The 1,153,433-nt window shown below is 39.4% G+C and overlaps 6 protein-coding genes, 1 non-coding gene and 11 pseudogenes across 36 annotated transcripts; 9 read left to right on the top strand and 9 right to left on the bottom strand.

The window, feature by feature from the left end:
• Positions 1-137,647: 137,647 nt before the first annotated feature.
• LOC118614247 lies at positions 137,648-137,766 on the bottom strand (annotated as a pseudogene).
• A 6,021-nt stretch (positions 137,767-143,787) lies between these two features.
• LOC118614681 lies at positions 143,788-143,906 on the top strand (annotated as a pseudogene).
• A 154,686-nt stretch (positions 143,907-298,592) lies between these two features.
• Positions 298,593-620,165, top strand: MGAT5 (alpha-1,6-mannosylglycoprotein 6-beta-N-acetylglucosaminyltransferase). Of its 14 annotated transcripts, none has more exons than XM_016163995.2 (19): positions 298,644-298,697; positions 341,525-341,574; positions 403,602-403,659; positions 418,639-419,009; positions 434,059-434,223; positions 480,712-480,788; positions 481,748-481,837; positions 496,188-496,259; positions 497,847-498,008; positions 501,353-501,522; positions 504,669-504,803; positions 517,346-517,479; positions 536,442-536,575; positions 579,528-579,677; positions 588,982-589,128; positions 596,109-596,225; positions 600,358-600,432; positions 608,315-608,472; positions 614,351-620,165. In XM_016163995.2, the coding sequence occupies exons 4-19, from the start codon at positions 418,769-418,771 to the stop codon at positions 614,547-614,549; spliced, it is 2,226 nt and encodes a 741-aa protein (XP_016019481.1). In that variant the 5' UTR covers positions 298,644-298,697; positions 341,525-341,574; positions 403,602-403,659; positions 418,639-418,768; the 3' UTR covers positions 614,550-620,165. The 14 variants fall into 14 exon arrangements, with proteins under 14 accessions (XP_016019496.1, XP_016019481.1, XP_016019493.1 ...); XM_016163994.2 differs by lacking the exon at positions 298,644-298,697 and adding an exon at positions 298,704-299,044; XM_016163996.2 differs by lacking the exon at positions 298,644-298,697 and adding an exon at positions 324,918-332,021.
• Positions 306,362-306,477, bottom strand: LOC118614030 (annotated as a pseudogene).
• On the bottom strand, positions 615,882-958,711 carry TMEM163 (transmembrane protein 163). 7 transcript variants are annotated; one of them, XM_036237865.1, is made up of 13 exons: positions 955,405-958,711; positions 951,757-951,793; positions 951,628-951,670; positions 950,386-950,432; positions 946,638-946,672; positions 834,953-835,021; positions 818,217-818,336; positions 701,981-702,024; positions 700,488-700,579; positions 665,101-665,197; positions 640,522-640,633; positions 632,218-632,359; positions 615,882-622,313 (listed from the first exon to the last, which is right to left on the bottom strand). In XM_036237865.1, exons 2-13 carry the CDS (start codon positions 951,765-951,767, stop codon positions 622,253-622,255), a joined length of 873 nt encoding a protein of 290 aa, XP_036093758.1. In that variant the 5' UTR covers positions 951,768-951,793; positions 955,405-958,711; the 3' UTR covers positions 615,882-622,252. The 7 variants fall into 7 exon arrangements, with proteins under 7 accessions (XP_036093758.1, XP_036093759.1, XP_016019507.2 ...); XM_036237866.1 differs by lacking the exons at positions 950,386-950,432; positions 951,757-951,793; positions 955,405-958,711 and adding exons at positions 843,854-849,146; positions 889,611-889,735 and having other exon boundaries at positions 951,628-951,739; XM_016164021.2 differs by lacking the exons at positions 950,386-950,432; positions 951,757-951,793; positions 955,405-958,711 and adding exons at positions 849,004-849,146; positions 889,611-889,735 and having other exon boundaries at positions 951,628-951,739.
• LOC118613924 lies at positions 741,936-742,050 on the top strand (annotated as a pseudogene).
• LOC118613918 lies at positions 743,753-743,871 on the top strand (annotated as a pseudogene).
• Positions 819,545-819,663, top strand: LOC118614070 (annotated as a pseudogene).
• On the top strand, positions 830,810-830,925 carry LOC118614282 (annotated as a pseudogene).
• On the bottom strand, positions 840,898-841,016 carry LOC118614565. Its single transcript, XR_004956123.1, has one exon. It is a non-coding gene; the product is annotated as a 5S ribosomal RNA (ribosomal RNA).
• On the top strand, positions 916,063-950,778 carry ACMSD (aminocarboxymuconate semialdehyde decarboxylase). The gene is made up of 7 exons (XM_036237868.1): positions 916,063-916,137; positions 921,550-921,786; positions 925,124-925,217; positions 927,608-927,727; positions 928,828-929,000; positions 948,325-948,408; positions 950,716-950,778. The coding sequence occupies exons 1-7, from the start codon at positions 916,063-916,065 to the stop codon at positions 950,776-950,778; spliced, it is 846 nt and encodes a 281-aa protein (XP_036093761.1).
• Positions 937,257-950,418, bottom strand: LOC107520338 (annotated as a pseudogene).
• On the top strand, positions 958,695-999,080 carry CCNT2 (cyclin T2). 9 transcript variants are annotated; one of them, XR_001599297.2, is made up of 10 exons: positions 958,695-959,419; positions 960,205-960,286; positions 979,636-979,764; positions 981,485-981,545; positions 983,498-983,560; positions 986,434-986,520; positions 986,645-987,009; positions 988,273-988,436; positions 991,849-991,919; positions 992,355-999,080. XR_001599297.2 is itself a non-coding variant. In XM_016164019.2 (10 exons), the coding sequence occupies exons 7-10, from the start codon at positions 986,677-986,679 to the stop codon at positions 993,777-993,779; spliced, it is 1,674 nt and encodes a 557-aa protein (XP_016019505.2). In that variant the 5' UTR covers positions 959,229-959,419; positions 960,205-960,286; positions 979,636-979,764; positions 981,485-981,545; positions 983,498-983,560; positions 986,434-986,520; positions 986,645-986,676; the 3' UTR covers positions 993,780-999,080. The 9 variants fall into 9 exon arrangements, 7 of the variants coding, with proteins under 7 accessions (XP_036093755.1, XP_016019505.2, XP_016019502.2 ...); XM_016164019.2 differs by having other exon boundaries at positions 959,229-959,419; positions 986,645-986,690; XM_016164016.2 differs by having other exon boundaries at positions 959,229-959,419; positions 986,434-986,527; positions 986,645-986,690.
• Positions 999,081-1,002,108: 3,028 nt separating this feature from the next.
• MAP3K19 (mitogen-activated protein kinase kinase kinase 19) lies at positions 1,002,109-1,051,981 on the bottom strand. 2 transcript variants are annotated; one of them, XM_016163993.2, is made up of 14 exons: positions 1,051,722-1,051,981; positions 1,046,756-1,046,951; positions 1,038,294-1,038,482; positions 1,036,147-1,036,301; positions 1,034,201-1,034,316; positions 1,031,958-1,032,070; positions 1,026,373-1,026,469; positions 1,021,504-1,021,582; positions 1,020,409-1,020,665; positions 1,015,519-1,015,562; positions 1,011,800-1,014,238; positions 1,009,415-1,009,555; positions 1,007,783-1,008,480; positions 1,002,109-1,002,947 (listed from the first exon to the last, which is right to left on the bottom strand). In XM_016163993.2, the coding sequence occupies exons 2-14, from the start codon at positions 1,046,936-1,046,938 to the stop codon at positions 1,002,881-1,002,883; spliced, it is 4,578 nt and encodes a 1,525-aa protein (XP_016019479.2). In that variant the 5' UTR covers positions 1,046,939-1,046,951; positions 1,051,722-1,051,981; the 3' UTR covers positions 1,002,109-1,002,880. The 2 variants fall into 2 exon arrangements, with proteins under 2 accessions (XP_016019479.2, XP_036093752.1); XM_036237859.1 differs by having other exon boundaries at positions 1,013,924-1,014,238.
• Positions 1,051,982-1,065,640: 13,659 nt separating this feature from the next.
• LOC118614305 lies at positions 1,065,641-1,065,758 on the bottom strand (annotated as a pseudogene).
• An 8,864-nt stretch (positions 1,065,759-1,074,622) lies between these two features.
• On the top strand, positions 1,074,623-1,151,594 carry RAB3GAP1 (RAB3 GTPase activating protein catalytic subunit 1). Of its 2 annotated transcripts, XM_016164024.2 has the most exons (25): positions 1,074,623-1,074,680; positions 1,074,778-1,074,833; positions 1,077,264-1,077,339; positions 1,092,475-1,092,607; positions 1,095,251-1,095,329; positions 1,105,491-1,105,610; positions 1,106,485-1,106,650; positions 1,109,344-1,109,443; positions 1,112,000-1,112,081; positions 1,115,786-1,115,854; positions 1,117,160-1,117,233; positions 1,119,369-1,119,461; positions 1,119,919-1,120,088; positions 1,121,881-1,121,970; positions 1,122,839-1,123,011; positions 1,124,211-1,124,265; positions 1,124,494-1,124,865; positions 1,132,916-1,133,053; positions 1,136,290-1,136,517; positions 1,144,609-1,144,705; positions 1,144,803-1,144,906; positions 1,145,031-1,145,146; positions 1,146,456-1,146,558; positions 1,149,015-1,149,035; positions 1,149,850-1,151,594. In XM_016164024.2, exons 1-25 carry the CDS (start codon positions 1,074,663-1,074,665, stop codon positions 1,150,084-1,150,086), a joined length of 2,970 nt encoding a protein of 989 aa, XP_016019510.2. In that variant the 5' UTR covers positions 1,074,623-1,074,662; the 3' UTR covers positions 1,150,087-1,151,594. The 2 variants fall into 2 exon arrangements, with proteins under 2 accessions (XP_016019510.2, XP_016019511.2); XM_016164025.2 differs by lacking the exon at positions 1,149,015-1,149,035.
• Positions 1,103,849-1,103,967, bottom strand: LOC118614607 (annotated as a pseudogene).
• On the bottom strand, positions 1,132,207-1,132,325 carry LOC118614379 (annotated as a pseudogene).
• Positions 1,151,595-1,153,433: the final 1,839 nt, after the last annotated feature.

The following is a 1,153,433-nucleotide window of genomic DNA, read 5'->3' as shown; positions in this document are numbered from 1 at the left end:
TGCCATGTTCTAGCATAAAACTCCAGACTCTGAAATTCTAAACATGAACCCGGTCTTCCTATTTTGTTAGAGTATGAAGTTAGAATATATTTTCTTTAACAGTTTTCTAGCTTGAAACACACACACCCATATATGCAATTTATACATATATGTGCACAAGGGATATATACGTAGTGCGTACACACAAATGCACACAGATGCATAGACATCCATATACATATAAATATCCATACATACACATTCCTTGGAACAAAAAGGATAACAACTGATTCTGTGGTCATCCTCTAGTCTCAGGATTAATAGAGGATTTGACCCTTGGTCAACATTACCTCAGGGAATCATTAGAAGAATGACTATACTGGGTCCAAGATGAATGAGAATCCAGCAGAAGATCGTCTACCATTCCAAGCACCTGTAACTCATTATTGAGACTATTGAGAACTGAGGAACCGGTATTGATGAGCTACAGCTGCAGCAGAGAAGGGGCGCTACTCACAAACCCCTGAGGGTCCCTGAGTGGGTCAGGGAAGCAGACTCTGAAAAAGAGATCTCCATGCAGAAAGTTTCTGGAATATAATTCTAGGGATCCACACCTATGAAGAAGTGAAGGAAAAGGGATTGGATAAGGGGAGAAAGTGAATTGAGATTTATTTGCAAAAGAGGATTCAGCTGATCTCCTGGGAAGGGGAAAGGGATGGTCCTTCAGATATTTCCTATATTAGGGTGACTCCTGAAAGAGACTCAGCTGTAAATCTGTAAACCATCAGCAGCCAAAACCTCTGGGGCATATGGGGAAGGGGGAAAACAGATGAGGATCTGGGCAGAGCCCCTCATAATCTACCAGAAGGAATATGTGACTAGCTACTTATAAAGCTAAAGAGACCCCAAAGTTTGCAGTTTTTCTGTAGCTGAGGTGGTCAGTAACCTCACAGGCCTATCTCTTGTGACACACACATCACACTGTCTTTGACATCCATAAAGACAATTGGGGATTTTAAGTTTAAACATCAGTCTAAACCCAAGGCCATATGTACTGGTCCACCCGCAGGAACATCTAAGGACTTTATTTGTACCCATGCTCTAGGTTCAGAGAGGTCAGTGCAGGCCTGGACAGCAAAACATACAATAAGGCCAGTGTTACCATGCAAGCATAGTACAGGTCTCTTCGAGGAGGTTGTGATGAGAAATGTTATATTAAAAGATTTCTTAAATAGGTCACAAAAAATATTGACTGTAGAAGGAAAAGTTGTTAAATTTGCCTTCAGAACTTCTGTTTATCAAAAGACACTATTAAAAGAGTGAAGAGAAGTTATGGACCAGAAGATATAGGAAACACATGTGCCTAACAAAAAACTCATATCCAAAATATGTAAAGAACATCTGTAAATCAATAAGAAAAAGATAAGCAATCAAAAAAAAAAAAGGCAGAAAACTTGATTTGTACTTCACCAAAGAGTCTATTTAAATGGCTAATAAGCATATGAAAAGTTGCTCAGAATTACTAGTTATAAGAAAAATACATATTAAAATCATGATGAGACCTGGCTATACACCCACCAGAATAACAAAGTTAAAAGTTAATACCAAATGCTGACAAGGATGTAAAGCAATGAGAGTTCTCATACACTGCTGGTGGGAGGGTAAACTGGTATAACCACTTTTGAACAACGATTTGGCAATATCTATTACAGCTAAACATATCTCTATCCTACGGTCCAATAATTCTACTCCTGGACATATACCCAAGGTTGTCCACAGCAGTGTCAATCATAAAAACCCAAAACTAGAACCAAATATCCTTCTGTAAAAAATGAATAAATGAACCCTAACATGTTCACACAATGGAAAACTACATTGCAATACAACAAACTCCTGGTATAGTGACGATGTGCACAGATCTCATAGATATTATGTTGAGCAGAAGAGGCAGACACAAAGCAGTATACACTGTTTGACTGCATTTATACAAAGTTCAAGAACAAGTACAAGTGGTCCATGCTGATATTCAGAATACTTTGTAACCCCTGGGAAGGGTCAGATATTGACAAAAGAGCACCAGGGAGCCTTCTGGGGGCCTGAAAATGCTTTATATCTTGATCTGGGTGGTTGTTTTATGGGTACATACATATGCAAAAAATGCATCATCCTGTGTACATAAAACTTGGGCGCTTTAGTGTCTGATGTTATATCTCAAAAAAAGTGAATTGCTCTTAATAATAATAATAAATAATAATATGAAGGGAGAGAAGGAGGAGGAGGAAAAGGGAGAATAAAATGAAAAAGAAAACCACCAGCTATGAGACCACCAGGAAAATTTCAGGCAGAGAAAACAGAGTGTCAAGTTCCTGAAGCAATAATGAGCTAGGAATAGATGGTGACGTGCAGCCTTCACCAGCTTGTAATAGGCAAGGAAGGGAATAGCACCTCATCACACCAAGAGAAGAGACTGGGCCGCTCAAGTACATCCTTATGATTATGGGAGAGTCTGGATTTTAACATGAGGTCAATGAGAAACAACTGGCCAGTTTTAAGTAGCTGGGAAGGGATCTCATTATCTGGTTTACAAGCTTTTTCTAAAATCACCTCGGCTGCTAGGGTGAAAAAGGATGGTGTTGTAAGGGGCAACAGTACATGCAAGCAAGGAGATTGTTCATGAGACTATTGAAATTAATGGCAAGAAAGCCTGTTAGAGGCAGACGTGCTAGCAAGGATCAAAAGAAGTTTTGATCGTTTTTCATTTGCCACTCAGGACCCTCTCTCACCCTTCTCACTCTGTCCTACGGTAGTGCCTATATGGACACCTTTACTAAGCCCCTTTCCCCCTGACTACTGGTTGGCTCAGCAGATCAGAGGGCAGGAGGAAAATAAGGTGGATGTTAATTCCCCCGACCCCCTTCCCAATGCGTTACCACAGGATGGCCAAAGACAGCAGCTCCTGTCAGGTAGCCCTTTCCTGCAGTTATGCAATCTAGGTTCTGGGCTCCCTCTCTCACCCCCACAGACCCGCCCACACCTTTGTAATGATTCACTTTACTTAATTATCCCCAATTACCCCATTCGGGTGTGTCATTTGTTTTCTGCTGAGTATGAATTCCATACAGTATTAAAATATGACCATTGTTGGATGCATCAGGATGACCCAAGAGGTCAAGAAAAGGATAACATATATCTCATGTGCCCCTGCTAAAGTATGGAAGTTTCTAATGTATTTTCAAAGGGTTTCCATCCAAAATAGTGTTGTGTTTAAAGAGGCCAGATTCAGTTATCTGGAAAATTTTTCGTATGCAACATTTTATTCTGAGACAAGACTGAATAAATAAGTATGTTTATACACTTTAAAGTCCTCTTACATTTCTCCCCAGTAGCAAATCTCACAACTGAAATTAATTATTTATATTTTTTATACCCATCTTCCTTATTAGATTCTAAGCTCCATGGAGATGGCCTGTGGAAATGGCCCGGGACAAGGTCCATCTTATTGTTCACTGTATGTCCAAGACCTAGAATGATACTTGACAGAGAATTGAATAAATACATATTGTTGAAGAATGGAACTGAAAGAGGAGGATGAGAGGAGACTTAGTATCAGAAGATGAGGATAGAGATCCCAAGTCCCCCAGTTTCCATTCACTATGTATTCATAAGCATCTAAGTTCTCAGGGCTTCCATTTCTATATGTGTAGGTATATCAATTAAGCTAAGAACTCCTTCTCTATCTAATATTTGTGAAGATCAAATGAGATAGTACTTATAAAAGTAAATGAAGCACTAAATGAAGCAGCTGTAAAATAGGAGATGTTGTTATTATAATAAAAGCGCATCAGTAACATGGGGCCGGGCCTGGTTTTTATGCAGCACACAACAGCTTTTGTGGGCAGGGAAAGATATTATAGTTTTTACAGTTTTCATTTAAGAACAATTCGACTCAAGTTGCTGCAAACCTTGGAATCTGGTAACGTGCATCTAGGTATTAAGGAATTCAGATAGCCGTGTACAAAACATGACAAGATAACATGTGCCTTATTCTCCCTGGCTCCTGAAGCAGTAAAGTAAAGCGAAAGGCCAATAGATATAATCATTTCAGGCAGCTTCAGGAGCATGGCACACAATCAATGCACCTTAACTCCATCACATCCAAACACCATTGCTGGAGCAGGGCCGGGTAAGAAGGGGGATTGAAAAACCTGAGAAGCAGTGAGTTAAATCTTTGCTGAAGGACTCCCAAACTAATAGTATGTTTGATATTGTATATGACCATAATTCATATCTAAGTAGTAGTAAGTCCTCTTAATTTATATAAACTCTTAAATATGAAATATGAAAAATGGAGGGGGAGAGAGAGAGAGACATTAATTGATTTTAAGGAATGCAATTATGGAAGCCAGGGACTCCCAAATCTGCTGGATGGGCTGAGGACCAGGTAAGGGCCGAGTTATAGTTCAATTCTGTGAGCACATCCCATGCTACTACACCTATTTTCTAATGCTATCTGCTCTTGCTTGGATGTTCTTTATTCTTCCAGTGATCAAAATTCTGTTCATTCTTTAAGGTTCTAAACTGTTATTTTCTAGTGATGCTTTCCCTAACAAGCACCGATTCTCTCTTTCCCTTTCCCTCATCAGAATTAATCACTTCCACCTTCGGGCTTTCAGGCACTATTCATAATTTCCTGTCGCAAGGTCTGAATATGATCTGACTTATTTTGTAGTTTGCCATGTACTTGTTTCTCTTGCCATCCATTCTCTACAAATCATAAATTCTTTGAGAATAGGGACTAGAATTCCCTCTTTTTTATCCCCAGTAACAGTGTCTACTATAGAATAAGTACACTTATTTGGCATTTATTTTGTGCATTTATTTCTCATGCAATAGGACACATTTATTTGACATATAATATAGGTGCATCTATTTAGCACCAACTTGGAGTGAGACACTATACTAATTATATATGCAATATCTCTAATTGTGACAAAAGCCTAAGAATTCGATATTATCCCCATAATACAGACAAAGAAACTGAGGCTCAAAGAGGTTAATTGCCTAAGACTACATAGTAGCCTAAATTTCAGCCCAAATCAATCTGGTTTCACTGCAAGGCAATCAAATGCCTTATTCATGACCAGCACAGAGCATCTCTAAAACGAAGGAGAGTACACTCACAGGCAGAAAAGCATTTGCTATTTATCACTTTACTGTACAATCTTTGGGAATGAAAATAATCATTCTCCCTTCCACACCAAAACAAGCACAAATACATGATACGAATTTGCTTTAAAAATTACACTAGTAGCAAAAATATCACATATTCTCATTTTGTGTTGTTGAATAGGATATGTTTTATGGATTAATGGAATTGAGGGATGAGTAGCTACTAAATCTAGCCATAAAAGGAGACATTCTGGATCATAAAGCATATTTTATTCATTTTGACAGTGTAGCTTAATTTTAAGTATTTATGATATTACTTCATAGTAAATATGTCTAATTCATGAAAGCTAGGTAATATGATCCTCAACTTTGGAAATTTGCTCAAGTTTTTGCCATTAAAGCTATGTGTAAATGGATTTTGTGCTAAGAATTATGGGTTTTATGTAGTAATGATGTGAAAATTATCCATATTCCACTCTACTTTAAAGGCACTATTCTATGACTACTACCATTACTATTACCAAGACAACTACACTTGATTTTGTGGAAGTAAATCAACTTATATATCTCTATTATATATCATTTGAATGACTATGAAAAATGCAGTGAGGAATTATTGGTGTATAAAATTTTTTACCATTTGAGCTCACTTTAAAAAATCATCGCATGGTATAAGCTTTGCAACCTACAGAATTACACATTGTTATGTCGACAAAGTTTTTACTTTTAAAAGAAATAGTTGATTCCTATAGAAAATCTTTTTTTGATATTGTACAACTTTATGTTTGAGGCTAAAGAGCAATGGGATTTTAAGTGATTTAAATCTTAATAAAGACCACAGCTGTGACTCTAGCACCAGCTGAGAGGGGACCTGGTCTATGGGTCCAATGTACTATGACATATTTACAAAAGAAAGCAGAGAACATAACCTTTGGCTTCTCTGAAAATCCTGACATGAAGATTGGGCTGTGATTTAGGGCGATGCTGCGAGGAATCATCATGGGAGTTTCTGGCCTTGTTCATATTTATGAGGAGTTGTTGGCCATATAAACCCTCTGAGACCCTCCAATGTTACCTATAATTCACATCTTGGATACCAAGAGGAGAGCCTTGAAGCAGGCAGGAGAAAACTCTGCTTTTGAAAACATAATCAAAGTTAAAATGAGAGAAGCCTTGAGATTGTGTTTCTGCTCTGTCAAAGAGTAGAAGACAAGGGATAAGAACGAGGGTACAGGTTGTCCCAGTCCTCAAGATCTCATGTGAGAGCTTTTCTGCTCTAAAGAGCCTTAGAATTCCCAATCAGTCTCTCCATCAATACCTTAGGAGAGCACTAAGAGGCTTTTCTTAGTATTTGATCATTGATTTGTGGTACAGACAAATCTTATATCTGGGCCCCAGGGACTAGGGCGGTAAAGAGATTTTCGCTATCATAGGAAGGCCCTGGAGGCGGCTGGAGACTGTGGATTAAACTCTGTCCCAATGTGAAACCCTAATCTGATAGGACATGGAAAGAATGGGCAGAGGGCAAGTGTGTGTGTTTGATGTGCCCCACCCAAACCACAAAGCAGGCTCCAAAACATTCTCAGCAGATAACTTCTCAAATTTAAAAAAAAAAAAAAAAAAAAAAAAACACTGTAGTGTGTAGCTTTGCCAGAAGAACCACTTGGGCTAGGCTTTGCATTCTCTAGAGACTTTCCAATTTCCTTTAAAAGAGCTTATACACGTAGTTACAGAGATATGCCGACAAGATTGGAAAATGAAGATGAGCAACACATACCTTTAATTTTTGTCCACTAGCTGAACCACACCAGCCAACATTAGTGAACAATGAATTGATATATAAAATAAATCCCATGATTATCTTTTGGGTTTATATATTTGTTCGAATATTTGTTTTTAATTTTAAAACTTAAAAAATATACTATTTTTAATATTAGTGTCTTAAAGTCCTCAAAAATTCAAAAGGTGAGCGTCGACAGAGCACAAAAGACCAAGAATGAGAGACAAAGAAAGGAAGTCACTTGCATGTCTGCTCAGACCCTTTCCATAGCATAGTGTCTTTACCCTGTCTCGATGCCACAAACCCTGCTTAACCTTCATATTATCCTGCCTGGCTCTGAGGCACAACCAACCTCTCCCATCCCAGGAGGCCCATAACACTTCAGTACCCCTTTATTTTGGCACTTAGCTATTTTGATCTTTCAATCAAGTCGAAAAGTACGTTGACTTCTATGTTCATTCCCTCTTTTCTTGGCTAAGTCATACTCAGGCTTTAATATAACTCAGGCATCACCTCTCCCAAGAATTCTTCTAATACTCACCTCCCTTTGCCCCACCTTCCTATTCATTGTCACCCAATGTGCTCCTTTAGCATCTTGGACACCCCTGTATCTCTGCCCTTGCCACAGCAAAAAGATAATCTATTTACATGTCAGTCTTACTGGGTTGTAATCTGCTCTGAATCAGGGATTCTGCCTTAGGTATATTTCTCTCCCCAGCAGCTAGAATAGTGCATGGTGCAGAGCTGGAACTCAGTAAATGTTTGTTGGACTTCATGAACTACTTTGAATTAGTTACTCCCATTTCAGTCTTATCTCCCTTATCAGTTTCTCTGCTCCACAAGGTGGGTAAGATGCATATCTGATCTCATGAATATCTCTAACATTTGGTGCATAACAGGACTTAATAAATATTTGTTGAATGAGTGAACGAAAGTGTCTTGACCTTAGCCTCCCACGACAAATTGCAATGTGCAGAAAAAATGAGAACATAAAAATTCCATCTGTGGAAGAATTTTCTTATTTGCAACAGTATTTTATTTCTAAATTCACTATCAAGAGGATACTGTATATTTCCTTTTTTTTTGTTTTTTGCCAGAAGAGAACATCTGCTGAAGCCTAAAAGGAAACTCTACCTGTGGTTAAGAGTAGGGCAGGAATTCAAGAGTTTTCCAGATGTCTTCAAAAAACCACTGATTTTGAAGTGTCTAGGGAAAGTCATCAATGAGACATAGCCCAGGTAGAATAAAAAACTTTGCCAGTGTTTATTCATTTACGCAGTATGTCAAGAAGCATTTATTGAGCACCTTCTCTGGGCCAGATGAGGCTCTGTGCCAGATGTCAGGGAAACGAAGATGGGTAACAGATGAACAAGGCTTCAGAGTCTAGTGGGAAATTCACAATTAAACTAGCAACTCTTGTTCTCTGTGGTAACTGCTGTATTAGCAGTAAATACCCAGTGTGAATGAAGCAAAGGTTAGACAATTTTTTCTGGAAACTCCTCTTTATTCCCTGAATTGGCAGAGCCAAGTGTGAAATTGTGGGCACCAATGGCCTTGTGAGGCTGGTGATTACCTTGACTGAGAAGCTGATGGCACTAGGATGACCCTGGGACAGGAGCGAAATGGCTACAGAGAGTTGTCTGCATTCGGATTTTGCTTTTCCATTTATTGAGTGTAGCCCGGGACTGCTCACATTTTCATGTGCATACTAATCATTTGAGAAGACTGTTAAGAATGCATGTTCTCTATCACTTGTATTGAGGGAAGAAGCTTGAGATCCTGCGTTTCGAACAAGGTCCAAGGTGGTGCCAAAGCTGCTGGTTCATGGACCACACTTTGAGTTGTAAAACTACAGTAGAAAAAGCACTGGCTTTCGAAGGCTAACAGACTTGGACATCAGATCCCAATTCTAACACTGACTATCTGTGTAGCTTTTGGTAAATTAATGCTGTTTCCTGATCCCCATTGTGTAGCATTTATAAAAATAAAAAATAATAATAATAAAGTCCACAAAATAAGGTTGCGGTGAGGATTAAATGAGTGTGTTCAGAATAGATGCTCAATAATTACCAGCTCTTACTAGAAGGACTTCTATTCTTTCTTCAAATGTGTTTGGAAATTATCAGAAAAAATTCTAAGCCTTCCATACTCAGATAGATTCTTACTCTTGGTCAGCATTCTCTATTTTTCTTCATGTGGGACCATTTGGGATTTCTTTTTTATTCCCAACACCTATCAACTTAATATCAGATGCTATTCATGAACTAGATGGCTTGTTTATCTGAGTTATTAATGAAGTTGTTAAGTGGGACTGGAGGGGAAAGCCAGAGCATTCTGCTCTCTGCCTCCCCATAAATCACTACTCTGAGCTGAGATGGCTTCTGCCACTTGTCAGTTCCTATCATCCCACTCATCTCAATGAATCTGAATGAATTTCATGATTAAAGTTTCATGAGATGCCACATCGAACATTCTCTAAACCCCAAGTTCTAACACTTCAACAGTACTTGCCTTTGTCTTCCTATCCTCCAGTTTTATCACAAAAAAGAAAAAAGAAAAAGAAAAAAAGCATGCAGGTGCACCTTGCAGGATAAATTTTTTTCCTTTAAACACCCCCACTGCTAATTTCCCCATAAAACTGTTATCTCTTCAGTATTGGGCAGCTTGCTTTCAGCCTCAGCTCTCCACCTGACAGGTGACCAGATGGCTCTGTGCATAATCTATGCCTTTTACCTTGGTAATAAATCTGGTGGCCATACACCTGACAGCTTGCCTGTGGCTCCAGTCACCTGCATATTTGTGCTGCTGAACCCAGGCTGGCATTGCCCCATCTTCCTGTCACACACAAATAACCTCCTCCACATATAGCCATTTGCTCCCAGAACCACAAGAACAACTTTGCTATGATTATGACTGGCTTGGGTTCACATGTTCCACAACAGAGAAATACGCCTGTTTTCTACTGAAAATGGGAACAAAGGTTTCCTGGCCTGGAATCTACAGGGCTTTCTGCCATCAAATCCATCTGCACTTAAACATCATCAAACGAGTATTCCTTAGGCTTCTCTGAACAGTTCTGTATCAAATGAGTTAACAGCCACGACCTCAAACTTGAAACACTAATAGGACCCTACAGAAAAGATTAAAGAGATTTCAGAATCCACATCCAGAATATCATACACTGGCATCTTCTCTACTTGTTTCTTAGAGGAAGCTCATCATTATCTCCAGAAGGCAGAAACTAATACAGAGTTTGCAAGTTTGCTACAGCCTTTTTGAAAAAGAGATATGTGGTATGCAGTAAAAAGGTAGAGTCTGCAGAATTAAAGCAAAGATGCAGTTTAAATGCTTGTGAAGGAAGGGCTATTAACTAGCAGACTGGTTCTTTCTCAGTTGCCAAAAAAGCATTCGACTTTTTGTCTAAAATTTCTCTTTTTCCTATTCACGAATTGCAAGACGCAAATTGGAGTTTTTCTAAAATTTGACAATTTCTAACAGAAAGCATTTGCTTAGGCCTTTTGCATTCTTTCATCTTTTGTCTTTCTCTCAGTACCCACACCTGCACACACATACACACACACTCACACCCCTCTGCTGTTTCACCATCATCTATAGCTCTGCTGTTCAATACAATAACCAAAAGTATCTCTTTGAACACAAATTAGTTAAAATTTAAAAATTTTTTATTTTGGTTCTTTGATCAACAAACCATATTTCAATAGCCACATGTGACTAGTTGCTGCTGCATTTAACAGTATAGATATAGAATGTTTCCAGCATTGCAGGAAGTTCTGTTGACCAATATTGACCTATACAGTACATAGCATATGATAAACACTCAAGAAATAGATTATTAATTGGCTAAATGAATGTGTACTATAATTTTTCCAAATAGGTTTCCTCTTTTTTCCCTTCAACTTCACTAAAATTTGCCCATTTATTTAAGGGTAAATGAATTTGAATTCTCCACCTCACATCATACTACTCATCGAGCCATCTTATTTGTCATACAGGTCAATATTTACAAAAACAAAAACTACTAAAAAGAAATATAGGAGAAGAATTACATAAACTTGAGATGGGGAAGAACTTTCTAATCCGGAGAGGAAAAGATTCACAGATTTGTCTGTGTATAAATTTCAAATTTCTAAAAACAAGTTAAATTAAAAGATCAACAAACATATGGGAACTATTTAACATATGTGATTGCTAAGGGGTTAAATTCTTAATATACACAAATTTTAAAAATCAATTTAAAAACATTCTAGTAGAAAATGGACAAAAGATAAGAAAAGCCAATGAACAAAAGACAACAAATAGTCATTTTACCATTAAAAAAGCTGAACCTTTCAACTAATCAAATAAATACAATAACAGCAACAAGAAGACTTTTTAAAATTAATTTAGTTATTTTTATGGTGACATTGGTTAATGAAATCCAGTAAGTTTCAGCTATGCATTTTAATAGTAAGGCATATATATATTTATATTGTGTGTTCACCTCCCATAGTTAGATTTCTTTCTGTTACCACACATTGACCGCCTTTACACTCACCTCCCTCCCTTCTCCCCACTACCCTCTGGTAAACAATAAAATTTTCATTTTCACCTACCAGTCTTGTAGATATTAAAAAATACTCTCATAGTTAATACTGGCAGCATTGTAAGAAAATAGGTACATTCATTCTTGATGTTCTGAATTGTAAATTGATGTAGGCTTTGGGGAGGGCACTTTGACAGTTTCAACAAAAATTTTAAATTTGCCTACATCTTTATTAGCAATTCCATTTCTAGAAGTTTATCCTACAGTAGTACTTGAACAAACACATAGAGATTTATGTACCTAGAAGTTTTTGACGGCATTGTTTATAAGAGTGATAAATAGAGACATCTGAAAGTCTACTAACAATTACATCTATGCAATGAAATATTGTTTAATTGTCTTATAAAAGAACTTAATAGTAAAATAATATACTGTTAAGTCAAAAATACAAGATGTAAAATAATTGTATATTATCACCTCCATGTGTATTAAACATATGTGTATGCATAGAGAGCTAGAGATAGAGATAGAATATTTATTGAGGATTTATCTTGGCTGATCTCTGTTCTAACTGTTTTATATATTAATTCATGTCATCTTCATATAAACCTATAGTGTAGGTAGTATTTTTATCTCTATTTTACAAATAAGGAAATTGATCACTAGCATAAAAATCACTTAGCTAATAAATGGTGAAATTAGAATTTAAATTCTGGGAATCTAGGTTCAGAGTCTGCCCACTTAATACTGCCAAGTAGCGTGAGTGTTGGGGGTCAGTGAGAGGATAGAGCAAGAGATGAAGTGATAGATTTCCAATGTTTAATTTTGGCTATATCTGGTCAGTGGAATTAGGTTTAGAGGTGATTGTATGAGAAAGAATGTGAAAGAAAAATTATTTTTTAAAAAAAAGCCAGAAAAAAAGTGAGAAATTTTCACTTATTTCAATTTTATAATGCTTAAATTTTTATAATAAGCATTATTACTTTTACCATAAAAATTCAAATCTGGAAAAACATATTCTATCTCATTTTCTCCAAAAAGTTTAGAAACAATGTTTTTATTTTAAAAAGACAAAGAATGTAAATGAGATCACAGACAGCTTGGAAATTTCAAACACATCTAGGAAACGGGAGAAAAATCACTCATTTCCTGGCAAAGTTTGAAGCTGAGTGGAGTCCTCTGGTTTCAGAAGAGACTTGCAACGCCCAAGAGCACACTGGCCAAGAACCAAGCTCCAGAGTCAGCTGCCTGCGCTGCAAGCCTGGCTTGGCCACACGTGTCTTTTTTCCCCTGGGTCTCAACTTGAGCATACTAAGCTTTGGTTTCCTTCACCTGCATAGAGGGTATAATGATTGGTCCTCCCCCTAGGCTTGTGGTGAGTAGTATAAGAGGTCAGAGTTGCACATTTTGTGCAATACCTAATGCATTGTTAGTCTCAATCAACATTGGCTACTGTGGTCATCATTGCCACATTGAACTTTCCTCACTCCTCCAGGCAATAAGGAATCAAAATTAGACTGAGTCATGAGAGCAGCCAAGAAACCAGGGTAACTTTGGGGTTGGAGGAAGAAAATTTTCTCTACCCTCTGAGGTTCTTTGGTCTAATAATTTAATCTACATGAAAAGATTAGATTAGCAAGAGAAAACAACAAAAGTTCATTACATATGTATGTATAGGAATCCTACATACATGAGAAAGTCAGAGACCTCACATACATAAGAGCTTCAGAAACAGAAAGTTAAGGTGAGGTACATAGACACTCTGAGCTAAGGATAAGATAAGGCACCTTGGAGTTTCAGAGGACAGAAGCATCATTTGCAGGATGATAAGAAAAGCAGATATTCAGTAATTAGAAGTTTGCCCAGCCATGTAGATAGGTCAAAAGATATTATCTTCTATAATAACTTAATATGGGCAAGGCCCCTAGTTTAAATTCTTCTAGGTAGTTAATGGGGTAGGCAGAAGTTTCTCTTGAGCCCACAGGGTCTCGATTGCCTTTAGCTCAAAATAATCCACATACAACAGTGGTACATCTTGGGGTGACTTGTTCTGAACTCCTTCACAACTAACTTGGCAAGCTAAGTAGGGGGTATAAGTATAAATAAGAGACTATGGCCACATAACTATTGATAAAAGCTGTAAGAAAGCCTGACATATGAATGCAATAATCAGCCCCTGAATGAGGTACTGCAGGCAATTAAGTTTTGGAAATCCAACCTACGTGTATCACCTCTCAGAGTAAGGGGACAATTTTGTTCAGAGAGATGGTATCTGCCTTTGCTCTCCTGTTTGCTCCTTAAGGATGAAAATCTCCAATAACCTTATAAATGCTTCTTATTTCCAAAGCTCTTGCTCTTGGTTTAAAGCTCCTATGTTTTACTTATAAGGAAAGAATATGTATTTAGGAGGTGCACATGCAAACCCTTTATGAAAAAATAGAAGACCAAAAGAAAAACTACCAGAAACTCCTTTTAAACACAAGGGCTCAGAAAGTACCCCATCTAGAATTTAATTGCCATATGATTGAAATGTAGTTTCGAGAATGGCTATGTCAACAAACCACACCTTCTGCCTCAATGTCCAACCTGCTCCACATCGCACATACATATTTGCACAGACACAGATACATACACACACATGTACATGCATGCAAACACACATGCATATACACACACATGGCTTGTCTTCCACATATTCAAATACTATTTTGAAATAAAAAGCACAGCCAGGTTAATAAAACAGACTTGAGGCTGTGTTCTGTTTGTTCATTAAACTATAAAGCATTTTAAACCTGCAATTAATTTTAAGTAAATTAAAGACATGACTCAGCTATGACACTATTGCAAGAGCATTTGTGCTAATATCTTACTTTTTTTTATACCAAATCACTCTGCTGAAAAGTTTAACAACCATTTGTATTTATAACTGCTTTCTAGATTTTTTTTTTTTTTTTTTGGCCTACCTCAGTTGTCAAAGCATTAATGAATCTGGCTGTTGGGAAGAATTCCAATTCAGAGTTATTTTTCCATGAGGTACTTAAGACTCCACACAGCAGCTCATGATTATGTTGGCAGTGGCTTTGCATAACTGTTGGTTTCCTGTAGTATAAATAAGTGAACAGCTAAGAATGCTAATGTTTTGCTTTGACCAAGAAAAATCTCTCAATAAATGACAAGGAATTACCCTCATCAGACTACTTAAATTATTTTTTCTTTAAAGGGGTAAGTTAAACCAAAGTAATGGAGAAGAGTGATCATATAATATATGGTACCACTTTGAGATCAGTCTTCAAGTTAAAAAAAATGTTCAAATTGTTTAATTACCAAAGTTCTTTCTGGTTGACAACCTCAACTGGAAAAAGGCCACAAAGGTCATTGGTGAACACCAACACAGACAGGATCCATCTGTGGCTGAATGCAATACGAAAAAAGTCAGAGCCTTAGCTCTCTTGAGATTTAGATTGAAAAGAAAGGAAAAGTAGGCTTGGCTAGGAGAGAGGACAGACCAGGACATTAGGAAGAAAAGACGGCAGAGGAGAAAGCTTGGCAAGAAGGGGCAGCCGAAATTCTGAGGGACAGCTCCTGAGAGAGGCTTTGCTTCACATCAGCTGTCACCATCAAGAGCAGTAAAAGAATTCTGTGGAATGAGATGTTAAGGGCTTTGCACAGAGCAGTGTACCTTTCGCTTCTTCCTCATCCTCCAGAACACTTAGAACAAAATGTTCCCCAACTAGTCTTATTTCTCTTCACTCTTCCCCTAACACACAATGATCCAGCCATATTGAGTAAACTCAAGGTAAATGTCCTTCCAGAGCTCCTTGTTGTTATTACTGCCCTCCCACCTTCTCTCCTTCTCCCCAGCACTTTCACCTACTGAAATCTCAGTTTTCCAGCCAGAGTATCTCTTCTCTCAGAGGACAGGTTGACTGCACTTCCTTGGCATCATGGCCCACATCTCATGTGGCTGTTAGTTGGCTGATCTATGATTTTTACTTGCCTATCTGCCTCATTAGAAAACACATTTCTCCAGAGTAGGACATGACTTAAACCAGGGGCCCCCAACCCCTGGGCCACAGAGCGGTAGTGGTCCGTGGCCGGTTAGAAACCAACTGCACAACAGGAGTGGAGCAGCAGGCCAGCGAGCAAAGCTTCATCTGTATTTGCAGCCGCTCCCTAGTGCCTCAGCTCCAACTCAGATCATTAGGCATTAGATTCTCACGGGAGCCTGAACCCTGCTGTGAAGTGAGTATGTAAGGGATTTAGGTTGCGTGCTCCTTATGAGAATCTAATGCCTGATGATCTGAGGTGGCGGTGAGGTGGTGATGTTAGTTCTGGGGAGTGGCTGCAAATACAGATTAATATTAGCAAAGAGGTTTGACTGCTCATAGATTATAATAAATTAATTGCTTGCAGACTCATATCAAAACCCTATCAGTGAGTGGCAAATGACAATTAATCTACATCTGGTGGCATGCTTTATGGTGGCAAGGGAGTTGATATACTTCAATTGTACAGCTGGATCTGGTGGCAGGCTTTAAGTCAGAATTTGACACTTATTTCGGTCCACATGTGGCCCGCTCATTATTTTATTACCACTTCCATCCATGCCTCTTCCCCATACTGCACACTTGTCTGTCACAATTTTGGTAAGCCCACAAACTAACCCTAGCCAAAATGAGTAAAAAACAAACATTATTGGAGAGCTTCTTTAAAAAAGAGGAAATACCCAATGATGAGACAGCAAAAGATTCTAAGACTACCAACAAAAAGAAAGCCACATTAAAAAAAAAAAATACCGAGTCCTACTTAAATTAAGGGTTCATTGCAATAGGTAATTCACATTCTCCAAGCCTGCTTTGTATAATATGTGCTGACCAGCTACCCAATGAAGCCATGAAAACTTCAAAACTACTTTGCTACGTGGAGACCAAGCACCCTGCATTAAAGGACAAGCCTTTAGAGTGTTTCAAAAGACAGAAAAATAAAAAAAAAAAGCAATTATCGAAGGCCACTACTTCATCAAATGTGTCTGTATGAACAGCATCATTCTTAGTGGCTAACTGCATTGCTAAAGCTCAGAAGCCCTTTACTATAGGTGAAGAGTTGATCCTGCCTCTTGATAAGGACTTTTGTTGTGATCTTTTAGGAAAGGCTGTAGTTCAAAAGGTGGCATGTGTTCCTTTTTCCCTAGTGTCATAACTAGATGAATTGATAAAACAGCAGAGGATACTGAGGCACAATTGTTAGAAAGGATTAATGAGTCACCGTGGTACGCAATCCAAGCTGATGAGTCTACCAATGTTGACAAGGCAACAATGCTGGATTTTGTGCAATATATTTTTCAGGAGGATGTGCATGAGGATATGTTATGTGCATGAGGATATGTTATGTGCATGAGGATATGTTATGTGCGCTTAACAGCACAGCTGAAGAACTTTTCAAGTCTTTGAATGTACATATCAGGAAAACTGAGTTGGTCATTTTGTGCCAGTATATGTATGGATGGAGCAGCTACCATAACTGGACAGCTTTCTGGTTTCGTTACTTGCATCAAAGAGGTCACTTCTGAATATGAGTCTACATATGCACTGTGTCATTCATAGAGAAATGTGGGCTAGCTGAAAAATGTCACCTGAACTTAACAACATTTTTCAGGATGTGATTAAAATTATAAACTGAATTAAAGTACATGCCCTTAATACATCTGTTTGTGCAGCTCTGTGAGGAGATGGATGCAGAGCACACACATCTTCTCTTATACACAGAAGTGAGAAGGCTTTCTAAAAGATAGATCACTGGGCAGAGTTTTTGCGTTACGAGAACCACTCCAGAGATTTCTTTTAGAAAAACAGTCACCACTGGCAGTACATTTTGGTGACACAGAATGTGTTACAAAACTTGCTTACTTGTGTGACATAGTTAACCTGTTTAACCAACTCAGTCTGTCACTTCAGAAGAGAATGACACTATACTCAGGTCGGCAGATAAAGTGTCTGCATTCAAAGCCAAACTGAAATTATGAGGGCAACAAGTGAATTGGGATTTTTGACATGTTTCAAACAGCAGATATTTTGAAAGAGACTGAGCCAATGCGTTCTTTCTCCCAACTTGTACCTGATCACCTGTCTCAGCTTTCAAAAGAGTTTGAGCATTACTTCCCAAACACAAAAGAACCCGAACTGGGAAGGAATCAACTTTGTCTATGCTAGAAGAGAATCAACTACTTGAGATCACAAATGACTGTGGCCTTAAAAGTATGTCTGAGACAACTTCAAATCTCCATACATTCTGGATTAAAATCAAAGCAGAATATTCTGAGATTGCCACAAAAACAATGAAAAGCCTGCTTCCATTTCCAACACCCTCTCTTTGTGAAGCAGCGTTTTCTGCAGCAACAACAACCAAAATGAGATTACAGAGTAGACTGGACATAAGCAACACACTTCAGGCATCACTGTCTCCCATCGCTCCCAGATGGGACTATCTAGTTGCAGGAAAACAAGCTCGGGGCTCCCACTGATTCTGCATTATGGTGAGTTGTATAATTACTTTATTATATAGTACAATGTAATAATAGTAGAAATCAAGCGTACAGTAAATGTAATGCACTTTAATCATCCTGAAACCATCCCTGCCTCCCCTTGTCTGTGGAAAAATTGTCTTCCACAGAACTGGTCCCTGGTACCAAAAAGGTTGGGGACCACTGACTGTGATGTTTTTTATTCTTAGAGCCTAGCCTAATGCTGGCACACAGTTGACTCTCAAGAAAGATTTTAGAAAAAAAAATTAACTAATGGGATTTGTGTTTCTATGATTTTAACTGCCCTTATTTATGCTACATTAAGCTAATCATTTTAACTACTTATTTAAATATTTTTAAATCGCTTGAGATGCTAGTGATTAATTGGATAATCTCTATATAGTCTAACATAATGTTATAATATAAATAACATTATACATAAAATATTATTTACTTATATAGTATAGGTTCACATAAATAAGTTTCACAATGAATGATTGATAGTCACATGTCACCCTCTCTATCTGCCATTAAAAGCACTAGTTGAACAAACATTGTTCTCTTTGGCAAGCTAGTCATTTAAAAATAAATTTTTTTATGATGGACCTGTTAGTCATACACAAAATAGAGGCAACAGTATAATGAAGCTCATGAATTCATCACCCAATAATTTCATCTCACAACGTTTTTTTCATCTATATCCTCACCTAACTCTCTGCCCTATATTCCATTAAATCAAATCCAAGACATTGTATCATTTCACCTATAAATATCTCAATATCTCTAAAAGGACTCTTTTAAAATATAATATCAATATTACTCCTAAAATTAATAATTCCTTGATATCAAATATCTAGTTCACATTCAAATTACTAATTGAAAAATAAATGTTGATCATTTATTATAGTTTGTTTATAGAATCAGGATGCAAATAAAATCCATACCTTATGACTCGTTGATAAATTTCTTAACTTTCTTTCAATCCCTAGGTTCCCCCCTTCATTTCCTTCTCTTTCTTACAATTTGTGTGTTGAAGGAACTAGGTCATTTATCTTGTAGCTACCCAGTCTGGGTTTTGCCAACTGCATTCATGTGGTGTCTTTTAATGTGATCTATCGTCCTCTGCTTTTCCTGTAAATTGATAGTTGTATCTAGTGGCTTGATCAGATTCAAGTTTCAACCATCGGCAAACTACTTACTTCAAAGGTGGTGGTGTGTTCTTTGGAGGCACTAATGTGTGGTTGTCTCATTTTTCTCTTTTCGTGATATTAGTAGCCACTCATGCTTAATGTCCAGATGCACTAATTTATTAGTGGTGATATTTCAATGCTATCATCTTTTCTTCGCTTATTAACTGGATATTTCTATAAATATAAATTTCCTATTATTGTTATTTGTTTACTCAATGGTAGAGTTTGTATAGGAAAGACAAATTAAGTATTATATTCTTTCCCTTTAGTGTTCATAATAATGCGTAAGTTCTCTAGCATCCTTCAGTGTAAGCAATTAAGGTTTTTTTCCCCAATGTAGATTTGAACTCATTAATTTAATTATATTTGATGAATATCAATCCACTACAGTAAAATGGCCTTATTTGAGCCTCAAATTCATCTCCGACCAGTGGATTTTGGTTAAAATTGGCTCCTGAGTCATTTTTATTTGACCCTAGTAGTCCATGACAGTCATTTTAAGACAAATTATAACATCCACAGAATAAAAGAGAATTTTCATATAGCTAAGCAGCTCTCCTCTTTCCCAGATGGCAGCATGCCTAACAAAATGCCATGCTACCCACTGAACTGTGCTTGGTTCACAGCTCCCCTGAGAAGTGCTCCAGGGAAAATACTGGAACTCAGGGGTAGGACCATGTTCTTTTATCTTGCAGATTATTCTTTAAGCACTCAAGGTATTCTAGGATTTTGTATTAACTCTCATGAGGTTTACATTATAGTTTCCTTAAGACCACAAAGTTCCATTTGACTTGATAATTACTTTGCAAGAGTATATAATTGCAGCAGTCAATTTCATAGTGATTCCCTCTAGAAGTTAAAACTAAATATAATGTAGGTAACGCCCAAGCTCCAAATAGCAAACGAGATTAGTCAAAATGATCCTTTGGGTTTGGCCTCTCTTTGCCTCCTTCCATCTAGCAGTGGGCAGCCTTCCCATTTCAGGGGTGTGGCTCAGATATAAGGGGTTCAGCAATGAGACAGCCAGCCACAAGAGGACCAGGAAGGGGCCAGGCTGCCACTGTTAAGTGTATAATATCCATTTCTGAAAATGTTCACTAACTATGAAATGAAATATTTCCCTTGAATTACTTAGGGTAGGTTACATTTGACCTAACAGAGTGGGTAGATTAATCTGGATATTTCTTCCAACTAATGTGGGACTAATGTTGTCTGGCCAGTTATGCAGAAAGCACAAATATATGATCATTCTGCTTCCTATCAGTCACTAAGTTTTTCCATTACCTCATTCTCACCCTCCTTCTCTCACTATTGTTTCTGCATTCATTCATTCATTTATGCAATAACTTATTGAACAACTTCTATATGCCAGAACCTGGGGATACACTGTGATAAACAGAATAGGCAAGATCTTTGTTTTCAAGGAGCCTTCTTTCTGGTTGGAGGAAATAGTCAAAATAGAAGTAAATAACTCAACAAGAGAGTTTAAATAGTGACATTAACTATGAAGAAAATTAAACAGAATGAAATGATAGCCACCATGGAGCTACCTAAAATGGCTAATGGAAAAGGGTTGCAGATAAACTAAAATAGGGATCAGTAATTATTTCTACAAATTGCCAGATGTTAAGTATTAGAGACTTTGTGGGCCATAATTGCAGCTCCTGAATTCTGCCATTGCAGCATGAAAGCACCATAGACAATATTAAATGAATGGGGGTGTTTGAGTTCCAACAAAACTTTATTTACCAATAAGTGGATTTGGCCTGTGGCCCATAGTTAGCTGATCCCTGAATGAGAAATTTATTTCATCGATAGCTTGATGGTCCTACTTATGCGGCCCAGTCATCTTTCTAGAACGGCTTTTGTAGACACACCAAGACAACCTTATTATTCTAACCTTCTTGCAAGAGAAAGTTAGAGGTCTTAAACTCCACAGTCTTACTTGGCTTTAGTCTCACTACCCAAGTGTATAATAACTGAGGATTTAAGATAGTATCCTTAGGGGAAAAATAAGTACAGCTTGATTTGAGCTCTTTATTGCAATGATTGAAGAGTACCCCTTTAGGAAGTCTAGAGGTACCACCCAATGTGTGGTCTATTCAGTAATACCTTGTCCAAAGTCTTTTGGAAACCCTAATAGTTCTTGTTTGCTGTCTTATAACCCTCTACTTTCCTTGTTATCTCCTTCATTTTCTCTCTCTTTTTTTTTTCTCACCACATTTGTCAAGCAAGATTTACCCTTTATGAAACCACAATGGCTAGCTTTTGTCAGTTCATCTTTCTCCAGATGTTTTGTGATCTCATTCCTCTTAATGTCTCTCAGATCTGCCTACCTCTGAGGTTAGGCTGGATGGCCTGTAATTTCTCATCCCCTGCCACTCTAAATGGGTCCCTGGCTAAGCAACAGCCTCCTTCAGTGAGGTCAGCCAGAGAAAGTCATACATATCGTAAACATGCCGCGAGCTATTCAGCAATAACATTCAGTGGAGTTAGCTTTAGTTCAGAGGCCAAGGGGATTTGGAGGGGAAAAAAATACACAAAAGGCTGTTCTACTGGAGTAAGCTTGACAAAGTCCACCGCTAAAGAAAACTAGAGCCAGACTTTTGGCATCTAGAAAGGGACGAAAAGATATTCTTCCCATCTAGCTCTTTGAGGTCCCCAGAATAAGAAAACAGATATTACATGTGGTTGCTTGTGCTTTCCTTATGACTTCACTCTTCTTACTATCAAAGCACAGTGTCAAATCTAAATTCATCAGTGAACTGACCCAGAAGTATGGGTTTACCTGCTGGAAGCATAACCTGCCCCAGTCTTAGTGACTGGATCTGCCCCATGTACACAAATGCTGATGGAAAGCTGCAAAATCCACTGATGATGGAATATACTATGCTTAGGAGTTGTGCCACCTGCGTATTCCTGCTCAATGTTCCATTTTTGCTTTATCTCCTCTGACATACTAACCCAGCCTGATAATATGCAATGGATTCTAAAACTTGCTTCAGATCTCCTTGCTCTTACAGCATCATCCTGACCTTTACCCTCTGACCCTAAATGAAGCAGTTGTAAGTAAGGGGTTCTCTCATCGTTAAGTGTAAGAGTCCTCTCATTTTTCAATACAACCCCAATGTAGCTGGGTCAGCTAAGTCAGCACCACCCAGTCTCCTTTGTAGAGATTAGGGACGTGGGAAAATCAGTTACCAGAAGTTCAAATACAGGAGCACACCCTTGTGATTGAAAGCATAGGGATGAGTGGAAAAGTAAGACAATAAGTGAAGCTATTCTAGAAGGTCACATCAGGGCCAGACCTGACTTCTCCTATGGTTTCAAAGGACATCAGTGAAAATGAGCTGGAAGTCTGCTTCTGGGAGGTGGTCTAGGGCGGATAAAACCCAAAGAAATTAGATATGATTGCTGAGAAACCAACCACAGGGACATGGCAACAGCAAAGTCAGAAAGAATCCTCAGCAGAACTGAGAACAGACCAAGGCAGAGCTGCCGGAATGAGGCTCCTTGCATTGACCTGATCCACAGCCACATGGAGATCCTCAAGTGTGCAATGCAGCAGGGAACAAATTGGAGCCTTCTATTCAAATAATCGCAAATCTTGTTTCAGCTGCAGGGAAGGATTTAAAGTAGAGGGATTTTTGTTCCTCCTTGAGCCAAAGCATTCAAGAGGAAGTAGCACCACCTCCTGGGCCTGCCCCAGCTGAAGCTGGTAAGGAGGTGGAGGGCGGGGGGAGGGGAGCACAGTAGAGGCAACCTCTCAGCTGCTTCTAGACCATCTAAGTTTTCTCCGTAAGGAAGAAAGCATTTCCTTCCCAGTGTGGGAGGAATGTGGGGTGGAGATTCTCTGTCAGGGGAGCGTGCGAAATAAATGACTTCACCCATGGAGACAAAGAGTTTGTCCTGAGTCATTAGCATTCTGGTCCCATGTACACCTTGTGGTGTTGCAAGCTGGCTGGTTGGGATTGAAAGGATGGGCCGCAGTCATTCATGAAAACACTGTTGATCTATTTACACTAAAATTGAACCCACAAATGCCTACCCACACCATTAAGCAAAGTTGACTAAAGGTAGCTTTTTGAATGTGGCCCCCACTCCATAATCTAAAGTAGAATGACTATCCACATATTCTAAGGGGGCATTCTGGCACTGGCAAAAATCAGGTTGTTTATTTTCAGCAGTGAATAGAGAGGAGAGGATTCTTAGAACAAGGCCCAGCCATGTAAATCAAAAGCATAATTCTCTAATTAGCAATTAGGTTTTCTCACGTAATGGAGATGAGCCACATGCAGCTTATTAACAGCACAGAACTGAGATAAAACAAATCATCCTGTAGTAGGATACGGGCAAGTGGAAGTGGCTCAGGACCCGTCACACCTCTCTCTATAAGGAGGAGATGATTCTCTGGGTGTCTGTTCTGGGTACCTTTGCCTGAAACTCTGGAAGGCTGGAGGGTGAAGCTAACCCAACCTAGCAGTACCTCAAGGTAGGAGATACAGAGGAAGGCTTCCCATCTCATCTTCCCACAGGAAATGTTTCCATCTTTGCACAGCCCTTCAGCGACTGAAGCCAAAAATTGCCAAGTGGAAGATGGAAGATACTCATAGGCCTTTTCAAACACGACAATTAGAATGATGTAAAATCCTGGATTTGGAACCACACAACCTGGTTTCAGAGAATGGATGGTGTTCCATGTGGTTTTGAGCAAATTACTTCTCTTTAAGCCTATTGTTCCTCTTTCCTCAACACCATGCCGTTTTTCTTCTTCATAACAACATTTTATTGGGCACCTTCTCTCTACTAAGTTCATGAGCAAACTGAGGAAAATAATAACTATTTGACAGAATTGTTTTGAGAATTAAGTTAGAGACTATACATAAAGCATTTAGTCCCACACCTGGCACAGAAGGAGCACTAAGGAAATGAAAGTTCTCTGTGTAAGAACAGCCTCAGTCAGCTGAATTAAATACTCAAAGAGTTCAAGACAGAACTTAACTGTTTGTATTAGACCTTGGTGGTCAGACAACTTTCTCTTCATAGAGGTAACTTGAATATCCTTAGCACAAATGAGTGTTCTCTATATCTGAAGGAGCAAAAGGAAGCTAAGAGGGCTGAGTTTTCACAGGTTGGCCAGGAGAGCAAGAACTTAACCCATGTATTGTCATTTGGAAGACCCTCCCTCTATGTTCAAAAGTCTACATTTTAAGAACAGTCCTGAAAGTCAGACTTGAGAATTCCAGAGTTGATGATTTCTTTAAAATCACCATCCACAACATTCTAAAGACTCCTTTAGAAGTTATTTATCAACAGAATTTCCAACAGCGGGAAAGTCAAGAATTTAATTTAAAAATATTTAGAACTCAAAAGGACTGTAAGGATAACCGAGATCAGATATTCAGCATATTAAAAGACTGGAGGGAGGGGGAGGAGTGGGAGGGGGTAGTGGACTAGTCCAGTGTCTTCCATCCAGATCAGATATTTGGAATATAAAGAGACTTGGCACAGGGTGAGGGGTGGGGAGGAGGGGGGTAGGGCAGAGGATTAGTCCAGTGTCTACCGACCAGTTACTGAAAAAGTAGGAAATGAAAAGCAGGTCTCAGACACTCAGATTTCATGATATCCAGCTGGCTTCTGCATTTTTCCTGGGGATTTGGGGGTGGAGGTGGGGGGCAATCCTGGGTTTCCTCACAAAAGAAGGGAGATTAGCATGGCAGAAAGAGTATAGGCCTAAAAATTCCACCTATGGAGTCTCAGCCCCAACTCTGGCCACCAAGCTAGGTGATTTGGTCCAGGTAATATCACCCACCTCCACATTTGTGATCAGAAGACTCTTGGGTAGCTGCCGTGAGCTCTGGATCCCTTCCCTAGCTCCAGATATTACAGGCATGCGACTCTCCCCAAAAGAGCAATAGAACACCCAGGGTGTGCTTGGCTCACAGACTCACTTCGAGTTCTTTTCCTTGCTCTGTCCAAATAAAGGCAACCGCTCTCTACCCATCCTTTGTCAATAGCATTTTTGTGCAGTCATCTCCGGGGTCACTGGTTGTTTGTTCTTGGACTGCTTTCTGCAAAGCTTTTTTACTGCCACGCTGAGCCTCTGCAAGGAGCTTAGAAGAACTTCAATCACGCAGGATGTCTCACAGAAAAAGAAATGAAAGGAAAGAAGGGAGGTGGGGGGTGGGGAGGAATTGCAATATTCAGCTGCCCTATTCTAAACTGCATAGTGGCAAACCTGGACAAATAGAGTTGTGGCTTCCTTTGGCTCAGAAGAGCAGCTCAAAAGCTCTAATCTTCATTGGCTGAGACAAGAGAGTGAAGCTTTGGATTTAAACTCCCCTCTTTTTCACCATAAATTCTACTCAGCCACTATGCAATGAGTGACTAAAAGCTAAGCTTAGTATTGTGTTAGCGACTACCTTCTTTAGGGGCTAAAACGGAGACAAAGGGGGGGAATTTCCATCCATGCCTTCAAGGAAATTGTGGTCTGTTGAGACAGAAAGTAGATGAGAACAGGATAGCAACCTAATATTCATAACACCAAACAGCATCTAAGTTATTCATTTTGTCATTCGCACATTCTTTCATTCTATAGATACATGTTGGAGAATCCACAATGTTGCAGGAAAAAATGCTTAGCGCTTGGAGTTAAAAATATATATAACCCAGAATCCCAGCCTTCTAGAAATTCATGGTCCCATTGAGGATATGTGTATGTCTAGTGCCTCATTATGAGGTGATTAGGCCAGCTTCCAAAGCAGAGGTGACATTTAAGGGAAGGCTTTTATATTTTCTGTCCCAGACATGAAATCAGCCATATCTCCAAGGACATCTAAAAGCAGAGGTATAGAAGAAAGGTGGCCCAAGTGAATCCATAGCATGAACAACAGCACAGAGGTTGGAAAATAAGAGACAGGCTAGGGGGTCAGTTTGGCTGGTACATGGCAGAGAACTCTGGTTGGAATAGGCTGAAAAGCATATCTGGAATGCCGGCTGATGGACCTGATTAATCAGGGAAGCCAGTGAAATAGCTACATGGAAGCAGAACATGACTAGTTCTGGAATTCAAGGATTCAGCGGCAAAAATTCAGCACAGTTGTAAATTATATAGGAATCAGAAGCAAGTGGGTCAAGTTTGCTATAACCATTGAGAGTAAAAGTAATGGAAAACACTAGTACCCACACTGTGGTCTTGAAATACATTTCCCTCTACGATAAACCAGGAGTACTTAAGATGTAGCTCGCTCCAACTCTGGGACAGGAGATCTGTACAAGATGGATCTGGAGTATCTTGTTATATGATATAACAGAAAAGCTATCAAAGACTACTAGGTTGTGTAAAAAGAACTCGAAGACAAGTTGGAGAAGCTACAACAAGCCAAACATGGAGCAATTTGAGTGTCAAATCAGTATTATAACTGAAGGGGATTGAAATACATCACATAGATTAAACCTACGATTTCATAATGATATTTAAAAGAAAAAAACATTAATTGATTACTATTGGAAGATGCTGGGAAACTAACTGGTAAGTAAGGGAAAGAATAATAATTTATCTTTCCTTTTCTACATGAAGTGGACCACTGGGAACCCATACATTAAATGAAAGGAAGTTTATCTTCATAGAAATATTCCTGCTGATAAATGAATAAGGAATGACAGAATATCACTATTTTGCCACTTCTTATAAATAAATGGTTCTAAGCACCAGCGACAGTTAAAAGAGAGGCAAGCAGATGTTACATGCCCCCTATACCACTATGAGATATTCTTGCCAAAGAAAAGTCTAATCTGTAAATCAAATCTGTAGATGTTTCAATTTATAGGAAATGCAAGGGACAGACTAATATAACTAATGACATCACAAAGATACAATTAGCAAGATCCAAACTGTGGGAACCTCCAAGGACAAAAGACTTTGTTTCTTCAAAAGATTCCAAAGGAAAGAGGGGGAAAAAAGAGGAGGATGAATGGAGAACCTATATATTAAAACACATTTTAGTCTATGTTATTGACCAATCACAAATGTGGACTTTATATGGGTCTTGGTAAAAAATAAAAATAAACTGTGAAAAATAAAATCACTTATAAGATTTAAGTATATTATAACATGAAGAAACTTTTTCTGATTTCTTTTTTTAAGCTATACATAATATATTATGGTTACATTTCTTAAAAAATTCTTATCTTTTGAGAATGTTTGTAGATAAAATGATACAATTTGTGAGACTTGCTTCAATATACTAGAGATGGGAAGGAACTAGGACAGGGTATAGAGTTGATTACTGTTGAAACTGCAATGGGTACGTGGGAGTTTATTACAGTGTCTACTTTTGTATGGGTTTTAAAAGTTTCATAATAGTAAGTCAATAGTGAAATCAAAATAATAATGAGGCAATAGAGAATTGACTAAGAAACAAAGGAAAGAGAGAAAAAGACAAATGCCAGAGACATATTTATGTCAGCCTGCAGGGAAACCTGGCTGCTGGCAGAGTGTGCTGGGGAGATACTCATGTCCTGACACCTCTTGGCCATTTCTTTTCTCTTGTGTTGGCTCAAACTCATTTGTTTGGATTTTCTTACCTCTTCTTAAAAATCTTCTCATGTGTAACATTCCGGCCAAGCTTTACCTCTTCCTTGTAGCCTTTTCTAAGTGTCCCCACTCGCCAAGCATTTTGGGCACTCCCTACTCTGAGCCTTGTCCACACTTGCCAAACTCTTTCACCAAGTCTGTCTCTCCCTGGAATTTAAACCCAAGGACTGTGTCAGATGCATGTTGCATTTTCCATGCCTAGCACAATGTTTGTCACACAATAGACCTTGAAATAGTTGAACGAACAATGAGTGGATGTTTCTGAACTTTGGGTGACCGGGGAAAGAATGGTGCCATTTATAGAAGTAATGAGATGTGAGAAGTGAGATTGAAAAGTGGATGATGTATTTAATTTCAGACATATTGATTCTAAAAACTCAAAGGGATTTAACTCAGAAACTTGGAGTCAGAATTACATAAGGGAAGCCCCATTCACAGAGATGAGAATTTCAGCCATTGAAGAGGATAGACTTGTAAAGAGACAAGAACATTCAGTGAGAAAGCTGTTGAGAACAGACTTGGAAACTAAGAGGATACAACAAAGAAGAGATATGTTAAAAAAAAAAATTTTTTTAATGGATGATCCAAATGTTTTTAAAAGGTGAGGTGTGTTCAGCAAGGTGAAGCCCTGCAGACCAACAGCTGTGTCAGAAGAGGAGGTCCTCGGTGCCCTACAAGGAAGGGACCCCGACAAGGGAGCCAGTGCCAGCTGGCAGGGGGCTCAAAGCCAAACTTGACAGTTGATGGAGCCAGAAATTTCTGAAAAGGAAAAGCTGTTGAAACTTTGTGACTCCCTTTTTATGAAGCTGATGATAAAAGGAAAGGAACAGGTAGTGGCAGCATAGAAGCACGTTTTTTTTCTGTCACTGCAAGAGAAAGTTTGAGCCAACACAAGAGTAAAACATTTCTGGGAGAGACATGGGGAGAATGAGGAAATCCTGACTTCAAACATCTAAATATGTTTGTTCTTTCATTTCACTCTTGTGTCTGATGGAGATAGTAAAATGCTATTACTGCTGTTTCTTAGATCTATGAGCAAAATCATACAAAAATATTTAACGTATATGTAGCAATTGCTACGTGCCAGGTGGTTCTAAGTGTTTTACGCACATCAGTTCATCAAACCCTCCCAACCCAACCCTGAGGGCATAGTGTTGGTGTTATTATCCCATTTCATAGATGAAAAAACCAAGGCACCAAGAGGTGAGGTAACTTGAGCAAGGTCAGCATTTGAAAGGGAGATCTGAAACTTGAACCTGACGATTTGGCTTCAGAATCTGCGTTCTTCACCACCACACCCTAGGGCTTCTTATGTGAGGTGAGGTAAGTTTTATTAAAACCATTTTACAGAGAGAAAATCAGTTCAGTGAAGACAAGTAACTTGCCAACCAGTCAGAAGTAGAGCCAAGGCTCTGTTCCACATCTGCTCACGCCAAGTCTAGGATTGTTTCCATTACCTACTATTACTTCTTGGTTGAGTAGACAAGATGTTATCTATGAAAAGTGAGAGTAGGTTCCAGGGGTACCTGTAGAGAATTTTTGAAAAAGAAGAAAAAATCTTGAAGAGTTTTTGTGAATAATGTGGTAATGAGTCAATAATAGGTACAATCTCAATGCATGTGCTATAGCCAAAAAGCAAATTCCAACAGAAAGGAAGAATTATCAAGGAATATTTGTTGAAGAAATGTATGAAGCCGATGGAGATTCCTTCTCCAGCCATTGGCCTTCAAAAATATTACCTGAATTAAACTATATCAGTAAAAATGACAGCTAGCATTTATTGAAGCTTATCATGTTTCCAGCACCATGCCAAGCATGCTACATGCACAATCTCATTCTATTTTTGTGACAATGCTATCAAATTATTATTACATTATTTGTCCTTCAACTCTAAATGATAAATTTGCTGGATAAATTTTTTTTTATTATATATCCTGGGTCTTCATCCTTTCGAATATTTTTTGCCAAGCCTTCTGTCCTGCATAGTTTCTTTTGAGAAATCAGCTGCCAGTCTTATGGGTGTTTCCTTATAAGTAATTATCTGTTTTTCTCTTGTTGCTTTTAATATCCTTCTTTATATTTAACCTTTGGCATTTTAATTATGATGTGTCTTGGTGTGTGCCTCTTTGGATCCCTGATTTTTGGAATTCTCTGAGCTTCTTGAAGTTTTATGTCCATTTCCTTCACCAAGTTAGGAAAGCTTTCCATCATAATTTCTTCAAACAACTGTTCAACATCTTGATTTTCTTCAGTTACACTAATTAGACAAATATTTGGAGGCTTAATAGTGTCCCATTTCCTCCTTAAATTATTTTTATAGTCTTGGCATCTTTTTTCTTGCCATTCTGATTAAGTGTCCTGATTGGCTTTCCTGTCCTCTAGATAGGGCATTTGATCCTCTTCTTTATTCACTTTATTTATTCCTTTATTTATTCCATTTAATATACTTCTCATCCCAGAGAATGTGTTCCTCATTTCAGACTGGTTCCTTTTTATAACTTCCATTTCCATTTTTATGTTTTTTAGCTCTTTGTTGAAGTTCTCTACGCTTCCCAAAAGTTCATTGAGCACCTTTATAACTAGTGTTTTGAACTCTGCATCTGTTAGATTGCTTGCCTCCATTATATCTGCAGGCCAAACTTAGCCCAAGACTCTGCCCCTCCAGGGCAATCTGTGGATTGTTTGCTAAGATTCAGCAAGCAATCCACAGATGCTGTGTTTATAGTTGCCTCAAACAGTCACACCAGAAACGGAGACCAGCTAACTCCAGTGTGAGTCTGCTCAGCAAGGAGCATCTGACTAGCTGAGGATATACCAGGATGTAGCTTGGGTGGAGCTGCGAGTTGGGAAAGGCGGGGTTTCAAGGAACCTTCTGGGCGGGGCAACCTCTGTTATCCAGTTTGAAGACATCTAGGCTATGGCGTCCCTTGTCCGTGCACTGGGAAGGGAGAAGACTCAACAGGGAACAATAGATACCACTGGCACTTCTGTATAAAGTGAGTGTCGCTCATCCCTCACTCTAACAATGTCTCCCTTTAAGTCCCTCGTGCCCCCTTTATGTAGCCAAATCAGCACTGGTGCTCAGAGTGAGCAGATCTGTCACCGTGAAAATCCACTCCTTTAAGAGGCATCTGCCACTGCCGTAGCCTCCATCTCACTCAGCTGCTCAGGACAGGGCAGCCCCACATTCCTGCCCTATCCTACTTTCTGCCATTGCAGGATGCTTTCTTGAACTTCTCCCTAGTCGTATGGCTTGCTTGTTCCTCTAGATTCCAGATGATTTTTCCTTGTGCTGCTCCTTGTTTCTGTCACAACTTTGGTCACCAGAAAGATGAACTGAGCCTCTTCATCCATGTCATTTTTTTCTCTCTCCCAGAGTCTGTATTCTTAATTACTAAAGATGTTGGTTTATATTTTCCATATTCAAGAATTCCAGAACACTTGGCCAAAACCTTAGATATTCATGCTTCAGTGTGCTTTTGGGAACTGTCTAATCCGAGCCCCTAACAATGGCTGATGGCTGGAAAATGAGCATTTAATCAAAGTGTTGTTCCACTAGAGGCTGACCACCTACCTATAATTTGATGTAAAAGGATGAGCTGGATCAATCAAATTTCTCTTGTGGAAGTTTAGAATTGGGTAAGCAAAGCACTAAACAGTTAGGAAAAAGAAATAAAGTTATATGAATACGAGTATGAATATGAGTAAGGTTGGATGAGAGAACACTTGTAGGACCATATGTAAGCCAACTGATGGAATAAGGAGAAGTCAATGAGTAAAACTAGAAAAGAATGAAATAGATGTACATAAATTATCTGCATTACCATGAGGAAAAGACCTAACAACTAAAGTAATCAATAAAAAGATAAGTTTGCTACTTCGTAGTCTTCCTGTTCTAGTTCCAGTGAGGTCTGGATGTTGTACAATTCATTTCTGTGGTAGCCAGTCTTCCAGATGACACCCAATGAGCCCCATCTCCTGGGATTCACACCTTTGTAGAGCCTCTTTACACAGGGTTGGTATGTATGGTAAATAGAATATGGTAGAAGTGATGGTACCTCGCTTCTGTGATTAGATTTTAAAAGACTGTTAGGTTTTAAGACTGAGTGTAGGTTATAAAATACTGACTTCTGTCTCAGCTCTCTATTTTGGATCACTCTGGGGCAGGAAGAGGAGGCAGCAACCATATTATGAGGACATTCAAGCAGCCTATGAAAAGGCTGGCCTGGAAGAACAGAGGTTTTCAGCCAACAGTTAGTGAGGAACGAAGGCCTGCCAACAACCACGTGAGTCAGCTTGGAAGCAAATCCTCTGGGCAGCAACTTTATGAGAGTCTTTGAGCCAGTACTACCCCATTTGGCTGCCCTTTGATTTCTGACCCACAAATACTGTGAGATATAAATATGTGTTGTTTTTAACTATTACATTTTAGAGTAACTGATTATATAGCAATAGATAAAATTAACACACTTTTCTTAGCTCCTGGGAGATCTCTATTCCATTTATTGCCCTGTGAGCTTCCATTCAAAAAGCATCCACTTCCTTAAAATAGTTTGACTATGGCTTTGTTTCTTCTGGCTGAAGAACAGGATTTGAACCCAAGCCGGAGCACTCAGTCCTTAGAGACAACTTGCCTTGGAGCCCCCAAAACTCACTTTAATTTCTGATCCTATTCTCATCCCGTCTGTTCTGTTCAAGTAACTGCCTGGGTTTGAATTCATCTTGTTCTTTTTCTTATATCTGCATTGACATGGTTCCAGCCCAGTTTCTCAACTTTAACCTACCAACAGGCTATGCACTTGACTTCTGAGCCCCAGCTAGGCCGCCCATCTAGGTGTTCCCCAGCCTTGCTGGATCCAAGGCCCACCTAACCCACTGGTCTTGTTTTTGAATTGGACAGTACAAACTTCAAATATGTCTCCTCTTTCCACCATTGCAAAAGTCTCAGCCTTGAGACAGACTGATACTTTTGTTTTTCACAGTGACTTTCAAAAATTCACTGTCATGGCCACTGTTAAACAAATCTTCAGCGGTACCTATAATATGGTGGACGTTGTGCTAGTCACTGATGCTACAGAGATGAAACAAGGCACAGCTCTGGTCATCAAAGGATTTTCAATCTAATTAGAGAAACACAAATAAATAATTTAATGTGATCTAAATATTTCCATGGTAGTGGTAACATTTGAGCTATTATAAAAAGCTAACTAGGAATTCTTCAATAAAAGAACGTAAGAGATTCTAGGCAAAGAGAACAGCAAAAGAAAATTTTGCATTATCAACAAAAATGGCAGACTCCTTAGAGTTTGCAATGATTAGTTACTTGGAGAGTAGCTATTTCATATGCATATAGTTCGATCAAATAATCTCAATAATTTTATTTTACAGACATTTCAGAGCCTAATGAGAAATTTATTTTATGGATAAATTCAAAATGTACCCGAATACATAAATAGACAGATATCATTGAAACTGTTTTTATTAGAGAAAAGATGAATGCAATCTAAATGCCCATTATTATTAGACTAGTAGAAATAAATTATGTACATTCCTGCAACGGAATACTAGACAACTGTTAATAGAATGAAGCACCTCTATAGGTATAGCTATAAAACATATTAAATGAAAAAACAAGGTGCCGAGCTGTGTATATGGTACACTACCAATTGTGTGTAATTCCATTCCTTCATATTCATTTATTCATTCAACAAACATTTACTGAGCTCCTTCTATATAATAGGCTCTAGCTGGAGGTACAGTAGTAAACAAAACAAAATGTAAGACCCTGAACTTACATTCTAATGGACTTTATATCCACATGCTATCTTTCAATGACAATAAAGAAACAGGTAAGAATTGCCGCCTGAGGCAGGTACACCACAGGATTGGGAGTCAGGAGTGTGACCTTCACTTTCAATCTGTATATATTTGCACTGTTTGAAGTTTTCATCATGTTCAAGACTTGTCTAGCCCCCAAAAAAATTTAATTAGAAAAAGACAATAACTATTTCATATAATTAACCCACTTGCAGTAAGTCAGATTTAATGCTGCTTCAAAGCACTCTCATTCTACATTCTCAGTCATTCAATTCTTTCTATAAAGATAAACTCACGCCAAGAAATGATCCTGGAAATATCTTTCAAACTAATGGTTTCTGGTCTGAGTTTATCTCTAGACTAGAGAAGGGTCAACTATAATCAAAAAGTGATTTTTAAAGAAGAAATTCCATCCTAAAGTCGCAGAGAGAAATAAATTGATTTTTGTGATAGACTCTGAGTTGGTTACTAACACACAGTCCCTCGTGTGAAAGAAATAACAGAGTTGGACATGATGAGTATCATTCTAGTACATTGCTACAGCATAACTTCACAAACGATTCCCAGCAACAAAGCAGAAAGAATGTGCCAAGATTCCAGTAGCAGCCCTAATGCCAGGTTTCACAATGGTTCGGGCAGGGGGTGGGGGCACTTACTGAAATATTAGGACATTCATTCAGGTCCCATGGGAACACCCAGTGCTCCCTCCGCAGGCTGACTAGCCTGCTAACAATATATTACCCTCATCACAAACCAACATAATTCACTAATAACATTGCAGGTTGAGCACTGAGTTTAGACATGTATTTGGATTAGGTGTGATCTGTGATGACAAAGGTTTCAGATGAAGCACAAGTAACAAGGATGGATTTGTGCAGGCCAGGATGCTCATGCGGTTATTTATCACAATTACATCATTTTGCTTTGGGGCGGGGAAAGAAAGAATAAGAAGCTTGTGAAATGAGCCTCTGGACACCTCGGATTGGTTCCAGCCAGCACAGAGGAAAGCACTGTTTGAGTGACCCCCCTGTTCTTGTCAGGGCTCTCCTGACATCCTACATCATCCTGGCTGGTCCTGTCAGACATCTGTCTTTAAAACAGAGGCTGCCATTCAGACCTGGTCAGATGCAAGTCTTGTGATACCTATCTGAGTCTCTCCAGAGCAAAATGAGGTCACTAAGTACCTGAGAGTGTCATTTCTGTGATTGGAGGCAACAACCTGACCTGAGATTCCAGAATTTGAGCCTCTATCGGCCAGACTCCATCGAAACTCCCCCTGAGTTATACTGACTTCAATGTCTCTTTTTGTTCTTTTCAACTGAGTTTTATGGCAGTGGGTTCCCCTCCCTCCTGGATATGAGGTGTTGTGGCCTCCCTGCGCCAAAAACGACTCCTGGTCCAGAAGGCTCATACTTGGCTTTCAGACAATCCTGGCAGACACTGCCCACAATTTGGCTCGGGGCCTGCTCTACAGACTTTTTAAAGCAAAGGAACCAAAATAAGGAGACATGAAAATGCAGTGGCCAAACATTGCAAGTTAGGTTCACCTAGTTTAAAGTATATTAGAAATATTCCACTCAGCGCCAAATATATGACATCTACATGTAATGTACGATTGCATTAAAGGTCTGCGTTTCAAAATCTTTGACATATTCCCTATAGTTTCACACAGTGTTTGAAGCATCCACAAAAGCGCCATCACTGTAAGATGGATCTTAGTACGAGGGAGGAGAGACTAGTTGTACTTGGATAAGTCTGCCGACCTTTAAAGCACAACCAGACCCAGGCTCTGTGTCAGGCACTCTTAGATGATGCTGGCACAGCCATGATTTTGTGCACCATCTTATCCCTCACCATAACTCTCGGTGAACAGAGTATGGAAAATGTCACTGTATTTTTTACAGGAGTAAAGACTAAGAAGAAGAGAAGATCATTAGTTTACTCCAAGGCGCAAAAGCAGGATTTGGATGCTGTCATACATAACCTTAGAGGAAATTCTCATCCCAATAGCCTCTATGGCTCCAGCATTTATAGAGCAGTTGAGTGCATTTCTTTTACACAGACATGTGCCCAGGAAACAGGCACAATAACACAAACCCGTGCATTGAGTCTTCAATTTCCTCAGAAGTTGCTGATCCATTTGTTATCCCCCCTCTACCAAGAAAAACCCAAGAAGGAAAATAAAGGAAGTTAGAAAAAAAGGGAACTCAAAATAACTAATGTACCAAAAAGTTAAGGAAACTAGGCTAGTTTAATCCCGAAATCAAAAAGGTTATGGTCATATAATAAATAATTTTTAATTAAAGAGTCAAGTCATATCTCACCTAAGGGTGATTGTGTAGAAGAAATGAGAGACGCCAAAAGTTTCCTCCACTCCAACTCTCTCCCTTCAGGAATCTGCCACGTGTGCCTAAAAATCCCATTTTCTGGAGCCTGTGAGTGGCATTCATTTGTCTCGCTTTATTAACCTTTAATATCTTGTCACAGATTAAAATCCACCATTCACATAAAAGCATGGCTCTGCATAGAGCAAGACCATGTGGGACTAGGAGGCCGGCGTGATTTGTTTTAGACAGAAAAGGGCTAAGCCTGCGGGACTGAGAGCAGCTAGAGCAAGCAGGTGGGCAGTAAGGGGGTGATGGGATCTGTGGCACTTGTGGCAGTAGAACGTGATGGTGATGCCACCAGTGGGGGCAGCAGCAAAAAAAAATGTGTTCTTCTGAGGCCAGCGTAAGCACCCTGGAGCACGCGCATCAGCATAAGTAGTGTGCAAGATGGGCATACATGTGGAACTTTATGTCTTAATTTTTATGTATTTATTTTCTTGTATATTAGAAAATTATCACTGGTACAGCAAGCCCGTCAGTTCACAGATGTTAGTGATTACAACAAAGCTAGGTTTTAGCAGCAATTTGATTGAAAATCAATTTGATGAAAAATCCCAAATTAAATTACAACAAGTCCTCAATATGGCGAAAAATTGTGATGGTGGCATCAAAATAACTACAGTTTTGAAAACCCTGATTTAGATGCTCACATGTTCTCAGCAAACATTGAGCCCCTTTTTTGAGCCAAGTATTGCACCAGGCCTTGGGGGTACCTGAGGAGTTCAGAGTCCAGGGGCAGTGAGACAAGTGAGGCATTACAAAAGAATGTGTCATGGCCACTGCAGGCACGTGGAGGCAAAGGACCCAACCAGAGATATTGTCTAGAAGAGAGAATGTGGAAACTGAGTCCAGGAGCATTTGGAGGTGTCGGACAAGCATGGGAAGAAGAGTGTGTCCCAGGCAGAACACATCTGCACTGAGCCCTGAGCATCTGGAAGCAGCTCTTGTTTCTGTCCTCCTCTCCCTCTGTGAGCCTCCACCTCCATGAAAAGTGGTCGGTGGGGGTGGCAGGTAGGCAGGAAGGCAAAAGCAGAATACACTTAACAGCCAAGGGGACCAGGTCCAGCAGATCGCTCTCTCTCAGGTAATCTGGTTTCAGGTACCCACGCTGCTCCAGCCCTTGGGCCTGGGCTGTGAACTTCCTGAGGTGTTCCGAGGAGCTTGCAGAGATCCTGACCCCCTTCTTGTTATTCAGATTGTTTCCCCAGAATCATCAATTCCAACATTCTCAACACTCTCAAAGCCTGCTTTAGATCGCTTGTGTGTTTGATTATTCAACTTTTTGTTTTTTGACTTTGGACTACACTAAAACTCTAATAACCCTCCCTGACTATGGCTCAGAGTAAGGGCCAGATTCCTTCCCTTCTCATCTCCTAAAACTAGAATGCATCTGACCCACAGATTTAAACCATGTGGACCTGAACAGATGGTGGTTGGCTTTCCCTTTCCAAATCTAGTGCCCTTCATTTTGGAAACATTGAAAACTTGCATGATTGAAAAGTGAAATTAATTAGAACACTTAAAATCCACCAGCGGCCACGTTCAAAACAGCAGACAAATGTAAAGCAGCAGTTACCACCTCCGCCACCTCTGATGGCTTCACTGGGCATTGCCAGCTTAAAGCGAAAGGCACCCAGATAGTACCCAGGAGACCAATAAAGGATCATATGCAGGCTTGAGATGCTGTAGGAAGCATCCTGCAATTATGGGTTGGTTCATGGGGCAATGATGTAAGTGGATATCTTTAATGAACACGCAAATACACTTCTTAAAAAAATTTTACAGTCATGCCTTTCTTACAATAATTTTTTTCATATTTCTCCACTCCTCAAAAGGAAAAATGATAAAAAAGAAAACAAAGTAATCATGCAATAATAAAATTGTCAAAGAGCTTATTCAAGGATCTTTGCTTCTCTTTTTCTTTTTGGTGGAAGAAAAGGGCCTCGAACTCTCCATAATAAGTACTTAATAAATAAAAGTTTTATAAGATTTTGGATCCAAAAAACATGCAAATTCAACAACACTTGATCCAATGCTATGATGAGTATTTTTCTATTGATGTTGTTAGGAGCCATATCAATGAAGATGTTGTTAATATCTGCCACGGTTCTTTATAAATATCATATTTATCTTTGTTTTCCATCATCTTCTTCACTCTGACTCTCTAAAAAATCCTGTCCTATACTTTATTGCAAGTAGTAATTGTGACTCAACAACCCTTCCTCAATTGTGTAGAGACACTTCACACTTATTTCCTAAATGGGAACAATGCAGACAGGAAAGGATTTAATTAAAAAAAAAAAATTACCTTGAATCTCGATTCTAAGGAAACTGCATTTTACAAAGAGCCACTGAGCACTCAACCAACAACTCAATCTTGAATGAGTGCTCCTATGTGAAAGGCATCGTGCTTTTCAGAAGAGAGGGTGAGGTGGGAGGAGTAAGAGCCGAAAATCAAAACTCTTTTGAGATTTCCTCAATGCTAAGCAATACTCCTAATTCTAAAGGTGAATTGGTATGTTCAAAGACAGTTAGTTTTCACCCTAAAGTTAGAATTTATTGTGGAGACTCAGAAATTTCAATAGGACAGCCCTCCCCATCTGCTCTTCCCTTCATAACTATCTTTAGAGGTGCCATGCTTTTTCCCCAATACACAAAAAAATTCCTCCTAGACTTCACCAAACCATGTCTCTCTCTTTCATTTTACAAAACTTGAAATCCATTCATACTGTGAAACTTTGCCTCGTTAAACCTGTTTCCTTTTAATCAGGTTAATATGCAGCCTACCAGCCATAGGCATACTCTATACTTTGCCCTAAAAAAATTGATGCTTTGCTTTCGTATATCTTATTAAATTAGTTCTTGTAGATGGTGATGATTTATTTCTCTCTTTAGATTTTAAATTCTAAAGGCCAAAATCAAATTCATCCTTTCTTGTGTCTGCTTTCTTATTTCTGTGCTCCAAAATGTCTAATTTATTTGGATGTTGTTGATTCATTTCTCTTCCTCGTTCACACATGCGCTCTCGCGCTCTCTCTCTCTCTCTCTCTCTCTCTCTCTCTCTCTCTCTCTCTCTCTCTCTCTCTCTCTCTCTCTCTCTCCCCCAATCTCTTATACTCTTTCTCTATTATTGTGATTATATTCTCACCTAAACACAATTTTATCTGGCAACCATCAAAATCACAATTCAATAAATAATTCCCATGTTCAAGATAAATTTCATTTAAAATAGTGATAATACTTTAACCTCACTTTATAATTTACGAATTACTTTCACATGTGTGATCTCCTTTCACAAATTCCAGGTGTTCTCTCTAACTAAAATTTCTATCCCCAAAAGGGAAACCATGAAGAAAAGTATCTTTAATTGCTTAATTCATTCCAGCTATTTAGGTATTAATCTAATCCACATCATTCATTGATATAATTTAATAGTCATTTAAAAAATAAGTTCAAAGTTTCATTTGTCCAGATGGGAAGACTATATTTCAGGATTAAAAGGGGGAAGGAGTGTAGGCTAAGAAAATGATTGCTGCTTCATTAAGAGAACTAATGCGACAACTTCACTCTTTTCAGAGGAATTTCACCAATTTTCTGCTTGCTGGCTAATTATCTTACTGGGAATTAAGAAAACACACATAAAAAAGATTTAAATTGTTACATTCACCAACTGTTCCTAAAAGTTCTTAATTTAATCCTGGGAGGTACCTTTTCACGCCAAGTGATCCTGTTGCGATCCTTCTTCATTTATTTTGTGAGCTGCTTTCATTCTTCTAAACCAGCAATGAAGAATTTAAAACTAGAGCCACAGCGCTATCTAGTGGTACAAATGGGTGGGCCAGGAGCTTTGAATCAGATCACTCACTCCCAATTGGTTTTTGAGACTTGTTTACAGCTCAGCCTGGAAGCAAAACACTTAGCTGTCTTCTTCCATTGAGATATACAACATTGTTAGGACATCTACTGTGCAGCAAATTCTTAATGACAAGAGTCTCTCCCATCTGTCCACACCCTAGTAAGGCTTTCTCTCCAGTTATGGAGATGAGCCCTAATGGCATAGATTTGGAGTTGCTTAGGAACAGGCAAATAAGAATGAAAGAAGAAACTAGGCCCTCACAATATGATGTGGTAAGTTCATGAACAAAAAACAACTTATAAACAAAAAACAATATTGACCTTTTTAAGTCCTACATCCATGTTTATAGATTTAGAGTGATGATGATAATGATGGTGATGATGGTAGTAGTGGTGACTATCATGGTGATACCTAATGTTTATCAAGTGCTTATCATGGGTCAGGTTTTAAGTACTCATAATAATTAATTAAATCCACCCAAAGACCTTCTAAGTTCCACTTCACTGATGAGGAAACTGAGGCAGAGAGTGACTAAGTTTTTTTCCAAGGCCTTACAGATAATGAGAAGCAGATATGGGATTTAATGATGTTAATAATAATGTTCAAGAAAAGTGCTAATTTTTCAAATTTTAAAAAATAAAGTTACTTTCTAAAGTAACATACCATCTCCAAAGTTAAAACAGAGAAGAGCAGACAGCAGCATTCAGGAGCACACAGTCATGCACCACATAACATTTCAGTCAATGACAAACCACATATATGATAGTGGTTCCATGAGATTAGAATGGAGCTGAAAACTCCTATCACCTAATGACATCATAGCTATTGTGAGGTAGTAGTGCAAGGCATTGTTTTATACTGGTCTCAGCCTTTCGGTAGTGATGATATCTAGTAGCAATGCCTGGAGGCACTCACCTAAGCCCCTGTGAGCTTCCCGCAGACATCTCCTCTTTCCAAACTAATGGTACAACTTGACTGACTCTTGGGGTTCTTATTACAGTTACAAGACACCCTTCAGTAATGACTATTAAAAACCTTTGTCAAACATAATTTATTACTTACAGATCCTGGAGCATACAAGGCATTTCAGGTGACACACAGCAAAGTTTCAGGTAGAGACCCTGGGAGCCCACAAGAGCTCAGGAGAGAGCTCTTGAGAGAGAAAGAGACAGAGACAGAGACAGAGACAGAGAGACAGAGACAGAGATGGAGACAGAGATGGAGATAGGGACAGGAATGGGACCAGGGATGAGTTCGGGGCCACAGACACAGACACAGATACAGACATAGACACACACCCAGAGAGAAACAGGCTGGGGGTTTTTATTGAGGTTGAGAGTGGGGGCCTAGAGTTTTGGAGCTCACTTTTTATTGGTGAATTTAAAACATTAGAGCAAGAATTTAAAGTGTAGGCAGAGGATAAAAATCAGGTAGCCCAAATAGTCAGTTGTGGAAATCAAGACCTCCAAAACAGAAGCCTGGCTCTTTGTTCTAGTCATGTGGCTGACAATGTGTTTATTTGAGATTGTCGCTCTTGAAATGGATGCCTTGGCAATCAAAGCTTAAGTCAGGCATGTGCATTACAAAAATAAAAGTCAACCTTAAGGGCTTACACTACAATTACTCATGTGTTTGTGGTGATCCTGGTGTAAACAAACCTGCTGCACTGCCAGTCTTATAAAAGTACACACATACGATTACAGTAGTAGACTACAGCATCTAGATTTGTGTAAGTGCACTCCTGAACTTGAACTTCCTATGAGATCACTACCTCAGTACACAAACACCCCTTTACTTGAACCAACCTGAATGTCTACTATGTTCCAAGTAATGTACTAGGCACTGAAAATAGGGGTGAACAAAACAGACAAGGTCCCTACCCTCAGGAGACTAACATCTTGTGGGTTGCTGGTGGCAAAACAGTGTGGAACAAAGGAGGTAAAACATGTGAAATGTCCTTGACAGGACAAAAGCGAAATTAAAAAAAAAAAAAAAAAAAAAAAAAAAGTCTTAGGATCAGCAGCATCTCTAAAAAAATGTGCATGGATACTAAAAATATTTTATAAAAAATGAGAATAGGATACTTAAAAGCCTCAAAGTAAGTATAAGATACTTACCAATTGAAAAGGGAAAAATGATCATTTTATAATAGGGAAACCTAGAAGTCAGCACCTTACCCAAATGAGCAAAGTCAGCGTCACTATGCCAGGACATAGACATTATGTGCTTCCTGGTCTTGATACACTTGACACACCATTGCTTCTGTGGTGGTCTGGCCAAAAATGTAAAATCTGACTCTAATCACGAAGAAACATTAGAAACAAACTGAAATATATTCTATAAATGTGATACTAAATTGGATCCTGCATGAGAAGAAAAATTTTTTCTGTTTAATAAAAGGGTACTTGGGACACTTAAGGATGAAGAAAATAGGACCTAGGATACTTATGTAAAGATATACTATGTAAAGACATAGAACCAGACCACAGATGATCGGCTTCTCAAGTCTATGAACTTTTCAGTCTATCATACTATCTCCCAATAACTCCAAGATTTGTTTCTGCTTATATTATTATTACTATATTATTGTCAGCTCACTCAAAGATGGGGTTTATCAGTAGCAATAGAATCTCAGCAATGACTCTTCCTCTGGCCTCAGGGCTTCTATGCCCGGAGAAAATTATGTGCTGATAAACATACCTACTAAGTGACAACGTATCACAGAATTAAACCCTGTGAGTTGGATGAATTTCCCATTTCAGTTCAAATCCATTATCTGATGATGTTTCAAAAATAAACACCAAGAAAATCAATGGTTGCATTGTGACAATGTCAGTTCCAGCTGAAAAGTCCATATTTTTGGATTTAACTGTATTTCAGGGGGCAATCATGTTTTAAAAACTCAGGAAAGCTGGGGAAGAAATCTTAGACAACAAGTGTCTACCCAGTGACTAAATATAAAGCACAGATAGATGGCTTAGGTTTGGTGCCCAGTAAAGATAAAGGAATAAAAGGAAAACATTTAGCTTGCATTAAGCTTTATGGTGGGCTGCTGAAGTGTAATCGAGGCACAATGAGTCATACAAAAATGTATGTTACATAAAAGAAGTTTAATAGGATTTACCAATGAGAGAGGAAAAATAAATTAAAGCAACATTTTGTACTGACAGACTTACTGATTTTCAGAGCTTTCGAATTTTGTCCAAGGTAAAAATATGTTTGATTCTTGGTTTTGCTCCTTTGTTTTAAGTGGATGTCTATTAAGTATGAGTGTTTCTTCCTCCATCACATATTCCCAAATTTAAATATTAGAATGTCTTCAATTTCTGGACATTTCATTTTACTCTGTGTTTTTCAGTTAATTATTTTCCACTTACTGGAAGTACTTTTCCACTTGATGAAGTAGCAGACATGTATAGTAAAACATAGTTCTGATGAACATGTTCATTTTTGACCTGGAAGGTGAGAATAAAAATCATGTCTACTGAACACAGAGGGAATACCAAATGCAGCGGGATGCTCTAAAATGCTCAACTCAAAACCAATCTGAAAAAAATGAACTCTGGTTGGTAAGAAGTCACTTTAAGTAACACATTAAAGGAAGAAATCGAAAAATATAAAGTGAACATTACTATATTGTCAAAATGGAACTAAGATGAATCTTGAATAACAATACTAACAGTGCGTCCCGTTGAACAATTCTAAGCAGTATATTTATGTTTGTACACAAATGTGCATATATATTAGCATATGTAAACTAAGTAATATATGTAAACTAAGTTAATCCTCACAAAAATCCTTTGAGGTAGACACTTGAAAAATTGAGTAATTTGGAAATGTTCTCACAGATAGCATCAGAGCTGGGACTTAAACTCAAACAATCTGGCACAGAGTCCGTGTTCTGGATCACAGTTAATCAGCCAGCAAATATTTCATGAATATTTAATGAGTACTGAGTTTTCAGTACCACTTAGACTGTATTAGTCAGTTTGCACTGGAGGAACAGGCAACTCCCATTTAATAAATGTTTATTTCTTGCCCACATTATATAAAGGCTGTGGGTCGACTATGACTCTGATCAGCTCTGCTGAGCTTGACTTGGCTCTACTTGTTTCAGAAATGTGTGTCTTCTCCTTATAGAACCAGGATGAAGAAAGAGCTCCTCTCTGGGACATGCAATACACAGGAATTTTAGAATAGTAAAGGCAAGTCGAGCAGAGCATACATTTACTACCACTGATTGAATATAGCAAATGTCCAGTCTGCTCACATTCCACTGGACAAAGCAAGTCACATGGCCAAGTTCAAAGTCAATTCAGTAAAGTTCTACATCTCCCATGGATGGCATTGGCTACTCACACAGGAGTGAATGGTTGTCGAGCAATAATCCAATAGCTCAAGATCTCTTCACCTTACCTAAGTGATTTCGCAATTAATTTAAGAAAATGAGACTAGCTTAAAGATAATTAGAGAACCATACAAGATACAGGACGACCTCACTTTGCATGGTACTATGTTAAGTGAAACAAAACATAGGAATCATGTTCTTGCTTTAGAAGATTCTATGGTAAATGAGATTTGATAATGCAGTACCATGGAAAGCAAGGACTGCCTATGCTTGATAAAAATATTTAAAGTAAATGCTCTGTTGTGAAATGGGAACTTAGTGCAAGTTCTCCTCGGGGCATTTGAAATGAAATCCAAACCATACTTGCAAGGCCCTTAATCTTTCAGATTGTTCCCACCTTCAAACCTCATCTTCGCTGCCCCCCTTTTTCACTATACTAGCACATGTTCTTCTCTCTGCCTAGAATACTCTCCCTGCAGATCTGCACAAGGCTGGCTCCTTTTAGGCATTGAAATCTCACCTATAAGTTGACCTCTTCGGAGAGACTTCCCTTGACCAGTTGACCTAAGTTATCCTTTACCACCCTATCACTCTCAGGTCCACCGTCCTGATTTATTTTCTACACAGGCCTTATCACTGTTCAAGACTATCTTTATCGATATGTGTTTACACGTTAATAGTTTGTCTCTTCATGGGAATGTAAGCTCCAAAGAGCAAAACTCTTAGCTGACTTGTCATCATTCTATCCTTATTTCCAAGGTCATTGGTTGGCACATATTGGATGTACAATAAATTATTACTGAATGAATGAATAAATGTGGATAGGGGCCAGGCCATCTAAAGACTTGTAGCCATGGTTTGATTTTATTCCTAATATGCTGGGTAGCACTTACACAAATCAATAATAAATAATCATACATGATTTCTCTAACTGTAGCTTGTGCTTTCTTAACCTGATTGTGTCATTTCTATGACAGGGATCACAATCCCAAACAATAATCCTCAACCTTGATTACATTTGGAATCAGCTTGGAGTATGGGTGTCAACTTTTTAAAAATCCTGCTGTTTGAGTCTGACCCCTAGGAATTCTAATTTAATGTGTCTAGGCTGAGACCTAAACACGAGAGCTTTAATGACCCCCAGTGATTCCAATATTCAGCCAAACTTAAAAACCACTGGTCCCAGTGGTACTCGAAGTACAGCATGGATTCAGAAAATGCTTTTGGATTCATGGAGTGTAGCTGATTCAATCATTTGGCTTCATATTGATAGTGTCCAACACATAATAGGTGCTCAATCGAGCTTTGTTCATTGGCTTTCTAGTAAATATTTGATAAATGAATTAATAAAATGAATAATAGAATATTTTTACTAAAGCTTATAGGAAATGAGGAGGCAAAGGTCAGTGTGAACAGAAGTAGTTAAATGAAACTCTATAACAGGCAGTGAGCATGAACCAGCCCTAATGTTCACTTCCTTTTGTTATAAACTGTTCTAGAAAGCCTGGAACTTCTAGGTTGGAATGGGCCGTGGAGACCATCCAATAGAGTGGTTCATACTATTGTTTGGGTGACAGAGCTCTCAAAATTTGATGAAATATTTAGATACTCTCTTCCCACCCCGAGAAAATACATCTATTATTTGTATCCAACTTGAATGGGTTCAGCAAACTCCTAGACAGTGGTTGTCCAAGCTAAATCCTAAGGCTGAGCTCGAAGTCCCCTCTGATAGAAATGAAACTGAGTCCCAGTGAGGGCAAGTGAACTTCTAGAAGCACAAGCCATGAGAGGGGCAGAAGCTGGACCACAACCTGGTTCTCACAACACTGAATATTACATACCTGTTGAGGACAAAGTTGAGAGGATGAATTTGTAACTATTTTGTATTTCTTCCTCCCTTCTCTAGACTTTTCAAACTTTACCTGCCATAAAATTCTGATAGCTAATCTAACTCTGCAGCTGTGCACTTCATTGAAATGTGGAAATTGAAATTCTAGAGTGACCAAGTCTTCCAAATGTACCATATTTTCACATCAACCTCTGGGAATAGAGTGATCAAAAATGACCTCTAATGAAGTAGAGTAACCCTGAAATGAGGACCAGCCAGTGGCCACTCCTTAGAGCAGCCATCTCAATCAGTTCACATGCATAAACATACATAGCTGAGGGACAAAAGCTGAAGTCCATCACTGCAGATATTAGGATAAGTAACAAGAATAGTCATGGCATAGAGCTGGTTACAAGTGTTCTGAAAAAGTGTTAGGTCAGAAAGCAACAGGAAAAAATGAAATCAAAGGAATCACGGATTTTAGCAGGAGGAGAAGGGCCTGGTCCCTCCATGCCCTGGCTGGGAGCAATCTTCAAAGCTCTCACTTGAAGTATATTTGAATTATACAGAGCACAACGGTTTATGGACGGCTGCCTGAGTCAGGGGAAGGTTTACTGAGGCTTGCCTTAAAAAAAATGAAGCTCATTTCTATTTTGGAAAAGGACGTGGATGCAACACACTGTTAGTATTTCCAAGGATCCAGAAGTAATCATCTGAGATCTATTTCTTTCTCCTCCTCCTCTCTTCTTCTGTTCTTCTAGGGAATCACACTTGTTACCAATATTTCTCCCACGGGCAAGGAAAAGAACTAAACTCAAATCAATCACTAGGTTATTTGTGAGAATCATGGGGGAAAAAACCTGACATTTTTGTCCAAAATGGTACTTGAGAATGTAACATACATATGTATTCTTCTAGTTACCAATGTATCTTAACTTGTTGGGTACAGCATTAAGACTCAAATTATAAAATAAAATTGTCAGACCTATGGTTCATCATGCTCAGTAAAGAATCAATAAGTGAAGGAACATGGAAGATGTTCCATTTACAACCTTTTCCTCCTGAATGCCCTAGACAACTTTGTGATGCCGCGAGTCAATCATCTAGGATCTCTATTTACTATCTTCACGCCTTGTTTAAATTTTTCTCTTTTCAGCAAATTATTTTTAGTATGTGTACCTTTTAAATAATTAATTCCACAGATTTGTTTCCTTATCTCACTTTTTTAATCACATGAAACTTGGGATTGGACTAATTAATAGTGCATAGGTCTTAATGCACTAGTGAAACCCAATACATTAGTTACTGTAGCCACTTCACAGAGTAGACTATGTGTCTCAGCTTGCAACTAAATATACCATTCATTCAATATAGCTGAGCTCTTAAACATGGCACTTAGACAAAATGTGTAATTTGTCATGAATCTTAAATATGAAAACTGTTTCTGTCAACTTATTGAGGTACTGTGACCAAATAGTTCCATCCCCTCTGAGTATCGAAAGGTTATGCAAAGATTCATGAGTGATGCATGGTAAAGTGGAAAACCAGCAAATGTGAATTGCAACCCACACTTTATCTCCCTGTATCAAAACCTTGACCCATAACTTGGCAAATAAATGGCACCTTTATTAGGAGGTATTAAATAGTGAACTTCCACTGGTCGAGACCCAGGATCCTGACATTTTTAAGGCACCCCAGGCAAATTCCTGCTTTATAAAGCTTAGCAGGGCTATGGGGCCAAAGCTCATAAGCTGATAAGCTGCTTAGACACTTGAAGCATGAGGAGGGGTAGGTTCACCCAGACAGAGGCAGAAGCAGGACACAGCAATACCCTCCAGGCCTCACCCCAGTCCTTTTTCTGCTTTCCAAGGGTAACTACAACAGAATACACCCAAGAAAACATTTGCTGATGAGAGTAAATCTCAAAGGTTCTCATCACAAGAAAAAATAAATTTGTAATTATGCATGATGATGGGTGCTAACTAGACTAATTGTGGTGACTGTTTGGCAATATATACAAATATCAAATCATTATGTTGTATACCTGAAACTAATATGTTATATGTCAATTAAACCTCAATTCAAAAAGTCTTGCCCCTCATTTTTTCATGTAGGTTTTCTTTCTTCCTCCACCTTCTCATAAAAGTTCTTGCCCTCATATACATCCCTGAGCATGCACTTTATCTTTAACCCACGCAGAGCCCCTCTGCATGATGGAGTTTCTGGAAATGGGTAGTTACCTATAGAGACATTTCGTATAAAGGCTCGTGGTAGTGACCTGAAAATTAATGAAATTCAGTTCCCTCCAAACATGACTAGTAACTGAGCTTTTTAACCAACTTTCCTAAAATTGGAGTAATGCAGTGCTTCCTGAGAACTAATTGCTTTACAAGTACAGTCAAGTCATGATCCTTCCAGAAGGCATAAAAGGAAAAAAACAAATCAGAAAACTAACCACAATCATAGATTTTTCAAATCCCTACAAATTGATATCTGGCCTTCAGGCTGAGAAACATTCTGCAGAAAACAGCCATTCTTATAAATCTTCTTGCATAAAGAGTCCACACATTATAACAGGCAGGCATTTTCAGTTTAATCTTCTCATTCATTGGAGACAATTACAAAATCCTCCTTTACTAAAGAGTTTCCCCCTGATATTTATCTCATGCAAATATTAGGAATAGACTAATTAGTGTAGTTATCTCAAGGAGATCTCAAGGGGCAAAATTATGGGAAATGTCTGATGCTTCTGTTGGCTACCCTGCCTGATAAGGATGCCAAGAGTTCTGTTAGTGGCAGGCATCATTAGACATCATTTTCATTCAGACACAGAGACAGGACCTTTCAGAAGGACAGACTACTGATTCTCTGTAATTTAAAGGAGAGAGAGACACATTATGCAGCTCTCTCATTTGAATTACACAAGACTCGGAGATAAGCATTTCCTCTCTGCGATAAGAGTGGATGCCCATAACAGCCACAGAACTATTTTAATGAAAGAGCTCTCATTTACACACTGAGCAGCTGCTAGGAAAAATGTGAGCAGTCACTGGGGTCTAAAGTGAGCTGGACTCCCAAGTGTAAAGGAAAGATTTGGAAACAGGACCACTGGGGAAGCTGGCCACTGATTAGAGACCAGCATTAACTATGCTGCTAGTCTCCAGCGTTAGACCCATTAGTTCTAAGATCATGCTGAGATCCAAATGAAGCTAGAATGGAAGCATTCTTAAGTATGCAGTCTGAAAGGAAGAGTCACAAACATCACTTCAAAAACAGAGCAGCCAGTGGAAAGAAAATTACTTTGTAATGATATCAGGTATGTACAGACTTTTGACTTGGAAGCCGAGTAGCTTCCTCACTTGTATGTCCATCCAAGATGTCAGCGGTACCTGTGTGCTCAGGTACACAGGGCCCTAAGAGAGCTCGAGGTTATGAGGGACTTGGTACACCCAGAATCACAGTGGCATCATTACCAAGAGGCCGAGTGAGCAAATGTTCTGTTTTCTTCCTTTTCCTCCAGTCTGTCTTCTACTAGGAAAGAGGCAGAATAGATCCTGCCAAATAAAAAGGGCAGGTATGGGTATTCAAAGAATGAGGACACTACCAAAATACTGGCTAGCAGGGCACTGATCAGAGATTGGCCCACAGGAAATAAATATGAAATGGACAGTGAGCAAGGAAACCAGAGGATGACTAGGAACCAAATCCATGGACTGTGTAGATAGTCGCAAAGGGGGTAAGCTGACATCAGTCACAATGCACAAAGAGCAAGAGCAAGCAGGAACTCAAGGACAGAACATGGGGTTTAAACCAAAAAGAAAACCTGAGGAGGAAACACCAACTTAAACAGAAGCAGGAGAGAGACCAAGGCAATCAGGTGGGGCATGAGGGGTTGAAGTTCTTGTGATTTAGGGTGCACTGGGCTATCCTTTGCATGCAGGATATGAGAAGGTAGTACGAGACGGAGCCAAAAAAAAAAAATTACACACAAAGATATGATTGTGTGAAAACACCTAAAATCCCTAAAACATATCAATGGGAAAAGTTTGGAATTATAAAAAAGTAGTTGTTCATTATTCTGAAGTCATTTAAAACCTATAGGTAAGTACTTATTTAGGAATAAGGGAAGTGGTGGTGTCATCACAGAAGGAAGGAAGCGCCTGTCCTTAAGACAGAAAAGGAGAACATGAAGCCCTCATCGCCTTCAAAAAGAATTTTAAAAGAACATCCTCACTCCCTCACAAAAATGCTGGGTTTGTAATCCAGTAATCTGGAGTCAGTAACCTACCTCCGGAGTTAATTAGCCATGTGTTGGCAATTTGTCTGTGAGCCTCAGCTTCCTCATCTTTACAACGCAGCTAACACTCTGCCTGCCATTAGACTATAACAGAAATTAACTGAGATAAAACATATAAACCTTGGAACAAAGTAAACAGTCAGAAAAAGGTAGTTTAAAAAAAACTCTTATTCTATTCACTATGCTCTACGATAACACTTATTATCAAGGAGTGCATTATAAATGTTCTTAATGATGATCCTGGGATATCAAGAAAGAGTTACGCTTACAAAATTTGCACTTGAAGTCATCAGCAGTTTTCCAGAAAACTTATTTATTAGAAGGTTCTTTAAATGACCTCAAACTCTCTGACAGCCGTCTTACCAAGAGTTAGGATCTATGATCCCCTCTCCTATGTCTTTACAGGTTTATAACTCCTTCAACAAATAGGATACGGTAGAAGTGGTGCTTAAGACTTCTGAAACTGGACACCAAAGGCCATGCAGCCTACACCTATGTCTCTTGGGATTCTTGCTCTGGAGGAAGCTGGCCACCATGCAAGAAATTCAACTGTCCTGAAACCACCATCTGGAGAGGTCACATAGCTGACTAGCCCACAGCCAGTATTAAATATTTCTCCACCATGTAATTGAGCCACCTTGGGTGCCCAACTTAGTTGAGCCTACAGATTACAGCAGCCCCAGCCAACCTCTGACCATGACCACATGAGAGGTCCTAAGTGAGGACTTCTCAGCCAAGAATATCTTGAATTTCTGGCTGACAATTGGTGAGCAAAATAAAATGGTAGCCAGTTTACATCCATAAGTTTTGAGATAATTTTTAGACAGCAATAGTAATAGGAATACTTGTGCTGAATACTTACTTCATAAGTCTCTAATGAAGAATAAACTCGATGTGACAGTATTTCCAGGAGACCATCATAAAAACTGACCAGTAAGTTTAAGAACCTCATGAACACAGTATTTCCAGATTGTTCCCATTTTTCTCAAATGCTTATTCGGTCAGTGAATTCAAAACTCTGAAAAACTAAAATTAAAAAACCTCTCATCCCCATTTCTGCCACTTGTTGGATCATTTTGACACTGATGAACAATAATTCTGTGCTTCTTATGTTCCTCCAAGAGTGACGAGTGGCTCTCATCCTTCAAACCAGGACAGAGCACCTGTGTCCACTGCAGGAAGAACTACAGTTAGTGGGAAACCCAACAACTGGCAGTCACAGCCCTCTCTTCATCAGCATGGCAGCCCCTCTGTCAGCATCCTTCTGTGTGGAAAATAGACCATTGTTGGTGAAATTTGTAAGCCATCAGTTTGTCAATAGTTATACCTTTGAAGGGAGGATGATGGGGGTGGAGAGAAGAAATACAAAGCCTATTTTTTAATCTTCTGGGGTTTAATATCTGTTTCACTGCTGTTAAGATCTTTGAGAGATAGAACAGGCCTGAGAAAAATACTATGGAAAAGGGAGAACAGTACAAATTGATTCCCATAGCAACTTCTCAGATGAGAGTATTGGTTCTACCCAGCCTAGAGGGAAACATAGTAAGACTAAAATATGCTCAAAATAAACACTTTCATGACTTTATTTTTTCCTTAAGTATTTAATTTTGTGCAACTTTCTTGTTGCACATATTAAAACTCTTACCATGGGTAAGCATTTCCCCATGATTCCCTGCTTCTCAGGAACTCACGAGATGCAGAACTACACTCTGATGTATAATGATATCCTATGCCCTATTAAAAGATTAGAGCATAAAATTTATGAAGTATGCAGATCTTAGAGAGTCTAGCCCCAAGACCTAAAGTGACTTGCCCAATGTCATTCTTGACTGAATACATGATAGTTTACTTTATGTTACCTTTACTTTCCTAAAAATGGGTCTGTGGACTTCTTCCTACTTCACAGGCCTGTTGTGAAGATTAATTGAGACAAAGTATATAAAAATTTTTGTGCAAAGCTAAAATACTGAAGTAGTAGTGATGGCAGCAGCAGCATTGGTAATAGTAGTAGTAATAGTAATATCATTATTAATATTGGCAGAACTATAATCTGAGTCTCTTGAATTGATCGCTACCACTATTTTGTTTTGTTTTGTTTTGTTTTGTTTTGTTTTGTTTTTGTTATCATCCTCCCAATATTGGAACCAGAGCATCTCCATGAAAATTTAATGGCACAGACTCCATCCAAACAAAAACATGATCACATCACAGTCAGATCCAGTCAGGGCTTAGATAATGTAACAAAATATAGAAGAATCAAAGTATAGAGAGGTGTCTCCCACATCTCTTGCCATTTATTGGTTCTCAGAGTATCCTATTGTTACCAGAACTTTCCTCTACCCATAAGGCATTTTAAACTCCACAGCTGTTATGCCCCATGAAATGCTAAATGGATTGGAGGAGGGGTGGGACGAGAGACAAGGTGAATTCAATTAGGAAGAACAAGAATTTAAGAAAGCATAATTTCAGCCAACATTGAAGACCTAAACTTTATATTTAAAAATAGAATATATAATAAAATATATAAATATAAATATTTATATATATAAAATAAAAATATAGAGAGATGATTATGTGAAAATATATAATATACATGGTTTCATTTTTTGTTTTAGGTTATCCTACTAGAATCAAAACAGTATTGAATTTCAAAGTAATCACCATGGGTGGCTGTGGTTGGAGGCTCAAATGTTTTAATGGTGCTATTTTAAAACTGACTTGAAAACTAGAAATTAAATTCTATTACTTTTGAATTTAAAACTGTTACTGACCAAAATCGTGTTCTCTCTCCTATTCCCCAAATCATTCACCAAATGTGACTTTGAATTACTTTTGGTTATTTCTAGAAATCACACTCACCATCAAAGAATAAAGCGTCACCACTACTGAAGAGAAGTAAGAGCATGTGCTCTGAATGCAGTTAATTCTACAGAATCTTGAAACTTCCCTGGGTAATAAAGATATTGCAAGAACAAATCCAAAGTGATTACTTTGAAGTAAAGAAAAATATGGATATAAAAGTCCTAACATAACTGCTTTCAAAAATTAATTATACTACTTTTTAGTTAGAACTTGACTCATTCACTTCTCATCAATTTGTGTAATCAACAAATACTAATGTTCACCCATACTGTATATGTGGTAGAATATTAAGCTAAATATAAGACAGTCTAATCAATATGATAATGATTTCCAAACTTGTATCTCCAGCCCCAAACCCTCATTATGTTTTAGGCCAATATTTCTGCCTTCTGAAGCCTCACATTGATATTCCATAGATACTTCAGACTTTGTATATAAAATTTTATGTCTGGCTACATCAACTACAAGACAAAAAAAAAGCTTCTTTTTTTTTCCAGTTAATCACTGGACCAATATTTACTATGATTCTTTGAGATCTCAGAGCCTTTTTCAGACCCCAGGGGTCAATGTGACTTTCAAATGCCAAGTTGAGAAAGAATTGCAAGGTTTGATTTGCCCATTGCCACCATCCTCACAAATACAGTTACAGAGTGAACACTGGTCCCACACAGATTGGGGGCAATTTGCTTCAAGTCATGTTTTTGGACACACAGACTATGTTCTATGCACCAAAGTGATGCCCTTAACTTAGGTTAGGGTGACAGTTTGCTTTGCTATATCGTCCCACAATCAACAAGTTTCTAAGGCATGACACGACCCCAGCATGGCCTGTCAAGGTCTATTAAACGAAGCCACACACTGGTTTCCACTCATGTAAACTTTTAGATGGCCAGATTCCTCTTTTATTCTGGTGTTTCTCTCCGCTCTGCAGTCACCGTGTCCTTTACCATTCTCTTGCCTTTGTATTAGAAGAACATCTTAAAAATGCTAGTATGTCAATGCTCTAGCCTACACATTTCATCACTTCACTCATAAATAAGGATTTTAAGTATCTGCTATGTAGCAGACACAATTACTGTATAAATAAAGTCTAATCCATACTATTAGGAAACAAGAGTTTTGAGGACACTACTGACAACCAGAACAATAAATATGCAAGGAGCTTCAGTAAATTAAGTGCTATGAGAACCAGAGAAGGGATGTCTACAGGATTTCAACTACGTCAAAATTTTCTAGAGGCCTGACTTTATATGCTCTTCTTTGGGTTCAATTCTTCAGGTTTGTGGTCTTTGAAGCAGGCAACTTTAGGATAATGAAGTGATATATCAAAACCATTTGTCTAAACCTCAAACTTATAAGAATTTCTGTAGTGTTCCAGAAAGAAAAAGCAGCTGCTATGACCTTGTTTTCCCCTTTCCCAGAGCCTTCAATGTTCTCATCCCTAGTTCTTTTCTTTCCCCTGTGAAATAATTTAATCCTATGTGGGCAAAACGGCTTGTCAAAAACATAGCACGTGTAGGGTCAATAGCTCCTGTGAAGAATTATACATGAGCAGAGGAGCTGCTAGTTGTTCAATGTGAGCAGATTAAAATTTCTACAGCCGTAAGCAGTCTCCAAATTAGGAAATTCTGAATTATCAGCTGTCAGGTGGTAGAATGCTGGGGCACCCTTGACTTGGATGAGCAAGAACATCTGCAAAATAAATCTGATTCAAATGGATACCAAATCTGATACCATTTTAGAAAGAAACAGACTAATTGCTGAGAAGGGCACATGGAAAAATAATTAAATTTGGATTAAGAAATGAAGACACTTTGTCTGCGAAATTTCTAGTGCAGGGAAACATATAACCCAATTGTATAGACTATATATTGCCATGGTTTAGAATATCAAATTACTGAGCCAGTTATCCAGCAAGCCCTTGAAGAAACAATGAAACATACAGGTAAACTTTCACAATAAGAAATAGATAGGCGAGAAAAAAAAACATGGTGAACAGACAGAGAAGTAATCCTAGGTGAGCCGGCTCTCATTCAGTCACTTATTCATACAATAAACATTTATTGATGTTTTACCATGTTCCATGCACTGTGAATGGGAATGTGGAGATTAACAAAGCTCTCATGAAAGAGGTGTGTGTGTGTGTGTGTGTGTGTGTGTGTGTGTGTGTGTATGTGTGTGTGTGACCGTGTAGGGGGAGGTAGAAGAGTCATTAATTACAATGTAAAAAATACCCTAATGTTAGAATACAGCAAGAACGAAGTTATCAAAGATGAAGAAACAATGAATTCTTCCTTGAGAAGAGGAAATGAGCACAGATCTGAGAAAGTTATAGAGAGAAAAGGTGATTTAAGTACTGTAAAATTAGAGGCAATGGACTGCGTGAACCAAACTCACATCCCAATCAAGGGAGGGTCCCTTGATGTGAACCCCAAACCAACCCCCTGCACAAAATCTTTTGTTCTTAACAGATTTTAAGTCAGAAATACATTTTCCAGCCCCTACTATAGTGTTCAAAGCTCAACCCTCCAGCCACAGAGCGACAGAAAACCTCAGACTGACTGAGGATGGAGAAGCATCAGGGGGAAAAGCAGTGCAATGGCCATGGAAGCTGCCTGGCCATCTGCTCGTGAAACAGAAGATGAGTCACAGCAGAAGCATTTATAAGCTAGCTACTTTCCATTGGTCTTTTCGTATTTACACCACCCGCCCCCGCCCCCACACTCTGCACCAGACTCTGGGCTCCAGGGGCTGATTTTGTAAACCACATCAACAGCTCTTTTGACTTCTGATTCCACTGGGTTTGATCAACTGGGAGATTAGGGCAGGAGACCAGAGCCTTTCCTCAGGTTGCTTGAGTCCCTCTTCCAAAGGCCATACTTCTGTCAAGTAGCCCTCTTCAAGTAGTTATCCTTTAGGATCTGAGAGTGGCTCCCTCCCCTTGTCCCTTCATATGTAAAAGCAGTGTAGCTGTTGCTCATCCCACATTATACCTTGTTTATCCCCTTCAGCCCTGTCCATGTCTCTGTAAACAGTGTGTCTTCATTTAAACTCTCAACACATTACCCAGCTTAAAGTTCTAAGTGTCTCCTGCTGGAACACCGACTGACAGAGCTGAGCTGGTTCTTCTGTGATATAGAGAAAGATGATCTTCCTTCTTGGTCCAGGATTCACTTATTCCACAAATCCTAAGAGCCTATTGAGGACTGCACTGGGATCTGGTAGTGAATGAAACAGCAAAATGCCTTGTATTTGTGGGTTTTGCATCTAATGGGGTGGGGTAGGGGTGAGACAGGAAAGTAAAAGATATACCATGTTATGGAGGTAAGTGCCATAGAGAAAGAAATAGGAAAGAAAGGAATGGGGGCCAAGGGTTTCATTCGATATACTGCGGCTGAGAACAGACTGGTATTTATGCAGAATATGATTATCAAGATATGCAGGAAATTGAAAATCTCAACTTTTAAACATGTGAGAAAACTACTTGTGAGAAAATTTTAACTAACTAGTTGAAGGCAGCAAGCAGGGATTTAACATGCCATTATATTTAAAGGGAACCAAGATAAAACAATACCAAAATTAACAAAGAAATGTTTTAATAAATTTTTAAAGTACTTTAAGAACTTTACTTGTCTGACTTTGTATCCCACTCAAAATACCACTTTACCTGGTAAGATTTGGGGAATAACAGGAAAATGCTGTTATTTCAAAATGATAATATTTGATGTTATTGCAAGAGATAGTTTAGGGCAAAATGGATTTTTTTCCTAATTTTTCTTTTCTCCTGACAAACTCTTCCACTCCTCTCCATTTAAGAGGATATAATCTGTCCTGGGTACATAGCTTCAAGGGCAATAATATGCCAAGAAGGAAGTGTTAAGTGGATCTTGAAAGATTTGGATCATAAACAAGATGCTTTTGAGACACATTAATAAAGAGAACAGCCTCTCTTCCTCTAATGCATCCAAGCAACCAGACAAGTAAGAGAATGAATGAAAAAGAGCAGGGAGAACTGGACAGTTAGGCTCCTTTAGGGATCAAATAATACTCAGTTGCATCTAATCATTTAGAAATAAGGACCCAGCATGACTTGATCCTCCATTTTTCAAGAGCAGCCAAAAAGCTGAATCATAATATAAAATTTCCTGATTAAAAGTTTGTGTATAACACTGGGCCAGCCAAATGGTATGTCTGTGGACTGCCTTTGTTTTCTGCACAGATTTAGCTTGTTGGCTATAAATTTGCCACCTCTGCTTTAGGGAGAGATGAAACTCAAACAGCAGCATGGAGATATAACCCCTCATTGACCCCAATCCATCCGTACAGTCTGCTACCAACAGAAACACTGTGCCAGAGAGGTTTGAAGAAGGAAGCCAGGAAAGTGAGTGCTATTCCACATGCAAGATGCTGTGATTCAGACTAGAGAGGAAGTGTAGGACCATAAGAAGATCTGTCTTTTGAACTACATGGCAGGCCCAGGAGCTCAGAGTCCACTGGGAAACACAATGCAACCATCTCACCTAAAATCTGTAGAGATGTGGGCTCCTCACTACATGATAAATGAAGTTCAAGCCAATTTGATTTGAATACAATGATGGGATAACCACCTAATAACTGGATTATTTAAAAAAAAAATGAGGGCACTGTGCTCAGAGAGCTGCAGTGACCTGCTGCTGTGTCTATACACATAGAAAGTAGTGGAATCAGGAAAAAGAAAAGAGATGTTTTTTCAATAACACTACTATGAATTCCATAGTTATCAGAGGTCATATATTGAGAAAGATGAAGAAGATGAATATGAAGAAAAAGGAGGAGGAGGAGAAATAAAAAGATGGAGAACAGAGAAAGAAAACATGGCAGTGAGAGACGTCCCCAGATATCTCCCCTTGAAACAACAATAAACTGAACATCTAAAACTGAACAAAAAACACCCAAACTGCACACCAGCACGTCTGAGTGTGGGATCTGCACATAAGAGCTACCACAGGTCAGAATCCTGGGTGTTGGGCAGTGGACTGGGAGAAATTAAGAAGCTTCCTGTCATAGCCACTGGAGTTCCCTGTAGGGGAGGGGGAGAGGAGAAGGTGCAGTGAGTTCCTTGAACAGCTGTCCCTGGGAGAGTTTGTGAGTTCCATGCAGCCAGCGGCAGGGCCCAGTCAACAATGCAGAAAGCAGAGAAGCAGATGGCAGATAAACAACAGTGGATTTTTACTGGCTGGGGTTGCAAAACTGAGGCTGAACCACAGCTCCCAACCCACAACCCAGAGAGCCCCTCCCTGCATACCCTCCAAGACCGATCTTCAAGAAACCCCAGGGGAATCCGAGTAAATGCTACTGAAACTGTTACTAACACTGACAGGAACTGAAACTGAGAGTAGTGAGTATGATGAAATATCTACAAGAAAATAAAGGCATAATGCAAAGGTATTATTAAGGTTTTATAAAAAACGATACCACCTGCTGGAAACCAAAAGCACCTTCTTTGCAGCAGGTTAAAGAGAGACCTATACTTCAATAAATCTTCTTTCTGGAAAAAAAAAAGCAGAATATATTTGCATTAATGCTGAAGCAGAGATATAGTCCATTAAATAAAATGAACAACTAAAGTGACAAGACATTTCAGAAAAAAAGAGAAAAATCTCCAGAAAATAAGCTTACAGACATAGAAATATGCGACTTAAATGACAGAGATTTCAGGATGATACTTCTGAAAAAACTCAATAATTTCTGAAACAAGTCATATCAACAACTTCAGGAATTGAAAAAGCAACTAGATGAGCATAGCAAGGAGATTGAAATCCTCAAAAAGAACAAAATAGAACTCCTGGAGATAAAACACACACACACATACACACGCGCACACACACACACACACACTACAAGAGCTGAAAAATGAAATAGCAAGCTTGGGAAATAGAGTCGACCAAATGGAGGAAAGGATATCGAAGACAGAAATCTAGAAATAAATCAGAAGGAAGAAGAGAGAAACCAAAGAATGAAATATAATGAAAGAGAAACAAGAACTAACTGATACCATCAAGAGAGGAAACATAAGAATAATGGGGATTATCAAAGGTGAGGAAAAGGAGTAGGAACTGGAAAGCATTTTTAAATAATTGACAAGAATTTCTCAAATCTAAGAAATGAGCTAGAGCTTGGAATTCAATAAGTCAACAGAACACCCAATTACCTCAACCCAAAAAGGCCTTCACCAAGACACATTGTATTAAAATTATCAAAAGTCAACGACAGAATTGTCAGGGCAACCAGAAAGAAGAAAACGGTAACTTATAAAGGAAAACCCATTAGATTAGCCTCAGACTTCTCAGCACAGACTTTACAAGCCAGAAAGGGATGGAAACAAATAGTTAAACTATTAAGTAAAAGAAACTATCACCTAAGCTCTCCTTTAGATATGAAGGAGAAATTAAAACCTTTCCAGACATAAAAAAATTGAGGGAATTCTCCACTATGAAGCCTGCACTACAGGAAATACTAAAAGGGATCAGCTCACCTAAAACAAAATAACAACAAAAACAACAACAAAAACACAATTAGGAGTAAAGTGACTATCAGGCAAATAGAAGCAGAGGAATACAATCCTTACTAAGAACAAGGCATTATAAGCTTAAATAATAAGAAGAGAATTGCTACAGCAAGATAGTTATGAACATTCAGCATACATAGGGACAAATTGAGATAATAATGATTGAAAAGGAGAGGATTCAAATTTGCAAAGGGAAATAGAGATAAGGCACATGCAGAAGAAAATAGATGATATATATATAAACATCCTTTACACATTCGTAATGGTAACCACACACCAAAGATTCAGAACTGAAGTATATAACATAAAACAAGAAGAACCAGAGGCAAAAACCACAAATGTCAATCAAGATAAAGAAGACAGAAACGCAAGGACAAGGAAGCAATGGAAACATTGAGCTACCAAAAAGCGAAAGATAAAATGGCTATAAGAAGACCTCATACTTCAATAATCACCCTACGTGTAAATGGATTGAACTCACCAATAAAAAGGCACAGAGTTTCAGAATGAATCAAAAAATAAAACCCAACCATATGCTGCCTCCAGGAGACACATCTCGGCTCCAAAGACAAATATAGACTAACAGTGAAAGGGTGGAAAATGATATTTCAAGCAAATGGCATTCTGAGAAAGGCAGGAGTAGTGATACTAATATCAGATGAAACAGACTTCAAAATAAAAATAGGTAAAGAAAGATACTGAGGGACATTTCATAATGATAAAGGGAATCATGCATCAAGAAGACATGACACTTATTAATATCTATGCTCCCTATCAGGGAGCCCCGAATATGTAAAGCAATTACTAACAGAACTAAAGAGAGAAAGAGACCAAAACACTACTGTAGTAGGGGACCTAAATCCCCCACTATCAGATATAGACAGATCATCCAAACAGAAAATCAATAAGGAAATAACATCTTTAAATGACACATTAAATCGACTGGACATAATTGACATTTACAGAGCCTTCCAACCCCAAACAGCTGATTATACATTCTTCTCTAGTGCACATGGAACATTCTCAAGAATCGACCACATACTGGGACACAGAGATGGCCTCAACAAATATAAGAGGTTTGAAATCATACCAACCATATTCTCTGATCATAATGCTTAGGAACTAGAGAGCAACTACAAAAAGAAATCAGGAAGAATCACAAATACATGGAGATTAAACAACATACTACTTAAGAATAACTGGGTCAGAGAAGAAATAAAAAGAGAGATCAAGAGTCATATAGAAACTAATGATAATGATAGTACAACATATCAAAACTTTTGGGACTTGGCAAAAGTAGTCATAAGAGAAAAGGTCTTATCATTACAGGCCTAACTCCAAAAACAAGAACAAGCTCAAATAAATAACCTAATACTTCAACTTAAAAAACTAGAAAAGGAAGAACAAATGAAGCCTAAAATCAGCAGAAGGAAAGAAATCATCAGAATTAGAGCAGAAATAAATGAAATCGAAAACAAAACGAAAAAAAATAGTAGAGAAAATAAATGCAACTAAGAGCTGGTTCTTTGAGAAGGTTAATAAAAATTGACAAACCCCTGGGTAGGCTCACCAAAGAAAAAAGAGAAAGGACACAAATAAACACAATCAAGAATGGAAGAGGGTAAATTATGACTGACATCACAGAAATACAAAGGAGCATAAAAGAATACTATGAAAAAGTATATAATCCCAAATTTAATAACTTAGAAAAATGGACCAGTACTTAGAAAAATACAATCTTGCTAGACTGAATCCAGAAGAACTGGAAAATCTAAATAGACTAATCAGCAGTATGGAAATTGAAGCAATCATCAAAAACCTACCAAAAAGTAAAAGTCCAGGACCAGATGACTTTACCAGTAAATACTAACAAACATTCAAAGAAGATTTAATAACTATTCTCCTGAAACTCTATCAAAAATTGAAGAGGAGGCAATACTTCCCAACTCATTTTATGAGGCCAATATCACCCTGATATCAAATCCTGGTAACGATAACACAAAAAGGGAAAACTACAGACCAATATCTTTCATGAACACAGATGAAAAAATCCTAAATAAGATACTAGCGAACCAAATACAGCAATATATTAAAAATATTATACACAAGGATCCAGTGGGCTTCATCCCAGGGGCACAGGGATTGTTCAACATATGCAGATCGATTAATGTGATACACCACATAAACAAATTAAAAAGTAAGAATCATATGATCATATCAATAGATACAGAAAAAGCCTTTGACAAGATACAGCATCCATTTATGATCAAAACACTTAATGAAATTGGTATAGAAGAAAAGTACCTTAACATAATAAAGGCCATATATGACAAACTCTCAGCCAACATTATACTTAATGGTAAAAAAATAAGAACCTCTCCTCTAAGATCAGGAACAAGGCAAGGCTGCCCACTATCGCTACTGTTATTCAATATTGGAGATCCTAGCGAGTGCAATCAGACAAGAGAAAGATATAAAGGCATCCAAGTAGGAAAAGAAGAAATCAAACTGTCGCTATTTGCGGACGACATGGAAAACCCTATATGAAAAACACTAACGACTCCAAAAGAACACTTCTAGAAGCAATAAGCAAAAATAGTAAAGTCTCCGGATGCAAAATCAATATTCAAAAATCCATAGTGTTCCTATATTCTAATAATGAAGTGTTAGAAAAATAAGTGGAAAAAATAATTCATTTTGCAAATGCACCAAAAAGAATAAAATACCTAGGAATAAATTTAATGAAACATGTGAAGGACCTATATCATGAAAACCACAAGACCCTATTAAAAGAAATTGAAGAGGATACAAAGAAATGGAAAGATATTCTGTGTTCTTGGATTGGAAGAATTAACATAGTTAAAATGACAATATTACCTAAAGCATTACACAAATTTAATGCAGTCCCCATAAAAATCCTATTGACTTTTTTTTTTAAAGAAATAGAACAAAAATCATATTTGTATGGCCGCATGAAAGACCCCAAATTGCCAAAGCCATCCTGAGAAAAAAGAGCAAGCCTGGAGGCATCACTCTGCCTGACTTCAAATTATACTACAAAGCAACAGTAATCAAAATGGTATGGTATTGGCAGCAAAACAGACAAATGGACCAGTGGAACAGAATTGAGAGTCCAGAAATAAACCCATGTTTATATGGGCACTTGATTTTTAACAACAACAACAAAAAGCCAAAAACATACGGTGGAGAAAGGTAAGCCTCTTCAATAAATGGTGCTGAGAAAACTGGAAAGCCATTTGCAAAAGAATATTGTCTATCAACACACCAAAATTAACTCAAAATGGATTAAGGACCTGAATATAAGACCTGAAACAATAAAATGCATAGAAGATAACATAGAAGCTAAACTCATGAACCTTGAACTTAAAGAGGATTTCATGAATTTGACCTCAAAAGCAAGAGAAGTAAAATCTAAAATAAATTAATGAGACTACATCAAACTAAAAAGCTTCTGCTCAGGAAAAGAAACCGTCAACAAGGTAAAGAGACAACCATCCAAATAGGAAAATATATTTGCAAGCAACACCTCCGTTAAGGGCCTAATATCCAAAATATGCAAAGAACTCATACAACTCAACAACAACAAAAAAACAAATGATCCAATAAAAAAAAATGGGCAGAGGACCTGAACAGACACTTCTCCCTAGAGGACATACAAATGACCAACAAATATTTGAAAAGATGCTCAACATCACTAGCTATTATGGAAATGCAAATCAAAACCACAATGAAATACCATCTCACACCTGTCAGAAAGTAAAAGTGGAAGCAACACAAGGGAGGCATAGTAGGGAAGACAAGGAAGCAAGAGAAGAAAAAAAGAAGCAAGAAAAAGGAAACCAGAAAGAAAAATAAATAAGAGAATAAAGAAAGCTAGAAAAGGAATAAAAAACAGGGAAATGAGAAAAAGGGAAGTGATGCAGCAAACAAGAAAGAGAATAAAATAGGGAAGTAGGGAAGGGAAATTTAAAAAAGAAAGAAAGAATAGTAAAAAAAAGTGACAGTGTGAAAAGGGAGGCAAGAAATGGAAGAGAGAAAAACAACAACAACAACAAAAGAAAATAAGGAGATATGGAAAAAGAGCAAGAGAAGGGAAGCAAAAAAGAGAAAAAGAAGAAAAGGCAAGGGAAGCAAAATTTAGAAACAAAGGAAGGGAAGCAAAATAGAGAAGTAGAAAGGGAAGTGCAAAGGTGAAAGAAAAAAAGAGAAGTGAACTAGAAAGAGAAATCAGACAGCAATACAAGTGATGCACAGTAGGGAAGTAAGAAAGCCAGCAAAAAAGAAGAAAGAAGGAGAAAAAGAAGGAAAGGAAGAAAGAAAAAAGGGAAGGAAGGAAGAAGGAAGGAAGGAAGGAAGGAAGGAAGGAAGGAAGGAAGGAAGGAAGGAAGGAAGGAAGGAAGGAAGGAAGGAAGGAAGGAAATTTTCTCATACACATTAGAAAAGTAAGAGATGGCCACCATTTACATACTCAGTTCTAAATGCAGGTTCTCCCCAGCATCACAGTTTATTTCAGCTGAAGCTCAACTCCACAAGAATCAGACAAATCAGAGAGGAAGGGAGAACACAAGGGAAAACAAGGGTTTTGCCTTCTGTGCTTAGGGCAGTTGTAAGGAATGGGCTGCAGCTGCCTGAGGCCAAAGGAGAATCCCATTCCAGAAAGAGTTTTTGTAGAGAGTAGATGTAGCAACTCCATTCATTGAAATCTTTGTTATTCAAAGCACAAAAGAATGAAGAAATGAACTATATTCATTCATGTTCTGATTGCCGGCCTCTTCCTCAGAGGATGTCCGGGGCCCAGTTCTGCTGGGCAAGCTCTTAGAGAAAAATTTTTGTTATTTACTTCAAAGCTGCTGCAGTGACTCATAGAGTTTTAAGGTATTTCTCGGGATGTGAAAAATAAGTTTGGCGTTATTTTTATCCTAGTATTAAGCACTCGGCCACCCTCTTCCGATAGTATTTGCGTGAAAAATACTTGAAAAATACTTTTGCATAGTGCTAGGTTCTTAGCAGATGCCCCAAATGTGCCACTAAGTTGGATGGAATGTTACTCTCTAATTTTAAGGTCCTATGTTATCAAGGGATTCCAGCCGTGGTTTCTGGTAGTCTCTGGAATGTTCTTCCTCATTGCTTTCTGAATCTGGGAAGTCAGATACTATCTATTCTACTGGAGGATGAACACAAACGCACTGTCATCTGTTTACAAAAGAAATGGGAAAGGGTGCATGAAAATCATCATTTCTTAAGAACCACCGGAGAATTTTAATGACTTTATCCTTATAAATAAACGAGCATCTTGTACTCCCTTAACAATACATATCACCTAGCCAGAATCTGTGGGTTATAGTCATCTGCTCAGAACTGAAGCAGTGTGGTATATAGGAAAGAGCTCTGGACTGGGTAAAAGTAACTCAACAGGCAAGTTACTGGATAACACTGGTTGTCAATTTCTTCATTTGTAAAATTAATGAATTGATTTAGTTTAGAGGCTCCAGACTGCTAGCCCTCAAGCTGAATCTGGCTAGCAGACCTTCTCTGTGTGGCAGGCACCACATCATACCAGACCTGCCTGGCTCCTGCCTGGGCTATTCCATCTCCCCACTTAGGCAGTCTGAAGGTCCTTAAAGTAACAATGCAGCATTTCTTCTCCCAAGCAAAAAAACAAATGGAATAGCATCATGCCACTCTCCTTTCCATCTCTATGACCTGCTTTCCTAGTCTTCTTTGGGGACTTTTCTTCTGTCCGTCTCTTAAACATTGGAGTTCCTTGGGGTCCTCTTCATCCCAGTCTACACAATACATTCTGAATTCTTGCTCCAACTCCCGATGCACCTAGGTTGAGTGGTCATGACTCTCCAGCCTACATTTGTACCCAAATCAGCTACTTAGCAGCAGACATAAATTTCCTTAATTTTTTTCCCAAGCATCTCTACATGGATGCTCCAAAAACATGTCAATCTCAAATGTCCCAAACGTAACCCACATTTTTCTCTCTTCTCCTCTCTACCACTCCATACCTACTTGCTCTCAATTATCACTCTCCTTCCAACCTTTAAACTTTGCTTGGAATAATCACTTTCATCTATCTCTTTGCCTGATAAACTCCTTCTTATCCTTCAAATACCAATTTATTCCTCAAAGAGACTCTCTCTGACCACCAAGATAGTACTACTTGTACTCTCACAACACCCTGGATTTTTCCCTCTCTCATAACACCTGTCATATCTGGGCAGTCACAACTTATTCATTCATCTATCTTTTGTCACCTCCTTAAAACAGGTTCAGTGTTGTGGTCACTGTTGCTTCTGTGTCCTGGCCTAGTAAATAACTGTTGAATGAGAAGCCAAATTAAAGACAGACACTTGTTCATTGTTTCTAAAAATGTATAACCGACCTCTAAGAATCATTTTCTGTATTTCCTTCTTCTAAACTAAGCTCATATTAATCAATGACCTGCCATGATTCAAGGATGTAATTTGTGCACTGGAGCAAGAACCTTTGTCTGTGTGGATCCTCCTGCATTTAAGTCACTGCTTCTGTGATAGCAGGATGACCACTAAAAAATAAATGTTTTCCTAGAAGTGAATGAAAGTTTACCATTTAAGTCAACACCGAGCAGATCTGGTAGAATTGAATTACAAAGGAAACTAGACCTCCCTTGCCAGGAAGGCCTTTCCGTACCCAGTTAACATGCGACATGTATCTGGTGTTCTGGGGAGTCAGGCCATCTTACACTTTCACAGAGGTGAATTTCTATCTCTCATCTCTAGCTTCTAACCCCTTAACACTCATTGCCACTTCAAGCAGCACTGGCATGGGGACCGTGTTTTGTGAGCATGATGACATATTTGCAATTCACCTGCATCTTTAAGAAGACTAGGTGGCTGAGGTGAAGATCGATGAGACAATTATTTTTACAAGGAACATAAACAGCCTTACTTGGCTGTGTTAACAGCAGCCATGACATTTGTTGCTCCTCGGCATCGAGATTTTGCTCCTTGAATTCTGAGCAGAGGAAAGTCAATGCAAAGTGTTCTTTGAGGTGATCCCTTACAATGGTGAAAAGCAAATTAAGATACGGCTTGATATCATTACAGCAAACACCATTAACATTGAAGTGTCTTGAAGAAGAGAAGAGTAGAGTATAAAAACCTCAGAATAAGGTCTTACCACCACTGCTTGCTAGCTCTGGTGAATGTACGAGCACTTTAAAAGACTCGGAGCCTCAGTTTCCTCATCTTCAAAGTGAAAATAACTCTTCATGAAAAGGAAAGGAAAAGTCAGTATTTAATGTAAAAACCAGCTGTGACCACTTTTATGTAATTAAGAATTCAAATCTAGAGAGATAGCTCTTCATCTAGGAAAATACCTTAATCCTCTTCTTTGAGAATAAAGGGTGAGAACTTCCAGAGCATAGTCTGAAAGAGAAGGCTTTAAAAAATGGAGAAAGGAATTGTTCTGCAAAACAAAGTAAGGGAAAATTTAAGCCCAAGATACAGAGGTAGATGGTCATCACAAGTCAAAGTAAGGAATGATGGAGACCATGTAAACAACAAGAAGCCTCCTACAATATGGCAGCAGATGAATAAGAAATTTCCTGTGGTGAAAAGTGCTTAGTAGAATTCTATGAACAAGAACATCTGAATGGAATTTAAGTGCTTTTTCTACCTGTGGTGTAATCACCTCCCATTTTTCCCACAATGTCAGTGAAGTTTGCAACACAGAACAATCTGGTATGAGTGATGAATTGTCAGGGTAAAGAAAGGCTGCCGATGGGGCAACAGGGAGGGGAGGTATAGTAAGGCTGTGAATCAGGCAGCATCCAGAACCAGACAGCAGCAGTGTAGTCTGACCACAGGGCTGTAAACCTCCCTCGCAAGGGCCCTGAGAAGAACTCAACATCTTCCTAACCCAGCCCCAAACTTGTCTCTCCTGGAAATTTATGGAGCCATTGGAAGTGGGCCTGCTTGCACCACACAGAAGGGAGACCGGAGCCATCTTCTTTGGATATTCAAGTGAAAGGTGACCTCAAAAGATTGGAAGACCCAGACACATCTGAGTTTTGTAGCTACCCTGACTACCTCTAAGGGATGCAGTAAAGACCATGTGAATTAATCGAGGTGACAGTAGTTACCAAACTTTACAATAACATACAAGTAGGGTACCGATATATTAACAATTGAACTATTAGATCTCAGTCTGTGACCCACTTCTTCCCTTCCAAACAAATGTAAAGCAACAAGATTTGTAGCTCACCACACTCATTAATGTAAATCACATCTTACAGTTGTTATAATATTCAGATAACCCTATGTATGGCTTTCAAGCATATTTTATTAATCAAATAATCAGTGGGCATTTATTGAGCATTACATGAGAAGTATTATGGTGGTACTTTTTTTAAGTACTAGTACATGGTCACCTAGCACAGAGATTATAATAAAGAATTAGAACAGAAAGCTAGAAAATAAGAAGAGTCTATCAAATCTGAGTCTGAAGGACAACCCAGCAACTAATCATAACCTTGAACAAATCATTTAGCCTCTTTGAGTTTCTTGTTCTCAGCTGATAAATAACAATAAATATGTCTGCTCTGTCCTATCTAACTCCCAGCACTGTTAAAAGGATAGAATGAGATAATTCACATGAGACCTTTTAAAAACTATAAAATATTCTGAAAAAAAAGGCATCACTGTAAAGAAGTCTTATTTGAGTGTTCATTTCATTGTCCATTTTGTATCTGTTCAGTGTTAAGTGAACTCTGCATTAGGCTGCTCATGCTGTGTAAAATGTCTGAACTCTTTAAAAATACTCAGTGAGAAATCATTCACCCAGCGTCCTCTGAGGGGGTTGGCTCCGCTTCCCTCCCATATGCTGGAGAACAGAAGGGCAGAGAGCAGCCTAGAGGGAGAAGTGATTCAGTTCAGGATCACCCTCTGATTGTTTTTATGTGAGTAAGAACTGAAAGAGAATACAAAATACCAGAAAATAATACCTTCGTGGGTTAGCATAGTGAAAGTCCAGGTCCCTTTTTTATGTCTTCAATGTCTCCTTTTTTTATGGCTGTAAAGCTCTTGTGCAATAAATAAAAATAAGGGGAAAAAAATCCTGAAATCTATCTTGCAACACTTCGAAGTTTATGGAGCATCTCCACAAATAGCAATTTTATTCTTACTACTTCTCTGTGAAGTCTAAAGCAGCGGTCCCCAACCTTTTTGGAATCAGGGACCGGTGCTCCTTTGAGACTGTAAGGCCTAATGATCTGAGGTGGAGCTGAGGCAGTGATGCTAGCGCTGGGGAGTGGCTGCAAATGCAGATGAAGCTTTGCTCACTGGCCCGCCGCTTGCCTCCTGCAGTGTGGCCCGGTTCTTAACAGGCCATGGACAGGTGGCCCGGTTCCTAACAGGCCATGGACTGGTACCAGTATGCAGCCCAAGGGTTTGGGACCCCTAGTCTAAAGGGTACTGCTATTGACCCTATTTTACAACTGAGAAAACTGAGTCTCACAGAGATCCCACAGGCTGCAGAATCAATATATTATTTCCATTACGGGGCTCTACCTCACAGAAGAAAAGGAGATGCTGCTCTTGAGAGGAACTAAGAGGAGAGGTATGGTCAAGTAAAGGATTCCTTGGGAGACTGTTCTAGAAAGAATCAAGATAAGGCTGTGACTCAAGACTCAAGTTGAGACTGCTTCAGGCTCTGAAAGCAGTGAAGAAGATGGAAGAGACACGTAGATGATGCTGTTCTTACCTGTGAGAAGCAATCTTTGTATATTCATGATGCAAATGGGCGAAGAAGCCATCCCTCCTCCCTTAAGAAGGATTCATGCCCCAGTGCTAACAGTCATGGTCCGGGAGACATGGCTTTCCCAGATAAATATTCCTGAGAGTCACGATTTTTCATTGTAATGTGATAACTTTAAAATTGGTCAATATTTTGTACAAGAGAGATTTGTCCCAGAAAAGTTATTTTGAGCCAACAATATTCACAAGGGGTGTCTTCGGGGCAGCAGATCTGAATGGCAGCGAGTATCTCATATCCAGGCTCCTAGTGGGTCAGGGATGGAAGACACAGAAAGGCCAAGAAGCAAGATATGGGCTATTGGGGCTTCCTAGAGCTTTCATTGTAGTCGACAGTATTATTTGAATATGGATTAGTTGTCAACATTTTAATATTGTAGAATTTAACCCAAAAATCTAGGTTTCTAGCTTCTCTTGCAATTGTCAAATGGACTCCACGATTCATACATAGAGGCAGTTGGCTGAATCCTTCAAGTGTATCTACATTCTGCTCCTCACCAGGCATGCCCAGCATGTACTTTATGTGGATGGACCCTGTATGCAGTTGAGTTTGAGACCCCTACTGTGGTGCTAAAGCAAAGATTTGGAAGGCAAGCTCATACAGGCATAAAGTACCTCCAAGAACCCAGGATAATGACAGCCGGGAAACCAGTGTGTGTTGTTCAGACTCTGGTTTCTTGGTTCCTTCCTGGCCCTCCTGCCTGATATGCCAAGACCTAAAGGTTGATTTTCTCCCTCTCTGAGGAGAAGCAGGGCCGGGGCTGAACACTGACACAAGAAGCCATTTGGAATGAATGGTTACCAAGCAGAATAGATGGGCATTCAGGGTTAAAGCCATCGGGAACAAACAGACAAGAAGTAGCTGTGGAGGCTCAGCTGGGGAAGATCTGGAGTAAATCCCCTCAACTTGGGTGCTTCACACCAGAAACCTTTTTGAAGGCTCTACATCCGCACTCGTATCAGGGAGCTTTCATCCCTAAGATCAAAAGTTGAAGTCTCTGCATCCAGTGCTTATAGTCGAGAAGGGGGCAGGAGAGGGTCAGGTCCCTGACTTCCCGCTGCCTCCATCAGACTCCATGCCGAACACACTGAAGACCCTCAATCAGAGTTATTTAAGAAATTAACGATTCAATCAAGCCCACAGTTAACAGACTGCTGGTGGAAGTGCACATTGGTACAGCCTCTAGGGAGGGCAACTGGACCACGGCTCACAAAACGATCAAAGAATAGATGCTTTGTTCCATTGACCTGTTTCTTGGAATTTATTTTACAGATATAACTACACAAGTACAATATGCTATGTACACACGTTTATTTATTTCAGTTTTGTTTATACCAGAAGAAGATTGGAAACAATCTAATGTTTCCCAAGAGAAGACTAGTTAAATAGTTTATGGAGCAGCCAAAGAATGAAATATTACCCAGCTGTTTTTTAAAAGAAAAATGTGGTGTTCTTTATAAACTAATATGGAGACATTTTCAAAAAATGAAGTGAAAAAAAGGAAAGTACAGAATAGTATATATAGTATATTACCTTTTCTATGTGAAAGCAAGAAAGATAAAAATCTATATTTATATTTGCTCCATTTGCTTTTTAAACTCCCCACACACACTGAAACAGAATAAAATGGTTACCTATTTGAGGCAGGATGAGGTAGATGGGGGACAGAGGCCAAGTGCGTGAAAGCCTTTTCACTTTCACTTTTACTGTTTTACATTTTGAACATGTGGATGTGTTGCTATTTAAAACACAATACATTTGTTTACAGCCATGCCACCCTAAACATGCCCGATCTCGTCTGATCTTGGAAGCTAAGCAGGGTTTGGGCCTGGTTAGTGCTTGGATGGGCATACCATCCAAGAAATACCACCAAGTGCTGTAGGTGTTTTAAAAAAAAATTCATGTTAAAACACGATACATTTGTTCTTAAACATCAAGTAGAGAAGAAGGCACCAGAGGTCTTGGGCCCAGGAACAGCATGGGTAGAGGTGGGGGAGCACTGTAGCCTGACAGTACAGCACTGTACTGTCCTCTTGAGACCTCACAGTCTTCCACATAAGAGTCACGGAAGGTGCCTGCTCTGATACACATCAATCAATTGACTTGGAGGTAACCAAGGGACAGATGAAGGTCCAGAGGCAAATTTTACAAACTCCTTTAGGACATCCCCATTACTCAAGATTTGGAATATTATAGTTACAGAATGTGACATTCTTATAGTTATTAAAATATAACTAATTATTTATGTATACTGATAATTGTTAACAGTCACACAAATGATTTCATAGAATTCAAGGGAACCAAAAGAGATGACATTGAAGGTGCCACGTGTTTGTGCATAAATACAGTGTGGGTATGTGGAGGTTTTTTAAAGAGAATTTTAAATATATTTTTCACTCCATGACTCTCTTTGTCTCTGGGGCTTCTATGCCATGGGTCTCGGTGCTTCAAGGAAAGGTTGGCTCCAAAAAAAGTAAAGTCATGACAAATTTTGTTGTGACAAGAATTCTGAAAGCCCAACATTATTCAGAAAGAAGAGGACCTAGATTTGTTTTTAGCCTTGTTAGGAATGAAAACTAAAAGACCCAGATGACAGAATTTCTTCAGTGGTTGTGGAAGGAAAGGACAGAGAGAGACAAGAATAGTGATGTCTTCATTTTTCTTGTCCTTCTCTGGAAGATGTAAGCAGTTTAGAAACACCGAGATAGGTATGAAAGAGGCGGGGAACAAGACATGGCAGTCAATGAGAGTTCCTACAGCAAGGCAAAAGTAAGACAGGCAGCATATACATCAAAGAAACAAAATTACCTAGGTAGACTGTTCAAACTATCGCCTCAGGCTAAGACTGACAGATTAAACTAAAGGAAGTCTCTTCTGGGCCTCCCCACTTCCCATAGGAAGGGGCCTCATAAGGGAAAACATTTCAGTTATAGGTAAAATAAGGAAATCACCTTTTTCTGCACATCTGGGTATGATAAGAGTGATCTATAACTCATTAAATGTCTTTATGAGTACATACATACATATGTAAGTATATATACCTGTATTTTCTAAAAGACCATCTGGTGCCTTACAACTGAGTGCTCCATTCAAAAAAAGAATTGAATGTTGCCTAATTTTTAGAAAAAATTTCTCTCTAATTAAGACTTGCCCAGGGAAGCCTCTGATAGTACTTTTCTGTCTATTTTCAAAACATTTACCACCTGGTCATGTCTCCTGATAAAATATAGCCCTATGATATGCTCACCCTTTCAACCTGGTAAAGCTGTTCCTCTCATCTCCATGAACCTTCTTCCCACACCTTCACAGTGTAAAATTTCCCATCCTTGGGGCCAACAATACCCATATACTCAAAGACAAATGAATAGGATCATTCAACTTACTATTTACCTTTTCCACAAAACGCTACACTATTGCTGGACATAGATATGGTGGCTCACCAAATCTCATTGCAGATCAATAATAACAGAGAAGAAAACAGGATGGATAGACAGCTTAGATCACCCTGTTGTCATTTTGGGGGGACGGTGGTGCAGGAAGTTTGCTTTTTCAAAGTAAGTGCATGTGTTGTATAGCTGAGAAGCAATTCACAACAAAACAAAGCAGAGATGTCTTTTTAAAATAGGCTTTTGTCAATATTAAGCAATCAATAAGTATTTATGGGTCTCTCTACCAAATAGAGGAGGCAGACAACCCCAAAACCCCAGACAGGATCTACCCATGGTTCAGACCTCAGGAGGGCTCATGTGTTCACCCTCAAGAGACCAATTATCAGGAAGCACAGTGGGTAACTCACAAGGTAATGAAAACTAGAGGTAGGTCCTAACCTGGAAACTGAATGGGCGGGTCAAAGCCGGGAGATCTTAATAGAAGAAACAGGATGATGGAGAGAGAAAATAGTAAGTGGAGATAAAGGTGAAGGGGGGAGGGGCAAGGGTACAGAGCAGGTCAAGGAGAGTTTGGGATGAACTTCACAAATATTGGCCATGGTCTTTTTGCTTCATTTTTGCCTGGGCCAGTTCTCCTCCCTGTGTTGGGACAGGAATTGCCATGAACCTGATGGTGCCACACTTTTACAGATTAGGAAGATACAGATATTGACCTACAGGGTAAAAGCTAGCTATGCAGGGCAGCACATGCACAGTATCATAAAGGGGCACAGATGACTACTTCCCAGAAGGAAGGAGCATTGCCTAGGGAGTCCAGGAGAGGCTTTGTGACTGTGAGACTTGAGCGAGGCTGGAAAGATGGGAGCCAGTGGGCATGCTGCAACACTGCTTCTCATGACCTAGAGAAAACCAGATGCTGGTCTATGTAACCTCAGCCAAATTCAGACTACCTTTGTCCTCTGATATCCCTCCCACAGAGTGGTCCAAACGAACCTGCTCTGTCCAATACGGTAGCTACTGGCCGCATATGCTATTAAAATTAAAATTGAAATATATGGTGACGGAAGGAAAATTAACTTTGGGTGGTGTACACGCAATGCAATAGACATATTACATATTATTGAATTGCACACTTGAAACTTATATAATTTTATTAACCATTGTCACCCAAATAAATTTAACAAAAATTTTTAAAAACCTAAATAAGTATATAAATAAATAAATAAATAAATAAATAAATAAATAAATAAATAGATAAAATGAAATAAGATTTAAAATCTAATTCCACATGTGGCTAGTTGCTACAGATAACACAGAGAATAGACATTTCCATAATCACAGAAAGTTCTGTTGGACAGTGCTTGTCCAAAAGAATATCCAGCTATCAATGACAATCCAGTAATATAAGTTTGGGCTCAGAGAATATGGAAACTTTGGGTTGAGGATATATAAAAGTAATTTTAATATAAAAATTATAAAATAAATGATTTAAATTGCTGAATAATTAACCTAAAAGATTGTCCCAACAAGTTTCAAGTCCAAAACTCATGTGTTAGCAAATTCAAGTAGTACCTAAGATTCCTTCAAAAAATAAAAAAGATTTTATTAATTTTTCTTCATTCTTTCCTACTAATGTATATGACAAATATGGGTGGGGTGGGGGAGGGAAGCATTCTCTGAACGGTTTGCAGGACTCACAAAAATAACAGCCCACTCACCATAGAAATTTTGAAAATTTATGCTTTTTTGCCTCTGCCCACATAGTCTTTGGATGGTGAATACAGTTGCTAATTTGTAAATGGTTTATGGTGTTTGGGTGACCTCTGGGGTGGTCTGTATGCATTGCCCCTATTAGTAATCATAAATGTTTGGATAGAGATCTGTATGGGTTTATGCTTAAAGCAGACAGGGCCATACTATGGCCTCAAGTAAAGACCTAGAATGTACTTGTCACGTTTTGCATTCATAAATCTGCCAAAAAGGTTGCAACACTTTCACCTTGAAGTTGGCACAACATGAGGAGAATAATAAATGGTCACGTGACTGCTTAGAAAGCCACCTGAAGCTCATCAACAACATCAGAAACCCACCCTTCAAAGGACAGCCCCATTGATCTCAGCAAAGAAGAAACAGCAGAGGAAAATAAAATAAACATATCTTTCACTCCATTGCTTGCTGACTTCTTTTATTAAAAAAAAAAGTAATAATTTACCCAGTGACATGGTGGCAATACATTATGTCCTCAGTTTCCCTGTAGGACTCTCCTTCAGTCACTCAATCATTAGATCTCTGACTAGCGTGTGTTTCTTCCATGAATGAAAGATTTACCTTTTTGAATATGGTTCTCCCTCCTTGCCATGAAGATACAGAATAGTGATTGATTTTGAACTCTGGAGTCTGAGTGGCTGGTTCTCTTTTTGTCATAGATCCCCAGTGGGAGGTGGAGTGGGGGGAGGAAACAGTAAAAAATGGAGACATTCATTTGGATTTTTCCACAGGAAGATGGTTATTATTACTAACACTTTTTAATTGTTTACCATGTGCCTGGCACTATACTCAGCACTATGCATGTGTGTTATTTGAGCTTCATGACAATTCTATGAGGGGATCCACTATTACTCACATTTGGGAAAGAAGGAAACTGAGGCACAAAGGAGTGGAATGCCCAAAGTCATCCACATGACAGAGCTAAGACTCAAACCAGGTCTGTAGGATGCCACGTCACACCTGGGCTCTTACCTGCCAAATTGTACTGATCTCAGTGAAGATGGGAGATATTCTCCTCCTAGAGAAGAGGAGAGGAAGAGAAGAAAAACAATGTAAGCCAAGATAGATGCTCTCAAGGAGGTATCTGAGAAGGAGACTGGAGAATTGAGACCAGCACTCTTTACATGTCAGTAGAGCTTTGGGAGGTTTCCTATAATCATGTAACTTATCAGTAGTTCACCTTTTGTTTAACCTTTTATCTGTTACTCTACTGTATAGAGAACCAAAAGGGAAATTTTTAATATGTTTTTCAGTTACAGTTGACATACAATTTTATATTAGTTTCAGGTATAAAACACAGTGATTAGACATTTATGTAACTTATGAAGTGATCACCCTAACAAATTCAAAAGGGATTTTGTATTGTTTTGAAGGTAATAGGATGGGAGAAGGAAAATAGGCTGCATTTTCTACTGGGATTTTATAAAGGGAAGGTGAGCCATGAGCCAGGAGCCTGCAGGTAAAGAAGGACTGGACCCCTCAGAAAGTTCTAAGAGAACAGAGAAGCTGTGTAGACTCTACTTCCCCAGGATATATGTCTGAGTCGAGTGGGTTTACAATAGAGCCATATCAAGTTAACTTTGGTTAATTGGTTAATCTCCTTACCTAACTTGTTGATACCTGAAATGCCACTGTTAAGGCTTGGCAGTTAGTTTAAGACTTTACTTCCTATTAAAATGAACATGCGGCAGGTGGAGTAATAAGAGTTTAGGCCAGGAACAGTAAAAAGAATACCTGGTAAGCAGTCTGTCAGTAAAGAGGAAGATCTAGGTTAAAATGTTGACTCTGCTGTTTAACCAATTTCTAATTTGGTGAAGATTGTTTAGTCTTTCAGGGCTTGATGCTCTCATCTGTAGCTAGGATTCTATCCATACTTGATCATTTTACCATGAGAATCAATGATCTAACATATTGAAACTGCCTCGTCTATAGTAGATGCTCATATTGTTTGGGCAAGAGAAGAAATATGCATCAATTGAAAACTCTGCTATGTGCTGTATCCTCTCACAGAAGTTTGTGTTTTTTTTTCCTTTAATTTTCACAACAACCCATTTTACCTGGAAGGATGAAGGATTAGAGAGGTTGAATAATTTGCGTAGGATCATATAGTTCATCGGCGGTAGAATCAAAATTCAAACCCATATTTTGACATTTACTTGAGTGCTCCTTCCATGTTAGCATATAATCTCTCAAAAAGGGTAAAGGTCTATGCCATTGATCTTATCACACTACGCCACTGAGGCAGTCATCTTTCCTACCTAAGTGGAGAAGAGATTCTACTTCAGAAAACTCAGATGAATTCCCTTGTCATACAGACTAGATGACCTCTTGAGTTTCTCTTCATCTCAGAAAACCTCTGCTCCATGCCAAGCAGGCCTTTCGTATTGATTATGTTATTATAAGATAATAAGCAGATCCATGAAGCAAACACCAGAACTAATTGGGCCTGGTCTGCTATAGATTCAAGTTTTCTGGCTGAACAACTTGTGAATTGAATTAAAGCAAAGCTATGTGACATTTCTGGCTTCTTTGGGTTTTTAGACATTGGTGTGTTCTTTGAGATCCTTCTCTGGACATTCTGAGTCATCAACCAAATTGCTAAAATGCCCAGTATGCATTGCAATGACCTTTTCTATTGACACAAAGGGGAGAATGGAAGGGTGGGGAGCACTAATAGGGTAAAGAGGGAGGGAGAAGGAAATTAATATTCATTTGATCCCAACCATATGCTAGGTACTGCATTAGGCACTTTATATTTTTTATTTTATGGTACCATCTGCGGCAACTTTTATTATAGCCTTTATACACAGTGAGCAAGTTAGAAATAGGTATTTCAAATTTAGCCTTTGCTCTTGTCGAATGAGTCCACTTTTGTCAATACTTTATGACATAGAGGATGGCGTAGGAGCTCAGACTGACTTTTAGCTGGAATTCAGACAGATTTGACAACCTGGAAAGTGAGGATAGCTGGAGCCTTTTTATAATAAGTCTGAGGAGCAACCCTGGTAGAGAGCTAACACTAAGTGAGTTGAGGGAACACAAGTCACATGAACACTGAGTAGCTCAGATTCGTTCCGCACCTCTTTCTTATTAAAAGAACCCACATATGTTCGTGGGTGTACCAGTATGTCTAGCTGAACATTTGAGTCCCTTGAAAGTGGGAGTACACACATTACTGAGTTATGAACAGGAAGACAAATATGCACAGACATTCAGGGAGCTTCCACTTTCCAAATAAAAGGGGAGGGATGGAGGTGGTATCGCCCTTTTTTGTGCCATCTTCATTCTGCTCTAAATATGAATATGATGTCTGATCTTATAACCATATGGCAACAGTATGGAGGAAGAAGACCAAGCAGGACCAAGGGGATGGCAGAAAAGATGGCCTGACATTACTGCTCTCCTCATCTGCACCAACAACTAACTACCTCCAGACTTTTGTTACATGACAATATTGCATTCCTATTATTGGGGTTTTCTCTCATCTAAGGCCAAGCACATTACGAATTTATATACCCAGGAATAAAGCCTTCCTTCAATGGAGAGGGAAGTTCTTATATAATATTGGTCTGATGCTCTGACTTGTCACCCTTTCCACACTGGACCATTGACAAAGTACTGAGAAAAACAGGGGACATGTGGACATAGTAAAAGTTAGCAGAGCTTCCCTGCAAACACTGCACTCCTCTAACTAACTTGAAAGAAGGAGAATGTGGCATGAGTTAGAGCTCTTTAGGTTCAAAGTGATAGGAAATGTACACGAACTGGTTTGAGCAAAACGAGGAACCAATTGGCTCACATAATTGTCAATCCAGGGTGTGGTCAGGCTGTAGGCGCACTGAATTCAGGGGCTCGAACCATGTTATCAGGCCTGGATTTGTCTGGATTTCTCTACTTTGCTCTACTTTTCTCTTTTTGGCATTGTTCTGGGAAAGATTTGTTCTTCATTGCAGCCTACATTCTTACATTCTCAAAACTCAAAATCTAGTAAACAGAAATATGCCTTTTCTGGTCACACCAAAAAGAGTTGGGTTTCATTTGCCTGCACCTGAGTCATGTGCTCACCTCTGGAACTGGGGCAGGAAGTGGGAGAATCTGGTCTACCCAAACTACATGGACTGATAATGGGCATGGATTGGTTTCCCAAGGAAAATCTCTTCCCAAAAGCATAAGGGAGTCTTGGCAGGCAAAAGGAATACTGTCACTACTGAGATGCTCTTCCCAGCCCTATTATTTGACATTAAAAAGGCTGAACACCAGGAAACCCCATAATTCAGCTATGGTAGGAACAGTGATGCTCCCTGAATATAGAAACACCAGAAAATTTAAGACAGATATGTCAGACAGTAGTAGTGTCAGAAATAGAGCTTCTAGGACATTTGGGACATTACCAAGGGATGTTACCACAGTCCGATGTCTTTTATCTGTAGAGTTTAAAGCCTGTGCTGTTTTCTTTTATTGTCATTCATTTGTCCCCAAAGGCTAGTAAGAGCAATGAATTAGACCATCACCCAACAACTAAGTGACTCCACCATAAATAGGTTAGTAGTAGGTTAGGTAAAGACAAAGACTAAGACATACCAGCCCTCAAAATTTTACAGATATATTTATTTGAACATAATAAAAACACAAAGCAGAATATGCAGAAAACTGGTACTAGTTGTACAAATAAAGAAATATTAATGAAGGTTGAGCATGTCAAGGAAGAATTCACACACAAAAAATAAATATTTAAGATATGAAAAAAGATATTCCCTTGCTGTGAAAAGAATATCCCTCTTCAAATCAAGAGTTTCTCTTAAAACTTCTACTTTTGCAATATTTCCTAGCCAGTAGTGCGAAGGCCATGTTTGACTTTCCCAAATTTACCTGTTCCTCAGTACTAAGTGGAGGGAAGACAGGTGGGAGTGGTCTAGGAGGACTCTACGGAAACAGAGCCATCACGGTGGGTGGGGTGAGATGGTCCCTCCAAGCAGGTACAAAGGACAGAGGTCACTCAGGGAGCACACACAGAGCCAGTCCACAGGCCATCGCTCTCTCATCTGGCTTGATCAAATAAATGGCAGCTGTGGGAGAGAGAGGTGGGCCTTGCTCACAGTGCACACGGAGTCAAAGAGAGGGGGCTTTGTTTTCTTAAGATAGTGGAGACTCTAGCACGTTTCATTCTGAGGGATAGAATTCACTTGAGAGGGAAGCATATGCACACAAGAGTGATAACTGATTAGAGCAGCATTCCTGAGGAAGAAACTCACTTAAACAAAAAAAAAAAAAAAAAAAGCAGTTCAGGTTGGCCCAGCCTGGGAATCAATGGTAAAGAGCATGAGTTCTGAGGTCAAACAGAGCTGCGCTCAAATCTCAGGTCACCACTTCTAAGCTGGGTAACCACGAGCTCCATTTCTTCAACCAAAAAATAAGAATAATATACTTACATCGGAAAATTGTCTTAATGATTATGTGAAATAATACATATAAAAAGCTTACCCTAATAGGGAAAGGTCTAATGTAAACCCTAAGATATGTATATTGTGTCATATTCAGTAACAATGAAAAAGAATGAAGTAGGGTATTACATGTAAGTACAAAAAGATCTGCAAGGAATACTTCTGAATTCTATAAACAAGAAATTACAAAGTAAAACATAAAGTAGGATAACATCTACATCTAAAAATCCTTATAACAGCAGTGGATTGAAAAACAATATACAGATAAATCTCTGAGTTCATCATGGTATTAAAAGACATCCAATAAGATTAGAAAAATTTCAAGGATATTATGGCACCAACTCATTTTGAAAATAAGTAAATATAGGATAAAATCAAATATTTCTTCAAATTCCCTACACAAACGGTATTCCAGGTAACCAAGGAGTTGTTTTGGGGGTGTTTCTCAGAATATTCCAGCCAATAGAAGAGAAATAATGGAATTTGAATATCACCATTTGGCAACACACAATTAATTAATGTATCTGAGTTCTGAGTATGAATGGGTGTCAATATCACAAAGAGATAAACAACCAGAAATTAGACACCTGCTAATGGAAGACACACCCCTCTTATGCAGGAGTCTTTCCAGAAAAACAAATCTGAATCTGATCGCACCTATGGAGGCAATTATCAATTACAGGGAAATCAAGTACAGAAGAACACAGTGAATAACACCAAGGGAATGCTAGTATTCGCATTTGAACTGAAAAACCTCAAGACAAGTAGCCTGGTTTTTCAAAACAAAACAAAACAACAGCAGCAGCAGCAGCAAAAACTGCAATGGGGGGAAAAAGGAAGAGAACCTAAGGATTACAAGGGATTAGAAAAGTTGACCCTTTGATATGTGCGAACCATATTTGGATCCTGATGCAAATAAATGAACTATTAAAAGAAATAATGAGATGCTGGAGAAATTTTACTACAAACTGAATATATAAAATATTTAAGGAGTATTAATTTTTTAGGTGGCCTGTCTGAGGTTAGGGTCCCTGGAGACAAGAATTTACCTGCCATTGCTTTATTAAGGAAGTGCCCTCAGGAAAACCTGATAAGGGAGTTAAGAAAGGAAGATAGAGAAGGAAAAGAAATGAGGCAGGAGTGTAATTTGTGGTTAAGTCTCGGCCTCAGCCTGATTCTGTAGAGAGTTCTGGAGTAGATATTACACTATAGTCTGTCACACTGTCATACAAGGGAGCTGGGCACCAGTCACTAGCTGTGGGAAGAGAGTGGGGTAGGAGGTACCTCCTGGCTCTTGGTGGGTCTGAGATGGCGACATATTCTACACCACCCCTTTCGCACATTCTTATCTTATTTTTATTTATTTATTTTTATTTATTTAATTATTTTATGGTAACATTGGTTAATTAAATCCAGTAAGTTTCATCTGTACACTTTAACAGTAAGGCATATATATAGTTACACTGTGTATTCACCTCCAATAGTTAGATTTCTTTCTGTCAGCACACATTTGACTCCCTCTACCCCGGTTACCTCCCTCCTCCCCCAATCTCCTAACCTCTGGTAACCACCAGTCTATAGTCTCTGTCCATGCGTCTCTTTTTTTGTCCTGTTAATTTGTTGCTTTTAGGTTTACATTCTACATATAAGTGATATCATGTGATTTTCAACTTTTTCTCTCTGGATTATTTCACTTAGCATGATTATCTCAAGGTCCACCCATGCTGTCACAAATGGCAGGGGACCACACATTCTTACTTTAAACATGAAAAGGCCTGACAGCAATTTCCCCAAAGCCTAAGGCCTTTATGCAAATCAGCCCCTGGAGCATACCAAGAGAGTTCCAAGCTCCCTGAAGCACTTATGCAAATATGTAGCTAAAAATGACATTTCTTTAAGCATTTTTAATGGCAATCTTTCTAACATGTATCACATTATAGAACTAAAGTCAGTGAAGAAAGCTACTGACTCTAATTCAAACTTTTCTAAATGACTTAAGGTGACCTAAAATATGTTCTATAGAACATAAATTCCAAAGAATGCTGTCAGAGCCACACAGAGAGGGTTCTCTGACAGAGTAAGTCTGCGAGAAGAGAACTCACTCAAAGTTAAGCAGGTGTCTTTACTACAGGACTTCTCCCAAAGGCAAGGATTTCCCAAACCAATAAAATACGTCACCAATTATAAGATAAATGTGGGTTTTTTTGTTTTTGCTTTTTTTCCCATTTTAACATCTCTGAAATCCAGATGCACCTTATAGTGGATCTTATAAAATAGAGATGAGTAACTATAAAACTAAGTTTTCAGTGTACAGCCCAGCTACTCATGCCCCAAGTCTAAGTCCATCTCAAGTAAGTTCAATGGGAACAGAAAGGAACTGTGTGCCCACAGAAGGCCTACTATATGCCTGGCATAGTGATAATTTTTCAAAATAGCTTCTGCCAGACATAGAGGGCCTATATCTCCACCATAAGGAATTTGAAATTTTATCTGATCTATCGGTGACAGATATGGGATGAAAGTCTAAGCTCCGTGCCCACCTTAGTCCTGTGCACTACCACCTGCCTAGATAACAAGCATCTCCTTCCCTGAAGCTCCTGCCAGAACAGACCTCTCAGTCTTCACTGACTGGCAGGCTTATACTGACAGCCCATCCATGCGACTCCAGGTGGGTATACATAATACCAAATTTTTTGGTGGTCTTGACCTCTGCTACCTCATCACCTCTTCCTTTTCCTTCTGGATAACTTTTGCTTTGCTTTATAATTCACCATTTTCATCTACTGTAGGCTGAGTCAGATAACCAAAGCTGCTAGAATAGAACATAAACTGTAAAGCAATAAGTTCTGAATAAAGGTCCAAGGTCATGATGAGGGTTATAGACTTGCCTGTGCCTCATAGAGAGGCCACTGGGAAGGGGAAGGCTGGGTTGGTGCAGCAGGGGATGGGAGAGTGATCTCACTTTCAGGCTAGACTCTAAGGAGGTAGCCATTAGCAGTCACCCCAAAGAGTGTCATGAAGTTGGTCTTGGTCAGGCAGATGCTCCTCTATGAGGAGCTCCTGCCTAGGGCGTAGGGCTCTTTGGTAAGATAATCCAGTAAGGAGGGAATTTCTGGGGTCTTCCGGGGAAGAGCAGCAGGTTCCATGTGATCAGGACCTCAGAGTCCACCCATAGTCAGAGAGCAAGATGGAGAGCGATCCTCCCTCAGGCTGGAGACAGGAACAAAGAACTGGACCCTGCAGGGTGATGGGGTCTAAACAGAAGAGACAGAGACCACATCCTGTGGTTTGGGCCAAACTCAGTGAGAGTCACACGAGATTCAGGATCTCCTCCACATGAAGGCAGCTATTCCAAAGGCCTGCAGGAGCTAGGCAAGCCCCATGGGAACCAGGCAATTAATCACATGACAGGAAATGACTGAGAGAGTGAGGGCAACTCCCATACTTACCTCCAAGTTAGCCCAGTTTGAATTTTTAGAACACATTGTGCCAGACAAACACAACCCTTCGGGAGAGGGGGCAGATTCCAGATATCTGGGGGCGGGAGGTGGGGTCAGATTCCAGATTGCTCACCCCAGGTGGGCCCACGTGACAGGATGTCTGACAGAAAACCTCAGCCACACAACAGAGAGCCACAGCCCTCACACAACTTCTTCTTTCTCACTTCCAGAGCCTTGGCTTTGTCCAAATTGCCAGCTCAATGCTGACTTCAGTGACAGGGCAACAAGCCTGCTTAAAGGGATTCACCCTCTCCTTTGCTTAAAGCCTGACCTGAGCACAAGGACACAACTGTCCCCCTAAATGAGAAGGGTAATAATAACTGCAAGGCCCCATCACTTTCCAATCAGTCTCACATGGGATGTCAGGAGGCCAACCCCGCGACTCTGATCTCACCTGAACTTCTAGTTTCAAGTTTCTTTGGGAATCATCTTCCTGAAGTGATACTGGAGTCGAAGTGACAAGGAGGGAGATAAGATGAGACAGACATTTGATCAAGTCATTTGACCCTCATAGGACTGGCAGAACTCCCTTCAAAGAAACTCTGTATTAAATCTTCCTCTTTTATGCCCTTCTGCTCCACTGAAAGAAAGCTGCAGAAGTGTCCTCATCCGCTCCTCCTCTCTCTGTGCAGCTAGCCACACAGAGACGCCCTTTCTAGCATCCTGTACTTGAATTGTACAGGGACCCTTAACTTATGGGCCCTCTCCTCTAATCTTACTTCCTGTATGGTTCTTACACTCCCATCCTCTTCAGGATTAGGAGCCAACTCTCCAGTGAGGATATACCCAGTACATAGGCAAACTGGGTCAGAATTAATCTATTTAGGTACACTGTGCTTACCCTGTACCAGGCACTGGTCTAAGAACTTTACAAATACCTACGCATTTAATTTTCATAATAACTCTATGAAGTGGGTGCTATTATTGTTGTTCCTATATTACAGATGAGGAAACTGAGGTACACAGAAGTAAAGTGATTTACCCAAATTTTCCCAGAAGCCAAAACTTGCCTGCTATAGGTCCTCATTAATTATTGACCAAATTTAAATCTGTGTGTGTGTGTGTGTGTGTGTGTCTGTGTCTGTGTGTGTCTGTGTGTGTGTCTGTGTTTGTGTTGAGAGAAAGAGAACTCACATGTGGGGTGCATATAACTGCTCCTACATTACTACAAGCAGAATTTAGGTTGTACATAGAGTTTCTCATTAGAAAACAAAGCGCAAATGAATCCCCATATATCTTCTCGGGTTCTTGCCTCTTTAAAGACGGGTCCCTAAGGCTCAAGTAGGGGTTTTCTTAAGGCAAAAGACAGACTAGGTGACATCTTGAAGACTCTCTGAAAAAGACGTATATTGAAAGCACACTGTGTGCCAAACATCGTCCTGAGCACTTCCCTTCATTACTTCATTCAAATCCTTAACAATACAGTGATGCAAGAGTTTTTATTGAGCCCATTTTAGAGTCGAAGAAACATAGAAATTATGGTGACTTTCCCAGGGTCATATGCACATGGTCTTTCTGACTGCAGACCTCAAGTTCTTAGCCTTTAATGTTAGATGGTGATGTGGTAGAGAATAGAGGTTTACTAGAAGTGAGAATAGGGGTTTATTGCCCTTATTGGTAAATATATTAATGTACTTATCAAGTTACCCAAGATGAAAAATAATAATAATTCTTAACTGTTAAGGAGGGTTTGGGGAAATAGTTACTCAAATGCATTTTGGACAAGAGTAAGTTGGTACACATTTTTCTGGAGTGCAATTCAACACAAAAGCCTTTAAATAATGACTATGCTTTGATTCTGTAATCTCATTTCTAGGCATTTTGCCTAAGAATATAATTGGACAATTATACAGACATATGTGCAAAGCTGTTTATTATAGAAGTTAACTACAATAGCAAAAATCTGGGGAAATTAACCAACAATAGAAAATTGGTTGAACAATGTAAGGCATAGATACTTATGTATCCACGGAAAGTGCTGCTGTGAGCCAATTTTCTTACAAGAAATAACAAATGTGATTTTGTTTTTTAGGTTGAAATATGCAGGTTACAGACAAAAAATATTTTTTTCATAAAAACGTCTGGAAAACAACTCAACCAAAATTGTTAGGAATTGTTATTTCTGATGAGTGAGATTTTAAATATTTTTTCCTTGATTAGCTATATTTTCATTATAAAATAATAATTGTGTGACTTTCTTAAAAATATGTATTTTAAAGGGAGGAGCATAAAAGAGGAAGTAACTGACGTGGTCTTGAGAAGTAAGCTGCAAGGCCTTGTGTCCTGAGTGCTACCAGGAAATCCCACAGCCCAAAGCAGCTAATTATCACCAAGACCAGTCTTGGCCTGGAAGGAAGGAAGGAAGGAAGGAAGGAAGGAAGGAAGGAAGGAAGGAAGGAAGGAGGGAGGGAGGGAGGGAGGGAGGGAGAAGAGAAGAGAAGAGAAGAGAAGAGAGGAGAGAGAAGAGAAGAGAGAGAGAGGAGAGAGGAAGAGAGAAAGAGAAAGAGAAAGAGAAAGAGAGAAAGAGAGAGAAAAGTCGACCCTGGAGCCATAAAATCCTTGAGATTCAACTAATCATGAAAGCGAATGTAGCAAAAGTCATCTGAGAGGGAGCTTCTCTCCCCTCCCACCATAAATTTATTCTAAATCAGTAACTGGGATGCTCAGCCATAGGGGAAGAGGACCATAAAAAAAATGGCATCTGGGTACCTCAGGTCAGAGAACAAGTGCCCCACTGTGGGCCCACCAGTGGGAGGATCCTGCCTCCACCAGTCGGCCTGGGGCTTAGGTGGTTTTGACATCTGTGAGCTGCCAGCAGCCCCACCCCAGCCTCCTGGGAGCTTTACATTCTTAGCAGCAGAGAATGTTCATCCCCTGGGATGCTGGAGGATTAGACTCCTAAAATGCCGAGATCCCTAGGGAGCACAGAGAAAGGGTCACTTCATATCTTGCTGGTGGAAATGTGAACTGTGACAGCCTTTTTGTAAAGCTATCTGGAAACACCTATCAGAATTAACTGCATATGTATCCCCCAGCCCAGCAGTTATACTCCTGGAATCTATTCCATAGAAATAAGAGCACCAGTTCGGGAAAATGCATATCAGTGGGTCAAGTGCGGTGTTTGAAGTATACACTATAGTCATTTTCCTAATATCCAGATGTTCTTCATCCTGGAATAACTAATAAGGTGACGATTAAAAAAAAAAAAAAAAAGACAAAGCAGAGGTAGAGAGCGAGTTCCAAGCTGAAATTCAGGAAGGATGGTGTGTTCAAGGAACATGATTTAATCTCAGTCTAGGGGTAGCTCATGTTTTAAAAATGTAACCCAGATTTTGTTTTAATCAGGTATTAAAAGAGTCACAGACAGTTATTTCCAAAAGAAGTTTTTATATCCATAGTTCTCTAGAAATAAGAGTCACAGTACACCATGCAAGGCCACATAGGGGAGCAGCAGGGTTAGTCAGGAGACAGAGGGAGTGAGGAGAAAATGTGGGCAAGACTCCTCATTGTGGTTGCCATGGAAAGGAATCAATGAGGTAGTGTGAACAGCCTACGACTGGCCAGTTTGAATATTTTCAGTGGGCTCTGGAGCACAGTCTGTTCCCAGTTGTCCAGTACCTGGCTCTGATGTGATTAGAGTAGGGGAACAGTGGCCCAAATGTAAAAGCTTGGCAGAGGAGGCGGTGGGGTATGGGCCCTAGACTGGTGGGTTTGCAGATGAAAGGTTACTCCAAGATGGGTTATTCACTGTTTCTAGAAATTGGCTAACCCTGGGAAGGGCAGTCTCTCGAGCAAGATATCTGACGTCAAAACATCAGAATAAGACCATATGCTTAATTACAGCTGACTAGGCCCTAGGCATCCAATCGTTCAGATTATCCCACCAAGGTTCAGACAAGTGAATGGGCAAAACAATCTAGCTGCAGAGACAGAATTATGGCAAGCTCCCAACCCTGCAGGGGCTGACATGGTAAGCGGGGAGAAAACCAGATGTGATTGCCTGCTGACTACTGGAGTATCAACTTGCACTTGAGAAACTCCAGGGACACACAGAGGACACTCAGCCTGTCTATAGGGGACCTAAATTCTAGATTTGGAATTCTGACCTAATTTCAAGGGTCACATGCCAGGCAGAGGCTCCATATGACATACTGCCATTTTCCCTCAGAGTTATATTTCTCTCTAGGTTATATCCTGCAGATAGGCACTGGGCCTGGTGAGTAACTGAGGCCCCAGATTCTCTTCCTTCTCCTTGCACCAAGACTAAGTTCCAAGGACTTGGGCGGCCTTGGTCACTCAGGGGTAAGTGAGGAAACTAAGCATACTCTGAATAGGAAGTCTGATGTCTAATGATGCATGTATGAGGAAGAAACAGGTTATTGCTTCCACCCAATCCAGGGGGACCGTGCCTTCTGGTGGGCAGCACTGCCTCCCTCACTCCCATACTTCCTAAACAGTAGAAATTAATATTGCTCTTATTTAAAAATAAGAAAAACCAGATCAGAGAGATTATATCCATTGTACTAGTCTGAGAATTTAATAAAGAGAAGTTTGTTTTCACCAAAAAAAAAAATAGGTTTTTTTCACCAAAAGCTAGATCCTACTTGAAAGTGCTTATAATTCTTGCATTGAGATAGATATTGATCTGCCTCTGCTATGTGACTGACATTTGTGATAGTCAGGAAAAGAATGGGTATGGCCTTTTTGGGCCACCAATATCCTTCATTAATGGGTACAACAATCTCTCAACCGTGAGGGCTGTGCGCTTGCATGCAGTCTCCATCAGCCACCGAACCCAGTCAGCCAAATTGTCTGACTTAGCACAAAGTCCCTGGGAACAGCCCTGGGCATAGTCAGAGGAAACACCTGGAGCCCCCTGGCCATGGGAAATCCCTGATATCCCTAGATTTTGCCTGAAAAGGCTGGATGTTCCCAGCTCAAACTGCCCACCCTACTCTCACTTAAGCAAATGTCTTATGTTTCCGGGTGGTCTTTGGCTGCCTAAGTTAATTGGTCTGTGCTGACATCCCATTGTTTTCTTGCCCTTTCCTGCCCTGCTTCCTCCAGGACACTCTGCAATCATGACTTGCTCATCAGAAGAGCTATCTTTTTCTCTATGCCGCTAATTCATACCTCTTACCCTGAAATGTCACAGTTATGTAGCCCCTGCCTGTTATTATCTATGAAATGTGCTAAAGCCCACCAACTGGTCCCTTGTCTCTCTTCAAATGGGACAATAGGATGGGAAACAAAGTTCTTGATGATTAATAATAATGTACCCGGCCTGGGAGGCAGGGCCTGCCCTGAGGGATGTGGTTCTCCTCTCCCTTTTGGACTGCCACCTTTAAAAAGGGTCTCACAGGGCTGCATTTCTCAGACTCTAAAGAATACAAATCCTGGAGATCTTGTTAACATGCAGATTCTGATGCAGTATTTCTGGGTTGAGGACCCAAATAGTGCACATCTAACAAGCTCCCTGGTAATGTTCATGCTGCTGTTTCATGGAACACACTGTAAGTAGCAAGGGCACAGGGAATATATAGCTCTGAGCTTCAGACGTGCATATACACACACTGAGGCTTGTGAGGGTAGACAACTAAAGCTTAACAGGGACACTATAAAATGGTCTGTTTCCGAAGTGGACTGCTTTAATGACCTCTAAGTCTCCATTTGGCTTCCAGCTTTATCATTTTGATAACAGTTATAAACACATCCAAAAAAAACATCTTGCACCTATGCTAAATTAAAATATATTCAATAGGGAGAAATAGAAATGCTCAAGGGAGGGAGACTTAGCTGTGGGCCTCTGGGTAAATCCCTAGTGACTCAAGGACCCAGGTGAAAGCACTGATTTTTGAGTGTGGAAATTGAACCTGAAAAGGATCCAGAAATAAAGGCAGGTGGTTGACATCACCTAACAGCTTGGGGAAGCCCAGAATTCATGGTAACACAAGCCCTGTCTTGTCTGCCTATGGCTGGCTGCTCTCAGTTTGGTGACAGGAAGGACTACCAGTGAGACACCACCTACATTTTTGCTAACTGCAATTTTAGAGGACAAACCTCAATGTAACTTGACCAAAAAAAAAAAAGATTGTTTTAGTGTCGGGTGCTTTTTTCTTGGTTTTATTATTTTTTCCCAGTTTTGCTTCAAGAAGAGCAAGTATCACTTGGAGGTGATAGCTGTTCCTTGTCCTATGGCTTCTGTAGGCCCTAGACACTCTACTCCTCTGTATAGACTAAATATTTGGATAGCATCTTGATGAGATCACTGGAGAGATTTCACGAAGGAGTCCACATTCTGATAGAATGAAGTCAATTGTTTTGTTGTTTCTTTCCAACTTCTCAGCAGCCAGCCTCTCCCTTTTCAGAAGCCAGCCTCACCTGTAAAATGTCTGTTCCCTTCTCTCTCATGTCATGAACCAACTTGCTTCTTGGAGAGCTGCATGTCTCAGCCACCTCAGAACCATCCCCAGAGGTCCCTGAAGTAATGAAGAATGCTTTAACGCTGGTGGTGTGCCCCATCTCTACTGAGATTCCTTCCCTCTGACATGCTATCACTGGGTTCACTTTAATCCAGTATAGCACTTTCAGAAACTGATTCTAGGCTATCTGGTGCCACCTTCTGGAAAACTGCAAACATGGCAGATAGGCAGATTTCCGATACGAGTTCCATTGAAGAAGAGTTTATTTCACCAGATCATTTGAATTCTCCCCAATCCCAACTTCTTCCTATTTACACTGAAGAGGTTAGTAGTTTGTTAAGAGGATTAAAATTAGGAGTTAACTCAAACTCTGGTCAGCCACCCTGTACATCCTAGGGCAAGTTGCTCACCCATTAAACTTTAGTGTCCTGAGTAGTAAAAGGGTGAGGTTTGTTACATGGATTAAACGTGTTAATGAGTGTAGAGCTCCTAGATGAAGTTGGCCTCAAAGTGGAATAAGTTTTTATTTCTATGACTGTCATTTGTGATTTTATTATATTCTATCTAAAATCTGGTTATTATGATGTTTGCACCACCTCAAAAGGTAAGTTTTATCCCTATACACGTAGATCATTTTCTTTTTCTACCCTAAAATTATATCTTTACACTATAAGGGGCCTTCATCCCACCTATATTCCAATCCAAATCTATGATTATAGTAAAGATAGATAATGGCTCAGTGGTTCCTAGAATGATCTATTTTGAATTTATCCAGAGGATGGGAAGTAAAAAGCACCCATGGACATTTTTTATTCTTGCATCATATCTTAGGGGCATAAATGTCTTACTGGCCTCTTGGAGATCATATGGTTCTAGAAAGAACCTTTAGTGGTCCTGGAGCCATCCACTTAGATGCTCAGTGAGCTGGCTATATATAGGAGTTTGAGCTCCCAGATGATGTATGGTAAGAGTCATGAGGGGCCCAAAGACACGGTTTCCAGCTCTTGCCACTATCTGGCTAGATAACTTGACCTCTGAGCCTTTTAAGCATTCATTGATCCACATTGTGTAGGCAGCTACGACCCTTCCTCCTCCTTCTCCAGGTCTACCCCCACTCCAAGAGTTGCCAGTGTGACTATATAACCTGGAAACAATACAACCTGGAAACAATATACCAAGTTCAAAGATCAGTGCAGACTCATGTCCCTTTAGTCATGATGGTAAATATCCCTCTCCCAAAAACACAACTAATTTTGTCAGTCACCTTTGCTTTTAGGGGTGAATATGTGACACAAATTTGACCAATGAGAAACAAAAGGAAGTTAATAGGTGAGAATGCTGGAAAGCACCATTAAAAGGAAGTTGACTCAGTCGACATGTTCTTTTCACCCCTTGCCCATTCTCTTCTGACAGAATTGCAAGTGGGATGGCTAGAAGATGGCAGCCATTTTGTGGCCATGAGGCAAGAATGCACTAAGGATGATGGAGCATAAAGAGAGTGGGAGCATGGGTCTCTGATGATGTTATGGAGCTCCCCTTCCAGTCCTGCTATTATTATATCCAGACTTCACATTATGTGATAAAAATAAAACCCTTCATTAGAATAAGCCACTATTTTTAAATATCTGATATTTGCAGCTGAATGTAAGTCCTAAGTGGTTAAAGATGGTTATTGTTGACTAACTGCCCAGTCAGTACTGGACGCAGGAAATTGTTTTTCTCATATTCTCTATTGCAGGTACTCAGTAAGAGTGTTTAGCACTAAGTAGGGACTCAGTTTTTGCTTACCAATTCTAAACCTACCCAGAAGAGTTCATGAGTTGTTTGGCTAATGCCTAAATTTTATTTCCTGGTTGCGATTTCGACCTCGCAGTTCCTAAGTCTGAATCTTAATGATTGATTGAGATGAAATATGTAAAAAGCTTGGCACAATACGGGGCACATAGCATTTAACATTATACCATTAACACTGTACCACATAGCATTTAATGTTGTAAATGCACAATAAAATCTGGAGGTCTAAATCTGTGCAGTAAGGAGACATTATATGATAGTCCCAGTGAAAATGTGTTTCTGAAATCCCAACTTATTACAGTAGACCCTTGAACATCGCAGGTTTGAACTGCTAAAGTCCACTTATTACACCAATTTTTTTTCAGTAAGTACCTGTACTATTTATGATCTGCGATTGAGAGTCCACGGATAAAGAAAGCCAACTGTTTGCATTGATCTATGTCACTTTATACAAAGAACTTGGCCATCCATGGACTTTGGGATACACAGGGCACCCTGGAACCAAGTTTTGGGGGAGTCAAAGTTATACATGAATTTTCAATTGCATGAGGGGTCAGTGCCTTGTTGTTCAAGAATCAACTGTATAAGAACTATGGGTTTACTTGATGATTTAAACTATAATACAAATAATAAACAGATTTATAAAACTTATGTATTATTAAATGCACACTAATAAAAGAAAATGAAATTCAGAAAGTTATGTATTTATCTGGGAACTACACAGCCCCGACATGGCAAATGCGGCCACATAGGAAGAAAAAGAGTTGGCTGTCATTTTGATAGAAAATCATGGGGGCTCAGCTTAGACTCTGCCAATGCACTAAAGATGATCCCCAGAAAGAGTGAAGCTGTTCCCAGTGACTTTATACTCTAGCACTTGCTTTTTCGTTCCTCGGGAGTTCTTTTCTCAATATGGGCTCAGTGGCACATACTTCCAATAAAGGTCAGGTTTATCCACAGTGAAGACAAACTGGGAAGGTGGATGCCAGGCCTGTGGAGTCCTTGGAGTGCTGGGGAATCCAAACACAGCTTACTGGTCAACAACGTCTCCCTCCCTGACCCTGTTACACTGTGTGGGTTGCTACAGTATTCGAATCTGTCAAACCAACTGGGTTTGGCTACAGATATTGTTGTTTATGGTCCTTTTCTTTGTTTTAAGAGGTGGTTGAAAAGGCCCTCTCCTTTTTCCTTTATAAAGAGCTGCTTATAGAATATGATGCTTCAGGGCTGTCATAGTGATTGCCATTGCTAGGTCTAGAGAACAGTGTTGCACGTCTTTTAAGATCCAACTTGATCCTTCGCCTGTGTTTCTTTGGGGCACAGTAAACTATGTCTAAACTGCGGATTAAAATGCTTTATTAGAACACAAAATAAATGGCAGAAAGAGAAGCTACAGAGGAATTAACAACCTTCTTTGTGGAATAAACTCAACTTAAGAGAGTGAATGTGGAGGGCTCATTGGCATAGAGAGTTTGCATTATAGGGCGCCAATTCTCATTGCTTAAGAATGTATAGAACAGTTTCTACTCCCTTTTTTTGAGTGAAACTATACATGAGCACATTGGGGAAAATATGTAATAGTAAGCTACAAAAGATTTTTTATACATACATGCATACATTCATCTTTTTGTTAGGTCAATAAGTTCAGAGAAAAAATAACATAAAAATGTATATTTCGTTAAATGGAATATATATGTCCTGACTCCAAAAAATTATTCATTCCTCTGCCTTCCTAACAAATAAACACTATATATTTTCTTTTGGAGACGTTTGACGAAGTTTTGCCTTATGCCAAGCCTGGCATTAGAAACTAGAACTAAAAGATGAGTAAAACATAAAGGGTACCCCTAATGGGTAATGGTGTGGCATGGTGATTAAGCATCTGGAGCCAGACTGCCTTCATGAACTAGCTTGTCCACTTATGAGATCTGTGGTCATGGGCCTTTGCAAAACCTTTCTGTGACTCAATTTTCTCATCTGCAAAATGGGCACAATATTAACACCTACCTCACAGTGTCATTATGAAGATTAAATGAGGAGAGTAACAGCATCAATATGACAAAATAAAGTTTTCTACGGCCTTCCTCACAAAGAACACTGATTTTGACAATTATCCACAGATAAGAGGATCTTTATGGAAGTCTGGAATACTAGTAGAAAGGTCCAGCACATTGAAAAGGATAAGAGAAACAGTTTCACTTTACCTGTGTTACCCTCCCCCCGAAAGGTGGCATAGCTCAGTGGCAAGGGTGACCTTCTCAGCCTGTGAATCCTTCTATGGGGAAAAGTGAGAGCATGTCACCCAGCTTTTCAGCTGTGTGGGTCACTGTCAAAAAGATGTATTTGTCCCTCATCCCACTCAGAATATTGAATGATAAACTGTATGACTGGGGCTTGGTGGGCATTTGGGAGAACAGTAACCAGGACTCAGAAAAGAAAACTATCAAATAGACACAGATCCTACTAACAATATCAGAGATTCCATTGAAAGGTCTGCCCATGAGCCACTGGGGACACCTCATCTGTGAATGTGCCCAATTGGCCCATGGGTACTTCCCAACACTTTGCATACCTCACCCACAAACCCCCTACCACAAGGCTTGCTCCCTGCACATGCCCTGGATGGTGGCAAGAATAATCCTGACTCTGTAGGACTGAGAGAAAGCACATGAACCTGATATTTTAGCATCTTCCTAGGGAAAAGAAACAAAGGGAGCCTATCAATACCTAATCTGGCTTTGCAGACATACAATCTTAAGAATTACCCCTCAAGAGGGACCAAGGAGTTTGGAGAAAGCATATCATATAAAGCCTCAGAATCCATAACAGAGCTGAAGGAAGATGTTTCTCTCCTTAAGCCAGTCAGTAAAACTAGAAGAAGTGACTCCTTTTTCAAATGCAAAGAGAACAATGCAAAACTTCAAGGAACACGAAAAATCAAGGACAAAATTAGACCACCAAAGAAACAATAATTTTTCAGTACTAACTCCAAAGGAATAGAGATCTGTAATTTGCCTGATTAAGAATTCAAAATAGTTGTTTTAAGGAAACTAAATAAGCTATAAAAACAAACAAAAACAGAAAGACAATTTAACAAAATCAGGAGAACAATATATGGACAAAATGAGAACTGTAATAATGAGATAGAAATCATAAAACAGAACTAAACAAATTCTAGATCTGAAGAATGCAATGAATAAAATTTTATTATAATCAAGCCCACATATGACAAACCCATAGTTATACTCAATGGTGAAAAGCTGAAAGTTTTTTTCTAAGATCAGAAAAACGACAAAGATTACTACTCTCACCACTTTTATTTAACATAGTACTAGAAGTCCTAGCCAGAGAAGTTAGGCAAGAAAAATAAATAAAGTCATCTAAATTGTAAAGGAAGACATAAAACTGTCAGTATTTGTGGATAATATGATTTTATATATAGAAACCCCTAAAGACTTCGCCAAAAAATTATTAGGACTAATAAAAAAATTCAGTAAAGTTGCAGGATACAAAATCAATATATAAAAATCTGTGTTTCTATACACCAAAAAAAAAACTATAAAAGAAATTAATAAAAGCAAATCCCACTTACAACTGCATCAAAAATAATAAAATATCTAAGAACAAATTTAACCAAGGCGGTTAAAGACCTGTACATTGAAAACTATAAGACATTGATGAAAGAAATTAAAGAAGATACGAATAAATGAAAAGATATTCCATGCTCATAGATTAGAAGAATTAATATTGTTAAATATCCATACTACCCAAAGAAATCTACAGATTTGATGCAATCCATATCAAAATTCCAACAGCATTTTTCACAGAAATATAACAAACGATTCAAAAATTTGTACGGAACCACAAAAGATTTCAAACATCCAAAGCAATCTTGAGAAAGGAGAATAAAGCTGGAGGCATCACACTCTTTGATTTCAAACTATATTATAAAGCCAAAAACAGTTACTCAAAAAATTAAAAATAGAACTACCATATGATTCAGTAGAATTGCCGAATCAATTCTACTTCTGGTTATATATTCGAAGGAATTGAAACCACTGATTCAAAGAGATATCTGTACCCCATATTCACTGCAGCATTATTCACAATAACTGAAACATAGAGACAAAGTGACTGACAACAGATAAATAGGTAATGAAGATGTGGTACACACACACACACACACACACGCACACACACACAATGGAATATTCGACTATGAGAAAGAAGGAAACCTGCTTTCCTGCTTTTTGCAACAACATGGATGCACCTTGAGGGAATTATGCCGGGTGAAATAAGTGACAGAGAAAGACAAATTCTGAATGACCTCATTTAGAAGGAATCTAAGAAATCCAAACTCATAGAAATATAGATTGGTGGTTGATAAGGGCTGGGGGGCGGGAAAAATGGGAAGATGTTTGTCAAAGGGCACAAACTTTCTGTTAGCAATTGAGTAAGTTTGGGGATCCAAACACGCAGCATGGTGACTATATATGCTGTATGGTATATATAAAGGTTGCTAAGAGAAAAATCTTAAAAATTCTCAGCACAGAAAAAAGGTAATTATGTGAGGTTATGGAGATTTTAAGTAACCTTATTTTGGTAATTATTTTGCAATATATGGTATATCAAATCATCATGTCGTACACTTAAACTTACAGAATGTTATATGTTGACTATATCTCACAGCTGAAAAAAAAAAACAATAACAAGAAACAAGGATAAAAGAAGTTAAGCACTCAGAAGAGTTAAGACATGTTTAGTGTTCTTAAATAAGTAAAACGAAAAGGCATATGGTTCGCAGGCAAAAACGGACATGTAAACAGCTAATTCAAGCAATGTTAAAAATGCTGGAATTGAGATGTGTTCTGAAAGCTCAAAGAGGAAAGACACCAGCCCTAATGGGGAGGTCAGGAAAGCTTTCTCAGAGAAGACGGGGAAATGCTCCTGAAACTCAATCTACAGCATCAAGAGTCAGTCCTCCAGGGAGACAAGGCAGGACGCAGGGACCCTGTAATGTCCAGGCATCTAAGTTGGCCTTGCTAGTTAGTCTGCTGTCTCCCCTTCTCATAGGTCTTCACCTCCCAGGCCACATGGGAAGAAACAAGCCCCAAAGCAAGAAGCGACCTTGGCTGGGCTTTAAAATAAAGTGCTCAGAAGCTTTGCTTTCAAAACCTCATTCCTTATTCGTCTGAGTCCTTGGACGATTGGTTAGCAGGCTCCTAACTGCTATCACGTTTCACGGGTAACCAGTGTGATCAGGCCATTGTCCGTCAGGAGTGTGCTGCACTGGAGATTCCCCCATGGCAATATCACAACAGTTGTGTTTTCTCTGTCTTGAGGGTCCCCCACTGGAGGGAGGAAGGGAAGGGCAGCATCTGCAGTAGGGGGAAGAAAGGCAGTTCTCGCTGGATCCCAGCCTTTCTCGGCTGTCTCTAAAGGAGCTTCCTCCCAAAGAATGCAAGTATGGGATAGAAGAAACCTGAAACCTCACCTCTCATGTCATCCTCTTAGACTGTGTGAAGAGAACTTTCAAGAACAAGCAACAAAAGCAGGATCTCCCTCATGAAATGCATGTTGTAAAGCCTCACAGGTAAGAGGACTTCAGTTTTCTTCCTTTAAGTCTGAATTTTCAAACAAGAACTCTTGTGGGCAACTTCCATTCCATTCCCTACTCCTGGTCTGACTCTTCCACCTACCGCCTTTTCCTTTTATGCCAAGTGGCTACTTCTGTAACAATCCCTACACCAATTAATTGATGTCCCAAAGGAAATATAGGGGCAAGGATGGGTAAGTGAAAAAATGAAATAAAATAAAGCCTGATTATCATTGCTTGGCTTCATCTCTGAAAGACTAATTCCCAGAGCTCAATAGCTGACATTCGTCGGAAAGAAATGACGCCACGTGAATTATGGTGTATTCATCTGGAATTCAGTAATTACCTAGCTACAAGTTGGCACCTGCTGACTGTACTTATGGAGCATTTTACCTCAGGCACCATGGATTTACAGGATTCCCCCACAAGTTGAGGGCTTGTTTTGTAGCCAACCTCATTCACGGAGTTCCCCATATATGTGCACAGTGTTAACTCAGTTCCTATAGCAGTAGGACTCTCTGTGTAGCCCTGGGATATCCACTCATTTTATTGTTTAACCAAGTCAAAGGGTCATAGAAAAAGAGGCACCTGAAGCCCCTTTTTCCTCCACCAGGTTCTGGAAGTTAGAGAACAACCTCAAGCACAGATGGTGCCCATTCTGCCCATTAGAATTTGTCTCATCAGTACACGTTGCCAGTTATAATCCCTAGTCCTGTGGTTCTCAAGATGTGGTCCCTAGACCAACAACATCAGCTCCAACTGAGCGAAACTTCACAGAAATACAGATCCATGGGCCCCACCCCACACCTAATAAATTAGAAACTCTGAGGTAGGGCCCAGAAATCTCTATTTTAATAAGTCCACCAGGTGATTCTAAAATGCAAGCTCAAGTTTGAGAACCACTATTCTAGATTTTGTTGTAAAGGATCAAATCATATAAATGTTAGGCTTAGCCTGCCATATGTCCCTGTCACAACTACTCAACTTTGCTATTGTACTGTGAAAACAGCCATAAGCATTATGTAAGATGAATGAGCTTGACTGTGCTTTAAAGAAACTTTATTTACAAAAACAAGCAGGAGGCCAGATCTGCTCCCAGAGAGGTAGTTTGCCAACCCCTGAGAGTTTTACACGGTGTTTCTTTTCATAAGTCAGAATTTTGATTTCAGCCATGTGTCTGATTCTGGCTTCTACAGAAGTCTATATCATTTGTGAGGGCTTTTAGAAATTATATTTGCCCACAATAAAAAAAGAAAAACTATACAGAAAAGTACAAAGCATTGTACCTTTTCCAAAGGCCTGGGAAGCATGCAATAGCTTCATTTCACAACGAGGAAACAGGTACAGATAGGACACCATCCATGCCTGCCACGCTGTACAATCCATATTATATTCCTTGAGCACAGAAGGCCCCATTTCCATAAAACAAAGCAGAAACAGTGTCTCCTGAAGTTGTGTGACGGCGACCCAGGGCATATAATTAGATTCAAATGCAGTACTGATCCCAACTGAGCTTGCACTATGCTGCCACCCACTTGGGACCACTCAATCTAGGAACAATAAAAATGGACAATGATTTCTTATCAAAGTAGTTAATATTCGCTCATGTGTATCTCTAGAGTTATCAATAAGCGGTCCATCTGGAGATTCTATTCCGTTCACAGAGCTTTTGGTCCTTTTTCCCCACCTTGAGTTCAGTATGAATGTTTTTTGACAGGGTGGGGATAGTTTTGGTCTGACCAGGCTGGCATCAGATCTCATTTTGAAGAGTTTTGACAATTTGATTCCTCCAAAATGGGCCAGGTGGAGGCTCATTACAGAGAAAATTATAAACTGAGGTACCTGGGCTACTATACTAAAGGTGCAATTGGAGTGCTATGTATAAACAAATAATGATGAAAAAGTATGAAAAGACTTGCAGTGTTTTTTGTATTCACTGATTTTTGTATCCAGATGAGCAAGGTTCTTACAGTCACAAACAGCTCCCAAACTTCAGTGGCTTAATGCAACAAAAAATTTGGGATGATGCAAATTCTTCTTTAAGGCAGCTTTCCTCACGTTGCCGCTCAGTGGTCTAGGTTGCCTTAATCTTTTCAGGTAAGCCCCTAAAATAAAGCCTTCTGCAAGATCATAGGCCCTAGGAAAGACAGAGAGAGAGAGAGATGTGTGGGTTTTCCATTGCCTCTGCTCACAAACAACCCAGAACTAGGCACCAAACCCTGCCCAGTTGCAAGGAACCTGACTTCCAGATGCTTGGATGGGAAAGAGAATTGGATGTGATACTATGAACTGGAATTTATAATGTCCACTGCTTCATGTGGTGTATCTTTCCACAGCCCCAAAGGAAGGTTAGCTAATACAAAAGCCAACCAAAGCTTAGAAGAAGATTGAACACAAGTGTTTTTTAATAGCCCTGACATATCATGGGAATATAATAAACAATGTCATTTCCTGACACCTGTTAAACACAGCTTCCCGATGTCATGGTTCCCAGCACAGGCCTATTCAGGTTTTACTGTCATTGACTACACATTGCTGGAGTCAGATTGCAGATGGATAGATAGAAAGGGTGAAAGTGGGTAGAGGGTGAATTAACACCACAAAAAAACAAACGCAAATGGAAACAAAGATCAGATAAGCAGAGAAGTGGCTGCTGAGACCGCCCTCTCTACTGCCCTTGGCTCTGTCCCCTCTAGAGTCTCTTGCTTTATCTCACTTCAATTTCTCATGCTGAGAGATGACATTGGGTAAAATCCTGAAAGATAAGGGTCTCAAAACTCCTCTGTCTGTGCTTACCCTCTGCCTGCTCACTCCTTATCTGTCCAGCACATGGTTCTTCCACTAATAAATACCATTACCTGATCACCTATTATATGCCAGGTGTGGTCATAGGAGCTTTATATGTACTACCTTACTTAATACCACAACAGGCCTATGAAGAAGATACTATTGTACCCAATTTGCAGATTTAAAAACTGAGAATGAGTTAGGTTAAATAATTCCTATAGGTTACAAATGGCAAAATTGGCACCTGCATTCAGGCCTGATGACTCTGAAAGAAGACCATGCTACCTCTGTTGTGCCGTTTTGTTCCTAATCATTGCTTTTGTTTTCATTTATCAAACATTCAGAAAGTGCCAACAATGTGTCCTGCACTTTCTTAAGGATAAACAATGTAGAAAGATACACCCTCTACTTGCCACAAAGATATGCACACAGTCGCAAGGATGAAAAATGTAATTTACCTGGAGAGGATGGAGAAGACTTCAGAGAGGAGGTAACATGAACTAACTAAGGAAGAAAGCTTGGTAGCTTGGCGGTGCGGTGAGTGAGAAAATTTTAAATAGGGGCCTTTTTGTGCCTTTCGAACATCAGGATCCCAATGGGACAATGTGGAGTTGGTGGATGACAGTTCCCTAGTGAGGGAACACCACCACACCACACTTTGAACAGCCCTTGGTTTCATGCCAGCATATCCAGGTGTTGAGACCTAACTTTTCACATGAGCGCACAGAATTGGGATGCAACCAAGGCTGCTGAGAGAGGATTAAAACAGGTGCTGGGACACGGGCCAGGCGTTTTTCCAATCTCCCAGGTGAAATTCATCTGTAAGAGTTTTCCCCTCAAGCAGAGGAAAGCAGGCTCTAGAGGAATAATGTAGTGCAGTGGTCTCAAGGTATGGTACCCAGACCAGCAGCAGCACCTTGAAATTTGAAAGAAATACAAATTCTTAGGCACCACGCCAGACCTACTGAATCAGAAACTCTGTTCAGTTTTTTATCTGTGGAGAAATTCTACTCTTGAAATTCTATTTCTCTTCCCAAAAGATGGTTGTGAACTTGAGAAGCCTACTAGAGTTGGTCATGGGCCACCTCTTGAGAATCACAAATTCTCAGTGCCTTCAGGGAGGCCAATCACATGGCACAGAACAAATTGAGAGAGAGCAAAAGAACTGTTGGATATATTGACATGCGGAGTAATGGTGGTTCAAGCGTTGCAGGGAGTACATGAGTGAGCACTGGATCTTGAAAGGAGAGGGAGAAAGAAGGGGTATCTTGGAACAGAGACTAGAAGACTACTTATGAACAATGCCACAAGAGCACATCACGCTCTGAGCATTGTCCTAGATACCAAGAGGAGAAGTAGAAAATGAAAATATAGGAACTCACCCCCACACAAACAAGCAGTTATACAACAGAGCACTTTGATTTAGCACGCTGCTTACTGAGCGTCTACTCTGTGCCAGTCACCATGAAAGCAAAGAGACAATACAGAGGAATGGCAGGAATTTGGAGCCTGCAACCAGAGTGCCTGAATTTGAATCCCTACCTAGGGTGATGCTCAGCCTGTGGTACTCGTATAGCCAGATCAGCTTTGTGTACAGGTAGCATCTGTTTGAGTAGTCACAGCTTTGCCTTTAGTTGGTCAGTGCCTGGTACATTCTAATTGTTGTATCTTTTGACTATCACACATGTTGTCGCAGAGTGAAGTTAACAAGTTATTAAGCCTCTCCACACTTCTATTTTCTTACCTGTGAAATTCGAACAATAACAATACCCACCGCAAGTGCTATGAAGATTATAAGAGTTGATATAAGTACTATGCGTAGAATGGTGCCTGGTGCATAATAAGTTCTTAATAAATATTAGCTATGATCATTTTTTCTCTCCCAAAGCATGAATGTTGCCTGAGCAAAGGCCAGCTTCCCAGAGTTAAGATGTCCAAACAGAGTGGCCTGCGCTGCTAAAGTCACTGCTTCCCACAGTGACTTAATTCCAGGGCTTGACACTCACCATCCTCTCAGAGCAGCAGGAGGCAGTTGGATGGCTACAGCTAGTAGGGTGGGAACGATGACACCATTGCATGTCTCTGGCCAAAACAAAGCCATAGCACACACAGACGACCTTGTTTTCCTCCAGAACATGCAGATATTCTGGCACAAGTGCTGGGACAGGCCCTTGGAGCCCATTCAAATGTGAAGAAATATTTATGTCCAATCAAAACCACTTCATATTTTTGGCTCTTATTTTAGATAAGCAAGATAATTGAACTTGGCCTAAACAAGAACTGGTAATGCTCTTTTTTTTCTTCTTCTGTCTAATTCTTCAAAGTCGAGTGATTCAAGTCTAAATGTCTCATGGAGAATGTCTGAAAGATTTCATCTCATAGTAGACCATTAGAAACTGAAGATGGGTGAGGATGGGTAGTTTGTGTTGAGGCTCATGGAGAACTCTGGGGGGAAAATGGCATGAAACCATTACTCTAGATAGGTACAACCCTTCCTATTCGCTGACCAGTTGGAGCCCTCTTTCAGCAAACTACTTTCACAAACACTCGCCCACGTGCACAGGCACACATCAACAACTGTATTTGGCAAGGAACAGAATGACACATCTCAGCAAGGATTGCAGACCCCTGATCATTCAGCTATCACCACCACCTCCTTTCAGCACAAACCATTGAAAATTGGTTCTACTTACATCTTCATACCTTCTAGACACAAAAGAGAGTTAGTCACGTATTTCTGCCTCCTAAAATAGGCATTTGGCAACATGGCAGAATGAAATATTTTTGAAAATTTAAAAGAACTGCATCTCTATAGAGAGATGATAAACTTCGTTAAAATGAAAATGAAATCGATGTAGTAACTTACAGCTTTTCAAACAGACCTGGACAAGAAGACATCTCTTGCACCATGGAGAAACAGAGTGATACAAGATAGCCTATATCATACCACAGGTGCAAATGTGCAAATATATTCCATTTATTTTGAGGCTCCAAACTGTCAAATTAAGCTCCATATCCTTACAAAAATGAATGAATGAATGAATGAATGAATGAATGAATGAATGAATAAAATAAACCTTTCTGTCACAAAAAATCACGAAATTGGCTGAAAGTCACCAAAATATTTTTATCATGTAACACTCTTCTATATTTAGGCCCAATAGGCACTATCACAACTTTGTTAGTCAGATGATGATTTCATGAGAAGTGTCTAATATGGATGTTTTCATATTTGTGTTAGGCACTGGAGGCAGGGAGGGAAGGACCCAAACAATGATATAGCACAGTGCCCCTCCAAGAGCAGTCTAATCGTCATCCCAATTGTGGCGCATGATAATAATATGAGAACAAGGAGGATGGTCAAGGACCATCAATTTTTCCTTCCAAATAAGTCTAATACCTTTTTGGTGTTCTGATACCGCCTAGAACCCTAATCCAACCCTCCATTATCTACTCCTCCTGTCCTGTTCGGCCTTCACGCTTTCCCCTTTGGTTCCCTTGAATGGACCTTGGCCAAATTAATTTTCCTAGATGAGACATGTGCGGACTAGGAGTGGCTGCCAAGCTTCTCAGCCACAGGGAACCTACATGCTCTGGCCCCGCTGCCCCTCAGCCACAACAACCATCGCTCCCTAGGCTAATCTGCCAGTACAGCCAGAACAGCTTTGACATTACCCGCTCTGTCCACCTTATTCCACATGAGAATACCTTAACCCACTTCCTCACCTTTTCCAAGTGCTTCAAAATCTAAGTCAAATCTTATTGCTTCCACAAGGTTTTGCTTGGCTCTTCTAGTCTGAAGGGTTCTCTTTCCAAAATTTTAACATCAGTAGAATTTGCCATGGCTCTATTTGCAACCATGTGAAGAAAAAACATGACAAGGGAGTAAAGCCACTCTGCGGAGAGAAGCTGAGATAGGCATATTTTATGTATAAGTATTAGAATCTTTTGATCCTTTCTGAAATTAGGCGATGGGTAAGTAAATCAATTTTTATATAATTCTCCAACTAGAATGGCCAAAATAATTTTTTTTTAAAAAAAAAGAGTTTTAAAAAAAGTCAAAACCAATGTTGGCAAGAGTATTAAGTAAATGAAACTCTCATGTTATGCTAGTAGGAGTGTAAATTGTTCAATAATTTTGGGAAAACACCAGTAACTACTACAATTTAGCATAAGCTTACTTCATAAGCCAGCAATTTCAACAAAACAAGTGCACATATGCAGCAGGAGAGATACTCTGGAATGTTCACAGTTGCATTAATTGTAATAGCCAAATACTAGCAATAAGCCAAATGTTCATTAACTATAGAAGGAATAAATAACCAAAATGAATAAATATAATTACTTCAAAGATAGCAGTGTAAATGAATGATTCAGCTGCATGTAACAACATGGATAAATCTCACAAGGATAATTGAATGACAGAAGCCAATCACAAAAGAAATAAGGTAATGGTTAGAAAGAAACGCAAAGATGCTTTTGAGATGTTGGTAATGTTGCTGGTTGATCTGGAGGCTGGTTACATGAATGTTAATTTTGTGAAAATCAATCAAGCTGTGTACTTTTGATAAGTACAATTTCTCTTATACAGGTTATACATAAATTACCTTTAAGGTGTGTTTGTGTGTGTATGTAGGAGAGAGAGAGAGAGAGAAAGAGAGAGAGACAGAGACAGAGACAGAGATAGAGACACAGAGACAGAGAGAGATTAAGAGAGATTGAGAGAAATTCCCAACTGGAGAACAGGCAGAGAAGAAAATTGACCAGAAACCATAAATAATATCCACAGCACAGGGGGCTGGCTTCATGGGTATGAGAGCTGCGCAGCTGCACACAGCCCTGCCCGGATAGGGTCCCAAATGTGAATCAATGTTCTGTTGTCACTGTCTTGAAATTCTTAAGAATTTTTAAACCTACATTTTTCTTTTTCTCTGGACCCTGTGAATCACATAGCTAATCCTGAGTACAGGGTATTGCCAGCCCACAGTATCCAGAATCCAAAATTCTTCCAGTAGACCCAAGAGCAGGCCACTAAATTAAATAGACTCAACCTCAGAAAGATTTTTAGATGCCTTTTCAAGGAAACTAGAACCCCAGCTTCCTTCCTCACCACAGAGTCCAGAAAAGCCAGTCGATTTCAAAGCTCATAGTAGAGCAACAAGGTACTGGGGAGGGGAAGAGTGGAGAGAGCTTCTGCCTGCTGAGTCCTAAGTCAGCTCCTGAATGAATCAGAAAAACCGCTTGGTGCAGCCAGGTACTCGAGGAGAGTGTTTCCCCACTCTGCTGGTTACTATGTGCCTACCTCAACAACCCCTTCTCTCCTCTAGGGAGTGAGCTGCCCTTGGGGAGCAGGTGATGTCTAGTACTACTCCAAATGAGGGCCTTTCTAAATGTTGGTGGGTGGTGACAGAGAAGTGTGCCCAATTCTGGGGGCCCTAACAGACATAAAGCCATGCCCTCCATTCTGGCTTTACTGGTAGTAATGGTAACATTTGGCTTCTACTTGCTTCCCATTTGTTCTTAGTTCTCAAATCATTTAGAACCAAGGCAGGGAAAGGGGAGCCAATCAGGTTTTTGACCTACTAGAAAATTCTGTGTTTTGCTTTCTCTTTAAAAATGGCAGCCCAACTCTGTGTAAGAGCCACCAACAAAGTGGTGGCTACATCCACAAAATGAAAGCCAGCCTCCAAGCTAACTTCTGCATGGTCGGCATCTAGGCAGGAGGCCATGCATCCCAGATAAAACAACCTTCTCCACCCTCTGAACACTAAGGAGCTTGCTCCTGCTCCCTCTTCCTTCTCCCCACTCCCACTGCTGGATGCTTTTGGAGAGAGGAACCCAGCTTGCACGTCACTGGAGCAGCCAAATGGCCAAGGTCACTGACTCTCCTTCAATCCTGGGAGTCCAACTAGGTGGGGTCTTCACCCTGAAAATCATTTTCTGCTGAATTAAATCCAATTTCACACCCTGGATCGAAAGTTGATAACACGCCCTGACCATTGCCTCTATTTTCTGCCTGAATTTTACTCTGCTGAAGGCCCAGGAGATTTTCCAGGGTTATTTCACATGAAAGAAAGACTGCTCTGGTTTTCAATTGAGAATAGATAAGATTCCCAAGGTACACCTCAGTCAAACAACTGCTCCAGCTGACTCCGGGAAACCAGGCTGTGGCTGCACTCAATTTCAATTAGCCCCAAGGAAACCTTTTCTTCTCATGTGACAGCAGGAATAATAACATTTTTTCTTTATCTGCTATCAACCTACAGAATTTCAAATATGAGCCCTGCTTTTTTGTGACTCACTTATCTTTGGGCACCTGTCCCTCAGTGACTAATTCTATCCATTGGATCTTTCGCCTGAATAACTTCATATCACCTTGCATTCATTTATTCATTCATTTATTCATTAGCTACTTATTCATTGAGCAACACAGCACTAAGTAAACATTCATTCCCCCTGCCCTAGTATTCCTCCAAATAATTTTTTTATTTTCTTTCTGTCACCACAAATTTGACCCCTTTTGACCCATCTACCTCTCCCGTACCCTCTAGTAACCACTAGTCTATTTTCCATGTCCATGAGTCTCTGTTTGTCCTGTTCATGTGTTGCTTTAGGTTTATATCCCACATATAAGCGATATCATGTGATTTTCAACTTTTTCTGTCTGCCTTATTTCACTTAGCATGATTATCTCGAGGTCCATCCACGTTGTCACCAATGGCAGTATTTCATCTCTTTTTGTGGCTGAGTAATATTCCATTGTATATATATATATATACAATAGCCTCTTTGTCCAATCATCTATTGTAGGACACTTCAGTTGTTTCCATGTCCTGACCACTGTGAATAATGCTGCTATGAACATTGGTGTGCAAATATCTTTTCGGATATACGTTTTCAAGTCTTTGAGATAAATACCCAGTAGAGGGATTGCTGGATCATATGGTAGATCAATTCTTAGTTTTTTGAGAAACCACAACATTGTTTTCCATAGTGGCTCTACCAGTGTGTAGTCCCACCAGCAGTGTATGAGGGCTTCTTTTACTCTGCATTTTCCCCAGCATTTGTTATTACTTGTCCTATTGATAATAGCTATTCTAACAGGTATGAGATGGTATCTCATTGTGGTTTTGATTTGCATTTATCTAATAGCTAGCAATGGTAAGCATCTTTTCATATGTTTGTTGGCCATTTGTATGTCTTCTTGGGAGAAGTGTCTGTTCAAGTCTTCTGCCCACTGTTTGATTGGATTGTTTGTTTTTTTGTTGTTTTTGAGTCATATGAGTTCTTTGTATGCTCTTTGTATATTTTGGATATTAGGCCCTTATCGGAGGCATTGCTTGCAAATATCTTTTCCCATTCAGATGCTTGTCTCTTTACCTTGTTAACAGTTTCTTTTGCTGTGCAGAAACTTTTTGTATAGAAACATGAAAGATTCCAAATTGCCAAAGTCATCCTGAGGAAAAAGAACGAGGCTGGAGGCATCACTCTGCTCAAATTCAAATTATACTACAAAGCAACAATAATCAAAATGGCATGGTATTGGCACCAAAACAGACACAGAGACCAGTGGAACAGAATTGAGCATACAGAAATAAACCCATGTTTATATGGGCAAATAATTTTTGACAAAAATACCAAAAACATACAGTGGAGAAAGGAAAGCCTCTTCAATAAATGGTGCTGGGAAAATTGGAAAGTTACCTGTAAAAAAATGAAACTGGACTCTTGTCTATCACCACACACCAAAATGACCTCAAAATGGATTAAGGACCTGAATATAAGACCTGAAACAAGAAGGAAACATAGGAACTAAATTCAGGGACCTTGGACTTAAAGAGGATTTTATGAATTTGACCCCAAAGGCAAGGGAAGTAAAAGCAAAAATTAATGAATGGACTACATTGGACAAAGAATTTTCTTTATATTCTTCAATGCCTTGTTTACAGTGCCTCTCCCAAAAAATCTTCCTTGATTAAGTCCATCCAACTCCAATCATTCCTCTTTGATCTAATCAATTTCTTCTCAGTAGTAACCGCTTAGTCTGCTTAGTACTGTACTAACCCCCAGAGTTCCACACACACACATATCTTAAGCTTTAATCAATTTTTGGATGAAGTGGAGGATTGGCAATGAATTAGAGTCTAAAAGGATGATACTTAAGAGTCTTTTGTACTTCATAAAAAGCATATTCAATGTCACACTCTATTTCAAATGATGAATACTTGTATCGATGTTTGTAATACAAGTTATATACAGTATAGGTTGGTAAAATATCCCTGACCTGGGAGGAATACAAAGAATATATAATGATTATCAATGGAACTTGTTCTGTAGGGATGACTCTGAGCTGGAAGAAGACAAGTTTTTCCTGTCAGTCTGCCTAGATTAATCTCTACCCCTAGAACGAGACCTATGTTTCACAAGACTTTGTCCAAATTCTTTCCCTTCATGGAATGCCCTTCCCTCACTTCTGTGAAATCACACTTGTTTTCAATTGCAAGTATCACTTTATATTTAAGACCTTCCTGGTTCTACCAACTTTAAGTGGCCTTCTTCTAAATACCCAATAAGATGGTTCGCCCATGGGACTAATTGCACTGTGGAAAATATTAACACATTTTTATTTATCCACTCTCCTGACAGGAAGCTCCCTGAGGATAGAAACCATGTACAACAATTATAACCTTCACTCTAGAACACTACGATGCATCAAAGATCACTTCATTCTTTCTCTGAGCCAAATCATATTGGTTTTAAGCCCTACCAGCTGGGGAAATATTGATTTCCAGCCACTAGAGGGCTCCCTACTCATACGTGCCCTCCCATCACCACCATGAGACTCTACAATATGAGATCTACAGGGCACCAGGTAATGTGGGCAGGAGTCTCCTCCCTTGAGTAGGGTGGTGTCAGCTTTGGTGCTCACTGTCCAAGCCCACATGTCCAAGTTGAAGTAGGTAGTTCCACCACCTCATACCCATCTCCAAAGTGGACTCTAAAGTCTCTCTCAATGAGACCTTCCCTACCTTACCACCAGAACAGATCTTTATCTTTTCTGAATCCTTTCTCTTTACTCCCGATTTTGTGTTGACTTCATTCTAGCATCTGCCCTGGCATTATTTTGGGCACATTTACCCCTCCAGTTAGCCCTAACCCCAGTTTTAAAGGAAGAAATAATCTCAATCACATTTGTATCTCCTACTTGTAGTTAATACAGCGCCTCAAATACTAAGATATTAAATGAACAGTTAATTATCTTCTATTCTTTTCTCTTTAATCCCAAGAGATATTTTCTGGGACATAGTACCCATCCTATAGAGCTCAGCCCAAATATTCCTTCACCAGAGAAGCTGTCACCTGTCAACACTATCATAGCACCCAGTAAATTTCTTTACTGTTGTCACAGCTATTTCGTGTCATTATGTAACCATGTTTGTCTGTACCACTAGACTACAAGCTCCATCTACTTTTGCTTAATCTTTATATTCCCTGCCTAGAGGCCTGATACCCAGTAGCCATTCAAATAAGAATTGACTTAAGTAATAAAGAGCCCCTCCCCTACCGTCAAGCTGCTTATCTTCCAGCTGGGCTTGTATTTTCTGCAGTAGTAAGATATGTTCAAAGCTGTGGGGTAATAGTTATCCCCTAAGGTAAAAGCAGAAGTTTCTACCCCATTATGATCTCCCTTGAGAAGCAGAGAGTGAGAATCAAGATTCTCATCCACCTCTAAGCCTCTTTCCATCTCCTTCACCTCACTTTTATGCCTCTGCTTCTATTAGAAAAAATCCTTACCCCTTTCAACTTTAACTTCTTCGCAAACGAGATCCATGAAAACCTGAGCAGAAATTTAAATTCCCTCAAATATCCAAATAAAATCCCTTTATAGACTAGTCAGGCCATCCTTAAACACTATTTTCTACCCTAGAATGTGTAGCAATAGGGACTTTAACATGTTTGTTTGAAAGTAGCAAAGAATTCAGTTAATATAATATGCCGGGGACTCAAGAACTAACTACAGTATTAAGTGAGAACGACATGGTGACATTATAGACTAGCCTAGTGAGCTGTGAGGAACTTGGTTCTCACTGCTGATGAAAGAGATCATACTTAGCTATTTAAAGTTTAAATAGGTCTCTTCTAGTAGGGTCTGGATCTGGACTTTTTCATACAATAAATACTGGCCACCTGTGGCTATTTAAATTTAAATTTGATTAAAAATTAAGTTTCTCAGTCTCACTAGTCACATTTCAAGTGCTCAATAGGCACATGTGGCTGGTGGCTACCATATTGAACAGTACCATATCACATTTCTATCACTACAGAAAGTTTTGTGGAACAGTACAACTGACCTTAGAGGTCTTGGACATACCCCAAGTTGAAAATCATCTCAGTAACAGGACTTGCACTTAAATAGGAAATGTTCAATAAACAACCACTTACATGCCAGATTCTGTTGTACCTGCTTTACATACAGCATATCATTAAATCTTCACAACTTGAGATAAATGTAACATATTATTAACCCCAGACTAGTTTGCTATTGCTTCCATTGGAAAATATCACAGACTTGCTGGCTGTATTTGATAGAAAATGGAAGGCCGGTAATATGAGTCAGATGAATGAATCTACTTACCCACTTCCTTTTTATTTATTTTTGCCCTCCTGATCATTGGGCATAAACATCTCATGATGGGATGAGTTATAACTCCAAACCCAGAGAGATGGTTAAGAACCATTTCTGAGAGGGCAGACCCCCAGGCAGGGAATGAGCAGCCATCTCACTGATCAGGTCAATTCAGTACAGCATATAGCTTAGACTAAAAGAATTCAGGAATGCCATTATCGCTCAGTGGGATTTTTGCTTTGAAATATGCTAATTTCCAAACCAGGATGATGGGCAGGGAGTCAAAATCAGCAATTCTCCTCCTCAGCCTATTCTCTATTAATCATAGAAACTGAAACAATGAGCTCATAGGCAATTGGAATTCACGAATAATTCCAAAGCTTTTCTCTGGCAAGTGACAGCAAGTGAGCTCATTTTGAGAGGCTTCAAAGCCAATTCTAATGTAATAAATAGAGAAATTGTGTGAACACAACACACACATAGAGCTTGACTTGGGAGGAACCAATGGGAATCAGCCCAGATATCTATTCAGGCTTGACATGCTCCTGCTGAGCCCTTAGACTATGTGTTCATAAACTCACCACTCATTTAGAACCTTTGGGCTTAATGCAAATTAATTAAACTGCCATGCAGCTCATTTGACCATTATTGAGGTTTTAAAATAATTAAGAGTGAAAGCAACTCATTAAAGCCTTTCCAGGCTGCTGTAGCAATTTATGAATTATATAAGTTCCATATTAATATGACTCCTCTGTGACTGCAGATTAGCTAGGGGATATTCATTAAGATGGAATAAAAAGGCAACAGTAGCTATAATATTCTTTTGTTTCATATTCCCTGACAGCTTTCCAGGGCACTCGTTGTGAAGACATAAAAATAGTATGCCATATTTCTATAGCATTTTAAAAATAAGATAATATTGTTCATTCCACTTGATCTTCCCACTAATCCTATGAGCTTGGCAAAGCTGATGTTATTTTCTTTGTTTTACATAAAAAGAAAAAACTAAAACTCAAAGAAGGGCCTTACACAGATAATAAGAGAGGGAATGTAGTCAGATACCCAGGCCTGCTAACTTCCAATCCAGTGTTCTTCCAAGATGCTGTAGTGCCACTCTTTCTAAAGAACCATACTTCTCCAAAACTAGCTCTTCCAGTCTTCTATCCTAGTATCTGAAATTTCTGAAGAGACATAATCATTACTTTGGCTTAAAGCAAGTATTCCCATATCAAAATAGAGCAGAAGGATTTTCACTGAGAGATGGAAGACTAGAAATATTTTTCTTGCACTCTTCCCTTACAACTCCATTACAACTATTAAGAAACGAAAGACAGTAAAATAATACCATTTTAAATAAAGGATAAACAAACACCCAAAGGATGAACATGAAGCCTGCCTGCCAGATGCTATAAGATGTGAGTCTATTTGACTTCATGGAAAAGGCAGATTTTCCCAAAAGCAAGTGTCGCTAAGAAAGAAATGACATCAGTCTTCTATAAACACTCCTCTCTCTCTCTCTCTCTCTCTCTCTCTCTCTCTCTCTCTCTCTCTCTCTCTCTCTCTCATTTTATGAGGCCACTGTAACCTTGTTACCAAAACCTGATAAGAGACATAACAAGAAGGGAAAATTATGTACCAAACTTACTCATTACCAGAATTCAAAAATATTAAACAAAATATTATAAAAAAAGAACCCAGCAATGTATGAAAAAGATAATGCATTGTGAAACTTTTGAGTTAATTGTAGAAATTCAAGGGTGGTTTATCTTGAAGCTCAAAGAGATTTGTTCCATATACAGAAAAAGAAAAATTACATGATTTCATTTAATAGGTTTAGAAAAGGTGATAAAATTCTATACTCACTCATAATAAATTTTTAACAAAGAATAGAAGTGAACTTCCTAATCTGATAAATAGGATCTCCAATAATCCAAAAGCACATACCAGACTTAATGATTAAATGTTGGAAGCTTTCTCTCTAAAATTGGGAATAAAACTAGAATGGAAAATATTAACTCTTCAAAGCTTTACTGGAAATCTTGTCTAGCCTAAAAAACAAGAAAAAAAAGATTAGAAGAAAGGGAAACCACCATTATTTGCAAAAGATATAATTGTGTGCATAGAAACACAAAATATAGATAAATTATTGTATTAATAAGTGAGCATAGCAATTATGGACAAAAGGTGAATATACAAAAACAAATATATATATTTCTACATACTAGGAACAAAGAACTAGAAAATGAAATGTCTTTATTAGACTATTTATAACAATATAAAAAAATCAAATGCTTAGAAAATAAATCTGACATGTGTAAGATCTCTACACAGAAACCTTTAAGCATTAATGAGAAAACTTAAATATGACAGAAATAAATTGATACATATATACAATGTTTCTGAATCAGAATTTTCAATGTTGCAAATATGTTAGTTATCCTCCAAACTGATCTATAGGTTTAACAAAATCTCAGTCAACATCTCAGAAGCATGTGTGTCTGTGCATTTTGGTAAACTTGTTCTGAAATTGATTTGGCAGTACAAAGTACCAAGAATATTCTAGAGAAATTCGAAGAAAAACAAAAAGGAAATATTGGCTTTAAAAGATTCCAGGACATATAGTAAAGCTATAATAATTAAATGAGTGTGGTATTAGTGCAAGAAAACACAAATAGATCAATGGAACAAAATAAAAATTCCAGAAAGAGACCCATGCAGCATGAACACTTGTTATGACAAGTGTGGCATTGGACATGTGAAAAAGGACAGTCTGGTTATTAAGCATTGCTAATCAATTAGATATCCACATATAGAGAAAGAAAACCCAATCCTGACCTCATTCCATGCAAAATAATCAATTCCAGATGAATTGTGTATCTAAATGTGAAAAATAAAATAACAAATCTTCTAAAATATAATAAATAATAGGATTCATGCATGACCTTAAAGTAGGCAAAGATTTTTGAAAACAAACCCACAAAATCTACTAGCCATAAAGTAAAAGATGATAATTTAGATTAAATTCAAAATAAAAACTTCTATGATTTTCAGTCCAGATGGTGGAGTAAGTAAGCGCTATGCTTGCCTCCTCTCACAGCCACATCAAAGTTGCAACTAAACTATAGAACACCCATTATTTGGAGTTGCCCGAAGTCTAGCTGAACAGAAGTCCTATTCCTAGGGACACACAAAAGAGGCTATTTTGAGACAGGAAGGAGTGGTGGAGATGCAAAATGGGCTGATCCCATACTGCATGTGGCATTTGAGAATCAAGAGAGATATCTTGGCTGCAGAGGTCTCCACTGAGGAGTGAGGGGTCCCAGCCCTACATCAGGCTTCCTAGCCCAGTGTTCCAGTGATGGGAAGAAAGCCAGCAGAGATTGTGGCTCAGTGAGATGAAGGGCCTCTAAAGTAGCAGATGTTCTTCTTAAAGGGCCAACATGCAGACTTACTTGGTGATGGACTCACTCGCTCTGAATTCCAGTGCTGGGGTAGCAAATTGAAAGGCTCTAGGGACATATAAGGAGGAACTCTGTTGTCAGGCTTCTGGGTGAGAGCTGGACAGGCAATTTTCTCCCAGACAAAAGTGCTGGCAGAGGGAATTATTCCTTTGTTGAATTCTCCCATTCCCGGCTTGCAAACCCAGGCAGGTGCCATATATGAATCTCCATCAACCTGGCTAACACGGGCCACCCACCCTGGTGATTCCCCGAGGCTCCAATCCTCCCAATTTACAGGCCTACCCAAGCTGCTTCCAGTGGATTTTCCATATAAACAGCCTATCTTGCCTCATGCTGCAGACTTTCTTAAAATCTCTCAAAGGTTCACAAAACTTAAACGAGTGGCATCTGGTCTCAGTGTGCCCCACACTTCTTGCTGAGCATCCCCTAGCCCCGCACTAGCAGCAGCTGGCCTTGGTTTGTGACTTGGCCTCTTGAGGCACTAACAAGCCCAATATGGGTGGCAACCATCTGCAGATTGCTTGGTGGCTCATGCCAGGTGATGCCGAGCAGGGCACAGGCTACAGCTGAACTTGACCTGCAGCCAAGGCCCTCCCAGGAGTCCCTGACATACATGCCCAGCGGCTGGCTTCAGTCTGAGCTGGAACACTACTAGGGTCATATTTGAGGATGACACCCAAAGGGCAGACAGGACAGGCCCTAGAGCCTTGCTAAAGTAATTTCTGCTCCGTAAGGTCAGACCTATTCAACAACTCCTCCACTGGCCATGCCAGTCATCACAACCAATGAGCCTGAGGGTCAATCCCTCCCACTGACAAACAAACAGCAACCAAGGTTCAAGTACAACAGGAGGGCACACACGACACATACAACGGACACACCTGGAGCACCCAGCTCAGGTGACCTGGGAAAACTGTGCCACTGGGCCCTGCAGCACAGCTACTACGTAAGGCCACTCTACTAAGACTGGGAGACATGGCAGCCCTACCTACTACATAGAAACAAACAAAAGTGGGCAGCCAAAATAGGAAGACAGAGAAACATGACTCAAATGAAAGAACAGAAGAAAACTCCAGAAAAAGAACTAAACAAAATGAAGACAATCTACCAGATAGAGTTTAAATCACTTGTTATAAAAATGCTCAAAGAACTTAGTGGAAGAGTGAATTAACTCAGTGATAACTTTAACAAAGAGATACTAAAAAAAAAAAAAAAAAAAAAAAACATGAAAATGGAGGTAGAAAATATAAAAGAGAACCAGGCAGAAACAAAGAATAAAATAACTGAAATGAAGAATGCTTTCAGAGGAATTAATAGCAGATTAAATAAAGTAGAGGATCGAATCAGCAATTTAGAAGATAAGGTAGCATAAAACACCCAATCAGAAGAGCAACAAGAAAAAAGAATCCAAAAAAAATGAGATTAGTGTAAGGGACCTCTGGGACAGCATCAAGCATATCAACATTCACACTATAGTAATATCAGAAGGAAAAAGAGAGCAAGGAATTGAAAACCTTTTTCAAGAAATAATGACTGACAACTTCCCTTACCTGGTAAAGGAAATAGACATTCAAGCCCAAGAAGCACAGAGAATCACAAATAAAATGAACCCAAAGAGGCCCACACCAAGACACATAATAATAACAATGCCAAAGAATCTTAAAAGCAACAAGAGAAAAGTAGTTATTTACCTACAAGGGAGCTCCCATAAGACTGTCAGCTTATTTCTCAACAAAAGCATTGCAGGCCAGAAGAGATTAGCAGGAAATATTCAAAGTAATGAAAAGCAAGGATCTATAACCAAGATTACTCTGCCTAGCAAAGCTATTATTTAGAATTGAACAACAGATAAAGAGCTTCTCAGACAAGAAAAAGCTAAAGGAGTTCATCACCATCAAGCCAGTATTACAGAAAATGTTAGAGGGACTTCTTTAGGAAAAAGAAAAAAAAAAGATTTAAAAATATGAGTAATAAAATGGCAATAACTACATATCTAACAACAATTACTTTAAATGGATTAAATGTTCCAATCAAAAAAGATAAGGTGGCTGAATGGATAATAAAACAAGAGCCTTACATATGCTGCCTACAAGAGACTCACTTCAGATCGACAGACACACATAGACTGTAAGTAAAGGGATGAAAAAAGATGGTTTGTGAAAATGGAAACAAAACAAACAAAAGAGCTGGGGTAGCAATACTTACACACGATGAAGTAGACTTTAAAACAAAGGGTATAACAAGAGACAAAGACGGATCCAGTAATTCCACTTCTATTTATCAAAGAAACCCAAAAGAGTATTTCTAAGGGACATGTGAATACATATGTTCATTGCAGCATTCTTCACAATAGCCAAGATATGGAGGTCACCTAGGTGTTCATCAATAGATGAATAAATACAGAAGAGGCTGTACATATATACAATGGAATATTATTCAACTAAAAAAAATAGAATGAAATATTGCTGAATGGAGTAAGACAGCGAAAGGCAAATGTCATATGTGGAATCTAGAGAATGGGATAAACAAAAAAACAACAGAAACAAGCTCATTGAAACAGAGAGCATTTTGATGGTTGTCAGATTAGGAGGTAGGGGGATATGTGACAGGGGCAGGAAATTAAGAGGTACAAATTGATAGTTACAAAATGTCATAGGTATGTAGAGTACAGCATGGGGAATATAGTAGTACTATAATAACTATGCGTAGTGTCAGATGGGTACTGGATTTATCGCGGTGATTGCTTCATAAGTTATATAAATGTCTAATCACTGTGTTGCGTACTTGAAATTAATAAATTATTTTATGTCGATGATAATTGAAAAAATACATATATGAATTAAAGAGAACAAAGAAATAAAAAATGAGAATTTCTATTCATCGAAACATTCCATGATGAGTGTGAAAAGGCAAGCCGCAAAATGGGAGATTCTAACAATACATATAACCGAAAAAGACAGATATCCAAACTATATAAAGAATTCCTACTAGTAACTAAGAGAAAGACAACCTAATATAGAAATAGGCAAGATATTTGAATGCGCACTTCACAAAATGAATATCAAAATGGCCAACAAACATGAAAATGTGCTCATTTGTATCTTCTTTGTATATGAAAAGATGCTCAACATTACTAGTCATCAAGTAAATGCAAATCTAAACTACAATGAGCTATTACAATGACTATTATAAAAAAGATAAAAGATAAAAGTTACAGGTAGGGAAATTGCAGCACTTGGACACTTCTGGTGGGAATGTACGATGGTGCAGCCATTTCAAAAAACAATATTGAGCTTCCTCAGAAAACTGAAAATGGAACTACCATATGATTCAGCAATTCCACTCCTGTGTATTTATCCAAAAAATTAAAATCAGGATCTCAAAGGACATCTGCATTCCCATGTTTACTGCAGCATTATCCATGATAGCCAAGGTGTGAAAAAAACATGTCCATCAACAGATGAGTAGATAAAGAAAATGTGGCATATACATATAATAGAATATTATTCAATGTTTAGAAAGAAGGAAATATATCATATGTGATAAGATGGGTAAACGTTGGAGTCATTATGCTAAGTGGAAAAAGCCAATCACAGGAAAAATACTACACGCTTCCGCTTTTATATCTAAAAATAGCTAAACTCCTAGAAGCAAAGTGTACAATGGTGGTTGCCAGCTTTTTCTGGGGGGTGGGGGGGAGCGGGGAGAGAATGAGGAGTCGCTGCTTAATGGGTATAAAGTTTCTATTATAAAAGGTGAATAAGTGCTAGAGACCTTTTATACAATCTTGTGCCTATAGTTAACAGTACTGTATTGTATATTTATAAAATTAAGAGTGTAGACTCATGTTGAGTATTCTTACCACACTAAAAAAAGAGAAAAGAAAAAGAAAAAGAAAATGTGCCCAGACTCATTAAGGGAAATGCATATTAAAACTATAGTAAGATACCATTGTATAACCTTCAATATGGTTAAAATTTAAAAACCCAGCAAAACCAAGTATAAAAACAATGTAAAGCAAATGAAACTCTTATATGCTGCTGATAGGAGTATAAATTTATACAAATACTTTAGAAAATTGTTTGGCAACATTGACTAAATTTAAATATACACACTCAATGACCTAGGAATTCCTACATACGTACCCAACAACAAAAAAATATTTAATCTTTAAAATAATTTTAAAGTTAAAATTTAAAAGTAGAAATGCATGTGCATGTGCACCAAAAGTTGTATACAGGAAAATTTACAGCATCATTATTAATAATAGCCCCCAAAATGGAAATAAGCAATATGTTCATCAAAAGCAGAAAAAAAATTTTAACTCTTTTGTGGTATATGTGAACATCGACTTCAATATAGAAAAAATCTTTAACTACAGCTGCATAAAAAAAAACATAGAGGAATCTTACATATATGATATTCAAAAGAAGTCAGAAAAAAAAGAATACATAATATATGATTCCATTTATAAAAATAAAAATTGGGTAAAACTAAACTTTGGTGTTAGAAGTCAGGATGGTACGGAGAAGGGTTGTTAAATGGGCAGATACAGAAAGGATACATTTAGGATGCTTTTAGGGTACTAGAAATATTACTTTCCTTGATCTGATTAATGACTAAATATGTGTGTTCATTTGTATACATAGGTTTGGTATACTTTTCTAAGTGTGTTGTACTTCAATAAAAAAAATGCATTTCATTACAAAAAGTTATAGTCAATGATCGTTACATGAAAGACAATTATCCTTCTATTAAAGATCTAGGGTCAAAGACAGTCATAGAATAGGTAAAGGAGGTCTCTATTAAGACAGAATTTAATTCTTCTGAAGGGCTAGGAGAGGGAAATCTAAAAGAGAAACCCCAACAATAAACTTCTAATGTAAATTATTTACAAAGATGTAATTGATATGCCCATAAAATTCACTCTTTTAAAGTACACAACTCAGTTGATTTCGATATGTTCATAAAATTGTGCAACTATCACTACTATCTCATTCCAGAATATTTTCATCACCCCAAAAAGAAAACCTATGCCCATTATCAGTCACACTCTACTACCCCACCTCCTAGCCTTTGACAACTATTAATCTAACTTCTGTCTCTGTTCTGGAAATTTCATATACATAGAGCCATACGTTATATGACCTTTTATGACTTACACTTAGTGTACTGTTTTCAAGGCTTATCCATGTTATAGCATGAATCAGTACTTGATTTTTTTTTTTTTTTTTACAATTGAATAGTATTTCATTGTATGGATGTGCTTTATTTTTTAAAATCTATTCTCTGGATGACAGACATCTGAGTTGTTTCTACATTTTAACTATTATGTATGGTGCTACCATGAATATTCATGTGCAGCTTTTATGTGGGTATATGTTTTTAATTCTCTTGGGTATAGACTTAGGAGTGTAAATGCTGTGTTATATGACAACTCTATATTTAATGTTTTGAGGAACTGCCAAGCTGCCCTTGAAGGAGACTGCACCATGTACATTCTCACCAGCAATGTACAAGTGTTCAAATTTCTCCGCATCCTTACCAACATGTGTTAGTGACTGTTTTTTTTTTTTATTTTAGCCATCCTAGTCGTGTGTGTAATGATATCATATTGTAGTTACACTTATATTTCCCTAATGACTAATGATCTTCAATATCTTTTCATGTATTTATTAGACATTTGTATAACTTTTGTGAAGAAATGTTTATTCAAATCCTTTGCCCATTTTTAATTATGTTATTTGTCTTTTTATTGTTGAGTTGTAAGAGTCTTTTATATCTTCCAGATGTAAACCCATTGTCAGATGTATGATTTGCAAACATGTTCTCCCACTCTGTGTTTACACTTTCTTGATGGAGTCTTTTGAAACACAAAAACTTTTAATTTTGATGAAGTCCCATTTATTTATTTACCTTGTTACTTGTGCTTTGTGTCATATCTAAGAAACCACTACTTGATCCAAGCTCACAAAGAGTCACTCTTGTATTTTCTTCAAAGAATTTTATAGTTTTAGCTCCTACGTTTAGGACTGTGATCCATTTTGAGTTAAATGGATCAGAGTGTTATAGTATTAAATGAGGGTCCAAATTTATTCTTTTGCATGGATAGCCAGTTGTCCCATCATCGTTTGTTGAAAAGACTATTCTTTCCTTTTAAACTTGTCTTAACAACTTTGTCGAAAATCAATTAACCATAAATGCAAGATTTTATTTTTGGACTCTCAATTTTATTACATTGATGTACATGTCTACCTTATGCCAGTAAGGCAAAGTCTTCTAACTTTTTTTCTAAATTGTTTTGGCTATTCTGAGTCCCTCGCATTTCCACATGAATCTCGTCAATTTCTGGGGGGGAAAAAGTCAGTTGGAATTCATTGAATCTATAGATCAGTTTGGGGTGTATAGTCAATTTAACAACATTACATCTTCCAATTTATAAGGCATAAGATGTCTTTCTATTTACTTACATTCTTTATTTCAATAAAATTTTGTAGTTTTCAGTGTATAATGTTTACATTTCTTTTGTTAAATTTATCCCTAGGTATTTTACTCTGAAGTTATAATAAATGGAATTTTTTTTTAAATCTTATTCTGGAATTGTGCATTACCAATGTGTAGAATTACAATTGACTTTTAATATTAATCATCTACCCTGCAACCCTGCAGAATTTATTTATTAGCTCTAATAATTTTGGGTGTGAATTCCTGAAGATTTTATATATAAAAATCATGTCATCTGCAAAAGAGATTTTTTTTCTTTTCCAATCTGGATGCCTTGTGTTTATTTTTCTTGCCTAATCACCCTGGTTAGAACCTTTAGTACAATGTCTTGCTCTTTATCTCAGGGGAATAACTTCAGTTTTTAAATAGTAAGTATGATGCTTTTCATAGATGCCCTTTTTCAGATTGAGAAAGTTCTCTTCTATTTCTAGTTTCTTGAGTATTTTTAACATAAAGGAGTGTTGAATTTTGTCAAATAGATACTTTTTCTGTATCTATTGAGATGGTTGTGTAGTTCTGTCCTTTAGTCTATTAATATTGTGTTGCATTGATTAATTTTTATATCTTAGACAAATCTTGCTCTTCTGGAAAAAAATCTCAGTTAGTTATGGTATGTAATATTTTTTATATTGCTGGATTGATTTGTTAGTACTTTATGGAAGGTTTTTATTCTATATTCACAAGGGATATTAGTCTATTGTTTTCTTATGTTGTCTTTGTCTTGTTTTAGAATGAGTTGGAGGTATTTTTTATTCTTCTATTTTTGGAAAGACTTTGTGAGAAATTGGTGTTCCTTCTCATTTAAATACATGGTAGAATTCACCAGTAAGGCCATTTGGTCTTGGACTTTTCTTTGGGAAAATTTTTTTATTACTAATTCGGTCTCATTATTTGTTATAGACCTATTCAGATGTTCTATTTCTTCTTGAGTCAGTTTTGGTAGGGTTTTTTTTCCCTAGAAATGTGTCCATTTCATTATAATTTTCTAATATATTGGCATGTAATTGTTCATGGTCTTACAATTTTTCTTCATGTCTGTAAGGTCAGCAGTGAAGTCCCCTCTTTCATTTCTGATTTTATTATTTTGAGTCTCCTCTCTTTTTTTTCTTCATCTGTCTAGCTAAAATTTTGTCAATTTTTTTTTTTTATCTTTTCAAAGAACCACTGGGGTAAACAAGATGGAAAATTTATTTACTCACATTGCAAGATTCTCAATATAGAGAGGGTAGGGGTGATTCAGCAGCTGCAATGTCATGGGAGATCCAGGCCACTTCCATGTATCTGCTCTGTGATTCTCATATTGCTTGGCCCTTACTTGTCCTTCCTTAGCTGCCACATCTGTAGGCGTCCATGCAAATGTGATAGTGTCCAGTAGAAGAAGAATAAAAACACAATTTTTGAGACTCTCCTGAAGACTATTCCTCATATTTCATTGCCAGAATTGAGTCAAATGCTCTCCCTTAATTCTGTCTCTAACAAGGTGACTGGAACAATTATGATGAGCATAAATTACAGTTAACCCTTGAACAACACAAGTTTGAACTGTGCAGGTCCACTTATTCATAGATTATTTTTTTTCAACTGACATACGTAGTTCAATTGACTCATGCTGTTTAGCTGACCCTCAGTTCAAACTTGCATTTTTTTTTCAAGGGCCAACTGTATTTTCCGTCTAGTTGAGAATCCATGGATGCGAACAGCCAATTTAAATTACACTGGATTTTGACTACACAGGCAGTCAACACTTTAATCCCCACATTGTTCAAAAATCAACTGTAATTAGGACACACAGAAAAGGGTGATACCAGAACAAAATTATAACAAGAAAAAAGAGACTCAGTACATACTGCCTAAATTTGAAACAGCTATTTAAACAAATGTACTGATTCTAATTCTTGACAATTTTTCATAATTTTCTTTATGAATTTTAGGTTTTTTTAAAGAAATATATCTCTTATGCTATAAGAAACATTAACTAAATTCAACAATTATTTGAGATCCTTTTACTTTATTCTTAGCAGTAATAATACTTCTATTTTAGTAGTATGCATAATATAATCCCAAGTTGTTTTTTTAAAAAACAACTCATAAATGGTAGCTATTTTTACTAAAACATAAATAACCAAGAAGTTACATTACTTAAATATAAACTGCTTATAATTATTTATGTCATTATCAGCCATTGATACATTTATCAAAAATATCCCAGATTAGTTTATCTGTCATGCTTAAAAGCCAATTGGAGCACTGTTTGTGAGGAAAGAGTTCGGAAAATTTATGGAACTGAAAGGGATATTATGGGTTTCGGGGAGATGTGGGAGATCCTGAACAGCTCTCAGAAAGCACTCAGTCATATGGAAGGGACACGTGAGGGCTGGACAGATGGTTTTTCTGTATCTCTCCCTGCTAATACACGTGAAGTCTCCTGCCAAACACTCGAGGTTGGAACCACAGTGTCTATTTAATATTGACAATCTGGCCTTGGGCCAGAAGTTGATTGATACAAAGATAAAAATGACTCAGCTCCTGCCCTCAAACACTCACAGTCTAATGGAAAAAATGAACTCATAAAAACTAATTTTCAGTGCACCAATGGAGGCACAATGGTATGAGCTACTGCAACTGCCCAGAGTAGGGAGTGATTAATTCAGTTTGGAAAAGCAGAGACAGCTCTATAGAGAAAAAAATAAAAATAAAAAGATACATTTGAGTTCACCAACTGTATAGCAGAGAAAGGACTTTCCAAAAACTGAGAACAGAGGTTTGAAGCAATGCGGCCTCCTTGAGAAATTACAAGACAACTGATGTTGGTGCAGTGTGGCTGCAGAGGGAAATTAGGCCAGAGTGAGGACATAGCAAGTGGACCACAGAGCACCTTCCTTGCCTTGGAGGGGAGAGTGAAGCTTATCCTGTGGGTCATGGGAGCCACAGAAAGTTTTTAAGTAAAGAAATATCCCAGTATGCATTTGTAAAAAAGAGATCTTAGTGGTTCTGTAGAAAACATATTGGGGCAAGTCAAGATGGAAGGCAAAAGACCAATTAGTAGGCTGATGTAGATAATAGCTGTTGGATCTTGAACTAAGGAAGTGACAATAAGAAGAGATAGAAGTAAGAACATAGTCATTCGCTGTCTGTGAGGGTCGATGGGGAGAAAGCCATAAAACATGATGGCCAGGTCTCTGGCATGAGAAACTGGGCAGGTGCATGCAGGAAGTAAATTCAGTCCAGGTCATGCTCAACTTGAGGTGCCAGTGGGACAACCAAGTGAGGATGCACATTTGGGAGCTGGGCATAGGTCTCACACAGAAATACGGACTTAGGAGGCTCGAGGTGGCATCTCCTGAAACTATAGGGGAAGATCTAATTGCCCAAAGAGAGAAGAGAGCTGGAAGGGAAAATAGAGGGGCTTTCTGCATGACCCAATTAGGAATGAATAGTCAGTCTCCTGTGAGGTTGAGCAGGAACAATCAGAGGGGTAGGAGGGAGGAAAAAAAAAAAAAAAACTCAGAGCATCTGCATCTAAAGGATAAGAAAAGTATCCTTAGAAGAGAATATTTCATTTCTGTAAAAACAAAATAAAGAAGAGGAAGAAGAAGAGAGAGAAGAAGGAGGAGCAGGAGGAGAAAGGAAAAGAAAGAGAAACACACTCGTACATCATCAGCAGAGAATGACTTTCGAGTGTCCCAGAACTCTGCTGCTCATTTCCCTGTCTTTTTTTTCCCCCCAGGGAAGCGTAGGTTTGGTCGGTTGAGGTCCTTGTATCCAGGGTCCTGGAGGAGAGAGCAGCAGAAGCCTGTGTTACTCCTAGCGACCCTTCCTCCCCTGCTCCTCTGTCTAGAAAGGTGGACAAATACAATTTCAAATGGAAGTTCCTGGCAATAAATATTAGGGACTTTTCAACCCATTAATGTTTCTGCCTCATGAATAGTCCCTTTTCATCTGACATCATGAGAGGGGAACAACCTGGAACCCTCCCAGAAGCAACTTGAAAAGAAGCCCAAGCAATGACATTCACTTTGATTTTTGATTTCACTAGACCTGGGCTGTGAACTGAAGATGGAAGATTCCTGCAGCCTGAAACCCAGCCTCTTACCTTGCTCCCACTGCAGTCGAAGTTGGACAAGTCTGTTGAGAGATACGCACACTTCCTATAAATACAATGAGGACATCATCCCAATCAACTCTCTGGGAAACAAGGGAAAAACAAACTTTTACCAAGAGCCATCTTGATGCCAGGTGCCAATGAGAGCTATAGACCTGTGAGCTCACTAGGCAGCTCCTGACATACAAGGTTTCAAGCCCATTGAAGAAACGCAAATGTGCATTTTCTCTAAGACCACTTAATTATTAGTAAATGTCAGAGACAGAATTTGGTACCATGTCTGCATGATCCAAATTCCAGGATTCTCCCCTATATCAAAAGTCAGTTTCTGTTAAATTTGTATTTTAATGGCTCCTGATTCTTCAGATTCTAATTTGTAGATGAGCTTTAGGTAAGAAAGATATATGTCCCTGTAATGTTGTATACAAACTGAGTTTTTGTAATGCAGATCATATTTCAGGTATCTTAAATTTCATAACAAATCCCTTCTCTACATCAAAGAATCTTTTCATAGAGCAAAGAGTCATTCCCCCAAATTATCTCCAGTTTCGGGTGTCAAGTTTCTTTAAACTGGAGCTCACTTCTGCCACTAAAGAAATTGTACACACAAAACAAGATAATAAAAATAATTTTAAAAAAGGAACCATATACCCTGAAAAATTGCCAAATCTAATATCGCACTTGGTTTTCAGTGAGAACAAAGAGACAGAGCCACAGGAGAGCCCCTAGAGGGAGACTCCAGTGTTCCTTACTGGGAAGTGGTGGGACCCCAGGCCCTCTTCCTGGGCCCACTCTGTCAGGTCGGTAGAGACTTCTGTTTCTACACATTCTTGGAACTTCTAGGGGAGCCATGCAGAGCCTGGATCATCACAGAGTTGCCCCTCTTCCTGGTCACCTGACCCTCTCAAGCAGAAATAGGCTGGTAGAAGCTCAGAGCATCCCTGGAACATATGTGCCTGAGAAACTCTTGCCTCACTGCCCCTTCTTAATTTCGTAAGTCTATAGACAGGTTTCTCCTTCCTTTATCCCACCACACTGCCTAGGAATTTAATAGGTCAATTTGAGGTCAAGCACAAGCAGCTACTTATGTGCCCTCTTTCTGCATCTGTCCTGAATTTATAAAGAAGTTTGTACATATCCCTATAAACTGAAATGGGCTGAGCTCAGGGATGAGATGTTGTCCCCTTAGCTTGGACTTAAACTCTATAGCAGGCTCATCTTTTGTGCTGGTCATCTGTGTCATCTACCAAATGTTTCCAGGTCTTCTCCTGGACATAGGTATGATTGCACTTCCCCAGCCTCTTTAGAGTTAGGCATGGGTATATGACTTGTTTTGGTCAATAAAATGTAAGAAGAAGTGCTGTGTGTCATTTCTAAGTGGAAGTTTTAAGAGCCAGTGTGACAATGGAAGCAAGCATTGAGATTAACCTGCTATGAACCTCTGTCCCTAAAAGATGATATTGAACAGAGCCACCTGCCAAACTCCATTGGACACAAAGCAAAAATAAACCCGGGATATCAGGGGATTCCTTAGGAAAATTCCTTGGGGAGGGGAGGCTGGTGAGAGAAGACTTCCCAGAAGAGGTTGTGCTGATGTTGGATAGGAGTGGAGAATGAGCAGGTGATAACAAGGCAATGGGGCTGGTGGTATGGAGTAGGGAAGGAGGCGCTACAGGGGGAGGATGCATGTTCAAAGGCCTAGAGGAGCAACAGCCCGAGAGAGGGGGGGTGGTAAAGTGAAAAGGAGGAAAGAAGAGAGGAAGGGGTAGGGAAAAGAGTCATCAGCAGTGGTCACACATCATCTAACGCCTCACTTACCTAAGAACTCCTTCTTTCCCAGTAAACTTTGGTATCACCCCAACTCCAACCAGAGAAAAGAATGAGAGAAGAAAAAGGATGGGGGAGGAGAATGAGAAAAACAGAGAAATGAATTTAAGGAAAAGAAGACTAGAAGAGAACGGGAAGCCCAGAAAACGCAGACTAAGGGAGAAAATAAGAAACAAGGTGCCATGGGTAGAAAAATGGCCCCAAAATGTCAAGCCCTCATCTCTGGAATTTGTAAATGTGACCTTCGTTGGAAAAAGGGTCTCTACAGATGTTCTTAGAGTAAGAGTTTTGAGGTGAGGAGATTGCTCTAGATTATCTGATGGTCTCTATATGCCATCACAAGTATCCTTACAAGAAAGGCAAAAAGAAGCCTTCAAAGAGGAAAAAGCCATGTAACCACAGAGATGGAGATTGGAATAATGTGGCCTCAAGCCAAGGAACCCTGCTGTCACTAGAAGCTGGAAGAGGCAAGGAATGGATTCTCCCCTAGACATTCTGGAGGAAACACAGACCTGCTGACTCCTTGATTCAGGCTTCTAGCTTCCAGAAGCATGAGAGAATACATTTCTGTTCTAGGCCTCCTAGGTTCTTTGTTGCAGCAGCCACAGGAAAGCCACAGGAAGATGTCAGAGAATGACTCCCCACTTCCCTTACAGCTTCCTGTGTAGCCTCCTGTGTTAGCAAATACTTTCCTTCCTCAGTGTTTGCTAACACTACCCACTCTTTTCTTTCCTTCCATCAGGCCAGGCCCACTCCAGTGCTCACTCCCCTCTCCCAGCCTCCATGCCAGACAGAGCTACCATGTTGTTGGCTGTGTTTCTCCTCTCAGAAGGATTCTAAGCTCTTGAGTCAAAGAACCTATAACTGTCCTCAAGTATTTTGTTCAGTACCAGACTCGACACACAGATTTGGAGGCATAAATAGCTAAACTGATAATTTTTACTTGGTTATTATTACTATAACAACCATTTATGAAGTGCCTGTTAAGTTTTAAGAACTGAATAATAAGAATAATAGTAATAATGGTCATTATAACTAATGAGCCGTTATCGTGTGCCAGCTACTGCTATAAACACTAGAAATGTATTATTTTATTTAATCTGCACCACCATATTATTATGATCTCCTTTATATAGGTGAGTAAGCCAGGCCAAGAGAGGTTAAATAATTTGCTCAGTGTCACCCAGCTTCTAAGCCTCAGAGCCAGAGTTGAAGTTCAAACATGACAGGCTCTCAAAACTATGCTCTAAGTAGTCTTTTGAAAACCATCCAAACTGTTCCAGATGGCCATTTCTTCGGCCAGTGTCCTAAGGTGCCTCAGCTTCCAAATGTTCAGTGTTCCTTACGCGATGTGAGTCCCGGTTTACCAGCAAGACGTCTGAATCTCAGTTCCAGGACTTGAAATTAACCCATTTGGACACTAGATGGCACCAAAAAAGTGCGTCTGAGAGACAAAAGGCAGCTAGACAGGGCAGTTTCCAGCTCTAACATGTTCCTAGAGGTGATCTGTGCCCAGAGGCAAAGACGCCCACAAGGAAGTAAACCAATGGTCAAAGAGACAGATTGAAAAACATGTTTTCGCAAATGTCGAATGCTGATAGTAAGAGAAAGCAGCAAATTCACGCGCTTGTGTTTGAGTGAAAAATCATAATCCTGAGACATGCAGACTACTTAATTATGTCTGTTTACGAGAAGCACACAGAAACTCCCGTGAGTGATCCTAGAAAAGAAAAATCATAGGCATAATCACTGAGGACGTCCAAACACCTTAACAAGTCCTTGTTGAAATGGCAGCCCCTAAATAATTCGACTGCCTCTTAGCCGGAATGCATAGCAACATCCATAAATATACTATAATTAACATCACACGCAGTACAAAGAAAATTTTGAAAATATTTCATTAAGCATCTCAAAGGAATCATAGACATTCTTCTCCATGAATGAGGACATTGTGAAATTATTTATCTGGTGCCAGCTGTGCAGTCTCTGAGTTTCGAAATACCTAGAGATTGATTGCTACGTGTTCAGCAGTGCCACATGCTTAACCTCAGAACCCCCTCCTGGAGTCCAGGCAACAAGTGCAAGTGCCGTGTCCTGCACTACTCTGCCAATCTGAGTGCAGTCCGCAGAGCGCTGCCCATCTGCTACCAGTCCATGAGGAGATAAGTACAGAAAGTGAAAGCGAGCATAAGAAACTTGTAGAGCAATTTCGTCTTGCCATGACATTCGGGACTTTGATAGGTTCAACAGAGTTGGACCTATAGGGATGTTCCAAACTTGCTGGTGAGTCATTCGTGGCAATAAATGTGATCTAATGCTTCATAGGAAACCTACTTATTGATCTGAACAGGTTAGAAATGAGCTGGCTCCCCACCATTGGTAGTTTGAGAAGCACTGTCCTAAGGCCAATTTTCAACCCTGTCCACCCAGTGCCCCAGCCTTGAGAGGCAAAGAGTCTGGCAATTAAAGGTCCAGTGGACTTTGGATTCAGGGAGAAGGAGATCTAGTCTCCTCTATTAATTACCAGCATTGTGGCATTAGGCACCTTACCCAACCCTTTGTATTTTTAGGTTCCTTAGTACCAAGCTGGAGCTAATAATATATGTTTTAGAGTGGTTGTGATTATGATCTAAAACAAAATAGATGAGGCGAGGTTATGAACACTCAGCACTCAAATGGTTTTCATGCCTTTTTCTCAATCTCTCTCCCTCTTTCTCCCCTCTCCCTTCCTCTCTCCCTCCCTTCCTCCCTTACTCACTCTGTCCCTCCTTCTCTGTTTCTCTTTCTTTGCAAATAAAATATTCTTATCCTGTCTGCAAATCGGTACAGCCACTATGGAAAACAGTATGGAGGTTCCTCAAAAAACTAAGAATCCCTCTATTGGGAATTTTCCCCAAAGACCTGGAAATTCATATCCGAAAAGATATTTGCACACCGATGTTCATAGCAGCATTATTCACAGTGGCCAAGACATGGAAGCAACTGAAGTGTCCTTCGATAGATGACTGGCTAAAGAAGCGTGGTACTTATATACAATGGAATATTACTCAGCCATAAGAAGAGATGAAATACTGCCTTTTGCAACAATATAGGTGGACCTTGAGATAATCATGCTAAGCAAAATAAACCAGATAGAAAAATTTGAAAATCACATGATATCATTTATCAAACAAACAGAGACTCATGGACAAGGACAATAGACTAGTGGTTACCAAAGAGTAGAGGGTGGGGGAGGAGAGGAAGGTAAATGGGGTAAAGTGGTCAAATGTAGGGGATAGGGGGAGGGTGAAGTGGGTAAAGGGGATCAAATAGATGGTAGCTGAAAGAAACTGGACTTTGGGTGAAAATAAACAATAGAATATACAGATGTCAAATTATAATGTACACCTAAAAATTATGTAATTGTATTAACCAATGTTACCCCAATAAACTTAATTGTTAAAAAGTTAAAACAAACAAACAAACAAACAAAAAATCCTCCCTAACATGCTTAGAGAGTTTTTCAAGATGAAGCCTTCTCAGTCCTCAAGAAAATAATGTTATCAATACCATTCTGGGGGTTTTTAAGGACCAAGTCTCTAGATTTAATCAGCTATCAAGCTTTCTCACGAAGGGAGGAGAGAATTGTAGATTAACAAACAGAAGAAAGAAAGGAGGGGGTGAGGAGTGGAGTGAAAAGGGAAGGAAAGATTCTCTTTGACAAGAGGAACGGGAGTCTTGAGCCACAAAAGAGGAAGTGAATGTTAGAGAGGGCTAGTAAATAAGAACTACATGCTGATTCTGGAAGAGTTTCCAGAAGAGAGGACTCACTTTCCCAGAAGATCAGAAAGAGTGCACCAGGCCTAGAGTGCCTAGGATCACCTGGTGGAGCTCTCGAAACCCCTGGTGAGCTCACTGCCCCTCACTCACCTGGGGTTGTGCCAATATTCCCGCCACCACCCCCACCCCACCCCCACCCCTGCCTTTTCCCAAGAAAGCCTTGATTTTATCAGCATCCAGCACCTCATCCAGTAGCCACTCGGACACATGAAGCCCATCCAGGACACATCACCTTGCTGTCTCCATCTTATCTTATCATCCAACAAATAATATTTGAACACCTGCTATGTGCCAGGTGCTGTTCTAACACTGGAGACTCAGCAGTCAACACGACACAGTCCCTGCAGCCCCAAGCTCATCTTCCACACGTGGTGGGAGGAAGACTAAGAAATATCAGATAAATGACAATTCCGCCTTTGTGGAACAGTGGTATATCAAAACTCGCTTCAGTGTATACAGTGTTCCCTACAAGTCCGTAACTTTACACTCCAGGGCAGGGCTTCTCATGCTGAGATTCACAGATGGAATTCAGGGGAGTTCATAAAGTTGGATGTGGGGAGGAAAATCACATCTTTATTTTCACTAACCTTAACTAAAATTTGGTATTTCCTTTCAACGTGAATGCAGACAACCATAAAGTTTCTATGACTTTGTAACCAGTAAAAATTACGAATATTTACATTTCTCATTATAACTATTGCAACTAGTTTGAAATACATCACTATTTCAGAAATTATGATAGTTTTGAGACCCACCACCAGACCTTAACATTTAACACCTTAATAAAGGAGCACATATATTATTACATCACCTATATTGGTTTTTGATAACTACTTCAATATAATTGTTTTTCTCCATTTGTAAACATTATTGGCAAATATTACTCTGGGAAAGGATCTGTGGGTTTTGTTAGCCCTCCAAAGGGGTCCAAGGCACAGAAAAGATTAGAGCCTCTGTCTGTTAACATTTGAAGGGCCCTCATCAGGAATCCACCTTCCAGGGACTGTTAGAAAAACCCCAATTAGGCATGCATAACCCAGAACTCTGTGGCAACTCTCTCAATCTGGCTATTTTGATAGGGTTAGAGGGCTTATAAATTATCATCAGGGATATTAAAAGCAACTTTTCATTAGTGAAATAAGTGGTGTTCAATATGTGCAGAAAGAATGTAAACATTGCACAGGCGTGTCTGCCTTGCAGAAATATGAACAGAAGAATTTAGTGAGCCCAGCTGCCTAAACCCTCCTAAGTGGGACACAAGGCCTGGGACTCCCATTTGATCCTGTGTTCAGATACTGAGAAGGGGATTTCAAGAGGATAGTTAAGCTATCTTGCCTCTCTTGTCAAGAATATTATCTCATCTACCTCCAGCTGAAGCTTCATGCCAGGTTTGTGTAAGTGCCTGGGCAACTGAGGGCTGGGGTTTCCACAAGCCTACAGAACAAGTTCATGTGACTGTGTTTGTGCTTGCTTGCTACTCAGTATTTGCATGTGTGGCAAAAGTCCTGAGGCCTGCTTTCCTGTAGCATGCTACCTGGTAGCAAGGTGGTAGGAAAGAGACTGGAAGTAAATGCAGACTACCCAAGTGAGAACACACAGAGGCTACTCATTCAGAGCTTGCTCTAGCAAGGGGGTCAGCCACCTTCACTTGCATTAGGCAGAGACTCAAAGACAGGCAGAGGATTGGGAAAGCTGTATAGTGGGGAAGAGGGAAGGCCCCGGATATGTTGTGATTGCAGTTTGTTGGCATGGAGGAAGCTGTAGGTAGGCCAACTAGAAGCTGAGAATCTCATGTGATTAGTCTGAGGCACATATTTGGCTTTCTTTGGCTGGTTCTGAATTGGAAGAAGAGGCAAAAAAAAAAGAGAGAGAGAGAGGGAGAGAGAAGAGAAGAGAAGAAAGGAAAAGGGGAAAGGAAAGGAAAGGAAAGGAAAGGAAAGGAAAGGAAAGGAAAGGAAAGGAAAGGAAAGGAAAGAAATAAATAAAAGAAAAAAAAGAAAAAAGGAAAGGAAAGAGAGAAAAGAAAAGAAAAGAAAAGAAAAAAGAAAAAAGAAAAAAGTCAGCCATCATTGACCAAATCTTGATCATTCTGGACTGGTTGCTGCAGAGGTCTTGAATTGTATTGTCATACATGGCCTGGCTTTGTTGCATTCTGTATTCTGTCTATCAGCTTAGCTACCTCTGGCAGTGCAATGTTAGGGATACCTGCCAAAAAAAATCTCAAGACTGGGAAAGACCCAACTGGTTTATGTCTATTTGCCACAGGTACATATGCACATGGACATCTCCAGGCCAATAAAGGTCTTGGATACCTCCTCGGGTAATGTTGAGCCAACTCCTCATACTTTTACCTAGAGCAGCTATCGCTCTGAGCTGCTGTGGTGGTTACCGACACCTAATCCCTAGCAGAAGCTCTGGACACAGTGCCTGATGCATAATAAGCACTCAGGAAACAGATTTTTTTTTTTAAGTGGTAGCATTTTCCCAAGGAAGTAGGCTCTATGCTGGGAGCAATTTTGCTCCCCAAGAAACATTTCACAATGACCGGAGACATTTCTGATTATCACAATGGGAGTAGGGGTGCTACTAGCATCTAGTGGGTGGAGGCCACGGTTGCTGCCAAACATCCTACAAATACACAGGACAGACCCATGACAGCATTATCCAGACAAAATGTCAGTCATGCTGCTGTTGCCTACCTATAGCAAGAAACGGTGGAAGTGCAAATCACAGAGGGTGTTCTGATGGCAGAACAGTGATCAAGAGAGTGGACTTTGCATTAAGAGCACAGCTTAAATCCTGATTCTACCACTTTCTGGTGACCATGGACAAGTTGTTTGACTCCTCTAACTATAGGACCTCCCTCACAGGATTTACTGTAAACTGACCTGACCCAATTTCATCTCACACATTTCTTAGGTTTCTTTAAGGTAAATTAAGAATGTTGAGGAGGGGGAGAGCTGGCCTACTTTTTCTCTACAAGCTAGCCACCAGGTTAAAATGGAAGAAAATTTTCAAAATCCTGCCACACATGTAGAGATTTACCAGCAAGCAAATCCAAGAGTATTCATAGTGCCTGTCTGTAAGCTCCATGAAGATCCAGCCCTTAGCCCCTTGATGCTCTGACCTCCATTTTGCAAGGAATATTCCCGAAAGGCAGACACATTGTAAATGCTGAGACAAGAGTCCATTTAAGTTATAACTGGAATCAGGCACCAGAATCTTCCTCTTTGCTCATGACTGGACCAGACAAATTAGGGATTTAGTTCTCCTGAATTATTTCTAAGGATTCGGGCTGTAGGTCTCTGTGGATCTTTAGACCCAACTCATGCAAAGGCAGAGAACATTTCTAAAAGATTCTATCCAGCCCGAATACCTTGAAGATCTTTATTTCCCCATTGAAACCCATTTCTAACAATTAGCAAGCCACTAATTTCACCAATAAGGAAACATTTCTGACATTCCCTAAGCTAATAAGCAAAGCATCTGATCTTGATGGAGATGCACAGAGAAGCAGCCTGCATTAGCCCTCTGGAGAGGCTTCCTGATTAGAGTGCTAGCTGACTACTTCTGTTTGTTCAGCCCACATTAGAATGCCAGTTGCACCTGGACAATTGCTTAACCACAGTCGCACACACAAGAATGTTTGTCGGGTTCAAATGCTTAAAGTAAATCACAGACAACAAAAGAGAGCTCAAAGAGATCATGTGTGCAGTGTTTAGCGCTCTTCCAAGAATGTTATAAATATGCAATATATGTTTGCTATTAGTGTAACCATTTTTAAAAGACTTCCTCCAGCTCCTTGAAATAAGGGAGGAGAGTTTTAATATCTAAGGGTGGCACAGGAAAGGCAGGTCATGACATTTGTTGAGCAACAACTGGGTGCCAGGCACTTAATGTGCTTTGTGGCATTTAACTGGCACAACCACCTGGACAGGTGATTTGATTATCACCAGTTCCCATGTGAATAAGCTGAAGTCACTCAACCAGCAGGTGCCAGAGCCAATACCAAAACTCTCTTGGGTGAGAAAGTTTGATAGAGCGTCAGGTGCTCCTAAGAATTGCACTTTGAACTCCCCTTGATAGGGAGGTATTAAAACTCAGAAGTCTCAGAAAAATAAAGCCAAAGGAGTATAAGACAGGTGGAAATCACACAGACTCACTGCTAGAGGCTGCCAGCCAGCTCTCCACAGGGTCGAGGGCACATGGTCTGACGAACAGAGGGTTAACTGGATATTAGCCACCTGGGGGTTGTCATGGGGTTGGTTCTCCCAAAAGCAAAACTTGAACCAAAGATATGATACAAGTGACAAAACACCAGTGAGAGAGTGGGGCCAGGCAGCAGGATTGGGAAGAGGAGGAGGTGGACTTTTGTACAACCATACCAGTAAGCTGGCGCTGTCTTGGGACACAGGCAAGCCTTAAGCTCTTCAGGCTCTTTCAGTTTTACCTGAGGTGCAACACCTGCAGCAAGCTTGGACAGTCCTCTGAAAGCACACAGAAGCTGGGGGACAAACACAGAGCAAGTAAAAGGAGTCCCAGAGGCCCTGGTCAGGGCACCAGCAGCGTGTACTATGGCTGTTATCACCAGCATCCAAAGGGTTCATCCTTGAAAATCCAGCAAATTCCAAGTTGTTCTGGCCCAATGGACTTCTGCCTGACTCTGCCCAACTGTGTAATTCAGTCTTCCCCCTCTTGCCTCCACAGTTCTGCTCCAGCCACACAGGCCTCCCCGTTGTCCTTCAGAGACGCCGAGCACACCCAAGCCTTGGGCCATGGCAATCGATAGTCTCTCTGCTTGGGTCCTCTTCCCTGGAGAGTGACCTCATGCCCTCCACGCCTTGCCCCAGATGACATCTGCTCCAAGAGACCGATCATCCTTTTTTATAAAGTAGTGCCTCTTTACTTTACCCTACATTCCGTTAAATCCCCATCGCCACCTGACACTAAATGGTGTGTATTTCTCTGTTAACTTGTTTATTGTTTGCCTAACGACAGAAAAATAAATATAAGCATCCTGAGCACAGGGACTTCTGTTTTGATCACTGTTCATTCTTCGGAGTCTAGAACAGTGCTTGGTACAGGGCAGAGGTCACTTAATGCTTGCTGAATGAATGATTGGATGAATGAATAACTGAACAAATGAAAATATGAATTCGGAATGCATTCCTTAAGGTGGCATTACTGGAAGTCGGTCCAAGGACCTCCTTGGTCAGAATTCCTTGGGGAAATTTATTATAACCGTAGATTCCTGAGTGGTTGCCTGACTGGGAAGGAGAAAAATTCTGAAGCTTCCCTCAGCAGTGCTGACCCTCACACAGCTCTGCAGAGGCCTCCAGAAGAACTTGCCAGGTGGGGTGGAGGGAATAACTACTTGGCCATGCTGAGAGGCTGGGCCCTTGGCAGAGTTCCCCAGCCCTCCTCACCCCGAACCCCCAGGTTCCCAGACCCCAAGCCCAGCCAGGAAGCAGCAGAGTTGTCAGATTCAAGGGATACCTGTGAATTTAGAAAATGTAGCTCCCAGGGGCACCAATAGCAGATAGGATAGAGGGCCCTCACCTCTTCTCAGACACTGTCTAGGCCTTCTTGATTCTGTGGCCTCTGGGGAGGAAAGCATCTCCAGTACTGACTGGGATTGATAAGAGTAAGATTATTTTTTAATAAATAAATGAGAAACAGCAACTTGATGTTCTAGTAATTTTGACAGCTTATTATTAAGCGGACAATTAACTATGTCTATATCATTTTAATCTTTTTTACCACATGTATCCTTGAATCATCAGCAGTTTTAATAATATCTAATATTATTCGATATTAAATTTAAATTATATTCAAAAATATTAAATAATACTTCTAAAACTCATATTAACACATGTATTTGAATTAAAAGATCAAGTCAGATTATTTCTGTTACCAGCATCAGATTTTATTTGACCTAGAGAAAACTGATGGAGTGTCTTTTAAAATGCATATTCCTGGGCTTTGTCCCTGGTCTTTGTCCCAGGCCCATTGAATTAGTCTCTTTAGGGCTCTGGAATTTGCATTCTTACCAGGCTCTGCACAGAATTCTGGTACCTTCTTTGAAGCTTGGGAATCCTTGTGATATCTGCCCTCAGGGTGAGGGGGAATGTTAGAATAAGCAGAGAGGAAGGGGTAAGAGCTAGACCCCTGCCACCCACGTGCTCCAGGGACAATGTAATTAAAAGCCCGCCTCCCTTTCTCTTAGACATAGAAATGGCTGTGTTCCCTTCTGGCCAAGAGGAGCCTGCCCCTAGACACCTGCTGAGGTGGTTCAGCAGCTAAGTAAACAAAGTGAAGGGAAGCAGTCTTAATAAGGAAAGAAGGGTAGAAAGGAAATGGGAGGAAATAAGAGGATTATCAAATCAAGAAAATTAATGTTAACTAAGAACGATGTCACTCAAGGTTTCTTTAAAACATACTGAACTAAAGAAAAAAGAGAGTTTTATTTGAAAGCAGGCAGCACAAGAGCCAGGTCCAGAGAACATCCCTGTGGCTTAAGGGGAAGAGTACATGACTGTAATGGAGACCCCTTGGGATGGAGCCCTGGCTCAGCCACTCATTTGCTGTTTTTCTGGGAGATCATCTCACTACGCTGTGCCTAGGGTTCCTCATTAATAAAGGGTGTGTCATAATCCCTGCCCTTCCCCTTGACATTTGGAAGGGTGGACTGGTGGAGTCCACTATCTCAGAGAAAATTCTCACTATGGACCATCATGCCCATACTTGTACTCTCAAGGAGTACAGCTCTGCCCTCAGGGTCCAGCCTCACAGTCCACTTCCCATTGCTTGACTACAGCAGGTGCACAGCCACCATGACTTTGAACTTTCTCTTCTTTCTGGATCCGTCTTTCTCTGCACCTCCGTGTTGACTTGCAGTTCTTTTTCTTTTTCTTTTCTTTCTTTCTTTCTTTCTTTCTTTCTTTCTTTCTTTCTTTCTTTCTTTCTTTCTTTCTTTATTTATTTATTTTTTTAGATGAGGCAACCTTTGGTTGATCTCATAGATTGCAAGGATCTTGTCAGTTTACAATCCCTTATTTTTTAAATTTTTACACCTACAGCACCTGGTCTTCCTAGGTGGTCTCCCATCCAAGTACTAACTAGGCCTGACTCTGCTTAGCTTCCGAGATCAGATGAGATCGGGCTTATTCAAGGTAGTATGGCCATAGACTTGCAGTTCTTTTTCACCTGGCGAAAAAAATTTTTTTTTCATCTCCACTTGCTACCTTCTCACCATTCAGATCTCAGCTTAAGTATCATCTCTTCAGAGACACCTTCCCAGGCTGTCTTAACCATTACTGCTCCTCCCCCACTGTCACCCCCAGACACTCCCCTTTACATTATCCTCTTTTATCTTTGTCTTAGAATTTTCACTGTCTAAAATCATCTCATTTGTCCATTTGTTCACCAGTCTATTGTCCAAGCCTTCACTGTCATGTGAGTTCCTGAAGGGCAGGAACTCTTTTTCCCCATGAACACATTCCCTGAGATATATTAGGTGCCCATAAGTATCCATAGAATGAATGAAAGAATTTACTTGTCTCTCTCTCGCGCCTCTCAGTCCACCTCCTTCCGGTTCCACTCTTGGTTCTCCCTTGTCTCTTTCGGTCTTTTTACTATGTCGTTCCCCCAGCTCCCACCTCTTCCTCTAGGCAGCTGACTCAGACTGTAACAGCTTCTGCTGAATGACACTGGAGAAGAAGGTTTTAGCCTTTTCATTTCTTCTGAAGGCTGTAGGGTTGAAATCATCCAGCCTCAGCGGGAATCATTGAAATTAATCAACCTTTTTTTAGCTCATGTTGCTAAAAATATAGCTCTGATGCATTATTATGCCCACATTTTTTCTTTCTCATCTAAGATGGTCTTCTGGCCACTCAATTCAGAAAGGAAACAAATGGGGAGGGACGGAGGGAGAAAACTTCATCCTGCCACATTATCCAACATGCATTGGTGGTGATAAGCGGGAGCCCAAAGTGAAAAGCCCTCCAAGGAACTGAAAAAGGAAAATAAGATTTCCTTCACACAGGCAAACAGGAAAGCAACCAATCTTGGATCAGGACTGCGAGCTGGGGTAAACCTCAGGTGGAGGCACCACCATATCTAAAGGAAGAAATCTCTCCCCTGACATTAGAGTAAATGTTTACTTAGCCTCATTACTTTCCAAACACTTTGCTGAGAGATATCCTTGCATTACTTCCTGCAATCTTCCTAATAGTACTTTTCTTTACTACTATTGGTCTTATCATTAAAAGTTCCCATGGGAATGGGAACCATGTCTTTGGTTTCTCATAATTCTTTTGCTTAACATTTTGTCTAAACATCACAGCACAGAACACAATACTGGGAGGAACAACCAACACTGGCTTATTGATTAGTTCCTCTAAGCGAGGGGTTTTCCTCCCTTCTGAAAAAGTCTCCTTCCTCAGCTTCTAATCTATGATAGCTACATTGCCTATTTCTTGCCTTTAACCTTAGATTCTCCTTTTCCCTCTGTGAAGAACATCTCTTTCACCTCTCTGTGACAGACATCATTTATTCTCAAGCAATGTAGCTCGGTGTTTGGGCAAATGGACTTTTGAAAATAAGAGACCCAGGCCTGAATTCAAATGTAGTGTGTGGCATTGGACAAGTTAATATTTTGTGTCCGTTTCCTTTTAATCAAGAATTACTGTACGTGTTATTGCAAAGAGTAGAAACGTAAAGAGCTAATTCTTGGAAAGAGTTAAGATGTAACTAAAGACAAAGCACAATACCTGGAAGGGAAGTCAGGCTAGAGAAGATAGTATGTGCTGACCAAGTGATAGCTGCTAAGTTTTTTCTTTTTATTTTTTTATTTTTTTTATTTTTTATTTTTGGTTGTAAACAAAAGAAATTGCGTGTGGCTAGCTTAAGAAAATAAAGAAAAGAAAAAAAATTCATAAAGATACTGAGCACTAACTAGCTCAAAAGGCAATCAGAATGACCAGCCTCAGGAATGGTGAGTCTATAGGGATCTCAGCTGTCGAAATTCATCTAAGAGCCTTATTCTGGGTATTGCACTGAGCTGGCTTAGGTCCACTCACCTTCCATTCTGCTCCTGGCCTGAGTTCACCTAAAATTCAAATTCCATGATAGGAAATCTAAGTCATGTCTTCTTGGGGCGTGGGGGGAGTGGGGTAAACATGGTGATCGATATTCACAGATAGAATGGGGCATGGTTGAAATCTTTATGTCTCCTGTTGCTGCTGTAACAAACTGCTACATACTTCCTAGCTTAACATTAACACACATTCATTATGTTACATTTCTGAAGGTTAGAAGTCCGAAATGCATCTCAGTGGACTAAAATCAAGGCATCAGCAGCTGCATCCTGCCATCTGCTATGACAGTCTTACATAAGATAATCATTTTTGCCTTATAAAGTAACCTAATCAATGAAGCGATGGTTCATCATATTCACAGGTCCTGCCCACATTCAGAGGGAGAGGATTATATACACTATCTGTGTGTCTGAAATGTACCTTTTAATAAGATGAGCCATAGACACGTAAATGGATTGCAGTATACCACAGGAGGTATTGGTACAAAAAGGTGTCTGCCACCTTATGGGCAATTATGAGTAAAAGTGTCTGGAAAAGGAGGAGAGGAAATGGGGTTCAGGAAGAAAGTGAATCTGAGCTGTGTTAATTGATGTGGTCCCTAATACAAACTGCACCTGAAGACTAAGGGGGAACCAAATTCAGGTTTCTAGGTAAAAGACTAATGCTTTAATCAAACCACAGCTGAATTCAGAAAACGCTAGAAATTAAATCCAGGCAGAATTAATCATTTAATCACCCAGTCAGGACACCTGACTTGCTTTGGCTATTTAAGGGGGCTTAGACAATGCAGCTGGATCCCATTTCTAAAGCTTGGTGCATTTTGCAGTTCTTTTGATTTTAGGATTACTAGTGAATTTTCAGAATCTTTTTGCTAAAAAATGCCATAAAGGAGCAGACATATGTGGAGTGCAGGGAGAAAGAAAGTCGTAATATTGGTTAGATAGTAAAGTAGTTGAATTCGCCAACCGGCCAGTTGCCCTGGGCTTATTAGTTTCTTTTTAATCTTACACTGCAAAATAGAGCTGCAGGACAGCGTGAAATGTGAAAAAGAAAAAAGAGGGAGGGAGGGAAGATTATTAAAGCGAGCACAAAATTGAAAAGAAGAAAGTAGAAAGAAGTACATGCAGTTCCAGCTGGCTAGCACTGCTTGATCACAGCTCCATTTGCTGTTAGAGTTGGGGGAGGGGGAGTCCTTATTTCCTAGACTTTTTTTTCCCATCAGTTTTAGGGTTGGCCCAGCCTAGAGTTAACCAAGCCTAAGAATTTAGAGTATTCAAATTTTTTTTGTATTTAAAAATTTTTTAATTCAAGTAGTAGTACATGCACAAATTTTTCATTAAAGAATCGAGTTTTACAGAGGGATTTGTAATAAAAGGCAGACAGCAGTCTCTGCCCCATGTTCCCCCACCCCTATTTTCAGTTGTTTAAATAGTTCCTGCCCTACCTACAATGGATTTATGTCAGTCTTGCTTGTGTCCTAATTTAAGAGATCTCCTGACTCTGTATAAATGAAGATTTATCTCACCTGTACCATCATACCAATCTCCAGCTTCCATAAAGTTTGATCGCTATTCATACTTCCTCTATTGATTATTTTTATCACTCTCAATGATACTCTACAACCTTTATTTCTTGTTACATGTCTGTAAACAACAGTACCTCTTGACTTTCTCCCTTGCTTTGAAACTGTTTTAACAGGCATGTTGACAGGCGAAAATGGTTATGCAGGATGTTAAATAGATAGGCCATAAAAAAAGGTGTTTCATATATAAATAAGTTGAAATCCTGGGTTAAATAAATAGAACAAGTTTCTCTATAATGGATTATCTCAGAAGCTTTGATGTGTAAATATGTGCTGTGATGCTTCAAAGGGGCATGTGATGTGTAGCATTTCCCAAACATTTTATCATAAAAACTTTTTTTTCCACAGGACATCTACAGATATATCAGGAAAATGTTGCGAAAAGGTAGAGGAGACAATCTCCTGTTTAATGTAAGGGAAGGAGCACCTAAGTCTCCTTTTAGCAAAGTGGGAGTGATGTGCTTGCACTGAGCTCTTGCTAATGATGATGCTACACTGACTGCCGGCACACAGCAGCTCATGAGCTCTGTACTAATACCATCTCCCCTTTACAAAGAGGGCAGCTGAGGTGTAGAAATGGTAGTTTGTCCAGTGGTCCACAGCTAGTTAAGTGGTGAGTCAGGATTCAAACTAAAGCCTTAGGTTTAGAATTCCCCAACTACACCACACTATCTCCAGCATGGGCTGCTACCCTGCTAGAAATGAAAGCAGCACAAAATGACTTTAAAAAGAGCTTCAGTATTTAAACTCGATTTGTTACTATTGGATTGATTAGAGTTCCGGTCACACGCACATCTCTAGGTCCTTTTCACTTCCGAAGAAATGAATTTCAACTCAGTGAATGTGAGAAATATTCATTTATTAAAAGCACATTATGGGGTAGAGGACAGGTCAAGCCTAAAACTAGCTAACCATGGAAAATAAGGTTACGTATCTCTGAGGGGGTAAGGGTATGGGTTACAGCCAGGGAAGATGGAGAGCTGTAACCCCTGGGGAAGGAGAGGTCTGCGTTATATTTGGGGCTACAATGGTAGTTACAAAGGTGTTCTTAGGTGATTGGCAAATGAGGTCATTTTGATTGACACTTGGCTTTATAACTCATAGCCTATATAACTCATTGTGCATGTGCTTACCCACAATAAGGTCTGTTATAATTAGATTTATGAACATCCAGGCATAAACCTAGTATTATAATGAAGCTTAAATTGAGGGTGGTACCTCCAGATTTAGAAATAAAACATAGGAGTCCCAGTTACATTAGCATTTTAAAGAATGGCTAATTCTTATAAGTATGTCCCATGCAATATTTAAGACATCCTAAAACATTACCTATTGCTTATCTGTAATTTTTATCTGCTTTTTTTATTTGGCAGCCTTACAAGTGAGAACAGAACTCAAAACAGAGGATTCAGTGAGAGAAGGGCAGTGCAAGCTGAGGGACCAGAAGCACTGTGAGAGTATACTCTGTCTCTGAGCTTCCTTGACCAGTGTATGTCAGTGGTTTAAGGTGGATGCTGAGATACTGATTTCTCAGCCTTCTGCTTATCCGTAGAACCCTGGAGTAGCAAAAATGCAAGGCCTGGCACAGCATTCTCTTTCGGGGTCCTTGAAGGGTAACCCAAGTGTGGTGAGGTTTAACGGTGGACCCAAGGTTCTCTCAGGTGGCATACAAAATAGCTCCATCTGGACCTCCACATTAGCAACCAGCTGCAAAGCACTCAGCTGCCCATCATGGTCAAGGGACCCATGGACCCACTAGAGTTAATTTTCCAAATGCCTACAGAGGAGGGCTCACAGCCCAAGGTGCGACTTGTTGGGGTGAAGGTAATTAGGGACGGTTTGCAGGCACAAGTCCAGGCTTTGTAGCCCTAAACCTCTATTTCACAGATATCAGATTAGTGTTGCTTTGTGGATATGTACTCTTTCTAGCTATCCAGCTAGCATCCCGTGACTGCTTTGCCACACATGTTCTATAAATTGGAGCTTCGTTGTTATTTTCAAATACCTGACATGTGATAGTTTGCATTTGAACTCTGCATTGTTATAAAATAAAATTTAACATACCATTTGTCAATAAAAGAACTATTAAAGTCTTTAAATACAACTTTAACTCTTGTAAATGTTGAATGGTCATAAAAAATGGTTTCAAATTTTTATCACCTCTGCGCGAAACTCTGTTTTCAATGGTGATAATGAGAATTTGAACAGAGCACATGAAAAAGTCAATTAGGATTTGCTTGTAAACATTTTAACCTAAAACTTAATAGAAAAAGCTATGTTGACTTCCACTTCCACTTGGGATGTAAAAGTCACAAAAGAACATTGCTCCCACCTTAACAACAACAACAAGCCAGATAATCTACAAAATAATTTATTAAAGACTGTACGAGCATGCAGGTTGTAAAGAAACCTAATGAATCAAAATCCAAAAAGTGTCAGTGACCTCCTACGAGAGCTGCTTTCATCCTTGGCAGCACAGCAAATGGAAGAGGAAGCTGATTAGAAAAATAATAATAACAAAATAAGCTGAGTCTACGACCATGCTATCCTGAACCAGCCCAATCCAGTCTGATCTCGGAAACTAAGCAGGGTCGGGCCTGGTTAGTACTTGGATGGGAGACCACCTAGGAAGACCAGGTGCTGTAGGCATAAAAAATTTAAAAAAATAAGGATCATAAGCTGACAAGGTCCTTGCAATCTATGAGGTCAACCAAGGGTTGCCATGCTTAAAAATAATAATAATAATTAAAATAATAATAATAATAATAATAATAATAATAATAAGCTGATCCTTTAGTGTAATTTTAAGGGATTTAGAATCCCCAGGAGCTCTGACACAGGGTAGTCTGCATCTACCCACTGACTCTTTTCCACTGGCCTCCAGTGATTTCTCACAGGACAGCTTGGGGTAGGATAAGAGCTGAGAGACCCTGATGCACAGGTGTGCAGAGCCTGCTGCAATCTGACCAGAACTGAGGGAATCCCCAGCACTCAGGTGATGGCACTGATTATGAGGCAGCAGCTCTCTACCCCTGGGGTAGGATCTGGAGAGCTAAGAAAAATGCTTCCTCTTTTTCCCCAGGTGCAGGTGAGCTGAGCCTGCTCAAGTCTTAAGGAGAACTAAGAGAAATTCCACAAACACTTATTGGCCTCATCTTACTAGATTAGGTCCTTCTCCTAATGGGGAATGGGCTGGTCAACTGAGGAAGACACCTAATCCCAAACACAAGGACATGAGGCCTGTTGAAGCCCGAGGGCCAAACAGGGAAATTGAGAGAAAATCTCAAACTTTTCACTAAGTACAATGCAGAGGCTATGGGCAGTCGGGAGAGGGCGAGCAGGCAGATACAGGAATGAATGAGGCAAAGGCAAATGGGGCTAAATGGGGCTGCTGAAGTTGAAGTCAGGGGAAAAAAACTGACAAAATCCCCCCAGGTGCTCATATCCCAAATCCTGCTAAAGGGAAGGTCCTGATTCATCCATCAGAAAATGTGAATCTTAAGATAAAGTGAATCTAACTAAAGCAACAAAACTTTCAGGCCTAGACCAGCTACAGCCTGGATTGTCTCAAACCTGCTCATTAATGGCCTACCAGGCAAAAAAGGTCTATCCTTTTCTAGATGTGATTATTATTTTCTTCAGACTTTACTATTCATTTATAGTTTATGAGGCCTGAATTCAGTGAAAATCAAATTACAAGACACATGGAAAAGTGAGAAAATAGTAAATAGAACCAGACCTATGAAATAGAATTGTTAGGATTATCAGACAGGCATTTTTAAATAATAATAATAAATGTACAAAATGATGAATTGGGAAAAGTGAACAACATGTTGCAACAGATGGACAATTTCATAGCCAAATAGAAATGTTAGAAATGAAAAATATATCAGAGATAAGGAATATTTTCAATGAGTTTTTTAGGAGACTAAACATAGCAGAGGAAGGAATCACTGAAATTGAGAACATCCAATAATTTGTTTTTAAATTCTATTTTTATTCAAGATATCTGGTTGATATATATACATTTAGTATTCAAATAAACACATAATTTGAGTCCCAGGAGAAATATTTGAATGGTCTAGAATTTTCTAAAACATATGAAAGATATCAACTTAAGATTCAATAAACTCAGCAAAACCAAAGGAGGATAAATATAAAGAAATATCAATAAACACACCCTTACATACATCATATTAAACTGCTGAAAACCAAACAATGAGATTTTAAAAGCTTTAAAATAAGACACATTACATAATAGGGAACAACAATAGAAATTTCACCTCACTGGAAACAATGGAGACCAGAAGACAGTGGAATGATACATTGAAAGCATAGAAAAGAAAAAAATATCAATCTGGAATTCTAGGTTTAGTGGAATTATTTTCCAAAAATAAGGGCAGGTAAAAATATTTTCGAAAAGGCAAAAGTGAAACAAATTGCCTCAAAAGGCTCTCTATATAAAGAATACTAAAATAAATTATTTTACTTTATTAGATAGGGACCCAGTTCTTCAGGAAGAAATAAAGAAGACTAGAAATAGAAACATGTCAGTAAATATAAGGGATAAAGAACATTAACACACAAACACACTCACACATTTTAAAGACTACTGACCTTTTGAAGTAAAAATAATAACAACGTAATACAAGGTTCTGGCATATTTAGAAGTAAAATATATGACAAGAACACAAAGTATGAGAGAGTGGTAATTAAAATATGTTATTTTAAAATTCTTAAATAAAAATAGTAGAGTAAGTTTTTTATTACAGATGTGACAAGCTAGAGATGCATGTTGTAATCTCTAGATCAACCACTAAAAATAACATAAATTTTTTCACCAAGCTTTATCTAAATACTCCAGAATGCTCCACTGTTTTTTTTTTTTTTTTCAGTGTGCCATGCAAATGATACACCTTTCCATGTGTGCAACAATATGGAAGTTCTGGAAAGCACTGCTCTACGTGGAATTGAAGCCGGAAGTGGTACTGGGGAGAAGCAGGAGACACAAAACTGTGAAGGGATACCTCTGTCATAGGGCTGTTATAAGGACTAACAAGACATGGAGTCCATGAAAGTCAAATGAGATCATGCATCTAATGTTCTTAGCACAATTCCTGGTTCCATAGCAGGTGCTCAATAAATATTATTTCCTCTCTCTTCTTGGACACTATTGTTTTGGTGAGGTGTGGATTTTCTTTCCCTATATGGAAAGCTACAGGTTATATTTGGGGAAATGCTTTTTTAATATCTTTATTTCCTATAAAAGAAGGTTGAAATAGTCAACATACCCAGTTTGGGCTGCTCTTCATAAATAAGCTACCTTATGAAAAAGAATAATTTTGAGTCTTCATACTTATGACCTTAAACTCTATGCAAGCAAGGAATTCAGAATTCATTAATTGATCTTTGTGCATTCATGTGAGTTGTGAAAGGATAATATTCCTACAAAACTAGTTTGTCATAATTAAGATGTCAGTAGGGAGCTTTTCAGAAATATAAAAAAACTTTTTTTCTAGACAATAGCCAAATAATTTAGAATACCAAAGTTAAAAATTCATTTATTAACTGAGATGCCAAATATCGAAGAAGAATTTTGTTTGTTTCTTTAATCCTTAATACTTATATCTCAAATTAATTTAGTATGTCACTATTTTATGAAAATGTCTCCCAAGGCAGTTTTAAGCCAGTAAAATCTAAATAAAGAGTCACTTTTTAAATGGTACTACTGTTTTAGATTTTAGATACTTATCAAAACATTCCCCAGGGTGTTATTTCATGCTTTGAACAGGAGGCCTGGAAAGCTAGGTTTCTTTTTGGATGTGACATATTCTGTGTCTCCAACATTTAACTTTTAAATTATTTTTCAATTTTTGAACGTATTTATAGAATATCCACAATACATCATGTCACACACACATTTCTGCATTTACTTTTCACAGCCCTGCTCCTATTTTACAGACTGTGGAGTCAAGAGAGCAACCTTGGGTGGTCAATTTACTTATCCAGGATCCACACCTGATAGAAAACTGAGCTGGGATTTAAGTGTAATGCTCTGCCTAATTCTCCATGGTTTCCAACATCCCATGCTGCTCCTGTTCACCCCATTCTCCACGAGGAAATCCGAAGGAGAGACGTCACCATGATGGTGAGACACCTCAGCCTACAAGAGCACATGACAGGAACAGCAATGTGACCACGGCACATACTCGAATCAGGAGTCTCCTGGGTGGTCTCTGCCCACCCCTACAACAGGGTTTTTGTGATGTTTTGGTTTTTCCCACCTGTGTGCACTTAAAAGAATTTCTGTTCTAGAATCCGCATTCTCCACTGCATATAACACCCTGCACCACCGCCTCCCCAGACACCAACTTCAGACAACCACATGTTTCTCTGCCTGCCAAGGAGTGTGTGGAGGAGGATTGGCCACTTGGGTGTAAGCATAAGCAGTCCCCAACCACCCTGATATGATTCAAGCAGCACAAAAGGCACGCTTGAGAAAAAACATCACACTCAACAGTCTGTTGCAAAGCCGTGAAACACCCACCATTTTATCCCCCACTCAAAGGCTTTCTGGAACCATTTCTATTTTAACTAGTTTAAATCATTTTTCTTAGCAAAGTCTAATGTCTCAGCTAACTCAGGAATTGGTGAACTTGGTTACCATGACTCCTGAGGAAGGCAGGAGACCAACGGCTTTTGCTTTTCTTTCTTAGAGCTGACATTTTGACTGTCCATCCATGTCCCAGATGAATCTCACATCTTTCCTAACTTGTAGCTTTCATTTGACCCTGATATTAGTTTTACAAAATGGGGATTTGGAAGCAACTCCCCACATAGAACAATATTATTGACATTAGGACTACTTCTCTGTACTTTTTAACAGAATGCAATTTATCTACAATTATCTGAGACTTAGTTATAGAAGCCTCTAGGACACACTTGACTTTGGCATTACCATTTATTGTCGGACACTTTACATACATCTATATTACGCTATAATATGGATATTATTTTCCCATGTGACCAATAAGGAGACAAAAACTCAAAGAAGTTAAATAATAATGAAATCAACAATAAAAGGAGAGTTAACATTCCGTAAGCATCTTCTAGGTAACAAGTACTATACAATATACTGTGTGTATACTTTATAAACAGTATCACTTAATTTCCTCCTCTCAACGATCCAACAAGATTGATACTATTACATTATCCCCATTTCACAGGTGGAAAAGAGACATCAGAGAGGACAAGTAACTTGCCCACGGTTACATAATTGATGAGTGCAAAGCTAAAACTCGAACGCGGGTCAGACTGACTCCAAAGTCCACATTCAACCATTCCACTCGACAGGCTGTGCTCTCTGGAGTTTGAATTTCAGGCCTAATCTGTCTAACTCCAAAGAAATGCCAGTCACGGTGAGTCACTCACACGAATGGTTTGAACAGCTCAACTAATTCGGTCTGGCCTGTAATAACCCCATCTGGACAAAACCCTTCAGTGTTGAGAGTACACGCTTGGAGTTTGTCAAACACATTTCTATTTATTTGTTTGTTTGTTTGTTTATTAGGTGAGGCAACCCTTGGTTGATCTCACAGATTGCAAAGATCTTGTCAGCTTACAATCCCTTATTTTTTTATTTATTTGTTATGCCTACAGCACCTGGTCTTTCTAGGTGGTCTCCTATCCAAGTACTAACCAGGACCGACCCTGCTTAGCTTCCGAGATCAGACAGGATCAGTTTCAGACACATTTTTACACTGCTTCTTATTGGCTGAGTGACCTTTTAGATGTTACTCAACCTCTCTGAGCCTCCATTCCTGATTCCTTAAATGGGGAAATGATAGTAGCCACCTTGGAAGATTGTCGTAAGAATTAGATGAGGAAATGTTAGAAAAGTCTTGGTTTTGGTAGATGATTATAAACAATAGCTATTATTATAAAACATTACATATACAATAAATATATGATATGCCAAAATGCATATTTAGGAACAAAATATCAATAATGTTTTCAAACATAAATTTCCCATTACCTAGCCAGGTGGCTGACCTTGGATAAGTTACATAAGTTCTCTAGACCTCGGATTATTTATGGAAAAGATAAAAACAAAGGATCAGATAATTTTTAAGTCCCTTTCAAATACAAATATTTGTTACTTCTATGAACATGTATGATTGCTTTGTAATTTATAAATTACTATAAAATGTACTGTGTTATTACTACTGTGATCGCTTTCTTTATCATGAAATTGGGAAACAGAAGGACAGAACCTATTGACAGGCGCTGACTAACTTCTTTATGTATATTATTCCATTTCTTCCTCACATTCCTCCTAAGTCAGCGGTCCCCAACCTTCTTTGCACCAGGGACCAGTGCTCCTATGAGAATATAATACCTGATGATCTGAGCTGGAGCTGAGGCGGTGATGCTAGTGTTGAGGAACGGCTGCAAGTACAGGTGAAGCTTCGCTCACTGCCCCACCACTCACCTCCTGCTGTATGACAGTCTGGCTCCTAACAGGCCACAGACCAGTACCAGTCTGTGGCCTGGGAGTTGGGAACTCCTATCCTAAGGGGCTGATATTCTGAAACAAATATAACTGGGGAATCTGAAGTTCAGAGGAGGAAAATGACTTGCTTAAGTTTGGACATTTAGATGAGAGGAGATAGCTTTCAAATTCACATCTGTCTGTCTAAACCCATATTCAGCCTTGGAAGTGGCCTCTCACGATTCACCAAGCTCACCAGAGACTTCAGGAAACAAGAGGAAGTATATGTGTGTACCTTAACAGGCTCCTCACCATGAGTAGGGATTTTCACACCTCATGCCTTTCCATGTGTCTCAGCCACAGGAGCTAAGGAATCCACTGTGGAAGGAAAAAAACAGAAATTATGAGGCACCTCCACCTATGACTAGATAACTAAAATGTAGACCCCAAACTCCAGCAAGTAAGACCACCCATAAATATTCTTGGAAAGAATTTGCTATTTCCCCCCAAAAAGCAGGGACATTGTCATGTAGGGAAAATATTTTTAAAGTTAATTTACAATTTATACTACTTCGGTTTTTAATTTTATTTGAGGGATGCCATAATTTTTAAATGTATAATTTTAATAATATACAGAGGTGGGACACTGTAAACTTTTAAAAAATAGATTTTATTCTTTAAACCAGATTTAGATTCACAACAAAATTGAGTAGAAGGTACGGAGAGTTCCCAGGTACTCTTTGCCCCAACACATGCACAGACTTGTCCATTATCAAAATTAGGTATCAGCAAAGTAAGCCAGACAGAAAAAGTTGAAAACAACATGATATCACTTATATGTGAAATATAAATCTAAAAGCAACAAGTAAACAGGACAGACAAACAGACTCATGGGCATGGACAATAGACCAGTAGTTACCAGAGGGGAGGGGGTGGGGAAAGGAGGGAGGTAGATGGGGTAAAGGGGGTCAAATATGTGATGACATTAAAGAATTAAAAATAAAAATAAATTAAAAATTAAAAAATTAGGGATCACTCTTGGTGTTGTACATTCTGTGGGTTTGGACAAAAATAGGACATGTATCCACCATTATAGTATCACGCAGGATAGTTTCACTTCTCTAAAACTCCTCCATGCTCCACTTATTCATCCCTCCCTCTACCCCTCAAACCCCTAGCAGCCACTGATCTTTTTACTGTCTCCTTAGTTCTGCCTTTTGCAAAATGTCATATAGTGGGGATCATATATCTTGTAGCCCTTACAGACTGGCTTCCCTAGTTTAGCAATATACATTTAAGGCCCCTCAATGTCTTTTTGTAGCTTCATAGCTCATATCTTTTCAGCCCTGAATAATATTCTATTGTCTGGATATACCACAGTTTATCCAATCACCTACTGAAGAACATCTTGGTTGCTTTGAATTCTTAGTAATTATGAATAATTGCTATAAACATTTGTGTGTGAGTTTTGGTGTGGACATAAGTTTTCAGCTCCTTTGGGAAGACACCAAGGAGAGTGATTGCTGGATCATACGTTAACATTATGTTTAGTTTTATAAGAAACTGCCAAACTATCTTCCAAAGTAGCTGTATCATTTTGTATTCTCATTAGCAATGAATGAGAGTTCCCGTTGCTCCATGTCCTCAACAGCATTTGGTGTCAGTGTTCTGGATTTGGGCCATTCTAATAGGTGTGTAGCAGTATCTTATTATTGTTTTAATTTGCATTTCCCTAATGACACATAATGTGGAGCATCCTTTCATATGCTTATTTTCCATCTGCATATCATCTTTGGTGAAGTGACTGTTCAGGTCTTTTGCTTATTTTTTCACTAAGTTGTTTATTTTCTTATTGTTGAGATTGAAGAGGTTTTGGTGTACTTTGAATAACAGTACTTTATCAGATGTGTCTTTAGCAAATATTTGCTCCCATTCTGTTGCTTATCTTCTCATTCTTTTGACACTATAAAATTTTCCATTTTTAAAGCCTTTAAGGTCACAGTCCAGGCTCAACACCATCTCCACTTTGTCTGACTGAGGCTGGGAAACTGCAAGGACTATATTGCTAACACTGACGCCTCCAGCTCCCAGATACCAAAAGTGTTAGCAAGAAAAATCACCTGGAATTTATATTCTGTGCCAATATCTACCAAATGTTAATAACCCACACAGATAACCACAACCACCTTATCTCAAATGTGCTTGTAAAAGAGCCTTGGGAACACTCTAAGAGCAGCTACTGACTCAGCAAAGCACAGAATCCTGCTATAGAATTACCACCACATTATATCAGGGAATTAATCTGAGCCCTAGGTCTGGCAGTAGCTGTTCCTAGAATTACTGGTTAGGAGACTCTGAAGATCAAGTCTGTTGGGTAAATAGGTCTTAACTATTCTTTTATCCTAACATTTTAGGTGACCATTATAGTTATGACACAAATGAGTTATAAAGACATAAATTTCTCAAGCTAATTATAATTTTATAGGTGCCATATAACATGTATATAAATAAAAATTGCCTTTCTGTTGAGAGAGGCAATAAATCTTGAGAATCACTGTAGTTTACTGTATTATAAAATATCTTAGATTAGGGAGAGGACTTAAAGTTTATCTCACCTAATCTTTCTCCCAATAAAAAAATCAGAAAAGCCTAGATAGTAATTCTGATTCCAAATTAATTGGCTTTGTGACCATAATCAAGTTATTTGATGTCTCTAGCACTTTGCCTTCTCACCTATAAAATGAGACTTCTGGTTAAACACAGCTAATAGAACACACCTGTTTGTTTTCATTCTCTCTTAAAACCCTTTTAAAATTACATCAAAAACTTTTGTACCCATAAGCAACCAGAGAACGGAAGAGGAAAGAATCATGGGTTAAAATGCTTGTAAACAGAAAGAAGCTAACTCCTTTCAGGCACCAAACCTGGAAACCAGCCAGTTCACAGCACAGAACCTCGGAGAGTTGAGGGAAACATGGCACTCCTAAGGGTGGGTGAGTAGGATGAAACAGAAAACAAAAGAATTGGTAAAAAAAAAAAAAAAAAAAAAAGTAGATAAACGTCTGATTCTCTCTCCAGCCATGTGGAGTCAGACTATTGTGTCCCTTCACAAAAGCAGAAGATTAAAGGGGAAATTGAACCAAAGGCCTCAGAGATGCCAGAAATTGCAGAAGAGGGGCTGCTGCACAGAACATCACCAAAAGAAGGGGATTGAGCAAAAGTCTACTTATTGGGTGATGAGGCCCCAAGCCCTGTGTATTATGCAAAATAAATATCTCCCCCCCCCCCAAAAAAAAATGACCACATTCTAATCCTCAGAACCTGTGAATGTGTTACATTACAAGGGAAAAGGAAAATTAAGGTGCCAGATTGATTTCTGGGTAAGCATATGCATAGCAGGCAAAGCGTTATATAGCAGCCAACTGTCAGTCAAGGTGACCTCACATATGGATCATCTAGGATCTCCCATCATGGCCCAAATATGAACAGACCTTCTCATTTCTGCAATGTCGTGGCTCTCCTGGCTGGAAACCCACCCCTCCCTTTGGGGTGTACTATCTTATCTCTTCACCTCCCAAATTCCACGGGGCTGCAGCCTCCCCTAGCATGGCCCATCTCCTTCTAAAATGTACTTTTAATAAATCTTAGTTTTTCTAATCTCATCAACCTGTAATTCTTTTCTGCTTTGGCGGGGAAGAACTGAGGGACAGCACACAATGCCACAGTCCTCCTCCTCTTCCCCCATGCCACTAAGGCGACTTTGGATTGCACATCACCCCAGTGGTGACAAACTGACCTTATAATAGGAAGATTATGCAGGATAATTTTGTAGCCCAATGTAATCATGAAGGTTCCTAAAGATCAAAGAGGGAGGCAGAGTCATTCAAGGAAGTGTGACTACAGAAGAAAAGCACAATGATACCAATTTGCTGGCTTTGAAAATGAGTAAAAGGAGCCATGAGCCAAGAAACGTGGATGGCCTTTAGAAGCTAGAAAAGACTAGGAAATGGGTTCGGCTCTAGGGCACCCAGGAACAAACACAGCACACAGCTGATACCTTGATTGTAGCCTGTGTCATCTGTCTGTCCTTCAGACGTGTCTCCTATGGAATTGTAAGAGAGCAAGTCTGTTTTGCTTAAAGCACCAAGTTTGTGGTAATTTGTTACCGAAGCAACAGGAAACAAAAAGATCCCCTTTAAAAGCAATAACATAGTGCAAGCATGTTATTTAGAAATACAGAATAAATTCCAGAAGAAATAGCTAGACCTGGACATGGGGAGAGGGAATTGGTGGTGAGACAGACAGATAAGGGGTCTGCACTTTTTTGTTATAAGTCCTGTAACAGCATGTAACTTTTAAAACTACGTTGCAATATTATAGTAAAAGAGATACAACTAAAAAAATTTTAAGCTTCCCAAAAGATTTTTATATCATCAGCTTGGTCTACCACAGGTGGTGGGAACCATGGTCTGACCAATTGAAGTAACCAGTTACTGCCCACTCATCCTTCAACAAACAAATTTGCTCAATGTGACACTCTTTCATGATGTGTTTATTTTTCATATTTTTAAACCTCTTATAATTTAAATATTTAATTTTATGTGCTTAAAGTATAAATATTTTGCATCGTCATATTTATGAAAATATAAAAAATACGATGTTTATGTGAGTGTAACAGTAGGTTCCTAGTGGGACGCCCTGTGTTCTCTTGGTTCCTGCCATGTTCAGCCCATACGATCACGATGAAGAGTGGTCTTTGGAACAAATCTTAGCATTCTGAAGATTTCTGATATAAAAGATGGATGCTTAGAGGAAAGCTTAAACCATACCGAAGTATTTCTTGTAAATTATTGAAACTCTAATAAAATATCCAGAACAGAAATAAAGTGTATTTCTCTTTTTTCTATTATTTTTTATTATGAAAATAATTTGCTATTGGGACTCAAAAGAAGCCATTCCAGAAAAACACTAAATCTGGAAGTGTGGTTATCTCAGTAAGGTCAGAGTAAGGGAGAAAGGAGGGGCATACAGGAGACCCCAATGTATTGACTATACAGCTATTCATTTGCTATATATTTCATATTGTCTGAAACATTTTTAAGAGGTTACTTCCTCATTCATTTCTATTGTACACTTAAAAAGTAACTCGTACGGAATAAATTTAAGTGCCGACATGCCATCTTGCTTAACACATCTTATGGTAAAATAAACATCCTGCCTTCATCTGATTGCTTTCTAAGACAGTGCCCACTTTGGGAGAAGCAATATTCAACTGCCTGCAAACATGTATCATCCACACATATTGTGAACACATATCACAGCACATCTGTGATGACTTGCTTCACTTGTGTTAAGAAAACATCTTAAAATGCTCTTGAGGTCATTAGTTTCTATGTAAGGTCATATTATATGGTCAATTTATTTAGTGCAGTCAATTATAAAGGCACCGAACTGAGTTTCAACTATAAAATCTTTTAGTTTGAGAAATACAATATGGTTTTACAAAAAAATTCTATTTCTATTTTAACCCATGTAAAGGGTTAAAACTAGGAAAAGTTGATTATTTTGAATATTACCAGTCTGTAGGGAGTTGGAAACAGACTTAATATCATGCCGTGACTAAAGCATAATTAAAGTATTTTTCCTTTAGCTGATATAAATACTAGCATTTGTCCTAAGTATTAATTTTGAAAAGAAATTTTACAAATTGCAATAACATTTCCCTTCTGTATAAATGTGAATGACTAATTTACCTTGATTTCATTTTCACTTTGATTTCAAATCCTTCTCACATACTTTCATTAAATAACATAATTTTATCCAAATGAGAACTAGTCCTTCTAACTCTGTCTTTGTATCCCTCATAAGCATGTGTTCCTTTGTTCGGCTGACTCAACCACCTGGTGCTGAATATTTAATTTAAAGAGAATCTCCAGCATCTGGTATTGACTGTCAGTCTCTCTGCATCTGGTTTAGCTGTGATATTTGTATATTTATGTTTAGTCTTTTCACTGACATATTATAAAGAAAGAGAATGTGGGACAAACTAGGAAAAGAGAATGGATAAAAGTAAAGCAACAATAATATCATGTAGCTGAATTTTTATAGTATCTAGTAAAAAAAAAAAAGCAAAATTAGACAGATGGTTGTACAAAGTATATTTTAGAATTTAGTGTGATAAATAAAATTTTTTACTTTATAAAGAGTATTGTAGGTTGGGCTAATTATCAAATTTGGTTTATCTTTCAAAATAAATGATCCATTCAGTCTGATGTTAAGCAGACTCTTTAGTGGTGGTTTTTATCATCTTTATAGAGCAGATAATAGTAATGATTTGGGGATGATGAGCAACAGTAAAATAGAGTAACTGTCCTACCCACCTGTGAAAGATAAAGTAGTTGAGCTTCAGAGCTAACAAATATTAAGACAATGAAAGTCAGTTTTCCTACTGTATAATAAATGAAAGGATACAATCTACTGTGTTCCGAAAAACAATATAGGGACAAATATAACTGAATTAATTATATGAAAATAAAAATGGTATAGCTTGTACTTATTTGAAAATCTGATAGGTCCACCACTTGCTGAAATATTTGTTAACTTAAAATATGCCGTGAAATGGTAAAATAACAAATACTTATGACAAAGATTGAAACTAACCATAGCATAATTCCACAAATTATTTTTTGCATTTTAAAATTACCAAAATATTGCCTTCATGCACAATAATTGGTAAAATTTTTACATGGATATGAAATACCCATTTTGCATGATCATTATGAAGATTAAATGAGTAAATTTATATAAACATATGTCAAGCATAGTTTCACACGTTAAAGGCCTTAAATAAATTATAGCTATTAGTTGCTACATAGACTTAGAGCCAGAGCATGAGAGGCTCTATACTTCTTGGCTTTGCCCCCTTGGAAATATACCCAATATCTGTGAGTCTCAGTTTCCTGAGAGGCAAAATAGGAATGATGATTAATTCTGATTTCAAATGGTTGTAATGAAAAAGAATCAAGTTAATGTATAGAGAAGTCCTTTATGAGCTAGAAGGCACAGAACACATGGCACACTGTTTTGGTGACTATCATATAGGTTTCCCATCTATAACTAGGTTATCAACCCAACTTCATCAGTGAACCCTCCCACACACACACACACACATCTATTTATATTCTGTTTTATAAACTTTTTAATAAAATGTACTATACATGCAAAAGGTATACAAATCTTCACAGTTTGATGAATTTTTATAAAGTTTATAAGCAGCCACCCAGGTCGATTCATAAAATATTACCAGCAACTCAGAAGCTTCAGCCTTAGTAAGTAACCCACTAAACCCAAAGCTAGCCACCATTCTGACTTCCATAACCAAAGATTAGTTTTGCCTATATTTTTGTGCTTAATATAAATGGAATCACACAATGTTAACTCTTATGTGAATTCAGGCTTACTTTATAGATTCAGTGTGGAGATTTGCTCTTTATTGCATGTAGCAATGGGTCATTATTTTCTTTGCTCTATAGTATTTATCATATGAATATAATGAAAATTACCTATCTATTTTACTGTTGATGAATATATATTATTCTAGTTTGGAGCTATTTCAAATAATATAATTAACAATTTTGTACATTTTGGGAATACAATATGTATGTATTTCTGTTGGCGAATACTTAGAAGTGAAATCACCATCTAATAGGATATGCATATGTTCAGCATCAGTAGAAAGTGCCAAACATTTTTCCAAAGCAGTTGTGCCTATTACACTCAATTTGCCAACAACAAATTGGTGTTCATTGGATCAACTCTCTCACCAAGCTTTGATTTTGTCCTTCTTTGTTTCAACTATTCCAGTGAATATATGGTGCTATATCTTTGCGACTTTTATTTGCATTCCCTGATAATTGATGAGGCTAAATATGTTTTCATATGTTCATTGGCCATTTGGATAAACTCTTTGATCCAATGACAATTTAAGTCATATGCCTGTATACATATTGGATTAACTATTTCTTAATTTTTTAGTTTTTTGCATATTCTGGATATGAGTCTTTTTATATGTATTTCCAATATATTCCATTTTGTTTGGCTTGGATTTTTATTCTCTTAATGGTGTCTTTTGATGATAGGAACTTCCTAATTTGATGATTAGTATGTTTTGTACACAATTTAAGAAAATTTTGTGTTCCTAAGATATAAACTTATCCTCTGATTTCTTTCTGAAAGCTTTACGTTTGATTAACCTTTGCATATATAAATCTACAATCCATCTGAAATTGCTCTATGAAAGGTAAGGACAAAGGTTAAATTTTCCCATGTGAATATCCAAATAAGCCAAGCCATTTTTTCTCTCACTTTTTTTAGATGAGTCTTGCTGGAGTTCTATAAAATTAATTCGTCTTTTTCAAGCAAACATTTGATTTTGTTAATTTTTTTATTGTATTTTTTTCTATTTATTTATAAAAATAATGTTTATAATATACTTTTATAAAGTGTTATTTCCTTTCTTTGGATTAATGTATTGTGTGTAGTATTTTGTTTTGTTTTAAGATGGAAATGAATTATTTATGTGTACATTTTATTTTCTTTGTAATATATACATTTAAGAATATAAATCTTCCTTCAAGCACTGCATGAATTATCTTAGTTTTTAGTAATCTGAAGTTATGTTTATCTCATCTTTATAATCAAAGAACATTTTTCAATGATTATAGCATTCTAGGTTGGTCATTATTTCCTTCATCACTATTTAGCTGTTTTGATATGTCATATCTTAAGTACCATTTAATTCAAAATATTTTCTAATTTCCACTGTGCTTCCTTCTTTCATTTGTGGGTTACTTTAAATTTTATCTCTTAATTTTAAAGCAATTGGTGCTTTCCTAGTTAGCTTTTGTTATTAGTTTTGAGAAGTTTCACTATACTCAGAGAGCATACTCTGAATAATTTCAATCCTTTAAAATATATTGCACGTTGCTTTATGACACAACATATGGTAAATCTAGTAAACGTTTCATGTGCATTCAAAAATGCTGTGTATTCTGTCATTGTTGAAAATAGTGTTTCAAGTTAGATTTTTTTGTGTGATTATAATGATACAATATACATCTTACTGTATATATCTTTTCCTTCTTATTGAATTATTTCCTTGGGCTAAATTCTCAAGAGTGGCAGTACTAGGATAAAGCTTTAAGAACATCTGTATGGCTCTATTTATACAATATTGCTTACTAAAAGCATGTCTAATTACAATATCTGTTATGATGCATAAAATCACCAAATTTTCCACAATGTTGGGTGTTGTAATTGTTTTGTTAATAAAGTGAATACTAAATTGTAACTCAAAAGCGCAATAATTTTTATGTCTTTGGTAACTAGAGAAGATGAATGCCTTTCTAAGTGTTCATTTACTATTTCAATTTCCTCTCATATAAATTGCTATTCACCTGTTTTACAATCTACTGGGATCTTGATACTCTAAGAATAAATTTGAATGAGTAATTTTATAATATTGGCAATTCGCCCTTGATTTACATATTTGATGCAAATGTTTTCCCAATCTGTTCTCTTCATGATTTTAGCTTTGCTGTTTTTCACCATACAATCATGTTTAATTTGTGCATGTGAAGTAATTGCTCCTAACACTTCAAAACTGTAACAATGCTTGATCCTTTCACAACTCTTTTTTTTCTTTCTCCTTTTTTATTCTCCTAAATTTTTGATTAATGTATGGTATAGAGCAGCACTGTTCAATAGGAATACAATGCAAGATGTATACATGATTTAAAGTTTTCTATTAGCCACATTTAGAAAGTAAAATAACAAGTGTAATTCATTTTAATCATATATTATATTTAACCCAATATTCAAAATATGAGAAATTTTGTTGTGCATGGTTCTAATATGCATGAATTTCAGTTACCACTGCTTAAATAATGTTATATTCAATATATTATTCAATATTCAATAACACGATTCAAATTTCAGTTACTATGGTAAAATAACTGTGAGTAATTTCATAAAGTATAAACTTTGCTGCTAGGGTTCCAGGCTAGGGTTCCAGTGACTACTCAAACAACAGATGTGCATCATTATCAATGACCAGTCATATAATTTCTTTCAAAGTCTATCGGTGATTGGTCACTGCACATTTGTGATTCAGTTCATGCATAGAAAACAAAATGTATAGCTGTACTGACTCCTTGTCTCTCAGTGGTAAATCTATGCAACATTTTACAAAAATGAATAATCTGAAGAGAGAATTGGCCATAAAGGTGAAAGGGTAGCAAAGAAACAAAACCAATATTGTTGGAAATGAAAGTGGCTATGAGCAAAACACAGATGACTGGGAAGTTGACACTTCCACTGTTCTAGAGCCTCTAGTTTTTCAGCCAGAGGAACTTAGTGAAAACAAACTTATGAAGTAAATGAGGAACATGATTGTGACAAAAAGGATGCAGATGTCCCAGAGGAAATGACACGAATAAAAGACTTCACATTGAAGAAACGTTAAGAGCTATTTCATCGCCTTGGGAAAGCAAAGGATAAAATGTTGGGGGCTGATCTCACACAGGAGTATAACAATTTACCAAGGCTTAGAAAAGATGTTCACTCCATATGTATGTTATACAAGAAGATAACAAGCACTGTTCAAACTAGTCTTAGTAATTTTATTGCAAAGAAAAAAAAAACACTTCAATTCTCAAATTTTCTAATAATATAAATGTCTGTGTACCTTATAAATTACTTTTACTACTCTTTTCATTTATGTATACACTTATAACTGACAGTAAGAAGTTATAATATTTTGACAAAAAAAATTCAAAGGTCACATAACAATCATAATTTAATTTCCCCCACTGATGATTACAATCATTTGTCTGCCTTTAGCTTGCAGTCACTTTTGTGGTTCTGCACCATCTTGCAATGCAAGGACTGCCTATATTATTTCAACACATCATAAACATAAAACTTTGAGACATACTACATTCTTTTTTTTTTTTCATGCTAAGTCTTCAAAATATGATGCACATTTTTCACTTTCAAGACCACTCTGTTCAAGTGCTCAGTAGCCACACAGATTAGTGGCTACAGTACTTGACAGCACACGTTTAGAGTATTCCTTCTTTTTAAGCCAGAGTCTAAGAGTGTTGGCATTGGTGGGAATGCAAGTAACTGCATAGAAACTTACAGTCCAAATAAATCAAAGTCTGGTATGGAGAAAAATACAGAGATACACTCTTCCTCGGTGGTAATGAATGTCCTGACAATACTTCAGCTCCCGCTAGAAGAGAGGCCGAGGAAATAAGCCTTGAATTATTCTCATCAACTCGTTAGAGTCAGGTTTGTTGGAACAATAAGGGAAAAGAAGAAATAGTCTTCTGGGGAAAACACTGGCTCTATATTCTCGCCTGTTAGTTGAGGCAGTTTGGCCAATCTTAGCCTCGGGGTGATTTGTAATAGCTTTTGAGTTAACGCATTTTCTCTGAAATATCAGAGAGAGTCTGAGGGCCTCTGAAGAGTGAGTTTGAAAACACTTTTGCAAGTTAGTAGAGTCAGCAAACTATTTGTTTGATTTCCTCCTCGGTCTCACGTTCTGGAAATTCCTAGCAGCCTGATAGAAATGGCAACAACACCTGTTTGTGCTGTCTGTTTGCAGGTGTGTTTCATCCTAATATTCTCCAAATGATCATCCTGCCTATTGCCCTGAAATCTCTGGATTTTTCTTGGGTGAACAAGATTATAATAACTATTTCGCTCATTTATCTTAGCTCTGCTTGACAATTGGTCTATAAATATTTATACACAGTTAACATCTGAAGTTAGATAAGATGCGTGTATATGCACATGCTCATGCTACTATGCTTTCTAACAAATTCCTCATTTATTAGGGGAAAAAAGTGAAGTGGATAAAAGTATGATCTTTGAAGGCAAACAAAATTCAAATTTCAACACTGTCACTTACTAGCTATGTAATCTTGAACATACAATATTTAATTTTTGTGCCTCTTTTTCCTCATCTATGAAATGGTAATAATGACACTACTGACTTCATACAGTTGATATAAGAACTAAATGACATAATGGGTGTAAAGTGCTTGGTCAATGTCTGTCACATCATAAATACTAAAATAATAGCCATTCTTCAGTATTGGTGTTATTATTACTAACATTATTTTGCTGTTATTGTTATTATAAATGTTAAAACTTTTGCCTGAAAAGAGCAAAGCAAAACAAAAACATTTAATGAGAGAAAAAGGATCCAACTTCAAAAGTGGTGTTAGATGGTAGTTTCCTTGGTCAGAGGATATCATGGCAAAACTTCTCAAAAATCTTCCTCACCAATGTGTCTTCTAAGAGTCCTCCCATCATAACAAACTCCTTCTGCCTCTCCACAAAACCATAGGCAACAAATATGCGCGCACGTATGCGCACGCGCACACACACACACACACACACACACACTTTTTAAGACCTTGCGTCTTGCTTCTTTATTTAATAAAACTTGGGGATTGTACTAGACTAGTACCTAAAAGCTGCCTCATTTTCTGTTAACAGCTTCATTGTTTTCCACTGGATAGATAAGCCATAATTTATTTATCTAATCCCCTATAGATAGAGACTTAATTTGTTTGAATATTTTGTTATAAATAAAGCTGTAATAAGTAACTTTGTTCATATATCACCTTACACATCTGTAAGATAAATTCCTGGAAATGTAATCATTGGGTAGAAAGGTAAGTGCATTTTAAAGTTTTGTAGATTTGGCCAATTATTTTTCATGTAAGTTTTGCTAATTTATACTCCTACTAGTAATGTAAGAGAGTGTTAGTTTTTCCACACACTCAGCCCACATAGGTTATTTTAAATTGTATGACTTTTTCCATGCTTTTTCTTAGGCAGAGTAATCTCAACTTATTTAATACTGACTCTCTAGCAATATATCCTGATTAAAAAAAAAAAAATGTTTTGTCTCTTCTACATGTCCTTCCAGTAGAATCTCTGCAGTCTACCTGTGACATCCATGCTGTTGTCTATCCTAACCCCAGACCCTCAACCTTCCTTCTCCTTCTCTTTGCTTGTGGGGCTTGCATTGTCTGAGTCATCCCTCATAGGGCTGGTAAACTTCTAAGTGACCAGGAAGAAAGTATCTAAGATCAGAATGGATTTCCAACCACCCTCCCAAGAGTTTGAAGGTCTGCTAAGAAAGGTAGATGATGTCCTTCCACAAATCCATTTTTTTTTTTTTTTTTTGGTGAGTTAGCCAGGTACCATTGACTAAATCATGGCATATTTATACATGGGAATACAGTCATCCTGAAAAATGAACTACTGCATGTATCAACATGGATGGATCTTGGGAACATGTGCTAGGCACAAAAGCAAGTCACGGGAAATACATAAAGCATAATACTGTGTATGTTTAGTAATAAATGAGTAAATCAAATGATGTAATGTTTATCGATATATACATGCATAGTAAAACTATAAAAATTATAAAAGAATGGTAAATGCAAAAGTCAAATCATGGTATCTTGGGGGTAAGGAGATGATCCAATCAGCGCTTCCATGTCCTGGGTGATTGATGTTCTGTTAAGTTGCACTGTGGGTTCCTGGGTGTTCATTTTATTTCTCTTCTTAATAACTTCTTTGCTACTCATATTCATACACACACACACATATACACACACACACATATATACACACACACACATACATATTTATATATATAAACTTATACATGTAAATATTTCATAATAATTTTGAGTGGAAAGCTACAGAAGATGTATAAACTAGAAAGAAGGAAAAACAGATAACAAAACGGTAGTACATTATGATGTTACCTCACAAAGAACACACACACACACACACACCAAAATTGTAGACAAGTAGTGAGCAAAATGATAATAATGGGTGTCTGGGTCGTGCAATTGTAAATTGTTTTTAAAAGCGTATCTTATTTTTCTGATATGTATTTTCCAATTTTTCAACAATAAACTTTTTTCGATTGTAATGAGAAAATATTTTGAAATACTTAAAAATTCATATAATGTGCAAAGTACCTCTACCAATGAGTTAATAATAGCTAACACTCTCTGAGCTTACTCTATACCAGTTTCTGCGTCAAGTGCATTACAAACGTTTCCTTATTCTATCTTTACAAAAAGTCTGTGTAATTGGCAGTATTGTCTCCATTCCACAGAGAAACCAGAAGGCCTGGGAGGTTAGGTAATTTGCTCACAGTCGCATAGATAGTCAGTGGGCAGAGCCAGGACTTAGCTCAATCTGTTTTCCAGTCAAGCGTGTGTCCCTAGCAAGCTGCCATGCAACAATCACTGGCCTAGGGAAGCCCAAAGAAGCTCTACAGTTCAGCTAGTGTTATGGGTCTGGTAGTTCTCCCTACTGTTCAAGCTAATAATCTAGCCTGTTACATTTTCATGGATATTGGCAGAAGACACAAGACTCCTTGGTCGGAGACAAAGGTTTTTAGTAGTCACAGACAGTAAAGCATGAGCATGCTGTTGGTTTGTGTCTATTCCTCATGCCACCCAAGTCCCATGGGGCAACATAGGTGGGCCTAGATGAATGACTACACATATGGTGGGTGGTGTTTCAAGAAGGAAACACTTAACTTGGGGGATCCACCACATTACAGCAAGTGGAAGCAAACCTGCTCTTTGTGAGAGAAGTTAACCTCATCCCTCAAGTTGATCAGTGCAAATAATCCTGAGAAATGTCTCAAGCAAAGATCAGCCAGGGCCTTGAATTCTTGACATTTCAGAAAGAATATGCAGGGCACATGGCAGATTTCTACCCAACATATAGTCAATATTCTTTAAGCTGCAAATTATGGAAATCCAGCTTAAATATAATTAAACAAAACAGAACAGAACAAAGGAAGGATGAAGAAAAACGTATTGACTCACAAAACTCCTCCCTCCCTCCCTCTCCTCTCTCCCTCTCTTTCTCTCCGCTCGCTCTCGCTCTCTCTCTCTCTCTCTCTCTCTCTCTCTCTCTCTCTCTCTCTCTCTCTCCCTCTCATCTTCTTTCCTCTGTCTCTGCTTACTGAAAGGCATACATGCCGCTCATGACCTTAAGAAGGCTACCTGTAGCACCAACCCTAAAAAAGGGCATGACTTTCTCCAATCCTTTTAACAGAAGGCATGGAATCAAGTCTCAATAGCTATGTTTGGCTCGGATTGGGTCTTATGTTCATCCTAAACCAATCGCTAGGACCAGGTGATGCAGTGCTCTGATTGCCCACACATAGGTCTCATGCCCCCTTCCAGAGCCAGGAGTGGGATCAGTCCCACTCCAATCAGGTGGACCGAAAATGGGATTTTTCCCCTCAGAAAATCAGAGTCTCTTAACAGAAAACAAGGGAGAGAATGCTCAGCAAGTAAAATACACACTGTGCCCAGAAGTGGATTACCTCTAAAACACCGCACATATCAAGAAGTAGCTAGTTGGGCTGACAAGATGAAATGTGAAGTATTCCAATGAGATTTACAAAGTTCCACAGATCTCAGTGGTGCTTCTGCAGAAATGGTGCTCAACTGCTGGTGCTCCCTGTGTCTTCCGACATTAGAGGCAGCTATTAGAAGTTTGTAGCAGCTTGACTGCACCTAAATGCAGTGTGCATGGGGATTTGCCTATACAGAAAGAGGAACAAGAGAAAAAAACGAGGACCATGTTCCAAGCTAATCAGTTTGTAATTGATTTTGGTGCCTTTCTTCAATCTGATGCATCACTTCTTCTGAATTCTCCTAAAATTAAGAACCAGAAATAATGTTCCAATATGATCTTACCCAAGGGAAAAGTCAGTCTGCAGGGAAATTACCTAGGTGCCCTCAGTTGCTTTCATCAAAACACAGTATTTTAGATGAGAAGGAAGTACACTTTTATAATGGCTAGGGATCCTTGCTAAAGATAACAGAATCAAAAAGATTCTCAATATTTGGGCTGAGTGAAAGCTTTTCTGGAGAAATGAAAGTTGTCCCATTTCTCCCGCATAACCATCTCCTCCACTACCACCACTTCTTTCCATTTTCAATGCAGTAGTGCCTAAATTTGTTATGGCTGGAATGATAGCAGATGAGAATCACTGGCTCAGAGCTCCCCACCTCCCAGAAGGGATGAAGACTAAGAATGTCACTCATAGGCACAGTTCCTCCTAGCAAATATGTCCTCAATAAAGAGCTATTCAGTAGAGGCAGGAAAGAGCATGTATGAGTATGTGAGACAGAGTGGACACCACAAAAATAGTCGTCGATTTGAGCTAAATGCAATAGCAGAACAGCCCTGCTCTTGCATCTCTACCATATGATGCTACTTCTCCAAGTTTTGCCAGCCCCCTAAATGAAAGTGCAAATATTGCCATCTCAAGAAAATAAACCTTTGCAATTAAAGAAAATGTGTAGCTAGAGGAAACCTATCACAGTCCTCAAAAGCCATTATTGCCTGTCCAGCATTCTGAGTCTCCCTTCTTTACCTTCTCACCACTTGAAACCTAATTAACAGTATCCATGCCTCTATGCCCAGCTCTCCAATCCTTTTTATTATGGTTGCTCTTTCCAAAGAAATTATCATCCGAGAGCAAGAGTTCCTGGAGGTCAAGGATCATGTACTAGTTATTTAATGCTTTATAGTTAATAGTCCCCAAATTTAGCAATTTAAAATAAAATTATCATCTTGTAGTCTCTGAGGGTCAGAAATCCAGGTGGCTTAGCTGCATGTCTCTGGCTCAGGGTCTCTCCTAAGGCTGCAATCAAGGCATCAACCAGGGCTGAGTCATCTGAAGGTCCACCAGGGAAAGATGCAAAGCTCCCCTACATGGCTATTGGTCATGGCCTCACTGGGAGTTGGCCAGAGATATCATGGACCTATTCATTGTGCACCTCACAACATAGCAGCAGGTTTCTCTCAAAACAAGCCAGAAGAGAACATGATGAAGAGGGAGTAGGATGGAAGTCACAGTTTTATTGTAGCCTAATTTTGGAAGTCACGTCTCATTACTTTTGCCACATTCTGTTTGTTAAAAGTGAGTCATAGGTCTGGCCCATACCCAAATACAGAGGATTCACAAGGCCATGAATACTAAGAGGTGGGAATTTCTGGGACTGTCAGAGAGGCTTCCTACCACTAACCATCTCTCAGTCACATGGATGTGCCCCACACCTAATTAAGGGCCAAGCAAATGGTAATCTCAGTAATACATGTTGCACTACAATTAATTTTTCCCAAAGCACTCATACCAAGTAGAGTAGGATACATACAAAGAATAAACAAAGAATGGTGTAGTGGGTATGAATTTTACTCTACCAATTCAAGTGTGCCAGAATTACAAAGTTTTCTATAACTCCGCTTAATTTTTATTTGAGCCCTTATCCTGTCAGAATAACAAAAATGTTACCTAATGTTTATTTAGGGTAGTTGTGAATCAAAAGAGATTACTTAGTGCCAAGAAAATGGATCTAGGGAGAAGGAAGAGCACCTCCTGGTTTTTAAGTCCCAGGTGTTGGCTGAAATATGCCTTACCCATTCGCTTCTCAGTCGCCTGTTCATATCTTGAGATTCCTGTCCATGTGACCCTTTTGGGGCCACACTTCTCTGTTTCATTTATGATCCATTGTGAAGATCTCAGCCAGAATGGGACACAAGATTCTTGGCCCACTCTCTGTAGTTCATCTTGCAAGATGCCTGCTCAGACATAACCCATCTCGGACTATGGCTGAGGAGGAAGGTTGCTGAACCCCTCCGCTCCCCAGCCACTCCAAATTCTCTGCAGCTCATGGGCTCCCAGTTCCTACCTTGGAAGCTGGGTGCACAACAACCTTCTCTGCTCTCATTGTCACCATTCTACTTCTCTCCTCTTTCCTTTGCATCTCACTCTCAGCCCAGAGGACACTTTCCTAGTCTGGGGGTAGGAAAATAGGGAGAAAAATCTCTTCTCTGTTATTCTTGGGCATTTTCTCTCCGAGGCATTCCCTCTATTTCCACACTTTCCTATTATCCCTCCACCCTACGCAGGGCACCTCACCTTCTACCCCTCATGGGTCAGGCTTCTGAAATATGAAGCCAGTAATTGGCAGGCTACCCTGCCCTTTCAAACCCCTCCCTGAGACAATGAACACAGAATGGAATCTGGCTTGCAAAAAAGAGAGGGAAAGAGAAAACAACGGAAAATTAGAAGAAATTTTTTCTATTGGTTAATCTTTCTTTTAAAAAAAAATACTTTCTACAAACACTAATAGTTTGCACCAAGCCAGAGGCCTAGAAAATGTTAGTTAACACTGAAAAAGAAAGATGACACAGGAAGCCAAAGAGCACATGAAGATGAAAGCAATGTTAGTTCCATGAACAGGTAAGAAATGGGTAGCGGCAGAGGGGTGAGGGGGCACGGGGGAGGAGAGGGGGGATTGCTATGGCTCATGTCTCTAGCAAATGACTTCTTCTCACTCTCTCCCAGCTGTCTTGGTCTCACTTCACATGGGCCTCTGGCTCTCTGCCCTTGGCCATTTCTGCCATTAGAAAGAAGCTCATAGACCCATACCTCTCTGGAAGTAGGTGGCCCTCTAGAAGAGTCTGGGAATCTGATGATATGGCAGATATGTTATCATAACTGCAAAAATAGTACACTAATAAAAAATAATACTTAAATTATTAAATTACCTTACAGTCTTCAAGTTTCTCCTTAATTCTCACATCCAAAAGTTAACTATTACTAATTCTGTAACTGATAAACTGAGACTAGCAAAACAGAGATTTGAAAATTGAGCTCAGATATTCTTATGCCAAAAGCAGTGATCTTTTCCATTCAAATATGGCAAAATGGATGTTTCCAAGTAAAGGAGGTTACAAAATTGAACAATTCTCTGTACTGGCATAAGCCATCAATGTACTTCATTTTTCCTTCAATAGAGCTTCTTGACTGGAAAAAAAAGACAATTTTTCATTCACTTTGTTTCGAATATACAGAAAGGTGGTAGCAGCAGGAAAGATTAGAATGTTCTCATGAGATTTCTGTTTACTTGTTCTCTATTTTTATAAAGACTGGTAATTGGAGGTGTCAGAGAAAAAAATTAAGGTATTTTTGTGGCTGATTTGTTCATGTGAGCATTATTGCTAATTAGCTCAATTGTTAGAGCATCCTGGGAGCAAGGACTCCAAAAGCAAGTGAGGCAATCAGCATGGTCAGCCTGAGATAGCGGGAGCAGCGGCTAAATATGGGATTTCCTTCCCCCACAAGAAAATCAACTCATTGCAAGCGTTGGGTTGGTTGTGGGCTAATTAGAATTGTTATTTAGTCTCAGGGACCAGTCCTGGCCAGGGCTCCTTCTTCTGTGGCTCAGGCATTCTGAATAGAAAGATATAACTGCTACATAAGAAGGACTTTCTGCTGATCAGAGGTTCTTGATGTGGGAGGCAACAACGTTTTATTCAAATGGTGCAACAGCCCCATAAATACACTATGCTTTGGCTAAGGCAGAGTATTTAACATTTCTCCACATTATGCTTTATGGTTTCTCAATTATATGTATATGCTGTTACGAACTGATAAAAAATAAATTTATGTAAAAACAGTTTTGAATTCATAATAGTTTTTGTTCTTGTGTAGCTAGGCAATAAAAGATTACTATTAATAGAAAAGTACAATTTTTATCTTTTGGGGAGTCAACACAATGTTTTGCATTATAAAGGGATCTTGATGCTCAAAACTGTTGGAAATCATTAATGCAAGTTGCTCAGATGACCCACGCTTACAACATTTTGGAAGCAAAAAAGTTCAAAGTGATCCTGGAATACACCTCAAACTGATCTCCAGGTTAATGCAATCTCCATCAAAATCCAAGCTGGCCTTTTTTGCATGAATTGAAAGATTATCCTAAAATTCATGTGGAAACCCAAGGAATCCAAAATAGACAAAACAATCTTGAAAAGGAAGAACAAAGAGGATTCACACTTCTCAATTACAAAACCTATTACAAAACTTCAGTAATCAAGAGAGTGTGATACTGGCATGAGGATAGACATATAATAGATCAATGAAAAGAAAATTGAGAATCAAGAAATAAATCCTCATGCTTACAGTTGATTTTTCAACAAGGTGTAAAGACAATTCAATGAGAAAGAATTGTCTTTTCAACAAATGATGCCACATGAAAAGAATGGAGTTGAACTCCAACCTCTCACTATGTATAAAAATTAACTCAAAATGGATGATAGATCTAAATGTGAAAGTTGAAACTATAACATTCTTATAAAAAAAAAACATGGGAGTAAATCTTTGAAACATTGGATTAAACGATGATTTCTTATATATGGCACCAAAAGCACAAATGACAAAAGAAGAAAATAAATGGGACAGCATCAAAATTAAAAACTTTTTTTTTTACTTCCAAGGATATCATCAAGAAAGTGAAAAGGCAACCCACAGAATTGGAGAACATATTTGCAAGTTATATATCTGATAAGAGACTAGAATTCAGGATATGTGAGGAACTCTTACAACTCAATAATAAACAACTCAAATTTAAAAATAGGCAAAGATGTGATAAGCATGTCCCCAAAGGAAATGTACGAATGTCCCATAAGCACAAAAAAAGATCAACATCATGCTTCATGAGGAAAATGCAATGAAGATACTACTTCACACTCACTGGGATGACTAGAATCAAAAAGACAGACAAGAACATTTGTTTACCAGAATGTGGAGACTTTGGAAACTTCATATATTGTTGCTGGAATTGTAAACTAGAGCAGCTGCTTTATATCACAGTTTGCCAGTTCTTCAAAATGTTAAGCATATAATTATCATGTGACTCAGCAATTCCATGCCTAGGTATACACCCAAGAAGATTGAAAATGCATGTCCACTTAAACCTATACATAAATGTTCATAGCAGCATTACCTATGATAGTCAGAAAGTGGAAGTAATCAAAATATCCATCAATTGATGACTAAACAAAATGTGGTATATGAACACACAGTGAAATATTATTTAGCGATAAAAAGAAATGAAGTACCAATACATGCTACAACATGGATGAACTTTGAAAACAGTATGTTAAGTGAAAGAAGCTGATAATAAAAGGCCACATATTGCATTATTCCATTTATATGAAATGTTAGGAATAGGTAAATCCATAGAGATAGATAGTAGATTAGTGGTTCCTAGGGGTCAGGAGGCTGGCTGCTAATGGATAGAAAGTTTCTCATGGGATGATAAAAGTGCTCTAACATTTGATAGTCGTGATGGTTGCATAATTCCATAAATCACTGAATTGTACAAATGTGGACAAACATTTTCTGCAAAGGGCCAAATAGTAACCATTGTAGGCTCTGTGGGCCCTACAATCTTTGTTATAACTACTCAGCTCTGCTATTGTAGAACAAAATCATCCATAGGCCAGATGTAGATGAATGGGCATGATTGTCTTCTAATAAAACTTCATTTACAAAACAGGCAGCATTCTTCAACCCATAGATGTAGTTTGCCAACCATTACTCGGGACAGTGAGGTCTTTGAGGCAAAGGCTGTGCTTTATTGATATCTATGTCCCTTGAAGACCTGGCCAGTGGGGAGGGGGGGACTCAATATATACTTACTTGAATGAACAGAAATGCCCTTGCACCACCATCTTCCTTCCATGGACAAAGGGAGCTACTACCATTTCTCTTCACTCTTAGCCTCTGGCAGGACATGAGATGTAGTGACAAGCTACCCTCTGGTTGGCTATGGAAAGAAGTCCTGCAACCTGCAGACAGGTGGGCCTGAGACTGAAATGAAAGAGATGGAGCTAGGAAAAGAGCAAATACTAACCAAGTGATGAACTGAAGTGATTAAAACATGAAACCGATTTAACACTTAAGTTGCTTCACCCAGGGCATTCCTGGGAGAGCAGCACTGCTTAGAGGAAAGAGCTCTGGCCTCGATATCTCAGGCACCACCTCACCTAGAACTGAAGGCTTTGTGCAGACCCGCACATCTCAAACACATCTATCACAGCAAGTGGAAATAGAGCCTGTGGTTCTATTGTTCTAAATCTAGTTAAGGTTCTATTACAGTCTTTACCTAGGAAACCCACTTGAAATATTTATACAACTTCTCCATGGAGGAAGGGTAGATGCATTACAGTGTTTGCCATCTTGTCTTAATGGAGTTGCTTCAAATTGTGCATGTCCCAAAGCAATTTGCTCTAGCACAGGCTAAGAAGAGAGATCAAGCAATGAGACTGTGTTCCATTAAGGGTAGTGAGAGAAAAGAGGGTACATTTTCCCTCTCTGGTTTGATGAATGAAGGGGATGCATCATTGATCTTTTCTGTTCACAGGTCTCAACTCTTTCCAAATAACTCAGCCTTGCTGTCGTCTCTTTGGGAAGACACCACAGAGAGAGCAATAAGGACAAGCTTTAAGCGGTCTCTCAGTGGTGAAAATGGATGAGTCATACCCACCCTCTGACCTATTTAGAGCTTAGTGACCTGAGTACAATGGCTTATTATAGACACAGTTGGAGCTAAAGACAATTAGAGACAAAGAACTACTAATTTCTATAACAGCATCTTATGGTTGTTTGATACCCAAGTAGATAATGTGCTAGGGAAACATTAGGCAATATATTAAAAAGTTTTCAATGTAGCAAAAAGTATCAGATAAAAATGGTAGTATAAGCTGTGCTTCTATTTTTATACAAGGTTAATTCATGTGTTTGTTATGCAAAAACAAAAACAAAAAAATGGAATATATTTGAAAGATAGTTATTCAACATATCGACATGTGTGTTTTATTGTCTTTTTTAAGTTTCAGAAACCAGAGGAAAAAGACAGCAGGTCTGTTAGGCATTGAACTAGAAGGTACATGAACAGTTACTATATCTGGTGTCCTTCTCAAAGCTTCTTGGGAGCAAGGATAAATGAGATTGACCACTTCGGTCACAAGGTAACAATTGGAACAAAAATGTCTTAGTTTAGGATGAGTGCACATAACCCATAATAATTCCACATGGTTCTGATGCTCTAAAATTACCAGCCTGGCTCCTTGCTGCATCCCAGTAGCAGACATTTCAGAAATTGGTACTGAGGGAATCAGGTCAGGAGAAGGTGTGGAAACAAGGATAGACCCTCTCCATTGAAGACATGAAGTGATTTACAAGCATTTTTACTTGCAGAATTTCCAGCTTGCAAAAAAACCTATGTCATGATGTGAATTTTTTATGACCTCCATAAATTAAAAACAAAACAAAACACAAGCCTATGTTGTTAGGACACTTTCAACCACAAGAAACTGAACTTAATAAGTTAAGTTATTAGGTCGCATAAAAGGAAGACCAGAGGTAGGAAGAGGAGCAGGTATGTAGCATTAGAGTTCCAGCCACATATCTCCACAACTTCTTTCTCCTATTCCTCCTGTGGTGGCTTCATTGACAAACTTGTAAAAAGGTGGTTGTAACTGGTCAAGGCATGTGAACTGTGACAATGTTAAAAGGAAAAAGAGTTTATCTTACAGCCCTTTGTTAGAATCAAGAAACGATAGATGCCCCCAAGCAGGATCATCCTAGACCAAAACTGAGTCACATGCTCTTTCCCAAATCAGTTACTAGTTTAGAATAATCAGGATCTACCCTGAGGTTGCTTTTCTACAAATCACCTAGAGTAGGGATGTACACCCAAACAGAAATATGTTAGGAAAAGGAAGAAAAAATAATAGACAACCAATACCACTACTATAAACACAGCTATCCCTGAATTATGCCTGGCTCAATTCTTCAGCATTTGAACTCCCACTGCTAGAGTGATTTGATATACCCGCAGGCTCAGTTGTCTTCCTTCACCTTTACTCCCACCTCACCAGCTTTAGGGCAATTCTGGCCTGAGAAGGGAACTCTGTAAGTAGAAGGCCACCTGTTTCAGTTGTCCGTTATTGCATAACTTCCCCCAAACTTAACAGCCTAAAGAAACAATCATATTATTTGCTCACAATGCTATGAGTCAGGACTTTGGGTGGATACAATAGAGAAGACTCATTTTTGCTTCATTACAACTGGGGCTTTAATTGGGGGACTGGCCAAGACTGCTCAGTCAGAGCTATATACCTGAGATCTGAAATTTGGTTCTTGGCTGGGCTCCTTGGTTGCCCTCCACATGGAGAGTTCACATGGCTGCCTTGATCCTCCTTGCAATATGGTGATCTCAGAGTTCAAAGAGGGAGGATATAGGTTGCAAGTGCTTATCAGACCTCTATTGTATTACATTTGCTGATATGTTATTAGCCAAAGCAAGTTAACTGGCTGAGCCTAGAGTCAACATGGAGAGACTATACAAGTGTGTGAATACTGAGAGACATGGCTCACTGGGGACTAATGTAATAATTACTACATCAACGATCTGGCTCATCCTTGAGTCCTGTTCGGCCCTAATCCTGAGCCCCATTTCTGATCATTGGACTCCTGCTATCTTCAGTGAATTGGTACCTTTAGCACCTTTCTCTATACCCACAACCTAAGCCACAGATAACCTATAGAAAGTAGTTACACCTATCTCCTTTCCAGCTCAAGAATTTTTCCAGACTCTATCCCTTTTGTTCCTCTTTGAAGCTCTTCTTTCTTATCTGCTTGTCCTTCTTTCTACCTATAAATGCTACCATATCCACCCTCTCTGCCTAGCCTCTTTCAAATGCAAACTACTACTTAGGACAAGCTATTTGACTTTTATTATTCGGTTTCAACCCAGATTCTGCTCTTTAGACTCCCTCCTTATTTCTACACACCAGTAAGTGATGCCCGCCACAGTGCTCCACCTGAGCTTGTCCATCCAACACCTTTGATTCTGTTTGACTGAGGTTAACATTCAGATATCTACATTTGTCTCATGGTCCTGAGTCCTTGGAACTCATTTAGGACCTCAGTTCCTCTAGGACTGTCAGCTCCCCTTCCTCTTTCCAAAGGACTGGAGTCCCATCCTGAAGCCCAATCCATAAGCAAAGACCAACACACTTCCATGGTACAAATAGCTACCTGTCTTCTAAGGTACATGACATCTCCAGATCCAAGATCTCTATCACTTTGCACTGTCTGCCTGGAAGGACATTCCTCCTGCTTCAGGAATGAACAGGACACTTGCACCAGCTTAAACAGAAAATAGAGTTATGAGGTACATAATCAAACCATGAAAAGGTGGAACTGGCCTCAGAAATAATGATGCCTAGACTGGAACATAGTCATGACCTGCTTTCCAGTCCTACCTCTCACCACTGCTGTCTTTAAATGTTGGCTTTATCTTCATCCTATAAAAACACTTTTCTCTAATGGCAGGAACCATGGCTACCAGCAGCCCTGGAATCTCTAGTGGGTATCAATTTCAACACCTAAATTAAAATGCCTTGACTTTCTCCCAGAGCAGATGGTTTTATGCCAGAGCTAGTTAGCAATAAGAGAGAAGGACAGAGGTTTATAGCTCTTCTTCAAGCATTTATTTTTGCTTCTCTTCCCACCTTATTTTGACCTGTAGAGGAAAGGGAGACTAAAAGCAGGAAGATGGAGAAGCCGGTTGAGCACATAGGACCCCTGGGTCCTAGGAGTCCCCACAATGCTATTCACACGGTCCCCAGGTGGTCCCATGAAGTTGCCTCACATAGGCTAGCTTGGGAGGGGATTTTACACACTTGGTTGGGAATATAAATCCAAAACCCTTCCCCAAGGCCTTTGGAGTCAGATAAGTTTTAAAACTTTCCTGATTTTAGAGTATATACTGTGGATTATTTATGACTCTCAGTAAGGTGTGGAGCAGCACTCCATAGTCAAACTTATTAACGTGCTTTATGATAAAATGTATGAATGAATGTTCACACTTTTAGGATAAATTACATAGATCTTATTAGCACATGTCAGGTTAGATTTTGTCACTAAATGTATAACCTTTTCAGAGTTTGAGAATTTCAGAATAAGAGATAAAAGAATGTGTATCTATAGCAAGGATGTAGAAGTGATCACTAAAACCTGAACTATCGGTCCCAGTGTTACAGACCATCTTTGACAGGAGCTGGGGTCTGTGATTTGTTGGAACCATTTAAAAGGGTTTGAGTTACTCCTCTTTGTTTCCCTCTCTCTCCTACTAATACTACTTGGACAACACTTGATTTCAGTATTTACATTAATGAAACCTCCAAACCATTACCTCTCAATTTCTTGGTCTTCTCATCTCCACTTATTTTGTCCACCCACCTCTGCTCACCCTCACCTTATTCTTTGTCATTACCATTTACCGCACCCTTCCACAATCTGTATTTCGAATATCCCATTCTCCAAACACAGCCTTTCATCTCCCAAGCATACTCCCTCTGTACTCCAATACCACTGATTCTCAGACCACAGGGGATCTTTAACCCTCTCATTGTTTCACTGTCTACATGTAACCTAACATCCCTCACTAGATTCCATGTTCCATTATTATTTCATTCCTTCATAGATATAATGGACTCCTTTGCTCCTTTCTTCCTCTATCATACTTAACTGGCAGAGAACACAGTCCTGGTTAAATCCAACTTTCCACCTGCTCTATATACACACAACTGAAAGTGGTCAGAGAAAAAAAGCATGTAGCTAAATGATTTCTCTCAAGTTAGTCACTTCATTGAGCCTATTTGTCACTTCTACCATATTTCCTTAGTCTATTCACTATCTCACTCAGTGATGAGTAATTTATACCTTTTTCTCTCTTCTCAAGTTGCTCCCCCTTCCCATTTCTACCCTGAGATGAAGACCTTGCCTTTATTCACCAAAAAAATAGAAATAATCAAAGAGAATTTTCATATGCCTCTATATGCTTTTCTTACCCTCTCATGCTCATTACTAATTTTTCCTTCATTTTATGCAGTTGTTCATTTCAGCTTTTCTCTAGGCGTCTAATTCAGTCTCTTCCTTCAGAAGATCATAATCCCATCTCACTTTTTCACTACCATGAGTTCTACTAGTCACCTCAGAATGGTAATCTCAGCCCCCAAAACCACCTGACTTGTTTTTCAGGGTTTCAACTCCAAATTCCCAGTATAAAAAACCTGACTGGCCTAGCTCAGGTTAGGTGTTCACCTCCAGTCCTATCATTTGTGGCCATGGAAGAGGAGTTACATTGTACATGAGACTTTCATAAAAAAAAAAAAAAAAAAAAGACCGTGCTCTGAGAAGGGGATAGAAAATATAGGACAGAAAAAAAGCCAAAACCAAATGAACAAAATAGAAATTCTCTCCAAAATCCTGCCTTCCACTGTAAGAAAAAAAAAAAAAAACATGAATACAAAGGGGTATTTAAAAATTCAAAGAGCAAAGTTCCAGAAACTACTGAGAAAAAGGATGAAATCATTATAAGAAGAATCTGAGGAAAATTCAGCTATAGTGGAACATGTATTTTAATCTGCATCCCATAGACTCTAAGTGTCCCAGAGCCCAGAACTGCCCCTACTGATCTTTATAATGCAGTATATGTATCATAGTACTTAGCATTCAATATTTGCTGGATTAAATAGAATCCCTTAGAATATAATGGGGAAAAATGACAGGGTGGCGAGCACTGAAATTCTCCTAATTTATAGATAGGCAGAATTCAAGTTTTCCTGGAGAGCCAAATTTCCCCCTAGCACTGACTATTGTAAGGAACTGTGAAGAGAAATCTTTATTTGGTTACATTTGGTCATGTAACAGATAATGGCCGCATTTAAGGCTTTGCAAAAGAGTCAGAAATGTCCTTAAACTCTCTCTAATATTATCTATCTCTAAAGCCTAGGGCATCACTGCTACAGCATGACTCTGGAATGGCATTTCCATGGAGAGATGAGCTAATCTGACAGAGCGGGCTGCTTTTTGACCAAATGCAGGAATAGAGCTGAGAAAACATGGAGATGTGGCTCCCGGCCATGGGTAGAGGACTAGTGGCAAAGAGGTATAAATATAAACCCACATTCTAATATTACCTGGGCCCCTGAGAGTGGGGGTAAGGAGTAATCAGATAGGATACTGGCACATATATTTTTTAAAACTATAGCTCCCTTTCCCTTCCTCTTCTCCTCCTTTCTTAAATACCAATGACCTAGAAAGATGCATCTGTATTTGATATATCTTTCTCAAATATCAGTATACATTTATGTATGCATATATGTATGCATTTATATGCCATCTCATTCCAGAAAGGATAACAGATGGCTTACAAGGATACATAAAATACCAAAAATGAGCATAAAAATAGAAACAAAATGCCAAAGAGGAAAAAAAGTTGGAAATGTAAATGCAAGTAGCCCTAAGTGTACTTTCACAAAGTTCATCTGGCTTAAATTTAAGAGAGGCTGAGCTCACAGAGAGACATGAGAACTGAATGTGAGCTGGACATTCGGGGGCACATGAGCCTTAGACACTGTACCATCTGCTAGAGAAGCTGATAATCTGTTACCAAGATGAAGACCCCCCAACTCCTGAGTTCTCACAAAAATGGAAGCAATCTCACTTGAAAGGGAGGTGGAACACAAACATCCCATTTTACAAAACTGAGGGTGTTTCAGGGTGCCCATGAGAAAGACTGAGCAGGAGAGCACTTGGAATTTAAGGAATTAACAAGCTAAATAAAGGATTATTATTGTCTTATTATTGCCTCTCCTACCCAGAGATACATCACAAGTTGAGGCATCTGAAATTCAACCTTTTATACTCAGATTCCATCTTGACTAGTGGCTGACCTATAGATGAGATGTCTAGGATTCTTAATCCTGCTTCTATTTCATTAATTCTGTCTTCTTACACATACAATAAATATATACTTGGAATATAACCAGGCATTTATATAAGATCCTATGACAGAACTGAAAACATTAAAATGTTTTCATATTAATTAAAACATTCCTCAACACAATAAAGGCCATATATGACAAATCCACAGCTAACATAATACTTGATGGTGAAAAGCTAAAATCATTTTCCTTAAGATCAAGAACTTAAGGGGTGGCACTTTTAGGTGGAGAAGGGAAGAAGGTCAACTAATTACACCCTTGGATAATAATAACAATAGCTAATGTTATCAAGAACTTTTTAAATGCTTGATGCTTTATATGCATTATTTATTCATTTCAATGACTGCCTTAGGAGTACTCTTATCACCAGCCTCACTGTATAAATGAGGGAATGGAGGCTCAAAGAGATTAAATGTCCTACTGAGTATAGTTCTGCTCTTAAGTTGTTGAAACAAGAATCAAACTCAGCAATCAGCCTGGTCAAGCAAGACCACAGAGAGGAAGTGAAAGCTGATGTGTAGTCTATAGTCGCAAAACCCAGGTTGAAAAACAACTTGGCCTTGAGCTATTTTCTGAAGCTCAGTGGACTCAGCTTTTTTGGACCAGTGGAAAAGGAGACATTTTGGGGAAAATGTTGTTCTAATTCCCCTTTCAAATACTGAGTCCTCAGTATGCAAAAGAAGAATTTCTGCTAATAATTTAGCAGTCATTCTGCTTTGTCTAGGCCAGTGTGGAGGGTCAAGGGGATAGGGGCAGGACAAACAAGACAGCATTTTTAGGGTAATGAGAACCATACAATCTAGTCCAGAACTTTACAATAGTTTTTTTTTTTTTTAATCCAAACCACCCTTTGGTGAAAATTTTCATCATCACCCTAAGTGTTATTGATATGTACGAGAGTCTGTATCCTTTGACATATCTCTCCCAGAAAAGATTTTACTTAGCTTTACTTTTTCTAGTTAAAATTACAAAAAAAAAAAAAAATTGTTTAAAATTTCCAAATATAAATGTTATTATAATTTGCTTATTTTAATTTAAATGTTTTCCAATTATAGTTGGCATTCAATATTATATAAGTTTCAGGTGTATGGTGTAGTAGTTAGATATTTATATAACTTACAAAGTAATTCTACCCTTTCCCCCCTCCAAGTAAGTCTAATGTCCACCTGGCATAGTTATTACAATATTATTGACTATATTCCCTATGCTCTACTTTACATCCCAGTGATTTTTGTAACTGCCAGTTTGTAATTCTTACTCCCTTCATCTTTTCCATGCAACCCTCCAACACCCCTCCCATCTGATGACCATCAGTTTGTTCTCTGTATCTATGAGTCTGTTTCTGTTTTGTTTGTTCATTTATTTTGATTTTTAGATTCTATATGCAAGTGAAATTATATGATATTTGTCTTTGTCTGACTGACTTATTTCACTTAGCATAATACATGCCTGGTCCATCCATGTTGTCACGATTCTTTTTCATGGCCCAGTATTCTATTGCATTTGTTTATCCAGACATATAGTAATTGACATTTAGGTTGCTTCCATATCTTGGTTATTGTAAATAATGCTGCAATAAACATAGAGATGCATAAATCTTTTCAAATTAGTGTTTTTGATTTCTTTGTATAAATACCCAGAAATGGAATTTTGGGGTAATAAGATAGTTCTATTTTTAATGCTTTGAAGAATCTCTGTACCTTTTTTCATAGCCGCTGCACCAATTTGCAATTTCACCAACAGTGCATGAGGTTCCCTTTTCTCCTCATCCTCACCAAAACTCGTTTTTTAATTTATTGATGACAGCCTTTCTGACAGACATGGGGTACCACCTCACTGTGGTTTTGATTTGTATTTCTCTAAAGATTAGCGATGTTGAGCATCTTTTCATATGTCTATTGGCTATCTCTGTCTTCTTTGAAAAAAAAATGTCTGTTCAGGTCCTCTGCCTATTTTTTCATAAACTTTTTTTGGTTTTTGTGATATTAAGTTGTATGTTTCTTTATAAATTTTGGATATTTACCTCTTATAGTATGTATTATTAGTGAATATCTCCTCCCATTTGGTAGATTTCTGAATATTAATTTTGTATCCTGCTTATTTTATTTTACTAAATTCATTGATCAGTTCTAATAGTTTTCAGTGGAATCATTAGAGTTCTCTATGTATAGTATGCAAATAATGATAGTTTTACTTCTTTCTACCCAATTTAGGTGAATTTTATTTCTTTTTCTTATCTCTTTGACGTGGCTCGGACTTCCAACACTATGGTGAATAAAAGTGGTTAAATTGGACAACTTAGTCTTGTTCTTGATTTTAAGGAAAATGATTTTAGCTTTCCACCATCAAGTATGATGTTAGCTGTGGATTTGTCATATATGGCCTTTATTGTGTTGAGATATGTTTCTTCTCTTCTCACTTTGCTAAAAAGCTAAAGAAGTTCATCACCTCCAAACCAGTAATACAAAAACATGTTAAAAGGACTTCTTTAAAAAGAAAGGGAAAAGAGAAACATAAATATGAATAATAAAATGGCAATAACTTTTTTCTATCAATAATCACATTAAATGTAAGTGTATTAAATGCTCTAATCAAAAGACATAGAGTAGCTGAGTGGACAAGAAAATAAGATCCACTTCAGACTGAAAGACACAGAGACTAAAAGTAAAAGAATGGAAAAAGATATTTCATCCAAATGGAAATGTTTAAAAAGCTGAGGTAGCGATACTTATATCATACAAAATAGACTATAAAACAAAGGCTATAATAAGAAACAAAGAAGAACATTACATAATGACAAATGGCTCAATCTTACAAGAGGCTATAATAACCCTTGTAAGCATCTGTGCATCCTACATAGGAGCACCTAAATATATAAAGCAAATATTGATGGGAGTAAAGGGAGAGATTGACTGTAATACAGTCATAGTGGGGGACTTTAATACACCACTGATATCTACAGACAGATTTTCCAGACAGAAAATCAACAAGGAAATAGCAGCCTAAAATGACACGTTAGACCAGATGGATTTAATTGATATTTTATAAGTATTTTACCCCATTTAAAGCTGAAAGAGAGATAAAGAGCTTTTTCCTTCAATTTTCAATGATGACCTTTCTGAGTAGAGTAGTCTTAATTATGGGTTCTTGTTTTTCATCGCTGAGTATTTTATGCCAATCTCTTCTGTTGAGAAATCAGATGATAGTCTTATGGGAGGTCCCTTGCAGGTAACTAACTGCTTTTCTCTTGCTGCTTTTAATATTCTTTCTTCGTTTTTAATCTTTGGCATTTTAATTATAATGTGTCTTGGCATGGGCCTCTTGGGATTCATCTTGTTTGGGACTCCCTGCACTTCCTGGACTTGTATGTCTATTTTCTTCACCAAATTAAGGAAGTTTTCAATCATTATTTCCTCAAATAGGTTCTTAATTCCTTGCTTTCTCTCTTCTTCTATGCAAATGTTGTTACACATGATGTCCCAGAGGTCCTTTAAACTATTTTTCTTTTTGCTGTTTCAGTTAGATGTGTTCTGCTATCCTGTCTTCCAGATAACTGCTTTGATTCTCTACTTTATCTAATCTGTTCTTGATTCCCTAGTGTATTCTTTATTTCAGTTATTGTGTTCTTTATTTCCTCCTGGTTCTTTTTATAGCTTCTATTTCTTTTTTATTGCTATCTCTTTTCAAAGTTCTCACTGTATTCATTTGTTCTTCCCCAAAATTCACTGAGCATTTTTATAACCAGTGTTTTGAACTCTACATCTGGTAGATTGTTTGCCTTCATTCATTTAGTTCTTTTTCTGGAGCTTCTTCCTGTTCTTTTATTTGTAAAGTGTCTATTTGTCTCCTCATTTGACTACCTCTCTGTGTTTGCTTCTATGTATTATGTATATCTGCTAAGTCTCCCAGTCTTGGCAGGTGCCATTATGTAGTAGGGGTCCTGTAGGATCCAGTAGCACTGCCTCCCTGATCAGTTGAGCCAGGTACACCAGGAGTGTTCCTTGTGTTGGTTTTGTATGCCCTCCCATTGTAGTTAAGGCTTGATTGCTATTGATACCTTAGTGGGTGGGGTGACCCTCAGGCTAATTGGCTGGTGAGAATTGATTACGACCACAGAAAACAAGCTGCTGTGTGGGGGCTTGACCCCACAGAGTAGGATTCACCCCAGTGGTGCTCTCATACCTGCTGAGACCATGATTTGGGTGTGCTATTTGTGGAGCTAATCAAGTGGTACTCTGTTGTGGTCTAAAGCTGGCCAATAGGTGTGTTGATTCTGGGGCCTCAGGAGGGGTTCCAGTGCAGGCCACGGCCACCCACTGCCTGTGTCAAGCCTGGAGTCACATGGTAAGAGCTATGAAGTGATCTGAGGTTAATAGTTGCAAGTGTTTGGCCTGGAGGCATGTGGGAGAGGCCATGCTGCAAACCGAGGTGGGCTGCCACAAGTACCAGACCTGGGGCCACTCAGCAAAAGGCACAGGGCACCCCGAGACCAGACTCTACCTGATAGCTGCCCATAAGGCACAGCTGCTAAAAGAACCTCAGGCAGTATGAGAGTTGGGTGAGGAGGGACCTCAGGGAGTTGCCAGAATGAGGTAAATTATGTTCACTAGGTTAATACAGATTCATATTTGGTTCCAGTGTTGAGCCTGGGTGGAGCCTATCAGCAAGAGACACAGTGCACAACCAGGGCAGTCCTGGCCACCTGGGGCCTATGGATCTGTGAGAGTTTTTAGAAATGACTGGAGTGAGGTGGACTCCCTCTCTCTGAAAGAGTCTCTAGCAGTGCTTGAGTTAAGTGGGCCAGAGTGTCTAGGAGTCTTCAGGGTGGGGCAAGTGGTGTTCACCAGGTTAATGCAGATTCATATTTGGCACCTGCCTGCTTCTGCAGGCTTTGTGGGAGGAGGTCTCAATACAGGGACAATGGTAGCTGACTCTCCAGCCCTAGTCTTGAAGACAATTAACTCTCTCTATATATGTCTCTGGTGCCTCCCTGGACCAGAGATGCTGTCCCTTCACCAGAGCACAGGCTCTTTAAGAGGATGCCTGGGTTTCCCTCTGTCTCACTCAGACAGACGTGATCTTCACTGATTTTTCACAGTCAGATGTTTTAGGGGTTCCTCTTCCTGTCACTGGTGCTCTGGGCTGGTGAGTGTGGGTTGGGACTCCTCATTCCTCAGTGGGGATCTCTACAGCTGAGATATCCCTCCTGATTCTCAACCACTACATGTAGGCGTGGGACCAGCCCACTTCACATCTCTGCCCTTCCTATCAGTCTTAACCTGGCTTCTGCTTTATGTTCTTAGTTATAGGACTTCTGTTCAGCTAATCTTCAGATGATTCTCCAGGTTGATCGTTCTATAATTTACTTGTAACTTTGATGTAGTCATGGAAGGAGGCAAGCACAGAATTTACTGTGGTGTCATCTTGACCGGAAGCCAGCCTAAATATTGTTACACTTTAAATATGAGTTTCAAACCATTTATTCAAACCCTTTCAGAGACCCCACCTTATTACTGCCTTTGAAAAATCCTGAGATGGTCCTTACTGCTGGGAGATTTTTTCTGAACATATTTTCTCTGACATTCTGCCTAGAGTTCACTTGCCTCTGAAGAGTAAATAAGATTGCAATTTGGAGGAGTCAGAAAATGTCTTGTTTCTTCCACATACCCGGCTCTAAAAATCCCTATGTGCCTTACTAAAGTAGCAAAATCATCTAATCTTTTGGGGTTTGGATGCACTGTTCCTATTATTGTTTTAAAAATTATATTTCCAGATATTTTCCTAGTGTTTTTTCACTCTATGTGATTCACAAGATTATAGCATATGTTCCATGTGCTTATATAGGGTTTTATCTGATATTTGGGCCACATAAACATGACAAGTAGCTAGTCTCTTAGGCTTCTAAGTCGAGTGTGTGATGTGTGTGTGCACACACACCCTGATCTCAGGCCACCGAAGATTTTTTTTTTTTTTTTTTTTGCCAAGGTCTTGCATTCACAATTAAACTGGGTAGAATGATATTTCTGTCAAAGCTTTCAACATTTTGGCTTTTCAACTACAAGTTTCAGTTCCCTGCAAGTTAAATTGGTTACTCCCTAAGTAGCTAAAGATTTTCTCTAAATATACAGTTGGATTCTGAAAAATCTCTGTTTGATTAACCTTGCAGCCCTTAGTCCAGAGCAACTGCTGCAGTAGAACTTTAAGAAATGCCTTTCCTAATGATAGAGAAAAAGATATTTAAGAATGAGTACAGACTTTGGAGTCAGGAGATTTGCTTTCGTTTTATATAGCATTTTATTTCGAAAGAGTAAGTTGCAAAAAAAATACAGATTGTTCCCATGGACCTTTCACCAAGCTACCCCCAATGATAATATATTACATAACCACATTACACTGAGGAAACCTGCTTTCAATAGCAAATACTTACTGAGCACATGCACAATATGCCAGGAACTGTTTTGAGGGTTTTAATGGATTAATTCCTTTAAATGGATTAATCCCATGGCAAACATTTGGGTTAGAAATAATAGCCCCAATTTTAGAATTGAGGAAGCAAAATTTACAATTTAGGCAGAAAAGGATTCAGTAGATTACCCTTAACCAGAATTCAAACCCCAAAAGTCTGACTCTAGGACATGTGCTTTGAAGTACTACACCACTCTGGATTTTTCATCTATGTGACCTTAGCCAAGTTACTTGTACTATCTCCTGTTTATCACAATTGGGTCATTTTTAAGATTTTTTAAAATTAGGCAAGACAGTACCACATACAAGGTCCAGGACTCAGGGACTGTCATTTTCCTTCTTCGCCCGCACCTATGCCCCATATTCATTGGATGACTATTGAAAACAGGTCTTCTAAGCACTAGAAAATACACTGCAAATAGAAGTCTGTGAATGTAGCAAATTATTCCCTGGTCAAGCAGCATTTGCATCAAGGTTTGCACAGAACAAACCAATCATAAATATGTTTTAATATTCCAGGAACAGTACCTTCTGGTTCTCTCTGTGATTTCAGATCCTTCAGATTATTTTCTTAAGGAACAGCATATGAGTATAAAAGGTATGATTTTCTGATTACACAAAATTCGGCATAAATAGGGAGAAATTGACAAGTGAAAAGCAAAAAAAAAAAAGTTCTCAAAAGTATTCAAGCAAAGATTAAAATAGATTTTTTCTCTCATGGTTAGGTATGATGATAAAAATAAATACCAACTATTTATTACATGCCTACTATGTGCCAAGATTTTTAAAATCTCTCTGATCCTCACAACTTTCATGAAGTGTAGCCCTTTTGAAGAGAAAAGAAAACCTGAAGATTGAGCTGGATTTTCAACCAAAAAAAGAGGAACTAGTGACAATAGCATTCTTTCCCAATTCTGTCATCTACTTACCTCAATACTAAAATCCAAGAATAAGATGACAATGTGAAGATAAGCCAATTAAGGGAAACTTAACTGCCTTGCTAGTTAGGAGGTATGCCTTACCGATCTCTTGAGGACCCTATAAAATGTATAGATCCCTGTGGGGACCTTCTACCCCAGCATCCTTGATGAGTTTTGTGATTACTCTTTTCTGTCAGTCAGATATTACAGTGTGAACTATGATCAAATTGTGATTTCTAAATACAATGGGGATGACAGGATTATAGGTTTGCAGGGGCCAAGTAACAGCAAAACCAAAGCAGTTATCAAAATAGTCTGACTCAGAGAAATTTTTGGCATTGGCTAATTGATTATGTTGTTCCTAGACCTAAAATATTTAGGGAGTATATTAAAGTCTTAATTTATTGAATAAACAGAAAAGCTCTAAGTTTAGTAAACAGAAGTCTGGCTTCAGTCACCAAACTAGAGAGTCACAGCTTCTCAGTCAATTCCCAGACCTGAGCCTGGTCACCAACCTAGAGCCAGTGGGGCCTTAAAGAAGAAGCCTACTACACTGTATAAAATGTATACTGTTTATCTCCCTCTTTGCTTCTCCAAAAGGACCTGTGACTATTTATCATGGTGACCGTGTATTGGGAAAGAAGAAATAATCAGACTTTTCAGGAATTATGGGACATGAGATCTGAACTGGCACTAATTATTGAAAATCTAAAATGTCACTGCGCTCCACCAGAGTAGGGGGATATAAAAGTCAAATGACTAGTTAAGTTTTGGTTCAATTCCATCTCATAGGGCCTCAGTGGGCCCCAGAAACCATCCTGTGATTATTTCCTCAGTTCTGGATTGTCATAGTTGAAAAAGACATACTTGGCAGAATCTTTTATCTTTAGAGTAAGAACTATTATAGTAGGGAAAGCCAAGGGAAGCCATGAACACTTTATATACCTTGGGAAATAATAAACCAAAGACAATACCACATTTCTGGAGAGATTGCAGAAATTAGTGTCACCATCAAGGACTTGAAAGATACAAGAATGATGATTACTACTACATTCCCATACAACTAGCCTATAATAGTTCACCTGTGTAGAAAACAGATGGAGCCTGAATTACCTTAAACTTAATCAAGTGGTGACTTCAACTGTAGCTGCTGTTCCAGATATGATTTTGTTATTGGAATCAAATCAACACATCCCCTGGTACCTGGTATGCAAGTATCTATCTGTCAAATGCCCTTTACTCTATAACTATTCATAAAACCACAAAAATTCATTTTCTTTCAGCTAGCAAGGTCAACCAATACACCTTCACTGTTTTACTTCAGAGCTATAGAAACTCTTCAGTCCAATCCCATAATCTAGGCCACTAGGACATGACCATCCTTCCATATCCTATAAGATATTGCTCTGGTCCATTATATTGATGGTATTATACTAACTGGACCTGAGGAGCAACTACTTTAGGCACATTGAGATTACATTTGAGTAAGGTAAATGGAAATAAATCCCACAAAAACCTTAATAAAATTTTACTGTCTGGGGCATGTTGAGATATCTATTTTAACATGAAAAACAAATTGCTATATCCAGTCCATCCTGCATAATGGATCTCTGGATTTTAGAAGCAACATATACCCATTTACCAAGTGACTCAAAAAGTTGTCAGTTCGTGATGGTTATCAGAACAAGAGAAGGCTTTGAAGCAGTTCTAGACTGCCATGCAAGCTGCTCTGCCATTTGGACCAAATAACCCACTGATCTAATCATACCTGAAGTGTCACTAGTTAATAGGCACAATGCTTGGAAACTTCAGTAATGGTTTACAGATGGTTTTTCATCTGAAAGCAGATGGCTGTAGCACTACAGTCCCACACTAGAATGGGCTAGAAATAGATCTAAACTGTTTTATGGGCTTTAACTATGCTTGGGGAAGAGGTACTCTCTAAATGGGAATGGAGTATGAAGATATTAGTGCTTCTTGCACAAATGCTCACTACAAGATGAGCATTTCTCATTAGAGGAGAAATTTTATAATCACGTGGATAGGATGACCCATTCTGTGGATGCCAGTTAGCCTCTTTTCCCAACCACTTCTGTTATTGGCTATGGATTCATAAACACTGTGGTCCTGTGGCTCAGAAAAATGAACTCTTCAGCAAGGCTGATGTGGTATTTAGTCATCCAACAACAAAAAACAAAACTGAACAGCTTATAGGGCACCATTCCTCAGAAGGACCGTGTGGCAGGTTAATTACCTTGGATCACTTCCATTATGGAAGTATCTTGTTCTTAGCCACTTATTTTAGATATGCATTTTCCTTCCCTGCCTGCAATTCTTCTATCAAAACTACCATCTATGGGCTTACAGAATAGCTTATCCACCTTCATGATATTCCAGATAGCCTCACTTCTAATCAAAGAATTCACTTCATAGAAAATGAAGTGCAAAAATAGGCCTATATTCATCAAATTCATAGAATTCACTAGTCCTGTGATGTTACCCCATTATCCTGAGCAGATATTTTGGCAGAATGGTGGAATGACCTTTTAAAGACTCAGTTATAGCCCTATGTGCATGGCAAAATATTAAAGTAATAGGGCAATCTCCTCCAAGGTGCAATATATTTCTTCTACAGCTAAGATTCATAGGTTTGGGTATCAGGAATGGGAAATGAGAGTGGCACCACTCACTATGATCCCTAGTGATCTCCTAGTAAAATTTTACTTTCTTTCCCTCAATTTTAGATTCTACTGGGCCAGATGTATTAGTTCCAAAAAAGAAATGCTTTCACTAGTAGCACAACAATGATTCTATCAAACTGAAGATTGAGACAGCCATCTGGTCAATTTGGCTCCTTATACCAGTGAATCAGCAAGCAAGAAAGAGGAAGTTCCTGTACATGTTGAGGAAAGTGATCCTCTTGTCAAGTTGCTACTATACAAGAAGGGTAAGGAGGAGTATTCTGGAATGTGGAAGATTCCCTTGCCCTGAGATTAAATTCGACAACCCAATTGAGACAGGACTACTAATGGTCTAGATCCTTCAGCAATGAAGGTTTTGGTCACCCACTAGGCAAGGAACCATGACAAGCTGAGGTGCTTGTTGTAGGCAAAGAAAATATGAAATGGGTAGTGAAAAAAAGTGGTTATAAAAACCAGCTACAACTCTGTGACCAGTCTTGTGAAGGACTATAACAATTATGAATATTTCTCATTTTTGTATGCATATTACTGAATATTTTTCTTTCTCTTTCTCTTCTCCTTATCATCTTACATCAGATGTGTTAAAGATATTAACTTCATATTTCAGAATTCAAGATAGAGGATATAAAAGGGAGAGTATGAATCTCTTAGGGGAAGAATGAACATTACCCAAAGACAAAATAAAAAAGGACTTATATCCTCTTTCAGAAAAAAAGGTTAATGTTTCTGTTGGTGCACTGAGTGTTTTATTATGTTAAGTGGGAACATAACTTTGTTATTATCTTTATTTGGAGATTAAGTATGGTTTTAAGAGTATGTATGTGTATCAAGTAGTCAAGAAGAGGACAACAGTGACTTTGTGATATATTACCTTGGCTAGGCTGGACTACATTTGCTTGAATTCCCTTTCCTGTATGCTTCAGGTTAGGGTGAGCTATAAGAGATATTCTTAAGGAAGTTTTTTGGGGGGAGGGGAAGCAAGAAGTATTTTATAACTCACACATGTTCACTTATCTGCTGGTTCATCTCATTGGTGCAAGGGAGCAGTAGGGCCTACAACTGCTCTCCCTTCCCCTAGATACTTCTACAACTTATGCAGCTCCTGGGCCAGGTATGTATTTCACTTTTTGATGAAAGGCCTTAACTTCTACAGGCTGTCCAAACCACCAAGGCCGGAGGCAATGAGAACTGACGTGGATTTCAGTTCATCCTTGTGGTCCCACTGTGCTGTGGGTCCCAGCTTGCCTTTGCTTTCCTCCTCTTTACGTTCACATAAATACATAGATAGTGTTACAGGGATTTGACCTTGCCAATAAATAGTAGGAACTGTCTCTCTCTATAAATACATAACACAATATAATATAATAATATTATTAACCAATCGTGTGTGTGTGTATATGTGTGTGTGTAATTTGCTGCAGGGATTTGACCTTACCAATAGTAAGAACTTTTCTATGTAAATATATAATATAATAACATTATATTATATGTAATATAAATATATAATTTGTTGCAAAGATTTGGCATATATATAGATAGATTTGGTATATCTATCTATCATCTATAGATATCTATATATACATATATATGTTTGTGTGTATACACACACACACACACACACATACAGAGAGAGAGAGAGAGAATGATTCTGTTTATTTGATTGAATCTGGACCAATGCATAGCTCAAAGGATTAGAGACTTGTGACCACCAAGCACACATCCATGAGACTTTGAAGACTTGCTCATTCTGGACAACAGCTATTACAGAACTCCCAGTTCTGTGTCTGAAGAAGGCTTTACACTTTCATAATTTCTTCTTTTCCTTCTAGGTGCATCCTTTTCTCTACTGCACCATCTCAGGGAAGGGTTTATGATAGAAAGGATCCCAGAGCAAGATATGCTTGAGGAAATGAGAGATGACTGCTGAGATCCTTGAACCATGTCCCAAGCCTGGAATATTTGTCCATCAGCTGTGCTCCTCAAGGACCCAAGATTCCTTCCTTATCTCTGTGCATCTTGGGAGAATGTGATTTCCTGCTCATTTCTAGTGAACTGTGAACCTCCTTCAATCTTTCACCAAGAAGCACATATTCCTGTCATGTGAAATTTAACATTTTCCTGTTCTCTTCCAAGGAATGCCTATGAGCTCCCATTCCAATTCATCCCAGCCATCCATTGTCTCTAGAGCTTTCTTTTTGAATCCCGCCCCTTCTGCACACTAGCAGCTGACCTGACCTTTTTAGGAGGGCCAATGACATCATCCTCCACCTTTAATCATCGTGATAACTTCGGATATCCCCTATCCCAAAGCTAGTGTAGCTCAAGAGCAGAGATGGAGATGGAAGACTTCCACTTCAGGGGGCAAAGGGGGAAGCAGGCCTTACTCCCCTAAACCCTTAATTTTGCATATTTACAGAGATGGATGATTAACAACAACAAAAAAATACCCTCTCCCTCAGGACATTTCTGCTCCTCTGAATTTCTCAAAAGGTCTCCTTCTTCTAGGAAAATGCCACCCTGCATCATAACCAGGGGAACTTGGGGCTCAGTGATCCAGACTACAGACTGTACTCAGCCCCAAAGGGACTTGAGAGACTGGTGGAAGTAATGAGTAAAGTCAGGAATCAAAATCAGACCAAAGTTGAGAGTCCTATTTGGAAGCTAAATCCTTTACACCGACTTGCTAGGCAAATGCAAGAGCCATTAAAGATACTTTTACTCCTATAGACAAGTATATATTAGGATGTTCACCTCGGCACTCTTGAGAATAATAAAAATGCCAAACAATGTGAATGTTCAATAATAGAATATTGAGGAGCTATGAAAAATCATGTTTTCACTAAAAAAAGGAGATATTACCATAAAATGCTAATTTTTTAAGAGCAAATGGAAGAATAATATAAACCCCATTCGTTTATTTAAATTTTAAATTACTAACTATGCCCAGGAAAAAAAAAAAAAAACAAGCCTCAGCTTTTAGTGGTAATTTCTTTTGGGAAGTGGATTTAGAAAAGAGAAAACTTATCTTTCCTACTATATATAATTCTGAATCCTTGGGTTTACTTATAATAATTAGTATTTTTGTGATTAAAAAATACTGATTAAAAATGATGTTCTTAAAGATTCATGAATAATGAAAAAATGTTTATAATTCAAGGTTAATTTTAAAAAGCAAGACTCGTAATATGTACAGACTACAACTCCATAAAATATCACACAAAAAGAAAGAGGGAGAGAAAGATACTGAAAGTAAGAAAATAATTCAACACACAAATGTAGATAATTTGTGGGTATTAAAATTATGGGTAACTTATGTCCTTCAAGATACTTTTTGTATTCTCAAAACTTCTAAAATATGAGCTAATTTTTTTAATCAGAAAAAAATAGACATTATTTTTTGTTATAGTCAGCCTTTATATTAACATCCTATGAATTTCTAGGCCAGGGGAGCTGTGTAGGGCTCATGCTTCCTTATTTTTTTCCCCAAACCAAAATTCTCTGGGGAGAATTTTTCTCATGGATGCTTCAGTAGCTGCGTTCCAGTAGAGTAAGTGAAAGAACGAAACTTGGAACAATCCTGCCCAAGAAACAGCTCCTCAGACCACCCAGGCCCTTGGCTGTCACTCATCTACTCCAGGTGTCATTGACAGCTACTGCATCCACCTTATTAATTAACCTTCCTCCTAGACAGACTTTTTTTGTACTCAATTTCCACATTCATATCTGCTGTCAAGCACCATTTCCTTCATCCCACCAACAGTAGGAATTGAGCAGAGAATATTTAACTCACTGCCAAAAAAACCCAATTCAATAGTAGGGCCAGAACCAGATGTTCAACTCAGTCATTTTTGCATTTATTCAAGCTCCTAGTATGTGCCAGTCATCGTTGACACTAAGGACATAAAAACCACATTGGCATAATACTCGCCCTTTCGTTGCTCATAACAAGCAGATTGGAGAAGGAAAGGGTGCAAGGGAGGAGCAAGAAACAGGTTTAAAACTAATAAGACTCACCAGTAGTGATGCTAATGAGCAAAGGAAAACCTTAGTCATTGCCATAGAGACAGGGAGAAAATGTAAGGTAGTTGCAGTGGAGGAAAGCAAGGCCTAAGCTTGATCATTTCCTGAGAGTGTGATTCTCCTGGTGGGGTTCTCAGACCAGCACCATCAATATCCCCTGAGCCTTATTAAACATGCACATTTTCGGGTCCCACTTCAGACCTCCTGGGAATGAGAAACTCTGGACGCGAGGCTCAGCCATCTGAATTTTGACCCATCCTCCTTACCCACTCTTTCTCCCCACCTCAGTCCCACCCCCACCTCCACTACCTGCGATTCTGACATGTGTTGAGGTTGAAGACCACTGATCTAAAAGTTCAATGAGTGACAGATTCTAAATAACCCAGGAACACAAACACAGCAGAAAGCCTGGCATTAATGAGTCACCTGCACCTCCTGGTAAGACTGGAAAAGGTGCCCCTGACAGATGCTCTTCCAAAGATAAGCCTCCAAAATGCCTTGTTCTGCTTGCAAATTGAAATCTGGGAGTGTTTATGACATGCTAGTTCAAAAGTAAGTTTAATATCTATTTGAAAAACTCAGAAAGAACTCTCTCACCATTTTATATTTCAGCCATTCCCAGGAGTGCTGAGTAAGAGAAAATCATCTAACAGTCAAATTCCATGAATCTAGAGAATCATGTAAATTCAAACCTGCACAGGTGGTAGGAAGTGATAAATGCTTTATTAGAAATTTGAACACAATGCCACAGAGCACACAGGAAGCAATCACTGCTGACTGGAGATAGTTAAAATAAGGCTTCCTGAATAAACATCTAATGTGGAGCTTGAATAACTAACAGAATTTTACCAGATAGAGAAAAGAACAGAAACAAAATTTGGGGGGTCATAAAGGCCTCCTAGGAGAGAAAGATGTGAAGGTAAATTACAAAGAACTCCAATGCGAGGCCGAGCATTTTCCTGTCGTAAGTGGGGACCCTTGGAAGGTTGCAGAGTAATGGTGGATGAAATAGACAAATAGAAAGATCATTAGTGTGGGTGAAAAGAACAGATTGCAGAGGGAGCCAGTTAAATTAGATTATTGGTAATTTTTATTTTTTTCCTTTGTACTTTTTCTACCATGGATGTATTTTCTCACCACCTTTGTTGGAATTAAGATGTGTGATCCTGAAGAGAAGAAGCAGCTCAGGATAAGGGCACCTTGGAGATACAGATTTAAGAGACAAGAAGAGCAGGGATCAAGGCCACAAGCAAAAGCGTTAGCGCTAGGAAAAGAAGGGGCCATTTTTCCTTTGAGAGCAGAAAGAGGCTACAAATGCATGAAATATATATAAGTTTTTAAATGGAAGACAGGCCTCTACTAATGAAGATAGCAACAGCATTGCCTAGGAATACAGGATCAAGGCTAGGGGTGGGAACTTGAGGAGCCCTACAAGAGTTCAAAACACATGACAGCTAATACCCTTATAGTGTGTGCTGTGTCAGGCACAGTCCTTAATATTTTACATGTGTTGACTCATTTAATCCTCACAACAACACCAGAAGATAGACATGATTATTATCACACTTATGTTACAGAAGAGAAAACTAAAGCACAAGGAGACTGCAGTCACAGAGGTGATAAGTGGCAAATCCAAGATTTAAACTGAGGCAGTCACCAAGCTATGTCAAGATTTAGAAAGGAATACCCCCAGAATGACTGAAAGATCATAAAGTAGTATGGAAATCTCCACTGAGTTTTGAAACCATGTATTTGCCACAGAGTCAGTCAGAAGCTCTGCTTTGGCCTGCTCCTGCAAGAGAGCCTTAGAAGAACTATCATATGTTCAGTGAAGAAAAGACTTATAGGGCCACCCTCAAAACGTTGCCACGAGTTGCATTCACATCATGGTGAGAAAGCGTTGATTGTAGGATTCCCATGTAGAAGCCAACTGTGGGTAAGTGGATGCCTGCTGAGCCTAAAGCCATCCATGTCTCAGAAATATAACTGGTTTTTCCTTAAATTCTGGTAAATTTGTGTTTTAAATATATATCTATGTCTCGGAAGATCAGGGAAACTTCAGTGGTAAGAGGATTGCTTTCCAGCCACTGCTCCTTTGCCTCATCCACTGTGGACCTGGAAATTCTTCAAATATTTGGGGAAACAGCAGCTGCCAACTAAGTTAAATCAAAGGATCTAAAAATAGTTCAAGAAAACACTAAGACAGAATGTGAAAATCAGATTATCTGAGAAGCGAAGCCAAACTTAGAAAAACTACAAGATGGGTGGAGAGCAAGAAAATAGAACTGCAGCCTTTCCCAGCAATAATTACATCCCTGATCATTGTCTGTTTGCTATGCAGAGCTCTCTCTGCCGTTCCTTCCTAGTAAAAATATTCTCAGGCCACCTTCACTGAATATCAAAGCCTTCTGATCAGATAAGCAAAACGCCTTGTCTAGTAATTGCTCATGTCAGACATAATCCCAGGGCAGTGAGAGGGGCCCTACAATGTTCCTTTCCATCAGTGAGATCAACCTGCCTTAGGGACAATGGAAATAAACTGCAAAACCTTAAGTGTCTCCAAAAATTGCTGCCCACACACACACCTCCGGTCCTTACTTATGACTTTTTGAGATGCCCAGAGGAGGCTCAGCCAAGATTTCGGTAGTTAGGATGCATTTGGCTGCCACATCGGAAAATCCTTCTGATAGTGACTTTAGCCATAAGGGAATGTGTGTGTGTGTGTGTGTGTGTGTGTGTGTGTGTGTGTGTGTGTGTGTAAATAATAATACACACACACACACACATTTAATGCAACAGCACCACTGGGGAAAGGTAGTTCAGCAGCTCCATATTGTCAGTGCAATGGGAGCAGGGTGTGGGGGCATCCTCAGTGTCTGCCACTCAAGTTATATAGAAAGAGGCCTGTTATCTCCCCTACTCAGGGCATGGTAACACACTTCCGGATAGGACCTCTACTAATCTCTCTTGTCTTTTCTATCTTCTGAAGGCCACCTGCATTCCTTGGCTCACAACCCCTTCATCCATCTTCAAAGCACATCACAGCAACCTCTTCTACCACCATCACGTCTCCTGCCCTCTCCTCAGACCCTCCTGACTACCCTTTCTAAAGACCTTTGTGGATACTTTGGACCCACTTGGACCTTCCAGGACAATTCCCCACCTCAAGACCCCTAACCTAATCACATACACTAGGTCTCTTTTTTCAGGTAAGGTAACATATTCATGGGTTCTGAGGATCAGAATGTGAACATCTTTGGGGACCACTATTCAGCCTACCACAGAGCCTCAAAGACATATCTCTTCGACTATGTCTTCCATGCTCTAGCTCACTCTAAGGAAACAAGCCACTCTTCCTAAAGACTTATATCAAATAATTCTGGAAGCTTCCACGTATCCCTCAGGTAGTGCTTTTGGCTACCTGACAGCATGACTTTTTAATTTGGGTCACCATGGTGATGCTTCTTGACAGTGTGACAGAGATTCTCTAGAGCAACAGAACAAAATATGTGTGTGTGTGTGTGTGTGTGTCTGATTTATTATTAAGAATTGGCTCACACAGTCATGAAGACCGACAATTCTAAAATCTGCGGCACCCATGTTGCAGCTTGAGTCCAAAACTAGAAGCTGCTGCAGAACCAGGAAGAGCCAATGACCCAGTTTTAAAGGCATCAAGAAGGAAAATCCTCTCTTAGTAGGGTAGAGTCAGACCTTTTGTTTTATTCAGGCCTGCTTACTCAGTCTGCCAATTTAAATGTTAATCTCATGCCAAAACACCCTCAATCATACCTAGAATGATGTTTGACCAACTATCTGGACATCCTATGGCCCAGGCAAATTGACATCTAAAAGTAACCATCACGCAGTGCTGGTGGCGGAAGTGGCAGCTGCACTGCTCATGTGCAGCTGAGCCCTGTTTGGACAAGTGTCACCAGGTACTGCCATGGTCGGTGGCACCCACTAGTCTGTACTTGGGGTGCCTAGAGGCCACAAGCACCATCACCTACCATTGAACAGTCAGCACACCACCTGAAACAGTGGGGCTGATACTCGGCAGCCTGAAGGTCCCACAAAGAAGGGAGGAAAATTACTCGTATGGTTTGTACCAAATCCCTAATCGCAGCTGCCTCTTCCTGAGGGAGGCATGCAACATGTTCCAGCTCACCTTCGTCCCACACGCTATCCTCTGAGCCAAACCTATGTACTTTAACTTTTTCTTACCTGGAGCATTTTCTACAAAGATTCCTTGATTTTTCGTTTAAGTAAACTCCCAGTCTCTCATGCCTCACCCTCCACCATTAGCTCTCCACATGATCAGGCCAGCCTGGACCCTAAGATAAACATAATTCGAAATTTAAACCCAGGTTGGGAAATCTACTGAAGATCTCGAAATCTTCAAAACAAAAAGAATGAGTCTTTCATGTCGCCAATGTCTTGAGTATCTGGGAACAGAGAACAAGTAGGAGTTTATGAGCACTGGCACAGGATAGGGGGCCTCAAGTTATACCGGGTAGGCCCTGTTCTGTCTCTTGGCTGAGTGTTTTTCCAGAGAATAATCGATTTACCTGCTGCCACTTGCAGTACCTGTACTTGGCCAGCCTTTCTGATCATGTGCTGTCCTTGAAACTTGAGGATGCCCTATCAAAAACTCCTCTCCTGTTCCCCTTGGTGAAGGTCAAAGCAGCTAAATAAAAGAGTGACTCTTCCCGGCCTGAATTGTCAATCAGCCCAGCTGATCTAGACAGACACAGACTTCCCAAGACTGTAGGAAAAAGCATACATATTTCATGGAAACCTAATCTACTTGAGCATATGGAGGTTGGAGGGAAATAAAGCCTTAAAGGGTGTTCCCATCCCCTGCTGGGCAGGCAGGACCAGCATGGTGCAGGTGGTGTGCTGGAAGCTGAGAGCTCAAAGGCCCCGGGAGGGAGGATGACTTCTTAAGCCCAACCTGCAGAGTCAGGGGTGCAACAGAGCTACCTCTCAGGGTCCTTGACAGGAACATTTCAGCCAGGTCACGAAAAAGACCAAATTCAGTTCTGCCCTAAACAGGCATACGTAACAGCTTGTTTCACTCTTGGCTCACAGTACTACAGGACAGCAGCTAAGAACGCAGGTTTGGAATCACATAGTCCTGAGGCTAAGTTCATGCTCGGCTCTTCTTAGGAAGAAGAAGTAAAGCCAGTTACTTTATTTCTCAGAGTTATGATTCTTTATCCATAATGAACTATCTCATGTGAGATTTAGTAACAGCATCACTAACAGCTCCATGATGTAATTAGGAAACCAGATTTCTCTTTCTACTTGGTCTCTCTAGTATGTGGCTTTCAATCTCAAAGTCACCTAATGGTCCAAGATGGTCATGGAGCTTCCAAATTGCAGGCTGCAAGGAGGGAAAAAGTCAAAATGGCAATAAAAAATAAAAAAGGAGACCTCTTCAGTCTTCCTGTTTAATTAGCTACTTGTCTTTCCCACATGACATGCATTTATGCTTCCCTTTCAAGGAGGAGAGCTTGGTCTTAAGATCAAGCTCCATGGTATAAGGTCACCTGAGAAATATTCTTTTATGTGCTTTTATTAAACTAGGCTCATTGCTCACCATTCCGAAGAAAATTGGGCTCCTATTACTAAGAAGGGAAGAGAGGTGGATGTTGGGGGAGGCAATGAGCACTTGCCCCAAATACCCCCCCTAAGCTCCCTTCTACTTTATTCTATCATAGGCATCCTGCTCATAGTCTCCTCTCAGTAAAGACCAGAGTGAGGCACCCAGAGAGCAGGACTGAAGCTAGGGCATGAAATTTAAGGAGGCCCTCACTCTTGTGTTTGTGTAAGTGCCTATGCTGTACTTGCGTAAACCCGAAAGTGAGAACCTTCTTAAATTTTCATCATGGACACCTTGCTGGCCCCATCCTAGTCCTAGCTCTTTGTACTGTGGGGTGAAAACACCCACCCTTTTTTCCCCCTCATCACATTATACAGGGCAATTTCTTCCTATTACACCTGATTTTCTAAAATGGGCAAAACCTTCTCTGTGAGCTTCAGCATTAAGATCAGTTTTGGGTTCTCAGAGACCTCAGACTTCTTGAGACCCTCTAGAAAACAAAAGCCACACCCTCAAGGTCAGATATCCATACCCCTCGGACAGCAAGCATACATGTGCGGATGGCCAAGCTGGGTGCCACTTCACCAGGAAGGGCAAAGCCCATGGAGTAACTTTTCATTGCTCTGGATTTCACAACTGCTGCAGGAGGCCTGGCACTGTTCCCACCCCCACCCCCACTTCTGCTTTGAGTTCTTCCAAGAACACACTAACCATGCTAACACTAGCAACTCGCAAAACAGCTGGCCTAAAACAAGCTTGGATATGTTGTGGGTTCCTGGCACAATAGGTTAAATTCCAGTCCAATTATAATAATGGTGATAATTGGCCACATTTAAGGAACTGGCAATCACCACTATTTTTAAGCTGCATCACTAAGGCAAATGGTTTTATGTACAGCTGGTTCCAAGAGAGCTGAGTTTTCTCAAGCTGAGAAAATCATGTACCAGAGCCACTGCCCATCCCTCTTTCTCTGATGTTCTTCTTCTGGTATGGCATCACCTACAAATTCCAGGCTCATGGGACCATCAACCTGTTTCTTCCTTCTTGCCTTTCCTTCCCGGCTGACTCTCGAACCAGCAATAATCAGATTTATCCTATTTCCATCTATAGATACCCAGTGGCTCTTGGACTCTGAGCCCCACTCAGGGCCACTGTCTGTATCACAGATTCCCAAAGAAAACATGTGTCCCTGGCTTTATTGTGACAACACACTTTCTGAACCCTGGCTCGGGCTTCCTGGTATTTTTCTGACATCACCGTGGGCCTGACCTCCTCTCTCACAACCTTTGCCAAGAGAAAGGAGGTGTTGGCAGGACACCAAGAGGACCACCCATACTGAGAAGAAGGAGGGAGGGAATAGGGCAAAGGAAACACTCCACAGCTTTCATCTCTTGCCCCATGGATAGGAGGTCTGGAGTATTCCTTGCAAAAGGCCTGGAAGGGTTCCAGGGCAGAGGAAAAAAAAAAAAAAAAAAACCTGGGGGAGCATTACCTCTGCTTTGTGCTCTTTTTCTGTGGAATTATGACTCTCGCTTATCCCCCTTCAATACCATGTACTCTGTAAAGGCAGCACTGGTTCAATTTCTGTTTTCACCCAACATACTTCTGATATTTTCAATGTCTAGTATTTTTTAAATAAACGGATAGCACTGGGCATGTTCTGGATATATTCAAATCTCACCAGCCAGGCATTCAAATAAATTCAAATCAATACCATTCATATGTTATGTATGTCATATCAAAAGATGCCTATAGAAATTTGTTCTCTGTGTTCACCATTGAGTTGTTATGAATGGATAAATATGAGGCCAGAACTGAGGTGAGGAGAGGAAGGTATTCAAAGCAGGTGCAAAATGTAAAAGAGCACCCTCAAAAAAAAACTCAGTAATCTAGATAAATAATATTTTCATGTAATTGTGTTCATTTCCTAGGGCTGCCATAGCAAAGCACCACAAACTTTGATAACTCGAAGTAACAGAAATTTATTTCGTCACAGTATTGGATGCTAGAAGTCAAAAACCAAGGTGTCAGGTGGGCCACGCTCCCTCCAAAGGCTCTAGACATCTTTCCTTGCCACTTCCAGCTCCTGGTGGCTGCAGCAATCTTTGGTACTACTCGACCCTTACCTGCACCACTCATATCTCTGCTTCTGTCTTCGCATGGTTGTCTTTCCTTGTGTTTCTGAGGATTAACATGGCATTCTTATAAGGACACCAGTCATTGGACTTAGAGTCCATCCTAATCCAATGTGACCTTAACTAATTACATTTGCAAAGACTCTATTTACAGATAAGGTCAAAGTCTGAAGTTCTAAATTTTACAGGAACACTATTCAACCCAATAGGGCAATATTTTTTAAATCAAAATTAAAGGAAAAAAATCCATGAAGAACAAAATTTTAAAATTCTAAGTAAGCACAGGATGCTCCTTATTCATTCATCTCCCCCTAGGCCCAGCCCTGAGGAGATGACCTCTGTAAAAAGAGCCACAAACAGTGTCAGGGAGCTAGAAAGAAACAACTGATTTCTTCTACCATTTTGCTCTATACATGTTCTCATGAGGAACTCATCTCTTTCTGGGATTTGACCTCTCAGGTGTCAAGGAGCACAGCACTGTTGAAAACATTACTTCTCCTTCTTGCACCAGCCATCCATACTGACATGACTCCATTCTTAATGAAAGAGAGGCATGTAGGAGAGAGGCAGAGTCCATGCCATGAGCCAGGTGAAATCTAGTTATTGCCGGTGAGTGTCTAGGAGGAGAAGCACCAAAGGAACACCTAGAACCCTCCCCAAGGCTCCAGTCCTGTGCGGAATCCTGGAGAAACAGACCGAAGTTTGCATGCAGCTTTTCTGTATCATTCTGTAACTTATGCCACACACTTGGAAAAGTTTCCAGAATTTCCAGAGGAACCTACCCAGCTCTTTGCAGAAAAACACACAATCTCCGCTTGTACATTGGTTTCTTAGCAAGGAAACATAGGAAAAAGCACAGGCTAGGCTGCAGTGATTCAAAAAGTAGGTCATAAATACCCCTGAATCAAATTACTGGGGATAACGGCTGGCAGTGGACACCACGGCAAGCAAGTTCTAAGTGGTTTATTTTTCTTTCCTTTCCAGAGTCGCAGAGGCAAAAGTGCTGAAATCTTTCTCTGCCTCCAAAAAAAGAAATAGCAGAGAATTCAGTATTTTTAATATCTATAAATATTCTAGTACATACAAAATTCTATGCAGTTTCTATATGTAGTTTCGATGAAATCAAACTGATAAGGCTGGTACTGAATCATCCTTGTTTTCAAGTGAGAAAAGTCTCAGCAAGACACAGCTGACTTCCTCAATGTGCCCCAGGCCATAAGTGTGATGCTAGGATTTGAACCCACGACACAGGCATTTCTTCAAATACTGGAATTCTCCATCTAGTTCACAAACTATATGCCAAGTAGCAATTCTGGTAGGTTTTTGACCCTTACAATGACTGTTTTTCTGGAGAATTCAAAGACTGAAAACAAAATTGCTCTACATTGCAAGCCTTTGAAATGGGCACACCATCCCCAAGCAATTCCACTTCTGGGAACTTGCCCAAAGGACACAATCAATAATATACCCAAAATTTTATCTATAAGGTTGCTTATAGCAGTATTGTGAATGATAGTGGGAAATAGGGATAAAAAATACCCCAAATAAGGGGACGGTTAAATCAATTATAATACACTTAGGGTTAGAGTGTCCCGGGTTTTCCATCTCTGTGTAGTTACCCTGTTATTTAATGCTCAAGTAAAGTAACTGTACTTTCCATTCTTTTTGACAAAGGGAATCCTGAAGGTTTCTAACAATTCACAGAGAGTAGCTATAGTGGTTGTTGGTAGCTATCAGCTCTTGACTTCTAATATCTTTTGGACATATTTTTATCCTTTCTTCACTTTACTGCAGACATGAAAACGGCCCCCTTCATTTCTCTAGGCATCACTTGGGTGGATAACTGTGCAGTAGTCTTTACTGAAACGATCATAAAAAAAATACAGACAGAACAAAACTTCAATCTCAAAGTCGGAATCAGTATTCATAAGTCCATTACTGGTGCTTCAATGCAATGAACTCCCTGCTGACCATCTCATCTCTTTGCCCTGGGCCACTTCCCCCTGCCGGAGTCCACTCTTACTTACACCTACATCCTTGTCTATTTGATGGATTCGAGACCTACAACCCCTGGCTCCGGACCCCCAAAGGAAGCCAAAACTCTGCCACCATCTGAACCACTCAGGAAGGCAACGTTTTCATTGCCATTTACCTCCTCCATGTCTTAAAGTTAGACTCCAAAGAAGGCATTAGTTCTTGCCTTTGTATAATCAAAAGGCCCATTTAAATGTTTCTTTTATCCCAATTTTTATTTATTTATTTTTATTTTTTAAAAAGTTTATTGAGGTAACATTGGTTAATACAATTATATAATTTTCAGGTATATCTTATAATTTGACATCTATATATTCTATTGTGTGATTAACGCTTTTATCCTAATTTTTTTAAAAAAGAAAACAATTTCTCCCTCAAACGAATTTTGCTACCACACCCTAAAGAAACCAAGACAACCTGCCAATAGCTTTTAAAATAGCAATTTATTTCCTTCTCACCACACATTTAATTGAATTCCTCAGAGCCATTAAAAGTCATGTGGTAGAAAAGTATTTAATGACATGGAAACACTGTTCATGGCATATGGAAAAGTGACAAAAAAAAAAAAGACCCATCACAAAGTATGTGCGGTAGAATTCAAATTATATGAAAGTTGTGTGTATATTTAATTATAAAAAGAGGGTAAGATTTGGAAACATATCGTTGTGTTTTTCTATTTTGCCTTCCTACATCCATCTGCCTCCGGGTGAGACATTATTACAGATGCCAAGAGAAAGAATTACTGTCTAGTTTTTGCCATTTTAAATAGAATTTTACACCTGAGATGGGCTTGAAAGCTGGAACTGGTAAAAGAGCCATTCAACATATCAGTGGCTTTGCATAAAGGATTGGAATGAAGAGAAATGGAGAAAAAGCTGGGGAAATGGTCAGGGAGAAGAAGTTATGTCCCATGATCTCAAGGACAAGGGGCAAACAGGACTTTACCTTAGCCTCATTTTGGAACTTGGAGCAGAGACCACTGTGCAAGGCAAGCTCATGGGGCATAACTAATAAAGCAGAGAGATAGCTAAGCAGAGAGAGCATCCCCTCAGACAAGCACTTTGAGTAAAGGCGTGGACAGGTGACAGCACAAGTGGACCAAGCCAGTCAAGAATAAATAGAAAATGTGGTAGAAACTCAAGGGTCTACAGTACCCACAGGAGCCATGGAAAGACCTAGATAACAGAAGGAGGTGTCTGGCCCCCAAACAAACTGAGAACGAATAGGACTCATGTCATCAGATGTCAGGGGCAAATGCCAACAGAATATCCAAAGATGAGACCAGGCCAGCTATCGCACAGTACATGGGGGACATCAACACAAGGCCAAGAGTCCCTCTGGCCATGATGCAGACGTGGAAGCTAAGCCCTGTGTTCCCAAATGCCATTTTGAAAGGAGCTGAATGAGGCCAGCAGTGAAAGAATCTGAAAGACTGAGCAATTGTCCTCAAAAGATGAAGTAAAACCTAAAGGGATTGCATAAATTTTTGGCTTAGACTAAGTTTAAAGGCTGGTGAGCTAAACTGAGAATCTAACAATCCTGTTTAGCAGATGGGCTAAGGGTCAGAATAAGGCAGTGGATCCGAGAATCAGATTAGTTATAGAGCAGTAGTTCTCAGATTTTAGTGCACATTAGAATCTCCTAGAAGGTTGGTTAGATCATAGATCGCAGGGGCTACACCCAAAGTTTCTGATTTCTAAGAGGTCTGAGGTGGGGCCTGAGAATGTGCATTTCTAAGAAGTTCCAAAATGATGTAGATGCTGCTAGTCCAGGAATGATACATTGAGAAAAACTCTTCTAGAGAGTTAAGGAACTCCATTGTCTTGGCACAGCTAAATGTAGTGACATCAAGGCTTATCTATTATCTATCTATCTACCTATCTATCTATGACCAGAAGTACATATACCAAATGGTAGGTGTGGTTATAACTAGGTTATAGAATTATGAGTGATTTGTACTTTTTACTTTGTGCATTCTGAACTTTCTAATTGCCTAAAGTGAGCAAGTATTACTTTTGAAATCTGAAAAAAAATCAAAGTGTTATTCAAAAGATAAGGAGACTTGCTGGTGGGGATCCATCTAAAACAGTACAAGAAAATGAGCCTGACCAAAGGGTCAGGCTCTCATTCTTCCTCCAGGCCTAAGCTTATCCTTCCCTGGACCCAATGTCATAGATACTTTATAGCAAAGACTAGTCTCTTTTATAGATAATGAAGGTGTAGCTTGAAGGGTAAAGCAAATCCCACAGACCATTAAATATGTCCCTTGCCCACCTACTATGGTACCAGAAATTTCCCAGTAGACTAACCCTAAAGAACCTTTGAAGATGTGTATTGTCATGGACTCAGCCTCCGTGTTACCTGGTAGGGATCATCGTTCACTTTCCAACCAGGGAAGCTGTAATATACAACACCTGGATTGACCTCCGGTCACTAGGAGGCGGCATTAGTCTAAGGGGAGGAAACAAGTGACATTGATTTTGCTGACAGGTTCAGTAGCAAAAGTTCCAAAGAACATGACCCAGGATGAAGGAAACAGTGGGCAGCTGTTGACATCCATGCGGCAGCCCAAGAAAGGGACCAGGAGAGAGAGAGCTCAGGCCGACTTGCACCAAGACTGAGAAGCTCCTGGTTCCAGCCTGGTAACAGGGCTGCCTGGGATGCGCTGCAGTTCTTAGCTAGACTCACCCTGCCTCAGGACAGCTAACATGCACAGAGACTTGGTTGGGGCCTGCTGCAAAGTCCAGAAGGCCAATAAGCTGGAAATAGTACATTTTACACATGATTAAGTTTTAAAAGCAGTTGGCCTGCTTATGGAAAATTGTCCTTCGAATGTCTTAGAACATCTTATTTTGCAAAGGCAAAATTGTCTGAACAAGAGTGCCGGAGGCTCAACTCTTGGTCATAATGAAAATTACAGAACGCATGGTGATTCTTTATAAAAAGAAATCTTCATTCTTACAGAGGCCCAGCTTGCCTCCTGCAAGCACCACTGCCTCAACAATCATGAATGATTTTATCGTTTCCTATCTACTGCCTTGTTTCTAAAAATGGTTCAAATATAGATTTCGTAAACTCTGCTTCAGGAGTGACCCAGGTTTAGAGTCTGAGTGGGATGGCTTACAGTTTTAAGCAAACTAAAAAGATCTATTTATTTAAGGAATTAAAATCCATCTTTGACTGTAATACTCTGTCGATGTTATCCACCTTCCAGCTCAGGAAACAAATCCTTCAGCAGGAAACATTAATGAGCCATAGAGTGGTTCTTTTGAATTCTACCACAGGCTTGACAAGCCATGGCCTCTCTACACAAGGTGACAAATACATTGAACACACGGGCAGAGGTCACCAGTTAACCAAACACTATTTGTCCATTGCTTTGTTACTCTTCTTACTTGGCTATGAGCTGCTTGAGGACAGAAATCATGTCTGAATCATCAATGTAACCATGAATGCTTAGCATTGTACCTGGTGCATGGTAGGATCATTCATGTTTGTTGAAGGAGTGAATGAATGAATGAACAATTTAATAAACACATAATCATTGTAATGACCCCCCACAGAGAGAACATTTACTATGTATCCCACGGTATGCTAAACAACTCAGATTTTACAATTGCAATGAATTCTGTAAAGATTATTTTATGAATAAGAAACAGGTAGAGAGAATGAGAATAAATGGGAGAAGATTAAAAAAAAAAAAAACAGGAAAGGAGAATGAAGGCAAGGAAGGCAGGGCTGAAGGAAAGAAAAAGAATGAGAAGAGAGAGTGAATAAAAAGAGAAGGGAAAGAACAGAGGACAAATTAGAATGGAGAGGGAAAGAATAGGATGAGAAGGGGAGTGGTAAGGAGAGATGAAAAGGGGAGAAAGAGAGAGGGAGTGAGTAAGGAAGAAAAGAAGAGAGGGAGAGGTTTAGAGAGAGACCAGCTGGCACCTACAAGTAGCCTTGTCCTAAACGAAGCCCGGGTCCAGTGGAAGGTACTGGGAGGGGCTCAGCTGAGCCAGCAGAGCCCATCGTCTGGAGGGATTAACCAGAGACGCCTGATGAAACGCCAAGACAACAGTCAGCACCAAGAATCTGACGAGAATGACCTACTGGACGGCAGTCCCTGGCAAAAGGACTTTCCCTGAAGGCCAGATTTGAAAATCAAGGAGCCAGACTTCATAAAAGTCTGTCAGCAAGTAGTGAAGCCAGAGATGCTGCATTAGAAATCGGAGACTGAATTCTGACCCAAGGTTACAAAGAGAGACAGGCCCAGAGTACAAGGCAAGAATCTAGTTAGAGCAGAAGCACAGGGGAGACTAAACAAGATGGCTTAGATCAGACTGAAGGAAAATGTTGTAATATATCAAAGTGTTGGCATATTTGTTTGCTTTTCAAGTAGGACTTAATTGTTTTAGGGGAAAGTATGTGGTCATTATAAAATAAAATTAAACCATACAAAGAGAAGGAAACTCATTAAACTACATTACCTAAGAATAAACTTGTTACTGAGATAGATTTTATTTCAGATAACTCTCCAAGCATATACACACAGAGAAACATAGATAAATAAGTAGATGGACAAACAAGTGGGCATTTGAACAGACAGGTAGATATTTATTAAATGTTATTTTAAAAGTACTAGAATTTGGGGGTGGCTCTATAGTGTAGTGGTTAGCACTCTGCTTTACACCCAGAAGGTCCTGGGTCCTCCCCAGGTGGGTACCCCCATCCACACCCCACCTTCACCGCTGCTCATGTGGGAAGAGACACTCCACCTTCAGAGATCCAATTCTTAAGGGGAAATGGCAACATCCATAGGTCAGGGGTAGCAGTTGAAGGGGCGGGGGGACGGGGATTAAAGAGAGGGAAAGAAATAAAAGTATTAGAATTCATTTCACTTGATTCTACTTATTAAGTTTATATTTTATTCAAATTGGCAACCCAAATTTATACTTCTACAGGTTTGAAAAACCTCAAGCCAAAAATATAATTTCAAAGCAACCTAGACAGCGATAACACAGAGCAGAAGCAAATGCACCTTCATCTCAGGCCTCTGGAAATTCCTACAGATGAAATTCCAAGAAAAGTAAGAAGCCTAGCATTTAATGTCCAAAACATATAAGGAAACTGGGTGCCACGACTAAGAGTAAGCCAAAGCGAGAGAGGGCTGAAGCAATATGAAAAAATTCAGACAGTAGAATTATCAGACATATACTTTAAAATTATGTTTAACTTGCTTAAAGAAATAGAGAGACACTTGAAAATGAGCAAAGTGCTTGAAATATAAAGTATACTTAAACAGATCTCAATAAGAACCAAACAGAATTCCCAAAAATTTTTTTAATAATTGAAATTAAACTTCAAAGACTGGCTACATAGCAGATTAGTCACAGCTGAAAAGAAACGTAAAGAACTAGAAGTGAGATCTGAAGGGATTATCCAAAATTAAGCACAAAGAGATGAAAAAATTCCAAAAAAAAAAAAAATGTTAAAAAGCATGAAGGATGGATTAGGAAGATACAGCATATGTATAGTTAGAATTCCAGAAAGAGAAGGAGAATGAGGCAGAAGCAATCTTTGAAGAAATAAGAGTGAAACATTTTATAAAAGTGATAAATTATTCTTTATCTATAGATTTAAAAAATAAGAAAGAGGACAAGTTAAAAGAAATACATGCTGAGATATACTGTAATCAAACTGAAAAATATCCCCAAACAAAAAGCAGATCATAAAAGTGGCAAGGAAGGAAAAACAAAATAATTTAAAGGAACAAAAGTTAAAATGCAAGTGTCTTCTCAACATAAACCAGAACACTCTGGTAGCTTCAAATAATAGAAATGAACACTTATATGGTAATCTTAATGTGCCTAGAAATATTCTAAGGTTTTTACTTGCACTAATTTCCTTAATCTTTGAAATCACAATGAGGTAGGAAGGCACTACTATTATTCTCATTCACATACAAGAAACTGAAGGAGAATGTTTAAATAATTTCTCCACATTCACACACTAAGTGTCAGCATTAGAGTTCAAATCAGATTAACCTTGTCTGAGGCTATGATCTGGACCACTCTAATTTGTTTTCTGTGCTGAGACAAAAATCATCAGCCTGAATTTTTTTTACCTGTGAAAGTGTCTTTCTATAATGAGGCCTCAGGTAGTTTTCTCTTTGAGTAATGGCAGACTACATAACTCAATTAAAACTTTGAATCTGTAATTAAAATCCTCCCACAAGGAAAACCTCAGGGCCAGACGGCCTCCCTAAAAAAATTCTATCAAATATTTAATAAAAAATAAAGCCAATCTCACACAAATTCTACAAAAGTAAACAAACGACATCTCAGATCCATTTTTTGAGGCAAATGTAATCCCAATACCCAAACCTGCAAAAACATGACAAAAAAATAAAAAATAAATTACAAGTTAATCTTTCTCATGAACATAGATATAAAAAAAATCTTAACCAAAATATTAGCAAGCCAAATCCACCACATCAATTTGAAAAAATCTGTTTAATTAAAAATGCATATATCCTGACCTGACGATCACAATTCTTGGAATTTGTTCTCCAGCTTTAATTGCCCTCCTATAAAATGACGGTGTTAACTACAATATAAAGTATCCATTGCATCATTGTTTGTATTAGAAAAGGATTGGAGACAATCCAATTTTCTAACAATAAAGGCCTCAATAAATAAATTACTGTACATCCATATGGTGGAATTTTGTGCAGTATTATAAAAATGAATAATGAAAATCTCTGTGTATTGATATTAAAGATTTCTAAGATATACTGTTAAATTTAAAAAATCAAAATAAAATACAAAGAACAGTGTTTATAGAATGCTGGCTGTTGTATAAGTAGGTAAATAACAATAAGAATTTCTATTCATAGCTTTTTGTATGAATACTGAGAAACACCAGAGACTACAAAAATCTGTGTGGGGAAGTGTGTGAGGAGGTGGGTTATAGTCAGTGATAAGAGAAAGAATTTTTGATTGAATTTCCCCTTTTATATTGTCTTTTGATTTTTTGAAACATGGGACATTTATATATTATAAAAATCAAAAAATAAATAAATAAATATCAAACAATGATAACCCCTTATGAGGAGAAAGTAAAATAAGATTACAGTGGAAATATATGCCAAAAACAACGTACGAGGAAAGAAGGCCATGATTAGAATTGACATTCATTATCTGAGATTCGAGCAACCACATTGGTTAACTTTAAAATGGAAACAGTTAAGCATTAATGTTATGATTTCTAGACTAATTACTAAAAGAATAGGAATAGTAATGTGTAACTTCTGAAACCATAAAATAAAAAATTAAATAAGAAAAAATATTCATTCTCTCCTAAAGAAGAGTGAAAACCACAATGGAAAAGGCACAACAAACAGAACACACAACATAAGATGGTGTCAACAAATCTAAATACATAAGTAATAATAATATATATAAATAATTGTCTGCTTATTAATATTCATAGACTGTCAGAATTTTCTTAAAATCTAATGATAAAGCATGTAAATAAATAAATAAATAAGGATATAAAAATCTAATGATAAAGCATGTGAATAAAATAAATAAATAAATAAATAAATAAATAAATAAGGATATAAAAATGTTGAAAAACATAAAAATTGTAGAATGGAAAAGCTATACCTGGTAAATATTAACCAAAATAAAACTATTGAAGTTATATTAGTACCAGAAAAATCTATTTAAAGCCTAAAGCCTTTCTGGAAATAAAGTTTAACTTATATAACACTTGATATAAGATTGATTTAATTGGCATGATATGCATCTTATAGCATAGACTCAAAAAATGTAAAGCAAAATTTGTCAGACTCCTGAGACATATAAATATACATTTCAAAATCATAATGGGAGATTTTAACATACCTTTCTCAGAAGTGTATGGTTTCAAGCAGAAAACAATAAATAAGGGTACAGAAGATCCAAACAACATTATAAACAATCCTGACCTAATAGCAATGTAATATATAACTTTGGACCCAATATTAAGAAAGAGCTTTTGAAGCACCCATAATCATTTGTAAGAATTGACTGTAAGATGCATATTTTTAAAATTATTAGAGAAGGAAAAAGATAGCATTCTCAGTAAATTCCAAATAACTGGTATCATCAACTATGCTTTCTTACTACGAGGCTATTACTATAGAAATTCACAAGTAAAAATTCATATTACATTATAATGTTTAAGGAAAATTAATTTCAATCTTGCTCAAACTATTGAAAGATTCTAAAATAAAAATAATACACTCTAACTTATGAGGCAAACATAATCTTAACTAGAAAACATTACAAGGATATTATGAGAAAGTAACATTACAGTCCAACCTCACTTGTAAACATAATGCAAAAGCTCTACACTCAACATTATACCCTTTCTATGGGCAGAGCAAGAAAGGGATGGAAATAAAAATGGGAGAGCTACTGAGGCTAGAATAAGAGGTGGCACAAAGGCCACAGTGGTCGGAGGAAGAAGGTTTCCATAGCTTCTGCTCATCCCTGGAGGACTTCAGCAAGAGTTCTGGAGCTAAGCATCAAAGCCAACCCACATATGTGTGTTGGGGAGCATAGAGGGAGTGGAAGAGAGTTCTCACTTTTCTAATATAAAGTCAAAATGGCTATAAAATCCTCGAGTCACACTTTCTCAAAACTTTGCAGGTATGATTTCACTGTGTTCTTGCATGTATTATTCTACTAGTTCCCTCCCCGCCCCATGGTCTCTCCATTTGTCTCTTGGTCTACTGGATTTTATCACAAACTATTTGATTTATTTGCTTGCAGAATGGCTCATATATACATATTCTCTAATTATTTAATGTTTGTTAATTGCTGATATGTATTTTTTGTGTTATACTGTCCCTTGTATGATTGTACACATTGATTGCTCTATTGAATATTGCTATGGGAAATCTAAAGATAACTCGATCCTCGTTTAAGAGACCAAGGGTTCTGCACAGCAACCTATAGAATGCTATCTTTTTCCTTCTCCAATTAATTTAAAAGTATGCATCTCAGAGTCTACTATCCAGACCAAGTTTTTCTATAACATAGCTTGTCTTTTACATCAAACTGAGGTATTCCTTTCAGGTAAATTTTTCTTCTATTGAATCATTTAATAATTGTTCTATTCCATTTGTTAGGTCCTCTACTTCACATTTATCAATATTTGATTAGCGTATTCTCTTTTTCATAGCTGTTATCTTCTCTTTCTTTAATTCCTTTAATCTCTTTCTAAATCACTTAAATCTATTAAAATTATCACTAGCTTTTCCTGGATTTCAATGATTACATTTTCATCCATTATTATTCTATTTCTTCCTATTTCTGATTTCCTTATTAACTTCTTTGGTAACAGTGCTTATTATTTATATTCATTCATTAGCTTTGCATCCTCCATTTCCATCTCATTTAAATGTTTTATCATCTAATTTTTAAACTCTTTTAAAATCAAATTCAAATTCTTGTTAAATTCTTATATAGATTGAAGTATTTGCAGAGTATTTTCTTCTGTTTCCTAGATTATGTTTCCACGGAATGGATTTTTCAGCAGTCTACTGAATTCTATGTTCCTTTTACTTATTTTGATTTTTCTATTATTACTAATATTTTTGGTTGCTATAATACATTGACCTAAGTGCCACACAGTTTCTTTTGATCTTGCTCATGCTTAACAGGAAAGCTTTATCCAATGATGGAAGGTGAATGAACTCTTTTTGACCCCCTTCCCACTTGAAATCTGTTTCCCATTGCTTCATACTTCAACTGGAGAGTTGAGTATGAAATTCTATCTGCTTGAAGCTAGAGGAAGTGATAGACTTGGGCTCTGTATAATCTTCATTAGAAAACTTGGCTCTGACCTTTCTCATGTGAGATTCAGTTAAATGTCCCATAAAAGAGTTCATAGATACGTATTTAATAAAGTAGTCAACATCGCTCATATACTTCAGCTTTGGATTATACTCTTCATTCAGTGTGACTCCCTGGAGACTGTATGTCATATGAGACTGCCAGTTCCAGTTGTTTACTTCTTTTCACCCATCTCTTCCCAGCAGCTGTTTTTACTTCCTCAGAAAAAATCCAGAACTTTATGTTCGATTCTTATTCTTTTTCTTTTCCAAGTAGAGGATATTTGCAAAAATTCTCAGGACTTTTTTGGTTAATCTTCTTTTTTAATATGATTCTTCTAGGAGCTTGAAAGAGAAGGGTATTTTTTCTTGACCATCATCTCAGAAGATTATGAGGGAATATGGTTCTCTGTGTGGTTGCTGTTGGGTTTTTTTTCTTTTTTTGAATTTGTTTTTGTTTGGTCTGTTGCTTTTACTTTATTAGACATAGAGAGAAATAAAGTCTATGCTCCAACTTCATTACACTGCATTTATCTGGATAGATGCATACTGATGTAGAGAGATAAATTATTGAATAAAAAAAACAGTTATGAAACAGCTATAGATGTATGTATAGATATAGATATATGTCTATCCATATAATATATAAATATAGATGCATATGTAACTATAATGTATAAATGTATTATATACATTTTATATAAAAATATGTACTGTTTTATATAAATTCTTTATACAAGAATATGCACCAAAATTTTACTACTGGTATTCTCTAGATGGATAGTTTTTCTTCTTTATACCTGTCTACATTTCATAAAATTTCTATAATATATATGTATTGCTTTATTTTAAAAGCATGTTATCATTTTATTTTTTTTCTTGGTTTTATTTATAGCCTGCCTCTTTCCAAAATGCATTTGACGTGGTTTTCAGAAGAAGAAATATGCAATAGGATTAATAGAAATAGAAAATCAAGACCAAGGGAAAAATAAAGAAAACAAATAAGGAAAGGAGAGAGGAGCAAAGGAGCTGTAAAGATGGGCTGGTTCCATCATGAAATAAGTTTTTGCCATATTCAGCTTGGAAGAAGCCTTGGTCCTGTTAGGAGAGTCAGTGGGACCCAGTTAGGAAAAGAGGAGTCATATGAGGAAACAAAGCAGAGACTAGACCTACACCTGCCCTTGAGCTGAGAGATTATTTTCTCACATATGCCCGCAGAGAGTAGAATACATAGCCATGTCATAAATAAAGACTCTGCTCTTATACACAGAGCCAGCCCAGCTGATACCATCAAGAAACATGTATGAATGTGCTTACAGGGTGTTTTAAACCAATCAACATTGGAACATTAAATGAAACATTAAAATTGAAAGCTAACATGAGAACAATTCAGAAATTAGCTCTTTGTTCTCCTCTGCAGGAATAACATCTTTACATGACTATAATGTTTGAGGTAGGTGGATTGGGCACGCCACTCAGCTGCCCTTCCTACCTCTACACATAACTAGACTGTTCTTTTGTTTGATGTTACCTCATTTTTCTTAAGCATGGCAGAGTCCATTTTATCACTCACCACCTACCTAGCTCCAATCCTAATGCCTCCACACTGTCTACAAGATAAAATACATCTTTCACAAAATGATATTCACAAAACTCTCAACAATCAGTCACACCCTGTCCATGTAAAAAAATTCCAGCTCAAATTAGCAAAGACTTACTCAGCTTAAATGATGGGGGTATAGAACCACATAACTTTCTCCCCAAAATCTAATCACCTAACAGGAGAGATAGATATAGAAACAAGTACCAATAATAAAATGTAATGATGGAGTAATTCATTCTTCTGTGTAGAGTAAAGTGACTGTTAGAAAAATCTAAAATGGCTAGAAGTCCTCTGTGCTAGGTTTTGGAGTAGGAAGGAGAATGTTATCCAGGGTGAAGCTAAGGAAGGGTTTTCTAGGTAAAATGAGAAAAGAGTCCACAAATGTGACTGTACTTTCTCTTTAAGGGAAAAGAGAGTAATCCAGAGATGTTAAAAAATAACCAGGCTATTTTACTACAAAATTCAAGTGATACTACATTCCATAGGATGCCATTTATATAGAAACACCATATGAATGGTGTCCCATGAAGCTGTGCAACATCAGTGGCCGCCAAACATCTAAGTAGGAAAGACTGACTGCACATGTGACTAGAAAGATAAGTTTAGGGTAGATTACGAAGGACTTTGAATTCTAAATAATTTATACTTTGTTCTGTGGAAATTAAGAGAGGTGTCAGGAATTTGTAAGTCTTGAAGTGACTCGATCATACTTGACTATTGAAAAAGATATTTAATTTACAAGATCACTCTTAGAAAGATAATGTGTGTGGGAGGGTAAGTGGTGGGGAGAGAGAGAAACCAAGTTAAGTTAAGAGCAATTACAATGGTTTTGACAGTGACTATGAATGCCTTGAGTAGAGCAGTGACAGAAAATGGGATATGTGAGAATTTTAGAGACAGACTCCAGTGAAATTAGTAGCCCATTAATATGGTGGTGAGAGAGCAGGAAGAATCGAAAAGTCCAAGGTCACCAGGTGAGTGGAAATGGTATTTCTAAAGGCAAGAACTACCAGGTAGGAGCTGGTTTGCAGGGAAAGATGGTGATTTCCATGTAAGACATGTAAATTTAAGAAGTTTATGGTGTGGTGACAGAAAGAAATCTATGGGTGGCAAACTCACAATGACTGAATATGACTGAATTGTACACTTGAAACTTATTGGATTTTGTTAATCAATGTCACCTACTATAATTTTTTTAAAAAGAAGTTTATGGAACATTAGGATAACAACAGATGAAGGTCTGGGGTTCATTAACAAAGTCTTAACTCATCAAAATAGAGAACTGAGAATTGTCAATATGTTGATAGTAATTGAAAATCACAAAACTAGGTTTCTAGCTTTGGGTTCTGATGTAAACAATTGTAATAGACCATCATACTCACTGTAACAGCTAGTAAAAAAGCAGATAAGCTTTTTTTTTTTTTAATATACATTTTTAAATGATCTCAGAGAGTGGTGAGAGCAAATTCTAAAGGAACAAAGTGCCAGGAAAGGACAGGACTTCCTCCCTGGGTGAGAAGAGATCAGGAGCTGCTTTTTTTCCTGGAAATGTTAGACTGGGGGAAACATGGCAGAGTGAGAGATGTCCTCAGATCTCTCCCCTTGAAACAACAATAAGCTGAACATCTAAAACTGAACAAAAAACACCCAAACTTCACACAAGCATGTCTGAGTGTGGGATCTGTGCATAAGAGCTACCACAGGTCAGAGCCCCAGGTGTCGGACAATGGACTGGGAGAAATAAAGAAGCTGCCTCTCGCATTCTCCAGAGCTCCCTGCAGGAGGAAGGGGAGGGGTGAAGGTACAGCAAGTTCCCTGAACAACCCTGCCTGGGAAAGTTATGAGCTCCCCGTGGTCAGCAGCAATGCCCAGTCATCAGGGCAGAAAGCAGAGAAGCAGGATGGGACCATAGAGGAACAACAGTTGATTTTTACTGACCCCAGTTGCAAAACTGAAGCTGAGCTGCAGCCCCCAACTCCCAACTCAGAGGGCCCCTCCCCCTATAACCTCTGAGTCGGAATACCGCAGAGCCCCAGGGGAATCTGAGCAAATGCTACCGAAACGGTTGCTAACAATGACAGGGACTGAAACTGAGAGTAGTAAGCATAGTTAAATATCTGCAAGAAAATTTAAAAAGGCATTATTTAGGCTTTATATAAAGCAGGGATCCAGGAGGCTGAGATGCCACTTACTTGAAACCAAAAGAAAAGCTCTTTTGCAGCAGGCTAAAGAGAGACCTTTATATAATAAATCTTCTTTCTGGAAACAACAGCAGAATATACTTTCATTGATAGTGAGGCAGAGAAATAGTCCATTAAACACCATGAACAACCAAGATGACAAAGCATCTCAGAAAGAGAGAAAAATCTTTAGAAAATAAGCTTACAGACATAAGAATATGCGACTTAAATGACAGAGAATTCAGGATGGTACTTCTAAAAAAACTCAGTGAGTCCCGAAATGAGTCATATCAACAATTTCAGGAACGGAAAAAACAATTAGATGAGCAGAATAAGGAGATTGAAACTTTCAAAGAGAATAGAATAGATCTTCTGGAGATAAAAACACACACTACAAGAGTTTAAAAATGAAATAGCAAGCTTGGGGAATTGAGTCGACCAAATGGAGGAAAGAATCAGTGATATCGAAAACAGAAAACTAAAAATAAATCAGAAGGAAAAAGAGAGAAACCGAAGAATGAAAAATAATGAAAGAGAAATACAAGAACTAGCTGATATCATCAGGAGAGGAAACATAAGAATAATGGGCATTATCGAAGGCGAGGAAAAGGAGCAAGGACTAGAAAGCATTTTCAGACAAATAGTTGACAAAAATTCCCCAAATCTAAGGAATGAGCTGGAGTTTGGAATTCAAGAAGTCAACAGAACACCCAATGATCTCAACCCAAAAAGGCCTTCACCAAGACACATTGTATTAAAATTATCAAAAGTCAATGACAAAGATAGAATTCTCAGGGCAGCCAGGGAAAAGCAAATGGTAACTTATAAAGAAAAACCCATTAGATTATCATCAGAATTCTCAGCACAGACCTTAGAAGCTGGAAAAGAACAGAATCAAATATTTAAACTATTAAGTGAAAAGAACTACCAGCCTAGAATAATGTATCCAGCTAAGCTCTCCTTTAGATATGAAGGAGAAATTAAGACCTTTCCGGACATACAAAAATTGAGGGAATTCTCCACTACAAGGCCTGCACTACAGGAAATACTGAAAGGGGTCAGCTCACCTAAAACAAAATGACAAAAACAAAAAACAAACAAACAAACAAAAAACATAATTAGGAGTAAAATGACTATCAGGCAAATAGAAACAGAGGGGTGCAATCCTTACTAAGAACAGAGCATTATAAGGGTAAATAATAAGAGAATTGCTACAGCAAGATAACAATGAACATTCAGCATACATATGGACAAATTAAGATAACAATGACTGAAAGGGGGAGGATTCAAAAATCTTCCCTGGAGATATCTGCTAAGTCTTGACATGTGCCTGCAGAGAATTCAGCCTGTAGTAGACAGAGGAACTACACATTGTCAAGGAGAGACAGGGGGAGCTTGAAACAACTTTGTGAGCAGGCAAAGATATTGGAATGTGTAAGAGCTTTAAATGAAGAACTAGTTATCTTTGCCCACTAATTCTCCTCATACAGTATTTACTGGGTGTGTAGTCACAGCTGGGGCTGAGCTGGAAACCAGAGACAGATATCCACAGCCATGCAGTGCCTGGCGTACAGCATCCTGCTAGAGGCAAGAGCCTGACATACGCAGGACAGCACTTTGACCCTTGTTTCTCACTGTATACAAAAATTAATTTGAGATGGATATGTAAAATGTGAAAGCTGAAATTAAATTTTTAATTGATAAATTGGAGTTGGTCAAAATGAAAAATGTTTATAACAAGATACCATTAAAAGTATTAAAACATAAGCCATAGACTGGGAGAAAATATTCACTTATATATACATCTGACATAACTTGTATTTCGAATATGTAAAAACTCCCAGAAATCAATAAGAAAAGCCAAACTACCCAGTGGGAAAAAAATAAGCAAAAGACTTAAGAAAGCATTTCACAAATGAAGATATCCAAATGATCAAAAGTCATGGGAAAAGGCATTTAAAATATTTAGCCATCAGGGAAATGCAAATGAAAACCACAAAGAGATACTGTTGCAATCACCAGAATGAGCTAAAATGAAAAAATGACAACTATAAGCATTAGTGAGGATATGAAGAAATTATAATTCTCATAAACAGCAGGTATGAGTGAAATATAGTAGAATCATTTTGGAAAACTATTTAGCACTTTCTAAAAAATGTATGCATAAGCTTTCTCTATGGCCCAGCAATTCTACACTAAATTAATTACCCAAGAAATATAAAACTATATATCTACAAAAGCTTATAAAAAGTTCTTCATAATAATTTTATTCATAATAGCACCAAACTGAAAACATTCCCCATCAACAGGAAAATGGATAAACAAATTGTGGTATATTCACACAATGGAATACTAAATGACAATGAAAAAAAGTAAACTACTAATATACATAACATAAAAGAATCTCAAAAAATTATGTTAACTTTAACTTAATTTAACATAATTGTGTTAAATTATGTTAAAGAGTACAAACTGCATAATTCCATTAATATGCAATCCAAGAACATGAAAAACTAGTATATAGAGATTAAAAAAAATAATGGCTCCTTTGAGGATGGGGGTAGGAATGGGCATTAACTGGAAAGAAGCACAAGAAAATTTCTTGAGTGGACAGAAATATTCTAGATTTTTACCTTGTTGGTTATATGGGTATATCAATATGCAAAAACATTATCAAGCTACAAACATGATTCTTATATTTTTCAGCATGTAAATTATCTCTAGATGTAAGGCCCTAAAAAGACTATAATATCACCTACATAGTATTCTGGCAGAGAATGCATAACCTCAATCTAATCAAAGAAATATCAAATAAACACAAAATGAGGAACTTTCTATTTCACAATAACAAAAAAAAATGTTAATGTCATAAAATACAAAGAAAGGTTGTGAAAAAGTTCCAGATTAAAGAGGATATGAAAACATGACAATTAAATACAATAGCTGATCCCGGATTGACTCCTATGTTGGAAGGAAAGAATGCTATCTATAAAGGACATTATTAAGATAACTGACAAAACTAAACTGTAGACAGTAGGTTAGATGTAAATGTTGTATCAAAATAAATTTATGAAGCTGATAACTATATTGTAGTGATATAAGAGAATACCCCTGTTCTTAGAATATATATGCTAAAAAATTTAGAGGTAAAATGCCATAATATATACAACTTGCCTTCAAATAATTCGAAGAGAAAGAGCAAATGATAAAACAAATGGGATAAAATAAATCTAGGTAGATTTTCTTCTAATGGTACTGTTTTAATTTTTCAAATTTTTGTACATTTGAAATTATTTCCAAATAAAGAGTTTTTAAAAATAAAAACATTTTAAAAGATGCCCACAGCGAGGAAATAGTAGGTTATAGAATATCGTATATTGGATGACCGTCCCAAATTGATAACAATGGTTGTTCATGGAGAATGGGATTACGTGGAGATAGGGGATGAACATTAACTTTTTTCTGTATTATTTGAAACTTTCATACTTTTATTATATTCAGAAAAAAAGTCATTTCAATTTTTAAAAAGTACAAAATGAAAATTGAAATGCGATTTGACTCATTTTCTTTGGTAGCTCAGACTCAGAGCAAAAGCCAAAATTTAAAACATCTAAATCCTTTTCATCTTTTAAGAGTCAGCTCAAATTTCACCTCCTTTGAAAAGCCTTCAGTTTTAGAAGGGATTCTTTTATTTGCAAGTGACACAAACCCAACCCTAACTAATGAATACTAGTGGTGAATATGTTTGTTGGCTATTGATATACGAGGGGAGCTTGAACAAACAACACACACACAAAAGGGAGAAATTACAGCTGGACTGCAGGAACTACCAGAACCATGGCATTAAAGGCCAGCAGACTCTATCTCCTGAACCTCTCTTCTTTTAGGCTCCATTCTCTCTCACTATGACCTGTTTTTCTCCAGAAGGCAAAAAAGCATGCTTCCTGCAGCTTCTTCCCTAAAACTTTCTCTCCTAAAATGTATGCTCTTAGAAAGAAATAGAAACTCTCAATTTTAGTATGAAATATTCTAGAGAAGGAAGCAGATTGGCCAAGCTTGGTCAGGTCCCTTCCCTAGACCAATCGACAACGACCAGGGAGGCGTAGATCAGCTTGGGTGAAGAGCCACCATTGAACCAAGCGTCGAAATTATATATGGACATAGAAATTCCATCAGAAAGAAGTAATGCTATATTCTTCCACAATTCTTAGTTTCTAGATCTCATATCATCTTCTACTCGTGTTATGGCTATTTATGTGCTTGCCATAACTCATCAGCAGACAGTAAGTTCCTTAGGGATAAGAACCATGTCCTTTTCACCATAGATATTCTCTAAATTGATGGACAATGTTTTCTACACAATAGGTGAATTATAAGCTCCAAGAAGAGAAAAACATTATTCACTATTTTTACTGAGACTTGAATCATGCTTGGCACATGGTAGACAGAAACTCGTAAATAATTGTTGAACAAAGAAATAATGTATGCTCAATCTATATAGAATAAATGAATAAATGGATGGATGGGTGGAAGGACAGATGAATACGTAGCTTTTCCTCTAGCAAAACTAAATTTGTCCTCTAAGGATACCAAAGTATGCTTTCTGGACCTGGATTGGTATTGCTGACTGGTAATCGTGCAAGCACAGTTAATTAACGCTTGGAATGTTCAGATTCTGGCCTTGATTTAATTACCTGCAACCTGTGCATTCCGGCCTTAGGACTGTGGGTGAACTAGAGGCTAATTCGGTCTTCTAAAGCTCTCTCTAAAAGATGGCAAGATATCTGAAAACCCAGCTTAGAAGCATTGATGTCCATATGAATTCAATTAGCAAATGTTTGGATTCCTACTGTGGACCAGACGCTATTCAAAATTTGAAGGCCTAGTAGAAAGCAAGACAGAAATAAATGTGCTAGTGCTGTGAAAGAAAAGTACAAGTTGCTACTAAGATTTATAACAGGGAGATCTAACCTAGCCTTGGAATCAGAAAACCTCCCTGGAGGAATTGATATTTTAAGCTCAGACTTGAAGGAATAAGTAGAAGTTAAGTTGAGAGCCTGGAGAGAGGGAAAATGTTTCAGGTAGAGCAGTGGTCCCCAACCTTTTTGTCACCAGAGACCGGTGCTCTTATGAGAATCTAACACCTAATGATCTGAGGTGGAGGTGAGGCAGTGATGCTAGCACATGGGGAGCAGCTGCAAATACAGATGAAGCTCATTCACTTGCCCACCACTCACCTCCTGCTGTGCGACAGTCTGGTTCCTAACAGGCCATGGACCAGTCACTGGCCAGGGGATAGGGAACTCCTGAGATAGAAGATATAAAAGCCTACAGCTTAGAACTTAAGAAGAACTGAAAAAGAAAAAAATAATAAGTATATGGATCAAGACTTACCTATACGGATGATCACAGTATTATTAATGAGAATGGGAAATGATACCAACTCAAATGTCCAATTACAGGGGAATGATTAAATAAGCTCTTCTACAGAGAATTTTTAGGTCAGTAAAAAAAAAAAAAAAAAAAAAAAAACTCTGTATGAGATTATAATGATGGATAGATGTCATTATACATTTGTCCAAATCCATAGAAAGTAAGAGTCAATCCTAATGTAAAATATGGGCTTTGAGCGATTATGATGTATCAGTATATGTTCATCAATTATAACAAATGTCTCACTCCTGTGGGGGATGTTGATAATGGGGAGGGTGTGCATGTGAAGGTCAGCGGGTACATGAGATATCTCTCTACCTTCTACTCGATTTTGCTGTTAACCTGAAACTGCTCTAAGAAATGTTTCAAAATAAATGAATAAGCTATGCCATCCATGCAATAGAATCCAACAAACCATAAAAAATAATGCTACAGATGACAATGCTCAAGATATATTATTTAAGTTCGAAAGTAAAAAAAGAGCTATACAATCAATATGATCCAAATTTTGCTCTATCTATATTTTAGTGTATATACACATTGCATATCCAGGACGATTATCTCACAATTTTACCTGTAGTCATACCTTGGTAGTGAAATACAGGCGATAATTTTCTACTTTGTGCTTTTCAGCACTTTTTTTTTAAATGCATATGCACTTCTTTTGTTGTGGAAAAAACATTCAAAGAAGAATCAGGCTTGCTTTTTCAGTCCCTCTTTCAGTGTGTTCTCCCATGTGAAAAGCATGGATGAGTCCAACAAAGGCTCAGCTAGCAGCTCCACTGAGCAGGCCTCAGGCTGTGCTGCTCAGCAATTCCACCTCCCTTGAGTGGGGCTGGTGCCACATTCCACAGGAGGCCCCATATCAGAGCTACCTGGGCTTGTGACATTCCTGGTGCCACATTCCACAGGAGGAAGGTCAGTAAAGGCACTTTCCTCCCTCACAAGGGTTTGTTTTACCTCTGTTGCACAAGTGCTCCTCCTCTGAAAGTGACCTCACTGTCTATGAAAGGAGCTTTATTAAGTGCCTGACTGCATGAAGAACACTGGAGATGGAGCCAAGATGCTCTTAGCAAGTAGTTTGGGAACAGTTGCTCACCCCCGTGGTCACGGCACCAGGAATGGGCGTGCCTGAGTCTCTGCTGAGGGATAAGGGGCTGCTGCTTTTCTGCTACTCATTGCCACCTCCCCACCCAATGTGGAAGCAGTCCCATCTGCCCCAAAACTGTGGGCTCCTTCCAAGGTGAGAAGATTCCAGAGTGAGGCAGGAAGGAAGGGAGGGGGTTCTGAATGGGAGTGCATGAATGTCTCGGTTTCAAGCACTTGGTTTCGGACTTGGCCCCACATTGAAATCCCTTGGAGAGCTTTCAAAAATACTGATGCCTAATGGCCACACCCAGAAGTCCTGATTTAATCTGTATGAGGTGTGAACTGGGCATTCAGATCATTCTTCCTTCCACACTTTATTCTTGCATTGCATTTTCCCCCTTGAGCTCTTCCCTAAGTGAGGATCCCCTTCGCACGCCACCAGCCTGCCAGGCTCTTTCTTCTTTCCATCTTTTAAGCCAATTCTGAAATCCTGTTTCCTGGAAGAACTTCCAGTTCTGCTATTAAAGCTGTGCGGTTTTTTAAGGCAAGTCTCTTAACCCCTGGGAACCTCATTTCTTCACTCAGATGGAACTGGTTTACAGTTTTTCTAACACTTGGTAGAAGAGCCTAATGGCGTCCCCTCCTTGACACGCCAGCCGCAGCCAGACCGCAAAACCTTCCTCCAAACTTCTAGTGTTAATAATTCCAACTCCTTTTCTTTGTTCCCCTTGGTCTAGAGGCAGAAGCTGCCTCCTACAATTGCTACCTTCTTGATACATTGATGCTCAACAGGGTTCAGCAAACTTTTGAGGCAAAAGGTTGGATGGGAATCATTTTAGGCCTTGCATACCCTTAATAATCTCTGTTAAGACTATTTAACTCGGTCATTACAGAAAAAGCAGCCATAAACACTATGTAAATTAATGAGCATGGCTGTGTTCCAATAAAACTTTATTTGCAAAAACAAGCAGCAAGCCAGATTTGGCCCACAGGTCATTTTCAGACCCCTGACTTTATCCTCATTTTACCCTCTCAGTCACCTGATTGTCTATGCTCAAAGACCTGTTGTTATTTTTGCCTTTGAACTAGACTCAGCCTGATACAACTTCCCTGATTTCTTTTTTTATTTAGGTGGGTGAAAATTTTTAAAGTATTCTCTTCAACTCTATTGTATTGTTTGAATTTTTTATAAGCATATACTTTTTTGGGAAAAATTTGACCTAAAAATGTGTTCTTTAATAAACTTAGTGCTGTCTTTCCTGTGCTTTAGCAGCAAAGGAAGATTATTGATATGTTAAATATTTCATTTCATTTAAATTTTTCCTCTGAGGATGGATTAGTTGTACTCTTCTTAGAAATATCGCTGGTAGTTCCTTAAATTTTTGCTCTGACTCTGGCAAATTTTTGTTTTAAATATATATTTTTAGAAGAAGCAACAAAATAATAGCTGCACCACCAGTCCCAAGGTGGATGTGAAAAACAGATTAGACAATGGATGGAAAAAATGCTTTGAGAAGTTAAAAGTGCTGTGCAGATATGAAAAATCACAAAACCCTTTCAGCCTTCCTAAGAAAAGCTCTTAATATACCTTAGAGAAATATTTAATTACTTATTTCCTGGTTTTTCTCTTATAAGTGGATATTCATTATATGTTCTTGCTAGTCACCTGCATCGTGTGTATGCAAGATGACAGGCACAGGCCACGCCCTATCCTAGCAGGGCAGAGCCAACAGTCACTGAGCTATTGGTAAATGCCTTGGAGTTAAGTCTTGGCTGGAGACTGGGCCCCCATTCTGCTTATCTTTGATGTCTCCTAAGAGAATCCACTCACAAAGAAGCATTTCATCCCAAGGTCATCTTTTCTAGAGACTGCCGAGGGAAGGAGGAAATTTACATTACACCTTAGAGCAGGGTTCTTAATTTAAGATCTATAAACCTGGCTGTTCAAAAATACTGAAGTTAAGTATTGCCTTCCATTATAAATGTAGGCAACAGTGCTAGCAGTATCTGATTTCTAACTAACAGAAATCAAAGGCATTTTCATATCACAATATAGTTGTTGTATCTAAAAATATGTTGTCTATGCTCACCACTACTTCAAAATCTATGGAGGTTATTAGACCCACTGCTAGATATTTTATGTAGAGAATTGATAACAAAGTATATATATTACATATCTCAAATTTGTTTTTAAATTTTGAGAATTATATTTCAATATAATTAGTTTCCTTTATAATCCTATAGATTGTATTTTATGCATTTAATGAAATTAATAGGCTTTGTCCAACTGCCAATGGGTAGATGGCACATAGAAGGTTAAGAATCCTCTCTTTAGGATAATAGATATGTTCACCAAAGATATTTTGTTCTTATTTTTATCAGTCTATATCTTGCTCCTCACTGGTTCTTCTCTCTTAATTCTCAGATTTTTATACACACTTCCTCCAACTTCAAATTTCTCACCCAACTCAACTATACAGAGCAATTCATCTTGGAAACCTTGTCAGGGTACTCAGAAAAATTAGGGCTTCTCCAGCTACAAAACTCACCTTCCTTTGAAGGCAGTTTATAGATTATGTTTTTTCCCTTGAAGAAGACCTTGGAGTCTTAGCCACTACATCATGGACTTATTAAACTGCTCTGCTTACAAGTAACGTTAGTGAATTATGGTAGAAAATAAAACCTCAGACTCCAGGCTTTGAAGAAGATTTTATTATTTGCCCAAAAGCCTCATACAGGAAGAAGTGAGGCAAACACACACAACACGAAGTTTCTACAAAACTCTCCCTCAGTTCCTTCCCTGATCTTTTTAGTCATACGATTCAAATCTACAAAGAAACAGTGGATTCTTTTAGGTACATTAAATTAAATTAAAAAGCAAGATGATAATAACAAAAATAGTCCAGTGGGGCAAGATATTCTTCACAATTCGTTTAAAGTAGAGCCTGGGTTAGCAGTTTCTAAAGAGCCATTATAAAGCATACTTATAACCGACTTTTAAAAGGGGTCACAGTATTTGTTCAAGAGAACTAAAACATAAGGTTCTTGTTTTCTAGGGTCTAAACCAGCAGTCTCTGTGACATGCAGCTTTATTGTTGCGGGGCAAAGAGGGAAGGAAGATTTTTTCTGCAGAATGATGTCTTTCCATCTTACTAAACCAAGTTTACAGTGCTATCTACGAATGACACAGGGAAGTATTAAATGTAACTATCAGGTCAAGAAATGACAGAGTACGGAGAGAACGTATTTTCCTGGCAAGTAGTAACAAACTCCAAAAGCAAAGACTTGAGAATCACACAGGCCATATTAAAAGCCATATGGGCCTCTCGACCCATGATATGAGACCTGGGATATTTGGCCTGAATCTTGGTACACTTCAGTGAAACATTCTTACAATCTTCACTACATCAGTAATGAATGCCAGAAAATAATACTTCTTGATTTTGCCCTCATATTTGAAAGATATTTTCACCTAGTACAGAGCTCTAAGATGGCAGTGTTTTCTTTAACCACAATGACAATGTGGTTTTCTGGCATCTATGTTTTCCATCGAGAGTAGGTGTCAGTCTAACGGTAACTCCTTTGGTGGTGATCTGTCTCTTATCTTGGCCTGCCCGTAAGATATTCTCTTTGCCATTGGTTTTCTTACTTGGGATGTCTTGTACTTCTTGAATCTGTGAATTGGTAACTTTAAACAGTTGGGCAATATTCTCAAAAAAATATACATATATATATTTATATTTATATATATATATATATATATATATATAATCTTATAACACTGCCTCTATCCCACTCTCCATGCGCCCTATTTCTAAAAGTCCATTTACATGTATGTCAGAACTTCTCATTCTATTCTCCACGTCTCTTAATTGCTTTTTTCATATTTTTCACCCCTCTGTTTCTCCACGCTGCACTCTGTAGTTTTCTCTCACTTAGATTTTGGCCTGAAAATTATTTACACCCTTGTCAGCTTTCCAATGCTTTTAGAATATTTTAAAACTACATTTTGTGCAGCATTTCTGGTAGTATCCATTATATGGTTATTTTACTTAGTCCATCATATTCTCAGGAGCCGATGTCTGTGGTTGGAATTTGATGATTAAGACTATTCTTACACGTTGGAAAATTTGTAACATTAAATGAGAAGCTTGGCCTACATGATTTGTGGGGATCCTAAAATATATAAATATTTTTTACCATATGCATGGGTTTATTTCTTGGCTCTCTGTTCTATTTTATTGATTTATGTGTCTGTTTTTGTGCCAGTACTATTCTGGGGCTAAGCATCCAAACCAACTCACATACGTGTGTTGGGGAGCATGGAAGGAGCGGAGGAATGTTCTCACCTTTCTACTATAAAGTCAAAATGGCTACAAAATCCTCCAGTCACATTTTGTCAAAACTTCCTAGGTTTTTTGTAGTATAGTTTGAAATTAGGAAGTGTGATGCCTCCAGCTTTGTTCTTTCTCAAGATTGCTTCAGCAATTTGGGGGCTTTTGTAGTTCTATATGAATTTTAAGAATTGTTTTTTGTACTTCTCTGAAAAATGCCATTGTAATTTTGATAGGAACTGCAGTGAATCTGTGGATTGCTTTGTATAGCCTGGATATTTAACAATATTAATTCTTCCAGTCCATGAGCATGGCATATCTTTTCGATTATTTTTTATCTTCTTCAATTCCTTTCATCAATATCTTATAGTTTCAATTACAGATCTCTCACCTCCTTGGTTAAATTTATTCCTAAGTATTTAATTGTTTTTGATGCTCTTGTAAATAGAATTGTTTTCTTTATTTCTTTATCAGATATTTTATTATTAATGTATAGAAATGCAACTAATTTTTGTATATTAATTTTGTATCATGCAACTTTACTGGATTCATTTATTCTATCAGGTATTTTTGGTGGAGTCTTTAAGATTACCTATATATAAGATCATGTCATCTGCAAACAAAGGCAATTTTAATTCTCTTCTAATTTGAATGCATTTTATCTCTTTTTCTTGCATAAGTGCTCTGGCTAGGACTTCAAGAGTGCCATGTAATGTTAGCTATAGACTTGTTTTATAGACCTTTGTTATGTTGAAGTACATTCCTTCTATACCAAATTAGTTGAGATTTTTCTTATCATGAAGGGGCATTGTATTTTGTCAAATACTTTTTCCGTATCAATTAAGAGGATAATATGAGTTTTACCCTTTATTCTATTAATGTGGTATATCACATTTATTGATATGTGTATGTTAAACTATCCTTGCATCCCAAGAATAAATCCCAATTGATTATGGTGTATGATCCTTTTAATATGGTATTAAATTCGGTTTGCTAAAATTTTATTGAGAATTTTTGCTTCTATATTCATCAGGGATATTGGCCTGTCATTTTCTTTGTTTATAGTATCCTTATCTAGACTAGTTTCATTAGGTAAATCCTTCTCTCTGTTTCCCAGGCTGTTGGGCTTACCTCTGGGTATGCAGTCATGTTGGGTTGGAGCCAGATATAGGGCTGTGGCTGGGTCTGCAGTCGACCAATTAGTTACCAGGAGCTCGGGTAAGCATGGATCCTGTCTGGTCCCTAGGTAGATGAAACTATTTTCAGTACCTTTTTCAGTAGGGTGGCACTGGAACAAAGGTTCACAATAGGGTCCTCAGTCAGCAGACTATTACCAACTGTATGATGGTTGTGGCTCCCATCAGGGTCCTAGCTGCTGTGTGGTCACTAGATGGGTTTCTGGGTGGGCAGGACTGGCCATATACCATTGGCTAGGAAGGGCTGGAACCAAGTCCCTGGGCTGCCTCATGTTCCACAGCCATGATTTAGTCTACAGACCTGGCTATAAAGGCATAAATGGATGTAACTCCCCAGGTCCCTGGGTGGGTAAGTCTGATGGAAGACTATAACTGTGATGGAGTTGGAGGCAAGCACAGGGCACTACAGGATCTCTGAAGACACAGACAGTAAAGTCTCCTGCTGGGTCCCTGAGTTGGCAGTACTGTTTATAGGTGGGGCTGGAGCAGAGTATAGGGCCCTTTGGGAATCTCCAGGTTTGCAGAGGGAGTGTGTCTGGACCCTCCTGAGCGTAGAGCCCTTTCATGGTCCCCAGAGGCGCAGATGGCAGTGTCTCCTATTGGTTCTCTGTGTCAGCTGACTGTGTGAACCGTATCTGGGACAGGCTAGTTACAGGGCTCTTTTCAGATATACAATCTGAGTTTGGTAAGTTTGTTTCCAGGGACTGCCAGCCACTTTAGTGTCCATAGCTAGAACTGAGGTCTGTATGTCTATTATCCAATGCACAGATGGGCATGACTCCTCCCAGTTCCCTTGGTATATTGTGCTCTGACAGGACCAAGTCAAGCAGAACTAAAGCCAAGTCCTCAGGAGTACAGAGTTCTTTCTGCATTTATGGTGCAGGTATCAAGTCAGTACCTAGTTGCAAGTCTGCCTTATTAAAGTGACTCTTCTTGAGCTTAGACTACACTAAGTTTTTACAATCTCTAACCTGGATCCAAAGCTCCCCCAAAGGTACTTTTTTTCTGTGGATGAATGCCAAATTATTGTTGTTGAGGGGGGGGAGGATGCATATGAGAGGTGTCTTATTCAGCCACCTTGCTGACAACTCTTTGCATTAGACCTAATACATACTCCTCACTTAATAAATATTATTGAATGAATAAATTTCAAAGTCATTTATCATCCAATATTCTGTGTTGGTTTTTAAAGTACTAATCTGATGTTCAGTTTAGTCTCATTGTTTCCATTTCTTTTTCAATTAGGTGTTGACATTCTAGCAGGTTCTTATAAGAGGATAGCTTTGGGAAAAAAAATAGCACAGATGATAGAGGCTCTGTTCATTGCTCTGGTGACAAATTCAAAGTTATGACAGAAACAAGGAGCAAACAGCAAGGAAAATTGCCTGAGATCTAGATGAATAAGCCATACAACTAGAGAGAGAGTACAAGCCATGCAATGAGAGGAGGTAGGATGGGGCAAGGACACGGAGCTACCTGGTCCTGAGCAGCTGAGTGAGATAGAGGCCATAGGAGCAGGAACTGGCAGCTGCAGATGTTTCTTAAAGGAGCCATTTCCGCAAGCGGACTTTCGCAGTGACGAACCTGCTCGCTCTGAGCACCAGCACTAGGTCAGTTGATCAGGGGCACCAAAGACTTACAGAGGGACACTGAGTTGTTGTAGTGAGGGCTGAGCAAAGACTCACTCAGTACAGAAGTGCCAGCCATATACCGTGTTCCTGTATTGAGCCCTACCCGCTCTCAGAGTGCAGACTCAGTGATGCCATAGCTGAGATGCCACCAAACTGGGTAACAGAGGTCGCTCCACCCAGAGGATTCCCTGAAACTCTGCCTTCCCTGACTCATGGCCCCATCCAAGCCACATCCAAATGTATCCTCAGCAAGTCAGGTGCTGCTTACTGACCAGTACCTAGACTCACACTGGTGACAGATGACCATGGTTTCTGGCATGGACTTTTGAAGCAAATATAATCACAGCATCTGTGGATTGCTTGCTGAATCTTAACAGGTGGCCCTGGAGGGGCACAGGTTGGGGCTATATTTTGCCTGAAGCTGAACCCCTCTCAGGACTGTGCCACTGGACACCTATTTCACAAATCCACACTAGTAAGATCTGGAGACTTAAGAGCTTTGCTTACTACATAGAAACAGACACAGCAAGGCAGCCAAAATAGGCAGACAAAGAAGTAGAAACCATATAAGAGAACAGAATAGAGATCTGGAAATAATGGAGTCAAGCAATCTAACAGATGCAGAGTTCAAAACACTGGTTCTAAGAATGCTCAATGAACTTATGGGAAATGTAGATGAATTCAGGCAGAAGTTTAACAAAGAGATAAAAAACATAAAAATGGAAATGAAAATTCTAAAAGGGAACTAGTCAGAAATTAAGAACACATTATCCGAGATGAAGAGTATATCAGAGCGAATCAACAGAGTGAATAAAGAAGATCGAGTCACCGATATAGAGGATGGGAAAGCCAAGGAAACTAAATCAGAATGGCAAGAAAAAGAAGCCAAGAGTATAAGAATAATCTAGGGAACCTATGGGACACTATTAAATGTAAAAATATCCATGTCATAGGGATACTAGAAGAAAAAAACAAGATGTTAAAGAGCTATTTGAAGAAATAATGATGGAAAACTTCCCTCACCTGGTGAAGGAAATAGACATACAACCCCAGGAAGATCAGAGAGTCTCAAAAACCAGGAACCCAAAGAAGCCCACACCAAAACACATCATAATTAAAATACTGAAGGTTAAAGACAAAGAGAGAATCTTAAAAGCAGCAAGAGAAAAAACAGTTAGTTACCTATAAGGGAGTACCCATAAGAATGGCAACTGATTTCTCAAAAGAAGCTATGCAGGACAGAAGGACTTGGCACAAATATTTGATGTGATAAAAACCTAGGATCTACAACCAAGAATACTTTATCCAGTAAAGCTATCATTTAGAGTGGAAGGATAGATAAAGAGTTTCCTAGACAAATTTAAGCTAAAGGAATTTATCAACATCAAGCCAGTATTACAGGAAATGTTGGCGGGACTTCTTTAAGAAGAAAAAGACAGCTATCAAAAGCAGAAATAAAGAATAGTAAGAACTACATTCCTATCAACAAGTACCTCAAATGGAAAAGAATTAAGTCCTCCAACCAAAAGATAGAATGGCTGAATGGATAAGAAAATAAGACCCCTACATATGCTGCCTACAAGAGACTCACTTCAGATTAAAAGACACACACAGACTAAAAGGAAGGGGATGGAAAAAGATATCACTTTGATGGACCTAGAGGGTATTGCGCTGAATAAAATGGGTCACTTAGAGAAAGACAAGTATCTCATGTTTTCACATACATGTGGAATCTAAAGAACAAAATCAACAATGACAACAACAATAAAAGTGGAAATAAATTCACAGATACAGAGAATATTTTGAGGGTTACTAGATAGGAAGGGTATTAGGGGGATAAAAAAATGCAAAGGGATTAAGAAGTACAAATGGATAGTTGCAGAATAGACATGGAGATGCAGAATATAGATTGGGGAAGGTAGTTAATAATATTGTAATAAATTCGTAAGGGGGAAAAAGGGTCCTAGATTTAGTGGGGTGATTACTTTGCGAGTTATGTGATTTCTGATCACTATGCTAATGACTGAAACTGATATATTATTGTATGCCAACTATAATTGAAAACAACTCATTGAATTGTACAATGTAAATACAAGCAACTAATTGTCTATTATACTTCAATAAAGACGGAAAAAATATAAAAAGAAAAAAGAAAACAAGAAACGTTTTCTTTTTTTCCAACTTCATGTAGGTTTAGTTGACAATTAACATTATATATAATTAAGGTGTACAAATCGATGTTTTGATATAAATAAACATTATGAGATATTCACCACAATCAAGCTAATTGTTAAAAACTAATAATAAAAAAAGAATTTCGACTACTAGTATTTTCTTAGTGGCAGTATTCAGCTAGTAGAGTAGGGTATAAATCAGTTGTGTCACACCACTTTAAGAGACATGTAGAAAGTTATGTAAAAGAGTTTTATTTAGCATCTCTGGGCCATGTGCAATGATTAAATGCATGGTTATAGCTGAAGATTCATAAGCACAGATCTGGATAAGCAAACCAACTGTGCTTTTTATTATTCAGTTACTAGTAATATTAGAGCTTACATGCTTTTATATATTCAATTAAATATTTACTTTATTGAATCCCTATCTAATATTAGAACTTTTTATATTATCTTTATATCTTTTTGAACAAGGTATAGGTCTTCCTCTTACAACAATCAATAAATATCCCCTTATATAAAAAAATATATCACATATTATTATACCAAAATTTACAATATATAAATCTAAGTCATTCTTCCAATTAGTGTTAAATTTGACCAACATCAATAAAATCTTTACTTTTTTCTTAGGAGATTTTAAGGAAAATCTCTACATTCTTAGAATTCTATATGATTACCAAGTAAGGATACATGTAAATACAAGTTTTATGATTATGCATGAGCATTATTTCATACAGTGTATGTGTTATTAGAAATCTTAACTAAAAACAATTCTAGTATAAAATGTCAATTTCTGAGAGCCCTTTATATAAATACAAATGTTCATTATTCTAATATATAAATTCAACTTCTAAAAGCAAATTAAGAATACTAGAAAATAGAACAAACATTGCTAAAATTTGTATGGAACCACAAAGACACTGAATAGCTAAAGCAATCAGGAGAAAGAGCAAAGCTGGAGGCATTACCCTACCTGGTTTTAAACTATGTTACAAAGCTATATTAACCATAACAGTATGGTAGTGGCATAAAAACAGACACGTAGATCAATGGAACAGGATAGAGATTCCAGAAATAAACCCACGTATATGTGGTCAATTAATTTATGAAAAAGGAGCCAAGAATATACAATGGAGAAAGGACAATCTTTTCAATAAATAGTACCAGTAAAACTAGATCACCATTTTACACCATACACAAAAATTAACTCAAAATGGATAAAGACTTGAAAATGAGACCTGAAACCATAAAATCCCTAGAAAAACATAGGTGGTAAGCTCCTTGACATTGGTCTTGGCAATGATATTTTTGGATCTGACACTAAAATCAAAGGGAACAAAAGCAAAAATAAGGAAGTGAGACTACATCAAAATATAACTTGTCTGCATTGCAAAGGAAACCAACAACAAAAAGAAAAGACGACCTACCTACCAAATGGGAGAAAATACTTGCAAATCTCATATTTCTTGAGGGGTTAAACTTGATGGCAAAAAAAAAAAAAAATCAAACCTAAAAATGTCCAGAGGATTTAAATAGACTTTTTTCCCAAAAAAGACATGCAGATAGCCAACAGAAAAGGTACTCAACTTCACTAATCACCAGGGAAATGCAAATCAAAATGACAATGAGATATCACTTCACACCTGTTAGAATGGCTATTAACAAAAAGATAAGACATAAATATTGGTGAAGATATGGAGAAAAGAGAACGCTTGGGTACTATCGGTGGGAATGTAAACAATGCAGCCACCATGGAATATACGGTATGGAGGTTCCTCAAGACATAACGGAGGTTCTCAAGAACTGCCATGTGATCCAGCAATCTACTTCTGGGTATTTGTCTGAAAGAAACAAAAACATTAACCTGAAAAAACATACGCACCCCTACGTTTATTGCAGCATTATTTACAATAGCCAACATATAAAAGCAACCTAATTGTCCATCAACAAATGAATGGATAAAGAAAATGTAACATATATATACATATACAATAAAATATTATTTGACCATAAAAAAAAAAAATGTCTTCTCATTTGCAATAACATGGGTGGAACTTGAAGGCATTAGGCTAAGTGAAATAAGTCAGACAGAGAAAGACAAATTCTATATGATCCCACTTATATATAGATTCTAAAAATAAAACAATAACTAAAAAACCAAGCTCATAAATAAGAGAACAGATAGGTGTTTGCCAGAAGCAGTGGGTGGGGAATGGAAGAAATAGGTGAAGGGGGTTAAAAGGTACAAACTTCCAGGTATCAAATAAATAAGTCAAGGAGATACAATGTACAGTGTGGTGACTATTGTTAATACTGTCTTGCACATTTACAAGTTGCTCAGAGAATAGACATTAAAAGTTCTCATCACAAGAAAAGAAAATTTTGTAACTATGTATGGTGACCTGATGTTTAACCTGACTTATTGTGGTGATTATTTTGCAATATATACAATGTTGTACATCTTAAACAAATATAATGATATTTGTCAATTATATATAGATTTTAAAAAAGAATTCTAGAATACATAAACAAGTTGAACAAGATAAAATACATGTGTAATAGGAAAATGTGACAGATATTACACTTTAAAATTTTACTCAGAACAAGAGAAAGAACAAAATACTAACAAACCAGTTGTTTTAATAGGAAATGAACAAAACTTTAAAAACATTCCTGAAGGACACAACAGAAAAATCTTGGAAATAAGCAGGGCCCAGCAATAAGAGATCAATTGAATAGACTGTGATAAAGTGACACAATAGAGCACTCCACAGCTGGAAAAAAGAACGCAGAGTCTTTTTATGTACAACAAAGAAAGAGCTGCAGGTTATATAGCAAGTGAAAAAAGCAAATTTCCTGACAGTGTCTTTATAATGCTACTTTATTAAGCTATGAGAGAAAGCAAGAAAACAAGAATAAATATTCTTATGTGTTTTTACTTGCAAAAACAAACACAAAGATGATAAACAGGTAATTAATACAAATGGTTATCTATGGGAAACAAGATCAATGGAGTAAATAGAAAAAAGAGTGAGAGTAAACATTTTAGTGCACACTTTTTTGGATTGTTTTGATTTTATTGAACCATGAAACTATATTACCTATTCAATAAAATAATATTATCCAAAATGTTCAGGTGGAAACATTTCTCTAGATGCATTTTTTTTTTAGATTTCACTAAGGTTTTACTAGCGCCAATTCACAAAAGATGCCATTTTTTAAAATTATAACTATTAAAATGCAATTACAATGCATTTCAACTGAAAGCCCACATATATTACATTTACATAAAGCAATTGCATTTTTCTCTATGGAGTAAAACAAATCACATTCTTAATATTAAAGTAAAATGTTAAATTTTTCTTTTTCATTATATAAATGTTTTTAACCACCTTTTGAAGTTTAAAGAGTTATTATATAAAGGTATCTCTACTTAAAAAACATGTTTTAGAAAACCAAGATCCACAAAAGACTTTTAAAACCAAAAAATCACCTCTATACATTTGCTCTTTCTAGAATCAGGACTTTTTATTCCTTTGCTTGTGTTCTCTAATTAACAGATCAAAATTTTTCGAGCTAAAGACTATGGTAGAAAAATAGAATTCTTGCTTTTTAAATCAGCTTAATTCGTAATTTTCAGTTGTACACAAATAAATTCACGCACTTTTCCTGGCTATAAAAATACACAAATTTCAGGAAAATGTCTGAACAGATGTACTTGTAGTTTTATCAATAAAAATTTCATATTTTCAATCAAGCATTTTTAAATTGTTTGCTTGGAAAGAGTGTTCCAAGTTGTTAGCCATTCTTCAGACTCTACAATCACAAAACACTGTATTTGCTCATTACTCAAATTATTCGTGTTTGTTTTGCTGAATGTTTGTGTCTTGGTGAATTTGCTATGACCTAATATGCTTCATTAGTTGCCAGTTATAGGAGATTGTGAGGCTGCACTTTTATCACTGGGCTAATGATTGACTGTGTCACTCTTGTGAAGCTTGTAGGGCCTGTATGTGACCATAATGAACAGTATGCAACCTCTTGTCTGGCACTGTTCCAACTCTAGTCTATCTGGAAGTCTTTATTCAACCCATGGAATTGTTTTAAAACAAAATATGTGTAGTAAAACTGTGAAGAGAAGACTCACAGTCAAGGGGGCCATACACACGAACCCAAGACTGACTTATTTTCCTAGTGCAGCTGCTGAGTTTAGAGAACTGGTTACTAAACCTTTTGCTAAGGTATCAGGAATGGATGATACAGATGAGTAAGAGATCAGAGACACTGAGAGATGAGGGGTATGACAAGAGGGCAAAGGGAAAGCTCTTTCTAGCAAACTTAGCCAACTACAATGATAAGCAACATAAACGTGGTTAACGATCCTATGGAAATTTAGCATTTTCCTGTCCATGTCTCAAGTCATAAACTCTACATCTCCAAAGAGTTCTTTATTACTCCCTTGCAGGCTTTACATGGTCTTCATTCAGTGGTTGATTTTCCCTCCAGAGTAGGGATCAGCAAATGTCTTCTGTAAAGGACCAGATAGTAAATATTTAGGCTCTATGGGTCATACCATCTCTGTTACAACTTCTCAACTTTGCTGCAGACAAAACAAAAACAGTGGACACAGCCGTGTGCCAATAAAACTTTATGGACAATGAAATTTGAACTTCATATAATATTCAAATTTAATGAAACAGTCATCTTTCTTTTTCTTTCAACCACTTAAAAATCTAAAAATCATTCTTAGCTAGTAGGCCATATAAAAGCAGGTGGCAGACCAGATTTGGCCTGTGGGCCACAATTTGCCAACTGCTGTTCCAGGTGTTAGAGGAAAACAGCTGGAATGTAAGTTGGAACCATCATACACCATCCTGCCCAATATCATACAGGCTGCGCTCTCTGGCTGTAGTTCTGCAGTCGTTATAACTCATATCTCGAGCCATTTAAGATCTTCATTGAAATGCCTATTTAAATCTTGCTTAATGTATAATTTTTGCTCTTTATCTTGTCAGAGTTTTCAAGCTTATGGGTTCTATAGTTAGAATTTAATGTTTAGGGCTTTACATAAAAATTGGAAAACTTATCCCAGAAAATTAGAAACTTAATCTGAGTCTATGTTTAGGAATATATTTTTAGAATATTGGCAAAGTATAATGTCTGCTTTCCTCTAGGGCAATAGTTCTCAAAGTGTGGTCACCAGATGGATAGCATCAGCATCACCTGGGAACTTATTAAAATGCAGATTCTTAGGCTGTTCTACAGACTTACTAAACAAGAAACTGGAGGTATGGCCCAGAAATACACATTTAACAAGCCCTCCAACTGGTCCTCATGCACACTCAAACTTGTAAACAAATCTCATAGGGAAAATCTTGGACCCTCCAGAAAATAAGCACATTATAACTAGAACTTGGAGTTACCAGTTGGTAGGAAAAGGTCAATACATTTAATTTGCTAGTGGTTGAAAGGCATTCAATTACTGGTCAAGCCCTGGATGGCTCCTGGGCCAGCTTCCTTACACTGCAAGCAGAGAGCACACGCAATGACAAACTGCTGTATTATATAATCCAGGCATACACAGGCAGTTCTGATTTGTTCTGTTCCCTCTATTTTCCCATGTGTCCCCTCCTACTGACATATTGGCTGGTAGAAGGAACATAGGAGTTATGGAATGACTATATGGATGTAAATAGTTTGTAAACAGGGTAAAGGAGGCAAAATGCTGTTTTCCTGATGACCTTTTTCTAATCAGGGGCCTCGTTCTTTAAGTCATATAGTTGTTTTATGGTTGGCAGGTGGCAAGAAGAAATAGGTGATCCTTGAGAAAAGCGGCTTTAGTGGTTGCAATAGCTCAAGCAATTCTCCAACTAACCCCATCTGTGTAATTAATGTGGGCTATTGGCCATGGTAGAAAAGACAAGAGGTATTGGGAATGGGAGTACACTGAGGAGGAAAAATAATGCAGTGGCCAGGTAAAACTACAGAGCCCTAAACTGGGACACTGGAGAGGATGGTATTAAAATTAAGAACTACAGGATGAGCAGGACTGATATTCATTAAGGCTGCATAGATTCTCAACAAAGTAGTACACTTGTCTGTAATCAGAGTTAAATTCCATGACATTTTCACTAAGTGTCTAGAAGTATGCAGACTCGGGGCCAGACCTAAGACACTGTGTTCAAAGAGGCTACTAATGAAGGGCTTATTTTGAACACAAGTGTTGGAGCATCAAATGGCCACATAGGCAACTTGACTTTTGTTTTAGCAGGAGGCTCCCTAAGCTAATTCCCCAACTCATTAGGGTAGATGCCCACAAACATATGGAACTTCTTCAGGGGTCAAATCCAAACTGGAACAGGGATTATGACTTAGTCATTGTTAGTTTTCCACTGAATTTTGTCCAGATAGGAAGATCTGGTCCATATATACTATAGTCAATGTACAGTACATCCTTAATTTACAAAGTAAATCTCAATTCAATATCAACAGGCCAAGGAGGAAGGTATGTTCTTTCACGAAGGGTTCAGGGATGGTTTGAAGTCATTTAGTAAGATCATGGCTGATTACTTTGCTTCAGTTCTTATACCAATAATCATCCAACCAGATAGTGGACAGAATAAACAAATGACAATATTGACTAAGTAGCTCAAGTGCAAGAAAACTATGTTTCTGTCTGTGATGGGTTGTAGAATTGGTAGGTAAAAGTGGGGAAAGTGTTGCTAGGAATGGTTGAGGCAGTCCAACAGGACATCCTGTCTTGTTTAAATATAGGGCAATGCGTGGAAGTTTTAGAGGTTTCCTATGATGTTGATTTTTTTTTCCAATGCTCTGGATTTTAAAATAGTAGCAATTCACTGGATAAAGTTTAGAGAAAACTTGCCTTTAAGGTACAATGTTATAAACCATTGCTCTTGTGAACTTTTAACTTGGAAGAGCTTAAAATGAGCTTTCTCCCTTTCTTTCGGTGGTAAGGTTGGTGTGTATGTTCTTGGAAGACAATTAGGGTAACCAAACTAATTTGCTAAAATCCGTCCTGCTTTTAGCACTGAAAGTCCCATGCCCTGGGAAACCTTTATCAAAAGCCCCACTTTTCCATCTTACATCGAAAGATTAAAGGAAAAGTACAAAATCCATATGATAGCCCCCAAACAGGGGCTGAAAGTAACAGTTTTTACTGTCCCAATGGACACAATATAGATTACACATCTTTCATAATCCTGGTCACTGATTTGTCTCCTGATCAGAAAGAGGGAGAGAGAGAGCGAGAGAGAGAGAGAGAGAGAGAGAGAGAGAGAGAGAGACAGAGACAGAGAGACAAAGACAGAGACAGAGAGACACAGAGAGACTTTCATGAAGTAACTATAAGAACCTTAAAGACATTTGTCTGACTTCTATTTATACTCCATTCATTTTTCAACAATTATCTCTAATATAAAACTAATGGGTTTACTTTCTTTATGTCAAGTATTAATTCTTTTCTATTGCAAGCTAGTCTATCACATAGCTGAACATTTGCCAGTTATATTCAGGGCCTTCCCCCCAGGGAATCTCCCACATAGCCCTCTGTAGTCTCTTATTGACAGACAACAGAGTTACCGCTGGTATTTTGTGCCTCAGGGGGTGCAAGAGAACAATGTCTAGATTCAGCCCATCTCTGTATCGCTGCAGTGCCCCCAAGTCCACTCATTTTGTGGACCCAGGTACACACCTCAAGTGAGTACACAGGGCTATCTACTTGTTTCCAATCACTTTCTTAAACTATAAGGACATTCTTCTGATAAGCACCAACATGGCCTAGTTTAATGCTCCTCTCAAGTTTCCATAGGGCCATAGCCCATATAGGCACACCCTTAGTAGGCCAGGCTTCCATGACTGTCCTGCTTTACATTATGGCCAGGCCATTGACCACTGCCCATGAGTCAGTAAAAACCCAAATGTAGAAGCTCTTACCACTGCTCAATTCTTCTATCATAGCTAGGAAAACGGCATGCAATTCAGCACACTGAGCCAATTTATTCTTACCTTCTTCAGTCAGAGTCTTACCATCCATTGGTCTATTCTTTTCTCTATCTTTTTTTTTTTTTTAGGCTACTTTTAAAAATAATTATATATTCTTCAGTTACAGTTGACATACAATATTATATTCATTTCAGGTATACAACACAGTGATTAGGCATTTACATAACTTATGAAATGATCACCCTGTTAAATCCAATACCCATCTAATGTCATACATATTTATTATAATATTATTGACTATTTTCTTCATGCTATGTTTTTCACCCCATAACTATTTTGTAACCACCAACTTGTACTTCTTAATCTCTTCCCCTTTTTCATCCAATCTCAATCACCTTCCCATCTGGCAATCATCAAAATATTCTCTGTATCTATGAATCTGTTTCTATTATGTTTGTTCATTTATCCTGTTTTTCAGATTCCACATGTAAGTGAAATCATATGACATTGTCTACCTCTGCCTGACTTACTCCATTCAGCATAGTACCTCCTAGGTCCATCTATGTAGTTTCAGGTGACGAGATTTCATTCTGTCTTACAGCTGAGTAATATTCCATTGCATATAATACCGCCTCCTTTTTATTCTTTCGTCCACTGATGGATATTCAAGTTTCTTCCATATCTTGGCTATTGTAAATAATGCTGTAATGAACATATGGGTGTACTTGTCACTTCAAAGTAGTGTTTTGGGTTTCTTCAGAGATTACTGGGATTTTCTTTGTCTCTTGTTATAGGCTTTGTTTTAAAGTCTGTTTTGTCTTGTATAAGTATTGCTACTCTGGCTTTTTTTTTTTTTTTTTTTTTTTGCATTTGCATGAAAATCCATGTCTTTACTTTCAGTCTATGTGTCTTTAAATCTAAAACGAGTCTCTCATAGGCAGCATATGTAAGAGTTTTTGTTTTCTTATGCATTCAGCCGTGCTACCCTTTGAATGGAGCATTTAATCCATTTATATTTAAAGTAATTGCTGATAGATTTTAGTTATTGCCCTTTTATTATTCATATTTTTTATCTTATTCTTTTCTTCTTCTTCTGAAAGAAGTCCCTTTAACATTTCTTATAACACTGGTTTGGTAGTGATGAATTCCTTTAGCTTTTTCTTGTCTGGGAAACTTTTTATTTGTCCTTTGAGTTTAAATAACAGCTTTGCTGGGTAGAGTAATCTTGATTGTAGGTTCTTACTCTCCATCACTTTGAATATTTCATGCCAAGCCCTTTTGGCCTGCAAATTTTTTGTTGAGAAATTAGCCAATGTCTTATGAGAGCTCCCATGTACATAACTAACTACTTTTGCTGCTTTTAAGATTCTCTCTTTGCCATTAAACTTTGGCATTTTATTTATGATGTGTCTTGTGGGCATGTGGGCCTTTTGGGGTTCATCTTGTTTGAGACTCTGTGCTTCCTGGGCTTCTATGCCCATGTCCTTTGCCAGGCTAGGGAAGTTTTCCATCATTATTTCTTCACATAGGTTTTCAATTTCTCGCTCTCTCTCTTCTCCTTCCAGTACCTTTATGATGTGAATGTTAATATGCTTGAGGTTGTCTCAGAGGCCCCTTAAACTGCCCCTCTTTTTGGATTCTTTTTCATTTTGCTGTTCTGATTGTTTTCTGCTGCTTTATCTTCCTACTTTATCTTCCAAATCACAGATTCAAAACCCTGCTTCATCTAATCTGCTGTTGATTCTCTCTAATGTAGTCTTCATTTCAGTAATTGTATTCTTCATTTCTGACTGTTTCTTTTTATGTTTTCTATCTCTATTTTTTTTTTTACATTTTCTATCTCTTTATCAAAGTTCTCACTGATATCATTGAGCAACCTTATAATAAGTGTTTTGAACTCTGCATTTGGTAGGTTGCTTGTCTCCATTTTGTTTAGCTCTTTATCTGGAGCTTTGTTCTATTCTTTAATCTGGGACATGTTTATTTGCCTCCCCATTTGGGTTGCCTCCCTGCATCTGTTTCTATGTATTAAGCAGAGCTGCTTTGTTTCCTAGTCTTAGTAGAGTGGCCTTATGTAGTAGCTGTTGTGGGGCCCAGTGGCACAATCTCCCTAGTCACCTGAGCTAGGTGCTTTGGGTGTGTCTCTTGTGTAGATTGTGTGCCCTCCTATTGTAGTTGAGCCTTGGTTGCTTTTGTTGCACATCAATGGGTGAGATTGGCTTTTGAGATAATTGATTGTGAGGACTGGCCATGATCATATTGGAGAAATATGTTGTGCAGGGGCTGACCTTACAGAGCAGAATTTGCTTTAGCAGGGCTCTGGTGCCTGCCCACTCTTCCCTTTCAATGTGTCTTTTGTGGAGCTGGTTGGGTGGTGCTCTTGAGTGCTCTGAATCTAGCCAACAGGTGTGTTGGTTCTAGGGCCTCTGTTGCAGCCCAAGGTCAGCTTGTACTCTTTCCAGAACCACTTGGTATGAGCTACAAAGTGATCTTCCACTTGTGCTTGGCTTGGAGGTGCTTCAGAGAGGCTAAGCTATGAACTGAGGCCAGCTGCCACTAGTGCTAGGCTTGGAGCTACTTAGCAAGAAGTATGGGACATGCTAAGACCAGAAGCTGCTTGTTTGGGGTTTGTGAACCTTTAAGAGATTTTTGGAAAGTTCACAGCAAGAGCCAAGACAAGCTGTTTGTATAGCTTGGGTGAGTCCACAAGTTGGGTGGAGTAGAGGTCTCAGGGAATCACCAGGATGAGGCCAATGGTACTGGCTAAGTTGACAGAGACTCTGATATGGTGCCTGCCTTGGTGTACAGACTGGATTGGGGGGCAGCTCAACAAAGGAACAATGTCCTCTGTCAACACTTAAATCTGGGAGAAAAATACCCCTCCAGTCCTTATCCCGAAGCCAGACAATCCACCTACTGTTTGAATATCTCTGGCACCTTTTGAGCCACTGCCCCAGTGCTGCAGCTCAGAGTGAGTGAGTCCGTCAATGAGTAAGTCTGAGTCAATGAGTAAAGACAAACACCTGGAACTCTGGCTGCCTCCATTTCACTCAGCCACAATCTTGCTAGTTTTTACAACCAAAAGCTGTGGAGTCTTCTCTTCTCAGCACTGGAACCCTAAGCTGGGAACTGGGTGTGGGGCTGGGATCTCTTGCTCCTCAGGTAGGAGCTCTGCTGCCAAGATATCCATCTCAATTTTTAATCTCCACTCATAGAGTGGACCAGCCCCTTCTGTGTCCCCATCTCTCCTAGCAGTCTTGATATGGATTTTTCTGTATATCCCTAGCTGTAGTACTTATGTTAAGCTAGTCTTCAGGTGATTCTCAATGATGGTTGTTATGTAGTTTACTTGTAATTTTGTGGTCATGAGAGGAGGCAAGCACAGCATTTACCAGCTCCACCATCTTGATCAAAACTCTGCCATCCACTGGTTTGAATGCAGTTTTCCAAAGGTGATATGGTTCATTTATCTTGGAACTGCCATCTATAAAACCAGCAGCTTCTTATTGTTCAGTCAAGAACTGTTCATAGGGCATTATCAACAGGGTAATCAGTTCTGGTATCTCCTCATGTGGCTCTGAAGTTGGTTCTAGTGGAAAAGAGGCTATCTGCTAGTGTATATAGTGGATGTCTCCTGGTCTTAGATAGTTAGGTAGGTGTGAGTGACAGGAGCAAAGGCCTAGCTCTGTAATCATAGAAACCCCCCTTAAAGACCGCCCAAAAACACACGTTTTTATGATTAATTATCCCAAATCCTAAGGCACAAAGCTGCTGACCAAACTAGCCACCAATGTGTGTGCAGAAAATACTACGCTAACCTTTCCATAACCTCAGCCTCATTATACCATCACAATAATATCATAGCTATATCTGAAGTTCATGAATTTAATTATAACAGACTGAATTCTGGGTAAGCCATGCATAGTAGGCAAAGTGTTATATAGCAGCCAACTCTCAGTCAAAGTGATCTTATACGCTAATCATCTAGTACCAACCTTGTACCCTCCCATCACAGCCGCATTTCTGAGCTCTTACAGCTGTCTTCACAGAAAACCTGCTCCCCAACTTGGAGCATACTCTGTCTTTTATCTTTTATCTTTTTATCTCCCAAATTCCACAGTCCTGCAGCCTTATTTAGCATGGTCAATCTCCTTCTAAAATGTATTTTCAATAAATCTTACTTTTTCTAAATTTCGCTGACCTATAATTTTTAATGCATTGGTAGGGAAGAACTAATGACCCCCTCCTGGTGGGGTGATGCCAGATTTCATATCACTCAGTGGGAACATTTACATTCCCCTGGCAGCACACTCCAGTTTAAACCATTTCCATTTTATTATGGAACTCTTATGAGCACTGCCTTCCTCATTAAAGCATTTTTCTAACATTGCCCAAGACATTATGTGTATCTCAGGTTTCATGACAATTTTATGTTCTTCAGTCAATGAGGCAGCCTCAATTAATGCTCAATAGTAGGTTAATAATTGTTTCTCAAATGGTATGTTCCATGTAGCAGCATCTGAGAATGTTTTGGTCCAAAATCCCAAGAGTTAATGCTGGGTGGGGCTCGTGGGATTTTGCCATAAGCTCCAGGTCTACATGAGTAAAGGCAGCAGGCACTTCCAAAATTATATCTGAGTGGGGCCCATAATGATCCAAAGGTGCTGAGACAGCTGCCACTTTTTGTAATTCAGACACGACTTACTTTTGTTCAGGTCCCTAATCAAATACAGAGTTCTTTGGAGTAGTCTTATCATATTCCCAGATGTGGAATATTCATTCTCCAAAATCCAAATAAACCAATTGAGCTTCTTGTTTGGTCCTAGGGGTGGGTAGTGATGGTAGTTTATTTTTAGTTGCCCACGGAATATCCGGAATGCCTCCTGCCCAGCTTATTCCTCAGAATTTCACCGTTTGGGCCACCCCTTGGACCATTGCTGGATTTATTAGCCAGCCCAGGTAGGTCATGTGCATCAACAATGCATTCAAATCAGTCTTAACCTCATCTTCAATTTCTGATATTATTACAATGTAATCACCACCTGTGTTGGTTCGGGCAGTTCCAGTGGTTCCCATTTAGCATGACCAATTAAAACTGGCCTGTGAATGGATTTACATGCCTTCTGTTTTACAAGACTAGGTGGGGGAAAGGTTCCCCAGTAAGACATAATATCCATCCCAATAATACATTCAGGTAGAGGAGATACAATGACCTCAAACAAAACCTGTTCAAAAACCCCAATTTTCATCCAAACTTTCATCTTAATCCCATCAACTGTTGCATCTCCTTATCCTCCTAATATAATCACTTAGATTAGAAGGATTAGATTAGAATCTAAAGGATTAGAAGGATAATTAGGCCCCCATTAAGGCTTCACCAACAGGTTTTGGAATTACAGTGTAACAGGAATCCGTATCAAGGAGTCCCAGAAAAGTTTCTTCTCCACCTGGCCATTTTACCCACACGTGTGCATATGGCCTTAAGTCCCCAGATGAGGGGGTGCTAGGAGACCCTGGCTTCTAGGTCAAACTTTATTTCAATTAACTTGCCTAACTATCACTCCAGCGAATTCTTTGTCAGATTTCTCATCATAATTTTTGCCTTCCAGCTTTACTCCATACTGGGAAAAATAGAGTGGACTTATTTGAGACCCTTTAGAGTTGGGGGACAACAAGAGAGTCTCATTGGCCTATTCTGTCTCTGGTAGTGCTATATCAACACCTTTGTTCGACTCATCAATGTCTACTTTATTCATCCCATTTTTTAATAACCATCTGAAGACTTCCATTCTGCTGGATGTAGTCCCTTGGCTCCCCTCTCCGTTTCTCACCATTTTTACAATTACTTTAATGGCCTTGGTATCAGTAAGACTCATACAAGAAAGCTAAAAGAAACTCTGATGAGGCTTATCAAACTGTTGTTCAATTCTGTAGCAGAAAAGTTACATGGAGTACCCATGCAATAGGGATCCCCTTAATCATAAGACTTACCATTCCTACCTAAGTAATGACATACTTAGTGGGTGACTATTTCAGTCATCATAAAGCCAGTCCTAAATGGCTTGCTTATGAAGCATATCAGCTTCTTCATCAGGTGCATTCACAGGAAGAGATGGACAGTCCCCCTTCTCAGGGTAAATAGACCTTACGGCGGCTTTAATTCAATCCATCAGGCTAGGTGTTCCTCAGGAATAATTTCCTGAATGTCTTGATCACATACAGCCATCTGGGATTGTTTGGTAGTGAGCTACAGGTCCTGCATTAACCCAAACATGCTCTTCTACTATTCGGCATTCAAAACCAAAGGCACACCCAAATTATTTACTCTCACCATTCATGTCCATAAAAGTTCTTCAGGAAACTGGCAATGCTGAGCCACATAATGAGCCAGTTGCCTCACACCATAGCCTCTGGTTTCAGTCATTTCTTGGTTTTGCCCTACCCTTACATTAACTACCTTTTTGGTGAACAAAGTGGTCTTAGAGCTACTTTCTTTTGCTTTGAGGTTAGTGGCTGAAGCTCAGATTGACCCAAATTTAAGTTTGGTTCAGCATTAAGGCCTGATCCAGTACTTACTTTTACTTTCATTTTGGCTATTACAGATAATAATCACCAGGGAATCATATATTTAGCATTTTTCTTACTGTTTTTTATTCTTATATAGCCAATGAGCCAACTTCTTGGGAGTTAGGTCTACTACTACCATTTCTAAATTCCATTGGTAACTCTGGCCTTTAGTAACTGATGAAGCACAGATGCAATTTCATACTATGGGTGGCTAGGTGACCAGTAAGGATCAAAGGTTCCTCAATCTCCACACCTTTATCCCTTCTCTTCAAAATCACGTTCCCTTGAGCCAGGACCTTTCAAGCAAACTCGCATCACTGATATCAACTGAATCAATGCTCTGAGACCCAAATTCCCATGGTGAGAGTGAGTTCACTCCACGCCAATGAACAATTCTCAGAAACCAGCAGAGTGTCCGAGAATTAAATTTAATTGTGACACTATCTACCAAGAGATAGCATCAGATTCCACAGGTTAAGGGTTCGGCTCTACAGAACTGCCCACCCCCACCACACACACACACACACACACACACACACACACACACACACAGACTCCACACATTCATATACACATATATCACAAACTTCACATAGGTGTATTCTTCAGACAAGTGAAAGTCATTCTTTTCCATTCCAAAACTCTTTTTTTCCAACTTTAAGAGAACTATTTTTAAATGTTATTGCACATATTTCTTCTCCTAAAACATTGACTGAATAATTAAACTCAAACATTTACTTAGGGCTTTTAAACTCACAGAGGACTTTCTCGGTATATTATCTTGTCTTCACAAGAACCCCGTAGCAGGGTATATCACCCCTATTTGATCAGTATGAAACCAGGATTCTGAGAGGAACAGTGTTGCTAAAGTGGTAGAATTGGGGTTGATCCCCAGGTCTTCTGAGTCAATCTCTTTCTTTCTGCTTATGTCCTCTGCTGCCTTCTCACAGTTAACATCCCCTTGAGAATTTAGGACCTCTTTCTGCCCATGAGTTGCTTACAGTTTGTTTTATGCAGGGTCCAGTGGGCTACAAAGCCATGGAGAGTGGTTATGTCCTGAATTGGCTCCAGGTGCCATATTTTCTGTGCACATGCATTTATTATGTATAACGTCTTGATTTTTTCTTCCCTTACTGTCTTATAGTCAGTATACTTATCTTTAGCGCCTCTCCTCATACACATGCCTTGTAATGGTCAGGTTTCTCCAGAGAAACAGAGCCAATAGGGTATCAATGGGAAGAGATTTATTACAGGGAATTGGCTCACACGATCATGGAGGCTGAGAAGTCCCACGATCTGCCTTCTGCAAGCTGGAGGCCCAGGAAAGTCTTATTTCGGTCTGAGTCTAAAAGCCTGAGAAGCAGAGGAACAAATGATGTAAATTCCAGTCTAGGGGCAAAAGACCAATGTCCCAGCTCAGCAGGCAGCCAGGAAGCAAAGGGGCAATTTCTTCTTCCTCCACCTTTTGTTCTATTCAGACTTTGAACAGATTGGATGAGGCCCACCCACACAGGGGAGGGCCATCTACTTTACTAAATCTACCCATTTAAATGCTAATCTCACCTGAAAACACCCTTACAGACACAAGAATAATGTTACACTGAGCACACCTTGGCCAGTAGAATTGATACACAAAATTAATCATCCCTTCTAATTTGATATTTTTAATCTCCTTCAAGATAGAAAGCCATCTGCTTGGACCGATCAATATCATACCTAATATAAGAATTAGCAAGCTCTGAGTGAAGTCTTCAAAAATGGTCTTTTGAGTAAGGAGTTGTTATGCCCCGACTCGTATCTCCATGAACCACCAACGAGCCGACACCGATCCAAGAGCAAGAGGGAGTTTATTTCAGACTCGAGTCCAGACCGCAGTCCGCACACCGACGCAGCAGTGAGTAGGAGGCGGTCCCGAACATGGGACTTCAGGGGTATTTGAAGGGAAAAATTGTAAGCGTGGGGAGCGATGTCTTGGCGTTACAGGATTGGTACAACGAGCTTGTCGCTTAGCAGGATTGGCTGGGTGATGGCGCCAAGGAACAAGGCGGGGGATTTGGAGAGTTACTTTCCATAGTTGCTCTGATTGGCTGAGTCTAGGGTGGGGTGATCGTCTTGCGATCTGCAGCTTTTCCGGGAACTGGCCTGTGCTTAAGATGGAGTCTTACACCTAAGATGGAGTCACTTTGGTTGTTCGGAGTAAGCTTTCATGCCTGGTCTTGGGTTAGCTGTCACATAGCTGAATGTGCAGGATGAATATAGCAAACTCAGTAACCTACAAGCTATGTCAACAGGTCAGTGCCACCAGTGATGGAGCTGGGTAGAGTTTCATGGGTTGGCCACCAGGAAACAGGCAGCTAAACAACTTGTAGCCTGAGGTTTCTACAAATGACAGAATTAGACTCAGAGATGGGAAATTTTCAGACCAACTCTCAAGTCTCAGTGAAAGGTTTACCCAGGAAATGCTCACTGCAGCCTTGGGCAGCCATGAGAGCAGGGCTTCATTTCAGCCCTGCTTCAATAGAACCTGGGACTTCTGCTACATTACACATGACAGTGCCCTTAGGCTGTCCAGATTTAAAAAGACTTCTCCCTACCTGTCAAGCTTCCTTCTTCCCCAACAATGTGCTTCCGGTGGAGGCAAAGGTTTCCCTAAGAAGAATCTGTATAGACTCCAGATAGTCCAGGGCTTAGGTTTGAATGACTGCGTGCTGACTATAACTACAGATTTTATGGAAGTATGCACATGAAGTGCTTAATACCATCCTGGGACATCCAACAAATGCTGCCTTTACTGTTTTACTATTTACTATTTCAAAAACAACAGCCTATTAAATCCATGTCAATAACTCCATAGCTTTTTGAAAGCTTCTTGGTAGAATGTATGGTCTATTTCATTTTTCTCAACAATGTTGTAAATAGGTAGAATATCTGGATAAGTGATGTGTATATAATAAAATATAACTAATGCATGAGCGTTGTGTGTTTCCTATGTACCGGGCACTTTTAAATGCTTTCCATGAGTTAATTCATTTAATCCTCACATTACTAAGAGGCAGATAATATTACTATCCCCATTCACAGATGAGGAAATGGAGGCATAAGTTCACTCAGTAATTGATGCAGTCAGGATCATACTTACTGTTTCATTTTCCTGAAACATCTTCCTTTTAACCCACACTCTCTCCCCCTTATCCCCTATTCACAGTTGAAATCTCATTGAGATTCTAAGGCAGATTTCAGACCACACTGTTCTCCCAAGCAAACTTTTTTTATCTTTCTGACTAGACATGTTCCCTTCCTCTTGTGAATCCATCTGCCTTGTGTCCCAAATCTGACTCTGCCTTGTAAAGTGGCAATTTGTGGTCTTGTCTATATTCTACAGTATATCATGCCAAAGCACAAGTGTGAAACCAACCAGTATACTGAAATGAGTTACTGGGTCTTAATCAGCATTTTCAAAAATAAGCGAATAGAATAGAATAGAATAGAATAGAATAAAAGAAAATATCAGTATGTCCCATGTAGTAAGAGCAAGCATTATTTTGTGAGACTTTTGTATCACTAGGGTGTATGAGTGCATGTGTTCACATGTGCCCATGCTGGGTTGCAACATGAACGATACTTCCTGTAGGGGGTTAATATTTAATGGATATAGAGTTTCAGCTTCGCAAGATAAAAAGAGTTCTGGAGTTCCGTTACACAACATTGTGAAGAATAATAGTCCCCCCCTACTCAGGGTTTTGTTTTCTATGGTTTCTATTATCCACATTCAACCATAGTATGAAAATATTAAAAGGAAAATTCCAGCAACAAAAAATTCATGTTTTAAATTGCATACCATTCTGAAAAGTGTGATGAAATTTTGTGCCATCCCACTGTATCCTTCCTGGGATGTGAACCGTCCCTTTGTCCAGCGTCCATGCTGTGTGCACTACATGTACCTTAATCATTTAGTAGCCATCTTAGTCTCAGATTGATTGGCACAGTATCACAATGCTTGTGTTCAAGTAATCCTTATTTTATTTAATAATGGCCCCAAAGTGCAAGAGTAGTGATTTTGGCTGACAACTCGAATATGCCAAGGAGAAGCCGTAAAGTGTATGTACGTATAGGAAACAACATAGTATACACAGGGTTCGGTATTATCCATGGTTTCAGGCATCCATAGGGATCTTGGATGTATCCCCGGTGGATAAGGGGGGGTGACTACTGTACTTAACACTACTGAATTGTATACTTAAAAATAGTGACAATGGCAAATTTGATATTATGTGTATTTAACCACAATTAAATATAATTTTTAAAGGTATTTCTTACTGTGATCAGAGCCAAAAAGTTTGACCTTGTATGATTCTTCTTTTTATTCTAAGCAGCACACACCTAGCACAGCAGCACCAACTCCAAGTTAACTCATTAAATGTCCTTGAATTGAATTCAGTAAGTCCTCAATGTCATCGATAGGTTCTTGGAAATCGAAACCTTAAGTTAAATTACATATAACACAACCAATTTTACCATAGGTTAATTGATATCGACAAGAGTTAAGTTCCTGTGGCATATTTCTAGTGACAAAAAAATCACCAAATTTCTAAATAAAGACCCAAACCACTTCTAATATTAAACACTTAAATGAATGTGAGCTTTATATCCATTTAAGAAAGATTAATACAAACAAGATTATTTTCCAAACTGCTTGCAGTTCAGGGTCACAAGTGGCTGTCGCCTATCTGGGCAGCTCAGGGTGCAAGGCAGGAACACTCCCACACACCCACACTCACTCAGCCTGGGATAACTTAGACACACCAGTCATCTCGCATGCACATCTTTGGAATGAGGAAACTATAGTCTCTCTAGAAAACCCATGCAGACATAGGGAGAATATGCAAGCTCCATACAGACAGTGGCCCTGGTCAAGAATTGATTTTATTTTTTTTTCTCTTCAACATTATAGAAAGGATGTTGAAGAAAATGACGTTATTTGAAGATCTGCTGTACATCAGTCAACTGCGGTCCAAAAACAATTAAAAGGAAAATTCATAACGAACAAGCCTCAGTGGCTCATCATGCTCCCTCCCTCTCCACAGTTACAGCCGCTGTGAGCTTCACAGGAGTATGTACTGTTTCTGACAGGAGCAAGCCTTGGCTTCCCCTGGGAGCTATAAGGGTACAACTTCCTGAAGGTACACACCTTAATTCCTCCCAGGGCAGTCCAATGGTGACTGCATTCCTGCCTGCAGAGCTGAGAATGGGCAGAAAGGCTGTGCCTAGTAGTTGCTTGGAGGTTCTCATGGGAACTCCAACCACCAATGAAACCAGAGAACGAATGTGCCTCCCTACCTAAAGAAGTCGTATTCTTTGACATGCTGCCAATGGGTAGTGCTCTGTGACTGACACTATTCCTTCACACAGGCCCAGACAGGCCTGAAAGAAGAGTTAAGGTGGGGTGGGTGTTGTGACATTATTATGCATGACATAAGAAAAGAATTCCCCATGGTGAGAGGTCAGTGCATAGATAATTGTGCTATGTAGGAAAACATTTTATTTTATTAATATGAACTAAAGTGATTGTACTATCCGAGACAATTTGCGTATGTCTTTGGGAGTTCAGTCAATAGTTACCCCAGTTCAACAGAAAGAATAATCTATGTAAATAAACCTCACCTGGGTAGGAAGAGCTCAAAAGAGACCCAATTCAAATGCCAAGGAAAAGCTCTCCTGCTATGGCTGGTACTAGGAATGACTGTCTCCAGAGGGCTAAGAGAGCTGGAAGATGGAGGATGGAGGGTGGGAACTTGGAAAGACCAGCCCTTTGGGGCCAGAGAGTGGACTTTCCTGAAACCAAGGAGATTTAAAGATTTTCTTCAGAGCTGCTACACTACACAGCTCAAGGGGGCACCATTTCCACCACTCTGAGTAAACAGTACCTCTTGGAGTTAGATGGTGAATGCACATGGTAGCCCCTGATTCTCTTTCAAAGGAGGTTGATCTGAGGGGAGGAAACAAGGCTAGGAACTGGGGCATGTCACCTCTGTGAAGGGCTAACTAGGCTTTTCTCTCAGTTACCAGGGATGGTAACATAAAGTACAAAATGTAAAATGTATCCCTCCTATGAACTATTCCTTTTTCTTACCCCTCCCCACCCATCACTGAAATCAGACTCTCCATACAGCCTTAGGAGAGATGGGTGTGAGAAATAGAGGAATGGTGGCGTGAGAAAGGTGCTTTGCCTAAACTGTGGCTTCGTGGTGGAGGGCGTGGCACTGATGGCAGTAGGGAGGGAGAGTCCAGGGCTACCAGAGCTGACACTTGGTAGAGAAGAGGCCTGGGCTGTGCCGGGTGGAAAGGAAAGGATCCTGCTTCACAGAGGAACACCTCAGGGGGGCACCTTTGAAACAAGTTTCTTCCTCTCCAGATATTCCAGAGGAAGGTACCCTTAAAGGGAGAGGCGGACACTTGGGTTGCACATGCCTTTTGGGACTAGGGGGATTGAATGTACCATTCTCACTTGTATAGAACTGTGAAAAATTCTGTATGTCATCTGACTTGAAGAACCTTTTACTTTTTTCACTTTTTTTTCCTTTAAAGAGAAAGGCATTTATTTTTTAAAAAGCTGTAATCTTCTAAGTTAGAGGAAAAACCACTTTACCAGCTATTTTATTTTGGAAACTAACTTACTTCTCGTTCATATTTTGTTCCTTCGCTCTTTCATTCACGTATTCTTTGAAGAAGATTCTTACGAACTGACCCCTTGCGAGGCCTGCTAAGTGCTGGATACCGATGGCTGACCAGGTCCCTACACGGGAATTGCTGATAATCCACCCAGTAAGGGCCAAATAAAAGCACACATTTCAAAAGCAGCCATGGCATAGGGCAGTCCCATGAGCTAAATCTGTCTCCCTTGCAGCAATTTTCTCCATGGAGAGAAGGAACAGTGATTCAGAATCTCAGCTGGGGCAGGGACCAGGGAATTCTGATATGCCCACCTACCCTCACCCCCAACTCCAGTACTGAAAGAGCCCCAATCCCAATCCTTTGGAGAAAGTAACATTTTAGAAGTCTTAAAAGGTGCAGTAGATGGCAAGGAAAGGTGGCCCACACAAAGGGACCAGCATATACAAAGAGAGAGAAAGACACTTGGAAAAATATGAAGATGTTGGAAATTTCTAGAGGTCAATTCGACTGGAGGTATCCAGGTGAGACGTAGATGGGAGAGACTGAGCAGACAGGGACAGGTAGGATGCAGACTAGAGAACTTAAGGAGTCCCTTTGGATCTAAAGTAGCTCCCATGTATTTACAGCAAGCTAATTTTTCCATTTGGACAATATTAAGCATTTGGATGAGAGAGAAGAAGGCGGGGAGAACTTTCAACAAGGCTAAAAGAAACTTACACCTTGACAGTTCACTCTGCTATCTGAAGAGCACTAAATTAATTTCCATTATAATGCATTATGTGGAGATAAGACACAGAAACAGGAATTACAAAAGACACATCCTGCTTTTATTAAATTTCTAAGGAATATAGTGCACCCATTAGTCTAAAGCCCGGAAGCCTAACACAAGAGAGATTTGTTGGGAGCAGCTCTATAAAGATGGATTAAGGGGAGAAATAGGTTTGGTTCTGGAGCTGATGTTTTCTTTCCCTCTGTGAATGCGAAAAGATAAGACACATTTCTTACAAAATGTAACCGTTTCTGGCATACATTCCCCCTGATTCCCACCCCCACCCTAAGTGCTACCAAGCGCAGAGACTGGCTCTCAGCATGAACCTGGGGAGCTCATTACCCAGCCACTTGGGCCTCTCTGACCCACTAGCAACCCTTGCAGATGAATTGTGCAAATACGGTAGAAAATACCAGTCTCCAATGTGTGCAAATGCAGGAGAAAATGCCAGCCTCAATCCTCTCAGGTCTGGCTCTGTGCTCTGTCAATCCAGCTTTCGATGATGAATTGATGAATTTCCCATGTGGAAGGCACCGAGGCACCATCGCCGCCAGGCCTAAACCTAATGCATTTTTAACCTTCCCCTTTTTAACCAGACGCCAAGGAGTAAAAGACTGACTTGAAAAAATTCCCTGGACAGGCTCACAGGAAGCCAGAAGGATAAGTGCCAGTTTCTTTGAGAGGCCGAAGGCACTGGGAGTAGAGGAGTTGTTAGAAAGTAACAACATGGATTCAGGCCCCCTAGGGACAGCATGTGGCCTGCCTGGTCCTCTCTATGCTCTTGTGGAGAGTTCGAAGGTGCATAGCATGTGAGTTGTCCTGTTCTGGAAGCAATGGAGGCAAGGACAAGTGTTTGGTCTGCTATGACCTTGCTGTATGACCTTGAGCATCACTGAACCCTGCATTTTCTTACCCAGTTCAATGAAGAGGTTGAGTTGCATGATCTCTTGTATCCCTCTACATGTCCCATTATTCCTATTATTCTTTGAATTAAAAGCTTTTGCATTGTGGCAGACCCTGTAATGAACCTCTCAGATGACCTTCAATGAAAACCTTATTGCCCAGCTGCTGAGAGTGTCACTGGGAAGAATTACCTAAAGGTACAGAGAGCTGCCTCACCAGGGCCCCGGCTCATCCTGGGACAGCCCACACTGATGGATGCGGAGTAAAACGCCTGGCTCTTTCACCCCTGACACTCTTCCGAAGGGCCCGTTAGCTCCAGAGCTCTCCCCGCGGTTTGTCGAGGCTTTCATTGGGCCTCAGCTTCTCCTTCTGCCCAGTGAGCTTCATCTTCTTCCTTCCACAGTGTTGCTCCCACAGCTCCTCCTCAACAAGCAACCTGTGTGCTAACCCCCATCTCAGCTTCCTAGGGAACCCCACCTGCCAATGCCTAATCCTATAGACACATGCAATTCGAAACTCTGACTGCACCCCCACGTAGTCTTCCTCCCTCATTTTCAAATGAGGAAATGAAGGCTCGGAGAGCGACTTACTGCGTTCACTCTGTCAGCAGAACCAGGGCTAAACCTTCAGCTTCTGAAGTCTCAGCCACATCCTCTTTCTATCACACCTCAGTGCCTTCCCTAACTTATTTCATTTTCCTTTGCATGGTGGAGAGAGATGTGGAGGCAGAGAGATAAATCGATTCATCCATCCATCTCCACTGCAAGGAAGAATAATAAGCAAATGCATGAATTCATGAGTTATTCACTGTCTCTACTTTAAATAAATAAACCATCGGTTTTCGTTTGGGGATTTTTTTTTAACATCCTGTGAAGCTGGATCATGTAAAGACACAACAAACTCTGGATTAGGAACCAGGGAGAGTTTTAGTCTAAACTCCTCACTTTTGCATTGCAAATATGTCACCGTTTGATATTAGGCTTTCAGATTCCAAGACTGATGAGGGGTGGGGTTAACAGTCGGGAAGGAGGTTACTCTTGTAAAATAATAGCCAGTGGTGATAGTTATGTAAAATTTTGTCTTGGGGCGAAGCTGGGTGAAGGGTACACAGGAAATTTCTGTTATTTTTGTAATTTTTATAGTTAGAATTATTGCAAAAGAAAAAAATTAAAAATATCCAAAAGGTGGTTTCATTTATCCTTACAAGGAAGGGAAGCCTTGAGGTAGGGTGAAGGGAAAGGAATGGGCAGGTTACAGAACATACTCAGAGTACCTACCTACTTGCAAGGCTAGTGTATTCTAAATGTCACTCAGTGAGATGGAGACTGAAGATTGTTGCACCGGGTATGTATTTTTAAAAGCATGTCCTTTATGACTAAGAAAAAACTTAAGGACTGACATTCTTTGAGCCAAAGCCTTGAAAAATGTTTGCTACAGCACCTGCTTTCCTGTTTGGGCTAAATCTCTCCAGTGAGTTTCACATATCTTGATATCTCTTATCCACTATGTCTGACCATTTTACAGGTGAAAAACTGAAGCCCTGAAAGATAAACGGTTTGTGCAGGTTTTCCAAGGAGAGGCTAATTTTACATATAATAAAAGCAAACGGTTCCGAGTTATAAACAGACACTTGGCCAGTGGTTTGTAGAGCATTTGCCCTGTTTCAAGAGCCTGAGTCAAGAGAGTCAGAAGTCACATGCATGTGGCATAACAGATAAAATGTTCGGTTTCTCTGACTCTATCTTAATTCAAGCCTGCTATTTCCCATGTCTTTCAGGCTAAAAGCTCCTGCTATAGATATGCTAATCATTAGAGGAATTCTGCTTGAGGCTTGAGTTTTTGGAAGAACTGTGTCTTGCCAGAAGGTACCTTTCCTGAAAAGGTGGGGAAATATGTACAAAATATTGACTGTTTATCAGAGATTTGCAGGAGCCTCAAATACGGGGCTCAAATCAACAGGGGTCAACAAACCAGTAACAAAGAGATTTGGAGACTTTGAGCTCTTCCTCCGATCCCTGTGGGTGCCCAGATATCAGTCACCTCTTGCCCCTCCCATTTTTCCTTCCCCTTGATTTAAAAGAAGCCTGAACGTTGAGCTTGGGGAAGATGGATTTGAGAAACCTCTAAGGCCCCATCATCTTGATTGGGTACTGTCTTGATCAATAAACTTTTCCTTACTTGAAATTCCGAAGTTTTGAGTATTGTCTTTTTGAAGCATCAGGCACACAAAATTTGGACGGGTGACACAGGGACCCCTGCCCTGTGCAGTGGTATCATGGACTGCCCCCTTAGAGCCTGCAAGCCGCTAGTAGTAATATCAGATGGGCTGCCCAGGGGGGTCCCACGAGAAAGGATCCTGACAGTAGGAGCCATCCACAAATCATTCGAAAATTGAGTTTGTTGAAATTAAACTGCTTTCCACAGTACTGTCAACAATAAATGAAATATCACTGTAAACAAAAAATAATCAACTAAATGGAGACAGCTGCTCCCTCTTACAAGGTCATGTGATTAAAGGTCTATTTGTTCTCTAAGTTCTAATTTTCTCCTAGGATAAGCGAATGTTTTTGCAGTTACAAGATGCAAATACTAACCCAAACTACTGTTGATTCAGAATGTATGTTATCTTAGTGGTGTTTAATGTCTAACAAAATAACAATGACCTCTATTACATGCTTCAAAGTCCAAACTTATAAGAACAACCATTTGAGGTTTTATCCACGGACATTTTGAAGGCATATTTTTAATTGAAGTATACTTTTATACACAATCAAGTGTATAAAACTTATTACTTTTATACATTATATACCTGTTAACCACCACCTTGACCAAGAGAGAGAACATTTCCAGCACCTCTGAAGGTTTCTAGAGTGCGTAGATATTTAAATAACTCTTAAATATTATGCAGATTGAAGGTTCTACAGCTCGCTTCACCAGGGACCAGATGCTCCCAGACTTGGGATAGATCCCCGTAGGTAGCCAGCTGAGATGAAAGAAATTTATCCTCAAGGCAGGCACCAGATATCCAGGCACACAATTCCAGAATTCTCCAACTGCCTTCTCAAAACAGGTCCATGCCCTTGAGGACAGTTTCTTGACAAAAAGAACCCTTAAGGTAAGAAAAAAGGGCATGAGGGTTGGGTGAAGATGGCAATGAACTTGAAGTTTAAGGAAAATCCAGACCTGGGAGACAAGGAAAAGTTAACAGTGAAATCTGAGAGGCTTGACTCATAAGTTATTGTTTTTCATTAAAGAAAAACAACTTTGTTTCATGGGCGTTCCGTGGTAGAAATATTGGTCTTAGGGCTAACGAAAGATGCTCCTGGTGCTTTTAAATCCCTAAACTGATGTTTGTAGGGAGCTGCCTTTTCTCTCTTCTTAATTGTCGTTATCTATTTTTTTCTAATGGGAAATTCCTTTCAACTCTAAAGTCAGGATTTCAGAACCTGTAAAGCTGCTGGCAACCCAGGATTTTGGATTTGACTTCGGCAACCTTCTTCATTCTAGGACACATTTTAAAACCTTTCCTACTGAAGTCTCCTACTCAGAAGGTTTCCTCTATGAGGGGTATAACTGAAACCTACCTATGAGGCAGGATAGTTAGCCTAGAAAAGACAGCCCCTTCGGGATGCAGCTCTGGAATTTTTCCTTAGTCCTTTACTCAATCCTTGGCCCTGCAGCTCTGGAATTTCTCCTTGTCCCTTATTTAGCCCTCTCCCTGTTTTTGGTTTCAAGTGTGAAACCCCAGCATGAGAGACAAGTCAAGGCCAGGAGATAAGATAGTTAGCCTTGGGCCACCTCCTCCCCTTCAAGGTGGCATAGAAAATAGGCCAAGACCTGGAGGCAGGCCAGATAGCCTTGGGACAACTGCCATCCCCAAGAAAACAAAAGCTTGTGATTCAGACAGTTGAGGCAGACTCTCTGAGCTGCTCGCACTTTTCTCCAAAGTGTGCACGTTCTCTTTAATAAAATTTGCATTTTCTTGCTTGCTGTTTGTTGCTCTCTTCAAAAATTTAATTCCTAGTTCTAAAAATGGGTTCTATGCCTCCCTCCGACCCCCAAAAGCACAGCCCCAGGTCCTTCCCACTGTCCTATCCAGGGCCAGGTAGGCCGACAAATTTTCAAAACTTTATTGAGACACCGCAGACTGAATGAAGTCCTGTAGAATCAGATGGGGTTAGGACCCCATGTAGTTACCTTTGACCAATGGAGGAAAGAAGATAAATAGAAGGTATCGTTTCTCAGGAGATTCAACTCAACCTTTGTAATCTATAAACCCACTTAACTCCCCTCATTATCTAGCATAAGTGAGAATTTTGAGGAAATACCAAATACCTATGAGCTTAGCACTCACTTCTTTTCTTACAAGTTGGGTTTAGATTATTTGGCCTTCAACAAGGTTGGAAGGGTGTGTGTGTATATAGCAGGAGAACTCAGGCTTCTGGCTGCATCTTTCTCTGCTCTGGATTCACATCACCTTCTCCTTTATGTGTCTGTGTCATCTCCTTTTCTGTCTGTCTCAAATTTTCCTCTTCCTCATTCTTAAAAGGACACTACCCATTGGATTTTGAGCCTACTCAGATAATCCAGGATAATCTCATCTCAAAATCCTTAATTTAATCACATCTGCAAAGATCCTTTTTCCAAATAAAAAAATATTCATTGGTTCTATAAATTTGACATGGATCTCTTGAGAGGGAGCATTTTTTGGCATAGCATAGACACCTGATAAATTCTGTGGAATGAACTTCAGAATTGTCCACCTGAGGGAAGGATGAACCACACAGAAGCTAAGAAGGTCAAGGTAGGCCTACATCATTGGTATTGCTGTTGAAACTTGTTCTTTCTTTTTTAGTTTCTTGTTTAGTACATAGGAGTCTGAATCAAATTCCTGGAAAAGTATGCTTTGGACCTATTTTCAGAAAGGAGTTTTGATACATGCTACGACGTAAATGAACCGTGAGGACATTATGCTAAATGAAATATTCCAGTCATGAAAGGACAAATATCGTATGATTCTACTTATATGAAGTACCTAGAGTAGTCAAATTTATAGACAGAAAGTAAAATGGTGGTTGCCAAGGGTTGGAGGGAGAAAAAAATGGGGAGTTATTATTTAATGGGTATGAAGTTTCAGCTGGAAAAATGAAAAAAGTTCTAGAAATGAATGGTGATGATTGTTGCACAACAAGATGAATATACTTAATGCTACTAAACTGTACACTTAAGATGGTTAAGATGGTAAATTCTAAGTTATGTGTATTTTACCACAATTTAAAAACATTTTTTAAATAAATTTTTTTAAAGGTAGACTGAAAAGATGTGAGGCGGAGCACAAGAGGTATCCGATATCTTTATAATGACCTGAGTTATGTCTTTCCATTTCGTTTCTCAATATTAATAGAATCTTATAAAGACTAAATTCCGAAACTCCTTTACATGTATATATATACTAAAACACATGGGGGGGGGGGTTACGTTGCTGTATAATAATAGGATCAAATTTCATGTACATTTCTACATCTTTTATTTGCAACCCAAATCCCTCCAACTCATCTTCAACAGTTCTAATTCATCCTTTCTAATGTCTGCGTATTATTTCACAATATAGCTATATCACAATTTTTCAACCAACTGCTTCTTTTGATGAGAAATCAGTTTATTTTCAGTTCTTCAACACTAAAACACATCTAAAGTACACATTCAACACCTAGTGTTGAACTCTGTGGAGAGAGGGGTTCAAAGCCGAAAGTCTTAGAATTCGTGAGACTAGAGATAGACAATGATACTTCAGGACCTCAGTGATAAGATACAAGAGCTCACCATAGACCACTCTGCCGCCTTGTCATCTGAGGACACAGGCGGCCCCAGCATTCAAGGAATGGTGCGCCAAGAGGAGTGCATTCTCAGAGGACACCAGTGATAGAGACAGGACGTGAGCAGGTGAGGCACTCCCTGGAGACTCCCAGAAATTAGTGGGGAGATTGTGCCTAAGCTTCGAGTTTCCATAGTCACCCCACAATCATTTGTCCTATCAGGTTGTTACAGTTTGGGGACATCTGGATTAAACAGAGAAGGCTTCTTTTCAAGGTAACCATAATACAAATGTTTGCTCTGAGAAATTCAAGGGATTTGGACTCTTGAAATCATCACAGGAGTTCTACATTTTGCAGATCAAGCTAGAGAATTGCTTAAGCAGCTTTATTTCTCTTCGACAGTAAGAGTAAAATAAATCTGGCAGGAGAGGACACTGAGGATACAAATGGCAAGGGTCAGAATGATAAAAGATTCCATAAGGTATGTGGTATGAATAAGAGAGAGAAAAATTTGGAGACTTTATCCATTTTTCCTCCCTCTCACTGACTCTTAATTCTCCCCTTTATTGTCATCCATTGAAAATTAAATTCTCCAAGAGGGACTTCCAGTGGAGGAACTACATCCAGATGACCCTACCCAGGGACCTACTCCACCCAAGTGCATCAATTGCTTGGATTTATTCTTAAACTCACAATATACTTAAGTAGCCAGAAGAATGGTTAAGTGCTCACTCTGGGAACACCGTCCGCTTACCGCTAAGTCATTTACATAAAAATATCCACAGTTCTGTATGCCCTTTCCACCTGATTCTACTCTTCTTGTGCATTCAGACATAATTACAACATTTTATATACCTTTAAATTCAGAAGGTGGAGAAAAAGACAAGGTAGAGTGAGAGAGAGAAAAATAATTAATTACTGAAATGACCACAGATTTCCTGCCCCACCATCTGCTCTGCTATCTTTATTGTGTTCTCCTTTTAACTTGAAGCTTGCATCTGATCCCCAGGGCTCTGTGATGCATAATAGGATAAAGTTCAGTCTCTCCTGCCAAGATTCCAAGCCCAGCCCCAAGCTCACCCTCCAGTTGGACTTCCTGCTGTCTCCACCTCCAAGCACAGACTCCCCAAGTCTCCTCTCATTATTTTGCACTGTGAGTGCTTCCTGTGTCTGTTTTATACTTGCCGTCTTCCTTGGGATGTTGTCTTCTCTCTGCCAATTAAGGTTCCCCTTCCTTTAAGATTCAGCTCAAGCCCCACCTCCAAGAATGTAAGCTCCCTATGGAGAGGACTTTTTCATCTATTTTTTTCCAATTATGTATCTCTTGGTGTCTGACACATAATAGCTGCTAAATAAATATTTGCTAAAAAATGAAAAGCTAAGTCTACCCTACCACTTGCCAACTATGAGGACATCTGTCGCTCTTATTACCTGCACTTAGATCCTTTGTCATATAATGTCTCATCTGATCAGGCGACTGTTGCACATTTTGTCATCTTGTCTTCCTAGAAGGATCCTAGAGAGGATCTGGTCCAACTCGTTTTTCCTTTGAGCTGTCATTCACTGTCACACCACTGAGTTTTACTGTTAGCTGTGTACTTTAGTTTTAAATTCTGCAGCATCAACATTGTAATAAATATATATGTTAATTTTCATCTTCTACCACCCCCAGGGACAGGGGTGGGTTAGTTTGAAATCTCTAATCAAGCATCCACACGCCCGTGAGCCTTCAACCACCATTATATCCAATCAACACTAGAGGGTTTCCTGAGAGCTTAAGGGATGCTAGAAAGTGGTTTTTATCACTGAAATGCAGAATGTTCATAGTATGTGGATTGCCTACAGATATTGTTCAAGCATATCGGCCATTGCCTCAACGGAGCACCAGTATCTCTCTCGGAACACTACAATAGTTTCCTAACTCAGTTCCTTGAACTCCACTCTCCTGTGTAGTTGTCAAGGAGACTGTCTAACTCTAATCTAGTGTTCACCATGCTAGATGCTATTTCTAAAACATGAAGCTAACTGTTTTTCACATACTCTCTTCAAACTCTTTGGTGGCCTCTGTGCAGTGCACAGCACAACATCCACTCTCCACTTCACCTACCCAACTGCACACACCATTTTATCCCACATACATTTAGACAGCTCACAGTGTTGGTGACCCAAGTCTGGGGACTTGAACAAATGCAATTTCCCACTTTATCTGCATCTGCTGACAGAAATAATGAGTTGTGTCAAAAACTCTCTGCAAGGCCCTTCATCTATAAAACAGAAATAATTTTATCACTGCTAATTCTTCCCTGCAGAAATTTCAATGAATCCATGGAGGATTATATAGTTTTCATTTCTAAAAGTTGGAAAATAAGATGACTAGGAAAAAAAAAATACCATTGAGCCAAGAGAAAAGGCTAAGGACTAAGTCTGTGTATCTTTGTTTCCGTGTAAATTCATTTCAGTCTTGGGATGCAGAATAACATGCTAGTCAGGAGATGAGCTCTGAAGCTATATTGTTTGAAGTCAAGGCCTACTTCTTTGCATGCTTGCTGTGAAAACTTGAGCAAGTTTTTTAATCTTTCAATGATTCGGTTTCCAACTCTGTTAAATGACAGCAATAACAGCATTTACTTCTCTGGATTTTTGTGAGAATTAAATAAATTAATACCTGTAAAGTACTTAGCATAATGCCCAGAACACAATGAGGACTCAATAAAGCATTTATTATTATAGCCACCCAATTTATAATGCAATGATCACAATATTGTTGCCTTGATGGTATGTGCATGGGCGGAGGTGAAAGACTGTGGTTGAAAAAGCACTGTCTTAAGAGACCTGGTTTCCAGTCTCAACTCTGCCACTTGCTGATTGTGTGACATTTGTTTAGCCTCTTCCTAATTCTGGTACTAATTTTAGCAATGGGAGTGTTGAATGAAACATTGCTATTCAAATTTAAGCAATGGAACCCTCTTTCTAATGATAAATTTTATGTAGCTACCAATATAGAAGACAGATAAAAAATGACGTTGCTTCCTCCTGACTATCTGTGCCCAAATTCTCTGAGATACCTTGGGCCACCCTAAGACTCCTGGGCGAGATCACTAGATAATACAACTTCTATGGGTCTTTGATTTATGCATGATTTTCCCTTCAAAAGCACATTCAAAAATTCTGGCCACATAATAAACATTTAAGAGGTACTATTATTATCGTAATTATTATTGATGGTGATGATGGAAGCACTACTGTGCTTGACATCCTATCTGGCCATTTCATCCATGCATGCATTCAACAAATATTTTTCTGGAGAACCTACTACATGCTAGGTGCTGGGCTAGTGCCAGGTCATTTGAAGAATGTCATCATTCTAACACAGAGACAATGAATTCTCTCCATGGTCCAGTTGCAGTCCTAAATTGGTAATGAGACTCACTCAGTGACAGGCATCTATGGAAACCAATCTCAGTTCCAGGCTCATCTTTACTACCTGTTCTAAAGCAAAACCGGTCTCTGCTAACTAGTTGTTTCCTTTTTCAAGAAAAGCATTGTAAGAGGTAACAAATACTGAGTAAATGCCCTGGGTTATCAACCAAAGAACCTCCCAGATGACTCATTCTGAGAATAAGTGTACTCTGGGTGTCCACGAAAGTATAAAGAAATACCCGCTCCTGGGTAAATAATTACATCTGGTTGCTTGTACAGATCAAGGAACTGAGAAAAGAAAGTCAATGGCACCTTTGGGAGGGGAATTCTTAAGGGGAAACAGAAATATCATGGTGTTTGTCATTAGCAGGGAGAGACTTCTGGAGAGAGGGATAAATCTTTGGGCCCCAATTCTCAGCCATCCCTGCACACTCAGAGTTTCTCTCTTCACTTCCAACTTTATAAGGTTGGATGGGGGCAGGGATATTAAGAAAGCCAGTGGGATTTCCTTAGATATGCTCTTCTTCACTAGAATGTCACCCTGTGTACTTCCCACAATGACTGTGTACTTTTTACCTATTTCTACATTGGTCTGTGCCCTTTCTATCATTGTTCTTCAAAGAACTGGTCCATGGAGAGGCGGGTAGGGCAAGGGTGTTGGCAGGCTGCCTTCCACGGAGAAGCAGCAGACTGCGCTCTCTCTGAGATTCACTTTTAGGAGATTGCTAAATTCATATATTCACATTGCCTAAGTTCATACTTGAAGCCCTAAACTCCAGTGTGACTATATTTGGAAACAGAATCTTTAGGAGGCAGTTAAGGTTAGATGAAATCATCAATGTGGGGCCCTGATCTAATAGGATAGAAGAAAAGACATCGCAGAGTTTGCTCGCTTGGTCTCTCCTCACGCACACTCAGAAGAAAGGCCATGTGAGCACACAGCAAGAAAGCTTCAAGGCGGGAGGAGAGGTCTCTCCAGAAACCAAACCCTGCTGGCATCTTGGTCTTGGACTTTTCAGCCTCCAGAACTGTGAGAAGATAAATTTTAAATCACAGAGTTCATGGTATTTTGTTATGGCAACTCCAGCTGACTAAGACAGAGATGTTTGTGTGGTTTAAGGGTGTCTCACATGGAGCTCTGGCCTGCTGAGCTGGCTGAGGAAATGTATCGGGACATTTTATCATCCCCCACACAGAAACTTTATGCTGGCAATCAGAACTAACTCCGTTCCACTTTTTATAACTCTCTGGAAGCATTTGAATTCTCTCTGGCAATGTATTTGTTCCTTTACAATGCGGTAAATGGAGCTTTGAAAGCCTCTGTGAGACCAGGCTTTTGAAAACCTGGCTTAGGGTATAAACGACTCTCAGGGAGGGTTTCTACTCTGCTCCTGCTAACCAACTGAGAGCCTGTCCCAGGCTCCTCTACGCTGCAGGGGTCCATGCCAGGAGGGTGGTCATAGAAATGCAACTTTCAGTCCAAAACAAACCACATTTAAAATATATAGTAATGCATACATATAAATAATCTGGTTGCAATGGTAATATATGCTTATTATAGAAAAATTGAAAAATTTATTTAGGTATACAGAAGAAACTTTAAATTACCTGTAATTCTACTGCCTACGTGAATTTTCTTCCAACTTGTGTGTGTGTAATTTTTTAAAAGAAGGTAGAATCATACCATACATAGTCATATATCCTTCTTTGTCTTTTACATTATGTGTTATAGACATTTTGTCAAATCATAGTCTTCTTCAAAAAAAATAAAATGTTATTTTAGTGGAATTTTAAATGTAATTTTTACCTATCTACAATTTATTAATATAAAAATGCTGACTAAAAAGGAAAAATAGGACGATTGTAACTTCATTTCTTCGTGTTCTGTATTCCTTTTAGTACATCCTTTTAGGATGGGCTACAAAAAGGAACTACAGTATCTTTTTTCCTTTAGAAGAATCTGAGAACAGAAGAGTCCTGCCCAGCTGTGGTTGCTTCAGCAGGTGCTGAAGTAACAGGTCAGTTTGATTTTTAACAAAATCAAGCATGCTGGTTTGGGGTCATACTTAGTCACTTTAGTTTTCTGCTCTTTTCCTCACCCTGTTGTCCAGACACAGCAGACACAGCCTTAGAAGGATGCTGACAAGCAGACAGATGCAGGTCCCTGCAGGCTGGTACCTGGTAAAAAATTCTAAGTTGTTGAGTCCAGCTCTTTCCATTTCCTGGGTTAGGCAGCAAAGGCTTAAAAAGCTGAGGATGAGAGACAACACTGAAAACTCAGGCCCTGCCCCTGGTGTTGCTCTCTGTCCTTTCCGGCAGCTATAACAAAATACGATGGACTGGGCGGCTTATACACACCAAGCATTTATTTCTCATAGTTCTGGAAGCTAGGAAGTCCAAGCTCCGGACACTGGCAGATTTGGTGTCTGGCAAGGACCCACCTCCTTGTGCATAGGCACGTCTTCTGGCTGTGTCCTCCCATGACCTCTCCAAAGGAGCTCCCTGGAGTCTCATTCATATGATCACTAATCCCATGCATGATGGCTTCACCTTCATGATCTAATCTCCTCCCAAAGACCCCACCTCCTTATACCATCACATTAGGGGTTAGGTTTTAACATGGGCCAAGTTCCACCTGTAGCCTGTGCACTGCCTGGAACCACCAGGCAAGTGACTCTTTGTCTTTTTGATGGTTAAATTTAAAATGTCGTGGATGTTAAAATTAGTCTGAAACATTTGACTAATTGCCTGGATCTGGAATATTTTCTTTTTCGCTTTTGTCTCTGAAGTTTTAAAAAAATAGCTATTTTTTAAGAGAACGCTCTAGCAGACTTCAAGCAATACTGTCAAGTAATATTTATTCATTTGAAGTTCTACCTTCTCTTTCAGTCTTTAGGACTCTCAAAAAATTAAACATTTATCCTTCCAATTTGATATGCTTTAACAAGTGCTAAGATGTTTTTGCCCTGAATTTTGAGTTTTTAATGAAGCTGAAATTAAAACTTCTGTCTTGACCCAACTACAAGGCTCTTCCTTTACATAACGGCCTTCACCTACATCGAGCTTGTGAATTGAGCTTGTTTGCCAACCATCCGCCACAGAAAATGAAACTCTCTAAATCTCAGTGAAACAATGTTTGCCTTTTGCTCTTCTTAAGGAAGACAGTGAAAGATTTAGACACAAAGAAAACAAATCGTTGAAATCTGGGCTCCATTCTTCCCCAGAATGTGCTTGCTCCAAAGTAGGTCAACTGTGTTGCTATAAATCTTAACAATTCTCCTGAATTCTTTCACTGGCTACATTTGAGGGCTTGTAGGGAGGGGAACTCATCCAATTAATTAAAGAAAAATCACAGAAGAAAGAGAAAATCTCCTGAAGTACTGATGACCCCCACCTCCAACCCCAATGAGTTCATCAACATGAAAATTATTAAAAAATTAGTGCTGGTGAAGCAATTACTATACAATGGATGCTTCAGTAGCTGCCATGGGTGATCACAAACATTTAGTCTCCCTCCTGGTGTCTAAGAAGGAGGCTGACACAGCTCCAGAGAGAGGCCACAACTGAGCTCCAGGATGGGGAACCTGGAATGAAGCTCACCACTCTGAGCTTAACATCTCTTCCCTGAAACCCCAGAGAGGGGCTTTAAAAACTGAGGATTCAGCAGAAACTTGCTAGAAGGCATAGAATTAGATGGAGATGAATGTGAGTGATATGAATATACTAAAATTTTTCATAATCTCTGTGTGCATATTTTTCCTGAATTTAATTTTTTTCTTTTCTTTGGCCTCTAACTTATACTGCTACTTTAACCACAGAGTGGTACAGTTGTTCCCAAGAGCAATCTGGCCAGAAAACAAATAGTACAATTTTGCCACTTAATAAAAATGTTTCCAGTTAAAAAAAAAATTTAATGATGTATTTGTGACTTCAAAAACTTTTAAACCACTTTTCTAAATCATCACAGGCCAGCAAAATCCACAAGATTTTAAGGGATTTTAAAAGGACCTCTAGCTTATTCTCTCCCCACATCTGAGCCTGTAGGAAATTATTCTAGAAAAATGACTTTATTAAGCTATCCCAGAAAAAAAGGAAATGTCCAGTGTTCTCCAATTAACCAATCTAGGATGACACAACTACCATCAACAAATCTTTTCTCTATATCTAAAAGATAGAGGTCTTTTAGTCTTCTCTGGGAGGGGGTAACGTTCTTGTATTATTATATTTATGTCTCTAAAGTTTCTTTTTTAAAAGTATTCATCAGCTATTGCCAAAAATATGCTGCCTAAAAATACCAATCCTAAACAACTCCAAAACTCAGTGGCATAACAAAAGTATTTATTTCCCGCTCAAGCATTTGTAGGTTTTTAGAGATTTGACTCATCTAGGCTGACCTTGCCGAGGTTGATATCAGGCTGTGGTGGGTCAGAAGTAGGACTACTCTATATATCTCTCCTTCTCCGCAGATCGACAGTGTCTCTCGAGCTGTGGACCTCCCATGGGGAAAAGCCAGAGCACAAAGAACAAGCCCAACTCTGCTGACGGGTTTAATGTCTATCATCACTTCCCATCCACTGACTGACATTCCTTTGGCCAAAGCAAATCACAAGCCAAACCCAACATCGGTGGAGCCAAAAAATAAACTCTACCTCTCCCAGTAGGAGTTGCAAACTCCCGGGACGAAGGGTGTGGATCAGAGGACAAGTGGGAAAAATATGACTTGTCACCCAGTCTTTTCTATTTTAAATTAAAGCTGTAACCTATAACCCTTTTAGGAGCCATGGAAGATCCCATAGAGAATCTGATAAACTTTCTGGATTTAAATGTTGGCTTTTCCACTTACTGACTGGGTAAACTTGGGGAGATTATTCAACTTTTCCAGGCTCCAGTTCCTGAATCTGTAAAAAAGGACAGCGAATTTACTTTATATGACTGTTGGATGACTAAATTTAGTTCTTCTACTTTGTCAATGTAAGCTTTCATGACATCTTCCTTGGAAGTCCCTTTGAGCTTATTCTAGGCATCCCACTTGACCTTGCGTTTATGGCCCAGTATCACTGTCTGTATTTGTCGCCCATCATCACTAGTTTGTAGTAGCTATAAATGAACAGCACCTCATCATCTGCTGCCTTGATCTTTTTATTTTTTTTATTTATTTTTTTTACCCCATCTACTTCCCCCTTCTCCTGCCTTGATTTTCAGGTGCCTAACATCCTCAGCAGCTTTGTCAAACTCAGCCTGAGACACGCCAATAGGTTTGTAAGGATTCCAGGCAGCCTGTGGAGGCAGCGAGGAGCAGGAAGCAGTATAAAGCTTAGCATAATGCAACGCCCATAGTAAAATGCGCTCAATAAAGAGTTGCTGTTGATATTGAGTCATTCATTCAACAGACATTTTTAGAGAATTTACTACATGCCAGGCGTTTTGTTAGGCCATGGCGATACAAAGATAAATGATATAGTCCCCAAAACTGATGAGTATTCACTATGCTTGAAACAAGTAACAGTCACTAGGGGTTTGTGGGAAAGGGACACCTTACCCATCCTAAGCATCAGGAAAGTCTCCTGGCAAAGAATATACTTACATAGAATCTTAGAAAATAAATGGGAATTTGCCATATAGGTGGGGAAGGGAGTACAGGGTGGGAGGCCTTCTAGACTAAGGAATAGCCAGAAGAATCTGATGTGCTCAGAGGATGGAATCATTTTTTTAGTAGGTGTGCAGGGAAGACGGAGAGAAAGTGGAATGTGATTGGAACAAGGGGCAAGTGCAATTATTAGGTGTTTGCTTAACCGAAAAGTTAGATTGTATCCCAAAGTCCATTAACTCTCCAATAATGATCAGATTGGAAGCTTTCATTAAATGGCCTCTTTTCCAATTTGCATTAATGCTACATGGTCTCATTTAAAAGCCCGTGACCTGGTACAGAAAGAGGTCTGTAGTCTGCTGGAGGAGGTATCTTTAGCCACTGTTCTTGAGTGAACAGAACTTTGGCGGCACCTTCAATCCCATGCAGAGCAGCAAGGATTTAATGAAGTGTCCTTCTGTGCCCAGGACTCTACTTGGCACTTGAGACGAAGGGTTAGATTGGAGTGAAAAATATGAACAGACAGGAGCTCTGGCTTCTAGAGGTTCCAAGCCTAAGGGTTGGGTTCCAGTCAAAGGGAACCCAAAGAGTGTCCCATAGAACTGCTGTAGCTGTCACATGTGCCTGATTCTTCCACCCCCCAAACTGCTTCATCTCAGGCCATACCCATTTTGGGGTTAGGCTTCCTAGTCAGTAAATGGGGATCACCTCCACTGAGAACTGGCAAGAAACGCTTTTCGGAGTTGCATCAATGCTGCTCTTCCTCTCCTCTTCTCACTGCTCACTGTCTTCTTGGGGAAAGAAGATGAATCAGCTGGAGGAGGGTTGAGAAATGAAGTGAGGCTTGGACTCATTTTGTGTTGCCTTTCCTTTGAGAGAGAAATAAACAGCTTGTGAAGCTCAATTCTCTACCTCCTGAGCATTAAAGATAGGGATTTTAAAAAGCGGAATGTAGGAATGAATTAGTAATGAGTTTCTGATGAATTTTTAAAAGTTGTACTTGTCACACTATTCAGTGGTCATTAAGCCTTTCTGATGAATCCACAAGGTTTAGTTTTATAATTTGCAGGAAATTTAGAGCTTAGTATTGTGTGCTAGTGAATCCCTCAGGCCAAGGCTGTTCTTTCTAACAGTGGATGAGCACCTCCTCATCTAAATGCTCCAGTTCCTGGGGACCCCTCATGTTGCAGCATGCTCTTTCTGGATTCCATCTCTCTAGATCCTTCTAACCTTTAGGCCAAAGCCTACTCTGCTTCTGCCACTTGGGTTCATGCAGTTCTTTCTAATCATATCCAACTCCAACACTTAATACCTGGACCTCTACGCAAATGCTTCTGTTATCTCCTCTTATGAGGTTTGGGGAACACTTTATTTCATCTCTCCCTAAGACATTAGGAGCCCAAGGTCAGAGACTCCCTCCCAGACCTCCTTGCTGCCCCAGCTAAGAGCCAGTGGGTGGGATTCAGCCTCTTTTGTGGATGATGCCGATGGAACTGACCCCTCCAGGAAGGCTTTGAAGGTGGACTCTGGCTTGACCTGGGCCAAGCAAGATCTGATTCTCTAGTTTTATTTATCTCCTGTTGCCACTGTAAGAACTCACAACAAACTTGGTGGTTGAAAACAGCCCAAATGAATTATTTTACAGTTCTATAGATCAGAAGATTTAAGTGGATCTCATTGAGCTAGGGTCAAGATGTCAGCAAGGCTGCATTTTTTGCTGGAGGTTTTAGGGGAGAATCCTTCTCCTTGCCTTTTCCAGCTCCCAAAGGCTGCCTGCAGCCCTTGGCTGGTGGACTCTTCCTCCATCTTTAAAGGCAGCCCTCGCTGGTTGAGCCCTTCTCACTCTGCATCACCCTGAGACTGTGTGCTGCCTCTGTCTTCCCCATTTAAGGGCATTGTGATTACACTGGACCACCTGGGATAACCCTGGACCATCTCCTTTTCTTCATGTCAGCTGATCAACAACCTTGATAACATCTGCTCCCTTAATCCCCCTTGCCATGTAACTTGCCATCGTCATAGGTTCCTGGGATTAGGACAGGGACATGTTCAGGGGACCATGACTGTGCCACCAATCAACATGAGGATGCACGAGACAAACATTCCCAAGCTTGCTTAGTGGGGTACACATAACAAGAGATAGCCACTGGGCAGGGTGCTTCCAAGTAGGAAAAGCAGAGGAAATAGTGTGAAGCAGAGTTTCACTTCCCGACTCATCTTCTTTTATCCTCTCAGTGTTTCAAGTTGCCAGAGAGCGGGGGCCTTTCCCTTTGTTTATGGATGTTGCTCTGACACGTTAATGACAGAGAACTTCTCTAGACTTGAAAGAGTGGGAAGGACAGATGAGATGGAAGATAAAGCCTGCCTTTCTCCCATCTGCCACAGGCCTGTCAGAGCTGTCATTTAACCTTGTTCAGTGGGGGTTTCCCTCATATATTCCACAAGGATAAGGCCATCTGCTCCCTTATCTGTAATTAGGTGCACACTTGTGCTTCTGCTGCTGTTGTACTATGTTATTATGTTTGGGTTTTTTGTAAGTATATGTGCCTGTCTTATTTGAATCAAGACTTCTTCTACATGTTTTCAGTTTGATTTTTACCCTCTGCTGCACCAGAGCCAGAGAGAGGGCACTGTGCTTACTAGCCGCTCAGGTGGATGTGGAGTCGGCTGTTTAAGAAATCTCTAGGGATGTGTGGAGTCCTTGAGTGACAATGAGGCTTCTTACCTCTTGGGAAGGATGAGTTGCAATAAATAGGAAATCATCTGCCATCAATTATCAAAGCCTTGTGAAAGCTGCTTGGCATTTTAAATAAGGACAATGCGGAAGGGTTGCATCTGGAGGAGAGAGACTAGAAGGGAAAAAGAAGTCATGAGGTGAGTGTTGGTAATTCTCACCATTTTGTCCTCAAAGAGGAAAATGCTGGTGGCGGGAGCCACGCAGAGGAACTACGAGGTTTTACCCTTAGGGATGGATAGTGATGAAGAAGTCACTGCGGGTGTCGCAGATGCGCACTTGGTTACAGATGAGAGAATGAACAGGTGAAAAATAAACAGCGACTCCCTTTGCCAAGTTTATTTAGCGTCACATGCTCTTGTTAAGATTTTTTACATTACAGTACTAATGACTAGCACATTGATAAATCACCTGGTGGAAAAAAAACACTAAGAGGGTTTTTCTTTTAGAGAATGTGCTCCCCTGAGCGCTCGTCTCAGCCTCATCTTTACTTCTGAGAACTGGAGGCCAGCGGAGAGTCAGACCATGTGGCCTGGGGAGGCTCCAGATGAACATCCTCTTGCGGTGCCAGAAGCCGCACGTCCTGCAAAGACGGGCATCTTGTCTGGACATACCTGAGTGGGAGAGCTAACATAGGAGCTACCCCTAATCCCCTGCCAGGATCCTGCAGCCCTGCCACTTTTTGGTGGAAAAGCAAAGGAAACCCAAACTGAGTATTCTGAATGCATCTGTATCATTAGACTTTAGCAAAAGTAGACACTGGGGGTGGTCATAGTTTCTATAAGTGAAACAGTTTATTTTTTAATAAGTAACATAGTCACATGCTGTAAAATTTAAAAGGAAAACAAAGGGCACACAGTAAAATTTTTTTCTTACCCCTGACTCCAGGCTCCTATTTACTTTTCTGGAAACAACTAATGTCATTGATTTCCTCTGGATCCTGCCAGAAATATTTAGTGCATATATAAGCAATCATGTATAAGTATTCTCTCCCTCACTTTTTAAATTGTATTTTAAGATTAAAAATTTTTTAATAGACTTTATTTTTAGAGCAATTTTATTCTCAAAGCAAAATTGAGAGGGAGGTACAGAGTTGTCCCATACATGCCCTGTCCTTTTCATGTATAGCCTCTTCCATTATTAACATCCCCCAACAGAGTGGTACATTTCTTACTTGATGAAACTACATTGATACATTGTAATCAACTCACAGACAGATGTATAGTGACATGTACCCATCTTTATAGTACGGAGTAGTTTCACTGCCCTAAAAATCCCCCGTGGTCCCCCTACTCATCACTCTCTCCACACTGACCCTTGTATAATCACTGATCTTTTAAATGCCTCCACAGTTTTACTTTTTCAGAATGTCATATAGAGGGAATCATATAGTATACAGCCTTTCAAACTGGCTTCCTTCACTTAGTAATATGCATTTAGGTTTTCTCCATGCCTTATTGTAGTCTGACAGCTCAATTCTTTTTAGTGCTGAATAATATTCCATTGTCGATAGGTGAATGAATAAATAAATTAGTTGCTCTCAAGTTTTGGCAATTGTGAATAAAGCTGCCATAAACGTCCATGTGAAGGTTCTTCTGTGAACATGCAGTTTTAGCTCATTTGGGTATATACAGAGGAGCAAAGTCACTGGACTGAGTGATATCACTTGCCTTTTTATCCAAAAGATAGCATTCTGTATCCAATATTCTGCCTCTTGCTTTTTACATCTATATTTTGGAAATGACTCCATATCAGTTCCAGTGAATTCTAATTGGAAGGTTTTTTTTAATGCATGGAAAGGATCATGCATCTGAGCCTATGACAACCAGGACACTTTTTCCTTCAGTAGCCTTCTTATGAGACCTCGCCATGGAAGAAGAAAACTCCTATTGAGGAAAAAAAACATGGCATAAGTAGTTCATCAACCTTACACAATTGGGGTAGGTTACTTTCTGAAAGCAGAGACACCATCACTAGGCACACAGATAGTCACAGGATCTGGTAACAAGAACCAAGGATCTGAAGTCAGAAGCTGGTTCACACTCTGGCTCCCCCTCTTATCACTGCGGCCTTACGCCAGTCATTCATGGCTCAGGATTCCCAGTTTCCTGATCTATGAGGTAAAGCCAATAAAAATGGTTATCTCATGGGTTTTTTGAAAGAAACAAATGAGATAATGAGTGAGAGAGGGCTTTGTAAATGTTTGTTTGTTTGTTTGTTTGTTTGTTTTTTAGTTTAATGTGGTTTTTTAAATTAAATTTTTGAGATGACATGGTTAATAAAATCATATAGGTTTCAGATGTACAATTCAATAATATGTCATATAAATATTGCATTGTATGTTTATCACCCAAAATTAAATTTCCTTTTGCCACCTTATATTTTGCCCCCTTTACCCATATCTGTCCCCTACTCTCCCCCTTTCCTCTGGTAACCACTAATCCACTATCTGTGTCTATGAGTCTTGTAAAACGTTAAGTGCTAGATGGCTGTGTTCATTCTCTCAGTAATACTTGCCAGATGCCTTCTGTGCATCACACAGAGTTCCAAGAACTGAGATGCGGGGTGGAAAGATGACACATTTCCTCACACCGATGGAACTTATGTTCTTACGGTATGGGGAGAATGACCAAACAAGCAATCAAAAGATTTGGTGATGTAGTGTTATGAAGGACATAAAACATGGGGACGTGATAGTGAGTGGTTGGATGGGGTGCCCAAGGGAGATGAGAGGTCAGAAAAGTGGCTTCCTCAAGGGCTCCCCACTCATGCAACTAAGGAAGAGTGTCAAGGCTGTGTATAAAGTCTCTGTCAAGAGAATGCCAGGTAGAGGGACAGGTTGTTTTCTCTGTTTTCAAACTGCAAGTCCTCCCTCCGGTGCTTTTTCTGCCATGAGGCACATCAGGACAGCATAGTCTGGGGGCCTGTGTGACACGACTCTCATCTGTGCACAGATCTGGAACAGACCAGGGGGAGAGCCCATCCAGCCACTGCCTTCATGTCATGCTGCCTCTGCAGCTGAGCCAAGCTGCTTGTTTGTTTGTTTATTCAGATTGTAGAATTTTTTTTTTTTTTTTTTTTGCTAACACTACAAAGCAGTGTGTTTGTGTATATGCATGTGTTTGTTAGGTGATGTGTATTTGAAATGGAGGAAACCAACTTTTATATAAACGTATACATTTATACGGCTGTATTTCTAAGCTCTTGCTGCACTTCTAAATACAACTAGAGCAAAACAGCTTTTCAGATTCATCCTCCATTCAAAAGAGAAACTGGAGCAGCCCCAGGGAAGGGAAGTGGGGGCCTGGTGCATCTTAAGCTGCAGAAGCTAACCAACGGGCACTGCCTGGACTCCTACCCCCAAATACCCCAGAGGTCACTGAGAGACTAGCAGCACAATTCCAAGTTATTCCCAGTCAATCTTGTGGATGATAGTAGTAATAACCATTTTCTATTGAAGACACACCATGTGCAAAGTACTCAGGCTAAGTATGTTCCACGTATCTCTAATCCTTATAACAAAACTGCAAGGTGGGTTCTTCTGAGGTGGGTCTCAGAAACTAGTAGGCAGGGAGGAAATCAAAAGAAGGATCAGTACCATTCTCCAAGGAAGACTTGAGTTAAATAAAGTATGTGACTTGACTGAAGATACAAGCTAGTCGGTAGCAGAGCTGAGATCCCAACACAGGTATACCTCATTCCAGACCCAGCATCTCTCAGACTGGTAGTACTCCATTCAGTCCTCTGTTTCCCCTGCTAAAGGCACCCGAATCCTCAGGTTTCTGGGCCACTGCTCAGCGACCTCACTAAAGACCACCAGGCAGACCCAGTTTCCTAAGCAGTGTCTGAGTTCTGGCTACTTATGGAGACAAGTTCCAAGTAGCCCTGACTAGTGCTTGTAGTATGCAGACAGCCTGGCGCTATCTCTATGGCCAGAGCATTTGGATTCCTGCCTCTCTCCTCCCTCCAGTGACGAGGCTGAGCAAGAAGGACAACTTGAATAGAAATCTATTCTGATCTCGTCTTCTTCACTAACCACATGTCAGAACTTATCTATCCTAAAAGTAGATTAGTATTTGTCTGGGGCTGAGTAAGCAAGACCAATGGAGAGTGAGCACAAATGGGTACAGGTTTATTTATGAAGTGATGAAAATCTTCTGAAATTAGATAGTGATGATAGCTATACAGCACTGTGATTGCACTAAAACCCGCTGAATTGTACACCTTAAATTGGTAAATTGTATGGTATGTCAAATATACCACAAGTAACATATTAAGAACAAAATCTACCTGTCTCATTCCCTTTCACTTCATGGCAATTTGGTGATTAGCTGTGGTGAATTTTCACTGTGTCTACACATCTTTAATGTTTTCATTCAAAAGATGGAGCTTAATTACTCTCCCCCTGAGTATGGGCTAGCCTAAGTAACTTTATCTCAGAGAATGGCGTGTGCCAGAAGGAAGCAATCGCAACTTTTGAGACTGGGGCATAAAAGTCACCCGAGGGAAGCCAGCGGCCATGTTGTAAGGATACTCAGACAGCCCCGTGGAGAGGCACAGATGGTAAGGAACTGCCACCTGCCAAGAGCCACGTGAATAAGCCATGTAGGAAGCATTCAAGACTTCAGATAACCGCAGCCCCAACATCTTAACCACATCCTCATGAGGTCCTGAGCTAGAACCACCAGCTAAGCCCCTCCCAAATTCCTGACCCACAGAAACTGTAATGTAATACATTTTTACTGTCTTGAACTACTAAGTTTTGGGATAATCTGTTATACAGAAAGAGATAATATTAGGTATAATGGAATACATTATTAGATAATTTACTAGATTATGTTGGCTAAAAATGAGCCATTCTGAGCTAAAATTTAGACAAACACTGGTGGGTTAATGATATTTCCTTCCAAAATAACACCTTTCTATTTTAGCAGAGGAACCCTGGAGACACAGTGCCCCAATTCAAAAGCACCGTGACAATGGTGAGCATCTCAGGCTTGGTGGCAGGCCTATAGGGAGGTTATTTTTGGTCCAGGGTTGGGGAATTTATGTGACTTTCTAATCATGCCATGTAGCCAGCTGCCTGTTCTTCCTGGGAGTGTCTCTAACCATTCATCAGGGGGCCCAGAGAGACAATTCCTGTCAGAGGCAACATGGGCAGGAACTCAATAATGTCACTACAGTCCCAGTGACAGGAAAATGCTCCTTTCTCTCCAGGGCTCTTGTTGCTTTTCTTTTCATTGCACTTTTAGGATATCTCAGTATCCCATGAATAAAGGTCAGTCATTCTCACTCCTTTATTTCCTTCACCAAGGGGATTTTCCATTCCAGGTAAGTTGTGTCTTTGCTGCCTGCTGACTTTTTCTCTTTTTTAAATTTCTTCTGTCTCTTTTGACATTTGTCGCTGCTCCAGTCCTTTGGAAATCCTGGAATTCCACTAAAGATTTACCATGGGCTGGGGATTGGAGTATAAGAAGCCTAGAGCCCAGAGCAATTACTTCAGAGTGTTTTTATGCTTGGCTGAAACAGAAAAGAAAGGCATGCACACACACACAGAGCACACTATCACCAGCACAGCAAAACAGCCGGTGTAATGGCTCACCAGGGTACACCTCACCATAGACAGGCCTGGGAGGAGGATGGGTAATTTAACTCTACATCTTTCTTCTTCCCACCCAGGCTGCAGATTATTACTAGGTAACAAAACCAAAACCATTCATAAGGGATTAATAATAATCTCTCAAGCACACAGTATCTCCTTTGCTATAATCTTTACTTTCCAGTGTTTCATTTCTCCATCTGCTGTGCATATGTTCAAGAATTTTTTCTTTCACTAAGAGTATAAGCAATTGATTAGCACCCCCAGAGCCTAACGCCAAGTTTTAGTTTTGTACTTCTTTTAGAAACCATGAACTGTATCGTGGCCCCAGGATTTCCATATTGGGTTCTGGTGTGCCTCTAGGAACTCTAGAGAACTCACAGGGGAACCCAGCATATTTTACATTTTTTGAGAAAAAATGCAGCAACATTGAGGAACACTAGCCTGAGAGAGTTCTCAGTTCAGCATTAGACACACCTGAATTCTTTTTGATAACTTCATGTCTTTGCAAAGTTGGGTGTTTGGTGGTCATGATGACACAGAGGAAATATCATCTAAAATTCAATGTGCAGCAGAAAATGAAGATGGCAGTGTCCAGTCCGATTCCGAGGTTCCAGAGATTGTACAGTATCCAACAGATACATACATCCTATTCGTAAGTAATCGCGACCCTGTAAAATTAAATAATAGTTTTTCTTTTGATTTGTGTGTATTTTTTTTTTTTCAAATGCCAGTAATGGTTAGGACATAAATACCTAGTCAGCTGTTCGGATTCAACTACTTGATACATAGAGCTGTTAGGTATTTCTTTTGGCCTCAGGGTATCATGAAAAAATAACTGACATGCTAATATAGCAACTGAAAAACTAAGAAAATTTGGAAGCTCTGTTGTAGCGCATTGTGACGTGGCCTCTCCCCATTCATCTCTAGCATCTCCCCGTTCCCTCATCCTATGATTTTCCATAGTGCCTTGGGTGCTACTTCCCAAACTTACCATACTTCCTCGCCTCTAAGACCTCGCACATGCTCTTCTTTCTGCTGGGATTGGCCCTCTCTTCTCTCCTCTCTTCAATGTTTGCGCTCACACCACCTGTATTTGTAACAGCACCCATCGCATCTTATTGCATTTACTTGCATCTATATTTGTTTGTCCACTAGACAGTAGCTTCTTGAGAGCAAGGAACAGATCTTGCTCACCTTGGTGTACCCAGCATTGGTTAATTGAAGGAAAAGCGTCAAGGATGTTACTGGAAGTTTTGTTGAGAAGTCTTCTGGCTAGATGCTGCCACTTCCTCTTTCCTCCAAAGACAGTCCTATGATCTCTAAGCACAGCTGCATCATCTGTATTGCAAGTACAGAAATCAACCATGAATTGATTGACCTCCCTTCCCCCTGAATGCATTCTTGTGATAGAAGTTTATCAATGGACTGGGATACGGAGATTTTGCTTAGGATATGCTGGCCTCCTTTTAAGAAGGAGGGTTCTAGGGTGGAGAACCAGAACAAACACACCTAGTTGCAAGCAACAGAGATTCTAGGTTCCTGAAGGAAGAAAGAAAGGTGTTGTTATTGTTGTTATTGTTGCCATTGTTGTTGTTTGGTTTGGGTAGGGGTTGGTTGTTTGTTTGGAATTACAGCCTATGCTTGTTCTTATGCTACGTCAGAAGCAGCATCAGTGCCAGGATCTTGGGACAACTAGGCTCAAGATTTGTTTTGAATCCAAAGCAAAACCAGTGCCCATGTCGTGGTAAACCTCACCCAGGACTCCATTGTCAGCATGACAAAATGTCTTTCTCCTCCCTCCAAGTCCCTCTCTACTGTGCTCACAATACCAACTAACTACCTTTCTCTTTTTAGCTACAGTTCAAAGTCCAAAGAGACAGAATCTGATTGGTCCAGCTGACCAGTGAAGTTCGAACAGAGATTTTTGCAGAGCCTTTGACCTGGCTGTGCTTGGGTCAGGCGTCTACTTCTTGTCTAATCTGCTTCAGTTAAGAGAAGAGGCTTGGAGGGCACCAGCATGATTATTCGCTGGAAGAAAGTTCACAAAGAGCTATAAGTATAGCAATAGCCTGAGAATTTGTCTCTCTGGTCCATGTGGTCTTTCCAGTTATGTAGCACTAACTAGCCATTTTCCAACAACATTGCCTATTTTCTTTCAGAATCCTTATTTATCATTCTGAAATTGTCAGTTATGGTTAATGCTCTGATAATTCTCAGACATCCAGTTATGGAGCCATCTGTATCAAGCGCATCATTTAACATGTAACATGCTAACAACGGGACTCTCTTTGTTTCCTTGAGCAGATCTCTTTCTCTCTTGGGAGCTCAGGTGAATTACCTGTGAAGATGAGCATAAATATGTCTTACCTTCCCTAATTGGGATAGAAGACCAGTTCACCTGTTAAGGTATTCCCTCACAACAGGAGTCCAGGATTTTACAGCAATTTATGAACTTAGAGTTTCCAAGCCACTGAAGCAGGATCTGTGGGCAGGATAAATGAGGTGGAAAAGAACTTCTTAATTTGAGCAATGAAACTCATTAAATAAGGAAAACTCTTTTAATTGGTATGTCCAAATAATTGAGGACTCAGTTCTTTGTCCTTGGCCTAACTCAGTAGGTATTTTCCATGGTGTAGATCAGGCCGGAATCTTCATTGAGATCCTCCCACAATCCAAGCACATCCTCAAAGCTGACTTGGAAATGAATAATGAACTTTTTACCATCTCTTTTCACGAGACTGTGGTCTAAACTGCACCATGGTCTCTGTCAATTCATTCTTTGATGTTTCAGATTATTTACTCACAAATTTCACTTACTTCTAAACTACGCTCTCCTAGACCTTCTTCTTCTCTTTTTTACAGCCCTGCCCTAACTGGTTTTGTTTGTTTTGTTTTGTTTGTTTGTTTTTGCCTAGATTTGTACATATATTTAAGCTTCAACCAAAAATTAAATCAACTTTAGACCCTGAACGTTCCTCTAACCCTCTCTCCATCCCTTGCACCCAAACTTCAGGAAAGAATAGTCTGCACTCAGAGTCTCCATTTACCCAATCCCCCATCTCCTACCTGAGATAGGACTGCTTCCGATGCCCGCACACCCCTGACCTTGCTTCAACCAGGGTTACCAGGAGTCTCCTAATCTCCATCTAGAACACACTCTCTTTAGATCTGATGTGTCTAACCCTATCCATAGCCTCTGACCTCAATCTCATCTTCTTCCCTCCTGTCTGGTACCAGTGGTTCTCAAATTTCCCTGGGAGATTTGTATGAAGATTGTTGGGCTCCACCTCTGAGTTGTAGATCTTGCTTGGAGCTCTAGAACATGCCTTTCTAACAACTTTCATGCCAAAGTTGCTGGTCTTTAGGACACACATTTAGAAACATTACTAGAGATGATTTTGCCTCCCCCACTACCACTCCCAACCCTTGAACATTTGGCAATGTCTTGAGACATTTTTAGTTGTTACAACCTAGGGGTGCAGAGTTGTGATATGTAAATCTAGTGAGTAAAGCCCCAGGATGATGCTAAACATCCTAAACATCCTAAAATGTATGGGACACCTCTCCCCTCAACAAAGAATTATCTGGCCCAAAGTATCAACAGTGTTGAAGAATCCTCGAGGAACTCTGTTCTAGAGACTTTCTCTTTGGCTCACTAGTCTCTGATCACTGCCTCTCTACTGTCTTTGCCTTTTCATTTCCACTGTCCTTCCTTATTTCAGATTCTTCACCTTCCATGTGGATTACTTGCTGGTGTCTTCTTAAATGGACTTTTTGACAATGGGTATTATCCCTCTCAAACCAACATGAACTTAAAGCATATGGTTTCCCCTGTTAAAAGCCATTAGTACTTCCCCCATCACATTCAGTGCCTCTCTGAGAAGACCTCGAATGCCTGCCTGAACACACAAGGCTCCTGTGACTGCCTCCTGCCAGCCTCACCAGTCTTATCTGCCCCACTGCTCCCTTCCCATAACCCATGCTTCTGCCCTACAAAGATAAATACAATTGCCCAAAGGTGCCACCAGCTGTCTTATCTCTGGACACATATTCTGTTTCCTCTATCTAAAAAGCCTCTTTCTCGATCTCTGCTTGACTAATTCTTTTCCAATTTTTAAGATGCAGCTCAGGCACCACCTCCTCCAAAGAGCCTTATCTGACTCTCCTCATCTGCTAAGTCAGGTGTTATATTTGTGACTATCTATCTGAATATTTATCACACTAAAGGGGCAAAGTAACATAGTGTTAAACACTATGATTCTGAACTGTAATTCTGGCATTTGGATCTCAGTTCTGATGTCTACTACCTCTGTGACCTTTAATAATCTATGTAATTATCTTTGCCCCAGTTTCCTTATCTGTAAAGTGAGGTTGGTATGGTATCTATCTCATAAGGTTGTTGTGAGAATCAGATGGGCTACTGAACCTGTAAAGCATTTAGAACAGGACTTAGCAATTAATGGACTATTCCATAGCATTGGACATTGTTATTAGTATTTACTTGCCTATAAACTCGATGAGGACAGCAATATGTCTTCGAATTGAGGCTTTGGACCTCAAATAAGGACAATAGAGTCTATTACTCTTCTCTGTCACCATAATCTAAAGCCATTATGAGATAATGAGTTTATGGAAAGTGTAGAGCAATTATCAAATATAAAACATTTATTTTTCTAACACACTTTGTTTACAATGAATCTGGAACAAGAGGCACAAGTCTGACCTATGACTATTTACATACTGCTCTTCAAAGAAAAGTTAGCGAAAATTTTCAGTGAGAAGGAAATTTGCTGAGGCAGTGAGGAGTTAGCAAGCCATGGGGAAATCTTCATCTTACAGAATCATGCTGGTTAGTGATCAGCATTTTCCAAAGAGTGTTTCAAATAATACTTGTTACAGTTAATGGTAACAAATGACTTTTTAGGGCTGTGGGGAGGGGAGTGGGTCAATAGTCAAATAAATTTGGGAAATATGGGATTGACAAATCTAAACAAGTTTCTTTATGGTAGGACTTTTTCAGAGTCTTTAATATTTAATAAGTACCATGAATCTCTGAGAGAATCTCATACGCATTGAGGCAACAGGATTTCCCCAAGTTATTTGACTTCAGAATCCTTTTTAATCAAGTATCTTGGGCAACAATTATTTCATGATACATACTTTGGAAACACACAGTAGAAAACATTGGTCCAGCTCATCTCTTTTATTTTCAGACGTTGAATGTAAGGTACAGAGAAACTAAACAACTTGCCCCAAATCACAGTCAATGGAAGAGACTGACTACTGGACCAGGGTTTTTAAAAAACAATTATACTAATGCTATCTCCTTCCAAATTCTCAGAAAATAGAGGCTTGAGGCTTCTGATTTGGTTTCAAAGTGGTTTTCAGCTTCAAATTCCAGAATTGCAAGCAATTTCAAAGCAAAGTTTCTGAACAAAATAAATGAAAGTGGATTTCATCTCCCTTACAGTCAGATATTGAAAGACCTCCTAAATTCTCTGAAGTTCTAAATCCAACCTACCCCTCGAAACCTCTTCTTTCCATTCCTAGCATATGAGAGGAACTTAATTAACATTCCTTGGGCATTGAATGTTCCATTATTTCTCCTATCAGTGGGGAATCATCACCCTCCTTCTTAACACATTTTCAGCACTATTCAAAGGCAATTTTCATAATCTCCCTTATAGCCGTTTACACACATTCTTTCTAGCACTAGATTATAAAATCCTGAAAGAAAGGGTCTGTGTCTAATTCATTCCTATAAATTGATATCAAAACTTGATCCCAGGGAAAGTGACTATAATCATTTAAAGCTTACTGTAAACAAATGTACATTGTTTTTTGTGCCATATTAACCCAGGCAGATTAGGTTTATGCTGCAGTAACAAACAGCTCAGTGATTTAACCCAATAAAAGTTTCTCACATGTTATAGATCTCTCATGGGCCACAGAGAACTCTACTTCATACAGTCCCTCAAGACCCAGGCTCATGGAGGCTTAACCAGGGGCTTCCTCAGTGGCTGCAGCTAGCAAAAAGAGTGCTGGAAGTCTCTAATTGGATGCCTCATGCCTCAGCCCAGAAGGGACATGAGTTACTTCTGCTTGAAGTCCACTGGCTAGAACTAATTTTGTGGTCCTTCCCAATTGCAGAGCGCAGACAAGTCTGATCATCTCACGTGACCAGAAGGAAGGGAAGGGAAACCTGGCATAGGTGAGCCCTAGAAGTCTCTATCACACTATGAGTTTATAAAAAGTAAGCTTATTTCTAATAGTAGAATAAAAGGCAATGTGCTGTTAATCAATGCTTAAAGTAACTTTTGGTTGATGACTAGATCAAAAGTTAGTGGTGTTTCAAAGAACAAGAAGAATTGAATGACTAAAGCCCAACATTGAAATTCTACACCAATTTTGTCTCTACTCTCTGACTTTGAGCAAGTTTGATCACCATTTTGGACTTTAGTGTTTTTAACTGTAAAAAAAGCAGTTGGATGCTATAACTTCTATGGTCCCCTCTTGATCAAATATTCTAATATTCTATGGTATGGTAGGGGGCATTCATCCCAAGAGTTACTCTCTTTTGCTCTATAAAAGAGATCTTGTTGACAAAGGCCTGACATTCTCAGTAGAATTATCCCTTTAATACCAGCTGGGTTTTTTTGTTCTAAATAAATGGAGAAACTGCAGAGGAGAGAACAGTGCATCCAGAAATAGCCTTTTCTTTCAAGCCAGAGTGAAGCAGGAGCCTTGAGCAGACTGGAGATGTCCACTTCGCTTTTGGGAGATGCCAAAATTGTCTCATGAATCAAAGAGGATTTTAAAAGGAGCACAAAAATTCTCTGAGCTGCTCTCTGGCCTGGGCCCAGGAAACACTATTATTGTAACTGAGATGTTGGGGCATTTGGCAGTGTTATGTTCTTGTTTGGCTGGGTACATCTCTTTATTTATTAAAGCCTCCAGGCTCCTCAGGCCATGGTTCAGTGTATTAATTTATATAGCTTGCCTCCCTAGAGAGAAAGCCATTTGAATATCCCCAGCCTCACTACGACCCAGCTTACCATCGAGATATTAACTCTGAAGATTTTCTTTTCCTCTTTTTTCTTAATATGTCTGTAAAAGGTATTTGGGGCCCACACTAGGCAGAAGGTCAAGATCCCATACCTCACACCTCCCCTTTCAAATGCCCCTCTCTTCCTTCACTATGAAGAATTGGACCCTTTTAATTCAAGCAGTTGTAAGTTAATTCGACAAACCCAAGGTTAGCTGAGTGCTGATTATATGTAAGCCATATACTAGCATGAATTAAATAAGACCCAGTTTCTGTCTTTAAGGGGCTAGAAATGTACTGGGGAGACAGACACAGAAACAAACCTCTCCAGGAGAGTATGCCAGGCGCAGAATTAGAAGTAAGTACAGGAGGGTTGTGGAGGAGGGAGTGGGCATCCCTACCCAAGAGGCATGGGATGGGGAAAGATTTCTGGAGATGAGTGCTTGACTTGAGTTCTGAAAGATGGACAGAAGTTTGCCAGATGTAGATAAATGTGTGTCCTAGCCTGAATCTAAACATAATGAGGTAAAATAACATTCCATGCTTGAGGAACTTCAAATAATTTCATTGGCTCAAGCATGGAATGAGTGAAAAGAAGTGTAGAGGTGAGAAGAACAGAGGTGAGAACAGGGCCAGATCATGGTTAACCTTGTTCTTTGAAAATAATATGAAAAACACTAGGAACTCAATAAGCCAGGTACAAGGACAGTTTTTCCAAGAGAGCTTAGTAAGCATCGGGTCTATAAAGTCAACCTTTGTTTCTTAAGAGTGTTTGGTCATATCTGATTAAATGAGCATCATTCTCAAATATGACATTCCAGGCAAGGCCATAATTTATGTTTCCAATGTACTGCTAACAAGAAAGACCAATCATATTTGAACCTATTCACATGACTCTATTGTCATGCAAAGAGAACGGTTAATGGTTACTGATTTCTAGAGGGGTCAGGCAGGGAGAAATGGATAAAATGTGTCATTTATGTTTATAAAAGCATAATCTAATAAATTGTTATGAATTTTAGACATCTTAAGAGAAAAGATATCTTAAAGGGTTCCTTATATCCAGAAAATAGAACATAAAATATCAACAATATTCCTAACACAAGCCACAATCATCCTTCAATTTCTACTCCTATGTAATTATTCTTATTCTGTTCCATCTTTGGTTGGCAATCTCACCAACTCATTTGTTTTTTGACTATTGGTCTGGAGATCCTGACTCCATCCACTTTCCTCTTAGTTGTCTAAGTGAGGCCTTCAGAAGCCTGTGGGGACTTGGTAGAGTCCCTTTCCATAGAAAGGCAAAATGGTCGTGGTTAATTTCTCATTATTTTCAAAAGTGAAAGATCTAATGAAAGATTATTATGAGAATGATGTAGCTGACAAAAAATTTGGATATTTCTATGGTGTGCAAAACAAATAAAATTAATTTAAAATGAGTTTTAGATAAAGTATTTATAAACACAATGATTAATCCTATTTTCAAATAAGAGAGGACAGTGCATCTAATTTTTTAAAATAGATGAACATAATCTCTACAAAGAAAATTATCTTCAGATCTAACACATAATAATCTTGACACATAGTCTACCTTGACTATGAAGCACACAGTTGGAATAAATCAGGAATATACTAAGAACATTAAGTCAAGAGAGTCAGAATATCTGGAGTAGGCCCTAATGCCCGTGTGTTAATAAAATCCCATAAGTTAAATCCTGTGCATCCAGTGGTTACTGGCCTGGGTGCTAAATTCAAATTAAAGAAGTAAAGTTGTGGCCAAGTTAACATTTTAAAAAATGAACGGAATTATGACTAATAACACTATGCTGTTGTTTTCTATTATCAGGCAAAGCAGCAATAGGAGTTAAATCAATAGAAACATCACGGACAGCTAGGGCACTGACAATTCTCCCGTAACTTCCCATATAGCATATCATTTCAAAATATGTATGTTAATGTTTTACCCATACAAGTTTAACCTGCAAGAGGTTAAGTATTTTTTCTGATTCAATAATGTTTTCCCATGCTACTCATCAGTAGTAACATATTAAATAAACCTAATTATTTCCTGCACCTCTCTTTTTAGAAGGTGAAAAAACAAATTACTTGTGATTTTCTGGGGACCCTCTAGAAAAATCTTAAAGACAGACTTAAAAGATTTCATTTAGAATTCAGTTTAGGGGAGGCAAAATATTAAAAATTGTCAGATTTTCTAGACGACTGGTTAAGATAGGATCATGAGTTACTGAGAATAATATTTGGTTATCGACGTAATTAAAGTGACAATAACAGATTTTAAAAGCAAGCATAGGAGGTAGCATGATGGCAAAAAATTTTTAATTTAGAAAGCAAAAAGACTTTGTTCTCCTAAATAATCAAGGGTATGACAAAGTCAACATAAAGCACAAAAAATTATTCTTAGAACATACAGAAAGTTTGTTATCTAGACAGATTGTACAGAAGATAAGAATCACCTTTTATAGCCTCTTATCAAGAGCAGACAAGTAATCTCAGAATTTTTTGTCATTTTAGTTGAGAACCAAACTCTACTTTTGCATCATTTCAGTTGACACTAGAAGTTTTTTTGAAAATTTTATAAAGAAATCAAAACCCTTAACCAGCGCTGACTGTCAAGTAAAATCGCATTTCTGCAAACTTTTTGTGACTTTTTATACGTTTTTATTGAAATTTTGTCATAAACTCTAACATTTGACTTCAGGACAAAACTACTCTCTTTTTTTCTTAACAAAAACATATCCCCTTTAGTACAATTTCTCAAAATGGCAACAAAGGAACAAATTTATTTACAGACCCAAAGCTACAACCTCTCTGTGTCACAAGGGAACTTCAGGAACATTTGGTTTATGTAAGTATTTATCTCTAAGCCAATCAGGATAGAGCTCTTTTAAGAGATTTTATAATCTATTTTGGAAATACCACCTGCACTAGGAATGTATTTTAAGCTAACAGACACATAAACATACAGTTACAGATAGAGGGCTTATAGTTTCAATTTTAAAATTGCAGCCATGGGTCAAGCATAAACACAGAAATACCAGACTCACTGGTTCATGTCAAAGAACTGTTCGGTTCTCATTGTGCACAAATTCTTAATTGATTTGAGCTCAATAGAAAAACTGACCAACAAACAGAAAAGAGTAACAAGCCAGATTATCTATCACCTCTCACCTACCAGAGACAAGGTCTTTCTAAGCTATCAATCCATTTACAGACATCACAAATGATCAGGCCATAAAATGAAAAGATGCTCACTCTCGAAATCAAGAGTACTCTGAAAGAATCAAAATCAAATCCTTACCATACTATCAGTGGACCGAAGTCTGGAACATCGGACCAGGAGTCATCATCACTGTTGCGTCCTCTGCGGCCAGTCGGGAAAGGAACACAGAAGGCTAAGGTCTCATTACTTGGGTAAAGTAAGCAAGGATTAGAAGAGGCCCAATGCCAACCAAGTCATGGTACCAAACTGCCAAAGACAAAATGCACTGGACAATTAAAGAGATGATTTTATTTAGGTGACTGCAATAAGGAGAACATTCATTAATGAGGAATCATGAATAAAAGGAAGAACATCTGGAGTTTATAGAATTAGGTAAACAAGGTAATTTTGAGGTTAAAGAAAAAGTGGATGTGGGTCTGATTTAAGTAAGTCGTATTGGGAAGAGGGCTGGGAGTTCTTTGCCTTAAGCTGTTTTCTGGAACACAAAAGGGTAGGGGAGTTCAGAAAACAAAAGGATGGGAGGATTTATTAACCGATGTTGCATCTTGAAATACAGGGCTCAGGGAAAGTTTAATATTGTGAGGGCTTATGAGGCAACCAAATGTAAGCTATGGTTGTTATTATTTTAGTGGCTTTTGACTTTGGTGTTATATGACAATGACCATTGTAATCCATTATAAAATGCATCATAATTTTTTTACTATATATAAATTAAATACTAGTATTTAAAATATAAATATTTGGTAATGGGAGGATATTTAACTTTAAGTAGTGAACACACAATGCAATATACATATGATGCATTATTGAACTGTACACTTGAAAACTATATTTTATTAACCAATGTCACTCCAATAATTTTAACTAAAAAAATAAAAACATAACTTCAGATATAGTCAGTGACATTCCTGACCACTTAATGGGAGGAAATAGCTTATGCAAAAGTATTTACAAATGGTACTGCAACTTTAGGTCCCTGAGAATTAGTAAATGTGAAGAAAGTGTGAAATGAGGCTAGAGAGATAGCCAAGGACAGGGTGAGAAGGGCTCCTGGGGCCTCTCTTATAAGTTAGAACCCAATCTAGAGGGTGATATGAAGAGTTTGGAATTAGAGGTACAATGCCACCTTGCTAAGAGCCTGAGCCTTAGGGCCAAACTCTCTGGCTTCAGATCCAGGTATTGTCACTTGATTCTGAGCAAGTTACTTAATCTGTTTTCTTCAGTTGTAAAATGAGGTTTATAGCATATGTTTGAGAGTGATTTTGTAATTTAATACAAGCAAAGCACCCAGAATTATGTCTGGCTTGTAGCATTAGCTATGACGACTACTAGAACTTCAATCATTGTCACCTTTTTGTGCTTTTATTGGTTAAGTATTGCTCTCTGACAGCACTTACACAAGTGGGCCTCCAACGTTCTCCGATAAGAATGACTCAATGGGACCATTCTTGTGGGGCCGGGTAAGGACTTGACTTGATATTGCATCTGTATAGCTATATAGGCAAGAATGACTGGAGTCAATGATCGAACCAAATAATAAGGTTTGAGAGATTAGAGTGTGAGTTAGGTAGACGTGAGTAATGGAGGAATAGAGGAATGAAGGCCTCTCCCAAAAATCTCTCTTAGGATCTTCCTGGAATACCCATTTTATGGTTATAAATTACCTCTGCATCCTGAAAAGACAAAGAAGTAGAGAGCCAAACACTAGCGACTGGTTTAATCCAGCTGCAAGCTGTGCACAATCAGACCTACACTAACCTCTCTGCGACCTAGCTTCACTATACTCTCATTATAATAGCATATCTATGCCCAGAAGTTTATGAATCTAATTATAACAGACTGAATTCTGGGTAACCATACACGCAACAGGCAAAGGGTTTTACAACAGACAAATGTCAGTCAAATGACCTCACACTCCAATTATCTAGCACTACTTTCCTAACCTCCCATCATGGCCTCAATATAATGCCGACCTCCTCACTTTTGCAGGGTTACAGCCCTCCTTGCTGTAACCCGCTCCTCCTTTGGAGCATACTTTAATCATACCTTTTGTTTCCATGCAGCCACAACACTCTTTGGTGTAATCTGTTTCTCCCTTGAAACGTAGTTCAATAAATCTTACTTTTTCTAAGTCTCGCTAATCTGTAGTTCCTTGCTGCATAGCAAAAAGAATCAAGGACCCCTCAGTACTACTGGGCAACGATGGATTTTAGATTGCCCCAATGGTAACATGTCAATGCCACCTTATTGTGTGGGGGTGGGGCTGGGGCAGGAAATGAGCTTGATTAAGGGCTATTGCAATGGTTTGCACTTCATAAAAAAGGTTCGTTTTATATCAGTATCTACTCAGGCCCCTATTTAAATCCAGTGAAGTAGGAAACTCAAGTAAAATGGGCAGGGGGAGGTTCCAAAGACCTAAATATGTCTGAAGCTCGGAATACACAGAAAGTCATAAAGCAGGAGCAAAATGTTGAGTATGTTTGTCAAAACAGATGATGTGTTTCATCAATATACTGGTAATTCAAAGAAGAGCAGCATCTCATCTTCCTCATAAGGACAAACATACAAAAGTAGATTTTACGATTCTTGTCTGACACAGAGATTGTTCCAAATGTTCATTAGCAATGCCAACTTGATTTACTTCTAGTGGTGAATTATTCTGGAGCATGAGTTCTCTAAAATTGCTGTGCAAGTGCCTACTAACTGCAGACAGGGGCTACCAACATGGTTCAAAGCCAATTTTTTCCCCAAACTCTCTTAAAAATGCCACTGTTGAGGGATATCGCATGGTTTGAGAGAAGGTGGCAGGTCACCACTACCATCTCTTGAAGTCATACAAGCAAAATACCCATTCTTTTCATAATTGACATAAATTTTAACCATAAATTTATTGACATAAATGGCAATTCATAGTTTGAAACATTAGGGTGAAATATCTACACACACCTTACCCCTCAACTTCTGTAGTTGGATAGAGGACAAAGGAAAACACAGAAACCTAAACACTCATGGTAGAAACATTCATAGAAAAATGCCTATTTCTGTATTAATTTGGGTAGTATCACCATTTGCTTTGCTGCTATGTCAGGCCTTATTTCCAGGGGCAGAAATGTTTTACACCAAATGAATTGTTAGTGCTGTGGGGAGTTGAAGTTTACTCAATCACCATGAGAGCCATGGCTTTCAGAGCTTTTGACCATGACCCAGTGTAAGAAATACACTTTCTATTATGACCCAGCGCACATCTCGATAACTGAACCACGATTTCTGCAGTATAAATACCCCAGCATGGCTCATTACTGGCTCTCAACCCAATGCCACTGAACCACTGAACATGGAGCAGGGAAGAGATGCACGTAATTGGCTGTTGGCACAAACCACCACACACACACACACACACACATCAGCAACAACAAAACAACATCAATTAAGGCTGCCAAACTAGTGTTGCAAAGAACACTTTGAGAAACCCTTTCCAATTTGCAAAATTTGTAAAACAACAACAACAAAAAAGAGCCAATGTGCAATTCCTGAAGGTGTTCTTTACAGAATGTTCAGGCCTTTTGTAAGCCTCTTTCAGTGCACACCCTCTTTTGTACTTCAGCCTGTTGGAGATTTTCCAAGACAGGTGGTCCCTCTAGTTTAAATCACTGCCTTCTCTGATTTTACTCTGATTCTTCTTTGCTTCAGCCCAGATGACATTTTTTTTTTTTAGCGGTTTTTACAAAGCACTAAAACATTAAGTCCGATACACTATAAAAATGGTGTGTGTGTGTGTGTTAAAATTCACATGCCTCTAGGTATTCTAAACAATTGGATGGACATTGGTAGCTTTCCCTCAGGCCTTAAAGTTTTCATGAAAATAAAGGAATTATGACGCTGCATAACGAACCACCCTAAAAGTCAGTGACATTCAACAGTAAGCATTTATTTCTTATATCGAGGTTTAGCTGTGAAGACTGCTCTGAAGTGGGCTTACTCTTTTGCCTGCGGAGCAACTGGAGGTTCCACTCTAAAATGGATTTGAGTGGGGCTGCTCTGCCTCACACATCCCTCATCTACCTTGTGGGACCGCTGGAGTTGGAATGATGGATGCATTTCTTCTCATGGCAATGCCAACAACTTGAAAGAGAAGAGGAACTTGGATGTAGGATGGATGTAAATCTTTCGGGGTCAGAAGGCAGACTGTGGTAAGCTGAATAAAGATCCTCCAAAAATATTCACGATCCCTGAAATCTGTGAATGTTACTGTGTATGACCAAAGGGACTCTGCACCTATGATTGTTAATGATCTTTAGATTAAGATAACATCCTGGATTATCTAGTTGGGTCCTAGGTATTATCTTTATAAAACAGAAGTAAGAAGGTCAAAACAGAGAGAGGCGACGTGGTGAGAGAAGCAAAGAACAGAGCGATGTGACCGGGGCAAGGAGTGTGGAGCCTCCAGAACCTGAAGAGACAAGAAACAGGTTCTCTCTTTGACTCTGCAGAAGAAACCAGCTCTGCTGACACCTTGATTTTAACCCCTTAAGACTCACTTCTGACCTCCATAACTGTAAGGTAATACATTCCTATTATTTTAACCCATTAAGTTTGCAGTAATTTGTTACGGCAGCAAGTGAAAACCAATATAGGGCTATCGGTACAATCTTATGTGGGAATAAATCTAGCTCCCTCTTTTTACATATAATGTCATCTTAAGCATTATAATTATTTTTAAATGTATGTTACTATTTTTAAGATATGCTGTTTGTGAACATTTGCATTCTCAAATGTGATTTGGCCACATATTAGGACCAACTTGTCTTCCAAAAGAAGTCATCTTTACTTTAAAAATGAAAGTCAGTAAGGAATAGGATCTGGAATAAAGAAATGTCCATTAGAAGTAACTGTAAGTACAGTTTTAAAAATTATGGATAAAAATTACATATGATGGGGCAACAATGGTTAAGCCGGAGAGTTGGGAGTCACCAGGGGGAATTTTGCAGTTACAAGTGCCTCCTCCTCCCTTCTCATTTCTGCTGGTTAAAAGCCAGGAAGTCTACATTAATGAAAAAAAAAATGGAGAAAATGAAAGAAAAGGAAGAGAGCTGGAGTCCTATGGAGCAAGAAGCTCTGGAGTAGCTGTGTGGTGTGATCAAAGTAGACAGAGAGAGAAAAGGGATTTAAAAAAAAAACGTATTACTGTAAATTATACGAACGTATTTGAATTCTCTTTAAATTTTTCAAGAAATATAAGGTAAGGATATAAGTGATTGGGGATTTTTTTCTGGTTGTTGGAACATACACAGTACATATCTATGATGTTATTTTGAATTTTTCCTCAAGGGTTACTTTATCATTTAGGAATGCTTTAGTTTGCAGGTGTTAGAAAAGTGGACCAATAATACCTTAACAAGTAGGGATTTGTTTTTCTCATATAACAAGAAGCCTGGAGGTACATAGTTGTGGGAATGGTTCCTTAAGGAGCCAGGCTCTTTTCATCTTTATATACCGATTATCTAAAAGGCTTTTAAGCTTAGGCTTATACCTTATATTTGAATGATGGCTGCTGCAGCTTCAGGCATCATGACCTCATTCAAAGGCAGGAAGGAAGGAGTGGCCAAGGTAAGAAACTATCTCCTCCTACATCTCTATCGAAAGAAAACAAATGCTCTTTCCCAGAATCTCTCAGCAGAATTCCCCTTAGAACTCGCTGGCCAGAACTGGGTCATATGCGGCTCCATCCCCTAGTACTTGCAGAGTAGAAGTGGAGAAAGCAAGAATCTGGCTTTCCAGACTCTGATGTTAGATGTAGCAAAGAGAATGGGACTGGGAATAGCTTTTGGGTGGCTTTCCAATGGTGTACTGCAAGTGTCCAGTCTCCCTTTTATTTAAGGGTCTCCAGGTTGGTGGGCAGCAGATTTGGTAACTGAGAGAGGGCTACAATTCTTTGTCATGAGGTCTGGCTTTCAGAGAAAAGCCACTGCCGTAAGCTTCAAAAATACTGGCATTCCCCTCCCACAATGGACTTCTCAGTGCTGAGGCAAATACGTATGTGCTGGGCCATCCTTGGGGACACGGTATCTGAATGGTTGAGTAGGTCACACTTAATAAATCTATTAGATTATTTCCCTAAATTCTTGGATTTCTTCTTCTACATAATATCAAAGTATTTCTGGTAGCTCACCTTCAAAAGAAGGCTTAAAAGTAAATTCTGGAACCAGGCTGATTTGAATCTCAGCTTTACTACTTACAAGCTATACATGTGGGGAATTGTCAAACCTCTAAATGCCTCAGTTTCCTTTTTTATAAGTGGGGATTAAAATACATATATGATAGGCTTATTTTTAGGATTAAATAACTTAATATATGAAAATATTTTAAACAGTTCTTGACACCCACTAAGAGTCCATGAGTGCTAGCCAGCATTATTATGTATACTGGCCTCCATAAGTCCAGATTTTGGTCACCAACTGAGCAGATGATTAATATTACTCTCAAGTGCTCAAGTGAGCACACTGAGTAGCGGATTTTGGTAACTTCCTCCGTATCACTAGAGTCAGCCTAATCTAAAGCTACGCTCTTCCTTCTCTGGTCTAGAACTCTCAGACTCGCTCATCACATGGATTCCCCAGATCTTTGCTTTTACAAATTACCAGAATCTCACAACTTTTGTCATGAGTAAGTCTTCTTCTTCAGGGTTTGTCTTTCCACTTCGTCTCTAGAGGTGTTCTAGAATCACAATCATTGCCTTCACTTGTCAAGGGAAGCCAACGCAGGGCTGGAAATGTGAGGAGTGTATTACATTATCCGAAGTCTCTCAGGTCCCTCAATTCAGTCCTCAGGGTCCTACTCTGTTCAAATCAATGCCCTTGATTTCAAATAAGACAGTGTCCAGGCTGTGAATGTGAGTGACTTTGTAATTCGGCAACTCACAAGATTAAAGTTTGTTTTTAGTTTTCATCTATCTTGGCCTCTAGTTGCTAGAAAAAAAAATGTTGATATTGTTGTTTGTTTTAGAAGTTGTAGAAAATCTCTGCTATCTATGTGCTTTGAGCTGAGAATTTAGGAATTTGAGCCTAGAAATTAGGAATCAGTGCTCATTATTCGCCTTCTTTAAGCTGTCCAACTCTATAAACAATAACAACAAAAATATCTGACTTCCACAATCCTTATATTTTTCAGCTGCTACTTGGTCTTTCAAAAGCTTGACTTCAGTGTGTACTTTATTCTTGATGAGTACATTTGATGATTTAATAAACTGTTTTGCTACTACATGCCACTGGCCATCTGCATCAAAACCCTTTAAAGCAGTGGATTTTCAACCCTCAGCCTTAATCAGACTAGATGAACCATCTCTGATTTCTTCTGTTTCCCTGATAGTTTATGCCTCTTCCTTCTAATGTCTGTATCAGTCAGGATACTTATTTATAAGCAACAGAAACTTATTCTGGCAGATTTAATGAGAAAAGGAGTTTTTTTAAAAGGAAAAGGGAGTCAGGCACAGAGGCATGTACATCTAGAAACAACTCCTAAAATCATGTCTTAGAACTCATAAGGTGAAGATACTGCTCCCTCTACCATTATATATTAGATATCTCAGCTTACATTATCAACACCATGGCATCGGTTCCTAGGGACTACTGCTAGAAATTTCCCCCAAACTTGATCGACTACCTTTGCCATCAGAGGCTTTCCCTCTTGCTAAGATTACATAGTGAATAATTCCCAGGCCATGAAAGACAGACATTTCAGGACCTAGGCAGGAAAAAAACAATTCATTGATTTCACAGAGGTCTGCTCCAAGATTGAATCACATTGGGCACAGATTTATAAAATTTATGTATACAATTATTATTTTGTTGCTTATAATTTTCATACAACTCGAATAGGTCAAGAAATGTGGTTTATGTATAAGGACCTTAAATATCTCCTTTGGTTCTTGGTGTACTCTTCAAGTGGTTTCTGGGGAGTGGGCAGCATAGTGTAGCAGAAAGAATCTAGGCTTTGGAGTCAAAACTTTGGAGTCAATCTTGACTTTGACCCTACTTAATAGTGATTATGTGTGGGCATATTATCTGTTTAAAGTCCTGGCTTCTTCTTTAAAATGGGTATAGTAAACTGTGTTCCATGAGTTGTTATGAGGGTGAATACAATTCACAAAGATCTTAGTAAGAGATGCTGAGAAATAATTGATTTGACTCTGTGGACAGAGTTGTGTTTTCTACATTTATAACTGAACAATTATTTAAAGTATGGCATGTGGAATAAACATACGCAAAGAAATGGAGCAGACTTAGCAATATCAACAGACACCGTTACCTTGCTGTGTAGTAACCCCAAATATCTTTGTTTGAAAGGGGTGGAAGGGATGAAAATGAATCACTATTCACCAGGTAAGCATGACCTTGACCATCACTACCAGAGCTTTCACTATTGAAATCTCACTGAGTTATTTTCTTCCTCTCTAAGTTGGTAATGAATTTTCTCTTGAGAAGAAATGATGAAATATACAACTCTATCCTAGTAAGCTTTTTCTGTGTACAAGCATTGCCTTTTAGCAATTATTACTATAAAACTTTACTCTGTAAGAAAAACAATTGAGATATATTAATTTCCCTCAAAGGCATTGCAAATATATTATAAATAGAATATATATAATGCAAACAAATTTGTATTATATAAGATATGAATAATGTGTGTACCTATGAATATGATATCCTCACACTTTCTCTGTATACACATATACATTTGTAAAAATAATCCTGAAGTAATAGCCATCTGTAATATCCTCTATAGCAGTGGGTTCACAAAGTTTAAATGATTGATGTCTTTCAGAAATCTAAGTAATCAGGCAGTACAATTGTTAACCACCCTGGGGAACTGGGCTTCAAAGAGAATCAATTAGGATTAGAATCTGTACCATTTGTATACAAAGCTCAGAAAGTCTTAACCACCAGATGTCACCATTCTTCTACTTCCCTCCCAGTGCCCGAAGAGAGCTTGAGAGCTTTTTTTCTTCCAAGGGACTAAGAGAAATACATGTCTCCCAACATTCCTGGAATTTTGCCAAAAGATGTTATTAAGAGGAATTGTCCTGCCCATACAGATTTCCTAGTAGTTCCTGAGCATCGCCTGGACAGTTTTTGACAGCTGAGGATCCAAGTGGCTGATATCTTGACACCCATCTAGTCAGAAAGTGTTAAAGACATTCATTTCCTCCAGCTTTAAGTTAAAGTTAGGACTGACCTAATATGCATAGAGCTTAAAGCTAGCTCAATGCAAGAGAGGCCAAGGGGTGTGTTCTGTGAAGATCCTGGAGTCAGGAGACCTCCCTAACCAGCAGGGTGGCTCAGAGAGCTCCCTTACAAAAAGAGTGAGTTGGACTAAGTCATTTCTGGGGTCCAAGAGTTTTTTGATCACCAGGCTTTTAAATGCCTTTACTGGGGAAAGTGGGTAGCAGAGTGAGGTGATCTAAGTTCAAGAAAGAAGACCCCAGCAAGAACAGTGAAATGGGGATGGAGAAATCCTACAGGGAACAAAAGGGAAAGTTGAACATAAACCCTAATACAATAACATGACATAGTGACTGGTTATGGGCCCTAAACTTGCTGGGGTTATGAATCTTGTCATTCTCACCCCTAGGAAACCCACTAGGTCACTCTCCTTGCATTCCAAATATTATTTAACAGCGATCTATAATGCTTACTGATGTAGGGGCTTGACTGAATTTAATATGCCATGTCAGTCAATGTTCTCTGTGGTACCTTCAGGGCATGGGATGTATTTTATTCCTTTTTCAATTTACACCAGTAGAATGTTCAGCCAGCTTGTCTACGGTGTTCATAAAATCCGAAAGTGTAAGGCAGAAAGAGAAAGAAATGCAATTTCTTTATTGAGCACCTACTATATGCCAGGTATTGCTAAGTACGTATATTTCATTTCATCCTCAAAATAGTCACAAAGCAGCATTTATTGTGCTCATAGATAAAGAAGTCAAACTCACATAATTAACAGGCTTGCTCAAGGTCATAAAAACCAAGTGGCAGACACTCATACTGCTTCATATAATCCATTCTACGAGGGTGGAAACTGAGGCGCAGGGCATTTGTTAAAGCTGCTTGCACCGGTAGATGATTGAGCCCCCAGTCTTCCCTCACAGGGTTTCACCGCTGAAAGAGCCTTGGTGCTTAGAAGCTTGAACTGCACCACTCTGCAGGATGCAGTGTCATATCAGCATTTGCACACTGCCCCGGACCTTGCTAGAGTGTTATTCATGTCTCCCTCACTCCTTTCTCCCTTTGGGCTGCGGAATTGAGAGGGGACAAGTCCTCTCCGACAGGGTTGAAAATTTGCAGACGGTCCCTTAGAGGCTGGGGCGTTCCGAATTGGCTGAGCGCTCCGCCGGGAAGGGCGGGGAGTTTGCTGAATGTTCCTGGCTGGAATCCCTGCCTTCCAGAGTCGCGAGACGAGAAGCGGTGAGAAGTTGGAGAGGTCGGGTAAGGGAGGGTTGGAAGAAATTGCGGACAGACCCCTAACCGTGGTCAGCTGAGCACCCGAGGAGTGTCTCTGCCGTGTCCGGGCCGAGTGTGGACGCGCCGCGCGCGGCCCCGCCAGAGCTGGGAGTTTGCAGACCGTCCCTGCCGCGGCCAGCTCGGCGGCGGCCCTGCGGCTCCCGCGGCAGCCGCGGCGGCCCCGGGCGCGATCCAGCCCAGGTAGCCGCGCCGCAGGCTCGGGGCGCCGCGATTCTGTGTCCCGCTACGCCGTGGGCCCCGCGGGGACGGTGGCTGGAGGGCACTCCTGGCTGCTGCTGCCCAACAAGGAGGTGAGAGCCACTGAGTCGGAGCGATCGGGTCGAAGCTCGCCCTCTGGGCGGGAAGATGCACGGAGAGCAGACCACGGTGGGCTCAGGGAGCTAAGCGCGGTCGGGGAGAGCCAGCACCTAGAGCGGCGCAGCCAGGGGCTTCCGCCCGCCGCCCCTCTGCCCCTCCGCGTGGGTGCCCCGGCCGCAGCAGCTTTGCAGGACCTGGGAGTGCAGCGGAGGACGCGCCTTAAGGCGCCCACCTGCCTGGGGCAGCCCCTGCCCAGGGGAGGCTGCAGGCCCCCTGGACTTGTGGGGAGAGGGCTCGGGGGCTTTTCAAGGAACTGTCCGGAAGAGGCTTTGGTTATGCGGGCTAGAGGCGAGCGGCCAGGGATGGAAGATGGGTGCTCAGACCGCGGAGGAGTCTTGATGGGATCACGTTGCGGGTGTGGGCCAGACCCGGGCTCTCCCCGACCTGGGCGCACAGAATGGGCTCAGCCACCGGCCAGTGGGGAGGAAAATGAAGGGAGACGGTGGCCTCGGACCCCTGGGGAAGAGGGATGCGGCGAGCGGGCGCTCTGGTCCAGGGGACCAGGGAAGTCCAGCGGTGTCCCCCACCTCTGGGGGATGGCCGGCGGCCCGCGATCCCGCCACCAAGCTCTGCCAAGCTGCCTGGCGGGAGAGGCTGCGGGGAGCGCAGAGCCCACAGCCCACACCCGCGCACACACTCCCCAAGAGCATGCTCAGTGCGGCCCTGGGAACTTCCTGCCGAGTCGCGAGCCTCCAGGCCCCCTCCCCGCCCGGGGCTCGCAAAGTTGGGGGTGGCGGGGCGCGCGAGTAGGAGGCGCGGCCCCCGCCTGTCGCCCATTGGTGTCCCCGTCCTTGTTCCCTGCCTTGCCTTTGCTCGACCCCAGAAGCTTCTCTCGCCGGCAGCCTCCACGACTGGGAACTAAGGCGTGGATGTCATTTCCCGCTCCCCAAGGCCAGGTCCGAGGGTGGCCGGAGGCCTGGCGGTGCGGCTGCCTGCGGGATGTACCTGCTTGCCGTGCGCTTGCCAGGCGCGCAGACCCCGCGCGGTGAGCAGACTGGGCGGAAGGGGGTGTGTGAGCGCGAGGACGTTGGCGCACACACTCGCTGTCACACACAAAGCCCGTGTTTTCGTAGCTACCGCGCGGTAGAGGGAAGAGGTGGCGCTTTTCATTGTCCAGCTTCATTTGGAGTGCCGACAGGGTGGTTGGATGCCTAGGGGATGCTAGAACCAGGCGATGCTTTGGTTTTAAGAAATGCCCGAGGCCAGGTCTAGGGCTGGGTACTCCTGGCACTTACTGCCAGGCGCGGCCCAGGTCCGACGCCGGTGTCTGCCCCTGGCTCTTGCAGTCCAGTTAGGAAAGGTTGGGCACTTACGAGGCTGTGATATTGGGGAAGAAAAAGCTGAGATTTGTGTGGGATTCTGGTGGGATGGAAACACTGCACTTGTAAACACTCAAATTTAAGTGTTGGAGGCAGGATCTCATTCTAGAGGCAAGTGCTAAGATGATGCTCCCCACCCGGTTCGTTGTCAGGACCTTAGCCACTTGGATGGTTTTACTACGAGCTCCGGCACCCCCTCCCCGCCCCCCATTTAGCCACTGTGTCACTCATGTCCTAAGCCTGACCCATGATCAGAACTCCTTTGTTTTTGATTCGAGAAAAATCAAAACCATCACAGATCTGTCTTGATAAATGCATTTTCATCCCCACGTCCTCTTTCCCTACAAACTCTTTTTGTTGTTATTATTCAGGACCGAGTTAAGTACCATCTAATTTTTTGGCTCTAAGTTACGATTAGAGCAAAGCTCTCTCTAGAGGCCTTTTGAGTTTTCTCCAGTTATCAAGTTGATGTCTGAAGTGGAGAGGCCCTGAAAAACGTGGTGATGGAAGAGGGGGAAGGGGTTTGCCCCTTTTAGGGACTGGGAGAAGAGGGGAAGAAGGCCCCTCTGCCTGACACCAGACTCTGACAGAGCTGGGTGTCTGGACATAAGGTTTGAGCTTTTCTTTTCATCTCCTTTGTTCTAGCCTGCCTTCCTGGGTCTGGGATACTTGGGTCTGGGATACTTGTGACTGGAGGCACTAGGAGAAAGGAGTCTGCAGTCCTGGTTTGGGGCTTTGCAAGACTGACAGCTACACAAGTGGTGCCAGTTGGTGTTAAAACAGACTGCAGTGGCAGCAGGCCTAGGGGGCTCACCCAGATCTGCCAGTGGCATCTGTGTGTTCCAGCTAATGCTGCAAAGCAGCTCATGGACTTTTGCATCTCCTCAGCAGTGCGCACTTCAAGTGCTTTGTGCTTGGAAGTGTGAATACAGTACACATTTATATATAGTCACACATCCATATAGGTTTTTATAAAGAAGCATGGGCATATGTATGTGCATATGCTGTGTTCTTTGGTAGCATCTTGGAGCTGGAAGGGACCTCAGGAGATCAGAGGAATTCAATTTTTTTCCCTTTTCATTCAGTTTTGTCAGTTTAAAAATAACCAACCAGCCTTCTGCCCAACTGGCCTCCTAAAACATTGAAATGCCAAAGTCGCCTGGCTCCTCCCCTGAGAAGTGTGGCTCTTCTGGATCTCTTCTAGATGTCACCCTGACATTTGGCATGACTTTTCCTAGTGCTCTACATGGCTTGGGGTCTAAGTCACTACGTAGTTACTCTCAGGTTGATTTTGGCAGTGAGCAGTCTTACCTACAGAGGTGTCTAGAGAATTGCGAAGAACAGTCATTCATACGACTTAGGTCATCCAGGCAGGTAGTTGCTCTGCTCCTTCCTAGTAGCAGTGGGGACTCATTTTTTTTTTCTTCCTCATGTGTCTTCTTGGCCTCCTGGCTCTAGGGAGGTGGGGCAGTGGTTGGGGATGGCATTCTATGTTGATATGGTTATAGTAGGTCTCAGGAGAGCATGTACTTTCAGGAGAATTGTCTCTGGGGGTCTGTTATGGTGGATGTCGAAGTTTGGGGAAGAATCCTGGTGTCAGGTGAATAGTTAACAGATAGTTTTGGCTAAATAAAGGTATATATATATGTGTTTCAGAATCCAGGTACTTAAAGAGCGAGGAAATAACTTTATATTTGGGGGAGAGTGCCATGTGGGTGACAGTTGAGAGGTTTGGTCAGAAATAAATTGGTACTTGTCAGTGCAAGTTTTACTAGGTTGCCTTTAAAGTTCGTAATTGCTTTTGAAGTCCCTCTTAATAGCCAGAAGAGGGCCATACTTTTAAGTTTCTGTTTGAAATTAAAGATGTCCCCAACCTCATCCTCTTAAAGGTTTTAATCTAAGCCATGTCCCTGTACTCTCTTGCATCCTGTGTCACCATCAAAAATCTGAGCACAGTTGTGGTGACCCCTGTGCCAGCTGCAGGTATACTTATGGAGTATTTATTGGGGAGCCACCATGAGCCACACTCTGTGCTGGTGGTGGGTATAAAGATGTCCTTCAAAATTACCTTCTCACTTTTAATTTATCTGACCTTCTCTTTCAGTGTGTTAATGCAAACTAATAGCTCTTGGAAAGCTGCCAAGGTGGGTCCCAGGGGCCTGAGTACTGTAACCATGTTTTCAGCTGGAAGAGTTTGGACTTGAGCTATGTTTGCCCACTTGAGCTGTTTTATTTATTTGTTTTTTTTTCATTGCCACAATGTACTTCCCAAACTCTGACACATTTGAAGATTGTATGTTTGTGTGGGAGGGGTTACATAAATCACTTTGTTTCTTCAGAATCCCACAGCTCTCTTGTCTGATCACTGTAACCTGCTGGAAAGAAAATGCCTTCCTCTTGAGCCCTTTGTCCTTGACAACAATTGGGAAAGGATAGAGAGAGAAGCTCATGGCTGGATTTGGTGGGAGCCATTCGCCCTGTAAACTGGCACTCTCACTGCCAAACCTGCCTTTGTTTATGCCTGCTGGATCTTGGCCCCACCTAGGATGGCTAAGCAGTATATCTCCACTCTGTTGTCCATGAACTCAGGAATGGGATTATCCACTTACTTGGCACTTATAAGAGTTAAGTACTGGTATTTGCAATTTAATTACTTAAAAAAAAAAAAAAAAGAGCCCTTCAAGGTTATCCCTGGAATAATGACAGCCTTATTTGCATCCCTCTGAGATTTTTGTGGCTGGCCTTTGAGGAAATGTGTGCGGCCCACCTGCTCCTGTCTAAGCACCACTCCTTAGTGTTGTACTTCTTAGCAGCGATGGCTTATAAGTCTTGTTCTGCTGGTAAGATGCTTTTTATAAGTATCCTACACAGTACAGTCTTCCGCTATAATAGTTTTGGATCTCTTTCATGTCTCAGTCTACCCATGGGTTTGTGTTGTGTTGGTTGTCAATGTAAAGATAACATGTCTTGGTGGAGAAATGTTAACAAATGGGCAAAAAAATAGGAGAGATGGTGATATGAAAAACATATCTTGTAATTGACATGATTGCAAATGTTTCTTTTTCATTTCATACGCTCCTCACTGCAACACCGAGGTGTAGATAGTAATGAGACTTTAGGAGTTTATGAAACCTCGCTAAGGTCACACACAGCAAGCAGGTGGCAGGGTGAGGATTCAAACCCAAGTGGTCCAGGTCTAGGGCCCATGTTAAGTGAAATATGCTTGTTTGTTAAGGCTCGGAACCTCACCCTGTACTAGCCAGCACCTTCTTTCCAACCAAAGAAGAGTCTTAGATCCTGCCGGTTCCCTGCTTTTTTTTTTTTTTTTTTTTTTTTTTTGCTGAGGTCAAGAAGGTACAGAGGTAGAAGGACTTGCTCCAAGTCTGACCAGCAGGCAACAGTGACAGAGCTGGGCCTTAATTCTGACCTTTAGTTCTGTAAGAACAATTGATAACAACTGATAACAGATGTGTGCCTGCTTTGTTTATAGAGATGATCCAAGATGAGAATGTGATGGTCAGTTGGCATCGTCCCCCCCACTCCTAGAACCTTGTGTGTGGTCACACCTACCTTAACCTTGGAATCTAGTGGGGAGCAAGCAGGTGTGTCCAGATTTTTTTCATGCTCGCAAAGTGGGAGAATCTAAGCAACTCATGTACCTTTAAGTGAGGTGTTCCCTTTCTCAATTCACCTTTTAAGTTTGACATCTTAAGAATGCAGTCTTGGATCTTTACGTTTCACTTTGAAATTCTCATATAAATTCTCCCTTAGTCCCTTCTTCCTTCCTTCTCTATATGTCTTAGAGCTCAAGCTCAAGGTCCCCTTTCAGCATTGATTTTCACTCTTTAGGAGCATGGGGTGGGCAAGGTATTACCTGGCAGAGGCATCAGTTCTATTAACAGTTCCAATAAAGGGCTGATGAAGACATTTCCTCGGGATCTGTAGATCCTAGGAAAATTGCTGAGGCTCTGCAAATATTTACCTGACCACCGGGATCATTGTACTTAAATGGAATTTTCCTATTGGACGGATGGACAACAAACACCATTTCCTTTCATTTTATTCCTTTCATATAACTAGGATTGCATCAGGTCCATCAGTGCTCTCACCTATTCCTGATTCTGAAAGTTTCTGGTTAATAAGTAGTCCTTAGCTGCTCAAGAAGCTTCAAGCTGAGGCCTGGTCAGGGCCCACACCGAGGAGTCAAGTTCAATCATAAGGCAATAGGCAAATGAAGAACACATTCATTCAGCTCATATGACTGCTGTGGGCTTCAGTTCTTATGTTGTAAAGTAAGGAGGGATTGAATGAGCTCCAGAGCTCTGCTCAGTTCTAACACTGTTTAATCCTTTTATGTGGCAAAGGAGGTGTAAAATAAGGAAATAAAATTCCCTTATTGAAAAAAGAAAAAATATTGAAGAAAAACTCAAGTTGTTTTTGCCTTTGCCGGCAGACTCTCTTTAGTGGACAATTGAAATGCGTATCTATAAAGATCTAGTCCTCTATTGTCACAGTTGTCGGGGATGTTTATTTTTGTATATTTAGGAATAAAAAGACTTACTTCTCAGCCCAGAAATAACCTGCTTCCCTTAGTGAAGCTGTTTTTTCTTTTCCCTTGGGAAATTGAAATTCTAAGCAGAAGATGACCAGGCTCCCGAAGTGCTGTGGTTACCTGGGGAAAGTGGCTAAGGATTTGCACTTCCAGAAGCTGTGCCGCCTTCTGTTTACGTACCTCCAGCTTCACTGTGGAACGACTACTTCGAAAGCACAAGGAGACCGACATCAACCTGCTTGCAGCTGCTTTTGTTTTTTTTTTTTTGTTTTTTTTTTTTTTGTGTAACGATCTGTTATTTTCAGCACTGACCTTTTTTTATTTACTGGTGTCCATGCCAATGAGGAGTTTCCTAAATGACCAATTCTTTCTCTCATGCATCTCGTTCAGGAAAGCACTGTCTCTGCCTCATACTGAGTATGATCTTTCTGTTTTTCTGTTACTTTTCTTAGTATTTCTGTTTGATATACTTCCCTTACCCCCTGTCTTGCAATCTTTCAGAGCCACCAAGGTTAGAGTCAGCACCAAGTGGGGATTTGGAGGGAAAGTCACTTTTTCTCTATCCCCCTTTCCAATAATGTTCCTCATGTGTGGAGTCCCCAGTGTTGTTCTGTGAGACCTTTGCCCACGCAGCTTCCAGCTCTACTATCTATCAGGATGCCCTTCTCTCTTTGAGAAAGTTTTCAGCCCTAGTGACTGAAAAATGGTACATTTTCTCCTCCTTCCCTTATGTGATTTCTTATTATTTTGCTTGTTAAGAATAAAGGTGACACTGTTCTATGGATAACCTTTCACTGTACAGTATTTAGTATGCATAAATATAATTCTCTTGGTAAATGTCATCAGCTTTATTCTAAAGGTTCACCATTTCTTATTTGCTATTCTGATGGCCAGTGATTTCCAGAAAGGGAAAGTTTTTTTCCCAGGTTGGTTAAAAAAATACATCTGGCCCCCAGGGTTTCTCAGAAAGGAGTATGGAGCTCTAGTAGGCACAACTGGAAGCTCCAGTTGCCTTGTACGGGGCCTGACACCGAGTCACAAGATCAGCCGGGCATTGTGTCATCATGCCTAAACTCTGACTATGCCAGGTAAGGCTGCTCTGCAGTTAGTTGGCTGTGTTCATGTAGGTCAGTTCAGTGCTCTGTGATTCCAGTTTCTCCTCTGTCAGAGGAGGCATCTTAGCTTCTCCTCCATCTGTGGGATTCTACTAGTGTATCTTCTTAGCTGCGCTAAGCATACTCATCAACTCTAGTTTCTTTGATCTGTCCCCTTAAGAGTATTCTTAGGTGTGTTCCTAGTTTTGAGGTCCTGTTTAGTTTTGTCTGTTCAGAGTTCTGTTATTTTTATTATTTATTTATTTTATTATTTATTATTATTTATACCTACAGCACCTGGTCTTCCTAGGTGGTCTCCCATCCAAGTACTAACCAGGCTCGACCCTGCTTAGCTACCAAGATCAGACATTGGGCTTGTTCAGGGTGGCATGGCCATAGACCATGGACCGTGGCACCACCTGGGCGTGAACCCAATACCTTCTGCATGTAAAGCAGATGTCCTAACCGCTAGACTATGGAACCACATCCTGTTTTTTTTAAATCAATGGACCTTTTGTAAACATTTTTTCTCCCTCACCATGCACATAATTCATGAGATTATAAAGCTCAACAAATTGGGACTTTGTGTGTATTAGTGAATGAATGTGTATGTGTGTGTGTGTCCATTTTCACACACAGTGAGGGCTTATTACCTTTCATTTTATCTATAAAAAGGAGTGGGAGTGATCAGAGATGGAGCTGTAGATCTGGAGTAGTCATCAGTTAAATTAAGTCTCTAGAAAGGTGTCTGTGGAACGGTTTTGTTAATATGGCTTTTCCTCTAGTACGTGCTTGGAGAGTGTATGGATAATGATTTCATTGTACTTTCCTATAGACTACACTAAAGGTTTTCCATGATAATAAGTTGCTCATTCCGTCATAATGCCTTTTCTCTAATTGCCTCTATAAACGCAATCAGGTACAGCTTTCCGTTTTTCATGCCATGCCTGGTTCATGTCCTCCAAGTTTTAGACTTTCAGTCTGGTGGCTTCAAGACAGACTTTTATTTCCTCATTGTCAGCTTTTAGTATAAAGGTATAAGATACAAGATTACCTGGTACTTCTGTTATTGCTGTAACAAGTAACTGCAGACTTAGTGGCTTCAAACAACACAAAATTGAAAAAAGTAATTTTGTACGTCAGAGGTCCAACGTAGGTCTCACTGGCTAAGATCAAGGTGTCCATTCCTTTTGGAATCTCTAGGGGAAAATCCATTTCCTTGCCTTTCCAACTTTTAGAGGCCACCCACATTCACAGGCTGTGCCCTCTTCCTCCAGTGTCAAAAGCAGCAATGTTGAGCTGAGTTCTTGTCCCTCTGCATTAGGCTGACTCTAACCACAACTGGGAAAGGTTCTCTGATTTTAAGGATTATGTGATTAGTTTGGGCCCACCCAGATAATCCAGGATAATCTCATCTCAAGGTCCTTAAACTTAATCACACCTGTCCTGTAAGGTAACATATTCACAGGTTCCAAAGATTAGAAAGTGAACATCTTTGGGGGCCATTTATCTACCTACTGCAGTCCTCAGAACTTTTTGTAAAGAAATGGTATTTTTTTAAAACTCTTTATGTATAGGAACATTTTCTTTCTGTTGAGAAAGTTTACTGTCATAGGAAATTTGCCTGTTTCCTTCTTTTTGATATTTTTGAATACAGTTGTCCCTTGGTGTCCACAAGGGCATTGGTTCCGGGACTCCCATTGGATAGAAGCTCAAGTCCTTTCTCTAAAATGGTGAAGTGTTTCCATATAACCCCTATAGACTACAGCAGGGTATGCCCATATGTCACTTCATTCGTGTGGATTCAGTGTAGTGCTCGGTGTGTGGCAAATTCTAGTTTTGCTTTTTTGGAACTTTAGGGGGTTTAAAAAAATATATTTTTGATCTTTGGTTGGTTGAATCCGTGGATGTAAAATCAGTGGCTGTAGAGGGACTAGTGAATATTCAAATCATAGTAATTGCAAAACACAGTATTTAAGATTTGAGTTTTGCTGTGGCTAGACATTGAGCTACGCATGTTTACATGTTCCAGCTTATGAAATTGCTGGTGGCCCTGCTATCACAGTAGGGAAACTGAGGTCCAGAGGAAACTTGCTCAGGGTCATGGAGCCAGAAGTGGTGGAGTCAAGGTACAAAAGTGGATCTCATTGATTCCAAAGCCTGTGTTCTTTTCACTCTGCCTTCCTGCCTCAGAAGTGATAATGGAAAAACAAAATGAGAAATGATAATGGGAAAACTAAGACTAATGTTAAATCTCTCCACTTCTGCTGAGGCGACATCAAATAATAAATATTGTCTATGGCGGATGGCTTGCATCAGTGGCCCTGATTAGTGGCCTCCCTGTATCCACACTCTTTGCCTTGTAACACTGTAGACCCCAACCTTTCCCTCCCCAACCAATGATATTGGCCATGTGACCAACTTTGGCAAGTGGGGTGTTAGCAAATGCCTTATAAATAGTTTAGAGGAGCCTACATGTTTGCCTTTTATACAGCTGGGCTTGCTCTCTCAGATCCCTGCCACCTCCATGAGAACATGCCTGGACTAGCCTAATGGAGAGGACTAGAATCTTGGGGAGGAGCCAGGTTATATCAGCTGAAGACATTTGAGACCTGCCAGCCCCCAGCCGAACTGTCCGCTGCATGAAGTCTCCTGAACATTTATTGCCAAGGTCAGTTAAGCCTGTCATAGATCACTAGAACCACCTAGCTTACCTGTAGAGTCATGCAAATAATTAATGGTTGTTTTAAGCCACCTAGTTTTGGGGAGATATGTTACATGGCCATTGCTAACTGATACATAGCTCATGTCAGATATTCGAATAGCATAAGAAATATGTGTAGTGTCCCTTTGAAGACCACTCTGAACTACTTATAACTAAATATTACTTTTTAAAAAGTTAATATATTTTTTAATATTCTCTCAAGATTATACTATAGGCTCAAGAACTTGCCTGTTATATCTACTTCCCTATTTTTTTCTTAACATGAAAGTCTTCTAAATTCTTATCAATTTCAGTCAGAAGCGGACTTGTTTTTTCTTCTCAAACTATGTATTATTTTTAATATGGCAGCTTTTGACCTGCAGTAGGGAATTGACTCAGAACTCACATATACATAATGTATAGATCAGCAAGAAAAGTTCATGAAACAGTGCCTGCTCTTCTACCTTTAATGTCCTCTGATGTTTTCTATTCTATTTCATTTACTTAAAAAATGCTGGTCAGGAGTCAGCACTATATCTGCTGCCCATTTTGTAAATGAACTTTTATCACAATACAGCTACTTGTTCCCGTTTGTTCATGTATTGTTTATGGCTGCTTTCAGGTTATAGTGGCAGAGTTGAGCAGTTGTGACAGAGATTACCTGGTTTACACGCAGCCTAAAGCACTTACTATCTGGCCTTTGAAGAAAGTTTTCTGACCCTTGCACTGAATTGATTTCATAACCCATCATTTAGTTGCGACCCTCCATTTAGAAGACACTGTTCACGTGACCTTTAATTCGCCTGATACTCCAGAGGAAATGATACCAAACAAACCTGTCAGATGTGAAAACCAGCCCTTTTTCTGTGTGAGACTCAAGCTTTGTTTTCTGTTTACTTTAATTCCACCGTTAAGTTTTTGTTATTTAATGTTATACCTGTTTGGCTTATATAGGAAACTTTTCAAGCAGTTCTAAAATGTTCTATTACAAGTATTATTATGCCCCCCTCCTCTTTTTCTAATTTAAATGAGGTTCTCTTGTGGAAACTAAGTGGAATTAATATGGACACAAATTCCATTCAAGTGCTAGTTATTTATTCATTAGATTCCAGCAGTGCCTTTTTTTGTGTTATAATGGAGTCCATTAGTGGAAGAGGTAGAGAGACAGTGAGCGAGGCTTCCTTTAGAACACCTTCTGGCAACCGGTCCCTATTGCCACCTTTCTGAATTACAGTGGCATTATTTCTGAGCATAATAAGATTTAGGGACATTAAATCATGGACTTCAGGGGTTGGAAGGACTTCGGGGAAAAAATTATTTTTTTACTCAGACCTAATTGGGCCCTCAAAGGCCAAATTTCTCTGATACTTAAAATTTCCAAGCCTGTCAAGACAGGATGACATCGTTATTTATGTGTTGTGGATAATGAGATTGATGAGAAGGAGCTGAGGCAGAAAAGGCTTCAGAATGATCTGGATATGTCTTTCTAGAATCTGAAATGCCAGGTGAAGAATGGTCACTGGCCCATTTATTTATTGGCAGTGAGAACAGAATCAAAATAAATGGGTGTCGGGTACACCATGAAGAGCTTAGGTAAAGTCTGAGAAATTTTCCCCAAATAAGGTGGGTTCTTTGACATTAGAATAGGCTCTCCTGAGCTTTTTATTTTTATTTTGAAAGGCTTTATTACACACACAAGGGTTGGGGCTCAGTCCTTGGCTCCTACCGTCCTCATGGCTGCAAAGACGTTGCTCAGCTCCTCTCTCTTCCTCTTGGCGCGATGTGTGTCCCCACCCTTTTCTTGATGAACTTCAGGGTCCGCTTGTCCTAGAGACCTTGGTGGCTCCATGGCTTGCTGCTCTCAGGGGGCAAAGCCGCACACCACACTCATCACGTCCCGCGCGAACTTGGTGCGCTTGGGGAGGCGCCCGCCGCAGTTGTGCCCGCGCTCTTGCTCATGCTCTTGCTCACGCTCTTGGTCACCTCGTGATCCTCGCTGAGACCCATGGCCATGGGGTAGCGGAGAGCCACGGCTGCTGTTCTTCAGTGGCCGCCGCCACTGAAGGTGACCCCTGGGCATTTCGATGTTAACTGCCCCGCTTATTTTACGTGGGCGGCCGTCCCTGCAGGTGGTTGGACACGTGTAATTAATAAAGATTCTTCTGGATGCTAGCAACAGAAACCTGCTGGAGCTTGCTTCAACAAAAGGTGAGAATTCACATTAGAGAGCTACAGGAGCAGGAGCCAGGAGCTGTCTGCAGCCTGGGCTTGAGATTCTGGGAACCCCAGCAAACCCCTTTGTTACTCGTCTCCTTATGCCTGGCTGCTGCATTCCCCTCTGTGCCTCCTTCTGCCTTTTTTTTTTTTTTTTTTTTGTCCCTAACGGCAGAACTCTGAGGAAGGGCACTTGTTCCTGGGGAAGCCACCCAGGAAGAGTGATCTTGCTCTTGTAATGCCACTTCCAGTTAGTTTCCTGGGGAGTGTTCCCTCAGTGTCCCAGCTTGATATCACCCAGAGGTGGGCAGAGTTAGAGAACTGCAAAGTGGATTTTGGCTAGCTCTAGGAGTCTTAAGATGGCAGTTTAGAAATTTATGGAGCAGTGGTGGTGGTCAGTGATTTAGGGCTGCTACTCGCATTTATTGGGTGAGGACCAGGGATGCTAATTATCTATGATAGGCAGAACAGTCTTACACCCCAGTATGTATACTGTGTTTTACTGTGAGATGATGGTGGATGAAAAAACAAAACCTGTTTATCACTTGAGCCTAGAGACCTAACTTACACATAAAGATTATTTTGGACATTTGAAGTAAGCATTGACTTTATCAGTCGATGAAGAAAGATTGTGCTTTGTTTTGGAAAATTTGTCAGAGGTGTTTGTCATTTTGAAAAATCACACCACCCATGGCATCATCGTATCATTTATCAGTCTACATTTGTACCTGCTCCATTTTTTTGATTTTATATTAAAGTACAAGCACCTAATCATCCCATTATATCTTCTAGATTAGCCTTGCCCAATGAAATTCATATTGAAATGCATGTTAAGTATATAATAAATATATATATATATATTTTATTCTTATGTCTATTACTTTTAGGGCAATAAATATATATGTTTGAAATTGTGCTTAGGAAAGTTATCCAAGAATTTGATTTCAGATGGTAAAGGAATATTAGAAGTTTGCTGTAAGCTTCGGGCTTTGGGGCTCGTAGAATTTAGAACACAGTGCTAGGGGGAATGACTTAAAGTAATTTTCCCCCAGCCTAATAATTCAACTGATTTAAAAACTCTTAACACTACACATTTAAAAACAAAAACAAAAACTATAGCTCATGCAGCTGACAGAGAACAAACGAACAGAGATATTGGCTTCATGCTACATACCCTTCCCCCTCCCATATATGTGTTTTATGGCTCCTGCTGGACCAAGGCCAGGTTGTGGGTCTCCTCATTCTGGAAAAGCCTTAGCAGTGGGCGATGAAATCAGATTATCACACAAGTTTTATATGTACCGCTTTGTAGGGCTTTAAGGGAATCTGTGAGCTTGCATGAGAAAATATTATATCTGAGTTTCACTGACCTCTAACCAAAAATGAGCAATTCCGTAACTTGTGAATGTTGGCCATACTATAGTAAGGTTCGTGTGTTTGTAATTGTTACCTGTCACTTTGTCACCAGTGTCAGTACTCATTATGATTTTGAGATTATGGTGGTAATTATACCTGCTGCTAGATAGTGTTATTTAATGTACTAATAAATAAGCATATGTATTATTATATTATAATTTAAAAAATATTTTGATAAAACCATATTTAAATATAAATGGCTTCCTCTAATCCTACGTATTTCATTTACGCATCTAAAAAATCCTGAGAAGGGGTCCATAAGCCTCACCAATCTGTTCCGGTATTGGTTCTGCAGAAATCGTAGAGTAGAATTTTGGAGTGCTCTGGGCACTACTCACCCCACCGCTGCCCTTTCTCTTGTATTTATTGGGAGTTGACTTCCTCCTGTCTTGGCCTTTCCCCAAGACTGCAGATAAGGGTGTGGGCTTATCTCCAATTGTCTTATTTTCTTCTTAGACCTGATGAAAGAATCGAGCTTGATTCACCCCTTGGTTCATTCTTTTATTGTACATGAGGAGGCAAGTTTGCCAGAACGTTCCTCCGGGAAGGCTATATTGATCAGAACAAGGTACATGATGCATTTAAAGGCAATATGTAGTGATTATCTGAATCTCAAACAGAAGTGTGATTTCCAGTTAAATTTTTCAAGTGGAGAAAAACCACAGACATTCTGAAGGAAAATTCCCCATATACAAACCAACTTTTCTGTTTTCTTCTTCGTATGCTTCAAAGTTACATATTCACTACACAACTCTAAGAAGTACCCATTGCCCAAGAAATATGTTGCTCAAATGGCTGTAGGGGTTGGGGTGTATTTTCCTGCTACCATATGGCTTCGGGGAGGGGCATTTCCTAGAAATTAGGGTTTGGGTGGAAGTAGACAGCTCCATAGGTACATACTTGATCCTGGTGGCTGCCTTGCCCCCCAGTGAGTCCATCTAGAGAGTGTAGTGCCGCCGCTATAACTGGATTTCTGGGAATGGCGTTAGCCTTTTTCTGTGTCTGGAATTTCTGTTGATAGGAAATGAGTTTGCCAAAGAAGAGCCCACTGCACACTGTTCCTTGCTGTCCTCCAGACAGTCATTGTTGTGCTGCCATGCGCATCTTTTTCCTCTCATAGCTTCTAAGTCTATATTTAGAAGCTGGAAATGATGAACATTTCCTTTTTAATTCTTTAGTAGTTGAGCATGGAGAGGGATCTTCATGCATTCAACTCTTATACCTTGCACAACTGTATCAATAATATTGGGAATAATATTTTTTCACTTTTTTTGTTTCAAAAGCTATGCTGAAGATTGCAATTGAATAGGTTCAAAATTTTAACCTTCATTTTTTTGTGGGTTTTGTTATTGATCAAATTCCTCAATGAGTAAAAGCTACTCCCTTAAGTTTGTAGAAGCAGCTCTATTACATGATCTTGTTACTGCTCATGTCAGACCGAAGAGAACATACATGTGTTTAACAAGCTTATCAGTGAAGTGACAGCATCTTCCTCTTTTGTAAAAGGGAGCAGCAAAATTATGTTGCTTCCTGAGCTGCTGATCGTTATTACTGATTCACTTGCAAGACTGTAGGTACTGTTCAGCCTAATTTTTAAAATGCAATACCTCACAACCTTTTATGGAGAAACTGTCCTATTGTTGGATCCGTAAGGCTAGTTCTTTTGGCCTGAGAAAATAAGAAATTCACAAATCCATTGCTGAAGGGTGACGTTTTCACTCAGTTAGAAGGCTATCCTCCCCCAACCCCTATTCTGAGCCATATTCACTTTGACCTACTTTTTGTAGAGGTTTGTTTGGTGTGAATTTTGATCTTAATCCTGCCTTTGTGGAGAGAGGAAATAAAGTCCAGAAGATCTAGAATATAGGCATTTAAACATCCACAAGTTATTCATTTCCTTGTCAGATGGATGGCAATTAATTGCGTAGCTGCTGGACACAGATCCCATTACTGTTTATTGACTTCATCTCAATGGAAGGTGATACAGGTCCTATCTTCAAACTGATAGTTAAAGGTGAGGCCCTCGCACACAGAGTAATGCTTTTTCAAGAAAGTGGACCTCTTGAGTACATAGCTAATGTCCAGGGGAGTACTGGACACTCCTGGGAGCCAAGCCTTGGGTACATGGTCTAATTCCATGCTAACGATAACCCTCTAAATTAGGTTCCTTTGTTTGTACTGAACAAATGTGAAATTGAGTTATGGAGAAGTTAAATGTCTTGTCTGCAGTGACTCATATAATTTTAAGGTGACCATATAATTCAGTCCAATCCTGAATTGAGAGCCAAAGCAGTAGAAATGATTATGCCAGGATAACAGGCATAAATGGGGATGTATAGTCCCCCTACTAATAAGGTGTAGATTTGGGGGTTAATTCAGGCCTCTAATTCCAAAGGCTGCCTGTTCTTCTAGGTGCATTAGATTGGGCTGCCTCATCCACAAATGAATTGGTAAGGCACATATTGAATAAACTTTTGAAGATGGGTTCTGTGCGTAGGTATAGAGCTAAAGGAAATTCTTCCAAGGCTAGGTAGAAGTTTCCTTTGGCAAGAGAAACATCTACTAGAGATTTTCTTTCACATAAAAATGTGGAAAGGGTTTCGTTGGGAAAGCAGATGGTTTTTGTCTTCCTAAAAATGGTTGTCCATTTTTTGTTTAAAAGAATGAGTCTGCTTTAGCATTTACAAGGAAGATAAAGTGAGATTCATAAAATCTTGTATCTAGGGCAAACATCTTCATAGCTAGTTACTATACGGAGTGACATAATAAATTCTTCAACAATAAAGGATGTAGGTGCAATTTTCTACCTCCGTTTTTAGCACTCTGTCCATGACTATGATTATCAAGGCCGATTTGTGTAACATAATCATTACTATGAGATGTTAAGTTGAAATCCCAGCACGGCCGATTTGTGTAACATAATCATTACTATGAGATGTTAAGTTGAAATCCCAGCACGTGAATATGTTGGACTCCCAGTACTAGACACTCTGGCTTGCGAGGAGCCTCAGACGCCATATGCGAACATGCTCAGTAGAGGTGCAGACACACAGAGATAGATGAAGCTCAAGGTACTTATAACCAATATTACAGCCCAACTGTGAAAAGTAATAAAGATCATCACAGAGCACTCACGCCAGGATTTATCTGTTCACTGTGTCATGTTCTCTTGCCAATTTCTAGGTCAGTCGAGGTGTGAAAGCAAAGGTTTTCTAACAGAGCAGTTCTGTAAATACCATACCTCTAAAAAAGGCCTGCTGGATTGCCATTCATCATCAAGTCAGCAGTGACAATGATGTGCCATTCATAGGCCATCGTTGGAAACCTACGGCCAGCAGGTCATGGGTGAAAATTACATGTTTGGTTGGAAATTAGGGATCTGGCTTTTAATTGAGAGCTGTTACTTGGCTTTCATTCTATACCCAGGTTCCTGTGGGATCTGCCCTCTGAACCTTGGAGCATCCAGAAAAGACTGAATCCAAGACTAGGTAAATGAACTTTTCCAGTGCTGAAGAAGAATCTTTCCCCTACCAGGAGTGACTGGTGGGGCCTGGAGAGGGACCGGGTGGCTCAGGGATTGCACCTGCCCCTGTGATCTGTTTGAGCTGCCCGCAGAAGAAGACAGAACTCTCTGGTTGTCTTTTTGAAGGGCCAGATTTTCCCCTGGAAATAAGAAAACCAGAGGTTACGAGACAGAGAAAGAGACGGAAGAAAACAGGGTTGGAGAAGCAGGGGCATAAAAGAGTAACTGTGCTGCCTTGGGAACAGAAGTCTTGGAATAGGGCAGGAAATATCAGCTGGGAAGTCAGGAGATCTGGGGGCTGGTGCTGGCTCTGCCATTAACCAGCTTTGTGAGCCTTTGCTCTGCAAAAGTGGGTGAGTTGGGTCAGATGTTATCCAGTGTGACTTCTAGCTCTAAAAGACTTTGATGCTGAGCCACTGACCCTTTCTAGGGCTCATCACTGTGGCCCAGAAAACATTTGTTGAGTACTTACACTGCGAGGCATAGAGACACAAAGGTGAATGCAACGCCTGATCCCATATCTAGAGTGGGGCCCTGTCATAAAAGCTCCCATAGTAAAAGTAGTTAACTCTTGTAAAGCATTTATTATGTGCCAGGCAGTGTTACAGATACTTCTTGATTTACATTTATTAGCTCTCTAATTCTCTCAACAACCCTATGAGGTAGGTACAACTGTTCTAATTTTAGAGATGAAGGAACTGAAGCACAGAGAAGTGATTCGTCCTAAGTTTCACGGCTAACAAGTGGTAGAGGCAGGATTTGAACATGGAGCCTGGCTGTAGGGGCCACACTGTAGCTTCTGTGCCGGGGGTGGCTGTCACACATGTTCTTGTTGTCTCCATTGGTAGATTGCCAGCTCTCTAAGGACAGCAGCCTTATCTGACCTGGTCCAATGTAGGCTCTCAGGGCATTTTCGTTGAATGATTAGATGGATGGATAGATGAGATAAACAGTGTCTTCAGGGAACTTACAGTCTAAAGAGGAAGATAGATCCATAAACACTTAGTATGAATGAATGGTGCTTAATCCATCAGGGAAGCGTTCCTTGAGAAGGTGATTCCTCTGAGATTTGAAAGGTGTGCAGAATTTGGGAGCATCAGGTGGGGAAGGCAGGCCAAGCAGAGGGCCATGGGGATTAACTCTACCATTGCCTCCCAGTCAGCTATCTCCAGAGCACAGAGGGCAAGGCAGAGTCTGTTGGAGCTAAGGCCAGGTCAGGCAGAGAATTCCCTAGGAAGGCATTTGGGCTTCTTCCTGAGAACAGAGGAAAGGTTTAAGCAGGGAAGTGACATGTGCACTTCAGATTTCAGATGGGGTGTTCTGGTATATTGTGAAGGGCGGAACAGATAGGAACGATATTGGGGCAGTGGAGAGGCTCTTGCAGTGGTCCCCGCAAGAGATCATGGCAACCTGAAGTGGTGGGGGTGGGGAGAGATGGCTAAGGGGTAGGAGAGGAGGGTGACCCTTAACTAAGGCATGTTGATTTCACGGTGCCCCAGGGCTGCTGATGTGCCGTACAGGAACTCCTATGTGAGTGTAAGGACCAGGGTCTGTGTGGGTTTTGATATTGCCTGCCTTAGGTGGAGGTGAAAGCCAGGAGAGTGGATGCTATTACCCCGATGCCTCAGGTAATGGATCACAAGCACTGGAGGAGGAGTAGGTAGCCCGAGGGAAGAAATAAGGAAGGGCAGAGCTGTTGCCAGAAGTTGGGCTAGGGTGGGGGCGGGAGGGTCTTGTGTGATCCCATGGGTAGGAAAAATCCAGAATAGGTAAATTTACAGAGACAGAGAGCAGGTTACTGGTTGCCTGGGGCTGGGAGAAGCAGGTGAATGTGGAAGACTGCTTAATGGTTCTGGGTTTCTTTTGGGGGTGATAAAAATGTTTTGGAACTAGACAGAGGTGCTGGTTGCACAACTTGTGAATGTTCTAAATGTCACCAAATGGTATACTTTTACAGGTTAATTCAATGTTATATAAATTTTACCTCAATAAAAAAAAGTTGGAAGGAGAAGTGAGCAGGAAGCAAAGTCAGACACATCCAATGACCAAAATTTTCTGTCCTCTGCTTGCTCCTTATGTAATGGGTTTGTTTTTATCGTCTCCCAACCTGATGTTGTTTTGTCTACGAGGATGTAAGCGCTGTGAGATTGAATCCTGTCTCTCTGGTCCTGGCATGTCATCTGGCACATAGTGGGTGCTCAGTAAATGTTGCAATGAATGAGTGGTTGAGTGGATGGATGCAGTTGACAATCAGGCAGGCTCCCACAAGCAGAATGGGAAGGGGGTACTGATTTGGAATCGCTAGCTGAGGACAGCTGAACTGCCTGAGTGCAGAAGAGAAGGTAGACTGTGAGTCTGAGTTTGTTGTTATAAGTTAGGAGTGTTGCTAGGTGATGGCAGTGGAAAGATGGGGATTTGAGAGAAAAAGAGGTCATTGGTAATAACTGGTTTATGGAGGTAAAGGAATATGGTAGGCTATGGACCCGGAGAAAATGGAAAAAAAAGACAGGACTCTGAAGCATGAAGAGCAGACCAGTTTTGAATGGGGAGACTGGGACAGCTGATCTGGAAAAGACATCAGAGATGTAGCTCAGTTGGAATAAAGATGAAGGTCATTGGGCTCCAGGTGGGTACTGTGTTGCAAGCTCAGGTCAGTGATTTCCAAAATTTGGTCCTTAGGATAACTCTTTGGAGTATGGGAAGAAAATATGAAAACTTTAACTTATGGAATTTTTTTTCTCTTAAAAATTAAAGATGTAGGTTTTAGTAATATTTACATGTTTATTATTTTAAAATAAATGAACATATATTATGGGTGCATGCTCACTTACTAATGGGATGTGTGCCATAGTATTTGTGAAGGCTACTTTTGGGAGGTAGGACAGGTCCTCGGATGACATCCTTGGGGGTGATGTCATGTGGGAGAGACCAGGTTCAGGCTCGCTGAAACAGAGGCCCTTTGTTTCCTGTGTCTCTGTCTCCTGGTTGACCAACTAAGGGTATCTTCCAGAAAGGGTATAAGACTGGCTCTTTGCAAATGAATTATGTGTTGCAGATCACCCTTTTTAAGTGATCACAGACCATCTGTTGAATAGGCCTTGTAGAACTTGGCTACTCACCAAGGTCAGTAGTTTTGGAATCCATCACCACCCCCGTGTGTGTGTGTGTGTGTGTGTGTGTGTGTGTGTGTGTGTGTGTGTGTGTTTAAATCAGGCCTTTTTTCTCTTCTGACTTCTGGGTGTTCATTGATGTTCTCCCCCCACCCCTCACCCCCAAGAGATTATGACTTAGAAAAGTTTTTTTAGGAACCTGGATACCATTTTCCTGAACCTGGAAATTTGAGCTGAAAATAATTTAAGATCTGAGGAGTGAGAGGCAGCAAAAAGAGCGTGGTCCTGAACTAAGGTGACCTGGCTTCCAATTCTGACTGTTATGAGCTGTGTGCTCTGGACGAATTGCTTAACCTCTCTAATATCTGGTTTCATTTAAAATTAGAGAGGTGATTATCTACCTGATAGGGTTATGGAAAAAATTAAAGGATTTAAAGATGCATGTGAAAGTCCCTTAAATTTGCTAAGAATAAAGGCCAGTTCTTTTTCCTCCTTGACACCCCCAAGCCTACCCCCAGGATCCTCTTATGTTCACCTCTTCTGCATTTCCACCCTGGTGGAAGACAGATAAGAACAAAGTCTCAGTCCCACCGGACTTCCTGTTGGGCTGGTTTAAAGATGTCCATGATGGCTAGCCCACTCTTTTGTGGGTTCATTTCCCCCATTTTTATTCTGTTTTAAGTAGTTTGGGACATCCTAAGTTATGTTATGGTGTTTGGTTAATGTTGAAACAAATACTTAATTATGAGCCTCCCCCACCCCCATTAAATGCCTTCATGAGGAACTGATTTCGTAGAAAGCAGAAAACAAAATAATGCCAACACCCTGCCCCCAACCTCATTTCAGATATTGAGTCAAAGGAAATGAGTTCGGAGAACATTTTGAATCAAAATATTTGAGTAGGATCATTTCAAAAGCCCTCTTGTAGTTACGGAATGGGGACCTTCCTTTTTGAAGATGATGATGATGTTGGAGTCAGGGGACCCTCCCCAACCTACCTGCGACATTATATAGGCCAGGCTTCCAGGATCGCTGGATGTCTGTCTCTATAGCTGGGTTTCTCTCACTTCTGGGGACTGGCCACTGCTTCTTTGACAGCCATATGCCTGCATGCCGGGTCTGACTCTGCTATTCTGCTGCATTTAATCAGAGTGTTGTAACACTCTACAAATGGAAGTTTAAAAAGTCATTCTGGAGTCTTTAGAAAAGTGTGGCTGTGAATGAAAATAGGGCCTTGAGTTACTTAGTTCAGTCTGGTGGTAGGATAAGTGGGTGTGATGGTCCCTCCTCATTCCAGGAAAATATTTTATTGTTTAGCTAAAAATAACTACAGGCACACCTCAGAGATATTGAGGGTTTGCTTCCAGACTACTGTAATAAAGTGAACACAGGCACACATCACAGATAGTGTGGGTTTGGTTCCAGACACTGTAATAAAGCGATATCACAATAGTCTTAATCTTTTTGTTGGTGGACGGGTCTTGCCTTTAGTTTGTGAAAAAGGAAAATCTGTGGAGCACAGCAAAGCAAAGCACAGTAAAATGAGTATACCTGTGCTTTTAATTTATAACTAGAATTTCAGCACAGACGTGAATGTACTTTTGGCTTTCTTTTCCGGCCCACCCCCTTCCCCGCCCAAAGTGATTTTATAACATCAGGCTCTGTTTTGAAGTTCCTGATCATTTTATTTCTGCATTAGTATAGCATGGATGTGAGCTTTAGAGCTAATTCAGGAATTAGGATTAAAATTCTAGAGCCTAGTGCTGAGCCTGAAGTATAATAGCTACTTGATACATGGTAAATGCTATTTTAAATTCAGTTTTGAGAAAAGAATCATTCAGGTTCTATGCAGGCAGAGTAGCACTATATGAAAAGGAACCTATTGATTAAGCACTTAGAAAGTTTCAAAAGACCTCCTTTTAAATCCCAAGATATTGGCACTCATGTGATGGATGTCTTGAGTCAGATAAAACAGCCGAGTCTTTTTAGTGGAAGAAACAGGGATCCTTTCACATGAAATGGCACTTGAAAAATATTGCTGTAATTAAGATACACAGGGTAGTTGGTTTTCAGGAAATGTAAATTTTTCATGTCTTGAAAGAGCCTTACAGAGTTACTTTAAAGAAAAGCCAGGCTCTACTGGAGATTTGCCGCGTTGAGGTTGAAGTGTTTTTCCTTCTCCTGTTGGAGCTCTTATACCTACTGATGTTGGCATGAGTGAACCCTGGGACTCTAAGCTCTAACAGCACCTTCTTCCCATTCCTCTGTACCTGGGTATCTGTCACCTTGAATGGGAAAAAAATTCCATCTTTATGTACAATGAATTCTAAGCATTTTCTTCCATTAGGAATGTAGGCAACAGATCAGAGTAATATTAGAAGTATCCTGACATTGTTACCAATAAATCCATCTCGTTAGAGTTTTTCCAGTCTTCAAATATTATTTACATACATCCTTACTTCAAAGTGATAGTAGATAACAGCTGCTTTTAAATCTTGTCACTTGGTGTATTAATAAAGAGGCACTTATATTGCCATATCACAGTTTAACAATATTGTGATAACTAAATCTAAGTATAATTTGTTTGCTTTGAAATGATTTATGTCTTATTTTATGCATTTCAAAACAGTATTTGGAAGAGACGTCCAAGGGCTTCACTTTATTGTCAGTGGGGTCTACAGCATACAAAAGCTTAAGACCCTCCTCTTCACCCTCAGTTTAAATTTTATCCTAACAGAGTAGTACTAGCAGAGTGGCTCTTAACCCTGGCTGCCCAGGAGAGTCACCTGGGGGAGTTTGAAGATTCCAGTGCCCAGGCCATACTCAGACCACTTAAATTGGAATATCCGGGACTGGGACCTTGGTGATTACAGGGGATCCCAGTGTGTAGCTGAGGTTGAGAACCATTGACCTATATGTTCAGATAAATTAGCCCACTTCCTTCTTTTCTTCCTTTCTGATTTTTAAAATAAGAAATTAAGTTTCATGCTCATGGTACAAAACTCAAAGTGTACTGAAGAACATAGCTCACTCACTTTTCTAGAGATAAGTAGTGCTGATAACTTGTGTATAAACGATCGTTATAAATACACACATCCACACATCCATCCATAATGGTATTATACTGTACATGCTACGCCATACAGACATACTATACATGTTTTTTTCACTTATAGCATTAAGAGCTTTCCTAATCAATTTCTGAACTAGGTTGGTCCTTGAGATTAAAATTCTCTCAGGTGTTTTTATTTGCCTAAAACTTGGGAGCCTGATCGCTCTCAGCCCAGTTCAGGAGTAATTTGGAAACCATGAATCCTTATTTCCCTCTTTTAAGAACTAGCACAATAGAGAAGAAAGAACAGCATCGGGGTCAGTCCCATCTGAGGTGTGGGACTGGGGCAAGTTGCTTATCTGTGTAAATTTCTTTGAATCTGTTCACTCATTTGTCAGAGAGAGAGACATGGAATGCTTCCTTACAGGGCTGCTGTGAAATGTGTACAAGGTCGGTGACAAGTAGCTATTATTCTCCTTGCAGATTGTATTCCCCAAAGGAGCTCGAAATGTTCTTTGGGCCCCTCAGTGTTCTTTTTCTTATTAATATGCAGGTACCAGAAAGAACAGGATGAGTAAAATAAAAAATCCCTGTGCACCTACTGCAGAATCTAGAGGCCCTGAACCCATACTTAGGGATTGCTATTCTTTGGTTGGATTAGGAGTTGGGTTCAAGGCCACACCGATGATGAATTAGCCTTATCAACCCTTCTCAGCCTAGTACTTATACCAGGTTAATTCTTAGAAATGCCCCCACATGCTTATTGACCCACATCTTTGCATTTCATCTCACTTGCAAAAGCAATTATGTTTAGAGTTGAGAGCCAGTATCAGAGCTCCTGGCAGGAAACAGAATTCACCCTGGATGGTTTGAATGAAGACTAATGGAAGGAACAGTTACAGAGGTGCTGGCCAGGTACCATGGGGCACTAAGGGACCTACAACAATGGGAAATTAATATCACTGCTAGGGTTGAAGGGCAAGGGGAAGAAGTAGAGTTATTGGAGCCCAGTGGGATCTGGAGCTGGGGAGGGGCTGCTCAGCAGGAGCTATAGCCAAGAAGAATGGTGTCCAAAGACGTGGCATCCGAGGAGAGAGGGAGCTGAGAAGAAGTCCCTAGACCTTCCTCTTTTCTCCAGCCTCCTGATGGGCCACTGGTGGACCAGTGGGATGCCAGAAGGCAGTAGAGGCAAGGTGATCTACTCTCAGGAGTCAGTTGATTAGGACAGAATAGGACCCAAAATAAACAGGAGTGAGGCAAACCAGTCAACCAGCACAGAGGCTGTCAGATGTCAGAACTATGTGTACTGCCTGATAGAGTGCTGAGCACTTAGATGGTGCACAGTAAATGTCTCCTTCCCCTTGCCTTCTAGGGTTTGGATGTCTTAAAAGAGCATCAGCGAAGCCATTGAGGCAGAGAGAAGGAGGAAGAGCACCTACTAAAAGAGCAGACCCTTGAATCAGGATCTGCCTGACCTCTGGCCCTCTTGGTGTCTCTGCAGAGAAGCTCTCTATATAAATTGTTCCCTAGTTCATGGTTACCACTGGGCAGGCAACACACCAAAGACATGGAGGTCCAATCAGAGAGATTTTAATTTGGAAAATCTTTTTCTTGTTTCTCCTGACACCCATGCCTAGAGATTCCCAGTACTCATCTCTAGAAGCTAGAGACCACACTGGTATTGGGAGTAGCTCACCTGCTACTTGGCAGACTGGTCTCTTAGAGCTCAAGAGAAGACCGGGCTGCATCCATAGTTTGAGACTTCCACTATATTTATGTATATTAGGTTTAGAAACACCATAGGGAATTGTTAATGTTTATATGGGAAAACTGAACTTTTTTTTAATACAAAGAAACATAATACAACCTAATCGTACTTTTCACACAATAATTATAGGCATTACAGAAATATGGAGACACAGCACACTATAGGTGATGTGGTCTGGTAATATGGTATCAGTTCAAAGTTATATGATGAATGTCTCCTGTCACTGTTGTACCTCTGTGAGGCTCTGTGACTCCATTGAGAGAAAGTATCAGAAGTCTGGATCTAAGGCAGTTGTGAATTAGGGTCTTGCCAGATCTGTACCCGACCCCTCCATCTTCTGTACACTTTGATTTTTGTTGTCTCTATTCTTTCTCAGACCCAGGTTTGGACAGATTCAAAATTGGACAATGTCTGCATTTCGCAGTTATCAGGCTGATCAAGCAAGAGTGAGTGAGACTCGCAGGAACATATTGTTGAGCAGAGTGGTCCAGCTCACTGCTGTGGTTGACAGCTCTTCTGTCTCCAGATGTTGACATTTTTAGATTACTGCTAGTTCAGAAGTGTCATTGAAGAAAGAGAAAGTAAATGTAAAATTGATATCTTCTTTAAAATTTTTTTTAAAAAACAATGAACTGTCCATTGAAAGATTTGGGGGCTGTAGACTTGACCGATGCACATAGTAAAATGTGTTTTATCTCCAAGTTACATGCAGATGTGATTGAGACTATCTTAGTTTTAAAAGTGTGAATTGTTCTGTGCCTTCAACTGTATATCAGCAGTGCATTAATATAGGGCTGAGGTTTACCAATTTTGGTTGTACAAGAGGGACTGAAGGAGCTTGTTAAAAAGGCAGATCAAATGCTCTCCTTTCTTGATGCCTGGAGTCTACCTTTTTAGCCAACACCCAGGTGGTTCAAGAAACGTAACTTAGGAAACACTGCAAAATGGGATGTTGACCCCCTTAAGCCTTTTTAACATGTTGACAATCAGGAGATTTTGTTTTTGGTTTTTTTTGTTTTTTTTTTGTTTGTTGTTTGTTTTTGTTTTTTATATCAGAATTGTAAAATTCCTCTGGACCTTCTTCTAGACTGTACTTTTTTGTTTGGTTTTGACTCTTGTACTTCAGGCAACCTGTCATTGGTAGGACAGATGCACAAGAAGTAATTTCCCTGGAGAAGGATCCTGCTGTCACATGGTAGGAGACGCTATCTTGTTTAAAAACAAAGAAAACCTTCCATCCAACTCGGTGGTCTCCCTGAAGAGGTCGGAAAAGTAATCCAGTGGTGTCTGTTTGTTTCATGCCCGTGTTGTTATTAATCCTGTTACTTATGATAATGCTTTCCATTTACAGGCTTGCTGCCTCAGAGGAGTTTTATGTATCGTGTACTAGGCCCTGCTGGGTGATTAAGCCACTCAGTCGGCATCTTACAGGCCACTCGAGGACTGTTTGCTTATGGCAGACGACTACTGCACTTCTCAAAGAGCTCACTGTGCGGTGCATTAGCTGTTGCCGATGGTTCCTTAGGAAGCGGGTGGTAGGGGTTGGGGGTACTCAGGACCTAATGCTTTGGGGGTTGAGGCCCACAGAGATGGAGTTCTCCTTCCAATCCTATCCCTTTATCTTTCGTATATTATTAGAAGCTTTTTGACCCCTTTGAGTGGGGTGAGTGTGGGGCAGCTCTTTCTTTGTAAGGTTCATTATCCTCTAGGGAAAACAATATGAGTAGTTAATTTAATAATTTTGTAAATAAGAGAAAGACATAGCATATTTCACTCATCAGGTTTTAAAATTTCAGTTTAGAATACAGAAACTTGGTGGCTAATCAAGGCAGTGACCGTCAGGAAGGAGACTGGTGGGGAAATGGACAGTTATGCAAGTGAGAGCTTCAGAGGGCAGTCTGCCCACTTCTATAGCATTTCAACACAAAACCCTTTAAAACTCAAATCCATGTGGCCTTTTCACAACTGTAGTAAGGAAGGCTGTGACTGATTTACATATGTTAATGATACTCTCACTGCCCACCTTTCCTCCACCCTCTCCTCCAGAGGCACACCAGACTCCACATCTGGCCTGTCCATGCTGCGTCCGGACATGCGTGTCATAGGACAAAATCAAGGCTCATCTGGGGGGGGGGGGCAAAGGCCTGGTGGTACCCGATTTGACTTGTCATGGGAGACAGAAAGCTCCCTGGCTCCATTGGCTGGTCAGCATGTCCCCACTGCTCACATAGACCTGTGTCATTGACTTTGATTCTCAATCTCTGTGGGCTGACTGAGGTGAAACCTCCATACCTTGCTCCTTTTTATTTAAAGCCAGGTAACACTGACCACACCCACAGACTCTAACAAAGGAAATGGTCAAATACCAGGCTTCTCCAAGACCCAAACCATTTCTACCAAGTTATTAGGCGGGACTTTACTGGAAAAGCAAGCCACCCTGATGAACATGCTGTCATTCTCTCCATAATGAACTACAACACAGTTAAAGTCATTAAAAGAAACACTGCTTGTTAAAGTGTGAGCGAGAAGCCTCTTTTTACCTCTCAGTTTGAGTCTGACCATTATTTATGCAGATATTACTCTGTGAGTTTTCTTGGCCATTTGTGACCTTTCCTGCTGGTCAACAACGTCCGTTCTAAACAAAGAACAGACTTATTCCTCAAAATGCTGAAGTTTAAGAATAATCGCAGTTCTGATTGAAGAGGCCAAGGGCTGATGTTTCTGTCACCATGGCAGCCCTGTGTTTTGGGACAAGGAGCTCTCTTTGCAGCTCTTATTCTGATTCTCTGAGGGAAGGTGCAGGGGGTGGGGAGGGGTGCACCCACTTCATTCAGGAGTTTTGGAACTTGTTAAACAGCCTGGGAGAGTCTATTCTTTCTTTGCTATCTGGACATTTCTATTGCTTGGACAGCTCTGCTGCCACCACCTTGGCCCAGGCCACTGCTCTTTCTGCCCGGGCAATGTAATGGCTTCTGCTTCTGTTTCCCTTTCCCTATCTACATGGGATCCATTATAAGCTTTTGAAAATGCAGACCAGATCTTTTGCCAAGAGGCAGTGTGGTGAGGTAGTCGAGAGCCTGGTTCTGAAGCTGGTCTGCTTGATTCAGTCTAGCTAGGTTAACTAGCTAGGTGACCTGGGGCAACTTAGTTAACTTCTGTCCTCATCTATAAAATGAAGATGATGATGATAATGGAAACTACTTATGTTCAGGATTACATATGTTACAATGAGGAAGACTTAGGTCAGTGCTGGATAAATGTTATTATGTTTATTGTCATTATTCTATCTAAAAGTTATAAACATCCTCGTAAGTTTATATTCCAAAACAGACTCGTGACCAGGCCCGTGAAGGACAGCATGGTCCAAGGTCAGGTAATTTCTCCAGCTTCATCTCTCAGTTCACCTGCCTCATTCTCTGCTTTCTGCCCACACTGGCTTTGTTCAGCATCTCCAAAGCTCCAAGCTGTCTCCTGCTCCAGGGCCTTTGCACAACCTTTTCCCTGCTGAGAGTGTTTACCTGCTTCCCTCTGCCAGCTCCTGCTCCTTCATATCCTAGCCTAATTGTCCCTTCCCCAGGGAGACCTCCCATACCACTGTGGTGAAAAGAAAGCCCCATCATTCTCTGCTGTGGCACTCCCATTCTCTTCTTTCTTAGTGTTTGCCACAGTTTATCATTTTATATTCATTTGACAATTTTCTGGATCGATACCTGCAAGCTCTTCTACACTTTAAGTCCCATATAGCTAAAGAAGGGCCTCTAGCATGTAGCACAGGCCTGGCCTGTACTGCTCCCTAACTATGTGATGAAAGAACATGCCGCCCCACCTGAGCTTTTGAGTGGCTTTCTTGAGCCCACAGTCAGTGTGTGGCAATGTTTATTTTTGAGACAGAGAGCTTTCTGAAACATTCTCGGTCGCGGGTCAGCAATGGGGTGGGGAAAATACATGGCTTAGAGGTTCTCAAACTGTAGCACGAATCAGAAACACCTGAAGGGCTTGTTAAACCTTAGAGTGTTGGGCCCACCCCCAAAGTTTCTTATTCTGTAGATCTGGGATAGGACCTGAGAATTTGCATGTCTAAGTTCCCAGATGATGCCAGTGCTGGTTTGGGGTCCACTCTGAGAACCAATGATAGAGATATGGGCAAAGCTCATGTTTATTGTGCTTTATTTAATTGCGCTTCACACGTTACTTTTTTTTCGAAATTACAACTTGCTTTATTGCAGTGGTCTGGAACCAAACCTGTAATACCTCCGTTGTCTGCCTGTGCATAGGTAGCAAAATAGTTACCATAACAGGGCCAGAGGCCTGCTGAATCATGGAATGCCACAAAGGGAATAAAAGCTAGGAGAAAAGGGATCACGGTGTCTTGTTATGGGCCATCCCATAGGTGAATTTGTCCTAGTTCTTGTGTGACTTGCTGTATATAATTTTGTGTGAGGTTGGTAACCACCTCACAGTGGAAACAGCTTGTCTTCCTACTTCTTTTGTTGCTCAGGTGGTAAAATCTAGGGGCTAGAAAGGTTTGAGGTACAAAATCTCCCAGAAGAGTGTTTTAAAGGAGCTTATTAAAATCGCGTTGTAAAGGCCCGAAAGCGTGGATCCTGGCTGTTTGATTGAAGCTGGGTTTAGGGTAGTTATTGATGGCAGTGCTTCCTGCCACATGTTCGATAGAAATGCTCCTTCTAAACAACTCTGTGATGGGCGCTCTTGGGTTTCTCTTCACTGACAGAGCCACAGGAAAGCTCTTAGGTTTATTAGTGGCCTTAGAATGAGTTAGGCAGTTTCCAGAGGCATGATCTCCTCCTTTCCCGTCACAATCACCATGATATTTTCATGGGTTTCAGGCACTTTTCATGTTCCCGAGTGGTCAGTCATTGCTTCGTGTCAGGAAAGGAAATGGTGTTGCTGGCCTTCAAAGTCAGATACATCCACGTTTGATGCTGTTCCTGGTAACTAGCTCCTCACTGGTTTTCCTGTCCAGTAAGATGCGGATGATATCTAGGGAAGCTTATGGTGTAGAGGCCAAGCAGAGGAATCGAGTATAAAAGACTTGCCAGTCTTCATTGTTGTAACCATGAACAAGTGATTGAGTCTTACTAAGCCTCAGCATCCTCCTCCGTCATGTGGGGATTAGAGTGGTACCTACCTCATAAGGTTCTTGGGAATATAAAAACCTGTGAAAACTGGTGGAATCCAGTAAAGTCTCTAGTTAATAGTATTGTGCAGTTGTTAATTTCTTGGTTTTGACGAAGTTGTGTAAGATGTTAGCATTGAGGAAGATGATTGAATGGTATATGGGGACTCTACTATCTGCAGCTTTTCGGTAAATCTAAAGTAATTCCAGAATGAACAAAGTGCATCTTTAAAAAGTTTGTGAGTAGTTAGTAGGATGCTTGAGGTTTAATAAGCCCTCAGTAAGTGGGGGCCACTACCATCATTGCTAATACTATAAGTACAGTACCACTGATACCTTAAAGTGTCATCATAATCAATGTGTATGTATTAGTATCCTGTGGCTGCCGTAACAAATTGCTATAAACTTCATGGCTTAACACAAATTTGTTACAGTTTTGGAGATCAGAAGTGCAAAGTAGGTCTCATTGGGTAAAACTCAAGGCGTGAGCAAAATTGATTTTTTTGGGGGGTCGTAGGGGAAGACTGTCTCCTTGCCTTTTCCAGCCGCTAGAGGTGGCCATGTGCTCCTTGGCTCGTGGCCCCCCTCCATCTTCAAAGCAGATGATTAAAACACTGACTTCTGCTTCCGTGATGACATCTGCTTCTCTAACTCTGACCCTCCTCCGTCTGTTTTATAAGGACGCTTATGATTACAGTGGGCTCACCTGGATTATCTACAATGCTCTCCCGTCTTGAGATCCTTAACATAATAACATCAGCAAAGTCCTTTTTGCCATATTTACCGGTTCTGAGAGTTGGGATAAGATATCGTTGGGTGAGGGCATTATTCTGTCCGCCGCAAGTGGTAAACTGTCTTCCTTCACTTTTTTTTATCATCATCTGCCTATGTCCCATATACCCTACCCAGCACTGAGTGAGAGGGCAGTATTGTTTAATTTCGTTGGGTGAAGCTTTGCTCTCCAGCTGTACCTGTTGGAAGCCTGGGCTCTGTGTGGGTGGGTGCTGAGGATGCAGACCGCTGCTTGGTGTCTACTAGATACTAATATGTGTGATGTACAACTGGGCACCGTGTTACTGAGTGTCCATATGGTAATGGACTCTCATTCTTCATTTGTGGGCCTGGTACTTTTTGGCACAAAAATGGTCACACCAGTTATCTCTTTGTTAACAAATAGTGCTAACATACTGTGTTTAGTCCGAAGGCCGATTATCCCTAACTCCTTATGAACACAGATTGTGTGTGGATCATGGATGACCCTGGATGTCATACTCCCTTAGTTCTCTGTTCAAGACCTTAATCTCACTCCTTCTCTTCTTATCTCTGTCTAAATCTGGACTGTGGAACATGGTAGCCACTAGCCACGTGTAGCTGTTGAGCAATTGAAATGCAGCTAATTGGAATTGAGATATACTGTAAATGTAAAATACACACTGAAATTTGGAGGCTTAGTGTGAAGAACAAAAGATTTTATTAATAATGTTTAGAGGCCAGTATTACGTGTTTTACAATAATATTTTAGATACATTGGGTTAAACTACATTATTAAAATTATTTTTACCTGTCTCTTTTTACTTTTTAATGTGGCTACTAGAATAGTTAAAATTACAAATGTGGCTTGCCTTATTTTCCTTTTGGAGAGTGCTAGTGTAAATCCTACTCATAATCTGTGTGTGTGAGGGGCCTGTTATTCCTATCACAGCGGCTAAAAGGCTTCCCCAGTACTTCTCTTTCCTTCTCTCCTTCCTGTCTGTCTTTTTGTTTCTCTCCTCACTCCTTTCTCTTCACTTGCAACAAACCTGCTAAATGAACCTCTGGAGGTAGGAATGTTAAGTCATTTGAATCATAATGAGGTGGCTCAGGAAAAAAGGTGGCTAGGGATTTATACTGGCCCACAAAGTTAGGAAATTAGTCACAACTTCTATCTCCTCTCCCTGCTCCTTACACCCCAGAAGATTCTGGGTTTGTTTGTTTTGTTTTTGTTGGGGGGTGGGGACATATCTTTTTAAAAGCTCCTGAAGGGATCCTGACATCTGTTTTCCAATTCTGCCTTGAAAATTGTGGCTCTGGAGAAGGGCAGGGGTCCAGTGGTTCTGAGATGGCATCAGGATCACCTGCGGTGAAAAATGCAGATTCCTGGGCTCTGCATGTTGGATTTTGCCGGGAATGAGGGTAGAGTCACACCGAACAAATCAAACACATTTACCTGACTGGTGTGGCAGCACAGCCCGGCCTACATGGTGAGGTTCAGTTTCCACTTCTGCGGCTCGGGAGCGGCGCTGATGAAGAAGGTGGGTGCAGCTGTCGGTGTAGGCCAGGTGGACACAGCTGGTCATCCCCTGCCCCAGCACCTGATGGTGGTTTTTTGGGCCTAAGAGGTCATTCTTTCCTCCAGCACTCTAAGAAAAGGACAGTGAAAGGTCAAGAGCGGTTGGAAGGTACATGGCCAGTACAAAAGTTACAAGTGAGGGCTCTGTGGTTAGTCAGGGTTCACATCCTGGCTTCACCACCTGTCAGCTGTGTGACTTGGTACGGGTTACTTTAACACTGCAAATGATAGTAGCTCTTTCATCTACAAAGGATAGTAGCTCCTAAAATGGCTTGTTGTAAAAGTTATCGATACTAGAGCATCTGGCTTGTCGGTGAGCATTCAGTATTGTTAGCTGAGGCTATGCTCTGATTAGTGGTATATGATGCTTCTGGTGAACTTCAGGCTATCATTAGCCAGGAGGAGGCAGCTGACTTAAAAGTTTTAGCAAGGAACATCTGTGAGCCCTGAGGCTTGTTGGGTGAGGAAAAATGAGGACAGCTGGAGATCGTGGTATAAGAGTGAGGAAGCTCAGAGGCAGAGAGCTGCACGGATACTTTGGGATAGTCAGTGAGTTTGCAGCTCTTTAGAGAAATTTAGACTTTTGTGAACCATAGGTCACACACCTTGGATTCGGACGAGCGTTCCTCAACCTGCATCAGAGGGAGTGACTGATTTTGCATCTTTGCATCAGCCAACGAGGTGGGACTGAGGTAAGAGCCTGCGTGCCTGAGCAAGCTGTGTGCGGAGGGTGCTGCTGAGCTCTGAGCTGGGCCTGGGAGAGCAGAAAGGAAGTAAAGCCAGTTTTCAGCTTTGTGTGGTAAGACTATCACTGAGAAGGCACATATTTCTGGTGGGAACCTGGGTTACCTAGTAACTTATATAACTTCTGACAACCGGCTTCTTGCCCTTCCTCTCCCCTCCAGCAGTTGGGGGACCTGAGCCAAAGATTGGCCCCTTGGGCCTTCTGGGCCCCTGGACTCTGATCCTGAGCCCGTAGGAGGGGGAAGCCAGGAAGCACATGGCCCCTAGGAGGAGAGAATGAGAGCACCAGGCCTTTCTTTGTTCTCATGTCCTCTCTGAGTTTTCAGAAACTTGCAAATTGATCTTCAAGAGTAGAGTTTATTTTTCTTCCCAGTAAGGATGTGATCCTGGCTAGAGACTGCCTTTTGTGGGGTTGCAAGGTTTCATCCACTTGTTTGAATATTCATTTCAAATCTGGATTTTTCTCTCTCAGTATTTTGGGTTCTTCTTTTGTTAGAGTGGTTTCAATCCTAGACTCGTTTTTTTAAAACGTAACCAATAGTATTAGAGTATCTTCCTTTTGGGAATGATATTACTAGTGTTATGTGTAAATACGAGTAGATATGAATATTTGGAATTTGGCAAAGCGATAAAAATGAGGATGCACATATTTGCCTTACAGAAATCGGTCTCCTTCCAGCTTTCAATGTAATTTTCTTACATTCACTCTTGGAGACCGTGGCTGAAGACTCTCAGAGGTTGTAGGGTCTGTTTTATGAACTTAAAGTGGCTGAAAAGAGATGACAGTGATGTGAGGAATGCACAGGTTTTTTTTTTTTTTCCATTTTCAGTTGTGTTTTGACTGAATCATAACATGTAGTAAAATATAACTGGGTTGCTGTGTACTTGGCAACTTTTCCCTTATTTAATTCTTAGACTAACTCTTTGAGGTTGATTATTAATTCCATTATACAGATAAAAATGCTGAAGCTGAGTGGTAGAATAATTTCCCTAAGGCCCCAGAGCTAGGATCAGAACAGAGTTGGGATTTGAACACAGGTCAGTTTTATTCCCCTAACCATGTTGTTTCTACTATGATGCTACATGTGCCCTTAAGGAGGTGTAATAGGAGAAAAAGAGATAGGGGTAACATTTGTTGAAGGCCTACTGTGTGTTAGGCACTATGCTCAGTACTTTGTCCCTATCTGATGCTCAACAACCCTGGTGGGGGTGGGGGTTAGTAATTACTTTCGATGCACAGAAGATGAAAGGAGGCTTAGCGATGTTAAGTACTTTGCTGGATAAATAAATGGCAGAGCTGGAATTCACAAGGCAGCTGGGGTCAGAGCCTGGTCTCCATCCCTCGGCACAGAGCCTTCAGAGGCTCCTGGTGTGCAGACAATACATTAAGAGATCTTACGGTCTGAGACATCCATCCACTGTTGGAACAATGAACTTGCAAGCATGGATAGTGAGTTATCATTGGATTATCAAATACTTGCAGAGTGTTGATTTTGTGTATTGTTGTGGGTCTAAAATGCTACTCAGAGATGCCAGGAATGTCAGACATGTCCTGCTCTTGAGTTGACACTATGGTTATTGGGTGTTACCTTACCATACACAGAAGGGAGCGGGCACGTCAGGTTTGGAAGAGTTTCTCAGAGTAGATGTAGAATATACAGGCATACTTTGGAGATACTGCGAATTTGGGTCCAGATGGATTAAGACCATCACTGAGAAGGCACATATTTCTGGTGGGAACCTGGTTTACCTAGTAATATATAAAAAAACTTCTGACAACTGGCTTCTTGCTCTTCCTCTCCCCTCCAGCAGTTGAGGGATCTGAGCCAAAGATTGGCCTCTTGGGCCTCCTGGGCCCCTGGACTTTGAGTTGATGATGCCAAAGCCACCTTACAGGAGCAGAAAGGCCCTGCCTTCAGGGCATTTCCCAAGGTCTGTCTGGCAGCTAGTCAGACATGGATTGGGAGTGGGGTGGAGGTGGGGAGGATGAGGCTGGAGAAAGATCTACCAGGTTACAAAGTTATTGTTGTGAGCTACTGGGCTGGAAATGGTTAATGCTGGGACTCTCATTAGGGTTAGTGTTTCAGCTGGCTGTCTGTGGTCCTTAAGCAAAGGTGAATAACTTTGGGAAAAGGTAGAAATCGATCTTGCCGATGTGACTGAGTTGGAACTCAGGAAAGAGGAACACTTGTGCGGGATTAGATGACTTTCATAGGCTCTAGGGGAGGAATATTTTAGTTTATTACCTGCTGCCCCCAAGATGAATTGATTTGCATATTTATTAGAAAACTCTCCACTTTAATTTCTTGTCCTAGCTTTACAAAGTTCTCGTGTGTTACTTTATCATTGCGGTGCAAGAGACCTAGGTCTGAACTGTGTACCAATTTGAATCTGACACCATGGGGGTTTCCTAAAATTACCTAAAGGGGTTTGCAGTGGGGGGGGGGGGTTGGGTGAGGGACATTCAGACTTAAATCCACCACCGTATAGACCAGTATCGACAGCTATGAGGGCTGGCTTGTCTTGGGCATAGAGTTCAACCTCGGGCCTGGTGCATAGACAATGGGGAGGGAAGAAGAGAAAAGCAAAGAAGAACTGAAGGGAGAGAAGAAATGCACGTTTAGGGTACTTGCAGGTTGTAAGTTGAAGGTCAGATCATTGACCTTGCCTGTTTATCACTATATGTCCAACCTGGGGCTGTTCTAATCCAGCACTAACCAACACTGTATTTTAGGCTCCTCCCCCACATAGGAGCGATACCCAGAGCTTCTCAAGACTTTAATTCCTGGAAATCTTTTAAGTAACCCTCCAGGTCAGGTATCACTGAGGGGACTAAGGCTCTCTTGTCTAGCCTCCTGTCACACTGTCACTGTCATGAGAGCTTATCTCATTGCTAATTTTCCAACTTTTATTGAAGCAATTAAGTGAGAATGATTGGTATGAAATACCGTGATTCAAAAGGTGGTTTCTTTGTATTGATTTCCTTTAATAATTAGAAACGAGAGACCAAATTTGAGGACCATGACTTGCCAAGGAGAAATAGCAAAGACTAACTCACCGCTAGAGAGCTTGGTGAGGATTTGCCTCAGGGATGGCCCTGTGTGGGTGGCCCTGCGTATGTGTGTGGCTGCTCCTGGTTATTCCTGAATGGAAGGGCTTATAATGATAGTTTCTTCTGATGCTTTCTGTTCTACGTGGTGGCTCAGCTTTTATAAGTTTATCAAGTGACCTAACATCTCAAGGCATGCTCTTTCTTAAAAGGTGATAGCTAAAGACACAGGTATGCCACAGTTGGTCTGATGAAGCCCGTAACTAATTTTGTAGTGAAGAGGCTCTGTCCTCCTGCACAGTTGTTGGTAGGATATGAAATAAAAATGTGCTCTCCTGAAATGTCTCTACAGCAGTGCTAGCCAGTAGAACTTTCTGCCCTGAAGGAGCTGTTCTGTATTTGTGCTGTCTACCTTAATAGCCACTAGCCCCATGTAGCTGTTGAACATGTATGTCACTAGTATGTCTGGGGAACTGAATTTTTAAAAAAAATTTAATGTAAATAGCTACATTTAAGTTAAATGTGGTAGGAGCTGTCATACTGAAGAACACTGCTCTAGACAATGGCCAGAGGTAACTGATGGCTGCATTTAGGACTTGGATATTGGTCTTAGTTGAGTGGACTTGTTTGTGAGGGGAGATTTATTTAGACACAGGATATTCTAGTGGACATTCGAAAATCTAATAGCATAGAATTGGGAAATTGTATTTAAATGTTGGAATTTAAAGACTTGAGTCAGTTGGAGCTGGAGTAGGCAGGGAAGCTTTTTATAGGAAAAGGGTGTGCGTGAGGCTTTCGGGTCTTCTGGAATAATGTCTAGGCAGCTGTAAATGGACTGTTTACTCATGTTCCTAGAGAAGTGGTGTGGTATGGGAGCCTGACAAGGCCCTGTGAAGATGGGGGTCACCTACAGGAGATATTTAGCTTTCTGAGCTTCAGGTTTTTATCTGCAAAATATGTCTAATAGTACTACCTCAAAGAGCTATTGTTATGTTAGATAACATAGAGCTCCTAGCATCTTGGCACCTAGCAGTTTCTCAATTAACAGCGGCCTTATTATCAAAATAGGATTAACATATATACACCAAGGTCCCTGGCTGTCTAAAACTACGTAATGAAACTGAATTCATGCTCCTTTTCTTCATATACTCTGATGAGGGAGACCTGTCTCTTCACCCGTGGTTAGCCTAGGAGTCCTGAGATTGGCACAGAGAGTCAAGAGAAGACAAGGGTGTAAAGAGGCTGAGTAATACACAGAGGGACCCTTGGAAAATCGAGACTTAAATGTAGTATGATAAATAAATTCAATTGTTCAATGTTAAGGGCATGAGTTTATCAGTGCGTATTGCGGTCTTCAGAATTCCAGCTTTCATTCTTCTCTCGTCCCAAAAGAGTGTCAACTGGAATTTTCAGCTTAAACGCTTCCTGGGGTTCTGGGCATTTATTTGCATGACACCTTGGACACCACCTAGAGATACTTCCATTACTATTTGTCTTGGTTCTGTTTGCTTGAACACGTGAGGTTGATTTAATATCTTACAAGAACTGAACATTGTCTTCCAGACGTCATTAATCTCACCTTTCTTACCCAGTTTAAGAATGAAATTCATCAAAAAGGAAAGGGAAATTAATAATGTTAGTATTCACAATTCAGGTTGTTTCACAGCAAGTATGAAATTAACTTCTTTGAATTAATATACACTACAACAAATAAAAGGTATAGAAAAGGATTATTTAAGAAATGTACCTTAATGCTTCTTGCTTTGATAATTAGATGATGGGTAGTGTCTGTTGATAAGACCATTCAGTATCGTGAGGTCATCTTAGGACCCATAGCAAGTATTAAATCAACTTTCTTGTTTTCATGTTTCACTGAGATAATTGAGTTAAAGCCAGATAGTTAATGTATACTTGTTTCCTGTCAACTGAAAAAGGTTTGCCTAAACACTTACATTTTTGATTTCTATTTACAATAAACTAAATTTGACCCTGGGTGTTGTGTTTCTTTGTTATGACATGTGGTATGATCAGTTTCAAAGGATACGTTATTATGAACACATGGAAAAGAATGGAGCGTTATAATTATAACACTATTATGGCTTTTGCCGAGGTTGATAAAGGACAGGCTTTTGTTACTGAATTGTGCCTGTAATTAAATCAGAAATAACAGGCAGCAGTCATCTTCCATTAGGGGTGAAAGAGAAGAAGCCTTACCGTTAAAGAGATCACATAAGGCGCTGAATGAATCATCCTCAGCCTCATCATGAGGATTTAAAAATAGAAAGGAACAGTTGACATCACCCTATAGAAGATTTTTAAGGAACAGAAAAATGCCAGATAGGTTTTTAAGGAAAAGAGCTATCTGAAGTGATGTCCCAGCCCACGTGTTAATAGCCTGTTGACAGTAGTTCTAAACTTGAGCATGCTTGCGAATCTTCTGGAGGACTTGTTCAGATTGCCCGGATGGGCTGGGTTGCTAATTCAGTAGGCATGTGAGGCACTGAGTTTGTGTTCCAACTTCCCAGATGATCACGTTAACTGTTCAGGGCCTCCCTACACTACAGCTAAGGGGCAGAACCAGGTGTCACTTGGGGATGGTTCCAGAACCAGTTTTAAGATTAATTCCCTAGCACCTGTTAAAATAATTTTGATGAAAATACTAAATTTTGTTTGGGGTGGTGTGCAAGTTTTGTAAAGGGGATGTGCTCTTCATAACATCGTAGATGAACATTAAAAATAGTTGCAAACCTAGATAAGTGGTCTCCTGGACTGCTGTCATCATGTCTTGGTACAATCTTGGATAAACTTTGTTGGTTACAAATATTATCTCTCTAATCCAAGTTAGTGATGAATTCAGATGTCACAAAGTTTGAATATATTTTCTCATTTGTAAATCAAATACACTTTACCTAGGGACCATATGTAGAACAAAGGGTATTCTAGGCCCCAGGGCACTAAATCGTTGTCACAGTCACAGCTGCCCGACAAAAGGGCTGTCAGCAAAATGAAAATGTGACACGTCAGATACCACTGGTGGCTGTGGTTCCAGGCTTCTGGCTGTTTCTAGAGCCGCTCTTTTATTATCTTCTTTATTATCCTTTTACAGCAATAGCAACCACAGTAATAATTGCTAATGTTAGTAGAATGCTTTCTGCCTCTCTGACGTGACAGCTGTATTTTGCTCCTGTAGTGTTTGTGAATCCCCGCCATTATTTCTGGCTGAGGCACTGTGACTCCTGATTGAAATAAGACAGAGGCTTGGAGAGGCACTCAGTTGCCCTCACACCGTTTATGAGGGTTGGATCTCTGTGTTGGAGTCCGGGCAGTTTGAGCAATGTGGAGCACATTTAGATTTGATTATACTTTGGGAGGCTTTAATGAAATGGAAAGATCCTAGAAAGTTCGTTGAAGTGTGATGAAACCAAACATTTAAGGGCAAGACTTCATAAAGTCTAATGTCCAGGACCACTCTAGATCTTTGTAACTGGGGAAAATTTAAATTTACCTGCTCTGCCCAACATAAGGTGCAAGCCATGTGAAGCCAGTATTATAATTATGGAGTCTTTGTTTATGTGACCATCTGATGTTTGATAAGGAAGATTGAATGACTTAAAGCTTATAAACATAGTCATGATTTGTTTCTAGTGTATACCACTGGATGGTCTTATCGTTTGAAATCTTTTCCCTAGACATGAAGATATTTTAGGCAGAGCCATAAACTCCCTTCAGCTGTTTTCTCTGGTTTCTCAGTGAGCCACTTTTGCCTTTTAGGCTGTGGCAAAGGAGAGAGGGAAAGCCTGCTTTGAGTTATGCCCATGGTCGTTTTTGCATCAAGATTCATGATTCTCTGAAGAGACATTGTACATAGGGAACAAGAGGATGAAAAGCTCGGATGTAAAATCGAAAAGGGATCAACCAGATGGATTCCAGTGCTGAAGGGCATGAAGGGGGTGGAGAGGTGTGAGACCACAGCTCTAGAATTGGCTGCTATTGTGTCTTCAGATCCAAAGTAAACACTATAGAGGTGGTCCGTGAACCTGTTTGCTTTATCATGGCCCATCTTTGGGATGCTTTAAATGAGGGTGGGAGGTGTAGCCGAGAAACTCAAATGCAGATCTCTAATAGCCTGCCGCCCTAGAGTGCAGAGCTGATCCAAGTAGATTATTTTGTTTGCGGGCCATCTGCAATATCTTTTATGCAAAATGTAAAATGAAAGCGGTAAATGTTGGTTGGAAATAGGATTCCAGTTTTTTCTAGCTACTCTTTTACTGTCTGTCCCCTGGAATTGCTGCCTTATTCTTTCTAGATTGAATTGCATTCCCATGATCTCTGTTTATAAATGCTTTCTCAGTTTTGGTATAATTAAGAAAGGAATATCAAAACATAAGCCCAAGAAGGGATTGAGGAGCCTGTTAATCCCCAGAAAAGATACCTTTGGGTGAAATCTTGAAAGCTGTGGAGTGGTGCTGTTTTGAAAATTAGGAAGGAAAAGGGATTTCCTTCAATGTTTTCTTTATCTACAGACACAGTTGAAACTGCTATAAACTTTTCGTTTATATCCTTGGCTCCTCAGGAAATGATATTTAAGGTTAGTGGAACATTAAAGTTTTGCTGAGAATAGAAGTGGATGGCCTTTTGGTTTCTTGATAATTATGAATTTTGGTAATGTATACAGCCAAAGATAATGCAATAGTTTTCATATAATTCTGGGAGTAGCTTATCTGATTCTCAAGGTAAAATCAAGATTGAGTTCTTAATTAGTGTATTATTAAAGAAAAACAAATCCAAATTTGAGAGCATTGGGGGAGGTAAAGGGTAATGAATTTTTTTTTTTTTTTTTGGCATGTTGTGAATGTTTTTTTGAATCTTAAATTGTTACTACTGGTATGATAAGCCACCTACTTGATCGCAATACTCATAAAGAAAACTGTCATATAACTACTGAGTGAGATGTTTATGAAAACATATGGAAAGAAGTAAAAGCACTGAAGTTGACAATATTTAGGTCTGAGGCACATGGGTTTTTATTTTATTAGTTTATACCACTCCACGTGAATGAGGTGTTTTTGATGTTGACCAAAATGCATAGAATTGTTTTCTCAAAATATATCTTGATGATGGACTTACTGGAGTTAGCAGCTTTTTCTGTATGATGATGATCAAGTTTCAAAAACCATCCTTCACCTCAAAGCTATCTCAAACAGAAGACGGTATAAAAAGTGGCCACATGGTTACTGGTATTGATTCAGTTCCTTCCAACACTCCATGCTTCTAATTTAGTAAGCATTTGAGGCAGCTGTTTCATAGAGACAGTGGATTTGGAATGGCTGCAGGTTGAGCCTACTCTCCCGGTGCCCTCTGGTATTGCTCAGATTGTTGACAAAGACAAAAACGTTAATGCTGTGAATGGTAGTTATATGCTGCAGACCATATAAAGAAGGAATTGGTTTCTTTGGATTAAAAATAAAACTTTCTCAGATTTTCCAGCAGAAAATAGTACATGTTCTTCTATGAGGTCCATAAGTGGAAGGCAGACCAGTTGGTTAGTCTTAGAAAATCAGTGGGCAGTCAACTTGAAGTTGTATCTGTGCAACGTGGTCTTTATTTTTTTTCTCCTTCCTCCTCTCCCCCTCTCTCCTTGCCTCCTTATCGAGCTCTTTCAGTTTTGTAATTCTCTGCTGATAAATTCCACAAATACTGGAAATGTACTGTACATATCTGTTAAAAAACACATTTACATTTCTCCCCCCTTTTTAAAAAAGATGTTTTATAGAGGGAAAATGTTAACTATATAGAAGCACATAGTAGATTTCTAAAATGTCTTTTCATTGTTTTATTCAAAGTGAAGCAACTCTAAGTAATCTGTTGTATTTGAATGAAGAGACATGTAATCCAGTTGGCTTGATCTTATTGCAAACTCCCAGTTTTTTTTTTTTTTTTAAATAGAGCTATCTGTTTTTAAAATTCTGCGTATACATATACTTGGGACTTTATGTGTATATTAATGTGGTGGAGTCCAGAAAGCATTAGGATTGTTAAAAGCTTTAGTTTAATTCCTCCTGAGACTTGGAGTAAAGAGCAGTTTTGTACAGATGCTCTGTCTTTGCCAAATGCAGCCTTACTCCTGCTGAACTAATAATGGATGGATTTGGATCCTAACAAGTGAGATTATACAATTTTTTAGATGAATGCTACTGGATTTTGAAGTGATAGGGCCTCCCATCTAGCTATTTTTAAGTATCCTTTTTTTTTTTTTCTGGCGGGAGGGAGACTATCTTAAAAGTCACCCGGGTTCTAAAATGGGAGAAGCAAAGTTCACAGAAGATTTCGTCAGCCTGTTTGCAGTGTATTAAGTCATCAAAGAGGAGAAACTTAAAAATGTCTCTGTCCTTGTGATTTCAGGAGTGATTACTGTTCCAAGGTGGACATTGACAGAGGATCCATTAGGTCATGTAAGTATTGTAGTAAGCAAATATTTACCCGGCTAAGCACAGATCAGGATGTTTGCCCTTGGGAAGGAGAGGACCATATAGTTGAGTCAGATGTTAGTGTTCGTAACCATCAAAATACACCATAGTCCCAAGGGGCCAAGCAGGGGCCTTACCAGTGCCAGCTGATAATTGAGGGGACATCTCTGGCTATCCGTTTAAGGCCTGGTGGACTTGATTTTTTAGGAAAGTTGGGCAAGGATATTTCATCTGTCTAGAATTAGTAAAGTGACTAGGGTAGAAGACCATTTACTTATTTGATTTTTATCAAATATAGATTTATTGAGCTTCATTATGGCTAGTGACTCTTACACAGAAGGGCTGGTCTCTTCAGAGCAGCTTAGCCCAGACTGGACATGGAGTGAACATAAAAAAGGCAATGAATGGAAGTGTGACTCATAAAGATTGCACAGTCCCTGAATTGTGTCTTATTGAGGAACCATTGCTTAAGGACTACCGTCTTCTCAGTCCTCAGTTATGAACACAGTTTATGGAGGAAGCAATTCGTTAAATACGTTTTTATTTACTATTTCTGTCTGAATAGTCTGTAGTGCTTGAAACCACTGTCCAGGCCACACTTGAGAGTTACCTTGGTAGTCAGACATTCAACTTGGAAGCAGAATATTTGGATTTCACAGGCCGACAGGATTTGGGTGTCAAGGATATGGGGCCAACAGAATGAAACATTAAACATTCCTAGTTCTTGTTTCTTTTATATACGTGAGTCTTTGAAAAACCCTTGTTTCTAGCAACATCACAGGAGAAAAAACTCCCCAGCAGCTCACAAGCAGACAAATGTCTGATGTGAATAAAAGCCTTAATGTTAGAGCTAGAAGATCATGTGACCATGTGACTTGTATCAGAGGCTTCTCTCTGGTGTCACCTTGAGAGTTTATTCCCCTGGGAGAAACCAGAGAAACAGGAAGTGTCTCCTTCAGAACCTCAAAGGGATTTTGAATCTCTAAAGATGTGAAATTTATCTGAGATGCAAGAAGCATATTTAATTCAACCCTCCTCCCCTCCCTACATGTACACATCACACACATCATTCAATGGAAATGAGACTTCATTTCAGATACTGGTTAACTGAACAGTCTCTCTTCAAGGGTCTGTTCTGAAATTAGTGTTGGCAGATAGGGAAGTTCGTTCACCACTCTCCGTAAGTTGCCAGGCATGGCAGATGGGGACAGCAGGCTGGCATCATGGAGACTTGGAGTTGGGTCCCTGGTCCCTGATACCTAGTTGCTGTGGCTTATGCTGTGGGAAGGATCTTTCTGCCTTTCCTGTGCTGTGATTTTTGTTGTTGTTATGCAGTGTCTGCACCTCCCTCTTGCTCTCAGCTCTGCACTGTGTGTGGTTGACAGCCTTCATGGAGCAGACAGACATGTTGGCGTCGTGTGGCACTCCTGAGCTGTGTCTGTCTGTCACCAAATATGTTGTCACCATCCCCCCTCAGCATGTCATACCTGGCTGCCTTTGGAGAGGCCTCTTGGCTCCTTTAGGAATAACTACTGAAAGAGCAGCTGTCTGTCAGCCTCCTCCAGAGCCTTTGAATTGGGTTGTTGTCAACCTGTTGTTGGAGGAGTTCCCAACGCAGCAGACTTGGCTGTCATTGATATTTATAACTTGAAAGCCATATCACAGATGAGTTCGCGTTTCCTATAATCCTTAAATAGCCTTCAGAATATAAAGTACATGACCTCTGCACGCTTAGGCAACCTCCAGGAATGTGGAAATATACTTGGGCATTCCAGAAGGTGGAGAAGCAGCTCTCTATTCTCCCATATTGTAAAATCATCTCTCTTCTAATTTAGATAGGAAGAAGTTGTCCTGGCTTCATGCTTGGTTTTATGTAGAACTATGAGTCAGTTTAGATCAGGAAGATTTCTGGCCTCTAAGAACAAATGACTTTAATTCTGACTACCATAGAGCCTTTGGCAAGAGAGGGTATTACTGGGAAACTGATGTTAGAAGACATTTCTCATATGGCTAGGTAGATCCTGTACCTGGTTTTCTTATGCCTTAATTTCTGAAAGAACCAATTTTTGAGCCTTATTTCTTCACATATGAAAGTGAAAGATGTAGTGTTCATGGTAAAAAAAAAAAAAAAACTAAAACCAAAGCCACTCCCATAGGTCATGTGAACACATATTGCCAAAGAAAGTAGAGAAAAGGCAGAATGAAATTAGACTGTGTTTTACATACTGTGGGTCTTTGTAGACTGTAAATTTCTTGGCCCTATTGCTCTTCATACCACCAGTGGCTAACGCGGAACCTAGCATGTGGCAGCATGAAGAGCTGAACTAATGAATGTAAAGACAAGATTTAGGTAGAACAATTTTGTCTTGCGTTGCTTTACAAGGAGGACATGTTCCGAGAAACGTTGTCATTCGGTGATCTCATCATGGAAACATCAGAGTGCACTACACACACAGACAGTACGGCCTATTACACACCTAGGCTATGCAGTGTAGCCTATTTCTCCTAGGCTGTAGCATGGTACTGTACGAAACAGCACGAGACTAAATCAAGCACAGGAGGAAAAGACCTAATCAAGAGATGCAGTGAATAGGAGCTGTGTGAGGCCACTGCCAGCATAACACAGCGTACTGTTTTACAACAAGCATTTTTATAAGTAGAAGGGAAGGCGTACACTCTAAAATAACGATAAAAGGTACAGTAACTACATAAGCCAGTAACATGGTCATCTGTCATTATCGAGTGTCATGTACCTTATGTAGCTGTGTGTGCTGTACTGTTATACACCTGGCTGTGCTGTAGGTTTATAACACCAAAACCACAGGCACATTGTGTTATGATATACCGGCTACCATGCCGGTAGGTGATAGGAATTCTTCAGCTCCGTTATAATCTTAGTGGAACATCATCATATGTGTGATCCGTTGTTGACCGAAATGTCATCATGCAGCACATGACTGTTTTTATCTTGGTGTTGCAGACATTGAAATACATTAATCAACAATACTAGGTTATGGGATTTAAAATTAACGACGTTTCCCTGTCGGCATCAAAGATGAGTAATCTTGGAAGCTGCATAGCGGGAGATTCAGACAGCAGGCCTTAGAAGCAATTAAAATCATATACCTTGGCTGCCTGTCTTAGCCTCAGTCCATAACCCCGTCTGTCTGTGTGCGGTACAGCTAAGTCGAGTGCATAGCGTGCCAGGCAGCAGGGGTGCAGCAACAGGCTCTTGAGCCAGGTCGATGGTGGCCGTAGGCTTTGGAAAGATTGTCAGCTGAGGGAATGTTTGTCTCCTTCCTGGCCCTTTGTGGTGCATGTCGGTACTCCACTCAGCCTTCTTTCTCAGAGCCCAAGAAGTGCCTTGGAGGCTGTAAGACTGCATTACAGACGGCCACTGCCCTTTACTGCTAGAGGAGCACGGTGGAGGAAACCCTGCTATTCTCCAGGCCTGAAGGAAAGGTGGGGCTGCAGAGGCCGAGGTCAGGGCTGTGGGCAGCCACTTGTCACCAGGCTAAACGTGGAGCAGCAGAGCAGTTGTCTTCATAAAGCGTGTCTGGTTTTGACCGGATCTCATCAGAATTCCCAGTTCATGGCAAGAGGATTTAAAACATCATCCTGTGTACGTTCTCTGACTTTGCTTGAAAACATTATTTAAAATTTTTTCAACTATCCAAAGAAGCACAGAAACTTACTAGACTACTCACTAATATACTTCCCCCTAGGTTCCCTGCCTTTCTGATCTCGCTGATGACAAATAACTATGAAAGATGCTTAGGTGCGCTATGTGCGCTTATGTGAAGGTCACTGTCCTTTCATTCCTGGAAGTTCTAAAAAAATGTGTTCTGCCTGGAGCCCAGATCTACACCCAGCCCTCGCATATCCATGCTCTGAGGAAGGTTGGTGCTACCTGGGTCTTCTCTTGTACCTCCAGTTTCCTTTGTTCATTCTGTTATGTCATTGCCATCTGTTTTTCTCCTCATTCAGTTTCAAGGAGGTGTGTGTGTGTTTAAGTCCTTTTCTCCAGCTAGTTCAGGACTCCCTTGTCATGGACGATTCAGCAGGTCCTGCTTGGCAGAGCCAATGCTATCTTCCCATCCCATTCCCTTCACATAATACTTCATCATACTTGATGCCACACACAGACGATTTGCTTTGTAAGTAACCTTTCGTTTCTCCCCAAACCAGTATGGGATTTTACCATGTATGTCCATCTCCTTGGAGGAGAGAGGCGAAGGCCATTTCACTTTGCCTTTCAGGTTTAGGATGATGGATAGACAGCCTCTGTCAGGTTAATTAAGGTGAGCAAGACCCATTGACAGGTTTGTAGTCATTTTCACTGTGACCATTTTCTGGGACCACAGCCCATGTTATTTTAGCTGTGTTGATGGATGACTGATAGTTCACTTAACTCTTCGATTGGACCTGAGCCTCAAGACAGCTTACAGGAATCAGGAGCCACAGCTCATGCATAGGAGTGGCTTGTGGGGAGTTCATCACCACCCCTTTAATGAGACACCACCTGGGAAAGAAGGGTAGAACGAATTGCTGAGCCAGGAGGATTGAGAGTCCAGGGGAGGGTGAGGCAGGAAGGACTAGGGGAGGGGGTGCATTAGCCTTGGGAATTTGGCTGAAGAATCTGGGGACATGGGGTGCTCTGAGAAATGGAATAGTTTTTCAAAAATCTAAGCCATCATGATCTGGTATAATAAAAATCAATTACTAGAAAAATGAAATAAAAGAACAAGGAAGTCCAAAATAACAAGACTTCAATTTTATTATTAGAGTCAAAAACATTAAATTACCCTATCAAATTACTATAAAAGTTCCCAGAACACTTACCCTCAATTTTGTTACTTATCTGTTCACAGACCAGAAACACTTTGTGGACTGGCTCACACTGTGGACCAGCCCCACTTCCCCTTTGAGTAGCTCTGACATACAAGATGTGGGTCTCAGCTCTGTTTCTGCCCTAGTATGCTGGGAGGCCCACCTCGCCCTCTCTGAGTCATGGTTTTTATGCTACAGAGAGGTGGTTGGTCAGCGTGGCGCTATTCTCGCTGACAGGAGATGTGGAACCAGGAACAGGTGCTTATTCCTGAGCCCCTTACCCCAGTGGGGCTCCTTTTCCAGATCCTACTGGAAGGAGTATGCTGGGGATTATTACATATATCTACTTGGCCAGCTCTTTTGAAAGGGGCATGTCCTGCATAGTGACCTATTGTAATAAATGAATCTCTCTCGCCGTGTGTGTGTGTAGTTATTTTTTACCCAGTATGCGTTTTTTGAGTTTATGGTTTTAGGCTGGTTGTGGGTGGGGGGAAATGACTTCTTTTAAGAAGTCATTTAGCGACCGAGGCTTAATAGCCCCTGACTGTATTGAACACAGGCCCTCCAGGATTACCTTTCAATAATGTTCAGTACAGCCACTGGAAGTGGGGAACAGATGGAGGAGCCAGCGTGGGAGGATATTTTTGGCTGGGCCAGGCAGTAGTTAGTGGTCAGTAAGCTAGCCACACCTTGCTGGGAAAAGTGGTCTAGCTGTGCCTCCAGGGAGAAGAAGAGAACATGGGTTCGCTGAGCAGCACGATTCCTCTTGGTCCCCCCTTCTGCTTCTTTGATTCATTTATCAGAATCTTGTTCACTGTTGTGTTTTTTCCAAAGGAACTCGTTTATTCCTCTTTTATGCTTGCAGGTGCTTATGGTCAGTCATTACGTTTTTATGCACTGGGGTAAGAAGCAATGAAAAAAAAAAAAGAATGGAAGTTGTCTCAGGATTAATGGATAGTGATTACAACAGGTCATTGTCAGCAGCCAGGAGTGACTGGTGCCGACTGTGAGAGTAAATAGTATATGTGCCAAATTGGCTGCATTTTTTTTTTTTTTTAAATCAAGGTATTTGAGTTGAGAGTAATGCTTAATCTTTAAAAAAGAAATAACAGTTAACGGGAGGGACCATTTGTTTAGGGGTAGCCAGTAGCCCATGTGAAAAGATGGCAGAAGGTATTTAACGATAAAAAGCTGAAGTAGCTCTAATATCTTTGTAAGTGCTTTTATTTTGTTGCAGCAGTGAATTAAAACAAAACATCAAAACCCCTTTATTTCCTCTCAATTCAGAGAAGCTAGAGTCAGAAAGTGAGAGCTAAGATGTGTGGGAGGGACAGGGGCGTGTGTGATGGGAAGGAGCATAATGGCAGAAGAATTGCAGGGAATTGCAGGGCGTAACATCCTTTTTGAGCCGGTGTTTACTTAGTAGGATGTCAGAAGAACTGGATGAGCCATTTTGGACAAAGGTCTTATTATAGAAAAGTGGGTGCATAGGTGATAAAAGAGATGAGACACCAAACAGTGTGTGGAAACCCAGAGATTTGCAGCAGCCAGAAGGTAGCCTACCCTTAGGGCTGCAAGGGGGAATGGGAGGTAGTGTTGTTATCAGACCTGGAAAACGAGGTCCTCTGGGAAGAGCTGCACCCATGAAGGACATGGCCCTGGGCAAATGGGAACAGGGTGACAGATCTGGCTTCTTCCTTGGGCCTGCCCTCCCAGCTTTTATTAGTGTCTCCCACAGGCCAACCCAACATGGAAACCATTTGGCAAGGGAGTTTGGGAAATGTTATCTTTGATGCCTTGCAAAAAGGGCAAGGTGTATGGAGAATGGCTTTGAGGGAAAAAATTGTGGATGACTGGCACGAGGAGTGTAACTTTTTGGTGAAAAGAAAGGAAGATGAACAGATTGAGAAATTGCTTTAGAGAAGAAATTTTAGGAATTTTGATTTTTGATTTTCGTGCCATAGTCCCACCTCTGTGGTTTTTTTTTTTGTTACCGCCTATGTGTTTTTTCCCATAAGTTTGTTATGCTTTTTACATCATATAGTATTTTATTGACATATTTGTCTCCTGAATAATAACTAACATTAGCTGAGTGACCTGATAGAATATAACATTACCGTGTGCTAGGAAGGGAGTGCTCTTAGTGTTTTATCTGTACAGGCATACCTTATTTTATAGTACTTTGTAGATATTGCATTTCTATCAATATTGGGGCAAGACCCTCCACCAGCAAAGATTATGACTTGCTATAGGCTCGGATGATGGTTAGCATTTCTTAGCAGTAAAGTATTTTTCAATCAAGGTATGTACATTGTTTCTTAGACATAATCCTTTTGCACGCTTAATAGAATACAGCATAACATAAACATAACTTTATATGCACTCAAAAACAAAAAAATTTATGTGACAGGCTTTATTGTAGTATTCACCTTACTGTGGTGATCTGGAACTGAGCCTGCCATGTCTCTGAGGTGTGCCTGTGTTAATTCACTAAATCTTTAGAGCTACTCTCAGGGAGGCATAGTCGATCTTTGTTGTTTGTGGATCTTGCATTTGGAAATTTACCTACTTGTTAATATTTATTTGTAATGCTAAAGTCAGTCATTTTTAAATTTTCGTGACCACTTGCAAGACATACAGAGTGGAGGAAGGACGGAGTTGCCACATTCCCAGCTGAGGTTGAACAAAGTAATGCTTTGCCTTGTTACAGTTCTACTGTAAATAAGTATCTTCTTTATGGTTTAATTAGTACTACTTCGAGGGCATTTTTGAGCTTTATTCTCTTTTTTATTTTATTTTTTAGTAATTTCATCATTTAAGTGACTCCTAAACATAGCGCTAAAGTGGCGTCTGAAGTTCCTAAGTGCGAGAAGGCTGTCCAATATGCCTTGCAGAGAAAATACACGTGTTAGATAAGTCTGTTTCTTTGAGCATGAGTTATAGTGTTATGGCCGTGAGTTCTATGTTAACAAATCAACAGTATGTATTAAATAAGTTGTCTTAACACAGAAACACACATGAAATATGCATACGTAGTGGTTAGTTGACAGAAATGTAACCAGAGGCTTGCAGGAACCTAATCCTATATTTTCCTAGGAGCATTGGTTCAGTAATTGTTAATTCAGTGTTTGTGGTGACCTGATAGAATAGGACTACTGTGAATAATAAGAATTAACTGCTACTATTATCTCCAGTTTATAGAGACTGAAGGATGTAGGAGTCAAGAAATTTGTCCAGTGTCACCCACTGGGATCAGAACCTGAGCCATTTGGCTCCCCACCTTCACTCTTGACCATTCTGCTCTATTGCCTTTTGTATCTGTTTCATACTCTTCCCCCACCTCGTATTTACATTGTACAATTCAGTGAGTCTTCTTCAATTATAGTTGGCATACAATAATTACCAGTTTCAGTTGTACAGCATAGTGATCACCCCACTAAATCTAATACCTCTCTTCCCCCTTACATATTTATTACTACATCATTAACCATCCTCCCCATGCTACCTTCTACATCTCCAAGTCTGCAACTATCCATTTGTACTTCTAACCCCTTTGCCTATTTTTGCTACCCCCCCCATCTAGTAGCCCTCAAAATATTCTCTGTATCTATGAATTTATTTCCACTTTTACTTTTTTTAGATTCTACGTGAAATCAAATATTTGTCTATCTGAACCATTTCATTCAGTGCAATGCCCTCTAGGTCGATCAAAGCAAAATCTTTTTCCATCCCCTTCCTTTTAGTCTCTGTGTGTCTTTTAATCTGACGTGAGTCTCTTGAAGGCAGCATATGTAGGAGTCTTGTTTTCTTATTCATTTAGACACTCTGTGTTTTGGTTGGAGCACTTAATTTTAATTCTTTCCATTTGAAGTAACCGTTGATAGTAATGTAGTTATTATCATTCTTTATTCCTGGTTTTGATACATGTTTTTTCTTCTTAAAGAAGTCCCTGCAACATTTTCTATAATAGTGGCTTGGTGCTGATAAATTCCTTTGGCTAAGGAAGCTCTTTATCTGTCCTAACACTCTAAATGATAGCTTTACTGGATAAAATATTCTTGGTTGTAGTTCTTGGGTTTTCATCACGTTGAATATTTTGCGCCAAATCCTTCTGTCTGTCCTGGATAGTTTCTTTTGAGAAATCAGCCGCCATTCTTATGGGCGCTCCCTTGTGTGTAACTACTTTTCTCTTGCTGCTTTTAAGATTCTTTGTGTTTAAGCTTTGACATTTTATTATGATGTGTCTTGGTGTGGGCCTCTTTGGGTTCCTGGTTTTTGGGAATCTCTGAACTTCCTGGGGTTTCTATGTCTATTTCCTTCACCAGGTGAGGGAAGTTTTCCATCATTATTTCTTCAAATAGCTCTTCAACATCTTGTTTTTTTCTTCTGGTACCCCTATGACATGGATATTTTTACATTTAATAGTGTTCCATAGGCTCCTTAAATTATTATTATACTCTTGGCTTCTTTTTACTTGCCATGTCCTTGGCTTCCCCATGCTCTATATTGGTGGTTCGATGCTCTTCTTTATCCGCTCTGTTGATTGCCTCTAATATACTCATCTCAGATAATGTGTTCTCCATTTCTGACTGGTTCCCTTTTAGAATTTCCATTTCCATTTTTATGTTTTATATTCTTGTTAAAGTTCTTACTGATTTCATCTACATTTCCCCTAAGTTCATTGAGCATCTTTATAACCAGTTCTTTGAACTCTGTCTGTTAGATTGCTTGACTCCATTATTCCTGGATCTCTGTTCTCTCATTTGGTTTCTGCTTCTTTGTCTTCCCATTTTAACTGCCTTTCTGTGTCTGTTTCTATGTACTTAGTAAAGCTCCTAAGTCTCCCGGTCTTATTAGTGTGACTTTGTATAGTAGGTGTCCAGTGCCACAGTCCTGAGAGGGGTTCTGCTGCAGGCCAAACTTAGTCCAAGCCTCTGCCCCTCCGGGCCACCTGTTAAGATTCAGCGAGCAATCCACAGATGCTGTGCTTATAGTTGCCTCAAGAACCCACACCAGAAACCGAGGCCAGCTGCCTCCAGTGTGAGTCTTGGTGCTGCTCAGCAGGAAGCACTTGACTCACCGAGCACACACCTGTATATAGCTTGGGTTGGGGGAGGAGAAGTTTCAGGGAATCCTCTGGGCAGAGCGACCTCTGTCATCCAGTTTGATATGTCAGCTATGGCGGTGCTGCGTCCGCACAGTGTGTGGGGCGGGAAGAGCTCAAAGAGGAACGATGGATACCGCTGGCACTTCTGCCCGTGAGAGAGCCTCGCTTCCTCACGCAGTGTACCCCTCTAAGTTCGTGGTGCGCCCTGTGCAGCCAACTTAGCACTGGCGCTCAGAGCAAGCAGGTCCATCACCACAAAAGTCTGCACGTTGACATGGCCTCTTTAAGAGGTGTCTGCGGCTGCCGTGGCCTCTGTCCGGCTCAGCCACTCATGCTGGGCAGCCTCACATCTTTGTCCTCTCCTACTTTCTCCCATTGCAGGTTGATTATTTCTCTCCCTAGTTGTAGTGCATCTGTTCATCTAAATCTCAGGTACCATAAAGCCATTGCCCATAAGGCGATCACTGTGTCTGATTTCTTTTGTACAGCATGTTCTCGAATATCCTCAAATAACATCTTTTAGTTCAGTGTTATAATGTTAACTAGAGATACTGTAGGAACTTAACTCTTGTTTATATCAATTAACCTATGGTAAAATTGATTTCATTATACATTTTGCTTAAAGTCTCAGAATCTATTAACAACATTGAGGACTTACTGTACTTTTCCAGAGGTGTTCTGACCTCTACCCCAGTGATTTTCAACTGGTGCTAATTCGCTTCCCTGGGAACTTTTGCCACATCTTGGGTGGAGGGTAGGTAGTGGCTAGAGCCCAGGGATGCTGCAAAACATCCTATAATGCACAGGACAAACTCACAACAAAGGATTATCCGGCCCAAATAGTAGCGTTGAGGTTGAAAAAACCCTGCTCTCCCCTCAGTATTAACTGAAGGGCTGTCTCAGTGCATGAAACACAAAAGTTTTGTGTCTGAACTTTAGCATTTATTCTGTGTCTCCGGAAGCCTTGTGTTTGCATGGTTTCTTTGCTTTTGATTGAGCCGCAGCTTCTGTGGTGGGGCGATGGGAGTGGTCCTCTCCAGGTGCAGCTACAAGATGGTACGTGTCTGTTGAGACTGAAAACTGACTTCATCCTATCTGCGATTTTGTTATCACAGTGTGTAGGCAATTCTACACAAAACCAGTGATAAAATACTTCCTGGAAAAAACTCTTCTTTGTCTAAGTTCTAAATACTTGCTGCTAGTTAATAATTACATAAATATATGTAAATATATACTTACATACACTCAGAGTGTTTTTGCTTATCCTTTAATAAACATTGTATTCTAAGTGGAGATTTGAAGAACTTTCTGTCACACGTGTACTGAGTTGTACATGTCACTTCGGCAGTAAGTTGCTAGCAGTTAAGAATTGTTGGAGCTTGCTTAAGGTTCGCTTCATGCCTCTAACTCTTATGGTACATTTTCCTGTGTCTAAATAAAGCTTTGCAATGAAAAGCAATAGTACAGTTTAACATAAAGAAATGGAATTGACATTTCTTAAATTCTGTCACTCTGTGTAACCATTAGGAGTTTTCATGTGTGATTAAAATTTAAAACAATGAAAGAGTAGAACTCCTAAGTGTAACGTTTGGTAAGTGCATATTTTAGTACATAGAAATATTTTACTGAATTTTAGAAAATGGACATTCTTTATAAATGGCTCTTTTAGAATGAAAGAATAATTCAAGAATAATGGTGATTGATTAATGTATGACCATTGATAGAAATAATTTTGTCATAAGGAGGAGGTAATGTTAAATAGTGATCTGCCATGGGTGTACCCTATGCTAGGTACACCACTGTTAGGATACTTGAGGTACATAAAAAAAATGAGTGAAAGAGGATGAAAGCAGGCCCAGTAAAACAGTTCATTATTTTTTTTAAAACCTGGTTTTTTGTCCATGTGAAATTGGTGCTCTTTCAGATGCCACGTAGGAGTGGGGTTCTGACCTGTTATGGTCTTTCAGAGAGTAGCCAAATTTTGCCCTGTACCCTAATGTTTTAACACGTTGTTGATTTACTTACCCATGAAGAACAGTGTGCACATTGTTAGCATATGGCATGATGAATTGTCACAGCCAAACATACCTGTGTAAATATACCCAGATTAAGAAACAAAACACTACCCGGAAGCTGCTTGGTAAAGCTTTCCAGTCACTTCTGCCCCAAGCATAATCCTTGACCTGACTTCCGATAGCACAGGTCAGTTTTGCTTGTTTTTGGATATTACATAAATTGAGTTAATTATACAGTACATAAAGGGAAGACTAATTTTTAACTCACCTCTGGATTTTGACTCTGACAGAGACATTTGTGATAGTCCACAATGTAGCAGTTAAACAACTTGGCAACTTTCAGTGGTAGATTAACAAAAATTCCCAGTCTATTTCATGTGTGGCTTCATTGATAGAATTGGCCTTCAAGGTAGTAACATTTAATATGCTTACTTCTGTAATGAAAAATACAACCAACCTAATTATATTACTTTCGGGGCTTTAGAATTTTGTTTGGAAGGCAGATAATTGTACAGAAATTAAATTGGAGTTTGTGTATGTATTGAAGCAATCAAGTTCATTTGGATCTAGAGTAGCTTATAGGCTTAAAGTACGGTCAATGAGCCAGATATACCATATAGAAGTTTATAATTGGATTTGGGTTGAAAATTGTAACATTGCAGTGTAATCTTACTGCATCAGTGTATTATATTCAGAAAACTATTCTCTGAGTAGTCAGCGTATCTTGTCTTTAGGGACGGAATGAATGGGAGGTTTGAAAGTCGAAGTTTGGGCCACGGGACTCTGAAATTGCCCTCCATGTTATTGGGAAATTCAGTACTCAGTTTGAAGGCCTTTGGGAATGTTGAGCTGCTAAATTAATGTAAAAATGTTGTTTAGAAAAAATAGCCTTCTCTGCATCCATCATCCACGGTGAGAATATGTACTCTCACTCCTTCCTGGATCTGTCACAGGCTGGCTCATTCACCAAGAGCCAAGGCAGCCAAGTTGGGACGTTGGTGTGTCTCCCACTGAGGTGTTATGTGGCAGCAGGCCACACGAGATGTGAAAATTGTTTGCCACACAACCTCTGTTGGTTCCAGCAGAGATGAAAACTAACAGTTCTAGCAGAATCATTAATTCATGGAAGTTTATCTTTGGGAAGCTGTTCTTTGCTCACTTAATTTTTTGGTTGTGAAAAATATTGTCTTCTTTCCCCCTTAGTGGTTTTTAGCCATCTTCTCTAATTAAAACAGGGAAGAATCTACCTGTTTTTTGTTTTGTTTGTTTTTGTATTTTCAAGCCTCTGATGCAAGAGAGGCAATACTCGCAAATGAAAGCTGTTTGGGAAATTTGAGATGGGAATTTGCTCACATCACTCCTGGGTTTCAGGCTCTTCAAAGTTACTCTTCAACTATAGGGGAGCCCTAAGTCCTGCTGTGGCATTAAAGATCCCTGGTCACCTTGTCTTGCCACCAAGACTAGCCTTGCTGGCTTGTATATTACAGGCATGCAGAGGAACAGTGTCCTTGAGTGGGATCATTTTCCGGTGCCTCTGCTCCAGGCTCCTTCACTGCTGGGGAGGCCTTCTTCCACCATCTCTTTTCATCTTTCAGAATCCTTCCAGGGTTTTCTTCCTTGATCCTCCTGGGTAGGATGGAGTGGCATTTCTTCTGTGTTCTTCTGATACCTATGGCTATCATGTACTTTTGTATGTGTACACTGGTGTGTGCCCAGTTTCCAGAACAGTGCCTTGCACATAGTAGGTGCTCAGCTAACACTTGTCAAACCAATAGATGGAGTCCATTTTTATATCTAATAATCTATGGTTGTGTCTGCTTTCCCGGTATAGTTTGAGGGCAGGAATCATGCCTAGTCATCGTTATATGCTCAGTGCCTGACCAAGTTTCTCAAAAACATTTGAATGGAAAACAGGCAAGTCTGGCCAGTGGGGTGAGCATTTTAGAAGCAAGGGAGAGTTTTCCTTACATTGCAGTCATTTGTAGTCTTGAGTGTATGGGCAGGACCTCTCCTGTGGTTTTATGATAAGGTGGAATGGAATCCCAGAATGCCGAGGGGTAAGAACTGTGCCCTAATACTCCCCCATCCCCACCTCCTTATTTTGGAAACGGGAATGCCTCTTATATGACAAAGTGTTGATGAAAGCATTCATCTCTCAGAGAAAATGCCTGACAGTGATGTTGATTACCCTGCTGATTGCTGATGCAGAAAAACATCAGTTTTTTTAAAGTGGGTTATGTAAAGGCAATATTAATTATCATCCTTTAAAGGAAATAACTGTCATTTTTTCATGATTACTATACAGCCCAATAAAGCCTCTGTGTGTTGCATGTCTTATTTCATTTTTGTAATAATTTCGGTAGAGTGCTTGCTTGAATTTAGGTACTCAGCTCCTAGAATCGGATCATAGTGGTGTGTTTTCAGTTCCCAGAAAAAGAAATTAAGTGATGGGATAGAGCTTTCCTAAATTTGAGTCTTTCTTTCTCTAACCTGCTCAGATCTTTGCAAATTACTTATTTGCCAGTGAGTGCCCAGCAGGTGGTAAAATGAGTAACCAAGGAAAAAACAAATTCAGTAGGAGAGCAGAGAGTTGTGACTTTTTAGTATTTTCTGCATTTTCTGGATGCCAGGGCCTCTGCCCACAACACATGTCCTGTCCTCCCAGTTGGATTGTATCTGGCTCAGAAGAAAGGGTTCCATGTTGCGGGGTGCCCCAGTATCCTGGGAGCTTCTGATGTTAGGAGCTCTGCTGCCCTCAAAAGTCTGAGGACCCCCAGATTACAAACAGAGGCACGTTCTCTGAGGCCCATGGCTCTCATGATGTGGCTTCTTGCTCTCAACCTGGGGGAGAGGAAATGAGGGAGAAGACTGATCCCAAAACACATTCCTTAACCTTGCCTTTCTCCAGATGAGAGAATTAAGCAGATCAGTGTTGGATGGTCCAGGTAAACCACTGGCATGCTTGGGCCTTTTGTGGAGTGGTTTGTTACTCTGAATGGAATACCCTCCAATAGCCTGGGGGCAAGGGAGATTTGCTCAGTCTTATTGGCAGAAAGGACACGTGAAGACTGAACAGCCATAGGACAGTGAAGTCCCTCAAAGTTTCATCTGTCTGAAAAGCTCTTATCTATATATGAAGAGCCTGCCAATCTTGGTTATGCTGTGACAATGCCACCTCAGAAGGGCATTCCCTTTTCCAGGCTGGAGGTTTTAGTAGGCTCGGTTAGTCACTATGAGCCTGTCCTCAGTGCTACTACCCTTGCCCAGAGAAAAGAAGAAAAATTGGCTTTGACCACCCTGAAAATAACTATTAAAGGCAGCTTTAGGGGTGAGATTTTGGGGTAAGGGCGAGGCTCTTGTCTCCCTCTCCTCTTCCCCATTAATGGTGAGCTCTCCACATTCCATTCTGGCCTGAATTCCACACAGAGCTGAGTATGCTGCTGCCAGGTCAGAAGACCTTTCAGTCACTGATACCTCACACTAAGGCGAAGGGACTGACATGTTTCCCATGACAGTGGCTTTTGAAAAGACAAATCACAAAGCTTATAAGTGGTGGGTTGAAAGATGATGGCCAGTCTTGTCTGTCTCCCCTGTAAGAAGCCCTGATGTGGCTGCCTGTTGGGGCTTATTGTGTTCTCAGGGCCTGTAGTCACCACGTAGGCAGAGTTCAGTGAGTTGTGACTGAGTCTACAATAAAGGGGGGCACTGGACACATTTTCTACCTGTTTGTAAATTGTTTATTCGTGGAAAGAATTTGAACTGGCAGGTTTACTTCATAGTTTGGGTAAATTTATCAACCAAGAAGTGCTTTGTGCCTTTTTTTGGTGTGTAAATGTTGGATTGTTAGATGATTTTGTAGGAGTCCTTGTCTTAGGATCAGAATTACAGGGTATGTTAATTGGAGCAGTTGGCTCAGATGGAGGAAAGATGTTGCCCTCTGAACCCCAAGGTGGGTTGTCCCTGGACAGGTGGTGTTGGGTACCTTTGGTGCACAGGATCATGGATCATAAGTATGATGCCATCATTAAAGTCATTTATTTATTCATTTGACATGTATTGGGCTTCTGCTCTGTGCCCAACACCATGCTAGGCACTGAATATACAACGGTGAATAAAGACAGGAAATGTGGAAATAAGTAAATCATATGTTTGGTGCAGATGAGGTGAAGAAGAATCAATAGGGCAAGGAACAGTGTGCATGTTGGGTGCTGTGTTAGATGCAGGAGGCTGCTCTAGAGAGCGATGTTTGCAGAGACCTGAATGACCGCAGAGTCAGGGGTGTTTCCAGACTGAAAAGAGCTCTAGAAGGAAAAAACAGCACATGTAGGTGCCTGAGGCAGGAACAGGCTTGACGTCACATGAGGGCTGTGTGAGCAGGGCGAAGGGTACAAGGAGCTGAGTTGGCAGTAAAAGTATTGCTGGAACAGAGACAGCCTTGCTGGACAGAGTGCAGAGTTTGGGTGGGTTTTATTCTGATTGTGATGAATATGTTCAGAATTTTAAGCAGGGGCAAGGTGACCTGATCTGATTCATATTTTATAAAGGTTATTTAGCTTTCGTGAAGAACTGACTGTAGGGAATAAGGGCGGAAGCATAGATATCAGATAGGATATCAGGTAGGAATGACGGCTGTTCTGTGTAAGGTGTTGGTAGCATAGACTCAGGTGAGGGGAGGGAGCTGGTGTTCAGGGTTGTCCGCCTCGCTTCACAACGATCTGGCCCCTCTCTGTCTTCATCTCCTGTTTCCTTTCCCACAATTGATTTCATTCCAGCCACACACATCTTTTTGTACTTACCCCGCATGTACTCAATTTTTTTTTTAATGTCACTTATTTCCTAAAATTATACACTTATGCACATGTGTACATAAACACACATACTCACTTTTCACTGCTTCGGCTTGCTTTCCTGTTGACATCTGAGTGCCCCAATGACAGACAGGAACATTCTCATATTTATTGCTGAATACCGAGTGCCCATAATGGTCAAAATATTTACTGAAGGAGTGCATGAAATGGAAGAACAACTAGCTGATGTCCTGATTATGTAATCTCTATTTGAAAAATTGCCACCATGACTGCCTTAGGTCTTAATCACAGTGCTGAACACACTGAAAACATCAAACTGTAATACCAATTTAATAAAAGTAAAGAATTACTTAACACGTTTGAGTTTAAATAATAGGGAAAAACGAGGGGAGAGGGGATTTGTGTCAACCCTCGAGAGGTTCTGCTTGTGGTAAGGGAGATGATAATGAAAAAGAATAACTTTGAGTATTCATTTGTTGCAGCGAAATTCTAAAGACAGAATGGGAGCAGGGTGGGGGAATGCAGGAAAGCTGGTGACCTGTGGGCCCTCAGAGAGATGGGTGGCCAGCAGTCATGGCTCTTCCTTTAGACATGTGTCTAGAGACAGAGGAGCTTGTTTTCTGTCTTGACACCTCTACAATATGACCTTGGGCAAGTTCCTTAACCTTTCTGTGGCTCAATGATCTCATCTATAAAATGGGGATAATAACAGTAGGTACCCTGTGAGGTTGCTATGAGGATTGGTTGGCTTAATACATATAGAAGATCTTAGAACAATGTCTGAGATAGCAGTTACTTAAATATTTCAGCTAATGAATGGGGTAAATTTTGTAGTCATTAGTGGTTGATGTAAATTTTAGCAGATAAAAGTTATATTATTGGACTTGGGTATTGGACCAGTGTACAGAACTTGGGTCAGCTAGAAATACAGGGGGAGAGGAGTATTCTGATATCAGGTGGTGTGCTGCAGTACAGTTCTGATGTTAACCACCTGGAGTTGGTGCAGATCCCATAATTTAAAGGGTGTGGGCCCCAACAGGACTACCCCCACTTCAGATGTCAGCTGCAAGGGGGATCTTCAGGCCTCTTTGGTCAGTCCTGACCAACTAGCTACAAATCCAAGGGGTTCTCATGATCCCCTCAGGTTCGATAACTCACTAGAATGACTCAGAACGCAGGAGGGCATTATGATTATAGTTTTAAAGAATATAAATCCAGGACCATCCATGTGAAGAGACCAAGAGGGTGAGGTCTGAGAGGATTCTGAGTGCTGAGCTTCTATACCCATTTCCTGTGGGATTTGGGTGTCACCTACCTTGAACCTCAATGTATTCACCAACCAGGAAGTTCCACTGAGCTGGCTTGTTACTGGGTTTTCATTATGTAGGCATGATTGAATCATTGAATTTACCCATATGGCCAGTCTCCAGCCACCTCCTCCCCCCAAGAATGGGCTGGCTCATAGCCCCAGCCCACAAATCACATGATTGGTCTTGTGCTCAGTCCCTAATCTGTGTCGTCTTATCTCTTAGCATAAACTCAGGTGTGATCTAAGGGGCTCTTGAATAACAAAGTCACTCTTGTTACATGAGAAATTCCAAGGATTTAGAGCCTCCGTTTCAGGCTCCAGGGATAAAGACCAGTCAGATTTTTTTTTTATTCTACAATAAAGGATTATATTTGGAATAGCAGGATACAAGATGGTGGCCTGGGACGGGAGCCCAGCTCTTGTTTTGGTGTTGTGGCTCTAATCTGGTGTCAGGTTGGGTTTATGATTAGGCAGGAACATGTGATCAATCTTGATAGCTCTAGCTTTTCTTCCCTTCGAACAACTTTATATAGTCTCATGCTGATTAAGCTGTCTTTTGGGATTTTTAGAGTGACCTTTTATTAAACAAGTCAGAAAGACAGCAATTCTGAATGAGTTTTTCAAAAATGTGGCTTTGAAACTGATCTGTGATGCTGTGTGAATACTGTGAGTTACCGACTGGACTTCCTGACTCCCAGAGGTACCCATCTTGATATGTGCACACTGACTCTGGATGGACATGGGGTGCTGGGTTGTGGATGGGCAGTCTTTCTGCTTCCTGCGTCCTGGACCCTTGGAGTCCTGCGGTCTTGTGATCTGCAGACTTGTGGTATGACCTTTACTGTGTTTGTTTTTGCTGTTTGCAGTAGTCATTAGTGAATGCTTATCTGATTTTCCCATTTATTCTTTGATTCCTGAAGCAAGTGTGGTTTTCGTCGTCCATCTCTTTGTTTCTCTGTATTCCAGGCTGCTCACTTATGTGAACATCACAGTACAAGTTGTTCCCTGCAAGTAAAGATTGAGTGTTTCCAGAGGCTGTTTCACCTTTTCCTAAGCATTTGTATCCCGCCTCCTTCTCCAACTTCTGTTGGGTAGCATTACCCAAAAGGGCTTAACCGATCAGAGCTTATGTGGCTGAAGCCCCCTAATTGGACACAAAGGTCATAGTAGGCCCTTTGCTTCTAAATCTCTTTTTATTGTGGTGAAATATATATAACAACATTGATCATTTTAAGTGGGCAGTTCAGTGGCATTAAGTGCATTCACACTGCTGTGTGACCATCTCCACAACTTTTTCATTTTCCCAGCTAAAACTTGTCTCATCCCCCTGGCCCCTGCCCCCATCCCCTGGCAACCACCTTTCTTTTTGTCTCCGTGACTTTGCCTATTCCTGGCACCTCACGTAAGTGGAATCATGCAATATTTCTTTTTGTGTCTGGCTTCTTTAACTTAGCATAATGTGTTTGAGGTTCATCCATGTGGTAGCGTGTGACAGAATTTGCTTCCCTTCAAGGCTGAGTAATATTCATTTGTATGGATACACTACATTTTGCTTGCCTGTTCATCTGTTGGTGGACACTGGGGTCACTTTCACCTTTTATTTATTGTGAATAATGTTGTTATGAACTTGGGTGTTCAAGTATGTTTCAGACCTTACTTTGAATTCTTTGAGGTACATACCCAGAAATGGAATTGCTGGACCCTCAATCCTTTTTACACAAGAAAACAAACACGCCCTTTTATGTGATTAGTGTGACCAGGCAAATAGTTACATGCTAAAGTAATAAATATAGGTCCCTTTTTGATATGTGGGCCAATGGGAAGTTAATAGTCTACTTTCAGATTTGTTTTGTTAGAACAGAGGACCGTGCCCAGCACTAACGGGATTACCCTGTAAATGGTGACATTGAAGATGCGAATAAAGGTTGGAGTGTGATTGGCAGGATATAGTTCCAGTGATCCCTCCATCAGATGTTAATCTTACCCGTTTCTTTCGTTCTTCCATATAGTTCCCCACGTGGTTGTATAGTGTAGTGGTTGAAAGCTTGGATTCTGAAACCGGACTACCTGAGTTCAGACTGGAGCTGCTCCAGTGACCAGGTGGGCAAATTGCCTCACCTTCTTGCGCCTCATTTCCCTAGCATACAATGGAGTTAAAAATATAGCACCACTTCTAACATGTAAATCACTTAGAACAGTCCCTAGCACATAGTACCAAGTAAATGTGTGGTTGTGTGTGTGTGTGTGTGTGTGTGTGTGTGTGTGTGTGTGTGTTTCCCAGCAGTAGTCATTTGTACCTGATTGGCAAATAATTTTTTCAGTGACAATAAAATAAAACCTTAGTGAGAGTGTAGGGTGTATGGGCATTCTTACATCTTGCTGGTTGGGAGTGTAAATTGGTATAAGTTTTCTAAAAGAAAATATGGGACTAGTACTATGTCAAAAGCCTAAAAATCCTCTATGTGATCTGGTAATACATTCTAAGGAAATATCTGAAATTGCAAAGGTAGGAATGAAAGACAGTTTATTGTTACTTTTTAATGGAGATAAATTGGGGCAAAAATGCCTGATATGGTGGGATTATTTAAGTTAAAAAAAAATGTATGCAGTGGCGTACTATTTATCTCTTAAATTGTGGTAAAAAAATCTTTTCATAGGGAAATGTTTAAAATGTGTTAAGATACAAAGGCAGGCTATAAGAAAGCAAATAAATGATTGTGATCGATATCTATGTGTGTATGTATAAACACCCTGTGTGTGTATATGTGTATAATATACCAAAATCTTACCAGTACATATTTGCAAATGATGGAATGCTAAATGATTTTTTAAAAATTTTTTGTGATTTTTTTTAGTTATTTGGCACTGGGTAAATTTTTGGCATTGAGCAAGTATTATATTTGTTAGAGAAAAAGACAGTAACTTGGGAAAAGGAGATTCTGGTTGGTGGGCCTGTCTTACAGGGGTTTCAGCACCCAGTAATTGGCTGACCTTGTGCCCAGGCTGTGGTGCCCTTGTCCCCAGATGCTTTCTGCTGGGTTAGATCCCAGAGTCCTAGCTTGAATGTGGACCCCGCAAGTCTTTTGGCATCAGTGGGTACAGGACAATCTCTCTTCTTTTCCTGCCCAAAGTCTTGGTGGCTTCTTAAAGAGTTTCTAGCTGAGACTCTGAGGGGTTTACCAGCATTCCTGAACATCATGGGAAGGGTGTTGTTTAATCAAGTGAGATGAAAGCTGACTTCTGCTGGATCCCATTTTTGGATCTCATTTTCTAGTTTTGTTAAAGTCTCCCTGGAGTGCCTAATGCAGACATTTATGTCCTTGTAGTTTTGTGCATAACATTTTAAAAGGGTAAAAATAAACTTGCTGTTCAAAATTGATCCTAAGCAATATATCTTCCACTGGACATGGGTGCCAGATGGCATTGTACCTCCTGCTGGGTTAATGAATAGGTATTTGCTGAAAACCTTGAGTTGCTCTTGAATGGAATCATTCTGTGCACCTTCAACAGGAAACTGTGCCGGTGGCAATTTGCATTTGTTTCTTTTTCATCCCCCATTTTGATTTTAGGGAGGAGAAAGAGGTGACATGGTCTCTGTGGAATAATTTCCTATGGGTTGAATTACTTTTCTTGCTGCTGTTATGTAGATATTTCTCCCTAAGTAGACATATGTTATGCCAACTGTTGGGAAAAGTCAGTTTCTCTTCAGAGCTGTCTTTAATGGTAGCTTTAAAATTAGTTCTACTAACGTCTTAGGTGGAACAGGACACATGTAGGTATTAATGTGAATGGGGCCAGAAAAAAATGGTGCTCGTGGCTGTGATACCACTTCTGATACCATGTTCTGCGTGTACGCTGGTCACTCATTCTTGCTACAACCTTGAGCGGTGACGTGGAGGCAGGTAGAATATTAAGTCCACTCAGTCCGCTCAGCAGCTTGAAGATAAAATGTCTGGGTGCTATGAAGTAATAATGTTTGAATCAATCTCATCAATTTATTTCACAAGCTGTGAACTAGATGATGACGATGATGATAATGATGTGGTGCGTGTGTGTGTTTAGAATTCAAGAGTTTTAGTCCTGCCGATATAAATTCTTTCCTTCTCTCTGGAGGTGTAGATTCCTCATGCTACATGTGGAGAAAACAGTTTTTGCTGTAATCATTTAGGTGGGTTCTGAAGTCCTGCCTTCTTCAGCAGGCCTTTCTAGAGGTAGTGTTCCTCAATTCTGCACTGGTTAAAGCCAGTGGAATATCTTGTATGAGCATTTATGCCTCTCCAAGATATTAGTATTTTGTGGTTCAGATGGTCCATGTTACCACAAGAACCTAACTTCAGAAAGTCAATAAGGAGTTGAAGGTGGGCTGTTTTATCAGTATCTGGAAGTCTTTTCTCTGTGATCCAAGCGGGTTGCTCAGGCTCAGATGGTCCAGCAGTATTTTATTAGTGACTGTGGCTATGAAGGTCACATATCTATTTTATGTTCATGGTCTCTGATCTCACATGTCCCGATAACACAGTTGGCATTGGTGTCATGGATAATGGAGGCTGTCCACCTCCAGGACTGAAACACCCTTTGGACTATTCCTGTCAGTGGTTTGGATTTCTTCAGGTTCTCAAACCAGTGGTTCATTTCTCACTCACCCAAGAGGGTGACTTGAATCTGAATTAGCAGATGTTGTACTAGAATTGAATCCTTGTTCGTCTTTAACAAATATAATACCCTCAACGTTTTTAAACTTGGAAAGTTTCAAGTATGACTTTCCTGTTTTGGAGAAGGGTTTATCTTAAAGGTTCTGAAATAGTCATTTGGTTTTGGTCTGGGCATTGTGTAAAATTTCTTTTTTATCCACTTATGTTAGAGTATAATTTTCTAGATGTTAGCTTAGAAATTAGAAAGGAGAACAATCCAAACATTTTAATCATGGAGTCCGAAATGTTCCATGTTAACCTATTATCTCCAATATGGGTTGTAACACATGGTTTTATAATTTACATACATAGGCTCTATGTTCCCTTCACTCATAGTGAGCTTGGAATGGGCTTCCTTTAGCCTCATTCATTTTCGAACTCTTAGTACTTGTTGCTTTAGGTAAATCCCATTGTAAAGTTTGCCTATAGCCTTTTTATCGTCTGTAATCTTTGTTGTATTTGAGGCGGTGGGTGGGTGGGTGGGTGTGTGTGTGTTTGGGAAGAGCTTCTGGGCTAGATGATCTCCTTTCCAGAGTTGGTTGTATTCTTCTTGTAGCTTGTAATAAGGAGCAGCCTTTATTCTCTGTGCTGTGCTGGCCATGACCATGGGTTAGATCTTTGAGGACTGGGAGTCTAGGCTTTGCTGTGCCTGTAACTAACTGATTTGTTTTCTCTAGTAAGTCACTTTATGTGTCTGGGCAACTAGAACAAATTGTCTTGAAGGCCCCTCCACCTGTAAACTGCTATGTTTCTGAAGAGTAAAAATGACTTTATTTGGGGGAAACTCCAGGGTTAATGGTTAAGATGATTCTCATGGAGTTAAAAAAAATTTTTTCCCCCAGTTTATCATTTGAGGTAGCTCCCCTTAGGTTCCTGGACATGGTCTTCTTTGATAGTTGAATTTTCTCATTTCTCTATATCGTTTTTTAAATTTTTGTTGGGGCTTTTGTTTAGTCCTTGTGCCAAGCTATAAGCAAGTAGAAATGGGAATGTTCTCTTTAGCATAGATATGGTCTAGATTGACTTTGTGCTTAGAATATGACTCATGACCTATCCTGGATATTTGAAAGAATATGTTTTCCCTTATTTTTGAAAAGAGAAGATTTTAGGTTGTTGCTTCTGGCGCTCAGCTACTAGCCTGGGATGTGTATGTATAATTTTTTTCTTCAGATCTTAAGGTTTAAAAAAATCTTCATAGCGTCTAAGGGAGTTTCTTAAAACATTGTTTTTTTTTTTTTGGTGCGTTTTAATTCAATGTGGGATCTGTTTTCAAAGCAAAATGATCGTTTAAAAATATGACAGCTCAGATTTCTTAGTGCTCTAGCTAATTGTTTTTCTAATAGGTACAAAATTATTTTTCCATTAAGTGTAACTCCTAAGAAACAATAGTTGATTCTCATAAGTGTTATGGATCTTTAGCTGCACCTTTATTCTTTAGAAGCTGTGTCCTATCTTAACAGACTAAGATGTAATCATTTAAGAGGAATACTTGTGTTTATTGGATTTACAAGATTTCTTTAAGCCATAGCCTTGTTTGAATTTTCAGTTGTTTAAAAGAAATTACTCTCAAGATAACATGGTTAATTCAACAATTTCATTCATTAGTTTACCAAACAGTAACTGCGTTCCTACTGTGCCGGTACTGAGAGGCATGCAATGAAGGGCAGTGGGGGATTAGGGATTTGAAGGTGAAAAAAGCAGTTTTTTCCATCAAGAACTGAGCCAATTCAAGGGTTAACAGGCATATATATTATAATACATAACTTCTATCCATTTTTAAAAGTCCTTCAATCTCTTATGAGTTGGGAAATCTTTGCATTTTAATGTGGCTATGATATTGAGGGATTTTCTAGGTCAGGAAGGGCCTTCCAGGCAGAGGGAATGGTGTTAGCATTGGTGAAGTGATGCTAGACTTGTTTCAGAAATTGTGAATTATTTACATGGTAATTATTGGTGACAATTCACTCAAAAAGGTAGACTGAGACATTGATGGGCCAAAAGAAAAAAGCTTGTATTTTCGGGTGAGTCTAGCACTTAAAATCTGAGGTTTGAGATTAAAGAGAGAATTTTGAGTCTCCTGGTAAAACTTACTTTCTTTGAAGTTGTAGATGAAAATGCCTGCCATATTGTTGGGCTGAGGAGGAAAAGAAAGTATGAAGGGATTGCTTCTTGATCAGTAGTCCTTAGCATATTTCATGTCGGAAAGAAAACTCTGGTATTAGGATTCAAATGCAACTGCCCTAACAGAAACCCAAAATTATAGTGGCTTAAACAAAATAGAGTTCATTTTCTTATATGTTAAAGTTAACTAGATGGTACTTATGTTCTGCTAACATCTCAGAGGCTCAGGCTTCTTCGTGGGGTCACCCTTCCGTCTCCAGTGTTGCTCTCCTTTTTCCATAGCCCAAGATAAGGGAGGGAACATGGTGGGAGGAAGCGCAAGGGGAGATGATGACCTAGGAGTGCATGTGTTTCTCCTACTTATACTCTACTGGGTAGAGTTCGATCATATTGCTACCTACTGCAGGAGGTGCTTGTACTCTGCTCAATTTCTGATTCTGTGGAAGAAGGGGAAAATGGCCTTGGGGGAACAAAAGTAGTCCAACACGGCCCTCTTTGGACCTTGTCATCTGTAGCAGAAGCTTTGGTAACTGGAAATAAAAGGTTCTTTAAACCCTGAATAACTAAGAAGGGTAGGCACAGACTACTTTTTCCAAGTTCTTTGCATCAAAGCACAAAACAGATGTTATCTGTGTGCCTCTTCAGACTCTGAACCCATTGGCCGGTCTCAAGCTGTCCTTACTGAACTTCACCATCATGGACAATACACATGCACTACTGGACATTTACCCTTCTTGCTCTTAATGTCTGCCCAGCTCTAAATATGTCCAGTGTTCTGACCCAGCATTCCTCAGTACTGCCGAGCAAGTGGTCGCAGTGCCCAGGAAGTTTGCTGGAGGCTTCCTTTAGCTCTTGGATCTGACTGAATATGAGGCTTGGCTTTCTTGGGCCATCTGGACTCATTCCAAGGCAGTTGGGTTACTAAGATCTCGTGGGTAGTTCAGTACAAAGTGCCTATGGACCTGGAGTTCCATTGATGTAGGTGAGCACGGTCCACCCACCCTTGCCATGCTTCTCAGAGCCTCTGCTCCCAAACCTGCTTCGTAATCTACATCACCTGGAAGAGGGGCTGATTAAATTTGTAGGTTCTTGCTATCCACCGCAGCAGCCAATTAGAGCAGGTTCTCAAGGGGTGGTGCCCAGGAATTGATGGTTGTGGAATAGCACTCCTATGTGGGTTTGGTGGGCTAGTTTTGGGAACCACTGCTTTGTAATCTTTCTCCTTCTAAACAACTCTTGGTAACTGCATCACATTCCGCCTTCCACTGAAGGATTTATGTTACAGCTTAACTTGTAAATGCTAGGCACTGGGCTGTTTCAGATACTCAGTAAGTATGAGAGAGACAGAAGTTTATTTTTTGAATGAAGTATTTGTGCGAAGCTCTTGGACTCCCTTGAAATGTATTCTCATGGCATATTAAGTTGTCTTAAAACATTTTGGTTAACAGAGGTAAAAATTAGCACACCAGGAAATGTTGCATGTGTATCATCTTGGAGACATTAAATACTTTATCTTCCAAAATTGGTGATAGATTTAAAGGTAAGCATTAAATTCCATCCTGGAGTTTATGTGCTAAGGCAGTGTTTCTTAGGGAAATCTTTTGCACATAATTCGACTAAATTCTAAGAGTATTGAATTCCCAACCTTTCTTAACGGCACTTCTTTGCCTCCCATCCTCCAGCTCTCATGGGGCAGAAGTGTATTTTCCTCTTTCCTGATAGGACACGGAGACTTGTATATCCCATAAGACAAAATCTCGCAGGATGGGGCTGGAGTCTTGGAACTAGTCAGGGCACACAGGGAAAAGCTGTGGGACCAGCTGTTGACTGCGATCCACTCTTTTTTTTTTTTTTTGCCACCTGTGGACGGCGGGATGTTCTTTGGTGGAAGCTGGCGATTCGGGGCTGGCTGCTGGCTGCAGCTGTATTTTCTTTGCTTGCTTGATTTTCTTTTTCTAAAAACAGTAGCTTGTACCTTGTTCTGCCATTCACTCTGTGGGGATGGAACATTAAATTTCTGTTTAGAAAAATGTAATAATTTTACTCTGTTCTGTCTGCTGTTCCAACAACTCTTTGACGTCAGTGTTCTGTGACTTTCTCCCCAACTGTTTGATCACTCAAATATTCATTCTGTGGTTTTGTTCCACTAGTCACTTAGGATTTTCTTCTTAGGGCTGACTCAGAACCTTTGCCTTTTTCTTCTCCCTTATTATTTCAACCATTGACTTTGGGAAAGTTACCCCTTTGCTTGGGAAATGCCTCTGCATAACGGCTCATCTCCATTGTTGCTCATCAGTCCTGTTGGTGTTTGAGGGAAGCAGGTGTGGATTGGGTGCTGACCAGGTACTCTGTATGCGGAAGTGGAGCAGGTGGTAGGATTGACCGTGGTCCTTGCTTGCGGGGAACTTCAGTGGTCTGACAAATATAACACCTCATGCTCAGTTAGACTCTTAAAGGCACTAACTAGAAGAAATATGTTGTAGAGTACCTGAGGACTTCTTTTTTGTCTCAGGTCTGCTTTTAAAATTAAGAATTGATTACATAGTCCTTTGCAGAAAGCAGTGTCTTTTATTTGGACAACGATGATTGTTTTAGCTGACTCCCCCATCCCCCCATAAAGCCTGAGAAAGTCATGACTTTGGGGGAGTATTCCAGAAATATGCGGATGACTGACCTTGGTAAGGACACTGCTAACAGTCATACTTGAAGGGTTTCAACAGATTTTCTGCAAGGGAAAGTAGCCTTCAGCATGAATGCTTCAGACAGAGCTGTTTGGAGTCCCCTGACATCGTCTTCCTTTGTGAGTTCCTCTGGAAATTTCTCTTGTCTCTGCAGTAATGCTGTCTTTTCAGGGACACAGCCCTTCTTCGTGGAGCATGGCAGTCGTCACCAGTTAGTGGTGCCGCTGGCCTCTTTTTCTTCTTTTCTCTGTTTAGCCCCTCTTTGTCCTTCGCCCCTAGATGTAATCAGATAAACCCAATTTGGTACAAGTCAAGCGTCTTTCAGTGTCAACTCTGTTAGCCTTTCTCCATTTATCCATTCATACAAGGAATAGTTGAGCACTTAACTGTGTACTAAGCACTATTCTCATCTCCAAGGATGCAGCGGTGAACAAACCAGGTGAGTTCTCTGCGCTCTTGGAGCTTATATTTGGTGAACAAAATAAACAGTACTTTCTGATAGTTATGTGCCTACGAAGCAAAGGGAAAGGTAAAGAGGAGCATGCATTTCATAAAATGACTGGAGACAACTCAATTCCCTACATTGGAATTATGAGTCGAAGAATGAGGAGTCAGCCGTGGAAGAATTTCCCAGGCAGGGGAGAAAGCGTGCACAAAGGTCTTGTGAAGGCATTTTTGGTGGGGAGGAGAGTGGGATGAAATGAGGTTGGTGAGGTAGCAGATGGCCAGAATGTGATAGTCTACATGTAACCGGAGTAAGGAGTTTTGCATTTCTTTTAAGTGTAATGGGAAGTCATTGGAGTACAGAGGACAACCGTAGTAAGTCTTTCCTCTGTGTAAATGGCCCCATATTTCTGTCGGTGTCGATATTCCGGATTGCCTCCTCATATGTGGACGCTACGGGTCCAAGGGCCAGGTTATAAATTTTATTTCCTTCCTAAAAGTGACATGCCATTTTAGGAAGGAAATGCCTTAACAGATTCATCCCTCCACTGCCTTATCCCACACAATTGCGACCTTTATTGTTGTGGTGCCACCCATGGAGCCAATTGAGATGAACTGTGAGCCTTTATGAGCCTGCTAGGCGACTGACTCTCCACCACGCAGGGTTAGAGGAGATCAGTCCTGAGCTTCCAAAGGAGGTAGCTTATAAAGCCTAAAACCACATCAAACAAGCAAGCAGGTTTACCGAAGCAGAAGTTGGCCATTAGCATATCTTTGCACAGGACATCTCCTAGAACCACATCCTGGTTACAAGCAGATTACAGAAGCAGAAGTTGGCCGTTTGAAAAATTTCCACCCTTAACATTATCTGTCACAGCAGCAGCTTACTTTGTGGGGATCTTCACTCATGGAGGTGCTCGGAAGGAAAGGTTGGGCCATTCTGCCAGCCCTTTCTGTTCCTGTGTCTCTGTTAACTAATGTTCCTTCTTGACTCCTACTGGTATAGTGAGAGGAAAGGGAAATTGAATGAAGTATGCCTAGAGCAAATCACTGTAATCCTATTCCCAGTGCTATGGCTTTCTGTGTGTCCCCTCCTCTCCCTTTTCCTTCACCATCTGCTGCTGCGCTTAGAGTTTTCTTTCTTCTCCCCTACTGTTCCTGTAAATTATTATCAGGGTTCATAAAGACTTAAAGGTCACCTGTTATATAGCATAATCAAATGCACATCCGTGGACTAAATTTTTCTGTAAGTTCCTTTGGATTTCAAACACAAATGAAACAAGTGAATTTACACTTCAGTTTTGGGGAGCTTATCTGTTGTTTATTCATTCAACTACGGTTGTTATTAAAGACCTGCTTTGTGCCTGGTCTTATTCCTTCCTGGTGCTGTTTCTTAAAGAGGAGGCTGTTTTAGCTCTCTTGGGGCCTATGTAATCTGGTTGAGGCAGGTCGACCTGTGAACCAGCAGGTATAGTAAAGTATTAAGTAAAGGTAGGTCCAGAGGTCAGCGGGAGCACAGAGATGTGTCTTTTGGGAGCATCAAAGGGGGTTGTCTGCTCTCTTTGAGATGGTGGAATGGGGGGCGGGTGGGATATTGTAATCCTCTCTTAGGCTTTGACCAATAATAAGCAAATTATTTTTCTGTCTCTTCTATTTGAAAAGTCTCTTTTCATATTTTATGTTCGGGAACCAGCAGATAGGAGAAAAGATGAGATGATGGGGAGGGAGGAAGGGAAGAGTATAGACAGTCAGATGCCCCCTTGAAGCCTCTGGAGCCTCCTCGAAAAGAAGTCACCATCTTCTGCCATGCCCAGTCAACCTCTGACAACTCCAGGCATGTTGAAATGGTTTTGATGATTTGACTTTGAATCCTTTTCTCCTTCCACCTTCAGGATGACCTGTGCCAGTCAGATCCCCGAGGGTGCAGGTATTGTCAGTGAGGTAACAGCTGCTCAATGCTAATGAGAAAACAGTGGTTTTCTAAGATGGCCTTGGTGGCCTCTGATCCAGCATCCTTATCTGCCTGACACACTGCTCAAGAGGCCATACCAAGTGCTTGTTTCTCCTTCCTCCTTCCCCTTCCTCATCATCGTCATTATTGTTGTTGTTATTTATTAATGGAATAGCTTTGAAACCACCTAACCCAAGAGCTTGCACTTGCCAGTAGCTCAGTAGCTTGAATCTATATCTGTTTTCCTCTACTCTGCCCTCTCTTGCCTCTTGCCCCAGTAACCAACCACCAGCCAGAATTTTGTTTATTATTCCCTTGTTGGGCCTCCACCTTGTGGCTGGCCCAGGGCTCAGCGTTCGGACAGAAGTGCTGCTGTAGACATGGCCTTTAGCTTCGAGCCTCTAAAGCCCAGCTAATTCCCGCCTCCCCCACCCCCGCCTTTTCCTTTTTTGTATGTGGGTGAGTGGCTGGGAAATGTCTTTAGGGATCTTTCCTACTGGTGAAGATTAGCAGAATCTTAGAGTCCTTTTAGCTGGTATCTTTTGTAGTCAAATTTAATTTTGTAAGGCCCATTATCTTCTTTTATAATGATTGTTTTGTAATGCTCTTTGTCATCCTGAATTCAAGTTATAGATAATATAACTGACCAATGACACGATTTCCAAAAAAAAAAAATCATTTCCTAATTAATGTAAAAGAAATGAACTGAATGCATAATCAAACAGATATTTCATTATCTAAATGCTTGGGCCCAACTATACTAAGAGGACAAAATGTAGTAGTCAATCACTGCATCTATTGGTAAAATCATGTATACATGTAACAACTCCAATTACAGTGCTGATTTGGCGATTCATATTCCAGAAGTGGCTTTGTCATCAGTGATGTTTGTTCGTTTGTTTGTTTGTTTTTTAAATAGTTAATAGCTTGGGGAAAAGTTCAGAACAAAACAAAGTATGTTCTTGGCTTATTGTACATGATAGGTACATTCAGGGAAAATTTAGGATATGTTAAAACTGTTAAAAGTAGTTTGTCCTCATATGTGCTCCTGACTCACTTATCACACAGCAGGTCTGACTCCACTGGGGTGCTCTTTTTAAATGCAGATTTCTGGCTTCTACTCCTGCTGGTTCAGCGGGCATCAGGTGAGCTCTGGAATTTGCATTTTTAATGAGCATCCTGGGTCTTTCCAATGTAGTTCCGCGGGTAACCCTCCACCACCTTTGAGATATACTATTTGAAATTCAGTCTTTATTCACCTTGAATGCTCTTTAAGGGGTGTTCTAGGAATAGGAAGAACCCAGAACCTGCTTCCTATTAATGTTTTAATGTTTCTTTTAATGTTTGCTAAGAATAGTTAGTCTTCCAAGTGAGCTGAGGATCAGTCACAGGAGCAACGATCAGATTTTTGGTGAGTCCTATAGAGAACATTTCTAGCTTCCTGATTCTTGCATTTAAAAAATGCACTTTCAAAAGGGTCAGGTGATGGATCCATTCTGAAACTCTTTATCTTGCCCCACTAATTTACCACCATGGATTTCACGTAAAGAGATACCCTGGGTTTTATGAGGCATGACCGTGTGAGAAGCCGAGGGGTCTGGAAAAGGGTAGGGGCTGATCTGGAATCTTAATCTGTCAGCTCTTGGCTGCTTGTGACCTTGGGCAAGTCATTGCACCTCTTAAGACCCACTTTATGACTCTTGAGGATCCAAGGCACTTTGGGTTTAGTAGACCCCTTCCTCCATTAAAAAAATATTAAAAATTATATTTTATGACTGCATCCAGGGTGGGGTATATTCATTTTCCCGTCTGATTTTAAAAGAATGAAAGCATTTTTATGGCCCCTAAAAGTTTCACGGGCTCTAGACACTGTGTGCCATGCTTCGTGGATAAGTCGGTCACGTGCCTTTCTGAACATACATTTCTTCACCTGAAAAATGAGAGGGTAGTTATTTTGCAGGTATGTTGTGGATATTTGGCCTGATATGAACAAAACCCCTCAGACATGTTTACTACCTGGCATAAGTTGGAGTAGTTGCACTTGGGCCAAGAGGGAGCATCCCATTTAAGATCCAGCCTTGGTACAGGCGCTTAAAGGATCAGACTTCTCTTTTCACCGCATAATTTTTCTTAATCATGTTGTTTACATTGAGATTCTTCTCCCTCCTAATGTATGTTTTTATTCATGCCAACACTCATTTCAATTGTCTCCAGGATTCCCACCATCTGTTGGGTTTGACACCCCTCCCACCCTTTTGGGAGGATCTCGTGATCACGTGCTCATCTTTTAAAGGAGAATGGAGATGCATTTGTTCTTTCTATTGTTGGGAGGATTAGAGATTCTAATTTTCACCTGAGCTCTCTTGTTTTATGCTATGTCCCCTTCTTCCTAGGCCAATTAAGAGATAAATTGATTGTTAGCAAGTGGCGTGATGGCCTGGGGTTAAGTGACAGCCTTGGCTAGCTAGAGCTCTGTGAAGGAGTAGAAATAATGCTAATGGAAGGTTAGGGAGCTGGCTAGCTGGTAGAAAGGAGAGAATGGGCCATACAGAGAGCAAAGAAGCCAGGAGAGGGAATGAGAACGATATGCAGGACCCCAGGATGGAGATCTTGTAAGCTTTTCTATTTGTTGGTGGAAGAGCACCCAGCCTATAAAAAAGTTTTACAAGAGTTTGAGCCAAAATTTCAAGGACGTGCTTGGAAGCAAAATCTCAACAGACTGAGAAAATGCTCTGGAGAAAGTTAGTTTTGCAGCTCACTTTACATATTATTGTTACCTAAAGAGGCAATTTGAACTCTGGTGCTTCTCTGGCAACTTGCGATTCCCGGTTCTTTTTGCTGACACAGAGATAATGCCAGCGTAGAGAGTTATGAGAGATACGATTTATTAAAGGTATGTTTTGAGGGAGAAACAGGTCACGCCTCAACTAGCTGTGTAGAAACAAAAATATGCTCCATGTGAGGAGCAGGTTACGGCAAAGAGGGCTGTGACAACACAGATGTGGGAAGGTCTACTTATATTTGGGCTGTAATGGGAGGTCCTAGATCTGCATGTGAGGTCACCTTGACTGACAGTTGGCCATATACCTTTTGCCTACTGCATATGCGCTTACCCAGAATTCACTCTGTAATAATTAGATTCATGAACTTCCAGGCATAGGCATGATATTATTGATGGTACATATATATAATGAGGCTGAGGTTATAGACAGGTCGGAGTAGTACTTTCTGTGCAAGCATCTGTGGCATGTTTAGCCAGCAGCTTTTATGGCCTTTGTGTTCTAGAATTTGGGGTAATATGTAACTCTAAAGGGGGAGGTGTTTCTGGGAGGTCCTTAAGGAAGGTCTTCAAGAGAGGTTTCTATGGTTACAGAGCTGGTCCTTTGCTCCTGTCGCTCATGTCTGCCTAACTACCTAACATCAAAGGAGAAGATGTAAGGAAGGTTACACGAATCTATTGGTGGTAAATTAGGGGGGCTAGATAAAGTAAAGTGGGAGAAGTCTCTAGGATTAGATAAAAAGCAAAATGGAAAAACATTTCTTTTATACTGATAGGTACAGGATAGTTAATACTTTACATTTACAGTACATAGTGATAGTTCACAGGCAACAAAATAACAGTGAGGGGGTCTGAGGTGTGGTGGGTCTGGTGTCCTTGTGCTGTGCTGCCCGCACTTGTGCCTTTGAGAGGTCTGGAAAAGAAAATTACTCTGACATTTCAAAGGTTATACTAGATGCATAAAGATAACAGGTGTCAAGGAAGCTACAGGCCTAGGGTATGACTACTCACTGTGACCTGCTTAGGTAGGAAGTTTTATATCCAGACCATCCTGTGTGGTTACTTTCGGCCACTTAGTTTATAAGGCCTGCCATGTGCCTTGCCCCCAAGCTTGTCAGGTTTAATGTATGGCTCCTTTCTAGTACACATGTTGAAACCTGGGAAATCACTATTCTTTAAAACCAAAAAGACTGACTGTCAAGATAATTTGATATTGCCCCTGGATTGTAAAGCCAGTCAGCAGCTTGTGACCAAGTATTTACTTAGCTCCCGGTGTGTGCCAGACACTGGGGATACATAGTGAGCAGTCCTGGAAGGGAATCACACACCACATCAGCAAACAATTAAGAGTGTTTCAGGTATTCCTGAGTGTTCTGGAAAAGAGTGGGGTAGTATTAAAGCATGTGATTGAAGGGTTGCTTTCACTAGGGCTGGGTGACAACTTAAACATTTGGGGTAGGGCCTCAGGGAGGGCTGAGGGTAAGACTTCATGGAAGGAAGAGGACAAGCATTTATAGATCTGGAAGAAGATTATTCACAGCAAAAGGGACAGCAAGTACAAAGGCCCTGAATTGGGAACAAGCCTAGGCACATTACAGGAGAGGACAGAAGGCCAACGCATGTGCATGCCGCTGTCAACAAAAGTTAGCTGCCACCAATCTAATGCCAACAGGAATCCTCAATGTGGGGTGCAGAAAAAAGGAGAAACTTCATTCAGGTGAACAGTTTGCAAACCAAGGAAATGCAAAGTATGCTCCATCTTTTCTAGAGAAAGTTCCCACCCAGGTTCTCAATTTGTTTATTTTTAAGCAAATGAGGAATCCAAATTGCACTGTCCTGACTGGTCTGCTTTACATGTTCCAATTGGTTAGTATAGGTGCAAATAAGAATATAGCTGTGTAGTTCTGATTGAACAGAGCAGGTCTCAGCCCATTGGTAGAAATAAGATTCCAGGAACTCCTTTATAAGGGTAGGCTCAGATGGCAGGAACATAGTGCAGTTAGCAGCTTAGTCTGGGGCTTTTTCCTTGATAGGCAGTGCGCATGAGAGGCATCTGTCAGTAATGGCTGCTACACTCTTTTAAGAATTTGGAGCCAGTTAACCCCAAAGAGTCCTTAATGGCCAGTGTATTACTTCTCAGAGTTTACATAAGTAAATAAGGAAGAGAAAGAGTAGAGGCTGAGGCCCAGGCAGTAGCCAGGTCATTTAGTTCATGGTGAAGTGTGGAGTTTGACTATAGCTGGAAGCCCCTGGATAGTTTACACATGGGAATGACACCTGATTTCTCCTTTAGAGAGGTGACTAACTGCCCTGTGGAGGGTGAAGGTTGATTGGAGGTGAGGGTGAGGAGACAGGAAGGTAAGAGTAGCTTGGATTGGGGTGGAAGTACTGAAGAAGGTGAAAAATTGCTAGATTTGGGGTAAGTATTGGAGGCAGAGCTGATAGAATTACTGATTGAATGAGAAAGGTAGGAGGGCAGGAAGAGAATGTGCTAGTGAAGGCTGTAGGTTTTGCTTGTGTACAGTGTGGATGACGATGCCCGTTACTAAGCTGATGTGTGTCTCTGAAATCAGCAGCTCTGTTTTGGGCTGGCTAAGGGGAATACTTCCTAAACATTCCTGTGTCAGCACTGGGATTTTTGGATCTGGTGCTCGCTCACGTAAGGGTGCAAGGCTGGATGTATGGTTTTGAAATCATGGGCCAGGGTGTAGTCACTAAGAGATTACAGAGAGAAGAGGGCCAAGGACACAGCTTTAGGGGTGTCCCATGGTGGTGACTTCTGGGAGAGAAGTCCTTCAGGGAATTTTTGTGGTGTCCTGAAGTCACGTCAGCAAAAAGAGCAGTTCTATTAATAGAAATCCCCAAAGAGATGACAGAAAACCAACTATATGACATGCCCTGAAAAAGAATAGTGATTAAGAGGTTCTTAAAAGTGTGATATTCTGCCTCTTGAATGCTAAGAAAGCCACCTGAGGAGGCTGTTCCTAATTGAGCGATATGGCCTTTTAGGGTCTTAACATTGTCTTATGTTTGTGTTAGAGATTATTGGCTTTGTGAGCAAAGCCTTTGACATTTGTGGATGGAGTGTACTCATTATTAAGAGGAATTGTCTGAAACGAATGTCAGTTCATTTTTTCCCCTAAGCTTTGTTTTTTACAAATTACCATAAAGTTTATTTTAGAAACTTGTAATAGGTAAGAGGAAGGAGATAAGTGATTTCTGAAACTTCTAATGGCCACTTACTGAATCTTGGCATTCTTTCACATCTCCTGGAGGAAGAGGGATATCATTTTTAGATACAAAGGATCCCCAGGGTGCTGATATAAATAATTTAGATGAGCCAGCTCCTTCCTCTCACCCAGGCTGGGACATGGTGTATTAGTTTCTTATTGCTGGTGTAACAAATTACCACACTTCACGTCTTAAAACAAGACAAATTTATTATGTTATAGTTCTGGAAGTCAGAAGTCTGAAGTGAGTCTGTAGTGGGTTTAACGATGCCCTCCAAAGATTTCAGGCTTTAACTCCCAGATGCTGTAAATGTTACCATATATGGAAAAAGAGACTTTGCAGATGCGAGTAAATGAAGCAAGCATCTTGAGATGGGGAGACTATCCTGGATTGTCAAGATGGACCCTAAATCACAAATGTCTTTTTAAGAGAAGCAGAGGAAGAATACGCAGAGACAAAAGGCAGTGTGACAATGGAGGCAGAGATTGGAGTGATGGAGTCACCAGCTAAGGAATGCTTATAGCAACCATAAGCAGGAAAAGCAGGGAAAGAATTGTCCCCTATGCCCTTTGGTGGGAGCATAACCCTGCTGAACTATAGAACTGTGAGAGAATAAATTTCCATTGTTTTAAGCCACTGGGTTTGCGGTAATTTGTTATAGCAACAATAAAAAAATTAATGCAGAGCCTCACTAGGCTAAAATCAAGTGTTGCCAGGGCTGTGTTTATTTTCTGGAGGCTCTAGTGGGGAATGTTAGTTTGCCTTTTCTATCCTCTGGAAGCTGCCCACTTTCCTTACCTCATGGGCCCCTACCATCTTCAAAGCCAATTTGTCCTGACACTTTTAGACATTGACTCATGTGTCTCCCTTGTCCATATGTAAGGACCCTGGTAATTATGTTGGATCCACCCAAATAATCTACTATTACCTTAAAGTCATCTGATTAGCCACCTAATTCCCTGTGCAACTTTAATTCCCTTTTGCCATGTAAGGCAACATATTTTGGTGATTAGAACAGGGACGTTTTTAGAGGCTTTTATTCTGCCTACCACAGGGGCTGTTTTTTAAAGAATATCATATCAGGTGAAGAAATAGGTCTCTCTGAGAAATTGAACTTGCCCATCTGAGGTTATCGTGACATTGTTACCTTCTCACTGAGTGGGCCACCCAGACTTCCATGTTTTAGCCTCCAAATCAAGCTTTTTTCTTTAAGGCACATGGCAAACCCCATGATGATACAATTGCTTACCAGAGATATAGATCATTTGCATCAGCTGTGTTCAAACATGATTTTAAGAGCCTAGTAATGAATCATGACCTTGGTAAGTCCTGCCTTCCTGGGAACCTTGTTCGTGGTTGTCATTGAGATCAGACACCAGGCTGCACGATGTATGTTGCTTGTACTCTGTCGTCTGCTGCCTCCTGCCTACTCCCAGGCAGACCTCTGGAGGTCGGAGCCTGAAGGCTCGACAAAATGACTTTCTAGTACTCAGGGAAGCTTTAAGGAGAGGGGTTCCCATTTTCTCTTTCCTTGTTGGTTTGTGTGTCAAAACTCAATAAAAGTTCACGAGTCTCAGCTGTATGGTGGCCACACCTTATTCGAAGGCGGAAAGCCCTTATATTTCCAAAAGGTTTCACATTCGGCATACTGTCCTAACCTTATCAGCTTTGTTGGTATCATTCCAGCGAGGCCTGACAGGGGAAGATAGGTGAAGGATCTCCAAGGACACACCGCAGTAAGTCAGCTTTTAGAACCAGAGCTTCTGAATCTTGGCAGGACTTTTTTCTTTTCTTTTCTTTTTTTTAAAGCACACCAGTATTTTCCAAACTTCACACATAGTTTTTACTGTATACATGTTATATAACATACTTGTCTTCGCAGTTTTTTCTAAGTCAATTCATTTATTTTAATTTGATCATATCCTGATTAACAATATATACAAACTTATGGATTTGGTGTGCATATGCATGTTAAAATACTTAACTATTAGAACAAAAATAGTGTGTCTGTATATTATGTTTACAGTATAAATGTACTACATTCAGAAAAATTAGATCATGCCAACATTCCCAGAGACTCTGTGCCCAAGGGAGATAGTCTTTGGTGATCAAGTCATCAGCCAGACTTCTGTTGTCTTAAGCAGCTAAGAAGGTGGCTGGTTAGCTATTTAGTTATTCTATTTACAGTATTCCTATCTTGCTTGTCTTTATTCCCAGCAAGCAAAGGGTGGATTTGCTTTAGTATTTGTAATATAAATGACATAGACATATACAGTCATGTATACCAAAAACCTTCATCCATATCTTATTTGTGATAGAAGCTAAAGAAGAACTTCCATTACTTTTATATGAACTGTCTAAGGAAACAGGGCCTTCACCAGAGCCATGAAGCTCAATATCCAAGGGAAGCAAGAATTTAATAAACATAACTGTATTTGGCCTTTCTTGGCTGGGCTTTTTTTTTTTTTTTTTAATAAGTTTTTATACCATATTCTTTGTTTTAATAAATCTTTTACTCTCAGCCTCTGAGGAAAACAAAAGAGATAATAGAGAGAATAATTAGGGAAAGACCCCATCGTTGTGCTCAGTGTTATCTTCTCCAGGTGGTCTCTGCCATCAGCGTTAAGGAGACCATGCTCATGGAGAGACCAAGACCTGTCCTGCTACCCTGTGCTGCCAGCAGCAGTCACTTATCCTCCTCTTTCTCTCTGGTCTTTGCTGGAGTCAGAAGGGCTGTGTATGGGACTGACTTCCTTTTACAACATAAAAACTACTTAAAATGATTAACCGAATTCCTGGGTCTCTTCTTCCCCAGCTATGAGAGAATGTAAGATCAGAGTTCTCTGGAAATTTGGAGCCTCTCCAACATCCTCAAAAATTAAGGACCTAGTTTTACATGGAAAATCATGGCAAGATGGGTTTCCTCAATGCTTGTGGTCTGTTCCTCTCTGCTACATTGTCTACTCCAGGAATACTCCTTTTATTCATTTGTGATATATCAAACTGTAATTTCCAGGGAGTGAGGAAATGTCGATGAGATCTTGAGACTTGCGTGTGTCTCGAGTCATGGTGGTAAATGAACCAGCCTGAATGCTGAGCTCTGCTTGGCGGAGAAGGGTGATTTGCTGAAGTCCATGCATGCGCAATGTTGGACTTACCTTCTTCTTGACATTGACATACTATTTTGCTCATTGGAAGAGCCCTGTGTGGACAGGTCTTTTGAATATTTGCATTTTATTTCCGGAGTTGCTCCAGAGTTCCAGAGTCACTTACTTGGGTAAATGTATCACTTCGCATACCCCCTTACCTCATTTTCTAGAGGAAAGAAAAGCAACCAAGTGACAGGCTGGCAGCAAATTAAGCTATTGGGCAAAAAATTGCATGTGAATAAATAGGTGGAAAGGTGGCAAAGTACCATTCTGTCTAACCAGCTATTGGGCTGACTTCGAAGACATTAAAACATCCAGGTAGTGAGACTTAGGCATCTCTACATTAAGATCTTACACTTTAAAATGAAGAGGGTCAGAGTCAGATGTTCTCTCAGGTCCCATTTGGGCCCTAAACCTAATCCTGCTGACTTCTGCCTATGATTCTGATCCATATCATGAAGGCCAAGAATGAAGGAAATAAAGGAGGAGAGCGAGCTTAGAATCTTTAAGAATTAAGAGTTTTGAGGAAACCTGAGCCAACAGTTTGTTAAATCTTTTTAGTGAGGTTAGGCAATGGGCGAAAGAATGTTCCCCAGGCATACAACCCCTAGTGCCTAAGCTAACTGGCAACCTTTTCAAAAGTAGTCATCATCAGGAACCTTAGATCCATCTTACATCCCAACAACGTTTTGATAGTTACTGACGCAAGCTGTGGCTTAACAAGGAAACCAGGACCCTTGATTTTATATTTAAAATTTTTATTGACATGTAATAATATACATGCAGACAAGTACACATTTGACAAATATACAGCTTAATGAATTTTCACAAAGTGCACATAGTCACTTGACAACCCAAATAAACAGAACATTGCCAAGCACATTAGAAACCCCTCCATCCTCCCTTCTGGTAGCTTCTTGCACTGCCCCCGCCACCTGCACTGCCCCCGCCCCCGTCCCCCACGCTACCTGCAGCCACTGTCCTGATCTTTAACAGCACAGATTGTTCTGTTTTTGTATACACTATAAATGAACTCATGCAGTATGTACTAGTTTGTGTTTCGCTTCTTTTGGCTAATATTGTGCTTGTGAAATTCATCCACATTGTGTGTGTTTAGTTGTACACTATTCATTCTCATTGCTGTAGAGCAGGGGTTCCCAACCTTTTTGGCAGCAGGAACTGGTGCTCCTGTGAGAATCTAATACCCGATGATCTGAGGTGGAGCTGAGGCGGTGGTGTTAGTGTGGGGGAGCAGCTGCAAATCCAGATGAAGCTTTGCTCACTTGACCCCACTCACCTTCTGTGTGGCTGGTTCCTAACAGGCCACTGATCGGTACTTTCTGGGGTCTTGGGGTTGGGGATCCCTGCTGCAGAGTATTCCACTGTGTGAATGTGCCACCTTTTATTGGTCTGTTCTACCATAGATGGGCATTTGAGTTTTCAGTCTTTGGCTTTTATGAATAGTGTGTTTGGAAATGTTCTAGGATATGGCTCTTGATGAACATGGGTCCACATTACAGTTGAGTTTATACTCAAGTGGAATTTGAGTCCTAGGGGCTATGTATGTTCAGCTTTGAGATACTGCCACTTTTCCTAAGTTATAGCAATGTATGCTTTTACCAGTGTGGGAGAGCTTCTCTCCCTCACATTCTCAGTATACTTAGTCTTTCCCATTCTTTTTACCTTAGCCATTCTGGTGGGCATGTAATGGTATTTGTTGTGATTTCTCACTCTTTATATTTGATTCTGAAATACTTGGTTATGTGCTTATCATAGACTTCGTAATCTTCACTGTTTTCAGATAGTGACCTTAGAAAGGCATTATTATTTTAAGTTTTCAAAGAGACTGACGTGTTCTAACAGACTCCCTCATCTTTCAGCTGTTCTGCAAGAGAGGAGCTTATGGAGTTGCTGTGTTGCACTAAATAACATTCTGCTCTTGCCATATGTTTGGTTTTTGCAGTGAGATCAGCAGAAATAAGAACAAGGTCCAAATCAAGCCAGCTTAATTTGGTCTAGCTGAATTTATTAGCAGCAAACCTGGACATTTATATTTCTATATAGGGGAGTCGGCAGGTGAAAGATGGATAAGTCTGAAGCTTGTTCACATGGAGGGTCCTGTGAGACCAAAATGATTCTCAGGTTTGGAGTGGGATATTCCCCTCCGGCAGTCCAGTAAGTACCCTGCCGGGATAGAGGGATTGCAAAGAAGAAAAATGAAGAAGTAGCTCAGAACCACTTGACAGCCAAAAGCACAACCATAGTGTTACTTCTTAGGATGGAGTCCAGGTTTTTCTCTGGGTTGAGGCAATTTCATGATCTGAAAAATTTACTCTGAAGATCCTGAAGGAAAATTTAAGCTCGACTAGGAAATAGTGCTGGTGTGTGAAGCATGTGAGAGAGACCCAGTTCTTATGTAAGTGGAAACTGGCGATATGATTCATTCTCCAGCTATTTTCCTGAGAGTTCACACCCAGCATGGGAAGGTGATTAATGAAGAAAGATTTGGCATCATTGTTTATGCTACTACTTTTGCCATTTCTGCTCTTTGAGGGCCCATGTCAGGTGCTCAGTGAATGAGGGAGATGAGGTGGGGTGAGGTCTCTAGAGCCTGAGGTGCGATTCCTGTGGTCCACAGGTGAGGACCAGCTGAATAGATTGGAGCCCTAGTCTTTAGTGATGGGAGTCTTGCTTAGCATAGGGTTGCTGTTGCCAGAAAATGAAGCCACTATGGGCTTTGCAAAGAACCAACTTTATTAGGATGACAAGATGCTGTTTCCTAGGACTCCAATGGCTTTTTTTCTCATTAGCCACCCTTTGGATTGTGTAAGGTAGGTTGTTGGTATCCCTTTTAGGAAAAGTCTCCAGAGGTTGGTAGGGTCCTCAGGGGCCCATTCTCGATTATTGTGTTGGATAAAAGTTGAATGTATGTCTATGTTTCGGGAATATGACTTTCAGGACTTTATGCTATTACTGTTATTACAGATGTGCCATTATATTGGGCAGAAGGAGATGAGAGTGGCCTGAAGGAGAGTGTGTGCTTATGCATGTGTGTGTTGTGTAGTATAGCAAGTGTGTTTTTGTAGCTGAAAGGAAGGAAAGAAGTCTTTTTGAGCACTGATAAGAGTGCGGGTCTGGACTTTTATCTCATTCAATCTCATTTGATTCTTCATTTTGTATATGTGAAACAGTCTTGCAGGGCTTGATAATTTTTAGACTAGTTACCTGGGAGAGTGTAAGGAAAGGTAGATGTTGGTAGCTGAAAACTAAAACGAAAGCCACCCTCAAGAGGAAATATATCATAGAAAGACATGCTTCGGCCACCAATCGAGCAGTTACCCTCAGCAAGGACATTAGTTGAAGTATTTAAGAAATATGGTTGCATTTAGGGCCTTCCTACAATACCACTGTGCCAAACAAAGCAGGTTTGGTTACTAGGACTTTTTTTTTTCCTTTTGGAAGGCAAGCCCCTGGGGCTCAATACCTGCTGTGGACTTCTGACTTTTATAGTCAGAAAGAATAAGGCTGGGCTCTTATCTAGCTGCTTGCTGAGAAGAGGGCCTTTTAGCTGCACCAGACTGAGTTCCCTGAGAGCAGAAGCCATGTCTTTTGTATCCTCAGTGCTGAGCACAAAACTAAGTGTTTCTTCGACTGAAGGGGGAAAACATGAAGAATTTAGGGGAAAAAATGGGTTATAATTTTGGAAAATGTTTTAAGCCTTGCCCTTTCCCCAAAGGATTTGACATCATTTCCAGAAATTGCCATTTAGAGTCATTGAGAGCTGGCTTACAGGCAGGCGATGTCCATTGAGCAGCAGCCCCCAACCTTTTTGGCACCAGGGATTGGTTTCGTGAAAGACAATTTTTCCATGCACCACGGTTGGGGGTGTGGGGAAGGGATAATTTCGAGATGATTCCAGTGCATAACATTTATTTTGTACTTTGTTTCTATTATTATTACAATGTAATGTATAATGAAGTAATTATACAACTCACCGTAATGCAGAATCAGTGGGAGCTCTAAGCTTGTTTTCCTGTAACTAGATGGCCCCATCTGGGAGTGATGGGAGACAGTGACGCCCGAAGTGTGTTGCTTATGTCCAGTCTACTCTGTAATCTTGTTTTGGTTGCTGTCCCTGCAGAAAACTCTACTTCACAAAGATAGGGTGTTGAAAATGGAAGCAGGCTCTTCACTGCTTATGTGGCAATCTCAGGATATTCCTCTTTGACTTTAATCTAGAACATATGGAGATTTGAAGTTGTCTCAAACATACGTTTAAGGCCACTGTCATTTGCGATCTCTCATATGCTCAGTTTACAATAGAGCTTGCACTTCTGTGAGAATCTGATGCCAGGTGATCTGAGGTGGAGCTGAGGCGGTGATGCTAGCGCTGGAGAGCGGCTGCAAATCCAGATGAAGCTTAGCTTGCTCACCCACATCTTAGCTGCTGTGCAGCACTGTTCCTAACAGGCCCTGGACCACTACCAGTGTGTGGTCCGGGTGTTGGGGACCCCTGCCATAGAGAGTAGATAAGATCAATATCAATAAATGCTTCCTGTTACTATTATTATTGGTTACCAGGATGTATAATAGGAAATGAGTTCTTGGTCTTACTTTTCCACTTCCTTTCCTCCTCAAAGGAAGCTCATTATCAAAATGCACAGATGGTGGTGATTGTGAGTCAACACCGACTGCAAAAAAATCCATTGTAAAATTCAGAAGTACTTTGTTCAGATACCTTACAGCAGATCATGATGTGCCTTCTAACATGTTGCCACACTGTGCATGAGGAACTGTGGCTCTGTGGTGCAGAAGAAAACTCACAGCCTCTGCCTTCTGTGGACATCACTGCCACAAACAGACTGTTCATTCATCGTCAGTTTGCAATTGTCACTGCATGACAAGCTACCTCAACATTTAGTGGCTTGAAACAGTAAGTTTTTTTTTTTTTTTTGGCATTTAAGGGACCGCAGGTCAGTTGGGTGGTTCTTCGGTTCTCACATGTGTTCACTTATGCAACCTGGGGTTCAGCCTGCTGGGCTTTCTTATGTGTTTGGGCGTTGGCAGGCTGAGTCTGGTCTCTGACAATGATAGCTGGGCTCCTTTCCTCAAGGTCTGCCTTCTTTTTTGTTAAAATTTTATCTAGTTTCAAGTATATAGTACATTGGTTAGACATTTGTATAATTTATTAAACTATCCCCCTGATTACTCTATCTTCTCCCTGGCTCTACACACAGCCATTACATAACCACCAACTGCATTCCCTCTGCCATGCTCCCCATCCCCGGGACCATCAATCAACTACTAATTGGTACTTGTTCAACCCTTCACCCCTTCTTCCCAGCTTCCCAACTCGCCTCCCCTCTGGCCGTCATCACCAGATTGTCTGCTGTTTTTGTGAGTCTGTTTTTGATTAGTTTGTCCTTTCTGTTCCTTAACTTCCACACATAAGTCTGTGCTCTTGCAGCAGGCTAGCCCAGGTTATTTATGTGGTCCTAAGCCGAAGTATGCAATGAATGCTTTTTGAGGTCCAGGTTCAGAACTGGCCCACTGTGACATCTGCATTTTATCAGCCAGAGCAAGGTGTGAGACTAGTTGGGATCCAAAGAGTAAGGATAGAGGTTCTTGGTGGGAGTTGCTGCAGAATCTCATTGCATGGGGCATGGAGACAGGAGACCGTTAATTGGGGCCATCGATGCAGCCAATCTATCTCACTCATTCTTTTGTTCATTCATTGTGTAATCCTTCTTGTGCCCCCTTGAACTATCCTTTATTCTCTTCTTGCACTCTGTATTAATTAAAACTCAGGAAAGACTGGACTTTTACTGTGCATAGTCTCTGAGGAAGCCAACACGATGAATAAGATACCAGCCTCGCCCTACAGAAGTTCATAACCAAAGGGGTGGAGGAGATGGACAGGAAGGCGGCCAAGAATGAGGGAACTGGAATGGAGCCCAAAGAAGTTTGTGTACAAAGTGGGCTGTAAACCCAGAGTAAGGATGAACCAAGCTTTTGGGTTGGGGCGGCTTTCTCAGAAGAGGAATTATGTCACCCAGGAACTGGGAGCAGGCAATGACTAGAGAGCAGGGTGAGAAGAGAGGGTGTGCAGCAGGTGAAGTGCCCGAGGGGGCAAAAGGACCTCAGTAGTTTGTTCCTGAGTGCTTGATTTAATTTAAGGGTGGGAATGGGGTCGGAAAAAGTGTACTTGGGCTGGGTAGAAAAGCCTGTGAGGGTTCAGCATCTCAGACATCATTAATGGCCAAAAGGGAGTTGTTAGCAGGTTTTTTTTTTCTTTCACATTCAAGTGACTCATGCACTTTGAGGAACAGACTGTGATTGTTGCACCCTGATGCCTTTGCCTCATCAGGAAGAGGAAGACGGGAATGTTCTGTGGATTCCAGACTGTGTTGAGGTGCCCTGGGGTGCCACAGGATAGTCACGAGGGGGTCAGAGGATATTATAAAATTTTTAAAAAGCAAAACAAAAACAAAACACACAGCTACGTCTGCCAGATACCACTTAACTACTGCTATTAACTTGTTTGGACCTAACTACAGTTGACCCTTGAACAATGTGGGGGATAGGGATGCCAATTTCCTTATATAGTCAGAAATATGTGTATAACTTTTGACTCCCCCAAAACCTAACTACTTATTAGCTACTGTTGACTGGAAGCCTTACTGATAACATAAACAGTCGATTATCACGTATATATTATATTATACACTGTATTCTCACAATACAGTCTGCTAGGAAAAAGGATATTATTAAGATCACAAGGAAGAGAAAATGCTTTTACTATATTCTAAAAAATCCTTGTGTAAGCAGACTCTTGCGGTTCAAACCTGTGTTGTTCAAAGATCTGTTGTACTTAGTAAATGGAGCTTGTAGTAGTTACTCCCTTTGGCCTGAGGGCACCCTGAAAAAGCTACTGAATCACAAACAGTGCAGTAAAGTTGGAAGGCTTGAGTGTGGGAATGTATGGGCAACTTAAGAGTACTGGGTTCAAATCCTGCCCCTGCTTACAATTAGAGGTGTGACCTTGGGCAAGTGAGTTACTTTTCTCTGACTTTGTAAAGTGGAGATAATACCTTCCTCCCTATGGTTATTGAGAGGAACAAATGAGTTTGTAAAAGGAAAGGGCTTTAAATAGAGCCTGTCACATGTAAGCGCTAATATTGGATGCTCCCTTAGTACCATTATTAATTTAGTAATGTCACCATCTCCGGCTGTCGCTAGCTCAGTTGTCTTTCTGTAATGGCCACAGAAGCGCAGCATGGGTACCTGGGTCGGGGGAAAGAAGGCCTGCAGAGACGTTCAGGAGCCTTCGAGCAGCAAACGGGACATTATACGCTGTGCGAAATTGCAGGCTGAAATGGGCGCTGCTGTACATCTTTATGCTTATCCATAAAATCCTAGTTCTCCACTGGCCTCTCATTTCAAGAAACTTACTTTCCAAATGCTGCTCAGGTTTCAAAGTGAGGTGCTCGGGCTCATTCATTCATTCATTCATTCATTCATTCATTCATATTGTCTCTTTCCAATGTACTGCAACCCCTGCCCCCAGAAGTGAAATAACCTGTCTCTACAATAAATGGCTCAGATGAAAGGAACATAGGATGGTGTCTCTGCCTTGTCGTTTCCGGCATTAATGGAAAGGAGCAGGACGGGGAAGTGCTTGTGCAAGTGCCAGCAGGTGCTCTCCGCACACCGGGTAGGCTTTTATTTGTAATCACAAGCTGATTTGTGATGGCTTAGGCAGAGCATTGTTCCCCATCTCCCATTGGTCTCCTCTTTTTCTGAAGAGGGCATCAGATTGCATTGGTTAGATTCTCTGTAGTCCTGAGAGGGAGAGAGGGACAGAGAGAGAGAGAGAGAGATAAAGGAAGATGCTGTATTTTGTGTTACGAAGCAGGGATCTGCCCGCTTTTCTTCTCAGTCCTCTCCTTCAGTCCAGTGCCTTTGCTCCAGGGAAGAGAAAGTCCCCTTTTGTCCAGGGAACTTTTTCTTTTCTTCGTCTCCACAAATGTCACCCTGACTCCTTCTCTCTCTGACTTGTAACTGGGAGTTGGCCGTGGCCTCATTTCTCATTCTGATCTTATTCTTCTTGGATTCTGCCAAATCTCTTTTGCATTGGTTTTTCACCTCAGCACTCTATTCTGTCAGCAGTTCAGTGAGCCCTTTCCAAGCTAATTTTTCCCCATTTGCTTTTTAATTAGTTTTCCTCTCCTTGCTTCCACCCCTCTGTCCTGCTGTCTTTCAGTGGGTAACCAGTACTAGTCCCAGGATTTCTTGCATGCTTTTAAGAAAATGTGGGTTGGAGCAGTGCCAATCATGGTTATTGTTTCCAGGGTTGTGACTTTGCCTTGAAATTTTCAGATTTATTCTTTCGTCATCTCACTCTATAATAAGACATGCGACTGTTTGCAGGCAGTTCATGATTTGTGTTAAGTTTTCAGAGGCAGGGACTTGGTACATTGTATAAAATATTTGTTGGAAAGGATTCATATTTTAAAAATAAAGTGCTCTGAGTAAGTTAACCTGTATCTTTAAGTCCTCACGAAGACAGGAAGCAGATTTCCTTTCATAAGATTTAGACATAGTCGGTGAACCCCCTGATGTGTTAACCTTTGGTGTCTCTGTATTTTGGGGTTAAGAGTGTTCATAGCCTTTATGAGATTCCTAAAAGAGTGTATAGCCCCAAGTGTTAGGAATCCCTGCCCATTTAGAAAGCCTAAAGAGATTTGAAATTACAGTCTGCAGTCTGGAAGAAAAAGGATAGAGGCTGCAGGAGCACACAGAAATCTGTTCCACTGTTTCAGGTGAGGATAAAACCCTTATCAGGAGGTGCACGAGTCCAGGTATACACAACTATGGCATCTAAACAAGGGGTGGTAACAAAGGAACTTGAGATTTGTTTTTAAGTGCTCCCCCAGCCCGTGTACTAATTCTTACCTCTTTGAGTTGACTGATGATAGAGTGTTAGACCTTGAATGGAATAAAAGAAAAAAGTCATTGCCTTAGGAATTTCCAACCTAAAGCATACCACATCAAGTTCTGTCCTCTGTGGTGAGTTAGCTCAGCTCCTTAGAGCCTGCTGTAGTCAGCAAAGCACAAAGGGGTTATGGGTCCCTGCTGAAGCTCCTAGATCTTTACTGCTCAAAGTGGGGTTAACAAACTGGCAGCAGCATCAACATCTGGGAGCTGTTTGGAAATGCAGATTCTTGAAGGCCCCCTGACTCAGAATTTGCAATGTAGTTAAATTCCCAGGTGATTCACAGGCTCAGGAACATTGGAGGAGCAAATTCTAGGCTCATCCTGTTTCATGGACAATGGCCACATCTCTCAGAGGCATTGTCATGGGCACGGCTCCTCAGTGTTTTAGATTGTTCTGATTTCCTATCATTTTTATGACACATTCTAATACGAAGTGATTTAGATGCAGGTCTGTCTGCTTATATGTGATTGGTTTAGTACCGTTCTGTATTCGCAGGCAAATGTGTAGATTGGAAAAATAATCCTTGACTATCTGCTTGAGGTCTGGGGATGGGAAGATACCATTATGCTCACCATATGCAATCACCATAGAAGGGGCCGGAAATTCAATCAGTAAGACACTGGTTCTTTGAGAAGTCTGGTCTGGGGAGATGAACATATAAAAGGGTAATTCATCTCTTACTGTGCCTTGTGATGGCTTCAGGGACCAGAGAAAAGAGTGGGTAGTTTTTTGCCCTACTGCTGGGGTGTTGCTAACATCGGTATATATTGATAGGTGGACAACCCAATATGATGAAGACATTTTTAGAGCTTTACCAGACTTCTGACCTCTTCAGGGAGCTGCCCTAATTCCTCTTCTCACTGTGAATGTATAGCAGCACCTTTGTGTTTGCAAGTAGTTTAAGTGCTCATTCGTTTAGTTACTGGCCTGCTGGTGGGTGGCCTGCTGGTGTGTAGCAGGAGAGAGAAAGTTTGTTGTGGAGTGCTTGTTCTGCTCTGCCCTGGGGCTGAGAACCCCTGCTGCCCATTAAGTGGAATGACTTCCTGCTATGCCTTTTGGTCTTTGTGATCTCAGATTGAAGGCATGTAATATTTAAATTTATTGCTTTTCTTTCAGAATTGCCTGGCTGAAGCATGGTCACTAATCCCCATAGCAGAATTAACCCCATTTGAAAATTTAGGAAGTGGATTTTGACTCTCTTGATGAAAGATTTCTAAGAGTTTTGCAGAATAAAGAAGCAACGACCCTGTAATATTTGTAACTTTCTGTTAACAGGTATGGAACAAAAATTATATGGGAAACCAGAGAGTGTCTGCAATCAGCCTATTGCCTTCTTTATATTTATTTTTTAACTAGAAGCCCTTTTCTATACCCTGACGTTTTCATCCTCCTTTGCTTGGCGTCAAATAAATTTGAGATCATATTCTCTAATCACTTAGCTGGGCAAGCTTTACAAGCATGGTTAGCTGATTCTTTGAACCTCATGTATAAAGTGGGGAGAAAATATTTCAAAAGGATAATTAAGAATGAAGTGAGATGGTGTATATAGAGGGTCTAGTAGAGTTCATGCAGTTTTTTTTTTTTTTAATTGAGCACCTAGCATCTAGCAGGTGCAGTTGCTGGGAACTGTGTGTTAGGCACTGTATTGAAATATGCTATGAATAAAGATAACAGATAAGACTTCATTGAAGCTTACAGTCTTTTAGTATATGACCAAACTAAAATGCTAATAAGCAGGTAGCTAACACAGATACATAGAGCAGCCTACAAAAGTTCCATGCTCAAGGGGCCATGCTCCACTACTCCATTCCTGCCAAAGTCCCCTCACAGGACAGGGTTCAGTGTTAACCAGATAGTCCTATTTTTTTTTTTTTCCTTCAGGAGATACCAGACACTCAGATTTTTATGCGAGGTCTCCCTGTTTTTTAAATATTGGTAACCAATTAAAAACGTCCTGACCCAATTTCTGGTATAGCTTCAGATAATAAGGGTGTATCCTCATCAACAAATATAATTGTGATGTTTTTCCCTCTTTGGCCTACCTCTTCACCACAAAGCAGAGCTGTGATCCTCCACCCATCTCCTTACCTACAGGACACATTTCTGGGGTCTGTATTCCAGGACATGTCTACTCACTCCTCCTTGTGAGTTGTGGGCCACAACAGTGATAAACTTGACCTTGGAATGGCCACTTGTCTGTGAAATAAAACAACTTAAAAAGGCCATACTGGATTGAGCTCTGGGTATAGTGTTTTGTTTGTTTGGTTTACTACTCTATTCTGATTGCTGCTTCCACTTGAACAGAAAAATGAAAACCTAAAATATTGAGTTTTAGAGACTAGCTATTCTTGGCAGGACTTGCACTTTTATATTCATTCTCTATACAGGTTAGCATTTATGAGCACTTAAATTCTGATTTATGAATTTTGCCAAAAACAAACTAACAAACAAAATGGTACCTCTCAAAAGACATTGGCACCAACCTCTTTGTTAGTATGGCTTTTTTATAGGTTGTCATCTGGAACAGCTGCACTCTTATCTACATAAACCGTTGAATGGTATTGTATGGTTACTGGGAGTGAACGTGGCCGGTAAGGCTTCCTCAAGGAGACAAGGTGTTGGTTTCCTCTAGGATCCTATTTAACTATCATTTTCTTCAGCCCCCTGTGCTTTGGAGTGGCAGTGGCTGGTGCTAACAGGTTATCTTGCCAATGGCTGTGGAGCATGACAGGTGGGAATGCTTCACATTTCTTTTACCTGGACTAGGGCCCAGATTTCGAGCTTTTCACTCACCTGTCATCTGTCAGAGAGACAAAACAGTCTGATTTAACGGCTCAAAGCAGGGAAGAATTGGATCCATAAAATACCGGGCTTAGGGTGGTGATTTCCAAGTGAGAATATTAGCATAAAATTGGAAGGACTTATGTGGTAGGAGTAGTTTAAACAGCACAGAATTAGTGTAAGATCTTTCCCAGCAGTATTGCCTGTTCTTACAACATGATGTATTTGTGAGGGGTGCATGCATGTGTTTTAGGAGGGCAGGAAAAGAACAAGAGTGAAATGGAAGATAAGAAGGGTGTTCCTTAGATGGGAAAGGTGAGAATTCACAGGAAAGTTGAGAAGAATTCTTGGCATTTATAGATGTATAAACACTTAGGGTTGCCCCAATGCAAATTACGGAGTAAGAAAAGCCCCAGTTAAAATTTTTGTTTCGCTTTTGGTGAAAGTTGCCTAAAGTCTTCCAGTCAGAGAATACTACACAAGTGTCTTCCCCCAGATATATATCTGGAATTTCCCAAATGTACTTGACTGTACTAAATGTGCCATTAATGATTTATGGCCTGTTAACTCCAAATTTGTCCCTTTTGCCTGCTCTGTGAAACTGGATCTGGGCCCCTCTTTGCAGTTGGCACAATTTCAAGCTTTGTCAGCAGAGGGCGGTAGAGAGGCACTCAGGGAGGAAAGGATTTTATTTCCCCATTCTGTGTGTTCTCTGGGAGGGCTCTTCCAGAGCATGCGTCTTCTCCAGTGTCCTGCTCCTGTGGGATCTTGTAGTCAAGAGCATCAATGGCCAGCAGTGTCCTCTGGCACCCCTTTGGGTGATTTTGTAGTAGAGTGCCTCCAGTGAGATACCTCCCTGTGGACCGCTTTCCCTGGCACCTTAGAGCAGTGGTCCCCAACCTTTTTGGAACCAGGGACCAATGTTCCTATGAGAATCTAATGCCTTATGGTCTGAGGTGGAGCTGAGGCAGTGATGCCAGCGTTGGGGAGTGGCTACAAACACAGGTGAAGCTTCCCTGGCTGGCCTGCCACTCACCTCCTGCTGTGTGGCCCAGTTCCTAACAGGCCATGGACCAGTACCTGAGGTTGGAGTTCCCAGGCTTAGGGGACACATTTTCAGCAAATCTGGCCAATTGGCACCACAGTGGCTTCTGTGCCTTCTCCAGCACAATCAGGATCTCTGCCTTGGGGTGGGTACCTTTTCCTTAGGTGTTCTGTCTCTATCCCAAGAGTAGCTGCTGCTCCTCACAGCTGGTCTTCCTATATGTTTGGAGTTCTTTGTATTACTTCTTACTAATCAATCACCTGTTATGCCAGTCTCTAGTTGTGGTTAATAATTGTTTATATTAAGCTTCTGTTCAAATTACCATGTGATTTCCATTTTTTGATTGGATTCTGATTGATATAAGACCTTTAAGTATTGTCAAGAAAAATTGTGAAAGACTGAAATAGGCAGAAGAGATAACTTAGTATCAAGTGCACCCTCCTGGGTTATCTGTGCCTTTCATTTTCTTTGAATTGTTTTACATTTTGGCTAGTTATAGAAAAATGATAGTAGTGGAAATGATTCTTGTTCATAGAAATGCAAATTAATTTTATCCAGTTGAGGTACTATTGATCCCTCTCAAGAAACCAGTATTTTAATATGTTACATTTATTTCAGCATTCCCGATTGCCTACATATGTGTTTGTTCTTTGTACTTTTGAATCTGTAATATCCTTCTGGTTCCCTCTTTAATTAATGAGCTAAATAAAATTTTTGCTTTCTGTTCATTTTATATTTGTAAGAGTCATGGTTTTATCTTTAAAATATAACAGTATGATGCATTAAGGAGCTCAAGAGATAGGTCCACTTAGATTTTAAAATACTATAGAATAAGGTATGATATGAATTGCTAGGAAAAAAATGATTTAAAAGCATTTTTAATACTTTATAGCTGGGCAGAAATAGAGAAATAAAATCATTTTATTTGTAAAGAGCAAATAAAAGTGTTTTGAAGATAGAAGACTCATACCAACAGAATTGGAAAAATATTTACAAGTTATATGTCTGATAAGGAATTTATATTTAGAATATATTAAAAACTCTTACAACTCAATAATAAAGATAACCAATTTTTTGGAATAAGGGCAAATAATCTGAACAGGTAATTCCCCCAAAAGAAACACAGATAAGCCAATAAACACATGAAAAGATTCTCACAGTCGTTAGTCATCAGGGAAACGCAAATCAAAATCACAGTAAGAAACCACTTTATACTCACTAGGATGACTATAATAGAAAAGACAGATAATAACTAGTGTTGGCGAGATGTGGAAAAATTAGAACCTTCATACACTGCTGGTTGGAGTGCAGAGTGGTACAGCCACTGTAGAAACCATTTTAACAGTTCTTCAAAATGTTAAACGTGGAGTTTAGCAAAATGTTAAATATAGAATTGTGTGACCCAAGAATTCCACTCCTAGGTATAAATAGAAATGAAAAAAATGTCTACACAAAAAATTGGATGTGAATGTTTATATAGCAGCTTTATTCATAAGTCATCAGTTGATGAATAGGTAAAATTTGATCTATCCATATAGTGGAATTTTATTTGGCCATAAACAGAATGAAGTACCGATTCATGCTACAAGAATGAACCTTGAAAACATTGTGCTAAGTGAAAGAAGCTGGTCACAAAAAATCACATATTACACGACTTTATATGAAACATTGAAAGTAGGTACAGCTATAGAAATAGGAATCAGCCTTGTGCTGGGATTGAGGATGGAGGATTAGGAGGTGATAACTAAAGGGTACGGGTTTCTTTTGGGGGAGATGGAAATGTTCTAAAATGGATTGTTGTAATAGTTGTGCAACTCTGTGAATATACTAAAAACTGTTGAATTGTATGCTTTCAATGGGTGAAGTGTGTGGTGTGTATTATAGGTTAATAAAGCTGTTACCAAAAAACCTAACCTAGGCAAATAAACATCAAATAAAGCACATTCCTCAGTGGTGGGTACTAAATGCTACCAGTGCGTGAATGTACAGAGCCACCGTTCACATGTCAGAAGGTCTTCATGGGCTCTTTTTCGATGTCCTCTCATACATTACTTTTTAATTTGGAACACCGTTTCCTTAAGGAAGATTATTGCAAAATGAAATGAACAGCTGCATTATTTTTTAATGGGTATTCCTCCCCACCCCCACCCACATGAGAAGCAGTTTAGAGAAACCGATGCTTTATCTGAACCTTTATTTCTCCTGTTTTTCTATCACTAAAGTATTTTAAGGTCTTATTTTACATCTTTTTCTCTTAGGATCTTGTGATAGTGGCTGCTGAAGGAATCTGTAAATTGGTAAATTAACTAATTGACAAATGGTACAGAGCCAAAATAATTTCTAGAGTTTCAATTGACAGAAGCAATTCAGAGAAAAACCAAATGGGATAGAACAGTGAACCAAAAGTAATAGTATAAGCTGTATTAGGAATAAATACAAAGTCTTGCACACAGGTTCAAAACAATTATACCAGCCCAAAATGGAGAAGACCTGGCTTCATGGCAGTTCCAGTGGTAAATGAAGCCGTGGTGAGTTTAACTGGGGTATAGTGGGGAGGAAGGCTGAATAAGAGCCAAAGATTGTTGTGGCCTCCAGAAAACTTAGCTCTGTTCATACCGCAGGTCAAACACTTAGTAACAGAACGGCCAGAGCAGCCACCTAAACACACTTCATCTCAATTTCCTCACATGTGAGATGTGGATAATAGTCTACCTTATTAACTGTTGTGAAGATCAGCCATGCTCACATCTGTGATGCCTTAAAGCTGTACTTGACACGCAGTGGTCATGATACGATAATGATGCAGATGATAGAAAATAGTGTTGGAAGTAGGGAGTCCAGATTAAGGGTGATGACAGCGCCAGTACTGGGCAAGAATCAGATCCTATGGGGAACACTGGGACCTAGTTAGTAGAATTGACTTAAGGGGAGTGCAGGCGGAAGGTCGCCCCAGTGGGGGAGGGGCTGGGAGATGTGAATGCAGTTTCAGCAAAAAATAATTATTGTGAGTATCTTTTGTGGGAAAACGTCTGGGTTAGTTGCTGTGGTGATAAAAACCTCATATCATGTACATAATGTGGCATAAACTAGGGCTTGGCAGTAAGGGCAGCCTGGGTTAGGTTAGTACAGAGTAGTAAGGGGTCTCTGCACTTTCCTGGTATCTCTATTTTGGGTTCCTCATCTGTAAAATGGATACAGTATTAACTGAGTATTAGTTAAGATTCCCATGAAACACCTAGCTGGTGCATAGCAAGCAGTCAAGAAATAGTACTTGTCATATAACTTAATATCAAGGGAAAGAGATATATACAAAAATAACTAGGGTACAGACATTTAATGTAAGTCAAAAAAGAGAGGGCTCTGGGATTTGAAGAAGGGAGGGATCTTATGTGTTTAGGGCCTGACAAGTCAGTGTTTCATTTGAAAACAGTCTTTTAGTGGATGGAGATTGGGGTGGAGGTTGGAAGATGATGTGAAGAGACAAATTTCTGATGCTCAGCGATAGAAGGGATTCTTTTAGGTATAGAGAAAGTGATAGAAGGTAAACTGTTTTTGCGGTCTCTTCCAGCTTTTATTATTCTTGGTAGTTTAGAAATGTTTATTTTGTTGAAGGGGTTCCTGGAGTTTTAATGCTCTACCTCAAGCAAATGCCTTTCTAAGTGAAACCTGAGGAGCTGTGACAGTCTGCCCAGGAAATATTTGTGCAGGGGCCCTCTTCCTATTCTCGAATAACCTGTACTTCTACAAGTAAGAAAAACGTGAGAACATTTGTTGACCAAAAAAATTAAGTCAGATTTCCTGTGGCATTTGCTTTTATAGGAACGCTGGAATCCGGGCACTCTCTCCTGTGGGACACATCTCAGTTGGGTGGACCTTTTCGAAGAGTAGGTATAGGGTCAAATGACTGGGTGTGTGGCTGCGCATGAGAATGATCTGATCCGACAAGGATCATGTGGGTGGTGTGGATGAGCAATGGCCACCCCTTATCAACCTGCGAGAAAGTTGTCCATCTCCCTGCACTCTATGCCCCATCAGATAAGGAAAAGGATATTTTCCCAGTAGAGGAAGAAAACCGTTCTGTCGGCAATATGTGCTACAATAACACTGTTGCCCTGTATAACCTTTAGGTAACCTTCTTCATCCTCCCTCACAGACCAGCTTCTCCATTTTCCTGTCTTGGTGGAGGACGCACATTTCCTTGGCCACCCAAGCTAAAAGTCTAGCAGTCATGTGAGATTCCTTCTCCACCATTACTTCCAGTTAGTCTACGCCATTGTTGGCTGATGAGATCTCTTAGATGTTTCTGGTTCTTGCTCTCTACCTACCATGACTGCTGGCACCCTGCAGAGGCCTTTATGTGACTCATGGCTCACTCGGAGTTGCATGAACTGCCTCACTGGTCTCCGGTCATGTCCTCTTCAATTCCTCTACACAATAGCAAAGAGCAAATATGGCAGTCTCTCCACTCTTAAAAGTCTCCAGTGATTTACATTGTTTGGGGTGGTGGTTCCCATTGAGCAGGAGAGTTTTTTCAGAATCTGTTGACCCTTTTCTGAGTATTGAGGTATGGGTCCCATCCTGCATGCATAAGTAAAACGGGGGCACGGGGGAAGGGTTTGGGGCTACCTTACCATGAAAAACCTCTTTTTAAGTAATTTTAAAAAATAACTCTTTGTTTTGAAATAGTTATTTCCCAGGAGGCTGAGAGAAGAGTACAGAAAGGCCCACAACACAGCTTCCCCCAGTGGTATCATCTTACACACTCTAGGTCAATATCAAAACCAGGAGATCGATGATGCTACATTGCTGATAAGTAAACTGCATACCTGAGTAATGCTTTTTAATGCCCATTCTCTTGCCAGGGTAGAATGTAGCATGGCTTGTTTCGTGAACAGCTGGGTTGTTTCTTGTCATCACTGGGACATGTTTTAATTTGGGAATGGCATGGACATTCTTGACTCTGGGAGTGATGGTGGTGTTTGTTATGTGTAAATGTAAAATGTTAATAGCTACTAGTTTATTATAAAGTAGATTATATTCCCACAGAGCTTGCCAAAGATAGATTTGATCAATGTAATTCTATCTAGTGACCTAAGGTCATCACTTTCTTTTGTAAAAAGTCAGAACTCCCATGGTCGGTTTTATGCTAGAAGAACAGTGCAGACGTTTATTCTTCTTGAATCTTAAGATACAGTTGATTTACAATTATGTCAGTGTGAATTGTTTCCCAGACATGTGTAAATCTTGCTTTGATTTATCTTATTTAGATTGTAAAACATAAGGGTACAGGCTTGTTTTATTGGGCTTGTTTTATTGTTGTTTTTTGGTCTTGTTTTCGTCGTAATTCTAAAATACAGCATCTACTAGGGAATGGCTCCATGCAGTGAATCATAAAGTGTAGTTTTGCTCTGAGAGATGGAATATAATGCTGGGTTATAACGAATTCAGGGGGATGGATTTCAGACTTATAGATGCTGACTGAGGACATTCTTTGAAGTGGCGATCTTTTACTGGGACTGGGGATTGGGTTTTGTGACTGAGAGCTGCTTGGCTTCCTCATCAAAACTGATGGACAAGGTAGAAAAATCCTTTGCATCAGTTGTGGTGACATTTCGCTGATGCTTGTCTGTGTTTCGGACAGATTTGCTTACATCTTTTGGGAAGGGGAACTGAATAGCGCTAAGAAAACAACTATCTGCTTCAGGATAAAACTAGGTCAGAGAAGGCTGATCTTAAGTTCTAAAATCAAGCAATGGTGAGTCCTCCCACCCGACTGGGGCTCCTTAGAGGAGTCACGAGACTACTACTTCACTCTCATCAAGGGCCAGGCACTGGGCTAGGCCCTTTGCAGATTAAATCTCTACCAGGTGGATGTTTTACAGATGAGGAAACTAGATTTCCATTTCTGTAACTTTCCAAAAGGGACACAGGGCCAAGTCATGTCAGTGCTGAGATTCGAAACTGGGACTAATCCTCGTGTCTTTCTACCATACCAGATTTTCTCTCCAGCCATGCAAGACACTCGGGTTCAGCTCTGACCCTGTTGAATAATTCCAAAGCAGGCTTCCGAGAGAACGAGAGAACGCCACAAAGGCTGACTTCTTGCATAGCTAAGAAGCTGCCTTCTGAGGCGTATCTCTGCGTGGAGAATTCAGAACACACTAGATGCCATGTCCCTTGATCATGGGTAATAACCTCGCTAGAGTAGGAAGGAGACTTTGCGGCCCAAGGACAGAAAGAAGCAGCCAACCTAAAGTTATTCATCTGATTCATTTCTTTATGTTTCTTATACTTTCCAGCAAAATGATGAAGCGGTTACTGGGGGCTGGGAAGGAGGCTCGGCTGAATGGTCTAGACTTTCAGGTTCTTCAGAGAGATTCCTAGAGCAGTGACACCTGTATTTTCCAAGGACAACATCAGCAGGCTCTGATTTATCTTATTTAGATTGTAAAACATAAGGAGACTTAGTGTTAACACCAGGACAAATTTGTTGCCCTACAACCAACAGCGTTTGTGGTCCTGGACAGGTCACTTAGACTTTCTGGAGCCTGGGGCCTGCGTCTCTCTCTCTCTTTCTCTCTCTAGATGATTTTTAAATTCCCTTCCAGTTTCTTAGGATTGGCAACTAGGTGTGAATGAGTCACAAGCTTGTATTGCGTATCACATGTGGGCTGGGAGCTAGTGTGCTGAAGCCTTTCATGGTGATCAGAAGTTGGCATTTGAGAACAATACCGGCTACTATTTAGAAAGTTAAGAATGGTTGGACGATTTTAGGACCAAGTCACATATAACCTATAATGAACTGAACTGAGCAGGTAAACAAGATAGTAATTTCCTTTGAACTTTGGTCCACTCATAATCTTTTTTTTAAAATCTAAATGAGTGCCACAATTTACAAAAACACAGGGATTTGACCCACAGCTCTAGGTTGCTGGCTTTTCTGGAAAGATTGGAAGATCTGGCCCCTCCAGATTGTCTTCCTTCAAATTGTCTTGTAGTTGGAGCTGCGAAGTGGCAGCCAATCCTAAGTGGGGCAGACGGTCACTGATTCATCACTGCTCCACCTGTCCCCCTTCCCCCTCAGACTTGCCCCTTCCACTTTTCTCCTCACTTCGATTATCTGACTGTTAAGGTGGACACTTTCACTCGGTAGTTCTCAACCCTGGCTGCACCTTAGAATGTTCGGGAGTGCTTAAAATTCTATTGCTTTCCTGGCCCTACCTAGACCAATCAAATCATAATCTCGGGGGTGGGGTGGGCCAATATTTGTAAAGTTTCCCCAGGCAATTCTGATGTACAGTGATGGTTGAGAACCAGTGCCTTAGTTTGATCGTGGGGTGGGTTTTGATGGAGAGAATCACCGTGGAGCAGAGGAAACGGGGAAACAGTTTACCTGATCTTATTGATTGGAGCAGTCACAATGTGAATTAAATGTTAACTGAACTCACTGGGAAAAATCGGGGAACTTTTAAAAAGCAAACATCCCCATGGCATATTCACGGCACGTGTACCAAGGTTTTAATAAACTCTCCTCAGATCCTGTTATACTGCTGTAGGCATTTAAATCATTATAATAATGTTCATAGGTTTTTTTGCATGGAGTGATTATAAAAGTACTTTCAATGGGCTTATAAATCTAGTGGTCATGAGAAGCAAGTGATATGATTTAGTGTATTTGAGACAAAGGATAAAATGGAGGGGGCACAGTTTTGCATAATGGCTTCATTCATCCATAATTCTCAAACTGTAAATCAATTTCTATCATCTCTTGCCCACTCTCCCACCTCCTCTGCCAGGATCGCATTCTAGGTTATGAGTGTGCTCATCCTGAATTATTAAACATTTCAAATAGCTGTTTAATGAAAATCTGTTCTCATTTGAAACTTAAAATGGAAGGGATTTGGACCTCCTATTTCTGCTGCTTAATTTTTAAGGGCAGACAAAACTAGGGTTTTGAGATGTGAAGTGACTGGCTCCAAGTTCTGCCCCTCGTCCTGGAACTCTGTGTGATGGTTCCCTCCCTCCAGTGTAGAGCTGTTTCCCCAGGTCCCCGTGACTGTGGAGAAACTGGGTAGCTCCGATGCTCTCTGTCCCTTGCCTTCAGCTCGAAGCTTGCAGTTAGTCACTTTAGTTTCAGAACATTTTACTGACTTTTTGTCCTCCGATGTCTAGTCTAGGACTTAGCATAAGTTGGAACTCAAAAAGTGAGGGACGATGAAGGACAGAGACCCAGTTCAGGTCTCAAGGTCTTCTTATAAAACCTCCTGAGATTCTTTCCAGCCCCTAAGTCTTTGGGACACACAGGTGATGTGCCCTCAGCAGTGCCCCTGAGTTAATAGTGTTGTGGCTTGCTCTGCGTGAGTGCTGGGGGAGCGGGGTCTGTCTCTAAGGGTAGGAACATCTTTTGAACCTTTGGTATTTTCTCCACAACATGTAGGACCATGGAGAGCACACAGTGAGCCTCTTCCCAAAATGTTTGTCTGATGGAGTCTTGGCCAATAGGTTGGCCTCTGATTGTCCTTTCGTCTCAATTTTGTCTTATGAACAAAAATCTAAAATGGCACGCTGATGTCACTTTGATAGAATTGCAAGAGAAAAATAGTAAAATTGACATCTCTTTCTAAACTGACAATGTGTTAGTAATCCCTTTTCCTCAGGTGTGTGTGCGTGTCACACTCTTGTTGTATACCTGACCACCTAATGCGAATAGCACAGTTATTCTGCTCACTGCTTAAATTTTACTTGTGCCTCCTTGTGTCTATGAAATCAAGTCCCCACCATGCATTTCCACACTCAACCCAGTCTGGGTTCTACACTCCGTGTCATGGGGCCCAGGACATCAGAGCAGAGATGCTTTGCTGGCCGGTCTGGTGGACAGTATGAACAGGTGTTTGTATCACCTGGGAAGTTTCCTTTTAAAACCCCCGATAGAAGCTTTGTGCAGAATGATAAAAACAATTTGGAGAAGAGGATGAGGGAGGGCTCTGCTCAGGGCTATATTTTTTTGAAAAATATCCAGGTGATTATTATATACCTTCCAGGTTCCTCATTTAAAAATAGTTGGCTTACGGGGTTTTTTTTTTTTTTTTTTTTGGATCAAAGTGGGGGGAAAACCAACACTCAGTGGAAAGCAACTCATATTTATCGAGTGTGTACTAATTATTATTATATGCCTGATTGATTTAATTCCCTCCTCCCTTTTTCTCAAACTCGCTTCATTTATTCATTTCATAACTTTGGATACATTCTAGGTGTCAGGCTCTCTGAAAGGTGCTGAGGCATCTTAGAGCAGTGGTAAAGAAGCCAGATGGCCAAGGTCTCTAACAGCTCTACCACCTGGTAGCTGTGTGACCTAAAACAGATTGCTTAGTAGTTCATGCCTCAGTTTCCCCCACTCCAAATGGGGACAGTCATAGCATCTACCTCATAGGCTGAGAGGACTTGCGTTAAGGTGATCACTACCAGTTCTTACTGCAGTGATGATTAGGATGCTTCTACCATTAGAGAACAGAGAATTTGGTGGTTTCTGGGGTCCAGAGGCAAAGAAGCACTGTGGTCAGCATATATGACATATGCCATTTGTTCCTATCTGTGTTTTTTGTGTCTTTGCATACAATCTTCCCTCCTGCATTCCCCTCCCACATTTATCTATCATTGTTATTTAGGAGCTCAGCTCTATGAATATTTCTAGGAACATCCCAGAAGTCTGTATTGCATCCTGTCAATGAATGATGCCATTATTGTGAAAATTGGGTTCCGTTGGAACCCTGGAGAGATGCTGTCAGGCACTCCTGAGACACCTGAGGCTGCTCTGCCCTTATGCTAAAATGGCTTGAAACTATTGTCCTTTTATGCACTGTGTGTGTGCGCGTGCTGTTACCTTTATTAGGGAGCTACCTCACTTCTAAAATTTCTAATCCGTTACTACTAGGGTAGAAAGAAACAAAGGTTATCTGGATTTCTTAAATCGTTGGTCTTAGTTTTATGGAAATGACTCAGTAAATAGTTTGAGAGTTCTTGAGGAGAGACTGCGGTGTCCTTCTACCCTCTGTCTCCCCTTGCTACTTTTAAGGACCCTGTGATTACGTGGAGCCGGCCGGGATAATCCAGGATCGCCTCCCTATTTCAAGGTCAGTTGATTAGCAATCTCAATTCCATTTGATACCTTAGTTTCCCTTTGCCATATAATGTAACAGGTTCTGGAATGAGAACTGGGACTTATTTGGAGGGCCACTATCTACCTGCCACAGCTGTTTTGTGCCTTTTTTTTTACTTATCACGATATGTTCCAAAAAGGATTAAAACATATAATACAGGTAGATAAAAAACATTTAAGATTAAGGGGTAAAAATGAGGCAAGAAGATAATAAGAATAGGAAAACAAGAGTCAAGAATGAGGTTTAAACTCAAAATAGATATGTTTACTCCCTGGAAGCCAACAGTGATTTCGGTGCTTTTCCTAGCAGCTCTCTTGAAGAAGGAAGCGGTGTCTGTTGCATCGCACTGTGCCATTGAGTAAGATCCGGCCAGGTGGTCAGATGCCCAGATGAATGTCCTCGATACTGTAAAACGAAAGAGAACGTTCTTCTCTAGGTCCTCCTGGATACATTAAGTCTAATGAACAAAACCTTTGCCTGGTTTATGGTAAATCCAGAGATTTGGTTCACCTTGCCATTTTCTTTTTTTCTTTAAACTGCTTTCTGTATTAGGTCACACATACATTGCTTTCAAGATTTCTTCCAAGACATGCAGCCCAGGGCCAGCCCAAATCCAGGGGTTTGAAATATCTAGAGCAGAGACTCCCATCTGGTTGTTCTCAAGCTCTGGGGATTGAGGGTGCCCTGAGCTTTTATTCTGAAAGATAGCAATGTCCGTCCTATCATTTCTATCTCTAGGGTCATTAAGTAGATGTATTTACATATACAATCTCTGATCGCCCTTTAAGATGGGAGACTTTGAAAGCCTACCAGCAGTTATCAAGAGCTTAGATTGTGGTCAGTGACAGTCAGAAGAGCGCTCTGCACTAGCAGCCCGTGAGGTTTTTTAAAGTGATGTTATAATAAAAAATATTTATTTATATCCTTAATGGACTGTTGGTTAAAGACAGGATGCATTAGAACACTCAGGTCAAAGTATAATTATTGAGCATTATGCTGATAATTCTGCCATTTCCCTCCAGATTATTTTCCTTCTAGCCACAGTTGCATTCATCTGATCAGAATTATTTTGGCATATCTTACAATATTTTTTAAAAAAATCAATATTTAGAAAGAAAACATTATGATTGTTATAGTCATCTTGTCTTTTAGTTTATTAGGATTAAAGATTCGTGCACCTGCAATGTGTTATTTGTGGAGAAATGCTTTCAAATAGCTGCCACAAACCACCTGTCTTATCCTGATATTTAGAAACAAAACAAAAAAATATAAAAATAAACTTTTGGGATTTGGAGATGCCAATTAATCACACCCTTCCTCCCTTCTGGGTTCTGAACTAGAGGAAATAGAAGAAGCCAGATGAAGATTAAAGTACAGCACCGGTTTTATCAAAACTGAGTTGGAAGACGTGTTCTATGCAGGGCTTTTTGATCCCCCTAGGTGGAATTCCTACATCTGTCCATGGGGCAGCTGGCCGGTGTGGGTGCCCTCTGTTGAGTAGTGAAGCCCTGTCACGTTAACCTGTGGGGAGAGAGAAGACAACCCCCAGGGCAGGACATCTACCAGCCCACCCACAAGCTTAGAGGAGAAGACCTGCACGTGCTCTCATGCAGGAACAGGAAAAGTCCCCTCTGTGGTTCCTTTCTGTGACGTTCTACGTGAAAATGTGTCCAGTGGGGAAGTAAGGAGTAGGCCCTTTATAAACCTTTTGGTTCATTTTCAAATTCAGATGCAAGAGATCCAAATATCAGGCAGTTTCTTGTCTGTCTAGCTTTGACGCCAGGGCCAATGATTACGTTGCTATCTGGTTTTGAAAATGCGTTTGGTCCCCTGCCAGTTTTATAGTAATAAGATGTAATTGTGGAATTGATTTTGTTGACAAATTATATTTATTTGTTACAGAATTCAATTAAATGCTGAGTTACAGGCTAAATGGGCAAAAGGTAATGTTTCACTAATTTGAACATTTAGCAAAGATGGTATCAAAATGAATGAACTTCATAAACTTTAATATCTTGTTTCAAAAAAGAAAGATAATTTTACCTTAATAATCCATCTTTATCATATATGTGCAAAAATTAAATGATTAAAAAGTTCCTAACAGTGTGTATGTCTGTGTGTATGTGTGCATGAGAAAGAGAGAGAGAGATTGAGATTGAGAGAGAGAGGGAGAGAGGCAGTTAAAGGAGCTCGTTTGTCACAAAAGGCTGGACAAGGTCAATGTAAACAGTGGGTGGATTGTGTATCCCTTAAGTCATCTTTCAAATATAGTTTCTTTCAGCAAAGCTTTGAAAAGCTTTCAGTGGCCTTAAAGTCAGTTGTGTGCTCTGGAAAATATCAAAATTAGAGGTATTTCCAGAAACTTCAAATATTGGTTGACGTCATCTCATACAAAATTAAGACACCTAAGGAGGATGCTTAACCTCGGTTGAAGGCTGTTCCACTTTAAAGTCGACTGAGAAGGTATTGGGGATTGGTAAGCAGGTGTCCTAAAGTGAGCATTTCAGCAATTATAAAACAGCAGAAACTCAGTAAACCCCCCCATGAGATCTGTCTTTGAGCTGTGCAAGGTATATGTTGGGAAGCTGCATAGGGTAATTTGCTGTATAGAGTTATTTGCTATATTACAGTTAAAAGTTGGAAGACATGTATCCAAACTGTGTCTTTGATTTTAGCTTAATGGTTCAAAACCCTGCAACTAGAAAGCCTGACAAGTAGTCTTAGACGCACTCCTAGTTCACTATGATAAAACCACACCATTTGCATATCTAATTCTCACCTCAGCTGGATGTGTCTTACAGTAACTAGGAGTGTCTATAAGACAACTGGTCTTACTGACATGAATCCAGCTTGTACAAAAGAAATAGCAAATCATTAAGTTCTGTGCACATTATGAAAGGAAGAGGGATTTTGCCATATTCTCTGTCATCTGTCATTGGAAATTAGTATCTGATTTCCCCTCCTTACTGTCCTGGGTGAGATAAAAAGCGATGTGGCTCAAGCTTTAATGTGCAACAGATACCTGGGGATCTTGTTATAAACACCAGTTCTGATTCGTTTGGTCTGGGAGTGGGCCTGAGATTCTGCATTTCTAACAATTTACCAGGTCAGCTCAGTGCTTCAGGTTCACAGGTCAGACTCGGAGTACCAAGGTCGAAGAGGTGCTGGTTACTAGAAGGATTGGTAGACATTGAGGTCATTTGGTTAGCTGCAAATAATTTCTCATTTATTTGGAGCCAAATATCAAGGAGAGGTTAATAAAAGCTTTAATAGTCCAGCACTATACTCCACAAGTATGGCAATGGATACTCATGGCATGGTGGTGATCTATCAGGGCTTCGTAGCAGACAACCTCTTCCTGAAAAGCTGCTTCCTTGGGCCAGGGTGCCTGGCCATTGGGATGAGAAGACCAGCTTGTGATTCTTAAAAATAAATAAATAAAACAGTGTACCTTGCAGATAGATTGCCTAGTAAGCCAGTGGACCTACATTTGTGGAGAACAGAAAGGTTATCTTGTAAAATATTTGAATAGATTTTAGGTCCCACTAGATAGGATCCATAGAGTTGATAAAAGGAACATTTTTCTAAGGATTTAATTGTTCTCACGTCTGTCTGTGTATTTAAATCACCTAGGCAGCTTAAAAATAAAAATGCACCTGCCCGGGCCATACCTCGGATGAAGTGAATCAGAATCTTTGGGCTTATGAGACCTGGGGATCTATGCTTTTTTAAAAAAGGAATCCAGGTGATTCCAAAGTGAAGCAGGGTTGAGAGGCTCTGGTTTGGGCACTCCTTAACTCAGAGGACAGGAAACTCTCCTGAGATGCTCCATGTTATCTTGAGTTAATTCATCATTCGTGTAATCCAAGGGCTCGCAACTAGATCCTAGTCAAGTTGACCCAAGATATTTGCAGTATTTGGGAGAGTTGACCTGGTTTATAAATTGGGGGACAAGTAAACTTATCAACCAGCATGTGGTGGTCGTGGTCTTCCCTAAGAAAGTTCAGGCCTGAGGCATTTATGACCTAGAATCTGTCAAAGCTTGGAGCCTTGTGCTCCATCTGGATTTACTATAACTCCATTTTAGAAACAATGGGGAATCCATTATAAGCTTTAAATTTCATAAGCCTCTGAGTGGATACCTCAGATTGTGTGTCTATACACGCATGTTTTTTGTTTTTTGTTTTGTTTTAAATTTTAACCTGGTGGTCTTTATCAAATCAAGTACTTGGAGGGCTGTCTCATTCCTGCAGAAAGTGCAGCCAGAGAGAGCACTTATGGGGTAGACCAGCATCCAGCCTGTGTCTCTTTCTAGGTGGAAGAGAGGGGTACTAAGGGTGGGGTGATTGGCTTGTAAGCTTCGAGGAATACTTGTTGACTAATGGGCATTCCCCACTTTTTGGGAATAACTTTGACGATTTTTCTGACTTTTTAAATTTTTTAAAATTATTATTACTGAGGCCATTTTGGGCCTGTTGTCATTCCGTGAGTGTTTTCGAGACGGAAGTGCCAGAAGTCTGATCCTCAGAGAAAAAAAGTACATTTTCTGCTTACCGTAAAATTCCTTTGTGGCTTTACAGTCTTTTAGCTCTGAGTGAAAGCAAATCTTTTGAGCATTTCCATTCGACATTGAGGAGCTCTACCTAACAAATTTACACACTGTGTGATCTTTTCACAGACTATTCCTTTTCTTCTTAGAGAGTCATTATCGACCTGTCATAATGCATGTTCATGGTTTCCTGGGCTGGAAGCCAAATGACAATCCGTTTCTTTTTAAGATGGCCTGATGTAGCATCATCCAGATTTTGTCTTCTCAAGCCTTCTTTCTTGTGCCTGTTGATTTATAGAGTAGGATCTTTGAGTAGAGACCTAGTGCTGTATACTAATTAGTAAATGGGGGCACAGCCAGCCTAAGAATAAGTTCCTCTGCTGGTGTTGAAAAAGTGTTGTCACTGAAGGATGTGGTAGAAATTGAGAGTCATTTCAGTCAGCTCGGGGCAGTATCAGGAATGGGCCTTCCTCTCATCTCTCTGTGGCCTCTAGTCTCAGCATGGGGCTCTGTGCCTGCTCATCTCCAGGGTTTTGATTGACTTGAGTTCCCTTCCTTGTTCTGCAGTCTGGTTCTAAGGGCTGACCTCTGAACCTCTTTCTGTAGGTTGGGTCAGGTCCTGCAGATTGGTAAAGGCAATGATTCTTAAGTGGGAGGCTTTTATCCTTTAGGGGACATTTGGCAATGTCAGTCTTTTAATCATCACAGTGGGGAATGGCGCGTTCTTAGGGCATCTAGTGACTAGAGGACGGGGACGCTGCTGAACACCCTGCAGGACAGGCCTGTCACTGAGAGTTATCTGGCTTCAGATGTCATTTGTGCCAAGGACTGAGAAACCCTGGATTAAATGAGTTTATTTCATTTTTCAGAGAGCAATGCTTTTTGTTTTAGTACATATTTTCAGAATTCGTAGAATTGCTGTGCTTTCATTTTTTGTTGATGGGAAATTCTGTCAACTGTGAATAACCTATGGGCCTGGTAAGTGAAACTCACAGAACACATGAAGATCTTATCTATCCAGCAGTGACAGCTTCCTTCTCACTCCTTTGTCCTCGCTCTGCTTTGTACACTTGCCAGTAATGTGCACACCCAAGAGGCGAAGGCAATAAAATCATCAAAGGTTCCTTTCCAGCTGTTTTCCCTTCCCCTCTGCGCCCTCTAGTGGAGATGGCCATATGCGAAGTCACCAGGAGATGGTTGGGAGTGAGGACAGGGCAGGAAAGAGGGCCTGTTCTGGATATGGAGTTATTAGCCTTTTTACAGTGTTTGAAACTTTATTTTGCTGTTGACATGTGATATGGAGCCCTAAATTACATTCAGTGGACAGTGTAACTGTGAGGCAAATACCTACTTCAGGGAGCTAGGGTTGGAGGTGTCCTTGCCCTGCCCACAGGTGATAAAGACCACCAGGTTAATTAAAAAAAAAAAGTATGTACAAAGGCACATGCAAATGCAACATAATAAGTGAACATTCTGAGCACAGAGCAGTCTTGGTTTGAACACTTCAAAAATAAAAGGGACCAGGCCTTTTAAAACTCCAGACATTAAGAAGGCCTCCCCAGGAATACTGAAGGGGTGTTGTTTTAGCGGGTGTCTTTCAGCTAATGACTCAAAATAAAACTGTTTAGCTAGTTCTTAAGAAAACAGGCTTTTTTCACTTAGGATGTGCTTTTCCTGTTTAGAAAGAAGAGTGCTAGAATTTGTCACGAAAGGGGAGGAGAAGAGAAGAAGGGCCCCAGTGCATACCCGTTCCTGGGCTCCACTTGACTCCTGGGCTCCTTCACCTCCTAGGATAGGAGGAGGGTTCGTGCGTTGGTTGTCACAGCTGTCAAGGATTCACACTTCAGATTGGGGGCTTCTGCCAGGCGGGCCCTGTGATTGGTTTCAAGTTGGTGGCACCAGGTCTGTGCATCCAGGCAGCCAGGGGCGTGAATAACCAAACTCAGGGCCTTCCCAGGAATTTGGACTTATTTTGGAGAAAAAGCTGCTTTGTTTGTCCTTCCTTTCTCCTCGGCTTTCCCTTTTAACAACAGAAGACAACTGTATTTCGAGCAAGAATCTCCCCCCAGACCATCTGTCTTTCTCATACCAGTAATTCTGTCCATGTGTATTTTTCTTTGATGATTCTCTCAACCCCTTGAGGTAAGTGGGATGTTGAATTAGATGCACAGCTCCTTAAAGTCACCAGACTGGTTTCTGGCTTGTGTTTTGTATCAATAAGTCTCTTTCATTTTGAGTTTCTGCAGATGGCTAGTAGATGAAGGTTGGTTTGGTGGAGATCATATTAGGAAGCAGGACTGGGGCTTGAGCAGACTTGTGTACTGGTTCGATTCTGACTCTAATGACTGGAAAACCAAACGTTTTCTGGGCCTTGGTGTCCTTTGTAAATTGAGGGTTTGTACTGGCTTATTTTTCTAAGTAAGATCTAACACAGTCTTCAAGTTTGTATAACTCTGTATTTAAAAAATGAGGCATTTTAATCCATCATATTTCCTTTCAAAGCCATTCATTAGGCAAGTGAGCAGCTCTGATGAGTACAGAATACGGAGTTCGGTCAGATGGTGTGCAATCATTTCAAGGTTAGCGTCCAGTAGAGGTTCAGATTCACCCTGATTGCACATGGTAATGACTACTATTTTTTAAAACAATTTTCAAGCACTCTAAGTTGCTCTTAATGTAAATTGATACAGAGGCTGGAAAGAGAAGTAGTCGGAAATTGTTTCAGAGTTAAATTAAAACCGAGAGCAACCGAGTCCTGGGCTTGTGCTGCCTGTGCTGCTCAGCCAAAAGACTGACACAGGAGTTGTCTATTTAGAACAAGCATTTATTAGAGAGTTGCAAGTCTCGGAGACACAGGCATACTATCGCTCAAAGGCCTGGCTCCCCGAGTATCTTGGAAGCACAGACTATATAGGGAAAAATCAGTTGTCATGGAAACTAAGGGAGTTGGTGTCATGGGTGCTGCTGATTGGACAACTAAAAGGAGTTGAGGTAGTTGATCATCGTGTCCGGTTCTGGAATCAGCCTTGGCGCCTTCCTGTGTGATCCTGTGACCTCTGCCTCAATAGGGCTTGGGGATGAAACAGCTAAAGTTAAGATGTTATCCTTAGTCTAAAGTCCAATGGAAACCTATTATCCTCATGACTATAATAGACCTGAGGCTCAGTTAATCTTATGTCCACAGGAATGGGTCCCAACCCAGCCGTTAGGACCTGTTATGTCCGTGACCTGTTAGGCACAGCAGGAGGTGAGTGGCGGGTGAGCGAGTGAAGCTTCATCTGTATTTGCAGCCGCTCCCCAGCACTAACATCACCACCTCATCTCCACCTCAGATAGTCAGGCATTGGATTCTCATAGGAGCACTGGTCCCTGGTGCCAAAAAGGTTGAGGACAATTGTCCTAAGGGTTAATGATTAAAGGAGCAGACATAAAGAAGGTAAAGGTAAGGGAAAAAGGCAAGTGAGTCACAGTGCCATTATCTAGGCAAAATCAATTTGAATCAGAGGGGAAAAATACTTAAGGCAATGAAGTTTGTGGTTACAAGCTATAGAGAAAGAAAAGGTGAAGCCGAGGATACCATGAGGTCCATAATATGGAGGTCCATGTATCAGATCCTTCTTCAGAATCATTAACATTATCCAAAACCGTTGTAGCTTCTTACAGTAAGGAAGTCAAACGAGAAGCCTCTGAAACTTATAATTTGTGACCGACTCTCATCTAACAGTTAATTACTTATAGTGTTCTCTGTCACACAATTTTACATGAGTAGATATATGGACCTGGGTTTAATAAAACAACCAACAAGACCACCGCTGAGCATTAATTTCCTGACCAAATAACATAGAAATCCAGAGTTCAACTTGCACATACAGGGGTAGCTAGGGAAATTTTGTTCTGAATCTCTAGAGAGTAAATTGTTGCATATATTGATTGTCCCTGGTATCCTAAAATTTGGTATTCAAAAGATTTTCTTTTTTCAAAAGTTTGTTCTTTGTTAGAAAGAACAAAATTTAAACAAAAGCAAAAATCAAATTAAAATATTTGCAAAACCTCTGAAACAATTCTGAGAAGCCTGAAGTCCTTTGGAACACAATTTGAAAACCAGTGACTAGGATCGTTCACCCTCTGCTCACCCAGCTCTCTCGGGGTTCTGTGGTTCTGCAACTTTCCACATTTTATACGTGCAGAAACTTAGATTTGTCTGTGATCACAGTGCCAATGGGTACAATAGCTGTAGATCAAAGGTTTCCAGGCCTTGGGTGCAGGGGTTCTTCTCACTCCTCCTCACCATCCCTTCCAGTGCCTTCTCTGACCATCTTGGGTAATCAGTGATGAAACAGGCAGGCTCCATTGTAGGTTTCCCCCACTTGTTTCCCCTCCTCTGTCTTGGACATTTTTGTTCCCTCAATCCCTGCTCCTTCTAGAATTATTTTTTCCTGGAGCTTTTTGCTCCTCTTTCCCTTTTCATACCTATCTACCACTGTAACCACTTACAGTTATGTCCAGTCTTTTCAAGGGGACGATGATTTTTCACTGCTCTGTGGCAAGATCTTAGTGTAAACACTCCTAACAGGGTACAAATACAGTGTCAGAGTGCTGGGTTCATCGTGATTCACACTAGAAGGAGGTCTTGGGAGGTCATTGCTCATTTGTGATCTTCATCTCATTTCCACCGTCCTGTCCTTTTATCCAGCATACACCTAATGACTATGCACTGTGTGTAGGGCAAGGCCATTCCTGGCAGTTCCTGTCTTTGGGGGAGCTTACAGATCCCACGGAAGAGACAAAAGGAAGGATCGTCCTACAGAGCAGTTTGAAAGGAGCATAAACTGCTATGAGTGTCCAAGGAAGATGAGTGCTCCTCTAGCTGGGAAGCCAGGGGCTACAGAGCAGTTTGAAAGGAGCATAAACTGCTATGAGTGTCCAAGGAAGATGAGTGCTCCTCTAGCTGGGAAGCCAGGGGAGGCGTGATGCAGGAATGCAGGAAGTGAGGTAAGGGTGGGGTTTCCCAAGGTAACATGGATGAGCACAGCCGACTTAGGATTTCTTGAATGTTACTGCACAGGATGAGGCTAAAAGTAGGCACTAATAGCCATCGTTAGAAGATAGATACATAGTATTTCAGGTGGTGCCCTGGTTAGGATAGAAGAGGTATGGTAAGTTAGAGCAGTGCTGTCTCATAGGAAAGTTGGACCAGCAAGCTGTGATGGGATTGTCCTGTGGAGCTGTTGGAAAAGGTCACATCAATGTGGTCAGGGCTGGCATCAGTCATGAAAGGACCGGCGCGTCTCATTTCATTTATCCTCTGAAGATACAGGTCCTGACGTAAGCACTGGGGCATTCGATGAGCACCTGAAGGAACTGCTTCATCAGTCTGGTTTTCACTCCATTGGATCTGGGCTGTTTTTCAGGGTATTGTCAGGCTGTTTGAAAAATTGGCATCTGCTTAGCAAACCAGGCCAGGAGCCGTCTGCTGGGCAGCCTGTTAGGTGGTTCTGGAGCTTGTAAGAGTGGCCATATCTATTGAGCTGGTGACAGATTTCTGTGTAGTTTCCTTCTGTTGCTAGGCCTGTGGTCAGTCCTTAGTAATGGTACAGCCTGGTTCTGAGTGTGCTGTGGGGAGTGAGGGGAGGGGTGGGTACTCTCTGAACCTGCAGTGGGTCCAGGAGGCTTCTCTGCTCGTCTGCAAATACAGCTCCTTCTCTACCCCTGACTTTGGAGGTGGGCTTTCTCTCTCTTTTTTGGTAACCATTTTATTGAGAGATGAGTCACCACCTATCATACAGTTCTCCCATTCAAAGTGTGTAATTCAGTGGCTTTTAAAATATCCACAGAATTGTGCAACCATCACCGCAAATTTTATAACATTTTCTTTATCCTCTCAGATTAACCCTTCGTGCCTTAGTTGTCACCTCCCAATACCCCATTTCCTTGAACTCTAAGCAACTACTATTGTACTTGGTGCCTCTATAGGTTTGCTTATTCTAGACATTTTGTATAAATGGAGTCATTGTGGTTTTTTGTAACTGCCTTTTTTCACTTCATAATGTTTTCAGGAATCATCCATTTGTCAGTTAATGAGCATTTGGCTGTTCTTTTTTTTGTGTGTGTGTCTATAATGAATAGTGCTGCTATGAACATTTCTGTATAAGTTTTTTCGTTTGGACATATGTTTTCATTTCTCTTGGGAGAATTCTTAAGCAGGGTTGGCTGGGTCATTTGGTAACTCTGTGCTTAATCATTTGAGGAACTGCCAGACTCTTTCCACACCAGCTGCACCATTATACATTCCCACCAGCAATATATAAGGGTTCCGATTTCTCTACATCCTCACCAACACTTGTTCTTATGTCTTTTTTGATTATAGCCATGCTAATGAGTGAATTGGCATATCACTGTGGTTTTGATTTGTGTTTTCCTAATAGCTGTTGATATTGAGCATCTGTGTGTGTGTGTGTGTGTGTTTTAAGAGAACTGACACATTTCCTTGCCAGGGATCTTTGACCACATTTGGAAAGGTGGAAGCCAGATATTGATACGTCGAAGAGTGAATGAGAGAAAAGGAAGTGAATGCTGCTCTTTTAGCAAGTACAGAAATAAAGGAAATGCATATTAGGGTGATGAGTGGCAGGGACTGGGCTAGAAGCTTAACTCACTGCAAACAGACTTGGTGCAACTTCTTTCCGGAGGAGGACAGATAAAGTTGTGGCCCTGGGCTGTCATCACTCTCCTTGACAACAAGGCCTTCTGAGATATACTGCCCTTTTTGTGCCTATCAGGCCGGCTTTGCTAGAGAATTCTGCTGTTAAGGTGGTCTGGAGGCAGGCAAGTTCTTGGCCTGACCAACAACTTTTTGATCACTATTGTTCTGTGGCTTCTTCATTAATTGTGTGACCATTACTAATGATCATCATTAGGCCCTTTTAAGACACCAAGACCCCCTTGTAAGGATTGGTATCCTCTTATTCTCCTATGATTGTGAAACATAGGAGAGTCTCGAATAATAATTCGGAAAAGTCTTTTAAAATTTTTTCTCCTTAAAAGGAATTGTTGAGATTCATTCTAATTTAATTTTCTCTGTATACTGTTTGTGTGCTGATATAGTGCTGTGATTCCAAACTGAATTCCACTGGAGAAAAGAATATTCCTGGCAGGTCTATAGTCACTTAAAATCTGGGCCCTTAATAATCAGAACTGTGCTCTGAACTTCTTAGAGTTAGGGATTGTCACTCCAAATTTGTATGATTCTGAGCTAGAATAATTTAACCTTGGCCAGGTTTCTCTTGACCATCTTTTAGCCCCTCGAATGCGCCACGTGGGTGGTTCAGACTCTCTCCAAGTCCAAGGCAGAGAAGCATGCGACCTTCCACTAAAGTCCTTGTTCGGTCCTCGTCCTTTGCCTGTCTTTTGCTTAAACTGCAACCTCGAGCAGTTTCTTCAGAGGATTAATTGAGGAAGCGAGAGAGTGGCTTCCCATCTGAATGTTGACAGGTAATTCCTATCAGCATTTGGAGTTCTCTCCTAAAATAGTAAAAGAAAATTGCCAGAAGCCTATCTTTCTTGATATAGCATCTAGTGTACTCACTCGGGGAAAATCCCTTTAGCCCTGAGGTAGAATTGAATTAAATAATGTGGGTTATGAAAAAGAAAGCATACCCACTTCCTGAAGAACTGGAGCCAGCACCCAGTTAGAGGAATGGTCTCTAGACCTCAGCCCTGTGAGGGTGGGAGCCCTGGGTGAGGCCATATTCATTGTTCAGTCCTAGAGCTGGATGGCAGCAGTGCTCAGGATACACTGGTAGAGCAAATGGAGGAAGGAAAGAGGACAGGTGCTGGGCACATTGAGAGGGGTCGAATGAAGTGCCACAGTGCTCAGATGACTAGTTCACTTAGTCAACAGGTATATTATTATGCCCCTAGGGTCAGTGTCTTTCTTTGAGAAAGGCATGCAAGGGAGTCCCTTAGAGCAGCAGTCCCCAACCTTTTTTTTGGACCAGGGACCGGTGCTCCTATGCAAATCTAATGCCTGATGATCTGAGGTGGAGCTGAGGCGGTGATGCTAATGCTGGGGAGGGACTGCAAATACAGATGAAGCTTTCCTAGCTTGCCCGCTGGTCACTTCCTGCTGTGCAGCCTGGTTCCTAACAGGCCACAGACCGGTACTGGTCCACAGTCCCGGGAGTTGGGGACCCGTGCCTTAGAGGATATCTTGGGATCCTACACAGAAAGTAGTAGAACATCCAAGATAGGCAGACAGTGTTTTAAAACTGCAGACTAGGCAGGAGCATCATAGGCTGGAGCAGTGGGGAAAGTGGTCAGAAGCAGGCGGGACTGTAGCTGGGGCTCAGATTGTCAGCCTGATAGGGACAGGGCCAGCCAGGCATGGGGAGCAGCCCAAGTGGAGACAGACCCTGAAGAAGGATTGGCAAGGTTATGGTGAAAGCAGGCCAGCAGGTGCGGAGGGTGTGGGTGACACAGAGGAACTTAGTTGATAAAGTAATGTGATATGGAGCCCAAGCCGCCTTGTGCCGGCAGTGTGGTGGCATGGCTTAGTGATGGCGGCCATCTGCCTGAGTCAGACTCTCTGACTTGACCGGGCATCAAAATTGCTACCAGGCTTGTTGAAGCACAGGTTGCTCTCTCCTTCACCCCTGGCCCCCGGAGTTGCTGATTCAGTATGTATGGGGTGGAGCCTGAAGATCTGTGTTTCTCACTTTTATTCCTGCTGCTGCTGAGGTAGGGGCCCCACTTTGAGAACCACTGGCCAAGAATTTTCTGTTAAGGCCCAATAATAAATGTTTCAGGCTTTTGAGCCACATGGGATTCCTGTCACATTATTATTCTTTGATGCTTTTCACAACCCTTTTTGCGTATGCAAATCATTCTTGGCTGTAGGTAAGCAGTCTGGTGGGGAAAGAGGAGTGGTACAGGGAAGGTCAGGTGTGGTTTAATGACTCCTGGGCTGTTCCTAGATTACCTGTCTTCTGCCATATAGCTAGCTGACCTTTCTTTTTATCTCTAAAACAAACATAATAATAATAATTCTTACTACATAGGACTCTTAATATGAGTTCAATGAACTAAGACATAAAACACATTTATCACAGCGTCTGGGACATATCTAGAATTTATCATTTACTATTAATAGTAGTGGTACTACGGACTACCGATGACTGTTGATAGGTGAGGGAAAGACTGAAAGAGGAAGACCCACACACACCTGCTGCACTGCAGACTCTGAAGCTAATAGTTATAAGATCCTGTTATCATTTCTTCTCAGCCTGTTTAGGAAGGAGAACGCTCTGAACTGAAACATGCAGATTCTGAGTATATCCCCTGTAGGAGATCCTTGCTCAGCCTTTCTTTTGGCACAAATGGTGTCATTTGTAAGCTGTCTGGTTCTTGGGCCCAGGACTCTGGCTGAAGGCCTGGGCATTTTGGCCTACTCGTAACTCCTTTACAACCTACCCATTTGTTGGGAAGCCTTGATAAGGGCTCTCAACCCTGTCTGTGCTGATACCAGATAAGATCTGTTTGCATTATATCGAAACTATACCTTTTTAAAAAAATTATAGTTGACATATAATATTATATTTGTTTCAGGTGTACAACATAGTGATTTGGTATACCTCATACGATGAGATGAGTAAAGGAAACTATGCCCTTTAACCCCATTAAAAAGTGAATGAAATAGGGAAACACAGAACAGGCAGTCATGTGTGCCACGTTTCCTGTGCCAAAGCGTACAAGGGAGAAGTGAGGTTCAGCTTTCACTCACGGTGGCCAGAAAAGACTGGTGGGTACCCCTGCGTAGCCTGTTTGTGCTGGTGCCCCGAGAGACTCAGCTGGTCTCTGGACACTGCTAATGAAAGCTGGCCATGCTTAAGCAATATGGAGGCGCTCTCTCCCTTCCTTGTCTGATTATCCCTGAGGGGGCATCCACTTTCTTGCTCACCTCTCCAGCTGCAGGCTCTAATCCTTGCCGGAGCACATAATAATGACTTTGGAAGCTCATATTACAGATGCACAAAAGTGCCCGGTGGGTGGTGTGGCTCCACCCTCCACTTGAGTTTCTGCTGACATTCAGTGAAATATCCTTCCATCTCCTCCACCTTGCAAAACAGACTTCCTGTTTTGAACTTCGTCCATACTGGAACAGCCCGGCTACACCTGTTAACACGCTCAGACACACATTTCCTCCTTCATATTTGTACAGCTTTTTGTCGCCTAGCCAGATTTCCCCTCTTAGCTTACAGATCCTAATCATAACAGAAGATATTGAACCAGCAAATTCAGAAAAAAAGGAAGTTCACATTTTAGAACCATTTGAGTGAAAATAGGGCTTCTGGTTTATTTTACTGAGGTTTGCTATGACCACTGCTAACTTTCCTCCTCCTTCACAGCAAAATGAAAGCGAGGAAAGGAAATTGGCTGACACAGGAACCGGAGTGAGACCGACAAACCCACCATGAACTCGTGTCTCCTCCCTTCTGCGCTGTAAAGGCCAACGTCAGGTGAAATTGCCGGAGAGCAATGGCTCTCTTTACTCCGTGGAAGTTATCCTCTCAGAAGCTGGGCTTTTTCCTCGTGACTTTTGGCTTTATTTGGGGCGTGATGCTCCTGCATTTTACCATCCAGCAGCGAACTCAGCCTGAGAGCAGCTCCATGCTGCGTGAACAGATCCTGGACCTCAGCAAGAGGTACATCAAGGCGCTGGCAGAAGAAAACAGAAATGTGGTGGATGGGCCGTACGCCGGTGTCATGACAGCTTATGGTAAGTGCTGTGCTTCTGGGGCTTCTCGATTGAGTGTTGCCTGTGGCTTTGCCTCGAAAGGACCCCAGAGGCTCTCAGACTTGGTTTTGTCACAGATCGAGTGTTTCCCTTGCCACTGCCTTCGTGGCAGTGAATTGCACACAGAGGGACACTTTTGGGAAGGTAAAGCAATGCCCTCTGGGAGAGTCTCAGCTCTTACACACTGACACTTAGCCCCAGGAACAATGGAGCAGAACGGTTAGCACTCTCTTGCTTGTATTTGCAGCCAGCTCCTCCTTCCTCAATACCCTCTGGATTGCATGATCTCATTTGGGAGTATGATCAGAAAATATACGAAAATATTCTCATTATCTTTCCCTAAACAAAACTTAATTAGGACTGGTGGATTGAGGTAAGGAGGCTGGGGAGGACTGTTTTGTGGATGCCAAGAAACTCAGAGCCAAAATGTGTGCCTCCTTCCAGCTACTAAGCAGGACATTAAGGCAATGTGCTGGCTAATAGCTTTAACCTTTGGCTTAAGAGCTTCTTGCTCTTGTTTCTTACCCTTATCTGTAAGTGTGTGGCTTTGAGAGAAAGTTTTTTGTATTCGTTGCTTTTTTTGTTGGGTGCCTTACATCCTTTCTGAAATGAAATCATGTAAAGAAATATATACATATGGAATATTTTCTTTTGGCAAAAGTTATACTTAATATAGAAAAGGTTGGATGCTGCAGACAAGCAAAAGATAGGAAGAAAAAATAAAATCACATCTACTATAGGAAATAACCGCAATTAATATTTCAGTGTATCTTTCTGATACTCTATATATGCGCACACACACACACACATATACATGCAGGTATAGAAGACACAAAGTACTTATAAAAACGTGTACATAAATACGAAACAAAAATTGCAGATGAAGTGTGAATTATACTGTGTTTTTGAGAATCCAGTTCTCATCTCTCCTGTGGTCACTGAGTATTGGAAAGGACTTGATCTGTGGGATGACTTTCCGTTATGGACAAGTCTGGTCATTGAATGGAGACTTCACTGGCCTCAGGATTTAGGACCCCGAGTATAATTTAAATGAGATACAAGAATGGAATCTGATGAGGAAGAAATAGTGTTCCATCTTGGGACCCAATCAAGGAGTGTCCCCTGAAGTATGTGGATTTCAAATGATGACTCCTGAAAATATACAGCAACAGGTTGAGGCATGAGTTCAAACACAGGAAACCATACTCAATTTTACATATATATGTTTTTCTTTTTTAAAAGGATCCGGAAAACTTGGTTATTTTATGTATGTATATTGCGGGAGGGGGAATGTAAGGAGAAAATGGTTGCTTTTAATGTACAATGTGGAAATTCTTTTTCAGTGCGTACTATTTGAATGATTACACTGTATGCTTTTATTCTGTTCCTAAAAGATTTGGCAGTGTGTGCAGGCATTGGCTTGAATGTCTAAATAAAATGTCACCTTCTTTGATTTGGTGAATTAGTAAAAGGAGATGTCATTTTGAAAGCCTATGTTGGAAAACAACTAGGTTGTTTTTTGGGTTTTTTTTTTTTTTTTGAGGGTACGTTTTTAAGTTAACTTCTATCTTCTTTAATTTTGCCTGAATATTGTAAGTAAAACACCAGAAAAAAATAGAGCAAATGCTCACCATTGGTATTAAAAATCTATAATAAGTAAATGTAACAAGTAAAACAGATGCCGTTTTCAAGTTTCTGGTTCACTGCATTCCATGTTATGGGGAGGGTGTCGGGAAAGAGAGTAGTCCAATAGTAATTTCCTCAGTCTATCAAATGTTTTCCATGAGAAGGAAGAAGCTACATGAATGGGAAATTTATAAACTTTCTGTTTCTCTAGTGTTGATTTTTCATTTCATCTTAAACATGTCCTAGGGTAGATTTCTTCCACGTTCTAAATGACCACGATCTGTTCTTAGCCCTTTAGCCTCACAGATGTTATGTTTTTAGGAAGTTACCAACCCCCCAGAATAGTCTTTTAGAATTTCAGCCACCTCATATGCTTATAATCATAGGACTCAAACAAACTGCAGAAACTATTCCTCTTTCTCCCTTTACAGATGACCCTTAGCAAAGTAATTCTTTTTCTCAAAATAACAAAGAAACAGCCACACAGGCACCCTCAACAAGTCTAACTCACACTATTTAACTTTCATCTAATCAACTCGACACGTCAGTCAAAATGATTTTTGGAGCTGAGTTTCTGGAATTTAATTGGACCATGCATGTGTGCCTGAGGCATTGGGATCATCACGTAGTGAAATCCTGCTAAGACAGGTTTCTTACTTCGGCATCATTGACATTTTTGGTCACATAACTCTTTGCTGTGGGGAGGGCTGTTTGTGCCTCGCAGGATGTTTAACAGTATCTCTGGTGTCTCTACCCACTGGATACCAGTAGCATTTCCCTAGCCGTGACAATCAAAAACATCTCCAGATATAGGGGCCCAAATTATTCTTCTCCCCACCTTGGAAAACCACTGCATTACCAGTGCAAACAGAAAACACTATCTAACAACACCATCTTCTTGACATTCTCAAGCAGATAACTGTTTTTTGTTGTTATTGTTATTTAAAATGTGATGACCTATCTTTCTCCCTAGTTCTTGGCTCCGGGCATCATAATGGACTGAACAAGATGGTATAGTGCACACCAAGTGCTGGAAAGCTGGAGAGCCGTTTCCATGACATTACTTCCCTGTGATCCATCAGTACTGCTCATGGGCGTATCACTAGGCAGGCGGGTCTGGCAGTTGATGTCAGATGGAGATGCAGAGACTGAGATGGTTCGGTGGTTTAACTGGGTTGGCGGGGTGGAGAAGAGGATCCTTGAGTCATGGGTTTGCAGTCTCTTTTTCTGCCACAAACACAGCCTGTATGTAGAGCACTGCCTACATGTCAGCTCTGAAAGAGTGAAGATCTGATCCTATATGGCAGGGATCTGTGTATGGTTTGAATGAATCCAGTTAACAGACGAGAAAAAAAAAAAAGGTTCTTCCCTTTCTCTATCACCAGATTGGTATTATCAGAGGCTCATAGTATGTTATAAATGTGTTTTTACACTGTGGTAGGTGTTTCGAGACCCATAATAGCTGATTTTAGATTGTTACTGATGTTAGTATCCTTGACTTGAGATCCTAGAGCAGCAGGGGTCAGCACACTGTGACCTATGTGTCCAATTCTGACTTCTGGCTGTTCTGTTAAAAAAAAAAAAAAAAAGTTCTTTTGAAATACAGCTATTCTTATCTGTTTATAACAATTTTATAACAGAGATCCATGGTAATACTAGTATTTATTTCACACATCTAAAACAGTGGCCTCCAACCTTTGTGGCACCACCAACCGGCGGTCCTATGAGAATTTAGTGCCTGATGATCTGAAGTGGAGCTGAGGCGGTGATGCTAGTGCTGGGGAGCAGCTACAAATACAGATGAAGCTTCACTTGCTCGCCTGCCGCTCGCCTCCTGTTGTGCGGCCCGGTTCCTAACAGGCCAGGGCCCGGGGCACGGGGACCCCTGATCTAAATCATGCTGACTTCATCTTTCAGCAGTGACCATAGTTCATTCTAAAAACACTCATCTAATCATGTTCCTCCTTGATTCGACAATTTCCTAGGATTCCTATAGTTTAAGGCACGATCAGCAAACTGCGGCCCCCTTTTTTTTTTGCATGGGAAGTGCCTTGGAACCCAGTGTACCCGTCTGTTTATGTGTTTGTTGTTTCATGCTGCCTTTTTTGCTATAGCAGCAGAGCTGAGTAGTTGCCCCTGAGCCTGCAAAGCCTGAAATGTTTATTGTCTTCTCCTTTGCCAAAAACGTCAGCCTCTGGTCTAGATATTTTCTGGATCAGTCTTTCTACCTATGGGATATTTTTTGGTGTCCCAAGACTCTTTCACCTTTGCATTTGAATTCATTCAAGATGCCCACATGTGACGTTTCTTGGTCATTTGGAAATGCTTCTTCTCAGCGGCAGGTTGAGAGTTGAGTGGTTAGGAGCACAGACTTCGGAACCCTCTGGTTTGGCTTTACCACATCCTGGCTGTGTGGCCAGAGCCCTGGAGGCACAAACTTCTTTTAGGATGGGGTATCATTCCTTGTCTGGCCAGTGAGTGTGAAGCACCTGACAAACGGTTGCTGTGCATTGTTATCTAGTCCTCAAGCAACAGAACTTTCAAATAGTTTCTTGCCTTCCCCCATCCTTGTTTGGTGATTCGAAAAGAGACTTTTGAACTTCTTTTGGGATTGATAATTCAGAAGTGGTGCCTGGAAGATGTCCCGGGCAGCCTGTGTGGAACAGTTGGAGCATTCATTCTTGGGGTGTGGCAGGCATTTCTGTGGGCTGCAGTCACTCCCAAGAGGGGCTTGCACAGCCAGAGCCCTCTCCAGTTCAGCCTCAACTACCTCTTCTAGGCTGGCGCAGCAGGGCCATGCCTGTCAGTGACTGCGTGGGATTTGTGTCATGAATGGTGTCACTCGCCCGAGTCAGTGCCGTTTTTGTTTGAGGTGAATTGATCTGTCTCTGATGGCCTGACCCAAATTCCGAGCCCCAGTGATCACCTGTTTCTTACTAGGAGAGGCCCGGTACACTTTTGTTCTCTAAGTTAAAGGAATGGAAACCTGGGGTGATGAGAGAGACCCCTCTTTAGTCCACCCATACTTTATGAACCCTGACCTTTCTCAGCTGCTTGCTTCTCCCGGCTCCGGGACACTCTGCTCTAGCCCGGTACTAGCTCACGCAGAAGCAGATGTGGGCCCTCTCTTCACCAACCCTTCCCACCGACATGTCTTTCTCTTGCTGCCTGGTTCCCCTTCACTTCCAGGTCTCTATGCCTGCTCTTCCTCACCTGCCTGCCTGCCCCGTTCTGTTTTCTGGTTCCCTGAATTTCTTGGGCCTAGACTGTCCCCTTGATTGGTTTTCATCCTTCAAGCCTAGCGCTTTTGGAAATGTCAGTGCCGTCTAGGCTTTATGCATACAGCTGGAAAAAGGTGGACGAGCTCCCTGCTCTTGTGGAGACTGTGTTCATTTCGGAGGGGAGAAATAATAGTGTCAGATGGTAATAAATTCCAAGAAGAAAAATGACACAGGGAGATATGAGTTTTCAAAAAGTACCTGAGGAGCTACTTTGGATGAGGAGGTCAGTAAAGTCCTCTCCCAGGAGGTCTCTTTGAGCTCCAATGACACCAAGGAGCAGTTGGGTGGGATGGGAAGCTAAACAGGCCGAGGAAGGCCGGATGTGTGCCAGGCCCCGAGAGCTGCGTGTGCATGGAACAGAGTAAGCAAAAGGAACCCTGTGGGAGGTGGTGGTATTTGAGAAGCAGGCAGAGGGCAGTGTGTAGGGTGGCCCTGTGGCTGTGGGTCTCAGTGTGATGGGAGGGGGACAGGTGAGGGAGATGAGTGTTCTTGTGAATGAGCCTGGCCTGGCCAAGGGCAGGCCTTGGCCCCTGCGCTATTATCCACCATCACCTCCACAGTGGGGCGTGGGGAGGAGGGCAGGTAAGGAGGAAGGAAGTTCTTCTGTTCCCTTAAGGTGGGAGTGAAGAACTAGGGTAGGGCTTTTTGTTGCTGGCCAGGAGCAGCGGAGCAGTAGCCACTTTGGGCTTCAGGTGGCCCTTGTTGGCCTGGGGAGGGGGATGCCTATTTCTAAGACATTAATACCATTTCTGGTTCTGCTCGAAAGCGGGTGGGAGGTCCCCTCCGTGATACTGGCATGGCGGCCTGAGGTTGCTCTGGAATGGTAGCCCCTGCCCCGAGTTGAAGACTTAGGTAAAGTTCCGAGAGTCAGACAAGGACTTTTACATGTTTCATTCCACCTTAAGTTGGATTTCATTAGACCTATAAACCTGTAAAGGGTTTTTTTGTTTTCGTTTTTTTTTTTTTTTTAAGTTTCTTTTTGCCTCTGTTTCTACAAATATGATCAAGGGACTGTTCTTTTGGAAGGCTGGGGTGATGTGGAAAACCACCATCACAGAAGCAGAAATTCCCTTCCCTAAGGGAAATACATTGTTCCTGAAGTGAAACTGGTAGGGAAAAAAGAGCCGGGCTGTTCGGTGTGTCTGAGAAAGCCTTGGTTACTCCACGGTGACGTGGCTGGTGTGGTTAAGGGAAAGGCTTTCTGCTTTTCAGAAGCTTGGAACCTAAAAACAGGCCTCTTTGGGGCCTGGAGCTTTTCCAGTGATTCTGTGGTAGAAATCCAACCCGCCCAACATCCCCCTCCAAGCCAGGCCAAGTTCACAAGCACACCCAGTCAAGCCTCAAAGTTGTAGTCAAGGAGGGCCTTGGAGTGTTTGCCGGGATCACAGTCAGAATATGGAGTCTGGGAGGAGCTGGAGGCTCGTTCCTCTACTCCCTCTGTCAACAGACCTTTTATTTTATGCCTCATCACTTTAAGTGTGCTTCAAGTGCTGACTTGAAAAGAAATGCACGTGTGAGGGGTCCCTGAAGGACAGTTCCTCACCTGGCTCGGTGGCCCTAGCTCGCCCTTCCTCCCAGCTCTGTCTTGATGTTTCTTCTATCAGAACTGCTGGGGCAGACCTCTTGCCACTGCGGCCACCCTGCAGAGCTGTTCACCCTTCCGAGGACTGCCTTGGCACCACAGCTGTCTTCTAACACCAGCTGTAGGGTGATGGTGAGCATTTTCCTGTCCCCAGGTCTCCGCATTGGCTCTTTCCTCCACCTACATGCCTTCTCTCCAGATGGCTCGCTCCCTGCTCTCCTTCTGTTCTCTCTTTTAGAAGTAGGGCCAACACCTACACCACATTCTCATTCTTCACAGCACTTAAACTACCCCACATCACATTTATTGTGTTTGTTTATCATCTCTCTCCCTCAGAATGTAAACGCCCAGAGAGCAGGGATTTTTGTCTATTCACCAAGGCTTAGCACAAGCCTGGCACATAGTAGGAGCTACGAGTGAATAGCAGCACAACGCTCCCCTCCCCCCTCCCCCACCCAGTGCGGCGCGGTTACAGCTGGGGCTGCTTTGAAAACAAGAGTAATGTTTTTAGTGAGACAGGAAACGAGACAACATTCCCTGCAGAGTCCATGTCCAGGAGGCTCCAAGTAGCTGTTGTGCATGATCCTGACATGGGAACCACTGTTTATTCTGGAAGGCGGTTACAGCGTGTTATATGTGGCTTGTGGAAGGGCTCCTTCCTAGATGTGTGACCTTGGGCAAGTCACTGATCTTTTAAGAGCCTGCTTCCTCTTTCATAAAATAGAGCAGCAGCCCCCAACCTTTTTGGCACCAGGCACCGGTGCTCCCATGAGAATTTAAGGTCTGATGATCTGATGTGGAGCTGAAGTGGTGATGCTAGCTCTGAGGAGTAGCTGCAAATAACAGATCAAGCTTCTGGCACTGGCCTACCACTCACCTCCAGTTCGTGGCCCGGGGGTTGGGGGACCCCTGAAATAGAAGCTATAATATGGTTAATCTCCAAGTTGTTGTAAGGATTCCATGTGACAAAGCTTATTATTAGAGCACTTAGATTAGTAAAGAACATGTATTTATGTGAGTTATCACTAACTTTGGCGTGCATATATCTGCATCCGTTACCACCCAACCAAAATCGCCTGTGTAACCCTGACATTGTTTATTTGTTTGAATGTCGGGCTTTGGGAACCTGCTTATATAGCTGTCCTTAGCATTTCTGGGTATGAGGCCCAACCAGACATAAGAAATAAGTTCTGCTCCAGAGGAAGGCAGGCTTGCCACCTGCTCCTGGACAGGACCAGGCTAGGCTTGTCCTGGAATCATCTGAGGCAGACTTGAGACAAGCCATGCCTGGCTCCACTCTGGCCAGAGTTGTGAGAACTGCTGCTCGGGATGCTAGGAAGAAGCTGTTGGGCTCCTCACTGGGTCCCTTTCGAAAAGTGTGTTAGTTCTACAAAGTGACTTTGGTATTTTGGAAACAGGACGTGATTGTCATTGCTCTGTTCAAAAGAGAAGGCTTTCCTCTGTGAACCCATTTGGTCTCTGAAGGTGGCACGTTAGGGGGACGTTTTCTGATACGGGTGTTGAGCTAGGCACCGTCATGTGTGTTATGGCTGCCATTTCCTGACAGGGAAGATACTCTAGATTCCGGCTGGGGACCCTGGGTGACAATGGGCTTGATCCCTCAGAGCCTGAGTCTTTTTCTGTATAAAGGGCTAAAACACTTGACTCCTGTTCCACGCAGCTGCCTAGAGGTTAGGAAAATTGAGAGGATGGCCCAAGAACTCCATTTTGGATATTTACAGATTGCACTTATCGTCAACAGGCCTAGATATGCTCTTTTCTGAAGATTCTGCTGCCTAGAAAATTCCTTGAAATAGTAGCGACAGCTTCCCTACAGCCCCTCAGGAACAACATTCGCAGCTAGGTACAAAGCTTAAATCCATACTTCCAACCGAGGAGAGAACATCAGTCAGCGATACTGAGCATCTGAGCTCCTCTGTCACTTTGCGTTGATTATGCAACTCCCTTTTGTGCCCTGGTTCGGCTATCTGCAACAGCCGCAGGGTGACGGCAGTGAGTTCAGGTGGAGGACCCAAGCGACTTAGCCACTGTGTAGCCTTAAGAATTCAAATGAGACAAGGCATTTGAGTCAGAGACTGAGATGTTTCTGGGGGGCGGTATCTGCTTATTTGACATTAGGGCACTTGTAACTAGTATCTTTGAGTTCTGAGGGTGGAATCAACTGTACCAGATACATTTTAAAACAGCATTGAATGCCTTTGTGATTGTGGGAGTAATGTGAATGCTTACATAAAATTGAGAGCACGTGGAATAGAAGGCTATCAAAAGCCTTGGACTCCCTAGGCACATCACTGGGGTAGGCATGTTTTCTCTCCCAGTATGAAAGGGGAAAAATTCATAACTTAAGCAGCCAGTTGAATCATCATTTCAAGACAGTCCAAAACAAGAAAAAGATACTGTCAATAAAACACACAAAGGTGAAGTGATGCCACGCCCATCTTTATAGTCTACAAATAAAGACAAATAAAAAGCAATATACTCCATACCCTCAAATCTGGATAAGAAGAATAAAAGAATAAAGAAGAAAAGAGTAAAGTACTCCTCACCTTCAAATCCAGATAGATTTTGTTTTCCCCCCAGTCCTTTTATAAAATGCAGATATATACGTGTATGCTCGTTTTTAAAAATGAGTATTTTATATACAGCTTTTTAAATTTATCTTTGTTTTTTTTCATGCCATTAGATATTTTTAATGACCATACACTTTTCCTTTTTAATCATTCATTCAATACATATTTATTGAGCTCCTGATGTTAGTAGCTAGTGGTGATAAACAGATGACAAGAGACCTCCTTTCAGCCCCCTCTAGTTTCCAGTCTAGCGGCTTATTTCATCTTAGGAAGGAAGGGACATAATGTAATTTAATCATTTCGTTGGGTATTTGGGAAATTTTCCGCTCTTATCTATAATAAATGACACTTTTCTCTTTTATCACTAGCTCTGCTTTGAATGTTCTTGTACATAATGAATGGTGTGTATTTTGGTCATTACTATAACTATTTTAGCTTTCTATAGAAAGATCACTTCAAAATTAATTTTAAAACATATAACTTATGAAATTTGACATTCCTGGCAGTTGATGGGAATGAGAGGTTGGGGTTAATTCTTTTTTCATTAGCAACTTCCTTTCTCATTAACACCCTGTCTTTGCTGGTTTCTCTGGAGCCTCAAATGAAGCCTCTCTGCTGTTCACATTCTCTCTCTTGGGGGCCCCCATGGTGAAGAGGGATTTGCGTTAGGAACAAATACAGATACAAATAATTTTTGGCAGTTCAGATGTAAGTCCTTGCTCACTGTACAGTTGGTGTTGTGCCAGTGAATTGTCATAGCTGCACCTTAAACATAGTTCTCAACCATAGCTGTGCCCAGAATCCTTGACATGTGGGTTCTGCACATTCTCACCGAGTGCATGGAGGATGGGGCTTGGGAACTGAGACTCCACAGGTGAGCCTGAGGGACAGCAGGCTGGAGAACCACTGCCTTAGGATCATGTCCCAGGGGAGTGGGGCAGGGACAGCATAGACCCCAAGCACAGCCTTTCTTGATAATCCCTCAAATATTGATTGACTTGATAATCTGGGCATTCAGGGTTCACCACCCAGCCTCACAGCTTTAGCCGATAGGCCTGTAAACCTTTTTCCACCAGCAAGACCCCTCTTTCTACTGAGATCCTGTCCTCTTGGACTCCAGCTGTGAAGGAGAGACTAGCTGGCAGTGTATCTCCTTGGCTGCCCTGTTCAAGGATGTGACAACATCTTCCAGCCCATTCTTACCCCCTAATGTCATGGCTTCCTGGAAAGAAAAACTTCGAGTTGTCAGAGCACCTGCTGTGAGATTTCATTCATCTCACCCTTTATCAGAGAACTTCCAGCATGATAGAAACCAAAGCTTACTTTCCCCAGAGGGACATTTTAGATGTTTCAACTACTTCGATCTCATCTTTATCATGTACAGTAAGTTTTAGGAACACAGAGTTAAGGTAGTAATGTTGGGATTAAATTTTTATTGCTAAGGCTTTGAAGCACAAACAAAATATTAAAAGCTTGTTACCAATTGAAAATTGTTATCTTGCCGAGGACACATTTTACTGCTATAATAAGTATAAAACATAGTGATGAATATAAAAAATTATACTAGAATTTGGAAGAATATTTTCACCCTCCTTTTTTAAAACTCTATAGAAATTATTCTTGGGTGTATAGTCTTCTTGGATTAATAGGTTGTCATTAAGACTAAAAGCACAAAAATACTCTGGTATTAGTTTAAAATTACAATAAAACTCAATTTTTGTAAGTTGAGCTATAAAATTCAAAGGCAAGAAATAATTTTATTACCCAGAAAGGTATAATTTCTATAGCCTTATTTGTGGGGAGGCTGTAATTCATTTATTTGTTGGTTCATTCATTCATTCACTTATGTAAGACAAACTTAGGGAATACTATAATGTGCCAGCTCCGTGCACATTGATGAGGATGCACAGATGGGCTTGGCATCATTTGCCCTTGCGTGTTATATGGATAGTATCTTTTGTCTTCTGTCAGACTGCCTTGAAATAGCTACTCTAATGCCTTCATATTGGGAGAGAAAAAATGCCTACCCAGGTGATGTGTCTAGAGAATCTAAGGTTTTTGGTAACTTTATATTCCATTTTCATTTTAAGGCAGAAGGCATGCACACACACACGTGTTTATATATATTTATATATATATTTATATATTTATATATTTATTTATATATATTTATATATTTATATAATATTTATATATATTTATATTTTAGTGCTGGAATTTCTTGCAGAACAGCGGCATCGGAAGTGTTGAGGGTGGTTGGAATAGGATTTAACATGGCAGATGCCCAGAGGTTAATCCCTGGTAAGAAGCAGCAGGTCAGAGATGCTTGCTGGCTGACAGGTCCGTGGTGGTTTTCTAGAGGCATTGCAGCATGGCGGATAGGAGCCATTGGCTCTGGAACCAGACTGCAGGTGTGAACCCTGGATCTGCAGTCACCTGGAGAAAATTTCTTAACCTCCTTGTGCTGCGGTTCACTCTTCTGTAAAATGGGAGTGGAAACAACAGTGTATTTGTCCTACTGTCTTGGCAGGAGTCAGTGAGTTAATCCATGAGAAGTACTTAGGACAGCAGCCAGCACCTAGAAAGAGCTCACAAATGGTGGCAATGGCGGTGGTAGCAGTAGTTAGTAGTATTGGGGTAGTAATTGTGGTGGCGACTGTCAGTATCCTTCCTTGTCATTATGAATTCCCTTATTTATACCATGTCAGAGTCACAAAAGGTCAAGCTCTGCCAGGTGGGGTCAACAAGATAGGTCACACTTATTAATGGAATGTATTTTAAGAATTGATGGAGACTGTCTTAATGCTGATGTGACGACTTTATATCCTATGTAAGGTGTACTCCACCAATAACTGTGGGTTGGGGACTCTGTCCAGTGGTCCTGTTGCCTTTTAACATTGTTGCAAAAGGTTAGGAGCCCTCCAGAGACCATCAGCACAGGCGAGGCTTCTGTCAACTCTTCCACAGGAAGGAAGGCTGACTTCTGTCATGTGCTTCCCGTTGTATTTGTAGCAGTGCCTCCAGTGCCTCAGCAAATGGAAGTCACACATCATGCAAGTTTGCCGAGTGGCTATTTGCACTTCCATTTTCTATCCCATAACCCCTCTGTCAGAGTTCTTTTGATATCTATACAGAGGGGCAGTGGGGAAGACAGAGGCTGAGAGAATGTGCCTAAGTCAGTGGTTCTGAAATGAGGGATAATTGTGTCCTCCTCCTGGGATACCGACAATGTCTGGGAACATTTTTGCTTGTCACAATGGAGGTATTGCTACCATCATGTAGTGGCTAGAGAGCAGAGATGCTGCTAAACACCCTACAATGCACAGGACAGTCCCCCACAGCAAAGAATTATTTAGCCTAAAGTGTCAATAGAGTTGAAGTTAAGAAACCCTGAGTTAACCCAAACACAGCCCAGCTTCTGTGCCTGGCTAACTAGCAGGTAATAGTTAAATACCATTTTTACACAGAACTCCCTGGCTTATGATTCGAGCTCCAGGCACAGAGGCTGAAGTTAGGGGACATTGTACCCTTTGTCTGAGGAGTAGTTTTTCTGTTCTGAATACAGCCCCCTCTCAGTGACACCATTGCCCCCATCTGTGTGGCTGGCCTCTGGCAATTTTCAGAACTCTAGAGAACCAGTCAGTGCCTTAGATTTAGTGTAAGAGCAGAGCCGGTGGCTGACTCCCGCTGTCCATGCCAGCTAATGATGTGCCAGGGACAGACTATGAGTCATACCAACTGTGGGACTTGCAGCCCCCGGAGGAGAGTGATCTCATGACTCTGGATAAAGGGGTGAAGCTTTGCATTACCCAGGGGGAGGTTTCTTTAGGATGGATGAGAGCACATTCTAGAAGATGGTTTTATTTTTTATTTGTATATTTAACAAGCACTTATATATTGCCTATTATGTACCAGGCAGTGTTTAAAGCAGTTTATAAATGGTAACTCATTAGACCCTTATGACCACCCCAAAGAAGCAGGCTTGTTATTATCACTCTTTTACAGATAAGGGAACAGGAATGGAGAGCAAGGACTCAAACCTAGGAAGTTTGGCTTTCAGGTCTGGGTGCTTAACCACTGTGCTGTGGATGAAAGGCACTGAATTTCATACACGATTTCTTTTTTCTACTTTGGCTCTTGACTTCTGACTGGTCCCAGTGAGGCATCAGGGAATTACGCAGACCCAAGTCAAGCTCCTGTTCTGATTTATTCTCTCTGTAACCACAAACACATAATTTCATGTCTGTGAGCCTCAGTTTTCTCATCCGTGAAATGAAGTTACACCTACCTCACGGAGAATGTGGAAATTATATATAGGATTTCTTATATATGTGTGGCACATAAAAGATATTCAGGAAATGTTAGATCCCTTCTTCCCTTCTTTGTTATATTTTTGGCCCTGTTGCTCTAATGCCATGGCCAGCTTGTCTTACTGCTTATAGGTGAGATATACACTGAAGCAAAAAATAGGCCTCATCAGGTGTTTGTTAGAATCAATGAATGAATGAACTGTTACAGATCTTAACATCTTGAAGAAATCTGCTGTGTGGGGGGGGGGGCTGATGAGATGATGCCAAGCACGTCAAACCAGACTTTCAGGATAATGACGTGGGCTCTGTTTCTGCTTATAGTTTTTAATCAGCTCCAGTGAAGCTGTCTGTAAACCTCTGGGAACACAAACTTCCGTGTTAATTATACATCCGCGTTTCTGTTCCGAGTTTCTCTCTTGACCTGGCTGTGCAGGGCAGCCTGAGTGTCGCTTGGCTGAAGTTGGTCGGCTGTGCCCTGGGGATGATAAATTAACCAGGTGTGTGTTTCTTTCCTGGCCGGATCAGAGTACTTGCTCAGAGCAAGTTTGCTGTTCCCAGCAGAATGGAAGGTAGCAACTTTCCATTCTTTTTCATTTTCTTTACAGATCTGAAGAAAACCCTTGCTGTGTTGCTGCCTTAATTCAGGACTTTACTACATCCTGCTACCCACACTGTGCACTGCTGCTCTGGCCCACTCCCAGTTCATAAATGAGTCTGGATTCTGTTTGTATGCATAGCTATCCTGTTGTCCTGCTGCCTTTCCCACATGTACAGATCTGTGTATCTTGCTTTGATTATGAGTTTCCAGAGGAGAAGGGCTAAATTAATCTCTTTGTGTGCATGTGGAATATCTCATATACAAACTTAGTAAATGCTTACGTACGTGCAAGGATGTTATTTGTCCAGAGGGAAGTGTACTACCCTTTTACTCACGGTCAGATGTATAAAAAGAGAATCAACTCTTAAATCTAAGCACCAGGAGGGAATCTCCACAGCATCTAGAGCAGTGCCTGGCACGTAGTAGTTGTTTGATAAATATTTCTTGAACAGTGAATGACTCTGGTCTTGCAGTGGTTTTCTAAATCTGATTATAGTTAACCGGTTTATCCAGCATGCTTAGAAATCTGGAACTGTAGCTTTTATTATTACCATATGTAACCACAGAAATAAAGACTGTACAAGATGCTTGGGATATACTAGAGTACACAGCACAGAAAATAAAAATGAACTTGACCTAGAATCTATTTCAGGACTTTGCTGCACTTCGGGGTTATCATTCTGCGTGTCTGTCAGTAGCCATCATGCTATAAGGAGGAAGAACTGAATAGAGTGCTTTGGTGGGATGCTAAGTAACAAGGAGTTTTCTCTATCCGCCTAGTAGCTAGAAATAATTGTATGTCACCTACTGCCCAACTTGCATCCCAGAAGAGACCAATTTGGTGTTTTCTGGGCCACTTGAAGACGGCCCCTGTCATCTTCGAGATGGGGTTTGTTAGGATGGGTCTTGGGGCAGTACTTTTTGACAGTGCCATTTTTTATTCTTAGTGTCAGAGAGAGGAAAAAGAGAGTGTGTGCACTGAACAGCTGTGCAGTGGCCAAAGGATTTTTAAACCATCTGCATTTTTTTTTTTTTTTTTACAGATCTGAAGAAAACTCTTGCTGTGTTGTTGGATAATATATTGCAGCGCATTGGCAAGTTAGAATCGAAGGTGGACAATCTTGTAGTCAATGGCACAGGAGCAAACTCAACCAACTCCACTACAGCTGTTCCCAGCTTGGTAGCACTTGAGAAAATTAATGTGGCAGGTAAGAAAGGCAATTCTATGCCCTGACATGGAATTGAATTTTGATTTGAACTGAGAAAAGAATAAAGAAGTTCAGTGGTCCTTAGTGGTATAAGATACATCCCATAAACTTGGTATGGCCCCTGTAAATCTAAGTTTAAATTTATTTTTGAATAACAGATGTTGAAACGCTTTTATAGTCTCATCATGATGTGTGATATGTGGTAGTTTCTTTGACATATTTCACATGATGAGCTTCTGGAATTCACTTTTAATGAGAAGATTCATAGCATGGATAATTGAAATATAGAGGTTATCTGGGAAGCTTACGCTAGTGAGGGTTCCTTCCTCCTCCCCATTTTTATCAGGCACTTTGAAAAGTCTATTACATATAATAGATTCTCTCCTCCCGGTTGTTAAAGAAGAGCTACCATTGCAGAAAATGCCTCCTGTGTGTATATGGAGAAATATAAATTCTGGAAATGGCACTTAGGAATTAAATGGCCCTTGCCTGATCTTGGGCTGATTCTGTAGCTGCTCACAGATGCCACCATGCACTTCGCACTGGGATTCGTTTTGTCTGGCCCCTTCTTGAAGCCGGAATTTTGTGTGAGAGAAGAGAAGTAGATTAAAAGCAAAGCCCAAATCATACACAGCATATATTATCCACAGCTCACATTGGACCCCTGTCACATTGCCCTTAGGTTGACCTCTGGGTCTTTGTGATTAAGCCAGACCTTGCTCTTCTTAGGCGGGCCACTGTCATTTCCTAAGGACCCAGGACAAAGCCAAGAGCTGGAGGATTAGGGTTAGATGCTTTGGGTAGATAGTTGTGAATCCTATACTCCTGGTAGGTGGTATCCAAACTCTTGTTAATGTATAAAATAAGTAACTGGGTTACTTTTGAAATTTTTAAAACCTAGTTTATAATGCTTGTTGGCTTGTTTCTCCTCCTTTCTTATAGAAATTCTCAAATCAAGAGAGATTCCTCCGGTGTCAAAACATTTAATTGTTTCATGTTATGCAAGCTTGTTGTAGTACCTGTTTGTTATGTTCTTTGCCCTTTAGCAAGTTTTAAATTTCTAATAATCCAAAGTATCTAACCAAAGATATTTAAAGTAACTTTTAATTACAACACAGAGGCAGTGTCATCTAGGCCATAAATCCTGTCTTTCCTGCGGTTTCCAACGGTTTCTGTAATTAGATAAGAAAACCTCCCACAGGGTTGAGCTGCTTATTAATAAACAGAACCCATGTCTCTCCAGTCTCCACTCCTTGACCCCATCCCCATTAGGAAGTGCTATTGACAAGGTCCTGATTTCATGGCAGTTCTGCATTCTCACAGATCCGGAGGTAGAGTAGAACACTCTGCCTCTGACTTTGTTGCCTCCCACACCTCTGTCATGTAGGAACCATGTAAACACGTCTGCTGTCGTTCTCTTCCCCGATAAGGGGTCTTGGCGCCTCTGGCTGTCCTGTTCATGAGCCAGGCTCTTGGGCAGACTTTCCCCCAATGGGCCTCCAAGTCTCAAGGTACAGAATGGTGGGTAGACCTCCAGAATGACATAGAGAGTGTTGGTGGCTACTTTCAAATGAGATCTCAGCCCCATTATTAAGCTAGTTTACTCAGTTCACAAATCTCTCTCGAGCATATTTTCTAAGTCATTGCTTCTGAGTGGAGCTCCTTTAGATATGGCACTGTTCCAATGGTCCTGTGTTTATACTAATACTTAAAGGACTCAGTATTTTGGTTTTTTCCCCCCCTTGGGGGAAGTGGGAAAAAATTTAGAGTTATGCCTTTAATAATTAACCTTATTCTCGCTGCTTTGTATCTTTCATGTGCTTGTGTGTGTGTGTGTATATGTGTGTGTGTGTGAGAGAGAGAGGGAGGGAGAGGGAAAGGTAGAGGGAGGGGGAGAGAGAGAGAGAGAGACACTGAGACACTTCATGCCTTTGAGATTTTTACTAGCCAATTAGAAAAATAATGCATATGCATAAAATAACACAAACTGTGGTCACTGTAAGCAGAAGAGACTATGGAAGGCTTCTCACAGGAAGGTAAACTCGAGTTTCCTAGAGAGCTGATAGTTTTCTGGGATACTTAATAACTTGTTTCATAAGGATGGATTATTTCTTTCTTCTTTCTTTCTTTTTTTTTTAATGTCTGTGGGTCTTTTCCTTTGGTTGACCTATGTATTTGAAAAAAGAAGCAGAAGCTCGTCCCTTTGTGTGCGTGTGTGCATAATGCACCCCTTTCCTAGACGCTGTATTGGCCACAGTGGATACAGATGTGAAATGAAGAATAAAGGCAACCTCCTTTATTTCCCTCAGAGACTGGAGGATCCTTTACATTTTTTTAACTGGCATATATTATTGGTTTGTCACGCCTGTATGTAAGGAAGCCAAAAGGAAGGATGAGAAGTTAAGCGTGTAGTCCTAGTTCATTATCAGCCCTCGCTGTTTCGTGCCCTCTCTCTGATCCATGGCCATGCACGTGGTCCTCACACCCCGCTTGTCATAGCAGGAATGGCTCTTGAGCTGTGAGAGTTCATTTCCATAGGGTTGCATTCCTGTTCGAGTGAAGTTTTTCATTCTCCCTTTTTGCATTAAGACATGTGGTAATTGCTCAGAAATGTTCTCCCTGGCGTGTCTTTACTGCTTACTCTGGTGTCTTATTGCTTGCGATGTTTCTGATTGCTTACTGTTGTGTCTTATTGCTTGTTGATATATCTTCTGGTTAGCTGTAAACTGCCTCTAAATTGGGTACCACAGCAGTTGAAGAAGGGCTTCCTAAATTTATTTTCTTTATAGGGGCACTGTGCGTATGTGTGTGTGTCCCCTTTCCTTTCTCTGTTTAGCTATGTTCTGTGTGGCTATTTTCCAAAGTGGTTTTTCTTTCCAAATTTATCACTCTTGGGCTTTTTTATTATGTGAAAGTGAATGTTCCCCTAGAGAAATTTAGGTGGAAATGAACTTTATTAAAGTCAGGAATCAGATGAAACTGCATTTTTGAGCTCTGTCGGTCTTATTGAAGAGGGAAGGTGAAGCAAAGAAATGAAAAAACACATTTTTAAGAATCCCCGTCCTTCAACCAATCACCATTTCTCCAGGTTTACTTCCTGAAAGGACTTGAGTGCTCCTTTGTCAAAATAATTTACTTTCAGAATGATACTTTGGTTTTTTCGGATAGACCATTTCTGCATTTCTCCAGATTTGTAATCTTAGATTATGAAGTAGAGCAAATAGAATTGGGTCTGTGGCTCTTTGCCATGTATTAACATATAGGAGAAAGGTAAAAATTATGGATGTGTGATAATAAAAAGGCTTGTCTTCTGAGGACTGAAAGTGTCCCCTTTTATCCTTGTTTTGTCCAGTGTCTTGTTCAAAGCCGACCTGTCGTTGGTACTTAGTAAATCCTGCCCACGTGGATTGGATTATGCTGGAGGGGGAGAGCATTTGGTTTCACTGCAGCAAGGGGTTTCTTCTTAGAGTTTCTCATCTCCATTTATACTTGCGGGGATTTGCTTAGAAGCAGAACTTGGTATCTCATTTCCCTTTCTCAGACCTCAGCAGACACCACCGAAGCTGCAGGGCTCTATTTTTGTCAGTCATGTCTGAGCTTCCCATAGGTGATTCTCCACAGTGGAGACTTTATAGAATGGGATGGTTACAACTCTAGATTGTAACATTTTAGGGCATGGGGACACCTTGCACAGCTCTCTGCTGCGCGGGAGAGGGGAAAGGAGGAGTGTGGGCATGTGCGTGCGCTTACACTTATTTATACTTGCAAAAACCAGTTGTAATTCAATAGCTAAATAACCCACCGACATTGTTGGTTCCCTAAAAAGCAAAACATAATGATAGCATCCCCTTTGTGTTATTACTGCATATACTTGCAAAGCCAACAGGGAAACACAATCACAAAATCGAAGGTGCTGGCACAATTCAAATGGCTGTTTTCTGATATTTAATCCAAATTGAACATTAGGCAGCTCTGCATTTCCCAAACATCAGTTGCAACATATTCTAGTATTTTGGATTTCAAGTGCAGTGTATTTGAACTTGGAAGCTGTTCTCAATAAAAAGAACTGTAATTATTGTTCATACCATTTGAAAATTGAAAATGAAAAATGTCCCTGCTGAATTCCAGGGGTTGCATTTGGAAGTGTAGCGCCCCCCACATACCTTTGTGCTGCCAATGGACCTTGAAATTAAGTTGCACCTGTGCTGCTTCCTTGTTTGTGCACCCACCTTATCAGCTGTGTTAAGAGTAGCATCTGAAGACACCATGTCCGCCCCCCACCCCCAACCAGGCAGTGACTCAGCAGGTGGCTTTCTCGGGATCAGGTATTGGCCAGACAGCGGTACCCCAGATGCTGCTGACAGGAGAGAGATGAGATTGCAGAGTGCTTTCTTATTAATTGGAGCAAGAAACAAATGTGTTCCTCCTATATACCTGTCACTTTCTGTTCCATTCTTTGCAAGGGCAGCAATAAACACTTGGCTACTTGTCAGAAACAATTCTTTTGGTACCTTCACAGAAAAATGTCTGTCAATATTGGTGGTGTTTTCACTTTGTGTGGTCAAGGGCATTTAAGTTTTTGGGAAGAAGGAGAAAGAGGGCAGGAGGAGGAGGAAGAGAAAAAGGGAAAAAATACAGTTCATGAGAAGTGATGCTGACCTTTGAGCTTGTGTATTTATAGCACTGAATCTTGACCAAGGACAATATCCCCCTCCCCCCCACCCCTCGCAATACTTAGCAGTTCCTACAGACATTTTTGGTTGTCACAACTAAGGAGATGCTATTGACATCTCTAGTAAACAGAGGTCATGGATGCCACAAAACAGAATTCTCTAACCCTAAATGTCAATTGTTGAGAAACCCTGACCTACAAGGTACTGTTGGAATCTGGTATTACCATTTATGATCAGAGCAGAAAGATGCCCGAGATGTTGAGGTTTCTTGCTCGGCCAGCTGAGACCTGAAGTCTCCTTCCCTCTTCCTAGCAAGGCTGTTTGCAAGTCCCCAACCCTCACTGCTATGATCTTCTTGACCTCTAAGTAAAAGATTTTATAAACTCCCAGAAGACTTTTTTTGGAATCTTGATCTTAAACTCCTTTCCTGGACCCAAATCCATAAAATTCTGGCTATCTCTATTTTACTCCTGTTTATGTGGAGCGTAATTGTTTTCAGAAAAGAACAACTGATTCAGAATAATGATGGCAAAGTAGTCTGAGAGAGTAGATTTAAATTATAAGAATTTTTTAGAAGGAGTTTTATTAATTTTAAGCAGAGTATATATAATTATTAAGATATGAGAGAGTAAATTAAGGAAAACAAGATAAGTCCCCAGAAATCTACTTTACGGCCTGGAATGCTCCACACAGCAGATCCGGAGCAATATAAAGGGCAGTGAGACTGGACAGGTAGGTACGTTGGGGGATTTGTGAAGCCTTTTCACTGTAAAACTAAGGAGTTTATAGTTTGTTCTGTAGGTAGCAAAGGCTGACGAGGATTTAAAGCAGGGGATTATTAGATGACATACATATTTTTCAGAGAAAAAAGTAATGGCCATGCAGATGTGGGATGCTTTTGAAGGGGGTCGTGTCGGAAGCCAGGTGAGAGAGGGTTTAGTTGACTCAGGTAGGAAAAGGCCTGCAATTGGGTGTGCGCCAGAGGCCCAGGGAGAAGGGGCAGATTTGAGGCCACCTTATGATGGAGCTGACATGATGGAGGCACTGCTGGACCATGGCAGAGGGCAAGGGTGGAGTTGTCTTAACGGTACCCAGGCACATAGTTTCAAGGGTGACTGGGTGACACGTTTATGAGGAAACAGACCAGCAAAGAGATAGAATTACGGGAAGGCAGTAGCCTGTGTCAATGTGGACTGAGGGAGTGTGAATGCTTTGCTGCAAGCCAAGTGGTTAGCAGTAACCAGTGAAAGACAGCTGGAACACTGGTGCGAATGCTCAAGACGTGAGGGCCAGTGAAAGGCCGCGTACATGGAGCCAGGCTGCCCTGGTTCAAATCCCAGTCCCACCTCTTCATACCTGTGTGACCGTGGGGACATTTCTGAACCTTTCTATGCTTGAGTTTCTGCATCTGTAAAATTGAGGAGCTAATAGTAGCACCCATTTCTTGGAGTTGTTATGAGGATTAAGTGAGATACGCGATTGAGAAAGGTGCCCGGTATAAAGTCAGTCGTATTTGAGCATTTGTTAATTACAGTTTGAAATACTGATATAAGAATGAAAACTGCATTACCAGATTTTAAAATATTACCACTGATAGTGAAAAAATTAATAACTAGTATTTGCAAATTAGAAAATATTCGAGCATTTTAAACTTGAAAAAAATTCCCAAGTTGATATTTTATGTCAATACTCAGAGACCTTTATTATTAATATTAGCAGGAAATCTATGTATTTGTCAGCAATTGGTTGCAAGAGACAAAAAACCTAGCTCATTGGCTTAAACAGAAAGGAAATTTGGGGCTCATGCAACTGGGGAGCTCAAAAGATGATGCCGAGCACAGCACTGCTGGATTCAAACATGGGAACTGTATTGTTGTCTTGCACTGGCTTCATTCTTATGCCATCTTTGCACCGTGGTGGCAGAAATGGCACCAGGAGCGTCTGGGTTTCTAGCAGCACTCTTGATGCGGGTTCTGATCAGATTGGTTTGGGATATATGCCTATCTACAGCCCAGTCATAGTGCTGACAGCATCCTGATTGGCTGGGCCTGAATCACATAGTTACCTCTGGGATTGCATGGTGGGGGAAGGGCCCCTTAAAAGATTCCAGACAAGCAAATAAAATAGGTATGACTATTAGAGACCCTTATCACATTATGGTTTGGATTTCCAAAGTTGTCTTAAGCCTGACTCTAACTTATCTTTTCTTGAAGGCTCAGAGGGCAACGCTTCTGGGAAGCCCACCTTTCTGCCCCTATTTAAATGCTGCTGTGACTGAGCGCTAGGAAGTAGTCTAGCCCACAGTGTGCTGTCTATGCCCTTATACATTTATGTGTTATTGTTCGTGTTCTGGAACTCCCTTCCGTTTTTCTGGCTAACTCTTATTGTCTTTTTCAAGACTAATTTGAAGTACTGTCTCCTCTAAGAAGTACTGCTTTCCTGGTGCCACACCCATCCCAGAGGTTCTGATGGCCTTACTTTGTTTTCCCATGACTGCCGTGTGCATCCATGGAATTTTCCAGTCTTTGCCTGCCTCCATAGCCAAGCCCTGAGCTCTTCAAAGGCGTGGGCAAAATAGCCTACATCTTCTTTTTAAACCCAATATCTAGCCGAGAGCCTGGTAAAGAGAAAGTTCTCAAAAAGTGTTTGTCCCGCTGAGTGCATTCCTCACCTCCTAATCACACTCCACTGTCCTGGAGCTTTTACCACGATAGTGATGACCACACTCTCTGTTCTTGATTAGCAAATCTGACTTTGGCCTTCTTCAGTTCTTGACTGCTATCTTGTTCAGAGGGGAAATGCTTTTGCTTTACTACGCTTTCTGAAAACTGATCTATAATGTCATTTCTTTTATAATGTCTTGGGTGGCTAATTATAAAAATATAAGTAAGATTAGAAAAACTGTCATCGGCTATTCTGTATCAGAGGTTGCTCTGAATGAATAGTTTTTACAGAAAAGAGGCAGGGACCCACCAAATCCTAATGACTTTGGACTAATTCCTGATCCTTCAAGGAATACACAGCATTTTCACTTCACAAAGTGAGTGTATGTATCTTTATGGGGAATGCTGTTCCTCCCTAGACATTTGAGGGGACACAGTGGGATGAACAGCAGCCTTCAGCAACGTGCACTTTGGAACCGGCCTGGGGAACTTGGGAAGAATTTTCTGTTGTTTATGAAAAGGCCTTTAATGGGGTAGTTTTGTGGATTGGAGGCAGGACATACTGAAGTTAGGCTTGTTTATTTTAATCAGAAGGTGACAGATCCTACTTGTTCTAATTTGGCTTAATGAGGTATGTGTATACAGTTATGCTATCAACTTACATATGGTATTGATTTGATAGATGTTCCAACAGCTACAGCAGAGCATATGCTTTCCTGCAGACGTTCCCTTGTCTTTGCCATTTTGTCCTTTACCTGTTTTCATTGACACATATTTCAATAGACTCATTCGAGAGCCTGAGATTTAAAGTTTCAGAAAAATGTCGGGGGCAGGGGAATGTGTCTCTGTGTTGTTGAAAGGTTTATAGGCTTGTGGGGTTTTGAGGGATTTTGTTTCAAGCTGTGCTTTCGACTTTGCATTTCCACAGCTTCTAAAATTAGGTGACCTAAATGAAAATTGGGTGCTAGTTTTTGTTTTTCCCTTTTCATTGTACCTCAGAAAAAGAAGAATTAAAGCACATGAGTGAAATTGGTCTGAAATTTTTTGCTGAGTTTAAAAATGAAGAAAAGAGGTATCCAAATTGGATATGTAATTAAGAGGAGCTGGAACGCCCCTCAGTTCGGGACAGCAGAGGTAACCTTCAGTGTGGTCTCTTTTCTCTGTCCCTCCTTTGCCTTTGGATGGTCAGCAAGTCTTTTCCACAATTGCAGCCCTTAGGTCCATTGATGTTAAGCTGAGGGGCTTGAAGTATTGACAGGCCAGCAGAGGACGACGTGTGTGGGGTTGACAGGATTTAAACTGCATTTTGATTTGTTTCTCAGAGTTGGCCAGCTACACTATTAGCTGGTTTTAGACTGTCTTGATGTTTCACGTGGTGTGCTTTTCGACTTCACAGTGGGCACTTTCTCTCTATGTTGGTGGCCCTGGAGATGGGCCCCTGAAGCACAGTCATTTGGAAAGAGCCACAGTTGAACATTGAGTATAGAACTTATGCTCATGTTTTCCCTGTCGAACAGCAGCCATACGATAGTGGTTTGTTTAGACACAGACTCTGGACCCTCACCACTTGGGTTCAAATCCCAGCTCTGCCATGTGTCCCTAGGTAAACCCAGTCGGTTTTCTCATCTACAGATGGGGATGAAGTACTTGTACCATGGTATTGTTGTGAGGACTATGAATTAATACACCGAAACCACTCAAGTCCAGGCACAGCATGAGAGCTCAGAAACTTTTGGTCATTGGGACATGAACTTCTTCAAGACCCAACTCTGGGTCTGACCTGTGGGCCAGGCATGTAACAGATAGTCCGTGCTTGATGAGTGTGTAAACTACCCAGTCCTAATGCTGTATTTTATAGAGAAAACTGGATCTGGGAAAAGGGATTTTCTATAAGCCACTCACAGTCTGGACCTGGTCTTTGGCATCAGACAATCTTGAGCAGAACCCCTGAACCCCAGGTTATCTTGCCGCTGGTATCTTACCGTCTTACCATCGCAGGCCTCAGCTTCATTGTCTATAACAATGGAGATAGTGATGCCTACGTTTTCTTCATGCACTGGTGAGGATGCCGTGAAATAAAGTTTTGAGCACCTAGCAGGTATCTTGTATACACTAACCTACAGGTCCTGCCCTCTGTGGTTATACTTTGTTAGAAGGGAGGGGCCATGAATATAATATGGCAAAAACCGATGTATCTTTTATACAACCAACACTGCCCGGGTGGTGGCAGGCCTTGCGTCAGGCCAGGTAAGAAGCTAGGGCTCCTGTTGTGAGTTTAGGGCTCACCGTGTAGTGAAAGAGGAGGAGGAGGTTGCTGGCAGTGCTCACAATACCTTTCTTGACCCTCAGCTTAGCGCTTCTTTCACCCTACTCCAAGAGGACCTGTTTGTTTTGCCTGACCTTTTGGGAATGACTTTCAAACTCTATAGCCATCTGAGAATAGAAATGGGAATGACGTATAGGAATTGGCACGGAAGGAATTTCCAGTGTCACACAGTGGAAGTCATACAGCGCTTGTCACAGCCAACTCGAGCAGTCTGGAAACTGTGCCTGACCCCTCACTGTACTTTCTCACTCCTAGTAGGGAGGGGAATTCCTGTGCAGTAGAGCTCAGCTCTCAAAGGAAGACAGTTATTAACCTGCCTAAACTTTATGCTAATAGGACTTTCTCATTGCTTTCATTAATTGTGGTTAATAATGAGCAGTTCAAGTTATAGCAAGATTAGCAGAAGAACAAAGTAAATATTTAAGACTTTATTTCAGGGTGCATTAGGTTGGGGGCAAAGAGAAGATTAGTAAAAGCTGAATCTGATGGTATCTGACATCGAAATACAATGGACCGCTTGGCTGAAGTTCCAGTGGTTTCTCTTCAGTGGCTCTCTTGATCCTGAATCAGGGGAGGCAGATGGGTGTCCTTCAGGGGACGGTTATGAGTCCTTTTCTCTCCTTATATCTCTGGCCCTGTCAAATGGAGTAACATGGCAATGAAGAGAACCTGCTCCTCTGTACTTCCAGGAATGCTGTGAGGATTAAGAAAGTAGCTGTTGGCCCGTGGCTGTGCCATGGGGAAGAGGACGGTCGCTCCCTGAAGGCAGAGGGCCGTAGTAGCAGCTGAGTTGGCCAGAAAAGCCCATGACGAGTGTGTGTCCATGGGCTGGGCATGCGATTCTGTCATCCAAGGGCGCCAGGGGATTAATTTAGCCATGGCTTTCATGCCTCCAGGCTACCAGCGACCAAAAGCAGCCAAACTCTATCTGAGTTTATGTAGTAGTAGGGTAGTATTTTCAAAAGGAAAGACTTTATAAACAGAAACTTTCCTCTGTATTATAAAAAAAAGGCTAAAATCTTCCTGCTCAGAAATTTGGAAATTATAGCTAAGTAAGAATGAAAATACACAACTGGTATTACTCTGTTATCCAGAGACTGATTGATTGGATTCATTCCTAATACTATGAGTGTCTGCTCTGTGCCAGGAACTTTCTAAGCACTGCAGATAGAGGGATGAGAAAAACCAAGTCTGCTCTTTCGTGGAGATTGCGTTCCAGCAGTGAAGGCAAATAATCAACAAATACACTCACACATACTATCCCCGATCAGTGATAAATGTTGTGGAGAACAATGAAGCAGGATGAGGATATGGCAGGGAAGGGGGAGGCTGTTTCAGGATGACTGGCTGTCAAGTAAAAACTCTGAAGAAGTAACACTGAACAGTGACCCAAATGCATGGAGGAGGGAGCCCCGAGGATGGTTCTGTGCAGAAGGATCACAGGCACATTTTTCCTGGGTGTGTTCAAAAAACAGTACTGTGTTCTTTTAATCTAACTGCAGGAGGTGGCTTATTAAAGCCCAAACAGAGACCATTTACTACCAAGCTGTATCATTTCTGATAGGTTCATACTGGATATTGAGAGAGCAGTATTGGGACCCTGTTCAGGTGTTGATGTGTTACTGAGGTGGTTCAGCAAATGGTGATACCTAAGTGTTTACAGTAGCGAATAGTACTGTAAACACTCCATGCTCAAGCTGCTGGGATCGAATCTGAGTTTTGCCAGCAGTGCGACATTGGCCAAGTCATTCAGACAGGTCAAGTCTGAGTCCCCTCATCTGTACAACAGAAACTAGCTCACAGGCACATTGAGAGGGCCACGGGAGAAAGTGCATATGAAGGGCTGGCACATAGTAAGTGCTCAGAAATATGGCCATTATTATAATGATCAAAATGAGATTTCAGCAAATGGTTTTAAAAGGCTCTGTGCATCACTTTGTCCCAAAGACCATTTAACCAAAAGCTAACAAGCCTCAAAAACTGTATTAGAGGCACCAAAGTGGGATGCTGATTCTGTTCATTTGCCAAAGAGTAAATTAAATACAATCAAGGCTTTTACAGAAAGATCATACATTTTGCATAGGGTTTGGGCTTTTGGTCAGGAAGTGGGTGCAGAGTTTGTGGAGGTATTTGCCTCCCTCTTTTCAGATTTCAAACCATTGTTGAATGTATGTATGGTTTGTTTTTGCAGAAACTTCTCAGGTTTGGGGATATAGGCATGAGGTCCTGAGTCTTCAGAAAGCCACAGTGAAGTCATCATTGGTCCTGTGTGATATTTGAAGTTTGATCTACATTGCATTCTTACATTTAGCTTAATGCTTCTTGAAAGATGGTACTTAGATAAGCAAGTCGTCTTGGTATACCTGGTTCCAAGATCCAGATTTTCTCATTGTTGCAGTCCCCTGTTCTTTCTGTTCTTGATGCAAGATAAAATCTTGGGCACATGGAGTCATGATGTGAAGATATGACCTTACCTCTTGTTGTTTACAAGAATTCTTTCTGTAGATGACATCCGGTCTTTGCCTACTTTGTTCTTAGTCTCCTAGCGGGAGAATCATACAGATTCCCCTGGCCGCTGGGTTCTCTTTTTTTGTGATGTCAGGGATGCAAAGATGTTAGCATCAATGTAAGTAGGTCTCTAAGAATTGTGACTGATTAATGATTGACTGGCTGGCATATAGGAGGTTTCAGAGTGTAAGCTGGCCACAAGTTGAAGAACACCAGGCTAGGAACTGTGAGCTACTGTTCCCTCCATTTCCCCCATTCCTGGTCTAGTACACCTTTAAAAAGGGGGATAGAGGGAGTCGTGGATAATATTGATTTAGTTGGTAGTCTAAGTACTGGTAAGTCATCTGTTTAATCTCAAAATAATCATTTTGCCAGAAAGAGCAGGAACCTTATTCTTACTTTTCATAATCTTATCTCCCCTATCACGTTTAATATAGAGGAAACATTCACCCATCTCTGATCTTCTCAACAGTCCCTTAATAATAATGCAAAGCTTCCTTATTTTTCAAATATATATCTTAATACTTTGCTACCCTACTGATTTTGGCAATAGAAACTAAAAGCAAAGTCACTAAAATGCTGTTAAAAATATTGAAAGCACTGTCAGAAATTACAGTGAAAATAAGCACCTAGGTATGCTTCGTGGTAAATGCCAGTCTCACTGATAATGGTCTGATTCACTTACTTCCAACAGTATAGCTTTCTGTTATTTCACTGCTACACAGCTCCTATATCTCTTATTATTTGTAAAAAAAAAAAAACAAAAGCAAAAACAAAAAAGTTCGTTGCAAGTTTGATCAAGCCCCCTTTGAAATAGCTGCTTTGTTAATAAGGGATGAAGTTGTAAAACTTTGACAGGGTAAGCTAGTCACTGCTATGTAGCTTTTTGAAGTCAGTTTGTCCTTTCACCCATTCTCAAACCTTGCACATGTGGCATGGAGTCGAGTCCAGGAGAATGTCAGTGAAGGGAGGAGGACAGTTTTTATTAGTGAATATAGCTGAACAAATTAGATTTGTGGGGTGTTTATAAAATGGAACCAAAAAATAGCCACTTTTTTTGATGGATTACTATGTCCCAGGCACTAATTATCATTTTAAGGTACTTTACTGGTTCTTTCCTTAGAGCTAACCTGCAAAATAATGATCCCAAGTTCATAGACAAGGAATATCAGGGTGGGAGGCCTTGTATAACCTGCTCAAATTGGTAAAAGCCTGAGCTCTAGGATACAAATGCTGGTTGGTTTGACTCTAAAGTATATTCAAAAAAGCTGTCCCCAGCTGGGACAATAGAATTTCATTGGACATTAAGCCAAAAGGTCTCACATGGCATGTTTTTACAGCCAAGGATAGTATAAGGCTCAAGAATGTAAGATAATCTAAGAGACAGGATCTTTTTGTTGATTCAGATGTGATTGTAAATGTTGAATACTTTATTTTGTGGGTTTTTAGCCTTTTTGGTTTTCTTTTTTGACATTGACTTCTCTTTGATTTTCTTAACTGATAAACGTTTCAAATGAGGTAGGTAATCTCTAGAGAAATACCAAGAATGGTTTTCTGATTTTATTTTTCTCTACTCTAAAATTAAAAACACTTTTAAAAATGCTTGACCAGTTGATGTAAATTAATCATAGGAAATTTGGAAAATGCAGAAAAGAATAAATAATAAATGACCTGTAATCCTAGTATCTAGAGTACACTACTGTTGACATACAGTTATTTCTTTCTGGTCTCTTTTCTATGCATGTAGTGCATACAAATTATAATTGTACTCTATAGTTTTTAAGCTCCAATTATTAAGGGGAACATTCTCTCATATCTTTATCATTCTGCAGAGGCTTTATATATATGTATTTTAAATAACTACATAATCTTATCAACTGGATTCATATTTTCAGTTTTTTCCTATTTTTCCTATTATAAAGATCATTTCAGTGAACATAAATCTGTATCTCTGATTATTCTCTTGGGAGGGTTTCTTAGATACAGACTGGCTAAGCCTAAAGTAAAAGCATTTTTTAGCTTTAATTTTTATTTTTCTCAAATAAGACACATACGTAATTTTCAAAGCTCAAATGACACAAGGCTTATTAATAAAACCGGTCCCTTGCCCTGTTCTACTCTATTCCTTCTTCCTGACTTATGTTTCTCAAATGCAAATGCCTTTAACTCCTTTTAGGTGTTTCTTCCCTATATATTTTTGTAGTACTCATTAACATGTTTATGCTGCTTTTCCTTGTCTTGCAATTTTTCAACATTATCTACCGATTCTCTGTTATGGAAGATGGGAATTTAGCTTTCTGACACTACGTACCACCATTCCCAGGAATTCCTTCTACACACACTTCCTCTTCCTCTCCTCCAGAATCCTAATATCCTGATTTCTTTCTTAAAGTTAAATTAATGGTCAGTGCTTATTCTGTTAAGACTCTGTTTATCCACCTAGTAAAATGTTATGATACTAGATTACCTTTCTGATGCATCTTTTTGTTCTTAGAGTTAATAATTTACTTTTTATAGTTGCTTAGTTTTAATTAAGTATTTACTCATTAGGGTATTGGGAATACATCAATGAACAAATCAGAGGAAAATACCCTCAACAAAATTCAGTCCTAAACTTTCCATCAGAATCCCTCTTCACGTGGCCAGCAGACCAGATACATTTTACTGAGCAGCATTCTTCCCAGAGCCTTCTGTGCTGCTGCTGTAGTGTGGCCTGGTTGCTTCCTGGGCCCACTGTTCTGTTGTAGGCCTGGAGTTGCCTGCTTCCAACACACTGAGAAGACCCTTTCCCCCTATCCTGTGCTGGGTCTTCTATTTCCTGGATCCCATGTCTTCCTCTCAGTTGGGTTATTACTTCATCCAGGTAGAGCTTATCTTCTAAGAGTTTCCTGAGGAGAAAATTTTTAAAATTTCTTGACTGTGGGAAAATATCTTTATTCTGCCTTCACATTTGAAAGATAAATTAGTCAAATGTAAAATTCTAAGGTTGAAAATTATTTTCCTTAAACATGTAAAGATCTTATTCTTTTGTCTTTTGGTTTTTGGTATTACTTTTGAAAGTCCAGTGGCATTTTCACACCTGCATCTGGCCTGTAGCCCTTCTGGAAGTTTGTGGGGTTTGTTTTTTCTACCCTGCGCCATGGCATTTCTTGTACCTGGTGGGCACCATATTTCATCCTTATTCTGAGCCTTCAGTGGAAATTTATGTCTTATTGTCTGAGAAGTTTTCTTGAACTGTTTATTCGATAGTCACTTTTCCCTCAGAGCTTCCCACTGTACTCTGATTTTTTTTTCTAGAACATTTTTTGGAATTTGCACTTAAGTGATTGATTTTCCCTCTCCTCACACCTAATTTTCCTCTCCTGTTATCTTTCTGTTCATCTTTTTGCTCTGTTTTCTGGAAGCTTTCTACCACTTTATATCTGGCTCCTCTACTGAATGTATTAATTCTTCTCTTTCAGTCTTCACTTCCAAGATTTCTTGTTCTCTCTGAGTTCCTTTTTTACCGCCCCCCCCCCAAAATAAATAAATAAAATAAAATAAAATAACATCCTGTTCTTGTTCTGGTTTCCTGAATCAATATATTTCTTCTCTAATCTGTCAGATATTTACTAAATTTTTAAAAAATTGTTAAATCATTTTCTGTTTTCTGCATTGTCTCTATTTCCTGTGAGTTTTGCTCTTTCTTTCTTTCCCTCTATGAGTTCATTTTGACTTGTTTTCATGTTAGAATGTTTTCTCAAATGTCTGGTAACCTTTAGTTGCTATTTAGTATTTGAGGAGGAAGCTATCTGGAGCACTGTAGCTGGCCGTGGGTAAGTGTTGACAGATGCTGGGCCACCTCACAAGGAACCAAAGATGACATTAGAGGACCCCAAATGCCTATATCAATCTTTTCTCTCTCTGGTTGGTTTCCTCAGAGACGAATCTTTTATTGTCCTGCCTAGGGAACCAAAAGTGTCCCTAAAATGCTGCTGCTAAACTGGCGATTGGGGCCTCTTAAAATTTGAAGTAGGGACTTCACTTCCGCTTCTCCATCTTCTCCACTGTTCTAGGTTCAGAACCGTTTTTGATTCAGTCTCTCCAGAGAATAAACCTTTGCTCTTTGTGACTAAAAGTCTCTAATATCAGTATCTTAAGGCTTGATAGATATTACAAGTTATACTCTCACGAATAATGTCTGAGTATTCCTGTGTTCTTGGTATTTTCCTTAAAAAATAAAGAAAAACTTTGCCAGTATAATACATAGAAAATTATATTTTACGTGTGTGTTTGATTACTAAGAGAGGTTAGATGTTTTCCATATGTTTCTCAGGACTTGTGTGTTTTATGAATATCCTGTTATGTCTTTGTTTGTTTTTCTTCTTTTGCACACACACCGAAGTTTGAATCCTATTGCTGGTGTCTGGAAGTGAAGGCTTCCTTTGTTTTTATTGTTTTCGTGTGATTCTCTGTCCCTGACACAGTACTGGTAGCCTCCTGTGAAGCTAGATGCACTTAACATGCTTTATCTGGCCTGTGATATGCAACTCCTATTAGGTGAGTCTACACCAGTTCAGCCAAAAAATCTGTGTGGTCATCCAAGACCTTTTTCTGCCTCGTACAAGTTCTATATATGAATTAGACTGATGGTCTGCAAAAGATGGCCCATGGGCTAATATCTAGTCAACAGGTTGTGTAAATGATGTTTTACTGGAACATAGTCATGCTTATTCATTTACATATCACCTGTTCCTGTTTTTACATTACAGTTGCAGAGTTGTGTAGTTGTCACAGAGATCATTAAAGTCTTGACTATTTACAGTCTGGCCATTTATGAAAATTTCACCAGCCCTTGAAGTAGGTGTGTTTGTTGGTTTCTTGATAACTTATAACTATTTGCAAAGGCTCATGAAAATTGATGATTCCTTGGTCTTATGAATAAAAACTGTGATTGTCATCCCTTCTGCAAAAACTAATAACTAAGATGACAGTGGCAGCCATCTTTCTTCAACTGATATATGAGGCTGTAATACCTGTTAGTCTATCCTTCTGCGAACTCCCCAGATAATTTCTAGGAATATTGCTTTTGTAGTCACGTTCAACCCTGAAAGCCACTCTCCTCCCCCTCTCCTCACATCTCCTGGAAATATTAGATGTGCAAAATGGGCTTAACCTGCTCAAGTCTGTCTGTCATTATTTTCACAGCATAGCAAAAGTAAATTACATTTAAAAATAACAACCATTAGAAGGATGCCAGTGGTCAGCATGTGGGAGCTAAATGACTCTATATTTAAACCATCCATCTTTTTTGAATGTCCTTCATCTCACTTGTGTGTAGGGCCCTAGTCTTCGTCTTGTGGCTTTTCCACGTCTTCCCTGTGGCCATCCCCTCCATCATTTCTCAGGATCCAGACTCCACATCTCAAGGGCTGGGCTTACACAGGTGGAAGGGGAGGGGTGGTGGAGGCAAGCACTCTGGCTTGGCTGTTTCTGCTGCACAGCCTTTGGTTGTTGGGGCCACTCTCCTGTTGTGTGGACCTCCCTCTCCCTCTCTGACTTTGGAGGAGAATGTCTGCCCAGCTCTGTGCTCTTGAAGACCACTCTCTCTTCCTGGGTACAGCTATCCCTGTGTAACTCTTTCCAAGTCTCTGCCAACAACCTGCCCCTCGGTAGTGGCCTGGACACAAAGCAGTCAGCTGCTGCTTTCTTACCCATGTTTATGGATGCTGTGTGAGGCAGGGCCATCTCGGGAGCAGCACACTGTGTATTGTGAATATATAGATGTGACAGACTTGTGTATGGTGTAAGACTGTGCATAAAGGGTTAGCGTAGCAGACCCAAGACTGCTATCCTTAGAAAGTCTTACTTGCAAGGTGGGCCCATGCCTGGCATCTGGGAATTTGGATATTGGGAGGGTTCCGACCATTCTCTGTTAAGAGTGGCCCACTCTTCCTACACCTTACAAATAATATGGTTTATACCACACATTTGCTTTCCTTGGCACGGTAGGCAGAGGTGCCTATGGACCCAGCTCCTAATAAGAACCCTGGACATTGAGCCTCTGATCAACTTCCCTGGTAGACAGCATTACATACATGCTGTCACAGCTTGCTGGAGGAATTAAGCGTGTCCTGTGTAACTCCACTGGGAGAGGACTCCTAAACTTGAGCCTGGTCTCCTCTGGACTCTGCCTCCTGCACTTGTCTCTTTTCTGACTTTGCTTCGTGTCCTTTTGGTGTAATGAATTTTAGCTGGGAGACTACCTAGCAAGTCACAGAACTTGGGAATGATCCTGAGTACCCTTTCCTGACACAAGGACTTATTCTCAGGACTAGTTCTCAGTGTGTCCGAAACTCTGCAGCCTTTACAAATGCAAGCAGACTATCTGCTGTCCAATAGTTCTCCACATGTATTCTTGTGTTCACCGTCTCTTTCAAAAAGCATACACTTGAAACCAGTGAAATGACATTGAGAAGAGCCACTCCCATCAGCTTTATCTCAGCCAGCTGATGCACTATAGCGTGCTCTTAGCTTTCACTCTTACCTTTTTGCTAGAGCTGTCTCCTTTTTATCTCTCTGATCATTTTGCATGGTAAGAGGCCCTCAGCAGTCTCTGGGGTTTTTGTGGGAGATTAAAGCAAGCGATGGACAGATAGCAATTCTACTTATGGTGCAATAAATTGGAGGCTGGTAGTTTTCTGTCCTCTTTCTCCATTACATTCTTCCTTTCTGTGTTCTCTCCACATGCAAACGAGGCATTTCTTTGTGTCTGTAGTCATGTCAGACAGTTGGTCTGTACTGATTTCTGACCTGATAAGTTGCTTTTCTAAAACCTCTTTCCTGATTATCCTTCAGTTCCTCATTGGACATGCAGCCTCTGGGCTGGTTTTGCTTTAAATGGGGTGGGTCCCTGAGAATGGGCACCAGCAGGCTGGTCAAGCAGGATTGATCACTGACAGAGGGACTTGCTGATTGTGTGACTTTTCTCCATTTCATGTCTCCTGTCAGCACCAGAAAACATGGTGGAGACTTTGGACTGCAAAGCAGAACCAAATTCTTGAGCACTTCACAGTGCTGGTAGTAAAATGTATAGCAGAGAACATGTTCCCCAGTGGAGCCCAGTGGGTACATTGAGTCTGAAAATCAATTAACCCAGTAAGTGTTTATTGAAGTTCTTCTATGTGCTCGGGATGTAATGCAAAACGAAGTGGACAAGGATCTCACCTCGGGGAGTGTACATTCTAGTTAGGGAGACGGGCAGTAGACAAGTTTCGTACAGTAATGTCAAGTAGTGATGAAAAACATAAAGTACAATTAAGAGAAAATTACCGGGGATAGATTGAGGATGCCTTTGGGATGATTGGGGAAGGCCTTTGTGTGATGCCATCTGAATCGAAATTAAAGACAGAGGAGACAGCAGGGAGAGAGTCTGGGACTCAGCGTGTGTGTAGGTCAGAGGGAGGCTGATGTGGCTGGAGTGCAGTGAACAAGGGTCAGAGATACGAGCAGAGGTTTAAGAGCTCTACAGGCCAAGTCAGGGGCATTCATTGGCTGCTCTGAGGATATATTTGTGCTGATTGTGATAGCAGCTGCTATGATCTTTTCTAAAAGGTTACAAAACTTGGGCCCTGCTAGTTTCTTTTGACATTCTGTGTTCGGTGGTCACTCAGGTGGCATTAACCATTGGCGCTTCGTCTTTCCCTTCATATCATCAGTCATAGGGTTTGGTTCATCCTGGGACCTCCCATGACTGTTTATCTAGAAGATTTCCCTCTCAAATTCATTCACCCAGTAGGCTGTGTCAGGCCAGACTGGTTTGGCATAGATGATTTGGTTTTTTGTTTTTTTTTTTTGTCTAATTTGCACAAGGGTTGGATCCACTTAAAGTGAATGAGTAAAATAGAAACGTTCCTTTTCTGTGGCAGGTGAGCATTTCCCCATTTAGTGAAGAGTTTTCCAGTCGGGCCTGTCTCTTCAGAATGAGGTGTACATCAGGAAAGGTAGAACAGGAAGCAGTACCAGTCCCTCCTAGTTCTCTTTTAGAGGCAAGCAATGAGGAGGAGTGTCATTTGTTCACGATCCCCTGTTCTTAAGTAGGACATCTAAGACCCAACTTCATGCTCTTGCAAGTCCATCATGTTGTATCAGGTAACAGGAGAGCTTGCCTCTATTGCCAGCTCTGCCAATGATTGGTAATTTGAACTTGATCATAAAGCCATGTTCTGGTTTTTTGTTTGTTCGTTTGTTTGTTTTGGATTCCCTCTACGGGCTTCCAACTCCAAACTTCTGTGATGATTTTGATGGAATTTAAGTTTATCCCCTCCCATCATCCCCACTGCACCCCAGCCAGTTCAGGGTCTGATGTCAGTGAATGGAGTTTTTCATGCATTGAGATATATCTTCCTCTTTGTTCTTTGTCTTGGGCCGTAGCTGGTGGCTGAATTTTTGTTCGAAGGTTACTGTTCCATGGTTAACTCTTACAACCAGTGGTTGTGCTGTAGGCTCTCCATGACACACAGGGGATCTTTATCAAAGCACGTTACATGACTTTCTACTTCTACAGCTAATTGAAACCCCACTGCAATTGAGCCAGGTACCAGAGTTAATAACAGGCAGGTACCCGGAAGCCTGCGTTTCAAGGTGGGCTCTCCGAATAGCTTTCAGATGAAGGAGGTCATGGGCCCATATTCACCCTTTGCCAGATATGTGCCTGGCTCAGAGCAGATCCATAGTTGTCACTCGTAGAAATAGAAAGCAAGCATGTCTCCAGGGGTGTGTGGGTCCTTAATAGACCTTCACACAGGAGAAGTAACCTATTCTCATTTAATTACAATTCATTTTGGATGCTACTGTGCACCCTGGCTCCTTCTGCATGTTTTCATAACATGTATATATGATAATAAGTATATTAGTCATTGAGTGGAAAATATAAAAATTGAAAATGGATGGCGGATTCATTAAATTGCAAATGACTCCATTATCAGTGGGCACTTGGTTCCAAGCACTAATCAGTTGCTCATGACGTGATTTTCATGTAACTAAGGGGAGGGGGGGGGGACAAGACAAGCCTGCAGGTATTAATACAAGTAAGTGTTTTGCTCCCTTCTTTTTCATCCCCTCTTCCACCTATCTACCCCTTTTTTCCTCCTTCCCATCCTCTTTCTAGTTCTCCTTCTCTCTTCCTTTAAACGGAAAAAAAAAAAACAAGCGGGAAAACAGTCTGTTTGATAGTGGTCGAGCCCTTTGAAGCTACAGTCGGCTGACACGGGGGCATGTAGCAGCTCTCAGGTCTGTGATTGTGGCTTTGCTAGAAGGACGTGAGACCCATTTCTATCCTCATTCCCTTACTCTTCCTCCTTTCTTGTGCAGACTACCAGTGTGTGTGTGTGTGGGGGGGGAGGGCTAGACCACACCCTCTGACAGGTATCTTGCTCCCTTTGTTCTCTTCCGAGGGAACCTGCTTTTTCTTTGTTTTTTTCAGTGTCCAAATGGAGGGAAGGTGGGTGGATCTAGCAGGGATTAGTCCTTGGGCTGCTTCACACAGCATTTCCCACTTCCTAAAGAGATCCTGTTCACTCTTCTGTTGTCCTCAACCCTTTTGCCTATGAGTGAGGGGCAAATAGGAAGAGAGGTAGAGACATAATTGTGTTCTACCTTATTTCATGGTGGCCACTCTGCACCCTTTCAGGCATTAATTAAGGACAGCACCTGTTGCCTAGCCCCATGGACCTTAGAAGTAGTGGGAAAATCTCCACGTTGGCAGTAAAGTAATTCTTCATTTTAATGTTTTTGTTTTTATTTTCGTATGTTTCCAAGTCTTTAACATAGAGTCTCAGCATAGGATTTTGTTGGAATAATAGGTGTTTTTTGTCTCAGAAACCACAAGGGTTAAGTATTTAGGGTACGATATTCATATTTCTGAGAAAAACTTATAAATATATAGTCTAACAAAAGATTTTTATTTCAGGTACATTCCACTTGTCGAGTTCTGTATGAGGGGATTATAGTCCTGCATGCTTAGGGTTGTGGTTTTATGAAAGGCCTAGATATATAGTTTTGGATGCCTCATACGTTGATTGACATTTGGTTGCTCTTAAAGGGTTTGAAAATGCCAGAAAAGGACAATTAGAGACTTGGAGTGGCCAGAAAAATATAGAAATTATGGTTAAGTTCCTTATAAGTTGAATATAGCCATAGTAGAGCTGGATTGTGCTAAAAGTATATGCTGAGGCTGGCAGTGGAATTGAGATTCAGTGAGCCCAAGTCAACTACATGGCTTTTCTTAGTTGGGCAGGGAAAATAGAATCATTATGTATTCAGTAATCATTCAGTAATTTCAAAACATTAGCACTATGAAATAGGATATAATTGGAAAGAAATCTTCATGGTGTCGAAAATATTTTTACCCTTGATTGGCCTCCTCTTTTAATTTCACTCTTTTTTTCTGTCTCTTAAGGGGTAGTTTCATTATCATCTTTCTAAGGGTATTCATTCCATTTCGACATACCGTATAGATTTTCTCCAGAGATTACAAAAGCAATAGTAGTGGCCTGATAGTGGCTTGTCAATGATGTCACTGGCTTCAACCAAACAGGAAAGGGCTGTTCAGAGTTTCTGTTGGAAGCATTAAGAGTACTGTTTGAGCAGCTCTGATACACAACAGGAGTGGTTTCGGGGAGCTTGAGTTACACCAAGTTGTGCTTTGCTTTTCAGCAAAACCTTTACACAGCAACTACTCTCCTATCTTAATCTAAGTTCTGCTTAAAGATTGGGAGATGGGCTAGATGGTTTCACACCATTCCTTCCAAATCATAAGAATTTATGGGTTTATTATTTGCAGTTGGACCCCAAAATGACTGCAACTTTATTTGAGAGATAGAAAGTGAATGAAATCATTTGGAAGCAAAGAATGGTTCATCCAGTAATATTTGGCAGCCTCAAGCACATATGTTTGTTCTTATTTGGATTTTGACTTTTTGGAAAAAAGAAATACTGTGATCTTGGCCATTTAGGCAAAGAAGTAGTGTTAAGGAAACAGACTAAATTCATTAAATTTCATGTAGCAGGGTTAGGCAGAGCCAAATGTATTTGAGTTGCTGTGTTTTTTTACGGGGCTGTTTCACGGAACTGGGGATGGATTCCAGGTGCATAAAAATAACACAGAACTTAAAAATTCACTATGATCACAAATAACTATCTGCACTTGAGAGACAATTTCTAGAATTTGTAGATACTAAATAAACACCAAATATTAAATTATTTGGTTTGGTATTGAGGGAATGGCTAACTTGTTCGTTTTTTTCTAAATTTCCTGTTCTTAATATTCTTGACTTCAAGTTTTTATTGGTGGAAGGTTAAATGTTTGTGGGTTCCCCCTCCTCCTTTTACAGTATATGACTAGAACTTAAGGTTTTTTTGCCTCCTCTCTCTCTTTGCTTCTTTCTTGTTTCTCCCTTTCACCCTTTGGAATTAATTTTAATACTTGAAAGAAAAACCGCTTTCCTTATAGCTCATAGAGTATATGACAGACAGTAAAAAAAAGGGGGGGGGGAGAATCTTTTTATACAACTGACTTTATTCTGCAGATGTTGTAATCTATTTCATGTAACCTCTCATTCTTCTGCTATTTATTTTACTTTGCTAAAATAGCCTTGCTATTTGATTAGATAAAGAAAACAAAAATCTATATTCAAATGGTAAAAGCTCTGGAATCCAGAAAAGGGAAGGTAAATGAAAATTATTTCTCAAACTGATAAATATGAATAAATTATACTTCTGCATTTCATAGACTTTGTAGCTTTTTCTGTAAATGCAGTGTAGTTTGGAGGCAGGACTTTCAGTATGGCAGAGGGAGTAGCTCGGTAGACCTTCTTCCAAAAAAGCAATGGTAAGCTGAACAAACTTGTCAAAAATAATCATTTCAGGGCTTCAGAAATTGATGAAAGGCATATATTAAATTGAGAAGTGATAACTCGTGAAAAAGTCATGAAGTCTGTTTAGAAACAATGGTATTCATAGCCGTTTTGCCTGGAGTTGCTGTCATTCTGTACTCTGGCTCTGTCAGCGAGTAATTCTAGCAGGGCAGGGCAAGGTGAGAAAACTAACAGCTTCATTGAGAGGTAGAGAGGGATTTGACTTGATTTGGAGTGGAGCACAGAAAAATCCCATGTCCAGTCAGTAATAGTAGTGATCTTGGCAAACAAGTATAAGTAGCACTGGCTAAACTAGACTGAGGCTGCCTTCTAGTTTGAGACAAGCAATGACTCAGAAGACTAGCTAGATATTTTAGTATGAAAATCTGGGAAGTAAGTCATAAGGAACTTTGATACGCTCTCCATGAATCTGCTTAGGAGAGACCAGAGAGGACCAAAGCTGTCCATGCATCCTTAGCTGACCATGAATCTGGGTGTGTACACAGAGGAAACACAAGAGGGTATGGCAGAAAAGAAAGGCTAGATAGTTGTAAATACTGCTGAATTTTGAATGTTCTACCCACAGGCACAGATATCTTTCGAAACTCTTACTGACTTGAGGTGTTTGTTTATAACCTGTGACCAATTATTGGCTGACTACTGAGCTGTGCAGACACAGGGGTGAGCCCTGGGACTCTAGACTTAATAAAAAAGAAATGAGAATTAAAAATCAAACCAACCAAACAAACTTGAGCATAGATAACAACCAAAAATTTTGGAGGAAGCAGATTCCATAGATTTAGTCTAGACAGATTGCTAAACAAAATAATAATAGCAACAAAAACTCTTGGGGGAAGTCAGAATCTAGAGCTTCTACAATACATATCCAAAATACCTAGTTTCAGCAAAAAATTATGAGACATGCAAAGAAACAGGAAGTAATCTAAGTAAGGGCGAGGAAAAGGAAGCAGTTAATTGGAACTGTCTGTAAGTGGGTCCAGATCTTGAACTTAGCCTACAAAGCCTTCAAAGCAACTGTTATAAGAACTAAAGGAAAGCATATTTTAAAAATTAAAGGAAAGTATGATGACTTTAATAAATAGAAAATCACAACAAAGAAAAACTATAAAGAACAAAATGGAAATTTTTGAGTTCAAAACTAAAGTAGCTGAAATGAAAATTTTATGTAAGGGATTCATGACAGTATTTGAGATGTCAAAAGAAATAATTAGTGCACCTGAAGATAGATAAACAGAAATTACCCAATCCAAGTATAAAAAGAATGATGAAAAACAGATTCCCAGAAAATTGTGTGAATTCAAGCATAAGGATGCATGTGTAATAGGAGCCCCAGGAGCAGGAGAAAGAGAAAAAGGGGGCAGAAAACACATTTGAAGAAATAATGACTGAAAACTTGTAAAATTTGTTAAAGAACATTAATCTGACCAAGTGCTCAATGAACACAAAGAGGTTCACGTGTAAACACATCATAGTTAAAGCTGTTGAAAGACAAAGAGAAAATCTTGAAAGCAATAAGAGAAAAACAGCTCATCATGTCAGAAACAATGACGACTAGAAGACAATGGTATACAAAGTGCTTGTTTAAAAAAAATCAAAACACTAATTCTTTTTCCAGTAAAAGTGTTCTACAATATATAGGCCAAATGAAGATAGTCTCAGACAAATGAAAGACTCAGAGACGTTGTTGCTAAGCAGACTTACCCTATAAAAAAATGTACAGATGTAGTTCTGAGTTTCTAGGTGTTGGAAGCAGCTTTCGATACGACATAAATTCAGGACCAAAGATGAGTTTGAATGGGCTCTTGTAGTTTCTTTTGATTGAATGTGATCAGTAGTATACCAAAGAAATGAGTCTAGACTGGGAATCTGGGAAGGGGTGTTTTTTTATGGTGGTGTTAGTGGTGGTTGATTGCGGATAAGTGGGTGGGGCTGTTTGTGTTTGGTTTGTTGGGGCATGAATTATTGAAATTGGGGCTGGGTGGGTGTAACGCATAAAGGCTGAGATGATTTCAAAGTAATAAACAGCATGAAAGCGGTTTCAGACTACCTTCCCTCTGAATGAGGAAGGCAAAAGAAGAATAAAATAAAAGAAAGTGATGTTTAAAAAATGACTCTTCCCCTTTCCTCTAAAAGAACGATGTCCTCATTTGAGAATAATACATTTACCTATGTATTTCTGACAACAGTGTTCCATCTTTCCCAGAAACACATGCACTTGTCATTACTTTTTCTCCCCTGGGGTTCATAGGTGACCTTTCCAAGTACTAGCACCATCAGCACCATCTTTAATTTACAAAATCTGTGTCAATGCTGTGAGCCATTGTTCTCTTTTTCTGAGGTGTCCAAATAAGGCTGATACATGGTCACTGACCTTGAGGAAGTTAATCTACTTGGCTTTGCAGTATTTTCGTGTTATGCTCATGTTTACACACACAGACACACCCCAGTTAGAAGACAAAGTGAACACAAGACAGTTGTAGATTGTGCCTTACAGATTAAAATTTTTTATAGAACTTTGCAGGCAGCCTGAAGGTGTCTGTCTGAGCAGAAATAGTCTTGTAGTTTCACAGGTGAGGGAAAGGTGGGAGGTAGACCCGCAGGCCGGATAGGATTTTGAAAGTTACTTGCATGACCTTCATTAAGTTGAATAAACGGAAACAAGGTTTATATTTAAGGTTTTGTACCTCTTTGATTTTGTTTTATTTTCTTTTTTTTTTAAATGGAGCGCATCTGCAACAGGATCTTTATTTCAGTCAGATGAGCCACATGTGTTGATAAGGATAGTTGCACCTTCTCTTCAGACTTCACAGTGGTAGGGCCATGCCAAACAGGAAGAGTATCTAAAAGAACTTTTAGAATTCTTCTCCTTCTCTGATCTAATATTTAGATAATAATATCTAATATTTATTCCCTTTCTCATCTTTTATTCCTTAAGAACTTCATATTGGGTATATACAGACCTCATCAAAAAAAAAAAAAAGTTTTCACTTCAAAGCCATCTTTTTTTTTTTATCCCATAGTCAGTGTCCAGAGGCCTCCTTGGGCAGTGTCCCTTTTCTCCAGCAAACGCTCACCCCTGGAACACATAAACCTTGCTTCTTCCCAGCAGGCTTCTCCCTGGCTTTCCCTTTGCCTTGTACTGAACTTAGGTGGAACTCTGTGAATATTCTAAGCTCATAGCGTTCAATTTTGTGGTATGGTTGTGGAAATTACTAGTCATTACTCTTTCTTTTACAGTTCTGCAGCAGAGGTTACTATTAAATTAGTTTTTGTGTTCTAGTAAACAGAATGGAAGTAAAGTGAGATGAATTTCTCACACTTCCGGTTGATTGTTCATTGTAACTTTTGCAAGAAGCAACCATTCTCTGACCCTTTGGTTTGTGACCTCTGCATGATGCTGAAAAATGAAAAATTTCCAATTAGTCCTCCTGTTTCTCTCACTTAGACCATTTTCTCTTTTCAGTGCTTATTTTGGAGCATATTGTTAATTGGAGTCAAGTGGTTTCTGTCAAAGCCTACAGACAGGGAGCAGTGAATCACAGCCTTTCTTGTGTGTCGTGCAGGGGCATTATTTCTTGGAACTGTTGACTTTTTTTGCCATGTGCAGTTACATTTTAGAGCAAAGACTGTTATTTAAACCCCTCTTCGGCTTTGGGCCCAGCATTATCAGGGATACCTAGATGCAGTCAGTGGCCAAGAAAAACACTTTACCAACAGGTTGCATTTAACTCTGAGATTAAAATGTCCAGAATAAAGATCGAATGTCCGTTCTCTCTGTGCTTTTGTAACCAGCCTAAACTAAGGGAACCCCTAGCATAGTCAGTCTACAGTGAAACATGTGACATTGGAAGCCATTGAAGGTACTATAATTTGAGGTGCTTTAAGACGTGTAAGAGTTTGTTGGAGAATAACTATTTCTTCTGAAGGTGCTTAGCAAAGGGTTACTAAATCGAGATTAGTAAAGGAAGATAATGTTCCTTCATCTGTATTCCTGAGTCATAGAGAAAGCATACATTTTTAAAGCAACTTAGCTTAATTTTTATGTGAGAGAAAAATTACATATAATGCAAAGGCACAGATCTAAAGTGTACTATTTGATGGGTTTTGATAAATGTGTACATCCATAAAACCAGTACCACAGGCGAGATACAGAATATATTTATCACCCTAGAATATTCCCTCATGCCTCCTTGCATTTAGTCTCTCTCCCCCACAGGCAATCATTGTTCCAGTTTCTATCACTGTAGATTAATTTTGCCTATTCTTGAACTTAATAAAAATGAAATCATACAGTATATACATTTTTGTGGGTCTGGCTTCTTTCAGCATAATATTTTTGAGATTCATACGTGATGTTACATATATCAGTAGTCCGTTGTTTTTTTTTTTTTTAAATCACAGAATAGTATTCTGTTTTATGAACATAGCACAATAGATTTATCTCTTTCCAGATAATGGACATGTGAGTCATTTCCAGTTTGAGACTATTATGAATAATGCTGCCAGAAATACATGAGCCCGTCATTTCTTCTAAATAGTAGACTATATGGCTATAAGTTGTTCATAATCTTTTATTCTTTTAACACCTATAGGATTTGTAGTGACAGCCTGTCTCAGTTCCTAATATTGCTTATTTATATTCACTTTTACTTGAGGGGGTTATAAATTTTATTCTTTCTAAAGAACTAATTTTAGTTTTGTTAATTGGTCGCTCATCAGGATTAAATCAGAGAAGCAAAATCACTAAGAAATGATGCATGCGTGTGTGCATGTATGCACACAACTGTGTGTATACTGAGGAATTTATTAAAGGGCTTTGATCTTACACAGTTGTGGAATCTTGTTTAACAATTTCTATTAGGCTGTTATCTTTGTGTCTAATGCTAGAGCTTGAAACCCACAGGTCAGGGAGCCAGGAAAGGAAAATAAATATTAAGTGGAAGAAGAGTAAGAACACAGTGAAATTTATAGTATGAGCAGGAGTCCACGATGACAGACTTTTTTTTTTTTTTTTTTTTATAAAGCACCAGATAGTAAATATTTTAGCTTTACAGACCATATGATCTCCATTGCAGCTATTCCTCTGCCATCGTAGTGCAAAAGCAGCCATAGGCAATATGTAAGTGAATGGCATGGCTTTATTCCAGTAAAGCTTTATTTATCAAAATAGGCAGTGGACCAGATTTGGCCGATAAGCTTGAGTTTGCCATCCCCTGTTCTAGAGACTTATACATTTTATCACAGTCTCCTTAGAATTAATGTTATAAGTTTCATGTTTAATTCCATTAATTCCCCATCCTTCGTGCTGTAGTTGTTAAATACCTTACATCGACAAATATTTTAAACCTCACTATACCTTACTATGATTTTTGCATTGGACAGTCAGTTGACAAAGAAATTAAGGAAAAAAATGATAGTCTTTTATATTTACCTATATATGAACATTTCTGATGCTTTTCATTCCTTTCTATAGTTACAGGTTTTCCATCTGATGTCATCTCCCTTTCAACACAAGACTTTTTTTGTTTATTTTTTTGTCATGCAAGTCTGCTAGCAGTAAATTCTCTCTTCATTCTGAAAATGGCTTTTTGGGCAGGAATTTTTTATGGATAAAGGCGGAGAATTCTGGATTGACCATAGTTTTCTTTCAGTACTTTAAAAGTACTGTTTCTTTGTTTTCTAGCCTCCATCTTTTTCTGATAAGTCAGGTGCTATTTCTATCTTTGTACCCTTTTATGTAATGTGTCTCATGTTTCTCCCGCTGCTTTCGGCATTTTCTCTTTATCTTTGGCTTTTAGCAGTCGATTATAATAAATGTAATTGTCTTTGTATTTATCTTTCTTATTGTTCACTGAGATACTGGATCTGAAGTTAATGTTTTTCACCAAATTTGGAAAATTTTTTACTATTATTTCTTCAAGTATTTTCTCTCTTTTCTACATCTGAGCACCACTTTATTTACACAGTTTAGTCTACATGATCTTGTCCCTCAGGTCCTTGAAGCTCTGCTCTTTGTTCCACCTCAATATTTATTTTTCATTGTCTTTTTCAGATTGAATAATTTCTATTTTTTCAAGTTTACTGATTGTTTATTCTGCCATCTCCAAACTGTTGTTAATTCTGTTCAGCGAATTTTTCATTTTAGGTGATAATACTTTTCAGTTCTGGAATTTCTATTTTGTTGTTGTTGTTGACCTTTATTTTTGTCTTTAATTATGTTTATAATAGCTGCTCTAAATTTTTTGTTAATTTCACCATTTATACGAACTTGGGATATGTTTTTTGTTTACTGCCATTCTTGACTTTGGTTCACATTTTCTTGTTTTCCTCATGTCTAGTAAGTATTACATATTGGACGTGTTATAGTTGATTTTTGTTCTAGCAAGCAGTTAATTTACTGACTGACCACCTTCAACTTACGAAGACTTGATTTTATGGTTTGTTGGGTATGTCTGTTTCAGTTTTCACCCTGGTCATAGAAATTCTTAAATCCTGGGCCTTCCCGGGATTTCAATGGAAAGTTGAAATGTTAAGGAAACCCCTCCATTTTGTTGGGATTCATCCTGATTTCCCTACAGTGAACAGTAGCTAAATCTCCGAACACCTTTAGAACTTTTTTACAAGTCTCTCCTACAAATGCTCAGCTTTGGGACCATTCAAGGATTTTCAGGTAGTTTATATGCAGATTTCGAGGCTCTCCTTCTTTGGCCCCCACTCTTTAGAACTATCCTACCTCCATTTCTAGTCACCTTGATTGCCCAAACTTAATTCTGAGACTATAGCCTTTTGTTTACCTTCTACTTCCCTCCCACCACCAAGAAGGGGCAGCCCCCTTAGGGGCAAAGCTGTCTAAATGTGACTCTTATCCAGTGCAGTTCCCTTTTTTTGAGGATCAGATCTCTTCTAGTATCTGCCCTTTCTCTTTACTCTTTATAATTGTCTTATTATAAGTATTATCTGTGGGAAGATCATTCTCATATAAGCTGCTCCACCATTGCCAGTATATAATTTCTCAGCTTTGATTTATAAAGAATCCCAAGGTAAATTAATCACATAGTTCCCGCACCAGTAGTGCAGTTTTGTAGTCTGCCCTGGTAAACAGTCTGGGTTATTTCTTTCCACAACTCTGACTTTCTCCTGCCATTTGGTATGCCAACTTTTTCTTGCTTTTGATACAATAATCATTTCCAAGTTGGCAGGGAGAGTGAGTTTTTAATGACAGCTCTCCTTCTGCCCTGGACACTGAGGCTAGAGAGGAATGAGTGGTTGAGTGAGTGCAGTATCTTCTGGATCATAGTATGGTAGAGGCGTATCTGGTGAAGACCTTCAGGTAGTAATTCAACCACCAGAGGATCAAAGCCCTCCAGTAACTGACTCAAAAAACAAAGTCCAGTCTGGGAAGAGACTCCTTTCTAAATCAAATACCTAAACATTTGAAAACCTTTGAGTATCATACTGTAAAGAACTTGTATTCACACATTTAAGTAGCCTTTTCTATTGAATAAATAGCATTCCAGGATATCACCTAACATTTAATAATATGCACATTAATCACTCAACTTCACCAGCTGAGTACTAGTGTCCATATTTGCATAGTCTTAATACCAGGGATATTTCCTTAACACAGGAAGGAAAACCTGCCAAGATCTAGAGGAGGTAAAAAGAATTAAGTTATAAGACAGCCCGGGTTTTGAGAGACATCCCTAGCCAAGAACATATCTAGCAGGCATAGCATGTATGTTTTATGACAATGGGCTTACAGATTTGATGCAACTCTGAATAAATCAAATGAAACCTAAAAATAAGTAGCTTTCAGCCTTTCTTCCGACGTATGCAAAGGCTTGGTATACTTTTGGGTGTTCTCAGTCCTCTAGGCCTCCAGTTTCTTTTGTTTTCTCTCGACTTTTTCTAGCACCAAAACCTTATTATCAAGGTGTCATCTTAATTCTAAATTAAGTTTTCAAGGCTAAAAAGGGAGAAAGGAGGCTATAATCAAGCAAACAAAACAAAATGAATCACTTGGTTCATATGAGAGAGTGAAAACAAAAATTTATCTTGATCACCTATTAAAAGAATAATCAGAGCACCTCCTCATTGCCTGAAGATGTCTGGGTATCAGTTGGAATCCTCGTTCTTTACCAAGAGCCGCATAAAGGCTTGTGATAGGTGATTCAGAAAAGGGCACTGTGTGATGTGAAGAGAACACACTTATTTTTGGCAGTTTGTACAACCAAAATAGCCTGGGGATGTTGCCTGTCTTCTACAGTTATTTCGTATTTTTTCCTTTTCTTCAATTTCAAGAAAGAACTAGACATACACACAAACACAGAATTCTATATTTCTCTAGTTTCCTTAACAAAATTCAAACCCCAAGCACCTTTGATAGTTTGATAAGAACAGTCAGAAACCATTCATGTTTTAGAAGAAAAATTGAACCTCTTGTTGCTTGAGGGGTTGAAGAAAAATGTGTGTGCACAATGTTCTAGGGCATGTTGCCTTTACAGTAGAGTAGCTGCACAATGCTTCTTTCCTTCTGCCAGGAAACTGTGTATAAGGAGAGGGGACATTGTGAAAGCCATGCCCTACCTTGCTTATTAGAGAAAACTAGGCATAAAAATTGCCTTAGGCCCCAAAGTTAAGAATATGATGTTGTTTTGCAGGTATAATCATGAAGTTTTAATATCTGCTACCTACTTCCCAGTATATTTTCTTAAATCTAAAATGACAACTGAAGATGCATCAGAATCTGTCAGGACTCTATATTATTTTTAAAAACATATACAGAAACTTTTATCCAGAAATAGATACTGGTGAACTTTTTGATGCATAAAATTAGCATTCTCCCAATTTAGTGACTGTTAAGACCGTTTATAACTGGATGCATACAAAATAACCATGTGGAATATTTTATGCCCCTTACATGGTTACTTCAGATGTTGAAAAACATTTTGTGGCAGAAGGAATGATAGCAGAAATTAAGTATAAACTTACAGAATATGGCATTTACATGAAGATTAATACATGTAGATTTGTGCATAAAAAGAACTCATCCAAATGATATTGCAAACTCAGTTTTATCTTCCAGTCTCAGAGCTATTAGAATATACCGTATATGCTGTTGTGCTATTTATTTAAAAACCCTCGAACTTTTTCTTCTCCATGAATCCAAAGTGTTTTAATCACTCACTATATCTTACACTCCACCAAGCATTGTGACATAAAATGGATCAGGGATGTGTAACTCAGACAAAAAGAACAAACAGTAGGACAAGTATATTGAACAATAAGGTGAATTGAGTGAATGAGAGCTAGTGTGAGATATTTCAATGTGATGTAGGCAATCTCTTTCATGTTTTTATCTCCCTCAGCATTCCATATTTGACTTTAAAGGTTGTTCTGAGGGTGATATGAAACAATAAATGCCCTCCAGACACAGTACCTGGCCCAGAAAGAGTAACTCAGAGGTTAGAAGGTGTTGATGACTTTTTTTTATTGCATGTGGAAACATTAGTTCTGGAAGATTTGGTTACTTGCCGAGGTCATCCATCTGGTAAACAAACAGCAGAGGGACAATCCCAGGAGAGATCTCTTAGACACCTCTATCCTTTCCAGCATGCATACCACACTAGATCTTATTCACTTCACTCACTTTTTCTAGTGTTTCCACTGCTGGGTTTAGAGGTGTCAAGTACATACTTGAAAATACCAGGATACTGGAGTATGTTCTCTTTTGTAATATTTTACAGTGTCAATTCTAGGAGCAGGTTGCTTCATGAAAAGAAAACATGTAGTATGGTGGCCAGTGAGGAGGAATGGAATTTTGGAGAAGATCGATCTACTATTTGAAGATTGGCGAGGCCAGATTTTTATAGCTTTGTAATTTTAGAAGCTGATGCAATGCCATTTTTTTAAATAGCATATTTCTAATCTCATCAACTTTTATATTGACATATAAATGACATATAGTACCCTATTAATTTTAGGTGTATATCATAATGATGTACATTATGAACTTTTCCCCCTGAGAAATCTAATATGATCTGTCACCATACAAAGTTATTATAGTATTATTGACTATATTCCCTAGGTCAGGGGTACTCAACTCCCAGGCTGCAGACTGGTACCAGTCCTTGGCCTGTTAGGAACAGAGCTGCACAACAGGAAGTGAGTGATGGGTGAGCCGCTCCCCAGCACTAGCATCACCTCCTCAGCTCCACCTCAGATCATCAGGCATTAGATTCTAATAGGAGCACTGGTCCCAGGTGCCAAAAAGGTTGGGGACCGCTGCTCTAGGCTGTATATTACTTCTCCATGACTTGTTTGTTTTATAACTACAAGCTTGTACCTCTTAATCCCCTTTACCTATTTCATCCAGTCCCTTAATTCTTCCCCTCTCTGGTAACTACTAGTTTTGGTTCCTGTATCTATGGGTCTATTTCTGTTCTGTTTGTTGGTTGGTTGGTTTGCTTGTTTGTTTGTTTTGATTTTTAGATTTCCCGATGCAATGTCATTTTGGAAACACATCTGGAAATTTGAAAAAGATTTACCAATTGCTTACAAAGTAGGCACCAATGAGAGTTTATTTAAATGAAAATTGATCTTAAAAGGGTGATTTAAAAAAGTCATTAGAAGCTGCTATAAACCAAAGAAGAGGTTGAACATTCATATTTTTATAGACCCATGCTGGAAAAATAACTTGGGCTTTCTTACCAGTGAAAGACCACTTCTGATTCCTTAACGATTTACAACTTTAGGTGTAAATTCTATTCAGCTATAAAGATTGTATGCAGTAGTGTCTTTTAAAGTACATGTGGTCAGATTTTTATCCTCAACATGTGGCTTTTGCTCTCTCTCTCTTTTTTATTTTCTTGGATTTCACGTTTTTCAGCATGTTGCTTCTTTACTCGGAAACTCTCCATTACTTTCCCAATGCCATTGACCCCTACCCTACGAGTGTGTGCAGCTACCTTCCTGTTTCCTACAGTGGTAAATTTTCTCCTAAGCCTGGAATACACAATTCTGTAATGTATGGTTCTAGCTTAATCATTCCAACCTAAGTCCTCTGCTTTAGCCAGATTGGCCCCCTTTACTCTCTGACACCCTCTCAGACATTGATGATTGATTGGTTACTGTTATCCACTGGGGGTAGATTTGCTCTCATAGAAGAATACTCTGAGAATTGAAATATAAGGTAAACATCTGTGTTTCACCTTTTTCAATGTACCCACCTTCTTTCAACCATTTATTCTACTCGTTCTTAGCAGTGACTAACCATTGGAATCACCTGAGGTGAGGGGAGCCTAAAAATAAGGCAGTGGCTTAACCATTCCCCAGATCATTGAAATCAGAATCTCTGGAGAGCAGGGTTCCTTTTTTAAAAGCTCCCCTAGTGATTTAAAGATGCAGAGAGGTTTAGAAGGGCTGATTTATTCTGTGTCCTTGGCCAAGTGACTTAATCTCTTCGTAACCTTGGCCAAGTGTCTTCTATAGAATGGGGATAATATTATGTAATTACCTCTTGGGGTACTGTGAGGATGAAGTGAGATGATCCAGGTGCATGGATTATAGTAGGAACTCGAGGCAGGTGCTCAGTCTGTGTTGGGTGTCATTATGATTGTTCTTGCATTTGCTCATTTTCCATGTTCCCTCCTGTCTACTCCCACTTGTACTTTAAAACTCAACTCAAATCCCACTTATCTGTTGATAACTTAAGGTCCAAACTAAGCTGCTAACAAAGAGACCCAAAAATACAGTGCTTAAATGAGATAGGATGGTTTCTCTTCCACACGGTAACCCAGCAAGCAGAATGGCTCTTCTCCGCACTGCCGATCAGGTTTCCTGACCTTTCTCTTTGGCTGGGTCATCACACATCCATTTTCTAGCCCACAGGAAGGGAGTCAGAACTGTAGACTCAGCCAGCTAGATTGTCCTGAAGTTAGAGATTACTATAATTTGCTCTCATATCCCCTTGGCCTGTAGTCACATGGTCACATGTTGCTGCAGGACAGGCCCTAACGGGGTGTCTAAGTGTTCAGCTAAAAATTCTGTTATTGTCATGTGAAGGGTAATGAGATCTGGGGAAATGGCAGATGGCCTGCCAAATCCAGGCTGCTGCAGTCTGCTGCTGCTTCTTGCCTATTCGTCTTCTATCTTTGTTGCTGGTCCCATTTCTGTATTACACTGAGCTGTCAACTTCCTTTTCTGGTGTGCAACTTTTAGGTATATTCTAGGTTCCCTCAAGAGAAAAATTGTTTTATAATCTATATACTTCTTGGGAAGGTACTAAAAGCATTGCAGATGCTCACTCAGGTGCAGTATTTGTTGAATTAATCAGTGACAGGGTGTTTTGTTTCTTTGTATTGAAATAATTTGCATACCATACAATTCATCTGTTGAAGTGTACATACAATTCATTGGCTTTAAGTATATTCACATAGTTGTGTAATCATTTCCACAATCAATTTGAGTACATTTTCATTACTTTAGAAAGAAATTCTGTACCTATTAGCTATCACCAGCCTCCTTTTAACCTTTATTTCTGCAGCCCTAAGCAACCACTAATCTACTTTCCGTCTCAATAGATTTGCCTCTTCTGGACATTTCATGTAATATACGGTCTTTTGTGACTGCCGGTTTTCACTTAGGTTAATTTTTTCAAGGTTCATCCATATTATAGCGTAAATCAGTACTTCATTACTTTTTATGGCGGAATAATACACCATTGTATGGATGTGCCACATTTTGTCTGTTTATTCATCAGTCAGTGAACATTTAGATAGTTTCCATTGTTCAACTTTTGGCCTTTATGAATAATGCTACCTTGAACTTTCGTGTAGACATAGTTTTTCGTTTTTTTGAGTATATACCTAGAAGTGGAATTGCTGGGTCCAGTGATACTACTTACATTTTACTTTCTGAGGAGGTGCTAGACTGTTCTCCAAAATAGCTGCACTGTTTTACCGTTTTGTAGTCCTACCAGCAGTAGTTGAAGATTCCGACCTCTGCGCATCTTTGCCCATGCTTATTACTCACATTTTTTTTTTTATTATAGCTGATTCAGTAGGTGAAGCTGGTATCTTGTTTTAATTTGGATTTCCCTGATGAATAACGATGGTAAATTTTTTCCATGTCAGTAGCAAGTTTTTAACCTCAACTGTTTTCTGCCTGCTATGCATATATGTTTGTAGGTGTGCAATGACCAACCTCTTCTACCTGAATGTTCCTAGGAATCTCACATGCTTTTATTGATAGCACTGCCTGGGGGATGTGTATGCGACACTCTTAATGACACTGTCTCTCCTACTGAGATTTTAATCCTAGTCCTCTTTTTATTCTGTTCTATTAACAAAAGGAAAAAAAAATTTGTTAATGCCTACTTAAAAGCTTAACTAGATAAATAACTGCAAAAAAAAATTGACAGAAGGTATGACAAAGGAAAGCATAAATGTATCTCGGGGTATTTGACTGTTACTATGATTTGAAATTTTATGACATTGATTGTCCTTGGCACTGTGTTTTAGGAGTTCTTTTTACCTGTTAGTTGCATTCTTGCAAAGTTGTGTGTACCTTGACTGTTATTTTCAGGTTGACTTCTTTTATGCCCGTAGTATTTTTACATGGGCAGTACTGTAGCTCCAGGTTTTTAGCAAGTGCACGAGGCCCTTGGAGGTGCTCACTAAGAGAGGAGTGAGAGTTTGCCATTATACTTACTCTTCAGTGTTGACTCACAAATTTCTCGTGCAGCACATGAAGGCGGTAGTGATGGTAGTGGTGTGACTTTTAATACCTAGAAACAATGTGGTGGAAATAATCTTGCCTCAGAAGACAGAGGTCTGGATTTAATAAGCAGAGTGCTTTGTACATGGGAAGCGCCTAATGAATTTTATTTAATCAATGAATGAGCAAGTCCTTTTATCTCTCTAAGCCTCGATTTCATGAATTAGGGAGGGTAAATAATTTGCTAATAGGGCTTCAGAAGTCACTTGCAGCTCTAAAGTTCTTTGTTACAGCGAACAGGCATTTCTACTTTCTTAGGTTAAAACATACATATACAAACAACTCTTGTCAAGGTACCCAGCGTGCTTCCCTGGGGGTCCATGAGTGAGTTGCGTCCATTACCAGACATAGCTCCCTAGTTCCTTTGGTGGGCAGAGAGCTTCCTATTGCCATGGGCCCTGGGGCTGGAATATGTGTACATGACTCAGTTATAGAAATTAAATCACTTTTTTTCAGAATGCCAGTGTACAGTAGTCCTAAGTGAATATTTGTCAAGCTGAGACTGACACGTGAGGTCATTTTTAATGGGAGATTATGTTCCACCATGGCAGATTTCTGTCTGATTTATTGCTATTAACTCCTGATGCAAGGCCAGCTGATGGAGGTGCTGGCAAGAGCTTGGTATCCAGGCTGAGCGAAGATATTGAGTAGGTTCCTGGCTGACGCAGAGAACCTGGGCCAGTAGTGTGCTCACGTGGCGCCCCTCAGGGGCCATCTGATAGCTGGGGCCTCATGTTCCTTTTAGGTGTTCAGAGAAACACTACCTTGTCCTACACACAACAAAGAATCACTGGAGACCCTTTGTCTTTTGAGAGGAAATATGTTTGGGGTTCCTTTGGGCTGAATTGAGCCCTCAGGCATGAAGATGGGTATCTTAGCTGTTGGCAAAGGACCTGGATGAGGAGATTGAACTCAGTTTTCTAACACTTCTTGGGCAGATAGATGGTCATGTTTTTTGAGATTTCTAAGAGTTTTTTAAAGCTACTTTTTCTTCTTTTTTCCCCCTTCCTTTAAAATAGTGATGGTGAAGGGAATCGGACATCATTAACCTATAAGATGCCTTTTCAGTTCTAAAAAAATTAATGGTACTTTGTTCTACAAGTTCTTAAAAAGAAGTGCCATTGTTATCTTTGTTATAATTAATGTTCAGAAGAGTAAGTCTTTACAAAGGCTCTCTTGGTAGGGTCACTTTCACTTTGAAATAGCTGTCATCTGTGTAGGGTTCACTGACAAACACCTGCCTTATTCTCCCCTCTCTGTCCCATCCCCTCCACGTCCTTAGTTTATCATCATCCAGGAGCATTTAGCCGAGTGCCATGTTTTATAAGCATCAATAGAATTGAGATTACGAGTGAGACCTGTCAGCCTTGTTTTGTTTTGACCCTCTTTTATTTTGGTGTTTTTGTTTGTTTGTTTGTTTGTTTTTTGTCAATTATAGTTGACATTCAGTGTTGTTATATATAAGTTTCAGGTGTATGGCACAGTGATTAGACAATCAATCTCACCAGTAGTGCACTAGGGTTCCCTTTTCTCTGCATCCTCAGCCCCTCCCCCTCCCCCCGCCCCCGCACCTGCCAGTAAGCCTATTACCCTCCTGGCACCATACATAGTTAGTATTGACTAGATTCCCTATCCTGTATTTAAATCCTCATGACTGTTTTGTAACTACTAATTTGTAATTTTTAATTCCTTCACCTTTTTCACTCAATCACCTAACTCCTCTCCCATTTGGTAACCATCGGTTTGTTTTCTATGAGTCTGTTTCTGTTTTGTTCATTTATTTTATTCCTTAGATTCCACATATAGGTGATACTGTGTGGTTTTTCTCTTTCTCTGACTTATTTTACTTAGCATAATACCCTCTAGTTTCATCCATGCTATTGCAAATGGGAAGATTTCATTGGAATATATATGTATCACTTCTTTGCCAATTATCTCTTGGTGGGCACTTGTGCTGCTTCATCTTGGCTGTTGTAAATAATGCTGAAATGAACATGGGGTTCATAGATCTTTTCGAGTTAGTGTTTTAGAATTCCTTGGATAAATACCCAGAAGTGGAATTGCTGAATCATAATGTAGTTCAATTTTTAACTTTTTAAGGCATTTCCATACAGTTTTTCATTGTGACTGCACCAGCTTGCAATCAATCTCACCAGCAGTGCACGAGGGTTCCCTTTTCTCTGCATCCTCACCAATACTTGTTTGTTGATTTATTGATGATAACCATTCTGACAGATGCGAGGTGATATCTCATTTAATTTGCATTTCTCTGATAATTAGTGATGTTTTCACACATCTACTGACCATCTGTATGTCCACTTTGGAGAGATGTCGACTCATGTTCTCTGTCCGTTTTTTAATTTGAATGTTTTTATGGTGTTGTGTGTTCTTTATAAATTTTGGATATTAATCCCTAATCAAATGTATCATTGGAAATACCTTCTCCCATCAGTACATTGTCTTTGCGTTTTGTTGATGGTTTCCTTTGCTGTACTAAATCTTTCTGGTTTGATGAAGGTCCCATTTGTTTATTTTTTTTCTTTTGTTTCCCTTCTCCAAGGGCATACATTAGAAAAAAATATTACTAAGAACAATGACAGAGTTTACTGCCTGTATTTTCTCCTAGGAGTTTTATGGTTTCAGAACTTATATTCAAGACTTTGATCTATTTTGAATTTATTCCTGTATATGGTGTAGGATGGTAGTCTCGTTTTATTTTTTTGCATGTGTCTGTCCAGTTCTCCCAGCACTATTTATTGAATAAACTGTCTTTACCCCATCGTATGTTCTTGCCTCCTTTGTCATAGATTAATTGACCATATAGGCGTGGATTTATTTCTGGGCTCTCTCTTCTGTTCCATTGATCAATGCCAGTACCATGCTGTTTTGATTATAGCCTTGTAGTATATTTTGATACCAGGTTCAACTTTGTTCTTGTCATGATTGCTGTGGCTATCTTAGGTCTTCTGTAATTTCATATAAATTTTAGGATTATTTGTTCTAGTTCTGTGAAAAAATACCATTGACATTTTGATAGAGATTGCATTAATCTGTAGATTGCTTGGGTAGTATGGACATTTTAACAATGTTAATTCTTCCTGTCCACAAGCACAATATATGCTTCCATTTATTGCTGCTTCTTCAGTTTCTTTAATGTCTTGTAATTTTCTGAGTATAAGTCTTTTACCTCCATGGTTAAATTTATTTCTAGATTTCTTAAAATGTAATTGTCATGAGATTTTCTTAATTTCTATTACTGATAGTTCATTATTGGTGTATAAAAATGCAACTGATTCCTGAATATTAACTTTGCATCCTGCTACTTTACTGAATTCATTGATCAGTTCTAATAGTTTTTTTTTGGTGAAATCTTTAGGGTTCTTTCTGCATAGTGTTATCTCATCTGCAAATAATGCCCGTTTTACTTCCTTCTTTCCGATTTGGATGACTTTTTATTTTTCCTTGTCTGATTGCTGTGGCTTGAGCCTCCTTTTTTATAACCACATTTTTAATCTTGTTCATCAGTGAGGTGTGGTTATAATTAATTTTAAGTTTGTAGTAGGTGAGCATTTTATAATAGTTGATAGATGATGATACCTTAAAAAACATAATAGCAATACACATGAACAAGGCAGCTAAATCATAAAGGCATCTTTGTACCCAATAGATCTTGTATTTGCTTTGTAAATGCATCAAGACAGTTAACATATGACTCATTAAGATGTCTCTCACAAAACCTTAAGTCTCTTTTTAAATACCAATAGGTATGAATATCAGTAATTCACATAGGAGACAGTCAACTTCCCCTCTCCTTGCATCAGAAATGACTTTTTTTCACTGCTATCATTTCTGCCATTTTCCTATGTCAAACTCCAAATGCCTTCAGCTGTTTTTAGTGTGTGGTCCAGGACTTGGAATTCCTGGTACAGTGACTCTGAGTGAGAGTATCTCACCTCCTTTCCTCTGTGACATTTTCTGTCCTCTTCACTTTTCTGGACCTTGAGCTCTTCATTCCTATGTTACATTTGTTCGTTAATTTGTTTCAAAATATATACTATGGAATCACGTGTGCCATGCATGACTTTGGGCCCTGGGCCATAGCACTGAGGATGGCTGTTCTGCATGTCAGGAGCGCTTGTACTCAGGGGCTCTGCCGACGTGTGCCTCACTCTGTTGTATGTGGTCTCACCTCCCCAATGCCTTGGTGATCTCCTTGAGGATACAGACCATGTCTTTAGAGGACACAGCTTTGACATTTCAACATACAGCAAACATCAGGCTTTTGAGAGATTTTTAAAGTGACTGCAGGCCGAGTTTTTAAGTAGATGCTGAGGATTTTAAAATTTCTCCTTTCCAAACTATAAGGTGATTTAACTTTCTTTTTCGAGAGGATGTGGTTAGTGTACAATGCAGTAGCATAACAGCACTTTCGAAAGGCAGGTAATATATCAAAGGAGGTTATTATCATTTACCTTCATTTCCTGTATGACCCTTTTTCTCTTGTCACTGTCCCTTTGAGACTATTGTTACCATTTACTTCTACCTGTACTCTCTCCTCCCTTTCCTTCCTCAGAGGCAGAGGAAAGCAAGAGTTAAAAAAACAACAACAACAACAACAACAAAAACAAAAAACCGCATACCTGGTTTCGTATCTCTGTCGCTTCCAAATATGTATTTGAAATGCTGTTGTCTCTCTCCGCGCGTGTGTCTCTCAATATATATGCATATATTAAGACTGTTGGGGAGAATCTGGCTCCACACTCCACAGGAACACCCCACACTGTGTGTGTTTATGACATCTTTTCCATTTCTGCTTCTGCTATACATGTTTTCCCCTGAAACATAAGCATTTTTGGTAATAGGAAAAGCATTTATTCTCTTAGATTAAACCCAGTGTTTGAGCCCCTGCTACATTGCATGAGTGCTAGTGACTGATAACACAACAGAATTTTCACACCTAGGTCATCTGCCTTTGGGTAATGCCTAGTTGACAGTACCATAGAACCAGTACGGAAGTGAAGTTTTTGGTGAAAGATGCAATGTGGGCCAGTTTATTAGAGTAAGAAATGAAACTGAGTCCTAAACAGTCACAAGAGCTGAGGTTTATTGCTTACATCTTTTTTTTCCTTACACTTTCACCATTAAAAAAAAAAATGATACACTGGAGAACGTGGAGTGAATAGTGGAGAGAACATTCTAGTAATGTGTTTTGGTGGAATCCCGTCTCCTTTCAAAGGGGCTTTGTATATAGTAAGTTAACCTTCCCTGAAAGGCAGTAACATCAACCTTTTTTGACCTGAAGTTTTTTGTTTTGTTTTGTTTTTTAACCAAACTTAAATTGGAGGCTCTTTGACGGGTAGACAAATGTTCTGTGAACACAAACTAATAAAAACATTATTTTTTGAGTTTTTCTCATTGAAATGAAAACAAAATGGGGAGCTATCCTCTGAGAGAAGCTCAAACTCCCCTGGAGCTGTGAGGTGATGGAGGGTCTTGTCAGGTTACTGGTGATCACGTTCAGGGAGCAGCTCTGCCTCACACCGGGAAGCTGGCACTTTCTGTTTCTCCCTTTCACGGGGCTCTCCTACCCAGGGCCTCAAGGCATTAAACAGAACTTTTGGAAGTCATTGTGTATTCAAACCCATCACTGTGTAACTAAATGGAAAATTCATCATAAGATAATGGAATTACAGAAGACACCCTGTTGAATTAGTTGACAGACTGCCAGTTGGAGGAGGAGTAAAAACCCTGGCCTAGCAGGGGTCTCCCTGCTCAGTCTAGTTCTCCCTGAGCAGTCAGGCCCAGGGGGTAGTTGGAACATGGGTGCGTTTATTCAGTCAGACAGCACTTACAGTGCCTGGTGATGGAGCAGAAAGACGTTACCTTCGCATCACATCTTCACAGCCTAGGAGGGGAGATGGACAGATGTAAAGAAAATAGCACGATTGTTCACATCATGGGAGAGACATGAGCAAGAGAGCCTTACTAAATCCTAACTAAATCCCGATGGAGCATGGAAAGAAAGGATTAGGAATGTTTCTTCCAGAAGTGATGCCAGAGCTGGGTCTTAGAGGAGGGGCTTTAACCAGGATGAGAAAAGATGAGAGGCAGAAGGGGGTGAGAAGGAGGGCATTTCTGGCAGAGGATCCCCGAAGGTGTCCTTAACAAAAGTCATTTCGATAGGTCTTTGCAGAACCGAGGATCCTCATTTTGGAACTCTCATCAGAGCAGACACAGGGTCTGCACCTGTTTTTGTAAATAAAGTTTTAGTGGAAAATGGCCACACCCATTCACCTCCCCTGTTGTCTGTGGCTGCTTTTTTGCTACAACCCGGAGTGGGTAGTTAAGACAGAGACCACGTGGCCTGCCGAGCCTCAAATATTTACTGCCCAGCTTTTTATAGACAATGTTTGTCGACATGTGGCACAACATATTTTTATTCCTTAAAACTCCTAGTGAAGAGGGCCAGACCCACAGTGGCAGCAACCGGCATTTGCTTGCACGCCTTCAAGGGCGTGTTAGTTTATTTTATGACCTTGCGATTTCTCTTCACCCCATACACCACACGTCCAACTCAGTAGCGTCTAGTTTCCTTGACAACTGTCTCTGAATATCCAAAACTGGAGTAGTACCTATAATGTGTGAAGAAAGCGGGGCATTTCACCTCTAACTGTGCCCTTAAATGTTTGATTACGCCAGCTCAGCTTTTAGTCTCAACTTAATTTCTAGGAACCGCCACCGCTGCTGCTTTGCTTGGTAAGTGCTGCCAAGCAAAATTGAGTTAAAAATAGTGATAGGAGTAGTAGCCATTGAAAAGCATCTCTCTTTTGGTGAGGCAGTCCATTTGGTAGCTTATTCTGAAGATGGCTGTCCCCTTAAAGTGAGAGAGAACGATTGTTATTTTCAGAAGTGGCTATGCATTTGAAATATTGCTTTCCTGGATGTAGTGAGTGAAAGTTGTGTCGAATTACATAGCACACGCCGAAGTTTAAGCACCTGCTGTGGTCTGTGTTATCAGTTTTGGGGGTGCCAGACCAGACTTTATAAATGTTACACTTATTAAATAAGAGCTGGATGAAATAGAGGTGTAGTTATTCTCATTGTATAGATGGGGAGACACAGTCTCCTACAAGCTAAGTACCTTCCATGTTAACTACTAAACGACACTGCTTCCAATATGCGATAAGGAGGATATTGATTTTTATGCACTAGTTATCCATAATAAGTAGAATGTTCATTAAAAACGCTATATCAGAGATTGAGGATCTCTATTTCAGGCTGTCAAAAGAACTGGTTTTCAAGGGACAGGTTCGACTAACCCCCCCTTCCCATCCCCCAAGCATTAATTTTTGTTTTAGCCTCAGGAGCCACTGACATCACTGAAATACTATCAAATGATGTTGTAGTTTGGGATCCGAATTCTTATTAGTACTTTGCATAGATAGAAAACTATCAGCAGTAAGTAATGGTGACATTTTCCAAGCAGGTCTGGAAGATATAGTAGTTCTAAAAAGAAAAGCATGTAGGTTTAGGGTTGTCCTAATGTCCAGCTAAAGTGGCCATTCCTAAACAAATTCCGATCATAATCATTCCCTCCTTAAAACCTTTTAGTGCTTGCCATGCCCTTAGCATGAAGACCAAAGCCTTTATCATGGTGCTTGAGGCCTTCTGATTTGGGCTCTGCCTGCCTCTCCTGTCTGACCTCTCACTACCTCACACTTCTTCCTGTAATTGGAACTGTTGGGTAGTTCAGTAGTCATAAGCAATGGGAGTGAAGGCCCAGCTCTATAACCATTCGAAATGACAAGAATGAAGGCCCCTCCCAAAGACCACCCTGAAACACCCATTTTATAGTTATAAATCACCCCTGCATCCTGAGGAACAAAGGAATGAAGGGTTGTAAACCAATAGCTGGTTTAATCAGCCACAAGCACTTGTGTAGTTAGTGATACCCTAACCTCATAACCTCAGCCTCATTATGCCATCATTATAATATCATGCCTGTGCCCAGAAGTTCATGAGTAATTAGACTGAATTCTAGGTAATCGCAAGTGCAGTAGGCAGAGAGCTATGTAACAGCCAGATATCAATCAAAATGACTTCACGTGCCAATCATGTAGGACTACTTTTGTAACTTCCCATTACAGATGTACCTCGTGGCTCCTCCACACACTAATCCAGTTCTCCTCTCTTTCCCTTGCTGGTAGCCTTGGCTCTAGCACATGTCTTCATGAAACCGCTCATCACCACAGTTTGTCTTCATAACCCAGCACATCCCTGCCAGCCTGGGGGACCCCCCTCCCCTGATCTAATTGCTTTACTTCCTGCTCCCTACTTCTTCGTTTTCTCAGTTTCCCAGTTGCAGATTTCCAAGCAGCCACTCCGGTTGGCCTGGCTTACACTTTCAAGCTGGGCCACACCCATCATAGGTCTTTGGCCATCCTGTAGGTGGGCTGTCTTTTAGGGCAGATCCTTGCAGACCAATCAGACCTGTTGCCCGCTGGAAGGGTCAGAACTACAATATAGACTTTTTCGTTTTTTTCTCTCTGCTCCGTGCTTACAAGGGTGTTAGGCTTGTGTTTTATAAAATTTGTGGTATTTTTTTTTTTTTTTTTTGCTCTTTACAGATATCATTAATGGAGCTCAAGAAAAATGTATATTGCCTCCTATGGATGGCTACCCCCACTGTGAGGGGAAGATCAAGGTAAGGCCCTAATGATGTGTATTCATTTCCATCATCCTCAGTCTGCACTAACACCCTCTTCCTTAAAGGGTGAGCGACCCCTTTAAGGAAGTCACTTAAGGGCTGCTTCAATCCTGCCTGTTTGGGGCTGTGGCCATGACAACCCTTCCCTGCTTTGTCAATTCCATGGGGGTTAGTCTGCAATGGCTCTCACTGGTCAGACTGAAAGAGCCTGGGCCGTTTCAGGCGCCTGCTGTGTCTTTGAAGCTGCCTTTCACTTGCTTTCCCGGCCTCCGGGACGTGGTCCTTCAAGGGCCAATGATGAGGGGCTACCATTGGTGTCCAAATTCTCTCTTGCCTAGTCCCCAAGCACCCCACCCCCACTACCACTTTGAGGTCTCCAGACTGTGGTTTAAATGTCACATTTGCATTTGCAGTTGAGTACCCAGAGACACTTGGCCACTCACTCTTTCACTCTTCACATTTTTTTAAAAGTCCTATTTATGTGGCCTGCTTTTGGAGAAACCGCTTGCTGCTCAGTAGTTTCCAGAGCAAAGTTTGGGTTCAGGAGTACATGATCTCTGTGTGGGACTCACACACGCATTGGATTCCTGTACTCGTTCACACACCATGCCGGGGCTGGTGAAACTATTCTCTAAGAGGGGATTTCAGTGCAAGGGTCCCATGAGGCCTTTGTTCTTGATAAAACTCTCCTAGCCATTGCCTCCACTGGCTTTGCCGCCCTGTGTGTCCCACAGTCTCTCTAACTCTCCGCACCTGTGCTAAGGCCCAGCTCAAGTCAGTGTTTACCTGTGGATCATTGAAGAGCTGAGCATCTGTTATCCTGACCTCAGCTTGACTCTGAGCTAAGGCCACGGCTTGTGACATACACAGGTGCTCACCTTTTCTATCAGCAGATGGGAAGGGCCAGCAAGAATGGGCAGTTCAGACATGTTCTTACCTGGATCTTATTGTTTCAGTGGATGAAAGATATGTGGCGTTCGGATCCCTGCTACGCAGAATACGGAGTGGATGGGTCCACCTGCTCTTTTTTTATTTACCTCAGTGAGGTGAGTAGCTTCTTGTGGCTTTAGAGGCGTGGATATGTGTGGTTAGTCTTTTGTGTAGCCGAGCCTTGAATTCTAAAAGCTTGAAAACATGCGTTGTTTTTACATAGTAGGCCTGATTTTTTTCTTTGTTACTGTCCTCTGCCCCCAAGTAGAATGACTTTTATTTTCTTCGAGGGAAAAACAGGCCTAGCTAACTAATTTTCCCCACTTAAAAAAAAACTGCAGTAAAATATATGTAGCCTCTTAAGCCATTAAGTGTATATAGTTCAATGGCATTAAAAGCATTCACATTGCTATACAGCCATCACCCCCACCCACCCATCTCCAAAACTCTTCATCTTGCAAACATGAAACCGTACCCATTAAACAGTAACTTCCCATCTCCCCCTTCTTCTGGCCCCTGGCAACCACTATTCTACATTGAGTCTTTATAATTTTGACCATTCCAGGTACTCATATGAGTGAGCTTTTACAGTATTTGTCATTTCGTGATCGGTTGATTTCACTTAGCAGAATGTTCTCAAGGTTCATCCATGTCGTAGTATATGTCAGAATTTCCTTTCTTCTTAAGGCTAATTGTATTATATGCCACATTTTGCGTATCCACTCATCTGCTGCTGAACACTGGACTGCTTCCATCTTTTAGCTATTACTAATAATGCTGTCACAAACATGGGTGTGCACATAACTCTTTGAGACCCTGTTTTCAGCTCTTGGAGGTAACAAGAATGGGATGGTAGAATCATATGGTAATTCTATTTTTTATATTTTTGAGGAACGGTCAAACTTTTCCAAAGCAGTTGTACCATTTTACATTGCAACCAGCAGTCCACGAGGACTCCAGTTTCTCCATGTCCTTTTTTTCCAGTTTTGGTGGGGGTATTTGTTGTTGTTGTTGATAGTAGTCATCCTAATTGGTGTGAGATGCTTTCATCATGGTGTGGTTTGCATTTTCTTACTAATTAGCAATATTGTGCTTTTTTTCAGGTGCTTATTGGCTGAATTAGCTATTTACTTACAGGTTGAATTACTTATACTTTTTTCCCCCTTTTTTATCAGAGCTTCATTTTTATTTATATCTTCGAATTTAAATAGCAGCTTTTTTTAAAGGGCTGCAGAGCATGTTACAGACCACATGGTGTTCAGTGATCTCACTACCTTTAGGAAGATCAAGGGGGTGGAGCAGGGTTAAGATTTTATCCGGGTTAGGTACTGGGGAACAACTTTTGTAGGAAATTTAAAACTCTGGCTTCCCGCTCCACCCTTACAGACGGGGCCATCCCTGGCCACCTGCCTGTGAAATGGGTGCTGCCTAAGTTCAGAGGATGAGCACGTGGCAGGCTTGTGGCTGCCATTTCTCTTTTATTCTCTCCCCAGTTCTATATGCGATTGCCTTTTGATCAGTAGTTGATAACTCCCTGGTGCTGCCGTGCAGAAAGCAGAATGCCTCTATTATGAGGCGAAATGAAATGCTTTTGCCATAGTTTTTCTGGTGAGACTCAGTTGCCTATTCTGTGCCATAAGGTGACAGACAGCTTTGGGGGATAGAGGCCAAACCAGTGTAGCTAGCTATAGGGCATACGGTCCTGGATTCTGTGGGATTTGTTCCTCTCCGACACCTTTACTTCTCTTTCCTCTGTAAGATTCAGTCACACTTTTCTTTCTTTTTTTCTTTTTTTCTTTTTTTTTTTTTTTGACAAGTTGCACCACGGCCACCCCATGGCCATCATGGGAACCATCAGAGCTAATGATGTTTAAACTATCTCTGGGAAATTAAAAGCGTAGAGAATTGGATGTGTGGTGCTCCTCATTAGCAGGCTACTGGCAAATTGATTTTGTACCATTTATTTTCCTGTGTTTCTAGCTTAGGCGACCTGTGGCCCATTTTCTCATTTCCTTCTCCAGAGGAGTAAGACCTGAGGACATGAATGAACCTTCATTCACTCCAGTGAAAAGTCTATTAGAAGCACCTTTCCTGCCCTGAGGGAAAAATTCCTCATTCAGTTTAATTTTCCAAAGTTTTCTTCCCCTTCCATTTGATAGAATTTAGCTAGAGTCCAACTGTGCACCCTGACTGACAAGCTGAGCTAATTTCACGCCTTCCTGAGAGTTTGCACGTTGGGATGGGCTGCAGAAGTAAAATTAGAGGATTTAACATTCCCACTCCAGCCTTCCTCCATCTCCCGAGCCAGAGCTGGGACGGTGTGGAAGAATGGTCCAGAGGGAAAGGGGCTGCAGTTGTTTCTGACCTAATCCCCTTCCTTTGAAACTACCACCCAACCCCCACTCGCCTGACGGAAGGATGTAGCTAAAATGAAAGAAAAGTGGCATTCTGGTGAGGGTAAATTGAGAGGATGTGGAACAGGCTGGGCCGTATAAAGATGTGATGGATCATATATACTTAATATTGGAGGCTTGGTGTTTGGTTTCAGAACCTTTAACCAAATTATTTTTTCTCCTCGGGAGGTGTGGAATGGTTCTTCCACAGCATATTCCAATCTTATGCAGATAACTGAGCTTTTCTTTTTATATTCAGTTGAATTCAGTTCAGTGAGCACTTCCTGAACAGCTATTCATTGATTGTCAGTAATTACTGAGAACTCATTTTTGTGGCACCATGGTACGTGTTCATTATCTTAAGAAACTAATGGAAGAGGAAGAATGGTTGCAGGTAATTGAGCCAGGAGGGTAGAGATAATTCCCCTGGAGAGAGAACTAGGAACTTCTTTTTCAAAGTTTTAATTTGAAAATAACTTTGAAACTCCATCCTTTAAAAAAACAAAAACAGTTTTCCATTTTATCATAGCGTCTTAATAGGTGCCCTATCAGAGTTAAAGAATTTCACCCATATGGGCACTTCGATTAGAAGTACTGGCTTAGAGCCTCATACCTGACTTCAGCTTCTGTTTCTGACGCTTTCTAAAATCCATGCTTTTGGAAAAGTTACTTTCCTAACTCTTGTGTCTGAGGTTTTTCCCTTTATAAAGTAATAGTTTTAATTTTGTTTAAAAGGATCCTACAGTGAGGATTACTGAGTGAATATGGGAACATGCTTAGAGTAGAGCCTAAAAGATAAGTGACACTACGCGTAACTGATACTTTTATGATTTTCGATGTTGTCATTTTTTAAGGACAATTGTGAAGTGTGGCTTAGCCTGAGACATTTTATATGGGACCTTGAATTTATTTTAGAATTTGAATCAACTTCTGGTTCTCATTCATCAATATAATTTAACTTAAGGTCTCTGACTTCTGGTAATGTAGAAGTTCAGCTGTCCTCCTTGACTTCTTTTCTCCTGGTAGGACACTTCTGTTTGCATTCAGACTGTGAGCTGGTCATGTGGAGCAGCTACACACCCCAGCCTTTGTTAATGTGAAATTATTAGAGATGTTTTCTGACGCCAATTAATTACATTCTAGTATTTTTAAAATCCTGGACAACATCTGTGGTGCTCTTTTTTGTCTAGTGCCCCACCCCACCCACTTGCTTTCCCGACACACTCCCTTTTTTGTTCCTTCATTTAACCTGTATCACATATGCCAGGTTTCTCTTGCAAACTGGGAGACATCTTCATTTGATCGTTTGCTTGATCAACAGATGTACCAGTGACTTACTCTAAATCCTTACTGAAAAGCCAATTCTTGTTTCTATCTATGTTTAACTTCAGAACTTTGGCAGATGTAAAAAAGGACATGAAATAAAATGTTTCCTGTATAGTCAGTCACTATTTAAATTGAGGCTTTTAGGTTCAGACCAGTCTTAGGAAATGGCGTTCTTCCTTCATTTTTCTTTTTCCTCATTGTCTCAGCGTGCCAACTTCCACTGAATTATGGAATTATAAACTTCTACTTCTACCCTGACCTATTTGTAGTTTACAGCTCATATCTGGTAAACCCCAGGGAGTGAAGCCTTTTTCCCTTACACTATCTCCACTAATGCTTGTTGTGTGTATAATACTGTACTAGGGACTGGATATGGTAATCACAGTCTAGTCCTTGTCCTTGTTGGGGGGCAGACATTAAGAGAAGAATGAAACATTATTCAGCCCCCCTGTATGCCAGACACCTTAAATACACACTCTCATGCAAACCTCTCCCCAGCTCTGAGTAATAGAGAGCCACGTCATGGAGACTCTGAGAGGCTGGGTGGCCTAGTACTTCTGCGCTTTTCATTACTGTTGCCCCTTCATATTGAAGGAGACAACTCAGCTTAATGATTTGTCACCATTGACTTTGCATTCAGTTCTACACTAAAATCCACCTGTATTAGGAATATTGCTCTGATTTTGCTAGTTTCCATGAATCAGTCTTCATTGTTAGTTTTCAAATACTCACCGTTTTGATACCCTCCCCCCCCCCCCCCCAAAAAAAAAGAGAGAAACAGCATCAATTCTCCTGAGGACATACCTCATGAAAACCAGGTGTTCAGTCTTTCCAGGTGGTGGGGAGTGAATGAATGAGGCAGCTTTGCATTTCCAGATCATTGGGCAGTTCATTTTCTGTGTCTGTTTTTGTGAGCCATGTAACTACTCCAGTTATGGAGACAAGGCCCTATAAAGTAATTACTCTGTCATTGTTTCAGGTATATTAACTTAGCCCTCTGCAGAGCCTTTTGCTGCTTTCAGCTTTTATGAAATTCAGAATGAATTTCTTTACCCCTATGATATTATATTGATACATAATGCTGATACATTTGATACTCAGACATTTTTTTTTCTACTTAACACAATTATTCTAGCCACTAGCAACCATCACACCCTTCCAGATTTCTTAATTTGTTTGTGTTGTTTTTTTAAGCACTTCTGTCACCATTGCAAGTACAGTTGCTCTGCAATAATCAAATTACCCAGTGATCGATTTCTAGATCTCAGATGTGTACAAACGATGGGATGAGTGAGTGTGTGTGCATATGTGTGTGACTCCCTCATAAAGGAACAAAAGAAGCAATTTCATGCTTTACTCATCAATCTGTTTCTTATATGTCAGGAGCAACAGGCATAAAGGTCTTTGCCTCTCTGTTCTTCGTTGGCGATATGTAAAACCAATATTGGCTGAGCATGCTATTAACCTTGAGTTTAAATTCTGCGTACTTAATCTCTTGATTAATGCCAAGATTAATGCCCAACAGCAAAGGTTGAAAGCTTAAATGTTTGTGAATGCGAGCATGAAATGAAATCCTAATAACCAGCACAATGATTTGGATTTATGGGCTGTGTTGGCCGCTAAAGATAACTTGGAAATGGTGTTGCACAGACTAATTTGTCAAAGTGGGCAGCGATAAAGAACTGACTGCTTAGGTTGCAGAAGAAAACCTGAATGAAAACAACATGACATTTTGGGACAGGTCAGGAGTACTTTTAAAATATCACTAGACTGTTGCTTGAGAACACCAGCATACACCTCCTAAAGGCTTAGCTGTTTGCAGTAGGAAATTCCCTCTCTGTGAAATAATATTTCCTGTCAGTGAAGGAGGTGGGGAGAGAGATTTATGATCATGTTCTTTTCCTTTTTTGAGTGCAGCCTTTATTTGTATCTTTTTCATCTCTGGGTTTTTATTGACCTAATTACCTGAATTCTAAGACATCTTTAGAGAAAGAACTTTTAAAACGATCCTGAGTTTACCAAAAAGTATTTGTCAAGTCAGCCTAACAGAGCTCTCAATTCTCTCCCCTCAACCTTCCAGCTCTCCCAAGTGTATTTTATTAGTGACATCTCTGTCTGTAAATTTCAGATACTACAACATCTATATTGAGACTTCTTGTATGGGCCTCCACCTTAACAAAAATTAGAAAGGAAATGACAGGACTTTCCAAACCTCAACTAACACCTTTTTGCTCCTTGGAATACATCTGGCAGACAGGGTCTTCAATGTAGTTGTCTCCAATTTTTTTAAAACTTTTTTTAATATGGAAATTTCAAACATACATGGTATAACAAACCCCCATGTGCCCATGACTCAGATTCAACAATTGTCATTATTTTGAAGCAAATTCCAAATGTCATATCATGTGTAAGTGTTTAATATGTGTCTTTAAAAGAGACTCTTTTACGACACATAACTACTCCCATTGTAACTACTAATACCATATCATATTGAAAATTAACATAATTCCTTAATGTCAGGTTAGAATCCACATTTTCTAGGCCCTGTTAGAAATTAAAGTTTATTTATTTGAATTGGTTTCAAGTAAGGACCATAAATTAAAATTGTCTCTAAAGTCTCTTTAATTTTAGGTTCTCTTCCAACTCCTTTTTTTTTTTTTTTTTCCCTCTCCTTTAGACTTTGTTGAAGAAACCTTTTTATTTGCCTTGGAGAATTTGTTATACTCTGCATTTTGATGATTACATCCTGGTTTTGTTGTATAACCTGGTTCCTGGTCCCACTTATTTCCTATAAATTGATAGATCTGAGGCGTGACCAGAGTTGGGCTTAACATATATGTATTTTGCAAGACTGCTTCATGGATGATATTATATATTTCTGTCAGGAGGCACCTTAATGACTAGTTGTCTCTTTGTGATGTTAGCTGCCGTTGATGATCAAAGTCTGGATTCATTAATTCATGAGGGGTTCCTTCTTAATCTATGAGGAATGTTTCTATGAAGAGAAATGACTCCATCTGGTATTTGGTTACTCTGAGGGACAGTTTATATAAGAAACCTTTGTTTCTTTATCTGTTGGCTTCCTGGCATATTCCGCTCTCGTATTTTATCTTTGCTTGTATGTTTGTTGGTTTTTATCATCAGTATGAAGTCATTGATTGAAGCATATTTGGTATGTTCAATCTATTTCAATTATTTTCTTACTGGTTCTCAAATTGCCCCTTCGTTGGCCAGAGAGAGCCAGTTCATATTGTCTTCTGAGTCTTTTTGACATGACTCTGTTAGTTTGTAGTAGTTTGTTTGTTTTTTGTTTTTGTTGTCTTGTTTTGTGTTTGCTGCCTAGTGTGACAAGCTCTTCCAGGTTCATCCTATACAATTTTCTGCCCTGGACCTGAAATTAGCCATTTCTTTAAGAACCCCTGGCTCTTCTTGATGAGAAATAACACTTAGAGACTGCAGTCTGAGTACCAAGGGCCTTCATTGCTATTGGATTTTTCTGGGTGCTGGGAATTGAACAGTGAACAAAAAGACAAACATTCCTCATGAAGGTTATGTTTTGTAAAGACAGAGACAGAAAAATAAAGTGAGGGTGCCCATTTAGATAAAGTAGTCAAGAAATGCTCTGAGAAGATGTTTGAGTACCAGCCGAAGTGAGTTGTGTAGATGTCTGGGAGAAATGTTTAGTAGGCAGTGAGAACAGCAAGTGCAAAGGTCCTGGCATGACCATCAGCATCCAGCATTAAGAACAGATGCATGGCAGACAACAATATGGTGGTTACCAGGGGAAAAAGAGAGTGAGGGGAGGTTGAAAAGGGTGACGGAAGGAAGCTAGACTTTGGGCTGTGAGCACACTCTGCAGTATAGAGATGATGTATCATAGAGTTATACACTTGATGAAAATATTATGAAATAATATTATGATGTAATTCTAATGAAACCTACTAGTAGTTCTGAATTTCATTTAAAATGCTGCTTATCACTCTATAAAATTCAGTAAATATTTAAAAGAGAAAGAACAATTGCATGGAAAGTAATCTCCAGAGAAATTTGTGTGTTTTGTTCACAGGTATAATGATTCCTGGCACATGTATTTATTGAGTGAATGAGTCTATTTAAAACTTTTTATAAATAGCTTTTTGTTTATGCTGAGTGGGTAAGTTCTCAGCTATCACCTTTATAATCTTGAAAAAAAATTTGTAACATTAAAATCTGCTAAAACATTGAATTTGAGGCATGAAACAGGGGCATTTGGGACACTTATGAACAATTTTAATATAATGTTCATTAATATTACATCTATAAGGTAGGGCAGGGATTCACATGTATACTACGAGAATGGAATGAGCCAATTATATTAGAAAGTACAGCTTTCTTACCTGTCACCTATTCTCATTGTCACTCAGCCTTATTTGCTCAGATATGCATTTCAGGCAAAATTACCCATTAACACAAAAGAGGAACTATATCCTTGGTCTCTACAATATGACTGCCTCTGTAAATTGGGCGACTTTGGCTATCAAAATGTCCTCAATGTTGATGCAGGTCCGATGAGGGCCAGTTTTTCCTCTGTGCTGGCACAGTAGGTAGTGTATCTAGTGAGAGCTGGTATAAGAAGCATCTCTCTGCATTATCTGTGTGGTTGACTATAGAGGAATTCATTTGCTGCCTCTCCAGTGTAAAGAAAAATTGACAGTTCTCCTACTGCGGTTTGGGATAGATTTTTAAAACTGACATCCTCTCATTAGAATCCCTCTGGTTTTGTTGCATGCCGAAAACTTAATGCAGCCTCTCTTTGAGTTCTGTCCCTTCCCTGACATCCTGGATCTCTCCAGTCCTTGGCCCTCTCTGCTGCACATGGTCAGTTCTGTATTTTCTGTTCATAATATTCCTGTCTCCTGGGTAGGAAACACGTGAGGCCTGATTGCTTGTCTGGATTCACGTTCTACTTATGTGGTTTAGAGCTCTCCCTTTAGTTTTCAGTCTGGTTTCTCACTGAGGTCAGGTCGAGCCTGCTTTGCCTGCCTCAGTGTATTGTCGAAAGGTTATAATAAAATGATGGAAATGGATAAGTGCCACGTGAACAGAAGTGAGTTTCATTACTGTGAATATCTTTAGTGCTGAATTCATGTCTTTGATTTATTCATCCACTACTCAGCACGCATGATCGATTACTACCATATGTCAGGCACTGTTCTCGGGGCTGAGGATAGATCGATCACTGAACTGGCAAATCGAAGTTTGTCCTCACGGAGCTTACATTTGGATGGGGCAGCAAACAATAGTCAACCAATATATAAAATAATTTCCACAAATGGTGAGTGCCCCAAGGAAAAATAGAGTAAGGTAAGTAGGTCAGGGAAGGCTTCTCTGAGGAAAACTATAGGTTTGTGACAAATATGGCATGGGATGTACTTATACTTAAAAAAAAAAAAAATCATTGTCTGAAATTCAAATTTATCTGGCCTTCCTCTCCCCCTCTCTCTGTCTCTCTCTCCCTCCTCTTCCCTCCCTCCCTCCTTCTCTACTTATCTCTCTCTCTCTCTCTCTCTCTCTCTGTAAATTCTTGCTATGAATGCCACATTTTATTCTGGGTGCAAGGAAAAGCCACCGAAGGGTTTGGGTTAGTATAGGGAGTGATTCAGTTTAGGCTTTAACACGATCATCTGCTGTATAGACACTCGTTGGGGCAAGAGTTGTAAGCAGGGAGCTGTTGTGACTTTCTTTGTTTGCCCTTCCAGTACCGCTCTATGGCAGAACCAGTGTAAACTTGTTTTGAAGGAATTTATATAGAAGATTTAGGCAATGAGCTTTAATGTTGAAGACTGAACCGTGCTTACAGGAACATAGGAACCAAGTGTCTGATTTCTGTGGGTGTCGCACAGGGATTAAGCACATAGGCTCTGGGGCTGCAGATGAGCTTCAGCGCCCAGCCGTGGGTCTTTCTAGGGCTGGTGTTTTCATCTGGCATAATTAGTGGCCTTTCCCAGAGGATTATTTGAAGACCAAATGAGGTAATGTGTATGAAGTGCTTAGCCTAGTGCTTGGCTCCTAGTATATTGTAACGTTTGTTCTTATGCTTTGTCTTCCCACCCCACGGCCATATACATAGCCATTTCTAACAAGCATTTTGACCAAAATATTAATCAGCCTAGTTGTCTGGTGCACAACAGGACGAGTCTGGGTAGCTAACTACTTACACGTGTAGGTATCTTTTACCATTTGCATTGCCGCTTTGAAACATTAAAAAGTGGTGGGCTGTGGGTGCAGTGGGGTAGAGAAGTTTTTTTCTTTTTTTCTTTTTTTTTTTTTAAGCATACACCTTCATGAATAACTTCATTTGATATGCCAGTATAACAAATATGTGTGTGTGTATGTATATATGTATATATGCAGAGATGTATATAATCAGTATATCAAATAGTCGACTATAAGTATAGTTAACTGTACCCTTTTGATATGTAACCAATTAGCCTGACAAGACGATGGAAAAAATTTTTTCAGGTCTTATAGCATAATAAAATTAAGAGATCACCTGAGCCATTTTGTAGATGAGACAACTTGAAAGCCAGAGGGTTTAAAGTTATATGCCTCATTGTTCGTAGAGTTGGCATAAAATCCATTTTGGCCGATTCCAGATTCAGTCCTCTTTCCCCACCCAGTAGCTCTCTTGTCCTTCACTAAGCTTGGCCTTTACAGCGTCTCTAACGTTCGCTGGTCAGGGGAGCGACAGATCCCAGTTGTCACCCAGCTCTTCTCACGGGTGAGCTGACCTCAGCAAGTTTCCAACCCCTTTAAGCCTTGACTTCCTTTCACATATCCTGGTGAGGGGCTTAAATGCTCTAATATATGCAAACTTGTTTGTTCCCTCCCCCCGCCCCCCCAAACCCTGACACACCATAACCTTCAGTAAATGATTGGATGTTTACATAATGTAACTCCTTTAGAAATTATTAACAAATGTACATTGTTTAAAAAAAATCATAATATGCACATTAGTATAAAGAAGAAAATGAAAAGCATCCATAACACCGTTGTCCAGAGATAATCTCAGACTTTTTAAATGCATTTTTCTCATTCAGTTTTGATTGCACTTTACAATCTGAAAAATTCAGCATGAAATTCTGTCAGTGATCCATTAGAGCAAAACGCTTAACATTAATCATCAGAGAAGAAGCCATAACAGAGCCTGATCATTATTTTTTCAAAAAAATAGAACATTACTAGTTATACCAGATGTACCTAAGTACATGCATAGATACGTTAAATTTCTTCTAGTTTTTGCTGTCCTTTTATTCATTTCCCCCTTTTAATTCCAACTTGAGCTATATACATATCTACCAGAAATTTCTTTTTTCTTAAGTATGATGAATTGTCGTCCATCCTATTGGACCTTGAACGAGTGACCTCCTTGAGCTCTGTTTATGAATTTTGATTCACATTGCTCATGAGTAAGCTGCAAAATCTTCTCAGATCAAAGGAGTTTAAATCACTGGGAGAATGGACGTCAGAAATCAAATTGGTTAATTTTATATCTTCTTGTTTAAGAAAGTGATTTAAAGGGCCCTCTCAGTGGAATATGCATTAATGTTCCAAAAGTCTAGACCGGCTCGTCTTTTTATGTGTTTGCTGTCTCTTCATTTTGTTGCCTGAGGCTAGTGCACTAAAAAGATTACTCTCCCTTGAAGAAGCTTTGTCTTCAAATCGAAGGTTATTAGAGTAATGGTTCTGCTTCTCTATCGATTGTTGTATGTGTGTGTTGCCATGAACTCAGATGGTTTTCAATTCTTGGACTTAGGTAGTGATTTGTGGACTATTTTAAGGCTATCCAGTTTCTATCCTGGCACAGGGCTTGGCGCAGGGCTGCCAGCTTGTAGGAGTCAAGTAGGGATGGGAGAGTCCAGTGCCCCAGCCTTGTGTGTTTGCACTGAGGCTAAATACTGTCCCAGAGAGAGCACAGGGGTCACATTTAGAAACGTGTGGCCAAAGCAGTGCGTAAAGGAAGGCAGAGACCACAGGCCAGCCTAGGACACTAGAGTTCTGACAGCCAGGAGGAGAAGAGACTGTAATAATTATTTGAAATAGAAGGGCATCCAGATCAGGAAGGCCGTGGGCTCATTCTGGGGTCCAGCTTTTCTGGTAGGATGCTGTGCTGGGGGAGTCAAATTTGTTAAAGGAGCCAGGGTGGATCAGACAGAAAACAGATTAGGATATTGAGTCATTAGCCTTGAGCAAGATTTTCCCTGTGTGTTATTAATGACCCTTATTTAAGAAAAGGTCGCTCATTTGAGGGCTGTTTGTTTCTGAACTTAGAGTCACTGCAGGTGTTGGCTTTCTTCCAATCCTGGTAATTCTCTGAGGTTTCAGAAAGAAATATCCCCACCCCCTTCCCATGGAGAAATTGGTTTATGTGTAATTCAGTTATCTTATTAACCAGTTATACTATCTCTGTGTACAAAAACAATCTTAAACCCTCACTTTCCTCATTCTGTGGCAAGAATGTTCATGGTTGGGTTTTCCTCCCTTACAAGTGAGTATGTAACAGTTAAGATTTCTCACTGAGAGCTAAAATAGTCCGACTCCATTTTCCATATTTTCAGGGATGCCCTTGAAGCCTTGCAAAGCATTATCCAGTCATTTAGAGAAACAAGAACTGAGATAAATGATCAGTTTTAAAGAGGAATGAAAGTCCTGAGTATTCTGCAGGGAAGTCATATTTTAGAAGATAACCTGGGACTGTATTTTCATCAATGAGTTTTAAAAGATTCTTCTTAGGGTAAGGAGGGAATGAATGGACTCTCTTTTAACAATATCTGATCTCACTAATATTTCTCCTTTTGGTTAATTTTCTTTACTCATAGTCTTGTTTCATCTTCCCCAATATAATGCTATTCATGAGGAAATTTTTATGTGACATGTTGCTATGTACACTTAGTTATTTAGTGTGAGGTTGACTGCACATTTGTACCCTGTTTGCCCATCCTCTTCTTTTTTTGTGTGGGGCTAAAAGTCTCTTGATCAGATCTGCAATTCATTCTAAGCCTTCATGTTGTAAATATGCTTTATAGCATGTTTTATTGAGTCCATTTACAAAAATTTAATTTGAACTAAATAATTCAGTCTGGCCTAAGAATACAAGATACAGATGTGTGTAGTGTTACTGGAGCCAACTGGGTCTTCATCCTCTTTCAGGCTTTTCTGCTGGTTTTCTCTCAATTTTCTCATTTGTGGAGTTCAAGATATTGTCTTTCATGGTGATATTGCTCTAAGGACTCAGGAATTAGATGTGGGCACCCAAGGCAAGTTAGTGGGGTTTTTTGTTGTTTTTTGTTTGTTTGTTTTTTAAATGAGTAAAGCCCGTTTCAACTTTTCTTATGTCCCCATTTGGAAAGTCTCCTTTTGAGTCTCTGCAATCACTCACAAATACGGTAAAGTCTAATTTTATTCCACAAGAAGAAAAAGAGAACATGGTACTTTCCTTATCTGGGGATTCCACCCTCCCCCAAGCTTTGCCGCCCTCTGCTTATTGGCTTATTGTTTTTAGATCCATGGTAGGCAGATGGCTGTATGCAAACCACCTAGTTACTTTGGTCTTAGTAAATAAAACATCACTTTGCATTAAGCAAAGTTTGTAGATTAATGAGACTGCTCTTTCTTTGAAACCTCACCTGAAGACACACCATCTTGTCTGACTCTGCATTGCTGATCCAGGAGGCTGTGGTCTCACACATTTCCCTACATTCTCAGTGACCTTACAAGGATATTCCTCACCCTCTCGCTTTGTTCATTTTTATAGGTCCACCTGGCCATAGGAAAATTATTTTCCATGGCTATTTATTATCCATCTTTAATAATCTCATTACATGTTAGTAACTGGGTGATATATTATCTTGGAATTGTATGGCCAGTTTTGACAAAGAGGTCCGATATCAATATTACTCTGCATTTGTCATTTTTCCTTTATGGAAAAATTGTGAATTTACCTAATTTTCTTTGGTAACCTTCACTGAAGTGATTTCTGTAAAACCTGATGCTTTTTTTTTTTCTCTGTCCTCCTCCCCCACAACTCAATAAACTCCTGTGCCTTGACAGGACAATCCATCTAACAGAATGGCTTTCACAAGATCGCTGAGGGTTTTTTTTCTTTTCATCTCTTTCTCTAATACATTTTACCATCTTATTCCTTGTGATAGCATGAAGTAAACAGACAGAAAAGGAAAGGAAAGCCTTGATCAATTAGCTTTAAATTATCAGTTGCATTTCTAATTCTGAGATAAATGATTGAGTTGTGTGACTCAAATGCCATGCTATTTTCTTTCTAGACATGCCACAGCAGATAAAGAATCATTCCTGTTCTTTTGCTAGTCAGAGAGGCACTTTTTCATTCTCATTACCCTACTGCACTGTTCTAGTCTTTTAACTTTCTGCCAAAAGACCCCCTTCTCCTTCTGGTGTAGAAACGTGAGGATTAAATGATTAAGGCGTCATCACTGTAAAGTACTTTCAAGGACAGATAGACGCAAAGTTAGTCACGTGCTCCTTGGGACCTTTGCTGATTACCCTTTCATCTGAAAGGGCACCTGTCTCTGGAGTACTAACAAAAAGCATGGGACTTTGACTAATAATAATAATAACCCACATAAATACAGTGCCCACAAAGTGTCGGGAACTGTGCTCAGTGCTTTGTACACATGTTAATTCATCTACAGATAAACCAGCATACTTAGTGTCTCTGATTTATATTTTTCAGGTTGAAAATTGGTGTCCTCATTTACCTTGGAGAGCAAAAAATCCCTACGAAGAAGCTGATCATAATTCATTGGTAAGTGATTTCGGAAACCTCTTACTCGGCTTGTGATTGGAGTCCGATGCCAAGTAATATAAGTGGAGTCTCATAGAAATGCCAGCAGTAACTTGAAATAGTGATAAACTGAAGAACTTCTATAAATTAAGTCAGCCAGTTTGCATATGTTTATTGAACAATTATCTGAGGGTTCCTAAGCTTCTGATATGAATAAGACCCTGTGCTAGATGTGGAAGTGCTCAATGATCTAATGAGGGTTATGTTTGTAAATAGTGATGGTGACTGTAAATGCTGGAATATAGACCTGTGGGAATTAGAGGTAGTGGTGATCTCAGCCTGTAGGGGTCAGGAGATATGGCCAAGAGAAGATGACATTGGAACTGAATTTTAAATGATGAGTGAGTCAAGACTGGGTCAAGGAGATAAAGGTGTCTGATTTTAGGGGAGAAGGTGCACGTACCAGAGTTTCACATTTTTAGGAAGTAGAGCATGGTTCAGTGGCACAAAGCCTTGTGTGTTTGGATGCGCTGGGGTGAAGATGAGATTGGAAAGGTAGGTAGGGGACTCCAAAAGGTTTAAGTCTTTACTCTTTAGACTGGGAGATCAGCCAACTTTTTTTATAGAAGACTAGGTAGTAAATACTTTCATCTTTGGGTGCAACTACGTAAATCTGACCTTGTAGCACAGAGGGCAGCCATATATGATATGTAAATAAATAGGTGTGGCTGTGTTCCAGTTAAAGTTCATGTACAAAAACTGGCATCTAAGGGGATTTGGCCCAAGACCTATAGTTTGCTGACCCATGCTTAGATTAAAAACTGTTGACTCAAGGAGAGACATGATCGGATTAGTGTTCAGAATGAACTATGGTGAATCCTACTGAAAGATGGATTCGGTATGTTTTAGGTGTTACGTGAAAAATATTAGTGTCATTTTTTTTTTCTTTCTGTTATTTCATTCACTGCTTATATCCAGCTATATTACAAAAATGTTCTTCCTGGCTTTTAAAATTATTCTTGCCTGAATTTTACATTTTATTTAGTTGCGATAGGAAAACATTATTCCTAGCTTTTAAATTCTTTAGAAAATAATGAACCTTTGTTTGTTTGGACTGGGAAAAAACTGGATGAGGAACATGTATTTCCTCCATTTAATTTTATGGAAGAACGAGTCTTTATGGCAGTCTCCACCATACCAGGTAGCCTGTTAAGAATTGACTTCATCTTTCTCAGTATCCTGTTGCCCTACAGTAGACTGAAGTGGCCGATAAATTCAGGTGCAGGGAATTTCAAGGTACCTCAGGTATACTCATTATTAAAAAAATACATTTTAACATAGCTCAGGGCTTTGCAATGACTGTTCTTTCTTTCTAAATTTCTAATTTTTTAAATAATGTGCCTCAGAGCAGATTATCAGTCAGGGGTCTTCACTTCAATTTGCAATCTTGGGACCTTAAAGCAAACCCGTGCAGCAGTCAAGACTCAATTTTGAAGCCCTGTATGTAATTGAGTATCACTTTCAAGTTTTCAAATGTCACGTCATGAAAACCATTATGGTTTCTGACTTTTTATCTTCTATTCATTTTTATTAAATTTCTGTTTCTAGGCGGAAATTCGTACAGATTTTAATATTCTCTACAGTACGATGAAAAAGCATGAAGAATTCCGGTGGATGAGACTGCGGATCCGGCGAATGGCTGATGCTTGGATCCAAGCAATAAAGTCTCTGGCAGAAAAGCAGAATCTTGAAAAGAGAAAAAGGAAGAAAGTGAGTTTGTAATTAGTTCAATTCAGTTAGATGCCAGTTTTCTTTTTAAATTTGATTTTACTTGGAAACAGGATTAAAAAATGTCATGTCTCAGTGATAGTCATTTGGAGGGGTGGAAACTGCTCCGTCTCTCATACATTCATTTTTGGGGTTTCCTGTCCCCGGTTACAGTCATTTTACTTAGCAAGAACCAGCGTACATGGTTTCTTAGGTGAAGCTAAGCAAAATATTTGCCTGTAAGATTTTTTCCTTCGAATCATCTGTCTTGGTGGTGTTGAGAAACTTAACACTCTTTACTTGAATATAACCTTTGAGACCTTCCTGTTACGTCATCATGACAATTTCATTTTTGGGGGTATTCGTCAATTCTGGAGTTTGGGTAACTGGTGAGTCTCATTGCTGCTCTGTTTGGTTGGTTCTTCTGCTTACATTCTTGAGCGAGTGATACTGTAAATTAAACTTGAACCAATTTGTTTCAAGTTCATGAGGAGATACTTAGAAAACCTCTAGAATACCCCATGGAAAATCTTATATCCTATTAGTTAGAGACTAAGTGGCTGTGGCCTTAGATTAACCGTTCGGATTACAAATAACTGAGCAAAGTAAAAGATCTGTTTCTATACCTAAAATTAAATTTTAAATGAGTTTGGTATTCCTAATTTGATGAAGTTGATATACCTGAAGCATAAAATACAGATACACTTGCTGAATCTCAAGTCACACTCATGGGTCAGTCTTGCTTAGATCCCTTGAATTTATGAGATAGCAGGACCAAATGTCCTAGCACCAAGTAGTCTATAAAAGAGTATCTGGACAGAGATCCAGGTGGGCCATAAAAAGAAATAGTATTTCTGTATAACCCTATGCAGTAACCTCCAGGATATATTGTTAGGTAGAGAATAGTGAATATTATTTTTCAAGGAGAGAGAAAATTTATATATCTATACCTTTATATATACATATACATACATACATAGTTCTCGCTCGTCTTTTTTAAATGGAAGGATAAACCATAAAACTTTTTTTAAAAAAGAGATGGATGGTGGTGATGGTTTCATAACAATGTGAATTTACTTAATGACACTGAACTGTCTACTTAAAAATGGTTAAAATGGTAAATTTCGTGTATAGTTTACTACAATTTAAAGAAGATCAAATAAAGGGAGGGAGGAAATAGTGTAGAAGCAACAGGTCTGAAAACCAGACTCTTCTGAATATATCCTACTTTGTAGATTTAATACCGGAATTATTTCGTGTAAAACAAAATTTAATTACCCCAAAAAAGCAATACCTAAAAATCACAAAGAATATAAAACAAATGAACTGACTGCATATGCTTTACTATAAGTACATAGAAAAGGACTAATCTTAGTGACTTTAGAACAAAGTTGAATATTTCTGATGGGATATCACAAAGGACAAAAACTGCAATAATATAACAATTTTTACTAATCACATAGTAGGCAGTGAAGTTGATATCCTCATTTTGAATTCTTTGTGTGTATTGGAATAAAGCAAATAAGTAATCATGATAGTGTCCTTAAAAAGTGGTATTTTCATTGTAGGAGAGAAGAAATAACACGTCAGATGGATAGTGTCATGTAAAGATACTAAGATCCTGAGTTTGAATTGGAATAATCAGAATGAACTTATGATTAGTTTCAGCCTTGAGAGAAAATAAATTTTCTAGCTATGTTCACTGAAAAAGCCTACAGTGATCATCTAGAACACCCTAAGCACCAGAATTTGCTCTTTAAATACCATTTCCACTAAATGGTAGAAGAGATTCTTAGAAAATTGGCTAAGGTCTGAGACAGAAGTTGCACATGATGAGCTTGGAACATTTTGTCAAACCAGGAAGCAAAGAAACTATCAAAGATTACTTAGGATTATGTCAAAAAACTTAGAAGCCAATTTGAGCAGCCTCCCATTGGCCAAGATAGACAGTTTGATAATAAGAATAATAGCTGCAACTTATTGAAACACATCAAATATACTTATATCCATGATTTTATAATGATTTTTAAAAATCCTCATTGGTCATTATGAGAGAATGCTAAAGACCCAGTTTTGAAAACTGGTAAATAAAGGGAAAAAATGAAGTATTTATTAGGGGTTTTGTTTTATTTTTTGTTTTATGTAAACTACATTTCAGGATAACCAAGCAGTCGATGAAAGGTAGCTTCTTTTTATAGAAGTATTCCAGCTAATAAATGCAGAAGAAATGATAAATATCACCATTTGCCACTCCTAACGGATTAATGCATTTATTTAGTGATCATTAGCAGTTGATGCTTAGTAGGAGATGTTTAGTTGCTAACATACTCTCACTGGTGGAAGTACACAGCACCGCCTATAAAGTAGCATTGCCAAATTTGTGTGTGTGTGTGTGTGTATGAATTTGGTCATATCCAAAGATCTAATTACTAATTTATCATAAATACAAGGGACAGAAGAATCTGTTATACAATCAGCAAAATCCAGAATGTGAGAGAGACTACTGGAAATACCACCCAGTTTCTTTGACAAATAAATTACAAGCTCCTTCTCAAAAAGGATGATAGGGTACTACTATAGGTTAAAGAAGGCTAAGAGAGATATGAAGCAATTACAATTCACACGCTTTATTTGACTTCTGACACAAACAACTACACTTGAAAATATAAGGGACACTTGAAGTATAAACACTAACTGGATATTGGATGATATTAAGAAATTAATAGCTATTCTAGGGGTAATAGTGATGTTATGACTTTTTAAGCGAGCGTTTCTTTCTTATAGAGACACAAAGTGAAACGTTTATAGGTGAAAGCATATGATGTCTAGGATTTGCTTCAAGATAAGGTAGAGAGGTTGGAAGAAAATGAGGGGTGTACATTAAATAAGATTTGTCATGACATAATAATTATTGGAGTTACATGATGAGTACAGTTGGAATTGACTATGTCATCATGTCTGCTTTTGTATGTTTTGAAATTTTCCATGTTAAAAGTGTAAAAATATTCTCGCTGTAGAAAAAAAGTCCAATATTGTTCAAAGATATTTTATTGTCCTGGCTTACTCTCCTTTAATTCTGACTTTCCAAATATATCCTTTTTAAGAGCAGGATATCTGTTCATACCTCATGCTCTTAGCCATACCAAGGACAATAATGACTTTGTTTCTCTAAAACAATAATGAGAAAAGTAATTTCCTTCCCTTCTTTGTACTTTGTAGAAAACTGCTTACCTCACGTTAGAACGTAAGCCTGACTTTAGTGTTGGTTGATTGCTCTTTGGTTTGTTACTGCGGAGTCTGTACTTGGTTCAGTGGAAATCAGTATTCGCCTCTTTTTTTTCTTTCAGGTCCTTGTTCACCTGGGACTCCTGACGAAGGAATCTGGATTTAAGATTGCTGAGACAGCTTTCAGTGGTGGCCCTCTTGGTGAATTAGTTCAGTGGAGTGATTTAATTACATCTCTGTACTTACTGGGCCATGACATTAGGATTTCGGCTTCACTGGCTGAGCTCAAGGAGTAAGGAGATTACTTTTCAATTTTAAAATCAAAATACAAAAAAGAAATTGTAAACTCTTAAAGCCCTCTATTAGTGTGTAATTTCTTTTAGAAGAAAATGAAAGTGATAATTCACTAAACAGGAGATAAGAAGATTATTTTCAGGAGCTAAATACATACACTGTGAAAAGGATAATATGTTTTCATTGTAGCTACAGGCTCCAGAGGCTTCATAAATGAATGCCAGAAAATTCAAAGCAAGGAGCTTATTCTTTGCTATAACAGGTGCTTCCAACATCTGCAGCACAAAACATTATTGACTTTCCTAATTCCCTGTCTCTTGCTGAAATTCATACTATTCCCTACTCAACATCAAGCTATCTAAATCTTGTGACAGGGCAGGTTCCTGTGTATAATTTAATTTGGATAGAATGAGTTTCTTGAAAGCCCTGATCCAATCCTTTTTCAATTAGCCAACTTTCAAACTCTGAGTCTCTCAACTCTACCTGGGTTTTCTGTTTCAACTGAAACTTGCTTCTAGCTCTAGCCTTCTCTTAATCACTTTTAGATTGACACAGCTGGCCAAGCAGGCATGCTTAGAGCCCCTTCCCTCCTTTTGTGTAATGACCCACTGAGACTTTCCACCCAACAGCCAGGTCATGCTCTGCCATATGTCAGATGTTCCAGAAGAAACACCTTGAATGAACATTCTAGAGTTGAAAGGGGTATTAAAATATGTCCCATCCTGCTTCTACTTTATTCTTCAAGATACTGACTCCCGGAGAAGTCAACTTGTATTAGGTCCCAGGTCCAGAGTAGTGGGTGGCAGTGTTGGGATGAAAGCAAAAGCGGTAAGATAACATCTATTGTCATTTGTTAAATGGTTTCCATATGTTGAAACCATAAGGGCTTTAGTTTTTCCGACAGTTATGACAACCATGATGACTATTAATGGCTAACATTTTTTGAGCACTTACTGTGCATCAGATACTAAGCATTTTACATGTTTCATCTTCTTTAGTCCTTAGCACAAACCTGGAAGTAGGTAGGTACTAGGTACTGTTGATCTCTGCTGAAACCGAGGTTCAGCCTACAAATGAGTTTGTGTGCAGTTGTGTGGAGAATACGTGGGAGAGCCAGGACTCGAGCCCTGTGTCTGTCTGACCTCACAGCCCGTGCTTCTGACTACTGTACTGTGTTGTTCCTTTGCGATCTGGATAGACCTAGGGTCTCCTGAACCCTTAATCACCACTCTGTACCTTCAGCATGCTGCCTTCTGTTGCTTTCCCCCTGCCTGCTCAAAACACATCGGGTACACAACCTGTGAAGTGGATGTATTCATACAGTTAGCAATCATCCCTCCAGTGCCTTATGTGGGCTGGTTTTTGGTATGGGATATACAGAGATGACCAGCATGTGGTCAAGGACATGCTAATCTTTTGATAATTATAGCTAATACATGACACAATAATCACACCAATTACAATGTGATTAGTCCTAATTGAGGTGTAGATGGTAGAGTGTAAGCACGGGGAGTGCAGAAACTGTTTGAATGTTGTTCTGCCCTGTGTAGTTAGTGCCTAGAATAGTGCCTAACACACAGTGGGTGCTCAAACTACTAACTGACAAATGAGTGAAAGGATGAATAAGTGGGTGAATGAACGAGTGGGTGAGTAAACAAAAGGCATACTGTTGGAGCCCCAGGGACAAGCGTTTACTAGGGAGGTCAGGAAAGGAACATTAGGGGTCTGTCAGGCAAAGACATAGTTCAATGGTCAAGGGGAACTTCAGTGACAGCGACAGATGTATTTTATTTAACAAGATCATTGTGGAAGCAGCATAGTGCAGTGGTTCCCAGACATGCCTGCACGTTACAACCACCTGGGGAAATTTTTAGATGCCCAAAACCCAGACTATGTCTCAGACTAATTAAATCACTACCTTTGGGCATAGGACACAGGTATAATTATGTTTTGGTGCCTCCAGGTAATTCCGATATACAGACAAGTTTGGGAACCACTGAATACAGGGCGGACCTAAGAGTCAGGAAACTGTGGCTCAGCAGCCAAGTCTAGATCTGCCTGTTCCTATTAATGAATTTTCATGGGAACACCCACTGTTTATATTTTGTCTGTGACTGCTTTCATCCTACAGTGGCAGGGTTGAGTAGTTGAGATAGAAAAGGTGGCCTTCAGAGATGAAAGTATTTACTATCTAGTCCTTTACCAAAAAAAAAAAAAAAAAATCTTTAGGTTCTTGGGAAGAAATTGGTTACAGGTAACCAGAGGAGAGGAGCAGGATGCCTGAGGCAGTTTGGAGCTATAGAGCAGAGTCCTGTTTATGTCAAAGTAGGATATCTATCCCTAATTTGAAAAGGATTCTTGTGGGATGTGAGCAGGAATAAAAGGCTTCAGTGGTGACCTATTTCTAGGTCATGCTAATGGCAGTACCATTAACAGTTATTTACTTCCACATGTGAAGTCGTATGTTGGCTCTCTCTGAGTACAAAGGTGGGTTGGTTCAGATGGGTGAGTGGAAGAAAGGGCAATGAGAAAGTATAAACTGTAATGCCAGTCTGTAATACAGTCTAGTCAGAAGGAACAATTTGATGTAAGAGAAGAAATTAGGAAATAGTACAAGACAATATAGAATGAAGTTTATACTGTAGAGGCTAGAAATAGAAGAGGTCAGAAATAGAAGGTCATTAAAGGCTGGCTTAATAAGAAACAGTAGTCACTGAGGATCTCGTATACGTCAGTCACTTTCTATTTAGTATCTTATTCAACCACTCAAAGAAGGCCTGAGAAATTGCTTTCTTCTCTGTACCCATTCTGGTTGTGTGCTGGGTTTTTTTGTTTGTTTTATTGTTTGAGGATGAGGAAACTTTGAGGTTAAGTAACTTCTCTAAATCTCACAGTTGCTACATAGTGGAGACATTCAGACCCCTATCTTCCTTGGTTTCAAAGGCCATGTTTGGGCCCCACTGTTTCCTTTAGCAGGAGTCAGAATCAAAGCTCTGGGTGGGCCCTAATGGGCAGGAAGAATTTGAGTAAGCAGTGGGTTGGGAAGGGCTGTGCCATCCTCCCTGATGAGGATTCTTTGATGTTTATTTGCCTACTAAAGTTGGCTTAAAGTAAATTTTTTTCCCCTCTCTTCCCTTTCTCTAGAATAATGAAGAAGGTTGTGGGAAACCGATCCGGCTGCCCAACTGTAGGTGACAGAATCGTTGAGCTCATTTATATTGATATCGTAGGACTTGCTCAATTCAAGAAAACTCTCGGACCCTCCTGGGTCCATTACCAGTAAGTGCCACATGCTGTTCTTAAGTTTGTAGAGTTTTAATTTTTTTTTTTAACATGGGTTACATGATTACAGGTAGAAAAAAACACTTATCAATATTATCTTTTGAACTGTGTGGAGTATATTTTCCATTCCTTATTGAAATTCAGATTCTCATAGTGATGTTTTACTTTCAAGGGCTATTCATTATTTTCATTGATTTCTTGTAAGAATAAAAAACAAGTGTCCAACCTCCTTTTTACCATTCCTAATACTTAGCATTCCTCTCTCAGTATGCCTGCCCCACCCTCATCTGCTTAATCAAATACTGATTTTTATAAACTGTGGACAGTGTCATTTCTGGTGTTTCTTAGGTTCAAGATAATGACCCGTTTCTCTTCGCTTTTCCCCCATCAGTATTCTTGTCATTCTTGGAAGAGAAAACTGGAAACAGCTTGTCTGAATGCTGGGGTCTTGTACTTTTTAAGATGAACCTCATGCTTAGTATCAAGTGCATGTGTTACTCTGTACAGTCTTTGTTGTTTAGCAGAAGAACTTAGTATTTATTTGAGTGTGAGCTTGGGACCATGATTTACTATTTGAAACAATATTACATGATGCACAGCATAACATTAAATGACATTGAATTGTATATTGAAGTTTGTTAATTTTTCACTTTCAGTCTTTCTGAAAAAGGCTTAGTCTGCTGCTGCTATCTCTCCAACACTACTTTTAACACACATATTTTTAATAGAGTGAGAATAGCTGTAAATCTCAGCCTTTAGCAGGCAAAAGTATCTAGTGCGAGTTTAATAATACTTACTAAGGAACAGTAATATGCTTTCTTGTTGTGTTCCATTTATTACAGTTGATACTGGCTTTTATTTATGGTATATAAGTTTCCAATAAAATTTAAAAGGTGAATAAATTTTTTGAATACAATATACATACAATATTATGTTAGTTTCAGGTGTACAACATGATGATTAGGCATTTATTTAACTTACAAAGTGATCACCCCAATAAATCTAGTGCCCATCAGACACCATACATAGTTATTAAAATTGACTCTCTGCCTTATTGCTATACTTTACTTCCCCATGACTCTTTTGTAACAACAAATTTGTGCTTTATCCCTTCCCCCTTTTCACCCACCACCCCAACCGCCCTTCCATCCAGCAACCATAAAAATTTTCTCTGTATCTGTGGGTTCGTTTCTGTTTTGTTTGTTTAGTCTGTTCTTTAGATTCAACAGGTGAGTGAAATCACATGACATGTATCCTTCTTTGACTTACTCCACTCAGCACAATACCTTCTAGGTTCATCCATGTTGTCACAGATGACAAGATTTCATTTATTTTTTGGCTTAGTGATATTCCATTGTATGTACGCACCACCTCTTCTTTATCCATTCATCTACTGATGTACACCCAGGTTGCCTCCATTATCTTGGCTCTTGTAAATAATGCTGCAATGAACATATGGATTCACATGTCCCTTTGAAGTAATGTTTTGGATTTGTTCAGATAAATACTCAGAAGTGGGATTACTGGGTCCTTCTTTGTCTCTTGTTGTAGCCTTTGTTTTTAAAGTCTATTTTTTTCTGATGAAAGTATTGCTACCTAAGCTTTTTTTTGTTTCCATTTTCATAAAATATCTTTCCCCATCCCTTTGCTTTCAGTCTATGTGTGTCTTTTGATCTGAAGTGAGTCTCTGATAGGCAGTATATGTGAATGTCTTATTTTCTTATCCATTCAACCATAAAAGGTGAATAAGTTTAAATAAATATTATATTTACTAAGTGTCGATGGTACATGAATTTGGGTAAAAACTATGAAGTTAATACCAATTTTACCAGTGATAGTAGATGTTTACCTATAGTTTGAACCGACTTCCTGAGAAGACACTGAAAATCTTTCAATTGAAGTGACTTGGAAACCTCTCCATGTGTTCCATTTCTATTGATATTTGATAAAGAGATGTTTCTATATGTTCTTTTAATAAATGAATCATTAAGCCTGAACTAGGTTTCATTTCAGGTTAGCTTATAGTTTAATATTATTAACTTTAAACTCCATGGTTCTGTCACATTGGAAATCCTTTAGAATTGAAAGAAATGAAAATTTAAAATACTGAGAATTTCTCAAACACACAGAGAAGAAAAACATCATTGTCACAGCATTTCCTTGCAGTAGCAATGATTTTCTCACTGGGGAGTGAGAATCTCACAGGCAGAGGAAAGGGATTGGTTGAGAAGAGACCTTCTGCTTTTCATGGCCTTTGTTTATAGTTGCATAAAAAATCAATATTAAAATTTTGATTTGGGCCAGGATAGATAGTACTTTACCTTCTGAATCAGGTTTATCCTGGTTAGGGGTTTGTCATTTTCTTAAAATCTTCATGAATCACAGGCCATCACATTTGTTTTCAGTTACATGAAAATAACCATCTTTCTTGGTCAGTGGGCCATGTAAGTAAACAAACTTTTTTTTTTTTTAAGTTTATTGGGTTAACATTGGTTAATACCATTATATAATTTTCAGGTGTACATTATAATTTGCCATCTATATATTCTATTGTGTGATTACCACCTAGAGTCCAGTTTCCTTCAGCTACCATATATTTGATCCTTTTTTCCCACTGTACCCTCTCCCAACCTTTCTATAATTGACCCCCTTTGCCCTGTCTACCTCTTCCCTCTTCCCCTACCCTCTGGTAACCACTAGTCCATTGTCCATGTCCCTGAGTCTCTGTTTGACCTGTTCATGTGTTGCTTTTAGGTTTATATCCCACATATAAGTGATACCATGTGATTTTCAACTTTTTCAGTCTGGCTTATTTTGCTTAGCTCAGGGTCCATCCAGGTTGTCACAAATGGCAGTATTTCATCTCTTCTTATGGCTGAGTAATATTCCATTGTGTATATGTTCCATAGATGCTTTAGCCAATCATCTATCATAGGACACTTTGGTTGCTTCCATATCCTGGCCACCGTGAATAGCACTGCTATGAACATTGATGTGCAAATATCTTTTCGTGTATGGGTTTTTCAAGTCTTTGGGGTAAATGCCCAATAGAGGGATTGCTGGATTATATAGTAAATTAGTTCTTAGTTTTTTGAGGAACCTCCATACTGCTTTCTGTAGTGGCCGTACCAATTTTCAGTCCTACCAGCAGTGTTTGAGGGTTCTTATTTCTCCACATCCTCTCCAACATTTGTTATTACTTGTCCTGTTGATTATAGCCATTCTAACAGGTGTGAGATGGTGTCTCATTATGGTTTTGATTTGCATTTCCCTAATAGCTAGCAATGTTGAGCATTATTTCAAAATGTGTTGGCCATTTGTATATCCTCTAGGGCAAAGTGTCTGTTTAGGTCCTCTGCCCATTTTTTGATTGGATCATTTGTTTTTTCTGTTGTTACTGAGTCGTATGAGTTTCTTTGTATATTTTGGATGTTAGGCCCTTATTGGAGGTGTTGCTTGCAAATATATTGTTCTATTCGGATGGTTGTCTCTTTACCTTGTTGATGATTTCTTTTGCTGAGCAGAAGCTTTTTAGTTTGATGTAGTCCCATTCATTTATTTTTGCTTTTTAGTTTGATGTAGTCCCATTCATTTATTTTTCCCTTGCTATTGAGGTCAAATTCATAAAAACCTCTTTAAGTCCAAGGTCTTTGAGTTTGGTTCCTATGTTTTCTTCTATGCATTTTATTGATTCCCATCTTATATTCAGGTCCTTAATCCATTTTGAGTTAATTTTTGTGTGTGGTAATAGACACAGCCTAGCTTCATTCTTTTGCAGGCGGCTTTCTAATTTTCCCAGCACCATTTTTTGAAGTGGCTTTCCTTTATCCACTGTATGTTTTTTTGCTTTTTTGTCGAAAATTATTTGCCCATATAAATATGTGTTTACTTCTGGACTCACAATTCTGTTCCACTGGTCCATGTGTCTGTTTTGCTGCCAATGTCATGCCATTTTGGTTACTGTTACTTTGTAGTATAATTTGAAGTAAGGCAGAGTGATGCCTCCAGCCTCGTTCTTTTTTCTTAGGATGGCTTTGGCAATTCGGGGTCTTTTGTGCTTCCATACAAATCTGATGATTTTTTGTTCTATTTCTTTAAAAACTGCCAATGGAATTTTGATAGGGATTGCATTAAATCTATATAATGCTTGGGTAATATGGTCATTTTAACTATGCTAATTCTTCCAATCCAAGAACACGGAATATCTTTCCATTTCTTTGTACCTTCTTCGATTTCTTTTAATAGAATCTTGTAATTTTCATTATATAGGTCCTTCACATGTTTTGTTAAATTTATTTCTAGGTATTTTATTCTTTATGATGTAATTGCAAAAAGAATTATTTTTTCCTCTTCTTTTTCTGATGGTTCATTATTAAAGTATAGGAACACTATGAATTTTTGAGCATTAATTTTATATCCAGAGACTTTACTGTATTTGCTTATTGTTTCTAGTAGTGTGCTTATGGAGTCTTCAGGATTTTCTATACAGAGAATCATGTCATCTACAAAGAGTGACAGTTTGACTTCTTCATTTCCTATTTGGATGCCTTTTTTATCTTTCTCTTGCCTGATTGCACTTGCTAGAACCTCCAATGTTATATTGAATGACAGTGGAGATAGTGGGACAGCCTTGCCTTGTTCCTGGTCTTAGAGGGAAAGTTTTTCACTTTTCACCATGAAGTTTAATGTTGGCTGAGGATTTGTCATTAATGACCTTTATTATATTAGGGTACTTTCCTTCTATGCCAATTTTGTTAAGTGTTTTAATCATCAATGGATGCTGTATCTTGTCGAAGGCTTTTTCTGCATCTATTGATATGATCATATGATTCTTATTTTTTAATTAGTTTATATAATGTATCACATTAATGAATCTGTGTATGTTGAAACATTCCTGTGCCGCTGGGATGAAGCCCACTTGATTGTGGGGTATAATCTTTCTAACATGTTGCTGTATTTGATTTACTAGTATCTTATTTGGAATTTTTACATCTGTGTTCATGAGAGATATTGGTCTGTAGTTTTCTTTTTTTGTATTATCTTTATCAGGTTTTGATACCAAAGTAATATTGGCTTCATAAAATGAGTTGAGAAGTATTGCCTCCTCTTCGATTTTTTGGAAGAGTTTGAGGAGAATAGGTATTAAATCTTCTTTGAATGTTTGGTAGAATTCACTGGTGAAGCCATCTGGTCTTGGACTTTTACTTTTTGGTAGGTTTTGGTGATTGTTTCTATTTCCATACTGCTGATCGGTCTATTTAGATTTTCCAGATTTTCTTGATTCAGTCTAGGAAGATTGTATCTTTCTAAATACTGGTCCATTTTTTTCTAGGTTATTAAATTTATTATTATATACTTTTTCATAGTTTTCTTGCACGGTCCTTTGTATTTCTGTAATGTCAGTCGTAATTTCCCCTCTTTCATCCCTGATTTTGTTTATTTGTATTCTTTCTCTTTTTTCTTTAGTGAGTTTAGCCAGGAGTTTGTCAGTTTTATTAAGCTTCTCAAAGAACCAAATCTCTGTTGCATTTATTTTTCTATTTTTTGTTTGTTTTCAATTTCATTTACTTCTGCTCTAATTTTTATTATTTCTTTCCTTCTACTGACTTTAGGCTTCATTTGTTCTTCCTTTTCTAATTTTTTAAGATGAAGCATTAGGTTGTTTATTTGGGCTCGTTCTTGCTTTTGGAGATAGTCCTGTAATGATATGAACTTTCCTCTTATGACCGCTTTTGCCATGTCTCAAAAGTTTTAATAGGTTGTACTGTCATTATCATTTGTTTCTATGTATCTCTTAATCTCTCTTTTTATTTCCTCCCTGACCCAGTTATTCTTCAGTAGCATGTTGTTTAATCTCCTTGTATTTGTGATTCTCCCTGATTTCTTTTTGCAGTTGATCTCCAGTTTCAAAGCATTATGATCAGAGAATATAGTTGGTATGATTTCAACCTTCTGATATTTGTTGAGGCTATTTCTGTGTCCCAGTATGTGGTCGATTCTTGAGAATGTTCCATGTGCACTACAGAAGAATGTATAAGCAGCTGTTTTGGGATGGAAGGCTCTGTAAATGTCAATTATGTCCAGTTGGTCTAATATGTCATTTAAGGATGTTATTTCCTTATTGATTTTCTGTTTGGATGATCTGTCCATATCCGACAGTGGGGTATTTAGGTCCCCTACAACTATAGTGTTTTGTTCTGTTTCTCCCTTTAATTCTGTTAGTAATTGCTTTACATACTTCAGGGATCCCTGATCAGGAACATAGAGATTAATAAGTGTTATATCTTCTTGGTGCATGATTACCTTTATCTTTATAAAGTGTCCCTCAGTATCTTTCTTTACCGTTTCTATTTTGAAGTCTATTTCATCCGATATTAGTACCACTACTCCCACTTTTCTCTGAATACTATTTGGTTGAAATATCATTTTCCACCCTTTCACTTTGAGTCTATATTTGTCGTTGGAGCTGAGATGTGTCTCCCGAAGGAAGCATATGGTTGGGTTTTGTTTCGTTTTAGTTTTTTTTACCCATCATGCCTTTTATTGGTGAGTTTACATTTTGGGTGATTATTGAAATATGAGATCTTAAGCCATTTTATCTTTTGCTTTTTGGTAGCTCAGTATTTCCATCGCTTCCTTGTCTTGTGTTTCTGTTTTCTTTATTTTGGTTGGCTTTTGTGGGTTTTCCCTCTGGTTCTTTTTGTTTTATCTCATATATTTAAGTTCCGAATCTTTGGTATGTGGTTACCATTATGAATATGTAAAGGATAGTTATATATATACAGTCATCCATTTTCTTCTACACATGCCTTAATTTCCTTTCTTCTTTGCAAATTTGGATCTTTATATTCTCCCCTTTTCAGTCATTGGTATCTCATTTTGTCCCTATGTATGCTGAACATTCATTACTATATTGCTATAGCAATTCTCTTCTTATTATTTAAACTTATAATGCTCTGTTCTTAGTAAGGGTTGCACTCCTCTGCTTCTATTTGCCTGATAGTCACTTTACTACTCCTAATTATGTATTTTTTTGTTTTGTTTTGTTATTTTATTTTAGGTTACCTGATCCCTTTCACTATTCCTGTAGCGCAGGCTTCATAGTGGAGAATACTCTCAATTTTTGTAGGGTCCGGAAAGGTCTTAATTTCTCCTTCATATCTAAAGGAGAGCTTAGCTGGATAAATTATTCTAGGCTGGTAGTTCCTTTCACTTAATAGTTCATGTATTTGATTCTATTCCTTTCTGGCTTGTAAAGTTTGCACTGAGAAGTCCAATGATAATCTAATTGGTTTTCCTTTATAGGTTACCATTTACTTTTCCCTGGCTGCCTTAATAATCCTGTCTCTGTCATTGATTTTTGATAACTTTAATACAATGTGTCTTGGCGAAGGCCTTTTTTTGGTTGAGATCATTGTGTGTTCTGTTATCTTCTTGAATTCTAAGCTCCAGCTCATTCCTTAGATTTGGGAAATTCTCATCTATTTGTCTGAAAATGTTTTCTAGTCCCTGCTCCTTTTTCTTGCCTTTGATTATACGCATTATTCTTATGTTTCCTCTCCTGATGATATCAGCTAGTTCTTGTATTTCTCTTTCCTTATTTTTCATTCTTTGGTTTCTCTCTTCTTCCTTCTGATTTATTTCTAGATTTCTGTCTTCAATATCCCTGATCCTTTCCTCCATTTGGTTGATTCTATTTCCCAAGTTTGCTATTTCGTTTTTCAACTCGCAGTATGTTCTTTATCTCCAGAAGTTCTATTTGATTCCTTGAGGGTTTCAGTTTCTTTGCTCTGCTCATTCAGTTGTCTTTTCAATTCATAAAGTTGTTGATTTGAGTCGTTTTGGATCTCATTGAGTTTTTTTCAGAAGTACCACTCTGAATTCTCTGTCATTTAAGTCACATATTTCTAAGTCTATGAATGTATTTTCTGGAGATTTTTCTCTTTCTTTCTGAGATACCTTGTCACCTTGGTTCTTCATGGTGTTTAATGGACTATTTCTCTGCGTGGGCATTTATGGGAGTGTATTCTGTTGTTTTTCCAAAAGAAGATTTATTATATAAAGGCCTTTCTTTAGCCTGCTGCAAAGAAGGCGCTTTTTGGTTTCTAGTAGATGATATCTAAGCGTCTTGGATCCCTGCTTCATAAAGCCTAAATGTCCTTTTTATTTTCTTGCAGATGTTTAATCATACTTGCTACTCTCAGTTTCAGTCCCTGTTAGTGTTAACAACAGTTTCGCCAGCATGTGCTCAAATTCCCCTGGGGCTCCTCCATGATCTGTCTCTGAGGGTATGGGGGAAGGGGCCCTCTGGTTTGGGAGTTGGTGGCTGCGGCTCAACCTCGGTTTTGCAACCGGGGCCAGTAAAAATTAACTGTTGTTTCTCTGCGGTCCCGTCCTGCTTCTCTGCTTTCTGCCCTGATAACTGGGTCCTGGTGCCAGCTGCTAGAAGTTCTGGCACTTCTAGGCAGTCTGATCAGGGAAGTCGTCACACCTTCTCTCTCCCTCCTCCTGCAGGGAGATCCAGTGGCTGCAAGAGGCAGCTTCTTCATTTCTCTAAGTCCACCACCTGACGCCTGGGGGTTCTGACCTGTGGTAGCTCTTATGCACAGATCCGTCCCTCAGACGTGCTGGTGTGCAGTTTGGGTGTTTTTTGTTGAGTTTTAGATGTTCAGCTCATTGTTTCAAGGGGAGAGATCTGAGGTTGTCTCTCACTCTGCCGTGTTTCCTGTAATTTTTCAAAAAACATTTTTTTTTCTTTATAGCTACAGCATTAAAAAAAAGAGAAAGAAACGTAGCACTGCTGTGCTCTGGCATTTTGCAAATGACAGGCATCTGATAAATGTAGAAAAGGAACCGGGTATTGCAAGCATCCTGAGACTCACATATCCTCGCCATTAAGAAGGGCTGTTTGGATGGAAAAATATCCTCAGTGGTAGTGTTTAGGTCAATTAAAAAGGACGATTTCATTATTAAAATGGTCACCGTTGACTGGTATTTAATTCTTGTTGGATGAAAGGCACCATCTTAGAGGGGGGGTTTATGGAAGGTGTAATGTTTATCCTTCCTTCCTTTAATAAATGACCTGTGTTAGTGATATTAGCTGGCAGGAGGTCTGTTAATACCTTATGTCTTTGTGTGAGAAGCTGGGATTTTATTAGAAGGCCAAGTGGATCCTCTAGAAAGTTTCTTGGCCATTTCTCTTTATTTGCAGATTAGAAATTCTCAGGGTTGTTATAGTCATCTTGGTTAATGATAGATGGTATGAATTCATTAAATGCAATGTTATATGATTTTTCATTGAGGAGCAAACCCTTGAGCCCTATTGATCTTGGAAAATGTTGATCTTTATAAGTTCTGTCTAGTTTATGTAGGGACCCAGGAAATTCAATTAAACATTTATTAAATACCTACACCTGACTAGTATACTGCTAGGTACTGCAAAACTTATACCCACCTTGCTTCGTATGAGGTCTTTGTTAAGCATTGAGAACACACACAAAGGTGAGAGGCAAATAGTCTAAGATGTACTATGTTTTATGTCAGCTCCAAATTAAAAAGTAGGTCCTGGGAAGGAGATTGTGAGCATCATCGCATGATAGTGTGGCTTAGAGCAGAGAGAATGTTCCAGGAGTCTTTAGCCTTACTGCAGTGAGCCTGTTAAGAGGCCCAGCTGCTCAGGCAGCAAGGCAAATATCTTTTAAAGTCATCAGTCTGTTCCTGATGTTCCAGACATGTAAAAGACATTAGAGGAAGGACATAAGTATTAACAACACAAACGCAGATCCAAAACACACAGATATAGAAAGTGATTGAAGAAGAAAAACTCTCTATCATAGACAGAGATCAGTCTCCTGCCTCTGGTTATAAAACAAACCCAAGGAAGCTTAAAAAAAACAACAACAACAAAAAAAACAGTTCCAAAATTGAAGATTCAAGCATAAGGATGTAGAATTACAAGTATCTGAGACATGGGATCCTCCATTCTGTAGCCTTCCGTTGGAAACAAGTCCAACATCAACACCACTTAGCAGACATCTAGGCACTTTATAAAAGTCCAAGCTTTCAGGACTTAGGACACTACCAGGCATCTTTACACTTTAGAGTTTGATTTAATTATCCAAACTGAAAATAACACCAATAAAACTCCAAGATAAAAATAGAGTCACAAGTCAAAGGTAGAGAGGAACATGAACTGTTAGAGTTCATTGCAAATAAGTGGAAACACCAGGAGCCTTCAAGGCAAAGGTTCCTTATGACAAGGGTGCGGTGCCCTGTTTGCCGTTTTTCTCCCTGCTGTGTCTGCACAGAGAGCTGTCGTCCTTGAATCCCAGCTCTGTTCCTCTAGCAGGAGCTGAACCTTCCACGGCCCCACCTGTCAGAGTGTGTTCCAGCCCCTCGCAGGGCCCTCCTGCAGAGCTGCCACTATCATCCCTGCTGTTTCCTGAGCACTGCCATCTTTCTCAGAAGAAAATATACTGGCTCCAACCAGTTCCTTTTGCATCTTATTTTAAAAGGAAAACTCTAAGACCTGGGAATGTTTTATTATTACTCTGAACTATTCAAAGAGCTGGAAAAACATGCATAGATCTGTTCCTGGAGTCCCTAGCTTACTTTTTCCTGGACTCTGTGGATGCTGTTTCTGTGCACATATTGGCTGCCAGGCTGATTACACATTCTAGTTGATATTGTGAAAATTGTCGCTATGATGATAGCTTGTGCCTTGAGAGCCACACAGGAACCCAAAAACACAGAAGTGCTCTCTACAGTCAGCTTGTATTTCACTTTCTGGTCTTGACATACCCTCTTTCCTCTTTCTTTTCTTTTCTTCCTTGTCTAGACAAATGATGATGATCTCTGATGAGAAAAATCATCACACGAAAATAGCAATTTACTATTGCTCTTCCTGGAAAATCCAATCTGGTGTTTGCCTTTTTTTTCCTGAATCACACATTGATATAAAAGTCAGAAGAATGGCTCCCTAATAGTGGAAAAGGGAAGAAAGAAACTGAATCAGATACTTGAAAGCCATTGCTGTCATCTGATGCTAAAATGTGGGCTTTAATCTTGATTAACTTTTATGTTTATTAGTCCAGTAAGAGCTATTCAGAAGTATTATTGATACATAACAACAGAAAACAGTGCCATTTTTATTGGCCAGGGATGATCTTTTTTCATCAATGTTTTGAAAATCAGTAATGAAATAAATGTAAACAAAATGAATAAATCCTGTTTCATTATTGATTCCTTTCTTCTGATTGGTCATTCTATGTGTACTTTAAAGCAGTGGTCCGCAGGCTTTTCTTGTAAAGGGCCAGATAGTAAATATTTTAGGCTTTACCAGCCATATGGTCTCTGTTTCTGTCTCATTCCACTTCTGTTGTGTGAGAGCAGCCACAGATGATATGTAAACAACTCTATGTGGCTATGTTCAAATCAAACTTTATTTTATTTGAAAATCTAATTTCATACAATTTTTACACATCATAAATATATTTTTTAACCATCTAAAAATGTAAAGGTCATTCGAAGGCCGTACATAAATGGGCAGCAGACCAGATTTGGTTGGCCCTGTTCTGAGGCTTTGGTGGAACAGCCAAATCTAACACCTTCAGTTTCACTTCTCAGGCTGTGGGAGAAAGTGATAATATTCTGCTACCATTAAATATGTAAAAATCACCACTGTCTATTGAGCAGGATTTTAAGCTTTACCTGAAATCACATACTCTTAATTAATTGGTGAAAATACTGAATGATTGTTCAAAGTGATAAGGAATGCCATGTGCTTTAAGTAAAATAAGACCGCCATCTTAGTCTATTCAGGCTGCTATAATATAATACCATGGGCTGGGGAGCTCGTCAACAACAAACATTTCTTGCTCACAGTTCTAGAAACTGGAAGTCCAAGATCAGGGTGCTAGCATGATTGGGTGAGGCCCATCATCCAGGTCATCAGACTCCTTGTATCATCACAGTATGGAAGGGGCTAGGGAGCTCTGTGGGGTCTCTTTTATAATAGCACTAATCTTATTTATGAGGGCTATACTCTCACGACCTAGCACCCCCCAAATGCCCCATCCACTAATACTATCACCTTTGGGAATTAGGATTTCAACATATGAATTTTGGTGGATATATACTTTTAGACCATAGCAACCTCTAAAAATGGTAGTTCTTTCTTTCTGTTCATTAGACAGCACTGTATGCTCAGCCCTGGTTAGGGGTACAGAAGTGAACATGCAGTCTGCAGTTTCAGCTTTTGGGAACTTTATATTACACTGGTATTAGAGTGATCTTCTGGGATTCGTCAACTAATCTGATGCCTATTATATCTGCTGTGCATTGGTCTAGGCTCCAAAGTCACACATGGGAATGTTTGATATACAAGCTATTCTAAAACCTCTCAATTCCTGTCCAGTAGCAGTTCTACTTAAAAGTATCTGTCCATTTTTAGTAATCTTTGAAAGGAGGTTAAAGCTTCAACTTTTTGAACTTTGCGGTCAAGGTGGTATTTTTACCCATGGCACTTTTTTTTCTTTTAGGTGCATGCTCCGAGTCCTGGACTCATTTGGCACTGAGCCAGAGTTTAACCATGCTAACTATGCCCAGTCTAAAGGTCACAAGACCCCCTGGGGAAAATGGAATCTGAACCCACAGCAGTTTTACACCATGTTCCGTGAGTATTTGTGTTTTACCTCTGCTTTCCAGAATGCTACCAAAGATAAATGGGAAAAGAGATTAGATGGCCATGTATTTTTGGTTATGATTCCCAGGGCCCTTACCTGAAGAAATGTGTGCTATTGAACCTTGGAAATAACTGAATTTTTTAAAATTGCAGTCGAAAGATTATGTGGTCATTTTGTGAAAAGCCTTAGAAATGTTTTTGGAGAAAAGCGTTCAATATGAAGTATCACCAGAAACCATTTGAGAAAGGGCTTTGGGTTGACTCTGGATCGGCAAGCACTAAACCCATTTCATGCCACATGGATGCTGTTTGGGGTTTACTTGATTGGTGATGAGGAATGAGGTCTCCCATGTCCATACACTTTCCAAATAATGAAACCTTAATTTAAGCATCATACTTTTCAAAGCAAAAAGGTATCTTTTTTAAATTGAACTTTTAAAAATGCTGTTTTATAATTTTTCAAAATTATCAGATAATTTTAATCCAGATCTGAGATCCGAATCTGTTTCCTTTGTTGAGTTACAACCCAAGGGACTACTGCCCTATTTTTTCTCCTGTGGTTGCCTCACATCTTTGTATCCAGCCACTTGAAGGTGACCCTTTTTTTCAGGTTCACTAATTGTAACTGCAGACACATTGGACTAATCCCTGGGTGTGAGGTACGAGAAGGGAGAATTAGGGTTAATTTTAACAATCGGCTCATGTTTAAATGTTCTTTTTAGCTCAGAGAGATTTGTGAGAGCTTGTTAATATGTTTGGTAAACATTGTTCCTGGTGCTATGTCATCCTGCTATTGCAGCTTGTCCCTGGGGCACAGTTTAGGGGATAAACTAATACATGACATGTTAGGGGACAGATGGCTGGTCAGCATGGTAAGGCATGTGTAATTTTGAGGGGCTGGGATGAGGTCGTACAAAATAACCTAAGACGTGACCTCCACACTACATCAAATGAAAAAATGTTAGCTGTGTCTAAAATGGCCCGAATTGCCAGAATGTTATATGTGTAAGCCCTCGACGAGATGGTGTTTTTCTATATCTAGGGAGCAGAAATAGGAAACTTTTCTAGAAAGTATAAAGTTCTCTTTTAGAGTGTTAGAGTTCAGAGTCCTGTAAAGACTATTTTGTTGTCCATGAATGGAGGATTTTTGCAGTATTGGTTGATTGAATTAAAAGAAATTCACTGCTTACAGCTTAATTGAAGATGAAACAGGTTAATTCCTATTGACTTGGGAAATGAGTTGAGTATCCTGACTAACTCAGGATTCCATGGGAATCATGGGGAAGACCAATACATTTGACGATCCTTAAAAAAAAAAAAAAAAAAAAAAAAAAAGCCTGTATGACAACAATAGCACCGTAAGCAAATTTTGTAGCAGGAGGTTAGTGTCACTGATATATAAAGAGCTAACTTTTTAAAAATGAAGAAACCTGTACAATCCAATACAAAAATGAGCAAGAGCCACTGCTAGTTCATAGGGGGAAAAAAAGAAATTCATTGTTCAACCATTTGAAAACGTTAACCTCACTCACAATGAAGAGAAATGCATTTCAAACTGCACCAAGATACCATGCCCCACATATCGATTGACCAGCATCACAAAATTTGTTAGCACAGCTATTTTAGTGGTGTGGCTCAGAGAAAGCAGTCTTTTCCCACTCTAGTGGTGGGAATGTAGTGTAGTACTTACTGTGGGAAGGTATGTGTCACCATCTAGCCAAACTACGAATGCATCTATCTTTCCTTTGACCGAGCAGATCATAACTAGGACTCTATTCCAAAGATCTGTGAGCAAAAATAAGAACTGGAGTGTGCAAAGGCCATTTATTGTGGCATTGTTTATAATAGGCAACGACTGGAACTATCCCAAAGTTCCTAAGAGGGAGCTGAGTGAATCAATTCCAGGGTCCACTGACAGAGTGAAGTACGACGTACCTGTGGAAAGCCGTGACCAAGGTCTCCACTGCTCTGGGGGAGATGTCCAGGATATATCGAGTGACAAAAACCTAAGCACAGGGCAGTGTGTGGAGTTTCTATCTTATACACAAGAAGGATATGGAGGAGTGTATGTGTATACGTCAATGTGTATGATTTTGCTTGTGTTTTCAAAAGAAATATGAAAACATAAGTAACAAGCTAATAAAAGTGACTGTCACTGGAGGAAGGGTGTGCAGGGTCAGGCGTAGAAAGTAGATGTCTCTTATTTTATTCAAATAAGGTATCTTATTTTGACTTTGGAACCATGTAAATGTTTTACATAATTTAAAACAGAAAGAGAAAAGTGTTCACTAACAGCTGAAAACAGATTAAAAAAAAAAACACGGAACAAGCCTAGTGATATATCAGGTTGGTGTTAATCTCTCAAACATGGAAAATGATTACTTGAAGTGACTTTAAGACACAATCTTTGGACCGTATATTCACAGTGGGAAATATTTGTATTGTTATTCGAAACCATTGCAGGTACACTGTAAGAACCAACATTTTCAGTATATAAGAAAGGGGGAGAAATTAACCTTTTTCCCATTTGCCCTGAGAATATTCACCAGCAGCACTTGCGGCGGCAGCATTTACCCCAAGATAAATAGCAGATTATAGTCCTAACTGTAATTACCCCCAGAATTTGCCATAGATCTCCCATACTTTTCAGAGGACTGCATCAAAACAGGACTGATGCAATTGGAACAGCTCATTTGAACAGAAAATGAATGCCAAATTACCTGAAAAAAAGGATTCAAAGGGGACAACTATAGCCAGATTCTCTGGTGAACTTACGGCACTGAATTGGTGTGACAGGAAGGAGGTGACAGGATCACCTCCACAGTACCATTCCACAATGGTACTGTGATTGAAGTAGACAACAGAAATGGAGAGAAAAAACTAAGAAGCTATGTGTCATTGTGGATTATAACGAGAATATAGTAGCAGTGGCATTGGCTGATCAGATTCTCACTTCTTATCCGACTGAGCGCAAAAGGCACAAATTTTGGTATGAGAAATTCTTTTGCCACCACCTAAACATTATAGCGCTGAACTCCTACATCCTGTTCAAGAAGGATAATCCTGAGCACACAATCAGCCATGTAAACTTCAGACTGACGTTGGTTGACAGAACACTGGAAAAGCGTCACAAGCCAGGGCACAGTGCCTTCGAAGTTGTCTGTGCTCTGGTGATGTCCCACCTCTTCGCCTGTCTGGAAGACATTATTTCCCCAAGAGCACACCAGCAGCATCAAGGAAACAGAATCCAACCTATTGCTGCAAAGTTTGCTGCTCCCACGATGACAATGGTGACAAGATCAAGAGAGAAATGCGATATTTTTGTGTGGTATTCCACTTGTGGTCTATGCTTTGAAATTTACCACATTAAAAAAATGATTAAATACTGATCATCATATACATTTCTTTTACATTAGGATTAGAGACAAGTTCTCTTTAGAAATAACTACAAGGACAGTTTTTATATTTTATTTTCAGATTGAAAACCAGTCAGATTTGCTTCAACTTCAAAGAGTGTGTTTATATAAAATTAAATTAATACTGGCAGTAAGCTGCACTTTTTCTTAATGGGAAATGGGTTTTTAAAGAATTCAAGTAATGACTGTATATAACATTCAACTTGAGTAGGAAATATCCATACGAACTTATTTTTTTGCTCTTCAAAACATTTTCCAGTTCTCTACTTTGAAAAGGACCAGAAGTAAAGACAACTCACTAGCAAGGAGTAATTTTAGCACTAAGACTGGGATTCTCCAAATACCTTTCCCACTAAAAGGATCCTCCTGCTCAAATAAATAGTTGATTCCAAGTTAAGGGCAGGAAATGTGCAAGATGGGGCATCTTGCAGTGTCAGAAAGCAAGGAGGGCTAAGGCAGACCAGTGGGGTGGAGTCAGAAGGACACATAAGAGTCAACAATGGGGTAGTTAGAGCATCAAAAAGAATAAGGACTGCATGAAATCAAACCAATTACAAATAACTTGTGGATTCATCAGAATCCATGATACTTCAAATAAGAAAAACCCACAAAATCAATTGATCACCTTTGCAAATTGCCAGGATACCACTTCATTACTCTGAAAAATCGAACGAGCCCAGCTTTGATCCTGATTTTCTAAGACAAATTGTATTTGATGGCAATCAGATAATTGATTAGAGAAAGTTGTTAATCATGGAGAAATCATAGCTAATAAATGCAAAAGGATCGAGGAATTAGAAAATCAGTATCGTATAATTCCTAATGAGATAAAATGGAGCAAGGTCGAGATCCTCAATGCTTGTTATATCCATCAAGTATCAGGTTGATGGGAAAATCCTTCATGGATGAGGCTGCCTTACATGGAGAAAATAGAGAAATGAAGCATTTTGACACCCTTTATCATAGTGAGAAATATCAGAGAATTCACAGCAGAAACCAGTGACTCTTGCTCATTTCTTCCCTGGGGCTACCCACAGAGGGGCCGGGCCCTTCCTTCCCACATGACAAAGGGGTGGGGCCCAGCCCAACCCAGTCCTGTCTTTTCCCGCAGAATCTTCCATTCACTCACCCTTTGGGAAACTGTGGCTAATCTAGTGGTCTAAAGTGCATGACCGTATCTTTCAGTAAGAAAGCGTCAGAAGTTATAGTTTGTTCTTATTAATTTTGAAAAAAATGAAACAAATTTACTTGTACTTAATATATGGGCTGATAGTAATCATTATCTAATTGATATGTAAGTATGCATGTGTTTTGCGAGTGTGCTTAGTCTTTACTGATGGGTGAAAGTTCGAAGACCACGGAAACAGTGTTGTAGAATCAAGTCATCTTCAAGTACAGCGGTCTGTCTTTGAGATTTAGCAGTGTTCTGACATTTGCGGAATGCGGAGAGAGGATGGGGAAGCCTGGTCAGAAAGAGTCCAGCAGGAGGATAAAGAAAGAGAAAAAAGCACCAATTGTGAAGCATTTTTAGGAGCCATGAAAAAGGTACTCCTGACCAGAACATACTTGCTCTCAAATGTTTGGAGTACACTTTTCATTTTAAGTATGATTTTCTTCTCTAACTCATTTTCCTCGCAAACTTGATGGGGTTTCTACAAGTTGAAAAGCGTGGGTTTTCTTTATTGTTTTGCCCCAAATCTCAGAATTTCACTGGAACTATATCATCTTTGGTTTTCTGTCTGCAGTAAGGCAATTTCACGCATAGCGTTAGCATAGACTTTTTCTGATACCTTTCGAAGCAGCTTCTATGGGGAACAACTGAGTGGTCAGAAAATACTAAAGCTGTGTAACTAGATGTATGAGTGATGGTTTTTTCCAAGAATTTGGAGTTCAGTTGTTCCTTTCTCACAGGAGGCCCTTCATCCCTGCTTTCACCTCTTGTCCACACTCTAGCCTGGCCTCTGAGCTAGGCACTAAGGCCTTCCTCCTGCCACCAGAGCCACCTGTTGAAAGCTCAGCTGAGACAGAGCTGTTCCTTCTTGATGACTGTGGGGCCTTCTCTTTGCCTGTGGTGTCAGGTCCAAAGTTCATAGCAAAATATTTAAGACCCTTGGATCTTGGGCCCCGCTGCCCTTTGCTTCCCCTACCTCATCCCTCCCTGGGTCCTGGCCCCAACCTCACCAGACAGCCTGCCTCCTTCAAATCACCCTGGTAGCAAAAATTTTTTTCTTTAAAACTCTATTTAAATGACCTCATCTTCCAACGAAATGTAAAAAGAAATATCATCCTCTTGTAAAAATAAAGAAAGCCTCCCCCACCAAAAATGTCTCCCATATCCTAATGTAAGCATTATTATCTTTTACATGCATACATTTTATTTTATTAGTTTCAAGTATACAGTACCTTGGTTAGACATTTATATAGTTTATAAAACGATCTCCTAATTGCTCTTTCTCTCCTCTGGTTCTCCACTTTGCATGCATTTTTGCATAGATTTAACATACATACTAAAATTTTGTATCTCCTTTTCTTCCACTTAATATATCAAAACTTTTCAAGGTTCTTGTAAACCCATGTTTTCCAAATCTGTTTTATAGTCCATCAAGTGACTAGCTCCTAATTTGTATTTATTTGGGGCTGTTTTTGTGATTTCTTGTTAAGAATTAATTATTGCTTTTTCTGAGCTTGCCAGGGGCTTGGCTGGGCCCTGTATTTAGGCATCATTTCAGTCGGTGGCCTTAAGTCTGCTGTGCGTCCTACCTTTATTCCCGAAGGCAATATCTTTTTTCTCAGTCTCAAATAGGGTGTGTTATACTTCAAAATCAAAGAAATCTGCCCACAACAGAAAAATAAAATAAACAAGGCATTTGCCTATACCATTTAGAAGAGAAAATAAAATCCTAAGGTGATGATTTGCTCCTTGAGTTATCTAGTATTTCAATAGTTCTGATTATCTACCTGCATGACACACTCCCACAACTACATCTGGCTTATGTGAAAACATTGGCAGAAGTAAAACATCTTTATCTAACTGAATTTTTTCCTCTCTTTCCCTGGAGACTGCCTCAGAGTAGCAATAGCAGGGATTATCAGATTCCTTATTCTTGGTTTCAGTCAAGTTTCATTTCAGACTTATATTATACAGTTGAAAACTTTGAACAATGTTTAGTAGTCTGTCTCCTAACCAGCTCAGTATTCATATCACTATCATAGAAAATTTCCTTATTCTCTAGGCCAAGTCTGGTTGTAGGGGTTTATTCTAATTTTTTGAGTACCTGTAGTGTTTCAGTTATCATTTACAGTATGAAACATGAAAGAATTTGCCTGTTGGATGCTCACAATCTGTAGTTATAGCGAAGGCTGTGTAATATTCAGTGTTTCTTAGTACATGTGGAAATTTGGATCAGAAAAGACAGGGAGAAATAATGAAGTTGAGTAAAGAACAGATTGGGGATTGGGGATTTCACCTCTAACCTGTCTTTTTAAACACTCCCTCCCCCCAATCTCCCTAAGGTGTTCCTTAATAAGGGCTAAAGAAGTGACTAAGCCTGAGTTTATTTGTTTGTTCATTGTGAGACTTAGGTTGGAATACTTTTTGGTTGTTTATTCTGTCATATATGTCTCCTGACCATCTACTGTGTGCCAGGCCTTGTGGAATGCCAAAGTGTCTGCTCTCCAGAATCTTACTTCTTTATGGGACAGGAGGCATATAAACAAAAATGAGGCTTTATCATACTTCCACTTTTGAAATTACAGACCCAGTTGAATAGGGGAGAGGGGACCTCAACATAGAAACAAAGCATATCCTGTGTTTTCTATCACTGACTTCTGGCAGGGAGATGTCTTAAAGCATTGGTTCACAGTAGGGTGACCAATTCATCCCGGTTTTCAAGTTGAATGGCCTACATTATGGGAACACCCTCTTCATTGAGCAAACTCCGTTGGTCACCTCTGTTCACAATGAGGAGACATTGTAGGCTAGAGCAGAGGTTATGTAGAGGAGGAAGGAAGAATGAAGACCAATTACAAAAACCCATTTTGTGGGCTAAATTATTAATGGAAAGGAAAGCAATGCAGGGGAGGGAATGCCTCACTTCGTGACCTCCATGGTAATTGCAAAATAGAGCCAACCAGTTCTCCAAATTGTGCCTCTTTAGCTAACAACACTTCTAGTGTTCTCTCTCCTTTGAGAATTCTAGGTCAAACATTGAAGAAAGGGTTCATGACTTTGTTAAAAGGCTATACAGGTGAAGGGCTAATTGGTACGAGTTGTAGTTCATCAAATTAGGTTTAGGATTTGGTGAGAGAGGGGCCACACAAAAGCAAATCCTTAATTACTAACCACCAGCTTTGTGCCTGTATTTGACATATGTCATCTCGTTTAGTCTCTGTTATTCAAGTTACGTGTCAGAAGTTTAAAGTAGCCTGCCCAAGATAGTGGCAAAACTGAGATTTGAATACAGCACTGTCACAGCCCACAGTTCATTCTGTCCCCTGTGCTCATGACTGAGAGATTGAAAGATACCTGTTGAGCTTCATCTTCTCTTTTCTCAAATGAATGCCTTTGTGCTTTGGGAGCCTTTCAGGAGGACACTAGGTCCTGAATCTGAACTCCTATCATGATTTTTGCACCATCTAGTCCCTGCCGGCCTTTCTAGGGTTGCCTCACCTCCTTTTGGCTTTTAGGTTTCTCCCAGGTGCCAAGTTCTGTCTTACATCCAGGCCATTTCGTGTGCTGTTCCCTTGTCTAGGACCTCCTGTCCTTCACTCCCCACCAACCTGCTCATCCTTCAGGGAGCTGTTGTATCCCCAGGAAAGTCTTCTCTCCTTGAATCAGGCTCCCCTGCTCTATGGCTCTCACAGCACCTATGTTCCAGACCAGAGCCCACTTGGCGAGCCCGACAAGCATGATCACTGCTTAGTCCTCAGTGCCTGAAGTGGCAACATCACTGGTTATAAATATCTGTTGAATTAATGAATAAAGAACAAATAGACCGAACTACAAAATGGAGTTAATTAAAATGTAAGTCAGATCATGACACTCCTGTGCTCACAATGCTGTGGTGTCTTGCTGTAGGGAAAGATAAGTCATCCCAGTGGCCTCAAGGCTTGGCGTAGTCTAACCCCACACCTTGTCTGGCCTCATCTCTTACATGTCTTCTTGCTCACTGCTTCCTAGCCTCCTTGCTGTTTCTTGGATGGGCCAGGCTCATGCCTATCTTAGGACCTTTGGATGGATTATTCCATCTTCCAGAACATTCTTAGTTATTCGTTAGAGTTCCATATCTTATTCTGCAGGTCTTTAACTCAGATGTCACTTCAGTGCCGTCCGCCATTTCAAATGCTTTATTTCCCTCCATTCCTGTATTACCAGCCAGCATTTATGCTTTACTTACTTTTGTTTATTTTTTTTCTCCCCTGGAATCTGAGGCATATATTAGTATAGTAGGAGTTTTGTCTGTTTTGTTCTTTGCTGAAACTCAACACTTTGAAGAATGCCTGGCACATAGTAGGCATTCAGAAAATGTTTATCTACTAAGTTAAATTGAACAATAATGCCTATTCTGTTTTTAATCCATGTAACAATGTAGAGAGAAATAAAAAGTTTTGTACAAATTTAAGATTACAGAAGCTTTTTGAGGCCTGCGGCCTCATGTTGTTCTCTTTGTCTTCCCACAGAATTTATTTACATGGCTGGGTTTTTAGGAGCTGCTGTCATTGACATTCTAAGTCTGAATTTCTCCAAGGGTTTGGGGCTTCTGGCCATGTTTATTTGCATGATCGGATTGTATAGTGGCCTGTAGACTAAAAGTTTTGCCTGACAAAACAAGGAATTTTAGAAACCAGATAGTTCTCTTTCATGCAAATGACAAAACCTCTTGGCTTCGGGTAAGGATCAGTTGCTTCCATGTATGGTTTTATTTTTAGGACCTGACAAGTTAAGAGAGTTATTTGTGATTTAAACTGCCTTTTTTGGCCTTTAACTTGGACCAGGAGACTCTACACTTCTATGTAGACCAGTGTGTAATAGGATCAGCCTTGGCAATTTCTTCTTCAGTCTGAGTCTCAGCCTTCAGGAGTGATATTCTGCTAAGAAGTCCTTTCCTCAGAAATTGTTTTTTGACACCTGAAAAATTTATTCTGATTTGTCTTCTGTCAACGGTTCAGGCACCTATCTTTCAACTCAATTGTTTACAGTAGTTTCTCTATCCTGCATCCCAGCCTTGTTTCTCTCTAAGAGCTTAGTATCACCACCATTTGAAAAAAATCCAAAGCATAACATCACTATCTGTGTATAGTTTTTAAAATAAAATTACTTCTTGTGTGCATAACTTTATTTTTCAATAAAATTTTTTCTATCATGTCAGTTTCATTATTATGGGAATCCAAATTAACAATGTGAATGTGATGGCAGCCAATATTCTTCCTCATTTTAACAAAATTTCTCAAATATACAAAAAAGAAATGTACGATACAGAAATGTACGATAGAAATCTACAACTTACACTCTATAACGATACAGAAATGTACAATAGAAACCTACAACTTACACTCTATAACTAACAGTTTGCCTTGTGTGTTCTATGACATATCAATCCATGTCTGTCTTCTCTCCAGCCATCAATCCACCTTTTTATACACTTAATCTATAGATGTTTTAGCATGAAATCATCAGCTAGAGTTCAATATTGGTCAACAAACTATGTTTATTTCTTTTTTATCTGTAACATTGAATATTTATGTACTACCTGTCTCCTCAGCCTAATAAAAGCTCACCAAAGGGAGCTTCATGCATGCTTGTTCAGTTCACTGGTATATCCTTAAGTGGTGAGTTGTTGCCTGGCTCTTAGTAAGTGCTCAGTAAATGTGCTGATGTTGAATGAATGATGGTACTTGATGTTTTTTTTCAATTACAGTTGATATACAATATTACATCAGTGATTAGACATTTATATAACTTGCAAAGTGATCACCCCGTTAAAGCTAGTACTCATCTGGCATACATAGTTGTTACAATACTACATGTTTCCCATGCAATATTCTACATCTCCATGACTATCTTGTAACAACCAATTTGTACCTTTTAATTTCCTTCCTCCTTTACCCATCTCCCTAAGCCTCCCATCCCATCCAACAACTATCACAACCCTCTCTGTACCTACGAAATTTGTTTTGTTCGTTCATTTTTCCTGTTCTCTAGATTCTACATGTAAGTGAAATCACATATTTGTCTTGCTCTGACTTACTCTACTCAGCCAATACCCTCTCAGTCCATCCATGTTGTCACAGATGGCAATATTTCATTCTTTTTATGGCTAAGTGATATTCCATTGTATAAATGTACCACCTCGACTTTATCCATTCATCCATTGATGGACATGCAAGTATCCGCCATATATTGACTATTGTAAATAATACTGTAATGAACACACATGAATGCACATGTCCCTTCAAAGTAGTGTTTTGGGTTTCTTCAGATAAATACTCAGAAGTGGGATCACTGGGTCCTGCTTTGTCTCTCGTTAAAGCCTTTGTTTTAAAGTCTATTTTGTCTGTTATAAGTATTGCTGCCCAGTGCTTTTTTTTTTTTCACTTCCCTTTTTATGAAATATTTTCCCCTTCCCTTTACTTTGAGTCTATGCGTGTCTTTTGATCTGACGTGAGTCTCTTATAAGCAGCATAGGTGAGGGTTTTGTTTTCTTATTCATTCAGCCATCCTATGTCTTTCGATTGAGGCATTTAAATCATTTACATTTAAAGTAATTGTTGTTGGATATGTAGTTATTGCTATTTTAATATTTATATTTTTATCGTTTTTTTTTTTCTTTTTCCTTCTTCTTAAAAATTTCCCTCTAACATTTCCTGTAATACTAGGTTGGTGATGATGAACTCCTTTAGCTTTTTTTTGTCTGGGAAGCTCTTTGTCTGTCCTTCGATTCTAAATGATAGCTTTCCGGGGTAGAATAGTTTTGGTTGTAGGTTTTGGCTTTTCATCACTTTGAGTATTTCCTGACAGTCCCTTCTGTGCTGCAAAGTGCTGTTGAGAAATCGACTGACAGTCTTATGGGAGCTCCCTTTCGTATGTAACTAACTGCTTTTCTCTTGCTACTTTTAAGATTTTCTCTTGGTCTTTAACCTTTGGCATTTAACTTATGATGTGCCTTAGTTCGGGTCTATCTTGTTTGAGACTCTGCACTTCTTGGGCTTGTATGTCTATTTCCTTCACCAGGTTAGGGAAGTTTTCTGTCATTATTTCTTCAAATAGGTTTTCAATTCCCTGCTTTCTCTCTTCTTCTTATATTTCTATGATATAAATGTTGGTTCGCTTGATATTGTCCCAAAGGCTTCTGAAACTATCCTCATTTTTTTGGATTCATTTTTCTATAAGCTGTCTGGGTGTTTTCTGCTACCTTATCTTCTAAATCACTGATTCGATCCTCTGCCCCATCTAATCTACTGTTGATTCACTCTAATGTGTTTTTCTTTTCAGTTATTGTATTCTTCATTTCCAACTGTTTCTTTTTTATGTTTCCTGTTTCTTTGTTAAAATTCTCACTAAGATCATTGTGCATTCTTATAACCAGTGTTTTGAACTCTATACATAGTCTTTTCTCCATTTTGTTTAGTTTTTTTTTTTTCTGGAGCTTTATTCTGTCCTTTTATTTTGGACATGTTTATTTGTCTCCCAATTTTGGAAGTCTCTCTGTGTTTGCTTCTTTGTATTAGGTAGAGCTGCTATGTCTCTCGGTCTTGATAGAGTGGCCTTATGTAATAGATGTCCTGTGGCACCCAGTAGTGTAGTCTCCCTGCTCACTTGAGCTAGATGCTTCAGATTTGTCTCTTGTGTGGGTTGCCCTCCTATCGTAGTTGAGCTTTAGTTGCTGTTTGCACATCAGTGGAAGGAATTGACCCTTGGGCTGATTGGTTGTGAGGACTGGTCATGACTACAGTGAAGGAACTGTTGTGTAGGGGCCAACCATATGGAGCAGGATTTGCTTTAGCAGGGCTCTGGTGCCTGCCCAGTTTGTCCATTGGTTGGGTTTTTGTTTGTTTGTTTGAGAGGTAGTTGAATGGTGCTCTGGTGTGGTCTGAAGCTGGAGTCTCTCAGGAGGACCTCTGTTGCTGGCCAAGGTCAGCTTCTGCCTGTGCCTTGCCTGGGGCCACTTGGTGTGAGCTACAGAGTGATCTGCCAGTGGTTGCTACTTGTGCTGGGCTTGGAGGTTCCTGGAAGAGGCTAAGCTGTGAACCCAGGCCAACTGCTGTAGTTCTGGGCTTGAGGCTGCTTAGCAAGAGATATATGGCATGCCGAGTCCAGAAGCTTCTTGTTTGTAGTTTATGAACCTTTGAGAGATTTTAAGAAGGTCACTGGCATGAGCCAAGTTAGGCAATTTGCATGGAAAAGCCACTGGAACTGGTGCGGCTGGTCCCACAAATTGGGTGAGGCAGAGCCTCAGGGAATCACCAGGGCAAGGTGAAACCATGTTAGCTAGGTTGGTGGAGACTCAGATATGGCGGCCACCTTCATCTGTACGCTGGGTTGAGGGGCTTAGCAAAGGAGTAATGGCCTCTTCCAGCACTTCTGTTTGGAAGAAAGTTGCCCTGATGCCAGATAATTCAGTTCCTCCCTGTATATCCCTGGCACCTTTCAAGCTGCTGCCCCAGCACTGCGGCTCAGAGTGAGTGAGTCTGTCAGCAAGTAAATCCATTGCTGGGCCCTTTAAGAGGAATGTATGGAACTCCAGGAACCTTCCATCTTACTCAACCACAGTCTCTGCTGGTTTTCACAGACAGAAATCATGGGGACTTCTCCTTCTGGCACTGGAGCCCTGGGCTCAAGAGCCCGTTATGGGGCTGGGACCCCTAACTCCTCATGGGAGCCCTCCACAGCCAAGCATTCCCCCCCTGATTTTTGACTGCAGTATGTGGGGGTGGGACCAGCCCATTCTGTGTCTCCGCCCTTCCTACCAATGTCAATGTGACTTCTTCTATATGTCCTTAGTTGTAGGACTTCTGTTCATTCAAACTTCAGGTGATTCTCAATGATAGTTTTGTAGTTTAATTGTAATTTTGATGTCATAAGAAGAGGCAAGCACAGTGTTTACCTACTCCGCCATCTTGACCATAACTTGAATGATGGTATTTAGCAACTAGTGATGTTAGAATTTTAAAAGTCTGTAACACTGATTTTTCCCAGTATCAACTTTGTGACCAAAATAAAAAGATATGTTAATTTACCAATTCAGTAAATATTTATTTAACATCTATACTATACCAGGCCTGAGCTAGGTCCTGGGATAGAATGATGAAGTGCCTTGACTAGTGATTAATCTCATGGAAAATAGGCTTTGGTTTTGGAGCTTTTGGGCAAAGAACATAATGCTGGAAGTAGTTTAGGCATAACCTCCACTGCCTGGTAATGTAGACCCACCTACAAAGTCAGTCACAGCAGTTAATTAAGCACTTCTCATTGACTTACTCATGCTCTGGACTTTGGGAAGTCAGAGACATGTAAAAACTTGGCTCAGCCCTCAAATCGCACATAGTCCCTTGGGGGAGATAGTGATGTGTGATGAGGGCTCTAATGCTTCATAGTATAAGAGGAGGAGTACTTGTCTCAGTTTTATGGATTAGGGAATCTCTCCAACTGTGAGGTGATGGGAGTGGAGACTTAAAGGGAGGAGAAGGAAGTGACAGATGTGCCAGACAGATATCAGCATGAGGAGATAGAAAAACATGGCTTTGAAAACCCCAAGTGGGTCATCATGGCACAGAAGTATCAATCAGAGGGTGATCTGAAATGAAGCCAGAATGATAGATATGCTGGTCCCTGCCGTAGTCACATATTTGCTTCAATGAATACCTTGTCAAGCAACAAAGAGAATGCATTGGAGTTAGCAGAGAGAAAGGGAGAAAAGGGCAAAGCTGAAGTTATGGAGACTACTTAGAAATCCACTGCAGTTTACAAGTATGTGATGTTCTATGATATTCATTGATATAGATGAAGTTAAGAATTGGAAACATCCTAAGTGTCCTGTAGTAGGGCGTATTAGGCAGGATTTCTGTCATATTGGCTTGGTCACAAGGGTTTCTTGGCTCTAGTCGCTAGGAGTTAAATCCGGCTTTAGGAAGAACTGGATTCAGAGCCTGGAAGATATCTTTATTCTCTCCATATCTTGGCTTTGCATTTCTTTGGATTGGCATCATTCTCAGTCAGACTGTCCTCAAATGGGCACATAGATGACTACAGCTCTTGACTTCTACCCTGTCAGCTTTGTGACTGTAGCAGAAAGACATTGACTTTCAAAGTAGCTCTGACTAGTACTGGACCAACTGTGATTGGCCAGACTTGGATCATAAACCCATCTTTCAGCTGAGCCTTAGTCAGGTAGAGTCCTCTGGATTATGTACCCATCCTTGGAGCCGAGGGGAGAGAAGGAGTCCCGGGGTCAGGACTGGCGCCAGTCCAACCACCCGAAGGAACAAAATTGCATGGCTTGGAGAGAAAAGGCAATTAGTTCACAAAGTAATGCTGGCAGCCCAGAATGGGGGCATTCTACCTCATGGAATGAGCTCAGGCACTGAGAGGTGTTGTGCTACTTTAACAAGCAATGATGAGCGTGGTCATTAACCCAGAAGGATACCTGTGACACACTGTGAGAAACGTTCCCAAAAGAGTAGGTATAGTAGGATCCAATTTTGATTAGAGGATAAAAAAGATTCATTAATCCGGAAGATAAAAGCTCTTTAATAGTGGTTATTTCTAGGTGGTAAGCTGATGGATGACATCTTTATTTTCCTTATATCTTTTTTTCTATTCCCTGGGAAAAGTTTTATACTGAGAATGTATTTCTATTATAATCAGGAACAAACAAACAAAAACAAACCCTGTTTCTATTTAGAGAAAAGAAAAATCTGTTGTAGAAGTCTTGATAAAAATTGATGGGGCCAGAGCTAAGAAAGACAAAGAGGCGGAAAGGAGTTGAGAGATTTCTGAGAAGTTGACATCCTCAGGACTTGATGATTGGCTGTGGATGGAGTCCAGGCTGGTTCTGGGGTTTCTGTCCTTGGTGACCTTGTAGCAAGGGGGACCCAACACTGTAGGACCAGCTGTGTTTAAAGGCCAGCAGACAACCTGTCAAAACAAATATTTGCATTTCTTAAAGATGTTTAGGACTTAGTGGTAGAAAAACAGACCTCAGAAAGTTATACAATTGAAAAAAAGGTCTATTTGAATAAAATTTTTAAATTTCATTTTAAGAGAAGACCTTATTACTGCTTGGTAGATATAATATATACTTCATTTATTAAATTAGTTTGTAAGCTCTGTAAGGGCGGAAACTTGTCTTTATGTTATAATCCCTCAATACCTAGCATATAACTTGGTTTGTAGAAAGAATGCTCTAAATTGTTTGTCATTGAATGAATTATTCAAGCTGAAGTAACATTAGTTCTTAAAAGAAGTCATCACTGTAATGTACTCAGGAAACTCATCAAGCTGATTTATAGTCATTTGTAAATAGGCACTTCCAGAATGCTTAAAATAATGCTTTTCTTAATATAAATGCTTGTCCTAAATTATTTTAAGTCTATTGTTAATGTTTAGCAAATCCCTTCTAGTTTGTCCCTGTAAAAAAATCAGTTTGGTCCCATATACATATAGCATAAGTTGCTCAAGAAATTGAGGTAATACTATGTATGTATATTTTTTTCCCTGGGTCTTTTCATGTGTTTTTGGTCTGCCTTGTAACATTATTTTTGTCTGAAGCATGTTTACTACTGTAGTTCACAGAGCCCAGAAAATAAATATTTAGACTACGAGACTGTATACTAGAAGTGCTTTAAGGAGTGTGGGCTCTGGAACCAGCTGGTCTGACTCTGAATCCCAACATTGTAGCATGTGTACATGGGCAGTTTAACTCTCTATACAAACATGTTATCAGGTTTTCATGAAGATAAAATGAAACAGTCACTAGAAAACACATAGCACAGAACTCAGCACATAGTCAGAACTCAAATATCAGACATTTTTTAAAAACACATTTGTTGATCTCTTGCGATGGAGTGATCTCCAAAAGTACAGAATTTCCTGTGTCTCATTTATGATGAGATTTCTTCGATTTTCCTGTACTTTTGGCTTTTGATTTATTATAAGCAATTTTAGGATATCACCAGGGAGGTACTCGCTGCTGGCTAGCTCTTGGAAGTAACCACAGGCCAAGTCACAGGTGAGCAATCCTTCAAGTTGCCGACACTCAGCATCCTGTGACAGGTTCAGAGTTACCTCGGAAAAAAATATGGGGGGAGAGGGTGTCTTTCCAGTGCTCATGAAATGTGGCAGTGCTATTTGTTAGCACTTCTGCTCTTTCTCCTTAAGTCTCATCTGAGGTCCTGAAACTGCACTTGCAGGTTGTCGATTCTCAAGTTAACATCTCCAGACAAGAGAGACGTTGAAATAAAGTGTTTGGATGAAAACTTGAAGGGGAGCTCGTGTGCAGAATTCATTCTTCATATAGTGTCAAAGTTGATTTAGTACCAAATTATAGTCAGAATACAAGTGCCATTTCTCACAATTTTTTGAATAGATTATTTACTCCTCATTCCTCTAAACTAGAAACTATGGGAATCTTTGACACAAAAATATATACATACATGAGTATTTTTTTCTTTTTCGAGTTTAATGATCATTTTATTTTTTGCTACACCTGAGTGTATTATAATGTGAAATAAGATGTGTTAAATGTTTTAGATGCTAGATTACTTTTTTTTAAAGTTCCAACATAGAGTCTAGATCATGGAGTTACAGACAGGTATCAAAGCATGAAGCTTTAGTCATCACATATATTTTCTAAAGATGAAAAACACAGTCTCAAAAGTGTGAGATTTCAAAAGCGTCAAAATTTTTACAATTAACCAGGTTTTACAAAGAAATATTTAACGCTGTCTCATTGACATTTAGAATTCATGAAGGCTCTCTTCCCTGCCCCCATAAACCTTCAAATCTCCTCCCCCTAGCTCCTCAAAAAATAATTTAAAAAAAAAAGCAACGATTACCTTTTGTTGGCAGTAGAATTTATTCAATAATTTACTTTCCAGCCAACTGCAGCCAGTGCCATTGCCTCTGGGCACGTGTTCAAAAACACAGAAATGAAATAACAGATTGGCGAGACCTAGCACAACTTCCCAGTCACAACCCTATTATCTCCTTGTTCTGTCACCCCCATTAGGCAAAAGCTTGGGAGGCCGGATGGTGATAACACAGTATTTATGTCCGTTGGCCGTTCGGGGCTTTCTGCCAGTGCCCCCCTTGTTCATCTTCACTCAGAGAGTTGGAGAGCAGGGCCTGGCGCTTCAGATTCCTAGGCCCTGCTTCTCTCAAAGGGCTTCTGTGGAGCTCCCTGCCTGGGAACGAGCTCCTGAGTTTTGAGAAAACCAGAACTGGAGAAAGGACCCAACTTCCTCCGCTTGTTTATCACCCACCTGTAAATGAATATGGTTGTGTTGAATGAATATTCACTGTGCGGATTTTCCTGAATGTCAAGTCTCTCTCCATTTAAGCTACTTTCAGCTCTTCTTTTCAGGTCAGAGTCAGGCAGAGAAGTGGCTTCATTTGATATTGTGGGGCCTCTGCAAGGTCATCTTGAGAAACAGATTTATCTGGGTAGAGTGAATGTGTAGGAGGAGGGTCTGTTTCATCAAGAGAGAATTGTTTTCTGATTGTTGCCTTTCGGTGAAATTCCTTTTAAAATTGTAAGCACAAGAAACAAAACATTTGATGAGGGCATGGGGCTGCTTTCTCCTTTGGTCAAGTGTTAAAACAGAGAAATTTTAGAACTCAGATGATGAGCGATCCAGAGTAAAATGCCTTTTCTCTTCCAGAATAGTCTGTTCCGTAGACCTGACATTGTTCTTTGTGGCAGCTGGCTTTTGGCGATGTGTTAGATCCCAGTGAGCTTCCTTTTTTATTCTTATTCCATCCATCTTTTGTAATTCTTTAAGGAGGTATAAGGTTGGAGTAATGTTCCTTCGTTTTGCCCCCAACTCTTTTACCCAATTGGACGGCGAACATAGCTAGAGCTGGATCAGATGGTGCATGCCCTGCTGACAGCGCCCCCACACCTGTTGAGAACCACTGATTCAGCCCTGCTCCCTCCAAAGTTCTGGTTATTGGTTGGTAAAACCCGGATGAGGGCATTTCTGTCAGGGGACAGTAGCCTTGTTCTGAGGAAATAGGAAGGAGGAGAGCACAGAGCTGAATGTTTTTTAGATAAATGTACTTTACACTAAACAAACAAACAAAAAACAGGAATTGGTTCAGGATTTGTGTCGAGTTAATCTATCCTGAAGAGAACTATTCTCATGGGAAGGTTGTGCTGGGGTGATGTGGGAGCAGGTAATCCCTCACCCTCCCGGGTAAGAAAGAACAGGGTAAAACGAAGACATTTAATTATGTGCAAGGTGGCATGTGTTAAATTTGTAATTGTTGTTTCTTCTTGCTGATTGAATCCTAACTGCCCTGTCATTTCCTTTCCACATCAGCTCATACCCCAGACAACAGCTTTCTGGGATTTGTGGTCGAGCAGCACCTGAACTCCAGCGACATCCACCACATTAACGAAATCAAAAGGCAGAACCAGTCCCTTGTGTATGGCAAAGTGGATAGCTTCTGGAAGGTGAGTCAGTCTCTGTAAGTTTCTCTCTCTTTCTCTCTCTCTGTCTCTGAGAAGATTCTTGTCAGGTAATTTAATTTAACTTTGATCTGGGGAGTAATCAAGCCAAGTGCCTAGGGCTTAATGGGATCTGCTTAGAAGTAAACAAGAATATGCAAGGATTTGGTTGCTCATCATTTGGGGATCTACTAAAGGCTGTACTTGCTCATCCAGTGGCTGCCCAGCAAAACTCTTCACTCTTCGCGTGTTGTAAGTGACATGTTACATACAGCTGCTTTCACATCCTGTAGTTGCTTCCAAAAGCCTGGTTCTCACAGGGGCTGGATATCTTTCCGGAACAAGGCATTGCTGAGAGAGACCCGTTGCCAAGTGGCTTTTTGCCTCTGCCTTTGGGAAATGGTGTACGAAGATAGGCAGCTAGCTCCCTTCGCCTGGGGAGTGCAGTGGCCTTTGTATCCTCTTGGCTGTAGTCGGAACTCAGAGTGGCCAGTACTCAACTAACCGGGAAGGGGGAAATGCCTGCTGGGGCTGACTGCAGGCAGTTTGCTCAGGAGATCTTGGACAAAACAGCTTTCTTGGCCACAGACTGAGCCAGATTTTCTGAAAGCATTGGGCTCTTGGGCCCTAGAGAGCCCCTTGGCCCTCCTGGATGATTTTCAGGGCACATGTGTGGAAGGTAAACGGGAGAATAACCAACTGGGGTGTGACCTGTTGATACAACATGCAAATCTTTTTATATGAAAGTATGCAAATGTCATAATTACTTTTGATGTCACGTTCATGTAAGACAGAGTAGTCTAAGAGTTCAAAATATGCCTATTTCAAAACATAACAGTCAGTCACTTTCTCGAATGATCAGGAACAGTGGTCCCATGTTATCATGTTTTCTTTATGGAGGAAGTTAGAAATTTTCCCATTGGGGCAGCACACATGATGTACAGGGTGAGAATTCCTTTCCAGTGGTTTTCTGACCTCATGTTCAAAAAAGGAAAAGTAATACTGCCTTTTCTTCAGTTCTAAAATGCTAACTATGTCTATGAGACAATTAAATCGGCCTGTTTCCAGGGAGGCTAATTTAATTCCAGATAACTGTCTTTGTTATAAACAGCTATAATTCTTCGTTTTGAGCAGTGGTTCTCGTCTACGGCCATGCTACCGTGAGCAAGCCGGATCCTGTCTGATTTCGGAAGCTAACTCAGCAGGGTTGGGCCTGGTTAGTACTTGGATGGGAGAAGACCAGGTGCTGTAGGCATAAAAAATAAAATAAAATAAGGGATTGCAAACTGATAAGGTCCTTGCAATCTGTGAGGTCAACCAAAGGTTTCCTCACTAAAAATAAATAGATAGATAGATAGATAGATAGATAGATAGATAGATAGATTAGATTAGATTAGATTAGATTAGATTAGATTAGATTAGATTAGATTAGATTGATGGATGGATGGATGGATGGATGGATGGATGGATGGATGGATGGATAGATAGATAGATAGAACGAACAGTGGTTCTCAACTGGGGTCAGTTTTACCCCCCAGGGGACATGTGGTAATGTCTGGAGGCCATTTTGGTTGTCATGACTGAGGGGAGGAACTACTGGCATCTAGTGGGTGGAGGTCAGGAGTGCAACTAAACATCTGACAGTGCACAGGACAGCCTCATAGCGGAGAATCACTGGGCATAAAGTATCAGTAGTGCTGAGACTGAGAAACCCGGGCTGGTAAATAAGATTTACATTCTACCTGTATTATTCCACATTTTCTCCTCTCAAATAAAACACAGTCAAGATTATAAATGGTTATTTAGAATGTTCCCATGAATTTATACATCTTTGTATCCAAATTTGCCCTGTGTTAACAGAGCATTTTTTGATTGACTTTCAGCCCCAGTTGGGTTTAAAAAGACACGTTGGGTGTTCTCATCTCAGCCTGGTTGTAATGGTACTGGTTTCAGGAAGATATGGGCTTTTAAAGCGTAACTGCCTTCTCCTCTCTGCACCTACACAAAGAAAATGTTTTGCATGTCTCTGAGGACTTGACCTTGAAATAATATCTCTTCCATTTTGAAACCAAGTACAGCTTCCTCCTAGGTGCCTCTGGCAGCTTTTTCGATTTTCCTAGAAAAATAAAACAGTAAATTGGTTCAGAAAGTTTTTTTGGTCACATTTTTGTGGATAAAATAATGCTATCACTAAAAGGATGATTTCTTGGTGCCAATCAGAATCCCGAAGGTGTTAACCATGTGATTTGGGGTGTGATTTGGAGATTCTTCCGAAATTCTACAGACGACCTGAACTTTCGTGTGCTGTGCATTGCCCAACTATTACAGAACTTTGAGGGCAGCCTGTCTACATTAGTCTTTGTCTGAATACCAAAACACTCGGCTGTTATTTCAACTTTATTACATCAGCATTACCCAGCATTCTTTAAAAAGAAAGTTGCAAAAAAGATGAAAAGTACTATTAAGTTTCACATAAATTCAGGACATCTTCTCAACCTTTGAAACATAACACAGTATGTAAGAGTTCAGCTTCTTTTTCCAAAACGTCTCCAGCCCATGGAAACCTAGTAAATGTGCACAGAAAACAGATGCACCTTTTAAAAAATAAATTGTATTTAAATTAGTTTCAAGTATACAGTAGATTGGTTAGACACCAATCGCCCAATTGCTTTCTGCCTCCCATGACCCTCCACCTAGCCATTATATTAATGCTAGCTGCATTCCCTGTGCCATACTCCCTATCCCTGGAACCAACTATCAGCTACTAATTTAACCCTTCACCCAATCTTCCCAGCCCCCAATCTACCCCCCCCTCTGTCCATCACCAAATTGTTCACTATATTTGTGAGTCTGTTTTTGATTAGTTAGTTCTTTTTGTTCCTTAGATTCTGCATATAAGTGAAATCATATGATATTTATCTTTCTCTATCTGACTTATTTCATTCAGCATAATAACCTGTAGGTCTATCTGTGTCATTGCAAATGGTAGGATTTCATTTTTTTTAATGGCTGAGTAATATTCCATTGTGTATATAAACCATAATTTCTTTCTCCAATCATCTATTGATGGGCATTTATGATCATTTTATATCTTGGCTATTGTAAATTGTGCTGCCATGAATATTGGAGTGCATAGATCTTTACAAATTATTGTTTTGGTTTTCTTTGGCCAAATACCCAGAAGTACAATTGCTGGGTCAAATGGTATATCCGTTATTACAGATGCACCTTTTAAGCGCAATGTTACTGCAGCTACATTCCCAGAGTTGCATTTTGACACCGACTTTAGCTAGCAGGAGGTTTTGGAACTCTTTTTTTCTCATCCCTTGCCCCGTTCTCTCCCTGTCACCATCCCCATCCTCCTTTGCCTCAGAGATCTTTGGGAAGGGGAGTGACACTGTCAGTCCTGGGACATTTAGGATTGCTACAGAGCATGTGGGTAGGCTTGAGTTTGTAACAGATGATCTAGGGAGGCCCTCCCCTCCACCTTCAGATTCTAGGACTCATTAAAATTGGGAAGATACCTGCTGTGCCGTCAGTCCTACTCCACTGTTCTCCACCTTTTAAGAAAGTCTCTCCACCTGTCAGGACATTTAAGTGGAGAACGTCACCAGATGACCTCTCTGTCCTTGGCCGGTTGGCCCAGGGGGTTGTCCTCTGATTGAAGGTAGTCCAGCTGGTTGGTGGTTGGCAAATGGAGTTCTGGCTCTGAGAGCCAACCTGGAACAATGAGATTTTTCACTTGGCATTGCAGAACAGAGGGACGGTGACAGCCATGGGGACAGAAATTAAAAGGATATATCCAGAGGCGTGATGAGGCCAAAGCAGAAGCCTTCCAGGAGTCCAATTTGGAAAGGTTGAGGGTGCGTCAAGAGTGCAATGGAGCAGAACCGCAGGGAGGAGAGGCACTACTGTGAGAGATGTGGGGTGCTTTGGAGGGCTGGGTAGGAAAGTGGACAGACAGATAGACATAACCCGTGCAGCTTGGGTAGAGAGAGAAAGCAGCTGCCAGAGTTCCTGAAAGCTGTTTCCAGGTCATAAATCCTTTTATTACAGTCTGTTCCCTTGCAGTGTCCTCAGCGGTTTCTGTTCCTTACAGTCATATCAAGGATATCGCCTAAAATATATAGATCTTCCCAGAATTCCAAAAGCCTAGCAAGAAACACAGTCTGTTAAGTATAGAAGCTAAGGAGGAACAGGCTACAGGCTACCTCCTTCTGCCTCCCCACTGGCCTACAATCCACGGCCAAGGTGCACTGTGGTCTTGTCTTGATGTTATAATTCATGACGGATGGGAAGGAAGGGACCGTGCTGTGTGACTCCAGAGTCCCACACACCAACTTGTGAAACCTCTCTGTCCAAGACCACTGGCATCAAATGAGACTTCTTACAACTTAATTAAATACAAATCTCTTTCATAGCCTAAAAACGTACAGTTCTAGGGTCTTGACATCTGCTTCTAGGGCAGTCTGATCATTGGCTTCAGCTAACGCGTATAGAAGAGAAGTCCAGTGTGGCTCAATTCAAGGTCCTTCAGCATCAGGGAATACAGAATTAGTTTTGTAAAAATAAGAGATTTTGAAAATTGTGGAAATTAAAATTAATTGAAGTCTTGTTTAACTGTATTATTTATTTCCACATTTCTTTAAAAATAGCATCCCGAGCGTAACTGATTTTTCTATCAATGGTGCAGGGTCAACATTTTACAGATTCATGATCCCACCAGGCTGTTCTGGCTATTTATTAATACATGATTGTTGCTGAGGTAAATGTCCTGAAGGTCTTGCTTGGAGCATCTCTGGAGATAAGCATAGCCTCTGAACCACAAGCTGGGGTTCAGACGTGGTCCTGCAACTTACTGGCGTGTGAGGCAGTTAATGCTCTGAACCCTGGGTTTCTGGCCAGTGAAAAGGGAGCAGTAACAACAGGTACATAGAGCAGGGCCTCTTAGTATGTGCGAATCACCTGGGATCTTGTTCAGAGATGTTGATTCTGATTCAGACCTTCTGGAGGAGGTGCGGGCAAGACCCTGCAGTTCTCACAGGCACCCTGCTGATGCCAGTGTGTTGCTCTGAGAAACACGGCCTTCGGGTGTTTAGGATTGTGTAGAGTGCTTGGCACTGAGACACTCGCCAATTAGTGAATAAGTCAGTCCTTTTCCTCTTTACTTTGGCCTTCTGGCGACTCTGAGAGGTGGTGAGAGGCTCAGTATCTTGTCATCTGCTATCCTGCTTTGTTCAATTGGTGCTTGCTGGGCTGTATGGCATAGTGGTCAAGAACACAGACTCAGAGCCAGATAAATAGGTTCTAATCCTGCCTCTGTCACCATCTGCCTGGTCTTGGGCAAGTTACTTAACTTCATTTGGCTTCGTTTTTCATGGGGATGATAATAGGGTTTCTGTAGAGATTAAATGAGTTAATATATGCAAAGTGCTGAGAACACACCCTGGCACACAGTAAGTCTAAATAAATGTTTGCTGCTATTATTAACATAATTAATGGAGCCAGATGGGAAACATAGTGAGAATTGGTGGGGGGTAGAGCCTGTGAGGAACTGGCAGATACAAGCCAGCCCAAAGATACTCAGATTCCAATTTTAAACTATGTCAGTGGTTGGCAAACTTTGGCCCTCAAGCCAGATCTAGCCCACCACCTGTTTTTGTAAATAAAGTTTTGTTGGGACACAGCCACATCTGTTTGTTGTCTGTGGCTGCTTTTGCACTAAAATGGCAGATTTGTATGGTTGTGACAGACTCTCTGACTGGCAAAGCCTAAAACGTTTATCATCTGACCTTTTACAGAAACAATTTGAGATGCCTGAACTACACCATGTCTCAAACAAACCAAGTCTTTCTTGTAGGACACATTTGGCCAACAGTCCCTTGCATGAATCTCATCAAAAGTCTTTTTAGCTTGTTTTGAAGTTCTCGGTTACATTCTGTGTGACTGACTGGTTGATAGATAAGCAATCTATGGAAAAAATGAAATGTGATTTTACTAAAATCTCTTACTCTAAAGAGAAAAACCCAAGCCCTGAGCCTGGTCTCCTTTAGTAGGCAGTTAGCAAGGCTACTGCTTATTCGATAACTAACACATTGATAATAAAAGAAGGCCTTATATCAGTGTGTGTTTATACTTCTGTGAGCCTCCACAACTATCATTTAAGGAGATGCATGCCTATTCCTTCTGAGGAAATGAGGGCAGCTGTTATCCTCCTTTACCATTCTAGTTTATAGATGAGGAACTAGCCCAAGGAGTGACATGGCCAAGGTTCCGTGACGTGACAAATACATAACTGGGATCAGAGTTCTCACTTGCCCTCTTGGGATCTTGCCTCCCTGCTGCCACTCGCTTGAGAAGCTGTGCCTCTACCCTGGAGGGCTAGTCCATGTTTAGAGCAAGATTCAGAAGCCAGGAAGCAAGGTGTACATGAGTGGCTTACATGTATAGCAGGAGCCCTGGGCAAATTGTGGTATAACTGGTAAGTGTTGCTCCTGGCTACTCATCACACAAATGGGAAAGTCAGCAACAGCCTTGCAGCCAGTTCTACAAAGAGTAAATGTGCCTTTTTTGAGCAAGTCAAATTGTTTCTGGCTCCAGACCCAAAGGGCCTGGCTTGCCTCAGTCTCAGCCTACTGGCGGCAACCACAGTCAACCAGTGGACTGAATTTGAAAAGCTCCTTTTTATCTAGACATCAAAGACTGTGTGGCTTTAAAGCATCCCCTAAAATGACATGTAGTTCCATACCCACAGGCCTAAGAAGTCAGGCAATGAGTGTTTCAGAAATGTGATACAACCCTTCCCTTCTCTCCATTCCTAATTTCTTGCCTTTCTTAATCCATTCTTCACACAGCAGTGACCAGAGTGATCTTTTTAAAAATGTAAATTGGATTGTGTTAACTTCTTTTCTCAAAAGCCCCCCCCCCCCATTGTCTTCATTTTAAACTTACAGCACATTGTATTTATGATGAAATCCAGTCTTGATAGGGTAGTGTAGCGAGGCTCTGTGCGAGCAAACCACCTCTGCTCTGTACCCACTTGGGCTCTGGCTACATGGGGTCCCACATGCCACTCCCTCCATCCTGGGGCTCAGGGACAGACCTCTGTAACCGCTGCCACCTTTCCTGGCTTGCCACAGCCCTCACCTCCTAGGGCCACCCTATTCCACACATGTGCCCTCAATCAGTTGTCGCCCTCCCTATATCTATCACAGCATCCTTATTCTTCTTTTTATGTAATTTTAATCATTTTGTGATTACATATTTATCTTTTTCTGTCAGTCTGTCCTTAATTGCTAGACTGTAAGCTCTTGGAGGGCTTTGGCTAACCCCTGGATGAGACCAGTAACAATTCACCTGTGTTCTCAGGAGCCTTGGCCAAGACCCAGTTACTGGGGAGTCAGGGTCGGCCACATAGTATGGGCCCATCAACCATAGCAGCTCTGATTTATCTGTGGTACAGATTTGGATTTCCAGTCAGAGTTCACTGGGAAAAGTGTTTAACTGCTTTAAACAATCAAAAATAAATCTCAAAAGTCTCTAGACTAGGTGACCTCTGAGTCCAAGATAGAATCCCATTTAAAACTGTGTAATTATTTAGCTCACAATTTAGTTGACTTGGGCTTAGTTTAAATTAATGCAAAATTGGGATTGAAAATAATTTGGAGAAATGCCATTTTATTTCATAATAAGAATTAACTGCTCTTAGTTATATATTTTTCAATGAACTGCCAAAAACCTTTATAATTAAAGAATGTACTGAAATCCTTGAAAAGAACACATTTTTATAAGTAAGTTAAACCTTGTCATCCTGTTTGTTCCTTAATCCATTTGGCCAGACTTTTCTTCTCAGATACTGTAGAGATCAACCAGATAAATTTAAACCTACTTTAAGTCAAATTGGCTTACATTCTGAAATAATAAAATTGGAATCAGTTTTACTGGGAAACCTAATGTGATTACAGCTCTTAGGTCTGGTCCAACCAGAAGAGCATTCAAAAGCATCCCTGTGTCTCACTCCCTCAGTTTATTCCCTTTGGGGGAAAAGTCAATCAGAAAAGACCTTGTCATGGTCCCTTGAGACCAAACTTGCAGAGGCAGGGGGTACTTCGCTTCATTTATTTATTAATTTTGTCTGACCCAATTCCTGGCACATGATAATGTGCAGTCACATTGCAGAACTTTTTCCTCAAATTCAAGAGCAAGTTTGAGGGGCAGCGGGGACAGAGAAGAGAAACCCAATACAAAAAGAAATATCAGAAGAGAATCATTGCCTTTTAAGATCCCAAGGGCTACAGCCCAGGGGACTCGAGGGTTTTTCAAAAATAATGTTGGTTGTGTGCTGACTGTAATCTTACCACCACGTGGCATCTGTCGTAAGCACATCAGTGCTTGAGGATCAGGTGTGTACAGGAAGGAACACTGAACTTGGAGACCCTTTGGACAGCCTTTTTTTCTGTCTCATCAGCCTAGTGGTTTGCTTCGTTTTTCAAAAAGCAAGCTTTCTGTTATCTTAAGCCCACTGAGGTTTTTACATGTTCATTAGCAAAAAGAACACATTCACCTTGTTCAGCAGGTTCTTGAATAACATCGGTTCATTCATAGTCCTTTTCTTATGACGTTGATGAGGAAAAAGTCCATTCACAATTGGGTCCATTGTCTCTGTGGAGCGTGCACATTCTCCCCATGTCTGTGTGAGTTTTCTCCAGGTCCTCTGGTTTCCTCCCACGTCCCAAAGACATGTACACCAGGTGAACCGCCGTGTCTGAGTGTGCGTGTGTGTGCATGAGTGGCCCCGCAATGGGAGGGTGTGGTGTCCAGGGTGGGTTTCTTCCCAGAGCCCTGCCAGGACAGGCTCTAGCTGCCCACGACCTGACCTGGAATTAGCAGGATAGAAAAGAATGATCGTGCTTGTTTTTACTCATTTTTCTTAAATGTATGGATATCTCTTATTTATTTCAGTGTTTAATATTAGAAGTGTTTTGGGTCTTTATTTAGAAGTTTGGTGATACCTTCATGACCAGAAATATGCCACAGGAACTTAACTCCTGTTCGCATAAATTAGCCTATGGTAAAATGGATTTCAATATATGTCATTTCCTTTAAAGTCATTTCCTTTAAAGACAGGTTTCCAAGAAGCTGTCGTTGACATTGAATGAGTACTTGCTGTACTTTTGTTTCGGCCTGAAATACTGATTGGAGACAGCCGGGAGCAGCTGGTGGAGTCCTGGGTGGGAAAGCAGACTCCCGGATTCTAATTTCAGCTACAGCACTCGCTGGCAGCTTGTCATTGGAATTCATTTGCCCTTGGGTCTCGCTTTCCTCGTCTGTAAAACAAGGCAGAAGACTGGATGTTCTTTTGTTTTGCTCCCTAGAGTTCCATGATTCTATAATCTAAACTCCTCTTGGCTTTTTCTGATTCTTTCATGAGCAAGGGCACAGAGAAGACAGCCTGTAAGACAACTTTATGGGCCATCGGAAATAGGGCAGAGGGATGATAATTGGGTCAGGCCAGACACAAAGTCCATAAAACCAACTGCCCGAAGAAAGGATGAGGTTGCTGTGACTTGGCGTCCATGTGTATAAAAGAGATTTAGGGGATTTGTTGACAGTAAGCTCATGTGAGGCAATAGTGTGGGGAGCTGCCAAAAATTGATAATGGACCTTCAGTTGAGGCATTACTTGTAGAATGAAGGTCTGACAGTTCCCATCCACATGAGCATACCTAGCATGCTCCAGTCCCTACTGATGTTCCGAGTATGTGGGTGCGCTTCCTTTGTCTGCGCTGGCGAGCCCACCTGGACACTTGGAGTGCCAAGAGTATGGACTGTGTTCACAGACTGGTGGGGTTCCACCTGGGCTCTTCATCGACTAGCTGTGTGATCACAGGCAAGTGACTTGGGCTCCCTGTGCCTCTGTCCTTTCACAGGTAAAATGGTGGTAATAATAAAAACCTAACTTTAAGGTTTTAATGAACACCATATGACTGAATAAACTATAAAGCTGTTAGAACAATGTCTGGTGTTCATTAATGTCTATATTAGTTTGCTGTTATTATTATCTAGGCAAATTAGAACATTTTGATTGGAAGGAGTAAAACTGTGGGGTGACTCAGAGCCATGTTTAGGAAGACCGATTGAAGGAGCTGGCATGTCTGCCCAGTAGAAAAAGGGCTTGACTGAGTCTGTGGATGGGTGGGCAAGGACTCCGAAGGAGTGCCTAACAAATGAGGAATCAGATTTGTCCTGGGTGACCCTCAAAAGGACAGAAAATAGGCTGCTAGTGAACTTGCTGAGCTTTCAAGGAATAACATGAAGTGTAACTCAACTGTCCAGAGATGAGATGAGCCACCTGGGAAGCCATTAGCCACCCACTGCTATTGCCTGAAGGAGCATTGGCAGGGCTTTGGGAGAGGTGCCTCTAAATGCCAGGGAGACACTGGGCTGCCTGAATTGTACTGGAAACCCAGAGATTCTGTGTTTGTAGAATGCAAAGGAGACGGGCAGGAGTGGGGAGAGACAGGAGAGAACATTTCGGGGAGGAAAAGCGAATTCATAGGCTGGTGGTATCAAGAAAATATGTGACTGCTCTTTTGTCAGGGCACAGCTTTTTGCCTGAAGCAACAGACACAGCTTCAGACTACACAGGCCAAATCTAACTCACGGACATTTGTGTTTAGCCAGCACGATATTTTTCAAATTGGAAAATTTGCCATTTGGGAAAGTTCATCTGGAAAGCTGGAGTTCCGGCTTCTCTTAAATGTAGACGGTGTGACAAATTGGACTCTCATTCCTCACATGCCAAAACTTGGCTGGGACTGAGTAGTGGCTGCCTCTGTGGTTGGATTAGGGATCGTTCCAGGGATGGCAGTCCTTTGGGGGCCTTTTCAAACCGCCTCCATGACCCATTTGGTACCCAGAGGTATTTGAGTTTGTGACCTTGCACGAGGGAGGCTAGGAAGAAGCCATCATCTCTGTCTAGTCCTCTCAGAGAATAGGTTTCCCCTGAAGAGGTTAAGGTTAGAGAAGAAACTTTGAATGGAATGATGAATTCCATGACTCTTCTGAGCCAGATCATCCTTTGAATGGCCTATTTGGGAGTCTGTCAAGTTTTGAGGCATGAGGGTGGGCAGAGAGGAAGACCGAGGCCCCTCTTTCAGCATGTGCCTGTAGCACGAACTCCAGGTTCTTGAAATCTGTGCGTTAGACTCCGAGTGTTTCCTTCTTGTCAACACCTGGCCCACGAGCTATTTCCAGCTGACAGCCTGGCCCCGCTTTGGGCTGCCAGGGCTGCTTCTGCCAAGTTGTCTTGTGGTTGAAACTAAGTTTTCTCCTTTGCGTTGGCAGTTGGAGTGTATAGGAAGAATGTATAGCAACTAACTCTGTATCTGGGGCTTGGAGCCTGTCAGCTTATTGCTCTTACACAATGTAGTAAAGTCTTCAAACTTCTTCCCACCTGGGAGTGGAAACCTCTCTTTAGAACCCACTGATAAACCCTCACATGGCTGTAGTTCCAAGCAGTAGCTCTGCTGTAGGTCCGTGCAGGAACCTGGCATCATCCTCAGGAGTAGCATTGATTTATGGGGTGCTTTGTTGAAATGATTTCCAGCATATGTTTTAAAGAAAGGCAGGAAAGCTTAAGTTGGTTTTTAGAATCTAGGTCAGTGTTAAACGTGCCTGATCATTAAGTTTCAGCTGGAAACTTGTTACACATCCGGATGCTCGGGACCCTGTTCAGCCTCATCTAAACAGAATTTCCAGGGAAGTGTCCTGGGAATTATTTTGAAAAGAAGCACAGGCTCCAGGTAATTCTTTTAAACAGGCAAGTTTGGGAAACACTGTGCTAGTGTAACCAGTTTTCCTAGATCAGAGAAACCTTAACTGCCTCCTTTCCGTGCATGTGTAGCCACCAACCACCCCATGCTGTTGAAGACACTGATTCTCTTGTACCAGGCTGCTTCCTATGCTCTCATCCTTTGCTTCCCTGTGCAACCCCCCAGTTCCATGGCCTATCCCCCAAGGACCCGCCTTTTATTTCCATGGTGATAGCATAGCAAATCGCCTAAATTAATCCATGGGAAGGTGCAATCTTGTTGGTATGAATTCCATTGAAGTCTCTCTCAAGAATCCTTGCCTTTTAACTCAATGCTCAAGTAAGGATTTGTAGGGATTCAAGGTTACAAAGCACTTCCACATAGCCTCATGAAGCGTGTTTCAGTGTTACAGGTGATAAAACAGCCTTAGAGACGTTTAGAAAAAAACCGAGCCACCTTAAAGTAGGGGTGAATTTCTTGACGTCATCCTTTCAACTGTGGCTTTGATACTGTAGAGAGGTCGCAGCTGGTCCAAAGTTTTGCATAATGAGTGGTAGAATTTTAGGCCTTGTTGCAGGTGGTCGCAGAGGCATTTGAGGGGCCTCAAGATGGAGAGTAGTTTTCTGGAGGCCCTCAGGAGAACCACCAGTTGTCTACTCTGTCTGTGACTGGCAGTCCTCCCAGAGGCGTAAACAGCTGAGTGCAAATTACTGCAGCTGTGAGAAGAAAACATAAAAGTCTTGTGGGTAAAAGAGACCCCTTGTGCTCAGCCGAGGGTCTCCTCTAAAAGCCAGAGGCTGAGGCAGCCAGCGAACATCCTGAGGAGGGTGGGGTGCTTCTGTAAGGTTCCAGTCACTTGCTGCAGCTCCAATAGCGCTGGGATGAGTTCATTTGTAGCTCTTAGTAAACACAGCTGTTGTGGTTGTAATTCGCCTTGAGGCTTTTTACTATTACTACCCTACCCTAACAGTTTGGCAACTGATATGGGAACAATGATGTTTAGGGATGAGAAAATGAGTTGCTGTCTGAGAGCATGAGAGAAGAATAAGGGCTGTCTATAGCCAAAGCCACAGAGCTAGTCCAGGCATGTGAGAAAGCCCCAGAGACAAGGAGGAGGCAGCCTCCTGGGTAGTGAGTGACCGAAGGGCCTCAGGTATCCAAGTGATGTATAGCATGGGGAGAAGCCAGGTGACTCAAGCAGAAAAGAATTACAAAAGTCTTGCAAGATTGTTCTCTTCGAGAGAAAGAAGGATTAAGATCATCCTTGAAAAGAGAGGGAGCCATAACGCCTCTGAATTTTTTAATGATCTGAAAGCACACTGACTTTCTGACTAGGCACAGATTTATAAAAACAATGGAGATACTATATTGATTATATTTTACCCCAAATAGAACGTTGTGAAAGCACAGCTTATAGGAAAGCTGTTTTGCATGAGAATTCTAGGCATAGTCCAGATTCTTCCAAAAGCACAGTCACAACTTAAAGGCACTGACTTGTACTCAGCCATGCTATGCAGCAGTTGGTTGGCCTGAGAAGACGTAGATGCACTGTTAAATTCCGGGATACTGAGGACTGTGGCAAAGCCCAGTGATATTGCCACACACTACCTTGCAGTGTCTCAGCCCAGCCAAAGATTTACAGTCCCAGGAGACTCGAAAGGCTTGGGAGCATTGCCAAGGGCATCACCACGCTCCCAAGATAAGAAAGGCTTCCTGGGAGTAGGGGAATTTGTATACCTTCCTTTGGCTCAGGAACGCAAATCCCTGAGAGACTGTCCCAGCTTTGTTCTGGGAGAATGATGTTCATCCCCCATTGACACTGCTGGACAGGGGTCAGACACATCTAAAAAAGGGTGGAGTTCCCTGTGGTCCTTACCTCAACCCTTGTTTAGAAACTTAGCAAAGAAAGCAAAATCATGACAGTGAAAGAAAATAGAAGTGTGGCTTTTTGGCTATATCTTGGAGAGAAAAGTGAATTAAAATTATTGTTTTACAATGGAGGTGGAGAAGCAACTCATAAATCTGGGAATGGCATTCAAATAAGCCAGTCGAGCGTGTTGGACCAGTTGAAGGAGGCCTCTCTTCTTTTTTATGCTGTCTACACCGCCTTAGAGCACAGATACATGACGTGTTAGTGTGAGTTGGCACCCAGGCGGCTTCCCATGCCAACTGGAATCCTTGAGGAATAATTTTTGTAGAAACCTAATCTGTAGGATTTACCCTGGAGAATCTCCTACATCAGTGCAGAGCCATGTCATTGAGACCTTAAAACAGGCCCTGCAAGGGCACAGCTTGCTGATGGAGTTTTATATCAAAAATACAGATTGGGTACATGTTTTACAACATAGAGTGTTTGTGGGAAGCAGACTCTATCATTTTGTTATAAGAAGATGTTTTATGACATTGAGAAACAGATAAAGTAATTTAGAAAGTATTTTTTAAATGTAATATTGTGCGTGCTTCTGAAATCATTTAGCATCTATATATATAAGTTCACGAATAAAATTCATATAAGGAACATATGCTCATAAAATCTGGCTGTGCAGCCCTAAGTACTGAATGAGTCCATTTGTACTCATGATAACTCGGGACCCCCCGCCCCGTCACCCCAAGAATCCTCATCCAGCCTCCAGAGACAGCGGAACTCCAGGGAACACTGGCGTTATCCCTTCTTGGTTGGAATTTTTACAGCTGGCTGCCCTTTGCTTCTCCCATCCCTGATTCTATTTTTGACTAGATCGAGCTCCTTGGGGAGGAGGTGATGATAATGGCTAATATTTGAATGCTTCCTATGTGCCGGGCCTCGTCCTTGAAACAACGCTATTGAGTCAGTACTGTTGTTAACCCCATGGTCTAGTGAGGCAGCTGAGGCAGATGGAAATTCAGGTCCTGCCAGTAGTAAATGGCTGAGCTAAGATTTGATTTGAGAAAGCATGTACTACAGCCACCACACTGGACTTAACCTCCCCAGGAGTGGGCACTCTCTGGGTTCAGCTTCTCCCTCTCTCTCCCGCCCATCCCCTCAAATGCCGAGGGGCTGACTATATCAATGATGGCATGGGACCTATTTCAGGAAATAGTTCTTTATGATTCTTGGTTAGAGACTTAAAACCCTTTATGAAGAACTAATGAAACCAAATGGGTGAAACTATTTGCCTTTGTCTCAAATCTAAAGGTCAAACCTTTTTCCATTATATTTATAATGCTTGTTGTCATCTGGAACCAGTTTTTATGAACTTACTTACATATCTGGACTTGTAACTACATGTGTGCCCTTGAGGAGCTTGGGGAGACAAATACTGACCTAGACAAGTGGAAAGCGGGGAAAATTTTTAAACGAAATTGAAACCTAGGCGGAAGAGCACTCACCTAAGCCCAAATGGCTTTCAAAAAAGTCAGGAGTTTGAGGCTGGGCCTTGTAAGGCGTGAGTGAGGTCCATGTGCGGGTTAGGGGAACTCCATCACATTTCCTTGCTTAAGTCACAACACATCTCCTTGAGGGGAGGGCGGACGGTAGTGGCAGTGGGAGGGAAGGGGCCCAGGAAGCTTGGAGCTAGGTATTTTCATCCTCTGTCCAGGCTTCTGGGGAGTTGCATGACCCTAGATTGGGAGTCAGTGAGAGGCCACCCCATAGGGTCCTGCTTGTCCTCAACATAGCCCCACAAGACACCATGCCACTGTAGGAAATGGAGTAAAGCAATGCACAGCCCTCATTGATCCAGACCAATCAGTGACCATTCCAGGTCCTCAAAGTCCGCTAAGGTTTGCCCAGGCCTCCAGATGGTGCCAGTGTACTTGCAGTGAATGTCAGCTGGGCAGGAGCTTCCCAACAGCCCCATTGTCTGCATTTTGCCAGGAGGAAACCAGGGCCTGCGAGACGTGGAATGTTAACCTACTGCCAAAGAGAGGCCTGCCTCCAGTTCAAGGACTTCCTTTCTTCTCCTTCCCTTTTTTCTTTTTTCTTCTTTTTCTTTCTTCTCTTGTCCTTCTCTCTTTTCCTCTCTCCCCTCCTCTTCATTTCCTTTTTCCATTTAGAAAAAAAACATTTGATTATTTGTTAGGGTTGGTGCAGATTGTCTGCAGGGTTGATATCGAGAATTTGTCCTAAATCAGACAGTGTCCTTTTTATATTTATATTCTTAAATCAGTGATGATGCTCATGTGGAGCAAATTGGCATTTGGACCATTTAAATCAGTGGCAGTTTGAGTAACAGCTCGAAGGAGAAGCAGAGGTTTAGCCACCCATGGACAGATCTCTCACTGTTTGGACCAGATAGTAATTCCTTCTCAGTGACCGCTAAACACAGCCCATCAGAAAGCGCCTTGTTGGCGAGCCTAGGGGGATGTAGCTGGAACTAGCAGGCCTCCTTCCATCCCGCTGCTAAGGCCAAGGTCCAAAATATGAAATTCGCTTCGCTTGCTTATATTTTGTGAGATGTGCTGGCTCTTGCAAGATTATCATCCAAGGAGAGGGCCCCCAAAATGGAATTCAGTTAGCAGCCATGCTGAGTCTTTCTACCGATACCAAAGTGATATAAGTTCAGGAGACCCAGACTGATCCCAGTTCTGCTTCACTTCATGTGTCTGAACTATGCCCATATTCTTAGATGGACTCACAGCATCTCTCCTGCCTGCTTCATGGGACTGGCAGGAGAGTCAGACATGAGAGTTGAAAAAATACTTTTCGAACTGTCACATTCTAGACAGGTGTGCCTTAGGACCATTCCTCTGATCCATTAGAAGTACAGTTAGCTGGAATGAGCAGAATGTCTCACCAACAGTGAATCAAACAAGAGCTTATTTCTCTCACATCGAGTCTGGGTGTCGGCAGCCCAGAGTGGGGACGTTTCTTCACATTCGAGTCACTAAAGACCCAGCTCGCTCTATCTTACTGTTCGTCATCTTTGACATGTTAGACTTACGATCACAGGGACTCCTACAGCTCTAAGCATCATATCTGTGCTCAAAGCAGAAAGAAGGGTAAAGGGGCTGGACCCAGACACATTTGTTCTTTTTATCAAGAAGCCGAAGCTTTTCCTGGTCGTCCTCTCCTAATATTTCTTGTTATTTGAACAGGGTCACATGGCCATCCTTGGCTTCAAAGGAGGCAGGGAAAGTGGAGGGCCATTGTGTTTGCCTTTCAGTCAGTATTCACAATGTCCTCAAGAATATTGGGACTCTTGTAACAAGGTGGAAGGGAAAGGAAATGGATTTTGTGTCTGCGGCACGTTCACGTACCCCTTTCTCGTTATCATAGTGAGACAACACTTTGGAGGGTAGAGTATGTTATAGGCAATACTGATACAAAGTAAAAAGCCTGTGTCCTCCCAGGGCCCTGCCTTCCTCAACTGATGTGACCTCATGCAGAGAGTTCCTACCCTCAAAACCAGTAACTTTTCCACTATTTGGTCCTTGTTTCCTCCTTTTTATTTTCTGGAACAGAGCTGCTGCCCAGTTCTCTTTTACAGAGAACTGGCCGATGCTTGTACTGGCCTGACCACCAGGTGTGTCCACACAGTTACTGTGAGCTTAATTCTAGCTGAGTCCTCAACAAAGTCCATGTGGCATCTATTACGCCCAGCATACACCTAACCACTTTTTCTAGCCCTCCACCTCCACCAAGAAGGCCTCCAGACACACAAAGTTCCCTAACCTCGGCCTGAAGGTGAGCAGTATGCCAGTTATCGGCCCACTGCCACTCAGCTCCAAAGTCACCCTTTCTGATTGCTCTGCAAAAATGGATCTGGGCCCTGGAAATATTTTTTCTTTACAGCTAGCACTAGACCATTGTCAGTAGAAGTGCTGGAAAGGCATTGCAGGGGGAAAAGGATTTCCCATCTGGTTCTCTAGTGGCTGCTGCAGCACCCGGGTCCTGTAACCAGAGAGGGAGATGGGTACCATGTGGCCAAGGCAGAGTGTGTGAGCGCCGGGGTTTATCATCTGGGAAGCAGAGCTTGTAGCAGCGTTCTCATCTTTAGAAGTAGTCTATTTCTCTGTCTCTCTTATTTACCTTCACCAAAATCAGATTTAACAGGCCATTGAGCCAGAAAAGTGTCTGTAGAACCCTGGAGGCTGGAACAGCAGTTAAGAGCATGGGCTTTAGAAATGGACCCAGGTTTATCCCCAGGGTCTGCCACCTACTCACTGGGTGCTCTTTTCTTCTGACACAACTAATCTCAGCCTCAGTGGTCCTAGTGCAAAGTGGGGATGGTGATAGTCCACAACTCACAGGGTTATCTGGATTACCTGATAAGCATTCTAAAGGGAAACATTCAGTGCAGTGCCTGGCATGTACTAATCCCTCCACAAATATGAGCAGGGTTTTGTTGTAGCTGTTGCTGAGGCACTCCGGCTCTTAGTGGATGAGTTAACTGGATAATTTATGAGTCATTTCCATTCCAGGTCATCATGCTAGCCACCTTGCTTCGAGCCTCCTGCCTCTCACTTCATCTGCATGTCCTGCTTTCTCTTCCTTTCTCTCTCCTTCTATTCTCAGCTCTTTCTTCTCTCCCTGCCCTTTGTCCTGTTCCTATGCGTCCGTCGATTTTTTTCTCCCTATTTTTAGGCTTTTGCTGTATTGAATTTAACAGTGGTGTGATGAAACCATTTAGAAACTGTTTTTGCTTAGGGCCTTGCAAAAACGCACATGCATTCTGAATATTTTATTACCCTGTGATGACTTGCTAGTATTACTCGTCTCCAGGGTCAAGTGTTCCCTTCCAGTTGTGTTCTTTCAGGAATAAGATAAGAAGCAAGTGTTACTGTGGCTGTAACCCAAAAGACAGATGAGTCACAGCTCAGGAACAGACACAAAGGTCTCAGTGTAAGCGGTTTCTTGTCCTTGTGAGAAAACATCTATAACTTTCAGGGGCTCCCCTTTGCCAGCTGGATATGGAGTTCAAGTAATTAAATTTCCTGCAGACAAACCAGCAGACGGAGGCAGCTTGCCAGCACCTGGAAAACCAGAGAAAGTGGTCTGTGGGCAAGTGCTGCCTCTGACGGTGTCGGACTTTTACCGGCAAGCGACCGTGCTGCCCTGTGGGCTGCCCGAAGGCAGGCACTGGTGGTGGTGTGCACATATGGTCCCCAGCACCCAGCCAGGCCCTGGCCACAGGAGGAACAAAATAACATTGTGAGAGAATGAAGTGTGAACATGTGGGTAAGTTGGGCCAGAGGAACAGGATGTTTATTCCATCCCCTGTATATAGCAACTCCAGCATCTTACAGCGAAAGAAAAAAAATCGCGTGGTTTGCATCTTAGAGCTGTATTTCTGGAGTGAGGGGATTAGGTCATGGGCTCTGGAATTGGTCTTGACTCTACCACTTGCCGTGTAGCCCTGGACATGTTTTAACATCCGTTAATCCAGCCCTCTCATCTGTAAAATAAGAATGACACTGACTGTACCTAGGCCATAAGGTATAGAGATGAGATAAAGAAGGTCAAGAAGTGCTTAATTTAGTGTCTGGCACTATAGTAAGTTCTCAAGAAAGGTTTGCTGGCAGCTCCTTTGCTCTAAATCAAGGAGGGTGGCATTCAGACTCACATTTTTAGCACTAAAAAGAACTGAGAGATCATTTTCTAGTCTGGCCTCTCTCTCCTTCCCTTTCTTCACCCACCAACTTTTTAAAACCTCACCTGCTAAACAAGGATAATAATACCTCACAGGGTTGTGGGGAGGAGTTAAACCAGGAATATGTATGTCGCATAATTCCCGGTGCATAATGAATGCTCACAAAATGGTAGCTATTATTCTCTTATTACATCTTATTAGTGCCACATACTCATCATTTGTGATTGCACTGAAGTTGGCCTTGGACAGAAAAACAATCATGTCTGTCAGCTTTATGCCGTTAAACTGCAGGTGCACCCTCCCCGTACTTGCCGTGATGCAGGGAGTGTGGGTAAGGAAGCGGAGGGCATGGGTTAGAGGCAGACCCGTCTCCTGCCCCCGTCGCCACCCAGGCTCCTGTCTTCTCCAAGCTTCAGTTTCCTTGTCCACTGTCTGGCAGGTTTGCTGTGACGATCTCATGAGAGAAGTGTAAATACTGGTGCCATGCCAGAATGGAAGTCATTGTTTTTATGATTTTATCTCAATTCAGTATTGCTTTCACTACCATACATATGGTGAGATGTTGCCATAGTTAGCTGTTTTGTTTTGCTCCACCCTAGCCAAATGGATTATGTTCAATTTCTAACTTTCCAGGAATTGAACACTTATTCAGAATATATGTGTGCTGTATACCAGACGTTGTTCCAAGGTCTGGTACTGCAAGAGTAAATAGATCGTAAGCTTGCCTTAATGGAGCTTATATTCTAATAAGGTAAAGAGAGTAATAAACCGCTAAATGAATCTAAAGTACAAAGATACAGTCTCTAAGCAATAATGAAACAAAGTAAGGAAACTGAGAATGATGGAGGTTCTCCCCACCCCACCCCCGCCCTTTTGGACAATGTACACTTGTCTTTTTTTTTTTTTTTTTTTTTTAGATAAACATATTCCTGCCCCTTCCCCAAATTCCAGTAAGAAGCTGTGTCATTTCTTCTGGAAATGAGGCCTGAATTCTTGAGTCATGGGAAGGTTGAATTTGGGTCTTGGCCCTGATTATGATGACTTTCTAGAATGGCTGTGGTTCCAGGTACTCACATAAATGCCTGGAAAGAGTGGTTAGTTTTCTACTTTCTATAGAAATTCAAACAATTTCCAGAAATTCTGCCCAGGCTCCCAAATGCATATCTTAGTCTTAGCTGCTTCAAACCTGGCAAGCAGCTCTTTTGAACTTGGCCTTTAGAGGTTTGTTCACTCAATCATTTCAATTTGTGGTTCTTTAGAAGTTGATTTCTAGCTGCCTTCATTCCTTGCACCCTTCTTAATTATGAACATGGGTCTTTTATGGTAAAAACACATTAGAAATGTATACTCTTAATGCAACCATTATTTGCCTAGTAAACCCTGGTTGCATGCCACATATTTGGGTTTTCAGGAGTTTAGAAGATTCTCATGAACTGGCCCCGTCAGCCATGTCAGCCCTGAGCACCGCGGTGGTTCTCAGCCCCAGCTGCCGCTCTTTGTAATCACCTAGATTGTTAAAAATCCCATGGCTTGGACAGGACCAGTGAGATCCAAATGCCTGTCAGCCTATTAAAATCTCCTGGGTGATCACAGAGTGCAACCAAGGCTGATCACTGCTGTTGTGGAGACTTCTTTTGTGCCTCATGGGAAGGATGACATCTCAGACAAGCTTCCTTAAAGGGTACTTTCCCAATAGAGTGTGTGTCAGATCACCCGGGAACTTGGCAAAAACCAAGGGAGACTTAGTAGGGCCTGAGGATCACAGGTGTTCATGGTGATTTTGATACAGGTGGTGGGGGAACTGGACTTAGAGCCTTTCGGCCTCTACTTGCCTGGATGATCCTAAGGTATTTCAGGGTTGAGAACCACTGCACTGGGGAACTGAGAATAAACCCAAAGATCTCTTGACCAACCACCTCTTCTCAAAGGCCTGGTTAACCAAAGTCTACCATTTCCTTTGTCCAATGTACTGAGGTCAACAGCCCACCAAATATTGGGGCGTCTAAGCTGCTGCTTCCACAGTGGCCACACACTTCTGCACCCACAATATGAGTTGCATGTACCTTAAGCATCAGGTGTGCCTTCTAACAAAGCTGTTAATGCCACATACCTGTCCTATAGTTACATAATATCATTAACTTAAATAAATTGATGAAATAGAAATGTAAAATTTAAAATGTAAAATCGTTACCTAATCTCACCCTTAATACATCTCAAAGCTCAAAATCAAGTAATAGACTCCGGCCTCCAGGCCCACCACATGTTTTCATATGACCCATGAGCCGAGCATTGTTTTTATATTTTTCAGTGGTTGAAAACAAATCAAAAGAATTGGTACCATGCGAAATTACATAAATTCACATTTCAGCATCCCATGAAGTTTTATTTGAACACACGTGTGCCCATTTGCTACAGCACCGGCTGGTCTCCCTGCAGTAGGAGTCCAGTGTTGGAACAGAGACTTCATGGTCCACAAAGCTTAAAATATTTGTTATCTGGCCCTTTAAGTAAAAAGTGTGAATCTCGGACTGAAATACCAGCTCTACCTGCATCTCCTGCCTTTTTAACAGTCCCCTTAGGCAGCCACTGCTCTTAAGTCTTGCTCTGTCCTTGAGGGCTTGCTTGTAGCCTGCCTTTAAAGTGAATTTGTTGAATATAACTGGGTCAGGTTTTCAGGGATTCTTTGTTCACCTACTTAATTCTGGCCAGTCCTCTGCAGAGTAAGAACCAAGCTCCTAGTTCTTCTAAACCATAAAATATTTGTAAAATCAAATCTCATCTTTTAAAAATGCAAATGGTTCACAACTATTTGATTTTTACAAATATACATTTATTTTAAATACCTCAGATTTACTTTTGGTGCTCCTGTTACCTTTACGAAGTTTGATGTACAAGTGCTTCTGCTATATCATGATAATCTATATTCCTAAGAAATAAGCTACAAAATTGCAGACTGAAAATGACAGAACTCAGGAGAAAGTAGGGCTGAGCCAGACCACTGCGATCTAAAAAGCTTTGATCTACAGTTGTTATAAAAAAAAAATAGTGATCCTAGTAAAAATAGTAACGGAGTTTTAAAAGACATATTTAAAGTCTAAAAAGTAAATATTATGGTAAATATACAACTTTACCTTTTAAAAAGGTCAAATTAGCATTTTTGGGCAGGGGTTGGGGACTTAGGATAATTTGAGTCTACTTCATGGAAACAGGGTAAGATGTAAAATGATGGAAGGGAACTCCCGTGGGAGCACTTTCAACACAGAGCCCGTTGCCACACTCAGCCAACAGAACAGGCATGGTATAGAGGACTGTGTCCCTCTGTAGCTTATTGCATACAACTGAGTGTATTTTGCAGTAAGCTGCTTTTAATGATTTTACAAAATATTAATGTGCTGGGGCAAAAAATCGTGTATGAACCAAGTGACTTATATGCTCCATTGACATCAATCCCTATTTATCCTTCATGTACGAGCTTACCGACATTGGAGAAACATGTATTTTAGCAGAACCAACTGTACTTTCTCCTTTAGTCTCTACCACTTCTTACTTTTCTCCAAATGTTACACTTTGAACAGCAGTTTGGTCAAGAGAATCTGAATCCCAATAACTGGCAAAAAAAAAAAAAATCAAATAAGCATTAAAGATTTCAAGTCAGCATTTATATCAAGGCGGCATGCATACATTACAATATATATTAAATCCAAAAAGAATATAGACTAAAAAGGGTGACTGGAATGTCATTAATCACTTAATCTTTCTTGTGCCGTTTAAAGCCACTCACCTCTGGCTCCCTGTTTGAGAAGTGCTTGGCTGCTGATTGAGTGGCATGTTCACTTCAGATGGGCTTCATTACGTGTAAATGCACATTACACAAATGGGGCTGGAGGGTAATATTTGAATGCCACAAGAATTTGAGGTAGCAAGGTAAACCTCGAAGATCAGGTTCTAGACATGCACGGATAACTTTTTTTTAAGACATTCAAGGTTGGCTATTTATAAGTATATCTCAATACATGTATAGGACACGACAATATGAAAATGCAAAATCACTGACAATATGACACTATAGAAAGATAACCCACTGAAGATGCATATTTTGCATTCTCAGGAGGAAAAAGAAATACAGAAAATCAGATTTTGCTAAATGATTGTTAAAAGGAAGGTAAATCTAGCATTTTTTACTCAGGACATAGAAAGCGAGGTCATATTGGTCCTACTAGAGAAGATAAGGGACAGCTAAGCAGAAGCTATGCGAAGCAGCAGCAAAATCTCTTATAAGGTGAGGTAAGGTATAAATGGCACCTTGTTGTCAACCAGAATCACATCACAGTAAGCACTGGGAACATTTCAGAATACTGGCAGAAATCTTCAAAAGGGCATCAGAGCAAAAATTTGATGCAAAGTAAAATAATGGGTTATTTTTAAATGTGCAGAATTAGCTTGTGGCTGGACTATCAGTTAAGTGTCAGCGTGTGAGCAGCTGTCAGAGGCAACATCTGAAATGTTTCAACAGGCCGTTGATGAAAACTGCACAAGGGTAGAATTACCTCAGAGGTGTTAAAAGAAATGCCATTCAAATGAGTGCCTTAATAGATAAAACGTTGGTGGTAAAGTTTCCCAAAATTGAAATGTTGCAGTGGGTGGGTGTATTAATTAAATTCGGAATTGCCTTTCAATGTAAATATTATATTGCACACATGCCCTAAACAAAAAAGTTTCTCAAATAAATTAAAAGTTTTATTTTTCTCTCACTTAAGAAAGATGGGCAATTCACAACTGCTTCAGTGGCATATCATCTGGGACCCAGGCTGTTTCTGTCTTTTTATTCTGCCACCTTTGTAATGGTGCCTATTCTCAAGTTACCTCTTGATCCAGTGAGGCTGCTGGAGCTCCAACCATTAGGTCCTCAATCCACTTAAGATGCAAGAAGAAGAAGAAGAAAGGATAGAAAGGGTATTCTCCTCTGCTGAGACAGTCCTCTTTAAAGTGCTCTTGTAAGTTGTACCCAGTCTTTTACTCTGGTTGCTAAGGAGACTGGGAAATGTGGTCTTTTATCTGGGACTACTTCTGCTGCCAAATAAAAGTAAACTTCTGTTTGTAAGCAAGAAGAGTATAGCCATCAGCTGTCTCTGCCACAAAGGGGATAGGTACTAAATTAATCTTTGTATTAAATGAAAGTGTAGGGAGAATAGTGCTATATGTATAGGAAATATGTTTATGTGGACATCTCAGGATAAGCAAAAATTAGACTGAAGATTAAAAATAAAAATTTTAAAAAATGTTATCACAGTAGGAATATGGCAGAGACCTCTTGGCCAAATAAAAGCCATGTAGGATGCATTCTTTACCAAACTTTCATAGACCAGTGGCGAAAAGCTTTATTCCAATTTTGATTCTGCCATGCACCTTATTAGATGACCTTAGGCAGGTTTCTTGATCTATCTGAGCTTCAGTTTGTCCATAGAAAGTTATTGTACCAAGCTGAGAGCTGAGCACACAGGGGCGCCACACCCACATTATGGCCGTGCTGTCTCTGCTGTATGTCCAGTTCAGCTGAGAGCAGAGCACTTGGCAAGCTCTTTTTCTTCATGCCACCTCGTGCTGGAAGGAGTCGGGGTAGGTGCACTCCTCATGACCAGGTCCTGAACAACACAGAAGAGTTGTTGGGTTAAGGGAAACAAGAAGGGGCAGGAATACCTGGGGAAAAGCAGTCCACTTATAGCCACAGAGGGTTTATTATCCAGATGTGTATCCAAAGCCACAAGAAAAATATGTCTGTGAAGAGAAGACTGAATGGAAACCCTCAAAGGAAGATGACTGGTGGGTGATTGTAGAAGAATCAGGACACTTCTTAACATAATTCTGTGATTACAGTAATCCCAATGATGAGAAACTAGGAGACACTGTAAACACCAGCTTGACTTCATAGGCATCAGAGCCTTGGATTTTTGAGGACTGCACAAAAGATGAATAAAAGGGAAGCAAAGAACTGAAATGTAAGATGAGAGCTGTCTGAAGCTCAAAACTTGCCACTTCTCCAAAAAAGTCAAGGACAACAAAAAAGAGTGCTCCCTGCTTCTGAATGTTTGGAAGCTTTTCTCAGGATAAGCTATAGTGAGTTTTTCCTTTAAATCTTTTCATGGAAAGTTTCTAATTAAAGAACAGTATAGTGAAAAGCCATGTAGCCATCACTTTACCAGTTATCAGCTCTCGTTCAATCATGTTTCATCTTTATCCCCTGCCCCCAGATTATTTTCAAGCAAACCCAAGACATCTCATTTCATCCCTAAATATTTCAGTGTATATCCTCTAAAGTATAAAGACTCAAAAAAAAATTAACAATAGTACCATTTCACACTTAAAAATAATAAGTTCTTAATATCAAATACACAGTGTTCAGATTTCTTAAATTGTCTTTTTAAAATTTTTTCACTTTATTCAGTCACAATGTAAATAAGATTACACTTTATGATTAGTGTATTCCTTAAGTCTTTTTTAACAGAAGTTTGTCAAAGAAATCAGATTATTTATCCCGAGTCTGAATTTTGCTAATTGTGTACCCATGATGTGGTTTGCAGTCATTCTCTCCTAACTATATTTTCTGAATTTGGTAGATAAGATATTACACTTTCAGGTTTGATTTTTTGCAAGGCTACTTCATAGGTATAGTTGGGTATTAACATCAGGAGGCATGGAAGTCTGGTTATCTTGCTTTTCTTGATGTTCTCAGCCATTAAGAATCATTGCCTAGATCAATTAGTTCATTACTGCTTGCAAAGGTTGGCATTCTAATTAAGTATCTTTATGAACTCAATTTAAATATATTTGATGTTTTTCAGATCATTGCAGTTATTCTTATTGATGGTGTATGGACTTTTAAATTTATCCTATTTAAATTTTGAGAATGCTAAGTTTGGGAACATCCGATAAATCATCTAAGGAAAGAGACCAGGATAACATCTGTACTGTCCTAGCACCCTCTGCTTTTTCCATATTTGCTTTTTTTTTTTAGAAGGAAAGCTTTCTTGCTTTAATTTTTTTTTTTTTAAATAAATAGAGTTAAGCCTCAGCCTATGTCCATATGCTTCACTATCTGAACTATCAGACCTACCAGCTAGATAGGTTTCCTGGTGATTAATATTTTTCCTGGAGACTCAGAGGCCTGCAGTCATGCACATATGGTATCTAATGGCATGGTGGGTAACTGAGTTAATGGTGTGTGAAGGTGACCTGAATACATTTGAAATCAGAACTGATGTGGAATATGGTAAGCTGCTCCTATAATAAGTTTGGAGAGCTTGTGTGTTTTTTTTTTTTTTTTTCCCCCAAATGAGTGTTAGGTGACTCTCTTGAAGAGAAGCTATATACCCCTGAGCTCAGAAATTCTTTCGAGAGCACAGGAGACCAAATGCCTCCTCTATTGAACCTTTTTAATGAGGATGTTCACTCTCCCTTTTCTACATTCTGCTGGAATTTAGAATGCCATCATTCTCTTGGTACAATTCTTTCTCAATTGAGAAAGACAAATAACTGAGACAGATTATGCTTTTTCTAACCCTGCCTTCTAGGAAAAATAGATGCCAGCAGAATTTGACTTGCAGACTTCATTTTGCTGTGGGCAAGTGATTATTTGTAAGCTTCTCTTCAGGGCTAGATTGCCATTTGGTCTAAAGTTTCTTTTTTTCATTGTGGCAGCCATGTCAACAACAAAAAATTTTGAACGTGTCCTCCCAATCTGCGAATCTCAATTTTTTGATAAGTTGTGTAGTATTACAACAATATTACATACATTGTAAAAACATGGAAAACTTTAAACATTTCCATGATATTTGTTCGGTTGTAGTTGTTGTTTACATCCCAGTGCACCTTGCGTATCCCTCTTTGGCGTCCCCTTCGTTATGCACTGCACGCGTGAGGTTCCAGCAAAGCAGTGGTGCCCTCTAACAAACCGGACACCAAAAACAAAATTACGGTTCACTTGCAAAACCAGAAAATACGGAAAGATATTATATATTTTCAACATACAACTTTCTGTTGCTTTCAGAAATGAAATTTTATTTTGAACCATATGGCAGGGCACTATAATCATTTCAAATATGGGACTTCTGAAGGACTGTAATCTGACTCTATTTCCACTAATATCTGCAGGGAATAGTCTATCACCAAGGACAAATTTAAGTCACATGTGTATTCTAATATATAAAAACTCAGTGTTCACCCACCAGAAAAAAAATATCCAAGATAGTGGTCACCTATGTTAGCAAAAATAGTCACTGCAAAGTTCCTTTGAAACATCAAATTGTTTGGGCCAAGGTCTCCACTGAAATGGGCCACTTCTTTTTCTGGAAAAACGTTCCTTCTTTAGTATCAGTTATCCAACTCTCAGACTTCTGCTGCTCTTTGTCTTGTTCCAGAACCCAGATCTTTGCTTCTTGGATTTCTGACTGTTTCATTTAGCAGATGTTTATTGAGCATCTTCCGATGGTGCCGACTCATGACCAGAGATGTATATGACTAGGTCCTTGACCTCCTAGTAGCTTGGAATCAAGTAGACGAAAGCGATTCACAGAGCTCTCAGGCAGTGTTTAACAAATGGGAGGCAGTACAGCAGATGGCTCTGTTAGTGATATGCTTGAGCAAAGTGCCATTCAGAGCGCTTCAAAAAGGACTGCCTGAGGTGGTAACAAGCAGAAGGCATTTCTTAGCAGGAGAGTCTCTTGAACCAAGACTGGAGACAACAGTTAGCCGTGGACATGGGGTAAAGAAAGGTTTGACTGGTATAGAAGACAAGGTTAAGAAATCCTGAGAAGACTCCTATGCCACTGGCTCTCTTTGTAGTTAAAGTCACTTAGCCAAATCATCTTGTGTGATCTTTTGGACATCTCTGGAAGGGAGAGTGGTTATATCACCTGAGGAATCCTGGCATAAGTGGGTAAAACAGCTCATCCAAGGACACATAGCCAGTAAGTGGCAGAGTCCAGACTGAAACCTAAATGTCCAGACTCCAAGTCTATCACCCTTTTACTCATACCTCTCTAGGGAGATTCTAATGAGTGTTGGTTCGGGGGCAGAGCTGCAGAACTTGCACAGTGCTTGAGAAACGTGAAGGGTGCAGGAGAGAGGTGTTGATTGAAAGAGGAGGATATAGAAAGTGTGAAAGAGATTTTCCAAAATGATGGACAGGTGCGAGACCTCAGCTTTACTTTCCCAGTGTATTTTAATTGTTTCTGTTTTCAAACTCCTGCTAAATAAGACACTTTAGCTGCTTTTCCTTTCTGAATATATTTGTTTGCAGCATTTTAGATTCAAATGTGTGCTAATTAGGCTGATAAGTTTTATATTGCTATCTCGATGTTTTAGAAAGTCAGGAATGAAGTGAAGAAATTTCAAGAGGCATGTGATTTATTTCAAGGAGAGGGAAGGAAGGTATTTTTAGCTTCCTTCCTAAAATCAATCCTTCACCTAAAGACCAACAGTTAGCTGCCCTTTGAGGGGAACTTTTACTGCTGTGCCGAAATCACAATCTCAGTCCATACACCATGGCTCCCTCAAAAAGTGCTGAGAGATTATACCTGGAATTTAGAAGGTGGTTCTTAGTTTGATTGGAACAATGGAAGAAAGGAGCCCAAGAGACTGTCTTCTGTTTTAAATGGCCTAGTTTATCACATGTCAGGTCCCAGCCTTTCCAACAAAGATGTGTTGACACTTGCTATTCTGAGGGGAGAGATTATGCACATTATTGCAAACTGACACATCTATCATCAGGAAGTCGTGGGTATTAATGCATGTGGCATTGTGCTGAATGCCTTGGAGAAGAAATTTAACCAGCACAGCCCTTATGTGATGGAGCTTAAAACTACAAATGCTAAACAGCAATGTGGAAGGTGGAAGCAAGCCTGCACCAGCCACCCAGATGCAGGGATCCCTCTGTCAGGGGCCCAGTGTCGAGGACGAAGACCCCTTGGTGAGCAAAGGGCGTCTGCCCTCTACCATATGGAGGCATTGCACTTCTGGGGTCAGTGGTCTGCCCTGCTTCTTCCATAACAAGGTGCTGGGTAGCACTCTTTCAGAGTCACAGCAGAGAACGTTGTGTGATTCTGTGTGTGTGTGTGTCAGACCATGTGGTAGATATTTGGACCCCTTCACATAATCATTTTAAAGGTCTCATTTGTTTCTGTGGTTGCCCTTAAAATAATAGGGCAGGTTTAGTATTCCCTTATTTTGCAGGTAAGAAAACGAAAGGTTGGGAACTTGCTCAAGGTCCCACAAGAAGTTACAGAGCTGGAATAAAAACCCAGATTGCTTCATTCTTGACCCTAGACTGCCTACTAAATTTTGCACAGATATGGGTGGATCCCCCAGAAATTTCAGATCCATGTGGAGTCTGGCCTGTCCACAGAACGACTGCTCACGGGCAGAGACCAATTCTCCCCTCTTACTCTGAGTAATGAAGTGGGTTTGATGACAGGTGACCCACCTCTGCCATACATTCTGAGAAACAATGTTTAAACTGAATGCCAATTGGTAAGAACCACCAAGCGTAAGGATCTTCAAAACATCCTCAGTGTTTTTGAAGCACTGCTGTGTACCCGTTATAACCATTCCAGCAATGAGAACTTCCTGGCACACTAAATTATGTCTTTCTTGGATTGTGTCATCTTTCTGTGCTGACTTTGCAGTCAAGATCTGGGATGGCACCAGAGGACACATTGGTGACCTAACCTGAATCTGGCTGTCTTGAAATCCCCATAGTTGTGCTTTTTACTATTAATTTGGACTCTGAAGAGAAGAACACCTCTAAAAACTATCATAGGATCATTTTATTAATTCTCTTATAGTAAATGAAGCACTAAATGAAACTGTTTTTAGTCCCAAACTGAATGTCACTGTGTTTCTCCACAATACCTGGTCTTGTGTTGTTTATAATTCATCAAATTAGCGGAACCTCTTGCCCTCCACCCCACCTCTGCTTTTGCAGGGTTCAGGGAGAAGCATGTGTGTATTCAGTACAGCGTTAACTCCTGTGCTTATGTGTGGTTCATCAAACCGAAGCTTCCCTTATTCTGAGCCAGGAGAGACTAGCAGCAGGAAGGGGAGCCGAGAGGGATACACTCTTTTTTTTTTTTTTTTAGTGTGAAAGACGAAGATGTGCACTGTTCGCTGGCTTGTGTTCAGTTTTCCTTGCCTGTTTTCCCAACAAAACTGGACCTTCTCCCTTTATCTCGTCCCCCAGAGTTCTACATAATTACTACACGTGAACTGGGCCCTTAAGGGCTACCAAAAGTAGATTTTGGAGCAGGTGTTTTTGTTTGTTTGTTCACTGGTTGTAAGGTAATTACCTGTGGGAAAGTTAGAAACGGCAGGAAAGCTATTACATACCCAGGTTGGGTACGTATTCTGCCAGTCACTTTGTTCTTATTTGTAGATCTTGCTTCATACAAAAGAAACTGTGAAATTAATAAAATGTATTTCTCTATAAACAATGAGTAAAGATAGATGAACAAATATGGCTATACTACATTAACATGAATATATGAAGAGCATTGGTTCTGATGGAGTCAATGGCAGATCTACAGAAGTTAATCAAAACTAGAAAAGGTTGTCATTCACTACCGAGAAAGACCAACATAGATTTTTCCCACTTTGTAGAAAAATATGTTGAAATGATAAAAAGTACTAACCTATTTTTTGTTTTCACATAATATTATTTTTTATTCTTTATTGACAAGATTACATATACAAAGTCCAGAAAGAAAATGTTCACGGCCTACGTTTCTTTTCTGACCATTATTTTTCATTTCATGGTTATTACAGAAAATAATCTTTGACCTAAAAGACGGGTGTTAACACATGATCCCCTTTCCACTTCAAATGCTGCAGGTACTCCTCGGGCTTTCAGTTGGAGACTAGCCTCAGTCTGTTTTTTGGGGGAAGTAGAAGTGGAGGGTAAGTTGTTCCAGAGTTGGCGCCACCTTGAGATAGGGTCTCTGTTGTCACCTCTTGATGGTCATTGGCCCTCCTCCTGGAGGGCAGTTCTCTGGAGAGGAGAGAGCTGTGAGGTTAACAGCCAGCACTAAACACCCAGGTCTGGGCGAGCTGATGGGAAAGGTGACCTGGGGGCCATCAGCAGCCACTGTGCCTCCTTTCCTTTGCAGACTGATGGATGTGTTCCCCCTGGGAATGAAGAGAGGAAGGTCCATTAAGCCATAAATTAAAAATCAGGGTCTTTAGGGCTCAGAGGACCTTCAAGTCATCAAGCCCCTCATTTTCCCAACAGAGGAACTTGAAATTGTAAAAGACAAAGTAGGTTGTCCAACCTTATCAAGGCAGTTCCAGGAGAGCTAAGGCTTTGTACCCAGGCCTTCTGCCTCCAAACACTTTACTCTGAGTCACCTTGTACGACTTCACCCAAGAAAAAGACTTTTCTTTTGGATAACTTGAAAATTCACAGGGGAGAGGGTCATTCAAGGTCAGACAGGGGGAAGGAACTTCCTGCATAGCGTTTGCTGGGGACTTTGCAGTTGACTCTGCAGTTCACTCTGCCGCAGGGTAAAAAAGTATCTGAGGACACTTTTCATCCCTGGACTTTTGAAAAGTGAGACAATTCACATTAAGTGAAATGATTTACCACTTTTTTTTCTTTTGACTCTCCTACGTACCACCTGCCTCTTCCATCTCTCTGCGCATTTGCTGCTCAAATGCATTTTCCCAGGGCTTCTTACCTCACTCTGTTTCTGCCGTCTGATAAAAGGAGTGACCTTGAGTCTCCTGGCTATGGTCTTGCCACCAGTATGCTTGGCAGAATGACAGGATGTCGCCCTTTCTTACCTCTCAGTGTCCTTACCTGTAAAATGAGGCTCTCCACCACTGCTTTTAGGTACCTGTTTCTAAACTAAAGTCATCCACAACAAATCAGGACTTTCGTTATATCCATACCCCACACGGACTATTAATGTCCTAATATTTTTAATGGACTAGTTTTTAACATAATTGCTCTAGCCATGTCCTAAGTGATTAATAAAGAGGAAATATGGTACTTATATCACATGAATGTGATACTTATGTTTTTCTAAACCACATATAGATTTACAGTTATTCAAATTAAAACATTTTATCCATGTTCTATCTAATTCACCTTGTATGTGTAATAGTTAAGTTGAAAGAGTGGGACTCCATTGAATTCAAAGAAGAAACAACTTTTTCTTCTCTGGAGCTATAGAGTTAGTCTTCCTGGCACTTGCATACAATTTTGGGAAGGTCCTGCAACTCACCAAAGGTGGGATGCAGGTGGGAGGGAGGGGGCTCTGTTACTTTTAGTTCCAAGAGCAATCCAAGTACCATAATTCAAGTATCCATTCCAGTTTAATGGAACTACAGTTCCATTTAATTGGAGAAACAACATCATTTCATGTTAAGCTCCTTTCTCCCCACTTCTGAGTTCTGCTTTGCCTGAGAAGCCTCAGGTCAAGGTGGGCATGTATGGTCATCTCATCTGCCTTCCCAGCTTGCAGGTCACCATCTTACCCCCCCCCCCCCCACACACACACACCATCTTCCTGTTTCCCAAACCAGGCTGCTAATAGTTCCTCCAAGGACACAGTGTGGAGAGGCCCAAGATAAGAGGGCGGAGAAACTCTTGTATGAATGGAACTGGCACCCACTAGGATTAGTGCTGCCTGGGTGTCTAATGCTGAACCTCTTTGGTGGGACTGTGTGTGTCTCTGGGTACTCCCTCTTCCCATGAGTCCCTCACTTGCAGTAATTCACTCCCTTACTGCAGGCAATGCCACCTCAGGTTGGCTGTGTGGCTCGCCCTCAGGGCTGGTTGCCAGCAGTGCACACTTCCTGTTGCCCCCTGAGACAGTGCCCTTTCCTGTAGGACCCAGTTGGGTGCCCTTCTATGCCATCTACACCTGCAGCAAGAAACTAGCACCTATTCCTTTGAGAAGCTCTGGGGTCTCTGCCTATCAGAAAGCAGGCCCTGCCCATGACAACTCCTTGGGGGCATCTTCCTAGCCCCAGTCTTCGAGCATGAGGACTTTTAAGGTTTGAGTCTGGAGCCAACTGTGTGCCCCAGAAATTCCTGGGCATGCAGGTAAAGTTCTCTAAGTGGTCCCATAGAGACCTTTCTTACCTGGTTAGGCAGAGAAGGAGAACCAGCCAACAGTCCCCCAAGGACAGCCTCCCTCCTACCCCCTCAGGTGTGAGGAGGTGAGCTGGCTGCTCACTTTGTGGGGGGATCTTGGGACCTGTTGTTCAGTTGCTGGCATTTGGGGCCTCAGTTAAATTGGAACGAGCAGCCTCGTGTTCACACCCTAGTATGTCCTCCACCGGAGTGACCATAATGCTCTGCTGTGGTGCCGTCCAGCCCTGGTGCTCCGAAATCCTTCCCCAGAGACACACAGGACTGTCCTGCAGAGTGGCCAGTTCTCCTTTGCCTTTAGACAGCATTTGATTGTCAGGCACTGGCCAAAGCCCGTTGGGATATCATTTCCACTTTTTCAGGCATAGATGAGACTCACAGGTCAAGTCTGCTCAATCCACAATTCGCTGACCCTGTAGAGGGTCTATAAAAAAAAATACAACTTCAGTTTTTCCAAGGCAGCCTCTCAGTTTTCTAACCCTCCACTGCGACACCTGGAAGAGTCTTTTGACACATTTGGGCCACAGTGGCCTGTTTCCAGCCTTTCAGCCTGTCTTCTAAGCACAGTAGCATAGCGGGTGGGCTTCACTGCTTTAGGCCTGTAGCCGTCAGAGCAGAGTAAGGGGCATCATTATTCATAAATGGCTGTATGTGCACTCGGGGGGAAGAGAAGCCAGCTTTACAATTTGAAGACCTCCTGCACTTCTCAAAGCAGAAAGGAGGTCATGTCAAATGGATTTTTGTTTTCACAAACTGCCTGGTGGGTCCCCAGGATCCTTTAAGAGGCATTCACTAAATAGTGGAAAGCTCCAGTGCTAAGGCAGAGAAATCCCTGGAACCTGGAAGTTGCTTGGAAAATGGAGATGTATACTTAGTCAGCACCGAGTTCCTGGAGGAACATGGGCGCTGGTTCAGGTTGAGCAGTGAGGTGAAGGCTCGAGCCATCTTGGGACTCATTTCTAGCTTGATCCATTTTTTGGGTTGGGGGCAGTGTTAGCACTATATATTTTAAAATAAGGTACATATTTAACAGCTGGTACATACATTTTATAATCCCCAATTGTAGCGCAGCACACTTAGAAGGTATCTAATATAACTGAGGAGTGTATTATTCCCAATTTATAGATTCGTCAAGTTGCAAAGATAGGGCTGATTGCTCTGAGTTATCCATTTAGCCTCAGAAGTCTCCCAGTTTCTTTCTTCAGGCCAGAGACCAAAATTTTCACCTAACCAGACAATAAAAAATAATAAGGAACGTGTTTGTGAATAGTATTACCTTTTGCTCGCCCCCCCTCCCCCGTCACCATCCATTTTTTTTTGTCCTCAAAGGCAAGTAGGTTCTAGAACCACTCGTATCATACTTGAGTGCAGCCAACTATTTCCCCAGATGAGTTGCAATTTATACCAGATAAGATCCGGTCAAGAGTAAGTGTGGAGCCCAGTCCAGCAAAAGCAAGCAGATTTTCTTATTTTTATTGCCCGAAGGCCTGTAGGTGGACCGCAGGCCAGGCTGGAGGCAAGAGAGCGAGGTTCCCCATGTGATCCCCACTGCACTTATTGAGCACCGTCCTTCCTCACCGTTCTTGAGAGAGAAGGATTGGGGAGGAGGGATCAGAAGTGGACAGGCTTTAAGAATCTTAGCTTCCCAGGGTCTTCCAGAGCCCTAGGAGGCCCCAGTGGGACACAGCATGGACCACCCCTCCACACACACCTTTACCTTGGGGGAGGGAGGGTTGCTGAAATAAAGGAGCCAAGGATTTCAAAGACTTTATTCCATAATGTAACTTACTTCTGCTTCACTGCTTAAATGCACAAAGATTCGCATTTTAGAACTTTATTTCTAATCTTGGAATAGAAGAATTTTTCATCCCTGTTGAATTGTATGTAGCCTTCAGGAACAAACAGATGAGTTGGTTTCTTTTGGCCTCCCTCCTTCCTTCCCTCGCTCCCTCCCTGCCTTCCCTTCACCTCACCACTCCCGACTGAGAACCTTAGCTATGTCAAAAGGAAGACGTATCGATTATAAAATAATAACGTTTAAGGTTTGCACTCTCCTTTTATTTTGAAATATACCTTTAGGTAAAGTCGTGTACCTACAGCTTTGCTGGGAGCGTGTTTTGTTGGCGGAGAACGTGGCTCCTGAAACAGGGCGAGAAGCAGGGCGGGACCAGGGTGGGAGTCTGAAGGGGCTGGGCCGTGCCAAGACCGTCCTTTCCATGGGCCCGTAAATGGTTTGTGGCTCATGCGGCCTCTCTGTTTCCTCGTCCAGCCAGTGCGTATTTACAGAGCACCTGCTCTGTGCCAGGCTCTGAACCAGCGGTGTCCTGCCCTTGAGAAGTTCTCAGTCCCTTAGGCTGGACACAGTGATAGTGCAGCCCAGAGAGGCCAAGCAGGAAGAAGATGCTGTTAAAAGATCAACCGAGGCATATTAAAAATTTTTAAGAGTTTATTTGAGCAGAAATTAATTCCAGTTTGTCAATGCCAAACCAGAAGTAGTTAAGAGTGCTCCTCTGACAGGAGCCAGGGGAAAGATTTAGGGAGAGAAAATGCAGAAACAAAGATAAAGGAAACTAGTTGAGTGTCTGTAGTAGCAAGCCTAGTTGACATGATGGGTTGTCCTTAGCATTTGATTGAGAAGCACTGAGGCATTTACAGGCGTAGATTTTGTTTCTCTTACCTAGGCAGCCCCGCCAGGGCATTCGCCCCCTCAGCCTAATGGCCTCCTCGTTTAATTAAACAATATTAATGGCACAGTGGAGGTTGGTTAACTTCACCTGTGAGCCTGGGAACTCTGATTTATAAAGGATGAAGGGGAAGGAGTCCATCATGGGGGAAAAGGAGGAAAAAAGGAAGGGCATGCCCAGGGGAAGGAAATGGCCAAAATGTATGTGACAGTAGGAGGGATTTGGGAATGAGGAATGAGTACAGGTAGAGGAGGAAAGGGAATGCAGTTGATCCTTGAATAATACAGGTTTGAGCTGCATAGGTCCGCTTATACATGGGGTTTTTTTTTTCAGTAAATACCTGTCCTGTTTTTGATCCATGGTTGGGAGTCATGGGTGCGGAGAGCCGGCTGTATGCATTGATCTACGCCCTTTACGGAGGACTGGAGCTTCCATGGATTTGGGTATCTGCAGGGGTCCTGGAACCAATCCCCCACGAATACCAGGGGACAGCTAAGTTTTGGGGGAGTCAAAAGTTATATGCAGATGTTTTTTCTGTGCAGGGATGGGAGGTGCTCCTGACCCCCCATGTTGTTCAGGGATCAACTGTAGTAGAAGATAAAGCTGGAGAGCATGTAGAGCCCAGATTGTGAAGGGCCTTGTGTGCATAGCTAGATAGTTGGTCTTTCAATGCCATGAGCAGCCTATGAAGACTGTATGGGAGAATTACACTACAATTTTGGAAGCTAGTGGAGAGTGGATTGAAGGGGTAAGAACCTAGAAACAATGTGTTACCCCAGGACCTCTAGAAAGCAGAGCCTGAGGCAGAGATTCGAGTTTTACTAGTTATTGCAGAAGGAAGTACAAGCCCAAGACAGTAAGGATGAAGGAGGGGGGATGTGAGACCAATATAATGTGATGGAGTGTGTGACCGTGCTGCCTCCTGCTCACCGGGAGCCACACAGACACAGCAGCGGGCACCGGGCGCTCTGCACTGCCTGGAAGGTGTGCCAGGAGGAACTGCCTTAGCATACCTGGTCTGCAGGAAAACAGGGCAGTTTCATTTTCCCTGCTCCCTCCTGTTTCCTCTTTCTCATTGGCCCCGCTTCACCTCACAAGTTCTAGCACCTCTGTACTTCTGGGATGCTGTTCAGGAACGGCAACCCCATGCCCCCCATCCCATGGAGTAGATTCTTCCCAATCTAACAGTGGAGGGCAGCCTGGCTTATCTGAACACCAGCTGAGGAAGAAGTACATGCAGTGAGGGGAATCTGAGAAGCCTTGTAGGTTGTGTCACCATTCAGACAAGGAGCTCAGCTCAGAGATCACGACAGTAGCTCAAGCAAGAGGGGATCAGGGCCAAAGAGAGTGAAGGAGGCTGGTAGAGTCAGCATGTCAAACCCCACCCCTTCAGGTGGTTACATCATAGTAATAGTAAGGAGCTTCCGTGGCCGCTTTGGGGCAAGGCATACTCTATGGCCTTGTGTTTCTTAGAACATATGATTCATCCTTATATATCCATATAACCGTGGAGTGGACCAATTTATGTATTTGTGGGGGAAGAAGTGGAAGCTACTACTTCAAAATTGATTTAAAAATTTGATGGTCAAAATAAAGAGTTTGATTGCAAGTGTCAGAACTTGTAATGCTGAAGTAACAGAAGCCCGGCTTTGCTAGCTTAGCCGGAATGGGGGCTGGCTGACTCCTGGAACCCAGGGAAAGGCAGGGATGCACCGAGGTTGAGGTGTAACTGGAACTATGGACCAAGGCCCTGCCAGGACACAGGCTCTCACATGTGGCCTCCTCTGTGCGAGGACTTCCTTTTTCTCTGACAGGAGCCTGACTCCCAGCAGGACCCACGCTTCCTTTAGTAGCCTTGTTTGGAGCTCACTGCTTTGACTCTTCCACACCCATTCGGCTCTTCCTGGGGAGGATGCCCACTGGCTCAGTACTCACCAGGTGCTCTCCGTGGACCAACCAACTTTGAGCAGGGCTGCAGAATTATTAGTGTTATTATTAAATGGCGGGTCACAAGACGTCACATGGATGAGAAGAAATGGGATCCAGGAAAAGGGACATGTGTGTCCGCAGTAGGGAGCAGGGTGGTTGCTAGGGAAGAAAAGTGTATGATACCCACTGTAACTGAAGGCTCAGAATCCTGCCATTTGTGGAAGAATATTCCTGCACTCCGACTCAGCAGCTAGAGAAAAGGGCTCCTGGTTCTCCCGTTCTGCGTTCTACCTCTTCCCCTGCTGCAGAATTGCTCTCTTGTCGCTTTAGATTGAATCGTCTTTCCTAAAGCTCTCTGTTGCTGCTCTGAAAGCCCAGCTGCCAGCTCTGCAAACGCCCTGCCTCCAGCCACATCACAAACAGCTGGGGACGCACTGCGCACTGCAAACACGGCTCCTCTACTCCAGCACGCGCTCTCCTTTCCCTTCGCGCTCCCCCCTCTTCCTCCCCCCAACCCCCACCCTGAAGTGAGTTTAGGTAGACTGAAATTTTAATCAGCTCGATCGGTTATTTTTAAAAAGAGTTTAAATTGAGCTACAGACAGGAATTGTTATGGGCCCGCAAGTTGCTCAGCCGGGATCTCTTGGAGGCATCTCTCACGGCCTAAGCAGGCGGGCGGCGTGCTGCAGTGTGAACTCAGTGCCAGCCCCCTTTCCACTGTGTCTCAACAAACTTGTAGGAGATAGAGTTTCGGGAATAATTTTCTTTGACTTTGGTCCCTTGAGGAGGGAAAGCTTTCTAGGGAGTGAACTTGATTCAGTTATGGACCAACAGGTCATCCAGTTCCATGGGGTCACCTTTGCCCTGCACCTGGACGTCCAAAATAAGGGCGGGGGAGGAAATGTCCTCACCGCTGCACAGCCCTCTCCCCACTTCGGGCCCAACCATGGGTGGGGAAAGGCAGACAAGGCCATGCTTAATTTAAAAAACCTCATCACCCTATTTCTTAAACACAAAAGATAGCAATATACAGTGAAAAGAGAAGGAGATCCTTTGAACATCTTCACAGCAAGAACCGAGGCTTCCAGTGTGGTGGCGGTGGCACAAGCTTCGAAATCAGAGATTTGCTTCTGTTATTTCTCTGTTGCATGTATTTAAAATTTTTACATTTTAACTGTGAAATATATCAGATATACCCATCACCCACATGATAAACGGTAATATTTTGCAGTATTTTTAACAGAAATGACGTATTACAGATATGACCAAAGCTTCATCCATTTCCCCAGACCCTTTCTCCCTTCCTCAGTCATCACTCTCCAGAAGTTGGCGTCTGTCATCTCCATGCCTATTTTTGTACTTAACTACAAATGTCCGTATATGAAAATATTGTCTATATGCAATATTGTCTTGCTTTGCATGGTTCAAATATGGCATACAAATATGGCTGTACATATTTGTTTTTCGGTTAGTCCCCTGCCCCCCAATGCTGCTTGCTTGCTTGCTTGCTTGCTTATAGAAACAATGGATGAGTTGCATCACCTTCCTGAGCCACAGAGGAGATATGATAAGATGCCAGTTGTATTAATCCTGGCACAGTCCAGGTGAGCAAGGATCAAGGCCCGGAAAGGAGGAAACAAATTTAATATTAGAGAGGCGGAATCAACAGTGCCTTGTGATTGAATTGATGTGCGGAACGATAGGTGTGATTCCAGGTGCCTGTCTGGGAGATTAATGTCAGCCACTGAGACCAGGAGCCTGGTGGGGGCAGTGATGCCGGTCTGGGAGAGTAAGGTGTGATGGAGTCACTTCTTGACCCTTTGTAGCACACCCAGGTGGACAGGTTCAGGAGGCATTTGGAGTTTTTGACCCAAAATCAGTTGATGGTTCTGAGTTGGAGATCCCTCTTTTGGTTCCTTTCGCATCCAGTGAATGTGAACTTTGTGAAGGGGGACACCTCAGTGTGAGTGGCTCCTGTGTCACCTTTACCTGGAATCCATAACATGGTTCACCCTCTGCAGATTTCTTCAGAACTCTGACAAGTAGCAACAAGAGACCGGGGGTGGGATCACCTAGTTGCCACGTCAACTTCAAAGGTTAGAGTTATGTTTGAAATGTTTTTTGTTTTTTTTTTTTTTCCTTTCTAATAAACTGTTGTGACGCTTCTCATTCATGGAATTATATAAATCCTCTCGGGAGGTAGCTTCTGCTTTCAGACTTTGCCATGCCTTGATGTTAACAAGTTCATGGACTTTATTAGCTTCTGCATTACCTTTTTATATTTGCCCGAACTTGCCCTCTTGTTATAATTTAAGGAGCCCAAGCCTTTCCTAGGATTGCTAGTGGCATATTGTTCCTTTCCCAGGCTTTTGGTCTCAGAATCTTAACCGTGAGTCTCTGTAGTGAGTGGTCTCCAGGACAGCAACGAGGCAGACTGTTTATGTTCTCTTTGTCACTCACTGCAGACCTGGTTCAGGGGCTGTTGGTCCATCTCCATGAGACAGCAGCTGGCTTTCACAGGGAAATGCCTTCTTTCAGATGGAAGGAATCCACCCCAGTAGCTCAAGTAAAAGTGTGGAGTGGGGAAAAGTTTGGGTAGCTTCTATTATTGTAAAGATCCAGCAAGACCTGTGGAGTTTAGGGCAGTGAGCAGCTGTGGATGGTGTGGGACCCAGAGGCAACTTGGGCCCTGTTTTTCTCCTGTCTCTCTCCTTTCTTCCTTCACTCACTCTCTCTTCATCTCTCTCCCCTAGCTTCTCCTCTTTCTCTCCTTTTATCCCCTCCCCTCGCCCCTCCTGTTTCTCTCCCTCTCCCTCCCTCCTCACCCTCTCTCTTGCAGGGAAGATGTCTAGGTCTCAGTCACTCTCTAGGTCCCGCTTATTTCTTACCAACTCTTTGTCTCTGTCTTCCCCTTTCCTTTTATTCAGCTCTTTCCTCATTCTGTTCCCACCTCTAACCCCCACAACTGGCAGCTGGCTTCCTCAGAACTTGTATCTGGCCTGTAATTGTCCAGACTCTAACACTGAATGACCTTTTTGCTCAAAAGCCCAAGGCCATCTGGCAGTAATTTCTCTGTGTACGGGATTCTGAGCTCCCGAGAGAGGGTCTAGTTGGCTCTGCTTATCTTCCTGAGCTTGGCCACACTGTCCCAGGCTGCTGGCCAGCCTAGAAGTGGGTCCCCCTCAGGTCAGAAACACCCTCAGCTATTCATCAGTGGCAGGGTGTGTGGATAGGGATGGAGTCTCTGAGAAAGGGTTTGTGGGGGCCAGGGAGGGGGGGAGTCATCGAATACCACTAGCACAAGAGCTATGTCATAGAACCCCTCGAATTAACTTATACCAGGGAGGTGATCCTAAATTTGCCTCAAGCTATGAATGAGAAGTCATAGTTTACAAACTGTTTTTTTAGTCACCTTTGCACTAATTCAAGGGTATATATCTCTGAAATAATGAATTCGGCATCTTCCAGCCACACCAAACTTGGCATGAAATTAGATTTTCAGCCAAGGTGTCTCATTTAGTTCACACATTAGAGTGTTGGGCTGGACTTGGTTGATCCAAACAAGATTCATCCTAGTGCATAAAATAGAGAGTGTGAATTATACTGTTTTACCAGTCATGAAGACTTTGGATACGTGATCTGAAACACGCATCCCCCAGAGTTGAGTGTCCTTTGTGATATTCTTCACCAGGGCAGTGAATGGCAGAGGACAGACCCTGAACCAGGCTCCTGATGCCATGAGGAGCTGCCCCACCACTTAGAATCAGGGCCCAGCCCTGCAGGGCAGGCAGGGAATGCTGCTGCCCCCGCCTCCCCTCCTCGGAGCCAGGTTCCCCTCCTTCTGCACTCTGTGGCTGCTGATGCCACACCCCGATGTTCCTTGTAGTCTTCAGACATAAAACTGGCTATCACTTCATTTTCCTGATGCATCTGAAGACGCTTAGAACTGGGAAACCTTGTCCCACTTTTATACAACTGGAAAACATTGCAGAACTTGAATCTTTCAAACTTAAAAACAAAACAAAATAAACGGCCTGCAAAATACAGCTTATGCAGTTTAGTGGTGCTGGAGGCATGAAGAGGAAAGGCAAGTGAGCTTGCTTCCACTTAGCAAGTGGTTTTGATTTAGAAAGTGTACCTTGAAATTCAGTATGGAAAAGAGGTTTTGTGTTGCTGCTAATAAAAGTAAAACTTGAATGTTTCGGGGCTCATCAGAGTTTAGATTTAATCTCTTTTCCACTTTTCTCGATCTGAATAGTCATTTCTCTATAGCTGCCGAGTCAATCACTGTATATTATGGGCAACTCTCTTCTCTCCATGGTGCAAATTAGGTGGGATCCAGTTCTGACAACATGAGTTAATCATAACTAAAAATATTGGCAAGAGCTGGGGATGTCTGTGCTCCTCGGGGACAGCTTAGAATCTCTGGATAAATATTCTAGTCCCAGTGACTGTCCTCTGGGATTTCTTTCCCCAAACTTCCTCCCATATAAGGAAGACCAGCTAAAAGCAAAGTGTAGGGTCCTGGTAATTTACCAAGCGAGGATGATACTTCGAAACAATCGGCCTTAAGCTAGCATTGGTATTCAGTAATGTGTTGTTATATAATATGTTTCTTCTTGCAAAATTGTACAATGGCCAATTTTTACCCCCCAAATCCAGTGAGATTACTTTTGAAAGAAATTTTAGGTGTTGGGTTACCAAATTCCTGTAATCTTCATATTAAGAACTCCCATCTGTGTGGCCTTCAGCTATGAGACAGGTTGTTATGAGAATGAAAAGAAATGAGAAATGTCTTTTTCTTGTATCTCCTCTATAGAATAAGAAGATCTACTTAGACATTATTCACACATACATGGAAGTGCATGCCACCGTTTACGGTTCCAGCACAAAGAATATTCCCAGTTACGTGAAAAACCACGGCATCCTCAGTGGGCGGGACCTGCAGTTTCTTCTCCGAGAAACGAAGGTAAGGTTTTAGTAGCTTTGTAAAAATTCATCAGCGATGTTGTTTTCAGGTTTGTTTCCATTGGTGTCAAAAATGGGATCAGAATCTCTGGTGCTTTCTTTTCAATGCTGCGATAGCTCTTTAGGTCATTTCTGGGCAGTGGTTTTCTAGACCAGCTGTAGCTGTAAAGTTAGTGAATTTTGGAAGGGGGTTACTATAGGTAAAACTTACTGAGGACCTACTCTGTGCCAGGCATCAAGTGAGGGCCTGTGGACACAGCGGCACATAGGAAAGTGAGGCCTTGTCTTGAGAGCCAGACCTTCTGATAGAACTGCAGCTTTTACAGCAAGCCTGGGGTGCTTAACTCCCCCCCACCCCCTCAACACACAGACACACACTCTCCTCTAGTCTCCACTGTTCAAGGAATCGGTACCCAACTAGCTTTTCTTCACACCTCCTCATTTGTACAGGACACTGAAGAAGTTCAGATGAGGGAAAAGGCCGTTCAGGCTCAAGGAATAGGAAAGCATCATGAGAGATGTACAAGATGAAAAATGGATGGGGCGTGGATGCACCTGGTATTTGGGACAGACGGGAGTGAGAATCATGTGGCGGAGGTGGAGATGACACATTCAGGAGAGAGTCAGAAACTAGCTGGTCTATGCTGGGAAATAGTGAAAATAAAATACGATAAAGGGCCGAGGGTCTGATTGTCACAGACAGAGTTCTGACCTTGTGGTGCAAGTAGTTGGGGAAGCCACTGATGGAGGACTGTTTCAGCGGCATGATAAATGTGTTGTTTCAACACCATGGGGACGTCCACCCAAGATCTAGTTCTGCCATGGAAGAACCAAATGAAATTAGGAGACTTGCAAATAGACAAGAGTTTGGCCTTGAAGAGTCGGCTGGCACTTTAATGTATTAGATAAGCTCTCTCATGTTTATTAATAAACTTTTATTTATGAATATTACAAATAATGACTCAGCAGCCTCTATGTGCCAGACATTGTGTGAGGGATACAGAGCAAAGAAGAAAGCAGATTTCGGCCTCAGTATTTCCTAAAGGACAAAAGAGCTTGTTATCGATAGTGAATTTTTCAGTTCTGGCCATAACTATTCATTTTCAAGTTGCGGGAGAAAGGCTGAGTGGGTGAACTTCTGTGGCGTAATAGCGATTTCTAATCAGGTGTGGGATACCTCGATTTCGAAAAGCGTATTCACATGTGCCGTCCTTTTTAATTTTCACAACAGCCTTCGGAGGTAGGCAGGGCAGGTGTTATTGTTAACTTTATTGTAAACATGAGGAAACAGACTAGAGAGTTTGGCTTGCACAGTCACTGCGGTCATCTTGAACGTGGCCATAACTCATGAATTTCCTTTTATTGCAAATTAAAGCTCTGCTAGGCCCTCGGCATACCATCCTCATGAATAAATACCCAAACTTAAGAACATTTCATGGATGCTTGCCAGCCAAAAGAATATGCACCTCCTTTCTGCCTCAGTTACTCCATATGTAAATGCATTTTGACCGTTTCTACCTCCAAGCCATTCTTGTGCTGCCATGAATAAAATAGTTTGATACATTATTTATATCCTTGGCCAAAAATTTGGCTGTTTTAATTAGGATTTTATTTCCTTACAAGGTCATCTGTAGTCTCATTGTGGCAATCAGGAGTGAAGTACGTTCCCAGTTTGCAGTTTGCTTTCCATTCACCCTCTGTCTTGGATGACATTTTAGAATCATCAGAATGCGCAAGCCTGTTAGTGACAATGATGTTGTGCCATTTGTCTCATTTCACTTTTCCCCACATCAGATTGTACAAAAAACTCCAGCTCCTTTAAAAGTACCTCTGGCAGTGCTGGTTTTCAGCAGCAGCATGTGTCATGACCGTCTCGCACACTTCTGGTAACCCAGCCTCATGAATGTCTTTCTTAGCCTTACAAATTTTAAAAGAACCTTTACTTACCTACCATCCGTTTTCCCTGTCAGAGAGTGGGAAATAGGCCAAGGCCAAGGCCGAGGTCCATGACACACTGGGGAGGAAAAAAGAAGAGGCCTGGAAGGACCAGGCCACCATGTCAGAGATTGCCTAGCAACAAAAGATTGCAGCTTGAATTTTGAGCATGAGGGGCATATATTTATTCTTGAGAAACTGATGCCTTCAGAGGACATCCCTGGTCCCATTTCGTATTGCCTGTTCATGTGTCTGGAATATATTAAAGTATTCAGAGTAGAATCGAGGCTAAAACAGTTGGCAGATACGATGAAAATGAGCCAGTGTATCGCCAGGACACCCCCCTTCCCTCGCCCCGTTATACCCAGAACACAGCAGCAGGCACTAAAATGGACTTTGAAATAATGACACTAAAGACTAGTCAGGCTTTGCATATATAACCCTTTCTGCCTCTAACTCTTTCTCTGTGTCTCTGAGCAATTTAAAAGCAATTTATTCCAATCCATGTTGAAAGTGAAGAACTGGAGATGCAGAGAAGCAAATGTCTGCCGAATGAATGGGATTCCAGCTCGTTATTGGAGAGGGAAGCAAGTCTGGTGCTCCTTGAGGTTTAGAGAAATAGCGAAATGATTGATGCTTAATCAGCTTCTGACTCATTATTTTTCCTTTGAGCCATCTTCGAATCTCTGCACCAAGCCTAGGAAACCCTCAGCTCAGCAGAATTACGTCCTGGCATGCCATTAGGGACTCAGGTGTCATTAGCAGACTCCAGCTGCAGGGAGCCTACGAAGACAGGAGGAATTCAGTGTGGCACTAAAACCAGACTGAAAGAGCTGGGGAGTTGTTGAATCGAAAAGACTCTTCTAATAGGCATATAAATTTGGATGAATTAATTATTTATCAGAAGACCATAGACAAGTCATTGAGTCCAGCAAACTCCAGAAGTGCAGTTTAAGCCAGCAAATAAGCACTGACTGGGGTGGCATGTTTCTGCTGTTGGTTTAAATCTCCATCTCTTTTAATGTGATTTCTTCCTTCTCCTTCCTAATTTTAACCTCTTTATTACCACCACCCCCAGTCTTCCCGTGGAAGCTCCTTATACAATGGGGCATTTCACATTTTATTCTGAGATAAAAGAGCATTTGGAGTGAGCCAGAACAGGTACCTCCCTTTCTACAGTAAGAACTGAGAACACATTCTGGCTGTGGAAAGCCAGGGAAGAAGGTGCCGCTGCTCATGCTGTTTCTGTACCCCTCCCCTAACCAAACCTTTAACCGTTCCCCCTCAGACACTGGATGCATCACAGTGACCCTGTTTTCCTGCCATCTCAGCTCAGCAGCTTACCTGTGGACTCACCTAGAAGCCTGAGCAGATTGGAAGATATGCAGTGTATACTGTCCCTGTCCTGTCCCATCCTCATATCTGACTCCCCACTCAACCATCTCTCTTCCCACGAGCTTGGACGTGGTTGCACAACCTCTCTCAGAAATTCAGGGCTGAGACAGCCACTGCCAATGGAATGCAACTCATGCAGCTCCATGATGGCGGAGGGGCTTCACTTGTTCTGTTTACAGGTATGTTCTCAGTGCCTGGAACAGTGCCTGGCTTATAGAAAGCCTTCAGATAATTAAACTGAAGAAGGTGGTCACGATAAAAATCTGTTCACCATCTGGCATCTTGGGGCCGTTGCCCCATTGGAGTGTTTTCTTCCTTTTCTCATGAATCATGCACCTAGGTCTCTGAGATCTCCCCTGCAAGGGACATTTTCCTTCTCATACCTCTTTCCTGTGACTCTATGGCCCTGTCAGAGAGCCCAGGAACTTACTAGTGGAAGAATGATCTTCAATTTCTATTTCAGATTCTGACATATTCACCCTCAGGCAGTCAAGCAGGTTTCATTTTAGTGACCAGTTCCTAAAATTATTCTTTTCCAACTAGATGGAAAAAAAATTTATATATACAGATATTCCTTGCTCTTGTCTTCCCTTCTATACATACAAGCTGAATGAAGAGTGTACAGAGATATGATTCAGTAACCTCTCTGACTTTAGGAACAAAAGCACATCCCCACACCCAAATGCACCCCCCCCCCCAAAAAAATGCAACATCTCACGGAGACACGTGATTGCTGAAAAACAGTTCAACCTATTAGTATTTATTCTTTTGCTCATTTATTTGACAAATGTATTTTGAGTATTGAATATATTTCAGGCCTCATTTTAGGCATTTTTGACAACTAAGGCAGTTTTGCCCACAAGCGTGGTGTGGTGGAGAAGACAAACAGATAACTATAACAATGTAAAAAGTACACAGGCAGAAGTAGTAATAATAAAAATTGTTATGCCAACATAAAACCTCACCGATACTGTGAGCAGGGTCAGCCATTCAGTTGTGTAAAATGTTGCACTCTGACTTGTGAAGTTGAAATATGGGGTGAGGCCACTGTGGAAGACAAGAGCTGATTGTCACTTTTAACACATTTATGTTATCATGGTGTACACGCCACAGGATTTGACTGCAGTAACGGCCATTTACTCTAACCCTTACCTGTGGTAAGCTCTTTCTGTAAATTATCTCTTCATGACAAAAGTCCTCTGATCTCGGTACCATTGGAATCCATCTTAATGTGATGGAGAAGAGGCCTGTTGAGCTCTCACCATTTGCAGCTGAGGAGTCAGCCTGGTGTGGAATACAGGTGAGAAAGTGGTCAGGGATTGCTCTTCCAAGGGGGAGTGACACCTGAACTGCCTTTGAATGGTAAACATTTCATGCTGGGCATCGCTGGAGTGGAGTTTTAAATTTATTCAAATATCCTCTTACTGCCCCCATCTCCATCTACAATGCAAATTGCAAATGCGTTTGATTCTGTACTGGAGCTTCTAAATGACTGCAGTGAAAGAAGTTTTGACGATATTGTTTGTTTTTTGTTTTTTGTTTTTTTTTTATTTTGCTTTGTTTCTGAAAGGCCACTTAGGTAACTGGGCATCTACCCAGTAAACTGGTCTCTAGGAAACAGTCTTTGGTTTGGCAGTCAACTTTGGGTACTTAAACACACTTGACAAGGATCTTTTTGTTTATCTCCTTGGCCCTTCTGTCTTTACAAGAGAATTTTGAGGTAGTATAGGTTAAGAGCTTGTGGAACCTACAAGAGTGTGCAGCAAACCTATATGAGAGAGAATTGGCCACCGTTGTCTCTTCCTTCAGCATAGGGTGCAGAAAGGAAGACAGCTGGCCAGAGAGGGACCCTTTGGGCTATATGAAAGCATCACCTATCAGGAAAATAAATTTCCTCCATACCCAGGCATTGTATGGATTCTTTTTAAAGGTGTAAGAGGGATAGCTATTACCAAAAATGTAATGATTCCCAACCATTATATGAATAATAAACAAGTAAGGCTTAGCATGTCGCTCAGGGGACTGACCTTTCCATGACACAGTCACTGTAAACCACATCTTCTCTCTTTCTTCTGATAGATGTCTCTCCCCTTTCTTTAATTCAGGTACTTACGAAATAATGAGAAAACATAAATACACATACAGGTGATGAACATCTTGTAAGAACCCACAGCCACAACTCCTGCACAGCTAAACAAACTCTAGCTAAGTGATACCAGGTCATGTAGATGGAGCTGTGTGAAGTTGAATGTGGATTTGGACTTGGATTGGACTGCCGTTTAGTGAACATTTACTAAGTGCCAAGCTTTGGAATACATTCTTTCCATGAAATATCTCATTAATCCACACAGCAGCACCATGAAATATAGCACTGTTTAGAGAGCTTGTGTAACCTCAACCAAAGTCCCATAGCTAGAGAGAATAGATGATTAGCGGGCTTTTATAATCTGTAAAAAGAGGCATGTAACAATTTTCTACAGTTACACAACCTAGGATATGATGGAGTTAGGATTCGAACCCTGGTCTCCCTGATTCCAGAGCCTATGCTGTTCGTCACCACATTGTTCTGTTCACTTTGCGCCAATAGTCAATCTAATGGATAAGCGGAGGTAGATTCATTGCTCAAACTCCCTCCTGAGCCACCCCACCGACTTCGCTAATTAAAACTAGTCAGAAAATCGTATGTTGAATATGTGTTTCTTATTTTGATTTGGTTTATCTTTGGTTCCTCGTCAGGAGTGACTGGAAAATGACCAAACCCGTGGAATCTTCCTAAGGACTACTATCTCTATCCATATCTAAAGGATTCTTTGTTAACTACTCCACTTAACGATTTAAAACAAGTCTGTTTCACCTTTCACACAAAGTAAAAATCTGAGTAGTTTTACCGAAACTCTTCGTCGATATATGGGGATGTCCCTGTCTTGTGCCATGAATAAAACATATGGCGCTTCATCTGTTCTCCTTTGCTTAGTATTAGTTCAGAAATTTAATTTTAGAGCATGTAATCCCTCTGTTTAGAAATGCTCATCGATGGAGCCAGAGTTGCAACCATGGAGATGTTCCGTCATCTGGAATATCCTCATTAGATCTGGGTCTCTGATGGGCCTCTGAAGTATAAATAAAAGATGCCCAGTTTCCTCCTGAAGAGCTAAGCTTCTGCATTTAAACTCACTCTTGTAGTGTGTCCCTCGCCCTCATGCTAAGGAAATCTGTCAGCTAAGGAAATCTGTCAGCGGGCAGAATGAGAGGGAAGGATGAGTAGGGGAAGAGCAATTTAGTATGGTTAAGGTAAGGGGTGTGGCAAGCCATAAGCACTCAGAAGTTTATGGAATGCCCTTTGGTGGTGATGAGCTCTCTCTGCCCCACCCTGTCGTCATTCAAGCCTCAGGTGTGCTATCTGACCTTAACATATCTGTTTGTTGTAATGTCACAGGAAATGAGTACGCAGGAAGCAGGGAAAAATTGCTTACTGACTGAAGTAACAACAATAACAAAAAAAACTTTTTATTTTGGTGTTCCCAAGTAATGCATTTCCTGCATTCCTAAGTAGTGTGACGAGGAAACTCATTGCCAAGAAATTGTGCGGTATTTGCTTAAGCTTCATTCTAAAATTGTGAAGGCTTTGGTGCCCAAAGTGTTTATTCTGTGTGTATGGAGATATTCTGATGCCAGCAGGGCAGAAGAGATGGTGCAAATTGTTATTCAGATATAATTAAACCTAGGTCACATTCAAGTCTATTAAGCGGGAGCCTCAAATCCTTTTAATTAATGGGTTCAGATTGGTTGGTCTGAAGGAGCTAATTAATTTTTTTCCAGGATTTTCTATTTAAATAGATAAGCATTGTGCTTCCTGCATTTCCTCCAAAGTTCTTTGCAATTTAGAGTTGATGAAGGTATCAGCACTTTATGGCAGGCCCTGATTTTCAGAGGTCAGGAACTACTATAGGTCTCTGGTTAAACCCATAGAGACTTGTCTGCATCTTCCAGCATCTTTCTTCCCAGAGTCAAAGGAATCAGGGAGCCCTACGCTTTCCTCTGCCCAGCCTCGGCCTGATAGAGGTCATCTGTCCTTGGAGAGCCGGCATATCCTCCCCAAAACCTGATGGGGAGGGCAGATCACAGAGATCAAAAGTCTCAAGGGTGGTAACCTGGGATTCTTCACATAGACAAAGCTGGACTGTCTTGGGACTCCCCCACTGCTTCCTTCTATTTCGTCTGCTGCTCTCAGGCATCACTCCTACCCCTGAGGCGCATGCTCAGGCCACAGCCTATACTTGTCAGTTCTCTCCAATAATCTCACTCCCGTGAGCTATAGAATAAGGTCCAGAAACAGGGCCTTCCAATGGTGTTGGGGTACCGCTTATATCTTGCTTCCCTCCACCCCATGTCTCTGGTGGTTTTGCCCCAGGGACACTACCCAGCCTGCAGAAGGAGCTCCACGGACCTCTCAGAGCCTCTTTCCTCCTGAACCGCCCCCCGCCCCATCCCCAATGAACGTTTCCAACAGTGTAGCCAGTCATCTCAAGGTTTGTAGGAAATGAGAGGTTATTCCTCCAAATGACAAAAAGGTGACATACCCCGTTCTGTGCAAAAGAACATACAGTTATAGGATAGGAAGTCTCTCCTGAAAATCAGAGATTTTAATTTCTTGCCCCAGGAAAATCCCTGCGGGGGCTACATAACTATCCAATATGCCCATCGTGGGCCATGTGCAGTAGTCAGCCCTGGAATTGTGTGCCCAACATATACATCCTGCATCTTCCAGTGTTTCCCAGGGAACCTGGCAGCCTGGACTCACAGCTCTCTAGGCAGAACGATTCTAAATAATCCTTCGATTAAAGCAGCTGCAAAGCCAGGATCACTGGGGCGAGGGATGGGGCAGGGGAGTCAAGCACGCAGCCGTATCCAGTGCAGCAGTATCCTTCTCTGTCGGTGCCTGGCCATGTGGGTGTTCCTCACTGTGATGGCAGAAGGGGATTGTGCCCTGGGGCTCAGTTATTTTTTGTCACTTGATGTGCCTCCAGAGACTGGAGTGATTTCAGAACTGGCTCCTTGATGTGGGTAGGGAGAGCTCACGTCTCACCAAGCCCAGACTTGGACCCTGCCCATCAATAACCCACAGCCCTCCAGCAGTGTGAAATATCCCGCGGTGAGGAGATGCAGCGAGGCATTTCTATGAGATGCTGTTTCATTTCTGGACCCAGGAATCAGTGCCACTGAACTGCAGTAAGTTCCCTTTGTCACAGAGCTCTCAGCTGCAGTTGGTATGAGGACTGTGAGAGTGTGTTTTTGCTGCCATCTATTGTCTGTTGTGGGGAAGACACATGGCTTGCTCTCTGGAGAAGGAAGCAGCCTTGCCCGTTTAGCAGCTTGGCACCCTCTTCCCCCACCAAGGGGAAAATAAAAACCAAGATCTTGGTGTTCTCCAGTGAAAACCCCATTATGAAAACCTGTGTTTACTGACCTACCATCATTTCAAAGCAGCTCCATTTGAGCTGTAATCAAACCACCAAGTGACCTTTCTATCCTTCTGCCCAGCATCTCTGAAAGAGGCCATTGTTCCTTTGGTTCAATGAAGAAACCTTCTGTTTAGTTAAGCAAGTGTTTTTCCAATCATGTCTCCTGGTGAGTTACAGAAAGATTATTGTTGGGTTGTGGTATTTGTTGTTGTTTTTATTCACTTAATACCCCTACTTTCCTACCCCTCAACTGCCCATCCCAGCACTGATTTCTTTATTTTTTATTTCTTAGCAAAGGAGAATATAATGACCTCAGCAGCTTCATGAGTCTTTAAGGATCCCTGGTCCTGATGTAAGCTGACTTGTCTTTGCCCCATGCCCCCGAGGCCTGGGAACCTTCCAGACTTTCTGAGGGTTTCACACAGGAATGGAAGACAGACTAGCCCCCTTATGAGCCAGGAACACCAGTCCTGATTGACGTGTTTATATGTGGCATGCTTTTCTCTCTTACAGTTGTTTGTTGGACTTGGGTTCCCTTATGAGGGCCCTGCTCCCTTGGAAGCCATCGCAAATGGATGTGCTTTTCTGAATCCCAAGTTCAGCCCACCCAAAAGCAGCAAAAACACAGACTTTTTCATCGGCAAGCCAACTCTGAGAGAGGTAAGCATCTATTAACTTTATTCTATCCTCAGCAATATGAATAATAGCTGTCGAGCACTGAGAGCTCATTTAAGCTTATAGCTTTGGACAGTAGGTGTTATCAACTTCATTTAACACAGTTGGATGGAGGGAGGGTGTGCAGGGGCTCAGGGGGAAGCACAACTTGATGACATCCTTCAGCTAGATAGTGGCAGAGCCAAGATTTAAATCTGTTTCCACCCTTCCACAAAGTCTGAGATTTTTTTCCTTCTGCCACAAGTCCATCTCAGTTCAAACCAGTATCTCCAGCAAAATTAGCTGAACTTTGATTTTCCAAATGTTTAAAGTTGTGGAATAGGGCAATCAGCTGGTTAACAGGTATTTTTGAAGGAGCTACTCTCCATGATGGGCTGTGGGGACTAAAGAGTGGGTTGTGGGATTCATCAACCTTGAGAAACAGGATATATCATCAGTGACTGAAGTAACATGCCAGGTATTTTAGCCCACTGTCAGCCGGCACCATCCTGAGAAGTAATCCTGCCATTGCTCGAGCTGTTTGCAGAAGCTTTATTTCAATTGCCTTCAGAGATCCTCTTGAAAATCCACAGTGGGTGATGAATCACCATTGGAGGCAGTTGGATTTGATTTGGGACAATAAACAAAAGTCATTTAGAGCATGTGAGTGATCAAGCCGGGTGTTTCTGTATCTGGTCAGAAAAGGTGTGTGCAAGAAACCATGATATTGATTTTTTTATTATTTCAGTGTAGTTAGTAAGTGGCTCCGTAGGCCACTGGCGAGGAGGCAGCCTCTAAGTGTCAGCATTATCACAGTGCCCTTGTCATTCGAGGCCTTCTACTCAGGATTACACTGCTGGGCAGGCTTCCCATTTCTCCCATGACCTAGCAGCAATACAGCAGTACTAAGGCATAGGTTTTTCTATTCTGCTGCTTCTAAACCTTTCTGGCTCGATTCTCCTGAATACCCCTTCCCTAAATACTATATAAGATGCATTTTCCGTGATTATTCTTTACTCACCAGAGATCTTACAACTTCATAGAGTTGATTATTTTGAGTGTTTCCTCTGACCCTCCCTATCGTTGCCAAAACGGCCAAAGGAGATGGAGGAAGATCCACAAGATCTATAGATTATCCTCAAAAAGATGACCCTGTGGCCCAGAAAACCTCGGACAAGGGTTCCTTGTGTATGTGCATGTTTGCTTGCTCACTTTTTCCTTCTGCTAATAAATTCAAATTCTTCATTTTGGGGAGTGGTTTGTTTTTAGGATGGTCATTCCCCAGCACTACTTAATGCATACCTGTGTGGCAGGTGCTGTGGGCATGTTCAGTCTAGCACTGAAAAGCTTATTCTTTGAAAAGACACTTCCCAGCAGTGAGAACATCTTGATTTAGGAATCTCTGCTTTCGCATGTGACTAACTTCTTTGAAACTTTGGTACCTGGGTAGGAAATATGAGCTAATAAAATGATCTCTGTTTTAATTTAGGTGAAGGAAATCTCAAAAGTTCTATTTCTGCCCACATTGTATAATTATTTGTAATTTTCCATGGTGTTTTAATTTTATTTTATTTTTGATTTTTTGTGATAAAATATACATAAGGCAAAACTGACCGCTTTAACCTTTTTAGGTATACAATTCACTGGCATTGAGTACGTTCACATGTTGCCCAACCATCACTGCTTCCATCATCCATTTCCATAACTTATTCGTTATCCCAAACAGAAATTCCATACTCATTAAGCAGTAATTCCCTATTCTTCTCTCCCCACGGCCCCCGTTAAACTCTATTCTATTTTCCATCTCTATAGATTTACCTATTCTAGATACCTATTGTAAGTGAAATTATACAGTAGTTGACCTTTCGTTACTGGCTTATTTGACTTAGAATGTTTTTGAGGCTCGTTCATATTAAAGCATGGGTCAGAATCATTTCTTTTTAAGGCCGAATAATATTCCATTTATGGATAAACCACCTTTTATTTACCCATCTGTTACTGGACAGTTGGGTTGTTTTCACTTTTTGTCTGTTGTGAATAATGCTGCTCTGAACATTGGTGTACAGGTATTTGCTTGAGTCTTTGCTTTCACTTCTTTGGGGTATATACCTACAAGTGGAATTGTTGGAATTTACTTTTGATTTATTTTTAAATAATTTGAGTTATACAGAGAAGTTGCCAAAATTGTGCCAAATTTGGTTTATATGACTCATGCAGCTTCTTGTAGTGGTGACATATTACAAAACTGTAGTACAATTGTCAAAACTAAGAAATTAACGTTGGTGTCGTAGTATTATCTAAACTACAGATTTTATTTGGACTTCACCAATTTTTCCACTAATAACCTTTTTCTGTGCCAGGATCCAATCCAGGATCTTACATTGCATTTAATTGTTGTGTCTCTAGTCTCCTCCAATCTGTGACAACTCTTCAGTCTTTCATTGTCCTTCATGACCTTGAGTATTAGTCATCTTTTTGTATACTGTCCCTCAATTTGGATTTGGCTGATGTCGTTTCATAATTGGTTTGAGGATACACATTTTTTTGGCAAGAATATCAGAGAAGCAGTTATACTTTTCTCAGTGTGTCGTATCTGGGAGTGCATGGTGTCACTATATCATCTTATTACTGTTGATGATAACCTTGATCACTTGGTTAACGTAGCATTTGTTAGGTTTCTGTACAATATAGTCGTTATTTTTCTCTATATTGGGGAAAATACCTTGAGACTATGCAAATATCCTGGTCTTCTCAAACTTTTGTCCATTCGTTTTTACGATGCAGTCGTGGACCTTGCCTGCATCCGGTATTACTGTGGTGCTCTAACGGTGATTTTCTTTTACCCTCCCCATGACTTCATGAAAAGCAAAGAAACCCATCTCTTTTCTTACTGCAGCTTCTACATACAAGCCTTTGGGGAATGATTCATCAAAAGTATCTTAGACTATGTTGACAACTGACCCCTTTTTTGTAATCGTAAAGATTTTGATGCCACTCTGTTACCAATGAGTATTTTGTCCGGGGCGGCAGGGGGAGTAAGACACTCTTAAACACAGATTATTTCCCAGTGAATTATGTAATGTTGCATAGATCAGATCAGCCAGAATGAAGTTATTGAGAAAAGTATGTTGCTTCTTGTCAGTTGCAAGTGATCTCACACAGATGACTCCATCGGTCTTAGGCTCCCACAGGAGGGACGAGATGCAGAAGATCAGTTGATAGATGTTTCGTGTGTCCCTCAGGGTCCATGGTACTTTGTTGTTGCATTGCGGGGAACTTATCAAGACACATTTTCTATTCTAGTAGCTCAAAATCTGATAAATAAGATTGCTAAGGCAGATACATAATCAATATAAATGCATAAAGAAATAGGTAAGTAAATTAAGGAGGAGGGAAAGTTAGCTTGGAGTGGTGCCAGGTGGAGAGTGTGCTGGATTAACTGAGAAGGGTTGGTGGAGGGCGGAGTTGTGCTTTAAAGGAAAAGGAGGAGGGTGGGGTTTCAAGCTTCAGGGAAATGAATGTTGATGAGTTCCAGGGAAGTCCCAAGGTCACTTTGCTTTATGCTGGAGGGCAGGTTCCATCTGATGTCCATCTCCTCTGCTGGAGACAGTTCAGAGAGCAGGCCGAGAGCCAGCAACATCGTATAGCCCTGAGAGGAGCCAGTGAACTTGACCTCATGGTCAGGTGGGCCACTTTATTCTCTTAGTTCACAAGAGCTCCCAAATTCCCCTATAGCTAAAGGTGCTTTTAATTGGGAAACAGATACCAACAGTTTTATAGATTTCTCTATAGGGTAAAAAAAAAAATCCTTTTTTCCTCAGCAGATGGAAAAATTTTAAATGAAGTATGTGTATAATTACATAGCTCTCTTTTTCTGCCCATGTTAGTCTTTCAAGTTAAGCAAAAATTGACCCATATAAATTGCATGTATTTTTCTTCTTTGTCTTCATTTAAAGAGAAGGAAAGTCTAGATTTTTCCTTGTTTTTATTTTTTGCATTGACCAATTTTCAAAACCATGATGTACACTCAGGGGAAAAAGTTTCTTAATGCCTTAAGTAATGTGGTCAGTTCAAGTTCTACTTTAAATGTAATATAAATTGGATTTTTATCTTTATATTGGGAAACATATTAGTAGGTTCTTGATCATTATTCTGGCTTACGGGTTTTTTTTTTTTTTTTCCATAAAGAACTCTTATTCTTTTTGGAGATTTAATAGCCTCTCTGAAGTAATGTCTCATATTTTATAAGATTTCCATTACTTTTACAAACAATACTCCAGTAAACTTACTGATTGATATACAAGGAAAAAAGCTCAGATCAGACAGTTCTCAATAAATTAACAAGAAGGAATATAACATTCATAGGGTGAATAATGAATCACAAAATGCCTTACTCATAAAATTAAGTAACCCTCAATAAATATAAAGGAACTAAATGATAATGGCTCAGCGTTTTGTACTTTCCAAGTACTTAGAACTACCTTATAAATAAGCGGGGACCTCATACAGAGTCGGGGAGAGAGATCAGCAGGGAGAGGATAGGTAAGCAGCTAAACAGTGACATTCATGGCAACTTTAAGATGCCCTGATTCCACCGTAAAATTAATTATGTAGTTTGTCCTCCAGGCCACAGAATGAACATGGTGTGACATTTTGCTGATCTTCAGAGAGGGTCTAATACAGGCTGATCAGTTTTAAGAGAGTGATTAAAAGACTGTTGTTTACATTGGGCTTCTTTTTCTCTTTGTCTTAAGAACCCAGTAGTATCCTTTAAAGTTGTCATCTTCCTTTCTATCTAGAGCTAATAAGTTGTCAAAGGATCTAGATTTTAATTTGCTACTTTCTGGCTATGTGGCCTTGGGGATTTATAAACCCCTCTAGACCTTAGATTCCTCATTGATTCACAGGAAACCTGATACATAATGCATATGCAGATGATTATCACTGTGCCTGGCCTGCCCAGAGGCTTCATTGATATGTGTTGAAATCAAAATAAATGCCAAAGGGAAAAATGAAGTCTCTCTAGCTCTGTGATCCTGTGTGCATTCTATCACGGACCCTATGGCTAAGGAGAAGAAGAGGGTACATGTCAGAAGGGAGGAGAACTGGGCAGGCCCGCGAGGGGCACAACTGGCAGAGGAGGCAGGAGCACAGTCTAGGATTCTGTACCTCAGAATCACTTGATCTCCATGGGCACTGTCAGCGAAGGCTTGGATCTGAGGCCCCATAACTTGTACACCCTTAGCACTGCATGCACACCATCGGTGTGGCAGGATACAAAGAACGGGGATGTGAGCCAGATGGAGAGGTACCAGTTAAATGGTCCAGTCCTCTGAGTATGCTGGGCTCAGAATTTAAAATGAGAGCCAGCTTGGCTTGTATAGCAAGGGCCTCAACCCTACGGGAACCAACAATAGCTCCTTCTATTACAAGAATATTGTAACACCTACTTTTCTCTCCTGAAAGGAAATTTGTAAATTATATACCCTGCCTACATATGCAATTTCAGAAAAGAATATTTCTTTAATAGAAAAGAGAAATAAAACCAAAATAGTGTATAATAAAGTAATACATATTTCAATATATATGTGGTCAAGAAGTACTAATTAACCTCTGTCCAAGAACTAGAAGACATCACGATGTCTCTCTTTTTTATAATGAATAACTTTGTATTTAAGAGGAATAAAACATTCAGCTAAACCTGGTCAGCCCTTTTTGCTTATAAGTGGCATGAAAGAGAAACTACATACATAAGTTCCTATATACACACACACCCATATATATGCAATTTGCCATTAATGGGTTAGCTACAAATACAGACCGATTTGGGTATGTTGTACTGGAGATTCAGATCATCAGAGTGACACTTCACTGCCGTGATTATTCCAAAATGATAACAGGTTATCAGTAAAGCTGCGATTATGTTCTTAGGAAGTTCAGTGTATATTAACCTGTGCCACATAGTTAGATACTGTGAGCCCATGCAAAAGGTCTGGGGTGCATGCGAAAGCCATTTGGGAAGTGGACAGTTCTCTCTTGTGCAGGGCTGCCGTGTGCCATGCAAGGTATCTGACATCCCTGGTTCCAGCTCACCCACTAAGGTAGCACCCCTGTCTTTGTGAGAACCGAAAATGTTCTCAGAAATGCCCAGAATATGCCTTTCACACCACAGCCATAAAGGGATACAAGAATAAAAATGGAAATACGTTTGAGGGGTAAATTTAACTGTCTTAAAGAATGGGCTCTTTAAGAAGTGAGAATTACCAGTGTTCATACTGGGTTTCTTCAGCCACCATTTCTTCTTAAAATAAAACCTCCTTTAGAACCAAACTGCCTTCCTTTTCTGAATATAAATTTCTTTATAAATATTAAGGCTTCACTGTTATGTGAATGATTATTTCTGAAACCATTGCAAAATTCCCTGATTTTCTGGCAGCATTATTTCTCTGTCACCTTTTGTATGTGCTGTTACTCATCTTCCTATGACTTTAAAGCCTTTATTGTAATTTTCCCATGCTTACTGTCTATCCTAACCAGCTTCTTTTAACATATACAAGTTTGGTCTTGGTGACTTTTGGGGCCGGGATATGGTAGGGAATAGTAAATCTTCATTATTTCTTGGTGTAATGTTGGGGGTTGAAACCGCCGGTAGCATCCTCCATGCCACCTGGTATGACATCTAACTCTTCTTTCCAAGTAAGATTCAAGATGTGGCCCACATGCCATCCTCTTGGGTCACATCTCAAATCTTACTTGAGAAGATCACTGGGTCAAAGAAAAAAGATGCGGAACCATCACTATTATCTGTTTATGGTTTGCTTAGGAGGTTTTAATCGTCAGGAGGAAGAACAAAAAAGATGTCTTGTTGTTATCTGTGCAAGTACAACTTGGTACCATAAAAAGCATAACACTTCATGTAGCACATGAAGTTTTTTTTTAAGTGTGTGTGATGTGAGACTGAGGTGTTCTGTCTTTTCTTTTTTTAGCTGACATCTCAGCATCCTTATGCTGAAGTTTTCATCGGCCGGCCACACGTTTGGACTGTTGACCTCAGCAATCAGGAAGAAGTTGAGGACGCAGTGAAAGCAATTTTAAGTCAGAAGGTAGTTTCTTTTATTCCACTTCCTCTCATTTGTAATGTGAACTGGAAAGTGAAGAAAGTATCACGGGCCCTTGTCTGAGTAATTAAGAATGGTTCCATGTCAACTCAGCTCTGGAGTTAGAAACTGGCCAGGCCATAGGATTTGGCCTGGGGATGTCATGGTTCTTATGTGGATGGAAACAGAGCTGATGTCCAGATGTGTTTGTGGTTCTGAAGACACTTCCACATGACTTCTGGGCCTCAGACACAGGAGTAGGGGCTTGCTTCAGTGGCTTCATTCTATGGTTCTAGTTCTTTTAAGGGCATTAGTCCTATTGGATTAGGGCCCACTGTAATTCGGGAGGACCTCATCCTAACTTAACGACTTCGAGAAGACCCTGTCTCCAAATAAGGTCGCATTCACAGGTACAGGGGGTTAGGACTTCAGCATCTCTTCTGAAGCATCACAATTCAAGTCATCCACCTAATTTAAGTGCACCTGCCCTTGAAGAGGAGTAATTTAAAAGGCTAATTTAGAAGGATAACATCTTGGATCATGAAATCTAAAGCTTTTTAGGTAATAGATCTCTCTCTCCTTTCTTTGGCGGGGGCAGGGGAGGAGGGAGGCGGGTGGTTCAAACAAAAACCTAATGGGAATGCTTGATACATAAAGCACCGAGAGTGGGGTACTGAGTTCTGCCTGCTCACTCCCATGTGAGGCCGGCTCTGCTCACCCCATGGAACCTCTAGTGCTCCACATTTAAAAACCCTGGTCAACTCTTTATGCTTAATCCAAAAAAATAATTTAAGGCCACTTAAGAAAAAAAAGTAATTATAATAGTAGTCGATGGGTGGAGAGAACTTCTTTCTACACATCTAAAATCTTTCTATACACTGTTATGAGTCTTATCACACTTAATCATTATGAGCTGAATCCCATTTAATCCTCCTTCAGTCGAAATTAATATTTAAGTAAATTAAGTAATTTACTCAAGTTGGATTGACGGCTATGTCTTTTTGACTAGTTTGTTAAGAAGATAATATGAAATTTAAAAAGAAAAAAAGCACGAAATGAAGTAAAAAAGATAAGAGTAGGACAGAGAGATAAAGTAAGAAATTAGATTTTTACAAAAACTGTTGTCATTAAAATCCTTACGCTGTTAGCAATGGGTCAGAAACCTGGTGCCAAGCTTTCTCATATTTAATTATAAGATTTTAAATTCCATGACAATCAAAAAAGCAAGAAAACGTATAACCCATCATTAAAGGAGGAAACAGTCAATAAAACCTAGACCTAGCAATGGCCCAGATGTTGAAATTAATATACAGCAACTTTAAAATGCTAAGATAAATATATTAGAAGTCTTGGTGAAAGTGATAGACAACATATGTGAAGAAATGAGGAATTTTAGCAGGGAGATGGAAACTTTAAAAGCCAAATGAAAAAAAATGCTATTCCTGAAAAATACAGTATAAGAAATGAATTCTTTCAGTGGGCTTATCAGCAGACTGTGCACAGCAGAACTTGCAACTTGTCAGTTTAAATTATCTATTGAAGCACAAAAGAAAATGGAGGAGAAGGTGGGAAGGTAATAGAAAGTTTCCCAAGCCAGCAGGAACTACACAATGCAGCCAGCAGGCATCCTTCCTGCGGCCCTATGAGAAACAGTACTTTTTCCACAAGTTTCCCTTGCTGCTCCACAACTCACCCTACTTGAGTTTCTCAGTGACTGGATTTGGTTTCAGCATTCCCTTTCATTCCATCCCTCAGAGGCCTTGACTTGTTCCTGAAGGACCATGATGCAGAAACCTAACTCTAGCATACTCTCTCCGTCCTCCCTCCTCCCCTATCCCCACCCCCACATCAACCCCCCAACCCCTGCACAACAGCCCTTATATCAGAGGCTTGTCAGGGATCTGAAGAGCTTTTCTCTCAGAGAGCCCTGCTCCCATCTACAGCAGCATGGTTAGTACAACTCAGGACTGCAGAGCTGGCTTAAGAATACAGTTTCCTTTTTTTTTTGGTTTTCTTATATAGGAAAATCGTTTGGCATCATATCCTTTAAAACAGTGAACTGGACCACAAAGCAATTAATGAGTCATCCTCCCTTTGGTCAAACTGGGTTTGGTTGCTAGGAGGACAGAGGAAGAGCCATTTTTCTGTATCGTGTTGAGCCTTTGAATTAATTCACTTCCATATCTAATAGGTGTCTTTTGGAATATGTTGCAGGAATGGCCCTTGAGTATTCAGCCTGCTTTGTACCACATGACAGGATCTGTTGTGTCATGACAGATGGCCACTAATGTTTATTTTACTCTAGAAATTCTATTTGTCCCCCAAGACATGAGCCTGAAATGCCAAGTCCTCTGTTGCAGAGTTTATTTTTGTTTCTTCTATGAACCTTTGGAAGGAAACATATCTCTAGGCCAGTTATAGAAAGCTTCTAGAATCACCCACGGTTTAAGTAAATAAATATCCTTTAAAAGAAAAATTTTTTTTCGTTTGGTGTGAAGGGCTGTATGAGGGTCAGAGAGGACACAGCAAGTGCAAAAGCTTGGGATGAGAAGGTGCAAGCTTGGAACAGGGGAGTCAGTTTTTTCCAAGTGTTTTGTACTCTTTGGAAATGAACCATCTAGGAACAGAAGGACTTCTGTTCTTGCAAGATGGTTCTGCTCTGATATTACAATCCTTAAGGCTCAGCCTCGTTTAGCTCTGTCTGAATGTATGTGGGCAGGGATGGTGAGATGCAATCTATATGATGCACCATCTAGTTATGCATTTAAAGATATGTTACAAAATTAACAATTATAGTTGAAGATTTAAAATGTAATGTGTAAATCAACACATCCAAACAAGGGCGGAGGATGCCTTGAGACCGACTGCTTGTGTGCTCACAGAAGGATATCTTCTCTGTCAATTGTCCCATTTTCAGCAGGACTCAACTCATAGATGTTTTGTGTAGTTCTTTACCCTGTATGTACAAGATAGGCAAGCATAGATGGTGAAGGTACCCCTCTGTCCTATTGCTGACCATGTTCCCTGGGCTCTCTGAAGCTGTAACAGACTGGATTGCTGACTGTTCTCTCCCAAGTAAAATTTCCATTTCAGGTTAGTAATGCTATCTGGCTGCCCCTGAAGGTACAGGCTTCATACTGTTGGCACAAACACTATGCAGCAGAGATCAAACCTACATTTCTTCCCCTTCCCTCAGGTGTCATATTATTAATCAGATTGCCTCTCCCACCACCAGCAAAGCATCTTCCAGGTTTCCTGTTACCCTCAAATAAAGTCTAATCTCCTTAGTGCGGAAATTGCATGGCTTTTGTAGAAATCCAGTGAACCTCTTCCCAGCCTGTCTCCCAGCCTCATGATCCTGAGCTCTACCCTCCCGCTGCCTTTCTTTGGTGTCTAATCTCACATCACTCACCCCACCTGGAACTTCTACGTTTTGACTTGCTAGAATCATAGCCGGCCTCAAAAGCACAGCATGAGCAGAAATTTGCTTTGACCTTCTAGGACCCTCTAGGTGAACTCTTTATGGTGCTTTATCACTGTTTTTTTCTCACCACAGAGTCTTTGAGTACATGTCAATCTCACTTAGGAATGTAGAATGATGCCTTTGTCACCATCATGGGCCCTTACACCACTCGTCATGTGCCTGTCTCAGAGCAGCGAGCATGCATTCATGTAACTGATATATGAATGAATGTTGAGTGTCTATATGTGCCACATTGCTAAGCACTGGGATACAAGGACAACCTGGCAGCCATGGACCCTGCCCTGTGGGACTTACATTCTAAAAGTGATTCTCGCTGCCTTTTGCTGAATGCCTACTCTGTGCTATACAGTGAACTAAGTGATTTACTTTTTTTAAGCAATCTAATCTTCACCACAGCTTCACAGAGGTAGGTTTTTTCTTATCACCATTTTTCACATGAAATTCTGAGGCTTGGAGATGTTAGGTAATTGGCTCAGGTTCGTAAGGAGCAGTGAGGTTGTGAACCCAGGTCTCTTGACTTCCAAGTTCATAGTCATAGCCCCTCACAAGACTGACTGCAGGTGTTGGCACCTGAGCGTGAGTGACTCTGTAGAGGACTGGGTGTAGCATATTCCGTTTCCTCTTCTCTCATGTTACCATGTTCTATTTCCGCAGATTGAGCCATACATGCCATATGAATTTACATGCGAGGGGATGCTACAGAGAATCAACGCTTTCATTGAAAAACAGGTAAGACTCCTCAGAAGTCCCTCTTTCTTTCCTGCGTCCTGCTTCCTCTTACCCCGGAAGGCTATCGCAAACAGTTAACACCTCACCATGTTTCTGGTTATTTTCCTGATTTGAAAGACTCCAGAAGTTGGATAATGGCTTGTTGGAATTCTAAAGCATGCGCTGTCATGGTCACCCAAGGGCGTCTGTCTGTCCTTGGGGGAAGAAAGTTCTTTATGACGGTGGAAGGCCAAATAGTAACATACAGGAGAGACTTGACCATCATCCCTGTGCCCTGTGCTCTGAGAGGCATCACAAAGACTTGGGTGGAGAGGGAGGCAGAAAAGACAGCTCTCTGGTTCTGCCTCATGGTCGTTTCTCACCCAAAGAAAGGCGAGGACTGTACTTTTTGTTTTCTAAGCATTTTTTTTTTTAAATATATGTTCTGTAATTCCAAATATGTTAGGACTTTTTAGTGGTTTTCAAACATCTTTTCAAACAGGACCCCTTTTCAAATGAAACTTTACATAAAACCTAAGTATATAAAACATAAAAGCAGCACTTCATTCCCAAAGCAGGTAGGGTTTGACAAATCCCATGACCCCAACAGAGCGAGGGAGCTATGGCTTGTGCTCATGGAAATAAAGGTTAAGAGTGTCATTGCCATCATTTATAACATTTAATTCCATAGGCTTCAAAAGCAACACAAGAGCTAAAAATAGATAGACTGAGAATCCTCGTAGTAGGGAAGTATGAACTCCTTGACCAAATTCCAGAAATAAGGGGCTCCTCTTAAAGGGCAAAGCAGAGTGTCTTGGGGCGATCAAAGATCTTTACACAATAGAGGATGAGGGTTGTGTAGACTGAAAATAGAAATGGTATGCTGTTGAAAGTGTAAGTAGGAATAGATCATAGACCCAAGGTAGATTTCAAAGGAAAGGTTTGAGGTGACAGACTGTGCTGAGCAGTGGACAGTCCCGGGTGCTGCTGTTGGAGAGGGAGGCTTCAGGGTGGCATGTCTGATATTTTTGTTGGCTGGCTGCGTGAGGGCATGCTCTGCAGCCAGCCACCTGGGTTCCAGTTCAGTCACCGTGACTTTCTGGTTGTATGACCTGGGCATGCTTTTCAGCCTCTCTGTGCCTCAGGTTCCTCCTCTATAAAGCAGGAATAATAATAGAACTTCATAGGGCTAATGTGAGGATTAAATGAACTAAGAATACATATGAAATGCTTAGAGTGGTGCTGGAACATAGTGCTCAATGAATACAAACTAGTACTATTGATTACTTAATATAGCATATATTATGTTGTTATATAAGCATATACCGTATTATTACATAATTTGATATGTTATCCATCATACTTTACCATTAGAGCTAAGCTTTTTAGTTGTCATCTCATTCAATCTTTATGTGACACCTGAATTAAGAATGACAGTATCACCATCCTAACTCTAGCAGCCATTTACCTACAGACTGTATGCCAATGTGTACCAAGCTCACCACAATGCATCATCTTGTTTAATCTTCATGTAATCCTATGAGGTGACAGTAATAACCCCATTCTCTGAATGTGGGAACTGAGACTTGCAGTCACAGGGCTCACAAGTCGTGGAATCAAGTCTCGATGCTAGGTTGGTCTGAGCCCAGGCCTACACCAATGTCATTGCAGGGCCTCAGGCCATGCAGGTGGCCCAGAGCTATACTTCCCATCTTCTTTTACCTCAAGGAGTTGCTGGTTCCACATGAAGGTGCAGGCAGGAGCTGGCAGCGAGTTTTAAGACATCACAGCTCTTAACTACCATCACAAGAGACTGAGGTTTTACCAAGATCCTTGCAGCTGCTTCTGAAACCCACCTCCTCCTCTCCTGTCTCTACTTCCTCTCAGGGAAAATTGCTACATGAAAAAAGACTCTTTATCAAGTGTATTTGAAGGCTTTTCTTTCTTCCGGAAAACTCTTGAATCCTAGCAAGTCCTTAAAAGTTCTCATGTAGCCTGTTCTCTGTAAATCTATTACTAGGTGTCTTTTCAAACAGGAAAGTCATATTCCCAAACAGACATTGCTAAAGCCTACATAATGCAGAAGCCACACCCAGCTTGTTCACCTCTAAATCTCAAGTGCCTGGCCCTCTGCCTTGGCACACAGTAGGGGCACAATAACTCCTAGGTGAAGGAATGAATAAATGAGTGAGAGAGTGAGTGAGCACATGCGTTTTTTATTCATGTGTACCAGGAACCAGGAAGCTCATCTTGGACCTTAGGACTGGAAAAAATGTCATTAAAATTGTCTTCTGGAAAATGTGCTAATAGAACTGCCCTTTCACATCACCTTCTGGGTATAGACTTTTTTGCAGAGCTCTGTGGTTCACAGAAATTCAGAGATTTCTCTGTCATCTGTTGTCCATTCATTCATCCACTGTAAATGTAGGTCAGCTGTGTGCTACAGACTGTGCTGGGAGTTGGGGAAGATGTCAAAGGACTAGTCCCTGTCCTCAGGTAGCTTCAACTATCACAGAGAAGCCAGTCAAGTCCACAGGCGATGCCACTGGTGCAGGTTACACCCTGTAATCGTGATGTGACCTAGGTGCTTTCAGATAGCATAGCTCAGCCTGCAGGGTGGGGAGTGGGAGGGGTTGGGGGAGAGTCTATCCCAAAGCGTTTGCAGGAGAGGAGTCTTGAAGGCAGCTGAGGCTATGGGGAGGATTGCACAAGTCAAGATGCAAAGGCCTGGGGAAAATATTAAGAGAAGTTACGGTGAATTATTGGAAGTTTAGCTGTGACCGAGAAAACATGAGAGGATAAGGCTGGAGGAGGAGACAGATTGTAAAAAGATGTTGAGGCTCAGCCGAAGAATTCAGATTTGATTCTGGGACAAAAGGAAGCCAAAGGAAGGTTTAAAGGCAGGATGAGGACAGTGTTGCTGTCAGGTTGGTGTTTTAGAAAAATCATTCTAAGGATCGTCTAGGCATTTCTTATTAAACATTCTCCCAGTGCTGCTAAACAAGCAATAAAGGAGCCTATTTTGAGTTTATCCCAGGCCTCTGGGGAGGGTTTTATTGATGCCATAATGTTCCCCCAACTCCACAGGGAAGACAGGAAGCCAGAACTCCATTTGTTGACAGATTGGGTCTTCTGCCTTTAATGATTACCTCCAGGCCCCCGTGTTGTGGAGCTCTGGGTGTTCATTATTTTTGTAGCTAGGAATATCTTCAAAGAGCAGCAAGACTAGGGCCTGGGATAAACTCAGGGGTATTTCTGGTATGAACAGGAAAGCCTCAAGCTCTGAAGAGGTAGCAACACCAAGCTTCCCAGTACCTTGAACTACAGGAGCTAGCCGCTCTGCTTGTGCTAATCTCTGCCTCCCAGTCCTCCCTGTGATCTGCAAGGGGAACAAGGAAGCTTTTATTCCAGAATCCTTTCAAAGTTGTCCATCACTGCTCACCCAAGGCAGCAGAAACCAGAGGAAGCCAATTGACAGCAATTGCAAAAGCCCCAGGGTTCAATGTTGAGTTGAGTGGTTGACAGCAGGAAACCTACCTCATACCCAGTCAATCCGGCTGGAGCACCCAAAGAGAAAGAATCCTGGCTTTAGGGAAACCACTTGCTTTCTCCCCATAATGTCCTCACCTCCCGTTTACTGTACTAAAAATGTTGATTTGGGATAGTACACTCTTTTAAATCAGATCTCTAACAGAGGTGCTCTCTCCAGCAGCAGGGGCTCGGTGGCAAAAATTTCTCGTAATCTAAGATCAAGAGTACTATTCTTCCCTAACCTGAGTGGGTCTGGCCGGTTAAGGTTCTCATTAAGCGTTTCTTGGGAAAGATTTAGGTATTTGCTTCAGGCCGAAGTATAGCAGTTTCTTTTGAAAGAATGGCAATGTTCAGGTTGATTTCTGAAAACCATACATATGTTCTCCAATCCTATTTTCTACCTGTAAAGCCCCTGTAAATATACAGGATGATCGTGCTCATATCATTTTGCAAAGAACTGTGTAATTCACACGGAAAGCATTCTGGAGGTGTGGAGGGAAATGAGTTAACTCCAAGAGCTGCTCTGCAGTCAGCTTAGGCCCAGGGAAATCTGGCTCATCTGAGCCCATCTTGAGCTCCCTAGGGAGTGTTCTGGGTGCAAGGACAAGCCTGGTAGTGAATCTCGATAGTACAGGGTCAGGGGAACGGTAGAGGTGACAGGTTGCAGGAAAAAAAAAGAAAAGGAGTTGAAAGGGGGAGAAGTTATCACTAGCCTGGGCAATGTTTGCCCTTTTGAAAAATCAGCACTGCTGTTTGTCAAGCCATTCCTGATCCCAGAGAGACGGGGCAAGTAATGAGTAAGCCCTGGACCCTGGAGTCTAGCTCTGCCTCCACTCTTTTTGTGACCTTGGGCAAGTTTCCTAACATCTCAGTGCTGTGTAATGGGGATAATGCTGCTGGTCGATAGATTAATACATATTTAGGGCTAAGACAGTGCCTGGCACAGAATAGGTCCTCTGAAAGCCTTAGCTACTTGCTGCTTCAGGAGCCCAGAAGCCAAGGTGTGTTTTTTAAAACAGCTTCATTGAAGTATAATTTACAGGCAATAAAATTCACTCCGTGTAAAGGTACAATTCAATGATTTTTTAGCAGATTGATAGAGTCGTGCAATTACTGCCACAATCTAGTTTTATAACAATTCCATCACCCAAAACAGCTCATTTGTGCCTATCTGCAGTCAGTCCTTGCTCCCTAACCCAGCCCCAGGAAGATACCATATTCTGTCTCTACAGATTTACCTTTGCCGGAGATTTCTGGCTTCTTTTACTCAGTGTGTTTGTGAGGTTTGTGCACATTGTAGTATGAGTCAGTGCTTCATTCCTTTTTATTGCTGACTAATATTCCTTCGTATGGATATACTGAATTTGTGTATCCATTTATCAGTCAATGGACATTTGGGTTGTTTCCACCTTGTGGCTGTTGTGAAGAATGAACATTTACATGCATGTAGACATATGTTTTTCTCCTGGGCAGATTCCTAGTAGGGGGAGATGGAATATGAGAAGTTTATGTCTGACTCTTTCAAGAGTGAGCTCGTTGGCATGTTGATTCAGGTGTGTGGAGAGCATCATGGAGATTAGTCAGCAGGGCTCAGTTTCCCAGCCACCTTCTTTGGTGCCCTCATGGAAACACAGATTTACTCCCACTGCTGGCAATCAGCCCCAGGGGCCACCTGTGGACAAGGTCACTTCTTTTGAGGACAGCACAGGTGAGAATGGTGGGTACCAACAGGCAACTGAAAGATGTTTAATCTGGTCGGTCAGTCAATATATATTGAAAACTTTTTTCTGTGCCAGGCCCTGGATTTCCTACCTGTAACATAAAGAACAAATGCGTCTCTGAACCATCAAATCCATGGCTGAACTTGGCTCAAATCCCAAATTTCACGACCTAGAACTGGCCCCGACACTTTGTTTTTACAAATTCCTGACCTTGTTTCCTCTATATCCTGCCTTCAGACCTGTATATGAACCTGTCTTCTTGGTTCTAGACAATGTGAGTTTCCACAGACACCCACTTGTGCCTCGTATGTCATTGACGTCGTAACTCTGTTGAACATTTGGCCAGGACTGAGTGGGAGTGGAGGGTTTGTGGGAAAGATCTCGTTACCTACAACCAAGAGGGCGGGGCAACCCAGCCCTTCCACCCAGTGCTTCTCTCCTGGGGAGCAGCCCACCCCCATCTTTTCCAGTTCTTTTGGTATTTTTGTGGATAACTTTCTTCGAGCTGTTGCTTAGCCTTCACTACTAAGGCAGCACCTTATTTTTTTTTCACAATTAGTTGTGTTCATGTGTTCAGAACATTGCTTTTTCTACAAATTTGTGTTGATTAATAAACCTTACTTGTTATAATTACTGCAGGAAATTTTCAGAGTAATCAAGCAAATGTAGGGAAATTTGGTGACTGGTTGAAATAATTGTTAGAGAAGAATGCAGATGTTCCATGTTCTGAGTGGGTTTGTTAACCAAATTGGAAATTACTGTTTATGTCTCATTCTGTCTATAGAAAGCCTCTTGAATATTGTCTTTTTTTACTTCTGTCTAAGTCCCAGGATGCCACACCATTCAATTCAGTTCCACAGCGCTTTATTGAGCACCAGTTATCTACAAAGCACCATTTAGTGATAAGCCACTAACTCCTACTCAGCCTACAAAACCCAGCCTAGAAGTCCCTATTTTCTGGACTCCTTCTCTGATTGGTACCGCCATCACCCTTCCCCTCCCCACAAACTTTTTTTTTTTTGCTTTAAATGACCTGTGCATTCCTGCTTGGACATCTGTTTTGTATTGCTCTTTGAATTTTTTAAATGTCAGCCTCTCTTACTGTACACTGAGCCTTTGAGTCCAGAGACTGTGTCTCATTCATGATCATAATTTCAGCACCTAGCGAGGGTTTTAATCGTCATCTGTAAAGTTTTGAATGGATGAATGAGAAAACCTTCAAAGTCATAAGTGTTTCATGGAGGTTTATTGAACAAAGATGCCTTGGTCTGGTCTGAGAAGCCAGTATCTCTCCCCTGCAGCTGTCACATAGCTTCCTATCTCTCTGCTTTTGCTCCTGCTGTGCGTTCTCAGCACAGCAGATCCTGTCATTCCTCTGCCCTGAACTCTCCAGTGGCTTCCATCTCACTCTGAGGAAAAGCCAGAGCTTTATGTGGGCCCCCAAAGCTCTGGGACCTCCGGACCCCATCTCCTCCTACTTCTGGCCCCCAGCACACACTGCTCAAGCCACATGGAATGCCCTGCTCCTCCTGGCACCTGCTCGCCACCCCACTGCCAAGAGCCTCTGTTCTTGGTTCGCGTCTGCCGGGAATATTCTTCCTAGATTCTTGCATGGCTCACTCCTTTACTTCCTCGGGTCTCTTCCCAGATGTCACCTTCTCAGTGTCGCCTTATCCGAACACCTCTCCCCCAAGTCTTGATTCCTTTCCCTCACTTCATTCTTTCTAGAGCACCTACCACCTTTTCTGTATTATATATAATTTGTTCATCTTGTTTTCCTGTCTCATGGAATATAACCACTATGAAGGTGGAGGTTTGGTTACCTTTTTTCTTTTTTTCACTGAGTCACCCCCAAGGGCCTAGAAAGTCCCTTGTATGTAGTAGCAGTAAGAGCTAATCATAGATAGTGTTATTTATATCAGGCCCTTTACACATTATAATTAATTTAATCCCCTTTGTAGTTCCATGCTGGGGGCACCTCTCTTTGCAGGGGGCGCCAGGTTACTTCACGTCCTATCACGTCTCGACTGCTTCTCTAGCCGTTGAATTAGTGCGGTATTGTACTTACTTTCAAGCAACAAGCCCTGAGCCCTCACCAAGGCCGTGCCCCACGAGAGGTTCTGTCAGCAGTGAATGCAGACACCTTACTGTGCTTCGCTTCACAAAGTCGAAACCAGTGTTCACAAAACGGTGTCATTTTAGGTAACTGCCAAATTAGGTAGACATCGAAATGTCTGTGGAATTAGAGTGACAGAATAGAACAGCTGGTGGAGGTGGGCCCCAGGATGGGCCAGGGAGGGCAGAGGCTTTAAATAGCTGGGCTGCGTGATTGCTGATGGCAGTAATAATGACCGGCCACCGGGGCTGTGCACATAGCACGTATTACCGCTCATCCTGGAACCCTGTATGGGAGATACTGTTGTCGTCCCTTTCAGCAGTTGAGGAAGCTGGTGGAGAGAAAGGTGAATAGCTGGCCCAACGACATGTTCTGACTGAGCCCAGTTCCCACCCAAGTCCATCTGGCTGCCACCTCCTCCCCTTTACTGCTCTCACAGTGAGCTGTTCTTCCTTATCAGGGGACTGCCTGACAAGCTGGGAATCCCCACTTGCACCCTGGGTCCCTTGGCTGATGGCTTTGTTGTCATTTCCAGGACTTCTGCCACGGGCAAGTGATGTGGCCACCCCTCAGTGCCCTGCAGGTAAAGCTTGCTGAGCCTGGACAGTCCTGCAAGCAGGTGTGCCAGGAGAACCAGCTCATCTGTGAGCCTTCTTTCTTTCAGCACCTCAACAAGGACAAGGACATGCTGAAGTAAGTGCTGGGTCTGGGCGGAGCAGCTCACCTGGACTAGAGGGTGAGAGGTGGGTTGAGAGGCATGAGGTTTTCATGTCCAGGCTTGTGGGCTGCCGGGAAGAGATGTGGGAAGGGGAGCAGGTTGCAGCATGATCCACCCAACAGTAGTTAGCCTAGCATGTTTATAGTTAGGTTGGATGAGGTTACCTGGTATGCTGATATATTTAGAATTTGGGGGTGTTGTATTTGCATAAATAATGCCACATCTGGGCTTAGAGATTGTGGGGGGTTTTCAGTTGCTAATGTTATATACCCAGGAACCATCAGGGCAGAGATGGGCACAGAATCATTAGCACGAATGGACCCGGCCCTGGCATGCCCTAGCAGGAGCCAGGACCCCAGATGGCCCCCAGCAGCGTCTGAGCAGTGCAGGCAGCAGGTGACAGTCTTCCGTCCTGGCACAGAACTGCCCACAGCAAAGCCCATGTCCACCTTCCCCTCCTGCAGGGCGAGCAGCCTGCCTGTGCGGGGTCGCTTAGCAGGCGGGGGGTGCAGCACCAGGTTTGGAGACGAGAGCTGCGCCCAGGAGGAACCGTCTGTGTTGCTTGAACTTTTGCCCTCGTGCTTGCATTACGTCTGCTGGTGTCATCCCTGCCCCCGTGCATTGGCATTTTGAACTAGGCATTTGCAGGTCCCAAATTTCCGAGTGAGGTTTCTTTTGGCCTCTGACTCACGACCCCCTGTCAGTGCAAATCTCATTTCTATATCACGCTGGGCCACATATTTCTTAATTACCTAGCCTCTGCCACCACCTGGATAGCTCTAATTACGTGTCTTCCCCTAAAAAGGTTTGCCATCTGAGCCCTAGATATTCAGCAAAGCAGTAGTGCTGTTCCAGTCTTGAAGAGGACGTTTAAGGAGTAGAGTGGACTCAGGTTTGAGGCTTGCCTGACCCCCATTCTGTCTCACGCCCTGTGAGAGAATGCGGTTGGCCATTGTGTTTATCTGTGCACAGTGGTCTCAGCTGGCCTGGTCCCACCTGTCAGTCTTCTAATTCTCAAGTGTGGTATTTTTATACCACCCTTTTATACCATCTCATCCTTTTTGGAAAGAGCACATGGCCGCTAGCATCTCACCCACACGGCAGCAGTCCTGAGGAGGGATGTGGGAAATGCTGTTTTTCCCGTGAAGACCAGAACCAGAGGTTACCTTGATTCACCATCAGAATGAACGCCAGACCGGCCAGAGTCAGTGCGGTGCCCTGCTCTGTGACCAGTGAGGCTTTGTGAGAGGTAGTGGTAGTCTGAGATTTATGGAAAGCCTGTAATGGTACTAGAAGCTTCCATTTTAATAGCACACATGCTGAATCCTAGGGTTCCAGCAGGGCCTTCCCTCTAGCTCCTTTTGCAAACAGCTCCCGTAGCCAGGTGGACGTTTGAGAACCCCAAGTGTCTGTCTCTGTATCGGAGTCTGTGTTCACTGGGGATAGACTGCAGACTGTACACATAGAGCTGTCTATAGGCACCCCTGTCCCCCGCTCTAGAGGAGGGAACACGAGACTCTGCAACCTGGGAGTAGAATCCAAATGTGACTCCTTCACTGGGGTCCTTCCTAGCCAGGCTGGGGTCAGGGCTGCTGCACAAGTCCCCTGATCGGGGCCTGGGCCAGATAGCACAGGGCCCCACACAGCCAGCCCATCTCCAGAGCAGAGGTCTAGGTCTACCAGATGGACAGAAAAGGGTTAATGGGCCACTTTCCTCCATTCCCTCAATTTTCTCACCTACAAAATGGGGACATCCTGGGTGATGATGAGACACTGTGTGGCCAGTGCTGAAGACAGAGCAGAACAGCCCCTTCCAGAGCTTTGGGCATTGAAGCAGGCCTGGGGCCACTGGCTGAGATGGAAGAACCAGGCCCTGTGCTGTGGGATTGCTTAACACCTCCTCCCACCCCCTCACTGTAGATATGTGGGTTTTCTTCCTGAGTCTACAGTGAATGCTAACTTGGCAATAAAGCTGCCGGAAATTAATTCTCTGAATGTAAGAGCCTTATTGAGTACGTTGGTCTTGCATTTGTAAATACTGATAATGTTGTAAAACCCTTGCTACCTGGCAGTCTGATGAAAGCCTCCTCAGCTTGGGGCAACCCTGGCCCATCCATATGCATGCCCAATTAGCAGTGAGCCCTCCGACAAGCCAGTGCTGCTTTTTCTTCTCCAACTTGGGGCGCGGATTATGACATGAATTGAGTCCTTTGGAATATCTCACACTGTTGTCTTGAATTGGGGAATCAGGCAGCTAGTCTTTGAGCACCTGTTCATAGTGCTGGAGGGGTGACTATGAACTCCTATGCACAGAACATGACTCAGGGGTGAACTGACCCAGACCAAAGGACATGACTCAGGGGTGAACTGACCCAGACCAAGGGACAGAGGCTCTGGAAGACCTGGAGTCCATGCTAGTGTGGCCCAGTGGGGAGGACCTTGGCTCCATGAATTGGAATGTGTGTTCATGTGAGACCTCATTCATAATTTTGCCACCTTTTCAAGTTGTATCTCCTAAAATATTAGATTATTGAGTTCGGGGGAGTTCTGAACCATGAAGTTTAGAGTATGAGCACTTTGCCGCCTGAGAGAAGGGAGGTAGCCCTGAGTCATCAGGGATTTGGGGACACTTGGCCAACATGGGTTTGGAGTAAGTACGTCAGGGGGTGAGGGAGGGAACTCTAGAGCAGGGAAGAGGGGAGGAGAAAGGCCAGCTTCCTTCCCTTCACCCTGCGTCTGTGTCACGAAGCATGGGCGGCTTCTGTCCTCTCAGGAAGTCAGTGACCCCATGGGAAGATGGGTGTTCGCCCTTTTATCCTCCTTCAAGGGCTATAAAATGTAAACCGAGGACTGATGGGCCTCAGAAGCACCAGCTCCCATCCTGTAAGGGAAGCTGTTCAGGCCAGCTGGGGAGGTCAGCACCGCAAGGGGCTGCAGAAAGGAAATGGCACACTGTGCCGGGGTGTCTGAGCGAGTGTGAGAGAGTATGTGTGTGAATGAGTGGTGGTGGGAGTGTGAATGGCAGAGAGAGAGAGAACGGAAGGATGAGGGTGGGAGGAGCAAGAGAGACATCGCAGGAATGGAGAGGCGGAAACTGGCAACGTGCGTGCCCTGGAAAGGCAAGGGGTCCATGGGTTGAAAATGAGGATCGCTGAGCTGGGGAGGCTGTCTGAATTCTGGATGTACTCCAGCGATTGGGGAAAGTCACCTTGCCTCTCTGATGACTTGGGCTTACTAGTTAAGCAAGGATGATGGCATGGCCTTCCTGACTGCCCAGGGCTATGGGACAGGGACGCACTTACTAATAAAAGGGAAAGCTCCTTGGATGGCATCCAGAAGTAGCCAGAGCCGTGCATGCCCATGACACTGCCTCAAGTGAACCTTTGGGGAGCTGCCTCGTGGTGGGTCACCCGTGGGTCTTGGAACATATGCTGCTTGAGCACTTTGGAGTGGTCTTTGGACATTGTCCTCAGGCAAGCAGGCCACTTTCACCGCAGCCTCGGCTAAAATGTGCTCACACTCATGCACAAGTGTGCTCACACCTGGGGGGCTGTGCCTGGAGCCTGAGTCCAGACGACCCAGGGCGGGAGTAGGAGGGTTCCTTCATGGTTCCTGACAATTACACCCCTTGCCGTGGGGTCTGAGACGAGCTGTGGAGATTTCTACACTCCTGGTTAGCAGTACACCAGGAGATGGCTTGAGTTAAGACATACCAGCTGCTGTAAATTGGACTAAATAAATAAATAGCATAAGCATACCTCTGTGTTCCAAGGCCACATTCCACATGGGAACTTTTAATGTACAAGTGAGCTCCGAAGACCCTTTCTGTGGAGTGCCCAGCAGGGATATCCTGTGTAGGCCCTGGAAGACCCGAATCTCTAACTCATTTTCCTTTAGGAAAGTCATAAAATCCCCACTTCCTGCCCTCGCCTTCATGGTCCATGCCCTTAACCCTCTGGGTGCCTCCATGGCATGCCAGGACCAGAGGTGTTAGGGCATGTAGGGAAGTCACAGAGCCCCCCGGTGCCTGCAGGAGCAGGATGAGAGGGGGCGCTGCCCTTCCGAGCACTGGGAGCCAGGCTGGCAGCCCCAGGGAGCCGCCAGAAGCGCCACCAGATGTGCTGGGAGTCGCCTGGCTGAAGTTGGCAAGGGCGCATGGTCAGGCAGGTAGTGGGACTGGAGGAGGACAAGAAGGGGTGGGAGCAGTGGGGTACCATGCTTTTCCCCAACATTTGGAAGCTTTCCAGAGGCTGCAGGAAACCTTGAGTTCTCCATCTGAATTCCTGCCCTGTCCGAAAGAATCAAGACCTCTGTGAACAAAGCAAAAAGGAAAAGGTTGGTGTGTTGTAAATTCACAGCGTAGAGCAAGGGAGGAAGGTGGCATGGCCCATCCAGTGCCTGCCAGGATAGGGTGATCATCGTGACGCTGATGCTTGTAATTATGATAATAGTTACCCTTTACTGAATACGTACCCAGAGCTAGACTCTGCCAAGTGCTTAATAAGCACTAAGGTCTCTCTTGCACCTCTCCTGTGAGTTTAAGATTATTTATCCCCGGTTGAAAGAAGAGGAAACAACTACAGAGAGGCTCAGTCATTTGTCTAAGGTCATACAGCTCATAGGAGATGAAGCCAGAACACAAACCCAGGTGTGCCTGCCCCCCTCCCCTTCACCTTCTTCTCTGAACTGGTTCCCACCTGGCATATGGGACAACAGGCTGGACAGCTGGTGAGGCCTCCTTGTTCTGGGGGAGCCAAGGTGAGCGGGCCCAGTGTACCCCAGGCCAGAGGAGAAGATACGAGGCTCTTCCTTGAGATAAGAGGCCAGTATCATTGGGCGCAGGAATACCTGGTTACCTGTAGCCCCCATGCAGTGTTCCCAGCCTGAGAAAGCAAAGCAGAGGGGTATCCAGCACTCTTGACAGTTCAGCTGTTAGGGGAAGATGCCAGGGGACTGAGAGCACAAGCTTTGATTCAAACCCCTGCTCTGGACGTCCTGAAGCCTCAGACACTAATCTCTAGGAGTGCGGAAGAGGAGGTTATTATTTCCATGGCTGCTGGGAGGGTGGCTGCGAAGGTCCAGTGAATTCATGCCCCTGGGATAGCCCCTCCCCGTGCCCCCCACACCATCTGATTGCTCTACAGTGGGAGAGTAAAGCAGTATAGCAAGAAACTGTAAGCCAGTAGTAAAATCATTAAACATAGTTCTTAAAAATATTTAAATAATGCACGTCTGTACCCCAATCTCACTCCTTAAAAGTAACCATTATGAAGGCTTTGGTGTGTAGCCTTCTCGACTTTTTGTACACACACATACACGTACACTTTCTCTCTCTCTCTCCTCCCTTCTCTCTCATGCACACACTTTCTCACACACGCGCACACACTCGTATACTCTCCTACACACTAACACGCATACCATCACACATAGGATGATCACATTGTACATCCTGTTCTGTTACTTGCCTCCTCCAGGACAGCGCTCCATGCTTGTGCTTGCATTTCTACCTCATTCTTTTTCAAGGCCTGCTTAAAACTCCCAGAGCACAGATGTGCCATAATTTTTCAGCTGTTGCCCACTTGGTGAGGACTTGGGTTATTTCTAGTTTTTCTCTACTACAGGCGAGCCTCACTAAGCAGCCTTCCATACATTATCCCCACTCGCACGTATTCAGGTGCATACCTTTCTCAAGCCATGATCCCTTGGGGTGGTAATTTGCTGGGTCAGAGGGTGGCTGTCATCTCGTTTCTATAGCCAGAGAACCAAACGTGCTTCCCCCACACCTCAGGAGGTGGGCCATGGGAGTCAGTAACAGCACAGTCCCAACCTGTGTGCCTTTCTGTTCCTCTTCAGGTACGAGGTGATCTGCCAAAGCTCAGAGCTGGCCAAGGACATCCTGGTGCCCTCCTTTGACCCCAGGAGCAAGCACTGTGTGTTTCAAGGTGACCTCCTGCTGTTCAGCTGTGCAGGTGCCCACCCCAGGCACCGGAGGATCTGCCCCTGCCGGGACTTCATCAAAGGCCAGGTGGCTCTCTGTAAAGACTGTCTATAGTGGCCACTGACATGGCCCCACATGCACTCCACTGGGGAGCACAGTGGCTCCAGCCCCGTCCTGGCAGAGCCGGGGGGTGCAGGCCTCATTCAGGGACTCTTGCCAGAGCCTGAAGTTTTTGTTGAAAGGTTTCGCTTTGGGAATGCTCCTACTGGGTCAGAGCACCGCAGTGGAGTTTTCCCCAAAACAAAACGAGAGCAGGAGGGGAGCCTGGCTTCTTCCCAGCACAACTTCGTTTTATTTTTTGAGGAGCAACTGTACGGAGAATCTGTCGATGCAGCTGCTCCAGGATAGAGAATCTCAAGATTCACTTAAAACAAAACAAAACCAGAGGAGGAATTGGGCTGCTTGGAAAGAACTTTGTATGGGAACATTCCTGAATCCATTAAGTTATTTATTTGGGAGGGAGGGACGGGAATCAGGGGAGGGCAAAGAGGGATCACACGTCTTTTTTGATTTTCCATTTACCATCCACCTTCTCTATAATGTATCTGTCAACTTCAGGCGGGGTGCAGGAGGGACAGAGACAGGGTGCACTTTGGGGCTGGTGACACACTTAGAGCAGCTGTGGGGACCTCCCTGCTGTGGATAGTGGCAAAACAAAAGAAAATCTTGTGTGTGTGCTTGAGGGATGGCATCTAGGGGGCAGGTGCCCCCTGGGCATGCAGGGCTCTCTGTCAACTTGATGTTGGCCTGGGGAGCAAGGGCAGGCCAAGATGAATGTGACTCACTGTCCTGGCTGCTCCCCCTTGGGGATGCGGATGGGGGTGGCTCGCAAGGGAGTGTGATGCTGGCTTTTACTCCAGATGTGAATATTCTGAGGGGGTTGAGCCAGTTGGCACGTTGGCCCAGTCAAATTCATTTGACCCCCAGGGTCCCTGTGCTCTGCTCTCGTGTGAGTTTTCCGCCCCTGTCACCCCACCCCCACTAAGCACTGTTTCAGTTCTCTGGGTATAAGTGTATGTTTCCTGCGACGCCCCTGGCATCTCCATGCTGGTAGGTAAGTGAGCCCTCTCCCTATCCCAGAACGTCCCGGCTCTCGGGGGTGGTTTTGAGTGCCTTGGCACCACCAGCAGTCCTGGCTTCCCAGCACCGTGAGTGCCCTTGGGCAGCTGGCCCAGCCCCCACCAGATAGAACAGCTAGCAAGACTAATGGGTGGGCGGGCCTTCGAGAAGCGAAGCTAAATGAAGGAATCTGTTTCATGAGGACCAATGAGAGAGTGGAGCCTTTAGGTTATGAGAAGTCAGATTCTGCCTGCTCCTTGATTCTTCCTTGGTGCATAAATAATACCAAATGCACAGTCTTTTTTTTTTTTTTTTTTTTTTTTTTTTTGCTCATTTCTCAGTGGGTCTGAATCACACCTCCAGTCCTTGAGAATGGAAAGGCTAAGGAGGGGCAACTAGGGTCCCCCCCCCCTCATGTGTCCCATGAGTACATGTGCTAGGGAGAGCACTGATGAGGAGGCCGGGGCTAGCAAGGGCAGAAGTCCAAAGGAAACCTTGGTAGTAGGGTGTGAGTTAGTATGCTTTTTTAAGCTTTGCAAGGGCAGTTCCCTGCAGTTGGAGGAGAAATAACTGCTATCCTTGCTGTTAGCTGCTTTTCCCTATGAATGGGCCCATTGGCTGCACCCTGAATTGTGGGAATTTGCTTGCGGGCCCAAGCCTATAATTCCTGAGCCAGTGCTGCCCTCTCCTGGGCTCTTCTGGGAGCTTCCAGTGCTGAGAATGTCAGTGCAGGCATTCAACCGGGAGGGAGAGCCTGTGGGCCAAGACCTATTTCCCATGCTCAGCAAAGCTAACTTTTTGCAAAGAGCTGTTTAAACAAGCATGGGAATTCAGAAAGCAAGGAAGCTGGGAAGCTCTGTTCTATGGAAAGACACTGTAGCTGCCTTGTGTCCCAGAAGCTGCAAGGATTGTTTACTGGCTGTTCCTGAGCTCAGGGCCTCTCTCTCTCCCTTTTCCCATTCTTCCTGTGTCCGGCCACTCCAGTCAGGCAGACCAGCAACGTACTTTCCCCACTTCCGATGCCACTTGCTTCCGCCAGTCCAGTATTGGCCAAAGTGAGGCGCAGTTCTGCTGGTCGGGCTGCAGCTCCTGGTGCAGACCAAGCCACATTCCAGTTGTTGAGGGTATTATGAATAGAGGCTCTGACACGGAAGGTACATGGGCGCTTAGGCCTCCATGGACTTGGCCCAAATCAGGTCAGTGGCCCACAAAAGAAAACTAGGAGGGACTTCCATCTGCCCTGTGTAGAAAGGGCTTGACTCTTGCCTATTGTGGAAGAGGAAGGTGATCTGAGTGTGGGCCTTTGGTGTTTTTTCTTTTTCTAACTAAAATTATTGGGGGACATTGGTTTATAAAGTCATTATTTTTCTTAATAAATTCTAAACCAATTTGTAACTGACGATAGTTCCACAGAGAGAGAAACCCTAGGCCAGGAACAGTGTCTTCCTGTGCTATGAGCACATCTTGCCAGATCTGTATGTAACATTTTGTACTTTTTTTCCTAAGTGAAATTTGGCTATACACACACACACACGCACGCGCACACATACACACAGACACACACACACACACTGTTATCCCAAGTTCTTAAAAAACTTGAAGGAAAGCATTTAATTTATTAAAAGAAAGAAAGCTTTCCTTGGACATGTAAACACTTTCAGGTGTAAAAACTCAAAGGGGAAACATACTTCTTTTAATGCCAGTAAACACCTCATTTATTTCATGTATGTAATTTGATTTGCACATGTACAAATGGAGAGGATTTTTGCATTTGTGCCTAGATTGGGCTTTTGTCACTGATTATAGTTGGCTTTTTTGTGTTTGCTGTATGTTCAGAAATATTGAGCGTCTGTTTCTTTGATGATATTTATTGTTTCTCTGATGTGCCTTTTCACTTTTATTTGGGGTTGATTTTTGCAAGCTAGGTGTTGAAGGAAGAGCACAGACTGCTTTTAGCTTGGAGATGGGACCTGTCCTTGCACCACTGTGGATGCTCAGGCTAGGCACCAGAAATGCCTTTCAAGCCCCCTAAAGCCACCACATACCTGTGTGAAGCTGTGAGAACCCCAAGGGCTGGCTTCCTCCAGGCCAGCCCATGCCTTCCCAGGCTGCTGTCATGTCTTTGGGCCTGGGAACTGCTAGTTGCCAGTGTGCCAGTGGACTTCTGCTCCCTGCCACCAGGCGCCTGGTGAGGTGCGGCTGGGGCAGAAGACCAGCCCTAGCTGAGGGATTGCACTGAAGGGAGCAATCCCTGCTGAGCTCATTAGTAGCACTGGCCCCTAACTAAATACTTTATCTGGTTAATATCATGAAGGGAGAGACTATGCACCCCTTTTTTGTTTCCTTCGTGAACACAAGGTTTAATAAAAGTGATGACTTAGTTTCCTATCTGAGAAGACAGCCCCAGTGCATCTCACTGGCAGTGAAGGCATAAATGTGACAGGTTCGACTGAGACTATGTGTTATTTATAGGTGAGTTTTTGCTTTTTAGACCAGACCAAGGCAGGCCACCCCATTTCTCCAAGATGATTTACTGGGATCATGTATATAATTGGGACATTAACACCTTCTCCCATGCCCCCAAAATTCTTGATTTAAAAAAAGAAAAATATTTGGTTAACGACAGGCTCTGTTGTATGTGTTACTATCCCAAGCCTGGATTGTTTTATTTATTTAAAAATACTTTAATTTTCGTATTGGCTTCATTCTAATCCCATCCATCCTTATAGGGCTTCAGAGCACCTTCATGTGAAGAGATAGATGAACATAGATTTAGACTTCTCTAGAAAGGTGGGAACTTCCTAAAGCTGAGAGTGAGTTCCTTTCATTCTTGCTGGCTTCAACAAAGCGTAGAAAACCCACTCTTTATAGCAAAAGGCCAAATTAGCTGTATAGTCTCAGATGCAGGAAAAAAATTACCCTAGCTTTCGTAGCATTTTAGGGTTTTTGTGAGGATTCAGTGTTTAGAAGTGTCTGGCACATAGTAAGCCCTAGTAAATGTTAAATTGTTGTTGTTATTAGCATTTCATATGATTAGAGAAGTAAAGAGCTGAGCTCACTCCCTGTTGATTCAAAAGTAATACATTCATGAAAATATTATTCCAGGTTGATGGAATGTTGTAGGAGTGACTGATTTAGCATGTCCAAGTCCCCCACCCACCCTGCTGGTTAGACTGTTACTGTATCCTTGAATGCACTGACTGATTTGAAAATATGCCTGACTTCAGCCTCAGTTGAAACTAGGCTGCAAGAATCTGTAAACAGGGGATAACAAGGGTGTCTTCTGGCCCCATGTTGTACGTCACCCCACTGATGTCTCCTGGACCATTCCAGGTTTCTGTGGAACTTTTTCAGCCAGCAATTAAAATGAGTTCTCTGACAGACTGTACCCTTTTAAACAAAGTTAACTATATTCCTCTGAAATGCAGTAAGAGAGGCTTTTCTGTTTTTTTTTTTTTTTTATATATATATGGGGAAAGGAATGACCAATTGAGCTTACTCATTGCTTAGCAAATCCCTTTGCTGTCTGTCTCCTGCTGGCCACGGTGGCTCCTCCACAGTACAGTCCACAGGGATCAAACTCGTGGACTGGTTAACTGTCACATGTTTATATTGGTCCCAGTCCCAGGGAAGATACATTTGTCCCCCAGGCCAATTCCACTAGCCTGGGGACCCCTAGATTATCCCACCACCCAAGTGGAGCCCTGGAGGGTAGTGGGCGGGGGGAGAGGTCTTCATTCACAACCACGCCAGAGGCTGCTCACAGCTCCGTGATTATTTCTCAGATCGCCTAAACATCAGTTTGCTTTTTGTTTTATTGGGGTTTTAGCCTCTTACTTCCCTGACAGATTTGGAGTTGTATCTCCTCTCCTGTCTTGGCCCTATTCTGCATAGACTGCGGTTGTCCAATATGGAGATATTCGTTGAAGTCTTGTGTCTTTAAGTTCCTTTGTTTTCCCTTTAGCTGAATCAATGGTCTTAGACTCCTGTGGGCATAAGATTGGAATTAACCTTCTTTAAAGCATCATGCCCTCTATCCCCAATTTTGTGGAGCCTTAAGATTACCTTCCCCACCTCCTTCAGCCGGTGAGGCATGGCTGAGGGAAGAAAGGCCAGCATGTGCTCATACCTCAGGTAGGCAGACAGGCGTATCTGGGTGGCGCAGGGCGGGTTTCAGGGACAAGCAGGGAGCATTTGCCGTTCTGGAGGTCTGAAAGCCTGGCTGGGACAATGGGACAGGAACTTAGCCACCTCTGCCAAAGGGGAGATGCAGCAAACTTGGGAAGCATTTTGCTCTCTGTCCTGCCCAGGTAGTAACAGGACAATAGTGGAACAATTGATGCCAAAGGAGATGGTGATTTCCTTTCTACTGTAGTTGCTGTCTAAACCTTGACGTCTTTAAGCTAATGGCTGTTCGTATCTGTGTCTTTAAAAAGCTCCTGGAACAACCATTTTCTACTGTTCACTCTGGGGTTAAGTAGTGCAGGATTCTGCAAATGAGGTGTCGCTGTCCAGACGTACTGTACCGGCATAGAGAGCACTGCTTTGTTTTCCACTGTTGTAGAGAAAACTAGGGAGAACTTTATTTTTCAATAAACTTTTCTTGTGTGACAGGTGGAAGTGATTTTTGGGGTCTGGGTGGGTTGCAGGGTCACCTGCAGAACATAGCCCAGCCGTATCGCCCCACGCTGGTGTTCCACTGACCGCGTTTGCAAACACACCGCTGGAAATGCTGAGAGGAAGGTACGCTTCGGGGAGTGGAGGAGAACAAATGTACTGCTGAGTATTCTTTCCCTCGTATCACATCTCCCAATACTTATTTCAGAACATTTACTAAGAAAGGAACTGGATTAGGAAGTGGGCTGTTTTCTGTTATTTTGAGATAGCTATGTACTACTACATCCGATGTTTGAAAATACTTTAAGGATGTTTCAGTAAAACAGTCCTAAAAAGGCCGAGGGCTTGGAATACATTCCCCCCTCTTGACAGAATTTTTGGCACAGGTCTCAGTGGGCCATGAGTGCCTGCTTAGGCATATGCCCTGGAAACGTTTGGAAAGTCAAGTCCAAGGGCTTGCCTGCTGGAGGGCATGGCTCAGCCCTCGTCAGCACAGCCTCTCTGAAGCCAGTGGAGTTCCTGGTTACTGCCCAGAACGGCGACACCATGCAGTGTTCCCAGATTTAGCATGTTCAGTGAGACGTGAATCTCAAAACAGGTGCCAATAAAAGCTTGAGTTCTTAAGGGAGGCTACATCCTAGCCTCCCCTCTCTGAGCTTCCACAGTATACATTAAATACAATGAGAAAACCTGTAGAAAAGAAACCTATTGAATCTTGCCTTTCCCAGACCTATTCAAACAAACAGCCGACACTTTTTTCCTTATAACATGTTAACATCCCACAGAACACTCCTCAAACCACCTTCCCTTACCCAGCCTGACATGCCCAGGTGGGAAATGGGCACGGAAGGTGGGGGGGTGAGGCCTGGGGAGCAGCCATCCCTCCTGGGCAAGCTCAGCTCCAAGAGCCCCGGGCACAGCCAAATGAGTGTGTGGCCACTTTCCTTACCTGAGCAGTGGATGGGCCTGCCCTACAGAGGCCACCAAGACCATCATGACAGTCCTTAAGGGTCTCCACTCATACTCTACCGGGAACAAGTGACCTTTCCCATCATCCTTCAGTTGGGAAAACCTGCCCATGGTGGTGATAACTCTCAAAGATAACCTTCCTGTACCATACAAAACGGGTAAAGGTCTTTATTGGTTAGACACTGTCACCTGGACAAGTGGCAGTGCTAGAGGTACAGACTGTTGTATGTTGGGGAACATTTTTACAGAATCTATACCTAAAGTTACATAAACTGAAGATATCTTGTACCTTACAGAGGAGTCAACCATCTCTAACAGACTGTAATGTACCATCACCACTTGACACGGCATATAGATATATGCATATATGGATAGATTATATAATTATTTATTACAAATAAACAGTTCCACATCTGTCAAAAATGGATCTTGTTTTTACATGTATGTTCAGGTTCTCCATGTACAAGAAAGGGTCATGTGCTTAGTTCATCCATGCAAAGCTCATACATATATCACTAAGGACTTTAAAAATAGAATGGTCTCCTTTTGAATAAATCTGTCGAGTTTTAGGATTAGTAAAACAGTATGAAACTAATGAAATACACTGATAGAAATTAGGAAGTGATATATACTGGTGGTTCTGGAGAGGGTGTGGACAAAGGGTACGTACGGTCTTCCTTTAAATTCTGCCAGGAGGTAAGAGACGAGAACTACAACGTGGCTGGGGCCACTTGGAGGCCAGAGGACGTGGGTCTGGTCAGTTGCTATCCATTTCAGGCCTGGACACCGCCAAAGAACTTTCTTCCATGCAGAGATCTCATCCTACCCACAAGAACCTTTTTACTCCAAAAAATAGAAAAGGTCAGTTCCCACTGGAGACAGGGAGACCAGCCTCCCCTCCTGTGCGGGTTGTCCTGACGGGTGTGACGGGAGGAATGGAGCGAGGGGAGCAGTGCAGACCAACCTGCCGGGCAGGCCTCATTCCATGAACAGAAACTTCCCCAAAAAGAAACTGGATGTTCACTTAAATGTTGGCACCGTCTGCCTGTGTAGAAACCTCTCGTCATCCTGACGATCTTCATGCAGATGCAGAACCAGTGGCTCTGGCCCCTTCACTCGAACATCTCGTAGTGGCGCGTCTGCCTCGCCCTGGGCACCATGTCGATGAGGAGTCTGCAGAGAGGAGACAGACAGGTCACCCCAACATAGACCCCAAGATCCCTGGGGCTTGTGCCCTTGGGGAAGTGGACAGGAGAGGTAATTTCTTAAAAATATAATTCGTATATCACACAAGTCACCTTTTAAAGTACATGATTCAGTGGTGTTAGGTATACTCAGGTTGGACAACTATCACCACTTCACTTCCAGAACATTTTCCTCACCCCCAAAAAGAAACCCACCAGCACTCACTCCCCATTCTCCCCTCCCTGCCTCCCCTTACAAACACTAATCTTTTTTTCCCAAGAAAATATTTAATCTATAGAAGTGGACATATATTTAGAAAACTGCTTTTAAAATTCACCTAGGTGTTTCAAGTGTAAAATTTAATGGTTTTTTTCCCACATGTAAGTGAAAGCAGGGTATTTCTCTAACTTTTTTCACTTAGCAGAACACCTTCTAGGGCAGGGGTCCCCAACCCCTAAGCTGTGGACTAGTACTGGTCCATGGCCTGTTAGGAACCAGGCTGCACAGCAGGAAGTGAGCAGCAGGCCAGAGGGCAAAGCTTCATCTATATTTGCAGCTGCTCCCCAGCGCTAGCATTACCACCTCAGATCATCAGGCTTTCGATTCTCATAGCAGCACTGGTCCCTGGTGCCAGAAAGGTTGGGGAACACAACGCCAGCTTACCCTATTGCAAATGCCAAGATTTCATTCTTTCTTATGGCTGTGTAATATTCCACTGTATATATGTATTGTGTGTGTGTGTGTGTGTGCACACACACGCATACACACACACACACATATATAATCTCCATTCATCTATTCATGAGCACTTAGGTTGGTTCCATATCTTGGCTATTGTAAATAATGCTGCCATGAGCATAGGAGTGTATATATCTTTTCAAATTTGTGTTTTGGATTTCTTCGGATAAATACCCAGAAGTCGAATTGCTAAGTCATATACTAGTTCTATTTTTAATTCTTTTGAAAAACTTACATAATGATTTCCATAGTGGCTGAAACATTTTACAATACCATCATCAGTGCACAAAGGTTCCCTTTTCTCTGTCCTTGCCAACATTCATTGATTTACTGATAGCCATTCTGACAGGTGTGAGGTGATATTGTGGTTTTAATTTGTATTTCTCTGATAATTAGTGATGTTGGATATATTTTCATATACCTATTGACCATCTGTATGTCTTCTTTGGAAAAATGTCTATTCACATCCTCTGGCCATTTCTTAATTGGATCGTTTGGAGGTTGTTTTCTTTTGGCAGCGGGGGGCGGGGGGGGGTGAATTGTATGAGTTCTTTATATATTTTGGATATTAACCCTTTATTGGATGTATCATTTGCAAATACCTTCTCCCATTCAGTAGGATGTCTTTGTGATTTATTGGTTTTCTTCTCTGTGCAAAAACTTTCTGGTTTGATATAGTCTCATTTGATTATTTTTTTCTTTTTCCCTTGCCTGAGAAGATGTAGGCAGAAAATTATTGCTAAGAGTTTACTGCCTATGTTTTCTTCTAGGAGTGTAATGTATTGGGTCTTACATTTAAGTCTTTAATCCATTTTGAGTTTATTCTTGTATATAGTGTAAGAAAGTGTTCTAGTTTCTTTTGCATGTATTTTCCAAACCCCATTTACTGAAGAGACTATCTTTACCTAATGTATACTCTTGCCTCTTCTGTCATAAACTAACTGACCATGTAGGTGTGGGTTTATCTCTGCACTTTCTATTCTTTTTCATTGATCTATGTGTCTGTTTTCATGCCAGTACCGTGCTGTTTTGATTATTACCACCTTACAGTATAGTTTGATGTTGGGTAGTATACTTTTAACTTCGTTCTTCTTTCTCAATATTGCTTTGGGTGTTCAGGGTCTTTAATGGTTCCATATAAATTTTAGGATTATTTATTCTATTTATGTGAAAAATGCTATTGGTATTTTGATAGAGATTGCCTTGGATATTATGGGCATTTTAACAATGTTAATCCTATCCATGAGCACAGTATAGCCTTCCATTTACTTTCTTTTCTTTGTTTGATGTCTTCCAAGTACAAGCCTTTTACCTCCTTGGTTAAGTTTATTCCTAGGTATTTTATTTTTGATGCAACTGTAAAAGGGATTTTCTTAATTTTGCTGATAGTTTATTAGTATATAAAAATGCACCTGATTTCTGAATATTAGTTTTATACCCTACTAATTTATCAAATTCATTTATTCTAACAGGTTTTTTTAGTGGACTCTTCAGGGTTCTCTATATGTAGTATCATGTCATCTGCAAATAATGAGTTTCACTTCTTCCTTTCAATTTGTATGCCTTTCCTTTTTCTTGTCTCAGTGCGATGGCTAGGACTTCCAACAGTTCCTGATATCAAACACAAGGCTTTCAGCTTTTTCCCGTTGCGTATGATGTTAGCTGTGGGTTTGTCACATAGCCTTTATTATGTTGAGGTATGTTCCCTCTGATCTCACTTTACTGAGGGTTTTTATCATAAATGGATGCTGGATTTTGTCAAATGTTTTTTCTGCATCTATTAATATGATCATATTATTTTATCCTTCATTTTGTTTATGCGGAGTATCATGTTAATTGATACGCAGATATTGAACCAACCTAGGAATCCAGTTGATCATAGCATATGATCTTTTTAATGTATTAGGATTTTGCATCTAATTTCATCAGGGATAGTGGCTTGTAACTTTTTTAATTTTTTTTTTTGGAAGTGTCTTTGTCTGGTTTTGGAATAAGAGATATGAGAAATGCTGGCCTTGTAAAATGAGCTTGGAAACTTTCTCTTCTCTTCAATTTTTTGGAATAGTTTGAGAATGCTGTCCTTCAAATGGCTGGTAGAATTTACCTGTGAATCTATCTAGTACTGTACTTCTATTTGTTGGGAGTTTTAATTACTGATTCAATTTCTTTTCTAGTAATCAGTCTGTTCAGATTTTTTGTTTCTTCTTCATTCAGCCTTAAAGTATTGCATGTTTCTAAGAATTTATCCATTTATCCCACATTGTCCAATTTGTTGGCATGTAATTATCTGTAGTATTTTCTTATAATCTTTCAGATTTCTGTGATGTTAGATGTCACTTCTCCTCTTTCATTTCTGATTTTATTTGGGTCCTCTCTTTTTCCTGATGCGTCTGGCTAAAGGTTTACCAATTTTATCTTTGCAAAGAACCAGCTCTTGGTTTCATTGATCTTTTCTGTAGTTTTTTTTAGATTCTATTTTCTTTATTTCTGCTCTGATCTTTGTAATTTCCTTCCTCCTATTCACCTTGGGCTTTGTTTATTCTTTTTCTAGTTCATTTAGGTGGAAGGGTAGATTGTTTGAGACGTTTCTTGTTTCTTGAGGTAGGCCTCTGCTGCTATAAATTTTCCTCTTTAAAGTGCTTTGGCTGTGTCCCATAAATCTGGGGTCATTGTGTTTTCATTTTTATTTGTCTCAAGGTATCTTTTGATTTCTTCCTTGATCTCTTTGTTAACCATTATTTAGTAACCATTATTCAGTCTAGTCTAATGTGTCATTTAAGGCCACTGTTTCCTTGATTTTCTGTCTGAATGATTTACCCATTGATGTCGATGGAATGTTATAAAGTCCCCTACTATGACTGACTGTATTAATGTCAATCCCTTCCTTTATGTCCATCAATATTTGCTTTACATATTTAAGTGTTCCTAAATATGTGGGTGTGTACATGTTTACAAGAGTTATGTCCTCTCGTTGGATTGATCCCTTTATCATTATGAAATGCCCTTTTTCATCTCTTCCTATATACAGCCTTTGTTTTAAAGTGTGTTTTGCCTTATATTAAGTATTGCTGCCTCAGCATTTATTTCCATTGCATGAAGTATCTTTTTCCACCCCTTTATTTAGTCTGTGTATGTCCTTCAGTCTGAAGTAGGTCTCCTGTGGGCAGCATATGTACAAGCCTTGTTTTTTAATCCATTTGGCCACACTATATCTTTTGATTGGAGCACGTAGTCCATTAATTATTAATAGGTATGTAGTTATTGCCATTTTATTAACTGATTTGTTTTTGTAGTCCTCTGTTCCTTATTCTCTTGCATGTTGATGACTTTCTGTAGTGTGGTATTTGAATTCCTTCCTCTTTATTTCTTATATTTCTCTTGTAGATTTTTGGTTTGTGGTTACTATGTGCTTCATCTCTACCAAGCTGTTTATAGCAGTCTATTTCAAACCGACAGTCACTTAAGAGGAAGTATATTCTAAAATCAAAATTATTACTCTCCTGTCCATGTTTGTTATGGTCATTTTTACTTCTTGTGTGTATATCCCTTATTTTATTGTAATTACACATGATTTTCCTGTTTTTGCCTTTTAACCTTTATACTAGCTTTATAGTTTATTATTCCACCACCTTTATTATGTGTTTGCCTTTGTTGGTGAGAGTTTTTTTTCTTTGGTAGATTTCCTTAATGTTTTTTTTGTTTGTTTTTTTGTTCGTTTGTTTTTTGTTTTGTTTTTCATCTTAAGTTCCTTTAACATTCATTTCTTGTAATACTGGTCTAGTGGTGATGAACTCCTTTAGCTTTTTCTTGTCTGAGAAGCTTTTTATCTGTCTTTTGATTCTAAATTATAGCCTTGCTTGGTAGTCTTCTTGGTTGTAAGTCCTTGCTTTTCAACACTGAATATTTCATGTCAATCCTTTGTCCTGCAAAGTTTCTGTTGAGAAATCAGCTAACATTCTTTCGGGAGCTCCCTCGAAGGTAGGTAACCAACTGCTTTTCTCTTGCTGCTTTTAAGATTCTCTGTCTTTAACCTTTGGCATTTTAATTGTGATATGTCTTGGTGTGGACTTTTTTGGGTTCATCTTGTTTGGGACTCTGTTTCCTGGACTTGTATGTCTGTTTGCTTTGCCAGATTAGGAAATTTTCAGTCATTATGTCTTCAAATTGATTTTCAATACCTTGCTGTCTCTCTTCACCTTCTGGTACCTATGATCTAAATACTGTTACACTTGATGTTGTCCCAGAGGTCCCTTAAACTATCCTCATTTTTCCTTTTTTCTGTTCCAATTGGGAGTTTTCTGTGACCTTGTCTTTCAAATTGCTGATTCAGTCCTCTGCCTCATCTAATCTGCTATTGATTCCCTCAAATGTATCATATCAGTTATATTCTGCATTTCTAACTCATTCTTTTTTTATGGTTTAAACTCCTTGTTGAAGTTCTGAGTTCATCTATTCTCCCCCTAAGTTCATTGAGCATCCTTAAAACCAGCATTTTGAACTCTATATCTGGTAGATTGCTTATCTCCATTCTGTTTAGTTCTTTTTCTGGAGTTTTTTCCTTTTCATTCAAGGCATATTTTTCTCATTTTGGCTGCCGCCCCATATTTGTTTCTATGTATTAGGTAGAGCTGCTATGTCTCCCAGTCTTGGCAGAGTTGCCTTATGTAGTAGGTGTCTTGTGGGGCCGTCTCCCTATTCACCTGTGCCGGATGCTCCAGGGGTGACCCATGTAGGAGTTGTAGTAAGGCTTGATTGCTGTTGGTGTACTCAGTGAGTAAGATTGGTCCTCAGGCTGACTGGCTGTCTGTGACTACAGCAAATACACTGTTCTGATGGGGCTGACCACACGGAAAAAGAGTCGCTTTAGCAGGCCTCTGGTGTCAGTCAAGTCCACTCTTTAGTGTGTCATTTGTGGAGCTGTCTGGGTGGTGCTCTGGTGTGGTCTGAAGCTGGCAACTAGGTATGTTGGTTATGGAGCCTCTTAGGAGGGGCTTCAGTGCAGGCGAAGGTCAGCCACCATTTATGCCTGGCTTGGAGACACATGGGAGAGATTATGCCGTGAACCAAAACCAGCTGCCACTTGTGGACACTTAGTTGAAGCTATATTATAAGCCAACAATGGCTTCAGTTTATGCTGGGCTTGCGGAGCTTTGAGAGATTTTGGGAAAGTGTGCAGTAAGAGCCAAGGCAGGCTGCTTGTGTAGAAGAAGCACTGGAAACATTCAGACTAGGCTCCCAAGTTGGGTGGGGTGAATAATGTTAGCCAGATTAACTGAATCTCCAATATGGTGCCTACCAGCTGTGTGACAAGAAGGCTCAACAAAGGAGCAATGATGTCTGCCAGCACTTCTGTCTCCAGAACGAGCTGCTCTAACTCCTGTCCCTTCAGCCACGACACTAGTCAATTCAGTTCCTGTATGTCCCTGCTTTTTTAAAATTTTAATTAGGTTCAAGTATACAGTACATTGGTTAGACATCTATATAGTTCATGAGATGGTCCCCCCCCCCAATTTCTCCCTCCCTCCCTTGACCCTCCACCTAGCCAATGTATTTATTCTAATTGTATTCTCTATGCCGTGCTTCCCATCCCCATGTCCATCCATCAGCTCATTTGCACTTCTTTAACCCTTCACCCCATTCTCCCAGCCCCCAAAACTTCCCTCCCATCTGTCCAGCACCAAATTGTACACTATATTTGTGAGTTGTTTTTGATTAGTTTGTTTTTTATTCCTTGGATTCCGCATATAAGTGAAATCACATAGTGTTTATCTTTCTCTGACTTAAATACCTTCTAGGCCCATCAAAGCATTGTCTTTCCATCCCCTTCCTTTCAGTCTATGTCTTTTAATCTGAAGTGCGTCTCTTATAGGCAACATGTAAGGGTCTTGTTTTCCTTCCCATTCATCTTCTCTTTTAGTTGGAGCACTTAATTCTTTACCATTTAAGGTACTTATTGATAGGAATGTAGTTGTTACCATTTTTTATTACTGTTTTTGATATATGCTTTTTTTCCTTAAAAGAAGTCCCTCCCACATTTCCTGCAATACTGGCTTGGTGGTGATAAAGTCCTTCAGCTTATTTTTGTCTGGAAAGCTCTTGATCTGTCCTTCAACTCTAAATAATCGCTTTGCTGGATAAATTATTCTTGGTTGTAGATGCTGGGTCTTCATCCTGTCGAATATTTTTTGTCAAGCCCTTCTGTCTTGCGTAGTTTCTTTTGAGAAATCAGCTGCCAGTCTTATGCGTTTTCCCTTATAAGTAACTATGCTTTCTTTGTGTTTAACCTTTGGCCTTTTAATTATGATGTGTCTTGGTGTGGGCCTCTGTGGATCCCTGATGTTTGTAATTCTGAGCTTCCTGGAGTTTTATGTCCATTTCCTTCACCAGGTTAGGGAAGTTTTCCATCATAATTTCTTCAAATAACCGTTCACCATCTTGATTTTTTTCCGTTATACCTATCAGAGATGGATATTTGTACCTTTAATAGTATCCCATATGCTCCTTAAATTATTTTTATAGTCTTGGCATCTTATCTCTTGTCATTCTGATTGAGTGTCCTTGGCTTTCCCATCTTCTAGATAAGGCATTTGATCCTTTCATTCACTTTGTTTATTCCGTTTAATATACTTCTCATCTCAGATGTGTTCTTCATTTCAGACTGGTTCCCTTTTATGATTTCCATTTCCATGGTTATGTTTTTCATCTCTTTGTTGAAGTTCTCACTGAATTTATCTACGCTTCCCAAAAGTTCATTGAGCGTCTTTATAACCAGTGTTTTGAACTCTGGTAGATTACTCGACTCCATTATATCTGGATCTCTTCTTTTTTCTCATATGGTTTCTGCTTCTTTGTCTTCCCATTTTGGCTGCCTTTTTGTGTCTGTTTCTATGTACTAAGCAAAGCTCCTAAGTCTCCCAGTCTTATTAGTATGGATTTGTGAAGTAGGTGTCCAGTGGCACAGTCCTGAGAGGGGTTCTGCTGCAGGCCAAACTTAGTCCAAGCCTCTGCCCCTCCGGGCTACCTGTTAAGATTCAGCAAGCAATCTACAGATGCTGTGCTTATAGTTGCCTCAAAACGCCACACCAGAAACTGAAGCCAGCTGCCTCCAGTGTAGGTCTAGGTGCTGCTCAAGCAAGGAGCGCCTGACTCCCTGAGGATTTACCTGGATGTGGCTTGGGTGGGGCTGCGAGTTGGGGGATGAGGGGTTTCAGGGAATCCTCTGGGTGGAGCGACCTCTGTTATCCAATTTGATGACTTCATGACTATGGCGGCGCTGTGTCCATGCACTAGGAGTGGGAAGGGCTCAACAGGGAACATTGGATGCCTCTGGCACTTCTTTACAGAGCGAGTCTTGCCTTGGCCCTTGCTCTGACAATGCCTCCCTGTAAGTCCCTAGTGCCCCTGTGCGCAGTTGAATCTGCACTGGTGCTCGGAGTGAGCAGGCGGCCCCTTTAAGAGGCTTCTGCTGCTGCTGCCACCACAGCCTCTGTCTCAGCCACTGGAGACCAGGTCGCCCCGTGTCCTTGCCCCATCCTACCTTCTTCCATTGAAGGGTGATTTCTTGGCTTTCTCCCTAATCGTATGGCTTGTTCATCAAGATCCCAGGCGATTTTTCCTTGCTGCTGCTCCTTGTTTCCATCACAACTTTGATCTGGTCGCCAGAGGGATGAACAGAGCCTCTATCATCTACGCCACTTTGGTTCTCCTCCCATCCCTGGCACTTTCTGAGCTGCTGCAGTGGAGCTCAGAGCGAATGAGTTCATGTGGGTGAGTCTGCAGAGGCCCTTCAAGTGGAACACCAGCAGCCCCTACACACACCGTCTCAGATACAATCCCCGTTGGTTTTCACAGATGTTATGGGAACTCCTCACTCCTCAGGGAGACGGACAGCCACAGCCTAGATCTCCCTCCAAATTCCTAAACACCATACTGTGAGTGTGGGACCTGCCTGTTCTGCGTCTCTTCCCCTTCTCCCAGTCAGGGTGGCTGCTTCTTTCTATCCATGGTTATAGGAATTCTGTTCATCTAGTCTTCAGGTGGTTCTTAGTGATGGCTGTCCTATCATTTAGTTGTAATTTTGATGTGAGAGAAGGCGAATACCTCATTTAACTACTCTATCATCTTTACTAGGAAGTCTCTTCCACTAATCTACTTTCACTCTCTCTAGATTTGCACATTCTGGATATTTCCTATAAATGGAATCATTCAGTAAGTGGCTGTTTATAACAGGCTTCTCTTGTTTGGCATGTTTTTGAGGTTCATCCATGTCATAGCATAGATTAGTATTTCATTCTTTTTATGGCTCTACCACATTTTGGTTATCAATCAGCTACTGGATATTTGTGTTATTTCTACTGTTTTTGTCTACTACGAATAATGCCACTGTGAATGATCATTTATAAGTTTTTGCATGGATGTGTGTGTTCATTTCTCTGGAGTATATACCTAGGAGTAGAATTGCTAGATCAAATGATAACTCCATAGTGAACATTTTGAGGAACTACATATCTGTCTTCAAAGCAGTTAGATGACTTTACATTTCCACCAGCAACGTGTAAGGGTTATAATATCTCCACACCCTTGTCAACACTTGTCTTTATTGTTATAGCCATCCTAGTTGGAGACAGGAAGCATTTTAACATTTAAAAACTCAGTGCCTTTTTGAAATGGTTTTTTCAATGGCCAACTCCTGACTGAATGTTGGATGTGGAATCAGCGACACCTTCAGGGTGGGTTTTTATTCGGCGTGGCCTTTCTGCACTGACAAGTCCCTTTTGAAAAAAGTTCTCAAAGTATGGAGGGCCAATGTCTAGCTGAGTGGTGCTACTTGGCCTCCCCACACTCGCTGTGTAGTAGGAGGGCCTTAAAACATGAAGACACTGCACAATTGTGGCTGCCTGGTACATCGTTACGACCCTCATAAAGAAAGGAGAGGACACAGATTTTTAGGCACAAAAAGCTAAAGGGAGGACCATTTAGTAAAATATCAAGAAAGCAGATAAAATGAGGCCCTATGTAACTTAAAGTCCTTGTCAATTACTTGCCCCTTTAGTGCCAGCTGAGAGCTTTGCCAGTCACATTACCCAGGGTCACAGGTATGACCATTGGGGTGGAAAATGTAACACTCCTGGCCACCAGGTAAGCAAAGACTTACTTGACCCCGTAGGCAAATATGGTGAGTCCAATCAGCACACCTATGCTGCCGTCCAGGTACCAGACTGCCGCGTTATGCTTGAACACCTCTGCGCTCAGAAGAATGGAGAAGCCCATCACACCTCCCACAAGGGAGTTAAACCCTGGGAGAGAAGCAGAGAGAGACTGATAGCAGTGCCAAGTGAAGTTTCTTAGCCACCAAGAAAACTACCCAAATGTCAGACACTGCCTCCACATTCCAGAACATGTGCTGCAAGGGACGTTGCCCAGAAGCACTCGCACAGGCGCTCACCACCACGTCAGACACCTACATGGCTTGTCATGTCTGCTCAGATGTCACCAGAGACCTCACTGGATGGAGCCAGGCACTTATGCCTGCTTGACATAGCCTGCGTTCATTGTCGGTCTTTCTCCCACGCACTGGAATGGAGAACTCGTGAGGTACAAGATCCAGGACAGTGCCTGGCACACAGGAGACATTCAAATGCATGGTGATTCAAACCTGTGAATATCTCCTGGGCCCAGGACCCAGCTGGAATCTTCTTAACCTTATGAAGGCCAATTATCCCATTTTACTGATGGGAGAACTAAGTTAAAAAGAGTGAAGTTAAATAAATTGACCAAGGTTACATAGATTGAGAGGGGCAGGGCTAAGCTTTTACCTGAACCCATGTCTTTCCCCTCCAGAGTCTCTTTAAGTCACCTGAAAATTTTTCACTCCCCGGGAAGAGAAATCAAAGTCCAGAATTCACTAATAGCTGTAGAAATGACAACCAAAACAGAACTGGAGCTAATAGACATGGATCACCATCTCCTTTCACAGATGTCAACCTCAGTTGGTCCCCACAATGTAGGTGTCACACTTCCATTTTACCTGAGTTTTCAAAGGCTACATGGGAAGGGAATGGCCTCAAGGGACTCCCGAGATCACACCGTGGTAGGAGCCCCAAGGCTCCCCACCTGCCTCAGCGTGACGGTGGCCCAAGGAAGCTCTAGGTCCTTGCTGCCCTGGTTGTCCCCTGGCACCTAGTCCGTGCAGGGCCAGTAACCTCTCCAACAACAGGCCCTACTTCATTCCCAGGGCAACTCCCCTTGCATTAGTACCAGGCTTTTGCTGAACTCAAAAGCATTAAGTCCAGGTTCAAGCAGGAAAAGTGAGATGAAACAACCTTAATTGCATCCAGTGAGGGCTGTACACCTTGGAGCAAGGTTCTAAATGAAGGGCAGGTGGAGAGGAAGAGTGTCGGGGTAGGTGATGTGAGCAAAGCCTGAGTAAGACCCCTTCTCAGGATCCAAGGGGGAGACTTCAACAGGCTGCTCCCCAATAAGGGAACAAACTGAACCTGGCTGGGGCCTGTGACAACATCTCTGAGTGTTGCAAACCTCTTTTCTTACCTCAAATCTGTCATCTCCTCCCTCCGATTCTTAGTCAATGACCTGCCCTTGTACTCCTCAGAGCACACAGGTTCAGACAAGAATGCCTCACCTTCCCAACACCAAACCCACCACCCACCGTGACAGCTGTCCCCACGTATCAGCTGCTCCTATGTAAGGCCAACTCCTTCGTACCTGTTCATCAAAGGACTTTTTCTTGAAATTCTTCTCCCTCTCCTGGAACATTCCCAATGGGATAAATCTTACCTTCCCATCACCCAGCTCAAACTCCTTCCCTGTCTCCACACCACCTGCAGCACAACCTCCATGCACTACCTAACCGCACCTCCCCTTCGCGCTTCACCCATCCCTCTCAGGTTCCCTCCTCCCCAAAGCCCTCCCTGAGGTCAGCGATGACTCGCTCCAGCTGCCACACGGCACGGCTGATTCCTTTTCCTCATCTTACAGCCTCCTAGGAACACTTTCCTTCAGCTTCCAGGTTCCTCTTGCTGCTCCGGCTATTCCTTCTTTGCTATATCCTCTTGCTTCTCCCTTGTCTGAACACCCTTCCTCCGTCCTCTGAGCTCTTCTGTCTACATGCTCCCCCTGGGCTGTCACCTCCAACCCCATATGTCACTGTCTCCCAACTTTCTCTCCGGCCTGACCTTTCCCCTCAGCTGTAGACTCATTCATATATAAGCATCTCAAACTGAACGTGTTCGAAGCAAAAATCTCAATTTATGCTGCCATACACTTCAACTTCTCTGTAAGTGACATCACCAGCCACCGAGCTGCCAAGGCCGAAAATCTAGGAGCCCATCCTTGACTTCACACCCAATATCTAATCAGTTCCCAAATCTAATCCATCAAGTAACTCTTGCCAACTGTTACTTCCAAAACTCATTCTCCATCTACCTCTCCACGCCCCCCTTGCCTTCACCCCTGTAACAGCCTCACCACCGTTCTTGCCCACATTTCCCTCAATCCATTTCCCTCACAGCAGCCAGAGACTTACCACCCACCAGTGTGGACCCCCGCCTGGAGCCCCCCCATGGATACCTCCTTCATAGACTGATCGCGTTCCACCCCGGCCACACCCTCCTACCTTCTTGTCTTTGCTGCTGCTGCTTTTTTCTCCATAGCTCTTCATAACATGTTTCTCCCACTTTCCTTTTTACAAACATCTATTTCTCACTAAAAACATAAGCTTAAGGATGGGGATTTTTGTGTCTCTTCTTGCTCTACTCCAAGTCTCAGACCAGGGCTGGCATCTCTCAGGTGCTCAAACTGGCTGAATTAATAGATAGAGGGAAGTAGAAAAGGAAGGCATGGGACACGGCTTTAGCAATGCTCCTACTTATCAGCCCCTGAGCTGAGCTGTCCCAAGAGAGAGGAAGCCACCCGTACCCATGCTCTGGGGGCTTCCCTGCCAAGGTGGGCCCTGGGGCGCCCTGGAATGTCAACCTTCCCACTACCTTCCAATTCTGTCGACAGGGTTTCTGGTTCTCTTTAAAAGTCTGCAGCCCACATCTTTTCTCAGAAGACCACCAAAAGCATCAGCAGAGACCATCACTGTCACAGGCAACCTGGGTTGCAGTTTACTTCGCAGCCATTTCAAAATTGAGGTTTTGTTTTGGGTGTGTCTATAGAGAAAGGAGAGATGAAGAGATGGACTCTGGCCCAGGGCAAACTAGAATCCTCCACTCGCTTCTCTTCATCTCTGCCATGGGTACAACTAGGCCCACAGAGAAGCCCAGTGGAGCTCAGAAAGGATGCAGAGAGAGCATGAGGTTCCCCCAGACGGCCACTAGATGTCTATTCAGCTCCACCAAGTCATCAGCTCTGTCAGCCAAGGATAGCCCAGCCTCCTTGGTTTCTGACAGCAGGCCCCCACCCCATGCATGCTCCCAACCATTCACAGCTGATGGATTCGTGGTGCATTCACCTATACCCTCTAGGAGGAGCTTCTGATCAGCTCAGGTCTGCTCACCTCTGGCTGTGACAGAGCCTAACTCATTTCAGCTTCCCCTCTTGTAAGCCTGCACAGAACGCTGGGCCAAGCACACACACTGGGGGACGATTCTGTATCTGCCTGGCAACATCCTTCAGAATTTTAGAGTCTTTCCAGCCACAATCACTCCACATGAAGAACCCTGCACTCACAAGCCCACCCACCAGACCACTCATCTTACCCACACAGCACACAGCGCCAGCCTATTGGTCACTCACCTCTGGGGTGCTGTCCCCACCCAAGCCCATAAGCTTGTTCCTGCCTTCTCAGTGTAAACCAGAGCTGCTGTGAAGAATAAATGCGGCTACCAGTTGAAGAACACGAAATAACATCTGAGGCTGCCTTGGTTAGTGGCCCCACCAGTTGGGCCTTAATGACTAGATAAGGATCTGTACAATAAATCACATTAATTTTTTTGCAGAAAACTGATTAAAAGTTTCTGTGTGCTTGAAAACCATATGGACTCTTGGTGTTTTGGAGGGAGCAAGAGAAGAGTCAGCCCAGGCCCCTCAACTCAGAGAGGTTTCCAGCCGTCCCGGTGAGCAGCACTGGCCCCTGGGCCAGAACTTCCTCCCAGGTACCTTTCCACAGTCTCCCTCTGCCAGATTTATAATGTTAACATCCTGTACGAAATCATTTTACCTTAAATAACACAAAGCCAGCTTCCACCTAATGCTGAGAGCAACAATCACACATTGACTAAATATCCAAAACAACACAATTGGACAAGACTCACTGCGCTGCACAGCACAGTGGGGATGTCTGGAACTTACCCACACCCAGCTGCCCCCTCACCCCACCCCCACACCATTCCCTGAGAACTGCTTCCTGTAAGGGCACAACCCAGGACGAAGGGTCTGGGTCTGACCCAGGTCGCACACAGCTCCACGTTGGGAACCAGCCACCTTGCCAAGTGACCGGTGAGGCCCATCTTCCCCGCCTGCACCAGAAGCACTTTGTCAACTTTGCTTCCTTCTAGGAGGGAAAGGGCCAGACCATGAGGGGCATTCTTAAGGTAGCCAAGAGGGATGCCCTCCGGAACCAATGCCTCCAAAAAACTCCCAACATTAATGATAGGCAAGTTTTCCAAACTTTGTCCTGCCCCCATCTCCCAAAGTGGGGGAAGAACCAAGAGGAGATCATTACAGATGGTTCCCTAGCTCTGCTAATCAATAAATGACTAAAACGGATCCCAGACAAAATAATTAGCAGGAGGGTGCAATTACTGCTGCATATTTCGCTGACACTCCCACCAAGCAAGGGACTGCAGAGCACGCAACACCCCCCACCCCGCCCCCAGGGCCCCCTGTGGGTAACAGGCTGGGGGTGGGGGTAGTACCTCTGTTCTTTGCAGTGCCCTTCCCAGAGAGGAAAGGGCACCCAGATTGTTCTTGTCTACCTCTCATCAACCCCCCATGGCCCATTCATCCCCTAGCCCTGCCCATTTCATAGATACCACCACCATTTCCTCAAATGCTCCATATCTTCCACCCCTTTGCTCTCATCCCTGTCCAAACCACCGCCACCCCTCAGCTCCCAAGACTGCTCCCTACTTCAGTACTTATTACCTCGGCTTTGTTCTCCACCCAACAGGCTCTTTAGAAAATATCAATCATGTTCCCTCATCTGTTTAAATACATAACAAAACATCCAAAATCCTACCCTGCATGATTCGCCCCTGCCCACAGTAAGACCTTTCGCCCCTTGTGCCCCTCCTCACCCAGCCCCTCAGAGGCACCAGGATCACTCCCACCGCTTCCCTGTGCCCGAGGAATGCTCTCCCCTGCTTCCCTCCCGTTTGTGAAACAATTTCCATTTAAACCATCCACCGCTCTTTGTAATGACCCCTCCCTGGTTCAAGAGTGTGAAGGAAATATTGCTTTTTCATGTGGATGGTTTTATGCGTGAAAATCAGGAAGTAAGAAGTTATTGCATTAGAAAAAAACATACTTATAATTGGAGTCTTCTCGGTTTACCATATAAACGGGGACAAGACAGAACAATAGTGAAGCCTAAAGAGAAACTTAGTATCTGGAATGTCTATAAAACGCTAAAACCTCCAGTCAAGGCAGAGGGCCCGCTGTTCTGATTAGAAGTGGGTCAGGCCCCATGGTCATGCGTAGCAAGGGAAACAGGGCCTCCTGCCTGGGGGAACCAGGGAGGGTCTGACTGTCAGGTCCACCCTTCAGGCTTCTGGGGAACACTTTCCTGTGTCTTGACTATAGTCAACTGAATAAACAAAATGTGATGCTCTGCAAGTTGGAGGGCCTTTGTGACTCCGAGGGCCAATTCAGGACTAGGAAGAGAGCATCTGCTGAGTGCTCACGACTGGGAGCCCAGGGCTGTGCTGACCAGTGCAACCTCGTCCGGCCTGCCTCCCCCGTGACCCATGTTCCAGGAAAAGAGACATGAGAGGGAAGCACGGAGCACATGGCTGGAGAAGCCAGGGCCTAGGCAGAACGGTGTCCCATAGAGCAGCATAAAGGAGCCTCGAAGGTGGCTGGAAAGCCACAACCAAACACCGGGTGAATGGACACAGCCTTCCGCTCTCAGCACAAGCACCCCGGTGCTGTTCACCCCTAAGAAACGGAGGATTCCACAGCCGAGGGAGTCTTTTCTTTTCCAGATTAAACAACACCAGATCACAAAATTCACAGGGAATGAACACTCCTCCCCAAATTCTGGATCTGCCCCAGAGAGGAAAGGGCACCCAGATTGCCAAGGGTCTTATGAGACAAGATATTAGGGTGGGCTTGATGCTAACTGCCTATAAATCTATGCTGTCTCAGTGAGTGACAGAGACCTTGCAAGACCCACTGTGGCCTCAGGCACGCTTGCATCGTTCTCATGAGACAGAGCCACAGGTTGTTTAGGTCCTGCCCTAGCTGAAAGAACTACCCCTTTACACCAGTGGATTTATTTAACTAAGTTGCAACCCCACTTTTGGGGACCAGGCAGGACCCTTCACAGCAACAGGGCACATACCTGAAAGAGGTCATTCTGATTCTGCATTGGGGCTGGTTTCCCTGCTAACAGGCACCTAGCACAGTAACAGGCACAGAGGAACTCTGTAAAACCTACTGATCAGTGTCACTGCAGCACCAGCTCCAATAGCAGCAAACCCAGGACTTGATGTCAGCTCATTTCACTGGCCTGACCAAGGCAGGCAATCTCAGGAGTTCGTTTGGGAGTCTGAGAAGCTGGGCTGGGCTGCCTGGTACCCACCCACGAGAGGCCTGCAAGCTGCCTGAAAGCAGAGCAGAGAAGCGGAGGCCTTGATCCCAGCTGCCAATACTTTTACTGCTTTAAAGCTTTTACTATTTAAAAAGTGCTGGTTTCCTATGGGGAAATGGCCTCCATAGCACGGGGAGAAAGGCGGCATCTTGCAAGGGCAGAAGCAGATGTCAGGCCCTGTTGGAAGTGGCCACCTGAGGAAAGATTGTGAGAGCTGCTGGTCAAAATCGCGTATGGGACACCGCAGGGTCCACCTTTCCTGGTGTGCAGTGTGTCCTGGCCCCTTGGATTGGCCAAGGATGCAGCATGAACCTCACTATACATCACATGGACCCAGTGCCAGTGTCAAATACAACTTCCTGGGACCTACCTCAAACCCCCAGAACCAGAATCTTCAGGGGGAAGACCAAGAATCTGTGTTTCTAACAAACACCACGAGCAATTCTGATGCTGCCAGTGGTAGTGATCGACTGACTAGCATCTGGGGTCCCCTGGTTTTACAGTCAGTATTTCAGATCATATAACCCCTAACTTCTTAGGCCTGTTCAAAGAAACACACACACACACACGCGCGCGCGCGCAATGCTTCTCCCAGGGCAGCTGTTGTTGCAAAGTTGGAAACATCACTTTGACTTCCAGCCCACATGCCCTACTGTGCAAAAGCCCAGCTCCACACATAGCGGAGCAACAGCATGGGGGGGGGGCAAGGAGTTAGAGCCGTTTCACCATGCTTTGTCACTTGGGAGAGAAGGGGGCCCTGCATTGCCATCCACCCCCTCCACAACAGAATAACAGCCACTCACACATGCCTACATTTACATATTTCACACTAGAGAAAACCTTGAGAGTCTGAGAGTGGGGAGCGGGGATAAATGGTTCTTTTCTTTAAAAAGAAATACAATGATTTCTGCTCTGTTTTGTATACACACACCCATAAGCTTTAACCTTTTGACCTCCCATCCCAGGGTAGGGGCATGCATGTCTCTCTACTCCTGACCCCATGGCAACTTCACATGATCAAGAATGAAGAACAAGAAAATGGCCAGGTGATGTTTGTCAAGTTTCTGTTTCTACACCAGCACTACTTTGCAGACTGAAATGCGCTTTTCCTACTTTCAAGCATCCTTCTCTGTCATCCCAAAGGCCATGCAGGAAGCTCCTCCTGACCCTTAGGGACAGAGAGGGACAAGTCTACCTGGTTTGGATTTTCAGCAGAGAACACATGGATCACTTCCCCAGCAAAGCCCTGGGAGTTGCTACTTGAACTCCAAGTGAGCATCTCACTAGCTGGAAGGGAAAATGAGCATGGAGAAGTCACAAAGGAAGCTTTTATAGAATCCAGAAAAGCCATTTACTTTTTATTTGGAGCAATGCATATAAAATCTAAGACCCCGGGAAGCCCTTTGCGCTTCATGGATAAGAGCCTGGGGAGCCCCAAACCTCCCTGTTTGGAGATCAGGGTAAAGGTGGTTCATAAAGAGTTTATTAAATTCCCCGAGCACAAGACATCTGCCCTGATATAAGAACCCTGAGAATCATTCAACAGCATGGGGAAAGGAAGCTAGTGAGAACAGATTCCCAATTGTTGACCTCTGCTTCAAAACAAGCAACTAAAAGTGAACCACATAGCATCGTCCCTCACTGTGAGATAAGCCCCCAGAGATCAGGCACACTGGCCTTACTCACCATCTGTTATGAGTGCTCTGCTGGTCAGAACCTTCCCCAACATAAACTTCAACACTGCCAGAATGCTGCAAAGGATCCCACTTAAAATGGAGACGCTGAACAGGAAATCATCCTAGAAGAGAGAGTTCCAGATTTCAACAGTTTACCTGCTAGAGCAGATTATCTACAAACCATTTATTTGCCTTAAAGATTAGCTTTGTTCCCAGAACAAATAATCAGTTGCGTATGCTGCCACCAGGTGGGGGTATATTGCTTATTTGCATACCTCAGTTACCTGTGTCACTGGAAACTGGAAAAGATGATCAAATAAAGATAATCCAGGCTTGTATTTCCTTAAAAATCCATTAAATATTTATTTTCCTGTAGGCAATTCTCCTCTATACTATTCTGCTAAAATGACTGCCAATCATTGATCAGTAACAGAGTTGGTCGGACTGCTAAAAACAGTGCTTTCTGTGTAGAGTTTTCCACAGATAATTCAAAATGCAGCTGATAGAGAATTTTGAAACATGTAACATAAGTACAACGCTGAACTAAGAACACTTCGGCCAACTAAATTCGTCACAGGGTAAAGTATGGCTAGAGCTATTGATAAACATATGTTTCCTTAAATTCACACAAGGCAAACAGTTCAACAATAGCCTTCAATGTGAGAAAAAAAGGCACCTAAAAAATATGGTCTTCTACTGATGTTATCTTAGCATTTCTTGTAAGTTGTTACCTTACCTTTTCAGGCAAATAAGTAAGCTGCATGCAAAAGAGAACACCACTATCTCTTGACATTAGGGCCCATCAAGCTCCTCAGCTTCGGGCTCCCATGCATCATTCCCATGAGACACAGCCCTCAGATTCTCTAATATTAAAATGCAACTGCCAGCAGAAATCTGATAAAGCGTCATACGTATGCAGAGAAATAGAATTCTTTAAGCATTTTATTATTCAAATTCACTAATCTAGTGACAGAAATCTGAGAAGAGGGATGACAGCCTGTTTCCCTAGGTTCAAAACCGAACAAAGTTAGAAAAATCACGTCATTGGAAATGGGATATCTGCATAGTGTCAAAGCATCTCCTCCACAATCCTGATCAATGTATAGCTAATGATGAGAAACTGCAACCTAAATAGGTATGCACCACCACTGGCATCTTTCAAAGTGTAGCCCTACCTGTCGAATCTCACTTAATTCTCATGGCCAGGTCCATTCAGCATCTGACAGGTGGAGAAACAGATGCACAGAGGCTGAATAGCATGCCTGGGGTCACTTAGCTAGTGGCAAGACCTAGATTTGTTTCCAGCAGTAAACTGCACCAGGGTGCCTCATTTATGGCCTTGTAAACATCTCTAATATCACTGAACTGTGGACTCTACGAAAACAAGAAGGGACAGCCATTTCCTTACTAAATATTTGGTTTCCACTGTTGCCAGCACTGGGCCCCTGTGATTTCTCAAAGTTGAATCTCTATTGAATAGCTAGAAGATCAGGGCAAAAGGGTTCAGGAAAACTAGCTACTGACTCAAGAAACCAAGGATAAATGTATATTAAAGGTAGATGCTAACTAAATCATGTCCCTGCTGGCAAGCTTCTCTACAACCCTGTAGTGGTGAAGACCTTTTATAATCATCTCAAAGCCATAAAACATTGATATATTTGAGTACAGGAAAATTAAAAGATATGCAGGAGATAGGTTAAATACAAATACAAATGGAAAAATAATATCACAAAGGGTTAATCTCCCTAATAAATAAAGAGCTCCTAGAAATCTATAAAAGACCAAAAAAGACAAAGTAGAAAAAGGACAAAACATTTGGGCAAAAGACAATTAGAATATTAAAGTGAATTTTAAATATATGAAAGATGCTTAAACTCACTCATAAAAGAAATAAAAACCAAAACTACACTGAGATAATCATTTTTTACCTAACCAACCAAAAGTATTATTAAAATACTTTTGCTCTCTGAACGACACTGTTCAGAAAGTGAAGGGAAGCCACAGACTGGGAAAATACATTTGCAAACGTATTTGTCAAAGGACAGAATAGATTAAGAATTTCTACAACTATACAAGAAAATGACTCAATTTTTAAAAAATGAGCAAAAGCTATAAGCAATTTGCCAAAAAAGATACATGATTAGCAAACAAGCACATGGAAAGATCACCAACATCATTCGTCAACAGGGAAATGTAAATCAAAACCACCATGAGATACTACTACATGCCAATTAGAATCAGTAAAATTATAAATCATACCAATAACCATGAGAATGTGCAACAACTAGAACTATCATGTACTTCTGGTAGGAATATAAAATGGTACAGCCACTCTGTAAACCAGATTGGCCATTCTTTGTAAAGTTAAATATTGACTTAGCATAGAACCCAGCAACTGGTACTTACACAAAAGAAACAAAAGCATATGTCCACACAAAAACCTGCACACTAATGTTCTTAGCTACTATTTTTATACTGTCAAAAAAACTGGAAATAACCTAAATGTCCAATAACTGATGAATGGATAAATGAACTGTGAGCTATAGGCATGCATTAGAATGCTATCTAACAATGAAAAAGAATAAACTACTGATACATAGCAAGAACATGGCTACATATCGAAAGCATTATGCTAAGTTAAAGAACGCAGACACAGAGACTACTATACAATTTCATTTATATTACATTCTAGAAAAGAAAAACTATGCTGACAGAAAGCAGATCGGTGGGTGGGGAAGGGAGGTAATCAACACCTGCAAAAGTGAGTGACAGAACTTTCTGCAGTGACAGAAATATTCTATATCTTCACTGTGATGGTGATGGTAATTCTGTGATACACATCTATCGAAACCCATAGAGTCACATGAGTAATTTTACTGTATATACATTACATGTCAATAAATTTTTTTTTTAAGAAAAGAAATTTATCCCAAGAATCCTTAGGTGACCATTACGAATATTTACATAGTTCGCCTTATGCACATTATAATAATATACATAATGTCCACTGTGAGGTAGAGGACGGAGGCCAAAGCACAATCATTATAAAGATTAAAACAGAGGGTTAGAGAGGTCAGCAACGGAACACGAACCCTGACTTTAAGTCTCATGAATTTCCTCTAAGGTATTTCCAGTGTCTAGGTGGGTAAACACTTCTTTTATACACTTATCTCAAGCGTTTCCTCTCCTATTAAGCATTTCCTGCCAATTCATGCTTAAAGAGCCAATGCTTCCACTCCATGCCCCCACTAACCATGGCCTCACAGGTTTCCTTCCTTGTCCGCCTCTCCTATGAGCTCACTGACAGGAGAGATCCTTTCTCATCCACCTCAGTATCTATCCCCACGGCAATTAAAACTGTGATAGGAATTACCACACTGCACAGAGGGATGTCAAAATCATAACGCAGTCTTTTACAAGCATTTTTTATAAAAGATGCAGAAATGTGTATTCATATAGACATTTGTCATCTTAACCCACAGTGAAAGTCAGGGGCATAAGGTTACAAACCTACCTCAGTAAAGGCACTCCTGGGGTGGTAGAGCAGGGAGAGGCGAGGGCTAGTTAAGCAGACAGTTTTCTAAGGACTAAACAGGGTTTGGGAATGAACATACCTTGGAATGGGAAAAAAACACCACCCCAAAGATAGTATTAAACAGACACCAGCTTTCTCTCTGAAACTTTGGAGGGAAGTGGGAATCAGTGAGGCCAAGGATGAAATTCTGCAAAAGCCATAAGGGTCCTGGCTTGACAGGCGCTCATCGGCACTCATGCTCCAAGATCCCAAACATGAGGTGAGGCCATCTGCTCCCTCCAGCCACGGCTGAGGGATGCAAAGGTTCGACTGCGATGCCTCCCCGTGCCCATCATCAGGGTTGCCGAACTCCGCCTTCCCTCTGGGAAACAGCCTGTGACCCCCAACCCAAACTTTAGGACAGCTGAGAAGCCGACGCCTCAGCCTGCCCTCAAGGCAGCCTCTACCTTCCAGACCACAGGTGACAAAGGCCAACGGTCAGTCCATCTGAGTGGAGTGCCTTTTCTAAGAGCTAGTAATGCCTTAACTATGTAATTTTCCAACTTCATTGGTACAAAACATGAAAAGCCACATCTTAACTCAATGGAGCAAATCGCTCATGTAGGAATTCCAAGAACCTGACAGGCCCCTGGTGTATAAAAAGCTTTCCACCCCAAATCCTTTGGTCTGTGCCAAGACTAACGCTTTCTTACCTGAGATGCAAAGTCATAGAGACATCCACATCCCCTGCCCAGGTTTCCCAGCACCACCACAACTGGCCCCCCACACCTGGCCCATCACCAGGCAAGAGAGCATATATCTTCTGTATAAACATAAAGTTATCTTAAAATTATAGAGCATTAGAACTGGAAAAGGGCTGAGACACCATCTAATCCATGCTGCAGGCAGGGAAACTGAGGCTCAGAAAGAACGGGTGGCTCCCCCAAAGACAGCAGAGAGATCATGCCAGAGCTCAGGGCTCCCGGCCGTCCCCCACCACCTCCCTGGCAGCCTGACACTATCAACCCCTTCTAAGTCTCTAAGTCCAGGCTGGAACGTGGTGAAAGCAACAGGGCTAATTTTAGGATTCAGAGGCAACTAGGGGAGAGCAGATAAAGCCTGATCTGAGGAGGATCCTGGTGCTGACTTGAGATATCAGTCATTGTGACCCAGCTCAGGAGACCCTGTCGGCCAGACCTGGGTCACGGTCAGCTTTTTCTCCAGGGGGATGCAAGGCCCTGCACTGCCCCACACACAGTTTGGGGGACTAGAGTTCCCATGGCCTGATGTACACTAACAGAGTGATCTTTTCCAGCTCCTCTCAGGCAAAGCCCAACCAAACCAACTGGACAAAGCTGACCCCTCTGCCTCACCATTACCATTCTCTCCAGCTTTCACTCTGCTCGGGCCACCCTGGCCTCCTCCCCGTTCCTCACACATGATAAAAACACTTCTACCTCAGGACCTTTGCTCTTGCTGTTCCCTCTCACGCCCTCATCTCTGTCACATCTCTGCTCAAATATCATCTTCTCAGTGAGGTGGTCCCTGACCATGATCTCTTACCATCTCTGGTCTCTTTTATATATATATATATATGTATATATGTGTGTGTGTGTGTGTATATATATATATATATATATATATATATATATATATATATATATATAGCACTTTTAACATTCAAACACATGTGTGGCTAAATTTAAAATTAATAAAACTGAAAACAGTCCCTCATTTGACTAGCCACAGTTCAAGTGTTCAACAGTCACATATGGCTATTGGTTGTCACATTGGAGAGTGTGTATTTAGAATATTTCTATCATCGCAGAAAGTTTTATTGGATAGTGATTTCGAAACAAGTTAGTTACTCCCTCTGAACTAGGATAAAGCAATAAGTGGCTAGAAAGTGGTCTTAGGCAAGTACAGGGAGGGCAGAAGCAGAGAGAGATTGTAACCTGGCAAATAGTCTAAAAACAGTAGTTAGGCAAGGAGATCAGACCCAGAGCTCAGCAATCACAGGGCCAAAATTCACCATGATGGACCAACACCCAGCCTCCAAAAGGCATCTAGGGACTGAGTTTAATTGTTACATACTTTTTAAATGAGGTATAGTTAACATATCAGAAAATGTACAAGTTTTAGACAATCGATCTGATGAATTCTGGCGATGGTGACACCCATTTAACCACTCCCAAAACGGAGAACATTTCCATTGCTGCAGAGAGTTTCTTCGAGTCCCATTCTCCACCCCCCACCCCCACAACCACCTTCTGACTTCAATCACCAGGGATAAATTGAGTCTATTCTTGAATTTTATGTAAATGAAATCACAGTTTTGTCTGGCTTTTGTCAATACAATGTTTTTGAGACTCATCTGTGTTGTCGCAAGTATCAATGATGTGTTCTGTACTGTCACTGCGTCTTAGTCTAGCAATCGGTTTCGGAGCCCTCCCCATGAATGGCTTTCCATAATTCAATCTAAATGCCTCCTGTTGACACCAGGCATTTTTATTTAGGTTCTCAATGGAGATAGACAGTAGAGATGCAAGGAACAGACAAAGAAATAGGAAGGAAGCGGGTAGGGTCTAATTCTTTCCCCTTACACGGGAGACTATCTGCCATCGTGAAAGCTATATCTTCAAGTTAAAATATCAGAGTGAAATGAGCTCAAGTGGAGAAGCTGCTAGAACGAACTACCCCATCAGTGTCTACCGGCAGCCTCCAAAAAACCCAGTCTGATCAATGACCAAGATTTTGGCTGTCAGGCAGGGTGTCCCAATAAAAATCCCCAATCCCTTCAACTCCCCAGCTAAAACTGAATTCCACCCATTCTCTCTGCTATGGACTGCATATTTGTGTTCCCTCAAAATCCATATGTTGAAGCCCTAATCCCCAGTAATGGTTTTTAGAGGTAGGGCCTCTGGGAGGTAATTAGGTTATGAGTGTAAGGCCCTCGTGAATAGGATTGGTGCCCTTATAAGTAAAGACACAAGAGAAAGGATATCTCTCTGTGCCATGTGAGGACACAGTGAGAAAGAAGGTGGCCATCTGCCAGCCAGGAAGAACGTTCTCATCAGATACCAACCCTGCTAGCACCCTGATCTCAGTCTTCCCAGAACTATGAAAAATGTTTGTTGGCCAAGCCGCTCAGTCTATGATATTTTGTTATGGCAGCCAGACAAACTAAGACATCCACCGTCACTCTCACCAATATCCCGTACACAAAAACACTGGTGGGGTGTGAATTAACACCTGTAAATCAAATTCATTTTTTGACTGATTCACATTATCACATGAAATGGATGATCCTTCTTGTCTGGCTGGTCATCGGCCAGCAGCAATTTCTAACATCATGACACTGAGTTTCTCCATCCTCCCTGCCACTCCCATTTTTTTCACACAGCTTCATCTTAAAGTGTTTTCATTCACAGTGTTGCTCAGAGAAAAACCTTTTGTAGAAAAAAAATTTTGGGGGGGCAGTACCGCTTGTCATCTCCTGCTTTAAGTTTACTCCTCATCGTCAGTGACACCAGTAATTATAATTCCAGGTCACAATGAACTGTGCTCACACCAGACAAAGGCAACTCCCTCATTCCCCCAAAGACCAACACTTTCCCTTTTCATAAGCTGTGTGACAGGACATGGGAGAATATGGATGCTCGCTTGCTTACGCATGCAAAAAAAGGTGTCCTTTGCTTTCCTAATGAGGACAAATTTCAAACCATTCTGACACTACACGTGTTATAGAATTTCCCAGGGATATGCTACTGCTGGCTGAATAATAAATGTATATCGATTTATGGCCCCAGGTGAAATTAAAAGTCATTCTTACCCTCAGATCTTTTTGTCACCCCCAGGCAGATGAGAAAAGCTGGCAGATGTGGAGAAAATTATGCCCAGCACAAACCCTCAATTTCCGCTGGTTATTAAATTATATTGACAAATTGCAATGGATTCACATTAAACGACTTTGCAATTTTTTAAATTAGCATATCAAGTCATTTTGATGTCAGGAGGGTTAAAAGTTGGTGTTTAGACAATTAGGTAAGCAGCTGGGAGATTCTGCAGCCGATGGACATTGGGGTCACTGTTGAGACTTACAGAGAGACTGAAAGCCCTGGTCCCCAGTGACTTCTCGCTGGACCGGCCCATCTGCAAAGTCTTGTGAAAGGAGAACGGGCACCATGAAGCTGAGGTTGCAAGGTCACGAGATGCCACAGAAGAGGGCAAGGCAGCATCAGCTGAGGCACTATGACTGCTTCAGGGACAAGGAGGACACTGTGAAGTGCTTGACTGCCACTCTAAGATACAGCCACGTTTCTGTCAAACAAGGCATCAGTCTGATAGCTGTTTGCTAATGCAAGATAAAAAAAGCAGGGCTCACTGGGGACAAGCACTCTAATCCCTGAAAACTGCCATGAAATCTGAGATGAGCCATCCTGGCAGGGCTCACACACCTTCCTCCCCGGGAGACCATTGGGCATTTACAGGAAATGACACCTCCAAGGTTCCCCAAAACCGGGATCAAGAATAATGACTTCTCTGCTAAACCCTCGAGACACAGAGGCATTGTGCCCTGAACAGCTCTGCTCTGCAAAGAAAGGAGGGTCTCCTGGTTGCCTGTTTTTGCTCCCTTTGTTAGTATGAGTACCACGCCAACATGCCAGTAGCAAACTAGAGTGCTCCTTAACAAACAGTCATAATAATACAAGCAGATACTATTATTAATGCCTATTAAAAATAGGCTCTCTTCCAAAGGCTTAATAAACAATTTTATTTTAAACATAACCATTGCAAGATCCCTGTTGGGTACAAATTATGACCCCAAAAAGGGGCTAAGTGACCCCTTAGGGTCAGGTCACATAGCTAGTCAGTAATGTAGAAGGTATTCAAACCCCCATCTGTCTGACCTAAAGTCTACTGCCCTTCACACCTAAAAAATGCAGAACAATCTTTCCATAATGTTGCCTGATGGCCCTGAATTTCAATTTTGCCTAAATAAAAAGAACAAACAATTGACAATGTTAAGAACATTGCTTCAAATATTTGAAAATGCCTTAAAAATCAAAAAGGATTCCAATTAAAGATGATGGAATGAACACATACTCAGCTTTGATAAGGCCACTAAATGGCAGCATAGGAATTTTTTTAAAGGCAGGAACCCACAAGGACAAAGAAGAAAAGGACGACAGCCACAAAACTGTGTGAGCTGGGAAAGTCGACAGAATAGTAGCTGCCTTCAAGGGGCAGGGAATGGTGGAATCCCGGGGCAGAAAGGGAGGTTGAAAAGCAAGATGCCAGAAGCCCTCAAGGCTCAGGAATCCACACACCACCAGGCATTCTTGGAACAGGGGTAAAAGAGGTGATACTAAAAGCAGGAGGATTCACTGGCAACGCCCTTGAGAGGCCCAGACCTCTCCCCTCCATGCACAGTGTTTTGGCGCTGTTTCCCAGGGGAGAAAGCCGACTCACTGCACAGATCAAAATAAAGGGTCTCTGCACTGGGCACGCCAGGTTCAGCGGAAGGCAGGGACTACAGAACTGAAAAAAGGAAGCTTACTTACCACCCTTCTAAGGTTACTAGCTCAGGAAAACAGAGAAAATTATTTAAGTGCTTTAGGTAAAATGTACAGACTTATAAACAATATTAATTATATTAGCATACACTTAATAAGAGACAAAAACTGTACTTTAGTAATATAATATATTTAATATATTAAATAGCAAATCCAATAGCAGATTTACTAAGTACAGTAATTTTAAGATGTAATAAGCACAAAAAATTTTGAGAAATCTGCAAAACCAATCTTAGATTTTAAAAAATATCTGATTTCATTTTATCGGTGACAGAGTCACAAGTACTCTAATATTACAACTGTGGTTTATTGTCTAATTTTATGAGGGACGAAAATGCTAAATTTCAGATAGAGGTGAAATTTTTAAAAAGGTAAAAATTCTTTCCAAATAAAGTTCATAGTTCCCCTAAATTCTATCCACAGACCCAAACACCAGGTTAAAAATCTTGGCCCAAGAAATGAGATCACATTGACAAGCCTCACACAAATAATCATAAATGTATTCTTCTTAAATATATACTCAAATGACCAATAATAACTAGACGTTTGGGAAGCCATCTAATACTATAGAGACCTGAACAAATAGAAAAATTGTTACTTGGCAACAATGGTATGCAGCGAGAAGAAACTTTTTAAAATTATCATTAGCATCACCATAAATAGGAGGTAGTGCATCTGTCATATAAGAAAAGGATGGTATAAAAAGAACATATAAGGAAAAAAATTCTTAGAATTTAAAAACATAGCAACAGAAATTAACAACAAAAGCATCAGAAGATAAGGTTGAGGGAATCTCTCAGAAAGTAGAAGAAAAACACACAAAAAATAAAATATAGGAGATTTAGAAGACCAGTCCAGGAAGTCCAACATTTGAATAATAGGAAAGCCTAAAAATGCAGAAAACAGCAAAAGAAAAAAGAAAAAAACATTAATAAAATAATTTAAGAAAATCTCCCAGGACTGAAGACATGAGTTAAATCCTCACCAAGGCTAATAACTGTAAACTTTCATCAGAACCCTGACGACAAACAGAAGATGTTAAACAGACAAGCTTCCAGAGCAGAAAAACAGGGCTTTAACAAAAAATTTTTTTAAAAAGGAAAAAAATGGGAAAAAAAGTTTTGGTTATTAGAATAACACTAAATGTCTCAAAAGCAACACTAGAATTAGAAGACAGTGAATTATGCCTTCAAAATTCTAACAATAAACTCATTTCCACCGAGGCAAATAACCAAATAAAGTATGAAAATAGAATGCCAACATTTTCAGACATTCAAAGCCTCAAAAAATGTGCCTTCTTTGTATCTGTTCTTAAGAAGCTACTGAAGGGTAAGCTCCACTAAAACAACAGAGTAAACCAGGAAAGAGAACAACATGGGCTCCAATGAGATACAACCTAAGAGAAAAGTAAAATGCATCCCCAGGATTACAATGAAAGGGATGCCAGATTGACAACAGAGGAGCTGACCTAGAGTGTGCACATATATACATGTATGTAATTGACATTACATATTCACTTATTAGTATGAGGGATTGCACCACATAATGCAAGAAAGGAAAAAATAAATCATACGAGACTACACGGCTCTCGGCTGTAAATAACATTTATAATCTTACTAACAACAATGTTGAATATTGATCTAACCAAAATAACAATGTATATGTACGGGGAGGTTATCAGGCAATGGGAGATGATTAGAGGGCCGAACAGAGTGGGAAGTCAAGAAATCATGCCTTAACTTCAAAGGCAAGACGTAGCAACACGTGCGTGTTAGAGATGTGGTGGTTGAAAGGAATTATAATCAGTTGCCTCTAGGGAAGGGACAATTTTTTAAATGAGTTTTGTAAAATAACTGGTTATTTGGATTATATACACATACAACTTGGATGAAAATTAAAACTCAATATAAAGGAGTATTTCAGGGCGGTAATTTCTGAGTGTATTATTCAGAGAAAGAGAATCAGGAGTAGAAAAATATTAAGAGATGTACTGCAAGGAACTGGCTTATGTGACTGTAGGGGCTAGCTAGGCACGTCAGAGATCCACAGAGCCAACTGTTAGGAAGGGCAAGCTGGAACTCGGGCGGGAGCTAAAGCTGCTGTCCATAGGCAGAATTTCTTCTTCCTCAGGGAACCCTCAGTTCTGCTCTTAAAAACTTTCAAATAGCTGGATCAAGCCCACTCAGATTATCAAGGATAATCTCCTTTACCTAATGTCGACTGGGTTATAGATAGTAATCACTTCTACAAAATTCTCTCCCAACAACACCTAGGTTAGTGTTTAATTTAACAGTGTAGGTGTCCATGACAGCCTAGCCAGTGGACACATAGACCAGATCACACTGGGTCACCCATGCTCTTGGTCTGCTCCATGAGAAGTTTACCCTGAGAGTACTCCCTGTTGGTTTGGTCTTTAAAGAATCTAAACTGTTTCTCACTTATAAATAGTCAGGGCTCCATCAGAGGTCCTTACCTGGAAGAGTGTAGGTTAGGCCAGAATCTGAAAGCCACCTAAGACCTATAAGATACAATGTGAACAAAAGAAAAAAATAAACAAATGGGACTACATCAAACTGAGAAGGTTTTGTACAGCAAAGGAAACTATCAATGAAACAAAAAGACAACCTACTGAATGGGAGAAGATATTAGCCAATGATATATCTGATAAAGGGTTAATATCCAAAATTTATAAAGGACTTATACAACTCAACATAAAAAACAGCAACAACAACAAACGATCCAATTGAAAAATGGGCAGAAGACTTGAATAGGTAATTCTCCAAAGAAGACATACAGACTGACAAGAGACACATGAAAAGATGCTCAAGGTCACTAGCCATCAGAGAAATGCAAATTAAAACCACAATTAGATACCACCTCATAACTGTCAGAATGGCTATCATCAATAAATTAAAAAAAAAACTAATATTGGTGAGTATGTGGAGAAAAGTATGTGCACTGTTGGTAAGAATGCAAACTGGTACAGTCCTTATGAAAAATAGTTTAAAGATTCCTCAAAAAATTAAGAACAGAACTACCATATGACCCAGCTATTACACTACTGGGTATTTATCTAACTAAAACCAAAACACTCATTCAAAAAGATATATGTATTCTTATTTCACTTCGGCACTATTTACAATAGCCAAGATATGGAAGCAACCTAAGTGCCCATCAATAGATGATTGGATAAAAAAGTTATGGTATATATGTACAATGGAATATTATTCAGCCACAAAAAAAAAATGAAATCTTACCATTTGCAATGATACAGATGGACCTAGAGGGTATTATGCTGAGTAAAATAAGATGGTAAAAGACAAATACTATATGATTTCACTTACATGTGGAATCTTAAGAACAAAATAGATGAGCAAACAAAACAAAAACAGACTCATAGATACAGAAAACAAATTGGAGATTGCTAGATGGGAGGGGCATTGTGGGAGGTGGGCAAAAAAGGTGAGATTGAGAAGCACAAATTAGTAATTAAAAAACAGCCACAGGATGTGAAGTACAGCACAAGGGATACAGTAAATAATACTGTAATACCTGTATAGTACCAGGTGGGTACTAATTTGGGGAACACTTTGTAAATTACATGTGTCTAGTCGCTATGCTGTACATCTAAAATATTATTTTTAAAAATAAGCTTTTTAAAAAAGATACGGTATGGAAAAGTGCCATGCAGAACACACTTCTATGCAGACTAACTTTGCCAGCTCCTTACATAAATGACCATTTGTCTCTTACAGTTGGAAAACAAAACAGCAAAATATGAGATCCAACAGCAAAAACTAAACAAACATAAACCTCACTTACCCACTTCCCGGAACTGAGTGTGAACAAAACAGAAAGAACCATTAAATATGAGAACTTAATGAACTAAAAAGCAAATCAACAGACTTGATCTATAAATCAAATGCAGGTTTCTTAAAAAGATGAAACAAACTTTTGGCAAGCTATCTTAAGAGACAAAAGGCAAGAACACAAATAAACATTAGCAGTATAACAAAACACATAGTACCAGATGGCTTCGTGATTTTTAAAAATCATATGAGAGTAACATCAGCAACCTTAATGTAGTTGATCTGAAAGCCTGGATAACATAGGCAATTTTCTAGAAAAACAAATTTTGAAAAATGTGCCAAAAACAAACTGTAAAAATACTTGAGATGGCAGAGGAAAAAACTGAATAATAATAATGATGATAGTGATGATGGTGATGATGATGACAGAAGCCAACAAACATCTATTGTAGCACTAAATGCTAGACACTTTCTAAATGCTTTTTATATGCATTAACTAAGCTAATCCTTGTAACTCTATGAGATAAGTATTAACGTTATGTTTATTTTACAGATGAAAAAACTGAGGCCAAAGAACTAAAGTAACTTTCCAAGTTTCACAGCTAATCTGCCCAGGAAGTCTGGCTCCGAAGTTCACTATCTTAACAGAGAACATACACTTACTGCCTCTCCAAAAGGCAACAGCTTCAATTTTGTAGATAAGCTCTACTAAAACTTAAAGAAACAAATAATTCCTACATTATGACCAGTATTCCAGAGCACAGATAAGGAAGAAAAGCAACACAATTCATTTAATGTGGTACATAAAGACCGAGACTTTGGACCAATGTCACTTACAAACATAGATACAAAAGTCCTAAATGAAAAAAAAAAAAAAAAAAAAAAAACCTAAATGAAGTCGTAAGTGGGAACCAGCAATGAATTAAAAGAATAACACTCTTTGGCCAAATAAGGTTTATCCCAAGAATGCAAGGATGCCTCAATATTAAATTACTGATTAATTCAAAATATGAACATCTTAACGAAAAAGAAACAAAACATCTCAGTATATACAAGAAAAAGTACTCAAAATTCACCACCTATTTGTGATTTTTAAAAAATTCTTAGCAAAAAAGAAATTGAACAGTCAATTCACCCCCCCCCTCCAAAATTAGCAGCAATCCATTAAATATTGTATTGAAAATGTTGGCTAATAAATAAGACAAGAAAAAAATAAATATTAGAATTGGAAAAAGGAGGCAAACTGCCATTACATAGTATACACAAAACAATCAATTGATAAAGAAAACTAATTTTTAAGAAGTCAGTAAGGTTATAGTCCGGCAAAACCAATTTTTAAATACTGTTAGCTTTTTATGTAGTAAAAAATTTAGAAAATAAATATAAATCCTTAAAACAGCAACAAGACTCATAAAATATAAAGGAATGACCCTTAAAAAATGTGCAAGGTCCTTATGGAGAAGATTACAAAAATTCACTACAGCACATAAAGGAAAACATGAAAGGAGAAAAATGAAATGGACGGTGGATTCAATAGTTATAAGAAGCCAATTCTCTCAAAATTAATAAATTAAATGCAACCTCACTCAATACTACAACAGGATTTTTCTTAAATGTAGCAAAGTGATGTTGAAATTCATACTGAGTACTACGAATACAACGTTAGTCAAAGCCACTTTAAAAATCCCAGAATAAAGGGTGGTCAAACATTAAGACACTGTTTTACAGAAAATAAAAAGCATGACACTAGAACAGAAGGACCAACAGATCCACAGAATGGAACATAACTGGCCCAAGTCCAGAGACAGACAAACACCTATGGGAATTTGGCGTACGATGGAGATGGCCTTTGAAATGGTGTCAGCAAAGTTGCATATTCATTTGCAAACAACAAAATTGGATCCCTACCTCATGTGAAACAGGAAAATAAATTCTAGATGAATTAAAGATCCAATTTTAAAGCGTAATTCTTTACACATATTAAAAGAAAATGAAAAGATATAGACAAACATCTTTTTGGTATCAGGGCAGTAAGGCTTTCTTAAGCCCTTATCTCCTCCAATAAAACAAAACCACTAGAATCCCATAAAGAATTGATAACTTTGATTATACCATACTGGAAGGTGGGCGTGGGAACCAGGGGTCTTCTCTAGCAGAAGTAATTTTCTTCTAATTAAAAAGAAAAACTACATATCAAGAGAAATTCTTTGCTACTTATATATAAGATTCATACTCAGAACATATAAACACAACCTAAAAACCAGTAAGAAAAAGACAACAGAAAAATGGGCAAAGGATATATAAAGAAGCAGTTTATAAAACAGGAAACACGAACAGACAATAAATAATAAGTATAATCAACTTCACCAATAATCAAGAGAAAGCAAAAAAAAAAAAATGAGATATCATTTTTTCACCCAGTAGACTGAAAAACTGATCATTTTGAAGATATCAAGTATGGTGACATTCTGAGAACATAAACAGGTTGCTATCCAAAATTCTTCTCCTAGATATTTACCCTAGAGAAACACCATCTGCATACATTACACATTACCATGATGGTACAACACTGTTCATTCTAACAGCTCAGTAATTTAAAAAAAAAAAAAAACAACCTGGAACCTACCCAAATATCCATCAACAAATGACTATAATACATGAATTTATATGATAGACATTAATATTATATATACTCTAGATCTGAAAAACATGTTGACTGAAGAGGTTGCAATGTGATATGTACAATATCCATTCATGTAATAACACACAATTTCTTATGACTATAAATATGTATCATACAAAAATTAGGAATGATGGTAAAAGGAGCCAAATGTACATAGGCTGCCTCACCTGCATGTCACCTGATCACATACAGCACTAGCACCACAGCATGAAAGAGAAAAAACTCAAGGCTATGAATGGAGGGGAGTGGTCTGGGACAAGTCCTCATTACTAGCTGTATTTCTCCCACAGGTGTATAAAAATGTCCACAGCAAGGTCCCAAGAAGCCTCTGTTTGGGATTCCTTGAAAGATAAACTCTTCTTGGTTATACTATTTTTTTCTTTTCTTTTTTAATTAAATTTATGAGGAGTAATGTTGGTTGATAACATTATATAAATTTCAGGTATACAAGTTTATAATACCACAGCTGTATACACTCCTTTCCTAAGTATGGTACTGGCCTATTTATTACCTGGTACAGCCAGCGGCCTCATGCTTGCCTGAATTCATTCATTCAACATATGTTTATTAAGTTCCTGCTACAAGCCAGACTCTATTTAGTGCTGGCAGGACAGTGAGGCTTCAGTCTTCCAAGAGTTTACAGTCTACGCTGGGAGATAAGTAGAAAGAAAATTACATTGCAGTGTAGCTAGAGCTACTGCTGCAATCAGCATGAGGTGTCATGCTCAGAGGATGGGCGCCCACGTGGGAGCTGGGTGGTGTTCAGGGAAGTCCAAAGGAAGGGGGCTAGAGTTAGGTAAAATAGAAGGACAGTAGGCAGAACCTCATGGCAACTCTAACTTGCATCAACGCTGCTTCTCACTAGCTGAAGTGGGGATGTGCAGAAGACCACAGCTCTGAACAACAAGAGTGTTAACTCAGCTGTTCCTCTTCTAGCCTTCTCTGTATACACCCTCTCTCTTTGGAAAGTCCTGACACAGAAAATGAAGGAGGAAGTCCAGGATCCTGCCTGAAGCAGCTGGCCTTCGCGAATGCCCCAAGTCAGCCTGGTTTTCATGTTCTGCCTCTCCCTGGAAAGAAGGGTAAAGACCTTGTACTGAGTCCATGGGGACTGCAATGACCAAAGAGACCACTTGAACAGGATTATTTAAGAATTAAGGATTTTTATGCAGTGGCCCCAAACTACTTCCTAGAAAAGTATCAAATGTTGCCCTAAAAATTCAGTCACATGTGTGACTTTGTCACCAAATACCAATATTCTGGTCACAGACAGACTATTTCAAAGTAACAGCACTGCTCATGTGACAGGAGGATGGAGCTCAAAAGATTTACAGGAGGAGTGTACTCCCGAACACTGTCCTGTACTAGAAGGTATTGAGAGCGCTGTATAAACAGGAGCATTTTATTCAAAGCTTAGGAAGTAAAAGGATTCGGATGATTCTCTCCATTAGCTAACCGATAAACAGAAAAACAGAGAAATGTTATGAGGACTGCATTGTCCATATTATACTTAGGGAAATGAATGAAAATAATATATTTACTTTAAAATGTTAAATACCTTTTGAAAAAGTTTCTTTTCTTTCTTCAATTTATAAGCAAGTGCTCTCAAAACCTCAGAGAAAAAGTGGTGCTAAATTTGAAGTGCTGAATTCTCACAGTCCAGATGGAAAAACGAGTGCCAACAGATTAAATAAATAATGTCAAACACGGATTCATTTGAATAGCAAACTACCCCACCTTGACCCAGCAACATCCATCTTTGACAAATATCAGTATCCTTAAGTACACAGATGCCCCTAAATTAGACTGGGGGATGGAGAGGAATGAGCACATTTCCCTCCTTTTTTCTCTCTTTTCCTCCCCACCTCGCTTCCTTTCTCTTCTCCATTTTTATTACCAGAACCCAGCAGCCACCTCAGGTAGGTTTTCACAGCACATGTCATGTTAGAATCTCCAAGGGCAATGGGAAAATGGCAGGTATGTGGGGGGAGGGGATGTAGACTTCACTCCCATTCAGCAGGGTGTGGAAAATCCTAGACTTGAAGTTTATTTGGAATCTTCTGTTAGACTGAGTCTCTACGCCCTATTTTCTCAGAGCACTGACCCAGTTACATTAGCTTTTCCTGAAGGCAGACTTTCATGTCTCAAGTTCTTTGGTACTTCAGGAGGATAATCCACAAGACAGTAAGAGCCCTCATTCAGTTGTCAAAAGACCTGGTTCCATTTGTGTGTGTGCCTGACACTGATATCATGCAGTCTGGAGGAATATTTGTTTCCTTATCAAATGGCGGCGAGTCTAATTCCTCTGTCTGCTCCAGGAATACTGTGATGGTCTTAGGAGAATCAAGCTGAAAAGCACCTTTTTGAGGTGGAAAATGTAAAGAGGCATAATAGACAGACTAGAACCTGGTGGACTGCTCAAAGACATATCAATTCTGATTAAAACCCAAGGCTAACACAATGAAGGAAAGAGAACCAATCAGAGATGCTCATATAGCCATTTCCTAGGTAACATCTAACTGATAAACAAATCATACTGTGTGCAAGAGATGGAAAAGATAGCGTACCCATGCTTTTAGATTTAAAATGGTTAATACTCTCAAGAGCCTGAGCTACCAGCAGGCATTCCATGAGTGTTTCTGGCAACAGGACAAGATCAGTCATACTTCAGCAAAAACTCCTCTTACTATGTACGTCTGGTGACAGCTGTTATAGTTAGCCTACTATTTACACTTTGTCCTCTTATCATACACTTTGTCCTCATATTACTGCCTATTTATAACTTTCATCAGTGCTGTCAACATCCCAGGTACTGAATATATGGGTTGCAGTCAGGAAAATAAAACTCAGAGTCACTTAAAATATTTATTTTCTATAGATCTGAGCAAGATTCCACCTGTCCTAGCAATGTGAGGTCATTTGTGGCCAAGTACAGCCCCCAGATGTACTTGAACTGTATATATTTGAAGTGTACAGCTTGATCAATGTCGACATATTTTTACACTTGTGAAACCATCACCAAAAGCAAGAGCATATTACCAATACCCAAAAAAATTTCCTTGTGACTCTTAAATAATTCCTTCCTTCACCCCCTCCCACCATCCTAAGGCAACCACTATCTGCCTTCTGTGACTATAGATTAGTTTGCAGCCAAAATTTTATATAAATGGAATGTTATAGTATATATTCCTTTCTGCCTTGCTTCTGGTAACCACCTTAATTATTCTGAGGTTTCTTCATGTTGTTGCATGGGTCAATAATGCCTTTTTATTGCTGAGTAGTATCTATCATGGGGCTATACCATGAGTTGTTTATCCTTTCACCTGTTGATAGACATTTGGGTTATTTCCAGTTTTTGACATTAGAAATAAAAATACAATAAATATTTGTGTAAGAGTCTTTGTGCAAACACACATTTTCATTTCCCTTGGATAAATACCTCGTGGTAGAATGGCTAGATTGTATATTAATGGATGTTTACCTTTTTAATGAACCTCTGAACCGTTTTCAAAAGTGGTTAAACTATTTTACTCTCTGGCCATTGTATGAGAGCTCTAGATACGCCACACATTTGGGTTGGGTTTTTGTTTGTCTGTCTGTTTGAATTCCAGACATTCCAATGGGTATGTAGTGGTATCTTATGGTAATTTTAATTTGCAATGGCCTGACAACTAATAATGTTGAGCACTGTCTCCTGAATTTATTGGCCATTCATCTCTTCTATTATGAACTGTATGTATAAATCTTTGGCCTATCTTTTTATTGGGTTGACTTCTTCTTAACTGTTCTTTATACATTCTAGATACAAGTCCTTTATATGTGCATTGTCTATGCTATCTTGTCATTTTCTTGATGGCATCTGAGAAGAGCAAAGGTTTTTGATTTTGATGGAGTATAATTTTTGAGTTTTTTATTTCATGGTTCACACATTCAGTGCTGAAACCTTTGCCTATCCCGAGGTTGCACAGATTTTATTTTCTTTTAGAAATTTTAGAGTTTTAGGCTTTACATTGAGGTTTATGATCCATTGATGTCCATTTTTGTCCATATGGCTATCTAGCTGCTCAGGCACCATTCGTTATAGAGACTTTTATTTCCTCTATTGAATTGCCTTGGTGCCTTTGTTAAAAACCAGTTTACCAGATATGTATGGATCTATTTCTGGACTCTTTGCTCTCCTTGAACTCACTCGGCCAATAATAATCTACTTTCATCAGTGTTCAGTTCTCTTATGTTTAGAAGCTGGTAGGTCCTTGGCTCTAGGCTGAAAAAAGAGGGTCAGCCTGCTGAGGTCATGGAATTATTCTGTCTGAAGTAACAAGACTGGGACACCATTAATAATCTGACACCATAATTTCTGCCTTTCTTTGCACAGTACTGGGAAGATATTGACAGAGGGGGATGCTGAGGACCTTCATTGTGATTGTTTTTCTAAAAAAAGTACTTGTCAACACAACTCCCAAACTAAATTTAGAGTTATGCTTGACAGTGTATCACAGTGGAAGTTAAATTTCTCTATTGCTGGTGGTGGATCCAGGATTTATAGGTTATTGCCCAAGAAGGAACGTACAGCATTACCCACCTGAGCTGAGAACAGTGTCCCCGAAGACATTTCCTGAACAGTTCAAAACAGTCTTAAGCTTCCGGAACTAAAAGCATCAAAAGGTCAGCCAACTATCTTAGAAGTTTCTTCTCTAGACCAATAATATCGGCCAACATTCATTCAATAGTTCTATGCTAAGACATTACCTACATCTTTTTACTATTTTGTTTTCCTAATAATTCCACAAAGAAAGTGTCATTATTATTTCCTTTTTACAAATAAAAAGCTATGACAAAGAGAGGTTTTAAACCTGCCTAAGTTCCTACAGTTAGGAGGTAGCAGGGTTGAGATCTGTCTCCCTGACTTGGCCCCCATATCCTTAACCCCAAGGGTACACTGCCTCAGAGTATTCGGTTGGTACTGAAGAAACCTTTAGAAACTCACTCCCATGAATGAGGCACTTGCTCCAAGGACCTGAGGCTGACAAGTTGACTAGGTGGGTAGCATCTCTGGGAAACCGTTCGCCTGGCCCCAGAACTTTACTGCCCACTCTACCATTCTCCCTCATTTCCTTCTGTTAATACCTCCTACTGCAACAGGGGCCCAGTCTGAAACTACCTCAGGCCACAAATTGAAGTAACTTGGATTAGAAATTCAGAAACATAAAAAATCAGAATGTTAAGAGCAGCAGCCACCACAGTAGTAGCACTGTCTTCTAATGCCAATTATTTTAAATAAATTGCTTATTTTATGCTTATCAGAAACCTCTGATGTAAGTATAGTCTTCATTTTACATATCAGGAGGCCCAGGATCAGGGAGACTAAGTGATTTGCTGTGGTGGTCAAGGGGTAAGAAGCAGAGAGGGGATTCACACCTCCAACAAGTCAGCCCTCCATGCCTATGTCCCACTTGCTAAGCAGCTGCCCTAAAGCTTTTCCTTCCATTGATTCCATCTGTCTCATGATTCCCTCACTCAACACATGTGCTACTGCATTTTTCATTGCTTCTTGGTCAGCCCTGCCTGCGGTGTTTCAAGAGACAAAGCAACATGGGCACACATTGGCCAGTGGCACAGAGGGCAGGCAGGCCATGTGGTAAGGGATGGAGGCAGAAAGAACAGGCAGAAAGGTCAAGGACAGAACCAGCTAGGGGCCTGGATACCCTCCCTCTAGACAACCCTTGGCAGCACCCTCTTCTGAGTATGAGAAGACAGGGGGAGAAAATGGAAATGTAAAAAAAGAAAATAAAAAGAAAAAAGAAAAATAAAGCCATACAGGATGTTCAGAACTGAAAAGCCAATGAACACCCACTGTACCAAGAGCCGAGATGGCCCAAGACTAGGAGACAAGGGTTCAAATCCAGCCTGTGCCAGCTGACAACCTCAGGAACATCACTTCAGCTTTCGGAGCCCCTGTGTCCTACCAAAAAGAGAAGCACACCACCTATTCCTTCTTACCAAACTAGGATGTGGTGGACGTAAAAACAGGAAGAGGATGATGTTCCTTTCAAAGTCACCCACAGACATAAGGTGAGCACTAGTACCATGACATCTGTGACACTGCCCACTGTCCCCAACTTCTGGAATCACAGTTCATATTGCATTTCCAAGTAGGCTCTTTTGGAACCTGGTTCATTAATGATCCAGTGTGACCATGTACAGTCTGTGAGGGAGCAGACTTAATGCCATTTGCTCATGAAACCCCTGCAGCAGACACCACAGGCTCCCATTCTGGGGTTCCCCCAGAGCTGGACTGGCCTGACTGCCCTAGCACGATGCCACCAAGGGGCAGGTGACCCCACCAAGGCTCAGAGCTAATCGACTTCACAATTACAATATTCTTAACTGCACGATTGTCCGATTCAAAACCTACCCATTCTTGCAATTACTCTCATTCTAAGAATTGTGCATCTAACATTAAAAAGAAAGGTGCCAAGGGAACAGGCCTGGGGTAGGGAAATGCTGCTTCTGACAAACCCGCAGTAACAACCTGACAGAAAATCACACGTAAAAAGGCAATTCTGCAGCTGAGGGAAAGGGTGAAGCTATGTCTTTGACCTAAATTCACAAGTAGGCTCTAAATGTCAGTCTCCCTGATTTCAACCACCACAGGCCATAAATGACCAAAAGGCATGCTTCATTTGGCCCATTTAAAATTGTCTAACCATTCCCAGCCAGACTTTAAAATTTTTTTTAATTAGCTGCCAATTTATTTCACATTAAACACAGGTTTCCACTTTCCCTTAAAATTTTGGGTGATCTGACAATCCTGGGTCCACATTCTCACAAGGTGACTCTACTAGAGGACAGGCCCTTCACCTGAGCACACACTTCCCAAATGCCACAGACGTAGGCAGTTTCTCTTGTTCTCAGGACTGGCTTCTGTGGGCATCTGAGTTTGTGACTCCTAATTTAGATGGGGTATTGTGGACAAATGCTCATTTCTGAATTGCTGGAGAGGTCAGGGGTCTGGCTATAACCTGCTGGCTTCACAAACTCCAAGAGCAGAGAGAAGGAATCCTAAATCCTGGAATTAAACCGCCGTTGGCTACGACCTGGCAGCATTTACCTGGCCCCCACGTGCCAGTCCGCTGACTAGAAGGTGTCCCCTCTGGAGATGGGAGCTCACGTATCTTTAAAGCACCTTTGTACTATTCCATAACTCGGAAGGCTTGGGGCGAGAGGGGGGTGGGGCGCGGAACCACCTTACATCTTTTCCTCAGAGTTCTGATGTGATAAATGGATATGATTTTTGAATTCCATGCCAGGACTGATAAAAGATGCAGTGGGTATGTGTTCTCCAAGGCCTGGTCCAGTCTTGGGCAAAATCACAGAGCTCTTCACCCTTCCTGACCTGAACTCAAGGTAAGGCATTAGACATTTGCACCTTGATGTGGAATTCAAGTTGGTGAGCTTCATATGTCAGAGGAGTGTTTGCACTATAGTTAAAAGTGGTTCAGCAATCAAGAGAAAAACACGGAGGGTCTCTGCACGGGTCTGTGAGCACAGCTGTCCATTCCACATCAAGTTAGCCCTGCTAGAAATTGACTTTCGTTGACTAAATAAATGGATGCATCAACTAGCCTAGTGCTGAAAATTCCGGGAAAAAAAAAACAAAAACAAAAACAAAAAAAACATTTCTTAGAGTGGAGTCAGATTTCTATCTCTTGTAAAATACAAACATGTTAACTGACTGACACATTAATCACACTTACTACTTTCACATCTACATTTTACCTAAGCTTCAGATTCTGACAGAATGAAACGCAGGATAGCAAGTCTAATGGTGGAAAAAGGATGAAAAAGTCCAGGATCCCAGGTAACCAGGAAGACAATGGTGAAATAACATAATGGTGAGATGAAGGGAACATAGTAGAATAAACAGTAATATCTGCTGAAAAAGACTAAAAACTACAGGTAGGTACATTTCTGCCTGGATATCCATCTTTTCTGACTCTCACTGAGATGTTAGAGAACAAGCTTTTCCATCTGTGTGATAAATAATAGTTAAGATCCCGATGAGTTACTAAAGGAATAGCTCTGATCTCAATTTACGGTAAGAGTGGGGGACTTAAAGCAGTGGCTTTAGCAGCTCTAAGGAAATGTAGTATAATGTCTCATTTCATTTTAACACACACACAAAATACATACATTACTCCAAAAAAAGATTAACATATTTTTCTAACAGTGAAATTAAAGATCAGATAATTTAGGCCTTCTATTAAGATCAGGCACATTGCCAAGCTCAAATCACATCATATCCTAAGAGAAAATCCAGTATTTTTGCATTTAAATCACTATGCCCCTCATATACAGAGAGTTATTATAATGGCAGCATTTTCACCTCCTGGAAAGTAAACCAGCTGCCTTCTATGAAGACAGCCTGATAGGAGACTGTAAAAATATTTATCTTCTCAGCATTCATCACAGGGGAGAAGAATCAGAGTGCAGGTAACAACTATCACTCAAAGAACAAAACAGTGAAAGACACCGCTCTGTATGAAATCGTGTCCTCCAGTTTCTGCATCAAAATGTCAGTTGTGTCAGAAAATCTGATATAAACAGATTTATGTACAGAATTAAAGTGCAAAAGAAAAATATAATTATTATGACAGTCACTGAATGGACACAAAATAACAGATGCAACAACACAGATTGGATCACTCTGCTATGTAAAAATCAGCCCATTTCTTTTTACATAAAAGATATCGTGCCTTAAGAATAGTCAAAAATCGAAGGAGAGGAACACAGCCCAGTACAGGCTCAATTATTTGCAGTCTTTTCATCTTGCCTAGCGCTTCTCTCTGCTAACGTTGTTCACATTCTGCACTGAGTTCTTCAGGACTCCTAAAATGCTGTATATTCTCTCTCCACTCGTTCAACTTGCCCCAGTAAACCTGTGGAGAGAGGTAACAGGAACCTGGTACCTTCAGGAAAGACTGTTAAGGAAGAAGAAGGACCTTACCACTTCTGGGAGCAGCTTAGTTGAGAGGTCATGGATAGCTTTGACCACTATACATATGGATGAGAGAAGGAATATCACCCCCAAGATGACACAGGCTCTGCAAAGAAACAGAACATTGAGAAACTTAACTGGGAGAACTCCACTCTGCTGGTTTACACAATGACTGTGGCAAAGACACAACCTGAGGCATTGAGACCCAACCATAATTTGCCACACTCCCAATGTGACCACCCAAAGTCTCAGAATTGATACTAGAAGAATATAGTTCAGAATTTTATCACCAAAATCAACCCCAGGGGAAAGGGGCTCACCGCCCTACATAATCTCACAGCTTCACATGAATGCTGGCATGGAAGGGTCTCCGAGGCTGTGAAATACATTCCCCCAGCGTGTAACATGATATTTCACTCTTCCTGTAGCTGTACAGTACAGTTTAATAGCAAAGAGAGAAGGCTCTAGCATAATACAACCCTATCATTTAAATGTTTATCTTGGACAAGCTACTTAACTTCTTTCAGTCTCTATTTTCTCACCTGTCAAATGGGAATAATATTTCTACCTGACAATGAAAGAGAGAATGCACAGAGTAACCCATGAATGTTGGCTTAAACAATGGAAAAGAAAAGTCCATCCTGGATGTCTCTTTCTGGTGAGAAGACATCTTTGGGTTTTCCCAAAGATAAAAAGGAGGAATACTTTGGTAATGACAGAAGACAGCAAACATATTTATGGCAAGATGGAGCAATTCTTGAAAAAGAAATGAAGGGAGATAAGTTGAGGTCAACCAAGACACCCAGCAAAGGAAAGGGCTGGAGAAAATCAGGGATGAGGCCAAGGGCGAAGCCAAGGGTACCGACCCAGGGGTGTGACATAAAAGGAGGTCTATGGTACCCGGGATATAAGGGCTGTCTCTGGCAACCCAGACACAACAACTCATAGGAGAAAGAAAGATTGAAAATGAAAGTCAACATGAGAAAATGATGGTAGTACTACAAGGGTCAAAATATTAAATGAAAATGGAGAGAGAAAGAACAGACATCAAAAACACAAGGACTACAGTTAGCTCTAGATCACTCCTGTCCCAACCTAATGCCTCCAGCATCTGACACCCTCCTCAGGCCCCTTCCCTCACTTTCAAATAAAATTGTTTTTCATTATCCATCTTGAATTTCCTTCTCTGGACTAAAAGAACACCCCAAATAACATTAAAGTGGCACCTACTTAGAATCCTAACAAACCTGTGGCTAGACGTGTTCCCCTAAACCTAGAAGTCAGAAATCGCCAGGTGAACCAGATGCTGGGAGCCCACTCGGTAGGGTTCTAAGCCACACTCTAGTTGTAGGTTTTACACAGACAGAAAGAAGACATCATTGCCAGCTGGGGTGAAATACGAAAGAACAGAGATGTAGGAAAAGTCATGAATGGGCTGGGGGTCTTGGTTCAGGTTTGAGCAACAGAAAAACCTAGCCCTATAAACCAAATGGTGACCTGCCATGGGTGCCACATATCCTTGTAACCAGCTGGGGTGGGAGGGAACATACACTCAAGGGGGAGAGAAAATAATGCAGGCATAAAGTACACAGCGACACAGCAGCAGGAGTGAAGGGCACTAATGTGACCCATTAGGCTTGGGGCTGCTCAGCACAGTCCTAGCAGAATGACCAGGGTAAGGGGGGCTACAGTGGAGAGGGGAGTCATACAGGAATGAGGTGTGCCTACAGGAGGCCCTTTCGTGACAAGATCCTGGGGCAAGACCAGGCTCTCGCAGGGCTTGATGGATCAATGCTCCCAAAGCAACCGGCCTCTGAGCCCCACCCATGCCCACGGAGAAGATGGCTATGGGCCAGCTGCGTCCAACACCTGAAGTGGCCACTTCTACCTGTGAGCAAATGGGACTGTGACAGGTCACATTTAGGAAAAGAACTGAAAGTCAGGATAAACCTCCAAGATAAGATTTGTGATGTGTTTTGTTTTCCCTCCATTCAAAAAACTCCTGACTAGCAGAGGCTCTCTGATTCACCCTTTCATATAAATTCAACCACCAACTCAGTGCTTCCCAACCCCGATGGCACATTGCACTCACCAGATTTTTTGAATATCTGCCCAGAGACTGCTCCAATTCAACTTCATCAGAACCTCTGGGGGTGAACCAAGGCATCTGTATTTGTTTAAAAGCTCCCAGGCAAGTCCCCACATGTGCAAGGGCCTAGAGTACCTGTCCAGAGCCAGGTGTGGCCTTGTCCTTCGGGAGCTTCCACTATGGGCTAAAAACCCACACCTCTCTAGATGGAAGGCAAGGAGGGAATGGTCATCCCAGCTGATGAGGAAGCCATGATGTCTAATGGACCCTAGGAGACTCGTAGCGTATCTGCGTACACAGCAGTTTTCTCCTTCTGAGACGGGTAGGGCAGCCACCACTTGGGTGCTAGACCTTCTACAGACCATTTTTCACAACATTCTCAAGAAGACTCCATCTCTACACTCCTTGAGGGGATGAGGAACGAATGTCTGAGCTTCTTCCTGACAGGGAACGGTAGGACTACAGGACTCTCTCTCTCTCCAGATCACCACGGGCATACCTCTATAATGCATGAAAAGCAGATTTGAGTTTTGTTAACAATACTTGAGACGAGTATTAAGAATACAATGGTCTCTGTACATAATATCTTGCTTATGTATCTTTAATCAAAACTACACCACAAATCCTTAATGGGCAAGAACAATACTTTTATATCTCAGTGTCTACCACAGCACATAGCTCCATATGCATCTGTAGAGTGTACATAAACATTAACTGATTAATCCCCAGCTCATTTGTATGATTCCACTTACCAACAGGGATAGGAGGAGGAAAGACACTCCTGAAATTTCAGCCAAAATGCCTATGGAATAGCCCACATCGTAAAACAACTTTGAAGTATAATGAAAATCAAAAGAAATTGATGATCTGGTTAGTTGCAATTGAATTTTACAGAACTGCCATCACATTTTCTTCACAAATATACCTATAAATATACCCAAAAAATGTTTTAAAACTCTATTTTCAACCTCTTTTAGATGTGTTTCAAATTCAAAAGCCACCGTCACCCTTCCTTCCCCACTGCTGGGAGCCTGTGTGTCAGATCAGCTCCCACAACCGAAGCAGTTATTATCAGTGGAAGGTGTGATGCTATTTTTAAAAATATTTTATTAATAATATATTGTGTTTACACAGCAGCTTTTTCCTCAGGCACTTCGAGTTCTGCACATCAGCTCAGAAATCCCCTGGGGGCCACTCCCTAGACCAGGGTTTTTGTTTTCCTGCTATTTTATGGGTTGGGAATGGGAGAAGTATGTTTCATCAACACAAGGAGTCAAAACGGGGGAGTCAAGGACTAAGAGGATTGCCCAAGGTCACACAAGGAGTCTGAAGTCTGCCCAGAAACAGAACCCAGGTCCTCTAACTCCCTCCCAGTGGCAAGTCCCAGTAAACCATGCGGGTCTGGAAGGCTCTGAACATCCATGTCACATCCTCACGCTTGTGAAGCAGAGATCTGGATCAGGAGCAAACACGGCTGCTTCTGAATCTGCAAGTGCATGCTGATTCCTGGTTTGGGGGAAGGGGGAGCAACGAGGGTAACTGCTCCATCAGCACACTGTGGCCTTCACCTGCAGAGGCCGGTCTGGCAAGTAAAAAGGGCAGTGTGCCCACAGACCTGACAGCACTGAGAAGCCCAGTCATCAGAATGAACGCAGACTCTTCCTCTCTCCTGCCCAAACCCCAGAGAGGGAGTCAGAAAGAGGCAAATAAACGATCAGCCCCTGCAATATGATCCCCCAATCAACCCAGACTGAAGCTGAATTTAAATTTCCACATGACCAGTGGTCATCAAAGCGTGGTCCACAGATCAGCAGCATCAGCATCACCTGGGAACTCATTAAAACACCAAAACTCTGGAGTCCAGCCCCAGACCAAGTGAATCGGACGTTCTGGGAGGGGCCCAACGATCTGTGTTATACCGTTTTAAGAAGCCCTTCGGGTGATTCTGATGTACACTCAAACTTGAGTCTGTACTAGTCTTGCCACAGACACTTAATTTCTGAAAGACTGGTTAAAGCCACCAGCACCTTCTTTTCCATTCTGCTATAGACTGTAAATTGCCAATTGTGTATAAACATTATAAATCTATGAATAGCCTTGCAATAAGCATTAATTTTCACCTCTAAAATTACAGGGGCAAAACCTTTGACAGGTACTCTCACAACCAAAATGATATAAGACTGAAAGTTTGGTCCCTTATCAATTGTTGGTTTAAAGGCCTGTGGTTCACATTAATAAAGCCTGAGTCTTATTATTCCAATTCTAACTTATTTTCCAAAGAAAAGCTTCTTCTAATCATCCCCTAATTTATAAAAGATCTAAAGCACAGTAGTAGCCCTGGCAATTAACCAATTCAATCTACAGCTTGAAGCGTAAATGTTTTATCATCTTTCACCCTAGTCTCCAAAGCACTTGTAATCTGGAACACTGTTCAAATGCAATATAGTGAGTACACACAGCACTTATGGGTGCACGATTTCTAATGCTGTTTTAGTCTAGCTAGCACCTATTTCTCTCTATGTATTCCACCATTTTAAATAAAACAACAAACAAAATCAGTTTGGAGACAGGGTAAAAGGGAAGGCGAAACTGAGCAAAAAATGTTTATGAGCCATTTCTCATTCTCTATAATGGCTATGTCAAATAGTCACCTTTGTTTTTCAAGACTCTCAGCCTTCCTCTCTCCATTTCTACCAACACACACCCCTCTTACTGCAGGAGTTCCCTCCTCTCCTCTTTCTGTTCATACTCATCTTAGCTCCCTCCTTTGACTTTCATAGGCTCTAGACCCCATCTCTCTTCTCTACCCCATCTACCTGCTAAGCTGTGAACAGGTTGTAGCAGGGGTAGGGTAGCTTGGACCAGGGTTGGTCACTCAGAACAGAACTCGCTGGGCAAGTGGTCCATACCCTGCCCATGGGAAGATCATCCATCTCCTCAACATGTAACCATTTAAATCCTCTCCTCACTCAACAAATGGCTTTTTGCTTATATCTGTAATACTATGCAATGTGACTAAATCCACACAAGTGAAATCTCATTTAGATAGGGCTTATTTCTTGGCTTCCACTTGAGGAACAAAAGTCAACATAAGAGACATTAAAGAATTAGATTTTAGGGCAGTACAGTACAATAGAATTTTCTATGATAATAAAAGTGTTCTACTCCGTACTCTCCATAGTAGTCGCTAGCCATTTGCAGCTACTGAGCACTTCCAGTGCGGCTAGAGTAACTGAAAAAAATGAAATTTTAATTACCTACAATTAAAATTCGAATGGCCATGGGTGGTTATCACATCAGACAGTGCCGCCCTAAAGGCTGGGTTGAAAACAGACTCTCCAAAATGTGTGGGGAAGGAGGGGCCAGGGAAAGAGAATGGGAGGGGAGAAATAGAGAGAAGGAGTGGCAGGAGGGAAGGAGGGAGGGAGAGAGACCAACAGACAGACAGACAGAACGACTCATCAAGATCAGGTAAATTAGTGTGGGCCAGCAGGGTCTGCCCTAGGAAACTCTGCACAGAGTCTCATGCTTTGGGTGCCTTCCAACAATCAGTGCATCGTTTCCTTCCCTTCAGTAACCCCCCCCCCCCCGCAATTTCCCAGGTTTACATGGTGAGTCTCATTCTTGTTCTTACAGGAGATCAACCAATTCCAGCCACAGCTACTGCTCCACCAGTGGTAACTGTATTTTAGAAGGGGATTTGAACTTCAGTCACTCACATTTTAAGGTCTACATGCCAAGTCTAGGATAGAAAATCATACAGGGCAGTCCTTATTTATTAATGTGAAAACAGACAATGGACAAGGAACAAAATGAAGGGGTTAGAGTGATGAAATGCAACCTGGGGACAGGACTGGAAGAAAGGATGGCTCTGCAGTATGACTTTTAAACTGGGTCTGGAAGAATGGGCAGGAATCATCAAGCAGAGAAACTAGAAGGCTTTGAAGGGCACCCCTTTGAAGGGCAGGGGGAGCTTTATGAGCAAAAGTGTGAAGACACAGCACTGTGAGGCAGAAATTCAAAGTGGAGATGCTGTTCTTGGAATATTTGGCCTGACCGCTCAGCAATGCAAGTGCCACATGGAGAAGGGCCCTGCGTCCTGGAAGTCCCCTTGAGATGACAGGCACAACACCCATGATACACATAGATGGTATGCGAACCAACCAGTGTGTTGTATTTAATAGTTATGTGTTTTAATGTACATTAGGAAAAAAAACAAAACAAAACATGATTATCACTCCATGCCTGCAAGGGTTTATTGCCTAGGTAAAAAAGTATTATCATATTTAAATACTTATTAAGTAAAAAACAGCACAGATGCCACCCTGATATGGCAAAAATCAAGTTGGAACACTCATGTCTAAGCTTGAGGAAACCTGCAGTGGTGACAGGAAGCTGTCAAAAGACTTTGAGCAAGGAAGGCCCATGACGTGATCTGGGCTTCACACTGACCCTCTGACTGTGGATGGGGTTTGGCAGGGCTGAAGGGAAACAAACTAGAGGCAGAGGAATCAGCTGGGGGACATGCCAGCAGCCAAGAAAACAAAGTGATGACTCCCTACACAGAAGCTGCCTCAGCTGAGAAGGATCAATAGAAAAAGACCCTGAGAAGACAGAATTGACAGAACCTGGTAACCGACTAGGTGTGGACAGCAGAGAAGAATGCAAGGACAACCTCGATTTGGAGACAGGCCAAAAGGAAAGAGGTGGTGGCACATGCAAGAGCTAATGGCGCCAGGCTGGCAGCGAGTCTACTTTGGGACTTACTAATCTTGAGGAGGAATGTCCAGACATCCAGACATCCAGATACGGGGAGCTTAGCCGAAGAAGTATGACCTTAGCCTGGGCTCCCGGGCCTCACAATGCTGTTTCTGGGGTATAGGGAGACGGAAGGAAAGAAACACACAGGGAACACCCCATCTCAAGATTACCAAACCCCACGCGGTACTTCTACTGCTAGTACACACTGCAAGGGTAATGCATGCTGAGACTCATGTCCCTAACTCTTTTGATCAGTCAACAAATACTGATTGACACCATTGTGTTCTGGTGCAAGGATTCAGCAGTGGACAAGAAAGTGGACAATTGCCTGCTTTCATGGAGCTTACATGAGGAGAGACAGACAGTAAGCACATTATACATACAGAAATAAAGCAAAATAGAGGGGAACGATAGTGCAAATATTATTTTATATAGAGTAGTCACACTTCTCCATAATGAAGGGACAGCTGACCAAAAATCCCTAAGGTGGGAGAGTGAGCTGCACAGCTACCTGGGGAAGAGCACTCTAGGCAGCAGAAACAGTACAGAGGCTCCTATGCGGGAGGGAAGCCAGCGTACTCAGTGAACAGCGATGAGACCAGCAAAGCTGGAACGCTGGATGGCGGCCATCCAGGGCCTAAAGGTCAAACCAAGGACTTGGGCTTTTCCTCTAAGTAGGGTAGGAAACCAACAAAGGGTTAAGCAGAGAAACGACTCACATTTAAACAGGATCACTCTGGCTGCTCTGTTGAGAACAGACCACAGAGAGACTCTGGTGAAAGCGAGGAGACAAGGATGAGAGTAAATGACAATGAGCCCAGAGAGGGATTATGCTAACACAGGGCAGGAGATGTGCAGGTGGGAGAGAGGGCTACTTTCTACCAGTTCCCGTGAGATCCAAGGAAGATTTGCTTTTATTCACTATATTTGATCTAGTGAAGTGAAGAAGTGGACTAGTAGGTTTTAGAAAGATTTAAGAAAGGACTTTCAGGGTAAACCTGTTTATCAGGAGAATAAGAATACTCAGAAATCTAACTATTTTAGCAAACTTGTTATTCAAAGTGAACCATTTAAGTATTTTCAATGTCAGGTCAATTATATGTGCATCGATTTCATTTTTTTCTTAAATATTTACTGAATACATAACTGCTTGTCTATGCATAGAATATATCCAGACAGATACACGAAAAGATACCAGCCCCTGCAGAAAATACACGGGGAACAGAAGCTTGCTTTTCCCTATATGCTCTATCACACTTCTTGTATCTTTTTAAACAATGTGCATGTACCACCTACACTCAACAAATAGTACACTGATGTTGAGACTGGGGAAAATGCTTACAGAGGGTCTACCAGATGCCAAAAAAAGGTCTATTCCCTGGATACAATAACAAATAAGACAGTCCTTTTCCTCAGAGAAAAGGGTGTATTTAAATAACACAGGAATTGTCTGGAAAAGTTGAGATTTTAGTTGACTTTGAAAGAAGCCAAAGAAATAAGCTTGGTCCAAGGATGAGTGAAGAGTTTGTCCCGAGGAAAGAGAAAGTATGTCCAAAGGGCCTATCAAAATTCGTTCATTCAGCACAGGTTCACTGCAAACCTACTTTGTGCCAGGCTTGGTTCTATGGAGCAAGTCATGCAGACGCATGGGGTAAAAAGCCTCCAGGCCAAAGGAGGAGAAAGGCTTTGAGGCAGAAGTCCGTTTGGCTTGACAAGGCAGCCTGGGAGCAAAAGAGGAGTGAGGAAGGAAGAAAATAATGGAAGTGAAGTCAGGAGTGAGGGTCATGCAAAGTCCTACAACCACTGTAAGGACTCAGGCATCTGCAAAGATGGGAAGCCATTAGCGGACCTGACTTGATGGGAATGACATGATGCGACACATGATAACAAGAATGCTGATGCTTGGCAAAGGCCAAAACAGGGAGAGCAGTTAGGAGGCTGCTGCAATACACAGGTGAGAAAGTCACAGGTGACGGTGTCTGGGATCAGGACAGTAGCACTGAAGGGTACACTCTGATTTCAAGTGTTTACGGATATATTCTGAAGGTTCAGCTGACAAGTTTTGCTCTTATATAATTGAAACAAATAAGAAACGAACATTATTTAAGGTTTTTGACCTGAGAAAAGTGAAGTTGCCATTTCCTGAGACTGGGAAGACTGCAGGAGAAGCAGGGCTTTTTGGGGGGATAGTAGGGGGTGGGAGGGAGCAGGGGTGGGGTGCATCAGGAGTTCAGTTTTGGACATTCTAAATGGGGGATGTCTGTTACGCATCCAAGTTGAGGTGTTGAGAAGGCAGTTGGAGACAGGATTTTAGTTTCAGAGAAAAGTTCAAGTGGGTTTATAAATTAGGAGTCATTGGAACACGGATTGTATTTAAAGCCTTGAGAGTGTACGAGAACATTTTAAGAAAACAGAAATGCCTCCATTAGGCTGGAGTGAAGTTTCCATGAGGGATCCTGGCAGAGAAGCTGGTAGAGAGGTATGCAAGGTCCAACCCTGAAGAGCCTCACGTGCTAAGTTGTATAAGCTTGCTTATGAAAACCCTGCAGAGCCCCTGACAGCTTTGAAAATGATGGAGTAAGATGATTAGATTTGCACTTCCAACAGCTGATGCAGGCAATATCTGTTGTGAATATATGCTGGGCATGATTTGTATTCACTCTTTCTATCACTGGTAATGGACCTCAATTCTCCTTTCAGGCCTCACTTTCCTCAAGGAAAGAATTGACAGTCACTGCATCCAGCCTTGAACCAATGCACCTGACCCAAGCTTGGGCTGATCATATATTCTTCCCCTGGAATCTGAATCCAAGATTATTGATAACTAGGACTGAAAACAGAGATGATTCATCTCATAGCAGGTATGGCTAGAAAGTCAAGCTCCGCTGGGACTGTGGACCACACTGGTTAACCAGTTTGCCTTGGTGTAGTCAGGCTTCCTACCTGATGACTGTCTTTCCCCAGAGCGAGTATTTCCTGAAAGTCAGGCAGAAGCTGCCAGCCCTTAGAATCATGCGGCATCCTTCCACAGCACTCTGTTGGTTATAAGCCAGCAGTTAGCCTACTAAGATGAAACAGGAGGGGGGAAGATGCCACCTCTTGATGGAGGAACGACTGGTACAAGGTTCTTGAAAGAGAAAAACACCTTATGGCAGTGGCAGCAAAAGGCTGTCTCAAAAAAGCAGGACCTGGAACCGGAGCAGGAAGTTGCCTGTTTGAGGACCATTGTGGAACACCTGTCTGATGGCAGCTTTTTTATGAAAAAGAGGAATCACCCGGTTTTACTCCATCCAGAAAATCAGGCTATCCAAACGTCATAGATATGTACAGAAAACCACTTCTTGAATGAGTATTCTTACTGCATCAAGAAAAATGTACAAGAACAAAAGCCTCCTGCGATCTCTGGAACTCCCAGCCCTGTGCTGGAGGCATCAGGTACCAACTCACGGTCTGTCTCCGTGGGAAATGAAAAGCCCTGCTTCAGGACACACTCTTTTATCGGCATGACTGGGTTAATTGAATCTTTTCTTGCTTTTCATCCCTACAAAAATACTCTATCATTTCCTTGGTAACCTATTCTCTAGTGTTTCTAACCCACTTGATTACAGTATTTAAAATAATTGGCTTAAATTGTTCATTCACTTTGATCCACTTCTGGGACTCTATCCCCAAAGATAAAGCTGCTTGCAGAAGAATGTTCACAGCAGCATTAATTATATTTAAAAGTGGGGAAGTTAAATGTGCCACAAAAGAAGTGTTTAAGTAACTAAGATATATCAATTCAGTAGACTATTAGGTGCCACTTAAAATTGCTTTTGTCAATAATGTAATGGTATCCAATAGATAAAATACTGAATGAAAAAGCAAGATATAAAATTGTATGCATGCAGATTAGAAATATGTAAAAACAAATCTAAACCCAGGGAAACATTTTTGGCAGGAAATGCACAAAATAAACCGTGGTTAGATGATCTTTCTTCCCTTCTACATTTCTGAATGTTGTACTTTTATAATGGAAAGAAAATTTCTAAAAATGCCTTCTCCAGCTACATTACTTTTAACATTTCCTTCTATTGTATCCTCATACAACATCAAATGCTGGTCTCTATCAAGTCTCAAACTTGATGGCACAGACTAATAAGGTTTCAACTGAGCATCTACTGTACTTCCTACATGGTAAGGAGGCAGAATTGTGTACAGTGTGTTTTTTGGTGGATTAAAACCCTGTTGCTGGAGCAAAATAGTAAGCTTCCACCAGAGCTCAACTGTTCATGTCTCCTTTTCCAAGACTGTTTACTTATAAATAAAATGGGAATGACAAACATATTACTTAGCTTCCAAAATTAGTGTGAAGATAAACAAGATAATAGATAAAATGCCACATGTCATTTAAAAAGATATGGAGCATATGTAAGTTGCCAGAGATAACATTTCTAATTTAATCCTATTGCATTTTCTTCCATAAATGGGACTTCTGGTAAAATGCATTATCTAGCCATGCCCATCTGAAGCACCATCTTGGGGCCAAGTCCTAGGGGTGTGATTTCTCTGGGGCAAATACCCCTTGGCATGTGGGTAAGGGTTTGTGACGTACACAGAACACTCACAGACTTCTTGTGGACTTCTCATCAGTGCTGCCATCTGACAAGTTAGAAGGCATGAGGGAGGTGCTTCAGAGTAGGAGAGAGCTAGGGAAGGCCTTGGAAAACACCATGATCTACCCAGGAGCTGAGTTGGGACTCAAATCCAAAACACAGACAAGTTGGAATTTTCTTTATGAGTGCTCTGTCAAATTTCACATGCAATTTTTGTACACAGTTAGTTTCATGCACTGACTCATATGCTAACTTAAGCAGCAGTGTTGTTGGAGTCACTAAGTTGGGGTGGGACTCAGGAGTCCTGCGTTCTAGATCTGTCCTTGGCATTAGTTAAGGAAGAACAGGAAAACAGTAACGCCTCTCTAGATCTCAGTTTCTCCACACTGAAAATTAGTAACTTCGACTTAATCGCCAAGGTCCCAAGATGAAAATTCTAGTCTAAATGTAGCAATGGGTATTCTGGCTCATTCAAGATTTTTGTTTTAAATCAATGGGCTTGAGGCTCAGATTTATTTGCATATAACCAAAATATAAGAACTGAAGAGTAGGTATTATTTACCTACTGGAAAGTTGGGAGAAAAAAAAATATGTTTCTCACTGAGCAATGTACAAATCACGGGCTTCTTTTCATATATTACTACAGAGGTGTCCGACAAGAGAAAGGTTTACCAGATTTTTGACTGGATCTTACTTATTTTCACAACTTTTCTGTGACCTACACACTCTACTATTTTAAAGAGTTGACATTTCCCAGAGTAAGATAGAAAAAGAGAATACAGAAAGAGCATTTTAAAAGAAAATGGTATTCATCCACTGAGTTGAGCAACTAGCTTTCTAAACAGAACAATGATTTTAAGTTATTTGAAGAGTATCAACACACTGTAGCCTCACTATATTACAACTTGAGAAATGCACATTAATGATTAATCCTAAAAGCCTTCACCTAGAGGACCTAGGTTCCTGAAAATTCTAGAACTTTAAATTACAGTGATATCTCTTATTAGATCCACAAAATGCTAAGGTTTCCCTATAAAATATAGATCTGCCTATATAGAGATATTGATTTGGTCCTGAAATCAACAGCGAAAGCTAAAAACGTCAATCAAACCATCTCAAGAGATAAATGCTAGTGTTGACACATCCATTATCATCCTGCCCATTTCAGGAATGGAGAAATTAAGGAACCTACATGTAACTTGTAGTGCTAAATAAATACAAGGACATCTCAGAGTAAACACAGGTAAGATATACTTATTAATTACTGGGGGTTATCTGAAAGACTGCAGTGGACAAGCAGGTGTAGTAGATGCCTCTGAAGCCATACCACGTCCCCTCGGCCAGCTCAGATTGCAGTTGCTACCTGGCTGGACGGTTCCGTGCTCTCACTAGTCCCAGCTCAGCATCCATCAGGGAAGCTTGGTGTACACTAGCACAGGCAGGGGCAGAATTGGACCTCCACTACAGCAGTGGCCACAGTACCACACCTTTATTGGCTTTTCCAATAACTCTCTCCTCTCTCTCAAGCCTGCTTCCAGAGATGGCTCTTGGAGTCTTTGCCAAAATGGAGGCAGGAGGGACTGCCAGGAAGAACTTAAAGGAGGAACAGTCATAATGTATTGTCAAAATAAAGAGAAAGTAAGAGAGCTTGAAGATAACCTCAGAATTTGACCACAAACATCCATGTGAACAAACCAAATACAGATCCAGGACAGGAGCTTTGACATTCTCCTTGTTTTGCAGATTAAATCTGCCGCGGGCCCCCAGAATTGGGCCATTCTCCAAGACTCAGATGCCCAACGAAAAGTAGCAGTTTTGGCACAACTGTTATAGGGGCTTATAATTCTCTATTATTCTTTAAGAAACTCTCAGATCTAAAAGCAAGGCTATGAATAAACCAAGCCAAACAAATGGAATGAGAGGGGCAAAGCAAGTGAGACTTCCTTCCTTCAAATTACATATTTTGCCTCTGAAATCCATAGCTTTCCCTTTCCTTTTGGGAGCAGTCTTTAAAATCTGGTACAGTCCACAAAAGGAGGCTTGCATGAGTCGGTGCTGAGGTTTGTGCCTGGCTCAAATTAGCACTGAGAACACAGCTGTATCTTGGTGTGGATTAGGAAGCACTGGTGAGTTTGGAGGAGAAAGATACATGAACTTCCTGTGGCCAGATGAACACAGGAAGGCTGGCCAGTAGTCCTTCCAGTGGCCGGTAGTGTCCAGAACGGAGGGGAGAATCTGAAAAAGCTCAATCAGGAAAGCAAAAAGGAGAGCGATGTGAGCAATCTTTGAAACACAGAAAGGTCTGCAGAATGAAGGGGTGAATACAGGGAGGGAGGCAGATGTGGACAGCTACGTACATGGAACATGTCTGGGGCACAAAATAGAGACAAAGACAGTTCACATTACCAGTTCCTCCCTCGACATATTCAACTGGAAACCAAACTCTCATGCCAATGTAAAGGAGAGCTGGGGGTGGGGGCGGGGAAGTGAGGACAGAGGAAAAATCCTTATTATGATATATCTAACTAATGTACTACCTCCTAGAGAAGCAAGGTAGGGAAAAACCATTTTAATAAGACAACCTGTCACTCTAACCACACATTCCCCCATATAGAGAATCAAACCAATGGCTGATCTGTCAGTTAATTAAGGATGCGAGCAGCTTGATAAGGGACGATCATACCCAATGTCTGTAAGTCTGTTACAATGTCCTTACTATTGGCAACCACACTGAAAGCTCTGGTTGAGTCTTCATTCTCTCTATGAAAAGAGATGGTACAGAGTGGTTTTCACACTGTGGGCTCTGGAATCAGTGTCTGGCTACACTGTGGCATCAGAGCTGGGTAACAAGGTATGACCTCAGGAGAGCTATTTACCCTTTAACACAATTTTGTCCTCTGTGTATGATAGGTTTGTTGTGAGTTAATTCACATACAGAGCTTATGGTACGTGGCACACACAAAAAAAATTAAGTGTGCTATCTGGACATTGCACAAAACATAACCGATCCAAACACACAAACTCTTCTCACTACCTCGGACCACACTCCCGCCTTCCTGTGAGATGGGGCCTAGAACTCATCCCTTGAAGCCCAAAATGCCTCCTCAGCTCTGACTTCACTTTCCCATTGCCCTTGGACAAAGGCCATCGAAGGACAGTGGCTGGTCCTCAGACTTCTAGGCAGACAGAAAACTCATCTTCGGAATGAGATTGTACAGGCAAGGTCGCCCAGAGTCATCAGCAAAGGGACCCCACAGTAAATTGCTTGATCCCCAAACTGGCTGCTCATCAGGACTATCTGAGAGGCTCCAAGAACTCAGAGGACTGGGCTCCACCTTGAGATTTCTGTACCTGTTGTATGCAGGAGGGTGTAGGTGAGTAGTGTTTGTCGGTTTGCTTTTCTCTATTTTCACAAAGCTCTCCAGGTATCTCATGAAGCAAGAGGCTTGGGAACTTTTTTCTAAGGCACAGTAGTGACTCTAAGTAAGTGGTTCTCAGTCTGAGTGATTTTTGCCCCCCAGTGGACATGGGGACATTTAACAATGTCTGGAGACATTTTCTATTGCCACGACTTTGGAAAGTGCTACTGGAATCTGGTGGGTAGAGACCAGGGATGCTGATAAACATTCTACAATGCACAGGAGAGTCCCATACAAACACTTGCCTGGTCCAAAATGTCAGCCACACCAACACTGCAAAACCCTACTCTAAGTTGTTTTCAGCATGTGACTTCCTCTTGGTGGTGCCCAGAGAACATCACCTGGGGCCAACCCACAAGAGGACCAAATTGGGTAATATGTGTTGGACTGATAGCAGGGAAATAGCTTTGAAAAAGCAATGATGAATTCGCAGGAAGGTCACCATAACCTCTGTGCACAGAGGGCAAACTTTAAGAAGAGTGCACCAATAATCCCAACATCGATGACACATCATAACACAGAGCTGCTCTTTCTGACCAGTGAGTGCCAGCTCCACCTGCTGTACACTCGCAATGTGGCAGGCACAGGGTAGACACTCTTCCTATACTGTCCCATTTATTCACTACAATTGTCCCTAAGACAGATATTATAGACTCTTGAGCGGTTCAGGGAACCAAAGTTCCAAGGGTTGAAGAAGTGTGTTTAAGGCTGTCTAGCTGGGCTGTGCCTAATTCATCTGTGTCACTAGAAGCCCGTGCTCTGGCCATCACCATCCTGCTTCTCATCTCAATTCTGTGTCTGTCTCTTCAAAACATGGTCTGAAGCACCTAGAATGTCTTACATTCCGTGGCCTCCTACCAATCTGGAAGAAACTTCTAGAGGAGGGTGAGGACAGACTCTGGGGTCTTTATAAGCTCCACTGAAGAGTCCAGAGCACCCCGATGTCTGAGGACCAGCCACTGTTCTTCGATGGCCTTTGTCCAAATGTATCACTGAGACTGATGACCTGGTTTGTTTCCTATGAAGGGCAGAAATGGGATCTGCCATATAAGGACATAAACATTCCCCTGAAGAGAAACAAAAATAAAACAAAATGCTGGCTCAATCAGTGAGAAGGAAAGCATTTGAATTTGTGTTCCTTTATTTGGGGAAGCCAGCTCCTAAGAGAGGAAATGAGTTTCACCTAAGCAGGTCAGTTTCATAAACAAACAGTGTCTGAAGTGCCCCCAAGCCAGGGCTTTGTGGATACGTGGATTGGATAATTTGGCCCCCAAAGTCTCACAACCAGAAATAAGGAGAACACGTTCGCAAATAATCCACTTGTGCCTGTGTTGGAGGCCTCAGATCTAACAGAGACTTTACCAACCGTGGTCTTTAGTTTGCCAACAACAGAATCAGTCTCACAGGGACAGGTTGCCATCCACATGGGGCAAATGATTATAGAAGCAATAAAGAGGAAAGTCATTTATTATTCCCACTATAATTATTCTGCTGGTTTATCTGAGGCTCGTTACAATTTGCCCTACTGTTGCAAGTACTCCATTTTCCTCTAATTTGTCTGCCCAATGATTTTAAATTAAAGTAACCTGCTACTGCTCTTTTTAAACAAAAAAGATCGAATTCCATACATGTTGAAAGTAAAACACCATGTGGCTCTGAGCAGCCCCTGCCATGCCAATTCTCCCCCTAATGACCAGGCCATTGGCTTCCTGACAGATGGGAAAGAATGACACTGCTCCTACCAGCGCTTATGTAATAAGGCCCTGGGTAATTACAACTGGACATTCAATCTGCACCATTAATGCCAGAGGTGATTCAACCAGAGAATTAGGGTCTTGTGAATAAAGGCTGATGTCTGTGTACTCAGTAATTTTATTAACTATTCATGTATTTTGTATAAGAAAGGCTTCCCATTCAAAACCATAAAAGGGATATGCAATTTGCACCCTTCACTGATTTAATAGCTTGTCTGTGTGTGTGTGGGTGGGGGCTGGAGTGTGTGCGTTATCACTGAACTGCTACGACATCACAGAATAAAAACATCACCAGCCAGTTAACGAAGAGAATTATTCATGGGCTTGTTAAAAGGTTACATGCCAAAAACTTCATTCAACAGAAAGGAGCTGAAGTGTTGCATTCAATTTTTTTTTTTTTAAACTCAGAGATGAGTGGAAATGGGGACAAGCAAAATTTCACTTAAAAATAAAGCTCTTATTGAAGTCTTCCAAAATCCGTTACAGAGAAAATCATCCGGGCACTTCTTTGCCCCACTCTAAACCCCTCGAACTTCTCAGGCACCTACTGCCTCATCACCACCCTGCCATCTTCTTCTGCCTTAGGCGAAGAAGTTGTATTTAATTCATCTTGATGTGAATTACTCTAGTCATTGTCTGATCTCTTCCAGGCACACAGGATCAGTGTGGATAAAAGGTTTTTCTCCTGTTGAAAGGAATAATGGCTCCATCGAACAGAAAAACTGTGAAGAAAGGGGAATGGGCCCTTAAGTCCAGCCTCAGTAAGTCATGTTACTCCAGCAGTTTTTCATCCTGTGGAGATATCTACCCCCACCACCACCCCTGGGAGACCTCTGGCACTGGTCTGGAGATATTTTTGGTTCTCACAACTGAGTGGATGGCCTCTACTTGGCAGAGGCCAGCAAAGCTGCTAAACATTCTAGACAGCATGACAGCAAAGAGTTATCCAGCTCAGAATGTCAACTGACACCCTGTTCTACTCTAATATTTTAGAGACTCATAGCCTAAAATGTGGATCATAGACCAGCAGCACTGATCACACCAGGGAGCTCATTAGACTCTCAGGTCTCTCCCTAGACCTCTGGAACCAGAATCTGAATTTTCACCTCCCAGAGCAACTTATAAGTGCATTAAAAATTGACCCTACAAATATCCAAGTTACAAATATCCAAGCAGGGCTGAAGGGCCATCAATCAGGTTTACAATTCAGAATAGTGATTCTCAAAGCTGATTGCTCACTGGCATCACCTGGGTGGCTTGCTGCTTGGGGCCTGTGCTCAGACATTCAAGTGTAATTAACCTGGGGAGTGGCCTGAGCATCAAGTGATTCTAATGTGTAGCCAAGACTGGACCACTGTCTTCAAATATGTTAAATATGTTAAAGCAATGCTACTCAAAGTGTGGTCCCTGGACTAGCAGCATCAGCACCATCTGGGAATTCGTTAGAAATGCAAATGTTCAGCCTCTCTCCAACCTTCTAGACTCTGGGGTGGGCCTAGCAGTATGTGCTTTAATAAGTCTTCAGGGGGCTCTGGGGCACCCACAGTCTGAGCACCACGGCAATAAATAATACGTCCGCAGCTGCCTAGCAGTTGCAGATCATTTGGAACTACTTCGTTCGTTCTTCCACTGTGGGGCCCTGGTGACTTTGTTGTGACCCCGTAAGTGTTCTTATGAAGGTGTACCCAATGGAATAGGCGGTCTGCTTCTGAGGCTAACCTTTGAGAGAAAAGTACAGTGCATACAGTTTGGAACCACTCCAAGGAACTTGACCTTCAAATCTGTATTTGGGGAAGGACCCACTGAAACAGAAATGCCTCCTGCCCTACGCCACACACCCTGGAGCAGGGTAGGCACCACTTGCAAACTGCTGTAAAACCTGCCCCTGGCACCTGGCCGGACTGCACGAGGCATCTCCCCTAACCCATCTCCAAGACCTGGGGGGTGTGCAGAGCCCAGAAAAGCTTTCCTAAATTGGATGCATCTTTTAGGGAGTGAGTTACGATGAGTGAGGAGGCCAACAGGAGAACTGCATGAGAACAAGAAAGCAGGAATGCTGCAGGCATTTAGACCACATGACCAATTCATTCATCAGGGGTTCCTGCAGGGGATACAGGAAAAGCTGGAGAGATGGTTTGGGCCATGTTGCAGGGATGGCCCCAGGTGAGACTGCTTGTGCCGCCAACCACAATTCTGGGTAGGATTTCAAAGCTAGATTCGCCCAGCCTACAACAAGTCAAAAAATAATTACTTTCACTTTTTGAATTTAAGATTCACTTTCTGGAGCCAACAGGGAGGAAGAAAGGCATCTTTCCTGTTTAATGAAAGAAAAGAGAAGGGACGCTTAAGGACACATTAGCATGGCAACTACAATTTTATAAAACTACCCAAAATTTGTAAAATATTTTAAGTAAAACAGTTATCCACATCAGAAGTCTCTCAGGGAGGAACTGAATTAAAATCCACTCAACAGCTACGTCAGACAAATCATCTGCCTGAGGTTAGCTCCTTCTAAAATCAGAGCTAATGCTACTTTACACACAGCAGTGAAAACAGCCCCGTAATGCAATTTAAAAATCAAGTAATTGGATAATTAAATCAAATAAATTAATTAAAAAGCAAATTAAAAATTCAAGATTTTCTGGATGATGGAGAAATGCTCACTCTAGGAAGTTAAGTGGGAAAGAAAGTAGGATATGCAACAAAACAGATAGCATAACTCAATTTTGTAAAAAAGCCCATAAACCTGGACATGTACATAAAAGAAATAAAGTTAACCATTTTCCCTGGGTGGTGTGATGATGGGTGATTTCTGCTTTTATACTTCAAGATTTTGGAATTATAAAATAATGACTACATTTTAATTTAAAGTCATAAAACACCATTTAGAATATTTTTTTCTTACAATTGGTTTTCAAAAATTAGAAAAAGGTAAGTTACACATATCCAAGCAGGGCTGAAGGGCCATCAATCAGGTTTACAAAAGAAATGCAGTAAGATTCCTACAATGGGGAAGAGATGGCACTGGGGCTCCAAGGCCACTTCCAACCTAGTGGCCAGTACAGGCCTTCGCAGGAAAATTATAATCATGTAGACTGGGGAGCCCCATGCCCCATATGAATCCCAAACTAATGTAAAGCTGGTCCCCAACCAAAAGTAAGAGAGATGTGTGGGATGGGAGGGGCAGCACCTGCTCTCTCCTCTTGAAGTTCATTCTACAAATACCCCTATTTCTTCAAATGTTCAAGAAACGGCTCATCCTTCACAGTAAGTGCTCCTGATTCTACTCCCTAAGAGGTAATTAGAAAAAAAAAATATTGACTTCCCAACATGAAATGGGCCCCAGCGAAATTAAAAAAAAAAAAAAAAGTCTTCCTCAATAAATCTACCCAAATCATTTTTATTTTAGAAGAAGAAAAAACCTGAATTACTACTTTAAGGCTTTTGCTTGAACTCAATAACGTATGCCTTCTCTGGTCTGAATCTAATAACCTCAGCTCCCCTGTGGGAATGAAGGGAGAATAAATCAAAGTAATTATTTCTGGAAAGTAGCTAATGTACGAATGTATTTTCTCCCACAATAAAATTTCCCATACACATATACACAGCACCCTTCCTTTGAAATGGGCCGATCAAAAATTATAAAGCTGAGGGTCCAGAGAGAAACTGATTTATATACTTTTCTACATTTCCTCAACTATGCTTTGATTCTTTCTGGCCTGGGCTCCATTTATCAGCTTAAATATGTAGAGAGGTTTTGATGTAGAGAAGAGAGAAAAGGGTATTTACATTTGTTCTGCTTTGCCATTAAAATTCCACTTTTAATAGGCCCTTGAAATGTGTGCTTTGGCTAATATCCTAAATTTATCCCCATACAGTTTTTCATGCAGGTGCCCACCTCCCTGCTGGTGAATGGGCAGAAAGAAGCAGTGTCAACAGAGGCCAACCCTAATGAAGTAGGGTGGACCCGTGTCTCATGACCAAACAGAAGGCAACAAGCACCAAGTGCTATGCAGTTCCTCCCCGAACATCTCAGTCAGGCCAGTCTTCTTGGATCATCACAGGGATTGGGTATAACGACACATACAGAAAGTCATTACCCGCTCCCAAGACCTTTCATCAGCCAAATCCTCCTCCCTAAGCTCCTGTGCTTTTAATAGAATGTGATATTTGCAAAATGTAGATTTGATAATAAGGAAATGTATATTTGATCTTGAATATGCTTGCCACTTCCTCCAACAATCAGATTTCTGAAAATGAAGAACCGCAGTTAACTATGCAAAGGGCAGACCCAGCTTTGTGTAGTCTATTGTTTGTAAGCCTGTCCCTGGCGTTAGTTACTCATGATATTCAGGAAAGCAACCTCACACAGACCTGCAGCTGTGCCCGCATAGTGAAGGGTGCTGGGGGAATAATGCCGGCTTGATGTGCATATAAACTAGGTGAGCTTACCATTCCCTGCATATGTTCCTCATTCTTGTCTGCATTTGTGGCTGGCAGCATTTCCAATAACAATGGCCACCTCATGAACAACCCAGATTACAGATCAGTGACAAACGACAGCCCTGCCATGCTCAGGGACTGACAGGTCTCCCATATAAGGCACGCTCCTTCCCACAAACCAGCTTTCACTTTCATTCAGAATACAGATAGGGCTAGAATGCACAAGTGGATTTTTAAACTCAACGGTTTAGTTGTCTCTTATTAAAGGAAAAAAGTACCCCATATTTCAAACATAGAGTCCAAAGGAATACACCAAAAGGTATACATATATTCATGCATGAGCAGTAAATTGCATCGCAACTTAAAATAGCAAAAGCTGGAACAACTCAGATTTCCTAATAGGAGAATGCAAAATAAATTATATAGCTTACAGCAGAACTCCATGAGGCCCTTAAAAAGAATGGGTTAGATATACAGGCAGGAGATTTTAAAATGTCCTTGGTTTTATGTTAGGATAAAGAAGCAGATTTCAAAAAGATCCTATTTTCATTTATGCCTAATATGTGTGTGTATAAAGCATATGGGTGTGTATTCTATTTCATTTACATAGAAAATATTCTAGAAGCACATACACCAAATTGTTGATTGTGGTTATCTTTAATGGTGGAGAGAGGAAAGGATGAAGGTAAGTACAAATAAGGGAAAACTTTCACTTTAAAATTTCTATTAATCTAAATGCATTTGTTCTACAAATCGGTGCCACAATTGTAATCAGTGAAATGAATAAAAATAAACAAAGAATCTCATACATTTACAATGGCAGAATCCCCTCATGACAAACCATCTGAGCTCTGTGATGTAAATTATGTAATGAGATCATTTACCCCCTAGCTTAATAACTTGCCCATGGCTTCCCACTGCTCTTATAATCAACATTCCTCCCAAGAGTCCCAAAGCTCTGTCGCCTCCAGGTTTCATTTCTTTGCCTCTCACTCGTGCTAAATCAACAAATACCTATCAGAGTCGGGTGTTAAAAAATCCAACCACAGGCACCACCTACTTTTCTGACCCTCAAACGCACCAAGCTGATTTGGGCCTTTGCACCAAACCCTCTGTCTAGAAATATCAGTTCTGAGACCTTACCTCCAACTTCAGAGGATCCCTTCTTAACTTCTCTGTCACACCTTGGCTGATTTCCTTTATAGCTCTTACTTCTCTCTGCAATTATGTTATCGCCCACCTCTTTTGAGATCCACAAGGATGGGAACAGTCAGTGGACATTCAATAACTCGTGCTAAATCAACAAATACCTATCAGAGTCGAGTGTTAAAAAATGCATCTCCTGATAGAAAGCTGATCAATAAAACTGGACATTTTCAAAATCAATTTTACCTTCTCATATATGAAACAAAATGCACACTAAATTGACAGAACATGTATCTGACCAGAAACCAGATGCCTAGATCACCATTCTCCAGCCAGAAATGCAGGTCACAGAGAATTCAAAGTAAGGATAAGGTTTATATTCACTGATATTTCAGGGAAGTCCCTCCACATTTATTGATCCATGAATCCTCACTACAGTTGGAAAAGGCAAAAAAGAAGTTTCTCCATGACCACCTTTCCTGAGTTGTCAATGCAAACAACCAAATGAAGCCTGAGGAAGAGCAGATAGTCAGCCAGGTTGGTCTTAACTGGGACCAGCAAAATCACCTACTCAAAGTAGGCCTAACAGCGACCATTGAGATACAGAAACCCATATATGTCACTTTCCAAACTTCCATCTGTTCTCTCAGGAAGTTGACAGGACTTGTCAACAGACCCTGTATATGCCACGGCTGTTCTGGCAGGGTACGATTAGATTCCATCATGTCCCTTCACATACAGGAAGAATTGCACCTATGATAACCTGGTTTTCCTACGTTCTCTGCCTTAGTCACCTTAGGAGAGGACAAGAATTTAAATTTTTATTTAAAACCAGGTAAAATAATAAATAAATAAATAAATAAATAAATAAATAAATAAATAAATAGATGTAGATGTGGTCAGAGTATGGTTTGTTCAGGGCACTTTAACACCACTGACATTATTTGCACATGAGTTTACTCATTAAAAACACACATGCAGAAAAAAGAAAAAAGATTTCCTGGCTGAAAATATCAAGGAACAATTTTTGGTGGGTGCTAACACTCACACTAAACAATCCACTTGTAGCAACAGACAACAACAAATAGATTATCAACATAGCAACTTTGCCTGTCTTCACAGTCACCCTAGGAAAATTACAGGGCAGGAAAAGGAGGTGGAGGGCAGGATCTGCCATTTAAAGCATATAACAACTTTTCTGCACATATACTAAACCCTCTTAGAGAATTTTTCTTTCTAGTGGCTCGTATTTAAGAATTTAAATTAAAAGAGGAGGGGCAAATAGGAAGTTACTCATCAATGGGCATAAATTTTCAGTCACGCGAGATGAAAACGTTCTAGAAATCTGCTGTACAACACTGCCTATAGTAACGATACTGTATTACATGCTTGAAATTTGTTAAGGTGGTTCTGTTACATTTCCTTACTATAAAATTAAAATTTTTTAAGCATTGAAGTTCACTAATTTGTGTTTAAGAATATATATTATTTTTATACATGTTTTATATATTTACTTCTATATATATTGTGTACATATGTATGTGTATACATATGTGTACACACACATACACCCACACACACTTTTCAACTCTTCAAAACGTTTTAATTCTTTTCTTGATTACCTTCAAGGCAGATGAAGACATGAAACCAAAGGGTAATTATATTTATGTGTAACAGAAATGGGCCTAAAACATGCATTTTTTTGCCTCTCAAGTTGGAGAAATGACTTCTTTCTGGGCGACAAGGAAAATGAAAGAAGATCCACTCACTGACCCCTCCAGCTGGCAGAAAAGCTGTGACACATCCTTCTGGGGGTCAACTAAGGTTCGGCACTGTTCACAGACAGCCATTTCTCTCCTGACTCTTCCTTACCTCTGAGTCTGGTCATACCCGTCACCAGCACACAATGAATGCCTACGGTAGGACATACGGCACTGCCTCAAAATGAAGGCATCAGCAGGCTCTGGGGTCTGGGGGAGCTTGGTGCAAATCACCAGCATAAAGCCCAGTTCCACAACTCAGGGTAAGTCATCGACTCTCTAAGCCTCCATGCCCTCTCCTATAAAATTGGAATGATGACACCTATATCTCATAGGATTGTTTTGAAGATTAAAGGAGACATAACATAAAAGGTATCTAGCACAATGCCCAAAGAGTGGTAGGAAAATCAGTAACTAAGACTGTCCTAAGGTTAAACGTTTAGATCAAAACCTCTCAGACTAAAACAGGACCTCTACAAAACTCCCTGGGCTCCTAGGCCATGATTTCTGCCAGAATATAAAGCCCACAGCTGTTATGTTCGAAACCCAAAAAGCTAGAAAAGATAGAATTAAAAAAAAAAATAGGAAGTCTTCTCCATTGCTAGCCAATGTTGTTAGTATCAACGTAACTAAAGAAAAAGGTCATAAAACAGAAAAGGGGTTGGTCAACTAAGAAAACACCAAAAAGGTTGCTACAGAGGCAAATATGGTGGATCTCTCCAAAATGTGTTACCCAAAGGAGAAGGAATCTTAGTTAGTGTCTTGATCTCAAAGGAGGTTCCTTTTAGACTCAAACGGCATCTCTGGGGTACACACTGATCTGTCTGGCTCTCAGAGCCTGATGCCACAAAACACTGTATTCACTTAACTCTTGCTGTTTTAATGTCCAGGATTTTTTTTTTTTTTTTTTTTTTTTTTACATTTCTACTTACAGGAAGAAAATGGAAGAAACCACATGGATACCCAGACGGAGTCTTATGACAGAGAAACTTCATCCACTAATAAATCGGCATGCTATTTTTACATGTCAGTACTGTGAGTGTGTTTAATCTGAGAACCCTGTCGTTGTTCCACCAAAACCAAGCCTCAGCCTGTAAGGCCAAAAGGCAGACTCTGCAGAGCCGTTAAGGAAGCCGGGAAGACATTATCAGGGGTGGAAGGCCTCATGGAAGAAGCTTTCTTCAGACACGAGATACTTTATAAGCAGGGGTATAGCAACTTCTTAAGGGTTTGTGGGAATCAAAACCAAGACTCAAACAAGGGAAGGGTGATTTTTTTGAAAGCGTATAAACTGTCAAGTATAAATCAAAATCATAATGAGATATCATTCACACCCATTAGAATTGCTAGAATCAAAAAGACAGACAATAACAAGTGTTGGCAAAGGTGTGGAGAAATCGGAACCCTCACACATTGCTGGTGGGTATGTAAAATGGTGCAGCCACTTTGGAAAATAGACAAAGAGTTAACTATGTTAGGCACAGAGTTACCATACAACCCAGCGATTCTGCTCCTATGTATAAACCCAAGAAAAATGAGAACATATGTCCACATAAACACTGCTGCGTATAGACATGTTCATAATAGCCCAAGGATGAAACAACTCAAATGTCTATCAACTGATGAATGGATAAATTAAATGTGGCATATCCGTATGATGGACTATATTATACTGCAGTAAAAAGAAAGGAAATACAGATACATGGTATAATGTGGCAGAATGTTGAAAACATTTTAAACTAAGCCAAAAAGGACCACATAGTATATGATTCCATTTACACAAAGGTTCAGAATAGGCAAAACTGTAGGGACAGACACTATGTTAGTGGTTGCCTAGGGCTGGGGGCAGGGAGTTTGGAGTCGTGGAAGCTAAAGGGAGCAGGGCTTCCTTTTATGGTAATGAAAATGTTCTAAAATTGATTGTGGTCATAGATGCACAACTCTGAATATACTAAATGTCACTGACTTGTACACTTTCAATGCATGAACTGGATGCTATGTGAATTATATTATAATAAGGCTGTTTTGTTTTTTTAAAAAAAAAATATAGTTATCTCTATTTTGCTCAGTAGGATAGCTACAGGAAGGCAGTATCAACATGGATGAAAGCTTTATTCTTTGTTCCTAGACTGGCTTGCTTTTTATATTCTCTAAAAGGGGGGGGGGAGTATTTTTGATAGGATTACAAAGATATGTACCCTGTAAAATATTTTTCAGAAAATACAAAAAGTAAAAGGAAGAAAGTCATCACAGCTATAACCAACATCAACATTTTGGTGTTGTCAATGGCAAGTACCACTCAAAATCAAACAGAATTTAAAATGTTGAACAGCTAACACGCAGGACAAGATCTGGAGACTGAAGAAAGAATAACAATACCATGAAAACTCTGACCCTAAAATTTTAAAGACAACTATGGAGAAACCAAGCCCACAAAGTTTTTTCTTCTGAGAATAGGATGAGAGAAGGACCTGGTTCTCAACTGCCTGAAATCTCACTTTCCAGAGGGCTCCTGAACTAAGTCCATTCACCTCAAAGCACAGGCAGTGGTTTATGCTACTGTAGCCAAGAGTGGCAAATGCTATGCCTTCAAGGCTCAAGTTTCCAAAGGGTGACTGTCCTTGAGGTGAAACATCCAGGTGTTTGGCTATGGCATTCTTGGGGATAGAACATTCTCCACTTGGCAAATGGCTTCTCCTGACAGCAGGTGCCACAGGAAAGGCCACTGCTGTGGACAAAGGTGGACTCCTGTTCCTTGATGGCAAAGCCCTCAGCCCAGGATTGAGCAGACCCTACCCAGGTGCCAGTGCATCCTGTAAACAGGAACCAAAACTTTAAAGAGTGTGCAACAAGTCCAGCTACAGTCAACACAAAAGTCTTCATTGGCAAGGCCTTTGAAACTGGGAGAGCTGCAGTGCTTGTCATGACAACCATCTGTCAGGAGATCCATGTGTGGCCAACTGCAAACCATTTATTCACCTTGCAAGGTTAGAACCGAAGCCTAGGACTGCCTTTCCAGTTGGAGAATTTTATACCCCTTAATTCCTCTGGCTTCATGACCACTTTCTCTGTCCCTCCAATTAACCTTGGGTTGTGGCTAATTGCTAGGAAGGGGCATTTCTAGGAGGAAGTGGGGGAGGAGGAAGACAAAAAACTTGGTAACACCAATACAATTGATCATTTGGAAAGGTAGCATTGCATAATGGTAACAAGCAAATTTCAGAAACAGAAAGACGTTAAGTTCAAACCCCAGCTGTATCCACTACTACCCATGTGCCTTCAGGAAAAGTATTAACTCCTCTACCAGGTGTTAAATAATACCGCTACCTAACAGAGCTTGGTATGATAGCTGCACAAAGCATGTGCTCAGTAAATACTTATTATCATCTTCATAAAGGATAAATTTACATAAGATGGAAGGGTTCCACGGCTCAATCTCTTTCATTCTGAAACTCTTTAAGTACCAGGCATTAGTCTAGGGACTGAAAATGGAAAGAATAAGATAGTTAAGGAATACCCTTACCCTAATGAGCTTAAAGTCTTGTGATAGGCAATGGATAATAAACAAACATACCAATATGTAAATTAAATACAGGTAATTAGATCTAAGAAAGAAAAACATATGGCACTGCGAAAAAGACTATGAGAGTTAGGGGGCAAGGCAGGAAGGACCTGATCAATTACGAAAGTTGCACTTCCTTAGTCACCCATATTCTAGCTGGAGTCTGGGAAATGTCCCAAAACAGAAATAAAAGGCTTCTCAATCCCATCTGAAATTCTGGCAACTCATTCCCCCAAAGAAATACAGATGCCAAAAAAAGCATAAGAGAATATGCTCAACTATACCAGTACCTAAAGAAATGTATATTAACATAGAGAATTCAATTTTCCACCTGGACAAGTGGCTAAGATCAAAAAGAATTATAACAGTGCTGCCAAAGGTGAGTAAACAGACATTCTCAGTCCTGCCAGTGGGAATGTCAATCAGTATGGTCTTTTTGAAGCACAGTCTGACATCAGGCATCAAAACTCTAAATTAGCAAATTCTTTGACCCAGATTTCCAGTAATTTATCCTAAAGAAATCAGAAGACAAGCATTAAAATACTAATGGGTAAGGACAGTTCTGTTGGGTTGTTTCTCACTCAAAGACCCTCGAAACAACCCACATCTTCAGTAGAAAATTGCTTAAACAAAATATGTTAAATCCATACATAGAATACACCCATACGGCTAGCTATCAAAAAAATGACATATTTCTATCACGTGATGAAATGATATTCAAAACATGGTGGTTAATAGAGAAAACCCAGTTTTCAAAGGAGTATACATACAACATCTACTTGGGTTTAAAAATGTGTGTGTGTGTGTGTGTATGTATGTGTGTGTGCGTGTGTGTTTTACACATGCAAAATGTTAGTTCTGGGGGGCCCTATAACAAGTGAGTTTTACTGTATTCTCTGTACCTCTATGAATTACTTCAACCTTTTACAATAATCACATGTTGCTTTACCTTGTTTCAGATTTCTTTTGGGTAGAGGGGATTTGGAGGTGAAGTCAGGAAATCAAGGAATAATCTCATTGCCTCACTACACTACTACTCCCAAGTCTCGAGGTCAAAAGCAACTTTCTACATACGCCAAAGTTGTGTTCGAGTTTTTCAATTTTCTTGGCCAATTCTTTTATTTCATGCTCTTGAAAATCAAAGTAAAACAAGAGAACAATTTCGAACTATCTCAGTATGACTAACTAAAAAACATTTTCAAAACTCTAGCAATGGAAAATAAGTGGCCTAACATTTTTTGAGTATAGACGGATATTACACAGAACATCATGTTTAACTATCGCCACAGTGCTTTTCAGTAGCTATCATGGCCCTCTTCCCTTTCACACATAAGAAAACTGGTTTGGGGAAAGATTGATAAATCACTTAAGGTCACAGAGCGGGTGAGTATAGTTCTGATAGAGAATTCTTCTCACAGACAGTATTAGTTTCCTGTGACTGCTATAACAAAGCACTACAAACTGGAGGACTTAAAACAACAGAAATATATTGTCTCACAGTTCTGGAGGCTAGAAGTCCAATATCAAAGTGTTGGACTCACACTCCCTCCAACACCTGTAGAGGAGAATCCCTCCTTACCTCTTCTAGTGGCTGCTGCTTGCCAACAATCCTTGGCATTCCTTGACTCGTATATACATCACTCTGACTTCTACCTCTGTGATCACATGGTCATTTTCTTGTGTGTCTATCTCTGTGACTCCTCTCTTTTTATAAGGACTCCAGTATCACACTGGATCAGTACCTCATCTGACTTAGTTACATCTGCAAAGACCCTATTTCCCAATAGGGTCACATTCTGTGGGTGGGTGGTTAAGCCTACAACATCTTTTTTGGGGAAAACAATTCAACTCATAACAGAGACCAAGGAACCTAATATTCCTTCCCCTACTGTGTCCTGTCCACAGCACAACCATTGCTGTCATGTCTGTGTCACGGGAGGTTTCATATGCCCTTTTCGTGACAGAAGGCAATATCTTTCTGCCGTCAGGCAAGACTAAACTGAACTATTCAAGGCAGGTGAGTTCATGCCATCTTGTCCAGCCTCTGCCTTCTGCATTGGCTCTCATTAGTCACTGAGGGAATCTCTGAAGTTATTCATTCCTCTGGTTCAGGGTCTGCTCTTGAGCTAAAATGCACTCCACAGCTTTGTAAAGCTAACAGCACTAGACAAATGTGGAGGAAATGCAATTCGCTTTCCTGGAGATCCTGATGTAAGGTCAGATCAAATATCTCATGAGAAGAGAAGCAGACGTGGCACTATTTTAACGTGTTCTTCATATAACTCATTGTCTTTGCCGTCTACTTAGATCAGACACCAAAAGCAAATTACCAATCCATCATTTCTTAACTGAATCAGTGACTTTTCTTTTTCAATTTCCAGAGCTATTTCCAAAAGCAGCGACAGTGCTGTTGAAACCAGTAATCAAAGGACTGTCAAGCCATCTTGTCGACTGGTAGTTTTCAGGCCAAGCACTTGGCTCAGCAAATTGGAAAAGAAAACGGAGCAAATGCCCTGCCTGGGTAAGAACCAGTATGGACCATTTATTTCACATGAAGAGACACACGAAGGATTTATGCCTCTCGAAGAATATCCCCTCCAGAGCTCTCCAATTGGCTGCTGAGCTTAATGCCATTTGGAGGTCCATTTGGAACAAACAACCGACCTCCTGGGCTGTGTGTTTCGCCTCAGTGCTGTAGACTTAGAAGCCTGTAAAGGTGAGCAGCCTCCCATCTGCCTCCACCTCTCCAACTCAGTAGCTGACGGATGGCCCGAAGAGACAGCTGGGACTGGGGAGCCTCCATGGGGACTCCCACCTGTGTGCTGCAATCACGTGTAAAATGTCAGAGGCCCCTGATGAGCAATGAGCATCAATCTGTACCTTCCCTAGCAAGCATCCCGATGGCCCTCCACAGCTGACAACAGCAGAAGGCTATATTTCCTGTGGCCTTACATGGTACAAAGGGCTGAGAATGGCTGAGACAGGCATGAAATTCCCTGTGTCATTTGGCCTTGCCAAGTTCCTCCTACACTAATTTCTCCCACGCCCTCTACCTCCAGCACCTCCTTCCCTCCATCGATACCTTTCTCTCATTTCCAAATCCCCTGGACTTTGATTTATTAACAACTTTGTCTGTTTTAAAAATATATAGATTAAAAATAATCAAACCATCTAAAGAGGCATTGTCCAATACATCAGTCACTAGTCACATGTGACTATTTTAATTAAAATGAAATAAGTTAAAAACCCAGTTCTTTAGTCACTCGAGCCACATGGCAAGTACTCAATGGCCACATGCGGCTTGTGGCTACCACAATGGACAATGCAGACACAGAAAATGTCTATTATCCCAGAGAATTCTGTTGGACAGCCCTGGTCTAAAGGACATAAAGAAAATGTCTCCCCCCTTCGTCTGTCCCCAGTTCCCCTCCCAGAGGCGATCCTGCTGCCAGTCTCCTTTGTATCCTTGCAGAGAATTTTTATATGTCTAAACAAGTGTGTGTGGATGCAAACCTCTTTTATTAAAACAAAGGAGAAAATACCCTAAAGACTGTTTCACTCCATGCTTCCTTCAATGAATGTCACCAGAACAACCATCACCACCCCAGCCTTACAACCACACTCTCTGTGTCCCCTTGAGTAGCCTGGCTCCCTTCTCTCCCAAACATTTTCATCCTACTTCCAGTCTCCACATCCTTGGACTCTTCTGACTCTTCCCCTTACCTCTTGGTCTAATAAAACCTAGCTGTTCCTGAGGAAGTTGCCTTCTCTCTCACCCACATTCGCAAAGCCTCTCTCACCTGGTAAATTCCAAACCAGTTTCTCAGGCTTTCTCCTTCCAAACCACCCACCACACCTCGTTGTCATTAACCCCACCTCCTGGCCCTTCTCCTCCATTTGCTGAGGACAACAGCACCTGCGTCACTCCCCTCATCTCCTCCCTAAATTCTACAAACATTCCCTCAATCCCGGGTGGAGCATCCAGCCAACTCCTGGCCTCGCACCTGTTCTTTTGTCCTCACCCTACGTCAGCCCCCCACTCCCAGCCTAAATCCATACACAAACCACCTGTGACATCCTAGCTTTTAGCATCCCACTTTCAAATTAGTGTCCCACACCAACAACTGTCAAGCTAAGAGAGATTTCTAATCTATGATGACTATTCCTTAACCTTGCCATTGTCCTCCCATTACTCCTTACCCAGCTTGGATATTCTAGTGAGTTCTTAGAATCCCTCCCTTTCAAACAAAGTTGACTCCCTTGCCCCTTCTCCTAACTTACTCACTTGTTGAAAACTCTGACCATGCGTAAAACCGATGGTCCACCTAACTGCTCACACATATCCCTCACCACAAGAAGGTAACTTGACAAATTTGGAGCTTTTCAAAATAAATAACTAATTGGTATGATTACAAAATGGAGCATCTGCTATGGAAAATAGCTGTGGAGGTTCCTCGAAAAAATTAAAAATAATACTACCTTGTGACCCAGCAATCCCACTTCTGGATAAATATCCAAAAGAATTAAAAGCACGGTCATAAAGAGATTTTTGTACACCCATGTTCATAGCAGCATTATTCACAATAGTTGAGGTGGAAAGAACCCAAATGTCTATAAACAGATGAACAGATAAACAACATGTAATTTATACATACAATGGAATATTACATAGCCCTAAAAATAAAAGAAATTCTAACATATGCTACGATATAGATGAAGCTTGAGGACATTATGCTAAGTGAAATAAGCCAGTCATGAAAGGATAAATACTGTAGGATCCCACTTATAATGAGGTACCTAAAGTAGTCAAATTCATAGAAACAAAAGCCAGAGTGGTTGTTGTCAAGGGACGGGGGAGGGGTAGTTGGGAGCTGTTTAATGAGTAGAGTTTCAGTTTTGCAAGGTGAAGAACTTCGGATATCTGTTGACAATAATGTGAATATATTTAACACTACTGAACTGTACACTTAAAATGTTTAAGATGATAAATTTAATGTTATGTGTTTTTTACCACAGTAAAAAAGTATAAAACAGAACTATTGGTTGAAGCTCCATTCTGTGGCAGTGCTGAAGACATACTCTTCCTTTGAGCATCAAACATCCCATAACATTCACAGTCAGCAGGTGGCAAGGCTGAATAAGGTATTTGTTTGCATTGGCAATTCCAAGCTCAAGATTCATTCTGAAGTTTAGAGTCCAAGTAGGAAATTAGAAGAATTAACTAAGAACCTGTTGGGTACCGTCCTCATTTTCTCAAATATTATTCTCTGACAACTGAAAATCAATAGCTTTTCCAGCTCTGTCTATCATAATTCATTCATGCTCATTAATATGCAAACATCACTTTCTCAGCTGGTAGTAATTTCATGTTTTTTTAATTTACATGGAATGAGCCAGAGATTAAAACTTTAAACTAAAGCCAACAATAGAGAATTGTGAGTGTCATTTTAATCCCCAGATTAAGACTCTCTGAATAAATTCACTAGCATAATCACATGAACTATTATCTGAGAATTATCAAAACAACTCCTCTGTGAGTTTTTGCCTTTTGGGTATTAATACATACATTTTTTAAAAATGATACCTGCTTTGGGACCATTAAAATCAAAGCCATTTTCTTTTATCAATCTTAATCTTGGAAAATCTCCAGGCCCCCGGGCAAATACAGAGATCCCAACACTGTCGAAAAGCCACAACAATGTGTGACTTTGTGACTAATATGTAAGAAGCTCATTTTAGCATAAAGAAAATCAGATTAAAAATAAGCATATTAGAAGAGAAAAACTGAGAAACACTGAACTCAATTCCTTCTAGAATTGCACATCATATTCTAGATTATTAATTCTAAAATAAAAAAAGGCAGAGGGGAGAGCTTTCTCTTTTGAGGGCAAGGCTCAATAGAAACAAAATAAACCATCTGTGTACTTTAAATTTCTAAAACTCACATTAAAAATGTAAATATAAGTAAAATTAATTGTAATCATTTATTTAACCCAATATAGCCAAACTATTCTTATATCGAAATATAACTCATATTTTATAAATTATAAATAAAATTTTTACATTCTTTCTTTCTACATCTTTTGAATCTGGTGTGTATTTTACACTTACAACACCTCTTAGTACCAGCCACGTATAAATGCTAAAATACCCACTAGTGGCTATCATCTCAAATGGCAGAACTACAGGAACAAAGGATATATGTTCTCTAATAGGACAGGAACTAGTCCTTGAAATTTAAGTGTATCTCTGGGTTGCACTCTGTACTGTTCTCATTGTTCTCACTGTATTCCCCCAATAACAGCCAGCAACAGCTTGGGTGGACGCATTAGCCGCTGTTTTGGCTAGACAAATGTTAATTCAACTGTGGTGATTACAGTACCATCAGTCGAAATCTTACAAAATCAGTTTACTACTATTGTTTTCTTATTTTCAATTTCTTGTTTTCAATTTTCTTATTTTAAATTTTTTGAACCACAAATTGACTCACTTTTTTCAAAATTAACCTTATCCTAAACAATATCACGTATCACAAATTTGACCCTTTTGATACTTAAATTACATTTGTTGAAAGAAGCACATGAAAATAAATAATTAACGCCTAAAAGAAGTTTCTGTGCTCTAGCTAAAACCAACGATGAAATAAATTAATATTTGTTCTCATCTGCTAATCAGTTTGGCATCATCTTTCAAAAGCTTTCCATTTGGCACACGCAATCTCGTATATATCTCCTGAGTCTCCTGGCACCCAAAATTTGTATGTTTGAGTATGACACAGCATTCCCACCAAAAATACCTTTGTCTGGGCACCACCACAAACCACAGCAAGGGACATTTACTCATTAGTAGTCAACCGTTCACAAGCTGCAGAGGTAGGGTAAACCTCGCACCCTGATGACCAGTGCTGGCTCAGGCCCAGGGGAGCTCCCTTAATAATTAGCGATGGTTGCTAAGGTTTCCTAAACTACAGGCCACAGATTGTTCTCTTGTTCTCTCATTCTCTCTCTCTACTTCCTTCCCTCTCTCCTTCCATGTGTGTGCGTGTATGTGTGCGCGTGCATGCGCGCGCTGTGTGTGTGTGTTTTATTCTGTGATGATTATATCTCAGTCATACAATCATCACAACAACCCTTACAGGAGGTATCGTTTTCCTACTTTTCCAGATGAGGAAACGAGATACAGACCAGACAGTAGCTTCTCACGGTCACAAAGGTAACAAGTGGGGGAGCTGAGATTTAAAGCCAAAAAATCTCACTCTGGAATTGTATTGTTATCACGCTGAGGATTACAAATGAAATAAAAAGATGGAAGCTGGAATAGACACAAGTTTTATGGTCTCAAACACAAATCCTTCAAAGACAAAATCATCCCCCAGAGGATGTGAAGACTGAGGCAAGCAATATTCTCTAACACAAAGAGGGATGGAAGATAAGTGGAATAATTTAGAATGCCCTCAAGACATTTTTTTTTGTAAATTACTGGAGAATTCATCTTCTTTCGAAAGAAAAAACATGAAAATTTAAGGGAACAAAGATTCCAATAACAGAAACAGAAAGGATGGAAGGATAGATAAAACTGATAGATTAATGCACAAACTGATAGGCAGACAAATGAGCATACAAATATTCACTCGGGACTCAAGATCAGAGAACAGAGAGAATTATAAAGGGACATTCCATCCCTCTGACCATCACAGAAGGGGTCTATCACATGGCTTATATCACACCAGCCATTCTCGAAGGCAATTTGGGAGCCTTATTCCTGTGACTGGGACCAAAGTTGCAGAGTAAGCTGTGCTGACAACCTAATTATGTGGCCTTCATTTGCAAGGGTTCTGCAGTCCGGAAGAAGATAAAAATCCACTTACATGTATTCTCTATAGGCAGAGTGTACAGCAGCTGCGTTGCTATAACGCCACAGGACAATCGCCGATGATAGGACATCAAGGATGGCATCAAACTAGGAGAAGGAGATACAGCATTAGTGGCTTTCCAGAATCAATAGGACACAACTGTGAAGATACAAGGCAACTGTTCTGTGAATGGAACATCTGAGCAAGTGACCTCAGAGCAAAGCGGGTTGGCATCACTATGACACAGGCCACCCATCCTTCTCACGGTGGATCCTGGAGAGCTGGAGCCCATGGCACCCCACATGCCAGCTCCTCCTCGCCTCTCACACTGCTCCCATGGCCTGGGAAAACACGCTATGTGGCATGTTGGGTACGCTCCTGGGGCCCCTGGCTCCCAGCATTCTGGAGGTATGGAGGAGGAGCACAACGTTCTGACACATATAAAAATGGCTTCCCCATGGTAAGGAAGATAATGTCAGCATTTTCCTGTATGTCCCAAGTAAAATATGCGGGGTGAGTTCTGTTTCTGGTTCTCTATGGGACTGTTCTACCTGGGGACCAGGGTGAGGGTAGGGTCGTCCAAAGGTTCTGGGAAGTCTGCCAACAGTTTGAAATTCAATGCTTTTTTTTTTTTTTTTTGAATGAATGAGTAAATGTGAGGAAGAGGGAGGAAGGGAGGCAAAGGAGAAGAAAAAGAGAGGAGTGTGTGTGTGTGTGTGTGTGTGTGTGTGTGTGTCTGAGTGTGTGTGTGGAGCGGTGCATTTTCTGGAGAGACAGTCCCGCAACTTAGAAAGATCCTGAAAAGATTCTGTAACCCCTTAAGTTCTCACAACAAAGGGAAGATGTGGGTTTGGGAACAGGAACACACACCCTCAGGTACCAGAATCCCTAAAGCTATGCAGGAGGGATGTTTACAGGAGCTCTCTGTATGAGTGAGTCATTGCGCCATACCGCACTCATCATCTGAAAAACTACAAGCACTAGCACTCTCTTAAAGGGACATGGGGAACCTTCACCCGAGATTTCAACATGTCTAGTCTATAAAACACCTGAGACCTGTTTTACTTGATGTTGTGTTTTAGCATCAGGAAGCAGGCTGGGAAGCCAGGTTACCCCTGGTCGGGCTGCAGCGGGACTTATCAAGTGCCAGCAGCCCTGGCTCTTAACTCCCAACACTTTGCCTGCACCAGCAGAGGCTTCACTCCAGTGTGTGCCCACTTTCAAACCTACAGCCTTGAGGAGTGGAAAGGGCTGAAATCCTAAAACATCTTCTCAATCAGCTGTGAGAAATGTGAGCCCCTAATCTGTTCTTGAGGATCATACAGCATCACTGCAATTTGCTTCTATTAAATTGTGATTTCTTATAGAAGCTATTTCCATAAAAGGTGTGTCTGTCATGCTAAATTCTCATCTGCTAACACCATCTTAACTGAGAGCCCAGGGAAAGATTCGTGGGCTCAGGAAAAAAACGTGCAAAACTTCATAAAAGTACATTTCAGGTTACTTACTGCAAACCCAAAAGCAGAGGCGCTGTACCTCATAACGGAGACAGCTAAAAAGAAAGAAAATATTATTCAGAATATTTTAAGACCTCGTGGATATTATCCCTCATTTGTGAGTACATTAATATGTTTCATGTGCCCTTTTAAACATCAATGGAAAAGTTCCAAGAGAATAAAATTAAAAATTAACTGTAGTTGTAAAATCTGAGAACTACAAAAAAAAAAAAAAGCAGAGTGAAATGAAGATTCCAGACCTCACCTACAGCAGCTTCCCCTCACAGTGTGCTCTGAGACCAAAGGACCAGTTTCAGAATGAAAATGCTTAAGCAGTTGTCAATCAAATGACTGCTGAGACTCTGAAAATTCAGCAACAGGGAATAGAGAGCTGGGAACTGCATTACATTTCCCAAATGAAAGTAGAACCACCCAAACTGTTCCCATAATAAGGTAATTAGTAGTATCTACATGCACATGTATTGCTAACAGTTAAAATAAACCTCTTGCCCATCAGAGTTTAAAATCTAATTGATGATAATAACAAATGATCTTAAACAACAGGTAATCTGCAAATGTAGATGTAACAAGTGTAATTAAGACACTTATCCGTATTTAAAAATCTATCAACTGAGTAGCACCTTTGCCTAATTGAGTGATCTGCTCTGTACCCAAGTAATATCCAGCTTCGAAGACTGTTCTCAGTACTTCCTAATAAAGGCAGCTCTCCACACTGAACAAGCAAACGTCCATCCTCCAACAAAAAAATGAAACCCTACCCAGTGGGTTGGCAAAGCTTTGAAGAGGATTATTCTGGGCACAGGCGTTGCAAGCACTCACTCATTGAGTAAGAGAGGTGTGGGGCATGGAGGTCAATAATCCCACTCAGCTCACCCCCTTCTCTGGGACCTGCTCTCCATTCCGTCCATAGGATCCAGGAATGGGCCTTGCACAGACCTGTTCTGTTTTGTACCCCCGTCCCTAACCACAAGGGGTCATGTGACCCAATGTGAAGCAAGCATTCATTTTCTATGAATTTTCATTGCTATAAAGACTGAGGGGCAGAAAGACAGGATGGGGTAAACAGCCCTGGGGAAAGAAAGAACCTCTGGCTTACTAGTTTCCAAGACTTCCTAACACTCAGCCACATGCCAGTCCTCAGGCTGTGTAATGCAATCTATTAAGTTGCTGACCCTCTTTGTTTCTGACATGAGCTGCTCTAGTCATCCTTACTGTTGCTCCTACGAGCACAGGGAGAAGGGCAGAGCCAGCTGTGCGCAGTGACCAACTATAACTTTTGTGGGCAACACAGCCGTGGCAGTGCAAAGGGGCACTGGGCCTTCCCAAAGAACTCAACTCACAGGCCACATTGGCATGTGTGAAAAAGGCAGAGGATGCCTCGTTGGTTGCCCTCAGCACTAAGATTCCCCATGGAACACTGAGCCTGGCTTGCAGTAGTGCTCAGAAACTGTTAATTATGCTTAGTAAACTTTCACAGAAACAAGTCAAAATGAGTGTATGTCCCCCCCCCCCTTTACAGCCTGTTTTTAGACTATCTTAGCTGTGTGCTTTTTGTGGATTACTTCTCTATCAACAGTGAAAATGTTTTGAACTCCCACTAACATCTTGCACAGATGTTTGACATACACAATGGATCACGAAGGCTGGCCCAGCCGCAGCTCCTGCTCTGTCTCTCCCCACCCCCTCCAGCCTGGGCACCACGAGATGGAAGGCATGGCCGGAAAAGCACTTCACTCACTGTCACAGAAGACTGCCAGCTTCCCAAGCAGTAAACCACGACTGTGAAAGTTTTAATTAAGTTGTTTGGTAATATCAGACATTTATACAGTGGGCTAGAGATTTCTAAGAGGTGGATGCCCACTTGACCATACTGAGAAAATAAAGACCCTTGTCTCAGACTCTGGACTCCGACGAAGAAGCTGGTCACTTCACTCACTGACCGGTGGAGTTTCCCTGATTCAATCAGAGTCAGCGCCCATGACCTCAAACACTTAAAGAATTAGACTGGAAAGCTCTGTCTGTGTTTGTGAGTTCGGCCTGCCCATATTAATACTGTTCTCTCCCCCTGTACCAGGGCGAATATGAACAAGAAGAGGGCTCCAAGTTAACCCAGAGTCCTTCACAGAAGAGAAGGATTAACATGTGTCACTTACTGATAAATTGGCTCCGTATAATCTCGTGATGAGATGGAAAAGGAGAAAAAGCCACAAATTGTATGGAGGACCCGGGTACACTGAAGGGCCCTCCATACAGCCTTGGCTCAGGCAGCCTCTCTTCGCGGCAACTCCCCAGTACTCATGATGGAATAACAGCGAACAGTCATTAGCCCGGAACCAGAATGGAAGAGATAAGCAACCTTTCGGGAATTTCTGAAGAGTATAAAGGAATAACCTTATTTTCTTTGGCCTACAACTAAATGTGACACATCCTAATTCTGAGATAAGAACAGACTCAAAAGAAAGGGTAAGAATGATTTAAACAGCCCCCGTTGCTACAAAAAGAGAGCAAAACTGTGAGGTTTTCATCAGGACATTTCCAATTCCCTCACACTAGGAATGGGTTCTACTTGCAGAACAGCAAGCCTGTGTCAGGATGACTCATCCAGGTAGAGATTTCAAAGTAGGTGCTCCTGAAGGCCCCCACGCACTTGGCTAAGGTAAGCTGAAAGCCACCACAGGGCCAACAAAAGTCCAGCAGTGCCTTTAAAGCAGGTGCAAATTTAACAGTGGACAACAGACTAGGGCCCTTTTGACCTCAGACAATTATGCTGCAAGCTGGCAAGGTCAATGGACAGACAGGCAGTCAGGCAGCCGTGAAGCAGAGCTGTCCTAAGAAGATGGCTTTCAGTCAAGGCAGGAGCCATAGAGCCGAAGATAATGAAGTCACTGTGCCTGTCAGCACATGGTGCGGGGCCTGGTTGACAAACACCGCAGCTGCTCTGGAATGGAGCGCTCCGCTGTCAGCAGCCTCCAAATTCATCTGGATAGCACTGCTGTCAGAATCCCTTAGGGAGATTGTCAAGAATGTTTCTGCTCCCCACATTTAGAACTTGTCTCCTTGCTCATAACTTAAACATGCCCTTAGGGAGCCGGTGGACACCAACAGCCTGTGAGGCATTCAATTGCAGGCCATAGAAGCCTCATTCCCCAGGGAGCTGAGGCCCAGTTTCTCGCCTCTTAATCCACCTTCTTACTCCCTTCATGGTGATGGTGGAGGCAGACTGCCATCTGATAGACCTGGCCTCACACAACCCAAATGCATGCTTAGAGTGTGACTGGGCTCCTCTCACTTTCCATACGTTTTACTTCTTCCTCTTTTTTTTTTTTTTTTTAAATTAAGACACGGAGTCCTTACAATGATCATAAGCAAGATGAAGATCTGCAGTTTGGGGCGTGCCCAGTGCCCATTCTCCATTCCCGCTCTCCAGGTCAAAGCACCTCACATCTCCTCTGGGAAACCGTACCTCCCAACCCTCGAACGATGTGTGAGTGGGGCGACATCATTATTCCCATTCTAGTATATCCTTGTCCTACAGCCAAAGTGAATGTTTCGAAGATGAGCCAATGAAGATCTGTCCTGAGTTTTCGCTGAAAATATTGGGAGGAGGATATCTTTCTAAGGGGAGATTGCAGAGTTGGTAGGATGAAAATAGCAGTTTAAGGTAGCAATTTTGAGCTAAATGCAAACAGGCTACCTCAGAATGAAACCAACAAAGAGAAAAGCAGATATGAGACCCCTGATGACACAGACTGAATCTCTGGGGTCAGCCCTACCTGAAGTCTAACTGTATTTTTCAGACATGTCGGTCAATAATTTAATTTGCTTAAGACAGTTTGAGTTGAGTTTGTATCACTTGCAGCCAAGTGTCTCAATACGATATACACTGACCCAGTAATCCATGTCTAAAATCTCTTTAACATCTAAGAAATGGAAAAACACTTTCTACACATAGTAGGTTTATACAATTTATAATAGCAGAACACTGAACACAATCTAAATGTCCAGCAGTTGGTTGATGATTTAAGTATGGTCCATTCAAAAAATAAGCTACATGTAGTTATTCAAAATGCCTATAAAAAGTAGTATCGGTTAATGCTTATATTAGTATATTAATTAAAATAATGATATTGATAATAAACCGGTGATGTGTTTGGTGCCATCGGCACTGGGTGCCATGTGAAAGGATGGGTCTAGGTCAAGAGGCAATCTGGCTGATACAGGTATAAAACGAATAGAGAGGTCAGGAGAGGCTTTACTGAGAAGGTGACATTTGAACAAAGCCTTAGAGGAGGTGAGGGAGTGAGCCATACAGTCAGAAGAAGAACCTTCCTGATAATAGGCAGAGTCTGTGCAAAGGCCCTGAGTGGAACACCTGGCGTATGTGAGGCCATTTTGTCTGATGCAAAAGGGAGGAAGAGGGAAGTTATAACAGACTTCCCTATAGTTTTAGCAAAAAAAAAAAAAAAAAAAAAAAAAAAACAGGCAGGAAGGGGCAAGATATAAGATGATATATGTGATATAACTAGCTTTACGACAAAACCTTATTTTAAAAAAATCATTGAAAACAAATAGAAAAAAAAAATCCCTCAACTGGTAACAGTGGTTATCCTTTGGTGGGTGAGAATATTTAAGTAAATTTCTTTACTCTCAACTTTTTTTTGTATTTTCCACATTTTCTATGACCGTCACATAGGACCATTCAGATCAGAAAAAGAAATCCATTCTATTTGGGGAAAAAAATTTCCCAACTCATAACAATACAGCCAAAGATCTAAAACAGAAGAGCAGAAACCAGATTTATGATGTACATCAGGGAGGGGGCCGTACTGTGAACTCGTGACTGCTTCTGGCTACATAACCAGTCTCTATTACGTCTAAGTTTCTGAAATCCATCTCTCTAGGCCAAATCACCAACACGAGCAGGTTGCTAATTCCCCCAAAGAGTTCACCAGAGCATGGCAGAAGGCCAGGCAAGCCAAGGAGTAGAACACAAGCAAAACGTGACTCCCTGTCTAAGGGGCCTCCTGCCTCCCAGGTTTCTGCTTGTCTTACACTCTACTTCCATTTGTGCCAAGGGGGTAACAATAGCTACACTCCCAGAAGCATGCATAAACAGAAGTCTTAAATAAATATTTATACAGGTCTAGTTAAAGACCAGACCTTCTTTAACTAAGTTGCATTTGGGCCAGAAAGCATGTCAGCTGGAAACTCAAATTCAAACAGAAAGACAGCTGGAAAATGGTGGGACCCGGGCAACCCATTGTTAGGGCAAAGCTAAATGCAAATCCCACAGCTGAATAATCAGCAGGCTTCGAGGGAGGGTTGCGAGGTTCAGACAAAGTGCCTTGGAAATGCACAGGGAGGCAAGAGTGCCAGCAAGCCAGAACTGAGGATCAATGCCAGAGCCCCTCAACAATGTTAAACAAAGAACACCATTTCAATTGCAGGCTAGATTTATAGCAACAATGAGGACCCATCTGTCATTCTCTCGAAGTCAGGCAATAATTACCTTGAGCCTTAGCACTCTTTAGCAATACCCTAGGCTCCATAACACCTCTGAGTTGTTAAATTATGTGACCAGTAAAGCTCTGTTAATAAATCAATCCCACTTTAATTAGACCACCTCTGTCAAACAGATGCCTGGCAACAACCTCACCCCCAGCCATGGGTGAGAACTAACCCAACTTAAGAACCTGACTCCATCACTCACCTTCATCACGCTTGCTGTAACCCAGGCAGAAGAGGTGCAGCTAATAGAGGTCAAATTTAACTGATTTACATTCTGACTCACTTCAACAGAACTTTCAACCGCTTCCGGACTCTCTCCCACTCACATAAAATTATAACAGATTACAAAAATTTGTGATAGATGTTGAATTCAGTCATCACTGAAGGATGAAAGAGGATGAAGCCGTGTGAACAACAAATCAACAAAACCATCAACGACTTAGCCCATATAACTACTCATTCTTAGCTGCTGTACAGTGACTTCACTTTGTATTTTATCTATGCAGACCAAAATTTTCAAAAGGGCTACCTCAGGATGAAATCTGGAGGTTTCTGTTCCACCTACACAATATTATTCAAATATCAGAATTGGCTACCAACATTTTTAAAGCAGGAGCCCTCACAAATTAAAAAAAGAAAAGAAAGAACACTAGATTTTTGGCTTCTCTGGAAAAATTGAGATCTGCCGACAGTGAGTTGTCTGCCCCCCTTGCTCCCAGTACTGCCAGCGCTGCATTTGGATGGAGCATGCTCTCTTGGACACCTGCCTGTTCTGCAGCATTAGACCCAGCTGGCCTTGCTCACCTCTCTGGCCCCTCTGGGTATCAAGCTGACCCAGTGGGCAAGCCTGAGTTCTGGGACTTCAGATGCAGCCCATGAGCAACTTAAGGAAAGGAACAACAGTTTCATCTCCATATCTGCAGTTTCCAGCAAATGCCTGGCAAATATTCATTGCACTGCACGAACAGTAGCCTCCAGTATTTTCTACTGTAAGGTCTGGCTCTCAGCAAATTGTAAAAAGCTATACCACAGGCCCGGTTCTCAAAGCTTATATCATTCTTTGAGAGCTCTTTGTCTTCCGTAGAACCTGAGAACCATTAATTGACTCCAAGAAGGCTGTGCACACTGCCCACCCAGCCTCCAGGGCTCCATCTGTCTGCAGACAGACAAACCCTTGCCAAGATCTCAGGGATGACCACAAGTTTCTTTCTCTCTCTTTCAAATGATCAACAGGTGGGTGGTCATGTACGAAAAGTGGCCATATAGTCCCTCCACCACAATAACCTCTGCAACCCACAGCAAGAGCGGGCTTGAAGAGATTGTAAGATACTACCCTTGAGCTACTGCTATTGGGGCACGGAATGTCATTTGATAGTGACCTGGGCAGTTTTGCAATGAAAGATGCATTTTGTGTTCAGGTTTATAACAGGAAACAACCAACAAAAAGTCTTGCCTGCACCCCAATATCCTAACAGTCCTCTGCATGTACCTCTGCCCAAACATTTTTGACACAAAACCAGAGTGGTTCAACATGTTGCACTCTGGGTAAAAGCTGAAGTTTTTATAATATATGAGGTACCATGGGCTGACCTCCATCCCTACCTGCTGTACCTGCTCACTCCACTCTAGCCCCGTAGGTCTCTTCACTGACCTCCCCACAGCCTGACACACTCCTGCCAGGCTGGTCTCTAGCTCATTCCTCTGCCTGAAGTGTTCTTTTCCCAGGATCCAACTGGCCACTCCCTCATTTCCTTCAGGTCTCTAGTCAAAGTTTACCTCATTGGCCTGTCCTGTCCACTCTATTTAATATTACAACCTGTCTCAGCCCCCACATCTTAGCTCCTCTTCATCTTGCTCTACATTTTCTTTATCTGGAGCACATATCACTTTCTACCACACCATTCAATTGGCCTATCTATGAAAATGAGTGCCCCCGATACTCATTAGAATGAGCTAATGGGGTGGCAGCCAGCACTCTGTGGGGCATAATGGAGAAATCAGCTTCTACGAGGACCATTCTTTTAAGGTAAATTTGGAGCATATGTAAATGACAAAGACCTATAACTATGGGAAGAGCAAGAGCATCCTTGAACCCAGAAATCCTTGAGCAAGCCCAGAATTGTACACAAGAAAAAAAATCTGAATGAGAAAACCTAAGGAGAGTCTCCCCCTTGGACCAGGGCACCTCCGCGGGCTCCAACACACACTATACATTTGCTCTGCTTCAGTCAGCATAACATGGAATGCACTAACCCACAATTCCAGAGCGGAAATCCACATTACTGCAACACGAACAGGACAACTGTCAGTTAACAGGAAGAGACCCAGTGTAGACAGGTTCTCGGCAGTCACACACACAGAGGGTACCAGCTCACAGACAAATCACCCAGAGCCCAGGAGTTCATGTTAATGTTTCTTCCACAGCACAGCACAGTGCACTTTCACTTTGCCTTTTCTACAAACTGAGAATAGAGAGGAGAAAGCGCAGCTTGAATCCATGGTCACCCAACCTTTGTGAATGTGTATGAACTGTCTGCAGTGGAGTAAACAATCCTCTCGCTTGGTGCTACATTCATTCCAAAGAACTCACGTCCCAGAACTAATGGTAGGAGCAGAGTTCTTGCTGAATGTCAACTGCATGTTCTCCTTTGCATATAATTTTACTCCTGCCAGTACTGTGGTTTCCTGTGATGTCAGCACAGCTCTCAAGAAAGTAGTCTATTACCTGCGGGCAACAGGTCTGGCCATGTCCCTGTCCAGGCTAGCCAGGCATCCTACACTCAACCCCTGTCCTGTCATCCACCCTATCCAGACCAACAAGGGGAGCCTGAGCACACCAGTCTTCCTCTCATTCAATAAACAAATGCTTATTGAGCATCTACTATATGCCGCACGCTATTGCGATGAGCTGAAGATACAGCAGTTACTTGCCCAATAGTCTGATGAAATATGCCTCTTAAAGCCTTGTCTCTTAATCACAGAACACTGCTACTTTTTTTAAGTATAACAAATTTATTTTTTATTTTTTAATTAAGTTTATTGGGGGTAACATTGGTTACTACCATTATATAATTTTCAGGTGTACATTATAATTTGACATCTGTATATTATGTTGTGCATTTAACACCCAAAGTCCAGTTTCCTTCAGCTACCATATATTTGATCCCCTTTACCCACTTTGCCCTCCCCTGACATCCCTATATTTAACCCCCTTTACCCTATCTACCTCCCTCCTCCTCCTCTACCCCCTACCCTCTAGTAACCACTAGTCTATAGTCCGTGAGTCCATTAAAACACTGCTACTTTTGCCTAGTACATAAAACATTCATTGAATAGAAAACAGAGACATTGGAAATTCTACAAAGCAGACACTCACAGTTTGTCTTCTCTAGCCTTCTGTTCTAATTGCTGTTCTGGATGCTAGGAATTTGAAGTCTGAATGCTCATTCTCAGTCCATTATTTCTAACTTGGCTCAGTGTCTCTCCTCTAGCACCCAAAGCCTTCTGCCCCTACTGCCTTCACCTTTTATCACACAGAAAATATCCTGTGTCTTCTCCAACCAGTGTATGAAAACTTGAAGTCAGGAGTGGTTACGTCATATTCAACTTTCTACCCCCAGGGCCTATGAAAGCACCAGCACACAGTTGGCACTCAATAAATGCTTGCTGAGCAATAAATGCTTGAGGAATTACTAAACTCTAACAATAATATCTGGTTTTTATTTAACCTGCAATAATTAATTCATGCCAGAACCAAAAGCTAATACTATGACCAACTAGAGTTAGCAATGGCATGGATGCTGCCACCTAAGGTCATCCTTGTCAGATCACTAAGACGGCCCTTTGTCTGACACTGCTGACACCTTACCACACATTTGACCTCTTTAGTTTAAAGAGCTGCTATGGAATTAAAAAGAAAATTATAAGGAAAAGGAATAACACTAAATAAGACTTCAAAGACTTGACTTAAAGGAATGATGTTGAATTAATATTTACTCGCCTGAGCTAATTAATCATTAGAAATCCATTATCATTATCACTCAGAGAATAAAAGTTAAACATAGCAGAATAAAGGCCTTTTCTCTCCTTCCCTACCACTCTCCTCTATAAAACCCACCAAAGCAACAAAGAACATGAAAAACCAGAGAAGGAATACAATTATCAAAGAAACTAGGAAAAGGCAAACCTCAAACTCCAAGTTTTAAAGAATATCTACCAAATACATTAAAATTTACATTATACTGAGGAAAGACGCTGAGAGCTAATAACATGCCTCAATCAAATCTTATGCAGAGCTCAGATGGTATGATCATCAAGATCCCAAATAATTACCATTTACATGTAATACGAAGCTGGGGAGTTAGCTGCAGTGAAAGGAGAGTAAACCCTTTCCCTATATTCCACACACTAGAGAGCAAGGGAGGTGAAACCAAAGGAGTAATTGCTCGGATTGCCACCAGTGTAAGAAAAGGGAAGTTACAAAACCAATGGCATTTCCAAAAAGAGGAGCAGAGGTTGCACTCTCAGGCACGCAGTCTTCTCTTGCTCACAGGCAGAGAGATGCGACCCAACACAGACTATCAAGTTCAGATGTAAAGCACCGTGAGAAAAGATACTCAAAAAGCTGCATGCTGCTTCCTTCCATGCCCCAGCTCTCCATAAAGCCCCAGTGATTAGAACAATGAGGTAATGGAAAACTGACAGACAGAACCAGGGAACTAAAAAGAATTAATAAGTTAATTCAGAATACATTAAGCCACCACATACTAAGTCAATACACAAATATCCATATTTCTATCTTAGCTACCAACAGTAAGAAAATGCAATTTTAAAGACATTTTTAACAGCATAAAAATCAAATATCTAGGAATAAACTAATGAAAATGTATAAGACCTCTACGTAGAAAAATAACAAAACATTACTGAAAGAAATTAAAGAAGGCTACACATACGGAGGGATATACCATGTTCATGGATTAGAAGACTCGATATTAGCAATCAAAATTCTATCAATTTCTTGTGAGAGAATTAAACTTTAATTCTAAAGTTTAAGTGGACAGTGAAGAGCTAAGAACAGCCAAGACAATACTGGACAATGACACTCGGTCACAACTAAGTATCGAGATTATTTCAAAGCTACAGTAGTTCAGATAGAATAGTCTTGGCCCAAGGATAAACAAAAAGACCACAGAACAAAAGAAGATCCGCATATATGTGGTCACTTGACTTATAACAAAGGTACAGCTGAAGTAAACTGGAGAAGATCTTTTCAATAAATGGTCCTGAGTCACTGACCCTACCTCACACCAGATACCCACACACACACACACACACACACACACACACACACACAAACAATTATAGATGAGTTGTAGATATATAGGCATGCTAAGTGCAATATAACCCAGGAGATATCTGAAATACAATGTGGGAGAATATTTCCATAATCTTGGTGAAAGAAAAACATTTCTTAAACAGGACACAAATGCATTCATCCTAAAAGGAAATATCAGCAAAGTAGACTATATTACAAGACCCCATTAAAAGAGCAAAAAAGTAAGCCACAGAGTGAAAGAAGATATTTGCAATACTTATAACTACTGGCAGATTATATCCAGAATATATGAAGAAGTCTTACAAATTAGTAAGAAAGAGGCAAACAACCCAATAGAAAAATGAGCAAAATATTTAAGATGATACAGAAATGACTGATAAACAAAAGAAAATATGCTTAATTTCATTAGTAACCAGGGAAAATAAAACTTAAAGCCACAAAGAGGTACCATTACACAAGAAAAAAGCCTGACCATTTCACTCCAAGTGGAACTCTTAAAAACTGATGGAAGTGTAAATTGGTACAAAAACTTTAAAAAACTGGTTGACAGAATCTATAAAAACTAACCATACTCTCCAACCCAGCTATTCCATTCCTTGATATATACCCAAAAGAAATGCACATAGATAACAAAAGAAAGTCACAGCAGCAGTGTCCATAATTATCAAAACTGGAAATAAGACAAATGTTCAATAGTAGAATGGATAATTGGTAGCACAGTCATCCAATGGAATACTGTACAACGATGACAATAAGTGAATTATAGCTACCTGCAACTACATGTATGAATCTCAACAAATAATGATAGGAAGAAAAAAGGGAAGAGCAAAAGCATTCATTGAACAAATTATTTATGATTTTGTTTGTACAACATTCAAAAAACAGACAAAGCGATGTATGGTAACTGAATTCAAGGTGGTCGTGGTTACCTCTGGGTCCGGAAGCAGAGACTAGAAGGGGGCAGGAGAAGGGCTTCTCAGGTGAAAAGATGCGTGTGAGCGGTGGTTACACAGATGTGTTCATTTTGTGAAAATTCATCGAACTGCATAATTTAGATCTTTGCATTTTTCTGTATGTTATACTTTAATTTTTTAAAATATAAATCATGTTTTTAAAAGTTTAAAAGCCTAAAAGGTAAGTAAAGAGAGGACAGAAAGAGGTATTATCAGAAAAAATCTAAAACAGCCAACAAACATATGACAGCAAAATTGAATAAAAGAAAATATAAGTCCCATTTCACCTATTAGAATGGCAAAAATAAAAGTGTTTTTTTTTTTTTTTTAATCTGCTGAAGAAGGTATGGGGATAGAAATCTCCTTCAATGTCAGTGGGAAAACCTCTTTGAAGGGAAACTTGGAAATGGTTAGCAAAATGTAAGATACACATTTATTGAACCTAGCAGTTCTACTTTGAGAAATGTATTCTATGTTTGTACTGGCACAGGTGCAAAAAGAATACATACAAGACTTTATTACAGATGTGTAACAACAAAACATTAATCACTCAGGCGTCCATTGGTAACGAAGCAATTTAATAAATTATCATGCATTCATACTAAGAGATAATATTATCAAGCTCTTGAAAAAGATTTGTAATGCTGCAAAATATAGTGAGTGAATAAAGCAAGGTGATTAACAGTGATTATTAAAAGTTATGTGATGTACATTGTGCATACAAATAAAAACATATATATGTGAAAAAATTTCAGAGAAATTATACAACAAATGGTCAATGATAATTACCTCCGAAAGGGACTAGGAGTGTGGGGTTGAAAAGATGTTCCATTTTACTATGTATCGTTTTGTATGCTCTGGCTGTCTTACTCTGTGTAGGTACCTGCATGTATCTCCTTGGTGAAGACAGAGGTTCATGCACCATAACCAAGGAAAGAAGCCTAACCACTTCTGATATAGCCCCTGCAAATCAGTTACTAAGTAGTTGCTCGCCATTATAAACTTAAACTGGAAATGACCGAAAACAGCTTGTGTAAATGAAGATTTAAGTTGCTAACATTATAGACTACCTGGGCCTATTCTCCAGTGCAAAATCAAACTGATTCACTATTTTTCAATATACACAAAATAAAATTAAAACAGTCAGAGATTTCCCAAAATTAAAGCCCCCAAGTAAGCACTTTTCTCCATTTGTAACAAAATGTTTACTTCCTAGTTGGAGATGATGAAGAGGAAGAACAAATGCAAATATTCTCAATGTGAAAACTGTCCTGGACAGAGAACATATTTTATAGCTAAAAAGGTCAGGTCTCCACTTGCTACACTGCCTCCTCTGCTGAGGAGCTAAAAACTTATATATTCTCTATATTAAAGGTTGACATCATATCTGAGGTAAGTTAATTACATAACCTTAGCATTCTTACCACTTAAAATAATAAAAAATAGATCCTAATAAGATTTAGAATAGAATAAGGTAATTTATTCAACAAATGATTCACTTTATTTGAAAGCTTATGTTAACTGATGTATTCTGGGGTGCCCCAAGGTTTATTATGTTTCAATAAAGTGTCACCAGCTTGTATTAACCTTGAGCATGAGTCACTATAGCCTACACAAAGGTAGAAACAAGAATAAAGGAAAGAAATCCTAACTCGGGTTTCTAAGTCAACAAATACGTTAGCTGTACACACTACTCTGTGAGCATTCTAAAGTGAGGAGAATACAACAGTAAAGAAAAGACATCATTGTATCCCTCATATGATTAATACAACTTCAGAAGAGAAGCCTGGGAATCAGTCACAAGAACAAATAAAATCCTCCAAAGTGAAATTATAGGCATTCCATGATGTCACTAAGCCAAAGACCCATAGTGCAGCTGATAACCCTGATACAAATAACCTAGACTAAGTTATGATAAGATTTTATAGATGGAGTGCTGTGTTTGGGTCATTCTACATGAACTGGGACAGTGTCCCAGAGATATTGAGCTATACATCAAAGATGAATCAGTGTTGATGTCTCAAAAGAAAATAAAAATAAGGAGTCCTGGTTTTTCTTGATCTTAGGACAATAATTCTTACCTGATAGAATCAGTTTTACTTCCACTCCTTGCTGATAAATAAGTCATATCTAGGTATCAGGACAGTGAATTAAACATTTCCAAACTCTCTGCTATGGTTGGCCCATCTACCTCAGGTTTTTCAAAATGAATTCCTTAGATGCTGCAGCTTTAAGGCTTTCAGGATCACACGTGGCCTCCCATTCCATCTTACCTCGTTTTAATCAGAGCAACTTTCTTCTCACAGAATTGGGGTTCTATCAAAATTTAACTGCAAAGATCAAATTTAAAAACACTTGAAAAACACATGTAAATAAATACCTCCCCCCCATCCACATTAATAAGGAGATGCCCTTCACACTACATGCCATCCTCTGTAGATAGAACTATTATTCTAGTCACAGTCACATCCCTAGTCCCTGGCACAGATCAAGCCTCTAATACAATTATTACCCATCAGGAAAATAAGGCTATATTCTATTTCCATACTCAGAGATGTTCCTGAAAGACGTCCTTCAACTATCACCATCAATGGGACCCACAACACTCAACTTTGTAGATATCATGAAACCTTTTCCCAAGATTCACATAAACACATATTCTAGACAGTTATTTTTGCTCATCCTTCTTTATTCCTTCTTCTGGTAAAATAAGTCTTTTATTTAGAGAGGTTTGTCCCTTCCCAGTGGTGAGAGGTGGGGGTTGACAATAAGGTGACTCTGCCTGCAGGGACAATTCAAGTCTACCAGATACAGGAGAGCTAGCCTGAGAATGAAGTTGACACAGAAGAGAGAGTAGACAGAAGGAAGGAGCCACGGGGAAGAGGGAGAGAAACGAAATTCTGACATCACTTGAGACCATGGATCCAGCCAATGGCATTCTGTAATATGTTATCCTTTATTTTGCTCAAACTAATATGAGAGATTTCTTAACTGCTACAACACGCATACATCTGTTTTAAATCAGAACACTCGATGCTAAGGATCATACTACACCTCCTCTCCCCCTACTCCACTCATGCTAGCTAGCTTCACTTCAAAGAAATTAGGAACAGATTCATAGAAGGACTTCTTCAAACAATAAGCTCTCCTAAAATTATAAATAGGCTGTCTTAAAAATCCAATTATATCCAATTCAACAATATAGAATGATACACCGATAATAAACACACACACACACACACACACACACACACACACACACACACACTACTAATAGGATAATGGCTGAAATGGTACTACCCAGTGTTGACCCTGAGAAGAATATACTTGCCAAAAAGAACCCCTCTTGGTTAACTGGGCTCAAATTCATAACCAGAGTCTAGCAGCATTGTTTACAAGGGTCCCTCATACATGCCGCATTTCAGGGAAAATTCACAGGCTGGACTGCCAAGCCTCCTGCACTGTGCTTCTGCTATCTGAGTCAACCCTTATAAGAGAGCTCCTAGGACTGAAAAGACCAATGAAACCAAGACTTTCTCCATCTAACTGGAGCTGTGCAGTTACATCCTCATTTGCGTCATTACCAACCAATCAGAGTGGCTCCATTTTGATCAATTAGGACAGTGCTATTTGGACCAATCAAACTGTGAGAATTTGGAATGCTCATTTACATAGAAAAGAGCCAAACAGGGATGAGGAGGGGGTACTCTTCTCCATATAAGCCAGTTTTACCTCTGCCCCAACAGGCGCACTTTCAGTTTCCACCAAAGACTGTGTTTCCCCAGCTGAAGATGCCGGTCAGTCAGAGCTGTAACAGCAGTGGTATCCCACAATTCAGCTGTTTCAGCCAAGCTGTTTCCACTGAATGAAGTCTCCCTCTTCATCACACCTCAAACTTGGGACTCCTGCTGGTGTTGAGCTCGTGGTGACAACCTTCGGTTGACACTAGTTACTGATTCACTTTGCACTGACCCTTTCTCACTTATATTTATTTTCTTACAATCAAAAGCACACATCTAATGGCCAACAAAGCTATGGGTTTGACCAAAGAACAGGGGTATTTATGCCAGCTTACCCCACTTGCCTCCACTTTGACTTTTTCTCAATACCAAGCTAAGGGAGGAGGAGGGAAAGCCTAAGGTACTGAAATAATTTTTACTCAGAAAAAAAACAAAAATAACCCACAGAATTCTACTTTATAGATTTTCAGAGTTTTAGAGTACTTATGTGTCCTTAAGACCAAACCCAGGCTCAGTGATCCATGAGAAGGGTTCATAGGAATGAGCATATAGTTATATCCCTGGTTAAGATTTATTACAGCAAAAGGATACAAAGCCAAATAAACAAAAGGAAAAGGTACATGGAGCAAAATGCAGAGGTGATGAGGTACCAGCCTCCAAGAGTCTTCTCCCAGGGAAGACATGAAGGATGTGCTTAATTCCTCTAGCAACAAATTGTGACTACACAAAGTATTGCCTACCAGGAAAGTTCATTAGAAACTCAGCACCCAGAGATTTTATCAGAGGCTCATCACATAGGTATAGTAGTCCCTCCTTTATCCATGGTTTTGTATCATCTTCTGTGTTTTCAGTTACTTTTGGTCAACCACAGTCTGAAAATATTTAATAGAAAATTCCAGAAATAAACAATTCATAAGTTTTTAAATAGCACACCATTCTGAGTAGCATGATGTAATCTCATTCCAGCTCACTCCACCCTGCCTCAAGAGGTCTTTAAAAGTTCAGTCTGAGATTCTTTATGAAAAGTTCCAACAAAGTGAATTTAAAAGAACCTACATGGTTACTGTTCTTGATGCACCTATGTAAATAACAGGCCAAGTTTATTGAAATTTGTACAATATACTCTAGTTTATTGAAATGAGGCTTATTTTGCAAACAAACTAGTCTTAATTTGACTATCTTTGGTAAAACTGGGGGTGATTTGGGAGAGAAAAGTAACACACCTTTGTGGACATTAGATTCTAGTACTATTCATTATGTTTTGAGGTTTTGCCCCTATCTGTAAACTGGACTAAATCCTGAATTCTTCTAGTTTCTTCTAATATCTGGCTATGACTCTCTAAACTAACATTTCCAATTTTTTCCCACCCTCTTAATTTAGAATCATTAACTGAACTGACCTGGTCTGATGAGATGGAGCAATCTGTTGAACCAACTTCTAAAATGTGAAGCTTCTCGGGAAGTTTCAAATCTGGGACTGAAGGGGTTCAGAACAGTCCTCCCAGGATGTCCTACTTTGACATGTGAATTATTTTGAGCTGAAGGCAATCAAGACCCTGTGGGCTCAAGGCAAACTTCTGCCCACCTCCTCTTAACTGGCTGAAAGAATTTAAATTAGGGGCCTTGCCAACAATAAGAGTTAGTTCCAGAGATGACTTTTTATGACCTATATACAGGGCAGGGCAAACATCTCATTACTGAACATGTGCTCATCCTATCATTCTGTGAGTTACTCCACTCCTCTCTAAAACCTCAGGCCTCTTACCTCATTCCTCATTTCAGGATGTCACATATACCTCATTTCACCTTTTTGTCTCTGAACCTCTCATGTATGTTGGTTTTCTGTCCTTATGCATATAATTAAATTTGGTTATTGTCTCTTGTTAATCTGTCACATGCTGATTTAATTATCAGGCCAAGTGAATGAACCTAGAAGGATAGAGGAAAATTTTTCTCCCCGACACAGGCATCCACTGGGAGTCTTGGAATGTATCCCTTGTGGATAAGGAGGAACTACTATACCTTCTATCAAGTGTGTACCAAAATTCCAGACTCCCAGAAGGCAAGCAGGTGTTCAGCATAAATTAAATTGTTTATACGGCAGTTTAAGCTCAGTGAGCCACTCTAACCATTGAGAGAAAGTTTAACATCAGTGTAGAGAACTGTTTACTAGCCAAGTTCCCACCTGCAGAGGCACACCTGCTAGGTTAACCTTTTCTGCACAAAACCAAGCTTAATTCTTCACATTTAAGTGAGAATTGAGCCCTGAAACATAAAGGGGCTTGCCAAAAATCACATAGCGAAGCAAAAACTAGCACCCAGTTTCAGAGAGAGAGAAAGATACAGGCATCCAGTTTCACAGAGAGAGGAAGATAGTCACCCCCACCCTCAGCCTCCAGACACACACACACATATTTTCCAAAGAAGTTCGCTTCAGAGCAGACACTACAAATGAGGAAGATTTAAAAACAGCTTTGAATCGCAAACCATAAATTCTCCATGGCAACATTAATTATATCCATCACTTCAAAGTTTCACTGATGGAATAAATATAATTTTTAATATCCTACCATGATCCTTTCTCTTAGAAAAATACCTCTTCAACTCAATTTAATTATATTTGAAAATATCAAGCTCATTTTCACTTTAATTAAAACCATCTATTTTAACTTAGAGCTAGAAGAGTCCTTAGAGATGGTCTATCTAGTCCAAAATCTTTATTTAACAGAAAATGCACTGGTGCTCAGAGAGGAAAGCGACTTGACTGAGGCCTCATCATCAACGTGTTTAAAAGCCAGGGTGAGAATCCTCCTTTTTGACTTTAGGTCACACTCCCTTCTAGTGTAACTTGCTGTCCCACCAGCCCAGGCTCAGAGCTCAGAAGACCATATACTTATTAGAGGCCCTTAAGTACATAAAGATTTGAAATGAATTCCTCTTTATGACCTGTGCAAGGAAGTCTGTACAGCCCTGCAAAGAGCCAATATTCCTCAAATTAGCAAATAAAAATTATTATTGCACTGGAGATCTTATGTGACATTTACATGCTGTATGTATGCATCCCCTTTTAAATATTCGGTTGCCCAGTATAATACAGTGCTGAATCTGCAAAGATTCGACATGCCCAAGACATCCATGTCCCACAAACAGAGCCACTAGATTGACCACCAAGAGGACTTACCTGCCCTGTCTAGCTGCTGGGCAAGCCGTGCCTGTGCAGATGAAAGAACTTAATGGGCTTCTTTACATGGCCAGGGGAAACACAGATTCAGGCTTCCCAGCATGTTACCACACAGAGAGCCACAAAGGCACATTTCTCCACAAAACGGATTCTCATAGTGTATCTATCTAGCAACTGGAAAAACCCAAATGATAAGAATCCCTCCATATTTACATGTGAAATACATGTAAAAAAAAAACTGACACATAGAAGGGGCTCAGTCTAGAAAGTGATATTCAAGGTGCGACAGCAAAGTATAAACCCAATGCTTCTCAACTAGGGGCACTTTTGTCCCCACCCCAACAGGGAACATCTGGCAACCTCTGGAGACATTGTTAGATGGTTGTTGTAACAGCTGGGGAGGGTAAATAATACTGGCATCTTGTGAGTAGAGGCCAGAGACGCTGTTTAAATACCCTACAGTGTACAGGCCAGCCCCCAACCATGAAAATTATCTATCCCAAAGTAATGACAGAACCAAGATTGAGAAACCCTGCTCTCAAGAGATAAAGGCCAACTCGTAGTTCTTGATAGTATGCAGACAGATTGATTCTAATGATGATATATAAAGGTAAATTAAATTCAAACATTAAAACGTAATTAAAAACATCATTCCATTAACCAAAGGATTCTGGTTGCCATTAAATTTTAGATAGAGTTTTAGTTTGTTTATTTCACTGCTTTAAGGTATATGTCCATTTATCCCTCACAACTTCAAATGTCTTTAGGCTGGAATTTGGTCATGATGCTTGGGATGCCAGTTATAGTTCTGCCTCCATTATTAGAGCCCAGAGTTAAGGGCCCTCACTCAGGTGACTAGGAGAGGGACTCACAACACAGAGCTTGCTCAGGCAGCCATCATCTGTTATGTGGCCGGCTTGCTAGCAATTCCAGCTCCTACCCGGCAGTTTGTTTTTAATTGTTTCTAAGGTTTTCGAGTAAAATTTCCTAAACCACTATGAAAACACTAGTAAATCAAGACAGGAATTAGGAGTAAGAAATTAAACCTATATTGACAAACAGAAGCAAGAAATCCTGGTAACTCAGGAGACAGAAGGTGACTAAAATAAAAATCAGTAAGATCTGCATATTGTATGTTTATAGGGAGAAAAAAAAAAAATGACCAAGCATTAAGAAAGTAAAACAGTGCTAGGGTACAAACTATACCAAAGATCTAAAAAGATGTGTTCAAAGGTCAATTCCAAAATTATTTAGTACTTGTCAAGGTCTTTTGGTGTTCTTCAAATTTGTACCAAGAAAACAACACTTGGATTTAGAAATTAGACCAAATAGGAGGGTAAACTCATTAACAGAAGCCTCTGTGCTTGCAGGTTTCCCAGCTGCAAGACCAGAATATACTGCCTGAGGGCTCGGCTTGATGCAAAGCCCCGCATACAGCTGTATGGGCTGTCCACCACTCAAAGGCTTCCTGCTGAGGGGTGCTGTGAGGGCTGAAACCCAGGCCAGTGGGCTAGCTAAGCTGAGCACCCCAGTGTGTGGGTTGCATCCACTCTCAGGAAAGATGCCTTAACAGTGATTAGGCCACATGGTAAAGAGAGAGGAAGGAACCATTTGCCAACAAGACCAACCCAGGCACATGGGGCTCTGGGGAGAAAGAAGGCAGGTATGGACCCTAAGCATGCAGAATGGGAGGCCAGGTAGAGGGGAGAGGAGAGTCATTACCTTCTTGGCCTGTGGATTTTTCTTCAGTATAGCTTGAGGGGGAAGAATCAAGAGGCAGGAAATGATCATAAAGGTCAATTACTAATACCTGGGGATAACTTTATAAAGAAGCTTGGCTTTGATTTTTCATCTACAAAATGGGTCCTACTTAAGCGGTCTTGAAACATCTGTCTGAACCACGGTGAGACCCATTGCTCCCACTGTTCATCCAGGAGCCGAGACTGAGAACTGCTCCGTCTCGTAAGACAATTCTCTGGGGTAATGCTGACACCTTCCCTTTATTTCAGCTCCACACACTCTTCCTGAGGGCTCGCCATGTGTGCAGGGTCACAGGTACATAAGTGAAGAAAACAATCCCTTCCCTTCAGCTGTTGCTCTATTTGGAGAGACACACACACATGAACACACACACACACAATTCTCAGGATTTTTCCTAGCTCCACGCCATTGCTGTGTGTCATTCTGTGAGATAGGTCTCCCACCACAGGGGCCACAGCCCAGACCCTCAGAAGACAGGATGAACTTGTGCGGCAGTACAGCGTGTCCAGTTTGGTGGGAAAGAGCACAAAGGATTTCACACACGAGCCTAGTTCTGTTTCAAGTTAGGCAGGAGTTCAGCAGGTGAGTGGGAGAAAACATGCTATGTCAAAACATGGGGGAGACGGGTCTCCAAGCAGCACTAGGGCTTAAGATGGGACCAGGGACTTGGCCACAAACAGGGAAGATCCCAGGGATATGAAAGAGGGCTTCTCCTTGGAAAGAAGAATAAGGGAGGGCCCTGGGGAATGCTTGTGCTTAAGAGGCAGGCAAAGGTAGAAAAGTCAGTGAAAAAAACAAAAGGAACCATGGGAGCAGAAAAATGAGGGATGGTAGGTTTAGTGCCCTAGTCGTCAAGGGAGAGGTTTCTCAGGGGCTAGGCCATCAACAGCATCCACGAGTGGATAAGTGAGGAAACAACATTTGACTGGTCAGCTTTTGGGGTGGGGGGAGTGCGGGGGGAAAAGGGAGAAAGGATAGAGGGACTACGAGGATTTTGAAAACTCTTTGAGATCTTTAAAAGAACGTCACAAAAAATGTAGCAGGAAATTATGACCTGCCTGTGAAATTCTACAGTGATTTTCTTCATCGAAGAGCAGGTTACTGTTATATTCTTCACTAAGCCCTAAATCAGGGAACAAAAAATGCCAATAGGACCTTTTGTAGCCATGTTTTCGGAAAGCTGCATCCCCAGTTATAAGGGCTGGATCCCAGGTGAGACTAATTTTAGCTTGTAAAAGTAAGCTCTCCCAATATAAAAGGCCACCTATTAAGTGGCAGTAAGAATTTTAACCTGGAACAAATGGCCCAGCAGGACCTCTTACCAATCAGGCTGAATGCATCCCGGAGGCCAAGGTTTTATTTTTAGGAGAGAAAGGGCTCCCTCCCACACAAACCCGCAGAAGCCAACAGGAAAGGCAGATAATGGCTTAGCCTTTCCCGAGCCTCTCTGCTTACAAAGCTGAAAGTTTAGGGTCAGCAGGGTATGCACCTTTGCTCAAAACAAAGGCATCTGCAACACACATTTCAAGACCCAAACAGAAAGGACACACTTTGCACTTGCAAAGAGGTCCATTTCTATTCTTCCCATGGACAGTTTCTTTCCTCCCCTGCTATAAATGCTGTCTGAAGACCCAAGTACAACAACCTCTTAAAATCTTCTAAATTAGAGTATCATTAAACAGATACTCCCTGGTGATAAGTAGCACAGCCAAAGATATTTATACATCTCATAAATGTCTTTATTTGTGCACTATCACATCCCACCCAAATTTCTGTTTCCTCCTTCTGACTTTTTCAGCCTGGAAACTCCCCAGGGGCCTCAACTATCTTATTCCTCTTTGTAAAATGCTCCTCCGGCCTGGCGGAAGAGCCAGGGGCGACACAAAACAAGCACCCAATAGATATTTCCTGAACTTAATTAAGGCAGCTGCCATGTTTGTTTGTTTTTTTTTTAGCACTTTAGGTAAATATATGTGTCACATATATATACACTTATATATGCCACACAATACACACACACGTATGGCATCGACTCTACATCAACTCTTCTCAAAAGCCCAACTCTGTACTCTTCCTCTATGGGAGTCACATCATCTCTCTTCTATTCTAGGTCTTTCCTTCGTCCCTCAAGAATCGCCTCTATCAGTCAAGTTCCCAGCAGGTAACAGAAGTCACCTAGAGGCGCAGATGAAGAGACTTTACCTTGCAGGGTTGGGGAAGCAAAATTAGGACAGTAAGTCACCCAAGAACGTGTAACAGTCGGTTCCACTCCTGGGGCTGGAGTAGCAAGGGGAGAAGACGCGTCTCCAGAGCCAGCAGGAGCCAGAGCCCTCTGAGAGATGCTGCCCCAGAAAGAAGTGACTGCAGAGCTGCAATGCCAGAGGCTCAGAGCCCAGACACAGGGAACAGAGAAGTGTCCCGACTCTCTCGAGACTCTCTCCTTCAACTCTAACCTCCTGCCCATGGCCAGCAGCTTCTTGGGCCACATCCACATCAGCAGGGTGGGGTGGGAGCGGGCATTTCTCAGCATCTCCCCACCTGCCACTGGGAGCCTCCTGCCCCCAGAATCCTTACATCTATTCTAAATATGGGGAAATTATGGCTGAATAACTCTTTCAACACTCCAATTTTTCTTTCAATTAAATTACAGTTATGTTAGTTTCGTAATTAAATATACGAGGTAAAGGAAAAGATAGCTTGCTGATGAGGTATGCAGTATTCTGCAGGCTTCCATTAAAGGTCTTAATCACAGGATTCAGCTAGAAAAAGAAAAGTCTACATGTAGATTCTGCTCACACATTTCATGTTTCAGATTTACGCATTTTAAAAAAATATTACCCTCACCAAAGCCAAACAAGAGAACCCAGACATCATCACCAAAAGGAAGGGCCAATGTTTTGGATACACTAATGCCTCCACTGCATTGATATTGCCCTTTAGAACAAGAAATGTAATGGGTGGCATTCATGTCAGCCAATCGTATTTCCACCTTGCCACACACGTGAATAGTGAAGCATTTACCATCACAGTTAGATTGTTGCATGCAACCATTTGGAGAAGATTAATATGACAACAAATTGCAAAAAACACCTGACGACACTTCCCTACGGTACAGTTAATATGAGAAAGACTGTACACATCCAAAATAATTCTAATATGCGGCTATGATTACTCTCCTCTCGTCCTGTGCTGGTAATCTGACACGCAGCCTAGATGAAGTAATTCTGATCGTGTAAAACCTCACGGTCTAAGCAGATATATAAAGAACTGGGTTTGCGTGTGCAGACACATGCAGATGCACACAAAGCGACAATTTTTCTACAGCTTCGCTGAGTGGAGCCTGAACCCACCCCACCCCCATCTGCAGGAGCTTAGAACATTCTTCATACTCTTTTGGGGCTGGGGCAAGCCTTTTTATGAAATTGATGAAGGAAATTCTACTTTTACTTTCTGCATCCTTTCCCACTGTATATATCACCAGTTATGCCAAATTAGCCATAAACAGGACCTTACATGAAGTAGAACCCCTTTATGGCCACTGCCTTGCTCTTCCTTCTTCCCAGGTATCTGCATGCTTGTTCCCTCACAGCCTTTGCATCTTTGTAAGTTTCTCAGTGAGGCGCTCTCTGACTACATTACTTAACATGTAACTACCATTTCTGTCCTTCTCCATCCCTTGCCAATTTCATTTTTCTCTACAGCACTACTCACAATCTAATATGTATTTTATTTCTTTTGAGCCCCAGAAAGGCAGGGATTTCTGTTCACGGCTCTATCAGCACTTGGCACATAGTAGGTGCTAAGTAAATGAGCTACAAGACAGATTATATTATTGTTAGAAATAAAGGTTAAATGATAAAGCTCTTCTAAGATGAAGTCACATTTTTAGATAACCTAAATGATGTCCAAGTAAAATTTCTCAACAGTTGCCAGGAGCCAAGCTGAGAACAATGCAAACCCTTGAAATGAAAAGTGTAAACATATCATACTGCCAAGACAGGGCTGGATCAGAGAAGGGCATCAGCTTCAAACAAAAACCGCAAACTCACTGCCCATTCGTGGTGTTCAAAGTAACATTCACAAAAGCATGTATTCACTGAGCTCCTACAAGGTCATGGAAAGAATACTCAGAAAGCATTTGGTAGGGTTGCCAGGTGCTCTGCACATCCCCTCCACTGTCACTCATGTGAAAATCCATTTCCAAGAGGAAAAAAAAACCTCTCCAGAAGCTAAGTTTCAGGCCAGATATAATTCTCAAAGTCTATTTGGAAGGCAAAGCACCCAGAACTATGAATTTGTTCACCATTTCATTTTAGAAGACCTCTCTGAAATTGCTTATAAAAAAAATAATCCAAAAACATAAGGTGAGGATCCAAGACTCTTCCTAAGGAGAGAAGGAGGTATGCGCAGTAACTTGTATTGGTTTCATATGTCAAAGTTTTTAAAAATTATCTATAACTTGAAAGTATTAAGGTCTGCGTACTGGGCCTGGCATGTACTGCAGGGTGGTACACTTCCATTTACAGCTAAGGAAGCCGAGGCCCACCAATGCCATGATTTGTCCAGAACCATAGAGCTAGTACGTAGCAGAGTTCAAAGGCCAGCTCTGGACCTCAACTGCCCACAGTGACCTGCCCACTCTCCCACAAATGCTTATGGCCAAGACATTTCATGGACACCCGGAAGTTCTTTAGCTAGGAACTTACGGGGCAGGCCAAAGAGCCACATGTTCCGCCTACAAACATTTTATTTCTATCATAATCACATTGCATGTAGAGGCACTCATTAAATTTATACATTTAGTTTCTACCTCCCTAGAAACAGAGGTAGAAAGAAATAGCAACCTTTCTTTTGACCTAATCAATTTCTAGGTAAGGGGTGTAAATTCAACAATCCGTAAAACCCTTATAATCTCATCTCCACTTCCTCCCTGGGTGACTCTGGGCAAGTTACTTATCTCTCTGTTCCTTCATTTCTTCTTAGAGGGCTGATGTGAGATTCAAATAAGTTAATGAAATAAAGTGCTTAGAACAGTGTCCAGTGTGGTCAATGCTCAATAAATGTTAGCTATTGTTATCATTAATTTTTTTTATAAACATAAAAATTGGGATATTTCATTAATAAAAATCTAACCATGAAAAGAAAAGAACAGTTACTTTTTAATTTAGTTAATATAAAGATAGAACAATTTTTAGTATAGAAGCCTTATCATAAATGTTCCTTCTAGGCAGAATTTTTGTGCGTAGGCCTTAGACTTTTTTAAATAATAGCTCCACAAAGTCTATAATGAAGAGCAAGCCAGGCTCTAAGGACATCCAAACAGTGTTCAAAATTTAAGCTGTCAATTTTCACAAGTTTTACAGTTGGGTCAAGGTATACAAATGCCACTCAAAGTCACTGGATGGTACTTCTTGGAGAAAGGGCTGAACCCAGAGCCAGTTCCTTTCCATTTGGGATCCCTTAATCTCAAGCCAAGCTTCTACTTATTGGTTGAGTAAGGCTCCTGTGACCGAGTACCATGAAGGTGGCTTAAACAACAAACTTACTGTCTCACAGTTCTAGAAACTAGAAGGCCAAGATTAAGGTGTTACGAGGGTTGATTCCTTCTGGGGGCTCCAAGAGGGAACAGGGTTCTATGCTCTCTCCTAGTTTCTGGTGCTTTGCTGGCAATCTTTGCCTTTCTTAAGCTTCACCCCAATTCTTTGCCTTCATCTTCACATAGCATTCTCCCTGTGTTAGGTCTATGTCCAAATTTTCCCTTATTAGAAAAGAATACCTGTCATATTGGACTAAAGGCCCACCCTATTCCAGTATGACCTTCTCTTAATCAATTACATCTGCATGATCATATTTCCAAATGAGGTTACATTCTGAGGTACTGGAGTCAGAGCTTCAACATATGAACATGGAGAGAACACAATTCAACCCATAATAGCTGCTGACAGAGTGCAGGCCTGGTCCACCAGGGCCACCAGTATGATTGGTACAGCAGCATCAATGGAACTCCTGGAGCCGTCACAAGATGGCAGTAAGTACCAGCATCTGAGGGCTTTAATTAACTATAGAAATGTAATCAAGTGGAAGAGGTTATTATAGCAAGCCATCTTAAGTCAAGCATCACTTATATTTGCTAATTTAATTCACCAGAAAAAGCCAAAAGAGTCCTTTTTCCCTTCCACACCTGTAATAGTGGACAGAGTAGTAGTTCCTTTCCCACGAGACCTGGACAAAATGAGGAAATGGGAAAACGGGGGTCGAATAAGTGTCGATCTTTGATTTAATATCTAGTTCCAGAGTCCTGAAAAACTATGGCCTTTAAAGCCTTTTATAAAAGAATAAAAAGGTCTATACTTGACCTTGAACCAATGTATCACCCCCATCTAGGAAGCTGGGTTGGGAGTACCATGTACAAAAATCCTGAACCCCTGCATAACTCACAGTCCCTGATACCAGCCTTTCTGCATGTCCAGGTGTATATGTCCATGTAAAAGGCCAACAAAGACAAAAAAAAAGAGACCTGAACACAAAGGTAAATCACACAGCAAGAGCATCAAGGAACTGTGTCCTCACTGTTCTCATTCTGGAATACTGAGACTAAATAAGAAGGTAATTCTTTAACCAAAGAGTCCCAAATGCTACCATAGGGTTTCTGGCTGATGGAACTCATTTTTCAGTTTAGCCACATGATGTTAAAACCTGCAAGGCTCCAGAGACCTTTTCCTGGGCGCTGATGAAGAGGTATTCAAATACATAACAAGAAGGGATGCACTTCAAATCCAATTACTGCAAAGTGTTTATATTTGATTTACTTATAGGAAGAAAGCTGCTCCATGGTGTTCTCTGTTATGTTACAAGAAAAATAATCCTGTCAGTCTCTCTGTAAATCCCCTTATTCAAAGAGAAGTAAAATGTTACAGAAGACCAGAAAAAACTAAACAAGTCCCTTCAATGCCAGGTAGCTTCTTACTTGGCATGCAATAAACCAAAGTCTACTTACTTCAGTCCTAGAATTAACACTTCTGGAACCAAGAGAATTCAGCATGTGAATATGAGGATTGTTGTCTTTCCAAAAATCCTACTACATGTAGAGTCTCAGTCAGGCCACAGGCCTGGAAAGCTGTTAAGTTTTTAATAGAATTTAAAAACCATTCTCTGGCAACTCCAAGAGAAAGTAAGTCAGGGAACAAGAAAGGAGTGGGAAGGAGATTCTGCATTGGAGACACCTGCCACCACTGCTAACCTATTGCCGATCGTATCTCGTCATGCCATCATTCAGGCGGGAACAGCAAAGCCAAATGAAAAAGACAATTATCACCTCGGGGTCTAATCTACAGTTCCTAAATCAGATGTAACTGGAGTGGCATCACATCTAAGTGGGAAGACAAGGCCATCCCGGGGCATAGGGAGAAAACACTCAACCAGCATGTGCCATCAACCAAGGTAGTGAAGAAGGAAAATCTTTCAAACATCCATTAGATGCCTACTGTGTGCAAAAAACATGTGTTAAATGGGGCAGGGAAGAACCTACAGCACATACACATGGACCCTGATCCCCAGAAATGCACTCCAGTGAGGCAGTTACATCACAGTGTGAGGTTTGCCTATCCAAAGGGTACCAAGGCCATAGGGGTTTTTTTAAACCATTTTATTTTATTTTTATTAGTTTCAAGTATACAGTACATTTGTCATAGGTTGTATCACTTAATAATGGCAAAATCAAGAAGGGAACAGGTGACATTTGAGCTGGAATAGTAAGTAGATATGCAAAACTTGGGGAGAAAGAAGGCCATTCCCAGTAGAGGGAAGCAGACCAGTGAGATTAAAGAGTTGGGCTCATGAAAAGTCTTAATCAGCAGAATAAGGAGCACAAGCTTAATTTAGCAGGGAATGAGAGCCATTTCATCTTAGAGGGAATATGAGATGTGCTTTTAAAAGTTTACTCTATTATCCAGCAACCGTAGAATGAATAGGATGAGGCAAACTTGGAGGCAGAGAGTGTATTTATGAGGCTACTGCAGTAGTTCATGCACAAGGTCAAGATATCAAGAAGTGAGAGACAGTAGAAAGAGCTGGAACCCGAGAGAGCTCTGATGCACAGACAGGACAAAGGACCTGAGCAATGAAAAGGGAACGAGAGGCAAGGACTGAAGAAGAGGCCAACACATAAAAAAGGATGACCCACTCAACACTCATTGAGTGCCTATTTAGTGTACAGTGCACTGGCGATGCAAATATGAGGAAGGTACACCTCTAACCCTCAAGAAACCTAAGGGAGATAGAGCATCAGTAGCTACCATACTACAGCAAGAGCTACATGATTTGGGCTTTATGGGTAAATAGATTTGCTTGAATTTATTCATCATTCACTTAAACTTGAAATTCTCATCACCTTTCAGGCCTTCTTCTACCCTCCAGTCTTAAGCCTCATTGAGACATATTTTTTTTTAGAGTTATCAATGAGCTACACCCAAACCAATCCTATGAAGTTTAAGATTGAGGTCCCTATTTTCAGACAAGGATCTAGTGGAGATACAGAAAGGTTAAGTAACTTGCCCAAGGTTGCACAGCCAGTGAGTGGCCAAACCAGCTTGTCTGTCCCTAATCCTGTGTTCTTAGATGCTGGCCCCTCCCTGAAATATTCCATCCAACCTTTCCTCCCACTCTCAGAGCCCTCCTCCGTGTTAGCCGGTCAGTCACCCTGTCAACTCGCATCTGAGCTAACCGGTGACTGCTCTTAACCATGCACCTCTGGTCTGGTTTCTCCCAGTTCTTGCTCAGTAGTGCTTCCAGATAAATCTGCCTAAAACCAGATTTGCATCGCAAATGTTCATAGCCTCCTTATGTCCACCACATAACAGCTCAAATTCCACAGCCTGACATTCAGGGACTCCCACCACTGGTCAAATGCCACAACTTACATATGTTGCTACCTCCCATTTCTTTTAGGAGCGACAAACCATTTTATGTTTTCGTGCAGCCTTCACAGCCCATCAATGTGCTCATATAAGACAGTTATTAAGGTTTCCGTATAGAGACAGAGGTAGAGATGGAGATAGAGATAGAGAATCTCCTTGGAAATGAGAAAAAAGCAATGTCATAATAATCATCTATTCTCATATAGTGCTCTACTTGGCTTTTTGCCAGAGCTCAAGCTCAAGGACCTGTTTTATTGGGAATACAAGATAGGAAGCTTTTAGGAAGAAAAGACAAGTTATCAATACCAGGGTTGTATGGTAAAGCTTAAGCTCCTATGAGCTCAGCAAAGAGAGAAATGCAAGTGGACAGGACCTACCATAAAAAGTAGATTACAACTTGAGCTGTCTTTAAAGATGAGGGCAGAACTGAGACATGTGGAGAAAAGAGCATCAGGCACTTTCAGCTTTGCAGAAAACATGCAAATTCCCCCAAAGGTTCCACTGTGAGTCTAGATGCATTCAGTTAATATTACATGAGGAACCCCCATTCTGTAGCACTGAGCCTGACAGCCAATGAGGAAACCTGACAGAACACCATACCATTCCCCTGAGACTATTGACAACAGCAGCCCAAGTAGACAGTCTTCTCTCCCTCCATTAGCATCTCTCAGAAACTGAGCAAGACTGTTCACCATCACGCTCTTCAAAAGGCAGACGCTTCATGCCCCAGTGCTGTCTGCAGTTCTGTTTGGAGGAGCTCTCCTAAGAAACAGCTCTGATGAAAAGCCTTGTACGTGCAGATATAAGGTGGTGAGAACAGAGCCAGCACAGTAGGGAGGCTGCAGGGATTGAGGGGAGGGATAGAAAGTAAGCCAAGTCCCAAAATGACTATTAGTCACTGCTTTCCCAATCAATCAGTCCCCATCCAGGCAGCTCAGAACATGTGCTACTGCAGGGTTAATAGTTTCTAGTGACTAAAAGCTTGATTCATAAAAAATTGAAGACGACTCTGACTCTGGGTATGTTTTCACGCAGAGTTTTAACTCAGGAAGATGCTGGCTGCTTTGTGGCGGTTAACCCCTATGTAGACACTTAGCCACCATGCAGCCTTTCTGGAAGCTTTCCTGCCCGGGGAAGTGTAGAAGTGAACATGTGAGACAGGGCAGGAGGGTCATTTAATGAAGTCTTCAGGTTCTCTAGGTGAAGAATTTAAAGGCCATGGGCAACTACTTAAATGAAGATCCAGGGGAAATCCAGTTATTGGTACAACCCTTGAACAATGGGAATGCTGAGATGGCAGAACTTCCACACCCCACCTAAAAGCAGAAAACATGTGCCTCTAGCTCCCTCCTGAAACACTTTTAATCTGCATCACTCCGATTTAAAAGAAATGAAAGAAGGAAGCGAGAGAGCAAGAGAGAGAGGGAAAGAGAGAGAAAGGAAAATGTTGAACATTAAGGCAGCCTAAAGGTTATCTATTTCATCACGAGGCTTATTTTATTCCACTGAATGTGAATCTTAACTGAGAGTTTCAAATGAGTGTGATGCATCTGACTTCTGCTAGGTGGTAATTACATTCCATAACTTATTAAAGGAGAAATCCCATTTCAAAAAAAAAGTCATTACCACTAAAAATAAAAATGGAAGCTAGCTATTTATATGCTGCCTGTCACCATGTCCTCTCGCACACACAGCGGGATAAAAACAAAGACATATGTGGCACAAAAAGCTACTCTCCCATTCCCCTAGAGCCCGGGATACAACAGAACTGTAAATCAGGGAGGCACATCCACTGGCAGAAAGCCTGCCTGCAGAATTTGTTAATTTAGCTCCATTTCCATCTACTAGTTTAGATAATCAGCAAGTAAATATCATTTCATCAAGCACACAAATGTGCCAAATTCAGAAGAAAGCACAGAGGCCAATTCTCTCAATCCACAGAATCTGCAGCATATAAGCTCTACACTACAACATGCTGCACAGACTTAAGGTTGGTCGGTCTGTCTGCCTGTCAGTCTGTGTCTCTCCCTCCCTCTCTCTCTCAGGAGAAGAAAGAATGACAAGGAGAGGTTCTGGCAAAGTAGCAAGGTATTAGGTTTCACTGAACAACAAAAAAAAAAGGTAGAAAATCTATATCTGGGCAGCTTGAGGTATGTTCTGAATTACACTATGTTCAGGTGTGTGATCGATTACATACAAGTCTTTTTAACTGACCTCCACTTAGCCACCTGCTGCAGTGGCGGACACTAGTCCATCTGTAAAGTGCCCTAACTGGCCAGGCACTCACAGTTCCACTTCACCAGTTTTTAGCCAAGCAATGGTGTTGTCTGCTCCCAAATCTGCTTATGCCAGTTGTATCTATTAATACAATTACATAATGCTAACTATTTATAGTAATAATAACAGGTAGCAAATACTATGTACCAGACATTGTTTCAAGGTCTTTATTTGTATTCATTGATACAATTCTCAATAGCGATCCTATGAGGTATGTATGATCATCGGGCTTATTCTACAAAGGAAAAAACTGAGGCCACAGTCCAGCTTTAGGGCTCAGATAAGAACCTGGGCAGTCTGGCTCCATAGCCCATGCTTCTAACTACTGGCCCTTCCCACCTAAGTAGGAGGAATATTGATATTCATGAGAGCAAAAAGCGATGGTAGCTTCTAGGAATTAGATGAAAACCTTTGGAAAGCCTCACTAAAGCCACTACTGAAAATCAGTTGACTTCCCACCAGGTGTGGGCAAGACATTTGTGAAAGACTGGAAGAAAATAAAAATCACAAAAGATGTAGAATTTAGGGCTCAGATGACCCAACAGGTATGTATGTGCTTGCTCTGCTTTAACCCCATGAACTGGAAATCAGAGGCAGCAAGTTTAGATATGGTTTACAACAAGTTCAATTCAGAACTGCTGGCACAGAATCTATCTTCAAAGAAAGAGTCTACTTGCTTAACGTGTAGACAAGTAAACTTTGTATACATGAAGTTAAAACATAACATTAAAGATATCTACATTCCCAGCTTTATCCTATATTTTAATTATCAAAACACCTAGTCTTAATCACATCGGTAAAGATGCTTCTGTTGTATGTAGGTGTGCTAACACACACACATCCATACACACATCTCCAGAAATATCAAGAACCTCAAAATAGAAAATGCTGTCTAAATAAGTCTTGCCCCACCACTGGAAATCAAGCTCTTTGAGAGCAGGGTTTGCCTGCTTTGTTCATTCCCGTATCCCCCGACCCTAGGAAAACACCCACCACATAAAAGGCAATTGATTATTTGTTGAATAATGACTCCATAACTGAATGAATGAGAATTGTGTGCAAATACAACACTGGCTAGGTAAAATGAGGTCTAGATAAGCAAGACAGCATTGGGAAGGGTCCTTGCAGGTAAAGAAGGTGAACATAGTTTTATATGACTTCATTGTTTATAGCGTAATTCTTCTTGTCTCTGATCCAGCAGGGTAATGAGCAAATAATGTTATAAAATATAAGTCATATAAAGGACTAAAAATGCTGTCTAATGGAAGAAGGGAAGGGAATAAATTAATACCTGAGAGCCTACTAAGTACCAAATATTTTCAGACACATTTTCATTTTAAAACACAAAAATCCGTAAATTCATTCTTACCCCCTTAGAATTTAATATACTTGTCTAACAAATAGCCCCTTCCTCACGTTAAGACTTGCCTTATTAGTAATCCAGTAAATTTTTATCTAGCATGATCAAAGAATGGAATGAACACTTTATATTACAAATGACAGGGGAATGGAGGATCAATAAGCAGTTGCTGAATAATTGAAATAAATGACATATACTTAGAAACTATACTCATCTAAGTTATTGCTTTGGAAGGTTCTTCAGGCAGAGGAGCATGGCACGTGGCAAGAAGTATTAGCTAGTGGTTCAGAAGACACATGAGCTTAACAGCTCATCAGCTACATGGCTTTCAGCCAAGCACAGCCAACTGGGCCCCAGTTCCCTCATCTATTAAAGGGGCTAAATTTTCCCAATGAACTTGAAGACAATTTTAGGCCTATGTCTACCATATTCTGGGTGAGACCAAGTAAGTAACAATCAGGGCTACATTATGACTTTCATGGACCTTGAGCACTTTAGCCCTTTCCCCAGCAATTACACATTAATTACATATTATATTTTATTATATTTTACAAATTTATAGATGAGTATTCTAATATTTTCTATTAAAATATTTTCTTTGACCTAGAAGCTGTTTTATTCTACCAATTTTAAAAGAAATTAAAATATTTTAATGGGCACAAAACAAAAGTATTATAGGCTTAAAAGACTGTGTTGTGACTTAGGGATAAGTCAGCCTAAATCTATTCCGTGGGGACAAGTACCATCGGCCATACTCTCTCTAACCAGATCATGTACAAGAACCATGTTCATACAACACATGACCATGGAATAAGAGTGGCATTGCAGAAGGATCCATCTTGCTGCCTGTCCAAGATGGGAAGAAGGCAGGGCTTGAACCCCAGAGGCAAGTGATGCATAAACCAAACCAACAGTGTAGTAAAAACTGAATGACAAGTATTCCAGGGAACATATGCCAAGGCAAATGCCGAGGAAACTATGCTGGACTTGACCACCAAGCATATCTTTTCTGATTTCTACCTCCTAAACTGCTTCTAACATTTTCTGGTCCAAGTGATTCAAGTTCATTCACTTAGCACATATTTAGAGTGCCTACTATATTCTAGACACTGTTCAAGACACCTGATACCAAAACAAAGATCCCTGCCCTGGGGCTAATATTCTTCTGGGACAACAGCTGATAAACAGTAAGTATAATAAGTAAGTATATAGTGCATACAAAGGTAGTAAGAGATGTAAAGAAAGAGGTAGGACAGAGTAAAGAGGATCAGGAATTCTGGATAAGAGGGTGTTATAGTATTAAATAAAGCAGGGAAAGTAATTCTCACTAAGAAGATAAAGGTTTCAGTAAAGACATAAAAGCAGTGAGATAGATACCTGGGGAAAAGCTTTCAAGAAAGAGAGAATAGCTTGAGCAAAGGCTTGAAGATGGGAATGTACCTCTTTAACTACTCCCAAACTTGTCCTTAAAGGAGAAAATTAGAATCTGTTACCAGCAACCGAAAGCAATCTTTACTTTTGATGGAGGAAGGGAGCAGTTAAGATTAATTCAAACGAATTGAGTCTGAAATGTCCACAAAAAAATTAGACACATGAACTCTATAACTAGAGAGAGAGGTGAGCAATACAGGTATGCCTTTGGTCATGTGACAAACCCCTGCAGGCCTGTTCATGCTCTCTCTTCACCATCCACAGCAGCTGCAGTGACCTCATTTTTAAGATGGCAGCATCATATGAGACAAGGCTCTCAGATCCCAAGTCACTGCTTGAACGATTCATGCCAAGAAGAGAGGCTCAATCCACACAGGATGTGGTATGAGGGAGAAACTATTGAGTTCATTGTGTTAAGCCCCTGAGATTTCAGGCTGTTAAAACCTCTAGTGGAATTGCTCAGACTAATGTAACGGACATCTCTACAGAGCAGAATAGAACTTAGAGTAGAACCAAAATCACTGAGGGGTCATTCCTCTTTTGAATCTGTCTTGTGAGAGTAAGTAAAGACCTCACGGTTTCCAAGGACAAGAACTAATTAAGCCTTATCTTGTTGCAGAATAATCAGACCAGTGAGAAACCAAGCATCACTCGGAGAGTTGGAGAACTCAGGTTTATTATATTGGTGGTCCCAGAAGAGTTAGTGCTCTGAAGATTTGGGCTCTGAGCTTACATGCAGCTTTGTTTTTATAGGGCTTATTCTTGCAGTTACAATTGGCATGGGCCAATTGGTTAATTTGTCCTCAGGTGGTTACAGACCATGGGAGTTGCTATGGGTTACAGATATGCACAGGAATTGCTATGGGTTATAGGCAGTCATAGAGCACGAGATTTTCAAACAACACATCTCTTATCTAGACAGAACAAGCAAAAGGGAGGATGAGTCTCTAGTTAATTTTGAGGTCACCTTGCACTTTGGCCTATGCAGCAAGCATATATACAGAAGCATATCTACAGAAGAACAAAGAGCTGGTTATAAGGTTAGTCTTTTGAGTGGAAAATTCCTCTTTGGTCTTACTGGATATGTCTAAATTAGTCCATCTTTCACTCCCTGAAACTTCTTTAGGCTTTAGAACTTGGTTCTTCCCTGGATTTCTACTGTCTTACTGGCTATTCCATTTGTTTTTGTGCCTATCCCTGACATGGAGTATTCCACCTCAGCTGATACACTGTCTCTCCAGGGATCCCATTCGCTGTCAAAGCTCCAACTCCCACTTGCACACTCATGAGTTCCCCACCTATATCTATAGTTTTCACCTATCTCTTGAGCTACAATCCCTACTGGACGCATCTGTCTTGTGGGATGTGACTAACATTATTTTTGGGTGTGTCTGAGGGTGTTCCTAAAAGAGATTAACATTTGTATCAGTGGACTGACTGAGTGAAGCAGATTGCTCTCCCATGTGCGTGGGCCTCATCCAATCCACTGAGGGGCCAGGATGAAACAAAAGGGAAGAGAAAGGGAGAAGTGGCCTCTCCCTCTGACTGCTGAGCAGGAACACTAGTCTTCCCTCATCCTCGAAATGACTTATACCATTGACTACTCTGGTTCTCAGGCCTTCAGGCCTGGATGGCAGTACACCACTGGCTTTCCTTGGCAGATCATGAGACTTCTCAGTCTCCCTGACCACATAAGCCAATTCTTGATACTAAAGTGTGTGTGTGTGTGTGTGTGTGTGTGTGTGTGTGTGTGTGTCCATCCATCCATCCTACCAGTTCTGTTTCTCTGGAAAACCCTATACATGGGTTACGGACATTATAAACTTACAACTGTATTCCAACACAGATGTACCTTGCCTCTAAAATATGCCGCCTCCTCTGTAGTCATCTGAAACAGTAATAACAGTATCGTCCTGATCACCTGAATTACTAACTCAGAGTAACTCTTGCCTGTTCTTTCCCAGTCTCATATCAAACATCAAGTCATTTCAACCTTATTGCTTTCTGCTGGGCGAACTCACCTAGAACATCTCCTTTCAAAGGCCATGGCAGATTTTACTTTTTAATAAGGCTTTTTCCCTTTGTTACCAGACTCTCTCCTAAATCGAAGGCCCTAAATGTTATTTTAAAAGATTTTGAAATTTCATTTTATTATAATAGTTTGGATTTGGCCCCAAAGACCACATTTGAACTGAAGATCGGGAGAGATTTTAGCAAAGCAATTTAAGATAGAGAGTGGATATACCCATTAAACCCCAGGTGCTCTAGTAAAGAAGCCTCATAAAGGAAGAGGCCTTCTGGCCCTGGGCCCAAGGCAAAGCAAGGAGACTACTGTGGCACTTTCTGAGAACCACTAGTAGAAATGCTGACCCTTCCCTAACAAAAGGAAGCCATGTAGCGCTCCTCAGGATTCCAGGTCACTGGGACCACAGATACACATGCACAGATGTATGCACATTTGCACACACACACATGCACACACATGACCTCAATATATGTTGGGTCCTACCTGTCAGGGTGACAACTGTAACCCTTCACTCTCCCTGGGCTAAAGATTCTCTCCTTCTTTACTCCAGACCAGCATGCAGGAGACTTTGATACAGTTGGCATTGTTTCACTCATAACTGGATAATCTGTGTTCCAGGCTCAATCAATAAGAAAGAACCTTTGTTTCAACTTTCAAATACTGACCTTAGCCTGTGGACAGTCTAAACTAATTCCAAATCCCTCTCACAGGTACCCTCTCTCTCCCCAAACCCACCCTATCAGTTCAGGTTCATTTTCTCTTTCGCCTGGAGTATTGCAATAACCAACTAGGTGGTTCCAACATAATTCCCTTTCCTTAATTCTGCTGTCAGTGTCTTTGGATGAACACATCTGATTCTAACTCTCCCCAGCTTTAAACCTTCCATGAAAAATATTAGTGTGCCCAAGGAGGTATGCACCAGAATACTAACTACGGCACTCCCAGGAAAAACTGGGGGTGGGAGGGCGTGTGCATTCACCATGGGGAATGATTAAATAAATTTTTACCTGCAACAGGTAAACACATAGCTAGACTTGTAAGTAGTAACAAAGAAAGATGGATTAGACATACTGCTCATGAAAAAGCGAGTTTCAGAATTTTAAATGTATCTTCATCAGTCACTAAAAAACAAAAACCTCGACTCGAAGTATTGCAAGATGTTTTCTATAGGTACATGTGTGTGTAAAGGGACATAAATGGGACTGAAAGGTCACTCTCAAAATGGTAAAAGCTGAAGTTCTGAGGCAGTGGGAAGAGGAAAAGGACTGGGTAAGGGGTGCCCTCATGGGAATTCACAGCATTCACATACTGCATGTGTCATTTAAAATGTTAAGTAAATTCAAATATTAAATTTAAATACAAGGATTAAACCTAACATGTTTTTAAAACCTCCCCTGCATCAATAAGAAAAAAAAAGCAACTCAATAAAAAAAAAAAATGTGTTTTTGTAGTCATATTCATGAAGGCTTTCCCTAACTCAAGGTCACAAAGATTTCTTACTTTTTTCCCTAAGAATTTTATAATTTTAGCTCCTACATCTAAGTCTACGGTCTATTTTAAGGTAATTTTTGCATATGATATGAAGAAGGGAGGTTCAGCATCAATCCAGCATTTCTTAGGTGGATATACAGTTGTTCCAAAACAATTTGTTGAAAAGACTGTTCTGTTCCCCCTTTGAATTGCCTTGATATCCTTGCAAAAATCAATTGATTATAAATGTAAGGGTCTATTTCTGGGCTCTCAATTCCATTCCACTGATCTATGTATCTATCCTTATGCCAAAACCACTGTCTTGATTACTGTAGTTTTGCAGAAAGTTTGTCCACCAAGGTTCTTCTTCTCTGGATTGTTTTGTCAATTCTGGGTCCCCCTTCATTTCCATATAAATGAAAGAATAAGCCTGTCAATTTCTGCAAGATAGGAAGCTGGAATTTCAATAGAGATTGCATTGACTCTGTAGATCAATTTAGGGAATAATGCCATCTTAAAAAATATTAAGTGTTCTTATCCATAAACATGAAATGTATTTCCATTCATTTGGGCCTTCTTTATTTTCTTCTAACAATGGTTTGTAGTTTTAAGGTTAATTTTGCACTTCTTTTGTTAAATTTATTCCCAAGTAGTTCATTCTTTTTGATGCTATTGTAAGTAGAATTGTTTTCTTAACTTGATTTTTAAACTTTTCATTGCTATCACATGCAAATGTAATTCATTCTGTATATTTATCTTGTTTGTATTCTGCAACCTTGCTGAACTGATTTATTAGTTCTAATAGCTTTTTAGTTTATTCTTAGTATTTTCTATATACAAGACTATGTCACCTGCAAATATAGTTTTACTTCTTTTCCTATCTGGATACACTTTATTTTTCTTGCCTAACTGCCCTGACTAAACCCTCCAATACAGGGATGAAATGAATAGAAATGGAGAGAGTAGATATCCTGATCATAGGGAGAAAGCATTCAGTGTTTCACCCTTAAGTATGATATTAACTGGTTTCTCATAGATATTATTTATCAGATTGAGGAAGTTCCCTTCTATTCCCAGGTTGTTGAGTGTTTTGATCCAGAAAGGGTCGATTTTGTGAAATGCTTTTTCTGTGTCTATTCAGATGACTGTCTATTTTTGTCATATATTCTATTAATATGAGGCATTACACTAATTGATTTTTAAATGTTAAACTAACCTTGTATTCCAGGGATAAATCCCAGGTTGTTGTGTATAATCCTTTCCCATATTGATGAATTCAGCTTACTAGGATATAGCCTACATTTTAACTATGAAAATAAAACAATCTTTCCTTTTTGAGAAGTGATCTTTGGTATCTCTGTCAAAAATGGAATGTTGCACTGAAGAGTGACAATTGGCCTTAAAATTTAAAAATAATATTGCTGTTAGGTAATTAATTTGTGCAAAACCACATAGAATTTTAAACTTCACAGTAGCCTCAGTATTTTATCCTAAACTGTCTTCAATGACCAGCTAACAAATTACTAAAGTGTTGGTATTACTTACATTGTCCAAAGGGTATTGTTAAATTATAACCTGTATTTTCTTCTGTAAATTCAATTGCAGCTCAAAGTGTAGCAGGCTTGGATTTCCGATTATTAATGTCTATAGCAAATTAAACAAGACTAATTTTAATAGTTATTTAAGTCTCTCTCATATAACTTCCATCAATGATGTTAGATCTTTACAGAGTTCTGGGCACAGAGTGGGTGTTTGATGTATTTCTATATATTATATACTAGCAATGAACAATCTGAAAATGATATTAGGAAAATAATCTAAGGAATAAAAGTTAACAAAAGAAGTGCAAAACACTAGAAGCTACCAACATTATTGAAGGTAAAAATCTAAATGAAAGGAGGGGACATGATTCCACAGTGTAGTGGTTAGCATGTCTGCTTTACATGCAGAAGGTCCTGGGTTCATATCCCAGTGAAGCCAAGGTCTATGGTGTACAGCCATGCCACCCTGAACAAGCCTGATGTCTGATCTCAGAAGTAAGCAGGGTTGGGCCTGGTTAGTACTTGGATGGGAGACCACCTAGGAAGACCAGGTGCTGTAGGCATAAATAATAATAATAAAAAAACAAGATAAAAATAAATGAAAGGAGGGATGATCCATGTTGATGTCCAGTAATATTAAAATGGCAGTTCTCCAAAAATTGATCTATAAATTTAATACAAATACTATTGAAATCCAAGCAGGATTTTAATTAAAGAAATTGACAAGCTGATCATAAAATCTATGTAGAAATGAAAAGGACTTAGAAAAGTCAAAACAATTGTTGAAAGAAAAAAAACAAGTTGGAAGATTTGCACTACCTGATTTCAACACTATAATAGTACAGTAATCCAAACAGTGTGGTAGTGGCATAAGTATGGACATAATCATTAATGAAATAGGCTTGAGATTCCAGGGGAAAAAAAAAAAACTTTGACAAAGGTGCCAACGCAATTCAGTGGAAGAAAGGTTGATCTTTTCAACAAATAGCTCTGGGAAAACTCAATATCCATATGCAAAAGAAAAAGTGAACTTGGAGCCTTATCTAACACCATAAAAAAAAAAACTAAAATGCATAATAGACCTAAGAATAAGAGCTCACACTATAAAATCTGTGGAAGGAAATGTAGGAAAAAATCTTCATAAACTAGTAGTAAGTGCCAAAATTTCTTAGATACAACACCAAAAACATAATCCATGAAAGAAAAAGTCAATAAACTGGACATGATCATAATTAAAATCTTCTGTGCTTCAAAAGATACCATTAAGAAAAGGAAAAGACCAGCCAATACTGGAAGAAAATACTTGCAAATTATATTTCTGATAAATAATTTTTATCTAGTATATTCATACCATTCAATAAGTCTAACAACTCAATTAAAAACAGGCAAATGATATGAATAGACATTTTACCAAAGAAAATATATAAATGGCTAATAAGCACATGAAAAGATGCTGAACAACATCAGTCATTAGGAAAACACAAATTAAAACAATAAACTATGACTACATACCCATTAGAATGGCTATAATCAAAAGACAAACAATAAGCAGTATTTATAGACAACTTAGAAAAACTGGAACTCTCATAGGTGAGAATGTAAAATGGTACAGCCACTTTGGAAACCAGTTTGACAGTTTCTTAAAAGGTTAAACATGGAATTACAATATAATCCAGCAATTCTACTCCTAAGTATATACCCCAAAGAGAAATGAAAATGTACATCCACACAAAGCCTTGTATGGAAATATTCATGGATATTTCATTATTCATAAAAGCCCCACACTGGAAGCAATCTGAATGTTCATTAACTGACTAGTTAAACCATATGTAGTATATCTTCACAATGAAAAGTATTCAAGAATTAAAAACAAAACGAAATAAAAAAACTATCCCCATATACATATCCAACTAATATTTGACAGGGAGACAATAGGGAAAGGATAGTCTCTTCAACAAATGGTGTTGGAAAAACTGGAAATCAACATGCAGAAAAACGAAATCAGACCCCTATCTCACACCACTCACAAAAATTAACTTAAAATGGATTAAAGACTTAAACATAAGACCTTATACCATAAAACTCTAAGAAGGAAACATAGGAAAGAAGTTCCTTAATATTGGTCTTGGCAATGAGTTTTTAGATGTAAAAACAAAAGTACAAGCAAAAAAAAAAAGGCAAAAAATCAACAAGTGGGACTACATCACAATGAAAAGCTTCTGCACAGCAAAAGAAACAGTCAACAAAATAAAAAGACAGCCTATGGTCTACAATCATGCCACCCTGAACATGCCTGCTCTCATCTGCTCTCAGAAGCTAAGCAGGATCGGGCCTAGTTAGTATTTGGATGGGAGACCACCTCGCAAGACCAGGTGCTGTAGGCCTTAAAAAAGGGGGGGTGCAGGGCAGCCTATGGAATGGGAGAAAATATTTGTAAACCAAATACTGGAAAAGGGGCTAATATTCAAAACATACAAAGAACTCATACAACTCAGTAACAAAAAGGCAAACAATTCGATTTAAAATAATATGCAGAGAAATAATACAGGCATTTTTCCAAAGAAGTCATCCAAATGGCTAAAAGGTACATGAAAAGATGCACCACATCAGTATTCATCAAGGAAATGCAAAAAAGACCACAACGAGACAGCACCTCACACCTGTTAAAATGAATGTCATCAAGAAGACAAGAGGTAATAGTTGTCAAAAATGTGGAGAAAATGGAACCCTAGTACACTACTGGTGGAAATGGAAACTGGTTCAGCCACCATAAAAAACCTTATGGAGGTGACTCGAAAAATTAAAAATAGGACTACCATATGATCCAGCAATCCCACTTCTAGGTAATACCTAAAAAAATGAAAACAAAACATCAAAAGGATACCTGCACTCTCATGTTCACTGCAGCATTATTCACAATAGCCAAGATATAGAAATGACCTAAGTATCCATCAGTGGATTAAGGGATAAAAAAGATGTGCCACATACATGCAATGGAATATTATTTAGTCATGAGAAGAAAATCCTGACATTTGTTACAACATGAATGGACCTCATTGAGGGCATTGTGTTAAGTAAGATAAGTCAGACAGAGAAAGACAAATACTATATATCACTAATATATGGAATCTAAAAAAGCCAAACGCCTAAAACAGAGTAAAATATTATAACCAGGGACTTGAGGACATGTTTTTTTAAGGATACAAACTTGCAACTAGTAAATAAATCCTGGAGATCTAATGTACAGCATAATGATTATAGGCAACAATACCATATTATAGTTTTCAAAGGTGCTAAGGGAGTAGATGATAGCTGTTTTCATCACAAAAAAAGAAACTATGTGACATGATAAAGGTGTAGCTAATGCTATGATGCTAATCACACTGCAATATATAAATGTATCAAATCATCATGTTGTATATCTTCAACCTACATAATGTCAATTATATTTCAATTTTAAAAAAGAATAAACTACTGATATTTGTTTCAACATGGATGAAACTTAAAAACATTATGCTAAATGAAAGAAGCAAACACAAAAACTACATATTGCATGGTTCTATTTATATTAGATTTGCAGAAGCGAGAAACCTATAGAAACAGAGAACAGATCTGTGGTTACTTGCGGTTGGGAGCAGAGACTAAATGCAAATGGGCAGGAGAGAAATTTGAGGAATGATGAAATGTTTTACAACTGGACCATGGTTGTATAACTTTATAAATTTATGCCTGCTAAATTTTATATGTAAATTATACCTCAATAAAAAACCATAGTTTGGATGATACAGCAAATATGTTTGCTTTCCATCGCTACATTGCCTGTCGCTTCCACAGCAGGGAATCAATGGCTTCTCTTCCTTATGGGTAGGACGCTAATTGCTGTCATGAAACATGCCAAGAAGACCTTTTTGCTAAATTACAGCAAAGGCTATGTGTTTGCATCACCAACAGACTGTGGTGAAACTGAAGTGTTTGGCTTCAGAGCGCAAAAGACATGGAGACATGTGGTCTGTTATTCTGTACTGGGGCAAATGATACTGGTTTTACTTATCCCACTGACTTAAAAGTGAATTTCCAGCAGAAAGAATTATGAGAAAACTGCAAATGCAGCAGAGTTAAGTCCATTTAAATAACAGTGCATGTTGATTTCTATTGTGTTAAATCAAGTCATTTTCTCAAGCCCTGAGAAACGACCATCTGCTTGCTGAATGGAGCACTAGACACAGGAGAAGCACAGGGCAGGCCCTTCAGGTATCTTAATATTAAACAAAATCTCCTTCTCACCACTAGAAGAAAGCAGAAAGAAGAAGGCAGAGCAGAGAGGTGGTATCTAAAACACACAAATGAGCAAGAGATGGTCTCTAACCTGCGGCCCAAGCACCATCGATTTCTTAAGAAGCATTTTCAGTGTGCATCAATTCCTCCCTCCCACCCTGTCTTTCTCTCTCTCCTCAAAATTTCTGGTGCTGGTGAAAAAAAAACAGATGAAAAAGAAAGAAGAAAGGGACAGAAACTTCATCTTCTCATCTACACTGGCTTAGTGTTTTTTCCCCCTATATAACGATGCAGACCTCAGGCAAACTCTGATGACAGCCGCTCAATCCAGTAATATACTTAAATTCATCTTATGCCTTCCATTTACACTTTAGTGAACACCACTCTCATGCAAGGACTAGCTTCAGCTAAGAACTCTAGAGTGGTAAACATGGAAAGGACCAGAAAGTTCACAACAGTCAAACTCCATTATTTTGTTAAAAGGGACCTAGGCATACAGGGCCCAGAAAGGTAAAACAAGTTTTACAACAGGCCTGTAGCAAAATATTGACCTGATTCTGAATTTAGTGCTCTTTCCATTATTCCATGCTTCACTTTTGTAACAACAAAAAAAAAAAGATAAAATCATCCAAGACCAAAAAGACAACCGACAGTAATATGACTCCTTACTCTTGCTACTGAGCACGTACAACATTTCACTCCACAACTACAATCAACATCAAGACATTAATTAAACTAAGGAAATCACTGAATAAAGTAGGGTACACCATCCCTGGTGTATGTATTATTTCCACTACCTGCAAAATTTGGTGCCAGCACCCAGAGGAAGGTCTTGAAATATATACCTATGTTCTATTAACCCTGAAGAAATGCTCGTTGCTGAAAACTATGATCAGGTAGTAGAGATACATATATAAAAGCATCAAGTGTACACAGAAGTTACTCTCTTTTTTTAAGAAATACATTTTTTAAAAAATCAATACACATTCATTGCCAAAAGTAGACTAAGTAAGAGTATACACAAGAAAACAGAAATTGTCCCTAATCCCAATTCCATATTGCCTACTAAAAAATCATTCCATTTATCATTCCTAAACAATGATACAAAAGAGACTATGGCACAGGACCAAATTGAGCCTAAGCTCAATGCAGCAAATTTATACTTTCAGCAGACAGGGTCAACAGTTTGTCAGAAAGTCTGCTGCAGGGGGCACCTCATCCCACCAATCATCACTCTGTGATAACAGCCTGTCTCTCTGACCTATTTATAATATCTGAGTTTTTCCCTGGCCTATTGGTTTCCTATTGCTACTGTAACAAATTACCACAAATTTAGTGGCTTAAAATAACACAATTATTATTTAACAATTCTAGAAGTCAAAAGTCCAGAATCAGTCTCACTGAGCAAAAATTAAGGTGTTGGCGGGGCTACATTTCATCTGGAGACTCTAGAATTTGTTTCCTTGATTTTTCTAGCTTCTAATTGCTGCTTGTATTCCATAGCTCTTGGCCCAACAACACTCTGACCTCTGCTCCTGTCAGTGAATCACTTTCTCTGACCCAGACCCTCCTGCCTCTCTCTTAGAAGGGATTGAGTCCATTAGACCCATCCCAAAAATCCTGGATGATCTTCCATTTCAATATTCTTAATCACATCTAATTCTGCCAAGTCCCTTTCACCATGTAAATTAATAGTCACAGGCTCTGAAATAAGGACACAGATATCTTTGGAGGGCCATTATTCTACCTACTACATCTAGTAATAAAACATTCTTCAGAAACATGGATTTTAAGGTAGGTTGAGTATTCCATCTCATGGGTAAGGCAAGTATTCTACCATCCCTGTTAGGTTGTTTATAAATGTTTTGTTATTGTTGATCATGCTGAAATAGACACTGTTAACAGGACTGAATGTTTGTGTGTCCCCCAATATTCATATGTTGAAATCTGAGATTATTAGAAGAAGGGGCATTTGGGAAGTAATTAAGTCAGAGGGTAGAGCGCTCAGGAATGGAAGTGCCCTTGTAGGAAGAAACACCAGAGCTTGCTCAGTCTCTCTCTGTACTCTGTTATGTGAAGCCAGCTGTCTGCAACCAGGAAGAGGCCCCTCAACAGAACCCAACCATGCCAGCATCCTGATCTCAGACTTTCAGCTTCCAGAACTGTGAGAAATAAATTTCTGTTGTTGATAAGCCACCTAGCCTACGGTACTTTGTTACAATAGCCCAAGCTGACTAAGACAGACACTATGCTGTATAAATCTTTCAGTGTTCCTGCAGTTATTTTCAGATCTAAGGATCTGAGCACATGATTAAAGCTCTTGAGACATGCTTACGAACTGCCCTCCGGAAAAAATTTTTATGTACATGCTCAACAGCAGCATATTAGAGTACCCATTTCACATCATTCTTGCCATCATGAAATAACATCATTCTTTTCAATTATTGCCAATTCAGCCAGAAATGACAGCTTATTGTTCATATCTGCATTTTCTTTTATTTCCAGTAACACCGTATTCAATATTTATACTTACTAGTAACTGTATTTCTTCTTTTGAAATTGTCTAGTCGTGTCTTCTGCCTGTTTCTCTAACAAATAGGACATTTCTTCTTTGAAAAATGTATGTCTTTAAGATTGTTAAATTTTTTTTCATTTCTTATAAATGTATTTTACAAATATCTACTTCATTTTATTTTTGCATTGCATTTATGAATGTTTGGTGTTTGGGACTACATAGTTACATTCTCATGAAAAAATTATTTAGTCATCAGGCTTTCTCTTTGCTACCATTTTCTCTTAGGCTGACTTCCTTCATTTGTTATAAGCTAAACTGGAGTATAATAGAACACTGAACTATGGCAAGTAGTAACTATATATTTGAGTTTTATTTAATACAAAAACATTCTCGTACTAAGAATCAGATAAAAACCACATAAGAACCAGGATACTTATTTTTACATTAAATTATTTAAATAAGAGATCAGCAAACTACGGCCTGCTACTTATTTTTTATGGCCCATGATCTGTTTGAGAGGGGAAAAAAGGATACGCTACAGAAGCAATATTGTCCGCAAAGCCTAGTCCTTTATAGAAAAAGTAACTCATTTGAAATGTATTTTTGTATATGTGGTGAGAAATATAAACCTATTTTTTTTCAAAGAAATTTAACCAGCTGCCTCAATCCTATTTATTAAGCCCTTCTATCCTTCAAATTTGAAATGCCACTTCTTCAACTCAAAAAAAAAAAAATAGAAATGGACACTATATATATAAAAAATGTATTCTAATTATAGTGAATTGCAAATTAAGTTCATGATATCACTATCAGAATAGAAAAGATTGCAATGGTTTATAACGTAACATTGGAGAAGATATGGGGAAACGTCAACACTGATTTTCTTAATGCAAGTGTGAGAGCGACCTTCTTGGGGACAATATTACAAAAACTGTCAAAAGTTTAATTCTACAGGTTCTCTCATTCAATGATTTAAATTTTATAAATTTATACTACAAAAACTCTCACAGAAGTTTACAAGATAATGTTTATACAGCTACTTCTTGAAATATTGTTTACACACGATACTGGCAACATGCTAGAACATTCTTAAATGCCAACCTGTGTGGATAGGGTTAACGCAGCATACCTGGATCGATCAAACCCTGTATATTCCCAAGAAAAACCAGTCTTCAGGACAGGCTCTTGGTTAGCCCTAGGAAGATGAGCTCTGAGCCTTTGGAACATTCTGCCTGATAAGAGTGTTGGTGTATGTCTGAGACCTGCAGGCATGCAGTACAGGTTTCTTCAGATAGTTTATGTTAACAATGACATATGGCTGACACCTGTTTTTGCTCTGAAGGGCTGGAGAGTGATCAGCTGAGGCCAATCACACAGGTACTATACCTACATAATGACACCCTTGAGCAAATATGCCGGCCATCAAGAATCGGTGAGCTCCCCTGCTTGACAACAATTTGCAGATGTTGTCACCCATCATTGCTGGGAGAGGCACATCCATGTGTCTCCACTCGAAGGAACATCAAGCTCATGCCTGATTTCTCTTGACTTCACCCCAGGCACCAAGGGCCTTTTTCCTTTGCTGATTCTAATTTGAATCCTTTTGCTTAATAAACTACCAGTGTAACCACGTTTCTGAATCTTATGAGTTCTTCTAGCAAAGCATCAAGCCTGAGGGTGATCTTGAGGACCCCCGACTCACTATCAACAGGAATTTTGATAAATTGATACAATGAAACAGTATAAAGTCATTAAAAGGCATGAAATATATATGTGTGAGTATATACACACAGTGGATTCTTACAACAAATTGTTAAATTATCAGTTAATTGCAAAATATGATTAGTTAGTATGACCTTACATTTTTAAAAGCTAACTTTTATTGAGTGTTCATGATTTGTGCCAGCTGTTACCTAACTGCTGGTGTGTTAAATTATCTCATTTGATCCTCACAACAACCCTGTAACTACTATTGTTACCATTACTTTAATGATGAGAAAAACTGAGGCACACAGAGGTTAAATAACGCATCCAAGGTCACACATCCAGGATTTGAAACCAGGCTGTCTTACATCAGCACCAGTATTCTTACTTTCCCAAAATACGTGCATATACATAGGTACATCTGTAATAACCCTGAAAACATATATATTAATAATAGTTTCTTCTTGGGAGTGAGATTACAGGTAGAAAAAAAAATGTGACTTTTACTTTGAACTTTCATACGTATTGTATTTTTGATATACAAGCACATATTGATGTTATAACAATTTTCTGTAGGTTATAAGATCTGCCTCATCATATGCTCGGTTTTCATAAAGACAGTGGGAGGGGACCTGCTTTTGGCCTGTTTTCTTTCACAGATCAGGCCTTGCACCATTCTGTTTTATTTTAATGTCTTCAATTTAAACTTCATTGTAATTCTGATTAAGCTGGTCCTTCCTTCATCAATCTCTGTCCAAACTCTGGGGTATTTTTGCATATTTACTTTTCTAAATAAACTTCAGTATCACTTTATCAAGATCTCCAATTAAATTGCATTTATAATAAAAATAGTATGAGTTATTTTCATGGATTTCACACCAGAGTACAGCGTCATTAATAAAGAGAACACTTCAGAATTTTTGATTCCAAGGAAGATGACTCAAAGTGGACATTTGCTGTTTGTGAAGAAAGGGTTTGATAAACAAACTGATCAATGTGAACCAGGCATTTCAGATAGATATATAAACTAATGAAAACAGCTTTATCTAAACACCTATGATCTCGTTTTCTAATGAGAGGATATGCTGAGTTACACTTCAGTATTCAAGGTCCCCTGAAGTCCTCATCAGTAGCAAGTGAATTTATTCATGCAACATACATACTATGTGCCTACTACGTGTCAGGAGTGTTCAAGGTACCTCACTAACACCCTGGGTTTATCTTCTGTCACTTAATAGCTGTGTGATTTTAGGCAAGTTACTTAACCTCCTTGATCTTCATTTTTCTCATCTGTAAAATAAGAATAGTAATTACAGACCTTTGGAAATTACTATCGAGTGAGATAAAATATGGTAAGTTTTCAGGACATAGTAGGTACCTAATAAATGGGAGGTATCGTCACTCCAAATGTCCCTGCCATACAAATGACCTGTTTCAAAGTAGTAGCTCATTTCCAAAAAGGAAAAAAAAAATCCTCCAAATAATACTCCTTTTGTTCTCTCATTTTAAAATCAGTGAGGTCTTATTTATCTGAATTTTCTTTATTAAGTTCCTCATCTCCAGTGCAGCGACATGTAGAGAATTAGAGGTGCAGGAAGGGAGGGAAAACACCTGATACCGGAATGTAAAAGAAAGGCACAAACAATAACCCAGATAACAACCAACAAAGCCATCTCACCACTCGGATACTTCCATTGTGCTCTTGGAGAATCAAATGCCAATCCCAAGGGCGCAGGAAGAAATAAGACATTTCTGAAGGACTGAACAAGTGTCTGACAGCCAGGCCCCCTCCCCTCTGTGCGCAGGTTTAGTTAGTTGTCACACAGTTGCCATGGCAACCTTCTGTTGGAAGACACCCTACCTCTAGTCTGTGAAGCAGGCAGCCTGTCCTCTTCAGTGATGTGAAATGTCTAGAATGCTTTTTGAAGCTAATTTTTTTATAGCTGTGTTCTGTATGGGAGATGTGTGAGGGGAAGAGGAGGGGTTCTGGCTGTTAATCTGTGCTCAGAAGATTAAACAAAAAACCACCACAAACACACACAATACTGAACTAAGACAGACTATGCTAATGATAGAAGTAAAACATTTTGACAGCCTCACTCAGCTAAGTGTCAAACACTTGAGGAAAAGAAAAATTGGTTTAAAAAAGAAAATCAGCAACCAAGTACAAAATAGGAGCCTGAAAGGAATGGATTAAAGGCAGTCCAGAGCCTCTTCGATGCATAGAGAGGGACCTCCAATAAAAAGGAAAAAAAGAGATCCAAAAGAGGTTTACCAGAGCTTTGACTAAGGTTGGCTAGAGATAAATCAAGGTGGGTACTGAGGTTCCGACTTTCACAGGCAGTTGAGAAGGGTCAATAATAAACACAGCTTGTTAACTTCTTATTGCACGGCTTATAAACCTTTGGTACTCAGATCAAACAATAAAGAATAATAGAGTAATGACTATGTATAGTACCAGGTGCATACTAGACTGATCGGGGGGATCGCTTCGTAAATTATTTAAATGTCTAACCAATATGCTGTACACCTGAACTAATATAATGATGAATGTCAACCCTAATTGAAAAATAAAAATTTTAAAAAGAACAATAGAGTGTGTAAAAGTGTGGGCAGACATACATGCACACACCTTACAGACAAGACATAGCACACAGCACTTAAGCCAACGCCTGTGTAACCACTGCTAGTTACCAGTGTCCACAGAACTGTCACCTACCCATGAGTAAAAAATTCCAGAAATACAGGTAACCTGGACAACCAGGTCACCTTGCCCTCAGAGAACATCTCACCTGATGCACTTAACCAACACAAAAACAGAAAGGGGCTCAGGCTCCTCTGTAGCCCCCCTCACTGGAGCAACATTCTAAAGCCTTTTAGGTAGACTGATGCCCCAAAATGGGAAGTGAAGATTTTAGTTCTAGCAGGGAACTCAAATATACAGATGCTCTTTGACTTACATAGGTTTACGTCCCAATAAATCCATCGTAAGTTGAAAATATCGTTAAGCTGAAAATACATTTAATACACGCAAACTACCAAACATCATAGCTTAACCTAGCCTACCTTAAACATGCTGAGAACACTACATTAGCTCACAGTTGGGCAAATCATCTAATATAATGGATACACTGTAGAGTACCAGTTGTTTACCCTCGTGATCACATGGCTGACTAGGAGCTGTGGCTTGCTGTCGCTGTCCAGCATCGAGACAGTATCCTACCACAAAACTCTAGCCAGGGAAAAGGTCAAAATTCAAAATTTAAAGTACAGTTTCTACTGAATGCTTTTGCACCATCATAAAGTCAAAAAATTGTAAGTCAAACCTTTGTAACTCAGGGACCATCTGTACAATAGTACTGCACATAGCAAAAAAACAGTTTTAACCTCTCGCTGGCAACAAAAAGGAATCATGATACGGGCCAATTCCTTTCAACCTAGCCAGTGAAAGGGAAAAGCGGCAAGAAACATAGGGAAAATTTATCATTACTGATCTATTTCTACTAGGTCAAAAAAGGCATGAGTTCATAATCCTTGCACAGGTCTGTCGGAGGATGGGCAAAAGCACCGAGTGGGAGACGTTCCCCAGTGTCTCCCCAAGATCCATTCTGCCTTAATCCTTGCCTTGAGATCTCCAGTCCTGATAGGACAGCACTAGGCTGGGTAAGGCTGCCTGATTCTCAGCCTCCCTTGCAACTAGAGGTGACCACCAGAACCAGCCAATAAGATATAAGCTGAGTGGACTCTGATCTTTTCTTCTCTTCTTTCTTCCAAGCATGCCAGATGCTGTGCCAGGCAGTGAAACAAATATCCTATGAGCATGAGAATGAAATTCTCATACTACTAGGGGTGGAGAAACAAAAGCTAGATGGCCTTCCTCTGGGTTCACATGAGAAAATTAAACCTCCCAATTGGCTAAGTTGCCCCAGTCAGGATTGCTGTCGCCTGCAGCTACATATCATCCTATGCTGTAGAAATTCTGTCAAAATCGTGGAGTCTGAGTTCTCTCTCATTATCATCAATTAATAGCAACGCAGTATAGATCAGAATGCTAAATCATCTAATAGATTAATAAGTAAATAATTTCACACCTCTTATATATTTCAGTTATCTTTACATTTTTTCCAAGCACTGCAATTATGCCAACTTCAAACTAAGTTTTGAGAGAGTGGTTCTGAGTTCATTCCAAAATGTGATTCTCCATAAATTAAATTACATTTGCTTTTCTTATTCTTGGTAGCATTCCAAAGCTCACCTGTGGAGAGAAGGATGGAGGCAGAGAAGAAGTAAGAGTAAATGATCTTGTTTTCCCAACTTGCTCCAAACACATCCATGAAAAAGGTAGCACCTCCTCGGTGTCTGCAACTAGCAAAGGGCATAGCCGGGTGGTTAGCCTCCTAAAGGAACAAGCGCTGTACGTACACTATTGCAGGACCCGCCTTTGTATCCTGGACCAGTCATGGTACTCCACATCAGCTTTATTTTTTTTGGTTGGCTCTGGTATTTTTCAACAAGACAAACTCTCCAAACTGTAAGCTACTGGTAATCAGGTATTTCTGCTGGTCCCAAGTAATGGCAAATATTCCCCACTCCTTCCTGCTCAGGCTCCACTCTCATGAGGAACTTCCTTAGGCAATATCCATAAATGTTGTACTTAGGGGATTAAGAGGGAAAAAATTTCTTCATTTTAATTCCTCAAGTTATTTAAAGCTCACATTCAGCCCACATACACATACATGGTTTCCATTTCTTTTGAACTTCTTCCCTACAGACTCTTTCAAATATTCTACTAATAAGATAGAAACCTGGAGCATTACTGATCCAGTGTGATGAAGGTGGATATGATTTTAAATTGCACACATTATCGGCCTCCATAATAATGTTAATTATCCCCAAATGCTTAAACACTAAGGAAATCAAAACAATCTTGCATCTCAAAACACCTCTTGGAAAAACAATGCCTCCTATTAAACTATAATTAAAATATCATCAGTTTTATAATACTCATTCAATTAATTAAATAAGGTCTCAAGTCATAGTATGTTCTCCCTTAGAGTTTCCCAATCTCAACACTACTGGCATTTTAGACCAGGTAATTCTTTGTTGTGGGGGCTGTCCTGTGCAATGAGGGAGTTCAGCATCATCCCTGGGTAGTGACTACAAAAAAATGTCTCCAGAAATTGCCAAATGTCCCCTAGGAGCAAAAGTAACCCCCGAGTACTGCCACTCTACCTGAAAAGGAGCTTTACAGATGAGAAAACAAAAGCCTTGAAAGGCCAGGAGGCAAGTTCAATACCACGGAACTGAATTAATGGCCAAGGCAGGAAACGTGCCATGGGAGCTACTCAGTTCTTTATATTCCAGCACACTGGAACTTTGGCTGAAAATGACATCTTAACCTAAAATGAATGACCAAAGGCATGTTTTATGGAACTCAACATCATTAATCAACAGTACATTAGGAAGATCGGAATGAGAAGCCTGTTCAATTTTACGGCCAACCATGATTTTTCTCCTATGCTTCCATTCAACGTATTGAGCATTTTCTAGGCATCTTCGACATTCACCACACAGAGCAGAATTCTTGCTCCAGTGCACTAGCAGCGCAGTGAACTGACAGTAGAACAAGGTCTCCAGTCACCACGGCACATGTAAGGAGCCAAGTTCCCTGAGAAAGGTTGCAATGACGTGCAGCCTTGAAAGGAAGAAAATGCAGAGTAGCTTGAAAATCTGAAATCGCAATTGTGAAAAAGGAATAGCAGAGGTGGGAAATAAGGGACTATTGAATTGCCCAATTGCTTAAAAATTGGAGAAAATACAGGAGGCTGGCAAGAAAAACTGAAGGTCACATAAAGGCAGCTTTTATATGCTTCTCTGGACACTTGTTTTTAATTTATTAGTCAATGAAAAACCATTGAGCTTCTAAGCAGATAAATGATATACATGATGCAGCACTTCCAGGAAATTATTTCATAACTGCATAAATAGATTAGAGAAGGGATGGACTGGTGTGCTATCACTGACATGGTCAGAAGACTTCTGGGGCACAGTCTGTCCAAGAAGAGAGAGTACCATGAGGTCATCTGTCATTCCTTGGCCTGGAATACTAAAAATAGAAAGAGGCCATTATACTAGGATAGGCAAAAGGTATAGTGAAGGCTGGCCTGAGGATGAAGTGGCAGAATTGGGACACACTGGGACAAATACACAAGTTGATACAGAAACCAATTAAAAGGAGGTGGGGGAAGAAAATAAAGAGAAACATCACCATTACCTTCTGCATCTTAGTGATGGAAAGAATAATGGTGCCATGAACAGAAACTCTGAGGGAAAGAAGTGCTCTCAGGGAAGAAAATGAGTTTGAGATCTCAGGGATACATCTGAGAGAAGTTTAATAAGACATCAGAAAAAAGGGGTGGAACTTTGGGGAAAGACTAGAACCATGACTTAGTTCACAAAGAAAAGCAAGTTTCAGATTTGGAGTCTTCTGCATAGACTTGGCTCTCCAAGCTCTAACCATAGAAAGCATTCCCAAGGTAGAGCAGGATAAGAAAGAAGGATGTTATTAAAGAATGCAGACATTTAAGATGCAAAAGTAAGAGGAAGGACAAGACAGAGAAGCCATAAAGGAATTTTTAACTCTTTTTGTGGAAGAAGTAGGGAAGCCAAATATAGGCAGTGCAAATTCAAATGCACTAGAAAGACTGAATTGGAGGAGGCACGAACACAAGCCTGTGGGACCTTGAGGTTTGGTCTGGTTTCCACGAGGCAGCAGCGGAGCACGGAAGGTACGAGACTGCTCTCTCGAGTCAGACACACCTTGATTCATTTCCAGGCTTTGGCACTTGCCAACTGAGACCTGGGACAGGTTATTAATCTGCTCTGTGCCTCCATTTCTGCATTAAAATGAGGATAACACCATTCTCCACATGTAAGTTATGAGAGGTTAAGCACATAAAATACTTCGCTCAGTGCCTGGTCCTTCCTCAACAGTAACAGCTGTTCATCAGCTCCTCCTCCGCTCCATCACTAACGCTGCAAAGGACAGTGACTTGGTTCTCCTCTGCACTGAGAGCCAGGTGAGGGAAGCACTAGGGACAGGTCTGCACGCCTCCAGCTAGCATCATTTGCATGACATCATGACATGAACACAATGGATGAAGCAACCAAGGAAGCATTCTCATGGGGTGGGGGAAACTGGGGTGACAATGTAATACAATCCTACAGGAATCAGCAAATTTTTCTGAAAAGTGCCAGATAGTAAATATTTTAGAATTTGAGGGCCATATGGTCCTTGTCGCAGCTACTCTACACTTGCATTATGAGAGCACCCTGTCCCAATAAAGCTTTATTTACAGAAATGGGCAGGGGGTGGCTTGTAGGACAGTGTGCTGACCCTTGCCATGAAAGGGGGTCTTAAAGCCAAACAAGGCAAATGTTCTTAAACCTCTAAGTCTAGCTGCTACGTTTAGAGAAACAGGTAACAGAGATACGAGAAACAAAAATTGGGGCAAGACCAAATTTTAAAGAATCTCAGTCAGCAGAATCTCAAGTGTGACAACTGGCTTCACATGTTCAGTGTTTCATGGCTCTTAAAGAAGCAGAAGGAGGAGAAAAAAGATTGGCTGAAAGAACATGAAAAACTCTCATGGAAAATAGTAAACAAGTTAGAAAAACACATAAATGAAAACATTTATGAACATCCATATACAATGCAAATTGAGAGAATTTCAGTCTCTGATTCTTTGCTAAGCTTCCTGGGCTGATGTGAAAATGGAAATATTACAATCTCATTTCCTGGTGACAGAAATTTATACTCAGTGCTCAGGAACTACTACACTCAGAGGAGCAAACATTCATGGCCTGAGTCCTGGAAAATCCCCTCATGTAGCACAGGATAAAAAAGACAAATGGCTCTGGTCTTATCAGCATGTCATTTAAGTATTTAGCAAGGGAGATAAGATGAGGAAAAATACAATAAGCTTATGTAGGAAGAGATAAATGTGGAAGCTCAGAGCTTCAGAGAGCAGAAGGTGATGACCTGCAGTCTGGAATGAGGAGAGAAAAACTCTCAGTCTGCCTTGAAGAGTGGGCAGGATCTAGAAAGGCAAAGATTAGGAAAGGGTGTTCCAGGCGGAAAAGACATGGGTGTTGGCAAACACTCAGGTCAGCAAGCAGAGGCTATGGGAAGGACATTGGATAGATATTCAAAAGGGAGAGAGCAGAAGGGTTGTGCTGGTTCTTAAAATCCCCCAATCCTCCATATCAGAAGGTATAAGGCTACTACCAGGCCCTCCCTCTCCTGACTTATGCAACTCTGCTGCCATCACCCTGGCCACTTAGGGCACCCTGGCAACCTTCCCTCCCTGTTTCCCACAATGGGACTTCCTACATATCTGCAATCCAGTAACTAAAGTGAAAACAGGTACAGCAGCATCCTTCAGGAATTGGTCCAGCACTAAGTCCAGGGCCCATTCTGTCGGGGCTGTGCCTACACCACACCAGACCAGGTGAGGAGTCAGAGGCCTGTGCCTCTCTTCACTGGGCTCAGGCTAGCTAGCAAAGACAGTGCAAAGAAAAGGAAGAAAAATAAGGATGGAAACACTCACCTACACCAAATCCAAATGTGCTTTAATAGAAAGTTGGTTCCAAAATCCAAACTTGCTTCTATAGTCCATAAGAAGGTCTTGCAAGGTTTTGTTAATTTATTTATTAACTAAGTTTTCTTTAGGAAACATGTGATATATACACATGGTTAAAAAGTAAATTTGTACAAAACAGTATTAAGTAACATTCCACAAATATTTTATAAATATGCAAGAGTATATATAAACTCATCTATAAACTCATCCTGTTTTTTTTAATACAAATATATTAATATATATACTATTTTGCTCCTTTGTCTTTTTTTTAACTTTTCAATGTAACTTTGAGTTTGTTTCATCAGTAAATAAATACCTACCTCATTATTATTAATAGCCGCAAGGCATTCTACTCATTATATAGCTCTACCCTAATTTATTGAATCAGTGCTCCAGTGACGGACACAGAGGTTCTTATCCATTTTTGTGTGACAAACATGACAGCAAACACTGTTGTGTGTCAGTCTTTGTGTATACATCTGTAAATATGCAATAAGAAGCCTAGTAGAAGTGGGAATGCTGGACAAAGAGTATGCAGCGCTGAAGGTTCCTGAGTGAATGGTAAAAAACTGGAGACATCTGTGAGTCAAGGTGGGCAATCTGGACAGAAGAGTATAAAGCACAGGTCCCCAACCCCCGGACCATGGACCGGTACTAGTCCATGCCCTGTCAGGAACTGGGCTGTACAGCAGAAGGTGAGTGGCAGGCAAGAGAGTGAAGCTTCATCTGTATTTGCAGCTGCTCCCCAGCACTAGCATCACCATCTCAGATCATCAAGCATTATATTTTCATAAGAACACCAGTTCCTGGTGACAAAAAGATTGGGGACTGCTGGTATAAAGGATTAAAAAAGGAGACGATAGGAAAAGACTACTTAGGAGGCTCTAGCAATGCGCAGGTGAGGAAGACAGAACAGATCTCAGTACCAAGGCAGGTGAAAATGCAAAGGAAAAACTTAACTGAGTTAATTGGCGATACAGAGACAGGAACAATGGAGAGAGCAGGTAGGCCAGTGAGGAAAGGAACAGAAACACCAAAGGCTCACATCACGTTCTCAAGCCTGAAATACTAGGTGGAGAAAGGAGCTAACCAAAACCCTCAACACAAGGTGCACTGTCTTGAATGAAGGAGAGTTCTGTGTTGCACATGGTGATATTGAGATGCCTATTGGACCACCAGGTAGATTCTGTTAACTGGCTGGACATGTCTCGCTGAGCTCAGGAATGGAAACAGGGATTTAGGCACCATCTACAGAGATGGGTATGATCAGACAGGACCACCCAGGGGCAGGAAGGACGCGGGGCACAGGTGTCACCTCTCTTGGATCACCAACATTTAGGGAGCCAGGATGAGGCAATCGGACAGAGTGGGAAGTGGGGAAAAGCACAATGATGTGTCATGGAAGCCAAGAGAGAGGCGAATCAAGGTAGAAGGTAACCCGGAGAAAAAGAAAAAGGGACAATCTGGAAGCCTGGGCCCACAGTCTTTCAACACAACTGGAAAAGACACCAAAAGAAGGAAATGAAGCGAGGCTGGAGCTACCCTCAGCCAAGCTGTCACTAAGCAGAATTGACACAGCAGCTTGCAAACGACAAAGAACAGTACAATGGAAGTGGATTTTTCCTGAAATAGGAAGACAGTTCAGACTTCATAAGCCAAAGAGAAGGATTAAATAAAAAGAGCAGAGAACTGAAGAAAAGACAGGAGGTAACTGACTAGCAAAATCTCAGGACTGTTGGCCCCAGGTGCCTTATTATCATGACTGACCAGAGCTTCTGATAATTTGAAAAGTCAACCACTGTCACACTGTTTAGACACTGTAATGGTTTCTTTTATTTGTGGTTTCTGGTTCCAACTCTAATTTCCCATATTCTGGTAGCCTTTTGCCTCCACTGCAGATTCTGTGAGCTCCTGAACTCCAATGGTTTCTGCAATAAGAGAAGCTTCTAAGAAGCTCACAGCAAAATGTCACCAACACAAGCTGCCATCTAAATGTGCTGTATTTGTGTATAGTCTTGTCCATGGAGGACTCTTTCGTCTAGTTATAGTAAACCATCTGCTAAATTAGAAATAAAGATCTAGAAAATGCCATAAAAACAAGCAGCAATGCAAAAGATGGCGTTCAACTTTTCCCAAGGCTCAGGGTATTAGATACTTTCCAAACTACTGTTGGAAATAAAATGAAAATTTTTTTTTTCCTGAATTTGTCTCCCAAGGTGGAGAGACACTAACAGCTCTTTGGCTCATTCCTATACTATTAGGTCAGTAACAGTGTTAAATTCAGCAGGTTAGTTCTTTTGGACATTAAATCACCTTCTTACTTCGCTCACAAAACAAAGTGCTAGAAATTCAATTTTCCTTTAAAAAATTAGATTTCCCAGGTTGTAATTTATCCAAGACTGGCTTTTTTCGCTGCTACTTCTATCTACTCGTAATACAACTCCAATGTTTAAAGTACCACTTCTGCAACCACTACTTAAACTCAAGTCAATAAGACAGGACATGAGATGCAAAATCAAAAGATAAAATTATAAATAGTCCCAAGGTAGAAAAAGGAAGGATGAGTCATAATACCTAACAAAATGATGCAAATTAAAGGCCCAAAAAGGAAAGAGAAAAGAAGGAAGGAAGGGAGGGAGGGAGGGAAAGAGGGAGGGAGAAAAAGATGGAGAGAGGGAAGGAGGGATGAAAGGGAGGGAGGGAAGGAGGGAGGGAGGGAGAGAAGGAAGGAAGGAAGGAAGGAAGGAAGGAAGGAAGGAAGGAAGGAAGGAAGGAAGGAAGGAAATGGGTAAAATTTCAAAAGGAAATTGTCTTTTCAGTATGCTAACATACGGGAAAATGTCACCAACATTCATCAATTAGAGAGAAGCAAGATGCAGAAATAGGTAATAGCCTAGAAAATTCAAGCAAAATGTTATCTCCAGCCCTCAGTAGAGGCCAGGAAAACTACCAGAGCTTGTTATTTGAGCAGCTCCAAGTGAACTGGGGAAATGGTTCAATACTGAGTGTGCCCCAACCCATGGGAGGAGATGCATCCCTAACTATGAGTGGTAAACTTTGGTTTAAGACATTTAACCAAATCTCAGAAGAGAAAGCACAGTTCAAGTCATTCAAAACCAGCTGCATCCAGGTTCAACCAAGCTCCATCCCAACCTACCTTTCATCTACTAAGCACCTTCCGGTTGCAGAAACTTAAATGAAAACAATACTCAATGTCTTCAAATTGCAGTTCAGAGAGGAAGGCAAACAAAACTCATTTAAGATGGGAAAAGTGTCATGGAGAAATCAGCTTCACTTTATTAAAACAAAAAATAGTCTAGGTACAGTTATCCATTCTAAGATGAGCAAAGTGATAAACTGCAAGCAAATGTGCAAACATACCACAAATAGGAAAGAGAAAGGTTCATAGAATTCTTTAGAAAATTTGTGAAGTATCCAGTCAGAAAGAAAACATAACTAGAAAAACAAAAGGAAATTGCCCACAAGCGGAAATGCTCAGTAGTGCTCAAATATCAAAATTGATAAAGGATAGTCAGATAAACAACGGCACAGACATAAAGTTCAGAAATCGGCCCATGCACATAGTCAACTGATTCTCAACAGAGATGCCATGGTATTTCCATGGAAAATGGAAAATCATTTGAACAAATGTTGCTGGAATAACTAAATATTCAACTGAAATAAAAAAATGGACTCTGACTCCTACCTCAAACCACACACACACACAGAGAAATTGACTTGAAATAGACTGTAGGCATAAACATAAAAGCCACTACAAAACTTCTAGGTGAAAACACGAGAAAATAGGTAAAGATTTCTTAAATAGAACACAGAAAGCAATGCTACTTTTTTGAAAAACTGAGAAATTAAACTTAAAAACTTGTGCTCAGAAAAAGATATGTTTAAGAAAATAAAACGGCAAGTAGACTAAAGAAGGAAACACATAATATATGAATCTGACAGAAGACACCCTAAAACCTATATCTAGACACACAGTCAAAAACAATAGTTAAACTGAAATGGACCACCAGAAATGTTCAAGTAATTCAAAAAGGGCAGGAAAGAAGAAACAGGGACAAAAAAGCAGAAGGAACAAACAGAAAACAAACAATAAAATGATATGCTTTAAGTATATCTATAATTACATTAAATGTGAATGTCTAAACACACTAAAAAAAGAGATCAGCAGAACTGAATTTTTAAAATAACCCAATTATGTGTTATCTATAGAAAACTCACTTCAAATATAATTATATCAATGGGTTAAAAGTAAAAGATCAAAGAGATATACCACATAAACATAAATCAAAAGAAAGCTGGAGCAGATATATTATTATTAGACCTAACAGATTTCGGAGCAAAGACAACCACTAAAGGATAAGGAGGACATTACATAATGGTGAATGGGTCAATTCACCAAGAAAATATAGCATCCTAAATACATATTTACCTAACAATAGATTCAAAACATGTGAAAAAACTGAAATAGACAAATCTGCAAGTACAGTTGGAGACTTCAATACTAGTCTCTTAGTAATAAATGGAACTAGTAAAAAAAAAATCAGCAAGAATGCAGAACTAAACAACACTAGATCCAACTAAAACTAACTGACATTAATAGAATACTCCGCCTCACAACAGTAGAATATACACTGTTTCAAGGGCACAGGGAACATTCACCAACACAGACCATATCATGAATCATAAAACAAATCTTAACAATATAAAATAACTCAAATCTTACAAAGTATATTCTCTGACAACAATGGGATTTAATTAGAAATAAATAATGGAAAGATATAACAAGAAAATCTTTAAACATATAGAAGCAGTAAAATTTTAAATAATCTATGGCTTAAAGAGGATGCCCCAAAAGAAATTACAAAATATTTTTAACTGAAAAAAACTAAAATACAGCATATAAAAATTTATGGGATGCAAACAAACCAGTACTTCAAAGAACTTTTAGATCATTAAACACTACATTAGAAAAGAAGATATCAAATCAATAATCTTAGTTTCCTTATAAAACTAGAAGGAACAAAATAAGCAAGGCAAACAGGAGGAAAAAATAAAGATGACATCAAAAATGAATGAAATTAAAACATAAAAATAATAGAGAAAAATCAATGAAACCAAAAGCCAGTTCTCTGGAAAATAAAATCAATAAAATTTATAAATCTCTAGCAAGGTTGATGAGAGAGAAAGACAGACAGACAGACAGACAGACAGACAGACGCAGGCAGGCGGGGGACAGGGACGGAGAAGATACAAATTACCAATATAAGGAATGAAAAAGGAGACATCACTTTAGACCCCGCAGGCATTAAAAGAATAAGAGACCACAACAATCACACAAAAAAACTGTATGCACTTGATTCTTTCGAGGTAGGTGAAACTGATCAATTGCTAATAAACAACTGTCAAAACTCACTCAAAATGAAAAAGATAAAATAGTCCTTTAACTACTAAAGAAATTGAATCAGTAATTAAAATCCTTTTGAACAATAAGTCTTTAGGTGCAGATAGTTTCACTAGCAAATTCCACCAAACATTTAAAGAATAACTCCAATTCTACACAAAGTCTTCTAGAAAGTAAAAGAGGGAATACTTCTCAACGTATTTTTTAAGGCCAATATTATCCTGATAGTAAAACCGAATAAAATATAAATACAAAAAACTACAGACCAATATCCCTCATAAACATAGATGAGGAAATCCACAACAAAACATTGGGTAAAAAAAAAAAATCCAGTTACATACAAAAAAGAATAAAACAGCATAGAGAAGTTTATCCCAGAAATGCAAGACTGGTTCCATATACAAAAACAAATTAGTGTAATCCAACATACTAACAGCATAAAGAAGAAAAAACACATGATCATATCAATTTCCAAGAGTGAAAATTCAACATCCATTCACATCAAAAAGTCTCAGCAACTACAAATAGAAGGGAATGTTTACTCCCACCACTCCTATTCACTATCATACTGAAATCTTTCTTAACCAGAGTAATAAGGCAAGAAAAATAAATAAAAGGAAAACATTAGAAAGGAAGAAAGCAAGCTGGCTCTTTTTTTGCAGATGACATCATTGTCTATATAGAAAATCTTCAGGCGTCTACAAAACAAGCAAAAAACTCTTTACAGAACTGCTTATACCAAGCTCTTAGGAGGATGAGCTGCAACTGCAATTTTTACACATTGTTGATAGGAATACCGAATGATATAACCACTCTGGAAAACAGTTTGCCACTTTCTTATAAAGTGAAACACACTCCTGCCACATGGCCCAGCAATCTTGTCCCTAAGCATTTATCCGTGAGCAGAGCTCAGCAAACTACAGCCCTGGAGCCAAACCTAGCAGCAAGGCCCTAATCCTGTCAGGTTTCTTTATGTGTTGTTTAGGGCTGCTCTCTGCTACAATCACAGCGTTGTTGCAACAGACTGTTGGCCTGCAAAATATTTACTATCTGGCCCTTTACAGGAAAAGTTTGCCAAAATCTGCCCTTGAGAACACAAAACTTAGATCAACACAAAAACCAGTATACAATGTTTATCGAAGCTCTATTCATAATTGCAAAAACTGGAACCAATCACCTGTCCTTCAACAGGTGAATGCATAAACAAATAGTGGCACATCCCTACAATGTACTCAACAATAAATAGGAACAAACTACTGATACACACAACTATTTGGATGAATCTTAAAGGCATTAAGCTGAGTGAAAGAATCCAGTCTGGAAAGGTTACATACTGTATATAGCTCTGTTGTATGATATCCTCAAAAATATGATATCCTGAAAAAGATGAAACAACTGTGACAAAGAACAGATCGGTGGTTGCCAGGGCTTGGTGTGGGGGGGAGATACAAAAGGACTTTTGGGGGGCGGGTAATGAAACTATTCTGTATTCTGATTATAGTGGTGGTTACACAAATCTATACAAGTTAAAAGTCATAGTACTGTATACACAAAAAACAAAGTCAATTTTATTCTATTAATTTAGAAAGTAAAGTTTTTAAAAGACAAGCATTGCTTCTAATATGAGCCCCTTGTATATTTATTCACTTCTAGTATCTGAAGATCACTATATATAACATAGTCTTAATGTGTAAATGCATGGTATATCTTTTGTTGTTGTTGACATCTGTTTTCAGTTTCAACTCATTGTTTTTCAATTAAATGAAAAGCCTGGAACACAGGGACTCAAACCCACTGAGGTTGGATTCATGATGAAGCCACACAAGAAATTGTTCCAGGAGACCCCAGGATAACTCATATCTATAAACAATTCATCTCACAACTTAGATCCACCTAGAGTTATAGAACTGCTGGAGGCAAATCAGCTGAAGTCCACTCCCAATTTGGGTCCTTTCTTCCACTTTCTCAGAATGTTCTGTCATCAGTGACAAAAAGCATAGTAGTACAAGCTTCCAGCTTGAGAAGGAACAAGAAGACACTGGGCTGGTCTGAAAAACCTGCCATTAATCAGTTGTGTGTTCTTGGCCAAGTCAGTCAGCCTCTCCATGCCTCAATTTTCTCATTCACGAAGACCCCCAACAGCCTTTACCTTCCCTGCCAGCTCAAATTGAGATCATGTTATTATCTAAACATTAACCAAAATGTCTATGAACTACATTTATCAAACATGAAAAAGAACACTGATAAAAGATTTGTTCCCAAAAGAAACTCATAAAAGGAAAATTCTTAGTCTTTTTATGAAACATAAATAGGAAAACTCTTAGTTTCTCCTGGCATCAATTACCTCTCAAGAAGAGCTAATGGTCTCTGAATATCTTACCAACCTCTAAAATCTCCTGTGGAGGATTCTCTTCAACAATTTCTGGGCACTCACATACAGTGGGGATTACATTTAGACCCTCATTCTGTCCAGACTGTACATTAGGCAGTCAAGTTCAGTGTAAATTATGGAGATTGTAGAGTAGGTCTCCTGCCACAACTGATAGAAGGATTTACATTCTCTGTACCCCACAGATATTAAGAAAACAGCCAACAGATCGAAATATCATCCACCATCAGTTTTGAGTATGTGAAAAACCTAGGTGATGAGTAGAGAAGATGTATATTAAGGATATGGAGAACCACCACCACCCAGCTGGCAACAAAAAAACATTATTGTATTAACATTTCTCTTTGAGGTGTATGCTCAAAGACGTAAAAGGGAAAGATAAAAACCCCACTCAGATTTATAACCAGTCAATCTGTGTTGCTTCTAATTATAACAGTCTTTCTGAAATGGGTTGCATGAATCATGGTGCTAAGAACTTGCTTCCTGCCAACAGTATTAAATTGTAATATTTCTCATATCCTTTAGCCCTTGCTAATATAGGATATAAATGATTCACTTCAACAATAAGTCAACACTTCCTTAGGGTATTTTACTACAGTTGTTGAATCATGGCAAAAAACTTCCATGATGCTGAAGAATCACTTCAACTACTAAGGAATCATTATATATCCATTTATTTATAGTGGGACAAAATGAAATACATTAAAGAACTGAATGTTAGAACTCTGGAGACAATTCTCTGACCAATAACATATCTAAAGAAAACTTTAACACGTTCGAATCTATCAAAGAAAAAAAGTTTGTGTAACAAAATAGTATGTCAAAGGTTGAAAAAAACATTTATATGAAATACAACAAAGTATGATATCTATAATACACTAAATTCTCAATCTCATAAGAATATCAAAGCATCAAGAAACGAATGAGAAAAATACACACAATTGACAGAAAAGGAAATAAAACACTTGAAATGTTTGGTCTCAACTAATAAAGAGAACTTGAGGGATCCTCAAGTAGAATGCGGACACTCTCTCCCCCAACCATTCCTTTGCCCAATGCTCCCCACCAATACCAGTGATCAATACACCTTCAAAGTGCTAGTTGCACTGAAAAAGTTAACCATTCTAACGTAACCCATTAAAGCAGCTCCACAGTATCGAAACTGTGGAGTTTAGGGGCATAACAATTGGGTAATGTTTAGGTACTTTCTTGGCTGAAAGATGTTAATCTTAAATAATAATCAGAAACACGGATAAATGTTTATAATGATTAAAAACTTGCAAGTACACTGAAATCACATTAAAATATGGATGCGTATTTTAATAACCAAAAATGCAAAACCTATTTAAATGTCAACGAGTATTGAATTGGGTAAAATAACATAAGGTATTTCTATAGGACACTAGGCAGTTATGATAAAGAATGCAGTAGGTCTGTATATTCTGGCATTCAAAGATGTCCAGGATGTATTGCTGAGAGGAGAAAAGGAAGGTATAGGGTATTGTGCCCAGCACAACCATATTTTTCTGTAAAAATAAATCCTCTATATCATATGATTTATGTATATGTATGTGCATAAAATATCTGGAATTATACATTTCAAATCATTAACATTTAAAAAGTATGTTTGAAAACTTTTATTTTTAACTTTATTTCTCTCTCTACTGTATATATTTTAACAGCCTGAATTACTTTTAAATTTTAAAAGATCAATTGTATATTCATATTCAAACTGAAATAAGCTGAAACCTAAAATAATATCGAAGCAGTGAAATTATAGATAATATAAATCAATCAATCCTCAAAGGTTTATTTCTAAGGTTTGTTTTAGAAATAAGTAGATATAACAGGTAGGAATAAGAATCCCAATATTTTATTGTTATTCTTATTCATTGGCAGGCTGGTCATAGCTATCCACTTGCAGATTCCTGTAGACTTCAGGAAGCTTCCATGATATGTGGGTGAAAACCTGTGAAAATACAAAGCAACGCCACCAAAAGACCTGCAGAACTTGCAAAAAGAAAGCACCTAAAAAAATTCAGCAATGTTCACTGTTCCAACTTGATAGCTACAAGGTCACAAAATCCTAGTTTTCAGATCAGGATTCTATTTGATTTAGAGAACATAAACAACTTAAAAGATCTTTTTACTGTTTTACTTAAACGGTAACTTCTCCCACTACTATGCAGAAAGACAGTTAACGTATAAATCTAAAAATCATATATTTTTAATAAGTTTTCAGAATAAATATCCTGGCCTTGTTCTGAGCAGTGACCTGAGCAAGACAATTGTCATGCGAATACAGAAAATGCACATTCCAAAGCGGGAGAGAACATAAAAATCACTTAGGTTTTTGGGAAGCTCTCACTTGCAAAGAGACTCAAAATACAATAGGCTTTGAAGTCTGAAAGTCCAAGAAGACAAAGTCCTCCTCCTTCCCCCCATACTGAGCACAGATGCTGTAATGAATGACCTCAGACTATGGCATGGGGTGACAACTCTGAAGCATCTCAGGGTGTGTCACCATCCAAGACACTCCATCAGCAGGTAGGGATAGGAAGAGAACTCGCTCCCTCAGTCCTCCAGGCTGGGATGACCATCTCCTGCTGGCACATTAGCGTATCCACGTCACTAATATTTGTCAAGGGCTTTCTATTTGTTCTAAGCTTTCGGGATGCCTTGGTGATAAAGAACAAGTCCCTGCCATTTTCTCAGAGAGCAAAGAGAAACAAGTATTTAAAAAGTCAACAAACCCAAGAAAAATCCAACACGTAATGTTAAGTTCAGGGGGAAAAAAAATAAAATAGGGTGACATGATCAAGTAATATGGGGGTTGCTACGCCAGATGGGGGTCAAAGAAGGCCTCTCTATGGAGGGGATATTTGAAGCAACACCTGAAGGATCCGGGTGCCTTGGAGGAGCACAGTGGCTGTTTCTAAGAGGTTCAAAGGGTAGGCAGAGGTCAGACCACTCAGAACCTGGAGGTCACAGTAAAGAGTTTAGATTTTCGTTTAAGTACAATGGAGGACTATTAGAAGATTTTAAAGTAAGAGAGTGGGAATGTTTAGTTTACAATTCAAAAAACTGATCTATCTATGGGGGGAGACAGGGTGCTGTGAGCCAGCTTGGAGGGGACGAGATGCAGGGATGCCATGGGAATGGTGTAGGTAAGAGATGACGGTGGCCCAGAGCAGCAGAGATGGCGAAGAATGGGGGAATTAGGGACACATATTGAATGACTGCTAACAGACAGACTGGATGCAGGGAAGAGAAAAAGAGGTACATCAAAATCTCAGATTATTTTGAAAGGAAAAACAATTACTTTCCTGATCTCCAAATCAGCAGTGCATGCTTTAAGATGTCTCCCCGTAGTGGAACTGACTCGCCTGATCTTCCAAATGTGTTCAGCTGGTAACCCACAGACAGCATTTGAAAGTCAGTCCATGGCAGAGAGAAGCAAGAGAAACCAGTCCATTAGGCATATTGAAATCAAACACTCTGTAGCTCAGCATTTTCAATTGCTGGCAAGGTGGTCACAAGCACACCAGTGGTACTGCTGAAGATCTCTCCCAAATGAGTGCCCAGCCACTTAAACAAACAAACAAAAAAGTCGTACTTTTGTGATAGTTCAGAAATGAGAAGAGATTCTGGGAAAAATAAATGCAACATTTTCACCATGTATTTATTTGCAGAAGAATTTACTTAATTCAGCTGGTGAATAAAATATGCAACCATATATGTTCCAAAATAATGGCTTCACACCACAGCTCAGCATCATTACTGAGTGTCTTTACAGAAGGCCCAGATGAAGCTCATGCAACCAGATCTGAAGGCTTAAACTTTGTGGCACCCTAACCTTTCAGGTAGGATGCAGCAACACTTGTTAAATTTCAAGAGTCACAGAGCCCTTCACAATATATAATACATTTAAATTCTATAAAATAAAAACCAATTTACCTCTTTCATTCAGACATTAAGCAAATGTGTACACACCTACGAACTCTTGAAAAAACATTATGCCAATCCAAGGTTAAGAGCCCAACGGCTCTAACTCTGCATATTTTCTGGAGAACTATGTCATTTTAAAAAAGGATCTGTTTGTTTTTAATGGAAAGTTGGAAATAAAAATTTTACACAGTATTTCAAGAAAGTATTCGTAGGCTTATTACTTTTCATTCATTCAATATACATTCTTAGAACCACTGTGTAATCACGTTCTATAGTTCCTGCTTCTATAAGATGGATGTTTGAGCTGGCTAGAATGTTATCTCTCCACACACAAAGATGAAAGGTAAAGAACAATAAAAGGACTAGAAGGATATATGCCAAACCCATAAAAGGTGACATCTTTAGATATGGCAGAGGATGGTCAGAATGGGGATGTCGATCAAAAACAACTTTAGCTTTATCTGTAATGTTCTGTTCATAATTTTTCATAGAATTTCAGTTTCTGTGTGTATACAGAAAAAAGACTAGCTCTAACTATGAGTAAAATGTTAATAGTGATCCATTTGGGAATTTGAGAGGTAATTATTATTCTCCCCTTCAAACTTATCTCCTAGGAAAAAAGAAGGAAAAGGGGTACAATTTGTTTTAATCTCTTGCCACCACTGACCTTAAACCCACCAGTACTCCCAAAATATATCAGATGGGCTTCAAAAGAAGTAGAGCAAGGAGCTTTCCAAAGACCCTTCATAACACTTTATACCTAATAACCATTTCTCAGGGCCATGCCTGGCAGATTTGGGGCTCTCTACCCAGCTTACAAAACCCCCTTTTTTCTGGGAACTAGCATGCACCAAACCCACTCCACAGGGTACCTGGTGGCGACAGTATCCTCCTGGCCACCTCTGACAGCATGGCTTGAGTCAGGCACCCATCACAGGCCAAACAGACTCTCTGGCCTGGAAACCCCAAATTGGGTCCACAGGACTCATCCATCTCTTTGTAACTCTCAACGTCTGATTCCTGCCCTTTGCACCACACCAGGTCCTTCTCAGATGCTCCAGAAGCTATTAGGGATGCCTTCCTGCCTCCACATCTCCTCAAGGCCGCTCTGACAGATGAGTACCCAACCTGGCCAACGTGCTGACTCTCAGTAACCCTATGGGCACAGTCCTGTCTGAAGGACCCAAACAGTGTCCTCTCTCCCATTTCTGTTTCCTGACTCTCCTCTTCTCCCACCTATATCATGGCATTCTCATTAAAATTACGTGCCCATATCCTCCTTCATAAATTTCAGGTCTGGATTTTGCAGACTAGCTTTCCTCATGATCGGCAAAAGAGGCTTTAATCAGGGCTAGAACATATTGGTTCTTGGCACCATTTTATATCCTTGTGGAAGAATTAACACAGAGGAACATAAGATGCCCACAGATTTGACTACCTTTTCCCTAGCCCTGACTCAGTGGACAGTTTCCACTTACAGGCTGAGCTGTATAAGCTCAATGTCAACTTGATCCTCTATCGGAATCATCTGGAGGGCTTATTCAGGTTGTTGGCCCTAAAGTTTCTGATTCCATAGGTCTGGGGTATGGTCTAAGAATTTAAATTTCTAACAAATTCCCAGGTGTGGTAGGCTGAATAATGCCACCCCAACCTGATTGAGTGTCCTGGGCTTCTCCATCCTCTATATCAGTGGTTCGATCTTCTTCTTTATCCACTCTGTTGATTCCCTCTAATATACTCTTCATAATCTGTTCTTCATTTCTGACTGGTTCTTTTTTATAATTTTCATTTCCATTTTTATGTTTTTTATCTCTTTGTTAAAGTTCTCGCTGAGTTCATCTATTCTTCCCCTAAGTTCATTGAGCATCTTTATAACCAGTGTTTTGAACTCTGTGTCTGTTAGATTGCTTGACTCCATTATTTCTGGATCTCTGTTCTATTCTCTTATTTGGTTTTTGCTTCTTTGTCTTTCCATTTTGGCTGCCTTTCTGTGTCTGTTTCTATGTACTGAGCAAAGCTCCTAAGTCTCCTGGTCTTATTAGTGTGGATTTGTGAAGTGGTGTCCAGTAGCACAGTCCTGAGAGGGGTTCAGCTTCAGGCTAAGTTTAGCCCCAGCCTGTGCCCCTCCAGGACCACCTGTTAAGATTTGGCAAGCAATCCACAGATGCTGTGCTTATAGTTGCCTCAAGAGGCCATGCCAGAAACCAAGGTCAGTTGCCACCAGTGTGACTCTTGGACTTGGCTTAGCAAGTAGCACCAGACTCAGAGGACACAATTGGATGTGGCTTAGGTGGGGCCTCAAGTTAGGGGAAGTGGAGTTTCAGGAAATCCTCTGGGTGGAGCAACTTCTGTTATCCAGTTTGCTGACATCTCAGCTATGGAGGCACTGAGTAGGCACACCAAGATGGCAGGGGAGGGCTCAAAAGAGGGACAATGGATACCACCAGCACTTCTGCCCAGGAGAGAATCTCACCTCTGGCCCTCGCTCCACACTTGGAAAACTCGGTGTCCCTCTTTAAGTCCCTGATGCCCCCCTACACACACACAGCAGCCAACCCAGCGCTGGTGCTCAGAAAGAGCAGGTCCGACCCAGCACTGGTGCTCACCATGAAAGTCCACTCACGGAGAGGCCCCTTTAAGAGGGATCTGCAGCTGCTATAGCCTCTGCCCCATTCAGCCTCTCAGGACTGTGCAGCCTGGCATCCTTGCCGTCCTACCTTCTACTGTTGCAGGGTGATTTCCTATTTCTCTCCCTAGTTGTAATGCTTCTGTTCATTAAGATCCCAGGCACCTTTGCTTGCTTTTTGAGCTGTATTTCTGTCACAACTTTGACATGGTCGCAAGAGGGATGAACAAAGCCTCTGTTACTTATGCCATTTTTCCCTCCATCTTGAAACCTATTCTGGTTTTCTGCTTCCAGGTAGCCTCTTCCTCTCCCTTGGAAGCCCTTCCCTGGTCCCCATGTTCAGCACAACCATGTAGGGGAACTTCTGCCTGGAGGACCCTCCCACATTCCTGCCTGTGGAGGGATATTAGCCTGGCTATCCCCTGTTCTGGAACAAGTGGGAGAACACAGCTGGGAGTTTCACCATCCAGCAGGGACACTCACTTAAGGCAAAGCACAGGGAACTCTGGACTCCACTGCCTGGGTTCACAACCCTGTTTCACCACTTTCTCCTCTTAGGATCTTGGGCAATCAACTCCAGTTCCTCATCTATAAAAAGGAGATTTTAATAGTATCTGTCTACCACATAAGGATTTTATATGGATTAAATGAGATAACCCACATAAAAATAATGTCTAGCATAAAGTAGCTATCTAGTATATGTAAACTATAACCAGGACTTGCATAGTTTGAGTGTTCCTCTCCGGGGAAATTGTCTTAGGAAGCTTTCCACTTTTCTAACAAAGCTTAGTGAAACCCCTTGGTGGTGCTGTGCCTTTCAGAACCACTGTATGAGCCATGCGAGAAAAATCCCTTGTTTATCCCAGCAGGAGTATAACCTAGTTCTTAACACCCTTATTCATCACAATTGGCTCAAAGGGTCTAATAATACCCAAAATTAAACCCATACCCAATGAAGTGCTCCTTCTGAGAATAATCAAAAATACTTTGACAGAGGTTGCTGGTTATCCTCTGATATTTACCCCCTTCGTCTATAGTAATAGAGCCTGAATTTTTACTTGGGCACATGGTATCCAAAAGAAAGACTTTATTTTTAGCGTTCCTTGACTAAGAGATGGCCACGTGACAAAGTTCTGGCCAGTGAGATCTGAGTGCAAACTGCATCTACAGGTGTTGCACTTTCAGAGAAGGGGTATGCTTTCTCCTCCCCCATCTACCTTCACACTGATTGGCATGTGGACATGATGGATGTGGAATGTGGAAATCTCCTATAACCGTGTGGATGAGATCAACATTCTAGAGAAAGTAGAACAGCAGCCGCAACAACAAAGGAAAACAGCATCTCAGACACTATGGAGACATCACAACAGCCAGGACTGCTTATGCCCCGGCTATATGTTTAAGCCATGACTGTGTAGAGTCTGCTAGAGCACTGAAATCTATATTGCAATTAATTCAAACATGTAATGGTTTCTAAATGTATCTGCAAAAGAAACATTTAAAATATGTTTTAAGCAAAGATGACATTCTATGAAATTTCCCAAAGTGACTTCTTGGAAGGGAACATTTGTTCAGCTTGAGTATTAGAATGCTGTTTGTTCAATGAGTCACACAGTGCACTGTTAATCATTCCATCTCCTGGGATGAAATGAAAAACCAATCCAATAGTCTAAATCCACCAATATCGCCCAAACGCATCTAATGACATTTATGATGTTTTCTTCTTACAAATGTTTTGAACCACACAGTAGGAACAATATGGACCACTCTAATGAACAAACATCTGGACCAGCAGATGGGAGATCTCAGCTGTGTACTCAGCCCCACCAAAGCCTCACTTCCTACATCTGTAAAACGCTGAGGCTAAGACTCTGAAGAGACTAAAACTCTACAACCAAAGAAAAAAATGGCTCAAAAGTAGCAACTGCAAGGAGAAACGAAACTACTAAGGACAAAAAATAAAAAATGTGAACCCAAAAGTATACCCCATAAAACCTGGAAGTTATTGACACATATAATCCCTGAAACAAACCCAAAGTTTCCATCTGTGTTCTTTACTGGCATCATCTCCCTCTCACTGAGATAACTGATTTGTGTCAAGGGTTGGGAGAATTGCTGAATGTGGTGGCGGGGTCTAGGGAGTCACGAGTCTTGCTTACTGGCATTTGCATCCTTCCAAATGCTAACACCCCAAATGCAGTTAGCACATCCTCACTTTTTTTGTTTTTTTGGCCTGCTCAACCATTTATAGTTCCTCTTTCACCAGTTTAAAGAACACAGAGGTTGTAACAAATGAGTGTCCTATTGCCTTTTCTCCTCTTCATGCCATAATGTAGGCTTACCTATGGTAAGCACGATTAATTTATTTTAAATAAATGTCTGGGATGTGGTTCCATAGTGTAGCTGTTAGGACATCTGCTTTACACGCAGAAGGTCCTGAATTCCTGCTCCAGTGGAGCCATGGTTTATATTCTACAGCCATGCCACCCTAAACAAGCCCGATGTCTGCTCTCGGAGGCTGAGCAGGGACAGGCCTGGTTAGTACTTGGATGGTAGACCACCTAGGGAGACCAGGTGCTGTAGGCATAAATAATAATAAAAAATTAAATAAATGTCTGCTTTCCTAAGAAACCAACCACAAAATAACTTACGAAAGGAGTTAAGTGTTTGCACCATTTTCCTTTGTGTCTGTTTCACACCTGGAAGGCCCAAACCCACCACCTGTAGCCATATGTCCACTTCAGTTACTAAACTATAACATTTCCTCAAGCAGGGGTCCTCAACTCCCAGGACGCAGCCTGGTACCTATCTGTGGCCTATTAGGAACCGGGCCGCACAGCAGGAGGTGGGTGGCAGGAGAGCAAGTGAAGCTTCATCTGTATTTGCAACCGCTCCCCAGCGCTAACATCACCGCTTCAGCTCTATTTTAGATCATCAGGCATTACATTCTCATAGAAGCACCAGTCCCTGGTGCAAAAAAGGTTGGGGACCTCTGTCCTAAAGGAACTCTCACACCAAGAGCCATACCAAGTCACAGCCTCCACCATGTGCTACATGAAATAGGCCACCACCAAGGAGTGAATCAAACAGGAGACCTTGTCTACTTCCTAACCACAGCAGCATCCTGTGAAAGCAGAACCTGGACTACTCCCCCTCACCTCTGAAGAAAAAGAATGGGGAGTGAATGAGAAGTCTTTTGATCACTTCCAGGATCTGCTGGCATCACAAGGACCAAAAGGACCTCCCTTTTGATGTCTGCTCCAGGTCCCTGAGCTGCTTCTTCTCCTTGGGAAGTTCCACCCTTGGTCAATGGCCTACTAAACCTCTCAAAGTCTAGTTCAAAGAAAAAAACAAGAATCAAGAGCCCTGGCCACCTCCGCATCTTTTTCTTTTTGCTTTCACATCTGATCACCCCTAGACGGAAAAAAGGAACCATATCCCTAATGAAGATTCTCTAACGCTCCAGTTCCAAAGCTCACAGGCCTTAACAAGTCAGCTTCCAATAAAATTCTCCATCTCAGGGTGCAGTAGATTGTATGTGCCAAAGATGGTTTTGTCAATGTTCTTTCTTATCCCACATATGCATCTCTCAATGTGACAATGTGACAATGACACCCACCATGGAGAGGTGAGTCTATGTTCTCTTCCCCTGAACCTGGGCAGATCCTTCCAACATCTTCTGAAGTGAGGACATACAAGGCAAATCAGCTTCCACTTGGTTCTTTCTTGGGACACATTCCTTCAGAGCCAGAGCCAACAAGGAAGAAGTCCAGTGACCCTGAAGTCACCACGATGGACAGATGACATGGACAGACCACATAGGATGGAGAGAAATGTCCAAGGAGCAACAGCTGTTCCGGCCCCCAAGCTGTTCGAGAGTTCACTAACCAGGCCCCAGGTGTGTGAGTAACAAAGCTTTGGAGATGACCCAAACCACAGCCATTCTCTGACCACAACCTTAACAGGGACCCTGGACCAGAACTACCCAGCTGAGCAACTCTCAAGTTCCTGACCCACAGAAACCATTAGATAATAAGGATTACTGTTATTTTTAAGCTGCCATGGTGACTGGAACACTTGGCCCTTTCTCCCAAAACAGCAATTCACTACCTCTGGGGCAGGTTTAGAACATCTTATCAGCGTTTAATTTCACAACACAACTTCTAGTAGAATAAATGGCACTTTCCTAAATAAGAGTTTGAATTTTTACTTCAAGATGCTGAGAATTTCACAATACCTCTTGCAAGGTGACTTGAGAGACCCTGAAGCATCTCAAACTGGAATTAGGCAACAACCATGGCTAGACGTGCATGATCCCCCTGTGCTTCCCAAGGGGAACTAGAGTGGGGGACTAGCAGAACTGCACAAAATCTAGGCCTTCCCACTTCCGACTTGAGTGTCCTTGACCTTATACCACACTTCCTCCACCATGACAGCCACACACCATCAGAGCAGGCTTATGAAAACTGACCATCAGGTTCACTTATTAATGAACAGCAAAACAGGCCTGGTTACATTCACTGCATTGGCTGGAAAGTTGCTAGAATCCAATGGCTGTGGCAGCAGCAGCAAGTGACATACAAGAGAGGCTTATTAATGAGCTAAGGCGAGAGCCGGGAGAAGGGAAAGGGGCGTGTCACAGGAGTGGAGAGGTTCAATTTCAGAAAACCAAAGGCCTTTTAACTGAGTTTGGCTGGAATCTGAGATCACCTGCTCCCCATTTGTAACTAGAAACCTTTCCATAAAGAGCCAATTACTGGACATTAAAGTCCCCATTTTTAAAGGACTTTGAAACCAACACCATGTAAGTGATTGCATAAACAAAATATCTGTCTGTGATATTCTGGCTCATCTCTTTCAAGGGCTGACCCTTTCCTCCTAATAGATGATACATCTTCACATGATACTAGGAATTCAAATCTTGTCCTATGTAAGGCCTGCCCTCTGCACACCACTCTGCAAAGACTTCCTTCTGGCAATGATTTCTATCCTCCTATTAAGCCATGTCTGCAGTCTAAGATAGCAATTCATGAATATCTACCTATACCTCTGCATCCCCGGTCCTCCTGACCAGCAGCTTGCTAGCTCTCAATAAAGGCTAACAGGAAATAATGCAAAGACTGGCATCAGACCCACAGCGCTCAGGTTCCCTGTTTCCGAATCCTTGTCACTAGCAAAGCCAATTCAGCAGGCCCGAAGATACTAAGCTGCTTCTCAGGAGCACAGACACCCTGCTGAGGCCTACCCAACTGCTTTATCAGTGAGGAGACTCATTGCTCACAGAATCCTGGTCCTTGCAAGTCTCTAGGAGCAATCATTAATACTACTTCTTCACAAATTATCTTGGATCCAGCGTCAGATGCCTAAGGAGCCACATTCCCTTTCCTGTGCCTGGGATCTCTCTCCAGCATGGCAATTTGGGAACCTCCCTGGCTGGCTACTTAAAACCCCATACCAACTCCTCTGCCCATGGCTGTTGACCAAGACCCTGCTCCCTCGTCCTGCAGACCCCAAGGATGCCCCTGCTCTCCACTCCTTGCTAACCCTATCTCTCATTCTCTCCTCGAGTCCATTCCTTCCATCACTGGCTAGAAACGGAAACATAATTGTTGCCCTCCTCCATGCAGCCCACTCAGCTCCCACCTGGGACAGACAGCATGGCAAAGTAAAAGGGACACAAAATCGGGAGTTGATGAGCATGATTATGGGCTGAGCCCCACAACTGATGGAACTCACACAGGCTTTAAGAACCACACCAACTGTGTGGGTTCAAAGCCTAGCTCCATCGCTTACTAGCTGTGTGACTTAGTGCAAGTTACTTTGGACCTTGGCTGCCTCATCTGTACAATGGGATAATACAAAAAAAAAAAACTATTTTATAAGGCTGTTGTGAGGATGAATTAAGCTAATAAATGTAAAATGCCCAGACCCTAACTTGACATATAGATGCTCAATATATGTTATCTATAATTATTAATTATCATCATTATCTTCACATGCCTTCTACTACCACCCTTCGCAAGACTGCTGTAAGGATAAAATAGAATTCAGTTTGTGAAAAGTACCCTGTAAATTATAAAAGTATAAAAAAATGTTTCTATTTGTCTTATACCTCTGTATTCCATAAATCTCTATGCCTACATTTGAATACTACTGACCTCCACTTGGATGTCCCATAGACCATCTAATACACACACACAAAATTGAATTTTTCATCTCCCTCCCACCCTCCAATGACCCCTAAATCTGATCACCCTATATTCCCTAAGTCCACTATCCAGAACTCCAGCAAATTATCCTCCACCCTCCTCAGTCGAAGTCAGTCAAGTCCTGTCAGGTCTACCTGCCTCATCTACTGTAGACCAGTACTGCAGCTCTGTTCCACGGTCTGCCCCAGCCTCATCATCCCTGGCTTGTATTACTGTGGGGGCTTCCTAAGAATGTCTCTGCCTCACTTGTGTACCCCAAATCCCACTTGGGGCCAGTTCTCCTAGGTGCACACTTAATCACATCATTTCCCTAAAGTCCTTCAAGGTCCATCCACCACAGCTGTGGCACTGAACCTCTGGTTCACAAATTCCATTGAAAATACGATGAGAAAATACACAGTGCCTAATATTTCACACGCAAAGGAAGGTGGTACAAGCGACCCCTGATGTCCTTCCACTAACCTAGAATGAGGAGCCCTGATCCACAAGATGAAGTCCCATTTCATAAGCTCACACAAGTATTTGTTGATCCGCCTCCAGCTGCCCCCTTCCTCCATTTCTAGCTGCCTCTCGCCTTGCTCTTGGTGCTCAACCTTCATGAATGACCCACAGATCCTCCAACACTCAGTATTCTTTAATGAGTCGCCATACCCTTTCAAAGCTGTAACACTCTGAAAAAAATTTTTTAATTTTTAAACTGTACCATTCATTTTTGTATCCCTAGTGCCTAGTGCTCAGACATGGAAATTGGTTATAAAAATAAGCACTCTTACTACAAGCTTGCATTTTGCCTTAAATTATGTGATAGAATAACGCCTCCCCCACAAACATGTCCATGCCCTAATCTCTAGAACCTGTGACTGTGTTACCTTAATGCCAAAAGATTTTGCAGATGGGCTTAAATTAAGGATCTTGAGATGGGGAGATAATCCAGGTGGGCACAATGTAATCACAAGAGTCTTTATAAAGAAAACAGGAACGCAACAGTGGAAGCAGAGGATGGAGAGATGTGATTGCTGAGTGGATGGAGGCTGCAAGCCAAGAAATGAGGGTAGCCTCTAGAAACTGTAAAAGGCAAGAAAACAGATCCTCCCCAGAGCCACCAGAAAGAACACAGCACTGCCAACAACTTGATTTTATCCCTCGGAGTCTAATTTTGGACTTGTGACGTCCAGAACTATAAGATACAATTTTGTGTGGTTTTTAAGCCAAAACTTTGTGGTCACTTGTTACAGCAGCAAAAGGAAACTAATACAAATTACTATTCAGAACTACATAGTATATTTTCATTACATACCTGTTTAGAATTCTAAAACTGTGATATCCTAAGCATCCATCAGTAGGGGGCTGGTTAAATATATTATGGTACATATAATGATGTCCCATTTAGAAGAAAAAGACTGCTATTTTTCTTATGTTCATTTATATACACGCACACACGCACACACATACACACTCTGTCAAGGGTATAAATTCTTACAAATTTGGGGGTATACTTTCTGAACCTAAATCACATCATACTGTAAACACTGCTCTCTAAACTTTTTCAGTTAATACATGATATCACTAGTACCATCCAAATTAATACAAAAGTATTTTTCTCATATCTGAGGGTAGGAGTAAGCATCATCTTCTACTTGCTATGTACTAATTGTATTTTATAAAATGTATTATTGAAAAGAAATATAGGAATACATTTCCATTTGAGGGAGAGACTCATTCATTCTCAGAAAAGTTTCATAGCAAAATTTCATTTTGATCATTACACAAAGAAAAAAGTTAGACCACGTATTAGTAAAATTTAATAAAATACATCATCTACTACTTTTCTTATTAATAAAAAATAATACACCAATGAAAGAAATCTGAGCCATGTAGACATGAGTTTAAACTTTAGCCACTTGTATCACCTGAGGTTCTCCCAAGCCCTCTATTATCTCCTCAATTTCCAGTGTGGCTGGTGCCTAATTACTAATCTCACTGAGAGATGTTGACAAACTAACACACATGAATAGCAGTCAGATATGTAGCACTGATTTCTCAAGGGACTGATGTGCACAGTTCATAATGGGAAGGATATGAATAATTCAGTTATTTCCTGTCTGAAAAAAAATGACTTTTAGATATGTAAGACTAAATCAGGTTGAATTAATTAAGGAAGATGAATGAGAAGGAACATGGATTGTTTCTTAGCTTCACAAATCAAAGTTGCAAATTTCATCTTGTGCTCGCGACAGGGCAGCCTCCAGGTGAGAGAATGGTGCTCATTAATAAATCTGGTCTCAGGATTTGGGAATCAACTCATCTTCTTAAAAGCAAGAAAGCCATGCAAAAGCAATCACTGCTTACTAGCAGACATTCCACAGTGCACAGCTCCCAATAAGGGGGAAGGTCCTTCAGATTAGCCCCCAAATCCTAAAGAAATATGTCAATCAGATGCTTTCTGACAGAAGGAATGTGAGACTCTAGTAGGGTCCCACATGATCCTCCTGACTCATCCCCCTCTCCCCCAAGATAATTCTCCTAAATCCAGCTCTTACGTCAATTGCCAGGAGGAAAGCTGACCTTCTGTGATGCAAGGTACAATGGAGTGGGGCCAAGGGTGTGATGCTAAATGTTTAACTTGCTTTCCAGGAGAAAAACAAAAAACAAAAAAAACCCTGACTTACAGTGTTTGCCAATTTCCAGACTGTAAATACGCTCACCATTGCTAATGTCAGGCTACCAACTTGTGATCATCAGTCTATACAAATCCTGAAAATTTAACAATCAGCTCACACAAGTCAGCCAACTCCACCGAGCAGCCCTCTACCCTTACTCAAAAAGAATAAAAAGTAATCTCACATCCAGATGCCTGAATGTCCACTCATCCTTATGGGTAAAGAATTGGGTTTTGTTTTCTGGATTTTTTTTTCAGGGGAGGGTTGGTCCTCTCTTTAAGAAACATGCCACTCAGATTGGTTATATATTAACTGCACTGTTTAGTACTGCAGTAGATATACATTTTTTTCTAACAGCTCTACTAAGACAATTTATATACCACATAATTCACTGATTTAAAGCATATAATTCAATAGCTTTTAATATATTCAGAGTTGTGCAACCAGTATCACATTAATTTTAGAGTATTTTCAGCACCCCCAAAAGAAACTCCTTACCCTTTAGAAGTCATTTCTCTTCCCCCCAATTCCCCCAGCCCTAGGCAACCATTCATCTACCTTATGAATCTATACATTTGCCTATTCTGAATATTTCACATACATGGGATCATATACTGTCATACATATATTTTTAAATATAAAAACATTTGAGATGAACAGGTAATAATGATTTAGTGCTGTATGAGGCAGTGCTAAGTGAGAAAATTATCTACCCTCACTTATCTTAAAGAACCAACTGATAAAACACTATAAATAGGGCAGGAAAAACTCCAGGAGAGTCTGACACATCTATGTTTTTGTCAGCAATTCTTCTTAAATTCTCTGAGAAGGCATTTTAACTAGACGCAGCTGCCAAGGAGAAAGAAATGTGAAATACCATGGAGATGTCCACATCCCATTAGTGTAACTTGTGATGCTCTGAAATCAAAGCAGGCTGGCTTCTGGTGACGCCTTTAACTTCTTCCACAGACATTGTGACTTTGACAGGGCAAAGAATGATGGCTCTGAAGATGCTCCAAGATCTTCACGTGAGATGGAGGCTCAAGGGGTAGAGAGGCCCCGCTGGACTGCTGCCACGGGGCTATTTTTAAAGGCATGTCCCAAGTGTTAACAACTGATCTTGCCAAGCCCACTGCACCCCTGCCCCCACCGCCAGAACAAAACCCCACTCTTTGTAAAAGAAACACTATAGACAAAAAAGCTAGCTGCAAAATATATGCAGGAAAAGGCATGGGAGAGACAAAATAAAGGTGCTAATAGGCTTTTAAAACAAAGAAACTACCAGCGTTCATTTATTATTTTTATAAGCAAAAGAAAAAAAAACTACATCTAGGGTGGAAGGGGGTATATAGTTTTAATCTCTGAAAGTCACCCTAAATCATCAGAATACAAAACTGTGTTTATAATATGACCATGGCTATATGTTTCTTAAAATGGATTAGGAAAGCTATAGGGATCAACAAAAATATACATATTAAAATGGCTGTCCCTGGGATATGGAAGAGTGGAAAATTATTTTCCAATTTTTTTCAAAATGTTACTTTTACAGTAAATATCTAAGTAATCTTTATCTTTTTAACTAAATGCACTTACCTGTCACTCACTCATAATGAAATAGACAGTTCTTCCAACATCCCTAGGTATATCAGAATGAACAAATAAGGTCATTCTGTTATTCTCTCTGTACGGCTCGACAGCAAGGAGAGAGCTCAGGCCACAAAAAGCTCCTCTACCTTCTAGGAAATTCACCCGCAGCCAGCCATAGAAAATAAATGAAGGCCGGTGCTGCCTCAACTTGACCTGCAGTACCCTCTATATCAGGGTTTCTTTATGGTCTCAGGGAAGCAAACTGATACTAGCTAATTGATTCTGCTATTTCAGTTCCAGAATGTACATTTTATAGAACTGCACTGAGCCATTTAAAATCCTCTTATCTGCTCCTTCCCCGGTCTACTAGCAAACACCATGGAGAAAGAAAGAGCTGTAAAAAGATACTGTGGAGCTCCGAGGGTCCATGTCCCAGGGTTGCACCAGAGCAAGGGGAAATCTCATGGCTCTAAAATGTAAGCAGATGTCAGTTTGGACTCAAGGTCAAAACAGTAGCAAAAGGTACACCCTATCTCATTCTCATGCCCACTCATGTTCAGCCCACGAACTTATTGCTCTCTTCGGCTGCCTTTTCAGACTTCGTGGATTACAAATGGTTCTGGAAAAGATTTCTAACTTTCCACAAGACATGGCATTGTAGGTACTATGTATGTTTAAATCTAGATCCTCACTAGAATGAGCTCCAACGGGAAATGGCAGTGGCTTCTCTATCTTACTCAGCTTTTCCTTCACGTCACCCAGCAGGAGAGAGGGTGAAGGGCACTAACATTAGATCAGGGGCTCTGAAATGCTCAGACCTGGTTCAAACCCAGCCTCTTCTACTCACAAGCCATGTCACCCTGAAAGTTCTTTCCCATCCCAGAACCTGTAAAGCCAGAACCACAGCAGGTACACCGGGCGGCACGCTCCGAAAGCAAGCGTCAGCCATGGCACATTCGCATTAGGCAATCCAACGGTAGCTCTTTGGGGTAAGTTATTTTTCCAAGGACAAGGCAGATGATCAATAAATGTCAGCTGAATAAATTAATGCTTTCGAGTTATTGGTTTTTAATTGCCTTAAAATGAATTTTTATTGAGCTGTTTTGTTCTACTCTAACGTCAAACAGATAAGCCACATTTTAATAAGGCTACTGTATTCTGAGAACAACTGTTACTTCAACTGCTGAAAATGTCAGTCTTTCACCAAGTAAAACACCTTTCTAAGATCCGCCTATGGTACACGAAAATAACGAATTTGTACACAGAAGTGACAATCAACATACTTAACAACAAACAGCTCTGGCCCCCATCAGCCATGAGAGACGGTGTCTACTCCCAGGCTGGGGTAGGTTCTGAGGCCCACTCCATGCATTAGCCCTTTCACCTGCTGGCCAGTGGCTACGTCACCATGATCACAGGTGGAGATGGAGGGTTATAACAATGGAGCAGTTGGGGCAGTGTTTTAACACCCAGCAGGCCATCCTGGTAGGTACCCACCAACCCCCAGCCTTATGGTTTATGTATATATACATATACGTCTAGACTCATTTGTTTGTTCTATCAATTTTAACACAAATTTATTCATTTTAGGTCACACATCATAACATCAGAAGAGGTTTTTTTCCACTTAGGGCAAGATTGGCATTTCAAGTATGTGATAGGCGTGGGCCGGCACCCTCGCCCACCATGCCCACTTCACTCATTTTCATACCTGCCAGGCCGCTTTAAGAATTTACATTTAGAAAGAACAGTATCACTCAAGTGATGGGAGTGAGCAACAAAGTGCTGGGTTGGAAGGAAAAGCAGGTGAGGGACTGCAGACAGATTCAGAAACTTACCAGAGCTCTCCAAGGCCTTTTATTTGATTCACATACCAGTCCTGGAAAGAATCAATGGTGAGGATCATCATCCCTGTTCTACAAATGAATCAGAGAGGCTCAGAGAGACTCAGTGCCTTGCACATGGTCACAGAGCTAGTAAATGGCACCTTGCCTAGAAACAAGCATTCATGCTAGCCCCTTCCCATCATCCCACAATGAAATGACACTGCAGTGAGGGGCTTATCCACAGGGCCCTCACCCACCCCACCCAGCTACTCCCCATCACCCTTCTCTAACCACATTGCCCCCAACCACTCCATCCTATGCATGTCAGAATAAACTTATTTTAAACTGCTCCTTAAATGCTGATTCCTACAAAAATCTAAAAGAACCTACCAAGCCACATAATAGGTACAGAAAATACCTCAGGTTACATGGCTCTGTGCCTGGTGGCATGATGGCTAGACGAAGGAGGTTGCAGAGGCAAAACCCAGATTGTTTAGAAGTCTCTTAACCACATAAATCCTTGCATAAGAGAATAAGTTTTTCTACATGTTTAGAAATGAAAAATGTAAAATGTGACCTTAAAAGAATTTTTAATCATTTCCTAAATAATTCCCTACTATTTTCTTTTCATGGAATTTTTATTTTAAATGGATGTTTAGCCTCAAGGGATAGATAAAAGGATTAAACAAAAAGGACTAAATCAAACAAAGGATTTAACACACAAAGAAGAAACTTATAAAACTAGCCTTTAAAATTACTGGTCAAACTTAACCAAACATCCACCTCCCAAAAATCTTTTTTTTTTTTCATCAACTAAATCACCAAGACTTATAATTCTCCTTCAGTGTTGTATTCCAAACAACTCATTATGGACCAAATTACAGTGTCAGCTTCCTATCAGTCCTTCTGACAGACAATTTATATGTTGGGCAGTTACCTAGTCATTGTCCCTTTCAAGATTGGGGACGGCCTTCCAGTCCCTGCTCAGAGAGCTGGAGAAGGTTTCAGGCAGACAGGGCTTATCATCGGTACATGGAGAGGAAGCATGGACCATGGCCATGGAGCCAGAGGGCTCAAGGTCAAACCTAGCTCCACCACATATGGGCTGCAGGACCGTGGGCATGTTACTAACCTCTCCACACTTCCGTTTCTTCACAGAGTTGTTGTAAGTGTTACACAAGAATACACAAAGGCCTTAGAAGATCGCCTGGCACACAGTAAGTGCTCAATAAAGATTAGTTCTATAATTATTACCACTACAACCACTGTGGGCTATTTGGGAAAAAAGCAGTTAAATGGCATATTTGGTAAACTGGAGTGGAATCTGAACGGTAAGTATATGTCTTCACTCAGCTTTATAACCACTTTGAGCAACCAGCTAGGGCTCTCGAGTGGTTTAAGGGCAATTTGACAGATTCTATAATTTCCTAAGTCATCCTGTTCTCTCCATCTACTGACCTACACTAGAATTGAAGGCCCTCCTTTCTTGTCCAATTATCCACCACAGCCAGCTAACAGGGCACTCTACCCTCTATGAGTAGCACGGCAAGATCTGACACGTATGCCAGGTCGTGCCACACTCCCATCTGACCTCCCTTGGTGACTCCGCTTGGTACTAGATAAGAACCTCGGCTCCATGCCGGGCAGGCCAGATCTGCATGCGCTCACCAACCTCTTCCACTTTAGCTTTTTGTTGCTCTTCCCACACAAACCCCATCCCCGTGCCCTTGCCAATCTGAACAATTCCCCAAAGGCAAGAGGCTTTTGAGGAACCCTGCCTCCCTGCTCTAGAACACGCACACAAAAACTACACAATCCCTGCTGCCCTCACTCTGCACCGCCTGGAATAGAAAAGTCTTTCTGAAAGTCCCACTATTTACCTTCCACACCTGGGCGCAGGCAGCATGCCTTCCCTCAGCAGACCACGCACAGTACACAGCACGCTCTGGGTTTACACGTCATCCCTGCCTTCCCTGTAATTACTACCCTGGGGTCCAGCACACAGAGACCCTGATCCGGGCCAATGGAATAGACAGATGGAAAAACAATAAGCACCTTTTTCCTCTAGGAACAAAAGAGCCTGATGTCCATATAGAGCCAATTTAGTTTTCCAAATCAGATTGAGGTATGCCCACAAATGCCCTCACAGCAGGAATGTTTTCATCTGTGTAAACTTGGAACACAGATATAAAGGGAACTTTTAAAAATTAATGATTGAAGGGAGGGGAGTGCAAATTAACATGACAAACAACCTTACTTCATCAAATACTTATTTAAGAGATGTCTAAAGAAACAAATACAGACTCTGCAGGCAATTAACCCAAAGGATGCCACTTAGCCTTGCATCTTTTCCCTATCAGGATTCCTCCTGTGACTCATAGACCACAGAAAATTATCAAAATGAGTGTTCTAAGTCCTCTCATTCATGGTGCATGGCTACTGCTATTCTAGATGCAAGGGATAGAGGGTAATTCATTGCATACAGTACTCTATTTAAGGCATTAGAGCTTAATTCCCTTGCAGAACCTAGGTCAAGAAAGGCTGAGGGAGGGGGTACTTTCTTGCAAATTTTATTTGCTTTCCTTTATCACTTCCCAAAGCTGAAAGCTTCTCTACCAGCTGTGGAAGCCAAGAAAATGCACCAGGTCATGTTCAGCTTGTCTGGGGGGTTAAAGCCGTGTTTCAGTCAGCTGACCACTCCCTACCTCAGCATTCTCTGCAGTAAACTGAGGCAAATGATGTCCATCCCATAATGAGAGATATATAGAAAAAAAATTAATGATAAAGGGTGCCCAAGTACTCAAAATCACAGACTGAAAGAGCCTCGAGAGTTCCTCCCTCTTGTATCTTACAAAAGAACATGGAAACCAAGGCACCAGGAACTGCTGCGACTTTGAGAGTCCCAAGCTGCAACCTCAAGTCTCCTGACTTCAAGTTCAGTACCCTTTCCACTGCCCTCAACATCTTAATTTAAAACCAAAGTCATTGGTTAAGCTAGAAACAATGAGAATAACTTTTTCTAATACAGTAAAAACAACAGAGACTATTACAAAATCTTAATCTCTTGACACTCAAACCTAAATTTCTGCTTATTAAAGGTTCTGCTATTCTCCTGATTAAATCTGTAATAAGTTGTGCTCATTTCTGGGCATACTGAACAGTCTTATTCATTCTTGTGTCCCCAGGACAGCCCCTGGCTTAACAGCAAGTGTTTGGTAGACACGGGAGGGAGGAGAAGGACATTGATTAGATTTTGCTATGAAAACAAATATGGCCAGCAACAATGAGGGCAATGAGGACACTAGAGTGATTGCTTCAGCAATTCCCTAAATTTGATACGTCAACACTGAGATCCTCACTACTGGGAAACAGAAGAAAATACTTTTTTAACACAATGCCCTCAGTCTCTAGTGGTCTCTGAAGGGTAAAGTTTAACTCAGGGTAAATGCAAAGCAGGAAAATGAACAATTTATTAACAATAACTGATGATAATCGTTGCCATCTATTTGTGCTAATACCACCTAAGCCGTAGCATGCATTGGCTCCAACACTCACCACAACTTGAGGTAAGTACTATTTTTTTATCTTGCTTAAAGGATGAGAAAAGCAAGACTTGTGGAAAGATGCAGTAGGTTGTCCAAGGTCACAGAGAGAACAAGTAGCACTTGGCCCTTACCTTATTATATACATCCCCATTCATTCATTCTCTTATTTAATGTTGAACTGAGCAACTTCTAGTAACTGAAAAGACTTGTCAATCATAAATCTTACCATGAAGGGGCTTCCTTAGTGAGGGTTACAACACATCCAACTGCCACTCACAAGACAAAATGAAATGAGTATCAACTAAAACCATAAGCAACAATGCTGTAGGAGCATGAGTGGGGGAAGGTATAATAATTAATTCTGACAATTAACATGAGTGAAGGCTCGGGTAGGGCCTTGAAGGAGCGAAAAAGTCTCTCAAGGCCAGGGACAATGCAAAGGGCACTTTTTCCTGAGGGAAGTCATGAGCACAGGGCACCATAGGGGCTGAGCCATCAGCTAAATTCCACGGCTACTAAACAAAAGGGCACAAGAAGAAGATGACGCCCTAAATTCCCAGTGTTCTGGAAATACAGAAAGGTACTACAAGAGCAGAATGAATTAGCTCCTGAGAGCAAGGTTCACAGGAAACGTGGCAATCCAACAATGCCCCATTCTCTCCAAACTAACTCTCAAACTTCATGTCCTCACCTCGCTGATGTCATACCATAAGTAAAGCAGGAGCCACTCCTCCAGACCCTCTCTCAGGCGTTGAGTTGACAAGGTAACTGGCTGAATGTGTGCCCACTAAGGGGTCGAATATGACATTATGTTTAAAGATTCTGGCTGAGTCGGTTCCTGAAGCCAGTCATCACATCTTAGAGATGTCTGACCCTCAAAAATAATCATTCCCAAAATTCTTATTTAATTGCCCTAGACTTCCACTATAAACCCACCACTAAGGACTCTCTTCTTCTACACAAGCCATCAAAACATCCTGAATAATACATGAATTTCTAATTCAGGAAGACCTGTAAGTAGGTAGAAAACAACAGATCAACAACCCAATCAGTAACTAGAAGTTTTTACTATGAGCAATTTTGGAGAAGCGATTTGGCTCTTTGCTAAAAACAGCAATTCAGAATGCCAGGAGATGAATTATTTGTGAGTAATAAAGCATAATTTGGCATCATGTTACACCTATGAGTTATAAAGTAAGACATTCTCCAGAAAAGTTACCGTCAGATCCAGCAGTATCTTAATTAGATATGGAGCTCCCTATCACAGCACCCACTCTCCCACCCCTCTTCATGAGTAGTTCATGAAATCACTATAAAATCACTATAAAACAAAAGGAACATGTAAAGGAAAATACAATCAAAACAAGAAAAGGATTCGCTGTCTACAAATCAATCACATAATCAAACCCATTTTCTGAAACTACAGTCTTGAACGTGACCATATTCTCCACTACCTGTTCAGAGATGGGATATAGGTTTTACAATCATTTGGACCTTTTCATTATGAAAGATATAAAACCCAACCTATATTGGCCTAAGCAAAAAGGAAATATGCCACAAAAATAACAAGTCTAGAGGAAGAACCCCCTTAGGTATGGCTTCTTCCAAAGACTCTACCATCCTGTGTATCTGTCTGTCCTGATGACAGAAATGGCGGCCACAGGTCCTGGAGCTATGCCCACGATCACGCCAGGAGGAAAGGAGCACCATCTGGGTCCTCTTGTCCTTTCTATCAGGAAAGCAAAAACTTTCGCTGAACCAGCCCCAGCCTGATAAACCTCCACTCATATCATATGCCAGAGTTTTTACACAGCTACCCCAGACTGCAGGAGAAGCTAGGGAAGAGAAAATATATTTTACCCAGCCTACAAATCAGATGGAGGAATGGAGAAGAGTTTGTGAATGAGCGTTGGGAAGCCTGCCATCAGGCTCAGCGAAAGCAGCTGCACAGCCCAAAAAACAGTCAGTACATGTTGGCTCAGGACCACAATTGCTCTAAGACATAAATACATCTCCTGTAGAAAGGAAGAACTGACAGATTATCTGCCAGTTTATCCATGAGACGTTTTTCACGTATTACAGAGTTGTTAGAAAGTGAGGGAAGACTTGACCAGAGAGTAAAGAAAACTCATCAACTGAAAATTTTTAAAAAGCAATTACTCATGCCACCATGAACAAGCCCGATCCTGTCTGATCTTGGAAGCTAAGCAGGGTAGGGTCTGGTTAGTACTTGGGTGGGAGACCACCTAGGAAGACCAAGTACTGTAGGTGTAAAAAGTAAAAATATGGTATTGTAAGCTGACAAGGTCCTTGTAATCTGTGAGGTCAACCAAGGGTTGCCTTACCTAAAAAAATAATAATAAATAAATAATAAAGATAACATATCTTAAAAAGAAAAGCAATTACTGGCTTCAGGAACAACAAAAGTTGTACAGAAAAGGAAATATAATCACAACATGCTGCTCAGCTACTTACTGTACAATGTTTATAGATAGTATTTAAATTTTAATATGTATTAGTTATACGTATGCATATGTAATAATCTAATATGTAATATATTAATATTCATCAACATTATAAATATACCTGATACAGATTTCACCAAAAGCTACAATACTGGTAATACTGGTAAAACTGGAGAGGTGAAAGTAAAAAGTCTTGAGGTTTTATCTGACTTAGAAACTAACAAGCCAGCTTGCCTATTTCATGAATGCTGACAGAAGACATGAGATTTCTGAGTCAAAGATAAAGGATAATTTATTACTCACAACAATAGCAGTAGCCAAGGTATCAATATTTTTGCCTTGATACCCCAAGCCCCCATTCTCCTGGCCATGCAAAAAGGTCCAGGCAATACCTGCACACACAGTGGGTACATACAGGAAAGGAACCCCAAACTTAGAGGAGTTGACTCTTTCACTCTGAGCAGTACTTTGGAGGAAAACACTATCTCTGCCTTCCAAGACTATGTGCAAACCAACCCTTGGCTCTGCAGGAGATACTATCTCTACCTTCCTAGGCTGTTAACTATACACTTTATTTTTTTTTAAGAGTTAGTATCTCTGCTTGCAATATGTGCAGAAATGTGAGATTCAGGAAGAATTATCTTTCTACAGGTTAATAGAAATGGCAAGTGATAACTTTTAGAAACACAGGGTTTACAAAAAAGCACAGAACTATTAAGATGTGGTAGCCCCTGGGGTAAGAAGTAGCTCTGTGAGATAAAAAGAGAGAAAGGGATCTAAAGGGAACAGGGTTTTGTCGTTGCTGTTTATCAACTTTAGCACTATTTGACTGATATCATGACCATGCATCATTTTGATAAAATTGATCTTAAAATGTAAAAATTTAACAACAAAACATGACCAATGTGTATTCGTTCTCTGAATACAATTTTGACAATGCCACACAAATGCTGAGGATTAGAGACCTCTCTAAAAGTGACCCAGTGTGACTGTGACAAAGTGCATACAACAGAGGTGGTGATATTCATTCTTAAATGACATCCAACTATAAAATGCTCAATCCAGCTGACAGTTAAGTAAAGCTATTATAAGTGAAAGTCAACTCTTTACAAACCACACATGTCATGATCGACATGTATGTACCATGCCTGTGTATTTTCATCAGAAAATAGATCATTGGTAAAAAGCAAAACCTAGTTTATCAATCAAATAATGGAACCCCAAAATAAGTTTTAAAATATCATGAGATGATACAAAGAAGTATCAAATCATTTCCCAAACTCAAGGAGCTTAATTCCTGTTGCCAACACCACCCAACCAACCCTGATTAACAAACAGAGAAGGGATTAGTGCTGGAAGGTAGAGTTCAGAGAACTACTGGAAGGGTGACAAAGCAAGCTCTGGAAGCTGGCAGAAGAAACAGGAGGAGGCTGGGTGCTGAGAACATAGCTGAGAGCATGGCCAAATCACTCCGGTTACAATGCCACCAGTAGTCACTCAGCACCACGCTACTCGACTCCTGGCTGGGCTTCCAGCTGCCACGGTGCCCCAGATGCTGCTGTCATCTCCAACACTGGAGGGAACCTTAAAAGGCATTCCTGCCAGACTCAAAGCCCCAAGCAGGAACTTCTAATTGGTTTAGCTTCATTTATATGCCTCATTCCAGCTGTAAGCATCCTGAGAAAACAAGTTTCTTCCAGCCTCCCAGAACCCTACCTCACCTCCCACCAAGACAGAGATGGTGAGTGTCTCCAAACACAGGAGAGGGGTTCAGAGGCTGGCAGCCAGAAAATAAAACAAGAGTAATGTCACCACGGTGGATACACAGAACACACGCATGAAAAGTCAGCAACCAACCAATGACAAATGAAAATTTTTCAAAAATCTCTAATCCCTATATTTCTTTTATACAAATTCCTAGACTCTCCCAGTCTTTATATATGTGAATATATTAATCCTCAAAATATTCTTCAACAGGTAGGAATAATTAGGTCATATATCACTGGGAGTGTGCAGAGGAAATGATTTTAGTTCTCTCCTCATCCAAATCCCTCAGCCATCACTGTTTCTCCACTAGCAGTCATAGTGTTCTTTACAGACTTCCATGGAAACAATAGATGTTTAGCAGCAATGGAAAAACTGACTTCCTTCAATTTTCATCAGATCATGAATCCTACTCTACAATATCATAATACTGAACAATGGAGAATCTCCCTTCCAGGACACACTCTCTAGAACGATGTTGTCAAAATGTGAGCCACTAGGCACATGCTGCATATATGAATGTGGCTAGCCCAAACTGCAATGTGCTGTAAGTGTAACTAACACATATATTAGATTTAAAAGATTTAGCATGGAAAAAAAATAATGTAAAATATCTCATTAATAATTCTCTCATTTTATTTTCAAATGGTATAATATTTTGGATATATGGGGTAAATAAAAACATTAATAAACTGAATTTTACCTCTTTTTACTTTAATGTAGCTCCTGGAAATTTTTTAATTGCCTCTGTGGCCTACATTTGTGGCTCAAATTCTATTTCGTTTCTATTAGGCAGTGCTGTTCATCCAGCTCACATCCCCAAACAGTCAGCTCTGTCATATCCCCTCTGACCTGTCCACTCCCAAGAGGCCTAGTGCAACTCAGGGGAAAAGGGCCCAGAGGCTCCTGGGGAGACCTGCTCCAGGACTGGAGCAAGGAGAGGTGGGGGAAATATTTGTAGTTCATCTTTCCCTGGTACATATGAATGAGTTACGTGGGTCAGAAGCAGTTAAAAAAACTAATAGCTTGAGCTTTTCTGACCAAATATTACAGCTTCAATTTCAACAGCCAAACATACCATAAAATTACATGTAGACTTTATTCAAACAAAGGCCCAACCAAGTATAGCCTCCCTCCACACCCCCCCCAAAATATATGGTTTCTCCACAGAACTGCATATATAGCCCAAAAGTAAAATTTGCCCTGCCCTTTTGCTTTTACATAAACTGACCATCTATTGATTTATCAAACTTTAGCTATATCAGCAATTTGCAGAAAAAGAAGTCACTAATCTAGGTGAGGGATAGATTTAATTCATCTTAGGAAAAACTGATGACTTCTTCAGAGCCTTGAGCAAACTGTTAGAAAACCCAGGCCTTCCCTCTGACCTCAACGCAGAACAACTGAAAACTTTGACCTTGGCTCTCTTTACACTGCTGTTCTCCCAACTAATTCATTAAACATTGTACAATCAAAATATCGTGGCTGTTCCCACCAGTGTAAAGACTAATACTAGCAAAACGCAAATACACTTCTACAATAAAGATGGAGCCCTGGATAATGACTCTGAGAGAGAACTTACTCATTAACTTATTCGACAAACCTTCACTGCCTGCTCCAGACAGACAGTGTCCCAGGATCTGGCAACATAAAACAGAAGGGAACAGGTGCCTGCTGAGGCACTGACAGTATGATGAGGTTGAGAGTAGTTACCCTGTAGGGTGGTGGTCAATTGAGAGAGTAATTGTGGGCCCAGAATCAGGAAGAGACTTTGGGGAGAGCAGGGAAGCAACTGAAATGCCTGGTGAGCTTCAATAACTAGCAAAGCAAAGCCCCCTCCACATCCCTCTGCTGCTGGCTTCCTGCAAAGACATTTCCTTCTTTCTATGAGCTGGACAGGGCAGTCCCTGCCTCCCTAGAGCAGGCAGCAACCAAGTTGCTAAGTATGGCTATTTTTAGGTACCAAATGTAAAGTTGTTGTGACTGCATCAAAAGTTCCATTCTCCAATCTGGGCTTATCAGCAATGCAGTTGATATGTGACTTCTTTCTAACCTTCTCCCAACAGGCTCTGAACTTGGGAAGAAAAAATGAATGTCATTCACCAGATCTCAAAACTCTAACAAAACACACACACACTTTCTATTTAACCCCGAAGTGCCCCCAAGTTTCTCCAACAGACAACACTCTGCTGATAGTCCCTCTCCTTCTCCAATGCCCACTCCCATCTCTTGGCAGCCTGCCTTCCAGGTTTCCACTATACCAATGTTCTCTGTGAGGTGACTAGTGACTTATGGGACACCAAATCTAATGGACAATCATCTCAACCTTGACCTCAGGCAGCAGATAATAGCAAGTAACACACCTTTCTCCTTGAAGTGATTTATTTCATTTCTGTATCCTTGTATAATTCTTATTCCCTGTGGTAGGCTTTAAAATGCAAATCCCCCCACCCCTGAAAATATCCATATCCTAATACCTTGAACCTGTGTATGTTACCTTATATGAGAAAGGGCAGGGGAAGTCTTTGCAGATGTGGTTAAGAATCTTAGGTCAGGAGATTACCCTGGATTATCCAGGTAAACCCTAAGTATCATCACAAGTGTCCTTATAAGAGATGGCAGAGGAAAAAGCGACATGAAGATAAAGCAGAAAGAAATTTGAAAATGCTAGCCTTGAAGATTAGAATGATGAAGCCAGAAGCCAAGGAATACCGGGTGCCACCAAAAACTAGAAGAGGAAGAGTTTCTCCAGAGTCTCTGAGGAAGAATGGTCCTACTGGTAATAGATTTTAGTCCAGGGATATTGATTTTGGACTTCTGGCCTCGAGAACTGTGAGCATAAATCCCTGTTGTTTTAAGCTACCCAGTTCGTGGTAATTAGCCACAGGAAACTAGTACATTCCACTCCAACTTTCTGACCTCTGAGACTTCTGCTACTTCCTTATTGTCTGCTCACTCCAAAAGGAGTCATTCTCAATATTCTGTCCTCTGCCCTCTCCCCTCATGTCTTAGTCAGCTCAAGCTACCATAACAAAATCCCACAGACCGAGGAGCTTAAAAAACAAGAATTGATTTCTCACAGTTCTAGAGACTATAAGTCTAAGATCAAGGTGCTAGCATGGTCAGGTTCTAGTGAAGGCCCTCTCTTTGAGCTGCAGGCCATCTTCTTGCTGTGTCCACATATGGCCTTTTCTCAGAGCATACAGATGGACAGACAGAGACAAGGAAAGAATAGTTCTCTGGTGCCTTTTCCTCTTTTTATAAGGACACTAATCCCATCATAAGGGAGAATTCATGACTTCATCTAAACCTAATCAATTCTCAAAGGCCTTGCCTCCAAATATATCACATTTGGGGTTAGGGCTTCAATATAGGAATTGGGGGTGGAGGACACAATAGCACCTCCTTTCTCATCATGATCCTAGGCTGTCTTTCCCACCCCACTTCCCTAATGCAAAACAGCCCCAAAATCCATCTCTCTGTCTGCACCTACTCTCCAAGCCCATGCTTCCAAATGACCAACCGGTTGTTTCCTTCTCTGAATACGGCCAGAACTTAAACTCAGTATCTGCAAATCGAAGCCACCTCCTGCCCCCACTTAGCCTCTTTTTTTCTCTAATCCCTTATTTCTGTGAAAGGCTCTGCCTTATCTCCTGTCCTCTAGGCTCTGGAAAAACAAGCTATAAAAAATAAATTTTTTAAATTGTCTTAAACTCCAGCACTTTAGGTGACCAAAAACTGAACCAGAGCCTACAGCATGATGAAGCTTTTAAAAATGAATGCAAATTTTACATTAATATGAATTAGGCTGAATTTTGCATCTTCAGAGGTAATCTCTGGTAACTACTCCCTGTTGATAACTTAGCTGAGAGGACAGTCTCTGCCTATGGCCATCACTTTAAACAGGATCCCTATAAATCCAGATAAGGTTAACAAAGATACTGGGTTCCAAAAACCATCTCACACAGGAAAAGCTGAAGAATATAGGATGCTCAGCCTTTAGAAGAGGTGACAGGATGACGAGATGAGCTCACATTAAAGGTCTGGCTTGTGGAAAAGAGAGATTAATCCTATGACTGAGAACACAGACTCTACAGTCAAGTTGACTAGGATGTGAATATAGTCTCTCTTATTAGCTATGGGATCTCAGGAAAGTTCCATGACTTCTCTGAGCCTTAAGAGCCATATCTACAAAGTAAGAATGATGTGACCTCAGAGCACTATTGTGAAAATTAAGTGTGTGCATGTAAAGTGCTTAGAACAGTGCCCACCATATATATATGAGCTTGGTAAATGTTAGCTAAGAAAATAGTAACTAAGATGCAGTAGTTAGAAAAAGGCAAATTTCAGCCGACCATTAAACTCAAATAAATAAATAAATAAATAAATAAACAAACAAATAAATAAATAACTTCCTAAAATTAAGATTGGACAATATGAACTGGGTCTCACTAAATTACTAGAATCCCAAGACTAGATGTATTCAGACAAAGGCTGAAAGATCATTAGCATTTAACTAAAGAGAGTAATGGAACTCAGTAATAACGATTTTGACATGACGGTATCTGGAAGAAAGAACCTTCCTGTGGCCCTATGGCATTGTCAATAATGGAGAACTGATGGGCAAGTGTCATTACCACAGTGATTTTATCACGTAAAGGTAATGAGATTTACTTACAACTAAGAACTTATTTCACCAGAAACAAATCACATCCCTCTCTGCTTAAAACAAAAAATAGCCATCTTTCATAATTAAAAAAAAAAATACATCTCTTAAGAATACTCTCATTGTGGGACATATGAAGTTTAAGCTTCTGCTTTCAGTAGACTTGTGCATCAATTATTATTCTCTGATAAATTTCTATTCAGTTCTGATACCTTATCTCTTCATTTGGACCAAAGAATAACCTAAAAGTAGATCCAAACTCTCACCAATGTCTATAATACATATTACGTTCTCCAAAAATTAGCAAGAAGTTCTATTTTGGAAATGTACTTACTTCAAAAAAATAAAAATTTTTAAAAAGAAATAAAATACACTTTATCAAATGAACAAAGTCCAATTGTCATCTAAAAATGCTATAATATTTCTAAACGTAATTAACAGGAATGCCAGAAATCTCCGAATAAATAAAGGCATCATGGAAAGGTAACCAAGTAAGAAATACAAACTCCAAGCTTTTCTGGGAAGATAGAAATGATAGTAAATAGTTCTTAAGTCTCCCTGAATTCCCCCATAAATACACCAGAGGAACCAGCCCAGAAAAAAACAAAAATGGAAACATTTACAACAAAACTAAGTGAAAAACACTTCCGCAAAACATAAAACATGAACTCTGACATCCTCAAGACCTGCATACTATCGCAGTGATGAGGATGAAACAGAGGAAGAAAAGTAGAGTCCCAAAACCAAGAGTCACTGGAATGCATAGTAGGTAAGTCTGAGAAAGACAGCCAAAGCTTTACAAGCTCCAGTTTGTAAGCAACTACACAGAAACGATAGTTAGGTGGTGAAGCTGTCTGTGCACTCTGAGCTCACAAGTGAAGGCTCCCTTCTAGGACAGAGCTCCACATTGAAAAGAAATTACTACAAGTAGACTCCAACCTGCATAGGCCGGAGACAACTGAGGCAAAGGAAAGCTCAGTCATGATGGAAAATGAGGAATAGGAGGCAGATCCAAAGACGGCCATGTTATTTTAATCACTGTGGAAAAAACAAAAAGGGAAGAAGAGTTCTAGAGCCATCATGTTCAAAAAAGCTCTCTAGAGTTACCTTTCCTCCTAAAAGTACTCATTTCACATGAATGTGAGTTAACCGAAGATTGCCCTCAAATATCATACAATTTTTTAAAATGAAAATCAGAACAATGTGCCTCCATAGAATGAGCATACACCAGGAAAAACATGCTCACAAAACTGATGCAAATTCTAACATTTCAAAAAACAGATAATAGCACTCAGAAAACACTTAAAACCGAAAGAAAATTTTTCATTTCAGCAATGAAAAAACTAGAAGGAACACAAGAGGGGGAAAGTAATACTTTTAGAGAACTGGAAAATGGAAGAAGGAAAATCTTGAAACTCAAAAAGAAATGAAAGATAAAAATGACGAGGAAAATTGAAAGGAAAAGATGACAAGTAAGGGACATCCAACATACATATACCAGAAATTCCTAAGGTATAAAACCAAAGCAATAGAACAAAATGAATACTATAATTCAAGAAAATGCTTCTAAAATAGATATGAAACTATACCTTTTACCTGGAGAAGAGGACCCAGGATAGTTATCACCAAGATATAGTTTGGTAAAACTCTTGGACACTTTTTTAAGTAATTATTTGGGCATCCAAGAAAAGAACCAAGGCACTTTTAAGGTACGAAAATCAGATTATCATCAAACATTGACACCAATGCTTTATGCCGTAAGACGATGTCATAATATATTTAAGATATTTGGGGAAGAATTGTGAACTAAGGATTTTATATTCAGCCAAAATGACCTTTAAGTATAAAGGCAGCAGGAAAAAGATAACAAACATGCAAGAGCTCAAGAAATTTTGTTCCCATGAACATTCCCTGAGGAATCTAGTGAAGAAAGCTAAAATGAAGCATCAGCATTCAAAACACATTCACCTGGAGAACTAAAATTAAATGCTGGTTAAAAGGTAAACAGTAGAGGATGCATATGACTTGACAATGTAAATGCTATACAGTTTTAAAGGGGGAAGAAGCACTGAAAAGAGTATATGCAAAGAAGAATAATGTAATTTTATTAACTGACTTACGGGTATAGGCTCTAGTAAAAAGATATTATTACAAATTGGATGCTATGAGAAAGACAGGTGAGAGGAAAGAAAGGGTTACTAATTCATAGAAAGAAACCAACAGAAGACAGTTTAAAAAGTTCAGGAAGGAAGGACAAGTATCATATAAAAGTATAGATAAAATAGTAACCGTTCATCTTACTTTTTTTCATCCTCTCCCTTTGTTGTTTCAATTGAGATTTTTGTAAGGTTTTTTAAGCATACAATGAACTATAGAACAATTTTTTTAAAAAACCACCACCAGTATGTTCTCCAAACAGTTTTGACACGTCTTAACACTACATATTTGCTCCAGAACTGGGTTTTTCCCCCAAACATTACAGTTATGGTGGAAGCCTTCTACATAACCTTCAGTGATCCCTTCTCTCCACTCACCCACCCCAAGATATCCACCATCTCTAGTTTAGCTTATCATTCTCATGCTTGTTCTTATACTCTATGTATCCACAAGCAATATATTTTATTAGTTAAGATCATATTAATCAGTAGGGTCTTATAACTTTTTTTATTCGTCAGCATTGTTTTTCAGAGCTATTCCTATTAAAAGTTCTGGTTCAGGAGTCTCATGGAAGTACTACACCCTAAGGGGTGTGCTGAAAATTTGTAGGGCCATCATTGGCTACTACAACTTTGGAGAGATTACATTATCTAGAGGGTAAAAGGGAGCTAAGGATTTTAATATTCTAAAATGTACAAGTGAGTTCTCCACTATGAAGAATTTTCTCTGGCCCCATAGGACTTTCAGATAACCCACAAGATACTCAGGTGAAAAATTATCTGAACTCAGAATCCAACTCTATTTTACCTATTCAGGAGAGTTTGTTTTGTTTTACTTAACTATGAATAGAATTGATTTTTTTTTTTCCTGGAATGGAACTACCATGTAAATCAAAAGAAGAGTATGCTTGGTTTTATTCGGACCTTTACAAAGAGTTATAAACCAATTCAAAAAATTAACAACTCCACTCAAGTCATTCAAAACACAATACAAATACTCATATCAATCTGTTCTTATAGCTGTTGTATTTGTATTTCTACATATGCATATCAATACCTATTTAGTCCTTATTTCAAAATGTCATGCAAAGGAAAATGTTAACAATATGGTATGACTCTTACCTTTCTTAGATCCCAGCTTATTCATTATATGCAGGTGTAAACAACTAACTACTTAGTTGTATTTATTAATATCATCACACCAAGCATTTATATATCCAAAATTACCTTCCTTTTATTTCTCTGTTATATTGCATCTAGGATATACTATTTTTGTAAATGGTGTATACAGATTAAAATTTATTTTAAGATAGGAAAATGGGTATGATAAATTATTGGTTATAAAAAGAGTACCGGGTCTCATAAAACTGAAAACTGCTGCTATATATAGATTCACAGTACTAAGAAAACAACGTTTGTTTATCGAATCTGTTAGTGGACATCTGTCTCCCTTCCCAGTTTTTTGCTGCTACAAACAAAAGTGCTATGAACACTCGATATATCTCCTTAAACATATAAAAGTTCCATACTTTGTAAATATCTTCTCCCAGCCAGAGGCTCATCTTTTGTTTTACATGATTTTTTATTATAAGCAAACTTTTCAGTCTGCTTGTAGTTAAATTTATTGATGTGTGTGCTTTCTGCGTCGTAAATTAAAAACTTTCTTTACTGCCAGGTCATATGGATATTCTCATATTTTCATCTAGAAGTTTTACATTTTTGCTTTTCGGGCTTCGTTTCTGAATTAATGTGTATGGTGAGCAGTAGAGATTTTTCATTTTTTCTATGCAAACAGCCAATTGTTCCAGTACCACTATCTCCTCCCCAATTATGACACTGCTTCTCTCACATATCAAATTTCCATACATGTGTGGTATTATTTCTGAACACCTTATTCAACCTCCTTGGTCTACTAGTCCCTAAAAATATCACAATTTCAACTGATCTAGTTCTAAAAATTTTGACAAGTGCATGTACCCTGTTCTTTAAAATCATCTTGACTGTTTTAAGCCTTCTATCACTCTCCATATAAATTTTAGAGTTTACCAACTTTATTGAGAAAAAAACACTACTGAATTCCTAATGAAACTGCATGTATTCAGGTTAATCTAAGGAGAATTGGCATCTTTCTCATATTTTATTCCCAGTCATGAACACAGGATTTCTCTATTATGACTTTATTTTAATAACGCTTTTAAACTTTCTCCATTAAGGACCTGTACAGATTTCTTTTGGTTTGTTACTATAAGAAATGGTATTATCATGAAAATTAAAAATTCTATTTCTGTCTTGCTATTGTATAACGCAGTTGATTTTTTAAAGTTCGATCCATCCACAACTTTGCTGAAATTTCTTATTTCTTCCAATAATCTGCAGACTCCCTGGTCTTTTCTATGTAGAGCAGACTATAATATTTATGAGTAGTGATTTTTTTCCTCCTCTCCAATCCATATAGTTTTATTTCTTTTTCTTGCCTTACTGCACTGACTAAGACATCAAGAGTAATGTTGAGATGTCAGGCATCCTTATCTTCATTTCATATTCTGAGAGACTGTTCCTAGTATTTACCATTTATAACTACTGAAATTTTAGGTTAGGTATTCTTTATCAGGTTAAAACAATTCCCTTCTTAGTGTTCTAAAAATTACCTTGCCTTAAATTCTCTCAAATCCTTTTTATGTATCTATTGAGAGATGCTATTATTTTTCCTCTCAAGTACATAATATTACATAATATTCTAATTTACCATCCTTGCATTCCTAAAATAAAAACAACATGGTAATGATAGTTTTTTATTGTTTTGTTATATAAACACAGATTCAGCATACTAAATCTTAAAATTTTTGCTTCTGTATTCATGAGTGATATTGATCTATACATTCTTCTCTATTGTCTTTAGTTTGGGGATCAAGGTAGTACTGGGTATCGAAATGATATGAGAAGCTTTCTTTCTTTATCTATAGAATCCAGTACATAAGATTATCTACTCCTTGAATATTCATCACAGCACCCACAAAACACCTGTGTTGGTCTAGATCATTTTCTCAACCTCGCCCCTATTCTTTGTCATGGGGGACTATCCTGTGCATTACAAGATGTTTAGCAGCATCCCTGGCCTCTGTTAACCATAACCCTAGTTTTAGCAACCCAAAATGTCTCTTGACATTGCCAGATGTTCCCAGTGAATGAACGGGGCGGGGGGTTCATGGGGTAGGGGGAAGGACTGTAAATCATATCTGGTTGAGAACCACTGGCCTAGATTAACTTCTTTATGTCAAGTCAGGCACACTCGGTCATTTTTATCCTTAAGCTAATCATGGCAGATTATTATTCCAGGAAATTATGCCTTTCAACCTCAACTGCCTCATTTATGGGCTTAAAACTGTAAATATTTGGATTTCCTAAATTTTCTTATTACTAATTATGTCTTTTATTTAAGCCTATTTTACTAGTCTTAAACAGCTTTTAGTTTCATTGATTCTATTGTATCTTTTCCTCTTTCATTAATTTGTACTCTTAAATGCACTTATTTCTTTCTTCTATCTATTGTAAATTTACTGTTTGGCCTTTTGTTTTAGACATTTTGACTCATCAATTTTCAGTCTCTTATTTTAAGTTCTAAATATTTTTAATATTTAATATAACTGTCCCTCTTGAGATACTCAGAAATGTAATTTCTGAACACATATCATGATATATAGGGGTATTTTGGGCCATAATTGCTTTCAAATGGTCATTGCATTGTAGATAGAGAATACTGTCTACAAGATAGTCTTGATAATATGATAAGACTTTTTTTGTGACCATGGAAACGGTCACCTTTTATAAATATTCCATGAGGTTAAAACATACTTGTTGGATGCATGGTTCTATATTGATCTTCTGGGTCACTGTTTTTTAAACTGAAAGTTACAAGTAGTGGGGCATTAAATCAACCTGACAGATTATGACCAGAACTTTTTAAGCTGAAAGAGGAGGAAAATGATCATAGTACACATTTTATTTTAAAATCTCTGGCATCAGGTCACTCACAATGAGCAAAATGATACAGTTCAATGGCGGTAGTCTTTTAATTTCTTAGTAGTACAAAAAATCATGTTGTATATTATAATTAAAAGTGCCTTCAATACGATGATACATAGTGTATTTGTGTGTAGGAGTAAGTGTACACACACACACTCCTACACACATAAATCCAGATATATGAGGTCAGATATGCTATTATTACAGATAGCAGTCAAAAATATTTGGAAAACACTCATTCCATAAATTGAATCTTCGATGCCTTTGCTAATTTTTATCTTTTTTAACTAGTAAAAGAGATGCATTAAAGCCTATCTTTATGATTATGATTTGTCCATTTCTACCTATAATTCCATCAGTTTTTGGTTGGTGCATACAAATTTGCGGATGTTGTCTTCTGGGTTAACTGAAACTTTTGTTTATATAGTAACACTATTTATGCCTAATAATGCTTTTTTTCTTCAAGTCTCTTTTCTCTGATTAATATAGCTACACCAACTTTGTGTTCGTATTTGCCAGATATGTCTTTTTCTATCCCTATACATAAGTTATTCTGTAACCTTGTTTTAAATTTATTTCTTATTAACTAACAATGCACAGCCAGATTTTTAAAATCTAATCTCTGACTTTGTACCAGATGGATATAATCCATTTTTAACAGTAGACAGTTCCCAACTTATAATGGTCAGACTTATGATTTTTTGACTTTATGATGGTTTGAAAGTGATACACATTCAACAGAAATTGTACTTGAATTCTGGTCTTTTCTTGGGCTAGTGATATGCAGTAAGACATTCTCATGTGATGCTGGGCAGCAGCGGCCAGCTGCAACTCCCAGTCAGCCACACCATCACAAGGGTAAACAATCAATACTCTAGAGCACACTGTGTTGCCAGAGTTTATCTGATATTGTGTTTTGTGTTTTTGCATCCCATCATATCTACAAAATAATCATTGTGTTTCCTGGTAAGAAGAAGAGGAAGGCAATTACTCTTCAAATGAAGCTCAAGATAATTGCCCAACTAACTATAGGGTAATGTAAGTGTCCTGTGCATATTTAAAGTAGGATAGGCTAAGCTATGATGTTCGGTAGGTTAGATACATCAAATGCATTTTCTTCTTACAATATTTTCAATTTATGATGAGTTTAACAGGATGCAAGCTCCACTGTAAGTCAAGAAGCATCCATACTAAAATGTATGCATATGTTTCGAAGTTTTATTTCGCACTTTCTATGCTTTTTCTGTGTCATTTTTTACTTCCGCTCTCTACTGAATAAGGTTAAGTTTCCTATTTTTTTCTCTCTAATGGTTTGAAAAGTATGTACTCCATCCTTTCCATCAATGTTAAAACAGTCGTACACACTTTGAAATATGTTGACCATTCTCTATTTTCTCTCTTCTCTGCTTTTGGAATTCTTATTTGTTGATATTGGAACTTTTCCTATCTTCCATATCTCTCAGAAAATAAGAGAAGTATCACTTTGTACAACATGCTTGGTAAGTTCTACAGACTATATTTTGGTTCACTATTTCTCACTGATTTCTGGTTCACTTACTGTATTTTTTCATTATAAATTTTTGTTTGACACTTTCAGGGAAATATGGCAAGATGGTTCCTCACTTTCACTTTCGCTTCCTCTAAAAAAAAACCCTCACTAAACTGAGAACGAAGATTTTTTTTTAAGAGAATCTATTAGAAAAATAAAATGGAAGAGGCAACAAAAACTATTTTCAGAAGCTAGACAACATATGGGCAAGTAGCAATGGATTTAACACACTCCAGAAAGCAAATTCTTAAGATAGCCATGTAGAACCAAAAAGGTAACCTCTCCTATCAGACAATTAGAGGTTTACTCTCTGGAGAAGGTGCACCAGTCTCTCGTTTGAGGAATACCAGACTCAGCTAAAGATGGAAACACCAAATTGCAAATGGCAAACCAAGTTAAGAATTTCACACAGAATGCTGAGATTCCAACCTTCTTCTCCAACTCAGTTTCCAAAATTCAGGCAGTCAGGTGGTGTTCATCCTCCAGGCAGAATATCAGAAGGCCTTTCTCTGGACATCTCATGATGAAGAATATGGAAGCGTTAAATTGGAATCTACTCAACAAAAGGATCCAACCTACAGTGAAGGCCATCCACAAGCTCAGAGGTCCACTCTTAATATGAGCAGCCTATCAAAAATCATTACTCAAAAGATTGCTTCCCTAACATGACCAATGAACCCAAAACAAACAGAAAAGGTGGAGGGAAGCCCCTTGGATGATGACAATACAAGAAATAGAAAGATTTTTAACTCACTAATATTTTCTTAGACATATAAGACCTTTTAAAAAGATCAATAAAACAAGAGTTGGATGATTTTTCAAAGGAACACTCAGATGATTTTTTTTAAAAAAAACTTGACAGTAGAAATGAAAAGCTCTACAGAAAGGTAAAAATATAAAGGAAATATAAATATATTTATATATTTATATATATTAAATACAAAGGAAACACCCCAGGAAGTAGAGCAAAAAGACACAAAAGGATAGAAAGCAGGTATATAAATAGATGCAAAAGACCCCATCACAGCAAGTCTCATGAAAAGGATTAGGGTTTAGAATAGTTTAAGACTTTAATAGCAACACTAGAAATAAGAATAGAATAGAGCAAAACCTTCAAAACTGTTAAAGAACATTATTTCCTACTGAGAATTTTCTATTTAGCCATCAATCAAGTGTCAGGATACATTAATGACATTTCAGACTTGAAAGTTTCACCTACAGTGTACCCTTTCTTAGGTAGCTAGAAAAAGATGTGCTTCCCCAAAAGAGTATAAACCAGAATGGGGGGAGGACATGGTATCCAGGAAACAGGGGACTCTACAGAGAAATAAAAGGAATGCCCAAAAAAGAAGGCCGATCCCAGGATGTAGCCATGCACCAGGTAGAAAAGGCAACCAGAACAATTAGAAGACATCAAATAACTGCAAGACTTCAAAAAGAAACTGACAGAATTTTCATGCATCTGAAAATGCAACAGCAAAGTTGAGACTGGACTACAAATGCTGAATCTGAGTTTAATAAGAAATAGAGTCAGAAAAAAGTAAACATAGGAATAAACAAAACAGGTATTAAAACCAGAGAAAATAAAAAAATAGTGACGGAAACAAGTAATCATTCTTCACCATATGGCTCAGTGAACAAGATTTATATAGTCATAACAATGGCAACCACAACTGTTAAGCAAGGATAGAAATTCAAGAAGTCGGCATGTTTGTATGGGGCCAGGAGGAGAGTAATAGAGTAAATTATCCTCTTCCATGGTGGAAAGTCAACAAATAATGCCTAAACTAGAAAAAAAAAAAAACCATGAAATAGTATTAGGAGCCTGTTATTTATATATGTATGTATGTATGTATATATATATATATGTATATACACACACATATATATGTGTGTGTATTTATACACACACACACACACACACACACAAAAGAATCAACTTGAAGTAAAGTGATTGCTGGGAGAGGGACGAGGGGGAAAGAGAGGAGAGAGAAAGAATAGGGGATTGCTATAGTTCTTAAAAACCACATCCATGTTGTAATTTCAATAAAAATAGCAATAATATATATATATATATATATATATATATATATTCGGTTATTTTCCAACTATTATTTCCAGTTATCTTTTCATGTGTTTGATTTCTTTCTTATCAACTGCTCATATTACACATACTTATTTTATAGATTTTGTCAAGTAATTCTCTTATGTAGAATTTGAGTTCTAATCATGGTACTTGTATGACTCAGCTATGGTGAACTCTTTCCTCTGAAGTTTTCTAATGTTGAGTTGTGAGCTCACCTTTGGGAGAGCTTCGTCTGTGGAACACCTGTTGGGCCCATAGCTGAGGCTCTGCATGTATTTCTTTTAGGTATTCCAAGGAGTATTTCCAACATCAAACCACATCCTGAGGACTCCTAGGCTAAGCAGGAAGTATAAACTCCTAGAGTGGATGCTATGGTGTCTCCTAGATCCTCCTGCAGGACCTGGGCACTCAATCCCCTGCTGCCAAGACTGAGAACTGCTGACGGCTCATAGCTGCACCCCACTCCTGAAACTGCCCTCTTACTGAAGAAAGCTTCCTCTCCCAAGGGTATACCTCTCCCTGGGGCAGCCCACACCAATGACTGCTCCGGCACCCTTGCCTCAACTGGACTGGACAATTCCGACGGGTTATCTCAGCTTTTCGATTTCTACGGTACAAGCCTCTGAGGCAGCAGCTTTGAAGTTCAACTTCTCCGTCTGTTCAATCCAGCTTCTCCTGCTCACTTTCATGGATGATTCCTGAGAGCCTCTTCCAGCCCCTGCTCCCAATAAACCTCCTGCAGTAAATGTCGGTCTCAGAGTCTACTTCCAAGGAAATCAACCTATGAGAACTCCAAACACAGATTTATATGAAGTCGATCTCATGGTTGTGAATTCTAGTGGAAAGCTCCTCGACCCTCGCTCCCCACACAGCTATACTCAGGAAGACAAGCTTCCTTGTTCTCTTCTGGGCTGCTGAGTGGGTTTATTCTGGCCCACCCATTCATTAAAGGTAAAGTTTTCTAGTACATTTATTCTGAGATCTATTTCCTCTACCTACCTGGTGCTGGGCAAGGCCATCGTTATAGGCTGAATTGCCTCCCCACCAAATGCATATGTTGAAGAACTAACCCCCACCCCCCAGTACCTCATAAGGTGACTGTATTTAGAGATGGGGTCTTTAAAGAGGCAATTAAGTGAAAATGAGGTCACAAGGGTGGACCTTAATACAATATAACTGGTGTCCTTATAAGAGATTAGGATATAGACAGGGAGAAGGCAGCAATCTACAAGCCAAACTGTTGAGAAAATTAACTTCTTTTGTGTAAGCCCCCAGTCTGTGGTACTTTGTAATGGCAGATGTAGCAAACTTTGGCAGCCATTTTCCATCCCTTTGTGGACATCATAACCTGGGCCCCTCACACTAGACCAGCCACCTTCTTGCATTCCCATCCCAGGGCAGCCCTAGCTTCTGCATTAATCTAACAGCTCTGATTTTCATCTCATTCTTTTTTGGAAGGGAGGGAGGTGGGAGACAGAGGTTCCTAGGGACTGTAGACTATCCTAGCTCACAGATCAATGATGTCCTTTCTTGAGCATCCCTTTATGTCTAATGGGATGAGGGGGAGGAAGTCAGGTTATCTACCTACCCCACTATCCTATCATTTGCTCTGACATCTCTAGAGTTCACCTTCTCATTAGACCTGAGCTCTTCAAGGGGATGGAGGGATTGTTCTACTTCCTAATATCCTCTGTGGTATCTAGCACAGTGGATTGTCCTTTACCAACAGGCACTCACAACGATTGGAAGAATGCATTCATTAGCTAGAAGAATGGGCTATTAGGTATGGAAGACAAGGTAAAGGGAGGTACAAGTTCTTTCACCAGGGGAAGAGGCTTTCTCCTTCCCTCTGGCTTCATCTGTTACTTTCGGATCCCATATAAACATATACCTACCTGTCAGCTCTCGGGTAAGGGGAGCAGCTATGCCAGAAATTCACCTTCGAGAGGCGACTCCCACAGGACCAACCCACAGGCCAGGAAGACAAGCAGACCAGAAAACCCCTGCTTGTCCAGATGGCTAACAAATACAACTGGAAAGATACAGGACAATAGGAAAAGCCCTCACAAATTTCCCACAGGACATGGGCCTGTTTCCTATTAGAGCCCAGGGCCCACACAGGGAGGGGCCATGATGAGTCCAGCTGGGGCTCACTGCCCAGCTCCCTTGAATCACTGCCATGGTTATGTGACAAGGACACCCCAGTGCTAATGCACCCTGGCCACACTTTTAATTAAATGCTGTGTGCAGAATGCAGAGAGAAGGGAGGCAGACCACGCAAGCAGCTGCTGAGACCCCTCCTCCACTCCAGCTAGGAACAGCAGCTCATTGTGAATGCGGAGACTCAGGAAGATGTGCTCTCCTAACAGCGCCAAGCTAGTCCCTGTCAATAGAACCCTGGATCCATTCATTCCATAGGAGGCAGGGGGAGAGGGGACAGTGGAGAAGTGGAAGGAAAGGGGAACAAATAGGCCCTGGCATCCTGGCTTTTTACAAAAATTGAAGATGTCCCAGCTGCGATTTACCCCCTTGTTTCTTTCCATACACTTGAAAAAGCTGTTTTCCTTTCTCTTGGATCTTTACCTACAAACATACATTCTCAACCTGCTGCAGCCATAATGGAATCAGCACAGAGACATCAAATATTACTCTAGTCCAACTACAAAATTAGGGGCTGAGAATACAGAATAGAGAATACAGGGACCCTGCCTCTGAAGAATGTGTGTTAGTGCAAAGCGCTATAATGTAATGATTGGAATACTGTGTGTCATGTTTCTGATGGGTGCCCACAGGGCTATGGGAACAGAGCGGCATTTAAATCCGCTATTTAAATGGAGGACCAGGGAAAGCTGCCTGGAAGAAGTGATCTTTCATCTCAATTTTTAAGGATAAGCGAAATTTACCTAGAAAAAGGGTGGGATCAGGAATGAAGGGCATCTGAAGCCAAGGGCAGAGCAAGATGCAGCATTTGGGGAACTCCAAGGAACATTTCCAGGCTAGAGCAGCAGTAAGCTGGGAGATGGGATGAGAGGGGTCTAGCCAGGAAGGAGGGTCCAAGACCATCAGGGGCCTCCCGGTAAGCAAAAGGGCCTAAGTAAAGTACCACTCCGTATTCCATCAGTAAGCTCGCAGCACACGGGTGTAGGTGACAGGCACAGAATCTCTGATAACATAAGGGTATGAAGGAGGAACCCAGAGACAGGGAGCATTGTCAGAATGAGGTTCCCAAACCACATTTTGGCCAATTCCTCCCTCCTGGTTTCCACATCTCAGAAACAGCATCCATAGTTATCATTCTCTCGGCACACTTACAGGGAACAAGTTATCCCACTAAACAGCCCAGGATGTGGCTCACAAACTTCCTGCCCACATCCCCCCCAGCATGTTACCGGTTTGGCAGCAGCAGGCAGACAGTGTTTGGGAGGTGGTTCTTGAAGATTCTCTACAGCAAATCCAAAACTGTGAAAGTGGTAGCTTGCAAAGAATCTCATGCTATTTGAAATACCATCCAGGGAAAGACACCATATCTAACAGAAGTAGCAGGTGGAAGGTGTACACAGGCACCATGCCTGGGCTTGTTCATGCACAAAAAATGTCTAGAAGATACAAGACACTGGCAACAAAGCATGTCCCTGGGGAGAAAGAACTGGGAGAGAGAGAGTTCACGATGGGACAAAGACCTACACTATGTACCTCTGGCTTCATAGATTTTTATAATGTACATATACTGCTTTTATCAAATAAAACAGACCTAAGATGACCAAATTACATAAAGAATCACCCTACAAGCAGAATGTAAGCTGTACGTCTTTGGTTCACGAAAGCATTTCAGGGGTAGAATCTTAGAGACATGGGCCTCACCAAAACCATCTAATGGAGGTGAGGACACAAAGGGAAAAACGGTGATGAAGAAAATACAGCATATAATGGATAAAACTACTCTGGGGTGACGAGTCCATGTGGTTGGTGAGGCCTCTTTGCGGCGTCAGCCATGCAGAGATCCATGGGAAAATGGGCATGGAGAAATGACATAAGCTTCAGCTCTATGGAAAAGTTGATGTGTCTGAGAAAAAAGAGCAAAGGCCAGGTCTGGCTAGACTTGTTGGGCCATTGTAACTCTTTAGATGTTACTCTCAAGAAGGCCCCCAGAGGGTCTTATGCCTTTTCCATCTTGCAGTGTGGCAGTTGAAAGAATACCTTACCTACCTCTCAACTGTTAGACTCACGATTTAAAAATAAAAAAAGCACTCTAATTCTATCATTTTTAAGGGTCAAGTTTAAACTAAAATCGAATATATTATTTTAAAACTTCCAAATATAAAAATCATTCCTTTCACAAACTTTCTAATTCTTAAGTCACTAAATTTTTTTTTAAACATTTATCTATAGAGATATACACACATCGATGTTCACTGCAGCACTATTCACAATGGCCAAGACATGAAAACAACAGAAATATCCTTTGATAGTTGACTGGATAAAGAAGCTGTGGTACATATATATGATGGAATATTACTAAGCCATAAGAAAAGATGAAATACTGCCATTTGTGACAACATGGACGGATCTTGAGATAATCACACTAAGCGAAATAAGTCAGATGGAAAAAGTCGAGAACCACATGATTTCACTAATATGTGGGATATAAAATTGAAAGCAACAAACAAATAAGACAAACAAAAACTCATAGACGCAGACAACAGTTTAGTGGTCACCAGAAGAAAAAGAGGAAGCTGGGAGGTAGAAGAGGGTCAAATATATGGTGACAGAAGGAGACTTGACTTTGGGGGAACACAATGCAATATACAGATGATGTATTATTGAACTGTACACTTGAAACCTATATAATTTTATTAACCAATGTCACTTAATAAAAAAAAATTTATTCAAAAAAAATTATTCACTAAATTTTTGAGTGAGCTTTTTCTGAAAAGATCTTGGAGTACTTTTTTTTGAAATGGAACTGTGTGTCTTAGGATTTCCCTGAGGATGTATCAAATATACTTTACTTCCCATAGAACATGTATTGAGTGCCTAAAAATTAACTTGCACTTGAAGGGGAGCAAAGTTTGTCACCCCAAAATATATCTCTTTGGGATATTGATTATTCCAGGCTGGTTAATTTTAAGAAACAGCAGATATCACAGAAGCTCTGAAAACCAAGTAGAAGTGATGCTCCATAAAGGACATTTACATTTGCAAGGGAAAAATCTGTTTGTAAGGGCGTTTCTTTCACAGTACCAGGAAGAGAAGGTAGCTAAATATCTAGAAACTCTTATTAATGGAGAAGGCTTAGATTTAGATCTGCATACAATCTTACCCTTGTTTCCTGTGCTTATGTTAACCTCCCATAACTGATTCCCCATCTCCCACATCTTCGGTCTTTAGCTGAAGGCGGTCTTTAAGGCAATGGCTTTCGAGTTACTCTGTGTTCCTGGGTCTCTTGCATGTACACAGGAGGTATACATGTTATTAAATTTATATTGCTTTTCTCTTGCTAATCTATCTTATGTGAATTTGATTATTAGAGCAGCCAGAAGAACCCTGAAAGGTAAAGGAAACTTTTTCCTCCCCCACACAGTCATTCAAACCTCGAAATGAGCCAGAATGCATTTTTCTAAATCATTCTAACAAAGACATTAATGATGTGAAAACCTTGAGTTTTGAAACAGAACTTCTGTTCTCTTTCCAGCTTCATTATTAAAACATATTTTTTAAGGTTTCTTCATAACAAGATTGCCATTTTCCATGCTGCCTACCAATTATAAACAGAATGAATTTTAAAACCAAACTTGGGCTCTCTCTGAAATATTCAAGATGTATTACCATCTGGTTTTATATCAGCATTTGGACAGGCCCAAAATCACTCTATTACCAAGTAATATCAAAACTAGTTTATATTCCTTTCAAAATACTTTGAAGTCGCAAACTTTGAGAGGTCACCCAATTTTCTCAACTATGTCAGGCAGACGAATGCCAACCACAGTTTCACACATACTGATTTATAACTCCGTAATACCGAATAAGCTATCATTAGGTCTTTTAAAAACTACTAATCTGAGAAGACACAGTTTATATAAAGTGAAGGGTAACAAACTTTACTTGTAATGTACACGCTGTGTTAAAATATGACTTCAAGCTGACTGAAAAAAGAGGTGTCCCCAAAACTTATACATATCCATAATCCTCATTTCTAAAACAAAAGAAACAAAAGCATTTCCTCGGAAGATGTTCAGCTAAAAATCAGCATCTGCGATTAAAGAGAAAACGGCAGGTGAGGAGATAAAGCAGGAAGTCTGACTGATTCCAAGACACCGCCTCGGCAGAGAATGGCCATAGGATGATCCCACTGTCTCAAAAACATTTCAACTGTTTATAAAAAAAAAAGAGACCTAAGTCTGGTATTGAAACCAAGGGCCTTAGTAATTTTAATATGATTTGTAGCCTTAAAAAACCTTCTTTTTTCCCTCTGTGCATCTCAAAGACCTTAGCCTTTCCCCTTGATAATCCCTAACCCATGAGATAGCAGAAGAGGACAAACCAGGTCCTGACTCATGGTTACAAAGTTTTAGCCCCTGGCAGCTCCTGAGCCCTAAGGTGAAATGGCTCCCCAGGCTTCCTCTCCAAGAAACCTGACAGAGGGATGTGGGATCTGACCTCAGAGCTGTCTTCAAGACCTAAAGAAATGATTTACTACTGTTACCTCACCTCTGACCAGTCGTCTCCTAACGACCCCCAAACTCTTTATCCACAGGTGTCTGGTGATTGGGCTCCATAAAACCTGTTAGTTACCTGCCACAGGGGAGCCGATAGAATGCAAGCTCACCCAAACTCCAGATTGACATCAATCCCAAAAAATTCCCTTCTCCACTATAAACTCTTGCTCATTCATCTCTGATCCAATGCACGTAGGCTGAAGGACTCACACACTAGGGTTAGAAACAGTATCTAAACAAAACTTTAGCGGAAATTTATTTCTAAGAAATTTTTTTCATGGAAATCTTTCTCTTTCAACTAATTTAAAGAAAAAAAATTTTTTAAAGGTTTTTTAAATATCTGTTAACTAATCTAACAATCTTGAGTACTGCATGCTCTTCCTGACCCCAAAGTGATGGCAAACCATTCAGTGGTGCCAAGAAAACGTGACAACAAATATGGCCTTCTCTTTGCCATGATTATCACCCTCTGGCAACACATGCACACACGTGTGTGCGCTTACACACACACTCCAAAGACTTCTCTGCCATGCCAAACATCACATGTTGTAATTCCATGGCAATTCTTTTTAAAAACACTGAGTTAACTGACCATTTCATTGGCTAGGACGGACAATTCCATTTCATCCCATCTTTCTGTCAACCACCTCCTCAGAGAATAAGACTAGGGCTCCTTCTGACACTTTTTCAAAAATACACATTTGCTATTTCTAAAATATACACGTTTCCTTTAGATCATAATTTAAACATAACTTCAAAAGTCAGCTTATATTACTTAATCCTTATTGATTTTTTTTTCCATTCAAAACTATGAAAAGGATTTCACAAAACTGTCAACATGGAACTGATGTTTTAAAAGGATTTTAAGTATCTCATATTACAAATACATTTAGAAACTAAAGGGCAAAACCAACAACCCTAACTGCACCCTATCCAGAGACCACCCCCAAGAGTTTAAAATATGAAATACACACACACTGTAAAGCTATTCTATATAGTTAAAGTGGAGGAAAATATAGTTCATCTACATTTTTTGGTTTAACTAAGTTTAAAGCAACTTAGGAACAAACTGAATATACTAAAGAAAACAACTAAGATCGTGTCATTATATGCCAGTGTCAACATTTTAGAGGTAAGAAGATAGATGATTAGACTTAAATACTGTGAATGAAAAAAAAAAAAAAAGGGCCACATACTAAAACTGACAAGCTCAGAGGAGGTCTGCCTGGTGGGCCTTACAAACTCAGACTTGAAAGTAACCATGCAGGAGGGTCTAAACATAAAAATTCCCAACTAAACATGAGTCACGTTGGGTAGTCACATCTAGGCCTGTAGCTTTCTCGACAAAGGCCAATCTTACACCTTTGGTGAGTCTGTCTATTGTCTTTTTGCATCTAAAATAATATACCTTTGAAATATCGGAGTAATCACCTTTTCTAGAGCCCTCAGAGCACAACCTCCCACCAGGGCATGAGACCACAAAGCGACCCCTCATTGTTGTCTTGTTGTGTGCATACCATCTCTATGTGCTATAAATGTTAACTACTCCGTACCCTCCCCTGTAAAAGAAGTATGTATCACTCCATTTTATTTTTTATCCAATTTCAGAGATTCGCCCTGCTTGTTTTCTCCCATCTCGCTAATCTACCACCAATGAATTTCATGCAATTCCCCATACATCCCTCCTTTGATACTAATGTATAAAGTAAACTATTATACTGCCATTCTCCAGAGCATTTTCTCGATCCCTTGAGATTTTGCTTCCCAGCAAATGTCAGTTTGGCTCAAATAAACTCCTAAGATTTTTTCTTAGGCTGGACATTCTTTCGTTGACAGTACTTGCTATAATAAAGGGGTAAAATCATTTTAAAAGGGGCGGGGGGGGAAAACCTTTACAAAGCAAATTCTAACTCCAAATGCACTATGCAACATTCTTTTTTTATTAAAGGAAATGGAACTAAATTTTCAAGATAACCCAAGTGATCAAGCAAAACATGTGAAAGCAAAATTTCCCCATAATTTTTCCCTAGTATGAGATTAAGTACACCAAATGTAGTATTAGTCTCCCAAAGGAAAGACTTGCTCACTACATCATCACAATCAGATTCCCATTCAAACACCCACAGGATAAAGTGGTAACAGCTTTATTAGGCACAGGGACACATCTGAGTGACTGTTACTCTGTTTGTAAACCACCTCCCTTCATTCCATTCCTCTTTCCTTACATATGTAAATTATGGTGTATGATCCGGAGCCTCCAACAGCCACCACAATCAAATTATCCTCTGGGGACATCAATCTGCTTGTTATTCTTGTTTCAGCATAAAAGGGGGAAAAAAAGGAGGAGAGAGGAAGGAGCAGCTATTTTCAGGAATTAGAATTCCTCTTGATTAGATTTCTGGCTCACTGGTAAATGTTTATATCCTGAGATGCATTACTCTCTGCTTCTAAATGTTTGGCTTTTTTGAGAGCCAAGATATGGCATACTGTTTCCAATATAAATTGCTTCAAGTAATATATGCCCAGTTTTGCCAGAAGCATTTGGTCAAATTCTAATATTCCCTCTTGGAAGCCAACACCAACTTCCAGCAGCAGATCTAACTGCACAGAACAGAATTTTAAACAACATACACCAAGCTCTCTATCTTCCAGCACACACGGTCCTTTTTTCTCCTACCATCAGGGTTGTCATGAGACACTTTGTATGACACTTATCACTTAGAATATAGATCTTTCTATTAAGGTAATAAACTAATCACAAAATACATTGCTCTTTTCCCTGGCATAAAAAGAAAGAAAAGAAAGAAAAGGAAGGAAGGAAAAAGGAAGGAAGGAAGGAAGGAAGGAAGGAAGGAAGGAAGGAAGGAAGGAAGGAAGGGAGGGAGGGAGGATGGGAGAGGAAGGGGAGAGAAGAGAGAGGGAGACACACACACACCCCACCCATATGGATGGACGGAAGGAAGGAAGAAAAGGAGGAAGAGCGAGAGAGAGAAGAAGAGAAGACCAGCACAATGGAGGACGGGAAGAAAGAAAGTAAAGAAAAGAAAAGAACAAAAGAAGAAGGAAGAAAGAAGAAAGAAAGAAAGAAGAAGGACCGAAGCATAAAAGGAAGGAAGAAGGAAGAAGAAAAAATGAAGAAGAAAGAAGAGAAAGAAAGAAGAAAGAAGTGAAGAATAGAAGAAGACGAAGCAGAAAGAAAAAGCAGAAAGAAAGAAAGAAAGAAGAAAGAAAGATCGGTCCTCTGGTTTCTACCAGGGCTGTGCTGAAGCTGAATGCCATTGCTGAAGCTTGTGAATCATTGCATGATTAATAAGAATAAATAGCTCATGCACATGGTATAGGCTGCAAATGTTAGCTGAGAAAACGCATGTCACAGGGCTTCCTAACCTCCAAACAGGATTATCCATAGGCAGAAAGTGTTCTATTGTCTTAGTTTTTCTTGATCATAATAAATGTTTTTTGTTTCTGTGGCCACTGAAAACTTGAGAGGATTCTCTCATTTTTCCTCATAAAAATAAGTGTCCATTTTATTCCAAACCTTACACAGATATAATCAGGGAAAAGGAGAGGATTACTGCAACATTACACTCATCTGGTTGCACTAAGGCTCAAAACACGAATCTCAAGAATATATGTCGCACGTCAGCTCAAGCTGAAGGCAACCATCAAGAAAATATTTTCACTATTCAGCTGGCAGCTGGAATCTACTTACACAAAGCCACATACTGATGAGAACCAAGGCTCCTCATATCACTGTTTCTTCTTCTTAACCACCTCTTCCCTCCACAGAGGAAAGAAGCCATTTTACTAATTTATAAGTACCCTGACTATCCAATCACATAAAAAAAATTTACTTGTCAATAATAGTCAACTAAAAGCAAAAGGACACCCCACAGGAGTCAGAATAAAACAGGCTACCCCAGCACATATCAATCTGCAAGATTCTGGATACTCACTAAAGGCAGCCACTGCCAGGGCCAGTGTCACAATAATGGAGAACCAGGAGACCCACAACGCCTTCTTTCTGTAGTTCTGGGCTTCGTGAGGTTTTAGACGAGTGCTGCTTTCCAGTAAGCCTGACAAAAACAAGGAGAAAAGGAAGTTAGACGTTTCCTTATTAAGAAACCCACAGCCAGAGTTATACTTTCTTATCCAAGGATTGCAAATTGGCAGCCCGTGGGCCAAGATGTATTTTAATGATTAGGAGAGTTCACATAGAAATCAGGCTTTCTGGCATCTCTTGAAAGATCAGAGGCTCTGGCAATCTCTGGCATGAGTTCCTGCAGGGTGACAGTAGTTGTATTCTTTATAATGACCCTGCAGACCCCATCCCTCCCTGACCTGCTATATGACCACAGTCATCCCTATCCCTGTGCTAATTCGCTTGGCTCACACGGGTATGTTGTTGCTCCTTCTAACAAAGCCCTTTCTTTAGGAAAACAGCACCAATGGTCCACATTTAGTTGACCATTCAGGCTCCTTAACTATGGACATTGATTTGTATTGATCCACCTGCTCAGTCCCAACTGGTAGGCTAGGTTTTGCCCAAAGCAATGAGTTGTGGAATATAAATGCCCTCATTGCTCCCTCAATGACAATTAACAGAAGGATCATTTCCCTTTAAGTGCCACCACCAACAGCCAACTGACCTAAATTATAGGCCACGTTTTCTTCTCTCCTTTTGCTGTTCTGTATTTATCTGTCCCTTTGTACCAGGTTTATGTAAAAAAAAAATTCAATATTAAAGTGAGATAAGTCTGCTAAAACTAGAGGCAGCTTTCCAGATAGGCCATGTGTATGAAAGGTTTGATTTTTGTCTCCCATGCTTTCAACATTGAGAGCCCTTGACAAGAACAGAAATTCATGACTCCAAGGCAATACCCGCACTTCAACTGCCTTGGGTCGAAGACTGAAATATCTTCAGTATGATCCAATTTATATTTTTTCTTCTCCTTTGAAAATAGATCATATACAGCATCTCTTTGTTTCACGAAGAACCAAATCCTCAGCCAAGCAGTCTACAAAGCAAAAGCTTATGGCAACATCTCTAGCTAAACAACACATCATATACCTTTCACAGGTGGAGCAGCCTCATCACAACAGTTCCCAACAATGAAGAAATCAGCAAAGCTAAGGGGCCATTTTTTAAAAACTGCATGGTGTGCAACATATCACACCTATGCCTTGTATAAAAGGCATCATCCCATTACACCGCCTGAGCACCACACTAAGCCTCTGGTTGCCAAAAATTATCACAAGGACCCTGTTAAAACTTAGTCCTTTTGCCTACGGTCATGCTACCCTGAACAAGCCTGATACTGTCTGATCTTAGAAGCTAAGCAGGGTCAGGACTGATTAGTACTTGGATGGGAGACCACCTAGGAAGACCAAGTGCTGTAGGTGTAAAAAACAAAAAATAAGGGATTGTAAACTGACAAGGTACTTGCAATCTGTGAGGTCAACCAAGGGTTCCCTAGTCTAAAAAAAAAAAAAAAACAAAAACAAACAAACAAACAAAAAAACTTAGTCCCTTTACTACCCAGACTCAAGCATGCAGAACAACTCCTGAACGAAGCAAAAGAAAATATCAAGAAGGCTGCATAGCGAGCCCACTTTATAGCTCAGAAATTTTTAAACAATCGAAACCTGTACACTCACATGGGATCGAAAGGTAGATGAGATTGCTAAAGGTAGGTATAAACGCCATCTCCAACACCTCATGGTAAAAAAAAAAAAAAAAAAAAAAAAAAAAAAAAAAAAAAACCTCTCCAAACCTTCCTTAATAAATGCACTTGGATGGAAAACAGAGAAACCTCTCTTGTCAAATTCTGCCCTAGGTACAAGGCATTTCAAATTTAAATCCTTTTGTTTACTTCTTTTTGTCCCTTTGTCTACATCTTCCCTAACTGCCAAAAAAAAACCCTATTCTAATTTTCAACTACAATCACCTTTATATTCAGTTAAGCTACAACCGAGAATGAACAAGTCCCACACACTACTGATAATTCATTTCCCTTTTTCCAAATGATATAAAAATCTTCCTTTCATCTTGGCCTATTGATTTCTAGGAGAAGTGAAGCCGTAACATTTAAGTAATGACTCAAATAAGCAGTTCATTTGCTGGGTATTTTGACAGCAATGATCTCGAGAGGTTTATCCACTGCAGGTGAAAACAAGGTTCTTTTCAGAAGTAGATTTAATTTTCTAATAGAAACACAACGATCTGTGTTTTCTCTTCTGCCACATGGCATTTTTCCTTCCAAAGTCGGCTGTTTCCAGCACGACGACTGGACCACACAGACCAATCTACATGCCTCACTCCTCAGGAGGCTAGCACGACCATGGCAGTGTTTAAAATGGCAGCCCACATGGGCTGGACTGCCCTGCTACGGTGGCACCTCGGTCCTCTCAACAGGACTGGTGGTTCTTCCCAAGGTCCGATCCTTTGTGTGCCTCTCCCATGAGATTCTTTAAATTAAAAATTAGAAGAAATGCAATGGGAAGACTGTTCAAGAAAGGAGAAACTTTCCTATTTTGATTCAACCTTTTTTTTCCTACTTTTCCTTTCTAAAAATAGAGCCATTACCAAGAATGGAAAACTTTCCTTTCAGCAAAGGGAAGTGGAGTATGATTACCTATGAAGATCCAGCTCGAAAAAGAGATGCTTTTACCTCTGTTCCCATGTTGGCTGCATGCATACCTGGAAACTACAGAGATGTGGTGAGAATTTCTAAAGTTTTCAGGAAGCTGTGCTTCAGAGGTAGAAGGCAGCAGAGCCTAGAGAAGCTAAGGCAGACTTCAAATCTACACACAGGGCTGGGTCCTTCCTACCCACAGTTGGTCTTCACATTCAAATTTCTACTGTCATTCAGGTTTCACATTTTTTTTAAATTTGGGCCAGGTAATAGTAATCTTAAGGGCTGTATTAATGAAGGACTGACATCCTATTTTTTGAGGGAGGGAAGCTGCAAATACATGTGGAGGTTAAGGCCATCGGTCATTTTCATGCTGGCATGAATTAGTTCCCATTGCTTTGTCCTAAAGAGTCAGGCTTTGATTCTATGAAGGAAGGGAAATAGTCATTATATGGGAAGGTTGTGGGAAATGTTGAAGCTAGGAAGCTAGGACAAGAGAGAAAGCTAAATATCAGTATATATCCAGAGTACCCACCCCCACCCCCACCCCCACCCCCACCCCCACAGGCATACCCTATAGGTATTTAGGCCTAGAAGCAAGCAAGCCAGGCATGAAGAAATGCACTGCAGGTAACTGCTGAGGCTTCTTTCTGCCCCAATCCTCTCACCACCAGGAAGAAGGTAGCAGCAATCAAATCATTCCCAGAGGATACAAAAATCAATAGTGGAAAGATGCAGCCCCATAAAACAATCACAAAATATAACAAACCTCCCAAGTAACCTTCTGATTTATTTAATAAAGATGACTCATTCATCATTAACTCTTTGCTATTAGGAATAAGTCAAACAAAAAAATGTCACACTGACTTTCAGCTCTCAATGACACCTGGCACTGATTCTTTGGGGGACAGGGTTTATCCTAACAGAGAGGCTGTGTGTATACAATGTTTTCACACAGTAACAGTTTGTGAACAGTGAATGCTTTCATGCTATAATATAATGGAAAATGAAATTCAGCAGAGTAGTGAAAAATAACCTTATGAATGAATTCAGTTGGGCTTTTTACACTTGAGCATGAACTACAAAATGCTAAATACTACCTCAGTCTAGCACCATTTTTCCCTCCTATCATTTTGTGGGGTGGAGGGGAAATAGGCCAGCTTTTAGAGTTGACCTGCAATGCTACAAATTAAGCTCAACCCAGAGTTTTGTCTTTCAACACCAAATTTGTAAATGCTACAATATTAGTTGCAGAGAGAAAGGTAATTAACACCACCTATCATAAAACTGACAGGTCTTGGGTGCTTGTGATGTCACCAATCATCAGCTCTAAAATGATAGCCAGCTATGTGAGAATAGGAGGAGAAACTGCAACATAGGTGCGGAACTCGTTGCAACTGGAGCCGCTCCAGTTCTCGCCGAGCTCCCTGCCGATTCTCAGGGAATTGCTGTTTCCATGTCATTCTATTTCACAGGCTACAGTTTAAATTTTTAAGAGGAAAGCGATCGTGCATCCGCACACTAAACCGGAATAAAAATGTACAGGAGATACTAAGAATAGGACAGAAACCTGTTAAGACTAAAATATAAAAATCCGCCACAGCCAACAAAAAATTAGTCTTCCAAGAAAAGGGGGTGGAGATGGCGATGAGCCGGCTCCCCTGAAGGGCCTGGCTGCAAGAACCCCGCTTCGGCCACTAACTGGTTTTAACAAAACCAGAGTCTTTCCGAGGGGCCCGATTTGGATTCAGCGAAAAGCAGAAAAGGTATAGACGTGGCAAAGAACAGGGCTCCGAGCCGAAAGGAAACGATGAAGGGAGGAAAGAGGGATGAAGGAGGAGAGGAGAGACGCGAGAATGAACAGGGGAGTCTCTCTCTGGTTTCATGAGGGCAACTCCAACCGGACATCGATGTCGGTAGGAAGGTAGGGTCTGGCCTCCCAGGAAAGGGAGGTTTGCGAGGTTCCAGGCCAGTGTCTTGGAAACAATTTGCAGGGGGTGGGGACGTGCGCTCCGGGAACCACCAGGTTTCAGTGGCATTCATCCAGATGGTGTTGGTGGTCCAAACCCAAGTGTACCAATCCTCTGCCCGCATCACCAGACAGCAGGGAGCGAGCGCCCCACAGAAAACTAGGTGCCTTCTAAATGAGTCGGGGGCAGCCCAGCGGCCACCAGGGAACCCTTAGAGGCTAAACCCACAGAGGGAAGTTCTCTGGGGAGCCGGTGGAGATCGGAGGGGGCGCGGGGAAGAGGATCTAACGAACTCGGGTCCCTTCGAGCTGAGCGGGGCCCACAGTCCCCGGGGAGCGCTCGGCCTCGAAGGCAAAAAAACCTCCTCCCGCAAACTTTTCCCGTGGACGCCAGAGAGGAAGGCGCGGGCCCCTACGCGCTTCCCCGGGAGGCAACGGGCTCTCGGATTCCGGGGAAGGAGTGGCCGCCGAGGCGGCGCTGGCCGCTCGCGGATCTCCGCGCCTCCGCTGGGAAGTCCCAGCTCCGCGTCCCCAAGCGCCTCGCTCCCGGCCCACGGGAGCGGGTAGAGGCGGCTCCTGACCGCGCCGACCCGGCCGGGGAAAGCGCCCGGCGGCGCGCGCTCACCTCGATCCTCCAGCCCGTCGCTGAACTGGCCGCTCTGGCTGATCCGCAGCTGTTGCCCCTCCTCGGGCTGCGGCGGCTCCCGCGCCGGGGAGCCCAGCAGACCCGGGGCGGCGGCCAAGGGAGCGTGGCCCCGGGGCGACGGCGGGACGGCAGGACCCGAGGGACTGCGGCGTTCGCTGCCCGCGGCCGGCTTCATGGCGCGGGGCGGCGGATCCCAGCGGCGACTCGAGTCAGAAGTGCGAGGCGCCGCGGCTCGGAGCGGGATGACGGACGGAGGGACAGCGCAGAGGAGGGGAGGGGAGGGCGGGCGCGGCGGAGTGGAGGTGAGCGGGCTGCAGCGAGGCGGGGTGGGCGGGGGTGTCGTGGAGCCGCGCGCCTCGCGCGGCGGGTGGCACAGGCTGGGGCCTCCTGGTCGACGCGGCGCTCCGCCCCCAGGGGCAGGTGCGGGCGGCGGGGATCCGCCCCGAGGCCCCAGCACCGCAGCTCGCGCACCGAGATCCGTGTGGACAGAGGGATCCGGCAGGGTCTGACGCCAGGTGGTTCCGGGGAGGTCTTCGGGGCGCGGGGCGGCACGGGCAGGGCCTGCCGAGGGTGTAACGGGAGACCTGCCCCACCCACGCTGCGCGAGGGTGCCCAGAGGGAAACCCCCTTGGGCCGGATTTCCTCTGCCCTCAGGGAAGCCGGCGGCCGCGTTCGGGCAAGAGAACGGACTGCGCCCTAGTTTGGCATCTTTCTCCTCTGGAGCTGCACAGGCTTCAGAAGCCTGTGCTGCCGCCCTCACCGCGCATCCCGGATAAACGGGGTTCACCTGCCCCGAAGCCCATCCGTCCCGGGGCTGCTTCTAGGAGCTTTGATTGACTAACCAGTTTTTCTCTCCAGCACCAACTTAAGGGGACCGGGTAGCCTTGGAACCACTGGGCGCTCTGAAAGCTGTTTGGACCCCAAGTCTCCCTCACTGCGACTATCCCTGGGCCTTTGTCCCAGCCAGTCCCCCACCAGCTCGCTATTTCCCCTCTGAGTATTCAGGTCTCGCTGGTTCTTCAGGACTCGGATGGAAGCCTCCCTTGGCTGTCCCGGCGCGGCCGACTGTCCCCACCTCCGACCGCGCTCAACCTTACGGGGTCCACCTGGTCTCCGCAGCGAGGCGGTGACCTACTCCACGCCCGAACCCACGCCGCTCTCTAGCAGCCGGGAGAGGTCCAGAGGCGGACCAACCGTTTATCAGATTCAGCTCGAATTTAATGGTATCAACATCCAAACTATAGAATCTAGATTTCATTTTTAAATGGAACCTTAAATTTTAGATTCCGTCTTTAATGAGCTCTAAAATGCCAATTCCCCATTTAAAGCCCCCTGTTTTTGTAGAATAACCATTTTTATGTTTCATTCTCTTCTTTACCCGCGATTTAAATGCCTTTGTGGTGCAGTGGAAACATCACCAGAAATGGGAAGTGGGACTCATTTTATGTGGTGTTCAGTTGGAATGAGAAGAGCTCAGTTGCCCTTGGCCAACTCACTTTACATTTTTGACCATTAATTTAACTATGAACTGAAAGAGTTGGACTAGGTCATTTCAAAGGCCCTTTCTTGATAAGAGGGTGGGAAGGAGGAAGAAAGAAAAGAAAAATGCTATGATTTTTACTTCGATTTAGAAAAATGAAAAATCCTACCTCGTCTTTGTTCTGTCCCCTGAGGTACATAAACCTTCAGATATTTGCAGCCACACACCTCCTTGTTCTCCCACACACGGACTTTGATCCAGCTTTTTCCATTTGATCCCTCTATTATTGGCTCTCAAACATTAGAATCACCTGGGGAGTTTAAGGACAAAAATACCCAGGGCTCTCCCATATCATAGGTGATTAAATTGGTCTAGTCTATGACCTGGGCATCAGTATTTTAAGCTCCCTCCCCTTTCTAAAATCTTCTGGGAAGCTTTTGTTTGTTTAAATACTGACTTCTCTTGCTCTTTGAAATTCTAATTAAGTAGACCTGGGGGTCTGGATAGGAATTTTCATTTGAATCTCAATCTCTCTCTCTCTCTCTCTCTCTCTCTCTCTCTCTCTCTCTCTCTCTCAAAGGTCTGTGTATTCTCGCAAAGAAGCAAGAAGCAAGTATCATTGTTCTTTCCTCTAGTTTCTCAATTAGTTCTCCCTCTCCAGTGCATCCAGACCTGATATGCAGATGAACACCCAGGATTCTTATTAAAATGCAGACTCTAACTCGGTAGATCTGGGTTAGAGGCTGAGATTTCTAATAAACCTCCAGGTGCTGCTGACTCTGCTAGTCTGAAGACAACACTTTAAGAAGATCTAAGAGTTATTTATTATTCATGGGATAAATATATTTTCCTTCAAGTTCCAGCTGCCTTGGTTCAATAAGCCATTCTAGTCTCCTCCAGAAAGATTTCTCTGACTCCAGCTCTCCCTGGGTGCTCCTTTTTGTGAACTGTATATGTTTAATAATTCACAGCCTGTTTCCTGTGTAAGGCAGAGATTGTGGTGCTTGCCTGCCTGATCCCCATCTTTGGATGCCAACGACACAGTGTTCCCCCAAACAGTCTCTGCTGATTGACTAGGAGATAATATTAGCTTGCATTCTTGGAGAAATAACATGTGCCAGACATCTTACTGTTTTATATACATCGTCTCCCTCAGCTACAACCATCCTCATTTTACAAAGGAAGAAATCAAGGGAAGTCTCCAGTTAAGCTCTATCTAGCACCACTGCCTATAGCGATACTACCCCCTAGGGGGTGTTTTGGAAATTCGCAGGTACTTCAATTGGTTATTCCAATGATGGGAGGAGGGGGCCACTGGCATTTAGTAGGGGCGGAGTGTGGTCAGGGATGCAAGATGTCTCCTCATGCACACAACTTTGCAGCACAGTGATTGTGTCCCACGTGGCTTTCACGTGTCAGACTGGACATTTGGGGCAGTTAAAATGTGCTAATTACTTTAGAACTTGAACTCTTTTTTACATAAAAATCTAAAATATTTTTGCATCATTTGAATACACACTGGTGTCAAACACAAAAAGGGTCCGGAGGCTTTACCAGAATGTCAGGCAATCGGGATGATGGATGCTAGGTTATCTGGAAAATGGGCTCCAGGAAGTCTGGTCACCTCAGATGGTCTGGATATATGAATTCTTCAGGGGGTAATCAGAGGGTTACATGGAGGTCTAGTATATGGCCAGGTGTTGACATAAAATAACAATACACACACATGTACACATACATACACATATATATACATACATATATACATACACACACACATATATATATGCATTGACACAGGACTAGAAAGTTCAAAAGTTTAAGTTCCCAGGCTAGTTATAACAAGAATAGAATCGCTTCCTCATTTCTCAACCTACTTGATTTTAGTAATTTAGCAGCTTGACTATAGTGACTCCATTTTATTTCTTCATTCAATTCACTGGACTTTCTATAAATGCAACCATAATCGTGTGTCTCATAATGACATTTCAGTTATGACAGATAGCATCTATGCCTTTGGTCCTATTAGATAAGGGGGCTGAAAAATTCCTATCATCTAGTGACATCACAGTTGTCTCAGCCCTCATAATGTATTACACAAAATTTACCATTGTTATTACTGCCTACAGTATTCAGTACAGTGACATGCTATATAGGTTTATAGGCTAGGAAGCTGTAGGGGAACCGAATGTCACCCCAAAATATGTCTACTTGGCATAAGGATTATTTTAGGCTGGTTAATTTTAAGAAATGACAGAGGAGAGAGAAGCCCCATAAACCAAGTAAATGTTACCTTTTGTAAAAGACATTTACATTTGTAAGGTAAATCTCCATTTGTAAGAGTGTCTGTCTCCCTAGAACCTGAAAGAGGGGTATGTCCTTATCTTTAGAAACTCTTATCCAAGCAAAAGACAAGGACTTAAATCGGCATGAGAATCTTACCCTTGTTCACTGTGCTTCTCCTGGTAACCTCACATAACTGACTCCCCAACATCTCTTCTGCTCACGATGATGTATGAGGTGATGACTTCAGTCATTTTGTCTATTCAGTTTTCCCTGGTCTCTCCCATGTATATAGGAGTTACACATGCTATAAAACTTTTGTTTTTCTCCTGTTAATCTGTTTTTTATTACAGGGATGTCTCAGCTAAGAACCCAGAAGGGTAGAGGGAAAATTATTTTTACTCCTCTACAGAATATTTTAAGAACGTTCAAACCTGTAAAGAAGTTTTATAAGATTTTGAGCCAAACTGACCATTGGGAAGCAGGATCTCAAATGCTCCTGAGAATGAAAGTTTTGCAGTTTCTTTCACGCATTTAAGATTAAGAAGGGAAAATAAGATTACATGAAGGCAAGGATTGGATTACAGGATAGTTAATAAGATTATGTGCTCTCTTAAGGGTGGTTATTTCAAAGGTGTGATAACATAGATGAACAAAAACAGTGGACAGGGCTTGCTTAGGCAAAGATAAATCTTTTACTAAAAAACATTATACACCTGGGGTGTGACTACTCACCATGACCTGCCCAGTTAAGAATTTAGATCAGATCACCCTGAGAGGTCACTTTCTGTAGAACCATTTTTTTGGTTTTTTTTGGTTTGGTTTTTTTTTTTGTCCATAAGAGCAATAGGCTATATCATCTAGCCTAGGTCTACTGTAGGCTATACCACGTAGGTTTGTGTAATGAAATCACCGAATGCTGCATTTCTTAGAATGTATCTCTGTCATTAAGTGACACATGACCATACCGTGCTTTGTTCACCATTTTGAGAAATCAGGACACTGAAGCCAGTTCCACTCATGCCATCTGAATCAGCAGTCAACACATCTGCACCTGTCAAATATATAACTGCAATGGGCCAAATAATTCCATGCGTATATTTTATTTAGCTTGTACCTAAAAATAAAAGGTCAAGTGAGAGACTGCAAGCATTTGAGACCCAAAAGAATAGCCATGTGGAAGCACTGATTTAGGCAGAAACCCAAATAGTGTTCCGATTAGGTAAAGGCAAGGGATGTTTATGAGAAAGGGAAGGGGAGCAATTATGTGAATAGAGGGAAGGAATTTCTATGGCTGTAGATAGGGTAACATAATGATGCTAATTTTCAAGAATATCTTTAATTTCCAGAACAGTTGTTTGGAATACAGTGCTGCTTTAGGCCTAGTCCAAAGGTTATTTTGCCCAATTTTAACATTCCAAATGTTGCTAAAAGGAATAAGAAGTTCCTCTGGGATGGCAGCTCAGACTCCATTTTAAAGTGGCTCAGTTTATATTATTCTTCACAAGCTTTAATTTCAAAATGTCAAAAATAAAGAAATGACAATATTCCAGAGTCTTGTCTTACTGCTCTTAAATTATAAGTAGGTACAACTATGTGACTATAGATGGCCTTTGAATGACCCCCTGCACTTTCGAAAATCTACATAAAAATTTTGACTTTCCAAAATCTAAGCTATTAATAGCCTCCTGTTGACTTACTGATAACATAAACAGTCAATTAACACATATTTTGTATGTTATATGCATTATAATTGTATTCTTACAATAAAGCGAGCTAGAGAAAATATTAAGAAAATCATAAGGAAAACATTTGCATATTTATTGAAAAATTCTGTATGTGTATAAGTGGATCCACAGTTCAAATCTGTGTTGTTCAAGCGTCAACTGTACTTCTTTTATGACTTCTGATGTAGTTCCGACTGGGCATTTATAAAACAAATACATATTAAATATTTTTTACTCCATTATAATTAGGTCATTATGTTGATGTTTAAACTGTACATGTAGGTACAATCTGTGAATTTCATTTCGTGATCACAACAGGCGAATACAAAATAATTGTTATAAAAAGGGAACCCTAGTCACAGCCATCAGGAACCTAAGGAGACATGACAACTAAATGGAGTGTATGTATCCTGGATGGGATCTCGGGACAGAAAAGGGCATTAGGTAAAAATTAAGGACATCTGAGTAACTCATGGACTTTAGTTAATTGTGTCAATTATAGCTCATTAAATGTAGCAATGTACCATAATAAAGTAAAATGTCAATAATAGGAAAACTGGGTGCAGCACATTTGGGAACTCTCTATTATCTTCTCAATTTTTCTACCTATCTAAAATTGTCTACTTTATTTTTAAAAAAGGAAAAGTAAAATAAAGATGGAGAGAGAGAGGAAGGCTTACATCTGGGCTGTAAACATCCTAACCTTGACCTTTGAATATCCACTGCAGGAGAGAGACCGCGGAAAGACCAAGTCCTTGAAAATTCTAATAAAGTCACCAGGATTGCAATACGCATGAACAACAGTGAGAAAGATAGACTATGACAAGAATGCAACTGATATGTGTAAATTTAAGCCTATTCCATTGGCTTTTTCTGGGATTAATTTTTAGTGTATTTAAGAAGTTTTGTGAATTTTGTGAAAACTCAAATTCTTAAATCTTCCACCAGAACATTTTAGAAAGTCACATTTGGGTAAGAACGCATAGGCATGTAGCCTATTGAAAAATGATAAGAAGTTGAGCAGTGTCTTTTCCTATTTTTATTTATTTCTTTTCACATTGTCAGTAAATGTCTCCGGATCCCTAATTCTAGTAATATATACAGGAAAAAGAAGAAAGGCCAAGAAGCCAAAGGAAAAAAAGTAGGCAGTAAGAGCCTCAGCTGGAATTAAAGTCAGTTACCTGGTGGAGCTGCTTGATAATGGTTTGTGAGTTTGAAGGATACTGCTTGAGAGTTCACTTAGTCCTCACAACCCTATGAAGCAGGTAGTATCAGCATCCTCATCTCAGAGACAAGGGAACTGAAGCTCAGGTTCAGTCATATTGCTAATGAAACCAGGAGTGGAGCTCCTGAGGCCTTGCTCTGAACCACCACACTGCATGGCCGCTATGGAAGAATCTGAACATGATCAAGAGCGTAGTTTCACAACTGATTTCCCTATGTCAGATTTCACACTAAGGTATATCTGTCTTTGTTATGTGTGTGGGCTTTGGAACAGCAAATATAATCATGGTATCATCTTGTACATGTCGTGAAGAAACATAAGCGATACTTAGAGCTAGTGTGCCCTCGTAGGCATGAACCCTGGGCCTGTAGCTGGGTGAGAAGCTGTCTTGTGATGGAGTGTCTAAATGGGCTGCCAAAGTCAACCCAGAACAGCATTTATAGGAAGGAGTCTAAGATATTTTCTTGGAAAGTGGGAAGTGTGCGTATGTAAGCATACCTGCAAGTGTGAGTGTTAAAATATAAGCCACCTTTCCTATAAAAAAAAAAAATTATTTAAGACAAAATTTAAAAAAAATTATAAATGTCTACAGCCATGCTACCCTGAAGATCGATCCCATCTGATCTCAGAAGCTAAGCAGGGTTGGCCCTGGTTAGTACTTGAATGGGAGACCACCTAAGAAGACCAGGTGCTATGGGAGTAAAAAATAAAAAAGTAAAAAATAAGAGATTGTAAGCTGACAAGGTCCTTGCAATCTGTGAGGTCAACCAAGGGTTGCCTTGCCTAAAATAAAAAATTATAAATGAGGCCATATCTAGGGAACATTTGGAGAAACACCATACTAGTAATAAGATTATTGAGAGGCTTCGTGTGTAAAATATCATAATATTAAGACATACAAAATCATTGTTTGATGCCAGCTCTGCCTGTAAGGGACTTACACTCTGCACAGGTGGCAGAGTTCTGTACCACTCACCTCTGCCATGTGCTCTCTTGAGCAATGTCTACTATAGTCACCGGGACTGAGGTGATCATCTTGTCCTGGCTTGCAAGGGATATTCTTCGCTTTTGCATGGAAAGTTCCGAGTCCTGGGAAACCCCCTCAGTCCTAGGAAAGTTGAGACAGTTGGTTGCCCTACCGGAATGCCTTTTAAAATCCTGATGCCCAAATCAACCCATTCACCAACTGCATCAGCCTGCACAGGTGATTTCAAGCACAGCAGGAAAGGTCCACTGGCATGTCCGGGCAGCCCTCTTTGTGCGGTCCTGAAGAAGCCCTTTCTTCATCAGGTTACCGCCATCCTCCTGGCCCAACTTCTCCCCTGGATTCTTCAGACCACTCTTTCTGAGCAGCAGCAAGAACTCCTTCCCTTCAGGGGGCCACTGGGCTTCTCGTGCTGGCAAACGAGGGCCCAGCACCACTCAGTGTTCCAGACCTGGCAGCAGCGTATCCCCACACGTGAGATGATGAGAACAGCCAGGGCCATGATGGAGACCACCACCAAGATGGTGATGACCTGCTTTTAGTGACTGGCAGCCATGATGGCCAGGGGTGTGTCTGAAAGGCCCATCCTTGTTCCCCATTTATTTCAATGTGCAGCCAAGCACAATTAACGGCTGCTTGAGGACCGTGCTTCTCAACTTGAATGTACACAAGAACCATCTGGGGATCTTGGTAAAATGCAGGTTTCAGTTCAGTAGGCCTGGGGTGGAGCCCAATTTTCTAACAAGCATTTCTAACAAGCTTCCAGGTGATGCCAGCGTTGCTGGTGTAGGCACCACCCTCTGAGTGGAAGGGTCTGGAATGCAGAAGCAGTAGGTTTTGCTTCTACTTTGAAAGAACGTCCAGTATAGTCAGGAAGTGGGGGATGTGGGGACAAAATTAACAAAAGGGGAAAATGAAACAAACAGAATATAAGTAACTAGTAATGCAGTACAGAGAGGGAGCAGGTTCTAGGACACATCACTCTTGGATTCCTCAGTGGTCAATGCACACAGTGGGCATTCAACACATAGAAAAGGGTCACTAGAGGACGACAGTGATTCGCAAGGGTAGGAGGGCTTCCCAGGAACGGGCAATGGTGGGCATGAAGACTCTGTGGTGAAATTAGCTAAAACTTTGTATAAATGTACAGATCCACAGTCGTCTCCAAATAATGTTACCTTTGGGGAAGAAGGGGATTGGGATCAGGATGGGGTACGTTGAAGGGGCTTGTGGGACAGTTGGGAAAGTTCTAGTTCTGGACTTGGATGGTACTTGCTTTACAATGATTTTTTGAGCCACACATATGATTAGTGTGGTTTTCAGCATCTGCGTTTTATTTTACAGTAAGAATATTTATAATAATTCTATCCAGAATAACCATATATATATGATGGACAGGTCTTCCTTGGCTAAAGCAGTTTGCACTGAAGTCAGCCAGGGGTTGCTAGGGGAGACTGCATGTGCAGGACTAATGAGTCATCTCAGCTCAATAGAATCTCAAAGATGAAAGAGTAGAGCATTAAAAAGAACAAAGTACAAAGTTAGCTGAATCCGATATGGGGAAAGGGAGTTAAATAAGCTCAAAAACACTTTCACTCTCTTCTGCTCATGTAAAAAAAAAAAAAAGTTTATGGCATCTACTCACACCTGTTTTTCTTCCTACCGCCTCTGACTCTCCAGAGCCCCAGGCCCATGAATCCAACTGTCCCTGAACATTTCCAGCTAAGTAAGCCCCCCAAATTCAATGTGTCCAAAAGCAGAACCTCATTATCTTTCTGCCCAAACCTGTGCATCTTCAGTCTCCCTTCATTGGTAAATTGAAGCACCATTGACAGTCATCTTGAGCCCAAACCTCCTCAACTTTGCTCTTCCTCATCCCTGACAAGCAGCAGGAGACTAAGCTCTGCTAAGTCCACCTTAACACCGTTTATATCATTCTCACCTTTTCATTTATGCTCCTATTGTTGTACTCATACCCTCCTGCCATCTCTCACCTATATTATTACAGCGGTCTCCTATTCAGTCTGTCTTACGCTATTCCAGTTCCCCCAGCACCCTCCACACTCTGTTACAGTGGTTTTTCCAAGAAATCATTCTAGCCATGCTGCTCCTCTGTTTGCTACTGTTTATAGAATAAAGCCCTATATCTTCTAGGTTAGTAGAGAAAGCCCTTTTAATCTACATCCTGCCACGTTATTCTCCAGCTGTACTGATCCTCCCCATCCCTCCAGCCCCTATCTCTCTAGCAGGTCAAAATTTCTTTGGTTCCCCCATACTTGCCTGAGTAATTCCTGCATACCTCTGTGCTTTTGCCCTCATTAGTCTCTCCTCCTGGAAGTGTTCTTCCCAGCCAAACACAGGCAACATATTCTGCTCTTTCAAGAGTTCCATTCTCCGCAAGTCTTTCCCGATACACTCACTGCAAAGGCGTTCTGATCTTTCCCTCACTTTCTCTCCCACTATTTATACCCTATACATACTCTGTTATAGCCCAAATACCACTTCAACTCTCTAATTTTGTATACATACCACCTGATGGGATATTTTTCAAGGCAAGAACACAGTTTATGCATTCTAGTGCTTCAGGTATTTACCACAATGCATGCAGAGAGTTTAAAAAAAAAAAAAAGTTGTTGCTGGAATAAATGAATAAACTCTTAGCTGCTCCCATATCAAGGCTTAGATAATTGAGTTGACCAAATCATTTGTGAAAGATCTCACATCCAGCCGTTGAAGCAGTTCCCAGAAGTGGCATCTCCCTCCTAGCCCCTCTATCAGTAGGAAAATAAAGAGAAATCCATGTTCAAGCTTTTAAACTGCTAAAATTAGAGGATTTTCAGGGAAAAAAAGAGTATAATTTGTACCAGCCTCTTAAAGATAGCAGACGACCTCTCCCATCTAACTTTCAATGGAAGATGTTATTGGGATTACATGGTTTTAACCCTGACAGTTCCTCGTCCCAAAAGCCTGCACTATTTTTCTGTAAACCTTTTATTGAGGTTTAACATACACAATACACAAATCTTAAGGTTAAAGTTAAATCAATTTTCACAAAGTAAACACACACATGGAACCACTCAATAAACAGAATATTATTAGTCCCCCAAAAGCTTTTCCATTGTACCCTTCCAGTCACTAACACCCCCAGTCAAGGGTAGACTGAAAGAGTTCCAATGCTGCTTATATACAAACTATTTTGTGAAAAGTTTATATATTTTTATATTTTGTATAATTAAAAATTAAGGTTTTTAATTATTAAATTAACATATGCTCATTGTAAAAAGCTAAAACTAAACAGAAGTGCAAAATGTAGAAAGTCAAAGAATATTCCCCATCAACTCATACACGCACATAAAAACACTCCATTCCTAAGGTTAAACAATTTTAACATTTTAGTGCACTATCAGTGAAGACTTGTAAGAAGCAAGAGAAAATTCTACTCAAGATGAATATAACAGTAAAATAATGTATTGGCTCTTATAATTGATTGAATACATTCTGAGTGAATAAACATTTAGGTCAATGGTTCCCAGCATTTTTGACAGCTGGAACTGGTGCTCCCATGAGACTCTAACATCTGATGATCTGAGGTGGAGCTGAGGTGGTGATGCTAGTGCTGGGGAGAAGGTGTAAATACAGATGAAGCTTCACTCAGTTGCCTGGCACCCACCTCCTGCTGCGCAGCCCAGTTCCTAACAGGCTACAGACCAGTACCTGTCCACGGAACAGGGTTTGGGGATACCTGATTTATGTTGTTTCCAACATTTCATTACTATGATCACTGCCACGTCCTCCATTTCATTTTGAACATCTGAAACAGAAAACATAGAGACTCTGAAAGTTCAGAGGTAGAGCAGGCTTTAGGGTTTAATTCAGTCATTCAATTGTGTCGTAAAGACTCAGTTACTTTCTCTTTGCTTTGCTTTCCAAGATATCAGCTCCATCCTAAGTCTGACTCACTTTATGATTGCAAGATACTGCCAACAGGGCCACATGCTTCATCAGAGAGGGGAGTAAGAAAGGAAAGGAAAAGAAGAGAGGAGAGAAAGAGAAACTCAATGACCAATGTAAATGTCCTCGGCTTCACTCTGATTGGACCAAAGTTGGCCACGTGCTTATTTATAAATCCATTAATGAAACCTGGGGAAGCCAAGTATTGATTGGGTAGGTTCCCATTCCTGAACCAATCTCTGTGACAGAAAGAATAAAATTATCCTAGTTGGCTCTATGAATAGGGTCAACCTCTGGAGTTGGACATGGGGTCAATTGCACTCAAACCAAGTAAATAGCAACTATGCAATGGAGTATGGTTAGAAAGGATGCTCGGAAGCTACCATAGTATTCACTATAGTGAATATTCTTTGAGACCTTTTTTGGGGGGGCAGGGGGAGGGGGTTCTAAACATACACTTATATATACATAAACATATATTTAATTTTTAACTAAAATGAGATCATACTACTCAGCAACTCAGTAACTTTATATACATATAAACCTACCAGACTTTAAATTGCAAGATGTTCCATCAAATGGGTAAACAATAATGTATTTAACCATTTCCCTAAATGGTAAACATTTAGATTGTTTTAAACATTTTTTACAAAAATTCTATGTCACTCATTTATAATTTTTGAAAGAGATATTTTATTTTATTTTTATTTATTTATTTTTCAAGTATTTTTTTTATTTTTCATTACAGTTGACATGCAATATTGTACTATTCTGCCATTTTGACTGGCTAAAAGTGAGACATTTTAAAATGATTTTATTGTACCTAAAGTTTATGAATACAAGAAGACACAATGTTCCTTAAAAGTCAGCTAGGTACATCTCTACCAGTCTCTACCCAAGGAACAATTTTCTTTTATCATTTTGTATAATAAAGATATGAGCTATACTGCTTCTGTCAAGAGGGTAGTAAATATTTCATTGTTGCTTTATATAGAAAGGAAATAAAAGCTGAAACAATTCAGATTGAGGAATGTGAAATGCTATTTGGCCAAGGAGAAACCTGAAATTGATGGAATTGGAGGACTGAAAGGAAGCCCAGCAGTCGCCCAGCCTTTCCCCTGCCTTCACACCAGAAGTTATTCAAACACACCCAGGCTCTTAGCTAGAAAGTCTCCTGGAAGCGATTTAGAGTCTTAACACAAAATATTAGATAGGAACAACTTCCCATTGCATTTGCTCAAAAACACATTCTTTATTTTCTCTCTTCTATAATATATTTCGAGTTTTTATCATAACTTTTGTCCCTTTCATTCAACTTCTTGATGAAGAACTGATTAGGTCCCTAAACAAGGTGTTCTGCTCCTTTTGTTGGAGGTTTTCTGAGATCTAATCTAAAAACCCCATTACTGTAGTAGTTCAGGCCTGTGCTCTCTCTCCCTTGATAAAAATCTTCTGTTCACAGGCTCGCCTTTTTTGTGGGTGTCAGAGCCTGTCTGCCCTACTCTCCCTCTCCAGCTCTGAGAAACCTGTCCTAGACTGAATCATGCCCCCTTCAAAAATCATATATTGAAGATCTAACCCCCAGTACCTCAGAAGGTGACTGCGTTTGGAGATGGAGGTCTTTAAAGAGGCAATTAAGTTAAAACAAGGTCACTAGGGTGGGCCCTAATCCAATATGACTTTATGACAATAGAAGATTAGGTTGCAGACACACCCGGGAAAGACTCAGGGAGAAAGTGGCCATCTATAAGCGAAAGAGAGAGACCTCAGAAGAAGCTAACCCTGCTGACACATTAATCGTGGACATCCAGCCTCCAGAATTTAGAGAAAATAAATGTCTGTGGTTTAAGCCCCCAATCTGTGATACTTTGTTATGGCAGTACTAGCATACTAATATAATACCCACATCCAAGCATGTGATGGAAACTTCTTACCAGACCAGAGGGAGCCCCTCGATCTTCCATCCCTATCCAGGTGGTCCCTGGGTCCCTTCTCCCCTGTGTCCTCCTGGATTCTGATGGATAGTCCCTCCAGCTCTGTTCCTGCCAGCTTCTGCTGGTTACCTCCCTTATTTTGCCTATAGAACAATGGTTTTCTAATCTTGGGGAGCTTCAGAATCACTACTGCTCTGTGAATGCAGATTCCTAGGACAGGGATCCAGAGATTCAAATTTACTTGTTCAGGGATGGGGCTGGGGAAACTGAATTTTTAATAAACACTCCCAGGTCATTCTGAGAAACCCCTCAAAAATATTTTCTCTTTCCTGTCTAACCTAGTGGTCTTCCACCTCGACCGCATATTAGAGTTACTTGGGGACCTTTTTAAAACTCATGCCCAAGCACACCCAAGATATTTTGAATAATCTTGGATGGGGCCTGAATGTCAATATGTTATTTTATATTTATTTTTATTTTTTAATGTTTATTGGGGTAATATTGGTTAATACAATTACATAATTTTCCAGTGTACATTATGACATCTGTATATTCTATTGTGTGTTTATCACTCAAGGTCCAGTTTCCTTCAACTACTATATATTTGATCCCTTTTACCCACTTCACCCTCCCTCTACTCTCCTATATTTGACCCCCTTTAACCATCTACCTACCCCCCCTCCCCTACCCTCTACCCTCTGGTAACCAATAGTCTAGAGTCCATGTCCATGAGTCTCTGTTTGTTTGTCCTGTTCATTTGTTGATTTTAGGTTTATATCCCACATATAAGGAATATCATGTGATCTTCGATTTTTTCTGTCTGGCTTATTTAACTTAACATGATTATCTCAAGGTCCATCCAGGTTGTCACAAATGGCCGTATTTCATCTCTTCTTATGGCTGAGTAATATTCCATTGTATATATGTACCACAGCTTCTTTAGTCAATCATCTCTCATAGGACACTTCAGTTGTTTCCATGTCCCGGACAATGTTAATAATGCTGCTATGAACATCAGTGTGCAAATATCTTTTGGATATGGGTTTTTAAGTCTTTAGGGTAAATACCCAGTAGAGAGATTGCTGGATCATATGGTAGATCAATTCTTAGTTTTTTGAGGAACCTCCATACTGTTTTCTACAGCGGCTGTACCAGTTTGCAGTCCTACCAGTAGTGTATGAGGGTTCCCTTTTCTCCACATCCTCTCCAACATTTGTTATTACTTGTCCTGTTGATTTTAGCTATTCTAACAGGTGTGAGATGGTATCTCATTGTGGTTTTGATTTGCATTTCCCTAGTAGTTAGCGATGTTGAGCATCTTTCAAATATTTCTTGGCCATTGGTATGTGCTTTAGGGAGAAGTGTCTGTTCAGGTCGTCTGCCCATTTTTTGATTGGATCGTTTGGGGTGTTTTTGTTGTTATTGAGTTGTATAAGTTCTCTGTATATTTTGGACATTAGGCCCTTATCAGAGCTGTTGCTTGCAAATATATTTTCCCATCCAGATGGTTGTCTCTTTACCTTGTTGACGATTTTTTTTTTTTTTTTTTTTTGCTGAGCAGAAGCTTTTTAGTTTGATGTAGTCCCATTCATTTATTTTAGCTTTTACTTCCCTTGTTTTTGAGGTCAAATTCATAAAATCCTCTTTAAGTCCAAGGTCCTTGAGTTTAGTTCCTATGTTTTCTTCTATGCATTTTATTGTTTCAGGTCTTATATTCAGGTCCTTTACCCATTGAGTTAATTTTGGTGTGTGGAGATAGACAACAGCCTAGTTTCACCCTTTTGCAGGTGGCTTTCTCAGCACCACTTATTGAAGAGGCTTTCCTTTCTCCACTATATGTTTTTGGCTCTTTGGTCAAAAATTAATTGCCCATATAAACATGAGTTTACTTCTGGACTCTCGAGTCTGTTCCACTAGTCCATGTGTCTGTTTTGCTGCCAATACCATGTCATTTTGATGACTGTCACTTTGTAGTATAATTTGAAGTCAGGCAGAGTGAAGCCTCCAGCATCATTCTTTTTCCTCAGGATGGCTTTGGCAGTTCGGGGTCTTTTGTATTTCCATACAAATCTGATGATTTTTTGTTCTCTTTCTTTTAGAAAAACACGAATGGGAGTTTAAAGGGATTGCATTAAATCTGTATAATGCTTTAGGTAATAAGGTCATTTTAACTGTTGATTCTTCCAACCAAAGAACATAGAATATCTTTTCATTTCTCTGTATCTTCTTTGATTTTTTTAAATAGGATCTTATAGTTTTCATTATATAGGTTTCATTATATATATATATATGTTTCGTTAAATTTATTCCTAAGTATTTTAGTACTCTTTATGGTGGAATTGCAAAAGGAATTATTTTTTCCACTTCTTTTTCTGATGCCTATTAAGGCATAGAAATGCTATGGATTTTTGAACGTTGATTTTGTATCCAGAGATTTTATTGTATTTGCTTCTTGTTTCTAGTAGTGTTCTTGTGGAGTCTTTAGGGTTTTCTATATAGAGAATCATGTCATCCACAGATAGTGACAGTTTGACTTCTTCGTTTCCTATTTGGATGTCTTTTATATCTTTCTCCTGTCTGATTGCACTTGGTAGGACCTCCAATGTTATATTGAATAACAGTGGTGAAAGTGGACAGCCTTGCCTTGTTCCTGATCTTAGAGGGAGGGTGTTTAGTTTTTCACCATTAAGTATAATTTTGGCTGAGGGTTTGTCATGTTAAGGTACTTTCCTTCTATACCAAATTTGTTAAGTGTTTTGATCATGAATGGATGCTGTACCTTGTCAAAGGCTTTTTCTGCATCTATTGATATGATCATATGATTCTTATTTTTTAATTTGTTTATGTGGTGTATCACATTAATTGATTTCCGTATATTGAACCATATCTGTGCCCCTGGAATGAAGCTCACTTGATTGTGGTGTATAATCTTTTTAATATGTTGCTGTATTCAGTTCACTAGTATCTTATTTAGGATTTTTGCATCTCTGTTCACAAGAGATATTGGTCTGTAGTTTTCTTTTTTTGTGTTATCTTTACCAGATTTTGGTATCAGAGTAATATATATTGGCCTCAGAAAATGTGTTGGGAAATATTGTCTCCTCTTCCATTTTTTGGAACAGTTTGAGAATAGGTATTAAACCTTCTTTGAATGTTTGGTAGAGTTCACTGGTGAAGCCATCTGGTCCTGGACTTTTATTTTTGGTAGGTTTTTTATGATTGTTTCAATTTCCATACTGCTGATTGGTCTATTTAGATTTTCCAGTTCTTCTTGATTCAGTCTAGGAAGGTTGTATTTTTCTAAGTACTGGTCCGTGTCTTCTTGGTTATTAAATTTGGTGTTATATACTTTTCATAGTACTCTCGCATGATCGTTTGTATTTCTGCAATGTCAGTCATAATTTCCCCTCTTTCATTCCTGATTTTGTTTTTGTCCTTTCTCTTTTTTCTTTAGTGAGTCTAGCCAGGGGTTTCTCAATTTTATTAACCTTCTCAAAGAACCAGCTCCTTGTTGCATTTATTTTTTCTATTGTGTTTGTTGTTGTTTTCAGTTTCATTTACTTCTGCTCTAATTTTGATTATTTCTTTCCTTCTGCTGACTTTAGAGTTTATTTGTTCTTTCTTTTTGAGTTTTTAAGATGAAGCATTAGGTTGTTTACTTGGGCTCGTTCTTGTTTTTAGAGGTAGGCCTGTAATGATATGAATTTTCCCCTTATGACCATTTTTTGCCATGTCCCAAAAGTTTTGATGTGTTGTACTGTCATTATCATTCTTTTCTACGTTTACTTATTTATTTTTTTAACGCCTATGGCACCTGGTCTTCTCAGGTGGTCTCCCATCCAAGTACTAACCAGGCCCAACCCTGCTTAACTTTCAAGATCAGATGGGATCAGGCACGTTCAGCGTGGCATGGCCATAGACTCTATGTATCTCTTGATCTCTTTTCATTTCTTCTCTGACCTAGTTATTCTTCAGTAGCATGTTATTTAATCTCCATGTATTTGTTCTTCCTGATTTCTTTTTGCAGTTGATCTCTAGTTTCAAAGCATTATGATCAGAAAATACGCATGGTACGATTCCAACCCTCTTATATTTGTAGAGGCTATCTCTGTGTCCCAGTATGTGGTTGAATCTTGAGAATGTTTCATGTGCACTAGAGAAAAATGTACAAGCAGCTGTTTTGTGATGGAAGGCTCTGTAAATGTCAATTATGTCCAGTTAGTCTAATGTGTCACTTAAAGATGTTATTTCCTTATTGATTTTCTGTTCGGATAATCTGTCCATATCCAACAGTGGGGTATTTAGGTCCCCTACTATGATATTGTTTTGATCTGTTTCTCCCTTTAGTTCTGTTAGTAATTGCTTTACATATTTCAGGGCTCCCTGATTGGGAGCATAGATACTAATAAGTGTTATGTCTTCTTAGCGCATGATTCCTTTTATCATTATGAAGTGTCCCTCAGTATCTTTCTTTACCTTTTTTATTTTGAAGTCTATTACGTCTGATATTAGTATCACTACTCCCACTTTTCTCTGAATGCCATTTGCTTGAAATGTTGTTTTCCACTATTTCACTTTGAATCTATATTTGTCTTTGGAGCTGAGATGTGTCTCCTGGAGGCAGCGTATGTTTGGGTTTTGTTTTTTGACCCACTCTGCAACTTTGTGCCTTTTTATTGGTGAGTTCAGTCCATTTACATTTTGGGTGATTATTGAAATATGAGGTCTTCTGATAGCCATTTTATCTTTTGCTTTCTGGTATTTTGCTTCCTTGTCCTTGTGTTTCTGTTTTCTTTATTTTAGTTGGCTTTTGTGGGTTTTCCCTCTGGTTTTCTTGTTTTATGTTATATACTTCAGTTTTGAATCTTTTGTGTGTGATTAGCATTACGAATATGTAAAGGATAGTTACACACACACACACACACACACACACACACACATATATACACACAGTTGTCCCTTTTTTTTCTGCACATGCCTTATCTCCATTCCCTTTTGCAAGTTTAGATCTTTGAATCCTCCCCTTTTCAGTCATTGTTTTCTCAATTTGTACCTATGTATGTTGAATGTTCATTACTATCTTGTTATAACAATTCTCTTCTTATTATTCAAGCTTATAATGCCCTGTTCTCAGTAAGGATTGCATTCTTCTGCTTCTATTTGTCTGACTGTCACTTTACTCTTAATTTTTTTTTGTCATTTTGTTTTAGGTGAGCTAACCCCTTTCAGTATTTCCTGTAGTGCAGGCCTCATAGTGAAGAATTCCCTTAATTTTTGTATGTCTGAAATTTCTTAATTTCTCCTTAATATCTAAAGGAGAGCTTAGCTGGATACATTATTCTAGGCTGGTAATTCTTTCACTTAATAGTTTAAATATTTGTTTACATTCCCTTCTGGCTTGTAAGGTCTGCACTGAGAGGTTCAAGAATATCTAATGGGTTTTCCTTTATAAGTTACTGTTTTCTTCTCCCTGGCTGCCCTGAGAATTTTGTCTTTGTTATTGATTTTTGATAATTTTAATAAAATGTGTCTTGATGAAGGCCTTTTTGGGTTGAAGTAATTGGGTGTTCCGTTGACTTCTTGAATTCCAAGCTCTGGTTCATTCCTTAGATTTGGGAAATTGCTGTCAACTATTTGTCCGAAAATGCTTTCTAGTCCTCACCTTCAATAATGCCCATTATTCTTATGTCTCCTCTCCTGATGGTATCAGCTAGTTCTTGTATTTCTCTTTCATTATTTTTCATTCTTCGGTTTCTCTCTTCCTCCTTCTGATTTATTTCTAGATTTTTGTCTTCGATATCATTGATCTTTTCCTCCATTTGGTCAACTCTATTTCCCAAACTTGCTATTTCATTTTTCAACTCTTGCAGTCTGTTTTTTATCTCCAGAGAATTTATTCTGCTCTTCTTGAGGGTTTTCAGTCTCCTTGTTCTGCTCATCTAGTTGTTTTTTCAATTCCTGAAATTGTTGATATGACTCATTTTGGAACTCACTGAGTTTTTTCAGAAGTACCATCCTGAATTCTCTGTCATTTAAGTTGCATATTTCTATGTCTGTAAGCTTATTTTCTGGAGATTTTTCTCTTTCTTTCTGAGATGCTTTGTCATCTTGGTTGTTCATGGTGTGTAATGGACTATTTCTCCACCTAGACATTAATGGAAGTGTATTCTGTTTTTCCAGAAAGAAGATTTATCATATAAAGGTCTCTCTTTAGACTGTTGCAGAGAAGATGCTTTTCTTTTGGTTTCCAGTAGGTGGCATCTAAGCCTCTTAGATCCCTTCTTTATATAAAGCCTTAATAATGCCTTTTTTATTTTCTTGTAGATATTTAATCACACTCACTACCCTTAGTTTCAATCCCTGTCAGTGTCAGTGACAGTCTCGGCAGTGTTTGCTCAGATTCCCCTGGGGCTCTGGGGTGATCATTCTCAAAGGGCATGGGGGGAGGGGCCCTCTGTGTTGGGAGTTGGGGGCTGTGGCTCAGCCTCGGTTTGTAACCATGGCCCATAAAAATCAACTGTTGTTTCTCTGTAGTCCTGTCCTACTTCTCTGCTTTCTGCCCTGATGGCTGGGCCCTGATGCCAGCTGTGTGGAACTCCCAATTCTCCCAGGCAGAGCTATTCAGGGAACTCGCCGTACCTTCTCCCTGCCTCACACCCCCCTCACACCCCCTGCTCCATCTACAGGGAGCTCCAGCAACTGTGAGAAGCAGCTTCTTTATTTCTCCCAGTCCACCGCCCGACACTCCGGGTCCTGACCTGTGGTAGCTCTTACGTGCAGATCCCACGTCTCAGATCTCAGATGTGCTGGTGTGCAATTTGGGTGTTTTTTGTTGAGTTTTATTAGATGTTGTTTGTTGTTTCAAGGGGAGAGATCTAAGGATGTCTCTCACTCCTCCATGTTTCTGCAAAGTCCAAATATCGATATTTTTAAAAGCTTGTCCAGGTGATTCCTACATGCAACCAAAGGGAGAACCACTGGTCTGACCCCACTACCATTTTCCTAAAGTCAGGCCATGTTTATACTTAACAGAATTGAACGAGAGCCTCCTAGTCTCACTCTGCTTCCATTTTTACTGCTCTCCCCATTCACTCATTCTCCATGACACAGTGTAACCATTCTAAAACATGAGCTTGGGCATGTCTTTCCCCAGCTAAAAATGCACCAATAGTGCCTCATTACTTCATATTAATGTTTATAAGCTCCTAGTCTGACATCCCATATCTTCCATGTCCTGGCCTCTGGAGGTTTCTGTACCTTTATACTATCTCCCCTCTTGACCCCTAAATCCCAGCTACACTTACATCCTGGTTCCCACAAAACACCAAAGATTCTCATACCTCTGCCTTCTCCCTTGCTTTCCTCCTACCTGGAAAGCCTTCAGGTGAGCTAATGCCTTCAGTTCTGTGGTGACATGATCTGGGCAATCTTCTCTGACATCTTCCTCATGCCTGGGCTGTGAGCTGAGCCTCCTTCCTTTTCTAGAAACCCACCAGTGCATGCCACCATCAGAGCACATATGACATGCTAATGTAATTGCTACATGTCTATCTCTTTCACCTGACTGCACCCATCTCCCCTCTCAGCTTCTATAGATCCGAACATAGTGTGCATGTACACAGGAGGGGTTGGTGGATGTTTGTTGAATGGATGAATGAATAAATTAATGAATATCTTGCCCCTTTCCAGTTGTACCCATTGCCCAGTGCCTGCCATCTCATTACCATTCACAAATGGGTTTGGCTCTCTCTGTTCTGATGTTCCTCCCTACTGCTGTATCCCACAACTACTTAAATATAGAATAACTATTTGCACCAGAGCTCATCTAGCCCGGAGCTAGCAATGAGAACAGGTAATGAAATCAAATCTAATCTGGGCCAGGCACTTTCCATTCTTTAATACTCACAACAGCAATCCAAAGTAATTGTTATCATCTCTCTTTCACAGCTTAAGAAACCAAGGCTCAGAGAGATTGAAGACAATGTTCCCAGTGTCACAAAGGTGGGAGTGGCTGAGACAGAACTGGAACCACAGAATCTTGGCTCCACAAGCTCCAGTCCTTCCTGCTGGGCCACATGCACATCCATTGAAAAGAGACATGGCAGGGTGGTTGGGAAGGAGAAATGGATGCCCAAGACTCAAGCTGACAAAGTGACTCAGTTTCCATGAATTGGTTCTGGGGAAGTCCCCTAATTCTATAAATACCAGCATTCCTGCTATTGGTCATGCTGTACCCAAGTGACTTATCTATAATGCCACCCTCCATCAAATATGTTGAGATTGTGCAATCTGTACAGGCAAGGGCTTTTGCACATTTTGTTCATCGAGTTTTCCCAAGTGTCTAGAACAGTGTCTGGTATAAAGTAGATGTTTAATAAATATTTGTTGATTTAATGAAAGGAAGAATGAAGTAACAACATTCATCTTATTTAAAGTACTCAATATCCTTCTCAGGACTGTGCAGGCTTTTAGAGCACAGTTCTCCAGTGGACCCATGCGTAAAGATTAAAACTTTCATTATTTTCTCTCCTGTGTAATGTATTCTTTCCCTTTTCTCACATGGAGGCTGAAAATTACAAATACTCATTGGGCAGAAATGCACATTAAGATCTGATAAAAAGCCCCTTAATAGGTGAAAAAAAATGTCCTGATGTTACTTTAATTCCAAAATAGTAATCCTGGGTAGCACTACCTCATGAGACCACGAGGCTTTGTAGCTGTTTATAAACTTGAAAATTGGTTTTTATTCATCACCATGAGCTGTTGCTCATCACCTTGACTTTGACTTTCAAGTCCTCTCTGAGTTCCACCTTGAGTTCTCATTTCACGATGTCAACACCACTGAAATAGGCTAAAATTATTCCAGATACAACCAAATATAGGCAAGAAAAATCTTTTCTATGACTTTTTAATCCAAAGGAAATGCAGAAACAGGTGACTGTGTTCTAGTTCACCTCAGCCATAGCAGTGTGCCTTATTATATTTCATTGGATTTTGATTTCTAAAAGACATAGGTACCCTATCTAGCCCAAAAGAAAGCCAAGATAATGACTGTAGAATACAAGTGTGAGAAAGAGAGTTAGATGGGACCTCAGAGGTCACCTAAGTTTGGCTGAGGCTCCACTCTATAGATGAGGAAATTGAGGCACAGCAAGGACATTAGTTTCATATTGCTGCCACCAGAAATTACCACAAACTTGGGCTTAAAACAACACAAATATATTCTTATACAGTTCTGGGAGTCATAAGTCTGAAATGAGTCCCACTGGGCTCAAACTAAGGTGTCAGCAGGGCTGGTTCCTTCTGGCGGCTCCAGGGGAGAACCCATCCCTTGCCTCTTCCAGCTTCTCCAGGCAGCTGGCACTCTTTGGCTTCTGGCCATATCACTCCAATCTCTGCTTTCATGCTCAGATCACCTTCTCGCTGACTCTGATACTTGTGCCTCCCTCTTATAAAGACCTTTCTTATTGCTTTGAACCCACCTTAATACTTTAGGATAATCTCCCTATCTCAAGATCCATAATTTAATCACATGGGCAAAGTCTCTTTCGCCATATAAGGTAATATTTACAGGTTCTGGAGATTAGGACATGGCCATTTCTAGGGGCCATTAACCAGCCTGCAACACTGTGTAAAGAGGTTTGCTTAAGTAGGCACCATGAGGAAGGAGCCAGAGCTAGGACTGAGGTCTCTCAGCTGCTTCTATTTATCTACTATCTAGGTGTCAGCTGAGGCCTCTCTGTCATGCAAGATTAAATAAAATTGAATCCAGCCCCCATCCCAGGTTCTGTGAGAGGTTTGATGTGCTCTGCAAGATTGGGCTAACTCTCCCATCATTTCTTTTCAAGGTCACCTCTTTCCTACACCCTCTGAGCTCCTGCCACCATTGAACTCCTAGTTTCACTTGCATCTCATTTCCTACAGATGCTCTCTTGGCTCCTTGTCCTCTCCCATTCTGCGCTGATCCAGGCATGGGACTCAGACCCTTTCCTTGATTTACCTCAACCTCTCACAGAGGCAATTACTGTCATTCATGCTTATGTTCATTCATTCATCCATTCATTCAGAATTCACCAGGGGGACTGAGTCTAGTTGCCCACAGGGTAACTGACTTGATAAAACACCTATTTTTATCTTTCCTCTGTCTCACTTTATGACCCCACTATCAGATTATTTCCTAAATGAATTACTTGCACTCAAAATTTTACCTCCAAGTCTGCCTCCAAGGTAACTCAAACTAAGGCAGTAGGCAAAATCAGTCCACTAGATTTAGCAACATCAGTGAAGATAGAGTCTCCAAAAGGCACCTGTGATCATACACTTGTACTTCCAGAAAGGGAACAAGGACTCTCACAGAACATTTAGCCAGGGATATCCTTACATTTAAAAACAGGAAGTTCTGGAAAGATGCTTCCCCTTCCCCCAACTCTCACCAAGAAATACCTCCTACATTCACTACACCCTGAAGTCTTTTAATGGGGAACAGTATTTTTATTCCCCAAATGTACAAATATACATTTAGCTTCCAAATTCTCCTAGAAAAGAGCATGCAATGTCTCAAGTTCACGTGAAGGGATGGTTAACTGATATCCAATACTCTCTTGAGAAGAGATTTGAATGCAGGGAGGAGTATGGGCACATGAGATACAGGCCACATGATGCGGGAGAAAGCAGATAGAGAGGGAAGCCAAAGAGGATGTTCTCCCAGAGCCAAAACTGTGGCTGGCTCCCACTAGCACGAACTCTGGCCAGAGCTCCTATGCTCACTTTGAGTAGATTATTAAACTTTCCCTAGAGGAATAGACATCGGGGAAACCACAACAGGACAGAAAGCCCCGACATGACACTGCCTTCATGGGGTTGAGCAAAAGCCAAAAATATCTCAAAGACCTGCATTTTATCAGCTCCCACTCTTTCCCTGCTGAAAAGACCTGCATGGATGGCTCTGCCTGAGGGATTTCTGGCCAGATCCTCCAGTTCTGAGCTCCCTTCCAGCTGATCCGCATCCTGGCAAGTCACTACCCAGGTACAAGCCCTGGTAATGACCCTACCTGGAAAAGCTCAGGAGATAGAGCAATGGAAAAAACAGAAGAGGAACTAGGGTCAGGAGACCTGATGTCCAGTCCTAACCCCACCTGCTATGACTGAGCTGCTGCTATGCCTTTGGAGACTACAGCCAGTCCCCTGGAATTCGTTCACCTAGAAGTGACATCCAGCTGTGCTCAGTGTAGATCAGAACTTTTTAGGTGCAACAGACAGAAGTCAAGGCAAGAACTACTCTGGCTTGTGTAAATGGGAAGGACAGGATGCGTCCGATGTGACGGGCCTGGGATGCACCGGTGCTGCAGACCACTGTTTTCTCTCTCTCCAACTCTTGGTGCTGTTGCTTCTTGGTGTTGGCTATTCTCCATTACCTTAGAGTGACCTTGAGGGCAGTGGGGAAGAGGGCCACTGACAGCCCCAGATGTGAATCCTTTCAGCATCTCAGAAGCAAGAGGCTATCTTTCTCCTTGGTGTCTACAAAACGGTCCCAGAGTAGGGCTCTGATTGGCCTAGCTTGGTCATATGCTCACTTCTGAACCGATATCTGCAACCAGGAGGGGACGGTGCAGTGGTCCAGCCTGGGTCATGCGCCCACAATGTGAGATGTGTGTGTGTGTGTGTGTGTGTGTGTGTGTGTGTGGACAGTGTGACAGGGTGTGTTATCAATGGAAGGGACAGGAGGAAAATCATGCTGGACAGCCAAAATTCATGACTACCTCAGCCCCCAGCTTGTCTGTGTGTGTCTGATAGCATGGTCCATGGTGGTTAATGGGAGACAATGATGAAACAGAGCCAGAGAAAGAATGAAGATAAGAGAGTTAGCCCAGAGGGTATAGAGGCTCTGAAGGTGAAATTGTTCACTTACCCTTGGGAAACAGTAGTTTCAAAGAAGAAAGCTGAGGAAAAACATTCTCTCTATGTGCAGGTAGCCCAGAGTCATGTAACGCCTCCAGGAGCCACGTGGAGTGCCTTCAGTGGGGACGGCACCTACAGCCTCATATTCTCCTTCTGCAAAATACAGATAGTAGTTCTGGACTCACAGGGCTTGTCCAAAATTCTAGAGAAGCAAGACCTGAATGGGGATTCTTCAAGAGAAGAATAAAGTAAGCAGGTTAGAACAAAGGAAAAAGCCAAGAAACATGTAAGTTCAGCTGAATTCTAACCTCAGCCTGATCCCAGAGAGCTCTTTAGAACCAATGGAACCAGAGAGTTATCTGGCCTGAGGCGAAGGACCAGCCTATTCCACCCTGTGTGTCAGTCATTGACCGAAAGTCACCTCCAGAGGGAAAGCAGTCATTTCTAGCAAGTCCAGTGCTTAGAAGAAGGAAGCGGCTGAGAGCTGAGAGCAACCAACACACAGCTGCAGAGGAAAGGGTTTGCAGCAAATTAAAGGGGACCTGGGTGGGCCCCAACAGTACCACCTATAGGGTTGTTGTGAGATAATGTATTTGAGTGCCCATCACAACACTGGGAGTTAATATCAGCATTTGTATTATTTTATCCCTGCAAAAGTAATAGTAAACATCCCATGATGCATGATTCTCAGCCAGATACTGTACTCAATAATGCAGGTATGTGCATAGCCACTAGGAGTCTAGACAGACCTAGATTTATATCCTGTGCCCACCTGCCATGGACTAGTGATGTGATTTGGGGTTTGTAATCTAACCCCACTGAGCCTCAGAGTTCTAATTCATAAAAGAAGCTAATAACCAGAGCGAGCTCCTGGGGCTGTTGCTGGGACGGCACGAGATCATCTCTGAGGTGCTCTTGGTGCTGTGCTTGGAGCAGAGAAAGCTCTCTGGTGATTCGTCGTTATTATTAGCCTCTGTGGCCAGACGGCTAAAACAGCCAGCACTACAGCTCACAGACATGGAGATCAGGAGGGCACTGATTGGTTTTACAAAAGACAGGAGTCAGAATTTGCATTATGCAAAAAATGAAGCCAACTGTGTTTAAGGGAGCAAATTCTTTTTTAAAAAGAGGATGTGAAAGCTCAGCCTGAGCCAAGGACGTAAGTTATTCATCAAGACGGGTGTAGGGTGTGGGGGTCTTTGCAGCAGTTCCTCAGGTCCACACAGATCACTGCTTGGAACAAAGGAGCCTCACCCTGGGCTTTCACAAAAATTTATCAGCCTGAGGTCACTACCCCTAATTTGGTGGATCAGCTTTTCCTGCCTATAACCAAAGAGGATGTATGTCCAGGTACAGATTAGCTCAGGGCGGGTTCTGACATCAGACATCAGATGTGCCCTAGCTGTGTATTCTAATAGCTGTGTGGCCATCAGCGTGTTATGTAGCCTAAGTTTCATTTCCTTCTCATTTAATAGAAGAAAATAATATCTGCATTTAGGGTTACTATATAGATAATTCAATTAAATATTTGTAAACACTTAAATTAGTGCCTGCTCCCAAAGAGCAGCTATTATTGTCATTATTGATGTTCATGTATTCGACCAATATTATTGATCACCTACTATGTGTCAGCACTGTTGTTGGTACTGGGTAGACATTGGTAAGAAAAAACATGAGGTTCCCGCTCTTAAGGAATTTACATTCAAGAGAGAAGAGATAGCAAGAAAAACTCCAGATGTGCTTAAGTGTTAAGCAGGGAATTATAATATGGTGATGTAATAGACAGTGATGAAGTAAATCCTTTAGTCTGGTCTCCTCTTTAGAAAGGCCTCTCTGAGGAGGTGAGATTCAGACTGAGATCTGAAAACAAGATAGAGCAGCGATGAAATGACCTGGAGAAAGCACATTTTGGACAGAGGAAGTGGCCAATGGAAAGGCCCAGAGCTACGAATGAGTTGGCCATGGTGAAAGCAGCTCAACGTGTTTGAAGGACACACAAAAGGCTAAGTGGCTGGAATGCAATGAGAGAGGGTGGTGGACAAGTGACAAACGAGTTTGGAACAGTAGACAGAGTATACAAGTTAGAGTTTTTTAAGCCAGGTGAGAAGTTTGGATCTTAATCTAAATGGGATAGAAAGCAACAAAAAGATTTTAAGCTAAAGGGAAATATAATCTGAATTAGGCTTTTAAGAGTTCATCTGGATAATTTCATCCAATATTTAAAGAAGTAATAATGCTATCCTACATATTTTTCAAAAAACTGAAGATGCAGAAACACTTCCCATTCGTTATATGAGACTGGTATTATCCTAATAACAAAGCCAGAGTGACATCATAAGAAAACTAAAGACTCTTATCCACATAAACGTAGGCATAAAAATCCTTAAAATATCAGCAATCTGAACCCAGTAACATGTCTTTAGTGACCTTTTCTCTGATTCTTCAGCTGCCACCTTCCAGACCTCCTTCCAGCTCCACCTATGGTCTAATTCCAATAGTAAGCCTATTAAATCTCTAATACCCACTTCAAAAATGCATTTGACAAAATGTAATACCCATTCATGATAAAAGCTCTCAATAAAATAGGAAAAGAAGGGAACTTCATCAATTTAAAAAAGAGTACCTTTGAAAAACCTACAGCTAATTCGTACTCAATATTAAACACTGATTTTCCCCTGAAACCGGGAATGGGGAACAAGGCAACAATGTCCTCTCTCACCACTCCTGTTTGGCATCACACTAGCGGTTCTAGTCGCTGTGATAAGGCAACAAAAACAAAGAAGACACTTCTAGATTGGGAAGGATGAGGTAAAACTGTCTTTATTTACAGAAGACATGATTCTATATGCAGAAAATCCTAGGAATCTACCAAAAAAACAAACCCAAACTATTAGAACTAATAAATTTAATAATAAGACAACCACCCAATTTTTAATGAGCAAAGGATTTAAATCGACATTTCACCAAAAAAAAAAAAAACACCAAAATTCAAATGGCTAGTAAGCACATGAAAATATTCTTAACATCATAAGTCATTACAGAAATGCAAATTAAAAGCAAAATGGGATACAATTACACACCTACTAGAACTTTCGAAGACTAATAATATCAAGTATTGGCAAAGATGTGGAGAAACTGGAACCCTCATACATTTCTGGTGGGAGCATAAAATAGTACAGCCACTTTGGAAAATATTTTCACAGGTTCATAAAACATTAATCAAGTACTTACCATATGACCCAGCTATCTACTCCTAGATATTTATCCAAGAGAAATGAAAACATATCCACCCAAAGACTTCGCAAATTTTCTTAGTATATATTCATCAACTAGTGAATGGATAATCAAATATACAAAAACTTGGTATATTCATACAATGGAATACTATGGAGCAATAAAAAGGAATGAACTATGGATACGTGCTATAACATGGACGAATTTCAAAAACATTTTACCAAGTGAAAGAAGTTAGACATAAGCCACCACATATACTGATACCATTTATGTGAAATTTCCAGAAAAGAAAACCTGTAGAGACAGAAATCAGATTAGTGATTGCCTCAGGCTGGGGTGGGAGCCAAGACTGACTACAAACTGGGGTCTGTTCTGTTTGCGGGGAGATGAAAATGTTCTAAAACTAGATTGTGGTGAGAGTTGTACAACTCTATAAATTTACCAAAAACAACTGAGTTGTATACTTACAAGGGATGAAATGTATTGAGGTTACATATACCTCAATAAATCTGTTCAGAAAAATTTGGGTAACTACGTGGAGAATAGACTGCAGAGGATAAGTGTGAAAGAAAGGGGATCAGTTAGCGGGCTGTTGCATTGGTCCAAAGGAAAGGTGATGGTGGCTTAAAGCAACATGGTAGCCATGGAGATAGGAAGAACTGGGGGATTCTGGCTACATTGTGCTAGTGGAGTTGACCAGATGGCGTGAACATGCAGAAAGGAAAGAGAGAGGGGAATGGTGGTGGTGGTGGTGGTGGTGCTGATAATGGGGTTTTATTTTGCAGCTAAATTCTGAGGGATCCCTAGCACCCAGTGCTAAGGGCTCTGGCCTGTGTGTGGGGAGATGAGGAGCTATGTGTATTGGGAGGTACTCTTTAGAAGTGCACATTCTCATGGTCTTATTTTACTGAAACAGAATCACTAAAGGTTGGTCCATGTGGTCTTCATTTCGACAAATTTCCTCAGGTGATTAAGAAGCACCTCAAAGTTTATAAACTAACCTATTGCAGACATTATTTTTAAAGTGTTAGACAATGCTTGGCTTTTGTTAACTGGTTCCTATAAACTTGTCTAATGTCCCTCTTCGGTGTCCTGAGCATAGGTGTTCTGTTCCCAGTCACAGTTCTTCAACCCTGAGAACACCAAGAAGCCCAGCATTCTCAGTGAGCTCTGTCCAGTTACACCTAAATTCTGTTTGCCACAAGTAGTGAGGACCACTTCTGAAGGGAGCACATGGCTTTGGAAGAGAAAAGTTGACCAGGGCTGGCGTCCACTGACGCCATGCCCTTTCACCAGGGGACATCTTGAAGTAATCTAACCACAACTCTTACATGAACCACAGAAAGTATTTAGAATTCAGTGAGTTCACAACCATTCCTGCCAATACTCTAAACTGGTTTCCTCTTTTTTCTGTGCCTATGCCCCGCTCTTTTTAAGATCACTGCTACATTTGTGAAACCTGAGTTTGAATCTTCATATACTACCTAAGTGAACAATGTGGCCTTATTCTAGTTCTGGGGCTCAGTGAGAATGGGGAAAAGTCAGTGGTTTTTAATTCTGGCTGCATGTTAGCATCACTGGACAAGGCTTTAAAAATCGCTGATGCCCTGGCCACACCCCAGACAACTACATCAGAATCTCTGGGTGGTGGGACACAGGCATCAATATTATTAGAAGATACTCAAGGTGATTCCAATTACAGTCAAGACTCAGAACCATTAATCTGAGTGATCATTACAGATTATTGAAGCTCTTTCTCTGATCTATACTTTCCTTGGCTTCCATAACCCCCCCATTTTGCTAACCATACTCTGCTCTACCCATGATTGGTACAGATGTGGGCATGAGGGGGAGCCTGGTGGTGGCCCCTGAAAAAGTGTGTTCTCCCTGATGAGAGAAAAAGCAGAAAACAAGAAAGCCCTTATGCCTTGTCCCGATTGCTTCATACTTTGGGTGTTATCAGGAAAGGAAGTGAAACTGGCAGCTTTGTCAGTCTTATGGCAATCATGAGGCTGGGGGATGGGATGTGCCTGAGAATGGAGAAGAAAAGGATGAGAAAAGTGTGGTCCTTGATGGTCTCATTGAGCCTGGTGCTGACCATCTCTGGGCTTCCTCTTAAGTAAACAGTAAATGTCCTTATGAATTCAGCCGGGCTAGTTGAGAATCCTGTTACATGGAACCAAAATCATCTTGACACAGTTGGGAGTGGCACCACTAAGTTGCAAAACCACAACTGTCTGTCTGTCCGCAAAGTCTTCTGCCTTTGCCGCACACCTGGTTTAATTCCAACTCTATACCTCTGGAACAGGATGAACTTGAACAAGCATTCAAGAACTCTGCAGCTATAACTCGTATTGGGCTCATATCTGAACACAGCTGCCTTCTTACCCTTCTGGGAAGAACCTTCCTGAATGCTGGCCCTGTGGGAGCCAGGATTCCCCTTGGAGTCATGGAAATACTTTTCAGATGCAATCATAATAAGAAATGAGACCTCCTAGGAAGCCACCAGCCTCATCAGTCATCCGCCTTCATGGAGCCTCCTTCTTTCACTGTGCTTGTTTCTGAAGCTTGATTCACTTCATTTCAGTCTGTTTTCTGAAGCTGGGACTCGACAGGGAGATCCTTCTCCCAAATCAGCATGTTCACATCAGAAATCAAGCTAGTCATTTTTATACTGGACCCAGAGGGCTGGCAGCGGGGCGGGGGCTGGGGGAGCGGGTGTGATTGGAATGTCCTCCTTCCCTACTCTTAGCGTAACTCCATACCTCAATAGGCTGGCCTATAGATGTTGAAGCAAATAGACCCAAGGGATGCCAAAGGTTCAGAAAACTTCAAATGTCTCTTCCATTGACCTGCTCTGGGGTGAGAAATTCTTACCCTTAGTCTGTCCTCAAAAACATGATAGTATTTGTTTTGCAACTGTGCCTGTTGCAAAACAGATATATTAATAGGGATATCAGGTCAGTTTTCTTGCTACACATGACACTCTTGTATGTTACTTCTACTTATGTGGAGATAAATAAAACCTATTTCTATTTGAAACTATGTACTTTAAAAATGTGATTTGTTATTATTTCTCTTTCTCAATAGTCTGTGAGAGGCTATATATATATATATATATACACACACACACACACACATACATACACACTCACATACATAACTTGCTATTATACTGGCATTAATAGTTATTTAATAAATATATATATGGAAAGAATAAATGAATTACAGTACAAAGGAGAGGGAAAGGAAGGTAAAGAAGTAGAGCCAAGTGTAAATAACTCTGAGGGGAGAAAGAATAAGTAATAGTTAAAGAAGGACATGGAGGGAATGGAGCTTGTTGTTGTCAATATGTAGACTGGAGGGAAAGAGATGGTAGTGAAGTAGGATTTCGCAGCTGTGCAATGCAGTGGCCCAGTTGTAGACAAGAAGTGATCATTGATGAAGAGGAAGATGTAGAGGGCAGGGATTTAGGGTGTACGTTGGCCTTAATTGGAGTACCCATCTTTTTGAGATTTGACAGATGAATATAATAGGGGTAAAATAAGAGGCAGGAAAATAGAGCAGTTTTTGCCCAATGGCCCAATTTTGGGGTCATATAGGAAATAAAGCAATCTGTTTTCGGTCATAGAGGAGATGAGAGAGCTGGGGCTGTGTAGAGGGCTTAAGGAAAGTAATTAGGCTTTGGAAGGGAAAAGAGAACTAAAAGAATGTAACTAAACTATATGGGAGGTTCTGGGGATCACAGACCTCATCTGGCACCAACAGAGGGTTCTGGGAGACCTAGGATCATCAACAAGGAGAGGAGACTAGGAAATGTGGGGGTGGGGGTTGGGTGGGAGATGTGATGAAGCCTGGAAGAACTCATTTTTAAGTAAGTTTTCCACACTGAGAAAGCACTATCCTATTGGAACGATTGTTCATAGTGGTTCAATTCTCCAGCCAGCAACCCACCAAAGCCCACTTATTCTTCAAAGTCTCTGAAGTCATGAGCTAATGCTGTACTAATCCTTCAATGTCACCTCCCATTATCACTAATTATAACCTTTCATGGGAAAATGTATTCTAAGTTATAACTCCATATAGTAGGGCAGCATGTGACCTTTAAAAGGATGAGATAGATCTACAGATATTAACATGTATATCCACGATAAATATATATATACATAATTAATGAAAATGGGATAGAAACAGTATGTGTGGTGTAAAGTTAGATATAGCTGTATAACAAACACATGGTAAAATGTGTATGTGTATGCACGATTACAAATGTACTTATTTAAAAAACCCTTCTAAGATGAATACCTAATTATTAACTGTGGTTGCCTCTAGGGCAAAAATTGGGAAAAGAGAAATTGGACTTTCATACTTTATTTCATATAATAGAGAATGCCAGAACTTTTTACTTTCACAATAAAAAAAAAAGCATATTGAACTAATTTTTAAAGGATATTAGACATTGTAAAATTGTCAGTATACCATAAGTTAATCCATAAATAGAATGCTATCCCGCTGAAAATATCAAAGGGGAGTTTGGAGGTTTGGGGGGCTGTAACAAGCTAATTCTAAAGTTCATATGGAAAAATAAACATACTAATATAACTAGAAATTTTCTGAGAAGGAAAGAATGAGAGGAGACAAATCTCAGCAGGCATTAAAATATACTGCAAAAACTACAATAATTAATGGAATTACCTGGGTAGTGACCCATGAATAGACAGGCAGATCAATTCAATAGAAAAAGAGGCCAGAAATAGACACAAATGCTCATAAAAATTTGTTACTAAATACAGATGGCACTTCGAACCAGTGGGAAACAACAAATCCTTCAACAAATGGTATTGGAACAACTGGGTTGCCAGCATAGGGGGTGGGGAGAAGAACTGAATTGCTCATTTGATTCCTATACCTAATAAATTCCAGGTGAATCTAGTTAGACATAAAAGACAAAAACTACAAAAGTATGAGAATAAAGTTGAGAGATATTTTACACTATAGGAATGGAGAGTGCAGTTCTAAGCAATGTGCAAAGCCCAGAAGCCATAAAATAGATCGCCGATGTATTTGATTTGATGAAATTAAAAATTTCTGCATAGCAACAAATATGTAAGCAAAGTAAAACAGAAAAACTACTGAGTGGAAAAATACCTGTATAGTTAATGTCAGGAGGCTAACTTAACATATATAGTGCTTCTAAATTAATTTTAAAACAGGTCAATTTACAAATATAAAAAAATGAAAAATTTATAGCAAAATCATGAATAGAAAATTTACAGAAATATAAATACAAAGGCTCATGGCTACATAAAGGTTCATGGTCAATCTCACATGAAATAGCACTGTATCATTTTTTATCTACTAGTTTGATAAAGTTTTTTGAAAGTTTAATAATAAAGTTTTAGTAAGGCAGAGAAAGCAGAAACCCCTACACTGGCAGTGAGAGTAGGTACATCCTCTATGGAAAGGCATTTGGCAATGTCAGAATAAAATGTGTGCCTGCCCCCAAGCCTGCATTATACCTCTAGGAGTCCATCCTTTAGCTATGCATGTGTGCAAAAATGTATATTCCAAGACTGTAGCAGCAAAGACTAGAAGCAACTGTCAGTCACAAGGGAACTGATTAAACGAACTGAAGAACATCTAAGGCAGGGAACGAAACATCACACGGCTACAGAAAAGTGTGAGGGAGTTTTATCTACACTGATACAGAACAATCTTCACACTACATTTTTTAGTGAAAAACATAATGAGCAAAGCAGTGTGCATGGTATATTGCAATTTGTGAACAGAGGGGGAAATGATATCTGTATTAATAGAATCTCTGGAAACTGGTACAGTGTCTACATCTTATTTCTAGATCTGGGCAGGAAGAGCAAGGACTACGAGTTTGGGTTATAAGAGAAACTATTGTCATTATACACTTTATTGAGACTATCTGAATTGTTTACCAAGAGCATGTACTCATTTTTCAGTTAAACAAAATGTAGTTTAAAATACAGCATTAGAGATTACTAAGTACAAACTTCCCATTTTATAAATGAGGACATGGAAGCCCAGCCAATTCACCATTTTTTCAGAAGATGTTTTTGAGTGCTGTATTAGTTTCCTATTGCTGCTGTAGCAAATGACCACAAACCTGGGGGCTCAAAACAATACAGAATTATTCTGTCATAGTTCTAGAGGTCAGAAGTTTAAAATACGGTGGCAGGGCTTTGTGCCTCCCTTTCCTTTCCTTTCCCAGCTTCGAGAGGCTGCCTGCATTTCTTGGCTCATGTCCCCTTCCATCATCACATCTCCGTCTCCGACCCTGATACTACTGTTCCCTCCTCATATGAGGACCCTTGTGATTATACTGGGTCTATCCAGATAATCCAGAATAATCTCCCCATCCCCCAAATCCTTGACTTAATCACATTAGCAAACCTCGAAATGCAAAAGGCAACATGAGGTAACATATTCAGAGGTTTTGGAGATTGGGACTCAGCCAGCTTTGGCGGCCTTTATTCTCCCCACCACTCAGTGAGTGCCTTCCCTGAGCTGGTGTCTCCTCTGCCCTAGGCACTGAGGTTACAGCAGGACAGCGGACACACAATTCCTGCCTCATGGAGTTCACCTTCCGGCTGGGGGGGAGGGAGACAATAAACAACGTACATAAATCAAATAAGTGAAGTTAGACAGTGATTAGTGCCATAGAGAGATAAGAGTAGGAAAGGGGGCACAGGAGAGTTGGGACTGGGGTGGCAGGATTTAGAACTGGAAACTCTTGCTGGGAAGGGGACATTGGTGGGCATATCTGGAGGAGGTCAGGGAGTAGCTGTGCAGACAGCTGGGGGAAGAGCATTCCATGCAGCGGGGACCGGAAGTGCGAAGGCCTTGAGATTGGAGTACATCTGATAAGTTCATAGAGCAGAAGGTGACAAGTGTGGCTGGAACAGGCTGAGGGAGATAATAGGAGATGCAGCCATATAATCTCATCAACTATAAATAACCACTTAACCATTCGATCTTTTCCTTTCAGACACTTACCAATGTATATATTTTCTATGTCATATAATGCCCCAAAAGTATTAGTTGTTGCCTGCTTATTTTATAAAGAAATATAAGAAGGGAAATGGAGGAGGTGCTTTGGAAGGCTCGCCTGGTGAAGATCCATCATGAAAACATAAATGAGAGCTTTCTGCCCAAGGATGCTTCCTTTTGCATAAGGGTGGTTTGTGCCTCATCCTCGGCTGCGCGGCCACTCAGCTTTGCCACCTGTTGAGCAGACGAGGAGCCTGGTTTTCTGATGTGCACTTCTGGCACCTGGTGTATCAACACACAAATGGGCACTTAGCTAGTGTCACCATCTTATGTATAATGTCTCACCGCCACAGGGCTTCCACCCTACGCCACGGTTGAGTAAGTGAGAGGCTGTTTCTGTGGCAGCAGAGGACTTATTTCCTTATCCAAACTGTGAGGTTCAGGAAAGGTTATTTGGCAGCGGTTTCACAGTGGAAAGAGAAAATTGTCTCAGACAAAAGAGGAAAGAAAAAAACCTCAAGAATTCATTTTGTCTTTTCAGCTCCCAGAACATCTCATTCAGAGGGGAACTGTTACCTTTCTATTCCTGACGTGGTACAAGGCTCAGAATTAATGGCCTGCCTGCCTTTTGCCTGAATTTCTTTAAAAATGTGAGGCGCAAAGAGAGTTGCCAGGGAGCGTCTGTTCCAAATACTGATTAGCAAAAGGAGTAGAGGGTGTGGGGCAAAATCTGCTGGTCCCTCTCCCGGCCCCACGCACTTTTCCCACTCCTTGCCCCATCCTCCCAGCTGCTCCCTCCAGGACAAGATGAAACTCTGGCATCCCAGGGGGCCCCAAAGCCAGCATTTTCACACCGTGGAGGTCAAGTGGCTCTTATCACAACGACCTTACGATACAATACGATACGGTGACACTCACTCTTGCAACAGCCTGGCATGATGGACTAAAAAGCACCAAATCTTAAGAGGCAGCACACCTGGGTTCAAATCCCACCTTGAGCAAGTTACTTAATCTCTTTCAGACTCAGTTTCCACACCTGTAAAGTAGGGACAATAATACCCACCTGGGGGCAAGACTAAATAAAATGTCTACAAAGTCCCTGGCCCATAGTAGAGCCGCAGAAAACATTCTTTCCCTCCCCTATACACTGAGGCCAGCCTTGTCAATGTAGATTCCCTCTCTGTATGTTCCTTTTGGGGACCTCAGAAGGTCATCTGGAAACACACTTCTCCTTTAGCATTTTGAATAGTGCTCCAGAAAAGGAATCACAGGTCATTACCTTGACATTTGCAGTCGATACTAAAATAGATGTGATATGTAAAGACTCAAAGTCACAGTTCAGGGCTTAGAGAGGGTTCAAAATAAAAATGACCTGGGGCAAGGCATTTAATTTTGGAAAATGCGAGAACTTTCTTTGGGGGAAAATGTACATGCTTTCTGAAATTGCCTCAACACCAACAGTCAGCAAGGAGGGAGGCATGTGGGTGGCCCATACATGGAAACGAAGTTCCTGTCTCGTGGTCTGAGGGGTCGCACAGGGTTAGAACTGCTGCTCTGGTCCAGGTGAGGCTTCCAGAAGAATTATGCATGTGGGCCCCGCGAAGCTCTGCTATTGTGAATGGCTTCATCAAATAATCTCGCTGACACCTCAGGAGTCCTCCCCACAAGGAAATGGGAAAGCACGAGATAAGGGATCTTACCCTTTTTTCTTAAGCCTGTTAGAAGATCCACAGTGGAGAGCAGTGGTGAAAAAATTTTTGATTTAAAGATTTGAGCTTCAAGAAAACTTCTACAAATGAGTATTAAATGTCTAGGATATGTCAGGTGTGGTAAACATGGCATGCTATGCTCCTACATCACTTTGCATGCTCCACACTGGCCACTCTGAGCTTCATTCACTTCCTTGAACACATGTGTCCACACACTTTGCATCTCCACGAAACCCTTCATGCTGCCTGACCTCAGCTCAGGTGTGAACAGTGGTGTGTTTAAGGCCAATCTTGATGGTCCCATTTCCCACACTGGTCATCAGTTTGGGTGTGAGCTTGTAATACAGTTCTGGCAAAGAGATGGAAGGGGGATGTGCTGGGGGAAGAGGGGATTCTGGGAAGAGTTTTCATCACTGATTAAACAAAAAAGCACATTAAACCAAAAGTTCTTCTTATTCTGCCAGACATTGTCATGTCTGTGTGTGAAGCCTGGAACCATGGCAGCCACTTTGTGATAGGAAGGAAGTTAGGCTGATACAATGAGGATTGCAAAGTGGAAAGGCAGAAAGAATCTGGCGTTTTGATGACATTGAGACACTGGCTTAATCAGCGCTACAGCTGCCCTATCTTGGGACTTCTTGCTAAGTGAGATAATACATTTCCTTATAGTGGAAGCCATTTTGGGTTTTCTGTTCATTGCTGCTAAAAGCATCCTGATACAAAACTTGAAGTCAATTTTTAACATTCTAATTTGATCATACAAATACTCACAAGGCTAAAATGTATTTCTCTGAATCTTCTAGTCTTTGGGAGGGGGGCAGAAGGAGGGCACAGTGAGGGAGGAGAGGCACAATCTTTCTTGATTGCCTGTAAACTGAGATTGGCATTTGCCTGAATAATTGTTTGTTCCTGTGGAGATGGGTGGTTACTTTTCTACATTTTACTAGATTGTATGTCTGTGCGTGTTTTGGAGATGAGGATGCACATGGACAGCTGTAAAAGATGAGAAACTGTAAAAAAACCTGAATGGGAATTTTTTGCAAGAGGTCTCATGGAAGTCAATACTTAGATGGTTGGGCCTTTCTTCTGCCCCAAAAAGGGCACCTAGCCAAGAGGAGAGTAGGCACAAAAATCCAGCCTACTCTGTTCACCGAGTCAAGTGCCCTGGCACAGTCTGCATCTACCTGGAGATATGGGATACATTTTTCTAATATGCACAAACGTACCATAAGGGCTAGTGATAAACTTATGGACAATATTGTGTTGAGGCTAGTAACACAGTGCTTATCATGGAGCAGATAAGAGGATCTATATTCATATTTTGCCCAGGATTACTCCGGAAGCCCAGAAAGCAGGGACTTTGGCAACAGCAGAGGAGAGCTCCTTGAAAGGGTATTCTTGATATCTTTAGAAGCATGCCACTGTGTCTGTAAATTGCTTTAAGTATTTCATGTGCTAGTTAGTTAGAATGTCATCTCTAAGCATATTAGCTGTCCAAAGCAAAACTGTGTGTTCCAGGGGTGATCAGTTGGCCTTACATCAAAAGTGGCATATGTGCTTCTGATATCAGTATTTTCATCAATGTGTCACTAATTAGAATAGCGAATGTCAGAAAGTTCTTTTCAAGAATGAAATTGGCGACTTATTGATTGATTCATGGTTAGAAATGCATTGTCACTGGTAAAAATAATGGTATTTAAGGTATTTAGAGACATTTCCCATCTTTTATACTCAGGAAGTAAGAATCCTGCACCCTGAGGAAAGAATGTTCCAAACAGTCGCATACCCAGGCATTATTTCAGAAGACTTCTGGTTGCCAAAGCCAACCCTGACACTAACTGAATCTTGCCTCTGGAATGTCAAAGTGACTTCTTCAAGTGAACATTTGGGTAAAGACAGTGAGTAACTGAAATGGCAGAGAGCTGGAACTTCACTGAAATTTCAGAAGAGGTTTTATGGACCATTTTGGTCCCTGCTACTTGCTAATAAATGTTCATGTAATAAATGTCTGCAGAGGTGGCAGAGTTTCGGCTGAGACTTATTATACCAAAGATTGTGGGAGTCTACTGAACTCTCCTAAAACCATTCCTGAGATTTGTAATAGGGTATCATCATCAATGGCAATATGCACAGTAAGGTTCTTTTAGGAAGTCTCTAGAGCAATGGATACTGGCCTGAGGAAGCCAGAGCATGACAGACAGAACATGCTGGATGAAAGAGAAGGAATAATGCTGAATGGTGACTAGTAGACAGGTTTCTAAACACTTATGAAGCGCTCCCTTAGAGAATGCTAGAAATAAATAGAAGGTACGTGGTAAGAAGCTGCTGAGATCTCATAGTAAAGCTGGCAAAGGCTCAAACAATTTTAGTTTGGGCATCAAAAGCAAATGTAACTTTACTTGCTACCTACATGCCAGAGAAGCCTGAAATACTAGTTAACATCCAAGGAAATCAAGCACAATTATATACACTAAATCATTTCAAATGTACAATGGTTTCCATTATAAACTATCCTGGGGAAAAAGAAAAAAAAAGCAGTTGAGATGACGCAAGAGCAGAGGTCTTGATCCAAGTTATGGCTTCTGTAAGATTTAATAGGACATAATCCCTTTTCCTCTACTAGACTTGTAAAGAAGTTTTATTTACTGCTTCTGGTGATTTTATGTGCTATATTCTTAGGGAGGGTAAAAGAGTGGAGTGAGTGGTAAAGCTTTTTGTACCAAAGGCTTGTCATGGGGACATTTTGGCTGATAGTATCAAATAACAATTACCGAGAAGACTGGGAGGTTTTGGGGGTGTGCTGGATTCTCATTTCATTTCAAGAGACCATTTTGATGGGGCAACTGATCAGAAGCACAGGCACCGCAGGGAAAGAGAAAATTTACATGGGGTTTAAATGGGGGCGTCACTACAACAGATTAACAGGAGGGCCTAGTTGCCTGTGTCCTGAGAGACAAAGTAGAAAGTTGGACAAGTCAATCAGCAAATAGGTATTGAGTTCTTGTTAAGTGCCAAGCATTCTGCTGGGCACGGTGACCCAGTCTTGCTATGAATAGTCTTGTTAAGAGCAAAGGCAAAATAAAACATGTTAGTAGCTGCAAATCAAGTAGGGAACAAAAATATAGGCTTTAGGAGCTGGCATTTGCTATTCTAGTCAATTTATTGGTACCAATAAACAGAACATCTTCAAGCTTAACGCTTACTTCTCCTGAGCCTTGATGTACCCTAAATTCTGTCTTACTCCTCTCCTTTCTTTTTCCCAGTAATGAAAAATTTTTGAGCATCTAATGTGTTCCAGACACTCATGTATGGCCTTTCAAAATTCATAATCTCGTGTATGTGTGTGTGTGTGTGAGGGTGGTAGTAGAAAAATACAAATAAACAGACAATTAAAACACAACTTGATAAATGCCAGGATAGTGGGGCCGCAGGTAGCTCAGAGGAGACACATCGAACTCAGAAACTATGTCGAAGGCATAAGCACAATCTCCCTGGGGACATACCACTCAAGTTGAGTTTGAAGGACAAGCCAAGTGGCCAGGGTAAAGGAGCAGGATAAAAGGCGTTCAAGTAGGTTGGCAGCATGAGCAGTATTAGTTGCTGTGACTGCAAGATGCTGAGGGGGCCTCCAGGGCATTCGGCTTTTGCCAGCTGGGGCATCGGATGCACTGGGGGAGAGGGGAATATGGGGGTCAGGGTGGCATCAGAGAAAGCTGAAGCTTTAGACTGAGCCCAGCTCACAGAAGAAACTATATTTAATTCTGAAGGTGACAGAAAATTAAATTATTTAAAACAGAGAAGGAACAAAAAAGATCTTTGTTACAGGAGGTCAAGGACAGACTGCAGTAGAGAAGAAAGGCAAAGACAGGGCATGGCAGTGCTTTACTGTGTAATTCTTAAAAGAGCCCATTCATGTGTATTTACATTAATATCAGTTTTCTCCCATAAGTAGTCTATAATTAAGATTTTTAAGTCGAGGTTTCATTATTCTCTAATATTGGTACCTGCATCAAGGAATGCTATTTATTATTCTTTGTGAGCGACTACCCACAAGTTGCTTCAAGTTCTTCAGTGGTTCTTTGCTTCGGAGAGAAGGTAGGTACCACTGGGATCAAAAAAATCATAACTCAGCTTTAAGTTTCAAATTGATTTGAACTCAATGGTGAAGATAATAATCTTGAAAGCTGGGTTTTCTTGAGTGACAAAGGTATTTTCTATACTCTGAAACTTTCCCATTTAAATAAGAAGCAGCAAAGCTTGGATCAGAGAGAAAGAACTTGGATAAGGGCAAAACATTTAAAAGGGGAAAGGCAGAGAGGGCAAAAGTTCAGGTGAAAATGTCCTGGCTTCTTTTGGGGGGTAGAAACTTCCAGAAGGGGTGTAACATTTTGAGAAACTTAATGATCCTGGGGTTCTATGTCAGAGGAGGCTTCAGAGCACTCAAAGAAGTCCCACATTGGGTAATGGCCCTGAATTTGATGCTTCCAGGGAGTGGTGGAGCAGCTTCATTCAAATGGAGTTAGCAGTCCCAGTGGACCACAGTCTCATTGCCACATCTAGGGTTCCAGGAGGACCCAAGAGTATCAGTAGGGAATAAGGAAGTCCTATGAAAATCAATAGACCAGAGGAAGCCTGGGCATCATGAAGAGGAGATCACAGAGTACAGTACAGGGCCTTGTGACTAAAGGCTGTAGCGGGGACCCTCAACTTTAACAATGACATCCAAAATTCCAGCCAGGCCCCTTTATTCTTCAGCATCATGGGTAATATGATGGCCTAGAGACGCTGTAGGATGAGGGCCATCTAGTAGAAGGCAGGAGAAACCCAGAGGTCCTCACTCTGTACCCAGGTGCCCAATAGGGGAGGTACAGCCCTGAGATAGAATGTGAATCTGAATCTATGTTTTGCCTCCAATTGACGGTTTTAAACTAGAAGAGACTTAGTTAAGTTTAATAAACAATTTTTACTGTCTTCCTTAGCATGGACAAGAAGAGGGACAGTCTTGAGCAGGATAGGCTCACTTCGTGAATACAGGTTACTTTTTTTGGTATCTGAATCACAGTGGGTAAATGTCTATCTTGCTTCATCAAGGTGTGTGATACACACACGCGCGCGCGCACACACACACACACACACACACAGGCTTTTGAATTCCTTCTCTAACGAAAGTCATCATGTAAAAAATCATGCTCCAAAATAGTAGACATCATAAGATCCTAGAGAAGGTTGGCTTTCAAATGGAAAGGTTAACTCGCTGAATAGCATGGAAGGCAACACAGTGTAATAGTTAAGACCATGAAGCCAGACATGTTGTCTTGAAATCTTGATTTCACCACTGACTATCTGTGACCTTGGGAAGAAGTCATTTATAGACCAGTGCCTCAGTCTCCTCATCAGTAAAACAAAAATAATAATCATACCTACTTTGTAGGCTTGTTATGAATACTAACTGAGTCCGTATCTAGAAAGTACTTGAATAGCATCTGGCACACAGGTGGTGCCACATACATGTTTAATAATCAAGCTTTGTTCTCAGAACCTCAAACTCCTGAGGGATTTGTGACTGATGGATGATGGGTCATATGTGAGATGGTGATTTGAACTAAAAACTGTAAGCTGTTTGTCTAGACTTTTTCAGACTCTGGACAGGTCCTCTGGTCGTAGACGAGCCCTTCTTTCCCCTTAAACTTCTCCATCTACACAGTAGGTATAAGATTGTTTTGTCCATTTCTGACACTAAAGAACTGTGCGAGTTAATGATGAAGATTTCTATGAAGTGCTTTGAATTTCTTAAATGAAAAGTAAATCATAACTAAAAGGTAATATAATTTTTGAGCCACTTTTTCACAATCTTTAACATTCAAGTATTTTATCATTGTTATCTTTCTTCTAGTGTTCTTTATTTTCCAGCTTAAAAAAAGAGAGCTAGCAATAGGAAATACAATATGTTTCATGAAGTGTTTGACATTTAAATATCTCATAAAATTTAGAGCTGAATGGCCTACAGTATGCTTCTGATATATTTACTGGTAGATTTTTTAAAAATACGTTTCATCGCAATGGTAGCATTTAACACATGAGAACGAATTTCTCTTAGACCTGAATCTAGAAAATCAATTCTATCTAATAATAGAGATGGCTTCTTTCATCTATGTCCTCTTCTCTATTTTTAAAAGCTCACTTGTTCATTTGCCTTTCCCAGATGTTAACTGGGAGATATAATTCTTTTTTTAAAGCCTAGCTAGAAGAACTCACAGATATACAAAAGTGTTGATAACACCAAAGGTGCAACTTACATCAAAATATCACAGAATTCAAAATTCTAAGGATCTGTTATTGCCACTTCATCTCCCATTATCAAATGCATAGAAATCACAAGGGGTGTACCTGTGAGAATTTCGTGAATTAACAAACATTCAAAATGTAGAACTAATGCGGATGACATTTAGGCTTTGAGGCAGAGCTAAATTTAGGTTTTTAAAAGGTTGGTCAGCTGTTCCGTGCAGATGTTTTTTTTTTTTTTTTTTCCTAGTGCTATGATTATTTCATCACACAAGAATGCTTCTTGAAGTAGCAGGAAACTTGAAGCTTGGAATATTTGTAGAAGAGGCTGTTCCTATGATCCATCTAGATGCATGTAACCATCTCCATGTATGTAAGAATTACATTTGGCTGGGTCCACTCCCAAGATCTAAAGCAGTGTTTTTCAAACAGGGTCATAACCTTTTCTTAGGCCCAGAAATCACCTTGAGAATCATATTCAGCATTTTAAAAAAAAGAAGATAACAGAAAACATAACACCATAGTCATGCATTGTATGTTGAAAGAGGAAGCCACTTTGTGTGTGTTTGTGTGTATTGAGTTATGACGCAAAATGTGTTTTTTAGGATGAATCAATAAAATATATTTTAAAGCCACTGATCTAACTATATGTAGTTTTCCTGGCCAATATAAATGATTAATAAGGGAAAATTAGTATAAATCTAACGGAAAATAATTTTTCAATAAGTTCACAGACTTGAAATCATCCACAACCTCTAAACTAAGTATTTTATCTTTGTATATCTATCTTAAGGAAATAATCCAAAATTCAGACAAGAATTTTTACATAAAAATATTCACTAAACTGTCATTAATTGTACTGGAAACCCCAAACAGCTCAAATGCTTGATAACAGAAACATTAAGTCAATTTTAGAATATGAAAACTGGTTGAATATTGTATCATAATTAAAAGCACATTTTCAAAAGATTTATAGTGGTATGGGAAATGCTTATGATATAATAAAAGAATTGCTTGTGATATAATAAAAGAATTCAAAACTGCTTATGAGACAGAAATCACTTGCAAAATTCTTAATCTTTTATAAGGACATGAACATCTCTTGCAGAGTTCTTAATCTTTTTAGTAAATCTAGTTGTTTTATTTCTTCCTTTCTCTGGGAAAAAAGGCCTCTCCCTCAAATCCTGATTATTGCCCCAAACTGATGACTCAGATCCTCTGGCAATTGATAAGGGTTGTCAGCCCATTGTTAACAGAAATGGTGTTAAGTCAGACAGGGCCCTTAGAGTCTGAGAGGAGAGGGGATTTAAGGCCAAAGGCTTTTTTTACTCTTTAAGAAATATGTTAACCAAACCTGTTTCCCTTTACTCACTTAATAGGCAAATCAATAATAGAAATTAATAAATAGATGATTTAAATAATAAATTTGTATCTTCTTTTCCTTGTCTAGGGACTGAGGTGGCACTTCAGCAGGAAACCCAAGACCCCGCCCCAACTGAGGCACAAAGGGAAAGAGCTCCATGAAACCCCAATAGGCAGGGACAACAGCCCTTCTCAGTAGGAAGCAGATATGGAAGAAGAGACCTCCCGTCCCTCAATATCCATACTAATAAGGGGGTTCATGGCTCTTAGAAAAGAGTTAGGCAGGAAAGTTAGGGGGTTTCAGGTCTGCCTGCAAAGACACTGAGGTCATCCTGTCCTAGAAGGAGTCTGCTCTAATCCACCCACAGTTAAGCAAGCCATAAGGCATATTTTAAACTCACACAAAGAAACAAGTAGGCAGAGAATTAGGTACCAGTTTAAGCCAGTCCCTGGTACCTGCGGGCAAGGAAGACCCCAATGACCTTCAACTCACCTGAGCCTTGTTATACCATCATTATAATATGATGCATATGCCCGGAAGTTAATTAATATCTTTTTAACAGACTGAATTCTGGGAACAAACATGTGCAGAAAGCAAATGATGAATCGCTCATTCCTATCGTTAGTTATCAAGGAAGCCCACCCCTCTAAGAAAAGTAACCACCCCCAGTAAATAGGGATAAAAACCCAAAGGTTCTGTTCCGGACCTTTTGAGCCATGCTTCTCTTGCTCAGGCCCGCTTCCACATCTGGAAATGTACTTTCCCTTCTAATAAAACCTTTCTTTTCTACTGTATTTTGGTGTCTTGCTCAGTTCTTTGTTCGAGACATCAAGAACCTGGACATCGCGCCAGAAGAGGACCCCATTCTCCGGCAACACTTCTACTCTATTAAGAACTGCAAAAACTTACTACAATAAAAATGTTAAAATAGTGATTTTCTGAGTGGTTGAGTTATAGATGACTTGCGTTCTCTGTTTTTCTATATTTTTCAAGTTTCTACAGTGCATATGTGACATGCCTGTTGTCTAGGGTAAAAAATAAAATAAAATAAAATAAATGTTTCCAGTGGCACTTTTCCTTTCCTCAAGACCAGCATCTTAGTTTCCTATCCCTGATCTAATAAATCACCACAAACCTGATGGCTCAAAACAATACGAGCTTATCTTACAGTTCTGGAAGAGGAACACAAGAAGTAACAAAATCAAGGTGTCATCAGGCCTGAGATCCTTCTGGATATTCTATGGAAGAATCCATTTCTTTGCTTTTTCCAGCTTTTATAAGCCACCTGTATGCATGGACCCTTCTTCTGTCTTCAAAGCCAGCAGCATAGCATCTTCAACTCACTCTGCTTCCGTTTTCACTTCGACTTCTCTGAGTCTGACCCTCTTGCCTCTATCTTAATAAGAACCATTATGATTACACTGGGCCCACCTAGATAATTCAGGGTAATTCTCTATCTCCATATCGGTAATCTAATGACATCTGCAAAGTTCCTTTTGCCATGTAAGTAACATATTCACAGGTTCTGGGGATTAGGGCATGGGCATCTTTGAGGGGATTATTATTCTACCACCACTAGGTTTGACAGAACAGCATGAAACTGAGAGTTCATCTCTCGTGTACTACAGAGTGGTGTGAAAATTGCACTGTGCCCAATTAGCTGTCCCAACTGTGTTTGGACCCGTGATTTTCCACTAGGGGGCAACATCCATTAGTAACAGGATCTGTCACTCAGTTGTTTGCAATTGTCGGCCAAAGATTTTATGAAAAAGAGAGGGTTTCTACCTTCACTATTACTCTGCAAGTCTACAGCATGATAAAAATGTAGACAAAGTGCAAAAGCATACATATATAGGTGCACTACAGGACCAAACATTGCAATTACAATTCCTTTCTATCCTTATCTGTTAGGCAATTGTTCTGTAGATGTCAAATGAGCCAAAGAAGGGAGATTATGGACTCAAAAAATTCAGAGGTTATTCTAACTGGCTTTTGTTTTTACTTTAGAACTTTTTTAAGTCCCTCAAATAATTTCACATTGCAAAAAATATATATAAAATACAGTTAAGTAATAATAAAAATATTGCTGTTTTTATGTCTCTATTTTTCAAAGCTGAATACAAAACAACTGTCAGTTTTATTTTTTAAAAACCTTTTTACTGAGTTATGGATTTATAAAATTAAAATTCATTTAAACAACTAAATTAAACTTCAAAGTAGTAAGAACATTTGATTATTTGTTTATTTTTGCACCTTCTGCTTTTGGTTTGTTTGTTTTAAACTCGATAGTGTACTATTTTTAAAAAATTTATTTCACTGACATTAAATAATTTAGAGTCCATTTTCTTTAGGTTTGGGGCAGACCCCTCTGTCACAAAGGGCTTCTTTTATAAACTTTAGTTTGTGTTTTTTCTGCTTTCTTTCAATGATAGATGAAATAAAATGCCATTATTCATAAGCCAATGAGCCTTTTCTTTTAATTCTTCATTGTGGACAATAAAATAATTTGATTTTTTCCCATCTACCTCTTCATTTACTTTAAGCTTTTTCTTCTCAAGATATTACCCTGCTTGAAATATTCCAGTTTCCTCCACATTTGCCTAATTTCTGCCCATCCCCTGAAACTCAGTTCAAACATTGCCTCTTCCCTAAAGCCTTAGCTGATTTCTTCCTTCTTTGAACTTATTCAGAACTGATGAGCACCCTCAAGTCTGACATTTAACCATCAATGTGCTTACCAAGCATTTTCATGAAGCCCGGCGTTATTTTCTTCATTTTTTGCAGCTAACGGGACCTCATCTCAGAAAGGTTAGGTGACTGTCCCAGAGTCTCCCAGGATGCTCAGCAGTCTTCTGACCCTTTCCAGTGCCTGAGTCACCACCACCCCATGCTGCCTCTTGTGCCCTTAGATTGCCCCAAACAGAGCTTTTCATTTGATAATGGATTAACCTTTCAAATCTTTGTATCTGATCACTCTAAACGCATTATAAACTGCTTGAAGGAGGAGATCATATTTGTTCATGCAAAATACAGCAAATGTACGTAAACTGAGGTCCTACCCTTTGCCAGGTACTGTGCCAAGTGCTAACAATATGAGAAGAAAGTAAGAGGATACTTATCTTTGAAGTTCTTAGAGTCTGGTGTAGAGCAGAGAAGTAAACAGGCAATAACATTGAAGTGTGAAAAGGGTCCTAATACAGGAAAATGCAGGGGCGGTCCAGACAGCCCAGAGGCCAGGAAAGTTTCTATAAAGGAAAAGCCCCCAAGCTGAGGTTGAAAAGAAAGGAAACCGGGAGAGGAAAACTCGCACTTATTCAGCAGGCACTATGTGCTCAGCAGAACAAGGTATAATTCATGTATCACCTCATTTAATCCTAGCAACACTAGGAAATATGTGGGGAGGGCAGAGGACGCCAGACAGATATGATTCATTTACCGTATTTCATCATCCATTACTACTCACAGCAAACTCTTATGTAACACTTTTTATGTGCCGGCACAATTCCAAATTCTTCAAGTATGTTACTCAGTTAAAGGTTACAACACTGCAAGATAAGAACTACAGTCACCCTGTTTTACAGATCAGTAGAGTAGGCACAGAAAGGTGAAGTAACTTGCCCACAGTCACACAGAGAGTAAGTGGGTGAGCTAGATTTAAACCAGGCAGTCTGTGCTCATAACCACCACACTATGCAACCTCTATCACGCTGTTATTTTTTCATCCCTTGATGAATTTTATTGGCTTTGCATATTCTTACTAAAGAAATCAGCAATTTAAAATTATGTAAAAAATAAGTTGCCTCTTCACATTTACCCTTATTCCATTTTCAGTGTTATTGGTGAGTTTTGAAGCTAAATATTATTATGCCCATATTACACATGGGAAAAGTGAGTCTTAAAAATAAATGTTAAGTAATTTTTCTGGAGTCACATTGTTAATTAGTGAAATTCTGGGGCTCAGAACTAAATCTTTCTAGCATTACCATCTGTGTGGGAACTACCAAGTGCACTGGGGAGTGTGGAGAGGAGCCCCAAGATAACACCCAGCATATGCTTTGTAGGCTGAATCAAGAGGAACTGCACACACAATGCTGGTGAAACTGAGCTTTTCTCATGGATGATGCACAAAGGAGTGGGGGGCCTGACTCTAGCGGCCTCTTAGGAAGGTTTCTCTGATGACGGTGGAATGTCAGAAAACAGAACCTGGAACAGACAGTGGTAAGGATGGACGAATACTCAAGATATTGGGTGAAACAGAGTGATGGAACTTAATGACAGTGGGGGAAGGCTCTCCAAGAAGAGCTTGAACTGAGATCTGAAAGATGAGGAAGGGACAAGCATCCCAGTAAGAGGGAACGGCATGTACAAAGGTCCTCAGAAGGAAGGGAGCAGGATGCCCAAAGGGAGCTTTCAGTAAAAATGTAAAATCAATAGCCTTTTGAGAGGCAGTATGGCAGTTGCTATAAAATTTTAAATATGCATACTCTTCAGCCTGGCAAATCACTTTTAGGTTTCTATCCTAGAAAAACTACTTGCACGTGCACACAAGTAGCATTAACCTGATGTTGAGGACACCAGCGTTTGTTTTAACAAAACTCTGGAAACAGCATAAGAGCCCATGAATAAGGAATTGGTGAAATAAATCATAGAAAATCCATCTTACAAAAGACCAGAGAGCAAGTAAAAGAAATGGAAAAGACATAGATACGGTAGCTTGGAAATGTCTAGAAGACTTAGTGGTTAAGGAGTAAAAGAAGGTTATTGACAACTCTGTTCCTGAAGGTATCCCAGACTCCATCACCCCTATGATTTGGCTCCTGAATGGGGCGTTTGCAAGTAAGGGTTACTCCTTTCTTGGCATGGGACATGCTGCTTTCAGAAAACTAAAGTGGAAGGCTCTGTCATGAGCAAAACTTTCACTGCTTTCATTACTAGACAGACTGAGAGAACAGTCCACTGAAGTATACATTAGGGGTGCCTGACACTGTATTTATTTTCTATTAATAAATCTGGGCTTTGCTTGAGGCACCAAGGAAAGCTTGATTAAAGTTCTCTTTTAAATGATCCCCAAGTGTTAGTTTTCTTGCAGGTAATCCAAAGTCTGGTGCAGCTCCTTGTCAAATGGTTGCCAGGAGATAACAGGAGAGCCACCTCCCCATCTCTTCTACCATGGCAACAAATATGTCATTATTTCCTAGTCCACCTTCCTTCTGCAGGAGTCTAGGTTTCTGAGAGTAGTATGAACTCCTGATTATTTAGTGATTCTTGTAGAGAAAAAAGAACCCTCCTAACCATATGCACAAAGAGAACTCCTCATGTGGCAGTGGCCTACCACGGACTTTTCCTCTATGATCTTGCACTGCAGCTGCCACCATTCTTCCTATCCTCTCGAAGTTTCAGTGAGACACTTCTGAAAGCAGAAATAAACTCTGAACCCTTAAAAATATGATAGCTCACTTAAATGGTGACTTCTCAAATCAGAGGCAAGGTCTTTGTATATTTTCCTATCCTATGAACAGAAAGTGTATTGAACACAGGGTTGATGGAAATGGGGCTCACTAAGTGCCTCAGTTTCTCCATCTGTAGTATAGTGATACAGTCCCTTGTAGGTTACTGTGAGGATTAAATGAATGAGTGTACATAAAGCTCCTACCTAAAACAGTGCCTGGCACACAGTAGGTGCTCAATACACATTAGCTACTTGTAAGTAAGACCTCCATTCATTTGCCAGGAACTTTAATCAAGTTTACAGAAAAAAAAATAACTAAATATAAATTGTTAGTTAGGACTGTTTCATTTGAATGTGACTACGTAAGTTAGCGTCTGTGAAAAAGGCATGGTACTGGCTCTAAGTTGAGTTGTTTTCAGACAGAGCTGGGTCTAAGGGCTTAAAGAAAGTTATTAGGGCTTGCCCTCTCTCTCCCCATTACTTGCATCTGTTTTCCTTCATTGGCTTTACCTTCTGACAGGTACTCTCAAAACTCCAGACCCACCTCCTTACATCTGGCCATCCCAGTAGAAAGAGGGCTTTTCTTTCCCAAAATGTCCCACAAGGATTTCAGGATGTGTGTCACTGTAATAACAGACATGTATGCTCATCTCTGAAACAACCTCTGTGGCCAGGAAGATGGGACGCACTGATTGGCCAGAACTGGGTCTCATCTCCACCCCTGGAGAGAGTGGACAGGAAGAGTAGATGGAGGGGGTCTGGGAACATGGGATCAGCCCAACCCAAACTACATCAACTGAGGGTGTGGCAAGGGGATCTCCAAAGAGAAGCCAGAGTGCTATTACTAGAAAAAGGGGAAGAGATGCTGGGCAGGCCAGAACAACAGATGGGCGATGCAATATCACTTCTTGTTTATGCCTTGTTCATGTTAATAGATATACAAACATGTTACATAGTTTAAATCTACATGGGTTTTAACAAGAGATAAACATCAGAATTATTTACGGTTTATTAAAATTTCAGATGTCTAAACTCCAACTATTGCAATTTAGATTCTAGTAAGGACCAGGCATTAGTATTTTTTAAAAACTTCCCAGTTAAGTCTAATGTAATGTGATAAATATGTAAGTGCTCTTTTTTTGTGGGTTTTTTCTTATTTGACATAAAAAAATTCATGCACATTACATATACATCTAGGATTTTCAATGCTCTATCCATGAAAGACAGACAAATTACCATAAAAAAAGATGACATACTTAAGATCTCTTTCTTTATGCTCTGAATGAACCATCTAGAGTGATCGATTACGCCTTTATCACACCCATCTATCCACTCATTTATTCCTCTCTTATTCTTTGCTCGATATGAAAGCTATGATGATCAAAGATAACCCCTTCCTGCCCTGAGAAGCTCCTAGATTACCGGTGAGAAAGAAAGAACCCAGACATTGACAAGACAATATAATAAAGGCTATGATGTGTAATGCTTGCATGGGGTGATAGCGAATACAGAAAACCATTATATGGGGGCATTGGGAGGACGTCACTGTTTACCCATGTGTATCTCCCCACTTGTCTCTTAAGTTCCTTGAGGACAGAGATTGTGTATTTTTGTCTTAAGTTTCTCTCAGGTCCAAGGAAGTGCTGTTGGAGAGTGACACTGAAGCAAATCCAAGTTTTGTAGGGCCTAAAGCTGATATTTTTTGGAAACTCTCTTTAAGAAAAATATAGAATTACAAACACACAGACTGCTGCCTCTTTAGTATGAAGTCTCTTCAGACAATACTAAAAATACTTACGGAGAAAGCTCTTTCCAAGTGATGGTAAAATGACCATGAATACTTCCAATTTTATATACTACCAGTAACCATCCTTCTTCATAACAACAGTGAAACACCTGACGCTGAATCTGATTGGCTAGATTTGGGTCACATGTTCATACCTCTAACCAATCATCTTGACTACTGTCCAGACTAGAACCAGAGGGTGAAGTTAGACACACTGAAACCAAATGAACTGAGAGTGGGAAAGTGGGGAGTAGATGCTGTTAGAGGAAGAAATCCTGGGAAGGAAAGTACCACAAATATCCATTACACCATGGCTGCAGAGGCGCCAGGCTGAATTTAATGACCTCTGGCTTCAGTGTTCTCAGCAGCAAATGATGGAGTAGGATGAGATCTCTGAGAGTCCTCCTGGATCTAAAAAATTTGATAATTATGTATATTCAACAAATATTTTAAAATCTCCAGATCTCAGAGGAAAACAAAGCAAAGTCTCCCACCAAAAGTCAGAAATAGAAATTCTTTTTCACTTGTTCTCCAACTGCATCAGATCAGTATCCTCAGGCAACCACCAAATCACCCTCTCACCAAGGCAGCTTATGGACAGACATTAGTTAATCTAACACATTTCTGTTACATGCTGACCTTAGCAAAGTAACCAGAAACGTTTTCAACAAAGGATTTCAACAAAGAATTTGGGGTCAATAAAACTGAATGCTAAAACAAATGCATGCAAGAAATGGAAGCAGATCTTACAAAATACAAATGGGGTGATATGGTCTAACTTTCATAGAAAGTCAGGAACACTGATTATGTTTTGTCAATAGAAATTAAAGACCAGATTTGCCATTGTTTAAAACTGATATTTGCTATTAGCTTCTCAACAAACACAGGAAAGAAAAGTGATCAAATTAAGACTGCTCGTAAATAGAAGTATATAAACCTTGACAGATGTTGACTTTGATTTTGCCAGGCCTGCCATCCTTGGATCATAGTTTTTGGTTTTGAAATCTGGGCTGGTGTGATGACCTGATACATGACTACTGACAAATCAAAGCTGAGAAGAAATAAATTTGTAATAGGCAGATGCACAGTAATATCAATAGTGGCCAAAATTTGGAGTTTCAGTCTGTCAAAAATATGTAAAGATCTAGATACTCAGTTGGATCCATCAGGCACCAGCTGAATTCCATTTGCTACGCAGCTAAATATCCATTGATCCCATTGCTTTCCTTCCTATAGAAGTCAGCAATTGTACTTAAATTGGAATAGATCCCACTCAGGCCCTGAGGCCTGGTATGAAATTCTCGCTCCCTGATCTGGAGTTGGAGGTTAGGCATGGATAGCAGATTTGGCCTTATTATATTTCCAGTTCAGTTATTCCCAAGAGGGTGATAAAATCAAGAGATAATCAGAATAAGAATATTTAAACAATTACTTGCCTGCTGGTTTCTAGTTAAATTGATTATCTGGTCAGTTATCAATGCGGTCAACCACATATTAAAGTATATTGATATGTGAAATGCTGCCTACTATAATGAAATAGTCCTTTATTAAAACCATTCTTCACTGCTCTAACTCTGCTCTGACTTTCTGAGTGAGAGTTATATTAACTATCTTAAATTATATCAGTGGCTCTCAAACTTTTTGGTTTCAGGGTATGTTTACACATTTAAAAATTGTTGAGGACCCTAAAGAACTTTTGTTTATGTGGGTGAGAACTATGAATATTTACCACATTATATATTAAAACTGAGAGGTTTGAAGAATATTTATTAATTCACATAATTCCCTTTATGTTAATGTGAAATTTTATAAGTAATGAAAAAAATAAAAAATAAAAAGAGAGAGAGAGCAAGAAACAAAGAGAGACGAGTGGCGGTGTTTTTTAATTTCTTAAATGTCTTTCATATGTGGTATAGGAGAATACTACTGGATTTTTATATTTGATTGTACACTCAAACTGTTGTTTTGTGTAGTTTTGGTTGGAGGATATGAATATTATCTGGGCTCGCCCAGATACACAGTTGGAAAAGAGAGGACTATTATAATAGCCTTTTCAGATAATTTTGGGTAGTCTACTTTGACATTACACTAGAACTTGACGAGTGGCAGTTTCTTAAAAGTAAGTTGCAATACAGCATAGGGAATGCAATTAGCATTAATGTAATGGCTACATGGAGAGCTAGAGGAAAGAAAGATCAGTTAGGGGGATCATTTTATAAACTATATAAATGTCTAACCAATGTATTGTATATTTGAAACTAATAAAATTAATTTTTTTTAAAAAAAGGAAGTTGCAATATGAAATCTGAAACCATGTGGATGAATTTTTTTGGACTCTGTTACATTAAAATTCATTGGTCTAGCTTGCATTTGGAATCATTTTGTAATGTCATATTCTAATGCCTAGAAAATATTAGTCTTCTGAATGCAGATGTCCCACATGTGACACATTTAATTAGACAATATTTTAAAAGTCACATTCACTGATATCATTACTAATCTCATCAGAAAGGTCTTTAACTAGTGGGAAGCTATTCATAAATGTGGATGCAAGTTTTCCAAAATTCTAATTTTAGAAAGCTTGAAGGCCAGACTTTATCATTGGCAAAAAAATATTCTTGTTGTTTTCTTTCTTTAAAGTAATAGATTCATTTTGTTAATTTTCAAGCAACTGTCTGTCAGATATCCAAGTCTCAGTAACCATAGTTTTCTGCCAGTCATTCTTTCAGGTAAAAATGGTTTTTTATTAAATAGGTGGTTAGTTCAGCTCCTAACTCGAATAATCACCCAAATACCTTCTTCAAGATATGCATCCTTCGGTATACAGAAATTCTATATGCAGACATCGCATTTTGCCACAAAGAATATTGAAAAGATATATAATCAAGAGTTGAGATTTAATAAAATTAATAATTTTAACTGCCTCATCAAGGACATTCTTGTTAAACTGGCTTTTTTTTTTTTTAACTGCAGTGTGTAATGGTGAAATCACTGCTAGTGTGATACCGTGCCAGTGCCTTGATTCCTACTAAGGCATTAGTAGTTTTACCATCATTGCTTTAGCACTATCACTGTAAATGTCAACACAGTGAAAAGGCAAATAACATTTTGATATGATTATATAAATAGTTCTTTAAAATAATTTTTTATTTTTAAATTACAGTTGACATACAACATGTATGTTTCAGGTGTACAACACAGTGATTAGACATTTATATAACTTAGGATATATTCACCCCGATAAGTCTAGTTCCCATCTGACACCATACATAGTTATTATGCTATTATTGACTGTATTTCCTATGAAGCACTTCACATCCTTGTGAGTGCTTCTATAACTGGCAGCAAGCACATCTTAATCTCTCTCCCTTTTCACCTTTCCTCCCAAATACCTCCACCTGGCAGCCATCAAAATGTTCTCTGTATCTATGAGTTTACTTCTATTTTGTTTGTTCATTTATTTTGTTTTTTATATTCCACATGAAAATGAAATCATACAGTATTTGTCTTTCTCTGCCTGATTTATTTCAGTTAGCATATTACCCTCTAGGTCCATCCATGTTGTTACAAATGGTGAGATTTCACTCTTTTTTATGGCCACCTCTTTTGTGTATATGTACCATCTCTTTTTTTTTTATCTGTTTATCTATCAATGGACATTTAGGTTGCTTCCATATTTTGGCTATTGCAAATAATGCTGTGATAAACATATAGATGCATATGTCTTTTTAAATTAGTGTTTTAGATTTCTTCGGATAAATACCCAGTAGTGGGATTTCTGCATCCTTCTTTGTCTTTTCTTAAAGCTTTTGTTTCACGGTCTATTATGTCTAAGTATTACTGTGCCATCTTTTTTTTCATTTCCATTTTCATAAAATATCTTTTCCCATCCCTTTACTTTCAGTCTGCATGTGTCTTTCAATCTGAAGTGAGAATCTAATAGGCAGCATTTATATACGTCTTATTTTTTTTTATCCATTCAGCCATCCTATGTCTTTTGATTGAAACATTTAATCCATTTACATTTAAAGTAATTGTTGATAGATATGTAGTTATTGCCATTTTATTATTCATATTTTTTACTTTTCTCCTCCTTCTACTTTTCCTCCTCCTCTTTCTTCTTCAGGAAGTCTTTTTAACATTTTTGTAATATAGGTTTGGTGGTGATGAACTCCTTTAGCTTTTTCTTGCCTGAGAAACTCTGTCTTTTGATTTGAAATGATAGCCTTGCTTGCTAGAGTAGTTTTAGTTTTAGGTTCTTGCTTTTTAACACTTTGAATATTTCATGCCAATCCCTTCTCGTCTGTAAAGTTTCTGCTGGAAAACCAGCTGACAGTCTTAAGAGGGTTCCCTTGCACTAATTAAGTGCTTTTCTCTTGATGCTTTTAAGATTGTTTCTTTATCTTTAAATTAAGCATTTTAATTATGATGTATCTTGGTGTGGGCCTCTTGGGGTTCATCTTTTTTGAGATTCTGTGCACTTCCTGAACTCATAGGTCTATTTCCTTTTTCAGGGGAAGTTTTCCATCATTATTTCTTAAAATAGGTTTTCAAATCCTTGCTCTCTCTCTCTTCTTCTGGTACCCTTGGTACACTTGATGTTGTCAGAGGTTCCTTAAACTGTCCTCATTTTTTTAATTCTTTTTTTCTTTTTGTTCCGAATGGGTTTTTTGTGCTCTCTACTCTTCCAAATCACTAATTCGATCCTCGCTTCATTTAATCTACTTTTTATACCCTCCTATGGTGTGGTCTGAAACTGGCCATCAGGTGTGTTGGTTCTGGGGTCTCTTGGAAGGTGCTCTGGTGCAGGTCAAGATTGGATGTTGCCTGTACCCAGCCCAGATCCAGCTGGTATGAGGTACAAAGTGATCTGCAGATGTTTGCTACTTGTGCTGAACTTGAACCCACCTGAAAAAAGCTGAGACCAAGCCTGGTTGCCACCGGTCCAAGCTTGGGGCTGCTTAGCAGTACAGGACAAACCACGGCCAGATCCTGCTTGTTTGGGGTTTATGATCCTTTGAGAGATTTTAGAAAAGTCTGCAGCACGAATCGAGACAGGCTACTTGTATGGAAAAGCACCTAGAAGTGCCTTGGTTGGGGCTGCAAGTTGGGTGGGTGGGATGGGGTCTCAGGACATCACCAGGGTGGGGAGAAAGATGTTAGCCAGACTGATGGAGATTCAGACTTGGTGCCTACCTGTGCCTGCAGCCTGTGTGGTGGGGAGGGCTCAACAAAGGAACACTGGTGCCTACCAGCACTTCTGTCTGAGAGATGGCTGGTTCTCCAACTCTTGTCCAGAAGCTAGACAATTCAGTTCCTCCCTATATGACCCTAACACCTCATTCTGAGCTGCTCCAGCACTGGAGCTCAGACCAAGTAAGTTCATCAGTGAGTAAATCTACATGTGTGTCCTTTAAGAGAAACACCTGGGACTTCAGCAGGCCTCTAGCTTACTCAGTCACAATCCCTGCTGGTTTTCACAGCCAGGAGTTATGGAGACTTTTCTTCCTGGCACTGGAGCCCTGAGCTGGGGAGCCTGGTGTGGGGCTGGACCCCTGCTTTTAGAGGGGTACCTTTAAGGCCAAGATATCCCTCCTGTTTCTTAATAACCACACTGTGCTGAACTTGAACCCACCTGTGGTCCTGCCTGTTCTGCATCTCTGCCCTTCTTACTAGTCTCAACATGGCTTCTTCCGTGTATCCTTAGTTATAGGACTTCTTTTCAGCTGGTCTTCAGATGGTTCTCAATGGTGGCTGTTCCATAGTTTAGTTGTAATTTTAATGTGGTCATGGGAAGAGGCAAGCACCGCATTTACCTACTCTGCCATCTTTCCCAACAGTCTCCTATTTAAATAGTTTGATGTGCACTGTTGTGTGATTTTTCTCCAGTTATTGTCAGCTGCTGGGGAGGCAAGTAGTTGGGTATAACTAAGGCAGGTACAAGAGAAACAGAGAGGGCCATAAGAGTCAAAGGTGTTTTAAAGGGAAAGCATATAGTATATACTTGGAATTAAAATTGAGGGGGAAAAAAAAAAAGGAACTGAGAACCAAGAAGGCAATGGATAGTGAAAAAGTGGTTTGATCAATGGAAGGATGGGGGTGATGCTACTAGTGTGATGGTTGCCACTGAGATATCAGAGGTACTGTAGTTATTGATGATTTCCAAGCCTCAGTTTTGACCCTATGACAGATTCCAAGAGTGACTGATAATAGCAAGAACAGTAGCTGGCATTTACTGAAGCACTATGCTAAGTACTTTACAAATGTTTTATCATTTAATCTTTATGTCAATTTTATGAGAGGTACAATTATCATCCACATCACACTAGATAAGTTTTCATTGGACAAAAACAGCAGGCTTGGGAAGTTAAATACTCTACTCAGGATCATTCTGTATTTGGAATTGGGTTTCAAAATCAGGTCTGCAGACCCCAGAACCCATAGATTTCATCACTATTCACTAGTTCCCTATTCTCAACAAAATTAAGAAATCGGGCTTGGTGAGCCTTTGCCTTTAAAATGAAGGAGAATTTGTATTTGTGAGGCAATGAGAAGAAAACACTGTGGTGAAACCTAGACAGGCAGATAAGAGGTGGGCACACATGACGATTTACCTAGAGGTGCTATCACCTCCAATTTTCCCTGCAATAGTTGCTTCTATTCAATGCATGAAGCTGAATTATTCCGTTTGTGTATTCTTAGCTCTATTCCAATCTGTTCTTTGGTCCATGGACATGTGACTCAGTGACATGAGCCTGGAGAAAGTAGGACAGATTATTTGCATGTTAATTTGACATTGAAAAATTGAAAATCTTTTTTTTTTAAGATATGGGCAGATGCATTTTCTTCATTGCGAGATAAAACATATGTCTTTGAATAAGAGCAGATTGTATTACTGATTCACAAAATTTGAGAAAATAACAGCTCAAGAATTTACAGTTGTCTTTACCATCACTCTTTGTCCAGTGAGACAAGCTTTCTTTCCAGACTCTCTTTTGTAAGAAGAAGAAGAAGAAGAAGAAGAAGAAGAAGAAGAAGGAGGAGGAGGAGGAGGAGGAGGAGGAGGAGGAGGAGGAGGAGGAGGAGGAGGAGGAGGAGGAGGAGCAGCAGCAACAGCAGCAGCTTTTTGCATAATGCTTTATATTTTTTCAAAGAATTTCATTCACTCTTTCATACATTAAAACTTAAATATAAGTATAAAATATATAACATACAAAACAATTATATAGAAGGTCTATTCTGACCAAATGGTATCAGACAGACACTAAAGAGCTGAACCAAACACAGTACCTCTAATGTAATATACTAGTTGGGGAGATAGATAAGGAAATAGCACGCTAGATAACTTTTCACAGGTAATTTCTCTCTCTTGACTCTCCCAACACCCTGCACTGTAGGGTAGTTACGATAGAGTGACTCCCTGAAGAAGTCTATACCCTAATCCCCAAACCTGTGATTATGTTGCCTTATACAGCAAAAGAAACTTTATGTATGTGACTAAGTTAAGAATCTTGAAATGGGGAAATTATCCTGGATAATCTAGATTGGCTCAATGTAATCACAAAGGTATATATAAGAGGGAGAAAACAGAGTCAGAAGTTGAAGATGTGGCAATGAGATTTGGCAATGGAAGCAGAAGTTGGAGTGATGCAGGGCTGTGGACCATGGAATGTGGGAACTTTGAGATCCTGGAAGAGTCCAAGAAGCAAATTTTCTCCCATTCCTTTGGAAAAATATGCAACCCTGCCAACATCTCTATTTTAGCCCACTGAGACCCATCTTGGACTTCTGACTTCCAGAGTTACAAGAAAATAAATTTTTGCTATTTAAAGTTACTAAGCTTGTGGTAATTTATTATAGCAGCTACTGGAAACAAGATAGTCAAGCATCATTATTGGTCCTATTTAACAGATGAAAAAATGAATGAAAAGTTCACATGACTTAAACCTCACATTCTAGAGGAGTACAAAATAATATAACCCCATGGAGGATACATGGCACTAGCAAAATCGCCAATGCATTTACTCCACTTACCCTAATCCTACAGATTTACCCACTTGCATGAAATGACACATGTTCAAGTTCATTCACAGAAGCATTGTTCATTAGAGCAGAATACCAGGAACAACCCAATTCTTTATCTTTAGGAACATAATAAAACAAACTCCATGGTGAAATAGTATGCAGCTGTGAAAAAGAATGAAGACACTCTCTACATCCTGATATGAGATATATTAAGTGAAAAAAAGCACAGTCTACAAATACATATAGTATATATGTATAGTGTACCTCCTTTTCTGTATGGAAAGTGAAAAATAAGAATATATTCATATTTGGTTATATTTGAATAAAGAAATACTGCAAGAATACACACAAATTAACAAAAATGGTTACCTATAGAAGATAAGGCTGTGTGAAATGAGGTGGACAGGAAAAGAGATGAGAGAAAGATTTTTCAGTATATATCTTTTCCCATTTGATTTTTTAACTATGTGAATGTGCTACCCTATTTTTTTCTAATTACTTTTAAAATGAGTTTAAGTAACTTATCGGTCTAAGGTAGCACAACCAATTATACCAGTAGCAATAAGAGTAAAAACAGCAGTAGTGACAGCAGCTACTCCTGATTGAGCACATATTATATGCCAGGCAATTTCAGGTCTCTCTTATTAAATCCTTACACTACCCATGCAAGGTAGGGATCATTATCTTCCTTATAGATAAAGAAACTGAAGGTCAGAGAGGTTGCAAATTGCTTGAAGTCACTCAGCTTGTTAGCTGAACTCCTAGCCTGAGTCTCTCTGACTCCAAAGCCTGTGCTCATGGCCACCAGGTTATAGAGCCTAGAAACTACATCTTTGATGTCTAGAGTTAGCGCTCTTCATACCACAACACAGTATATTACATACAAGTTGTTGACGGACTAAAGTGAGAGCCAAGCTAGCTAAGTGAAGTCTGAGCTCTTTTTATTCATTCATTCATTCATTCATTCATTCATTCATTTTGGCTAGGCTCTTTTGTAAGGCTTTGGAGAACTTACTTTTTAAACATGTAATATTAGATAGTCAAAGCAGTATCATTAATGTTTGCGACATGAAATTAAATTCACAGCTTCCTCCTTTTAAAAAATTTTGTTTTAATTTTTCAATTAAAGTTGATGTACAATATTATATTAGTTTCAGGGACACAATGTAATGATTAGACATTTATGTAACTTACAAAGTAATCACCCCTGATAAATCTAGTACCCATCTGACATCATGCATAGTTATTACGATATTATCGACTCTATTCCTTATGCTATACTTCACATCCCCATGACTATTTTGTAACTACCAATTTGTACTTCTTAATTCCTTCCAATTTTTCACCCATCCTCCAACCCCCTCCTATCTGGCAACCATCAAAATGTTCTCTATATCTATGAATCTGTTTCTATTTTGTTTGTTCATTTGTTCTGTTCTTTGGATTCCACATGTAAGCGAAATCATGTGGTATTTGTCTTTTCTGTCTAACTTACTCCACTCAGCACAATATCCTCTGGGTCCATCCATGTTGTTGCGGATGGCAAGATTTCACTCTTTTTTATGGCTCAGTAATATTTCATTGTATGTATGCACCATCTCTTCTCTATCTATTCATCCATTCATATCTTGACTAATAATGCTGTAATTAACACATAGGTACACATATCCCTTCAAAGTAGTATTTTAGGTTTCTTTGGATAAATACCCAGAAGTGGGATAATTGGGTCCTTCTTTGTCCCTTTGTTATAGCCTTTGGTTTAAAGTCTATTTTGTCTGATATAAGTATTGCTACCTTAGCTTTTTGTTTGTTTTCCTTTTCATGAAATATCTTTTTTCATCCTTTTACCTTCAGTCTGCATGTGTCTTTTGACCTGAAGTGAGTCTCTTGCAGGCAGCATATGTAAGGGTCTTATTTTCTCATCCATTCGGCCACCTTATTTTTTGATTGGAGCACCTAATCCATTTACAAAGTAACTGTTGACAGATATGTAGTTATTGCCATTTTATTATTCATATTTTTTATCTTTCTTCTCCTCCTTCTTCTTCAAGTCCCTTTGATATTTCCTGTAACATTGGTTTGATGGCAATGACCTCCTTTAGCTTTTTTCTTGCCTGGGAAATTCATCTGTCCTTTGATTCTAAATGATAGCCTTGCTGGATAGAGTAATCTTGAGACTCTGGTACCTGCCCAGTCTGCCCTCAGGGTGTGCTGTCTGTGGAGGTGGTTGGGTAGTGTTCTGCTGTGGTCTAAAGTTGTTCCCTGGGTGTGTTCATTCTGGGGCCTCTTAAGAGGGGCTCCGTTGCAGGCAAAATTCAGCTGTTGTCTGTGTCCTGCTGGGAAGCCACTTAATATGAGTGTGAGCACCATGCTGGCACCAACGCTGTGCACCTGGAAGTGTGCAGCAAGCTTGACATCAGGCTCAGCCACCTTGCCAGGTCTTTGGTAGCTTTTACTTTCAGTCTGTGTGTGGCTTGCTTTCTTAGCCATTCAGGCACCCTATCTTTTGATTGGAGCATTTAATCCATTTGGTAGCTGAAATAGGCATGGGTGATGTCTAAGTGGCCTAGTGGAAGCGCATCCTGCAAACTCTTGAAAGAAGCAGAGGTAGCAACTGCACGTTAAACACAAACCAGCATGCCCTTGCCTGACAGCTACAGCAGGTAGCCGCACAGTCCCACTGGTTTCTGCCCTAGGCCTGCGCCTTTGCCTCCATCATGGCCCTTGTCCCTGCAGCCCAGGGTCCTGCATCACCTGCTGTGTGCCCACTGCAACCCCGACAGGTTTTATTCCCAGGCCAAGATCTGAGTTTCAGCCTCTTGAATTTTTTACCAGCCCACCAGCCCATGTCAGTTCAGAGTCTGGGGCAAGGAAAAAAAGGGGCAAGGAGACCTAAGTGCCACATGTACGACTATAAGTTGTAAACCAAAGAAACTGTCAAGATGTATTTTACCTACATACCTTGACAAATATACCTTCCAAACTATGTGGAAGGCCAAGTTTGAATTCAAAATTCTTGAGCTCCTGGATATTCTGTACCTAAACATGATATTGCAGAGAGCTCAGGTCCCTGGCCCATAAACTATGCTTTTCCTCTCCTTACTCCTAGTTCCCTTCCATACCACAATGGGCCTCAAACTCCTAGCCTATGTGTCTATGTTCCATTTACACACTCCCATACAACCAACCATTTGCCACTCTTTGGGCTTAGGGATGTGCATTTAGTGGCACATTCTGTCTTTGGGAGGATGGACCAAGACAAAGCCCACAAAGACTCCAGAAGCAGATCCAGGGAGTTCCAAATGGTCTAAATGATGACGGAGAAGGCTATGTGTGGGTACAGTCCCTTAGCCTCTGGGACTCCTTACCCTGTGGGGAGGGCTAAGACCAGAGGAGAGGTAGAGCCAAAGTCCACTAAGCAGTGGTCCCAAACTTTTTGACACCAGGGACCACTGTTCCTATGAGAATCTAATGCCTGACGATCTGAGGTGGAGCTGAGGCGGTGATGCTAGCGCTGGGGAGTGGCTGCAAATATAGATGATGCTTCACTCACTGGTGTGCCACTCACCTCCTGCTGTGTGGCCCAGTTCCTAATAGGCCACTGACTGGTACCAAAGCATGGGGCCCAGAAAAGGGAGCCCTCTACTCCAGTTGAAGAGAAATACTGCCTACTCCTAGAAGTGTTCACAAAAGCAATCCTGGGAGATGGACAAAATTCATGGCTCAAGCCCAATCAATCATTTAGTCAACAAGAAAGAGTAGTAAGGAGAAAAAAAATCACATGGTTCATGATAAATTCATGTGTTAGACAAGCAAATAGTGGGATAAGCAGTTAGACTAGATCCAAATTCCAGTGCAGTTGGGATGTTTTGGATGTATCTAAGCTCAAGTGAAAATTTACCATCTGCTTTTCTATTGTTAATGTTATCAGAATATTTACATTCCTTCTGCCTCACATTTTTCACCTTAAAAATCATTTACTCCTGGTACAAAAGTCCATGTCCAAGTTGTTTGGACTTTGTTAATTACAAATAAGTGAATGTTCTTCAGGTACCTAAAGTAATAGGGGTCTGTTGTGACACTGTAGTGAGTCAGATTATTAACAGGATCCAGGCTGGGCCTGCTCAGGCTGGTCTCCACCACTGTTCTGCTAAATCGGACCTTCTGAATTTTGTAACACACAACTAGAAAAAAAGAAAGAGGAGAAAAACTAGAAATCCAAAAGCTGGTGCTGGGGAAGAACCGGGGACATGGGGCTTTATGTGAAAAAATATATATATTTAAAGAAATTTGGGGCCTATGTGTTCACTTCATAGTGTTTGAGAAATACAAGTGGGAAACTCGAGTTACTTTGAAATTACATTTAATTGCTGGGATATACTGTGTAGGTAGGGACTTGGTAATGTGATGCCATGGGGGAAGGTTTCAAGAGCTTATAAGTGTATGTGGGAATAAGGATCTCAGGAATCTCATAGGGATGCGGGAACAGTCATAGCAACACATCCATGGTGACCAGAGCGCAATGCAACAAGCTTAGATGTGGTTCAGGACCAAAAGCAGCGTCGACAACCATCATCAACCATTATCAACCATTATAAGACTATATACATCTCTGTCTCCAATTGCTCTTGCCACTACCAATCAACCAGCCAGGGTTTTCCTAGTTCACAAGTCTGATGTTCTCATGCCCTTTGCATGCTGTTCTCTTTCTGTGTTTCTTGTTTAGTTTCAGCTTCTGTGTCATCTTTAGAGAAAGACTTCTGACTCTTTTTCTAAGAAAATGATGATTGTTTTTACCTGCTCCACTAGAAGTCATGTGTGAGCATATAATATTTTTTGGCTAGAGAAATTAAGTAGAAGTGACACATGTCACTTCCAGGGGAAACTTCAAGAATCAGGGCGTGCTTCACCTTGGTCTCCCCATTCCTTCTGACCTGGTGGCCAAAATGTTCCAGAGAGTGGCTACTCCATCAATCTGGGTCCTGGGGAAAGGAAACTGGCATCGTACAGCACAGTGCCCAGCTATGTTCGCTGAACATGTGGCCCAAACAAGAAATAATTCTTTGTTTCCTTCATCCATGGAGCTTGTTTGTTACTATAGCATAAGCTAACCCGGTAATCCTCAAAGTGTGGTCCCAGAATCTAAAGCAGCAGCAACATCTGGAAATATGTTAGAAATGAAAATTCTTGGGTTGCAGCCCAGATCTACCGAATCAGAAACTGGGGTGGGGTGCAGAATTCTCTGTTTTAATCAGCCCTGCAAATTATTCTGCTTCTCATTGAAGTTTGAGAGCCACTGATCTAACCAATTTTGATTGATTCTGCTTCCATTGCCAATCATCTGACTCTCTGTATCCAGAAATAAAATGTACACAAAGAGAATTTGTCTGATCTAATTAAATTACCATCAACTACTGGACAGAACTCTTGTACCACACCACCTCATAGTCTATTGTCCAGACTATAAATTGACAGTCTTGGGCCACGTGCCTCCCTCAAGTTCAGTCAACCCTGGCCCCAGTGGCCAAAGTTTGGAAGGGGGCACTGGTGCAGAGCATGGATACACAGGCCTGCATAACCGCCTAGAATTGCCCACTCAGCATCAGCCAACGGTATGGTTCAGAAGTGGCTGTGGATTTAGCAGGCACCATGACTGTTCTCAATAAGTTATAACAAATATAGAATAATATATAGAATATAGGACAACAAAAGAAAAGACTTTAAAGGAGTTGCAATGGGTTCTACTGACCTGTTTTAACAATTATTTCCCATCCTCCTTCCTGTTTTTAGTTTGTATTCTGCCACCCTGTCTGTGGAGGAGGCCTTTTAAGGTTTAGCTCAGTGTTTCTGAATTTTGGCGTACATTAAAATCACCTGCAGAATTTAAAAAAAAAAAAATAGCAGACCTGTTAATTCTGACTCTGTTGGGAGTTGGGAGCTGCCAAATTTAATAAGTAAAAATACAGGATGCACAGTTACCTTTGAATTTCAGATAAGTAATGATTTTTTTTAAGCATAAGTATGTCCCATGCAATATCTGAGAGATACTTATAACTAAAAATGTTACTCATTGCTATGATTTTAATTAGGATTTTCTGGACAGAGGGAGCAGGAATAGGGACTGGGGGAGGGGGGAAGAACATTAGTATTTTTCAATTCCCCCAAGTGATTACTATTTGGGGTTTAAAATTGAGAATCCCTGGTTTCGCCCAACCCATCCTCAATCCCACAGGAGAAAAGTTATTACTTTCTACCATGAGAGCTCTGAGTAAGTCTAGAGTGGAATTGGTTCTTTTTTAAACACACTTTAGGTGATGAATTTCACATTCGCTTATTTCTGATTCTCTCCTCCATAGCATTATAAGAGTGTGCAATGATTGACAACACTAGCATTGCGATTATGAGTGAATAAACATAACCCATAATCCCACATTATATAAATACCTACCACCTCATTTCTGATTTAGGCATCAATTATGGCAAAAATGAGTGAAGAGTATTAGTCAAAGAGGAGAGCTGATCTCTGATTCAAAGTCACAGTAAAAAAATAAATAAAATTCAAGTTTACCACTAGCTTTTAGGTTGACACTCATAAATCTAATTTAGAGTAAGCCAATCATTTTTTTTCCTGAGTTCCAGTAGGCATAGCTCTTTCTACCAGTGTAGAATCTTTTCAGGTTACTTTGATATGGCAAATGCTAACGTAATCAGAAGAGATCCTGGATTGAACCTTACTTCTTCTTCTTCTTCTTTTTTTTTTTCCTTGCAGTAAAGAAAGTAGAGGTTTATTTAAGGAAATGCAGCCAAGCCTGGAGATATAGGTGAGCTAGTGCTCAAAGACCTGGCTCCTGAATCTTAATTCTTGGTTGCTGCATTTGACTTTTAAAATATTTCTATTGGAACAGAATGTGCATTGTTGTGGAATTATTGATTCAAACATTGAGGTAAACAGGTAAGCTATATCGTGTCTATGTTATCAGAGATGAAATGTTAGATTAACCTATGATAACATTGCTTAGAAAAGACAAACCGTTGTGTTTCATGGTCAAAAATGACACTTATGCTGATTTTTGAGAACACAGACAATGTGACACATCATGAATTCTTTTTAAATATATTTTTTAAAAATTTTTAATGATCGAAGTATTATAACATCACTATAAAATATTCTGAAAATAGAGATAAAAACTTATGCAGAATCTCACTCCTCTAATAGAAACACAGTATGCATTTTGGCTGCATTTTCTTCTAAACTAAAAAAATTCCCACATATGTTTTCAAGTGACGTCCATTAAACATTCCCTTTTTTAAAAAAAATTTTATTAAAATATAGCTAACATACAATATTGTATTTGTTTCAGGTGTACACCAGAGTTATTCAACATTTATACACCTAAAGAAGCGATTACCACTTCTTTATGTCCAGCAACCATCTGACACCGTATAATGCTATTACAATACTATGTTAATTAAACATCCTTAAAGTCCACCTATATAGTAGCCTTCATGCTGTTCATCACCTAGCAAGCAACACATATGCCATTTTAAAGCTGTTCCTTTCTTTTCTTTCTTTTTAAGTTGCTAACCCTATCTCAGTGGATGACCTCGTTTCCAACTTAAAAGGACCAAAGATGCTAGTAGCTCTTGATGGTTGATTGTCTCGGTTCAACACATCATGGCCCCCTCCTATCCTCTCATCTTTCCCTTCACTCTCAAAATGACACAGGATCCTCCTCTCAAAAGCTAACCTTCTACCTTTACTCTGATCTCTATCACTTCCTGTCCCCTGAGCAACCCTCCACCTATTCCATGGCCCCTTTCCCCTCCCTGAGCCAACTCTCCATTATATTCTGGTCTCCGTCGTGCCATGCCTTCTCAGGCGGCTCACATCCATTTATATGATATGGCCTATACATGATGGGATTATTGATCCCAATCTCCCCCCCAAACCTCCCTATCTTTATAATAACACCTCGGGTTCCTAGTCGAGCTTGCAAAACTTTCAGACATGTCACTATACAAAAGTATGAAAAAAATCTAAGTTTTTTTACTTTTCTGTAATGCCTTTTAATTATTCATACAAGTCCTTATGCCATCAGATGGCAAAAACTTAATCTCAGTTATTCCAGGATTTCTCTTACCCATAACATTTTCTTTGACATTTTATCTAAATTCTGGTAGGCCTACATGACAATAATAATACGAAAAACAATAACTAACTCTTACATACCACTTACTCTGTGCTAGGCATTTTTTATATGCCTTTCATGTCTTAACTCATCTGATCCTTACAACGGCCTGAGGTACTTTTCATGATTCTCCTATTTTACATATGAGGAGATGAGTACATAGAGAATTAAGTAATTTGCTCAATGAAACAAAGTTCATAAGTCTATATGATAGTCCATGCTCTCAACCATTACCTCAGACTCCCCTTAATCGCTTTTGTAGCCTAAGACACTAGCAGGCAGAGGTGGTATCTGGTTTGGGTCCCTATCTATGTTGGTACCTATTGAAACAGCTTCCTTCCACCATCAATACACACAGGTGGCTGCTGACTCAGCCCTCATACCTCACTCACACCAAGACTCCTTCATGACTGGCTTGCTTTCATGCCACTTCGATCCTCCTTTTGGGATGACTCTGTAGCTCCCTTGCCTTGCTAAGCTTTGAGTATTCTGTGTACCTATCTAAAGCCTTCTCTATTCAGGTGCAGCGTTCAACCATATTTCCTTGCCACCTTCCCAGGCACTGTCCGGGAACCAAGACACAGGTCCCCTCTAAAACCATATCAACATCTCAAGACCTATCTGGGGTCTTCCCCAATCCCACCCCAGGCTTGACTGTGGAAGGCAGGGCATATGTGTGCCTTCCTCAGGACCCCATAGTATCAGCACACTCCCCTGTCTTTCTCTGACTCCCCTCTGCTTGATCTGGGAGGTCTTAGTCAGGGCGGGTGATAAAAATTTGTATCAGCATGGATCCTCTTAAGTGTATGGCTCAAAGACTTTTCATCAACCACTGAGGCTGAGGCTTTTAAAACTCAAAATTCAAGATCTTGCTTCTGTTATTAACCTTGAATACCTAATTTTCCAAATATAAAAAGGGTCACAGTGTTCATAAAAATACTGAGAATGGTAGCTGTTGCTGAATGATATTAAATGAAGACTGAAATCTATCACATAACAGTTTCACATGAGGCTTAAATAGAAATGTTCCTGAAAAAGACATTTTATCCACTTATTCTTATTTATTTATTTATTTATTTGGGCATCGAGTATTTATGAAACATTTATAAAGCACTGTATTAGTCAAGGTTTCCTGAGAAATAAAATGTGTGTGTATGTGTGTGTGTGTGTGTAGATGGGGGTGGGGGGAGAGGGACAGGATGGGGAGGGGAGGGGGAGGAAGAAGGAGAGGGAGATAAAGACATTTCTGGATGCCAAAAGCTAGAGGCTAGGGGAAAGGCAGCAGAAAGGGACTCTGTTTTCTTTAAAGATGAACTTGAAATCATTTACAGCTTTGTCAGAGTCATTCCTACTCACTCATGCTCGCAACTTACTCTTCCAGGAAGGGGTGGTCCCCTTTTACCATTTGGAGGTAGATAGTCAGGGAAGGCTTCACAGAGGAGGTGATGTTTAAGCTGAATGTTCAGTGATGAATAGGTATACACTTGGTACAAAAGACAGGGAAAAGTCCCTCTAGGCATTAAAGGTCAAAGAATCCATAAATAAAGACAAAAAGGACAATGCATTACATTTGGGGAAACACCAAGTATTCCCTGTGGCTGGGAAACACAGCACAGTGGCAAAGCACAGATCAAAGAGGTAGACAAGTATACTTGGACTTGGCAGTGAGAAACCATGAAAAGCATTAAACTGGAAGGAGATGGGGTCATTTCATGTTTGAGAAAGGTCACACTGGCCAAGAGTCTTCAGAAAGGATCATAGCAGACCAAGACTGGAGTCAGAGACCATTAGTGGGTGATTAAACAACCCTGGAGAGAGGTAACAAGGCCTAAAAGTGAGACTAGAAAAGCAAGAATAAGGTTGGGAGATGCAATGCGATTAGAATAAAATAAATAAATAGGTAGGTAGGTAGGTAGATAGATAGATAGATAGATAGATAGATAGATAGATAAAATTTAAAAACCTGGTGATTTATTGGTTGTGGCAGGGAAAGAGGTGGGAGAGAGAGAGAGAAAGAGAAAGGTAAGAAGTTTGGCTTGTCATTCACTGATAGATGGAATGAGGGCCTCCAGGAATGGTCCTTTCAACCACTGGAGCTGCCCACCTTCAAGGGGATCACACAGGCCTGGCCAAGGAGACACATAATCATGGTGAGCACCACAGAGGCCGTGCCTCCATCCCATGCCCCCACCCCACAGTCTGGGATCACATAAAACCAGGGTTCTTATATAATACATGAAAGAGGGAGGAAGGTCCTTCAAATTGATACCAGACTTCCTGTCAGTCTTTGTATATGATAGACTAAGAAATAATGGGATTATGTGTCATGGCATAATTCATAGATGGTAGTTTTTTTATTGCTCAAGCTAATACAATAACTCCATGAGGTCAGTTCTATTATCATCCCTGTTTTACAGAGAGACCACATAACTTTCCCAGGGCCATCCAGCTAATCAGCAGTAGAGTCAGGGTTGAACCTTGGTATTTGAGCTGATTCATAGCCAGCACATCAGAGCCAGGAGGAATGAGCTACTCAGACTTAGTCTAAACCATTTTTATTCTTATATAATTCAACTGCTCAATAATTTAAGGATCTCTTGCTTTTTTTTTTCCACAAAGAAATGCCAGTAGAAAGCTCATCCAATTTATAATTCATTTTTTTAACTGTGAAAGTGAGATCTTATACAATTTTCCTTTTTTTTTTTTTTTTGTCACTTTCCCTAGCATTGTAGTGGGAACTGAAAGTGTTATTTGTTTGCTCACGAGGACCCTATAACCTCCTACCCATTTAGCCAAAAAGTTCGCCTTTATAAGCAAAATTAAAAGCACTGCTCTCTTCTTCTGTTATAGGCACATGGAACATTCACAACTCATTGGATGTCATTACATACACAACATTTAAAATTTCCCACTTTCCCTTCAATACTGTGTGGTGAAGGTCATCTTTCCCCTCCCTCTGGATGAAGACCTGTGCAGCCTCCATGACATTTCTATTCACTTTTAGACAATAAAAATATGTCAGTTAGCTTAAAATTGCAAGCCCAGACTCAGTTAAAATAGTATAAATGCCCGGTATAATATATTAATAATCCTCTTCAATCTCATTGAAAGGTAAGGCTTCTCTCCCTGAAGGTGGACACCCGACCCTTTCTTCTCCTTTCCTAGCTGGCATTTCTCTTACTCCCTGAGCTTGATCTCCTTCCCTGGTAGGGTCAAAGCAGAGAGGGGAAAAAAATGTTAGGGCTATGCGCCAGTTGTTACTTGAATGATCCCATGGTAAAGTGGCTTAGAGCTCTGTGGGAAGGGTGGACTTAAAATGTTCTCTTTCTCTTTCTCTTTCTCTTATGGAATGCATTTGAGGTTTTTTAGTGATTCCTCAGCTTTGGGGCCTTCCTCCACAGCTTCCTCCAGATAATTTTTGTGATTGACCTGTTAATAATTGAGAGTCACATATTGGAAAATTTGTCAAATATATATGTATTTGCAGTGTGTGTGCATTATATAGTTTGAGGCAATTTACTGTACCAAATATTATTGCTTTGTACTTAGTTGAATATTTTATTATTATATAGTGATCCTCTGTTGCCCTAATACTTTTTGTTTTGTAGTCTCTTTTATTTGAACTCCCCTAAAGTGTTTATGATAGACATGGCTATCTTTACTTTACTTTGGTTAGAATTTGCTTCTTTTCTCTTACCTTTTTACTTCAAAATTTATGTATCCTTACAGTTTAAACATGTTTCTTATAAACAACAAATAGCTTGATTTTGTTATTTCTGCCATTTTATTTTGTGCTTTCTATTTGCCTATTTTTGTTTCTTTTTTTACTTCATTGCCTTCTTTTAAATTGATTTTTGTTCTTATCTAGATTAACTAGATTGGAAGCTATATACTATATGTGTATTCTTTTGTTGTTACTTTGATAATTTTACCATGACTAACTGTGGCAGGCTGAATAATGACCCTAACTCAACCATGTCCTAATCTCCAGAACCCGTGAAAATGCCATCTTACATGGTAAAAAGGACTTTGAAAATGTGATTATGTTAAAAATCTTGAGATGGGGAAATTATCCTGAGTTATCTGGGTGGGCCCATTTTCATTACATGAATCCTTATAAGAGACAGATGAGAGGCTTAGAGTCAAAAAAAAAAGTGATATGATGACAGAAGCAGAGAGAAGGATTGTAAGATGTTACGCAGCTGGCTTTCAAGAGATGGAAGATGTGGTCCAAGCCAAGGATGCAAGCAGCCTATTGAAGATATAAAAGGCAAGGAAACAGATTCTTTTCTAAAACCTTCCTCAGGAACACAGCTCTGCTGACCCACTGTCAACTTCTTACTTCCAGAACTATAAGAGAATAAATTTGTGTTGTTTTAAACCACTATATTGCAGCAGTAATTAGAAACTAATACAGATGTTGGTACCTGAAAGTGGTGTGCTGCTATAACAAATAAAAAAAAAATGTGAAAGTGGCTTTGGAATTGGTCAGTGGGCAGAAAGTGCAAGAACTTTGAGGTGTGTGACAGAAAAAATCCTAGGTTGCCTTGAATAGATAATTAGTAGAAATGCGCATGTTAAAGACACTGCTGGTGAGAGCTCAGAAGGAAATGATTAACAGGATAGCAAGTGGAGGTAAGGAGATCCTTGCTACATAGTGACAGAAAACTTAGCTCAGTGGTGTATCCTACAGAAGTGTGAAAATCAGAATTTATAAGGGACGAAATGGAATATTTAGCTGAGGAGACGTCCAAGCAAAGTGTTAACGGTTCATCCTGGTTCCTTCTTGCTGCTTATAGTAAAATACAAGAGCAAAGAGACTGAAAAACTAGTAAGAAAAAAAAAAAACAGGACTTGATAATTTAAGAAATTCTCGACTTATCCAGATTGCAAAAGATATTAAAATTATAAGATTCACTGTCAGGAGAGCATGCCTTGGAGAGAAAAGCCGAGAGTATGGCTGGACAACGTTTTGCTAGTACTTTAACTCCTTAAAACAGACACTATTATTATTTTAAATATTTAGCAAGTGGAGGTAACATTAAAATATTTAATGTTATTTAGGTTTACTTATATGATTACCAGTTTCTCTGATCTCCACTCAATCTTACATTTCAGACCTTCTTTCTCAAGTCATTATCCTCCTTTCTGGAGTACAGGCATAACTTGCTTTACCGAGCTTCACTTTATTGTGCTTCTAAGATACGAACTGAAGGTAAGACCCACCAACAGCAAAAAGATTATAATTCACTGAAGGTTGAGATGGCGGTTAGTATTTTTTTAGCAATAAAGTATTTTTAATTAAGGTAAGTTTATTGGTTTTTCAGATATAATGCTATTTATTGCACACTTAACAGACTACAGTATATTGAAAACATAACTTTTATATGCACTGGGAAACAAAAAAAAAATCCGTGTGACTCACTTTATTGTGAATATTCACTTTTTTGCAGTGGTCTGGAATCAAAACCACATTATCTCCAAGGAATGCCTGTACATTATTAGAAATTCCTTAAGGGAGGGTCCATTAATAGCAAACTTAGTTTTTATCTGAAAATATCTTTATTTCTCCCATATTGTTAAAATAAAATTTTGCAAGTTTATAATTCCAGGTTGACAGTAATGTCTCAGTCTTTTGAGCATATTTTCTATTGTCCTATGGCCCCCATCATTACTCTGAGAAGTTGTCTGTCAGTCTAATTACTGAGTTTTGAAGGCATTCTCTTTTTACCTAGCAATTTATAGTATCTAATCTTTATTATCTGTGTTCTACAGTTTTACTACAAGGTTTCTAAAAAATGGAGTTCCTTTTGTTAATCTTTCATGACATAGGTTTTGAGTCTTGGATCTGTTGACTCATCAGTAGTAAAAAAATTCTCAGCTATTATCTCTTGGAATATCTCTCCTCCAACTTCTCTCTCCTCTAACACTTGGATTTGAAGGTTTCCAGGAATAGAAAGGGTTAAATATAGAACAATAAAGGGTTGCTTTGTTCCAGGCTCTCATTTAAGGCATGACCATGAGCCCCACTTTAGGCTCCAATGGAAGCCCTCTCCAAATTGTTCTGAGAACCCTTGATGGAAATGACTACTTTCTTTTTTCTCTCTACACTTAGGGCTGTGTACAATTATCTGTTAAAATATGTCTATCATTTTATCTCATTCGACCTTTATTCTCTGAAAGTAGTAGTTCTCAATAAATGTTTGTTAAATGCATGAATTAATGAATTTAAAAAAAGGCAATGGAGGAAACATGTATAATGAAAGGGCTCTTTCTATGATTTAAAAGTAAAGTTAAAAACTTCCCCTTCAGAGCAATTGAAATCTTCTTGCTCCCTGGCATAGGTCGTCGGTTTGGCTCAAATAAACTCTAATAAAAATTAAAAAAAAAAAAAAAAAAAAAACTTCCCCACAACTTTTCAACATGCCAAATTTTCATGAACAAGCCAATTGCTAAGTATTGTTTAAAGACATGGGGGTAAATAACTGAACAAAAAGCAAAAACGTTAAAGTTGGTTGCTTCGAGGGAATGAAACCAAGAGTAAAAAGTGATAAGTCAGGGATTGGTTATTTTTCTTTAAAAACCTTCTGTATTACTTGAATTTTTGACATGCATTATTTGTTTTTTTTACTATGTATATCTTGATAAAGATTGACTCAAAAGCAGCCTGTAATATGTTTGACCTCATAGCATTTAGTAGTCCTTTTTTTTCTTTTAATTTTGTGCCTAGTCCTGATTAGCAGAGTTGTTGACCTCAAAGCTAAGTTCACACATAATAACAAACAAAAGTCTGAACTTTAATATGGCAGTTCCACGGAACCTAGAGTGGCCCCTGCAGGTCAATGACCAGTGCCTGAGGGTAGCCATAAAGGGACAAAATAAATCAATTAACTCTACGGTTTTCATGCCGATCTCTTAATAACAAAACTTCTTTCCTTATGTGCTTCTCCTCTGATCCTGTGGAAATGAAAATTGACATCCATAGTCCTATTCTACCAAAAGAATGGCCAGATCTAAATAAGGTAAGGGCAATTAATTTGCTGAACTATTTCTGCAACTTCTCCAGGGCTTCTCAAAGCCTCTGTCATAAACCCATCTTTTCTTCTACAAATTAGATGCTAAGTTTCTATGCTTTAGAAGTGGTTTAAAATTATTTGGTAGCTCTGATTTCCGAGGTTTTTTAAAATAACTTTTATATTAATTTTGAAAGAACATTGATCAAAGAAGTGCTTTCTCAAAACCCCCTTTTCCCCTTAAATTAAGCATTCTTTAAAATTTCTGGACAATTTAAGTCAGGCAGTTCTACTTCCATTTAAATCACATATTCTGAGAAGATATGTGCCAACTATAGAATTCAAAGTTACAGTTTCAAGTAAGAGACTATTAAAAAATAGAACGTGATAGGTTTCCAGGATTTCTAAAACATCTCCTATCCAAAATGTTTAAAATAAGTTTTAGAAGCACCAAGAGGTAGAAGAATTTTTTTTTTTTAGTCTATTTTAGGACACTGTCTGAAACTTTTCCTTTTTGATGTTGTTTAAGCTGTAAATCCTTGTCATGAACTAGAGAGAAAGAAGGAACATCAAAAAAAAACCCTAGAGGAAATGACATGAATCCTTTGCACAATGAGTGTCTCTCAAGACTATTCTCTGTATTTCTTATAAGATGGAAATTTCCTCTTGTCATTAAGAATCGTTGAATGATTACTAAAAGAGGACAATGGGAAACATGAAAGAAATTTAAAATTGGCTTGAGCTTTGTTCAGGCTAAGTATCAGTTTTTAGCCTATCTTCAGTCTTCTCTGGAACTTTCACACCACTAATGTTTCATCTTTTTTATCCCATGTAAGGAAAAATGAATTAACTTAAACTCTCATTAAATAATGGTTCATTGTGTAAGTAGCTAAAACTATTTTCTTCTCATTGTTGTCTCCTGGGAGAATGTTCATCTTGTTTCTTTGTTCATTGGTATTTTAGGTAAGATGGGTAGTACACATTGTAGATTGAAAAACACAAATGATGCTGAACCGCCTCTGAAAGGCTTGCCAATACAGCTCATGGTGAAAGCTAACCCCATCAAACTAGCTCCTCTGAAAGGAGTCTAAGTTCCTACATGGAACTTGTGGTTCTGAATACTGTTGTTCTCATCATATTTTATTAAAGTGTAAACACCACTTCACAATGTTAGTGATGAAGATCCAGAGCAACCTAAAAAAAAGTACCTTTTCTTTTCCTTCCCTATGATGCTGCCTAGTATCCTGCACTACAACCCCAACTCCCATTACTTGCCTCCCACGCTAAAGCCTGCCTCCAGTTTGAACAGAGAAATGGTCACCAAGAGTTGACAATTTCTAGGTGCCTGACCTAATGCAGATATTGTTAAAACTGCTTAGGAAGCTTAGGGATGCAGAGCATGGGGAGACTATTGCCATAAATGTGTGCCCTGGAGACTTCTCAAGCACGCAAAACATGTTCTACTGGCTCTTTACCCTACCTCCCTTTCCTACCTTCCAGCTGTCACCTCGAAATAGGGGAGGGATATTTTGTCCTGGTAAACCAGGCTTCTATCTAGCATTTTCACATGCTACAAGGAGATAACTGATACATTTAATGATGATGATGAAGATGAGAGTAATAATAATCAAAATGTTCTTATACTTCCAGGGAGATAAATAGATTATATATATATATATATATATATATATATATATATATATATATATATATAATTTGACTTTATATATATATAATTTGACTTTTTATATATATATATATAATTTGACATATATATATATAATTTGACTTATATATATATAATTTGACTTATATATATAATGACTTATATATATATAATTTGACATATATATAATTTGACTTATATATATAATTAACATATATATAATTTGACTTATATATATATAATTTGACATATATATGTCAAATTATATATATATAAGTCAAATTATATATATATATATATATATATATATATATATATATATATATGTCAGTTATCTCCTTGCAGCATGTGAAAATGCTAGATAGAAGCCTGGTTTACCAGGACAAAATACCTCTCCCCTATAAATCTTGTGAATTGCAGATAGAATTTATATTATTAACCCTGATGGACAGATGAGGTACCTGAGACCTAGGATCCCAGAGCTACGAGGGATTGCGATAACCTCTCTCTAGCACTGCCACCACACCCACTAAGAGCTGGCCCAAGAGAATGCCACTACTATAAGAGATGTCCCCACTTCCTTCTGTCCCACCAGTGTCTCCCTGGACACCGGCCTGCTTCCAACTCCCCAAATCCACTGAGGGCTCCATCATGGGGTCATTAGAACCTGGCTTCCAACCCACAGATCAAGCATTTGAATCTGTTGAGAGACAGTTTTCATCTGAGTGTAGGCAAACCGGTGATGAAACGACCAGTATAAAACAGTTCTGTGTTTTCAAACTGAGAGGAACAAGGTAAATAAAAACATTATGTGGTGCTGTGATTCTTCTCCCTCTCTCTCATTTCCAACTTATATGGTCAGAGTAAAGTGAGTAGCGACAGTAGTTAATAGCAAACTTTTGGGGGCGTTCATAGAATAGCAGATTTTCCTTTGTCTTCAAATGGTTTCTTAGTGGGTAAAATATTATCTCAAAACAACAAACTCTGATCTTTTCTCACCATTTTTTTTTTCAAATTTTCTAATAAAAGAATGAAAAGAATAAGCCAATACTAGTTTTATATTAGAAGATAAAGCCTGTTGGGAAGAACTAACATCTCTTTTCAAATTCACCTTTCTTTATTGAATATTACTAGACACATCTCAATAACCTTGACCTCCTTATGTGACTAAGAAACAAAAATAGAATCAGTATGACTGGCTTGAGGATTAACTAATAAATACAAAGGACTGAGATTTAAGAAAGCTTTTCATTCTCACTTGCCAATAATGATTTTAGTCAGAGTTACAGTTAAGATCTCTGGGGGAAAATCTGAGGTGGAAAGAGAGCAGAGTCAGGGGGCACTTTATCAAACTGTTTCTATTAAATTAGGACTCATATTCTCTGCCATCACAAATAGGAGGATGGTGGTCCAAGAAGCCATGGTGAAAGTTGTTTCAGGTTGATCCACAATGAGGTAGTCATAGCAACAATGATGACAATAGGTTTTGGCTTTTTCTCTAGTAAAAAACTTTATTGACCACCTATTATATATCCAATAGTAGGTCTTAAAAAAGATTCTTCTAATTTTAGTGGAGTCAAAAATTCTGGACTTTAGTGAAAATTTTATACATTTATATATTCTTCTGTTAGCAATAATTTAATTGTACTTGATCATTGTAAGATTTTAGGAGACAAAATTCCAGACATAACTTGACTTTTAAACAACCTCTCTGAGGAAATAGATATTAGGTTTCATCACCCAGGAGGTTCATTATTCACCTCACAAGTGTGAAGTCCCCAAGACATTAAAGATGTCATTCAGTTCATCGACCTCTCATTCATATATACTTATTTCAGAAACACATCTTTCAAACATAGAACTGACTTCCCTTAAACTTTTTAATTTTGTTATTTGTCATCCTCGTAAATGCCTATAGAACACTGGTCATTGTCAGTCAAACATTTGCAGACTCTAGGTGCCTCCTGGCATATGCTCTGATGAAAACGACTCCCAGGGTCATAAATTTCAGAAGCCAGGCTTCATTCGACCTAGGATGAGAGCTGGGGGACTGTGTAGTCTCCAGACTTCGTGCACAATTAAATTGACCCAAATAGGTTAGGTTTTTGCAAGGGGACCAGGAGAAGCACAAAGTGTTCAAATTTTGTGCTTCCCAAGAAAGGGGAGGAAGGAACACAAAGAGACATAGGTGGAACTCCAGGAGGATTTGAGGAATGAATGAAATGAGATTTAAAAACCTATAGTTACATAAGTCATATATACCTGTGTTGTTAGGTGGAAACTTTCAAATTTTTTTATTCATAGCCCCCCAAAAGAAATATATTCAGTACAAACATCCATATATAATGGAAACAAGAGTTTCGTAAAACAAATAATTACTACATGGGAGGCATTCTAATCTATTCTATTCCATTCCATTCCATTACTTTGCTATCTTAGTGTGGGTTTTCCAAAAAAAATAGACCTCGAGACAAAGATTCAAGTGCAAATAGTTTACTTTGGAGGTGATCTCGGTGAACACCGATAGGGAGCGTGGGGAAGTGAGACAGGGAAAGTAAGGCAGCCAAAGAAAGTGTAGAATATGTGCCTCATCTCAGTCATCTTGCTGAACTAATGTATTCAGTGTATTTATATACAAACATTATCAGTCATTGATTTGGGACTGCTGAGGGAAGTGGGGACATGAATTGCCTGGTAGTTTTGACCTGCCAGAAGGGCCTAACCAAAGCTAGTTCCTGTGGGAAAAGGGAAACCTTTGTCAAAGAAAGGCAGGTGCTGGCACTGGGAGGGCTGATGTGCACAGAAGTGTTAAGGGGAAGGAATATAGGAGAAACACCAGCACCATCTGCTACATGTAGTATCTCATGTTTTTAGAACATCTGGGTCACTGTGCACTAAATTAATTTCATGATCTACTTGTGGATCACAACCCACAGTTAACGAGCAGTGTTCTAAGATGGCATTTCCTAAAGGGTGGTCCTTACGGTCCACGTACTCCTAGTGGTCTGTGAAATGATTTAGGTGGTATGTGAACAAATACTTTTTAATGTAAATCCTCATTTCAAAATTCCAACCTGAAAGAGGAGACAAGGTAAAACTAGCACTTGTATGATACAGAATTTTCTTCCTGAATAAATACATTTAAGGAAAGAAATATATCTAAATTGATTTAAATATAAACATTGAATAAGTAATATATGGGTATGAGGTGAAAATGGGAAGGTGATGCTTGAAAGGCTGGAGCTCAGGATCCTTTGCTCTAGAAATGCTCCTTTATCACAGTCCTCTCCACTTTGTTCTTCCAGTCTAACTGTGCCTCTCCCCCCTGCAGAGATTCGGCTACGGAGGCTGGGTACAGCTCTAACACCACAGCAAAGTGAGTTCTTCCCAAAGTGTGAGCATGTCTAGGACCCGGGAACATCCTGAGCCGGAGACCTCATGCCTCCAGGGAGCTCGACATTTCTGCGCTCCTGTGGACTTTGCAGTAGTCAAGGAAGCAGCACTGAAGTTTCTCAAAATTATTAGAAAAAATAAAGGTAACTTCAAAAAGCAGTATTTAGAAGAGTAAAATTAAAATTTGAGAAGTCATTAAGAAAGCTTTTTTTTTTTCTTTTTGGTCCTAGATTTTAGCATTCATTACTCTGCCTCAAGGAAGTGACCTGGCCTTCTCCACCGATCATTACAGTATATTAAGGCCAACCAAATAAACAGAGCAGTTTGGGTTTGAGCACCAGCTAGAGAAATTAAACATCAGAGACAACAGGGAGAAGAAGCCACTGTTATTAAGGATTAAGTTTGGTAAGAGAAAAAAGTGTAAGGAGGCCTGAGAGTGAGCTCAAAGTCTAGGGCTGCACAGAGGTGGGAAGTGGTCAGGACTGACTTCATTTTCAGAGGTAGCATATGCCTTTGTGGAGTTCAGAAGGAACATTTCTGAGCTTCCAGCTGGAACCACAAATATGAGTAAGGCAGGCCGTGGAGGACTTGTGGTCTGGAAAGACACAGTTACCATGTGCAGGGGTAACGCAATGGACTGCAATAAGGTTAGGACTGCTTTTGCACCAGGTGCTGGGACACATAGATTTGGGCACTATGGATTGGAGAAGGCTTTTTGGAGGATTAATCTCCATCCTGAGTCTTCAATCAGGTTGAAGGCTTGCACAAGGAATAAAGAAAGCAAGTTCCAGAAAGAGAAGACAGGTAGAAAAAGCACAGAGATAATAAACACATGTGAGCCCAGAATGCAAGCACTTGGCAACGGCTGGTACCAGCATTTCTCAAAGAGTGGTCCCCAAACCAGCAAGTTCAGCTTCACCTGGGAACTTGGGAGAAATGTAAATTCTTGGGTCTCACCCCAGATCTACCAAATCAGGAACTCTGAGGATCTGGGCAGCTGTCTGTGTTTTGACAAGCTTCCAGGTGATTCTGATGCTCACTTAAGTTTGAAAACCACTCACTGGCTGTATTCATTCACTCACTCACTGATTTTTATTGAGACTAGTTTTATGCCAGGCCCACCAATCTAGACATGGAGAATATGCTGGTGAACAAAACAGACATGCTCCATGCCATCGTGGTGTTCAAATTCTAGGGGGAGACAAACAAATGTGATCGCTTTAGAGAAAAGAATGAAAAATAGTGCTGTAATAAGGAGTGACTAGGGAAGATTCATTCAGGCCAGCTGTACAGGCAGCTAGTTAAGACTTAGAGGAAAGGAAGGAATGACTGGAATCGTGTCTCTGGCTGAGGGAACTGCAAAGCCTACCATATGAGAAAGAGCTGTGTTCAAGAAACAGCAAGGAGGGCAATACAGTTGAGATGTTTGAAAGTGGGAGATGGTAGAAAACAAGGCTAGTGAGGTAGGCAGGGGCCAGCTCATGGAGGAATCGACAGCATGTGCTAAGGAATCCAGACTTTATTTTTAATGCAATACAAATTCTTTGGAGTATCTTAATGGCTTAAAAAGACCACTTCAGCTGTAAAGAAGGAAGACAGGCAGTCAAGAGTTTGGAGAGCAAAGTAATGGGAAGAAGTTGGAGAAGTGGGCAGAAGCCTCATCAGATGGAGCCTTGGAAAATGTGGTTTAAGCCTTTGTCCTTGACTCTGAAGGCAGTGGGAAATTATTACAGAGCTTTCAACATCAGAGTCTCTGAGGCAGCTCATTCTCACCTTTATCACAGAATATCCACTAGGCACAGATTTAGATTCTGGGCTGTACTTAGCCCATGAAAACTGCTAGTTCATAGCGTGAGAGCTTGTGATCTAAACTGGCCTCAAGTCTTCCCAAGAGAGAACAATCTGAGTGCAGCTGATTACAAGGCTACAAGGAAGCCCCAAATGAAGGGATGAGCAGCCTGTGATTTTTTTTTTAACTTCATGTCCCAGGCTTCAGTTTTTAACCTTGATTCGAAGGGCCTTCATTTCACTTTGTTTTCATGTCAAGGGATCGCATAAACTTAAGAGCAAATCTCAAGGAAAAATAAAGGAAAATATTTCCAGTCAAATCTACTACCGACATATCTCCAGCAAAACTGGATATAATAGTAGTATAATAGGACGAAACAGCAACACTCTCCTTCCCTCTCTCTAAAACAAAGCAAAGCAAAACAAAACAGAATCAAATCTGTATTTTTCCCAATTACAGTGGTCAGGGATTATAGTTGCTGGACAATAACATGCAAATGTACACAAATATTCAAATTAGGCTAAGAGCAATGAGAAAACCCAGTATTTAGGGGTTGAAATTTCTTTTTATTCTCCTATATTCCTTTGGTGAGCAAATATTTTCTGTCCTATGTCTGATTTATCTCAGAGATTCCTGATCTCTGAAAGGCCTTTCCAAAACATCTCTGATATGCTCTATTTGTTTCTCTTCTTAGTCTTTGTTTTTTTCAATGCTTTTTGAATGAATAAAGGGGTATTTGTTTGTCATGGTAAAGCCTTGTTCAGAATTGAAAAACACCATTTGTCCATTGGTTGGCTATTTATAAAAGTTTAGGCAGCTAGCCAATTTATATGGACTCCTCTCAGGAGATGCACGGGGTGAGGGAGAACTGAGTCCTGATGCCGAGAACACTTAGGAGCATTTCAAATAAGGGTAGACACAGGGCCGTTTCAAATTCATGGGTCAGCAGCATCTAGAAACATCCAATGAGTGTTTTCCAGGCCCTTGGAAATACAACACACACACACACACACACACACACACACACACACACACACACACAAATTCCGTCATGCTTAGCATTTTCACACATACACTTGTCTCCAATCACTGGTTTCAAAATTATTTCTCCCTCACTAGGGAGCCAAGCAGACACCTAAAAGGATAAAGAACATACGATTGTGATAATTTTGTACTGGGCAAAAGACACAATAAATAGTAAGGGAGTTTAGGAGAGATGGAAAGCCCAAGGCAGGGGGCAGTTTGCATGAAGCTAAAGAATTATTCAAACTATAGGGCAAATTATCATCTACTCCAGTGTTTGAAAATATGAGTTGCAACCCAAAAGTGAGTCATTGTAACAATTTTGTAAGTTAGGACAGCTTTAAAAATAAAATAGATGACAAAAGAAAATAGCAGAATGCATTGTTCATGGTAAGAGTAAATACTGATTCATGAAACCTCTGTCCCAGTTTGTAGTTCTATTAATAGATGCATATGGGTCTAATGGATCACAGTGGAAAATAAATTTCTTCATGTGGGGGTCACAGTCAAAATTGACTGAAAGCCATTCATCTAATCCAGTGCTGTCATTTCATATTTTTATTTTTAAGGTTAACTTTTCATTATACAATACCAGAATAACTTCTACTTTTAAAATTAAAGCTACTGAGATAAAGCTATAGTTCTTTGGATCAGCGCTCCTCGTCCTCAAAAGTAATTCCAATAAACAGTTTGGTGGGTATCTTTCCAGCCCTTTTCCTATGACTTTACTTATATAAACATGCACCTATAGAAACACATAGCATTATTCAATATATTTACATACATGTTTTGCTAAATCAATCGGGTTCCAAACAGAAAATAAACAGTGCACTTAAATTATAATACTTCAAAAAAAGTTAGCAAAGAGCCTATTGCTAAAGGTGTAGACATGTGATGCAGTTGTAGAGGTAAGCAGGGGTTAGGTCATGCAGGATTTGACAGACCAGCTTAAAAAGTCTGGACCAAACCTTTGGGGAAAGGGGAATCTATTCAAGAGTTCTAAGTGAGGCAGTGGCAAGATCTGATTTAGGGTTTTAAAAGTTTACCCTGTCTGCTTTGTGGAGGCTGGGTTGGAGAGGAGCAAGAGTAAAAGCAGTAAGAGATCGGGCTGAAGGCTGGAGCAGTCCTTCAAGTGAGAGAGAGTGGAGCTTGGACCAGGGCTGGAGCAGTGGAGATGGAGGGAAGAGGACCACCGGGATCTACTTTGGAAGTTGAATTAATGGTATTGGAAAATGGACCTGTCAGGCAGAAGGAAGTAGAAAACTGATATTGTCTCAGAGGAATGAAAAAGACAATGCAGGTCTCAAGGAAAGAAACAGTCATGCCAGGAGGACAAGTAGATCTAGGAGAGAGATGGTCATAGTAGGACCGTGTATGGAGCTGTCTTCAAAACTTTAGAATGTGAACGTTGAGAGTGATAACAGGTTGTTTCCTGGTGATAGTGTCTGGGCAGTTCTAACAACTCTGCACCCCAAACCCAACCGGCATGATAGCTTGCATGGTCTAGAGGAATAGCCTGAGTGAGCATTGGGGGTAAGGAGACGAGGATGGAAATCTGATGCGAAGTACTGAGTTTGAAAATAATTTTTAACATGCAGTATCGAACATTTGAAAGACCAGCCACATTTGAACTTATTTGCAGATAGTATTAGAACTAGAACTTAAGGATCACAAGTTACGTTCTCTGGGAAGCAGATTCTGAGACAGAGATTAGCATGCAAGAGGTTTGTTAGGAAGTATTCTTAGAACGAAGGGGAAAAAAAAGGAAGTATGATAGAACACATGGCAATGTTAAGCTGTGATGTAGTCTCAATGGAGGCCTCAGCTGACCCTGAGAGGATCTCTAAAGCTTCAGAGTTGTCCCAAGTTGGGGAGAGGTTAGGGGGCCAATGTAGAAAGGCCTTTACATTTCCATGTTGGCCAATCATTGGAAGTGGACTGCCCAGGAAATGAAGCAGGTCCTTGAGGGAGGTGGCTCTCTTTGCCCAAAGCAGTCTTCTTATCTCCCCATAGAGGCATATAGCCAAGGTCTGTCTGCCAACAAAACTCCCAGAAGCTGGGGGAGTACATCCTTTATTCCTAAAGGGGGATATAAATGGCACATTATACTATCCTGGGAAGGAACTTAGACATCACTTACTCGAAGCCCTTATTTTATAGTTGTTCTCTGAGGTTCTGGGAAAGTAAGTGGCTTACATATAGGATCCAGGTTTCCTGACTCCTATAGTACCACAACTTCCACTACACCATTGTGTTCTGGCTTTAAAAAATATTAATGGTATATTTGAAACAGGTTATCTTGGTGACAACAGTGGGTTGAGGAATTCTTTAATTAAAAATAAAAACTTTAAGAGGGAAAAAAATGGTGTAGATGATAGAGGCTCTGTTCATCCCTCTGGTGACCAAATCATAGCTGTGACAGAAACAAGGAGCAAGCGGCAAGGAAAAATCACCTGGGATCTTGATGAATAAGTCACACAACCAGGGAGAAATCCACCAAACCACCCTGCAATGGCAGAAGGTAGGATGAGGAGAGGACACGGGTCTGCCCAGTCTCGAGCGGCTGAGTGAGACAGAGGCTGCGGCGGCAGCAGCAGCAGAGGCCTCTTAAAGGGGCCATGTCTGCAAGTGGATTTTCATATTGATGGACCTGCTCACTCTGAGCACCAGTGACAATAGGCTGCGTGCAGGGGCCACCAGGGACTTATAGGGAGACACTGTCAGAGTGAGGGCCAAGGTGAGACTAGCCCTGTACAGAAGTGCCAGCAGTATCCATTGTTCCTTGTTGGGCCCTCCCCACTACCATGTGCAGACACAGCACCGCCATAGCCGTGACTTCACCACACTGGATAACAGAGGTCGCTCTGCCCAGAGCATTCTCTGAAACCCTGCCTCACCCAACTCATGGCCCCACCCAATCCACATCCAAGTATATCCTCAGCGAGTCAGGTGCTCCTCACTAAGCAGCACCTAGACTCACACTGGAGGCAGCTAGCCTCAGTTTCTGGTGTGGCCTTTTCAGGTAACTATAAGAACAGCGTCTGTGGATTGCTTGCTGAATCTTAACAGGTGGCTCCAGAGGAATAGAGGCCTAGGCTAAATTTGGCCTGCAGATGAACCCCTCTCAGGGCTGCCACTGGACACCAACTTCACAAATACACATTAATAAGACCAAGAGACTTAGGAGCTTTGCTTAGTACATAGAAACAGACACGGAAAGGTAGCCAAAATGGAAAGACAAAGAAGCAGAAACCATATGAGAGAACAGAATAGAGATCCAGATATAATTGAGTCAAGTAATCTAACAGATGCAGAGTTCAAAACACTGGTCATAAAGATGCTCGATGAACTTTTGGGAAGTGTAGATAAATTCAGTGAGAACTTCAACAAAGATAAAAAACATAAAAATGGAAATGAAAATTATAAAAGGGAACCAGTTTTAAATGAAGAACACATTATCTGAGATAAGAAGTATATTAAATGGAATAAACAAAGGAATAAACGGAGTGAATAAAGAAAAGGATCAAATGTCCTATCTAGAGGACAGGAAAGCCAAGGGCATTCAATCAGAATGGCAAGAGATAAGATTCCAAGACTATAAAAAAAATTTACGAAGCATATGGGATGCTACTAAGGGTCCAAATATACATCTGATCTATGTACTTGAAGAAAATCAAGATGTTGAACAGCTGTTTGAAGAAATAATGATGGAAAACTTCCCTGACCTGGTAAAGGAAATGGACATAAAACCCCAGGAAGCTCAGAGAATCCCCAAAACCAGGGATCCAAAGGGGCCCATACCAAGACACATCATAATTAAAATGCCAAAGGTTAAATACAAAAAAAAAAAAAAAAAAGAATATTAAAAGCAGCAAGAGAAAAACAGATAGTTACCTATAAGGGAACACCCATAAGACTGGCAGCTGAATCCTCAAAAGAAACTATGCAGGACAAAAGGTCTTGGCAAGAAATATTTGATGTGATAAAGACCCAGGATCTATAATCAAGAATACTTTATCCAGCAAAGCTACCAGTTAGAGTTGAAGGACAGATAAAGAGCTTTTCAGACAAAAATAAGCTAAAGGAACTTATCACCACCAAGCCAGTATTACAGGAAATGTTGGAGGGACTTCCTTAAGAAGAAAATACATGTATCAAAAAAAAGAATAGAAAATGGTAACAACTACATTCCTATCAATAAGTACCTCAAATAGAAAAGAATTAAGTGTTCCAACTAAAAGATAGAGTGGATGAATGGAAAGGAAAACAAGACCCCTACATGTTGCCTATAAGAGATTAACTTCAGATTAAAAGACACACACAGACTAAAAGGAAGGGGATGGACAAAGATATTGCTTTGATGGACCTAGAAGGTATTTAAATTAGACAGAGAAAGATAAACACTATATGATTTTGCTTATGTGCAGAATCTAAGGAATAAAAAGAACAAACTAGTCAAAAACAGACTCACAAATATAGTGAACAATTTGGTGATGGACAGAGGGAAGGCGGGGTTGGGGAGCTAGGAGAATGGGGTATAGAGTTAAAGAATTACAAATTAGTAGCTGATGGATGGTCATGAGGATGGGGAGTACGGCATAGGGAATGCAGTTAGCATTAATACGTTGGGTAGGTAAAGGGTCAGGGGACAGAGGGAACAAATGGGGAGACTGTTTTATGATCTATATAGATGTCTAACCAATATAGTGCATACTTGAAACTAATTAAAATAAATTATAAAAAAGAAAAAAGAAAAAGAAATAAAAACTTTCTTTTGAGAGTTTTGGGGAAAAAACAAAATTTGTTTCTGGGTTGAATAAATTATTGCAGCTTGCTCAAATTACTTGGTTATTATTTTAGTTTAAGATGTTGGTTGATATTGAGGTAAACATTAAAAATAGACCTAAGAGAGACACATCCTAGTTTTTCCCCCAGCAGAGCATGCTGACCTCTGAGGCACATTTTTCCTGTATGGATATGGGGTTCCTGACTATAAAGTAAAAGAGATCAGGAACTGATTCTCTACAATGGCTATCAGGTCCCAAAATTCTGGCTGAATAAACAACAAGAATTGGGAGCCTATTAGAGGGGCATAGCTGGTCTGTGATAATTTTCACTGAGAGTTCCACTGACAATTGTTGCCATTCATTTGCCTTACTATATAATAAATCCAGCATTAAGGCTATGGAGAGAGAAATTCAATGAGTCTGATTCTCCTGCCACATAATGAAGGCAACCCTTGCAAAAGACTGGACTCTTTAGGAAATTATGGTAATTAACCTTTGCCTATTAAATAAACACTAATTAGCAAATATCAGCCTGGTGGGGTGGAAATGGCTTCATAAACCTGGGTTCTTATCCCAGTTCTATACCAACTATAATAAGTATATGACCTTGGACAAGTTATTGCACCTCATAGACTCACTGGTAAATGCAAGAGTTGAACTAAATGATCCATTTCTGCTTTAACAGACTCTGCTTTATCTGAAGCCAGAACTTACTCATGCACCTCCAAGAGCAATTTTTTCCCTTGCCATGAATATAATAGCCTCTCCTTATCCATGGTTTCAGTCACCTGTGGTCAACCACAGTCTGAAAATATTAAATGGAAAATTCCTGAAACAAACGATTCAAAAATCTTAAATTGTGCAATGTTCTGAGTAGCATGATGAAATCTCCAGCAGTCCCACTCCATCCTGTCCTGGACGTGAATCATTCCTTTGTCCAGCATCTCCACACTATTGCATATGCTCCCCACCCACTAGTCACTTAGTAATATTCTTGGTTATCATATCGACTGTCTAGATATTACGGTGCTTGTGTTCACGTTGCCCTTATTTTACTTAATTATGGTCCCAAATTGCAAGATTAGCAATGCTGGCAATTCAGACATGCCAAAGAGTAGCCATTAAGTGCTTCCTTTAAGCGAAAAGGTACAAGTTCTAGACTTAATAAAGAAAAAAAATCATATGCTGAGGTTGCTAAGATCAAATGTTCTATCTATGAACTTGTGAAAAAGGAAAAGCAATCTATGCTAATTTTGCTGTCACATCTCAAACTGCAAAAGTTGCAAACCCAGTGCATGGTAAGTACTTAGTTAAGATGGAAAAGGGAATATATTTATGAGTGGAAGACAGGAACAGAAAGAGATGACATTCATGTAACTTTTATTACAATATATTGTTATAATTGTTCTATTTTATGTTATTGTTGTTAATTTCTTACTATGCCTAATTTATAAATTAAACTTTATCATAGGTGTGTATGTATATGAAAAAATATAGTGTTTATAGGGTTTAGTACTATCCTTAGTTTCAGGCAACCACTTCGGGGGTTGGGATCTTGAAATGTATCTCCCATGGATAAGGGACAGGGTGGGGAGGGGGGGCGGAATACTGTATATGGTGAAATCCGGCCATAACTGATTAAGCATGTTCTCTGGTGTGGTGTTAAGTTCTTTGCAAACATTCTATCACTTAATCTTCTGAACCACTCGGTGTTCTTAGTTGCAAACAGAATCCACTCCAGCTAGTTTAACTAGAAAAGCAGCTCACAGGCTTCCTGGGAGAGTCACAGATCAAGCTCAGAGGCCGTGCTAACGCGTACAATGCCCAGTGGTACCTAGGGGGCTGCTCCAATAAAGAGTCAAGTGCTGCCACTCCTGGTCACACATAGGAAGCTCATGCTCATGCTGATGCTGCTGAGATTGCAGACCAAAGCGTTGCCGTTTCTTCTCCAGCCACGTCTGACACTTCAGACAACACCCCAACCAAAAAGTACAGTCTCTGCTTCCTCACAGTGCTCATTTCCAAATCAAAGTCACATGTGGGGGCCTCTGAAAGAGCCTAAAGCACTTGTCAGTTCCCTCGCTACAAGGGAGGCTGGGAAAGTGAATTCAGGATTTTCTCTCAGAAAGGGGGAATCATAATGTGAAAATTTCTTCACATATAGAAAATATTCCGAGGATGTTAGGTGGCCACAAACATGACAATATAATGGTCCACATTTTGCAGACAGAAAAAGTGAGGCTTAAACTCAGAAGGCCCATTACTTAGCCACTTATACTGCTAGGAAGTAATTTAATAAGATTTAAACCCAGTTCTGTCAGTATGCAAAGACAACCCTCTTCAGCACTCTGTTATTCTGGGTGTTTTATAGTGATTAAGCTTTCCTATTAAGGACCAAAAGAAAAATAAAACTCTTAATTTGCCAAATGAAAGTTTGTTTCCTGACTTTTCCTCTTTTCACTCCCTTCTTCATCAATAGTAAGATATGTTTGCATATTCTACTTATGCAATCAGTGTCATTCAGAACTCCCTGCAAACAGCAGAAACCAACAATGGTTAGTTAAGCAGAAAATGAATTTGTTGCAAGTATTTTAAGCCCCTCAAGAATTACAAAATGCCACACTCATAGGGAACCACACTCATAAAATGTACAGGCAATTGAAGCCACAGCCAAGGCCACACCACGGGAACAGCCTTCTAGGAAACCACTGCCTTCAAGCTAGACACTGGACACTGCCACCAGTACCACTGACGACAGACACAGCACATGGTCACTGCTGGAATCAATGGCACAATATATTTGCTGTTCCTGTTTTTTGCATCACAAGCATTGATCAGCCAAGCTTGGGTCAAAGAGAGCAAATAGTTGGGCTTTGGGGCTTTATTAGAGGGAGGATGGGCCCTGCCTCCATCAAGACTCTCGCAAGAGGTTGTTCAGATGCTGGCAGGATCAGCAAAGGATGAGAACTGAGGCAAATCAATCCTGATATCCTGATGTCAGAGACTTGCCTCAGCTTGGCTGTAGACACCTGTCACAGTTACATAAGTCTCTCATTTACTGACCTTTTCTCCCAGTTCATGAGAAATGAAAACACAGATCTGAGGTCTTCTTCATGCAGGCCAGATGTGAATGGGCTGCCAAACCTGAAGGTGAAAAGAAGTCTGCTTTCTCCATGCAGGAGATGTAAAAGGTCTTGTCCAGAGAATTGAAGGATGAAGAAGGAAGCTTTGTCAAGGCCTAGGTAGAACCCATGAATAAGCCAAGAGGAAGAAGAAATAGACAGAGTGCTCCACCAAGCACAGCTCAAGGGCTTTGATCACCACATGCCTACTTGGCCATCCCATAGGGCTGATGGGCAATCTTGAGGCTCTGAAGCACCAGTGGAGATGGAGTGCCCTCAAAGCAGGGGAACATCAGGAGATATCCTCGTCTCTAATTAGTCATACATCATTCACAACTAATACTTAGACACTTAACATGTGTCAGCTACTCCACTAATTTTTCTATGTGGATTATTCCATTTCATGCTGACGAGATCTCTTTAAAGTAAGTTGTATTATTATCCCTATTTTAAATATGAGCAAACTGAGGCTCGGAGATGTTGTTTAACTTGCTCAAGACCACACAGTAAGTGGGAGCATTCAGGGATTTGGACCTGAGCAGTCTGATTTCAGGGTCCCTGGCCAGGACTTTTCCCTTTTCTTTAGAAAATCACAAACAAGAGGCCCACTTTAGAGGTCGCTGCCATGCTTTGTATAACCATTTAGATTGGCCCCCTCCACTGAGTATTAAAAGGTTATATACACTGGTGGGCATGACGCTTGGTGGCACCGAATTTCATACATGCTGCTAGACCGATTCATTTTATTGCCCACTTCCTCCTGTAGGTGTTAGACAGGGCCCTGCTCTGGTAGACAAATCACTTATTCTCACTATCCATCTGTTGCTTCTCTATAAAACAAGAGGGTTAGACTAGATAGTCTATCTCAGAGGTCCTTTTCAATTCTAAAATGTTATAGAACTGAAATTTTCCAGACACTGGGTCTTCCTCCCAGGGCTTATATTAGCTAGTGGTTTGGGTCAGCAAGGTGACCAGCCATCTCCAGGCATGCACCCCCAAAAGGTCATGACCATGACCTTGTTCTCTGTGTCCAGCCACTGACACCCACAGAGTTTAACTTCAGGCCAGTATTAAGTCATGAGGATGAAAAGCTGAGTTCCAATAAATGAACAGATTTCTACTTCTTTGAGAATTAAGTAAAAACTCCTAAAAATATTAGGGCAGAATTAATCTAAGTAAGCTTAGGCTGTCTTTTGCTGATGTGCAAAGATGGTGAAGGATGGAAAGATCTTCAGAGTGGTCCAAGAGAACTGCTGGGATCCAGAAGTCTGTGTTAGAGAAATGGACCAAACAGGTACTTATTACAAGAAATGCTTCCAGTGACTGTCTGCTATAAAAGCCATGTCTGCCCCTAAAGTCCATTGACCACTATACATGATTTATGTGATGGCAACCTCCAATAGCCTTTTTCCACTGAGCCAGGCTGCTCCAGCTTCACTGAGGGAAGGATAGGACCTTCCACTACAATGCTTTTAGAGTGTGAATGAAAAAAAATGTTTTAATTAGGTACACCCTGTTTTAAAGTAGGATGCTATATCATCAAAAATATAAAAGTGGTATTATATTATTTTTAAGTTCAACTGTATAGTATTTACATATTGCAGAGTCAATCAAAACAGTTAAAATTAGAATACAGAGTAAGGATGCCAATGTCCTGTTTAGTCAGATTCAAGATCCACTTTCTTTCTGTAGTTTGTCTCAGTGCACAGTACACAGAACATCCCCATTGACACATAAGGGATGGAAATGGGAGCAGTTAGAAAAAAAAAGTTAATTGTGTAATCTCAAAATACTCCACAATGAAACTAGAAATTTGAAAGAAGAGAATTAGAAAATTTTTATTTCAAAGATGAATCACCAATGATTTCTAAGAACTGCTTGCATTCCTAATATTTAAAAAGCAAACAAGTCCCCATAATTACAAGAATTTCAAAGACTATCTAAAATATGGTATGATGGCCATGTTGTGCTTTCGCTTGTTACTGCCTGGCCAACTGTGCCGCCCAAAGACAGCATGCTCCAAGATGAAGCACGGAGCCTTCTGGATGCCTGTGGGCTGTTCTTAAGGGGAACTCACCACTGTGATGGGGGACTCACCACTATGACACTGTCAGGCCTAAATTTTGACATCAGTGATCTAGATTTAAACTGGAAAACTGACAATTCATACAAATAAATGAAAGAGCATTAGAATTCTTTCTTAGAACTACCACCTTCTTAATCAAAAACAAATTTATAAGCTTAAATATATACACAGAGATGGCAGGAGACATTTTGTTCCAAAGTCTGCACAAAATGAGTTAACCTGTCAGCCCCAAATGAGGAGGTAGTCTTCTGCCATTTTAGAATTTGGTCTAGGATACTTTTGGCCAGGTATTGCTTTATAGTTTTTATAAATAATTAGAAGTATATTTAAATAGCATTTAAATTGAACTTGCAGAAGGCCTGAAGCACCTCTGCAGACCATCCGACAAAATATAGTATGGATGTCCCTGTTCTAGAAGTATTTTCGGGTGAGAGGGAAGCTGGAGAGAGAACAAGCTTCTCAGACCTACAGCAAAGAGCAAGGTTTTACTATAAATGTGAAGCGCAAACAAGAACTTCCCCTTTCAAGAAAATTAGTGGAAATGAGATTCGGATAAGTGGTGTCAGTTTATATGAATTGTGTCTCCTCTAGCTTTTGCTGTGTGTTTTATTCCATGGTTATCCTTGAAAGAACAGTCATGACAAACCCTTGTTGAACACTTACTTTGTGCCAGGCATTGTTCTCAGCACCTAACATGTATTACTCACTTGATCCCTATAACAACCCTATAGTAAGGTAGCAACAATTATTATGCCCATTTTACAGATGAAAAAACTCAAGAACAGAGGTTAAGCAATTTGTCCAAGATCGCACAGCTTGTAGGGAGCAGAACCATCATTTTAATCCAGGCAGTCTGGGCTCAAAGGCTTAACAACTACATCCTACTACCTCTATGGCAGTAAGAAAATAAAATGATGATGGTTCAGCACAGATTTTGGCAATCCATACCACCTTTGCAGAGAGGGAAATGTAACTGGTAGCTTCCAGGTCACTTTATCACAAAATCCAACTTAAGAGCTAAGAAAGACCAAAATAATAAATAACAATGGATGATATACCTGTGTCTCCTAAGTCCTAAACTAGGTTGAGTTCCTATTGAAGCTGGTTCTGTAGCAGACCCAGAAAGGTCAGAATTGGTGAGGGATCCAGACCTGGTGAGGGCTGGGGTTGGAAGCTCAGTTCTTTATGTGGGAAGGAGGCTAAGAGGCCCTAGAGGAGTCAGAGAGATGGTGTTTTACAAATCTGCTCACATTTAATCCTCTCTCAACACAGCTATGTGGCAGGCATTGTTACACCTATTGTTACCCTTTTAAGGGGTCAAGGAGTTTAATGCATTTGCTCAGGATCACACAGCTAGTAAATGGCAGAGCCAAAATTATACGTAGGGTTCTCTTATTTCACCACAAAAGTGTCTCCCTCAGGATAAAGATCACCTGGGGTACTCGTTAAAAAATTTTTTCAAGTCTCATCTACAGAACAATTTGCAAAAGAGGGCCTAGGAATTTGTTTAATTATGTTCTTCCCTCAACCCCCAATTTTAATCAACAAAAGTAAGTTTGAGGAACATTATGCTATGTCATATTATTAAAACCCCCTCTTTTAAAAAATACAAGCTCTAATTGCATTAGACTTGTTCCTAAAGGTCAAAGAATACGCATCCAAACCAACTAACACAGAAATAACTCAATTTACTATGTTAATATGAAAGGTGGTGACAAGTGATGGCCACTGGGATGTAGAAAAGGAGCAAGGCTGGACAGGAGCCTCCTTTCACCACTTTCAAACCATATAACCTTTGATCTAATCCATAGAAAAATGAAATAGAGTAATGTAAGTGAAAGTATTTACATAAAATGTAAAGATTTTAGAACTGAAAGGTATTTGTTTGTTTGATACTAATCATTGAATGTAAGTATCTTGGGACAATGTTTAACACTCTCTAATCAAAAGCTGTAGTCTTTAGTCCTTACTAAACAATGATTCATTCTTTTATTGGGTATTTTTTATGTGCCAGGCACCACTCTGGACACTGGCAATATGGCATGGACAGACAGGCTCATTCAGTGTTTACATTCAAACAGGAAAAGGCATAAAATAAACAAATAAACACAGCGATGAGAGACTATAATAAGTATTAGAAAAGGAAAGGAAGAAAACAATAGGATAGAGTGGCTGGAGTTAGGGATGGCCTTTCTAAGAAGGTGACATTTGAACTGAGACAGTAGAGTAAAATGGAGCCCATCCTGTGATGAACCAAAAGCATTCCAGGCAGGTGGAACAGCAGTGCAAAGGTCCTGGAGCAGAAAAGGGCTACAAAGTACAGACAGGAGGCCAAGGAAGAATTATGTGAGCCCTGGGAGGGACAATGTGGGGCCATATAGACCATGTTCAAGTCTGGATTTTACTCTTAAGTATGAAAGAAAGTCCTTGAAGTTTTGAGTAAAAAAAAAATGACAACCTAAGTTTTAACACCTTTCTCTAACTTCCAAGTGGAGATCAAGTTATAGGACAAGAATGGTAGTAAGAGACCAGCTCGGAGGCTTCTGCAGTTGTCCACATAGGAGACATTGGTGGCCTGGGTCTGGTAGTGGCAGGGGATAGGGAGATGTGGGCAGATGAAAGGAATTGGAACAGAGCTAACAGGATTGGATGTGGGTATGAGGGGAAAAAGGGGCCATCTCCAGTTTGGGAGCCTCTCTCCTAACACCACAGCTTCAAGAACTTGAAGGCAATCGATTCTAGGAATGCTGGATGCTAGATTCTGGAGCCAAATCCAGAGTCCCTGAGCATTCCAGACAGTGGGTAACAGACCCACTTAGGAGCTGAATTAAAAGGGTAGGAAGGTGGCCGAGAAATACACTTTATCACATCTGACCTAAGATGAAGAGCCCTGAAAAAATTAGTAGGGAAATGTCTTACTTCAATAAAACTTCACCAGATGGAGGGTAGAAATTGAGTCAATTCGTTTTTCTTGAATTATTTTTGTCTAGCCTTTATTCCTCCTCCTAGAATCTGATGCTAAGGGTTGAAGGAGGCCTGGGACAGAGAGCCTGAGAGAAGGGGGACAGAGAGGAATAGTGAGGGAAGGAAGAACAGAAGAGTTTGGAGACTTGCTGGGCTCCTTGGCCCTGGGAAATGCAGGAGCATCCAGGCTATTCTTCTTACCAGCTTTGCTTTTCTTTGTGTCTGTCTCTAGGAGTGACAGTGCAAGCCCTTTCAACAGTTGCCATCATGTTTAGCTACTGGGTGAGTGTGAAACTTCAAACCATCTCTTTGGTGGGCAAAGGCTCATGTCTAGCTCCCTAGCAAGTAGGTAGATGGCTCAAGTCTTGATAATGCCCCCCAACACACACATCTCCTCCCCTTTAGAGATTAGTGGGGTTTCTCAGTATCTCACACTGCAGTGTGAAATCCCAGGCCTGTCTTCTAGACCCACACGGTCCAGTATGGTAGCCAATAGTAGTTGTATGTTGCTATGTGACCGGTGTTGTATTTCTCCTGAACAGCACAGTTCTAGACCCAACCTTAATCTCCATCAGAATTTACCTTTCTGATGACTCATTCCTGCGGTGCCTTACTCAGTAACTGATAAGCCAATTTATTGTGAGGTGATAATGATTTTGAGGTGGGAACGATAATAGCCTAATATAGTGCCTCTCCCAGGGAAATGATACAATTCAAAATGATTTCTGGAGTTGGAGGCCTTTCCCCCAGTGATTAAGTCTCGATTGCTAAAAGTACATAGCTGGGGGTGTGCTAAGCACCTGATGAAACCAGTAAATGTTCATGCATGTTGTGATTTTAGGAGCAATGGATATGCCACCTGTTCACACACACTTTCCCACCTGTGCTCATAATTCCAGTACGAGTAATTAAATCTTTATCTGTTCCTGTGATTAGATTCACTACTTAAAATAAAAATACTCTAAGACCTCAATATGCCTGAATTTATCAGATTGGGTGTCATTCTGATTAGACAACTGGGACTGCAGGAGAGTATCAAATTCCTAGCAGTCCAGGGTAAGATGATGTTGAAAGGAAAGAAAATAATGAAGATGGAAAATTTAGAAGAACAAAAAGCAAACTTCGTCTGCATCAGCATTTTACTAAAGTAACTCTGAGTGTCACTGCCAACAGGAAGGACAGGGAGAAGGACAAACAGGGACAGGAAAGGTGCATGAGTATCCTTGGCATCCTGCAGTGAGGCATAACAAGGAGGTGCCCTGAGGTGCTCTGATGGTGACATCAGATTCTCCTGTGTGGGAGGTAGCTCAGGTGCCTAGGTGTGCAGCTCTGCAAGCTCCTGTCTGCAGGTGGTGGGGCAGCCCACCCTCATTCCACCTCCACCACAGGATGTCAGTGCGGTAATTGTATCAGTCCCTTTAGATTACAGCCTCAATTTTTCTAATTGAGCAGCAATATTAGCAGTTTTCTTTGCATTTGCAATGATTGGATTCTGGGTCTCCTGCAGCCAATGCCTCTCTCAATCTGCTCCTCAGCTTTCTGAGCGGTAAAGGCACCAATAGTGACAAATGATTTAGCCCAGGGGAGATGTTCAGAGTAGATATCTAGAGAAGTACGTTTTGAACGATGTGATTTTCCCTTACCTGTCTCCACTAGGCCAAACCTCCGGACACTTTAAACCTGTGCCAGCTTTTAAACAATGACCTAGCTGCAACCATTGCAAGCCATCCCAAGAGGTTCATGGGTCTGGGGACGTTGCCCATGCAGGCCCCAGAGTTGGCTGTTAAGGAGATGGAGCGTTGTGTGAAGGAGCTGGGCTTCCCAGGGGTCCAGATCGGCTCCCACATCAATGAGTGGAAACTGAACGTGCAGGAACTCTTCCCTGTCTACGCAGTGAGTAGGCAATACTTGTTCAAGGAACACATAGCAAAGCTGGGCAGTGGCTAGGTGCTGGCAGGAAGAAGATAAACGTACCACTTTACCGGAAGGGAGAAAGAGATGCCTGATGACATGGTGGATATTGGAGGAAACGTGGAAAGAGCTCCCCAAAAGGAGTGGGCCATTTCCCTAGACAAAGGATAGGTAGAAATGCTTCCTAGGCCAGCTTCGAGTTAACTCAATGAAATCTCTCTTCTTTCTATCTCCCATACTCTTTTTAATCTTTCATTTGGAAGCCAAAGTATTACCCTCATTACAGACACTGCAAAACAACCATGTTAATGACATGCAAGAAAAGGAAAGTATTTTTGGAAAATACATAAAAGTATAAAGAGGAAAACAAAAAACCTATAACCCACCACCCAAAGATAACTAACCACTGGTATAGTATATTTCATTTATATTTCATTTGTGTTTTTTTGCATATATCTGCATATAATTATTTTTTAATGAAATCGTAATTCTATTATACATGTGATTTCATATCCTAATTGAGAATTTTCAACCTAAATGAAAATTCTCGGTGATTTTTAAATAACTGCATAATACTCTAACATACGCATATGTTTTATTTAATCAATCCTCAATTGAGATAAATTTTAAGCCACATATTTTGAAAATGTATAATAAAAATACATAACAAAAAATGCCATCCAAATGGCATAGCGAGTATATAAATGTTCATGGCACAATTACTCATAACTTTATTTGAAATATAGCATAACAAAATATATTTTCAAAAACTCTGTGCCAGGTATTTCACAGTCCCATGGTCCTCTCCACCAGTCTTCCTCTACCTTCCGTTCTTTCTGCTCCTAAACCTGTCTTTCCTTAATACCAGGATTCAAGATGCATAATTCTATATTTTATTGCATTTTCTACTTCCCCCCTAGAATTATAACAGCATTGTTTTCTATCATTTTCACTGTAAACACAAACTCTTCAATAATGAATTAAATAGATGTTGGTAGACTCACTATGCACTGTAATCACTGATCATTTTATTCATTTAATCTTTATTGAGCTCTGACTACATGCTAAATTTTTCCCATGTTTGTTTCTATGGACACTGCCCACTAGTTGGGGGATTGCCTATTAAATTGCCTCCTAATAACCTGAAAGATTTAATGTTCCTCTAAATATTGAACTCCCTGAAGCTTATTGGCTACAGTGACTGAGCTATGCAGTATATGTTTTCTAGAAATTTTAATGAGCTTTGAAAGAGGATTTACTTACTGGGCATCCAAGTTGTTTCAGCAAAACTTCAGCTGCAATTCATTTTATTATTCATTGGAATTGGAATTATGAATTACTAAGGGTCTCAGAAAGCAACAGCAACTGGTTGGGGTCCAAATGGATGGTATTTTCATTCGTTTGACTAGCTCAACCCATCCATCATTCTAACTAGGCTGTTTGTGGGCTGCAGTCTCTGAGGGAATTTAGGAGAGCATCCTGGCCCCAGTTGATTTGTGATGTCCTGGGATTGACAGCTCATTTGTTTGGTTAGCAAGACTTGTCAGCCTCACTACTCTGTAAATTGTGTCAGTAAAGTGCTGAAACAGATGAGAGGGTTACCATGAGCCAAGTTGGCTTTGTCATTTCAAAGCTGTCCCCTTTATCTCCTAGACTTCGCTTTTCAGTGAGTGAACCCAACAATATGCATTCAGGTCAGTTCAGTTTTCTGGCACAAAAATGACTTTGTTAGGAGTATAAGGCAGACAGAGTAGTAGTGGCAGACTGCCTACTTCTGCCATTTATCAGCCACAAGAACTGAGAAAGTTACTTAGCATCTATCTGCCTTAGTTCTCCTCTTTTTAAGATGGGAGTAATAGGAGTGCTTATCTCATAAAGAATTAAACTAGTTAATAATCGTAAAATTTGTATAACGGCTTTGGCACATAAGTTAATGTGCCAGTTAATGTGAGTTATAATTTTGAGAGTATAGGGATTGCTTTTTGTTTTCTCTACAATGCCTCATATGCAGAAGGTAACCAAAAATATGTTAATTTCATTTGAATAGACATGAACCAGCATAGGCTATAGAATCAAGTTTGGTCCTAAAGAAGAGTCAAATCTAATTGAGATACCATGATCAAGTGCCTTTGTCAAGCCCAACCATCCCGAGAAGCCAATATTCTCTTTCCAGCCTGCATCCACTATCAGAAACCAATTAGTTCCTCTCCTGTTAAAAGATTTGCATATCTCCCGCTCCTCAGAACCCATTAAATTAGAAGTCCTTTCTCTGATCTACCTTTGGCCTGCCACTTCCAGAATCCCCTGTTGTCCCAGAATTGTTTCTACATTTTAAAAATGCTTATGTACAGAAGTTGTATTGCATCAGCCTAGTTAGCTCACATATCAATATGTAAGTCACTCCTGGACTCCAGTATATTTGGAAAAGAAGTGTGCTAAAGAAAATCTGTTTTGAACCTAGATAAGTACTAATACTCAATGCCTGTTGAGGGGACTTTTTGAATAAAGGTCTTTTCATCCAGATGGTATTTCCATTTCTCAGAAGGCCCTGGAGCAGGTTTGCCCATGACATTCCTCTCAGTACCTGCCCGCCTGAGGCATTAAGAGCTCTTTCCTTTCTAAAGTCATTTCATTCACACGAGACTATTCAGAAACTCATCTGGGCTCCTGAGGCTATGTGAGAGCTTGCAGACCCCAAAAATTCCCACCCAGTATCAGGCTCTGAGTAACTGGAGGTCTTGGGCCAGGCCAGCCTGCTCCAGCCTAGTCCTGAACCCCTGGCTCTCACCACATCACTTCCTTGCTTTCCATATCCTCAGGATTCCAGGTGGAGGAAAGGAGGGAATACTCCAGCCCTGACTCCAAAGATACAAACTGAGCAGTTCTAAAAGAGTGGACCAAGTAGGTACCCACAGGAGAAATGTCCCCCAGCATTTGAGATGCAGGATCAGTCCTTAAATATTTTGCTCTCAGCCAAAACATTTGAATGACGAATGTTTCCTCTAACTTGTTTTGCAAAACAGTATATTAAGTTAATCAACTTCAATGGTAAATCCACTGATCCCCTTGTTAAATCTAAGTGTCCTTTTTATTTTCCAAGCACAAGCAGAGTTTATCAATGACTCTTACAGTGATCAAGAAACAACTTCAAAAATATTTAAGTTTATCTATTGAGATCAATGCAGACCTAGAGAAAAGCAATTTCCCTAAAACAGGACCCTGTATTTGCCGACTCATCCAAGTAACTCTCTCTCTCTCTCTCTCTCTCTCTCTCTCTCTCTCTCTCTCTCTCTCTCTCTCTCGCATTGTTTCTTTGAAGGCAGCTGAAAAGCTGAACTGTTCCCTATTGGTGCACCCGTGTGACATGCAGATGGATGGGCGAATGGCCAAATACTGGTTCCCTTGGCTTATACGTTTGTCTCAAACTGAGGGTCTAGAAAAAGATGATAAAGTCTTTGTTTTTTTTCAATTATCTATCAACCTTATTATGTCAAAGAGAGAAAGTATAAATTATTAAAAGGACTGTGAGTTATTGAGCTCTCACCCAGACAAGTGCTGCATATATCACTTGTTTTGTATGGATTGTGATTCTAATCATATCCACACAAAAGTCTACAAAGTTGACATTATAATAACCATTTTATAGATAGAGAAACTGAGTCTCAGAGTGGTTAGGAAAGTTGTCTAAGTTACACAGTGAACAAGCACAAATAGAATTTACACATATCTGTCTGTCTCCAAAACCCCTTCACTACACAGACCTTAGAAAAGCTCCAAAAATAAGTAGCCATGCTTATGTAATAGATATTTTAGAAACCAATAACAGCATCGGCTCTTACAAATAAGAACCCTGGAGTTATGAGTAGTAGGTCACCTTCTACCATCCGAGGAACTGAGGCCTTACATTATCGATAAGAAGAAATGGAGACACATGTAAAATTCTGGGGTCACAAGTGAAAAGTGGAGCTCATATACAAACCCAAGGAAAAGTGGTCCCCAAATGAACAGCATTGGATTTACTCTGGGGAGGCCATCATCCATTCTCTTCTCAGCCCAATTAATACAAGTAATTATGAAGTAACCATTATGAAGAATTAAACGGAGCAATATATTGAAAGTCAAACAACTGCATTTCAGTTCCAGCTAGTCTCTATTTTTCTGTATAACCTGTGGCAAGTCACTTCACCTCCCTGGGCCCAAGTTCCTCATCTGTAAAATGACAGAGCTGGTCTGGATTCTCTTTCTGCTCTGATATTTTATGTCCCTGGCATTGCTTTTGAAGACCAGTGTATATAGTAAGGCATCTTCCTATCCATCCCCTATCCAATTTTTGACAACGATTAGTAGAAAGAGATGACCTAATAAGCTCAATGCTTTCCAGCAACAAAGAAAATCTCATCCTAATTCATACAACACTTTGATAAGTAAAACAAACTTATTTATATTGCAACTTCCCAGAAAGCATTTGCAAAAAGGGTCATTTCATCATTCATTTATGCAGCATATATATATATATATTGATCTCCACCAGCATGTCAGACCTGTACTAGACATTGAGCATATTGACACAAACACAACCTCTGCCCTCCTGAAGCCTACATTCTGGTTAGAGAAAAAGGATGACAAACAAGCATACATATCATAAACAAACCAACAAATAGGCTAATTTCAAAATTCTATTCTGGATACAAAAGTGGTCACTGGCAGATTGGAGAATTCCCAGCAAGAGAGAGCCATAACCCAGTTTACATTGTAAATATTCCGTTTTTGGCTCCTGTATAGAGAATGGATTGTGGGGCTATAGTCCAAATAGTTAATGGAAAGCAGAATCATGGGACCAAAAAGAAGTGATGCTGTCCATCTCCCTGTCTCAGGAAGCTTGGCCCACTCCCAGATACATATGAATCCATCATTCTTCCAAGAGGCCAAGGAGCCAGTTCATCTCTATCCACATCACGACAGGGCAGGATGTACATTCAGTAAGCCCCACTTGGCAGCCAGAAAATTAGGCGTTTCCAGAGGTGCAAGGCCCTGCTGTGGAGCCACCAGAGATTTCATAATCACAGTCTAAAAAGCAGTAATCTGAAAATGTAGCCCGGACTGACTCCGTGGAGGTAAAGGAAGACATCAAGCATGAAGTATCTGCTTGTTCTAGGAGCACGATGCACTTGAAGTAATTCATTTAATCCACTTATTTTCAACCTCAGCTCTAAGCAGCAGAAATTTGGAATGAATAATATTAGTTACTATTTATTGAGCACTTACTAAGTGGCAAAACTAACCATTATTATCCCCCATTCTACAGATGAGGAAACAGAGGCACAGGACAGCAACTAATATTTGTTCAGTACATCCGATGTGAAGTTCTGGCCAAGAACTTTCAGACACCATTATTTGTAAGGCTCCACATTAGCCTTGCAAGATGGGCAATACTGTCCACATTTCACAGGTGAAGAAGCACAGGCTCTGGGGCATTACACCTTAACAAAGGCTTGAAAGAAAAAAACTGGAACAGTTAGGGTTCAACCCAGACTCAGTGTACTCTCTTGCCCCCTTGCATCCAAAACTGAAGCTGGGGAAATCAAGACAAAAGCCAGGTCCTCTGGCTCCTTGACTGTTCTAGCTATTAGATGACTCCACCTGCAAGTGCAAATAGGAAGCGTCAGATTGTCCTGCTTGCCAAAGTAATAGCTGTATACAGTCAAACCATGCTGGGGCACAGAGACCCCACGTTTCTCAGCACTGACAATTACAGCAGCCTGCTTCTCCCTGGCTATCAGCATCACTGAACTTCTTGCTTGAGGTGACAACCATTTCCTCTTTTCGGGAATGCCAGCAGAGACCACTGTAGCCATTTGCTCCATGATCATGGATGGAGTGTTTGAGAAGTTTCCTAAACTGAAAGTATGTTTTGCATATGAAGGTAAGACTCCATTTATATTGGTCAGCTCAGCTGCCATAACAAAATACTGGACTGAGTGGCTTACACCACAGAAATGTTTTCACCGTTCTAAGAGTTCTAGGATTAAGGTGCTGTCAGAATTGGTTTCTAGTGAGGCTTCTCTGTCTGGATTGTAGAAAGCTACCTTCTCACTGTGTCCTCGTATGGACTTTACTCTGCATGCACAGATTAGAGTCCCACTTTAAGACTTCATTTAACCTTAATTATCTTCTTAACAGCCCTGTCTCCAAATATAGTCACCTTGGAGATTAGAGCTTCAACATGTGAATTTTAGAGGGACATAATTCAATCCATAACATCCTTCCAGTCATCATTGTAATCATAAAGTATTTGATGGTTCAGGAACCAAATTCCGTTTTTACAGACAAGTTGTTTAATTGGCACAGTTTTTGCTTTATTTTGTTTTGTTTCTATTTAAATCTCTCTCATCAGATCACAAGCTCTCCAGTTTGCAATAGTTTCCACCATTCACATTGTTATTAAGTAGACCTATTTCATTCATTTATATTTCCTGCTTGGTCCCTGTAGGTAATTGAGTTCATGACTCTTAGACACATATAGGCACAAACAGAAACACAGAGACACACACACATAGATATGCACATACAAACACATGCAATCAAACTCAACATGCTGTTATCTGATCTGCTTTTCCTTCTCACTACCATATAGAGACATCTTTCAATGTAAATACAGAGCTCCTGATTTTTGATGGTTGCTTGCATGGCAATACATTTATGAATATGCCATACTTATTGAGATATTCCTCAACTGATAGGTTGCCTCAGTAATTTGTTATTACAACCATGCTACATTTGAAAACTCTGACTACATATCTTTATACAGTTGTCTTCTCTCTTTAGGATAAATTCCTCAAATCTGAATTTCTACACGAGTTCATGTTGTTTCTTCTGGGTCACCTGTCAGCATTTGGAATCCAATCCTTTGTAAATACTGCTAACCAGCTGGACTACAGTAACTTCTCTTTGCACACAATATGAGGATTAAAAGGAATCCTTTACAATCAAAGCCAGCCCTTCAGTAATGGGTTTTATTTGCAGGTGGAGCCTTCCCCTTCAGAGTAGGAAGAATCTCCCATGGATTCAGCATGTGCCCAGATCTGTGTGCCCAAGACAATCCAATCAACTCAAAGAAATACCTTGGTTCCTTTTACACAGACTCCTTGGTTCATGATTCTCTGGCCCTCAAGCTGTTAACAGATGTCATAGGAAAGGTAAGCTGGGTATGCCATTTAGCTGGCTTGTAGGGAGCAGAGTACAGGTTCAGCAACCAGTCACTGAGTCTCTCTCCAAAAAAAGGGGATGGAAGAAAAGGCATTAGAAGAAAGAAGAGGGACAGTGAGGTTTGAAATTAGGTTTGCTTGTACAAGGAGGGGATCGCATGCAGAACATCCTTCAACATAGAGTGTGTATCACCAGGGGACCATTATACATGCCAGGGAAATTCTAGATAATCCACATGACTGAGTAGTTTCCCAGATAAGACTCTGTTCCTCTGGGTCATCTCTGTATCTATCCAAAATGATGTATTGTGATGTGATACACAGAAAAAGCTACCAGTTTTGAAGTCAAATTAACCTGCGTAAAAATCCAGATTCTACCACTTTCTAACAAAATAAATTGTGAACCTAATTGTCCTCATCCACTTAATAAAGAAAATTGGAACATTAAAGAAGTAGGAAACGGCTCCAGACAGGGAGGCAAAGAAGGATAATGAAGGGTCTTGTGTGCCACCTGAAATTTCTTTCTGGAATAACTCAGCCTTTGTTTTGAAAATGATTCTTTCACTTGGCAAAAAAGACCAGGATGGGAGTACTTTAAACTTCACAGGGATGTCTTTCCTCTGTTGCGGTCTGCTAGCAGGTCTCCCTGTTGGTGGTATTTCCACCTTTAAGTACTCTTTTAAAATGCTAACTCAGCAAGTTAAGACAATTTTTAGAGCAAAGGCCAGCCTGATTTGTGAAAAGTCTAAAATATTTAGTATTTCGATTCTATTTTATTACAGACAGATACTCATAGAAGTTGTCCAAATTTTTGCAAAGGAAAAAATATCTGAGGTTTTCTAAAAGAATATGGACATACTTAAAGATTTGCAATAAGGTACTTATTGACTCAAAGTAGACTCAAGTAGACTCAAAGGCATGTATAATCTTGTTTGGAAGAAAAAGAGGTCCACCATTTGAAACGTACAAATAGTATTCTATCTCCAGAATGGAGGTTTCATCCCACTTTAAAGGGGACTGCCTCTCTGATTTGAGAAACTCAGTGATATTAAACATTCTAGTTTGGTATTACATTATGTGACTGAGATGTGTTTCTGAGGCTTCAAGCTTTTGTGTCATTTCTGCCAAAATGGGTGTTTGCCAGTTGGTCATGACCTTTAATTGTTTTTGGTTAGGACAAAGGGACTCTGGCAAGTATGTAAGCAGAAAACTGCAGAGTTCAAGAAGCTAAAAGAGACTGTAAGCTCTGGACTTCGAGCTATGAAGAAGGGGGAGTGGGAAAGTAGCGTGGAATTGGAGAAAGTTTCATTCTTATTACCTCCCATCAAGCCTAGTACCCATGGTTTTCTTGGAAATGGCAAAACGAGGAGAAAACATCCTTGGCAAATACAACACCAACCTCATGAGGGATACCATCAGCAGTGAGGAATATTATCGGCATCTTCAAACAGCATTCAGGATGGTACACATTGACCACAAGCCTTGTGGATAGACTAGTTAGTGAGCACATGTGAGTATCCCCCTTTTGGGGATCCCCCAGAAAAACTCAGAGAGAACTCTGCAAAGTTAGTGGTGCTGAGATCTTCATTCAAACTGTGAAGACTTGACCCATTGTAGTCTGGGCATCCAAAGCAAATATGACCTCGTTTTATGTGACCTCACAGGCTGGTAAACCCAGAACATATAAGCAGTATCTATTAATAATTAAGGATTCTCTTTAAAATATTAATGCCTCCTCATTCTAGTTACATTCACATGAGCAAATTCTCTCAAAAACAATCTGCAAACCAGAATGGCTAAGGAAAGTCCTAGCATGGTGGCCAGGCTGCAGAGCAACTGTCCAGATGAGAGTAAGAAGACAGAATGCTGTGGAGGGAGGTCTCTAGGACAGGAAAAATGGAATTGATGGAATATTTGATATGTTTGAGAAGTTGAAACTACGACTGCCAGGAATTCAACACATCTGCTGATGCATTAGGAACAAGCAGTGCATACACAGAAAATTAAGCAAATGAAAGAAAAGGAAATAATTAACTCCAAGAACACAAACATCCATATGAAGGCAGACAGTCATCATACATTACTTAATCAGCAGTAAATAATAACTATAGTGTAAATACTAAGTACTGGTTTAACTGAAAATTGTAATTCTACTGAGAAAATGGAGGAAAGAAGTTGGGGTAGTAAAGAAGTTCTCAGTGATCGTAATGGGAAGTCAGTAAACACTGTTTAAAGCTGATAAATCAAGAAACAATAGTATATGCTTTTTATCTGGAGTTACGAAGGTAATTACCAAAAAATGCAGGTTAAAAAAATCAAAGTGGCTGCCTTGTGGGACAAGAGTTCGGAAACTGGGCACAGGACTGCTCTTGATAAGAAAGGTATTAGTAGTATTTAATTAACTATGTATAGAAATTACTTTGATAAATCAAAATTTTAAATACTATAAGACTAGACATGTCTTATGTATATAAACCAAAATATTTGTTGAACACTTACCCTTTCTAAAACACTATGCTAAACAGAGAACTTAAATTCCATAATCTCTTAGCGTCTTTCCATTTTAATATTCATTGCTTATAATTTATGTCTACTCTTTTTTAAAGACCAATACAAAGAGTGCTAGTTCTATGTTATCATTCTATCATTGTGAAAAATATGAAAAAAGGAAAACCTATTGCCTCCCTATATTAACATGATCATAGAAAATTCCCTTTACTTATTTAGGTGAATAATTTTTGAGAGGTCAGTCATCCTCCTATTATAATTTCATCATAATTTTGGCTGGATCCACTGGTAATCTATTGTTACATAATCTATTGTGCCAACTCATGGCTTAAAATAGTAATAAGCACTAATTATTTATTGCAGCCTCTGTGTGTCAGGAATTTAGAAACACCAAAGCTGTTTCAGGATCTCTCATTAGGTTACAAGATAGTTGTCAGTCAAGGCTGCAATCACCTGAAGGCTTGACTGGGGATGAAGGATTTATTTCCAAGGTGGCTTTTACACATGACTGGCATATTGGTGTTGGGTTTTGGCAGGAGGCCTCGGTTTCTCCCCAGCTGGGACTCTCCACGAAGCTGCTTGAGTGTCCTTACAATGCAGCTGGCTTCCCCCTAGAATGAGTGATCTGAGGGGAGGGTGGGGGGGGAGGACGAGAAAGATAGTGGAGGGAGGGGAGGACAGGAGAGGAGAGGAGAAGAGAGTTGAGGAGAGAAGTGGAGAGGAGAGGAGAGGAGAGGAGAGGAGAGGAGAGGAGAGGAGAGGAGAGGAGAGGAGAGGAGAGGAGAGGAGAGGAGAGGAGAGGAAAATATCAGACAGAAGCTATCCCTCTTTTTATGATCTAGTCTTGAAAATCATGTAGTATCATTTCTGCCTCATTGTATTCATTAGAAGCAAGTTGCTATCTGGCCCATATTCAAGGAGTGGAATGTCAAAGAATTTAAAGACATACTTTAAGACCACTGCATTCCACACACTGGCCACAAATTATTTCCATTCCTCCTAAATGCAAAATATCCTCACCCTTCCTATGACCACCCCAAAAGTCTCATCCATTTATAGCATCAGCTTAAAGTCTAGTATCTCATTTAAATTAACTTATGGATGATGCGCTCCATGTAAAGTTTTTCTCAAACTGAAGAGAAAAGTTCTTTGCTTAACACACAGACAAGCAAAGGATAGTTGCTACAGTCTCGCCATTCCAAAAAGGAGATAATGGGAGGTTCGGAGAAGTCACTAGTCACTAGTAAATCTGAAATCCATCAGACACATGTCGGCAGTTCCTTGATTAGAACTCAAAGCATAGGAGTAATTCTCCATTGTTCTTGGTTCAACACTCTGAGTCATCCCTCTTTTTTCTACAAAAGGTAGCCTATGTTTGTGGCTGAGTATTTTTTACGGACTGCTTCATGACAGTACACGTTTTGAGGTCCAAAGGTTTCTTTTCATTTTGTTCTATCTGTTCTTTTCAGTTCAACCTGGTGGTGTTTCTGCTAATGCAAATGTCTTAAAAACTTTGTGGGTCTTTTATGAATCTTATTAGGTTTCACACGATTAGGCAAAAGCCTTATCCACAAATCTCTAAGAAAACCCTTCTCTACTCTAGGTTTCTTAGAAGACAACTGAGAGACAACATTCTTAAGCCATCTACAAGTCCTTATTGATTGACAGAATAGTTCTCTAAGGCACTGCCTTAAATCTTTTGAGGTATTAACAAAGATATTATAGTAACATCTTGACTTCATTTTCAGACTATAGTTTTTCTAATTGTTTCCTAGATTTAATCTTTGCCAGAAATCAAGCTCTAATTTTAGCATTATTTGTCATTAGAGGGGCTGGGGATTTTCAAACCCAACAATTCTTGGCTCCTTTATATTTAATAATCCTTCCTTGAAGGTACTTCCCTTGCATTTTACTTTAAATAGAAAGAAGCAACCAGTTAGTATCTTCGATACTCTGTAAACTTCCTTAGCTATATCACCCAGTACATTAAATATGTTTTCTACTTTTCATATTACTGTAGGTGACATTGTTGCTAAAGTTTTTGCTACTACAGAGCAAAGATATCCTTTCCTCTAGTTTCCAAAAACATTTTACTCATTCTCCCTAACGTCCTTACTGATTGCCTTTCCACAGGCCAGCAGGCTTCTAATAAGTCTTTACAAGGATCTTTAGTCTTTCACTATTTTCAAGGCCTTTCCAACTTCCTCCCACAAATCAGTTCCAAATTCATTCCTACATCATGTTTTCAATATGGCAACATCATACTTCCTGGCACCAAAATTTGTATTATTTGTCTATTACTGCATAACAAATTAATCTAACACTTAGTGGTTTAATCAACAATGAACATTTATTATCTCATTCATTTCCACTGGGTCAGAAATTCAGGTAACCCATAGTTGGCCAAATTCTGGTTCAGAGTTTCCATGAGATTAAATGAGATGATTGCAGTCCACCAATATCTATCTATCTATCCATCCATCCATCCACCTACCTACCTACCTACCTATCATCTATCTTTCATCCTTTTGTTCTTTCATTCTTTTTTTGCACACTACTTATACTAGCTTAACTCTAAACTCGCCACCAATTTTATAACTCTCCTCTCAGTACATTCAAACACATTGGGTACAGTAGTATATTAATTCTATCTTCTTGAAGAAATACCTTCAGGAGTCTTTTGAATTGCTCCAATCTGGACTAGCCAGCTTCTTGGTGGAGAATATCACCAATAACTTTCTGAAAAAGGACATGAAATTTTTAAAACTTCTATAAATGTCTTTATTCTTTCTTCAATGAGTTGTTTGGCTAGGTATATAATTCTAGCTTAAAAGCTGTTTTCCCCTATTAATTATAAAGATACTTTTCCATTACATTCTGACTTCTAAGTGTTGCTGTTGAGTAATGTAATGCCATTCTAATCTATGAACCTTCATATAATACATGCTTGTCTCCCCTCCTCCCCCAAATCTCAGAGACTAAGATTTTCTTTTTGTCCTGAAGTTTCACAACAATGTTACTTGATACAGGTCTATGTCCACCCATTATGCTAGCCACTTGGTGAGCCCTTTCATTCTGTAAATTTTCTTAATTTGTTGCTTTAATGACCTCTTTCCCTCTATTTTCTCTTTCTGGAATTCCTAATATCTTAAAATTGAATCTTATTTTTTTCTGTCTTACATTTCCCCTTCCTTGACCTTTTGTTTTACTTACTTGGATATTTCTTGAACTTTAAATCCTTCTATTTAATTGGATTTTTTTGTTTAATTTCCAAAAGCTGCTGTTATTGTACTCTTCTCTAAACTTTTTTTTTCACATCTCTTATTGTTGAGTGGATACAATATATTTTCTTACCTCACTGAATATAGGAATAATTTTGATAAATTTATTTCTCTCTGTAAATCTTCCTCCAATTGGCTTTTTTCTCCTTTTAAAAAAAAATCTATGTTTTTCATATTAATTGCTTTCCTCAAATGCCTGTAATCCTTTACTGTCTGCTCATATTCAAGTGTGGTCACAAAAAATACGATTAGAAGTCTCTGCATATTCATGGGCCTATCAAATGTGATCTTCTCTTCACTCTTGCTGCTAGTCTTTGTTTTTAGTTTATACTTCTTAGTGGTTTCAGTTAGTTTGTTGATTTGTTTCTGCATGCCTGAGAAATATGCTGGAAAATGATAATACAATTAAGTCTAGAAATAAAAATAAGAGTGAAGATGACGTGAAAAAAAAAGTCCTGGAAATTCTATTCTTCTGAAGCAAATAGTGAATGATGCTTAAAAAGTTAATGCTGCACTACCTAGTAATAGTTATGAAAAATAGATCTTGAGTAAATTATTTGACTTCGTTAACCCTCAGTTTTCTTATCAATAAAATAAGAGATGATAATAACAGTACCTAACTCTTAGGGTGGTGATGAGGTAAAATAAGATAATCATGTAAAGGATATAGCAATATTCCAGTCCCATAGAAAGTGCTCAATAAAGGTATTTGATAAAGGTGCATATAGACTTTGAATAATTAAACTATAGTGAAAACCACTGTGATAATATCAATTTACAAGATTTTTCAATCATTTTGAAATGTTAACAACTTTACAACTATAAAATCATGAAAATTTGAGATAAAGGAAAAAGTCTATCTAGATTAAACTTCAGAATAAGCAAAACATGTTGCTGTTTGAAGCAATGGTGTAAAAATAACGCTTGGATCCTCTATGGAGATTTAATTGAAAGCGAAGAGGGAAAGAGTAAAAAGAGAAAAGAATCTAGAAAGTCATGCACATGCCCAGGAAAGGATGCATGCTCAGAAAAGACATGGTAAGACTCTAAGCTTTAATCTCTAGTGGATCACTAGAGATCAGCAGGAAGTGAACACTAAGGCATAGTTGTATATGGCCTGGCTAAGTGCTAAAGAAATTATCAACACAGAACCAATCTACAAAGACTAAGAGAGTATTTTTTCCTTTCCTTTCCTTTTTTCTGTTTTTTCCCTCTTTTTTTTCTTTTTGTTCTCTTTTTGCTTTAGGCATTTAAGGAAATCTTTATCAAAACATGAGCTGATCACATGTTTGAGAAACAGAGACTTCAGAGGCCACATATGACAAAGAATAAGTCTTTTAAAAAATAGTTTAGAAAAGTTACTAAATAAACAACCACAAAGCATAGCAAGGAACAACAAAAAACACTGAGGAGAAGGAAACATCTGGTTACCAAAGTTACTACATTACAGTGTGGTATTCAAAATGTCTAGTTTTCAACAAAAAATTAAAAGGCATGCAAAGAAACAAGAAAGTATGGCCCATTCACATGAAAAAAATATCAAAAGAAATTGTCACTGGAGAAACATTGGATTTACCAGAAAAAAACTTTAAATCAACAGTTCAGAGATAGAGAAAATCATAACTAAGAACTAAAGAAAACCAGGAGAACAATTATTGAACAAAAAGAGACTATCAATAAATATAAAGAAATTATAAAAAAGGAACCAAATAGAAATTCTGGAGCTGTAAAGTATAATAACTTTAATGGAAAATTCACTAAAGAGTCATGTACCTAATAAGGAACTTGTATCCAAATACATAAAAATTATTACAATTCAATAATAAAGACATATAACCCAATTAAATTACTCCAAGGATCCGAATAAACTTTTCTCCCAAGTAAGATATATAAATGGTCAATAAGCACCTGAAAAGATGCTCAACATTACTGGTCATTAGAGAAATGCAAATCTAAACTACAATGAGATACCAATTCATTCCCACTAGGATGACTATAATAATAATTTTTAAAAAAAAAGGTTGACAAGGATGTGAAAAAACTGGAATTCTTGTACATTGCTGGTTGAAATATAAAATTTCCACAGTGCAACCACTGTAGAAAACAGTTTGGTGGGTCTTTAAAAAGTTAACCAGAGAATTAGCATATGTCCCAATAATGTCATTCTTGGGTTTATAACCAAAAGAATTGGAAACAAGTATTCAAACAAATGCTTATGTACACATGTTTGTAACAGCATTATTTGTGATAGCTAAAAGGTAGAAACAATCCAAATGTCCATCAACAGATGAATGAATAAGCAAAATGTGGTATATCTGTACAAAGGGATATCATATTCAGCCATGAAAAGAAATGAAATACTGATAGATGCTATGAATGAATGGACCTTGAAAACATGCTAAGTCAGACACACAGGTCACATATTATATGATTCTATTTATATGAAATATCCAGTACAGGTAAATCCACAGAGACAGAAAGCAGAAGAGTGGTTGCCAGGGGCTGGGGGCAGGCTGAAGGGAACATGCAGGAGAAGAGGGAATGGGGAGTGACTGCTTAATGTGCACAGGATCTTCTTTGGGGGTGTGAAATGTTTTAGAACCAGGAACTAGATAGAGGTGATGGCTGCACCAAAGTGTACACTTCATTTTTTTTTTCAAATTTAAATCATTTTGTATTTGAGCACTGATTTTACAAAATGTGGTATAAAGGTGAACTAAATTTACACCTTAATGTGTTCATCGCTTTCAAAATACATTGCACCTAAGATGTATATAAGATTTTACATGCATTTAGGAAGAAATCACACAGAAGTAGCTGCTTTTTCAATAAACTTGGCCAGTTTCACATCTCTCTTGGTCAGTCCACCACAGTCATGAGAGGTAAGAGTTATCCAGGACCTTGTTGTACACTTCGAACCATTCTGTGTAATGATTCATCTTCTCTGCTTGTAAGGCAACTCGGGACATAAAGCCAAATGTTGCAACTTCCCAAGATATCTTTAAAGCCAGCTAGTAATTTATAGGCAGATGCAGTGGCACAGTCAGGCACGGGCAGCGGAAGCAACGGTTACATTCAAACAAGCAAAGGCAAAACGCTTCATAATTTACAACCCCCAAAGTGTACACTTTAAAATGGTTAATTTTATGTATGTGAATTTCACCTCAAACTTTTAAAAAAGTGAAGTCTTTTCTCTGCAAATTAGTTTTTCAACGACTCTAACCAAAATATCTATTCATATGTCCTTTTCTTTATTTTTAAAGAGAAACCAGAAATTCCTGTTCTGCAAAATACAAAGTATATCTCACTGTAAAAGAAAAAGTTCACTTTCAGAATTAACAATGTCATTTTAGGCACTTTATGCCTCAAATTTTTATAATAGGCATATATGTGATCTTGTGTTGGGAATTTGATCTGTTAGATGAGTTAGAAGATGAACCTAAGCTGGAAACTAGTCAGGCCCAAAGGCCAAAGCTTCTTCATCCCTTTTCCATGCCTTCTTTAACATTCAGACTGCTCTATTCAGGGGTTCTAAAAGTTTAGGATGATCTGGAAGCAATAAAAAGTCTTTCGTCACCAAAGAAAGATTTTATGATTTCTAGGGTTATTGTAAGCAGTGGAGCATACCAAATCTATTAAAAATATTTCCACCTGACTTGGAATTTAAATATATTTTAATACTTTTCTTAGTAGCAACCTGTCCAATCTGTATTCTGGTTAAATGATGTTTTCCTGTGCACTGCTGTCTTCAATAGAGTGGATCCCTTTTTGGTGCCTATAAGCTTCCTGGGAAGATTACTGCCTCCTCAAGAGCGGTGATAAATGAGAGAGAGTTCAAGTCCTGGCTCTACCACTCGTTAGCTGGGTGACCTTCAATATCAAGTCACTTACCCTCTCTGCCTGTTTCCTCAATTGGAAAATGAAGATGATAACCAGGCAGAGTTGATGTGAGGAGCTATGTCAAAGGACTATACAAATATCAGTAATTTATATCTTCCAGTACTTTACAGATAGTAGGTGTTAAGTTAATGTTTGTTTAATTGAATTGTGTGAAGATCTTGTGGCTATAAGGCTAATCTTATTTTGCTCTGATTGAGTTAAGTCAGGTTCTTTCTGTAGGAAATCATGTCTCGAAACAAACTGAATCATTGGTATACTAGAATTTTTTTAGTAAGCTATGTTATAACAGAGTTATGTTGTATTTACCACAAATGCTACTAATGGAATATGCTAATGATAAGATAGCTAATTGTTGATTTTCCAGAAGACAAATGAATTCTTTTCCAGTATTTGAAGTTACTTAGTAAGCCACATCTTGCAGTGTTCAAAGCATCCCCTGAAAATCTGAAAGAGTTGATACATCCCAGCAGGTGAGCGGTTTATTTTCCTTTCCTGGCAGGAATATTAATCACTATTATTATCAGCTCAGTAAATCTTTGGCCTCATAGGGAATGTGTGCTGCTGGCTTTGGAAAGGGAAAGATATGTCGGGACAGTGTTGGTGTTGAGAAATCAATCAGGATTATCCACTTCTTTACTGCCTAATAAAGAAAGCTAGTGTCTGTCTGGGAAGTATAATTTCAGAATCTCAGAAGAGGCAGCCACAGTACCCAACATACCGACTGTTAGAATTACTCCTTTAAATTTAATAAAGTCTTTACAAATATCCTACTAAAATGTTGCCGTTGTCAAGTGTTACATTTGCACTTTGTAAAAATGGCTTTGTTATCATGGTCAATCCCAAGGGAACAGATTTCTAGATCACAGACAAGAAGACTAGAGAAAGTTCCAGCTTTTGGGGGCCAAGATCAGGTATGTTACTTGAAACCTGAGATGTCACCAAGAGTCTCAGGTACCCAAGGTAGCTTGAATCAGTAGGAAATAGGCAACTGTCATCCAAGACCACATCCTATGACTCTTTAACCAGGATTCTGCATGTAATCCATTGAAAACATAATTAGTTTGCAGTTAAGAGATAATAGATCATAAAAATAGCACTGCAAAAAAGTATTTTTAACTTAAGAAGTATTTATTAAGCATAAATCAAGAAGAAACTGGTATTAACCAATGGAGTATGTGACCTTCATCCTACAGGACCATATGACTCTTGAGGCATCTGTTCTCCCTGCCTTTCCCCTGTACATCCCTCTGAAAAAGAAAAGCAATTAATAAGAACTTCATTCCCAGTTCTTTTATGCCTACACTCCTCTCCCTTATGAAATTACTAACAAGTTAAAAATAGGCAAAATTTTACCAGAGGTATCAATAAAAAGTGCACAGATTTACAAACCAGATTATTGCAAGAGGATAATACTCTCCTGTAGAGGGGAGTTGTGAAAAATAGCTACAAATACTAATTAAATACTGTCAAATCATGAGTTTAGTGTTCTGCAACAGGCATCCAAAATCAAGTTAGGAAGGAGAGCAGGAAAGGACCTTAACCAGGAAGGATGAATTGATGGGGAGTCATTTTCACTTTTTATTTAAAGTCATTTGCTTTCTCCACATTAAAACAGAACAGATCCTTCCCCCTCTGAAAATGTGTTTATGTACTAGAAGGCCATAATATTGGGAATGGAATAATTACAGACAAGAAAAATTAATTTCTAGATTTCAATTTCATTTTAATGTAATTTACAAATGTAAAGTAAGCATGGGACTTTTAAAAATTATGTTGTCTTTTGGAATTGTAAAAAATTAGCAAGAGGAGTAGAGATGCAGACAAATGAACCTCCAGTGAATACCAAGCAGGCAGTTCAGAAAGAGATCAGCTGTTCGCACAGATGTGAGTACATAACTTTGTGTCTTTAGAGCCTCTATCGACAGGTATAGTTGCTTGGTTTTATACAGTAATGAATACAGGAGTCCAGAAATAGTTGTTAGTCTATCATGTCCTTCCTCTAAACTTTATCATACATTTTCCCATACTATTTCATGTAAATGTATTCATAAAACCTAGGAATTTTTTTTGTAGAAATCAAAATGTCACTTATCCCCAAAACAGTTTGAATTTAGAGTATTTAAAATATATTTAATATTTAAGGCCTACTAACAATCAGACTTCCCTCTTTCATACATTCAAGCATTCATTCCTTCAACACATACATTTACAGCAACTCTCAGATTGATTATAAACATATGTCAAGAGTTTTATTTCCAATTTGTTTCAAAAGAAGAGGCTTTCTGAAAAGTCAAAGTCAAATTTCTGTCTTGGCAGAAACACTTTATAGGGGAAAATGGTTATTGTTAGACTGGAAAGAAGAAGGAGGTAGAGGAGAAAAGGGGGAAAGAAGAGAAGAATAGGATGTAGTAGCAGTAGTTGTCTCTTACATTATTGGTTAAAGTTCTTAGACTAGTTTCAAAACTAATAGTTAACTGAATGGGTTTCCTAAGAAGGATTCTTAAGCTCATTAAAGTCTATAAAATATTGCTCAAGTATTTTATCAAAAATGCTAATTATTCCACAGGAAAAGCAGCTAGTCACATCAGATCACAAAGTTCTCCCCTAGCTCAGGTTTAGGACAACTTTCTCACATTTACTGGGGGCAATTAATGCTATGCTAAGGAATTTAGGCTTTACCTTCTGGACAATGAGAAATTATTGAAGGATTTTAAGCAGAGATGCAGCATGATCAGATTTGTATTTTTAAAATAGCATTCTCTTCAGTGTTAGTTATTGGTAGAAATGGATGAAACTATGGAAATCAATTAGAAAACAATAGTAGCAGCCCAATTTAATTCAATAAACATCCCTTGTATACCAGGCCTTTGGCTCAGAGCTTGAGAGACATCGTTTCTGTCCCAGTTCTTTGCTGAGTGGATGAGATGAAGACACAGCCTACTTCCACTACATACTAGCTGTGCAACTCTAGGCTAGTTAGTTATCATCTGTTTCTTCATCTGTTGAATGGAAATAATAATAGAACCCATCTTATAGTAAGTCTGTAAAGATTAAATGAGTTAAGGAATGCAAATGGCTTATAACAGCATCCTGTACATAATAAACAATTAACAAATGTTAGATAATACCATTATAATAAGAAATGACCCCATAGCGATGTAAGAAGTGCTATGAATCAAAGCATACTTAGGGTGTTTCAGAAGTACAGAGGTCACACTTGGCTGAGCTAAGAGATAAGAGCTCAAGTTAAGAAAGGAACTGGAAAAGTGGACAGCAAGTGATGGAAGCAAGAAATGATACAGAGGTAGAAGCAAAGGGCTTAGTGACTCATAAGATCCAGGCCCAGACATATCCATGCTTATGGATCAAAAAACTCTATATTGTTAAGATGTCAATTCTCTCCAAATTAATCTATCGAGTCAACATAGTGTAAGCTTAGTCTAACATTTATAGAGATATGCAGAGGACCAGGGAGCCAAAATAATGTTGAAAAAGAAAAATGAGTTGGCGACTTGCACTATTGGACATCAAGAGCTGCTATAAAACTATAGCAATCAACACAATGTGGTATCAGCATATTGACAAATAGGATGATGGAATAGACTGGAAAGTTCAGAAATAGACTCACTCTTATATGGTCAATTAATTTCGACGAAGGTGCAAAAGCAATAAATTGGGCTAAGAAGGCCTTTTCATGCTGAAACTAGTAGATATCCATTTGGGGTTTAAATAATGAACCTTGACTCTACTTCACATTATACAAGAAATTTAATTAGAGGTTGTTTTTAATGCATGAGGGTTTGGTTTGTAAGGACCAGCAAGCGGTGCCCAAAACCTCTGTTCACTAGAATGGAAGGCCACCCAGATCCCACATTCCTGAGACTTTCACCTTTTCTCAAGAAGGGAATAAAAGAAGTCAGATGATAACAGCAGCGTCCTTAAAACCAGGCCCCAGAAATCAGTAACTTTTGAGGCATGACTGTGTACTGTACTGAGAAGGAATGGGGCAGCCCAGTGCCTGTTCTGAGGGCTGTGTACAGGGATAGGATGCTGGAGAACTATGGGGTTGTGGCTTTCTTAACATCACCCACTTCCAAACCTGCTCTGATCTCTCAGCTGCAGCAAGGGAAAGACCCATGCTTCATCCAGACACAGGGAGCCCCAAGGTAGAGGAGCAGGACAGCAGGCCCTCCCTATAGAATACATCTCAAAAATAAGATTTACCTACTTAGCTAAAATAATGTCATATGCAATATTTAAAATTCCTCAGAATCATCAGTTTTGGGAAGATAGGACGAAGGCTTAATTCTTTACTTTTAAATACCAGTTTTCAAAGTAAGTAGCAAGTAGATTTAAGAGCCGTCTTAAATGATATCAGATACAAATTTTCTTTTTCTGTAGACTCATGGGTTTCCATAGATTTGATGTTTTTCAATAAAGTCGTTCATTCTGACGTACAAAAAAAAAGTTAATTTGAGAAGGATTATAAACCTAAACATGAAGCTGAAACTATAAAGCTTCAAGAAGAAAATATAAGGGAATATCTTCTCAACCTGGAAGCCAGCAAAAATTTCTAGAGCAAGATATAGAAAGCAATAAACATTTTAAAAAGTTGACAAATTAAAGTGCATCAAATTAAATACTTTAGCTCATCGTAAGAAAATTTAATTATAAATGAATAAGCAAGCCACAGAATGGTAGAAAACATTCATAAAAACATATACATGATGAACAACTTATACCCAAATAACTACTACAATTCAAGAGTAAAAAAACAAACAACCCAATTTAAAAATGGACAAAAGACTTAAATAGTCACTTTCCAAAAAATATACAACTAGCCAATAAACCTGTTTAAAGATGCAAAGGGAAATGAGTGAAGGTGGTCAAAAGGAACAAACTTCCAGTTATAAGATAAATAAGTTCTGGGGTGTAATATACAGCATGATGACTATAGTTAACAATACTATATTGTATATTTGAAAGTTGTTAAGAGTACATCTTAATAGTTCTCATCACAAGAAGAAAATCTGTAACTATGTAAGGTGATGTATTTCAACTAAACTTACTATGGGGATCATTTCACAATATATGCATAGTAGTTTCCCCTTATCCTCATTTTCGATTTCCAGTTTCAGTTGCCCATGGTCAACCATGGTCTGAAAATATTAAATGAAAAATTCCAGAAATAAGTAATTCATAAGTTTTAAATTGCACCCAGTTCTGAGTAACATGATGAAATTTTGCACCATCCTTCTCTATCCCACCTGGGAAGTAAATCATCCCTATGTCCAGTGTATCCATGCTGTACATACAGTATAAGATATTCTGAATGAGACAAAGAGAAAGAGACTACATTCACATAATCTTTACAGTACATTGTTTTATTGTTCTATTTTATTATTAGTTATTATTGTTAATATCTTACTGTATATAATTTGTAAGTTAAACTTTAATATATATGATATATCTATCATAGATAGATAGATAGATAGATAGATAGATAGATAATGTGATATATATGGGGGAAAAAAAACATAGTATAATACAGTTTGGTTCTATTTGCAGTTTCAGGCACCCAATGGGGGTCCTGGAATATACTCCCAGCAGAAAAGGTAAGGGGGGACTACTGTATATATCAAAAATCATTATGTTATACACCTAAAACTAATACAATGTTATGTTAATTATATCTCAACAAAACTTAAAAAAAAGAAAAAACTAAATGGAAATATGTTTTTTCAAATGGTAAAAATAAAAAAACAAAGATGGTCCTCATCATTAGTCAACAGAGAAAAGCAATTTAAACAACAATAAGAAACCACTACCTATCACTAAAGTGGCTAAAAACAAAAAGATTAAAAACTCTGTTGGGAAAGTGGTGGAGCAACTACAACTTTCATATATTGTTAGTAGAAGATACTCCTACCCTATGACCCAGAAGTTTTACTCCTAGGTATTTACCCAAGAGAAGTGAAAAGATATATTCACAAAAAGAAAGGTCATAGATGCTTTACTCAAAACAGACAAAAACTGGAAATAATTCTAAATCAAAGAAAAAGAAAATTTTCTGGGATGATGGAAATGTTCTATACCTTGATAGGGGTGTGAGTAACACACACGTATTCATTTGTCAATACTTATCAAGTTAAACACTTAAGAATTTTACATTTACTCTATGTAATTATTGCATTAATATTGAATTCTAGCTAGTAATTTTGTTTTTTGCAGCAGTATGTGTTAGCAATTCTAAAAATACTTCCTGTGCATGCTAGGCTTGAGCAAAATGAGTAAATAAATTTAATAAAATGCAGCTGTCTCGCTATTGGAGAAGGTAGTTACATATAGAGATAAATACAGAACTATAGATGTGTCTATGTGTATATACACACACATATAGTTTCACATCAGCAATAATTATCACATCTAGTGCCCAAATCTTGATTTCTAGATCCCATTTTCCATTTTGAAGAAGCTGGGCTGCTTGGAGTAAAGGCTAATTTCAGGACAAAGAAAGTACAAAATGAGCTAGAACAACTTCTTGTGCATGAGAATAAGGAAGTACTCAGAATAATGGTATCCTGCTTAATGGCAAAAGACTGAAAGATTCTGTCCTCGCCACTTCTATTCAACATCGTACTGGAAGGTTTAGCCAGGGTGATTAGGCAAGAAATATAAATAAAAGGCATACAGATTAGAAAGGAAAAAGCAAAATTATTTGCAGATGTCATGACCTTGAATACAGAAAATTCTAAGGAATCCACAAATAAACTATCGAGGCTAATAAACAGATTCAGCAAGGTTGTAGGATACAAAATAAAATATAAATTTTATAAATATAAATTATTTATATATAAATATAAATAGATAAAATTAACTATTTATATATACTAGCAATGAATAATTCATAAATGAATTTGAGGAAACAATTTCATTTACAATAGCATCAAAAAGAACAAAATACTGAGGAATAAATTCAACTACAGAAGTACAAGACTTGGATACTAAACTACAAAACATTGTTGAAAAAATAAATGAAAGAAGACCTAACTAAATGAAAAGATATCCCATCGACTGGAAAACAATATTGCTAAACGACAACACTCCTCACATCGATTCACAGATTCAGCGTAATCCTTATCAGAAACCTAGGTGCCTTTTTAATTTTTTTTTTGCAGGAATTGGCAAGCTAATCTTAAAATTCATATGAAAGTGCAAGGGACTCAAAATAGCCAAAACAACCTTAAAAAAGAAAAACGAAGTTGGAGGACTCGAAATTCCCAATTTTTAAACTTTATACAGAGATACAGTAATCCAAACTGTGATACTGGCATAAGAACAGACATAAAGATCAATTGATTTTGAATTGAAAAAGATCAACTGATTGTCAATACAATTCAATGAGGAAAGAATAGTCTTTCTGTACTGTACTGGGACAACTGGATATATACATGCAAAAATAGTTGGACTCCTTCTTTACACCATACATAAAAATAAACTCAATGTGGGTCAAAGACCTAGCTGGAAGAGCTAAAATACAAACTCTTAGGGAAAAAAAATAGTTGTAAATTTTAGTGACCTTGGATTTGGCAATAATTTTTTAAATGTGACACCAAAAGCACAAGCAACCAAAGGAAAAAATAGATAAATTAACTTCATCGGAATTAAAAAAATTTTGTGCTTCAAAAAACACAATTAATAAAGTGAAGAAACAAACCACTAAATGAAGAAAGTATTTGTAAATCACATACCCTGTAAGTCTTTAGTTTTAAGAAAATATAAACTCTTACAACTAAACAATAAAAAGAAAACAAATGGGCTTGAATAGAAACAGGAGGTCTGAATAGATATTTTTCCAAAAACATTCAAATGGCCAATGAGCACATCTGTTCAACGCAGTCATTAGAAAAACACAAACCAATGTCAAACATGGACTTACCATATGATGCCGCAATTCCACTCTTAGATATATACCTAGGAGAAATGAAAACATATGTTCACATAAAAGCTTGCACACAAATATTCAGAGCAGCATTAACATAATAACTAAAAAATGGAAACAACCCAAATGTCCATTACCTGATAAGAGGACAAACAAAATGTGGTATATCTATACTAAGGAATATTATTCAGCCTAAAAAGAACTGATTCAGGCTACAACACGAATAAACCTTGAAATCATTATACTAAGTGAAAGAAGGCAACACATTACCTGATTTCACTTACACGAAATGTCTAAATAGGCAACTGCATAGATAGGGAGGGTAAATTAGTGTTTTCCACAGAGCTGGAGGGAGGAGGTAATGGAGAGTGCCTGCTAATTGGTATGGGATTTACTTTGGAGATGATAAAGTTCTGGAATTAGATAGTGGGAAGGATGATAGTGACACAAATTCATGAACATACTGTATTGTATACTTTTAAAAGGTGAATTTAATGGTATGTGAATCAGATATCAAAAAAAGAAGGTGGATCTCCTGCACCCCCAAATCCTACTCTTCTTTCCTGGAGGCAACTGTTACTTGTTTCTTCAGTAACGTTCCTAAAGTGGACTGTATACATACAAACATGTATTTGTGCATCTATACTGATTCAGGCTACAACATGAATGTTAAAGACAGAAATATGAGTATAGCAGATACATTGTCCTAGACTTTTTTTCCCTCTTTACAATGTAACTTCAAGACCATTCCACTTCACAATATAATTTGGTGATTGTTCTATTTCAGCATAAGTATCCCTCATTCCTTTTTATTTTTGGACATGAAGTAATTTAATTTGCAAGTATTCTGCTGCTACAAATAACATTGCAATTAATTTCCTTGCATATATTTCCATTACTGCATATAAGTGGTACATGTATCTAGAAGTAAAATTCTAGCTGAAAATATACTTTTCTCATTTTATTTTGATAGGCCACCTTTATTGATTTAATGTAGCTCTTTCATACTAGATTATGAGTTCCCTGGGAACAGGGACCATTACCCTTTCGTTGGCCAAGGTGATCTAGGTTCAGCACATTGCCTGACATACTGCTTGACATATTTGTAGATGGACAAGGCTGTGTGCTTTAATGTACAAAGTATCAAGTGGATATCTGAAGTTACATCATACAAAGAACAGACACTGAACTACGCAGTTTATAGAGATAGGAATTGTTTGGGGGTTGGTATTTTGCTTGTTTTTTTTCCTTTTTATCCAATTTTTTCATTTTTTCCTTTTCAACTTTTGTATGCTTCCAAAAATTGTGGGATTGATTGCAATGTACCATTTTAATAAATTCGGAATCCTTAATTTCATCTGATGACAATAGCATGTTTTATTAAATACATGCCTACTTCTTATATTTGAGTATCCTTTACTTCAGTTATTGAAAACAAAAAAAGGGAGAGTGGGGGTTTATTTTCAATTTTAAGAGACCTAATAGCGACACCTGCCGGAGAAAATGTCAAAATAAGTTCTGAATCCATTAACACCATTAACATTTTAGATGTTTGTTTCTATTAATCAGGAAGAAATTTGATATTTTATCATAGAAGTGCTTTTAATAATGAAATACAATGAAGTTTACAGGAGGTTCTTTGATGTTCTACAAAATTATGGATAAAAATATGTTTTTTCTTCAGGATAAAGTCATTTTGGGAATGGACTACCCCCTTCCACTAGGTGAGCTGGAACCTGGAAAATTGATAGAATCCATAGAAGAATTTGTAATGATTCTAGTAATTTGAATATTGAAACTAAAGTCTTGATTAACAAGGACCCAAGAAACCAGAACCCTCATGTAACTGGATTTTTTTCTTTTGACATTTGACTTTTAGGATGGGTAAGTGTGCCATCATGCTGCCACTGCCTATTCTACCCTGTAGTCTTCTGAACCAGGATAAGTTAAAATGCGATGCACTGTCTTCAGATTCCCTTTCCTTTGCTCATTTTCCCATCCCACCCCCATCTCTCAACAAAACAAGTTCTTCCTGAGAACTTTATCACCAGTCACTACCAGGTGCCAAGGATGGCCAAAAATAAAAACGTGAATATATAAACTCTTAACAAATCTAACAAAAGTCTTAGTCATAATCCTTTTGCATAATTCTTGCTTTCTTCTAAACTATAATCCAAAAGTTCTCTTGCACTCCAATTCTCTGTTTTAATCATTTAAGGATATAGCCCATCATATCTTCTCAGCAAGCTTGAAGCACATCAACAGATTGCCAAGAAGAGTCCCTTCTGATGTTTACTAGTTGCAAGTTATTAACTTGGAAACCTCTGACTGCTTTATATAGGATGTGTTCCCTTTGGCACTTAACCACCTTAAGGCACTAAAAGTCTTGAATTGTTAAATATTTACTTATTAAAGTAGGAAGCTGTAACAAGAATCAAAATTAAACTGAAACCAGATACCCCAAGTATCCTAAGAGTTCAATGGGATAATAATTATTTTATGCCTTTTATGTGCTTGTCACTTGCAAGTTTTAAAATATCTTGCATAAAAATTTTACACTCATAAATTCAAAATGACATTTTGTACAAGGTTACTCACTGTAACATCGTTTATAATAAAAAACTGAAAACAAAATACAAGGGAATAGTTACATAATACATCCACATAATGGAAACTATACAGCCATAAAAAAATACAAAAGATCGATTTTTGTATTTTTGTATAGTGAGTTAAAAAAGCAAGGTGCCAAACAATGTGTATAAGTATACTTCTATTTGTGTGTAGTATACTACCCATTTGTGAAAAAAAATCTACATACCTAAATATAAGTATTTGCTGATATATGCTTAAAATATCTCTGGAAGAACAGACAAGAAACTGATAACTCTGGAAAGACAGTATCCATTTTACAACTTTCAAATTTTCAGCCGCATGAAGGTAAATTGCACACAAACAAAATTTTTTAATGAAATAAATCTACTTGACAAGCACAACACTTGGAGGTAGACAGATGCCTTCCACAACATAGATACAGAGTAGGAAAACAAGACTTTGTAAGTTCAGTGATGTGCCAAAGGTAACGCAACTGTTGGACTCAACCCCAAATCTCTTGACTTCAGGATCAGGTTTCCAACCGACACACCAAAGAGTTTCTCCTTCAAAGGGTATTTGGCACCAACGTATTTTTAAAAGTAAAGGAAATAGTCTCTCAGAACAGCAAGTCACTTCCGAAATCTTCCTCTAAAGATGGCCCAGGTATGGATGAGAAAAAAGCCCAGAGTAAAAAGTCCCTGCCTCAAACCACCCATTCTTCAAGGATGTGTAAAACTCCTGAAGTGATTATGATATATAGATATATGTTAACGGTATAGATATTATACAGTCCTGTACATGTTTCCTTCCACCCTCAACTACATGCCTGCCCTCTGCAAGCTGGACATATATCAATTAGGGTATCACAAAATTACCCCTCAAATACAAAACTGCTTTCTGTGGAATTGATCTAGTCTTAAACTGAGGAGAAAGTGACATTTTGGCATTCCTTCTCTCATGCAAAATTGATAAATGTACATATTTATACAATATCCTTAGACTCTTCATCTATGTTACCTTTCTTGCTCCAAAAGAGCTTACTTTTTATTTGGACCCATGTGAAAGGAAAAAAATATGCCTAGAAGCTGGGAGGTGGCTAGATGACTTCTGGGCACTGTTCCCAGCTCTCTTGTCCCACAGTCCTAAAACGTACCTTTTCTGTTTTGCCTCCAAATAGTCCTTAAAATCCACTGGAGAGTCCTGCAGAGATTTCCAAAGATGGGCATTTTCCACTGGGGCTCTATCCCTTGATAATTCTCCTCCTTTCCTCCTATTGCCGAGTTTCAAACTTAGATTTCAAATAGTGGGGCAAAAAAATGGGTCAGGAGGATTTTGGTAAAAGATTTATTGTTTAACCTGTTTATATTTTTTCTCTCACACTGGGAAATTGATTTCTTTTAAAATCTGATAAAGACACTCAATAAAGTACTTAAAAACCACTAAATAATGCTTTAAAAATAAAACCATTTCTTTTCTTTTTCAGGACAAACTCAAAGCTGAAAATGCCCTAGCATTTTTGGGTCTTGAGAGAAAACAATTTGAATGACTGAATTCACTACAAAGGCTATCTTTCAAGAAAATGTTTTATTTTTGTTTTTAAACATGTATCCCACTTGCATTACTAAAATCCTATTTTGCACTATTTTATCCAGAAATAGAATATTCCTGAGTATCTTAAATTATTCAAAACAAAAATGACTCACATATGCTTTCACTCTGAAAAGCAGTATATTATTTCATGTACAAATCAAAAATGATTTTCTTAGCACTTTAAAAATTAATGGCAGGAATAAAATTCAAGATGTCACTAATGCTTTATATGGAGAAAGACCAAAACCAGATTCATTATCCTAGAGGGCTCAAGTAGGTTCTCCACTTTGAGCAAGTATATGTGAATAGGGCCCAAAGAACCTGTTTTTATTTACTTTAAACACCTTTCACTAGTCCAAAACTGGGCTGGGAATACTTTAGATTCCACAAAATAAATGATGTACAAATTCCATAACCTCTAGGAATGTATAATCCAATTAAGGATGCAAGACACCTGTTCATGCAATAATTACTAAGCAATACAATATGAGTGTCACCGAGTTTCAGTAAGAAAAATTCATCTGGACTCAAACTGTTAAACAGGTCTCCAAAAGGTGGAACTTGGGCTGAGTCTAGAAGGATAAATAAGGCTTGTTTAGAGTTGGAGATGGTAAATACATAGAAAGGCAAAACTATACGAACATAGGTTTCAGACTGAATGAGAACTTATCTATTCTGGAGAAAAGTTCTAGTCTATAATTTGCTTTTTATCAGAAGCTCTTTTAATTTAATATACTGAGTAGAATGTGTAAAGAACGCTATGGAGATGCAGCAAAGCAATATCAAGGTAGCCTGTTATACTCACTTCATTAATGGTCCCACCTGGGCTGCTGAAAGTGAACTTGGTCCTAGGAGTGGTGATGAACATATGTGATTCATGTACATCTGGCTGAATTTCAATATCAAATATAATTTTTCAAAATCACCCTCTTGCCTTAGATTCATTATTACTTCTTTTCCCTTCCATTAGCCTGGAAAATCAAAAGTATTAGTATACAATTTGTGCTAATATAATTTTTGCCAAATTATGCCCATCTCGTTATTTTCACTTTAGTTCATTACTTTTTTTCTTGCTCCTCCTGTGGCTTTCTAGAACTTTATCCACCCAAAACTCTGCTTATTATTCAAATCTGCTTAAAAAGGAAAACGAAGTTAAACAAAACAGTAACATATTCACAGGATGTTTATGTAATGTGCCAGAGCTGTAGGACTTACTGTTTCAGGTACCGGAGATAAAGGAGTAAATAAAAAGAATAAAATTCCTTCTCTAATGAAGCCTACAATCTGGAGGGTAAGAAAAATAAATAAAGGAGGTAGGGAGGAAAAAGAGAAGAGGAATAGAAAGAAGAGATGGAGTAAAGAAGGAAAATTTTCTTATATTAAAACACGCTATGAAAAAATTAGAAACAGAAATGTATAGAGTGGCTAGGGGAAGGGTAGGAAATAAAACCTTAAATACTGGGGACAGAGAAAACCTCTTTGAAAAGAATTTTGACCTAAGACTTGAATGATAGGAAAGTCATAGTTAGAAAGCCTTTTTCTATATCCAGATTGAGGAAGAATTTACTCATCTTTTCTTCTAGTGCCTGCATAGTTTAATTTTCTTATGGTTAAATCTTTGATTCAATTGATGATGGAGCTGTCTTTATGTATGATGTGGGAAATAACATAATTTTATTGCGGCATTATTTGTAATTGTAAAATATTGGAAATTATATGTATTGTCCAAATTTAGGAGATTGATGGAACAAACTATAGAGCACACACATGCACCCACATGCACATACACACATGCAGATAACCTGGATTTATTTCTTTCCCTTCCTCCCTCTTTCTTAAATTCATTCTATCAAGTGCTGTCGGTTCTACCTACCACATCTCACATCCCCATCCTATCAATCGTGCTCAAGTCACCATCATTTCTTGCCTAATCTTCCTACTACCATTCTTGACTCTCTTAGGTAATTCTCTATAGAACTGCTAATGTGGTTTTTTTAAAAAAATAAGTCAGGGCATATCGCAGACCTATTTTAAAAACTACAATGGCTTCTTATGAAACTGAATATAAAAATCTAAATTCTTGACCATAGCCTACTTATCTGGCCAACTTTCTAACTTCATCTCCTACCTCTTTCCCCTTGGCCACAAACTCTGCCCCAAACTTTTTCCTGCCTAAAGTCAATAAGGAAACACTGGCCTTAAACAATGCATTACACCAGTTGGATTACCAGATATATACTGAACATTCCATCCAAAAGCAATGTGTTTACAGAATACACATTCTTCTCAAGTGTACATAGAATATTCTCCAGGAAAGATAATATGTTCAGACACAAAACAAGTCTTAATAAATTTAATAAGATTTAAATCATGTTAAGAACCTTTTCCAACACAATGGTATGAAACTAGAAATTAATTACAGAAGAAAATCAGGAAATTCACAAATGTATGGTGATTAACAACATGCTATTGAACAACCAGTGGTTCAAAGAAGAAATCAAAAGAGAAATCTAAAATTACTTTGAGACAAATAAAAAAGGAAGTACAATATACCAAAACTTGAGATGCAGCAAAAGCAGTTCTAAGAGGGAAATTCATAGTGATAAATGTCTATATTAACAAATAAGAAACATGTGAAATAAATAACCTAACTTTACACCTCAGGAAACTAGAAGAAGAACGAAACCCAAAGTTAGTAGAAAGAAGGAAATTACAAAGATCAGAGTGGAAATAAGTAAAAGAGAGACTAAAAAGACAATAGAAAAGATCAATGAAACTATAATTTTTCTGTGCACATAATCTTGAGGACATTTAACCTCTGAGATGTAGTTAATGGTATTAAACTCATCCATACTTTTGACATAGATGCTTGGATTCTCAGTTTTTTTACTTGAGCAACTGGGTAGATGTACTACCATTTACTATGATGAAAAAGACTATGGGATAAACAACAGTTCCGTTGTTGGATTTCTTGTATTTCAGATGCCTCTTGGACATTTAAGTAGTGATGTCCAGTAAGCAGTTGGGTATACCAGTCTGGAGAGTTCAAGAGAGAGGCTGGGGAGAGGCCATCAGTATATATAAAGTATTTAAAGAAATGAGACGATAAAATCACCTGGAGAAAAAGTATAGGAGAGAACCAAAAGAATCCAGAAATAATTCATGGGATGTGGCAATACTCTGAGGTCAAATGGTTAGGAGCCAGCATTGGGCATTGAATAGTAGCCTGTGAAAAAGGAGGAAAACCATAAAAATATGGTATTCTGAAGTCAAGGGAACACAATGTTTCAAGAAGTCCTAATGGCTTTAGGCATAAAAAAAAAAAAATCAAAGCTATAATACTATGGTCCTTTACAGAATCATAAGCCCCAAATGTAACTAAATCCCTTTATTCCAAAAGTTAGTTCCACTTCCTATACTACTAACTCTGATTAACAGCATCACCCAGCCACCTAAATCCTCTCCTTTACCCATATAAAACCTGTCATAAATCCAATAGATTCTACCACTGTTAAACCTTTAATTTCTTATACAGTTTTTCTTCCCTATGGCTTCTAACAAAATTCAGATCCTCATCTCTTACCAGGACTACTAAAATAATCTCTTTTTTATACCCCCGACTCTGGACTTAGTTGGTACAACCCATCTTCCAGCCCGTTGCCAGGGGAAATTTTCCAAAGTATAAATCTGATCATATTATTCTCTCTCTCTCTCAAAATTCCTCAGGACCTAAAATGGTGGTCTCTAGGTTTGGGGGTTTCATTGATCAATATCTAATAGAGCACAACTCTGATTTTGAATTGCAATTACAATCTTCACACTAGCCTGGGATTTCCCTGAGAACAGAAACTATACCTTCATTCACTCATTCACATGCTTTCAACAATGTGTATTAAGCGCCTGTTATGCACCAAGAACCATATGAGGGGCTGGGATAACATAAAAGCAAACATGCTCTCTACCTTCAATGGTGCTTATAATATAGTTAGGGAGACAGGTATCAAATAAGCAACTATATTTATATCAATATAAAATTGTTATAAAGATACGAGCTATGTTTAGACAGCTTATAATAAGGGATTTGGCCTGTCAGAGTTGAAGAGAGACTTCTCGAAAAAAAAGCGTTGCTTAAGCTAGGATTCGAAAAAACAAATAAGAGCTAAAAGTAGAAGAGGCAAGGAGAGGGAAGAGTATTCAACACAAAGAGAATAGCATAAACGAAAGTCTTGTGGCAGGAGAGAACACAGAAAGAAATGAGACCACTGAGGCTAAAGGTAAGAAAGCAAGCCATTCTTGGTATAAATTGGCAAAATCATGTGGGGTCATAGGTCAGTTGAGGAATTTTGTCTATCTAAAAGTAATGAAGTTTTTAAGTAGCAGATAACATACTAGAGTTGAATTTTGAAAACACCCTCTGACACTAAAATAGTACTGCTTACACCAAGAATCTCAAAATATCTCCCCGCAAAAAATTACTTTTCTAGCCTTTTCTCTCCTTTGTTACCAAATACAAACACTTCTCCAATATATACCCCTGGAAAAAAGTCCCAGCACCATCGGATTCCAAAGGACAACCACTTACAGCCATCACAGCATTTCTCTTCCTGTTACAGTACACTTTTCCATCTCTCCTGAAAAGGAAGCCAGCTTTGACTCGATCCAGTTTATATTATCCAACCAGAAAACTTGAACCTATATTCAAGGAAATTACTTAAGATTAACTTAATTAAAATAAACACCCACTTTATATTTAACTTAGAGACCATTCTGATGCTTTTTCTCAATCAAAACTGAACAAAAGTGAATTGACGTTTGCATTTCTGAATATAAAATACTGCTTACGACCTAATAAAAATTTTAAAGTTCATGAACACATAAGAGTTCAAAAATATCAAATTCAATCTATGTCTCCCAAAAGGAACTAAGTGTGTGTGTGTGTGTTCTCATAAAGATAATCTATGATTCCACAAACACTTACATGTGCATATTCCTTTGTTCATTTTATCCAAATGGTAGCATCTTCCTTTTTTTTTTTTTTCCTATTTAATACCTTGGTGGTCATTCCACATACAAGCTGCCTTCTTCTTTCTATAGCAATCCATTTTAAGTTGATAACCTAAGTTTGGACACATTCTAAAGTTCTACATTTTTACTTCTTCCCCCACCCCATTTTACATTTTTGATGTCACAAGTTATGTCTTATTTTGTGTAACCCTTAACGAATTATTGTTTTGTCTTTTAACCTTCACACTAACTTTATAAGTGATTAACCCACCACTTTTACATTAGATTATTCTGATTTATACTACATTTTACCTTTACCTGTGAGATTTACACTTTCATGTTTTCCTTTTACTAATTAACACCCTTTCATTTCTAGAGGACTTTGCCAAGTTGAGCATTCTTGGTTAGAAGTTTTTTTCTTTCAGCACTTTGATGCCTTCTTTTCACTGGCCGAATAGTATTTCATTGCATGGATGTATCATAATCATAAAATTCTCAATTCATGAAGTCATGCTTCCAGTCTTGCAATTATAGCTACAGAGAATACACTTATGACATGATGTTGAACATGTGCTTATTTGCCATCTGTAAATCTTCGTGTTCACCTCTTTTGCCCATTTTTTAAAATGGGTTGTTTTCTTTGTTGAATTTTATGAGTTCTTTGCATATTTTGAATACAAGTTCTTTAACAAATACATGTTTTTGCAAAGATTTTCTTCTTGCATTTTTACTCTCTCAACAGTGTCTTTCTTAGATCTTTAATTTTAATGAAGTCCGACTTAGTTTTTTTCTTCCTTGGGTCATGCTTTTGGTGTTGTATCTAAAAACTCATTGACAAACACAAGGTTTCCTAAATGAGTGGTCCCCAAACCCAGGCCATGGACTGGTACCATCCTGTGGCCAGTTAGGAACCAGGTCGCACAGCAAGTGAGCAGGGACACAAGAGCAAAACTTTATCTGTATTTGTAGCAGCGTCCTAGTGCTAGTGGTGGCCTCAGCTCCACCTCAGATCATTAAGTATTACATCCTCATAGAAGCACCGGTCTCTGGTACCAAAGAGTTTAGGGACCACTGGCCTAGATTATCTTCTATGTTTTCTTCCAGAAGTTTTATAGTTTCATATTTTACATTTAGGGCTATGATCCATTTAGAATTAAGTTTTATAAAAGATGTTAAGGTCTATGTTTGTTTGTTTTGCATATGAACGTCCAGTTAGTCTAGCATCATTTTTTGAAGAGACTATCCTTTCTCAAATTGCCTTTATTCCTTTGTCAAAGATCAGTTAACTATATTTGTGCAGGTCTATTCCCGGAATCTCTACTCTGGTCCATTGATTGCTGTGTCTTTTGTTTTGCCAATATAGTCTATCTTTATTACTGTAGCTTTGCAGCTGGGAGGTGTCAGTCCAACTTTTTTGATAGTGTTGGATATTTTGGTTCTTTGGCCTTTCCACATAAACTTTAGAATCAATTTCTTGATAACTACAAAATAACTTGCTAAAATTGATTGGGATTGCATTGAACTTATGGGTCAAGTTGGAAAGAATGGACATCCAATGATATTGTTTTCTAATGCATGAACCCAGTACTTCCATTTATTTTTTCATTTCCTTAATCAATGTTTTATAGTTTTCTACATATAGGTCCAGTACATATTTTAGGTTCAGACCTAAGTATTACTTTTTGTTAAGAGTATTCTGTTTAATTTCTAATTTCATTTGTACATTGCTCTTATATAGGAAAGCAATCGACTCTTCTGCATTAAGCTTGTATCTCAGTCTTGTTGTAATCACTTATTAGTTCCTTTTTTTACATACTTTTGAGATTTTCCACATAAACAATTGTCAACTATGAACGAAGTCAGTTTTATTTCTGCCTTCCCAATTTGTTTACCTTTTATTTCCTTTTCTAACTGTATTAGCTAGGACTCCAGTACCATGTTGAAAGGAGTGGTGAAAAGGGACATCCTTGACTTTGCAAGAAAGTTAGTTTTCTTCACCACCAAGTATGATGCTAGCTGCGGGGTTTTTATAAATGTTCTTTTATCAAGTTGAAGAAGTTCACTTTGATTCCTAATTTGTTCAGTTATCACAAATGATGGTTGGAGATAGACACTTTATAAACTTTGCTTTAAATCAATTCTTAAACTTCTAAGCAGCATAAGACTTGAGACAAGCAATGTAGATATGAATCGAAGTTATACAGACAAGCTGTTCATAACTACCTGCTACAGCCAAATCAATAGCTCACTACTGTAGCATTAGGAGTACATAGCCAAGATGCAGCAGTGCACTGAGCATAAGATCCCCAAAACGATTTTAAAAGCCTGGTGTTTTAATGATGAACTCACTTAAAAATATCACTTGCCCTTTAGATATGTCGCCCTACACTCTAGGTCTTTGACAAAGTTAAAAAATTTAGAAAAAGGAACTTTTTTGATACACAATAAGCGCCGACTCAGAGCCACAAACCTACCAATTTCCCAGTTACACGAATAGGCGAAAAGGATAGTCAACCAATATGCGCAGTGCTACTGTGTCAGATGCAAAAAATAAAATTTGTACTCGGTGTCTCTTGAATTGTCTTTTTCTAATCTTTTAAGTCGTGGAGTTTAAAAACACACTTGATATGGACTCGAAACCTAGCCTAGAAACTCAGTTCTACTAGCTACAAATTAGATAACTCTTGGCAAGCAATGAAAAAGGAAAATAACCCTACAGCCTGCGTGGTTGTGGGATTCAAATAAGACAACGGGGGATTTAAAAAAGCACTCAACGGCGACACAAACGTGGAGTGTTCTTACGCACTTTACCCCGTACGTCCTTCCCACAGCCGCCCGTTGGGCGGAGAGTATTTATCGTTGACACGAGAGTCAAAAGCCCCCGACATTTAGCAGACCACTGTTATAGAAACCTGGAGGTTGTGGCATGCAACGGCGACGACAAAAGTAAGCTTTTTCGTTTCCGAAGCGCCGCCATACTACCGGCCCAGGCACCTGCCCGAACTTTACAGACCACGCCCAGGCCCCAAGGCGCAGCCGCCCGCCCGCCTCCCTCTCGCCACCCGACCCCAGGCCAGCCTCCTCCCTCCTCTCCTCCCCGCCCCTTTGCCCCACTAATCCCAGGCCCGGCATGCATCGCGCCGACCTTTTCCTTCCGCCTACCCCCACCTTCGGGCGCCTCCAAATGACAAGCGGCGCGGAGCATTGTGGTCCCGTGCGCGAGAGCGAGGTCGAAGACAGGAAAAAGAAAGCAAAAGACTAGCGCGAGCTGGTAGGGCGGCCCCCGCGCATGCGCACAGGCCGTGGTGGGGGTGAAAAGGGGCGGTGCGTGGCCTACGGCGAGCGGAGTGGGGCGGGGTCGCGCGGCCTTGGCGGGGAGTCCGCGAGCCTGGAGGGGGGGGGGTGGGTGAGGGAGCGGGCGGAGGAGGAAGTGTCATGGCGTCGGGCCGTAGAGCTTCTTCTCGCTGGTTCTTTACTCGGGAACAGCTGGAGAACACGCCGAGCCGCCGCTGCGGAGTGGAGGCGGATGAAGAGCTCTCGTGCCGCCAGCAGGCGGCCAACCTCATCCAGGACATGGGACAGCGTCTCAATGTGTATCCTTTCCTATTCTTGGCCCTCTGTTGCTCATGGCCTGTACCCCTCGCTACCTGCCTGGTCGCCGGGCCTGGTGTCCCGCGAATATGGCGCCGCTATTACGGCCTTCAGTGGGCCTCGGCCGCGCCGTAAGGGAAGGCAGGTTCGGGCTCGGAAGTCTGCTCGCGGCCAGCGGAGGAAAGGAGGAGAGGAGTCCGGGAATGCGGGCTGGGAGGCTGCGTTGTGTAATCTGTTTGGGGCCGCGCATGGTGGCGGCGGGGGATGGGAGTGCCGCCGAAGCGAGAGAGGATTAGGAATTAAAGCAGGAAAGAAGCGGCTGCTTGGAATTCTTATCCGAGAAGGATTTGAGAAGTAGGAGCGTTAGCGATGCTGAAAGGCGTAAGTGCTCGCATCCTTTCCCCGAGCTCCCTGCCTGTTTGATGGCTCTAGTATCTTGGGAGCGCACTGGAGGTCTTTATGTTCTTGGCGTGGTTTTGCAGGAGTGTGCGCGCGCGTTTCAACTGTTTCAGTCGTAGACACTGGTGAATCCTCCTGGGCTCGCGTTATAGCAATATTAGAGTGAAATGCTCAGCGGTTGTTATTGTTACTATTTATTTGACTTTGAGCCTCCTTCCCCTACCACTACCACCCTGCGGGGTTTTGTTTATTTTCTTAGGGATTTCGGCTTGTTTTTGTATTAATGGCAAACATTGGAAAAGAACCGTAGATTGGGAATTTTCCATCAAAATTGTTTTGGAAATGAGATCATTTTTTTCTCAGATATTTCCTAAATGTTGTGTTTCAGTTCTCAGCTTACAATAAACACTGCGATTGTTTATATGCACAGGTTTTATATGTACCATTCTTTCACCAAATTCAATAAAAATGTAAGTACTGTTTTGTTTTTACTACAACCAAATTTTAAGTAATCCGTTACATAGAGAAAAATTGATTATGGATTTTACTATTGAATTCAGGGCTCTGAATAAACAGTGAAGGTACATCAGTGAACGTTTTGCTTCAAAACGTTCTGGTTTGTCTTTTTCATTTGTAGCATGGTGCCAGGCACTCTATAATGCTCTGCCAGGTCTTTTGAGCTAAAAGATAAATAAGAAACGTTTCTTTACTCAAAGGATTATTGTATCGGTAGTCACTTAAATTTTGTATTTAACATTTGTGTAATTTCAGATAGTAACGTACAGTGTAATCTGTGCAAGCCTAGTCATTTTGTTGTACGTCTTCACTGTGTTAGACTCATTTCAAATGTTGTGGATTGGGTTTAATTGTAACATAGTTTGAAATGACCTCTTGGAAGAGTTAAATGTTTAGAAGAAATATTTCATTTGGTAACAATAATTTCTTAAGATGACAAACGTTCCTGTTTATTACATATTAGCATTAGTCATCTATTTAAATTTTTGGTGATTTAAACATCAAATCTTGCTCAGATCTATGTCAGAGGCTTGCATATGTGTATAGAATTAGTTTTAAAGTAAAATTTACCTTTCAATGCTAAGGCACTGACTTCGAACATAACCTGTAAATCTTGGCAAATTGAGTAATGGTGTTCAGTTGAAATTTTTAAGTTATGAAAGACGAATTTGGTCTGTTCTTTTCAGAATAACATCTGTACTTTGTTGCATCTGCCAACAAAGAAGATTGCGTATTTTTTAGAAATATCCATTACCACCTTAATTCCTATTGTATTTTGGTCTTTTTATCCGGGCCATTTTAAGAATCCTATTCTAAAAGATGTGTGTAGAGAAATGGACCACGGAAGACTATTCTATTTATGGATTTTCATTAAGACCTTTTTGCTAAGAAAACAGTCTTTGTAAAGGTCCTTAAAATATTTTTGGATTGGAAGGAAAAGCTTTATAACTTAGATTGATTTGGATTCTGGTCTCTTCTGATCATAAGTCTAATTTGGTTTATTAGATTGGCATATAGGTTTATCTTAAACAGTTTTTTAAAATACATTTTGGTCTCAAGTCTTAGTTGCTTCTACTCTTCTTTTGAATCTGCATGATTCTTGATTCATTTTCTTAGTTATTTCTTGTGCACAGAAGGTAGGTCAGTGATGATGTTATGGAGGAGAGAGGAAGCCTTTTTGGTAAACACATTTACATTGAGTTACATTTTAATTTAAATTGTCTCCAGTGGCGGTACTGAACTAATGAATAGTAATGGGGCTTTCCTTAAGCAGCCCTGGAAAATGCTGGTAGAAATCACGAGTCAAAATAGTTCTGTGAATTCATTATGTGCTACAGATGTCCCATTTGCTGAATCAGGCTTACTCTTCTACTTCCAGTAAATGATCTCACCACGGGACTACACGTCTCATTGGAAGCTTCTCTCTTTCATAATTTGCCTCTATGGCCTGGTTGGTGTGCTTTGGAATACATACCTTGCTCACAGCCCAAATTCACAGCTTTAACTTTAAGTTGACTGATGAAGTCCAGATCACTTACATTCAAACTTTTGCTATTTTATTTAAATTCCATTGATCATTAAAGAGCTAGAGTATTAATTTTTATTACCTTGTTTAGTGTCTTACATCTGTGTGAAGGGGAATTTTCAGCCTTTCACATTGACTCCTTAATTAGGATCATTGAAATCTGGTGTTAATGTCTGTTAAAAACATTGTATCCTTTATATCTGTTGTCCTTTTGCCTTTGCTGTTATGTGGGAATTGTTTTGATAATTGTATTCTAGCTCTTGCATCAATTGCACAGCCTCCCTGTTTTTTTGCCCCCTGTTCCTTTAGGGTGAAGGGGGTGGTCTCAAATTGAATGTGAGTCACTTTTAAATTCATACTCCCCCACGTTATTGGGGGGAAAGTTTTTATAGGGTTATAATGGAATGTCGTAGAAAACTTAAAAAAGCATGAGTCGAGTGCTGTTGTATTTAATAATAAAATTAGTGTCAACATGTTGGGTGACCCAGAAACTCTTTTATCATCGAGTTCTATGGTAGTTTTCTCTTGGAGAATTGGATCACTATCAACAATAAATAACTTTTATGTATAACCTAGTTAGATTTTTGCTCACCGAATGTAATGAGGTTTATGTAATTGGGATTAGTAAATAAAGAATGGCCTTGCTGGTTCAAGTTCAGGATAAATCTAGTAAAATATAGAGGCCCTGGAACTAACAGTGCCTCCAAGGTATGAACAGTGGGAGAGCATCCTCCCCAAGGTCAGTCTTAGAATAGACATTGCCCCAGCTTCTTTTAGAAACTCTGTTCATTAATTTGATTAGGTAAGTTTGTGATGCATTTGTTTCTTATATTCCAAGTCTAATGATTTCTCATAAGATCAGGTTGTAAAGAGCACACAGTCTTTTCTGTTTTCTTGGTCATGGTCTATTCTCATAGCACCTCTCCAGTTCACATGGTCATTTTAATCTTCTCTTTCCTTTCTTTAGCACCTGTGCCTCTTTTGTTGAGCTGCATCAGTCAGAACAGTATACATGATATGCTAAATTTAAATGTATTGCAATTCTGTTTAAGGTCCCAAGAGTACATGAATAAATAATTAAGGACAGTATTCAGAACTAGCGATATTAAGAAATGAATATAATGACTTCTACGAATGCATCATATATTTCACATCTGAGTTTGATTTTTTACATCTAATTTAGATTGGTCGGCTGCTACACGTAAGCAAACTTGTATTTGCTTGTGCTAAAATTTTATTACCACTTTTTGCTTACAGTCTTAATTTTTCTCATTTGACTTGACTCTTGACTAGTAGATACCTGAAAATTTGAGGATATTGTTTTGCATTCCTTTCTTCCTCCATAAAGACTTAAATCATTTAAAGGAAAGCCATTTTTTTCTGTCTAAAGAAGTGCCCTATTTATCTGATAATGTAGCATTCTGCCATTATTTTTAATAATAATCTTTTCAGCAGAAATTTATTCAAGACTTTTTTTAAAGTAGATTTTACCTAGTTTACACTGTGCTTGTTTATACTCGAATTGTTCACGAAATTGTCATATATGATTGCCTTTTGTAAAAGAAAGCCAACATTTGGGAGAAATTGGTTAGCTAAAGGGTCTTGTTTAAATTTTTATTGTGAAAGCCTGAAATTTCTCTCAAACGTGGGAATGTAGATAAAGTTAAATGTAAAAACACCCACCCCCTGACACACACATATTCAAACTAGAAAGTAAGCACTATAAGGGGAGGGGCGTGGACAGGTGTCTTATTGGCTTTACTTACTGTGGTGTTACCAGTAGTACTCTTTATGGAGCAGATATTCAGCAACTACTTGTCAGTAGAATGGATCAGACTTTGTTGCGCACAACTGTATTGAATGAATCCTTATAACATTTTCTTTTATGTATGTCCTCCCCACATAGACAAACTTGTAATGTTTTCTTTTATTGAAAGCTAATGCAGGCATATGGTAAATGAAAACGGTAGAAAAAAAGTGTATGATATACCTCCCTCCACTCCAAGTGTCTAAGCCCCTGCCCTACAACATTTGCTGTTAAGAATTTGTGTGCCCTTTTCAGAAATACTTTATGCTTTTGCACAGAAAAGGATACACACACACACACACACACACAGTTCTTAGATATAGCACGCAGCAAATGAGAACATGCAGAATTGGACTGGTCCTATTTTGGGTTAGGTGTAGCTACTTCTAGGGAGATAATTTTTAAGATGGCATCAGAAAGGATAATATAGCTTGACCCAGTAGATTTTAACGGGGGAGCAGTTTTGCCCACCAAAGAACATTTGACAGTGCTTAGAGACATTTTTAGTTTCCACAGTTGGGGGAAGGGTGCTACTGGCATCTCATGGATAGAAGCCAGGAATGCTGCTAAACCTCCCACAATGCACAGGACAGTGCCTCTAACAAAAAGTTGCCTGGTCAAAATGTCAGTAGTGGGTGAGGTTGTTAACCTGAAAAGTTAAGTGAGTAAAGGAGACTAAAGCCATATTATTTTCACTAGATTAATTTTGAGTGTTTGATGAGTTTCATCTGTTCTGGTAAGAAATCTGCCTGTTCATCTGCAATTCCCCAGGACCTTAAGAACAAAGATCGCATTTGTAATTTTTTTAATTGAGGGCTTTAGGGAAACTTTGATATTCCAAAAATTTAAAGTTTAAATTTAGTTTATTAACAAATGTTGCCTTTCTATGAAATACTAATGTTTCTTAGCGTCTAGTTCAAGCTTATGACTTTGAAATCATATTGGTAAATATTTTTCTAGTTTGTCTTCTAATTTTGTTTATGGTGCTTTTTTTGTTGATCAAATCTAATAGTCTTTAATTTTGTTTTATTTCACTACCTTTTTGTTTATCTGGAGTTAAGTGCCCACCTATATTTACTTACCAATTTCACGGGAAGAGTTTCTTGTTTTTTTTTGTTTTTCTTTTCTGTGTTTTATTTTGGTATGAGATTCCTAAAGGTTTATTTGAAGTTGATCTATTCTTTCTTAATTCACATAAGAAAGATAAGAATCATAAAGCCGAAATATTTTGTCTCAAGTCACACTGCAACAGTGACAAAAGCAAAAATCACACCCAGATCTAGACTCTGTAGCTCATGTAGTTGTCATTTATCTGTTACTAGAAATCTCTTCATAGCCCTGAAATTTCTCCCTGAAAGCAATATGTATAAAGCTTTTGTGATTCACCAACTACCTGCATCAATATGTATATGTATAAAGCTTTTGTGATTCACCAAATACCTGCATCAGAATTATCAGAATACTCATTAAAAATATGCTGTGCTGGGCCGTGCTTTAAACCGGCGGTCCCCAACCTTTTTGGTACCAGAAAATGGTGCTCCTATGAGAATTTAATCCTTGATGATCTGAGGTGGAGCTGAGGGAGTGATGCTAGCGCTAGGGAGCAGCTGCAAATACAGATGAAGCTTCGGTCACTGGCCTACTACTCATCTCCTGCTGTGCAGCCCTGTTCTTAACAGGCCACAGACCAAGAGTTGGGGGCCCATGCTTTAGACTTGTGTAATCAGAATATATGTGGTGGGAACTGGGATCCTTTACCTTAACAAGCTTTCCAGGAGATACGTCTGTTAAACGTGAAGACCATTGGTTTAAATTTTGCCCTTCCCGCCCCCCCCCCCCGCCCCTCCATGTGTCTCATAATCCATTGTTAATCTCCGGTCATGTTTTTTAGGAGTCAGATCAGCATGTGTTTCATTCCTTAACTTTTTAAATTGTATTATGAAATCCGAGTGGTGGTTTATATTATAGCTCACTTCTACTTCCACCTTTTAATTTAATAAAACAATTAGTGTAAGTATCTTATGTCCAAAATCCACTAATAGTGCTGGGAAATACTGCAGTGTTGTCCAGTAGGCCTTTCTGCAATAATGGAAGTATTCTATATCTTTGCTGTTCACAGTGATAGATACTAATCAAAGACATATTTCTTGGATTATAATTTGAGATTATTGGCTTAAATGATTTCTGGGGTTTTTTTCAACTATAAATTACATTGATAAAAATTATATTAAGATAACACTATGTAACAGGCCCTTGACCCATCTCAATTAGAGTGTTATCCTCCTGAGGAAACAGATGTAGTTCCTAAGGGACTTGTCCAAAAGCCAAGCAGTCATTACGTGGTTGGTATTTGAACTCAGATCTGTTGCCTAATCCCATGTTCTAGTTCTCACTTTTGTCCAATTTTATTATGTTTAAGAAATAGAGAACACCAGCAATTGATGCCAGTGATTTCTAAGGAGACAAGTGGACAAATAACAATGAAAACACTCTCAGATTTTGATTTTACCTCCTTGGATAAAATCCAGTGAAGTCCTTTTGTTGTTGTTGTTCTCGTTGTTGTTTTTGAATAAGGCCATACATACAAATTGTGCTTTCAGCTATACATCAGTCTTAATATTTATGCATCGTACATCTGTGCCCTCCCCCCGCCCGCCCCCATATGGTACTTTCTTTTTGCTTTTCATATGACCCTGATCTATCAGGGTTTAAGACTCAGCTAACATTCCAGCTCTTCATAAAGCATTCCCCAGATAACTCCACTCTTTCACTTCTAAATTTTTATATCTGATCTTACATTTGGGTCCTTTTCACATCCTGTTGTAATCCATCTATTGGGTGTCCTTTAGTGTAATCCATCTTTTGGGTGTCCGTATAGCATAACTGCATGTACAAAGTCTTCTTTTTATTACAAAATAAAAAAAAAAAAAACATACAAAGCCACCAAACATATATCTTAGTGAATTATTATAAGCCAAACCACCTGATAATCCCTACTCAAGTCAAAAAAGCGAACTTTGTTAACTACCCTAGAAATGCTTCTATGTGCCCCATCCCACTATCAACCCCTTGCCTCTCCACAAAATAGCCAGCATTCTTATGATAATCACTTTTTTCAGTTCTTTATAGTTTTACCACCCAACTCTGTATTCCTAAATACCACAATGTAGTCTTGCCAATTATTAAAATTTTGTTAGGTCTTTTAAATTTCTCTAGTATCCTTGTTTTCCTTTCATCTCTTTCACCTAAATTGTACCTGTTGAAGGAATTTGCTGATTGTATACCCATGGTGTAATTTATCATGTTCCTTTGTTCTTGTAGTCCCTGCAAATTGCCAGTTGTTTTCAAAATTCGATCAGACTCATGTTACATCCCTTTAGCAGAAATGCACATGGTGGTATGTTCTTTCATCAGGAGGCACCTAATGTCTGGTTGTCTCTCTCCTTATGGTGTTAGCAGCTGTTGATATTCAGTGTCTAGATTCTTTCATTGTGATGCTCTCATTCTATCATTTCTTTTATTTATTGGAATATTTTTATAATGAAATGCTATGATTCATTTACTACCCATTAGACACCCAAGGGTACAGTTCATTTAGGAAAGGAAGGATAAATACTAGTTTCTTGCCCTATATTTACCACCTTTGTTGAGATATAATTCATTTACCATACATTTCACCTATTGAAAATATACAATTGAATGGTTTTTTTAGTGTACTCACAAGAGTTGTGCATAAATTTTAGAAATTTTCATTACCCAAAAAAGAAACCCTTTGTACATTTTCTGCTCCACAGCTGGAATTACAATTTCTTTAAGAAACCTGCTTTTTTTCAGTAGCAAACGGTATTTCAAGATCACAACCTGAACACTAGGGGTACCTACTATGTTGGTCTTATTTCTAGGCATCTTTAGTGAACAGTGAGGAAATATAGTACAGTCAATTTGTATTCACTGTACACATCAATATAGTAAATATTTATTCATTTACATGTTAAGTATATGTTACCAGGCCTTGTTTTATATCTATTTTAAATATATATATTTAAAGTACCTCAGGAGTTCATTCTGACTCGACATCATTTTTTAGTTAATCTCTTGGGTATTACATCTCAATGACCTTTCTTTCACACGAGAAATCTTAGTTCTCAAGAATGTGGGATGATAGAATTTAAATATTCCATAGTCACTTATTTACTTAATCCCACATTACACAAATAAGTTTCAGAATAACAGTACTACCATCACCAATATATTTACAGTTAAGTGTTTATGCTTTGCTCTCACCTCTTACCCCTGGTTTTTATAAGTAGTATACATTATCTTAAATTGCCTTTAGAAAACTTTTTTAATCCTCATTTTAATCTTCTGTACGTAATTATACATACATATATACACACACACAGACATATATGTATATATGTATATATATATACATATATACATGTGTATATATGTATATACATATATACATATGTGTATATATATATATGTCTGTGTGTGTGTGTGTGTGTGTGTGTGTGTGTATGTATCATTACCAGGGCTCATGTTGAAGTCTCTACAGTCTTTTTGACTCTTTGAAGTTCTCTTGAAAACCATGGAAACTATTTATAGTCAAGGTTGGTTTTGCTGGATATAAAATTTGGAGCGCATGCTTTCTTTCCTTGGGTATCTTAAACAATAAGAACTTTTGTCTGGCATAAAGCACTGCTGGCAGTTTGGATGGTGATCTAATTTTTTAAAATTTATTGTTGTCTAAATGGCCTAAGGATTTTTTTTTCCTTTAAAATCCAGTAATTTTAACATTATAATATATGTTAATATGGGTTGTTCTGCATTGGTATAGTAAGATGTAACGAGCCCTTTCAATATGTAATTTTTTCTACTTCGGTGTTTTGAATCATTTTCTTAATATATTATTAGCTTGGAGATATGTTACTCTCTTAATTTTTTGTGTTTTTTTATTGTAAAATGTAACAAATTGTATCACGTTAACCATTTTTAATTGTACAGCCTAGTGGCATTACGTACATTTACATTATAATGCAACCATCACAATCATCCAACTCCAGAACTTCTCAAACTGAAGCGCTGTGGTCGTTAATCAAACTCCACATTTTCCCCTCCCCCATTCTACTTTGTGACTTTCAGTATTCCTGGTACCTTGTTTAAGTGGAATCATATAACATTTGTTCTTTCGTGTTTGGCTTCTTTCATTTAACATAATTTCTTCAAGATTCATTCATTTTGTAGCACGTGTCACAATTTCCTTCCCTTTTAAGGCTGAATAATATTCCATTGTACATATATACCAAAAGACGTTGCCAAATCCAAAGTCATGAAGCTTTTCCCATTTTCTTCTAAGAGTTTTAAAGTTGGTTAGTTCTTATATTTAGATTTGATCCATTATGAGTTAATTTTTGTACATGGTTTAAGATAAGGATTAGATTTCATTCTAATGCATGTGGATATTCAGTTTTCCCATTACTGTTTGTCAAAAAAAAACTTTTAAGCAGTTCTTTCTAGTGTGGTTTTGTTGCTTGGGGACAACTATTCTAATTTTTTATTAGAGTATTTTTATATGACCTGAATACTCTTCTGGTACTCACTTCCTTGATATATTAGTTTTCCTGAGCTTTAAGCACTTCAGAGAAGCATTTCTAACTTCACTGAGCTCCCTTTTCTGTCATTTCACATAACATTCAGAAATGTAATAGCTTGCTTCCTGAGGTATACTAGGTGTGTCCCCTCCCTCACTGTTACCTTCTTTTTGCCTTTCAACTATCCTGACAATTGTGCTTTTGTTCCCAGACTTTTCTCTTCAGCATGGAATCTTGAAATAGAGCTTTGGGAGTCAAATTTCAAAAGTTCATAAAAGTTAGCTTCAGTCCTTTAAGGCTTACTCTAGGCCTCTTGCATCCACTCACTCATTGGACTTGACAATTCCTCTTAGGTTTAGCTGCTGTTCTCAAATTGGCCCACCATGATTTCCAATCTTTAGTTTTTGCATCTGGCTTCTTTGAGGTTCTTCTCTTAGCAAATCCAGCACATGCCCCATTAGTTTCCTTTGCTTCTGGTTATGTAGACGCCGATACTGTATAGATATTGTGGTTATACAGTAGCCTATTTTGTCCTCATCCATTTTTATTTCTGGATTTCCTATAAATGCCTTGTCAAGTGGTTTGGTTGTTAACATCCAGGGGATTTTAGTTTTGTTATACTCTGGTTTTCTGTGGAGATTTGAATATCAGCTGCCATTGTCTACTCAGATTCTTCACATGAGACATTAAAAATGTTATCTTTAATCACTTTAGGGGGTGATACACTAATTTCTAATCTCTACAATTTGCTTAATATGTATAACTTCTAAGAAGATAAGGATGATTTTTTTAAGAATAATAGAAGTCAGTTGCAGTTCATTCTGTTAAACCAGGAGGATGATCTATCTGGGAGAGTTTATTGATAGATGTTAAAAAGTATATACGATATTTTTGACCTTTTTTTTTTTTTCAGATTAATTCTGAAAAGAACTCTAGAAAGTTTTCCAAAAAGCTTTAATGTTATTTTAAAACAGTATTCTATCTGCCTAATTACATGGATGTTGGCTGATTGTGTTAATTGACTATATTACATAAGTTTTATGAAATCTTTATGAAGCAGCTTTTTATTTTTCAAAATTTGATGGTTGCAAAATACGAAAATAATTAATAGTTTTTCTGTGCACACACACACATATATGTGTGTCTGTTAGTATTGATAGTTCATATGCTTTGATGGTGGCTTTAGTTCATTTGTCCCAGAACTAAGACAGCATTTTGTACAGTATAGTAATGTAGTGATTCTAAACTAAGTCTGGTCTTGGAGTGTTTGCATTGGCCAAGGCACACAAAGATCTCTGTATAAAGACTTCTTTTTGTCATTTATAAATTGACTTTGAAGGCAGTTAGAACAGGAATTCTCAAGATATTTTTTGTACATAAAATTGACTATGGAAATTTTTTTAAGCGAAGAACAAATTAAATCACAATACATTCTATTATAAGCATGTATACACATTTTAGGGAATGGGGAAAATATTACAATATTTGAGGAATTTAAGTTAAGGCTTTAATAGCTTATACTTAGTGACAGTGTGCTGTATGTTTACATGACAACAATTTTCCACAAACATTAATCGCATATTTTATGGCAAGCACTATGCAAAGTTGGTATTGTTTTTTATAAATAAATGAAACTGCTTTTTTAAAAGAGATTTATATTCTAGAGGGAGAAGAAAAAGAAACTAAGGTCTAATGTGGGATGACTAATGTGGAATTAGGAACAGAAATCAATTTGAGCTATTTTGTGATGCCTATGACTATTTAATACCTTTAAATCTGTTTTACATAATTTTAATGAATTATCTCGGAATGCCAACAGTGTATTTAAAATTGTGCAAACATTATATATGTCTTTATAACTACTAACTAGAAATGGTTAATTTCCGGCTTCTTTACTGCGTTAACATGGTTACTAGAAAAATCTTAATTACATTTGTGGCTCATACTACGTTTCTCTTTGACAAGAATGGCTTGGGCTATAGACTCTTAAAAGTAATACCAGTTAACTAATGGAAAGTGTATAGACATTCGTATCTATCAACAAAAAAATTATCGTGGAATTCACACTAGTACTGGGTTCTCTAGGGAAGTATGCACATTCAAAATAATTTTAAATTGAGGACTCATTTAGAATTTGAAAAAAATAATAGTAATGATTCTTTTCAGGTCAAGAATCTTAAGATCATGAAAACTGACATAGTGCCATGTTTGAAAAAATAGAACAGGGAAAGGAAGTTCTGATGATTTGGTAGCAGTCTTTAAATGGCGCATTCGTTCAGAGAGGATACCATACCCTTAGATAGATGTTTTAGATATTGTGTATTGCTAATTCAGTGATTGGTGTTTTGAGTGCCTAATATGGGTAGCCATTTGAATTAATGCTATGGTTCACTTTCTGTAGACTTAAACATCTGTTTAATTTATTTTTGTTAACCAAACAAGCAAACTAATGGTTTTCTGAAATAATCGCATAATTTAAATGTCAGAGTGAATCATTCTTTAAGAGATGGATTTATACCTTCTGAAAATGAAACATAATTCTACTTTTAAATTAACAACCGTGCAATAAAGTTATACATGCTTAATATGAACATTGTTCACCAGTATTTGTTATACTATGATTGGGCTTTTGATTTCCTTGGAATTTCCTTTGTTGGTATGCATACACTAAATATTTAAAATCAATGTCTTTAACATTAACTTATTTTTTTAAAAAATCTATTGAGATATAATTCACATACCATAAAATTCACCCATTTAGAATGTACAGTTTAATGGGTATATTTACAGAGCTGTACAACCACCATCACAATCTAAATTTATATTTTCATCACCCCAAATAGAAACCCTGTATCTGTTAGCCGTTCACAATTTCTCCCCTTCTCTCAACCCTGGATGACCATTCTCTGTTTCTGTAGCTTTGCACATTGTAGACATTGCATATAAATGAAATTATGCAATATAGTCTTAGCATAATGTTTCCAAGACCCATACATGGCGCAGCATGCATGTATCAGTACATCATTACTTTTTACTGCTGAATATGACAACATTCCATCCATCATGGGGACATAGCTCATTTTCTTTATCCATTTATCAGTTGATGGATATTTGGGTTGTTTCCACTTTGAGACTGTTGTGAATAATGCAACTATCAACTTTCATGTGCAAGTTTCTGTGTGGATATATGTTTTCATTTCTCTTGGGTATATACCAGGGAGTGGAATTGGTGGGTTGGATGGTAACTCTAGACCTCAGTAATCTTGGATAGCTTTTTATTTAAAAACATTTTGAGAAATCTCCTAACTTTCCCAAAGCAATGTATAAGGTAAGGGTTCCAGTGTTCCACTTCATGTTGTCTTTTTTCAGTTATAGCCATCTTATTATGGCCGTCCTGCTGTGTATAACGTAGTATCTCATTGTGGTTTTGATTTGCATTTCCATAATGACTAATGGTATTGAGCATTTTTTCATGTGTTTATTGGCCATTTTTGAATCTTCTCTGGAGAAATGTCTACTTGGATCCTTTTCTCACTTTTTAAATTGTGTCGTCCTTATTAAGTTATAAGAGTTCTTTACATATTCTGGATACCAGTCCCTTATCAGATAAATCTCTCATTCTGTGAGTTTTCTGTTTTAGTTTCTTGATGTTATCATTTGCAGCACATGCATCTAATTTATTTATATTTTTCTTTTGTCATTTGTGCTTTGATGTCATGTCTAAGGTATTACCTGATCCAAGTTCATGAAAATATATTACTGTCTTCTTCTAATAAGTTCTGTAGTTTTAGCTCTCATATTTAGGTCTGTGATCCATTTTGATATAGTTTTTGTTTATGGTGTAAAGAAGGGGGCCAACTTCATTTTTGTGCATGTGGATGTACAGTTTTATTCTACCTATTTCTCCATGAATTATCTTGACACTGTTGTTGAAAAATGAGTTGACCATAAATATAAGTGTTTATTTTGAACTCTTCTATTCCATGATTTATATGTCTGTCTTAATGGCAGTACCACATAGTCTTGATTACTGTGGCTTTGTAGTAAGTTTTCAATTCAGGAAGTATGAGTCTTCAAATTATTCTTTTTCAAGATTGTTTTGGCTATTCTGGGTCCCTTACATTTCCATATGGATTTTAGGATCAGCTTATTATTTTCTAGAAAACAGAAGATGGGATTTTGACAGGCATTTTGTGATTCTATAGATCAATCTGGGGAATACTGCCACCTTTACAATATTAAGTCTTCTGTAATATTAGTTACAGAATCTGACTGAAATTTTCAGATTTATGTAGAATATTTAAATACCTATGCAATGTTAATGTTCTTATGTCACAGTATTGTATGACTACTTGGGGGATGGCAGGGGCTGAAGAATAGAGACAGAAATGAAATGCTAAGTGTACTTTAAAGTATAAGTTGTTTTTTTCATTTCTGTAACAAGTTCATAATAGTGAGGTACTCTTCAATAAATGTTAAAATGCCAGACAATATTAAGCATAGTAAATATATTTAAATATAGTATAATTATGGAAATCAAGCCTTATTCTCTGAATCAGTACTGCTTTTCAACAATACTGAATGGTGGCATTTTTCAGTCTTATTAAGCCAGCTCTTTTTAAATGTAATTAAATGTCCCAAATAACATCCAGCCTGAAGATTTTTTAATTTCTCAATATAAATTATCTTACGTTGCCAATATTAACACTCATACAAAAAAAATTTTTCTTTAACAGTAAGGCATGTATGTATTTACACTGTGTGTTCACCTCCCATAGTTATATTTTTTTCTGTCATGACATATTTGACCCGCTTTACCCCATCTACCTCCCCCTCTCCACCTCCCTGCTACCCTCTGGTAACCACTAGTCTATAGTTCATGTCCATGAGTCTCTATTTGTTTGTACTGTTTGTTTGTTTCTTTTAGGTTTATATCCCACATTTAAGTGATGATATGTGATTTTCATATTTTTCTGTCTGGCTCATTTTGCTTAGCATGATTATCTTGAGGTCCATCTATGTTGTTGCAAATGTCAGTATTTCATCTCTTATGGCTGAGTAATATTCCATTGTATAATGTACCACAGCTTCTTTAGCCAGTCATCTATCGTAGGGTACTTTGGTTGCTTCCATGTCCTGGCCACTGTAAATAATGCTGCTATGAACATCGGTGTGCAAATATCTTTTCGGATATGGGTTTTCAAGTCTTTGGAGTAAATACCCAGTAGAGGGATTGCTGGGTCATATAGAAGGTCAATTCTTAGTTTTTTGAGGAACCTCCATACTGTTTTCTATAGCAGCTGTACCAGTTTGCAGTCCTACCAGTAGTGTATGAGGGTTCCCTTTTCTCCACAGCCTCTCCAACATTAGTTATTACTTGTCCTGTTGATTTTAGCTATTCTAACAGGTGTGAGATGGTATCTCATTGTGGTTTTGATTTGCATTTCCCTAGTAGTTAGCGATGTTGAGCATCTTTCAAATATTTCTTGGCCATTTGTATGTCCTCTAGGGAGAAGTGTCTATTCAGGTCCTCTGCCCATTTTTTGATTGGATCATTTGGGGGTTTTTTTGTTGTTGAGTTGTATGAGTTCTCTGTATATTTTGGATATTAGGCCCTTATCGGAGGCATTGCTTGCAAATATATTTTTCCATTCAGATGGTTGTCTCTTTACCTGTCGACAGTTTCTTTTGCTGTATAGAAACTTTTTAGTTTGACGTAGTTATATGGGTAGGAAAATAACTAAAATACTAGACTGGGTTGATGACATTTTCTATAGTACTGTAATGCCAGTCTTTTCAGTGCAACAAAATCAAGGGTTTAAATCACTTTTAAACATTTTACTGGAATTTTGGTTTAATTTGTTTGAGCTTGGTGATCTTTCTTATAAACAAATTGACATTTTGACCCATCCCATTTTCTTCTGTTAGGGACTGTATCCTCCCCCCCTCCACCTTGTTTTTCCTCATATCTCAGTTTCTACTTTCTTTGTCCTGTTCTAGGAGCTTCTTTCTATGAGTCTTTGCTAAAGTTAATGACATTACCACTTTTCCTTAACTATAGCCTTAAAAAGTGATTTCCATTTTCTAAGCTGTGATACCTAGAACTAGTTAGGTATTTATTAATGAAGTCCTTTTTAGGACACAAAATAGTTATCGTAGTCTTGATGGTGGTGATGGTGATGTCGAGGCAGTTAAGGAACAGGAGAAATGGCTTCACCAGCCTGTAGGACCTAAAGGGTAAAATGTAAGAACAGTTTTGGAAGCCTGTTGATACTGTGTTAGCAAATACAAGCAGACTTGGAAGTCTTTTCTGTGCCTTTTTTAGGGCTTTTTTGGATTAGGAGACATAAAATTGAAGGATAATAAATCAGCTATGGATAATTTTTAAATACAAATGTACACACAAAATGTTCACAAAATTAATTTCTAAAAAAATAAAGACCAGAATGATCTGCTTGCAAATGGCTGATAACTGCCATCATCGGTGACAGAAATTACCCAGGCTTTTTGTTAATTCAGATTCAAACTGACCTTGCTTCCAACTATTAGGGTTGAAGCCAGCAATGCAGAATGAAGAATGTCAGCAATGAGGGCATCATGAACAGAAAGGGGGAGATGGCGGCCAGGAATAGGCAGGAGGAGAAAAAATGGAGAAAGAAGGGAGTCAGATAAAGAGGTAGTAATGGAAATGTGTAAAAGAGTAGAAAATGAGAAGGGAGTGAAAGCAACTGGGGAGCAAAAAAGAAAAGAATATGGGTAACCACTGAAGTAGTGTCAAGTATCATAATTTCAGCATTCGAATCTGCTTAGTTAGCACTTAGAATCTTAAAGAACTGAGTTTAACTGTGGAAGGAAAAAGTTGAGCAAGGAAGAAGGGAATTTTTAAAAGTACTTAAAATTCATTTAAGAGGAACACTAACAATACACAATTGTTTAATTTTTCAACATAGTAATAATATGTGAGTTATATTACTATGGGGCACTAGTCTGAGTGCTTTACATATATTGTTTCATTTAATCTCCACCACAACTTTATAAGCAGATACTATTTTTCCCGTTTTACAACTGTTGAAACTGAACCAACAAAAGGAATAAGAAATTTGCCTAGGCTACTCAGGTAACAGAACCAGCATCCACTGAGGCAGTCTGACTACTGTGGTACAGCTGGCTTCATCACCTCTACCTCCCCTTCTCCATGATTTCTATGGTATATTTCTGTAGAAATTTGTCTTGTTTTTGAATGTAATGTCCCTTTGAAATAGTTGTACATTTGCTAGAGTGACAAACTCTTGACTATTTAAAAATCAGTTTTTCTTTCCTTTTGTTATAATTATTGGAGAGAGTTTATTACTAAACGAGGTACCAGAATGCAAAGATGTATAGTGCATGATCCCCGTCCCCACTGAACTGAATCTCAGTTTGTAATTGTTTGGTCACTTGAACCCACCAAGTATGTAGTATCTGTGTGAATTTTTTTACCTTAAACCGAGTTTACATGTGTTTATTGGCTCAAAAAGTATGCTGTCCTTTAAGAGCCACAGGCTAAATGTAATATTGTCATTACCTAAAATTTTTGGAATTTTTTTCCTTTTAATAAGCCCAACAAGAGAATCAACTTTCCATACAAAAAGCAATAGTACTTAGTTTGATTACTTTCCTTAGTCATCCTTAAATTAAAGCCTCACATGGATATTCACAGAGTATTTATCTTTAAAGGTGTTTTGTTTTTACAGCCCTGAATGAGTAAAATGTTTGCAGGCTGTAGAGGAGGAAATGTGAATGGAGTTAGTGGATTTCACCAGGTACTTTGGAACAGAGTGTTGGGTATTAGGCGCACTGGAGGAAGAGAATTGAGCCCTATTTAGAGGGTACAGAAGACTTCTGTGAGGAGAGTGGGTAAATACACCAGGAATCTACCCCGAAGATCATTGCTTAGCTTTGTGAATACTTAGTTTTTAAAATTATTTGTTGAATTTTAGGATCATTCACTAGTACACATACTTGTTTTTTTCCGTCGAAACTATCTTCTAAGGAGAAAAGCTGTGTGTTTTGAAAGTACCTCTTGATATTGAGGCTTTTTCAAAAAGTCTGAAGACGGTGGAGCTCTGATCGGGAATCCTAAAATAGTTTACCAAGCAAAACTCATAGGAGACTCTTAGAAGTGCCTTTTAGACAAGAGAAATTCTAGATTATCTTGCAGTTAGGAAGGAAGTTTAAATATTAAGTTCAGTCTAATTCTACTTTTGACTTGATTATCTATTGCTTCACTCTTTGATAAATAGTTGCAGCATTTGAAGGCTAGCCTAGCATTCCCTTCTTAGGCATGAATGAAATAGTAAATGAGAGGATGTGGGAAACTGAGTGTGTCTTCATTTTATTGTTTATGGAATTTCGTACATTGGTATTGGCTCTTAGATTTTTATTGTGGCATTTGGAAGACTGAGAATTTAATATTAGTAGCTTCATATTTATATAGAGATCATCTACATTTTCATTCAAATATATTGAACAGCAGCTGCGTAGTGCTAGATATTGGGAACATAAATGAATAATGTAGTCTCTGTGTGCAAGCTGGTTCTAGACCAGCAGGACATGCAAAATTAGTAAACCAGAAGTTAGAACACAGCATAAGTACAATGGTAGAGGTATGCACAATTTGCTATTAATAAAGAAGGATACTTTGACTCAAGAATTTTACCTTAGGAAGAGGTGATCTTTTGAGCTAAGCCTTTAAATAGAAAAGGAATTAGACAATGTAGATAGATAGGAGTGGAAGGAAATTTTAAGTGTATGGGAAAAAGTAACTGATATAGGAATTATTGTCTGATCTTAGTTATCTTATACTTTATACATCTCAAAAAACCCTCACCTGGATGACTGCTATTTAACTGATATTTCAAGAATATTAACTAATTTTGATGTTTAATTAAAATTATTGTAAAGAAAAATAAAAGCTTATTCTAAATCTATGAAAACTAAGAATAAGTTTCTTTTTGGTCATTCTCAATTTTCAAAATATTTTCCTTTTATTTTAGTTTTAAAAGATGGAAATAAGTTGTAGGTCCAAATTGAAATTATTCAGTCCTTTTAAAGTAACATTATTTCTGGTTGCTTGGAGTCAAACTCACTTAATTTTAGATCTGTTTTAAAGATTTATGCACCAGGAGGAGAACTTGAAGTCATTTTTATTCCATTTGCTCATCTGCAAGTACATTTGGACTAGAAAGATCTCTTTCAGATCCAAAATCCGCTGATTGAATTTCATGTCTCAACAGTGATATTTGTAAGCTATTTTAAAAGTTTTCAGAGGAAGGGCTCCACCTTCCCTGTATCAGAAAATTTCTCCTTATGTTACCTACCTAGATCACATCATATGCTTTGTACCCCACCCCCTTTCTTCTTTTGGCATTGTTTCTGTGTAGTGTTTGATGACCCCCAAGATACAGTGAGATTCATGTTTATCTCTTGAAAAATAATGCACCTGAATGTTGACATTTAGAAATTATCTTTCTATGAGAGTTTTTTTTTTTAATTAAAATCATTGGGTTAACATTGGTTAATAACTTTATATAAGTTTCAGGTATGCATCTTTATAATAGAAAATCTGCATACTTCATTGTATGCTCACCACCTAAAGTCTAGCCTCTTTCTGTCACCATGAAATATTTCTTGTATGTAACCTTAGATTATTGAGTTAAAAGTATGCCTATTTTCTGAGTCAGTAATATTTGGTTTATTAGTAATATTTGCTCAAAATTGATGTTTGTCTTCATCAATGTTTTTGTGTTAGTACTGTGTTCTTAATATTTCCCTCTGAAGAATATAACTCATTAAAGCTAAAAAAAAATTGCTAATTCCTTCATCTTCATTTGGCATTATGTCTACTCTGTTGGTTTATATTATGTGTTCCTTGTTTTTTAGCTACTTTTAATATTGCTGTAGTAAAGTCATAGAGGTATTAGGTAGCAGTTTAATGTGAAGAATCTTCTCATTTTGCCTGTAGATCCTTCTCCTGTCTCTTGAGCAAGATTGTATGACCCTTAGATACACAGTGAATCATTGATTAATTTAAAAGAACTTTAGGAAGTGGTGACTGCCATAAAAGATGGAAAATCTGGGTATATAGATAAAGTATGTCTTTTTCCTTTTTTCCTTTAGGATTCTACTTGCAAAACAGTAAAACATTTTATAGACTAGGGTAATTAGTTCTATTTAATGAATAAATTTATTAGAACTCTTACATAAATCTTGTTTAGCCCAACTAGCAATTCATACTATAAATATTTTATTCCTTCCTTGTATACCCCTCCCCTTTATAAAGTAGTATTTTCTAAAATTTGTTTTTAAATCACCAAATTTTTATCTTTTCTGCAGATAATATCACCTACTGCATTATTTTTGGCTGCAAAAGTGGAAGAACAGGCTCGAAAACTTGAACATGTTATCAAAGTAGCACATACTTGTCTTCATCCCCTAGAGCCACTGCTGGATACTAAATGTGATGTATGTAAAAATGGTTTTTGGTTTTGGTTTTGGTTTTTCTTTGTAAATTTGAAACCTTTTCATTATTTGGACCTAATAAAAATGTAATTCAATTAGTGTTGCTTTCCAAATGCTACTTATTTCTGTTACCACTTAGGAATGTAATAACAGGAAGCAGTCTGGCAGAAACGTATTTCATGTATGTTCATAAACTATACATCATTCAGAATCATGTAAGGCTTTGATTCAAAGGAACCTTTGACTTATTTTCTAAGTGTTTCACATTTTGTTATTTATCCTCACAGTAAGCCTGTGATATATGTAGAGTGTAAATCATATTGCCTCCATTGTTTGAGTATATTAAAGACCAGAGATAAATAAATTGTCAGCAAATGAAAGAATAAGAAAATCTTTAGATTTATCTCCAGTCAAGTAATTAGTCTTTTTACAGAATTGTTCCTTATTAATGTATATATACTACTAATCTCTCTGATGCATAAAGATATATGATACATTTTACTACGCTTTCATGAGCAGCAATTTTTTTAATACTTCCCTAAAGAGTAGTGCTAGTTTCCAAACAACTTGTTCATCATCATTACTTTACTGACTTTGTTTGAAAGCACCATTTAAAAATGTACTGACATCTTAAAATAGGCCAGCATCCTGGGCCTTTAAAAACATTTTCCTATCACTATTGTTATAGGTGAGTTTACTTTATCAAGAACTTTTAACTACTGATTGACTACCAGATTGTATTTATTTTGATTTGTATTGAGTTTAAGGTCCAAATTAAGTACATCTGATTTTATTAATGACAAGTTTTATCCTAGATGTTGGCTTCAAGGAAGTAAAATATTAATGTAACCATTTGATAATACAGTATGTGATTGTTCAAAAATGGTTCTTATGTTTACTAACTTTACAAATTCAGTATTATTTCTTGTTAATACTTAGGCTATTCTTCAAATAATAGAAACCTGTGTTTTAAAAGTCAATTCAGTGACTTTTTAAACTTTGAGCATAAATAAAATTAAAGATGTTTATCACCTTAGTCAATTGTCATGATCTAATGATGAGATGCAGAAAATTTTTCATATAGAATAATTACAGTAGGAGAATAATTTACTGATCTCAAGGGAGAAGGTCCTCTATGTCCCCATGGGTATTTGATACATTATTTTGGTATTTTATATCTAAAAAGAAAATTGGGGGGGGGGGAGTCAAAAAATTATAGGACTTGGTTTGATTTTTGTCTTTTTTGAAGAGAGGAAGTTAATTCTAAAAATAATTGATTGACTTCGATTGTCAAGGAATTGCCACATGAAGCATCCTAGATTAAGTTAATAAGCCTTTTCTTTAAAGGCAGGTTTGAATTAGCTGTTCTTACTGGGTTTGTGCTTCCTGTCCTTAATATGTCTTGAAGTACAAGTAATACCTGGGTAAAGTTTTATGTTACAGACTGGAGATCTTTTTTGTTTCTATTAACCACCCCCTTTCATATTATCATTATCTTAAGATTGTTATTTTTTTTTTACTCTGTTTACATTTCCTATATTAGAAGTAATTCAATTTAGACTTATCACAGAATAGATTTTTTTCTGTCACCCTCATTTCCTTCATATTTATAAACTACTCTGGTTCTTTAGTAATCAGTTTATAATTCTCATGAGATATAATGGTCCCAGTCTAGTAGTGTTACGTTTATCTTAAACATTTTAATATTACTTTTACCTGGCAGGCTTACCTTCAACAAACTCAAGAACTGGTTTTACTTGAAACCATAATGCTACAAACCTTAGGTATGTACTTAATGTTGTATATTATTTTGTGTGTGTTCTTCATTACAGTACAGTAAGTCCTCACGTAATGTCATTAATAGGTTCTGTGATTCTAAGTGAAACAACATATAACAAACCCAGTTTTACCATGGGTACAAACAACAGTTATATTCCTATGGTATAAAGGATATTGAACGACTTTATTCGAGGACCTCTTTATCCTAAATAAAGGAAAAATTTCTGGAGTAATTTTATCATCGAAGAAAGTTTCATTTTAAAGCAAAGTTTTAGGCCAGAATGTTAACTGCCTAGTTATAAGGAAGCCATTTTTTAAAAATTTAATTTCATTTGGCATAATTTAATTGAATGGTAAACATAGACTTTAGTATGATTTTCATGTTTTCAGATAGTTGAGATATTATGTTTCAATCTGGATTATCATTGGATAATAAAATAGTTCTGTAGGGCTATGGATATTGTTGTAATGTACACAAACATACATGGTAGTTCTTGTTCTCCTAGAGCTTGTCTACAAAGTTTGTGCAACTCAAGTGTTTTCTAAAGACAATTTATTCCAATCTTTCACTTTACTAATGAAGAAATTGAGGTCTGAGAAGGTTTTGATTGGTGTAAAGTCATATATTACTTCTGGAAGAATGTAGGCTTTATGAAGATATGAGTTTAAATCTGTAGGCCTTTGACTTGCTTTGTAATCTTGGGCAAAGTTCCTGTACCTTTTATATCTCCATTCTGTATATAGGAGGTGGAATAATTTTGCCTCCCATAACATTGTGAATGTGAAGATAAAAGATAATGTATTTTAAAAATTGCCACATAATGTATGTGTCACAAATAATTATTTATTATTCCCAAATGTCAAAAAGAAGTGTGATAATCATAGCTTCCCATCATGACAGATTCCTTTTATTACGGAAATACCTTGTTTGAAATATATAGCACTTGTTTGACGTTTTTATAGTATAAAAAGGTAAACAAAAGTGAGAATTTTCTTACTCTCCAAATCCAATGATTTTAGCATGTTATTATATAAAATTACATAAATATGAAAATTTATAAATGAACATTGAAAATGAAAATACATCATTTAAAAGTAATATAGTTATTTAAAATCATTGTACCATATTTGTATTGTTTATGACAGATTCTTAAGCACAGAGAATGAGTAGAAAAATTTAAGACGAACATTAGAATTTACAAGGTATACCTCTTTGGCTTTCATTCAGGTCTGATTTTGCAGGTTTCATTACAGTAGAAAAATGTAACTAGACCATATACTAACTTTATAAATCCACATTATTGTTTATTAAGATGTTGTTCATTTACTACATCTGAAGACACTAGATGTGACCTTCACTTTTTAAAAAGAGCAAAACCCTGCCCTGCTAAAGGGTCGATTGAACATTGAAAAGTTTTTAACATTTTATCTTTGATTTTAGAAACAGTGATTTAATGAATCAAGGCCTGTAAGATTTACTTACCTTAACAATTTTATTTTCTTAATGAAACAAAGTTATGAGCTAACTGGCTGAAACCCCTTAATCTAAGGTGTACTAAGAAAATAAGAGGACTTTATCATTTAAAAGATCATTTCTCACACTGTGGCCCAAAGATTATATTTATGAAAAATGTTCTTTTCACATCTTCTGAAAGAGTTGGAATACACTGAAGAACCTTTGTTTTTAACTTGAGGATAACCTCAAACTAATTGTAATTCAGAATTTCAAATGAATATTACCCCCTTTGATATCAGTTTTCATAATTGGAACATTGTTTTTTAGAAGAAATTATTTTTCATCATTAGAGGTATAATGAACATATCTGATGAGAAACTAACGTCTTTGGATTTTTATAATAATTTTAAAATATATATTTATAGTTGTATGATGAATGGCATTTTTCAGGCAAGTAGTGTAGTGGCAAGTGATTGGGAAAAAGAGTACTTTTCATTTCAGGTTTTGAGATCACCGTTGAGCACCCACACACAGATGTGGTGAAATGTACCCAGTTAGTAAGAGGTAAGTGATCTGTGAAACTTCTAAATTAAGTACAGTATGAATGCTTTTTATTGTCTATCATTGATTTGAATGCTGTTTTGTTCTTTCTCTTGAATTTTAGTAAAATGGGGGAATTATCATTTTTAAGCATTACATTTTAAAAGTGCTCTACATCTACCTGTTTATATACTTCTACCAGTCAGTTAACTTCCTTTAAACTTCAATGAGAGTCTCATTTCACTGAAAAATTGGAAGGTTTCCAAATATTAGGACCTTCTTTACCTTTCCGTTGAGCTATGCCAGTTCTGTTTCAAATTTTAAGATGTAGGCCATGAATGCATAGGTGCAGAAAATGGTATTAATTTTTGACTTATGTCAGACTTTCATTGACTTTTTGAAAATATCACTATAAGAATTTGGAGGTCATCCTCAAATTTTTCATATAAAAATTGCCTTTCTTAGCAGATTTGTCATTTTCGGAAATGTTCTGCCTATGTTTATTTAAACAAAATTGATTTACTGCATTTTTCACAGTTCTTTATCATTACTAACAATAGTTTCCTTTTTATGCATAATGGGGAAATAATATAGCACAATACATACAGCATGTGATGTGCCTATTAAACCTTTTATAAATAGGAATAGGACATTGTTGTGGGGTTTTTTTTACTTTGCTGCTTATAAAGCATATGGTTCACATTTTTCTGCTCTTGTTAATTCTATGTATCTGTTGTATCCCTAGAAATACTTTTTTTACACAGTTGCATGTTATACTACTATTTTCCTGTTTCCCATTTAAAGTGTTACGTACTAATAGCACCCACTTACAACCTTTAGTGTGCCTTTTTCTGTTACTCACTTTTCAAAAATGAAATTTTGTGGTTTCATTCTTTTACCACTACATTTTAGGTTTATTCTAAACTAAATAGGTAAGACTTTTGAAGGTCTTGTTTTGTTTTTATTGTTTACCTAAATATTCTCACATTTTATTCATTCTAAATTGACTTCATTTTATACCTAGGTAGGATTTTATTACGTATGGCTACATTTAATAAAAAAGAAAAAAAGACTTGTCTGATACCACGTTTTTATTAAGAACTGGACTTCTGAAAATGCTATTTATATTTTTTTGATCTTAATAGCACGTTATCATTTGTAAACTATAAGACAGTCTTGTCCCTAGTATTACATTGTATCGCTAACTAGTATAGATGTTGAATTAAGAAAAATTGAGTAGTAGCTCTTCCTGAAAACCTGAAAGCGTGATAAATTAAAATGTTTTTTCAGATAATGGTGAGCCATATAATTTGTTTTAAATCGAGCCTAGTGAAGATATCGAAGGAAGATATTAATATAGGTTAAAGTATATATTTTTTGGTAGGAAATTAAACTGAATTTTCAGTTTAGCATTACTGTGAAATTTAGGCTGGCTTCTTTTAAATCCTTGTCAAAGTTTAATATTTTTGTACATATTCTATATCTAAAGCTAGAGACATAAAGACCATTCTTTTGCAAAATTGAATAGTAGATTTTAAAATATTTACCAGAACTACAAATTTAATATATCATCTAAAGCAAAAAATTTAAATATAATTTTTTTTTTAATGTTTAAAATGTGACTGATTCTTAAATTTTACTGCAGATCTTATACATGTTTAACCTCATTTTGTCTAACTAACATTTCAGGTAACTATAGTTTGTATCTCACTCCATTCAAAAATGTTCTTTCATGTTTTGGTGTCTTTTTCCTTTGCTCTATTACAACTTTAAGCTAACAAAAGAACATTTTCCCTACATTCTCCCTCTGTTTCAGTAAGTGTTGATAGGTTATTGAATTTAGATATATGCAGAAGTGAAAACCTATAGCAATTTAAAATTATTTTTATTTTCTTTACATATTTTGAGTCTTGTGGGGGGAGGGTAAATGGTTTGGCTTCTTTGAGTCCCCCCTCCCCTGTGAGAAAATTGGTATTATGCTACTTTGCGGCAGAATTGGCTAATGTCGTGTTACAGGGACCTTTCACTTCTGTGATTTCTCCTTCCCTCCCCACCAGGAAAGAATGCCATACTTAAGTCCCACTGCCTCCAAGACATCTGATGCTTTGACACTCTTCCTTAGCACAACTCTGCTAAGCCCAAATCCCTTTTTGTAAACCTTTATGTTATGATTTACATGGGGCAGCAGGGATTACAGGTGCTACACATAAAAATAGGAGGCGGCAAGGAATTTGAGGCCTCTTAGAGAGGGGTGAGTTGAGGGGAACCTGATCTAGGTGAGCAGAGGGGAAAGGTATGTCAGTGATTATTAACACATTTGGAAAAAAAGGGGAAACCATAGCAAAGGCATCCTTGTTGGGAAGAATAAGAAACTGAAGAAGGGAGGGGGAACTGTTTTCAATTTCAATGTCTTAATTTCAATTTTTGCTTTACTATTGGGGACCAGTGTTGAAGCATCCTGATTCCCTCTAGAGTGCTCTTATCATTTCTAAAGTTGTCAATTGGATTCTATAAATTAAAAAATTATACAGTGGTGGTTCCTATATCTGTGTTCTTATGATGTTTCTAGGCTATTTATTCTCTGATGTTTACTTAGCATGATGAAAAATGGAGCAGTTGTGCTCTCTGACTTGGGGGGGGTGGGGGTTTGTTTTGTTTTGTTTTGTTTTGATGGAAGTACTTAAGCCAATTTAAATATGATGATTGAGGATTAAGTCTGGCAGGCAACTTTTCGTATTTTGTATTAGACTTCAAAATCTTTTCTTCTTCTTCTTCTTTTTTTTTTTTAAATCCAGGAGAATGCTTTATTGCAACTTTTAGCTGACTAGATGCTTAACTTAGTAACAAGTTTAGCCCTTGTAACTGGCTAGCTAAAAGCAAATCGGCTTGTTTCTCAGATCTTTGGGGGATAGCAAGAAACATTTGAGTGAATGTTGTTGAAGATTTTCAGTAGTATAGAAAATGATGGCGCTCTTGTGATATTTGTAAGTAGTAAGTAAAATTTACTTTTTGTGTATACATCTTTGAAGTTTTTGTTGTGTTGAGAACTTTTTGATGGTAGCATGTTAAAGCTGATAGTATTGTCTTCGTGTTTTTTTTTTCTTACAGCAAGCAAGGATTTGGCACAGACATCCTATTTCATGGCTACCAACAGGTTGTTATCCTGACCCTCTTTGTTGCACTGTTGTAGCACACTATAGCTTCCTTTAATGCAGGGCCCCCTCAATGTGTCTCTTACCCTTGTTGCAACAGGAGACTGGACCATCTACTGTGGTGGTACCTTCCTGTCTGCTTTGCGGTGTATTGTACAAGGGCCTTTGGGCACAGAGGGGTTAAATGCACAATGTGAAGTGTAGTGGTGCTTTCTGATGACATATTCTCGATTTGTGAGTGCATAAGTCTAAAATTGGTAGCCTGAATAGCAGCTAAAGATTACAAAGAGCTAAACTTAACCTAGAAATTCGAGCAACTTGGTAAGTATAAAGCTATTTCTAGTTTACAATTATAGTTAAATGACAATTTTTTAAATTTCACATTGATCCAATCTTTAATCATTAAAGTTTTTTAATAAATAAAATTTATGTAACTTGGGTTTTTTTTTTCCAGATAATGCCCCCAGTAGTAAATTAGAAGTAGTCAAATCCTATCAGTGCTTTGATTTTCATAAGTAAAGTTTTACTTTTAAAAAAACTTACCTCCTTTTCAGTTTATATAAATAAAAAATGGTGTCAATCAGTAAACATTTCTCATCACTTCTGAAACTGAAGTGGAAGAATAGTTTTTAAAGCCTGTAATATCTAATATAAAATTCTGTTTTATATTGATTATATTAATGATTTAAATTTGTTTTTTAAATGAGTAATTGGGGAAAAGAGGCCCAAACCAACTTTGTGTCGTCCTTAATTTATTGTGACACTGTTAAGTTTTATTTAAGACTTTGGATTGTCAAATATCAATATATTTTCTTAGATATATGTCATTGGGATTTAACCTTTATCCCTAGGAATTCTGAACAATAGCAACAACAACAACAAAAACATTAAATTTAAACCTTTGGTTAGAAAAGCCTAGTCGTGACATGGCTTATGACCAGTATAGTAGAAGGAGAAGAGTAGTATTTTTGTAGTATTTAGCAGCATTGGGACTTGAAGCTGTTGAGCAAAAGGTAAGTTTTCTCTGTGGCTTTGCTGAAAAGAAGACAGAAGTTTACATAAGTAATTGTTAAATTCTCTTTGACTTACTTCAGAATTAAGCTACATCAAATGGTAGAATCCCTGATTATAATGCAGTGTTGAAATTACTTTGTCAGATCTACAAAGTCTATTTTTTCTTATTTGCCATGAATATTACCAAAAAATGCCACAAAAAAAGTTTAAAGTGTTATGCTTGTATATAGTGATTATTCAAAATATAAGTATATCAAGAAATAAAAATTTATTTGAATTTAGTTGTAAATGCAAAATTTAGAAATGAATATATTGCATAAATAAAGTATTAGTATAATACTCTGGGAAGTAAGAGTGTGGGGAATGTTCATTATGTAGGTTGTTTTAGTACTAGACTTTTATAACTAAAGTTTTAGCTTTTAAATTAATGAAATAAGGTTTTGTACTCAACTTACAGAAGAAAACCTTTATAATTCTATTTTTGCTTTAATCTTACTGGTAAATGTTTTTCTTTGTTTTACATATTTGAATTTCTATGGCTCTTCATTTTCAAACCTGCTCCAAAAACAGTCTGCATCTTACAACCTTCTGTCTTCAGTACAAACCAACAGTGATAGCATGTGTATGCATTCATTTGGCTTGCAAATGGTCCAATTGGGAGATTCCTGTGTCGACCGATGGAAAACATTGGTGGGAATATGTGGATCCTACAGTTACTTTAGAATTACTAGATGGTAAGTAGAGAAAATAAATCTTTTTTTACATTAAAACTTTTTTATTATGGAAAAATTCTGTCTACTTCTGCATAGGTTTGAAAACTAGTGAATCACATGTACTCATTCCCAACTAAACAGTTATCAATTCTGGCCAAACCAACATACTCTCTTCCCCTGTAGTTATTTTGATGCTAATCCCAGATATTATTTCGTCTATTGATATTTCAGTTTGTATTTCAAAAGATAAAGATTCTTTAAAAACATAACTGTAATTCCATTTTAACAATTTGATAATAGAATGTAAAAGTATAATTGATCAAATGAACAGAATGAAAATAACGGTTCATTAGCCTTTAAAATAAAACAATTAAGCATATATAAACCACCAATGAATATTTAGCCCTTTCAGGACTTTTTAGACTTTAAAGTATACTAATTTTGTTGAGTTTAAAATGTCTCCGGTATTAAGTTACTACAGAAAATGTGAAGCAATGACTTAAGTTGTCTTCCAAGTAACATTCTATAGTTCTGCTGATGAAGGTGTGTCATTAATGCCTTGAGTTATTAACTATCAATTAACAAGGTTAATTAGAGGTATGAGTATTATGAATTATGAACCTAGAATTTGGGTGTTTTCCTGATAAGAAATTTTCTAGTTGAGAAATAAGCTGGCCAGAGATAGGAGATTCTTGGGGATTAAGACATTTTAACCAGAAAGGAAATTGATAAATTCTCACCTAATAGGTGCTCCTAAATTGGTATGTTAGGTTTTCAGCTTTTTTTTTCTTTTTTTTTTCTTTTTTTTTTTTTTTGCCATTTTATTTCAGTTTATTCTTTTTTGTGGGCTTTCTGCAACTTGACAAAGTTGAAGCTAATGAGGAAATAGTATTTACATGTGTCAGTGCCGAGGACATCTGTCGTGTAAAATGAGAGACGTCTATGGTTTTGGAATGTGGTCTTCCAATAAAATCTTAGGTTTTTCTTTAAAGCAGATGTTTCTTTAAGGGTTTGTGCCCTGTTCTGTGAAGTAACAATTTGGGGGTTTGTGGGCTGTACTGTCTGTGCAACTACACAACTCTGCTTATGTAGCTGGAAAGCAGCCATGGCTGTGTTCCAGTAAAACTTTGTTTGTAAAAACAGGATGCAGGTCATATTTGGCCCACTGGTGATTTTGCCTACTCTATTGGTAAAATCACTATTGTCTTTACAGAATAAACTTATTGGAATGTGTACTAATAGTAAGAGTTGAGGTCGTAAACAACTAAGTGTAATTTGGCTTCATATATGTAATATGAGGTATTCGTGTACTTCACATGTTAAAACAAAATTTAACACCAAAAAATATAAAGTGAAAACCGGTGGCGGCTTATTTTCTTCTACGACTTGAAGATTAGGTTATCTATACCGCCATCTTGAGCAGTCAGTAGATAGGATAAAATAGGCATGAGGTTAATAAAAATAGTTTATATACATGATGCTAAAATAAAGCTCACCAAATAAAGTAATTTACCTTTTATCCTGCTCTTAAGTTATAGGTAATTTTTTTTTTTTTTTTTTTTTTTTGGCACAACCGGGGTCACCTAAATATCCTCTGCTCCCACTCTGAAAAGGCTCAAGTCTGTTATTCATTTGAAAAGCCATTGAATCAGAATCATGGACATTTAACAAACTGAAAATATCTACATATTTTGTAGCAGCCTTTTCTGCTTTGATTCCCCCCCAAAAAAAAAGTAACAATTTAAGATACTAAGATTTATCTAAATTTTAGCATGCCATCCGAAGTATCAATGTATACTGATATAATTCATTTAAACACTGTTCCAAAAACATTTGCTTGTACTGGCTTACCTGTAAGTTTTTTGTTTGTTTTGTGGAAGCTTTTTATGCTTAATAACACAGCTTAATATATTTTATATTTTGAATTTCCTGTATATTAGCTTTGAGGGGACAGGGCTTCTATTTTAAGTATCATACTGTGATTTTTGTGCCTATACTTACTTATGTTAGTAGTGATTAACAGATTCTTTTGTTCCTTAACTCTGAAATTTAAGAATAGGATACTTAAGAAAGGAAAACCAAAGCTTAAATAATTTAATAAAATAAGGACCAGAAGCATGTATTTAGTCTTTGGCAACCAAGCTGTTAAAGAAATAGAGTCAAACAATTTCTTGTTAATGTTGTACCCAAAAGTATTATTTATCTGCTAGATTTATTAGTGTCCAAGTAGAAGAGGGGTCTATTTTCAAATGAGGACGTGATGATACAGGCATTAGATTTTTTTCATCCAAACTAGCTCAAAAAGCTCTCAGACTTTAGCAGGAGATTCTATTTGGAAAAGCAGTGAATCATCTCATTTTAATCCTAAATTTAAGATAAAAATTAGGATTAAAATTATGACCAGTGGTTTACTAATATGTTAATGGTGTTGATTTCTAGGAAGTTAGGATATAGGTGAAGGAATTTTTTCATTTAACTTCAAAATAATTCTGAACTTAAAGAAATTGCAAAATAGTACAAAGGTTTTGTATACATTTCACACAGTTTTTCTAATGTTAACATTTTATATAATACATGATTATCAAAACCAGGAAATTAATATTGGCATAATACTATTAGCTAAACTAAAGATTTTATCAGATTTCTTCACTTGTTCTGGTCTAGGATCTCACATTCTGTTTGGTTGACATGCCCCTTTAATCTCTCCCAATCTATGACAGTTTTTTAATATTTCCTTTTCTTTCATGATATTGACACTTTGAAAAATAGTGGTCTGTTATTTTATAGAATGTTTCTCAATTGAAGTTTGTCTGATATTTTTTCATTATTAGATTGAAGTTACAGTTTTGGCAAGTATACCACAGGAATGTGTTGTGCGCTATTCAGTGCATCTTGCCAGGGGATACATGATATTGATGTATCTTATTGCTAGTAATGATAACCATGATCACTAGGTTAAGGTGGTATCTGCTGGGTTCCTTCATTGTAAAGTTACTATTTTTCTCTTCACAATTAATGTCTTGAGGAAGACGTTGAAATTATACAAATACCCTTTTTTTCCTCAAACTGTTGCCCACTAATTTTAAAGAATCTATGGATGGATCTTGCCTGCAATGCTACTTGTTACTGTGGTGCTTGCCTAATGGAGATTTTCTATTTGGGAGGATTTTTTTTTAATACTACTAAATTTTCCAGAGATTCTGACTGTGTAAGCATGTAAAATCGGGGGTGGGTGGGGTGGGAGAGTGATTTTCTTTTTTTAAAGGATTCATCTTTAAAAATACTAGTTCAGAGCTGTGTCTAATTCTATAGATGCTGAAGACTAAGTAGAAGGGTGATAGTGAAGTAGATGATCTCTTTAATATTGTCCACTTGAGAGAAATTTAAATCCTAAAGACACCTTCTAAATTATACATTTAAATTTTATTTTTAGAGCTAACACATGAGTTTCTACAAATATTGGAGAAAACACCTAGTAGGTTGAAGAGGATTCGAAACTGGAGGGTAAGAGAATTGGCAGGGTTTAACAGAATATCAATTTGTCACTTATTTAATAGTTACATAGCTAGACAATTTGCATTTTTTGTGATTAAATATTCTTATTTCTAGTATTCCTAAGTAAATTCCTTGTTTAATTCTCACAATAATGGAAATATTCTCCTTGTTTTACAAATGGAGAAGTTAAAGCCTAGACAAGTTAAATTACTTTCTCAAATGGCTGGGCTAGGATTTAACCCGTATTTGATTCCAAAATTAGTACTTTTAAATTTTTATAGTCTTCTGTGCTAATAAGTTAAAACATTTATTTACTGGCAACATAAAGCATTAGCCCCAGGTGATTTTTTATTTCCATATGTTTAATATAAAATTTTTATAAGCAAAGAAATATGTACTGAATTCCTTTGCTGTCATTGCTTCTTTTGTGTTTTATTTCAATAGGCTACTGAGGCAGCTAGGAAACCAAAAGTAGATGGACAAGTATCAGAAACGCCACTTCTTGGTTCATCTTTGGTTCAGAATTCCATTTTAGTAGATAGTGTAACTGGTGTACCTACAAACCCAAGTTTTCAGAAACCATCTACATCAGCATTTCCTGCACCAGTACCTCTAAATTCAGGAAATATTTCTGTTCAAGACAGCCATACATCTGATAATTTGTCAATGCTAGCAACAGGAATGCCAAGTACCTCATACAGTTTGTCATCACACCAAGAATGGCCTCAACATCAAGAATCAGCAAGGACAAAACAGATATATTCACAGAAACAAGAGACATCTTTGTCTGGTAGCCAGTACAACATCAACTTCCAGCAGGGACCTTCCATATCACTACATTCAGGATTACATCACAGGCCTGACAAAATTTCTGACCATTCTGTTAAGCAAGAGTATACTCATAAAGCAGGGAGCAGTAAACACCATGGACCAATTTCTGCTGCTCCTGGAGTTATTCCTCAGAAAATGTCTTTAGATAAATATAGAGAAAAACGTAAGCTAGAAACCCTTGATCTGGATGTCAGGGACCATTATATAGCTGCCCAGGTAGAACAGCAACACAAACATGTACAGTCACAGGCAACCAGCAGCAGTTCTGTAACTTCTCCCATTAAAATGAAAATTCCAATTACAAATGCAGAAAAACCGGAAAAATATATGGCAGATAAGAAGGAAAAAAGTGGATCACTAAAACTACGGATTCCAATACCACCCACTGATAAAAGTGCCAGTAAAGAAGAACTGAAAATGAAGATAAAAGTTTCTTCCTCAGAAAGACACAGCTCTTCTGATGAAGGCAGTGGGAAAAGCAAGCATTCAAGCCCACATATTAGCAGAGACCATAAGGAGAAGCACAAGGAGCATCCCTCAAACCGCCACCATCCCAGCAGTCACAAGCATTCCCATTCACATAGTGGCAGCAGCAGTGGTGGCAGTAAACACAATGCTGATGGAATACCACCCACTGTTCTGAGGAGTCCTGTTGGCCTGAGCACTGATGGCATTTCCTCTAGTTCCAGCTCTTCAAGGAAGAAGCTGCATATCAATGATGCATCTCACAACCATCACTCCAAAATGAGCAAAAGTTCCAAAAGTTCAGGTAGTTCATCTAGTTCTTCCTCCTCTGTTAAGCAGTATATATCCTCTCACAACTCTGTTTTTAACCATCCCTTACCCCCTCCTCCCCCTGTCACATACCAGGTGGGCTACGGACATCTCAGCACCCTCGTGAAACTGGACAAGAAGCCAGTGGAGACCAACGGTCCTGATGTCAATCACGAGTACAGTACAAACAGCCAGCATATGGACTACAAAGACACATTCGACATGCTGGACTCGCTGTTAAGTGCCCAAGGAATGAACATGTAATCATTTGTTTAGGTCAATTTTTCCTTTACTTTTTTAATTTAAAAATTGTTAGAATGGAATCCTCCTGATCTAGCAGTGGTAATACCTGCCGTGTTGCCACTGTTTCAATATTTGTAAGTGCTGCTTTATTCTTCATTCTGAAAAGAAGAGATTATAGTAAACAAGTCTTTATCTCCACATATGATAGTGTTATAAATACTGTAAAAGCATGGAAGGTGCAAAACTCAGTATTTCTACAATTGCAGCTAAGAACATTAGGATGAGTGGCTGGCTGCTTCTAGGAATATAAGATGCCTCAAGCATTTGTTATTTATAATTTGAATACTGTAGCTATTTTGTTGTTGCTTGGCTTTTGAATGAGTGTAAATTGTTTTCTTTTGTGTATTTATACTTGTATGTATGATTTGCATGTTTCAATGATAAAGGGATAAAACAGTATAAAAACTGTTTACAAGAAAGTGGAGAAAAATGTACATACATTTTTGTATGTTTAGATATTACCATAAATACTCAGGATTGGAGCTGCTTGTAAGTATAACAATATACAGAATAACTTTATTTTATCTTGTCAGAGTCCATCACTAATCTAAAACAAAGGTGGCACTTTTTCATATTAACCTTAAACTCTAGGCCTTACTGGAAGCCTCTGAAGGGGGACACTTCACTACCAGATGGGTATGCAGTGCCACAGATGGTCATTTACACTGTGAGGCACTAAACTTTAGCCTTCAGAGGTTCTGACCAGATTGGCTGCTTGAAATAGCCCCTAATTTTCTGAAGGCTTGAAGAGGAAAGAATAAAGTTTACATACTCTTGATGTGAAGTGCAGTTAAATGTTTGTTGACTTGTTGCAGTACTATAACAGAGCTGTTAATAATGGTCATGTAGATTACTGTGATTTGAAAACTAAATTCACAAAACTTACATAGTGAAAAATTAGTAAGTTTTTTTCTTAAAGAACTTTAACACTACATAGTTTAACAGTAAACAGGGATCACTTTTTCTCTAGTATTCAAAATAACACCATATTCTTAAACATACTCCTCCCCTGAAGCGTGTTTGTGTGTGATGCCATATTTCTTTTTCAGGTAAATGCAGTCTTCCTTATAAAAAAAATTAAACCTATTGCTCTCTCAGTTATTTTATATTCTGACAATAAATGAAAAGATCACTGACCGTGCATCGTACCTGTATTTATAGCTTATCAGGAAGTTCTGTGAGGAAAAAAGGTCAGCCTCCAGGTAAACAGCTAGTGGAGGTTTTACATTTGTTCACATGTCTCATTATATTCCTATTGAGGTCAAATATGCACAGTCATCTGACTTCTGAATTAACAATAGACTTTGTTTAAAATTTGTCTTAAACACTAGTAATATGGCTCTGGTTTATCAGTGAGTCTTGAATTTATTCTGTGGTAAATCTTTGAGCTGTTGAGTATCTTTGAGATGGGTTGAATTCAACATCTGTTGAACTGAAAGCTGTCTTACTTTTTCCCCTATGTATATGAATTATTTTGTTAAAAAGCCACTGATATGTGCACAATTGTAATTTTACTCAAGTATGTTGCAGTTGTAAATATTAGAGTTTAATCTTGTGCTCTACTTTTATTTAGCAATTACCTAATTTGCTAGTAGCTTTATAATTTTTTAAAGATAATCGTTTATTATTTTGTCAATGTTATTTGAATTTAGGATTCTAGGAGCCTCTTTCTAGGGACTTTTCCTAGCTAGCATGTCCTAACATTTGTTCTTGTCTTGCATAACTTCAGTAATCTTTGTCATTTCTTGTAACTTTGTTGTTCTGTATGGCATATTATTGTATCCACAAACATGCTAATTTTGATACAGTTATACTTTGACAGTGGTACATAATCCAAGGACTAGTGTAGAATTAAGCTGAGTGCAAAATGAGGGAGGGAAGGGTTTTGTTCTTGGTAATTTAGATGTGAAACCTCTAAGGAGCTATCATGTGAAACTACATGGGATGGTTGTGCTACTGTATAATTGGGGATGATAATACCAGGAATTTTAATAAGATTTTGTAAAGGATATCCAGAAAAGTAGTGAACTTATTTTCAGTATGACATAGAAAACAATGTGAATATTTAAGGTCTGTGACTATACTTAAACTTCACAAAGAATTTGCAGAATTGTTTCGAGATGTGGGAATAAAGGTAATTTTGTTGAATCTTTATTGGTGCTAATGATGGACAGTTAAAAAGATAGTTAGTGTATATTGTTATGGGTCAGTACTTATTAGTACTTCCAAAATTGAATTTGAAATGCTATGTATTCACTTTTCACTCTGTAAATGTAAATCTTTACAATGATTTTATTTATTAAAGGGCAGCCAGTTGTAATTTTTACAGGGTTGTGTGAGCTATTCAAACTCTTTAACCTCTGAACAGGTTTAGCTTCAAAACCACAGTGGAGATAAATATGGAAATCCCTTTAAGTTTCATTTCCATTAAATGAAAACCCTTATAATTCATATTATCATGAATTTGCTTTAGCCATCTCATTTGCATTAAATAGTTCATCAGCCTGGTCCCAATAGGCTCAACCAAAGAAAAAGACTCTAGTGAATGGACATTATTACTGAGTCTTCTTGTAAGTAGCCATAAGTAAACCAAAATAGTATCAGATTTAGATATGAAATTCCACATGTGCAAAGTACTGTTAAGGTGATACATTTTTGATGAGATTTTTTTAATATTTGAAATATTAAAAAGCATTATCTTTAAACAGCCTATAAAAGAGTGATTCATTTTTTAGTTGTGTTTTCCCTAGGTCATAGATCTCTTGTTACCTTTATGCAGAAGCACATTGCATAGAAAGCTTTACTTCTACCTCTTTAACTAATCTTCCAATATGAGCTGTGCCCCCTAAATATTTGCCTTAGCTGTCTTAAAATACAGTATTTTCAGAACCAAAGCAAAGGAGTATCTTTTCACAGAAATATTCTTGGGGGCCTATTTTACAAAACTGGCAGCGGTATCTTTTATGGTACGACCTCGCAAAATGTCCTCGTTTCTTTTTCTTGTTTAACCTAAGGTTCATTTCTTGTTGCAGATATTTAAATACTGACAAGTCATGTAATCAGCCCTAGGTTTATCTTTGAATGTGTGTATAGAAGCATCTTGCCCTTCCTCTGGGTATGCAGTTTATTCTGATTCGAGTTCTTAAAAATCAGAAAATTTCTCCCGTAGTGCATGGTTTTATGCAGAATTTCATAAGGGATGCTTAGATTACTTTGTACCAACAGATTACAAGTATGTTAAAAACCTCCAATGCCAAAAGTTTTTCTGAAAGAAAGGGTTTATTGAGCAATATGCTATCCAGTGTAAGGACCAGATCTGGGGCATGCAGTCTTAACCACCAGCAGCAGGACTAGATGGAGAAGACAGACATGTTTGCCATCTTGAGGTTGACATGGCTCTTATTCAATGAGTTTTGGGAAGAAAGATGTAAGTTGTTTTGAAAGAATTTACATTGGCTGTAGATAAAAGGGACAGGAAAAGGTAAAATGGGGATACTTCTGGGATAGATGCATAGCCTGTAAGGTAAAGGTATTTGCTGCTTTTGTACTGGTTATGGGCAACAGTGTGGACTATTAATGTGTAAACTGGATGAGGTGTCATCTGGCAAACAGCTAGCTGTTCTCTCTAGGTAACCACAGAAACAGCCACCTGCAAGTTAATTCAAAGCTTTCGGCAGTGAGTAGTCTTGTTGATATCGGCCCAAGGCTCTGTTAGCTGATTAATTTCCGCTGTCTCTCCCACCTACTCTGGCCTGCTGTAATTTAATTTAGGACATCTCAGAGTTTTTCTCTTGTTTGTAGGATATCTTAATTTTTGGCCAGCCTTACCCCTTGAAACTAAAAAAATGACTAGTCGAGGTCAATTTTAGACCACCAAATTTAAAATGTTTTTTTAATTCAATGCCTTGCTGCAAAGCATTTTTAACACATTTTTTATTTTATTTAATAATTTAAATCACTGATTTTTATTTCATAACCAACCTTAAAAATAAACTACTGCTCTTATATGCATAACTATTATGTACTCTTTAAGTACCCTTGGTTGATTAAATATTTTAGGGTTTTGCATTTACTGTGGAAGTAAGAAATCTTTTTAAACATAATATCTATAAATTCTATTCCCAAGGTAATCTCATCATTCCCAAGTTTTGTCTACACAAAAAGTGTTTCTCACCTATTATTGTGCGTAAATTGCTAGGCAATTTTTATGATGTCTTTGCTGAGAAAAATTTGAGAGCTCTTGTTATGAAGAATTTTTGATTCAGCAGTTTCTCAGGCTTTCTTCAGAGGTAGGAGTCACTAAACTGCCTTTACCCAGATGAAGCAGCAACAGATCCCACACTCAGGGAAACTTGCATTAACTGAGCTCATGGGTGATAAACCTGCTAATCTCATGTGCCCATTTGTTTACGGTAGGTTGATTTAGATGGATTTTTACATTGGAAGATCACATTCTGTCCCTAGCAACCTAAGATGCCAAGTTACTATACCAGTATGTTAATTTGAGAATTCACAGCTACATTAATATCTGAAATTTGATCACTGTAAGATGACATATGTAAGCCAAGTAATCCGGAGTTTGCTTGTTTTGTAAGAAGTTTGCCTCTGAAATATCTTTACAGTAATGATAATCTTGCCAGTGGGTCTGGAATACACAATGTTAGTATCTGATACCGTCCATCCATTTTTTATTCCACAGTATATAGAGTTGGGCACAGCCAGCTTTTGCTTCGATGATCCCTCTTTATGTTCTATATAATATACCAGTATCTGTTCTACCCGACAGGTTCTTTAGGTTGGTAAGCAAGATACGTTGAAGGTTGTATGGCTAGGGGTAATTTTCTTATAAATATAACTTGACCCGTTCACTGTGATCCATTAATCTCAAAAGTGAATTCTGAGGGCTTTCTAGTTTCCTTTATTTCAAAGTTCTGAGAGCAACCCTCACTTAAAAACTGTTTAGTAGTTGATTTAATTTGATTTGTCTATCATTTGTTAATGAGTACATTCTTATTTTTAAAGTGCATTTTTCAAGCAGTTTCACTTGGTTTGAAAAACTTAACGTACTCATTTTTTGTCAGCAATGGTTGAGATTTCGTTTTCTGGATATACTCAAAACCCTGAAGGACTATTGAATAGGATGTTTGCCGATAGAAAAGCCAAAACAGGAGTGTATATATATGGCATGAATTCATTTAGTCACTGAATTTCAGCTCAGTACCTATCAAAGAATTAATAAAATTTGTATGTTGACAACGTAAATCCAAGGCTCTAACATGTCTTGTTAATGTGAATCAGAAAAAACTTTGAGTCCCTGGGAAATGTGGGAAATAAGGACTTTTAAGTTACCTGATCTGAGTAACCATATATCATCAACAAGTGGCCTCTGAAATCAGATTGTCCAAATTCCAGTCTCAGCCCCACCACTTTGTACATGTCGACTTTGGGTGACTTACTTCGTGCCTTGATTTCCTTCCCTACAAAATGTTGATAATAGTAGCAATGCATAGGGTTATGAAGTTTAAGGCTCGGGTGATTGGTGAATGCTAAAGAATAGATGACGTGGGAGAGCATCCTAATGATAGAGGTATATATTTTCGATATTGGAATAACGAAGGCAAAGCCAGGTGCATTAAACACAACATGCCTGCTGTTTCAATCTCTTACATCACCACAAAAAGCAAAGAGTAATTGCAATTATCTGGAAGGAAAATTATCCATGAAAAAATATTTAATCATAAGTTGCTTTAGTGTTGCTGCTCTTCTCCAACCCTCTCTCCTCTCCCCCACCAATTTTTTCGCACCTGCTGCTTAGAAAATGGAAGCCTTGCAATGGCTTTAATAAAATAGAACTGGAATAGAAAAGTTACTTTCTTTAAAATACATTTTAAGCATAAATGTAATAAATGTTTTGAAATCACATTAGGTTTGTTTTTATGTTTATAACACCAGTAAAGGCTTATTTTATTAGTGTATATATAATGAGTTTTATTTAGGAATGTTACAAAGTCGGTAATTCCACTTGGCCAAATTTGGTCATTCTGTTTGGTGATTTGTCCTACTCCATTGTTCCCTTTTTTCCCCGTTTTCAATATAATGGGAAAATTTGTATAATTTTGTTTTACCTTTGCTATATGACCTGCTTGTCCCCTCCAACACCACCTCTCAAAGCAATGTCGGACCTCACTAATGAGAATTTATATTGCCATGAAGTTAAGAGGCTTATGTATTTATATAGACCATACAAGGGCAGATTTCTTAAGTCTTTCAAGTTGTAATCTGTAGGAGCAACTGCTTTAGGGATAAATTCAGCCATAGTTTATCTCACAAGTTTGAGCAGTCATGGCAACAGGACAACATACTATATAGCCTTTCCTCAAGAGTGTGTGCTATTTTAACTTTCACAGTATGATACCATGCACAAGGACTCCTTGTTAACTGTTGATGACCAATGATGATGCAGACTGCCTACAGCATGTATTTTCAAATCGGCAGCACCTGGCAAGACTTTTTAAATTCAAATTTCTACGTAGGCTGCTTTAAACTGAACACTTTGAAGTGCAACAAGTATGAGGAATAAAGATGCTCTGGTAGATGGTGGAGGCTTTTGGCTGCTCATCGAGCAGGTTAAGTAAGTTTTTATCCTGGAGTTACTCATTATACCATGGAAGGCCCAGAACTGTTGTAGTGGGCGTGCAAGGGGGACTGGATTAAGCAAGTAAATGAATGCTGTACACCCCAATCCCATAGTTAAGAGCTCAACTCTTCCACAATGGCAGCTCCTTATTCAGCCACAGCGTAAGAACTAAAGTAGGTTAAATTAAGGAGATGCTATAGAGTTGGAACTGCTTTTAGGAGTTTACTCATGGAGTTAAATTTCCTTTGGTTGAGCATTCAGGAAGAATCAGTATGTAATGAAAAGCATTTCTGAATGTGAAAACTTGGGGCACTGTACTTGGTGAAAAGGGAAGTGGTCGTAGAGGGGAAGGCAGTTACTGCTGCTAAGTGAAAAATGAAAAGCTTTTCATACCATTAATCAAAATCACTAGACTGGTGAATTTATAAACTGCAAATCTGGGAAGTAGCAGAGAAAGCTCTAAAGTCAGACAAATCCGGATGGCAATTTCAACTCCCACCTACCAGTCTGATGGCCTTGAGAAAGGTACTTAGCTCTGAGCCTCATTGTTCATTAAGAAAATGAGAATAACATTACCAACCTAAATAGCAGCCAGAATTAAATGATGTGTCATTTTCTATTAAGAGCTCAATAAATACTAGCTCTCCTAGCCCCCACCTATCTATACTCTTCATCTCCTCCCAGACCTTCATAAAGGAAGCTATAAACAGGACAAATACCTAGGTGATGAGCATAATTCCAATCTGTCATGTTATAAACACAATAACAAAACAACAAAGCTCTTAGGACCAATGCTTGCCTATTGAAACTAAAGTTTTGAAGGTTCTGTTTAATTTCAAAACTATTCACAATTTGTCAATAGAAGGGTAGGTTTGTTAACACCAAAGTGGTGTCCATTGCTGTGATTTGTATACATAAACGTATTCCCTGCCCTTTCCCCGTAAGGTTTAATAGGCTTAAATGTAAATAGTTAATTGCTCCAGAATCATATTTAACCATTCAGATTTTAAAGAATACTGAAGATCCAAAATGATGTTTCAGGCTATGTTGATAGACAAGTGCAGGCCTACATTAGAGGTATTGCAGGTTTACTTCCAAAGCACTGCAATAAACTGAGTCGTAATCTTTTTGCTAATGGAGGGAGGGCCTTGCCTCTGTGAAGTACAGTAAAACAGCACAATTAAAAGGTATGCCTGTAGTAAAATAAGGGACATATCCCTTAAATTCCTATCAAATATGAGACAAGAACTACAAATTAGAAAGGGAAGGCATACCCATGAGGACTCATCTAAACACGATGACCAAAGTAAAATCTGTTTTACCTCAGCTGGACCACATGATTTCACATTTATTTCTCAAAAGCTTTAAGCAGCAACTTGATTTTAACAAAGCCTTAAGGTGTTAGACTACACCTTAAGTTAGTTTGGCGTTGTACTATCTGAAAATGATAGCAGCCAGTTTTCTTAAGTCTATAAATACAGCTTAAAACATGGGTGTCAATGAAATTTAGATGAGTGAAGTCAACAGTGATAGAAAGCTTTAAAAAATGCTTAATCCACAAACTTAAAACAAGGGCTTATAATAATTCTGACAAGTTGTCCATGTTTATTTTTGTGAGGTTTACCAATGTTTCAGAAATGAAAGTGGGGATGTCTTTCATTCAGATGAACTGAGCAAAGTGCCCTGAAAAAGTTCATATGCTGACCCACTCTCACTTTATCCAACTGATTTAGGTTTATCTAGTCCTAGATGTGGTAATGACCTAATTCACTCTGCAAATAAGTAAAGACCTCAAATATCATAAATTACGGGGAAAGCAGCCTGAGGTTTATGAAGCCACCTTGAATAACCCAGTTTCTTGGAGGTGGAGGCTTCTGAGAAGACCAGGGACCCTATGACAATAAAATACCTTGGCTGTTAGCCCTTCTGTTAATCTTGAAGTTCCTATAATATGTAAGTTTAAGATTGCCACCAAAGTAAACAATCTAGCGCCTCCTGCTTTAAACTTCTCACTTTCCTTAAGTCCCCTTTGTAAAAATTAAGTAACGTGTCTTTACGCACCAAGCAAGAAAATGTAATTTTCATGTTTTTACAATTTATTTTAAACTAATGATGATAAAATTGACAGGCCAAAAATAAAAAATATTTTGTAAGCAACAAAGATGATAGTTTCTGGGTAGTCAAAATTGTAAACACTGGAATAGCTGTTCTTGTTATTAAAAATTTCTCATATACATGAGTAATTGTGCCTGAAGCTTGAGGAGACTAATATGTAACAAACTTTTCAGTTAATGACATTGTAGGATCTGGTTAAATCGGGTAAGATTGACTTTCCAGTAGACAAAGGTCTCTTAACCGTCATTCCCACAATGAAGCAATAACAAAGTATCTATAATAAAACTGGAAAGAAAATCTTCATGTGTGTTCAATGACTTCTCTTCAAGAAGGAGTGCTTCAGGAGCTGAACGGCAGAAGGTCTTTCGTGCTGGTCCCTAGGAAGGGAAAAACACATTAGTACAAGCAACACGCAATAATGTGCCTCCCAACTAGGTCTACTCGACTCAGAATGCCTATGTTAAGATGAAAGTACAACCTCTGCCAGTCAAACAGATGGTTGAGTCCAGGCTCCAGTTTTCAGCTGTATGATCTTAGGGAAGTGACTCAAACTCTTTCCTCAACAGTAAAATGGGGATAACGATAATTCTCTGAGAGAATTAACGAATGTATATACAGCTTTTAAATGGTGTCTGGCACATTGTAATTTTTCCCAAAATTGTAGCCATTGTGATTAAGAAGTAGGTCCTAAATTCCACTTAGATGTATAGTTTAATGCACTTTTTATTAGCATTAAATTTACTTTTAACTCTTTTCTCATTTACCTTGAGAATACTCGCCAATGGCACTTGGCAGCTGCAGCATTTACCCAGAGATAACTTGCAGATTACAGTCCAAACATTACCCCTAAAGTTTGCCATGAAATATCTTGATTTTATCATTTTTGCATCGCTCTAGTATATTGATAGTCCTTGGAAACAAATGATGTCATTCTACTTATAGCATTCTGTTTTTAGTAGTTCGGTCACCGAAAATGCCAAATCCTAGAAAACAGCATTCCTACACGTAATGTTAAATGAACCCTGGCAGTGGCTTTTTTTTTTTTTTTCCTGAACAGGAAAAGGGTTGAAATTTTGAGGCATTGGAATCTAGAATTGAAAAGCTGTTGAGACTTTTGAATGTGCTTTGGTGATTAATTGAAATAATCCCGTTTGGGGCACTCTTGGGAGAGAATAAAGTAAAGGGAGACAGCTGCTCAATTGGTACAATTGTGTTTTGTTTTTTCCCCTTAAATCAAAAAAAAATTGCCAATGAATCGGTCAAGGAACTAAAAACCAGTCAATAGTTATCTGCAATGATCTAGTCCAAAGGCATTCTTTTGGTTAAATTGGCTATCTTTGGATAATTTTGGAAGCAAATGACCACCAAGAATAATCTAGGTGAAAATAGAAATATGATACTTTTTAAAAGAATGTGATTATAAATCATTTTGAAATAAAAATAAAAATCTTCTTGAGGCTCTTTCTTCTGCCTTCAAAATATTCAGTAATCTCTCCTCTCCAAAATTCCTTTCCTTACTCTGGCTACCATTCTCTATTTCTTCTATTCCTGACGAATTTCCCTAACACGAACAAACACAATGACATTTTTTTAACACGGTGACTTTTTTCAACATTTATTATCTTAAATCTTTAACCGTTTGACTCCTCTCTATATAGAAATTGCTCTCTTAAAGTTAACCTGTCATCTCTGTAGCATTTGGAGTATTCACTGTCCCTCCTCAATCTTTGCTTACACAGGAGAAACTGTTCTCTTGGGTTTCCTTCTACCTGGGGGCAACTCCTTCCCCTCCCTCTTTCTCTTCTGCCCTCACTCCCTCCCTCTTTTCCAGTTATGTGCTAGATACTATATGCATTTTATTTTTAAACAATTTATTATCTGTGATAAAAAATTTAAACCACCCAAAGTCCAGTTTCCTTTAGCCACCATATATTTGATCCCCTTTACCCACTTCGCCCTCCTCCTACCCCTTATATTTGACCCCCTTTACCCCATCTACCTCCCCCCTCCTCACCACCCTCTACTGTATGCATTTTAAAAGACATTATCCTCTATGCAGAGAAAAAGGAACCCTTATATACTGCTGGTGGGACTGTGAATTGGTATAGCCACTATGAAAAACATATGAAAGTTCCTCAAAAAACTAAGAATTGATCTACCATATGATCTGGCAATCCCTCTACTGGGTATTTACCCCCAAACACTTTAAAACCCATATCCAAAAAAGATATTTGCACATCGATATTCATAGCATATTCACAGTGGCCAGGACACAGAAGCAACCGAAGTGTCCTACGATAGATGATTGGCTAAAGAAGCTGTGGTACATATATACAATGGAATATTACTCAGCCATAAGAAGAGATGAGATACTGCCATTTGGTCCATTTGGATGGGCCGCGAAATAATCATGCTAAGCGAAATAAATCAGACAAAAAGGTGAAGATCACATGGTATCACTTATATGTGGGATATAAACCTAAAAACAACAGATGAGCAGGACAAACAGAGACTCATGGACATTGACTATAGGCCAGTGGTTACCAGAGGACTATAGACTAATGGTTACTAGTGGAGTGGGAGGGGAGGGAGGAGGTAGACAGGGTAAAGGGGGTCAAATATAGGGTTTAGAGGGAGGGTGAACTAGTTAAAGGGGATCAAATATATGGTAGCTGAAGGAAACTGGACTTTGGGTGGTAAACAATAGAATATACAGGTATCAAATGATAACGTACACCTGAAAATTATATATAATTGTATTGACCAATGTTACCCCAATAAGCTTAATTTAAAAAAAAAAAAACCATTATCCTCAGTGCTCTAGTTTTTTAGCGACTATAACTACCAGCTTTATCATTTTCAAATACATACCTCCAATCTTAATTGCTTTCCTGAGCTTCAATTCCATAGCTTAAAATGTTTTCTTAGATGAAGGGGACCCTCTTCAACTTCCTCCCCTGTTCGTCTTTCACAACTTTTTATTATAATCTCTTCCATTTCCAGACTCCAAACCATAAAATCCTATCATCCTCCATCACCAAGTCCTGATTCGCCTTCCCCTGAAATGTTTCAGAATCCTCTTTACAGTCCTACTGCTTCCACCACCACTGAAGTTCGAGCTCTGGATTCTCACATGGCCGCCTAGTCTCCAGCAGCCTCTGTTCGAGGTCTTTCAGTACACTGCCATCTGACCTGCCTTCCCAAAGACACTATTTTTTGTGGCAACCTCTACCCAAAATATTTTTCAGTCCCCTGCTCTTCACTGCCTTTTGCAACAAAGCTAAACTTGGGCTGTCTTCCCAGAACTTCCAGCCTACACATAGGAACTTTCCTGCCCACACTTACTTCTTACTGCTTCCTGAAATTAACTTCTGTTCTAGTCGATCTTTGTTCCTAGTCTACACCTCATCATCTTTACTTCTGAATTTTTAAGAGCAACTTACCCCTTCATTTCTGACTAGCTACACTCCAAAGAGTATTGTCATAGACACCATGCAAGATTCTATAATCCTTAGGGCTTTAGCCATAGGATATGGTCGTATATGATACAAATTAGGTAAGGTGTATTACCAGTCTCCTGTACAGTTACAAGGAGCTCTAATTATGTACCTCATACTCTGCTAAGCAATTTGCATATACCATTTCACTTAACCTTCACAACAACCTATTAATTCATAATTAGTGGTATGAGTTTATGAAACAATGGTTCAAAAGGAGAGCCATAAAAAAGATTCTACCCTTTCTCTTTAAATCTCTGTGTGTGTTTGTACATGTGTTCATACACATGAGTAATGACAACTTGAAAAAAATGGGAATAGCAAGTAATTTCTGTGGATTAATAATAATTGTTCAATTCAGAACAAAGGAACGACAGTAGTTCTAAGAGCTAAGGCCAATCTCCCAAACTAATGTCCAAACATATACTATCTAGCACATAACCAGTGTCCATATGATATTCCTAATACCTTTACATTCCATTCACGGTTTTGTGGGGAAAGGGGACAGCTCTGTGCCTACAGTTCTGCCCACGAAATCAATACTGAACACCTATGGTGTCTCGGCATCTAGGAATGCCCAGGACTGCACCCCTGGGGTATGTGTTTCTGCCCTGGATTTCCATGATCCCTCGAAGTCAACCATGACAGGCTGATACATATATGCTGGGAGGAGACAGACAGGGAGACCTGTGGGTTCTGAGATTCATTAAGAAAGACAGAATGAACCCCTTGGATGTTGGAGGTCACCATGTGTGCTTGCTGAAATCTGAGGCAATGGAATTTTTCACCTAGGATTAAGAAAGCTCAATTCCTTGAAAGGCAAGAGACTGTGTTTGGGCCTCAAGGATTCCTTGTCCTGTTTTGCATCTAAATGTTGAACCTCACTAGGTGGGTAGATTTTAGGCTGTTCTACATCGTCCTAGAGGCCAGGTGTGTGGGCTCCAGCACCCCTAACCTACTATTAAGTCTCCCAGCACACTCATACACACTTTAAACAGAACCATCTCCCCACTTTTATGTTTTATTTTTTGAATTAAGATTTTGTATGAACAAAGTACCTAGCTGAGAAAAATTTGAAAACCACACAAGAGGGTAATCATTGAATTCCTTGAAGGTCTAACATTTTACCCAGAAGTGTATTTCATCAATACCAATGGACATCAGAACTGGAGAAAACAGGTACTTTCTGGGGTTCTTCTGCTTCCCTAAATACTCTCACCTAATGTTTGAAATGTTCCAGTTAAAGATTTGTTCCTTTGGCTCAAATGTTCACCCTCACTTTAAATGCAAATATTTCTGAGGGGATCAATGCATTAAATATCAGTCAGCAATCAATCAGTCAATTCATATCAATCCCTCGATGTGAATACATTTCTCACATCCTTTCCTGAGAGCTGGTTTTAGGAAGGAAATGAGAAGACTAGTTCATTGAGAGGAATTTTTGCATACCCATTAATTTGGAGAAGTGTTAGGACACTCATCAATACATATAATTGAGGCACTTTCTATTTGAAGCATTAACTCCCTATACCCTAATACAACAAGGAGCACAATCACCCAACACAGCTAATGATCATTCCTTTCAACACAAAATCACTCCCTACCTAACTTCATATCACAAGCAAAGCTTTAAATGGGCCATAGTTGTGAGGGCAATGTCAGCTGCTTGGAATCTCTGGGAATTTATCCTCCTCCTCCTGCTTTCAGTATCTTACCTGGTTAGGCACACACGCACGAAGTCTGCTGCGTTTTCTGAGAAGTGCTCTGGTAAAGGAGGCATCAGCCCTCGGTGTGCTCCAATGTAAAACATGGCTGCCATTCTGTCCATGGAAGCCAGTGGGGGCTTCCCTGTGGCCATCTCAAACACAGTGCAGCCAATGCTCCAGATGTCTGACTTCCTTCCGTAGCCAGACTCATTGATGACTTCTGGGGCCATCCAATATGGAGTCCCATGCATGGACTTAAGCATGTCACTGTGGGTGCCATTTAAGCCAGCCCAGGCCAAACGTTTGGCACAGCCAAAGTCAATCAGCTTTATTATTCCAGTGGGCATGAGCATGACATTATTTCCTTTGATATCTCGATGTACCACACAGTTCTCATGGAGATAAGCAACACCTTGCAATATTTGTTTTGTATATTTACAGAATACTATCTCAGGCAATGGCCCAAAACGGTTTATAATACTAGAAATTGAGCCACCGGGAACGAACTCCATGAAAATGCTTACAGTGTTCTCTTCCAAGCATGTTCCCAAATAGGCCACAATGTTAACATGTTTCAGTGCTTTGAGTAAATCTACTTCTTCCTGCAGTTTCCGGTATTCTTTTTCAGTAGCTACTTTATCAGAGGTATCCAAATCCACCTGTTTTACAGCTATTAGCTGTCCTTGGCTAGTTAGACCACAATATACCTAGAAGCAAACCAATATCTTATGATTAAACATAATTCAGTGTTTCAATGGAGCTAAGATGAGAATGAGAAGCACGATGAATGGACATCATAATGGCTTGGAATCAAGAAGCCTAGACTGGTTAGTATCCTGGCTCCACCATTCCCCAGCGGTGTAACTTTGGATAAGTTAGATAACCTCTGTGACACCTATAAAACTGAGGTGACAATATTTACCTCACAAATATCTATGATGACTACATGAAATGGAGGTTTGGGAGAACTCTTCACTATAAATCAGTGCTAAAGTTCTAAGGAGAGAGAGGAAGGCAGGTCCTGAGACAAGGCAGCAGCCACCTCTGTCATGTGATTTCGGTGCTTTCATGTCTTCCCATCTTCTCACTGATTCCTGAAATGTGCCCAGCTAGAAGTGTAACATGTTGTATCTGGGGTTCAGTCTTTTCTTTACCAATCTATGTAAACACTATTTAAAATGCTAAGACTTTAGGTGATCTTTGATGCAATTCACAAAAGTAAGGAACTTCTTTCGTTTTTGCCATTCAGCAATGATTCTTCTAACTTCTAAAAGATACTCTGAGCTATTGAACAAAGAGACTTCTTTCCCATTGGATTTGGACCTAGGAGAATGAGAGGCTAGAAATGCAATGGCTATTGTACCACCAGATAAAACATGAGAATGATGATATTGACTCCTGAAATGAGCTGTGCTGGGAGCCAGACTAACTTTAGCTCCTTCCATTACATAAAGTAGCCAACATTCTTTTCCTTGAGCCAGTTTGGGTTGGATTTCCTGTTGCTTCCAACTAAAAGAGTTCTAAGTAAAAGAGCATTGTGGATAGTGGGGGAGGGAGGGCTCACAGAGAGATTTAAGGAAGAGCAAGGGGTCAAGGGGGAGTGGGGATTTTCGGTTTCATCTTGTTTCCCATTTAACTTACTGTGCCGTAGGCTCCCTTCCCAAGGATCTCACCCTTGGTCCACAGGACAGGTTGTTCGTACTTTAAACTATTTTCAGAAAATATCTTTTCATTGAAAAATATTTCCTCCTTGTCATATATCCTGAGCCCATTACTATGTCTCTAGAAGAATGAGACAAAAAGAAAAGTCACCATTAAATTCTGAGTCATTGGAATGGAGAGAAGGGGTGGAGAGTAGAGTTGAGTTGTCTTTTTTCCTAACTTAGGACCAACTAACTAGAGAAAGCCAAATAAGCACCCCTAACTAATCACATAGGATGCCCCTTCTTGTTAGCCCACCTGTAGCTTCCCCATGCCAACAACCTCCAGTGAGGTCATACCTGAAACCTTCCCTTTTCACCACTATGAAACTTTCCCATTTTTCTGCCTTTGAGTCACTGCCAAATGCAAGTGATAGTGGCTGACTCCTTTGCTATAGTGAGCTCTGAATGGCCTCTGTCTTTTCTTTATTTTCATAACACACACACACACACATTCGCACATACACACACACACATATACATAAGCAAATATGCATACATTTATATAAACATTTACACAGAAACATGCATACAGGTAGATACTTTCTCTTTAACATACACACGCATAGCCATAACAAGCAAGTCTAGTGATCAAGACCAGGTACAATTGACTGAAGATCCACAGTCCTCTAGACCCTTGGCGCTCAAAGGAGAATCTGCAGACCAGCTGTATCAGCATCACCTGAGAGCTTGTTAGACATGCAGAATCTCAGGCTTCAGACATACTGAATCAGTGTCTACATTTGAACATGATCTCTAAGAGATTTGCATTCACAGTAAACTTGTAGAAGCCTTGCCCTAGAAATCAGGAAACAAGTATTTCTTTGTAGAACTTGGACCACCTTTCCCAACTGGTTAATCAGGACCAAAAATGCTTTGCTTCGATCTCCTCTACTAGTTCTTAAAAATAAATGATGATGGAAACACAGAGGCATGGTGAAGGCCCTTTACAAACGAGACTTCCTGTGTGGTCACCTTCCTCATGAATGAGCACACACGCCTCCAAAGAGCCCTTTGGGTTCCTACTCTCAATCCTCTCTTGTTTCTATCCACACTGAAATTTTAAGGGCTACTTGGAAAAAACAAGGTCACAACGGTCAGTTTTGACTCCATGATTGCAGGGTGAGGTTATGGGCTTATTATATTTACTAGCTTGTTAGTTTTCCATTCATTTGAAATGGCGGAGTAGTAGACTCGTGTTAGACACACAGGTATACACATACCTTCATTTCCTACCCTAGCCTGGAGGCCTCTCTAAACCACAATCTGCCTCCCAGTAGAGACCAAGATCACCAGGAAGGTGGAATTGGCTTTTTAGGACAAGGAGAATCCATCATGTTGATGTGATTAAGGGCATGAGGATGGAATGAGAATGACTGGCCCCACCACTCACTAACTGCGTGACTTTCTTCCTAAATCTCAATTTCCTCATCTGCAAAATGGAGAGTTAATAGTACCTTTAGCATTTATCTCCTAGACCTGTTATGAAGCATAGAAAAGCAACAATATGACACATCTTGCTCATATGAAGTAAGTTCTCAATAAGCCTAGTTTTGGTAAAATTATTTACCTAGCATATTCTTCGAATCAACTATTTAAAATAATTATTTCAGATCCTGATACAGTGTGATATAAACTGAGTTAGTGCTCCATAAATAATATTTCAGCAAAACCTATTGTTTCTGTCTTTAAAATATGAGTAGAACAAGAGGCTCATTTTCTTCAGTGAGAACTAAAATGAACAAAATGCAGCTATCTGTTGATATCCTTCTTCTCAGTTTCTACTCCCATGCCAAACAGATTAAAAACTTGTACTTCCTTGAGAGCAATGACTAAATCTTGTATCTCACCATGCCTCTAGTTCTTAGCCCAGTGCCAGAAACACAGTAGGCATCGATAATGTTTGTGTGTTAAAGTAGTGAGCTAGATGATGAGCCACTTCAAGGAGTCACGTTAACTTCTATCTCACACACCATCTAGAGCAATGTGTTACCCATAATTATCTCTCTGCTGATATTTGTTGATTGAAAACTTTATCACCATTTAATATTAACTGACTTACATAAAGTTTTGCTATATTAATATACCCAAAATGATTCTATTGCAGTATCAGGCTAATTTCCAGAAGTAAGGCAACATAATGGAAATCTCTTAGCTGAGAGCCAGGGGACCTGCATTCCAAACTTATAAGCAAACAATATAATCTGGATGAAATTATTTAATTGTTTATGGTTTCTGATTCCTCATATGAAAATAAGAGGTTAGACCTGATTGTCTCCAAGATCCTTTCCCACCCCAATGAATCACTGATTCTAATTATACTAACCTGTATTTCGACATTTGTCTCTCCCCCAAATTCTTGCATGGTATTTCCTCTTCTACTGAAGACAAGATTTAGGTTTTCAGGATCTGTTTCATTTACCGTTATCTGGCAAGAGTCGTTATCTTTCTCATCAAGAGCTAATAGTTCTGCAGCTAGACACCCTAATAGTTCATCTGTCAATTCTTCATTCTTTATAGAGTCTAGAATTTCTTGGGAAATTGAATTTGCATCACTTAAAGTTTTTCCAAACGTTTGATATGTAATTGACTTTTTAGCTAAACTATCCTCATCCAAAGAATGTGCCCAATGTTGATATACTTGCAAAGATTCACTTCCTTGTTTCTCTTGGAAGGAGAAGCTCATAACTGTTTTAGACTTATCTGAAACACTATGAAACTCAACATCATTAGTTAAAATTTGGTTGGCATTTATTTTACCAAGAGATGCTGTATTCTGCTTTTCTTGTAGTACATGCTTGTTGGAACTCTTCTCACTGGGCACTGCCCAGCTGTTTTCTGAAAGGTGCATCTGGTGATGTACGTCTTCTAGTTCATTCAGATCTCTGAGGCTCATGGCAAGTATCAGATTGTTAGAAATGTCTCCTTCATCAGCAGATTCTTCCATAGAGACTTCTTCAACAATGGACAAATCTGACACAGGAAGGGATTCGTTCTGCTCACTGGACTGCTCATGAATCTGAGCCAAGTTAATGGGCAGAACTTCATCTTCAGAAGATAGAAAGTCATTTCCTGAAAACGTTATCTGCCACTCAGGTTCTGAAACATCACCACCATTTTCAATGTCTTGTAGGTTGCTACCTACAACCTTACGATCCTTTTCTTTAGAAATTAAACTTTTGTGTTTTTGTTTAGTTCCAAGCAAAGACTTTGGGGGTTTAGCATGTGGTCTTTTCTGAGAAAGTCTTGTTCTGCTGTTGCTGCTCCTCTCACTGTGTGAAGACTGGCATTTATTGGTGATACATCTGCCTGATGGAGCTGAGCATATCTCTCGATAATATCTGTTTTCACGCTGTTCAGCCTCTCGCATGTGACAATAAACAGGGGTCCCAAACATTTCATAGATTCCAGGTCCGTTAGCAGTTGAATTGATTTCTTTGAACATGTCACTATACTTAAGATCTAGGTAATTTAGTCTTGGCTCTGTTGATTGAACAGGGAGAGAAACTGAAGACTTTTTTATTCCTGGATTTTTACAGATGCAAGGAAATGACTGCTTTTTAGGGTTCAGAGCCCGGTAAGCTGATTGCTTCTTTTCTGTCTGTGGCTTTCTCTTTTGAAACTTTGGTGATTGTTGAGGTCTGGGGTCAACAAGCCCCAAAGCAGGGAAAACTTGAGTTTTTATGCTGGTTTTATGCATGGTAGGCTTAATGGAACTTTCAATGGAAATCATGAAATTCTGAGGTTTCCTGTTAATGTTCTGGGTTTTTGGATCCAACTTATTTCTATGGGTTTTCATTTTATGCCTGTCATTGTCTTGGTGTGCAAGCATGTTGAAGCTGTTATTATGAAGGGCGCCTTTTCTTTTTTGGAGGCTTGGTTTAGCCATTGCTGGTTCCTTGGGAGTTCCATCTCCAGGGAAAGTGATGTGGATAAGAGGCACCATCTCATTTATTTCTGGTTTGGTTGCCTCTGTTATTGATATTTTTATGTTTGTCTCCATGCCACTATGACCTTCTGGGAGTTTTTCAATGGGGCCATCAGGGACTACATGGGACAAACTGTTAAGTACAGTAAACTCTTCTAACGTGTGGTTTGGCTCAGTTACTTCACCTTTATTTAAGGAAGCACTTTTTAAATCAGCTTTATCATTTCTTGTCTCTTTATCCTGGTTTAGAGTTATTTCCGAATGCTGGTCTTCTTGGAACTTGATTTGTATGGTACATCCAACTTCTGAATTTTGTTCATAACTTCTGGCTACGGAACCCTCTTTCTTACCTGATGAAAGATATTGAGAGTTCTCTTCTGCTTTTTTCATTTCACTACCATGGCAGTCAATATCCACTTCTCTATCTGTAGGAACATTTCTTTCCTTAAAATTTTTAAAGGACACCAAAGACTGCCCCTTTTCAAAGTGAGAGATTTGACTTTTGTCACATCTTTCTATTACCTTAGATTTCCCATTCTCCTCCAGCTCCAGGTATTGTCTGTGATGGTTAGCCTTCCAAAAAGAGCACATGTTCCTGGACCAAATAGAGTTATCAGAAGACCTGAGAGTCTGATCCACGAACACCTTAAATGGGGCTCCTTGTTGCTTGTTTGATGGTCTAAACTCATCAGATCGACTAACAGGCTCTGAGAGCTTAGGCACAAAGGATATAAGGCTTGGAATATTTCTTTCTCTCCCTTTTTGATCCTTGTGATTTTGAGGGATAGTAAGGAGACCTGGTCTCTTGGGCAAGAATGACAATGGTGGCAGAGGAAACTAAAAGGAAACAGAAAAAGCTAATGAATACAAAAATATATAGGCATTTCACGTTAACTGTTTTAAAGCAATCTGAAGAGATTCTAAGATTCTCTTTAGGGAAGGTCTTGTACTTAGGAAGTACAAAGATATCCTGAAGATCACAATTGTAAAAGCTAAAAGCTCATTCCCAGTTTTTTTTAGAACCAAAGTAAAACAATACTTTTAAAAATCAAGATTATCATAGATAGATTTAAAAGAAAGGCTTTATCATAGATTTAAAAGAAAGGCTTTATAATTTAAAATTTAAAAATTTAGGATAAGACATTTTATTTTTCTCTTTTCTTTTTACATTCCATAGAGTTGATCTAAGACCTTTAAAATTCCCACTTAGAACACATCTATACACTGATAGTTTTAAATTCTCCTTTGCCCTCCAACTATTTTCAAACTAAGCTACTTTTTCTTATCAACCTCTAGAGGTCAATGTAACCAAACATATAATATTCAGCTTTCTGGTCATTAAGCTATAAACTCTTTAACTTTATGCTTCTTTTCATTGAGGCCTTTTCCTGGGTGTACAGATTTAATACCTAATTGTATCAGAATATTTATGGGCTAGATCTTGAGTGGTAATTAAGAGCTCTGTTTCATTTTCATTCTATTGCCACCTGTGTGTAAGAAGAAACGAAAAGAAAAGGAACCTGACACTAGAAACTTAAGCATTAGAATCAAGTGAGATGCAGTTCTCACCTCCCTCTCCCCACAGTTTTATTGCCTGAATGATTTTCTTCCATCCCTCAATTAACAGGGAATAAAGACGGGTTCTCTCAGAGCTTAAACATTTCCCTAATAGCAACCTTTTTGTTTTTCTTAATTTTGTTTTTAGGCCAGTTAACTCCTCTTTACAACACTAAGCAGTACCTATGCATTTTCTCAAAGGCTCCTGGATGCAGAAGAGTTGGAAAGTTGAGAGAATTGCAAGGAAAATGTTGCTGCCACTGGGGGAAAAAAAATGACCTAATTTCTAAATATGTTATAAGAGGGCAAATTAAAATATGTCTAAGAAATCTATTCATCTCATTATGTAGAGAACAAGAAATACCCCAGAAAAGAAGTGGACATGGCAAGGTATAATTTCTCCAAAAATTATTTGCTACTCTATAAACTATATGTAAGTTGTTTTTCCAGGATATAATGGCTGAGGATTTCGTTTCTAAGTTCTGTGATAGAGTTCGTTTTTAACAATACAAATTTTCTAGTGTTAATTCTTAAGTCAATAACACTAAAATTAATTTTACCTCAATTCTTCGGCAACTGTACTTCATATCAGAGGTAGAAAACTCTATAACAAGAAAAAATAATAAAAATTAGATATTCTTTTTTCTTTTTTAGAGTCAAAAGGAAAGTTTATTAGAAAAGAGATAACATTCTACAGACAAAGTATGGTCCCCTCTCAGAGGAAGAGAGTGAGAGTGACATTGAGATTGACAGTGAGAGAGACAGAGTAAAGAATACCAAGAGAAAGACTGAGAAGGAGAGTAGAGGCACTGATAGGGACAGTGAGAGGAACCCCGAGTGTTCAGGGAATTCAGTTTATATATTATTCTTTAGTTCATGTGAGTTATAATTTAAAAGACTTTGTTAACCCATTTCCTTTGATATGGACATACAGTGAGGAAGGCAAAGAGTATATAGAATGAAAAGGAGAAAATATGTAGAGTAAAAGTCCTGCTGGTAGTTTCCAACCTTTAATCCATAGGTTCTGTATGGTTTTAGTCACAGGGAATGACTAAAATGAGATATTCTTGGTAGTAAAGTGAACACAGCAGCCTTATGCCAGAGTTTGGGGATAGAGTTATCTTAGTGCTGAGTTTTGAAAAAGTCAAAATCAAGAGTTACTCCAGGTGCAATGCATGTGGAGTAGGTATTATGGTACGATTACATAAATCTTTAGGCAACTTCCTCTAAAGAGATTGTTGTGTTATATATAATGTTTCTCATATACGTGCATGTTATACATGTGTTGATATATATTTATATATCTGTATTACATTTATATTTATATTCCGGCAGGAAACACGAGCTCTCTGGATTGGTGAACAGAGCATTTATTATTCATGAGGCATCATAGCACTAGTTCCCCACACCCCAGTTGCACACAGGGCAGTGCACTGAAAGCCAGCTACTTACCTTCACATGCAGTAGGTTTGCACCATAGGAATGAACCTTGAAATTATGAGACTCAGAGCATATACTTGATGTTTGGCATATCAACCCATGTTTCCCTCTTGAGAAAGAGAGCCCTTTACTGTGACATGTAAGCAGATGTATCCAGGAGAGAGGGGAAATGTATCTCTGGGTTTTATTGCCCTATAATGTAAGCAAACCACTCCTGGGGAAATAAGCCTCTGACTCACTCTGGAGGAATAACTACCTCTAATTTCTAAGACTTGTTTATCATTCAATCATCTTCTAACCCAGTTTCCTAGTGCTTCTTTGCTCAGAAAGCCAGGACTATGCAGAAATCTGAAAATCTTAATGTACAATTATCTCCCAACAGTCATTTGAACTCAAACATGGAATAGATCATAAATTCTCAAGGGAGGTGTGGGGGAGGGAAAGATGAGATTTACTAGGTAATGTAAAACCTAGTTGTCTTCTTACCCAAAAGTCAGAATGCTCCCTAAAACTCCAGTCACTGCTACAGCTTCAAACTGAAGCCAAAAGTGTCAATGTGTTCAGAGTCAAAGCAGGTCGTGTAAATAGATGAAGTAGAACAGGTGAAGAGAGTGGTAAACTGAAATCATGTGCCCCAACAAAAGGGACATACATTTCCAAGTTCTAACTATGTTGCCCATTCCAAATGGGTAATCCATCACTGCTAGATCGCCCAATTGTCAAGAGAAGCCAAAAAGCTGGAGATTTTATGTGAAATTTCCCTCCCACCCCCTTCTTTTAATGCTTCGAAGGCCCAACAAAACATGTTTGTGGGTCCATATTAGCCACGGGCTGCCATTTTGAAATTTCACTTAGAAACGGACCTCTTTAAAATGTGACACAGGTAAAGAGGCCATTCCTAAGTGAAAAATGGTCACCTAAGATAAGGATCCTAGCTGAAGGGGCACAGGCATTCCCCTTAGCTATAGCTGGCCAAGGCACCTCCACCCAATTCTTTGTGCATTTATTTGATGAATATTTATCGAGTGCCTATGGAGTAGCCAACATTGTCCCAGAAGATGGAAGTACAGTTGTGAACAAAAACAAAATCCTTGCCCTCCTAAAGGTCGTATTCTAGAGGTTAAGATTTATTGTTGAAAAAATACTACAAGTTAATACCAGAAATACAACTGAATATAATTTCCAGTTGGGTGTACATGTATAACCACCTGAGTTAAAAACAAAAACGTTCAGGTATTATTATAAATATTTGGACAAATAGTATTCAGTGTTGGTTAGGAATGATGTGAGCTAGAAAGTCACTCTTTAACATTCCCAGTGAGATAGCAGATGTAACATCTCTCTGGTAGGTAATTTGGCAATATATGTTGAAAGCCTTTTAAAATGTGTATAGCATGCCAATTAAAAGATTGAATGTACAAGCTTTTCTCTACTCTTGTCACAAATTTTACTAAAATGACACTAAAAGAATTTAATAGATGCAAATAAGGACAACAAAAACCCAGAGGATAAAACTGCAGATGAGCAATGCCAACAAAATTTTGGACAGTGAAAACTGTATGGGTGAATAATAAATAATTGATTAGTTGTCAGCTTTCCCTATTCTGCTCACCACCTGTAGGGGAGAGAACCCAACAAGAAATAAGAACTTCAGAAAGGGGCAGGAATTGAAGACACCAAGTACCACTGAAGGTGGGGTTGCAGGTGAGGTTGAACACAAGGGGTTGCTTGTAAATCTATGTCCGGAGTAGGCTCCAGATTCCCTGCCCTGCCCCACTGGTCAGGAGCTGCTCTTCTCCGTTCCTGGCAGATGGCTGGAAGTTTACACTCTGGAGAGCTTGAAACAAAGATGCTAAGAAGCTAGGAATAGCTGAGAGCAGAAATGGGGTTCTGGAGTGAAAATAAGAAGGTTAAGTGAAAAGGCTTACTGACGCATTGAGAAGCTAGGGTATTGCCTGTGTGTGAGGAGAGTAATGTGAGAGTGTTGAATCCTAATAGATAAGGTCTAAATCTAACAATCAAACAATATCATTATAAATATGTTATATAGAAATATGACAGTACATTCTAGAAGAAGTGGGCTTGGAATACTATTTGTACTTTTTATTTTCTAGTTTTTATATTTGCTCATCTGTCTTTCCTGACATTTTTTAATCGACATATGTTATCTAATTTTTTAAAACTGCATTTAGATAAATAAGAAAAGGGGAGGGGCAAACACTGGCCTGGACATTTTCAGACAAGATCGAAGCACCTACGGAGCAGCTCCTATTACAGGAAACTGACTCAACCAAGTTTATTCTCATCCAGGTGTACATAGTTATTTTTCTTATATCTTCAAGATTCTCTCTGTGGTTGGGCTGGAAGAAGAGAATGTTTCCAAGATGTCCAACTCAGTTTCTCCATCCACATTCCCTCCAGTTGGTACCTGCACCAATTTCTCCTTCTTTTCTCTTAACCATCTACAAGACTGAATATGTTTATCCTTTCTTTCCCTCATAGATAAAGTGGAACTCAGATGGAAGGCATGAGTGCTGAATACAGATTGCGTGATGTTGCTTAAGCATGCTGGCTTCAGGGACAAGAGGTTCAGGCTTGAACCAGCTTCTGTAATTCACAAGCTATGTGACCTGGGCACACACTTAATTTAACCTTCTTAGGCTTCAGTTTCTTCATTTCTAAAACAAGTATGCTAATATGACCTCTATCAGTGGATATATGTGCCTTGCAATAGTAGACACTAAATAAATGATTATTGTTGTTGTTATTAATTTTTTTTAAAGTTAAGTGCCAGACCTGGTGATAGGTGCTTGGAGGTGTGATGATTTTTGCCTTCGTAACTCTATGAGTGTTATGTTGCAGATAAGGTCAAGATTCTATGGGAGTCCAAAGGAATGGTGACTCATCCAGTCTTTGAGAAGTTCAGGAAGACTTTCCAGAGGAAGTTGTATCTCAGGTGACACCCAAAGGATGGCATAATGTTCCAGCAGAAAAAGACAGTAAGTGCAAATATTTAAGTATTTGTTCTGGGAAGGGAAGCTGTTTAATAGCGCTAATTTTATTGTACCGCTAAGGAAGAGTGGCAAGAAAGAGGCTGAAGCGAGGCTGCTGAGAGTTGGAGCTAACTTGGTTGATTTCAAGAAACAAGACTCTGAGTCTATCTACTTCCCAGTCCAGACCTGATATTAACACCCTTACCTCCAGCCTATCAAAACGTTGCTTCAATACTATGGCAACTGAAATAAACCAGACACAAAAGGACAAATATTATATGATTTCACTTATATGAAGTATCTAGAATAGTTAGATTCATAGAGACAGAAAGTAGAATGGTGGCCACCAGGTTACAGAGAAGAGAAGAATAGGAATTATAGTTCAATGGGTATAGAGCTTCAGTTTTGCAAGATGAAAAAGTTCTGGGAATGGATATGGGTGATAGTTGCACAACAATGTAAATGTACTTAATGCCATTAAACTGTACACTTAAAAATAGTTAAAATAGTACATTTTAAGTGATGTACATTTCACCCCAATTAAAGAAAAAACGTTGCTTCATTTAAATTTCACTTAATCTCTCTACCCATCCCCCCACATTTTATAATAATAATTTTATTTTTTCCTTTGTTTCGTGAGATGCCTCACAGTTCCCCTGCTGTGTGATCTTGCTCATTGCAATAAGTCAATATATGTATCTTTTTGGACTACATATTTGTCCCTGGATTGTTTAAGCTGATTAGTTTGGGACAGTGGTAAGCAAATATCAAAGATAGCTTTGCCCTAAGGGAAAATGCTGGCATCAGGACTGCTATTTGGTAGCTAAGTCTTGGGTTGGGTAGAGAGGTAAACTGAAATCCTGGAGGAAAGCATCCTCAGTGTGGGCCTCAAAAATGCCCACAAATAAACATCAACCGAATACGAGTTCACAGTAAAGATTTTCAAGTGCTCAAGAAGAAGATAGACATTTGCTGAACAAAAAATAAAGAAATTGCTGTGTGATTAAATGGACTCACCTTCAGATTTTCTTTGCTGGCTCTTCAGAAAGTGAGAGACATCTTCTCTAGCTACAGATTTGGAGATGTTTGGTTCCAAGCAAGGTCTTGGCAACAAAATGCCCAAGTTCTCATCACAGAGTTCCTTGGAACTTTTCTCTTTCAGAAGCAAAGGCTGCATGGTTGGCGTCTTTGTCTTGAAGTCCATCATCTTAATTTCATTTGGAAGAGAAACAGAATGTGCTTGTGCCCATTCCTGATGCACTGAGGTTATCTGACTAAAAGGGGGAGGAAATGATTTGGTTTAAAATTCGTTCCCCACGTCTTCTGGATCCCCAGTGCTCAGTCCAGCCCGATATCACTAGAAAGTTTGAAGAACTATTTCCAGTGGTGCTCCTGAGTAGAACGGCTGTATTCCTGCAAGGACACGCCCTCTTCACTCCCCTCCCCCACTCACTCCCTGACTTGTCTATCCTCTGCTTTGTTCCCTTGGGCAGAGAAGTCAGAGAGGCAAAGGGCAGGCATGGGGGATGTACTCTCTTACTTCTCCAAAGGCATTAACCAGCCCAGTGCTTCTCAAGCTATCTTTGGTGAAGACCAGTTTTTAAATTTTCCAGACCATCGTGGACTGATACTTTTGTAAAATGTAATAAAAGTGATTTACTATGAAAATCAAAAACAAATATAAGCTCCAATTTTTTCACTATCAGATCTATGACCATAAAACCACTTCATCAATTGTTTTTTTGTTTAAAATTTCAAGTTTATACTGACTTCATCATGGACTGGTGATGGAAGGACCTCAGAACCATACTTTAAGTAGCACTGATGCAGGGGAAGCAAACTATGGCCTCCTTTTGTAGTTTCCTTGAATCGCAGCCATATCCACTTGTTTTCAAATATCCTATGGCTGTATTCTAGATACAACTGCAGAGCTGAATCATTGCAACAGAAACCATATGCCCCACCAAGCCTAAAATGTTTATCTGGCACTGCCACAATAATATTTATTTTGACCTTTCTTTCAGATGTTTTCTTTGGGGTTGATTTATGGAAAATGTAGGTTGCCACACAAGTGTCATTTCATACTTAAATTTCAATCTAACGCTTCCTTACTTGTTTTCTTTAAAATCTTCTTGACTCATTTGTTGGGGGTGATGAACATCTCTTGGGAAAGTAACAATAATCTCGACACCTATAGAAATGGATGGCAATAGTAGAAAGAAAAAAAAGTAATGAATTCAGTGGTGACCAAGAGAAGTTGTTTTTTTGTTTTGTTTTGTTTTGTTTTGTTTTGGTTATTTGGCTAATGCATTCTTAATGATTACAGAATGGAATTAATCAGGAACTAAGGTTTAGCAATCTTTGTATCTTTCCTGCTCTGCATATGATAGATCTCAAATAAATGCTTTCTTAAAGAGCAAACAAAATGTATAACAAAACTTTCCAGATGTAAAATAAAGTTTTATGGTGAGAAGTGCTGTCTCCAGAATAGAAAAAAAACAAGGCTGTCTTCTGTAAAGTATAACTGATGGCACCTACTTCACAGGACTGCTGTGAGAATTAAGTGAGATAACATGGTTTATCATGAGAGATTGCTTTGTAATTGTGCTCATCTCTTGTCTGATTCCATGGAATGATTCCCAGTATAACCCTTAAGACAGAAAGTTCCAACTTGAAGAATAGATGCTTGTGTACAATATACCATGTTAAACGAATATCTCTAAAAAACTGTGAACCATGCCAAAATGGCCTGTACTTTAAAGTTTGTTCTTCTATTCATTTTTTCCATTCAACAGGCTTTTATTAAGTGTATATGCCAAGCCCAACACTTTGTGCCAAAGATATAGAAATAAAGAAGATGCAGCTGTGGCCCTAGTAGTGGTGATAAATCTCTATGGTGAGGTGAGCATTGTGAGAGAAGTGTGCAAATGGCAATGTGGGAACATAGAGGAGTATCCTTCTGGGAGTACGCAGAGCTTGTTCCAGCATTCAGTCCTCTCCATTTATTTGTCGGCCATTTATTTAGTCTGCGTGTTCCTGGAGGAGCCAGCCATAGTTGTAATCACCTCCACTGATTAAATGCTAGGGGAAAATATAGCAGAGAAGATAACACTGGGGTGTGACTCAGACAGATTTGAGTCTACATCCCTCCTCCGCCACTTCTGAGTGACCCGGGAGAATTACTCCATAGATATCGTCAGCAGCGTTATCGCAATTAAGGCTTTTATTTTCTTAAAGGACTTTAGCTCTTTTGTCAAATATATGGTAATCACCATAATGAAAGTATTGTTATTGTCCAATTTTTATGTCTGTGTTACTTATGAGACTGACACATTCAAAAAAGTGAATATTTCCAAAAGGAAAACTTCTGTTTACAGTCAGGCAAATAATAATGGTATTTACTGTCTTTTTCATCCAATATTGTATTTGTGGTACCACACAAATGTATCTAGCTTTGGTTTTATCGATGTTTCTCGAATAAAACAACTTACTTAATTGCACGTTCTCTAATATTATATGATAGTAAAGAATGCATCACTAAAAGTAAAGTTTCTTTGAAATGGTTGATTTTTAAAAACTTTTCAAAGATCCTATCATCATACTATTTATGTAGCATAAAATGAGAGGATTGGAATTACTGTATAGAGCTGGAAGGAATTTAGAGATCATTTGATCGAAGCCCTGCATTTTAGAGATGAAACTGATAGCCATGAGGTTGTATGACATGCTCAGGGCCACTCTTGTACTGGAAAGGAAGATGGATGTCTTTCATAAAATTTTAATAATCATTCTGGAATGCAAAAATCTAGCTGACATGTTAGAGTAAGAAAAATATACAGTATACATTCCTAATAACTAAACTGTCAGTGAAAACGATGTTCTAGTACAAAGGTGAGGTTCAGTTAGTACTTCACTATGGAAGTTAGAAAACTGTGCAGAGTGTATTTATGAGAATACGTTCTTAAGAATGACTGTACTTTTACAACTATTGAACATTAATAGACCCAGAATGTGTTTAAGCAAATGTATGTGTTCAAAAGCTTGTTAATTGGTTGATTTCTTTTTCATACCAAGGAACAAAGATACAATAAGCAAGTAGAAGAAACATTTGCCTTTTTAGAAATTGTTAAAAGCTAATGGGCCTATTCCAATTGTGGGCCCTGAGTGGGGAAAAAATTATAAAATGTGTTGATTCTGAAATCAGCTCAGAACATACAAAAGTGTTCTCTGTTTTGTCTCTTGAATACTGTGAGTAGTATGAGAGGTCGTGGGAGCCTCTGAAACCTACCCAGTGAGCCAGAAAATATGATGCGTAGTCACATGTAAAAATAAAACACTTGCTCATATCTGAGTGCATCTTTCCACATAAGAAGGTGTAAATTAACCCCACCAGAAAATGTTACAGTAGAGAGAAGCTAAAACGTAACATTTAAACATAGGCAGAAACATAATTTCTTCATAGAAGTGAAAATGACCATAAAAAATTTAAAATAATAATTCGTAATGTTATTATTAAAATGAAAACCTAAAATTGGCCCAGCCTAATTCATTCAATAAGGAAAAATTATTTTTGCCAGAAAATTTTTACTTTACTGTGTTTTTTGCTTGTTCTGTTTAAAATGATGGGCATAGAGGTTCAAAATATTTCGATAACCTCTCCACATTTTGATAATTTCCTAAATCATAAATCTCAACACAGAATTTTAGAAAGCTACATTTTCCAGTTTCCTTTGCCATTAGAATTCAGAACACTAATGTGGGAGATGGAGTCATGTGAGTTACATGAAAAATGATGAGGCGCAGGCTTCCTTTTTGCTGGCATGGGTGTCCACATAGGGAGGAGGTTCTAAGGTTGATGTGGAAGCAGCTCCCTGCTTGTGGCAGAGGCAATATGATTTGGGAGTCAGTAGCAGCCAGTTTTGCGATGTAGTTACAGGGATTCTTTATGACCATTCAAACTATATTTTGTTCCTCTTTGATTTTTTGATGGTCTATGAACTTTCTAATGTCTTTTAAAACTTCCTTTTAACCCAAATTGAGTAGGTTCTGTTACCTGCAACTAAGAATATTGATGGATATACACTACAGTAAAAAAAAATTTAAGCCCAGTAACGTCAGGAAATAGGTTCTTACTCACTCATGGAAAGAGGCATTTTACATGCTCAATTTCCAGTCTACAAGGTTTATATCTGTTATGTTTTGGGAAAATAGCTGATTGAGGAATGCAAAAAGATTTTTATATTAAGGGAAAAGATGAAGGATTTTTTTTGGAGTCCATAAATTGTATTTTACACATTACCATCTATAAAAACCTATAATAAAGCAAATACATACTGCAGGAATATTTGGTTGTTAAAGTCTATGAGAGTGATCTGAACATGGAGTTGAGTGTGTGTGTGTGTATGTGTGTGTGTGTGTGTGTGTGTGTGTAATTAGTGATGCTCTCTTTTAAATAGGATACTGCAATGGACAAACAGATATAAACTAAATAATTAAATGTGTACATGCACATGAATAAATAGTCATACGGTACATGCATAAGGTCTTCATAGAGTATGCAAGCACTTTAAATATTAACCACTTAGAATATATTAGAAACAACATGTAAATGAGATTTAAAAGATGTATTGATATTTTAGATGAATACAATGCACAATAATGTCAAAAACATTTTTATTTCAGGCTTTGTAACTGAAAAGAGTACTAGTTCAACTGAAGACTTTATCGACTATGAGAAGAAAATTTAGAAACAATTGTTTCTTTCAAATTTGTAACCCAAGTTATTAAAGCTCAAAACTGCAAGAGCTTAGTAGAGACGCTGCATAAGTGTTAAATCTTCTATATGAAAACCTAAAATATTGCAAGTTGATTTTAAAAAGAATTACTAGCCCCTCAAATGGCAAGCTATCATCAAATTGAGCTGAGTAAATGAATGGTTTAACCTTTTGAAAGGTGCTTGGGACACAAGTGGGCATTTGAGAACTCGACTTTGAAATCTTTGAATGTCAAAGGCAGACCACAAGGACCGTTTGGAAGGGGACCAGGATTTGTTTACTATAATTAGGTCTTTCAGGGCTCATGATGCTCATAATTTCAAACGTTAACTAAATTATTCTCCGCCCTCAACCTGGGGAAAGATGTCGAGTGAGACTGAGAAAGACAGGAGGCCCCCCAGGAGAGGGCAGCATCGCACAACAGGCTGAAGGAGACGGTGGCTACATCAGCAAGCATGGCTGTGTTCAGGGAGGTTCACAGAGATGAGGGAAGAAAGACATCCAAGAGGGCAGCTTCCCTGAGGTGTTAGAAATGGAAGTCAGTAAATTGCCAGGGAGAAATTACAGCAGTTTGAATAAATATTTACTATAAGAAGGTTATAGGCAAATAGGTGATAGAAAAAATGTCATCACTGAGGTGACTGTTTTCTGAAGTGAGAATCTGCAAATGCCTTGTGGTCTGTTAAAGCAAGGACACTTATGGGTATGCCAGGACAACCTGTTTAGAATGTGAATTGTTCTGGAAGGTTGCAGACTGATGGACTCAGAGAATAAAAGACTAAAACTTGGAGCTTTAGTGCCTTGTTCAGTTCCCAATCTTCCCTCAGTCAAGGAGCTCTGGGACAGCAGCTGATATCAAATGCTTGGTTCTGAAAGGAATCTGATCCCTGTTGCTGATGGAAGATTCTGAAAGGAAAAGTTGGGGTAGAGGTGGGGGTATTAGCAAAAGAAAAGGAAACTGGCAGATAATGGTTGGCCGAGCTGGAGTAGGGTGGAATAAATAGAGGAGACAGCAGAGGGATGCCTGTTTTCTCAGGGAAAGCTGATTCAAATATGGATCAAAGGATAGGATTATCAGTGGTTTCTCATTTCCTTTGTGCTTTTCTGTGTTTTCAAAGTTCTGTAATGAGCACTTCTGAAATTAGGGGGGAAATCCAAATAATCATTATTATTTTTATAAACGCTTCAAGGACAGAAGCCAAAATACCTTCTGTCCTCGTTTGCCAATCTCGTCCATCACCAGTTGAATCTCCTCCTTCACTAACCAATATAGAATGACTGCAGTCATCATCTTGATCCAACTCCTGAAATATTATAAAACAAGAACTCAGTTATTCAATGTGCTATTTTGTTGGTAGAGCAAACGCTGATTTTTCTAAGCTAAAGTTTCACACTGTGGATTTCTTTTAAATTGCACAAAGTATTTAGGACTAAAATAATGGAAAAGTATCTGCCTCCAGAGCACCAGACTCACACATACATAGACGCAATTAATTGCATAATCAAAACGAAGATCAAAGCTGAAATCACATAGAAATTCAACATTTTATACTTTATCATGTCAGCGTCCAGGCTGCTAAGCTGTCACAAATTCCATCTGGGTGGGTAACTGGAAAGAATCATTTGGCCACAGTCACAGTGAACAAACCCCAAAGGAACATGATTTTTTCCATATGCCTCCCTGGAGCATCATTTACAGATGGTGAGGGTGGAAATCCCTGCCCTATATGGAAGCTACAGATAGAACCCTAGACTGAAAGGAGGCAGCAAAGCTGATTATAAAGTTTCACTCTGCCAGCTTTCTGATCTAACTAACCATGCTGTGCAAACTCTCAAACTTCCTTTACCCTCTGGAAAATAACTATTATGCTGAAAAACATGGTTGGAAACTAACTTGGTTTACAAAAAGTACTCCTGGCTCCCAAAAGTACATATTTTCTTCTTATTAGAATTTATTGTTGTTGGTAGTTTCCTTCATTAGAATTTGTTGAATTAGATTTGGCTCTTTTTAATGTCTAGAACAGTGGTAGATGCAAGTAGTAGTTACAATATTCCATCACGATCTGGACATTACAATTAGCTTTCCGGTTCCCCTGATATGGGTGGCAACCCATTTAAGGAGACTGTTGGATATGAAGTCTTTTCACTAAATACAGAGGTATGTTGCCTGGAGGTTCAGACACGCGGGTAGTCTTTATCACAAAACCTCGATATTTCATTCATTATTTGACAGAAAGAATGGTACTCTTTTCTTTTTTACTTTGTTTAATTATTATAGGCAATAATAAACTGGTTGTCATGGAAATGAATACTCCAAAACAGAAACAGCACAGAAATTTCTAATTTCCTTCAAATGCTAAATACAAAAGCTTTAAGAGGTGCTTGGATGCCACAAGGAAGAGAATTGAAATAATGACAGTTGTGAATGAGGGAGAGGAAACATTAGAATAGCACATCCCAAACATAAATGGATTTCATAGACCATTGACAGTAATGTGAAAGGTGACAATAGACTAGAAATAGAACACAGCATTCTCATCTGCAAACAATAGAGTCCTAAACACACAAAGGAGAAAAGAGGTGTGGAAACCATACATAATTAAAATTGAAAAGATCTTTCTTAGGTGAAAAATGATTGGGAGAGTTTAATGCATAAGCAACACAGCCACTTATGTTTGTCAACTATAAAAACCCATTTCAGACAACCAAAAAGGAACACGAGCTTTCATTCAAAGAGAAGTGTAGGATGATCTTGAGTTTTGCAATTTAAATCCTAGAGAAAGCACTAGGGAAGAAAAGGCAAGTTCAAAAGTGAACGAGTCCATTTCTCTCTCAGAAATGATTTCAAAGTTATTTCAACTATAATAGAAAAAATATAGGGTGACAGTTTAAAATAAACATTTTAAAGTTGCACAAAAAATGTACTAATAGAGATTTTTTTTTTTGGAAAAAAAATTCCTTTTCAGAAAGGAATTTGCTTGAAAGTATATGTGTTTTATCAATTTCTAATTCATGACTTTCACTTTAAAGATTGGTCTCTAGGTATTTTATTTTGATTACCATGTTATATTAGTAACCAAAAACAATACAACCTTCAGTGCTTTGTGACAAAATCTACATAGCAGGGTTTCTCAGTCTTAACACTATTGACATTGTGGCTGGATAGTTCTTTGCTCTGGAGGCCTGTCTTGTGTATGACAGAAGTTTAGCAATATCCCTAGCCTCTATCCACTAGATGCCAGTAGCACCTCTGCCCCAGTTGTGACATCAAAAATATCTCCAAACATTGCCAAATGTCCCCTGGGGGGCAAATCACCCCATGTTGAGAACTACTGGATTAAAGCAACTTTGGCAAGAAGCAGAATAATCTGTTTAGAAAAGTTATAAATGCACAAAAATAAAATATTCAAATGGTATTAAAAATAAAGTTTTCATTCTCCCTCATCCCACCCCATACCCCAGGAGTCCTGATTTAACCATTTCTGTATTTTAAGTTTTTTTTTTTTAAGTGGTGCAAACAAATCCATCTCGTTCTTTTAATTTTTACCAAATTTTGTTTACATTCTAGTCTAGGGAAATGGTTGCTCTTATAACCCTTGAACCATCACCCTAATCCATACCACCATTGCTCCTTCCAGCCCAGCCAGTTAGCAGTTCATTTGGCCAGTCCTTTCACATCAATTCCTATGCATTTACTTACATTAGGTAACACCATTTACAACAAATGGCGTTGTTGTGGAGTTTTCTTTTTGATGTAAATGGTATCACACTCTATACATAAATTTAACCACAACATGGTTTTCTATAGTATAGGTATACCATAGTGGGTTTTTAAAGTTAATTTTAAGTTTTATCAAACCTGACATTTTCAAAAAGTCAAATAATGGTAAGAGACTTATAAGAAACAGGTCATCAGTTTCATTTTCTGCCCCTTCCCTCAGGGGGAGAAACATCCAGCCTTTTAATAATTTCTTTTGGCATTTTCTTCCATATCTCTAGAAAATATATTTATTTTGCCATCTCTTGAGTAATCAAAATGAAACATGATCTATTGACTGCTTATCATTGTAGCTGACAATTCAACATTCTTATATCCTGCCCTCATCCTCCCAATAAATCCACCCTCTTTTTTTGTTAGGTCAATAGTCAAAGTTCAAATTATGATTATGTATTGTACTCCCCAGTAGTACAATAGTTGTGTTGTATGATTATACTTTCTTATACAACTTTTATTCTGCACAAACCCTATTTTTATTTCTAATCATTTTGTTTTACTCATTTTCTTATTTTTTTTTCACACCTAAATCTTCCAACTCCAGTGGTCTCTTCACTTGGCAAAATATATCAGATAATATATCAGTTCTATTTCCTGTCTAGAGATCTCCATTATCCCATCCATCCTCCTAATTATCTGAAGTGATACATGGCTGAAGCCTTGGGACTTGCCTTCTCCATTGTACCAACAATTCTTTCTTCTCCCAGATTTCTTGAATCATGTATTCAACTTTCCCCTTTATTTTTATCTATTCCCTTAATTTAATAAGCACATGGTAACTTCCTTAAAAAGTATATGAAAAATATAATGTTAGAGTTTGTGTGTCTGAAAAATGTCTTTATCCAACTCTAATACTTGATTTATACTTGTCTGGATATATAATCCTAGGTTGAAAACTATGTTATTTTCTCAGCTGTTTGAAGGCACAGCCTTACCCATTTCATCACTTTTAATTTAAGTACAGTATACATTCAGAAAAGTACACATATCTATAGATTCATGAATTTTTATAACCAGGACTCAAATTAAGTAAAAGTGTTCTTAGACATAAAATAAAAATCGAGACTCAAAAAAGAAAAAATGAATAAATCAGTTTTCATCAAAATTAAAAACTTCTGTTTCATAAAAGACCTGTCAAGAGTGAAAAATAACATGCTAAGTTTTTCTTATTGATTAGGAGAAAATATTTGTGAATCACATATTCAGAATATATAAAGAATTCTCTAAACTCAACAGTAAGAAAACAAACAATCCAATTAGAATATGGACAAAAGACTTGAGCAGACGACTAATGCTGATAGCAAATAAACACATGGAAAAATGTTTGGCATTAGTCATTAAAAAAAAATATCCATTAAAAGCACTGTGAGATATTACCACACACCTATCAGACTGGTTAATATAACAAATCCTGACAATACCAAATGCTGGCAAGGGTGTAGAGAAACTGGATCTCTCATTTATTGCTGGCGGAAATATAAAATGGTAGAGCCGCTCAGGAAAAAAATGTTTTTTTAAAGTTAAACATACATTTATCATATGACCTAGTAATTAGACTCTTGGGCATGTATCCTAGAGAAATGAAAACATATCTTCACACAAAAATCTGGAAACAACCCAAATGCCTTTCAACAGGTGAATGACTAACTAAACTGCAGAACATCCCTATCATAGACTACTACTTAGTATTACAAAGAAGCTCTTGATACACATAACAACTTGGCTCTACCTCAAGAGCATTATGTTAGGTAGAAAAAGTCAATCTCAAAAGTTTATCCATTTATATGATGTTCTCAAAATGAAAAAAATTGTAGAGATGGAGAACAACAGATCGGTAGTTGCCAAGACTTAGGCAAGGGGGGAGGGTATGGCTCTAAAGAGGGTAGTAAGAGGGGACTCCTTTGTGGTGACAAAAGGTCTATATCTTGATTGTGGTAACTCAGGGGATAAAACATCATAGAACTGTACATGCGGACACACAAAGAGAAAAAGAAAAAGAAAAAGGCATGTATACAAAAACTACCAAAATCCAAGTTAGGTCTCCAGTCTTGTTAATTGTATTGTGTCAATGTCAATTTCTTAGTTTTGACAATATACTATAGTTATGACAATGGTTCCTAGTAGCAGAAGCTGATAAAGGCACAAAGGACCTTTATGTACAAGTTCTTGTGAATCTATAATTATTTCAAAATAAAAGGTAAAAATTTTTTTTTTTTTTGGTTTTCTTTGTTGTTTTGGGGATGATTTCTGAAAGGAGAAAGGGGCTGAAAGGTATTTACTCCACCATCTCTAAAACTCCTCATTATTTTTTATAAACATTATAGTCCGTCCCTCATTAACTTTTAAAAATAAACGATTTTGTGACCATATTTTTCTCATCAATAAAATATTGAGTTGTAATACTTTAACTGTTTGGGCTATGTTTTTACGAAAAGTCGAAAGGTACAAATGAATATACAGTGTAAAGTTCATTTCTAATTTTCTCCCCATAGACAACCATTGTTACCAATTTGTTGTATATCTTGTGTATCATTCTAAAGTTTTTTATGGATCACTATGTTTGTTACTAGTACCGTCACTGTACTATGAAGGGACTTATTGTGGAGTTATTCATTATAGGCAGGAGGTAACGACCAAGGACAAAAGAGGATATCTCTTTTGTGGTACCTTGTGTTGGACTTGACATGATCAGATTCATGACCTTCTCCTTTTCCATATTAACATACATAAAAACAAGCCACATTTTATTATTTAGTATGGATTCAACTATGATGATATTTTGTGGTATTATATACACACACACAATGCCTGAGACTGAGAGTTGACTAGCTATTGCTCTGAGAGTAAACTCAAAAAACATTGTTTTATTAATTGAGTTTTAAATTACTTTATGGTTACATTAAAATATAATTGTAGTATATAATTGTTAAAAATTATTCAAGCAAAATAAATTAAGAAGTAGATGGAGTAGATTATTTTTTTTGTTGTTGGTTTGTTTCTTAAAAAGAACATCTTACCTCATTGCTGCTGATGCTTTGCAAGAGTATATTTTGGCTTTTAGTAACTGTCACATCAGTTGGAGAAGAGTTTGTGTCATGACAAATGTCGAGCAGTGATTCAGTATGTCTTTCTGTCAAAAGAAATATAATAATGTGTTTTGATAAGAATCATCTCCAGCAATTTTACAGGAAGATTTAGCTATAGGTTCTAAAATCAGTTTCATTTTGTCAAAGATTTTCCTGAAATAGTGTTCTGGGATCCTGATGATGCTTCAGGCAATAATTTTTCACAGGAAGAGATGTGAGAACAACAGGAGTCCACAGACTGTGTGAGTTTTTGTTTGTTCATTTGTTTTTAAAGTTAAGCATAGTAGTTAAGCGAAATCCTTAATAATGGACTGGAAATTACATTTACTCTGTAGTTGACAAAGACAACAACACTCAGCTATTCGGAGCTCACTTCCTGTCCAGCACTGAAACTACACTAAATTGACAAAGTCCGAATATGAAACTAAACTCCCAGTTAGTTCTTGAGGGACATTGTTCTCATATCCATCCCCCTTCTGCTAGCCTGACTTCTTCAAACAAGCATGAGCTCTTTGATAAAAAGTTCTTCCTTTTCCGATGGCTTTTCCATTTATCTTATAACTGAAACAAAGTTGAACAAGTGATCTACACTCAGACTCTATTTCTTCACCATATTTTTCTGTTACTCTTTGCAATCGATCTTCTGCCTCTAGTCTGCCAATGAAATTCTTACTTCCCTTACCACATCTGCTTTGTAATCACTTTTCTAATTTGATGCCGTTTTGATTTCACTTTCTTGCAACTCTCATCAATTCTACTCCTCCCTCTCTCACTCTCCTGAGACCTTATATGCACACAGCCCCTCTAACTATGAGAGCATCTCCTCAGCTCAGCCCTCCTGAAATTTTCTCACCATCATGAAACCTTCAATGATCTTGTCTAATCTCAGGAATCTCAGGTCTCTCCCAGTGTAGAGAACTTCCAAACTAATGTATCAACCCATCCTTTCCCACAAACCCTGTCTTACAGAAAATTGTTACTTGAAAATCTCAGGGTTTCATCAATAAAATGTTTTAGAATTCATTGCCTTCGATATCTCCATCAAACCAGAGCGTTCTTCAGTTTTGTTGACTGTATTCCCAAGGGTGACATTTTGTTTGACTTAACTCTTAACTTTTGTCTCCGTGTTTCCTCTATTAACTGTACATCACTAAGTTCTTTAAATTCTCCTTTCACAATATCTCTTAAATTAATTCACCATACTCAGTACTTTTCAGACACACTACCACAGCATGCCCAGGGGCTCTTCCTGGTCCTTATTACCATACATGACACTTCTATACTTTCTTAATAGAGCTCCTTGCTATGAATCTCTTCCTTCTAACCCACACAATAAGAACAGATTAATTTTCCTAAAACATGGCTTTCATCATTCTCTGGCTAAAAATTCTTTAGTGATTCTATTTTATTGAAAAAAAATTATATCTTTCAGCTTTACATTTAATGGGTCTTCAATAGACCCAGTTTCTCTATCTATTTATCTATTTCTCATCTATCATCTATCATCTATCATCTATATTCCTTTTCCCAGTCATGAACTTTTGGTTCTAGTCTCCCATTTGGCCCTGGAGTAACTTACTGCATGGTGCATCTCCTCCACACAATCAAATCCCCACTTTTCAAGGACCAAACTGGGTCTCGCCTCTTACATGAAGTCTTGTTAGGTATAACCTTGTTCCCTGCCCAGAAGTTTCAAATGAAAAGCCAATTCAACAACAAAGTCTAGCAAGCAGCTTTCACAAAGTCACATGTTGCTTAGGGGCACTTTTTTTCATTATGCCTTTCTCTGAGGCTGTTTCTATATCTTTGCTCAGACTCTTTCTTCCCACCTATATCGAACCTCTCTCTTATTTCCTTCCTACTATAGCTTATCCAGCATTCAAGAACCACCATAAGGTCCTCTTCCTCTTTCGAGTTCACAATAAGCTCTTTCTCCTCAGACTTATGTGATGTGTCCCTGACTATATTGAACAATTTTGAAAGTTTGGACCAAGCCCTAGACTTCTTTGTATCCTTCAGAGCACCTACTCATGGACTTTGTACAGAATCACTGCTTGGTAAATAGCCGTTGGCTTGATTTCTTTAAATGGATCCATCAAATATATGTAGAAAAAGAAAGATTTCTAATAGGGCCCTTAAAGTTGGGAAATTTTGAGTGTAATATAAATATATACCTTGTTTTGGCATAGAATTCATTAGAATGTCCAATAACTGCTGTTTCTTAAAACTCTTTATTTGTGACACATAATGTATTGCCGATTTTCCACTAAAATCGCAGAGTTTAGGATCTCTATGAAGAATAGAAAAAACATAAAAGATTATTTAGTGAAATCTGTTGAAAAAGAAAACTAATACAAGAGGAAAAACATTGACATCAAATAAGTAAAATAATCTTATGTAAAATAATCTTAGTAAAATAATCTTAGAGAATAACAATTATGTCTTCAGAATGTGTGAGATAAGGAGTAATAATTTTTCAATACCTTTAAATAAAAGGATTATCTTATTCCCACTCCTGTTCTAAAAACATTCTCATATTTTCCAACTTGGGACAAAAATTTATAATTTTTAAATGATGGATGCATAAATCAAGTGGAGATAAAAACATCTTGATAAAATGTCATCTTATCATTCCAAAGAGTTGAGTTGACTCTTTTTTCTTCCCAATGTTTTAGCTAACTGCTTATTTTATTGACATTTCTTTTTTCTAATGCAAACACCTAGTCCTTTTATCATTCAAAAACGTATAATAGTGTGGAATCTCTCTTTAAAATTAAGCCTGTGTGCTTATTTCACAGGCTCTTGGTCTAGTGAAGATATCTTGTCATAAAATCCCTCTTTGAGTGATCTTTTCATTCCCGTTTGCCTTATCCTATGCTTGTTAAGCCCAACTGGCTGATATTAGGGCTCCTTGCAATAGCACTAATATCCTCTCTGTGCTGTACTGAATCTTAGGAATAGACATCAGCTCTGAGAGATCCAGAGGATAAATAGTGAGAACCCTATCAATAGATTACGGTGAGGGAAATGATGATAAAACTTCACTAGTCACATTCTAGGACAAGAAGCGAGTTGAATATGTCTCCAACCTAACACCTTTGAATTTGAAACTCTTTATTGCTATGAGACAGTGTAATGTTTTATGATCTGCAACAATATTCTATTATGGCCTTTTCTCCATCAAAGGTCATGATTTTAAAGAAATAACACAGGACCAGGAATCAGTGGGCTGCCATTACCTTGATGAGTGGCCTTAAACAAGTCAGTTAACTCATTGGGACCTCCGTTTGCCCATCTTCCTTGATTAGTGTTTCTCCAAATGGCATCCTTTGATCTGCTGTATTCTGGACTCCCCTCCAGGCCTATTGAACACCATCTCTGGGGTGGTGTCCAACGATCCCCATTTTTAACAATCTCCTCAGTTGTTTCTTAACACTAAATTCTGAGGTAGCTTCAAATTTCCATCTTCAACCTCTTATACTAACTGATCTTTTTACAATGTCCTTGACTATGCTTTGCTTTTGAACTCCCCTCTTCCTTTTTTTCCTTCCAAAACAAAATTCATATGTAATATTGAGAAAGAGTTTGGGCCATTTGTTCTTATTTTATGACGAGATATCTAGGTAACAAACAGCATTAGGAAACTGCAGTTCTAACATAAGAGACTGCTTATTGACCCTCTGATTTTTTTAAAAAAAGTTAATTGTTTACTTAGCCCCTCCTAAAAGAGCATGTTGGCATATAGCAATTTTTAGATAACTGGAAATCACTACTATAAATTGCTTTTTATATTTGATAATGCTTCCCAAAATAATTAGCAACATCTTGAAAATAGGGAGCTACATACTCAAGAATTATTCAATATCCTCAGTAACTACACAAAGAGTGGGTATTTAAACAAGTAAAACAAAGGGCCAACATCATAAAAATAATAAATAGCAACATCTAACATCTGTATATCACTTTACAACTGCAAAATTCCTTTTATGAACATGCATGTGCATTTAATATACATAATTTAAAAATCCCAATCTATATGTCCAGATTTACGAAATGACTTCTATAAATAGCAATGGTATAGACATCCTTCTGCTGGTGCTGACTGACCACTCATACTCACGCATGATGCCTGAGAAGCTCGGACAGAACCTCCACAGGTCTGTAAGCTGTTAACATATCAAGACTCTCAAACAGGTCCACATCTCTCACAGCCAGCATCAGCGGGGTTAAGCCATGTTGGTTTGGAAAATTTACATCCAGGAACTCTTCAGATGCCTTTAAAAATATGAAGCTTTACTTCCATCATGTTTTTACTGCATGACTATATTAATCTTTGTATTTTTATTGCTCATCCAAATTCTCATTTTAACTACAATACATTCTCTCTCAGTATCTGTATTGAGAGGGAGCTGATAATTTGGAAGAACAAAGTCCTGAAAGACAAACTTGGGTTTGAATTTTAGCTTCTTGAGCTGGTTATTTTAATTATTATTAATTTTTTATTTCTAATTTGAGCTGGTTATTTAATCTCCCTGGTAGGGTTATATCAAGGACACTCTGTTAAAAGATGATTAAATCATTCTGATAAAATAAGGGACACCCAGTTAAACAATGAATAATTCTCATTTGGGACACAGTTATACTAAAAAATTATTTGGCATTTGTCTAAAATTCAGATTTAACTGAGTTTCCTTTATCTTTATTTGTGAAAACTGGCAACCTTATTTGCTGACTGAATCTTCAGCTATAAAGTAGGAATAATAGTGTTTTCCCTGAAGGGTTGTTTTGATAATTGGAGAGCAGAGTGTCTGGCACATGCTCAATAAATATTTGTAGAATGAATGACTAATTTATAATAATAAGGCAGCTCATTTAACTGTATTCACGTAGTTAAATGGAAGTGGATGTATAGATGTTGTTATTTTAATATTTAAAATTAATTAAAATTTAAATTTGTATAATTCAAAACTGAAAAGCTACTGGAAGGCCAAATTACTCAAACTGTTTATTTCATAGACCTAAGTAACTTACTAATTTTCATCTTATTTCACTTTATGCCATGTCAGGATAGTCAGTGTCTCTACCTCAGTTTCTCTAGGGACAAACTAGAGATAATGATATTACCTCAGAGGGGTGCTGTGGGAATTAATTAGTTAACATTTTTTTTAGTCTCTGAAAAGAAACCACCTCTTATATCAATGTTTATTATTAGTTAGAACTTACATGAAAGTTTTGAGCTGAGAATAGTCTTGCAATAGCACATTAATTCAGCATCTGTTGATTAAACTCTAAATCCAGTTATAGACACCGGTTTCTTAAAACTCAGCTGCCAATTTTTAGGAGTGAAAAATGTGGTCATGCAACAGACATTGGATTCCAGCTACTACAAATACCATTAAAATGAAATTTATTCTTTCAAAAAAATTAAGCCTCAGTTCATGCTGTATAGCAGTTTTAGACTATCATTTAGTACAATGAAGGACTTTAGAGCACTTTGGATTTTCTTGTATATTTCCTTGAACTCTAGGAATTCATTTCCTTGATACCATAATATCATTTGCTTTTTCTTTATCAGTTTGTGTCTCTATCATAGGAAATGGAAGAAACTGTTTCCTAGCAGCAATTGATTTTCTTTCAGTTGGAAGGTCATGTGATCTGACATTATCTCTGAAGGTAAATGCCAAGAGCAGGCAGTTGCCAGATACCAATAATTAATGTTTTTGGTTATGCAAGTTACAGTGATAAAGAGTATCTGTAGGTAGAAAATAAAAAAAAAAAGATCAATACCTTAAGAAGACAGCATTTAAAAAATGTATCCTTTTAACTCCCTTAGTCACAACTAAATATTATGCAAAGCATAAGCTCCCTGATTCCCTTTCCAGGATAAAGATAATAACTGCAACTTGTCCAAAGGGATCTGAACAGCAATTGCACAAATGGCAATGATGTCAAGGGAACTTCTCTGAGCAAGTTGACAGTGGTTCTCTGGGGACATCTTGGGAGCACATCATTTCCCAGGGGTGTGTGTCACTTCTTCTAGCATCCAGCTGGAGGAAGGCTGCTGCTGTGTGCTTTTGTTATTTTGTTTTTCACCCTAGTGTCCTGTTTGATGCTGTTGCTTTCTCATATTTCCTACCTGAAGCTTCCTGGAACTGCATTTGAAAAGAACTTATTTTTCTTTAAAAGGAACCACAAGCAGTCTGTGCCCTTCTTACCATCCAAGTGCCCACCTACCCAAAGGCAGAAATAAATATCAACTTAACTGACCAGCAAGTGTTGAAGTTGTTCAAGATCACCTTGCCATGAACTTTGTAGAAGCTGCATTTGGGGAGCCTGTATTCCATCGATGGCCAAGAGCTGTCTTTGGACATTGCAATTAGCTACATGGACCGCAGTTTGATTGTTGTAATTGCAAAGGGTGATATCTGCTCCCTTTTCCAGGAGAAACTGAACAACCTGCAATACCACATTTTTATTTAGCATTTTGAATACCAATAGTGTCTTCAGGGCTGGGTAGAAAACTTAGTTAGTTAGATGTGTCTCTGATTCACGATATAGGAAAGGAGACTAAAATGGGCCCAAAAAAAGAAGGATTGTTTTGGATGTTTTTACCTTTGTTAAATTTGGAAAATAAACGTCTTTATGATATGGATGGTTTGGAGATACTATTTCTTTTAAACTAGAGGTCTGTGAGTATTTTATGTTAAACCCACATAAAACATTGAAGTTTTATTAGTATCATCTATAATTTGAAATAAAAAATTCAGGCTTATAAATTATTGAATGTCACAAGGGTTTCTATAAGTATTTCTAGGGAGAGAATAAACTCTATTCCAAATGGTAAAGGCATAATTTATTCAACAGAGTGTTTGTCAAGAACTGTCCATGGTGCTGAGACTCCAACAATGAGCAAGACAGATGACCACCAGCCTTTAAGGTATTTACAATCTAGTGAGGAACAGAGACCAATACAAAAGGCAATTGCAACACAGTGTAATAAATGTAATGATAGGGTAAATACAGGAGTTGGAGGGAAGCACTTAGAAAAAACCTATTAAGCTGTCTTGGACCAGGAAGACTTTCTGGAGAAATTGATGTTTAAGTTGAGAACTGCAGGATCAGACTCAGTTAACTAGGGAAAGATTAAGGGAAAAAAATTGTTTTAAGCAAGGGATATAGTGTGAACAAAGTACTGTGAATGGTATAGATAGAATTATGGCTCCTAATAATTCATATGTTGAAGCCCTAGCCTGCAAAGTGACTGCATTTAGAGAAAGGGCCTCTAGGAAGTAATTACAGCTAAATAAAGTTATTAGGATGAGGGCCCTGATCTGATAGGATTAGTGTCCTTGTAAGAAGAGACATCATCCTTCCCCCCTTTCTGCCCCTTTGTCCCGCTGCCAAGTGAGGACATAGAGATAAGGCCTCCATCTGCAAGCCAGGAAGAGAGCTTTCATCAGAAACTGAATCAGCCAGAACCTTGATCTTGGACTTCCCAGCCACCAGAATCATTAAGGTTAAATTTCTGTTGTTTAGGCCACCCAGGCTATAGTATGTTTGTTATGGGAGCCCAAACTAATCCAGTGGATAGGACAACAAATAATATTCAGTGCTTTGGAAGGAGTGAGGCATTGCTGGAACTCAGGATGGGGGAAGAAGGGGAAGAAATGTGATGAAGTCAGCAGTAGCTAGATCAAAAGGCCTTACTAACCCCTTTTAGGAATTAGATTTGTAATCTTCAGGGAAATGGGGAGCCAGTGAAAGGTTTTAAGCAGAAAAATGACATAATCAGATAAGTATTTTAAAAAATTACTCTGTCTGCAAAAATAGATTATTGTGGAAAGGAGTGAATGGTGATGCTATTTAATAAAATGGGAAATACTGATGCAGGGATTCCTCAGGAGGATTAGATTTGGGGAGAAAGATGATGATGATGGCAGTTAAACATGTTTTTGAGATGTCTGTGGCATATAAGTGGAGATATGTAGTTGGAAGCTCGACGTACTGTATATATAGCAATTCAGGCGAGAGATGCGGCATGAGTTACAGAATTAGCAGCCATCCCCACGTTATTGAGGAACACTAATATTTAATGGATGAGAACAAAGGATCCATAAATGAGACTGAGGAAATGTTGCTATGGAGGTAGGAGGGGAAAAAAAAAAAAAAACAGAAGAAAGCCAATGGAAGAAAGCATTTCAAAAAAAAATGGTGTTCAATGCTGCTAAGAGCTGTCAGTGATCAAAGACATTGAAGGGCATATTGGCAAGAGCAGTTTCAATGGAGAGATAGGAAAAGATGCCAGACCGAAACAATATGAAGAGATGAGACAGTGCAGGCAGTGAGGACTGATCAGCAGAACATTCTTTAGAGAGGCTGTTGAAAGACAATTCTCCAGAAACTCCAGAAATTTGGTTTCTATAGGTCTTGCAAGCAGACACACTGCCTGCCTTTGTTCTAGACTATTTTCAAAGATGCTCAAATAGTAAACAACTTTGAAAGACAGAGATGGTGTCTCCCTCTGGAGCACTAGAAGATATGCTTACTGACTGTTATAAAAAAAATCAGGTTCCCTCTCTTATAATTCAGCCTACTGTATACGCAGGTATCATCTCTTCATGTTGCCCTATGGAAATGAAGACTCAGAGAATTGAAATAAATGCTGATTATTACTACTGTGAATAATTAACTGTCATTTCCTCAGACCCAGGAAGGAGTCTAGGTCTTCTACCAGACTCTGAAACTTCAGCAAGCTAACTTATCAGCTTGCAAATAGAGAAAAATATCACATGCTTTATAGTTCATAATTTTTGCAAAAGATGAAATGATGAGAGAGACAGGAATGAGAGAAGAAAAATGAGGACTTCATGGGCTGACTAATGAGGTTTAAGGAAAGTTCATTGGAAATGGTAGTAAATATGTTGACCAAATTGCGTGGTAAACTGTAAGGTAAAATGATCCTCCACTTTATTGATTATAAATGACTGTTTAAGGAACTGGGAGGTAGTTCTAGGCTAAGTATGAGGACATAAGTTCAAAACAGCTCTTCTATGGATAGTATCTTCCTCAGCAATCTGGCTGTCAGCTTCAGGTCTATCCCACTGCAACAAACAATGCCATGGTTTGTCCTGGGTGTGTGGAAGGTTCTACTTCCTTTTAAACAGCAGCTACAGAGATGTACATCTTCACTGAGCATGAAAGGAGGAAAATTCATGACTGAAAATGGGCAAAAACCTGGGCAAAATTAGAACTTTTGCTGGTTCATTTGGGATATGGGCGGTAAGGAGTAGTGAGAATAGTTATCTTACAGCTCAGCTCTTCCTGCTGACAACCTTAGAAGCATTAAATGATAGGTAAAGTCTCAGAATTTTCTGCAGTGAGCTTTAGCTACTTTAAGGGAGCATTGGCTTTCTGGGGGAGATTTCCCTGAGACAGACAAATTCCCCATGGTAAACCACAGATGAAGCATTAACTAGTGTTTAAGTTCTTAACTGGCTTGGATTGGGTTACAATGCTTATTAAGGTGACTCATTGAAGAAAGTGAAATCGACTGAAAGAAATCTAGACAAATTCTTGCAATTAGCTCTACTACCTTGAAAAACTCCCCTAGCCCTTTTGTTAAAACCAGGTGAAAATCTAAAAGATGCTATTATGACAATGAGCCACCAAATGATTCAGATTAATGTAGAATCCTTAAAAAAAAAAAAAAAAAAAAAAAAAGCTCTGCTGTGAAAATTAAGCCTGAGTCAATCAAAGGCTTCAAACCTTGCAGCTCCTGTCAGAAAGCAATGGGGCTGTAGCCATTGAGTTAAGGGATCCCAGAAAGTGAAATAGATGACGTCAGTAATAATGACCTTGACACCCGATACGTAGCTTTGTATGGACTGAAAACATTGGGAGTTCATTTGGTTAAACAATGAGAAGCCTCCATGATTCTAGAAATGAAAAGTAGATGTGCTTTACTGATTGGCCTGTAGCCATTCTCTTTCTCCATGTTCCTAAGCTTTCTTCACCCTGTACCTCAACCTCAGCTGCTTTAAGGTAAAAGATCATTAGAAGTGGGACCAGTCTTCAAAGGAGAATAAAAGTTATAGCCACTTATGAAAGTATGTTGCTGAACTTTGGGGAGGGGAGATTCAAACTTTCATGGCTCTCTTGAAGTAACCATCCTACTCAGACGTTTGGGGTAAGTGGGTTTGGGAAAGGTTTGCAGTGGGGAAGGAGAGCTAATGTGATTACATGAGTGGGGCTTTTGGGTCAATTCAATATACTATGGTTGTGGTTTCTATATCTGAAAGTGTAATGAATGTACTATAACTACACAGTTCCCAATCTCATTAAGTGTCAGGGAGGATTCTTCCAATCATGATAAGCTAGTATGTATAGAAGTGCTAGTATCTTTGGAGTCCCTGATCCTTTTGAGTGTCTTTGACCGATACTTTGTCAATGGAGGGACCTCTGGCTAAGGTAGCCCTTGGGGATTTAGGCTTATTGCCTCCCTGACATGTCTAATAGGTACCTCACTTTTGACAAGTAAATATTAGCTTCCTAGTGGCTCTTGTCAAAACTAAACACCTTATCCATGAAGAACTCGTAACCCTCAGGCCCAATATTCCCATTTTGGAGCAAGTCAACTTGGACTTAATGACAAACATGATGGAAAAGGCCCAACAAGCCTTTCTAGTCACATGGAAATGGTATATTTAAGAAAGCAGTCAGGCCGGCCACATTGACATCTTTATTTTACATGCAAAAGTTGTATCTTCTTTTGCAGGAAATTTCATCCCTCACTACATGACCTGATGCAAAGCCACTACCAAGAAGGATTTCATTTTAAGAGTTTCCCCTAAATGCCTGGGCTTGTGTCACTGATGATTAAGCCAAACCCAAGCCCGATGTCATGCACTGGGCTGTTGCAGCCGGGTGGCCTCTGTGTCAGCTATACAGAGCTAACGTTGAGCACAGTCATTCCACTCACTGGGTAGAACTCAAGGCTTTTCTCATACCTCTGGCCACTATGCCCCTTAATGAACCTTGTTATATTTTCACTGATTCTGGGGATGCTGCAGGTGGCCTACATGTTGGGTCTGCTGCTTAGAAAATTACAAACTGGAAGTTTGAAAACAATTCTTTAAGGCCATAAACTATGGAAAGAAACTGTCCAGATCAACTCATACAGAAACTCATGGCAAGGGCCTGTTCTCCAGTGAGATAGATGGCTATGAAACTATTGATTGACCCTGCACAACCCAGATTGCCTCCGTTGCTGTCTGAACAGCAGAACAGCCACCAACATAGACTGGGTGCAAAGTGGAAAACTCTATGTTTCTGATATAGGAGTGAAGTTGTAGCTACTGAAGCGGGACCCATAGTTTTCAAGGTGGTGGAGGGAGAGAAACAACCCTGGTACCTAAAGAGAGAACGTTCTAGACCCCGTGAAGTATGGTGGAGGAAGGGGCATTAATGGTCTTTGTCCTTCAGAACCACTTTGGGAGCTTTCTTCATAAAAGAAAATGTCCTGGTATGGCTCTTTGAAAGTAGTTTTGGACGGCTGTGTCTGCCAGACAGTCCAATCATGATTTGATTGCCGGCTCCCTTAGCCTCATCAAAAAGTCTATTAGAGACAGCAGCTGACAGCCCCAGCTCTTGCGCCTTCCATGTGAGCACTTGCCAATACCTCTAGATTTCTTCTCACTCCCATTCCTGTAGTTATCACTCACTCATTCTGTGGGGCGAACGAATGCTATTGGGCTATTGCCATGGACAAACAGGACTGGTAGTCCTCCCAAATCGAGGACCAGATTCAATTATTCAGACTGAATTAGGAATTTTCAGGCCTTCCAATCAGCTGAGAGGCCACATGGAGGCACTGTCAACCTGCGCCCCTGTACTAATGTAGTTCTCACTTGTGGAGGCCCATCACTTGTAAATGCCACTCTCCCTGCCCCCACCCCCAGGGAAAATACTTATTTGTGGAAACCTGGCACTGACTTGCATCTCTCCTGAAAATATGCTGACTTATGCCTTAGGGGTTGTCATAAGAGACCTTCTAAACTTTAAGAAAATACCATCAGTAGATGATATCGCCTCAGATGACTTCAGAGTTCTCTCCCAAATGCAGCTACCATTGGCTATTTGGGGGACCTCCCAGAGGGATAGCTGGCACTATTTATGTGTCACTTGTGGATAATTTTCCTTAAGATAGGAATCATCCAATTAGAAAAAGTAGGACAAAATTTGTCACTAACTTAACTGAAGTTATCAATAACATCACCTCATTCCTGCAAGACATTCAGATTAGCAGTCAAGTTACTGGCCAGGGTTGTTGTAGATGTGGAATTACCTTAGACTTCTTCCTTGTGGGCCAAGATGAAGTCTGTGCAATGGCTAGTACATGCTACTGTACTTGGATTGATGCCTCAGACCAAGTGGGAAAATCAATATAGAAACTTAAAAACAAACCCACCCAGTTTTCTAGGGCAGACTCTGATGGTTTATAGGATTTGTTCAGCTGGAGTGGCGTAGAACCCTGAATGACATGTAAGGCTAGCCTACAGTGCTTGAAGTCCTATTGATAAGGGCTATAATTCGATGTTGTATGAGACAAATGGACAGATTTGCCCCCAGCCTCTGTTGGTTAGGTTAATCAGAGTGACCAATGGAGTGGTATACTCATGGAAAAATTCACCAAAAACAAAACAAAACAAAAATATAGAAATAAAAGATAGATATTTTAAGGAGACAAGTCTCCTTGAGTCTCTCACATTTTTACAAGTCTTATGAGCAGAAGCACTAACTGCCTTTGCCCCAGACTCTCTTTCCAAGCGTGTTTGTATAGTGTTCATATAGTTTGTACAGTGAAGAGTCTTGAATAGAGAGAGTGTCTCCTTTTGGAACAAAGGTTTGCTTACTGGCCATTATTAAAGATTTGGGTTTCATAAATTTAGGGTTCCTCTCCTGCAATCCAATCCACTGTCTGAGCAGGAGTCCCCTTCCTACCATCCTATGGAAATTAGGGCTTAGAAAACTGACACAAAACTGGTAGTGTGCTGGCTAATGTTATTGTTATAAGTGATTAACTGCTTTTTGCTTCTGACCCAGTATTGTTTCTTATGCCAAGAGTCCAAGTTGTGATAGGATACCTGGTTAGCTTGCGGCTAGGATAAAATCTCAAATCTTTCACAATTCTTGACAGAGGTCTGTAGGTAAAAAGGCTTGAAAGAGGAACAGAAGTGTCTGGACGAGCATGTGTGGTCAACGAAGGTGTTTATCTATGTGTCATCAGAGGGGGATATCTAAGTATGTTAAATACTATTGGAATGTAGTATCATTGTTTACAATAACATAAATATAGAAACCACTCACCTCTCCATCAAAAGAAAAGAGACAGATAAGTTGTGGCATAAATGAAATACTGCATAGCAATAAAAATGAAACACCACAGCTACATATGTCAGAATGGGTGAATCTCAAAAACATAACAGAAGAGGCACGTTATCGAGAAACACATGCAGGGTGAGTTTGTTTTTATGAAGTTCAAAAACAGGAAAGGTAAATAATGTATTATTTAAGAATATGTTCAGAAGTGGCAAAGCTAAGGAATGATTAATCCAAAATTTGAGATAGTCACTATGAAGGGTGGGGGATGCAATTCAGGAGGAGCACATAGAAGGCTTTTGAGGCACAGCAATGTTCTAATTTTTGGTTTGGTTGGTGGATACATGGATGCTAGTCTCATTTTTTCTTCAAGTTGTACATATGTGTTTCTTTCTTTTTTGCATATATACTAATATTTTACAGTTTGTTTAAAAGGTGTTAATATAAAGGTGTTAAAAAATGGAAAGGTAAGAATTAGTCAAGAGAGAGGCTAATTGAGGTAGCTACGCAAGGTTAAGGGTTCCACATGCATTTAGACTCCCAAGAACTTTCAGAGGTACTGACCTGTGCAGCTGAGTGAAATTTGTCTTTTACACCAGTTTCCTCATTCTAAGTCCTTTTCAATTCCCATTATTGCCCCCTTCTTGCCACCCCTCCCAAATTCCAAGTGCACACATGGTTATCACTTTCATCTGCATTCTTAAAAGGGATCTTAAAAGTTCCTGCACAGAATGGTATAAATGATCAATAAGAACCAAATGGATTATTTATTAATTGGTTTACCCATTTAATAAATATTTATTTATTAAGCAACTAGATGTATTAGGCACTCTAGCTGGATATATGGTTAGAACAAAGAGGACAATCTTCTACCCTTTTATGTCTTACTATTATTTATTTACTCCTCTCTACCCATTTTCAGGATTATGTGCATGTGTTAGAGCAGGGAACAAATTTCAAGGTACTAATGAGGCTGGGGGTGGGGAGTGGAAAAGAAATAAAAACTCAGGTTCCCTTATGAGATCTCACTAGACCATAAACTCCTCAAGGGTGACATATGTGTTTGATTCAATTTTATATCCAACATGAAGTCTAGTATGTTGTCTTGGGTACAGCAGGAATATCTGTTGACCAAGTGAGGGAATAAATAATGATAGCAACTGTCTAGATAATTTAGGGTCCCCAGTTCTCCCTCCAGTAGCCTCCTATTCCCCAGCCTCAGCCCCCACTCCCCACTTTGTGGCTTCGTACGTTCTTTCATGGAAATGGGTGATAGTGCTATTCCTACACATCTTGTCTTGGAATTCTGAGTTTAGAAGACTATCCATGGGTCCCCAGACAGCACATGTTACCTCTGTTAGATTTTCTTCTGCTGCAGTAATAAGAGGTGTATTCCCAGTCTTCGGATGCTGAAAGTCAAGGTTTCCAAGGATGGAATGGACTTTAGTAATCTGATCACAAATGAGTCCCACATCGCCTCTTGAAACTACTTCCAGGAAATCATGAATCAATTTATTTTTATTCATCTTGCTCATCCTGTACAGTTGCCTTCAAGACAAAATAAATAATTTAATTAAATGAGAGCCAAAAAAAAAAAACAGTGGATAATTCAAATGTAACATATTCTATCTTTAGTGTCACTCGTTTCTTTCTTTTATGTCTAAAATGAAAATGATAATTACCCCTTCAAATGGTTGATGAGGATCTGAAATAGTATATACAAAGTGTTGGCTCATTCTATTGGTGAAAATTCTTGTAGGATTTTATTTTCTTTAGCGTGGTTTGTCAAAATCCCTATAATTATCTTCTTTATGAAAGTCTGATTTTCCCAACAATACTGTAAACTCACTAGCAAGGACATTCCATGCCTTCCATTTTTGTATCCTCCCTCCCCTGGCCTTCCACCTGGCCATCATATTAATGCTAACTGCATTCCCTATACCATGCTCCGCATCCCCCTGACCAACTATCAATTACTAATTTATATTTCTTTAACCCTTCATCCCATTCTCCCAGTCCCCCGACCCCTCTCCCCTATGTCACCAAATTATCCACTGTATTTATAAGTCTGTTTTTGATTAGTTTGTTCTTTTTATTCCTTAGATTCCACATATAAGTGAAATCATATGGTATTTATCTTTTTCTGTCTGACTTATTTCACTCAGCATAATAACTCCTAGGTCCATCCATGTCATCACAAATGGTAAGATTTCATTTTTTTAATGCCTGAGTAATATTCCATTGTATATATGAACCATAAGAGAAGTTCTAATTTTAAATATCCCATTTCAGTTTTCCAAATTATTGAAATATCTCTTAAACTGCAGTTTTTGAAGTCACCAAAATACTTCCTCCATAGAGCCAGTTGCTGTTGGCAACAGTACAAAATCCTTTGTTAGACTCTATATTCCATTTTCGGCTTCTGACATCAGAATCATATGTTATTTCATTGAATAGGCAATTTACTTGCAATGAACTGGCATTTGGTTAAAAGCAAAAGAACAAAAGGTCCACTTACTAATACAACTTTGTGGAGAAAGGTTAAGAAAAGTAAACAAGGAAATGTCTGGAACTGGTATTCAATGTTCTTAACACACAAATGCCTTCAGAATTCATGGGCTAAAATACATGGAGCTTTTTTTCCCAAAGAGAATATATACTTCACCCCAGAAATAGTACCGTTTGACAAATTCATCCATTCATTTCAGAGAATACTATTGGCCTTCAGGATCTTTCGCTGACTCATCACAATGGAACATAATATAAAATAGTTAAGACAAAATACAAGAAAGAAAATATGTAATTAAGTGTTAAAGCAAACAACAGATACTGAATCATATAGGTGCTAGAGAAATGGGATGGCCAGGTGAGCTGGAGCATCTGTGGAGAATAAAAAGGCATCAATTATATTTGGAGACCCCAAGTGAAGGAGGAAAGGCACTTCTGACTAGGGGAAGGGCATGCACAAAAGTCTATACCCAGGGTCAATGAGGTGAAAGTGGGCCTGACGAGAATTTACTCATTACTGCTGAACAGGTTGGGAAGGCCATGGGGAGTTCCGAGCAGTGCCTTTTAGGAACATTGGCACTTTAGGAAGGTTATTATGACAGGGAATAGAAAGTCAGAAACAAAAATTTGAAAGTAAAGCTTAATAAGACTTGTGACAGATTGGCCACAGAAAATGTAAATAGAGTGCCTTGTGCCTTTGGTTTTTAAAGAAATGTGGCGTTACCTTAGTGCAGTTTCTTAAACCTGCCTGAGTATAAGTGTTATGCTATACCTTTGTCATAAATAAAGATTCCCAGATTCCTTTTGATTTAGTAGGTTTGGGATGAGGCTGAGGATTCTCCTCCCTTCTTGTTTTAATTAAAAAAAAAAAAAGACTCTTTTTAAATAGACGTTTTATTAGAGCAGTTTTAGGTTCACAATTAAATTGAGTAGAAAGCAGAGAGTTCTCATACGCTCTCTGACCACGCTCCCAAATGAGTCTCCCCACCCACTATCAGCATCCAGCACCAGAGTTGTACGTGTGTTAAAACTGATGAACATACACTGACATGTGATTATCATTTAATGTCTAGAATTTGCATTAGGGTTTACTCTTCGTGTTGCACATTCTACGAGTTTGGACAAATGTATAATGACTTGTATCTACCATTACTGTATCGTACAGAGTAGTTTCGCTGCCCTGAAAATCGTTCGTGTTCCACCTATTCGATTCCTCTTGCTCCCTAACCCCTGGCAACTACTGATCTTTTTACTGTCTCTAGGACCCATCTATTTTTTTTTCTCAAGCATTCAAGGATTCCTATCATTAGACATCTTTGGGAAATACTAACCTAGTGATTAAAACCCAATCCACGATTTTCTTGTAATTCACTTTATTTTTTAATTGACCTTTATCATTACCACTTACTCCTTTTGATTTAGTTTCCTAGGATAAATACTAGCATTTCCCCCAAATTTCTAATAGAGAATAAAATGAAACAGGGAATCAATTCCTCAAGTATTTCCCTACATTTACTCAAGGTGATGTTATATCACATTTATTAAATGCTTACTACATGCCATATACTATTCCAAATGCTTTACATATATTTTATCAATTTAATCCCAAACAATACCATCAGAACAGTAGTATTAGTATCCATATTTTACAGGTGAGGGAAACAAGGCACAGATATTGGCAAAATGGGATCTCACACTGGAGATTTGTGGATGCTAGTGCCCCAAAAGACTTGATGCAACTAGTATTTAAAGGAACATTTATAAAATAGGCATATTTCATTTCCTTATTTGGACCTTAGGTAGAGGGGGTTAGATTTATCATACTCCTCATTAGCAGTATTCGGCCTGTTGGCTTTCTTCTCGTTTAATTTATTTTTCCTCCCTTAAGTTCTGATTCCCTCTCCCACTCCTCTCTGCCTCACAGGAACCCAATCTAATGGGCCCGGATGTATCCAAAGATATGTGTGTATCTTTATAAGGCATATGTTACTGTTATGTGTGTATGCCTATTTCAAATTCGCAGAAATTTGCAGAAATGCACTATAGATCTTACTACTTTTTTTTTTTTAACTTAACACTTTGTTTTTAACCTTTAGCCTTATACTTCTGTGTATCTCTACACATAACAGTACCATATGCCTTATCTCTACACAGAAGTATAAGGCTAGTTGTTTGTTTCCAATGGCTCTATTGAATGCATTCATCATATTTTATTACCCCCTCCCCTCGTGATGAACATCTAAGTTGCCTCCAACTCCACTCTACAAACAACACTGTGATAAATATCTTGCCTCAGGCTTTCTTATACACTGTGCAAAAGTTTCTCTGAGGTAAATGGGCCAAGTGTATTTAATTTCACCAAAAAGTGCCGGATTGTTTTCCAGAATGGCTGTATAAACTTACACCCCACTAGTAATGCCTGACTGTTTTCTTTAAGCTGTTCTAAGGAAAGCAGATATTTGGTTGATTGCTGTTATTGCATCATCATTATCCTAATCATTAGCAGTTAAATATGCAATGTACTTAAAACTTTACTAAGGGCTAAAGGAGCAAATCATACCCTCAAAATCAGGCCACAGAAAATTTAAACACCATTTTATAGCTCTGTCACATCCAATCACTTTGTAATTTGTATTTATATACTTATTTTTGAAAATGCAATAATATTTGCATATCATTTCAAGTAAAAAAATGCTTTCAGAAACAAAGGACAATTAAAATTTGCCCTTCAATAAAGCTGAAAATCAGATATTCAAATAACAAGTAGGCAAGAAATATATTATATGGCCAGTTTATTCATAAAGTGGAAGTAAAACCTCATAGGTATTCTTTTCCATGGTTATTACCTCAGCAATGAAATGACATATATGCTATAGAGTTGTGTTTTAATTGAGAGCATTTTACAAATACTATCTACTATCTAAATAAAAAATAAAAATTCAGATTCGAACAAACTGCAACCCAAAGGGTATCAACTTAAATCACTACAATACTGGGCAATGTGGTTATTAGTTGGTCTTCTATTGTTTCATACACTCAGTAGTGACTAGAGGAATACAATGAATATAGACATGTAGCAGTATTCCTATATAAAGTTTGTTCTTTCAATGAATGTGGACATACTCACATGACTTTTTATTAGTGAGTTCCATTTCCTTTTCTGATCTTCGATCTGTGTATGTCCATTTAAAATTTTTTTCATAAGAAAACTTTACTCAGTTTTCCTTTTAGGATTATTTTGATCGATGATGTTTAAGCAATAATTTTTCATTCCACAGGGATTTCTGATTTAGCATCTATTGAAGCCCAATCTCTTATCTTTAATTGTATGCATAGTTAATAATAAAACAAAATATTTTTATTATACTGTACATTTGATTTGGAATCCTATGTAATTAAGACTTCAGGCAATTGGAATCCTCTTTCATGTCAAGAAAATATGGCCAGGAGCACATATAAATACTGAATGATTACAAGAGGGTTTATACCACATAAAGTTAATGTATTTAAGTGATTAAAAAAATTGTCTCTGGGTATAATTCAATGGAAGTAAGTATTTTATATGCTGTTCTTCTTACCAGTTTAGCCTATAGTCTAGAGGCATTTGCATAAAGCATTATAAGGAATTGTCTCAATATTAGAAAAGTAAAAAAAAAATAGCTTATTACAACAACTTCAAAAATATAATTATTTGAGATTAGGACACTGTTTTCTCTATCAGTTTACTGGATGTTTCTCCTCTGGGACACACTTTAGGGTGAAAAAAAATTGCAACATGTGGTATTATCTAAAAGTAGAGACTTGTCTTACCTATGGAGTGTTTTGCCGAGAGAGTTGGTACACAGCTGAAGAAACACCAAGCCAAAGAGCAATCAACATCATCCTAATTCAGTGAGGCACTGATTTCTGGGACAGCCGTCAACCCACACTTCAATAAGGGATCCGGTTAAAAGCAGCATAGATTTAAATTCTTTTCTTTGATTTTTTTCCACTGTTGCACAGCTCAAAGAACTGTGCACAGCTTAAAAAAATAATTAAAGGTAGCTCTGCGTGCACAAACCCTTCAGTTAGTTTAGTTGCAAAGCTACTGCTTAGTTTACGGGTTGTCACCCAGGCAACCATCCACTGTGCATTTAGCTTGGAGAATTGAAAGCAGGACAATGTCATCCAGGAAGGAAAACAAGTATTGTACACTCCTCATAGTTGCTATTTAAGCACTTAAAAGAATTGGATCCCCATGCACTTTCATGGTTGGCACAATTGCCATTATCACGTACCCATTGATTTTCTTCGGGAAAGACATACCTTTGTAATAATTGTATGTGCCAGAAGGGCTTCTTTCCAAATCTGAATCTTACAGAGTGAGAACCCAATGGATTACTTCCAAAGTGGTTGTGTTCTTAGAGTCACGCTTGAAAAAGCATCGGTGAATGAGAATTCTTACACTAGAACATATTTCTCGTCTAGACTTTTGATATTCCCAAGCAAAAGCTTCAGTAAACAAACTACATTTTTGTCTGAGTCATAAATAGTAATAAACCCAGCTGAAAGAGACTTTAAATTGTGGACTACAAAAACATACTCATGAGGAAGTAGACGCAGGGCCATCTAAAACATAAGGTCACCTGTCAGTCAAGCGCTGCTAGTGTTTTTCTTCCCACTTATTGAAGGATGCAGGGGGTTCTCTTTTAAAGACGTGCTTTCCATTTTATATACTCAACTGAATTAGGAACAAATACTTTATCATAACAATAGCTAATATTTATTAAATGCTTACTAAGTCAGTCCTTTACATGAATGATGTCATTTAACCCTTACGACAACTCTATAGAGTACATACTATAACCATCATTGTTCCCAAATTACAGATGAGGACTCTGGGGCTTATAAATTTTAAGATAATTGGTAGAGCTGAGGAATTGAACCTAATCAGTCTGACTGTAATGTTGAAATATTCACCACTTTTATGGTGCTAACAGACAACTCTCACATACACTCTTCTGGTGAGTGAAGACTTCAGGGTAAAAACCTCTCATAGATTGCTAAGTGTATGTATAATTTTCATCACTCAATTCATCCTGAAGCAATCCGACACTAATCCAAGCACATACAGACCTTTAAACTCTCTGTTTTACTTCCTACATCCTACCTTGTTTCTCTTCCCAGCAGGAATGGTACTCTCTTAGTTTGTATGTCAAGAGAAAGTTATAAGTACTGTGGTTTCTGATATTTAGGATCGCTGCAGGTTACCCTTGGGTTCAGGCTGATCTGCAATCTATGAATACTTCTCTTGGTTCCCCAAAGGGTAATCCTCCTCTTATCTTTCATTTAGAGAAATAGTTATTTATTCAAATCATGTTTTTTCAAGAAACTCAGATTTTCAGAAACAGTGGTGAGTCAGGCATGTAAAACAAAGACAATATTAGGTGATAAAGCCACCACGGAGTATGAAAGGGGAGTATCTAATTTTCTGGGTTGGAAGGAGTGAGGTATATTAGTATTTTAGGGCTTCCATAGCAAAATACCACAGACAGGGTTGTTTAAACAACACAAATTTATTTGTTACAGTTCTGAGTCTGGAAGTCTGAGATCAGGGTTGTCAGATTTGGCATTTCCTAAGGCCTCTCTCATTGGCTTTCAAATAGATGCTTTTTACTGTCCCTTACATGGTCTCTTCTCTGTGTACTTGCATACCTGGGGGCTCTCCATGTGTCCTAATAAGGATTCCAATCAGATTGGATTACAGTCCACTCTAATGGCCTCATTTTAACTTTATCTCCTCTTTAAAGGTCTTATCTCTAAATACAGTCACATTCTGAGAAATTAGGGATTAGGGCTTCAACATACGAATCTTGGGGAAACATAGTTCAGCTCATACAGAAGGCTATAGGGAGTCTTCAGAAAAGAGATAATTATTTAAGCTGAAACTTGAAGAACAAATAGTTCACCAGGTAAATCACAGATGGAAAGGCATTGCAGGAATGTCTAGAGAAAGATAAAAGCATGAAATATTGAAAACATTCAGGGAGAAACATGATCAAGTCTGTATTTTAGAAAGGTCTTCCAACAGCAGGATTGAAAATTAATTGAAGGAGAGGGACAGATAGAAAATTATTATAATAGGTCAGAAAAAAATAATGGTGACTTAAATCAATGATAGCAAAGATGAATGGAAAAGCTAAGTTAAGAGATTAAAATAAAACAAAGCATGTTTCAGGTTTTTCAGGAATATGATAGGGTATATTATTTAGACCAATTCTTCTACAGACAATGAATAAAAGTGCTGGATAAAATATTTTAAAATTTTCTTAACAGTAAAGAAGAACTAACAAGATAATAAAAAATTACTAGGCCAAAATATAGGTGAAAATGAGGACCCATGTTGTCTAAGGATAACTACTATCATCACTTCTTTTCAACATTGTGCTGGAGATTTTAGTCAGCACATTAAGACCAAAGAAAAAGAGAATTTAAAAAAAGGACATAAAATATTAAAGATTGAAAAGGAAGAAATAAAATTGACATTATTCATGGTAAATATGAATGTGTATGTGGAAATTCAAAATAATTACAAGAATTAATAAAATAACTGGATGCAAAATAAAGATCAAGTATATTTCAATGTGTTGGCTGAAAAAAGTTAGAAAATAAAATTTCCGTACCTGTTACAACATTGTCTATAAATATAAAATGTCTAGTAATAAATCTAATGAGATATGTCTAAGACTTTCATGGAGAAAACTTTAACATTTTTATTCATAGACCTTCAGAAGATATGAATAAATAGAGAGATATATTACGTTCATGGATTAGAAGGCTTAAAATTGTAAAGATGTAAATTCTTGTATAGTGTCAGAATCGAAATCATAGAAGTTATTTTGGGGGCATTAACAAGTTAATTTTTAAATTTACATAAAAATTTAAAGGACTCAAAATAATAAAGATACTCTTAAGAATAAGATGAGAGGACTTATACTGCTACAGTAGTTCCCACTTATTCACAGCATATATGTTCCAAGGCCCCCAGTGGAAGTCTGAAACCACAGACAGTATCAAACCCTATATATACTATGTTTACCCAATACATACATACTTGTGATAAAGTTTAATTTATAAATTAAGCACAGTAAGAGATTAACAATACTAATAATAAAATAGAATTTACAGCAATAAAAGTTATACAAATGTGGCCTCTCTTGTCAATAACTTTTATACTTTTAGTTCAACTTATTCCTGGATATGTGTAACCATCCCTTATTTGCAGTAAACATCTTGGTGTCACTCATTTCAGGAGATCCCTAGCTGAAGTCTTTGTAGAGGCTCAGTGCTTTCTGGTGCAACACGTTGCTGTCAATAAGAATACATTTTCTTTTCGTATTTCCCACCCACAAATTTAATGTTTTTTCCATCTTAACTAAGCACTTATGATACATTGTAACTGTAACTTTTTCAGTTTGACGTGTGAGTGACAGCAAAAGAAGCACAAATTTCTTTTCCCTTTTCACAATTTCATGGATAGTAGGTTTGTTCTTACCATAGATCTTAGCAACCCCAGCAAACAATTTTTCCTCCTCTTAAGAACTTTCACCTTTTCATTTGAAGGAAGCACTTCATGGCTTCTCTTTGGCATATCCAAATTGCCAACATGTCTACTTTGGGGACATTATTAAGTAAAGTAAGGGTTACTTGAACACATAACTGATACCTTGAGACAGTTGAGCTGATAAGCAAGATGGCTGCTAAGTGACTAATGGGCGGGTAGTGTCTACCGCGTGGATGTACTGGACAAAGGGTTGATTTACTTCCTGAGTGGGATGAAATGGGTCTGCATGAGATTTCATTATGGTTAACAGAATGATGTGCAATTTAAAACTTATGAATTGTTTATTTCTTAAATTTCCCATTTAATATTTTTCAGACCACAGTTAACCAGGGGTAACTAAAACTTCAGATGGGAGGACTACCATATTAGAATAGAACAGCAAAGAGAGCCCACAAACACAACCATGCATACATGGACACTGGATATGTGATAGGGATAGCATTGCAAATCAGTGGAGTAGGATAGTCTTTTCAATAATGTGGGGCCAATGGAGTATCCAGATGGGAAAACAATTTTCTCTTTACCTTAAATGTGGAAATGAATTCATGACTTCAAATCCAAAATGTGAAAGGCAATACTAAAACGCTTTTATGAGAGAATATATCTTCATAAGGTCAGTCTAGGAAAAGACTTTTTTAAATTAAATTAAATTAAATTAAATTAAATTAATTTTTAAAATTAAGTTTATTGGGGTTACATCGGTTAATACAATTATATAATTTTCAGGTGTACATTATCATTTGACACCTGTATATTCTATTGTATGTTTACCACCCAGAGTCCAGTTTCCTTCAGCTACCATATATTTGATCCCCTTTCCCACTTCATCCTCTCCCTAACCCAATATATTTGACCCCCTTTACACCATCAACCTCCTCCCTTCTCCCCCACCCCACTAGTAACAACTAGCCTATAGTCCATCTCCATGAGACTCTGTTTGTTTGTCCTGCTCATTTGTTGCTTTTAGGTTTATATCCCACATATAAGTGATACCATGTGATTTTCAACTTTTTCTGTCTGGCTTATTTCACTTAGCATGATTATCTCAAATTCTATCCATGTTGTCGCAAATGGCAGTATTTCATCTCCTCTTATGGCTGAGTAATATTCCATTGTATACATGTATCACAGCTTCTTTAGCTAATCATCTATCGTAGGACACTTAGGTTGCTTCCATGTCCTGGCCACTGTGAATAATGCTGCTATAAATATCAGTGTGCAAATATCTTTTTGGATATGGGTTTTCAAGTCTTTGGGGTAAATATAGGAAAAGATTTTTTAAACAAGATGCGAAACACGGTAACTTAAAGTAAATGATTGAAATTTGGACATTAAAATCAAAAGCTTCTGTTTACAAAAAGATTCCATTAAAAGAGTGAGTGATGCACGGGGATGAGGAGCACAGCATAGAGAATGCAGTTCGCATTAATACGTTGTCTAGGTGGAGGGTCAGGGGAGGGAGGGAGCATTTGGGGAGATGGTTTTATGAACTATATAGATGTCTAACCAATGTACTGTATGCTTGAAACTAATTAAAATAAACGAATTTAAAAAAAAAGAGTGTGATGGACACAGATGTGCCACTCAGAGCTCCCTTCAAGAGATAGCTGGCTGCCCAGCTGCAAGGAGTGTGGTTAGATGACAGTCTCAGCTTTCAGCTGCATCAAATTTGTGATATTCTTGAGGTAGTTCCCCAGCCCCAAACTGAGCAAGAAGTGATAGCAAGTATTGCTCTCTTCTTGGGGTGGTTCCCAGCTAATGATCAATTAAGCAAGGTACTGGTATAAGCAGCTCATCATGTCTGCCCAATGAAGGACTCAGATAATCAAAAAATTTTGTCCCTGTTGCACTGGCTGAGACATTTTCAGGTTGGGATTGTTGTCTGTCTAATGACAATTCTTGCCCAATTTTACTGCCTCCCTTTTTTTTCCCCGCAGGTGTTTCTCCTCAAGAAAAGTTTTATACTTTAAACTCCATCTCAGTGTCTGCTTTTTCAAGCATTAATTTGCATAGGGGGGTTGGGGGATGGTGAAGTGGATAAAGGGGATCAAATATATGGTAGCTGAAGGAAACTGGACTCTGGGTGATAATCACACAATAGAATATATAGATGTCAAATTAAAATGTACACCTGAAAATTATATAATTGTATTAATCATGTTACCCTAATAAACTTAAAAATAAATAAATAAATAAATAAATAAACAAATAAAATAAAGCGTTAGTTTGCAAAAGAAAGGGAAAAGGCAAGTCACAGAGTGGCAGAATATATTTGCTACCTGTATAAACAATATAAGGCTCATATGAAGAATTTTAAATAACTTTGAAATATCAACAAAATACAGACATCCTTATCAAAAAATAATTTAAAAATTAAATTTCCACATCAAAAATAAAAAGTTGTTTAAATGATCAACAAACAAATGAAAAAGAAATGCAAACAAACTCATAGATATAGAGAACAAAATGATAGTTGCCAGATGGGAGGGCAGTTGTGAGGATGCAAGAAAAAATAAAGTGATTAAGAAGTATAAATTGGCAGTTACAAAATAGCCATGGGGATGTAAAGTACAGCTTAGGGAATATAGTCAATAATATTGTAATAACTACATATGGTGCCAGGTGTGTACTAGACTTATTGCAGGGATCACTTCATAAGTTATATAAATGTCTAACCACTATGTTGTACACCTGAAACTAATATAATATTTAATGCCAATTGTAATTGAAAAATAAAGTATTCTAAAAAAGAAAATGCAAATTGAAATCACAGTAGGATACTCTGGTGCTGAAAATAAAAAAATAAATAAAATGGAATAAGCATTACTAAGAGAATCACTTAAAATAGAGTCAGGAGCCTATTAAGGAAGTGGGGCCTGCACAGCCTATGCACATCTTGTGTCTCATTTCTCAGAGCTGCTATTAATTTGCAAATGTGCTGCTAAAGTCAGCTCATGGCCCAGCCATACACATCTTGACCCATAAACATCCTAGAACAAACACTGCTATGTGGACACATGTGGACTTTACCTCCTTCTTGTAGTTTTTGCCCTTGTTTGCATATTGGAACCAACCAATTCCTGTTAACCTAGCCAGCAATCTTTCATTTGCATGAAAGAATTACATTTTGTGATTTTTGCCTTTATAAACCCTGTATTCCTTTCTTCTCCTCAGAGCTCAGTTTGATTTGCTACCTGAATCTGTGACTCAGGTTGCAATTCTTTTGCTCAAATGAATGCCTTTTGTTCTTTATTACAGTATGAACTTCTTCAGTTAACCATGTGTATACAGAGCAGTGAAGACTCTTATAAACTGCTGGTGAAAGTATAATTTGATAAACCACTTGGAAACACTAACATTATCCAGTAATGTTAGTTACACTCATATCCCATGACCTAGAAAATTCACTTCTAGTGTCCTCATAAATGTATACCAGGACACAAGTACAGGAATATTCATAGTAGCTTTATTCAGCAAAACTCAAAAACAATCTAAATGTCCATTAGTAGTTTAAGAGATAAGTAAATTGTGCTATATTCATATAACGAAGTATCATATAGCAATAAAATGAATGAATTACTACTATACATAGTAGCATGGATGAATCTCACAAGCACAACGTTGAATAGAATAAGACACAAATACAATATGATTCTATTTAAGGCGGGCAACACTAAACTACATTGCTTAGGACTATTTTATTACAGACAAAATTAAGATATAGTAGAATTATAAAGACTAGCAAGAAAATCACCGCAAAAGTCAGGGTAGTACTAATTGGTAGGGAGCACATGAATGCTGGCAATGTTCTATTTCTATCTCACCTGGTTGGTATGTGGATGTTTGATTATGAAATAGGGAAAAAACTCTTTCATTTGTTTTCTTATTATTACAGAAGAGACACAGGAGCCGAGGTCCGGCAGTTGAGAATGAGTAGGCTATCCAAGAGCCTGGGGAAGAGTATTTCACAGAGAGGGTGTCACCAATGCAATGAGCTAAGGAAGTAGAAAAACTTTATTCAGAGAACTAAATCGAAGATATTACTCAAGCACACACTGATCAAGGGAGAAAGCAGTAGCATATGAGGTTTGTGTAGCAGGAATGTGCTGGACCAGGTAGGCCACAATGAGGAGTTTGAATTTTATTTCAAGGGCAATATAAAACCATTGATGGGGTTTAAACAGGAAATTGACATGATCTGATTTTCTTTTTTAGAAGGTCATTCTGGTTGATGTATGGAAAATGAAGGATGGTTTCAATTCTAATAATCATGAAGGAGTTCCTATTACGCTATATATGTATAATATATTATATATACATATATAATTTTTTCTTGGAAAAAAATTAAAAACAACTATATGAAGGTACTGGAGAGCAACCAAAATAAGATAGACACTGAAGAGGGATTGCCAACTGGTGTAGGTAAACAACACTGGGTAATTGCCCTTTTTTTTTTTTTGTTACAGCATTCAGCCTAAGGGAAGGCCCAGTTGGTAATGCTTGGATTGTTTAAAGCTCAAATAGAAACCCAACCAATGATACTGGTTGAAGAATAACTGACAGAGTTCAAGCAACAATAGCGTAAGGAAAGTGTGTGTGGAGAAGGGTGGGGGTGGTGGGGTTGGAAGGAGCCACAGCTGGAGGCCACAAAGTCTGTTTATAAACTCTGCTGAGTCCATCCGACTGCTGAACTACAGGTACCCAGACAGACTCCAAGGAGAAATAAATCATATGAATAGGCCTATGTCTATTAAAGAAATTGAATCAATAATAACCTTCCAAAGCAGAAAGCACCAAGCCCAAATGTGTTCACTGGTGATTTCAACCAAACATTTAAGAAAATAATTATACAATGTCTTCTAGAAAAGAGGACAGGGAATACTTTATAATTCATTCTATGAGGCCAGCATTACACTCCTACAAAATTAGATAAGGTCATTGTAAGAAAGGATAACTACAGACTAATATAATATAAGCATAAAAGCAAAAGTTCTCAACAAAATATTAACAAATTGAATTCAATAATGTATAAAAAGAGTTATACACCATAACCAAGTGGGATTTATTCCAGGTATGCAAGTCTGTTTCAACATGCAAAAATCAATTTATGTAATCCCTTACATTAATAGGTTAAAGAAGAAATATATAATCATATCAATAGATATGGAAAAGCATTTGACGAAATCCAATGTCATTCATATTAAAAACTCTCAGCAAAGTAGAAATAAGAAGGAACTTCTCAACTTTATAAAGAACATCTACAAAAAACCTATAGCTAACATCTTACTAAATGGTAAGAAACTAATTGCATTCCTGCTAAGATCAGAAACAAACAAGGATTCCTCATCTCACCACTCCTATACTGAATGCCTTAACTAATGCAATAAGACAAAAAAGACAATAAGAGGTATTCAGATTGAGAAGGAAGACATAAAACTGTCTTTGTTCACACAACAGGATTGTCTGTATTGAAAATACCAAAGAATCAACAACAATGAAAAACCCTGGAACAAATAATTACAGCAAGGTAGCAGGACACAAGTAAATACACATAAGTCAATTACTTTTCTATATGCCAGCAATGAACAACTGGAATTTGAAATTAAAAACACAATACCATTTACATGAGCACCAAAAAAGTGAAATATTTAGATATGCAAATCTTTTAACAACAAATGTTTAAGATCTATATGAGAAAAACTATAAAACTCTGATGAAATAAATAAAAAAAGACATAAATAGAGATTGTCCATGTAAGTATAAAGAAATTTTCATAGGAAAATTCAATATTGTTGAGATAACATTTCTTCCCAACTTGATTCAATGTACTCCCAATCAAAATCCCAGCAAGTTATATTGTGGACACTTATAAACTAGTCTGATTCTAAAGTTTTTATTGAGAGGCAAAAGATCCAGAAGGGCCAACACATTATTGAAGGAGAAGAACGAAGTCAGAAGATTCTAAAACTACCCAACTTCAAGATTTACTCAAAGGCTACAGTAATCAAGATGGTAGTATTGGTGAAAAAATATACAAATAAATTAATGGAACAGAATAGAGAGCTCAGGAACAGAGCCACACAGATATAATCAACTGATCTTTGACAAAGGAGTAAAAGAAATTTAATGGAAAAAAAGAATTGTCTTTTCAATAAATGGTGCTGGAACAAATAGACAGCCATACACACACACACACACACACATACAAAAATGAATTTAGACATCCACTTTACACCCTTTATAAAAACTAATTCAAATGAATTATAGACCTAAATGTAAAACACAACTATAAAACTTATAGAAGGTAATATGGGGGAAAATCTAGGTGACTTTGGGTTTAGCAATGCCTCTTTAGAACAGTATTAAAAGCATAATCCATGAAGAAAAAAGTTAATAAGTTAAATTAAAATTAATAAAATTATTTAAAATTAATAAAATTAAATCTTTCTGCTTTGCAAAAGACAGTGTTAAGAGCATTAGACAAACAATAGACTGGAAAAAAAAATTTGCAAAACACATATCTGATAAAAGATCCAAAACATAGAAAGAATTCTTAAAACCCAAGAATAAGAAACAAACAATCCAATTTAAAAATGGGAAAAGTCTTTGAACAGAAAGACTTAAAGAAGATATAAAGATACTCCACATCATATGTCAAATTAAAACAATAATGAGATACTACTATGCATCTGTTAGAATGGCTGAAATCCAAAACATTGACAACACAAATGCTACAAGGATGTGGAATAACGAAAACTCTCATTCATTGTTGGTGGAAATCTAAAATAGTACAGCCTCTTTGGAGAGTTTGTCAGTTTCTTGCAGAACTAAACATATACTTAAAGTATGATCAGTAGTTGTGTTCCTTGGTATTTACCCAAATGAGCTAAAAACTTATGTCCATACCAAAACTTACACACCGGTGTTTATAGCAGCCTTATTTATAATTGCTAATACTTGGATGCAACCAAGATGTCTTTCAATAAGTGAATAGAGATATACTGTGGTATATCCAGACCATAAAATATCATTCAGTAATAAAAAGAAATGAGTTATCAGGCCACGAGCACATGGAGGAAGTTTAAATGCATATCGTTATGTGAAATAAGTCAATCTGAAAAGATTTTATACTATCTGATCCCAACTCGATGACATTCAATCATGTAGGTAATTATGTTAATTAAAACTATGGAGACAGTAAGAGATCAGTGGTTATCAGGGATTCAGGGGGTGGGAAGGAAGAATGAATAGATGGAGCATGGAATTTTTAGGGCAGTGGAACTATTTTGTATGCTATAGTAATGGTGGATACATATCATTATACATTTGTCACAACTCATGGAATACATACCACAAAGAGTGAATCCTGACATAAATTATGAACTTTAATTAGTAATAATGTATCAATATTGGTTCATCAATTGTAACAAATGCACTGCACCAATACAAGTGTAACTACTAGGGGAAACTGTGTGTGTGTGTTGAGGTGGGGAGGTATGTGAGAACTCTGTACTTTCCAATTGTTTTTTCTTAAACCTAAAACTGCTCAAAAAATAAAGTCTATTAATAATTTTTTAACTGAAAGACATTGAATGGAAGACATTTTTATATAAATAAAAGCAGAAAGGATTTGTCACCAATGGACTGACACTACAAAATGTACTAAAGGAAGCTCTTCAGTGTGAGGAAAATGTCACCAGATAGAAACTTGCACTTATATTAAGGAGTGAAGAGCACCAGAAACAATAAATATGTGGGTAAATATAAAAAAAAAGGTGACTATATGTCAATTGCACCTCAATTTTTTAAAAAAAGAACCTGGCAAAGTAAATGAACTTACATGGTCGGAAGAACCTTATATTCTACGAGAAGTGATACAATATATTAACCATAAGTAAACTGTGAAAAGTTAAGGATGAATATTTTCCTAGTTACCACTACAAAACCTCTAATTAGTAAAACTCTAAAAATGTAGAGATATAGCTAAAAAGCCAAGAGATGATTTTAATTTATTAATCCAAAAGATAAAGAGGCAAAAAGAAACAAAGAATAGACAGGGTAAATAGAAAACAAATAACAGGATGGTAGACAAAAATTCAATCATGTAGGTAATTATATTAATTATAACTAAAAGGTAGATATTGTTAAAATGGGTTAAAAAAAGAATCAAACTATCTGCTGTGTATACAGACATGTTTTAAATATAAAGACAGATAAATTGAAAGTTAGCAGATAGCAAAAGATATGCCATACAGAAACCAATTTTTTAAAAAATCAAGTGGCTATATTAATATCAGATAAAATAAACTTTAAGACGAAGAATATTACCAGAGATAAAGAGCAATGTTTCATAATAATAAAGGAGTCCGTCATCAAGAAGTCATAACAGTCATAAATTTGAAGCAAAAATTGACAAAAATAAAAGGACAAAAAGAAAATTCCACTTGAGATACAATAGTCATAGGTTGGTTTAGGGAATTTGTAAACCAGGTGGGTTGCTAGAACAGTCAGCGGCCTTACCTTTAGAACATGCGAATCTGTGTGATATTACTATGACTGTATCCTTGTTTTGGAAAAAATGCTCTAAATTAGGCTTAGTTTGTTTTCCACATCATGGTGTGATACAGTTTATCTGTTCTATGAGTCAGGGAACACTTTGTTTTGCAAGTGGTTGTTTCTGTTCCAGTTTTAAATTGGACAATTTAAAATGTATTTTAGAAATAGAATTAAGAGGATATACTGAGAAGATTAAAATTGGGAGGTGAGGGGTAGGAAAGGTTCAAGGGAGACTTAAATTTGGGACTTAATGCAAATGTAAAAATGAAGGTGTTATGTACTGAGATGCAGATAGTAGGGGAGGACATTTGAGGCAAAAAAATTCTCTAGTTGTGTTTTGGACCTACCTAAGTTTGAGATGCCTGTTAGTCTTTTAAATTTTGGTGTCAAGAAAGGAAGTTGGAGATAGAAGTCTGTAGTTTAAGGGGTGCTAATTGGGTGGAAGATAAATATTTGAGGGTCGTCTGCATATAGACGATGTAAGGTCACCTTTGAAGGTCAATGGTTTTAGCTCCTTATTCTTTTCTAATATAAAGCTATATACATTTCCTTCTAGACACTGTTTTTGCTGTATTCCACAAATTTTGATATGTTGTATTTTTGTTGTAATTCACTTTAAAATATTTTCAAATTTCTCTGACAATTTCGTCTTTGCTCTCTGGGCTTCTTATTAGTGTGTTATATAATTCCCAAATATTTGAGAGTCATCTACATACAGATGTAAGTTTAGATTACCTGAAAGTCTATCTGAAGGAAAAAAGGGGGCATACTCATTCTTTTATTTAACATCGTATTTTGAATGTCTTTCTTGTGCAAAGCATTATTCTAAGCACTGGAAAAATATCAGATAAATGAGATAGATAAGATAAGCAAATAAATAACCAAAGTAATATCAAATAGTTATAAATGCTATGAAGAAAATTAAAGTGACAGAGATTGACATTTTGGGGTATGAGGGAACTTTATTAGCCTGCATGCTCGTGTAAGATTTTCCTCACAGGTAACATTTTATCTGTTACTTGAATGAAAAGAGACAGCTAGCCTGTTAAAGAGTTGGAGGCAGAGAGTTCTAGGCAGTGGAGACAGCCTGGTATAAAAGTCCTAAGGTCTTTCCATAACATGTTCAAGTTATGGAAAGAAGGAGGATGGGGAAGGTGTTAGAATTGAGGTTGTAGATGTATGCAGGAGCCAGATCTGAAAGGTCTTCATGGGCCTGGTAAGAAGTCTGATTTTATTCAAGCATTTTACTCAAGGGAGTAATAAGATCGATTTTTTTTTTTAAAGATTATACCAATAGTTCTATAAAGAAAGAGAAAAGTAGGGCACAACCGTGAAAGTTAAAAGTAAATGTAAAAGCAATTGATACATGGCTTGCCACAAGTACCTATCAATAAGTGAAAGCTTTGAAGGCAACAAAATATACAAATGATGTAAGAATGCTCTTGGTTGAAGGATATTCTTTCTTTCTCTCTCTTTCTTTTTTGGCAAGGCAACCCTTGATTGACCTCACAGATTGCAAGGACCTTGTCAGCTTACAATCCCTTATTATTATTACTATTATTTTTTACACCTATAGCAGCACCTGGTCTTCCTAGGTGGTCTCCCATCCAAGTACTAACCAGGCCCGACCGTGCTTAGCTTCCAAGATCAGGCCGGATCGGGCTTGTTCAGGGTAGCATGGCCATAGACAAAGCATACTCCTATGAGTATCTCATAAGGATATCCTTCTGAGTATTTTTGTGGAAACCAAGGCAGAGTGAAATAAAAGGCCTTGGGAAATGACTGCTTGCCTGAGGACTCTATTACTTATTTGGCCCAAAGAAATTGATTTGGGCTGGTAGTTTTATAAGTTATGACTAAAGATACTCCAGAACTAAGATTCTAACGTTGCCATGTACCTCTCACTCTGATCATACTCCCCCCACCCCTTTCCTATGAAGAGTATCTGGTAGTGTTATATAGAAGATGTATACATATGAGGCCTATTTATTTTTTATTGTATTTATAAATCTTAGGAATGGAGTTAAGGCATCTGACCTGTGATCCATTTCTCTCCCATTCCTGGGGGTGAGGAGGTCAAAATGTGCTCAAAGAAGGTAGGTGATCCAGTATTGTAAACATGTTGATAACTGGACCTCTTGGAAAATATACTTTTATTTGCTAGGTGGAGAGTCTTTACCTATGAACTGCTCTTTGCAGTTGACATCATATCCCTACTTTAGGGGTGCTTCTGGTGAACCTATGGATTTCAGGAGAATGGCTTCCTGAAAAATGTCACATAAACTGTTTGGCTATATGACTATGAAATGAAAATGTCTTATCATAGACATTTAGGGCATATGTCCTTAAAGAAAAGGAAGGACCTAGGATCTGCCCTCAGGGTCTCAGCTTCTTCCTGCTTTGCTTGATATTTTTGATTAATTATATTTTTGAAATTATTTGTAAAGTTTGAAACTGGATAAGACCTTTGATTTGTGTGAATTTGATTTGACAATATAATTCTTTGTTATACACACATACACGTTCAGCTACTGAATGCAATTATCATTGAAACATGCCTTTGAGAACCCTGATGTCAGACTGATATTTCAATAGACAGAAGGGCAGAGAAGTTGAAAGAATAAACAAAGACATTATATTTTGGTGCAAGGAGCCCTAGAATAGGAGTTAAGATTACTGAGTTCTCATCCTCAATGTTATCTAGCTATGTGACTTGAGCTTAGTTTTCCCAATAATAAAATGAAAGGGTTAAAAACCTCGGATTCCAAAACAGTAAGTAAGAAAAGTAATTTGGTTCTGCAAGAAAAACTAAGGAATGAGAACTAACACAGTGACCAAGTCCTCCCTCTGGTGGTCACCATGTTCAAAAGCTTAGCCTCATTCTTGAGGGCTTCAGAACCTCCCAAGCTCCACTAGCCTCTCTGACTGAATATACATACTCCTCTCCAAACCACTCTATTCCCATATCATTTCATATTTCCTTTGTGACACTTAAAGAGTCAGCCTCATTGTAGAGTTATTTTATCTTTCTCTAAGATTTTAGTTTGCGGAGGACATGGTATGTGTTTTAATTATGTTTGTTTCCCCTATTGTGTTTATGCATTTTACACATAGAACATTCTCAATGAATGTCTGGAGCTGACTATATACCCAGGAAGACTCAAAAACAGTGGAGAATTTCATGTAGTGGTGTTTTGTTTACTATGAAAAAAGCTCAATTTCTCAGTAGAGCTATGTTTTTATTACATTCTGGCTAGGTAGAGAGAAGAAAAAATTTCAGGAAATAATGATAGCACAAGAGATGCTGTAGAGGAGCTTGAAAGACACAACAAGTAAAGTTTTGAATCCAATTTTGGCTGTCAGAATACACTAAATAATTTTGGAATGGCTGGGCAACTACAATGTATTGAATAGGACAGGGTTAAAGGATTTAAAAGTCTGAAAAGACCTTTTCTGCTGAAGCAGTAGTGGTTTGAATATGAGCTGCGTCTTCTGCATGTTAAGCTCAATCTGTTTGTCCTTTGCAGCAGAGTTGTTGAAAAAGGTGGAAGCGTTTCCAGGAAGATCATGACAGGGCTGGTTGCTTTTAAGGAACACAATCTCCCTAGGAACACTTTGCCCCAAATCTCTTCTTTTCCACCTAGAAGGTGGTGGACGGAGTGTGGGAGCTGAAGAAAGGAAGGAATGGTAAATTGGGCAGAGAAAAGAGATAAAAGAGATTATTGAGTTCCCAGAGGCATAGTAGCCTAGAGAAATTTGATAGAGACAGGATTTCTGTGTCTCTGAATGAGAGGATTACTCATTTTATTAAATAAGGTGTTTTGCAACTTAAAAAGAGAATGCGAACAGGGACATCTCCAACTCTACGAGATGGAGCCAAAAATGACATCCCACACAGCTTTGGCAATCAAATATGGTTGACATCATCTTTATCTAGAGAGATTTTATAAAAACACAGAATCTTGCAATCCCACAGAAAAACAAGTGAAAGATTTGAAGTCACTCTTTATAGGAGAGAAATACGAATGGCCGACAAACACATGTAAAATTGTTTAGCTTCACCAAGGATCAGGGAAATGCAAATCAAACCATTTTTGTTCAGCACACTGACAAAAATTTAAAAGATTGATAATATTAAATGCATGGGAAAATGAATACTCTTGCACACTATTAGTTGGTATGTAAATTAGTAATGCTCATTTGAGCATTGCAGTCTGGTGCTATCTATTACAGTACATTTTAAAATGTACATACAATTTGACCTAGCATTTCCATTTTTTAGTATTCACCCTAAAACAGTTCTTACACATGATCACAAGAATGCCAGAATAATAAATTTAACTCTAGTATTTTTTGAAAACTTTTATCACAGAAAATTTCAAATATGCAAAGTAAACAGTATAATATAATGAACCCTTATATACTTGTTATCTATGTAATATGTTATTAATAGCTTTATATAGTAAATCATCTACATAGGAGACAAATAAAAAGTAGTACATCTATATTTCGAATTCCAAAATGCCATGCAGCAGTGTTAAAAGGGAGGTAAGAGCTTTATATCATGTCCTAAATGGGCTTCAAGTCATATAGTTCAGTAAAAAAGGTGAGCTGCTTAATATGCATATACAGTAGTGTGATACTGGTATGATGAGGAGGTTCAGAGCACATACTCAGGAGCCAGCCCTACCGCTTACTGGATGTATGACTTGGGCAAGTTACCTATGCTCTTTCTGCCTTAGTTTCCTCATCCTTAATGCAAGGATGTATGATAAGAATAATATTTGCCTCACAGAATAATTGTGAGAATTAAATGAGTTAATATGAATAAAGCACTTAGAAGAATGCTTGGCACATATTAAGTACTAGACATTCTAATGTGTCCAAAAAATGATTTACAAAAAATAAAGCTATATGTTTTATATATGGAAATATGTATGTAAAAACATAGGAAAGGGTCTGAAAGGATTCACACTCAACTGGTATTGGAGATTTTATCTTGGGGGTATGTGAATTGAAAAGACAGTCAAGGAGGCCATTTATTTTACGCATATGATTTGAACCTTTTACCATGAGAAGAAATTCCTCTTACTTATATAGTACTTGAACAGTTTAAAATATGATTCTCAGGCTCTATCTCTGGTGATAAAGAGTGGTTAACAGATCTCCTACCAGGAAGTATATTGCAGTAAATAAATGAGCAAATGCAAGAAAGGAGATAAATGGAAAACAGAAGATTAACTGCAGCAAAAAAGCAGAAGCAGTTGAGATGGAAATTAGTCTATCTAGCCCATTTAGAAATTTGATTGAAGTGAGTGTTAAAAGGGATCTAAGAAGCAGATCTGCAAGCATTTGGAAATATTATTAATGTAAAATTAGTTAGTGGGACTTAGAACAGCACAATGCAAAAGAAAGTCAGGGCTAAGTTTAAGATTTTACATTTATTAATCATCTATTCATTCTCCCAAACAAGGAAAATCGGTGATTAAATAGTAATATGTCTGTGAAAATATAGTAATTAATTGTACAAACACGCATATGCTTAGAATATGCTTATTCCGTAAAATTGTACACAACTCTCATGACTCTTCAATTCTTTTGTTTCCTACATTCTGAGTTCGAGACACATTAAAATATTTTTAAAAAACAGAAACACGTAAACTTGGGCAAACTAAACCAACCTGTCAGCAATCAATGTCCTTTCTGAATCTATGAGCAAGTTACAAACATAAGAATTGTAACTAGCTGCTCTTGACTTACTATTATCATCTAGGTAATATATTCAATTACTTTATACTAAAACTTCCTGAGAGCAGATACTTTTTTACTATATTTTTATTTCCCAGTTTCTAGAACAGTGCCAGGCACACAGCAGCTGCTTTTAACAAATGTTTATTAACTGAAGAAATGATTGAATGAATGGTGATTGTATGAAGACTGAATTATTTCTCTCGAAATTTTCTGGAGTATCCTTGCCTTGTTGACTATATCTTTTTCTCATTCAGGAAAGAGTGGACTACTTATTTAGAATATAAGATATTCTGTTTGTATTCTGAAAGGCCACTTGAATATTTTCCTACCACTGATTTTACAAAGAGTTTTAAGAAGTTGGATAACCATCATGTATCCTTTCTAAACCATATTATAGTTGTTCATGTCTTACCTCAGACTGTGAACATTTTGAGGGCAAGGATTATTCTTTGAATCCCTCCATAGGATTGACCACAGTGCCATGACAGTAGATACTTAATAAATATTACTGCACGAATGAATAAAAGCTGTCCGATAATTTTGATTTATTTAGAGAATTTCTCTCCAAAGTATTTCTCATTCTCACGGCTGTACCTGCTATTGCAATTGTTCTCATGGCAGTATCATAGAAAATTCCTGATTCTTTCTGCATAGAGGCCGTCAAGGTAGATGAGGATGGTATAGACCTACTCTTGCTGGTCCTCTCACAATGTTTATTCTCTCACGAAGATCTAATTAAACTGTTACGCACCACATTCCTCTAAGGACTAAGCCAAGGATGATTTTTCCAGGCTTCTAATCTCTTAAATTGCCTGCACATCGAAATTCTCGCCATCGCCATTATTGGTAACACCTTGAAATAACTGAAAATTATGCGCAAAAGGAAATGTGCTTGCATGGAAAAGCCCTTGCCTTTGGACGTGTAACAAAATAGCTCCTAATGTGGAAGAAAGGAAATATTTTCCACTTTGTGAACCAGCAAAAATCTAATAAAAGTGTGTCTCCCCCGGGTACTTCACATCATTAGCATGCTGGCTTCATGCTTCGATTTAACAAATAACTTATTTTAAAAGTTTCTCCAGGGAGAAGATAAGGAGGCAAAAATACCTTGGAAGAAAACTTTACCTAGCAACCTGATAAAGCCTTTTCATACAGTTTCCAAAATTTAACTTCATGCAGCAAAGTCTTTGTGATTTTTTTAGTTTCTGATTTTGGTATGTACTGAAACTTCTTTGAGGCTACTATCATAATTTATCACTTACTATATTCCAGGACATGTGCTAACCATTTTACATGTTGCACATACAACTTAATCTTTCCCACAAGCCTATGGAATAAGAAGTATTACAGGCCCGATTTTACTAATGAAGAAACCAAGGTTGAGAGAAGTAATTTAGTCAATCCTTAGCAAATGGCTAAACCTGTATTTGTCTGACCTTAAAATCTATACACTTACTTCACTTGGGGAGAATCTTAAAAAGTTAAGTGGACAAGTAACATTTTTACTTTTATATATACAAATCTTTCAATGTTTATTGTATCCATCTTTTTCTTCCCTTTTTTACCTTCTCAAAAAAAAGCCAACCTCCTCACATATCACTTCATTCCCTCCCACCACAACTCTCTGAATTCCTTGCTGTACCACCTTGCCGCACAACTCCAGGGAGTGCTGTTCACAAGGTGTTCTCTGTGGGTGGCACTTCCTGAAGCAAGAGTTCAGAAGGCAATGTGCATGGTGCCCCCTGGAGTTGTGTGACTACTAGCTCTGTGGATTCCCTCCCCTCTCATATTATCAAAAACTTCAGCTCTTTATCAATCTCTCTCTCCCCTAGATTATTATGATCAGCATACAAACACATCTACAATTGGCCCTTGAACTCATGAGAGGTTAAGGACTTGGTTCCTGTGCAGTCAAAAATTTGTGTATAACTTTTGACTCTATAGTCAGCTTTTCACATCCACAGATTCAACCAAACAGGGATAGAAAACGGTATTTTCCTTCTGCAGTTGGGAATTCGTGATTAAGAACAAGAAACTAATGTTTTCTATCTGAAGATAGTTGAATGTGAAATTTGAGGATACAAAAGACTTTACTGAAAAAACTCTGCGTATAAGTGGACCTGGGTAGTTCAAATCATGTTGTTCAAGGGGCAACTGTATTATTACTCTCTGCCTTAAAGACAAACAAAAGCCCCAAGAAACAACAACAATCACCTTTGACCCTATATTCTTCTCTCACTTGATTTTTCAGTAGCCTTCAATATCATTTTGAAACATTCACCTTTGTTGGGTTCTGTGTCATCAAGCTTTCCTTATTTTTCTAATTTTCCAGCCACTCCTTTCCTCTCTCTTTCACTGGATACTTTTTTTTTTTAATCTAACCCTAAATATAAAACTTCTTCAGGCTTTTATATAAGGTTCTTTTTCTTCTCTTTCTATATTCTCTTCTTAAATTATCTCATCTATTCTTGTGATTAAAAATACTCTCAAATTTATATCTTCACCCCAGGTCTTGCTTCTGAGTCCTAGTCTCACACCCAATTTTCTCCTGGACAGCTCTCCTGGGATGTCTTAAAGCCTGTCAGACTTAACACTTGCCAAAACAAACACTAATTTTCTTGCTCCTTCCTGTCTTTCTCATCTCAGGACATGTCATCATTCTCACACAGTTGCTTAGGCCAGAAATCAGAAAATTATCTTCGATTCCTTCCTTTCCCTTATCTCTGCATGTAATTCATTATCAAGTCCTGTCTATTGTATCTCCAAAATACATATCAAATAAGTTTACCTGGTCTGCTGACCACCCTTGTCAAAGTCTCCACACCATCTCTCACTGAGTGCTTTAATAGTCAACAGCTGCTCCTACTTCCTTTACCCCGCACCCACCTATCATATAGCAGTAAGACTATTATAAAATGTAAATAGGATCACATTGCTCTCTTGCTTAAAACATTTTAGTGACTTCTGTTGTGCTTCAAATAAAGTTGAACCTTGGCCTGGAAGAATCTATATGGTCTGACCCATACCTACCTCTCCAATTTCATCACAAACACTGTGCTCTAGATCTCTTTGGTTCATTAGACAGATTAGACTTTTCTACCTTTGAGCCTCATCTGTTATTTCCTCTACTTGGAAGCCTTCCCCGCTCCCATCCTGGCTGCCCCGATCTTCTCCTTTGGCTCTCCTCCGAGCTTCTTCTTGTCAAGTTTACCATTAAACTCTACATTGCTAACAGAGATGCTGACACACGTAGCACCTTCCTCTGTTTGTGCAGCAAATTTCCAGTTTCCCTACTAAACCCTGGGTTCCTTGAAGTCAAGGACCATTTCTGAAATACATCTTCATATCCCCAGAGCATAGCATAGTGGTTGGCTTGTACTGTAGTAGGTTTTTAATAAATACTTGTAAATGAATGAAGGTGCAAGATGAGACCTCTTGGGAAAGAATGCTGTAGTAGTAACAACTCTCAACTAGTGTAGTGGACAGAAACTAGAATTGGGGTTCAGGGCTTGGCACTGGCTATAACTATCTGCTGTAAAAATTCTTCTGACCTCACCTGCCATATCTACAGGACCAAATTTTGTTATCTCTAACTCTTATTTTAAGATTAAACTTTGTATTGCTGAAGCTGAATTTCTTAGTTCTCTACTCCAAATTCCTTCTTGCAAAACTATTATATTCAATTTTTTAGAACATTTAATTATGAAAAACTTCAGACTTAACAGAAGTAGAGAGTATAAATATCCATGTACCTATCACCAACTTAAACAATTACCTACTAATAGCTAATCTTGTTTTATTCCTAGCCCTACCTACTTCTGCCTCCCAATTTCAAGCAAATCCTGAACCTGGCATTATTATATTTGTAAGTACTTCAGTATGTATGAAACATAATTTTTAACTGGTAGACAGAACCCCTTCTGTCCCTCAATGGCTTTGAAAGTGAAAAATGTTCATTGACTAGCATGTTGCTCTTCCCAGAAACCAGATAACTGGCATGTGATGTTCTTTTCCTGGCTTAACCAAATGGTGTCAATTCTTTGAGGGGGGGTAGGTGGTTGAGAGTGGATGTCACAGCACTTAGCTTAGTGCCCTGCAATCAAAATAGAAGATGAATGAAAATAAACTCAATATAATTTAGGTTACTTTATTATTATTTTTATTTAAGTATAGTTGGTATGCAATCTTACATTGGTTATATTAGTTTCAGGTATACATATAGTGATTTGATATTTTTATACCTTACAATGTGATCACCCTGCTACTAATTCTAGTAACCATCTGTCACTGTGTAAACTTATCACAGCATTATTGACCATATTCCCCTTCCTCTTTTCACTCATCCTCCACCACATCTCTTCTGGTAACCATTCTTTTGGTCTCTGTTTCCATGAGTCTGTTTTTGTTTGTTGTTTCTAGAGTCCGCATATAAATGAAACCATACAGGTTTTATCTTTCTCTGCCTGACTTAGCATAATACCCCCTCTAGAGTCATCCATGCTGTCATAAATGGTAGGGTTGCATTATTTTGCTTTAGTTTTTTTAATACTAACTTATCCATGGGAATTTAGGGCCTTGTCTTACCTCTTCACTTCTGTTCCTTTTCTGAATTCATTACAGAAAAATTTCAAGTTCAAATCATGTTTTAAAAATCTATTTCATCCTGAGAAGACTTTTCTAAGCAAGACTTATTAACAGGGGTGGATGCCTCCAAGGGCAGTGCTTCGCAAAAGCCCCGCCCCAGCCCCGCCCCCGCGTGCTGTCGGCCCTTTTTCCCTCCTCCCCTTGCCCTCCCCCTCTTCTTCCCGGCAGTCCTAGCGCCCGCCCTGTCGCTCCTCAAGATGGCGGCCGACAGCGAGGTGAGGTGTTTGCTCCCTACCTATCTCTATCCCTAAGTTCGCTCCTCGGCTTTAGCACCCCTAGGCTCAATCTCTTTCTTTCTTGTCCTTCCCGTAGCCCGAGTCTGAGGTATTTGAGATCACGGACTTTACCACTGCCTCCGAATGGGAAAGGTGAGTGAGTCGTATCATTAGTTCCGTGTACCGTGGGCCCCGGCGTCCTTCCGCCGCTTCCCTAGCATAGACAAACCACACGTGACGCCACTTGTTTGGGAAATATAAGACCCAGGGGTCCCCTGGTCTCGGCGTTCTCCCTTCTCTGGTCCGCTGACAGCCTCTTCCGCGTCTCGCTTGTCACAAACACCGGCCCGCCCCCGTCAGCTAAACCCTTAAGGCTCCTGCTCTCAGAAAAAGTTTTGTTTACTCTTAACATTATTTTCCTTAGACTGGAGTTGCTCACACGCAGAAACGGTTTCCGTGACTACCACTTCTGTCCCGTTTTCATTTATGTTTAACTCATCTGTTATCGTAAGCAATAAACTTTGCAGCTGCTTCTTTCCTCTCGTGTAACATTGGTATACTATCTTTAGGAGGAAGTCTTCAGTGTACTTACTGGTGGTCGTCCATCTGCCACACTCCCACCATCTCCATCCTGTCTTTTAGAATAACCTTTTAAAATAGTTTGCATATGGCTTTGGAAAGCTTTAATTCAAGTCGTTACATTTCAGTGGGTAATATACCCAGGCTTCCTGTGCCTGTCAAACTCCATTGAACAGCTGAGTGAAATGTTGTATCATTGCAATTAAAGACTAGTTTGTGGAGGAGTGATAGCTTAGATCAAGAAGTTTTCCATTCGGTGTCACAGAGACGTCCCTTCAGTTTTTCTGGGTTTTGAGATCAGTAGTTAGCTTATTGCAATATTTTATAATCTTTCTGGTTGGAAAAGGAAATCTATGGATGTCATGTTGTTAGATTACATAGGAAAATATAAAAGATCCCTGCTGGGATAATAGTTTGACCTGTGGTACCTTAACTAAAAAAGAAAAGTCAGTAAGACATAACCCACTGGCAAGGCTTTATTGAGCAGGTACTGTGTGTCCAGAATTACATCATATGTCCATTGAAGAAATATTTATTGCGTGCCCATGTTACAAGCACAGTTCAGGACATTAGATATGTGGTGGTCAATAAAAACACAGTTCCTGCACTTACTGAATGTACAGTCTAGTGGGAGAGACAGGCTTGAATCAAATAATGGAAATGAGTTTGTAATTACAATGGAAATAAGAACTGAGAAGGGGAATAAACTTGGTCTTCTAAGCATATAATCAAGGAACCTAATGAGGAGTCAGAGGAAATGACCCTTCAGCTGAGATCTGGAGCTTTCAGGCATAAAGTTACTTTCAGGATAGAGTCCAATTTTTCTCTTATAATATCTCCTGGTAGAATTAAAAAAGAAAAATCACCTGTAATCCTACCACGAGGAGATTGCTACTAAATTTTGAGAAAATTCCTTCTAATCTGTGTGTGTTGTCAACTTTTTATATCAAACCATATGCTGCTTATTTCTATAGCTTCTATTTTTTCATTTAATATATGAACATTTTATTATTTCCTCAAATGGTCTTTAAAACCTGATTTCTAATGAGTGCATATTATTCCATTGAATGGATATACCATTAATTTACAACTGTTTGCTGCAGTTGGACATTGAGAGCTTTCAGTTTTTTACCTTTATAAATGCATGCAGCATGCATTTCACATGCACATTTTTGCTCACATTTGGATACACTTTAAATTTTTATTCCTCTTTTTTTGTAAATGTATTATTCCTAGAGCACTCATTTCCAAAACTGATAATTGCCTTTTGAACTCCCCCAAAGGGAATTAGTGTATTAATTAATAATGCCTTTAATTTTCAAGAGGAATTAAATAGGTTAGTTGTATCATAAAATGATTTTTCATTACTATCTTACAACAGTAATGTAAACATTAATATATAATATCACTGAAGAAAAAACCTGATGCCTTTTAATATATTTTGACTAGAATTAACTTTGATACTCTAGCAATACTGTAGGGGTTTTAGAAGAGCAATGTTGCTCTTAGATTGCATCACACTTATATAAGAATTGAGCTTCTTAGAGTAATAACAAGTCTTTTAATATGTATTTAACACTACCACTGAGATTTGACAGTTTTCATTTGCTAATACTGAATGTTACTAGTCAAAATTTATTCTTTTTTAATAGATCTACTTGATCATTAGATTTAAAAGTTTAGGTAGTGAATAGTTTTAAAATCTGTCAGTTACTCCTTCTGTCCCAGATTTATTATATTCATTTTACTATAGAGAGCTTTATTCTTAATTTATATTTTATAGAAGGCAGTGGACTCATAATTCAAAATCTAAGAATTCTTGGGCTATAGAAAATTATTTCCACTTTTATTCCACGTTAATAAATTAGACTAAAAATATTGAACTTATGGAGACTTCTGTGATATAAATGTTAAAATATGAAAAATACTTTTTTAAAAGTCTTGTATAACAGTAGTAAAAGATGTACTGTTACATATTTAGAAAGTTTTTTTCCTCCTTCCTAGGTTTATTTCCAAAGTCGAAGAAGTCTTGAATGACTGGAAACTAATTGGAAACTCTTTGGGAAAGCCACTTGAAAAGGTCAGATCTATTTGCTAGTGTCTCTAATGAGTATTTACTTTGAAACTTATATTTTTAAGCCTTTTGCTGCATTTGGTACATTTGAATTAAATGTTTTCTTTAACATGTATAATCTATGAACATAAAATAACATTTGGAAGAACTTGAATTTGGATCTGTGGCGAATGATATATGTAAAGGCATTTGTGAACTGTTTCTTAAATAAAATTTAAATGTATAATGTCATTCTTTGTGAGTGATTTTATTTGTTTCTCCTGATGTTTATTTCTTTCTTGCCTTCTTCCTTAGAATGTTAGAAAGTCTTTTCAAAGTTTTTTAGTTGGTCAGAAAAACATTGCAGTTACCAACTTCTTGGATAGAGTATTTTCCTTAATAAGGAAAAATCTTGGTCTAACAATCAACTTACTGTCATTAACATCTGTTTTACTCAATTTTTGTATTTTACAATACCACTAATAAGTGTTCTCCCACAGTTTTTTTTTTTTTTTTTAATCTTATAGATGTTTTGAGGACATTTAAGAATGAAAAAGTTATTCAAAATTGAGGTGGAACTGGTACTGGCGGTTTTACTTATTAACTGTGCACAGATGTTTATAAAAGAATATACTCTGGGAATAAATATGGTTTTCTTTATTTTGCTTAAGGGAACTAACAATTTGGTTTTAGGCTTACATAGATGCTCTTTATTCATTAGATAAATTTTTTTGAAGTAAAATTGATCATTTTTATTATAAATCTATTATTAACTGCAATTTACCTCTCAGTAAGGAACTCTCAATTTTCCATATTTGCTAGGATTTTTCAGCTTAATTGTGATGTTGAAATTTGAGACTATCTAAACATTAGGATTTTCTTCTTTAACTACATGATGAGAGCAAAAAAAAGTAACATTGCATATAGCAATCACATGCATCATTTAAAGATATGCTAATGTATAGAGTAAATTGGTTTACTACAAAGATATTTTTATGATCACATTTTTAAATAGAGAAAATGAAGTTCTCAAACAGATTATTTTATTCCATTTGAAATAAATATATAACAATTGATACAGCTGTCAATAAGATTAAAGGCAAAACTAGCTTTGTATAACTGGAAGGGGAAATGATTTGCACAACCAAAAAGAAAGCTGAATTGTGTATTTGTGAGCACTGATATATTCCTTAGTTCTATGATTTATATATATTTACTGAATATCTGCTCTGTGCCAGCTGAAGAAATAGTGAAGAAGGTCCGTGTTGCCATTGAACACAAATTCTTAGAGAAAAATAATAGATAAGATTAAATTTTTAGACGATACATTCAGTTTTGGGATATAAGTTGGGTAATGTATTCAAAGTAGGTAGCAGACTGACAAGCAGGTAGTAGGGGCTAAAGGAGTGTTAGCTCTCCAACTCTCTCCTCCCTGTAGATAGTAGTAAATAAATGAGATACAGAAAACAGATTTCAAGATGAGCTGTACCTATGATGAATAAAATTAACAAAAGTATAAGGGATAGGAATTATTCAGCACAGAAAAAGTTTAGAGAATCCCTAATGAGAGAGATTACTTTATGTGAAAGACAGTGATTACCAGTTCTCTTCCTCCTTTGAGGGGGAATTAAAAGTTATTTTAAAAAAATCTTTAATTATTAAGAATTTAATTATTAAGAATTTGTGCCCGTCACCCAGTTTCAACAATATTTCTTGCCATTTCTTGTTTCAGTAGTACTTCTATCAACTCTCCACCCCCATAAGATTTTTTTTTATTAGTTGATTCTTTTGGGATAACATTTACATATATTGTAATGCACAAAATTGCTTATTTTGACAAATGTTTATGTCACTGTAACATTCTCACTCAAGATATTAGACATTTCTGTTACCCCAGAAAGGTCCCAGTGACCCTTTCCAGTTAATCCTCATGCTCCTCACCCATCGCTCTGCTGCTCTTTTATTCCATAGATTACTTTTGCTTCCTCTAGAATTTCATATATGTGTCTATTTTTTTTTTTTTACAATATTTTTGATGTTCTAGGTTGTTGTATCTAACTTTTTGTATGAATATACCACAACTTGTTTCACTTGTTGACAGACATGGGCTTTTAGGATTAAAACAGAACATTCTGGTATGAGGCCTTTTGTAGACATATTTTTTTTCTTTTGGGTAATTCCTAGGAGTGGATTTATAAGGTCATAGGATAGTGTATGCTTATTTTATAAGAAACTACTGAAGCTTTTTGTAACATTTTACCCTCCCAACAGCAATTTATGAAAGTTTGGGTGGCTCCACATTATTACCAACAATTGGTTTTAAGTCTTGTAAAGTTTGGTCAACCTAGTGGATGTGTAGTTTATGGAATTAATTCGTATTTCTAATTCTGGTTTTAATTTGTATTTCTGTGATGAATACCGGTGTTGGCCACTTTTTTCATGTGCCATTTGTGTCTTTGTAAACTAACCAAGTTTTTTATCCATGTTTTAAATTGGATTGAGTTTTTGAGTTGTAGGAATCGTTTAGTCCTTTTATATATTCAGCTTTTAAATTAAGTCTTTTATCAGAGTAGTTTTGTGAGGTTGTGAAGATATTTTTATGCCCTCTTCCAGAAGTGCTATTTTACTTTATGTTTAGGTCTATGATCCATCTTGAATTAATACTTGTGTAGGATGTGAGGTGGGGATCAAAGTTCAATTTTTTACATACAGATATTCTCTGTATTCTAGAATCTTCTGTCGAAAACACTTATTTCTCCATTGAATTGTTTTGTTCCCTTTGGCTGACAGTTGACCTAGGGGGTCACCTGGAATCTGTATTCTGTTTCATTAATGTATTTGACTATCCTGATGTTACCATGTTGTCTTGACAAAAGTTAATTCTTTTGCATTTTCTACATTCATAATTGTAGCATAGGGGTTCCCAGCCTTGGCACTATTGAAATTTTGGGTCAGATTGTTGTGGTTGATGTGTTGTGCAGTATATGATAATTAGTAATATCTCTGGCCTCTATCTAATAGATGCCAGTAGTACCCTCCCAGTCTAGACATTGTAAAATGTCCCCTGAGGGATAAAATTGCCCCAGTTGAGAACCCCTGAATAGCTTTTTAGTAGGTTTTGAAATTAGTTAATATAAATTCTTTAGCTTCTGCTGTTGTCCCAAGATCGGGTTGTCTATTCTAAGTCAGTTTCTATAAAAAGGATTATGATTATGCTGGGGCTATGATTGAGATTGTGTTGAATTTATAGATTACTTTGGGAAGAAGTGACATTTTGACAGTCTCAAAGCTTCCAATCATGAACATGGCACATCTCTCCAATTATTTAAGTCATCTTTAATTTTTCTCAGCAAATAAGGTTTTTGGTGGAGGTCTTGCATATCTTTTGTTAAATTTATTGCTAAGTTTTTTATGTTGCATCATGCATTTGTAAGTGGAATTGTTTTTAAATTTCATTTTCTAGTTTATTGCTAGTGCATAGAGGTACAATAAAAATTTTGTGTTGATTTCGTATCTTGAGACCTGGCTAAATGTAAAGATTCATAATCTTTTTGTTAATTCTTTTGCATTTTCTACATTCATAATCATATTGCCTATAAATAGGGACAGTTTTACCTCTTTTTAAATATTTTCACTTGTGATTTCATATTATTGCACTAACTCAGACCTTCAGTAAAATGTTGAATAGAACTGTTGTAGATATCCTGCCTTCTTTGCAGTGGTGGGGCAATTGTTCTGTGCTTCAGCATTAAGAGCTAGTTTTTTTATAGGTGTCCTTTAAAGAAAAAGGAAATTATTGTCTTAGTTTGCTAAGAGTTTTTTTTTTTTACCACAAATGAGATTTTAATTTATTCAAATCTTATTCTGTATCTACTAAGATAATCATATGGTTTTTTTTTAATTCCCCGAATATGGAAATTATGTTAATATAAGAAATTTATTATAAAATACATGAATAAGAATTACCATTTTAACCATTCTAAGTGTGAAATTCAGTGGCATTAAATACTTTCACATTGTTGAACTTCTCATAAACCCAAACTGAAACTGTGTCCTCATTAAATAATAAGTTTCTCTCCTTTTCTCCAAGCCCCTGATAACCACTATTCTATTTCCTTGAATTTGATTACTGTAGGTACCTCATGTAAGTGGGATCATACAGTATCTGTCCATTTGTGTCTGGCTTGTTTTACATTTCTTGTCTTCAAGGTTATCCATGTTGTAGAATGTGTCAGAAATCTGTTCCTTTTCAAGATTGAATAATATTCCATTGTATGTATATATGATATTCTGTTGATCCAATCATCTGTTGATGAACATTTGGGTTTTCACTTTTTGGCTGTTGTGAATAATGCTGTGAACATCGTTGTACAAATATCTCTTGGAGTCCCTGCTTTCAATTCTTTTTGCTGTATACCCAGAAATGGAATTGTTGGATCATATCATAACTTTATTTTTAATTTTTTGAATAATTACCATACTTTGGGTGGCTACAAACTCCGTTTTTGTTTATCTGAAAATCTTTTTTCTTTTCCTTGTTTTTGAAGGATAGTTTTACTGAGGCTTGACATTTTTTTCCTAGTTCTTTAAAGATATAGTTCTGTTTTCTTCTCTACATAGTTTCTGATGAGAAATTAGGTGTCATTCATATTTTTGTTCTGTTTTGATGTTTTTCTGTCTAGCTGTTTTCAAGATTTTTTTTATGTTTCTATTTAAGCTGTGATGTGCATAGTTGTATTTTTCCTGTGTAGGTTCATTAATATTGAATATGTAAACTTTTTGGTTTTCCCCAAATTAGGGAATTTTGGCCATTATTTGTTCAATTATTTTTCTGCCCCATTCTCTGTACTTTTTTCTGTGACTTAAATTGTACTTATATTTGATATTTTAATGCTGTTCCATAGCTCTCTAAGGCTCTGCTGTCCTCAGTCTTTTTTTCCTCTCATAACTTCTCTTGATTTATCTTTGAGTTCATTAATTATTTCTTCTGCTGTTTCCAATTTGCTAACAGCAGAAGAAATAATTAATGTTATCCAATTCAGTTGCACTTTTTTAGGTCTAGAAATTTTGTTTGGTTCTTTTCATAGTTTTTAATTCTCTGAAGTTCTTCATGTCTAAATTTGTTTCAAAATATTTTCCTTTATTTTTTGAGCATATTTCTTATAACTAGTGTAAAACCAACTGCAACATCTAGGCCTTCTTGGGATTGGTTTCTGTTTACTGTATTTTCTTGAATATAGCTCACATTTTCTTGGGTTTTTATTTTTTGTTGTCATTTCTTATGTGTGGGTATCCAGTAATTTCTTAATTTTGTGGTTGTATTTTGAGTGAAATATAGAGACTAGATTCTGTAGTGGTCTTCTGAAGAGTATTTTTTGTTCTAGCAGTTCACTTGATTGGATTAAACCTCCATTCTCTCTTCAGTGGCGATAGCAGCTAAAATCTTTTCTTTCATTCTCCTTTGTCACTGTACCCTGGAGTTTCCACTGCACATGCATGTTTTGGCAGATACCTAAAATTTGAGGCAGAGTTTATATGCAAATTTGGGGGCCTATCCCCATTAGCATCTCCCCTTCCAGAATTTACACTTCAACTTTAGAACTTCCCTTCCATCTTTGAACTTTGTCCTTTGTTGCCTAAATCTAATAAAGCTCAATCCTTCTGCAGCTTTGAGTTATGAACAGATTAGAGTGCCTTTACATCAGCAGTTCTCATGGTGTGGTCTGAGGACCCCTGATGCTCCCTGAGAGCCTTTCAGGGGTTGACAAGACCTTGCTTTTTCCAACTACATAGTGTATTTGAGGCCAATTTTGTTCATATACTGCAGTCGGACTAATGGGTTGAAAAGATTGAATGAAAATGCAGATAAGAGAATCCAATTGTCTTTAAAACTATACATTGCAGAGATATACAAAATGTAAGACAGTGTCATCCTTCTGATTAATATTTTTGTTTTGGAAAATATTGTGTATAACTTTATTTAACATGTAATAAGTTGATTATTTTAAATGAACTTTAAAATGTATAATTTTCTTATTTTTAATTTCTAATATGGAGCCCTCAGTAATTTTTAAGAATGTAAAGGAGTCCTGAGGCAAAGAAGTTTAAGAACTGCTGTCTTAAAAAGGTACAAACATCCAAATCTCATCAGATATAATTTTTTTTTTCATGGATAAACTCTCCAGTTTCTGCCTCCGTTTTATTACTTTTCTGAGCCTTGCAAAACTGTGTTGTTCTTGTCCAGATTTTATAATTATTTATCTGAAGGATGGTTCATCTGACCAAGCTACTTTACCATACAAGACTCTGGTGCGCTGGGAAATGCAGTTAAGAGAGGAGGAAATGGCAGTTATTGCACATCAGCTCTAGCACCATGCAGTATAATTGCAACTGTGGTGAATTTATTTAATCCTTAGACACATTTCAGTGATGAAGTATTACCGCATTTTATGGGTGAGGGTGACACTCTGGGTGCTTGTAAACAATTTGCTCAGGGTCATTCTACCAATAGTTTGTGTAAGAAGGATTATACCTAGGTCATGCTTGCTTTTAAAATCCATGTTGTTTCTATTTTATTCTGCCCTTTTTGGTTTCAGAGATTTAAGTAAATGTAAAGTTATGTAGCAGAAGTATTAGAATAGGCTTCTAAGGCAGTTTTTGGAATTTTAGTGTCTTGAACTTAATAAAATAGATAAAAATCTTGGTGGTGTGTGTATGATACAGTTTGAAGGTAGAGAAATTATATTCTTTTTAGCCTTGTAATTCTACATAGCCAGCAAAAATTATAAGTACATTTTATGAGATGTTAAGTATGTTAGGTATGGCATGATCTGGTAATAGACCTTTTTAGTCAGTGACGGACCCTGATAATTTTATGGAAGAAGAATCATTAACTTTAGAATAATAGAAGAATAAACACTATAAATATTAAAATGAGTTCAAATTTTTTATACACACTAAATAGATAAGAATAACATTATAGTTGACCCTTGAACAATATGTGGGTATGGGGCACTGATCTCCCATGCAATTGAAAATTTTCATGTAACTTTGACTTCCCCAAAACTCCTATATGTATTGTATATTGTGTTCTTAAAATAAACTAGTGAAAACATATTACTAACAAAATCCTAAGGAAGAGAAAATACATTTACAGTATTAAAAAAAAAAATCTACATATAAGACCTGCGAAGTTTAAACACATGTTGTTCAAGGGCCAGTGATACTTCAGTACTTGTAGTTCATATGACAAATATAAAATATTTCTCTTGTATGAGAAACTTCCTAAAGTTATAACAATAAGCCAAACTTGGGAATAATATAATATATCCCTCTATTTGCTTTCTCAGAAAATTTAAGTGTTTTATGGGTCATTAGAGTAGGAGGGGGTGGAGATATTTTTAAAGCTAAAGTTTTTGGAAACTAGACAGTTAAGAATCAGTGATGACAATACAGTGTTTCTGAAATGAACTAAAAATGAAAGCAACATTGAGCTGCCTATAACATGTTTGGGAATAGGATTATTTAAGTTTTATAGCCTTTCCCTCTTTTATTTTTAGTTTTCCTTTAAATAGTAATCATAGTGTCTATAACTGCTTTGGATATTATACAGAAGAAAAAAAAATCAGTATTTTTATCCTAGCTTCTATTCTTTCAAATTGGAAGTTTTTGGATGTACTGTGTTAAGATTTTTCTTTTAATAGGAAATTGCAGGAGATATCTTTGAGAGACAGCATAGCATAATGATAAAGAGTATTAGCTCTAAAATTATTCTGCTTATGTTGGAATTCTAGTTCTGTTGTTTACTCGCTTTGTGACATTTGGCTGTCTCAGTGTTAGCTGCTGCTGCTGTTGTCGCCTGTCTCTTAAAAATGTTTACCAGAGGCTTTAAAATGATATTTGATATTTGTTTATATTTGGAATATACACAAATAGAATTAAGACCTTTTTTTTTTTTTGCTATAAAAAGATTCATTGTTTCCTTTGAGCTTCTAGAAGTAAAAAAACTTAGTATCTAGCTGATGAAAAATAAAGTTTTATGTAATATAATCTGGTGAAAAAGCTCAGGATAGATGAGACTCTCTTCAGACATTTTTAGTTCTATTATTTCTAGTTCTTATGTTTTTCATATCTAAAGATTTTTTTTGCTTGCCATTTAGTTGGAGCACAGTAGTCTTTCAGTGTCATAAATAAAATTTTCAATATACATCATGAATTTCACTTTGAACTTTAATTTGTGTAGAATACATGACACTAAAACAAATAGAACTATACAAAAATATTTCTAAAGAAATCAGTGATCTAGCCAAAACCATTTACTCACTAATTTTAGACTATTTATTATAATAAAATCTCTTTACACTATCACTTGAATATAAATCTGCTATGTGAGCTATCTATAAATTAATACTCGATTTCATTAAATGATTTGGTGTAGATTATGTTAAAACAAATGCAACAAGATATTTTTTAAGCAAAAAATAAAGCCATAATCATTTATGGGAGAATTTGCAATTATATCCCTATTGCTGTAACTCTTTTTAACTTTTTTGTTCCCCCAGCATAGAGGCAGAAGGTGTGATCCAGTACCATTAATAGTAATAGTTAATTTGCTAATTCATTTATCACATATACATAAACCATTGCCTGGTATGCTGTCAGTAATTGTTTGCCAATTAACTCCCAGAATACTTGATTAATCCCCTGAACTTGTGTTTCCTTTGCAGATGGTTAGAACATACCATAGATCACATTTAGTTGCTTGGGTCATTGTTAAAATATGATGGTGGATTTTTAAAAGCATGTTACTAAAGGTAGCAAGTCTTTTTTCTGAATGGTCTGGTACATTTTAAAGTAACTAATGTAATTTCTGTGTTGAGTTTTGTAAGTAACCCTTTTCTTTACATTTTGATTTATTTTCTGTGTTTTTTTCTCTCACTAATTTTTTGCCTTTTTTTTCCTCCTTTGATTTTGGTTTAGTTATTTGATTTTTTTCCTCTCCTAATTAATTTTTTATATACTGCAATTGCAAGTCTAATGGATGAATCATTGTCTAATAATTTGTAAAAATAGCTGGTGAGAATTTCGACTTGATTTTTCCATAGAGAGGAAATGTTTAAAATATATTTTTGAGATGGCACGCATATTAATTTTCTCTCTATTTTTGAAGCTGTATATAAAAGTCTCATCTTTGCAACTACTTCCTTTTGTTCACTTATTTATCTTTTATTCATACATTTATCAAGTTCCTACTTTGGACCAGGAATTGTTCTCCTACTTCCTGCTTATCAGAACAACTTTTTCTTGTCCATCCCTCACCTTCTAATTGTTAAATCTTCTAACTTTTTATTACATCCCTCAGCTATCAGTATTCTTTGTGTTCCTTTCTCTATGAAAGGTTTTATCATGTTATGAGAATTAGACCATTTTAAAGGGTAAATCATTCTTTGTGGACAAAGAGACTTCACTGCCATATTTAGTAGGAGTCCTTAACCCAGAGTCTTGGGTCTCTTTAATTCGCATACATACTTAATTTTTAATGTAAATATGCATAATTTTCTTGGGAGATTGTCCACAGATTTCATCAGATACTCAAAAGAGGTTAAATAAAAGCTATTTAAATTTTTATTTTGTATGCATTTATTATTTTAAAAAGTAATAAAATACATATTGTTTTGATGAATACGTATTCAAAGGCTTACTTGAACACAAACTTTTGAGACAGTTTGTATGATGACGACAACGTGTCTGTGTGGAAAGCTAAGCTTACTCTCACATATAAGATTAATAATTCTTAAATCAGTGAAATTTGTCTTCAATATTCTTCTACCTCTTTAGCCTTTTACCAGTTCTTGGTACGCTGGCTCTTGAGACTCAGAGCCTCAGGTTTTACACCAGCCACTCCTTCCCTTCAGTGTGGATGGAATGCTCCAAAATTACCTTTCTCTTTCCTATATTTTCCTGTTTCTATCCCTATCTTCAAAATAAAAGGCTAATCTCACTTTGTTAAGTAGAAAGCTGTTTTATTTATTTTAAAAGATTCAAATGGATGATAATCACTTATAAAATTATTTTGGTTTCATATTAAAATACTAAAGGAAAAATAAAAATGAAATTAAAATTGTTACCCTTCTAAGCAGAGTTCCTTATCCTAATGATGACTAAAGTTATTCACAATCTGCTTTTGGGCTGGTAAATTTTTTAATGTTTTTGAAATTTCAGAAAAATGTAAGAAAAGCAAGTAAAATAAACATTTTAAAATTTATGGAGAAATATTTTTGGACAAAATATTTGTCGGATGGCCTAGAAGTTTGTCCTATGGAGTCAAGTCACCAAAATTATTTTTTCCCCCTGTTCTTTTCATTTTCTACTTTTGAGCCACAAATTTTTTATTGAAATTAAAACCCTTTAATTACAAAAATAATGTAACCAAATCAAAGGTACATATTAAAAACATGATATTTTTTTTCTCATCACATTCTATGTGTGCACATTACACCATTAAAAAAGTCTTTAAAAAAAGGTAATTGGTCAGCTGCCTTTTTTTAAACTTTATATTTTGTTGGCTTTTTTCCAAGATGGAACACAGACATATCTCATTATTTTAATGCTTGCATTGTAGTCCATTGTATGTATGACTCTATCATAATGAGTTTATGCATATTCCTCTGAAAGATTTAATTTACAATTTATGCAGTTATAGTATGGGGTAGTAAGCATTGTTGTACATAAATTTGCATACTTGTATGAATATTTCTGTAACAAATTTCTAAAAGTAGAATTAGTAGGCCAAAGGGGATGTGATTTTTATTTTTGATAAGTAGAGCCTAATTTTCCACCAAGATAATTGAATGTACTTATTCGTTCCCCACACATGGTAAATGAAAGCACCTAATTTCTGATTCCTCCAACACTTTTTATCAACATGAGGGACTAAAACTGCCTAATTTTTATTTATATTTTCCTGAGCACTCATAAGATTGAGTCTTCCTTCACTTTTATTATACACTAGAATTATCTTTTTGATTGCTTATTGTATACAGTGACCAATTTTCTGCTGTCTTACTGAATTGTGGAAGAGCTTTTATGTTTTTATGAATGTTAACTCTAATGTTACATATAGTTTCCCCAGTGTATCACTTTTAATTTGAATGTGTCTTTTGCCTTAAAAAGTTTATATATTTTTTCATTTTACTAAAATACATAATAAAAAAATTGTATACAAAAATTTAGCATTTTAACTGCTGAATGTGCAGTTTAGTGGCATTAAGTACATTTACTTTGTGCAGTGATTACTACAGTCTGTATCCAGAACTTTTCCATCTACTAATCTGAAACTCCGTACTCATTAGACAATAACAACTTCATATAAGTGAAATCATACAAAATTTGACCTTTTGTGTCTAGCTTGTTTCACTTAGCATAATATCTTCAAGGTTCATCCATGTTATAGCATGTATCAGAATTTCATTCCTTTTTAAGTCTAAATACTATGCTGTATGTATGTACTATATTAATCAACTTATTCATTTGTCGATGGACACTTGAAAATAATGCTATTGCAAAAATGGATGTGTATGTATCTGTGTGTGTTTCTGCTTTCAGACATGGAATTACTAGATCATATGGTAATTTAAAAATTTTTGAGGAACAGCCATATTTTCCATAGCAGCTCTGCCATTTTACATTTTCAACAGCAATGCACAAGAGTTCCAATTTCTCCCCATTCATACTGACACTTATTTTCTGTTTTTTTGTTTTGCTTTGTTTTTGTTTTTTTACAAAAGCCATCTTAATGGATGTGAAATGTCATCTCTTGTGGCTTCGATTTGCGTTTCCTTAATGTTTGGTGATGTCGAGCATTTTTTCTTGTGCTTATTGGCAATTTGTATATTTGCTTTGGAAATCATTTTGCTCGTTTTTAAATTAGGTTGTTTGTTGTTAACTTCTAAGAGTTCTTTATTCTGGGTAGTAATCCCTTATCTGATATACAATTTGCAAATATTTTCTCTCATCCAGTGGGTTGCCTTTTCATTTTGTTGATGATTTCCTATACTGTGCAGAAGCTTTTTATTTTGATATAGTCCCACTTGTTAATTTTTGCTTTTGTTCTCTTTGCTTTTGGAGTCAGATACAAAAAATTATTGCTAAGACCTATGTCAACAAGCTTACTGCCCATGTTTTCTTCTAGGAGTTTCATGGTTTCAGGTCTTATATTCAAGACTGCAATCCATTTGGAGTTAATTTTTGTGTATGGTATAAGATTGTGGTCCAATTTCATTCTTTTGCATGTGACTGTCCTTTTTTTTTTTTTTTTTTTTTTTTTTAGCACCGTTTATTGAAGAGATTGTCCTTTCTCCATTGACACTTGGTGTTGTCAGATTTTCATTTTTAGTAATCCTGTTGGGTGTGAAGTGGTATCTCATAGTGGTTTAATTTGCATTTCATGAATGACTGCTGAGACTGGGTAGTATCTAGTAATTCATCACAGTTAATTAACTGTGTTTATTGGTCATTTATAGTTTCTTCTGCTAAGTGTCTGTGCAAGTCTTTTGCTCATTTAAAAACAATTATATTGTTTAGTTTTTAAAATTATCCTCATATATCCTGGCGTTTTGAGTCCTTTGTTATATGTATTTTGAGTTTTCTTCGGTGGCTTCCCTAATCATTTTCTTACCTGTGACTTTTGAAAAGCAGAAGTTTATTTTAGTGAAGTTCATTTTCTAAGTTAAAAATTTTTATTATTAGCACTTTTTGTGTTCTGTCAAAAGAATCTTTGCCAATCTCAGTGTCGTGAAGATACTCTCCTATGTTTTCTCCTATGCAAATATCTTATTTCAGGACCATTTGTTGAAAATACCATCTTTTCCCTGCTGAATTACAGTCGTTCCTCTGTTGTAAAATGAAGTATATATGTGAAAGTGTTTCTGGATTATTAGGTTTCATTGATCTATTTGCCTTCATGCCAATACTATACTGCTTTAATTACTGTAGCAAAGTAAATCTTAAAATCAGGTAGTGTATTTTTTATCCAGATTATTTTAGCTATTCTTGGTCCTTTGGATTTTCCTATTAGTTTTAGAATCAGCTTGTTAGTTTCTACAAAATGCCTGTTGGGATTTTGATTAGAATTGTGTTTATACATCACTTTGGGGAGAATTGATATCTTCACAGTGTTGTGTCTTCCAATATCCATGTACATGATATATCTTCTAGCTCTTTAATAACCTTCAGTAGCATTTTCAATTTTTATTAGGTAGAGTTCTTGGTCATCTTTCTTTAAGTTTAGTCTTAGGTACATGATATATCTTCTAGCTCTTTAATAACCTTCAGCAGCATTTTCAAGTATTATTAGGGAGAGTTCTTGGTCATCTTTCTTTAAGTTTAGTCTTAGGTAATTTATTTATTTTTGCTGTTGTGGTATTTATTTTTATTTATTTATTTTCTAAATTTTTGTTGTATTTTTTAAAAATTTCATTTTCCAAATGCTTGCCACTAGTATATAAAAATACAGCTTTTGTATACAGACCTTGAATTTCACAACTTCCAAAGTTTGTAGAATCTTTTGGATATTATATTACATAATCAGCTTATCTGTGAGTATATACAGTTTTCTTTCTTACCAGTCTATATGCTTATTTCTTTTTATTGTCTGGGGCCTCAGAGGTTATTTTTCATGAATTACTAGACTAATTCTGAACTGGAGTTGTCATTTCTGGTTCTAATCGTAAATATACACTTTTTGAAATTTGGTGTAAAATGATTGTGTCACATTGAATTAAAAGAGGGAAGTTAGAATATTGTTTTAAATTATTTTTTAAAAAATTTGAAGACAGAACCTGTCTTCAAGGCTTTATTGAATCCAACCAGATTCTCCTGAGATAGCTGTTGGTAAGGTTGACAGCAGTGTCCAAAATTTAGGACTAGGGTCAGATGTTATTTTTTACTGAAAAAATATTGCAACTTTTCTGCAAGTTTGAAAAAGGGACTTACCTCTCATTTTCTAGACTTCTCCCCTTTCTTAGTTTTAGCCTTAACTCTTTGTAGTAGACATTTCTCCTAGCAAACCAAGCTCTTTTGTATATTATATTACTCATTTCAGTTTGAGACTTGTGTGGGCTATATATGTCTTAACTTAACAAACCACTTTAATGAAACTCAACATGTCAAAACTGTGGTATTTTGATGTGTCATGCATGGTGATTATTCTAATGACAAGATTGCTATTTGATATACTTATTTACTTAATAAGATACCTTTAGGACATTTAAAATATGATTTAACTCAATTCAGAATTATAAACACCTTTCCAGGAACACACAAAACATTTGGGTATTATATGTTGAGTATAGTCAGGACTATCTGCTTGGAAAGTTGCAGGATTGATATTTTTTGCCTCATAGTGGGGCTATCCTGCAATAACAATATACCTCTCCAGTGGAAAGAACAGCTATGGGAGGTTATAGGCCTCATGGGTAAAATTATTTTTTATGGTTATGTTGTTAAGTAAAAGGACTCTTAGAAACTTTAATTAAAATGTTTTCCAATCAAGCAGTTTCTATTTAAATGAACATATTTGAATGCTAAAGCTTGATAAGCTTGTCAAAACCTGATAGTATTACAGATGTCATATCACTTAAATTGATGTTACAAACTCCTTTTTTTATGAAACAGTTTCTAATGTTCAGTAATGTTGTGTGCTACATAATGTTATTTGATTTGAGATTTTATAAAAGTATATTTTGCCATGTATTTTTCTAAGTTTTAACAAAATTTATAAAATTTCATCGTTTTTAGCAGTTAAAAGTAACTCCTAGAGATTCTGCTATTGGTAGAGAGGCTTGTTCTTTTTGTATATGAACAGGCATGGGATTTACTGGATTTTCATGAAGTTATTTGAAAATTAGAATTTTGTAAGTCACTTGATAATTAAGATTCTAGGGGAGTTTTTAAAAGAATACTGATAAATCATTTATAAAATAATTTCCTCTTCATTTATTCACTTACATGTTTTCCCTTTTTTAAAATTATGTACAGGGTAGCTATATGGAGAAATTTTAGATTAATAGGAAGAAAAAAGGGAAAGAAATTTCCGTGTTTAATAAACGTAATGCTAGATATCGAATACTTTAAGATTTTTTTCCATATTATTGTTAAATATAGGGTATATTTACATCTGGCATATGGGAAGAGAAATCAGATGAAGTTTCTTTTGCTGACTTCAAGTTCTCAATTACTCATCATTATCTTGTACAAGAATCCAGTGATAAAGAAGGAAAGGATGAATTATTAGAAGGTAAGTTTTTACACATATTTTAAACTTGTAAGAGTGGTTATAATTTTGAATTATGAATTCTCTTAATTCTGTACTATCCCCTGGAGATATTTTATATATGCCAAGTTGTTTCACCATATCTGAAGTAAAATATGACCTTTTCAGTGGAAGAATCACAGCATCATTTATTTTAAAGCTAGTTAAATCAGCAAATATTTATTGAGTGCCTAACATGTGCTCTAGATATTTCGCTAAGCCCAATTGAACCTAAACTTAAATTTACATTCCAGTAGGGGAGATAAAGTCTATAAGTAACAGTAATAGGAGATAGAAGGTGATTAGTACCATCTTGAAGCACAGGTAAAATTCCAAAGTTCAGAGGAGAAGAGATCACTTTTAATGGTGAAAGACCAGAGAAGCTGTTATGGAGAATTAAGCAACTAAGCTGGATTTTGAAGGACAAAAAAAAAAGTTATTAATTAATCAGTGTAGTGCTTTGGATATATCCAAGATTTTAGAGTCGGATCAAGTGTATTAAACTCTGATTTTTCTATTAGTAGTTACTTGACCTTTCTAAACTTGAATTATTTTTCAAATGAAGTAATAACTCCTTTGGAGGGTTAAGGGGAAGATTTAATGAGATACTGTATGTAAGTACCTATCTCAGTACCTGGCCCATGCTAGGTACTTGGTTAATGGTGCCTGTAGTTGTTTATAGGTCAACTCATCCAAAATCTTTGTCCTTAGATATATTCATGTATAACAGTAAATGAGCAAGGTATTAAGGACATATATATTTTGGAGCTGTCAGTCAAATACCCTTCTTTATTCTCTCAGAAAATAAATATGCAGAATGCATGTTGACGTTTTCTTGGTCATTGAAGACATTTTGCTAAGTGAAGTAAGTCAAACAGAGAAAGACATACTGTATGATCTCCCTTACATGTGGAATCTAAAAAAAAAACAGACAAAAACCACAAGCAAGCTTATAATAGAGAACAGATGGATAATTGCCAGAGGCAGGTGATGGAGGGTAGGCAAAATGGGTGTAAGGGGTCAAAAGGTATAGTTTTCTAGTTATATAATAAATAAGTCATGGAGGTGTAATGTACAGCTTGCTGACTATAATAATACCGTTATATATATTTGAAAGTTGCAAAAAGAGTAAATCTTAAAGGTCACACAAAAAATATTTTGTAATTATGTGGTGACAGATGTTAACTATAAGACTTACTGTGCTGATCATTTCACAATGTATACAGTTATCAAATTGTTATTGCATATATAATGTGTCAATTATATGTCAGTAAAAAAATAAAGTTTTTCTTGTTAAAACAGATAATCGTTAGTAAGCATAGGCCTGAGATATTTGTCCCTTTTCTTGCATAGAAATAAAATTATGTTACCTTTTCTATTATATATATTCTTTTAAACAAAACAATTGGATAGCATCTGTATTTTGATTCATAAACTAGGACAGATAACATTGATCATGTATACACATATGTAAGACAATTATACAGTAAAATAAAATAAACTAGAATATGAGTATGTGTGCTTCAGGAGTATGGAGAGGGAGAAAATATATGTGACTGGTGGGAAGACTTAGAATGGCCCAGAGATTTCTGGGTCCAACATTCTCTTGACTAATGAAAGGAATTGTTCAAGGTAGCAATATCTTAAGTACTATTAATTTGAGGAAAGATCATACATGAAGGAAAAGCTGTTGTGTTAAGGAAAGTTAGAATCAGTGTTTTTGTGGTGAACAGATGAAGGGGACTGTGATATTAGAGAAGATAAGTGTATTAGTTAAGGTGTAATTGTGGTATCTGTGCAGATATGTGCAGTTTTAATTTGGTGATTGAAACTAGTGATAGAAATTAGAAAAAGTAAAGCATCAACTCAGTTAATTTTTAGATACACATTTAAAACTATATTATCAGATACCAGAAGATTTGAGCACTAATCTTTTATTTCTTTGGAGTTGCTTATTGCTGTAGTTGAGTATCAAGTCATTAGTGTTCTCATTTTTATTTTTGCAAATAATAGAAGTTTGCTAAGTAATTAGAGCTATATAGCAAAAGGAAATATTTTTACAAACATTTTTACAAAATTTTATGCTTTGAATTTATTATGCATTTATGAATAAGTAATGATCATTGATATTAGTATCTTATGGATAGCAATGTAAGGGCTTAAAGATATATGGTTTTAAGTGAGAAGCTGTTTAGTGGTTTTACACAAACACTTAAGATGGCCAGGGTCCAGCAGAAGCTAGCCATGGAAGATGATATGCAGTTGACAGACTTCTAAGTAGAATTTTGAAGAAAAGTAGAGACAAGGGCAGACCAAGGAGAATAAATAAAACAAGGCTTTCTAATAAGGGTGAGGAATTGTTTAAGTCATTACTTAGAAGGAAGAAAAATAATATAAACATGGTATATATGTGTATACATATATGTATTTTCATAGGCTGACTTTTTTGAGAAAGACATTCCTCTTCCCCCAATTTTAGTACTAGCTCTCTATGTAAATCTTTAAGCAATTGCAAAACTACATGGACTAGCAAGAGATTTTATATAGTATTATTTCTTTAAATCATATTAGAAAGTTCTGCTCTGGAGCAAATATATTAACTTTTTTCATTATCTAATGTTTTTGTAGATGTTATTCCACAATCTATGCAAGATTTGCTGTGTATGAATAATGACTTTCCTCCAAGAGCACATTGCCTGGTAAGATGGTAGGTATACATTTTACTCAGATAACTTTCAGTGTGTGTTTCAGGGAGGCCCAAGACTACCTCCAGGTTTGATAACTTGCTAGGAGGACCCACAGGATTTAGCATATAATCTCACTGATATGATTTATAATAATGACAGCATGCAAATCAGCAAAGGGAAATGTGTCTGAGGCAAAGTTTGAAGAAAGTGCAAGTGTTTAAGAGTCCTTTCCTAATGAATTCGTAAAGTCATACTTAATTCCCTTACCAATAAGTTACGACAACACATATGAAATGTTTACCAGGGAAGCTTATTAGAGGCTTTGCTCTCCGGGTTTTTATTTGGGGGCTGTTACCCTCTGACTGGTACATGACAAAATTTCAGACTCCCAGAAGGAAAGCAAGTGTTCAGGATAAACCACACTGTACAGTTTAGGTACAGCAACTCTTTATCATTTAGGGCAGTAGTAGGAACCCTTCCCAAATCCAAGTTCCCAGGTGCCAGCCAAAGGTCAGCCTTACAAGCAGATTGTTCTGAGGATAGTAGTCATAGGCCTGTGCTGTTAACCCTTTTCTGCACAGTATGTGCCATAATCTAGGGTCCTATCTAACCTAATTTTGTGATTAGCATAGAACTCTTAAATATCATAGAAAACTTAATGTACTGTTGGAAATTGAATTGAAATAAAATGTTGACCTCAAATAGTTACATCAGAATGGCCCAAATACAAGTATATGGTTAAGAAAAGAGACCTAGTTTAAGGGAATTTATATACGAGTTTTAAATTATTCTGTTGGCGTGAGTTGGTCTTTTGAGCTTTAAAGAATTTCTAAGAAAGAGGAAAATAATATCTCTGTTCCTTTTCTTCATTTCATTTCGATTACCATAACAAGCAGAATATTCAGCACACCGAAAAAAGAAAATTATTGCAAGTACAAATAAAGTGGTATTATTTGATAAATTCTCCTGGTATTTTAGTGTGAACTTTTAAAAACTGAACTTAAACAATTTAAACAACCATAAAAGGAATTTAGTAAATTGCTCTTTTAATTTAGTCCATCCAGATTCTCCTGATCTTTTAAAATGCAAATGTATACATTTAACATGACAAAATATATCAATAAGCAGCATGTTATCATAGAGTATCACTTTCATGCATGCATTCATTTATTCAACATTAATCGAATATCTCTAGTTTGCCCAGACACTGAATTAGACAAACTTATGTTTAATTTATGGTTCAAGTATTTATTATCTCCACAACTTTGGGCAAGTTGCTTAAGTTCTCTGAGTTGGTTTCTAGATTGGTAGTCAGAATAATAAATAACATGCACATTTAAGAGTAATTGTGAGGATTTAATAAGGTAATTGCATATAGTATGTTTGTCAAAATCTGAATGCTGCTATATAATTTCTGTTTAACTTTTAGTATATATTTCCAAACTCTGTGTTTGGCACATAGTCCATAGTTTAAAAGTATTTGTTGAATGAATAAATGAAACCTTTTTATGTATTAATGAATCACTTGTTAGTGATTTCAGTGTATTAATGAATATCACTTGTTAGCTTTTATTAACCTTTCCATTTACTTTAAAAAATTATTTTTAAAATTAACATACAATAAAATTGACTTTTTTTTGGATTAACAGTTCACTGAACTTTTAACACATATATAGGTGTTTTTAAACTACTACAGTAAGGATATACAACAGTTCTATAACCTCCCAAAAAACTCCTCTTGTTTGTTAAAGTCTCTGGCAATCACTGATATGTTCTTAGTCACTATTGTTTTGTCCTTTCAAGAATGCCATAGAGATGGAATCATATAATAACCTTTGAGACTGGCTTCTTTCACTCAGCTTAATGCTTTTGAGATCCTTGGAAGTAATTCTGTATCAGTAATTTTTTCATTTTTATCGCTGAGTAGTAAGCTATTGTAAGGCTATACCACGGTTTGTTTACTCAATCACTTGTTAAAGGATAGGATTATTTCTAGGTTTGGGCTTTTAAGTATAGAGCTACTATAAGTAGATGTACAGATTTTTGTGTGAAAATATGTTTTTCAGTTCACTTGGGTGAATATCTGGGATGAGAATGCTAAGTCACATGGTAGGTGTACATTTAACTTTATAAGAAATGGCCAAACTGATTTCCAGAGTGACTGCTATTTTGCATTTGCAACAACAATATATGACAACCACACCAGTACTTAGTGTCAGTATTTTTTAATTAAGACATTCTAATAGGTGTGTTGTAGTCTCTTACTTAGTTTTAATTTGAATTTTTAACATCTTTCGTGTGTTTATTTGCTGTCATATATACTTGGTGGTAAAGTGTCTTCAGATCTTTTTAATTGGGTTGTTTTCCACTGTTGAGTTTTGAGAATTCATGGTATGTTCCGAATACAAATATTTTCTTCCAGACAGTAGCCTATCTTGTATTCTTAGCATTTCCTTTTCCAGAATAAATTTTTAAATTTGATGAAATTCAGTTTGTCAAGTTTTTACTTTATGGATCTTGATTTTTGTGCCACGTCTAAGAATCCTTGCACCAGGTCACAGAACTTTCTCCTATTTAAAAAAAAAAAAAAAAAAATTCTTGGTTTAGTTTAGATTTATAGAAAAGTTGCAAAGATAATACAGACTGTTTCAGTATACACTTCACCCAGTTTTCCTTACTGTTAACAGCTTACATTATCATGGAACATGTGTCAAAGCTGAGAAACCAACATTGATACATTATTATTAGCTAAATGTTAAGTAGTTTTTCCACTAATTTTTTTTTCTGTTCCAGAATTTAAATCAGGATACCACATTGCATTTAATCATCAGGTCTCTTTAATTTTTTTAGTCTTTGGTTTGTAAAAGTTTCTCAGTCTTTCCTTATTTTTCATCATCTGATAATTTTGAGGTATTTTGTGCGATCTTCAATTTGGGAGTGTGTCTTTTTCTTATGATTATACTTGGGTTATGGGCTTTTGGAAAGAATATCATAAAGGTGAAATGCCTTTTTCAGCATATATGAGAAGGTCATGTTATCAGTATGACTTACTCCCTAGAGATGTTGACTTTGATCACACAATCAATTCTGTGTTTTATTCTAAAAGTTTTACATTTCATATTTAGATCTGTTATCTATTTCAAGTTAATTTTTGTGTAAAGGATGAGATTTAGGTTCTTTTTTGCATTATGGGTGTTCAGTTGTTCCAGCACCATTTGTTGAAAAGAGTTTCCTTTCTCCATTGACTTTTTCATCTTTGTCAAAAATCATTTGGCCATATTTGTGTGGGTTTATGTCTGGATGCTCTTAGTTTCTGTAGTTTTATAATAAGTCTTTAAAGTAGGTACTGTGATTTCTCCAGCTTTATTCTTTTAAATGTTTTGGCTATTTTAGGTCCTTTGCTTTTCCATTTAGAATTTTAGAATTGTTTGTCTGTACATACAAAAAGTCTTGGTGTAAGTTTGATGGAATTGCTTTAAATCTCTAGATTGATTTGGAGAGAATTGATATCTTTACTATTTTGCGTCTTCCATTTTATGAACATGGTTGGTCTCTCCACATTTTTAGCTTTTCTTTAGTTTCTTTCATCAGTGTCTTAAAGTTTCAGCATACAGAGCCCGTATATGTTTTGTTAGATTTATCCTGAATTATTTTCTCTTTTTAAAATAATGGTATTATTTTTTTAAATTTTATTTCCAGCTATGTGTTGCTAGTATGTCAGAATATGACTGATTTTTGTTCATTGACCTTATATTCTATGATGTTACTATGTTCAGTTATTAGTTCTAGCAGGAATTTTGTAGTGTCTTTAGGGTTTTTCATGTAAACAATCATGTCTGTGAATAGAGTTAGTTTGATTTCTTACTTAACAATCTGTATGTCTTTTTTTCCCCCCTTACCTTTTTAAACTGGCTAGGGATTCCAGAAAAATATTGAATAAGAATAGTGCGAATGGAAATCTTTGCCTTGTTCTGATCTCAGAGAGAAACATTTAGTCTTTTTCCATTAGGCATGATGTTAGCTATAGTTTTTTTCATAGCTGCTCTTTATCAGGTTGAGAAATTTTTTTTCCGTTCCTAGTTTTCTGCGAGTTTTCATCATGAATGAGTGTTGAATTTTGTCAAATGCCTTTTCTGCTTAAATGGATATGATCTTTTATTTCTTCTTTACATTTTTAATACGGTAATTATATCAGTTGAATTTTAGATATCTTATTAGCTCTGCATTCCCAAGATAAGCTCCATTGTTTGTAGTGTAATTTGTATTTCTGCTTAAATACATATTACGGGATTTGATGTGCTAATATTTTTGTTGAGGACTGGGTGTTTGTGAGGAATATAGTTTTTTTATACTCGTTTTTGATATTAGAAAATTGCTGGCCTCTTGTTGTGAGTTGGGAAGTATTTTGTTCTATTCTAATTTTTGGAAGATATTGTGTAAAATTGAATTTACCTTTAAATGTTTAGTAGAATTTGCCATTGAAACCATCAGACCCTGAAGTTTTAACTCTATTCAGGTGGTGGTCCCTTCTAGGGTCCAGGCTTTAAGCAAAAGTCTCGGGTCTAGTTCCTTGCCTCGTGTACACCCATATCCCTTGGAAGCCATTCAAAATGTTACAACCTCTGTACTGATTTGGATTGATGGAAAGTCCACACATAGACAATGCTTCAATAAATCTGGAAGATACAGAAGAAAGTTTAGGTTACTTTGTAAAGAGATTGGTGACATCATTGAAAACATATACAACTTACTACTCCCAGTGCCTCATAAGCAAGGGCCTGGTTGTGGATGATAATATCCGAGTGATAATATGCTTTTGGAAGCATATTTTCCAAAACTCATCACCTTATTTATATTTATTAGGGGCTGGGGTATTCTTGGACATAACCTAGTCTGGAGATATGCCACAGACTACCTCGATCTCAGAGTTAAATAATTCACATTATTAGTGCTAGGCTAAACCACGTGGTATTCTCAGACATTAACAGACTTTTCCTATGTCATTCTTAGGCTCTGTAGTCTATTAAAGCATGGTTAATTTTGCAGAAATGTCTGTGAGTCATACTAATAGCTTTTAGTGACAAAACAGCTTATCTTGTAACATCCCAATTCCTAATTCCTAGCTAGCTGTTAGGGCCAATATTCAGAGTAGATAATTCCCTGGGTTTCTTCAGAGTCATCTTGCATGCTTGCTGTTGCCTTTCAGTTCTCTCTTTCTGTACTCCAGTAATCTTTTCATTCCTTCAATTATCAGGTATTTCGGTGTGTTTGGGGCAGTGGAGGAGTCTTTGTCATGTCAGTCAGCCCTATTGCTTTCATTTTTTTCATTTGATCTTTCTTAAAGATTAAAAGGTCAACACTCTGACTTTTGAGAATTTGAAAATTAGGCATATTAAAAGTACATGTGTTTTCTTTTTTTAAGACAAACATTGTTTTGAAAACATTTACTATGAGCCAGATACTGGAATAACATGGGTAAAATATGATCCCTGTTTCAGTAAGCTTTGGGATTAGTAGGGAGACAGATAAAGCAACAAATGGCAACACTATTATCGATAGATGCTCTCATAGAGTACAGCACAGAGCTTGATGCATACTGAAGAAAGTACTCCCTTTTCAGACAGATTGTTAGGAAAGTGTTTCCAGAAGAGGCATTACCTCACCTGAATCCCGAAAGATAAGAGAATAAGCAAGGGGAAGTTAGTTAAAAAGATATTTAAGGAAGAAGATTGATTAGAAGTGATGGTGCTTAAATTAAGAATTTGAAACCTGCAAATAGTTTTTAGTAAGCCTGGAGTATAGTAGCAGAAGATTGAAAATAGCAGAAGATGAGAAAGGATCGGTATATTTTGGGCCTAATGTGGATGAGGCATCTTAAGAAGATTTCATAATGTACTCATCCTTCTATTTTTTTATAGAATTTTAAAATTATAATTATTAAAAATTAAAATTCTTATAATTTGTAAGATTATAAATTATTTGCCATGCTTCTTAGTAACTGAAGAATAGCATACACAGAAGTTTTCACCTATAAATACTTTACAAAAATTTAAACAATAATGAAGCAGTGACATTGGATATTTGAAACTGTTATGCAAAATATTCATTTATACCATTTATATGCAATTAGTATAGGTTGACCCTGTCCGAATGAGTTAAAATGCTTATATGATTAACTTATATTTTCAAATCAAACTTTAGAAAGTAGAATTTTGACATATGTGTGATAGTTCAAGTTTATTAATATAAATCTATTTTGATATCTTATAATTTCAGTTTATCAAACACCTGTCAAATTAACTCTTAAGCCTATTTAACTGTTTTAAGGGTATTTTATAAAACTAGTCTTTAAAAGGTATCTGGACATGATCAATTTTTATGGTCTTGGCAAGATAATTGATCTTAATGATGTGATTAGTTGAATGCTTCTCTCCACCTTTTGATATATCAGTCCTTTAAATATCTTCTAATGGTTGATTCCTGAAACCATCACGAGGGATATATATCCCCTTCATAAATTGTTATTCCTTAAAATAAATAGGCCTGGAAATGACACAAATTAGCATTAGAAGACATTTATGCCCAAATATAAATTCATGAGATCTTTACTGAGCAGAGATTTTAATAAGGCAGGATAATGAACCTCTGTACCTCATAAAATGTCCATACCCTAAAACCTGTGAATACAGATAATGTGGCAAGAAGGAATCAAGGGAAAAGATGGAATTAGGGTCACTAATCAATAGACTTTAAGATTTATCCTACATTATCTGGGTGTATCCAGTATTAAAAGTGGAAGAAAGAGGCAGAAGAGACTCAGCGTCAGAGTGATGTGATGGAGAAGAACTTGGCTTGCTGTTGCTGGATTGAAAGGTGGAAGAAGATGGCCATGAGCCAAGGAACAAAGGGAGCCTCTAGAAACAGAGAAAGGCAAAGAATGGATTCTCTCTTGGAGCCTCCAGAATGAATGCAGCCTTGCTGTGATGCTAAGGCACATTTATATTTAAATTTAGTATTTAGTATACTAAATTGTTTTATCTGTTAGAAAAAATAATTATATTATTAAAAATTGCCATAGTGGGATTCTTATTTTTGTAGATATGTTTAAGCTCCTAGTAAATAAATGACTAGTAGAACTTGCAGGAAATATAAAGATTTATAATTTAATAAGTTAACAGTGATATCTTGTTTTAATTTTTATTTTCCTAATCACTAGTAAGGTTGAACTACTTTTAATAGTATTATTAGCCATTTATATTTCTTATTCTTTAAAATATATATTAGTTTTACTCTTTTTTTTTTTTTTTTTTTTTTTACTCTGGTAAAACATACATAACAAAATTGACTATTTTAATTAGTTTTAAATGTACAATTCAGTGGCTTTAAGTACATTGACATTTTTGTGCATTTACTCTTTATCACCACTCTCCATCTCTGGAACTTTTTCATCATCCCATATTGAAACTCTGTATCCATTGAACAATAATTCCCCATTCCCTACTCCCCCAGGCCCTAGTAACCACCATTCTACTTTCTTTCTCTGTGAGCTTGCCTGCTCTGTGTAACTTATAAAAGTGGAATCATACAATATTTATCTTTTTGTGATTGGCTTATTTCACTTAGCATAGTATCTTCAAGGTCCATCTGTATTGTAGCATGTATAGATTTTTCTTTTTTAAGACTGAATAGTAATTCATTCTGTGTATATGTAGCATATTTTGTTTATCCATCTATTAATAGACATTTGGGTTGTTTCTCCCTTTTGACTGTTGCAGATAATGCTGCTATGAACATGAGTGTTAAGATATTTCTTTGAGTCCCTTTTAATTGTTTGGTTATATAGGTCATTCTATGACTAAAAATTTTTAAGAACCACTGTACTGTTTTCCATAGCACTTGTGCTGTTATATTCGCACCAGTTGTGCTCAATGGTTCTGATTTCTCCATATCCTTGCCAGCAGTTGTTTTCTGTTTTGTTTTTTATAATAGCCATCCTAATAAGTGTGAAGTGGTATCTCACTGTGGTTTTCGATTTACATTTCCCTATTAGTGATATCGATCACATTTTTTCTTATTTGCCATTTGTATATCATCATTGGAGTGATTTCTGTTCAGGTTTTTGTCCACTTTGTATCTGGTTGCTTGTTTTTTGTTGGTGATTTTTGCTCATATTTTAAGCCCCCACTTAATGTTTATTCACTTGAAGAGAGCATGGTCTCAGGCCTCAGATCTAGTACAGAAAGTAAATCAATGACTTATATTGGTTCTTTAAAGACAATAATAGGAAAAGTACATTAGAGTTCAGAGAAGAGAGCATATTTAACAGGGTGATGAGGTGGTATTCAAAAGGGATCTATCAGGATTTTGATATTCAGTAATGGCAATAGAGTGGGTAGGTAAGCATTTCAGGTGGAGAAAAGAAGACAGGATAAAATTTTTTTTTCTAATTTTTTTTTTTTTGGCGAGGCAACCCTTGGTTGACCTCACAGATTGCAAGGACCTTGTCAATTTACAATCCCTTTTTTAAAAAAGTTTTTTATGCCTACAGCACCTGGTCTTCCTGGGTGGTCTCCCATCCAAGTACTAACCAGGCCCGACCCTGCTTAGCTTCCGAGATCAGACAAGATCGGCCTTGTTCTGGGTAGCATGACTATAGGCTCAAGGATAGAATTTTATGGTAGATAAAAGGAAAGTAGTTTATTTTAGCTTGTTTTTAATGGGAGTATACACTGGCACAGTCTGTGTGTGTTTGGAAAGAGAGGAGTTATTTTGGCAACAGCTATCAGTGTTAAAGATACAGATGTTCTTTTATTCAGCACCTTCTAGGAATTTATCCCCCAGACATATTTGTAGAAATAGACAATCACACTATCGTTGCAGCAGTATAGAATTGGAAGCAAAGTACTTATTTTGCCATTTGTGTATCATCATTGGAGTACAAAAATCAGTAGGGGGATTAGCTTTAAAAAAAAAAGGTAGAAAAATATATAGTATAATCTTAGTTGAAGATAGTGTTGGTACATCATGAACAGATAGAATATTTCTGGAAGAATAACAAGAAACTGTTGACAGTGGTTTCACTGTAGTGTGGGGAATGGCATGGAAAACGTTTTCTTGTTTTCTTTCTTCCAAGGACATTAAAAAGAAAAAAAACAGCTATTTTTAAAGATGTTTAGAGTTTAAAATTCAAAGCTCTGGGTTCCTTCCAGTATTTGATGCACATGTACTTAGCTAGTTTTGATTTTAGGGGTAGGAGGGTGGAAGTGAGGCGAGAAGATGAAATAGGTTTTTGTCATCTAGACAATAAGCAGATTATGGGTTGGACTTTTAAAGAAATTTTTATTTACTGCCCTTTGGAGGATTTCTTGAGGAGAATGTTCATAAAAATAAGCATTCACAACTCTTTACATATCCAGAGTTAAAATAAATTAGGCAAATGAGTAATGTCTTTCATAAATTATTTTCTGTATTTAAAAATAATTATTAAAAATACATTGAGAAGGGAATAGCACAGGAGTTTTCAGTAGGCAAGATCACCAACCTAACCTTACATGTTTATAAAGTTTGGCTGCAAAATTCTTGTTTTTAAAGGACTTGACAACTAAATGGAAAGTTTTCATTATTGTAAGATATCATAGCAAGAGTAAACCATTTTCTGATAATTTGGTGATTTCTAACTAATATGTTATTGAGTAAAAAGAATAAAAGAGTTTCTTATATGATACTTAAGTAAACTATGTTCTCACTTTGAGACAGCCCAAATACATCATGGCTGGTAATTATTTTCCTGCTATTTAGGGAATCTGTCAAACTTTCTCTTTCCACGTCAGTGGACTGAATGTTATCAGTTAATTAAAGCAAGACTTCAGTGTTGGTTTTCACCTTTTGTCTTTACAACTAAACTTTTAAAGCTAAACTATTATTTCATGTTCTTTGTGATCTCAGCAAATTGCTTCTAATTGGAAAGAATAGAGGGGAAATCATAGTTGAATGATGGAAGTATTTCATTTAAATGAAGGAAATTCAAGTTGTAGGTTTAATTGCCCTTAAAAAGAAACACCTGTATTTTAAACCTGTCTTGTTAAATTTCCTTCAGGGAAATTTTTTCATGTTATTTTTAAAATATTTTTTTGTATTCTGAAGTTTTCCCATGTTTAATTGTAGTGACTCTTTTTTTAAAGGTATGGATTGCGAGAATTCGTGGTGATCGCCCCTGCTGCAAACAGTGATGCTGTTCTCAGTGAATCTAAGTGCAATCTTCTTCTGAGTTCTGTGTCTATTGCTTTGGGAAACACTGGCTGGTAGGGGGACATTTTGAAAAACTTAGACTATGAATTAAAAACTTTTAAATTATATTTTATGAAGGAAAATTGTTACTAAATGATAGGTTTTTTTTTTAAATTATAATTACGATTAGTACTTGTACGTTTTTATAATGTTGAGACAAACAAAAAAATCTTTAGGGAGAAAGGTTTGTGAAGGGAAACTTACTGAATACTCAATGAATATTTGAAATGGAGAGTGAATTGTACTTTTTTTGGTGCTTTTCTTACATCTGTTTAGTTTATTTAAATTTTGTTACAAAATCTAATTTTAAAACTTGAAGACAGCATTGCCTTGTTAGATCTCAGCTGGGAACACGCTCATCAGATGGCTCAAATTTTTTGATTCTCTGCACATGTCTGCAAATGACTGTGAAAGTACTGCACTATTGATTTTGGGGTTACAAATAAAATTTGGTGAGTAGGCTGATTTGAACATGGAAATTGGTGAATAATGAGGGTCAACTGTATCTTCAAATGATAAAGTAAAAAATATTTCACCATAAGTGTTGGTTTAATTCGTATTATGTAATACCTGTGAATCAAGTTTTATCATGACTTTGGAAAGGCTACTATGATATGATTGTTTTTATTGAAGAAAATTTTTATTCTTTTTTCCTTATTCAGCCATTTTAAAACAATTCCCTGACTACAAGTGCCATTAGGTGATAGTTTCTTCAGTTTACTAGTGTAAGGAGAAAAGGGATTAAATGTGTCTTTGTTACCAGTCTATGGAGTCTTTCTTGTTTAGTGCTTTTAAATATTTGAGATCAGTGTAATGTAACTGGAAAATTTCGAGATTTAGGAGGTTTTCAGTGTTTAATACACTTAAAGTCTGTTCCTGTTCCTATAGCCAGGTGCCACTCTTCGTGCAAATTCATCACAAATGGCGAAGAATGTATGTGGGAGAATGTCAAGGTCCTGGTGTCCGAACTGATTTTGAAATGGTTCATCTTCGAAAAGTGCCAAATCAGTACACTCATTTATCAGGTCTGCTGGATATCTTCAAATCAAAGATCGTGAGTTGGCATTGATATTGTCAGTGTTATCTGGGATCAAGTAGCAATTTGGTAATTTGAGTATGTAGAAATATTTCTCTATATCAATAATGTAATTATTTAGAAAAAGATGTAATTGACTATAAAATTACTGTCATTTAAATAGTCATCAGTTAGGTTTTTAGTGAACTAATGTTAAAGAATAATTAAACTAATTTTGTTTGTTCAGTTTGTTAACATTTATCTACTGTTATCTCTTTCTTCTGTAATAGTAATACAGCAGGTCTTCAAATAATGTTTTTTTGTTCAACATTGTTTCATTGTTTCCTTATAATGTTGAGAAAAAAAATCAGTTCCCAGTTGGGGCCACTGTGTGTGGAGTTTGCGCCTTCTACCCATGTCTATGGGTTTTCTCTGAGGCCTCCAGTTTCCTCCCACATCCCAAAGATGTGCACGTTGTCCCAGTGTGAGTGAATGTGGGTATGTATAGATGTGCCCTGGGATACAAGGGTGTCTTGTCTGGGGTTGGTTCCCACTTTTTGCCCTGAGCTGCCAGGATAGGCTGTGGCTACCTGTGACCATTAAATGGAAAAAGCAGGTTGGAAAATAATTCTCTTGTTTTTATTAATGTTTCTTAAATGTATGCATAGCTCCCATTTATTTCAGTGTTTAATATTTTGGGGTCTTTATTTAGAAGTTTGGTGACATTTTTGTGACCCAAAATATGCTGTAGGAACTTTACTCTTGTTGATATCAAGTAGCCCATGGTAAAATTGATTTTGTTATATGTCGTTTTGTTTAAAGTTTCAGTTTTCAAGAACCTACCCATGATGTTAAGTGAGGACTTACTGTATTGCCAGCCTCCTCAGATAAGTGGGCTTTAGATAGCTCCTTGTTTGGGACTTTGACTTTTTTTTTTTTTTTCCATGTGTGCGTGTGGTGGGGTGCGTTGTTACTTATATTAGTGAAGGATTTAATGTATATCCATCAGAGGACTATTATGTAGTTACAGTTGTAGGTATTAATTAATAGGAAAAGAGATTCATAATTAAGCAGAAAATAACTAGTTACCAAATATACATAATGTACATACATAACATCCCATTTATGTTTAAAAAAATATGCGTATGCATATGAGTTTGGAAGAATGTATACCATGATTTTATATTCTGATTGTTGATTTGAATATTTCTCTCTTTTAGAACTACATTTCTTCATGTTTTGGAGAAATTTTATTTGCCGGACTATTTTCAATGAGATTTTGTTTGTAGGCTCATTTTGAATGTTTAACATTTAAAATTTTCTCTCCCATCATTTCTAGTGGTTTTGTAGTTTTGTGGTTGCTCTCTACTGGCAGAATATTTTAGAACCTCATCTTAAAATTGTGTTTGGAGCCTTGTGTTTTTTGGTGATATTTGGGATAATAGTATATTCAGTCTTGGAATTATTAGCTTGTTCTCTCTGGTCATAAGACTAGGTTTTGTTTTTTTGTTTTTCCTCCTCACACAATAACTCTCCCTAGTCTTATAGCTTCCAACAAAGCCACTGTACCAAGCAGGAGTGCCCTGCCCCAGTGACTGTCTTAAACAGAGAGAGAGTCTTGACATACCCTTACTCTGGGTGAAGTACTTTTGGGTCCATTTAGTGCAGTCTGCAGTACTAGTCTGTCAGCTGCCTTCTTCTGTACCTGAAACTCAGCAGGCATATGTCTTGAACCAGATTTACCTTTTCTAGGGACCATAGAGATATTTATTGTCATATTTGATCCTAGCTGTTTCTTTTTGTTTTTGTTTTTTTTCCCTCTTTTCTATATTTATCTACATTGCTAGGCAACTGAAGCAGAGGTTATGTGTCAAAGCAACCTTGTTATGGTTTCTATTATGTGCCTTATAATGGGTGAATGTTCATTTGATATCTAGACCTAGCTAAAAAGTCGATTATTCCTGACTAGCCAGAATCTTACCTTGCTTCTCTAGGATACAAAAGCCCAAAACTGAATCATCTTTTTTTGGCAGCCACCTTATATGGTGAATTTAGATTGAGTCTGTGTTCAGTTAAAGTTACTGGCGACATTTATAGATACTGCTGCCAAGCCGAATGTCTCTTATTCCTCCTGACCTGCAGTATATGCAACACTTAGAAACTGGCTAGATGTGCAGAACAGTATTGAATCGTCATTTTCACAAGCTCCCTAGGTTATTCCTATACCCATTTAAGTTCTATTACACATTAATATAGATTAACCATTATTAAGGTAAGCTGAGAGCATAGGATGTTTGGATGATTCAATTCAATTTTTTATGATTTTTAATGAATATAAAAATAAATCTATTCTTTTAACTAATTTGATTCATTAATAGAAACTATTTTGCATGAGTGATCATTTGTTTTAGTCTAAAATTTTGGTTCAGTATTCAAGACTGGCTTTAATTTGAATTTGTTTTTATTTAAAAGAAAGACAGCATTTTCTCAAACCTAGTCTTACACTTCATAATTGTTTTATTTAAAAGTGGATCACATTTTTTTCACATTCATCATGAGTGAATAGTAAGAAATTATATTTGTGTAGTTAAAATCACATAGGCTATTTTGAAAGAGTATTTTGCTTAATAGAATTTAATATCTTATTTCCAGGTGGTAGCTTAAACAGCTTTATTGTAATGTAATTTGCTCTCTGGCATTGTTTTTAAAGACACTTTGCATTTATTTCCTAGGGATGTCCTTTAACTCCATTGCCTCCAGTTAGTATTGCTATTCGATTTACCTATGTACTTCAGGATTGGCAGCAGTACTTTTGGCCTCAGCAACCACCAGGTGATATAATTTAAAACTATATTTAAAACAATAAATAGAAAAAATATATACTCAGAAAGTAAAATTAACTGTGTGTTTCAGGTGTGTTAAATTTAAAATATTTATAATTCATCGTAAATGTAAAGTTGCTGATTTCATTGCCTTTATCATTTTTTTTCTCTTAAAAAAGTTCTGTAGGTTGTAATAGAAACAGTATTACTCAATATTTGACAATCTGTCTTTGAAAGCTAATATTACGTACAAAGCATCTGATCTCTGCTGTGGAACATCATGTGCTGCAAATTAGTATGTAATGAATGATTGAAATGGCTGTTTTAGAATATAGAGAAGCCACCCTCATAAGCTTAGGATAAACATGCAGAGAACCTTTTAGAGTTTGAAGAAGAGTGCTAAATAAGGAAAGCAGAAAAGAAAAAAATGTGTATTCGTACATATATTTATCACGGAAAGAGCTATAATATATTTAGCTTGCATTTGATAAAAATGTAATTAAAATCAGTTTATTTGTTTAGCCATTGATATAGTAATTCATTCAACAATCATTAATTATTAGCCTATAATAGGCCAGACTATGCCAGGGACACAAATATGAACAAGATGTTATGTAAATTATAGAAAAGCTCAGCCTGATGGACATGTAGCCTAATTAAAGTTTTAGTTCCTGGTTGTTTCTCTTACACATTAAGTGTACTTATGTTTAAGTATCTAATAAGATATTTACTACAAACTTATATAAATAATTACAAGGATTTTCCTAGCCTGAAAAAATCTTCAGTCTACCTCCTTCAAAAAGAAATAAATAAGAATAAAATAATATTCTTTACTGTTTATTTTTATTCCAATCAGTTGGTTATTTATAGGATTCAAAATAATCAGTAGTCTTGGTATGATATTAAAATTAATGTAATACATCCTTAGCTTTTGGTGGTTATATATTCTACTACCGTTCTATTTTATGTACCACTGGATAATATGAAGCTAATGTATAGTAAAAACTGCAAATAAACTACAGCACAGAGAAGTAAAAGCTAAGCTGACATTTATATTAGAAGAAAGACTCAAATATTTGTTTTGGTAATTTTAGTTCCCAGAGAGCAATCCCCACTAGAAAATTTGTAGTTGGCTTCTAGTTAAAAGTTTAAATTCCTACCCTTCTTTTCCTTTTTTCAAAGGCTGCTCTATTATTAGTCAATTTTAAAGATTACCAAGAATATGCAGTCTGTTGATGATCTGAGAACAAGCCCAAGAACCATAATCTTAGCATTATAATTCTGATTGCTAGTAAGACCTTTGTTAATGTTTTATTGCCAATTTTTTTTAATGAGAATAAAAAATATTAGCGAATCAAAGACCATATAAATTTTTAATATTTTCTCTTAAAGGGAGAGGAAGAATTGAACATGTAATATGGGCCAGACACTGTGCTTTGTATTTTCTTATTATTTCATGTAATTCTCATTTAACTATGAGAAAGGTATTATTATCTTAATAGGGAACATAAATATCTTAAAGAACATAAATGACTGGACCAAGGTCATGTGGTCACCAAGTGATAAAGCTCACATTCAAATCTGGTCAGACTCTTAAATCCTGTGATCCTTTCATTTCACAGTGTTACTTCTCAACTTTTAATTCAGTTAAACCTTTTGTATACTTATAGTCTAGTAATAATTTTTTATTTCCAAAATGTGCTTATTATAAATTTTGAAGCTCTTAAAAATTGACATCTTGTAATAAAACTAGTTGTGATATTTATTATTGTAAGCATTCTTTAGTTGGAAAAATGGAATGAATTGACTTGAGAAAATTTACTGGATCAAGTAGTTGAGCCATGTTTATTTGCTACTTTTAATAATTTAGGGTGTAGATAATTGTCAAACATGATTTTAGCAAGTCTGAGAAGTGTTCATAACTCAACAATAGACTTTAATTTAGGAGTTTCTAGTATAGTATTAATAATTAAAAATAACCATCTGTATTATTTCAAAGAGAAATAAATTCTTTTTGATATCTTTTAGTAGTGTTTATTACTTTTTCAACCCTTTAAATTCTCCTCTAATCTCAGATAGCGTTCATAATGGAAAGGAAATTCTATGGTGGACTGTAAAGATTTCTGTGTACTATCAACTGAAATATAATTTTATTAATAATGACATTTTCTATTCAGAAATCGACAGCAAAACTGATGAATGTAGGTTGGTCATTTAAATTGTTTAATATTTAGGTAATCTTTTAGATGATGTTAATCACATTTTTAGAAAATGCAAAAGAATTTTACAGAAAAATTGTTCTCTTCAGTAATATTTAAGGAATATTTTAAGAAAGTTAAAGTTGGAATGTATGGCTTGAATGAAACACTAGATAAATAGGAATCGTGTCCTTTCACTATAACTTTCTTGGGGGATGTCTTTAAAACCTGACTTCTTACTCTCCAACTTGCTATTTGTATTCTTGATGTAGGCACTTTTAAATCTATAATCTCCCAGAGGGCCAACCTAACTAATTCTTATTGCTATGTTTTTTGCTAAATAATGGAAAAATATTTCTTTTGTTTAGATATAGATGCCCTTGTAGGAGGAGAAGTTGGAGGCCTGGAGTTCGGCAAGTTACCATTTGGTGCCTGTGAAGATCCTATTAGGTGAGGATTTCAACCCTATCATTTGAATTATGGGACTTTTAAAATTATATCGATATTGATTTTACTGTGCTTTATAATACTGTAGCTTCTTGAAATGAATCTAGTACTGGAAACAGACCTATAACTAACAATATGGCAATCTTTTTTTCCTTCTGTAACTTAAATAAAAGAGGCTTTAAAATAATACAAAAAATATATATAATATCATTTATTGATTATTCCTTATAGAAGTGATTCTTGGTCTACTTTTTCAGAAACATTTCAAATGTTGAAAACACAGAAAATGTTATATATGACAAACTTTCATGTATCCATCACCCAGAATTAACATGTATTTACATTTTTCCTAACCACTTTTTTAAATGTACAAATTAAGGCTTAAGTAAGAGATATAGGGGTGACCTCTTAGGTTATCCACTTGCTTTTCTAGAAGAGCTACTGAACTTTAGGAAGAAGTTGTTTCACAAGAAAATGTAGGGCTTGGAAAATTTAATCACCAATAGCAAAATATTTGGAAAGTATAAACAGTACTGACTTGAAAACTATCTTATTTGTTGAGTTAAATTATTTGGTTAATTAAAAAATGTATACAGATGCATACATGCATTCTTAATACTCTCACATAAGGTAGAAATAATAATACTTTTAATTTAAAATTACTCAAGAGAGAAGATAAAGTGAGCATCTTTTGTATTTGATATTTATTACATGTGACAGGCAGTATGCTAAATGAGGAAGGTAACAGAAGTAAATAAATCAGATAGTTTCTGCCTTCTTGGCATTTATTGTCTACTCAGAGGTAATAGGCTTAAAATTATCATCTAAATAATCATATAAGTTGTGGGAAAATTTGAAGGAAAAGTACAGGATATAATGACAGTAAAATGAAGAACTAGTTTAGATTGAGATGCTATCGGGGAAGTGTTCTGAAAGGAAGTAATATTAACCTGAGTCTCAATTAGGGGAGGACTTACTCAGGTAAAGAGTTAGAGATCCACCATTCCATGTGGAAGGAAGAGCCTGTGCAAAGGGCCTTGATGCAGGAGTTTGGCTAGTTTATTGAAGGAAATAGAAGGCAGCAAGTGTGGCTAGATTATAGTGAGCAAGGGGAAAACGGTATAGGGTAACTTATAGGTAGATTTATGGCCCTCCTACTGATTTATTCATTTGAATTTTGCTTAGAGGAAATTTTAGGAGGAGAGAATAAAATTGACCTAGAGTAGAAATTTGAAGGAATTAGTTCTTAAGTATTTCTTCCTAATTTTAAATATGATTTGTCAACAGAAATAAGTGATTGAAGAAGAATGCAAAATAAATTGGGGTAAAATGGTGCATATGGTAGACCATTTACATCTTTTGGTGATTAGCAATTGTGGGCACTATGCTTTTGAAAAGGAATGCTTGGCAGTGGAAGACAAAATGAAGAGGAGGGTTTTTTAGTGTCCTTTCTCCTTGTCAAAGAAATCGTTCTATAATTAGATGGAGAGGAGAGAACATTATTGTAAAAGCTTAGAAAGTGAATCTGAGGTTAATGCCTAAAATTGTTCAGGAACTTACCATTTTAAACCTCTAATCATCTTTGTCCTCTAATAACATTGTTTATGATAATTTTTTTACTTTAAAAATTAGTTGCATGGATTTAATAATTCATGATTAGCAGAAAAAATTTAGAAATCATGTATAAAGCAAAAATCATATAGTTATTAGTCATGCTTTTTAGTTGTAAACCGTAGTAGTCAATTCAGACTAATTCACACAAAAAATCAATTTATTGGAAAGGTATCTGGTAACTCAAAGGTTTAATTGGGACTATTGTAAGACCTTACTTGGAAAATATTCTTGAGCCAAAGGTGGCTAATTGTCTAGTTCATAACCGAGGTTACACTGCATTTTTCTGGAGTGCTGGTACCGCTATCACAGTGAATTATAAACTGAATTTGGGGGTTCAGAGTCTCGGACTGGAGTTGCCAGTTAGTTGAATACCACCAAAGATCAGAGAAATAAAGTAATGGGCTCTTTGGCTTCTATACTCTCCAAACATAAGAAGTGGATTTGGAATCTAGACCGGAAAAAAAATTTACTAAATTCATAATCGCATACTCATAGGTGATCACTGATTACAGCTTGATATATGTGCTCCCAGACATTTTTTTCCTATGCATGAATTTGGTGTATACATGTACCATGTTTATGGTATGTATGTGTACAGGGTCTACAAGACCACCTTCAGTTTCAGTGATTTGCTAGAAGGACTCATGGAACTCAGCAGTTGTGCTCATGGTTATGATTTATTACATCAAAAAGATATAATGCAACAGCCAGCAAAGGAAAAAGGCATATAGTCTGAAGTCCAGAGCAAACTAAGAACAATCTTCCTTTCCCAATAAAATCACAGAGGACACACTTAATTCTCCCAGCAATGAATTGTGATAACGTGTGACTGGCTATCTGCCTGGGAAGCTCATTAAAAGTTTAGTGCTTGGGGTTTATCGGGCTGGTCACGGAGACATGCTCTGCTTAGGATGTATCAGAAGCAGATATTCAGCATAAACCATATCATTTGTACAGATAGGTTAGGCACAGTAAGCCACTGTAATCAGGGAATGGTATGAACTCTTCTGGAATCCAGATTCCCAGATGCCAAGCAGAGGGCCAACCTTGCAAGTATCCCTCCTAAATATTAGGCCTGCTATGTTAACTTTTTTTTTCTTTTTGCACAGTATGTTGTCACCCTCTACATTTTTCATGGTTTTATTTCTTTATAATTTTACATGAAAACTTTTTGAAACTTATTATCCATTTATATTGAGAAGTCAGCGAACTGCGACCTGTGGACCAGATCTGGCCAGTAGCCTGTTTTTGTGTGGCCAATGAACTAAGATTGTGTTTTACATCGTTAAGCATTTTAAAAGAAAAAGATAAGAATATTAGAGAGACAACATTGCTCACAAAAACCTAAAATATACTCTCTGGTCTTTTTTAGAAAAAGTTTTTTCAAAATTGACATGTAATTCAAGTACCATAAAATTCACCATTTGAAAGTGTACAATTCAGTGGTTTCTAGTATTTACAGAGTTATATAACTGTCATTACCATCTAATTCCGGAAAACTTGCATCATCCCAAAAAGAAATTCCTCACCTCTTAGCTATCATTTTTCCCAATCTTCCTGGGCTCTCTCACTCCAGGCAAATACTACTCTACTTTTTGTCTCTATGGACTTGCCTGTTTGGGATATTTCATATAAACTGCATTATACAGTATGTTGCCTTATGCTTCTGGCTTCTTTCACTTAGCATAACATTTTTAAAGTTTATCCATATTGTAGCACGAATCAATACTTCATTGCTTTTATGGCTGTATAATATGTATGGATAATACCACATTTTATTTACCCATTTATCAGATGATAGATATTTGGGTTATTTACACTTTGGGTCTATTATGTATAGCATGGTTTTTTCATATATGCAAGACATTTAAATTCATATGGCTGAGCTACCATTTGCTAAATTAGTTGTTTCCATTTTTATTGTATTATAAAGAACACCTTTTAAAAACATACTTGGTGTGTATATTTCTGGTTATTTACTTAGGATACATTTCTAGAAGTAGAATGGCTGAGTCAGAGAGTATTTATATATGTATATATACATATATATAGTTTTAAAGCTTTTGAATGTATTTTATGTTTTGTTATTTTAGTGAACTCCATTTAGCAGCTACATGGCCTCACCTGACTGAAGGTATCATTGTGGATAATGATGTTTATTCGTAAGTATATTAAGAGCAGTACATTGAGATTCAAATATTTCAGTAGAATAAATTAAGTGGTTGGCAGTTTTCCTTTTTCTTCAGCTTCTGATAAGGTTGGTTGATTTTTCTGTTTTTAAAGATCACTTTTTAGACTGATTAATATGTATTATAAATGTGTTTTAAGGTGCTAACTTTGGGGATGTGATCCTTAGCTCAAGGATAATGAATAATCTGAATCTTACTTGGTTGTAACAAAGATGTCTCTAAGCAGTTTGGGACTGAGTGCATTATTCTTTTGAACCTTTCTTAGCTGGTCAGAAGTATTTCATGAAGTGTTTTGAAGAGATGATCGTCATCAGAATATGGGAATCATATTTGATCATTAAATGTCATAACTAACAAAACATCTATGTCATATAGGCCTATGCAGTGGAAACAACTTGAAAATTACAGCAAGCATCATCTAGGAAGAATGTGGAAAAAGAGGAACGTAATTTTAGTACCATCTCATGCTTGATGCAGAACAATGAGAAATAGGACACTTTTCTTTTCATAATTAAAATGTATTTGCTGATGGCAAAAGTAAAATGAGCTTTCTTAATAAGGTAATTTAGGTAGGTATAGAGAAGAAAGTAAAGACTACCTACAATCCCATTACTTTAAAAATAGCCAGCTAGTATTTTGTGGTGTAGCCTTTTTAAAAAAACTGATTTATAATTGACATATAACATCATTAGTTTCAGGTCTATAATAGATTAGATATTTTTAAAATTTAAATTTATATATTAATTTGCTTTATTCATTTAATATTTTACATTTTTTGTGCCAGTAAATGTAGATCCATTTGTCATTTTTTAAATTGCTGCATAGTATTCATTAAGTGGATGCATGATCATCTATTTAATTAAAAAAATGGGGCACTTTTCAGCGAGTGCAAACTTTTGTAGTTTTTTTTTATTAATATTGCTGTAAAAAAATTATTTCAAGTGATTATGCATACTTGGTTATTTCTTGTTCCTTTTTTATTCTTAAAATGGAATTCTCTCATTAGATTATCAGTGTATATTTCCTATTTAGTCATTTTTAGACATGATACTTTGAATGTTTTGTTTTTGTTTTTCCCTTTTTGTCCAAGAATTTTGATTTCTTAATATTTTAATATATCTAAAAACTTACCCAAATGTCACTATGCATCTAAATAAATGTAAGGGAAGCAAAATGGATTGCTTGTCCTACTATATAACATTTTCATTGGACTGCATTTTCATAAAGTCTTACAGATTATCATAATTAGCATGTTATGTTTATTGTTTTGCATTTTAGTGATTTGGATCCTATTCAGGCTCCCCATTGGTCTGTTAGAGTTCGAAAAACTGATAATCCTCAGTGTTTGCTAGGTAAGATATTATTTTACTTTCCTGAAATACCACCAATTTGCCTGTTTTCCAGATCAGAAACACTGAATGCATTCTTTATACTTTATTTCATCTATCAAAAAAGTAATTTTTATTTTATTTATTTATTTATTTTAAAAATAAATTTATTTTTTATGGTAACATGGGTTAATGAAATCCAATAAGTTTCAGCTGTAGTATTTTTTAATTGTTTTACATTTGTGACCTCCTCAGTTAATACCATTAAAAAATATCTTTACTGGTAGCAGTGAATTTTTCTAGTTACTCTTGAATAGCACTAGCAGTAAAACAATTTCTCTCTTATCTTTTAGTTTTAATCATCTGCTCCTCGTAATTCTTTGATCTGAGCTTTATTTTACCTTTGATTCTTCTGTGTCATAATCTGCATCTTCCATTCTCATTATTGGTGCCCCTTTTGCTTTTTGCTATCCCTTTGGGCCTGTGGTATGTGATGGGAAGAACACTGATTTTTATAATCTATTAGAGCCCTTCTGTTGTGTTTAATTGCATATGTAAACCTATTTTCCGTTAGAGGAAAAGAGGTCTGTGTAATCTTGTACACCTCATAGGGTTATTTGAAGAGTCAAGTGAAATAACATAAACAGAAATACTTTGCAAAATTTCCGTTACTATTCAGATAATGTTATTGTATCCTGTATCTGGAATTATCTTTCACTCCTCATTATTATAAATATATCTTTTTAATGAAGTCTTCTGAACCTATCTCCTCAATGTGCCTTTCCATGTTTTTCTCTTCTATATTTGGTACACCTGAAAATATTTTCTCTATTTCTGTGTTCTTCTATGCCACCTTCATTCCATTTAACCTAATATATTACCATTCATCTGATGGAGGGAGTTACTGAATATTGATGACAGTAAGATGCATTTCTTTAAAGCATTATTTTCTTGGGCCCTATCATTCGTTATATGCTATTCATCAAATGCTGACATTGGTGGATTTGTCTTGGGGTGTTGGAAGAAAGTAGAGTTCTGATATCAAGAATTTTAGAGTTACACCTGTTTCAAATCCTAGATCCACTAGTTTGAGCAAGTTGTTTAATTTCTTCAAGTCTCAATAAAATAGAGACAGTAATAGTATATACTTCATGGGATTATTGAGAGGATCAAATAAGATTGAATGTGTGTGTATATGTGTATCACATTTCACACATTTCCTATCTTATAGTAAATGTTCAAAATATATTTTCTCTTGTTTAAATTTACTAAATTGTTTTCTAGTTCCTTATTATTCCTTATCCACAGACATCTGTGATAATTGCAAAAGACTTGGAATTAAAAGTATACTCGTTATTGTTCCATGATCATACCCATTCTCTTTGACTTTATATGTTTATATGACTACATTAAAGGATTATATAGTCATACATAATAAACTATAGTCATATAGTTTATATGACTAGATTTTGAGGATTTCCCGATTTTTCTGAAGAAGTCCAGAAAGTGTTCTAGGTTTTTTTAGAATTAGTGAATTCTGAAACTTAGATGCACTCAGTATATTGTACTGTCTAATAATTTTGGACTGATTGTTTTTGTTAAGCTTTAATTTCTTTGTGTAAACATCTCATTGCAGCTCTTTCGAAGATATGAAAACTTTCTCCTCTCTTTTGACACAAAACATACCATTAAAATGCAGCTAAAGCTGACATAGTTTCATCCTGTGTGATTCCTTAATCCTCTAGAAACATATCTTTAGGATTTCTTTTTAATTTTTATTTTTCTAATGGACTCAGAATTCTAGCAGGGTGGCAGGGAAGAAAGAGTAATATTCTTGTTACTTACACAACTTAATTAGAATAGATACTGTTTGTTGTATTTAGGCACTTAGTAAGTGCTTAATTGTATTTGGTACAATTATTTTTCCTTTAATTCTAGAAGGAATTCTAAGAAAAAAATAATAATATCCCTGGACTTGGAGAGAAATGAAGAGCAAGGCTGCTTTTGAAATAGGAATAATTTTTGTCTTGGAGAGAAAAACCAAATTGTTTTTTCCCTACCATATCTTAGTTAATAGCTTTTGTAAGAAGACACATACTTTAATTTAAAGAATAGATTTGTGTCAGTGAGGTGTCAAAAGTAACATTTTTTCTCTGTAGGTGATTTTGTTACTGAATTTTTTAAAATCTGCCGTCGAAAGGAGTCAACTGATGAGATTCTTGGACGATCCACATTTGAGGAAGAAGGAAGAGGTGACCTACTTTTTTATTTTTAAAGTTACTTTCAGATGTCTAACTGTTTTTCTTTGGTACATTTTCCAGCAACTATTCATCTGTTTTCTTATTTGACTCCAGTTGGAGAAGCAAGTGTTAATGGACTAGATAGCTACCATTTCTTTCCAGGTTATACCCTGACTTATCACATTAAGTGCATTTAGTAAGCTTTTTCTACCAAAAATGTAAGATACTTGAAAAGCAGGGTTTTAGAAGTTTATTTTTGAAGCCCCCTGAGGAGAAATAATTTGTGTTACACCTTTGTCAATCATGCATGCATATAAAGCTGAACATGCGTATTAAAATTTTGTAATTCTGAAAACATATACTAGTGAAAGGAGTGACTAAAATATTCCATGCAGTTACCAATTTACTTGTCACTTTAACTAGTGAAGGTTGGTGATATAATTTGTATTAATTTCTGTTCTTTTTATAGAAATTGCTGATATAACTCATGCTTTGTCAAAGTTGACAGAACCAGCACCGGTTCCAATTCATAAATTATCAGTTTCAAATATGGTACATACTGCAAAGAAGAAAATACGAAAACACAGAGGTGTGGAAGAGTCACCGCTGAATAATGAAGTCCTCAATACTATACTCTTGGTAACCAAGTGTAATGGCTTTATATGTCTCTTTGCATACTCATTTATTCATTATATATTCAGTCCCTGCTATGTATGGGAAGAAGGAAAGTAAACAGTTACAGTACCGTGTTGCGTGTAAGAAATCTGGCAAAGGGGCTGTGAGAACACAGCAGAGGGTGCATCTGTTTCTGTATGGGTGGAGGAAATCAGGGGAGGCTTCATAAAGAGAGACACCTGTGCCACATCTTGAAGAGACGAAGGCTTTAGAAGTATAGGAATAGTAGAGGCCTGAGAGAGCATGTTGAATAGCTTGGTAGATTGTATGGTGGTTCCCAGGGAGTGGCCAGGGAAGAGGCTGTAGAGGTAGGTAATCTCCCATGCTGAAACACTGGACTTGGTCATGCAATTTAATACCATTTTATGCAGAAGGTCAACATGATCAGTATTGTAGTTTTAAAAACTTTCACAACAGTCCAGAGAAAGCGTTATGTATTTTAATGAATACTAGAAGGGGCCAGAGTATCTCCTAGGTGTAGTGTGGTGGGACAGACCCAGGCTGGGAACTATATACACCAGGGTTTAATCCTGACTTACTGTGTAACTTCGAACAAGCCAGTTTCCTCATCTATAAATGAGGCTGACAAAACCTTGTGAGATTTTTATGAGAATTAAAAGACCTGTTACACTGACATATATAGGCCTTTGATAAGTGACAGTTAGCTATTCTTATTGTAATTATTGTTTTAATCATACTTTTGGCAATTTGTGCATTAAGGCAGTCTTGGGGAAAAACCTTCAAGAGTAATGCAGTGAAAAGATTACCAAACTTGGAAACTTGATGTTAATCTTATTCCTGCCATTAATCATAACTCTGATTAATTTTCAGCTTGTATATCTGAGAAATGGGCAGTGATACTTAGCTCACACAGTGATTTGAGAATATGATATTGTTTGTAAATGTGTCTCATAGTGGGAGCTGGCACGTAGTAATTCCTCTATTTCTAAAAATCTGTTGAGCATGGTCTGTAATATGTGGCATAGTATGTACAACAAAAGAAATCACAAGTCAGCAGTACCACAGAGCACTTGGAAAAAACAGTGATAAAAGGACTGAAAATAAATTTCTTTGGAGGAGAGCCCTTCTTAAGAATGTATCCTTAGAGCTTTTATTCCAGTTATATAGCTCGGTTGTCATATACACGGATTTTTTTTTTTTTTTTTTTTTTTTTTACCACTTAACACACAGACACCCACACAGGGACCATGTGGAAAAGAAACATTGGTCATTACAGGTTTAGACGTCTTCTCACTTTCTAGTGGTGTCTTAAATACACATCTTAATTACACATCTTAAATATCATACTTTTAGTTTTTCATATGTGAAAACATGTGGCTACTATAACTCTACTTAACCTCATGTGAATATGTGGGTATTTAAAAAAATCTTGTAGCTTTGTCTCTTTAATAATATTAAGTCTTTTTAATAATGTTAAGACTTTAAGATCTTGGATGAGTCTGAAATCATAGTGAAGAAATTTTGGTTTGTTTTGTATTGTTTAGTTCACAGAACCAGGTGGTTACAATTAAGAAAAGCCTCTGATTTCTAAAATTGGCTAGTCACTAAAACTATTTTCAAAGAAAAATATTAAAATGTTTGAGATACTGTAGAACCAACTGGCCAGTACAATAACATTTCTGTTGTTTTCACAGAAAACCATTAAAAAGTCAAATAATGCCTATGTGAGTTTAAAAAAATCAACAAAATAGGAAATTTGATCAAAATTGTGGTTATTTTCTTTCTTATCCATAAGTTCTTATTCCCTGATGCTGCTTCTGAAAAACCATTAGATGGAACTTCTTTGACAGACAACAATAATCCTCCATCAGAGAGTGAAGAATATGTAAGTCCACTTAGTTGATTTAGAGTTCAGTACTTAAAATGCATTCACTTCCTAGAGATTTGCTGTATTTCTAGTTTAGTAACATAAGAATCTTTTTATTTTAAAATCATCTTAGGAAAACTTGAGTGGAGATCATGGCCTCCACTCAGATAATAACCTGCATAGAACATTGGCATAGAAACGTATTTTGGGTAGCAAGAAGTTTTCTGATAACAATGAAAAAAATAACACATATACTGTGCATGGTTGTAGGATTTCTTTCACTTTAGTCTTTTCGTGAAAACATAAAATTTATATTTTGCAAAAGATTCTTCTCTGTATTTCAAACTATAGGGAGTGAGTTAAAATGAAGTAAAATTTTTATATTTTCTAATCCAGATCTTTGATAAATTGAGAAATGAGAGTTTAAATGACAGGTGTAGGGCTATATCAAATTGTTATAGTAGTTATTGTTAGGAGGTAGATTTTATGAAGTGAGGAGGAAAAGCAAAGGCTTTACATTTTCAGTTTGTATAATTCTGAGTTTGTTTTTGGTTTCGACAACAAGTGTATAATATTTGTAATTAAAAGATTTTTAAAAACAGCACATGAAATTTGGAATACATCTTGATGATTCCATAGAAGACATTCAAAGCGGTAACTTTAGCCTCACCAGAGTATAGCCTCACTTTTTGACCCTTGTAGAACTCTCGAAGACATGGAACTGCCTAAGAACAATTAAGGCATAATGTATTAGACATCTGATGAAAGCTAGTTTTGGTAGGATAGATTAATTTTAGTTTTAAAATCTCCACCCATACAGTTCTTGATTATTCATGTAAATATGCTATTAATAAGTTTTGCATCGTTTCTGTTTTGTTAAATTTAGAATCTCTACAATCAGTTCAAATCTGCACCATCTGACAGTTTAACATACAAATTGGCTTTGTGTCTTTGTATGATCAATTTCTACCATGGAGGATTGAAGGGAGTGGCACACCTCTGGCAGGAATTTGTTCTTGAAATGCGTTTCAGATGGGAAAACAACTTTCTGATTCCAGGGTAATAATTTCAATTTCCAGATGTACAGATGGGATTATTGTTTGTTGGCAGAATTTGTCTTTTGACTCATTTATTCTTCTTTTCTTCCTAAGAAAATTGTAAGAAACTTTGGGCATGATTTATGTTCAGAGATGTTTATTGCAGCAAATTTTTAATAGGGGAAAAAAGGTGACATAACCCAAGTATCAAATATAAAAGAATGGTTAGATAAATCATGACATATCTCTGCAAGGGAAAATTGTGGATTCATTACAAGTTTTCTTTCCCAAGAATCTCTTATAACATTGAAAATGATATATTTGTAGAGTATAGTATCGCATATACTGAATGTTTTAAATTATGCTGATATATATGTATAGAAAAATAATCAGAAAGAAATAGAGCCAAATGTTAACAGTAGTTTTTCCAGGTGTGCAGTTACATTTTTATTTTGTTCTTTATATGTTTGAATTTCCTAAATCTTCTGTAGTGAATATATATTTTTATAGTTGAAGGGAAAACATCTTCAGCGTTCATAATTTCAGGTAATAAATAATACTTTACCTATAATTTTTTGGTATAGTTTATATTGACATTTCACTTAATGAAATTGGAGAGTTTTAGTTAGCATAAATGTCGATAATGCATAGGTTACTGTCATTTACTCTTGCTAAGGGAGGAGAATAATGAATAATATAAAATTGTGACCAATCCAGAAGTGTGTACTCTTATGTCATTTGCCAGTCTCTACATAGCTTGATCCTCTCTTTGGTGATTCCGAGGAACTTAATGGTTTAGAATTAATGGCAGTCTGAGCTCCCCTTGGCAAAAGAGAGGTGGAGAGTGATGGTTTTTATATTAAGAATCCACTATAATAATTGAGAACTGGATGCATAGTCTAATCTATTTAGTATATGGTGTGAAGTACTGTATGCTAGTTACTTCCTGGGTAGATTTAAAGACTTTTTTTCACTTTAAGTTTCTGTTAGTTTGGGAGTTATCACTAGTTTACTAAAATATTTTGAAATACTATTATATTTGCTATTGGTGATTTGTGAATTAGGAGGATAAAATAAATTTTGGTCTTTTATTTGCTACATCTAATTACCTATATAAATCTAGTTTTGATATGGCAAAAATTTATGGTAATATAAAAATATGCGTACCCGAAGCAGCTTTACTAAAACTTATCTTTCTTTTCTTACTACTTCATTGGCTAGATTAACAAGTGGACCCCCAGACCTAAGATGCTGTTTACTACATCAGAAACTACAGGTAAAGATTTTCCAATGAGAGTATATAAATATGGTCTTCATTCCTTTGGAGCTTATTCTGATACTAAATTTAAGTATGGATTATAGGCTATTCTTGTGCCGCTGTAGTCATCACTGTCATTCACAACAAGGTCTAGGAAAGAGGAGAGAGAATGAAAAATATGCAGACAGTGGATAGATTTTTATTTTACTGTAATTCAAATATAAATGTTATTTCTGTTTTCTTGAGATGTTAAATTGTTGTATCGAAAGAAAGAAGGCACGTGATGAGGGGAGAAAGACAAGTTCTTCAGATAACGTGACTAATACATATTCATGGGATGCTGGAAAAGCCGGAGACCAACTGGGGCCAGATAAATTAAAAGATACGGATAAGGAAAAGGGAGAAGTAGGAAAATCTTGGGATTCTTGGAGTGATAGTGAAGAAGAATTTTTTGAATGTCTGAGTGATACTGAAGAACTTAAAGCAAATGGACAAGAGAGTGGCAAGAAAGGAGGACTTAAGGAAATGGCAAATTTAAAGCCAGAAGGACGACTTCGTCAGCATGGAAAACTTACACTGCTGCATAATGGAGAACCTCTCTACATTCCAGTAACCCAGGTAGGACATGGACTGGCACTTTTAAGTTTTAATTTAAAAAGTTTATTATTTATATAACTATTCTAATAGATGATTGCTTTGGGATGATTGTTAGATAAATGATAAGCTATGAAATTCATCTTCGAAAAGGCTTCATCTATTTTATACTCTTGTTGATGGTGAATAAAGAGTAAGGGAATACTATTTCCTCCCCAGCGTTTCTTTCTCACTCCCTTCCTTTCATGAAATTACATTGAAAGCCTAATGTATGCCAACCACTGTTCTAGGCCTTGGCAATTTAGTAGCAAACTAGATGGTAAGGTTCTTGTACTTACGGTACTTAATATTAATATTTAATTTAATTTTTATAAATGACATTTCCAGTCACATAAATTTTTGCCAGTACGATGGGCAAAAGAAGTATCTCACCATTTTAGGTTGTATTTTCCTGATTTTGTAATAAACCTAACCATCTTTGAATATATTTATTGGCCATCCTTTCCTATGAATTGCCTGCCATTTTTCTTTTAGGTTGCTGTCCTTTTCTTATTTATGAGTTACATGTAAATCCTCTGTTACATATATTGTATGTTTTCTCCTAGCCATTTAACAGATATGTACTTATTAACTTACTGAGTTATAAATCAATATACAAAGTGTATAACTCTTAAGGGTACAGCTTGGTGAACTTTTTTAAATTTAACCCTTGTAACTATCACCCAGATCAAGATATAGAAAATTCCCATCATTCTAGAACTGTCCTACCGATCAGTAGAATTTTCTGTGAAGATGAAAGCACACATTTTCTCTTTGCTGTTCAGTACTATAGCCATTATCCATATGTGGCTACTGATTGCTTGAAATGTGGCCAATGCACCTATGGAACTGAATTATTTTTTAATTTTATTTGAGTTTTAATAGATGTATTAGGAAGCATAGCCTAGTATCCCCCTCTAGAAAGTTCTTTTTCTAACTTTTATCACTATAGGTTAATTTCGTTAGTTTTTGAACCTCATAAATATACTTTGCATATCACTCTTTTGCATATAAATGGAATTATCAATTGTATACTCCTGTGTTGAGCTCTTTAAAATTTAACTACCATCTGTGAGATTCATCCATGTTGTCACATGTATTAGTTTATATGCATGTTTTATTACTTTGTAGTATTGTATTATATAAATACATTACAATTTGCTTATATAGTCACATGTTGGTGGAATTTGAGTTGTGTATAGTTTGAGCTATTATTAAAAGTGAACATTTAGAGGCACCTAAAAATGGTGTAGATTATTGAGCCTTTGTTCATTTGTTCATCTCCTCTTGTGACTACATCAAAGTTGTGACAAAAACACAGAGCAAACAACAAGCAGAATTGCCTGAGATCTAGATGAACAGAAGTCCTACAACTAGGGAGAGAAATAAGAAATCATCCTGTAACGGTAGAAGGTAGGAGGGGTCGAGGATGTGAGGCTTCCTGGTCCCGAGCTGAGTGGGTACTAGGTTTAGTGGGGTGATTACCTTGTGAATTATATAGATCTCTAATCACTATGCTGTACAACTGAAACTTAATATGTTACTGTATGCCAACTATAATTGAAAAAAGCTCATTGAATTATTTTTTAAAAAGCCTAGTTTTACTTAATTCTAACCCATAATAAAAACAAACTAGTCAATAATAAAAACACAGTATTAAAAAAAAAAAAACCCACAAACATTTTAAAAGTGTTTTTAGGTGAATGTAAGCACTTATTTTCTTTTGGATATATTTGTAAGAGTGGAATTATTGGATTACATGGTAGAAATATGTTTTACCTTTAGTAGATATTGCTAAACAGTCTCCCCGAGTATTTGAGCTAATTTACATTCCTTTCAACAATGTATAATCGTTTTAGTTTATTCAACATAATCTCTGACATTTGGTGTGTAAGGGAACCCCAACACCACTCTTAGGTTTGATTTGCTAGGAGGACTCACAAGACTTGGCCCATGGCTATAATTTATTACAACAAAAGGATACAAAGCAAAATCAGCAAAAGGAAATGGCACATGGGACAGAGTTCAAAGGATGTTAAAGCACAAGCTTCCAAGAGTCTCCTCCCAGTGTAGATCAGTCACACAGGATGTATTTAATTCCTTCAACAACTAATTGTGACAACTCGTAAAATGTCTACCTAGTGCTCAGGGTTTTAGGGGGGGGGGGGCAGTCACATCGACGTCTTCTGTCTAGCACGTACCAAAATTCCAGACTCCCAAAAGGAGAGCAGGTCTTCAGTATAAACTATATCATTTGCACAAATAGTTTAGGTACAGTGAGCCATTTTAATCAGTTCTGAGTAGGTTGGGGACCCTGCCAAAATTCAGGTTCCCAGATGCGGGCCAAGGGCCAGCTTTGCAAACAGGTCTTCTGAAGGTAGTCTGAGGTTGGCTCTGTTAACTCTTCTCTGCACATGTGATTATTTCATTCATTAAAATTTTTGTTTTTCTTTTGGGTATATAGTAGTAATTCATGTCCTTACATTTCTCTGATGAATAATGATACCAAACAGATTTTCATGTATTTATTGCCCATGTAGATATCTTCTTGGTGAAGTGCCTGTTCAAGATCTTTGCCTATTTTAAAAAAGTTAGTTGTCTTTTTTTCTTATTGCTTGATAGGAATTCTTCTGGATTCTGGATATGAGTCCTTAGTCATATATGTATTACAGAATAATTTCTCCTATTCTCTGCTTGCTTATTCACTTTCCTAATAATGTCTTTGGTCAAACAGATATGCTTAATTTTAATAAAGTCCTATCTAATGATGTTTTTCTTCTGTGGTTAGTACTTTTGTCTCCCATTTAATAAAATTTTAACTACCCTGATGTCCTAGAGATAATCTCTTAAATTTTTTTATGGAAGCTTTATTGTTTTAACCATCTTATTTATATTTATAATCCACCTCACATTGGATGTGTTTTGTACAAGGAAGAGGTTAAGATTCTCATTTTTCTGTAAGGATACGCAATTGCCATTCAGCACCATTATTCAAAAGGCCTGCCTTTTTTCACAGAGTGGCAGTGATGTCTTTGTTATGAATCATATGACGTGTGTTTTGGTCTGTTTCTGGACTGTTTATTCTGTCAGTCGCTTTGTCTAGCCTTGTGCCAATAATGCACTATACTTAATTACTATAGCTTTAACATAAGTCTTTATCTGTTAATAAGTGTAAATCTTATATTCTTCTTTAAGATTATCTTGGCTATCCTTTGCATTTTTATGTAAATTTGAAAATCATCTTGTCTGTTTCCACATAGAGAATAATCTTGGGATTTTAATTCATATTGCATTGAATTTATAAATCAATTTAGACAGAATTGAAATCTTAACAATATTGAGTCCCATGACCATGAAGTACCTTTCATTTTATTTAAGGTTTCTTTTACTTTCCCTCATCTTTGTTTTATACTTTTTAATGTAGAGGTTTTGTATATTTTTCATTAGATTTTTAAAAGTCTTTGTAATTTTGTAAATATTATGATATTTTTAAATTTAAAAAGTTTTTCTCTGCTATGTAGACACAGTCACTTTTTATATATTGACCTTGGATCAAGCAATCTTACTACATTCACTTATTCTAGTAGTTTGAGATTATTTGGGTTTTTCTGTGTACATATCGTGTTAATCTGTTAGTGTAGACAATTTGAATTTTGATTTTCAAACATTTTTACTTTTTAATTCTTTTTCATGCTTTATTGCACTGGCTGAGATTGCCAATACAGTGTTGATTAGTGGACATCCTTCTCATGTTCCGAATCTCAGAAGGTGTCTGGCATAGACATCATTTATCATATTAAAGAAATTCTATTTCTAGTCTGAGAGTTTATATTATGAACAGGTATTTTATCAAATGCTTTTCTTGCATATTGATGTACTCATAAAATAATTATGAGTTTTAAATGAAATCGGACGTTATAAGTAACACAGTGTCTAGTGCAAAATAAGCACTCAGTTTTTTAGCTATTATTTCTCTGAGGACTTTATCTTATATAAGACATAAGTGACTAGTATTGCTTCTCAAGATGCAAGGATTTACTTAAATGTTTCTTTAATGGTTTTCTATGTTCTGAAATGGGTTGAGGAATTGTAATGATTATACAGTGGGGTGTTGAGATGTTTGCTTGGTAATTTTAAACCTGAATTCTGTTAATTTTATTATCCATGCTTATATTCTTTCTTTGCCAGCTGGCTATCATTTATGACATTAGGTTTTTTTTTGTTTTGTTTTGTTTTGTTTTTTTATTTGACAGGCTTTATGCTTTTTGCTTCATTATATTCTTTAAAAAGCAAATTATAGTTTAGGTATTTCATCACTAAATTTTAGTATTAGGACAGAATATTGCAATACTAAAAACCAAGTGTATGTTTTTTTGTTTGTTTTTTTGGTTTTTTATTGTGAAGCATGCAGTTGGTGTTGAGGTCTCGTGGTATACACCTGGGTTTTGGGATCTGGTAGAACTAGATTTATATCCTAGCACCACCGCTTATTAACAGTATTGCCAATAAAAGCTATGTTTCTTGAGCCTTCTTTTTTTCTTTCTCTCTAAAAAAAGGTTAGTTTGCATTTTCTAGAATTCATGTAAATTTTATATAACTACAGTATGTTTTTTTTGGTGTGGTAATTTTTTCAGCATAATTATTTTGAGATTCATGCATTGTTGTATGTTACAATAATAGTTCATTCAGTTTTACTGCTTAATAATGTTCTGTTGCCTGGATATATCACAGATCATTTTTCAATTCACTTTTTGATGAATGTTCCAAAAATGGGCATAAGGAAACTGTTGGGGCGATGGATATATTCAGCACCCTGATTGTGGTGATTGTTCCATGGGTGCGTACTTAGCACATGTACTCTTTAAATTTTTGTGTGTTGATTATAGTTCAAAAAAGCTGTTAAAAAAAAGTTAAATTGTCATGAATGATTGACATGAAGAATAAAATGAAAGTATTTCTATCTTGTTATATCTCTAGTTTTAAAACCTTACCTATTTGTTTAGTAAACCAGTATTTGTTTAGTAAAGCCAGTAATGGTTCGTAGTACTCTTAGTTGTTTAGGATTGAATCACATCATATTACTAACTACTCCCTAATTTTTAAGGATTTAGTTGCAGATTGTCTTGATTTGATTGGATTAATGAAGAGTTCAAGAAAGTTATTCCGGAAGCTCAAACTTTATTTTTCTTCAAAGGGCTATGCCCTCCTCATTTATTTCAGATGCTTCAGTTTCCACATTTGAATTTATAATGTAAATCTAAAATAATTTAAAGTTGTTTTTCTCTCAACATGCATCCTATATTATGAAATTTTTGTATCTTACCTTTAGGTAAATCAGGGAAAATTTTACTTTCTTTAAAGTTAATCTTATTTGAATTATAAGTATATATGTGCTTATAAAATGGTATTCAGAATTATCCCAGTTAAGACCAATGTAATTTCAAGCTTAAAGATTTTACCTAATAGTTTAGTTCCAGGGCGAGGAGAGATACCTGTGAAGAATTTGTTAGAAGTCCTTAGCTAGTGGATTAGAACAAAACTAGTAATTTTCAAAGTCAGCTTCAGACTGGTGTCCTGATTTCTCTCTTAAGTGTGCCACTGGTAATTTTGCCACTTCATGATCTTGGGCAAGACACTAACCACACCTCAATTTCAGCACTTGTAAAGTGCCCTGACCACCTCTCAGTGATCACATGAGGTCATGTTTATGAGAAAGATTTGGGCATATTCGGAAGTCGTATACATGAAAATGTATGGTCCTCATACTACTTGTTGCTTATATTTCTCTCGATCATGTTCTTCACACAAAGTTGTCCTGAAATTTCTAGGTGGGAGAAGTAGTCAGTATCCTTTTAACATCTTCCTTCTTTCCCATGCTGTGATTTCAGGCGTATAGGACAATGAAAACTAGTTCTTCCTGAATAGAAAGAATGAAGGCCTCTGCTCTTGAGTGTACTGCTTCATCAGAGACTCATATAATTTTTGAATTTGACTGAGGCATTTTGATATGATAGAGAAAGTAGAGTATATAGCTTATAACAACCTAAATATTTTGTCTTTTATTGATAGCATTTATTGAGCATGTGCCAGGATTTATTCTTTACAGTGAATCACAGAGTGCTTGAGTGATTGTCCAAAGTCATAGAGCTGAGATTCAGACACAGTTATGTTGATTCTAGAGCTCAGATTCTTAACCATACTGTCATATTGCCTTACCAATTATTTTTCAACCCCGAGGATCAATGCGAGACTTTAAAAATGATGCATGTTCATCATAGAGAAAAGAAAATGAAAACTCATAATTCTGTAATTAAGAGATAATCACTTAGTGCAGTTCCCTCCCATTTTTCCTGTATCAAACATTCCCCTGTTATTACATTCAAATTCTTTCCAAATTTTCACAGTTATTAAAAATGCTGCAGTAATTTTTCTAGAAGTAGACTTTTTGGGTCAGAAAGCATAATCATAAATGCGTGCCATGTATTGATTGTCAGATTGTTGTCCATGAAGGCTTATATACTATATTCTCTTCAATGTTTGAAAGTACATTAGGTTTATTCGTTTAAAAAATTAAGGTGATACAAAGAAAAAGTTTTCTTTTGCTTGTTGCTGTGTTTTGAATGCCATAGCTTTACCATGTTTCTTCTTTATTTCTTACAGTCAGTTGTGAAAATTATTTATCTTTAAGGTGGTAGTTCTCAGCTGGGGAGCGATTTTGTCCCCCAGGGCTATTTAGCAATGTCTGGAACCAGTTTTGATTGTCATGAGGTGGAGTGGTACTACTGGCATCTAGTAGGTAGAGGCCGGAGATAATGCCAAACACCCTACAATGCATAGGACAAGGCCCCATGAAAAAGAATTATCTAGTCTAAAAATGTCAGTAGTACTGAGGCTAAGAAATCCTGCTTTATAGTAAGCTCCTGAAATCAATATTTATTGACAAGATACTCTAAACACTTACTTCTTCTAGGTCTAATTCTATTATCTAGGATTAGAAAAGTTAAAGTTTCTCTGCCTTTAACCACAAAGCGGGCAAGCTTTGCTTTGTTTTGATTAGTCACTGGATTGTTAAGCTCTTCATATTTCAAATATAAAATCTAATGGAATCAGTTCTTGGAGAACTTTCTTAAATCTCTTTGAACGTTTCCAAATTTTTTTTGTCACTCTTACTGATTCTACAGTTGTATCTTCCTTTAGATTGGCCTTAGCTACTATCTATCTATCTATCTATCTATCTATCTATCTAATCTATCTAGCTATCTAGCTATCTAGCTATCTAGCTATCTAGCTATCTAGCTATCTAGCTATCTATCTAGCTATCTTTAGCGCCTACAGCACCTGATATTCCTAGGTGGTCTCCCATCCAAGTACTAACCAAGTCAGACCCTGCTTAGCTTCCAAGATCAGACGAGATTGGGCACATTCAGGGTGGCATGGCCGTAGATGCCTTAGCTACTTTTTAATTTAGGGTTACCACTGAAATGTATAATGTCTCTGATTCCCCAAAAAACCAACAACTTTTTGTAGGAATTAGTAATTAGAATGTCTTTTGAACCTAAACTGAAAGCAACTTCTCTGACATTAAACTTAGTTACTTGAGAGCATTTAGTTGGGGTTCACTTCATTTGCCTTTAATTTTATTTTAATATACATCAATTTTCTCCTATTAGTTTAAAAAAATCTAATTGCAACTAGTGGTAACATTCATAAAATATCATTAGGATTCTATTTCTGTATCATTAATAGACAGGAAAATGTTCAGTGTACCCATATTCCTGTCTTTTAGCTATCAAGCTTCATCAAGGGAAACACGATAAGCTTACTGTTCTGCGTTGGGTGCTGATAGTCATATTTATTCTTATTAACCTGTTACTTTTTAATGTAGCTTACAAAAGGCTCGTGAATTTTTCTGAATTCTTCCAAGTACATATCTTGTGACCGCTGGTGCTGAAATAATTGTCTTTATTCTATTTTTATAGTTCTGCTTTGTGTAAAAAAAGGCTGTTGATGAGCTTTGTCCTTTTGTACTTCACAGGAGCCAGCACCTATGACAGAAGATCTGCTAGAAGAGCAGTCAGAGGTTCTAGCTAAATTAGGTACATCAGCAGAAGGGGCTCACCTCAGAGCACGCATGCAGAGTGCCTGTCTACTCTCAGATATGGAGTCTTTTAAGGTGGGTCACACTATCAGAGCTCGGGATTCTATTTTGAGCTACTCTAGGATGAAGCTGTGAAAGTCACTCAATAAGGCAGTATGAAGACCTGAATGTCTTTTTTATTAGATGTTTTTATTTCATTAGTTATAGCACCCCACATCCATCCCCTAAAGGTTATAGTCAAAGTTGCTTCTTAAATTTAAAAAAAGAAAGAAAGAACAATCTTTGAACAATAGTTGAAAGTTGAGAATTGAATAGTTTTTATATATGCATTGGCTTTGGGATGTTTTCTTCCTTTGTGTATGTTTAACCAATTTAATGCAAGACTTTTAGGAAACCCTTAGGATTTAACATAGTTTCCTTCATTCAGTGATTTCCTGCTTTGTGACTTGCAGTGAGATTAGGCAAGTAAGAAATAGAATATTTATCCTCAGTTATAGTCTATTGAGGTTGTGGGAGGAGATAGGTAAATAATTATTATATGATGAGTTATCTTATGAAGGCAAGATCAAAAAAGATGACCGACTCTACTGAGTGGGTCATGGAAAGTTTCTCAGATGAGTCACCATATAGGATGAGTAGACATTTGATACTTAGAGAAGACTGTTTTAGGCTTAATATGGGCCTAGGACATAGAGGATTCAAAGAATGGTGGCATTTGGCTTATTAGCTTACTAACTTAGGGATGAAGAAAGGTTTCTTTGTTTGTTTTAAATAATTACTTATTCTTGAAAGTAGAGGCAAGTCTATGTATATCTATTCCTAAAAAATCAAGTGGGTAGTCTTGCAGGCCACAGGACTTCCCTTTCCTACTGCTGATACTCTGGACGGTCTCCCAGGCCCAGGCTTTTCCTCCTCAGTGTGATGGCCTATGATGGCCCCCATCTCCCTGTTCCATAGCCCCTATTCAGTCCTGCTTTTGTGCTATGTAGGCCAGTCTGCGTTTGATTTTTTCAACATAAATACTCCATGAAAACCTATTCCACTTTCATCTTCCCTGTTAGATTTGTGACAATAAAAGGGAGCCTTTTTTCCCCTGCTTATTCCCCCATCTTTGCTAGAAGAAAAAAAATCTTTAGTAAACCTCTTAAGAGCTGCATGTTTTCTTAGAGACTAAAAAGATACATAAAATCTGTGAGTTCTGTTCTGCTGTGAAACAAGAAAGAGGGATGTGCTGTTTTAAAACAAAAGTTGGTACAGTGGATAAAGAGAAGCCAGTTGGCTCTGAGGTCATGTGTTAAAAAGGTAGAGAATTGGCTTAGGGTATGTGTACATGGTAAGAAATACCGGCCTCTGCAGCCACTGTTTTTAACCTGACCTCTAGCTGCCTTCATATTCACCTGTCCCTGTCCTACTACAGTGTCCTTGCAAAGACATGTACAGAAAGAAATTCCAACTTGGAACTGTAAAAGCTTTTCCCCATAGAAACATATTGGCTCCTGATGATAAGGTTCTATGTAATTTCTTTAACACTGTGTGACAGCAAAACTATGGTTCATTAGACTATATTAGACTAAGCTAGACACCTATAAATGTCTTATAACATTGCTTTAATCAGAAAATAGACTATATTTCAAGAAGCCATCTTACACATCTGCCCATCTGTAGGAATCAGATAATATATTCAAGGACATAGGTAGGTAGTCACTTTAAAATAGATATGGTTGCCTTTCTCTTTTTTGTATAGGATGACTTGGTTTAGGGAGCTTTGGACAAATGCTGATATGTACCTGAGGCACCTACACTTTATAATTCCAGAAGGACGGGGTCTAATCTCTAGTAGAACAAAGATAAGCCATAGCTGAAGTGAATCTCGACCCTCTCCTGGTAGTTGTATGGTTAGCTTGGTGCTGTGAGGACATCCAGAAGGAAGAATTCTGGTGCGAAATGTCTGTCTTTAATACGTTCTGTAGTACAAGAGTTCAGTACTATTTTCTTTAAGTTCTCTCTCTTCATTCAAGGCCTTTCACTCTGGTTTGCTAAGATGTTCTCATGTGTGTGTGGTGCTGCCTGGTTAATATCCAGATCTTTGTGCATGAGTCCTGAGTCATGCATAATGTTGACCCTTTGTAGTTCACAACAGTTTTTTGTTGCAACGATGCCAATAGCTCCTGGAAGTTTCTGTTGCTGACTATCGGTTAAGGGCCCCCCTCTAATTCCTCATCCCCTCAGGGTTTTTTTAAAATTGATGGGGATAGTTAATCTGGTAGCCACTTTTGCTACCAGGAAGTATTGGCAGTTTTCCTTTTCACATTTAAGTCTAACCATTCTCATCATGTTGATTTTCATTTAAGTCTGAAGTTAATTTAATTTAAAAATAAAGAAAATTACCTTCTGCTTAGCATTTCTTTGTTAATGCTTACATCGCTTACTATTGTAGGCAATTAAATATAATACTCATAGCAGGAAGAATACATTATGGTAGAGAATATAACCCAAAAGGCATGTGTTTAATGTATGTACACATATCCTTTGAGTATTAAGGAGATAATATACATGGTCATTCTTAATACTCCACTGATGTATTATTACTAGACACTTGCAAAAAAGAACTCTGTGCCTTACCACTAACACTGCAAAGCCTCTATTTTTTTCCAGGCTTGAATGTAGAATTACTTAAAGGTTTTTGGCCTGCACCATTGTTAATTCTATAGAATTATCTACTAAATAAAACTTTAATTAGTTAGGTTTCAGAAGCTTGAAAAACAATAGTTTGAATTCCAGTTTCTTAACAGCACAAAAACAATTTATGTGATGGTAATTTGTTACATAAAGCACAAGAATTTGATGGCTAAATAGAACATTTTTGAGGTTAGCAGATGTTTATTGCAGTCCCAGTATTGATTTATTGAGGGAGAAAAGAGCAGAACTTTTCCATTGTTGTATTATTATTCTGGTCATGATGTGTATTATTAATTTACTTGACTTTCACTGACTTGATACCTTTTTAAGTATTGAGTAGTTATACTATAATTTTAAACTTACTATATGTAACAATCTGTTTAAGAGAATTAATTTTCCAAATTCATCAAATAAAAATATTTTCTTTTTTTGTAAAATGGAGACAGCAAAAAGAAAATGCTTTGGGTACTTAACACCTGATTTATTTTAAAGGCAACCCAAACTCATGTCACGTATTAGATTATATAAAGAGTAGATAGGGTTTTTGTGAAAGGGAAAGCGATTTTTCATGTAGGTTTATCAGTAACTGTTGACTTTTATTTGATTCTGCTGAATTTTTTGCCTTGTTTTAGGCAGCTAATCCAGGCTGTTTTCTGGAAGACTTTGTGCGGTGGTATTCACCTCGGGATTATATTGAAGAGGAAGTGATTGATGAAAAGGGCAATGTGGTTCTGAAAGGAGAACTGAGTGCCCGAATGAAGATTCCAAGCAACATGTGGGTAGAAGCCTGGGAAACAGCCAAACCAATTCCTGCGCGAAGGCAGAGGAGACTCTTCGATGATACCCGGGAAGCAGAAAAGGTAACTGAAGTTTGGGTATCTAATATAAAAGTGCTAATAATTGTTCTAGCATCTAAAAAAGTCACTATCATAGACATGAGAGCTTTGGACACACTTGAGAAGCAAAGCATATAATGAGCCATTTATATATCTACTATTCACATTTAAGATTAGAACTGGTTGTGAATAGGCCAAAAAAATAAGACGTGTATTTTATGTCACATGCTTACCATAGTTCTGTTTCACAGCATGTGTCAAAGCCTTAAAAATTGTCATGTCCTTAAAAATTGTCATGTCCTTTGACCTAAGAGTTCTACTACCAAGTTCTACTACCATTATTTCTTTATTAAAGAAATAATGAGAAATACATAAAGATTAACATACAAGAATGATGTTTAACAAAGTTTTTTAGTGAAAAAGTAGGTACAAACTGAAATTACCAAAAATAAGGCTTGGTTCAATAAGTTATGATATGATCATTTAGTGGACTGTTTTGTAATTATTAAAAAATATTTGGAGTTCTATAGGCAGCTACCTGATATCAAATTGCCTCCCCCCCTGCAAAACGCCCCATGAAATTAATAAGTAAATCATGCCTTCAGCATTACGAAAGGCTAGAGATTGCAGTGACCTTCAAATTAACTGTAAGTAGAGAAATAAGCTAAATTCCAGTGGAATTCCTATTGCTAAATGCCTGTGGATGTAGAGAATGGGGACAGAGTGTTTCAAGAAGAGCTGAGAGATGCAGAAGACTTAGATGGAGCACAGCATCATGTGTGAAAATACTCAACACAAGTAGACATGGTAGTTCACAGCACAGGCTACAGGGTACGGACTTAAACGTAAGCAGGACTAAAAGTGGACACTCAGACACTGCTTGGGAGGAACTGGATCTATAGAGAAGGACTAATGCCCCTTTTAAAGCAGTGATGGGAAAGAAGGAAATAAGGAGAAAATTAAAAATCCTGCAGAAATGAAAGAGAAACAAGACTTATTAACTTCCCTCATCTTCTGCTGTACATTAAAGAAACTGTGCAGAAGAGGATATTTCAAACTGTGACATGATTAGGAATACTAAAATGCAGACCATATCCATACAAAACTACTATAAAAAACAGAAAATGCAACTGAATCAGTTCAGATAAGAAAAACATTTCACAGAAAATCAACCATGAAGCAGAAGAAGATTAACATAACATTCCATCTGAATCAGATATTCTAAATTAAGCATGGGAGATAGGAAAAATTATGTTTAATCACAAATACTAAAACCAATAGCAAAAATTGACCCAAAAACCACACAAGGACAACGAAACCACAGCTGGTTTAACTCAGGATAGAAGTAGAAGAAAAAGATAACTTTATCAAAAATAAAGACTAAATTACAAGGGACCCAAAGGGAAATAGATTCATTGTAAATTTAATAACAGGCATCAAGGAAAAGCAGCAAAATAGCCAAGAGAATGAAAATGGGATAAAAGAGTAAAAGGGGTTCGAGAGAAAGTGGTAGAAATGGAAGATAGGAAAATTGACCAGGAATAATGAACTTCAAAATACATGACTGTAGAACTACTAGACTTTAAATATTTTTTAAAATAAAATTCTCAGGACCTCCAGGCAAAAAAGATGAAAACTTTTATATGGCAAAAGAAAAAGTCAAAAGACAAATGATAAGCTGGGAGAAATATTTGTAACCTGGGGGAAATATATGTATTACAGATAAAGAGTCAAATTGCTATAGAAAAATGAGCAAGAATATGAGTAGACAACTCACTAAAAAAAGGATAATTACCTTTAAACCTATCAAAAGATCTTCAACTTCATTCATAATAAGAGAAATGAAAATTGGAAATTACCGAGAGAACCATTTCTCACAACATCAGATTGGCAACAATTCAAAAAGCTTGATATTCAGTGGAGGGGAGGTAGTTGATACTCAGATTGGGGAGGGGAGGGAAAATCTAATCCAAGTAATTTATGGGCATATAAGATATTTTTGACTGTGTGTGTTGGGAGGTGGGAAAACAGTGCAAATAAATCCTAAACTTTATTTTCCAGGTTTGTTTTGTGTAGTGATATGGGTAAGCAGTTCTGGAACTTTTAAATGGATTATTGCTCGAGCAAAAGAGTACTTAAATGTGTTGGTGTTAGTTGGAAGCCAGAATTCTCACTGTGGAAGTGAGATGCAAACATGGAATTGAGGTGGGCAAGGAAGACTCGATAGCAGTGGATTGGAATGTGCACTCATAGGTTTTGAAAATGTGAATAGGTATGTGGGTATGTACGTATGCATATATACAGGGATATATTTCCTTGTTCTCTTCTGAAGGGATCTAGAAGCAGTGACACCCCAGTAGCAATGAGCACAATGTGTATCTTGATTTTTAGAATATTTCTTACTAAAAGGAACCATGCTTTCCTCAGAGAAATGGCCGATTTCAGGATTGCAAGAGGGAAGGTATAAGATGAGTGTGGAACATCATGTGTTACCAGAAAATAAGGAAGTGTTTTTTTTTTTTTTAAAAAAGGGGCATTTCATAAGGAGCTAGCATGAGGGGACTCTTAGTGGCCGAATCTGGACAATTTGAGTACCAAATAATTAAGGAAGGTGATGAATTATAAACCATTAGGAAAAAATCAGAATCCTTAGGTCTCCATTGATAATTTGTAGATAAAGAAATGGGGGATTGACCCAGCAATTGCAGTTCTGGGTATTTATCCAAAGAATACCAAAACAATAATTCGTAAAGATCTATGCACTCCAGTATTCATGGCAGCACAGTTTACAATAGTCAAGATATGGAAACAACCTAAATGCCCATCAACAGATGGTTTGATAAATTATGGTTCATATATAATATGGAATATTAGTCATTAAAAATATGAAATCCTATCATTTGCATGGATGGACCTAGAGGTTATGCTGAGTGAGATAAGTTGGAGAAAGATAAATACCATATGATTTCACTTATTTGTGGACTCTAAGGAACAAAAAGAACAAACTAATCAAAAACACAAATATAGTGGGCAATTTAGTGATGGATGGAGGGGAGGGAGTTGGGGGGATATGAGAATGGGGTGAATGGTTAAAGAGGTACAAATTAGTAGTTGATAGTTGGTCATGGGGATGGGAAGCATGGCAGAGGAATGCAGTTGGTATTAATATGATAGCTAGGTGGAAGGCCAGGGGAGGGAGGGAGCAGTTAGAGGGATCATTTTATGAATTATATAGGTGTCTAACCAATCTACTATATACTTGAAACTAATTTAAATAAATTTTAAAAAATGGAGGAGAAAGGAGGGCATTTCAACATAAAGGTGACTAATAAATATGGAGGCTATATTGGAGTTGGAAACTCTTCATTTTATAATTATATTCATAGTTGAGGTTGAGTCAGGCAAGAATATTGTAGATATCACGTCTAGGTAGAAATGTGGGTGAAGAACATCATTTTGGATGGCTTAAGGTGTCTCTACAGATTACTTCTGAATTGCAAGGATATAAATAATAACAATACAGTGGAGAAATAGGATGATCAAAATTAAAATATCATCAATAAGGGGCAGAAGGAGATTGTCTACATTAAGATGTGGTACTCTGAAGGATCCAAAATCACTTACGTATTATTTGGTCAAAGTGCATAACCTGCATATAATTATGAGGAAACATTAGATAAACCCCAAATGAGAAATATTCTATTTTAAAAAGAGCTTAAAAAAAAAAGTTGTTGGAGTATGTTAAAAGGACTCAGGAACCAACTGAAAGATTTCCAGATGGCTAACACTGGAATAATTTGAGTGACAAAGTAGTATTGGATTATAACTCAAAGTATAAAATTAACATCTTTGAGTCTGTAGTGATATACAAATGATTGAATAAACTGGAGAGGAGACAAATCTCCCATGCAGAAGAACTCCAGATCTACTTTGCCTCCAAGAAAGTAGAGCATAACTCCCGATGCCATAACTGTGAGCTGTGCATTTTGACTTCCTACTAAAGTGTATGATGTGCAAAGTGAGGAAAAGGACTAACTTTATCGTGCAAAAACCTGACAAACACTACATTGCCCAGGTGAGCAAGCTTAAAAACAGGGATAAGTCACATTGATAGTATGTACTCTTGATGCGATGTGATGAAAATAGTGCTTTACCTCTCTGGTCTTCTTCCCCAAAATATAACACCAGTTTAATTGTGAGGAAAGCATCAAATAAATTTTAATTGAGGGACTTTTAACAAAATGCCTAACTAGAATTCCTGAAAACTGTCAAGGTCAATAAAAGCAAGGAAATTTTGAGAAACTCACATTAAGGATAGTCTAGAAACATAACTGCTAAATGTAATGTGATATCCTGAATGGGATTCTGGAATAGGAAAAGGACATTAGGTAAAACAGGAAATTGATTACACAAATATTGACGGAATTATTCATAATAGCTAAAAAGGGGAACTAACCCAAATGTATGTCAGCTAATGAATGGATAAACAAACCATGGGTATATACATACAATGGAATATTATTCGGCCATAAAAATGAATGAAGTTCTGATACAGGCTACAACATGGGTGTACCTCGAAAACATACTAAGTGAAAGAAGCCAGAAACAGAAGACCACATATTGTAAAATTCCATTTATATAAAATATCCAGAATAAGCAAAGCCATGGAAACAGAGAGTTCATTTAGTAGTTGCCGGGAGGGATCAGGAATTGGGAGAAACTGGGGAATGGCTTCTCTTGGGTACTGGATTTCTTTCTGGAGTAATGAAAATGTTCTGGAATTAGACCATGGTGATGGTTGCAGAACCTTGTAAATATGCTAAAAACCACTGTAAACCATTTTAAAGTGGCAGATTTTATGGTATTTAAAGTATTTCTCAATTTTTAAAAACTAAAGCAATATCAGCAAAGTATGGAATTGAGTTAATCAGAAAGCTGGGAGGACAGTACTCCAAATGTCAGTGTTATGAAAGAGACTTGGAAAATGATTTCAATTTCATTAAAGAAGTATGACAGCTAAAGGCAATGCATGATCTTTAACTGGGTGCTGTATGGTGAAGGAAAAAGATATAAAAGACGTTCGGTCATTTGACAAAATCGTGATATGGATAGTAGATTAGATGAAAAGTATTTGATCAGTTTAATTTAAATAATCAAAATAGTTTTGATTACATGAGAAAACATTATTAATTTTAGGAAATACACACTGAGGTATTTGAAGATAAAGAGACATGATAATGTATGTAACTCGCTCTCAAATTATTTAACAAAAAAAATGGATGTGTGTATGTGTTAAAAAAAACCACAGGCCCAAAATGGCGTCACTCATGCTAAAAGCCAAATTTAGATTTAATGCCTGCTAATTGTAGTTTCAACTTCTCTGAGAAACATAACCTTAACCAGTCTGGAATTTTTAGCCAACTACCAGTAAGGTAATCAGTCAGCTGAGTCCTCTACATCCCCCCACAGAAAGAAGAGACAATCTGCAAGATAAAAAGCCCTTCTATCCTCCACCCCCAGGGAAAGATATCCGAGCCCTCAAGTAATCTTTTCTTTTGTTAATTGCTCCCTTGCCCCACCCTTTTTCCTATAAAAACTTTCCATTTGTACAGCCCTTCAGAGTGATTTTTCTAGTTGCTAGGTGGAATGCTGCCAGAATTACGAGTAGCTTAAAGCAAATAAGATCTTCAAATTTATTGGTTGAATTTTATTTTTTAACAGATAGTATGCACATACAGAGGAGGAGAGGCTTGTGATAAAACAGATGAGTTAAAAAGGTTAACAATAAATGAATCTAGGCAAAGGGTGTTACCAAAATAGAAGTTCATCTGCCTGTGCATATCAAAGCCAATTGAGACATAAGCAGGAGTTTGCAGCAAAGAAAGTTTTATTTAAGGAAATGACACCAAGCCCAGAGAGTGCTCAAAAACCTGGGAGTACTCAAAATACCTGGCTCCTCAATGGCCTGTAGGGGATAGGTTATAGAGGGGAAAGATCATTAGTCATGGTAGCTAAGGAGTTGGGGTTGTGGGCTCTACTGATTGGTCGAGGCTGGGGTAGGAGGCAGTTGATTATCGCATCAGATCCTGATGTCAGTCATGGTCTCATTCTTTTTGGTTTCAAGGGGATGTGGCCAGTAAGGTTATTCCATCTTGATGGATGTGCAGCTGAAACACAACTGAGGTCAAGGTGTTATCTGTAGTTTGACCTTAACTGTTTCTGTCCTCAACAGACCTGAGGCTTTGTTCCTAAAACTGTTTGACCTAAAGGCGTAATGACTGTGTGGATGTGCAATATGCGAAAGGTAGAAAGATAAGGAAAGAAAAGAAACAAGTGGGTCATGGTGCTGTTAGACTAGACAAGGCCAATTTGAATCAAGGTAAAAGAAAAGAAAAATAATTTTAAAGAAGTGAAGTTTTTACATGGTTACAATTGTATATACATATTTTGTGTTCTTATGAATTTTCCTGTAGGTTAAGGAAAATAAAATTTGGAGTAAGTTAACAAGGATGTATGACAATGGGAACTCTTTACTATTCTAGATAAGAATATAAATCTGTTGAAACACTTTGTAAAATTGCTAGGAATATGACTTCAATATTAAAAATTAGCATTCTTTTGTGTATAGTCTATTTTTAGGTATATACCCTTGAGAAATTCCTCTACATATGCACTAGGAAACATATGCAATAATATAATAGGAGTATTATTTGTAATAGCCAAAATATCTTGGGGAGTCCATCAATGGCGGAACATTTTAACAGCAGTGGAAATGAATAAACTATAGCATCTATTAACATACATGCATCTCAAAAACAGTGCTGAAGTCACTGGGGTGTAACTAGAGACTTACATTTATATAAAGATTAAAACCAGACCAAACAACGCATTGTTTAGGGCTACGTGTATATGTGTAAAAAAATTGTATAGAAAACAAAAGAATGATTAGTAGTTATGCTTGCGGGGTGGGTCAGGGCACTTACGGAGACTTGGTCAGGGGGGCTTACAAGGGGATGTGGAAAGTACTGGTGATATTCTGTTTCTTAAGCTCTTGGTGTGTAAATAAGTATTTGTGTGTGTGTGTGTGTGTGTGTGTGTGTGTGTGTTTTTAAGTATAAATACTGTGGTATGTTATCTCATAATTAAAAAAAAAGCTTCAGACCATCCAAAACCAAGCCAAAAAATAAAAAGCATAAGTCATTAAATGAACAAATTTGTAAAACAGTATGTATATTATGAATTTTTGTTACGAAATTGAATATGCATCTATAGCCGTGTGTTTAAATGGGCATAGAAATAAGTCTGAGAAGATAAACACAGTAATGTGTTCCTTCAGAAGTAGGATTTCTAGAGAACTTTTGCATTACACATCTCTATGTATGTATGTATGTATGTATTATTTACTTTTTTAATTTTTGAAATCCATGAGCATTATCAGTCAGGCTCACCTTATGAGATTATATTTCTTTTATTTTTACTGCCGTTGAATAAGGAGCTTAAAGGTTGGCTCCATGTGTTACATTTACTTCTCTATTTCTATAATCAGAAAAATAAAATAATTTTCATTTTGGAAAAAATGATAAACCAAAACAACTAAACAAACAAACTAAGGGGAGGTCCCTAGGAATGTTTAGAAATGTTAAGTGAGAAATCTCAGCAGGTTACAAAACAGATTTTACATACTTCATATTCTTTCACTTAATATATTATGTGTATTCAATGTCTTAACAAATCTTGGAATGAAAATGTTCCATTGTTAACAATTTCTATTTCTATTTTTGGTATAATTTACAGATGTTTTTATTTTTTTTCTTTGTTCCTAATTTGCATGTATTACCTATGGAAGCAGGAAAAAAACTTCATGAGCATATTCAACATTATTAAAAACTGAAGAACTTAGTTCTTTTTAGTAACATTATCCTTACCTTTAGGAGTAGTAACGACTTACTTAGATGAATAGGGATAGGTACTAAGAGAAGTCACTGGGGTGTAACTAGTGAACACTACTCTTACAGAGTGAGTTCAGTGGTTCAGAGGATTTTTTACTTGCATAAATGGCTGCTTTATTCTTTGACACCTGCATTGAACATTCATCTGACTTTGTGCGTTCTTCAGGTGCTGCACTATCTGGCAATACAGAAACCTGCAGACCTTGCTCGGCATCTGTTACCTTGTGTAATTCATGCAGCCTTACTCAAGGTAAAAGAAGAAGGTAAATGTCTTACTTGATTAGTCATCAGTTATTTCCAAACATGAAAGGTTTTTTTGCCTAAGTTATTTAATGATGGCTTTGATCTTTTTAAAAATAGAAAATCTGGAGAACATTTCTTCAGTTAAGAAGATTATAAAGCAAATAATATCTCATTCCAGTAAAGTTTTACACTTCCCCAATCCAGAAGACAAGAAATTGGAAGTAAGTTTGATACCGTGTCAGGATCTTGCCAAGCATTCTCCTTAGTTGGGAATAATTACTTGAAAGATACATTTTAAAATGGCTTTGCTTTTTTTTTGCTATCTTCTAATGTTTCCACTGTTAGGAAATCATTCATCAAATTACTAATGTGGAAGCTATAATCGCAAGAGCCCGCTCACTGAAAGCCAAATTTGGAACTGAGAAATGTGAACAAGAGGAGGAAAAGGAAGATCTTGAAAGGTAATTGCTAATTTGACTAACTCATTTTTGTCAGCAGTAGGGAAAGCCACCACTCTATTTAGAAAAATTTAGTAGAATATTGTGATTAATTTATAGTTCTCCTATAATTGTAAAAAGCATTGGCTAGAGGCAGAGAAATACCTAATTATCATAGGATTTGACCTCTACTGTATTTTTTGATTATTTGCTAGATGTCTCCATTCCTCCCACTTTTAGAAGCAAGTTTTACCAGGTCTCTTTTTGTAGCAATGTCCTTGTTTGCTCTGGGAAATGTGGTGCCTGCAGTTTCCTGTGGGGGAGCTGTTTCCTCTTTGTTACTTGAAGTGCCCCAGAGCTTTGCTTTCAGCTCTCACTGTACCTTCACCACAGTCTGAGGTGTTCTGCAACTGGATTTCTGCTCAATATTCATTTAATTTTTGAAAAGATTTATGATAACAAAGGCTCACTTCGTGAATATGTTTCAAAAGTGACCAGATGCTCTCTCCAGGATGAGGTGAATGACTGGGTCAGTCTTTTTCTCCCTCTGAGACTCAGCACCATAACCAGGGGAGCCTATTAGTGTGAGCCCATGTTTTTGTCAGTGGTAGCATTTCCAAATTAGCTACTTCATCAGCTTGAATTTGTTATAATGTTAACATTTTTATTATCCTTTCCACAGGAATATCATTATTGATGCTAAATAATTAATATTATATGACGAGGCATTTGCTATAGCTTTTAACAAGTTCTTGTTTGAATTTTATATCTTTTGTTGAGTGACATTTTCTCCCAGCCGTCTTTGCTTTTGAAAATTCCTTCTTTTAAATGAGAAGAATAAGCTCTAATCATTTCTAAAATAGCAGTATGAATTAGTGAGCAGGTGGTGCAGGCTTGGTGACTCTGTGTCCTTCTCTCTGTTAGCTCCACCACACACATTATCTGTGATATACTTGGAAGTACAGTGTTTCCAGCACAAAAATGGCAGTTTACAAAAACAAGAAATATGAATCATTGCTTTGCTGAATAAATGACACTTTGTTTTGTTTTCCCCCAATTTTTTTTGATCTTGTACTGAATGTTTCTTTTTATACTTAGATAGAGATGGGCTTTTAACCAATTTTATAAAAACAGTTGAAAGGCAGTGAGATTGTCATTTGAGTAGATTTTAATTCCAGTTGTCAATTTATCCTGTTCTGAAATTTCTGCTCCAGCCTTGGTAGGTTTAGGCAGTATCAATTTTAGGGTTTGTCCACAAAATTAATCTGCAAGGATTGACATAATGTGAACCGAACTACTCGCTTTCTATGCTTTCATTACCTCCCTCTCGTAGGTTTGTGAGTTGCCTTTTAGAGCAGCCTGAAGTGTTAGTCATCGGTGCGGGAAGAGGACATGCTGGCAGAATTATTCACAAGCTGTTTGTGAATGCACAGAGGGTATGTGAGACTCCCTATTAACTGTATCATGATCTCCTCTAGACCTCTGCTCAGTAGGATGTTGTTTTGATTACCACAGATGGCCGACTATAAAGCTTCTAGCTGAGTGTAAGTCTGGGCATTGGGTTCGAACACTGAAGAAACAATGACTCTCAACAGTGACTTTTGAGTTTTTTGAAATCCTTTTGCTACTTTGCATGTTGAAGTAAAATGATAAGTATATTTTAGGACTTAAATTTCAGAAATTAGAAGGGTCTGAAATCCATTGTTATAGAATCTATAAGGACTTGTTTAGACATGTCCAGTACTGTGCTATAAAAAAAAAAAAACAAAACCTGTTTACTTTTCGAATCGAGTTTTACCAATTTTAAACTCCATGTACTGCAAATGGTTTCACAACTTAGCTTGTAAAGTTAGTAAATCTAACTATTTTTATAATGGTGAAGGGGTCTAACTTCAGAGATTTCATAAGAATGAAGAATAAGATTTCAGATTTTTGGGACTGTGGAAACTTAGGCTTCAGCACAGAAAGAAAGCCTAGTTTGAAAAATTGTCTTTGTCATTACCTCTATTAATGAAAGCAAAGATTTAAAAATTATATAGTACCTCTTGACATTTCTAAAGCTATTCAAGTTTGGATTTTTATGAAGATGATACCACTTATACTTTGTGCTGATGTTTTCTATACAGATCTTGTGTACTGGTTAAGAGGTGCTGGCATCCCATAGATGCCCTCATGTCAGGGCTCATTAATATTAAAGATTCTGATAAAAATATACATGTTGCCCCTTATCCAACACTGTGAGGATACTAAAATGACCCAGTTTTGAAGGTGTAATTCTCAGAATCAAATAAGGAGAAGAATTTTCATGGGTTTTCACATGGAATAAAAACTTGATAATCTCTTTTAAGTCAGTCTGAAGTACATCTAGTTAATGTATTCAAAATCATAGCCAAATATATTGATGTGAATTTATAGGAAGAACTAAAACCTGCAATTATTTATGGTTCCTTAAAGTTAAACATTTCAAGTTAAAAACTAAGTATTTTACTTCGTTATAAATTAGAGTTCTAGAAAGCAATAGATAATTGCTTTGATTTACTTTGTTTTTGTCTCTGGCATGACACCAAGAACTGAGTTTGTTTTTACACCCTATAATATCTTTCCCAGCTTACTTGCCAGAAGCTTATAAGCACATTTCCTTGTTATCAATATGAATTTTCCTCATGTTGCAAAAACTCTTTCCTCAATTTTTAATACTGTGTGTTAAGAGGATTTAAAATCTTAAAGTATTTATATTTTTAATGCTGAATGTTACTTGTTTTGATAAGTCAAAATTATTTCCCCCAAATTGGAAATAGCCTTTTCCCTCCAGACTGTAAGAAAAGGCTCATTGTAAAGAAAAGAATCATATTAAAAAACCAATCACATTAATCTCACTATCCACTGATGATCACTGTCGATATTTGACATCTAGTGTATACAAATATATGTATATTTTACAAAATAGGATTGTATTATGTAATTTACTTTTATTCTTATTTTCCACTTAATATAATCATCTTACTACATCAGTAAATATAGAAGTGCATCATTTTTTCAGTGGCCTCATTGGTTGCATAGCTAATCCGAAGTTGTACATTCATCCCACATTATGTAATTTTAAAACTTTCAAACCTTGTGGTGAATGTTTTTAGGGACTTGGCAGACTATAATCATATAACAAGTGCCTGATTGGTACATTTTTAAACTCAGCCCTTAAATGTCTGGCTAATGTAAACCATTTAAGTTTATTCATGTAACTTTTCTTAATTAACTGACACTGTATATCAGTTTTACAAATTAAGATTTTAACTTTTAAAAGTATGAAATTTCACTGAGAATTTTTATAGCATATAGTAATTTTACATATTTAAAACTTTCTTAAAATTATACATTTAATAAACTTCATTATGATTATGTTTCATAGTCTCACACACACACAGACACACACACGCGCGTGCACACACACGCGCGCGCACACACACACACACACTTAAATGGAACTCAGCAAATAAACCACTCACTGAATTTTGCTTCAGTCTTGCTAAATTGAATAGCTCTGAGACACCTATTCTTAAATTTATTGGATTATTTTTCAAGCTACGAGCACTTTTTTTTAGCATCTGAATTCTCTAATAAAAGAGCTAGCTTTTTGTTAAATCATTTCACCATTAAATGACACTACATCACCTGTTGAACCATCCGATGCATGAGTAGTGGGTATGTCTGCACAATTTGATAGCTAGGTGTGTTGTATGTGGTGCATGTTTGTCTTGATACCTTGATAGGATCATGTTCCTTAATGTAGTGCATGCTTTCTGAAATAATCTTGAAATCTCTTGTTTAGCTCTTTTTAAAAACCATCTTGCTTGTTTACTTTTCATCATTGTTTCTTTTCTCACCCTTCCTCAAGCTGACTGAATCTTCTGATGAGGTAACAAAATAGCCTTTGTCACTCAGTTCCTTGTTCTTCCCATCCTTCTAACTTCATAAGGTCATTAAGACTAACCATTCTTTAGCAGTCTGGATTTGGCATATTTTTCTTAATGTTTAGCATAATTTCATATTTCCATTGCCAAAACAATTTTTCCCCAAATCAGTGGTATTCTGAAAGAAATATAGTGATCAGTTAAAATGAGGGCTCTAACTGAATATGTATTTTATGCAGTTTTAATGAAAAAATAGATACCTTTAATATTGTGAACTTCTCTTTTTTGGCTATTGCTACATAATGAGTTTCTATCACTATTGCAGCACATTAGCCACCCACCAAACAAAAACAGTATCCTCCCATTTTAATTTGGCAAATGAACCTTAAAAAGAATCAAAAATTGGGATAGAAACCATCTTTTTAGACTCTGGAGAGAAGCAGCGCCTTACTGGACTGAAGACATCAGACTTGGTCTTGTGTCATTGCTGGAAGAAACCAATAGAAAACAGTATATTTTCCCTCTTCATCAGATGTCTGAATATGGCCCTCACTTTGCATAGCAGATTGCCTGGCAGTCATTATCCCTTCTGTCTCTGTCACCAATTTATTTGTTATCTCTGGCTGCTCATGCAGTGTTTCAAGCTTCTTGTACTTTCTGTTGTGATTTATTTTTTGAGTAATCACAACATAGTTGACTGCATTACTGAATAATGTAGAACATTTCTATGTGTTTATCATGTTTATTTATCTGTCCTTCAAAATGATCTGAGTTTAGCATTTGACTCAGTCTTGAATTTAGCATTTGATTCTATTCAAGGCTGCAGCCATGGCTCCACCGGAGGAGGAACTGAAGAGAATGGGCTCCCCAGAAGAGAGACGGCAGAACTCGGTGTCAGACTTCCCCGCTCCTGCTGGCCGGGAACTCATTTTGCGCACCACGGTACCCCGCCCCGCCCCGTACTCCCGAGCGCTGCCTCAGCGCATGTACAGTGTTCTCACCAAAGAGGATTTCAGATTGGCCGGTGCCTTTTCATCAGATACCTCCTTCTTCTAATTCTTCTAGAGTTACCTCACTTATGACGTCAGAGACAGTGTTGACCCCTTCGGTGGGAGGGAGGTTGAGCCCTAGAGGCCATGAGCAGGGCCTATCCAGTTGAATGATCAAGCATCATACCAGCATCTGAAAGACGCTGACGCCAAGCTTGAGCTGTGTTGTGTCTTGGTGGGAGCAGAGGGAATGGGCTGGAGTTACTGAAAGATTTCTTCCCCAAAGAGGTGGCCCTTGTTCGGGGTGGGGTTGGGGACCAAAAAATGGCAGGAACTCTCTCTACTCACTCTGGCGAGATTATGCTCGCTTATTCTTTTCTGTGACTATCCCTTAGGCTATTGCCTTGCATTCATAGTGTGTAAATGCTCCTTATATTTATTAGTATCAAGTAACCAGAATAGAGTATCTGTTAACTCAGATTTCTGGATATTTTGGTGGTAGCTCCTATTCCCAGAATCTGTGTTTTTAAAATACTAAATGACATGCTGTTTGTTCAGTCACCTGATGGCCATCTTTATTGTACTTTCAATGAGCATTTCGAATATTCTAGGAGAAAGCCTAGAATTTCACAGTTTATGTGTTTTTCCATGTAACTGTGACCTAAATGTATTCTTTCTGATAAAAATATATATTAAATGTTGCTGCAAATTAGTTTGATATCTATCTTGTAAGGTTTGTTTCTCTTGTTTTAGGTGCCATGTAAGTCAGATATCAACCTGCAAATTGTCGTGCTCTTATTTTTGTTGTATAGCATGCATTCCTTTTTCTGTGGTTGCTGTTTTGGTACTGTATTTAATGAAGTAGAGATAACACATGCTAAAAAAGATAGCCTGGGTACATAGAGATTATCATGCAGTTAGTAAATTTGGTATATGTGCTAACATAATGAATAGAAAATTATTTTAGTGAACTATTTTACTTTTGTATTTTAGTTAAAATGAAAGTAATTGGGATGTGTAGTAGCACCGAGCATAAGGATAACAACTACATATTTCTAGTTATCTGTTGATCAGAATTGATTAAATCTGTGTTATACGGCTTCTGTTCAGTAATCTTAAATCTATTTTTAAGCCTAAAATTCCCACTTTAATCCAAAGTAAAAAATAGTTATACTGAGCATAGACTTTGCTGTGAAATTTTAAAGAATTAGTAGAGCTGTGTAAACCTGTTATATTATTTTTATATAAAAAAGTGTGTATGTGTACATATGAAAGTATATATATGCACATACATGTGTGCGTGTGTGTGTGTACGAGAAGGAGGGGAGGCCCTGGTTGATTACCTCCTGGCCTTCATGGTGTTTTTCTCTGAGATGATGGACTTGATTGCTGGTGCACCACACAAATGCAGGCCTGAGCACTGAGTGATGGACCAAGTAGAAAACATTTTCAAGGACAGAGTTTGCCTGCTTTCTAATGAGGAAGTTAATAACAAAGAAACATTTTACAAAGAGAGGTTGGACTTTAAAAAGACATGAATCTAATAAAAAGGAAAATGTTGCTTTCTCTGGCTAATTTTCTCTTTTTTTCTCCCCTCTGTTGAGAGTTTTGTAATTATTTCAGTTAGTTTTGTGTTGTCTCAGATACTCCTAAATAGTTGCAGCCCGCTGGGTCTTGCAGGGGTCTCAAGAACCCTCTTGTACCTTTTTTTATTAATGGAAATTACCCCATTTTACTTTTATTTTGAAGTAAAACCTACTTCAAATCAGCTTCTGTACTAGGGGATGAAGATAAAACAGAAACCAAAACACACTCCCTCTTTTCAGTGTCCTTCCTATCAGATAGGGAAAGCTGATATTACATTGCCATAAAATGGAGAGTACAGTCAACTGTATGAATTGGAGGTCCAACATTTATCATATAAATTCATTGATTCATCCATTCATTGGCCATAGGAAGTAATAGATGCAGTAATAGTGAATACAAGGTTTCACGGGAGAAGTTTTTCACTCAGGCTTTAGGGATTGGGAAAATCTTTCCAGAGGAGGTGATTTCTAGATTGAGACTAGAAGATGAGTAGGAGCTGACAAAGAGGTGGGGGAAGTGTGGTAAATTACTCGTAAAGCAAAACTATAATAATTTTCTCCATTCCTGTATGTTTGCCCCTAATTTATTGTAATTGTACTGCTGCTCCCATGAAGTAGAATTTATTTTTCCACCCCTTCAGTGTGGACTTAGCCATGTCTTTGATCAGTGGAGTCAGTAGCAAGCATGACATAGGCAGAGACTTGAAAAGTACTCGGCACATCGGGTCTTGCCTTCTCTTGCTGCTAGAACCTTGAGATGTGCAAAGAACCTGCTGAAGCTTGGGAGATTTGTTATGAAGGAAAAAATTAACTGATACAGGAGGGGATATGAAAAGTGTTACAGATAGAACAGAGTAGGCAAAAACTCGGAAACAAAAGAAAATGTATCTTTGGAGAATAGCTAGCGTTTCAATTTGGCTGGAGTGTGTTACCCAGAGGAGAGGCAAGAAATGAAGATGGTGACATAAACTCAGGTGAGATCAAGTTCTGCATGAGCTACAGCAAGAAGTCTGGGCTTTACCTTCAGGGCTGTGGTGAGTTGAAGTTTTAAGCAAGGGAGTAACATGGTGAGTTTTAGATCAAAGTATATAGCAGGACAAATGAATTGGAGAGGCTAGGAAACTATATACATGTCCTAGACTTGTACTTAATTGGAAAGTAGCAATTATATCGTCAGTATTTTTTTTTTCTCCTTTGTGCTTTGTAATGTGCTGCAAAGAGCCTGATGCTTGTAGAACCAACATGAAATGTCCTTGCTCTGGGGCCCTCCCACACCTTTGTATTTCTATACCACTATGATAATTCAGAGGCCCACATGGTGAGGAATCGAGGGCTCCTGCCAACAGCCGTGTGAGCCAGCTTGGAAGTGGAATCTCCTGAGCCACAGAAGACCGCAGCCTCCTCAGGGACCTTGAGCCAGAATTAGCTACCCGGTGAAGCTGCTCCTAGATTGCTGACTCTCAGAAAGTGTGAGATGATGTTATTTTAAGCTGCTAAATTTGGGGGCAATGTTACATAGTAATAGATAACTATGAAATACCCAAGTGATTCTGTAAGTTTGGAGTTTAAGGAAAAGGTTAGGACTTGCGCTATAAATTGGGAAATTTAGATGTAGATAGTGCTTAAGACATAAGACAGTTTGAGATCCCCGAGGGATGAATACAATGTGAAGAGAATATCTTGGAATGGAGCCAGAGATCAGGAAGAGGAGGAGGACTGCCAGAGGAGCCACTAAGGAAAACCAGAACTGTGCTATTTTAGAACCAAGAAAAAAAGTAGTTGAAGAAGGTGGGAGCTGATCAACTGTGTCAAATGCCATTGAGATGTC

Source organism: Rousettus aegyptiacus, unplaced genomic scaffold (assembly GCF_014176215.1).
Source record: "Rousettus aegyptiacus isolate mRouAeg1 unplaced genomic scaffold, mRouAeg1.p scaffold_m13_p_2, whole genome shotgun sequence".
NCBI classification, from domain to species: Eukaryota; Metazoa; Chordata; class Mammalia; order Chiroptera; family Pteropodidae; genus Rousettus; species Rousettus aegyptiacus.
Note: the sequence above shows the minus strand (reverse complement) of the source record. Positions and strands in the feature narration are given on the sequence as shown.

Bases quoted from the DNA above. Each gene is read 5' to 3' on its own strand.
- MGAT5 (XM_016164010.2), top strand. From the start codon at position 418,769: ATGGCTCTCTTTACTCCGTGGAAGTTATCCTCTCAGAAGCTGGGCTTT. The intron at 481,838-496,187 runs GTGAGTAGCTTC...TATATTTTTCAG, and splicing joins TTTTTATTTACCTCAGTGAG to GTTGAAAATTGGTGTCCTCA. The intron at 496,260-497,846 runs GTAAGTGATTTC...TTCTGTTTCTAG, and splicing joins AAGCTGATCATAATTCATTG to GCGGAAATTCGTACAGATTT.
- ACMSD (XM_036237868.1), top strand. From the start codon at position 916,063: ATGGAAAGATCTTCAGAGTGGTCCAAGAGAACTGCTGGGATCCAGAAG. The intron at 916,138-921,549 runs GTACTTATTACA...TGTCTCCACTAG, and splicing joins TAGAGAAATGGACCAAACAG to GCCAAACCTCCGGACACTTT. The intron at 925,218-927,607 runs GTTTGTCTCAAA...TTCTTGCTTGAG, and splicing joins CTGGTTCCCTTGGCTTATAC to GTGACAACCATTTCCTCTTT.
- TMEM163 (XM_036237865.1), bottom strand. The intron at 950,433-951,627 runs GTGAGTATAACA...AAATCTCTGCAG, and splicing joins CAGGTGGGACCATTAATGAA to GACTCTCCAGTGGATTTTAA. The intron at 640,634-665,100 runs GTAAGGTCCTTC...TCTCTCTTCTAG, and splicing joins CTAAGCTGCTCCCAGAAGTG to GATGATTTCCTGTTCAGCGT.
- CCNT2 (XM_016164012.2), top strand. From the start codon at position 959,262: ATGGCGTCGGGCCGTAGAGCTTCTTCTCGCTGGTTCTTTACTCGGGAA. The intron at 988,437-991,848 runs GTAAGTAGAGAA...TTTTATTTTTAG, and splicing joins TACTTTAGAATTACTAGATG to AGCTAACACATGAGTTTCTA. The intron at 991,920-992,354 runs GTAAGAGAATTG...TTATTTCAATAG, and splicing joins AGAGGATTCGAAACTGGAGG to GCTACTGAGGCAGCTAGGAA.
- MAP3K19 (XM_016163993.2), bottom strand. From the start codon at position 1,046,938: ATGAGCAAGATGAATAAAAATAAATTGATTCATGATTTCCTGGAAGTA. The intron at 1,034,317-1,036,146 runs GTGAGTATGAGT...TATTCTTCATAG, and splicing joins GAGCTTCTCAGGCATCATGC to AGATCCTAAACTCTGCGATT. The intron at 1,002,948-1,007,782 runs GTAAGATACTGA...TTCCCTTCCTAG, and splicing joins GTGCGTGTGTGCCTAACCAG to GGACCAGCACGAAAGACCTT.
- RAB3GAP1 (XM_016164024.2), top strand. The intron at 1,124,266-1,124,493 runs GTAAAGATTTTC...TGTTTTCTTGAG, and splicing joins TACTACATCAGAAACTACAG to ATGTTAAATTGTTGTATCGA. The intron at 1,136,518-1,144,608 runs GTAACTGAAGTT...TGCGTTCTTCAG, and splicing joins ATACCCGGGAAGCAGAAAAG to GTGCTGCACTATCTGGCAAT.